The following is a 1,153,433-nucleotide window of genomic DNA, read 5'->3' as shown; positions in this document are numbered from 1 at the left end:
TTTTAAAGCGGTTAATCAGTTAAGGGAGTGCAGTGGTCTGTAACAATTCTTGATTATGTGCAGACTCATGGTACCAGCTAGAGATGTTATTGTGGTGCTCAGAGGTTGTGCAAGGGAGTCTGGTTCCTTGTTGCCCAGGAGTGGTACAACAGGGTCTGGTGATGTGTACAAGGTCTCTGTTCTTTTTTTTAGGAAAGAATGCATTATCTATAGATATAGAAAGAAAGGTTTAATTAGTCAATCATACAGGCTAAGGATGCTTACAAAAGCTAGTAAACTACTAGGTTGGCTGGAGGGCTCCAAGTGGCTTCATACCCTATGGTATGAATGGGGATGGACTGATGGGGAGGTACCTACCAAACTAGAACTGCTGCCTGCAGTACAGACTGGCACAGTGACCCAATCTAACTTTCAGAAGGTGGAAAAGTTTGGGTATAAATGGAGAGAAGGAGGAACAGTAGCTGAGGATAAATGAGTAAATGAGTTGTGTAAGTGAGGGAAATCCAATATTACATTAATACCTGGAAAGTAGATCAGAATAAAAGATAACCTTGTCTCTTAGCTCCATTACACGTACTAGTTGCCTGAAAGGATGAAGCCATTTCTGGTTTTACAACAGTTAAGATCTAGAATGTGTGCCTATAAACCTGAGAAGCCTCGCCCTGGGAGACATTTTCACATGAAAGGATAATGGACTGGACTAATTATTAATTATTGAATGGACTCTAGTAATATGTTAGTATCTTTTAATTCTTATAATCTTTTTTGTTACAGATCCATGGCCTGTGGTATAAGAAAAACATACAGGGGTGCCTGGGTGGCTCAGTCGGTTGAGCGTCCGACTTCGGCTCAGGTCATGATCTCACAGTCCATGGGTTCGAGCCCCGCGTCAGGCTCTGTGCTGACAGCTCAGAGCCTGGAGCCTGTTTCAGATTCTGTGTCTCCCTCTCTCTCTGACCCTCCCCTGTGCATGCTCTGTCTCTCTCTGTCTCAAAAATAAATAAAACATTAAAAAAAAAAAGTACTTAAAGAAAAACATACATGTTGTCTTTGTCTCTGGTTTCTGGCACAGAGCTCCTAAACACTCTAGTTATTTCCTTAGCAAAGAGTGTTTTTGTTATTCATAACAAGCCCCTTTGAACCACACAAAAAGTGTATGCTAATGAAGTGGCTCAGGATAGAGCCTCTAGATGGTACAGATGAAGGCTAGTCACTAGAAGAACAAATTGGTATTTAGAAAGTTGGAACTTTCAGTCCTACCGCACAGCCTCCAGGGAGGGGAGAAAAAGTAAGGCTGCAGATTGAGTTCAATAAAACTATTCAACCTGGCACTATTACGTACCCAATGAATGTTAATTCTTGATGCTATGTCCTTTTCATGGTTTTTCGAAAGCAACATTCAAGAAAAAAAAAAACAAAAAACCCAAATGCCCCTCAGTGTGTAACGGGTATATGGTGAAACTGGTATATCCATATCATGGAATACAAATCAGCAAAAAAAAAAAAAAAAAGAAGCACTGATACACAGAAATTAGATGAAGCCTAAATAAGGACGTTACACTGAATATATCAGTGGTTTCCAGGGGTTGGTTTTGGGTGAGAATGTGACTATAAAGTGGTCATATAAGGGAACTTCTTTGGGATGATGATGGATCCTGGTTCTGGATCCTATCACCTGACAAAATTTCTTAGAACTGTATAACAACAACAAAAGAAAGTGCACGTGAAAACTGATGAGATCCAAGTAAGATGTGTAGAGTTTCTGTGTTATATCAATGTCAACTTACTTTAATTGGGCTATAAGATATAGTTGTAAGATGGTATCACTGGGGAAAGCCTGTGTGAAAGGCACAAGGGAATTCTATGTACTATGTCTGCAACTTCTATGGGAGTCTAAAATTATTTCAAAATGAAAATTAAAAGAAAAAAACTGTAAAAAATGAAAGAAAAAAGGAAGTTTTTACTTCCAAGATACTTCCAACCAATGTCTTCTCTTTATGCTAAGAAGTAGAACTGAAGAAAAAATACATAGCAGATAAATAAATGTGAAATGAATATGAACATATGGAAGAGTTTCTGAAAAACATTTGCATTGTTTATTATTGCTAATTGTGTTATATAACCATGCAGATCAGGAGATGATTAAACTTTCAGATCTGGCAGTGAGTCTTAAACAAATGCAATAAATCCTTAAAATACACCTTTATTGGGGCACCTGGGTGGCTCAGTCGGTCAAGTGTCCCACTTTTGATTTTGGCTGAGGTCATGATCTCACAGTTTGTGGGATCGAGCCCCGCATAGGGCTCTGAGCTGACAGTGGATGAGCCTGCTTGGGATTCTCTCTCTCCCTCTCTCTCTCTCAAAATAAATAAACTTAAAAAAAAAACTTAAAAAATACACCTTTACTGATCTTTTTAAGATCAACTACTTGAAAGAGAAGTACCAGTATTTAATGTCCCCATATTCTCATTTGTGTACTCCAGATGCATACGAACATTGTAATATGTGCTATTATTGGACCACCAAATATACATCATTCCCTTGCCACCCAGACCAGAATGTCCCCCAACTTTCCAGCCTGAAATATCTCCTAGCTTACTCTGAGTCCTCTGATAACCCAGAATCAATGTTGATATTCTCATATTTTCCCTGGACCCACTTCAAATCACTTGGGCTCTTTTAGTGTAATTTAAAACTGAGATAGAATTACCAAACCCATTCCAACCAATGTTCAAGAATCTTGCAGCAACCAAACTCCCAGTTCAAATGTATTCCATGACATTAGCCAGGGTAGATATAAAGAGTCATAAATAATGAAGCCATTAGAAAAAAGTAAGACAAGGCTGGGGCACCTGGGTGGCTCAGTGAGTTGGGCGTCTGACTTCGGCTCAGGTCATGATCTCACGGTCCGTGAGTTCAAGCCCCGCATCGGGCTTTGTGCTGATGGCTCGGAGCCTGGAGCCTGTTTCGGAGTCTGTGTCTCCCTCTCTCTCTGACCCTCCCCTGTTCATGCTCTGTCTCTCTCTGTCTCAAAAATAAATAAACATTAAAAAAAAAAAAAAAGAAAAGAAAAAAGTAAGACAAGGCAGAAATTAGTGGAACTTAAAGTTGGCAAGGGAGATGAAATTTTAAGTCAACCTTCCTATTTACCCTATTTATATCATTATCTATGTTCCATCAGGCTACCAAATTACTTTTTTGGTGTACAGTTAAGTTACTTTTGGTTTCATTCAGAAGCTAATTAACCCAATCAAAGACTACAATGGTAATTATAGAAATAACAAAATCTCATTTGTTAAAAGATCTCATACCATTAATTTCCTTTTTAAAGAAATTGGTAGATTTAGGGGCACCTGCATGGCTCAGTCAGTTGGGCATCCAACTTCAGCTCAGGTCATGATCTCAGGGCTCATGGGTTTGAGCCTGAATCAGGCTCTGGGCTGACAGCTCAGAGCCTGGAACCTGCTTCAGATTCTCCGTCTCCCTCTCTCTCTCTCTGCCCCTACCCAGCTCACTCACTCTCTGTTTCTCAAAAATAAATAAACGTTATAAATAAATAAGTAAATAAGTAAATAAATAAATAAATAAATAAAACTACACTTAAAAGAAACTGGTAGATTTAAAAATCACAACATAGGGTGTCTGGCTGGCTCAGACAGAGGAGCATGTGACTCTTGATCTTGGGGGCGTGAGTTCAAGCCCCATGTTGGTTGTAGAGCTTACCTAATTAAAAATAATAATTTAAAAATCACAACATAGATTTCCCTTTTGGCTTCAAGATGGAACTGATAGTATATCTGAAAGACCTTACTGAAGGTTTCTGAATATCCTTGTCTTTAACAGGATTAATAAAGATCATTTGGTTCAAACAAAGCAAACACAAAACATTTTCCCTTTGTACACAAAAGGAAATTTTGTGTACAAATTTTGTGTGATTAAGAAATTAGTAATTCATTTTCTGAATCTTGGTCTTAAAATCAGCTAAATCAATCTAAACTGCAGTGACCCACAAGGTAGAGGGAAGTAGATGCAATAATCCTATTGCAAGAAGGAATCATGAAGTATTAATGTATGAATCCAACTTCATAGGCTGAAATTTGCTTTACCATTTGCTGGGGACTTGTTGAGTGTAGGTCACAGGGAAGGATGCTCAAGCAGCACATAACATTCCTCAATGGAATACTTTAAAATTTGTGGGGCGCCTGGGTGGCTCAGTTGGTTGAGCGTCCGACTTCAGCCCGGGTCACGATCTCGCTGTCTGTGAGTTCGAGCCCCGCGTCAGGCTCTGGGCTGATGGCTCAGAGCCTGGAGCCTGTTTCCGATTCTTTGTCTCCCTCTCTCTCTGCCCCTCCCCCGTTCATGCTCTGTCTCTCTCTGTCTCAAGAATAAATAAACGTTAAAACAAAATTAAAAAAAATTTTTTTTAATTTGTGTCATCTTTTTCTCAGATATAGTTACAGGGTCTCACATATATTGTGCTTATATTAAAATGAACAAAAAGGCTAACATCCTTCCTAAGAAACTGATCATCCTATATCCCTCAAATCATTTTATGGCATCAGGGAATTAATCTTGCCCACAAAACAAGACACAGAAAGCACACTCGTGTACCTGATATTTAATTCCAGACTTGCTTTCTTACCAGATGCCTGATCAGGTAGGCCCTCCTTTACATTTCTAAGAATGCTCTTCCCACAAATTGACCTTTAAGAACACCTGCCGGGGTCCCAGATCAGGAATGGAGGGCACAGAGAAAAGCAACCTGTAGCTTCACTGCTCCCTCTTGTTTATTCCTCTGTTCCAATTTGTTCCACGTCCCAGGCAAAAAAAAAAAAAAAAAAAGAGCTTCACCAGGCAGCACCACCAGCTCCAAAGAACCTCTCTGGATCCCTTCTGTGTCACCCATAGAGATCAGTAGAGGAAACTGCATCAATCCCTTGCAAGAGACCAGGCAGGTGAGAATAAGTCCTGATGCTTACAAAGAGGAGGAAATGATTGAAGAGGCAGTGAGTGGAATGTAGCAGAAAAGGACAGCAGAGGCGGACACTGCCTAACTTCAAACCATCTTTACCCTGTTGTCATTGCACATTTTTAAAAATTGTGCTATGAAACACATAAAATTTACCGATTTATCCATATTAGAATATACAGTAGTGTTAACTATTTTTGTTTGTCTAAGGTCTCTAGAACCTTTTTCACCTTGCAAAACTGAAACTCAGTACTCAGTTGAACAACTACCTGTCTTCTGCTTTCCCCAACCCCAGAACCACCATTCTACTTTCTAACCGTTTGACTATCTCATATAAGTAGAATAATGAAGTATTTGTCTTTTTGTGACTGGTTTATTTCACTTAGCATATGTGCCCAAGGTTCATCAGTATTGTTGAATACTGTAGCATATGTGCCCAAGGTTCATCAGTATTGTTGAATACTGCAGAATGTCCTCCTTTTTAAAGGCTGAATAGCAAAGCATTCAATATATATGCCATATTTTCTTTATTCATTCATCTGTTGATGGACATTTCAGTTGTTTCCACATTTTGGCTATTCTGAACAGTGCTGCAATGAACATGGGAGTGCTGATATTTGAGTACCTGCTTTCAATTCTTTTGGATATATATCCGCATTGCTGGATCATATGGTAATTCTATTCTTTTTTCCTAGTTTAAAATTTTGAGGAATGTCTATGGTTTTCCATAGTAGCTGCACCAATTTACATTTCCAACAACAGTGTACAAGAGTTCCTATTCCTTCACATCCTCACCAACACTTGTAATTGTCTTTTGAAAAAAATAATGGTTACCCTAATGTGTGTGAAGTGGTATCTAATTGTAGTTTTGATTTGCATTTGCCTGGTGGTTAGTGATGTTGAGCATCTTTTCAGTCTTTTGTCCCATTTTTAAAATTGAGTTTGTTGTTGAGAGAGGGAGTGCAGGGAGGGGAGGAAGGGCAGAGGGAGAGAGAGAATCTTAAGCAGGCTCCAGGCTCAGCTCTGAGCCTGAAGCAGGACTCCATCCCACAACCCTGGGATTATAATTTGGGCCAAAATCAAGAGTCGGATGCTCAAATGACTGAGCCACCCAGGCGCCCCTATAGGTGGCCTTTTTACTGTTTCTTTTGCTGTTCAGCAGTTTGTCATAGCACATACCACTGCTGAGGCCTTCTGGGGGCTGTAGTCCTAAGCAGCTGAGGAGGGCGGAAGGCAGAAGACTTTTTCTGCGTGGGTAGTGGTTAGAATCAGATTTCTACCGGACGGGCCTGGAGTGAATCAAGACTTGCTGGTCCTCGTTAGCAGAGATATAATTAGTACCATTCCTTTTTCTCAAGGATACTTCCTCAAACGGAGGCTCTGAGGAAAACCGACCCGGCGCCTCGGCTGGGGAAGCAGGCCACACCCCTCCCAGCCTACCCGTCCCTGTGTCCGCTCACAGGGGCGGGGCTTTCCGCGGGGCGGAGCTCAGGCAGGAGGGGGCGGGGGCGGGGCTCCAGCAGAGAGGCGGGGCGGGGCGGGGCGTCCGGGCTTCTCTGCGGACCGCAGCCGCTCCTCGACCTCTTCTTTTCCGGCCCGGATAAGCAGGACACCCCCATTCATGGACCGGGCGGCCGTGGCGAGGATGGGCGCGGTGGCGAGCGCCAGTGTGTGCGCCCTGGTGGCGGGGGTGGTACTGGCCCAGTACATATTCACCTTGAAGAGGAAGACAGGGCGGAAGACCAAGATCATCGAGATGGTGAGTACGGGGCTCGGTGCGCCCAAGCGCTTGATGGGCCGCAGGGTATTGCGTCCGGCCTTACCTTCCCGCGCGGGCGCTTCTGGAATGCACAGGGCACGCTGGGGACCCATTCACCCCACGAGCGGCCACCCGGGGGCCAGTGACCCGGTCTGGACCCTCCGTGCTGTCACTCCTCTGGCCTTGGCTATGTCTCCATTTGAAACAGAAAGGCAGCGAATAGGTGATTCGGAAATAAGCCACCTCCTGCAGCCAAACCCGTTTCTCAGGAAATAAACTGAACGTTCTAGACTGGTTGTTCCCTAATTCCTGCAGCCAAACCGTTGTGACTGATCCAATTCGGACAGAGTTGTTTCTGCACCCTGGCTAGAATGACTTAGATTATGAAAAGGTGTAACTTCTCAGTGGTTGGAACAATGCCAGTTAACCCAGTTGGAATTCAGAATAGTTTATTTTGTATTTGAGTGTTATTTCTTCTTGTCTCAAACTGCCAGGAAGTATCTTTGTGTTCGTTTTTTCCCCCAAACCTCTTGCATAACATTTTTTTAGAAATTTATTTCCAATTTTATTGTAAAGTGTTTCAAGAATGTACCTATTTAAGGTACATTATAAACAATATTTGCTTCAAAATTGGGGATGTTTTTAGTTGTTGTTTTTATTTAAAACCCATTTGCCAAGACAAGTTACACACCGAGTTGCGTTTTAACGTGCTTACTGGAGTGCATAATCCCATGTTTACTCACAATAATGTGCTATGCATATGAACATCTGGGGTCAAATATTCATGAAAAGTAAGTTGACAGTCTACCACCATATTAAGTAAGATCATTCTAGGTTCATATACTTGGAATACTTCAGCCTCAGTTACATGTTCTAATTGATTAAAGAAACTGTCCTACTGGCCCCAGATTGAATTCAGAAATATTTTTCCATAACTAACATTATAAGATATGTCAATTCCCATGTCTCATATGCCACTAATATTGATAAGTTTTGTTTATTGCTACAATTAAATTATTTTTAATGTTTATTTATTTTTGAGAGAGAGAGACACACACATAGAATGTGAGCTGGAGAGGAGCAGAGAGAGGTAGACACAGAATCTGAAGCGGGCTCCAGGCTCTGAGCTGTCAGCACAGAGCCCAATGCAGGGCTCGAACTCACCAACCATAAGATCATGACCTGAGCTGAAATCGGATGCTTAACTGACTGAGCCACCCAGGAACCCCTATTTTTTTTCTTCACCTCTGTACCCAGCAAATATTTTTATTTCAGAAATTTCATTTTATTGTTGCTGTCCTGCTTATAGAACTGTGGGAGTTTCCTTTTGTTCCAAACCAAAAATTTATAACCCATGTGGTAGGGGAGGGGAACTAACTGCCATACCTTACTGTGTGTACTTAAACTATGGATTGGTCTGTTATATCACTTCTCTAAACCAAGTAGAGTTAAAAATCAATGCTTTCATAAAATCCCACAGTGATACCATCCTAAGAACAGTTTGCTGTCTTTGTGAAAAATAATAAAAGCCCATCAGGCAGACCAACTTTACTTATGATTTGTAGTATAGAAATTAGTCTTTACATATACGTATGTATACATAATATGTTATATCAATTCAGAGTGTGATATATGTGCAGCCTGCTAGTAGCTTTTAAAAGGAAAACGTTGAAAGAGCTCTTTTTTTAATTTGTAATTTTAATAGGTTACTTTTTCAAAGGGAATAAACATTTGACTGGGATTCTGAAAATTTGGGTTCAAATCTTAGTTTTATCTCTTTGTAACAGCTGTGTTTTAGGGGTCATGTTCTGCCTATCCCCTACCCCATCTTTCAAACCCCCACCCTAGAGAATCTGTACAAACCTGTGAATGTCTAGTGGACATAGCTTAAACTGGTCACAAATAATGGAACCAGCAGTAACTACCTAAGCAGGGTGGGCCTGTTAGCTGGTAGGTAAGCAAATGACTTCTGGCACTGGGCTTAGATTATGCATTGCCTTAAGAATTTTTAACTAAAAGACACAAAGGTGTGGCTAGTGGGCTGAAACTGCTACAGCTGAAAGGTCCTTTAGGGCAGCAAGATAAATATACAGAGGAAGCCTGTCAGAAGACATGCTCAGGATGTTCAGAGTTCAGAGAGAAGAGAAACCATTTCTCATAGTCAATATACTTCATTATTAAATACTTATTTTAGAACAATTTTACATTAACAAAATAATTGAGCAAATAAGTAGAGTCCCAACCAGTTTCCCCTATTACTAACATTTTACATTAGTATGGTACGTTTGTTGAAATTGATGAACAAATATTCATACATCTTTAAATATCCATACTTTGTTCAGATTTCCTTTGTTTTTACCTAATGTCCTTCTCTGTCCTAGAATTCCATCCAGGGCACCACATACATTTTGTCATCATGTGTCCTTATCTTGACTGTAACAGTTTCTCGGATTTTTCTTGTTTTATCTGTGATACAATAAGAAATATATATTTGGTGTTTGTCCCAGGTTCCTGCCACACAGCTCCTAAAACACTTGGACTCTGGGAAGCTTTAACAGTGTCTTTTCTATGCTAATGAGGTGGACTGGTAGCTGGGGGCCCCCAAGATGGCTTCAAGATGTGGGTTGCTTGATTGAAAGATCAAGACATGATTAGAGCAGTAGAACTTTTAACCCCCTCTCCCTTCTGTGAGGAGAAGGGGTTGGAGTTCCTGGCCAATAATTTATTTAATCAAACCTACCTACATACCAGATGTCTATAACTTTAAGTTACCAGTCTACATACCAGACCTCTAACTTTAAGTGTTTCATATTTTGCCCTATGCTTCTCTTTCATTTGGCTGTTCTGAGTTATATTCTTTATATTAAACCTGTAATAGTAATTAAGCACTCTCCTGAGTTCTGTGAGTTATTCTTGCAAATTATGGAACCTGAGGAGGTGGTTTTAAAAATCCTCAAATTTAGGGTGGGAGGGAGGGGAGGGTGGGTGATGGGTATTGAGGAGGGCACCTTTTGGGATGAACACTGTCAAATTTATTTGACAATAAATTTCATATATTGAAAAAATAAAAAATAAATTAAAAAAAACAAAAATCCTCAAATTTACACCCAGTCCATCGGAAGTATGTTTGGCAACCTGGAACTCGTGACTGGCATCTGAAGTGGGGACAGACTTGTGGACTAAGTCCTTATCTCATGGGATCAGACGCTAACTCTAGATAGTGTCAGAATTGTATTGAATTGTTGGAAGAGTTGGAAGATTGTTGGTGTGAGGAAGAAAACCCACACATTTGGGGTCAGAAGTGTTTATAAAAACAGATAAATGTAATTTAATAATATCCAACTCATGGTAACTGCTTAATAAGTAGTAGATGTAATTATTATACCAAAACACAGACTATCAGCCACTCTTATAGCCTACATTTTTTCCTTATGAACTCGATTAGGGCATAATTTCTAACCACTGGTATTATTTTCTATCTTTATCTCTCCTAAGCCTTCATTGTAAAAACTACTCTAATTATCCTCAGTAAGGATGGCTTGCAATTTTTATAAACTGGACTGAAAAGATTAAAGTTGCCAAGCATGTGTATAGAAGTTGATACATATGCAGTAGAATTTTGCACAAATGAAACTAGTATTGGTGATGAATTGTTTTAAGGAATGAATTCCCCACCTCTCTTAAATTCTTGCAGGTTTCAAGTCCTTCCTCATTGCTATTGACCATCACTTACCACTTGCTACTGAGTTTTAACTCACTATTCTAATCAAACATGCCTGCTCAGATAGGACCTGTTCTTTTTGCGGCCCTTTTGGTTACTCCAAATAAAAAAAAGATTCTGGAATAAATCTTAAGTATTTATTGCTAGTTTCCTACCAGGCAGAGAAACCCATTCCAACGCAATGTTTAGGCTTTGATAGATATACTCTGAAGGAGGGAAATGTAAACATATATATCTTTCATACAGGTTTTTTTTATATACAACTTAAAAAAATTTTTTTTTAATGTTTATTTTTTTTGAGAGAGAGACACACACAGAGCATGAGTGGGTGAGGGGTAGAGAGAGGGAGACACAGAATCCACAGCAGGCTCCAGGCACCGAGCTGTCAACACAGAGCCTGATGTGGGGCTCAAACCCACTAATCATGAGATCATGACCTGAGCAGAAGTTGGGTGCTTAACTTGACTGAGCCACCCAGGTGCCCCACAACTTTTTTTTTTTTTTTTTTTTTAATTTTTTTTTTCAACGTTTATTTATTTTTGGGACAGAGAGAGACAGAGCATGAACGGCGGAGGGGCAGAGAGAGAGGGAGACACAGAATCAGAAACAGGCTCCAGGCTCTGAGCCATCAGCCCAGAGCCCGATGCGGGGCTCGAACTCACAGACCGCGAGATTGTGACCTGGCTGAAGTCGGACGCTTAACCGACTGCGCCACCCAGGCGCCCCACAACTTTTTTTTTTTAATATTTATTTATTCTTGAGAGAGAGAGAGAGAGAGAGAGAGAGAGAGAGAAAGAGAGCTCGAGCGGGGGAGGGGGAGAAAGAGGGAGACCCAGCACCCGAAGCAGGCTCCATGCCCTGAGCTGTCAGCACAGAGCCTGACGCAGGGCCCAAACTCACAAACCATGAGATCATGACCTGAGCTTAAGTCAGTGAAGTGGGATGCTTACCGACTGAGCCACCCAGGCACCTCCATACAACTTTTTTAAATTGAATGATACATGATGGCTTTATTGTTTTTTACTTGGTTGATTTTTATTCGTCATTGCTTCCATATTTTATTCTTTTCAGACAGCACTTACCTACTTTCATATTAATTTAGCGTAAATATAAAAGCATTAACAATACATGTCTTCTTTGATTTACAGTGGAGTTATGTTCCTATAAACCCATTGTTAAGTTGAAACTACAATAAGTCTGTAATGCATTTAATATAGCTACCAAACGTCATAGCTTAGCCTAACTTACCTTAAACATGCTCAGAACACTTACATCGGCTTACAGCTGGGCAAAATCATCTAACACAAAGCCTTTTTTATAGTGAAGTGTTGAATATATAATATAATTTACTGAAAGTGAAAAACAAAATACTTGTATGAAACAGAATGGTTGTCCGTGTAACAGTTGTTTATCCTTGTGACTACATGGCTGATGGAGCTGTGGCCACCGCCATTGCCCAACATCAGGAGAGAGTATTGTACCACACATTAGTAGCCCAGGAAAAGATGAAAATTCAAGGTATAATTTCTACTAAATGCAGATCAGTCTCTCACCATAGTAAAGTCAGAGAATTACAAGTCAAAGCATTATAAGTTAAGGAATCTAATCAAATTTTAGGGAAATGGTAGGAACTGTAATTTTTGCTTTATAAAAGTAAAACCCATGGGGTGCCTGGGTGGCTCAGTTGGTTAAGCATCCAACTTTGGCTGAGGTCATGATCTTGCAGTTAATTAGTTTAAGCCCCACATCAGGCTCTGTGCTGGCAGCTCAGAGACTGGGCCTGCTTCAGATTCTGTGTCTGCCCCTCCCCCACTCACCATCTCTCTCTCTCTCTCTCTCTCTCTCTCTCTCTCTCTCTCTTTCTCTCTGTCTCTGTCTCTCTGTCTCTCTCTGTGTCTCTCTCTCTCTGTCTCTCAAAAATAAGTAAACATTTAAAAATAAATAAAAGTAAAACCCAGTGCTTGAAACTAAATAAAGCTAAGTGTTAGTGATTAAAAAAACAGCAGTGTGCAAATTTAAGTGCTAAATGTGGCTTTTAAAAAAAGAGAATTTAAAAATGTATGTGGTTAGCCATCAGGGCATTAGGACAGTACCGATGAAACTCCTTACAAGATGCAGCCACTTTCAAATGACAATTATTTTAAGGTAAAAACATTTTAATCAGATGTATATATGTTTATATACACATATGCTGTTTTATAAGAATTCGTCTTCTTCTTTCTGGATTATATTAGGAGAAATCTTGCAAGTGTTTTTACTAGTTATTTCTGAGTGAATGCTAGCTTTCCTGTCCTACAGTGATCCACCACAGAACTTCCCTACAGTTTTAAGAATCTCAGAATCTCTGTTTTCCCCACTGTTCCTCTTTAGTCATCGTTCTTGTTAGATAGGTTAGCCAACAGTGTGGGTTTTATTTGCTTTTATGAAATTTTGCATTTAGCTGTCCAATACATTGATCTCTCAGTACAATAACTTAGGATTTGGTGTTCTGTTGTATTACTTGCAGAAACTAGTCCAGAAAATTTATTTAGTGTCATTGAGGACAGAAAATGTAATGCCCTTAATATATTGATAACAAATCGACCAACTTTTCAAATTATCAAAATCCCATATGTGTAATTTGTGGTTTTAAAGTTGTTTCAGAAAGCTGACTATATATATATATATATATATATATATATATATATATATACACATGTGTGTATGTGTATGTATATATATATATATATACACACACACATATATATATTATTTTATATATATATATTATTTTTCAGAAATAGAATTTAGTGATTCATCACTTACATATAACACCCAGTGCTCCTCCCAGCAAGTATCCTTCTTAATGCCCCTCCACCCATTTAGCCCATCCCCCCACCCAACATCCCTCCAGCAACCCTCAGTATGTTCTCTGTATTTAATAGTCTCTCTAGGAGTGCCTGGGTGGCTCAGTTGGTTAAGCATCGGACTTCAGCTCAGATCATGATCTCACAGCTCTTGAGTTTGAGCCCCACATCGGACTCTGTGCTGACAGCTCAGAGCCTGGAGCCTACTTCAGATTCTGTGTCTCCCTCTCTCTCTACCCTTCCCCCGCTCACTCTCTGTCTGTCTCTCTGTGTCTCTCAAAAATAAACATTAAAAAAGGAAAAAGAGACTCTTATGGTTTGTCTCCCTCTCTCTTTCTATATTATTTTTGCTTCCCTTCCCATATGTTCATCTGTTTTGTTTCTTAAATTCCACATGAGTGAAATCATATGATATTTGTCTTCCTCTGACTGACTTATTTTGCTTAGCATAATACACTCTAGTTCCATCCACCTTATTGCAAATGGCAAGATTTCATTCTTTTTCATAGCCGAGTAGTATTCCATTGTATATATATCTACCACATCTGTTTTATCCATTCATCATTCAGTGGCTGTTTGGGCTCTTTCCATACTTTGGCTATTGTCAGTAGTGTTGCTATAAACGTTGGGGTACATGTGCCCCTTCGAATCATCACTCCTATATCCTTTGGATAAATACCTAGTAGTGCAATTGCTGGTTTGTAGGGTAGTTCTATTTTTAATTTTTTGAGGAACCTCCTTACTGTTTTCCAGAGTGGCTGCACCAGTTTGCATTCCCAACAGTGCAGAAGGGTTCCTCTTTTTCTGTGTCCTCGCCAACATCTGTTGTTGCCTGAGTTGTTAATTTTAGCCATTCTGACAGGTGTGAGGTGGTATCTCATTATGGTTTGGATTTGTATTTCTCTGATGATGAGTGATGTTGAGTATTTTTTCATGTGTTACATATATTTTTTTAATGTTTTTTTATTTTAAGAGAGGGAGAGAGAGAGAGGTGAGCAGGGGAGGAGCAGAGAGAGAGGGAGATGCAGAATCTGAAGCAGGCTCCAGGCTCTGAGCTGTCAGCACAGAGCCTGATGCAGGGCTTGAACTCATGGACCATGAGATCATGACTGAACTGATGTCAGATGCCTAACCAACTGAGCCACCCAGGTGCCCCTGTGTATCTTTTAATCCAAAGTATTCAAAGACTGAAAACTGACTTTTTAATGATTATTATTCTCAAGTTAGCTACATGCTGTGTGTTCTTGGCTTCAAGAGTAGATTCCCGTGATTCATCACTAACATATAACACCCAGTGCCCATCCCAACAAGTGTTCTCCTCAGTGTCCATCATCCATATTCCCCAGCCCCCCAAACCCCCACCCCTAACAACCCTCAGTTTTTTCTCATATTGGAAAGTCTCTTATGGTTTGCTTCCCTCTCTGTTTTTATCTTATTTTTCCTTCCCTTCCCCTATGGTCTTCTGTTAAGTTTCTCAAATTCCACATATGAGTGAAATCATATGATATCTGTCTTTCTCTGACTAACATATTTCACTTAGCATAATACCCTCCAGTTCCATCCAAACAGCAAGATTTCATTCTTTTTCATAGCCGAGTAATATTCCATTGTATATATCTACCACATCTTCTTTATCCATTCATCAGTTGATGGACATTTGGGCTCTTTCCATAATTTGGCTATTGTTGAAAGCACTGCTATAAACATTGTGGTACGTGTGCCCCTATGCATCAGCACTCCTGTATCCCTTGGATAAATTCCTAGTAGTGCTGTTGCTGGGTTGTAGGGTAATTCTATCATTAGTTTTTTGAGGAACCTCCACACTGTTGAAAACTTACTTTAAAATTTAAGGCCTATCTTTTTGTGTTATTCTTCTATTTGCTATTAAAGTAAGTTGAAAACAGACCTTTCCTTGTAGAGTTTAAAAACTAAAATAAATTATGTTCTTGGAAGAGAACGGCTTCATTTGATTAGACTATTTAGTAAACAGAAAGAGCTGGCTAAGGAGACCAAACATTTCTAGCCTCACATATTTACTGAGGGAAATAGAATTATAATCTTTAAATTAGACAAAGATTAAAGGTTTTATTATGAAAAATGGAGTTAAATTTGATTTCTGTGATCTCTTCTAAAGATGTGATTGGCATGTGGACTATACATGATGCAAGGGATGTAAATAGAACATGCCTTTATTTTTCTTTCTTGTGGCCTCTTTCAATAGTAATCTTTCTTGCCAGTGGTGAAAATGCTGATGAACCTATGATTTTTTGCTTACTCTCAGGTAAAAGACAGTCTTTTATTTAAAAAAAAAAAAACAACCTTTTTTTTAATGTTTATTTTTGAGAGAAAGAGAGGCAGAGAAAGACAGAGACACAGAATCCAAAGCAGGCTCCAGGCTCTGAGCTGTCAGCACAGAGCCTGATGCGGGGCTCGAACTGGTGAACTGTGAGATGATGACCTGAACCGAAGTCAGAGTCAGTTCCATTTCTGTAAATACAAGTGTCTAGTCGTATAGTAGTCATGATTTCAATATTAATTCTGTGGTGAGACTTCTAAATGGACATTACTAGTATCACCAATATTTTTAGTCTTCTCCCCTTTTTGCCTTTGGGCAAGCTTTGCTATTCTGGCCAATAGACTGTGTCTGGAGATGATATGGCTACTTCCAGGCCAGTATAGTATGAACAGTTACACAGTTGTCCCTAGTCTTTCCTACTACTAGAGTAAACCCTGAAGCATCATGTTGACGTGGAGACAACACAATATCAAAGCAGCCTGGAATACTGAGCCAATATGTGGAGGACAGCTGCCCTGGAGAGCCCTCTGAACCCACATTGGACTTTGTGTGAATGAAAAATCAACTTTTTTGTGTGGTAAGGAACTGAGATTTTTGTGTTGTTATAGCCCCATAACCTATCCTGACTAACACAGACTTCTTCACTACCCCAAAGCCATGGCTCACTGCAGGTGGCTCCTCCCCTCCCTAGTTAATGGTGGCGAGTGATCTGAGATTGGATGGGAGGATGAAGTCACCCTCTCTGTTTCCCTGATGCTCCTCCTTCCCCCGCTAGCCATTGCTTCAGACTTTTGGGTTAATAGGGTAGGAGGAAGGCTGTCTTTTACTAGAAAGTAAAGAAATGTGAGTTCTTATTTGACTCGATAGGTTTGTGCTTTCTGGGCCTGCAAGATATTTAAAGTTGACTTTCTCAGGGCACCCGGCTGTCTCAGTTGGAAGAGTGTGTGACTCTTGATCTTGGGGGTCATGTTCCAGCCCCACATTAGGTGTAGAGATTACATAAATAAACTTTAAATAAAGTTGGCTTTTTCTTCTTCCACTGTAGCCCCATAATATGGGCAATTAATTTTTTTGGTACCCCACTCTACCTCAACCTGATTTTTTTTTAAGTGATCCATTCCATACAGGCTCATGCCTTTGAAGTCTCTCCCTCTCAGGTGGCTCTTGTGGGCTGGACATAAATAGGTTTCTGGCTGGTTCCCTCCTGCATGGTCTCTCTTCTAGTCTGTGGGAAACATTCACTTATCCCTGGCTCTGACAAACTCTAGGAGTACAGGCTATTACAACAAAGCCACTTTTTAACAATGTCAGCTTTACGGAGTTATGACTGATAAAATTATGAAATATTTGAAGTGTGCGTTGTGATTGGATATAATATACACTGTGGAAAGGATTCCCCCATCTAGTTAATTAATACACCCATCACCTTACCTATTTATGTGTGTGTGTGTGTGTGTGTGTGTGTGTGTGTGTGTGTGAGAACATCTACGAACATTTGAGTTCTACTCTCAGCAAACTTCAATTATATAGTACAGTGTTATCAACTATAAAGAAGATAGAATACTTGATGAATTTGCCATCATCCTTGTAACGGGCCATGCTAATTTCCTTAGTTTTCCAAGTTTAGTATATGTGCTGCCAGTGGAGCATAGCAGAGCCCCTTCTGTCCCACTGAGTATCTTTTGTAGCTTGGGTCAGGTGGAAAACACATTTCAGGTTCTCCCGGAGACCCCACGAGAGTCCCCTGTTGCTTGTTGAGAAGGTAGCACTCCACCATCCCCATTCCCTTAGAAGCAGAGGGCATAGCAACAACTCTTCACTCTTTTCACTCTTTTGTATTCCTTAAGTGAGTGAGGGCCCAAGAGTCATCAAGCCAATTCTCCCCATTTTCCTCCCCTCACCTTGGTATGATACCTGTCCCTGAATTGAACCGAAACAGGAAGATTCCTAAGTTAATATCCTATTACATAAGTTTAACATTCTGTGAATTTTTTTAGATGTTACTCATTGTTATGGGCTGAATTGTGACCCCTCAAAGGTTCTAACTGGACTAAGAATCAACAAGAAATCAATTGACAGATTAACAAGAGAAAATCAAATTTAATAGCGTACGTATGGGGAATCCACCCAGACATGAAAATTCCAAAGACAGGCAAAATGAAGTGTACATGTCATTCTGAACTCAGGAGAAGGGAATAGGGGTCTGAGACTTGAGAGGAATGCATTTCACGGGACAGAAGGAAGAGCAGCTGTATGGTAATTAGATATTTGCCTTGCCACATAGATGAGTCACTCACGTAAAATTTGTCTCCTTATTCTGGGAAAGATCCCCCAATTTAGAGTTCTTCTATGTAGTTAAAGGATGGACAAAAGTTTCTCTTGAGCCCACAGGGTCTCGCTTGCCTTCAGTTCAAAATAATCTTCTTGCCAGAGTGGCCTATCTCGGGGCAGCCTGCCCTGGACTCCTACATGCTTTTGAATGATAAGCAAGCATTCCCATTTCTTGAGTCTAGGCCTATGTGTTCTGTGTCCTCCTTGGCTTGTTCAGCCTCCTTGGGTGATACAACCTCTCTCTAGTGTTCATTCTTTCATCTGGACTGACAAGATGGACACTGGCTTCCCCCTCACTAGAAGCTCCACAGCCAGTTAAAACTGTGATTTCTAATTTAAACACATCTCAACTATTTATGGCTTCCTTCTTGAAGTTTGTTTGCTGGTTGAGAGAGAGAGCATGCGGAAAAGGAGCAGAGAGAGAGAGAGTCTCTAGAGGTCTCCACACTGTCAGCTCAGATCCTAACTTGGGGCTCGAATCCACCAAACACGAGATCATGACTTGAGCTGAAATCAAGAATCCGATGCTTAACCGACAGAGCCACCCAGGCACCCCATTTATTCACGGCTTCTTTCTACACACCAACAATTACTTCTTAAATAGCTGGTGGTGTTTTTGAAACTTGACTGAGTTTCCTTCCTGGATATAAACTTCTAACAAAAACTTCTTCCTTTCTTCTATTTTAAGGTAACATCAGATGTTCTCTGGGTACTATACTGAGTAAGTGTAAAGCCCACTATTGAATGTATATTTAGAAAAGGGAGAGGGCGGGGAATGAAGATTTAAACACAACTGCTTTAGTGGCTCAGCTGTTGCATAGGCTTTTGAAAATATGTTTATATCTCAAATTTTGTCTAATTTACATCAGTACGCAGATTTATGACCTTTTAGGACCTGTTTTGAATTAGTGACTTGTTTTGTAAAGCACATTCCCTGAACTCCTGTGGCATTTCCTGGTGATTTCTCATAAAGGAGCAATTTATACACTGTCTTATATTGTTTAGTGTTATGTGTGGTTTTTAAGGGTCTAGATTGGTACATATTTGCCTTTTTTATTTGTTGCACCCAACTAAGAGAAACAGAGACCCCAAATCAGTGGCTTTAATAAACAATAAACATTTTATTTTTCTAATGTAAGAAGTCCAAAAAATAGGCAGTTGCTGGTGTTAATTAGGGGGCACATGGGTATCAAGACAGAGGTCCTTGAAATTCTCTTGACTCTTCTCATGGTGACAAGATGGCTTCTGTAGTCCTGCCCAACATGTCCATCTTCCAGGGAGGAGAATGCTCATTTCAGTAAAGCAGAACTTTCTCCTCACTTGTCATTAGAGAGGACAGTGTCATATAGCCACCCTAATTGTGAAGCTGAGGAATTTTTTTGACTGAGAAATCACCCCCCCCCCCAATAAAATTAAGATTCTATTAGTAAGAAAGAAAGGGAGGAATTAGGTAATAAGCAGTCTACCGTACTATACTATAGTCCCTATTCTTTTTCTGTATTACTTGCCATTCAGTAAATTGATTTAAAATTTGATCAAATATAAATGCATGTATATAATCTAGGATTACTGGTGGTCAGTTGGCTGGTGGAAAAACAGAGCATTCCAACTGCTACAAGTCCTTGGCCATTCTGGACGGCAGTCCAGAATACAGACTCAGAACAGCTTTGCTCTTCTGTCCACCACAAGCATAAAGATTTATTCATTCATACCTGAAATACCTAGGTCTTCAGTAGTTCTGGAGACATCACACTGGGTTTATGCATGCTAAGATTTAGAAGCTAGTCTCCCAATTATGTGCCACAACTAGCTTAAAAGCTAGAGTCCTAACAGTACTTCTAGAATGAATAAATATAAATTTGTGAAGGAGATAGCAAGGAAAGGCTGTGTGGAATTCAAAGGAATAGGAGATTACATTGGGTAATGTTTGATGGTTGTGGTGTTATTTGAAGAGTGACAATCATGATTGATCCAGTCTGAATAAAATATATATTGTAAAATAAGGGGAATATATTAAACTCTTGACATTGGCAAAGAATATGTCCAAGATCATTTTGAATCCCAAATTTGCAAGTGTGGAGATATTTGTACCAGGCATATGACTTTGTCTTTTCAAATCACATTTGCCATGTTACCTATGTGTTATCCTCATGTAGCAAGTTTCACCACATCAGCTTCAGCAAGTGTGAGCTCTAATCTAGTGAGCTGTTTTTATGTTAGCCAGAATACTTCCTGATACTATTGGAGTTTTTAATTCTTTTTGTTGTGAATTCATTTACACAACAGATGGAGCCACCCTTGAACCAGATACTATAATACCTTTCGGGTGTTTTTTTTGTTTTTATATTTAAGTAAGGGCTAGGCCCATTGTGGGGCTTGAACTCACGACCCTGAGATCGGGAGTTACATGTTCTACCAAGTGAGGCAGCCAGGAGCCCTGATACTTTAATATCCAAGAACTTTAATTATCCAAGAACCATCATATCCGTAGATCTTTTTACTTTCTTTCTTTATTTTTAATTTTTTTTAACGTTTATTTATTTTTGAGACAGAGACAGAGCATGATTGGGGGCGGGGGGGCGGTCAGAGAGAGAGAGACACAGAATCTGAAACAGGCTCCAGGCTCTGAGCTGTCAGCACAGAGCCCGACACGGGGCTCGAACTCACGGACCGCGAGATCATGACCTGAGCTGAAGTCAGCCGCTTAACCGACTGAGCCACCCAGGCGCCCCTTACTTTCTTTAACAAGCCCTCCAGGTGATTCCAATGTAAGCTAAAGTTTGAGAATCATAGAAGTTAAAGAATTCAAATTTTTGTCCCCAGCAAAATTTCAAAGTTTACAAAATTTGTTAAAAAAAAAAATCCAGTTTAATTGTTCACAAATAGTCACAATTAAGGGCTACCAAACAATTACCGTGTGGAAAGAGAAATCAGTGAGGAGCATTTAGAAAAATGGGCACTTTCATTTACTCTGTTGGAAATGATATATACACTGGTTAAGTAAATTATAGTGCATTGGTTACTTGTGGGAAAGAAAGGCAAATGAAAAATTAAGTTTCCTTACTGCCTACAATGCATTGACAAGTCTTGAAACAGGCAGTGACATTCCTTTAAGAATTCAGCTGCCTCAATGATGACACTTTGCTCAGGGCAAAAGGCAATCTTAGCTTAATATTATCCCAACTGCAGCTCCCCCACCCCCCACCCCAGGATCCTGTAAGTCTACTTTACATATAAAAATTCCTTTGGAACCCTCCTTTATAACCCATCCCCCCAAGATATATGATAGCAATCATGTGGCCCACTGATAATAAACATCTAAAGGGTCTCAAGACTGAATTTTTACTAAACAGTAATAAATGACCTTTTCCTAATAGCAGCTAGCCCCTTGAAGTCCTGGAAGCCTTGTTTTCAAAATACCTTAGAGATTTATGCTATGCCTAACACTCTCCAAACCTGAAGGTGTATAATCAGTCACTCTTCACAACCCCAGTGCAGCTCTTTCTGCCCACGGGTCCTGTCCCTGTACTCTAGTAAAATCACCTTTTTTGGGGGCACCTGGGTGGCTCAGTCAGTTAAGCGTCTGACTTCAGCTCACGTTATGATCTCACAGCTCGTGGGTTCGAGCCCTGCATCAAGCTCTTTGCTGACAGCTTAGAGTCTGGAGCCTGCTTCGGATTCTGTGTCTCCCTTTCTCTCTGCCCCTCCCCTGCTTGCACTCTGTCTCTCTCAAAGATAAATAAGCATTAAAAAAATTTTTTTTTAATAAATAAAATCACCTTTTTGTGCCAAAGACGTCACAAGAATTCTTTCTTGGCCATCAGCTCTGGACTCCCACCACTCCAAAATCAGTTACATTATGGTGCATTTGTATAATAAAATATTATTGCAGCTTAAAAAATAAGAAAGTAAATCTGTATGAGTTAACATTTAAAAAAACTCAAAAGATAGTAACTAGGGAGAAAAGCATATTCTAGAACAGTTGTGGTTCTGACAGAGATACACATGTATATGCTTGTATGTCACTTGAAATTCTTGAAAAACTGTATTAGAAGCTGTTTGTAGTTGTTACTAGTTATGGTGGAACTTGGGAGGATGAGACTGGGGAAGGAGATTTCTACTTTTTCATCCTTTAATGTTCTGTAGTGTTTGAAGTAACATGACCATGTTTATTTTTTTAAAAACTGGTTAATTGAAAGAAACATTTTAAAACCTGTGTTGGGACCACAGTATAGAAGCATCTTCATTATCAGTAGTAAGGTATTTTAATTAATTTGCTGAAGAGCCTTTGAATGTGTTATATTCATTTTAAATAATCAGTGGTAAGATCTGGAATGCATTTTAGTGTGCTTAATCTGGTAACTAAAGTATATGAAATTAGCATAACCAGAATCAAGAGATGAGCAGTGTGAGGAAAAGATAATTTTCCCTCTGCCTTTCTAAGTTCTGTGCTGGGACTCTATATCAAAAGTTAGAATTAACAAGAGAAAAACAAACAAGTTTTATTAGCACATGTACATGAGAGATACCTTGGGAAAAATGAGTAACTCTCCTGGGTGCTTTAAAATTATACCATCTACAGCTAAAGACAAAAAGAGAAAAGGTCATGAAAGAGGCCTGTTGTGGGATGGGAGGAAGAAAAGTATGGTAAACTTGAGTAAGGGTTGATGTGCAGATGTAAGTGCATTCTCTCCATTGATTTGAGTTTGAGGTGCTTTCATCATCTTTCTCTTCCTTCTCTTTTGGTACCGAGATGGAGACACACACAGAAATGGAGATTTCCTTTATAAATGTACATTTCCCTTGCAAAACAGAACTTCTGCTCTTTTCAGAGCTTCTCCGGTGTCTACAGTTTCTCTGAAATTATCAGCTCAAAATAATCCTTGTGCCAAAGAGGCATATGTTGGGGCGATATTCTGTCACACTCAAGGAGCAGGAATTAAAATAAGCCTGGATTAAAGAGAATGAAGCCCTAGGCTGCTATGGGCGTAAGTAGTAAAAAGGGGACAGAAAATTGGTGGATTGCAGAGGTGAAATCTGTAGGATTTAAAAGGGAACAGGATTGGTACCCTCAAAATCTGCCATCTTCTTTTTTCTTTAACTCGAGATGGTATTGAAGATGGTGGTTTGGGCCATTTCAGGGAGTTACTTAGTTTTCCTGGGTATCTCCCATGTATACAGGAAGTATGCATGTTATTAAACTTGTGTTTGTTTTTCTCCTATTAATCTGTCTTTTATTATAGGAGAGTTTTGGCCAAGAACCCAGAAGGGTATAGGCAAAATTATTTTTCCTCCCCCACAGATTTTATAATTTTTACAAAGTATCTTGGATTATCCTTAATTCATCATAGCAGTTTGAATGTTTCCTACAATTTGTTAAACCATTTCCATATATTTCTTTTTTGTTTGCATTTAAAACAATTCAGACATCACCTTATTTAGAGGTACTGAATTAAGCCTATAAAGAACCTGAAATCCAATTTTAATCCTTATTCTCTTTTAAATTAGGGATTGTAATTTGTCTCCTCAGTACAGTAAGTTATTTGAAATCCAGTGCCATGAACCTTATCTGAGGTTCCCCCCACCTTTAAAAATGTCAATCAAGGGGCGCCTGGGTGGCGCAGTCGGTTAAGCGTCCGACTTCAGCCAGGTCACGATCTCGCGGTCCGTGAGTTCGAGCCCCGCGTCAGGCTCTGGGCTGATGGCTCAGAGCCTGGAGCCTGTTTCCGATTCTGTGTCTCCCTCTCTCTCTGCCCCTCCCCCGTTCATGCTCTGTCTCTCTGTCCCAAAAATAAATAAACGCTGAAAAAAAAATAAATAAAATAAAATAAAATAAAAATGTCAATCAAGGAAATCTACACAATTCCATTTTTGTGTCAGCAGGTGGCAGACTTCTCTCTGCTATGGCTTAGTGCTGGCTTTCAAAATTACCTTTCTTGTTTATACATTTTTATGTTTACTTTCTCATTGCTGCTTAAACCTAAAGGTTTGCCACCCCAAAATGTGCCACTTTGTCATGTGAATTATTGTGAACTGAAGCCAGTCAAGACCCAGAGGGGTCAGGAAAAGCTTTTTACTGCCCTTCTACCTGCCTAAAAGAATTTAGAAAGGGGCGTGTACCAGGAAGAGAGCTATTACCAGAGATTGCTCTTTTATCTGAGAGATTTACCTGCGTGGAGGCAAATGTTGCTCTTCTCATTTTCCTGGAATTGCCTTCCTCCCCTTTGAAGCCCCAGACCTCTACCCCTTTCTCCTTAGCTCAGGATGGTTTATAAGCCTCAATTGCCTGACTGCTTTTAGGTCTCTTATCTTTATGGGTTCCCCCGTAGGTGTGAAATTAAGGATTTCTTTTCTGTTAATCTTTTTAGTGTGGGTGGTCTCAGCAAAGAACATAAAAGGGTAGAGGGCAAGTTATTGTTCTGCCCTTACAAACCATGAATCTATAAAATTTAAACCAACTGACACTCTTCTGCCATTATAGATGTAAATTCCATTGTCTATTTTTTTTCCATATATGTTGTTTATTTTCCTCATTTGCAAGGTGCTAGTAGATTACAGCGTTTTGTTTAGTGGTTGATTGGAAGGTTGCTTAATTAGTTTGGCAAGTTCCTGCTTGTAAGTGGGTGGAAATAGATAGTCAAATGGTTAACTTGATGTGGGTTCCCACAAGATCCTTCCTGTCCCCATTTTATCTCTGAAGCCTTGTCATGGCACAGCCCTCTCGTTTATTTTACATCAAATGCCCCACTCAAAGCCTGGGTTCAAAACACCATCATCAAAAAAACCCAAAATTTATCTAGATTTCTCTGTCACACCATTAGTGTTCTAAGGTAATGAGACCCTCAGTCGATTTTGATGGAGGGAGATAGGAAAAGTGTGAGAACCTAAGGATAACAGCATAGTGAAAAGTGACAAAATAGAAACCCACTGAAGTTACTTCAAGAAAACAGGGGGCTACCCTGGGGCTAGCACTAGAAAACACTTAGAAACTGATTCCTATTTGGGTTAGCTGGGCACCGCCCTATCATCCTGTGACCAGGAGAAAGGAACTAAAATTTGGGGGTGTCTACTTATGGCTAAATTCACTGTGCATGTTTACTTTATTTAATCCTTAAAAACACAGTCCAGCTAGTAATATTGTCATAATATGTATTAATTTGCTTAGGAACTAGCTTAGTAAGTAGCAGACCAGCCCTCAGTATGCTTTTAAAGAAAGCCTGCTTCCCACTTGGGAATAAGAATTGCTTTAATGAAGTGTTATTGTGTTGCTGATCTTTAAAAATTTTATCTCGGGGGTGCCTGGGTGGCTCAGTCGGTTAAGCGTCTGACTTCAGCTCAGGTCATGATCTCGCGGTCCGTGAGTTCAGAGCCTGGAGACTGCTTCGGATTCTGTGTCTCCCTCTCTCTCTGCCCCTCCCCTGTTCATGCTCTGTCTCTCTCTGTCTGAAAAATAAATAAACGTTAAAAAAAAAAATTAAAAAAAATTTATCTCTTTCCGGGCACCTGGGTGGCCCAGTTGGTTAAGCGTCTCACTTCTGCTCAGGTCATGATCTTGCGCTGGGATCTGTGCTAACAACTCAGAGCCTGGAGCCTGCTTCAAAGATTCTGTGTCTCCCTCTCTTCTCTGCCCCTTCCCTGCTCATGCTGTCTCTCTCTCTGTCTCTCACAAATAAATGTTTAAAATTTTTTTAAAATTTTTTCTCTTTCCAAGTTAAATACTTTATTCTATTTCATCTTTTTGATGGTTTTGTCACATGGCTTAGTTTTGGTAGGATGGGGAAATCTAGTGTTCCATAATTAATACAGTTATTCTGTAATTTATAAGTATTGTATCTTATATAGTAAAGATAAAATAATTTATTTAACAAGTTTCATAATTGCTGACTTGAACTCTAGAGTATCTGGTAAGGGAATGAAGTCATAACATATAATGTTTGCGAGTTTAGTAGTTGGTGAATCCTTGGTTCAGACTCAGCACTGCCACATTCTGATGGTTTAGCCTTGGAAGATTTTGTGGTTTTAAAAAAATGTTTATGTACTTTGAGAGAGACAGAAAGAGCATGAGCAGGGGAGGGGCAGAGAGAAGAAGAGAGAATCCCAAGCACACTCCACATTCAGCTCAGAGCCCAATGTGGGGCTCAGTCTCACAACTGTGAGATCATGACCTGAGCCAAGACCAAGAGTCGGCTGCTTAATCGACTGAGCCACCCAGGCACCCCTAGCCTTGGACAATTTCTAAGTCTCAATTTCCAGTTCTCCAGAATGGAGAAGATTCATCTAAAAACTCTTCTGCCCCCTTGTTTCTTTCAGGGTATTAAATTAAGAATATGTTCTGTCTTTGTGTTTGTATTGTTTATTTTACTTGGTATTTTAAATAATGCCTTTAGGAGAATTCCAACAGTGCATTCTAAATATCTACCCTGGGTTGTTAAGATTAAAAAAGAGATGATATGCATATAGTGCCAAACTTTGTTTACCACATAGTAGTTATTCAATAAATGCTAATCCTCTTTTCTTCCTTCTTGAGGTAAAGCAATTCTTTTCACAGCTGTCTTGTAGACATGATGTTCTCTTATAGGAGGTTCATATTAAGTAATGATTTAACAATTGTCTCTAAACAGTATTCTGTTTGAGCTCTCAGGCCTGGAGATAAAAGCAGAATGTCTAATTATACCATCATACATCTTTCTTAAAGTTAAAAAGTTTGGGAATGGAGGGGCGCCTGGGTGGCTCAGTTGGTTAAGATCATGGCTCATGGGGCGCCTGGGTGGCGCAGTCGGTTGAGCGTCCGACTTCAGCCAGGTCACGATCTCGCGGTCCGTGAGTTCGAGCCCCGCGTCAGGCTCTGGGCTGATGGCTCAGAGCCTGGAGCCTGTTTCCGATTCTGTGTCTCCCTCTCTCTCTGCCCCTCCCCCGTTCATGGTCTGTCTCTCTCTGTCCCAAAAATAAATAAACGTTGAAAAAAAAAAATTAAAAAAAAAAAAAAAAAAAGATCACGGCTCAGGTCACAATCTCATGGTTAGTGAGTTCGAGCCCCTTATCAGGCTCTGCACTGACAGTGCCACTGCAGAGCCTGCTTGGGATTCTCTCTCTCTCCTTCTCTCTCTGCCCCTCCCCATCTCTCAAAATAAATAAATAAAACTCAAAAGAAGAAAAAGAAAAAGATTCGGAATGGAGAGAGAATGTTGAGCAACAGTTTTTCACCTGAGTACCTAGCCCTCTAGGGCCTAATCCTTGCTGGCCTGCAATCATAATTTGTACATGGTTAAATTGACCTGAGTAGCATACTTACAGGCTTGGCATAATATAATTATATCATTTTCAGTTACTGAAATTTAATTTCACTAAAGTTGTATGAGAAACATGGGTTTTTGTAAAGAATAAAGCTTCTACATGTATTTCACTAATTTTGAATCCCCTCTAATACACTAAAAACAAGCATATCATATGATAGAGTATAGATGTTTAAAAATTTATTCATGAACTTCACATGTGTGGATTTCCAGTCATGGTTCTGTTTTAGGGAAGTTTTAATAGTTAAGGACTCATGAGTACCTGAATTAGATCCAGTTTTTTATAAAGAATTTCTCCCTTTTAATTTACCTGTTTTAAGCTTAATTTTACCCTGATTATCTTTTTATTTTATATGATATAATGCATGCTGAAAAAAAAATTACTACATCTAGATAAACAAAAAGAAATAATCAGCAATTTTCACCAGCTTAAAAAAAACCAACAGATTTTAGTGTACTCCTTTGTTTCTCTATGCATGTAACTATTGTCCTTTGTCCCAGCATGAGATTATATTGTAGCATTGTTTTTATTTTTATATTTTTAAGTTTACTTATTTATTTTGAGAGAGCTATAGCACTAGCAGGGAAGGGACAGAGAGAGAGGGAGAGAGAGAATCCCAAGCAGGCTCAGCACTATCAGTGCAGAGCCCAATGTAGCACTTGAATTCACCAACTATGACATCATGACTTGAGCTAAAATCAAGAGCCTGGCACTTAATGGACTGAGCCACCCAGGTGCCCCTGTAACATTGTTTTTAATAAGATTATTCATTTATTAATTTATTCCTTACCAGTTCTATACTTATTTTAGATTATTATATTCCTTTATGTTATTATATCATAATTTATTTTAGCAAATTCTTCATTGTTGAGCATTTAGATTGTTTTCCATTTTTCATTATGGTAAATAATGGATCAGTAAATATTCATGTAGCATCTTTGCAAATCAGTGACTGTTTAAGTAGAATGCTAGGTCAAAGGGCATGCACAAATCTAAGGCTTTTGAATGTACTCTCGGGTTACCCCCTGAAAAGTTTGTACCAATTTACATTTCCACCAGCAGTATATACAAGTACCTAGCTTCCTGTTTTCCTGGGAAGAGGTGTCATTTTTTTTTCTTATTTTTACCAAATAATATGTTTTTAAATATTCAGCTGAACCTTTAAAAATAATAGTGGCCATTTATTTTCTTCTTTTCTGAATTGTCTAAGTTATTTTTCTTGATTTGCAAGGGGTTTTATAATGATTTTAACCATGAGAGTATGTTAGGAATGTATTTTTCCAAGTCTTTGTTTCACTTCCATTTTTGAGTAGTCTAAGAGTGACCCTCCTTTCAAATCTTTAAATGTGTGCTATTGACTGCTGCTGCTTCTTTTTATTGAAGTGTAGTTGACATACAGTATTCTGTTAGTTTCAGGTGTATAACATAGTGATTCAACAGTTCATGCTCACCATGAAAAGTGTAGTCGTCATCTTCACCATACAAGATTATACAGTGTTATTGACTATATTTCCTATGCCCTACTTTTCATCTCCTTGACTTTATTTCATAACTTCCAGTTGGTGTTTCTTTTTTTTTTTTTTAATGTTTATTTATTTTTGAGAGAGAGAAACAGAGCGTGAATGGGGAGGGGCAGAGATAGAGGGAGACACAGAATCCAATGCAGGCTTCAGGCTCCGAGCTGTCAGCACAGAGCCCCGACATGGGCTGGAACCCACAAACCGTGAGATCATGACCTGAGCTGAAGTTGGACGCTTAACCGACTGAGCCACCCAGGCACTTTGTACTTCTTAATCCCCTTTATCTTTTTATCCCAATTCCCCACCCACCTAAATGCCTTCTTTAAACCAATGTACTAATTCTTTATAATGCTTTACGGAGCTTGATTTGTATATGACTCCTCATTTACACATTATGACTTCATTCGATATACAGAGTGGGAGGAGAATCTAACATATTGTTTAAATAGTTTGTGTAGCTTACTCATTAGTCTATCCTCCCAGCCAAAGAATGAGGAAGGCTACTCCAGAAAAAGTAGTAAGGTAGGATTTTACCTCAATAGATAATTTTCATTTTACCTTCATAAATATGGCTTAACATATGGCATGTCCATTTTGTCCAAAGATGTAGTAGCATTATATGTATTTCTTCATTCTTACATTTTGGGACATGTAACTTTTTTTTTATTAAAAAAAAAAAAAGTTTTTTAGTGTTTATTCTTGAGAGAGAGAGAGAGAGAGAATGAGTTGGGGAGGGGCAGAGAGAGAGGGAGACACAGAATCTGAAGCAGGCTCCAGGCTCTGAGCTATCAGCACAGAGCCCGACGTGGGGCTCAAACTCACGAACTGTGAGATCATGACCTGAGCTAAAGTCAGACACTTAACCAACTGAGCCACCCAGGCACCCCTAAAAATTTTTTTTAATGTTTAATTTTATTTTTGGGACAGAGAGAGAGACAGTGTAGGTGAGGAGTGGCAGAGGAAGAGGGAGACACAGAATCCAAAGCAGGCTTCAGGCTCTGAGCCTCAGCACAGAGCCCAACTTGGGGCTTGAACTCATGAACCATGAGATCATGATCTGAGCTGAAGTCAGATGCTTAACCAACTGAGCCACCCAGGCGCCCCAGGCCATGTAACTTTTTAAAAATAATATTTGTTTTCTTCTGGGCATAAGATAGGTTCATTACAGAAAATTTAGAAAATACCAAAGAATATGAAGAAGAAAATACAGTCAGCTGTGATCCTTTATTCCTCTGTAATGACTGTTAATTGAGTTTTATGATATATTTGATTCAGCCACGTTGAGTGATTATCTATACTATTGAATTTAGCTTGTTACTACATTATTATTTAGGACTGTTTTTTACTTTTTTTAATTTTTTTTTATTTTTGAGAAAGAGAGATAGTGTACAAGTAGGGGAGGAATAGAAAGAGAGGGAGACACAGAGTCTGAAGCAGGTTCCAGGCTCTGAGCTGTCAGCACAGAGCCAGCCCTATGCGGGGCTCAAACCCACGAACTGCAAGTTCATGACCTGAGCTGAAGTCCGACGTTTAACGGACTGAGCCACCCAGGCACCCCTAGGACTTTTGTATCTATATTCATACGTGAACTTAGGTTATGTATCCCCTTTTTGTACTACTTAAAAAAAAATTTTTTTTTAACGTTTTTTTATTTTTGAGACAGAGAGAAACAGAGCATGAAGGGGAGGGTCAGAGAGAGAGGGAGACACAGAATCTGAAACAGGCTCCAGGCTCTGAGCTGTCAGAACCCAACGCGGGGCTCGAACTCACGGACCGCGAGATCATGACCTGAGCTGAAGTGGAACGCTTAACCAACTGAACCACCCAGGCGCCCCCCCCCCAAAATTTTTTTTAATGTTTATTTATTTTTGAGGGAGAAAGAGACAGAGCATGAGCGGGGGAGGGACAGAGAGAGAGAGAGGGGGGCATGGAATCCGAAGCAGGCTCCAGGCTCTGAGCTGTCAGCACAGAACCTGACACAGGACTTGAACCCACAGAGGTAAGATCATGACCTGAGCCGAAGTTGCAAGTTTAACTGACTGAGACACCCAGGTACCCCCCTCTCCCCCCCCCCCCCCGCTTTTTGTACTATTTTTGATAGGCTTTTGTTTCAGGGTTTTTATACTAGTTTCATAAATGGAATTGGATAGCTTAACCTCTTTTTTATGTGTTGTTAAGCAGTTTATATCTAGCATGGAGCCCTTTAAAAGTTTGAAAGAGATCACCAGTATGATGCCTGACTATAAAGTATAAAGCACTTTGAAGGCCATTCTCTGATAAACCTACTTTTATAAGTTCCATTCTGATGAACACACGTTCCATTGTTGAACATATGTTACCAAAACTTTTCATAGGTTAAATTAAGTATTTTGGTCTAACATACTGAGTTTACTAATATTTAAGGAAGTTTTTTTAGTCCTTTTAGGACTATATTTTGTGGGTTTTTTCTATTTACATACTTTTAAAACTCAAGTTCTCACTCATCTTCCATATAATTTCAAGTAATCCTTTGCTATAAGTTATTTATAAACTTGAATCTCTTTCAAAATAAATTTCTTCATCATTTTCTTACCTTTCTATTTTTTAAATGAGTTTATCCTGCAGAGCAAAAAGAAGATAGTAAGTTTTTGTACTCTCCATTTAGAGGTATTGGATATAATAATATGAACTATAAAAGCATAAATAACATAACCATTTTTGCTATTTTTTTAGTATAACCCATACCAAAAGAACAATACTGTTTCTTTTCAACAGACAGAATACCAACTGTGTGATTGTGGAAGGAGTCCAAAATTAAAACAAAGTTTTTCTTCTTGTTCCATTTCAGGTACCGAAATCAGATATAATAAAATGGAAACAACAATTTCAGTGCTAAGCAAGCATCTTGGAATATTAGAACATAGTGCCTTTCAGAGGAGAGCCAGTGAAGACTCCCTTCATTAATGATACAGTATTACATCCAGTTTTCTTGAACTTTTTTTTTTAATGTTTTTATTTATTTTTGAGAGAGAGAGATAGCAGGAACTGGGGAGGGGCAGAGAGGGAGACTCAGAATCCGAAACAGGCTCCAGGCTCGGAGGTGTCAGCACAGAGCCCAACAGGGGACCAAAGTCGGTGCTCAACCAACTGAGCCACCCAGGTGCCCCCAATTTTCTTGAACTTGACCTACCTGTTGCAACATACATGTCATTTCCTCTAAAGGAGTTTAAACTACAGAATTTACTACTTTTTAAGTTAAAAAAGTTATAAACCATGTTCGAGAACTGCATTTGAGTTTCTGAAAATTAAGTTACTCAATCCTAGATTTTTGCATAGTTTTTAAGAAATGCATTGAGATTAGAACCATAGGTTTTCCTCAGTTTGCATATATGCCTGTAAATTCATAAATGTAACAGTCAACTTCACTAACAGTCACCTATTAGGATAAGTTTTTGGAGTGATTTTAAATGAGAAGAAACTTACAGAAGATCTTTACTTCCTGTTCATCCCAAAATGGAAGCATTCATTGTTCCATCTCTGATTTGGCTCCTTAAACATTTAAAATCGTATTCATATAAACATTAACAACACCTGTTTCAATTCTGTGTTGATCAGTCACAGTGTTGAAGTTAGTTGACTCTTGCCTTCTTTTTTTTTATTTTTATTTTTTAACGTTTATTTATTTTTGAGACAGAGAGAGACAGAGCATGAACAGGGGAGGGGCAGAGAGAGAGGGAGACACAGAATCGGAAACAGGCTCCAGGCTCTGAGCGGTCAGCACAGAGCCCAACGCGGGGCTTGAACTCACGGACCGCGAGATCATGACCTGAGCCAAAGTCGGACACTCAACCGACTGAGCTACCCAGGCGCCCCGACTCTTGCCTTCTTTAGAGGAGTTATAAGAGAAGTCAAATGCTTAGACGGATGTTTTACATGTTTAAAAAATCATCTTTCTATATATATCATACAGCAATTACAGGAATTAGCAGGAACAAGTTTTGCAAGAATCCTTACAGAGAGTATTGCATCTCACCTCCTACTGAATGGTCTTTCTTATATGATTTTATTGTTTTGTTTGGAATACTTTCCTAGGGTGTCAGTCACATTCAGATTGGAGTTTAAAAATACATTCCAGGGGCGCCTGGGTGGCGCAGTCGGTTGAGCGTCCGACTTCAGCCAGGTCACGATCTCGCGGTCCATGGGTTCGAGCCCCGCGTCAGGCTCTGGGCTGATGGCTCAGAGCCTGGAGCCTGTTTCCGATTCTGTGTCTCCCTCTCTCTCTGCCCCTCCCCCGTTCATGCTCTGTCTCTCTCTGTCCCAAAAATAAACGTTGGAAAAAAAAAATACATTCCATAGCCAAATTATAGGATTATGGTAAACTGAGTTAGTAGTTATGCCTTAGAGTAAATAGTTGAGAAATAAAGTACACTTATTACAGGTTTTATGTAGAATTGTGAAGGGATTTCTTTCACATACAACTATGAAGTAATGGAGTACTTTTATTCCCTTTACTTCTCAGCCCCAAGATTACAGGGAAAATGAATCAATCAATAAATAAGTTATTAAGGTTTAAACAGATAGATTTGATTTTCTGTGGACTTGTTGTTTTTTCATTATTTCAAAATCTTGAGAAACTTTTTGATGGCAAATATGAAGTGATCATTTTTAGCTTTTCAAGTTGATTGAATAATTGACAGTATCTAAAAAGTTGTAACTAGTTACTCAGAAGTACAAATGGGTATCTTTTTTTCTCATTGATAAAGACAGCCAGTTTCAGTGTTATAAGAGGAGACAAATCTTCCACAGATTTGAGTCCTGTACGAGAAGTTCTGTGCTCTTTGGCATATCAGTTACAAGTGTAGAGTTTCCTTTAGGAGCTTCAGGAGTGATTTCTGTTTCTATGACCAGGAGTAAAGAAACTCCCAAGGCAACAGGGACCAGTCATCGAGTCCACTACTGAATGGTCTTCATTGTGCTGCTAAAAAGCCTCCAACTTCTTACTTCTAAAACCTTTATATTCCCTTTCAAAAACAAAACATCGTATCTGAGAGCGATTTCAAACAAAATTCATTTTCTTTTTCTCTGTACTTTGTGTTCTTTTTCTTTCTTTTTTTTTTTTTTTTTTTTTGTGGCACAGTTTCAAAACATTATTCTTATTCACAGACATCTTTAGCCCTCTCGTGTGTTATGTGTATATTATTGCCTAGAAACAGCATGATGTAATAAGAGAAAAGTCACATAAGTAGTAAGTAACCCCTTCAGACCTTAGATTTCTTATCAACAATAAAGGGGGAATATTATCTTTTTTGTAAGGCTTTACTGAATAAATTAAAATGGAACATGTTACCAGGGAGCAAGAATATCCTGTCCCCTCAAGGTCCTTTTTGCTAGGCTAAGAATCAAATTGACATGAGACAGATTAACAGGAGGAAAAATCAAACTTAATAGCATACATCTGGAGAACCCACAAAGACATGGAAATTCCAAAGACAGGCAGAATGAAGTATGTATGTCATTGTGAACAAGGAGAAGGGGTCTGGGTCTTCAAAGGGAAGGAATGCAAGCCTGAGGAAAAATAAACAAATATTTGCTGGGCCGCTTAGAAATGGTGGGACAAAGAGAGAACTTGGATCAAAGAGGCCTTGCTAGGTTCCTCTCTGTCCACTCTACCTAATTTATAGTAGTGTAGTTATCTGTGATGATAGCTGTCTTTCTGGAGAAGGTCTTTTATCTAAATTATTATAAGCAGTTGTAAGGGGTAGGAGGGTGGAGGTAAAGAGCTTTTCCTAAATCTTCTGGGTCTTGATTATTTTTAACTCAAAATAATCTTTATTCTAAAGTGGGCCATCTTAGGGTAGCCCCTGCCCTTGGTCCCACAATATATAAAAGGCCATTGCATGCTTCTGGGACTCTGACACACAAGGTAAGAAAGTGCTTGAAAAGTGTTAGTCCCATTTGGAGGGATAGCCCACCAGACATCCCATCCAACCCCCAGTTCATATACCCACTGGGTGGAATTAAACTGTGGGAGAAGTTCCCTGTAGTCAGGAAGCCGTACTCCTATTTCCTCTCTTCTCTCCTTAGACTAGCAGGACAGAACACCAGGGCACCAAAGCTATCTTCTATCTCTTTGATAATATACTAGTCATCTTTCTTTTCATACTGTATTTTGTTTAATTTTTTTTTTTAATTTTTTTTTAATGTTTATTTATTTTTGACAGAGACAGAGACAGAGTGCGAGTGGGTTAGGGGCAGAGAGAGAGGGAGACACAGAAGCAGAAGCAGACTCCAGGCTCTGAGCTGTCAGCACAGAGCCCAACGCGGGGCTCGAACTCACGAGCTGTGAGATCATGACCTGAGCCGAAGTCGGACACTCAACCGACTGAGCCACCCAGGCGCCCCTGTATTTTGTTTTATTTTAGAGCAAACTGGGTGAATTCCTTGCTTTTGTCTCCCCATTAGAAATACTGTTTCACTAACTGACTTGTTTCGTTTAGCATAACACATTCTAGTTCCTCTACGTTGCAAATGGCAAGATTTCATTCTTTTTTTAACTTTATTTATTTATTTTGAGAGAGAAAGAGGAAGCATGCATGGGGGAGGGGCAGAGAGAGAGAGAGAGAGAGAGAGAGAGAGAGAGAATCCTAAGCAGGCTTTGGTCTATGAGCGCAGAGCCCGACGCAGGGCTCGAACTCAACAAACCCTGAGATCATGACCTGAGCTGCAATTAAGAGTCGGACACTCAACCAACTAAGCCACCCAAGCACCCCATGATTTCATTATTTCTGATCACTGAGTAATATTGCATTGCATATATATACCACATCTTCTTTATCCATTCATTATTTGATGGATATTTGGGCTCTTTCCATAATTTGACTATTGTTGATAGTGCTGCTATAAACATTGGGGTGCATGTGTCCTTTCGAATCAGCATTTTTGTATCCTTTGGATAAATACCTAGTAGCGCAATTGCTAGGTCATAGGGTAGCTGAATTTTTAATTTTTTGAGGAACTTCCATACTGTTCTCCAGAGTGGCTGCACCAGTTTGCATTCCCACCAACAGCAGAAGTGTTCCCCTTTCGCCTTATCCTTGCCAACATCTGTTTTTTCCTGAGTTGTTAATTTTAACCATTCTGACAGGTGTGAAGTGGTATCTCACTGTGGTTTTGATTTGCATTTCCCTGATGATGAGTAATATTGGACATCTTTTCATGTGTGTGTTAGCCATCTGGATGTCTTCTTTGGAAAAGTGTCTATTCATGTCTTTTGCCCATTTCTTCACTGGATTATTTGTTTTTTGGGTGTTGAGTTTGATAAGTTCTTTATAGATTTTGGATACTAACCCTTTGTCTGAAATGTCATTTGCAAATATCTTCTCCCATTCCATCGGGTACCTTTTAGTTTTGCTGATCGTTTCCTTTGTTGTGCAGAAGCTGTTTATCTTGATGAGGTCCCAATAGTTCATTTTTGCTTTTGTTTCCCTTGCCCCCAGAGACAAGTCAAGTCTGAACTTGTTGTGGCCGAGGTCCAAAGAGGTTGTTGACTGTTTTCTCCTCTAAGATTTTGATGGTTTCCTGTCTTATATTTAGGTCTTTCATCCATTTTGAATTTATTTTTATGTATGGTGTAAGAAAATGGTCTAGTTTCATTTATCTGCTTGGCTGTCCAGTTTTCCCAATACTATTTACTGAAGAGACTGTCTTTTTTCCATTGGATATTCTTTCCTGGTTTGTTGAAGATTAGTTGATTGTGATTTCACTCATATGTGGAATTTAAGAAACAAAACAGATGAATATAGGGGAAGGGAAAGAAAAATAAGATAAAAATAGGGAGGCAAACCATAAGAGACTCTTAAGTACAAAGAACAAATTGAGGATTGCTGGAGAGGTGTTGGATGGGGGGAATGGGCTAAATGGGTGATGGGCATTAAGGAAGGCACTTGTTAAGATGGGCACTGGGTTATGTAAGTGATGGATCACTAAATTCAATTCCTGAAACCCTTATTACACTATATGTTAACTAACTTGGATTTAAGTTAAAAAAAAGAAAGAAAGAAAATACTGTTTCAAATCATCTGTCCATGATATTGACTAGCTCCAGGTGTTTTTTTAATTTATTTTTTAACGTTCTTTTCTGATTATACACATTTGTGCTACTACTGTAACATTTTAAATCATTTTTTGTTCCCCATGAAATTCATTGTATAAAGCTCAGGAAAAAAATGGTCCCATAATCCCATCACAGATACTGTCTTATGTGTTCTATTTTAGACTTTACTATGCTTGTGTAAAGAATTCCCCCCAAATTGGACTCTTGCTGTAGATATTCTCATAACTTTTTTCACTCAATAGTAGATCATGTACATCTCCAGTACATGAGTAAATGTTGATCTCATAGAGCAGTACTGTCCAGTGATTTACAGGCATAAATTCTGAAGTCAGAGACCTGAGTTTGAATCCATTTCTGTCACTTGCCAGCTATAGCCTTAATTAATTCACCTATCAAATGAAGATAATGATAACACATACATTATAGGGTTATGAGTATTATATGAGATGAAGTATGTCAAGGACTTAGAAGTATCTGACACATGGTAAACGTACAATAAATTTTAACAATTAATAATAATAATGTTGGGAACTATGATCTTATATTTTATGTGTATACCACAGTGTATTCACCTCTTTTATATTAATGATAATTTAGATATTGGGCATTTAGATTGTTTACAATTTCTCAGTATTATAAAACAAGTCTGTAGTATGTATCTTTGTGTACTAGATGGCAGCTATATATCTTTGGCGACTAGATCTTTGTGTACTGCCTTATTTCCTTAGGATAAAAGCCTTAGGGCATAAAATTGTTGTGTCAAAAGGAATGTATATTTCTAAAGTTTTTAATAGTATTTCTAAATAGCCCTCCAAAAAAGAACTCTGACTCCAGCATCCTGTATTGTTGTTGAGAATGACTTGAGTCATCTTTCTAAGTGGTATCTTTAAAATTCTTATTATGGCTACCTACATTGATATATTACAGGACAATTAAGTCATAATATTCATATATAATACAGAGTATTTTTAAAAAGGATCACCTGGTTGCCCTTGAGCCTCCATTAGTAGACTATAAAAGATTTTCCTTGTAGAAGAATGTTTTGTTGTAAGTCTTCTCATCTTATTAAAATAAGATAGCTGTGCCAAATTTTTAACCTTTGGTAGATACCAAGTTTGGATAATTTGTTAGTGGCCTTTTTAAAATTCGTTAACAAAAATTGGGAGTTTGTTTTTAATAGAGCATGCTACTTCACAAAATTTGATTACTGAAATGTTATGTGAGTTCGATTTCTCTTGAACATAGAAAAGAGAGGGCAGATATAAAAATTTATTTACGAAAGTGTAGCTTCCTCATGTTCCTAATGATAAAGCTTCCCCAGGGGTAAGCATAACTTATCTATGAGGCCCTGACATATGGCATTAGCATATTGCAGTCCTGCTAGTCAAGTTAAAAACAAGACTTGTTCTCTTTAAAAGTTAAAAATATTTTTCTTCACAAAAGATTGACCACTTATTTCCAACAGGAAAGGCATGTTTTTCCATTTTTTAACAAAATTTTCAATGAAACTTAGTTTTCATTGTGTTCAATTTTTTTTTTTTTTTTTTTTTTAGCAAATCCATGCATGGTCTTAATAAAATTTGCAGTGTAGGCAATATGAAGAAAAACATAAAAATAAAAATCACTTAAATCCCAGTGCCCTGTAATAAAGGCTCATAACATTCTAGTGACCACTTAGCATGCATCATGTATTTTTTCATGTATCTTAAATGCATCATGTATTTTTTCATGTGTCTTAAATGAGGTAATCTTTTAAAAATTGTGTTGGGGCGCCTGGGTGGCGCAGTCGGTTAGGCGTCCGACTTCAGCCAGGTCACGATCTCGCGGTCCGTGAGTTCGAGCCCCGCGTCGGGCTCTGGGCTGATGGCTCAGAGCCTGGAGCCTGTTTCCGATTCTGTGTCTCCCTCTCTCTCTGCCCCTCCCCCATTCATGCTCTGTCTCTCTCTGTCCCAGAAATGAATAAACGTTGAAAAAAAAAAATTTTTTTTTAAATAATAAAAAAATAAAAATTGTGATAAAATACAACATCAAATTTACTATTTTAACTATTTTAACTATTTTTAACGTTTACTTATTTTTGAGAGAGAGAGAGACACACAAAGACTGAGCAGGAGAGGGGCAGAGGGGGAGACAGAACCTGAAGCAGGCTCCAGGCTCTGAGCTGTCAGCACAGAGAGCCCGGACACAGGGCTCGAACTCACAGACCACGAGATCACGACCTGCGCTGAAGTTGGATGCTTAACTGACTGAGCCACTGAGGTGCCCCTGTCTGTTTTAACTATTTTTTAAAAGTTTGTTTTTTTTTTCAGCGTTTATTTATTTTTGGGACAGAGAGAGACAGAGCATGAACGGGGGAGGGGCAGAGAGAGAGGGAGACACAGAATCGGAAGCAGGCTCCAGGCTCTGAGCCATCAGCCCAGAGCCCGACGCGGGGCTCGAACTCACAGACCGCGAGATCGTGACCTGGCTGAAGTCGGACGCTTAACCGACTGCGCCACCCAGGCGCCCCTGTTTTAACTATTTTTAAGTGTACAGTTCAGTGACATTAAATACACTGAGGTTGTGCAACCATCACCACCATCCATCTCTAGAACTCTTCATTTTCCAAATTGAAACTTTGTACTCATTGAGCCCTGGCTACCCATTCTCCTCTCCCCCAGTCCTTGGCAACCACAACCTAATTTGGTTTTACCTTCTGTTGCACTGTAATTTCATACATAAAAATGCATACACCACAAGTACACTGGCAACCAAAAAACAGGATGAGGAAGGGAGTATTTGTAAGTGTTAATATGGAGGCTCTGTTTTTCTTTGCAGAGCAAGTTGCCAGCTCTAATAGTACAGATTTACCTTCTCTTAACTGTCACATTATTTCAGTTGATAATTTTCTGTTGACTGGCTGGGGACTAGCTCAGAGCTAGCAAGTGTCACCCAGAGCATAATAAAGCACTGTGTAGTAATGCGTCACAAGACTGTTTTTGCATAGAGCTTAGCCAAGGCTTTTGGAACCGCCCTCAGTTGCACCTTGTGCTATATTAGTACTTCTCAGACAGGAAGAATTTTCTTTCGCTGGTGTAGCTGGTCCGGTTACTTTCAGGGTAAGTGTGTACAGTTCATGGAAACAAATGAGTTTCTTTTGTTTAACTTTATCTTTTATTTGGTTCAGTATCTTGGTGAAATTTTAGGCATTTAAAAATACAAATTAAGGAAATAAAAATAGAATAAAGCAGTATAATGCAAAACTTTAACATTTGCAAAGATATGAATATGTATAACCTTGCAGTGCTTTGGGTCTCAGAAATTACAATTTATAGGATCTAATTTTAAGAGCTTCTTGTTTCACATATAAATGTTAACTAAAAGCAAAGTACCCTCAGAAATCTCTTCTCAAAGGGGAAAAAAAAAACATTGTAAGATCCAATTTTGTTGTTCATTTAGTTGCTCTGTGACTTAATTTTGCTGATTGCTATGCTTTGTGTCCCTAGGATTAGGAAGCATTTATTATGGCTAGTAATAAAGATAATTTTTATTACGTGCCTGTGAGTTTTAGCCAAGATATCATGGAGTGTAATTATATTGGTGTGTTTTAGGAATTGATAAAAGCTGGATCACAATATCTAAGGTTTATAACAAATTGTATATTGAAAATTAAGATTCAAACATATATTACTGTAAAAGCCTAGAATGTTATGGTTAACTTAGATTTAAATAATTGAATTTACCTTATTTTTTATAGTTTTTTTTTTTCTTTTTTTAATCAGGAAAATTAAGTAATACAGGACACCATTTCTTAAAGCAATTTACTTGGTTTTTATTGGCAGTGTATATCCAAACCCTGCATCCCTGGATATTGCTTACCACCTATGCTGTTGTTCTAGGACAAATTCAAGGACAGAAGAACTCAGAGTACCCTTAGGGTAATCAGTATAAATTACTTAATTTCCATGTGCCTTGGTTTATTCCTCTTGAAAAATGCTATTAGATATTAAGGCAGTGGAGGTGGGAGGATATATGAATAAATTCTAAGCTCTGAAATTGTGCATTTTCTTAAGTGTCCATAAAAGTCTGACCGAGAAGCCAAGTTTTACTATTTAAGGAAATTGGTATAAATTCCCAATTTTTAAATAACTAGCCTTTGAAATCTATTTTTCTTCTATCTCCTTCTCTTCCCACCTTTTCCTATTCCGTTTCTTTTTTCTTTCTCCCAACAGCCTAGGAAAGACCTGAGAATGTTCAGTTTCATTTTTGGTTTATGTCTGTATCGAGAAAGTTTCACTTTCCAGTTTGTATATCTTTTTTTCACCGCTGCCTTGAAAATCTAATTAGGGAGAATTATTTAAATGCTTCATGAAACTGATTTACAATGCTACTGAAATAATAAACTTACAGTTTTATTCCGTGTCCTAAGAAAGTGTCATTATTAAAAACGTAAGCTATATCATAAGTAATACAGGTTGCTGGAAAAGTGTAGCAAAAATGGATTCATTTGGAAATTTAGTACTGTTGCTGACTGATACCCTGTCCATATTATAGTAATACGCATCTTATGTAAGTAGTGTGCAGTTTACCATTCAAACTTTCTTTACCTTATTCTTGTATAGTGTAAATGTTTCTGCAAGTATCACAATTAAAGCAGCCTCACAACTTTTTAAACCAATGTTAATGAATTTAATCTTTTTCACTTTTCCCGTAAGACAGAGTCAAGTAGGCCTTTAAAAAGTATTCAGTTTGCCTTCAGATACTTTAAAACTTGTATAAAGGCAAGTAAATTTTTTCATATAGATGTAGAAATTTTCAGTCATTGATTTGTAAATATCTTTTCAAGGTAAAGTTAATGATCTCAGAAGGAAATAACCATGATAGCTAATTCAGTTACCCAGTTTGTGCTATTCAAGCGAAGTTCTTACCTCTTGCTTCAGATTCTTTGTAATAAACACTGTTAGCGCAGAGACCTTAACCTCATAGTGAAGGCACACAAAGTAATTATTCCAATTTCCACATTTTCCAGTCCACATTTAAAATTCCAAAGACTTTGAAACTTCAAAACTTCCCGTGAAGAGAGTTCATAGTTGCAGGGTAGTATTTTCTATTTTTGAACATGTCTTCTACACTTGATGTGTTTTTTCCAACAGCTCTTCTCTTGAAGCATCTGCAACAGATGACTGTTGGCAAAGTAAGCCAGAACATTATATACCAAGTATAGGCTTACAAGCCTATTGGTTTAAAAATACCCTGCCCTAATTTTCAATGTCTTCCTTAGAATAGTGCCAGAATGCTGGCATTTATGCCTTAGTCTTTACAGTTTTGTAATGATAGAAACAATGGGGTGATTTTTGTATTAGGACAACAGTATCACTTTATGTGATATTATCTCTCAACAAGGATACATTCTGGTCAGATTGCCAGTGAGAATTGGGGAGAGCAAGGATGTTCAGTTGAAATTTACATGGTATCCATAAACTATTAGGTTTACTTATCAAAAATATGTCCTAAAATTGGCCATTGTCAAATTTCTGTTTGTGTTTTTTTTAATAAAATACGAAGAGACCATGAGAAAGACAGTTACTTTTTCAAATAACACTGGTTTTTTTTTTTCCTTTTCTTTTATTACTAAACATAAATGCTCCAAAAAGAGCAAAATTGGGGGGTGGGGTGGTGAAGAGGAATGGGCTGCCTGGCTCTGTGTAACAAAAACATCTGAGATTCCCAGATATTAAAATGTATTCTGCACTGCTTGAATTCTCTTTTCCTTTGGGTTTTTCAGATGTTTCAGGGTACATGGTGTTTTTGTAAACTCTACGGTACTTTATTTTTTTTTTTAATGTTTGTTTATTTTGAGAGAGAGAGCATGTGTGCAAGCAGGGGAGGGGCAGAGAGAGAGAGGATCTCAAGCAGGCTCCACACTGTTAGTGTGGAGCCCGATGTGGCGCTTGAACTAATGAACCGTGAGATCATGACCTTAGCTGAAATCAAGAGTTGGATGCTTAACTGACTGAGCCACCCAGGCACCCCAACTCTACTGTACTTTAAATAGTGCTTTCAGACAAATGTAGACTCCTTTTCAATATTAAACAACAAAGGAAAACCATAAGCATATTGTATGCTTTAGTTTCTGTAAATGAAGAAACAAATTTGCAGGCAACTTCCATGACATCTTTGTTTATGAGGATTGACAGAAAGGAAGGGTTACTTCAATTTGACTATGATCATCTAAAGACTACTAACCCCCAAACTACCATTACAATTACATTTTCAGGGTAGCGATCAAAGCTTTTATGAGTTACAGATACTTCTGCAGATAGTACATTATTTTTCAGATGTGAAAAATTGGAAGTATCTTACTATTTGGAAATACTGTTTACTAGCTCTAAGATGCCACCAATCATAAAACCATTAGTTTACAAACAGCCTTTCGGGAGGGGGGGGGGACAGGAAATACCTTTTTATAAGACATTTCCTAATTTAATGCATTTAAAATGAAAGGGGGAGGAATGAATTTTAGAATTTGAGAAAATGCTACAATAAATTTTAATTATAAAGAACACATATATAATGTCCAACTTTTAAGAAAAAAGTTTTTTCCCCTTTTGATAAAGTTGCCCTTTTTATTTACTTTTTAATTTTTTTTAAGTTTTATTCATTTTGAGAGAGCGTGAGTGGGGGAGGGGCAAAGAGAGAGAATCCCAAGCAGGCTCTGCACAGTCAGAGCACAGAGCTGAACGTGGGGCTCAAACTCATGAACCATGAGATCATGACCTACGCAAAAACCAAGAGCTGGACACTCAACTGACTAGCCACCCAGGCACCCTTAACATTGGCCTTTTTAAGTACTGCTTTTGTTAAAAATTTTTACTTACCTAAAGTAAAAGTAAAGTCATTGAGGAACAAAAGTATGTAAATTTCCCTAAGAGTGATACTGCAAAAATGAAAAAAAAAAAAAAAAAAAGAATAATGATAAGTATTTTATTTTATTAAGAGATATTATAAAAACTACTTTTTTTGGTTTAACAAACTGATATGTATAAATTCCACCCAAACCTGTAAAATGATCATTCAGTTAACAAACACTATCACATACTTATTCTGGGCCAGACACTGTGCTAGATTCAGACACACCTCAGATATTAGTCACATCATTTCACAAAATTAAAGAGTTTAATATGGGACAATTAAAAAATAAACTTGACTTTTGTGTATTATGTTTCTCCTTAAGTTCTATTCATATATTCCTTCATTGATTCAGTAATAGTAATGCATAATTTTCCCACAAACTTCATCTTTCTATGTAGAGACAATGTTGGTAAAATATTCTTGTAATAAAGCATTTTCTTGCAAATGTAGACTTTCACTTGAACTCTTTATTCAAATCTCATTAACACTATATAAGTCCTTAGGGGAGAGCTACAAATTTTTCATACAGATTTTTAACTCCAGCCTTTGTGAGATAGAGAAAATCTTTGCTGAGCTTCTTAGGAAAGGAAAAAAGTTGCCTTCAGTAACTTGGTATTTAAATCAAACCAAAAGTACCACCTTACTATGTCATTAACATGCAGGAACAGCCTGAAATATATGTATGTCACGTGTACTTTTTTTCTCTCTCCTTTACTGTGACATCACCTGGGGAAATCCAGAAGATTGGATAACCAAGAAATGCCTAATCAAGACTCTGCTGTGCATGTGAAAATGGTGGGTATTTGAGTATTCCCAGTTCCATTTATTAATGGTGAATCTTCACCACTTTTACCTCTGTCTCTAACTAGATCATTAATTATGGGACTGTAACTTTATCCAGATCTCCCTTCACAATGTTTCACACACAATAGAACCTCAAGTATTTGTTGAATTGAATTTCACCTTACCTTTGAAAAAATTTTTGCTTGAAATATAATGTGTATTGTAGTGTTTCTCAGCATATGAAATGGTTACCCCATTCCTTTTTGTTGTAAATTTTCCTTGCTCAGCAAAAACACACTTAAATCACACAGCATGAGTTGTTTTATATTCAGCATCTGAATTAAAACAACAAATGTTTAAATTAAAAAAAAAAAAACTTCTTGTGTCACAGTAGAGTTCATTTCATTGTAGACATTAGGAAAAGGAAGGAAAAATAAAGGTTTTGGAGTCAGAGCTGGCTTCAGATCTTAATGTAGTCCATAAGAGCTGTGATACCCTTGAATGAGGGCAACAGTCTCACCTTTAAGAAATGGTATGAAACCACCAAACTCTTGTTGTTTTATTCATATTCTTTCCCAGCTTTATTGAGATACAATAGACATTATATATAATTGTGAGATTTTTAAAGTATACAATGTGATGATTTGAGATTTGATATACATTGTGAACCCATCTCGTTAATACATCTATCACCTCACATATTTACCTTTTTGGGGGGTGGGGAGGAGAACATTGAAGTTCTACTCTCAGCAAATTTTAGTTATACAATAGAGTGTTATAAACTATAGTCACTGTAGCATACATTGGATTTTTAGACCTTATTCATCTTATAAATGAAATGTTCTTATTTATATTTAATGGAAAAGTATGTAAAATGCCTAATAGCACAAAGTAAGCACTCAGTAAATGTTAATTAACTATGTAAGTAGCATTTATTTGCATGTGTGGAAAAAATTAGATCTTTTGCATATTCACCATGGTAAAATCCTAAAAATAAAAATTTCCCCCTCTCTTTTAAAGAGGACAACTGTCCCACGATCACCTTATATTTTCTTTTCTGTTTTGTTGTCCTTCTTCCTCTTCTCTATTTTTTTCTTCCTCTTTCTTTTTTTTTTTTTTCATTTGAGTCTGTAAACCAGAACATGACTTAGCATGCAAACAGCTTTGTGTCACAATTAATAAATCTCTATGTTCAGCTTAGCTGTCCTCATCCAGCGTGCAACACGAAGGGAAGGCTGCCTCAAAGTACTGATTAAGCTGCCATCGGTGTAGTTATTGCTATTAGGATAGACCATAAGAAATTGCTGTGCTTTTGTATGTTGAATAGTCCAACATGGGCAGTTTTGATTGGTTCAGCCAGATACATCATTCAGCATGGTCTTTGCTTCCATTGCCTGGTTAGCATTTGATTCTTTGCTATTGAATGTTTATGATATGTAGAATTAAGTCAGTCCAAACTTTTTTTTTTTTTTTTTTTTGCTTGAGTCGATGTTTTTTTTTTCTTTTTTTCTTTTTTTTTTTTTCAACGTTTATTTATTTTTGGGACAGAGAGAGACAGAGCATGAACGGGGGAGGGGCAGAGAGAGAGGGAGACACAGAATCAGAAACAGGCTCCAGGCTCTGAGCCATCAGCCCAGAGCCTGATGCGGGGCTCAAACTCACGGACCGCGAGATCGTGACCTGGCTGAAGTCGGACGCTTAACCGACTGCGCCACCCAGGCGCCCCGAGTCGATGTTTTTTTAACCAAAATGAATACTAGTAGATGTAGGGATGTCCTACCATATAATGTGTTGTTACCTGGGTCCAAAACCCTCTAGCGTGTCTGTCTTCTTTGGAAGTAGCACTGTAGTCAACCCATAAAGAGACTGTTGAAGGAAAACAAGCCCCCAAAACAGGTACATATTTATTTACTTTTTACTTTTCATTGCATTAATTTGCACAGTTTTTACCTTTGGTTTTGCTTTTCTAAAAATGTTGGTAACATCTTTTAGGTTGACAGCTCCTTTGGATGTTATTCTTAACTTCTTATGATCTGGCTCCAAATCTCTTTCCATACTTCACACACACACACACACACACACACACACACACACACCCCTCCATGTACACTAAACTTCTAAACAAAGAGAGCTATTTATCTTTTTCTCACATTAGACCCTCCACTTTGACTCTTGATCTCAGCATATACAAGTCCTGCTTCTGTTTGAAAGCCTAGCTCAGTTGGTTCTTCTTTTGGCCCCAGCGGAAATAATCTCAGTGACTTCTGTTCCTCTTGCATTTTATCTGGACATCTGGGCAGTGGATTTCTTATTTGGGCTCCTGTATTACAGACCATGTTAGAGAACATGCACTTGGAGCATAAAATGTTTATCTTACTAAAATTTTTGTATTTCTTACAGAGCTGCCTTGTACTTAATGATTAAATGGTGAATGAATCAAAGAATTTGGCCTACCCTCCCTTAATATAGAGACAGGCCAAATATATGGTAGGCAGGGGGAGATGGCTATCACTATAATTTAGTAATGCATAATCTTCCAAATAAATCATAGAGTCATCTATGTATGAGGGTGAATGTACCAGTCTGAACAGGTGACTTTGGATCTAAACTTTCTATGTAGCTACATGAAAATTGTAGTGCCCCCTCCTTTGTATCAGTGTAGTAATGAAATCTTTTGCTTGTACCCAATATGAACACTGGAAAACAAAAAATATTTCCCCTGAGAACTTTGGACAGAGATCTTTAAGTCATTTAAACTAATTTTTATTGGGCCATTTTCAGAAAATACAGGTAAAATTAGGACACTTTTGTAACTATACCATGTAGATCTCTGTTATCTTGTCTCAGTGTATCTGCAAGATAAAGATAATATCAAATAATCAAATATTTCTGTAGAGTTGTGAATAAAACTGTATAGCTTTGAAATCAACTTCTTTAGAAATCACTGCTTTTTTGAGTAAGGAAGTAGACTAATGATTAGGAGATCATTTCATCTGTACAAATACATTTTATTAAAGATCAGCCAGAATACATGTATTTTAGGTTTTTGTGAGGTCATCTTTAGCATTGATTCAGATTTGGCTCCAGTCAACCAAAATGCCCTGATTCTTGTCAGGAAAACTTTACTCTTTCAGCATTTTACATTATGGCCTTATGAAATGAATTTATTTTCTTTTGTTTGTAAGTAATGGACATTTTTAGCCACTTATTTATTTTCCATAAAATTAAGTTGAAAAGTTTTCAGACAATTCAAAATAACTCGCCTTTCAAATTTGAAGTATCATTATTTTAAGTGCTACCAAATAGGTGTGTTTTTGTCCAAGAGGAATATGGAAGAAGGGATTTGAGGAGGTACCAAAAGTGTGTGATGTATGATGAATGTATATTCCTGCAGTATACTTCTTAATGTTCTGGTATTCTGATATTCTTTGACACATTTCATATAGTATTTTAAAATTATATTTCTTAGGTTGAATTCTAAAATATTTGAGTAAAATGCCCAGTATCTCAAGTTCCTGAGAGATATTTATGATATACTTCGATGACATTATATGTGTATTGTGGAAGCAGGAGGGAGGGATGTAGGTATTATTGCCATATAACCCAAAGCAGAGATGTAATTATCATTTTAAGATTTCTTACACTTATACCCTCATTGTGTTCTTTGGAGAAAGTTGCTGCTCTTTCGTCTGTTTTCATCACTGTGATTTCACCTTGGTGCTATTTGGGTATTTCCTACTTATTTAGCTGAAAATGAATGGCTTTGTGTTGCACAGAAGCAGGAGTATCAATGCCTCCATCCTCTGGTTGTCTTTCTAATAGTTTTTAACCTGGCAGAAACGGGCTTACTTTGAAGTAGCCTTGGTACTTTTTTCCTATCCGTTATCTGAAACAGGTTATACTATCCTATTGGAAAAAAATTTGTTTTTTTAATTAATGTATTGTAGAATGTGATTTGCATGAGACAGGACATCTTTGTCAGTATGGACACACCGAAATGTTTAATTCTCTTGGTGAAAATATAGTTAGTGGCATATATCTGCTGTTGCTTTCATATCTTCTGTTGTTTTCAGTAATGGGTTAGTTATTAAGTCAAACATGGGCTGACTACTACACATCTGCCAGTTAAGGCAGAATTTAGTTGTTGGTAACAACTAAAGCAGAATTTAGTTGTTAGGAAATGAACATACTAGTTGAGGTATTTGTAAGGGAGCTACAGAAGTGATGTTCCAAAACAGCAACAGTTTCTAAAACTCAGCGGGAAAGTAATAGCGTTGTAAGTACTGTTGATCATCATATCTCTGACATCTAGTGTCTGACACAAAGTAGATACAGGTAAATATTTGTTAAGCAAATTAAATGATTAACAAATGAAGAAAAGGAATGTAGGAATAAATGCCTATTTGCTTTTCTCATCTATTGAAAAATCACTGTAAAATGAATATTTAGGTAACCTTTATTCTGTTGACACCTTTAACGTCCAATTAAGTTGAAGAATCTCTGTATGCAGGTTAGTTGCATTGCAGGTTATCCTATTCTATTTAAATATGGCTTTTAAAACAATTTTTTTAACATTTATTTATTATTGAAAGACACAGAGAGACATAGCATGCGCATGGGAGGGGCAGAGAGAGGGGGGAGACACAGAATCTGAAGCAAGCTCCAGGCTCTGAGCTGTCAGCACAGAGCCTGACGCGGGGCTCAAACTCACAAACCACAAGATCATGACCTAAGCGGAAATCGGACGCCTTACCAACTGAGCCACCCAGGCGCCCCCTAAATATGGATTTTTAAAATTAAGTGTATTGTAGGATCTTTCATTAGTGGAAAAAAGTGTTAATGTTAGTATTTCTCTTTCCTGTGCACTTCTGCATTTATCTTTCAGTCTTAGGAAAACATTTTAGCCTTTTCTGATTTTCTAATTTTGGTCATTATGTAGAGAGAGCAGAGGACCTGAGAAACTTAACTGGTCACATGCTCTTGGAGCAGAGATGTAAGGTCTAGGGAATTTTTTATGACCATATCTGTGATACACATGACATACGCTACTATTGATGGTAACGTACCCAGAATAGTAGCATATGAAGTAAATAAAGGTTACTGGATACAACCCAGTATGGAACCTTGATTTGAGGTTCTCTTACTATTTTTTCATACTGTGGAGCTATTAACTGCCCCATAACCACAACCCCCCTCCCCCCCCCCCCCCCCCACACACACACACACCCTGCATCTTCTTATACATGTGCTGTAAGAGCACTGTGCTTGTGCGTTTTACTCTGGTCAGTTTCATTCTCCCTGTGATAGGGTAGAAAAAAGAAATAATAATTAATGTTACATTGTTGAGCAACACTAAATCCTTAATAAACCGGCTTAGTAGCAACCTAAGCCCAGGTGGTCTAATATTTTTTTTTTTTTTAAGTAGGCTCCACACCCAACATAGGTCTTGAACTCTCGACACCAAGATCAAGAGTCTCCTGCTGGTGGTCTCATACCTTTTAGTAGTTGTCTTAACTTGAAATAAATACTTTGTAAAATTTAGGCCAAGAACAATGAAATTATTTAGGATTTAGCACAATAAAGGCACAAAGATATTGAAGCACCTTTTCAAGTTAAATATATTTTAAAAATATTTTAGTTACCTATACAAAGGTACACTTGAGGACAATAATACTTTAACATTTGTTACCTTTCTGCTAAGTTTTTTTAATGTAAATATAAATAGAAGCTGAATCTTAAGCAGAAAGATCTTATAAGAAAACTATCACAAAGTTCAGATAGTCTCCATTCCATTCTGGAATTTTAGTTTGATTAATGAACTCTGTGAAAAACATTTTTATAGCTGTTTATGAAATAATATTAAGAAGCCAGATGCAAAAGTATATGAGAATGACATAAACTGTGCATATACACGCATGTTTGTAATCAAAGAAAATAATGAAAAATATATTTAAATGTTTACTAGCTTATCTTCAGGTCGTAGAATTCCAATGTTTATTTTCTTTTTTATATTTTTCTGTTATTTCTGTGGTAACCATGCACAACTTTTATAATTAGAAGGATTACACTTTCTGACAAACATAATTTTGTTTTAATCTTCCAGATGGAAACTGTTGATGTGCTTCAAAAAATTTTGTGTGTATAAATGGTAATTTGATATGATGGTTTGCTTTTTTTTTTTAATAGTGCCTCACCGTTTTTATATCTTAATATAAGCTTCTGCTTGGTATCAAAAGAACCTGGGAAAGGGGAATTAAAAGTAGTTAATTAACTTCTTTTACTTTTTTAGATGCCAGAATTCCAGAGAAGTTCAGTTCGAATCAAGAACCCGGCAAGAGTAGAAGAAATTATCTGCGGTCTTATTAAGGGAGGAGCTGCCAAACTTCAGGTGAATAATTATCAAGAAGTCTTTACTATTAAACCTTTATTTTTAATGTTCAGGCACACGCGTTCATCTCGTTTTGCTAAAATCTGGGTAATACTAAGTACTAAGCTAATTAATGCTGTGCAAAAGTATTAAGCCATTTTTTAAAAATATTTATTTATTTTGGGGGAGAGCCCAAGCAGGAGGGGGGCAGAGAGACAGAGACAGAGGATCTGAAGCAGGCTCTGTGCTGACAGCTCAGAGCCTAGAGCCCCCTTTGGATTCTGTGTCCCCCTCTCTCTCTGCCCCTTCCCTTCTCACACTCCATCTCACTCTCTCTCCCTCTCTCTCAAAACTAAATAAATATTAAAAAACATTTTTTTTTTAAATAATGTGTATTTGTTTTGAGAAGAGGGAGAGAGAGAGTGTCAAGCAGGCTCATCGCTATTAGTGCAGAGCCCCATGCACGGCTCTGTCTCACGAACTGTGAGATCATGACCTGAGCCGGTATCAAAAGTCAGATGTTTAACCGACTGAGCCACCCAGGCACTTCAGTTTCAAACCATTGTAAGAATAATACTCAAGGGGCGCCTGGGTGGCTCAAGTCGGTAAGCGTCTGACTTCGGCTCAGGGCATGATCTCCTGGTCTGTGAGTTCGAGCCCCGCATCGGGCTCTGTGCTGACAGCTCAGAGCCTGGAGTCTGTTTCAGATTCTATGTCTCCCTCTCTCTCTGACCCTCCCCCGTTCATGCTCTGTCTCTCCCTGTCTCAAAAATAAATAAACATTAAAAAAATTAAAAAAAAAAAAAGAATAATACTCAAATTTCAAATCAAGTTCAAATTAAGATGTAACTTTATTAGTGAATAACTGATTTTTTTAATTCTTTGAAAAAACTTATTAATGCTTATTTTTGAGAGAGAGAGAGAGAGAGAGAGAATGTGAGTGGGGAAGGGGCAGAGAAAGAGGGAGACACAGAATCAGAAGCAGGTTCCAGGCTCTGAGCTGTCAGCACAGAGCCCGACACAGGACTCGAACCCACGAACCGTGAGATCATGACCTGAGCCAAAGTCGGATGCTCCACTGACTGAGACACCCAGGGGCCCCTCATTCTCTCTCTCTTTTTTTGAAATGTTTGTTTATTTATTTATTTATTTATTTATTTATTTTGAGATGGAGGGAGAGAAGGGGTGTGCAGAGAAGGGGCAGAGAGAGAGGGAGAGAGAGAATCCCAAGCAGTCTCCATGCTGTCAGCACAGAGCCGGGGCTTGATCTCACAAACTGTGATATCATGACCTGAGCCAAAATCAAGAGTTGGATGCTCAGCCAACAGCCACCCAGGTGCTCCCCCCCAAAATTTTTCCCTTTTTAAAACACTTCTGAAAAAGTATTTAACCCAGTCACCTAAGTTTCAAGAGCTGGTAAACTATCTCCATGTATCAGTATCATTCATTCATTGGTATGCTTTAACTACGTAGCAAGTTAAATAAAAAATGTGATAGTATCAATAACTAAGAACTTCATATCATTCATTTATTTATTTATTTACTTATTTTGCACAAGTAGTATATGCTTTTTATTATGGTAAAACACATTATATGAAATCTGTTCTCTCAATAAACGTTTAAGTGTTCAGTACAGTATTGTTAACTCTATGTATATTGTTGTACAGCAGATTTCTCAAATCTCCTCATCCTTCATGACTAAAACTCAATCCCCACAGGACAACAATTCCTCATTTCTTTCCCTTCCCACACCCCTCCCCCGCCAGCCATTGACGGCCACCATTCTATGTTCCACTTCTATGAGTTTGACTAATTTAAATACCTCACATAAGTGGAATCATGCAGTATTTGTCCTTCTGTAAGTGACTTATTTCACTTAGCATAATGTCCCCTCAAGGTTCATCCATGTTGTATAATATGACAGGATGTCCTTCTTTTTAGTTGAGAGCCTCATATAATTCAATTGCTTCCACTGCATTTTTGTACATTGACTAAGTAGTTTGAAATTTTGCAACATTTTATCTCTATCAAGGACAGTAGCCCAATCACCTGTAACTGAAGATTTCCCTACCAATTAATCAGATTTTATTTGGTGACAATGCTAGAGCACTGAAGGTATCACTCTGTGGTTAAGATAGCTCCCAGGACTTAACTGCACGGCAATACCTTCAGTGCCCTGGCATTGCCACCACATAAAACCTGGTTAATCAGTACAGGGATCTGAGTTTGCAGGTGATGGGGCTGCTATTCTTGATCAAGAGCTGCAGTAGAAAGCAGAATGCAGCGAATAACCAATAGTGGATGTTAGGGACTGAGCACAGTCCCATGCCTCTAAGTGCAGTACATGTCTAGCCTTGGTGGCTGTATTTTCCATAATGCCTTCCCCCCTTTTTTTTACAGATAATAACAGACTTTGATATGACACTGAGTAGATTTTCCTACGAAGGGAAAAGATGCCCAACATGTCATTGTAAGTGTGGCGTTCATAAACAAATTTCATGAAAGTGATTCCGTTTTCAGATCCACTCTTATCTGTATTATCTATGAGATTGACTGTGGTTTGCTCTTCTTTTTGGACATTGAAAATAAGAGGACCTGCCTTTTTCTTCTTATATTTCGAGGGTTTGTTTTCCCCCATGTTATACAAATGGGTATTATCAGGTATGGTTTTGGTTACAAAAGGAATGAAGACTTCTGAAATTTTTCTCCAAATGTGGTCTGTTCATTATTTAATCAAGAAATATTTAAATGGACTTTAAACTTTGGATTAACCTAATATTTCTTAGAAATAGCATTTTTATCAACTACTGTTTTCTAAGAATGTCACTGAATTTTTGCAGTGTTGATTTATAAAGTAAAAGAGTGACTAAATAAATATCAAGTTATGTGTTTTCCAAACTTGGCAGTCAGTGTTAAAAATAATCCTCTTCAACCTGACAAGCAGTGATACAAGTCCTCTCATTTATTGGCGCTGCATGTGTAGTTTGAGAAATTGTTTTGATAATTTATATTAAAACCACTAGAAATCATACCCTTTGGCCCACCGATTCTTGGAAAATTTTTAATGAAGTCCTTCTAAATGTAGGAAAAAAGCTTTAGATCCAAGGTTTGGATTTTAAAGCCATTGGGTCCTCTAGCAATGTCACAGTTTGGATTTTAAAGCCATCAGATTCTCTAGCAATGTCACTTGTACCATAGCACTAAGACCAGAAGTTGTAATGACCATGCTAGTGGACTTGGCATTTAAACTTAAAAGTAGTGAGTTATTTAAAGTAGTGGTAGCATCAATCAGAATATTTCTTTTAATGCTAGTTTGCTTTCACTCTTCAGATGTCATTGACAACAGTAAGCTGGTTACAGATGAATGTCGGAAAAAGGTAAACACTAACAGTAATCCAGAGTTACTCAAAGACTTCATTAGCCTTTTTGCCTGAGAATTTCTTCAGGTTCATTCACACAAACAATGGATATAAAGTGCTTATCACCATACCTGGCACATAGTAAACACTGAATAAATATTAGTTTTATTGTGTGGATTATACATACTCAACATTATTTTAAAGAAAAAATTAACTTTTTAACAAAGACAATAAAATTAACATGAGAAACTTTTAGTTGATTATCAAAATATTCTGATGTCCTTACATTAAGTGTACATTAAAACAAAAGTACTTTGATTTTGTGTAGATATTGCTACTTTATTTATTTTAAGTTTATTTATTTATTTTGAGAGAGAGAAAGAGAGAGAAGGGGAAAGACAGAGAGAGAGAGAGAATCCCAAGCAGACTCCTCACTGTTAGCACAGAGCCCGATGTGGGGCTTGATCCCACAAAATGTGAAATCATGTCCTGAACCAAAATAAAGAGTCAGATGCTTAACCAACTGAGCCACCCAGGCACCCCAGTTTTGCTCCTTTAAATTAATCAGGAAATTGCCTCAGTCCTCTGCTTTCCTTGAGTATGTGCCTATCGGTGTCTGTGTTAACAAAATAGGACTGCAGGTGTGAATCAAATTTAATACTTTGATATGAGAACAGAAGCTTTTTGTAGTAATAATTTGATTATTAGTCGGTTTCACTGAATTGCTGACCTGAAAGTACTTAAAAAAAGAAAGGTAGTTTTTTGCAGGTACATTTTGTTACATGTATACCAAGGTCAACAAAGATCTCCTCAGTTGATATATATATTACCTAAGTACTCGTGATCTAATCTTTAACAGCCATTTATGGCAAACATTTGTTGACATTGTTTTGCTTTCTATAAAACTATGCAATTTAATGACAACTCTGTCATCTTCATAATTAAGTTATTCATTTATTTCTAGTTAATGCAACTAAAGGAAAAATATTATGCTATTGAAATTGATCCTGTTCTTACCATGGAAGAGAAGTACCCCTATATGGTAGAATGGTAAGTATGTATCGGGTAAGGGGAGGGTTAAAAATATAATAACATAACACTGCAGTTACAACTAATGGCTTATTTTTTCCCCTATGCTGTATATAAATAGATTCATAAATTATCTAAGGAGTTATAGCAGTGAATAAATACAACAAAATGAACCTAATTTTCTAATCACTCAGTGTAGAATTTGCTTTGTTCTGTTTGTTTGTTTGTTTGTTTGTTTGTTTGTTTGTTTTTTAATGGACAGAATGTGGGCTGCATGTGTAAAGAAAAAGAATTGGGATTTAAATTGACTCTGAACTCATTTGGAGCCAGCAGGTGACATAGTTGGTAAGAAATGGGCCTCTTGATGTTGGCTGCGTTCATGGAAATGGAGCCTTCCAAGCTGACCACACAGAAAGCATTGTGTTGAGTCCTGAGAGAATGCTGTTAAGAGAAATGTTGACAAACTTCGAGTGTGTCAGATGGGTCCACTAAGAAAATCACAGGAACTGGAGCCATCCCATTTGGGAAAGATTTCACTGAAGAGAGAAAGCTGTGATTTGAGAAGCAACAACTGTGGTTTTTGAATCTTAAGAGGACAGGAGTGATGTTCTTTATCTTCATTATCCTATGACCTAAACTGAATGCCTTGTACACTTAATCAATGTTTATGGTACAAAATGTTGAAAAGTTGGACCTCTGTGGAAGCAGAACTGGAAGCAGACTTAGAAGGTTTAAGAAGACCAATTTCAACCTGATGAAAGAAAGGACTACCTAGTAATTAGAATTTTCTAGCAATGATATAAGCTTCCCTGGAAGAATGAGCTCACCAACGTGATGGGAGCTGATCCAGAGTGGGGGGTCCCTTAGGAATATTGCACGATGATACTGGGTATCAGGTGGAGAGGTTCTAAAGGCCTGTTATGGAGATGCTTTGATTATAGGTACTTTGATATAATTTTAAATCATGTGTTTATCAAACTTATCAAAACAAGGGTTTTCTCTCTTGCGTGCTAGAGAGCATCTTTAGTACTGAGGTATTTCACAACAATTTAGACTACAAACAGGTGAAACAAATGGCTTTGCACTAATTCTCATAATCGGAGAATGCCTCTCTCAGTTGGATTTAGTTCTTTGAAGACTAAGGAAAGGTGTACATGTAGTAGCCTTTCATTGTCTCATTAACACATTTAAACTAAAACTCTGGGGTGAACTGGGAAATACAATAAGAAGATGGTATATTGATTTGAGAACCGTAAGGTATATGCTTATTAGTGATGAATTTAAATTTCTAAAATTTAAGTCCAAAATATGATGAATGAAATACTGCATTATCTGTCACTGAAAAATGCCTTTTAATAAAGATGATGGTTTTGATTTGCTTTAATCAATATTCTTTTTCTTTGGTCATGAACTCCAGGTATACTAAAGCACATGGCTTGCTTATTGAACAGGCTTTACCAAAAGCTAAACTTAAAGAAATCGTGGCAGAATCTGATGTTATGCTCAAGTAAGTTTCTAGAGTGTTTTTTGCTGTTAACTGTCTACAGACTTACATATGTACTCAAGTATATATTTATATTAAAATAATCTATAACTATATTACTTATAAAAGTGTAGCCAAAATATGCCACCTATCACAAAATAGTGATAAGATGAGGAATTTAGAATGATATATTAGATCTTGGTGTAGGAAGTAAGAGCCTTATGAGATTTAAGTTCTAATCGACATTTCCTTTCTCTACATTAAAAATTTCAAGACTTGGGGTGCCTGGCTGGCTCAGTGGGAAGAATGTGCGACTCCTGATCTTGGGGTTGTGAGTTCAAGCCCCCTGTTGGGTGTAGAGATTACTTAAATAAAAAATACTTCAAAAATATTTTTTTAAGACTAACTTAGAAATTTATGAAACCAGGACCATTGTAGAGTTTTTTAGCAAAATTCTTTTAAAAGACATAAAATATAAAAGGAACATTTATAAATCAAGTTGAAAAGAAATTTTTTGCTCATACCCTGTTTATAAAGTTACATGAATCTACTTTCTGAATTCTCAAATTTCCTTGAAAACTATCTCTAGGAAAGGTGAATATGATTTAGCAAATGATAAAGATATTTGTATTACATGAATGATAAGATAGAAACATTTTTAAGCTTCTTTTCAATACTGTTTACCACCTCTAAAAATTTTTGACTTATTAGGTAAATATGATGATGTCGTGGCGGTTTTTTTGTTTCGTTTTTTAATAACCTACATTATAAGGTGACCTACTCTTTTTGTCAGTTATTTATTTTGAGAGAGAGGGTGCGCACACAGTCAAGTGGGGAGGGGGCAGAGAGAGAGAGAGACAGAGAGACAGACAGACAGAATCCCAAGCAGGTTCTGCGCTATCAGCATGACAGCTCCATCCCTTAAACTGTGAGATCATGACCTGAGCCGAAAATAAGAGGTGCTCAGGATGTTCAACCGGCTGACTGAGCCACCCAGGCATGCCTCTAAGGTGATCTACCTCTAAGGAGGAAGGTATTAAATGTCGGAAAGAGTGTGAAGACAGCTAGTAAGCATTTCATTCCTTTGTAGGCAGCTTAACATATAGCCCAGGAAGAGTAAGGGAAGAAACTTAGATTAATAAGTTAAAAACATTACCTACAGCCATGCCTTAAGCAGGAGAGATGCCAGTTGTAAAGAGAATACATTCAGTTCCTGCCCCTCCACTTTCCTGAGAGGAAATAGTTGAGCAGGATGGCAAGTGGGAAGTGTTTCAGCCCATTTCTTAATGGGTTTTCCAGGGTGTGCTTTTTTCCAGTTGTGGTCAATTATTTGCTGTTAAATGGTATACATTGTGAACTGTAGGCTTATGTCCATATTTAATGAGAGTCTAAAATCATCTAATTTGTATCATTAGAATTTATTAAAAGCAAGGCAAAGAGTGAACTATTTGGAAAAACTTGTACTAAAATCGTCATATACATCAGTAACCCTGCTCTGAGGCAGGATTCTGGAAAGGGAATATAAATGGGCCATGGAATTAGGTACAAAAGTTTTGCTTTTTTCATTTCTAGGTGAAAGGATATATATCTATGTCTTGCTTTTTAACAATCAATTCCTACCTCCATCTTGCAGGGAAGGATATGAGAATTTCTTTGATAAGCTCCAACAATACGGTATCCCTGTGTTCATATTTTCGGCTGGTATCGGTGATATACTAGAGGAGGTGATCCATCAAGCTGGCGTTTATCACCCAAACATCACAGTAGTGTCCAACTTCATGGATTTTGATGACAATGTAAGAACATTTTTCATAATTACTTTTTAAATCTGAATATATGATTCTAAATAATTCTTCATAATTATTTTCTTCATAAGTAATTTTTCTTCATGATTACTTTTAAAATCTGAATATATTTTAATCCTGTAAATGCAGTTGGTTTTTATTATTTAAGGTATATTACTTTATATATATATATATATATATATATATATATATATAACATATATAATATATAATGTATATTAAATTAGGTCAGGTCAGTAGGCCTACTCTGGGGCTCATCTCCCAGTGTTCTATCTGTATCCATGTTTTAAAAATAATATGCCTTTCTTAAACTTTTGTTTCCCAACCTATAGACTAATATTAAAATTAGGAAAAGTTCTTTTAATGTAACTCAGTGCAGCAACTCTGAAGACTTAATACCCATAGGTAGAAAAAAAGAAGTAAATTAGAACTGACTTTATTTGAATAAATTTTTCAATTCAAGACAATATATTGTGAAGTACATAAAATGGGACCTCTGGTTAGGAAACAAATGAAAAGTTAGAATTGGATGTTCAGCTCACTGTGTTTAACATTTAAAGTACTCTCTAGAAAGTCATTAACTTCTCAGAGCCCTTCTTACCTATCATGAATGTGAAAATAGAACAAACAGAATTTGCAGTTTGGAACCTACTGTTTCAAAGGATTTATGTTTTTATAGGGGGTGCTCAAAGGATTTAAAGGCGAACTAATTCATGTATTTAACAAACATGATGGTGCCTTGAAGAACACAGAATATTTCAATCGGCTAAAAGATAATAGCAATATAATTCTGCTGGGAGATTCCCAAGGAGATATAAGAATGGCAGATGGAGTAGCCAATGTTGAACACATCCTGAAAATTGGATATCTAAATGATAGAGTAAGTACACAGGTCTGTCATTTACTTTTCTTATAAGAAAAAATAAGGATGGAACTTAATAGGCAGTTGTTACTAAAGGTACATGCAAAAGGAGTTAGACACAATTTGATTGCTCTTTATCCTTTTACTTTGGTGTGATTAAGGGAATTGGGATGTACATCTGTATGCCATCGGTATTAGGGTGGCTTCTCTGGCCTCTCCCTACCAGAAACCTTAGCACCCCCAAGTCATGAAAGTCAAAAATGTCCCCAGCATTGCCAGAGAGTTGCTTGGGCAGTCTCCCCAGTTGAGAGCCACTGGACTAGGGAGAAGTGACTTTGGGAGTAAAGCCACCCTGTGGCTATTTTCATAAGTCTTCATTTCAAAAGTCTTATGAAAGTAAATTTGATTTACTTCATTTTAGCCCAAAAGATCGAATGTAATAATGAGATCCACACTGAAACAATTTACTTCTCCTCCCTGTATATCCTTTTAATTTTTCTGTTGTTGTTGATTAGGTGGATGAGCTTTTAGAAAAGTACATGGACTCTTACGATATTGTTCTAGTAAAAGACGAATCACTGGACGTAGCCAACTCTATCTTACAGAAGATTCTATAAACAAGCATTCTTCAAGAAGACCTCTGTGCTGTGGGTGCAATTGATGCAGGAACTGCTCACCTGTTCATCTTGCTGAAAGACTTCTATTTATAATACATTCTTGCTCTTGAAGTTTTTTCTCTACGTTACTGAGGTATTTTCAGACATATTGAATCCATCAACTGGAAACTCCTTTTTTCCTCACCTCTCTCAACACACTCCTCAACTATATTTTTTAACAGTTAAAAAAAAAAAAAAAAAAAAAACCTTACAGGTAAAATTTGAAAAATAACTCCATGAATTAATTTCCAGAGTGAATTTTGTAGTTTAATGTTATCATGAGGTTTTTGAGGAAACTTTTTACTCTGGGAAAAAAGTCTGTATAAGTTTAAAAAGAAGTTTTATGAAATGGTGAAATAATGTGCATGATTTTAAGTGTTGCTGTTTTTGTCATGTGAGTGAATTATGCTGATGATATCACCATCTCCTGAAATTGTATTATGTTTGATTATTTTGTTCTTGAAAGTGAGTATTTATCAGAAAATAATGGCACTTGGTGTTTGAAAAACCATTGGTATCCACATATCACTAATCATTACAAAATGTTCTATATTGATGCACTGATAATACACATGAAGTGAAAAGCCTTTTAAATTGTACTGTCAAGACCATTGTTGTTCATTTATTCAACAAATATTTATTAAGCTCTTGAAGTGTTTTTCTTGTGTGTGTGTGTGTGTGTGTGTGTGTGTGTGTGTGTGTGTGAGAGAGAGAGAGAGAGAGAGACAGAGAGAGAGAGACAGAGAGAGAGATGAATCCTATGTCATTGTCATAGTGGCTATTTAGATTGAATATTTTTAAATTTACGTATTATAAGTTTAAGGATGAAAAGATAGTTGCAGAGAAAATTTAATCAGCCCTTCAGAAAATACCGGGGACTGGGAAAATTGTTTTCCCTCATTGAAAATATCAATAAAAGAGGGTACTTTGTTGGAGGTCTAATAGTTTCAGAAATAGCCACAGGCAGGGAACAAAGTGGAGCTGGGTTTCATGGTAACTGAAACCGAGTACTGCTGAGTTAAACCGACATTTGTCTTTGAACTCTGACTTCCTGTTCCAAATTTCTGCTGCCCCATAAATGGTTCATACAGGGTTTAGACTTGCCATTGTGATAAATCTGACCCTGGCTCTAACCATTTCACTCCAGAGTCTCTGAGCCACTAATTCCATAAAGCATCTGAGCTCTGATACACACAGAGCATGTTCCAGCTGGTTCCGGACACCCAGTGTGGTCGGCAATCTCTAGTCCCATTTGATGTGGCAGGTAGGTGAGGTCTTACAATGAAAACCTTTTCCCTGGGGCTGCCCATCCTTACCCTCCACCACTACTCCTTTTTATAATAAACAATGAAACAAAGTTTATAATGGCCAGAAGTAGACTATTCTCTGTTGAAGTATTTCCAAAATCAAACTCGAAACCAAGCTTCCTTTTTTTTTTTTTAATGTTCATTTATTTTTGAGAGAGAGGGAGGGAGAGTGCAAGTGGGGGAGGGGCAGAGAGCAAGGAAGACAGAGGATCCGAAGTGAGTTCCACACTGACGGCAGTGAGCCTGATGCAGGGCTCAAACTCGTGAACCATGAGATCATGACCTGAGCGGAAACCAAGAGTCGGACACTTAACTGACTGAGCCACCCAGGTGCCCCTCGAAACCGAGATTCTAAAAGAAAGAGAGAGAGAGAGAAAGAAAGAGAGAGAGAGAGAAAGGGAGGGAGGGAGGCACCCCTTGAAACCAAGATTCAGAAAGAGGAAGGAAGGAAGAAGAGAGGGAGGGAGGAAGAAGAAACCAAGCTTCTTACTTTAAAGCAGATTAGCGTCACATGAGAGAATCAGAAATACCTGGAGGAGTTTTTCACACAGAAAAAAAGTTGGGCATTTCTGATCTAATGAGAACTTTTTATCCCATATTGCAGTTAGAGCTTGCCATATAGACTGTTTTCCAAGGAGTTTATAATATGCTTCTACAAATAAGCATAGTTCATGGTATAAACGTAAAGAATACTGAAGGTATGACCTCCATTCTAGTCTTGGCTCAGCCCTTTACTAAGACTGTAGAAGTCAGGCACCTCCCCATCTAACAAAGGCCTTGAGGGCATGCAGTCTTTGTAGCCCCTTATAGCCACTATCAGGATAACTTGAGTATCAAGCCAAGGCCCCTACCTTTTTTCCACTGCATCCCTGGGACCCTATCACCTCTCACTGCCCCCTGTTCTACTGGTATTTGAAATAATTTGTTTTCAAGTTCCGTTTTCAGAGAGTCAGACTGTTGTGATTTGGATCTTCCTTCTACCACTTAGTAGCTGTGTGACCAGAACAGATTATTTAATCTGTGCCCCAGTTTGCTCATCTGTAAAGTGAAGGTAATGATGCGTCCTCCAGATACATCCCTGTGAGAATGAGATGTACTCATCTACATCTACGTATGCATTTAAATTTTGTATTTCCATTTAGAATGGCTTAGCGCAAGTATTCAGTATTGCTGGCTATTTGTCCGCAAAAGTCTGAGCACAGTCTGGGCGAACTGAAGAAACAAAGTTATTTTGTAGCCCTAGTGAACACCGGCAGTGTGGTAACTACCACATTTTCTTAAGAGTCTAGCATTAGCTGTTAAGAGTTTTGTTTTTTGTTTTTTATTTTGAATTTTACTTTAGGAGGTAAAGCAGTTTTGAGTGCCGAGATGAACAATTTTGATGAAACCGAAAAACAAAAACTGTCAGAGATACTACTTTGTTCCAGAGTGATTTCACAGGAACTCTGCTTTCCATGATATGTTTGATAAGACCAGAGTTAATTAGGTAGATTATTGAACTTTTTTTTTTAACCAGACTTCAGGTTCAAGGCATACACCATGGAGAATCAGGAAATAAAAGAGGGGTGCCTGGGTGGCTCAGTCAGTTGGTTAAGCATCTGACTTCGGCTCAGGTTATGATCTCATGGTTCATGAGTTCAAGCCCCATGTCGGGCTCTGTACTAACAGCTCACAGCCTAAAGCCTGCTTTGATTCTCTGTCTCCCTCTCTCTCTGCCCCTGCCCCACTTGCACTCTCTCGCGTTCTCTCAAAAATAAATAAATAAATATTTTTTAAAAAGGAAGAAAAAATTTCATGGGATCTTGAATAATTTGGAGACTTATCCAAGGTTACCTCAAGATTCACCAGTCCTGCTGTGTTTTATACTTATTCTTGTATTTCAGTACAAGTTTAATAGGTAAGATAAAGTGTGGCTGAGGTGTAAAGGGTACAGGGCTTCAAATCAGTCAAACCTGGATTTGAGTCTTAGATTCTAACTACAACATTTGGTAAGTTTCTAACGTTTCAAGGCTTTGGTTTCCTCATCTCTAAAGTGGGGTATTAATTTGAGGTGAAGATTGATTCAATGAAGAGTCACTCATCCCACCAAAGATTGAAGTCCTTACTGTGGGCTAGGTTCTAGAGAAACAATTAACACACCAGACATGCTTCCTGCCCTCGTGTAGCCGAAGTCAGACGCTTAACCGACTGAGACACCCAGGTGCCCCTCAAACACTATTTTATTTTATTTTATTTTTTTTTTAATTTTTTTTTCAACGTTTATTTGTTTTTTGGGACAGAGAGAGACAGAGCATGAACGGGGGAAGGGCAGAGAGAGAGGGAGACACAGAATCCGAAACAGGCTCCAGGCTCTGAGCCATCAGCCCAGAGCCCGACGCGGGGCTCGAACTCATGGACCGCGAGATCGTGACCTGGCTGAAGTCGGACGCTTAACTGACTGCGCCACCCAGGCGCCCCCCTCAAACACTATTTTAATAAGCATGAAAGTGTGATATCTGCAACTAGCAATAAGTAACTGGGAGCAGTATTCTTAGTTTATAAACAGACACCAGATCCCCAAGAAAGCCAAGGGAAAAAGACTTCAAAGAAAGCAACCTTGTTCCTAGAAACCTAAGACATTGAAGTGCTATATATAAGCACTTACGTGTAATTGCACTCAGGCCCACTCTGTTGCCAAAATGAAATGTTTTTTTCTGTCTTTTAAGTAATAATTTTGAAAGGTATTATAAATTCCTAAGTAATGAGAGATCAAAACTCACCAGGTTTCAACAAAATAATGCAGATTGCTTACTCTCGCAAGATAGCTTAAGTGGTGTTTCAAGCACACAGGTCACATGCATACTCAGATGTCATGTTCTCTGAAATACTCTAATCTCCCACTGGGCATCAATGACCTACTTCATCTTTAGGGCCCAAAGTCCAAAATCTGCATGAGTCATAAATTAGGTGATCCCAATCTACAGCCGATCCAAACTGCCTCAAGCAGCAACACAGAAAATGAGTATAAGATGTGATTGAGAAAAATGCTTTGTGGCATCCCTACCCTGTATTTGGCTCCCTAATGAGTACTCACAGTCTTGCCAACAGAGCTATAACCCTTAATCATAACGCAGATAGAAACAGGGTTGCAGCAGCATCATGAGGTGAGGCCATCTGAGCAGCTGGTTGAGCCAGAGATTAAAGCCTCTGTCATGGTCACAGATAATTGAATGCCTTCCTTAGCAGCAGGAAGAATCAAAGTGCCCCAGTAGCGCTCAACAACAAGCCAAAGGTTTAGAAAGATAAGTACTACACAGTATCATTTATATGTGGTATTAAAAAAAATAAGTTGAAGTTATAGAAATAGAGTAAAAAAAATGGTTACCAGGGGCAGGGGGATGGGAGAAACAGAGTTTGGTTAAACAGTACAAACTTCCAGCTATAAGATAATTAAGATCTAAGGATTTAATGTATAACATGGCAACCATAGTTGGTAACCCTGTATTGTATAGTTTTAAAATGGCTAAGAGTAGAACTTAAATGTTTTCTCTCTCTCTCTCTCTCTCTCTCTCACACACACACACACACACACACACGTGAAGTGATAGATGGAGAAATCCTTTCACAATGTAAACATGTACATATATCAAATCATCACATATGCATTAGGTATCTTAAAATTTTATTTGTTCATTACACCTCAGGAAAGAAAAAAAACACAACAGGTGGCAGGCTGGAGAACCAAGAAGAGCCAATATTTCCGTCGGAGTCTGAAGGCCAAAAAAGACCAAGGTTCCAGTTCAGCAGTCAGGCAGGCAGTTTAAAAACAAAAACAAGCTACCCGGCTCCCGGGTGGCTCAGTCAGTGGAGCACAAGACTCTTGATCTCGAGGTCGTGAGTTCAAGCCCCATGTTGGGTGTAGAGATTACTTTTAAAAAAATTGGTTGAGCGGTGTCTGGGTGGCTCAGTTGATTAAGGGTCTTGATTTTGGCTATGGTCATGATTTTCGGTTCGTGAGATCAAGCCCCAAGTCAGGCTCTGTGCTGACAGCATAGAGCCTGGTTGGGATTCTCTCCCTCTCTCTCTGCCCTCCCACACTAGTGCTATCTCTCTTCTCTCTCTCTCTCTCAAAATAAATTTTAAAAAGTTAAAAAAAAAATTAAATGTTCCCTCTATTCTTGAAGCTCTAAGGCCCACAGTGCTTAATTTCCCCAGAGAAGCGTATCTTTTATTCAGTAAAGATACCACCACCAAAGAAAACAACCAGTGAAGAAATTCAGACAGGACCAACTAAAAACCTGGGACAGAATAAGCACAAGGTTTTTATCTTCATGAAGATGTGTAAGGATAATGAGGTGTTACAGATCAAGTGCATTCCAAAGGGCAATTCCATTTAGCAAAATTATTAACCTATCTCATGCACTTAAGGAATTCTGTTAAACAAAAAATCTTGAGTGACTATGTGCCAGGTAGGAGACGGTTAAGGAATGTTAGTTACCATGACAGCAACAGCCAGGAAGGCCATGGGCAGGCATCTCCTTTGCCTTCCAAAAGCATACAGAGTCCCTGAAATTGCTCCTGCAAAGAGTAAACTGTAACATTTGCTTTTTTAAAAAAACGTATTTTTCTCTATACATGTGCCAGTTATCCTCTATTTGCTCCCACTCCAATGCCTACAGCCCTTCACCTTACTCTGCACCCCAAAAAGCTGACTCTGAGAATACCAGCCACTAAGCTCCTCTTCCTTTAGCTTCAGATTGGGTTCAGCGAATGGGAACGAGTTACAGGACAGAGAATGGGGTGTCTCTGCCCTCCTCTGCTGCAGCGCCAGCCACATTTCTTGGCGTGGCTGTGTCTCCCCTTTAACCTTTCAGCCCCAGGGGGGTAGAATAGCCCCCTACTGCTGCTGGCCAACATCTATCATGGTACCTTGACATCCTAACTAGGTCTCTAGGCCCTGTCCACACATCTGTAAAGTCCTTTACATAGCTTCTCTTTGGAAGGCCCGTATGTGGGTGTGTTTCCTGCCAGGACCTGACACACCCCCATACACTATCCGTCACACTCCTCCACCTTCAATAAGATGCAGCCCTCGTTGAGGCGATTCTCAATGGATAATCAAGACGTATTCTCATGGGATCCTCTCAGCCTTCAAATAACACTCCACAACACTTGATATTATCATTCAATTTTTTTATATATGAAAAGTTCAGTTTTCCAACATTTATTCCATTGAAGGAGTGCACAGCATTTTCATGAACTATCTCAGGGCTACATCAGTACAAAACAGTTTAAATTAGTAAAAATAAAGCAGTTTCAAAAGGAAAATTACTGATTACTTCAGGGTGGACGCCACCACCACTTGGGAACAGAGGACATAAGGCAGCAAGGTTGTTGGTTACTGCATAACATGGGGGCAGGTAACAGTGTCCTTGTTTTTCTATACAGAGAGAGGCCCATGGGCTTTAGGGCATCTCCCTCTCCAGGACACAAATGAGCAGAAATATGTCACCTTGTGTATGCTCATCTGTTGAGATGATACTTCCTATCTTGGTCACATACTCTGGAGCATGGATTAGCCATAAGCCCTATACAAATCTATCTGATCAAAAGATTCAGGGAGGATAGAGCAATGGGAATAAGAAAGGGTGAAGCAGATAATCTTATGTGGCAAACATAGAATCAAATTCTCTACTCATAGTCCAAGATGCCTCTTGTTTGGTCCACTGATTTTCTTCTTAACTTCCAAGTCACCCAGCCAATTGGAAGACCACAACAGGTAGAGCATGATTAACTATCAAAGCACACATGTGCAAGTATGTGTGTGTGCATGTGCATGTGTGTGTGTGTGTGTGTGTGTGTAGCAGGAAAGTGGAAGCTGGGTATTACCAGAGCCTGTATGGGCCACTGACAAAGGTTTCCTGGGGCTTTTGGGGAAATACTGCTGGGGCATGCCGTTTGTCTTTTCTGCTCATCTGGAGAACACTTTTAAAACACCAGCAAGTTAAAAAAAATTTTTTTAATGCTCTATGTAGATCTCCTGGACGCTTTTTCTTCTGTTCCCTCCAAAATGGTTATGACTTCTGTATGACACTATTTTCCTTTAATAACAAAACTACACAGAAGGCTCACAAAACAATGGTTGACAGTGCAGCCTCTTCAATATTCTACACAGCCCCTGCTAAGGCACCTGACACTGATTTTCATATCACTGGCATTTGGCCTAAAATTCTCACCATGTGTATCGACCCATCCCTGACATATGCCCCACATACTATGTGACCATCTACTACTTGTGGATGATTCACCTTCTGAGAGACCCGCGGGCCTTTGCTTCACTTTCAGCCATGACCGGGGGCTTGGTATCACGCAGGTGGCCCAAGGCAGGTTTAGAGTTCATCATGTTTAGCCTCCTGGTCTTTGAGTTTGAATTCCTCTGCCGTGACCTTCCCATCTCCATTCCGGTCCTGGTTGGTGAACATATTCTTCACAATCATCTCAGCATCAAAACCAGGAGCGAGTCTCCCTTTGCCAGATGCCACCTGGGCATGAATGTATTCTGAGAACTGGAAAGAGAGGGGACAGGACAGACCATGAGATACAGCAGCCGAGCCAGGGTCTGAACAGAGCATCCCGAGGGCAATGGGGCTGGAATTTGAGTCTAAGCTTGCAAAACAGACACAATTTTGTGAGCTACACAACCTGCCTGGTGTTTCTCCCTCCAGATGCAGGTGTATAAGCGTAATGACTAATGACTCCAGAAGTTCCTAGGCTCCACGCAGCAGTGACTGGAGCTATCCCTTCTCCCTAAATCAACACTTAGCTCTCCACCACAGGCTGATGCCCTAACCATCTTTGCCTCTGAGAACACTGCTGCCTCCCTCCCTCCCTTCTTTCCTTCATACAATGAAAACATAACCCTGCCCTTGTAATTCTAGCATATATCCTAGTGGGAAAGACACACAATTAGAAATGAACATAAAAAATTAAGTAAGTCACATATTAAGTTCAAAAGTGCAATGCTCCAGAAAACAAAGGAGTAGAGTCAAGTAAGGAGGATCAAGAGTACAGGTCGGGGAGTGGGTTGAGGTCTCAATCCAGTGGTCAGGGTAAAACCCCAATGAAAAAGGGAGACCCGTGCAAAGGCTTGAAGGAAGGGAGGGAATGAGCCAAACAGTTATCCAGGGAAGTGTCTTCTGGGTAGAGGGACAGCTGGTGCAAAGGCCCAGCGTGTGCAATGCCTGGTAGAGAGGAGCAGCTGAAGAGGAAGTTACAGCGAGCAGGTCGTGGAGAACCTTCTTGGGGTCTTTGCAGGCCACTGTAAGGACTCTGGAAACAGAGGGGCTTCTGCAGGGTTCTGAGACAAAGCAAGCCATAATCCAGTTGAAGTTTCAGAAGGATCACTCCGGCTGCCATGAGGGGCAAAGGCTGAAAAGCACAAAGACCTTCGTAGAGGTCCAAGGAAGACCAAGCAGACAGTGGCCCAAGATGCTACCAACTGGAGGTGGTGAGATGTAGATAAATTTTCAGGATAGAGCTAGGATGATTTCCTGGTGGGTTTACTATAGCCTATGTGAGAAAGAGAGGAGTCAAAGATTGCTGAGTGCTCTCACCTGGCAACTGGAAGGACGGAGTTGCCATCAGAAGAGATGAGGAAGGCTTTGGGTGAGGCAAGTTCAGGAGAGGGAGGTAGCAGCAGCATTCAAAAAATGAAGATGTCAGGTGGGCAATTAGATGTCTGAGTATGAGGTAGAGAGAGAAGACCAGACCAGAGCTACAAGTTTGGAAGTCATGGCATGCGGATGACAAAGCCACTGGACTGGTTGAGATCACCAAGGGAGTGACATGAGATGGAGGAGAGAACAAGCTCAGGACTCAGGCTGGGGACACTCCAACATGAAGAGAGGGAGAAGATTCCTGAGAAGGAGCCACTAGTGAGGTAGAAGGAACACCAAGAAAGTGTGGTCTGGAAGCGAGGGAAAGAAGGTGTCCTGCAAAGCAGTCAGCTGTGTCCAAGAGTGAGGACAGTGAGCAGTGACCACTGGCTGCAGCCACATAAAAGGCACTGGTCACCTTAGCAAGACCAGGCTCAGTGACACAGAAGGACAAATGTCTGACAGGAGTGGATTTAAAAGTTTTGACATTTTCGCTATAAAGGGAGCAAAGAAACAAAATAAATGAGAAGATGCACCAAGAAAAGGGAAAATAATAGCATGTTTTTATGCTAATGTGAGCAATCCAGTAGCCAGGGAAATGTGGCTGATGTAAGAGAGAAAGGGGAGAAGGCTGGAGCCGTGTCCTTGAATAAGCAGAAGTGGAACAGGCAGATACTGGAACTGAGGAGGGTGTGACAGGACAGCCGACTCTTCTCCAGCTCCATGAAGGGATGTCTGCTACAGAAGAATCCACCCAGGACCTAGATGATCAAGATGGAGATATGTACCATGGCTCAAACCACTAGGTAGCTCTGTGACCTCGGGCAAATCATTTATCTCGTCTGCGTACAGCTGCTGCTTCTGAAAAACGGGGATGATGATTACATGGCTGCCACAAGGGCCAAGCAAGAGAATGTATATGAAAAACATTCAACATAATGCAGGCATACAGTGAGCACCCAGGAACTGAGAACCAAATCTAGATCTGTCAGCCCTGGGATCAAGCCCTGTACCTCTCAGGGCCTCAGTTTCTCCAGAGAGGAACTGTGAGCTTCAATTTAGAGAGTGTGTACAAAAGTGCGTCCTCCTCACTCTGAGAAGGCTTCACATCTGGAATGGATCCCCTGCCTCAATAAGGCTCCCCCCAGCTCATTTAGTCCCACTCTCTTTTGAAGGTCAGTTACCTCTTCGAGGAGGACTTCTCCATCACCATCCTTGTCGATTTCTTCGAACAGGTTGGGTGACACCTCGCCATTCCATATGAACATGTACCCTTCAGGCAGACCCGCCACGAGCTCCAGCAGCTCAATGTCAAACACCAAGACGGCACTGCCGGGTACTTCCCCATCTGCCTCACCAATAAGGGAGGAAACAGGGTTAGCACCACCAGGCAGCAGGCATGCCCATCTCAACCTCCCTCCCCCACCCAAGGTTCCAGCTGCCTCACAGATGGCAAGCATTTCCTGCTCAACACCAGGGGCACCTGAGTGTCTCAGTCAGTTAAGCATCCAACTCTTGATTTCAGCTCAGGTCATGATTTCAGGGTAGTAGGATCGAGCTGCTTGGGATTCTCTGTCTCCTTCTCTCTCTGCCCCTCCCCTGCTCATGCTCTAAATAAATAAACAAACAAACAAACTAAAAAAAAACAAAAAATTCAAATAATCCAATGAAGAAATGGGCAAAAGACATGCATAGACACTCTCCAAAGAAGACATCCTGATGGCTAACAGACTATAATATAAACAAATGTTCAACATCATTTATCATCAGGGAAATACAAATTAAATCACAATGAGATACCACCTCACACCTGTCGGAATGGCTAACATGAACAACTCAGGCAACAACAGGTGTTGGTAAGGATGCAGAGAAAGAGGATCTCTTTTGCATTGTTAGTGGGAATGCAAGCTGGTGCGGCCACTCTGGAAAACAGTATGGATATTCCTCAAAAAACTAAAAATAGAACTACCCCACGACCCAGCAATTGCACTACTAGGTATTTATCCAAGGGATACAGGTGTGTGGTTTCGAAGGGGCACATGCAACCCCATGTTTATAGCAGCGCTATTGACAATGGCCAAAGTATGGAAAGAGCCCAAGTGTCCATCGATGGATGAATGGATAAAGAAAATGTGGTATATATATGCAATGGAGTATTACTCGACAATCAAAAAGAATGAAATCTTGCCATTTGCAACTACGTTGATGGAACTAGAGGGTATTCTGGTAAGTGAAATTAGTCAGAGAAAGACGAGTATCGTATGACTTCACTCATATGAGGAACTTAAGATACAAAACAAATGAACATAAGGGAAGGGAAGCAAAAATAATATAAGAACAGGGCAAGGGACAAAACATAAGAGACTCTTAAATATAGAGAACAAACAGAGGGTTGCTGGAGGGTTTGTGGGGGGGGGGGAATGGGCTAAACGGGTAAGTGGCATTACAGAAGACACTTGTTGAGATGAGCACTGGGTGTTATACATAGAGGACGAATCACTGGAATCTACTCCTGAAATCATTACTGCACTACGTGCTAACTAACTTAGATGTAAATTAAAAAATAAATTAAAAACAAAAAAGTTCAAAACCAGCAAGTGGTTTTTTCCAAACTGTAGGTACTTACCATTAGTAAGTCATGAAATCTATTTACAGCATGGTGACCACCAATTTTTTAAATTAAGGAATAAAATAGATCAGAGTACACTGTCCATAGAAAGGATAGGTATGGTTTCATAAAACTTGAGTTTAAATTTTATATATAGAACTAATTGTGTATGAGTATATGTATAAATTGCATGTTTATGTGTAACACAGATGGGGAGATAAAAAGTATTTCTTAACTGTATGCCTCGGTGAAAAAAGTTTGAAAAGCACTAGAAGAGACCACAATGGTAGAATTTTTGAATAAATCCTACAGCAGAACCTTAAGAATAAAACAGTATGCCTTAAAATCCTGACCTAAGATATGACTGTAAACACAAATTTGAGAACAGTATATATAGTATGGGCTCAAGTGTTAAGTATGCAAATATATATATGCATGTATATATAATATCTTTTTTAAAATTATTATATTATAATTATTTATAATATATATCACAAGGTCTTATAGGGTACCCATTTTTTGAAGTGTTTCTTCTTGGACTGGAGGAAGTAGCAGCACTTTATTGTTTTTTTGGTTCTTTTTTAGTAAGTTCTATGCCCAACATGGGGCCTGAACTCATGACCCCAAGATCTAGAGTTGCATGCTCCACCAACTGAGCCAGCCAGGTGCCAGATTTTTTTTTTAATGTTTATTTACTTTTGAGACAGAGAGCCTGCACAACCAGAGGAGGGGCAGAAAGAGGGGACAGAGGATCTGAAGTGGGTTCTGCTGATAGCAGTGAGCCCAATCCAGGGTTTGAACTGACAAACCGTGAGATCACAACCTGAGCCAAAGTCGGACACTCAACCAACTAAGCCACCCAGGCGCCCCTGATTCTTTGGGTTTTAAATGGAAGAAGCATATTGGGGCTCTAAATATGGTACCCCAAAAGCACAACACTCAGATTGTGAACGTGCCCCAAAACCCTTTAATGCTGGTGCTTACTCACCCACGCCAGCCTCCCCATAGCCCAGGTGGGGTGGGATGATCACTGTCCGTTTCTCTCCAACACACATCTCTCGGAGACCCATATCCATTCCCAACACAACTTGTCCAGATCCCAAAACAATATTATACGTTTTGCCTAAATTCCACCTGAAAATGAAACAGAAGAGTCCCTCGTTAGGTCATCAACCCATTAATATTTGAAAGCGTTTTCATGAAAAGGACCATCTCTTCTGCCACAGACAGAGAACCCCTATCTAATCAGGAAGAAACATCAGACAAGAGCAAACTGAGAACAATTCTGCAAAAAACGAACCTGTAATCTTCAAAAGTGTCAAGGTGAAAATCAAGGAAAGGCTGAGGAACCAGTCCAGAGTATTGGAGAATATGGAGTGGGATCATTTTGCTATAAAAGACCTTCTGGGAACAAGTGGCAAAACTTAGGTGGGGTCTGGGGATTAAAACGTGATAACGTATCAGTGTTAACTTTCTGGTTATAAAGTATGCGTTGAATTATGTAGGACAATGTCGACGTTTGTAGGAAATGGGTGATGGGACATCATGGTGGCAACCTATCCCTAGTGATTCGGGGAAAAAAGAAGTCCTTCCTTCGTACTGCTCTTACAACTTTTCTCTATATTTTAATAAACATCCTAGTAAGGAGTTTTCATGAGAATTTGAAAAATACATAACCCTGTGTTTTGGATTTATGTGTTTTGGATTTATCAAGACCTGACTCTGAATCTTGCTTCTGCCACTTGATTGGATGCTGAAAAATAAAACCTCTCAATTTCCTCATCTATAAACTGGTGATAATAATAGCTATCTCCCAGGGATATTCTCAACAGTAAATAACTCATGATGCTGGCACGGAGGAGAACAAGTAGAAAGAGCTCAAAAAATGGATGGCCTTGAGTATGCGAAGTGCTTGTGTCTGCAATAGTTTTTGACTCTAAAAAAATGACCGAAAGTTTAACTTGAGCCACAGTTAAAGCATCCTTGATGTCCACGGTCCCTGAGACATCCAAGTACAAGAGAGTTGCCTCTATCACCTCACTCACTACCGAAAATAAATCTAGTTCCAGAACGTATGGCACTACCGCTTTCTTCTTCAATGTCAAGGAAGAAAAACCTCCCCAGTATCTTAGGGCTCCCTTAATGCCCATTTCCGGATGGTGACAACATGGAGGGGACAGCCCCCTCGGGTCACATCCCCTTCTCAGGCTTCCCAGCTTCCCCTGGGTGCAGGGCTACTTTCTCTTCTCAAGCTGGTTCCCAGGGCCAGGCTGGCTCTCTGGCACTGACAAACCAAAACAGGGTTTGCCTTTGTCCTACCTGGGACGAAACCAAAACAAAGCCAGCTCTGGCACCAGATGCCTTGGCCCAAGGCCTGTGGGAGGGAGCAGGACATCCTCTGTCCTGCCCCACACACAATTCCTCCTTTGTCAGCAGCACAGAGGCACCTTCACCCTGCCTTTCTCTGGGACCGCTGGGACCTCCCATGGGAATACTCTGTTTCAAAGTCTTCCCGAATATTCAAAAACCTCATTTAGCTATCAAATAACAAATGTTTATTCTTCCTCTCTGAGGCCAGTTTAACCACACATGAAGAAAATCCTCCAAGCAAACATTTTGCTTTCACGTGTCATCTCTGAAAGCCCCACTAATTGTTTTTCCTCAGATCAACCACTTGTTTAGTCATTTGTTTGTTTCCTGCCAGTTTTCCTCTGACGTTCTTCTCATTCTTTCTGTGCATTCCTGGCTTCCCATCCACTGCAAGCTTCCTGCTTCCCACTTGTAGGCTGCCCTCTCTGGCTCTCCGCCCACGTTTCCCTCCATCCTCTCCACAGCCAGTTTCTCTCCGTGCTGATGAAAAAGCGCCCGCAGCAGCACCTGCCTCCTTGCCCGTGGAAGGCTGGGGGTGGGACCAGGTCTTCCCTTCCTCTCCCACACACATCCCACCCTACATCCCATTTTCCCATTACTCTGAAGCTTACGCCCAGAACAGACCATCGGGGATGCCGGATGTTGCTCTTCATTGTAGATTTACACGTACCACAAACGACTCTCATGGTATAGAATGGAGTCTGATAAAAGGAAGGAGCCTCGCATGGCTACCGGATGCTCTGTAGGAATGTTGTGAATCCACCAAACACATTAGAAGGCAGGAAGGCTGATTCTCCCCACCCTACATGAGAAGCATATCCTGAACCCACTGAGAAGGAAGTCCTTTGTTCGTTTTCCACCCCCACTTCCCCTTCCCACCTACCCCCACCCGGCAGTCAGAGAACCAGACAAGAATATGAACATTAGCAAGACAATGACAGCAAGCCATTGACCTTCTAGACTACTCTAACTTTGTGGGCCATTTTCAAGTGCATAAGCGTGCATAAACGTGCATAAGCGTGGGCTTAATCCCCCCAAACAACAAGGCATGCTTCTTTCCCACTGCCCTCCAAATTCTTTTCATATTAATGCAATGAGGTTTGTTGTAAAGCAGGTCCTCGTAAATCTGCTCTCTGGAAGCTAGTATATACGCTTCACTGATTCTATAATGCACACATTTTCACATTTTAACATCTCTGTAATTGGGATACACTTCATAATTAACAGCATGTTAATTTGGGGGCATTTTTACTTTCTTAGAGATACATAACATGATGCTTCTAATAACCAATACGTTTTAGATTGCATGAAATACACGAAGTGCATTCGTATACGGGATCTCATAGCACCCAGAGAGAATGCTCTGAAGAGCACGTGTCCCTAGGGCTCTGTCTCCATGCCTGGCTCGCTCTCTCCAGCCACACACAATGTTGCCTGAAGCTAGAAGGCAGAGGGGCAGGTGTGAGGCAGAGAAGGCCTTCCTCATGCAGCATAAATGCAGCAACCCATACTTATTTATGAAGCCCTTCTTTCTCCCCAAGCCCCAACTCAGGAGTCTAAGTCAGACTCGGTACAAAAATGGATAGATTTCTATGGAGATATAAAGAAAGGCTGAAAATGTTTCTTTCCCAGAGAATATTTTATTAACTTACAGCTATACCTAAAGATTCAGAAACATAAGAAGCAAACCTCCTTTTACTAAAATTGGCAATGATATTAGATTATACTGTTGATTCCTATTAATAAAATTTCAGATTCATCTCAATCAGTTAACATTTATAAAATGCTCCCTTCGTGTTAAGACTCTGGGCTAGGTGTAAAGAATAAAAATGTGAATAAACATTCTGGGCGTCTCTAAGGTATTCAGACCAGCAGCAGAGACAGAAACTAAAATAAATAATGAAAAATAAATAATTTTTGCTAATAAAAATAGTATCTTAAAACATTATGAGACACAGAAGTGCGAGCAGTTGATTCTTCCTAGGAATTAAGGAAAGATTTTGTGAAAAGGGAGGACATTTTTGCCAGGGCAGAAGTTGGTCAGAAGGAAGGGTTTAAGCAGTACACATCTTGCACCACTGCACATGGCAGCCCTAGAGGCAAAAGATGGGCCCTAACACAAGATAAGACCATTTAAGCAGAACAGAGCTGACAAAGAGGCTGATGTGCCAGACTGAGGAGTTTATAATGTAGCTGCGGGTTAATTTTCAAAGAAAGCAGTTATAAGATGATACCCATTTTTCAGAAAGACAATTTCACAGGAGCAAGGTGAGACCATTCATAGGGAACTTTTAGAATAATGCACCTGAGCAGTGATGTAGGCTAGCTCTCTGCAGTGGGGAAGCATGGAGAGAAAATCTCTCAACCAGTATCTGATGAAAGAAAAGGAGAATCATGGGGACCTATGGCTGTTATCCTCCAAGCTCCCTCCTCTACTGTCCCCAGTGGTCCTTACGTGGAATCCAGCAGAGTCCCATCCAGAAGGGAGGCATTGTAGTGATACTTGAGGTAATCCCCCTTCTTACTCAGCACTGAGCAGTCCGGGGGCTTGTAGTGGGAGGTGATGCTGATGGAGTCTGAAGGGTTGTGGAAGTCAATCACATGGATGTCAAACACCAGCACAGCCGAGCCAGGGATATTCCCTAAAGGACAGACAGAGGAAATTAACGAGCAAGTCCTCCAAGTGGCAGCACATGTGCCTCCCCAGTGTCACCAGGCACGTCCTCACAGACCCCCAGTGAGAAACGCAGGGACCTAAATATGAAAATCTAGGGAATACTGGGAGAATGAATTGGAAGGGCAGTCAGAAGTAACCTAACCCTCATTCTATACATGGGGAATGAGGCAAAGATTTGCCCAGGGTCATGCAACCAGTTAAGAACACAGTTTGGAGGGGCGCCTGGGTGGCTCAGTCGGTTAAGCGTCCAACTCTTGATTTCGGCTCAGGACATGATCTCACGGTTCCTGGGATGGAGCCCTGTGTCAGGCTCTGTGCTGACAGCTTGGAGCCTGCTTGGGATTTCTCTCTAACTAACTAACTAACTAAATAAATAAATAAATAAATAAACTTTAAGAACACAGTTTGGACTATAATTCAAGATGATGAGCTACTGCCCCATGGAATCACTAAGCCTGAAAGATGTATGGCTAAGTTCATCACAAATGAGGAAACTCAGGCTTGCCTGGCTCCTACCAGAAGTAAGAGGTGAAGTGAGAACACCAGCTGTAGAGTGAAAAATCACTCCAGTCCTCTATCACTGGGCAGGAGGAACTAAACTAACAGAAACTTCAGAGGGAAAAAAACACCCAGCCAAATTTGGCCCATACACACCCCTTGTGATAGGGCCTAACAGTTCACAAAGTACTTTTACAACACATCCTATCTGTTCTACACAAAATTATTAGTAAACTTTTCTTTTCCATTATCTCCACTTTTGAAAACATTACCTCACATCTGAATAATGTTTTACAGTCTACGATGTATTCTTCACATACACTATCTCATTAAATCCCTGCAACCACTTTGTGGGGTATTACTATAAACCCAGCATTAGCAGATGCTCCATGAATTTAATGGCAGCTTCTCAGGAGGCTCGAGGGGGCCAGAGGGACACCTTAAACATATGCATTGTGGTTAAACACACCCCCAGATCATTTCAGAGAAGTTTATTTATTTATTTATTTATTTATTTATTTATTTATATTTTTTAGAGAGAGAGAGAGAAAGAAAGGAGGGGGAGATGGAGGGAAGAGAAAGAATTTTAAGCTCAGCTCGGAGCCTGAAGCAGGGCTTGATCTCATGATGCTGGGATGGAATCGTGACCTGAGCCGAAATCAAGAGTCCACTGCTCAACCAACTGAGCCACCCAGGCACCCCTCATTTCAAAGAAGATTAAATGTAAAACTTTTGTAAATAGTATTACTTAGAATCAAGGATGTATAATGCTTTCATTAGTGTTTTACAGATAAGAAAACCAACTCAGGTATAACTTGTTGAAGAAAATAACACAGCTATAGAAAGAATTCAAACAGAGATAATGTGAACACCAATAGCCCCTCCCCCCATCCCTGCAATGGACTTTTCTGTGTCCATTTTTGGTTGCTGTCTGTAACACACACACAGACACATGCACACACACAGACACACACGCTTATTAAGTACCAAGCACTCTTCTAAGTGCTTTATATGTAATTATTTAATTCTCATTATAATCCTATATTCCCAATCTAAGAGTACTTGGAAAGTAACTTGAAAGTTGGGGAACAGGGGCGCCTGGGTGGCGCAGTCGGTTAAGCGTCCGACTTCAGCCAGGTCACGATCTCGCGGTCTGTGAGTTCGAGCCCCGCGTCAGGCTCTGGGCTGATGGCTCAGAGCCTGGAGCCTGTTTCGGATTCTGTGTCTCCCTCTCTCTCTGCCCCTCCCCCGTTCATGCTCTGTCTCTCTCTGACCCCCAAAATAAATAAACGTTGAAAAAAAAAATTAAAAAAAAAAAGAAAAAAAAGAAAGTTGGGGAACAGAAAATGAGGAAGTGATGGGGTGCCTGGGTGGCTCAGTCGGTTGAGAGTCCAACATCCACTCAGGCCATGATCTCGCGGTTTGTGAGTTTGAGCCCTGCGTCGGGCTCTGTGCTGACAGCTCAGAGCCTAGAGCCTGCTTCGGATTCTGTGTCTCCCTCTTTCTCTGCTCCTCCCCTGCTTGTGTTCTGTGTCTCTCAAAAATAAACATGAAAGAAAGAAAGAAAGAAAGAAAGAAAGAAAGAAAGAAAGATCATGAAGCGATGCTTCCACAAGCCCTCAGGCAGAATCCATTCTCCCCTCCAGGGCTGCAAACATAGTCAAGCATCAAAAGTTCAGGGCTGACCCTGTGGAACAGAGCAGATAAGCAGAGAGGACCAGAGCCTTTCCAGAAGGCCTACTCCCTCCCCTCCACCAATCCTGCAGGGCAAAATGGCCTCAACAAAATGAAATGCCAAGAATGGAGCTGGAGAACCCCACAGAGGGCCCAGTATTTCATTCCTTCCACAAATATTTATTGAATGTTTACTATGTGCTTGGCCCCGTGGTATGTGATGAGGAAACCCCAAATTTCCTCTATGTCCTGACATCTTTCTTGGGTCAGTCCCTGAGGAATTAGCATTAGGCCCTAGGCAAACATCACCAAGAGGCCAGGGAGATGCTACTCAAAAGAAGACAGAGGTGCTGCCCCCCTACCCCCTGCCCTTCTCCCCTGCCCCCATGCAAGAGCATCTAGACAGTACATATCTGAGTGCCCCTGCCCCACAGCAACATAGGGTTTGGAATGAAGCAGCCTCATAACCACAGAATTTATGAGCCTTCCGATGATTCCCAGAGCCTTATATAATTCTTTGCAGAGCTCTGTCTCATACTTGATAGAAAGCCAAAAGGAAAAAAATAATTTAAGCAAATGTTTTCCATCAATACATTATTTTTAGAGAAACGAAGGATTAATCCTGAGGGCATAACAAAACATGAATACTCGGGAAGTATTTGTCTATTTCTGTATGTATCTGAACAGAATTCTACATGATACAAAACAACAGAGCATCAAGACACTTGACAAACCGGACACGAAGCAAGATCTGTTGAACGTGTCTTAAGCTGTGACCTAGTATGACTTTATAAGTCAGAAATTTAGGGGCACCTGGGTGGCTCAGTCAGTTAAGTGTCCGACTCTTGATTTTGGTTCAGGTCATGACCTCACGGTTGGTGGGATCGAGTCCTACACTGGCCTCCATGCTGACAGCCCGGAGCCCGGAGCCTGGTTTGGTCCTGGGTCTCTTTTTCCCTCTGCTCCTCCTCCACTCATGCTCTCTCTCTCGCTCTCTCTCTCTCTCTCTCTCTCTCTCTCTCTCTCTCCAAAATAAATAAACGTTAAAAAAAATAAAAAATAAACTTAAAAAAAGAAGAAAAGAAATTTAATGGGTGCCTGGATGGCTCAGTCGGTAGAGCATGTGACTTTTGATCTTGGGGTGGTGAGTCTGAGCCCCACATTGGGGGTAGAGTTTACTTTGAAAACAGCAACTTAAGTCCGGGAGAAAAAAAAAGAAAGTTTCTCCATGGTACACTCTAGCTTCCAGCCAACCTGATACTTCATAGATCCTCTGAATAAACCCTACTAAGAAAATTCTGAAGATACATATTATCAGCAGTGGTTGGAAGAACAAAATTAATGTATACAGCCAGCCAAACCAGGCAGAATCCCATCAGCAAAAATAATCCAAAAGCAAAATTAATACTGCATCCACTAGTCCTAAGCAGGTTAGCAAACAATGGTACAGGCATACCTCTAAGATACTGTGGGTCTGGTTCCAGACCACAGCAATAAAGCAAATACCGCAATAACACGAGTCAAATGAATGTTTTTGTTTCCCAGTGTGTATAAAAGCTTTGTCTGCACTATACTGCAGCCTATCAAGTGTGCAATTGCATTATGTCTATAAAAAACAATGTGCATAACTTAGTTAAAAGTATTTTATTGCTAAAAAATGTAAGCCATCATCTGAGCTTTCAGAGTCTTAATCACCAATCACAGATCACCATGACAAATATAGTAACAATTGAAAAGTTTGAAATATTGCCAGGAATTACCAAAATGCGACACAGAGACTCATTGAAGTGAACAAATGGTGCTGGGAATATGGCACTGATAGACTTGTTGATGCAGGGTCGCCACAAACTTCAATTTGTTTAAAAAAAAAAAAACATAATACTATCTGTGGAATTCTACAAAGCAAAGAGAAATAAAATGAAGTATGCCTATATATATGAGAAAAAACTTAAGAAGGAAAATATGGCTTGAAATACTATGCAATCATAAAAAATACCTGTTGGCATAGATAGTTGTTTACAACAAATTAGTTGAAGAAGAGAAATTACAAATATGTATAGATAATCCCATTTAAAAAAACTTTTTTTATGTTTATTTTTGAGACAGACAGAGCGTGAGTGGGGGAGGGGCAAAGAGAGAGGGAGACAGAATCTGAAGCAGGCTCCAGGCTCTGACTTGTCAGCACAGAGCCAGAGGCAGGGCTTGAACTCTCAAACCATGAGATCATGAACTGAGTTGAAGTCAGACACTTAACTGACTGAGAAACCCACCCTAAGCCGCCCAGGTGCTCTGATAATCCCATTTTTTAAGTTAATTTATTTTTTTTATTAATCTCTACACCCAACGTGGGGCTTGAACTCATAACATGGAGATTAAGAGTTGCACACCCCTCCGACAGAGCCAGCCAGGTGCCCCTAGGTAATCCCATTTTTGTTAGTATTTATTAGTTAGGGGGATATATATTTTCACTTCATGGTTGTTTCCTATTAGTTTCATTTGTTTCCTATTGTTACTATAACAAATTTCCACAAATTTGGTGGCTTAAAGCAACGCAGGTTTATTCTTATAACTCTGGAGGGTCAAAGGTCTAAATTCGAGGTATTGGCAGGGACTCATTCCTTTTGGAGGCTTTGGGGAAGAATCTGTTTCCTCGCCTTTTCCAGCTTTCTGTGGCTGCCCTTATCCCTTGACCTGTGACCCCTTCATCCAACTTCTAAGTCTGCAGCTGAGTATTTTCCCCTCTCTCTGACCTCCTGCTTCCCTCTTACAAAGGCTCTTTTAAGTACATCAAGGCCACCTGTATGATCCAGGATAACCTCCCATCTCAAGATCTTAATCACATCCCCATCTTAATCACATCCGCAAAATCCCTTTTATCATGAAAGGTAACATATTCACAGGTTCTGGGGATAGCACAGGGACATCTTTGGGGCTGCTGTTCTGCCTACCACATTCCAGTGTTTATTCCTGCATGGTGAGATTGTGGGAGATTTTTGTTTTCTTTCTTTATCTGTATTTTCTTTTTTCTAAACTCAACACGTATCATTTGTATAATGTTTGAAAGGGGGTTTGCTATTAGAGTGACAAAAATGTTCTAAAATTATATTAAATGGATGATGGTTACGCAACTCACTACATTTACTAAAAGTCACTGAATTGTACACTTAAAATGGGTAAATTTTCGGGGCACCTGGGTGGCTCAGTTGGTTAAGGGTCCAACTTCGGCTCAGGTCATGATCTTGCGGTCTGTGGGTTCCAGCCCTCCATCAGGCTCTATGCTGACAGCTCAGAGCCTGGAGTCTGCTTTGGTTTCTGTGTCTCCCTCTCTCTCTAACCTTCCCCTGCTCATGCTCTCTCTCTCAAACATAAATAAACATTAAAAAAATTTTCTTTAGGGGCGCCTGGGTGGCGCAGTCGGTTAAGCGTCCGACTTCAGCCAGGTCACGATCTCGCGGTCCGTGAGTTCGAGCCCCGCGTCAGGCTCTGGGCTGATGGCTCAGAGCCTGGAGCCTGTTTCCGATTCTGTGTCTCCCTCTCTCTCTGCCCCTCCCCCGTTCATGCTCTGTCTCTCTCTGTCCCAAAAATAAATAAACGTTGAAAAAAAAAAAAAATTTTCTTTAATTAAAAAATGGGTAAATTTTAAGGCATATAAATTATACATCAATAAAATCGTTAAAAAACAAAAATCAATAAGGGGAGGTTTGCAATATATTTTCAAATGGCTCAACAACAACAACAACCAAACAAATGTAAGGAGAGAGAGAAAATAAACATAGCACGATGTTGGGGTACCTGGTGTTTCAATCGGTTAAGTGCCCAACTCTTGATTTCGGCTTAGGTCAGGATCTCAGGATTATGAGATCAAGCCCCAAGTCGTGCTCCATGCAGAGCACGGAGCCTGCTTGGAATTCTCCTTCCTCTCTCTCTCTCTCTCTGTCCCTCCCCCCATCATGCACACTCTCACCCTCTCTCTCTTTCTCTCTCTCAAAATAAATAAATACACTTAAAAAAAAAACATAGCAAGATGTTAACAATTGATGAATCAGAGTTCATCGCAAAGTTCTTCCAACTTTGGCATAACTAAGAATTTTCAGAGGGAAACTGGTAGTGGGGACAAGAGGAAAGAATAGAGCATGTCTAGAAACCAAAGCTATTTGGACATTTAAGTCTTTTTTTTTTTAAGTTTATTTATTTGGTTTGAGAGAGAGAGAGAGAATGCAAGTGGGGTAGAGGCAGAGAGAGAAACAGAGAGAGAGGGAATCCAAAGCAGGCTCTGCACTAACACTGCGGAGCCTAATGCAAGGCTCAAACTCATGAACTGTGAGATCGTGACCTGAGCCAGAGTCAGAGGCTTAATTGACTAAGCCACCCAGGTGCCCCGACATTTAAGTCTTAAATGGGACTTCAGCTTCCATATTCTGGCTCTCAAGAAGCTCTGATTACTTGAAACCAGCCTAGAAGCAGCCAGCACTCACCTCTTCCTTCCTCTCCATAGCCGAGGTGAGGGGGAACCACAATCCTCCGCTTCTCTCCGATGCAAACACCAAGTAAACCTTCATCCATGCCAGCAATCACGTAGCCCTGCCCAATGTATGTGTCAAAAGTGCGGTTCCGCGAGTAGCTGGAAAAGATGGAAGGGAAGAAAGAGGTTCCTCACGAGCGATACCACAGCAGCTGTGTGCATTAGTCAGTACCATGAGGCATCAGGAACGCAGAGGCCTCCAGACCCTGGAAAAGACCAAACCTTAGAATGTGAGGACATGGCCTGGAAACATGCTCCCCCCGAGAACCCACACACAGCGTGGGAGCAGCCACGTACAGACACACTCCCAGAAACAAGCCCTCCAGCCCTCTGGGTTGGCCAGATTATGGATGAGATGCAAACACACAGAAATGCAGCTAACATAAATTGGACTGTTCTTGGTAACCATGTGAAGTTAATGAAGAAAGCATCTTTTTTTTTTTTTTTTTAATTTTTTTTTTTTTCAACGTTTATTTTTGGGACAGAGAGAGACAGAGCATGAACGGGGGAGGGGCAGAGAGAGAGGGAGACACAGAATCGGAAACAGGCTCCAGGCTCTGAGCCATCAGCCCAGAGCCCGACGCGGGGCTCGAACTCACGGACCACGAGATCGTGACCTGGCTGAAGTCGGACGCTTAACCGACTGCGCCACCCAGGCGCCCCGAGAAAGCATCTTATTAGAAGCTAAGAATATGTCACAAGGGCAACGTCTCCAGTTTCTAAAGAAGAGAATATCTGTATATGTCAGACATGAATACTTGGATTGCCTGAAAAGTAACATATAGACAGTAATTTAACTCTGCAGTGTCTACCAGAGCCTGGATGAACCCTTCCTCCTGTAATTTCTGCTCACCAAGCTACCTTCTGATGAGTGCTTGCGTTTCCCAAGTGTCACTGGCAGGAGGCCCAAGCATTCTGCTCAGTGGAGAGATCCAGCCTTTGTATAAACTGCCAATTGAAGCCGATTACTGTGAGTTTGGTGAGGACAGGAATCAAGTCCTCACAGCCAAATGTTTCTAGGATAAAAATAATAAAACTTCATCTGCCACGTCTACTACCAAAGTCTGAACCACGGTAATCTGCACTCATTACTCACCCCCACCCAGTGCAGATGTGGCAAAAAGTCTGTCCTGAAAGAGCCAGTCAGTTCCACCATTACCTCAAACATGATGACTCGGATAAGATGGCCAGCCGAATGGTGCCAGGGGGATGAAAAGGCCCTCTGTCAGGGGCTCTCCCTTCTCAATACCCCCCAGAGACCAACCACAAAGTCAAGGGACATGAAAAAGGATAACAGACGATTCTCCTCACTCAGAAAGTAGATTATCTACATAACCCCTCAGAAGAGGCTATGGAGAAATACCCTTTTCCCTCCACACTGAGGAACTCCAGACTGCAGCCATTCACATGAGCCAGGAGGGCCAGGATGGGAACACAGCCATCAAGGAAGCCAGGCTTGGCTCCCTAGCATCCTCTAGCCATGAGCCAACCTCTCACCTTCCCCAGGTTACTACTCCCTGGCCAGTACTTGAGAGATCATCAACAGAGAACAGCCACCACCAGGGATTCAGGGAAGAGGACAACTGCCAGACAGGGTCCCTTATAAAGGGACACTAAGCTTTGGGAGAGATGGCAGGTGCTTCAGAGCAGGAAGAGCCACTGGGTGGGACAGTCAGCAAAGGTTCCATGGGGTGGGGGAGACAGCGGACACTGAGGAGGCGGGATCTGCACAGGGGAAAGGACTGGGGAAACAAAGAGGCCAACAATGAGAGGCAGAAAAGAGCCTCAGAAGAAGAGAATGGATGAGCAGGTGGCCATGACATGTAGAGAAATTCGAATATCTTTAAAAGAAGACTTAAATAAAAGCAGGGGGCGGGGGAGGGGCGCCTGGGTGGCTCAGTCAGGTAAACATCCGACTTCGGCTCAGGTCATGATCTGATTCAGGTCATGATCTTGCAGTGCGTGAGTTCGAGCCCGCGTTGGGTTCTGTGCTGACAGCTCAGAGCCTGAAGCCTGCTTCGGATTCTGTGTCTTCCTTTCTCTCTGCCCTCCCCCTGCTCACACTCTGTCTGTCTGTCTGCCTGCCTGTCTGTCTGTCTGTCTCTCTCTCTCAAGAATAAATAAACATTTCAAAAATTTTTGTTTTATAAAAGGGAAAGTACGTTTCCCCAATGGGAAAGTTGAGGACTAGAAAGTTGTCAATGCTCCCCCAAACTAATTTATGAATTTTGAAACGATTTCAACCAAAATCTGAGTGGTGTGGGGGGAGGGGAAGGGAGACTCCAAAATTCATTTGTAAAAACAAACTATTTAAAATGTTCTGAAGGTACAGGATATAGCAAGTTCTCATTCCTGTAAAAAAATAAAATGGGAGAATGTGTATAAGTATTTCACTGTGTACATGTGGAGACCTATGAAGCTAAAAACATCGGCTCCCTGTGGAGAGGGGACCTGGGTGATTGAGGGACAGGATAGTAGGGAAATTTTTCATTGTACACCCTTTTGTACTTTCAGGATTTCGATCCACGTCAATGTATCACTTAATTTTAAAAACCTGATATTTAAAAAGGAAAGAAGAGGGGCACTTAGGTGGCTCATTCGGTGGAGCGTCTGACTCTTGATACCAGCTCAGGTCATGATCCCAGGGCTGTGGGATTGATCCCCACATCAGGCTCAGCACTGAGTGTGGAGCCCGCTTAAGATTCTCTCTCTCCCTCTGCCCCTCTCCCCTGCCTGTGCTCTCTCTCTCTCTCAAATAAAATAATAAAAATAAATATAAAAAGGAAAAAAGAATACTCTCTACCATACAAACTAACAAGCAACTATAGTTAAAAGTGTGGTATTGGCCTATACATAGCTAGGTCAATAAAAAAGGGTAAAAATTTTAGACAAAGACCCAAAAGTATGTGTAAGAATTTAGTACATAATCAGGGTGCCTGGGTGGCTCAGTCGGTTGAGCATCTAACTCTTGATTTTGACTCAGGTCGTGATCCCAGGGTTGTGGGATTGAGCCCCACATTGGGCTCTGGGTGGAGCCTACTTAGGATTCTCTCTCCCCTCCCTCAGTCCCTCTCCCCTGCTTGTCCTCTCTCTCTCTCTCTCTCTCTCTCTCTCTCTCTCTCTCTCTCAAAACAAAAAGAAAGAAAGAAAGAAAAGGAAAATAATTTAGTACACAATAAAAGTCACATTTTAGATGAGTGAGGGAAAGATAGCGTTTCTGGAAGAAATAAAGTTAGATTCTGACTGTCACACTGAATACCACAAAAAATTCTGGATGGATTTAAGATTTAAACATGAAAGCATTTATGAGCATGGAGAGACACTGTGGAAAGCTATTAATATTTACCTCAGGGTGGTAAAGGGGTTAATGGGAAATTACTACATTTTATTACACATCATTGTATTGTTTCACTTATACAATAAGAACATAATACTTTTTTTTAAGTAAGCTCTACATCCAACATGGGGCTTGAACTCACGACCCCAAGATCAAGAGTCATATACTTTACCAACTGAGCCAGCCAGATGCCCCAATAAGGAATATTTTAAAGGGTAAAACCTTAAAACCATTAAAAAAGGCTTAAGGAAAATATAGACAAATGTTTATGTACTCCAGGGGAGGGGACAGATTTTTTATTTTCACCAAGCTCCCAAAGACAGAATATATAAGAATTTATGTAAGAGTAAAGGAAACCATAAAGAAGTTAAATGTATTTAACAACATAAAAAGTTTACATTTAAATAGGTCCAAAATCACAGTAACAAAAATTAAAATGCAAAAAAATAAGGAATATTCCTTCAACAATATACAACCATAAAAAGGTTACTATCTTTAATGTGTAGAGGTCTTCATATATTCAAACTGATAAGAAAAAGACAAATACCAGTATCTTTAACATAAAAACAGACAAAGACACAAACAGGTAAATCATAAAAGAAGGTATCCAAATGGTCTAGTAATAAACATTTAAAACAATTTCAACCTCAGTAGCAATGAAGAAATACAGATGAAAACTATAAGGTTCCATTTTTTTTCCTATAAATTGGCAAAGATTATTTAAAAATGATTCTCGGAAAAAAAAAAAAAAAGAAAGAAAGAAAAAGGGGCGCCTGGGTGGCGCAGTCAGTTAAGCGTCTGACTTCAGCCAGGTCACGATCTCGCGGTCCGTGAGTTCGAGCCCCGCGTCGGGCTCTGGGCTGATGGCTCAGAGCCTGGAGCCTGTTTCTGATTCTGTGTCTCCCTCTCTCTCTGCCCCTCCCCCGTTCATGCTCTGTCTCTCTCTGTCCCAAAAATAAATAAAAGTTGAAAAAAAAAAAAAAATTACTGCAACCCTACATAGAATGTCAAAAGGTGGGCACCTGGGTGGCTCAATCTGTTAAGCATCCAACCTGATTTTGGCTCAGGTCATGATCTCATGGTTCATGAGTTCGAGCCCCATGGCTCTGGGCTGACAGTGTGGAGCTTGCTTGGGATTCTCTCTCTCACTCTCTCTCTCAAAATAAATAAATCTTAAATTTAAAAAGAATATCAAAAGGTAGAAAGCTACAGATGGGACTATGATTATCGTGATGAGCACTGAGTAATATATAGAATTGTTGAATCATTATGTTGCACACCTGAAACTACACTGTACATTAATTTTACTTCAGTAAAAGGTAGAAAACAATTGGGATTGATTACCTAAATTAAGGCAAATCCATATAAAGAATATTATGTAGGGGCGCCTGGGTGGCGCAGTCGGTTAAGCGTCCGACTTCAGCCAGGTCACGATCTCGCGGTCTGTGAGTTCGAGCCCCGCATCAGGCTCTGGGCTGATGGCTCAGAGCCTGGAGCCTGTTTCCGATTCTGTGTCTCCCTCTCTCTCTGCCCCTCCCCCGTTCATGCTCTGTCTCTCTCTGTCCCAAAAATAAATAAACGTTGAAAAAAAAAAATTAAAAAAAAAAAAGAATATTATGTAGCTATTAGGACAGACTAGATCCCAATGCATTGAAATGGAAAGGCTTTTTTTTTTTTTTTTTTATGTTTCTTTATCTATTTTGAGAGAGAGAGAGATAAAGCATGAGCAGGGGAGGGGCAGAGAGAGAGGGAGACAGAAAATGCCAAGCAGACTCCTTATTCACAAAACGCGAGATCATGACCTGAGCCAAAATCAAGAGCGAGATGCTTAAGTAATTGAGCCACCCAGTCACTCCAATGGAAAGCTTTTTTTAAATCTAATAAAATTATAGTTCTAATATGGAAAGAAATATGGTGTACAATAGAAAAAACGGTCTTAATTAGAAATATAATTCCAGAGGGGCGCCTGGGTGGCTCAGTCGGTTAAGTGTCTGACTCTTGATCTCAGCTCAGGTCTTGAGCCCCAGGGTTATGAATTCAAGCCCCATGTTGGGCTCCACACTGGGTGTGAAGACTACTTAGAAAAAAGTGTGTGTGTGTGTGTGTGTGTGTGTGTGTGTGTGTGTGTGTATGTGTGTGTGTGTGTAGGACAGAACCAAGCTCATATAACAATAATACATACACACTGAATGTTTTCTGTAACAGAAAAAGACTGAAGACAACTCAAATGTTCATCAATAGGGGAATGTAACGTTAAGTAAGTTTGGAATATTCACTCAATGAAACCTAGGCAGACATAAAAAATAAATAATTTCTCTCTATGTATTAAATATGGAAAAAAACCAAGGTGAAAAAAAAAAAGCAAGAGGCAGAGTAGTTGTATTTCTTTATATTTGCATTAGGAAAAAATCCACACACTGGAAGAATCAAATAGAAACTCATTAATAAAAGTGGGTGTCTTAGCCAGTTGAGCCTCCGACTCTTGATTTCAGCTCAGGTTGTGATCTCAGTTTGTGGGATCAAACCCCATGTTGGGCTCCACCCTGTCAGCGAAGAGCTCCTTGGGATTCTCCCTCTCTCTCTTTCTCTCTCTCTCACTCTGAAAGTAAATAAATATACTTAAAAAAAAAAAAGTGGTTAATTCTAGGGGTGGCTGGCTGGCTCAGTCAGTAGAGTGGTAGAGTGTGCAACTCTTGATCTCAGGGTCATGAGTTCAAGCCCCACATAGGGCATAGAGCTTACTTTAAAAAAAAAATCAATAAGTAAAAGTAGTTAATTCTAAGTGGCTGGAGGGGGGAGGGATATGTGAGGTAGGCAGGAGTAGGTAATAGGATATACCTTAATACATACTTTGTTTTAATTTTGAACCATGTAGCTATTACTTTTTCCAAAGAAATCAAATGAAAATTGTAAAAGAATAGGAAAGATAAATTATTCAAACAAGATAATACCATAAAAGGAATACCATATAAAAATTCTTCTGTACTGTTTTTGGATGACTCAAGAAATTAGAAGCTTATTACCTCAGAGAGACAGGTAGATTGCTGTCACTACCTGTTTGCTCTACAGGAAGCTAGAGAGGTGGTTTCCAAAGAGCACATACCTACCACTTGAAAGCGCAAGACACAGCAACTGCCTGCTCCAGCCACTGGCACAACTGCAAGCTAAGCCCAATAAACAAAACAGGACTCTGAATAACAACAGAGGCATGGTAATTAGCCTCTGAAGCAACCAGAAGGAAGCTGAATGCACCCAACTGGCCTCCTGCAGTAGCCTTTGAAGTTCACAGAGCACTCTCACATCCCTTATCTCTTTAACCATCTCTGAGAAAGGTGCTAATAACAGGGGAAAAAACTGAAGTTCAGAGAAGCCAGACCATACACTGGGGCTAGAACCCAGATCTTCTGGCACCAAGTCTGTTCTCTCCTCCTCCTACCACCCAGACCTCAGTTCTGGTCACTTCCCATCCTGGATCCCATAGCTGGGTTCATACTGGATAGTCAAGGACACTATAAGGGGATGGTGGGAGTGTAAGCTGAGCCTCTCCTGTTTTCCTGTAGACTTCTATGCCCCAGGCCCCAAGAAGGAGACTGTTCCAACAGCCTCTGAAGGAATTCAGTGTCAGAAAACAGAAGTCTACCCTGGAGATGAAAATACTAACTACAAATCAGCACTGACAGAGTATTCAGATGATGGTCCAGCCAGAGGTAGACTGTATTTAATAAGTCATTCTGATGAGTAAAGGCTCCAGTTATTTCCTTACCTGGAATCAAAGAAGGTGCCATCCAGAAGCGTGCCATTGTAATGATACCTGAGAAAGTCCCCACTTTGACTTCGCCGCTCACAGTTTTCAGGCACTACCTTGTTTTCAATGGAAATGCCATCCTTGGGGTTATGGAGGTCCAACAACGCAACGTCAAACACCAGAGATGCCTGTCCAGGAATGTCTTTCCCTAGAGGGGAATGGAGGAAGCTGATGAAATCAGGACACAAGATTTAGAAAGTATTTTTATTTTATTTTATTAAAAAACTTTTTTTTAATGTTTATTTATTCTTGAGAGAGAGACAGACAGAGACAGAGTGTGAGTGGGGAAGGGTCAGAGAAAGAGGGAGAAACAGAATCTGAAGCAGGCTCCAGGCTCTGAGCTGTCAGCACAGAGCCTGACACGGGGCTCAAACTCACAAACTGTGAGATCATGACCTGAGCCGAAGTCGGACGCCTAACCGACTGAGCCACCCAGATGCCCCTAGAAAGTACTTTTAACTACAACTCAATTCCCACTGTGTTGGTGTTACTCATTCCTTAAAGTTGTCAAGCCAAAGGAATAAATGTTCTTCTGCATGTTGGGTGGTCCTCCTGGTGTCCAACTATGTTCTGTCACCATTGTGTCCATGGTGCCCAACCATGGGCTGGCAGGTATATTTGAAGCCTGACTTCTTCAGAAAAAGGAGCAAACCAATATTAATGACAGGCGAGACTACTACAACCATATTTTCTATGCTTGTGCTGACAAATCAAGGTGCTATGTGGGTGGTTATGCACCCACATGCAAGCCCAAATGCTTCTGTGGGTCTCTGTTTGCATACAATTGCAAATCACAGACATTTAAAGGTATAAATTCCAAACCCTGGACCTGGTTCTGCAGAATATGACACAGACTTGTTCTTTGGAACCAACAGCCAATTTTTTGAAGAGGCAACATGCACAATTCAATGTATTAACTACATCTAAAACAAGATATAAATAAAACTAAAGCTAGCTAAGAGGGAAAAAAATGGCACCCACATTGCAAAATACAAATCCTCAAATCGCTTCCACCTCACTTCTGGATCATACTGCTTCTTTTGGATGTTCCCAGCAGTGGGGACTTACTGAGTACCTGCAAAATGATAATCTACACGAAGAGATTATTGGGCACTAACTCTTCCTGCAAAGATCAACATCAAGCAATAAATAACTCAATCCAGTACTTTGAGATAAAGGAAGTTAACTGACAAAAACCACCTACCTCCACACTCTTACTTGCCATTTGTTATACCTTGCAAAGGAGTAGGCGTGGGCAAGTGAGTAAGACAGAACACTAAGCCTGAGCTCCTTCAATGGCTCTGGTAGAGCCCACCCCTATTCCTTCCCCTCAGGGAAATCATGAAATCTTCTGAAAGCAGCTGCTGAGTCAGACTCTGGAATGCAAGGTGTGGTCAATCCCTGAAGTGTGTGTATGGGTGTGACAGAATATTAATCTTTTGTACTTTCCTGTATTTTTTAATTTAGTAGAAAAAAGAAAGCCTTAAATGTAAGGCTTAAGTTTTTCTAGCATTATCATGTACTAATTGCATCTATGTTTTTTTTAACAATAACTTTATCAAGATCTAATTTCCATACCATAGAATTCACCTATTTAAAGTCATACCCAGGTAGTTGAGCACAGTATTAAAATACCAAATAATAACTATTTCCATTTTTTTAAATGTTTTCTTTATTTTTGAGAGAGAGAGAGAGAGTGAGTAGAGGGGGGCAGAGAGAGGGGGAGACACAGAATCCAAAGCAGGCTCCAGGCTCCGAGCTGTCAGCACAGAGCTCAATGCGGGACTCGAACTCATGAACTGTGAGATCATTCATGACCAGAGGTGAAGTCAGACGCTTAACTGACTGAACCACACAGGTACCCCTTCAGTATTTATTTAAAATAAATAAATAATACTCCTCAAATTAGGCCAGGCATCTAGTTTTACTATGTATGACATATGCACCTGGATGACGTCAAAAGGATTTGAGAGCCCTGGGAAATAAACTCCCCCTGGCTAAGGATGAGACCATTTGAGTAATAAGAATAACAACATGTCTTGGAGACTGGAGAATTTGTATTTACAGATTACAATTATAGTTGTTTTCAAATTTTATTTTTCTTTTAGCATGGAATCCCTACCCCTGCTTTTTGAAGAGACAGCAATAAAAGTAGAAGTGGACAGGAGAGAAGGCTGAGCCCCATTTCCTTCTCTCTCCTCCTGCTCTGTAGATATACAGAGCCAGGAAACATAGCTTAGAAAACATTATTTTAGGGTTATTATAAGTCAGGTACCACAGTCAGTAAACTCTTAGATGTATCATTTTATCATTTCAATTCTTCGCTACGTATATCTACTTGATTAAAGAGAAGTTTTAATGTTCATTATTTTTTTGAGAGAGAGAGAGAGAGTACACAAGTAGAAGAATAGGCAGAGAGAGAGGGAAATGGAGAAGTGGGCTCCGTGCTGTCAGCACAGAGCCTGATGCAGGGCCCAATCTCACAAACCGTGAGATCATGACCTGAGCCAATATCAGGAGTTGGACACTTAATGGACTGAGCCACCCAGGTGCCCCTATATCTACTTGTTTAAATGCCGGGAGGTTGTCTTTGTTGTGTTAGCCTGCCAGGGTGATTAAATATGCCTGAAATTAAAATATGAGTCACTGTGAAATTCCATTTGCCAAACAATAGTCTGTTTTCTCTCTACAAAAAGGACACTAATTCAAATTAATGTTTTTTTTTCTAACATGCTTTGCATCTGTCCACCTGGAACTAATGTCACAGGTAAAGCCCACCGTGAAGGAACAAATCAGGGGGGAAAATGGCAATTCTGGCATCATATACTAAATTTATACCTTGATATCTACAGTCTTTAGACTTTCTAGTTCATTTGTCATTTCACAGATGGGAAAATGTAGGCTGGAGAGGCTGGTGCCCAAGGTTACAGTTTATGGGGCAGTGGCAGATGCTTATGAAAAGCCAATGACCATGAATAAGTGGAAGATTCTACAATTCAGTGATGAGACACTAGATGATTTAGACTAGCACTGCCCAACGGAACATTCCACAGTGATGGGAATGCTCTGTACCTGCACTGTCCAGGATAGTAGCCCTCAGCAACATGCAGCTCTTAAGTACATGAAATGTGGCAGTGTAGCTAAAGAGCAGAATCTTAGATTTTATTTAGTTTTAATTTATTTTAAATGTAAATATAAATAGCCATATGGAGCTAGTGGCTACTATATTGGACAGTGCAAGTCTAGGCCAAAAGGTCTGGCGGGTTTCATGTGGTAAATTGAATTAATCACGGCAATAAAAATAAGGAGAGATGAGAGTAGCTTGAAGAATGAGAAAGACTTACCATCTCCATCTTCTCCATAGGCCAGGAAAGGAGGTATGGTGATGATGCGCTTTTCCCCCACACACATCCCCAACAGCCCTTTATCCATTCCAGGAATCAACCAGCCGATGCCCACATATGTGTCATATGTTTTCATGCGATTATGACTGAAAACCAATGAGAAAGGGGAAAAGTTCCATGCTATGAGGGTGTTTCCAACTCATCCCTCAATAATGTTTTAGATACCCAATTATCAGCTAAATAGTGAACCTATACCCATCTCTGAAGACAGACATTTTTGGATCTTCGCTCCCAAAGACAGCAGCAGTCTTCAAATTGAGAAATCATGTAATTAAACCACAGTGGTCTAATTGGCCTGCTATTCTATCTAACCAAATACACTATAATGACAGGAAAGCCCAAAAGGTTCACTGTTTCTGGCTTAGCACCCTACTCTTGGCAGTTCTCCATAGCTTCACATACATTCAGCCTTCCCCTCTTCCTTCCACGGGAAAACTATAAAAATGGACCAAAAAATGCATCAACCTATTTGGAAATAGGGCTCTTCACTTATTGATGAGCTCTCAAGATACTGTTAATTTAGAGAAACATTGTTCTTACATTTCTGTAAAATATATTAAAGTTTTGATCTGGCTTTATGGAGCATGAAACATTTACCAAAAGCATTAAGGAAAGGGGTTGGTGCTGATGGAAGTTGGGAAGAGTGTCTTCTGGTTTCTTGATGGGCATAAAAAGCAGGTGAGACAGAAGGAAGTAAGGGGCATTTCACTAATGTTACCTTGAATGGCAGGACTTACCTTGAATCAAACAGTGTCCCATCCAAGAACGTTCCATTGTAGTGGTACCTTACAAAATCAGACACCTGGATGGTCCGAGGGCAACTGGGGGGTGTGAAGTAAGTGTGAATCTGAACTTGATCTTCAGAATTCCAAATATCCATTAGAAGTACATCAAAATGAAGAACTGAATCTGGGGGGATCACACCAGCTAAAAATTAAAGAGAATTCACACTGAGAAGTTGCTGCCTTTTGGGCCAGATGAATAAACACCTAGGATTCAAGGGGGTCGCTGAACAATTCTAAAATGGGCCATGCTCCCTCCCTCTTTCCTCCAAATGAAATAGAAAAGAGAAAAAAATGTTTTCCTCTCAACAAGGGTGACATTCAATATACCAGTGTTAATAACAACTTCTTTTATATTTAGAAGAAATTAACTGAAGATGAAATTTTAGTGCTGTGTGTGTATGTGTTCATTGCTTCTCATTTCCCCCCAATTTAAAGTCTCTGTAGATCCTCTGGTCTGCTTGACTGAACGCCCTTCAAATGTTCTGGTTGTATCTGCAGATACGTTTACAAATATGGAACAAAACTTACAAACTCCTTCACTTCCATAGGCAAGCTTTGGGGGGATCTTCACAAAGCGCCTCTCATTTACACACATCCCAACCAGAGCTTGGTCCATCCCTGCAATCAGTTGTCCTTTTCCCACAAACACGTTGAAAGTAGAGTCTCTGTCATAGCTGAAGACCCAAGAGGTAGAACAAGAAAAAGAAAAGTACAAATTAATCCTTCCCTTAGTGAAGTCATCCAGTGAAAATGCACCCCTGGATAGAGTGAGGTCAATGCAACCCAAAATCAGCCTGTAGAGGAGTTACTGATACAGGAAATGTCTTCACCAATAGTACTTTCAGGGTTGGAGTTTTTTTAATTATTGTGAATACTGCCAGTAAATCCAGTTAGATAAGCAGTGACGTAACTCTCCCTAGAAAAAAAATATATTATTTTTAATATATTATATTATTAAGTCTATTTTGCAAAAGAGCTATCAAGTCTTCCACTAAAAATAGTTTATTCAATTTCTATGTGATTGTTTAAATCTTTTTTTAATGTTTATTTATTTTGAGAGAGACAGAGACAGAGAGACAGCATAAGTGGAGGAGGGACAGAGAGAGAGAGACACAGAATCTGAAGCAGGTTCCAGGCTCTGAGCTGTCAGCACAGAGTCCGATGAGGGGCTCAAACCCACAAACCATAAGATCATGACCTGACCCGAAGTCAGATACTTAACCGACTGGGCCACCCAGTCGCCCCTATGTGATTGTTTAAAAGCAACAACGTAAGATACTAATGCTCCATTACCATATTTATCTGATTTTTCTTTTCTTTTTTTTTTTTTTTAATGTTTATTTATTTTTGAGACAGAGAGAGAGAGACAGAGCATGAATGGGGGAGGGGAAGAGAGAGAGGGAGACACAGAATCGGAAGCAGGCTCCAGGCTCTGAGCCATCAGCCCAGAGCCCGACACAGGGCTCAAACTCACAGACCGCAAGATTGTGACCTGAGCTGAAGTCAGACGCTTAACCGACTGAGCCACCTAGGCACCCCTGATTTTTCTTTTTTATCTTTAGGTCTGTAAGTTGGAGAAGTAGCATGATAGCATAAAGGATACTTAAACTCTCTTAACCTATTTCCTCCACCACAAAAATGGGAGTAACAATAATAGTCATCCCAAGATATATATGATATTACAATAGGTAACGTGCTCTGAAAACCTAAGAGTTAGGCCAATATTACTATAATTGTTACAGGTCATAGAAAGTCTGATACAGTCTTAGAATCACTAATACATGTGTTTTAAAGGCTGATTGGTGATGGCCTTAGGTTGGAAGATAAATAATGGAACCGTGACCAACATCTATGATCTCATCCTCTTTATGTCAAATTCTACAACCATCAAGGGTTTGCCTATTAGGAGACTGTGCTAGGTGCTTTGGGAGATATAAAAACGTCCAAGGCATGGATTTTGCCTATTACAAAAAAACCAGCAGAGATACCCAGAGAGTTTCAAATACTATGTTGAAGAAAACAACTACAGGGCTTGGTTTATGACAATGAAACACTGGAAATATGAAGTTTCAAGGGTATGGCACTGAATGCATTTAAGGCAAGGTCGTGCAATAAAACGCTCTGTAGTCATTTAAAAAGATCAGATTTATGTCCATTGGCACAGGAGGACATATACAGTAACAGAAAAGTACAGGCTATAGAGCCACAGCGTAAAAGGATTCCATTTTGAATTGACATACATAGATGCATACGAAATCCACAGGGTGACACATAAAAACATTACCAATGGTACTCTATGAGTAGGCGATTTCAGGTGGCTTAACTTGTTTTCTCTTTAATTCTCTCTTAATTTTCAAAATGATGATGAAAGACACATGTAATAAAATATTAAGAGCTGTTAGAATTTACCTCATTGGGGTGTGCTCTCTTCATTTGGTAAATTACTGCCACCTTTTCCTCATTTTCCTTAATGAACAACCTGGAGGAGCAGCACAGTCCACTTTCCCACCCATCATGGCAGCTTCCTCAGACCCGCCCTTCTTATGCTTCCTCCTCCTAGTTTTACAACCCATTTTAATAACTTTCCTTTTGCAAGGTCGGTGAACAGAAAGCAAAATTCCAAGTTCAGGTCAGCAAGCCAAAGGACAAAAACACATGGTCAACTGTGTGCCCAAGACAGCTTTACACCTCCACCCTCTACCTCCAGGGACCAACACCCGCCCCCTGGAATGCCAGCTCTTTAATTTCACTTGGCTGGGGCCTTGCCATGCCCTGAACCATCATCCAACTGGTGGGTTTATATTAATAATGGACCAAAACTCGAAGCTTCAAAGACATCCCAGGTACAGAACATGTGCAAACAGCTACAATGCACAGGCTGGAAACTACCTTAGAAATAAGTTTTTCATCCATAGAACCTGAATATGGTTCCCAAATTTAATAAGAGTTTTTAATAATAATTACTATTTAGAGTGTTTATTATGTGTCAGGTACAGTGGCAAACTAAGCTTTTCCACATACTACCCCATTTAATCATCAGACAACACTTCAAGGTGGGTGCTGATACTCTGGCTCTCTGGAGGGAAAAGAATCTTCCAAGCTCACAAAGTTACCCAACTGGGGAAAAAAAGCGAGAACACAGGTTTATCCGACCCTTAACCTCCTAGCATGGGGCCAGGCCCTAGATGATATATAAAAACAGTTGTTTCGGTGCTTGGGTGGCTCAGTCGGTTAAGCATCTGACTTTTGGCTTCAGCTCAGGTCATGATCCCAAGGTCATGAGATTGAGCCCCATGTCGGACTCCACACTGAGCATGGAGTCTGCTTAAGATTACCTCTCTCTGTCTCTGTCTCTCTCCCTCTGCCTCTCTTCTTCACTTGTGCTCTCTCTCTCTCTCTCAAATTAAAAAAAATTTTTTTTAACTGTTGTTGCCTTGCAGTATTAATTTCTTCATTTGATGACTACCTAAGCAAAGTGCTAAAAAAAAAAAAAAACAAAAAAATTTACATATGTGAGAAATTAACAATGCAAGACTAGTCTTATCTCCTGCTTAAAACTCTGACCATCTGGAAAAATAAAATCGTTGAGTAAATCTGTGCTGATCAGCACAACTGGCACAAATTCACTTGCAGAGTCAAGCCCAGAAGTGGTTATGAAAATTACTTCTGCAAGCTCTGGAATAAGCACTTATATGGCCTGTCCCAGTATCTGACTGATTTACACCTTTTGCAGAAGTCCCAGTTGAGGTCCTGTGGGAAACAAATGATACATCCAAACTAGGCAGTTCCAGGAAAGTTTAATAAAGGGGCTGTGTGCAAAGGAGTGTGCAGAGTGCAGACAACACAAGGGACAATGTAGTACGTCGGGGACAAGTATGGGGGTGCTGTTGTCAGACCTGGGCTTGAAGGATCCAGGTACAGAGAAGGTGATGGTTCAGGGCCACATGACAAGCTTAGCTAGGACCTCTGGTCCAGGGACACAAATGGTGGAGACCTACAGGCAGGGAGCCCAAGGAATAAATATCTCCACCTCACTCTCCTCCCTCTGATCTCCTGCTGATGCCCCACCGACTGAACCCAACCAGAAGCCAGGTGACGAGGGAGTCATTTATATAACCCATAGTATGCACACAGCAAAAAGCCAAGTGGAACAGAAGGACCTAGAAAGGCAAATGGAAATCATCTAGCACGTCCAAAATCCCCCTTTCCTCTCCATCAGCTTATTTTTCTCCTCTGCTCATTCACTGCTATAGACCCTTTGATTGCTATCCCTGACACTTCTTTCTACTTTCCCCGCCCTGAAGGGGGGGGTGGGGCTACAGCATCCTCCAGTGATGGTCTTCAAGTTTACCAGCCCAAGGATCACTAAAACAGGAGACATCACATAAAACCCATCATAACCAATTTATGAAACTGTCTACACATGCACACACATGACTTGCAGGATATTCCTCAGGATAAGTAACTAACTCTGTGGCTGCATTCCTAAAGCATAAATACTGTGACTCTATTTCTTTTTTTTTTTTTTTTTTTTGATGTTTATTTATTTTTGAGAGATAGAGCATGAGCAGGGAAGGGGCAGAGAGAGAGGGAGACACAGAATCCGAGGCAGGCCCCAGGCTTTGAGCCGTCAGCACAGAGCCCGACACGGGGCTCGAACCCACAAACCGCAAGATCATGACCTGAGCCGAAGTTGGACGCTTAACCAACTGAGCCATCCAGGCGCCCCACTGTGGCTCTATTTCTAAATGTAGGTTTCAATCTTCAATGAGGATGGACTTTCTTTTTAATGTTTATTTATTTATTTTGAGAGAAAGAGAAAGTGCAAACAAAGCAGGGGCAGAAAGAGAGGGAGAGAGAATCCCAAGCAGGCCATGCTGTCAGCACAGAGCCCGAGTCGGGGCTTGATCTCACGAACCGTGAGATCATGACCTGAGCTGAAATCAAGACTTGGATGCTTAATTGACTGAGCCACCCATGCGCCCCGAGGATGAACTGTTAAAAGAACATATGTTATGGAATGCCTGGCTGGTTCAGTCAGAAGAGCATTTGACTCTTGATCTTGTGGTTGTGAGTTTGAGCCCTATGTTGGGTGTAGAAATTACTTAAATAAATATTTTTTTAATAAATATTAAAAATAAATAAATAAAAGAACATATATCAAACTGAATGCACTCCCTCCCTAGAGTCCCCAAAGCCCATTTCCTCCCCAAGTTCCTACATTCTTCTTTGTGAAAAAACAAACAAACAAACAAAAACAACTTGGGAAAAGGAGAGGAGACCATTGCTCTCAAGAGCTGGCAACAAAATTTTGGAAGACAGAAAGGGAGCAGGTGTAGGATCTGACCTAGTAGGGAAGAAACAGAATCTAGGTGAAACAAAGGGGGATCTGGCCAAGCCCTGTGCATCCCAGAGTCTGCAGAGGTGAAGAGTGGCAGGTGGCAGGGCAGAAGGAAGCCTAGAGCTAAGTCTGCATCCAAAACTGCTACACCCCACCCTGAGCCCCTTCCCCACTCCTAGCTGCTTTGCAACTACAATTTTAAGCTTTATGGAATTATTTAACTGGTTTTAAAGACTCTGTGCATATGCAAAAATAATACATGATACTACTTTTTTTTAAGTTTAATTATTTATTTTGAGAGAGACCGAGACAGCACAAGTTGGGGAGGGGCAGAGAGACAAGGAGACAGAGAATCCCAAGCAGGCTCTACACTGTCAGCTTGGAGCCTGATGTGGGGCTCAAACTCACGAAACCATGAGATCACGACCTGAGCCGAAACCAAGAGTCAGACGCTTAACCAATTGAGCCACCCAGGCGCCCCTATATGATACTACTTTTAAAAATTTGGGGAGCCTGGGGGTGTCTGGGTGCCTCAGTTGGTTAAGCATCCACTTCGGCTCAGCTCATGATGTCACAGTTCGTGGTTCGAGCCCCATATTGGGCTCTACACTGACACTATTGAGCCTGCTTGGGATTCTCTCCCTCTCTCTCTGCCCCTCCCCCCACCCCACCCTCACCCGCTGGCACGCTCTTTCAAAATAAATAAACTTTTAAATAAATAAATACAAATTAGGGGCACCTGGGTGGCTTGGTCGGTTGAATGTCCGACTTCGGCTCAGGTGATGATCTCATGGTTTGTGGGTTCGAGCCCCACATCAGGCTCTGTGTTGACAGCTCGGGGCCTGGAGCCTGCTTCAGATTCTGTGTCTTCCTCTCTCTCTGCCCCTCCCCTGCTTACACGCTGTCTCTCTCTCAAAAATAAGCAATAAAAAATTTTTTTTACTAAATAAAAAAAATACAAATTAAATTAATTTTAAAACTATTGACAAAAATTTATATACACTTACACTACTTGTTGCTGAGATTATTTTTATCTCAGATGCAGAAAAAAAGGAAAAATGGCCATTACAAAAGGGAGAGAAAACCGCCCTCAGGTTAGAACTGAGGTCCTGATCAGCTATGACAGGACCAGTCAGCTGGCTCTGTATGCCAATTTTAGATTCAGTGTAGACAAATAAAAGCTGAATAAGTTACTTCCCCTCCCATCTTTACTGATGTACAATTGCCAAATAAAAATTGCATACATTTAAAATGTATGATCGGATGTTTTGATGTATGTATACAATGTGAAATAATAGCCACAATCAAGCTAATTGATATATCCATCACCTCACACAGTTAACATTTTCTTTCTTTCTTTTTTGTGGTGAGAACACTTAAGGTTTACCCTGTCGGTAAATTTCAACTGTAAATAAAGTATACTTTTAAATTTTAGTATACAATACAGTATTCTTAACTATATTCTCAATACTATATATTAGACTGAATTCATTTCTTTGAACATTAAAGACACTACCATATTTTAAGAACTTGTAACTGGAGGGAAGCAAGATAATAAAGAGCCAGCCCACGGGGCATGGGAACCATGTTTTGGGTGCCTCAAAGTTGGTCCAGTCTCAGGCCAACTCAAGACGACTGGCTCATACAGGACCCGCCTGAAGAAGGGCTGTGGTCCTGCCAGAGCCATATGTGAATGGGATTGAAAAATGCATGAAATCCACAAAAGCAGACACCTCCCAGCTGTTAGTCTAGCTCTGGGATGAGCCAGGTAAGACCTTTCCCTGGCTGAGTTCCACCAAGGAGCCTGGGCCCCAGTGTAGACTTGAAAATGCAGGAAGCCATGGGGCACCTCGGTGGCTCAGTCAGTTAAGCGTTCGACTTCAGCTCAGGTCATGATCTTGCAGTTTGTGAGTCTGAGCCCCACATAGGGCTCGGTGCTGACAGCTCAGAGCCTAGAGGCTGATTCAGATTCTGTGTCTCCCCCTCTCTCTGTCCCTCCCATGCTCACGCTCTGTCTCTCTCTGAATCTCAATAATAAACATTAAAAAAAAAAATTAAAAAAAAAAAGTGGGAAGCCAAGTCTGACTTTTCTGTCTCCCGTCTCTCTCCACACACCATGTGCTTCCCAGACTCTTTGTCCAAGATTATTTCCCCCAAACAACTACCTCTACCAGCTGCTAATGAGCCGTGGCAGTGGGAAAAGGCAAGCCCTTAATGACCTGGCAAACCAGTTCCACTACCAGATGGAAAAATGAAGAACACTGCAATGGAGGAAGAGAGAGATGGTGAGGGACAAGAGAGGAAGGAGTAAGAACGGAGAAGAGGGAAATGAGAAAGAACACATTCATTCTTACCTTCACAGAGGATCAGACCCTGAAATGTGAGCCGTTGGCCTGGATGATTTTTGGCACGTTAAAATATGATTGAGAAAACCTCTGCAAAGTGAAATCATTGCACTGCTCTTGCGGAGTTTTGTCTTTCAGCAACTGCTGAAGTTAAAATATTAGATCTCTATAAATCTTCTTCTACACAAGTTCTTAGTGAGTAAAATATAGCCAAATTAAATGATCAATATGCATGCACAGTCACTCACAATGACTCACAAATGAAAGTTAAAAGCAATGTATCAAGTCTTTGCAGCTAAGTAAGCCTGCCAATGACCTCAGGAGATCCTAAGAAGAATTGCCTGGAGGGTAGGCTCTTTTCCTAAAGTCAGGAGAGCCACACTGGGCTAAGACTCCAGCAGCAGCTTCCCTTTCATCACATGGCTTTTCCAGAGGAAGAGCTGCCATACAAATTCACACTTTAGGGGCACCTGGATGGCTCTATCTGTTAAGCTTCCCACTCTTGGTTTTGGCTCAGGTCATGATCTCACACCGACAGCAGGGAGTCTTCTTAGGATTCTCTCTCCTTCTCTCTCTCTCAAAATAAATAAATAAACTTTTTTTTTATTAATTCAAACTTTTAAAATTTCCCTGCTTGGGGCGCCTGGGTGACTCAGTCAGTTAAGCATATGACTCTTTTTTAAAATTTGTTTATTTATTTATTTTAGAGAGAGAGAAAGTGCCCGGAGTGGAGTGGGGGCAAGGGGCAGAGGGAAAGAGAGAATTGCAAGCAGGATCCACGCTCAGTACAGAGCCTGATGTAGGGCTCGATCCCACGACCCTGGGATCACAACCTGAGCCTAAATCAAGAGTTGGATGCTCAGCTGACTGAGCCACCTAGGTCCCCTGAGCAACCGACTCTTGATTTCGGCTCAGATCACCACCCAGGGTCATGGGATCCAGCTCCATATCGGGCTCCACGCTGAGAGTGGAGCCTGCTTGGGATTCTCTCTCTCTCCCCTCCCCCCTCCCTCTACCCTTCTCCCCAACTCAGGCATGAGAGCGCAGTTCCTCTCTCTCTCTCTGTCTCTCTCTCTCTCTGGGAAAATAAAAAACTCCCTGCCTAAGTGAGCCTTGTCATGACCTGACTAGTCTCCCTGTCACTACTTAACTCCTCCAGTACACCTTGACACCATCTGGCGTGCTGCCCAGCTCCCTGGCTCTTCTCAGAACCAATCCTGCAGAGAAGGTGAGCCTTAACATCCCTTCACTCAATACCCACCAGGTGTTAACAGCAGGTACTCAATAAATATTTGTTGAGTGAATGGAATGAATAAATGAATGAATGAATATATAAAATTAATCTGATGTCTGTTAATAAGTCTTTGATTTTTTTAGAGCAATAGTTCTCTTTTATTTTTTTTTAATGTTTATTTATTTTTGAGAGACAGAGCATGAGTGGGGGAGGGGCAGAGAGAGAGAGAGAGAGAGAGAGAGAGAGAGAGACAGAATCTGAAGCAGGCTCCAGGCTGCTAGCTGTCAGCACAGAGCCCAATGCGGGGCTTGAACTCACGAACCGCGAGATCATGACCTGAGCCAAAGTCGGCGCTTAACCGACTCAGCCACCCAGGCGCCCCTAGAGCAATAGTTCTCAAAGTGTGGTCCTCAGACCAGCAGCAAAAGCATCACCTGTGCACTTAGAAAGGCAAATACATTCTCGGGCCCCACCCAGACCTAGTGATTCAGGAACTGTGTACAATAATCTCTTCAGATGATTGCGATGCATGTACAGTTTGAACACCACTGCGTTAAAGCAGCCCACCCGACAGGACATGTGGTAGACTAGACACACGATAGTATTTACTGAATGTTGGGACCTTGAGTGTCTGCAGACAAGCCTGGAGGCTGTGAATGAACTGACGAGAGGCTAGCTTTGCCTGCTAACGATAACCGCAACATGGTAAATTTCAGTCTCCAGAAGGAAATCAGAGCAAAGAGACCATCCCCCTCACCTTTATTGCTAGGAATGCTATAGAACTTCTAAAAATGCTGAATCAGGAGTGGCTAACAAGGAGCTCCCAAGAGCTGGAAAGTGAGAGCAGGAGCCCCCTAAAAAGTGTAGCTGGGAAGCCGCTGTCAACTTCGATCTGGAGCTGCAGCCACAGGAACATATTAACAGGCCCACGGAGGCTCCAAAATAAAATGAAACCATGCCCGAGCCAGTGGCCCAGAGGAAGAAAGCTCTGTGGAAACAGAGGCCCTTTGTGACTTACGACTCTGGTCAGGGTGACAGCCATTTTCTTCTGAGCAAAACCTCCAAATCAGTAGCCAGAACCCAAAACACCTTAGATTTCTCCTTCCCTAAGCTCGTTGGGCAGGAATAGCAAAGTTGTGCCTTAATACTTCATAAATTCCCAAAGGAATGGACACCCTGGAGAAAAACTCACACTAATGAAACACCTACTATGCATCCTGCCCTTTCCACTCCACTGTCCACACAGCAGCCACAGAAAAGTCTGACCCCTCACCCCCATGACTAAAACTCTTAAGTGGCTTTCCATTGTCCTAGACAAAGTCCAAATTCAATAGCCAAGCAAAAAAGATCTCTCAAAGCTGAGCCCAGCCTTCCTCCCCAGACTCCTCTGGCCTTTTCTTTTCCCTCTCGGTCATTCCCCCACTGCCACTCCAAGCTGAGGCCACTGTGAACAGCTTTCACGTCCCCCTACACAACACTCCCACCGCCAAACCTCTGCATAGGCTCTTCCCTCCATCAGCCACACCCTCTCTTCTCTCCACAGCCCTCACCCCTCAGCTCAGCCCCGGTCAATTTTAATCATCCTCAGGTCTTATCTTTGCAATCCTGGAACTCCATCCCAACCACTCTCTCTGTCTCCATCCCCACACAACATACAGTTAAGCTTTCTGTGTGTTTTCCACAGCTCCTTGTCTTCTTTTCATTATATATATGCATAGACTACGGGCCATAGACTATATATACTGCCATAGACATTACACTGCCTAGGTTCAAAACCTCACTCTACCACTTACTAGCCAGATCCCTTGAGCAAATTACTAGAGCTTTCTGAGCCTCAGTTTCTTCGTTTGTTGTTGAGTTACCTCACTGTTTGTGAGGTTAAATGAATTCATTTGACATTAAATGAATTCATATATCAAAAGGTATGTGGTAAGAACTGTGTGAACTCTACACGAGAAACAAAAGCGTATGCTATTATCCCTTCTGTACATATCACACTGTGTAATGGCCTGGACCATAAGCTGTAGGGACAGGGAAGGACACCTTCTTCAGGGGCAGACACTGCATATTGGCTGAAGGGATGGTAGTGCCTCTTTCCAATGTCTTCCATTGTCCCACACTGCCTCACAGTGGCTGCCAAGCTAGAGGGTAGAAAGTATCAGCTTGTTCTAGTAGGAATTATTAATTACCATCAGCACAAGCAGGAAATTCTTCCTTCTTTTCTTTTTTTAAGTTTTATTTATTTATTTTGAGAGAGAGCAGAGGAGGAGCAGAGAGAAGGAGAGAGAGAGAATCCCAAGCAGGCTCTGCACTGTCAGCGCAGAGCCCAATGCAGGGCTCAATCTCAGGAACCATGAGCTCATGACCTGAGCTGAAATCAAGAGTCGCTTAACTGACTAAGCCACCCAGGCGCCCCTTCTTTATTTTCTAACTAAAAACGCAAATGAAAGAAGACATACAAATGACCAATAAACACATGAAAAGATGCTCAGCATCATTAGCCACTAGGGAAATGTGAACCAAAACCACGATGAGATACCACTTCACACCCCCTAGGAGAGCTAGAATAAAAAAGATAGACAATTACAGTTGTTGAGGAGAATGTGGACAACTAGGACTACTCATCCATTGCCAGGAGTGTAAAATAATGAAACCACATTGGAAAACAGTATGGCAGTTCATCAAAAAGTTAAACTACAGTACCCAGCAATTCCACTCCTAGGTATATATCCAAAAGAAAGAAAACCATATAGGCACACCAAACCCTGTTCACAAATGTTCATTAGCCAAAAAGTGTAAGCAATACAAATGACCCTTAACTAATGAATGGATAGGGGTGCCTAGATGGCTCAGTCCATTAACTGTCTGACTTCAGCTCAGGTCATGATCTCGTGGTTGGTGAGTTTGAGCCCCGCATCGGGCTGTCTGCTATCAGCACAGAGCCTGCTTTGGATCCTCTGTCTACCTCTGTCTCTGCACTTCCCCTGCTAATTCTACCTCTCCCACTCTCTCTCGAAATAAATAAATAAACTTAAAAAAAAACCCTAATGGATGGATAAACAAAACGTGGAACCTCCGTAGAGTGGAATATTATACAACCATAAAAAAGAAATGGAGTACTGGTACATGCCACAACATGATGAACCCTGAAGATATTACACTAAGTGAAAAAGCCAGATATAAATCACCACAAATTATATGATTCCACGTAGATACAGAAAGTACATTAGTGGTTACCTAGGGCTGGAGGGGAGGGGAGTGACTGCTAATGAGTCCAGTATTTCTTTTCTAGAGTGATGAAAACGTTCTAGCTATCTAATGATAGCTGTGATGGTTGCACAACCCTGTGAATACACTAAAAACCACCAAATTGTATGCTTTCAATGGGTGGATTGTATGGTATGTGAATTATAGCTCAGTAAAGCTGTTAAAAATAAAAAGAAGCAACTGAAACAATAGTAAACATGACTATTTCTAAGCATTTGCTATGTGCCATTTGCATACTAAACAGCTTTTGTAAATGCACTCATTGTCTGGACTCATTGTCTTGACTCAAAGTCAAGAAAGGTAAGAGTATTTTTTTAGATAACTTCTGGAATGAGCCTAGCACGGCCAAGGGCACACAGCAAATGCTCAACAAACAGTTCTCTTTGTCTTGTCTGGTGATTCACTGAGAGAAGTGCAGGCACAGACCTGGGTTTGGAACAATGTCTTGGGGAGGAGAGCTGACTGTAGCTGGAGGAAGAGACCTCTTAACCCTAAAGCTCAACTGGAGAGAAGCTGGGGGCAGGTATTGTGATCCCGGGGCAGAGTTTGAGGGAAGGAATCGTGGGCATGGTCCAGGGCCCCAGAGCAAAGCTGAGCGACCTGCTCTGGACTACCCCACGCCCAGTGGTGGAGAAAGAAGGACAGTGGTAGCTTTATGCACAGACCCTGGCCTTGGACTGTCACTTGGTTTTCAGTTGGACTCCACTTAAGTTTCTTAGCCTCAGTGGCCTCAAGTAACCTCACTGGCAAAATAGTGGTAGCTACCTAAGAGAACTGTTGTTAAGAATTAAATGGGTTCATGATACGCAAAGCACTTAGAACTACCCTGGCACACAGTGTAATAGCTCCATATATGTAACGACTGCTATCGTCAGCTCATCATCATCATCATCAACTGCGAGAGACGTCGTCTGACTCAAGGGGCCTGCGGAAAGGCCAGTAAAGGGAGGTGGCAAGCAGACATCAACATTTACTCCTGGGGGGAGGGGGGGTCTACTTGCAGGGTGGCCATTTTACATAGATTTCGCGTTGTGTGAATGCGCTGGGAGGACGGGAACTGTTCCAACCCCTCTGTGCCAGGACCTATCCAAGGCTCCGGTCCCGGGCGGGCGAGGCGAGCTTTAGGGCGGGTAGACTTACCCCGCGGAGGACAGATTTAGGGTCGCGGAGCATTTGGGTAGGAGGAGGGAGAGGGAGGAGCGCGGGGCTCGCTGGGCGGAGCTGGGGGAGGTCCGTCGGGAGGGAAAGGCCTGTCCGGAGAGAAGGAAACGGGAGAGTGGGCGCTGCAGCCTCGGAGGCCCGGCCGGGCGTCCAGGGCGCGGTACCTGGAGTCGAACTTCTGGCCGTCGGGGAATGTCCCCACGTAGTGGTAGCGCACGAAGTCGCCACTGCGCACGGTGCGCGGGCACTCGTCCGGCACGAAGCGCCGCTCGATCTGCAGCTCCGTGTCGAGGCCCAGGCCCGCCACGGGCGCCGCCTGCCCGGTCACCCAGAGCAGGAGCAGCAGGAGCGGCGGCGGCGGAGGCCTCCAGCCCCGGGCTCTGAATGCCATCAGGGGTGGCGAGGGGCGGGCGCGGGGCGCAGCGTGGAGCCGGCGAGGGAGTGCGGAGCTCCGGCAGCGCGGGTCCGGGCTGGGCGCGCCGCGGCGTTTGCAAACGTGGAAAAGACTCCCGGCCCTCCCCGGGCGGCAGCCGCCACCCCCCTCTACCACCCCCCGCCCCCCGGCCACATCCGAGCGAGGGGAGGAGCCGCAGCCGCGCGCCTTAGCTGGTGTGCTGCGCGCCTCGCTGCCCGGGTCTGGTCTGGCCCTGCCCTGCCCTGCCCCGCCCCACCTTGCCCTGCCCTGCGAACTGGCCCGCCTTGGGAAGAGCCTGGCAACTTCAGAGGGAACCTGTCCCCGAGGGAGAAACCGTGAACTTCTCGGGACGGGGCTCTGGCCCAAAGTTGGAAGAGAAAAGCGTTTACTGCCCCGGCAGACTGGCCCGTATCCGCCTGTCCCTGGAGACTCCCCAGATTTAGCGCCACCAGAGGCTCCTACGTGGCCGCGGATCCAATTACTTCTGGCTGCTTTGAGAAGGGAGGGAATCTTAGATAATTATGTTTTGTTTTTTACTTAGTTAAAAGAATGGATTCTACATGAAAAAGACTGAAACCATTCTTCAGGATTTTTTTTCAGGATTGTCTTTTATACTTAAAGAGAAAGGGAGAGGCATGTATTGTGATACTCCCCTGACAGCTGTCACGAGAAAGTTTCAAGTTACTGTGAGTGTTCCCGCAAGCCATTAGTGGATGCACTGTGAGCTGGTACTCAGTAGCAAACATCTCACGTGGCCCCCCACACGTGACTAAGTTAGATTGGCCTTCACAATAGAGACCGAGAAGCCCCAAGAAATTCATTAGAGTACTTAAATGAATTCTTAGGATCGGTTGTTCTTATTTATTAAAATTTTGGACTAATGAGAGCAAATCACCAAGGGGTTCTCAGCTTCTTTTGGAAGTAAACAGTCTTGATACCAAGATCTGGCCAACACAGGGGGAGACAGAGAGAGAAACTGGGCACCAATCTAATTTATAAATACAAGTACAATATAATAAAATGGGAGCAAATTGAATTCATCAGTTTATTAAGGGAATAATACACCGTTATATGCACTACCGAGGTGACCTTCTGCAAATTAATAAACGGTCTCTGTGTGCTCTGTAAGATGAAGATAAAACATGGTAATTAGAAGATAATTATGGATTTCATTAGATCCCAGAATCTAATGAGAAACTACATGTAGCGCTGAGGAAATGTTCATTGTTCCCAACAGAGCTAACGCTATGGAAATAGAAAACCTATGAATATAATTCATCCTATTAACACTGGTTATCTGTAAGTGGTTGAATTTGGGGTGATGATTTGCTTTCTTCTTTGTACTTTTCAGTGTTCCTTGTTGGTTTTTAATGACTGCATTACACGTTTATCAAAATAACCCAGTTTACACAGAAACAAACAGGAATCTTCCACCCCCTTCCTGTGACTGTGGGTGACACATGTCACCTGTCTGGGCCTCAGTTTCTTCTTCTGTAAAATGAAGTGGTTGATTTCTAAGACTTCCACCAATTCTAAAATCCTACGATAGTGTGAGAGAGCAAACACTCCAGGACAGAATAGAAGACAGATGTAGGAAGAGGTAGGCTAAGTGGTGACTGCCCCTTCCATTATGCCTTTTAGGGCTTCCTGGCGGTTTGATTTATTGTCATTCCTTTAAAATTGTTAATTATCTAGGGGTGCCTGGGTGGCTTAGTTGGTTGAGCTTCCAACTCTCGGTTTCGGCTTAGGTCGTGATCTCACCAGTAGTGAGTTTGAGCCCCACATCGGGTTCTGTCTGCACTAACAGTGCCAGGCCTGCTTGGGATTCTCTGTCTCTCCTCTCTGTCCCTTACTTGCTCATGCTGTCTCTGACTCTCTCAAATAAAATTTAAGAAAAAAACTTTATAAAAAGTTAATTATCTAATCAAACAGTATGTGCGCTTTTTAACATTGCTAAATCCCAACATATATTCTTTGCATTGGATTTCTATAGCAATCTACCAAAGAGAAAATTTACCTCTTGGCTTTAGTGATAGCATTATCCTAAGAACTAATTAAAATCAAGCCAAAACTTTGTTTTAAACTGCTTATTTAAGTAATCTCTACCACCAACTTGGGGCTTGAAATCACAACCCCAAGATCAAGAGTAGCATGCTTACCTGACTGAGCCAGCCAGGTGCCTCCAAGCTGAAACTTAAAAAATATATATTTCCATTGAGTTTCTGAGGGTGACTTTGTGAGGACTTCCCATGTCTCAAAGCTGAATATATACTCAAGAAGAGTCAACAATGGGGTGCCTGTTGTGGCTTAGTTAAGCATCGGGCTCTTGGTTTCAGCTCAGGTCATGGTCTCACGGTTGGTGGGTTCAAGCCCTGTTCTGGGTTCCGAGCTGACAGTGTGGAGCCTATTTGGAATTCTCTCTCTCCTTCTCTCTCTGCCCCTCTCCTGCTCTCTAAATAAATAAATAAATAAATATTTAAATAAAGAAAAGGACAAAATAAGAGAAACATCCAAAAGGTCTGAGGTCAATGGAGGCGTGGAACAGCAAAGAGAAGGAAGAAAAGGGACATCTGGCAAAGGGTTGGTCTGGATGAAAGTCAGAAAACTAGGTTCTGTTCTATCTCCTCTATACAGGAAGTTGATCGGGAAAATCAAGCTAGGCAATAAAGAGAGAATTCCACTTTTCATTGAGCCTGAATTAAAGAAGTCTCATGAATCAGATCTTCCAAGAGTAGTAAACCCTGGAGACTAAGCTAAGTAAGCTGTTAACTTTAGCTTGGCACACACTAAGCAGGGATAAAGAAAAGGCCAGCATTAAGAAAAACATCACTGGAAAGTCCATCTGAGCTGGCCTGAGGCAAATGTGAAGCAGGAGAAACTCGCTTGCAGCAGCGCCCTCTCTCTTCCCTCCCCAAGAGCTTACAGCAAATTATCCCACCCGCTGTAATGACAACACTCCTGGAATTACCATATGCTCTGATGAAAAGCCCTAGACTAGAAATCAGATGCCCTTGATTGTAGGGCCACCCATTCCCCTACTCTCTGAGCAATCAATTTTCTTATCTGTAAAATGTCTTGCCTACTTCCACAGAGTTTCTGTAAAGATCAACTGAAGCAGTATATGAGGGGCAGAAGTCTGCAAAATACGATGTAAATGTGAGGAATCATATTTATCTATGAGTAATAGAAGACCCAACACAAAATCACTTAACCCAAAAAGAAACATACTGTCTCTCAGAATAGGAAAGCAGCTCCAGGACTGGTTAATCAAATGTCTCTAAAACATCCTCAAGAGCTGAATGATCTCCTCTCCTCAGGCAGCCTGGGGTTTCACTGCTGCGCCCTCATGGCTGCCCCAGATCCAGCTACCACATGCAGGGAGAACCATCCTGAGGGAGGAAGGATCATTTAGTATCATTCCAAGTATCATTTATTAAGATCAAGAAACTTTCTATAAAGCTTTCCTCGGACAAGACCGCCCCTCACGTCTCATTGGCTAAAATTGAATCTTGTGTCCATTGCTAAACCAATCAATGGAAGAGGAATAGGGTTACTACGTTTGCTTTAAGACTAATCAAGATTCACCTCCAAAAAGGATGGAAGGGGTCTCTACTCTCTAACCAGCCTCCCCTGAAGTAGACAGCTACCTTAGACTCCTGAACAAAATCAGAGTGCTTCCAGCAAGGAAGAAAAGGGGAAATGACAATTGGATTGGCAACGAACAAGGTTTGGCACAGATTAGCAATTACATTTGGTATCTCCCCTTCTTCCCTCAGTCTTCTCTACTTGCAAGCCTCAAATAAAGCATATTGTCTGACATTCTTCCTGCAATCCGACTAGTTACTAAACTGTTACTGGAATACCAGTTAAAATTGTTAGAAATAATGCAGGGTCTCTCACATGTTTCCACTGTGCTGCAGAGAACTGTGAACATGTATTCCTGGGAACTTACTGCCTACTTCACCAAGAGAATTCTTTGAAATCTGGTGTTTTTAATTTTTAAAAAGACGGATTTGCATCCTACCCTCTAAGCTAGCAGTGTTTCTTTAATATATAACAGAATGTGGTCTTTCTCTTTTACTCACCTTTTACCTTCCTCCATCTTCCCAGTGGAGAAAGGTCACTAGTAAGATAAAAACTAGACAAATACACCTTGTGGACCACCACACCTCCAGCCAGCCCAAGTGCCTCCCTTCACCACTTTGCATTGGACCCCCAAATAGACCCAAACTCCTCCTGCCCCACCGGGGGCTCACACACCTGCACCAGCTCCTGCAAATGCACATCCTGCAGGAAGAGCTCCTGCTCCCACTGCCCCACGGGCTGTGCCAAGTGTGCCCAGGGCTGCATCTGCAAAGGGGCATCCGACAAGGCAGCAGCTGTGCCTAATGTCAGGGAGACCCTCCTCTCTGATGTAAATAGAGCAACATCTCCAAACCTGCAGGTTCTTTTCATACTACCCTGAACCTATCGCTACATTCCTTTTGCTATGAATTATTTGAATGACAATACACTCATCTAGATTCTTGTGGCAAAAAATAGGTAGGTAAAATAATACACCTTGTGAGCAAAATAATGGCATCAAAGCTATGCTGCGAAAGGTGATCGATATAAGCAGGAGAAAGTCCAGTCTTTTTAACATCGTTCTAGTCTGGAAGGCTTAACACATAACCAGTAAAACAGAGTCAGCAGCCACCCCTCCACAATTGGGCCCACAGTGAGGCTCTTTGGCTGGCCTTGAGAATGAATATGGTATCTTAGGATGGAGTAGTGGTTACAAAAAACTGAGGCAGGGGGTACAGCAGGGAGGGAATGCAAATAAAGCATCTCTCACCTGGGTTAAGTGCTTTGGTACAAAGTGAAGGCTGACTCCCTACATATTCATGGTTGGGTAATAATCGCTTTACTCTCTGGAAAGAAACTGTACCTGCACACCTCTCCAGATTCTACAGGCGCAAATAATGGGGGAAAGGTGAGAATAATGTTTTAGAATTATAAGCAATAGGGAAAGAATTCCTGTTTGTTTCCCTGGTTAATGAATGAGATGCTACTACGTTGAATCTATCATCACAACGAAGAAACGGGACTGAGTCTGAGAGATGGTGCTGTGTAATAAAGCATCTGAGTCCAGTTTTGATGCTGACCACTGACAATTTTCAAGCCTCATCTCCACTTTCCCCTTCTGGCCCACATGTGGGTGAGCTGATAGGAAAGTCCAAGTGGCACTGGGGTGGGGGTGGGTGTTGCGACCGGCGCAACAAACACCGAGATCAGGGTCCTGAGGGTAGGGGAATGTACGAAAAAAAAAGAGAAGAGAAGCCAGTTTGGGAACAGGAGGGTCCCCTGGGCTGATGGCCCAAGTGACGGCTTTATTGTTGCTGTACACAATCTTTTATATCAAGACTCTTATGGATCAGGCCATTCTAAGAATAAACAGGTTTCACATGATCGCTGCCAACCAAAACATTTAGTTCTGTGTACCTTGTGAACTTTCTAAACGGGTCACCACAAGACCTTGTTGATAGATTGCTAGCAAAACACAGTTCCCATGTTTGTTTCTCTTTGACCTGGGGTAGAAAAAGGGGGGTAACATTACTGCCAACACCCACAGACCACGGGCTTCAGGAATTAGATTTCTCAGCCTTGACAAGGCTTTCGTATGCCTTTGCAAGTGGGGGAATGAGAGGGAGAACCACCAGGTTGGCTGAGTCAACAGGGAGCCGTTGCTCGACCCGATCTCAGCCGTGCACCGGGGTCGGCCTCCCACAGGTGGGGAGTTCAAATTATACAAATTCTTGGGCTGTGTGTGGGGTTGAACACTCACCCAGTTTCACCCCCTAAACACAATAAAACCCAGGGCCAGTCACCTTACTTTTGCTGAAGTCATTTTTGGACTAGCTTAGGTGTCTGAACTGCTCTTCCAGAAAGTATCAATATGTGAATAACAAATTTCTTCCTACTTTCCTGATGCATTTGTGGCATCATCAGTCTTGACAGTGAACCAGTTTTGGGTGGATGGGGGTCCATCAGGCCTTTGTGAAGTGATTGCAACACCCTGCATATCACACTGGGTTAATGACCAGGAAAATTCTGTCTGGTGTCAAAATACACAAAGAACCCAGACTCACATAGAGGGAAGGATCAAAAGATTTTCACTGCTTTATAAGTTCTAACATGTTAATCATCAAACAGAGATGCCTAGAATGCAGACTAGGAGGTGGTATTGGGAGAGGCTGTCAGATTACCGAACTGTACATCTGCTATTTTTCCCTGTCCAGAATCCCTTTCCACTCCGTCTCTCTCTCTCTCTGTCTCTCTCTCCCTTGTTAACAGAACCTTGATTTCACTTTGAGGAGCTCTCCTTCCCAGTCTGTTAATCCTGCGCCTGTGAATTAAGGTGGGTGTATGATACTGGTTTGGCCAGAGTACTACATCTCCTTGATCACAGTGACTGTTTCCATAACAGCTACATAATCCTTACCAAGCCAATGAGTATGATACACGGACGTCTTATTGGAACTGAGAAAGTTTCTTTCATCTGGGGCTGCTAAGTTAGTGGCCATCTTTGCCCCCACAGTGAGAGAAACAACATGAAATTGAAGCAATACAAAAGAAAAGTGAAGAGAGAGAAGCTGTTAATGATAATATTTCAGCCCTTACATGCAGCCATTCCTGAAGTTCAACCCCATGACATTTGACATATATGACTCAATAAATTCCTTCATTTTTTTCCCCTAAAACAGTTTGATTTGGATTTTGATCTGTTGGTATTTTCCAAAGAGTCTTGATTGATACTTGCTAAAGTGGCACTATCAATCCCTGGATCTTCTTGTATCCATCTCCCCTAGTACCACCTTACAGGGAGAGATCAAATCATTGTGTTAAGCAAATATTTGAATCGGTCGTGATTCCTTCGATCGCAAGTGACAGAAACCCAACCCAATTGGTTTCTGCCTACAAGTATATACCAAGGTATTCAGATTATTTGCTGGATTGCTATTAAATCACCGGTTATGGGGGTGCCTGGGTGGCGCAGTCGGTTAAGCGTCCGACTTCAGCCAGGTCACGATCTCGCGGTCCGGGAGTTCGAGCCCCGCGTCAGGCTCTGGGCTGATGGCTCAGAGCCTGGAGCCTGTTTCTGATTCTGTGTCTCCCTCTCTCTCTGCCCCTCCCCCGTTCATGCTCTGTCTCTCTCTGTCCCAAAAATAAATAAACGTTAAAAAATAAATAAATAAAATAAATCACCGGTTATGGTTGGAGAACATTTTATGTCTTTTATTTTTATCTTTTCCTTCTTCCTTCTTCTTCCTTTTTTTTTTTTTTTTTTTTTTTTAAATTTAGGAGCATAGCTTGGCCATCAACAAGGCTTCTTGAGGAGGGGAGGAACAATTCTGCTTCAGCTTTGTTGGTGTGAGACGCTTGGATTTACTCTGCTATGTACCATGGACTCATCTGACTAGGGGTGTGGCCTAGCATTCCTCTGTTTATTGAGTCTCAAGATCGCTTCATGTGATCTCTCCTCATGAGTTAACTTGGGCTTCAGTACAGTATGGTGGCTTCAGGGCAGTTGAACAGCTTACATTTCTTAAGGCTTTGGGAGCACATATTCAACGAGAACCAAGTGGAAACAATCGGATCTTTTCTGACCTAATCTTTACAATGATGAGGCATCACTTCCACTACTTTCGACTGGTTACAATCAAATCACTAAGGTTGGTCTAGATTCAAGGGAAGGAGCATAGACCCCACCTCTCCATGGGAAGAGTATCAAGGTCATTTGTAGAAAACAAGTGACATGGGAGAGATTATTGTAGGTGACTTGAATAATACCATTTGCCACAATAGCTATAGTCATAAGATATTAAATTACAAATTGCAATGTCAAGTTATTGATCTACAATAGGAGAACTACCTTTCTACTCACCCCAGTACTTAAATCTGACAAAAACACCTTTCTCCTCATATTAGGATCTGGTATAATACACTGTCAGGATGTTGTTGGGTGGGAATGGAATCAGAGCAGAGGAGCTTAGCTAGTCTTGAAAGGTATTTCCCTAAGATAGGGCCAACTTTTGCAGCATTATTTACGACAACCAAGATATGGAAACAACCTGTCTCTATCCATAGATGAATGGATAAAGATGTGTCACATACATACAGTGAAATCACTCAGCCATAAAAAGGAATGAAATCTTGCCATTTTCGACAACATGGATGGACTTAGAGGTATTATGCTAAGTGAAATAAGTGAGAGAGAAAAAGACAATACCATGATTTCTCGAACCTGTGGAATCTAGAACACAAAAACCTAACAAACAGAAACAGTGTAATAGGGAACAGATTGGCGGTTGCTCGAGGGGAGTGATGGGGGGATGGGTGAGATAGGTGAAGGGGATTAAAAGGCACAAACTTCCAGCTATAAGATAAGTCACAGGGATGAAAAGTGCAGCACACGGAATATTGTCAATAATATTGCCATAACTTTGCATGGTGACAGATGGTAACAACAAGTATCAAGATACACATTTTTTTTTTAATTTTTTAGTGTTTATTTTTGACAGAGAGAGAGAGAGAGAGCATGAGCGGGGGAGGGAGAGAGAGAGACACAGAATCTGAAGCAGGCTCCAGGCTCCCAGCTGTCAGCCCAGAGCCGGATGAGGGGCTTGAACTCACCGACTGCGAGATCATGACCTGAGCCGAGGTCAGACACTCAACCGACTGAGCCACCCAGGTGCCCCTAAACATTTCTTAATGTACATAAATGTTGAGTCAATATGTTGTACTCCTGAAACTAATATAATATTGTATGTCGACTACACTTCAACTAAAAAAAGAGATAAGGCCACGTTTGGTCAATTTCATGCCTTATTCCAAATGGTGGGTATTTCTCCAGTGATCAGAACATTCATGTGTGTTCGTATAATTTGTGTCTTTAGTGGACAATACAGGATAAACACTACCTGATTATTTTACCTTGGTTCTCTTTTTCTAGGTTCTAGAGACCATCTTCCTTCTATAACATGATTAAGTTACACTTTCTTTGTTTCTCAGTCACATCTCTTCCTTAGACAATATTCTTGACTAGATGAAGATGTCTTGCAAGGTATTTACAGGGTACTTATTGGGCCAGGTAGCTTACATCAACAGCTGGACTGGTATATGTACCAGTTTTTCCCTCTCAAGGGAAACCTGATTTCCAAGTTATGGGACAAATGGACAAATCAGTGTAACATGTGTTTGTGTTCATAGCCTTTGTTTATTTGGATTTTCTCTAATAAATATGAAGGCACTCTTCATATATTTTCAGTATTAACTATATTGAACACCACATTTGAGGGATATATCCCCTATGCTGTTACTTTTACTTCCGTTGTGGTTTCTTCCATTATGTTAAAGCTAAAACAATTATCATAACTTCACGTATCAGACACATTTTCAAAATGCAACCTAGTTAAGCACTTAACACTTTGCATCCTGGCTCCACGACTTATTGCCTGTGCATGTTATTTAACTCCCTGGGCTCCTTCCTATCTACAAGGGTAATAACAGCAATTGCTTTTTAAAGATTAAATCACCCGTTTTTAAGGGCTTAGCTCAATGACCAACACATAAAAAGCGCTCAGTATATACAGCTTTTCGCCCAGCACCCAAACGTCTAAATACACTGTACGCTATGTTTTAACCATGCTCCGGAAAATTAGAGAATTTCTATGGAGAGTCTTGCTTTCTTCAAAGCTGTTTAAATCCCAGCACCACGTAGCAGCAGCGCTCATAGTCTAATCCCACCCTGGACTACAAAGTCACTTCGCACGCGCTCCCAGGGTCCCGGGGGCGGGGCTTGCCGGCTGCCCCGCAGGCCTCCTCCGCCCGCCTGGCCGCCACCGCCAGGGGTCGCTCGCCGAACTCCGACACCGGTCGGCCAGGCAGCGGGCTCTCGGAGCTCCGAGCGCCGACTTGGGGCCGCGGCCCGGGGAGGTGGCCGGCGGGCCTGGCGGGAGGCGGGGACCGGGAGGCCTCGGCGGAGACGGAGGGCGCTGCCCGGGCGGACGGCGGGAGGGGGCGCTGCGGGGCCGGCCTGGGCGCGGCGCGGAGGAAGTGCCGTCTTCGCTGCCTCGGCCGCCTCAGGCGCCTCAGGCGCGCCGCGGGTCGCCTCAGCCGCGCGGGCCGCGATGTCTTCCCGGCCCGGGCGTGACGACGCGCGAGCCGGAGGCGCGCGGCGGCCGCGGGAGTCGGCCGAGCAGGAGCTGCAGCGGCGCCGAGAGCAGAAGCGGCGGCGGCACGACGCGCAGCAGCTGCAGCAGCTCAAGCACCTGGAGTCCTTGTGAGTCCGCGCCGCCCGCGCTCCTCCGCGAGGCGTGCGGTCGGGGTGGCTCGGCGCCGCGGGGGCGCGTGAGGCTGGGTCCCCGGGGGACCCGGGCGCGGGCAGCGGGACCCCGGCCAAGCCGGCCGCCAGTTCTGGCCCCGCGCGGCGCGGCCACCCGACTTCCAGTGGCGCCTCCGCGGGGAGGGAAGGGCCGTTCCCCCCGCGCGCCGAACGGCCGGGACCGGCAGGGGAAGCGCGGGCTCTAGTCCCCCGCGCGAGGTCGGCGTGCTGCCGCCGCTCGGCGGGGCGGGTGCGGTGGATCCGGCGGCACTTAGTAAGCGCTTGGGCGCGATTTGGTGACTGAACGTGCGGCCAAGTGCAGTGAGCGCTGCGGTCGTGCCCTTTCACGGTGTCGGTTCCGAGGGCCCCCGGTGGACCGGGTCAAATCCGTATTCTCTTCATCTGCTGCGAAGGCGGGACGAGAACCAGCCGTCCTGTACCGTTCGTGCGGCCCGGAGGGGAGGGCCGGAGAATGGGGTGACGGACTGTCCCTGAAAATTCCGAAGGTGGCTGTCAGGTGGAAGAGCGTGGAGACTTGTTCTCTTTAGTCCTGAGGATTTTGAGCAGCATGAAGGGTGGGGGCTACGAAGAGGCCGGTTCCAGCTGAGCAGAAAGAATGAGGACCGGGGTCTCCCGTTCCTACTGGTCAGCGTGGCCTGACTTCAACAGGCCCCGTGCAAGGCCAGCTCCAGCGGGTTCGAGGAGAGTGCCCATGGCTGTGGGAGAAGGGCAGGTTGTAGAGGAGATGGAAACATCAGGCGGGACGTGCATTTATGGCCTTTCGGTGCTTTTCTGTGATTGTCACTCTAACGAGCTCCAGAAGGCAAACGTAAGTTTGCTGTTCCCTGAGTTATTCAATAAATGACACGTTTTTCTTTCAGGCACTTCTGTTACCTGTACTAAGATGATCATGTAAAGAAAAGTCTTCAAAGGAGTCAAATCCTTTGTGATTAATCCTTTGACGCAAAATGCATTGCGTTGTTGGAGGCTGGCCTGCTCTTTTCAATGGGACCCTTCAGCCATCAACTACCTTCCTTTAAATTTGTGAAAACAGTTGTAAATTGACTTTTTTTAGGGAATGTCATTGCTAATAATAGATTTCACAATGTGTAGTTCCATCATACTCCTTTTCATCTTGGCAATAACAATTACATATTTTTCAGGAATTTGGATTTGCGTTTGGCCATCTGTTGTTTTTGTACAACTCTTGTGGCTCAAAGGAGGTGTTACTGGATTATTGGGTTCATAGACTGTACCACCAAACTCCCTTTGGTCTCTCTTTTTTTTTTTTTTTTACGTTTATTTATTTTTGAGACAGAGAGAGAGACAGAGCATGAATGGGGAAGGGTCAGAGAGAGAGGGAGACACAGAATCTGAAACAGGCTCCAGGCTCTGAGCGGCCAGCACAGAGCCCGACGCGGCGCTCAAACTCAGGGACCGCGAGATCATGACCTGAGCCAAAGTTGGACGCTCAACCACTGAGCCACCCAGGCGCCCCTGGTCTCTTTGCATCAATATTTCTAATGAATGACTGCAGATGAACTGTATCATTTCCCCAGTTTGTGCCGATTTCCATTGTTCTTGCTAGGTTATGCCACCACTTTGTGTTTGAAAATATTTTAAGCATTTGCTTTGGAAAATAACTGTAGCACACCTAAAAAGCTAAGTCTATTCATGCTTGGTTGTTTACTATGTAATCTTCATGGGGCAGATCCTCCTCTGTCTGCTCAGAAAAGCTCTAGAATAGTCTTCTGGCATTTGTCATTTACCACCTGGCACGTTGTTTTCTTCTACCTCTGCTGGTCCAGATCTCGGCCTCTGTGATGCTAATGCTCCCTCCAGTCTTGAGGTGCCTCATGAAGCTCTTGAGAGCATGGACTTGTCTTCAACAGAAGGGACAAAAGCCAGCATTGTGAAGTGTATGGTGTGATATGTTCACCCATGTGGAAGTTGAGGCTCTGGGGGTTAAGTAACGTGCCCCAAGTACACAGAATGAATCATAATTCAAAGGTTTTTTCAATGTTTATTTATTTTTGGGACAGAGAGAGACAGAGCATGAACGGGGGAGGGGCAGAGAGAGAGGGAGACACAGAATCGGAAACAGGCTCCAGGCTCTGAGCCATCAGCCCAGAGCCCGACGCGGGGCTCGAACTCACGGACCGCGAGATCGTGACCTGGCTGAAGTCGGACGCTTAACCGACTGCGCCACCCAGGCGCCCCCATAATTCAAAGGTTTTTACCTCCAAAGCCCGTGAAGTTTCTGCTCTGCCTTGCTTCACTTCTACAGGATTCTCATTCAACTGATTTGGAACTGAAAAATACTCCTACTAGAATTTGGGGTCTTATACTCCAAAAAGATAGACCATCTCCTTTTATCAGGGAAGTTATAAAGAGCTATTGATACTTATGAGAGTACTTTTCATTTTATGTGTTTTTTTGGATGTAACTAGTTATATCGTTATGCTCTTAGTTCTCCCTTCTAGTACCTAGCAACATGCCTGGGACAATAATTGATTGGTTACTTCGACAGGGAGCAAGTTTTTATGTTGAACACTTAATATTACCTGAATATCAAATTTAGTTTTGCCTATTGTACCTGCTCCCTTTTTGTGGGAGGAAACTATCAAGTTGGTTAGGGCTAGGGTGGGGATTATGTTCCTGAAACAATTACAGAAACAGCATTGTTAAAAGAGAAATGCAGCCTATATAATAGCTGATATCAACTCCTAATAGCATATTTTTGGCGCCATTTTTCTTTCTTAGTCCCAACTTATCTTTGGTTTTTCTCTCAGAGATACGTTAACCTGGGCTAATACCAACATTGCTGTAGATACCACTGATACCACTTTTCTTTTGCAGTTAAAAAGCATTTTGTAGGTTGGTACATGCAGGTGTGAATACAGTGAAACACAGGTCTCTGCCATTAATGAACCTTAGTTCCTTTCCCTGGTTACAGGCAGGCATGTAACCAATTTCTTAGATATCCTTGTAGAGGTAACTTGGTGTGCGTGCGTGTGTGTGCAGGCACATCGCATGCACGTGGCCACATATAGTCTCCTTTTTCCCATACACACAAATAGAAGCTTACCAAATACACTGTTTTGTTCCCTCTGCCCTCCCCCTACCTTTTTTTATTTACTTAAAACTATAATGGAAATTGTTCCATATCAGTATCTAATTCACTCTTCTAAGATTTATCAGTGTTTATCGGTTGATAAAAGTAATACATATTCATTATAGAAAATAATTAGTCACCCTTGCTTCACCATCTGGGTGCAGCAATGTTAAAGCATTCACATTTACAACTTTCTGGAGTCTTCACGGTTTTAAACTAGCTAGCTGCTATGGCCAGATATCTTCAGTAAAATGTGCTTTGCAGGCGTTGAATAGACCCAGGATATTTGGTTATAATGTTTCTTTTTTTCATTCTTATTTTTGCTTTTGGTCCTATCAACATTCACAGTTAAAAGCCAAATAAATACCCACGCAGTGTGTGTTATAGCTAGTAGTGTGTCAGTACTTAAAAATGAACATGAGCATTTGGTGTTGATTTTCCAGATTTGGAATCCAGAACCCTTTTGAGGCACTTCGGCAGAGTGATAGGAAGTGAAAATGAATTGGGAGCATAGACATGATGTGTATGTACCCTTAGGACCCTTGGGAGTCTGTGAGCTCCAAGGGAACATACATTCCCACACATCATACATCTGCTTGCTCTAGCAGCATTCAGTAAAGAATGTCGTCCAGGCACCATGCAGGGGTCCTACACCCCGAGTCCAGTGAGGTCAGTACAGGCACAGAGGGCTGTCAGAACTGAGGAATGGATGGCTCACTCTGCGGGCAGGGTGAGTGGGCAGGATTTGAACTGAGAGCTGCAGGGAAATGGGAAAGGAAGCCTCTAGGACAGATCACCATCGCCTCCATCCCCTGCAACAGGCCCTTCCCTCCAGTTTTGTTCCTGCCCCCCTGCACTGCCTCCATCCAGGTTAGAACAGATTCCTCAGCCTTCCCCACATGAGCCTCCATGCTGAGTAAGTGGAAGTTATGGTAGGTAAATAACCTGACAACCGTGACAGTCTGGAAGCATGATTAGCTCTTGGGTCTTCCCACACATTTCGCCTGCAATCTCTTGCTTTCTCTTCGAAGATAAATTCATTGTGCTCAGACACCAAGTTAGTTACCATTTCAGTGAATTTTAGTTCTAGATCTCTGCAGGATGTGGCGTAGCATCAGTTTACTTATATAAGATCTCTGACTGCTGGGTGTATTTTACTAACTGCTTTAGATCTAATGCAGTTTTAAGGTTTTACTAAAGATATTCTTTTCGGGGCGCCTGGGTGGCGCAGTCGGTTAAGCGTCCGACTTCAGCCAGGTCACGATCTCGCGGTCTGTGAGTTCGAGCCCCGCGTCGGGCTCTGGGCTGGTGGCTCAGAGCCTGGAGCCTGTTTCCGATTCTGTGTCTCCCTCTCTCTCTGCCCCTCCCCCGTTCATGCTGTGTCTCTCTCTGTCCCAAAAATAAATAAACGTTGAAAAAAAAATTTTTTTTAAGATATTCTTTTCATTTTGACCTCTAGTTGCTTTTTGCTCATCAAAACGTATTGTGTTCCTGTTAACATGATTGACGGCAGTTTTTCTTTTCCTTTCTAGTTATGAAAAACCTCCTCCGGGGCTTATCAAGGTCAGTGTGAAGTTTGTACCTTTGGTTATTCTCTCAGACATATTTGACTCAGTGCTCAGACTCAGTAACTTGTATGAAAAACTGTTATATAAGGTTTGGAACATCTTTTTTCATAACCCTGCTTCTCCCTGCAGATGCCAGTCAGTCCATACACTTTGGGCTTTGTGTCTCCAGCCTGTGTCTTTGTAGAAATGTAATCAACCGTGTGACTGTTCCTAAGAAACGGTGGCAGGCCCACGTGTTCCTCAGCGATCGGTCCCCTTCTCTGTCTCCTGCTGTGGCTGCATCTTCTCACCGCTCTGCTCCATCTCTGACTCACTCACTGCTGGTTTCCTGAGTGTCAGCTCAGAGAACAGTAGTCTGTGTGGAGACTGGAAGCTCCTCTAGTCCAGCCCCTGGTGCAGGACACCCCCTACCACCTCCTGCCAACCTGGCCATGTTGTCCAGTGTCTGTGAGAGTGAGACTTACAGGGCTCTTTAGAGGCCAGAGCAACCTTATGCATGCTCACTTTCAAATAAAAGAAATGATTTTTAGGGGCACCTGGCTGGCTCAGTCAGTAGAGCATGAGACTCTTGATCTCAGGGTCATGAGTTGAAGCCCCACGTTAGGGGTGGGGCCTACCTAAAATAAAAAATATATATTAAAAAATCTTAAATTAAAAGAGTTTTAGAAAATGTTCTTCTGTTATAGATTAAATATTCATGAAAACTGAAAAAAAAAACCCTCTTTAATTGTAAATGCATATATTCAGTGGTGAATATGCAACTCACAGATATAGATAGCATGTGTGTGACTAGAAAACATGACAATGGTCTTCAAGTTATAATAAGCTATTTTAACATAACATTTTTATTCTAGATAATCCTGTTTTAATTCTTGAAATGTATATGTATATACATATATACATATATATATGTATATGTGTATATACATATGTTAAGTTTATTTATTTTCAGAGAGAGTGAGAGAGAGCACGCACACAAGAACAGGGGAGGGACAAGGAGAGGGAGGATCCGAAGCAGGCTCCACGCTGTCAGCCCAGATCCCGATGCAGGGCTTGAACCCACAAACCATTAGATCATGACCTGAGCCAAAACAAAGAGTCACATGCTTAAGCAAGTGAAACAGCCAGGCACATTTATATTTTTTTAATTTAATTTTTTTCTTTTTAACATTTATTTATTTTTGAGAGGTGGCAGGGGGCAGAGAGAGGGGAGACGGAGGATCCGAGGCAGGCTCTGTGCTGACAGCAGAGAGCTGAAACAGGGCTCGAACTCACAAACTGTGAGATCGTGACCTGAACTGAAGTCGGATGCTTAAGTGACTGAGCCACCTAGATGCCCCTTAAATTTTGTTTTTAAGTAATCTCTACACTCCACGTGGGGCTCAAACCTCAACCCTGAGATCAAGAGTTGTATGTTCCATCTCCTGAGCCAGCCAGGTGCCCCTACTTTAATTGTTACACCTTGCCTCATTCCACTAAGATTTTGTGGTCATGGAACCTTTTTTTGATCTTTAAATCTGATTTACGTTAGAATTTGGAGCTCACAGATCCTTCCTATATGAAGGGCAGATTTCTGCTTTACTAGTAACTTTTCTCTAAGAACAACTACTTTGTTTTCATGATATAGTCCTTCTGGTATATTTATTTCTGGTTTTTGTGTCAGGTATAATTTGTCTTTCTAGTACTGGAGAGGGTAACAGGATGACGTGGGCATTTCCAGCCCATGTGAAAGCCAGGCAGTGCTGTGTTCTGAAGCAGGTAGGAGAGAATTCCAGTGCTCTTTTGCCATGTCGTGTACATGTCGTTTCCTTTTTTAGGAAGATGAGACTAAGCCGGAAGACTGTATACCAGATGTACCAGGCAACGAACATGCCAGGGAATTTCTGGCTCACGCACCAACTAAAGGACTTTGGATGCCACTTGGGAAAGAGGTCAAAGTTATGCAGTGTGAGTATGGGAGAGTTTCAGGTAACACTCCTCAGTACACACAAGTTATATATATGACTCACAGAGAGTGTTTACCTCTTTTTTTTTCCCCTCACCGAGACCTGTTAAGCCATGATGTCTGTTTCATAGTTAAGGAAGCCGAGCTGCGTATGTTAGTGAGTGTCTAAGAGGCAGAGCAGAGCTTTGACTCCAGGGCTTCTGACTCCCAAGGGCAGTGGTTGCCCACAGGACCATAGCTGCCTTTGGAGTACACTCCTTGGTAATATTCAAGTAACAGAAAGGATACTCTATTGTAGAAATGCCAGGAGGGACAAGGAGGTACATTGGGATACATTGGAGGGGGCAGATCCCTTTGTGTCTTGCCTCAGTCCTTTGCACCTCCCCCCCCCATCAGTGATCAGTGGTGTTAAGGTTTCATCCATGTGACCTGAGGGGGGGGTGTCCAGAGCAGGAGTGCTGTGTGTGCACTCCTGAGCCCACACAGAGCCGCAACACCTTCATCCAGCTTAAGTGGTATTTGGTATTTGAAGAAAGGGTACTGCTGCCGTTTAAAGACGTTTGTTTGTACAAAGATTCTTCATGCACATAATTAAAATAGTTCCCAGTCTCTTTTTCTCCATTCCCACTTTTAGCTCTTTTAGTTGGTTATTTTGATATTTATCTTCATATGCCTAAGATCACATTTACATTGCATTGATTTTTCAGGTTTAGGTGGTATCTGTTAACGTCATACAATGGAAGATGAGAATTTAGCTCTTACTACACATATGTACCCTTACTATATCACATCTTCCCCAAAATAGTTTTTTCATCATTTTGGTTAGATAATCCTGGGTACTTACTTTATTATAATTATGTTCAGAGCTGAGTCATGTAGTAAAGTGATTACTTTTCCTTTATGCATCCTGAATAATTCCCTCTCCCTCCCGCCCCAGATTAACAGTTATCTTGTTTTTGGTGTGTGTTATGTGCATGTGTTTTATTATTATTGTTTTTGGTTTCCATGTACTGATTTCTTTTTACTCAGTCTCAAATTGTTCTAAAGATTGAATCTTAAGACCTCTAAATGCCTGAGACATTGTATTAATTACATTCTTCTGAAAATGGTTGCTCCCATGCTTATCATCCAGGAATCTCCCTTCACTTTGTGTTGTTTGTTTGGGAGAGAGAGAATCTTAAGCAGGGTCCACGCCCAGTATGGAAGCTGACAAGGGCTCAATCTTAGGACCATGAGATCATGACCTGAGCCGAAGTCAAGAGTCGTACGCTTAACCAACTGAGGCACTTAGGCACGCCTCACTTTGTGTTATGAATTGAATGTTTGTGTCCCTCCATAAATTCTTTTTTTTTTTTTAATTTTTTTTTTTTAACGTTTATTTATTTTTGAGACAGAGAGAGACAGAGCATGAAGGGGGGAGGGGCAGAGAGAGAAGGAGACACAGAATCGGAAGCAGGCTCCAGGCTCTGAGCCATCAGCCCAGAGCCTGACGCGGGGCTCAAACTCACGGACCACAAGATCGTGACCTGAGCTGAAGTCAGATGCTTAACCGACTGCGCCACCCAGGCGCCCCCTCTCCATAAATTCTTATGTTGAAGCCCTAATCCCCAATAGGATGGTATTTGGAGATAGGACCTTTGGGTGGTAATTAGGATTGGATAAAGTATTGAGGGTGCCTCTGATGATATGATTAGTTCCTTTTTTTTTTTTTTTTTTGATGTTTATTTATCTTTGAAGGAGAGAGGGACACAGCGTGAGGGGGGAGGGGCAGAGAGAGAGGGAGACACAGAATCCAATGCAGGCTCCAGGCTCTGAGCTGTCAGCACAGAGCCCGATGCGGGGCTCAAACCCACAAACCACAAGATCACGACCTGAGTTGAAGTCGGAGGCTTAAATGATTGAGCCACCCAGGCACCCCTGATGAGTTCCTTTTAAGAAGAGACCAGAGAGCTTGCTCTCTTTCTACTGTGTAAGGACACACCATGAGAGGATACAGCTGTCTGCAAGCCAGGAGGACAGTAATCATCAGAAACCAACTCTTTTGGCACCCAGATTTTAGATCTCCAGTCCCTAGCCTATGAGAAAACAAATTCCTATCGTGTAAGTGACCCACTCTATATTATGGGAGCCAGAACTAAGACACTCATTCTGCAGTTTCCCTTAGCTTCTTTCTTGTCTTGAATTTCCTGTTTTCCTATATGTTGACTCATCTTTGTTGTTTTAATTTCTTGTTTTGGTGGAGCCAAGGCCATTAAATGGGGAAAGAGCAGTCTTTTAAAAAAAACTGGACATCCTCTTGCAAAAGAATGAAGTTGGGTCCTTATCTAGTATCATACATAAAATTTAACTCTAAGTGGATCAAAGACAAATATAATACCTAAACTATACTTAAAAATCTCTTAGAAGAAAACAGGGCAAAGCTGCACAAAATTGGATTTGGTAATGATTTTTTGGATGAAACACCAAAGGCACAGCCAACAAAAGAAAAAACAGACAAATTTGACTTCATGAAAACCACAAAATTTTGTGAATAAAAGACATTAACAAAAGAGTAAAAAGCCAACTAACAGAATGGGAGAAAATATTTGTAAATCATATATCTAATAAGGGATTATATCTATAATATATAGAGAACTCCTAAAAACAACAAAGAAACAACCTGATTAAAATTTGGCAAAGGACTTGAATAGACATTTCTCCAAAGAAGATATACAGGTATCCAGTAAGCCCATGAAAAGATTCTCAGCATCAGTAATTAGTGAAATACAACCTCATACCTGTTAGGATGGCTACTATCAAAAAAACGGGCACCTGGGTGGTTCAGTCAGCTAAGCATCCAAGTTTGGCTCAGGTCATGATCTCCCGGTTTGTGCATTCAAGCCCTGCATCAGGCTCTGTGCTGACAGCTCAAAGCGTGGAGCCTGCTTACGATTCTGTGTCTCTTTCGCTCTCTGCCCCTCCCCCATTCATGCACTGTCTCTCTCTTTCTCTCTCTCAAGAATAAATAAAACATTTAAAAAACTTAAAAAGAAAAAAAACCAAAATAAATGTTGGCACATGTGCACAGCCTTCTAGCTTCCCAGGATTGTGTCAGAATTTTTAAAAGCCCTCTGTGGACATCTCATTACCTGGATCATTAAAATTTTTAGCTCGGCTCTTATTTATCCATATCACAGCTGTTGGGAGCTGTGATATTAAACAATTGCAGGTAATTGTTTTCAACAAATATCCTGAGGGATTGGGCTTTTACTGTAGAGTAAACTACATGACTGGTTAAATAGCAACAACACCCTGCCAGTGTGGCTCTGTGCTTTGGGGTTAGGGATTTTTGAGAGACTCAAAACCTGGCCTTACCCCACTGAGAGTGCAGGATTGCTGCTTTTCATAGTTGTCATGGTTGCAAGGCTGCTAGTTTTCAAGATTATTCTGGCAATCAGGAGAGAGGGTTGGGAGTAGGCCTGGTTAAAATGCCAGAAACCCTTCTGTTCTTACCAGACTTCACTAGCTTTTCTTGAATTAATGGTCCTCAGATTGTGGCAAACCTTTGATTAATTTACAGGGTTTCAAGTAAATTGATGTGGGCAAATTTGCAACTATTTTCAGTGCTTTTATGGAGGCTGTCACTTGGCCATTCTTGAAGTGCTTCTTGGCTTATTCCCCTTGGAAAGAATTCTCTTCATTTTCATTTTTATGACTTGTCAGGAAGGGAGTGAAAACAGGTAAATGTATTTAGTCTGTCATCTTTACCCAGAAGTCTACAGCTTTTTTTTTTTTTTTTTTTTTTTTTTTTTTAAGTTTGAAAACCACTGCTCTCTTTTATGAGGTAGTTACTTACATTTCAATTACCATTTTATGGCTATGTACATTGACTTGGAAAATAAGTGTCAGAGTTGGGACCAGAGCCAGTTTTACTCACTTGTGATTTTCAAGGACCTGCAGAAGTTCCAGTGATGTGTTGATACGGTCATATGATTTTGCAAAATTTGCCAAGGCAAGGTATTTTTCTTTCTAAGGAGCCCCCTTCCACAAACCCATAATTTAAGCTCAGGCCCCACAAAATTTGGACTCCTCCCAGACAGGATGAAAGACACATGTACATGTACATATTTTCATTGATTTTGTTGATTGTAGTGTTATCTAGAACAGTGGTTTTCAAACTTTAACATGTCTATAAATCACCAGTTAATCCTTTATTTTTTTTTTATTTTTTTTTTTCAACGTTTATTTATTTTTGAGACAGAGAGAGACAGAGCATGAACGGGGGAGGGGCAGAGAGAGAGGGAGACACACAGAATTGGAAACAGGCTCCAGGCTCTGAGCCCTCAGCCCAGAGCCTGACGCGGGGCTCGAACTCACGGACCGCGAGATCGTGACCTGGCTGAAGTCGGACGCTTAACCGACTGCGCCACCCAGGCGCCCCACCAGTTAATCCTTTAAAATTCTAATATGTGTCAGTATTTCTGGGGTGGACCTAACAGTATACATTTCTAACAATCTCCCATGTGTTGCTGATTTTGCTTGTCCATGACCACATTTTGAATAGCAAGAATCACCTTTCCTTTAATGATACGACAATTTTGAACACAAAAAAAGACTTTGGTTTGAAGGAGTATAGTCCTTCTTTCCTGAATTTTAAATTAATTAGGAGAGTTAATGAAAGACAGGGACAGCTCAGAGGCAATCAATAAAGAATCTCCAAACTTCACTTTTTTTCAATGGTTTCCTGCCTCCAGCCCTCAAAATTAAAAAGGAAAAACTTCCCTTCTCATTCACTTCACGCTTTTAGTAGCTGTCAGCATGAAGCAAACCTGGCTGATCTTAGCTGTAATCCCTTTACCTGCTTCCTGACTTCCTTGGTTGGAGTTGCTTAATGTCCAAACATTTAACTCACTGTTCTCATATGACTTCCTGATTTACCTCAAATCTAGATGGTTCTAAGAGGACCAGGTGAGAGAAATAATAAGCATCTCACCCATTCCTGCTTTGTTTACCACTTCATTTTCCCTATATCTCAATGCCTGATGCCATGTCCATAGTCACTAAAATTCCACGAAGTTGTGTGCTTCCCTCTGTTGTCCTGGAACATGTGTATGTATTTTCTTACTGTGTTTCTTCCCCATTCCTCATCACAGCTGTCTGCTTCTAAATAATATACTTTTTACAAAGGACAATTTCCCTGTTCAGCAGGTGAAGCCATATTAGAGTGCTAAGGAAATTAACATTTTAAGATAATTTGTGATTTGGTTTAATTAAAGGGGAGGGATTGTGCAGTTTTTGATTCAATCAGAGAAAGAAGCTATTTGCTCTAGTGTCTGAAATTGTAAATGAGGATCAGAGTCACTTGATGAATAGAAAAGACCTTCTCTTTGAAAAATACAGTAAGCTACAGACAAAAAAAAAAAAATTCACTCTTCACAATACTTTTACACTGGATTGCTTAATACTTATCTGGTGAGGTAATATTTACTCCCAAAGCTACACGATTTAAGGATGCTTGGGAAGTAGTTTCCCTTTATTTTCTAGGATTGTACATGGTTCATCCAGTCATTTCATTTGCTTTTAGAATTGGAGTTTAATGAAGAAAAACTTTAATATGATGTACTGATTCTTCATCTTCATTAAATGAAACTGTTACTTACAGAAATATTTCCTTTTTTCTTTGTTTTTAGGTTGGCGTTGTAAGCGGTATGGTCACCGAACAGGCGACAAAGAATGCCCTTTTTTTATCAAAGGCAACCAAAAATTAGAACAGTTCAGAGTAGTAAGTAGAACCCCACCTTGTCAATTTACATTTTTCAGAAGTAGTGAATATTAACGAACCAGGGAGTAATCGGCGAACTGGAAATTCACATAGAACACATTCTCAGAGATTTTTGGCCGGTATTGACTACATCTCTTGTTAAATTACATTTGTGTGACAGATTAGTTAACAAAAAACTAACTTTTTATTAAAGTGTTATTTGTTTGTACCTTGGGAATAGTGATTCTTTTTCTAAAGCAGACATTTTTATTTATTCAATCACTTGTTTTCAGTTATATAAAACATCATAACTATAATTAGGGTTTTAGTTTCCCATTTTTTTTTAATGTTTATTTATTTTTGAGACAGATAGACAGAGTGCGAGCAGGGGAGGGGCAGAGAGAGAGGGAGACACAGAATCCAAAGCAGGTTCCAGGCTCTGAGCTGTCAGCACAGAGCCCAATGCAGGGCTCAAACTTGTGAACCTTGAGATCATGACCTGAGCTGAAGTCAGATGCTTAACCAACTGAGCCACCCAGGCACCTTTCCCAGTTTTTAAAGAGTAGATGTCTTTATAAGCTATAAGTGTGTATATAAATTATATATGCTCTTTAGACAGTAAAACAGACTTATCATTTCCTCACTTTATTTTAATAGAGTCATCTCCTAAAGGTGTTAATTTACCATTCAGTAACTGCTTCTGCCAAGTGAAATATGCTACTGTCTGGATGTACTGAGGTTATCAGTATATGTCAAACTGGGGTCAACATTATTTAAGGTTTTAAGGAGTTTAAGATGTTGTGTTTTAATTTTAATAATCTGAAATAATTTCCTTTTGATCAATCATTCCACTTAAGTGGAATGTCGGCTTTTACAGATAGTATAGAACATAGTTTGATGATAAATCTCAAAAACTTTGAACATATTCTTTCTCCTTTTTTTTGACCAGAAACCCCATTTCCAAGAATTTATTTTAAGGATATAAGAGAACATCAACATATACACACTGTTTATGACTAAGGATATGTATGCATAATGATAACTCTCATAATTATATCATTGAAACGATGGAAACTGAAGAAAAATTGGAAACTTAATAGTCTAATATATCAACATAAATATCTGTAACATACGAATTATTCAGTCATTAGGAATTATTATTTTAAGACTTTATTTTTAGAAAAAAAAAAAGGTTTTATTTTTAGGGGCACCTGGGTGGCTCAGTTGGTTAAGCATCTGACTCTTGATTTTGGCTCAGGTCATGATCTCACAGTCCATGGGTTTGAGCCTTGTGATGGGCTCTGTTCCGACAGCAGGAGCCTGCTTGGGATTCTCCATCTCCTTCTCTCTCTGCCCCTCCCCACTCACATGTACATGCTTGCTCACTTGCTCTCTCTCTCTGTCTCTCAAAAATGAATAAAACATTAAAAAAAAAGATTTCATTTTTAAGTCATTTCTGCACCCAGTGTGGGCTTGAACTCACAATCCCCCCAGATCGTGAGTCACATGTTCTACCCACTGAGCTAGCCAGGTACCCCAGAAATTATGTTTTAGAATACATCATGAAAAATGTTCATGAATACACAAGTAAAAAACAATAGAGTTGTACATGTAATAGGATTAATAATTTTTCATAAATTTAATGATATTGATTGAAAGAAAGAGACCAAATGTTAATAGTAATTATCCCCAGGTAAGGAGGTAATAGGTTTTTTTAACATAATTTTTTTTAAATATGAAATTTACTGTCAAATTGCTTTCCATACAACACCCAGTGCTCATCCCAACAGGTGCCCTCCTCAGTGCCCATCACCCACCCTCCCCTCCCTCCCACCCCCCCATCAACCCTCAGTTTATTCTCAGTTTTTAAGAGTCTTTTATGGTTTGGCTCTCTCCCTCTTTTTTTTTTTTTCCTTCCCCTCCCCCAACATCTTCTGTTAAGTTTCTCAGGATCCACATAAGAGTGAAAACATATGGTATCTGTCTTTCTCTTTATGACTTATTTCACTTAGCGTAACACTCTCTAGTTCCATTCATGTTGCTACAAAAGGTCAGATTTCATTCTTTCTCACTGCCAAGTAGTCTTCCATTGTGTATATAAACCACAATTTCTTTATCCATTCATTAGTTGAAGGGCATTTAAGTGCTGCTATAAACATTGGGGTACAAGTGCCCCTATGCATCAGCACTCCTGTATCCTTTGGGTAAATTCCTAGCAGTGCTATTGCTGGGTCATAGGGTAGATCTATTTTTAATTTTTTGAGGAACCTCCACACTGTTTTCCAGAGGGGCTGCACCAGTTTGCATTCCCACGGACAGTGCAAGAGGGTTCCTGTTTCTCCACATCCTCTCCAGCATCTATAGTCTCCTAATTTGTTCATTTTAGCCACTCTGACTGGCGTGAGGTGGTATCTCAGTGTGGTTTTGATTTGTATTTCCCTGACGAGGAGTGATGTTGAGCATCTTTTCATGTGCCTGTTGGCCATCTGGATGTCTTCTTTAGAGAAGTATCTATTCGTGTTTTCTGCCCATTTCTTCACTGGATTATTTGTTTTTCAGGTGTGGAGTTTGGTGAGTTCTTTACAGATTTTGGATACTAGCCTTTTGTCTGATATGTCATTTGCAAGTATCTTCTCCCATTCCGTCGGTTGCCTTTTGGTTTTGTTGATTGTTTCCTTTGCGGTGCAGAAGCTTTTTATCTTCATGAGGGCCCAATAGTTCATTTTTGCTTTTAATTCCCTTGCCTTTGGAGATGTGTCAAGTCGGAAATTGCTGCGGCTGAGGTCAGAGAGGTTTTTTCCTGCTTTCTCCTCTAGGGTTTTGATGGTTTCTTTTCTCACATTCAGGTCCTTTATCCATTTTGAGTTTATTTTTGTGAATGGTGTAAGAAAGTGGTCTAGCTTCATTCTTCTGCATGTTGCTGTCCAGTTCTCCCAGCACCATTTGTTAAAGAGACGGTCTTTTTTCCATTGGATGTTCTTTCCTGCTTTGTCAAAGATTAGTTGGCCATACTTTTGTGGGTCCAGTTCTGGAGTTTCTATTCTATTCCATTGGTCTGTGTGTCTGTTTTTGTGCCAATACCATGCTGTCTTGATGATTACAGCTTTGTAGTAGAGGCTAAAGTCTGGGATTGTGATGCCTCCTGCTTTGGTCTTCTTCTTCAATATTACTTTGGCTATTCGGGGTCTTTTGTGGTGCCATACAAATTTTAGGATTGCTTGTTCTTGCTTCAAGAAGAATGTTGGTGCAATTTTGATTGAGATTGCATTGAATGTGTAGATAGCTTTGGATAGTATTGACATTTTAACAATATTTATTCTTCCAATCCATGAGCATGGAATGTTTTTCCATTTCTTTATATCTTCTTCAATTTCCTTCATAAGTTTTCTATAGTTTTCAGTATATAGATCTTTTACATTTTTGGTTAGGTTTATTCCTAGGTATTTTATGACTCTTGGTGCAATTGTGAATAGGATCAGTTTATTTTGTCTTTCTATTGCTTCATTATTAGTTTATAAGAATGTAACTGATTTCTGTACATTAATTTTATATCCTGCGACTTTGCTGAATTCATGTATCAGTTCTAGCAGACTTTTGGTGGAGTCTGTCGGGTTTTCCTTGTATAATATGTTATCTGCAAAAAGTGATAGCTTGACTTCATCTTTGCCAATTTTGATGCCTTTGATTTCCTTTTGTTGTCTGATTGCTGATGCTAGCACTTCTAACACTATGTTAAATAACAGCGGTGAGAGTGAACATGGCTGTCGTGTTCCTGATCTCAGGGGGAAAGCTCTCAGTTTTTCCCCATTGAGGATGATATTAGCTGTGGGCTTTTCATAAATGGCTTTTATGATGTTTAAGTATGTTCCTTCTATCCTGACTTTCTCAAGGGTTTTTATTAAGAAAGGATGTTGAATTTTGTCAAATGCTTTTTCTGCATCGATTGGCAGGATCATATGATTCTTTTCTTTTTTTTTCTTAATGTGATGTATCACATTGATTGATTTGCAAATGTTGAACCAGCCCTGCAGCCCAGGAATGAATCCCACTTGATCATGGTGAATAATTCTTTTTATATGCTGTTGAATTCGATTTGCTAGTATCTTATTGAGAATTTTTGCATCCATATTCATCAGGGATATGGGCCTGCAGTTTTCTTTTTTTGCTGGGTCTCTGTCTGGTTTAGGAATCAAAGTAATGCTGGCTTCATAGAATGAGTCTGGAAGTTTTCCTTCCCTTTCTGTTTTTTGGAACAGCTTGAGAAGGATAGGTATTATCTCTGCTTTAAATGTCTGGTAGAATTCCCCAGGGAAGCCATCTGGTCCTGGACTCTTATTTGTTGGGAGATTTTTGATAACTGATTCAATTTGTTCACTGGTTATGGGTCTATTCAAGTTTTCTATTTCTTCCTGTTTGAGTTTTGGAAGTGTGTGGGTGCTTAGGAATTTGTCCATTTCTTCCAGGTTGTCCACTTGGTTGGCATATAATTTTTCATAGTATTCCCTGATAATTGCTTGTATTTCTGAGGGATTGGTTGTAATAATTCCATTTTCATTCATGATTTTATCTATTTGGGTCATCTCCCTTTTCTTTTTGAGAAGCCTGGCTAGAGGTTTATCAATTTTGTTTATGTTTTCAAAAAACCAACTCTTGGTTTCATTGATCTGCTCTACACTTTTTTTAGATTCTATATTGTTTATTTCTGCTCTGATCTTTATTAATTCTCCTCTTCTGGGTTTGGGGTGTCTTTGCTGTTCTTCTATTTCCTTTAGGTGTGCCGTTAGATTTTGTATTTGGGATTTTTCTTGTTTATTGAGATAGGCCTGGATTGCAATGTGTTTTCCTCTCAGGACTGCCTTCGTTGCATCCCAAAGCGTTTGAATTGTTGTATTTTCATTTTCATTTATTTCCATATATTTTTAAATTTCTTCTCTAATTGCCTGGTTGACCCATTCATTCTTTAGTAGGGTGTTCTTTAACCTTCATGCTTTTGGAGGTTTTCCAGACTAACCCAGAAAACTGCCAGAAGACTAGCAGAATGGACTCTCCAGAGCCAAGCTTAACATAATTTTTTGGTAACATTTAAAATTTCTACAAATTAGATTTATTCTTTTTTAAAATTGAGATAGTTTACATACTGTAACATTCCTCCTACATGTATTCTTATTTTTAAGTAATTCAAGTCACTTTAAATTATCTGGACTTCTGGGGCACCTGGGTGGCTCAGTCGGTTAAGTGTCTAAGTCAGGTCATGATTTCATGGTTCGTGGGTTTGAGTCCTACGCCGGGTTCTGTGCTGACAGCTCAGAGCCTGCTTCAGATTCTGTCTCCGGCTCTCTCTGCCCTTCCCCCACTTGTGCTCTGTCTCTCTGTCTCTAAAATAAATAAACATTAAAAAAAATTATCTGTACTTCTGGTATACTTGCAGACTTTGTTTGAGGTACTTAACATATATTTTTGTGTACCTATAAATGTTCCATTCTTATGTATCATTTTGTAATTCACTTGCTTTTCTTAATACCATTTCTTAATCACCTTTCCAAACAGAACAAAGCAAATTACCTCAATATTTCTACCTTGAGTAGTATTACATGATTCTGCCATGGTTTATATTCTTGTAAAGGGTATTTAAATTACAATCTGTATTTTCTAATTAGAAAATTCTTTGTTAAAGCCTCAATAGGGGGGCGCCTGGGTGGCTCAGTCAATTAAGCATCAGACTTTGGCTCAGGTCATGATCTCGCGATTTGTGAGTTCGAGCCCTGCGTCAGACTGTGTGCTGACAGCCCAGAGCCTGGAACCTGCTTCAGATTCTGTGTCTCCCTCTCCCTCTGCCCTTCCCCTGTTTGCTCTGTCTCTCTCTGTTTGTCAATAATAAATAAACATTTAAAAAAAAATTTTTTTTTAAAAGCCTCAATAGGTTTGCAGTGACAATAACCCTTAAGAAGGATTAGAACTTTTTTTTTCATTTTTATTTTAGAGAGAGAGAATGTGCAAGCAGGAAGAGGGGCAAAGGGTGAGAGAGAGAACCCCAAGTAGCCTCCATGCTCAGTGCTCAGCACAGAGCCCAGCTTGAGGCTCGATCCCATGATCTCTGGACCATGACCTGAGCCGAAATCGAGTTGGATGCTCAACTGACTGAGCCACCCAGGTGCCCCTAGAACATATTAAATGTTACACCAAACAGGAAAAAAACCTGGTTTCAGTGAAATAGAGATTTAATTTTAATTTAACTAAACAGTCCATGAAGCCCTAATCCAACCTTACCCTTCTCTAACCCTCAAGGCACATGAAGATCCCATGTATGACATCATACGAGAGAATAAAAGACATGAAAAGGATGTAAGGTGAGGTGGTCCTGGTGATAACAATATCCTCTTATATAAAGTTGGAAACATCCATTCCAGTATTAGATGAGTGGTTTGGTAAATATGGTACTTTAATTTAGTTGTGAAATGTATGGAAGGCAGGAGTAATCACTGGAAAGGCCAGTATGTGGGGAATGAGCAGGCCAGCCTTGTTCTATCTGGGTTGGCTTAAAGCAGTGTGTTTGGCCCAGCCTGCTCATACCACCGATAGTTGATGTTGGCAGCCAACCGTAGCTTAGTTTATCTTCTCCAGTGTCTTTAAGGGTCTGAGCTATTGTGAAAAATGATCCTTAGACATGAACAAAGATAGGGTGAAGAAACGGGAGAGTTTGTTTTTCCTAAAACTGGTGACGCTGAGTAATAATTGTTTTGAGGAGGCAGATTACTTGAGCAGTTGGGGGCGGTGAGTAAGGAAAGTAGGCATCTGTTAGAAGTTCTGTGGTAAGGACTGGAGAAACATGCAGAAATATTTAGGACAATGAAAAGAACACAGAATGGCTCATATACTGGTTACAGTCCTGTCAAACAGGCACGGACGTGGACAAGAACGGGGAAGACATGCACAAATAAAAATAAGTACCATCTTTCTCAAGGTGGTTATTCATGACATTTTTTACCCTCACTGTTGCTCTCACATCATCTTTATCTACAATTTTTTTAAAATATGGTTCTTTGGTCAAACTTCTGTTTAGGATACAGCAGTTAAAACAGTTACTGGAGGATTCCACCTCTGATGAAGATGGGAGCAGCTCCAGCTCCTCAGAATGTAAAGAGAAACACAAGAAAAAGAAGAAGAAAGAAAAGCATAAGAAAAGGAAAAAAGAAAAGAAGAAGAAGAAAAAACGAAAGCATAAGTCTTCCAAGTCGAATGAGAGTTCAGACTCGGACTAAGACTTGACCTATTCCATGTTCTCCTCTCAAAAATCAGACACTGTGGCCCCAGACCGGAGGGTGTGGAATCGGGGAGGACTTGGAGACCCCAAGAGAGCAGGGCATTCGGTGTCACGCGTGTGAATTCTCCCCTGGCTTCCAGCAAAGACGTGACCCCCGGAGGGTGAGTTGTGTCTTCCCTGGTGCTGGCTCTGGACAGCGGCTGATTTCAGGCAGGAAAGCGTTGTTCATTGTCTTCCTCCCACTGATCCTTGCAGTTTGTGATTCCTTCCAGCTGCCTCTGCCAGTAGGGTGAGACTGAGGGAATGAGTCTCTGAGGAAGCTCCAGGTGCTACTTGCAGGCTTCCCCTCCCCCCGGGAGCGTTCCCAGAATTCCCAGAGACTCCAGGCATGGCTTTTCTCTGTTGTCGAGGATAATAAAAGCTCATTATTTATTTATTTTATTTATTTATTTTTTTTTTAATTTTTTTTTTCAACGTTTTTTTTATTTATTTTTGGGACAGAGAGAGACAGAGCATGAACGGGGGAGGGGCAGAGAGAGAGGGAGACACAGAATCGGAAACAGGCTCCAGGCTCCGAGCCATCAGCCCAGAGCCCGACGCGGGGCTCGAACTCCAGGACCGCGAGATCGTGACCTGGCTGAAGTCGGACGCTTAACCGACTGCGCCACCCAGGCGCCCCTCATTATTTATTTTTTAAGTGTAGTAATTTTTTATTTCTTAATAATGCATGCATGTGCTCCAAATTTAAAAGGTACATAAGGTTTTTAATCATGATAATTCTTCCTTTTCTCCCCCAGCCACTCAGTTCCCTTCCCCAGTGTCTGATGTTACCAATTTATTGTGAAGTCATCAGGAAATATTTATGTATCATAGAAAAAGTTTTTTCTCTTTTTAAGCATGGTATGAACATTTGTCGGCACAAATTTTTCATTTTTGAAAAAATGTTTGAGAGAGAGAGAACAGGAGCAGGGGAGGGGCACAGAGAGGAGGAGACAGAGAATCCCAAGCAGCCTCTGCACTGTCAGTGAAGAGCCCCACTTGGGCCTCTAACTCACGAATCATGAGATCATGACCAGAGCCAAAAACCAAGAGTCAGATTTTTAACCGACTGAGCCCACCAGGTGCTCCCATTTTTTCATTTTTTAACTCAACAGTATAAAGCATGTTGGGCTTTGCTGCCTCAAAAGACCTATGCTCATAAACCCTGGCATGATTGCTTGAGGGTTTTTTGGAGGGGTGGGATACCCTGTAATAACATTGAAAAATTATGTATTTAACTTGCTTAGTTCTTATTGCTGTTTTCCCACAACTATTATTATTTCTAGAGGAGTAGATTCGGAAAAATTATAAGGTGATCCAGATTACTGTCCTGGGTCAGCTACCCACATCCTCAAATACATCCTCATCCTGTTGGCTAAGCACAGCCCACCTATGAACAGCTGCAGCTGAGGCAGCTCAGCTGGTTGGGGTGGTGCCTGCAGCTAGGGGAGAGTGTCTGTTCTTTGCTGAGCCAAAGTGGAGCCAGATCTTGGTCATAAGCAGGTGTCCCTCCCTCTCCACTAGCATCTGTTGCTGCTCTCATCATTTAGGGTCCCTGGAACACATTATTCCTACTTTTTGCCACTTTCCCTTAGGTTTCCCCTCTCTAAAGAGTGGCTGATGCAGTCCAGTCTGGCTCCTTCTCTAGCTCCTTTCAGTAACTGTTCCTAGCCTTGGTCTTAGAAAGTTTAACTCAGTAACACAATTGGCCCAGATTAGAATGACCAGGATTTGTTATTTCTGAAAACTGTAAGGCCAGTTCATTCAGCTGTGTCTTATATTTACCCTAGGCATCCTAGCTGAGCATGCAATGGGAAAATTCTCCTTCCAGGAATTTTCTTTCTCCTGCTGGAAACCCATTCCTGATAAACATATTCTGTTACAATATGGGAGAATAATATCGATGATTCTTAAACTACGGAGCAGCAAAATCACCTGGAGTGGCTGTTGAAATAGATTCCTCTGTCCTGTTCCGAGAGTTTTAGAATTTCTGATTTACTAGGTCTGGAGTGGACTGGAGAGTTTGCAATTCTGACAAATGCCCAAAGGATGCTGACGCTATTGGTTTGGGGGCCAGACTTGGAGAACCACTGCTCCAAATGTTAAACCTCTTCTTGAAGCCTTCTTCCACTTCCTGCTTTAACTGGAATCTTGCCATCCACTGCAGCCTTTGCAAGTTAATTCCTCCTCTCTCACTCCAGGTTTCTCTGTCTTCTGTTTCTGGTCTAGATTCTGTGGTCCTTTCCTTCAGTCTGTCATATCCCTTGACCTGTCTTTTTGCCCGGTTTACCCAGAAGAACCTCAAACTAACCTCTTCCTCCTCTGTTCCAATTCCCAGACCACTGAGCCCATAAAGCTCATCAATCAAAAGTTCTTCATCCTGAAATCTCTCCCTTCAGACTCAGTACTCTCCAGTCCTATTTAGAAAATTAAGAGAAGTCACCAGAACTCCTTCTACCAAGGTATATATCAACCTGTCATCATGGTTGTGGTAGGCAGAATTATAAAGTAACCTCCAAGATTTTTTGCCCAAATCTGTAGAACTTGTTACTATATTGGATTTTATTCCCATGATTAGATTATAATACACAATTGATCTTTTCGTAACTATGTGGATGGTCAGAACCAAATCACAGGGTGTTTTTAAAACCAGAAGTTTTAAAATTTTCTGACAGGTAGCAAAGAGGAAGTCACATTCCGAGCTTGAGAAAGACATGATGTGCTGTTGGTGGATTTATTTTAAAATGAAGGGGTCCAGGCATCTGGCTGGCTCAGTCAGTAAAGCATGCAACTCTTGATCTTGGGGTTGTAAACTGAAACCCCACATAGGGTATAGAGATTATTTAAAATCTTAAAAAAAAAAAAGTTAAAAAAAAGGAAGGGGCCAGGGGCGCCTGGGTGGCGCAGTCGGTTAAGCGCCCGACTTCAGCCAGGTCACGATCTCGCGGTCCGTGAGTTCGAGCCCCGCGTCGGGCTCTGGGCTGATGGCTCGGAGCCTGGAGCCTGTTTCCGATTCTGTGTCTCCCTCTCTCTCTGCCCCTCCCCCGTTCATGCTCTGTCTCTCTCTGTCCCAAAAATAAATAAACGTTAAAAAAAAAAAATTTTTTTTAAAAAAGGAAGGGGCCATATAGCAAGGAAATGGGGCAGCTTCCAAGAGGTAAAAGCAATCGTAGTCAACAGCCAGCAAGGAAATGGTCACCTCAGTCCTACAGTACTTGCAGGGAACTCACTTCTGCTAATAGTCAAAATGACCTTGGGCACTATTCTTCTCCACAGCCTTCAGGTAATAGCCTAGCCCTGCCCACACCTCATTTTGGTATTACAAAGTGCTAAGCTGAGAATCTATTCTACCCAGATTTCTGACCTACAGACCTATGAGATGATAAATGGGTGATGCTTTTATTTTTCATTTTTTAAAAAATTCAGACTTATTTTTTTCAGAGCCATTTTAGGTTCACAATGGAAGTGAGCAGAAACTACAGAGATTACCCATATATTCTGTGTCCTCACATACCCACAACCCCACCTCTCACATCAACACCAGAATGGTCCACTTGGTACATTCGATATCCTACCCTAGTGCACCTATCTCCCACAGAGGCTTCTGCCATGGGAAGTTGTGATTTTCCGTGTCTGCCTCTCTCTCCAATTTTTGGATCAGTGCTTTTGTCATGACCTCCATTCTTTGATGAATTTAGGGAGATTTGGTAATTTTTTAGTTCTTTTTACTTCTCAGGACAGAGTGAAGATTCCCTTCTACTCCTGAAACCAATACTATCCTATATATTAACTAATTTGAATCTAAATAAAAAGACTTCTTATCTCCTCATATGCTAGTCCAGAAACCGGAAGTCAACGGTTATTGTTTTAAGCCACTACATTTGTTGAAATTAGTGACATGTCTGGAAGCTTCTTTTGGGCAGAGACCATCTTGTTTCATGTTCTAGTCTCAATTTTGTTTATTTTGAGAGAGAGTTGCATGTGCACGTTCGTGTGCAAGCAGGGCAGGGGCAGAGAGGGAGAGAGGGAGGGAGAGAGAGAGAGAAGGAGAGAGAATTTCAAGAAGGCTACATGCTGAGCATAGAACCCAACATGGGGCTCAATCTCATGACCATGGGATCATAACCTACGCCAAAATCAAGAGTCAGACACTAAACTGACTGAGCCACCCAGGTGCACCTCTAGATTCAACTTCTTTTAAGTTTATTTCTTTTTTTTTTTTTTTTTTTTTTTAATTTTTTTTTTTTTTCAACCTTTATTTATTTTTGGGACAGAGAGAGACAGAGCATGAACGGGGGAGGGGCAGAGAGAGAGGGAGACACAGAATCGGAAACAGGCTCCAGGCTCTGAGCCATCAGCCCAGAGCCTGACGCGGGGCTCGAACTCACAGACCGCGAGATCATGACCTGGCTGAAGTCGGACGCTTAACCGACTGCGCCACCCAGGCGCCCCTAAGTTTATTTCTTTTGAGAGAGAGCACAAGTTGGGGAGGGTCAGAGAGAGAGGAGAGAGAGAGAATTCCAGCAGTCTCCACACTGCCAGTACACAGAGCCCAATGTTCAAACTTCTGAGCCATGAGATCATGACCCGAGCTGGTCAGATGCTCATCCGACTGAGCCACCCAGGTGCCCCTAGACTTCTAACAGAATGTGAATTTATTAGAAGTACGGTTACATGCTCCAGTTGGAACCTGATTTGGAAGTTGTAGTGGATGCTTTGTTGTGCTACTGGTATCTGCCTAGTTCCCACTGCTGACTTTCGGACTAAAATATTTACCCTCCCACCTGCTGGGATGCCTAACAACTGACAACTTACAACTGACTTCCCCTATCCAGGGATTTGATCTTTCTTTTTTAAAAAAATTTTTTTTTTCAACGTTTACTTATTTTTGGGACAGAGAGAGACGGAGCATGAACGGGGGAGGGGCAGAGAGAGAGGGAGACACAGAATCAGAAACAGGCTCCAGGCTCTGAGCCATCAGCCCAGAGCCCGACGCGGGGCTCGAACTCCAGGACCGCGAGATCGTGACCTGGCTGAAGTCGGACGCTTAACCGACTGCGCCACCCAGGCACCCCAAGGGATTTGATCTTTCTTGAAGAAAGCCACAGTACCCAAGGTCATGCTTCCTTTCTAAGGGTCATCCTGTATCAGTGACTGGTCAGTGCACGGGTAGAGGGGTGTCCTCTTACCCCAGTTGAGAAAATTCTGCAGGATCATTGCAGCTTAGGAGCTCCCAATTGGATTGGCTGAGGTCTTTGTTGTTGCTGCATCATATCCAAACTTCTTCCCTATGCTTAATCATCCTTTCTTTGCCCCTTCAGAGATTTTACTCCCCAAAGCACTCTCCATTAAAGCACTCCCTGCACACAAATCTTCATGTCAGAGTCTGACCCTAAGGAACTCAATGTGCCATGGGGTATAATAACTGCTTGGGAAAATGAAACGGAAGGTGGTATCAGGTTGTACCCTTCATTTTGGACTCCAGTTTCCAAACCTATGCTTGACTTCTCATCTGGCCTCTAGAATAAAGACTTTGGGAAGGATTACAAAGCAGGGAAGTGTTCATTGGAGTTGTCCTCTTTTTCTGTTTCCTCTTCCATATACCGGCATTACCATCTTTCCTAACTTCTAGGGTCCAATATCTTCCTACTAGCCAGAGAGCCCCAGTTATGGTCCATTTAAATGCCTTGAATTAGTTTACCCACACTTCAAACTCCTATTTCACAGGTGTCAAAAAAGCAATCAGATTCAACTCCTATTAACACATTAATGAAAACCCCACTCTTTAATCTTCTCATGGGGATTTATAGGTAAATGAATCAGACTGTTGGAATTTGAATGAATCAGAACTGTTGGTAGGGAGTTAGAGTAGTGGAATGCCTTCCTGTAGTTCCCAAATAAGCTCAGAAGTTGGATTATCTGGACTCAAGTGTTCCTTATTGTTCAGTTATTCCAGCCTTCCCATTTCAGTTATGTTCTGGGCTTGGAATGTTGGTGGGAACAGTGCCAAGGACAAAACTGTTCATTTAAATTGACACTAAGCCATTCATTCACAAATACTAGAGTGCATATGATGTTCCAGGGTCTATACTAACTATTCCATGGAGATAATCTACTGGAGACAATAATCTATAGCCCTAAGGAATACATGGTCTCAAGGTTGAAAACGTTGTAACTCTCCTGTGATATGTCACATAATGGGCTATGAAAGTGAAAATGCAGGTGTTACTAGAAGACACATAGGAGAGTCACATAATCCAGCTATGGGTGGGGATAGGGGTCACAGATATTCTCCTAGAATATCTACTCCATCTTTTAAATAGGAGTTAGGCAGGAAATAAGTCAGATCTTCTCATAAGACCAGCTTTAGAAACCGTATCATCTTTTGCTTGCCTTTTTGCATCTCGTCTGAAAACATGCAGTGCCATCACTTTTTACCATCTCCTTAATCCATCTTGAGAAATACTTTGTTACCATATGGAGTTAAAAATATAAACATATAGTCATATATATATATATATATATATATATATATATATATATATAGTATATAGTTAAAATCACTGGACAACTTAGAGGCAATATTGAGTGGATCCATCCATATGTATCAAAATATTGTTGATACAATCACTCAGAGAGCCCTTCCAAGAGGTTACCCTAGCCTCTCCATATCTGCCAAATACCTATATCTTATAATTACTCTTAGGACAGCCTTCATCCACATATAAACATTTTGGCACCTAGCCACAGACTTAACCTGTATCTTTTATTGGGAGAAGACTGGTTCCACAAATTTACCATCTAGGTCATAGGTTCTGAGTATAAGGAACTCTTGTTTGCCTAAAGTTTCCCTTGTTTCTACAAGTATACACTGGAAGTAAGTAACATACTACAAACCACCATGGGACATAGCCATCAGTGGACCTACTATATGCCTGGTTTCCATTTATAAAAAATGAAAAAGGTACCGTCTCTCTCTTCAGGGTAGTTCCTGTTCATGGGGAATCCGTCTATTTAGTCTGTCCTCAACTCTGCCATCCTTTTCCCCATATTTAAAGGTCCCTGAGATTATAAGACAGTAATAGACATGGCAGAAGTATTCAGGAATGACCCAACTCTGTTGGTGTTACCAGTGATGTGGCCATTTTGAGACGGGAACAAAATGCTTGAGAAGCACACACATACACAATTCAATTTATTTGCTGTTTTATATCTTTTAATTGCAAAGGCTTTACAATGTCATATTTTCTTGTTTGTTGGTGTAACAGCTTTATTAGATTAAATCAATGGATAATCACATGTTCTAAACCACCATAATGATGCAATATTTAGTTCTTTTATGGAGCTGGAACTCAGTATTTGTTTCCTGTAAAATAATAGAATAATACAGTTCCTTAAATCAGCTGTAAAACTCAAGATCTCTTATACAAAGAATCATTACTAAATCTTTAATTTTCATCTTTAGGATAAAGTTAAAGGTCTTAACATTTTGCTGGAGCATGATTATCAATCTTTACTTTATGACCGCTGCAAGGCAGGAATGGCCCATTTATTTTATTATTTTTTTTTTTTTTTTTTTTAATTTTTTTTTTCAACATTTATTTATTTTTGGGACAGAGAGAGACAGAGCATGAACGGGGGAGGGGCAGAGAGAGAGGGAGACACAGAATCGGAAACAGGCTCCAGGCTCCGAGCCATCAGCCCAGAGCCCGACGCGGGGCTCGAACTCACGGACCGCGAGATCGTGACCTGGCTGAAGTCGGACGCTTAACCGACTGCGCCACCCAGGCGCCCCAGGAATGGCCCATTTAAAAAGCCAATAAGCACTTTCTCCCTGACACCCCAGGCCTAGGGGTTGAAGGTGTGGCAGGGATACTCAATGCCAAGACCCAGTGTGAAGAGAAGCCTGTCAAACTACTAGACCTTTAAGGGAGATCCTGAACTTTTAAGGGAGATCCTGAACTTCCAGTGCCCAGCTCTACTAGCTCTAACCTGGGACACTTTGAACCAGCAGGATAACTTACAAAATCCCATATAACATACAACACACTACCATAACAGCACTGGTGAATTAAATGTGGAAAACTGACATAAAAATGACAATCCACAGAATGAAAAGGCTTAGGCTCCAATCTGCTTGTGAGCAAGGATCTATATAGATACAGGTCTACTACCCAGTTAGAATGCTGCCATTTTTCACTGCCCACAAGCAGTGTTAGTTTTAGAGGACAGAACATGCACTGAGTAGGAAACCCCAAACAAAGCCCTAAAAGCTAATCATGACATTGAAAACTGGACACAGGATAGATACCAACTCTATACCTGCTGGCTGTTTCCTAAACTTTATAGCATCTGCCTCGAATCTGTTTGAAACTTTGTAAGGTACCTTGCTTTTCCATCTCTCACAGTTACCTGAGGGAAGAAGTGATTCATACAGCAAATAACCCAAATTGCTTAAAAAAACAATGGCAATAAATAAATAAATAAATAAATAAATAAATAAATAATACATCTTTCAAGAAAACCTATTTTTCAAGATCCTATTCTATATCATTCTACAGTCCTTAGCAATAAAAAAAATGTAACAGACATAATCTAGAGGTTCACCCTGAAAATTACCATCTTCACTGCATAACCAAGAGTAAATTGAGGTTATCTTCTTCACAGGGCTGTGATAGGATGGAAAAAATGGATTCCTACACACTGATGAGAAATGACAGCAGAGGCAAATGAGACTTTAAGAAGACTAAAGGTAAGATGGCCAGTGTTCTGGTTTAGGAGCTAAGACTGAGCTTAATTAAATTTCCTGCGGGTCCTTATGCATCCCATTCATCCCTTACCTGCTTCATTTCACTTTTGCACCCCAGATATAATCATCCCCCAGGCTCTACTTTGGACCCTTCCCACTCGTTTGAGCCCCCTCCCTAAAAATACGGTGATCCAAACTCCAGCTTCAACCAGGTGTGCATGACCTGCTGGTCCAGTCCTCCCACTGACAGCCACACATAAAGCAAAACAAATTCCCTTCACAAGTTTACTTTACCACAGATGTTACCATTTTTCTAGGTACTCAAGTTCAAAACCCAGCCTTCTATTCTTAAGGAGTCAATTTCGTTAATGAATTCTCTGAGATGCAAAACTTTTACTCCCATGAGAGTTAAGACCCTCATCATTTTATATCCAAAGTTCACTTAAACTGACTTTATACAGGGGTTTCAGCCATATAGGCAGAGTTCAAATTCCTCCTACACTGTACTGCCAGCTGACGATTCCTAGAGCATACTTCTTCCTGTCCTTTATTCAATTTGCTTTGGCACCTCCTTATTGCCTAGAGGAAAAACATCTAGAAAGGAAAATATCTACTACTTTAGCCCATTCTGCTTAGACCTACCTTCTCAACTCAACATAGGTTTCCCCTCTGGCCGGCTGGTCTCAAGCTCAATCCCTGAAACACACTTGACCTGCCCTGGCTGCCCATTTGATAAGCTCATGCTGCTGTCTCCATTCCCACTTCAAACCACAGTCCCCAAATTTGTATCACAATTCACTGCCTCCACATGGCCTGCCCATTCTCAGCAACCACCTACCTCAAAGTCCATCTCTCCTTTGCTCTCTCAACCCCACTGTCCTTTAAGACCAACCAGCTCTCCATCATCTGCTACAGCTCTTTATTTCAAATTACATTACAATTTCCTGGAAGGCAGGACCTCAGACTTGGGATCTCTGCCAATCCTGCACACATGGGCATCTATAATTGTTTAAGAACATACTTTCAAAATGGAGAAATACTATTGATGTACGGCTGCCTTTGCCTCCAGGATGCGGTATGGAACCACCACAGACAACCAAATCGATCAGCCCATTAGTCACTTACATTCCCATGACTTGTGAGAGGCTGTCTTAGACTCCAGTCCCTTCTGCATGGCCATCATACATTCCCTTTGGATCCTGCCATCCTGTCCTGTCACTTCATACACCATAGGGATGCTCTCATATTCAACATGCTTTAACCTGTCCTTATTTCTGGTGGGCCAAACGATAAGTTGAGGAGGGAGAGACCACTCAGGTGGCATCCTGATTACCCTGCTGGCATTGCAATAAATCCTTCTTTTTGAGGAATTCACAGGGTCTGGTGGACTAACTTCTTCAAAGAGGCATTCTACCTCATACATTTCATCTTCAACTTCCTCTTCCAACTCACAGTCTTCTGAATCCTCGGGAAGAACAGTGTTCAAGGCAGCATTTTCTTCAACAAGTACACTATGTTACCACTTGAGAAGTTGCTCAGGGTTTTCTGCTTTCTGCCTTTCACAGTCTTTTTAATTTTGGCACACTTTTTGAAGTTCTCATGATACTCCTCCTCAATCTCATCATTTATGGTCATTTTTTCTTCATTTGTGTTCAATTTCCTATTCCTGATTGACTTTCTCTGTGATCCCTTAGTTTTGTAGTCTAGTCATGACTCATCTTTGGGAAGCATTTGCTCAGGGGATTGCTCCATCTCTGCATCCTGCCACTGGCTCATATCACACTGAATGCCTCCATCAGCCTGGTTGAACTTGGCCAGCGAGGTAGGAGGAGGGACATAATTCTCAGGGTAGCTGTTGCTCTGTATCACTTCAACTTCATTCATGTTCACAGGGAAGCCATGGCCCCCACTACCATTGTCTAGCATGCTTTCCTCAATGCGAAGGGGACTCTGGGATTGGACTGTAGGCTCAGGTCCTCAATGGCTTTATTGCTGGGGCAGACTGGCCTTTCCTGCTGGAGCTTATTGCCATCTCCAGAAGACAGGCACAGATTTGAGTTCAGGGTATCCTGGATTCTATCTCTGTCTTTTGCTTCATCTGGAGAAGATAGGAATTGGGAAGCAGCTGCATAGCTTTTTTCTTTACCCAAGTTCATATTCATGATGGAGCCCAACTTTACCACATCATCATGTCTTACATCATGACACTGCTCCAACCAGACAGTGCTTTCTTCATCTTTACATGTAATGCCCTCTGTATCCTCATGAGGGAAAGTTCTATTTTCCCAAGAACTCTGTGAAATCCTATTGTCCTGCACCATCTTCTCTGGCATGGCTTTACCATAAGCTAGGTCATACAAACGCATAGTTTCCTTCAAAGTCTTCCAGAACTGCGTTACAAGGGATCCTTTGCTCTGTTCTAGCCTCATTTTCTCTTTCTCAGATGCATAGCTTCCTTGAGGTGATGTCCTATACAGGCTGTTATTAGAAGGGCTCTTACTGTGTAGCTCCCTCTTTTGGGCAACAGAAGACAAAACGCCATCTGTTTCTTCAGGAATGTCGTCCGTTTCTATGTCAATATTAGAAGTAGGGATACTGGTCACCATATCACCTTCTGAGTGGGTGCCTTGTTTCTGAGTCATGTTCTCAGCCTGCTGAGGTTCAGTCTGAGTCTCTCTCGTTTTCATTTTCTTTCCATAGCCACTAGAGTGCTGGAACTGTGCCGTGTTATAAAACATAGGTCGTCGGTTAAGTGTAGTGGGCAATGGTGACTGAGGAACAAGGAAGCCAGGATACTCACTGAGTACCACTGAATATGGAAAATACAGACTTCCATTTCTGAAACCTGGAAAGAGAATACAGTAGTCACTCTGTCTCCTGCAGCTGGTCCCAACATTCAGCCAGTACACAGCCAAGTGGCCACACCAAGTGTTAAAATATGGCATTTCTTCCATGCTAGTTGGTAGCTAATGGCCCCCCACTTTCTCCCCTCGGGATTCAACAAGTGAAAGGGCAATGACCAGAACAGTGGGGCCTCCAGCACCCTCCTTCACTACAAGAGCAGGCATCTGTTCTGACTGGTTGCCAGACCATCAGATAACATATCATGAATCACCCCTACTTAGTAGTGGCAGTTTTTCAAAGAGACCAAGCACCCACTAAGCATAATTCCGGATTGTTGTGGCTGAAGAAAGAATAATTATGTCAGCTCTTATAGAGCAAAGGAGAACAAAAGTCCTTTGTATGTACAAGCCTTTCTAAACCTGTTCATTCAGCACTATTCATTCACACATACACACATCTTCCCCCATTTTCCACTCTTTAGGGGTAAACAGTGCAGTGGTGCCAGGAATGACAGACACATTTCTCTCATACAAATTCATTTAAGGAAAGGCATTTGCTTTTGCAAAACAGATGTATACGATTAACAAAGTTAAGATAAAACCTCTACTTAGTATATAAAAGCAGTAATTATACTCAGATCAGTGTTTATGAGGCAGTTTACTCAATATAGTGAGGTTGATCTTATGAACTCAATTTCACTGTTTAAGACTGCATCAAAATGCCTGTCGGACCTGGCCTGATGTATTTATACATACAAGCTCATGGGTTTCTTCCTGTATTGAAAGTAAACAGATAAGTCTCATGTTGGGAGTTCAACACTGTCTATAGAGGTTAGAAGCCAACAGAATGAAGTTCATGACTCAGATAACTTCCTACCATATGTTGTACCATATCATACAGTGGAACAAAATACCATAATAGCAGATCTCTGCCAGTAGAATCTACCACAGGACCCTATTCAGCCACTTACAGCAAAAACATAGGTGTTAAAGTTTTGTCACTCACTAATCAAAATCCATGGCTACTCTTTGTAATACCTTCCCTCTTCTACCATGTGAAGGACTTTGAAGTCCTCTCCTATGTTTTTACCTCAGTAACTACTAGTAACTTCCTTTACCCATCCCCCTGACATTCACAGGTCTGTAGTCCATACTACCTCCAGAATTATCTTTTTCTTTTCTTAAGTAATCTCTACATCCAACTGTAGAGATTACCCAACTGTGGGGCATGGGGCTCAAACTCATGACCCTGAGCATCAAGAGTCAGATGCTCCACCAACTGAGCCAGCCAGGTGCCCCCAGAATTTTATTTCTGACTCAACTGTGACCCCTCCTCACTCCAGACACAGTATTTGAAGGGCTTATCACTGCCATTCAGGAAATGAGGAACAATGATCCCATTCTTTAGGGTACCATAAAGCCCTTATTATCTGATTTATATCTGTATCATCTCACTGTCCCACTAAGCCTGTAGGCTCTAGCCATATGTGGATTCCCCACAGGCCAACTTCTCTTCACTTTTCTGGAAATCCCTCCTTCCCTACTTCTTCCAACTGCTACCAAAATCTTTTGTGTGTGTGTGTGTGTGTGTGTGTACAGATACATCTGTATCTGTATACAGCTGTATGTGTGTATAATATATATATACATACATATATATATACATATACATACATACATACATATATACATATATATACATACACATATATATATTATACACACATATGTATCTGTATACATATATACACACACACACATTTTAAGTAGGCTTCACACCGAGTACAAAGCCCAGTACAGGACCTGAACTCACATCCTTGAGATTAAGACCTGAACTGAAATCAAGAGTCGTTGTTTAACTGACTGAGCCACCCAGGTGCCCTAAAACATTTCTTTTTTTTTTTTAAACTTTTTAAATGTTTATTTATTTTTGAGAGAGAGAGATGAGTGGGAGAGGGGGCAGAGAGAGAGAGAGAGAGAGAGAGAGAGAGGGAGACACAGAATCCTTAGCAGGCTCCAGGCTCTGAGATGTCAGCACAGAGCCCGATGCAGGGCTCGAACCCACAAACTGTGAGATCATGACCTGAGCCAAAGTAAGGCACTTAACCGACTGAGCCACCCATGCCCACTTGCTTTTTTTTTCTTAAAACATTTTAATGTTTATTTATTTTTGAGAGAGAGAGACAGAGAGAGAGGGCGCACGCGTGAGCTGGGGAGGGGCAGAGAGAGATACACACACACACAGAATCCAAAGCAGGCTCCAGGCTCTGAGCTGTCAGCACAGAGCCTGACGTGGGACTTGAACTCATGAACCATGAGATCATGAGCTTAACCCGCTGAGCCACCCAGGTGCCCCAACCTTTTGTTTTTTAAATGGAAATCTCACCACTTGTGATAACAGATGGACCTTGAGGGCTTTTCCTAAGAGAAGTCAGTTCAATAAAGGAAGTCAAATGCCATATCATCTCACCTATATGTAAAATCTAGAAAAGATGAACTCAGAAACAGTAGAATGGTGGTTGCCAGGGGCTGGGTGGTGGGAGAAATGGGGAGATGTTGGCCAATGTCAAAAGAAAACTAATTCATCTTGTTATACAAAGGAGGGAATGGATGCAAAGAGAACTTAATATTGAATCAAAATCAGCCTATTTATAAAAGCATGAATTTGTCCCTCTATTTCAATTGTACACCTATGAGTACTGCATGTCTAATTAATATTAAAAGCTGGTAGAATTTGATTCTGGATATGTAAGAGGTTTGGAAGTCATTTACTCCAAACAAAGTAAAAAGATGAACTGAAAAAATCAAGAATTCTTCCCAGACCCTTCATAGCAGTAGGTTACAGGCAAAGTGCTACCCCAGTGTTGGAGAGATTTGTAAATGCAGATAAGTGCAACTTAGAGGGGTATAAACCCAAGAGATAAAAATTCCATGGGAATTAGTAGTGGGACAGGGAAGCCTGAACTATTGTTACTGACAAATTGCAGGCTCAAGGAGAACAAATCTGATTGTTAAAAACTTCAAGGGGATCCATTCATAGGGAATCCTCCCCCATCCCCTGCTGCCCTTTGCTTTTTTTGAATTTTATCTACAGTAGCTCAACCAGTTTCTTACATTAAATCTAGGAGAAAGATCCCATAGGAAGAGGAGAGAAGAGGAACCACTGTGACATACACAAGGAGAACTCCAGCCAACACTAACACCAGACCTCAGGACAAGCTAGTTGACCAGAGCCTAACTGATCAGGGTGTAAGCAAATACTTATCTCAAACCACCCTAACCACCCTTCCCTGCCCAATGGGAGAAGGCATAGTTCATAGTCCAAAGGCACAATCTCACTAAAAGACTGAGACCTAAAATCACAGTCCTTCTATAACCATAGCACTATGGTCCCTGTCCTACCTCCACAACTTGCCATGTCACTAAAAGCCTGTTTAGAGCACTTCCTTTTATGCAGTACAGAATGCCTGGCAATTAATAAAACATTACAAGACATCCTAAAAGGCAAAAACTGTATTGTCTACAAAAAAAAAATTCACTTTAAATATGAAGACAGGAATGGAAAAAGATGTACCATGTTAATACTAATCAAAAGAAAGGGGACAAGCTGTATTTCTTTCAGACAGAGCAGACTTCAGACCAAGGAAAGTGATCAGGGATAAAGAGTGGCATTACATGAAACATCAATTCTTCACTGAAACGTAACAATCCCTCCCTAAAATGCATGCCCTTAACAGAGGGTGAAACTATGTGAGGCCAAAAGTGATAGAAATACATGGAGAAAAGAATGACCCACTATTACCACTAGGAGATTTTAATACTCCTGTATCAGAATAGGACAGATGTGGCAGGTGTACAAAATCAGTAAGGACAGCTGAACTCAACAGTGCCCTTAACCAACTGGAAATGATGGACATCCAGAGACTTCTTTATTCAACAGAATACACATCTCACACCCACATGGAGTACTCACCAAGACAGTACATACTGTGGGCCATAAAAAAACACTTTTATAGATTAAAAAGTATATTAATCATACAGTGTCTGCTCTTAGCCTACAACTGAATATAGAAAACAAGGATAGCTGTAAAATCACCTAATACTTTGAGATTAAATACTAAGTAACACTGAGTCAATGAAGAAATCTCAGGAGAAATTTAAAGATTTTGAGCTAGGGGTGCCGGGTGAGTCAGTCAGTTAAGCGTCCAACTCTTGGTCTCACCTCAGGTCTTGATCTCAGGGTCATGAGTGGCACTGGCACTGGGCTCTGTGATAAGCACAAAGCCTACTCAAAAAAAAAAAAAAAGAAAGAAAGAAAAAGAAAAAGATTTTTGAACTAAATGAAATAGAACTTGTCAAAATTTGTTGGATGACATGGAAGTAATGATTAGAGGGAAATTTACAAAATTGAAAAGATTTGAAAATCAATTATATAGTCTCTATCTTGGAAACTAGAAAATAAAGAGCAAATTAAATTCAAAGAATAAGAAAATAAAAGTTAAAGCAGAATTAATGAAATTGACAACAGAATCAATAAAAAAATAAAATAAAAAAGCTGGTTCATTGAAAAGATCAATAAAGTTGATAAACCACCAGCCAGCTTACTGAGTGAAAAAGGGGAAGACACAAATGACTAGTATCAGAAATGAAAGAGGGTGCCACTTCAGATCCCATGGACATTAAAAAGATGGAAGGAATACTATGAACTCTATTACCACAGCTTTCATAACCTACACAAAATGGACCAATTCCTTGAAAGAGTTTGCTAGACTCATACAAGTAGAAATGGACATCTGCATAGACCTATATCTATTAAAGAAAAAATCAACTGATAACCTTCTAGAACAAAAAGTACAGTCCCAGAAGGGCCCATTGAAGACTACCAAACACTTAAGAAGTTACCAACACATCAATAGGATAGACTGGAGAGCCCACACCCAGACCTGTGTAATTAACCAATGTTTGACAAAGGAGCAAAGACAAAACAATGGAGCAAAGATGGTCTTTTCTTTTTTTTTTTTTTTTCAACGTTTATTTATTTTTGGGACAGAGAGAGACAGAGCATGAACGGGGGAGGGGCAGAGAGAGAGGGAGACACAGAATCGGAAACAGGCTCCAGGCTCTGAGCCATCAGCCCAGAGCCTGACGCGGGGCTCGAACTCACGGACCGCGAGATCGTGACCTGGCTGAAGTCGGACGCTTAACCGACTGCGCCACCCAGGCGCCCCTAAAGATGGTCTTTTCAACGAACCATCCTGGAACAACTGAACATACACGTGCAAAAAGTGATTCTAGAAAAAGACCTTAAACACCCTTCACAAAAATTAACTCAAAATGGACCACAAACCTCAATGTAAAATGCAGAAACTATAAGACCTAGAAGATAACAGAAAACCTGTATGTCCTTAAGTATAGTGATGACTTCTTATACAAAATACTAGTGGCATATATGATGCATGCAAGAAAGAACTGAAAGCTGACTTCATTAAAATTTAAAACTCTGCAAAAGATACTGATACTGTCAACTGAGTGAAAAGTCACAAACTGGGAGAAAATACTGATAAAGGACAGTTACCCAAAATATACAAAGAACCCTTAAAACATTAAGAAAATAACCCAATTAGGGGGTGCCTGGGTGGCTCAGCCAGTTAAACATCCATCTGACTCTTGATTTTGGCTCAGCTCATGATCTTGTGGTTCATGAATTCAAGCCCCACATCAGACTCTGTGCTGACAGTGTGGAGCCTGCTTGGGATTCTCTCTCCCACCCTGCCTGCCCCTCCCCTGCTCATGCTGCCTCTGTCTCTCTCAAAATAAATAAACTTAAAAAAAAAAAAAAGAAAGAAAAAAGAAAAGAACCTGATTAAAAAAGAGGCTTCAGACCTTAACAGACACCTCACCAAAGAAAATACACAGACAAAACTTGCTAAATATACATATGAAAACATGCTTCACATCATCTGTCATCAAGGAAATGCAAATGTGTTTAATACACAATTTTATCCAGCTATTTGACAAGTTCTAATACATTCCTCTCATTTCCTACTTAACTAACTTTATCCAAAAATGATGTAAATTATCTTCAGTGAATCTATAGTCAACATTTATCTTTCCATACTGGCATCCATTCGTCTCTTGGCAATAGGCCCTTCAAGCTCCTTTGAAAATGGAGAGACCTTCTATGTCCAAATGGAATATGACTGGCTTATACACCTTCAACATGGGGCATATAACCTAGACTGATTAAGGAGACTGGTCCATATTCCTGGCTTGGTAAGTAGAACAAGGAGGGCATGTGACAAAGCCAGACCACTGACAGTGAGCTTTGGAACTCATTGGATCTACTGGATTCTATGAATTCTACTGGAAGAGCGGGCTCTTCTCTGAGACCCCTAGCCATAAAATCATTACAGGCCTAGGAATGCTGTAACCATCTTTGCCACTTTGAAATGGCTAAGTATGAGATTAATACAGAGAAAGTCAAAACCTAGAAATAAAGGGAAATAAGTACTAATATGGATTATGTCTTTTGATTCCCTATTTAGCCAACCTGAAGTGGCTTCTTTCTTGCAGTTCTAGGTTACACAAGACAGTAATTCCTAAAATCTCTGAGTTTGATTGCAATTAAAACTAACAAGCAAATAAGCAATACAAATCTGAGTCCTACTTCCAGTACTCACCACTTTAATTCTAAATCACAACTCTTAGGACAAATATTTTAAACCTGAAGGTGCAGGGCGCCTGGGTGACTCAGTTGGTTAGGTGTCTGACTCTTGATTTTGGCTCAGGTCATGATGTCACAGTTTGCCAGATCAAGCCTGCCTCCGGCTCTGCACTGACAGCATGGAGTCTGCTTGGGATTTCTCTCTCTGCTGCTCTCCTGCTTGTATGGGCACTCTCTCTCAAACTTTAAATAAATAAACAAACCTGAAAGTGAATCACATGAACAAACTGCACAAGTATGGAATCTCAGCCTTTTAATTCAAAGAAAGTTTAAGGTACAATATGCATTTCTTTTAGGAATTTCCCACGCTCTGACCTCAAGAGTTTTCCTCATATAATTCCTTCATCTACCATTCCAAAATCACATTTCAACATCTGTATTAATTAGGGGATCACCAGAGAAATAGAGCTAATGGAATGTTTATATATAAAAATTTCTTTAAGCTTATGTGGAGGTACAAGTCCAAACTATGTCAAGTAAGCTGTCTTGCTGGAGACAGTGAGGAGCTGAAGTCCGTAGACCATATGCTGGCAGAATTCCTTATTGCTCAGACTACAGCTATAAAACGGCTGCCACCAGGAGCTCCTTGGACTAAAAATTCTACTACTTATGTGGGATCAGTGACTGATGAACTCAAAAGCAATCCTTATCACACCTAGTTTTCTCCTTGGAAAACAGTTGCATAAGACACACAACATGCTTTATCTACAACAGGGTACACAGAAGAGTAGGTTTAACAATATCTTTGCTACTGGAGGTGTGAGAAGGGAGAATCACCCCATGGATTCTCCTGCACTGCCTACCCGTAATGCATGAAATCCTAGATGTCCACCTCCCAAACATTTAAGTTTTGCCATACTTCTCCCAGCGTACTTTTTTTTTGACCTTACCATAATAGCTTTTAGAATCTTTAGGCCTTGTTAAAAAAAAATTATAAGGACTAGGAGCTCTAGGTCCCTCTACTAGACTAGTTTAATAAAATTTTGGTTTGACTCCTGTGCAACTCTGGGCAAGTCCCAGACTCCGAGCCTCAGTTCCCCCATTTGTGAAACAAAGACAGCAATAATACCTAGTCCATCAGGTTGTTGAGGTCAAATGAGAGAACCTACGTCCAGTATTTAGCAGAATAACCTGCATATAGCTAGAAGTCAAATGTTACCTATTAAAATGGTGAACTTCAAACACTGCCCCTATGTGCTGCCATAATCTCTTCTGTGTCAGGACAGAGTGAGGAAAGGGAGATCATGGATTCAAGTATTAGAAAACCTCAGGCGTTGCTTTAGGGGGTAGGGTCTCTAACCGCACTGAACTTCTTGGACTTCTTACCTGCCCCAGGAACAGAGAATGGATTATAGGTGGGACTCTGGCACCACGGACTCAGGTAAGGCTGCTGGCCCATGGCGTGCACATAAAAAAAGGGTCTGGCGTTACTGCCCTCGAAATGTGCGTTTTCTGAAGAGGCGTTCATTTCCTAGGCTGAAAGACAGGTGTTCATATTTAGGAAGGGGCAGTCGCACTCAAGTGCCATACACTACAGTTAACGGAGAAGTTCTCCTGTTTCCCTTTCAGAATTCCAAGTCTGGGTGGAAGGGTCCTCACCTCTTCTGGCTGGCCTGGGATCGCGGACACAGGGCTGCGCGGCGTTGGGGGCCCGGGCCGCATCTCGCACCAACAAGTCTCGGCTCCCCCAAGCAGCAGCAGCAGCACGGAGTGAAGACTGAGGCCAGGAGAGAACTTGCCGCAGCCCCTCGAACGTGACGGGCTGTGCCCAAGAGCTCCACTCCAGGGCCATCACTTAGGCCTGGCCTGCAGCGCCCTCGTCCTCAGCCTCTCGGGCGTGCCCACCGCGCCCCTTCCCCGGTCCAGAGGAGCCCATCCCGGGGACCCAGCCTCTCTTTACCCACGACTCACACCCCACTCCCTGTCCTGCAAGTCAGTCGCCTCCACTCCCTCGGCACCCAACCCCACCACTCACCGTGTTCGGTACGCCCACCTGCTCTAAGCCAACCTCCACAACCCGGAACGTCTCTGACACCTGGGCCTTGGCTCCCACTTTTATGGGCTCCGCGCGCTGCGCGGGCCTCCCACAGATGGCTCACGCATGCGCCCTGGGCGAGGATCGGAGCCTGACTGCTCCTCCCAAGGACACCTGGAGAAGGCTTGGAGCAGTTTTCGGCACCATGCTCGCTCCGGCGCCTGGACGCCCTGGTGTTGGCGCTTCCAGAGGACGGGTCGGTTCCCTGTCCCACTTGCTCTCCCGGACTGTCCCTTCCATTTGAGTGTGTTCGCTGAAGACCGCTTGTCTCCCCTGCTCTGAGCCCCTGGTCTCCTTCCTTCTTGGGCCTAACACCGCTGACACGAAGGAAGAGGAGCTGACGGAGAAGAAGGAGAGAGAAAGGAGGAGGCTAGCTTGGACCGTGTGGACCTGAAAGTAGGCGATTCATAAGGGAGGGGCGCTCCAGCCCCTACCACTGCGGAGAGTAAAAGCAGGGGTGCAGAGGCTCTGGCAGTTAGGGCGCCCTGGGTTGGGAGAGTGAGGAACAGAGGGCCTGGGAAGTCGTCTGTGGGCTGGTACATGGGCAGTTGGAGAGAGAAGCTGGCACACACGGACTCCGCTTTTTTTGCATGGGAAAGAAAGGAAAGGCCTAGGATCGTAGTTAATGAGAGTCGTGGGGTTGTAAGGATTATTGTGAGTTTTTTGTTTTGTTTTTTAAAGTGAGAGATTTAGGTATCTGTAAGGCCAGAATGGAGAGACAAGGAGATGTTACCTATAGTGGAGAGAGATAAGATGTTAGGAGGATGTTCTGAGGAAGCACAAGGTGAGGTTAGCTAAGCCTGATTACAATGCTTTGCCTTGGACAGAAGAAAGTTACTGAGATAGGTGGGAAATGAAGTCTTTGAAGACAGGAGTTTCAGTGCTTTAGCATGTGATGACCTTGATATTTTTCTTTTTCTAAAGTTTTTTATTTTGAGAGAGAGAGAGAGTGTGTGTGTGTATGAGGGAGCAAGAGAGGAGAGAGGGAAAGAGAGAATCCCAAGCAGGCTCCTTGCTGTCAGCACAGAGCCTCACCTGGGGCTCAGTCTCACAAAACTGTGAGATCATTACCTGAGCTGAAACCAAGAGTCTGGCATTTAACTGACTGAGCTACCCATGTGCCCTACTCTTGATATTTTTCAATGGAGGGCAGAATAAAGACTTTAAGGGAACATTGAAAATTTGGGATGACTGTCTGCATTACCAGGTAAAGTTGTGTTTGAGCAGAAATACTGGTGCCTGAAACTGGATAAAGTTTTTCTTTCACATAGAGATGGAGGTATGCCATCCTTCCAGGGCAGGTCTGGAAGCTCCTTGCTGTCACAAAGAACCCAGTCTCCTTTTGTTTTGCTCTGCCATCCTTACAATGGCTCCCATCTTCAAAATGCCACATGTTCCAAGATGCTTGTTCCAGGCAGAAAGCAGGGGGTTGAGAAGGGAAAGGGTAAAAAAGAGCACAACAGGTACACAGCAGCTTCTCTTCTGTCATCAGTATTGCTTTTAAGGAGCTTTACTAGAAGACCTACCCAACTTCAGCTTATACCACAATGGCTTCCCATGGCTGAAATGAAGTTGTCTTTTAGCTAGGCGTATTGCCACTTGCAATAAATTGAGATGCTATGACTAAGGAAGAGAATGGGTATTAATTGAGCTGACAACTAACAATGTCTGCCATACTGCTGCAGGGAAGGGAAAAAAACAGTCTTCTACAAACATGCAAAAGGATTGCTGGTAGAGTTGAGGGCTGACCTGGAATGAGGATCAGTACTTTGTATTTTCCCTCATCTGTAGTGGTGTATCACTTGCTCAGTCATATTCAGCTGCTTGGGAGAGACCTTGAATGATTGCATGAATCCAAACCAAGGACTGTGGTTTTACGGAGCTTGTGGGCAGAAGAGCAAGGGTTCAAGAAAGTTCAGTGTAATGGTGAGAAATTAATACATCATGACACATAATGTATACCCTGTACTTACATGACCGTGAACATGGGTGCCTCCTTAAAGTTTTACCCTAGGTGCCTCACCCCACCCTACTTAGTGGCCTAGTATATAGTCAGGAAGAGAAAGGAAGTAATGTCAGAGGGGAGCTGATCAAATGGAAAAAAAATTAATGGAAATCTTTTACATGACAGGGAGTTGTAGTCAGAGAATGGACAGTTTAAATTTAGGATTTCAGAGTTGGAACTGTTGCTAATTATAACAAGGTCCATCGGGTGATCAAGTAGTGCTTTGCTCAGATGCTGTGTGGTGAGAGTCATTGGCACTGAGGAAGGAAAAGATCTTGGAAGCTGGAGTTTTGGATGACTCACCCCCTCCTTCATATCGTGGTCATGTAGATAGAGGTTTCCTATGTCCTCAATGAATATGGCACAGTGACCCACAAGGTGAAAGACAGAAGTATCAGAAGATGTTTGTATTTATAATTTTATAATATTTTTCTTGAAGATAACCCCCCAAAATTTATAATAGTCAGTCCCCAGAAAACTGGGATTTTCCACAAGCTAGTGGCCATATCTCAGTGCTGGGGTGCATGAACAGTGAAAGAAAGAAGAACCTCCTTATGAGGGCAGCTCAGAACAGGAGTGTCCTTGGGAGGAAACAAAGTTCAGCAACTATTCAGAAATAGGTTGAGGGATATAGTGGGTTGTGTTCAGCCAAACAGGGCTTCCAAGTTACATAATCGAGAGGGTTCGTAGGTAGATCAGCAGGGAGCAGGATTGGAATGAGAGTGTTCCAGAAATGCCAGCTAATTGGAAGCTTTGGATTTGAGGCTGTGCTGAAAGATGTCACAGATGAAACTACCCAGTTTTGTACTACTTGGTCTGTAGTGGTACTATCTGGCTCATAGATTCCACTAGACCTCTAATATAAAAATGTTTTTGTGCCAACTGAGGCATTTTGTGTGGGGTGGGGTGTCTGAGGTTAGGTGGTGGTTGCTATTTTTATGTTAAGGTCCAGTTAGTGAACTCTGTGTTCTCTGCTCAGGATTCCAAATGGGTATTATTATCATTGTCTCTATTTTAAGATGACGACACCTGAGATTCAGGGAGGTTAAGTAATCTAACCATATATATGAAGTTTCAATCCTAAATTGGAAATGAGATTGGGCTAAGGTCTTTGGATTCCCAGGCCCAGTGCCTTTTCTATTCCTTGGGTGGTCCCTGTTACTCTCCTTTTGACAGTCTGACAGTCTCTGTCTCATTAAAGCAGCCTGATTTATACTTTCCCCTCAGTTGACACACTGGATTTTATATTGAAAATTTAAACAGCAAGTGTAATAATAATAATAGTCTTGTTTTCCATACCTTGAGCTTCCTCTTTAACATATTGGTGAGCTATAAACACATCATGGATGCTCAGCCTTACTAGTGAACCTTCATTCACTCATTTCCTCCACAAATATTTGAGTACGTACAAAGGGACCAGCACAACTGTAACCCTAAGGAAACAGCAGGGAAGAAAAAATTATAATTCCTAGGGAGTCTACATTCTTTGGGATTTGCAGTGAGATGCCATTTATAACTATCAGATGGCGGGGGGGGGGGGGGGGATGTAACCAGTTTGACAACACGAGAGTTAAGGAGGAAGAAGTGAAGTGGTAGGAACATGTATAGACTGCTGCTGGTGATACTTCAAATCACTTTGGAGAGCAAGTTGACGATATCAAAAAGTTGAAAAAGGGTTGGGGCGTCTGGGTGGCTCAGTTGGTTAAGCGTCCACCTTCAGCTTGGGTCATGATCTCATGGTTTGTGGGTTCAAGCCCTGCATCGGGCTCTGTGCTGACAGCTTGGAGCTTGGAGCCTGGAGTCTGCTTCGGATTCTGTGTCTCCCACTCTCTCTCTGCCCCTCCCCCACTTGTGCTCTGTCTGTCTCTCTCTCAAAAATAAATAAAATGTAAAAAAAAAAAAAAAGCAACTTTTTTTTAAGTTGAAAAAGGGTCATACTCCATAAACTAGCAATTGTACATCTAGAAATATTCTAGAAAAAATTTTTGCATATGATCCCAAGGAGCCATCTATTAAAACTGTTTGTTGCAGGGGTGCCTGGGTGCTCAGTCAGTTAAGTGTTGGACTGAGGTCATGATCTCACAGTTTATGAGTTCAAGCCCTGCAGTTGGGCTCTGTGCTGACAGTTCAGAGCCTGGACCTACTTCAGATTCTGGGTCTCCCTGTCTCTCTGCCCCTCCTCCCACTCACGCTCTCTCTCTCTCTCTCTCTCTCTCAAAATAAATAAATATTAAAAAAAAATCTTGTTGCAGTAGCATTGCTTGTAACATAAAAGAATTGAAAACCACCCAAATGTCCATGAAGCAAGAGAATACATAAATTATGGTGTAGTACACAGGAGTTAAATAAATGAACTAGGATCACATCTGTCTCCATGGATAAATCTTTTTTTTTTTTTTTAAGTTTATTTATTTTGAGAGAGACAGAGATAGCATGAGCAGGGAAGGGGGAGAGAGAGAGGGAGAGGGAGAGAGAGAGGGAGAGGGAGAGAGAGAGAGAGAGAGAGAGAGAGAGAGAGAGAGAGAGAATCCCAAGCAGGCTCCGCACTGTCAGCACAAAGCCTGACTCTGGGCTTGAACTCATGAGATCAGACCAAGAGTCAGACACTTAACTGACTGAACCACCCAGGCACTCATCCATGGATAAACCTTAAGTACAAGTTTCTAATTTATAATTTCCTTTATAAATATCTTTTAGAGTTATAAATTTCCTTGCTATTGAAAGTTAGTTCTTTCATTTAAATTACATTCTAACTGTATTGGTGGTATGTAGGAATACTATTGACTTTTTTTTTTTTTTTAATTGAGTATAGTTGACACACAGTGTTAGTTTCAGGTGTAAAACCTAGTGATTCGACAAATTTTTTTTTTTTAATGTTTATTTTTGAGAGAGAAAGTGTGGGAGGGGCAGAGAGAGAGAGAGTGAGAGAAAGAATCCCAAGTAGGCTCTGCACTGACAGCAACAAGCCCGACATGGGGCTCAATCCGAGCTGAAATCAAGAGTCAGATGCTTAACTGACTGATCCACCCAGGCGTCCCTTGACAAGCTTATACATTCACCACAAGTTCACCACAGGTGTAACTACCATCTGTCCCATTATATTGCTGTACAATACCATTGTATTCCTTACACTCTGTTTTTATTCCCGTGATTTACTCATTCCATAATTGAAGGGCTGTATTTCCCTCTCCCCTTCACCCATTTTGCCCAACCTCCTGCCCCTTCCTCTCTGGCAACCATCAGTTTGTGTTTATAGTTCTGATTCTGCTCTTTGTTTATTCTTTTTTTTCCTTAACATTCCATTTATTAGTGGAATCACATGGTATTTCTTTCTCAGTCTGACTTAATCACTTAACATAATACCCGCTAAGCCCATCTACTGATATTTTTATTCCAGCAACTTTGCTGAACTCTCATTAGTTTCAATTTTTGGTAGATTTGGCCAGATTTTTTATGTGGACACTTGAATCATCTACAAATAATGGCAGTTTTACTTCTTCCTTTTCAATGAATGTATTCTCACATTTGTCTTAATCTTCTAAGACCTTCAGCACAATATTCAATTTTAAAAACTGATAACAGGGGCACTTAGGTAGCTCAGTAAGTTAAGCGTCTGACTCTTGATCTTGGCTCAAGCCATGATCTTACAGTTCATGAGTTCAATCCCCCAGTCAGGCTCTATGCTGACAGTGAGGAGCCTACTTGGGATACTCTATCTCTGTCTCTGTCTCTCTCTGTCTGTCTCTCTGCCCTTCTCTCTCTCTCTCTTTCTCTCTCTATCTCAAAGAAAAAATAAATAATTAAATTTAAAAATATTCAAAGGCAAAAAGAAAAAAAAAAGACTGATAGCAGACACTTCTTCATTTCTAATTTTTTTTATGTTTATTTATTTCTGAGATAGAGACAGAGCATGAGAGGGGGAGGGGCAGAGAGAGAGGGAGACCCAGAATCGGAAGCAGGCTCCAGGTTCCGAGCTGTCAGCACAGAGCCTGACGCGGGGCTCGAACCCACAAACTGTGAGATCATGACCTGAGCCGAAGTCGGTCACTCAACCGACTGAGCCACCCAGGTGCCCCAACACTTCTTCATTTCTAATGATTTGCCATAAAGAATTATTGTAGGTTATTTTCTAGATACCCTTTATCAAGTTAGGAGAGGCTCTTTTATTCCAAATTGGCTGAAAATTTTTAAGTTTTAAAATTTTGAATGAATGTTGAGTTTTAGCAAATGGGTTTTCCTGAATCTATTGAAATAATCATATTTTTTCTCCTTCCCCTTTCTAACAAAGTAGATTCCTTAATAGGTTTTTCTTTCATTAAACAATCTTTGTATTGCTGGGATACACCCAACTTAGGCTTGATATTTAAATATACATTGTAGGATTCCATTTGCTGGTATTTTACTTAGAATTTTTAATCTAAGATTGTAAATGGAATTGTTTTACAATTTTCAATTCTTATATTGTCTTTTATTGGTTTCAAGATATCCCAGCCTCACAAAATAAGTTAGATAACTTATCTTTTTTGTTGTTGTTGTTGTTTTCTAGAACAGTTCGTGTAAGAGAAGTATTATTTACCTATTCCTTGAAAGTTAGGTAGAACTTCTCTGAAAGAGTGTGTTATGTATTTTGTTTTGTAGGTACACTTGACTACTGATGCAGTTTATCCAGTGTTCATAAGTTTGTTTGGTTTTTTTCCATTTCTTGATTTAGTTTTGATAGCTTGATTTTTTCAAGGAAATTGTCCTTTTTGTTCATGTTACCCAATTCTTAGGTATAAAATTTTTCATAATTTTTGATTTTTAAAAATGCTTGTGATATCTGTAAATATGTCCTCATTTTGATCTTTTTTTTTTTTTTTTTTTTTAAGTATCTTCTACTCACAATGTGGAACTCAAACTCACAACCCCAAGACTGAGAGTGGCATGTTCTACCAAATGAGCCAGCCAGGTGGCTCATCATTTTGATTCTTTTTTTTTTTTAAGTTTTTATCTATCTATCTATCTATCTATCTATCTATCTATCTATCTATCTAAGTAATCTTTATACCCAACATGGGGCTTAAACCCACAACCCTAGATCAAGAGCCATATGCTCCATCAACTGAGCCAGCCAGGCACCCCTCATTTTGATACTTAATATTTCTCCTCTTCTGTATTTTTTCTTGATCATTGTGCTCAAAAATATATCTGTTTAATTAGTCTTTCAAAGAATCAGTCTTTTGTTGTTCCTCTCATATTTTCTGTGTAATAAATTACTATTCTTTTATTCCTGTCCTTAAATATTTTTGTACTTCTCTGTTGTTTGCTTTTCTAACTTCTTGAGTTGTACATTTAACTAATTAATTTTCCATATCCATATCCACATATATGTTTATTCTTGTTTTATTTTTTATTTTTTTTTTGTAGGTACATAGACGTTTATTATTATTCTTTGAACTGTAGGTATATTTTATTTATTTATTTATTTTTTTTAATATATGAAATTTATTGTCAAATTGGTTTCCATACAACACCCAGTGCTCATCCCAAAAGGTGCCCTCCTCAATACCCATCACCCACCCTCCCCTCCCTCCCACCCCCCATCAACCCTCAGTTTGTTCTCAGTTTTTAACAGTCTCTTATGCTTTGGCTCTCTCCCACTCTAACCTCTTTTTTTTTTTTTTCCTTCCCCTCCCCCATGGGTTTCTGTTAAGTTTCTCAGGATCCACATAAGAGTGAAACCATATGGTATCTGTCTTTCTCTGTATGGCTTATTTCACTTAGCGTCACACTCTCCAGTTCCATCCCCGTTGCTTGTTTTATTTTTATTTGAGAGAGAGAACACACACATGAGTGGGGAGGGGCAGAGAGAAAGGGAGGCAGAGAGAAAGAGAGAGAATCTCAAGCACATCTCGCCTGTCATTGCGGAGCCTGATGGGGGGTTCGAATCCACAAATGGCAAGATCATGACCTGAGCCAAAATCAAGAGTTGGATGTTTAGGGGCGCCTGGGTGGCTCAGTCGGTTGAGCCTCCGACTTCGGCTCAGGTCATGATCTCATGGTTCGTGAGTTTGAGCCCCGCATCAGGCTCTGTGCTGACAGCTCAGAGCCTGGGGCCTGCTTCCGATTCTGTGTCTCCCTCTCTCTCTGACCCTCCCCCGTTCATGGTCTGAGATATAGTTGTATTTCACAAGTTTTTCCTTTTTTTTTTTTTAAAGACAGAGAGCATGAACTGTAGAGAGAGAAAGAATCTTAAGCAGGCTACATGCTCAGCCCAAAGCCAGATGGTGGCCTTGATCTCACGACCCTGAGATCATTACCTGAGCCAAAATCAAGGGTTGGACACTTAACTGACTGAGCCACCCAGGTGCTCCACATTTGACAAATTTATTTGCTAATTACTTTAGATGTTCTTTATTTATAAATACCCTTTAGATCAAATTTTGTTCTGTTCAAATTCTCTATACCCTTATTAATTTTTGGTCTACTTAATTAACTGAGTGACATGTGTTTGAAATCTCCCATTATGAGACAGACTTCTCACTAGCAGGGGAGCGAGTTACAAATATGGAAAGGGGGATTGAACCCAGTGGTGCTAGATTTGAGTTAGAGAGTCTACAGCCATACCACCGTGAACGCACCTGATCTTGTCTGATCTTGGAAGCTAAGCAGGGTCGGGCCTTGTTAGTACTTGGATGGGAGATTTGAGTTAGAGATATTAGTGTGAACTCATGTTTTTCACATATATGTACATGGACAGCTATAGATATAATGTATGTTCATGTATACATGTGTGTGTGTGTGTGGATATAATTACATATGTTTTCTGAGAGAGACTAAAGCAACAATACCTCAGGACCAAGGAGCACAGCCCTCAGATCTTCTTTCCAAATATCATTCTCCACTAAAAGGAATCAGAACTTGGAGAAATGGTTGATTCTAGGACAGGCTAATCCAGAGAATTATAATTTACAGGAGTAGAAACTAAAGATTAGCAACCTTTGTGGAAACCAGGACCAAGTAAGGAAATCTGAATTGTAACTGACAAATTGCTGGAGGCTCAGGGTTGACACATCTGAGAACCAAGAACTCCAGGGAGACCCAGTCATTGGCAGGGCCCCCAACCTTTAGGCAGTTTTGCCTTCTGCAGGTCTACCAGCTTCCAATAAGTATACATTAGAGAATAATTCCTAGGTGCTTTCTGCAAGGGAAAAGGAACGATTTTTATTTTATTTTTTTATTTTTTTTATTTTTAAAAATGTTATTTAAATTCTAGTTAGTTAACATATAGTGTAATATTGGTTTCAGGAGTAGAATTTAGTGATTCATCACTTACATATGATACTGAGTCCTCAACACAACAAGTGTGCGCCTTAATACCCAGCACCCATTTAGCCCGTCTCCCTCCCACTTCCCCTCCATCAACCCTCAGTTTGTTCTCTACAGTTAAGAGTCTCTTATAGTTTGTTTCCCTCTCTTTTATTTTCCCTTCCCCTATGTTCATCTGTTTTGTTTCTTAAATTCCACGTATGAGTGAAACCATATGGTATTTGTCTTTCTCTGACTTATTTTGCTTAGCATAATAAACTTTAGCTTCATCCATGTCATTGCAAATAACAAGCTTTTATTCTTTTTGATGGTTGAGTAATATTTCATCACACACACTCACCACATCTTTATTCATTCATCAGTTGATGGGCATTTGATTTCTTTCCATAATTTGGCTATTGTTGATAATTTTTCTGTAAACACTGGGATGCATGTGCCCCTTTGAATTTGTATTTTTGTATCAAAAAGGAACCATTTTTAAGTATACCTGCTCATTTTGGAGTTTTTGTTTGTTTGTTTGTTTGTTTAGACAATGTCTTCCTTCAGGAGAAACTATCTAACCAGTGCCTAATCTGCTGGAGTTTTATCAGAGCTTATAGTATCCTTGGGAAGGAAAATTCCCAACTCCAGCATGTGCTAGCTGTCCTATACCACCTAAAGGTTGGGGGTGGGGGAGGTATGTGTAAGACAAAGAAGCATGTGTGAAGTTCACCAGTGTTACAGCCTCACTAAAAGACTTAGACCTAATCATAGGACAATAGAATTCTTACCCTACCCTCACATTTTACTACCGCATCGCTAGTGGCCTATTTATAGCAGTTCTTCACCCAGTACCCATGATGTACTTTACCCAGTACATTTTGTCCAACTATCAAGAAAAAATTATAAGACACACTAAAAGACATAAAACAGTTTGAAGAGACAGAACAAGAATCAAAATCTGAATCCTATATAGCAGAGATCTTGGAATTGCCAAACTGGGAGTTTAAAACAACTATGATTAATATTCTAAGGACTCTAATAGATAAAGTAGACAGCATGCAAGAACAGATGGGTAACATAAGTAGAGAGATGGAAATTCTTAAGACAGAAATGCTAGAGATAAAAAAAAACATTAAAAAATGAAGAATGCCTTTGATGAACTCATTGGTAGACTGGACGCAGCTGAGGAAAGAATCTCTGAGCTTGAGGATGTAACAATAGAGATTTCAAAAAGTGAGAAGCAAAGAGAAGAAAGAATGAAGGGGCGCCTGGGTGGCTCAGTTGGTTAAGCATCCAACTTCGTCTCAGGTCATGATTTCATGGTCCATGAGTTCGAGCCCCATATTGGGCTCTGTACTGACAGCTCAGAGCCTGGAGCTGCTTCAGATTCTGTGTCTTCCTCTCTCTCTGCCCCTCTCCTGCTTGTGTTCTGTCTTTCTCTCTCTAAAATAGATAAACATTAAAAAAATTAAAAAAAAAAAAGTAAATGGATGGAGAAAGATGTACTGTGCTAACACGAATCAAAAGAAAGCAGGAGTAGCCATATTTATTTCAGATAGAGCAGACTTCAGAGCAAGAAAAAATGATCAGGGATAAAGAGGGGCATTACATAATGATAGAAAACAAACAATCCTTAACATATATGTGTGTAACAGCAAAGTGTCAAACTGTGTAAGGCAAAAACTAATAGAACTGTGAGGAGAAATAGATGAATCCGCTATTATAATTGAAGACTTCAATACCCTTCTAAATATAGCAGGCAGAAAATCATAAGGACATAGATAAACTCAACAACATTCTCAATCCCTGAGTAAAATGTTTAACTATATACTACTTTATTCAACAACAGCAGAATACACAGCCTTTCCAACCTCACATGGAACATTATATAGATAGTGGTGAGAAACATGAAGCTTTCCCACTAATATCTGCTACAAAGCAAGGATATCCCCTCTCACCACCACTTTTCAATGTCATATTGGAAGTCCTCGCTAAGCAATAAAATGAATAAAGGAAATTAAAAGTATACTAAATTAGAAAGAAGAAACACAACTGTCTTTGTTTGCAGATGACGTGATCTGCCATGTAGAAAATATGAAAGAATGGACAAGAAAACTGGAACTAGTAAGTGATTATAGCAAGGTTGCCGGATACAAGGTTATTCTGTAAGAGTCAATCACTTTCACATTTACCGGCAATTTAAAAGTTCACTTTGGGGCACCTGGGTGGCTCAGTCAGTTGGATGTCTGACTTTGGTTCAGGTCATGATCTTGCAGTCTATGAATTCGAGCCCCGTGTCGGGCTCTGTGATGACAGCTCGGAGCCTGGAGCCTGCTTCAGATTCTGTGTGTGTGTCTCTCTCTGCCCCTCCCCTGCTCTCTCTCTCTGTCTCAAAAACAAATAAAACATTTAAAATAAAATAAAAGTTCACTTTGAAATTAAACACACATTACTATTTATATGAACATCTTCCCAAAATGAAATACTTAGGTATAAATCTGACAAATTATGTACAAAACTATAAAACTCTAATGAAAAGCATCAAAGAACTAAATTAATGGAGAGATGTTCTATGTTTATGGATAAGAAGACTCAATACTGTCAAGATGTCAATTTTTTCTCTCAAACTTTATGTATAGAACCAGTGCAAGGCCAGTCAAAATCCCAGCAAATTATTGTATCTACAAACTGGTTCTTAAGTTTATATGGAGAGGCAAAGACCCAGAATAGTCAGCCAATGTTGAAGGAGAACAACAAATTTAGAGAAGTGACATTGACTTACTCCAAGATTTACTATAAAGCTACAGCAACCAAGACACTGTGGTATTGACAAATGAATAAACAAAAAGAACAATGGAACAGAGATTCCACAAATATACCTACACGAATATAGTTAACTGATGTTTGACAAAGGAGCAAAGACAATAAAGTGAAGCAAAGATATGGTCCTGGAACAACTGGACATCTACATGCAAAAAAAAAAAAAAAAAAAATGAATCTAGACACAGACTTCAGACCCTTCACAAACATTAAGTTAAAATCAATCTCAGACCTGAATGTAAAATGCAAACACTACAAAACTCCTAGAAGATCAGGGCTCCTGGGAAGCTCAGTTGGTTTAAGTGTCTGACTCTTGATTTGTGGCTCAGGTCATGATCTCACAGTTCTTGGTTTCGAGCCCTGAGTCAGCCTCTGTGCTGACGTGGAAGAGCCTGCTTGGGATTCTCTTTCCCTCTCTCTGCCCCTCCCACACAGGCTTACTCTCTCTCTCTCAAAATAAATAAACAAGAAAAAAAAACCTCCTAGAAGATAACACAAGACGGTATGGTGATGACTTTTTAGATGCCACACCAATGACACAATCCATGTAAGAAAGAATTGATAAGCTTGACTTCATTAAAATTAAAAACTCTGTGAAAGACACAATCAAATGAATGAAAAGACAACCACAGACTGGGGGAAACATTTGCAAAAGATATATCTGGTAACAGACTGTTACCAAAAGATACAAAGAACTCTTAACACTAAGAAAACAAACACCCCAATTAAAAAATAGTTTACAGGGGTGCCTGGGTGGCTCAGTTGGTTAAGTGTCTGACTCTTGGTTTCGACTCAGGTCATGATCTCAAAGTTTGCCGGCTCAAGCCCTGCATCAGGCTCCTCGCTGACAGTGCAGATCCTGCTTGGGATTCTCTCTCTTCTCTCTGTCTACTTCTCCCCTGCTTGTGCTGTCTCTCTCTCTCTCTCAATAAATAAACTAAAAAAAATAGTCTATAGACCTTAACAAATACCCCACCAAAGAAGATATTCAGAAGGCAAATAAATGTAAAAATATGCTATACATCATTATGTCATTAGGGAATTGCAAATTAAAAGAACGAGATACCACTATATACTTACTAGAATGGCTAAAAGCCTGAACACTGACAACACCAAAGCTTAGAGAGGATGTGGAGTAACAGAAACTCTCACTCATTCCTGCTGGGAATGCAAAATGGTATGCCTGCTTTGGAAGAAACTGTGGCAATTTCTTATAAAACTAAACATACTCCTAGCATACGATCCAGTCAAACTAAAAATGCACATTTTTGGGGCGCCTGGGTGGCTCAGTTGATTAAGCAACCGACTTCAGCTCAGGTCATGATCTCACAGTCCGTGAGTTCAAGCCCCACGTTGGGCTCTGCTGACAGCTTAGAGCCTGGAGCCTGCTTCGGATTCTGTGTCTACTTCTCTCTCTGCCCCTCATCTGCGCATTCTCTCTCTCTCACAAAATAAATAAATATTAAAAAAAATTTTTTTTAAATGCACATGTTCTCTCTGCCATAGTTAGTAACAATTTTGCTAAGTAAAGTACTAAGGACTTCCACAAGTTTTAGAATTAGAATATTCTAGAATTAGAATTAGAATAGAATATTAGAATATTCCTTTGAAGCTAGGAAGAATTAAACTTAAGACAAAGTAGTACTTTACCAAGTCATCTCATTTTAATTGCGTGATAAACCTAGGAAGTAGGTACTATTATTTTCCCCATTCTATAGATGAGGAAACTGAGGCTTGAGTAGGTTATATAATTTGCCTCAGGTCACAGATCTAGTAAGTGACAAAGGCCTTTTTTCAATGTTTTCTTTTTGTTTTGTTTTTAACTTTTTTGGGGTAAAAATACATAACATGAAATTTGTCATTTGAACCACGTGAAGCATAAAATCCAGTAGCATGAGGTACATTCACAATGTGGCACATCCACTGCCACTCTCCATATCCAGAACTTTTATTAATCAGATCAGAATCTCTGTGTCCATTAAATAAGAACCTCACTCTTTCCTCCCCCCGGCGCTTGACAACCACCATTCTGCTTTTGTGTCTCTAAGAATTTGACTGCTCCATGTAGCTCATGTAAGTGGGGTTATATAATGTTTGCCCTTTTGTGTCTATTATTTCACTGAGCATGATGTCTTCAAGCTTCTCCCATATTGTAGCATGTGTCAGAGTTTCTTTTTCCAGGCTGAATAATATTCTATTCTATTGCAATAATATTCCAGTGGTATATGTATGAATAATATTCTAATGTACACGTGACATTTCATTCATCCATCGATGGACATTTGTTTCTACCTCTCGGCTCTTGTGAATAATTCTGTTATGTATGTACATGAGTGTACAAATATCTGCTTGAGTCCCTGCTTTCAGTTCTTTTGGGTATATACCTGGGAATGGAATTGATGTAATCATATGGTAATTTTATATTTAACATGTGGAAAGTAACATAACTTTAGCAACTGTAACTTATTAAATGACAGTGTGCTAGGCACTTTGTATTGTCTTAAATTCTTACACAATCTTAAGGTATAGTATGCACAAGTTTTATATGAAGAAATAGGTTCAGAGAGACTAAATAAGTTGCCGAGATCATGTAGCTACTGAACGGCAGATTGAGAATAGAATCCAGTCCAGTGCTCTTCCTGAAGTACACACTCATTGACTGCATTGGTCTCATGGTTTGATTATGTTTGTGGCAGACATTGTTGGTGGTCTTACCAATGGGCTCATCCACTTATTCCTTGCTAAGAGAACCATCATTTGGTCCAGATAAAGAAAAGCAATGTACTCAGAGAAGGTGGAATTTTGCCCCTTCTGCTTCAACCCATGACTGGAAACCAATTATGGCAATCTGATTTTCCTGCCAAGAAGATGTAAGAGGAACTTTGCTGAACATTTTGGGAAATATTTTTATTGATAACCCAAGAGAAGGGAAAAGAAATATCACCTTCTTTTATTTCCTGTTCATACTACTTAAACCATGTTGCTGACATACTGGTAGTTCCTAATATTTGAAGTGATCAAGGAAGCGATTGGCTAGGAGGAAAGAAAACAGAGTGGTTAATAGCATAGACTCTGGAGCCAGACAGCCTAGATTTTAATCCTAACTCTGTCAATTTATTACTAGTATAATCTAGAGTGAGTTAATTAATCTCTTTGCACCTCAGTCACTTCAACTGTAGAGACAATAACAGCAAATTCATATAGTTGTTGTGAGGACTAAATGAGTTAATATATATACAGTGTCTGGAACAAAGTAAGTACTCACCCACCAAGTGTTAGCTATTGTTTTGTCGTTGTTGTTGTTGTTGCTGCTGTTGTTGTTGTTGTTATTGGGGCAAAGCAAAATCCTTGGACACTCAGAGGCTGGTAGACATATAATCCCTAGAGTGGGATCTGCAATTATTAACAGCCTATCTTGTTTTCCTCTGGTAACATACAAACTACTCACATTGCATTTTGCCTCTTTGGAACATTGCTACATTTTGTATTGTTTATACTATCCTTTGTATTATCTTTCTATAACCCAAAAGAAATCATCTTCTGCTGATAGTTTTCTATTACCTTTAGGATAGAGTCCAAACGTAATACATAAGACCCTTCATGATCTGTATCTATCTCTTGATTTCCTCTCTAGATATCCTGTCATTCCCCCACATTTACTCCCATGGCCAATGATCTCATTCATTCAACAAATAGTTATGAGTGCCTAGACAGGAACTATGTAAAGCACTGAAGAGTCAACAAAATATAAAAGTAGGGACGCCTGAGTGGCTCAGTTGGTTACGCATCCGACTTTTGATTTCGGCTCAGGTCATGATCTCATGGTTTGTGGGTTTGAGCCCTGCGTCAGTCTTTGTGCTGACAGTGCGATGCCTGCTTAGGATTCTCTTCCCCGGGCCCCCCACTCCCCACCCCCGCTCACACTAGCACTTCTCTCTCTCTCTCTCTCAAAATAAATACATAAAATTTAAAAAAAGATATAGAAGTAGTTTCTGCCTTCACAGAACTTTCATTACAAAACATTTAATTATAATCATTATAAGGGCTATGAGATTAAAAGTGCTCCGTGAAATGAAAACATATAATAGTGAAACCTACCAGAGCTCATTTAAACCTCTATACCTTGACCCATGCTGTGTTCCTTTGCTGGATCCCTTCTTTTTCCACCTACCCTGCTCTACTTATTTCTGAGAAGCCTTTCTTGACCTGCTTGTTCTTCTGATAGACTTTCCTAATACATATTGCTCTCAGATACTGAAAGCATATTGCTTTCACAGAATTTATTCCACTCTTGGTTTGCTTGGGTCTTTTCATACAACATTCCTCTTCCTCTATGAATGTTTTATCTCTGTACCCCAGGATACTAAAATAAATCTTTGTTGAACAAATGGTATCCACTTTTTAAAACTTTTTATCTTGAAATAATTATAGACTCAGAAGAAGTTGTAGAAATAATAGAATTCCTTGTGTACTAATCACCCAGCTTCCCCCAGTGGTAACATCTTAGATAACTATAGGACATTATAAAAAATAGGAGATTGACATTGGCACAATGAAATTAACTAGACTACAGACTTTACTCAGATTTTATCACCTTAATAGCTGTTTTATATATAATTCTAATAAATGTTATCATATAGATAGATTCGTGATTATACCACAATCAAGATACAGAACTGTTCTGTTACCACAAAGAACTCCTTTGTACTCCCCTGTAATAATGATGTCCATTTTAACTAGATTTTCTCTCTATTATTACAGAGAAGCAAGATGGAGAGGATATATTGTATATTAGCTCTGGAATGCACTGTCCCCTTCAGAGATGGCCCTGGTAACTTCCTCTCCAAATCCAAGATTTTTAAATAGGTTAAAATGTTAAAATTAACATTAATAATATTTTAGATTACCTTACCATCTTAACTTATTATGATTTATAACATCCAGAAATGGTTGTTATAATAATGGTTTTCCATTATTTGTTTTCTAGAATCATAATGTTTCACATGCAGTCTTAAAAGAAGACTGTTTCATGGTTTTTGGCATTTAGTTAGAAAAAAATGCCTTCTTAACTAAAATGGAGAGCTTAAAACAATGTCATGTGCCTACTTTTGGATATAGATCACATGGGACCTACTATACATTCCAAAAAAGTTAGTGTAATTGCTAGAAATGCTGATTTATTATCTCCTTAAACTAGACACTGTAACTAGCTGTGATTGTTCAGTTTCCAAGCTGAGGGGCAGGATGTGTAAAAAATGAAGGTGGTGTTGATACTAATAATGTCAAGTATCCTACAGTTGTATAATAGCAGCTGTAGACGGAAAGCTAAACAAGAAGTCAGCCTTCTCTGACTGCAGCAAGTCTCTTCTTGTTCTAATCCCCTCTGAGACTTAAAGGGATGGCAGCCTTGAGGGAAAAAAATGGCAAACAAGTAGAAATAATTTGAGGGTAAATGTTCAACCTGTTCTTTTCCTAGCTAAAACACCAAAAAGATTGGACTTTTTTGAAACTCTAGAAACATCAGTCCAGCCTGCTATCTCTGGTTAAATGTTAAAACTGATGCTTTAAGTAGTAGCAAACTAGCAGACTGCTATTTGACCCAACATCCATTCCCAATGCTTGTCTGCCTTGTAGCCTCGTATTAGAGCTTGGAAAAACTAAGTCTTCACAGCTGCCGTTGGCCAAATTACAGTTCTGGAAAATGCGATGCATGTGAAGTCTGCTGAGTTGGGGGTATGAGGTATTCATCTTGAGAAGGCTTCTACTTAGAAAAGAAAAGAAAAGAAACATAGATGGTTGAGGCCACTCCTTTCCCCATCTTCCTGCCTTCAACAAAGGTGTGAAGCTTACAACTGCTACAGCCAATCCTGCAACCAGAAATGTCAAGAGAATCACAGAAATTATGGCTCTGCTGTTTCTGAGCTGTTGAAATCAGGGTAACTGACGACCTACAGACTTAGGTGACCAAATAGACCCTTACTTAAACCATTGCAATGGAATACTTTTTTTACTTGCAGCCAAATGTATTCCTAACTGTACAGTTATTAAAACAAATTTTTAGTCCTCTTTTTCATCCTCACAATTAGCTACTCTTCCTATAGTTACTGATATTGCTCTCTAATCATCCAGACTAGAAAACTCAGCCCTCCCTCACTTCTTATTTTCCCTCATCCTCTTAGTAAACAAGTGTTATTGACTCTATCTAGCTGGTTTCAAATCTATCTCTGCTCCACTATTCTCACTGCCACTAAATTAGTTTGGACACTCTCTCCATCTCCTACCTGGATTATTTTAACAGCCTTCTAACCAGTTTCCCCACTTTCCAGTCTGATTATCCACCATCCTTCAGAATTATTTTTCTAAAATCTTATCAAGATATTCTTCTTAAATATCTTAAATGACTCTGTTGTCTGCAGGATGAAACACGAACTCTAACCATAAGTATTGTTTGTGCTTTCTTGTCTGGCACTGAGTAGGTGCTCAAGCCTGCAAAGTGACTGAATCTTTGTTATAGCTTTTTTTTTGTTAATATCAAAACAGCATACGTGACACTCAATAAAGATTTGTTGAATGAATCTATTTTCTAAATTCTACTGTAAAATCCTTTACCAGTATTCCCAAATACACACATCTTGGCGTGCATTCAGTTGATCTAACCTAGCCTACAGGAAGAAGCTCTTTGGTAACTTACATGCTTTTAGTTTATAATTAGTCATGTACATTTTCCAGATTGGGCTTGTGCCGAGAGTGTAAATTACGAAGGTAGGTGAAGTCTGTGTGGGCATTCCTGACAATTTTGCATCCATGAATAACTTCTATCAAATGAGAGAGCAAATCTACAACTTTCTGCTTGCTAGCAAGCTGTATGTACCAAGTTAACCAAACCAGCGTGGGCCACAGCCATCTGCTGCTACAAAAGCTTCGCTTGTGAGGCTAGAAGGCGCTCCTTTGGAACTTGCGGGGGGCGGGGTAGCAGGTAGCCGCCGCATTGCAGCACAAACCTATCTGAAGTCTTCGTATGCGGCTGCCTCCCCAACCCCGCACCCTGTAAACCGCTTCCTCCCCAGAACTGTGGGCCCTTTCAGGTGTTGCTTTTAGGTTTTCCTTGGCCTTGAAAGACGGACACGAAGCCTCTCTTGATGAGATAGGGAAAACCGAACAAGCTCTGAAAGTGGAAGGCGCGTTTGGAGAGCACGGTCTGAGACAAAGCCCACTCAGCCAGTCACCCAACGTCTCCCCTTCTTCCTATGGTCTGATGTCTAGCCCTCCTCATTCCCAATTCCCGATCCAGCCTACAAATTTCTGTGTTTCAAGGGGGGAAAAACAGCCTCCGGCATAAAACTTGGTGCTTTGGGGTCTGGATTTCCTAGCATTGAATTTCTCGGGCCTCTCCTTTCGAGAGGCTAAGCCTGAGCCCCAAGCCCGCGCTTCTAGTAAGCGACCACCGCCTGGTCGCGCACGCGCCCTCCGCGGGCTATCCGCTGACCTTCTCCGGGAAACCCCTCCAAAAGCACCTCCCCGTCACCTCGCACCGCCCCCTCCCTTCCTCCTCTTTCCGCTTCCTTTTTTGCGCCTGCGCGGACCCAATTGTTTTGGCTTTCCGGTGGGATCCAGCAAAGGAAAAGGGCGGGGAAGCTAGGGGAAGGGCGCGGGAAAGGGGTGGGGGTCTCAAGAACCCGGGAAACTGCAAAACTGCCGCTCGTGCCGCTAGGCGGGCGCAACCGGCGGGAGTTAAAACCTGGCGAAGGCTGGCCCGCCGTCCGCTGCCCGCGCGTTCCCGGGCCGCGGAAGGGGCCCGCGAAGGGGGCGAGCGCGCGCAGCAGGGGCGGGGCGGGAACGGCGAGCCGGGCGTCTCGCGGCCCGGCGGCGCGGCTCCCGGGGGAGGAGTCTGGCGGTGGTCGGGCCCTAAGGAGCGTGCGGCGGCGCCCGCAGAGGACGCTGCTTTCCGCGCAGGACGGACCGACCGAGGGAGGGCGCGAGGGAAAGCCGGAAGGAAGACGAGGCGACGGCGCCAGCCTTCCTCGGGGGAGGCGGAGGCGAGACCCCGGCCCTGGCCGCGGCGGGAGGGCCACGCCCCCGCCGCCGCGCCCGAGGGGCCCAGTGTTTTCGGGGCCGCCGGCCGCACCGGATCCCGATCCCTGGGACCTGGGGACACGGGTGAGCAGGCGTCTTCAACGCCGGGCGGGAGATAGGGGCGGGCGGGTGGAGCCCGCCAAGACCTGTGGAGGAATTGGGGAAGGAGGGCAGCAGTGGGAGGGGGCTCGGCCCTTTGTGGCTCTGCCGGCGGGGGCGGGGGCGGCGGCGGCGGCATCTTTCAAACCCGAGACGCTTCCGCCGCGGTAGGGGGAGGGGCGCGGGCAGCCGGCGCCGCCCTCCGCACCCCGCGGCGGCCCCTCCGCAGCCGGGCCGGTGTGTGGGGCTGAGGTGTCCGGGTGCGCCGCTCGCGGGGCCGTTTCCGGTCCCGGCTTCGGGGCGCCTCGGGGCCGCGGGGCTCCCAGGCGGCTCCCTGGCCCCGGCTGGCGCCCGCCTTTGCCAAAATAAAACCGTTTCCCTTAATGCCTCGCGACGTGTTCGCGAGGTGGTGGGCCGGAGAAGGGCAAGCCCTTCCTTGCATTTTTTTTCTTCCCAGTATATCTGAAGTAAGCAGGAGATGTGTAAATTAGCAGAGGTCCCATTATGATCTAACGATTTTAAAAAGAAAGCAGAAGCTGCCCTTTGAAACAAAATTGTGTACGTGTTTACTTTAGACTGTGAAATCGTTAACTTATTTGAACTCGACCACCTCCCTCTCCCTTTGAATTGACAAACCGTGAAGTAGAAGAATATCCTTTGATTTGATTTGGAGCAGTTATTCCGGAGTTAACGTCTTTTGTATTCTAGTTTAGCAATCCAAGATCTCCTTTTACAGCGACCTTAAAGGGAGAGGAGTACATACTCCATGGGCTACAGATCCCTAGAATTGTCCGCTACCACTATGGTCCTTTCAAGTGAAAATAGAAAAAGAACCCAAATGTAAAATTAACTTTAAAAGGGCACGTTTGTATGCAGTATTTATCTTCTAGATCACTTAGCCTTATAAAAATGTAGGGTACAGGACTGGTCACGTGTTGTTTATACATGAATCTGTACGTCTGGCTCACTGAACATTCAGGCATTCAGAAACAAAACCCTATCAGTAATGTGGTCTGACCAAAATTATATTTTCTTTTATTGAAGCAACTAATTACCGGGGTGGTTTGTTTCTTCTCTTTTTGTTTTTTCTTTCCCTCTGAATTGTGAATTTTTGCCTGAATTTGAGTATTCAAATCTCTTGCGGTTGTGAGTGACTTAGTTAACCTTTGGTAACGTTTTTTCAGGAGGACTTTTTTTTTCTGACCTGAAATAAATTGAAGACTCAAACTAGGCCGTTATTTTCTAGTTTTGGCCGTGTGATATTTGGTATTCTTCTCATCTGGTTGGTAACTAACGTTAAGCGTATTCTTCACACTTTGATCTTTTGTTGTTCTGCTGCTTGTTGAAAACCCTTTACATTGGGCCCTGAAATTCTCAAGAAGTTGTCTGTTGATCAGCTATACAGGACTGTAGCATTTCTGTTGTGCATGCTTTATCTTCACACTCTGACACCTAGTGCTAATTTCTCTACACGGAGTTTTGTAGGAAGGAGTTTTAAGTACAGTAACTTCTCCCCTTTTTGTTTGCTCTCATAGGAAGCGTTACCATAAATAAGATCTGTTAGCTTTAGTTATTCATGGGGCCTCTAAGGAGGTGGGTTGGAATAGCGGGTCATAGTGCTTAAGTCCACACAATTCTATAGATTCTCTTTCTCCTGGTTAATGGAAATGATGAACTATTTCATAAATTTTAAACATTGAACATTGAATTCCTAGAAATTTGAATGCAGTCTGAAAAGCCAAGAGATTTTACACATTTATTTAGACAAGAGTTGTTTTTCTCATTGCCCACTTTCCTAAGGCCAGGAAAAAGGATTTGTCTTACTGTCATAAAATATATGAATGAAAATATCAGAGTTCTTCATTATATATCAGCTTTATCGTTTTCACTTTTGTACAGTTTGAATACAGCAAGTAACATTTAACTCAGTATAAAAAAAGACAGGTTGATTGCAAATAATTTTTTAAATATTTGAAGATTACTCCTGGTTCCTTTGCCCGGAATTTGCAGTACCTAGATTTTCTCAGTGTGGGAGGAGAAGGGATTGTTGTAGAAGATTTGGAGAAAATATAATTTAATGAGAGAAGCTTTTAAAATTCTTCACTTTCTTTGCTCTACTTCCACACCTCTGACAAGTGGTGACATGGCGGTGGCTTCCATGGTAGGCAGAGGATTCTAAGTATTCCTCAGTTTATTTTTTGGGATATAAACTGAGAAACTTCAGTAGTCATAATCATAAACTGGCTGTGCCCTTAATGACCTTATGAGTATGTTTGAATGTCTGGGAAATATTTTCTTCTGTTGTGATTGAAAAGATTTTTGACCTGATGGAAAGTGAAATCCTAGTGAAAAAGTTAAGGTCAGTTTTTCTTTAGCCTGTATTTCTCCAGCTTTCTTAAGTCACTATGTAGAGCTGAGAGGAAAAATCGAAAAATGATATCCAAAATACAAGGACATACTATACTCATATGATTATTCTATCACAGGTAGCATCTCCTTTATGTTCTCATTTAATATTTTGTTGTTCTTGTTTAATTTTTAAAAAGTGAAGTAACTTACTAATCGTAATGTAGTATATAGGAGCTTATACTTGTGATCTGAATTTACTTAGGGTGCTGAGCATAATTGACTTGGTGGAGTCCTGTAGTTTTTTCATTGTGGTTGGAAAGGAATAGACCTGAGCTCTTACTTTGGTTAGAATAGGGGAAGCTATACTGAAATTTATCAAACTTTATAAAGTCTTTAAAAGGCAAGGTATTTTTTTTTAATTGATGTTTGTCACGCCTCCAAAAAATACTGTTTGTGTAGTGGTTGACAATCAGTCTAAAGACCAAGCGGTCTTCCAAATATTCTCAACTGTCAGGATGGTTTTGTTAACTTGAAAGCAAGCCTCTTGGCACCAATCTTTTTTGTCCTCCCTGAGGAGAAATCTATTGCCTCATTGATACGAACAAAGTTTTGTTTTGTGACTGGTGCTTCCTGGTTCTCCTTTAGTTTTTTTGCACTGGCATCGGCCCTTTCAAGATTAGTCTTTGTTGAGCCAGTTTGTTCTGTGATTTGTACCATCAAAACACTCCCCAAATCTTTGAATGAATGTTTTTTAAGATCCCTTTCACCCCTGGTAAAAAGAGAACCGTGTTTGAGTACTGAGACTTTGTAATTGGGACGCCTGGACCTGTATAGGTGTGGAGATTCAGGAGTTGGGAAAGTGCCACAAAAAGCCTGGCCAGTGACTGCATTAATAATATAACTGCAGGTTTATGTGGTAGGGTTCTGTGTCAAGCATAATCCGAAGATCTTTATGAAATTAATTTATTCAGCTCACTGAGAGGAGATTTGTTTTTATCTTCCATTTTACCAATTAGCATATTGTGGCACAGAAAGTAAATAACTTACAAAAGGTCACACAACTAGTTGAAGAATTGGGCTTTCACAGCTCCACAGTTCATGCTCTTAATTTTTTGGCAATACTTGACGTTCAGAATGCCTTGGATCCTTTCCAAGAAGTCTTCAATCTTTTGTATTGGCATTTGTGGCATTGGAAGATGCAGCACCATCTAAGTTAAAAATATAAAACTGGAAAGTGCTTCATACATGATCTATAGTTCACTGCCCTTCCTCTTTCATCCTTTATGTATTTTCTGTGTAGTCCTTGTTGGCAACCTCCTTCCATCTTTTAATTTCATTTAACATACACAACTCACTTAATTGCTAATCAATCTCATTTTCACCTGCAGCAGGTATTTAATCCTTTATTCTTTCCTTTATCTTCTCGGTTTTGCCTGGTTAGCGTTGGAAAATGCTCTATTTGTGTTTCTTAGCTACTCAGTGGAAGGGTACTGCAAATGACACACCTGTGGGGTTGAAAACTAGGTTTCAGAGTGAAATTTGAAAGCTCCTCTCCCCCTAATAGAACCCTTTGCCATCAGCCTCTGAAATCTTTTGAGTGTTTGGAGTTAACTTTTAAAATTTCAATATTCCAGCCTTTCTCCAATTAATCTTGGTTTCTGTTCCTTTAACGTCAATGTTCAGAATCTATACAATATAAATTGCTACTATTTCTTTCCAGTTTATTTATTTTGAGAGCGTAAGCAGGGGAGGAGCAGACAAGCAGGGGAGGGGCAGACGGCAGGGTGGGGGGGCACAGAGGATCCAAAGTGGGCTCTGTGCTGACAGCACATATTGGAGGATGTGTGGCTCAAACTGTGAGATCATGACTTGAGCAGCAGTACTGAGCCACCCAGGCACCCCTATTGTTACTGTTATCTCTTTAATTGTCATTATTACAGCGTGTACTTTGTGTAGATTTTCTTTATAGATACATTTTGGGGCATATGTTGGCTTTTGGAGCCTCATGACTTAACCACCTTTTTTGTAGTACTGTTATTTTTTTAGGAAAATGAAGTGAGGATTTCAGACAACTAGATTAAACTTCTGGAGTACGAGTAATTTTAAAGTTGGATTTTCTATATTTCTGATTTAATGATGAAAGTATAAAACAGGTTGGCTCTGTGAAGGTTTATTTTATAGTCATGTTGATTATTTGAGGAAAATCTGTTGAAATAATTTCTCATGAGGTGTTTCACATTTTTAAATAGAATTGTGCATATTAATATGGATTGCTGACTGATTTAATCCTGATGATCATGTAATAGCAGTGCTTGTTCCTTTTGAAACTATTTTGTGTGGTGGAATCCACTCAAAGTACCTTGGAAGCTTGGGTAGCCTAGAGAAAAAATGTATTAGAACCAAAACTTTTGCTTTCCTTTTTCTCTCTCAGTCATAATATAAATTTCCTACTTTTATAGGAAGTCCTTAGATTTAAGAATAAGTTGGACTTTGTCCCCTGATTTTTTGCAGAAAGTCCATGGGTAGAGAGTAGAAGAAAAGATCTCCTGTACGTGGCATTCTAACATTATTCATTGTTGTTGTTCTCTGCTGTCAGGTAGATCACTGAAAAACGTTGAAATGAACCCATAAGTTAGGAAAAGAATTTAGAGGGGTGCCTGGGTGGTTCATTCGGTTAAGCGTCTGACTTTGGCTCAGGTCATGATCTTGCAGTTCGTGAGTTCGAGCCCTGCATCGGGTTCTGTGCTGACAGCTTGGAGCCTGGAGCCTCTTCAGATTCTGTGTGTGTGTGTGTGTGTGTGTGTGTGTGTGTGTGTGTGTGTGTGTGTGTGTGTGTGTATGCCTCTTCAGATTCTGTGTGTGTGTGTGCGCGCGCGCGCCTGGAGCCTCTTCAGATTCTGTGTGTGTGTGTGTGTGTGTGTGTGTGTGTGTGTGTGTGTGTGTGTATGCCTCTTCAGATTCTGTGTGTGTGTGTGTGCGCGCGCGCCCTTCCCCTGATTGCACTCTGTGTCTGTCTCTCTCAAAAATAGACATTTAGGGGCACCTGGGTGGCTCAGTCAGTTAAGCATCCGACTTCAGCTCAGGTCACGATCTCGCAGTCCGTGAGTTCCAGCCCCGCGTCGGGCTCTGGGCTGATGGCTCAGAGCCTGGAGCCTGCTTCCGGTTCTGTGTCTCCCTCTCTCTCTGCCCCTCCCCCGTTCATGCTCTGTCTCTCTCTGTCTCAAAAATAAATAAACGTTAAAAAAAAAAATTAAAAAAAATAGACATTTAAAGAAAATGTTAGAATATCCATAGTTTTTATGTCAAACTACAGTGCACTTTAGTACATTCTGAATTTTTTTATATCGTGTTTGTACAACTCCCATTTCTTACTCTCGTCATTTTTCGCTGTGGAATATTTCTTATGACCAGCTTTCAAATATAGGACTTTAATTTTTTTTTTTTTTTTTACATTTATTTATTTTTGAGAGACAGAGGGAGACAGAGCACAAGTGGGGGAGGGGCAGAGAGAAGGAGACACAGAATCCGAAGCAGGCTCCAGGCTCTGAGCTGTCAGCACTTAGCCTGATGCGGGGCACGAACTCACAGACCACGAGATCATGACCTGAGCCAAAGTCAGACGCTCAACCGACTGAGCCACCCAGGCACCCCTCAAATATAAGACTTTAAAATATATCTCTTTACACAAAAATTATCTTGTATACATATTCTGTTTCTCAACTGCGTGTCGTTATTGTAGTTGATAAAATAGAAAATAAGTGATTTTGACTATATAGTTCTCACTGTGTTTTTTTCCTAGCAGATTATCTTGTAGACGAATGTACTTTATTTTTATTTTTTTTATTTTTTTAAGTATTTATTTTTGAGAGAGAGAGAGAGCAAGGGAATGAGCAGGGGAGAGAGGGGTACAGAGTATCCAAAGAGGGCTCTATGCTGACAGGAGCACGCCTTATGCAGGGCTGGAACTCTGGAACCATGAGATCGTGACCTGAGCTGAAGTCTCTTGCTTAACCAACTGAGCCACTCAGGTGCCCCTTGTTTGTTTTTAACCTTAATAAAGAGTACTCACACTGCATAAAAGAGAAAGTGTTTCAGAAATCCACTGAACCTGGGGAAAAGCAGGCGGGGAAAGCAGGTGTGTGTTAGGGAACAGATGTTAAAATATTTTTATTGAAGAGAAAGTGGAACATATACAGGTTAGATTAAGAATTACATTTAATTCAACTTTTAAGCATTTAAGGTGTTTGTTTTTTCCCCTGTTACTGTGATCTAAAGGGAAGACCTTCTAGGAGATAACAACCTGAGTTATGTATTTTAATCAATGATTCTTAATATTTGCTCAAGAAGCAGTCTGAAGCAGAGATTGGTACATGTGGTCTGCAGCCTGTTTTTGGAAATGAGTTTTATTGGAATAAAGTATGCCCATTTGTTTACATGCTGCCTTTTGCCACTTTGACACTACAAAAACAGAGTTAAGCATTTGGGACAGAGGCTTTATAACTTGCAAAGCCTCTGAAATATTTTGTCTTTGTGATAAGAGAAAGTAGTATACCCTTTAAAAAAATTTTTTTTTCAAATTAGATAATCATTGCATATGTTAATAAACAGAAGGATTGAAAAAAAGTCTTCACTAAGTTTTTTCCTCTTTCTGCAACACGAACCACTGTTAGTAGTGGAATCAAATGCCAACTACCTCCTTTGCTTATTTTACTTGTATTACAGTTTTTCTTATGGTAAAGAATAAAATTTCTTGTATTATCAGAAGTTTTGAAATGAAAGATCAAGACAGGTGGATTTTAAGAAACGCGTTTCTTATACGTGGCTCGCTTTACCCATTTTCACCTTTTTAGCTTTTGTCTACAATAACTGATCTTTAAAACACCATTTTTTTAAATGATAATCATGGTTTTGGCTGTAATCTATAGTAAGAATAAACGCATATGGTATTTTGGAGCTCTAGTGGTTGGCAACCCTCAGTCTGAGTACTTCTAGTACAATGACCAGCACTTAATAAATACTCAGTAAATATTTGTTGAGTTAAATTTAAGTAGCCATTGATTTGTGATAGAAAAATAATTCCCTGATACCTGGGAATTACTCAGTCTGTGGGTAACTAACTGCTAACTTCTGCAGATAACAAGATGTGTGACTTACTTTGAAGCTAATTTTAGGTATGACATAGAATGATACATGACACAATATATTTATTAAAAAGAAAATTCATAAAATATGTTAAATCACTGGTGAAGTTAAGTAGTACAATACAGGCTTTGTGAAATATTTTTAGGATATTGATTTCAAGTATTGTTTCTAGGAGAAAAGGATTCTGTAAATATTCATGTTATGGGCGTTTGAAGGTTGTTGGTTGGTCATCTTAAACTTTGCAACTTTTCACGTTTTTACATATTTAAAGTCTCTGGTCTCAGAAGTTTTATTTTGAATTGTACTAGATACAGGTGTTCAAATTATTACACTTATTTAATATGATATCTAAATAACTTTTTCTGCCTACTTTATTTTTTAAAACATTTATTTATTTATTTATTTATTTTGAGAGAGCACAAGCGAGCAGGTGAGGGGCAGAGAGTGGGAGGGAGAAAATCCCAAGCAGGCTCCATGCTGCCAGTGCAGAGCCCAGCTTAGGACCCAAACTCACAAAACCGTGAGATCATGATCTGCGCTACATCAAGAGTTGGGTACTTAACTGATTGAGTCACCTAGGTACCTCTTTTTTCTGCCTATTTTAATATTAAGATATCCTAAATAAAAAATGCCCTATCAGGAAGAAAATGTACTCCAGATTACAAAGTAAGGTGTGGGGACTAGGGGTGTATAATGCAGCCATACTGAGGATTACATAAAGCTGGCTCATGGTGTAATTTTCTAAAAGCATCTTCAGTTGTTTTACTGTGGCATCATGTGTATGATTAAAAAAAAAAATTAAATCTAGTAAGAGACTTAACAAATCAGGCCTAAAAAAGTCCTTTCAAAAAATCAAGTCACTACAAAAAAATCAAGTCATAATATGAAGTTAAAGAAATGACCAGGGGCGCCTGGGTGGCGCAGTCGGTTAAGCGTCCGACTTCAGCCAGGTCACGATCTCGCGGTCCGTGAGTTCGAGCCCCGCGTCAGGCTCTGGGCTGAGGGCTCAGAGCCTGGAGCCTGTTTCCGATTCTGTGTCTCCCTCTCTCTCTGCCCCTCCCCCGTTCATGCTCTGTCTCTCTCTGTCCCAAAAATAAATAAACGTTGAAAAAAAAAAAAAAGAAATGACCAGAGTGAGTCTAGTCTGTACAGCTAGCCTGCAAGGAATTCTGGGGTCTAGCAGTGGGATCCAAATCCATCCTGGCCCAGACTGCCAGTTCTTGTCACCTGATTTAAATATGGATGAGGATGATTTTGGATCTTGCAGCTATGGTTAGGGCTTTCAGTTTATCAATGCATGCATTTCTGTAAGATAAATTTCTAGAGGTAGAATTAATAGATTGGGATAGTCAGCATTTACAATGCCAAATACTATGCTTTCTGTAATAGTTCACTTGCAGTTCTGAAATTCAGAAAGCTCTTAAAATCAAGTTTTAAGAAAAACTAGCAGAACTCAACCTGAAGTAACACGAGGCTATTTATAGTATTATTTTCACACTGTTCATATTTCCCACAGTAAAGATAGTAGTGTGTTCAATTATGGAGTGTTGTGCCAGACTCCTTGAGAGAGTCTTGTAATACATGATACATGTACCACGTTATCTCTATAAAACCTGAAAAATTCTAAATTCCAGAACATATCTAGCCCTAAGAGTTTTTGTTTTTGTTTTTGTTTTTAATTTTTTTTTAATGTTTATTTATTTTTGAGAGCAAGAGAATGCGTGCAGGAGAGGGGCAAAGAGGGAGACACAGAATCCACAGCAGGCTCCAGGCTCTGAGTTGTCAGCGTAGAGCCCAGTGCAGGGCTTGAACCCAAGAACCACGAGATCATGACCTGAGCTGAAGACAGATGCTTAACCAACTGAGCCACCCAGGTGCCTCTCTAGCCCTAAGAGTTTTGAATAAGAGCTTGTAGGTATGACTTGACCTACACTTCTGTGTAAGAATGCTCATTTTCTCCATACCCTCACTGGGCCTTGCATTATTGATATGTGAAAATAGCCAGTGATTTTAGGTATTACTAGCTTTAGAGGTTATAGTAGTAGAACTTAGATTTATAGTGTAACTTTCAAATCTGGAAGAGCAAAGTCGTTACCTTAAATGACCCAAAGTCTCTCTCTGCCTTTGCACCTGTTTTAGTTACGTTCAGAGTTAAGTTGGCTGGAAATTTGACAGTGTATATCAAGTTAGCAGTTCGTGTAATAGTATAGTTTGGCAGGAAGTACAATGTGATCTTCTCTTTGACATATGGGAGATACTCTGTGAGAAAAAGTGTTAGTGGTTCCAATCACGGTATTATTTATAGGTTTCATGTCAATAGTACTTGATTTTTCTCATTATGGGAACTAAGAGTCATCTAATTAGAAAAGAAGTGATAGTTTTAGCTATTTAGTAATTCTGTGTGGGTTTTATCTCTTTTTTTCCTGATTTGTAATTCCTTTGCCAAAGTTAAATTTTAATTCAGTTGGAATTTCTTTTGATGAATGGTATGCAATAGGACCAAAATGTAGAGGTTTTTTTCCCCCTCTTTCAAGTGGTTAGCCAGTTGTTCCAACATTATTTGTTGAAATAAGCCAGTTTTCCTATTTTAAAATGCCAGTGTTTAGCATATCTAATTTCTTATATTTACTTGGGTTTATTGTAGATTTTTAATACATTTTACTATTGACAAGAGTCACAAGGAAAAACTTGCCTTCCGTTCCCCTCAAATATCTTGGCAACTGCTGTGCATTCTTCCAGATGAATTTTCTGCAAATAGGATTTAGGTTGGATTTGTATTAAATTTATACATTTTGGAGAACATTCATATTCGTATAATATAGAGTCTTCCATGTAGGAACACATGTCTCTTTATCATGTTTGGTTTCAAAAAGAGTTTTTTGTACCCCCCCCCCCCCCCTGGAAAATGCTATACTCTTAAAAAGATTTCTAGGAAGGAACCACCACTGGACAAAGAGATATACTCCCTATGTTACCCTTACTGAACTGAACTACAGATTTAAAAAGTATATAGTTTTGGGGTGCCTGGGTGGCTCAGTCAAGTGTCAGACTCTTGGTTTTGGCTCAGATTATGATCTCACACTTTTGTGAGTTTGAGTCCCATAACGGGCAGCTTGGAGCCTGCTTGGGATTCTCTCTCTCTCTCTCTCTCTCTCTCTCTCTCTCTCTCTCTCCCCCTCTCCCCCTCCCTCCCTCCCCCTCCCTCTCCCCTGCTCATGCTGTCTCTCTCAAAATAAATAAATAAACTTAAAATACACACACACACGTATATATGTATATATATATATATATATAGTTTGGAAATTAACAAATGGAATGTTTACTGTATAGTTAATTTATATTAAATATAAAGCATTTGTAAGTATATTTAGAATATATTTCCCAAAATGAGATTCTCCACGCAAGAGAAAGGGTTTTGTTTTGTTTTGTTTTGTTTTTCTCTTAAATTATGGTCATGTATTGCCACTAAACAAATAACTAGTGTATTTGGCTTTGTTGGTAATTCTTTATTTTTAAGTAACTTTAAAATATATGCTTATTGATATGCTGCTTACTTTCTAGGATGTTTGTATTTTGTAGAGAAGACAAAAAGTTAATTTAAGACTATAAATATTATTTTTTTCCAGTCTTTTTAATTTTAAATGTAATAGACTTTAAATATCCCTTTTCTCAAGGGGGCCCTGGGTGGCTCAGTTGGTTGAGCATCCAACTCTTGATTTTAGCTCAGGTCATAATCCCAGGGTCATGGGATCAAGCCCTGTGTTGGGTGTCGCACTGAGGATGGAACCTGCTTGAAATTCATTCTCTCCCTCTCTCCCTCCCCCTCCCTCTTTCTCCCTCTTTCTCCCTCTTTCTCTCTCTTTCGCTCTCCCTCTTTCTCTTTTTTGCTTTCTCTCTGCCCCCTCCCTGCTTGTGCTCCTGTGTGCAGTCTCTCTCTCGGAAAAAAAAAAAAAAAATCAACAAGAAAGGTACCTTTTGTCATGTTTCGTTTTTATGGTAATGTTTGAAGTTGAACTTTGAATAAATATAATTTATATTTAAATCTGCTATTTTAAGCATTGTATTCTAAAAATGTACTGGCCTACATACTCTAACTGAACTTTTTTTTTTTTTTTTTTTTTTTTAGTTTCTCCAGAGGATCCACAAAACATAGGATGTCACCACAAAATCTACCTCGTGTGTTACTCTCTTTAACTCATGAGCTGCACAACAATTGTAAATTTGAGCAAGACGTCTGCAGACTGTTGGAAAACTGAAGAACCTAATTAACACAGGATGACCTAGGAGTGATTCTAAGCCTATAACAAGAAACTATTCATTAGTGAATGTGTCAGTCTTGATTCTGAATGCTACAGATAACAGCAAGCAGAGTTTCTCCTTTCTTTATTTCTGAAGCATTCACTTGACCTTCCATCAGTAAGACTGACTTTTCCAATCTGTTCCGGGAGATATTAATGGAATACAGTCATGTCCACTCAAGACGAGAGGCAGATCAATACTGAATATGCTGTGTCCTTGTTGGAACAGTTAAAACTGTTTTATGAACAGCAGTTGTTTACTGACATAGTGTTAATTGTTGAGGGCACTGAATTCCCTTGTCATAAGATGGTTCTTGCAACATGTAGCTCTTATTTTAGGTAAGTACTTAAATCTTGCTTGGCTTGTAATTTCAAATGTAGAATGTTAGCTTATTTTAATGTTTTAATGGGAATTCTTTTAAACGTTTCAGTTAAAAAAAAAAACGACATCTTGATGTTTTGCTTAAACTTTCTATTCCAATGGCATGGTGCTTGCCAAATCACTTCCTTGCATGTTTAAGTAAAGGACAGGAAAAAGAAGTTTTTGCAAAGGTTTAAATACAAGAAATTTGTTGAAATTAACTCCGGTAAAGTTTTCATTGTGGGGAGGCAAAAAGATTCAGAATGCTGTTTTGCCATTAAAAGATAAAGAAAAATGAGGGGCGCCTGGGTGGCTCAGTCAGTTAAGCGTCCTACTTTAGCTCAGGTCATGATCTCAACAGTCCATGAGTTCGAGCCCCGGATCGGGCTCTGTGCTGTCAGTTCGGGGCCTGGAGCTTGCTTCAGATTCTGTGTCTCTCTCTGGCCCTCCCCAACTCACGCTCTGTCTCTATCAAAAAATGAATAAATGTTAAAAAAAATTTTTTTAAAGAAATGAATAATTTTTATTTGCTGTTGAGATTTTAAAATATTACATTCAGAAAAGAGTAGTCAGGGGCTCCTGGGTGGCTCAGTCAGTTAAGGGTCTGACTTCAGCTCAGGTCACGATCACACACTGAGTTCAAGCCCCACGTCGGGCTCTGTGCTACAGCTCAGAGCCTGGAGCCTGCTTCGGATTCTGTGTCTCCCTCTCTCTCTGCCCTCTGCTCATGCTCTGTCTCTCTCACTCTTAAAAATGAATAAATGTTAAAAAAAAATAAAAAAAAAAAAAGAAAAGAGTAGTCAGTCATTGATGTAAGAGTTGTAGTAGGCTGAACGATAACTTTTCGAGGGTAATTGTTGATGTTTAGGTGTGTTAAGGACTTTATTTCCTTTGCAAAAATGTGTTTCTTTTTCTCACTCTTAGTTTACTATTATCATTTATGATATCCTTTTAGCCTTACCAGACTCCTTGCCAGATTTAAATATTTAGTAATTAATACTATTGTTCTCTATGCATCAAAATTTAGAAGCTGATTTATTTGTAATAGCAAGTAAATAAAGCTTAACTTTTCATTTTTATGATCTTCTGCAACTTTTAACCTTTTTAGTAGGTTTCTCTTTATTGTGTGTTTTGTGAGAAGAATGGAAGTAAAGTCATAGAAATTCTTTTATTTGTGTTTTGCCCTTAGGTTGAATTTTTACTTAATATTTGAAAGGGACAGGGTCAATAAAGATGAGTTAAATGTGGACCAGTATAATACTACCACAAATATTAGTAGTCATAAGTGGGGATCAGCTGTGAAAGTTAATTTCTGCTGTTCTTTAGTGTCAGCTATAGACAGGGCAGGTTTAATGTTGACTTTATAAGGTTAACATACTTCACATTTTTTTAATGTTTATTTATTTTGAGAGAGAGGGAAAATACCAAGCAGGCTCCACACTGCCAGTGCAAAGCCCAATGCAAGGTTTGATCTCACGAATTGTGAGATCATGACCTGAGCTGAAATCAAGAGTTGGACTTCACCGATAGCCACCCAGGCGCCTCAGAACTTTACATTTCTTAATGTGGCACATCTCCTGATGATTCCCGAAGTTAAGGCCCAATGCTATTTATCTTTCCTGTGCCTGTGATTGTTTTAGGTTAAGCTGTGGATTTTTCATGCAATTTCAGACATTGATTTTCTTAGAAAGGTTAGCATATTTGCAAACAGTGATTCTAAAACTTGGTTGATCATCAGAATCCTCAAGTGCTTCTACAAATAGAGGTTCTTGGATTTCAAACCTAGAAATTCTGATTCAGTGAGTCAGGGTTAGAGTTCAGGAATTTTTATATATTTAAAAACTTACCAAATGATTGTGATGGTCAGTGTTTTTTTTTCAGATCTGTTGGCTTAGTAGATGGTGTTAGAAATTTGAAGTTACAGATTCAGTCAATACCGAGAGTTATTAGCTGTCCCTTTTTAATGGCCATTAATTATAAATTGATTACCCATTATTAGAAACAGTTTTATGCCTTAGTTGTGGATTTTCAGATTGATATTTTTAATCATAGAACAGAATCTTTTGTAAAGGTAATGACCTTAGCAGTCATCTAGTCTGATATTTAAATCTGTGCAGAAATTCCATCTATAATATTCTCTGTATGGTCATCATCTTGGTCAGGAAGTAAACTTGCGTTTTTGTAGATGTCTTCCCTTTTTTTTTCCCCCTTTCTCATTAAGTTTATTTGTGATTGTATTGGTAACACACTGTTCTTTAAATTCTCTAGTCATGAGGCTGTTTATTTTAAGTGGGTTAGAATTGATTTTCCTGAAGACCAGGAGACTTAAATCTTTCAATAATGTTAGTCTTTAATTTTTTTTTATATGTTTTTATTTATTTTTGAGACGGGGGTGTGGAGAGGGGCAGAGAGAGAGGGAGACCCAGAATCCGAAGCAGGCTCCAGGTTCTGAGCTGTCAGCACAGAGCCCGACGAGGGGCTCGAATTCACAGACCATGAGATAATGACCTGAGCTGAGGTCGGACACTCAACCGACTGAGCCACCCAGGCGCCCCTCAATAACGTTACAGTCTTAAAGACAACACAGTCTTCTTAAGGCTACTGTTACTTCCTTTTCACTGGCTAGTTCCCTTTTTTAGCATCCTTAGTCTTGTGAGAAAATATATTCTCTCTAAAGCAAATCAGATAATAAGTAGAATTAAGTAGAAGTAATTATAAGTAGGAGGAATAGTCTGATACATATTTGTGATTAAAGCCACACATCTTTAAAATCCTGTGTCTGGGCTGCTTTTATAATCCCCAAGATGAAAACAGTCCTTTATATTTCTTCCTCCCATATATACCTTTCCTCTGGAGTGGGTAGATTATCCTGTATTTCCACAATAATAATTTGATCTTTTCCCTAGTGTTCTTCAGTTGGATTCTTTCAGGTTCGTTGATTTTAGTATATCTTTATGTATAATACTAGTCAGTAGAAATTTACTATTGGAAATTCTTCCTTTTGGGTTACATACATCTTTCCTTGTAGTTTAAGTTACCAGTTACATCCCACCAAGAATCAGTAGAACCTCTGAAACAGTACATCTTAGTAACATTTACAGTTCATTTTAGACCCCAAATGAGAGATTAACTTGAGAATTACTCAGCACCTCTTCCACTATGGTACTTCTCCATATTTCATATATAATATGTAATTCAGTATTTACTCTTTCTTAAAAACGTTTAAAATTTTCATGTGGCGCCTGGGTAACTCAGTCGGTTAAGCTTACTCTTGGTTTCAGTTCTGGTCATGATCTCACTGTTTGTGAGATTGAGCCCCATGTCCGGCTCTGCAGTGATATCCTGAGACTGCTTGAGATTCTCTCTCCCTGCTTCACCCCTGCTTGAGTGCTGTCTCTCAATCAATCAATCAATCAATCAATAAACTTTAAAAAAGAAAATTTTTATAATCAGTTGGCTAGGCTTCTATCTTTGGTCTTCAGCAAGCTCAGCTCCTTCACAGATGTCCATATTTCTGGTGTTATAAAACCATGATGTAGAAATAGCCAGTCTCAATGTTGTCTGTATAGTCAGCTGTTCTCTTGCCCTCTCTCTTTTCCAAAATTACTGCCTTCTGCTGGAATAGACATATAAACCACCTGATCCCTAGTCTTCCATTTTTACTCAGAGCTCTTACAGTTCTTTTTCAGGTTTCTTTTGGTTATCTCCCATTCTCATGTCAAACAGGTGAAGCCAGTTAGTTATAGGTGTTTTTAGGGGCGCCTGGGTGGCTGAGTCAATTGAACATCCCACTCTTGACTGTGGCTCAGGCTGTGATCTCATGGATCATGGGATTGAGCCACATGTTGGGCTCTGCACCAGCAGTGTAGAGCCTGCTTGTAATTCTCTCCCTCTCTCTGCCTTTCTCTCTCTCTCTCTCAAAATAAGTAAACATTAAATATGTGTGTGTGTGTGTGTGTGTGTGTGTGTGTGTGTGTGTGTGTTTAAAGAGTTTGTTGTCATGTCTTGGATATTTTCTAAGAACACTTCCTCTTCTCCAGTACTCAGGTTTATTTATGGTCATCCTGTATTTTTGAGGAGGATGTCATTAGCTACCATGATTGATTTTGTTTGTGCCACTCTTCCTCTCCTTCACTGCCTGAAGTTTAGCTGCTGTCCTTCCTCCTCATTCTGAGCTATACCATGAAAGCAATTAGGTAGTCACCAGTGACTTTGTGGTCCTTGATTCTAGTTTTTGACACCCCACCTCTCTTGTCCTAAGTAGCATGGTACCGGACTGCTTATTTCTCTGATGAATCTTTTCTTGACCTTCTGTCATTCTTTTTTCTTTTTTTATCCTAATTGAACTTTACCTCAGGTTGGTCATTGGGATTCTGGATGCATTTTTCTTTTGAGTTTTTTAGTCACCCTCAGATACCTTATTCATCTTTAACACATGTCACTTTGTAGAGAATTCACAGCCCACCAATTTTTTTGTGTGCATTTTTAGAGAGAGAGCTTGAACAAGCAGGGGAGAGGGGCAGAGAGAGAGAGAGAGAGAGTCTTAAGCAGGCTCCATGCTCCATGTAGAGCCCAACGTGGGGCTCAGTCTCACGACTTTGAGATCATGACCTGAGCTGAAATCAAGAGTTGGACGCTTAACCGACTGAACCACCATGCACCCCCACTGCTTACTGTATTAATTCCTGATCTTCCCCAGAGTTTCATTAATATTAAATACTTAACCGATTATTGTATTATTTCCATTTGACTCAATTGCCCTTACCTTAAATCCAAAATTTAACTCCCCCTTTTCCCAGGATTAACTTGACTTACAGTTCTGTGATCTTAAAATTTTTCTCTCAGTGGCTAGCAGTTATTTTTTTAGGCAATTATTTGAAAATAAGTAGCTTTATTTCCCTATCTACTTCCTGCTCTATTCCTTTCCCTATGTTCAGAAAATCACCAGATCTTGATTCATTGTGATAGCTTTTGTATCCTTTTCTGCCACCCTGGGTCAGGTTCTTCTTACTCCTCATCTAGATTATTGCAGTAGACTCATAGCCCATTTGCCTGTCTCTACCCTTTGGCCACTTGAGGTCTGTCACTAGAGTATTCATTCTACAATACATTTTATTATGCTGATAAATTCATGCACAAAACCCTTCAGTGTTCTCACTATAAGAAAAATCTCAGACTCCTATGTCTCCATTTTTTATTTTGGAGAAAGAGTGTGAGCCAGGGAGAGGGGTAGGAGAGAGAGAATCTTAAGCAGGTTTCACGCTCAGCACCGAGTCTGATGCAGTCCTAGATCCCACGACCCTAGGATCATGTCTGAGCTGAAATCAAGAGTCAGGAATCTCAACCTACTGAGCCATCCAGGCACGCCCCTCCTAGGCCTCTAAAAGCCCTCTGTGATCTGACTGCCACTCATTTTTCCAGTTTGCTTTCCAGTCTCCTGCATGAACCCTTATGTTCAGCCATGCCCCTGGAAAAAACAGTTATGTTCTGCCCTCACTGTTTTATCCATTGGTGAAGGCCTTCCTCATCTTGTCCTTCAGGGGCCCAAGCTAGTGCTGTTGTCATACCCACTTTTGATCACCACAGACTTTTCTCTTTTATGCATACGGTAATACTCTTTGCATTGTTTTTTCATCTCTCACCTACGTTTGCGTGTGTTTTGTATTCTCTACAACACTAATTGCCTTTTGGCATTGTTTCCTGTATATAATAGATTTTTTTTCTTTTTCTTTTTTTTTCTATAATTTATTTATTGTTTATAATTTACATCCAAGTTAGTTAGCATATGGTGCAACAATGATTTCAGGAGTAGATTCCTTAAGCCCCTTACCCATTTAGCCCATCCCCCCTCCCACAACCCCTCTAGCAACCCTCTGTTTGCTCTCTTAAATATAAAGGGTCTCTTATGTTTTGTCTCCCTCCCTGTTTTTATATTATTTTTGCTTTCTTTCCCTTATCTTCATCTGTTTTGTATCTTAAAGTCCTCATATGAGTGGAGTCATATGATACTTGTCTTTCCCTGATTTCACTTAGCATAATACTCTCTAGTTCTATCCATGTAGTTGCAAATGGCAAGATTTCATTCTTTTTGATTGCCGAGTTATACTTCATTGTATATATTGTATATAATAGGTTTTTAGGAAATTGTCCCATATAGTTTTAGGAAATCAATTTGAGTAAATCACATTTTTAACAGCTTTATTGAGATATAATTTACATACCATAAAATCCACCTATTTTAAGGGTATAATTAAATGCATTTTAGTGTATTTATAGAGATGCACAACCATTTCTACAATCTAACTTGAAACATTGCACTCACCTTGTGCCCATTTACAATGACTCACCATTCTTACCCATAGCCCTAGGTAACTACTAATTCCCTTTTGTCTCTGCATTTATTTGGGGGAGGGATATTTCATATAAATGGAATCATACAATATATGGTCTTTTGTATCTGGCTTCTTTCATTGAGCACGTATTTGAGGTTCATCTGTGTTATAATACATATCAATACTCCCTTTTTATTGCTGAGTAGTATTCCATTGTATGAATATAAAGAATGAGTTTGATGTTTCCACTCAGATGGTGGAATAGTTATATCTTTGGCACTGAATTATTATGCTTTTCTCTTGTGTCCCTCAAAAGCTTTCCTTATAATGTGTCCACAGGCAAATACCCTAAATAAACATCCCATGTTATCTAGTTGTCCTTCTTAGGTCTACGCTGGTTTTACACTAAACCCATCTGCTTTGTTTCTCATTCTGATTGTAGGGCCATGTTCATGAGTGGACTCAGTGAAAGCAAACAGACACACGTGCACCTGAGGAATGTGGATGCAGCCACCTTACAGATAATAATAGCATACGCATACACGGGTAACTTGGCAATAAATGACAGCACTGTCGAACAGCTTTATGAAACCGCTTGCTTCCTGCAGGTAAGCGGTTTTTCCTCTGTTATGTACATAAACTGGTTTATTTTGTCAAGAAACATTGTTTCATCAGTGATGTCTTCCATTGATGTAATTTTCTTATTGCAGATTTTAGAAGGTAAGTTTTCTCTTTTTATTTTTTTTATTTATTTAAAAATAAATTTTTTTTTTAATGTTTATTTTTGAGACAGAGAGAGTCAGAGCATGAATGGGGGAGGGTCAGAGAGAGAGGGAGACACAGAATCGGAAGCAGGCTCCAGGCTCTGAGCCGTCAGCACAGAGCCCGACGCAGGGCTCGAACTCACGGACCGTGAGATCATGACCCGAGCCGAAGTCAGATGCTCAACCCACCGAGCCACCCAGGCGCCCCAAATTTTCTCTTTTTAAAGCATATAAGGGAGCTCCGCCTGGCTGGCTCAGTAGGAAGTGCAGATGGCTCTTGATCCTGGGATTCTGGGTTTGGGCCCCATGTTGGGTGTAGAGATTACTTAAATAAAACTTTTAAAAAATGTGTAAGGGGAAAAAATGCATATGGGAAAAATAATAGGATTTGATTAGCCAATAAACTTCTTTAGTTTTATGATGGGAACTTAATTAAAAAGATGGGTGAAAATTTCATACTGGTTTCATATTTTGCCTGGTTTACCTGAGAATTTAGATTTTAAGTAGAAGTAATTTTTAAAAGTGTTTATTAAATTTAAGTGCCCTTTTTTTATTTTTGTAAAGCCTTAGAAAAGTAGGTACTTCATACGTATGTGCTGAATGAGTATGAGTGACACTGAACATCAACATGGGTGAAATTCTGGGAACCAGAGTATAGTCCATGTCTTATGTAGCTTTCTTCCTTTTTTATTCTGTACTCTTTTTTTCCTTAGAAAATTGTGCATTGTCCCACTGTACCTACATCTCTGGGGAAACTGAAGCCATAGTAGCTTCGTGGTGCCTTTTTTTTTTTTTTTTTTTTTTTTTTTTAAGTTTATTTCTTTTGAAAGAGGGAGAAAGTGTGAGCAAGGGAGGGTCAGAGAGAGAGAGAGAGAGAGAGAGGAAAGAGCAAGAATCCCAAGTGGGCTCTGCACCAACAGTGTGGAGCCTGATGTGGGGCTTGAGCCCATGAACCGTGAGATCATGACCTGAGCCAAAGTCGGACACTCAACTGACTAAGCCACCCAGGGCGCCCGCTGGTGCTTTAGAATCAAGGGCATTCATAACCTAGATCCAAACATGAAAGGGGGAAATGCTACAATATGTGCACTGTCTTTCTGTAGTTTGTAAGTTTTCAATACCTTTTTTAAAGCCAGGAATTTAAAAACGAATTTCAGAATACTTTATTACTGGAGGTAGGAACACTGTTCCTAACTTTTTCCCTAACATGTTAGTGAACTCATACGCATACGCTCACGAAATGAAAAACAGGACTCTTGTCTCTTTTACTGGGTTGCCCTGACAGGCCTGGGATGGGGCATTTTGTGACACCAACATGATCTTCATTATTAGACACAGGGAGTGGTAGTGTTTTTATATGCCACATACTGTTTTATCTAGGTTATGTATAATGTTTTAGATATATATCCTGCTTTATCTATATAGATGACATACAGATATCATCTAATCCTTACTGTGATCGTTGGTAAGGATCTCCCCATTGTATACAAGAGAAAGCTGAAGCTTGGAGAAGTAAAGCTCCCTAATACTATACAAGTACTGACCATCCAATCTTAGCAACCTGACTTCTCAGTCTAAGCTACTTCTAGTTAGTGTGCTGTGTGAATAAGTACAGTAGGTAGCAGTTCTGATTCAGCCAAGATCTACTTCTCCTCCTTAAGAAAAAACAAATCTGGGAAACAGAATGGCTATGGTGGGTCATTTAAATGTAGGTAATTTACAACGGCACATGAATGTGTTTATTGTACCTTTGGTTATGTTACCTTTCTAGATAAGAAAGGCAAATAGGTACGTAGTCATTGTGCATGATTTTCTTGTTTTATAAGTGACTATCTTGTCCATGTTGAGAAAACCAGATTCTGGTTCCTCAATAATAACCATTTATGATGATAAATGATAATAATCATTTATGTACTATGATATATTTACATTGTTTTCCCTTTGGTTTTCTCAGTCGTATATTTTTTAAAGCCTAAAAAATTATACAGAAATTTTCTTTTCCTGTAAGGCTATTTTTAAGAGCCTTTTTAATGTTACATTATTAGCTCTTAAATAGGGCACTTAAGTAGGCCACTGGACAAGAAGAAATACAAAACTATGCATAATCTTATAATTTTATTATTACTGGAAGGCATTATCTCTTAGCCCAAACATACATATCTAAAAACAAACCATAGTATAGGGATCTGATTAATATACTTGTGTTTTACAGTAAAAGTAAAATTTGTCCTGTCTTTATCAACCTTTTGTTTCCTCCCATTTTAGGTAGAAGATGTATTACAGCGTTGTCGAGAATACTTAATTAAGAAAATCAATGCAGAGAATTGTGTACGATTGTTGAGTTTTGCTGATCTGTTCAGTTGTGAAGAATTAAAGCAAAGTGCTAAAAGAATGGTAGAGCACAAGTTCACTGCTGTGTATCACCAGGAAGCATTCATGCAGCTGTCACATGACCTACTGATAGACATCCTCAGTAGTGACAATTTAAATGTTGAAAAGGAGGAGACAGTTCGCGAAGCTGCTATGCTGTGGCTAGAGTACAACACAGAATCACGATCCCAGTATTTGTCTTCAGTTCTTAGCCAAATCAGAATTGATGCACTTTCAGAAGTAACGCAGAGAGCTTGGTTCCAAGGCCTCCCACCCAATGACAAGTCTGTAGTGGTTCAAGGTCTGTATAAGTCTATGCCCAAGTTTTTCAAACCAAGACTTGGAATGACTAAAGAGGAGATGATGATTTTCATTGAGGCATCTTCAGAAAATCCTTGTAGTCTTTACTCTTCTGTCTGTTACAGCCCCCAAGCAGAAAAAGTTTACAAGCTGTGCAGCCCACCAGCTGATTTGCAGAAGGTTGGGACTGTTGTAACTCCTGATAATGACATCTATATAGCAGGTGGTCAAGTTCCTCTGAAAAACACAAAAACAAATCACAGTAAAACAAGCAAACTTCAGACTGCCTTCAGAACTGTGAATTGCTTTTATTGGTTTGATGCACAGCAAAATACCTGGTTTCCAAAGACCCCAATGCTTTTTGTCCGCATAAAGCCATCTTTGGTTTGCTGTGAAGGCTATATCTATGCAATTGGAGGAGACAGTGTAGGTGGAGAACTTAATCGGAGGACCGTGGAACGATATGATACTGAGAAGGATGAGTGGACAATGGTAAGCCCTTTGCCTTGTGCTTGGCAGTGGAGCGCAGCAGTTGTGGTTCATGACTGCATTTATGTGATGACACTGAACCTCATGTACTGTTATTTTCCAAGGTCTGATTCATGGGTGGAAATGGCCATGAGACAGACTACCAGGTCTTTTGCTTCAGCTGCAGCTTTTGGTGATAAAATTTTCTATATTGGAGGGTTGCACATTGCTACCAATTCTGGCATAAGACTCCCCTCTGGCACTGTCGATGGGTCTTCAGTAACTGTGGAAATTTACGATGTGAATAAAAACGAGTGGAAAATGGCAGCCAACATCCCTGCTAAGAGGTACTCAGACCCCTGCGTTAGAGCTGTTGTGATCTCAAATTCTCTTTGTGTGTTCATGCGAGAAACCCACTTAAATGAGAGAGCTAAATACGTCACCTACCAGTATGATCTGGAACTTGACCGGTGGTCTCTGCGGCAGCATATATCTGAACGTGTACTGTGGGACTTAGGGAGAGATTTCCGGTGCACTGTGGGGAAACTTTATCCATCCTGCCTTGAAGAATCTCCATGGAAACCACCAACTTACCTTTTTTCACCGGATGGGACAGAGGAGTTTGAACTGGATGGAGAAATGGTTGCACTACCACCTGTATAGTTGGGGAGTTTAGGGAGTGCACGCCTGATTTATGTGCTTTGTCATTTTCTTTGCTAAGCAAGAGAGGCTATGAAAGGACTAAATATGAGTACATAAAAATCTATCTTTGATAAATTTTATTTTTATGCCCTACTTAATATTTGCATCAGTATAATATATATCAGTGAGTCTTACAGAAAGATATGCTTCCATAATATGAAATAGATTATCCAATAATTGAGAAACTTTTACATGTATCATGAGAGCATAAGAATCTGGATTATCTAACATCGTTAGCCCTGTGTTATGTACAGTTCAAAAAGTTCACTTATTAAAGTAGTTTCCTGTTCCTAGTGTGGTATATCACAGATTGTGCTGAGGTTATTTTTAGTATATGTATTTCATTCCCGTGCTTCTGTTCTGAAGTCCTGAAATACAGCTGTTTTTTCAGTGTAATTAATTCAGCTGCACTTAACACTAGTGTCCATGTTGGTATAGAAGTGTTGTCTAAATCCTATACTATAGTTGAGGAAGATCTTCCATTTCATGGTATTGCACAGGGAGAGCTATGACTGCAGGATCAGTCTAACTATACTATTAGGTGCATGTACTCTCTTTTCACTAACTTATACTTGTCTATCTAGAATACAGGTCTTCCAATCAGCTGGTCATTTACCAGGTGTGGACTTAAGTTGCTGGGCTTGCAATAAGAATTGCTAGTCCCTTGTTGTGCGGGTCTGTGTGGAGCTTTAATCAATAAATGCCTCCACTCTCTGTATTACATTAACATTGGCTCATGCGTATAACTACCTGCTGCTGTTGTATTTCTCCATCTTAAAGATTTAGAGTGGGTTAACCAGGTCATTACATCTTAATTTAATAACAAGCATTACTGTAGAGTGATTGTGTATAGATATCCATTAGCTGTCAGGGTGTGTTTTTTTTTAACCTGTCATGTGTGTGGGGGGGGTGGGGTAGGATTAGAAAGGTGAACTGTTCAGGAATTCTCTGCACTAGCTGTGCAGAAGAGCAGATAACTAGTGCTGCTCTGGCATTAATCCCAGGAACCACTAGCAGTAGCGGGGGCGCCGCCAACCTAACATGAGCACAGGTGCTTCATGACGACATCACTAGCATGTTCAACTGCATCATGTTCTGGCACTGTATTTTGAATGACATTAATTTATTAAATAAATTGTATATATACGATATCTCTTGTGATGGCAACGGTGTGCTTTTAATTTTACTGGGGCAGTTTAACTTGTTACAAGTGGTTTTTTTTTTCCAGCATTCTGACGTAAACACACACACACACACACACACACACACACACATTTGGCTTTCCTTTATTGTCTGATTTGAACCTTACTGTATCAACATCAACTTTAGAGACACAGAGACAAGACTTTAACCCTGGTCCTAGATTAGGATCATCTGGAGTACGTTTAAATTGCTGAGCCTCATCCCAAACAAAACAAACCACAATTTCTGGCGGGTGGACTCAAGGACCCAAGCAACAGTGTCTTTCAAAGCACTACAGGTGATTCTTTTGGGCAGTCACATTGAGAAAGAACCCTTGGTTTAGGCCTTAAATAAGGATCTCATTCTGGATTGCCAGTCTTCCTACAGCACATTGCCAATCATGTTTACGAACTTTAACTGCCTCTCACTGCCTACTGAATAAAGTCCCAAATTCTTTAGCACTTTTAAGGCTCTCTGTAATTTGACTTTAAATTACTTTTACAGCCTTATCTTAACATTGTTTTCCCCTATACTTTAACTCCTAATCGGGCTTTTGCTATTCTTTCCTGCCTTTGCTTATGCTACTTGCTCTACTCACAGTGGTTTTTTTGTCTCTATTCTGCCTGTAGCTGTCTTTCTGTATTTAAGATCTACTTGGGGCAGGGTATTGTTTTGTGTGTGTGTTTTGTTTTTTTTTTTAATTCAAGTTAGTTAACATGTAGTGTAGTATTGATTTCGGGAGAATTCAGTGATTCATCATTTATGACACCCAATGCTCATCTCAAGTGTCCTCCTTAATGCCCATCACTCATTTTAGCCCATCCCCCCACCCAACACCCCTCCAGCAACCCTGTTTGTTCTCTGTATTCAAGAGTCTCTTATGGTTTGCCCCCTCTCCGTTTTTATCTTATTTGGCTTGGGGGCAGTTTTTAAATGAATGCTTCCCTGCTAACCACTTCTTCCCCTGTGCTGGAAAGAGTCCCTTCTCACACGTCCTCAGTACCTTGTACCTTGACCTGTTAATTGTACCATTCTGTTGAGTGCTCTTACTGGCACTCTTCTACAAAACGATGTTTTTGAGGGGAGGGGTTTTCTTATGTACAGCTGCGTCCCCTTGCAGTGTAGCATAGTTGGTGATAAAAATGTTGAACAAAAGCTGATACATGTAAAGGGCCTTGAGTTTGAAATAGTCAAACCCAAATTATTCTCATTAGGAGTTCCACTAGTCATCTCTTTTCTTCACTTAGCTCTCCATCCAGTTTAGGTCTGTCATCTTAATGCTCCGGCCACTCTCTTGGCAATATCCCAAACTCCTTTGTTTTCCTGTCATTATTTTGTCACTGTGGGGCAAAACCTGAATCTTCGATGAGTTCAGCTCTCTGCCTCTGATTACTGTTGGGCTGCTGAGCACTGCCACAGGAAACCACATGATGGCACAGATCGGTGCCACTGTATCATCTGCGGTCACCATCCACAACCACTAGATCCTCAATAGTAGCAAGCTACCCTTCATTATTCGAAGCAATTTGAAACCTCCAGTCTTAGGAAATCTTCACCTTCCCCAACACTATGAGCAGATTACTATTGCACAGGAAAATGATAGAGCGCAAACTCTGAACTGCATCACTAAATCTGTACCTTCCTCCACTACAAGTTCTTCCTCTTCTATTCAGAGAGAAAATAAAAGAGTCAAGGATCTGTATTAAAGATACCATCTTTTCCAAGCTTCTTGCAAAGTCTGCTCTATGATTACTCTGGCTTCCAAACTTGCTTGTGCACCAGAATCTTGTCAGGATTAAATACAGATTCCCAGACTCTACCCAAACCTTAAGCTTGAAGCAATCCTCCCTGATTCTGAAGCTGCCTTCTCATCCCTTCACTGTCTTCAACTTCCCTAGGTGGCTCTTTTCCTTTCTCTTTAAACATGACCAAACCTTTTTGTAAAACAGTCTTTTCCTCCTCACCCCCTTCCTTCTTTCCCCCTTCAAAACCTAATTCCTTCCTGGAATTGCCTTTGACAAAGCGTATCTCACCATTTACCACTGAACCATGTGAGCCTGGTTTCTGCCACTATCACTCTACTGAAACTTGAACTTTGTTTTGTTTGTTTTAAGTTTATTTTCAGAGAGCACGAGCATGCAAGTGAGCGGGAGAGAGGCAGAAGGAAAGGGAGAGCATCCCAAGCAGGCTCCATGCTGTCAGAACCCAACACGGGGCTTGAACTCAGGAACTGTGAGATCATGACCTGAGCTGAAATCGAGGGTTGGATACTTAACTGCCTGAGCCACCCAGGCGCCCCTTTTTCTTTCTTTTCTTTTCCTTTTTTTTTTTTTTTTTAAGTCCAGACTGGACTCTGCTGGTTTGCTTTGACACATAATAGTACTTTACACTGTTGAACACCTTATTTGAAAGACTCTAAACTGGACTTGTGACGTTACACTCGCCTGGTTTTCTTCCTACCTCTGGGGCCTTTCCTCAGAAGCTGACTTCACCTCTTTTACATCTTGATTTTGTATATTCACACATGCCTTAACCAGTACTGTTTACTTCAGTGACTTCTGTTGATTTCCTTCGGCCTAGACCTTCATCTGAGGGCCTGACTTGGATATTGTCTTAGCTTGGGCTGCTATAACCAAGTGCCATAGACTAGGTGGCTTAGGAATTTGTTTCTCGCAGTTCTGGAGTCTGGAAGTCTGAGGTCAGAGTCAGATCATGGTCAGATTCTGATGAGGCCCCTTTTCTGGGCTAATATAGACTGCTGACTTCTTGTATCCTCACGTGGCAAAAAAAAAGATGGAGCAAGCCCTCTGGCCTCTTATAAGGGTACTAATGAGAGTCACGAAGGCTCCACACTCGTAACCTAATTACTTCCCAATGCCATCACACTGAGATTAGAGTTTCAGCAAATGAATTTTGGAGGGACACAAACAGTCCAAAACAAATCTCTAGCTTATCTCAGTTATCTCACACCCAACATGTCTTAAGATCTACCCCCCACTCACGCCTCACACATGCATCTGGTTCAGGTTCTTTCACTAAACAGCACCATCATCCATCCTGCTGTTTAGGCCAGAATCTTGGGAGTTAATTTGACTTTCCTCTCTCCCTCATCTCCATATCCTGTGAGTCACAGGGCCTTCTAGTTTCTCTTAAATATCTCTTGAACTCATCTTCATTTCTAACACATCAATCTAAAGCCCCTATCATTTCACCTTGAGAACTTAATTTCCTAAATCTTTTAAAAAACAAAACCGCTTTATTGAGCTGTAATTCAAATAGCAAACAACACAATTATAAAACATTTCATGACTCCAAAAACCCATACATACTCTCCATTTCTCCCCAAATGATTGCTGCTGATCCCCTTCTTTGTTCACACTTTTTCCACACCACAATCAACTTATCTTTTTCCAACAATTATGTCATGCCTTTGAACTTTCACTGTCTTTGGAATACAGTGCTGCAGGTTCCTTTCTGATTTACAAAGACTTTAGAATCTGATCTCTCCTTGCTTTTCTAGCCTAATTTTCTTCCTTACAGTTTATAAACTCACTAAATTGAGATTTTTTAGTTATTTTAATAGGCCTTGTCCTCTTTCACATAAAATTTTTTCTCCCTTAAACACTCTTCCCCTTTGGTTAGATCTAAGATAACCATACATCCTAGTTTATACTTGTTCTCCCTTTGACTTTTAAAAATTCCTGTTTGGATGGTAAATGCTATGGTGATCCTGGTTAAATTCAATTCACATGTCAAGTAATTTCCTTTAGGTGGCTTAAGAAAATTCTACCTTGGGTTCCTTTTATGTAAATCTCAATTGTACCCAGTATTGTACAGCACTCATCAAACTATCTTATAACTTGTTTTGACTGTCTTCACCACTGCTGTGAGGGCAAGGGCTTGCATCTATCTACCCTCTATTTCTGTATCCTCAACATCTAAATGCCTAGCACGTAGTAGACACAAAATAAAAATCTATACAAAGGAGTGCAGAGGTCACAAAGGGAATTTGAATTCAGACCACTAGTTTGGAATTGTAGTAATTAGTCGTGGAGTATCTGACACTATGGAGAAAGGATTTATCAAATAAATTAACATCAAATGAACTGGCATTTAAAAAAGAAAAAAAATAACTCACCAACATATAAAAAGAATTTGGCCAAGGAGATTTTATCCCAGGAATGAAAGGTTGGTATAACATCTGAAAATCACATAATACACCATATTAGCAGAATAATGGAGAAAAATCATATGATCTCAGTAGGCATAGAAAAAATATTTGACAAATCTGATATCCTTTTATGATAAAAACAGCAAATTAGGGAAGGAAATTTGCTCAATCTGATACTGAACATCTATGAAAAACATACAGCTAATGTCATGCTTAATAGTGAAAGACTGAAAACTTTCCCCCTAAGATCAGGAACTAGACAAGGATGTCTGCTTTCATCACTTCTATGTGGAATTGTACTAGCCACGGCAATAAGGCAAGAAAAGGAAAAGTCATACAGCTTAGAATTAAAGGGGGAAAAAACAAGCAACTAGAATGAATAAACTTAGCAAGTATCCTTGGCAAGGATACAAGAACAATACATATAAACAAAAATCAGTTGTATTTTATATACTATCAATCATAAAAAATCATTAACAATGACATAACAAAATTAGGAATAAATTTAGCAAAAGATGTATAAGGCCTGTACACTGATTAACTATACAACATTGCTGAGACAGATTAAAGACCTAAAGAAGTACAGATAGAGCATGTTCATGGATTGAAAGAATATTGTTATGATAGCAATTCTGAGTTGTTCTACACATTTCATGTACACTTTTTTTCTCAGAATTGAGCTGACTTTAACATTTTTACAGAAAAGCAAAGGATCTGCAATAGCCAAAACCATTTTTACAAAAAGAACAAATTTAGAGCCCTTACACAAAAAATTTCAAGGGTGCCTGGCTGGCTTCAGTCGGTAGGGCACGTGACTCTTTGTCTTAGGGTTGTAGGTTTGAGCCCCATGTTGGGTGTAGAGATTAGTTAAAATCTTTTGGGGCACCTGTGTGGCTCAGTTGGCTAAGCGTCCGATTTGGGATCAGGTCATGATCTCCCAGCCTTTGAGTTTGAGCCCCATGTGGGGCTCTATTCTGACAGCTCAGAGCCTAGATCCTACTTTGGATTCTGTGTCTCCCTCACTCTACCCCTCCCCCACTCACGATCTTTCTCTCTCTCAAAAATAAACATTAGGGGCGCCTGGGTGGCGCAGTCGGTTAAGCGTCCGACTTCAGCCAGGTCACGATCTCGCGGTCCGTGAGTTCGAACCCCGCGTCAGGCTCTGGGCTGATGGCTCAGAGCCTGGAGCCTGTTTCCGATTCTGTGTCTCCCTCTCTCTCTGCCCCTCCCCCGTTCATGCTCTGTCTCTCTCTGTCCCAAAAATAAATAAACGTTGAAAAAAATAAATAAATAAATAAACATTAAAAATTTTTTTTAATCTCAAAATTATACTATAATGAAGAGTGTGGTACTACATGATGATGTAGATAGGCACAATACAGTAGAATCCAGAGACATATTTTCATGTGTTTATGATCAATTTTTTGACCAAAGTGCCAAGGTAATTCAATAGGGAAAGACAGTTTTTTCAACAAATGCTGCTTGAAAAATGTGTTCATGTTTTTATACATATGAATATTCATAGAATTACTAAAAGAAACATGGATGAGTTCCTCTATGTGATATTGTGACACCTGCTGGTATCTGAGAATATTTAAAATTGCTACTATCTCTGATATCTTTAAAGAGCTTTTAAAAATAAAAAGACCAGGGACTCTACAGGAAATCGATTCTGTGAGATAAACAATGAACAGGAAAAGAAATGGCTAACCGAAACATGCTCACCTCATTCATATTAAGTGAAACACACACACACAAATAAAACCAACACTGAGATACTATTTCTTATATATTAAATTGGCAAAAATCTAAAAGATTGACATACTGTTAGTGGAGAAACAGGCACATTCGTACATTGTTAATGGTCCTGCAAATTATTATCATAGTTGTTGGGGATTTGGCCATACCGATAAAATTACCAATCCTTTCAACCAGCAATCTCATATCTAGTGATCTCTCCCCAAAACAAAATGACAAAATGTATTTTTCCATCTGGCAAAAAAAATATTTTTAACTGTAAATATGCACAAGGCTGTTACCCTTAGAACATTAATTGCAATAGCAAAAAAAAAAAAAAAAAAAAAAAAAAAAAAAAAAAAAAGGAAGAAAGAGAAAAAAGAAAAAAAAAAAACAACAACAAAAAACCCAACCCAGAAACAACCCAAATGTCCATCAGGAGAGGATTGGTTAAATAATGTCAAATCCACAGAGATCTCCAAATTAATGAGCAACATAGAAAGTGTGTGTGTGTGTGTGTGTGTGTGTGTGTGTGTGTGTGGTAAAATATATATTATTTTATCTATAATATTTGCTTATGTGTTTAAAGTAGAAAAAGAAATGACAAACATTTTTAAATGGTTAATTAGAGGGAGAGGGAAGTAACAGAATGAGGGCCAAAAATAAAAGTCTTCTTCGACTTTGACTATATCTTGTTTGGTAAATCTGACTAGAACTAGGTAAACTTTTACATAATTATAAGGCAAAATTAAATTTTAAAAATTTAGGATGAAGCTAATGAATCTAAATTAGTATCCAGTGGGTGGCATAACCACACAAAAAATTACACACAGTAATTTGTGCATCCCTAATGGAACAAACCGTAAGGAAAAAAAATCTTTCAGTGTTGTCAGTCACATTGTTAGTGGTAGTGTTGGTATCCGCATCCCGAGACATACTGTGTGTTCAAGCAAATGAATAATAATCTAATCTGTTATTACGAGAATCTCTTTAGAACTGGGATTCTCTGCGTGGGGGGAAGGAGAACCAGACGTAAAACAGAGGAGGGCAAGTAAAATCCCTGTGGTCCTGAGTTTGCAGTGCAAATATCTGTAGATACTCACCATACATCTTGAACAAAACATATCTTCCTCCTTTCTACTGAAAAGGCCTGGAAACAATTACCAATCATGGCAGGGAGCATCCTAGCCCCTGGACTGTAGTTTTGGAGATAATATTTCCTAATAAAAGGAACCAAAGATTCTTGAAGAAAAGGCTGATTCTAGATATGAGGCAAGAAATGTACAAAGGAGGCTAGAAACACCTTACACTAGCTACCAAGGAAACTATCGAAGGCTGTTACAGTCACGTCAAAAGACTTAGGAACCAACTAGCCAACATGAACCATTGGCCAGGCCTGACCAGGGCTCCGTCGGATGGGAAACATCTAAGATTCAAGATTGCTGGAAAGGCCCGAGGGCCCATAAGGGAAGCAGAGGCATATGGGGTGTGTCAGTAATCACCATGCAAACCTTTTCCTCAATGGCTTAGTGCTATAGAACTGCTGGCCACAGGAATATGGCCTGGTGGGTGAGGGTAGGCCCCATCCAACAGGCCAGGATGGCCCAATGCTTGAAGGAAGGTGCAGGGAGCAAATTGCACTTGTGAGAGACGGCATGACTCAGCATCCAGGCTCCCTGGGATCAGTCCCCAGTCTGGCTTTGTGGGGACTGACAGCATGCACAGAATTCTTTTAAAAAGAGAAAAAGGGCACCTGGGTGGTTCAGTCAGTTGAGCTTCTGACTCTTGCTTCTGGCTCAGGTCATGATCCCAGGATTGTGGGATTGAGCTCTGCTCAGTGCAGAGCCTGCTTGGAATTCTCTCTAAAAAAATAAATAAATAGAATAAAATAAAAAAGAAAACCATTGCAAAGAGAGGACAATGTGAGCAACAGTAAGAATAACTCCAAGAAGAAGATACACACGTTAATAATTTTTTGCGAATTAAAGCTTCTGAATCATAACACATCTCCCCTTCACTTGTTGTGGTTAATTTTCGCTGCCTTTCATCACTGTGCCAGAAGCAGTATTTTGGGCGGGGGACGGGGGTGGGGCAGTAAAATGCAAATATTAATATATGTATTTGAAAGTAGATCTTTTTCCAATACCAACCACATGTTGTGTCACATATATTCTATGCTGAAAATATTCCTCTCTAGGAGGGTGCCAGCTGTTTAATGGTACATAAAGGGACCTTAATTTTACCCTTAATCTACTGAACCTCCTAGTGGATACCACATAAAATAGGTCAATGCTTTTTTTTTTTTTCCCTGGAAATGGTCTATTAAATATTTAACCTTTTTATCTTCTTCAAAAATAAAAACATTAGCATGAAAATTTTCAAAAACTCTCTTTTATGTGGAAAAAGTGTACCCATTAGAATATTTGATTTATTAAACCCTAAATAAGAGGACTTTATGTCAAAAGAAATGTCACTAATCATCTAACATAATGAATGTCAAAAAATCTACTCATGTGTTCCTGCCAAAATATGGAAACTTATTATTTTTTTTTAATTTTTTAAATGTTTGTTTATTTTTAAGAGAGAAAGTGAGACAGAGCATGAGCGGGGGGAGGGCCAGAGAGAGGCAGACACAGAATCGGAAGCAGGCTCCAGGCTCTGAGCTGTCAGCACAGAGCCCAATGCGGGGCTCAAACCAGGAACCTTGAGAACATGACCTGAGCCGAAGTCGGATGCCCAACCGACTAAGCCACCCAGGTGCCCCTGGAAACTTATTTTGAGGGAAAAAAAAGAACTATTACAGAAAAACAAAATAACTCCAGTGGATTAGAATGTATTAAATACATTTAATCCACAAGTTCATTTTTTTTTAAATTTTTTTTAATGTTTGTTTATTTTTGAGACAGAGACAGAGCATGAACAGGGGAGGGGCAGAGAGAGAGGGAGACACAGAATCCGAAGAAGGCTCCAGGCTCTGAGCTGTCAGCACAGAGCCCAATGCGGGGCTCAAACCCACGAACCCCGTGAGATCATGACCTAAGCCGAAGTCGGATGCTTAACCGACTGAGCCACCCAGGCGCCCCCACAAGTTCATTTTTAAAACCTACAAATGGTTGATCATTATTAGAGGATAAAATAAAGGGAAAGAATCAAGCATTTTATCCTTCCTTTTATATGCAAACTGAATCATGTGATAATAAAAGAGTTAGGGGCAAATTTTTTCTTTATACATATTCTAGCTAACAGATAAAGAAGGAATGACAGAATGAGATATCACTACTTTTTTTTTTTTAATTTTTTTTTTAACATTTATTTCTTTTTGAGAGACAGAGAGGCAGAGTATGAGCAGGGGAGGGGCAGAGAGAGAGGGAGACACAGAATCCGAAGCAGGCTCCAGGCTCCGAGCTGTCAGCACGAGCCCGACGCGGGGCCCAAACTCACAAATCGCGAGATCATGACCTGAGCCGAAGTCAGACACTCAACCGACTGAGCCACCCAGGCACCCCGAGATACCACTACTTCTTATTCCAAAATGGACCTAGGCAATAATCATTAATATCAAAATATCAGGAAAACAACAACAAAAAGAGAGAGAGAATTAGGTTGGTAGGATGACAGCCTACCTATAATCATCTTGCCTCTTCTCTCCATCAAGGAAACCTGATCAAGTCTCTATACCCAAGTACCAATTTATGAAACTATAGAAGTTAGAAGAACACGTTAAATATGCAATCAACAAAATCCAGATTTTGGAAAACCGCACAGGACAAATGACTCCATTTCTTTAACAAATTGAAAAAAATAAAGTTGTAGAAGGAGGAACCTATAATAGAGACTTAAAAGATTTATCCACTCATAGCATTATGTAGACTTTACTTTGGTCCTGATTCAACCAAAAATTAACATGGCTTCACACAGAAACTTGTACACAAATGTTCATAGCAACATTATTTATAATAGCCAAAAAGTGGATAAATAAAAATGTGGTATACCCGTACAATGGAATTCAGCAGTAAAAAAAGATCCATGCTGCACTATAGATCAATCTTGAAAACTTTATGCTACGTGAAAGAAGCCAGACAGAAAACACCACATATGGTATTATTCCATTTATATGAAATGTACAAAATAGGCAAATCCATAGCATGTATACTAGTGCTTGCCAAGGGATGAGTGGGAAATGGTAAGTGACTGCTATTGGATACAGGGTTTTCTATTTGGGATGATGGAATTAAGATAGTGATCATGACTGTACATCTTTGTGAAAACGCTATAAACCACTGAATTATAAACTTTAAATGGATAAATTTTATGCGATGTGAATTGTATGTCAGAAAATATGGCATTCATGAGACAAATGGAAATTCAAATACTGATTTGTTACTTGATAGTATTAAGTTATCAGCTTATAACATTACAACATCTTTGTTTTAGAGATACATCTTAAATATTTACAGATGAAATATACTGCTGGGGTTTGCTTCAAAAACAGTATAGGATATAGTTGGAAAACCGTTATTTTCCAGGTATCAGAGAAAAAACTGTATCAGGCAAGAATTATCAGTGGATGCTGTGATGATCCTAAAATATGTCCACAAATTCTTTGATAGTCTCCCTTCAAGAATTGGAGCTTGGGGAAAAAAAAAGTTTAGAGTTTATTGTTTCTTGTAATGTGGGTTGGACTTAGTCACTTAAAAAAAAAAAAAAATGTTTGTTTATTTATTTAGAGAAAGGGGGGGGGGGGGGAGAGGGAGACAGAGAATCCCAAGCAGGCTCCATGCTGTCAACACAGAGTGTGATGTAGGGCTCGAACCCACAAACTGCGAGATTATGATGTGAGCTGAAACCAAGAGTCTGACGCTTAACCGACTGAGCCACCCAGGCGCCCCTGGACTTGGTAACTCCTAATGAGTCCACTGTAGTGGAAGTGACAGTGTATGAGTCCCAAGAGTAGGTCACAAAAGGCATTGCTCTCTCAGGGATCACTTGGTCTACAGGAAACCAGTCCATGCCACGAGGACACAGAAGCAACTCTAGAGAGAAATTTGTGAAGCAAGGAACTGACAGTTTCAGCACAACTTGCCAGGTATGTGAATGAACTGTCTTGGCAATGGATTCTCCAGCCCCAGGCAAGCCTTCAGATGATGGCAACTTCTGGCCAACACTGAAATGTAATCTCACCAGAGATCCTGAAGCAGAAACATCAAGTTAACCACTACCAATTTCCTGACCCACAGAAACTGAGATCATAAATACTGTTTTAAACAACTAAGTTTTGACATATGTATTATGCAGCAACAGGTAAATACAGATGCTGAATCTAAGGGAAATGTTGCTGATAAGCAGATTATTTGCATGATCTTAAAGCATCTCCGCACAGACTGTTTCTTATTTGCAAGGGGGGAGGCAGTAACTGTAGAGTGATGCAATTGGGCAACAACCTTGACCAGTGATCAAGATCAACATCACCAATAAGGGGCAGATAGACATACGCCTCCACATGTGATATCCTGAGAGGAACACAACATAAACTAGGCAGTATTCTGGGCAAGAATGTGTATTTGGAATCTAATCATAAGAAAATGGTAGACAAATCCCCAGTGAGGACCATCTTATTAAAAAAAAAAAAAGGAAGAGGTATTTATTTTGCCAAAATGTCAATGCTATAAAAGAGAAAGTCTCTGGAAATGGAGGCTGGCAACTGAATACAACACCTAGCCCTGAACTGGAAGGGAAAAAATGCTATAAAGAACATAATCAACAAAATTGGAATACGAAAGGTGGAACAGAGATATAATTGAGTCAGTGTTAAATTTAATGAAGTTGGTGACTGTACTATATGTAAGAGAATATCCTCATTTTAAAGAAATACATAATGAAGTATTTAAGGGTAAAGGGCTATGATATATGTAACTTGCCCTCAATAGGTAGAAAAAAAGTGTTTGGGGGAGGGTTGTGTGTGTGCGTGAGAGCAAGAGAGATGAAGGGATGAATCTGGGTAAAGGGTGATAGGTATTTGATTTTGTCTTACTATTTTCATTTTTTGTTCCTTACATGTATGCTTGAAATTATTTCCAAATAAAAATTTAAAAGATAAAAATTCTGTGGGATTGAGGGGAAAAAGTAATGGTAAAAATGAAATAAAATTGGCTGTAAGCTGACAATTACTGAAGCTGAATGGTATATTGTAAAAGGAGGTTTACTAAACTCTCTACTTTCGTATATATTTGAAATATTCCATAATAAATGGTGGTGAAGTGTAAGAGAACTGAAGTTAAAGATCCCAAGTGTCTCTTCCAGTGCCTAGTTCTATGGTCTTTTTAAATGCATTAAAAAAATTATTTTTAAGGGGGCTCCTGGGTGGCCCAGTTGGTTAAGTGGCCAACTCTTGATTTTGGCTCAGGTCACGATCTCATGGTTCATGAGTATGAGCCCCACGTGAGGCTCTGTGCTGACAGCGTGGAGCCTGCTTCGGATCCTTGGTCTCCCTCTCTCTGCCCCTCCCCTACTTATGCTCTCTCTCTTAAAAATAAGTGTTAAAAAATTTAAAAAAAAAATTTTTTTTAGTGCATTCCCAATGTTACATAACCATCACCACCATCCATCTCCAGAACTTTTTATCTTGCAAAACTGAAACTCTGTGCCCAGTAAACACTATCTCCCCTCCCCACTCGCCCTCCTTCCAGCCTCTGGCAACCACCCCTCTACTTTCTGTCTCTATGACTAGGACTACTCCAGGTCCCTTATACAAGTGGAGTCACACAGTATTTGTCCTTTTGGGCCTGGCTCATTTCACTTAACAGTGACTTCACGGTTCATCCGTGCTGTAGCAGGTGCCAGAATTTCCTTCCTTTTAAAGGCTGAATGATACTCCATTGTCTGTACACGGCACATTCTGTTTGTGGACACTTGGGTTGTTTCCACCCCCTGACTACTGTGAAAAATGCTGCTGTGACCATGGTGTACATGAGCTTGTTGAATCCCTGCTTTTAATTTCAAGCCTGGATTTTTACAGTTTGTTAGGGAAAGAGAGTTATATTTTAAATTCCTCTTACCATCTGGGATCTAGTTTGTTTGATGTTTTTAAGTGATCTTCAAAGGGGCGATGATCATGCTTTTCCAGAGAAAGCACAGACGTGACTGGTCTTGACCGTTGCAGCTGAGCTCGTGTCTCATTTCAAACGAGTTCCTTCACATGCAGTGCTATTCACGTGCCTATTTGACAGTTATTTCTGTTGGACGGATTGGATAATAGGAACCTTGTTTTAGGTTTTGGACACTGGGTAGGCACAGGGAAAAATGACCAAAGTTGGTCAAGTTCATGAGAAAGGGCTTATGGGCCTGGTTTCTCTAATAACACAATCCCCTTCTTTGAGGCCTGAGTACTATTATTTTCTCACGGTTGCTTTTCCCCATGTACCCCAGGATGGTGGCACTTCCTTCCCCTTTCCTAAAGGGTTACATAATTATGCAGACCAGCATCGTGGGCCTTTTTCCACTTGGACAGTACTTTCTGGAACTGCTAGATTTCCAGATGAGAACTGTTTATTCTGGATCAGACTTAATTTGGTCAGCTGAATCCTCTTGGGTATGGAGAGTTTTTCTTACCCTTGGCCTACTTTTTGTGGTACTAAATATCCTTTTACAGTTTCACCAAGCACTTTGTAAAATAGAAATAGTTGAAAGTGCTGCTTTATTTTGCTTCCTTAGCTCCTTTTGCTGTTTCAGTACGTACATCAGTTACCCTGGGGTTGGTAAACTGTAACCAGAGAGCCTTGCACTGGAAGGGATGTCACAATATTCATCAAGTGCCTACTATGCGCCAGCCCCTCCCCCGCACCATCTATTATAATACTAGATAGTTATTACCCCCAGAACATTAAGAGTGGTGACGGAGATGTGTTCAGGGCCTAATGGGAAAAAAAGAAAGACACAGGCAAAGCGAGAGGCTTTTACTTATGTGTAATGTCTTCTCTACCCTGATCACTGCTTGGATTGTCCTCTCCAACACATTACCATTCATTAGCAGAAGAAAATCACCAAAGTGTCATTGATCTCCAAAATCAACTCATTTTTCCATGTTCTCAAACCAGCATGGGAAAAACTGGGAAAAGACAAAGGAAGAAGTGCAGAGGGAAACAAGTTGGGATTCCTGCCCTCCCGTGAACCGCCTGTATTCGTATAATCTTTTTTCTGTATTTTCCTCTTCTCTACATTACCTCACTTTTCAGTGATTAATAGCTAACATTACAAGTGAGCATCATACTTATTAGTATTAGTTTTTCTAAATGTTTATTTTATGTATTTTGAGGGGGAGAGGAGCAGAGAGAGGGAGAGAGAGAATCCCAAACAATTTCCACGGTTTCACAAACCGTGAGAATGTGACCTGAGCTGAAACCAAGAGTCGGACACTTTACTAAGCCACCCAGGTGAGCATTGTTAGTATTACTCTTAAGTGTCATAGCAATCCTTCTGTTGTACCCAATTTTTCATTATCTTTTACAGTGACATAAAACTCTATACACATACCTTTTTCCCCCTTTTGGATGACTTCCTTGATGTAAACCCTTAGGAATGGAATGTTGGCCAGGCTTAGGATGAGATTAAGTCCATTTAAAATGACTTCGATGCTCTCCCCTAATTAAGGTACAGGGCCATAAAAATGTTCATTCCTGTGTTAGTGACTGGGATCCTGCTTTTTAAAAGGGCACCTTTTAAAGCAATGAAACAAGTATTAGCTTAACGTTCAAACGCACTCGAAAAAACTGGTGGAATGCGTGAGCTTGCTAGACTACGGGAAGCATGGATACCCAACAAAGGAAGGAATAAATGGTCAAGTGCTGGAGGAGGGTGTCCACTTCTGTCAGAGTGGCCTTACTCATCATTCATCTGAGACTTTGAGCAGTTTCCCACCTCAGAGAGGAAGTTGGCCCCTGTCAGGTCCACTTATATGTGGGGTTTTTTGATATAGAACTGTAATATATATTTTCTCTTCCTTATGATTTTCTTAATAACATCATCTTCTTCCTAGCTTACTTTATTGTAAGAATATCGTATTGAATCCATATAACACACAAAATAGACATCAATCGACTGTTTATGTTATCAGTAAGGCCAGTGGTCAACAGTAGGCTATTAAAGTTCTGGGGGAGTCCAAAGTTACACACAAATTTTTGACTGCAAGGGTGCCCTTAATCCCGTTGTTCAAGGGTCAACTGCACTTCTTTTCCTTCCTGTATCTGCCGCTTGGGGTTTTCCCTCTCTTCACTCTCTTTTCCTTAAGCCTTGTATTCTCACCAAGAGTAACTAGGGGTGGTTGCTATGCATCTCAGGCTCCTGCTGGCTTTAGCATCTCCAGAGGTTCTTAGTTCTCTTCCATCATCACTCATCCCTTCCTAGAGCTTTACTCACTCTGAGCTTCTCCTTTTCTGTATCACAGGTGATGGGACCCCTTGAGGGTGGGCTAAAAATCTGCTCTCACCTTTACTGTCTCTATTCAGAATCTTACCTTCTTCACTCAAGAAACAGAGCAAATGCCACTTCCTCTGTTGGAGAAGTCAAGTACGCCAAAGATGGCCGACGGGGCTAAAACAAACTCTGGTCTCCAGCTTAGAGACCCCTCCTCTGGGTTCTTCTTCCTTTGTTTGCTGTGTGGGCAAAACCCCCCACAGATATGGACGTTGTCGGCTATAAATTACCCTCCCGACTTGCATTCCGGGCTCAGACCTTTGGAGAAACAGTCTCCTCTGAGCCCGCCGGTGTAAAATAAATCTCCAATCCACCAAGATCTCCGAGTGCCGCTTGCTTCTTCCGCCATCGTTCCAGCCTGGTTCCATAACACCTCCAGGAAGCCTTCTCTGATTGTCCCAGCAGAAAGGACTGCCATGGCACTTTAGTGGACCTCTCAAGACACTCATCACTTTATATCAAATTTTAGAGGTCTCCTCTTGTCTTCTGGACTCCAGACAGGACCCTAGTAAGTCGGTTTGTGACTGAGTGCATCCTTACTTGCTGCTGCTGGGGCTGCAGCCGAGGGGAGCTGTTTTTAGCCGTCAGGTTTGGGGGGCTGCTACCGAGAGCATTTCGGTTCTCTAGCACCTTTATACTATGTTTTCATATATACGCTGTCTCTCTGACATGCAGGTTTCTATGAATGGAGACAGAGACCCTATAAACAACACTGTCCACAAGGAAACCCATTCCACATTCCCGAGGAATTATGTTAGAAATTTTGGAAACACTGCCTGCTTTTCAAGGGAGAAAGGTCACAGGATTTAGCCTGATAACTTAGAAGGGAATAAAACACATATCTTCCAACCAGAGAAGTAGTGGAGAGTATCCTTCATTTCCAACAAAGCCCCCAAAGAAAAATGCTAAGGATTCATTAAGCCCAGATGCTCAAAGGAGTGGAATTCATGGCACACAGAATAAAAATTTTTTAAACCTGGAGTCTCAAAACGAGGGAGCTATCACTAATACTTCAAAGGTGGGAAAATATGTAAGATGAAAAAATTCCAGTCCTGCTGGCCCTGTGATTTTGAACAACCATACCATGGGTGACACACACAAAATATTCACCTTTACCTGTGAAACTTAACCTGGGAATTTCCACTGTAAAAGCATTTAGTGGGAGTGAATGACCTATTGAGGGCACGGAGGCATTGGTGTCTCATGGATGACCTTGCACAAAGGGCCAGTTCCGGGTCACTGCAGCTGAGGATGGTGTAGTTTAACTTCAGTCTCAGTGGTTTCTAGGAAGTGCTGCTGAGGGACCATCATCTAGGGCACAGCCAGGAGGGGCACGTGGAGAGGCTACTTTTCAAATCCTCTGCTATCCGACTTTGACCTAACCATTCCCCAGAGCAAAGCACTGCCTTCTGGGAAAGTTGATCGGGGGGTAAAAAAAAAAAAAAAAAAAAAAAAAAATCCATGGACTGGAACAAATAGAAACGAAAATCCAGATGATGACTGCAGATGGACTTTCTGAGCATACAAAGTACTCCCTGCTTGTCAAGTGTGTGAAGAAAAAGTGAGTTTTCTACACCGCGCTGGTGGGGCAGGTCTCCTGGGTCTTCACTCGGCCAGAAGAGTAACTGAGACGCTGGAGTGGCCCCCATGGTCTCCCCAATCTCTCAGACTTGCTTTTCACTGACAAGCGCCGCTAAACTCTGGCAAAATCCACGGAAAACACGTTCTCACAGTGACCGCTTTTTGACGGAGAGCGGCAGTCACAGGAGTTTTGTTCTTGGGCCTATTGTTTGGAGCGAATGTGATTTAAAGTCGGCGGAAAGCTGGGAGATTGGACTGCTGAGGAAAGGGCAGGGTGGCTGCTGGGTTCCGATAAACATCACTGAATGTGTGGCCAAGGGCAGGGCGAAAGAGGGTGTGAGTCCTTCTCAACCAACTTTCTAATCCGCAGCACCCGACCTGCCTCGTGCCCGCAGCCAAGCCCTTCCAGGTTTTCCCCTGCCTTCTCCGAGTCTATCCCCCTTCTGCCGGCTGACAGGGCTCTCCCCATCCCGACCTAGCCGTGGAGGGCCCAGCCACACCGAAGAACATTCACCGCTTCCAAGTCTGCCTGTGCTGATCTCCCAGCCCCGGAGTCCTCTACAGCCTCTCCCATCACTGCACCTGACTCCCACCTTACCCCCAACGACTCTCACTTAGCCTTCAGGTCTCAACTTAGGCTCCCAGGGGAAGAGACTTTGACTCGTCCCTGTTCAGAAAGCAGCTGGCCACCTTAATGGGCTTAAACACATCCTGGCCTTTGCCCTGGCCCTTTTTGCCCTCTGTGATAACTGCTCACCTGTCCCTGCTGAACAGCGGGCTCCAAAGGGCCAGGCACCACGTGTGTACATAGTAGGCCCTTAAATATTTGATGGGGAGCAGCTGGAGTTTAAAATGCAGTATGAGGGACTTGGGTTAATCTTAAGAGGGGCTTCCCAGTGCGAGTAGCTAAAGAGGCACAAATCTTGGGTCTCTGGAGGCCAGTGTGTCTCTGATGTGTTAAAAGTCCTGAGAGTTTGTGGCTGCCTGGGAGAGTTCTGGAAAACACTGGACACTTATGTGATTTTTAGACTTGGGGAATGTCAGCCCTTCAGATTAAAAAAAAATAAGGTTCCTTCATCCATCTCCATAAACCAGTGCACAGAACCTGTAACAAAATGAGAAAAATATAGACAAATTAATCAGTACAACTCAATTATTTGGTTTAAAGGATTCTCCTTTACTCTGACCCTACGCTCTTCTCATGTTTGCATATTAAGATGTCTTTGTATGAAGTGAGAGTGAGAAGATGAAGTAGTTTATAGTAGTCCTTACATGGCAAAAGAAGAAATGTTAGAACTTTCTAGCCATGTCCGGGGGCTGGGGTAGTGGGAGGAATTTGACCTCTCTAGATCACCCTAAAAAGAAGGTCCAGGTGTCCAGGTGAATAAATATGAAAGGCAAAGCTTTAGAAACTCCTAGAAGATCATAGAGAATCTCATGACCTTGAGATAGAGTAGTCTTATTTACAAATAAGACACAGAAAGATAGGATTTCCTCTAAGCCTAAGAGGAAAGACATATTTAACTACATTAAGAATTCTAATCATTAAAACAGATCATAAAGAAGTCACAGAATGAGGTATTTGCAACACACATAAATGACAAATAGTATCTAGAATACAAACATATACATGCATATAAAAACTCATAGAACGCCCAAGCAAATAAGAAACAGACAACCTAATAGACAAATGAGTGAAAGACTTGGAACAGGCATTTAACAAAAGTAGAAATCTAGGGGCGCCTGGGTGGCTCAGTCAGTTAAGCGTCTGACTTCAGCTCAGGTCATGATCTCGCGGTTCACAGGGGTTCGAGCCCAGCCATCGGGCTCTGTGCTGACAGCTCACAGCCTGGAGCCTGATTCAGATTCTGTGTCTCTGCCTCTCCTTCCTGTACTCTCCCTCAATGGCTAATAAATAAATGAAAAGGCACTCAACCTTATTAGTATTCAGGGAAATGCAAATCAAAAGCCACAATCGGATACCATTTCACACCCACCAGATTGGCAAAAATTAAGTTCCTTGTGATACCAAAGCATTGGAGACAATGCGGAAAAACATCCACAGTTTCACTCTGGCATCTACACCCTGGAGAAACAAATGCAGGTGCACTAGAATGGTAAGAGCAGCACCGCCATTCATGTCAGCCCTGAATGGGAACCGGCTAAGTCCACCTTTGGCAGACTGGATAAACTGTGGGATAGCTGTAGAACGGCATTGTATTAATAAAACAATGAAGGAGAATAATCTCCTAAAAACAAGAATTAAGCAGAAAAATACAAATGGTGGTTCCACTTATTCAAGTTCAAAAATAGACACAAAATAAACTATGCAATTTGGGATACAAATGTAGGAACAAGGAGGCAAAATTATAAAGAAATAATTATCTCAAAAATGAGTATAAAATACTTCTGGAGGACGAAGAATTATGACCATGGAGAGATATACGGAGTAAGGTTTTTAGGTGCTGGCTAATATGCTACTTCTTACCTGGGTCGTGGTTTCATGAATGGTTGCTTTAGATTTATTTTAATGTATATTCCTTGCTCTTTTCTGTAGGTATATTTCACTTAAGTTGCCCATCTTTTTTTATTTTAGAGAGCAAGAGAAAGCATAAGCAAGGGAGGGGCAGAGAGAGAGAGAGAGAGAGAGAGAGAGAGAGAGAGAGAGAGAGAGAGAGAGAGAAAATGAATCTCAAGCAGGTTCCAAGCTCAGGGTGGAGCCTGACTCAGGGCTGGATCCCAAGAACTGTGAGATCATGACCTGAGCCAAAACCACTGACTGAGACACCCAAGCGCTGCCCCACACATCTTCTTAAAAAAATGTTTTACCGGGGCGCTTGGGTGGCGCAGTCGGTTAAGCGTCCGACTTCAGCCGGGTCACGATCTCGCGGTCCGTGAGTTCGAGCCCCGCGTCGGGCTCTGGGCGATGGCTCAGAGCCTGGAGCCTGTTTCCAATTCTGTGTCTCCCTCTCTCTCTGCCCCTCCCCCTTTCATGCTCTCTCTCTGTCCCAAAAATAAATAAACGTTGAAAAAAAAAATTAAAAAAAAAAAAAAAAGTTTTACCAACTGCAAATCTCCAAGCCTAGGAAGCCCCTATTTACGTGGTTCTCACGTAAAGTCCAATTGTTTTAGAAAGGACTCAAAGTAGCTCCAAGGCGGGGGGCACTTCAAGAAAGGAGAGGCTGGCGCTGGGTCTTCGATTGTGGGTTCTCTCAGGAATGCTTCTCTGAACAACCAGGGGGTAGGAAAGTGAGGCACAGCAAAGGCTGCAGTCGGCCCCGGGGCTTGTGGAGGCTAGGGCAGCAGTGGAGAAGCTAATGGGGCATGAGTTCCCGTGTGGTGGACCTTGGGTGCCTGACTTAGGAAACTGGACTTAATTCTGTAGACAGTAAGTAGATATGGAGGGTTACCACGTAACGAAAATGCCATAATGTTTTGGGAAGATGTATCTGGGTGTGGGGGGTAGGGCTAGAAACGCAAACCAGTTAAGGGTCAGACGCACTGGGAACGTGGAAGCAGAGCTAGAAAGAGATGGAATGGAGACACATTACTGAGGAACAACAGTGAGAACTTCGTGACAGAGGAACACATTTTCCAAAAACTGATGAGCTGTCTTTTCCAGCCCTTCCACTGTAAAGCTAGCTCTAGGGGCATAAAGAGGAACGAAGAGAAATTCTGTTTTACAAGGACAAGTGGCTGGAACCACACATGGTCAGAACAGGACTGGCAGACACATTGACTTGATGCTGAGGGCCTGACCTGAATCTTTAAAATTCCCTACAACTTTTGAGGAGAAATTGCCTGGGCGGGAATAAGCAGGAAAAGTAAAGGATGGTGGTCATAGCCCAAACCAGCACGAGGAGTCTAATGAACCCCAACATCCTCATCACCTGGCTTCAACAATGATCCATATTTCATCATGTGGCTTTCGTCATTTTCCCACAGCTCTCGTCCACATTCATTGTTACCAGATTCAATAATTGCAACTCCCATCTTATCGGAGTAAAAAACAGGCAGTTCTGACCTTGGAGAGGAGGGGGAACCATCACCCCACCACAGCAGAGCCTGACGCCCAGTTGGCAGAGGTCCTTGGAAAAGGGGAGAGGCCGGTGGCGCCGAGCTCTACTGTGGCCAAGTACCTCATCAGCTCCGGGGTGTTAACGGTGCACGTCAGAGAACACTGGTACCTTAAATTAACCCTGCACTCAAGTCAGCGCACGTTCCCATGGGGCAAAGAAATCTGCTTCTATGAAGCACATCACAAAGCTCATCTTTTGTAGAACAGCTGTAAGAAAATCACCGTACATGGAAATATATATGAAAATACGCCAGGAGCCCTCAGTGGAAATGCCAAGGGCTAGTCCGAAGCTTACCGGTCCAGATGGGAAAATGGGCTGCTTGCGACAATGTTCTATTCCCCTGGGGGTTTCTGTCAGTGAGCGTGTGATATGACCAATCTCTGCTTGGTTATACTTTGTGCACTTAGCCTTCCACAGAAGCTAAGAGGCTCTTCCTGCAGAGGCCACCACCTTAAAAATAGAGGCACCACCATAAACAACATCAACATGAGAGTTTAAAGGAGTAACGAGTCCTTTAGTTGGGTCTGTGTGCTGGTTTCTTACACGAAGTTGGCACTGCTGTCCAACTGTGGAGCGGGCCAGAGACCACACCGACAACATGAAGGGTATTTCTAGAAAGACAGGCCAAGTACAACTGTGTGCAGGACAAACAGGATAATTTTATTCTTATGTTTCCTTAAAATAAAAATACAGAACTTTTACAATTCACTATGATTAGACGTGATTTATAATTTTAACTTTTTTTTTTTTTAACAAATGACAACGGAAAGAAAGAACTAGTACAAATTATAAACCTACTGGAGCAAAGAGAAACTATCTTTCTGATCAAAACATGTGCCACAGCCAAACCTCCTCAGAAAACTTTCTAAGATTTCTTAGCTAAACTTTCTCAGAGGGTTTGTGGGAAGCCTTTAATCTCAAATATTTAAGCTATTTTTGTGACCACTAAATGCCTTCAACTTGTTAATCAAACGCTTCCTACATTTAGGAAGCAATGACCAAGTGGTCTGAAACACGTTAAGTCTTGATCCTATTTTTCCAGCTATAAATTATTAATATTTCAAGAAAACAAAGTATTTTCTAAGCACAGAAGCTTTCTAAAAAACTTCAATTACCATTTCTAGCTCAGTACCTGACTGAAATGTTCAAATGTTTATATTGCACACAAAAAAATCTGAGCAGCATACTGTGTGTGTGTGAGAAGCTGATGAAAAAGACAACTGGGGAAAAAACCCTAAATTGTGTCCCATTTACATGATTTAAATATATAGTTTCTATATCTTTAATTAATAGAAGTAAAAAGGTAAACTTTAGAACAGCACAGAAATACAAATCATTAGAGTTTTACAAAATATACTCAACCCCTATACGTGCACAATCTTTTTAATTCTGGAGTTACCATACAAGGGAGGAGCTAATTTCTTCCCCTTCATACGAAAGCAGGAAGTCACACGTACAAAGTTATTTATATGAAAACAATAAAGATCCACATTCCTCTTCGTCCTTGACAAATATTTATGGAATGTTGGAAATTATGAAAAAACAATTCCAATGTCACGAAGTCCAAAGACCTGGAATGAAATACTCCCAGTGGCACACTGCGTTGCACAGAATGACAATCCTCTTCTAGAAACCAGGGCTGCACTCCCTGTCAGCTTTAATGGCTGCCCACCGACCTGGGTGGAAAGGCCACGAATGCTGGGCCACCTCTGGTGGCATGCAAATGTTGATGCCATCTCGAGTCCCAACCAGCTCCCTGATAAAATAATGGACAACATGTAGCAGCTACCGTCCTAACAGGCTACTCGCCCCAACCGCTGACAAGGATAAAAGTTCATGCGGTTCAAGATCAGTCCACTGCCCCTCCCAGAGCTGAACGCTCCCCAACTCGTCACCAGGCCCAGAGGGAAACACGGGCTGTAACTTCCACAAAACAAAGTAAGAACAAAACCTGCCTGCCGGGGAGATAATATTATAGCTTCATTTTCAAACTTGTAACCAGTAGATTAAAATCCTAACTTCTCTGTAAAAGAATTCTTATAACTTTCAGCACATTAAATACTGTGTCCTCAGAATACCTTCATTCAGATTGTAAGTACCTTGTTCCTCAATTTTGTGACTTCTAACTTCTCTCCCTTCCAAATTTGCTTTCTTCTTACGTTTCTAAAGTAAATTATCATAAAAAAAAAAATCCAATGCTTAATATAGAACTGAGAAAGCAAGATAAGATTGAGGAAATCACGTCATATGCTCTGGTTTGCTGCCTGAGGATATTTCTGCTGTTTCTTAAAGCAAAAAGTAGATAAGGATTGTTTTAGAGCTTGGGCACTAACTAGTAAATCACTAGGGGATCTGGAGATAGACTATTCATCCTGGTTATGTGAGTCAAATGCATACGCGAGATAACTCTGAGCCTCACTCTTGACATGCAACTTTTTCTCTTAATGCAGGTCGGGTGGTTGGTAGCCTTAACTCTTTTCCTTCCCTATGTCAATTGTCATTACAATGCCTTAGTAGGAACTAAATGCCAGGGACTTTTCCCCAGCACTACTTTTAAGTTACCTAGATAGCAGTGAGGCCACCGCCAAGCTACAGATGCAGTCTGTGTGGCTGGCACACCCTGGAAAGGCCTGGCTGACCCTAGCTCCCTCAGGCCTACTTACCAATACTCAGTTCTTAGACACAAAGGGACTGGAGCAAGTGTGGCCAAAGCAGAACACCCACCTTTACCAGTGCTATGTCTAAAGATGGCCCCATGTTGGCTCCCGTGGCTCACAGAACCAGGAAGGCTACAGCTTCTGGGGCTGGCCACTCAGCTGAAGCCTGGAATCCAAGTCACAAGCACACGGGCTCCCAGGACAAGGGGCCAAGCTTCCTGCCTTCGACTGTGCTGGCCGCCCTGGGGCCCCTGCCAACAACATATTAGCTTACGCTCCCTGAAAACTCCAATGCCTCCCAGAACCTGAAGGAAATACAGTTACAGTCTTTTGACTACTTCTCTGACAAAAGTTCTATCTTTTGAGATACTCACTTTATGCTGAAAGTCAGTTAAATGACCAGCTTAAGAGCTGAACTCTGAACTAGAAAAATTAATAGCAAGTTCATGTAAAGGTATATGTTAAAATGGGGAAAAAGTGATCTTAAAGCAAAGTTAAATTTCACGTAACCATTTTTATTTCAGTGGGATAGCAACGTGTAGATTGGCCTGCTTCTGAACAGTGAGAGATGAGAGTTTACCCCAAGCCCGCAACCCAAACAAACTGGAGGATGGACCAGCGGCGTGCCGGCCGGCCTCGCAGCTGCTCTTGGCGCTGTGAAGCTTGGGCAGTAGAGAGCTAACAACTGCACGCTAACACCAGACACCCCGACTAATGATGCGGCCTCATGAAACAGGATGTTAGAATGAATTCTTTATAGTCTCAGTGCGACACTAATTAAAGTTACCTTTTAAGGTGTTGTTTGGTTATTACTTTCTTCTCTTCAAATAGTATTTCCTGAGAAGGCTAACTTCCCCAGCAGAAGTGGAGTTAATAGAGTTCTCACAATAAGCCCTTTCATTGATCACTGAATTCTTGAGTTATTGTGCTCAAAAGGAAGTACGCTTTTACGTTTGTCAGACTTGTGTTAAAACACAAATAGGAGATTTTAGAGACATTTAGATTATATCCCTATGTCCATTTCACATGCCCTAGAAGAATTTACTTCTTACATCAACATTTTGTAAGGGATAAATCAAATATAATCACGTGTTCTCCTTAATTAGATCCCTTATTTTCCCAACACCCTATCATATGTAGATCATATTCACAACATATTTGCCAAGTGTCCTTTGTTACTGAAAAAAGTCTGTCCCCTGTAAGTACTCCCTGAGAACACCCATCCAGAGTCCCCTTGAAAAGCAAATGAGAGCTGTGCATGGCAGATACGTGAGGTCCAGTTGTATAAAAATCTTCAGTACGTAGCACACATGTGCACGCGTCTAAGGTGAAACCAGAGGTCCTTTGTGAAACAAGACTGATGTCACAGCTGTAGTTTTCTCCTCTTGCCTCTTGCTTTTCTAAACGTGAGTGAAGATGAGATTTCTATTTAATATTTATGGATCATCTCGTTTTTCTTTTATAAATACTTTTATAATGGGGTAGGGATTGACTACCGAAGGATTTTCCATCAGGGAAGTAGAAAGGCCAAGTGCCTTGAAAAGCTGTATGAAGAATAAGACTAAGAAAAAAACCTGTTATGTCTGTAAACAGCCAATGGGAAACGGTTTAAAAGAAGAAATAGAAGGCACAAACCGCGGGTTAAAAAATGCTTGTAGAAGACTGCAAGATAACTAGAGTTGACAGAACTCACACCTAGGGCTTCTAAAGCCTTGCCCTAAATACACATTCTGGTTACACCACTCCAACACCACTGTGACATTCTCGATGCCTCAGAGCAAGTGCTTAGGACTGGGAAAGAATAAACTATAAACATAAAACAAAACACTTCATCCTCAGAACTACTGCCTCTGGCTTTCACGTTTCTGGGAGTCAGTGAATTGATAAGTGTGTTTTGTGGGTAGAGAACCAACAAACAAAAAACCATCACATAATCAGCAAAATAACAACAAAGGGCTGGACTGTATGGCCCCTTAACTTTATAAGCACATTTTAGGGCCAACTTGAAATTAAAATAGTAAGATAACTTAATTTTACCACATATAAATTACAATGGCCACCTGGATATTCAAACAGCAAAAGAGAACAAAATTTACATAAGTAAAAACTTTTCTAAAGTAAACAAATGTAGAATATCAGGACTGAAAATTCATTAGAAGGTTCACTGTGTGTTTTAATCAGGCTCAGACTGAAATAAAAGTAGTCAATTTAAACCCCAACCTGGAAAGCCATCCCCTCTATGGCTGCGATTTCATCTCTCCAGCATCCTGTGAATTCGTTTAGACAGAGGGCAACCATCCATGTAAACAGTTCGACGTACTGGTCCCCTGCCGTGGACCTGTGGCCGATGAAGAGGAACAGTCTGGGAGCAGCAGACAGACAGGGAACACTTAAACTTAAGGAAGCGACCACGGCCTCTGGACACCTTGTCAGGGCTTCCCGTCGGGCGGCTCAGTGAGACTCTGGGGGGCGGGACTGGCGAAAGTGGAAAGCCAGGAAGACATAGCTGTCTTTGCACTGGAAAAAGCTCCTCCAACTGATTGGCCTGGAAGAAGAGGAGAGGAGAAACAAAAGGAAACACGTCTTCACTTTTGTTAGGAGATACCGAAAGACCAATGCTAATAAATGTTTATTTACTGTTACACATCAGTATGTTAACAGTTACTAAAACAGCATTAAAACATTTTTTTTAACGCTTATTTTTGAAAGAGACAGAGAGAGACACAGAGTGTGAGCAGGGGAGGGGCAGAGAGAGGGAGACACAGAATCCGAAGTAGGGTCCAGGCTCTGAGTGGTCAGCAAAGAGCCTGATGCAGGGCTCTAACTCACGAACTGCGAGACCATGACCTGAGCTGAAGTCGGACGCTTAACTGACTGAGCCACCCAGGCGCCCCACTAAAATACCGTTTAAGTTTCTAGGTTCAAAACAATCCCTTTCCATGGGCATACTTAGTAGGAAACTGGGTAACTTCTGGGTTAAGAGCCTACTCTCCTAAGCGTTCGTTCTGAAGGTGGTCAGCCAGTTCTTTCCTTTATACCCAGCATGCTAGGCCAGTGGTTCTCAGCACTGGCTGTGCATCAGAATCACCTAGGAGAGCTGAAAAAAAAAAACAAAACAAAAAATAGACTATGTGTTCTCTCGGTGGCTCACATCCAAGTTGATAACTGATAACCACCTCCCCAGGCAAGAGTGGTTAGGCTGCTCTCAGGAAATGTGCCTTTGTCATCTGAGACACTGCTGCCAGGGGCGCCTGGGTGGCTCAGTTGGTTGGGTGTCCAACTTCGGCTCAGGTCATGATCTCACAGTTTGCGAGTTCGAGCCCTGTGTCGGGCTCTGTGCTGACAGCTCAGAGCCTGGAGCCTGCTTTGGATTCTGTGTCTCCATCTCTCTCTGTCCCTAACCCACTCACATTCTGTCTCTGTCTCTCTCAAAAATAAACAAACACTTAAAAAAAAAAAAAAATTGAAACGCTGCTGCCATAAATGAAGATGCCGACTGCTCCATCTGCCTCAGGTCTGTCTGTTTTGTTTTAAAGAAACTTATCTCCAAAGCTGATGTACAAGTGAAATTACTGCAGTTAAATCATATACTCCCACTATTGTTAGACAGGGGAGTGGGGAAGAGAGCTGGCCTTGGCAGCAGCATCACTAATAATGAAGTAACAATCGACATCATATACCTATATGAAGTAGAATTTTTCTGTTAAAAATAATTCAAAATAAGTTAAATGCGTAATATTGTATGGAAATAAATGCTCACATCTTAAATTCCATTCCCTGCCATGAGACAGACCCACTGATGGGCTTTGTGCTCTATGTCTGTCTTTTAAAGGGTCCACACAGTACATATGTATTTCACTCACCCTGACTCTAGGTACACAGAATGTTAGAGCTCAGGCCTGCACAGAAATCACCTAATTCCAAGGCTTTTGAACTGTGTACAGGAAGGGTTAGTCAACCTTCCAAGGAAGCTAAGGAAGGAGATGGCACCTATTTTTACATATTGATGTGACAAAGCAAATATGGCAAAATGTAAATAACTGGTGAACCTGAGATAATTGGGAGCATGTACACTGTTGCACCATTCAAGTCTGGAATTATATAAAAAAAGGTTAAAAAATATAAAAAAGGAACGAGACTTTTTTTTAGAATGGATATGGAACAAACTGCAAAGTATTTTAAGTGAAGAACACTCTGCACAAGAATGTATACGACACCATGCTACCATTTGACAGGCTTCAGTTCTCAGGGTAACGCTGGCCTCATTAGATGAACTGGGGAGGATCATATCCCATCCACTACATTCTGAAAGAGTTTGTATAAAATTAGTATTATTCCTGGGGTGTCTGGCTGGCTCAGTCAGTAGAGCGTCCAACTCTTGGTTTTGACTCAGGTCATGATCTCATGGTTTCATGAGTTTGAGTCCCGCATAGGGCTCTGTGCTTGGAATTCTCTCTCTCAAGCTCTCTCCCTCTGCCCCTCCCCTACTCACACTGTCTGTCAAAAATAGATAAAACTTAAAAAAAAAATTCAGTATTATTTCTTAAACATTTGATAAAATTCATAAGTGAAGCCATCTTTACCTGGATTAAATAAAAAAACCTTATGGCATGGTTTTTATTTTTAATTCAATTTATTTACTAGATACAGGGCTATTCAAATTCCCGACTACTTACTGCATCAATTTTGGCAATTTGAGGGGTTTTTTTTTTACTGTTTATTTTTGAGGTGGAGGGGCAGAGAGAGGGGAATAGAAGATCTGAAGCAGGCTCTGAGCTGACAGCAGAGAGTCTGATGCGGGGCCTGAACTCATGAACCATGAGATCATGACTTGAGCTGAAGTCAGACATTTAAGTGACTGAGCCACCCAGGCACTGTGGCAATTTGAGTCTTTCAAATAATCTGCATATTTCATCTAAATTGTCAAAAAACTGGCATAAAGTTATTCACAATATTCCCTTATAATCTTTTTCATTTCTGTAAGATCTATAGTGATGTCCCCTCTTTCATTCCCAATACTGGTAACTTGTATTTTTTCTCTTATTAGCCTATGAAGGTTTTATTGATATTGTTGATCTTTTAAAAATCGCCTGTTCATTTCAGTGATTTTTTTTACTGTATGTTAATACCTTAGAAGACAGCACTCTTAATGTCTGCTTTATTATGGTGTTCTACTACTTATAAAAAAATGCAGGCAGCACAGGAAATGGGGACAAAACTCCAGTGAAATTTGAATCCTTGTAAGAGAACAGTGAATTCATCAGAAAATTGGTTTCTTTCCATCAGGTGTGGCAAAATTTGCTGAACTTTGGCATTACCTGATGTCACAAGAATTTTAACATTTTGTGAATATTTTCACAAAAACAACTTTTGTATTCAACAATCTTGTATTATAGGATACACAGATTTCTACAACTTTATGATTTTATCAATGACACACTGAGTACAGAGAAGAGATGTGTTATGATTCTAATCTGTTTCTGGCTAAGGGCATGTCTTACCAACAGCTTTTCCTGTTTGTACAACATTTCGGCTGGTTGTGACCATGACGTTTCCAATTTTTTTGCCACGTTCACTGTTTTGAACAGAACTGAGTAAAGCAAAGAAGTTTTAAGTACATTACAAAAATTCACACACAGCACCTTCTATAACCATCCCCCAAATTAGAATTGAGAAAAGAAGCTAAATTATTTGTTGTGCATCAATTAATTTAGTAAACTTTTAAGCATGTACATTTTCAGAAAATACTAAAATAACATGCAGATGAACCAAAAAAAAAGGACATAAGGATGCATGGTTAATTCTCCCTACAGTTATGATTGGCTAAAGTTACTCCACCAGAATAAAAATGGCAACTCTGTTATTAGTTCACACCATTCACTATGAGACAGCAGTGTTTTCACTCTGAAACATACACACTGCTGAGCTGAAGAATGTTATGCACATATTTGGTTACTATTTGAAGCACAAGTCTATCAAGTGGAGAAAAACAATTCCTAATTAGCAATGAAACACATGGCATAAACTCAGACATAAAAATTTTCCTAGTTTTTTTTTCTCTAAATACTCACTGTGAGAATCTTAACTTCATGTCTGACACTGAGTACTGGCCTTGAAAAGGATGACTGTAAAACAAAGTTTGAGTCTATTAGATTCTAAGTATTTGACCAATAAAGCTGCAAAACAAAGCTGTCACAAGAAAGTACCAGTAAACCTTGCAGGGATGACTCAGCTGGGTGGTGGTGCTCTGCATGTGACAACAGGTCTTTGATCACAGCTCTCTACTTACAGTCTCAGGAGTTTCTCTGAGCTTAATTCGTCACTTGTAAAAAGGTGTTTTGTTTTGTTTTTTCCTTGGAGTGCAGTGGGTGGTTTGTGCTAATGCTACACTAATGTTCTGATTTATTTGGTCTGGGGTTGGGCTAAGCATCAATGTTTATTTTATTTTTTTAAGTTTAGTTTTGAGAGAGACAGAGACAGCATGTTTGGGGGAGAGGCAGAGAGAGGGAAAGACAATCCCAAGCAGGCTCCACGCAGTCAGCGCAGAGCGTGATGTGGGACTCGAACTCAAACTGTGAGATCACGCCCTGAGCTGAAACCAAGAGTCAGACACTTAACCAACTGAGCCACCCAGGCGCCCGCCCCTATTTGCACATTTTTAAAACCACTGTCTTAGAATCTTTTAAAGCCATTCCAGCTAAGCCTCTTATAAACCTACATTAAAATTTGTAGAGTTGGTTCAGGGCACCTGGGTGGCTCAGTGGTTAAGCATCTGACTTCGGCTCAGGTCATGATCTCACAGTATGTGAGCTCGAGCCCCATGTGGGGCTCTGTGCTGACAGCTCGGAGCCTGGAGCCTGCTTCAGAATCTGTGTCTCCTTCTCTCTTTGCCCCTCCCCAACTTGTGCCCTGTCTATGTCTCTGAAAAAATAAATAAACGTTAAAAAAAAAAAAAAAATCTGTAGAGTTGGTTCAAATTTGAGGCACCACAGCAAATGCAGAGACTGGATAAAGATCTGACCAGCAGGGGAGGAGACCAGATGGCCCTGCATGACACACTGCGGATGGTCGCAGTGGACCCCCAAACCCCCCACCCCAGCACCACCACAGTGAGGGCCACCAGGCAAACAAACTCACATCTGTTTTCCTTCATCACTCTTTAAAATACAGGCCTTGTGGTTAGTGAGGGAGAATACTTTGAACTCTCAGCTCTTTCATTTAATACTATTAAGCTGTTTTTGCCTTTTAATTCTGTTTTTACCACATTCAAATGGCAACACAGGTTTCTGCTACAGCCCAGCGTGATGATTAAATCCACCAAAATCGTTGCTGAACCTAGTCATTTTTCTTGATAGATGATATAAAGGCTAACAGACATGTTCTTTACAACCCTGCTATACTTCATCCTTGCGGATGCTTCCCCAAGTTACTACAACATAAATATCTGGATTTTGGGGGGAGGGAGAGGGAATATTCTTCATAGCACCACTTATATCACATTCCCAGTCTAGTTAACTCTGGCTCCCAAATAATACAGTAGTCAGTACAAAGTTGATTTTTGTCCGACTCTTACTGGGAAGTTTAAAATACAAATAAAAACAAATGTTCAGTGTACACCTGATAAACATTCTGTTCATCATTACAAAAACATTTTAATAGTTTAATTTAGAAAAGAAGTTCTCAGGATGTACAGTAGTTCCCCCTTATCTGCGGAGGATACACTCCGAGATCCCCAGTGGATGCCTGAAACCACAGACAGTACTGAATCCTATTTACATTATGTTTTTTCCTGTACATACATACCTGCGATAAAGTTTAATTTATAAATTAGGCACAGCGAGATTAACAAAAATTAATGATAAAACAATTATAACACTACACTGCAATCAAAGTTATGTGAATGTGGTCTTTCTCTTTTCCTCTGAAAATCTCTTCTGGCACTACACTCACCCTTCCTCCTCTGGTAATGGGAGAGGATAAAATGCCTACGCGATGAGAAGAAGTGAGGTGAAGGATGTTAAGTACTGTGATGTAGCGTTAGACTGCTACTGACCTGACGATACATCACAAAAAAGATCATTTGCTTCCAGACTGCGGGTGACCCGGAGTAACTGAAACTGGAAAGTGAAGCCACGGATAAGGGGGTACTACCGCACATGTTCTATCAATGGGTCTCCTCACACTCCTCTGTTCCATTCAAAGATAACTTCATGTCATAATGGCCCCACGCCACAGCATATTTAAATGTCTTTTATGCCTACGTGGATAAAGTCCGTCAACATTCAATACCGCGACAGGTATTAAATCTTGTAGGATTTTAGAACCTGCGGTGGAAGCCAGGCTTGACCACACACTTAGGAGTTCAAATATCAACTTTAGCTTTTTCACACTTCATGTTTTAAAATAACCTCTCAGTGGTATTTCCTTCGAGGTTTCTACCTGGTTTGACCATTCAGCTAAAGTACAGATCCAGGGAAAGGGAGAGAAGAACTATCATGTATCGAGTACCACCATGTGCCAAGATTTCCTCTTCTGAATTATGCCAAGATCTGGGAGAAATGCAAATCCTTCCAAAAATGTCTGGAGCATTTTGTGTAAGAAGAATAGGGAAGCAGTTTTCAGCTGCTTCTCTGTATCTGGGATTTTATAGTTTACTTCAGGAGATTTTTGGAGATATTCACAATGTCATCAAAGTTAAAATACAATCCTTCTTTACATTAGGGCATACTTAGTAAATCCACCATGTTACATACTATCAACCTTCAGAGGACGTGCTTACTTTGGATTTATTTCTGCAAGTGCCGGATGCTTGTTGCTGTTCCACACCCTGTAGTTGTGAGTATTCTTCCATGCTGTAACAAAGGTTGTCCCATAGTCCGATAGTATCTTTTCATTATCTGTCAAGCAAATATTTGAAAGTTGAGCTGGACTGTAGCCAGTCAGGGATGTGAAAATTAACAACCAAAAAGGGTGAAGGAATGGCTTTGTCCCCTCCACCCCCCTGCTTTATAGGGGAGATAGCCTACCAGATATCAGGAAACTTGGGTCTAGTTCCAGAAATCCTGTTAAGAAGCTATGTGGCCTTTGGCAAGTCACTTAATCACTCAGAACTTCATTCTCCTAACCGGAAAATAAGAGGGTTGAGCCAGATATATTCTAAGGTTCCTTGTAATTCCAAAATATTTCCACGTTCTCCTTACCAAGGTTAGGAGGCATAGTATTATTTAACAAAAACTGTAGGCTGGACAGTAACTGTATTGATGTATACATATGGAGTAGGCAATCAGAGCATCTTTCTGTCTTTTCACAAATTGTTATTTTTCTATTAAAAAATTAGAATGAATACATGAATTGGTTTTTTAGTCACTTTTTTCTTCTTTGGACTTTATCACACTATTTGGTGAAACTCATTCCTTAATTTCCAAGCATTTCACTGTTATTTTACTTAAAATAACAAAGGAATTTTCATATTTAATGTTGAAAACTTTTCAGTTCAAAAAAAATTTTTTTAATGTTTATTTTTGAGAGAGAGAGAGAGAGAGAGAGAGAGAGAGAGAGACAGACAGACAGACCCCGACCCAGAATCTGAAGCAGGCTCCAGGCTCTAAACTGTCAGCACAGAGCCCAACGCGGGGCTCGAACTCAGTCTGCGAAACCATGACCTGAGCCAAAGTTGGACACTTAATCTTAACTGATGGAGCCACCCCAGGAGCCCCACAGCTTTTTCATTATCAGAGGAAGCTTTAAGAGAGCATTTGTTCTGCTTGGAAGAACAGAAAACGTTTGGAGAATGGATTCGAATGGCTTTTTCTTCACATACTAATTATAAGTTGCTTGCTTTGAAGGTGAAACATGACTTTTGTGGCTGGGAAAAAGGAAGAGGATACACATGGCTCTAAATGCAAAACATACAGAACTTTTTTTAAGAACGTATTCCTCAAACAGTTCACTAGGCTGAATCTCCTTTAACAGCAGCATGGGCCTGAGTCAGATTATTTGAGTTTAAATCACAGCTCAGTCTCTACCAGATGGATGAGCAACCTATTTAACCTTTCTGTGTCTCACTGCCTCCCTGTAAAAAGATGACAGGGTATGTACCTCCAGGACTGTTGTGAGGTTGAAATTAGTTAGTAGACACAAGGTGCTCAAAATAAAACAGGTCCCTGCACGTATGAAATGTTCCAAAAGAAAAAGAAAAAGAAAAAAAAGGCCAGTTACTACTATTATTCAGCACTTACAGCTATCGGGGCAAATATGTTTAAAAAGTAAATTACTCATGAAGCTAACATGACTGGTGGAGACTGGGGTTCTTACTAGATTATTGAATGATTCTGAACTTGAGCATTTAGTCTTGGGTGTCTCAGCCACTAAATCTGTAGAAGAGGCAGATATCTAAAAATATCTCAAATAAGGACAGAGTGTTCCTTTATAAATGAAGCACACACCTGGAGCCTGGGTTCCAAATGTCACACACACTTCATGAACAACTAACCTGAGAGGTGACAGTGGTGGGTTGATTACAACATCTACTGACAGGACAATGTGAATGTACTTAATGTTACCATGGAACTACGTACTTATACATGGCAAAGATGGTAAATTTTAGGTTATGTGTGTTGCACCACATTTTTAAAAACTTCCCCCAAACAGAGGTAGAGGTAATTGGAAAAAAAAGGAAAAACAAAAGCTCAACACTGTTTTAACACAACAAAAATCTACCAAATCTTTGCTACATATCCATGGTGGTAGGTGACCATGTTGCAAAAGCTCGTTGCGGAGCTTCATTTGCTTTTTATAGATTTTCTTCTCTATGGGGAATGAGATGGTTTTAACACAGGAGTGAGTCTTTTACCTGCTCCACCCTAACCATTTAGTAGGAATAGTTCTTAGAATGTGAAATTGGAAGGCTTAATCATTGGGAATGTGATTTCCAGTGATTTCTACCTTTTATATTTCTCTTTTGTCCCTTCACAGATCTTAAAAACATGTAAGCAGTGTTTATAAATAGCCCCCAGATCCTGACATGTCCTTCCTTCCATATGGCAGAGCACAAAGCAGCCACGTAAAAGTGATGAAGACCTGGATTTACCGTCTTGGAAAGTTTTGTTTTTTTTTTTTAAATAAAGAAAAGCTAAGTTTCAAAAACTATTTGAAACGTGATCCACTTTTGTAAAAGGATCACCACAAATACCACAAAGCTAAAACCCAAAACATATAAACAGAAAAAGGTCTGGGAGGATATAAAGTACTCAAAATGCTAAGAGAAGTTATCTCTGTATGAGGGAGTAACACATAAGGTTTCAAAATGAAAATGTATTTCTTATGCAATTCAAAACCTCACAAAGATTACAAAAGGAAAAACTGGCTATGTGCTCCTTACCTAACTGCAGTGTGGCAGCCAGCAGCGCGTGGATGTAGACTGCAAACTGGGCTCGGATCCATTCATCACCTCCCTCCCAGCCTGTGCCATCCAGGAAGACGTCATCTCGGTTCTCCGTCACGTGCCTCACTAGGTAATCTGCGAACCTGAGGTCTGCGGTGGTTGGGTTAAGCAGCTTCCTGAGTTCCGGATCGTGGATCTGGATCAGAGCTTCTTCCACCTAGAGGGTACCCGGGTACAAGTCAGAGTCTGGCCATTCACACAGATATCCATGTAACACTTTAAAGAGTCACTACTGGGAAGCTGAAGCTGGAAATAAGAAAATATGAATAACAGCATTCTCAAAAAGTGAGGCTAAGAGGTTTTTACACTGAAGTTTTTTCTTTACTTCGAAAATCCTCATTTTATGGTTTTAGAAAACAGATACATTAATATTTGATTCTGAGTTACAAAAGTAACACATGTTGATTCTAAATATATTAGAAAATGGAAGTATGTAGTAAAAATCACCTTTGTCACACAACCAGAAATAATTACAATTTGTGAGTACAGTTGCTAAAAATCCTTCGTTGAGTACACAGATACTTTGGAATATTCTTATAATGTAATATTTGAGATACAAAGAGATATATATAACTTACAGGCTACTTTTGAAATATAACAATAAATCACATAACTATGAACCCACCAACCAACTTCAGAACCAGAATGTAACCAGTAATATTGAAGCAACTCTGTCCTTCCATCTTTACCCTCTGCCTGGGGAGGTATGGACCTATTTTTTTTTCCCCTCAAAACTGGGACCCCAAATTTTCATTTATCATACTATAAACATTTTCCCATGAAGCACGTTTTGGTACTTTGTATTAGATATTATATGGGGCACCTGGGTGGCTCAGTCAGTTAAGTGTCTGACTTGATTTCAGCTCAAGTCATAATCTCATAGTCGTGAGATCCAGCCCTGGGTCGGGCTCTGTACTGGGCATAAAGCCTGCTCTCCCACTCTCTGCCCCACCCCACTCCTACTTTCTCTCAGACACAAAATAAACAAATATTTAAAAAAAGTTTTATTTTTGGGATGCCTAGGTGGCTCAGTCGGTTGAGCATCTGGCTTTGGCTCACGTCATGATATTGCGGTTCGGTTCGTAAGTTCGAGCCCCATGTCGGGCTCTGTGCTGACAGCTCAGAGCCTGGAGCCTGCTCTGAGTCTGTGTTTCCCTCGCTCATGCTCTGTCTCTCCCTCTCTCAAAAATAAACATTAAAAAACATTTTTTAAAGTTTTATTTTTAAAACAATTTTTTAAGATTTTATGTTTATTTTTGAGAGAGAGAAAGGGAGGGAGGGAGGGTGGGGGAGGGGCAGAGGAAGAGAATCCCAAGCAGGCTCTGTACTGCCAGCATAGAGCCCAATGTGGGGGCGCAAACTCACGAACCATGAGATCACGACCTGAGATGAGATAAGGAGTTGGACATCCAACCAACCGAGTCACCCAGGCGCCCCCCCCCCAAAAAAAGTTTTATTAAAAAACAAAACAAAGTATAAAAATCCAGGCTGGGTGAAATTTTAAAAAATTACTTCAATTTAAAAAGTGAACACGTGATTTAAATTTCTCATATGTTGATGTCAAATATTTATCTGTAGCTACTTCCTCTTCATATCAGGAGCAAATTAAACAGGTTAGAAGTATTTAAATTATTTAAATAAACACATTTTAATTTTGATATTGTAGTGGGACCAGACTGCCTGGCTTGCAATCCTGGGTCACTCCCACTTACCAGCCATTTAATTTCCCTGCTTCTTATTTCCCAAACGTGTTAAGATCTGGACAGCATCTTATATATCTCATAGATTGTTACGAGACTTAGATCACTTAATACACCCTAAGGTGTGTAGAATGCATGGGACAGCAATTTTTACCTTTATTAGTGTTATTCCCATGCTGTTAGAATTCCAGTTAACAAAGAAACAGGACCAGCAGCATCAGGGACATGTACTCATATGCAAACCCACCTCCACAATGGCATCACTGAGGTGCTTCTGTTGTCGGAAGAGGATGTTAGTAGCCCCGGCAACAAATCCGCGAACGGTGACGTCAGAGAGAAGGTGGTGCTGCTGCAATGCCATATATGGCAGACACAGATATCCCTACGAGTTACAAGAATAATAGACCACATTAGAAAATAATGGGGCAGCCACCTGTTTTCAAGCTGAGACAGCCAACAGCAGGAAAGGAAACTCCCAAACTTGTCCTACTGCCATACCATCCCTAGCACAGGTGATCTCCTACTCACTACAGTACTTATTCCAGGGAACCCTTGGGTCTTGACTGCACGGAGTCCAGTTAGTCACTAACCTCTTCCATGTGTGCTGGTCTAACATGAAAATTGTCTTACTTGATCACTTTGTTCTCGGTTCAACTTAAAAGATTTCACGGTAACTAACGAACTAGACTTTTTCAGTTAGGAAATGAAATATTAAACCCATTAAAAAAGTATGTTGTTTAGTAGAAAGCTGTTAGTTCTTCCAGGAAAATTTGAAAACACACAACCAGTGACATACTGTTATGAGAACAGCAAAGCACTGCATATGGCATTTGTTTACTTGCCCTATTGTTAAAAATCATGCAAAAATATTTCAAGATATTTGCTACATGTTTAAAGCAAAGAAAAAAAAAAGGCACTCGCAGTAGTTATATATTTAACTTCTGTTTGAACTGGTATTTGAAAATACTGCCCCGAAAATTATAGTCGAATTGCAAACCACAGCAGGCAGTTAAGTGTACAAAAGGCAGCATATTTCCTGAGAAATAAAGCTGTTAACACTGCAATGATGCAATGAAGGAGGATATGGCATTTCTGTTGGAAGACTATCAATCAAAATAGATATCCAACAAGTGGCACAATTTGTGTAATGAAGCCAGGAGGGCAGAATTGTTGAACCCCTGAACTTGTTTTGAATCTCAAGTCCTGTGACAGGTTTACTTTTTTTTTTTTTTTTTTACTTCTCATCACTTTTTTTTTAATGCTTTTTTTTTTTTCAACGTTTATTTATTTTTGGGACAGAGAGAGACAGAGCATGAACGGGGGAGGGGCAGAGAGAGAGGGAGATACAGAATCCGAAACAGGCTCCAGGCTCTGAGCCATCAGCCCAGAGCCCGATGCAGGGCTCGAACTCACGGACCGCGAGATCGTGACCTTGCTGAAGTAGGACGCTTAACCGACTGCGCCACCCATGCGCCCCTCATCGCTTTTTTTTTAAACAAACACGGAACTAGAGAGCATTCTCTGGATGATGTCTTATTTTTGAGGGCAGGAGACATCTCTTTTGCTACTTCATGTTCTTCACTGTGTCCTGCGATGTGCTTTGTACCTAACAGGTTGTTGTTAAATATCTTAATGTGGGAGAGAAGACTTCCAAAAGTTGGAATATAGGTCCAGTAACCTACTTTTATCCTTTTTCTTCACAGTATCTTCCTCCATTTAATAAAATGCTGACCAATAGAAACAGCAGAAATAACCCATTTATGCATTAGAGATACTCAGTACAGCACTTCTCAACCCATGCCCCTCTTCGGACTAAAGGCCGGAAAGACCCCTGTTCCTCATTAAGAATCACTCAGCTGGTAAGGCTCAGGGTTCATGCTTTACTTTGTGAGCTCTGTATTTAAAAACAGACTCCCCCTGATCCCAAATACCTGTTTCTAAACATAAACATTACAATACTGAACGCTCCCTATGTATTACACCAGCATGAAAACAAAGAAGTAGGTTTTAAAAAATCAATAGTTCAGGGGCGCCTGGGTGGCTCAGTTGGTTGAGTATCCAACTTCGGCTCAGGTCACGATCTTGCAGTTGACGAGTTCGAGCCCCGCATCGGACTCTGTGCTGACAGCTCAGAGCCTGGAGCCTGCTTCGATTCTGTGTTTCCCTCTCTCTGCCCTCCCCCACTCATGCTGTGTCCCTGTCTCAAAAATAAAATAAACATTAAAAAAATATTTTTAAAAATCAAGAGTTCAAAGCTTTTAGAAATATTAAAAAATTACATTCCTTAAAAAACTACATGTATGCTTCTTTGACCAGCATTCTACTTCTTATATTATCCCTACAGATACACCTGTTCATATGTGAGATTTGTAAAGAGTTATTTATTGCAGCCTTGTTTTTTATAGCAGCAAAAGATTCGAATCCTAACCATTCATGGACAGGGAACTGAATAAACCATTTGTCTATACAATGGAACATCCTGCATTGATAAAGGATGCAAGTCACTTCTAAGGAATAGTTGGTGAAAAATATAAAAATGGGGTATAGGGGCGCGTGGGTGGCTCAGGTGGTTGAGCATCCGACTCAGGTAATGATCCCAGGGTTGTGAGATTAAGCCCTGTGTCAGGGCTCTGAGCTGAATGTGTGGCCTGAGATTCTCTCTCTAAAATTAAAAAAAAAAGGGGGGGTATCGTCTGGTACCATTTGTGTAAAAAAGGAGGGGAAAATATCTACACACTTATGTATATATAATATACCCCCAGAGAAAACAGAAGACTAATAATGCTGGTTACCACTGTAACCATGCTTTGGAATCTTCTGAATACTGAACCATGTGAAAGTATTACATATTTATAAAATTAATTAAAATAGTTCAAAATACTCTTAAAATTGTGTCACAGATACTTTTAATAAATGATCTATTTTTCCCTAAATCTTAAAAAAATTTTTTTTTTTCAACGTTTATTTATTTTTGGGACAGAGAGAGACAGAGCATGAACGGGGGAGGGGCAGAGAGAGAGAGGGAGACACAGAATCGGAAACAGGCTCCAGGCTCTGAGCCATCAGCCCAGAGCCCGACGCGGGGCTCGAACTCACGGACCGCGAGATGGTGATCTGGCTGAAGTCAGACGCTTAACCGACTGCGCCACCCAGGCGCCCCTTTCCCTAAATCTTTTAGAGCTCCTTATTGTATGGTGATAACAAGAGCGCAAATCCTTTCACATAAAGCAGCCTCCATACCCAAGCCCCCTCCTGGCTTTTCACTTTTCTAGGGTACTTTAATTTCCGTATTTGGAGCTACAGAATAGTAAAAACAAAAATCCAGGGGCACCTGGGTGGCTCAGCCGGTTAAGCGCCGGACTTCAGCTCAGGTCATGATCCCAACAGCTCAGAGCCTGAAGCCTGCTTCAGATTCTGTCTCCCTCTCTCTCTCTGCCCCTCCCCCACTCACGCTCTCTCAAAAATAAACATTAAAAAAAAAATTCAAACAGTATTTGCACACCCATGTTCATAGCAGCATTATTCACAACAGCCAAAGCATGGGAGCAACTCAAATGTCCATTGACAGATGAACAGATAAAGTATGATATGTGCATACAATGGAGTATTATTCAGCCTGAAAGGACAGAAATTGTGATGTATGTTACAGCATGGATGAACCTTGAGAATATTAAGTCAAACAGGCCAGTCACAAAAAGATAAATAATGTATGATTCATTTAGAGTAGTTAAAATCAGGGGCGCCTGGGTGGTTCAGTCGGTTGAGCCGCCGACTTCGGCTCAGGTCATGATCTCGCAGTCCATGAGTTTGAGCCCCGCGTCGGGCTCTGTGCTGACAGCTCAGAGCCTGGAGCCTGTTTCAGATTCTGTGTCTCCCTCTCTCAGACCCTCTCCCGTTCATGTTCTGTCTCTGTCTCAAAAATAAATAAACGTTAAAAAAAAAAAAAAATTTAGAGTAGTTAAAATCATAGGAACAGAAAGGGTGGTTGCCCAGGGCCAGGGGTAGGGGTAGGGGTAATGGGAGGTTATGGTTTAATGGGTATAGAGTTTCAGTTCAAGATGAGAAAGTTCTGGAGATCAATAGCACAAGGATGTGAATGTAACTTAACATTACTAAACTGTATGCTTAAAAATGCTTAAAAAAACAAATACATATACGTATATACATATACACACATATATATGTATATGTATGTATTATATATTTTAACACAATTAAGAACCAGACAAAACCCCTACATCTCTGCTTGGTAAATCTAGCAGAACTGTCATGAGCTAATAATCCATGAGCTAATAATCTGAGCTGAAAAAGCAGTGTGTCTTCTCTCTTGTGACTTAGAAAGTGCTACAGTATGATCAAGACTGTATGCCATCTTCTCACCTCTCCTTTGGTCAGGGATGATAAACATGTTCATGAATTGGAAGCCTCCCTGGTATAGGGATGTCCATTCTCTCCACAACTTATATAGAGTTTGAAGATAATCCTAAAACTGATGTGGAAATACAAAGGACTAAGAAACGCTTGAAGAACAATAATAAGAGGGGGAGAGCCTTTGCTCTGCCTGATAGGATATACGTACAGTGTAGGACCACCCCGGGGATAAATATACCAATGGAAGAATAAGACTCCTTCCTCAAACATACACAAACTAATTCCAGTTAGTAATAACCAAATTGTGCAAGGCAAAACTATACAGCCTAAAATTTTTTTTATTACGTTTATTTATTTTGAGAGAGAGAGAGAGAGAGAGAGAGATAGAGCGCGCGAGGTGGGGAGGGACAGAGAGAGAGAGGGAGACACAGAATCTGAAGTAGGCTCCAGGCTCTGACCTATCAGTGCTGAACCCGACACCGGGCTCGAACTCACGAGTGTGAGATAATGACCTGAGCCGAAGTCAGACGCGCAATTGACTGAGCCACCCAGGTGCCCCAAAACTACAGAGCTTTGAAAGATAACCCAGGAAACTGTCTTCATGACCTCGAGGTAGGGGTGGGCGGGGGGGGGATGCTTAAATAAGATTCCCAAGGCACTAACCACAAAGTAAAAAAAATGATGAACAGAAAAGGTATTTAGAATATATTAAGTCCCACAAATCAGTGACAAGGAAAAGTTTTTAGGTTTTTAAAAATGTTTTTATTTATTTTTGAGAGAGAGCGTGAGCATGAAGGTGGGAGGAGCAAAGAGAAAGGGGGACACAGATCTGAAGCAGGCTGCAGGCTCTGAGCTGTCAGCACAGAGCCCGATGCGGGGCTTGAACCCATGAACCTCGAGATCACCACCTAAGCCAAAGTTGGACGCTTAACTGAGCCACTCAGGTGCCCCAAGGACAAGTTTTGAACACACACCACAAAGGATATGGAAAGATATTCAGCCTCAAAAGTAATTACTGAAAAAAATGCAAACCAAGAGACATAAGATACTATCAGGTTGGCTAAGTGTTAGACTAAATATTAAAAAGGCTGGCAATACCAAGTGTTGGTGAGAATGCAGAGCAATGGGAACTCACACCCTGCCTTGGGAATGGTGGACATTGCCACAACCACTTTAGCAAACAATTTGGAATTCTTCTAGTAAAGCTGAGGGCACCCATTCCACATAATCCAATATTCTTGCTTTTAAGTACTGAATGCTACAGAAACTCTGGCATGTGTCTAGCAAGACTCCTGAGTAAGATTTTCATAGCAGCATTACTTATAGTAACCAGAAACTGGCAACAATGCAGATGTCCATCCACACATCTGATTAGTTGCAGAACAGCTGAAAATGGAAAACTACATAGAAATAACAACATGCAATGTCAGGCAAAAACACGGATGAAACTAAAAACAAGGTCAAGAGGAAAAAAAAGTATGGTTCCACTTACTTAAATAAAAATTCATAAACATGCATCCAGGACTTTTTGGCCAGCCAATCAAGGTATTTGTAGATTCCCTAAATTTGAAAATGACAAGCAGGGTGCCTGGGTGGCTCAGTCGGTTGAGTGTCCGACTCTGAACTTCAGCTCAGGTCAAGATCCCAGAGTCGTGGGACTGAGCCCCATGTCGGGCTCTGCAGCAAGCATGGAGCCTGCTTAAGAGTCTTTCTCTTTCTCTCTCTCCTTCCCTCTGCCCCTCTGCTCGGCTCACACATGCTCTCTAAAATGAATGAATGAATGTATGGATGAATAATGAAAGAAGAAAAGAAAGAAAGAGAAAGAAAAGAAAATGACAAGCTGCAAGCAAGCAAACCAAATATAAGCTCAGAAGCAATAATTAAAGGAGGTTAATACATGTAGAAAAAAAAAATCTAGTTTCCAACTACGTATGTTTTTAACTTTTTCATAAGTTTATCGTTTTACTAAAAAAGTTAAAATAAATTAGGAATTCAAAATCAAGTGATCTTCTGATGGAGGCAATATTTTAAAAACCAAGGGTACCAAATAGATATAATTTAAAAACCTAAGTAACTGATCTCTTAAAAAAGGCACAAAAGTCTCAAAAAGATTTAGTGGCTGCCTAAAATTATCTTCCCTATCTCTTAGATGCTAAAAATAAAAATCCCTTTTATTCAATTAGAGGTGCCTCAATTGAGGGGACTTTTCATCAGAGTTCCATTTATGGAAAGACCTAATTTTTACCAAATAATAAATATTATCTCATACCTGGAAAAGAGGAGGCAGAAGTGGACTCATGACACTAAAACAAGTGGGAACCCTAACTCCCAGGGCCCCAGGCCTTCGGGCTGCCCCTAACCCTAACTGCTTTGTTCCAGTATGTAGACAATTCTAGTACTCTTTGAATAGTAAGGTAGGAAGATTTAAAATCAGGGAAAGACATAAGAAAAACCCTCAGGATGGTCTTCCACATCTGAAAATACTACCCCAACTTCTTTAGCTTTTTTCCATTTCTCTCATTCTCCTTCAACTTTTCTCTGGTTCTAAAGTGGTCTAGTCCAGCAGAGTGTATATATGATATAGGAGAATTCTCTAATTTTCCCCCTCCTTCTTTGGTTCCCCTCATTCTTTCCCTTCACCTTATGGGTACTGTACCCAAACACTGCCTCTAATCCCATCTTCTCTCCCTCAGCACCCAGGTTTCTTCTCTACACTTCAGAAATCAACTCTCCGGACAGGTTCAAGCATATTTTAGCATCTGGGATAGATGGCAGTGATTCAGTAAGCGTCATTTCTGAGAGTGACATGAAAGGCATCATTCTCCAGCAATTTCAAGTACCAGAGAGAAGACTAGAAAGCTGGAGAGCTGAGGAATCTCTTCCAGACATAAATGTTTTGTTATGTAGAAATTTGTTTCTATTTATTCATATGCTGAGTCAGGGGACTAGTCAGCTTATTATTCTCTTCAAAGCTCAATATCCTGGGGTGCCTAGGTGGCTCAGTCGGTTAAACTGCCGACTTCGGCTCAGGTCATGATCTCGCGGTCTGTGAGTTCGAGCCCCACGTCGGGCTCTGTGCTGACAGCTCAGAGCCTGGAGCCTGTTTCAGATTCTGTGTCTCCCTCTCTCTAAACCTCCCCCGTTCATGCTCTGTCTCTCTCTGTCTCAAAAATAAATAAACGTTAAAAAAAAAAAAAAACAAAACTCAATATCCTACCTTCAGGAATATTCTGCAAGCTTCTCTCTGGCTATTTTTAAAATCACTTTTAAGAACTTTGGCTAACCTAATTCCTTCTGTATAATAAATCTTTCATAATCTTCAAGAGAAAAAAAAGCCTAAACACAATTCACTTTTAAGAATATTTCGTGTCAACTATACTTCAACTAAAAAAAAGAATATTTCACACTCCAAAGTTACTGACATGAAAGAAATCAGCATTTGCATTTACAATTGTGATTAAATGACAAATTAGTCAGTGCATAATAAAACATAAAACCAAAAAGAAAAATGATTTACCAGCATGATAGCAGTAAGCCCATCATACATTCAGTATTGGTATAATGCACACCAACAGAATATTCGGCCAAACATGGTTTATTGACAGCCCACAAAATATATGTTTATTTTGCTTTAATTCAGCAACCTCATGGACAAAAACAAAATCCCTCCCCAGTTAATCACCCTCTTGACATCTCCACAATGATAAAAATTGGAGGGTCAGTGGGTAACGCAGCCACGTGAAGGCTTCAAAAATATAGGCAGGTGTTTTTTTTTTTTTAATTTTTTTTTTTTAAACGTTTATTTATTTTTGAGACAGAGAGAGACAGAGCATGAAGAGGGGAGGGGCAGAGAGAGAGGGAGACACAGAATCCGAAACGGGCTCCAGGCTCTGAGCTGTCAGCACAGAGCCCGATGCGGGGCTCGAACTCACGGATCGCGAGATCATGACCTGAGCTGAAGTCGGACGCCCAACCCACTGAGCCACCCAGGCGCCCCAAATATAGGCAGTTCTTACACCCACATGTGAGTTCAGAAAACCCACAACTGGTGGCTACTGACCATACCTAGTAGAGTGAGAACCCTGAGTTTTCTCCCCAGGTTCCTAAATCCCAGCTTTAAGAAACTGTGCATTAGTTTGATCATAAAATCAATTAAGGTAATTTCAGAATCCCCTAGCAGGCCACAAAATGAACAAAGCATTTCCCATTATCTATGCAGCATTACTGACGCAGGGCAAATACTTATTTGTAAAGTTGGAGAAACCCAGGAAGAATTCATCCTAGAGGAAGAAATACATGTTCAAATCAATGCTACCCATCTTCCTTTTCCACATAAAGTTTTACTTCACACATAAAGGATGCTATTTGGAGAAAATCATAAAATTTGCTGTAGTTACTAGAAAGGTGTATCTTGCAAGACACATGGATAGAAGAACTTAGAACCCAGTATGGTACCTGGCATATGTGACACTATGGTCAGAGACAACCACAGCACTATACATATGTATCTTAAAGTTTTCAGACCTGAAAATATGTTCAATACTGTAAGTTAAATTCCAAAAGGTTGTCAGTTTCTTTAAGGGCCTCAATAAGGAACACAAGCTTTACCTTTGTGAAGATGGCCAGGGGCATGCCATACTGGTCCTCTTCCAAACCAGAAATTAGCCCTGGTATCAGGACCACCTGGCCTGTATTAGCTTGAGGTTGTACAGTAATTGGAGGACTGTCTGAGGGCACAGACTCCTTTGGAAATGAGTTTGTCTGTTCTGACCCCACCTGTTCCTTTTCTTTCAAGGTGGGGTCCTCCAAGACACTAGGATCCAAGGTCTCCCAGTCACTTTCTGAAGATTCTGGAGATGGGCGAGAAGGAGGTTTCAAATATTGACTGGTATCATTGGGTTCCTGTCCTTTGCTGCTGTCCTCTTCTGCTTGGAGCAAAGGTTCTTCAGTCTTGATGCCAGCATCTCCTCCACGGTTCCCTGTCATGATTTTCTTAACAGTTCCTGAGTTGGTATTTAAAATTTCAGGAGCGGACATAGAAACCAAATCATCTGCAGGTGGATTACTTTCATGAAGCCCAGCATCTTCAGACATACTCTTTCGGGGTCTGTACTGAGAACAGTCACTGAGACCATGTTCAATCATGCCTACAACACACAATATCGGAGAACATCTAGGCTTACAATAAGGTGGGAGAAAACAAGAGTTGCATGTTACATTTTAATTAGAACTAGAACTCTCCTATAAAAATTTTAATAAGTTATGCTTGCACATATTTTAATTAAAGGAAAAAAAAAAGACAAGAAAAATCTCGTACAAAAGAGAGAAACTCAGGGGTGCCCGGGTGGCTCAGTTGGTTTGATGGCCGACTTTTTATTTTAGCTCTTGTAATGATCTCGTAGTTCGTGAGTCTGAGCCCCACACTGGGTTCTATGCTGACAGGACTGTAGGTCCTGCATGGGATGTGTCTCCTCTCTCTGCCCCTCCCCTGCTTGTGCTCCCTCTCTCTTTCAAAAATAAACTTAAATAAAAAAACAAAAGAGAGAAACCCACTGCCAAAAGAAAATGTTAAAATAGAAATATTTTCCCTAACAAGTTTATCCTTGAAAAATTTTTATCATTGAAAGTTCCAGTACAAGTTAAATAAAGAGTAGATACTGTTATCCTCTTACCTGGAAAAAGGGATAACACAGTCATCAGGGCACCCACCAATTTATTCACTGGAGAAATATAAAAGAGAACCTGAAATGGATTCAATCAAAATTAAATTAGAAAATCCTGGGTCTACAATATCAAAACAAAAAAGATAGAGGAGAGTACAGAAGGGAAGATTCTTTACAGAAGAGTAACACCTAATAAATAAAACATTAATGAAAGAATCAAAAAAATCACCAAGCATCCATCATGATTCAGTTAAAAATTACCAGTGGGAGCTAAAACTATTGTGAAAGGTTGTTGGGCAAGGGGCTCTTCACATAGCTTCAAATTTATCATCCCACAGATTAGCTATTAGTTGCAAATAGAAACACAAGTACCTCACTATGAAGAAATCTGGCAACTACCACCTTAATCAAATGATTAAATTTCACATCACCAGCGATAGTACCAACAATTATGAGCTTCCTTGTGTGATAACTCTGTGGAGGACACACCACCACTTGTATAGTATTCTCGCCCAAAAAAGTTTAAGCTGCAACTAGCCACAAGAAAATAATCAGGCAAATATAATCTTAAACTTTAGCCTGGATTTAAGTGTTTGTTTATTTTTGAGAGAGAGAGTGCAAGCAGGGGAGGGGCAAACAGAGAGGGAGAGAATCCCAAGCAGACTCTGTGCTGTCAGTGCAGAGCCTGACGCAGGGTTTGACCTCATGAACCGTGAGATCAATGACCTGAGCCTAAATCAAGAGTCTGATACTTAACCAACTGAGCCACCCAGGTGCCCCTAGTCTGGATTCTTTGGAGAAAAAAAAAAAAAAAAAGCCAATGACACGAAAAACAAAAAGAAACAACAGCAAGGTGGTACAGCTGTTTGAGATTAAAAAGGACTACCATGCAGTACATGATTCTTAGTCCCCAAAGTGGAAACAGCAACTAGTTTATAGGACATTATTATGACAACTCAAGAATTTGAAAATGGACTGATTAGATGTCATTTATTGCCTCAATGTTACAATTTCTTGAATGTGAAAATGGTATCTTATATGGGAATACACTTAGTCTTAAGAAAGAAATATATCCTAACGTATTTAGGGGTAAAGTACCATGATCTTAAAATTAGGATTCAGGGGGGGCGCCTGGGTGGCGCAGTCGGTTGAGCGTCCGACTTCAGCCAGGTCACGATCTCGCGGTCCGTGAGTTCGAGCCCCGCGTCGGGCTCTGGGCTGATGGCTCAGAGCCTGGAGCCTGTTTCCGATTCTGTGTCTCCCTCTCTCTCTCTGACCCTCCCCCGTTCATGCTCTGTTTCTCTCTCTGTCCCAAAAATAAATAAACGTTGAAAAAAAAAAAAATTAGGATTCAGGGGGAAAAAATGAACATATATAAAGCAATATAATGCAAAAGTGGCAAAATGTTAACAAATAGTAAATGCAGATCAAGGGTATAAAAGTTCATTATAGGATTCTATCAACTTTTCTGCAGGTTTGACATTTTTCAGAAAACTGAGGAAAAAAATCACAAACAGGATTAGATATTACATGAAATGTAACAATGGTCATCATTAAATTGGTTGGAAAAAGAACAAGCAAAGATTTGCTTAGGTGAGTTTTTTTTCCCATTATAAACAAATTATTTAGTGACACTCAAGTGCTATCTGACAGAGCACAGTACCCACAATTGTCTGTTTTCCTTGCAGAGTAATCTTGAGTGCTTTGCAAGTATGGAGAAACCAAATGTTGCATTAAAGGGCAGCCTTATCCGCCTGGGTGGCGCAGTCGGTTAAGCGTCCGACTTCAGCCAGGTCACGATCTCGCGGTCCGTGAGTTCGAGCCCCGCGTCAGGCTCTGGGCTGATGGCTCAGAGCCTGGAGCCTGTTTCCGATTCTGTGTCTCCCTCTCTCTCTGCCCCTCCCCTGTTCATGCTCTCTCTCTGTCTCAAAAATAAATAAACGTTAAAAAAAAATTAAAAAAAAAAAAAAAAGGGCAGCCTTATTTCATCAAATCAATATGAAAAGAGTGTACGTGTGATTTGCCACATTACATAAAGATACATGATCATAAATGCCACTGCATGTAACTAGTTTAAGTTCTATTTTGCAAGACTGTTGTTTCAGATACGTATATCTATATGTGCTCTGGGTTGCAACGTAAAGCATTTTTTATTATGAATACCAAAGTTTGAAACCTACAACTCAACAAAAAACCCACAACCTGATCAAAAAATGGGCAAAGGACTTAAACAGGCTTCAAGGAAGTCATACAAATGACCGATAAGCACATGAAAAGGTGCTCAACATTACTAACCATTAGGGAATGCAAATTAAACCCAGGAGATACTACCTCATACCTATTAGAATGGCTACTATCAAAAAACTAAAAAATAGCAAATGTTGGTAAAGATGTAGAGACAATGGAACCCCTGTGCATTATTGGCAGGAATGTAAAATGGTGCAGCCACTATGGAAAACAGTATGGTGGTTCATCAAAAGAATTAAAAGTAGAATACCGTCTGGTCCAGCAATACCACTTCTGGGTATATACACAAAACAACTGGAAGCAAGGTGTTGAAGAGATGTACACATACCATTCATGAGAGTCAGAAGGTGGAAGCAACCCAAATGTCCATCAAAGGACGAAGGGTGAAACAAAATGTGGTATGTACAACAGATATTATTCAGCCTTAAAAAGGAAGGAAATTCTGACACATGGATCAGCCTTGAGGACATTATGCTTAGTAAAATAAGCCAGTCGCAAAAAGACATACTGAATGATTTCACTTATATAAGAACTTAGTGTAGCCAAATTCATAGAAACCATAAGTAGAAGGGTCAGGGTCAGTGGGAATAAGAAAATGGGAAGTTACTTAAGGGATACAATTTTAGTTTTGCACAATAAAGAGTTTGTGAGTGGATGATGATGATAGCACAACAATGTGAAGGTATGTAATGCCACTCAACTATACACTTAAAAATGGTTAAGATGGTAAATTATATGTTACGTGTATTTTACAACAATTAAAAATTTGGTTAAGAAGTTAAAAACATTGTTGGGGTACCAAATGAGCCACCCAGGCTCTCCAGGAATAAATACTTTTAAGGTAACAAACCATACTAGACTAAACCATACCAGCCATAAATGGCTGACTTTCAACAACTGTTCCACCCCTACTCCGCTTAGCACAGTAATATGGTGTATAAAACTGGCCCCAGAGGTCCCTGAGTGGCTTAGCTGGTTAAGCATCCAACTATTGATTTCGGCTCAGGTAATGATCTCCCCGTTTGTGAGATCTAGCCCCAGGTCGGGCTCTGCACTGACAGCGAGGAGTCTGCTTGGGATTCTCTCTCCCTCTCTCTCTGCCCCGCCCCCACTCAGGCTTGTGTGTGCTTGCCTCTCTCAAAATAAGTAAGTAAACTTAACACAATAACAAAAAACTGGCCCCAGAGCCCAGGGTGGCTCCTGATTAGTCTCAACCAGAGGTGAAGCCAATGTTTTCTATAAAGAGTTATAAATAGTAAGAATTCTTCCTTTGTAGGCAATATATATAGTCTCTGTCACAACAATTCAACTCTGCCACTGTAGCGCAAAAATACCCTTAGTGATAAGTAGATGAATGAGTATAACTGTGTTCCAATAAAACTTTATTTACAAAAACAGGGGTGGGCCAGATTTGGTAGAACCTTGGTTTGTAGAACCTTGGTCTAAAATCATAGCAATCCGGGGCGCCTGGGTGGCGCAGTCGGTTAAGCGTCCGACTTCAGCCAGGTCATGATCTCGCGGTCCGTGAGTTCGAGCCCCGCGTCAGGCTCTGGGCTGACGGCTCAGAGCCTGGAGCCTGTTTCCGATTCTGTGTCTCCCTCTCTCTCTGCCCCTTCCCCGTTCATGCTCTGTCTCTCGCAAAAATAAATAAACGTTGAAAAAAAAATTAAAAAAAAAAAAAAGTAAATAAAATCATAGCAATCCCATCTCTTTGTACCAGAGAGTGGTGTGGACCCCAAGTTAAAACCAATCAGTATATGTACTTCTTTGGCAACAATTTTTTTAAAAATTCATTCTAGGGGCGCCTGGGTGGCGCAGTCGGTTAAGCATCCGACTTCAGCCAGGTCACGATCTCGCGGTCCGTGAGTTCGAGCCCCGCGTCGGGCTCTGGGCTGATGGCTCAGAGCCTGGAGCCTGTTTCCGATTCTGTGTCTCCCTCTCTCTCTGCCCCTCCCCCATTCATGCTCTGTCTCTCTCTGTCCCAAAAATAAATAAAGGTTGAAAAAAAAAAAAAAAATCATTCTAGGCACATGGCCTCATGGGTCTAAACAAACTGAAAGGAAGACGGTTTGGGAATAGGTATAGACCAGTTAGCTGGCAATTAATGGTTTGGGAATAGGTATAGACCAGTTATCTGGCAATTAACTGGCAGTTAACCTACACTACAAGGGAAACCAGGCTCAGGATAAAGCTAGCACTGCAGACTGTAAAGCAAAGAGATGGAAAAAAATCTAGGTACTTAATTATACCGTAGAACCATTTAATCAACCAGTCCTGAAGTCTGCCGTAAGCCAATACATATCCGTATTATTTAAGTCAGTTTAAAAAAAATTTTTAATGTTTATTTTTGACAGAGAAACATAGCATTAGTGGGGGAGGGGCAGAGAGAGAGGGAGACACAGAATCCAAAGCAGGCTCCAGGCTCTGAGCTGTCCGCAGAGCCCGACGCAGGGCTCAATCTCACAAACCTCAAGATCATGACCTGAGCCGAAGTCAAGATGCTTAACCGATTGAGCCACCCAGGCGCCCCTAAGTCAGTTTAAATTGTTAGTTACTTAGTTATTTACATTTATTTATTTTTGAGAGACAGAGTGAGACAAAGTTGAGAGTTGGGGAGAGGCAGAGAGGGAGGGAGACACAGGATTGGAAGCAGGCTCCAGGCTCCAAGCTGTCAGCACAGAGCCTGACGTAGGGCTCAAACTCACAAACTGTGAGATCATAACCTGAGCCAAAGTTGGACGCTCAACCGACTGAGCCACCCAGGCACCCACCCCTAAATCGGACTTTTATGTTCCCTGTAGTCAAAACTATTCTGATAACTGGATACTGTCAAATTGTCCCCAGAAAAGACTACACAAATTTATACTTCTATGGTAGTGAACAACAATAGATGCTTCAGTATACCACAATTTGATAGACCAAAAAAGTCTTAATTTATAATTTACAATTAGGTTTTAAGTTTATATAGTATTTAAGAAATGTCAATAACTGTTAAATATTTCATTCCTTCAAATCTCACCTTTTTTTCAAGAAGAATTAGTTTAAACAGGATTAAGACCTAAAGAAAAAAAATACTATATTAAAATAAACTCATGCTTTTTATTTATTTCCCTTTTCCCTTCCTCAAACATAACCATAGATCATTTAATCAATAATATTAACTATAATGCTTAAAAATACACTGGAAATTATTAACTTATGCTGAAAAATAAAAAATTATGTGTCTTCTAAAAAATGTGAGAACCCCTTAAATCTCTAACAAATTGTGCTTTTTGGAAAGTTATGCATTTCTGCTTGAAATATTTGCAAGCTCCTTAAAGGGCAGGGACTATTCATTTATTTCTGGATGTCCAGGGCATTCACATAGCAGATACTCAATAAGTGTTTGTTAAATGAATAATCAATGTGTATATGTCCCAGTCAGCATATACTTCAATAGTATAAGTATAGATATTTTAAGGGAAAATGTTTCACTATGAGCAACATATAAAGTGTTCCGCAAGATTAAAACAGGTTTCTTTCTGCTCTAACTTCATGATATCTGAAATTACAAAGGCAACAGAAAAAAGTATCCTCTCCTGCACAGAAATAGACAGTATTCCTATACAGTACTTTAAAAACTTTCTATCAGATAAGCACTAACACTACCAACACTTTCAACTTTTATCCTTATGAGTACTGTCTTAGAAGAACTAAAACCTGGTATGCCACAATCTCCATTTGACCTTGTAGCACATGGAATTTACTAAGTTAAATGAATACAACTTGAATACATCGTAAGTTAAATAAGGTATCATACCTTATGTCGAAAATGAAGCACAAGATCTCGAGGAGACAGACCTACAATGTTAACAAGAAAGCTAATCTGTGATGACAACATACGGGTTTTGTTAAAGAAAGATTTTTCCCCATCAAAAGAAAGGCGGGTAAAAAACAGGAATGGTAAGAATATGCAAGTATTAAAATACTTATGTAATATTCCATTATGTACACATATACTCAGGATTTAATCAAACAACTGGGGCACCTGGGTGGCTCAGTTAAATGTTGGACTCTTGATTTCAGCTCAGGTTATGACCTCATGGTTCATGAGGCTGAGCCCCGTGTCAGGTTCCGCACTGGAATTCTCACTCTCCCTCTCTGTCCTTCCCCAACACACATGCTCATGTGTGTGCGCTCTCCCCCACCCCAAAATAAAAAACCCAAAACCAAAAAACAAAGAATTTCTCAAATAACTATTAACAGTCAAACACAGCATGGTCGAATGGAACTTTTTACAATGATGGAAACGTTCTACATCTGTGCTGTCCAATACAGTAGCCACATGTGGCCAATGAACATTTGAAACGTAGCCAAGTTGGGGTGTCTGGGTGGCTCCATCAGTTAAGTGTCCAACTTTTGGTTTCGGCTCAGGTCATGATCTTCAGGTTCATGAGTGCGAGCCTGGCACTGTCACTGCAGAGCTTGCCTGGGATTCTCTCTCCCTCTCTCTGCCCCTCCCCCTACTTGCACACAGGTGCTCTCTCTAAAAATAAATTAAAAAAAAAAAAAAGAAATGTATCAAGTGTACTGACAGACTGACTTTTTAACTTTATTTAACTTTTACTAATTCTAATCTAAACGTAAATAGTCACATGAGGCTAATGGCTACTGCTCTGGGCAATGCAGCTCTACCGTTTTCTCCCCATTCTACAAGTATCTTACAAATCATACAAGTTTAGATATTACAAAGCTTATACTATAGTGGCAATCATTTAAATATGGTTTTTGTTCGCCACACTCCATGGCTATTATTTCTGCATCATAGTCTTCTCTGAACATCTGTCATAGGACTAGAGAAAATAATTCAGAGAAACATATATTCTTAGGAGTTTTGTGACCAGCTTACATTATACACAGGATTATAAAAGGGAACTACTACAGTTTAGCTACTTCATGCTAAAATAGGAACCGAGTCAGTGAGCATAAATCAGTGATGCGAATTTTTTTTCTAATTATAAAAAGGATATTTATTGAGTGCCTATTGAGCAACGTGGACACCAATGAATATCCTGGACTGTCAGAACAGTATAAATTAAACAAAACCCCCTACTTGAAAAATCTTAGGATAAAAAAGAACTGAGCAGATCTCTCTCTCTCTCTTGCTCTCCCTGTCATGAAAGGGAATTGACTTGGCCAGCGTTACCATAAGGAAAAGAAAACACTTCCACTACTATTCTGAAAAGCAGAAATGTGATTTATACAGTAATAGTTCCAAATATCGCTACAATTACATTGTAACTCTTTTCAATACAAATACTAGTGAAGAAGATATTTAAGGAAACAACATCAAACACTGAAGAATTTAAGTTTAGATCACTTATAGAAAATTAATTTTGATTATGCAGTTTTACATGCAACTTGGTTTACCAAACAAAAAGAAATGAGGGCATTTCTTCTGATCTGTAGAAAAGCTACTTACCAAGATATACTTGGGATCCTTCTAATGAAGTTCCTCCCAAGGAACTATTCATATGTTCATAAAGCTCCTATAAAATATAGGCTCAATTTAGAACATTTTACAATCATTTCAGACACTAAATTAGAGGTATGATGACCAGGAAAAAATTGGTTCTTTAACCTAGACAGTTTGTTTTGTCATACCCTAAATTTAGAAATAATCAAGGTCTCTCTGAAACCTTACCAGTTTCCAGCACTCCCTCCTTCTCTTCCTCTTCATTTAAGAGCTTAGTTCATTCACATGGTGGTATGGATTGTAGGCTAAGTTCCCTCTACTTCTTTGGTAAACACCTAATTGTCCTACACTCACTAGGATCCAGGAGAGATCCATGTTCTACACATTCATGGCAGCCCTGAGAAAAACATGTTATCCATCTTTAGTAAAATAATCATGTAGTCTTTATTTATTTATTTATTTATTTATTTATTTATTTATTTATTGCTTTGGGAGATAGAAACCAGAAGACTAATATATAAACACACTGTGCAGTAAATAAATAAAATAAGCAAATTTAGAAAAGCAATGCCATAGCAACGAGCTACTATCCATTAACAGAGGCACTTAATTGCACTTCTTTGTAGTCATTATTCAATAAAAGGCAGTATGATTAAATTTAATAAATATGATCTGTACATTTTGGGCAAATCCCTTGCCATTCTTAAGAAGAATGTCTTTCTTAAGCTAACAAAAGATTATCTTTACAATATTGTTGACAAGATTTACTTGATTCATGAAACAGTCTTCAGCCAAATACAGCTATAGAGGAATATAGTTACCTTTAGAATGGAAATTTGGGAAAAATCCTTCTCTTCAAAATATGCATGTGTAATGAGCTGAAGTTTTGCTTGAAGCAAGCCATAGAGAGGCTTAAAGAAGAAAAAATTACTATTAGTTTGGTAATAGGAAAAAATCAAACACCTTACAAACTTGTAATTGAAAGAGAACAGGGAGAAAAAGTAACTTCAACTTTAGTATCTTACTATTCACAGCTGAAAGCTGTTAAATAATCTGTTCTAGCTCTATGGCTGCTGTTGAAAAGCACCTGACCCTTGGAGTACAGTGGTTGAGTGTGTGTGGGCAGACGTCTTGGGTCTATTGCATCACTCAGCTACATGACCCTGGGCACCAAATTTCCCCACACCTGCTTGCTGATATGAACACCAGCATATGAAAAGACAGTACATCTTATGAGGTTGTTTCCAGAATTAATATAACACAGGGTAAAAGCATTTAAATGGGGGCACCTGGGGGGCTCAGTTAAGCATCTGACTCGGGCCCAGGTCATGATCTTGTGGTTCGTGGATTCAAGCCCAGCATCAGGCTCTGTGTTGACAGCTCAGAGACTGGAGCCTGCTTCGGATTCTGTGTCTCCCTCTCTCTCTCTGCCCCTCCCCCGCTCATGTGCGCGCTTTCTCTCTCAAACATAAACATTGGAAAGATCCAACATGGTGGAGAAGTAGGGGAACCCAAAGTTCCCTTGTCCCTCAAACACAGCAGTGTTGAGGCCAAAGGACTTTGAATTCCAAGAGTCCAGGCTGCAGAGTGACAGAGCCTTCTCCAAGGGCCCACAGGGATAACCTGGAGGGCCATAGGTGCGTGACTGTGAACTGGGAGAGATAAAATGAGCAGTGTAGGCAGGGATGGGTGGGATCCCCCTTCTGCGGAGAGACAAAGGGAAGAGAAAGGCTGGGAAAGCATATCTGGACAAGAGAAAAACCACGAACTGAGATGGACATAGATACAACCTCTAACTGCTGAGCTTTCCCCGGACTGGGGCCGGCTGCCCTGTTGGAGCACCTGGGGATGAGGGGAGCCAGCCCCAGACTCAGTAAGTACTTAGAGGTGCAGTCCGCGGTGGGAGAAAGCAATCCCTCCCTGGAGTGCAGTGGTTAGAAGGTACATAACCGTTCAAAGGACAAAGACTGCCTGTGCCCGCTAGTCAGAGGCCATATATCGGTGGTGTGGAGAGGCACTTCCCCATATTTAAGACATCAGGGTTTAAATCCAAGTCCAGCCTCAGGGAGGCGCGGGAGTTGGCAGAGCGGGACAAACTGCCGTATTCATGCCTGCCACTGTGAGGATGGCCTGAATAGACTGGTCTGGGACACCCAGTGCAGGGAAGAGAGACTGGGTTGTCACCATTTTTCTCCCCATCACCAACAAGGTAGGGCCTCAGAGAACAGACAGTGGGCCCACAGTGGAGGTGGGACCCACCTACACCAAACCACGCCCCTCCACACCTGGTAACTGTATCTACGGGAGCGGGATTGATGCTGATGAACTAGACAGCCCCTCCTCCAGACCAATGCTGCCATGGGTTCCAAGGCACCCAGTGGTTTTGCATTTTCTGATTTAATTCTTGGACAATTCTTAGTATATATGTGTGTGTGTGTATGTATGTGTGTGTGTGTATATATATATATATATATATATATATGTTTTTTCTTCCTTTTCTGCTTTTTATTTCTTCCCTCCTCTAGTCTGATTATTTTGGTTGTTGGTTTGTTCAAGCAGACATATTTAATCTATTCTCTTTATACCTGTTCTGTATCTCCTTCTTTATTTTCCTCTTTCTCTCTCTGGATTAAGCTGTATAGTTTCTCTGGCTGGTCTATTTTATTTTATTTTATTTTTCCCCCGCCCCTGTCATTTCTTTCTTTCTTTGTATGGGATAAGGCCTCTCACATTAACACTGCCCCCACCCCAATGTTTTGCTGTTGCTGGTGTTTATTTTGTTTTTTTGGTCTTTGTTTTTTGTTTGTTTTCTCTTCCAGGGCTACTTCAATGAACAAATCAAAGCACACCTGGTGGAGGGTCCAAAACATCATTATGAACAGGGAGATGAAGCAACCAGTCACAACAGAGAGCAAGTAATACACTCCAAAAAACGCCTCCTGAAGGGCCAGGCCCTGGGCAGTGTATGACCCCTCTTTAATACAGTAGTGCTCGCAGGTACAGGACACACAACAAGCTTTTTAAAACACATAAGGGACAGAAAACTAGCCAAAATGATGAAACAGAAGAATGCTCAAAAGAAATTCCAGGAAGAAATGATAGCTAAAGAATTGATCAAAACATATATAAATAATATAACTGAACAAGAATTAAATTTTTTAAAGTGTTTATTTTTGAGAGAGAGAGAGAGAGAGAGAATGCAAGTGGGTTAGGGGCAGAGAGAGAGAGAGAGAGAGGGAGACACAGAATCTGAAGCAGGCTTCAGGCTCCGAGCAGAATCCGACGCAGGGCTCAAACTCACGAGCTGTGAGATCATGACCTGAGCCTAAGTCGGACGCTTAACCAACTGAGCCACCCAGGCGCCCGCCCCCGAACAAGAATTTAGAATAATAGTCATAGTATTAATCGCGAGGCTTGAAAAAAGCATAGAAGACAGCAGAGAATCTATTGCTGCAGAGATCAAGGAACTAAAAAATAGTCATGATGAATTAAAAAATACTGTAAATGAGGTGCAAAATAAACGAGGGGCTGTGATAGCGAGGACTGAAGAGGCAGAGGGGAGAATAAGTGAAATAGAAGATAAAATTATGGAAAAAGATGAAGCTGAGAAAAAGAGAGATAAAAAAAATTCTAGACCATGAGGGGAGAATTAGAGAACTAAGTGATTCAATGAAACGTATTAATATCTGTATCACAGGAGTTGATAGAAAAGAGAAAGAAGAGAGAGAAAGGGGTGAAAAGTGTACTTGAACAAATCATAGCTGAGAACTTCCCCAATCTGGAGAAGGAAACAGACACTGAAATCCAGAGAATTCCCTTCAGACGTAATAGGAATTGATCTTCTGCACTGACATAACATAGTGAAACTGGCAAAATACAAAGATGGAGAGAGAATTCTGAAAGCAGCTAGGGACAGATGAGCCTCTACAAGGGCAGACACATAAGGGTAATAGCAGACCTATCTACTGAAGCTTGGCAGGCCAGAAGGGAGTGGCAGGAAAAACTCCAATGTACTGAATAGGAAAAATATGCAGCCAAGAATCCTTTATCCAGCAAGCCTGTCATTCAGAATAGGAGGGATAAAGGTTTTCCAAGACAAACAAAAATTGAAGGAGTTCATTGCCACTAAACCAGCCCTACAAGAGCTCCTAAGGGGGACTCTGAATGGAATGTTGCAAAGACCACAAAGGACCAGAGACATCGCTACAAGCATGAAACCTACAGATAACACAATGACTCTAAATCCATATCTTTCAATAACACTGAACGTAAATGGACTAAATGCTCCAATCAAAAGACATAGGGTATCAGAATGGATTAAAAAAAAAAAACACACACACACACACACAAAAAAACCAAACCCAAGACCCATCTATTTGCTGTCTACAAGAGACCCATTTTAGACCTGAGGACACCTTCAAACTGAAAGTGAGAGGATAGAGAACCACTTATCATGCTATCAGACAAACTGGAGTTTAAAGGCTGTAACAAGAGATGAAAAAGGGCATTATACCATAATTATGGAGTCTATCCATCAAGAAGTGCTAACAATTATAAATGTTTATGCACCCAATTCAGTAGCATCCAAATATATAAAACAATCACAAATATAAACAATCTTATTGGGAAGAATGTGGTAATTGCAGGGGACTTTAATATACCACTTACAACAATGGACACATCATCTATGCAGAACATCAATACAGAAACAATGGCCCTGAATCATACACTGGACCAGATGGACTTGACAGATATATTCAGAACTTTTCATCCTAAAGCAGAATACACCTTATATTGAGTGCACATGGAACATTCTCCAAGACAGATCACACAGTGGATCACGAAACAGCCCTCAATAAATATAAAAGAACTGAGATTATATCATGCACATTTTCAGATCACCATGCTATGAAACTTGAAATCAACCACAGGAAAAAGGTAGGAAAATCTCCAAAGCATGGAGGTTAAAGAACATCCTACTAAAGAAAGAATGGGTCAACCAGGCAATTAAAGAAGAAATTTAAAAAAAATATGCAAAGGGGCGCCTGGGTGGCGCAGTCGGTTAAGCGTCCGACTTCAGCCAGGTCACGATCTCGCGGTCCGTGAGTTCGAGCCCCGCGTCGGGCTCTGGGCTGATAGCTCAGAGCCTGGAGCCTGTTTCCGATTCTGTGTCTCCCTCCCTCTCTGCCCCTCCCCCGTTCATGCTCTGTCTCTCTCTGTCCCCAAAATAAATAAACGTTGAAAAAAAAAATTAAAAAAAAAAAAATATGCAAAGAAATGAAAATGAAAACACAACAGTCCAAACCCTTTTGGGATGCAGCAAAGGCAGTCCTAAGAGGAGAGGACATTGCAATCCAGGCCTATCTCAAGAAACAAATCCCAAATGCAAAATCTAAGAGCACTCCTAAAGGAACTAGAAGCAGAACAGCAAAGAAACCCCAAGGCCAGCAGAAGAAGAGAAATAATAAAGATCAGAGCAGAAATCAACAATACAGAATAAAAACAAAACAAAACAAAACCCAGAACAGATCAATGAAACTAAGCTGGTTTTTTGAAAAAATAAATAAAATTAATAAACCCCTAGCCAGACTTCTCAAAAAAAGAGAGGACCCAAACTGATAAGATCACGAATGAAAATGGACTTATCACAACCAATCCCTCAGAAACACAAGTATCAGAGAATATTATGAAAAATCACATGCCAACAAATCGGACAACCTGGAAGAAATGGACAAATTCCTAGGTACCCACACAATACCAAAACTCAAACGGGAAGAAATAAAAAATTTAAACAGATCCTTAACTAGTGAAGAAACTGAATCAGTTATCAAAAATCTCCCAAGAAGAGTCCTGCGCCAGATGGCTTCCCAGGGGAATTCTACCAGACATTTAAAGAAGAGTTAATACCTATCCTTCTCAAGCTGTTCCAAAAAACAGAAATGGAAGGAAAGTTTCTGGACTCATTCCATGAAGCCAGCGTTACCTTGATTCTCAAACCAGAGACCCCACAAAGAAGGAGAATTACAGGCCAATATCCCTGATGAACATGGATGCAAAAATTCTCAACAAGATACTAGCAAATCGAATTCAACAGCATATAAAAAGAATTATTCACCATGATCAAGTGGGATTCATTCCTGGGCTGCAGGGCTGGTTCAATATTCTCAAATCAATCAATGTATTCGCAAATACATCACATTAATAGAAGAAAGGATAAGAACCATATGATCCTGTCAATAGATGCAGAAAAAGCACTTGACAAAATACAGCATCCTCTGTTAATAAAAACCCTCAAGAAAGTCAGAACAGAAGGAACATACCTAAACATCATAAAAACCATATAAGAAAAGCCCAAAGCTAATATCCTCAGTGGGGAAAAAACTGAGAGCCTTCCCCACGAGATAAGGAACACGACAGGGATGTCCACTTTCACCACTATTGTTTAACATAGTGTTGGAAGTCCTAGTATGAGCAGACAACAAAATGAAATAAAAGGTATCAAAATTGGCAAAGAAGAAGTCAAACTTTCACTTTTTGCAGATGACATGATACTCTACATGGAAAACCCAAAAGACGCCACCAAAAGGCTGCTAGAACTGATACATAAATTCAGCGAAGTCGCAGGGTATAAAATCAATGTACAGAAATCAGTTGCATTTCTATACACCAATAATGAAGCAACAGAAAGAGAATTCAAGAAATTGATCCCATTCACAATTGCACCAAGACCCATAAAATACCTAGGAATAAACCTAACCAAAGATGTAAAACATCTATATGCTGAAAACTACAGAAAACTTATGAAGAAAATTGAAGAAGACACAAACAAATGGAAAAACATTCCATGCTCATGGACTGGAAGAATAAATATTGTTAAAATGTCAATACTACCCAAAGCAATCTCAATCAAAACTGCACCAGCATTCTTCTCAAAGCTAGAACAAACAATCCTAAAATTTGTATGGAACCACAGAAGACCCCAAATAGCCAAAGGAATATTGAAAAAGAAAACCAAAAAGGGAAGCATCACAATCCCAGACTTATAGCTTCTGCTACAAAGGTGTAATCATCAAGACAGTATGGTATTGGCACAAAAACAGACACACAGACCAATGGAATAGAGAACCCAGAATTGGACCCACAAAAGTATGGCCAACTAATGTTTAACAAAGCAGGAAAGACTATCAATTGAAAAAAGACAGTCTAGTTAGCAAATGGTGCTGGGACAACTAGATAGCAACATGCAGAAGAATGAAACTAGACCACTTTCTTATACCATTCACAAAAATAAACTCAAAACGGATGAAAGACCTAAATGTGAGACAGCCATCGAAACCCTAGAGGAGAAAGCAGGAAAAAACCTCTCTGACCTCAGCCACAGCAATTTCTTGCTTGACACATCTCTAAAGGCAAGGGAATTAAAAGCAAAAATGAACCATTGGGACCTCATCAAGATAAAAAGCTTCTGGACTGCAAAGGAAACAATCAACAAAACTAAAAGGCAACCGACGGAATGGGAAAAGATATTTGCAAATGACATATTGGATAAAGGATTAGTATCCAAAATCTATAAAGAACTTACCAAACTCAACACACAAAAAACAAATAATCCAGTGAAGAAATGGGCAAAAGACATGAATGGACACTTTTCCAAAGAAGACATCCAGATGGCTAACAGACACATGAAACAATGCTCAACATCGCTCATCATCAGGAAAATACAAATCAAAACTACAGTGAGATACCACCTCACATGGGTCACAGTGGCTAAAATTAACAACTTAGGAAACAACAGATGCTGGTGAGGATGTGGAGAAATGGGAACCCTCTTGCACTGTTGGTGGGAATACAAACTGGTACAGCTGCTCTGGAAAACAGAGTGGAGGTTCCTCTAAAATTAAAAATAGAACTACCCCATGACCCAGAAATAGCAATACTAGGAATTTACCCAAAGGATACTGGAGTGCTGATTCATAGGGGCACACATACTCCAATGTTTATATCAGCACTTTTGACAAAAGCCAAGTTATGGAAAGAGCCTAAATGTGCATCAACTGACGAATGGATAAAGATGTGGTTTATATATACAATGAAATACTACTTGGCAATGATGAAGAATGAAATCATGCCATTTGCAGCAATATGGATGGACTGGAAGGTATTATGCTAAATGAAATAAGTCAGAGAAAGACAGCATGTTTTCACTCATATGTGGATCTTGGAAAAACTTAACAGAAGACCATGAGGGAAGGGAAGGGGAAAAAAATAGTTACAGAGAGGGAGGGAGGCAAACCATAAGAGACTCTTAAACACAGAGAACAAACTGAGGGCTGATGGGGGGAGTGGGGGAGAGGAGAAAATGGGTGATGGGCATTGAGGAGGGCACTTGTTGGGATGAGCACTGGGTGTTGTATGTAAGCGATGAACCACAGGAACCTACCCTCAAAACTAAGAGCACACTTTACACACTGTATGTTAACCAATTTGACAATAAATTATATTAAAAAAATCAATAAACATTAAAAATAATCTTAAAAAGAAAGGCACTTAAACATTAGTCATTATAAAAATTTCCCTTTTATTTTTATTTATTTTTTTAATTTTATATCCAAGTTAGCATATAGTGCAATAATAATTTCAAGGGCAATGACTCTCCCCCACATATAACCAGTCTTCATCCCAACAAGTGTCTTCCTTAATGCCCCTTGCCCATTTAGCCTATCCCCCAACACTCTACCAGCAACCCTCAGTTTGTTCTCTGTATTTAAGTCTCTTATGGTTTGTCTCCCTCTCTCTTTTTATGTTATTTTTGCTTCCCTTCCCTTATGTTCATCTGTTTTGCATCTTAAATTCTGCATGAGTGAAGTCATGTATTTGTCTTTCTCTAATTTAGCTTAGCATAATATACTCTATAGAGTTCCATCCATGTTGTTGCAAATAGTCATTATAAAATTTATGACATTTTAATTCTACAGTTACACTGGTTTGTGGTGACATTTAATCATCCTTATAATAGCCGGTTCTTATATCTAATTGAACACTCATGATTAAATTTAAGTTCATTTCCCTTTTTTGTCTTCTTTGGAGGCTTAGAACAACTGGTCTGTGTCCTTTATCAAAATATTCCTTTGTATGCTTCAACAAAATTATTCCTTAATTCTTACTTCTATTTAAGACCCTCTTATACCATTTCCATCCTTTTTATTTTCAATGTTATTTTCTAGATGTTTTCTGATTTCTATGTCCTTCTTAGAATGCAGAGACCAATGCTGTATATAATTATTATACAATTAGTTAATACAAGTAACACTGGAAGAGTACCCTCCCACCACCAATATCCCTGTTACTATATCATTATTACCATCCAGAATATCTAAGTATAGAGTCATTATATTTTTATATAGAGATTACAATGCACTATGAACCATCAAACCTTCCTGCATAAGCGAGCTCTCCCTATTCCCTATGCTTATTTAAAGACAGATAAAACCCGGATCTTCACCCCAATTTTATCACTTAGTAGTTACATGGTCTATGAGAGTTAGACATTTTTTTCCCTATTCTACATGTTTCTTTGTAAAATGAAAGCAACAAATACTTAGATCTGTTTTTACATGAGGATTCAAATCACAATTATATCTAAAAAGTGTCTGGTATTGAATTAATACCTGACATATAGTCATCTGATAAATGACATTTATTGTTATTATAATTGTTCTTTGAAGAAAGATTACTCAGGAAGCCTTTCAACATGTGTTTGCTTTAACATCTGGTACTCCTATGCTTTGGTTATCTGGCCCAGTATAAGAGTAATTCATCGATTAAAAAAAAAAAAATCATTGAATTCTATTTTTCAGGCTACCATTTTAGAAACTGTGTACAATCTATTAATTTTCTGATATCAGGGTCTTTTACAACCATTCCTTTTTTTTTTTTTTTTTTTTTTTAAGGAGTCTATTCTTGCCCTCTATTTAAAACTAAGATCTTGGAAGAAATATCTGATCCTCAAAATCTTATTATTAAGGCTCACAGTATATTATTATTATTATCCAGGATTTTTTTTAAAGCTTAGTACTAAAAAGTCAAAATAAATCCTATTTTACAAATCTCAACTTATATTAAGCAAACTACATTCAAATTGTCGGTGGATGTAAGAAACTGGACAATGTAGAAGACATAATGAAACAAAACCTACATACATTTGGTGACTAGGCAAATGAAATATTCTCCATTTTGATTGAGGTTAAATGCAGAAATGATTGTATTCAATAATCATATAGCTGTAAGATAATTAACATGATAGAGATCTGGATTTCTCCCCACAAAAGGGACTTGGGGGATAATATTTTATATGTAGAATTAGTCGTTTGATGTTACCAGTAAAGGTGTTAATATCTTATTAGTAATAAAAATGGAATATTACAAACGATTTAATAGGGAACTATGGAAAATAAGAAGTGTTACACATTTCCTACTAAAAATAAAAAGTTAAAATAATTATACACCTGCATCTGATCAACTTGTACATGGATGAAACAACTGTAAAGCATTGCTATTGTACAATTATGTCATTTCCATTCCTCAAAAATCTTAAGTTTTAAAGAGCAAGTTAAGGAGCGCCTGGGTGGCTCAGTCGGTTGAGCCTCCGACTTTGGCTCAGGTCATGATCTCACAGTCCGTGAGTTCGAGCCCCGCGTCGGGCTCTGTGCTGACAGCTCAGAGCCTGGAGCCTGTTTCAGATTCTATGTCTCCCCCTATCTCTGCCCCTCCCCTGTTCATGCTCTGTCTCTCAAAAATAAATAAACGTTAAAAAAAAAAAATTTTTAAAAAGCAAGTTAAGGCTACAATTTTTCATAGCAAGAGTCATATACTTTTATATCAATACAATCTGAATGATTATGATATTCTGAGTTTTAGTAAAATATTATCCAAAGTCTTAAAAACAAAATAAAAAAGGATAAATGAAATATATCAGCTACTTCATTTTGGGCAAGTGTCAACCTCTTTCCCAAAAACCTATCTAGAAGATTTCCTTCCACTTATCTAGTTGTGGGTAATGGTGCAAATGAGAGTAAAACTGCTGAAAGGCAAAGAGAAAAAGCTGATGCACAAGAATAAAAAATGGGCCCCTGATGAATTTTAATCTATTACTGTCCATAAATCTCTCCTTATTCTAATAATGCCTTATTCTCAACTAAAAATCTGCCATGGTTAACGAACACATTAACGAGTTATTTGGTCTCTTACCAACTTGCTTAGAACACAGACACTTTTCTGAACCGTCTCCCTGGTGATATCTGCTTGCCGCACTTTCAATGCCTATTATAAACAAAGAGTCATTATTAATAATATTTCATAGAAATATTTAAAAATCATTCTCTTTCAATGTAAAAATAGCAGTGAGATAGAAAAAAATTCTAACATTTAGTTAAATTCCAAATGTATTGAGAATCTCTGAAAATATCTATTGAATGAGTCAGCCAGGAAACTATGTGCCAGAATCTGGTAGGCACTGAGAATGTAACAGTGAGAGACAATCCCTACCCTCAAGGAACTTACCGTCTGAGAATACTTTTTGTGTAAGTTGCCACACCCATAATTCAAATCAAATGTCCTTGGTTCTGGTTTGAAAATGGGCACTCTGAGACTACTGTTTCTGGTGAGAAGGGCCTAGATTATACTGGAAAACTGGTATTATAGCCCAGCCCTGAGCCATAACTCATGCCTTGATGACTGTGAGAACAACCACGTTAAGAGGTCTACATTCTCTGCTAGTAAAGAACAAGCCTTGATTTAATCATCAGGTAACTCTAGGTAACTCTGTGAGCGAACTAAGAACTACTCTTCCCCTTTGTGGTATACAGCCTAATATCTCCTGGCACCTGTCCTGAGGACCAATGGGCCTCAGTGTCTTCAAGTGACTTATGACTGACGACTAGTCATTAAGTCAAGAATACAGCCTTCCCTCAATCTGTTTTCTACCTCTCTGCCTTGACTGGATTCATCTGTCAGGTCTCACCCTCAAAGGGAATCAGTTTTTCTCCTAGGCTCTAGGTCCTTCTGATATCTGTTATCAGGTGAGGATAGAAATATTAAGAGAAATGGGCAATGCTAGGTCCTTCTGATATCTGTTATCAGGTGAGGATAGAAATATTAAGAGAAATGGGCAATGCCAATATACTGTGGAGTGGATCAGACCCAATGGGTAAGGGAGACAGATGGTATGAAATGCCATTTAAAGGCTATGTGAAGCATGAGAACTATTGTTAATGTCGACAGTGTGAGGAAATAATCTTACTTGTGTCTGCGCAATCTATAGGGGACTAGAGTAAAAGGAACAGTCTCCAAGAAAGGGGAGCAATTCAGTTCATCTCATGTAAACATAGATTAAGGGTAATAGTGTATGAGGCAATCAAATGCACAAAACTACCAAGCTAACTCTTACCCTCAGGTTTACCTTTAAATTCAGTTATTCATTCCATAGGTATTTACTAGGTGTGTCCTGTATTTCAGGCCCTGTACATGAAGGACTATTTCATAGTAGTTAACAACTTTGGGTATGGTGGAATTTACACCTGCAAATTTATTTCTAAATGGTTCAGGGAAAAAAGCAGACACACACTAAGCAAATGTGGTAGAATGCTGACTACTGTTGACTCTAGATGGTGGGTATACAGGTGTTCATCGTACAATTCTTTTCATTTATCTGCATGTTTGAAATGGTCATTATAAAAAGCTAAAGAAAATTTTAGAAGATTTACTAACTTAATTATTCCCTGAGGAAGCCTTTTAAAACTTAGAGTTACCTAGGCTTACTCTCAGAGATTCTAATTTAGTAGAAGGAAAGGCCAGCTGTGTATTTAAAAAAAAAAAAGGGTCTCCAGATAACTCCAGTTAAAAAACACTGCGGTGGTTTGCAATCACCTGATAACCAGAACATTAAACCAGAATCTCTGGGGTTGGGACCCAGTCATCTCTAGTATTTAGAGGTCCCCAGGTGACTCCAATGTGCAGCCAAAGTTGAGAAACACTAGAGTATTAATGATCTAATGAAAGGCAAGAGATTTTTACTCACAGAGTGTCCTCACCACAAAAAACTGGTGAGACACAAAAAAGTGCTGCTCAGAATCAAACCATGAAAGGGGAAGCTACCCATCTTGGCTTATTTGTATTAATTAGAGCTATTATAGTAATTCAGACATTAAGCTGGCAGGTAATTTAACAATTAACAAAATCTGAGTTGTACATAATTAAGATAACATGCAAGTATTTCAAAGCTACTACAAGTACTTTCCACTGATTCTAAACAGCTGCTTAAAATACAACACACATTATCACTTAATTTTTCTAAATTACATACCAAACATTAGAAAAAGAAAATTCAAGGACACTGTAAAACTTAAACAGCATTCTGAAGACATGGATAATTTAGGTACAACTATCTAGAGACAATGGATGCCTGGGTGGCTCAGTCGGTTAAGCACCTGACTTGGGCTCAGATCATGATCTCATGGTTTGTGAGTTCCAGCCCTGCATTGGCCTCTCCACTGTGAGCACAGAGCCCACTATGGATCCTCTGTCCCTCTCTCTCTCTCTGCCCCTCCTCCGCTCATGCGCTCTCTCTCAAAAATAAACATTAAAAAAAAAATGGACAAACTATTTTATGGCAAGTATACTTACTATGTCAACTTACAAAAAACATTCATGTGAATAAACTGGTACTACTGGGAAAACAACTTCAAATTGTTTACAAAAATTTTAAAAACACTCTCAGTGTTTTTGTTGTTGTTCACTGTACTACCATACCTTGGCTTCAATTTGCCGATAGCAGGAGATACCATATACTGTAGCTCCATTTCCATTTCTGGGTGGCAAGTGAAAAAATACAGTATCTAAGAGACACACAGAAAAATGTAAATACCAAAGTGAATTACCCTTATTAATAAATAATGTAAATTGAAGTTATTATATGCAGTTAATTAAAACAAAAATGATGATGTAACAAGGAACCCATGTCATACTTAACACCTAGCATTGCAACCACTGGTTTCTTACCATCCCTCTCACTGCCTTATTGTGTACATTCATTCAGGCATTCTCAAAAGACCAGGAGGCTGAATAATAGATTAAGTTGAAACTACAGTCACTTATCCCAGAAAATACTTTATTCCAGATTAAAAGAAAGTAGAGAATCATAAAAATGAAAGGCCACTCATGAATCTTGGACGGATCCAAGAAATTCTTGGAATAACTGGGGAAATTTGAACATGGATTAGATCTTAGATGATATTCTCGAATTACTGTTAAATCTCTTAGCTGTGATAATGGTACTGGAAGTTATCCTGAGGAATGATCTTATTCTTAGGAGTGCATACTGAAGTATTTAGAAGTAAAGTGTCGTGATGTCTGCAACATGGTGTTAGACTTTCAGATAGTAGGGCAAAACTGTACACACACATAAAGAAAACTTGTGGAATATTTGCTATACTATTTTTTCAAACTTTTTTCTATTTAAAAACTTTCATGATAAAAAAGTACACCAAAATATTTGTAAGATTAAAAATAACGTATTTAGATTTTATGTTAAACTGCATAGTAACATTTTGTTTCATTTCATATGAAAATTATTAAATATTAGCAAAATAAGTAATTAAACCAAGTTTAATCTGGTGTTTTGGTAGAGCCCCTAATGCCATGATAAAACTTAGTCCTTTGTTAAGCCAGTCAAAACATGCATTTATAGGTAGGAGACTCAGTACTAACCTCACAGTGTTGCTTTCTCTGAGGATGTTAACATGCTTCTCTGACACATAAACTTTTATATTTTATTTTTTTAAGATTTTACTTTTAGGTAATCTCTACACCCGACATGGGGCTCAGATTTACAACCCCAAGATTGAGTCGCAAGCTCTACCAAATGAGCCAGCCAGGCGCCCCTTACACGCAACTTTAAGCAGAGCACTGCAATAGCAGTGGCTCTAGGGGTGGAGAAGCAATCCCAGGTGGGCACAGGTGTACTAAGCTAGTTAAGTTTGCAGCTAGAGCCCCAAACAGTAGCTTCCCTCTAAGAGGAGTCTCAAGAATAAATGCAGAAAAGTGCTACCAGTAACAGATGTCCTAATCTGGCCAAATACTTAATTTAGCCAGTGCTCCTGGCAAAAGAGTGGCCAATGTTCAACAACATTACCAACATAAAGCCCAGCACTCCTCTGGAAATCTTCCAGTGCCTGACTAGTCATCTCCAAACAAACACTTACGTGTTTTATAAATAGTTACAAGAAGCCAAAGGCCTTTCATTTACCAAAATATTTAGAATCTAAGATGTCTTGGTAAATTAAAAAGAAAAAAAGGGGGGGCACCTAGTAATTGCTCCATTGTTTACATACCTTCCTGGTAGTTATGTGCGCCATCTGGTAAGGCAAGGAAGGGCAAATACTTCCATTCTTCAGGTAAAGTGTGGCTGTCATGTCCATCTCCTGGAATCAGGGGTGGGTAAGAGAATTCAACCTAAAATAGTAAGCAATGGTAGCCAAAAGGTTGTTAATCAAAGGGAGCATTTTATCCTGATAGCCAAAAATAGTTTTAAACTCTACATACTTGTTGATGCCATTTGGCATTATCAGGAAACTTATGGTACACAAGAGGAAAAAGAAAAAAGGAGTAAAAGGAGGAAAGATTTTTAAGACCTTTCTCCTTTCTGACTTAAAGGTTTTTGGATTTTAATGTGCATAGGAGGATAGGAGATAGTAGTGGTGGTAACTGGATTTACATTTGGAAACTGTCATCAAGAGATGGTAACTAAAGCCATGAAGCCCTGAGAAAAATCAACATCCTACTGAATTGAGCAGAAGAGGTCCAACAAAGAAGCCGAGAAGTGTAAGCCAAGATCTAGGCTTGCTTCCATTCAACTGACTCCCTTGCTCACAATATGTGTAGCTTTGAGCTTTGTTTTCGCTGCGGGGTTGGTAGGAGGAGGAGTGGGCATTAATCAACATTTCAGGTTATTTTCTTTTAAGACTGAGAATTGGTCAGTGAAAAGTTCAATGAAATCTCTCCAACACCATGTCTTGTAAAGTAACAAAGTTTCTAGTAAACACCCTCGGTTTCTGGTATTCTCCAAGTTTATCAGCATTTTCTCTGTTTCTATTTCTTTTTGTTATTTCAACGAGACTTGTGGAGAAGAAGGAAGAATTAAATGCATGAGACCTGGGGGGCACTTGGGTGGCTTAGTTGGTTAAATATTGGACTTTGGTTCAGGTCATGATCTCACAGTTTGTGAGTTCAAGTCCCACATCAGGTGAGCTGGAGCCCCACTTCAGGTAAAACACAAGCCGTGCTATGGGTGAGTCCCGCTTCTCTCTCTCTCTCTCTCTCTCTCACTCTGTCCCTCCCCTCATTCATTTGCACCCTCTCTCTCCCTAAAAAAAAAAAAAAAAAAAGAAAGAAAGAAAAGAAAAGAAAAGAAAAGAAAAGAAAAGAGAGAGTCAAAGATATCTGAAGATGCTAAGGTTCAACACGCTTTGAAGGTTGAGGAACAGGCCAAGAGGCAAGGACTGCAGGTGACCTCTAAAAGCTGCAGAATGCCAGAAAATCGATTTTCCCTAAGTGTCCTGAAGAAACACAGCACTCCTTGATTTTAGCCCAGTGAAACCCATTTCTTTCTTTTTTTTTTTTTAATTTTTTTTTTCAACGTTTTTATTTATTTTTGGGACAGAGAGAGACAGAGCATGAACGGGGGAGGGGCAGAGAGAGAGGGAGACACAGAATCGGAAACAGGCTCCAGGCTCTGAGCCATCAGCCCAGAGCCCGACGCGGGGCTCGAACTCACGGACTGCGAGATCGTGACCTGGCTGAAGTCGGACGCCTAACCGACTGCGCCACCCAGGCGCCCCAGTGAAACCCATTTCTGACCTCCGGGACTTTCTATGTATTAAGTCATTAAGTTTGTGGTAATTTATGATGCAGTAGGAAAGTAATACATCCTGTTAAATAGAAGAAACAAGCAGAATATCAGTAAACGTAGTATAATTCTACTTATACTATGATTACATTTATGCAAAAAATTGTACTTCTGTATCTTTGTAAATTAATTTTTTAATTCATCGCTTCAAAAGATACAAGCTAACAGTTTACCTCTGTAGAGGTGAACAGGGTTGGGGACTGGAGATAAAGGAATATTCCTGTTAAGTTTTTTTTATCCCCATCTTCTTTTGGAAAAAAATTAAACTTACAGAAAAGTTGAAAGAACATAACCTTATAACATCTATATTCACAAACTACTAATATTTTGGTCCCATGTGCTTTATCTGTGTTGCATGTATATTAGCACACACTTTTTCTGCATTACTTGACAATAAACTGAGATTATCGTTGACTTTTAAGTAAATGGGTATTTATTTCTAAACGGATATGCATTACTTTTAGAGTAAAAAAAGGAGGGGGGCAAAAGATAACCACGAATAGTGACTGGCTTTCGAAGGAAATCTTATTTCCATTCTATCCTCTTGGACACAAAGGGAGATGTAGAAATCTATCTCCTTCTCTGAAGATTTAGTTAACAAATTACCAATAGTCAGACTTTAATATCTGATGCTTTGCTATGTTCAGTCTATTCTCCCAACTCCTCATTCTACTGAATGAAGATCTGTTTTGGACTCTAGTTGGAACTTAAAATGAAGTCAATTCATAAAATTGTTTTAAGTGCAGATGCTGCATATAATCCAAGAATTCCAAGGATAACATTAAGTTGGCTTTAGGCTGAGCAGGGCCCAGAGTACTTACAATATTGTTTCTTTGAGGTGTTATAAGGAAACCCACAGGCCCAAAATGGAGCCACTTAAGCTAAGTCACCAAACAGGGCTTAATACCTAACCTAACCAGAGTTCCAACCCCCTAGGAAATAACTCTTAACTGGTCAGTCAGGAACTTTCTGATTGGCACCAGATGAGGTAATCTGTCATATGGCCCTCTCCATTCTGCAAAGGAAGATGAGGTAACCCATGAACCCCCTTGCCCTTCTCATCACGGAAGAAAGAGGAGAAAAGGGGACAGTGCCTGGAACAATCCTTCCTTTTCTTTTGCTAATAACTTCCTCGCCCCACCCTCTTCCTATAAAACCCTTCCAAATTTTTGTACAACTCCTCGGAGCTCCCCACTACTTGCTAGATGGGATGCCACCTGATTCAACAAATCACTTAATAAAGCCAATTAGACCTTCACATTTATTCAGTTGAATTTTTGTTCCTTAACAGGGAGAATATATTCAAAATTTCAAGCAGCTAACTTTGGGAACACAACTTTTTCATAAATTATACACTGTCTGTGCTGTGTTGGCAGCTCTCTAGAATTCTTATGTTGGTGTTATTTGCTACCAACAAATTCTTGCATTTGGAAACTGAAGATGTTAACCAAGTTCAAAACAGTTTACACAAATTCCTTTCTGTGCCTACATACACACAACAGTTTTAACAGTGATTTGGTATTGTTTCATTATTTAATCAATCTTCTATTGTTGAGCGCTTTTTTTTTTTCTAACATCTTTACAAACTATTCAGTACTATTCAAGTATGGTATAATAAAAAATATATTTGGTCTTTGTTCTTGGTCCTGGCCTAGAGCTCCTAAAGCCCTGTTAATTCCTGAGTGAAGGGAGTACCTTTTGTTATTTATAAGACAATTTCAACTGTACCTGAGTTTATTTAACAAGGGGACTTGGTAGTGGTGGGGCTACTAAATAGCATTTGGATGGGGCCTGGTCACCAGAAAGGTGGACCTCCCAGGAAGGGAGAGGGGCTGGAGATTGAGTGCAATCACCAATAACTAATGACTTAGTCCATCATGCCCATGTAATGAAAGTTCCATGAAATCTCCTAAATGATAGGGTTCAGGGTAATTCTAGGTTACTGAAGACAATGAGATGCCAGGAGGGCAGCATGTCCACTGAGGACATGGAAGCTCTGTGCCCCTTCACCACATCTGGTCCTACGCATCTCTTTCATTTTCCAGAGTTCTAGTTGTTCTAGCAAATTACAGAACCTGAGACAGGGGTGTGAGAACCCCCAAATTTGTGGCTAAATTGGACAGAAGTGCAGGTAGCCTGGGGACCCAGTACTGGCATCTACAGTGAAGGTGTCTTGTGGGACTGAGCCCTTAAACGTGTGGAGTTTGACACTAACTTTGGGTAGTTAGTGCAGAATAGGATTGACATACAGGATACCCAGGTTGGTGTCTGGGGACAAAAAAAAAAAAAAAAAAACAACGAACAAGACTGTGTTATTTCCCAATCAATGGGATTTTAAAACCTTAAGTCGTATATTCTTCAAATTTTGAATACTGACTACTCTATATACTCCCCTTAGGATAAGTCCAAAACAATCCAGACAGACACAATTCCATGGTACAGAGGCTTAAAAGGAATTCTCATGGAAGTTACCAGAGTTTCTCAAATACTACTCAATTGAATCAAAAGGCAATTTGGACAAGAATGCCAATTAAACTAAGCAGTACCGCAGAAAGTAAAGGTAGGGACAGCTGGCTGCCCCACTGCACAACTCCAGCAGAACCACCATCACTGCAGTTTACATGAAGGGCTCTTCCCGCAGCTACGCTGTGCAAAGTCTGTAGAGCTGTACATGGCAACCCTAAGTATATGTAAAAAATCATAGGCAAAAACCAAAGTCAATCTCCAAAGACTAAAAAGAAAAGAAACACTTAGAATGATTATCATCCAGTAGGGTTACTACTAAATAATGAAAGTCCCTACGGGCGCCTGGGTGGCTCAGTCGGTTAAGTAACCGACTTCAGCTCAGGTCATGATCTCACAGTTTGTGAGTTCGAGCCCTGCGTTAGGTTCTGTGCTGACAGCTCAGCCTGCTTTGGATTCTGGGTCTCCCTCTCTCTCTGTCCCTCCCCAGCTCGTACTCTGTCTCTCTCTCAAAAATAAATAAACGTTAAAAAAATAAATAAATAAAAACAAAAAAAGAAAAAAAAAAGAAATAAAATAATGGAAGTTCACAGCCCAAACTCTAACTTAAATTTGGGGATCAAATAAAGTGTCTGGTAGGACATCAGTACATACAATGTACAACAGATATACCAAATGTCTCCCCAAAGGGTAATATTATTAAATCCTGCAGATTTCAAATTTTTTTGTCAACTCATATTCATGCGACTGAATCTATCTTAATCCCAATTAGTAGTAATTTACATACTTATTTTTTAATTTTTATTTGAGAGAGAGAACATGCAAGCAGGGGAAAGGGGCAGAGGGAGGGAGAGAGAGCGCATCCGAAGCAGGCTCCACACTCAGCGCAGAGTCTAATGTGGGGGCTCGATTCACGACCTTGGGATTGAGACCTGAGCCTAAATCAAGTGTCAAGTGCTCAACCAAATGAGCCACCCAGGCGCCCCATACATACTTACATGATTACAACAGACTCAGAGGGAAAAACAATGGCTGATTTCTAAAATGTGAAAGCAGAATAAAGATGGTCTAATTATAAGGAAATAAAAGGCAACCTTTCTAAAGGCTAAGTGAACTACGTATGAAATGGTGACATATGTTTGTTCACCATGAATGGTAAAAATTACCACTCATTTTCAGAGTTTATAAATCAAATTGCAAAGATGTGCTCTATAGGCGCCCTCTAGAGGTGCCTGACTGGTTCAGTCCCCAGAGCATGTGATTCTTAATTTCTATGTCATTAGTTCGAGCCCCACATTGGGCCTGGAGCCTACTTTCTAAAACAAAACAAAAACAAAAGTGTCCCCCCAGTCAGACTGCATTTACTTGGTCCTCAGAAACAAAAAGTTGAAAAAACACAAAATAATAACACAGTACCCTGGTGTAAACTCTGAGTGCTGTTCAAAAGTAGCCTTTGTTCATTTTCTAACAATGAAACATCCATTCCACTGTCAGAGAACAATAAAAGCCACCATGCCAAACAGCACATAAATTAAACACTAACACAGTGCTCACAGACACTGATGGCATAAGAGGTATGCCTCCTAGAGAAGCTGAGTCAGCTACTCTCTCTGCTCCCTTTCTAGGCCCCTCAGGGATTCCCCTGACCCTTCACTCAGAAGCATGGGTGTTTGTTTTCTTAATAGTCAAAGCATTTTAGGGACCAAAGTCAAGGCTCTGTCATGATGTTTTTCTCTTTGAAGAAAACCCTGGATATAGAAGACAGGTCTTCTCAAAGTTATGTTTACTTGGCCAAATCTGTAGTCAACACTACAAGAGTACTGACACTCTATCTCTTTAGTCTCTTAAAAAGTTGGCAACAAATGACTATATTCATCAGCTGTTTATTTCTGTAATAGATTGTGCTTAATTCTCCTCTATGTCAGCACCATACATTATTTTATAGTTTCACGAGTGCACTGGAGGCCCAGAAAAATAAAGTGTGTACTGTAAAGGTGCAATGGTACTATTGAGACTTACCAGTTAAAACCAAGTTTTACTGTTTTTTGGTTTTTTTTTTTTCAACGTTTATTTATTTTTGGGACAGAGAGAGACAGAGCATGAACGGGAGAGGGGCAGAGAGAGAGGGAGACGCAGAATCGGAAACAGGCTCCAGGCTCTGAGCCATCAGCCCAGAGCCTGACGTGGGGCTCGAACTCACGGACCGCGAGATCGTGACCTGGCTGAAGTCGGACACTTAACTGACTGCGCCACCCAGGCGCCCCAAGTTTTACTGTTTTTAATAAATGCAAACAAAGAAAACAAAAATTAAACAAAAGAAGTATCTTAGTTTAAAACATGTGCTTTTATATATTTAATTGAATAAAGACCGCCAGTTCTTTTTTTTCTAGAATTAAATAACCGTTTTACTATTCCACATTCCTTTTATTTAAGATGAGGTAGTTGGGCCTTTTGGCTGGAACCACCATCTTCCAGTAATTCATCAAAATGATCAACACAAAGGAAAAGAGAAGAGGCACCCCCTATATTCTCTAGACCTCTTAGAAAACATGGAGTTTGTCCTTTGGCCACATACATGCAAATCTACAAGAAAGGTGATATTGCAGCCATCAAAGGAATGGGCATTGTTGAGAACAGAATGCCCAAATGTGGTCCCATGGTAAAACTGAAGAGTCTACAGTGTTACCCAGGATGCTGTTGGCATTGTTGTAAACAAATAAGTTAAGGGCAAGATTCTTGCAAGACAGTTCATTTAAGTATTGAGCATATTAAGCACTCCAAGAGTCAAAATAGCTTGCTAAAGCGTGTGAAGGAAAATGATCAGAAAAAGAAGAAAGCCAATGAGAAAGGTACTTTCTGAAGTGTCAGCCTGTTCCACTCGGGCACATTTTGTGAGAACCAATGGAAAGAAACCTGAAACTGCTGGAACCCATTCTCTATGAATTCATAGCACGGTAAGTGTTAAAAAAAAAAAAAAAAAAAAAAAAAAGACCTCAAGACTGTAAACAAAACAAAAAACAAATGAGGTACTCACATTATGAACAACAAAACAGATGACGTATATTTTAATTTAAATACAGAATTTGTAGGGATTCCTGGCTGGCTCAGTCAGAAAAATATGCAACTCTTGATCTCAGGGTGGTGAGTTTGAAACCCATGCTGGGTTGAATTTTAAAAAATTAAATCAGCTCAGGTCATGCATCATCTCATGGTTTGTGAGTTTGAGTCTCTTGGTCAGGCTTGCGCTGACAGCACAGAGCCTGCTTGGCATTCTCTCTTTCCCCCCTCTCTGCCCTTCCTCCATGCTAGCTCTCTCTCTCAAAATAAATAAACTTTAAAAAATTAAAAAAAAAAACTTCATTATCCTGTTTTTCTACTTTAATTTTTTTTTTTAATTTTTTTTTTCAACGTTTATTTATTTTTGGGACAGAGAGAGACAGAGCATGAACGGGGGAGGGGCAGAGAGAGAGGGAGACACAGAATTGGAAACAGGCTCCAGGCTCTGAGCCATCAGCCCAGAGCCTGACGCGGGGCTCGAACTCACAGACCGCGAGATCGTGACCTGGCTGAAGTCAGACGCTTAACCGACTGCGCCACCCAGGCGCCCCTAATTTTTTTTGTTTTTAATCTTATTTTTGAGAGAGAGGGAGAGAGAGACAGAGTTTGCAAGCAAGGGAGAGACAGAGAGAGGAAGACAGAGAATCCAAAGCAGGCTCCAGGGTCTGAGCTGTCAGCACAGAGCCCAACACGGGGCTCAAACTCACAAGCTGTAAGATCATGACCTGAGCCGAAGTCGGACACCTAACTGACTTAGCCATCCAGGTGCCCCATGTTTTTCTACTTTAAAACCACTGAAATTCTGCATAAACATACATGTTCATTAACACGCAACTGTATACACACAGCTAATTAAAAGTCTATGAGAGATTTTATAGAGCCATGCTCTTTTTAAAATTGTTTCTTCCAGGAAGGATAAATCTTTATTACTACATACGAATAGTGAAATTGAGAAACTCTACAAGTATTCATCTCTATACATCTCAAAGATATCTGAGAATAAATAGTCCTATAAGGATTTGGCATTCATTAAGACAGTATTTGCAGATCTACAGCTCACAAATCAGAAATGCCATCAGCTATGGAGTCAATGCAGTTTGATTTGTTTCATATAAATAAGAAAATGCCATTTATTTCCAGTAATATCAGATTTGTTTTGTAGCACTACTTTATGTAAAGCTGGGTAAAGATAATTTCAAATGCATTTATTAATTACGAGCGCTTACTTAAAAGCAAAAAATAGTTTTGAAGGATCTTAAATGTATTGGACTTTCTAGGATCTTTAATATTAAAAAAACTAAAACTCCTATATTATTTTAGGTCCCAAGTAAAATGAACACTTTGGTCACATAGCGCAAATATGTATAAGTACATGGGGGAAAAATCCAACTTTCATACACTTAATTTTAAAAAACCACTTAAATTTCAAAGTAAAATGCTTTTTGTTATATTTGTAATAACCCAAAACTAGGAACTACTCATATGTCTCTTACCAGAAGAATGGGTCAATGATGGCATACAATTATAATACAGAAACTATAATATAATCAACAACATGGATCAATTTCAGACATAACACTGAGTGAAACAAGTCAGACACAAGAGACACAAATATATGGTGTCGTAGGTCAGAACAGTGGTAACCTTCAGGCAAGTAATGACCAGGAGGGGGCGCCTGCATGGATCTTCTGAAGTGCTGGAATTAATTCTGTATCAGGATGGTGGTTACAGGGATGCATGTGTACGTAAAAATTAAGTCTCTCCCTTAAGTTGTGTGTACTTTATTGGTGATAAATTATACCTTAACTTAATAAAATACTTCTACACCTCAATTTCCTTATCTATAAAAGAGGGCTAATAAAACCTCAGTATGTTCATAGGAATGAGATAAACACACATCTAACAGTGCTCAGTATATAGAAAACATTTAATAAAGGGCAACTACTATTAATGCTAATAATATCTTCATAGAATAGCAATGATAAATTGCATGGTAACTAAACCTTATATTAGTACCACATAAATATAAATTATATAAATACAAATATTTAGGGCATACTTCATGGAGTTTAGAATATTTGCTGTAACTTGTTTACAAAGTGTAGAGACAAATCACTGTACTTAATGGAAATTTATGCTTTCAGCACATAAGTTATATTAGCATCCAAGAGATGCCTGGGTTCTTGTATTAAACTATAGCTTCTATGTCTCCAAAGATACCATGCTTATTTAATACAACACATAAAGACAAAACATTAAAAATGAGCCATTGTTTCTTTGAGTTATTTTTGTCAATTAAATCCTTCTAAGGCTCAAAATTTAAAGAATACAGATGGAGAACTGTTGCTAAGCCCTAGCTATGCACAAGCAGGAGTTTAAACAAAGAAAATCGTATGAATAATAGTTTTTGAAACAGCCCTTTCAAAAGTATTGAAGGATAAAGAATTTTGTGATTTGTTACAAGGAGAAAGGTTTAAAAAAAACCCTAGGATTTTATTTATTTATTTAGTTAGTTTGAAAATGAGAGAGAGGGAGAGAGAGAATCCCAAGCAGGCTCCATACCATCAGCAGGAAGCCTGATGTGGGCTTGAAGTCGCAAACCATGAGATCATGACCTGAGCTGAAACTGGGCACTTAACCAACTAAGCCACCCAGGTGCCCTGAGATTTTTTTATTTTTGAGTAATCTCTATACCCAACATGGGATTCCAACGCAAAACCTCGAGATCAAGAGTTGCATGCTCTACAGACTGGAGCCAGCCAGGTGCCCCTAAAAAAGCACTTTTAAATTATTTAGACTTGGGGTGTTATTACAAGGTATGAAATGCAAAGATCTTAAATGTACAGAGTTCATAGGTTTTAATGATTTATATACAGCTGTGGGCAACCATTCTATTAAGACAGAATTATCATCATCCTAGAAAGTTTCTCTGTTCAGACTACTACAACAAACACTATGTTCTGCCTGTTGAATTGAAGGGTATGTATCTGAATGTTGGCTCTGAGGATGGGTATTTAGCAAATGTGTGTTGATTTCATCTTATAATCATGCAAGTGAAAGGTGATCTTAGTAATCACCTATTTTAAAACCCTCATTTTACAGATGAAGAAACCAAAGTTCATAAACATTAGGCAATTTGCCCCAGGTTACACATCTAATAACCATTAGGGTCAAGCTAAAACTCAGATATCTTGATTACCAGATATCCTTTGCTATTATTCAAGCAGACAGTGGTAAAAGAGAATCTATCAGAGCTCCAAGTACAAAGGAATATTAGGAATACTGTATACAAAGTTCCTCTACAATGGAAGAGATAGGACAAGAATTTGTATAAAACATGGTAGAATGACGGAGACTGGTCTTTTGGATGAAATGGTACAATTAGAACACTGTTTATCTCTAGGTTATTGAAAATATATACAAAGATGATATCAAAATTTCAAAAACTATTTTCTTGCAGGAAAAAAATTAATTATTTCCTAACAAAAGATTGAAATCTATTTTAATGAACTCTACCTTAGCAATCTTTTATATTTAAATTTGTTTTTAACATTTTTATTTTTTGATTTTTAACATTTTAAAAAAGATTCCAATTTCTGGTAATGCACTATCTCCATCAGAGTCTAACAAGTTGCTAACATCACCAGCGAAAGCCATGGGGGCAGGAACAGATTTCATTAACAGCCCTGTTTGTCATTTCTTCATATACTCAATACACACTGTGACAATGAGCAACAGTTGGGTGAAGAAAATTAAGTGCAGAGGCCATATATGAAATCAAACCCAAACATAGTTTATTCAGAGATCAGACTTCTGACAATTACCTAGACCACTGCCAAAAACCAGAAATAAGCAAGAAAAGCATCTTTCAGCCTAGCCACCTGTCATAAAGCCCCTGATAATATTCCAAGGAGAAGGCTTTAGGTTTTCTTTTAAAACCTCTAAGTCATTTTATTTCAAACACAGTTCTAATATATTTACAAGATGTGGTCTCCCAGTCTATGGAAGAAAAAGAAAGTAAGAAAGCAGGGAGGAGAAGCCAAAAACTACAACGCTGTGTTTGGGTCAACACCAAGAAGTACCTGCTAATTGCTCTGTCATCTCTCTTTCCGACTGGCTATCAAAAGCCCAACAACTGTCAGAAAGGTATGTAAGAAATAATCTATGTTAAAATAAATTGAGAATGCCACTGTACAAGTGACAATTCCTATGAAGGCAGAATCATCCAGGCTAACTTAAATTGTGTTCAGCACGTTCTGCTTCAAAATCCATTTTAACAAGACCTCTGTGAAGAAAAAAGATGGCTTAAATGAAGTCTCCATACATAGGCAAAGAGGTGCAAAGATTTCACTGCAAGGATGTTATCTGTATCACTATTCAAAATAGCAAAAAATTGGGAGTACCAAAATTTTTAAAAAGCAGAGTTAAATATTTCCACAAACTACTGTTCAGCCATTTTAAAATGTTATAATTCAATATTTATTAATGTGGAAAGATATTAATGGCATAGACAAAAAGGTAGGCCATAAAACTTGATTACAGTATAATATGTTTTTGGGAAAAGGTATCCATATTTGTAAAAAAAAAAAAAAAAAAAAAAAAAAAAGTAACTGGAGAACTGGAGATATTCATCAAGGTCTTAAGAACAGATTTCTTTAGGATACAGGATTTTAAGTGATAGTTTTTTTTCTGTATTTTCTGCTTTTTACTAGTGAATACATATCCTGATCATTAAGAAATGTTATTTTTTAAAACAACTAGGGAGTGTCTGGGTGGCTCAGTCCATTGAGCATCTGGCTCTTGATTTTGGCTCAGGTCATGATCTCACGGTTTGTGAGATCCAGCCCTGTGTCAGGCTCTGGGAAAGAGCCTGCTTCGGATTCTCTCTCTCTCTCTGCTCCTCTCCCACTCACACTTTCCTTCTTTCTCAAAAAATAAACTTAATAAAAATAAAAAAACAACTGGAATGATTTAAAAATTGCCCTAAGTACCAATTTAAACAACATCCTCTAAAAATATCCTAGACACAAACTAAGGTTTTAATCTGATGGCATCTCAACCAAAGAATATAGCAGGGCCAGGGGTGCTGGGCTCAGACACTTAAACATCCGACTCTTGATTTTGGCTCAGGTCATGATCTCACAGTTCTGACAGCACAGAGCCTCCTTGGGATATTCATTCTCTCTCTCTCTCTCTCTCTCTCTCTCTCTCTCTCTCTCTCTCTCTCTCAAAAAAAAAAAAAAAGAATATAATAGGGTCAGTCTTTCTCAAAATTATTAAGTAGGTAAAAACTCCTCTCCCTCTATGTGTTTATCTTCTTCTTGTAGTGCCCATCCTCAGTAGACCAGAGTTCTTCTGCAGTTTTCCCTTATCTAGAAAAATCCATGATCTGCAAAGGATCTGAATTATATTATATCATGAAGGAGAAGGTTACGAAAGCATTTTACTAGGGAATCAAAGACTTAAGCCAAAGAAATAGGCACAATTAGGTACCTGGGGGGAATTATAGGAGGACAAAAGAATCTTCTAGTTATTTCTAAACTTCCCTTATACAGGTTGACACCCATCTTGCTTGGCTGTGATGCCAAGGCCTAAAAGAAAACTATCCCACTGCTCTGTTAAGGTTCCAGCCTTACAAAGCCAGAGATTTTCATCATTTCAGTATATAAAAAGCATGGCTAACATTAGGAAAAAACCTCCACCAAATGAAAGTGCCAGTAGAGGGCTAGAAAATATAATCTTGTTTCAGGACAGTTTCTCTGAGTAGCTAAAAAGAATCTTTAGACATTATTCTTCCCTAACCTCTAACTCCCCAAAACATTGTTCTTTCTGTTCCAAAAGACTTCTATTCCGACAAGAATCACAAACAATACTCCATAGTCACCACATGATCGCATCAACAGCAGGTGCCAAAACTACATGCTTGTCAGGCAGCCATGTGTCACCAAAACCTGAATGGGTCAGGGCTTAACACTACCACCCTAACATAAACCAACCTCACCTATTTCCTCAGCCCAGCCCTGATTTTGCAATGCAACATTCTGCTACTACTGGAGATTTCCCCATGATCAGCCCACATGGATCAAGAGGAAAATATCCTTTTTCTCTTCAGTGCTTCATTTACTTTATTTACCTCGGAACTAGTGTAATCATGAGTTCTAGTTCTTTCATAATTCTACTTTTTAAAGTAGTATAGCCTGGTAAAACCAGTTTATTCAAGAACTTAAAACTGTTAGCTATGTATACAAAACTATAAATTCTATTAAAGCAGTAGTAAATCAAGTAATAATTGCAGCTTTTTATGAGGTCACCTTGGAAAATAATGATTCTTTATTACTTTCAGTGTTAAAAAAAAAAAAGTCCAGTCTATTTATGAAAGAACCAAAAAGTTTGATATTCACTTGTTTCACTAAAAACCATGCTTGTCTGACAGTTTATGTATTTACAGCCACAAATAAGGACAAAAGTCTAGAGAACACATAATCTATAATAAGTAAACCAGGTGTCCATAAATTACATCACAAAGAGTTTTTGTCCTCTTATAATTTCCCCCAGGTATTTCATGTGAGGTTTTAAGGAAGAAGAGTCTTTTGCTAAATGCGAAATTTAAAAAAATTTCAGGGTGCACCTGGATGGCTCAGTCAGTTAGGTGTCCAACTCTTGATTTCGGCTCAGGTCATGATCTCATGGTTGGTGAATTCAGGCCTCAAGCTGACAGTGATGCAGAGCCTGCTTGGGATTTTCTCTCTTTCTCTCCCTCTCTCTGCCCCTCTGGCAGGGTGCTCACACTCTCACTCTCTGCCTCAAAATAAATGAATAAACTTTAAAAAATTTTTCAGGAAAAGAGTTGACATGGATAAATATTTCAAAACTACTTTAAATGTCATGGTAGTACTTTCACTTAAAGTGACCTAAATGTTAACTATATCAATAAACTAGAATAATCCATCACTAGAAACTAACCTGTTAACCTACAGAATTCATTACACAAATCAAAGTGAAAAAAATGATCAAGTGATAAAATTAAAGTTTCATTTTAATTTAAATGAAGGAGTTTTTCATTTAAGATACATCTGAAGGCTTCAAAGGTGCAAAAATGTAGGAAACAAGATGAATGACCATCTTCTATGTCTAGTTTGGGGATCCTCAACACAGCTGTGTTAGAAGATGGCTTTATGGCACAAAAACAGACACTCAGATCAATGGAACAGAATAGAGAACCCAGAAATGGACCCACAAACATATGGCCAACTCATCTTTGACAAAGCAGGAAAGAATATTCAATGGAATAAAAACAGTCTCTTCAGCAAGTGGTGCTGGGAAAACTGGGCAGCGACATGCAGAAGAATGAATCTGGACTACTTTCTTACACCATATGCAAAAATAAACTCAAAATGGATGAAAGACATAAATGTAAGACAGGAAGCCATCAAAACCCTCGAGAAGAAAGTAGGCAAAAACCTCTTTGATCTTGGCCGCAGTAACTTCTTACTCAACACGTCTCCAGAGGCAAGGGAAACAAAAGCAAAAATGAACTATTGAGACCTCATCAAAATAAAAAGCTTCTGCACAGCGAAGGAAACAATCAGCAAAACTAAAAGGCAACCGACAGGATGGAAGATGTTTGCAAATGACGTATCAGATAAAGTGTTAGTATCCAAAATCTATAAAGAACTTATAAAACTCAATACCCCAAAAACAAATAATCCAGTGAAGAAATGCGCAAGAGACATGAATAGGTACTTCTCCAAAGATGACATCCAGAGGGCCAACCGACACATGAAAAAATGCTCCACGTCACCAGGGAAATACAAATCAAAACCACAATGAGATACCACCTCACCCCTGTCAGAATGACTAACATTAACAACTCAGGCAACAACAGATGTTGGAGAGTTTGCAGAGAAAGAGGATCTCTTTTGCACTGCTGGCGGGCATGCAAGCTGGTGCAGCCACTCTGGAGAACCGTATGGAGGTTCCTCAAAAAATTAAAAATAGAACTACCCTATGATCCAGCAACTGCACTACTAGGTATTTATCCAAGGGATACAGGTATGCTGTTTCGAAGGGACACATGCACCCCAATGTTTATAGTAGCCCTATCAACAATAGCCAAAGTATGGAAAAAGCCCAAATGTGCATCGATGGATGAATAAAGAAGATGTGGTATGCATACACACATACACACACACACACGGGTATTACTCGGCAATCATAAAGAATGAAACCTTGCCATTTGCAACTACATGGATGGAACTAGAGGGTATTATGCTAAGCGGAGTTAGTCAGAGAAAGACTAAATATCATATGACTGCATTCATATGAGGACTTTAAGACAGAACAGATGAACACAAGGAAGGGAAGCAAAAATGATATAAAAACAGGGAGGGAGGCAAAACCTAAGAGACTCTTAAATATGGAGAACAAACAGAGGGCTACTGGAGGGGTTGTGGGAGGGGGGGATGGACTAAATGGGTAAGGGGCATTAAGGAATCTACTCCTGAAATCATTGTGGCACTATATGCTAACTAACTTGGATGTAAATTAAAAAAAATAAAAGAAATTAAAAAAATAAAAGAGGGCTTTAACCTGGTGGTTCATGTGAAACTACCTGATTCCTCTATCACAGCACTACAGAACACCTTTGTAACAGAAGAGTTTACAAAGATTTAGTATATCCTCCCACGTAAAGTCATCATGCTAATTAACCCAGATGACTGCTGAAAGGCGTTACTTTTACACAGTTACTTTAACTCACTGCAATCTAAAAATTACAAACTACATGGGGTGCCTGGGTGGATCAGTTGATTAAGTCCTCAGGTTATAACCTCGAGGTTCCTGAGTTCAAGCCCGGAGTTGGACTCCGTGCTGGAGGTGCAGAGCCTGCTCTCTCTCGCGCTCTCTCTCTCTCTTCAAAATAAACTTAAAAAATAAATAAGTAAAATACAAATTACAAAGGACAACCAAACATGGGAATTTTCACTATGCATAACAGAAAGAAGTAATCATCAAGACCAGCAGAATTTTGAATACTTGGAAGAGCAGTTTAACAAAATACCCTCACACAGCCTAAAATAATCTGAAGTCAGAATCACAATTCAATGAGCCATGCACTTTTAATCCTTTACACCTGGAATACAGTGGCTGATTAATCCATCCTGGGGGAAATCTTACATAATTACAGTCTCTGAAACACTCAATATGCTGATTAAAGAAACAGCAGTCTCTAAAACATTCTTAAGAATTAATGCATGTAACAAACTCACTTTCCAAAACAATTGGACTTTTAAACTCTGCTTAAGAAAGCAGAGTTGTAAGACATCTAAAAAGACACTGAGAAGCACCTGGCTGACTTAGTCAGAAGAGCATGCGACTCTTGATCCCAGGTTTGTGAGTTTGAGCCCCACATTGGGTGTAGAGATTACCAAAAAAATAAACTTAAAAAACAAAATAAAAAAAGAATTGGACATGTAAAAAAGATAAAAAAATAAATAAAAAGACACTGATTTGTGGAAGTGAGAAACACCCTTAAGAACTAATATAACATATTGGAAATTTTAGTACACTTTTTTATAATATTCCTCTCAAGAATTTGGCAAAACCAACATTCTTCTTGAAATTTTATAAAAACTAAGACAAAAAAATAGGGCAGCCAAAAATGAAAAAAATATATAGTTGAACTATTTTCCTATCTTTTCCAATACTGTTACACATCCATTAGGCAAATTACATCTCTGACAAGTTTCATTGTTTTTGACAGAATTAACCTGTCAATTTTATCAACCAACTTAGTGGGAGAAAATTTTTCATTCATTTGTGCTGTTATGTGAGTGCACTGGCTGTGTTAGCATGCCCTACATCCAACCTAACACCACAGAGGGTTTCCAATGAAGGTTTTTGGGATTATCCACTTATCCAACCATAACTCTCTCGAGTCCAGAAATCATAGTGTCATCTATCCAACCAGCCTTCATCAGAAAAATAACAGAAAATTAACAAAAGATTAACAGTAAGCCAAAATTTTTCTGAGAAATAGTAAAAGTTCTACTAAAATTAAATGTTTGACTCTTGCAAGAGTTAGAAAATACTCTACATAAATCTAAAAATCATTTTGCTCACTGTGCATTTTGATTTTGACTAAATATAGCACTTTTTTTTTTTTTAAAAAGTTTGTTTATTTTGAGAGAGAGAAAGCATCCCTCTGCACTCACAGTGGAGAGCCCAATGTAGGGCTCAAACTCACCAACAGTGAGATCATGACCTGAACTGAAATCAAGAGTCAACACTTAAGCGACGGAGGCACCTTTAAAAATAGCAAATTCTTGTTTGATTTGCAAAACCAAACAAGGTCTTCATTTTCTGCTATGAGAGGTAAGTGTAATTTTTAAAAGCTGCTTTTAGTCAGCAGTAAGAAAATAATCCATTGGGAATGCAAACTGGTTCAGCCACTGTGGAAAACACTATGGGGAAAACAGTATGGAACTTCCTCAAAAAATTAAAAATAGAACTACCACACAATCCAGTAATCACACTACTGGGTATTTACTCCAAAAATACAAAAACACTAATTTGAAAGGATATATGCACACCTATGTTTACTGCAACATTATTTACAATAGTCGAATTATGTAAGTAGCATGGATAGATGAATGAATAAAGAATATGTGGTATGTATATAGTTGATATCATTCAGCCATAAAAACAAACGAAATCTTGCCATTTGCAAACATAGATGGAGCTAGAGAGTATAATGCTAGGAGAAATAAGTCAGATTGAGAAAGACAAATACCATATGATTTCACTCATACGGAATTTAAGAATCAAAACAAAGGGGAAAAAAGAGACAAACCAAGAAACAGACTCTTAACTATAGGGAACTGATGCTTACTAGAGCAGAGGTGGATGGGGGGGTGAAATAGGTGATGGGATTTCACTATATCGTGCTATATTTGTATTGAATATTGTATGTTAATTACATTGGAATTAAAATAAAAAACTTAAGAAAAAATAGAAAAGAACCTATACTAGTTTTCTCATCTTTGAATGAACTGTGGCAGAATCCCTTGCATTTTCTTCCATTCTATCAGCAACCCAGACAACCGACACTACTAAACAAGTACATTTATTTGAAAATAATTGCCCTAGTCTGGGGCACCTGGGTGGCTCAGTTGGTTAAGCGTGGGACTTCAGCTCAGGTCATGATCTAGTAATTTGTGGGTTGAGCCCCAAATTGGGCTCTGCGCTGACAGTGCGGAGCTTGCCTGCTTGGGATTCTCGCTCTCCCCTCTGTTCCCCTCCCCAGCTCGCACTTTTTCTCTCAAAAAAAAAAAAAAAAAAAAAAAAAAGGGGCGCCTGGGTGGCTCAGTCGGTTAGGTGGCCGACTTCGGCTCAGGTCATGATCTTGTGGTCCATGAGTTCTAGCCCCGCGTCGGGCTCTGTGCTGACAGCTCAGAGCCTGGAGCCTGCTTCTGATTCTGTGTCTCCCTCTCTGACCCTCCCCTGTTCATGCTCTGTCTCTATCTGTCTCAAAAATAAATAAACGTTAAAAAAAAAAAAAAAATTAAAAAAAAAAAAAAGAAAAGAAAAGAAAAGAAAAGAAAAGAAAAAAAATTGCCCTGGTCTCTGTGAAACATCATGTAGATTAAAAAATAAATAAAAAACAAGGTGTGTAGTTTCCCTTGCTACTAAGAGCCGACAACCTAAAAGTGCTCTTAAAAAAGAGAGATGACTGGGGCTCCTGGGTGGCTGAATTGGTTAAGCTTGGGTCATGATTTTACCATTCTTTGGTTGGGGCCCCAAGTTGGGCTCCACGCCAACAGTTCAGAGCCTGCTCTGGACTCTCTCTCCCTCTCTCTCTGCCCCTCCCCAGCTTGCACACACTCTCTCTCAAAAATAAACATTAAAATGGGGCGCCTGGGTGGCTCAGTCAGTTAAGCGTCCGACTTCGGCTCAGGTCATGATCTCATGGTTCGTGGGTTCGAGCCCCACATCGGGTTCTCTGCTCACAGCTCAGAGCCTGGAGCCTGCTTCAAATTCTGTGTCCCCCCCCCCTCTCTCTGCTCCTCCCCTGATCATGCTCGGTCTCTCTCTCCTTCAAAAATAAATAAAAAGATTAAAAAAAATTAAAAAATAAAATAAACATTAAAAAAATATATGGTTGATAACAAAGACTAGGGACATCTGGGTTTCAATGTTAGTGCTAACAGTCTCTCAATCAAAATTTCGTTAGTCTCCTCAGAACTCTCTTTTCAACTAGGGCCTGACTTTTGGGCTTCCTTGTTCTTCTCTGCATTGTCTAATTTTAGCAAGAATCCTGTCAGCTGGGTTAAGCCAGAAACCCCCTTTACTCTTGATGTAGTAATTTTCCATCCATTGACTCCCCCGCCCCCACTCTGCTCCCTGGCTATAAAGGTCTGCTTTTCCTTGATGTATTCAGAGTTGAGTCCAGTTCTATACCGAGGTCTGTTTTCCTCTATTGCAATAGTTTTTCTGAATGTTTTTATTGCATTAACTATTGTCCAGCTCTGGGTTTTCTGATATCATACTAAATCTTTTTTAAATATTTTTGAGAGAGAGAGAAAGAGCGCATGCCAGCACATGAGTGGGGAGGGGCAGAGAGAGAGGGGGACAGAGGATCCCAAGCAGGCTCTGTGCTAACGAGAGAGAGCCAGACTAACTCGGGGCTCAAACTCATAAACCGTGAAATCATGACCCGAGCTGAAGCCCGATGCTTAACAAACTGAACCACCCAGGTGCCCTGCTAAGTATTCTTAAGTTGCTTAACCTTTCCGGGTTTCAGTAAACTTAAGGGAGACGGGAGTAGAATGATCTCCAGGGACCCTTGCCAGGTCTAAAATTCTCATGAAGAAATCTGGTAGAGGAAAAAATGTTACAGAAAAATTAAGTGATTTGGAATTGCTGGAGGTCATGAAGCTGTGAGGCCAGGATGTCATCCAGGTCTCCTGATTTCCAGCACAGTGTTCATTTAACAAAACCAGCTGCCACTACCTTAATGCTACAACCAAAAGCCTAACGAATCCAGTGAAATGCCAAGGCACCTAGTGTGCCACTTCAGCCCAAAGTGCCTCCTTCATGTCATAATCTGTTGTCCTTCAATTTCTAAACAGCATTACATTTGTTTCCTAAAATAAATCATTTTTCCTTTCTGGGAGTACAACTGATATTACTTTTGACAATAAAACTGGTATAAAACATAATTAATCTTGAATTTATAGGACAGCAAAAAATTAAAAGATTCTATTCTTTCTCCTACCAATATTTCCTTTTTATTTTTAAAAGTCCCATTCAGTCTGGCTTGGGATGCCTGGGTGCCTCAGTCGGTTAAGCATCCTACTTGAGCTCCGGTCATGATTTCACAGTTTGTGAGTTTGAGCCCCGCATCGGGCTCTGTGCTGACAGCTCAGAGCCTGGAACCTGCTTTGGATTCTGTGTCTCCACCTCTCTCTGCCCCTCCCATGCTCATGCCCTGTCTCTCAATAATAAACGTTAAAAAAAATTTTTTTAAATAAATAAAAATTAAAAAATCTTTAAGAAACAAATGAGCAAGGTATAAAAGACACAAACCTTTTTAAAAAACACTCTCTTAACTATAGGGAACTGGTGGTTACCAGAGGTAGGTGGGAGGGGACGGGTGAAACAGGTGAAGGGGATTAAGATTATACCTATAGTGATGAGCACTGAGTAGAGAAATGTTGAATCATTGTATTGTACATCTGAAACTAATATAACACTATGTCAAACTGGAATTAAAATTTGAAAAAGCGTTAAAAGTCCAATGAACAGTTTGCATGCCATGGTACAATCTCAAAATATCCATCCTTTTACTTGTAAATACACAGCCACGTTAAAAAAAAACAAAAAAAAAAAACAACTTCTGCTGCTGCCTGGAATTTTTTTTAACACCACACTAAATAAGGCCACATCCTCGTTGGTATCTTTCTATGCTTTTCCCTGAGAGATAAAGAATACCTTAAAGTCAAGCAGTCGTTAGAACACATACAAACACAACCATCTTTTCACTCCACTTTCATCATCCTCTAACAAATTTAAATTTTGCCAGTAAGTCTTTCAAAATGTTACATTTTCTGTGAAACCCAAGAAACGAAATGCTACATTACCTAGGCGTAGCAGTCAGTAGTTTTAATACTTCAAGCATTTCAATTTCCTGTTCACTAGCACATTATGACATCATTGCCTTCCAGTATTTGGGCTCATTAAATAATTCTGCTTCTATTTTGTTCCCTTGACTCCAAAACATATACTGCAAACGTTCCATTGTTCCTATTCACTATTTCAGTGAAGAAGCTTAAAAATAATTTTATATTTGCACATTTCTTTGCTAGATAAATACACTTTCTCTTACTGCAACTGAACTAGAAAGGTCAATCTCTCACCAAAAGGTAAGATTTGGACAAGATCAAATAGCAAAAGCAAGGCCCAATGGGAAGCGGGGGAGGAGTCAATACACCACCCAAACACGACGGATTCTAGGGCTTCCACAGATAAACAAAGAAGTGGATTTTCCCACGCCGCCGCCTGCTTCAAACAACCCGAGGCATTTGCGTGGAAGCCCACCGAGTTCATTACCTTGAAGACGCAGTCCAAGTGCTGAATTTTTCTAAAGCCTCCCATAATGGGTGTACATCCAGAAAGTCAATGGAGGCATAAATGAATGAGGAACTGAGTGGGGTTGACCTTCGATTCCTTCCTCCTACTCCACCAAAGAACCTAAACACCTACCACCCCAACATACCAACACGTAGCTCCTCGACTGCTCAAAACACAATTTTCAGGGCAGGAGAAATAGGGAGTGTGGGGGATGGGCTTCACGTGGGACAAGTGCTAGAGCAGGAATGGTATCAAGATCAGATGGGCCGAGGGCGCTTAAGGCAGCACGAAGGCGGGCTGAGGGAAGTGGGCGCCGGCTGAGCGCGACCGCACGAACCGCTGGGGGGGCCGATTCAGGCCCCTTCCTCACCTGGCAGCCCTTCTTGTGATGAAAGCCAACCACCACGATGTGCAGTACAGGCCCCCGGGGAGCGCCATCGCCTCCCCGCCCGGACTTCTCCATGGGCGGCCGCCGCGGGCCCGCAAGACGACAACTTCAACCGCCAAGGGCGGCGGGCCAGACGACCCCGCGGTCCCGAGGAGGACGGCGAGCAGCGGACTTCAGGTGTCAGCAGGGGCGCCGCATGAGGGCCGCGCAGTGGCCCGGAGGAGGCCGAAGCTCCTGCAGCTGCGCGCCGCCCCCAGGGCCGGGGCCGCGCTTCCCTCATCCGCTTCCGCTGCTTCCGGGCTGTCACCTGACGCGGCCGCCGCCGCCCGCGAGGCAGGGCGGGGCAGGACCCTGAGGGAACCTGACGGGGCGGGGCCTGGTGCGGGGTGGGGGTGGGGGGGGGGCACGAGGTTGGGGGCGGGGCTTGCGGGGTTATCCGGCTCTTCTATCCCCTACTGCTTGCGTTTGATCTTAACCCACTTTCTCCTCCTTTGCCCTCTCTTCTTCTCCTTAAAGTCTCCGCCCTTTCCCTCTTTCCTTGGTTTTCCTCCTTTTTTACTATCTTTTTTTGTTTTCTCTCCATTATCCAGTACCTTCGTTCATTTCCTTCCCTTCTCTGGGATAACAGGGAGGCATATTAGTGGGACTCTATACCTGTGCATTTTACCTTTAAATTACTTGCTCACCCAGGGTTTTTCTTTTGTTTCGTTATATATTTTTTTCCTCTTTATTATGTATGGGAGTTTGGAAGCCTTTTAAAGCCTGAAGTAAGAGATCCTCGACAATAAAGGAAATTTATAGGGAGACCTGTAAATGATTATTCCAGTACCGATATTTTAAAAAATACATATTATTTTCATTCTTTTTCTGGGTTTAGTACTCTGGTCAGTACAAAATATATATCCTCTATTGTCACCAGGATTCTTAATTTTCTTACTGACTGTATTGTACTACTTCAATTTTATTTTTAAAAACTAAAGGATAGGTAGGGGCCTACTTCAAATAGAATTTGAGATTACTGCAATAATTGGCTGTGAAGTTTATCATTATTCGTGCATATCCCTTAGTTTAGACAACGTTGGCAGTTGATATTTTACACTCCTGACCTTGTAATTTAAGAACTTGCATTCTAATTGAAGTAAAGCTGAGAAAAACAGTAGGCTTCCTGTAATTAAGTTATTTTTCTATGATTCAGTACAAGTGTTTTTTTTTTTTTTTTTTTAATTTTTTTTTTTTCAACGTTTATTTATTTTTGGGACAGAGAGAGACAGAGCATGAACGGGGGAGGTGCAGAGAGAGAGGGAGACACAGAATCGGAAACAGGCTCCAGGCTCCGAGCCATCAGCCCAGAGCCCGACGCGGGGCTCGAACTCACGGACCGCGAGATCGTGACCTGGCTGAAGTCGGACGCTTAACCGACTGCGCCACCCAGGCGCCCCTCAGTACAAGTGTTTTAATGCTAGTAAAAATACTTTAGAGGGGCGCCTGGGTGGCTCAGTCGGTTGAGCATCCGGCTTCAGCTCAGGTCATGATCTCACGGTCTGTGGGTTCGGGCCCGCATCCGGCTCTGTGCTGACAGCTCGGAGCCTGGAGCCTGTTTCGGATTCTGTGTCTCCCTCTCTCTCTGCTCCTCCCCTGTTGGTGCTCAGTCTCTGTCTCTCAGAAATAAATAAACATTAAAAAAAAATACTATAGAAAGTTTTCATTTCTTTATTATATTGCAATATTCTTGGTGTTGGTTCAGAACTATGTGTAAAACTATATTATTCCTTGTATGCAGAATATATTACTGTTTTCTTTCATCTGTCTCAATATTTTCCACAATTGGCATAGCCAAAATTAAACTCGAACAATCTTTTTTATTTTTTTAAAACATTTATTTATTTTTGAGAGACAGAGCATGAGTGGGGGAGGGGCAGGGTGAGAGAGAGAGAGAGAGAGAGAGAGAGAGAGAGAAAGAGAGAGAAACAATCTAAAGCAGGCCCCAGGCTCTGAGCTGTAGCCAACTTTGAGATCATGACCTTAGCCCAAGTCAGACACTTAACTGACTGAACCACCCAGGTGTCCCCAATTGAACAAACTTTTTAAAAAGATTTAAGGGAAGGGCATCTTAAAACTTTACACCTGGGGCGCGTTGGTGGCTCAGTTAAGCATCTGACTTCAGCTCAGTCATGATCTCACTGTCTGTGAGTTTGAGCCCTGCGTTGGGCTCTGTGCTGACAGCTCAGAGCCTGGAGCCTGCTTCAGATTCTGTGTGTCTCTCTCTCTGCCCCTCCCCTGTTCATGCTCTGTCTCTCTCTGTCTCAAAAATAAATAAAAAATAATTAAAAAAAAAAAAAAAAACAAAAAAAAACAAAAAACTTTACACCTGCAGTGAACACCAATTGTTTAATTCATTGTGCAGGAGACCCAGTAACAGCTTTATAAATATCACTTTGCATCCTAGACAATCCAACTAAGACTACATCATTTATTCATAACTATTTTGTTGCTTAAATGTTTAAAAAGAATGTTACTGGGAAATTCGGGAGGGAAAATGAGCAAGGGAATTTGCAGAATTTTTTTCCAACTCAATATACAGACTGGTCCGTCTAGAATAATAATTTTTAGGGGTGCCTAGGTGCTCAGTTTTGAGTGTCCACTTCGGATCAGGTCATGATTTCACAGTTCCAGAGTTTGAGCCCCACATCAGGTTCTGTGTTGATAGCTCCGAGCCTGGAGCCTGCTTCGGATTCTGTATCTCCATCTCTCTTTGCCCCTCCCCTGCTTGCACTCTGTCTCTCTCCCCAACAAAACAAAACAAAAACATTAAAAAATTTTAGAATAACTTTTACATTGTGTGTGGGTTTTTTTTTTTTTTTTTTTTTTAAGAATGAGAGAGCAGTCGCTCACACAAACAGGGGAGGGGCAGAAGGAGAGGGAGTGAGAGAATCTTAAGCAGGTTCCACTTCCATCACAGAGCCAGATGTGGGGCTTGGTCTCACAACCATGAGATCATGACCTTAAGCTCATGTCCTGAGCTGAAATCAAGAGTCGAATGCTTAACCAACTGAGCCACCCAGGGGCCCCATATATTGGTTTTTGAGTAAGTTGTATTAATATAGAAAGAATTCATTAACAAGATACTGTTTTTAAGGACAAATATCTGTTGAGAAAAAAAAAAAAACAGAAATTTCTCTTATTTTAAAATTTTGGAAGAATAGTGTCAAGATTGTGAGTAATTTGAGATAACAATACTTTCTGAACATTATTCTGAAAGGAAACTTTTGTTTGTATTTTTATGATAACATTTATCTAGAGGAGAAAAATTAGAAAAGTTTTTCTGAACACATAGTAAGTTGAAGAGCCTCTTTTGGTTATAAATATTTTATGATGAATTATAGATTCTATTTTATGTTAGCTCTGTAAGTAAGGGCTAAGGGGGAAAAACCCTGGAGACACAGAGCTATGACATGTTTTTAAGTTCATTAAAAATGAACTCTCCATCTGGAATTGGACTGTTGTTTCTTTTTGCCTCTTGCCTCAAGAGAGAACATGATAAAATAAAACTACTCTAAAGCAATCCCCATTAACTCTACTGTGTAAATGAACCATATTTCCTTTTTCAGAGTATAAAGAGACTTTCTTTAGTCTTTATCAATAGTATTGAAAATTGCTAATGGAAAACTTAAAGTATTGACTTTCTCAAAGCAAATTTTTCCTGAATTGTAAACTTTATCACATAGGGACAATGTCTTGAATTTGGTCCCTATTCTCATTATGGTATCGTGAAAACAAAACAAGGATAGAAATAGAAAAGAAAACCAGGGAAGGAAAAGGGTGTCACAAACAAATTTGGCATTACTTTGTCTTTAGAATCCTATGAAGGTTAAGGAGGATATTGATGGGGATGAATAAATGGAATCAATTTAAAGAACATTCATTAGACCCTACAGTGTACCTGGAACTGTGGTAGGCACAGTGCATCAAAAGAAATTTAAAAAGAAATTTAAGGGGCACCTGGGTGGTTTGTCCATTAAGTGTTGAACTCTAGATTTCAGCTCAGGTCATGATCTCATGGTTTGTGGGATCGAGCCCCAAGTGCGGCTGTGCTGACAGCATAGAGCCCTGCTTGAGATTCTCTATCCCTCTTCCTCTGCCCCCCCCCATTGTCTATGTCTGGTTATAAAAACAAGATATATGTGAAGCCAGCCAGCAATGCTAGCGTTTGTAGCACTCACTCGAAGCCACCCATCATGTTAATAAGTATTAGGAAATAAAGATAAGCAATAATAGCTCACATTTAATGAATAAGCACTGTGTCCTCAGCTGGTCACTTTTCATGGATCATTTCATTTAATCTTCACAACAATCCTAAAGTAGATACTATCATCCTCATTTTTTTCCAGTGGGTAAATTGACATTTATGTTAAATAACTTGCTGAAGGTCAAATTAACTAGAAGGAATTGTGGTAGGGAAAGGATTTGAACCAAAGTAATGTAATTTCAGAACCAATGAATTAAAAATATATATACATTTTTTGCATTTTATTTATTTGAGAGACAGAGAGAGAGAGCAGGGGAGTGAGGCAGAGGGAAAGAGAGAAAGAGAGAGAGAGAATCCCAGGTAGGCTCCACAAGGAGCCCGACTTGGGTCTACATCCCATGACTCTGAAATTATGACCTGAGCCAAAATCAAGAGTCAGACACTCAATGAACCTTGCCACTCAGGCACCCCTCAGAACCAATGAATTTAATTACTGTACTCTATAGCTTCCCAAAATTCTTGACATAGAGGAACTCCAGAGTCTTTGGGGAGGGAGGTAACCCTCTGCAAAGATAATTATAGGAGAATACGTTGAGAGCCTTCTGAGAACTATTGAAGTTGTCATGGGACAATGAAAGAGCCTATCAAGTCTGCAAGTCAGAAAAGCTTCACAGAGGCGGTCACATTTGAGCAGGGTCTTTTTTTTTTTTTTTTTTTTTAATGTTTATCTATTTTTTTTTTTAATTTTTTTTTTTTCAACGTTTATTTCTTTTTAGGACAGAGAGAGACAGAGCATGAACGGGGGAGGGGCAGAGAGAGAGGGAGACACAGAATCGGAAACAGGCTCCAGGCTCTGAGCCGTCAGCCCAGAGCCTGACGCGGGGCTCGAACTCACGGACCGCGAGATCGTGACCTGGCTGAAGTCGGACGCCTAACCGACTGCGCCACCCAGGCGCCCCATGTTTATCTATTTTGAGAGAGAGAGAGAGCAGGAGCTGGGGAAGGGCAGAGAAGGGGGGGGGTGGTGGTGGAGAGAATCCCAAGCAAGCTCCATGCTGTCAGCACAGAGCCCAACACGGGGCTCAAAATCATGAACCATGAGATCATGACCTGAACTGAAATGAAGAGTCAGATGCTTAACCGACTGAACCACCCAGGTACCTTTGAGCAGGGTTTTGAAGGATGAGCAGCATTTTACCATAATTTGGTAGCAGAACATTGTTAAGTCCAATAAAATAAAATGAAGTAATAGGGAAAACATTTGGGAAGGTAAGAGTTTTACGCCAAACTTAGAGGAAGTATGTTAAGATTTACATAAAAGTGAAGTGAGAGTTTTGGTGGTGGACATATGCCAATTGCACACAGTGTTCCCTCTGTTTGGAATGCTGCTTCTACCCCTTTTCTGCCTACCCAATTCTTACTTATCTCCTAAGACTAGCCTTCTGTCAATTCCTTTGTGAAACTTCCCGAACTATGTGACCAGTGGGCAAGTTATTTAACCTTTCTGAGTATGAGGAACTCCATTCGAACACTTGTCTCACAGGATAGTCATAAAAATTAGGATTAAGTGTATTTGAAAGCTTTCTGGCACATAGTAAGTGCTCAGTATTTATGAAATGCAAAAAAGCCAGAATTGGCTTGGTATTTAGAAGGCTGAATCCTAGGAAGCTTTGAACTGAAGGACCCATCTGCTTCTGAACCTTCTTGTTGATATTTGCCTTAAACCATACCAAGGATCTCTAGTTCTCTAGGATTTGCTTTATATATTTTTTATATTATATTGCTATAATTTAATTTGTATTAAATTTCTTGTTTCTTGTACATAATGTTTGTTAGTAGTCTTCCTCCCCCATTCATCCTTAAGCTCCTACAAGGGAAGACCTTGTAATTCTGTTTTGTAAATTTTATACTCCGCGAAATGCCAACTAGTGTGTAACTAATGCACACTATTAATGATGGGTGCATCACAACTATCTGTTGTATGAATGAGTGATGTTCTTTCTGCTCTCTCCTGTTTAGACTCCTCAGCTTTACGTTCCTGGGACACAAACAAAACAGACTTAAGGCAGAGAATTTGTCTGCTTTCTATTCTTTTCAAAACAAGTGCAGGGGTGCCTGGGTGACTTAGGGGGTTAAGTGTCTGACTTAGGTTCAGGTCATGATCTCACCATTAGTGGGTTCGAGCCCCGCATCCCGCTGTGCTGAATGCTTGCTCAGAGCCTGGAGCCTGCTTTAGACTCTTTGTCTCCTTCTCTCTCTGCCCCTCCTCCGCTTGCGCTCTCTCAAAAATAAATAAATGTAAAAAAAATTTTTTTTCAAAACAAGTTAAAAAGCATTAAGGTTTTCTAGGTGTGATGGCCTTAACAAAGAGTGACATCTGGTGGTTGCTTGTTAGACAAAACAGTAAGTATCGGTTGAAAGTGAATACAAAGTCTAAAGTAAATTAGACTCCTATAAATTAAATAAAGTAGCAGAAAGAAAAAGAAAACGTATTTTAAATTTCCACCCTAGAAAAGTTAAAAATAAATGCTGGTTGTGGGTTTTCAATTCACTGGACTTTTAAAAGCGGTTGATTCTTTAGAAAACAGTTTTTACGAAAATTGTAACACAGTGAATTGGTGGCGGGAAAAACGAATTGATTTGGTCCGACAAAAGATCCTGACTTGAGATGAGACGCAACTTTATAGGATAAAATAAGAGGACTCAAAGGTTTTCCTAATTTGCAAAACCTTTCAGGTTCAGGAAGAATTTATTCACAAGGCAGTACCTTTAAAGTCTGTCGGAAACTGCCTGGGGAATGCAGATATCTGCTGAGGCCGCACCACGTTCCTTGGACAGAAATACTTCCCGAGATCTCAGGACCGCGGAAAGAACTGACTAGGCTCGACTCGCGTGGACTGGCTGGATCGCATGTTCGGCCTCAGATTGGTAGAGCCTGCCCGGACTGCGCGGGTTGGGGGTGAGAGCGGAAGCGCGCTCTTTCAAACTCGCCGTCCTAACGTCGATGCACGCAGGCCACTTCCGGCGTAGCCATGGCGGCGAACGCTACTACTAACCCCTCGCAGCTGCTTCCTCTAGGTAATCGTTGTCCTATATGGAGGGGGACCCGGAGAGCTCAAGCTAAGCATTGGGGGCCGAGGGTCTGTAGCCGAAGTAGCCCTTAGCCGAGTGTTAGGGAATTGTGTCGGAACAACTGCTTTACTTTTCCGGGGCTGGTTTCTAAGCTCCCAAGTCTCTGCTTTCCCCAACCGCTCATGCCTTTTAAGCGTGGTAGGAGTTCTTGAGGCGGGAACTTGTGACTCCCCAACCAAACCGTCACCCAAAAAGGTCCACAGTTAGTGAATGTGTCCTCGGCCTTCTTTGTTGTGGGCTCGCCTCTACAGTCATGGGTATCCTACCCACTCCTCAACTTGGTATTTAGGCTCCGGATTAGACCCTGCAGTTAGTCTGGCTAGTTCTTGAGAGAAGCACTGGCGTCTGGAATGAGCCTAAAAGGGAGATCTGGAAACTAGTTTTGTCACTGAGCCTGTGTGCACTAGACGCAATGGCTGGGCACTATTCGGCAAATTTAAATCACATCCATTGGTTTCAGATAGCACATAGCATTGGAAGAGATAGAACACTGGATAAGTAAATAAACATCATGCCAAGTAATGCTAAGTCAGCTAAACTAAACTGCGTTCAGAGCACAGAAATAATGACAGGAAGAAATCTCTGGTAAAGACGGTTGTGCTTCTCTCTTCCAGTATTTTGTAGCTAAAGGGTTCATTTGAGTTATCAGAGGTGGCCATGATTTAAAAGTTTTCATTTCTTCATTCGACAGACTCTTTTTGAATACTTAGTATATGTCCGGCATTGCCCATTGGGGAAATAGACATGCGAAAACGGGGTTTAGACTCTGAAGGGGAGGAGGTTCATAGGTTAATCAAACAACCTACAATAACATAAAACCACGACTGTGATAAATTTCAACAAAGGAGAGGTAAGTAGTGAATACAGAAAATTTTTCTGTTGATTACGCAACAGAGCTATGTAGTATAAAATGTACAATTTTGAATGAATACTTTTCCCGGTTTATCTTTCACCGCATGCAAGGAACAAGTGCCAGTAGGCAGTTAAATATTTGTTGAAGTAATGGTAAAATAATCTTTTTTTTCTCTACCCCTCTTTTTTTCTTTCTTCTTTCTTTCTTTCTTTTTTTTTTTTTTTTAAATAAAGAACTTGTGGACAAATGTATAGGATCAAGAATTCACATTGTGATGAAGAGTGATAAAGAGATTGTTGGCACACTTTTGGGATTTGATGACTTTGTCAGTATCCTTTTAAAAGGTGGTGGTGGTGTGGGTTTTTCTTCAGTATTTAAGAACAGAAGTAAGAATATCAACAGTCCATCCTTACTGATTATTATAATAAAAATTTATTTTCAGGGAACTTGTGATAGTGTTTGAAGAGGTGCATATACTGAAAGAAGATAAAGTTCCTACCACTGACATGTATTTTGCATTTGAGCTATTGTGTTAAACATTGTAACTAAAACTGAATAAAGGCAGAAGCCAGAGTAAATTCAACCTGGTATATTTATTTTCTTAACACCAAATTTCAGATATGGTACTGGAGGATGTCACTGAGTTGTGAGTAGTGTTAAAAATTAAAGAATTGGGGGAAATCTTTCTTTAAAGTAATTTTAGTATTAATGAGTTGAAAATGATTTGTGGGAAAACATTGACTGTTAGAAATACCTTGAAGGTAGAAATTTTATCTACTGATAAAATTGGATGCTAGTAAAATTGGAACACAGTTATAACCATGATGTAATTATTAATGAATTGTTAGGAAGTTAATGGAGACAGAGCTTTAAAGTAAAAAATATTCAAAACTGCCAGGAATCTTTGGGCTCAAGCAAATCAAGGTACTGATAATAGCATTTAACTATGTATAGCATAAAATGTAAATGCTTGTTCCATTATATTAGTTACAAAGATCATGACTAGTAGCTGCTTTCAAAATTGAATTGATTAAAGATTTGTTTAACAGATAGGGATTAGTGGTAAGTAATAGTAAAAAACTGAGGCTAGTAAATATTTCATTTCATATTTGATCTCTTTGGCAAGTTTCAGCTTTTATGAAGGTCAGTCCCAGTGAGTGTGGATCTTAAGCCAGTCAGTTCACTGTGTTGCCTTTGGGGAAGAATGTACATCATTCAGTCAATAACCATTGCCTCTTAAAACTACTGATGTAATTGCTTGACCTCACATTCATTTATATACAGGAAAAACCTTTTTAGGGGTCAAAATGTTGGCTTTGATTATCATTGTTTATCCTGACTCTATTTTATCTCTTCATTTAGTGAAATCACACCAGAAGGAAGAAGGATCACTAAATTAGATCAGATTTTGTTAAATGGAAATAATATAACAATGGTAAGACACAGTAAAGCTGTTTTATTTAGATGTTAGCACATTTTTGTGGGGCAAGGATTACAGATTACCTTGCTTGATGAGATGTTCATGTCTCACTGACGCTTAAGTTGGGAAGGAGATGCTCCGTGATCAAGGCTCTAAAGCTGAGCTGCTGGAGATGACTTTAGGCTTAAAAGTTAGTTTGCTTGGGCTATTTAATCTTTTAGTTTGTCAAGAATCATTGTTTAGACTCTGAGTATTAATTGATGATGTTGGGAACTGTAAACAGAAGTGATGACCCGGAGAAAATGGGAATGTGAGGGAGGTGCAGAGAGGCGCAAGTGGCTTGGATTGATGAGGAAGGGTTTTTAGATGATGCGGGTGGTGGTGTTATTAATAAACTCTTTTTCCTTCTATGCAGCTGGTTCCTGGAGGAGAAGGACCTGAAGTATGAATGGATTTCCTTGACTTAACTCTGTTTAGTTTTATAATGACAACAAAATAGAATTTTTTTTTTTAACCTTTTAATGTTTGGAAGCTTCCCGTTGACGGGAAATGTTTTGAAGCTGCATTGTAAATGCCCATTTTTGTAAGTTAATCATTATTATCTTGGAAAAAGAATAACAGTTTGTTCTTTGAAGACGAAAATAAAAATGTTTTTGGTTAATTGTCATTTTATTTTTTGTGCTGCAATAGCCAGTGTAACAAGTATTGTAGTTATTTTGTCACTTGCTTTCCTGTCATTTTATGTCCATTTTCTTACTCAGGTACATGACCATTTGATTCTCAAAAATTGTTCCGAACAAAATGACACACTTTGACTTTGAACAGTTGTGTTTGAAAAACCTGAAATGATTACTTACAGAATTCCATTTAAACTCTTGATGCTTTGAAATGATTTTTTCTATCGAACTTAAGTTCCATTAACTCCTATTAAAAACAAGCAAACTGGGGCAGGCACCTGGGTGGCTCAGTCGGTTAAGGGTCTGACTCTTGATTTCAGCTCAAGTCATGATCTCATAGTTCCTGAGTTTGAGCCCTGCATCGGGCTCTGCTCTGATAGGGTGGAGCCTGTTTGGGATTCTCTCTCTTGCTCCCTCTCTCTGCCCCTCATGCATGCACTCACTCTCAAAGAAACAAAAAACAACCCCCCACACCTCCCAAAAACAAGCAAACTTCTAGTTATAAAATAAATAAGTTACGGAGGTGGAAAGTAACAGCATAGGGAATATTGTCAATAATATTATAATAACATGATGACAGATGGTGTAGTCACTTATAGTGGTGAGCATAGTGTAATGTTTAGAATTGTTGAACCATTATGTTGTACACCTGAAACTAGTATAACTATTGTATATCAACTATACTTCAATAATAAAAAACAAAATATACAGGTAACATGCACATTGTAGAAATGGAGATAAGTAAAAAGGAAAATATTCATTACACTTTGCTGTATACCTTCTTAGACTTTCTCAGTACACTCTCATACACATTATTTTTACAAAAACGTGCTCATCCTGAATACACCATTCTGTAGCCCCATTTAAGACTTTTAAAAATTTAAGTGGTGCACATCTTTCCATGTCATTTCAGTAACAATGTTTGCATTGTATTTCATTAAATGATTTACCATAATTTAGCTAATTTTTATTATTGGCCATAGTAGTCTATATATATTTTTCTTTTCTATTTTTTTAAAAAAAATTTAAGTGTTTGTTTTTGAGAGAGAGACAGAGTGAGTGGGGGAGGGGCAGAGAGAGAGGGAGACACAGCAGGCTCCAGGCTCCAAGCCGTCAGCACAGAGCCCAAAGCAGGACTCAAAATCATGAGCTGTGAGATCATGACCCAAGCCGAAGTCGGAGGCTCAACTGACTGAGCCACCCAGGTGCCCCTACATTTTTATTTTTCTTAGAAGAAATTCATAATGTGAGGTCAAAGGTTATAGTGTTGCCAACAAAAAGTTTGTACCATCCTACACTTTGCCAGCAGTTTTTCATGGTCTTTTTTTCCATAGTACTCTACATACTTACCAATGTTGGCTATGCTCTACCATCTCGCTTTGCCACTGTGATAGGCAAAACCTAGTATGTTTAAAGTTTTCATTATTAATTTTGAACTCCTTTGTATTTTGTGAATTACTTCTGAGGCTTTTGCCATTGAGATGCTTGTCTTTTTCTTACTAATTTGTAAGAATTGTTAAAAGAGTTTACTCTTAGTCATGTATTTTGCAGGTAATTTCCCCGGTTTATAATTTGTCTATTTTTGGTACTTTTTTTTTTTTTTTGGCGTAAATGTGTTTTTATGTAGTCATGTGTTGATCTCATCCTTTATGATTTTTATCATCGGTACACATGGATTAGAAAGACCCTCTTTGCTATGATTAGATATAGTTTTGTTGTTTTTGTTTCATTTAAATCTTGCATCCATCTTCAATTTTAGTGTTTCCACAACAAAAAAGGATCCACCTTTCTTTTTTTTTCTTAAATTTCTTTTTAACATTTTATTTTTAAGTAATCCTTACACCCAAAGTGGGGCTCGAACTCACAACCCCGAGATCAAGAGTTGCATGCTCCACTGACTGAACCAGGCAGGAGCCCCTCTTTATTTTTCAATCCAAATTTATTTTCCAAAACAAAACACTGCTTTGTGCTTCCCCCTCCCTCACCCGGTATAAGTACTCCTACTGTGGCTGATTTCAAGTTGCCAAGGGTTTAACCACAAGCTTGCAAACTTGATTTAGCAGTTGGTTCTCAGGAGCTACTAGGAGTCTGTTGCCCCACCTCGCCACTTCTGACCCTTGTTGGGGAATGCTTTTCTCCTGTTATTTTTTCTCTTTGGAGGGGGGTCAAATGTAATAGTGCCCCCTTTCACCCTTTTATTCACTATCCTATGGGAAACGGGTGGTCATACTCCACTCTTCATTTTTTTTCCCCCTAAGAATTAGCCTTCAAGGAGCACATGTTCTTAGTTCCAACATGCTAGGAGTTTTAGAGAAGCCTGACCTCACTTAGAGAGGCATACAATTGCTTAGTCAGCAAGGTAGATGAGTCTATTTCTGGGGTTCAGTAACAGGAAGTTCACTAGCCTACGGGTAAATGATACCTCTTAATCTAGTCTTAACAGTAATAAAGATGATGGTAGGCCTCCCATCTGCTGCTGTTTTTGTCTTAATGCTGCAATTCGTTTAGAATGGGCACTACCCTAAATAAGGGTCTCGACATTTTTGGGTAACTCTTAGTTGTAGGGGCTGTCCTGTGTATTGTAGGATCTTTAGCAGCATCCCTGGCTCTATTCACTAGATCCCAGTAGCATCCTTCCTCTTCTTCCCTTTCCCCAGTTGTGACAAAAATGGCTCCAGATGGTGCCAATTGTCATCTGAGAGCAAAATAATCACCCATAGTTAAGAACCACTGTTCTACAATAGAGATACTATTTATTGGGCCCTTTAAAATTCCCTCATGTTTGATGCATGGGTGAGGAGCACTGTGTCTAGACAATAAAATTGGGGAAGAAAATACTGTGAGTATTCCAGCAGAGTAGAATGGTTGGTTTGAAGCTGAAATGTTCTCGTGTTAGGTGTTGGCCATATAGGATTTTCACTTTGGCAGGTTGCTGGTGAGTGGCTGTTTTTACACAGGTGTTGTTTCCTCTCTGGAGGTAGGGCTTCATGTGCTGGGCCCTAAAGTGATGGTGAGGCCTCAGCAAAAATGAGGGCAGCAAAGGCAGAAGCTATGCTGGCATTGGTGACTTGGTTACGTTTTTCTCAAATTTTGGTTTGAAAACTGCCATCAGAATCACTTGGAGAGCCAGTAAAGAACACAGAGGTCCAGGCTTTTTGAAGTGGGATAGGGCCTTGGGCCTGTGTATGTTTATGGAGTTCCCCAATTCCCCAGCTAATTCTAATCCTCATCAAAGCTTGAGACCCACAGCCTTAGTGTCGTAGACTCTAAAGTTCTCTCTTGTCTAGCAAGAGAGCGAAATGCAAGATGAAAAGCGAGAGATGGCTAATGTCTGGGAACAGACAAGAGCCCCGAATAAGGGTCCTTCCCCCATTTTTATTAGGATCAGAAGGCTTACAAACATGGCGATGGATGTGCACAAAGAGACAATGAATCTGCGAACATTAACTTGTGAACGTGAGGGAAAGGGGGTCTTGAAGATATTTGGGGTTAGGGGTTTGGGTTAATACAAAACAAAATCCAGGCACCGGGCAGTTGGGTTGAAGGTTGTTTACAGCAGATATGAGGCAGCACCTCTGTTTATCTTAGCTAGCCTAGGGGGATGAGACAGATAGGGGAAATAACCTCAGGGTGAATAAGGCACCTTTTCTTTGGTTAACCATCTCTGCTCTGGGCTGCTTTGCCTGCAGCACAGCGGTACATGGTCCAATTCACCAATTTACCTAACCTGGCGCTATCCTGTGAAAACAGCTTTTCTGCTACAGTACTAAATTGGGGGTGCTCCCACCCTGAACATCTAATCTTGTTTATTTCATACACCTATGTATTGGGCACCTTTGCACCTGTTCCTATTTTAGGTCTTTGCCTCTCTCTATTCTGGGGGCTCTGCACCCCCTCACTATCTTGGGGTGCCTTTGCACCGCCTATCCTTGGGGTGCCAATCTGGTTTACCCAAACTCAGGTGTGAGCGTTTCATGAATTTGTATTTCTTTATGCCTTGTCAACCCATTGGTGTAAACCTGGGGGGTTCCTAAGCTTATCCCCACACCTTAGAGTGTAGATTGGTGCAGATACAGCTTTTTTTTTTTTTTTAATTTTTTTTTTCAACGTTTATTTATTTTTGGGACAGAGACAGAGCATGAACGGGGGAGGGGCAGAGAGAGAGGGAGACACAGAATCGGAAACAGGCTCCAGGCTCTGAGCCATCAGCCCAGAGCCTGACGCGGGGCTCGAACTCACAGACCGCGAGATCGTGACCTGGCTGAAGTCGGACGCTTAACCGACTGCGCCACCTAGGCGCCCCTAAAGCAGGTGTGACTAAAGCAAGGATCTGATGATAGAGAATCTGTATATGTTAGTGGTTGTGTTAGTGGAGAGAACAGTTTTTGCTGCATTTAAACTGCAAGGCAGCTAAGTTCCCTGTGTGCTATGGAGTACTGGTGGAGTTCTAGTTTACATTGTTAGTGCCAAGCCTTGGTAGGCAATGATTCATCTGCTGCCTCAAATGTTGGACTTTGGACCAAGAAGGAATTTGTCCATAGGTTTGGGGGTCACTTCCCATCCAGGTGGTCTCAATTTCATTCTTGAGCGTTGATGTGTTGATTACACAAGTTCTAATCATATCTTTAGATTTCAGGGTACAAAACTGCAGCTTCACCCACAGAGGTGTGGTAGATTTCTATCAGTTAAAAAAAAGGGGGGCTCTTATTGTAAAGGAAATATGAGATCTTCTAGGATTGAACGTGAGAAGAATGTTACTGAAATTATTATAAGTCAAAAGAGAGATGACTATGCAGGGGGCTTTTTATTTTTCAAATTGTATTTTGTAAAATATACATTATAAATATACACTTTACAAAACTGTATTTTGTAAAATAAAATCGTGTTTTATAAAATATATATATTCAGACTCACTGAAGAAAAGTTGCAGGAATCTGAAACACTCAGACCCGACTCAACTTTCATCAGTTGCCGTAACAGTGTTCATGGCAAAAGGATCTAGGCCTGGATCATGTGCTGTATTCAGTTGCCAGGTTTCTCCAATCTCCTTCAATTTAACAGTTCTTCAGTCTTTCCTTAACTTTTATGACTCCAACATTTCTGAAGGTTGCAGACTAGCCATTGTAAAAGATTCCTCAAATTGGATTTGTTTGTTGTCTCCTCATGAGTAAGCTCAGTGTGTGCATTTCTGACTTGTGTCACAGGAGGAATGCTATCCTTCCGAGTGCATCTCATTGCACATTACGTCGACTAGTTCCATTTCTTATGTTGTTAATCTTGAGCTTTGATATTTGCCAGCTTTTTCCGTTGTAAAGTTACATTTTCCTCCGTTTTTACTAAATATTTTATGTGGTGACTATCCAAGACCTGTTGCAAATATCCTGTTCATCCTTCCACTTTAACCCACAAGTTTTTGTATTCCTCAATGTTTCTTACTGAAATTAATTAACTAGTAATTGATTACTACTTAATAAGTAAGTCCTGTGTTAGACTAGCAGTCAGACTAATGGGAATAAGACAGAGGAAACTATTTGAAGGTGGTTGTTTCCAAGTATCAAAAACAGAATAAGGGCTAAATATTGAAACATTTTGACAGATTTAATCTACTTTTTTTTTTTAATCTTTATTTATTTTTGAGAGAGAGAGAGACAGAGTGCGAGTGGAGGAGGAACAGAGAGAGGGAGACACAGAATCTGAAGCAGGCTCCAGGCTCTGAGCTGTCAGCACAGAGCCCGACGCGGGGCTCAAACTCACAGACCATGAGATCATGACTTGAGCCAAAGTCAGATGCTTAACCTACTGAGACACCCAGGTGCCCCAGATTTAATCTACTTTATCCAAGGTTGACCCTGACTGAATCTTTGGTTGTTGACAATCTCATTCTTAAATTTAAAAATAACCATGAATGACACCAACTGGCCACCAGAGTGCATTGTGGAACAGGCAGTTTGTTGCTCAAGTCCAGGCTTTTGTGTTTTTCCCAAATCCAGCTTCAAAGTGAGGTTTCTGGGCTTCCACACCACAAGGGTAGGTAAAGGGTTCAATTGTTATTATTTTACACTGATTTTTGACAAAGAGGAATCTGTTTTCATTCACATTTTCTACTTGAGGTGCCCTTTTTTTACTGTAAAAAACTTAAGTATAATGTAGATAAAAAACAAGGGCTCCAGAATCAGATTTACCTGGACTCTAATCCCAATCAATCCTTTATTAGTTGTGTGAATTTAGGTGGCTACTTACTGTCTTTGGCCTCAATTCGCTCATTTGTAATTTGGGAAGAATAACCACCTCTTAGAATTGTAAAAATTAACGAAGATAATATATGTAAAGCATCCAGTATAGTTTCGATCATATAGTAAGTGCTCAATAAATGGCAGTAGTTATCACTACTATTTAAAGACATTCTGGATCAACTTATTTTTTTTATCATTTTTCCATCACAGCAATTCCATTTCAACAATTTAAGCTACCTGCCACTTAGTCCATAACATTTCCTCTGAGAATTGAGCTCTTATTATCTTTGAATTTTCTATCACAAAGCACAGTGCTTGGGCAAAGGGACTCGAAAGATATTTGTTGAATTAAGTGGTGACAACAGAGTAGGAAGCTTTTTTATTTTTAGGATGAGACTGAGAAAGTGGCCTTTATTAATCAGAAAATGGCTGAACTTACAAAGCAATTCGTTTTAAGTTTGGAATGAAAGAAGCAGGGAGATTTCAAATTTTGTTCATAGTTATCATTAATTCATTAATAAAGCTAACATTTGTCAAGCACTTACTTTGTGTCTGCCTTTCAGAAGCTCCCTGCTTGGCCAGAAAGATAGGAGGGATCTCCTAAGTGTGATACAGTGTGATGAATACATTAGCTTTTGGAACATGTGGACGGGGGAGGGAGTGGGAGTGGGAAGCAAGGAAGGCATTTTGTCTCCTAATTGCTGCTCCTTGAGCCATGGGCCACATTAATACTTCCTCATGGCAACCCTATTATTTGTCATTAGTTATAGTCAGCCTCACCATCAACATCTCAAGAGGGTAGTAAGAAATGGGAAGGACCTTATTTTTGCCTCTACTGAATTGCCTGGAGAGCATCTCTTGGTGATTGCTGCTGGAAGTGTGACATTTAATTAGTGGAGAAAATTAAGTCAGGCAAGAGGCAACCTGTGCCAGCAAAGGGGTGAGAAAAGGACGGGGAAGAAGTGATATGCTCAGTGGGACGGTTTGGCCCAGGTTTTCTTCTAGATCCAGATTGGGTGTTCACATTACTACAGGTGGAGATTGCAGAATCTTAAGGGATTTTCCATAGCGATGGGGACCACAAATGAGCCCCTATGGACAGCTAGAGGTGGAATGGAAAGAGGGGACTGTAGGTGCACAAAGGGAAGGGGAGAGTGATCACCTCCATTAGGAGGGGGTCAAGAAAGGCTTTCCAGAAAAGGTAATCATTGAGCTGAGTTTCAGTGGTTGTTTGCCCAGGAAGGGGAAAAGCATTCCAAGTAGTGGGGACAGACTATGCCAAGGCACTGAAGTTTTCTAAAATGCCACCAAGGTGTTGGGCATAGTGTTTTAAAAGTTGCATGATGGACCCGTGAAAATACTGCCACACACACGTCACCCAGATTCTTTCCACTTAATAGGTGCTGAATTTCTGGGAAATGTCCCCCTAGAGGAAGGTCATGTAGCTTTCTGTCCTGTGGCCTGTTCCACAGCAGTTCCTCCTCATATAAACTCAAAGCAGCAAAAATAGCCTGATATGTAAAGGGCTTTGTGTATTAAGGAGTGGTTTATGTAGTTCAGGGGTCAGGTACAATTTCAGTATTAGTAAAAGATGTTTTGCTGGGCAATCAGGTTTATTTCACGCTAAGCTCTGGGAGAACTGGAACTTTCTGAAGTTTTCAGGAATTATTTAAGCGGGGTCTCTTGATCTAGGGGAAATGTTTTTCCTGAGAGGTGAAGAGACTCTGGTTTCTCTTTATGTGTTAGGAGGAAAAGGCAGGAGGTTTTGGAGTTAAGCACACTTGGTTTGCTTGTTGGCATTGTCACTTTCTAGCCATTCGAGATGGAGTAAGTTACTTGTCTCTCCAGGTCTCAGTTTTCATATGTATATGTGTATGTGTATGGATATGTATACATATATAGAATTGGGAGGATATTATGTATGTCATAGGGCTGTTTTGAGCATCACCCTGAGTCTTTGTATGTATAGAATCTGGCCTATAGTGGGTATTTAACACATGTTAGGTCTTGTCCTTTCCTGAACTACTGCTGGGGGCTAGCCCAATGCACACTACGGGGAAACCACTCCCCACCCCATCACTGTTTCAATCCAGATAAAATCTAGTTAAAATAGACACCAAGAACATCTGAGAGAGGAGATTGTGGTTGAGTTGTGGAAGTTGAGGGGTCGGCCTGTAGAGTGGGTTCTGGGAACTGTAAAAGATGCTGTCAGTGCCCCCTGCAATAGCTCCTTGGACCACCATGGAGGTCACTTTTAACTTGGGTGGTCAGCTTCTGCGTCAAATCAATTACCTACTCAAGCACATGATTCTGTTTGAAGGTTTTCTCTGGCCTCATGCACATGCTATGCCTGGAAGTTACTGCCCCCAAGAGTGACTCTTGACTAACGGGGACAGGAGTTGATGGATAAAAATTCCAGCTCTCTTGCTTCTAGGTAGGGGTAATTCTCAGGTGTGTTCTACTCAGTCTCCTGGAGGGATCTCAATGGGGGGGGGGGGAGCCCTAGCTGTCATAACAGCATTAACACATCCCGTCACATACTTCTCTGCTCCCCCACTTGCTTCCTGGGATGACCTCCAGAAGTACTATGTTCCCAAATAATTCTGTGCTTCCAGTAGCTGGGGCAGATCACATCACTACCGTGGGCCTACATGCTGCTCATCCAGGACTTCTTTGCCATCCCTGTGAGTGACTCACAGGGAGAAACAAGAGAATATTGCTGACCAGAGGATGTGTGTTGTCATTTCTCCCAAAGCAGGAGGCTGCATCATTCATGGACAGACTGAATGTGGTGTTGGCCTTGGCACACAGAGAAAGAAGGAGAGCCATGGAGGTGGGTAGCATGATTCGGATTGGTGCTTAATTAAAGATCAGGTAGCCATCCTTGTGGACAACATATGCTATATACTGCAGTCAAGCCACTCTACCAAAGCCACTAAAGTTTATGCCATCTTTACTCATGGGATCTTCTCTGGGCCAGCTATTTCCAGAATTAATAATGCTGTCTCTGTAGCTATCAACATCACAGAGACCATTCTACAAGAGGACAAAACAAAACATTGCTCTAAGATTCAAGTTACGGGTGTTTCAATGATTTTGACTGAGGCAATCAGAAGGGCAGACAATGGTGCGTGTCTCCTACTTGTTTAGCCATGGCCCTTCATATCTCCACGATATTATGATTTCATACGTGATATCTTGAATTAAATTTTTTTTCACTTCAGAACTCAGTAAAATATAGAATGATGACTATTAAAGCATCAGATCTCTGTTTTAAGCCTTGGAACGTATCTTTGTGGTTTTAGGAAACAGTGGCTAGGGATACAGGAATGCTCGTTTGGTGTTTAACTGAACTTGAATGAGAAATGTCAGTGTCAGAGCGCCTGAGTGGCTCAGTTGGTTAAACATCCAACTCTTGATTTCAGCTCAGGTCATGATCTCACAGTCGTGAGATTGAGCCCCACATTGGGCTAAGCACTGATAGAGTGGAGCCTGCTTGGGACTCTTTCTCTCTCTCTCTCGGCCCGTCCCTTGCGTGCATGCTCTCTCTCACAAAACAAAAAAATAAACATTAAAACAACAAAAAAAGAAGTGTTGGTGCCATTTTGTCTTGTTGTGATGGGGAACTTTTACCTTTGTTCTTATGATAGTCTTAGGCCACAATCATATAATTGCACAATTTTCTTATACAATATAATCCCCTTGAGGAAATTCATATTTTACATACTTCTGAGGTTGTCAAAGATAGCTTCCTATGAAAGCACTTTGTGTGCTAGTTTACATGTAATAATAATATTATGAACATTTAAATAAAGCCCAAATTAGCTCTCTCCTTTCAAGTGTACATTAGAAAATCATGAAATACCCCGAATGTTAACTTTCAGGGTTCAAATAAGCCAGTTAGCTATTTTGCTTAATTTAAACCGAATTTCATTTAGCTAAAAATGCCAGTGAATCATTTATTTTCGCATAGGAGTTAAACAGATCAGGCAATGTAATCATAAATAAATGCAGTTTTATGAATTACCTCTAATCCAACCGGGACATCACCGCAATTTTTAAAACTACCACTTCTAAAAACACGTGGTAAGTACCCACACTTACTTCAACTTCTAAGTCTTAAAATCCCAAAGTTCTGTCCAGCAATAGAGCTACTCTCTTCAAACTTATCATCAAATTGATGAGCAATTTCTGACTGTCTTAGTGGGTTGCAAATTGAAGCTGGAAGCTGTCCAGTATTTCTTAGTTTTTTGAGGTGTGCTCTAATATGCATCATTTTTTCCTCAATCGTTTTATGTTGTGGATTTTCCTCAAAATAAAGACTACCTTAAATCCATTAACACTTATTCAGTCTAATCTTTTATTTTGGTTTTTGATATAAGAAGTAGATAAATTTGTTATGAGTGCTTCTAAAGGCATATTTAAACACTACCCCCCTTTCTGTATTTATTTCATTCATAGTAAATACCTATTTGCTTTTTGTATTCTGAAGCAGCAAGTCTGTTAAGCAAATGATTATTTTAAGTGCAGATTTTGTCTGAAAGATATAGGTAAGAGAAAGTGAAGAAAAAGTATTAATAAGTAAACCTTAATTGTTCCATTGGGATAATGTTCAAAAATTGCCAAAAGAGAGGATGGAGAAAATCTCACTGAGGATTATGTGACCCACAGGCTGATAATGTACAACAGTTCCCGGGGCGCCTGGGTGGCTCAGTCGGTTAAGCGTCCGACTTCGGCTCAGGTCATGATCTCGCGGTCTGTGAGTTCGAGCCCCGCATCGGGCTCTGTGCTGACAGCTCAGAGCCCGGAGCCTGTTTCAGATTCTGGGTCTCCCTCTCTCTCTGACCCTCCCCTGTTCATGCTGTGTCTCTCCCTGTCTCAAAAATAAATAAACGTTAAAAATAAAAAAAAATTAATAAAAAAAAATATATACAACAGTTCCCTAAGTGAGATGCTCTACTGCCACAGAGAAAAGTTGAACTTTAGATAAATATTGGCTGGAATATGTAACCTGAATAATTCAGATCAAAAAGAAAGGTGGGGATTTGCCTGGCTAGACAAAGCCTGGGAACCTCCCTTCTGCTCTAATTTCATAAGGGAGACAGTATATCCTCTGATCTAAGTTCTGAATTGAAAATCCAAGCTAGTTAGCAAGGAGATTTGAATACCACTTGCAGTTTTATTTATTTATTTATTTATTTATTTATTTATTTATTTTCAATGTTTATTTATTTTTGAGAGACAGAGAAACAGAGTGCAAGTGGAGGGAGGGGCGGAGAGAGAAGGAGACACAGAATCCGAAGCAGGCTCCAGGCTCTGAGCTTTCATCACAGAGCCCGACACGGGGCTCGAAGTCATGAACCATGAGATCATGACCCAAGCTGAAGTTGAATGCTCAACCAACTGAGCCACCCAGGCACCCCACCATTTGCAGTTTTAAACTCTGATATAGTAAGAGGTCAAAATTAAAGCTAGCAAGTAGCGTTTAGTTGTTACTGAAGACAAGGTGTGGAGCTTTCAACTGAGAACTTTATTTAAATCTGACAAGCATTACAATGTAACAATGTATATCTGGAAAGAATTGGTTTAGCATGATGAAAGGGCCATGTTTTGAAGCCGTGTAGTATTTATTATTTTTGAGAAATACATGAATTCTGCATTTGAATATCTTTCCTTGGAGAAATGGAAATGTAGTTTTTGACCTGTTTATGAAGACATCTGACATGCCAATACAGACATGTTTTTTTTTTTTTAAATATAATTTATTGTCAAGGAGGAGTCAAGATGGCAGAACAGCATGGAAGTTTTTTGTGTGTCTCGTGTCCATGAAATACAGCCAGACCAACACTAAACCATCCTGCACACCGAGAAAACTGATCTGAGGATTCACACAACAATCTATACAACCTGAACCACAGAATTCAGCACGTACAAGGCGCAGAGAGGTTAACTGAGGGAGAGAGAAGCCGCGGAGGGCAGGGAGCCGATTTTGTGTGCAGAGGGAGGACGGAGATGGGGGTGGGGGGGATACAGGAAAAGCACGCCGCCAAAAAGCAGCTGGAGAGAAAGTGGAAAAGTGGAAACAGCCACAGGGACTGAACTAAAAAGGGAGAAAGGAGAAAGGAGAGGGTTTAAATTCCATTAAGACTGTAAACAGGAGAGGGCAGAGTCTGAAATGCTGCAGCTCCATACCTGGCGGTGCTCTGGTGGGAAGGGCGAATCCCCAGGAGCAGAGTGGGGTCCGGGTTCTTCAGGCCACACGGGGAGAGGCAGTTCCCCTGCTGGGAGGACACCTGGTAGCGGCTGTGTGGGTCCCCCAAAGGCAAGGCCCCAGTGGACCCGGGAGAACAGCCACATTCGCTGGTGCTGGAACAAGGTCATTGTGGGTGAAGCCTGATGCCAGATGTGTGTTGTGATTTTCCATAATCCCCGAAACGCTGCTGCTACACTGTCTCGCGAACTTTTTCTGGGGCGGGCTGGCACCTGGCCATAGTCTTTGGACATCGGTAACAGCACGGACCTGCAAACATTCCTGGGTGCGCCCGGCACCTGGCCATTGCTTGGTGAGACCTTCTGTAGAGGGGCATAACGGGTCAAAGCCATAGTCCCTCAGAAGTAAGGGGTCGGGAAAAACAGTCACATCGGAGACAAAACTCAGGAGGGAGGTGCTGCCTGGGGCTTTGTCACAGACTGTGTAAAAGCGGGGAGCGGATGAAGCCAGAGACAAAGGATGGGTGCGTGATTGCGGATTGGTGAGAACAGAGTTCCAATACTAGAGACTGGGTTGCATTTTCACTGCTCACGCGCATGCGTATACGCACCTACAAGCATCACAACAAGCCGCCCCAGTAAGCTAAGCAGCGCCATCTAGTGGAGAACAGAGCTGTTACACTAAGCCCCACCCAAGTGGGCCAACTTCACTTTTCAGGACCCCAAGTCTCTTCTGCCTCCTTTGTTTATAGACTATATAATGCTTCATAGTCTGACTTCTAGGGGAAAATGAAGTAATTTCAGTCATATTTCAGTCTGTTCGCTGGTCCATCTTTTCAATTTTATTTCTTTTTTCTTTTTTCCTTTTCATTTACTTTCTTTTTTCTTGAATATGGAAAGAGAAAAAATTCATTTTTATTTTCAATTTTTATTAAAAATATTTTTCTTTAATTTTTTTCTACTATATTTTTTACTTTTGTGTAAATTTTTTCAAATTCTATTTTACTTCCATCATTTCATTTTAGTCTACTTCAGTGTATTCATTTTTCAAATTTTCAAATGATTTATTTCTCATTATTTCTTTTTTCTTTCCTCTTTTTTTTTCTAGTCTATCAAGCCCCTTTCAACACCCAGACCAAAACACACCTAAGATCTAGCATCATTTATTCGATTTTGTGTGTATGTGTTTGTTTTTAATTTTTTAATTTTAATATTTTTTACATTTTAATATTTTTAAATTTTAATTTAATTTTTTTAATTTTAATTTTTTACCTCATTAATTCCGTTTCTCCCTTCAAAATGGTGAAATGAAGGAATTCACCCCAAAAGAAAGAGCAGGAAGAAACAACAGCCAGGGACTTAACCAACACAGATACAAGCAAGATGTCTGAACCAGAATTTAGAATCATGATGATAAGAATACTAGATGGAGTTGGAAATAGATTAGAATCCCTTTCTGTAGGGATAAAAGAAGTAAAAGCTAGTCAGGATGAAATAAAAAATGCTATAACTGAGCTGCAATCTCAAATGGAGGCCACGGCGGCAAGGATGGATGAGGCAGAACAGAGAATCAGTGATATAGAGGACAAACTTATGGAGAATAATGAAGCAGAAAAAAAGAGGGAGATTAAGGCAAAAGAGCACGATTTAAGAATTAGAGAAATCAGTGACTCATTAGAAAGGAACATCAGAATCATAGAGGTCCCAGAAGAGGAAGAGAGAGAAATAGAGGTAGAAGGTTTATGTGAGCAAATCATAGCAGAAAACTTTCCTAACCTGGGGAAAGACACAGATATCAAAATCCAGGAAGCAGAGAGGACTCCCATTAGAGTCAACAAAAACCGACCATCAACAAGGCATATCATAGTCAAATTCACAAAATACTCAGGCAAGGAGAGAATCATGAAAGCAGCAAAGGAAAAAAAGTCCTTAACCTACAAGGGAAGACAGATCAGGGTTGCAGCAGACCTATCCACAGAAACCTGGCAGGCCAGAAAGGAGTGGCAGGATATATTCAATGTGCTGAATCAGAAAAATATGCAGCCAAGAGTTCTTTACACAGCAAGGCTGTCATTCAAAATAGAAGGAGAGATAAAAAGTTTTCCAGACAAACAAAAATTAAAGGAGTTTGTGACCACTAAACCAGCCCTGCAAGAAATTTTAAGGGGAACTATCTGAGGGGAGAAAAGATGAAAACAACAACAACAACAACAACAACAACAACAAATAAAAAGACCCAAAGCAACAACAAAGACTAGAAATGACCAGAGAACACCAGCAGAAACTCCAACTCTACAAGCAACATAATGGCAATAAATTTATATCTTTCAGTACTCACTCTATACATCAATAGACTAAATGCTCCAATCAAAAGACATAGGGTAACTGAATGGATAAGAAAACAAGATCCATCTATATGCTGTTTACAAGAGACCCACTTTAGACCTAAAGACACCTTCAGATTGAAAGTAAGAGGATGGAGAACCATCTATCATGCTAATGGTCAACAAAAGAAAGCTGGAGTAACCATACTTATATCAGACGATCTAGACTCTAAAATAAAGACTGTATCAAGAAATGAAGAAGGACATTATATCATAATTAAGGTGTCTATCCACCAAGAAGACCTAACAATTGTAAACATTTATGCACTAAATGTGAAAGCACCCAAATATATAAATCAATCACAAACATAAAGAAACTCATTGATAGTAATACCATAATAGTAGGGGATTTCAACACCCCAGTCACAGCAATGGACAGATCATCTAATTAAAAAATCAACAAGGAAACAATGGCTTCGAATGACACACTGGACCAGATGGACTTAACAGATATATTCAGAACATTTCATCCTAAAGCAGCAGAATATACATTCTTCTTCAGTGCACATGGAATGTTCTCAAGAATAGACCACATGCTAGAACACAAATCAGCTCTCAACAAGTACAAAAAGATCGAGATCATATTGTGCATATTTTCAGACCACAACACTATGAAACTCGAAATCAACCACAAGAAAAAATTTGGAAAGGTAACAAATACTTGGAGACTAAAGAACATCCTACTAAAGAATGAATGGGCTAACCAACAAGTTAAAGAGGAAATTAAAAAGTTCATGGAAGCCAATGAAAATGATAACACCACAACCTAAAACCTCTGGGATGCAGGAAAGGTGGTCATAAGAGGAAAGTATATAGCAATCCAGGCCTTCCTAAAGAAGGAAGAAAGATCTCAGATGCACAACCTAAACTTACACCTTAAAGAGCTGGAAAAAGAACAGCAAATTAAACCCAAAACCAGCAGAAGACAGGAAATAATAAAGATTAGAGCAGAAATTGATGCTATCGAAACCAAAAAACAGTAGAACAGATCAATGAAACCAGAAGCTGGTTCTTTGAAAGAATTAACAAAATTGATAAACCACTAGCCAGTTTGATCAAAAAGAAAAAGGAAAGGACCCAAATAAATAAAATCAAGAATGAAAGAGGAGAGATCACAACCAACACAGCAGAAATAAAAACAATAAGAAGAGAATATTATGAGCAATTATATGCCAATAAAATGGGCAATCTGGAAGAAATGGACAAATTCCTAGACACATATACATGACCAAAACTGAAACAGGAATAGAAAATTTGAACAGACCCATAACTAGTAAAGAAATCAAATTAGCAATCAAAAATCTCCCCCCAAACAAGAGTCCAGGGCCAGATGGTTTTCCAGGGGAATTCTACCAAACATTTAAGGAAGTGGTAACACCTATTCTCTTGAAGCTGTTCCAAAAAATAGAAATGGAAGGAAAACTTCCAAACTCTTTCTATGAAGCCAGCATTACCTTGATTCCAAAACCAGACAGAGACCCCACTAAAAAGGAGAACTACAGACCAATTTCCCTGATGAACATGGATGCAAAAATCCTCCACAAGATATTAGTCAACAGGATCCAACAATATATTAAAAAAATTATTCATCACGACCAAGTGGGATTTATACCTGGGACTCAGGGCTGGTTCAATATCCATAAAACAATCAATGTGATTCATCACATCAATAAAAGAAAGGACAAGAACCATATGATCCTCTCAGTAGATGCAGAGAAAGCATTTGACAAAACACAACATCCTTTCTTGGTCAAAACCCTCAAGAAAGTAGGAGTAGAAGGATCATACCTCAAGATCATAAAAGCCATATATGAAAGACCCAATGCTAATATCATCCTCAATGGGGAAAAACTGAGAGCTTTCCCCCTGAGGTCAGGAACAAGACAGGGATGTCCACTCTCACCACTGTTATTCAACACATTATTGGAAGTCTTTGCCTCTGCAATCAGACAACACAAAGAAATAAAAGGCATCCAAATCAGCCAGGAGGAGGTCAAACTTTCACTCTTCGCAGCTGACATGATACTCTATTTGGAAAACCCAAAAGATTCCACCAAAAAAACTGCTAGAACTGATTCATGAATTCAGCAAAGTTGCAGGATATAAAATCAATGCACGGAAATCGGCTGCATTCCTATGCACCAACAATGAAGCAACAGAAAGAGAAATCAAGGAATCGATCCCATTTACAATTGCACCAAAACCCATAAAATACCTAGGAATAAATCTAACCAAAGAGGTGAAAAATCTATACACTGAAAACTGTAGAAAGCTGATGAAAGAAATTAAAGAAGACACAAAGAAATGGAAAAAGATTCCATGCTCCTGAATAGGAAGAACAAATATTGTTAAAATGTCGATACTAACCAAAGCAATCTACGTATTCAACGCGATCCCTATCAAAGGAACACCAGCATTCTTTACAGAACTAGAACAAATAATCCTACAATTTGTATGGAACCAGAAAAGACCCCGAATAGCCAAAGCAATCTTGAAAAAGAAAACCAAAGCAGGAGGCATCACAATCCCAGACTTCAAGCTATACTACAAAGCTGTAATCATGAAGACAGTATGGTACTGGCACAAGAACAGACACTCAGATCAGTGGAATAGAATAGAGAACCCAGAATTGGACCCACAAACATATGGCCAACTCATCTTTGACAAAGAAGGAAAGAATATCCAATGGAATAAAGACAGTCTCGTCAGCAAGTGGTGCTGGGAAAACTGTACAGAGACATGCAGAAGAATGAACCTGGACCACTTTCTTACACCATACACAAAAGTAAACTCAAAATGGGTGAAAGACCTCAATGTAAGGCAGGAAGCCATCAAATCCTCGAGAAGAAAGCAGGAAAAAACCTCTTTGATCTTGGCCGCAGTAACTTCTTACTCAACACGTCTCTAGAGGCAAGGGAAACAAAAGCAAAAATGAACTATTGGGTCCTCATCAAAATAAAAACTTCTGTACAGCGAAGGAAACAATCAGCAAAATAAAAGGCAACTGGCAGAATGGGAGAAGATGTTTGCAAATGACATATCAGATAAAGTGTTAGTATCCAAAATCTATAAAGAACTTATCCAACTCAACACCCAAAAAACAAATAATCCAGTGAAGAAATGGGCAAAAGACATGAATAGACACTTCTCCAAAGAAGACATCTAGATGGCCAAGCGACATCACTTGAGCAAGTGATGCTCAACATCACTCATCATCAGGGAAATACAAATCAAAACCACAATGAGATACCACCTCACCCCTGTCAGAATGGCTAACATTAACAACTCAGGAAACAACAGATGTTGGCGAGGATGTGGAGAAAGAGGATCTCTTTTGCACTGCTGGTGGGAATGCAAGCTGGTGCAGCCACGCTGGAAAACAGTATGGAGGTTCCTCAAAAAACTAAAAATAGAACTACCCTACGACCCAGAAATTGCACTACTAGGTATTTATCCAAGGGATACAGGCGTGCTGTTTTGAAGGGACACATACACCCCAATGTTTATAGCAGCACTATCAACAATAGCCAAAGTATGGAAAGAGCCCAAATGTCCATCGATGGATGAATGGGTAAAGAAGTGGTATATATATACAATGAAGTATTACTCAGCAATCAAAAAGAATGAAATCTTGTCATTTGCAACTACTTGGATAGAACTGGAGGGCATTATGCTAAGCGAAATTAGTCAGAGAAAGACAAATATCATATGACTTCACTCATATGAGGACTTTAAGACACAGAAAAGATGAACATAAGGGAAGGGAAGCAAAAATAATACAAAAGCAGGGAGGGGGACAAAACATAAGAGACTCTTAAATATGGAGATCAAACAGAGGGCTACTGGAGGGGTTGTGGGAGGGGGGATGGGCTAAATGGGTGAGGGGAATTAAGGAATCTGCTCCTGAAATCATTGTTGCACTATATGCTAACTAACTTGGATGTAAATTTAAAAAAAAAAAATTAAAAAAAATTATTGTCAAATTGACTTACATACAACACCCAGTGCTCATCCCAACAAGTGCCCTCTCAATGCCCATCACTCATTTTCCCCTCCCCCCACGCCCCTATCCATCCTCAGTTTGTTCTCAATACAGACATGTTGACATGGCTAAAACCAGTTGATTTCGAGATAAACATTTGACTTTGAGATATTTGGAGTCTAAGAATATATTGAACTAGTTTTACAATAATGATCCTCAGAAAGAAAACATGAGTTAGAAGTTTGCACTGTCTATCCCTGGCTTGAGAATGTATTGTTCTACCATTACTTAACATCACTTCCGTATTTTAAAGTATTTTATATACATTTGTGACTTAATTGGTATGAATTTGGCCATATTCAGGGGCCAAATTTTAAGATTTTCAGATTGCTACCCAACCAAGTTGATAAAGATCCTCTGTAATCAGTTGATCCCAGGCCTTCCCCAGCTCTTGCTCCTCATTGGTCCTAAAGACCAACCACATTTTCTGATCATGTCTAACTCTGTTGAATCAGGAGAGGCTCAGCCTCTATGTCGTCAAATAAAGGAGTCAGGGAAATAAGAACATGCAAAAGTCATTGAATCCCAAACTTAAATTATATAAAAACATTTACAGACATTCATATTAGACCATACTGTATGATGGCAATATCCAGGAATAGTGACACTCTGGCGTCTGTATGGAACACGATGTTTCTCAATACTATGCTAAAAATTTTCAATAAAATCATGCAGTGAACTAAAAATGACAAAAAAGAACATCCCTTTGTCCTCAAGAATATCTTGTTCCTTCTTGCTGAAGGTTTCATGGAAGTTGTTCCAGTCAAGCGTTCTTCATGAGCTGAAGGAGTGAAGAGGCATATCAAACACATTCTGGGATCCACATAGAAATCTGTACAAGAATGTTCATAGCAGCATTACTCATCATAATCCAAAGGTGAAAACAACCCAGGTGTCCACCAACAGATGAGTGGATAGACAAATTGTGGTATATACACACAACGGAATACTATTCAGCCATAAAAAGGAATGAAGTGCTGATACATGCTACAACATGGATAAACCTTGAAAACATCACACTAGGTGAAAGAAGCCAGGCACAAAAGGTCATGTATGATTCCTTTCATATGATGTATCCAGAATGTGCAAATCCACTGAGACAGAAAGCAGATTAGTGGTACCAGGGGATGTGGGTAAGGGCGAGTGAAGAATGCTTCTTAAATGGGTGCAAGGCGTTTTAATGGGGTGATGAGAGAGTTTTGAAACCATAGAGAGCTCATGGTTGCACAAAACTGTGTGGAAATACTGAATACAACTGATTGTCCACTTTAAAATAGCTAAATCTGGGTGTCTCCGTCAGTAAGCGTCTAGCTGCTGAAAGCGCAGAGCCTCCTTGGGATTCTCTCTCTCTCCCTCTCTCTCTCTGCTCCTCCCCTGATCTCTTCTCTCTCTCAAAATAAATAAAATTTAAAAAATAGATAAAAAAATAAAATAGCTAATTGTATGTTATGTGATTTACCTCAATAAAAAAAAAAAAAAAAAAAAAACTAAAAAAAACCAAACAAACACGGCTGGGAAGGTTTTCGAAAAACCTGAGCCTTGACCTTTCCCAGCCCACATTTGCCTCCTAGGGAGCATATTGACATGAGAGCTCACATTGTAAGGGATGTGAGGTGACTACCTAGCTAAGGGTGACTCATCATCATTTATTAAGCAACCTGGAGGCTTGAGAGCAGTGCATTTTGGGCAATTTGATGATTTCTTTAGGCAGTCTTAATGTTGGGCTCCGTGGGTAGCAAGAAATAGCATGTGATTAGAGCAGAAGCAGTTGCTCTTAGAAAAGCATCATTAATTTTAAAAGCTCTTGTCCTGAGCTATGTGGCTAAGTGGAAACAAATTAGGATGCTGTCTAGAGAAAAGAAAGTGAAGTTTTCCCCTCTTGAAGACAGAAGGGAAACCTAAAGTCATCTGTTCAAGTAGTTAATTCTTCCTCGGGGGTGGGAGTGGAAGGTTTGGGGGCTTGAGGGTGATTCGTGGTAGATTAGTCGTAGGAGGCCTAGGGTTTGCATCAGTTCTACTTTGAGCTGCTTCAGTCTCCTCAGCGATAAAAAGGAGCTGTTCACATTTCCCACTTGTTCCATCTTAGAGTCTTTCTGGGGTCTAATTAGTAAGGAGGAAAAGGCAGGGTACCATTCTCAAGAGACCTGGTTTCTCGGGTCTGTTCTGCGATCACCTTTGGGGGCCTTGCCCTTCAGTAAAGCAAAGCAAAGCAAGATCATCTCCCAGGTTCTTACTTAGGAACGGATCCTGAAATGCAAATTCTTACTACCAAGAATTCAAAGCCCTTGGACAGTGGGTACTTTTACTCTTCACTTCTGGACCCCCAGCCAGATGGGATGTAAAAAACAAACCAAACCTCAGTGAATGTCTCTCTGAGGCTTAAAATAATACATATTGAACAAATGATGTGTCCTAGACTTTATATTATGTTCTTTCATAAAGATTATGTCATTGAATGATATTTTGAGGCATTACCATACCCACCGTATAGATAAGAAAACTAAAGTCCAAAGAGATTGCCTAGCAAACCCCAAATCTCGTAAGGAGGATCTGAATGCAAGGTTTGTGTGTTTTTTGTTTGTTTTGTTTTGCTTGTAGTCCAAATCCAGTGCTCTTTCTGCATGATAATGTAGCTGGCTTTGCTTTGGGAAATGACTTAGCAGATATACTTACACTTTCTCTTTCCATCCTTCTCCCCTTTCTAGTTCTAAATTGAATTTCTACTCTTTGAAAAGAAATAACCACATCCAGTCTCTACAATTCTCTACCCCTTATGTCATTTTATAGCCCAGAGTAAAATGACTTCTGCCTCTGTCTTTCCATGGAAACACTGCAAAATGTGGTTTCCAAAACATACGGGCGTATTTAATTCATATTCTTGCTGGAGCTCTCCATGGTGGTTGCATTGTTGGCCAGTCCTTCCTCCTGCTCTGATTGTCTTGTCTTGGTCTCTTCTGGTCCTTTTGCCTCTGCTGAATGTTCCTTCTCAGTCTCCTTTGAGGGCTCCTCTTTCATTCAGAATGATCACCAGTGGAAATGTCCTGGCACTCCAAGGGAAGTCCCACTGACACTCATAGTTACACAATGGTTGGACATCTGTGCATTTTCTAAAGTCTCGATGATTCAAGGTAGATAGCACACGTATAGTATAATTCCCAGGCTAGGCTGAGACCTTGTCTTTCTTCTTCACCTCTGAATCATTACTTCTTGGCCTATTATTGATGTAGAAGGAAGTATAGCTGAATAAATAGAAAGATGGGTATATTTCCAAATAGAGAGTGGGTCCATTCCATGCAGAGGGTACAGAAAGTGCACCAGAATTGTGAACAGAAGCACATGGGGCTTTCCTAGGCAGCTATGAGGAGCATAGTGTGGCAATAACATAGGGTGAAGGGCTTAGGAAACAGTTGATGATGAGGCTGGAAGGTATAAAAAAATGATCAGACTTTGAAATGGAAAAAAAGGAAAAAGAAAAGATTACTGGGTATCTTACAGAATGCTGGGCATTGTCCAGTGCACTCTTCCATATGATGTGGTTCTATAGTGATCTGGGCCTCTCACTGTCTGAGTTATTTACAACCCTGTAAGTTATACAACTCTAAGAGTAAGGCAAGGGATTCTTATCTAGAGAAATGAAAATCAATTTTGTCAGGTGGAGGTATAGTTGATTCCCCACCTCCACCAACCCCAAGCCATACAGGTGGAAGGAAGCATTCTGTTTTGCTTCTGTTAAGAAATTAATTTCAGGGGCACATGGGTGGCTCAGTTGGTTAAGCATCCGACTGTTAGTCTCAGCTCAGGACATGATCCAGCAGTTTGTGAGATCGAGCCCTGAGTCAGGCTTCATGCTGACAGCACAGAGCCTGCTTGGGATCCTTTCTCCCTCTCTTTCTCTGCCCCCCTCTCAAAATAAATAAATAAACATTAAAAAAATAAATTCATTTCAGTATTCCTGAGTGTCTGTATACGTGTCTGCTCTGCAGATACTCCTTTGAACTTGATCTTAGTAACACCTTACCAGGTCCTTACTAATCAGTGGGCTAAATAAAATGTTCACTTCATATCTGTATGAGAGTCATGATTTTACTCTTCATAAAAAAGTACTTTTTAGCAGAAAGTAGATGGGAGTTAGGTTCTGAGGGGTCTTGAAAGCCACTCTGGAAGGTTTAGATTTTATACACTGCCAGAAGCTTTTGAAGCTGAAACAAAATGGGTTTAGTTTTGTGTTTTTGGACTTGGGAGCACATGGAGTTGGGATGGAGAGACCAGGTATTGGGCCATTGCTAGAATCCAGGAAGAGACAGTGAGAGATGGATTAGGGCTGAGCACAAATTCCTAGCATGTAGAGTCATGCCTGATACTTCATGAACACTTACTGAAGGAATAAAGAAATGGATGAATTAAGTACTAACTTTAGAAAAGAGGCAGATCAGGGAAGCATATCTGAAGACAAATTTCAATTAGGCACACTCATTACCTTCCAGACTCAATAATTTAAACCATCTGATTAAATGTGGGGGGTTTATGTTTTCACTGACCCTTTCTAATATGATTTTTTTTTTAATTTTTTTTTCAACGTTTATTCATTTTTGGGACAGAGAGAGACAGAGCATGAACGGGGGAGGGGCAGAGAGAGAGGGAGACACAGAATCGGAAACAGGCTCCAGGCTCTGAGCCATCAGCCCAGAGCCCGACGCGGGGCTCGAACTCACGGACCGCGAGATCGTGACCTGGTTGAAGTCGGACGCTCAACCGACTGCGCCACCCAGGCGCCCCTCTAATATGATTTTTTTAAGGTAACACCAAATAACAAATCTTCCTAAGACATATTCTGAAATCCTCTTTAACTCAATTCTATATTCACTGTTATTGAATTGTTTCTGGTGACTTAGAGTCTTCAGCCCATAGGGTCTCACAGTTGTCCTCCCTAAAGAGTATTATGTTCCCCAGAGGGGTAAATAGAGAAACTGGCACTTTGCGGTTGTGGTAGACAGTGAACCCAGTGAGCCACTTGTGGAGTCTCTTCCCACATTGGCCCTGTGGGTTTTTTTTTTTTTTTTTTTTTTTTTTTTTTTTTTTTTTGCCAATGTGACATTAGTGAGCTTAAGATAGGCAGAGGCTAGATACACAGTTGCACACTGGGGCTTGTCCTCTGGACCACCCTTGCAACCCAAATACCATGCTCCGATAAAGTCAGGACTACCCTGTTAGAGGCAAGCCACAAGGGGAGATGCTAGAGTTGGAGATGTCACATAGAAAGAAAGACCATACGAAGGAGAAACAGGATCCCTAACTGAGCTTCCCGCTAAAAGCTGCATGAGTGACCCCAACTAGTCTCCCACAGACTTAGGAGAAATGATACATTGTTATAGTTTTAACCCACTGTGTTTTGGGGTGTGTGTGTGTGTGTGTGTGTGTGTGTGTGTGTTTCATCCAGCAATAGAAAACTGAAACAGGGTGAGAGAAGTTTGCCTGGAGTGCAACCAGAAAGAGTACTTCTGAGTGAAGTTTACTGTTTGAAAAAGTCTCAATCAGTGGTCTCAGTGATTCTGTTTAACCACTGTTCCTATCTCCAGTAAGGTAACAAGTGTACCCCCTTTGTGAGCTATTTCAGCTTCAGTTCTCAGCTGGTTAAGGTCAGTGGGTCTTTGAACACCTCACTTACTTGATCCCCAGTCTGTTTGGCCTACATCTCACTGGAGGGAAAGGTAACATGGCAAGCCCTTAGGTCCAGCGGATTCTAGAGGGATCCCAATAATTGGCTGTCTATGTCAGACAGACGCCTGTAAAATTGGTTTCACCACAGCAAGCTCTCAAGGGGTTTGGAGAATTGAGTCCATTTGGCTAATTATTCTTGATCTTTCTCTCTCTCTCTCTCTCTCTCACATGCACACACAGTTTGAACATAAAATTAGAACTAATGAGAATGAGGTATGGCAGCTTAAAGTCATTTGTCTTGTTCTTGCTTTGGGTATGTATTTCATCTCACAGAGACAGGAATTTGAATTGTAAGCTAGCTACTCTTGGGTGACCTAAAATGTGAATACCTGTCCCAAGATAAAACAATCAACACCCTGCTTCCAACATTCCCTATTAGAAATTACTCACTTTAATTCCTATGCTTTATTCCTTGCTCTCCTACTCACTCTACTTATCAACATCTATAATAGTGATTGATAATTTTAGTTGCTTTGCTTGAAGAATAATATTTGGTTGCAGATCCATGAACGGCCGTTGAGCCTTTGGCCGAGTGGAAAAAGCAGGCTCAGACTACTTCGGGCAGTTTTTGTAGAGGATGTGTGAAGTAAGGGCAAAGAGGGAAAGTGAGGAGCTTCCAAAGTAGGTCTGAAAGTGTTATTCAAGGGAGACTTGTTGGGGTGATGACTCTGTGCTGAGCCTCTCCACTCCTCTGTTTCCATTTCCATGGAATCTTCACTAAAATACCCATGACTAGCAAATTTGTCATGAAATCAGCCTGTTTTGGAGTGTTCCAAAGTGCTGAGGCCCTGAGTGTAGGGTATAGCAGAAACTGCCCTGGGAGATCCACATTATCTGGGTGCCACGGGTAATGTTTGTGGTAAGAACTCCAGCGGTATAATTCGTAGAAATTGGTGCTCACACAATGTGCCTCCACACTCTTTGAGAAGAGCTCTCCTCTTTTCTTCTGTGAGCAGGCCAAAGGGATTGGATTCATCAAGGACCAGGTTCTTGGAGAGTGGAGAATAATGGGAGAGGGAGAGGGATAATGGGTAGGTTGGGAATAGGAGATGGAGCCACTGTTGCTTGTGTAATCTTTATTTAAAAAATTTTTTTTAACATTTATTTTTGAGAGACAGAGCACGAGCAGGGGAGGGGCAGAGAGAGGGAGACACAGAACCCGAAGCAGGCTCCAGGCTCTGAGCTGTCAGCACAGAGCCTGATGCAGGGTTCGAACCCATGAACTGGGGAGATCATGACCTGAGCCAAAGTCAGGCACCCAACTGACTGAGCCACCCAGGCACCCCATGTTGCTTGTGTAATCTTTAAAAGAAAGCTGATTTTTTTGGAGGCAACCAGAAGCCCCAAGTTTGGCTTAAGCTAATCATGGAATCTCTCTCTCTCTCTCTCTCTCTCTCTCTCTCTTTCTTGCTAGTGATGCAGTTTAGGGAACTGGGCATAGGACCTGATTCTGGCCAGTGAGATGTAAAGGGGGCTGAGTTCTAGGGTACAGTTTTCCTCCCTAATAAAAGAGAGATCTGTGCAGAGAGGGCCCTTTCCCACTGGTCCTCTTCCTTTCTGCTTGGATTGCTATCGTGTGAGGTTGCAATAGTTGGAGTTTTGGCAGCCATCTTGTGACCCCAAGAAGAAGGTCAATACAATGGCAGAGAGGCTGAGAAACCTTGGAACCACCAATCTCCAGACATTTTGTTAGGTGAGATGCATAAATATGCTTGTGGTTAAGCTACTGTTGATCAAGTTTTCCATTATGTGCATTGGATACAGAACCCAAGTATTCCCCCTGACTTTTGTCATGGGCTAGATGAAATTGGATGCTTTGGTGTCCTCATCTTGAATGCAGAGTTTGAGCTTCCAAGTTGCAACCAGAGGCAGCTGCGGAATTGAGGTAGTGCCCTGGGGTTGGGAAGGGTTTGCTCTCCTTGCTAGGCAGCATACTGGGGTCTGGTCTCTACAGAGCTGGTGCCAATGTTCACTTTGGCACTTGCTTGCTGCTTCTCTCTCTCTCTCTCTCTCTCTCTCTCTCTGGGCTTCCTTTACCTTCATCTACACCCTTCCTTTCTTTCTGTAAGAACTGCATCTGCCTGTGGGGGCAGCAGCTCCTAGCCTAGAGAGAGAACTCTGAAGCAGCTCATGCTCCGGTGAGACTTGGGTGTGTCCCACTTTGTGTCTGGGATCCTTTCAACCTAGACATGGCCCCACAATGTCCCCGTAGCCCATGGGCATAGATGCGGTGCACCACAGGCAACTGCCGTAGGTCACTTCAGAGGAATGTTCCATTGTTGTGTCATCTGGCCCCTTCTTCCACTCCATGACGGTACTTAAGCCCCAGTACAAGTTCTAGCTACAGCCTTACTTAAAGGGGAAGTCATTTAACCTATTTATGTCACAGTCTCCACATTGCCAGATAATTATACCTATATTTAATTGTTATCGTGGAGACCAGGGGAGGTGGAAATGTCCTGATCTCAGCCGGGCATTGCTGCTTCTCCTATTTTGACCCCCTGTACAGGTTAGGTTGCCACTGGACTCCCTGCTGGGACCCAGCCCCCTCCTCATACCCTTGACCTGTGACTCATCCCCTGTTTTTCAGGCCATGGCTGGATAGTTTGTTGTGATCCTAGTTCTATTCTGAATGAATGGCTCTTTAGATAAACTGGCAAAAAAGTTCTCTAAAAGTTAAAAAATAGAATAAATGCACACAGATCCAAAACAATTCTGTCATTTTCAAAATGCTGCAGATTTGATAAATGGTGGGAGTTTGGCATAGCACAGTGGTTAAGAACATGCGTGGGTCTGAGTCAGAAAGACCTAGATTTGAACTTGCATAAACTTGGACAGGTAGCTGAACCTCTCTGAACTTGTTCCTTGACCATAAAATGGGATTAATACTATGCTGACCTTGCTGTGTCGTAGTGATGACGTGAGATGACGTGTGCTAATGTGTTAATATTTGCTGTGGGCACGCACTTTATGCACAGCCAGCATTGTACAAACGAAGAACTTAAAGCATAGTATAGGTGGGGCGCCTGGGTGGCGCAGTCGGTTAAGCGTCCGACTTCAGCCAGGTCACGATCTCGCGGTCCGTGAGTTCGAGCCCCGCGTCGGGCTCTGGGTTGATGGCTCAGAGCCTGGAGCCTGTTTCCGATTCTGTGTCTCCCTCTCTCTGCCCCTCCCCCGTTCATGCTCTGTCTCTTTCTGTCCCAAAAATAAATAAACGTTGAAAAAAAAAATATTAAAAAAAAAAAAAAAAAGCATAGTATAGGTGAGATAATCCCCCAGCATCGTGCAGCCGGTGAATCACGGCACTGGGCTTTGAACCTAGGATCTCTGTCACCAGAGGTTCTGCTGTAAACCGTAAGTGAAGTGCCTCATCAACATCACCCAGCACATAGGAAGAGCTGAAGAAAGAATATCTTTGATTATTATTGTTTATAAATGCAATATTAAGTCTGAAGTATCATTAGATGAATTTGTTTAAAATTCCTTAAAATGCTCCAAAGTTGGTAAAAGTAAGAATAATGCAAGCAGCAAGAACACTGAAAAGTGTTAAACATTAGTTTTAGTTTAAAATGTAATTTGTGGGGCGCCTGGGTGGCTCAGACGGTTAAGCATCCGGATGACTTCAGCTCAGGTCATGATCTCACGGTGGCTGTGAGTTCAAGCCGCGTGTCGGGCTCTGTGTTGACAGCTCAGAGACTGGAGCCTCCCTTGGGTTCTGCGTCCCCTTCTCTCTCTGCCCCTTCCCTGCTTGTGCTCTCTCTCTCTCTTTCTCTCAAAAATAAATAAACATAAAAAAATTAAAAAATGTAATTTGTAATCATCTGTAAATTATTTTAGACATATTGGGGAGAGTCCCACCTCCTATGGTCAGATGTGGCCTGCCTGCTTGTTGTTGTGTATACCACTTTTTCATAGTCTCCCTATTACCGTGTCACCGTGTCACTGTTTTTGCCTTCCTGCTGGGCCCCACTCATGCCCATGATGGAGGCTTCTAGACAGGCCCTGGGTGATGGGCTCCTCTCCCTGGCTGCTCTCTCCCAGGGCTGGTCACAGGGCCCGGCTCCTACGGGCTGCATGTAACACCCCACCTGGTTTCGTTTGTCCCACTTTTGAGTTTCTGTTCTAATGCACATGTGCATGAATCTTAGTTTGCAGTTTTGAGAGCCAGTCTCTAATAAGCGAGTTTATTACGTGTAATTGTTAACTACTTCCCAGGCAGTAGCCCATTTAATTTGCACAATGAGATAGATACTATTATTAATTCTAATCTTAATATAGACCTTCAAACTCTTTGTTTAAAATAAAAAAAATCTAGCTAGAGTCATAGGTTTTAAATAGCTTGTGCATGTGGAAGAAAATGAAAGTGCCATTAACTTTTTCTCCTGGCTTGAAGAAAATTTACAAATATTTATACTTCCCAGAAAACAAAGCTATCAATTTAGGTATCATCACCAAGGCAATACATTATTAGGAAAGACCAAGTAAAATGACAGACTTCAAGAAGTGAAAGCTTACTTTCACAGTCTAGCTGTCTTAGAAGACTCCTTTGTTAGAAAAGCCATTTGCAAGGGCAGTTTTGTGACATAGGCTCTTCGTTGCTTTTCTGAAGCTGGAGGGGTGGCCTATCTCGTGGAGATTTCTTTCATCAGCTGCTGGGAGGGCATTTGGTTTTCACAGCCGTGCCTGGTATTTTTCATTAGTTGGTACTGAGAGACATAAGGGCTGGCCTGAGAAGCCCAGAACCTACATTGAGGACAGGAAAAGGGTACAATAGGATTATTGACACCTTTATAGATGAGACCTTTTATTTAACTCTTGTTACGTTGTCCAGTTTGAGAGTGCCATCTGCTTCCTGCTTTACCCCAACTGACGAAAGACATGTAATGTTATTATCTCCATTTTGCCGATGAAAATAATGAACGTCAGAGAAAGGTTATGTAACTTGCCCAGGGTTTCATCGGTGTACACGATGAGAACTAGGGAACAAACCAACATCTGTCTATTCCAAAGCTCAGCTTACTACTATGCTGTGTTTTATTAATGAGCTTGAGGAGACTCAAAAGCTGGAGCTGTGGGACAAGTTACATGAACTTTATTGTTTATGCTTTTACACGAGTATGCAGAGGCAGAGACAGGTGCTGTGAGGTACACTATATCATTGGCCCTGATTCTTTCTCCCCCCTGTGCTGGGGGCCTACTTCCCTGCCTTCTTGACTTGGATTTGGCCATCTGACTTGCTCTGGCCAATAGAATGAGTCAGAAGTGATGGATACCATTGATAAAACTTTGTGAGCACAGCAGGACTTGTAAGATCCAAGAAAGACAGATGAGTGGAGGAACCTGAAGTACAACAGGGAGGGAGAACCAGGCTACAGGTGGAAAATTGGGAGTTCTGCCTAATCGGATTGGGAAAGAGGGATATAATAATTGGGGTATAATAATTGCTACTCGACTGGTGCCATTCAATATTCAAGAATATGTTTCTAAAAAAATCAACAAATTGGTTGTGGGAAGATGTTGCATCTTAATCTATTTTTTATAGAGTTTTCACTCTTCTGGTTTGTAAGAGTATAAGTAACAGTGAATCAAAGAAATCCTATTGTGAGGATTTAAATTTAAAAACACATTAACAGGGGGGCCTGGGTGGCTCAGTTGGTTAGGCGTCCGACTTTGGCTCAGGTCATGATCTTATGGTTTGTGAGTTTGAGCCCCACATCGGGCTCTGTGCTGACAGCTCCGAGCCTGGAGCCTGCTTTGGATTCTGTATCTCCTTCTTGCTCTGCCCCTCCTCCACCTGTACTCTGTCTGTCTCTGTCTCTCGAAAATAAATAAATGTAAAAAAAAAAATTTAAAACACATTAAGAAATTCCATGAATTTATCTTTTTGCTGGGTAGGCTTTGAGAACATTGTCTTAAATGTCAGCAGGACATATCTAAAAACAATTTCCTAAATCTAAGAGCCTGGCACTGCCTTTGAAGGTGGTGGAGTCTCTTTGGGAAGGTTATGTGTCAACAGCTCTTTGTAGACAAGTTTTAATTTCATCTCTACAAGAGATAAGGGATAGACTGCCTTCCATATAGATTTTGTATGTGCCTCCTTTCCCACAATGTAGGGCAGTGACGATGTCATCTTTATCTTTTATTCCTGGCATCTGATGTGGTTCCTGGCATATAGCTAGCGGTTGTGCAACGTTTGTGGCATTGAAGAGAACTTTAGCCTTTTGCATTTGAGAGACTAATATACAAACAACGATGAGACCATATATAAAAGTACAACTTGGACCAGTTGTCTACAGCAACCAGTCCAGGAAGCCAAACGATAACTCTTGTAGCAATTGGCCCCAAATTACCAAGACTTGATTAATAACTGACAGCTTCCTTACTTTTTGTCTCCACTTCTAACTTGGGACCAACTGGAGAAAGCCAAATATGCTGCGCTAGCCAATCACGTGGGATACCCCGTTTCTTGTTAGTCTGCTTACAGCTTGTGCATGCCAACAGCCTCCAGTCAAGGCATGGCCACAACCTTCCCCTTTTTCTACTATAAAGCTTTACCATTCCTCTGACTGCCTTTCGTCTCTCCAAGTGGAAGTCATGGTAGAGATGCCTTTGCTATAGCAAGCCCTGAATTAATTGCCTTTTTTTTTTCTCATTTGGGTGCTCTTCGTTTATTTTCACACATTTGGAGCAACTGCTTCATTTAATGAATTGAAATAGGAAGAGTTAAACTATTTTAGCTAAATGCAACAAAAATTTATTGCATGCCTAGTATATGCCAGGTGCTAGGTGTTTCCTATGTAAAAAGAAAATGGTTATTATAATAATTTTTATTTAATAATTTTTAAAATTTAGAAAATTAAAAATCATAATTAAAAGTTAAGAAATAGTTAACAATTTTAGTATAATAATCAATGTTTTTTTGTGACTTTGTGAAAAATTTAGACTGATTTATCATTTATTAAGTTATTTTATTAAGATCTACTATAATAGAACTACATGGGTAGGAACAAACCCCAAATCACTTGAAATCTTACTTGCTTTTGGGTCCAAAATACAAGTTGCAATGCTAAATCTGTGAAAGAAACTATATCCTGGACATGATGACCACTACCCTTTAGCAAACTTTTTCCACAAATGGCTAGATAGTGAATATTTTTGGTTTTGTGGGCCATATAGTCTCTGTCAAAAGACTCAACTCTGCTGTTGAATGCAAAAGCAAATATAGATAATATGTAAATAAGTATTGTTCTATTCTGATAAAACTTTATTTGTGGACCCTGAAATTTGAATTTCATGTACTTTTTATATTTTTTAATTTTATTTTTTTCAATATTTATTTATTTTTGAGGAAGAGAGAGAGAGAGAGAGAGAGAGTGAGGGGAAGAGGGGCAGAGAGAGAGAGGGAGACACAGAATCTGAAGCAGGCTCCAGGCTCTGAGCTGTGAGCACAGGGCCCAATACGGGGCTCGAACTCAACGAACCGCGAGATTGTGATCTGAGCCGAAGTTGGATATCTAATGGACTGAGCCACTCAGGTGCCCCTCCTATTTTTACTTTTAAAATTCATTTATTTATTTTGAGAGACAGAGTGAGCAGGGGAGGGGCAGAGAGAGAAGGAGAGAGAGAATCCCTAGCAGGCTCTGAGTTGTCAGCACAGAGCCCAACGTGGGGCTTGATCTCACAAACTGAGATCATGACCTTAGCTGAAGTTGGACACTTAACTGACTGAAATATCCTTCTTCTTTTAATTTTTTCCCAACCATTTAAAAAATATAAAAAACATTCTTAGCTCACAGCCCACATAAAAACAGATGACAGGCCAGATTTGGGTCTGGGCCATCATTTGCCTTATATCATAAAGATACACTGAATTTCTTTTAACTTAATAGGATACAGAAGATATTGAGATTAATCATTCCTTTCCCCATGTATTCCTACTATGATTTTATATGTCTTTATATATGGTATATGTTATAAGGTATCTGTCTCTCTTAGTACGGACTGATTTATATACATACACACATTTCATATAAAATTAAAAAATATTTTCACATACATATGTTTCATGTAATATTAAGTATAATTAAAAATATCATCATAATGTTTTCCTCTATCCTTTGGTTTCCTTTAGAATTGTGTTTCCTGTTTCTGATTTAGACTCTGGCTCAAAGTTGGGTGGGTGGGGATAAAACAGAATTATCAGCCCAGCACATGCAGATATCCTTTGAAGTCTGAGGGAATTACAGACATTAGGTTTCCTTTTCTAGCTTTATTTCCTACTATAGGGTAGTGACAAATAAGAGCAATTGAAACACTCTTGCTAATGGCCTTTAGATTTTTGTTATATGGTCTTTGGCAAAAATGCAACCACAGAAAAACCCATGGGTTTTTTTTTTTTTTTTTTTTTTTTTTTTGCAAATTGGTGGCATACTTGCCCCTCTCTCTCTCTCTTTTTTAATGTTTTTTAAGAGCTCACTTTCTTAATATTTAAAATTTTTTTCTTCTTTTTTTAAATTTACATCCAAATTAGCATATAGTGCCACAATGATTTCAGGAGTAGATTCCTTAGTGCCCCTTACCCATTTAGCCCATCCCCCCTCCCACAACCCCTCCAGTAACCCTCAGTTTGTTCTCCATATTTGTGAGTCTCTTCTATTTTGTCCCCCTCCTTGTTTTTATATTATTTTTGTTTCCCTTCTCTTATGTTCGTCTGCCTTGTCTCTTAAAGTCCTCATATGAGTGAAGTCATATGATTTTTGTCTTCTCTGACTGACTAATTTCACTTAGCATAATACCCTCCAGTTCCATCCACATCGTTGCAAATGACAAGATTTCATTCTTTTTGATTGCCGAGTAATACTCCATTGTGTGTGTGTGTGTGTGTGTGTGTGTGTGCGCGTGTGTGTATACCACATCTTTTTTATCCATTCATCCATGGATGGACATTTGGGCTTTTTCCATACTTTGGCTATTGTTGTTAGTGTTGCTATAAACATTGGGGTGCACGTGCCCCTTCGAAACAGCATCCCTGTATCCCTTGGATAAATACCTAGGAGTGCAATTGCTGGGTCATAGGGTAGTTCCATTTTTAGTTTTTTGAAGAACCTCCATACTGTTTTCCAGAGTGGCTGCACCAGCTTGCATTCCTAGCCTCTCTCTCTTTACCTCTGTCTTTGACAGACACCTTTAATCTTTTACTGCACTCTTTCTTGCTCCGCATGGATATGGCTCCATATTCCAGCTAAACACAGTGCTGCAGGCAGCCACCATCAGTCAAATGCAGGCATACTAAATGAAGCTGTTTTGCCGTGTCTGCTTTATTTTTGTCTCAATCTTAAATTTTTTTTTTAATGATTACTTATTTTTGAGAGAGAGAGAAAGATAGAGCTTGAGCAGGGGAGGGGCAAAGAGAGAGACACACACAGAATCTGAAGCAGGCTCCAGGCTCTGAGCTGTCAGCACAGAGCCCCACACAGGGCTAGGACCCGTGAACCACAAGAGCATGACCTGAGCTGAAGTTGGACACTTAGCGGACTGAGCCGCCCAGGCGCCCCTATTTTTGTCTCAATCTTGATCTAACAAAAGCTCAGTTGTTACAGTTTATCCTGTGAAGAATAGGGGAAGACGCTGGGAAGGAAGAAGCTGGGAAGGAAGACTCTTGTCACTTTACAGATTTGGTCTTTTATATTCAGATCATGAAATCTAGCGTGCTCTTTTGTTTGTGTTTTGTAGGGTTTTTTTTTTTTTTTTAATGTTTTATTATTTACTTTTGAGAGAGGGAGACACACACACACAGCACAAGCAGGGAAGGGGCAGAGAGAGAGGGAGACACAGAGTCAGAAGCAAGCTCTAGGCTCTGAGCTGTGAGCACAGAGACTGATGTGGGGCTCAAACTCACAAACCATGAGATCATGACCTGAGCCCAAGTTGGACACTTAATTGACTAAACCACCCAGGTGCCCCTGTAGGTTTTTTTTTTTTTTTTTTTTTTTTAATTTTTGGAAGTAGTTCCTTTCAATTTAATTTAACACAACTGGGGCAAAACATGAAATTAAATAGGAGTAGATTAAAAATTCTGCATTTAGGTTCAAAGGCCCATGTACCAAATGGGGGAAGCAGATTCCACAAAACAGGCCTGAGGTACGAGATATAACATTCTCAGAGCATGTTGTGGAAGGTCCAGGGTCTGCCACATCATAGGAAGGGACAATTCCAAAGTGTTCTATCCCGAGTAGACCACATCTGGATCATGGTCTTCAGCCTGGGAATTCAATTTTAAGAAAAACATTAAACAAAATAAACCCCACAACAACTAGAAGGTATTAGAAGGAGCACAATGGAGGAAAGCAAAGGGCCTGAACAGCCTGTCATATGGGGAAGAGCTGGTGAAGTGGAAAACAGTTGGCTTGAGTAAGAGAAGTCTGATGGAGCACAATGGCTGTCTTCTATATTTACAATTTTATCACCTAGAAGAAGGCACAGATTTGGTATTGCTCTGAAAATCTTTGTTTCTTTCTTCTCAATAACTGAATTTAATAAAAACTGTGGTAAAATATGCATCAAATTTACCATCTTAGTCCATTAGAAGTATACAATTCAATGGTATTAAATACATTCACGTGGTTGTGCACCCAATCTCCAGAACCTTTTTATCTGGCCAAACTGAAACAACTCCCCATGTCTCCTTCCTCCCGGGCCTTGGCAACTACCATTCTACTTTCTGTTCTATGAGTCTGACTATTCTAGATTCCTCATACAAGTGAAATTATACAGTATTTGTCTTTTTGTAACTGACTTGTTTCCTTTAGCATAGTGTCCTCAAGGTTCACCCATGTTATAGCAAATGTAAGAATTCCCTTCTTTTTCAAGGCTAAGTAATATTCCATTGCCTGCACATACCACATATGTTTTAATCTATTCATCTGTTGATGGACAGTTAGGTTGCTTCCACCTTTTGGCTCTTGTGATTAATGCTATGAACACGGGTGCACAAATATCTCTTTGAGTCCCTGCTTTCAATTTGTTTTGCACATATACTCAGAAGTGGGATTGCTGGATCAAATGTAATCCTATGTTTAACTGTCTGAGGAGCTGCCATACTGTTTTTTAGAGCAGCTATACCATTTTACTTCCTACCAACAGTGTACAGGGTTCCAATTTTTTCACATCTTTATCAGTACTTGTTATTTTCTGTTAGTTTTATTTGTTTTTGTTTTTAATGTTTATTTATTGAGAGAGAGAGAGAGAGAGAGAGAGAACGGGGGGAGAGGCAGAGAAAGAGGGAGAGAGAGAATCCCAAGCAGACTCAATGCTCAGCCCAGAGCCCAACAAGGGGCTCAGTCTCACTACTGGCTATGGGATCACGACCTGAACTGAAATGCTATTCAAAATAAATTGAATATCTAGTCCCCAAACAAATCTAAGCAATGGTAAATTTTAATATGTTTTTATCGACCACACAGACTCCTAAAACCTCAGCAGGGTGACCTTCCTCCTTCCCACAATAAACCTTTCCATTAGAAACTCTAGAGCAAAGGACAGGCCAAATCTAGCCTGCCCCCTGCTTTTGTATAGTCCTAGAGCTAAGAATGATTTTTACATTTTTCAATGGTTAGGGGAAAAAATCAGAAGAAGAATATTTTGTGACAAGTGAAAATTGTATGAAACTCAAATTCTAGTATCCATAAACAAGGTTTTGTTGGGACATAGTTGTGCATATACACTTCTGTCTTGTGTATGGTTGCTTTTATGATCCAACTGCAGAGCTGAATACTGTGACAGCAACTCTATGGCTTACAAAGCCAAAAATATTTCCTATTTGGCTCCTTATAGAAAGGTTTGCAGACCTCTGCTCTAGAGAAATGTTTTCTAAAAAATTTGCACTATAATCTGGAGTATGAAATATAACTTATGTCATGATCTGGGAAATGGACAAATACCACTCATACACACAGAATGAATGAAAAGATTCATGAAACAGTTCTTGACTTTACTTATTGTGATGCCCTCTAGTTCTATTCTATTCTATTCTATTCTATTCTATTCCATTCCATATGAAACAAAGGTCAGTGGAGACCCACTGAATTCATTTCATGACCCAGTGGAGGATTACAACCACAGCTTGAACAGTTCTGCTCTAGACAACAGAACTAAAGCACAAAATGAAGTGAGACTGATTTCAGCAAAGTATTAAGACCAGCTTAAAAAAAAAAACCTTTTTGTTATAGAAAATTTAAAACATAAAAAATAGAGAGAATGGGATAAATAACTCCCATGGACCTATTACCATGCTTCAATAATTACCCACTAATGGCCAGTTTTGATTCATCTCTATTCCCTCCATGCCTTCACCTGGGTTGTTCTGAAGCAAATCCCAGACCTATCGTTTCATCTGTGAATATTTCAGAAGGTGTCCTTAAAAGATAAGGACTGCTACTAAAAACTTAAGCATAAAATTTATTTAATCTAAAAAACTAATAGGGGCATCTGGGTGGCTCAGTTGGTTAAGCGTCCAACTTTGGCTCAGGTCATGATCTCACGGTTTGTGAATTTGAGCCCCACATCAGGATCTGTGCTGACAGCTCAGAGCCTGGAGCCTGCTTGGGATTCTGTCTCATTCACTCTCTGCCCTTCCCCTACTTGTGCTCTGTCTGTCTCTCAAAAATAAATAAACATAAAACAAAAAATTTTTTAAACTAATAGTAGTTCCTAAACACCATTAAATATCCAGATAGTTTTCATATTTTCCTGGTTGTCACATGAAGTTTTTTGGTAACTGTTTGCTTCAATCAAGATCCAAATAAAGTTCATACATTACAATTGTTTGATATGCTTTTTAAATAGCTTTTATGTATAAGATTCTCCTCCACCTCTACTTCCAATATACTTGTTGAAGAAATTAGTTGTTGGTCCTGTAAAATTTCAGAGTCTGGACTTTGCTGATTGTAACTCTATGTTGTCATTTACCATGATCCTCTATCCCTTGTATTTCCAATAAATTGGTAGTAGATCTAGAGATCTGGTCAGATTCAGGTTTGATTTTTTGGCAAGACAACTTCTAGGTGGTGCTGTCAACTTACACCAGGAGGCATTGACTATTTGTTGGTCTTGTCTTTCTTGTGATATTAGGGGCCATTAAAGATTATTGCCTAGAAATATTGATAAGAAAAACTTTTTTTTTTAAGGTTTATTTATTTATTTTGAGAGAGACAGAGACAGTGTGAGTGGAGGAGGGGCAGAGAGAGGGAGACGGAGAATCCCAAGCAAGCTCTATACTTTCAGTGAGGAGCCCAGTGCGGGGCTTGAACCCATGAAACCGTGAGATCAGGACCTGAGCCGAAACCGAGAGTCGGAGGCTTAACTGACTGAGCCACCCAGACACCCCAGGAAGAACAGCTTTTTAAAACATTTGTGCTGCTTAATTGGTAAGTAGACTGTCTCAGAAAGCAGTAATAAGAGCAAATTTATCAATTCTCCTTTGGCTAATCTGTAACATTGACTGTATTTCAAACAACATCTCATCTTTATAGGAGATGCTGAAAAGGTAAATCTAGAAAAAAATTTGTATAAGAAAATCCAAGGAGATTTTAGAAAGTGTTATTAAAACTTACTACAAAGTTGCAGTGAATAAACTATTTACATGAGCAGGCTAGTAGATTAATACTTATTCCATGTTATTTTTATGAAAGTGAAAAATGGAAACAATGTAAATGACCAACATTAGAGTAGAGGCTAAAAAACTTATAGTGATGTCAAGGAATGAACAAATATATCGCAGACATTTCAAGTCACATTTTATGACAAATGTAAATTAAATAAGACGATGATGTATTAAGGGAGAAAATCTGGTCCCAGGGTAGTATATAATATATGATCCTAATTTTGTAAAACATGGATATAATGGACTGGGTATTTATGATTAGATGGGTTTTTATGATTGGGAGACACTATTCCAAAAATAATATAGATTATGTCTTAGGTATCATCCCATGTAATACCACTAAAATAATCAACATAAACTTCACTTGTGTTTTAATAGCAAAAGGAAGATAAAGTGTGGTGGGGTTATGAGTGGTTTAAATTTTATTCTTTATGCTTTTTTTGTAGTTTCCAAATTTTATCCCATGAAAATGTATCATTTTAATAATCACTGAAAGAATATATTATAAAAAGAAATGAACTCTCTATTACTGAGATATTAATTAGGTGCCATAAGTTTTAATTTTACTTTATTTATTTATTTTTTTTTTGGCAGAGCCCTATAGAAGGAACTCCTACACTGGATGGTAAGTTGGAAAAGATAGATGGCTCAAAGATCCAACTTAAATTTTCTTTTTGATTTTTACAGTAGACAGGACATTTGTTGGAGTCAGAAGACATGAAAGCCAGAACTAGACTTGTATCTATTCTTACCCCCACTTAGGTGTGGGCCATCCATTTCAGCTTTTAAATTTTTATTTTGTTTGGATATAGAATAGGGTGGATAATATATTTAACCTTTCTAATTTCCCAGGATACGACAAAGGCAAATGAAACAGTGGAATTAGTGGGAAAACATCCTGTGTGTCATTGTTTTTAAGAACAATACTTGCCATGTTTATTCCTGTATTGTACCCAGAGGCTTAGCAATGCCGTCACAGCGCCAGGGCTCCACATCCCAACCGTTCTCTGGCTCTCAGATTTCCCTGGAGCAGGTCATCCTCTGTGTTTTCAAGGTTGAGTTATAGGAGTTTTTCCTTTTACTTGCCAATGCCTGTGGTACAGCTCAGGTTTCCAGCATTGTATTATATTCCCATAGTCCCCAGCCCTGGGCAGAAGCCATGTTTAATCCTGTGTTTGGCTGACCATAACAAGCTGTTGGTACCCAATCGATGTTAAAGGAGCCTGACTGAATCGCTTCTTTGCTCCTGTGTGTTCTGACTTGACCTGAAATCATTCAGTCTCATGAGTTTGGGGTCTTTTCTGGAGCCCTCTGAAGTTCCTTGGGAATTGTTTAGACCTCCTCAGCAGAGAGCAGTTAAAATAAGGTAGACGACAAGACTTCTGTGAAGCTGGTGAAAATGTTAACTGCATTGTGTTGGGATGAGACAGTGGTTGGGGTGGAAGATTTGGGCTCTGCTGCCACTAACAAGCCGCCAGCTCTCGTTTCCCCAACATGACCAAGAAGGAGGCTAGACTCGGGGATCTTTAAGGTTCCTTGGGGGCTGTTGTCTGTGTAGAGCTGCTAATTCCAATTTAATGATCTAGGTTCCAGTCTGGCCTCTGCAGGGTATTCAGGAAATCATTTTACATTTCTGAGCCTCAGTGTTCTCATCTGTAAGATGAGGATAATAATACTTGTAAGATTGTGGTAAAGATTAAATGAGACAGGCGCCTGGGCAGCTCAGTCGGTTAAGCGTCTGACTTCAGCTCAGGTCATGATCTCACAGTTCGTGAGTTCAAGCCCCACGTCAGGCTCTGTGCTGACAGCTTGGAGCCTGGAGCCTGCTTCGGATTCTGTGTCTCCCTCTCTCTGACCCTCCCCTGCTCGTGCTCTGTCTCTCTCTGTCTCAAAAATAAATAAAACATTAAAAAAAAAAAAAAAGGATTAAATGAGACAAACCATATATATTATCTAGGACTGTGTCTAGTGTCCTGTGGGTCCTCAAAATATTCTTGCCTGTCCTCTTCCTTTACTCAAACAGGGGTAAATGAATCTCAAAAAAACCCTTTAGCTAACTAAGGCTTGGAGTATTCTCTAATAGGGATACTTCTATTCTACAAGGGATTCTTAAAGATGGTGTCAACGAAAACAAATCTGAACTTAGTAAGGAGAGGCTTTATTTGAAGGATTGTTGCAAGGGGGGAGAGACTATTTTAATTGGGAGAATGCCCTGACCATGAGATCTGCAAGTGTCTAAAGAGTTAGGCAAAAAGGGGTCTCCTTTTATAGAAAGCAGTAAACAAAGCCAAAAAGAACTGCATGTGATGAAGTGGGATGAAGGGGTTATAGGATCAGATAGCAGATCAGGGAATATTTTACCCTGAGGCCATCCTGTTCTCAGGGGTGCTTTGTGCTGGCTTAGGCTGAGGTTGGCCAAAGTTCAGGGGCCTGGAGGAAGGAGATAAGCTTAACTAAAGTTTGGTTAACAATCATTATATCCAGTTGATCAATGGGGATGAAATAGTTCAGCTAATCATTTATGAGGCAAAGAATGGAAGTTTGGAGGGAGGGTCAGTGTCCTAGCTTTGTCATAGATAAACAAAGGAGCATCCTTGAGTCTTACCTAAGTCATTTGATGAAGGGTGGTTTTTGTAGTAAGCTGTTTTCCAGAACATCATAGGACATCATAGGGACTTCTCAACCTTTATGACTTTCCAGGAGTACAGGGCTTAGGTAAAATTCAACGTTGTCAGTGGTAAAACCTTCAGGATCCAAAGGCACCCAGTTGGTGACATCTTTGCAGGATGTTGATGGGTAAGTCAGAGGGTCTTTCCAATGCCCCTCAGTGAACACTTTGCTGAGCACCCACTGGTGGAAATCTGGAGGGAGCTCTCCTGTCCTTGATGGATGAGGTCAGAGGCCTGGAAGAAGAAAGGCAAGGGCCATGAGAATGTCACCAATAGCTAGCACATTCTCTAACATTTTCCTCTAAACTCTAGCTGACTGTACACAGCCGCATTTTTTGAAATGCAAGTGGAAAAGTGAGGATTATTTCAGTTTTCCAAGCTCATTTCTTCCCACTGACAAGAGAACTGGGAGATTCTGGCTATCAGCAGAAATGTCAACAACCAAGCCCAGTTGATCTCAACACGCTCCAAGAAAAGAGTGTGCATGTGCATGTGTGTGTGCGTGTCCTGGGGCAAGGCCTGGATTGGCTAGTATGGAACAAGGGACTCTGGGGGCTTAGGGTAGCAGCTCTTTATCATCCCATTCAGAAATATTATGTTTATGTACTTTCACAATAGGTAGAGCCAAGTGGAATATGTCACACAGTCTAAGTCCAGAACATCTTACCTCTTTCTGTGCCCATCTTTATATTATTCCTAATGATGACTATGTCAGGTTTGCAAAGAAATCAAGTCAAGGTGCAAGGATAGGAAATGTCTACCCAGGGAGCTCCCTTTCTAAAAAGTCCTTTGCCCAGAGTGAGCATTTATACCAGGCTCTATTAATTCATCAGGTGAGCAAGGAAATAATGAAAAGTGATTAAAATTATTTATTTATTAAAACAATTTTTTTAAAATGTGTATTTATTTTTGAGAGAGACAGAGACAGAATGAGAGTGGGTTAGGGGCAGAGAGAGAGGGAGACACAGAATCCGAAGCAGGCTCCAGGCTCTGAGCTGTCAGCACAGAGCCCGATGCGGGGCTCGAACTCATGAGCTGTGAGATCATGACCTGAGCTGAAGTTGGACGCTCAACCCACTGAGCCACCCAGGCGCCCCAAAGTGATTAAAATTATTAAGAAATTAATATAGCCATACAGATACCTGGATAGGTGGACCCTGTTGCATTCCTTTTGCCTGCTCTGAGAGGATGGGCTCATGATGTTGGCTGAGGTGAGAGGACACGGCATCATCCTTATATGGTAAGTGGATCATAAGTGTGTGTGGTGTGTGTTCCCTTCAATGGTAGAGGGCGGTGTAATGTTAGCTCAGGACCTATGAGTTCTGCTTCTTCACGCCTCATGGGAAACAATGCCAAGGACAGAGGGATGTGTTGGACCTGCAGCTGTCCCACCCAAGTTAATTCTGACTTGTCTTCTCTAAATACCCTTTGAGGATTTTAAGAACTTTTTTTTTTTTCTCTTTTTATCTTGGGGCTTGTTGATCTGGAAGCCACTTCCATGATAATACTACTTTACATATACTTATTTGTATGCCCCTTTACAGATGACAATGTCCAGTGTCATGCTGTCATAGAAAGGGCACTGAATGAGGAGGAAGGTAGTTTGGGTCCCAGGACAGCTGAGGAATCACTGATAAAGTCACTCTTTCTTCACAAACTCCAACCTTAGATATGCTGTGTATCACACAGTTGTTTCGCTTCACAATTCAATGCCTGAAAACCTTTGCAATGGGGAGCAGTGTGGTAGGAGGCTGCATCTAGAAAAAAGAGCCCCCCACACAAGACCCAAACCGGGCACTTAACTGGCTGTGTAACCTTGGGCAAGGCCTAAAACCTATCTGGGCAACAGGATTTTAGCTGAAACATAATACCAGGCTGCCCTTCCTGCTTCTAGCGACGTATTAGGCCTCACCACCCTCGCTTTGCAGTCAGAGAAAGGATGGGGCCGGCAGGGTAGGCCTATTAATAGGGCCCCTGGCTGCTCTGGCTTCCCGTCAGGAGAGCCTCCAGAGCCCGCTGGCGCCTGCCTCCGCGCATCCCTGCAGGGAATTAGCAGAGTGGTCTCCCCTTGCACCTCCACCGCCACCTAAGGCCTAACCCTCCCCCCCACCCCCACAGGAAGGGTGGGCGGTAATGGCTCCCATAGGGGGAGGCGCCCTGGGTGCGGGGCAAGGGCGGAGGCACGCTGAGGAGGGGGATTTACAAGTCTTCTTCAGGGACAGCTTCGAGCCCTACTCCTAGGGAAAACACAACCTAAAAGGGTAGTGATATTGGCTCTAAGAAGAGTAATTGAGAAGGAAACAAATGTAGGCTTCTCTTCCGCCCTCGCTAAATCCTCCATTCACTCGCGGGACAAAGGAGAACTAGGAGTGTGGAGAGGAGGAGGAAGTACGTGCCAGACTCTTGGCCCCAGGCGAACCAAGGGCAGAAAGTAGAGAAAAAAAGTATCCCTAACTTAATGCCACACGTCTTCCTTCCCCCAACTCTCCAGTAGTCGCCAAACAACCTCTGTACGTCCCCCTCCCTCCAAGGGTCTCCATCCACCCAGGACTGTCGGACAGGCGCGGAGACGGCCCGGGTTGTCGTTGGTCCACTTGAGGTGGGCGCGCAGCCCTTTCTTCAGCTTCCTCCTCTTCCTCCACCAGGAGGGGCTGCAACCCGCGGGGTCAGAGGCGGAGCAGAGGCTGGGGGCGCTCCGGCGAGAAGAGGGAGTAAGTGTTTGGCAGGCAAGGAGTGTGGGTCTCCCGGGGAGACGTGGCCGCTCACCTGAGCCCAGCTCGGCCCGCTGAGATGGGCTCCTTCTCCTCCGCGCTGGCGCGGTCCCGCAGCGCTGTGGTGCAGTTGGGCTCGTCTTCACCGCAGCTCGAGGAGACACCGGCTGCTCCCGCTGCTCGAAGAGACCTGTTCGCCTTCCCCAAGACCCGGAGGCTAGGACCCGAGCGTGCGGAGACGCCAGACCCGCCGGCAGCCTGGGAGGCTCAGTCCGCCGCGGCGAGCCCGGAAGAGCGCGGGAAGTTAGAGAGTCTGGAGCTGTCCGCGGTGCTGAAACGTGCAGAGCGTGCGTCCCAGCCCTACTTGCCCCGGAGCGGTAGCGCCACGGGTGAGTCTTATCTTGCACAGGGATGTAGGAATCGCAGGGAGCTGCTGCCTGTGGGGGGCTTCTTACCAGCAGGGGAAGAAATGAAGGCTGTGTTTCTCAACAGGATTTCAATTTCCTTGTTTTCTTGCCCATAACTTTTACAAGTTAAGATTCATTTCTGTCAATAGAGAGTTATTTCAGAAGGACCGTCTTTCACAGGGGTTTAAACAGTAGCAAGCAACGCAGTTTCCGCCATACGGATCCTTTCCCCCAGCTTTGTACTGGCGCTGGCACCAGGCAGCGAGGTCTCCCTTGTTGTCTTGGAAGGATAAGGATAAATGAGGTGCATCTTCCTATCTCCTCCCAGGGGAAATGGGAAAAGGGCAGGAGATTCCTGCTTGTCTAAGACCTTAGTTCCATGTGTGAAGAAGGAAACCAGTATTTGAACTAGTCTCTTCTGAAGGGGCTTGGGGTGTGTGTTTGGGAGAAGACATTGTTAAGGGAGGCAGCAAGGGAGAAGTGAAAAGAGCACACAGGATTCAGGACTTAGGTGGACCTAAGTCTCCACCTGCTGTTTTCATTGTGATTTTGGGCAGGATGCTGTCTTTGTGCCTCAATTTTATCATCTGTGACATAGGGATGATAATAACTTGAATCTCACTAGGTAGCTGGAAAAATCTAACCAGACACAGTGCATATGGAGCTTTGAGCATATGGAGCATGGAGCTTTGAAACTCTAAAGTGCTGTGCAGATATTCAGTATTATGCCTGAACGTGATCTCTGAACCTCTTCAGCTAAAACTGAAGGGAATAGTGAAACTTTTCAATTTTTAGTTTGAAATATTCAAAGGCTCCATCTCATAGGGCAGGTCCTACTTTGTGTAAATGGGAAGAAAAGTCCTTCAGTTGGTACATGTAATTAAAAGAAAAATCTCTCACACTAGAAGTTACTAAATACATCAGCTGGCCTTTTGGTTTCACATGAATCCCCACTTTATCCCAGGCAAGGTTGTGATGGTCACTGCTATTGTCTGTTGAGTTTTCAAAAAGGACTCACTGGATCCAGTGCACAATGTTGGTTCCCCTAAACAGAAAAAGACGAGGTTAGTGGAGAGGGAGATTGGCTTACACTTTGACTCATGAGAGGTAATTATACATGTATTCCTATTCCCTGGAGAATTTTTTTCTAAAAAATACTGTGAGTTTATCCATTAGCTTTTATTTGTTCTTGTGTTATTCAAACAACCTTCCTAAACAAAAATTAAAAGAAGATACATATACATTGCTCTTGCAAGAGGGGATTTATCACTGTAAAATATATTAGTTTTTTTCCATTCATAGGATCTGTCTTTGTGGTATTGATGGAAAGAGAATGAGATTTGGAGTCAGGGAACCTGGGTTCTGCTAAGCTCTACATCCTAGGGCAGAAGACCTATATTTTCTAAGCCTGTACTATTTGCTCTTTAAAAATGAGTCCAAATAGAGTTGTAACATCTCCTATTCCATGAAACCCAAAGGAAGTTATGGTGATAAAAGTGATTTGTAAACTGTAAGTACTCTACAAGGGTAAGGTATTATCAAAGTGTCTGGAAGCTTAATGTATAGGATACAAATTTAGTTTTTATATAATCTTATTATGATCTATCATAGTTACAGTGGGTGGAATGTGGACTTACTTTGTGAAACTCTTTAATATTAATTTGTGTGTGTGTATGTATGTGTGTGATATTGGTTGAATTACAAATCTATATATCTACCTATGTATGTATGTATCTATCTATCTCCATGAAAGAATATTACCATATTTTTTTTCTCACACTTTTGATGATGTGGGCAGAAGATTTGGATGTTGTGATTAATTCACACATTTACAATGCCTGGAGACCAATTCCTAGGAATTTGCATTCAGTTAATTTCTGTTCTGGATTTTATGGACACACTTTTAAATACTATTAACTTTAACTTTTTAAATGTATAAGAATTCATTTTTTCCATTCCTTCCATTTTATTTCATAAAGAAAATCACCAATTGAAAACGACATTCTGAGTTTTATATCACCTAGGATACATATGCAAAGTTATTTGATTTCTATGTTTTGCTCTTAAAAAAAGTGGTATTTGAGCTTAAAACTTTGAAGTCTGATGAGTTTAGATACGTGGAATTGCAGATCAGTCTCAGTTTTATCATCTTTAAAAATGAGGTTAGTTTCCTTTATCTGTGAAGCTGGGTGGCTCTTTGTTGGATTCGATTGGGTTTCTCCAAATATTGGGTAGAACAGAACAGAACTGGTGAATCTGTGAGCAAAGTAACAGTGATGCACACTAAAACTTGAACTTTACAAGCCAAACTGATTGTGTGTGTGTGTGTGTGTGTGTGTGTGTGTGTGTGTGTGTATAAATAAGTGCTATGTGCCAGATGCTATTTTATAAGATGGTAGATGGATACTTTTATTATTGTTTTACAGATGAAGATATTAAGACACAGAGGGATTAAGAAACTAGTCACACAGCTAGTAAATGACAGCCAGAATTTAAAGCCAGGTAGTTTAGCTCTAGAACTATGTTCTTATCTACTTCTCTATGCTACTTGTTCTAAGTGCTGTATGTTTATTTCCGATTTGTTAGTCCTTAGTTTATTATTTAGTAATGTCCTTTGAAAGTTTTATTTTGTCCCAACTATGGTCAGTGGAACCAAGAGAAATTGCACTAGTCCTGGGTGAAATGTGTCAGAGTATTAAGGAAGAAATAGTCGTCTTGGATATTGTAGTTAAAGTCAGAGAACTTTATGGGGAAAATGAGATTCAGGGTGTAGAGTTAGAGCAGTAAGGCCAGCTGTTTCTCGTCATCCAATATTAAATGCTTTAGGCCTCTGAGATTTGTTTTATTATAGATGTTGATGGTTCCCTACTACTCTCATCATACCGTTGTGAAGATTAAATGAGATATGGTGTCAAAACCCAAGTGGAGACCTGGCATATGTTATGCATGGATATTTTTAAAAATTTTTTAAAAATGTTTATTTATTGTTGAGAGAGAGAGAGAGAGAGTGCAAGCAGGGGAGGGGCAGAGAGATAGGGAGACACAGGATCCAAAGCAGGCTCCAGGCTCTGGGCTGTCAGCACGGAGCCCAACGTGGGGCTCAAACTCACAAACCATGAGATCAAGACCTGAACCAAAGTCAGACGCTTAACCCACTGAGCCACCCAGATGCCCCTATGAATGGGTATTTTGTATGTTTGTTTCTTTTCAAAGTTTTGGGAACCCATTCATTGCTAGAAAGGAAGGAACAGCTTGGTCCATTTTCAGTGAAAGGGTACCTCAGAATAAACGAATAATCAAATAAACAAAAAACCTTCCACAGCAATCTGTCTATTGTGTAGTAATCTGCAGTAGATTATCTGAGGCTTCTAGCTTTTGTTAGAAATTCCTCTTGGGTGCCTGAGTGGCTCCGTCGGTTAAGCATGTGACTCTTGGTTTCAGTTCAGGTCATGATCTCCTGTTCGTAAGATGGAAGATCGAGCCATGCATCAGCCTCTGACCTGCCTAGGATTCTTTCTCTCCCTTTCTCTCTGCCCCTCCCCACTCACACACACACACACACACACACACACACACACACACACACACTCTCTAAATAAATAAATAAATAAATAAATAAATAAATAAACAAATAGAAATTCCTCTGGATGGGGAGAAACTTTGATACCATTGAGTAAAGTGATTTTTTGGTTAATGATCTGTGTATTAAAATTATTGGGGCTCTTTCAATTTTCAGATACTGTCCTTTTTTTCTTTTGTCTTGCTGTTTTAACATTTGGAAAATGTGTGTCCTGCAAGAGCTAGTTTCAAAGTGCAACCAATATTTGCCAGATGGTGGTCCTGGAACATTGTCTTCCTGAATTTTATTGTTCTTGGTTTCCATCTAAGTCCTCTGTGATTCTTGATAAGTATATCACTTTTGGGAGGAAAATTTTTCCTCTACCCACTTAGATTCAAGATAAGGGTCCTGCAAATTAACTGACAATAGATTAAGGAGAAAAGAAAAGGTTTATTTACATTTGCATAAGGGAATATTTAGTAATGAGTAACTTGTTGAATAGCCAGAGGTAAAGGTTTATACACCAACTTAATAACAACAACAACAACAACAACAACAAAGAGGGGTAGTTCAGGGCTGCAGTAGGCAAGTATAGAAGGTTCTATTGTGCTTTCTGGGTGCTAATAGGCAGCTGAATTTTCACAATTCCCAGTGCTAGGATCAGTCTTTTCTCACTCTGGAAACTCCCTCAAAGGAGCAGGGTCATCTGCAGCTGAACTTTTGGGAGGCTTTGCTTAAGTTTAGGTAATGTTTCTTTCTATTGCTGCCAATCAGATATTTTTAGTTTAAAGCAAATTTTGTATAACTTTGGTGGGCTAATAATCTCTTCAGTATTATTTGCCTATGACTCAGTCCTCTTATATGTTAGCACCAGTGATTTTCAAATTTTGGTGTTTATCATAATCACGTGGAGAGCAAATTCCAGAAGCCCAGGTTCATGGGTATGGGATAAGGCCAGGGGTCTTAGTACTTTCTTTAACCAAATTTCCCAGGTGATTCTGTTACCACCAAAACGTGTATCACACTCACCTGGAGGCTCGTAAAACACAGAATCCTGGGCCGGAGGTGCCTGAGTGGATCAGGTTAAGCGTCTGACTTTGACTCAGGTCATGATCTCATGGTTCGTGAGTTTGAGCCCCGTGTCAGCAGCACAGAGCCTGCTTCAGATCCTCCTTTTCCTTCTCTCTGCCCTTCCCCCACTTGCACATACACTCTCTCTCTTTCTCTCTCAAAAATAAGTTAAAAATATTAAAAAAAAAAAAAAAAAAAGAATCCTGGGTTCCATCTCCAGAGTTTCTGATTAGCGAATCAGTCTGGCAAACAGTATGAGAATTTCCGTTTCTAGCAAGTTCCCAGATGCTGCTAATGCTGCTGGTCAAGGGATCACACTTTGAAAACCACTGGTCAATGCATAGAAGCCACCTAGAAAGGACACTATTCTTAGGTGTATTTTATTAGCCATTATTGAGTTCTTGATTTTAGATCTTGGCAGATGCTATAGAGGAGAGAGACTCTGGATGCAAGGTAGCTTTTATTTACCTAATCTTTCTGCTTCATCTGCTTAACTCCGTAGGGCCACTTTCTTACAGTCAATTTCTAAAGTATCAAGATAATTATAATTCTTTAACAGTGATGCTTTTTTTTCCCCCAAATTTTTAATGTTTATTTATTTTTGAGAGAGAAAGACAGAGTGCAAGTTGGGGAGGGACAAAAAAGAGAGGGAGACACAGAATCCAAAGCAGGCTCCAGTCTCTGAGCTGTCAGCATAGAGCTGGATGAGGGGCTTGAACCCACAAACCATGAGATCATGACCTGAGCCGAAGTTGGACACTTAACCGACTGAGCCACCCAGGCACCCCAACAGTGATGCTTCTAATTTGGGATTTTTTTTTTGAAAATTTTAGCTGAATTAAAAGGACTGAATTAAATTTTTTCCTTTACCTTCAAGATTCTTCTGGCTAGTCTGAAAATTAGATTGACATGAGACAGATTAACAGGAGAAAATCAAATTTAATTATGTATGTACAGGGAAGCCACATCAACATGAAAGTTTCCAAAGACAGTGGGGCAAAATGTGGTATATATATATATATATATGTGTGTGTGTGTGTGTGTGTATATATATATATATATTTATGTATATGTATATGTTTATGTATATGTATGTGTGTGTATATATATATATATATTTATGTATATGTATATGTTTATGTATATGTATGTGTGTGTGTATATATATATATATATATATATATATATATATATATATATGACTAAGGAGAGAAAGGGGTAAGGATTTGGGGCTACAAAGGAAAGGAAGGCAATTCACAGGAAAAATGAAAAGAGTAAATGTTTGGTATAAACAAATGTTTACTGGGCCATCTAGAAATAATGGGACATAGAGAGGAATGGTGATGGCTCCATTCCTGGAGCAGGTCCTCTGTCTAAATTCTTTTAGAAAGTAGCAGGGAGGCAAAAAAGAAAAACGTCTTGAGTCCTCTGTTTCTAAAAACTAATAGGCCTAAATTAATCCTTATGCCAAAAACACACATTTTGGGGGTGTCAAATTTTGCTCCCCTACAGACTGATTAATGCAAAAACAAAACAAAACTCTCATCATCTTAAAGATCAGAGGGTGAATGGATGAAGTGGTGATGCCATTAGTGTCTTAATCTTCAACACTCACAGCATCTCTTAGGATATATCCCTGTTCCAAATTAATTTAAACAGACACAAGCAGCCTTTTAAAAGCTTAGGTTAAAGACAGGGAATGGCGGTGCACTGGGCAAGTACTGGGCCACTGTGGATTTGGGATTACCTCCAGGAAGTGTCCTTTTCTGCCAAACTGTCTTTCTCTTAGAGAGGCAAACTGGAGTCCCAGTATTGTATCAAGGCTGAGAAGTCTCCAAACCACTTTCCTTTCATTTTCTTTACTGATAGTTACAAGAGGCATTGCTTCCAAAGACGGTCTCATCTTAGGGCAGAATTGAGACCTCTTTATCCCTGAGCCACCAGTATTTGCTCTTGCTGGGTAGAAGATTTGGGGAGGGATGCCTTATGTCTGTACAGCACTTTACAACTTAGAAAACCCTGAAGAGAGTGTCTTTATCATTTGGTCTTCAGGACAGTTTTTTGAGATAGATGGAACAGATGGCCTTATTGTTCCCCTTTAATAAAGAAAGGGAATTGAAATGAATCAACTTTTTAATTTATTATTGATGACATGCTTTATCCTAGATCACTTGCAGTTAGTTAGATTTTTATGTAGTCCATTATTTTGTCCAGGAAGCATGGTGCCAGGGAAAGAGCCTCTGGAATCTTAATCCTTGACTGTCATACTTTCTGGCTACCTGAACTGAACATTCTCAGAGCCCACTTCCTTATGTAGAAATGGAAATAGAAATGGTATTAACCACATCTCTGTAAAGTAATTTATGTAAGGCACTTAGCACATGCCTTGGGACATGATAATCATTTAGTAAATATTGGTTATCTTTATAAACAGATCAGAGATGTAGGTATCTTTCCTGGAGTCCCAAAGTCAATGGACTGGCAGAGCTAGTGTAGAGACCTTTTAATTTCGAGTCCAGTTCTCTTTCCACAGTGCCATGTTGATTCTTCTGTGGAAATAAAACAATTAAGTGTAGGGAGGAAGGCAGGGAAGAGAAGGGTGTAGAACCAGAGAAGGATTGAAGGCAGAGGGGAAGCAAGCAAGAAAACACAAAGCAATTCATTCGATGTTAGAGGATTGGAGCCCTAGCTCACTCATTTCTGGGATAAGGACATAGATCACATATATTTATGTTATCCTTCGTGTTATATTGTCTATAATTTACTCACTGTTCAACCTAGATAGTGGGGTGTGTGTGTGTGTGTGTGTGTGTGAGAGAGAGAGAGAGAGAGAGAGAGAGAGTTTTAATCTGCCTTCTAGGGGTGAGCAGTTAACATTAGCACCCTGATCAGAAATACTCAATAAGAAGTATATCCCTACATTCTTCAATGATTCCTCTAACTGCTCCAACTATGTTGTATCTAGTTGCATTAAGGATTTTAAACAACATAAAGGTAATTAGAAATAATTTTTCACTGGTCAAAAAATATTCATTGGTAAGAAATATTATCAGGCACTTCTGCCCTCTCATGAAGGAGGCATATGAACCTGGAGAGTCCAGAGATGTATACCAGCTCAAGTAGCACCCTACTCCTAGATTTCTGATTTGGTTCTGTACTTCACCTCTTAGCGGAAGATTTGGGGTTTGTTCCTGCTTGGATTGCTATCTGGTCCTCCAGATAGATAGCTCCATCTATGTGCAAGGGGCTGGATATGTAGTTTTCTGCAGGTCTAGGAAGAGGAGCAGAACTGGAAATATTGTGAGCACTAGCAACATTAGCACATTTAGAGTTGATTTTCTTTGTTTTACAGCTGAGGAAACAGGCTCATGAAGGTCAAATGACTTGCCGAAGATCTCAGAGCTAGTCAATAGCAAAGTTAGGATTTAAACTTGAAATTGAGTTGGAGAGATGATAAATCTAGTTTAAACAAAGGTGAACAGGGGCGCCTGGGTGGCTCAGTCGGTTGAGCATCTGACTTCAGCTCAGGTCATGGTCTCACAGTTCGTGAGTTTGAGCCCCGCGTCCGGCTCTAACAAACAGCTCAGAGCCTGGAGCCTGCTTCAGATTCTCTGATGTCACGTCCACTTCAAAATCCCTGAACCTGAATAAAAGAAATAAAATCATCCTTAACCAGTTAGTGGTTTTAGTTTATAAAGGTTTTTTTTTTTTTTTTTTTTTTAAGTTTATTTGTTTCTTTTGAGAGAGAGAGAGAAAGCACAAGTTAAGGAGGGGCAGAGAGAGAGGGAGAGAGCGAATCCCAAGCAGGCTCCACACTGTCAGTGCCTGGCCAGATGCAGGGCTCAAACCTCAAACCCACGAACGATGAGATCATGACCTGAGCCAAAGTCAGATGCTCAGCTAACTGAACCATCCAAACACCCCTGTTTTGTTTTGTTTTTAATCAAGATTGTACCTCTGAAGGAACGGAAGCTAACCTCCATAAGATCGTTCCTGAGTAGGAAGGGAACCCTTAAAGGGGCTGGTCTTTTGCTCACTTGCTCTCTGTCATGTTTTCTCTCCATATCTACTATTTTTTGAGTATCCTTTTAACAAGATATATCTTACTAAACATTTGGAGGATACTAGAAAATTGTTAATTTGAACTATATATGAATTAAATTAGAAATCCAAATTCAGTGACAGACTCTTTCCTCCAAGTTCTGCTCCCCAGCACTCTCCACTCCCTAGCTTACAGATTTCAGAAGGATTCCATCATGTTGCCATTTTTCCCTGCCAGTTAGAGTGCTGGGCTCGTTACTGATATCACATCTTCCTAACAGACCTCAATAAAACTAAGACACGATGGGAAGAAAGGAACCATTAAATCAGTATGTGCCCAACGTATTCACTTAACCTTCTTTGTATAACGGTGAGGTTTGCCAGTAGCTCAAATGCTCCAAGAGTTGGGTGGACCTCATTTCCATGCTGTTTGAAGATTACGTGGCAGGGCTGTTTGGAAAAGGGTTTTTTTTTTTGTTGTTGTTGTTTTGTTTTTTTTTTTTACTTCTCAAGCCCTGTCTGGCTATTTATGTTTAATTAGTTTCTGGACTTTGACACCGTAACAATGAGCATTTTCTTTCAGTCCCGGAGGGAAGAAATGTTACTAATCTGAGAGCGCCCCTTCCAGAATAAAGCCTCTATTCTGAAGGAAAAACTGAAGCATAGTCTTTAATTAAAATTTTTTTAAATGTTTACTTACTTTTGAGAGAAAGAGAGTGACACAGTGTGAGCAGGGGAGGGGCAGAGAGAGGGAGACACAGAATCCCAAGCAGGCTCCAGGCTCTGAGCTGTCAGCACAGAGCCCAATTTGTGGCTTGAGCCCAGTAACCACGAGATCATGACCTGAGGCTCAAAGTCAGACGCTCAATCGACTGAGCCACCCAGAAACTCCCTGAAGCACAGTCTTGAAATGTATATGTTGCTGTATCTTCCCATGTCTGAATCTTGTTATGTAATGGTGCTGCTCGGAAAGTAGGCAGTGAGCTGGTTGTTGTTGTTGTTGTTGCTGTTGTTAGTGATCATAAAAGTGTGGAGAAAAAATTAAATCATTATATTATGTAGGAACAATAGAATTAACATTTATTGATCATTTACTGTGTGCTAAATAACTATTCCATGCATTTTTTGTGTACCAGCATTACACCACGAGGTAAGTACTGTGTTATCTCATTTTTTACAGATGAGGCACTGAGGCTAGGAGAATTATCCAAGGTCACGTATTTAATGAGTTTGTACATCTGGTGAGTTCATACATGTAGTCAGTGCTGGGGATGGGATTTAAATTTTTTTTTTTTCAACGTTTATTTATTTTTGGGACAGAGAGAGACAGAGCATGAACAGGGGAGGGGCAGAGAGAGAGAGGGAGACACAGAATCAGAAACAGGCTCCAGGCTCTGAGCCATCAGCCCAGAGCCTGACGCGGGGCTCGAACTCACGGACCGCGAGATCGTGACCTGGCTGAAGTCAGACGCTTAACCGACTGCGCCACCCAGGCGCCCCTGGGGATGGGATTTGAACCAAGGTCTTAAGCACTGTGCTAAACTGCCCATGGCACCAGCAGTTTGACGCTGATGAAAAAATTTGGGCAATTTGTTGCTGCCCAACAACAGCAACTATTTGTGGAGACAAATAGTATGTGAGGAAGGCAATAATGCCGTAAAAGTTTTCAGAAGAACATTTATCATTATCTTTCATTATTGTCAAGTTGTGGTCGAAATATAATGGTAAATATATTGAGAAGTTGACTATAGAATTATTATTTCTGAATCAGATTATCTCTGGTTAAAGTTGAAATAGGAATATATATCTATTACCTTATAGATATATATTTTTGGTTGCAGTATAATAAAATTACAATATCTAGAAAAAGTTGAGATAAAAGAACAAGACTCCTAAAATATCATCTCCTTAATGAAACAGCTGTTTTGGCATCTGTGTATACCTTCCCATTTTTTTTTTTTTGTTTATGTGCATAATATAACTTTTACCCAGTTGGGATTATAGTATTTTAAAAATTTTTCTCTGAGAGTCAATGTTATTTAGTAGCTAAAAGCCCAGGCCCTGGGGCGAGACAGATGGAGTTAAAATCCTGGTCCCGCCCATTATTAACTGTGTAGTCTTGGGCAAGTTACTTAAACTCTTTGAAATTCAGACTCCTCATCTGTAAAATGGGGTTGCAAACAACTGGCTTTACTGGGTTGTTTTGTGGGTGTAAGGACTGAAAGCAAAGCTCCTAGCACGGTGTCAGGCAGAGAGTCTGTGCTCAGTGGGCATTAGCTATTATTTTTATTATTACATGTTGTTAAAAAATTATTCTGATACTTACCAAAATAGTAAGGGAGACTTTACTCAGGACTACTGCAATAGGAATATTACAATCGGGGGTGGGTGCCTGGGTGGCTCAGTTGGTTAAAGAGTCCGACTTCGGCTTGGTTCATGATCTCACAGGTAGTGGGTTTGAGCCCTGCATTGAGCTCTGTGCTGACAGCTCGGAGCCTGCTTCAGATTCTGTGTCTCCCCCTCTCTCTGCCCCTCCCCAGCTTGTGCTATGTCTTTCCAAAAATAAACAAACATAAAAAAAAAAAAAAAAAAAGGAATATCATAATAGGGGAGAGAGTTCAGGCTCAGTTCTGAATACAGCAAAGATAAATGGGGATTTATAACTAACTAGCAGATCAATGACTAGAAATGAGTAAATTTTACTAAATTACTAAAAGGGTAAGAGGAGTTTTGTTAAAGTGACCTAACAGGATTCTTGCTGAAGGCAGGAGAAGGACCTAAACATCAAGAAGAACTTGATCAGATATCAGGACAGATCAGATATTCAGGGTGGGAGGATTCTTGCTAGAACTGGGCTGTGTCTGGCAAGGACAAGGGGAACGGGCCAGGCCAAAGTTGAGGCCTAGTTGAGAGACTGAGAGGAGCCTAACCAAAGTTTGGTGAAGGAGAGGGTCTTCATCAGGGTGTGATTTTATTGGACTACTAATAAAATTACTACTAAGTAATGCATTTTTAGTATAACTTCCTTTTTTTTAAGCCTTCTTTTTTTTTTAGTGTTTATTTATTAAAATTTTTTTTTAAACGTTTATTTTTGAGAGACACAGACAGACAGAGCATGGGCAGGGGAGGGGCAGAGAGAGAGGGAGACACAGAATCCGAAGCAGTTCCAGGCTCTGAGCTGTCAGCACAGAGCCCAACGCGGGACTTGAACCCACGGAATGTGAGATCTTAACCTGAGCTGAAGTCGATCGACTGAGCCACCCAGGCACCCCTAGTATAACTTCCTTACAACCAGTACTAAGCAGTTGTCAGTGCTTAAAAAAGTATCATTTCTAAAGGAAACCAGTCAGAAGTAGGATTAACTCCTGCTCTGTACCAGCTTTGCTGGGTGCCTCCGAGCTTCTCTTCTTGCTGTTGGTGCCTGTGCCACAGAAGTGGTTATTCCGGTTGGGAGCCACTCAGCTCACCCAGAAAGCTTTGAGACTGAGTGGAGCAATAAAAGGCCCTGATGGGCGGGTGTCAGGCTTTACTCCTAATGTGCTTGCTGCTCTTTAGAGGCTGGGTCTTTTGCAGCTTTCAGGCCAGGTCAGTCTGCCCTGAGGCGGGGGCAGCAACATTTTCAAACGTTCTTGTCCTCCTGACCTGGGGCAAAGTCTGTCAGCTGGGAGTGGGAGCGGAAGGCACGGATGGGGTGGGTGTTTCAGGCTAGCTCCCCTCTGTGGTTCTTCTCTGGGTCTCTGTAGACTCACACAAAGCCAGTGGTTTCCCCTCCCCCTCCCCAGGTCACTCTCCGCACAGCTCCTCATTGTTGGCAGCTCTTTCTCACTTACCCCCCACTAAACCTGTTATGATTTAGAGGAGTTCTGAGCCTGTCACCCAAAACCAGTTTTACCAAAGAATGCGCGCAGACCCCCACCCCAAGCCTGAGCCTCACTCCATCTCTCACCTTGATCCTGATGCTTGCTCATCCCTGGCAGCCTCCCTGAGCTTCAGCCTGTCATCCCATGCCCACTTTCCCTTACACTTAGAAGAAAATACAGGCTGAGTGAGGGTCAGGAATGGGGTGGGGCGTGGGCAAGGGATGAGGCTAGCTGATTAAATTGTTCATATTTCTTAGTAACCCCAAGTTTCCAAAAACACCGGGCCACATCAATATAGCCGCATCAAAATGTCCAGCAAAGTGTCAGCTGGTTTCTTAGCAGGCAGTAACCACTTGGCCATATCCCTTTCTGGTTACATTTTGAGTTTCCTGGAGGAGCAGGGCAGGGATGTCTCCATATCTCTCTCCCTTCCAGACCATCTCTCTCCACTTCCAGGGAGTGCTCAGAGGCTCTTCTCACCGCTACCCCTGAATATAAATGTCCAAGTCACTCCCAAGCACACCCTGAGCCTCTCTGCATTGGAGAAGGAGGGAGAAAGGACAGGAGGAAGGGAGGAGGGTTCTGGGAGGATCTTCTTATCTCAGAACAAAGATGCTCAGTGTGTCTTGCCATCACTGCCCAGGGCTCCTTGTACATATCATCGTCCGTCAGTGTGAGTATCTGTACGCGCCCTGAAGGACTCCAGGCCTCAATCACTGGCAAGGCAGGTCGCCTCACAAGGCTCCTGGAGTGGAGTGGGCGGGCAGACGCCGCATCCGGGCCCTGGGCGCTGCTGTGGGTGGGGCGGGGATGGGTGGGGCCCAGCTCCGCTCTCTGCCCCCCTGCCCCCTTCTCCCCACCACCATCTAAGTCTCGGGTCACTTCCTTAAGGGCGGCCCCTGCCCAACTCAGGGGAAAGCTGCTCTGCGGTGGGTTTTCACCCACCACGTGGCCTTGGAGCTGACTAGCCTGTAAATCAGCCACCAAGACTTTTTGCTTTTCCGCTCTGTCACTTTTTCCACAGCCACACTAATTGTGGGTTCCCCCGGGAAAAGGAAAGGAGGCGCGTCCTCGGTTCCCCTGCCCTGCCCCGGCCTCCAGCCTTTCGCTTTGTTATCATCAGTCCTTGGATTCGGGCTTCACTGGGCCCGGAAAAAGAAGGTAGGAGTACCAGTTAAGTAGGGGCTCTAGACCTCTGCCTGCAGACCCCATACTGCTTCTCAAGCTGTCCTGTAATGAAATGACAAGACGAGTACTCTTTTTCCTCTTGGAGAAAATGTGAAAAAAAATCTTTTTTTAAGTGGCCTCCTTTGAACACACACACTTTAAAGGGAGTAGAAAAAAAAGCCACATGTCTACTTTTAATACATATTTTTTGTTACTTTTGTTACACCTATTAAGAAATATCAAGTTGGGGAACCTGGGTAGCTCAGTCCCTTAAGCATCTGACTCAGGTCATGATCTCATGGTTCGTGAGTTCCAGCTGTGTGGGGCTCTGCTCTGATAGTGCAGAGCCTGCTTGGGATTCTCTCTTTCTCTGCTCCTCCCCTGCTTGTGTGTTCTCTCTCTCTCTCTCTCTCTCAAAACAAACAAACCAAACCAAAACAAAAAACCAAACCCACAACCAAAAAAAAAAAGCCTTAAAAAATCTCAAGTAGCAGAAAATCATTAATTTAGAATATTACATTTTACACTCTTACATTTCCTAAAGCAAATTTTTAATGTTCATTTATTTATTTTGAGAGGGGAGGAGGGGCAGAGAAAGAGGGAGAGGCAGAGGGAGAGAGAATCCCAGGCAGGCTCCCTGCTGTCAGCACAGAGCCCAACCAGGGGTTTGATCTCACCAACCCTGAACTCATGACCTGAGCGGAAATCAAGAGTTGGAGGCTTAACTACTGAGCTATCCAGGCACCCCTCATAAAACAATTTTATTTAATCTTTTTACATGCATTTTTATCACTAGTATCATTGTCTTCACTAAAGCCATTTTGGGGTCATCTGACATTTTCCACAGCACATTATCTTCCCCATGTCTAAGTTTGTACAACAGAACTCTTTGAAACTGAATAGTGTGGTCACTGGAAATTTTACAAGGAAGGCATTGACTGAGGTTTAGGTTTTAGCCATTCAGATTTGTCTCTCCTCCTCTTCTTGTGAAGTCTGAGTTCTAATCCACTGGAAAGGAGAGATTGGAGAATTCAAGTGTAAGTAAGTCTGTCTTTTTTGAGGGCTAATTTTGTACATACACAAACACCCAAACAAAACCCTTGTGTGATATAAGGGCATACACAGCATTAATGAATCTCTATAGCTGCAAGGGACCAAAAACATCGTCTGATAGTGGCTATTAATTTCTTCTAACGTCTCAGTATGATTTGAAAATGGCTTTATTATTTTTATAAAAATAATGCAATCTTTTGGCAAAAATGTCAAATAATGTAGAACAATACAAAGAATAAATCATCAACAAACTACTAGCCAAAGATAACTACTGTTTACATTTTGGTACACACCCTTCCAAATATCTCTTTAGGCATACACACACACAAAAACACACACATGCAAACATATATACATATTATATAAATGGGACTATATTACACATACTATTTTATAATGTAATGTTTTCCACTCAATACTATTTTGTGAGCATTTTTTATATCAATATAGTTATGCATCATTATTTTTAATGGGTGTTCTTCTGTGTACATAGTATAATTTACCTCTCACTCTCCAACTGATGGATTTTGGGGCTCCTTCCAGTTTTCTTTATCATCAATCCTGTGTCTTACTGAATTTTCCTGTTGATCATAGCAGTTTTTTTTTGTCGATTCTCTTGTGGTTTCCAGATATATCACGTCACAGTAATAGTTTTATGTTGCTATTTCCAGTTTTTATACTTCTCATTTCTTTCTCTTGTGTAGTTAGGTTTATAATTATATTCATATTACTCCTGGGACCAGGTTAAGTTGTAATAGAGTGAGCCTCTTGTTTCTGACTTTATTAGATTGCTGTCTTCAGAATAAGTGTATGTGTGTGTACATATCATGTATATGTATATGTACATATTAAGGAATGTATATCAAGGATATATGTATATGTGTATATGTATGTATATATGCTACCTATATACATATATGTACACATACCCACAGAATTATTCAAAGCTACTTATGTTATTTGGCTGTCATCTATTTATGTTTTTTTCTCCAAATTTTAATTTAAATCCAACCTAGTTAACATGCAATGTAATATTGGTTTCTGGTGTAGAATTCAGTGATTCATCACTTACATACAATACCCAGTGTTCATCACAAGTGCCCTCCTTAATACCCATCACCCATTTAAGCCATCCCTCTGCCCACCTCCCCTCTAGTAACCATCAGTTTGTTCACTCTCGTTAAGAATCTCTTTTGCTTCTTTTTTCTCCCTATGTTCATTTGTTTTGTTTCTTAAATCCCACATATGAGTGAAATCATATGGTATTTTTCTTTCTCTAACTTATTTCACTTGGCATAGTACTCTATAACTTCATCCGTGTCATTGCAAATGGCAAGATTTCATTCATTTTGATGGTTGAGTAATATTCCATTGTATGTGTGTTTGTATATATTTATATATAACCACATCTTCTTTATCCATTTATCAGTCAGTGGACATTTGGGCTCTTTCCATAATTTGGCTATTGTTGATGCTGCTGCTGTAAACATTAGGGTGTGTGTGTCTCTTTGAATCAGTATTTTTGTTTTCTTTGAGTAAATACCTAGTAATGCAACTGCTGGCTCGTAGGGTATTTGGCCTTTTTTTTTTTTTTTTTTTTTTTTTTTTTTTTTTTAATCAAGACTAGGGGTAGAAGCTTATCAGATGTCATTTCATCCCCTAAGGAGTCATTATGACTTTTCTCCTTAGATCAATAAATATGAATAATCAATAGATTTCCTAATATGAAACCATCTCTGCCTTCCTAGAATCAACTTTACTTAGATAAGACATATTATTGTTTTGATGTGCTGTTGCTTTCTGTTGGTTAATATTTTATTTAGGATTTTTGCATAGATAGGAAGTGAGATTTGTCTTTAGTTTTTACCATGTGTGAAACATTTACCAGGTTTTGATACCAATGTAATACTCTCTTTACAAAAAGAAGATTTTCTTTCTATACTCTAGACCAGTTTACATACCATTGAAATAACCTGCCCTTTGAAACCTTGGGCCTGTTGTTTTTGAGGTGTGTAGGGGGACAAATTTTTGACAACTTGTTCTCTTTCTTCTCTAGAAACTGGATACCGCTCAAGATTTTTGGTTTCTTCTGAGGAATCTTTAGGCAAATTATATCTTCCTAGAAAATTCTCTCTTTCATTCAGATTTTATAATGTATTTATTTAGGCTTGAGTGTTCTCTTATGTCTCTCTGAATTTTACTGAACGCTTAAGCAGGATGGGCTCGAGTCCCCCTACCAGGTTAACTAGTGGGCCATGCACAGTCCTCCCCACCACCCCAAGTTTCCAGTGTCCAGATTCTGTGGTGCTGTCTCTCCGTTTCTTCCCTCTGCCTGCTGTTGCCTGCACGTCACCCCACGGCATCCCCACTGAACACAGCTCTGATTCCATGGTTGCCCAGAGTACCACTGACCCAAGATTGTGGGTGAAGCAGTTTATGGGCAGAGGAGGTGGGCAACATTGAGCTCAGCACAGCAAACAACTGAAAATCGTACATTAAACTCCTCGGTTGTTTTCTTCACATTGTCTCTTGGCCTACCTCTTGTTGCTTTGCTCTTTTCTCTTTCTGACCTAGTATCACCTTCCCTACCCCTCAAAAGTTTTCTTACCTTTTATGGAAAGTTTCTAGTTCCCTCAGTCACACTTCCCCTCCAGCTGACGTGCTGCAGCTTACCTTTTCACAGTTAAATACAATAGAACCTGGTGATAATGGTGCCCTGGGATGATGAAATTCAGATGCAGCACAAAGTGACCATTTTTCCCTCCCTCTGCCCAGCTGGATTTTATTTAAAAAAAAAAATTTTTTTTTTAAATGTTTATTTATCTTTGAGAGAGAGAGAGCGAGCAGGAGAGGAGCAGAGAGAGGGAGACACAGAATCTAAAGCAGGTTCCAGGCTCTGAGCTGTCAGCACAGAGCCCAACATGACTCTTGAACTCACAAAGCATGAGATTGTGATCTGAGCCAAGCTGGGACACTTAACTGACTAAGCCACCCTGGCACCTGGTTTTTAAATCCCATCACTTGTGGGGGTGGGGGGAATGTGGTGGAGGAATGTGATGGAGTGAGGGAGTGACTCCTTTGTGATCAGTTTAAAGCATTCCTGACTCCCATCAGGACACTGCCTGTCTTCCAGAGGAAGGAGGCCACGCCACGACCCTGGCTACACTAGTTGGTCAGTTAGAGTCTGGCCCTTCCGTCTCTTCCCAATCAGCTCACAGGCGTCCTACACAGAGCTTTGACTTGAGAGTGTGTTTCCAGGCCTCTCTGTCTCAGTCAAGAAAACCAAACAGCTCTGAAGAGTGCTTCCACAGTCCCGCATGCATGCGCCTTGTACAGTAGCTGGAAATTCTTCTGAAAAGTATTGCTTTTCATTAACCTTGCAATAATGCAACTTCAGCATTCCATCCAATTGGATTTTCTGGATTTCATTTTTGGCATTATGGAGGGGTTTTACTGCAAACATCAATATGTTCTGCTGAACAAGAGGAAGACTGCACCAGCTTCGAATAGCATTTTTTTTTTTTTTTCGCCTTCGTATACTAGAAATAGAAGTCATCGATGGCATCTGGGCAAATTTGTGCTCTCCTCATTATTGTTCTGTCTACAGTTTGTACCTGAGTGTGTTGTACTTGAGGGTTTTACTTTATTTTCCCCTGCCAACCTAGGAGCCCCTAGGAAGGGCTTTCTTTTCTTCAGTTTTTCAATCCCAGTGCCTGACTCTGGGTCTGGCTCACAGTAGGAGCTCAAGAAGTGGGGTGGAAGAATTCATGAGAGGCCAGGGGATCAATCTGTGGCTGTGATAGCAGGCTGGTGGTGCAGGCGAAAAGCAGTGGGTGAAGCCAGGATGCTACTCCCAGTTTGCCTCCACTTTGCTTTTTGGCCCCTGTGAGGTAAGACACTTAGCTTCTCTCAGCATCTATTCCTTTTCTATAAACTGAAAATAATGATATTGTAGTATCTACCTTATGGACTTGTTGAGTTTACCGAAGAATATAATGGACCTGAAAGGCACTTTGGAAAGTATCCCGAGCTGCATAAGCGTGATGACTTAATCATCCAATGCATGGAAGATGGATGTGCATCTAATGGACACAACTATGCTAATAGGCTTCTGACTTCCGTCTGATCTCCAGGGGTGGAGTAGGTATCCTGAAAAACTCACCTTATAAATTCCTAGAATAATTGATAAAGCACAGGAAACAGCTCTTTAAATGCAGAGCTGTTATTGCAGGAAATTAAGAGAACCTCTTAGGGGGCCGAAGAAATGCGGTGGGGCTGCTGATCTCAGTAACCAGGTTTTACTTATTTATTTATTTTTATATATTTTTTTAATGTTTCATTTATTTTTGAGAGAGAGAGAGAGACAGAGGCAGAGACAGAGTATGAGTCGGGGAGGGGCAGAGAGAGAGGGAGACACAGAATCCAAAGCAGGCTCCAGGCTCGGAGCTGTCAGCACAGAGCCCGACATGGGGCTTGAACTCGTGAACGGAGAGATCATGAACTGAGCCGAAGTAGGATGCTCAACCAACTGAGCCACCCAGGCGCCCCTCAATAACTGGGTTTTAAACACTGTGGCGGGGGGAGGTGGCAGGAGACCAGGCCTCAGACTTGGGTTAACTAGGGAATTGGAACTGAAACCCCTGCACAAAGCCAGGACCTTTGTGAATGAATGTGCCAAAGGAAATTTTGTCTACCAGCAAGGAGAAAAAACAAAACAAAATGTTACTGGTTTATCCTGGGTTCGGGCAGAGAAAAACAGAAATGTGTTTTAAGCCTTCATTTCTGAAGATCTGCTATTGCTTGTGTTTGAGTTCCCAGTTCACATTACCGTCTGCTCTGGGACACTATAAAGTGAGCTTATAATAGTCAACATAATATATAAATAGGTACATTTTTCTAATATACAATAGTGTACAAAATAAAGTTGACTTAGGTTGGTAGTTGCCCTGGGTTCCAGGCAAAGGAAATGTAAACGCTTGCTGGAGAGAGCTATCCTCAACCCAGGCCCCACAGGGCTCCCATAGATAAAGTCTTGCTGAAGTAAATGCTCCATTTAGAATTGTGAGTCCATGCTTATGAAGAAACCCACCTTCAGCTGAGATACTTCAAGTAAGAAAAGCAAGATGGATAGAAATATATTATCATATGATCCCATTTTTAAGAAAGCAAACACTCTTTTGTCACATGTACACTCACATACACCCACCCCCTGCAAGTTTACATATGGTTAGATGGACATTAACAGAGTAAAGGATACATATCAGTTGTCAGCAAGGGTGATCTGGAGGGGGTATATAACGGGAAGAGGGGCAAGCGGCAAGCAAAGATGGAAAAGAGGTCTGCCCAATCCCGGCTCTTTGCTTCTTTCTTTCGCTCAAGTCATACCGCACTACGCAGGGTTTTGACTGGAGGGTCTCCCTACTTCCTTGTCACAGCCAAGAAAAATGAGACAACTCCAAGGAGCACCCCTGGCCCCTCGCATATGGAGCAAATGGGCACGATGAATATGTAGAGTCATCAATGCCAGCGAACAAATAAATAACAGCTATTGGAAATGAAGTTAAACACTAGTGTGGATGCCGTAATTAACAGCACCCGTTTATTGGCCGCTTGCTATGTGGTAGGCACTTTCTAAATCCTTTACATGTATAATTCCTTCAGCCCTCATAACATAAGGACCACCCTTGTTCCCATTTGATCCACAAGAAAAGAGAAGTGCACAGAGTCCAGAGAACTTGTCCGAGGTCTCTGGCCCACCTCCCTGACTGGCGGGTGGGGGGTGGGGTGGGGTCGGGATTCAGCCCCCCCACAGTTCACTCCTCAGTGCAGGTGCTTGGTCACTGGGCTAATAATTATGGATGCACACGGAGGGATGGATGCAATAGTGACAATTTTTGTGTTGAGGGTGGTAATGGTAATGTGGGTAGGTTTTGAATTATCGTTGTAATTTAATTTTTCTTAACCTTGCTACCCTTAAAAAAAAAAAAAAAAAAAAAGAAATGGAAAAAGGGCATCTGTCATATTTTACAGCCCTCTCCCCATCCCCAGTCCCCAACACTGTGACTGGTACTGAGTAAGAGTACTGCGAGCATTGTTGAACCTGTCGATGTAAAATATGATTTAGGGAGCTCCCTGCCAAAGTGGAGGAGTAGAAGTGTTTATTGAATGGAATCAAACTGAATCATGGAGTGGTTTCCTGTTGACTGCAAATCAAATCAACAGCAAACAGTGAAGGGCAAACCAACCCAATAATCCTACAAATTTAGAGAGGACAGGGGTTTGGGGGCGCCTGGGTGGCTCAGTTGGTTAAGCACCAGCCTCTTGATTTCGGCTCAGCTCATGATCTCATGGTCCTTGAGATTAAGCCCCAAGTGGGGCTCTGTGCTGACAGTGTGGAGCCTGCCTGGGATTCTCTCTCCCTCCCTCTCTTTCTGCCCCTCCTCCCCACTCTCTCTAAATAAACTTAAAAATAAAGAGTGTGATTGTTGCAACCTTTATGTTTCCATATCTCAGGCTGCTTTTAATGATTAAAGTAATGAGTGATTTTAGTGCTAGTTTATATTTATGATATGGCTTCTTCCTCCTGAGTATCTTCAAGCCTTAAAACAAACCCTGCTGGCTCTCACTGCTGGGGAGCAACGTTGATTGTTTCATAAGAGGGAAAGCTGTGGAACAGGGGATTTAAGTGCCTCAGCTTTAGAACTTAGAAGAGGAAAAAGGGACCTTAGCAATTTGGGAAAGTGGAAGTCTATGGTAGAGAAATAGGGAAATAGATGATGCCTTGAAATCACACAGCTGTCCAGGCAGCGTGGGAGCCAGGTCCTTAGGCTTGTGATCTTTCTTCCACGTCTTGGAGTTTCAAAAGTGTCAATTTATTAATTTAGTTGCCCTGTTATAGAACATTAATGGTCAGTGAATTCTCTCCTCCATGGAGAGCTGAAATGCTTTCAGAAATTTGCGTATGACCATGGAGTCAGAGAAGAAGTAGCTGATGATGTTAATCTGGAATCAGGTAGCTGGGAAGGTCCTAGGCTCCCACCTGCACTTCAGGTGGGTCTGGCAGGCAGCTCTGAAACCCCTGCCTTCAAGGCCACAGGAATAGGCAGGGCAGGGCACATACCCACACATTCTGGCCCTCTACTGGGCTACCTGTGGCTCCCTTCTAGCACCTTCTTTTGTCAGGGCCCGACGACGTGATTAACTTTCTACGTATTCTTATTCTGATGACTTACCTTTGGCACCTTTTTGGGCACTTACCTGGGGGGGGGGTCTAACAATGACTGCTAACATTTGTTGAGCCTAGGTGCTGTGTTCACATTATATAAATACTATTTATCTCCTCTTCGTAGATAAAACACCAGAGGTTCAGAGAGGGTGAGCATGGGAGGCAGTAGGGTGTGGTGCTCAGGAGTCAGGAATTTGGAGTGAGACAGATAGAGGTTTCATTTTAGGCAAATTCCATAGTGTTTTAGGGTCTTATTTTCCAAGTTATTAAATGGGGATAATAATATCTTCATTGCATGACAGATATAAGGATAAATAGGTTCTGTGTATCAAAATACTTAGCAGACTGCCTGACACCTAGTAAGTCCCTAAAAAAAAGAGAGATACTATTAGTACTAAATAGTATGTGCTCAAAGTCACATACCAGCAAGCTGATAAAACCAGAATTTGAAACGAGGTCCACTTCAAGTTAAAGTCCACTCTGCTGAAATGCTTACCTGCTACAGATTCTCCAACGAAGGCTAGTCACCCCTCTTGGAAGCAGGAATGGTCACGTTAGTAGAGCTCGTCCGCTCAGCTTGGGAGCCTGATGTTACCTCTACTTTCCCTTGTAACCTAAGGGCTGGTCTCCAAAGCAAGGGACATGCACACCGGGGGAGCCCAAGTTAACCTGCTGGGGGTTTTACGAAAACGTTAGAATTTCTACTTCTGTTTATTTTGTTTCCTCACTTGATTTATGTTTATATTCTTCTGAGTTTAATAAAAGTCATATTAGAGGGGCGCCTGGGTGGCTCAGTCGGTTAAGCATCCGGCTTTGGCTCAGGTCATGATCTCACAGTTCGTGGGTTTGAGCCCCACGTCGGGCTCTGTGCTGACAGCTCAGGGCCTGAAGCCTGCTTCAGATTCTGTGTCTCCCTCTCTCTCTCTGCACTTCCCCCACTCATGCTCTGCCTCTCTCTTCTTCAAAAATAAATAAACATAAAAAAGTTAATAAAAGCCATATTATATCAGGACAACAGAGCATGCCCATAATTTACAAATAAATGAATACGATAAATTGGGAGTGCACACCAAAATATTTTCCCAGGTTGATATGTACAATCAAAACACTTTAGAAGCTACTAGTTTAGATAATGGTGCAAGCAAGGTTATGACCATCAATTAGGTCAAGTCTATGGCAATTTACAAAAGGTGAGAAAATGGGAAGTCTGTGTATACTGGGACCTCAGATGGAAAAAGTGATACATTTTACCCAGGAACCACTCAGGCAAAGCGAAGGTGGGTTCTGAATCACAGTGAAGAGCACAGGACATCTAGGTGACTCTGGCTTGCAAGGTACATGTAAGGGTGGGAACTTGCTCAGGAGTGACCCTATCAGGGATGTGTAAGGGGGAAGGGGACCTTCTGTATTATGACACTACAAATACAAATGCCAACTAATTGCACATTCATGACCTCACTCTCTTAACATTTGTGATTTAATTTTCTTTCTTTTATTTTTTTTTAAAGAATTTTTTTTAACGTTTATTTATTTTTGAGACAGAGAGAGACAGAGCATGAACGGGGGAGGGTCAGAGAGAGAGGGAGACACAGAATCTGAAACAGGCTCCCGGCTCTGAGCTGTCAGCACAGAGCCTGTCGCGGGGCTCGGACTCACAGACCACGAGATCGTGACCTGAGCCGAAGTCGGACACTTAACCGACTGAGCCACCCAGGCGCCCCTGTGATTTAATTTTCAACGTCTAGCTTGAGTTTCAAATTCAGTTGGAGCTATTCTGTGACAAAATCATAAAACATCAGAGCACGAAAGAGCCTTGAACACCTTTCTAGTTCAATATCGAATACTGAGAGCAGGAAGGTTTCCATGGACAAATGCATGTGGTAAGACAAAGTTAAACTGCTTTACTCTCTGCTGGGCTTCTCAGATGCTTTGTTATAGAAATGTGCTCTGTGACTCTAAGAGCAGAGTCCAACCTGATTTTTTTAATATTTTCCAACTGTCTTAATCACGCCCCCCCCACCCCCCAGCCTTTTCTGTATAGAGCATGTCTGTGGGACATATTGGGGAAAAATGAAGGAGGACATTCAGATTTAGAGAAGGAGACTGCTTTGGCAAAGGTCAAGCCTTGAGTGAGAGGCAGATTTGGGGTTAGAACTCAGGTTTCTTCATTTGTTCATTCACGCAATCCAAAAACCATTCTCTGTGATAGATACTTCTGTGTCAGTTACCGTGGTATGAATGCGAGTAAGGCAGAGTCCTTTTCTCTTGAGGGCTCATACTCTTGTTGGAAAGACAATTATAAAACGGTGTCAATTTAGAGACATACACAGCATGCTGTGTTCCTCAGAGAAGGGAACAGCGAACTCTCCAGGTTTAGAGCTCTATGTATGATGTCAGACTTTTCCAGGACTTTAAAAAAGAGTATCTTGTTCAGTATGTATAAGGATTCCACCAAAGTACTTGTGTTTAGTATTCCAATCATTCCACACCAATGAATTTAAGAATATAATGCAGTATGGAGACAAGGCTTTAAGGAGAAGCAGCGGTGCGTTGGGGACGGCTTGTTGGCTTGTGAAAACTAAAATCCCAATCCCCCATTCAGTGGCTTTATGAAAGTAGCTTGAAAGCACCCATGCCAGAGTATTTATACCAGGGAAAACACTAGAAATCAAGGCCTCCTCCCCCAGTTGTTAAACATTTGCCAGCATGCCACTGAACAAAGGTGTTCACTGTTTATAATAGTCAAGAATTGGATACAAACTAAATGTCTGGGGAGAGGGCACCGTTAAATGATGTTGTGTTGTTTTATCCGAGGACAAAGGGTGCTTTTCCAGTTGTTCAAGTTAGGAGTGTTTTAAAGTTTTCCTCATATAGATTTTTCTGGGAATCCTTTTTATTATCTCTCTAACAAATTTTATTGTCTCTGTAACACATATCTCTGGCTGCTACTGGTGTTGATCAGTATTCTGCAAAACAACTTCCTGGTTTTGCAGTTCTAGCTAATTAAAATGTTTTTTCTTATATTGACCCAATATTATTTCCCTATAATTTGTAACTTCACCCCAGGTTTTACTTTAGCTCCACTGAAATAGCATATAAGAACTATAATTTCCCTTCTCTGCTTGCCAGTAAGAGTTTAAGCCCATCCTAATTGGCCTCTGTGCACCTGTTCACCTGCTGTTTGACTGCCTCCTACCCTTACTCTGTACCCTCAATATGGAATCACTTATTTCCTCATACATCCCATCCCTTTTCATGCCTTTGTACCTCTTGCTCATGCCTCTTTCTGTAGTCTTTTTCCTCTTCATCTTTCTGGTAAACTTTGATTTCTTTCTCAGCTGAACAGCCGCCTCCTCTAAGAAGGCTACCCTGATTTCCCATAGTGTATTTACTCTTACAGCACACTCTTCCCTGTACCTGTTTTGATTGCTGCACTTATTACATTGTGAGGTGATATGCTGTACATGTCTTTTCCTCCTTGATGCTGGTTTCTCCCCGTTCTTGTATTACTACCATCTAATGCAATTCCTGGCACAAATTATATACTCAAATGTTTGTTGAATAACTGAGTAGTTATAGGCCAGGTTTATCACCTTTTCCATATAGCTGCCCTTCATATAGTTGGAAACCTCTATCCTGCCTCTCCTTCAGCCTCTTTTTCGTAGCTTTTTTTTTTTTTTTTTTCCTAACAGTTTCTCCTCTGATGTACTTTCTGGATAATCTCTTACTGTTTGAAAAAAGCATTAACCAGAGAGACATTTCATAGTTTTCCACAACCTTTGCATCACTAGCAGACAATACACCTTAATTACCAAAACCCAGGGGTTCCAACGAAGCTTTTTGTGTACTTATTTCTCAACAATTAAAATTTCCACAAATAGCCTTGTATAACGACAGCTCTACACCGCGTCATTTCTGAGTCATTAGTAACCTGCATTTTTCCTTTTATTATTATTAAGCAAATCATAAGTTATACATTTCCCATAAATATTGAATTGTTTGTGGCATTGAGAAAATATCTCATAAAACATTGGTTAAGGGAAGACATAAAATGGGGTGAGTGTTCATGATCTCCTGGCAACAGTAAGACAAAATAAATGATTCAAGTGTTGGCACAGATTCAGGCAAAATTGGCAGGGAATCTGAAGAGGTCTTCAAATAATTCAAGTAGCATAAGGTTATGTTTTTAGATTTTATGTCTAGATGTTCTAACCATTATTGAGAGTGGTATTGAATTCTCCTTCTACTATTGTTGAATTGTTGGTTTCCTCCTTCAGTTCTGTCAATTTTTGCTTCATGTGTTTTAGGGCTTTGTTCTTAGGTGTGTATGGTGTGTATATGTTTATAATGAAGATATCTTCTTGATGAATTGATCTTTTTATCATTATAAAATATTCTTCTTTGGCTATGGTAATATATATAGATTTAAATGTTTATTTTATATTATTTATTTATTTATATTATTTATATACTATATATTTATATATAAATAATATATAAATATATATTTATATATATGTATTGTATATTTATTTTATATTATTTATATATTTATATTATTTATAAATTACTTATATATTATATATTTATATTTATATATTTATATTTTATATTTATATATAAAAATATATATTTTTATATTTATATATTATATTATATATTTATTTTATATTTATATATTTATATTATATATATATATAATATATATATATATATATATATATGTTTATTTTTGAGAGAGAGGGAGACAGAGAGCATGAGCATGGAAGGGCAGAGAGAGAGGGAGAGAGAATCCTAAGCAGGCCGCATGTTGTCCGGGCAGAGCCTGATGTGGAGCTCAGTCCCACAAACTGTGAGATCAAGACTGAGCTGAAATCAAGAGTTGGAGGCTTAGCCAACTGAGCCACCCAGGAGCCCTCAGCTTTTTTTATGACTACTGTTTGCAAGGTAATTCCTTTTCCTTTTTTATTTTTTTTTCTTATCTTCAACTTATTTGTGTTGAAGGGGAGGAAGAAATTTTATTCCATCCGAGGTTCTTCTAGCTATACTAAGAATTAAATTTACTTTTCAAGATTTTTTTTCTCTTTTAGTGTTTTACAGTTTGAATACAATGCATTTGGTATGATTTTCCTTTTGTTCACTCTGCATAGGATTTACTGGTCAACCTGGAACCACTTTAAACTAGATTTTTGACGTTGGGTTTTTCTGTCCCTACATGTAGTATAGATTCCAGTTCTGAATCCACGTGAGTGAAGCCTTGTGATTAAGAATTCTCTGGGGGGCTCAGTCAGTAAAGCATCTGACTTCCACTCAGGTCATGATCTCATGGTTTGTGAGTTCGAACCCTGCATCGGGTTCTGTGCTGACAGCTCAGAGCCTGGAGCGTGCTTTGGATTCTGTGTCTCCCCCTCTCTCTGCCCATCCCATGCTCATGCTCTATCTGTCTCTGCCTCTCAATAATAAATAAATGTTAAAAAAAAAAAAAAAAGAATTCTCTAGGGAATTCCCTCCCCCCCCCCCCCCCCATTTTTTTCATACTCTACTGAGTCAAGGTCAAAACATTTAATATCTCTGCTGTTTGCCCATACCATGGGGAAAGTTTTTTTAAATTTTTTATTAAAAAATTTTTTTTTTAATGTTTATTTACTTTTGAGAGACAGAGAGACAGAGTGTGAACTAGGGAGGGGCAGAGAGAGAGGGAGATACAGAATCCAAAGCAGGCTCCAGACTTTGAGCTGTCAGCACAGAGCCTGATGTGGGGCTTGAACTCACAAACTGTGAGATCATGACCTGAGCCAAAGGGAGATGCTTAACCGACTGAGCCACCCAGGTGCCCCATAGGGAAGGTTTTTTTTTAAAGATCTAGTTCATATAGTTGAGGATGTCGCTTTTTTTTTGGAGATCCTAGTTTTTGGTGAGATCTCTATTTCAGCCTTCTACCTCATTCTGATTCCATGCTTTATTTCCTGTCCTCTTATGCTCATGAGGCCCATTAAAATCAGTCCCTAACCACTGGGGATGGGCAGATGCCTCCAGAGAGAATGTCAGTTTTAGTACTTGCTTATCTCTCTGGATTTATGGTTTCTCATTGTTTCTAACTTCTGAGAATGTCTTTTACTTTTCTGCCAGTTCAGCCATGTAGGTGGATTTAAAAACGTTTTACCAGCATTTAGGTGTCCTGTGCCAGGAGTGTTTTTCCCTTGAGAACCAAGTCAGTCATAGTGATGAAAATGAAAGTCAGTCTATTCATTCAGCAGACTCCGGCCATTACATTTAGATGTTACCTTGCTATCATTCCAGTGCAGTAGCCATCTGGAGCTCACAATCTATTGAAGGAGGCACAGCATATATACACAATAAATTGATGTCGAGGATATGATGGTCTTCTATATCGAGTAAATGGGGACACCAAGGCAGGAGTGGAGGGTCCAGGGGCGCCTTCTGGCAAAAGCTGACCTGAGCTAGATTTTGTAAGGAAAGAGTAGAGAGACAAAGGAAAGAATGGAGGGAGCTGTGTCAGTAAAGGTATGGATGTGTGAAATAGCATCTTTACAATTCCAGAACCAGAGCTACTTGGCCATTCTAGTCTCTGGAACAGGTCTCAGGCCTGATTTTGGGGTGTTAAGGGGCTCCAGGCCAGTAGCTTGGTGTGTCAGCAAGCAGCAACCTCACGCCTGGTTCCACTACTTTGTGCTATGATTTCCATAATTAGTCTGATGCACAAGGCCAGTTATCTCCTGGGAACTGGGAATATTTTTTATATTATTTTATTTAAAAAAATTAGCTATAATTGACATATAACGTTGTGTAAGTTTAAGGTATGTAAGGTATTGATTTGATTATATTGCAAATGATTACCATTGTAGCATTAGCTAACGCCTCCAGTATGCCATATAATTTTGTGTATGTGTGTGTGATGAGAACAGTTAAGATCTAGCCTCCTAACTACTTTGAAGTTCATTATACAGTATTGTTTACTATAATCACTAGATATTCTTGACTTGTTTATCTGCTAGTTCTCTGTCTGCACCCTTAAGCAACCTCTCCCCAATTTCCTTATTACCCAGCCCCTGGTAACCACTCTTCTACTCCCTGTTTTTACAAGTTTAGTTCTATAAGATTCCACATGTAGGTGATATCATGCAGTACTTGTCTTTATCTGTCTGACTTACCTTTCTTAGCGTAATACCCTCAAAGTCCATCCATGTTGTGCAAATGGCAGGATTTCCTTCTTTGTCGCGGCTGAATGATATTACATTGTATAACCACATCTTCTTTATCCATTCATCCTTTGATGGACACTTGGCTATTGTGAATAATGCTGTAATAAACATGGGAGTGTTGATATCTTTTTGATACCCTGTTTTCATTTCCTTTGGCTATATAGCCAGAAGTGGGATTGCTGAATCATATGGTAGTTCTATTTTTAAGTTTTTCAGAAAACTCCATACTGTTTTCCATAGTGGTTGAACCAATTTATATTTCTACCAGTAGTGCACAAGGGTTCCCTTTTCTCCACATCCTTGCCAACACTTGTTATCTCTTGTCTGCTTGATGATAGCACTCTAACTGGCGTAAGGCGATGTATCGTTGTGCCTTTGATTTGTATTTTGCTAGTGATTAGTAATGTTGAGCATCTTTTCATGTACCTGTTGGCCATTGGGATGTCTTCTTTGGAAAAATGTCTATTTAATTCCCCTACCCATTTTTTTTTATTTTATTTATTTATTTTTATTTATTTATTTTTTTTCAACGTTTATTTATTTTTGGGACAGAGAGAGACAGAGCATGAACGGGGGATCCCCTACCCATTTTTTAAACAGATTGGGTTTTTCTGCTCACTGTTGTTTTGAGTTGTAGAAGTTCTTTATATATATTGATATTAACTCCTTATCTGATATATGGTTTACAAGAATTTTCCCCCATTCGGTAGGCTGCCTTTTCATTTTGTTGATCGTTTCTTTTGCTGTGCAGAAGCTTTTTAGTTTGATATAGTCCTATTTGTTGATTTTCGCTTTTGTTGCTGTGCTTAGGTGTTTTATTAAAAAAATCATTGCCAAGACCAATGTCAAGGAGCTTCTTCCCCATGTTTTCTTTTAGGAATTTTATGATCAGATCTCATGTTTAAGTCTTTAATCCATTTCACATTAATTTTTGTGAGTCATGTAAGATAAGGGTCCAACTTCATTTTTCTGCATGTGGTTATCCAGTATTTGAAACACCGTTTGTTGAAGAGACTATTCTTTCCTTATTGAATGTTTTTGGCTCTTTTGCCAAATGTTATTTGACCATAGATGCAGGAGTTCCTCCTGTATTTCTTGTTTCCCATGCTTGCTCCTCTCTGGAGCTTATCAGACCTCCTGGGATTTAAGTCCTGCCAAGTTCGTGCTGGCCCCTGGGCATGATACTGCATGTGACTATAACCCAGTTCCCTCTTTCCACTCTCTGCCAGGCATTGTGCCAGATATCCTTTGTAATCTTTCATTTCATTTTCTCAAATACTCTGTGAGGGAGATTGAGTTTGGATTTCAGTGGGGAGAAGCAGAGTCCCAAGATGAGCTTCCCACCAGGACTCTGTGAGGGAGCACTCTTCTTCCTGCACACCCCATTCATGTTTGCTTGTGGGGGATTGTGGGAGAGCAATGGATAGGCTCAAGAAGGGGAGTGCCATGGAGCTGCCTACTTCCTGCTCCCTGCCCCTTGCATTGGAAGTACTTCAAAGGCTGTCAGAAGAAAGGAAATTGTATGGGGCGCCTGGGTGGCTCAGTCAGTTGAGTGTCTGACTTCAGCTCAGGTCATGATCTCATGGTGCGTGAATTCAAGCCCTGCATTGGGTACTGTGCTGACAGCTCGGAGCCTGGAGCCTGCTTCAGATTCTGGGTCTCCCTCTCTCTCTGCCCCTCCCCTGCTTGTGCTCTGTCTCTCTCTGTCTCTCAACAATAAATAAATGTTAAAAAATATTAAAAAAGAAAAAGAAGAAAGGAAATTGTAGCCCTAGCTTCTTTGGCATTATAGAGAAGCAAAACTAAAAATCTACCTACTGATGGCTCCCAGATATATGTCTTCAGTCTAGAATTGTCTTCTGAACTACAGGTCTGTATAGAACTACTCACTTGGTCTTTGTATTTTGCTGACAACTCAAAGCCTGCTTGGGATTCTCTCTCTCCCTCTCTCTCTGCCCCTTCCCTGCTTATGTGCTCTCTCTCTCTCTCTCTCTCTCTCATAAACAAACAAACAAACAAACTTAAAAAAAAAAGATGAATTCATCTTCTCACCCAAATTTGGTTTCTCCTTCTGGGTTCCAGTGTTGGTGAATGCCACCTTGATTCACTCAGATGCCTAAGCCATGGACCAGAGCACCAACCTTGCCTTCTCCCCCAACAAATCCTGTAATATTCCATCTCTGCTCACCTATTTCTGTTCCCTTTGCCACTTCCTCAGCCCACTTCCTCACTATCGCCCATTCAGTTGGTGTATCTGCCTCCTTGGTCCTGCTATCTCCTCATTTGTTTTCCAAAACTGGTTAGAGTGACCACTCTAACATCTTGGTGCTCAAATCGTGGTCCATGGACATCATGTCCAATGACATCATCTGGGAGTTCATTAGAAATGCATGATTCTAGACTCCTAAAATCCTAGGTCCCACCCCAGATCTACTGAATCAGAATCTGCATTTAACAAAACCCTGAGGTAATACCTAAGTACATTAAGATTTAAGAACCATAGCTCTAAAATAAATATCTAATGATGTGTCTGCCTTTTAAAAGCCCTTAAAGGCTCCTTACTGCTCTCTGGAAAATCATGCCTCCTTACATGATCTTACAATGCCCTTTAAGAGTTACTCCACGTGTACCTGTGAAGATTTGTCTCTCACTGCTTATGACCTCTGAGCAATAGTCACTGAACTGCTTTCAGTTCTCTGATAGACTGAAATCTGTGCTTTCCCTCTAGATTTGCATGTGATTTTTCCTTTGGAATATTCCTTCTCTGAAATATTTCTTCCTCAAGGAAGCTCTTGCAACCTTCCATGTCTAATTTGGTTTCCCTATTATGTGGTCCCGTGGTACTCTGGATTTCCCTTATCTTGCTATTAATTTTTTTTTCTTTTCAAATAATATTTATACAGCGCCTGTCTGCATTGTGCTGGGATGCAAACTGCTGAGAATACCTTGAATTGTAGATGCTGTTTGTATGTACTTCTTCCCCTCTAGACTTTAGGTTTGGTACGGATGGAAACCATGTTTATTCACTTGTGAATACTTAGACCTAACACAACAGGATGCTCCAAAGAAGCTTGTTAAATGAATGGGGAGCTCCAACTATACTGATGATGAGTATGGGATATAAAAGACCTATTTTGTGCGTTAAGAAGCTAATTTTGACTTTCTAGCAGTCCTGTGGGTGTACAAGCTTCTCAGATGTGTACAAGCTTCCTTTGATCTGAGTGTGGTCAAGTGGGTATGTTCTTAGTCTTTGGCAAATGGGGGAAATAGAGGTAGTAAGAACTATTATCTCATTTTAAAGATGCAGTAACTGAGGTTCGGGAGGTTAAACAACCTGCCAATGGTTGTAAGAGTTGGAGCTGGGACTCCAACCCAAGAGTGGCTGACTCCAAAGCTTGTGACTCTTTACAGAGTCAGGACTTGAGTAAAGGTTGGGTTGGCCATTTCTGTCCTGAATGAATGAATGAATGAATAAATGCATGCACGCAGGCATTCATCATTCTGATAATTATTTTCACTAAATCAGGTATTTTACATTCAAAGGCCAACCATTTCTAACATAGAAGAGTCCTTCCTGGTCTTTCCCATGGACAGCCGACTCCCCAAAGAGACTTTCTTTTGGCCCCTACCATGTGGGATCTGAAGCCTCTTTGTCTCTCCGTAGAATGCCAAATCTAGAGGAGACCTCTAGAAAGTCCAGTTGGTTCCATTCTCTCTTTTCACCAAGGCTCAGAGACACAGAGTAACTTACCCAAGATCACACAGCAGATAGGTAGCAGAACTGGGGTTCAAACCCGGACCTTTGAGTAGTCAATTCAGAGCTCTAGCCACTGGACTTTGCTACTTGGTGTGCAGTAGGGATCGAAAAAATGTTTGTGTCACAATGTTTGATAGTCTTGTGATTGTTGCTCACTGCTGGCAGTTCTTGCAGTGTATGTAATGACTCAGGCCTCAGTCATAGGCAAGTCCCCTATGATTTTTAGTAAGCAAAAGAGAAGTTCATGTCTTGAGCTGTAATTATCTGTTCAAATTCCTGCCATTAATGTCAAAGATAATAACTTGATAGTTATTATTAAATATAAATGTGGTTAGTCCTGAGATGCCCCAATGCAGCTGTCTATTAATTTTGAGTGGAGACATCAGCTGGCTGAGGCCTTGCCTCATGACTCCGTGTGTGTGTGTGTGTGTGTGTGTGTGTGTTTGAATGTAACAATTAGACAGCCAGGGGAATGTGTTTCAGAATTTTCTACCCCCTGTTGTCTTTGAGATGTATGAGGAACGAGCAGACATGTCTGCAGACTGGGAAAGGTCCGCCTGGTAATAATGAGGAAGAGTAGGGAGAACACAGGTGCTGGTGTCAGATGGGCTGGATCATGATCCTACCCTGACCTTGGGCAAATCTCTAAACTTTTAAAATTTGTAAAGTGGGTCTTAGAATACCTATCTCACAGGATTATATAAGGTAATGTGTGGGAAGTGCTATACACAGGGTCTGGCAAATTCTAAGTGACTTAGGAATGGTTAATGAATGGTGTACTAGTAACTAGTAAGGTTACCTGGTAGGGGCTTGCAGACAGGCTTCTTCCCAAAGCAGTTTTAGAGGCAGTTATTGGACTGCTAGTCATGTTCCTGACACGCCTGGGCTGGGCTCTGTCCAGATAGTCTAGAGAGCTCCTGAAGGCTTCTCCATCTGTGACACACCTATAAGCCTACTTGTCTCTGGGGAGGGGTCTGGCAGGACCCATTTCTGGGGACAAGGATTGTAGACAGGCAGGCCAAGTCAGAGACTTAGGACCCTTACCAAAGAGTAGAACAGAGATGAAGCAGAGATGAACCAGGATTAAGGCCCAGCTCTCAGCAGAGCAGAGCTCTGTAAGCAGAACTGGGGCCAAGGTCAGAGGTAAGGTGCTGAATGGTAAGTCCAGGCAGGATGAAGCCTTAAAAATTCCTCCAGATTAGGGGTGTCTGGATAGCTCAGTCAATTAAGCATCCAACTTCAGCTCAGGTCATGATCCCATGGTTCTTGGGTTCGAGCCCCACATTGGGCTCTGTGCTGACAGCTCAGAGCCTAGAGGCTGCTTCAGATTCTGTGTCTCCCTCTCTCTGCCCCTCCCCTATTCGTGCTCTGTCTCTCTCTCTCAAAAATAAATAAATGTTAAAAAAAAAAAAGTTCCTCCAGATTGGACTCTGAGCTCTTTAAGGGAGGTGTATTGTGGTGTTAGAAAGCAGGTGCTGGGGCCAGACTGCCTTCATTCAAATCCTGGTTCTGCCTTCTACTAGCTGTGTGATTTTGGGCAAGATATGCCACTTCTCTGTACTTCACTTTCTTCTGTGAAATGGGAGTGATAGTCATATTACTTATCTTGTAGTCTCTTTGGAGGATTAAATGAGTTCATTTATGTAAAGCACTCAAATCAGTGCTTGGCATATGGCAGTGCTCAGTAAAGATTTAGAGGGTCTCCTGTGTGCCAGGCACTGTTCCAGCCTCCAGGAACCAAACCAAGTCTCTTCTTCCAGTGGTGGTGGTGGTGGTAGGAGGGGTCAGACAGATAATAAATACACAAGTAAATTTATGCTGTTAAGGGATAATCTGCAGGGTGGGTAGGCAAGGCAAAAGGGTTGAAGAGGGGAGATATTTTGGATAAAGTGGTCAGGAAAAGCCTCTCTGGCTAGAAGACTTGAAAAGAGGCATTGATGATGGAGAGAATCACATGAGTATTAGTGTTATAACACTAATATTCTGAAGAAAGAGTAACCAGGCTGAGGAAAGAGTAACCAGGGCAGCCCTGAGTTGGGAGCATGCTTAGGCATCCAGATAACTGTAAGAAGGCTAGTGTAGCAGGAGTGGAAGGAGCCAGCAAGATGGCGGGGAGGGAGGTTGGAGAAGTAGTTGGGGCGAGTGTGCATAGACTCAGGGTGAGCCCCATTGAGGATATTGGACTTTTATAAGGGAGATGGAATGCCATGGGAGGGCAGGCAGTTGAGCAGAGCAGTGCAATTTCATGCGGGGTGCATTGATAAGCCATCTCTCTGGTGCTGAGTGGACAGGAGACTGGTGCGGTGGGGAAGTGGGGCAACCTTTGATGCTATTGCAACAAAACAGGCAGAAAGAGTGGTGGCTTGGATGAGAAAAGAGTGGTTGGTGGTGAGCAGTAATCATATTCTACGTGTATTTTGAAGGTAGAGTGGATGTGGAGAAAGAGAACGGAGTCAAGGATGGCTCCAACACCTATGGTCTGAGCGAAAAGAAAAATGGAGTTGCCATATCCCCTTGGATTTGAAGAAGATGGAGCAGGGGCAACAGAAGGTGTTGAGGGGAAAGCAGTCCTTCTGCTTCGAATGTGCTATGTTTGAGATGCCTATGAGACATCTAATTGAGTTTTTCCAGGAAGCTCATTTAGGAAAGAGTCTGGAACTGGAGATGTAAAACAGGGCATGAAAACATGTATGTGGGCAGGGTCACCTGGGCAGAGAGAATAGAGAGAGAAGAGATTTCCAGGGACTCAGCCCAGGGGCACCCAAAAGTGGGAGGTCAGAAAGATGAGGACAATCCTCAAAGGAGGCTGGGAAGGAATGGACAGAGAGGAAAAGCAGGGGCATGGTGTCTGGAAGGCAGTGGAGTGCATGTTTCCAGAAGGGGGTAGTGATCGAATGTGTCACAGGCTGCCGGAGGCTCAGTGAAATGAGGACTGAGGTTGGCCATTGATTTGGGAACAGAGTCATTGTTGAACTTGATAAGGGCAGTGTCAGTGGAGCAGGGGGGATGAGAGCCCAATCGGGGCAGGTTCAAAGGAGGATGGGAGGAGAGGAGAGGAGGCAATAATTATAGATTCATCTTTCAAGGAGTTTTATTATGAAAAGGAGCAGATAATTGGAGTAATACCGGGAAGAGTATGTAATCAATCAAGAGAATGTTTTCTTTTATGATGGAACAAATAACAAATTTGTGTGCTGATGAGAATGATCCAGGAAAGGGGATGCCGATAATGCAGGAGAGAGAGGGCAACTAGCGGGGCCAAGTCCTTGAGTAGGCAACGGGGGTGGGCCTGCATGCCCTGGGGAGGCGCTGGGGGTGGACACCAGCTCATGCCCCCAGCGGAGTCCCTGGCGCTGGCTGGGTGTTTCCTGGGCCAGGAGAGACAGCCGTGGCGCAGTGAGTCCTGCAGAGAACGTTGAAAGTCTCATTCCAACGCTAAATTCTTTTTATAGCTTCAGATTTCTGGTTTTAGACATACAGTGAATTTGACGAACTTATTACCAGAAACCAGACAAGGCAGCCACTAATAGCAGCTGCAGAAAATTCTTGGCTCTCAAATTATGCAGTTGTCCATCAACAGCTCAATTAATGCTCACAGGAAGCAGTGGTTTGTCAACCGTGTTAGCATTAAAAAGAGGGAGAAACCCTCAGGAAAATGAATGAGATGAAAGTCCACCATGGGGCTGAGTTTTAGTTATTCTAGGCAACTCTTGTAGGGGTGGAATCTCAGGTTGCTTTATTTCATCGTTCCTGGGAACTGACAGTCTGAGAGGGTGGCCCTTCAAATAACAGACAACTTCCTGAAGCTCATGGACAAAGATCCTACTTTTTATTTGAAGGCAGTTTATTTATTTATTTTTTTTCAGGAATCTTGAGTTGTAGGAAGTCTCTGTTTGCCAGCCCTAATTATGGTTTGTAACCTCTCGGTCCAGCTGAGATTGCTTGTGGTATTGCCTTCAAACAGGATGTTTGGAGATTTTGCTGTGGGTGAGAGAGTTTCTCTATGTTTCTGACATTGTTTTTTCTTTCTCATTGAAAGCCCAATCTTCCCTCTTTGTCCTTTTGGCTCGCAGCCCAAGGGATTGCCTTGGTTGGTGCCTCTGATCCTTGGGTCCTTGACTCAAGGGATCTCTACCTGTCATGTTCTCAGCTGGATCCTATCCTCTGGACTTGGGCCTCTGTCTGCCCTACGCTCACTGTTGCTCAGTATGGCTGCTGAGTTTCTGGCTGCAAGTCCTATGATCTGATTGGCAATGGGATGGTGCTCCAAGCCCTGCCTGCACCCTGAGGAGATCCACCTGACTGTCTGGACCAGCCTCACACCTGTCTTGAGACTCTACACTGCTTGACAGAGGGACCCAAAGATGACTGGGACATTCCCTCAGGGGGCTCACAGGACAGCGGGGAGACCAGCCACAGGGAGGAGTCAGAGCGCAAGATCCTTTTCAGGAATCTGCAAGTCCTGTGGTGGGGCTGGGGCTGAAGAGTGGTGGAGCTGAAGCTGGGGAGGTAGTCAGGCCAAAGTCTGGACCTCTCGCTGAGGGCAGTAGAGAGCCCTCAGTTTTAAGTTTTAAGTTTTAAGAAGGCGAGTGACATGTCAGATTTGTATTTGAGATTTGCATGCAAGAATCTCTCTGGCTTTTGCTGCCTCCAGGGCTATGGACTGGATGGAGCAGGAAGACTGGTGAGCAGCCTTTGTTCATCCTTGCCTCTGCCTGAGCCAGGGAGGTAGCAGAGGGGATGTGGGGGCTGACATCAAAGAATGTAATTACACTCAACTGGCAGGATCCCCACCTCGGCTTTAGAACACGATGCCCCTGAGGTAACTTGCACAAATCTGATTCATTTCAGTCCCCATACAAACCCCTTACTCTCCCAAACATATGGGCTGAGTAGCGGTATGACTTTAAATACTGCTTCTTCCTCCCAGAAATATTCTCTTCGTAGAGATTGGGGGAAGGGATTATCTGGTGGACTCTTGTGCACCGGAAATCACAGCCCCTTTTGTGGGCCGTTGAGACGGATCGGAAGATGAAATCCACATGCTGTTCTCCTTGGTAAGTGGCAGTAGATTATAGCGTTGGAGAGCATAAATTTTGTACCTAGACTACCTGGGTAGTGATTAGTGATTCTGGGTCAGTTACTTAACCTCCCTATGCCTCAGTTTCCCCATCTCTAAAAAAAAGATAATAATAGCAACCTATTTTATGATGCTACTGTGAAGAGTAAATGAAATAGTACCTGTAAAATAGAATAGAGCTTGGCAAGGTAGGATTTAATATCTCTTAGCTATTGTTAGTGGTGACTTGGAACATTTGAGGATGGGAGGGCAAGCATGAAATGCTCCTCAATGTCAAAACTACTATAAAGAGACCCTCTAAAATTGTCCTTCCCAACTGGGGTACCAAAGAGGTAATGGCAGGGCCCAAAGACTATTTTATTATTTATTTTTTATTTTTTTAATATTTATTTTTGAGAGAGAGAGAGAGAGAGAGAGAGAGAGACAGACAGAGTGCAAGCAGGGGAGGGACAGAGAGAGAGAGGGAGGGACAGAGAGAGAGAGAGAGAGAGAGAGAGAGATACAGAATCCGTAGCAGGCTCCAGGTTCTGAGCTGTCAGCACGAACTATGAGATCATGACCTTAGCTGAAGTCCGACACTTAGCCGACTGAGCCACCCAGGCAAACCGCCCCCTGCCCACCCACAGACTATTTAAAAATAGCTAACAGAAAGTGCACATTAGTCTAAGGCAAGTATCACCAGCTAACCATGATATTGCAGTGCACTTTGCCTATAATGGAACAATGTGCTTTGGTGGGAGGGATGGGAGCAGGGAAGGAGGTTAATCAGGCTCCCACACTCCTTTCTGGTGATCTGCCTTGCACACTTGTGACTAGATGGGCCACCTCTGGGCAGCTCCTATTTTACTCAGCTATTGAATGTCCTGGGGTCATTCTCTAATCCTTTCCATTTCACTCTCTAGATTGACTGGGAAGTGGAAAGGTAGGGGGAGAGATGGCTGCATCAAAGAGCCCAGTAATTTGTATCTGGGCCCATGAAGGGGTGCCCAAACTAGACAAATGCTTATAGGATCTTTGGAAAGGGGAAGTCATCATATTTTTATGTTCATACAAAGAGGCATGGGCTCAGGAAGCTCAAGCAAATGCTGATTTAGTTCATTAGATTAACTGCCATGGGGGAAGCCCCATGGAAAGAGATGGCTTGAAAATTAGGGAGAGAGAAAGGGCAGAGAAGTCCCTGGCATGGTGGTTCTACCGAGAGCAGCAACCCTTCTAGGGGTACGGGGCTCGCCTGACCCTCCCAACAGCCCCAGCGGGCAGAGGAGAGTAGATGCAGAGGCATTGCATTTGATGAGAATGTGAAAAGCATGATATAAAATATTAACAAAATCTTACTTTATTCATGAAATTAATGTGATTCTCTCAAGTGTAAAAATCTATCAGGAGTCACGTAATTTCGAAGCTGGCTGGCAGATGAAATTACCAGTGGTGTTTATGCTAATGCCCCATGGCTGCATGGGTTCAGCTGGTAAACAGAACTGTCTGCCACTATTTGTAAGGATTGGTTTTGAATTATTCAAGGTTTAAATTATATCAAGTCTTCAAGAACACGTCCTTTGCACAAAGAAGCACGGTCCTATGTTATCAAGATCCTAATCTGACAGATGTGAAAGAGGCTCAGGGAGGTTGTGTCACTGGTCCAAGACACAAAACTTCTGGCAGCACAGCAGGGGCTGGAAGTCAGGTTGCATGATCCCAATGCCAGGGCTTTTCTGAGGACACCCTATAGCAAGGGTCCTCAGCCTGGGCACTCTTGATGTTTTGGGCTGGATTCTTTGATGTGGGATCTGTCCTGGGCATTACAGGATGTTTAGCAGCATTTCTGGCTTGTATCCACTAGATGCTTGTAGAATACAGACTCTCTCCCCACCTTCCACCGCCCCCTCCATTCCCTTTGAGCCCTCCTCAAATTATCCTTTTTATTATCTATTTCCTGACGAGACTCAGGAGACACAAGGAATCTGGTAACCTAGTTCCTGGGAACTCAGTGATGCTTGTCTAGTATCAAGGATGATGTATGACTCACAGTTTTGCCTTGGCCTGAGTGGCACCATGGATGTGAAATCAGCTGAGAGCTAGGGTAAAACTGAGTTGATGTGAAGATGTGTGTGTGTGTGTGTGTGTGTATACATACATACATATATATACACACACACATACACACACACACACACACACTGTGATATTAGCCATAAAAAAGAATAAAATCAGGCTATTTGCAACAACATGGATGGATCTAGGAGGGCATAATGCTGAGGTAAATCAGTCAGAGAAAGAGAAATACCATATGATTTCAGTCATCTGTGAAATTTAAGAAGCAAAACAAATGAACAAAGAAAAAAGACAAACCAAAAAACAGACTCTAAACTGTACAGAACAAACTGATGGTTACCAGAGAGGAAGTGGGTGGGGAGATGCGTGAAATGGGTGAAGGGGATTAAGAGTATAGTTATCATGATGAGCACTGAATAATGTATAGAATTGTTGAATCACTATATTGTATACCTGAAACTAATATAACACTGTACATTAACTATACTGGAATTAAAATGAAAATAAGATAAAAAACAAAGACTTGGTTTACAAAAAAAAAAAAATTGAATTCATGGGATGTCAGGGATTCAAAATGTTTTCTATTTTGCTCAAAACCTTAGATCAATAAAGTTTACCTTTTGGCATCTGTTCTGGGGACTAATTGCTGCATAACAAAGCACTCCCAAACTTAGTAGTTTAAAATGACAGCCATTTTATGATTCAGTGGATCAGGAATTAGGGCAGACACAGTGGACATAGTCTGTCTCTGTCCCATGGTGTCCAAGGGCTGCCTCAGCAGGGAACACATGAAGGCAGGGTGACTCTTGGCCGGGGCTGGAGTCTTCTTGAGGCTCATTCACTCACACGTCCGATGCCTGGAATGACTGGAAGACAGACGGCCTCTCCACATGGTTTGGGCTCCAGCATGGTAGCCTCAATGCGGCTGAGCTCTTACACAGTGACTCAGGACACCAAGTGTGCTCCCACAAACTATCTTGCGCTGGAAGTCACGTAATGTCACTCCTGTCACACCCTATTAGCCAAAGGAATCACAAGTCCACCCAAATTCAAAAGGAGAGAACATTCTTCTTTTCCACACAAGGAGTGTCAAAGAGTTTTGTGGCCATTATCTGAGATACAGTTCACACACTGAATAATTCACTCGCTTAAAATGTTCAATTCAGGGGTTTTTAGTGTATTCAGGAGTTGTGCAGTCACCCCCACAGTCAACGTTAGACTGTTTTCATTACCTCAAAAAGAAATCCCTTATCCATTAGCAGTCACTCCCCATTTCATCCCAGTCCTCTCTCTCCTTGCCCTAAAGAGCCACCAATTTACTTTCTGTCTTTATAGAGTTGTCTGGTTTGGGCATCTCATATAAATGGAATCATATATGTGGCCCTTTGTGACTGACTTCTTTCATAGCACAATGTTTTCAGGGCTCTTCTATGCTGTAGCACGTATCAGTACTTCATTCCTTTTTATGGCTGAATAACATTCCGTTGTATGGGTAGACTTCATTTTATTTATCCATTTGGTGCCGGTGAGGGTCTGCTTTCTGGTTCATAGACGGCCAGTTTCTTGCTGTGTTCTCATAGGACAAAAGCAACAAGGGAACGCTCTGGGGTCTCTTTTATAAAAGCATTAATCCCATTCATGGGGGTTCTGCCTTCATGACTTGATCGCTTCCCAAAGGCCCTATCTCCTGCTACTATCACATGGAGAGTTAGGCTTTCAACATACAAATTTTGGGGGGACACAGACCTTCATCCATAGCAGCATCCATCCGTGCCATTCGTTCAGTGAGTGTTGGCTGTGTGTGTACCCATAGTCAGATACTCCACCAAGTACTGGGAATACAGAGGGCAGCAGAAACAGGCACAGTACCTGACTTCCTGGATATACAAACCAGGGGGGAGAACAGGCATTAGTCAAATAGTGACTTAAATCGTGGTTATTCACCAACTGAGAAGTGCTATGAAGGAAACTCTTGGTTTCTTTCAGGATGTATAAGAGGGAGGTTCAAGCTGGCTTGGGGGTATCTGGGAAGACTTCCCAGAGGAAGTGATATTTGAGTGGAGTTTGGAGGGAGGCACAGGATTTGGGTAGACAAAAGCAAGGGATATTTTTGGGAGGAGGGAGATAGGGTAGAGGTTAGCGTTCAAGATAGAGGAAGCAGTGTAAATAAAGAATGAGAGACTTCAAGGAGCAGAGTGAGTGTGATGTGATGTAAAGTCCACGTGGGTGGAATGTAGAAATTGGGGGCAGTGTGTGTGACGTGAGACGAGTGGCGGGCAGTGCCTCACGATGCCTCGGGAGCCAAGTTAAAGCGAGCATAGGTTTAAGAGTTCGGACGCCAAGTCCCAGATGTCACTTATAAGCTGTACAACCTTGAGCAAGTTGCTAACCTTGTCCATGCCTCAGTTTCCTTATTTATAAAAATGGGAATGATACTAGCATGGAGCCAGTAGGGTTGTTATGAGGAATAACTGGGTTAGTACATGTAAAACACATAGAACAAATCCTGGGACACAGTAAGGACTCAGTACGTGGTGTCTGTTATTTTAGGGACTGTTAATTTTAAGAGAAATAGGTTTTTAGTAGGGAAATGCTGATCTTGTTATTAGCAACTTTTAGGCAGCAGCTAGGTGTGAACAGCATTAGCCAACAGTGAACATACAAGTGTGTGTTTGCATGATGTTTTAGTTCCTTAATGAAACATTTTTAAGCACTTTATTTTTTATTTTTATTTTTTGCCCTGCCCCAACATTTTAAGTACTGTAGAAGTGTTCACTTAAATAAAATTGATAGGCCACTTATGCATCATGTTGATCCATTTGTTGGAAGAAAAGCCTCAAATACACTTATTTGAGTTAATACTCATAAAGCTCTGATAGTGTTTGTTGCTGCTGCTGTTATTATAGATCACTCTGTGGGTTTCGTATTGCCTTCTGTCTTCACATTTTCCACTCCTGAGCTCTGAGTTCAGAAACAGGATTAAAAAATTTTTAAGTGTTATCTATTTTTGAACGAGAGATAGAACACAAGCAGGGGAGGGGCAGAGAGAGAAGGAGACACTGAATCTGAAGCAGGCTCCAGGCTCTGAGCTGTCAGCACAGAGCCCGACATGGGGCTTGAACCCATGAACTGTGAGATCATGATCTGAGCTGAAGTCAGTTGCTTAGCTGATTGAACCACCCAGACGCCCCTCAGAAATGGGATTTTATACCTTCAGAGAACAGAAGCCAATGTGCCTTTCTCTCTATGTCCCCAGGGGTTTCCTCAGGACGGGCTTCATAAGCTACAGAACCCAATGCAAAATGAAAATGCAGGGTCCTTTGTTTGAAAATTAGTAAGCATATCAAGAGGAGGACAGTACAGCATTAATTGAAGTGCGGCCCCTTCTGAGGGCAGAGCCCTGTGTGATTGCACATGCTGCACACCCAGGAAGCTGGCCCTGGGTTTCTTCTACAAAGCTCTTAACTTCATCGCATTTGAATGCACAAGAGTCAGAATAGTGCTGAATTTTCTCCCGCTGCTTCCTGTTGAAGTCAAGTCAGATTACGCTGGTTTTCAAAATGAGAACTGCATGTTTGAGGAAGAGGGGGGGAACTGCTATTGAGTTCAGTGTTGTGTTTCGTCCTCTCAGAATCCATTGGATATGTGTTGTTACTGCCTTTGGTAACACCATAGCAACAAATAGGGGTGGGCAGTTTGTTTTGGGCCTCTCATCTTACTGATCATATTCTGTGCCCAGACACCTTATAGATCACAAATAAAATTCACATTTAGTGGAAAACATAGAGGGCCCATTAATTGCTTCTCTTCCTTCCAGATAGGTCAGTCCCCACGTTCTAGCACTGCCAGGCCAGGAAGGTGAGCTGAGCAGTTGGTCTTTTCCCTGTAAGTGATGGTCACTGAACACCTAGCATGTGCCTGGTCCTTGCTACGTTCTGTGTGGGGGTTCAGAGTCAGGAAAGACATCGTCCTTGTCCCCACCAAGAATCTGCCATCAAGTAAGAAGACTCTACTTGATTAAAGAAATTAAATACCTACTTAGGGGCACCTGGGTGGCTCAGTTGGTTGAGTGTTCAATTTTGGCTCAGGTCATGATCTCGCAGTTTGTGAATTCGAGCCCCACATAGGGCTTGCTGCTGTCAGCGCGGAACCCTCTTTGGATCCTCTGTCCCTCTCTGTCTCTGCCCCTGCTCATGCTCTCTCCTTCTCAAAAAAAAAAAAAAAAAAAAAAAAAAAATATATATATATATATATATATATATATAATGCCAAATTAAGTTCATCTGTAATTATAGGACAATTCAGAGGAGAGATGGACATGTGTGGGCTGGAGGATTGGAGAAGACTTACTGGTGCACATGGGGTTTGAGTTGACTTTGAAGTCCGGGTGGGTAGGATTTGGCTGGGTGCCAGGGAGGAAAGAAGGCATTTCAAGAAGGCATTGGCCATGAGCAAAGGCTCTGCAATGGGAAAGACACGGTTTTACTGGGGACAGTGAGGAAATGGAGCCGAGTGGAGCAGAATGGAACACAATGGTTTGGGTCAAAAAACATTTAATAACAATCCCTTACATTCGCAGAGTTTACATTTAAATAGCATAGAAAGAACAGCTATTCATAGAGAGGTAGTATAACAGTGGTTAAGAGTGTAAGCTTCGGGCTAGATTCTTTCATTAATTCATTAACTATTACCTGAGCACTTATTTATTACATGCTTCCTGTTATAGGCATTGGAAATAAAAATGCAACAAAACAGGCGAAAGTTCCTGTCTTTATGGAGTTTAAATCCTAGTGAGAGAGATAGATGGTAAATAAATAGGTATGTAATATATATAATATACATACGTGTATGCATACACTTGTGCACAAACCTACCTGTAATATTGGATGATGACATATGCTATGGAGAAAAGTAAAGCAAGAGAGAGGGATCCATTGTGCTGAATCTAAATCCCTCCTTTGCTACTTACCAACTGCATGATCTTGAGCAAATTACTTAACTTTGCAATACTCAGTTTCATCACCTGTAAAATGGGAGTAGTAATAGTTCTTGCTCATACTGTGGTGAAGATTACATGAGTTAATGTGTTAGCACAGAGCCCTGCACCTGCTAATGCTCTATGAATGTTGGCTGTGCTATGTGTCTAGCTCTCTTCTTAGGCTCTGAGGGTGCAGAGGTCGTCTACAAGGACCCAAGCCAGTCTCTGTCCCCATGGAATCCTCAAGTCTAGTCTTTTTACAGAGCCTAGCACTTCCTGATTTGATCCTCCCCACCCCGCTGTGAAGGAAGAGTCGTCTGTACTATTAGCTCCCCTAGCTGATGAAGGCACTGCAACCTGAAGAGTAAGCACGCGCTAGAGCACTAGCTGGTCCGCGACAGGGGCTACGATTTGCAGCCAGTTCTATCATGTGATGACATTGGGCTGCTACTCAGCATGCCAGAATTGTTCTTTTCCAATGTCCACTTTCTCTGGCCTTGGAAGTCAACATTAAATTTCAAAAGACAGAAATGCCTGCTGGGAACGTAGAAGAAAAGATGCTGCTGTATTTGGTTAGCTTGTTCTGGAGGGTGTTGGCGGTCCCTTGATTTGGTTTGGGGACGTCTGAAAGACACGTACTTTGGTGGTGGACAGACACTGAGTGGGATGTGAAGGAGGAAGAAAGAAAACAGAACAGAATATGACATAAAATAAGATGGGAGTTGTGTCAGGCAGCTTCTCCTAGGGATGCAGGAGGGCTCTGGTCAAGGGCATAAGGCCAGCTGACTCCTCCTGGGGCCACCGCCTGTTCCATATAAGTGCTTTGGCACAAATTTGAAAACTTTAGAATTGCTAATTAGAGGTAGAGAACAAACCCATAATCACTGGAGGTCCCAGAGGGAGCTGGACACCTCTGACAGCTTGGGCTCTAGATGCGTATCTTCTCCCACGAGCAGGATGAAGAGCCTCTGCAGACAAATGCCAACATCACATCAATCGCACATTGCATGGAGAGGAGCAGTGGAAGTCCAGACTCCGGTGATCTATATTATGACAGCGAAGGCATGTAATCCCCAGATGGCTCTATAGATAAAGAAATGCTGGTGTTAGAGCCTTGAAGTTCCATCCGGGCAAGAAAAGGGAAGTAGGAGCTGGTTAAAGTGAATTTGAAGCAAGTATCTGCTGATCTTAGAACTTCCCCCCACTAAGCTGGGCACCCAGGATGGTCCACCTAATTCTGTTAGAACACGCCCTTTCTGTTCAAGCGTTTCCCCACATCTTTAATTCCCCAGAGTCCACTATGTTGTTTCCTCTTGAAATGTTTCTGTACTGAAGCCAGTCTCCAGAGTCAACAACAGAAAGATGATAATGCATATTTTAAAAGATGGCTCAAATTTAAATTCAAGCATATGTTTTATTTTACATTTTCTCTGGATTATATATTGTTAAACTACATCACAGTCTCCTAAGGTTTTTCTACACAAATGATATGCTCAAAAGTGGAGACAGGCCTTTTTCAGATTAAGGTGTGTGTGTAGATTTTGAGAAAGGAGAGCATGTCCCCTCTAGGACTCTCCATTCTGTGAGTCCTGTACTCTCCCTTGTCTAATCCAGGGAGGATGAGGTATGAAAAGGAGCCTAGATATTTGGTCAAACAAGTGTTCAGAGCTTTTGCCAGTATTCTCCCCATAGAACAGGAGACAGCTGATTGGCACAGCTATACTGAGACTATAGAAATGCAGGGCTTACAGCACATCTAGTGTCTTGGCTAATACTCATCAAAGGTCAGACAGGTAGAAGGCGAAGCTGTGTTAATGATTCTGATCCCAACCTATCTGATGGTTTATCAAGCAGTTTATTAAAGTCTCTCAAAATTCTCTTTCTCTGCCTCAGTCTCCTCATCTATAAAATAGGGATAATAACTGTACCTACCTTGTATGCTTGTTGAGACTATTAAATAAGGTAACCTATATAAACACACAATAAGTGCTCCTCAAGATTTGCTCTTACTATTTTCATTGTCAAAATCAATAAAGCACCATTTTAATCTGCACATGTGAGTTAAAAAAATTAAGGAAAAATCCTCATCATAAAAAAAATGAGCCTAGAATACACTTATTCATCATTTGTTTGTAAAGTCAATAAGTTTTATATGTGAAGTAGCAGGTGTAATGAATTCAATATAAATCTGAAAAAGCAAGGCTAGAATAGCAGAAGTAGATGATTAGGGAACCATGGCACATTAAATAAAGTAATTAACAAGCCATCAGCTAATTCACAGGATGAGGATTCTCAACAAAGTGTACATGGTACTTCCGTTGTGGATTTCTTTTACATTTTTACAATTTCCATGATGCTTTGTGAGTATACTCCTAGATTGTGCTCATCCAAACAAGATTCTGGATAATTTAAAACACTTAAGCACAAATGACTTCATTTCCCCCAGGGCCCATGTCCTCTGGCTTGTGTCCACTTTTAACAGCTCCCTAGTTAACAAGGTTTTATTTCATTAAGCACCACTTATCTCTTAATGTCATCAAGGCAAGATCGTTGTAATTAACAAGGGACAGAACATTTTTATTCTTTGCTCTCCCAGTGCATGGGAAACACAAAGTTTCCCAGGGAGACATTCTGGGGTCTTTGGCAGCTCACCAGTGTCTTGGATGAGAATACCCCTGATTTCCTGGAGTTCTAAAGTCTGAGGGTTGGGTGAAGCCTTGGTGATCATCTGCTCCAGTGCCCTATCCCTGTCCTCCACAATGTCCCTGACAGACCATCCATCCACTCTGTGATGGAACACATCATTTTTTTCCCCATCTGATCTTGGTTTCCCCCTTTGTCCATTCTGTGCATTGGTTACAGATCTTGTCATACAATCATCTTTCAAGATATTATTGATGAAATTCCTCTCAATGAGGAACACATCCCTGTGAAATAAAAAAACGGCCATATAAAGTAGATTATACTTTACACTCAAGAGTATCATGGGGGGACTTCGGAAATAAATTTGCATCTTAGCTTAGATTGGACCTTTGAGAAAAACCAGCTCTACTCTTTGTAAAACCTTGAAGCTCCTTTAGGAAGTATTTATTTCATAAATTTGCAGTGATGAGAATGGGTGTAATTAAGTTTCATTTTCATTCAGGTGATGTTTGTTTTTGCCAGACCCTGGGATCAACCAGGAGGCTGCTAAGATAGATAAATCACGGTCCCTCCCCTTGCATCTGCTTGGAACGTAGATGAATAAACAAATAACTGTAATACAGCACATTAGGAGATGTCTTAGAGGAACAAAGAGGGAAGGAAATTCTGATGAGGGAGCATTCATTCATCCAGGTGTGGAGAGTCCGGGAAGGCTAAGAGAAGTAGTGCTATTTATGCTGGAACTTGCTGGATCTTGACATGCGGGGAGGCGCTGACCAGATCTGGTGAAGAAGCAGGAACAGAGGAAGAGAATTGGGACAGGGATTGGGAAGGCAGAGTAGGAAAGAGAACAGTATTGTGATACTGAATGCTGAGATGCCTTCTCTTTGTTTTCAGCAGAAATCTTTTCACCTTTTGAGGTGCTGCAGTTACTGTGAATCTGTGGTGAGGAGTAAGAGAGGCTTAGCTTGCTGCAAGACTGAGAAGACCCCAGCCATCTTGCCTTCCCTAGACTCTATTTAGTCAAAAGTTTGGAGCTTGCCTTATTAACTGCAAGTGCAGTTTTTTTGGTTCAGTCCCTGAACTTTCTGCCGTATCTAGAGATTCCCCCAGGAGGCCACAGGTCACCTTAAGGGCTACCTTTGTTGAGGGTCTTGGGAAAGGTCCTTGACACTTGAAAATAAATTTCAAGTAATCCCCTCTGAGGAGAGGGTTTACTGGTTGTTTCTTTGATCTCATGACGCCCCCTGGTGGTTCTGTTAGAATAGCTTCTACAAGGAGATGTCTTACAAGCTTTGGTTGTGTGGGAGAAAAGGATTTAGAATTCTTTGTCATAAGTTTGAGCTGCAACTTGTAGCTCTTGGTCACTTATTGCTGTTTAATGTAGGAGTGGACAGTACAAATGAGCCCACCTGCATATGACAGGGCCCATTTGGTGGTGTAATAAGAGCTTCAGGGAGTCACCGGCTTATGGTACCTGGCCTCCTAGGGAGCCCTCCTACCCCAGATATGAAAATGAAAATGGATCTATTGTCTGTGGAATGCCAGTGCTAAAATGCATACTCACATTTTGGATTAGGCAGAGGAGGAGTCTTCATATGGGTAAAGAATAAAGTAACATTTATTGAGCACCTATTGTGTGCCAGATACTGTTCAAGGCCCTTTCACAGATCTCATCTTTAGCCACCACCATCTCCCCCTCCCCTCCTCCTCCTCCTTTTTCTTTGCTGTATTTGTGTCCCTTTATTAATGCCTATCCTTTTTTTAAAAAATATAATTTATTGTCAAGTTGGCTAACATATAGTGTATACAGTATGCTCTTGGTTTTGGGGGTAGATTCCCATGATTCATCACTACATATAACACTCAGTGCTCATGCCAACAAGTGCCCTCCTCAATGCCCATCACCCATTTCCCCCTCTCCCTGCCACTCCAACCCTCAGTTTGTTCTCTGTATTTAAGAGTCTCTTATGGTTTGCCTCCCTCTCTGTTTGCAACTATTTTTCCCCCTTCCCCTCCCCCATGGTCTTCTGTTAAATTTCTCAAGGTCCACCTTTGAGTGAAAACATATGATATCTGTCTTTCTCTGACTGACTTATTTCGCTTAGCATAATACCCTCCAGTTCCATCCGTGTTGTTGCAAAGGCAGGATTTCATTCTTTCTCATTGCCAAGTAATATTCCATTGTATATATAAACCACATCTTCCTTATCTGCTCATCAGTTGATAGACCTTTGGGCTTTTCCATAATTTGGCTATTCTTCAAAGTGCTACTATAAACATTGGAGTACATGTGCCCCTATGAATCAGCACTCCTGTATCCTTTGGATAAATTCCTAGTATTGCTATTCCTGGGTTGTAGGTTAGTTCTATTTTTAACGTTTTGAGGAACCTCCATACTGTTTTCCAGAGAGGTTGCACCAGTTTGCATCCCCACCAACAGTGCAAGAGGGTTCCCCATTCTCCACATCCTCGCCAGCATGTTGTTTCCTGAGTTGTTAATCTTAGCCACTCTGTTTAACCACCGATTCTGTTCTTCATGTGATAAAACTGAGCTCAGACCCAGTCCCATTTTCCTGTAAAGTCATGTGCAGTCATCAGACTATGGATGCTGATTTTTAGCTCAGTAAACACAGTTGCCACACTTACAGTCTACACCAGGAGCACAGCAGCTCAGGTGGTTTTATTAGATGTAATAATCTATCTTCGCTCTGGACAAAGTTAGGGATGCCTCTGTTGTGTGGCATCACACAAAGTGTATAGTGTTCAAGTGTATAGTCCAGAGTATAGTTTTCTCTTGTGTAATGAATCACCATAAACAGCACACATTTAGTATTTCCCAGTTTCAGTGAGTCGGGAGGTTGGCACAGCTTAGCTGCATCCTCTGCTGAGGATCTCATGAGGCTGCGGTCAAGATGTTGGCTGGACTGCATTCTCACCTGAAGTGTCTGCTTCTAAGCTCATCTATGTTACTGGCAAAATTAATTTCCTTCCAGCTTTCTGAGGACTCTAGCATTTTGCTGCCTTTCAGCCAAAGGCTGCCCTCAGATCTTAGAGGCCACTCACAGTTCTTTGATACGTAGATTTCCTCAACATGGCAGCTTACTTAATCAAGCCAGCGAGGAGGATCCTTGACCTCAGGGAGGGGTATCACCTGATTAAGTCAGACCCACCCCTAATAACCTCCCTTTTGATTAATTAGCTCAAAACAAATTGATATGGAATGCTAATTACATCTGTAAAATATCTTCATCCTTGTCATATTCTGTTGGCTAGAAGAAAGTCACGGATCCTACTTACACTCAAGGGTAGGAGATTATATAGGGCATGACCATGAAGGAGCAGGGATTCCTGAGGGCTATCTTAGAATTCTGCCTACCACAATGAAATTGTTCTTGATTCTTTCTTATTCCAATATCACGAAAACTGCCAGATCCATTAAGACAGAGACTGGCCTATAGAGTTCCACTCTTCTTCAATTGCTCAAAAAAATTTAATACCATGTGCTACCCGGGTATTAGCTTGGCAGGAGGCCACATTCTCATGAAGCTGGCCCTGATTCCACTCTGTGATGTATCCTTTTGCTTATCCATTTGCCAGCTGATGGACATTTAAGTTTCTAGTTTTTGGTTTTATCAACATTTTGCTTATGAGAGTCTTTGTGTGGACATATGTTTTCCTTTCTTTTGGGTGGATACCTGGGAGTGTAATTGCTGGGTCATTTGCTAAGTACGTGTGTAACTTTTTGAGAAACTGTCAAATTGTTTTCCAAAGTGGCTGTACCGTTTTACATTTCCATGTCTTCACATCCTCACCAACATATACTATCTACCTTTTTTAAATTATAGCCTTTATGCTAGGGGGTGTGGTGGTATCTCGTTATGGTTTTGATTTGCATTTTCTTAATGACCAGTGACACTGAATATCTTTTCATGTGTTTATTTGCTATCCATATATTTTCTTTGGTGAAATATCTATTTACATCTTTGCCCATTTGTTTTAATTTTATTATTTTTTAAAATGTTTATTTTTGAGAGAGAGAGAGAAAGTGAGAGCATGACCGGGGGAGGTGCAGAGAGAGGGGGACAGAGGATCAGAAGTGGGCTCCCTGCTGACAGCAGTGAGCCTGATGTGAGGCTTGAACTCACCAACTGTGAGATCATACAACCTGAGCTGTATGCTCAGCCATGAGCCACCCAGGTGCCCTGCCCATTTGTTTTTAAATGGGGTTGTTTGTCATCTCACTGAGTTGTAAGACTTTTAAAAAATATATACTCTGGATACAAATCATTTCAGTTTTATGATTTGCAAATATTTTCTCCTGGTCTGTGACTTGTCTTTATTTACTTAATGGTATCTTTTGAAGAGCAAAAGTTTTTAATTTTAGTGAAGTCTAAGTTGTCAGCTTTTTCATTTATGGTTGGTATTTTCGATGTCATCTGGTTATTTTTTATTACTCTCCTCAGGGAAGAAATTGGGGGCCATGGTGACAGACAGTCACAACTCTTTTACTTCATTTGGGGCATTGAGAGACAGATTTCTCTTGATTGTATTATAGAAACACATAGAGAAAAATGAAAGTGGTTTCTAGATTCATAGGGGCTTTGTGGCCTCTCCACTCCTCCTTTTCATTGTGGACATGCATGTTATCTTGGGAGAGGCTCAGTGGCAGGCTTAGGGACGTTGGAGAAGAGTCACAGATCCACTGTATACATGAGAAGGGAAAACATTATGTGGGAATTTCAGGGATCGGGGGGATCCTCAGGCTCTGGGTGAGGGATTTTTTCCAGAAGATATGGCTGTATGATCATGTTAGAAGGGGAATGATATGAGGCTGAAGCTCTAGTTATTTCTGTTTCAAAATCTAAGCACCATTTGGGAAACCTGGGTGGCTCAGTGGATTCGACTCTTGGTTTTCTGCTCCAGGTCATGATTTCATGGCGTTCGTCAGATTGAGGCCCATGGACAGTGCAGATCCTGCTTGGGATTCTCTCTCTGCCCCTCCCCAGCTTGTGTGTGTTCTCTCTCCCTCTCAAAATGAATAAATAAACAAAACTAAGCACCATTTAAGGCTTATGACTAAGTGCAACCTCTGTTGTAGCTAAAAATGCAAATGGGCAATAGATGCAATCCTCACAATTTTATTTATTTTTAAAATTTTCTTTTTAATGTTTATTTATTTTTGAGAGAGAGACAGTGAGAGCCAGGGAGAGGCAGAGAGGGGGGGCGGGCAGAGACACAGAATCCAAAACAGGCTCCTGGCTCTGAGCTGTCAGCACACAGCCTGATGCAGGGCTCGAACTCATGAACCGTGAGATGATGACCTGAGCTAAGTTGGACGCTTAACCGACTGAGCCACCCAGGCACCTGCAATCCTCACAATTTTAAATGATGGAGAGATGTCACTCAGGACATTTTAATATTTTGAATACCTTTTTGTTAGTTTAAAAAACACTTATTGAACATCATACAGACCAGGCACTGTTCTAGGTCCCATGGATGCCTAATAGGACAAAGCAGACAAAAGTCTTTGCTCTTGTGGAGCTTATATTCCAGGAGGGGGAGACAGACAATACATAAAAAGTAAAGAAAGTGACACAATGTGGTCGAGGTGATAAATGTTGTGGGAAAAGATAGCAGGGGATGGAGAATCAAGGATGCTGGAGGTATTTAATTTCATACAGGGTGGTCGGGGAAGAACACACTGAAGGGGTAGTATTTGAGGTAGGAAGTGATGTCTGGGGGAAAGAGCAAAAAAGGAAGAGACCAGGCACTGTAGAAGCCTCAAGACGGTGGTGTGCCTGGCATGTTCAAGGGCTGGTGCGGAGGTCAGAATAGAATGAGCCAAGAAGACAGGGGACAGTGAAGCAGGAGACAAGCCAGAGAGGAAACAGAGCCAGATATGTAGGTCTCATACACTGTTAAGACTTGAGCTCTGACAGAGAGTGAACTAGAACAAATTTTGTGCAACTACAGTATCTAAATTTCTATTCCATCCAGGTGTATAATAGTTACATTTTCTTCAAATGATTTCCCGAACAATACAAAAAAATTCAATATCATTGAGGATTAGTTGACTTTTTAAAAGGCCAAATGATACAGTGTGGATAATGACATACAATGTGGATCTAAAATGTTATTACAGGGGCGCCTGGGTGGCTCAGTCGGCTAAGCGTCTGACTTCGGCTCGGGTCATGATCTCGTGGTTCGTGAGTTCGAGCCCCGCATCGGGCTCTGTGCTGACAGCTCGGAGCCTGGAGCCTGTTTCAGATTCTGTGTCTCCCTCTCTCTCTCTGACCCTCCCCCGTTCATGTTCTGTCTCTCTCTGTCTCAAAAGTAAATAAACGTTAAAAAAAATTAAAAAAAAATGTTATTACAGAGTTGCCAAAAAGGTGAAACTACTGGCCTATGTACAAATGAATAAAATTTAAAGACAAAAATGCATCGATTTTCTTTGAAATGGGTTTTAAATGGATTAATTAAAACCAGAGACTTTGGGGGCACCTGGGTGGCTCAGTCCCTTGTGTCCCATCTTCAGCTCAGGTCATGATCTCACGGTTCGTGAGTTGAAGCCCCACATCAGGCTCAGTGTCGTCAGCTCAGAGCCCACTTAGGATCCCCTGTCCCTCTCTATCTCTGCCCCTCCCCTGCTCACTCTCTCCCCCCAAAATAAATAAAACATTAAAAAAAAACCCCAGAGACTTTGGGAAATTACAAAAGATAATTTATTGCAAAGCAGGCTGTAAATGGGGAACCGCAGTGTTACAGTGGAGACAGATTTAAAGAGCAACTCAGCAGAGTATGCAATTATTAGGTACAAGTAAAATGTACACTTGAAGATATTTTTACATATACCTGAGTAATATGGAGTGATGTGGATGGTAATTCAAACACAATCTCCTCTCGTGCACTGGGGGAAAAGAGGTACAGCATGAACGCACTAACTTTCCTTACAGAGTTGGTAGGGCCCACTCTTGGTGGCTTGTGAACCCAGCTCACCGTCTATGAGGAAGGAAAAGAGACTTGGAACAAGCTTGGTGTGGGGTATGTGGCTTAAAACTCAAATATTACCAATCATTTAAATCAGAAAGTTCTTTAAACCAGGGGTTCCTAAATTGCCAAAATTGGATCTTTAAATGTAAAGAAAAAAAAAAACATGGGGCACCTGAGTGGCTCAATTGGTTAAGGATCCCACTTCTGCTCAGGTCATGATCTCATGGTTCATGGGTTCGAGCCCCGCCCCCTGCGTGGGGCTTTGTGCTGATAGCTCAGAACCTGCCGCCTGCTTCAGATTCTGTCTCCCTCTCTGCCCCTTCCCTGCTTGCACTCTGTCTGTCTGTCTCTCTCTCTCAAAAATGAATGAATGAATGAATGAATGAATGATTAAATGTAAAGAAAATCTTGTTTTAGCCCGGCTGGAGTAGACCCAGAAGTAATTCTGGTGGATATTGATCTGTTTCTGTATTGCCTGAGGGTCACTTTTGCACAGCTTTGTCAGAAACGCATTGTTGGCGCCCTCTGGTGGCAGGTTCAAGCTTCAGACTAGTGACCTAATTAACAATTCCTAACAGCCCTTATTTAATGAGAAAGGCCTGTACCAACTTATCTCATGTAAATTCTAGCATTGTCCTTTGCTGAGGGTGCATATTACAGAGTTTGTAAAATCACTTGAATGCTAAATTGTGCTTAAAAATAAATAAGCGCAAGATAAGTAAGTACAAAAATTTTGGTGGAACATTTCTCTATGATAATAATAGCTAACACTACAGGTTCTAACTATTCCAAGTGCTTCATGTTTATTAACTCATTTAAGCCACACAACTCTACAAGGTGCTATTATATTCCCATTTTACAAAAGAGAAGCTGAGGCACAAAGAGGCCTCATTTGCATAAGGTCCCACAACTAGTGAATAGGAGAGCTGGGATTTATACTCAGGAAGTCTGTTCCAGACTCTGTGCTCCGAACCACCACACCTCCCCACACCGTTGCTTTTGTGGCCAAGCATACAACTGGTTTTATGTGATGCCTGGTTCTCTAGAATTGACTATTGTTCTTCAAATACTTTTGCTTTTTATTTTAATTTAAAAAAATATTTATTACTTATTTTTGAGAGACAGAGAGAGAGAGTGGGGAGGGGCAGAGAGTGAGGAAGACAGAGGATCTGAAGCGGGCTCTGTGCTGACAGCAGAGAGCCCGATGCGGGGCTTGAACTCATGAACCATGAGATCATGACCTGAGCTAAAATCAAGAGTCAGGTGCTTAACTGACTGAGCCACTCAGGCACCTGGGTGTTTTGCTTTTTAAAAGCAAAACAAGATGATGTATTTGTGTATATACATATATATGTATGTACACTCGTATATAAAACGTTGAAATAAAATATATCACCTAAAGATAGACATATAAAAGGAAGAATTATATATATGAAGCAAGATAAACACATGACTTTGACTTTAGAAGAAAAGTATTTGAATGTTTTTTTTCTGGTGATGCATATATTCCAGTAATATTTGTTATCAGTTAATTGAAGTTGCTCTTCAGATTGGGGTTGAAAATGTAAAATTCTGCACGTCTTAATCTGTGTTAGTTTAAGCTTCTTGAGAGCAGAATTAGGGTATGATTTATCTCTGACTGCTAGTACTGGAGAATCTCAACATTTATTGAATGAATGAACAATGGAGTGGATGAATAAATATATCTGCTAAATTTTCTTCAAGGTCGTGAGTTATTCATAATATTGATAGCAAGTGGTCCTATAGTGTTTATGATTTATTACTTTCCTAACTACCTTATATATAGTGACTTGCCTTATCTATAGCAACCTGTGAGGTAGGTACTATTGTACTCATCATTTTACAGATAAAGAAAGTGAGGCAGAAAGGTTAAATAACTTGTTCCAGCTGATAAGTAGCAGAGCTAAGACTCAAACTAGAAAGTTTGGCTCTGGAGTCCGTGAACTCAACCATCGTGCTACATGGCTCATGCAAACAGGCTTGTGCTGGCCTTGGCCATGATGAGTGTGTTTACAGAGCTATAGGGGTTCACACTGAGGGGGCTTTTTCTGTGCTTAGTCCTTTATGGAAAAAGTATTGGGCATGGACTCCCTTCAGCTCGGGAAACTCAGACTTCGCATCCTCCCCCCCCCCCCCGACCTCCCACCCCCAAACTGAACTCGCTGTGCACTTCCCCAAATCCCCAAATTCCCTCCTGTTCTGTGCTCTGTGTCTCAGCAAGTGGCAACAGCAGGCTCTTGACTGGACTTTCTTTCTCCAGGGTTGCCCCTGTCCCATTCATGCTCCACACAGCATTTCAGAGTGATTAAAAAAAAAAAAAAAAAAAAAGACTTTCGTTTTTCAAGTAGTTTTATGTTCTAGCAAAATTGCCTAGAAAAACCCCACAACCTGGTTAAAGCTAGGTTAAAGTCACTAACTCTGCACCTGCCTCCCAAGCGGCTGTATTGCTGCTGGAGTAAGGGCCACCACCATGCCAGTGGGGCTCATTTCACCTAAAAGACGGCAGATCCCAAATGGCTACCCTACACCCCTAGACAGTCCCATGATTCCCTGCGAACATTCTTTAACATTGCTCATCTTAACCCTGCCAACCTTGACCCCACATCCTCCCCCACCTGTGGCCTCATCTCTATGCTCTTGTTCAAAGCTAAAAAGTTTGAAAACGTTATGTATCTTCACTGGTGCTATTTCCTCACCCCCAGTCTCTCTCCTGCCTTCATTTCCATCAGGCTTGTATAGCTCATTCTACTGAAATGGCTTTAACAAGTCTCCAGTGCCATATCTTATTACACACAGTTATTTAACCTGTCAGCAAAATGTACTACTTAAAAAAAAATTAAAGGGGCGCCTGGGTGGCTCAGTCGGTTGGGCGGCCGACTTCGGCTCAGGTCATGATCTCGTGGTCCATGAGTTCGAGCCCCGTGTCGGGCTCTGTGCTGACAGCTCAGAGCCTGGAGCCTGTTTCAGATTCTGTGTCTCCCTCTCTCTGACCCTCCCCCGTTAATGCTCTGTCTCTCTCTGTCTCAAAAATAAATGTTTAAAAAAAAATTAAAATTAAAAAAATATTTTTAACTTTTTTATTTCTCAAAAATGTTTAAGATCTTGTTGAAATACACATAATACACAATTTATCATCTTTTTTTAATTTTAGAGAGAGAGTCCACATGCGGGGGGAGGGGGGATGGGGGGGAGAGAGAGAGAGAGAGAGAGAGAGAGAGAGAGAATGAATCTCAAGCAGGTTCTATGCTCAACGCCGAGCCCGACATGGGGCCCAGTCCCCAAAATCAAGAGTTGGGCACTTAATCGAATGAGCCACCCAGGCATCCCTTAACCATTTAAAAATGCACAGCTCAGTAGTGTTAAGTACATTCACATTGTGCAACCCATCTCCAGAAACCTTTTCATTTTGCAAAACTGAAACTCTGTACCCATTGTTGTTGAGTTGTATGACTTCTTTATATATTCTGGATTTATTTTGCCCCTTCTGTATATTATGGACATTAACTTCTTATCAGATGTATGATTTGCAAATATTTTTTTACATTCTTTAGGTTGCCTTTTCACTCAATTCATTGTGTCCTTTGATGCACAGAAGTTTAACATGTTGATATAGTGCAGGGGCTCCTGGTGGCTCAGTCGGTTAAGCACCTGACTCTTGGTTTCAGCTCAGGTCATGATCTCACAGTTCATGGGTTCAAGCCTGGTTCAGGCTCTGCGCTGACAGCATAGAGCCTGCTTGGGATTCTTTCTCCTCCTCTCTCTCTCTCTCTCTCTCTCTCCAAAAATAAATAAACATAAAATAATGAAAAAATAAATAAAACTAGAGGAAATCTGGCAACAAAAAAGAAAACATTAAAAAATGTTGATATAGTCCAATTTTTCTATTTTTGCTTTTGTTGCCTGTGCTTTTGGTGTTGTATCCAAGACATCATTGCCAAGTCCAATGTCATGAAGATTTTCCCCTATGTTTTCTTCTGAGAGTTTTTGTAGTTTTAGCTGTTATGTCTTTGATGCACTTTGACTTAATTGTTTTTTGTGTGTGGATATTGAGTTCATGTTTTTTTGTGCATGGATATTCAGTTTTCCCAGCACCATTTGTTGGAAAGACTTCATTCACTCCCTCATTTTTGAAGTCTCCTCTTTTCCACTGCTCTGTGATTTCTCCTAAGCTTGCTCTGCTTCTTAACTCATTGACTGTTTCTTCTTCATCCATTTTGCTGTTCCTCTTCTTTGTGACCTCTAAAAAATTGATATACATAGGCTTAGTACTTGTCTTTTCCCTCTGCTCACCTCTCCCCTCCTTAGGTGATCTCATCTATTACCATGACTTTAAATAGTGAACCCCTCCCCCCCCCCACCATATTCTTTATCTCCATCCTAGATCCTGGACTCTGGACTAACACATCCACATGCTTTTTTGATATCTTTATTCAGATGTCTAATAGACATCTTAGCCTCACATCTATTCATTACCTCATAGAATCTGCTCATTCCTATGTTTTACCCCCTTCTTCTTCACTGGTCCTCCCCCAAGAAAGAATATGTATGCAGTAAATTTTTTTTGAATACCATTTTTTCCCCATTTTCCTAGTTTGGGTCACCCAGCTGCCTGCTCTTAGAGCACATGTTCTTTACTATCAAGCACTCATAGTGCTAGTTTATTGTAGTTATTTGTTTCTAGCAATTGGCTATCTGTACAACTAAACTATTACCTCTGGGGTGTGTGCCTGCTTTGTTTGAGGTTGAATCTCGAGTGCAATAGGGACTCAAAAAATACATATTAATTGAACAAATGAATTATTTGATGGTGGAGAATGGGGGTATAAAGGTTAGAAGACTAGAGTCAGGGAGCCCATTCAGGAGCTCTCTAAGGAAGAGCTAGGAAAGTAGGGGTGGAAAGGAAGAAATATATTTAAGAAACATGAAAACTGAATCTATGGAATATGAATGTCTGGGATGGGGTTGGGAGGGACTATGACTCAGGACTTGTACAGGAAGGAGGCTTCCAGGGTGTGGCTAGGGACTTTTATTTATGTATGTATGTATCTATCTATCTATCTATTTATTTATTTAATGAAGTTTATTGTCAAATTGGTTTCCATGCAACACCCAGTGCTCATCCCAAAAGGTGCCCTCCTCAATACCCATCACCCACCCTCCCCTCCCTCCCACCCCCCATCAACCCTCAGTTTGTTCTCAGTTTTTAAGAGTCTCTTATGCTTTGGCTCTCTTAGGGACTTTTAAATCATGTTCACTGAATTGTTTGTTCCTGAGTTCCACTACAGAATTGTCTTCGTTTCTGTGGAAAGTTTCGTATAGGAAGTTCCTGGAAAAGGGTACAAATGTCAAATGTATGAAGGTTGCACAAGATATTTAGATGTCGCAAGGGCAACTCCATTCTCTGAGAGCTAAAATGCACTTTCCAATCCCAAGTTACATCTCATCTTTTAGGTCCAGTCTTTGATCATTTGGTTTTGGAACTTAGTCTATGTTCTTTAGCTTTTCTTCTTTTTCCTTCACAGATGTATATGTAGCAGCTTAAGCTCAGTGAACTCCCAGTTGAGAGAGTCCCTGATTCAAGCCCACACTATAATTCCCATTTTTGCGTCAACTGTAGTAAGTGATGAGACTTCTGTTTCTAATCACTAGTTCCAACCTGTCATTTTCCCACTTTCTACACATTTATTTGACATAATAAGGGCAAAATGCAGTAAAATATTCAAATAAGTGCATAAACAATCTCTCTTTAATGGATACAAGTGGGGGTGCTGCTAAAATTGAACTATGAGCTGGCAGCTGGCATGACAGCTTGAACGGGTTGCTTGTTGGATAATATACAAAAGATTCCCCACTTGGAGGGCAACTTTGCTAAGCAGTGCCCTGCTGCAAAAGGGTGTGAAGAAAATAGAACTCTACCTATCTTTTGGGAAATCTGTAGGTAGTTCCATACCGTATCTTTAATTGGACTCTTGCCTCTACCAGACCCATTCCTTGTTGGGAACTGAACTGTGTCCCCACCCCCCGCAAATTCATGTGTTGAAATCCTAACCCCTACTGCCTCAGAATGTGACTGTATTTGGAGATATGGCCTTTAAAGAAGTAATTAAGGGAAAATATGGTCATATGGATGGACCCCAATCCAATATGACTTATAAGAACAGGAGATGAGAACACAGACTTGCACAAAGGGAAGTCTGCATGGAGACACAGAGAGGAGACCGCCGTCTACAAGCCAAGGAGAGGGACCCCAGAAGAAACCATCCCTGCCAACACCTTGACCTAGGACTTCTAGCCTCCGGAATGGTTTGAAAATAAATTTCTGTTGTTTAAGCCACCCAGTCTGTGGGACGTTGTTATGGTGGCCCTCACAAATGAACACAGAACTCTTTGACCAAATGCCACCAGCCTTGCTGGGGCTTCTTGGCCACTCTCTGAGTGTTATAGGGTTTCCTGCAAGGAGAACAGGGGAAGTGGAAAGGCAGTCCCTGGAGGGCTCAAGTGAGGGACAGAGGTTGTGAGCAGCTGGATGACTTGTCCAGGGTCACACACCCAAGTACAGGCCAGACTGTAGACTTGAGTTCACTGTTCAACACATAGTCTCCATAAGAGATTTGGACATATCAATTTTTTGGTATATTTGAAGATAGACTATTCAAGGCTTAAAATCTTGAATATGTCTGTGCAACCACTTATGAACATGTGCTTATTATTATTTTTTTAGATTACATGATAATGTTCATAAATGTTTCCCAAAATGGTCAAAATGAAAGAAAGTATAAGGGAGAAGCAGTGATAGGGGAAGGAAGCATTTATAAATCTACCCTTGGATTTCTGTCAAGATGTAAAAAACATCAAAAAAGTAAGTCAGTTACAGATCATTTTTAAAGAGAAGATTATTTTCTTGTCTCATTATAAAAGTAATAGATATTTATGGTGTAAAATTTGAAAGGCAAAGTTTAAAGAAATAAACCTGTATCACCTGCAATCCTGCCATTCAAAGATACCTCTTCTGAACATCTGAGTAGCTGTCTTTTCAAAATCAAGTTCTAAAGCTGTGTAAACATATGTATATATCAAAAAAATGATGTTATACACTGTACTTAATACTATTTCATAGCCCCTCTTTTTGCCATTTGGAAATATTTCATGAACATTTTCCCAAATCATCAAATATTCTTTGAAAATACTGCTTTTATGCTTACATTTTAATATCCATTATATAAAAGTGCCATGCTTTATTTAATCTATGAATAATCAGATAAAATGAGTTCATTTTCTTTTCTTTTTTTAAATGTTTATTTATTTATTTATTTATGTATTTTTTTCAATGTTTATTTTTATTTTTGGGACAGAGAGAGACAGAGCATGAGCGGGGGAGGGGCAGAGAGAGAGGGAGACACAGAATCGGAAACAGGCTCCAGGCTCTGAGCCATCAGCTCAGAGCCCGACGCGGGGCTCGAACTCACGGACCGCGAGATCGTGACCTGGCTGAAGTCGGACACTTAACCGACTGCGCCACCCAGGCGCCCCAAATGTTTATTTATTTTTGAGAGACAGAGAGAGCACAAGTGGGGAAGGGATAGAGAAAGAGGGAGACCCAGCATTCGAAGCAGGCTGCAGAACCTGAGCTGTCAGCTCAGAGCCTGACATGGGGCTCGAACCCACAAGCCATGAGATCATGACCTGAGCCAAAGTTGGATGCTTAGCCGACTGAACCATCTAGGCATCCCTAGGTTCATTTTCTAATATGAACCGTGGACAAAATGTTAGTGGGATTATGTTGAAAAAACATTTTTTAAAAGACATATTACATGTTCAGTTACCCAGAAATTAAGGATCTTTATTTAGACGATTGCAACTGAAGTTATTCTTTCTCAGTAATTATGTGTTGTCACTGGAGGTCTTTAGTTTTACTGAAAGAAATTTGATTAAAATATGAAGTGAAGGGGCGCCTGGGTGGCGCAGTCGGTTAAGCGTCCGACTTCAGCCAGGTCACGATCTCGCGGTCCGTGAGTTCGAGCCCCGCGTCAGGCTCTGGGCTGATGGCTCAGAGCCTGGAGCCTGTTTCCGAGTCTGTGTCTCCCTCTCTCTCTGCCCCTCCCCCGTTCATGCTCTGTCTCTCTCTGTCCCAAAAACAAATAAACGTTGGGAAAAAAAAAAATTAAAAAAAAAATATGAGGTGAAATGAAATGCATTTTATGACTTTTAATGTTTTTACGTTTTTTTTCATTGATTCATTTATTGGTGGTTCATTTTATTTTTACTTTTAATGTGTGTACCTGAAAAGGTGTCTGTTCCATGAATTCAAATGTAAAGTTCCAATGCCCTCCCTTCCTTATCTTTGCTTTTCTTTCTGAAATGACAGTGCCTGTCATATTTTTAAACATTTTTTTTTTTTGAAAATGTCCAGTCTATGAAGCAAGTTCAAAAGGCCTGACCTTTTGTTCTCATTAAATTATGGAGGAAATAGAGAAAGTTAATGTGTTTACTTTAAAATGAATAGAATCGCAAGATAAAAAAGTCTGCTGCATTGCTACAACTGTCTAGTATCTGTTAAGCGCTGACTTCGTACATGACAGGCATTTTCCTGTCAATGATTTTGTTCAGTGCTCCCCGTGGTCCGACAATTTAGGCCGTATATCCTCCATTTTCTCTGGGCAGAAAACTGAGTCAAAGAGGTTGAATCACTCATCCGGGGACACATAGATGCTAAGTGGGGGGCTCCAAAGCATGTATTTTTTTCCATTATACAGCACAAATTGTTTTGGTGACCAGAACAGCTCCTCAAATAGTTTTTGGACTTCTTTAATGAGCATTCGGTGGCAAGAAGCATGCACACCCAGACCAGTTGTGATGATAATATACTCAGGCTCATTTTGTGGGTGGTTATGGGAATCGTTCTCATTGTTTTGTAGTCACGCATGTCTATTGTGTGCATACATATCCTTGTGAGTAGATGGGTATGTGCATGTATAGCATTTATGCACGTACAAAAGACTACCCTGAAAGGGATACAGTAATGCCTTTGCAAACCTTTAAAACACAGCCAAATCCTATAGCCAGAACAAAAGTTGGCAGCCAAATGCTATAATAATAATATATCAAGGCCTTAAAAATGCTCAGAAAATTAATATTTGAAGCTACAGTGATTTTGCTATTTATTATTTTTTTATCCATTCTCTTTGGACCTGATGCATGGCACTGACTGGCTGTGACCTTGGTTTACCTTGACTATGCGTTTGGTTATTTGTAGTAGCCGTATCACCTTTGACTGCCAGATGTTTTTAAAGTACATTTTTGTTGACGTATAAAACAAATATATTTAAATGTAGACAAATCACAAGGTATAGGCTGAGGGATTTTCATGAAATGGGGACCTGCCTGTGTAGCTGGCACCCAGATTAAGAAACAGGAGGGGCACCTGGGTGGCTCTGTTGGTTAAGTGTCTGACTTTGCCTCGGGTCATGATCTCACAGTTTGTGGGTTGGAGTCCCACATTGGGCTCTGTGCTGACAGCTCAGAGCCTGGACACTGCTTAGGATTCTGTGTGTGTGTCTCTCTCTGCCCTTCCCCTGCTCTCTCTCTCTCTCTCTCTCTCTCTCTCTTTCAACAATAAATAAACATTAAAAAAACAAAACAGGGGCGCCTGGGTGGCGCAGTCGGTTAAGCGTCCGACTTCAGCCAGGTCACGATCTCGCGGTCCCTGAGTTTGAGCCCCGCGTCAGGCTCTGGGCTGATGGCTCAGAGCCTGGAGCCTGTTTCCGATTCTGTGTCTCCCTCTCTCTGCCCCTCCCCCGTTCATACTCTGTCTCTCTCTGTCCCAAAAATAAAAATAAACGTTGAAAAAAAAATTAAAAAAAAAAAAAACAAAACAAAACAGGATGTCACTAACATCAGAGAAACCTTACACCCGGTTTTAGTCTCGATTGCCCTGCCCCCAATGGTTTCCACTGTTCTGACTTTTTATCACCAGAGATTAGTTTTGCTTGTTTTTGAAAGTCACATAAACTGAGTCATAGAGAATACTATTTTGCATTTGGTTTCATTTTTCAACATGATGTTCATGAAATCCAGTTTCCTCACTTTCATTTCTAGATAGCATTCATTCATATGAATATGTCACAATTTATTTTATCCATTCTCTTATGGATAGACATTTGAGTTTTCCCCGTTGTTTGATTGTGATGAATAGTGCCCCTGAAAATATTCTCATACATATTTTCTGGCACAAATATGTCCATATTTCTGCTGGATTAGTGCCTAGGGGTGGTTTGCCCCAAAGCTGTACCAATTTAAATTCCTACAAATAATATGTGAGTAATTTAGTTGCTCTGAATCTGCCTCCACTTGGTATTGTTACTGTTTTTCATTTTAGCCATTGGGTGGGCATGCCGTGGCGTCTCAATATGGCTTTCTTTTGTGTTTCTCTAATGACTAATGAGGTCGCGCACCTTTTCATGTGTTTATTGGCAATTTGGATATCCTTTTTTGTGAAATGTCTTTTCAGATCTTTTGCTCATTTTCTTTTTTTTTATTTTTATTTAAAAAAAAATTTTTTTTTTCAACGTTTATTTATTTTTGGGACAGAGAGAGACAGAACATGAACGGGGGAGGGGCAGAGAGAGAGGGAGACACAGAATCGGAAACAGGCTCCAGGCTCCGAGCCATCAGCCCAGAGCCCGATGCGGGGCTCGAACTCACGGACCGCGAGATCGTGACCTGGCTGAAGTCGGACGCTTAACCGACTGCGCCACCCAGGCGCCCCTCTTTTGCTCATTTTCTATTGGGTTATTTATGTTTTGTTATTTATCTATTTATTGAATCATAATTGACATACAATATTGTGTGTTAACCAACTGAACCACCCAGGTGCCCCTCCTGTTTCTTAATCTGGGTGCCAGCTACACAGGCAGGTCCCCATTTCATGAAAATCCAAACTAATATTATATTAGTTTCAGGTGTACAACATAGTGATTTGATATTTCTATAACATTACAAAATCAGCACCATGATAGGTCTAGTTACCATCTGTCACCATACAAAATTATTACAATATTATCTATTATATCACCTATGTGTATCGTACTGTCAATGCTTTTCTTATGATTATAGGAATTCTTTATTAATACATGCCCCAGATAATGTAGTGGCTGGACGCAGCATGGGAGTCCTGGGTTTCCAAAAGGTGTGGTATGGGGGCCGGAGGGGAAGAACAGAGAGGGAGGTTGTGGCACCAGAATAAAACCTCACTTTCTTCTCCTTTCAGCCCTGACAGGAGAAAAATATTTTAGGTAGCAATTCCTTTAGTGCCTCTGGTGGCCCTGTGCTTAACTGAGAGGTAGGCTGGTTTACCTCTTGGCCTATGAATCTGGGTTTTGAAGTCTCATATTCTGGAATATATTTGGTATTATAAACTCACAATTTCAGATGATCTTGTCCAGTCCCAAACTTGGGAGTCATCTCCTTTTCCTCACCTCTCCTCCAAGCCCTCATCTCTCCAGTCCCACCACGTCCTGTTGATTGTATGTCCAAAATACGCATCCGATGGATCAGTTCGCCCTACTTCTACCACTGGCACCTGGCTCAAGGCACATCATTTCTCTCCTAGGCCAATGGGATGGCTTCCAAATGGACTTCCAACTGCTACAGCGAGTTGTTTGAAAACATAGTTTGTCCCTCTACTTACTAGTTCTTATTCTCCCTGTTATTATTCCTCATAATGCCTCTCTTTCCTTCATATACTTACCATGATTGGCAATTACATGTTTCCTTCTGCCTTTGTTTTCGTGTCTTTTCCACTGACCTGCCAATTCCATTAAGGGATGAGGCCTACTTTGTATATCAGTAAATAGTTGTTGAATTTGAACATGAGTGATTGAATTAATGTCTCATGTCAAATTTGAATCAGGCCCCCCGTGTTCCCTTCAAGTGGTCATCTAGCCTCTTCTGGCTCCTTCAAGGGATGGAGCTCTCACTACTCCTGAGGCCACCTATCCTATACTTGAAAGGAAAGCAATACACCTAACTTCAGCATTCAGAGAGGAGGCAACGTGTGTAAGTTGAGGGAAGGCCCAGGTCTCAGCAAGATTGAAAACAGGATAAATCTTCCCAAGGCACCAATGTCCATGCTTAATTGTTTTAGTTGGAAAATTCCCCTCTGTTAGCAGATGCAATTCCTGGCTCTTTGGCCCTAACTTCCCTCCCACCCATAGCGTTTCTAGGGAACTTGGTGCACTTCTGCTCTGGGGACAAAATAAGCTTGGGGGTCGATCCTGTTCCCATGCCCTGCCTCTGACCTCTTGCTGTGGGACTGAGGTCTAGAGTGGAATACATCGTGGTCTGGGGCTCTGGAATGGGCTTCACCCATCTCCCAGTGGCTCAGCTCCTTACCCAAGTATGTATTTAACACACTCTCATCAAAGGTGCTGGCAGGGAGCTAGATATCCAAATGCATCACTGGAAACAGACAAGACTGCAGTTAGAAATTCTGGCTGTATTGAGGCCGCGTCCCTAGTGTTTAGCTAGTCTATTAAGTAGTAATCTAACTCTGTGATGATCTCAATTAATTTGATGTTTTCCCCAGTCCCCTTTAGATAGTCTGCACTCAGCACTCTGGGTTCACGAGCAATTTGAAATCCAGCACAGGAAAAGTCCTCTTCTGTTCTTCCTCCTTGTATTCCCACAGTTTAAGTCCAAGGTGCAAGCTCTCAGTGTCATTGAATAAGGTCTTGGAGCCAGAGAGATTTGGGTTCAAGCTAAATCCAGCCACTTATTGAGTGGGGCCCTGGACAAGTCACTTATTTCATGGTGCCTCAACATCCTCATCCAAAATAGAGTAATGCTTATCTCTAGGGCCATTGTGAAGATTAAGTAAGTTACAGAAGGTGTCCAACATTGTAGAGAGCAGAGAATAGGTGTCCTGTAACAGGGTGGTTCTTTTCCCAGTCTTCCATCTTCTAGGAATGATGGCCAAATATGGCTTCTGAATCTATTTGGTTCATATATCTATATAGGAGATACTATATTTACTCTTGACTCCAGAAAAGTGTTTGCTGAATTGCTGTTGGGACTGCCAGGCTCTCCAGCATCCCTGATGGGGAGACAAAGGCAAGGTTTGGAAGGTGATTTCAGCAAGTGAGCTGGAAACAGGTCCACACTGGCTTTTAATAATCTATCTCCAGTTTATTCCCAATTCATTTCTGCCAGTGTGGGCATAGAGGGCTTTAATTCCCTCCTACCCATAGTGCAAGCCTGAATAATTAGAATCCCCCAAATGCCCTACTTTATACAGTAGTTCCAGACATATTCTTACCTGAGCCTTTTGAACAACACTGACAGTAAAGGAAAAAAGAAAGAGCAAAGACTTGGAGGAGATTTGCTAATTTTTTTCCTGGGTAGTAGGAGGATAGATGATTATTATTTTTCTCTTATCAATTGCCCACATTTTGTAGGTGATAATTTATTAGCATTACTATTTGAACCCCTCCCTCCTTACACATAAATTTTCTGAATTAAAACACTGGGTAAAGTAATTTAAATTTAAATTTAAATGTTACTGCACCTCTGAAGTATGGGTGAATCTACATAAAGTGGTCAGAAGTAGGAAGCAGGTGCTCAGGGCACCTTAGGGTCATCCACACTGGATTAAAAGTTTGTTGACAATTGAGAGGGAGTGCTGATGTGGTTTTTGTTGCAAAGTACATGGGGCTTATCATATTCATAGTAGGTGCTCAGTAAATAAGGGCTAGGCTGATGAATGATGCTTCTCTTCTGAACATCTCAGAACATTTTGCTTCATCTATTTTCCTCAGCAAGGAAGGGCTTAGATCCTCCCAAGCAGGATACATTTATTAAATCCATCAGCTGATAAAAATTTATTGAGCTCCTATTATGTGCCAGGTGGTGGGTGTGCCGTAGTGACCAAAAGAGTCATGTTTTTGCCCTCGTGGACCTCATACACTAGTGGAGAAAATAGGATGTGAACAGGTAAATAAATAAGATGTGGAGGTGTGCAGGTGCTGCAGAGGAAATGAACTGTTGATAGGGAAGTCTGACAAGAGTTCTCATCTAAGGAGGTGATTTGTAAGCTGAGACCTGAAGAATTAATCTCAGTTGGGCATGTAGGCAGTTGGGGTGGAGGATAGGGACGAGGGCTGCGTTCCAGCAGAGAGAACGACATAGAGATCCTCAAGTGGGAGAGGGCTCGGCTGGTTCACGGGAGAGAAAGGAGGCAGGAGTGCTGGGAGCCCCATGGAAGACAGGGAGTGTGGTTGGCATGAGATGAAGCTGGACAGGTGGACAGAAGCCAGATCACGCAGGGACTTGCAGGCAGTGCTTACGAGTTTGGGTTCATTCTGAGTGCAGAGGGAGCCACTGGGATGTTTTAGGAAGGGGAATGGTGCATTCCGATTTGTGTTTGGAAAGGATTTCTCCGGGTTTTATTTGGAGAGTGGATCAGAGGGAGGCAAAAGAGGAAGCAGGGAGATTAAAAGGCTATTTAACAGGAACCTCAATGAGGTGGCACCACTAGAATGGCTAAAATGGCAAAAAGAGCACAATATCAAGAGTCAGCAAGGATGTGAGCAAGGGAACTCTTCTTTACTGTGATGAGAGCGTAGAGTGATAGAACCATTTTGGAAAGCTCTTTGGCAGTGTCTACCGAAGCTGAACGTGTACATCACTTATGACCCCACAATTCCACTTCCTGAGGATGTGCTGAATGTAAATGCCTGCATATATGCACCAAGAGATGTGAAAGAAATGTTCATGGCACACTATTTCTAATAGCCTCAAGTTGGAAACAATCCAAATATTCATTAGCAGTAGAATGGGTAAATAATTTGTGGCGTATTCTTCCAAAGGTATACAATTCAGCAAAGAGAAAGAATGAACTATCTCTACATGCAAACAACATGAATGAGTCTCACGAATAGAATTTTGAGTGGAAGAAACCGGATGCCAAAGAAGCTACACTGTACGATTCCATTTACATACATTTTAAAATAGATAAAATGAATCTGTAATTGCTGAAAGAAGTCCAGATTTTGGGATACGGTTCCTGACAAACTCCTACTAGCCTCTCCTAGTCTGTTGGTCACCCTCCCTCAGTGTGCTCAGTCATATCACACTTTTGTGTCCTCTTCTGATTCCATATCTGTCTTTTATTCATTTGTTTTATTTTATGAGCTTCTGGAATGTGGGCTTGGAGAAGCAGCTATAGTGTAGTGACTAATTGCCAGGGTCCTAGAGCCAGGCAGCCTGGGTCCAAATTCTGGTTCCATCATTGATGATCCGAGTAATGTTAAGCAAGTTACTAAGTAACTCAGTTGACTTTATCTGTAGAATTGGGGTAACAGTAGGACATTCTTCATAGACAGCAAGGACTCAATAATTTAATATACACGAAAGCACCTAGAATAACATCTGCTCTTAGTAAGGATTCAGTGAAATCAGCTTTGTTAGTAATCATGTTGTCTTCAAATCCCATCAGATGTCTGGCACGTCATATACGGTACATCGTTGATACATTTAATATGTATGTGAAGTGCTAATTATATGAGCAAAAGTGCAAATGGAGGTAGAGAAGAGAATAATCCCTGTGAGCTGGGGTAAAGGGATTTGAACAACCGATGGAGTTTGAAATGGGGCCTGAAGTGTCGGTAATGTGCATAGATAGGGAAGGTTAATTAATTCAGCAGGCATTCATAGAAAGAACCCTGTTCTCCCACAGTTAGGCCATTTGGTAAATATAGAAACTGAATGTGAAAAATAATTAGCATTAAGTTGATTTCATCTCAAGTTAGCAGACCTGCTATCAAAATTCCATTTCTCTCCTCCCCAGTGTCTGCTGAGGTGTTACTAAGTGTTTTGCTCTAGGAATATAATAGATTTTAATTATTGAATGATGCACTTGAGAAAGCAGAAAGAAGTCAGGAACATTCTGTAACTCTGGGGCATTTACTTTACGCATGCTGGAGAAATTAACATAATATGGTAAAGTTTCCACAGCCACCCAAAAGTAATTTTACGGTGATTTAGAGATTGCTTTCCTTCTCCCACATCCATTGTCACTTTGCCTTTTGTGAATTGTTTTTCCTTCTGGAACTCACCTATGCTGTCTCCTGGCGAATCAAAGCCAAGCTAACAATGCGTGGTTCTGCTCTGTGATTGTGTTGAAAGAAAGGCTGCTACACAAAAGAAGAGATATTAACTTGTCTTTTTTAGGATGTGGGTACCGATTGTGGTTGACATAATTCCCTTTGAGGTTCTTATCCTTTTGTCATTGAGCAATTGTTTCTTCAGCTAAGAGTAGATGAGGACCGCCTATAAGAGGGATCAGGACTGTTGTAAAATTTACCCTTCGTGCTCCCCACTCTGGGGCAAGACGGAATTGAGTTTGAATCAGGAGTCTGTCACTTGGTAGTGGTGCACCTTTGACTTTGAGCCTCACTTTCCTCTTATGTAGACCGGGATTATGACACCTACCTAGTAGCGGGTGTGGGTTTCAGTGAGACTGGGCACTGTGGTGACAGTATGAGGCAGAGCCCAGGAGGCACGGTAGGTGCTTAAGAAATGTTTCCTTCCTTGCTCTCACTTTTCTTTCTTTCTTCTTCTTTTTTTTTAAATTTTATTTGTTATTTTTTTTTTTTTAATTTTTTTTTTTCAACGTTTATTTATTTTTGGGACAGAGAGAGACAGAGCATGAACGGGGGAGGGTCAGAGAGAGAGAGAGACACAGAATCGGAAACAGGCTCCAGGCTCTGAGCCATCATGAGCCATCAGCCCAGAGCCTGACGCGGGGCTCGAACTCACGGACCGTGAGATCGTGACCTGGCTGAAATAGGACGCTTAACCGACTGCGCCACCCAGGCGCCCCTTATTTGTTATTTTTTAAAAATTTACTTCTAAATTAGTTAGCATATAGTGGAACAATGATTTCAGGAGTAGATTCCCATTTAGCCCATCCCCCCTCCCACATCCCCTCCAGTAACCCTCAGTTTGTTCTCCATATTTATGAGTCTCTTCTGTTTTGTCCCCCTCCCTTTTTTTATATTATTTTTGTTTCCCTTCCCTTATGTTCATCTCTTCTGTCTCTTAAAGTCCTCATGTGTGTGAAGTCATATGATATTTGTCTTTCTCTGACTGACTAATTTCACTTAGCATAATACCCCCCAGTTCCATCCACGTAGTTGCAAATGCAAGATTTCATTCTTTTTGATTGCCAAGTAATACTTTATTGTATATATAGACCATATCTTTTTTTTTTTTTAATTTTTTAACATTTATTTATTTTTGAGACAGAGAGAGATCATGAACAGGGGAGGGTCAGAGAAAGAGGGAGACACAGGCTCCAGGCTCTGAGCTGTCAGCACAGAGCCCGACGCGGGGCTCGAACCCACGGACCGCGAGATCATGACCTGAGCTGAAGTCGGACGCTTAACCGACTGAGCCACCCAGGCGCCCCCACATCTTCTTTATCCATTCATCCATCGATGGACATTTGGGCTCTTTCCATACTTTGGCTACTGTCGATAGTGCTGCTATAAACATGGGAGTGCATGTGTCCCTTCGAAACAGCACCCCTGTATCCCATGGGTAAATGTCTAGTAGTGCAATTGCTGTGTCGTAGGGTAGTTCTATTTTTACTTTTTTGAGGAACCTCCATACTGTTTTCCAGAGTGGAGCTTGCATTCCCATCTTTCTTATTTTTTTTTTTAAAGTTATTTTACTACTTTATTTATTTTTTTAATAATCTCTTTCTCCCAGAAAGTGTGTTATGTGAACATATTTAAATTGACACAGAGGGGCGGTGCCTCAGTTGGTTAAGCATCCAACTCTTGATTTCGGCCCAGGTTATGATCTCATGATTCAAGTGATGGAGCCCCGCGTGTCAGGCTCTGCCCTGGCAACGTGGAGCCTGCTTGAGATTCTCTCGCACTCCCTCTGTCTCTGCCCTTTGCCAGTCACATGGGATTGCTCTCTCTCTCGCTCTCTCTCAGAATAAATAAACATAAAAAAAGTGTTACTACAAACAAGGTGTAGTGAGTCAATAATCCATCAATTAGTAGGTTGAAGATTCTGTTTGGCAAATTGGCATTCACTGAGTTGACCTTAAATCACCTTGCTTGCTCCCCTCCACCCCGACTTGGCTGGGTTGTATGCAGAGAAGCTTTGCTCTGTGTCTCAGGCTATGGCATTCTGGGGGGTCTTTTATGTACCGTGCTCATTTTGGATTTGGGGCTAATAAGATGTATAATTGTGTTTTATTTATCTATGCTCAGGAGGTATAAAAACTATACAAAACTGAGAGAAAACACTTTTAGTCATTGCAAAATACGTGCGATTATGAGACTGATGCCCTACCTGCTGCACTAACGAGGCACCTTAAAATCTGTGCAATTAAACACCACCTCAGGAAACATTTCTGTAGGAATATTTTCACTTTAGAATTGACTTCTTGCCTTTTCAGACTTTGAACCCACAGGAATGGCTGTGGGGGAGGAAGAAAGTACACCAGACCTGTTGAAGACTTGTGTTCAAATCCTGACCTTGTCACTTATGAGCTCTGCGACCTTGGGCCTTTTATTTAACCACTCTGGGTTTGTTTTTCCATTTGAAAAATGGGAGTCATTAGAACTACTCACAAGGTTGTGGCAAATGACATTCTACGGCAGAGTTTGGCCTACTTTTCTGTTTCTGCCTCCTCTGGCCCAGTGCTCTCAGGATGCAGGAATATTTCCACTCCAGGGGTCTGGAGGAAGCTCCCATCTCTTTCCCAGCTGGTCTCTTTTTCAGTGATGGCTTGCCCACTGTCCAGATGGCTCAGTCCCTTCATGTGCTGGCTGAAGAGATAGAAGTCAACAGCACCCAAGGGGACGGAGAGTGAGAATAAAAAGGAAGCCTGTAAGAGAACCCTTGGGAGCACCAATGTTTAAGGGGCAGAGAGAGGTTAGAGGGCCAGCTAGGAGGGAACAGGGGTGGCAGTGCAGGAAAAACCAAAGTCAAAGGCCGGGCAGAGAAAATAGTCAACAGCATCAGGCACCCCAGACAGAGCACCCAGGATGTGGTCCTCTGGTTCAGGTGCCTGACAGGGCCTGTTTCTTTTCTGTGCTGACAGAAGCCAGGAGGGCAGCGGCTGCAGGGGAGTGCCATGGCCCGAAGGAAACCGTGGACAAACTCAAGGACTCAGGAGAGCAAGGTAAGCCCCACTGTGCACAGCTTCATCCCAAATCCTCCAGACCCTCTTCTTCTGCTCTAGAAACAGCTTGAGGGAGCACGAAAAGTACTATCAGTTCCATTGAAATGATGGGTAAACCGAGACTCAGATGCGAATGCCTTTTTTAGCCATGGTGGAGCTGGGATTTGAATCTAGGTGTTCTGTACCTTAGTCCTGAGCATTTTGACCGCACAGGCATGTCCTTCTGGAGCCTCCTAAGCGTTCCCAAGGAGCAAGGCAGCACTTCTGGCAGGTATCTCGGCCACACTGAAGGCCTGCCTGCAGGACCCTGTGCTCTTTTTGTGGGAAAATATCCAGGCAAGTGTGGTCCATTTTAACGTTCTCATAGTCAGTCGTTTATTGGTTTCTCACCTTTACTTCTGCCCTTCAACCTGGTCATCTCTGCCAGGTAAGTGGGGGAGGGGGGGTCCTTCTGTCCAGGTGAGAAGAGACCCCTGGGCAGCCTAAGAAGGTACGTTCACCTTGGAGAAAAGGGAAGACCAATGCTTTCACATCGTTTCACTTGTTCTGGGTCCTTGGCTTTCCCCCACTTTCTTTTTTTTTTTTTTTTTTTTTTTTTTTTTCAACGTTTATTTATTTTTGGGACAGAGAGAGACACAGCATGAACGGGGGAGGGGCAGAGAGAGAGGGAGACACAGAATCGGAAACAGGCTCCAGGCTCTGAGCCATCAGCCCAGAGCCCGACGCGGGGCTCGAACTCACGGACCGCGAGATCGTGACCTGGCTGAAGTCGGACGCCTAACCGACTGCGCCACCCAGGCGCCCCATTTCCCCCACTTTCTGTTCCTGCTGCCTTTCTGTTAAGTGAGGAGGGTCCTGAGTCGTGCGGGGTGGAGTCTTGCCAACACTCAGACGCCCCCCAGCGGTGCTAGCGGCAAACAAGCCTGTGTGGCTAGTGCCCCGGGGGTGGGGGGCTGCGGGGGGTGGGTGGACATGGGAAGGAAGAACCTGTGTTTTCTTTTTTTTTTTTTTTTTTTTTCCGTTAAGTCCATCTGGTCCAGTGTGTCATTCAAAGCCATTGTTCACTTGTTGATTTTCTGTTCAGATAATCTGTCCACTCCTATAAGTGGGGTGTTGAAGACCCCTACTATTATGGTATTATTATCCATGAGTTTCTTTATATTTGTGATTGATTTATATATTTGGGTGCTCTCATGTTTGGAGCATAAATGTTTACAATTGTGAGATCTTCTTGGTGGATAGCCCCTTAATTATGATATAATACTGTTCTTTATCTCTTGTTACAGTCTTTATTTTAAAATGTATATTGTCTGATATAAGTATGGCTACCCCAGCTTTCTTTTGGTGACCATTAGCATGATAGATGGATCTCCATCCCCTTATTTTCAATCTGAACGTGTCTTTAGGTCTAAAATGGGTCTCTTGTAAAGAGCATATCGATGGATTTTGTTTTCTTATCCATCACCCTAAGTCTTTTGATGGGAGCATCTAGTCCTTTGAAATTTAGAGTGAGTACTGAAAGATATGAATTTATTGCCATTATGCTGCTTGTAGAGTTGGAGTTTCTTTTTTTTTTTTTAATTTTATTTTTAATTTTTTAAAATTTATATCCAAATTAGTTAGCATATAGTGCAACAATGATTTCAGTAGTAGATTCCTTAGTGCCCCTTACCCATTTAGCACATCCCCCCTCCCACAACCCCTCCAGTAACCCTCAGTTTGTCCTCCATATTTATGAGTCTCTTCTGTTTTGTTCCCCTCCCTTTTTTATATTATTTTTGTTTCCCTTACCTTATGTTCGTCTGTCTTGTCTTTTAAAGTCCTCATATGAGTGAAGTCATATGATATTTGTCTTTCTCTGACTGACTAATTTCACTTAGCATAATACCCTCCAGTTCCACCCACGTAGTTGCAAATGCAAGATTTCATTCTTTTTGATTGCCGAGTAATACTCCATTGTATATATATGCCACATCTTCTTCATCCATTCATCGGTCGAGGGACATTTGGGCTCTTTCCATACTTTCGCTATTGTTGATAGTGCTGCTATAAACATTGGGGTGCATGTGTCCCTTCGAAACAGCACCCCTGTATCCTGTGGGTAAATGCCTGGTAGTGCAATTGCTGGGTCGTAGGGTAGTTCTATTTTTAGTTTTATGAGGAACCTCCATACTGTTTTCCAGAGTGGCTGCACCAGCTTGCATTCCCAAGAACCTGTGTTTTCTAAAGCGACGAACCTGTGTTTCCCGATGCTGCGGGTGGTGGTGGTTTGGGGAGTGTTGGACACAGGGACCCTGTGAAACCTTGGAGTGTGGAGGGATCTCATCAGAATTAGGAGACTCAGCTCAGATTCCAAAAATCCCCAAGTAAACCGCAGGTGCGAGGTCCTCCGAGGTGTTAATGTTGCCAGTCACGTGGTCTCCTAGTGCCATTTCCCTCTTTGTTTATGTGAAAGAGGCGCTGGAGTCGTTGAAGCTTTTAAAGGAAATTTCTTCAAGAGTTCAGGGTTTGTGAACAACTTATGAAGCGTGAAGTGTTGGAAATAACGTGGACAATCGCAAGTCCTGGTGCGAGAACCACACTAATTAGTTGTTTGGGCAGTCTATGCCCCTCTCTGACCCTGTCCCTTTACCTGTGACTTCCCACTCTTCACAGCTTCCTGTGTCAAAGAGACGTTGGGCAAAAGTGCAGTGAAATGCATAAGGCTTGAAAACAAAGACACAATGACAGCAGTAGCAGCAGCTCCTATTTATTGAGTGTTACTACATGCCAGACACTGCTCTGAGCCCTGCTCGTGTATTAAGTCATGTAACTCTCACCACAGCCACAGGAGGTGCTGTGATCAGCCATGAGGAAACTGAGACAGAACCCAGGGTCATATAGCCAATGAGAGCAGCTCCAGGGTTTCACTCTGGCTGTAAAGCTTGTGCTGTTCTCTGTGATGGTTTACTGAATTGCTGTGTGTGCGGGTAGGACGCATGTGAAAATGGTTAGGGTGAAAGTGACACTAATAATCTAAAAAAACCCTATCACTTTTGCTCCTGCCTTTTAATCACTCTTATTTCAAAAAAAGAGACTGGTGTTAATGTTATCTCCTTCAGGAATTCCTGGGCTGGGCTAATAGTCTGTATGCTGCACCCCCTCCCCCATATTCCCTGTCTTAGCATCTTCAATTCACTCAAGGGTCAGCCCAACTAAACTGTGAGCTGCCTGAAGGCAGGGACCAAGGCAGGTGGACACTGGGCCTCTGGGCACTCTTGTAAATTTTCTCCACTTTCCCTCTTCCTTCCCACTCCTTGAGATAGCTGGATGTCCTTCCCATCTCCCCAGAAGAGTCTCTGTTGAGAGGTTTCAAGGGTCCATCTGGGTATCAGGAAAGCAGGTCTGTAGTCCTTTGAGGGGGGTTTCTGGTTTCAAGGCAAGTCATCTTCACTGCATCTGGAGTTTTCTCCTTTCTTTTGGTGTAGCAGGAAGCTGCAGGTACTCAGTGCTGGGTGTCCGTGCCAGTGTTGTGGATGGGAACCAAGCCCACCTAAGATACTTGGAATTGGGGGTGGGGTGGGGAGAGGCTTGAGAGGTGGCTAAAGTCTCCCTCCCCCAGGAACAGAAACCTCAAGGGCAGTTTAAGGGCAGTGAATCTTGGGGGCACTGTTCTATATGCCAGGCATGGGGATGGGAAAGGAATAAGGCTCTAACTGGCACCAGTCTCTTTCCTGCTTAGTTATTTCTTTAGACTTTCTTTAAAAAGGAGGAGGTTGAAAAAGTAACAGTGAGTACAGGGGCCATCAGATGGGAGTGTCTAGCACCTTACACTTCTCAGAACATGAAGAGAGGTGACCCAGCATGATGGATGGAGGCTTGGAGAGGAGTCACATTGGTCCCGATTTAGATCTCTCATCCACCTTGCTGTCACTGGCCTCAGTTTCTTCATGTATGAAATAGGAAATATTGTAAGGGCTAAATGCAATTCTGTCTGTGAAAGGGTCTAGTGCAGTGGCTTCCATAAACATGAGTTGAAATGAAGACAAGTTCTAGAAGGACCCATTGACTTTTCTCTTACTCCTTTCAGTTTAATCACTGAATTTTAACATGTTATTTTTACCCTTTCCCACTGCTTAGTGTTTCCAACATGTGGTCTTGAATTTCTAGCAGTCTCTGTTTTTCCTTGTGATGTTCTTCAGTCGCCACCCATTTTTAGTGGACCCCACAGCCATGTGCTGAGTGTAGGTTACATGTCAATGGCGATGCTTTGTGGTTTGCAGGATATCTTCAAAATCAGAGAGAGAATTAATGAAGCCAAGAGGCAAGTCATGTGAAAAGAGGAAACCAAATCACTTCCATTCTTTCAAATGCCCTTGGCTGTCTAGAGAGGCATTTTGTTAAAAATCTGATTGCCAAATATATGTGCAAGAATTTATCACAATGAAAAAAATACCTTTTGGTAACTTAAATAGCTGACAAAAGCATCTCAGCATTAAATCATTAATACTCCCACCTGCTGCCAACTATAACTGTTCTCTTTTATCATGATAATATAGACTGACTCTCTGGTAGAGTTTTGGGGGCAGCAATGTAATCAACAGCTGGAAAAATTTGCTTGTGATTCTGAGATTTCAGTCATCTTGTCAATGTTGAGACTTTGTGCTTTCCCTACCCATGAAGATTTATTTTAAATTCATGATCATGATTTAGAATTTCATCCACCCAAGTGTGTAATCTATTTCTTTTGGCATCAGCTTGCCTTCTGTAGTGAACATGCCTAATATTTTATAAAGTACCACTATATAAGGTGTTGTATTCCTGATGACATGGTAGCAGGATTTTTCCATTAGGTCCTGCAATGATGGAAGAATGAAATCCCTTCTAAGAAGAGGAGCCAGGAATTTTTGGGCAGTGAGCAGGAATTCTTGTTTATTCAATCTGTGGTAAATGTGGGCCATCTTATCCTGATTCATGGAGGATGGGGAGAGCACATCTCTGACTTAAAAGGCTGACATGTCAATTTCCATATTTCTTCTTGAAGCTATTGTCAGAACCTGAATATGCATGTGTTCATTCAGCAAGTCTTAACTGCTTGCTAGGCGCTAAGTGTTGTTCTGGGTGTTTAGAATATATTAGTGAACAAAACAGACATTGCCCACGTGAAGCTTACAGTCTAGGGATGGGTCATTGATCTGGCCCAGGATAATTTAGTTTAATAGACATTTTAAATTATAAAATGTTTGAAACATGAAAATATAGGAATTAACATAGGTATCCATGTCTGTATTGACATGTCTTCTAAAATGTTTATTTTTCTTTCTTTTGTAATTATGGGCATAGTAAAAAATTTGGAAGGCACACAAAATAAGAAACTAAATTTCACTCACATTCCTGGGTAGGAGGCCACCAGAGATGCAGCTAGCCTATGTCCATATGAACCAGGACAAGCCTGAACTCGCTGGCTGTGGGAAACCAAGTTACTTATAACCCTAGCACCGGAATATAATCACCATTACCATTTTGGTGTGTTTCCTTGCTGTCTGTCTGTCTGCCTTTCTTTCTTAATGTTTTATTTAGTTTTTGAGAGAGAGAGAGCGAGTGAGCATGAGTGGGGGAGGGGCAGAGAAAGAGGAGGACACAGGCTTGGAAGTGGGCTCCATCCTGATGCAGGACTCGAACTCATGAACTGTCAGATCACAACCTGAGCTGAAGTCAGCTGCTCAACCAGCTGAGCCACCCAGGTGCCCCTCCTTCCTGTCTAAGGTGTGTTTTCACATGATTGCCATTGTACCGAATCCTACTTTGTAGTTTGCTCTTTTTTCTTAAATGTAGTTTATCTTTACCCTCACTGTGTTATTTTGTCATATTTTCTCCAAAACCTCAGCATTGTTACCATTATCATCACCAGCAGAGGTCACATCCAGGACACAAAAGTGGAGTGTGTGTGTATGCATTGTGTGTGTGTGTGTGTGTGTGTGTGTGTGTAGCTAGCTGTGTGTATCTGTGTGGGTGTGTGTTTGCTGGTGACAAGGAACATGTTTGCTATCTGATTTGAGGTGAATCACTAAACTGGAAGAAAGTATGAGATGAATTTAGCTGCCAGTGAACAACAGATGGAGGAGAATGCATTACAAGTCATTTTGGATTCGAATAGGTGGATCCACTTTGGTGTCAGAAATCCTTTTTTGGGCTGCCTATTTTCTTTGGTTCCAGCATTCTTGATACTCTTGATAATTCTGTTGTCAAGGTTGCCCCTGAGAGGAGTTACCTTCTCCAGGGACTTTAGAACCGCAGTGAGAAAATGCGGTTCTAGCTCCATAATGTATTCTTGTTATTGGAAGGCTTGAAATGAAATGTATGTGTGATATACTTAGAACAGAACCTGCCATACGGTGGCCTGACCCATGTTAGACCCCTAAGAAACAATGCTCCCTTACCTACATCCACGTGCAGGTGTGAGCTAATTCTCCCTCTAAAGGGTTGTCCATTTGGGACCTATTGCTATGCAAGTTGTTACCTTGGATGCCTTGTATTTATTCTAATCCCCTATTCCCCAGAGCCTCATCAAGCATCTTTGATGTGGCAAATTTTCTGGCCTACTAAAGATCATTCACCAAACTTCTCTCTGCTATTCCTTTTGCCTCTTAACATACTGGCATTTTTGTATTTCTATATATTTATGTTTTTTAGTTACAGAAAGAAAAAAAAGTCATCTGTCAGAAGAATGATGCAATTTTCAACTCCTAAATGAATTATACTTTTGGCTTACTTTCTAAAGTCAGAGCTATAATGTAATATTAAAATTATTTATACTCTTAAATCTTCTGTAAGAGATAACACCAACAACAGACCACATGAAAAAGAGGTGTTATTTGTGGGGCAAAGCTTTAATTTATACCATGGTGGTGGGCTTGGTGCTTTGATCAAGTGAGCCTGGATTTAAGACCGAAAGGTTATAAGTCTGATTTGAGGGCAGATTTTTTCCTCAGCCCTAGCACACAGGTGTAAGCTATGTCTACACCTGGTGAATTAGATGTCAGATTTGGTCAAAACAGTGGTAAGGATAGGGTTTCAAAGGATTTATGTTTACCAAACCTCTTTCTTTCTTAATTTCATTTCCCAGGCCCCCTCTTACAGTTTGGTGGGGCCATATTACTAATTTCTGGCTAATGGAATGTGGGAAGAAGGGGTATGTGTTTCTTCCAGGCCTAGTCCCTAAAATTTTTCTTCATGGTTCTTTAACCTTTTTTTTTTCTTCCTTCATCTTCCAGCTAGATGTAGAGTATCCAGTGGAGGACTCTAGGCAACTAGGGGTCAGTGGAGTGACCAGGTGCAAGGGTCTGGGTCCCTGAATAACTCCCCAGTCACTCATTTCCCCACCCCCTACTGGGCTTTGTAATGAGCAAGAAATTAATCTTTATTGTGATGTCAGGGCACCAAGACTTTAGATATTTGTTATAGATGTTACCTGTGCAAACTAATTCAGGATTTAGCACATCATAGCTACACACACACACACACACACACACACACACACACACACACACACACACAGACTTTCTGTTGGCTCCAAGGAAGCACAGAATGTCAGAATCCTCTCAAGGAAGTCTGAAATGAGAAGAGATGATAGGGTGTATCTAAGTGAAGCCTTTGAGAGAAAGTCAGGAATCAAGAGGGAAGTCAAATACATTGCCATTGGCACATGGTGGGGTTTGCGACAGAAGACATGGCTTCAATCAGGAGCCAGATGGAAACATCATGATGGAAACAGGTTGGAAATAGCCCAGGAGTGTTTGGAATGAATACTGCAAACCATTAGTGGTTCTCATTCCTGGTGTCTCACTAGAATCATTTGGTGACCTTTAAAAAAAAATAGCAGTGCTTAGACCCCCCATTCCCAGTCAAGCCCAGTGAATCTGAACAGAATCAGAATCTGTTTTGGTGAGCCCTAGTGTCCATATGATTTACTAGTTCTGTAGGTGATTTCAGTGTGCTGTTGGTGTTGAGAACCACTGTGGTTAAGTGGTGAAGCATCTGTGCCTTGCCTTTACTGCATAGTGGGTACCCAAGCATACTTGGGTGGCCCACAGGTACTGAGTAGTCTTGTGGCACACTAAATGAAGGTCACAAATCGTTGCAGCCAGAAGAAACTATGGCTCAAACACACCGTTGCCCAAGACACCTGTGACTGTTTTTCCTGCAGAGATATAGAAGGTCAGCCCATGGGATTACCATGGTGCCTTTGAGTCCTGTTGGATCTGGGTGCTGTGGTCAGGGGACCTGACTTTTATTGCCCTTCCGTAACTGTCATGAGCCATGTTCATGCTCTCTTGGGAAAGGATGGAGCTTCATGTCTGTGAGGCTGGCTTTGTGTAGAGACAAAACAGCAGGGAGTTAGTAGCCACTGTGGACAATGGGGCATAATTATAGTGACTGCTAATAAATATTATGCTTTTAAGGGTGTGGGCAAGTTGGATGGAAGTCAGATTTAAACTGAACTTAGATACCTGCTATAATTTTGGGAAACCTTATTGAATTTAGTGCCACCTTATTAAAATTGTCAAGAGTATTAGTCTAGTGAGGAAGGTTGAAAGGCTGTGCTATAGGCAGAGGAATCGCCAACTCTCATTTGACTTTTCTTCTTTGGAAAACACTTTGTACTGTTGGAAGTCTACTTGGTACTGTGAACGTTGTATACTAGTCATTCATTTCATTCATTCAACAACTCCTAATGGGGATTTACATGCCAGGCATCATGTAAGTTGCCAAACAAGTGCGTAAGACATGGTCTCTACCTTCAAAGATCTTTTTGAATGCATTTTTGCTTGTAACACCGCAAGGCAACTCTGGGGGCAAAACAGGAAGATGAGGAGTTCAGACTTGGACGAGTTGAGGTTGTAGGGTATCTCCTTTTTCTTCTTTTTCTTCAGAAGTTTGGCCTGTCAGAGAGATACCCTATTGCTCAGGAAAGTGATCTGAACTGGAAATAGATACTGGAGAGTCATTAATGGAGTTATCAAGAATGAAGAGGATTGGTCTTTGGAGAGGGGATGGAGTGAGAAGATAAGAACTTCCAGGATGAGAGATTCCCTGGTTACATGACAGTAAAGGAATTAGCAAGAAAGCTAGGAGGCAAACCAGGAGCAAGCTGTGTCCTGGATGCCCAGGAGCAAAAAGGCATCCCAAGTGATGCAGCCATAGTCCTCAGAGTTAAATCTAGAAGATGGGAGCCAAGACATGTCTGCCTAATGTGGTGATGCCCAGATGACAGAAATATCATGGAATGGGGAGGGCACTGGATGCTGGTGGAGGGAGGAGAGTAACTGAGCATTTCCTGAGGGTGCTCTCTGAGCCACAGCCTGTCCAAAGTCTGGACTCTAGCTCTATGGAAGCCTGTGAGTGTCCACAGCTCACCTGAGTGATGGAGGCCTAGAATCTCTGGCTCCATTGCTCATGGGGTGATTGATACTCTGGGGTTTGGACCCATGGGTGAGTGAGCCCTAAGCCTTGCTCCTCTTACCTCTGAGTATGGATTATCTCAAGCACTCTATGTAGAAAACAAGCACAAAAGGGACCTAGTGTTCTAGTGATTATGGTGTTAAAAAAGTTTTATTGAAAGTTTACCATGGGTCAGGTTCAGGGTAAGTCTTTAACATGAATTATCGCATTGTAACTCACCTAGTCCCTAGGAGATAGATATTACATCTCCATTTTACAGAAGAAAACAGACTCAGAGACGCCACGCAGCTTGCTCAAGGTCACACAGCTAGCAAGTAGAGGGGCTTTTTGTTTTATTTTATTACTTTTAAATGCGGTTAACCTGTTTACTATGGAGCTGTGCTTTGAACTGGGTACACAGCTCATCATAGGGGAAGATGGAGGATGAACGGAGGGAGGGATGCCTGAGAATGACTGTCTTGCTCCCATCACGTCACCTCTTGGCACGCAGCATTGCATGTTACATCTGTGTTCACTCTTCAATTCATTAGATGTTGCAGTGAGGGCCTGCTCTGTGCCAGGCACCGTGCTGGGGCTGGGATGGAAGACCCATCCCTGCGGCCAGCTGCTCATATCGTCATGGGGTGACCAGTGTGCAAACAAGCAGAATGAGTGCACATGATGGTGCTAGGATGGAGATGCAGAAGGGGCTTAGTGGAGTGGCTTCCTCCCTCTAGGAAGGTCAGGCAGGAAATGCTTTCTGGAAGACCTGGGACATCAGTGGAGACTTGAAGGTTGAGGAGGAGGTCTCTAGGCAAACCAGGTGGTCTAAGGGGGAAGAATATGCCAGGCTTGTATTCTGGATTATGTAAATAAATTCAAGATAGTCATCTTGTTTCTACTGCAGAGTGTGTCCAGTTCTCAAATCTTCTCACTCCAAAGGCTATTGGGAAAGTTTCCCCAAATTCTCAGTGCAACAAACCAGAAATTTAATTTACTCTAATTTGCTACTTCATGTTATGGGGAAAGCATTGGTCTGGGAATCACTCAGGTAATATTTTTTGAGACCCTGAAGAATTATTTCTTAATGATTTATTATCAAGTTAGCTAACATACACTGTATGCAGTGTAGAGTCTTGGCTTCAGGAGTAGATTCCTGTGATTCATCACTTATATACAACACCCAGTGCTCATCCCAACAAGTGCCCTCCTCAATGCCTATCACCCATTTTCCCTGCCCCCTGACCCCCCACCCCCATCAACCCTCAGTTTGTTCTTTGTATTTAAGAGGCTCTTATGGTTTGCCTCCCTCTGTTTGTAACTTATTTTTCCTTGCCTTCCCCTGTGGCCTTCTGTTAAGTTTCTCAAATTCGACATACGAGTGAAAACATATATGATACTGTCTTTATCTGACTGACTTATTTCACTTAGCATAATACCCTCCAGTTCTATCCACGTTGTTGCAAATGGCAAGATTTCATTCTTTTTCATCGTTGGGTAGTATTCCATTGTGTGCCTGTCTATCTATCTATCTATCTATCTATCTATCTATCTATCTATCTATCATGTATCACATCTTCTTTATCCTTTCATCAGTTGATGGACATTTGGGCTCTTTCCATAATTTGGCTATTGTTGAAAGCGCTGCTATAAACATTGGGGTGCATGTGCCCTTTTTTTTTAATTAAAAAAAAATTTTTTTTTAACGTTTATTTATTTATTTATTTATTTATTTATTTTTCAACGTTTATTTATTTTTGGGACAGAGAGAGACAGAGCATGAATGGGGGAGGGGCAGAGAGAGAGGGAGACACAGAATCGGAAACAGGCTCCAGGCTCTGAGCCATCAGCCCAGAGCCTGACGCGGGGGTCAAACTCATGGACAGCGAGATCGTGACCTGGCTGAAGTCGGATGCTTAACCGACTGCGCCACCCAGGCGCCCCAACGTTTATTTATTTTTGAGACAGAGAGAGACAGAGCATGAACAGGGGAGGGGCAGAGACAGAGAGGGAGAAACAGAATCTGAAACAGGCTCCAGGCTCCAAGCGGTCAGCACAGAGCCCGACGCGGGGCTCGAACTCACAGACTGTGAGATCATGACCTGAGCCGAAGTCGGATGCTTAACTGACCAAGCCACCCAGGCGCCCCTGCATGTGCCCTTTTGAATCAGCACTCCTATATCCTGTGGATAAATTCCTAGTAATGCTATTATTGCTGGGTCATAGGGTAGTTCTATTTTTAATTTTTTGAGGAACCTTCACACTGTTTTCCAGAGTGGCTGCACCAGATTGCATTCCCACCAACAGTGCAAGAGGGTTGTCCCTTTTCCACATCCTCACCAACATCTGTTGTTTCCTGAGCTGTTAATTTTAGCCACTCTGAGTGGTGTGAGGTAGTCTCTCAATGTGGTTTAGATTTGTGTTTCCCTGATGATGAGTGATGTTGAGCATCTTTTCATGTGTCTGTTAGCCATCTGGATGTCTTCTTTGGAAAAGGAGACACTGAAGAAGAATTTTTTGAGATATTGAAGGTAGGTACTGAAAAATAGTCACTTTCACAAATGCACTATTAACATGTCAACTTAGAAAAAAGTTGAGTAGATGGGAGGCCATCCCTATCACAAAGAAAAATTGCCTCACTGTGCAAATAGAATTCTGTAATCTCCATCAGGGCCTTGCAGGCATCTTTCTGGTATCTCTCTTGGACCCTCAAGGGTGTAGGCACTTTGGTTTTATTCTCCCTGTTTATTTACATGGTCTGTATCATCCCTGGGCCTAATTAATATGAGAAGTAAAGAATGGGCTCTAGGGAAGCAATAACATAGAAGCAAAATGAAACAGAGAGGGGTGTTAGTGACAGCTGAAGAGGAGTTGCCTCCTGAAGTACAGACTCTCTAAGACTGCTCTCTCATCTGAATGCTCTATTCCAGAGATTGTCTGGGACTTACTCTTCATGTAAAGTCTTCAAAAGCAGGGACTGTTTCATGGTTAACACAATGCCTAACACTTAGTTGGCATTCAGTAACGTTAGTTTGATTCCTCTCTTTCTCTGTTCATTTTTTCTTCCTGTGTCCCCCCTTGAAGGGAGTATCTTTGTTGGACTAGTTAGGACTCCTGGTTGTGAAGCAAGAGAAGCTCCCTTATGCTGGGTCATTCACAAAGAGTGAATATTGTATAAGGCACAAGGGCATCTTATGGAATTTAGGAGGAGCCGATTTTCAGATACTGGCTGGAACGGGTCTGGAACATACTGGAATTTTCTTTTCACCTCTCATAATACCTGTTCTCAGCAAAGATACTCATTGGCCCCATCTAGACCTTACCAATTGTAGCCAGAGGAGCAGGGTTGCAGTTCAGAAACTTCATTGCCTGCAGTCATTTCTCTGATCATGTGACTGTGAGGGGGCCCTTCCCAGAATTTGAAGTGGTCGTCAGAGCCCAGAGGGTGTCCATGAGGGGTATGAACAATGCTCTCATTGGGGCAACTTGGGTTTACAATTCTTAGATCGTTGGCTATTGGGGGGATTCCAAAATGGTAGACAGCTTCCTACCTGAGAATGGTTGAAATGCATTAATGAAATGCTGAAGAGCTATTTTTCTTTGGTATGTCAAATAAAAAGTTATTTTCTTAGAAAGCTGACTTTTTGATAACATATACTACATATAGTGTCTCATCTTTTTCTAGAAGTTTAAAAACCAGTGAGAAATAGATACATGCCATTGACACTCTTTCTCTTATATAGAAATGGGTATCACCCCCTTCACAGGGAATATCAAAGGATATGGCAGTAGCATCTGAGTCAGGGGAGTATCTTGCCAGATTTTTACTTTTTCATATGTAGTTGTTATATATTTTTTTTTCAACGTTTATTTATTTTTGGGACAGAGAGAGACAGAGCATGAACGGGGGAGGGGCAGAGAGAGAGGGAGACACAGAATCGGAAACAGGCTCCAGGCTCTGAGCCATCAGCCCAGAGCCCGACGCGGGGCTCGAACTCACGGACCGCGAGATCGTGACCTGGCTGAAGTCGGACGCTTAACCGACTGTGCCACCCAGGCGCCCCAATAGTTGTTATATTTTGAAGGGCATTATTTCATCCATGAGCTATGAACTGATTTAGGTACTGAGTTCAGTTCCTACTCTACTTTCTTAGAATGAAGTAGGGTCATGTATTAACTCTTGGAAGAAATTAATCTTTTTTTAAAAAAAAATTTACGTGTTTATTTTTGAGACAGAGAGAGAGAGAGAGAGAGAGCGCGTGAGAGCATGAGTAAGGGAGGGGCAGAGAGAGAGGGAGACACAGAATCTGAAGCAGGCTCCAGGCTCCTAGCTGTCAGCACAGAGCCTGATGCGGGGCTCGAACTCACAGACTGTGAGATCATGACCTGAGCCAAAGTTGGACACTTAGCCAACTGAGCCACCCAGGCGCCCCTGATCCTTAATTAATATTGGTTAATGACTGGATCAAACTATTAATATGTATATTGTTTCTTCCTTCCTTTATCAAACATTTGTTGCTGTATATTCCTTGTTAGAAACTACTCTAACAGTGAAAAGAAGAATGATTCCTTTCCAAACTTATTTTAAAATATAATAAAACTAAAAGCTATCCAAGTCCAGACAGGTGTAAGGTATTTACTATAATCGAGGAGCAAATATTTTCTGTAAAGATCAGATAGTAAATATTTTTGGTTTTGCAGGTCATACGGTCTTGGGCATAAGCGCTCAACTCTGTCTTCTGATTTAAAAGTAGCCATAGACGATACGTACATAAATGAGTGTGTCTATGTTCCAATATTTGTAGATACTGAAATTTGAATTCCGTATATTTTTAACATGTCATAAGACATGGTCTTCTTTTGAATTTTTTTCAATCACTTAAAAAGTGAAAGCCATTCTAGGTGCGAAAACTACAAAAACAGGTGACAGGCTGGATTTGGCCTGCAGGCATTGGTTTGTTGACCCTTGCTCTGACACCAAGATCTGCTTAGCCGTTTTGCTTTAGTTTTCTTACTTCACAGGCATTCTTGACCGGGCATTTCCGAAAGAGCAAGCAAAAGCAATGCTTCTTTTGATCTTAGTCTCCAGCTCATTCCTTCTTGGCTTATGTAATGTTAGCATTCAGCCTCACTTGGTTTGGTGTGAGAGCTCCAAACTGAGAAGGCTGCTTTAAGACTCTGCACTTGAAGCAATGCAGTTAGTGGTTCTGTAGGTGTGCAAACTCTAAAACCAGGGAGAGAGGTAATGATTCTGGGGAGAGGCAGTTTAAAAACAGTTCTAATTGTTCAGCCAAGTTATTTTTACCAGTCTTTAGGGGACAGATAAATGATCACATTGTTATTATTTTTATAGATTGTATTTCAGAAAGCTTTTCTGCTAAGAGTGATTAAGTACTAAGTTTTAATTTCACTCGCTCAAGGAAAAATTTCCATTGCATCAGGATATTTGTTTCTTGATAATTTACTATAGGAGACTATCACTCAGGGCTTTCAGGCTCCTCATTCCAGGATTTACTGTGACACAAAAGAAGGTATGTGTGTCTGCTAAAGGTTTAGGAAAGTGGGAGACATACAGGGGAATGGGAATTATTGGAAACTTTTGTTTGTTACTATAGTTAAAAATATATACATAAAAATTTTACATATAACATTTTCTTTTTAAAAAATGTTTATTTATTTTGAGAGGGAGAGAGAGCATATACGAGTAGGGGAGGGGCAGAGAGACAGAGGGAGAGAGAGAATCCCAAGCAGGCTCTGCGCTAGAGCCTGACGTGGGTCTCGATCTCACAAACTGTGAGATCATGACCTGAGCTGAAATCAAGAGTCAGACGCTTAGCTGACTGAGCCACCAGGTGCCCCTAAAATTTTCATTATTTATAGAATTAGTGGCGATAACAATAACTAAAATATATTGTTGTCATGGAGAAGAATTTTCCAGTGTCTACATAATGAAAATTGGGAACCACCTGGTGATTGCAATCAGTGAATGCCCACTGTATGCCTAGGTTTCCTCCATTTTGTCTCACTTGACCCTCATTGTAAGATGAGGAAAGCAAGACTCAGGGAATTCTAGCATCTTGCTCACGGTCACATAGCTGGTAAGTTGTGGAACCAGATTTCAGACCCACGTCTGTCGACAGAGCCCTTTTTACGCTTTCCCATTGTAACCATTTTCAGTCTCAAGGAGTACCTCAGGGTCTGAAGCATCCCCAGGCTTCCAAGCTGAGACATACCATTCTGTGTGACGTGAGGCCCTTGTCACCTATTGCCTTGTGGATCAATTAATCTTGCTATTGACCTAAGCATGCTATCAACGTGAGTGTGATTCTAGGTCTTTCCTGAGGGAATTTATAACTGAAGTTCCAACTACGTCTGACATAAAAAAAAGAAATACCATGTCTCTAAAAATATATGGTGATTTGAAAGAGACTCAATCCTGAGACATCCATTAACCTGCATCCCAGGGAGCTTGAGGGTGTTACGGGTCCTCTGAGTTGTATGTAGAATACTGTACATGTGTGTACGTGCCTTTTTTTGGAGAGGTCTCTAATTTTAATTAGGTTCTGAAGACCTGTCACTCTCCTTAAGCCCCCTAAACTCAACTGGAACCAATTAGGAATATACCTGATTAACTCTCTAAATAAACTTGATTGACTCTCTGACAAGTGTATATTAATTGTTTCAAATGAGGTTAAGTTAACGGCAGCCCACTAATAGCCTGAGCATAGCACTGTCATTCCACATGTGGCACCGGGTAGACTCCACCAAGGGACTCAGCTTTGGTCTATTCACATTCTCCGGAGTTCCTGACACAGAACAATGCAACTGTAAATCCTCAGCAACTGCTAGCTGGTCGGAGGGAATGATTTCTCCCCGTGTAAATTTTGCCCACCAGTCATCTTAGGTAATGGAAGAACCAATGATTGAGTTGGTGTCATGAAGTGAAATTACTATGTCTAAACGCTGCTGCTTTCCATCTATCTCTTATTTAAGCCTCTGTCGGCCTAGTTTCCTCATCTATAACAAGAGGGTTGGCTGTCGGATTGGTAAGATCTCTCTTACCTCCCCAAACTCCAGGAGTCTAATGTTTGGCAAGCCATGTTGGAGAGAGCTGAGACCAGCTGTTAGGAATGGGCTAGAACGTGGTTGGGAGTTGCACACCTTCCAACCTCTGTGTGAAATCACACGTGTGGGTTGCTTTGATAATTATCTCTGGCGAGGGACTGTCGAGAAGTAACCTTCTCAGGGATCCAGGCTAGTCGAGGGGACAGCTGCTGGGAGGAAGTGGGCGTGGCGATTTCCCCCGACTTCCTTGTTTGGAGTAAACTTTGGCAGCATCTGACCGACTTACATGTTTGCTTCCATCTGTTGATGTGCTTTTTGGGAGCTCTCCTGCCTGCCAGAGAAAACATCTAGAAGAAGCGCGACGCCAGATCTTAGCCATTCCCTTGAGTCCCCAAACCCCACCAGCCCCCAGAGGGGGGGAAGGCGAAGTTGAGATAGAAACCAGGCGTGCGCGCTGGCTTCAGCGCTCAAGGAGAGTAGGGTGGAAGGGATAGGGATTTCGGCATCCCCCTGAGCCCCGGTATCCACGGGTATACACGCCCGGGCGGGCGCGCGTCGCCTGCCTGTCGCAGCACTCCTCGCGTCCTACCTGGAACTTGGCACCGGGGATGGGGCAGTGGCGCCGCGCACTGACCGCCCCGCGCGCCTAGCGCCTAGCGCCTCGGCTGCCTGGCGGCCCCCCGAACCCGCAGCCGGCGCACGGGGCGCACCGGGCTCGCGGCCGGCGGGCGGCGGGGCTGCGGGAGAGCGCGCCGCGCGGCTGGGGGAGGGGACGGGACCGAGCGCGGGGCTGCGCGCTCCGCCGCGGGGAACCCCGGGACGCCGCCGGCCGAGCCATGACGGACGCCAGCAACAGGAAAGAGGGCTTCAAAAAATGCCGGAGCGCCACTTTCAGCATCGATGGCTACAGCTTCACCATCGGTGAGAACTTTCTGTCCTCCGTCCGACCCCTGGCTCGGGCAGACACCCTGGCCGGTGGCGGGGAGGGTCCTTTCTAACCGGGGGTGGGAGGCGGTCAGGGGCTGGGGCTGGGCCGCGGGGCACTCTCGAGGGGAGCCCGGGGGAGGGGGGAGCGGTGACAGTGGCCCGACGCGGGGCTGTCCCCGTGGCGCCCCTCCCGCCGCTCTGACCGGGCAGCCCGCTGAAAGCGGCTTTCAGGGTTACACCTTTCTGAACTGCTGTTTCCTCGCTGAGATTTTAGTAACGCAAACTGGAGAGGGATAGAGACGGGGATGGAGGCAAAGAGATGGAGAGGTGGAGCTGGAAATGCTGAGAGAGGGAAGTCAGAAAGAGACATGGGAGAACTGAGAGAGATACACAGAGACATTGATGGAAACACCTAGACATCAGGTCAGAAACAGACAGAGATGCCAAGACAGAGACTAACAGAGAGAATGACAGAGTGGTGGAGATAGTGACAGAAACGAGATGCCGAAGTTGAGAGAGACAGACACAGAGATAGAGTCAGAGACAGATTGAACGATAGTTTTTACAAAAGTCGAAACAAGGAGAAAGGGACACAGAGAGAAAGGCAAGTGAGGGAAGTACGGGAGAGAGAGAGAGAGAGAGAGAGAGAGAGAGAGAGAGAGAGAGAGAATCAATCCAAGAAACCTAGAGACCGACAGGCACGGAATGCAGACAGGGAGAAATGTATCATGTTACTGAAATGTTTGAAAAAAAGCTGTCCCCCGTCCTCCGGACCTCCTGTTTCCTTTCCTCCTCAAACCTTTTACCAAGTGGGGTACCAGAGGGATTATTAGAGGTAGCAGGACCACAGGGCTAAACCCTTTGGAAGCTGAATTTGAAGAGATCAGTTCTTTATGCTCTCACTACTGGTTCCGTGCTGTGCACTGTTTTGAAACAATTGGTCAGAGATTGCCTCTTAATCTTCCCAGGAGGTGGGCAAAGCGAGGGAGGCTTCCTTTCTGGAACGTCAGAGTTTGGAAAACAACAGGGCAAAGCCAGGTGCCAAGGTGCTCTATTTCTGTGTATGCTCAGGTCACTGTGGCTTTAAATCTGAACTTAACCCCCAAACCTTTGAATATGAGGGATGTGTTAATTTGCTTTTTGTTGGGCTGCACCGGCTTGCCCCAGGAGCAGGAAGTTGCCTGGGGCAAGAAACCAGTGGAGAGGAATTCATCTTTAGACCACTTTTGTTCCTTCTAATGAAGTAGCCCAAGATTTCTGGGGCATGGACTGAACACGTTGCTTCCAGAATTAAGTCTCAACTCCTTAGCCTGCTTCCCAAGGCTCTCCTTTACTGTCCAACTGTCACTTCAAATCTGTATCTCCTACATGCTTATTGTTTGCCCTTGCCCATGCCCCAGCCCTCTGAGCCTTTGCTCTGGCTATTTCCTCAGGCAGGAATGCTGTTTCCCTAACTCTGCATTGAGAAATCTTGTCTCTCCTGCCTCTCACTTGCCACCTCCTGTGCTCTCCTTCCCCATCAGAACGAAGTTCTCCCTCTGCACTCCCTTAGCCTCCTAGTCCTTTGTGAGAGCTCACACCCTGCCCTGAATCACTTATTTTGGACCTATGAAACTATGTCTAATTGATGTATCTTTCACCCTCTGATGGTGATGGTGGCTGTTTGGGAGTTTTTGTAGAAATGAATTAAATGTTGCCGAGGTCAAAAGTGATTCATTAAAAGGCCATTGTCATGTTAATATTAGTTTTCTGGAATCTGGTAAGAATACGTCTAAAAGTGATTTTTAAAGTTTTACCTGGTAGTTCTCTGTGAGATCTTCTAAAAAGTGTGGCTTCTAAAACCCAGGTTTATAGTGTCGTCCTGCCCCACCTAACTCCTTCTGTCCTTTTGCTCCTGTCCTCACAGGAAGAAATGATTTGGCACTATGGTCTGCTAGTTAGGAGGGACCTCAAAAGCGAGCTGGTGAGAGAGCTGCTAGCTTATTTCAGATCTCTGGACATTTATTCAGTCATTCCTTTCCATCTGTCCTTCTTCTTCCCTCCTTCCTTCAACAACTGCTTATTGAATTTTACTACATTAAAAGAGACAATTTAACACAATGCCTGCCATATGGTGCACATTCAATAAATGACAATTGTTGTAATTATTCAAGGCCCTAAGCTAATATCACAGGGTAGTGTATGAAGATAAATCAGAGTTAGAATCTGGTATTCAAGGAATTTGTATTCTTGAGGTGATGTCATATGTCCATATATGTGACATATATGTACTAAGTGGAAACTAGTTAGTACCTTAAGAGACATTTTAGGCATTTTAGGCCAATATAGACATTTTAGAAAATACAGATAATCAAAAAGGAAGAGAATCACTTGTAATTGTTGGCTATTTAGTGTCTTTTAATTTTTGCCACAATAATGAAGAAAGACAGTCTTTGAGAATATCCATAAAGACTTAAAATTTTTTAAATATAATTTTTAAAGCTTATTTATTTTGAGAGAGACAGAGACAGCATGAGTGAGGGAGGGGCAGGGATGGGGAGAGAGAGAGAATCCCAAGCAGTCTCTGCACTGTCAGTGCAGAGCCCATGTGAGGCTCAGGCTACAAAGTCATGAGATCATGATCTGAGCTGAAACCAAGAGTTGGATGCTTAACCGACTGAGCCACCCAGGAGCCCCTGAGGACATCCATAAATACTTGTGAAGATACATTTCTAGAAGTATAGCTGCTTGGTCCAATTCTATGTATATTTCTAAAGATTTTAAAACACACTGATTGTTCAACTCACCTCTGGAAATACCAGCTTATGTTCCCACCAGCAGTTGGTCAAGCTGCTCGTATTCTCCCATGAATCCAGACACTGTAATTTTAAAAAAAGTTGTTGATTTGAGAAGTGGACAGAAGTATCTCAATTCCACATGTTATTTTACTTCTTTTGTAAAATTGTCTTTTTATGTCCTTGGCCTATATGTTTTTTCTCTGGGTGATTTTATTATTTATTTTAATTTGCAGTTACTCTTAAGGTACAGTATATAATACATGTTAATTATACATATAACTAATATATTAATTATATTATTATTAATCACATAATATTATTATACATAATAATATTATTAATATACATAAATTAATATATTAATTATAAATAATATATAATTGTAACACAGTATGTTAATTATGTAACTTACAATTACTTGATATTAATCACATAATTATATAATTAATATATATCGGTAATATATATTATATATGCACATGAACATATATGTCCTGTGTGTGTTTATATATACAGCTATATACATATCCAGGTGACCTTGAACAATACAGGTTTGAACTGCATTGGTCCACTTATATGCAGATTTTTTCCAGTAAATACAGTACAATACTGTTAAATGCATTTTTCCTTTTTTTATGATTTTCCTAATAACATTTCTTTTCTCTAGCTTACTTTATTGTAAGAATATAGTATATTGCACATATAACATACAAAATATGTGTTAATCAACGTTTATATTATCAATATAGCTTCCAGTCAACAGCAGGCTATTAGTAGTTAAGTTTTTAGGGAATCTAAGTTATATGTGGATTTTCAGTTGTGTGAGGCATTGGTGCCCCTAACCCCCATATATTCAAGGGCACCTCTCTCTTGCTGTCTTTCTGTCTCTCTCCCTCTGTCCCTCTGTCTCTCTGTCTCTCTCTCTCTCTGTATATATATGTAGTTTGCAAGTGCTGACTGTCATGTATATTAACAATATTTCTTCCAAGTAGGAGGACTCATATTCCTACAACATCAGTATGTGGCGGTTAAGACTTACTTTGAAACATAGAGACATCTTGCAGTCCTCACCCATTGTTACCAATGTTAGGGAGAAAAAATTTTCTCTATCTTTGAAGGCTCTTCTAATTGAACTAAGAATCAAACTGACATAAGACAGATGAGGAGAAGAAAATTAAACTTGGGGCGCCTGGGTGGCGCAGTCGGTTAAGTGTCCGACTTCAGCCAGGTCACGATCTCGCGGTCCGTGAGTTCGAGCCCCGCGTCGGGCTCTGGGCTGATGGCTCAGAGCCTGGAGCCTGTTTCCGATTCTGTGTCTCCCTCTCTCTCTGCCCCTCCCCCGTTCATGCTCTGTCTCTCTCTGTCCCAAAAATAAATAAACGTTGAAAAAAAAAAAAAAAAGGAAAAAAAAAAAAAGAAAATTAAACTTAAGTATGTACATACTGGGAATCCACACAGACATGAGATTCCAAAGACAGACAGACAAAATGAGGTATATATGCCATCCTGAACTAAGGAGAAGGACATAGGGGTCCTTTCCTTCAAAGGGAAGGAAAGCAATTGACAGGAAGATGAAAAAGAGTAAATGTTTAGTAAACAAATGTTTGTTGGGCCATTCAGAATCAATGAAGCATAGAGAGCAATTTTAACAAACAGACTTCGTTAGGCTCCTCTCTCTACCACCCCTAGTTCATATCATACTGTAGTTATTTCTGTTGATGGCTCTCTTCCTGGAGCAGGTCCTCTAACTTTTAGGCAGTTAGGGGGAAGGTCAAAGTTTCTAAGTCTTTGGGCCTTGATTGTTTTCAGCTCAAAATAATCTGCATGCCAAAGTAACACATTTTGGGGCAACGCGCCCTTAGCCCCTACACCAGCTACTTACATGGTTTCTGCAGGGCAGAGTAGGTAGACAGTCCCTCTCTTACCATGTGAGACAAGAATCCTGAGATCCTGGTCCCTCCCAGATTGCTCCTTTTCTCAAGTGACTGACATTGTCAATAGGAAATACCTCCTGTTGTAGTCTAGATTAACAAATGCAAAATTTCTAGGTCAAAGGACTTTACTAAAGGAATTCATGCTATGGTACTGGTGATTCAAGAGATTTTTTTTTTTAATATTTATTTTTGAGAGAGAGAGAGAGAGAAAGAGAAAGAGAACGCATGTGTGAGCAGGGGTGGGGCAGAGAGAGAGGGAGATTGAGAGAATCCCAAGCAGGCTCCATGCTCAGTATGGAGCCCGATGCTCATACTCATGGCCTTGAGATCATGACCTGAGCCGAAATCAAGAGTCAGATGCTTAACTGACTGACCCACCCAGGCACCCGAAGACATTCTTTTTTTTTTTTTTTTAACGTTTATTTATTTTTGAGACAGAGAGAGACAGAGCATGAATGGGGGAGGGTCAGAGAGAGGGAGACACAGAATCTGAAACAGGCTCCAGGCTCTGAGCTGTCAGCACAGAGCCCGACGCGGGGCTCGAACTCACAGAGTGTGAGATCATGACCTGAGCCGAAGTCGGCTGCTCAACCGACTGAGCCACCCAGGCACCCCCCGAAGACATTCTTAATAGGGGAAGCGGATGAGGTCATGGAGGTCTTGGGAGTTCTGCAGGAGGGGATATGTGACCCATCCTGTGTCAAGGTCAAGAATAAAGTTTGTTTGGAGGGCTCCTGAAAAAACTCTCTGTTGAATGGACATTTCTGAACTAAGGAGAGACATCCACTTCTGGTTCAGATCGGCAGGGAGAAGGCTTCAGCTATGCTTTTCCACAGGGGTAATACACCCCAGAGGCTGTTTGGACATACATGGTGCACTTTTGGTAGTTGCATGGTAGGGGGCTGTGGACAGGCTCTAACACAGTGAGCAAAGCCCAGAGGAATTAAATTTTCTGCAGAGTAAGTAAGGTACAGTCCTGCACAATGAGGAATTTTCCTAAACACCAGTAACATCCCTATGGAGAAAAACTGTGAGGGTTCCCTCTTCCATTGAAGCCTGAGGCTCCTAAAGGAGCCTATGCCCTGGCTTCAGGGACTTTGGGATATTGATGGTCAAGGCTGGCTGAGAACCAGTGCCGCCACATGTCACGTGTAGCTGTGCGGTTTGGACCGGCCTCTGAACTAGGTGCTTTACTCAGCTCATTTATCACCTTTCCAATTCTGAAAGTTATCTGTTATGACCCCGACTTTAGGAGAAGAAACTCCTAAGACTCTGAAAGGGAATGATTTGCTGGAAGTCACAAGCCAGGAAATAGTAGAGTGGGGTTCAAACCACATCTGCTCTGACCTGTCAGCCCAGGGTTTGCCTCACACCATGCTGCCTCCCACTGTGTACTTTATTTCTGCCTGAGCCTGAGAACCCATCGTCATCCCGATGAAGAGAGGCCAGGGAGTTTGCCAGGTCTGTTGGGCCAGCACAGGCTGGGGCAGAACCACAAAGCGTTGGAGCATTGTCACAGGTGAGACTGGACTGCTCCTGGGAGGAGTATCACGTTTGAAGAAACAAGGTCCGTTAGTCTGCTTCCCACCAGGGCTGCCTCATCAGTCTGATCATTCTCCATATCCCAAGGCAAATGATTTTATGTCCTCTTTACATAATTTTCTCAGGTCATGAAGTCAGGTATGTGGTCAAGAGGTCTCGGAAATAAGACGATGAAGGTGAACATGTGCCGTATCAGAAAGCACTGACTGTCATCCAGCATTTGTGATTTGAGTGTTCCATCCCTAGGAAACCATTGAATTTTCAGTTGTAGCAGGTCATTATAATGATTAGTATTAACTGAAGGCCATATGTTGAAGTTCAAGTGTAATTGGACTCTGGTCAGGTACTTTGTGAACTAGCATTTGAATATGGAACAAATGGATTTGGAGGGAGTTGCAGTATTCTTGTTTTCCAAAACTTTCCTTGTCTTCTGGGGCTTGGATACCTATTTGGGTTTGTATTAAGTGCATTCACAGATTTTTACTTTCTCCACAAGGCTGCCTGAAATATAAATACACAACCTTACCCCCAAAATGAAATATGTTTGCAAAAAAGAAAAACACCTTTTTTTTTTCAAACCACCTGAGCGGGCCTCACTAGATCTCTTTTGGTACTCCTCACTACTCATTCTACAGATGAGAAAATGGGGCTCCAGGAGGGCTCTCACTTCCCTTCTCCCTTCAGTGATGACCTCTAGGGTGTCAGAAGGAAATGGGTGAAGCCATGGACTGGGAGGATGTGAAATGGTGGGGTGCATGGCAAAGAAGCTGCTTCCTTCAAAAATGAAAGTGGTAGTGTGGAAAATTCTAGGCCTGTACAGAAGCGGTGTTGCTAACAGAGGGATGCGTTTCCTGTAGCAACTGCCACTATCTCCTTCACCCTGTGTTTCTCTCTGCGGGGTTGTCCCAGAGGAGGAAACACAAGGGGCCCCTAGACAGTAGAGGCCCAGGGGGCTGGGAGTGAGGGTTCCCTGCCACACCCTTGGATTGCAGGAGCTGGGAACCCAAGCTAAGTAGAGGAGGTCTGCTGGTGGATGCTCCAGTCACAGGGCAGGGCTCAGTGGTAAACTAGGTCAGGATGACTTGGCTGCAGGCACCGGGGGTGGGGTCCACTCTCCAGCCCAGGTATAGAAGCCCCTGGTCTCCCTTGGTGCATATGGCTCAGAACTTTCTCAGTCCAGTCTGGTCTCAGTGCTCTCTTGGCTAAGCGTCCTGTCTGCCTTCTGTCAGCCTGCTTGTCTGTCTGGGTGGAGGCAAGACCTTCGGACATTGCCTACTTGGTTGGGAGTGATGTTAGGGAGCAAAGAACTGAATAAGGACCCAAGGCAAAATGTTCTGCAGCCACCTCCCAGTACCCACGGACCTAATTCCCTCCTCCTCCTATCTCTGAGAAGACTGGACAGAGTGAGGTGAAGCAGTGTGTGGAACGAGGGGGTCACGCCACCCAGGGCTTGCTATCTCTGCTCCGGTACCCATCTCCCCGACCCCATTCTGCATTTTGGGAAAAATCACTTTCTGAGCCTCAGTTTCCTCATATGTGAAATGGGGAGTATGAGTCTTATTTATGCAGCTGTGGTGAGGATCAGGTGAAGTTATGCATGAAAAGATTGCTTTAACTCTAAAATGCCATTAAAATGCTTCTTATTATTAGGGAAGACTTCATACTGGTTAAAACTTGTGCCCCCTCTTCACAGCACTCGCACTTCAACAAAGGGAAGCTGTATCTTTAGCTTGAGGAATGAGGCTCTCCCAGTGGGGTTCTGATTGTCAGCCAGCTACCGGAGCACAGTTTTAGGGATATGTGTCAGCAGAGAGATTGCATTTGTGGTAAGAAACCCTGGGCTTTGGAGTCACGCAAGGGCTTATTGTGCTGGCCAGGCAAGTCAGCTAGCCTCTCTGAGCTTCGATTTCCTTCTCAGGACAAAGGGGGTAATACCACCTTCCTTGTGGGTAAGCCACAGCCTGAGGAGTGAAGTGCCACGCATAGCACCTGGCTGTCACACTGTGCCTCTTTTGCTCGGAGTGCCTTCCCTTCACCTGAAATCATGCCGTGACTAGAGCTGGCTCTGGCTGGGAGTGGGTGAGGGTTGGTGGCGTGATCCTGAGGGTTTGCGGGTATGCTCTGGAGCAGGCTCAGAGGTGGATCACTGTTGGCCTGTGCCAGTGTGGGGTGGTGGCCCCCAGGAAGCCCTGTACAACTGTGCTGGCCCCTGACACCAGATAGGAACAAGAGCAAAGTGTTCACTGGGCACTCTTCTGCCATCCATGGACTGATGTCCCTCCCTGGGCCACACAGTGTGCCTGGAATGTCTACCCAACCTCCACAGACCTGGCAGAATCCACGTGGGGCTATGGAGAAGTTGGGGTAGTTCCAGAATTACAGGAATGACCTTCTGAGCCAGGCTTACGAGTCCGTCCTGGGACATAGGGAGAAAAAGGGGATCAGGATGGTTAAATTGGACTCAGTAGAGTTTAGAATATAACAAGCTCTGGAGTGAGACACTTGGGGTTCATTTTCCGAACCCCATCTTCCTTTTGTTGTAATTTTGGAGAGGTGACATCACATGGCTAAGCTATAAGTGGACATAATAAGTAGTATCTACCTTGCTGAGTTGGGAAGTTAAATGAGATAAAATGCAAGTGGAGCTCCTAGGCATTGCCTCAGTCCATTCGGGGTGTTGTAACAGAATACCACAGACCAGGTGGCTTAAACAAGAGGAACTTATTTTTCACGGTTCTGAAGGCTGGGAAGGCACTAGCAGATTTGGTGTCTGGTGAGGGCCTGCTTCCTGCTTCATAGATGGCCATTTTCTCACTGTTTCCTCGTGTGACAGAAATATTGAGGGACCTCTCTAGGGTCTCTTTTAAAATGGTGCTAATCCTATTTATGAGGGTTCCATCCTCATGGCCTAGTTACCTCCCAAAGGCCCCACCTCCTAATATCATCACATTGGGGATTAGGGCTCGACGTATGAATTTTGGGGAGACAAACATTTAGTCTATAGCACCACAATCATTGGAAGTTAATAAACATTTGCTGACTATAGCACTGAACTAGGCACTGTGGAAAGGCAGGGGAACCATGGTGGGCAGGGGGAGAAATGCACAGTATGTTGGAAAACACATAGTGGACTCAGAATTGAGGGTTGGGGTTCATTTCTTACTAACTTGCTCTTTAATGCTCATCAAGTCACTTAACATAGACATCACAGTTTCTCCATTTGCAAATGAACTGGTTGGTTAAGGATATCTCTGTAGTTCCTGCCTCTTGGGAAGGAGGTGAGCTTTGAGTTCTAAAGGCCACCATAGCTTTCGCAGAGTGGGAAGGCACAGGGGAATGGCTAAATGAGATGCGCTGGGATTTCTGGTGAAAGATGCCTTGCAGAGTTCAGAGCAAAGCAGAGGTAAATTGGATGTAGGGCTAGTGAAGAGTTGAAACTATTCTTGGAGTAAGTAGCCTAGATTGTGTGTATATAATTGTATATGATAATAGTTTGATAATCACTGAGCTAGACTCAAGGAAGGAACCAAAGGCAAGTGGCTGTGTAGCTGACTGGACCTTCCAGCCATTTCTCCTTTATGAGATCAAATCCTAGTGGGACATAGGTGGAGATTTCCAGGTGTTTGTCAGCAGGGTTGAGTCCATTCTGGTGGTATAGGAAGTCTTTATGGTTTCAATTCATGTTCCTAGATTTGCTTGTTATGAACAATAAATGTGTAATAGATAATATTTATGGGGGCACCTCGCATGGGTTCTGCCTAATAAATGCTTGCTGAATTTGAGAGGCAGTCTATATAGAGGTTAAGAACATAGATTCTGGAACTTGACTACCTTGGTTTGAATTTTGACTTCACAGTTTATTGGCTGTGTGATCTTGGACAAGTTACTTATCCTTTCTGTATCTCAATGGGCTCATCTGTTAAATGGAGATAATCATATTACCTGTCTCTTGGGTTGTTGGAGGATTAAAAGAGTTAATGTATATCAAGCACTCTGAACAGCATGTGGTACATAGTAAGTTCTGTGTGAATGTTTGTTATAATAGTATTTTTGTGTTATTATTATATATATCCATATATATATATCCATAATATATCCATAATGGTGACATATTTCTAAAATAACATTGTTATCATGAAGATAATAGTAATAAGCAACTCTGAGTCCTGCTTGATCAAATACTTGTATATACTGTTCTTTGAAAAGCTGTAATTATGACCTTAGTCTTCCACTTTCTGTTGTTCAAAATTGGCATTTCCTGCAAAAGACATTCACGTTTGTGTCCTTGGGCATTGGTGTCCTGATGCTGTACAGTTATTTGCGATGAATCCATGGAGGACCTACAAATGTTCCCATCTTTTCAACTAGTTTATCATCTTTAGGATTTAATGTGTCACTTATGATGGCTTTGCAAAGTGAGTCCCTAATGTCCAGGCCCTTTTTAGGTGGTTAGCTCTCCCAGGCCAGGATGGTAGGTGGAAAGGAAAGCAATGCAGGAGATGTGGGCACTAGGCCCAGTGCCAGCCTGTCCTGTCCCTGTGACTGTGGAAAAGAATCTGTTTGAACCTCATGTTCCTTATTTGTACATGGGATAACAATTTCTTCTTTGTTGTGTTGGGAGAGTTCAATAGGATGAGGAATGTAAGAAACTAGCTCACTCTAGGTGCCCAATAATTGGTAGTTGTTGGTTGTGATGATGGAGAGGCCCTGCAATCAGGGAGTGGGCAAGTCTCCCAGGCCCACAGCTGCTTCCCTGGATGGGGCTCACCAGCCTGCCCCCTGGCTGCCTCCCACAGACCCCTACCAGCCACTTATGTTGAGTGCTGGCAGGGCTGCAAGGCTGTCTTTGTTTTAGTATAGGATTTCCAACCAGGCCGGTATCTGGAGTGCCTGCCTTACCCCAGCCGAGTTCTTCCAGCAGGGTCTGGGTAATTGGTGCCAGCTGCTCTGGGGAGAGCTGGTTGGCACTTCCTGTGCTGTTTGGCAGGCAGGCTCTGGAGTGTGGTGGGAGCTTGGCCTGAGAACCAGGCCTTCCCCAAGGAGCCCTGGGAAAGGGGGGCTTGGAAGCAGAGTTACTGGAAGTTGGTTTATATTTATGGGAGCGCAGTATCTGCTGGACAAAGGTCCAAACCACTCAAAATTCCATCTAGGAGTATCAATCCTTACTGGCTCCTGCGGAGGTTTGTTTCTCTGGGAGGAAGTCATATTAATTGATTTGCTTTATCTTTCTGCTTCTTCAGACAGCGTGCTTTCTCTCTTCTTGGTGATGGCATAGAGTATCTCAGGTGTGATTCCATGAGCTTCGAGAAGAAAACAAGAGAAAGATCAGCTATCCTAGACTTGTGTCACTAGTAACTACCAGCATTGGTCTAGCATTTAATAAAGGACCTTTAAGGTGGTCTCATCTGGCTTTTATAAGTGGGGTTGCAAATGGAGCAGTTCCTGATGAGTGAGGGTTTCAGCGCAGGTCTTCAGAGTCCAGGTCCAGCGCTTTTTTCCTGTTTTGTTATTTTTTGGGTTGGAATGCTATGTTGGACCTGCTGAATTATATATTTTATTCATCAGACATTTTGACTATTGGAGATGATCATCTCAAAGACTCATTGTAGTGTATAAGGTAGGAAGAATATCCCTTCTTTTGGACAAATCAGAAGTTGAATTGATGAGCTCTGATGTTCATTCACTATTTATGAGGTGTCTGATTACTCTCTTTACCTTTCTGAACCTTGTAAAGTAAGAATAATAATATCTGTGTATAAATATGACATTTATAAAATGTTGGCCCAGTAATGATACCATCCCAAGTGTTTATAAATCTTAGTTACTTTGCCTTCCCTTTTCTTCTTCCTTGTTCATGCCAAACCTGAAGGTATTTTGGCTGACTTAAATGCTGACCCTGTAGTCATAAAGTATGGCTCATTGTGTCTAGGGACTCATCTTTCTTAAACAGTTGGAAGTTACTTTACATTTTCAAATTTTGATAAGTTAGTAAGCATTGAAGGGGAATCCAACATCTCTTAAAGAGGGAGCCAGCAGGACTTTGTGCTGAAGCAGGTCCCCAACATTTGCTGGGCCCCAGGGAAACCCAACCTTCCAAGATGCCTTTTCTTCCTTTCTCATCTGGGTCATTCATGAGGCCAACTATTTAAGACAGTGAAGAAAAGTTTAAAAGATGTAGAATTTAGGCCACTTTTGTAAGACTCTCAGCCTAGTCTTAGTGATGATTTCAAGGAGGCTGTTTTTTGGCGGGTGATTATACAGTTATTGTGCAAGTTATTGCCCCTGTGTTGATGATGATAAAAACAAGGTTTTACTGGGGCGCCTGGGTGGCGCAGTCGGTTAAGCGTCCGACTTCAGCCAGGTCACGATCTCGCGGTCCGTGAGTTCGAGCCCCGCGTCGGGCTCTGGGCTGATGGCTCAGGGCCTGGAGCCTGTTTCCGATTCTGTGTCTCCCTCTCTCTCTGCCCCTCCCCCGTTCATGCTCTGTCTCTCTCTGTCCCAAAAATAAATAAACGTTGAAAAAAAAAAAATTAAAAAAAAAACAAAAAAAACACAAGGTTTTACTATTTGTGAAATACTTTCCCAAGTATCAACTCATTTGATTTACCAGTAACCTTGCAGGAAAACTATGAGCAGCTCCATTTTGCAGGTGGAGAAACTGGGGCTTCAAGAAGTCAGAATGACTTGTTTCAGAACAAGTGATTCAAATCCAGTTTCTTCATTTCAGAAAGCTCAGGCACCTGAAGCAGTAATTTGAGAACCACTTTTCCTGTGTCTCCATTCTCCATCTCATCTAAGTAGCCATCAACTCCTGTTGATTTTCTTCTCTAAACTTTTTCCTATTCATTTTCCCCACCCCCACCTCCCCTGCAGTAGTTCATACCCTCTTCTTTTCTCACTGAGTCATTGCAATATTTCCAAGTGGTCTCCCTACCTCCCAACTGGCCTCCCTCCACACTCTTCTCAATACAGCAAATAGAATATTCTTTTGGAACATACAACTGATCTCTCTGCCCTCTAGTTTAAAACTGTCCACTAGCAGACTTCTGGGGAAGATGGCAGGACTTCTGGGGAGGATGACAGAGTAGGAAGATCCTAACCTCACTTGTCCCATGGATACAATTAGAAAACACCCACATCAATGTAAATAACCCAGAAAATGACCCAAAGACTGACAGAGAAGACTCTCCACAGCTAAATGTAGAGAAAAGCCACATCAAAGCGTACCCAGTTAGGAGGTGAATGGACCCATGGAGAGCGTCCATAGGAGGGAGAGGTGCTGTAGATGCAAAGAGAGGAGGGAAACAGACCCTCACATCAGGCACCCCAGACATGGGGAACTAGCATGGGGAAGATGAATCTCTTCATCACATTTAACTTTGAAAACCAGAAGGGCCAAATTTTGTGAATTCCTATAATCAGCTGGGCTTAAAACCTAGAACTTTAAAAATCAGTGGGCTTGGCTCTTGGAGAGCTGGGAGGGGGATGGACAACTGAGTCCCTGCCCTTAAAGAGACAGCACAACAGTCCTGTAGAGATACATCATAGAAGCCCCGGGTTGAAAAGCACCTGGGGTTTATGGGAGGGCGATTTGTTTCCTAATCTCAGAGCATGTGTTGGAGGGACAGGGATCATTTGGAGACTCCTCCAGGAACAAAGCAACTGGTGGGCACCGTTTTGCTTTTTTGCCCTCCAGCATAGACACATAGACACCTAGACACCTGTGGGAACCAGCATGATGCCAAAACTCACTACCTAACTTGCTAATACTGCTTGCTGTGCCCCTGTGTGCTTCTGTGGATCTACCTCCTCCAACTCCCTACCTTCTGGGCCTTTCTGGCACGTGCACCTTGCCTCCATGGTCTCCTGAGGACTGATTCCCTTCAGCCCTGTGGCAGGAGTTTTCTGAAACAGCTCCAGGTCTCCTCCAACAATAGACCTGTGCAGACCTAACTAACACTGTGTGCCCTGCCCCTGTGTTCTCCTGCTGTCCTTCCCCCTCCAATATGCTCTTGACTGGAGCCCATCCAAAGTGGTGCCACAAGCCTAGCAGTGTGTAAGCAGTTCTGACAGGGCCTGGTACCACTCCAAAGTGACTCCTGCCCTGAGGAGGTAACCACACACACCAGCTCAATTTCAGCCTTATCAGTGGGCTGGAGGAAGACATCTGATCTGATTGCAGGCACCACCCCAAAATGAAGACTTCTCAAGAGATAACATGGAAAGCCTACATGGAAAACTACATGTCTTGTAGTTCAGTGCTACTGACAAATGCCTGGTCTGCCTCAAGTCAAGCCCAAGGCAGCCCCAGACTGGCCCATTAGCAATACAGGGACCAAACCCTGTCCACAATAGGCAGAAGGCCATTGCAATCAACTGGACTAAAAGCAAATGCAACTCAGCCACAACAGTAGGGAGCACACAATACACATAAGAGACATCCCTGAAGCACCAGGTTCTGGTGAACAGGGGATGTTACACTGCAAGGCACTACAAAACCTCTTTTTCATAAGGCCACTACTTTAAGAGCAGGAGAGGTAGCTAACTTTCCTAACAGAAACAGACACAGAGAGTTAACCAAAATGAAGAGACAGAGGAATGTGTCCCAAAGGAAAGAACAGGACACAATCACAGCAAGAGAGCTAAACGGAATGGAAGATAAGTAACATGCCTGATAGTGAATTTAAAGTAATGGTCATAAAGATACTCATTGGACTTGAGAAGAGTAGGGAGCTTCAGTGAGACCCTTGACAAAGAGATAGAAAACATAAAAAAGAACCTGAGATGAAGAACTCAATAACTGAAATTAAAAATACACCACATGGAATAAGCAGTAGAGTAGAGGAAGCAGAAGAATGGAACAGGGACCTGGAGGACAGAGTAATGGAAAAAAAATCAAGCTGAACAGGAGAGAGAAAAAATAATAATAAAAACTTAAAATAGACTTAAGGAACTTAGTGACACCATCAAGTGTAATAAGATTCACATTATGGGTATCCTAGAAGGAGAAGAAAGAGAAAAGGGGGCAGAAAATATATTTGAGTAAATAATAGCTGAAAACTTCCTGAGTCTGGGGAAAAAAACCAGAAATCCAGATCCAGGAGGCACAGAGAGCCCCCAGCAAAATCAACCCAAGGAGGTTCACACCAAGACAAAAAGTAGTGATAGAAAATTTTAAAAGCAGAAAGAGAAAAGACAACAGTTACTTACAAGGGAAACCTCATAAGGCTATCAGGGGATTTTTCAGTAGAAACACTGCACACCAGAAGGGAGCAGCATGATATATTTAAAATGCTGAAAGAAAAAACCTGCAGCCAAGAATACTCTATCCGGGGTGCCTGGGTGGCGCAGTTGGTTAAGCGTCCGACTTCAGCCAGGTCACGATCTCGCGGTCCGTGAGTTCGAGCCCCGCGTCGGGCTCTGGGCTGATGGCTCAGAGCCTGGAGCCTGTTTCCGATTCTGTGTCTCCCTCTCTCTCTGCCCCTCCCCCATTCATGCTCTGTCTCTCTCTGTCCCAAAAATAAATAAACGTTGAAAAAAAAAAATTAAAAAAAAAAAAAAAAGAATACTCTATCCAGCAAGGCTATCATTCAGAATAGAATGAGAGATAAAGACTTTCCTAGACAAACAAAAGTTAAAGGGACTCATGACCACTAAACCAACCCTATAAGAAATGTTAAAAAGGACTTTTTGAGTGTAAAGACCATAAATAGGAGTAAGAAAAGTAGGAAGCTCAAAAACAGTAAAATCAAGTATATCTATAAATATCAGTCCAGGGATTCACAAAATACAAGGATATAAAGTATGACACCATATATCTAAAACTGGGCAGGGGGAGAAGAAGAGAAAGAATGGGTTCAGAGGGATGCCTGGGTGGCTCAGTTGGTTAAGGATCCAGCTCTTGGTTTCAGCTCAGGTCATGATCTCACGGCTTTGTGGGTTTGAATCCTGCTTTGGTCTCTGAGCTGGCAGTGTGGAGCCTGCTTGGGATTCTCTGTCTCTCCCTCTCTCTCTGCCTGTCCCCTACTCATGTTGTCTCTGTCTCTCTCAAAATAAGTAAATCAACTTTTTAAAAAAAATTTTTTTTTTCAACGTTTATTTATTTTTGGGATAGAGAGAGACAGAGCATGAACGGGGGAGGGGCAGAGAGAGAGGGAGACACAGAATCGGAAACAGGCTCCAGGCTCTGAGCCATCAGCCCAGAGCCCGACGCGGGGCTCGAACTCACGGACCGCGAGATCGTGACCTGGCTGAAGTCGGACGCTTAACCGACTGCGCCACCCAGGCGCCCCAACTTTTTTTTTAAAATAAAAGAATGGGTTCAGGGGTGCTTGGGTAGGTCAGTTGGTTAAGTGTCTGACTCTTGATTTTGGCTCAGGCTATGATCTCACAGTTTGTGAGTTCAAGCCCCATATCAGGCTCTTTGCTGTCAGAACCTGCTTGGGATTCTCTTTCTCCCTCTCTCTGTGCCCCTCCTCTGCTCTCTCTCTCTCAAAAATTGATAAATAAATATTAAAACGAAGAATGTGTTCAAATTTAAGCAGGCCATCAACTTAATATAGACTGCTAAAATCATAAGATGTTATAAATAAACTGAATGGTAGTTACAAATCAAAAACCAGTAATAGGCAAAAATAAAAAAAGAAAGGAAGCTAAGTGTATCACTGAAGAAAGCCAACAAACCATGAGAGAAAGAGCAAGAGAAGGAAGTAACAGAGAACTACAAAATCCACCATAAAACAAGTAACAAAATGGCAATAAAAACATACCTATCAATAATTACTCTGAGGGGCGCCTGGGTGGCGCAGTCGGTTAAGCGTCCGACTTCAGCCAGGTCACGATCTCGCGGTCCGTGAGTTCGAGCCCCGCGTCAGGCTCTGGGCTGATGGCTCAGAGCCTGGAGCCTGTTTCCGATTCTGTGCCTCCCTCTCTCTCTTCCCCTCCCCGTTCATGCTCTGTCTCTCTCTGTCCCAAAAATAAATAAACGTTGAAAAAAAAAATTAAAAAAAAAATAATTGCTTTGAATGTAAATGGACTAAATGGTCCAATCAAAAGACATCAATTTGTGGACTGTTTCCTTTGCTGTACAGAAGCTTTTTATCTTGATGAAGTCCCAGTAGTTCATGTTTGCTTTTGTTTCCCTTGTCTTTGGCAATGTGTCTAGTAAGAAGTTGCTCCAGCTGAGATCAACTAACTAAAATTTAAATTAAAAAAAGTTCATTAAAAAAAAGAAATGGACATAGAGTGAGGGGATGGAGGAAAAAAACGAAAAAAACAAGACCCAATTATATGCTGCCTACTAGAGAGTCATTTCAGACCTAAAGGCACATGCAGATTGAAAGTGAAGGAGCAGTAAAGCATTTATTCATGCAAATGGAAGTGAAAAAAAAGCCAGGGTAGCAATATTTATATCAGGCAAAATAGAATTCAAGATAAAAACTGAAACAAGAGATTAAGAAGGGCCCTATATATTCATAAAAGGAACAATCTGACAAGGAGATGTAACAATTGTAGATATTTATGCACTGAACTATGGGAGCACCCAAATACATAATGAAGCTATTAACAAACATCAAGGAAGTAACAGATAGCAATACAATGATAATAGGAGACTTTACCGCTCCATCTATCAATGGATAGGTGATCCAAACAGAAAACCAACAAGAAAACAGTGGCTTTGAATGACACATTGGACCAAATGGATCTAACAGATATATTCAGAACATTTGATCCTGAAACTGCAGAATACACAGTCTTTTCAAGTGCACATGGAACATTCTCCAGATTAGATTACATGTTAGGCCACAAAACAAGTCTCAACAAATTTAAAAAGATTGAATTCATACCATGCATCTTTTCTGATGACACTATGAAACTAGAAATCAATCACAAGAAAAAATATGGAAAGAACACAAATATGTGGACGTTAAATAACACGCTACTAAACAATGAATGTGTCAATCAAGAAATCAAAGAGGAAATAAAAAAAAATACATGGAGACAAATGAAAATGAAAATACAACAGTAAAAAAATCTTTGGGATGCAGGAAAAGCTGTTCTAAGAGGGAAATTTATAGTGATACAGGTCTACCTCAAGAAGCAAAAAACAAAACAAAACAAACAAAAAACCCCTCAAATAAGCAATCTAACCTTACACTTAAAGGAGCTAGAAAAAGAAGAACCAGCAAAACTCCAAACCAGCAGAAGGAAGGAAATAATAAAGTTAGAGCAGAAATAAATGAACTAGAAACTAAGACAAAACTAATAGAATAGATCAATGAAACCAGGAACTGGTTCTTTGAAAAGATAAGCAAAATTGATAAACCTTTAGCTTGACTCATACAGAGAGACACAGAGAGAGAGAGAGAACTCAAACAAAATCAGAAATGAATGACACCACAGAAATACAAAAGATTATAAGAGAATGTTATGAAAAATTATATGCCAACAAATTGGACAACCTAGAAGAAATAGATAAACTCCTAGAAACATAACCCTCCAAAGCTGAATCAGAAAGAAATAAAAAAAAATTAAACAGACTGATATCATCAATGAAATGGATCAGTAATCAAAAATTCCCAACAAACAAAAGCCCAGGACCAGATAGCTTCACAGGTGAATTCTACCAAACATTTAAAGAAGAGTTAGTACCTATTCTTTTCAAACTATTTCAAAAAATAGAGGGGCGCCTGGGTGGCGCAGTCGGTTAAGCGTCCGACTTCAGCCAGGTCACGATCTCGCTGTCCGTGAGTTCGAGCCCCGCGTCAGGCTCTGGGCTGATGGCTCAGAGCCTGGAGCCTGTTTCCGATTCTGTGTCTCCCTCTCTCTCTGCCCCTCCCCCGTTCAGGCTCTGTCTCTCTCTGTCCCAAAAAAAAATAAATAAACGTTGAAAAAAAAAATAGAAGAGGAAGGAGAGCTTCCAAATTTATTCTATGAAGCCATAATTGCCCTCATACCAAAATGAGGTAAAGACACTACCAAAAAAAAAAAAAAAAAAAAAAAAAAAGAGAGAGAGAGAGAGAGAGAGGCCCACAGGCCAATATGTCTGATGTACATAGATGCAAAAAAAATTCCCAACAAAATATTTGTAAACTGAATCCAAGAATACATTAAAAAAATCATTCACCATGATCACTTGAGATTTATTTCTGACATGCAAGGGTGGTTCAATATTTGCAAATCCATCAAGGTGCTACATCACAGCAATAAGAGAAAGGTTAAAAACAGGATCATTTCAATAGGTGTGGAAAAAGCATTTGGCTAAGTACAACATCCATTCATGATGAAAGCCCTCAACAAAGTAAGTTTAGAGGGGTCGGTCATACCTCAACATTATAAAGGCCATATGTGAAAAACCCATAGTTAGCATCATACTGAATGGTGAAAAACTGAGAGCTTTTCCTATAAGATCAGGAACAAGATAAGGATGTCCACTCTCATGACCATTAGTTAACATAGTACTGGAGGTCCTAGCCACAGCAATCAGATAAGAAAAAATATATAAAAGGCATCCACATTGGTAAGGAAGAAGTAAAACTTTCACTATTTGCGGGTGACATGACATTATATGTAAAAGACCCTAAAGATTCCACCAAAACCTCCTAGAACTGATAAATGAATTCAGTAAGGTCACAGGATACACAGTCCATATGCAGGAATCCATTGCATTTCTATACACTAATAGTGAAGAAGCAGAACAAGAAATTAAGAAAACAATCCCATTTACAATTGTACCTAAATTAATAAAATACCTAGGAATAAATTTAACCAAAGAGGTGAAAGACCCATACTCTGAAAACTATAAAACACTGATGAAAGAAATTGAAGGTGACACAAACAAATGGAAAGATATTCCATGCTTATGGATGGAAAGAACAAATATTATTAAAATGTTCATACTACCCAAAGCAATCTGCAGATTTAATGTAATCCTATCAAAATACCAATAACATTTTTCACAAAAGTAGAACAAACAATCCTAAAATTTATATGGAACTACAAAAGACCCTGAATATCCAAAACACTCCTGAAAAAGAAGAACAAAACTGGAGACATCACAATCACAGATTTCAAGATATGCTACAAAGCTGTGATAATCAAAACAGTATGGTACTGGCACAAAAATAGACACATAGATCAATAGAACAGAATAGAGAACCCAGAAATAAACCCATGGTTATATGATCAATTAATCTTCCACAAAGGAGACAAGAATATGCAATGGGAAAAAGATAGTCTCTTCAACAAAAAACTGAACAGCTACATGCAAAAGAATGATATTGGACCCCTTTCTTACACCATACACAAAAATAGACTAAGAATGGATTAAGGACCTAAATGTGCAATTTGAAATCGTAAAAATCCTAGAAGAGAGCACAGGAAATAATTTCTCTGAGATAAGCTGTAGCAAATTTTTCTAGATATGTCTCTTGAGGCTAGGGAAACAAAAGCAAAAATAAACTGTAGGGACTACATCAAAATAAAAAGCTTCTGCACAGCAAAGGAAATATCAAGAAAACTAAAAGACAACCTATTGAAAGGGAGAAGATATTTGCAAATGACATATACAACAAAGGGTTAATATTCATGCTATATAAAGAACCTATACAAGTCAACACCATCCCCCACCCCCCAAATAATCCAATTAAAAACAGGTAGAAGACATGAACAGATATTTCTCCACAGAAGACAAATAGCTGGCCAACAAATACATGAAAAGATGCTCAACATCACTAATCATCAGGGAAATACAAATCAAAACCACAATGAGATATTACCTCACATCTGTCAGAATGGCTAAAATCAAACACATAGGAAACAACAAATGTTGGCGAGGATGTGGAGAGAAAGAAATCCTTGTGCACTGTTGGTGGGAATGCAAACTTGTGCAGTGTAGAGGTTCTTCAAAAAATTAAAAAAAGAGTTACCATATGATTCAGTAATTCTTCCACTACTGGGTGCTTACCCAAAGAATACAAAAACACTAATTCAAAAAGATATATACACCTCTATGTTTATTTCAGCATTAATTATAATGGTCAAATTATGGAAGCAGGCCAAGTGTCCATTGATTGATGAATGGATAAAGAGGATGTGGGATGGATATATATATATATATATATATATATATATATATATATATATGTATGTATATATGTATATATATATGTATACATATCTCACATATATAATGTAATATTACTTAGTCATAAAAAAGAATGGACTCTTGCCATTTTAACAACATGGATGGATCTAGAGAGCATAATGCTAAGTGAAATAAGTCAGTCAGAGAAAGACAAATACCATGTGATTTCACTCATATGTGAAATTTAAGAAACAAAACAAATGAACAAGGAAAAAAAGAAACAAACAAAAACAGACCCTTAACTATAGAGAACAAACTGATGGTTACCAGAGGGGAGGTGGGTGGGGGGGATGGGTGAAACAGGTAAAGGCGATTAAGAGTACATGTGATTAAGGATTATTCATCCATAATCCTTATGGATTATGGATCATTCATCCATAATCACATGTGATTATCGTGATGTGATGAGCACTGAGTAATGTATAGAATTGTTGAATCACTGTATTGTACACATGAAACTAATATGACACTGTGTGTTAACTATACTGGAATTTAAATAAAAACAAACAAATAAATAAAATGAGTATAGGAGTTAAAAAAAAAACCAAACTGTCCAGTAGCTTCTCATTGCTTGCAGGATCAAGCCCACATTCCCAAGAGGACTCATAGACCTTCCACGATCTAATCTTTGCTTTTGTTTAGGCTCATATTTTGCAGTGTCCCAACCTGGCCATGGATTGTAATCATTCACTTAGGCTTTCTTTATGGAGTGCCCACCACACAACAGCTATTGTGTTAGGCACTAGGGGTATAATGTGAGTAAAACCAACAGCTGGTAGGGCCCATAGATGTTGGTGGTATAACTGGGCTCCATCTTCTGACGAAATGGCCAGGGTGCTGTGACTGCCCATCAGTGGGATAGAACCTAGTCTGGGATATTGGTGTGGGCTTCCCTGATGAAAGTCAGGCGGCGGTGGGAGAGCATCCAAGTGGAGCGGATGGCCAGTGCAGAGGCCCTGTGGCTGGGGGGTGGGTAGAGGAGGAACATGGCTGAGAAGAGGCTGGAGAGGTGGGCAGAGGTTCTTGGATTTTGGTTTTTTTCCTCAAGAGCAGTAGGGGGCAACTGGTGGCTTTAAGCAGAAATGACATGATCAGATTTGTGTTCTCAAAAGCACACTGCCTCTACTGTGGTGAATCTGTTTGTTGAGTGGTGACGGGTCCTGCTATTTTGTTGTACGTAGTTAATACTGTGTGTGGGCATTCTTCCTCCTCTGTATCTGGACCTTCCTGTCTCCTTCTGAGTATTCATTCTCTCTTCAGAACAAAGCAGGTAAACTTTTAGGCTGCCAGAGAGGCAGGTGGTCCATGGGGGCTGGAGGCTGTCTTTATTTTCCTAATTACTTAATTTAGCTTTTAACAAAATGAAGATAGGATTATTAATTTTATTTCCCTGTAAAAATAGTTAAGATTCATTTTAGGAACTCAGGAAAGAAAACCTTATTTTTTTTTAAAGTTTATTTTTGAGAGAGAGAGAGAGAGAGCGAGCGAGCAAGAGAGCGCAGGAGAGGAGCAGAGAGAGAGAGGGAGACAGAATCCGAAGCAGGCTCAGCCCAGAGCCCGACTGGGGCTTAAACTGTGAGATCATGACCTGAGCCAAAATCAGATGCTTAACTGATTTAGCCACCCAGGCACCCCAGAAAGAAAATCTTATTATCCAGAGATGACCTTTGATAATATTTAGGTGAATCTGCTTCCATATTTCTCTCTTTTTTTAAAAAGTTTATTTATTTATTTTGAGAGAGAAAGAGTGCAAGTGGGGGAGGGTAGAGAGAGATAGAGATAGAGAGAGAGAATCCCAAACAGGCTCCACACTGTCAGCATGGACTTTGATGAGGGGTTCAAATCTGTGAACCGCAAGAGATCATGACCTGAGCTGAAGTCAGACACTTAACCCATAGAGCCACCCAGGTGCCTCTCCATATTTTTCTTTACCCTATGTTCACTTAATACTCTATTGTAGTTCTATATTTAAATGGGATCATACATGTTGTTCTATTACTTGTTTTTTAAGACCTAATTGTATGTAAGGACATTTAAAATTACTCAACTTACTCTCTCTTAGTACCTATGCCCTGTTTTGTGCTTAGCTCAGTTTCCCTAATCCCCCACTTTGTGGTACCCCACAAGCCAGGTGAGACTTACCTGAGCATTTCACAGCATGACCTATTTGGGTAATAATGTTTCACTGTTTACACACACACACACACACACACACACACACACACTCCATGTATATTTATTCTCTCTGTATATAATTGAGCATTTGCTATTTGCTAGGCATGATTCTAAGGGCTTTGAAAGTATCAGCTCATTTCATTCCCCATATTCTGATGAGGAAAGGAAGCCAAGGCATTTGCCTGGGGAAGTGGAGAGACCAGGACTTGAGTCCAGGGTATTTGAAGCTACAGTGGTTGTGTGTGAGCCTGACTATGTGTGGGGGATGTGAGAGGAAGGGGCTCTTCCTACTCTTGTGGGACATACCTTTGGTAAAAATTCAAAGCAATTTTGGGACATCCAACATTTCCTCTTATCCCAATGAGAGGGTTTATGACCTTGTATGAGGAAGGTAAACTGGGTATTAAGCTTAGGACCAGAATGTTTCTTAATACTTTATTTCAACAGAAAGCTCATTGGGTCACTCATTCCTTCATTGATTCTTTTACAAACATTTGCTAGGTGTCCATTGACTGCAACACATAAGGAGACATTAGACAGTTTTCTCATTCTTGAAAAGTATGTGGGCTTATAGACTGATATTAAAAAATAACATTTCTGGACCAAGTATTATTTGAGGGATTTAGAAAGAATGGAGGTAACACAGGGGTAGGAAGGTCTCGTTGCTTGCAGGAGTCAGCAAAGGCTTCGACTCAGTTTTTCCTTATCTTGTCTTATCTTTTTTTTAATGTTTATTTTTGAGAGAGAGAGAGAGAGAGAAAGAGCATGTGTGCATGCACATGAGCTGGGGAGGGGCAGAGAGAGAGAGTGAGAGAGAGAATCCCAACCAGGCCCCATAATGTGGGGCTTGAACCCACAAACTGAGATCAGGACCTGAGCCAAAATCAAGAGTTAGATGTTAAACTGACTGAGCCACCCAGTCACCCATCTTGTCTTATCTTTTCTTCCCAGCCTTCATTCAGTTTTATTGAGGTGTAATTTACATACCATAAAATTTACCCAATTTAAAAGCACAATTCACGAGTTTTAGTAAATTTACAGAGTTGTGCAGTCATTCCCATGTATAACTACTCCATTGTTTTATTTTGAATAGTGCTCATTATATTGATATATACATTTGTGTATCTATTCTTCAGCTGATGGACACAGGTTATTTCTGTTTTTTGGCCATTATGAATAATGTTGCTATAAACATTCATATACAGATCTTTGTGTGGACATATGTTTTCATTCTCTTGGGTAGATTCCTAGAAGTGGAATTGCTGGGTTGTATGGTAAATTAATGTTTAACTTTTAAAGACTGTTTTCCAAAGTGGCTGTACCATTTTACAATCCTACCAGCAATGTTCGAGTCCTTAAACTGAGTTTTAAAGGAGTAGGAATTAGCCAGATCAGTGTTTTTCAAATACTGCAGGGGAGGGGCTGGCTGCATAAGAACCAAATGGGGAGCTTGTTAAAGATTTCTGGTACCCAGGATTTGGAGATTCTGATTCTATAGTTATGTAGAGGGGCCCAGGCATTTGCATTTTAGAAAGCTTTCTAAGTAACTCTGATGTGTAATTTTGTTTGGGAATCACTGAATTGGATGGAGTTGAGGATGGGATGGACAAGGGAGAGATTTAGGGAACTTTCTAGGCAGAAAAAATGGCATGCAAAAAACCATCATAATAAGTCATTTAATGGTTAGCAGTAGGAGTGGCCAGAGAGAGAGAGGTCAGTTAGGAGACTGTTGCATTGGTCCAGTCAAGACCTAAGGGGAGGGACCAATTAATTCATTGACCTATCCATCTAGTTTGATGTGAAAAAAAAAATTTAGGGGAGGTCCGTCCATCCTTCCTTGCTTCTTTCTTCCTTCCTTCCTTCCTTCCTTTCTTTCTTTCTTTCTTTCTTTCTTTCTTTCTTTCTTTCTTTCTTCTTTCTTCTTCCCTTCCTCCCACCCTCCCTCTCTCTCCCTCCCTCCCTCCCTTCCTTCCTCTTTCGTTTTCTTTCTTTCTTTCTTTCTTTCTTTCTTTCTTTCTTTCTTTCTTTCTTTCTTTCGCAGGTATAGGTACTAGGCTCAGAGCTTTATGTTTAATTTTCAACAACCCTTTTTTACTCATTGTCATTCTCGGTTTACAGGTGAAGAAACTCAAGCCCAGGAGATTAAGTAGGGAATAGAGCTGGGACTTGAAACCAGGTTGGTCTGGCTCTTTCCATGATAGCACTTTGCCCCTACCTTTTGCAGAGCACTGTGCGAACAGGGTCTTGGGATTTCATACTCATTGTAGGAGAATTCATTTTGCATTCTGATATTTCAATTGATTCTCTGGCTTGCTGTGCAACCACAGCTATTTGCTCTTCTTTTCTGTAGGTTGGAGGTGTATTAGGTTTTCTCTGAGGGAAATGGTGATAAACATTTTAGGGAGATGCAATTGATCTCTTAGTAAAATGCCTTGAAGCTTCAGTTTATATCTGCTTTGCTGCAAGTCCTCTGGCTGCTTCTTCCCTCCTGGTCCCTGTTGATGGAAGTTACATTTACTGACAGGGCCGACACTTGACCCTGGGTCTCTGGTGGCTGTCGGTCTGAGCTCTGCAGAAGTGGGAGATTAGGGCCCTCTGTGAATCAGGAGTTGGAGTTCTGTGGTAGGGCTGTTTGCAGAGTTGGAGGCATGACGAGGGGAAACTTGTAGTAATTACTGAACAGATGCCCTTAATGAGGTCTCTGCTGGATTTCCAGCTGGCAGTGAGAGCGCCGCATTGGGACAGGAACATCACAGTCACTGGATCATTATGTGACATCACATCCTCTCCTTGTTGTCATAGCAGCTGTAATCATCCCACTGAAAGTGTCCCTCAGGGTGAGGGCAAACCACATCTTTTCCCATTAATGGGAATTCATGGTGCTTTCTTCCATGCTCAGGAGAAAAAGAACTAGTATGTTCATGCTTTTCGAAAGGAGAAAAAGCTTAACAATTTTCAGCATGATTTACCTGCTATTGTTGTTATTATTTTAACAATTATTATACAAGTTGTACATGTTGATTGTAGAGAGATTTATAAAATAAAGATTGGCCAAGAGAACACAAAATCCTACTTATAATAGCAATGTTTGCAGACAATCACTGTTTACATTTTGGTAAATATTTTTTTTTTCCCGTTTGAGCTTTTTAAAAATTTTTTTAAAGTTTATTTATTTGAGAGAGAGAGAGAGCACAAGCGGGGGAGGGTCAGAGAGAAGTAGAGACAGAATCCCAAGCAGGCTCTCCAACGTCAGTGCAGAGCCCAATGCGGGGCTTGAACTCACAAACTGTGAGTTCATGACCTGAGCTGAGATCAAGACGCTTTACCGACTATGCCACCCAGGTGCCCTGTTTGAGTTTTTTAGAAAAAATATTTATTTATTTTGAGGGAGGGAGGGAAGGAGGGAGGGAGAGAGAGAGAGAGAGAGAGAGAGAGAGAGAGAGAGAGAAAGAATGAGCGGGAGAGAGCCAGAGAGAGAGGGAGTGAGAGAATCCCAAGCACAGCACAGAGCCTGATGGAGGCTCCTATCCCATAAACTGTAAGATCATGACCTGAGCCAACATCAAGAGTCATATACTTAACCAACTGAGCCGCCCAGGTGCCCCTCTGCTTGAGTTTTAACACAGATGGACATTCATTGTTATTTTTTTTTTTTAATATATTTTTTTCAACGTTTATTTATTTTTGGGACAGAGAGAGACAGAGCATGAACGGGGGAGGGGCAGAGAGAGAGGGAGACACAGAATCGGAAACAGGCTCCAGGCTCTGAGCCATCAGCCCAGAGCCTGACGCGGGGCTCGAACTCACGGACCGCGAGATCGTGACCTGGCTGAAGGCGGACGCTTAACCGACTGCGCCACCCAGGCGCCCCTCATTGTTATTTTTTAAATACGAGACCATTACTGTATTGTTGTTTACTTCCCCCCCACCTGACAGTGTATAATTAGTATCATTTCATATCAAAGTTTTCTTCAACAGAATTTCTAAGGTACCATGGTTTATTTAGCTGGTCTCTGCTGTTGGATATTATGTGCTTTCTGCTTTCTTGCTGCCACAAATACCATTCAGCGACTATCATCATTTTTGCATCTTTGTAAATCTATTCTGCCTTAGGATACATTCTTCAAAGTAAAGCTGTTGAGTAGAACTATGTTTGAAGCTTTTGAAATATATAGTCTAACTCCCTCCCCCAATGTTGAACCAGTTTACAAATCCACACATAAAGTACGAGTTTGCCTGTTGACCTTTACTTATATTGGATCTCAACCTTTAAAAAAAGGTATACTCTGATACGTCAAAGAATGGCATATAACTCTTCTGTTAATTTATTTGATTATTTGTGGGTCTGAGCCTTTCTTTCTCATGTTATTTCTTTTATAAATAGCATCTATATTTCATTTATAAATAGCATATTCATTTTTCTTTTGGCATGTGTTCTAAAATAAAGTTTTTTTTATATTAAGGCTATTAAACTTTGGTGATATTTGCTACAAGTAATTTTCACCACTTGTACATATGCCTTTAACTTTGATGTGCAGACACTACATTTTAAAATGAAACAATTTCTTCATTTATAGTTTATGTTTAGAAAAACCTTCTACAATAAAGAGATTATGAAAATTTGCATTTCTTATTTCTTCTAAGACTATATAGTTTTATTTTTATAAAATCTTTAATTGAAATCTCTGAATTCATCTAAAACTTATTTTGTAATTAGGCAGACATTTAATTTTGTTTCCCCTCCATAAAAAATTATCAATTTTTTCCGCACTGATTTAAAACATTAAATTCATAATATAATTATGTAACACATACATAGTTACACACATTTGAGTCTCCTTTTGGAATTTCTGTTCCATTCTTCTTTTAGTCTTTTCCTGTACTAGTGTGATGTTTTTTAATTATTGTAGTTCTGTGATGTATCTTAATATCCAATATGACAAAGCTACACTCATTCATCTTTTCCAAAATGTTCTTTGCTATTCTTGCTCATTTTTCTTCTTGATGAACTTTAAATGTTTAGTTTATAAGTCCATTTAAAAGTCCTTAAGATTTTTAACAGGTAGGTAAGAGCATGACTTAACTTTCTAGGTGGTCTAATTCTTTTTAATTTTTTTTTGGTAATGTTTATTTTTGAGAGAGAGACAGAGAGACAGAGAGAGCTCGAGAGGGGAAGGGCCAGAGAGAGGGGGAAACACAGAATCTGAAGTAGGCTCCAGATTCTGAGCTGTCAGCACAGAGCCCGATGAGGGGCTTGAACCCACGGATTGCGAGATCATGACCTGAGCCGAAGTCAGACGCTTAACCAACTGAGCCACCCAGGCGCCCCCCTAAGTGGTCTAATTCTAAATAAACTTTAAAAAATGTTCCATGGGCACTGAGAAACAGAAGATATTTTCTGTTTTCATGTATATCACTAAATATATTTAATAAATTAATTTAATTATAATTGTATAATCCCGACTAATTATCCAGGTTAGTAATTATATTAGGACCATTATTCAGATCTTTGTCTATTTTTTTGGCAGCTTGTCCTGATGAAGACTACTTGTTTAGTAAAGCCTTCTCGTTATTATATCTTGTTCTTAGAAATTTCTCTTTGTTTTTAGCTTTGTATATATTTAGGTACACTGTAATTTGTTTTGTAGATTAATAAGAATTACATATTCACTGTCAGTTTTTCTCTTTTTCAGTATAATGATTCTCTGGATATATACCACTAAGTGGTTTTACCATTTTCTTTCTTCAAATTTACAATATCTTTTGTATGTATGTGTGTATGTGTGTATGTGACTATTATATTCTCACCATTAAAAACTCAAGTTAATCAGGCCTCTCCCATTTGCTTTCCAAAAGCATTAAATTCTCCCTAAACCTACGTCTAACATCTTGGTGAACACCCTTTACTCTATTGGTGCACATGAACACACATATTCATAATGTGCCATGTGATCATTCTGTACTTGCTGGTTGTAAACTACATTTTTTTCCCACTAAAAAATACGTTTTCCTTGGTTGCAATAAACATAAAAAATAACCATTAAACATTTTTAAAAAATGTTTATTTCATTTTTGAGAGAGAGAGAGAGAGAGAGAGAGAGAGAGACAGAGTGTGAGTGGGGGAGGGGCAGAGAGTGGAAGCAGGCTCCAGGCTCTGAGCTGTCAGCACAGAGCCCAGCGTGGGGCTTGAACTCATGAACCTGAGCTGAAGTCAGCGTTTAACCAACTGAGCCACCCAGGAACCCCAAAATAACCATTTTTAAGTGAAGTTCTTCTTGGTTTGAGATGTCTGTATTTTTCATCAATCAAGAAATTAGGCTTCTCATTTTTTTGTCCTTATCCTGTCTTACTGTGCACAATATTTTGGGTTTTTTTCCAATTAGTTTTAACTTTTTAGATTGGGGAGATTAATATAATTATCATTATACTTGTTATATTTGCTCTTTCTGACATATTAACAGTGTTTTCTACTGAAAAATATGCCATGTTTCTTTTTTGGCACATGGACTGTATTTTCTTTACCTTTTGTTATTTCTGGTGTTTGGAAGACATATGTTGTGTTAGTCTTCTTTTCAGAAGACTTCTTTAATAATTTTTCAGAAGCTTTTTTAATCAACTCAGATTGTTGGAGTTTTCATTTTTCAGAAGCTTCTTTAATCAATTTTTTCAGGTTGTTGGAGTTAGGTGTGGCATGGCACCTTTGGTGATAAGGTATTTATCACACTTTTACTCATTTTGCCCACTTCTTAGGCTATGTTGATATAACCTTGGGCTTAAAAATCCAGATAGTTTTTACATGATTAAAAAAAAATTTTTTTTTTACATTTATTTATTTTTGAGAGACAGAGAGAGAGAGAGAGAGAGAGAGAGAGAGAGAGACGGAGCACAAGTGGGGGAGGGGCAGAGAGAGAAGGAGACAGAGAATCCAAAACAGGATCCAGGCTATGAGCTGTTAGCACAAAGCCCGACGCGGGGCTTGAACTCACAAACCGTGAGATCATGACCTGAGCCGAAGTCGGACGCCTAACCAACTGAGCCACCCAGGCGCCCCCTACGTGATTTTTTTTAGCATTATAGATTTTTCTCTTTGGGTAAGTTTTATATTTGATTTTATTTTTTTAAAGAATGTGATGGTTAATTTTATATGTCAACTTGACTAGGCTAAAGATGCTCAGATAGCTGGTAGACATTATTTCTGGGTGTGTCTGTGAGGGTGTTTATAAGAGATTAGCATTTGAATTCAGGCGGAGCATAGATCACCCTCCCTAGGGCTGGTGGGCATCATCTAATTTGTTCAGATAAGAGAACTTCTCACCTCCTTTGTTGTGCTGGCCTATTCCTATAAGAAATCTCCTCTTACATGTGTCTCTCTATATATCTGGTTGGTTCTGAATCTCTGGAGAACTCTAACTAATACAAACGGTTTTATTGAGATGTGATATACCATACAATAACCTGCTTAAGTAAACAATAAAATTATTTTTACAGAATTGTGCCACTGTCATCACCATGCAATTTTTGAACATTTCCATTACCCCAGAAAGAACCCTTATATCCTTTGACAGTCCCTGAATCCAGTTTATAGCCAGTTTTCAGCCACTTGTTTTTCTCTTTTTTTTTTTTTTTAAATTTTTTTTTTCAACGTTTATTTATTTTTGGGACAGAGAGAGACAGAGCATGAACGGGGGAGGGGCAGAGAGAGAGGGAGACACAGAATCGGAAACAGGCTCCAGGCTCTGAGCCATCAGCCCAGAGCCTGACGCGGGGCTCGAACTCACGGACCGCGAGATCGTGACCTGGCTGAAGTCGGACGCTTAACCGACTGCGCCACCCAGGCGCCCCTGTTTTTCTCTTTTAACTTTTTCTTTTTTTTTTTTATAACATTTATTTATTTTTGAGACAGAGAGAGACAGAGCATGAACGGGGGAGGGTCAGAGAGAGGGAGACACAGAATCTGAAACAGGCTCCAGGCTCTGAGCTGTCACTACAGAGCCCGACACGGGGCTCGAACTCACGGACCGTGAGATCGTGACCTGAGCCGAAGTCGGATGCTCAACCGACTGAGCCACCCAGGCACCCCAAACTTTGTCTTTTTTTAAAAAAAAATGTTTATTTATTTCTGAGAGAGAGAGAGGAGAGAGAGAGAAAGCAGAGGAGGGGCAGAGAGAGAGGGAGACAAAATCCCAAGCAGGCTCTGCGCTGTCATCACAGAGCCGATGTGGGGGCTTGGACTCCCAAACCTTGAGATCATGGCCTGAGCCAAGTGTGAGTCAGATGCTTAACCAACTGAGCCACTCAGGCAGGCACCCCAACTAACTTTATTTCTCCCTGCAAGCCACTTGTGTGCTTTTCTTAAAGTCTTGTCTTAATCTTCAGATTATTACTGCAAATTCAGGAAACTTTCTAGAAGCTCCTGTGTACCTTAAGAGCTCATGTATCTCAAAATACCTTTCTAACATGGCAGATAAATTGGTGGCATAAAATTGCTGGTGGTAACTATTTTCTTCTTCAAAATTCTGTAGGCATTGATTCAGTATCTCTTTGGATTTAGCCTAGCATTGGAGAAATCTGAAGCCTGACTGAGTTTTCATATTTTATAGGCAACCTGGTTAATCTTCCTGGGTGCTTGTAGTTCTGTTTGTTTGTTTGTTTGTTTGTTTTTAAATTTATCCTTGTAGTTAAATAGTTTTGTAAGCAGAGGGGTAGATGTGTGTCTCTCTTAATTGACTTTAGAGTCAAAGGGCCATTTGATATGCTTGTGCAGTTTTTCTTCAGGTTAGGAATGATTTATTCTGTCTTTGATTATTCTTTTCCATTTGTTCTGAAGTTTCTTTCAGGAACACCCATTATCCCTGTACTGACTTCCATTCTCTGTTTTCCACAACAAGAATCACATTTTTATTTTCTCAGAATCCTTCTTTCTCTTCTGCATTTGTTTTCTTTGCAACTTTAATCGCATTTTAATTTCCATCTGCCCATGTTTATACTTTTTTTTTTTTTTTTGCGACGTAGTCCAAACTCCTTATCATGTTAGTGTCATCACTCCCAGCCCAGTTTATTTCCGTTAGACTTGATGAGTCCTGCTCCAGTGAAGTGGCATTTTTCCATCTCCTCCCATTGCCTGATTCTCTGGCACTCTGAATGCGAACAGCCACAGCTGTCGGTGTGCATCGTCATCAGGGCTCATCCTGATGGTGTATTGCCTTTATCTAAGAGGAAAGTACTGTGCCGCTACCAGGTTGCTTCCCACCTGCATCAATGTTGTATTTTCTAGAATTTGTGGTTTCTGGTTAGATTTAAGAGGTAAGGAACGGGTGGAGGTGGGGATGATGATGAGGGAACAGAACCTAAGGCTGAGAGATGAAAGGGGAAGTTTGAAGCATCTGTATTTCTGTCAATCTCTCTCTCTCTTTGGTCTGTGGTCTGTTTCATTCATCAAAGCCAGGCTGCGTCAAGAGCCTCGGCAGCTGTTGTTTTAATCCAGTGCTATCTATTTTATAATCCTCTTCCGTTGCTCCCAGGTTCTGGTATTGGGCTGTGGTCAGTTTTAGTTTTGTTATGACTTTTTAAATCTTTTTCTGTGTCTTCTTTGCTATTAAATTTTTTTTTAATTTTTAAAAATTTTTATTTATTTTTGTGGGGCGCCTGGGTGGCGCAGTCGGTTAAGCGTCCGACTTCAGCCAGGTCACGATCTCGCGGTCCGTGAGTTCGAGCCCCGCGTCGGGCTCTGGGCTGATGGCTCGGAGCCTGGAGCCTGTTTCCGATTCTGTGTCTTCCTCTCTCTCTGCCCCTCCCCCGTTCATGCTCTGTCTCTCTCTGTCCCAAAAATAAATTAAAAAAAAAAAAAAAGTTGAAAAAAAAATTAAAAAAAATTTTTTATTTATTTTTGAAAGAGAGAGAGAGAGACAGAGTGCAAGTTGGGGAGAGGGCAGAGAGAGAGGGAGACACAGAATCTGAAGCAGGCTCCAGGCTCCAGCCTGTCAGCCCAGAGCCTGATGCTGGGCTCGAACCCATGAACCAGGAGTTCTTGACCTGAACTGCAGTTGGACGCTTAACTGACTGAGTCACCCAGGTGCCCCTAAAATTTTTTTTTCTAAATTTATTTATTTTTTGAGAGAGAGAGAGAGAGAAAGAAAGAGAGCTGGGGAGGGGCAGAGAGAGAATTCCAAGCAGGCTCCACACTGTGAGCACGGTGCCCGATTGGGGGCTCAATCTCAGGAACCTGAGATCATGACCTGAGCTGAAACCAAGACGCTTAACTGACTGAGCCACCCAGGTGCCCCTCTTCTTTGCTATTAACGAGAACTCAGGAGTATTTGCATTGTGACTTTCTACCATTTGGGGCCAGAAGCATTAGCATTAGCATAGCTAATTTTCTAAGACTCTGCAAAACATTTTAAATGCCTATTGGCAATTTGTGAAGATTTTATAAAAGTGAGGTTTACAGAGGATTAAAAAGATAACTATTCATTTTTTTTTGAAATATTGAGGGCAACTATTTATTTTTGAGTAGTCTCATATGTTGCTATTTGTGGGAAAACTGGGCATGTATGCAGTTTGTAAACAATGTGGGGTCTAGGGACTTTTTATTTCCTTTAAGAATGAGTTCCAGGAGCAGAATAGTGAACAAACTGTTTTATAAAAGCCAGGATTTTGTTCTTTCTATGCTAATCAAAGTTTCACTTCCCAGTTTTTACTGTCTCCAGTGGTGGTAGCAGTGGTTACAATAACAGTAACTGATGTTTGTTAAGTGGTTCTTGTGGACCAGGTTCTATCTTAAGGCTTCATGTGTAGTAGCTCATTTAATCTTCACAATAACACTGTGAGATATTATTATTTCCGCAGAAAGGTTAAATAATTTGCTTAAGATCCTAGAACTAACAAGGGGCGGAGCTAGAGTTGGAATGTAGCCTGTCTTGCTGTGGAGCCCTAATTCGTAACTGTCACATCAAAATACTATCTCTCAAAATACTGTCTCTCAAAATAGCTGTGTTTCATGTAGTTACCCACCTCCTCCTAGATCCCAAGGTTCCATTTAACCCGTAACTCTGGGATTTAATGTCTGCTTGCTCGTGTTAAAATGCCTCTCATCTGTGTTAACAGAAGACCTGAAGATGATGTTTGGGATGTCTAAGCTTTTTCTTTTACTTGTTTTATGAGTCATGTTTAGATACCAATTAATATCTAGATAGGAAGAGACAAATGCTTATTTAAGTCCTGTTTGTTCTTGTTCTGTCCATTCTGATAACTTCTTTCTTGTCTCTGCCTCAGTTTACTTTCTATAAAGCGGGGCTGATAATAGTACCTATTTCTTAGGGTTACAGTGAAAATGAAAGAGTTCATGAATGTAGAGTACTTATACAAGTGCTTGGTACATGATACGTGACAAACAAATTTAGCTATTGTTGACATTATTAGTCTTACTGCAATAAAATTTTCTGTTTTCATCATGGCCATTTATATCCCAAGTCAATGAAAATATGTTTGCATTTTCACAAATTGGCCATCTTGCCATTTATGAATAAGGTTTTGCTAACTCAGTGAGCAGTCATCGATGGTTATAGGGACTTATTAAATGACCATGGTTAGGAATCATGTCATTCTGTCAGTGAATTTGCTGGATGCTTTCACTCATGGCAAATGACTTCTTGTCTTAGACTTTCAGCAACATTCAGGAACAAATGATTTACCAGCTTTCTGTGGTCGTGAGGTTTGAGAATGGGTGTGTAAGTGAACCACAAGGGGAGCTCTGCGCTTAATTGCATTGCCCATTCCAGGAGCTGTTTTCAGGGGCAATCCAGGAAGGCTTGTGGCTTTTGTTTTATTTTCCCTGAAATTCCTGCCAACTTGCAGTGGGGATGTCTTAGGCTAGAGGCCAGGATACAGAGAGGGGGTTTGGAGAATTCTCATATGAGAGATGGCTATTGTCAAATTCAGCTGTTTGCCTGCTGCTGGTATTTGTTTGATGCTAAACTCTTACCCTGAAACATATTTTCAAGTTTACTGGCTTTCTCACCTTTGGTTCAGCGAGATTCATGGAGGAAGCACAAAGTCTGAGCCATGGAGAAAGAGGCTTAGTATGAGCGTGCAGATTATGTGCCTATAAGAGGAACTTGCGTGAACCCCACTGACGTCACTGGAAGCTGGGCGTGGGCATCCTGCAGAGAAGTTTTTATTTACAAGTGTTTTTTTTTTTCCTTCTCATTTTAAACTCTGAAATACATGTCAAGGTGTTCAAGGTCCTATCTGATGAAATATGCGAGCTTGCTTTCTTTGCTAGAAGTAAAAAGTGTATCTAATGTGGAAGAGGAACAACTTTTCTTAGAACTATAGCATGCTTAGTGGAAGCGTGTTGGAACTTGGGGTAGAACATTCTGGATTTTAGTCCTAGAGATGCTCTTCTAACTGTATGACTTTGAGCAACAATCTTCCCAACCTGGCCTTAAATTCTTCATCTATGAAATCAAGGAATTTAATTTGATCAGTAGTTTTCAAGCAGTTTGGTAGAATCCTGGGGCCTAGGAAAGGTGCTGTAGGAATCAAGCAAATGTTTGATTTAAGTATCAGTTGTAAAATACATTTTTAACTTAAAAAAATTTACATATGTTCACTTTACATACGTTCTATCAAATATACCAATTTTCTTGAACACATCAGCAATTGTAAACATGTTCATTTATGTTGTAAGATTAGCTACTTTTCTAGTGGAACGTGGAATAAAGCTTCTTCTGTTATTTCAATTTATTTGAAAATTATCCTGAGATTACAGGGTGAGGAGAAAAGAAGTTTGTCCCTGCTTATAAGTACCAGTCTGATTTTTTTTGATCTTGTGTAACTAAAACAGTATATGACAGAGAAATATACTAGATGCTGAAGGTGATAATAATCTGCAATCATTCTTAATCCCCAATTTGAAATTTTCACATCCAGCAAAACAGTGTCTAATTGATCTTGACCCACTTTATAATAAATACAAGAGTTTTCCCTTTTAAATTTTTTTTTTCTTTTTTCAACGTTTATTTTATTTTTGGGACAGAGAGAGACAGAGCATGAACGGGGGAGGGGCAGAGAGAGAGGGAGACACAGAATCGGAAACAGGCTCCAGGCTCTGAGCCATCAGCCCAGAGCCCGACGCGGGGCTCGAACTCACGGACCGCGAGATCGTGACCTGGCTGAAGCCGGACGTCTAACTGACTGCGCCACCCAGGCGCCCCAAGAGTTTTCCCTTTTAAATAAAATTATGATAATTAAATACCTTTATATCCATATTGGGGTTCTGTGTGAAATTCCATTCGAATAAAAGGTTTACTGCTAAAAATGTTTGAGACATTGTACTAGATGTTTCTAAGTGTCCTATTCCAAAACCCTCTTAAGATTTAACTTTACTATAAGCCTTGCTGTTGTCCTTTAGTGTGTGTTCCTTAAGTACACAATCCTCCATAACCCTCTTCTGTAATGAGAATAGTACTCAGACCATGTTTTGAGATATCTAGAAAAGAAAACAGTAGCATGAGTTGATATTCTAAGTATATTATTCTCCTCAAGAACTCAACAAAGCAGTGATACTAGGAATCAGTGTCTTTAGATTTGGGACACTTTCACATATGACTTCTGTGATCTAGGCTGCCACCACAATTACAGTGTTGAAGCAGCTGATTTTGTTAATGAGTTTATTGGCTTCATGCTGACTAGAGACATGGCTATAGCTTCAGTGCCCCCACAAAATGGTTGTACTTGTCTTTGAAGGCAACATTTGAATCCCCTGGCTCTCAAGGATATCCTTCTCTATCAATCACCATGCCCATCTGTTCTGCTGACTGAGCCTTGAGGTGAATTCCATCTTAGTAATAAACAAACACAATGGCCTGCAAAAGAGCTCTACTGGGTTCTGAAATCAAGTTCCAGTTCTCACTCTGATAACTCTGTGTCCACTGTGGCTAAGGAAATTGTTGTAGGATGACCTCTGGTATCACCCCAACATACTTTCAGAAGTACTGTAATTACAGGAAGTTCTTGGTTTATGTTTATACATTGGCTAAAAGCACAGGACCAAGACTTTATCAATTAATTTTTATGGACAGTTTTACTTGCCTTTAATATGTTTTGCAAAATGCTGATTGCTGACTTCCCTGGTTTATGGGACTCTCTGTGACAGGCTGTGCACCATCAACCTCGGAGTGGGCACCCTTTGCCCCATGTCTATTATTGCTGCTACTGCAGCTATTGTTCTTTTTTGCAACTAATGTTATTTGAGTGCTGTGCTGGAAGAGTCACTTCCCGGGTATGCTCCAAGCTAAGGTAGATTTCGTCATTGCCAGGTGTTAGGGCACTTCCTGTTTAATAACCTAAAATACCCCAACCAAACCTCCATCTTGAAGCAGATGCTACAGAGGTTACTGATGAAGTATTCCATACCTAATAATATAGGGTTAGCTAAGCATATGGTAGATGCTTAATAAATACTTGTTGAAATTATATCATGGAGCTGCCCACTTTTGCCCAGTGTATTCTTTTATGCTGTCACATTTGACATGTATGCCCAATGAAAATAGCTTTGCATTTCTGTTTTTGTTCTCCAGCTCATTACTTAATGTGGCCATATGGGTGCATCAGCAGTTAGTTACTTCCTAAAATATCATTGGCTAGAACTGGGTCACATGCATACTCATAGACCAATCATTGGCTTCTTAGAAGGGCATTGTCATTATTGACTTAGACCAGTCATGAGTCAGTCCTTGGACTGAGTCCAAAGCACCCAAACATAATCAGGATTCTCTTTGCTAGGCTTTGAAGGGAGAATGGCTATTGGTTAGAGAGTCAAAAGTGTCCCACACAGGCAACCTAACTGAATATTTTGCTAATTGAAAGTTAAGATTTTTTCCTGTGTAATAAATCTTACTGAAGGCCATGAACTTTGGGTTTAGAGACTCTTAATTTGTGCAAATAAGTGTTTAGAATTTTCAGAATTTACTTAAATGGGAGAATTTCATCTTCATTAGTTAAATGTGAAGTAACTTATGAACTTTCCTTGTGAAACAGGTAGCTGTCTATGTATATGATCTGGTCTGGTGGAATGTTTGGAATGTTTGTCCTGAATGTGTGAGAATGTAATCATTTCCTGATCCAGCCGCATCCCCAGCGCAGGTCAGTTAAGCTGGGTTATGAGGTCTCCCAAAGATTCTGGGGCTTAGATGTGCCTCTTATTCACGGCTGGTCCTGCTGTTCTTTCTAACCTGTCTGGCTCGCCTCCATTCTCCTGGCTAATCACAAGGGGCAAAGAGAGCTATCCAAGTGTCAGTGTGCATTGCTCCATTCCCCAATCTGCTTACCCAAGCCGGTGAGCGTCTTCATTTCTCAGGCAAGGTCCCTCCCAGGCTGAGATGCAGCCAGGGTGAATAGGTAAGGCAGTTTATTGGCACTTGGTGCAGCTAAACCAGTGGAAGAAACGACAGGTCCTCAGCATCCAGACATTCTCCAGCAAGAAGGCCTGGTTTACCTTGTCAAATTCTTCCCTTCATTGCGCTGTCCTTTATTTGCAACAGAAAGTCACCCTAGGTGCTTTCCCCGTTGTTCTTCAAGGTGGAGCTAGAAAGACTACAAGAGGCTGTACCTCTGGTGTTCATTTCATTTGTAAGCATTATTCCATTTACTGTTATCCTACAGGTGGAGGCCTGTTGCCAAGTCAGGGAAGGATGGTGTAAAACCTACGACAGGTGTGCCAACTTCTTTCTGTTTTGCCTGTTTGTCAACAAGGTTCTGTGGGATTGTTAATTTTTAAAAATTATCACAAGTAATTTATTTAAGTTCAACTAATCTGATACTATAACTTCCTCCACTATAATGGGTTTCTTTCTGATGGGAATTACCTATTTTGCAGCATCATTCCTATTTGAGAAATGATTCTGTTCCTAGATAAAATATTTTTCAACTTTTTCTTTCACAAATGTTTCTTCAAAAACTGGTACCTCTTATTATTGATCTCTTCTGGAATATCATAGCATTCTATCCTCATACAAACTCACTCAGAGGAAGGAATGTGTACCCAGTTTAGCACCACAATATGTACTGAGGTTAAAAACAAAAAAATTCCTTCCCTAGGCACTAGCCCTGACAAGTTTATTAGATTGTCCATCGGGCTTACCACTTGGTAGACCGGCACTGTGGAAGGGACTTCTCAAAGTTCATCTCCTTTACCAATTCATCCAAGTCCTGTTTGCACCTCTATGTTGCATGGGAGGAAACTGATACAGAGAAGTTAAGGGCCTCCTGCTAAATGGAAAAGCTGGAATTTAAATCTCGATTTCATCCACTCCAAAGCCTGTGCCCTCTGCACTGTGTATCCATCCCCAAGTACCATAAGATTGTTGAACAGGGTTTCTAGGATCGTGGCATCCAGCCTGGGGGCACCTCAGGTATTAAAGCCAGATGGCATCTTGGTCACTGTTCCTAACCAGCTCCTTATTTGTGGAATTTCAGCTTGTCATTTCATAACATTTTTTCCTTAGGTCAAGCCATCGGAAACCAATCTCCTTTTCTAAAGGTCTTTGGGGCACCTTGATGGGTAGCATTGTCACATTTGAAATTAGCATGACTTTATATATATTCTTGCTTATTATTCTTCTGAGAAAGCATTTTCCTGGGCCTCGTAACCTCTTGCAGATTTTTCCTTTCTTTTTTTTTTATTGCTCAAATGCTACTTGATTATTGTAAAAAGAAAAAAAATTAGAAAATACAGTTGCACAAAAAGAAAGATTAATTAAAATCACTCTAAATTTCACCACCTGGAGATAAGTACTTTTAGATTTTGTAGTGTATTATTTTAGACTTTTTTACATGCAAAATTTGCATCTAAAATAGAATTGTTATATATATAGTTTTGTGCTCTGATTTTTAATCTTTTTAATTGGATAGCCTGCTTTTATTGCTTAGCAGTATATCCTAAACTCCCTTCCGTATGAGTGTGTATAGATCCACATTATTTTTAACAAGTGCACATTATTCTAATATGCATTTATTATAGCTTAACCAAGGCCTAGCTACTCAAAGTGTGGTTTGTGGGCCACATCAGGAGGCTTGTTAGTAATGCAGAATTTTGCCCCTAGCCAAACCTACTGGCTCAGAATCTGCAGTTTAACCCCCCCCCCCCCCCCCCCCGGGATTTGAGTCACATTAAAGCTCACATTAAACCATGTGAAGTGCTGGTTTAACAAAGTCATCACTGTTAAGCATTTAGGTTGCTTTCAACATTTTAACTATAAACAACAACACGATGAACATTTAACAGGCACTTTTAAGGAGGTCTTTATATATTGCTACTGTCACAGCTGTGGTGACAACCTGAGTCCAGCCAGGTTGGGTTATTAGTGTTTTACAGTTCATTGCCTCTTTCAGAGTTCATGGGGAAGAATTCACAAGACATGAGAGGTTCTCTTCAAGTCAGAATTACTAATAGTTTGTTATCAGGGGTGCTAGCTGGTACTGCTGCCTCTCTTGCTCCTTCCCTGACCATCACTCAGGGATCCCTTCATATGCATATGTTGAGGATACGGAGGGGGAGGGGGAGGGGAAGGAGGAGAAGGAGGGGGGAGAGGTCTAGTTCAATGCTATTAATTAGTGAAAGGCTGCGTTATTTGAAATATTACCTATTATCCTAAGTGCATTTAAATAGTAGATTCATTTTTCTCCCTTGCAGTGAAAGGCTGGAATTCAAATCGTGAATATTAAAAACAACCTAATAAATTACACTGTAGGCAAGTTTTCCTCAGTTTTTTTCTCCAGCCTCTCTGTGGGAGATCAAGCTCATTAGTATCTATTTTACATGTACCCAGTCAACAAATATTTATTGTGTACCAGCTGCCTTAACTGTCTTTTGGAACAAGGCAAGGTAGAAAGAAAGAAAGAAATGTAAAGCCCCTACCTTTAAAAAAAAAAATTTCACAGTAGTATATTTTTGTACCTTTTATATGCTGTGCTTTATATATGTTATTCAATCCTTTTATCACTCCAGAAAGAGAGGTATCATTAGTCTCATTTTCCAGTAAAGGAACTGAGATGGAGAGGTAGGTGATTTGCCCATAGCCATGGGGTCAGCATGTGGTGGGGCCAGGGCTTAAACCCAGGTCTATCCAAATTCCACTTCTTACTCCATCACCAGGCCATACTGAGCAAGGTACCCTCCTAAGCCTTTGGGAAAAACGTAGGGATGAACCATTTGGAGACATCAAGACTGGGCTGAACTTAAAATTCTCTGCATCAGGTCTTACCTTAAGTACCTCAGTGCTGGGTCTAGGAGTGGGTCTGCACAGTTGGCTCCTGACCTGGGGAGGCCTGCACACCCAGGCTGGCAGCCCTGGGAGAGTGTGCTTCTTTTCCAATCTCCCTGGGCCACCACGTCTGGTGTGCTTGTCCTGAGAGCGTGCTAGCTTGACTTTTACTGACAGGCACACTGGCTTGCCTTTAGGGCAGTTGTCCTCACTAAGCCTTTCTGAGCCTCTGCTTCCATTCTGTAAAATGGGGAGAATAATCTTTAATTCCTAGGGATGAATGTAAAGTGCCTGAGAGTTCCATAAATTGGAGGCATCATAATTGCTGTTTGTGGACAGCCCCTGTAGGGTAGAGAAATGAAGCTGTGATCAGGAGAAAAAGAAGCAATTTTGGAAGGAATTTCCTCCCACTGTGACATTATATCCCTCTTTAGGGGTGTGAGATGAGACCCTGCTTCAGGTGGTTGGGGGTCATTGGCAGGAATGTTAGAGAGTGAGAGAGAAATAGAGAGGGAGAGCAGGGGTATTTTTCTGCAGTTTGAGGGGAAGAGGCCCTTTGGTTTCCTCCCCTTCTCCCCGAAGCCATCCCTGCCTCCAGTGCTTGATGGATCCTTCCCACCCCCCTTCTACCTGACTCTTTTCTCCACCTATTCTTATGTGGAAATGCCCCCAGGTTTGGATGTCAACCAGCCCTCTCTTTTCACTGTACTTGCTCTGAGTGTTCTGTCCACTCCAAAGTGTTTGCTGCTACCTGCGTGCCAGACATTCCCAGAGTTTTCTCCTGAGCCCTGAGATCACTCTTGAGAGCCCTCCAAAGCAGTGCTCTCCACTGCCCACTTGACATCTCCATCCTAGTATCCCCTAGACGTTTCCAGCTGAGTTTGCCCCAAACTGAACGGACCCTCAATTCCCCGCTTTGCCCTTAGATGAAAGAACTGCAGCCCGTGATCTGGCCTCTGCATCCCTTTCTGACCTCATCTCCGCCCTGGGCCTTGCTCACAGGATTTTGGTGGGAAAGCCCTTGGATCTGTAACTACAGAGTGTAATTGACCAGGACTGCTCAGCTGCGCCTCCCAGGGCAAGGCTGGAGACCTGGGGCTCCTCTGACTGCTGTCTTAGGCTCAGTACTGCCCTGCCACATCTCCTTTAGATTCCTTGGTGCTCCAGGGTGCTTTCACCCCGCCTTCTCTTCCTCCCTCCTCCACTAGGGCTGTGGTCAGATGGCTCTTTCAGTTTTTCCAGCACTCTACCCCATTTACTCACAAGCATCCCAACTTGTGACATTCTTGTCCATTTAATTTCTTGCACTGAGGACCCAGGCTAACACACTATTTTTCGAGCTCGTTCTCTCATCAGGGTCTTTGCCCTTGTAGTACCCTCTGCCTTGAATGTTCATCCTCAAGGCCAGCCCCATGTCGTCATTCAGGACTCTGCTCAAATGCCGTATCCCCAGAGGAGCCTGCCCTGACCATTCTGTCCAAAGAAGTCTGCTGATCATCCATGGCCCCGGACCTTATCTGTCACTTCACAGATTTTAATTCCTCCATAGCCGTCAGAATTCCTTGTATTTGTTATACTTGTATTTTGTTGCTTACCGCTTTCTCTCAGCCATCAATTAGAATGTAAGCTGTAAAAAGGACAGGGGTTTTGTCTCTCTTGTTCCAGTGCAGGGAACAGTGCCTCGGCATATGGCAGGTTCTCAAAAATGATTTCTTGATTTGTTCTCCATGTCTTTTCTGCTTCTGCTGATGGTGTCACTTGCTCATCCTACTCTTCACCTTATCAGAAACTTGATTCCTCTTCTGGAGATTTTCTGTCTTTCATATTTTCCAATCCATCCATCTCCATTTCTACAGCCCTTTTCAGTCTGTGTTTCTCACCAGGATCATGGCTGTAGCCTCCTTTACTTGTCTGCATTGACAGATCTGTCTCTTGCACACTGATCTGTCTCTTGCACACTTTTGAGAGTGATCCTTTAAAAATGTAAATACCGCCTTCAAACCCTCTGGTGGCTGGATTGGATATTGATTTGAACAAAAACAAACGTAAAAAGACACGTTGGGGTTGTTTCTAAGTTTTGTTGAAAAATATAGTACATTCTCCTTAATAAATTATCTCTCTTAATGCCTTATTTTATGTCAAGTTCATAAAACACAGTTATCAGCTATAACAATGTTTTGATTGCCACAGTGTGCATGGTATTGTCTTAGACATTTGGGGCCACGTATATAAAAGTACATAAAATTTGTGGGGCGCCTGGGTGGCGCAGTCGGTTAAGCGTCCGACTTCAGCCAGGTCACGATCTCGCGGTCCGTGAGTTCGAGCCCCGCGTCAGGCTCTGGGCTGATGGCTCAGAGCCTGGAGCCTGTTTCCGATTCTGTGTCTCCCTCTCTCTCTGCCCCTCCCCCGTTCATGCTCTGTCTCTCTCTGTCCCAAAAATAAATAAACGCTGAAAAAAAAAATTAAAAAAAAAAAAAATAAAAGTATATAAAATTTTTACCTACACGCAACATTTGAATATCGAAAAAATGATAGTGCACTCAATGGTTGAGCTGTTTTCATTTACAACCCTTCATTTTGTATTTATTTAGGTTTTTTTATTTGGGTGTAGTTGACATACAGTGTTGTATTGGTGTCAGGTGTGCAACATAGTGATTTGAGAGTTTTGCATGTTGTGCAATGCTTGCTGTAACAGGTGTGCTTGCCGTCTGTCATCATGCAAACTTATTGCAGCGTTATCAACTGTATTCCCGATGCTGTACTTTTCGTACCGGTGACTTATTTTACAACTGGAACTTTGTACTTCTTAATATATTTATTTAGTTTTTATACAATAAATGCTGATTCTTTCCAGGTAAAAAAAAAAAGACACTTTGGATGTAACTGAGAAATTGAGCACACAGACCGGGTGTTAGATATTATTAAGGAATTGTAAATTTTGTTGTATGTAACAATGCTGTGGTAGTCATGTTTAAAAAAAGTTCTTTTCTATTACAGATATGTTTTGAAGATTTTATTGGTGAAAGGATGTCTGCAATTTTCTTTAAAATAATGCATGCCTTTGTTTCTCTTTCTTCTTCTGGCTGAGTAGTGTTTCCCCTCTCTCTTGCCATTTCCTTCCTCCCTTTGGAGGGGAGGTTCTCCAGGTGTTCCTACGTATCCATTAGGAGCTTGCTCAAATACCACCTCTTTCATGCAGCCTCTCCTGATTGTTCCACGAGAAGCGATGTCTTTTTTCTGTGAACACATATAATACCGTTCTTAATTTCTGTCCTTTATTTCTGACAGTACCATTCTGACCTATTTTTCAGTTATTTGGATATATCTCTCTCTATTAGTCAGGATTTCTTGGGTTGTGAAGTGTCAACATTAAACTGACTTGAGTGAAACACTTTACATATTGACTCACAAAACAGAAAATACCAAAGAGTAACCTAGATTTAGGCATAGTTGGATTCAGTGGCTCAAATTATGTCCTCAGGCTTGGTCTCTGTCTCTGTCTCTGTCTCTTTTTATGTCTTGACTTTACTTTTCTGTGTGTTGGCTTTACCCTCAGACTAACTCTGCCCTGATGGTGGCTTTCAGGTATGTTACCCTTAAAACAAGAGAGAAAGAACATTCTTCTCTTTCCCTCTTATTCCAGCATAAGTCCTATGATAGAGTCTTCTTGGCCTGGATTGGGTCATGTTCCCATCTCTGAATGAATCACTATGTCTGGAGACATTTGGATGCCCTGGTTGGCCAGCCTTAAATCATGTCTCCGCAGCTCAAGCTGAAGTATGAGGCCAACTTCATTCAAACCTCCGCAACAGAGAGGAGTTTGGTGACTTGTTCATTAACCATTAGCAGCAATGTAATTATCTGGGCTAACGGACAGTGAGACAGAACAAAGGTGCTCATGAAATGAATTCCCTTCTCACTTGTTTCTTCCTTGCTAATCTTGCCTTCTCTGGAATGTTCATCTATTCTGTTTTGTTAACTGCTTAAATCCATTATTACTCTTAAAATTAAAAAAAAAATTTTTTTTTCGACTTTTATTTATTTTTGGGACAGAGAGAGACAGAGCATGAACGGGGGAGGGGCAGAGAGAGAGGGAGACACAGAATCGGAAACAGGCTCCAGGCTCTGAGCCATCAGCCCAGAGCCCGACGCGGGGCTCGAACTCACGGACCGCGAGATCGTGACCTGGCTGAAGTCGGACGCTTAACCGACTGCGCCACCCAGGCGCCCTTAAAATTTTTTTAAATTAATTTTTTTATTGAGATATAATTGACATAACATTATATTAGTTTTGGGTGTACAACATCCATACTACTCTTAATTTTGTATATCTGAATGAATTCATCACGGACTGGACTATTGCCCTTGCTTCTTGGCAAAATCAACCCAGATTCCAAAGGAAAATGTAATGTGGATTAAAAAACAATAGGGGATATTGTAGTGTGAACTGGCAGAACAAGAAAGCATCTGTTTGGGCATTTTGGAAAAGCCTACTTGAAAAGGAAGGGAGAAGTGCAAAAGGCCTTTAGGCAGAACTTTTGTTAGTGCTGTATGGTGGTGGGTTTTTTTTTTTTTTTTTTTTTTCTAGTTCCATGATAGGCCCAGAGAATGGGAGCTTGGGCAACTCTGCTTTATCAACCTCAGGACAGCTGGAAGAAGTATAGGATCATTATAGGCACTGAATCCAGTGGATGTATTTGAATAATTACTGGTGGCCTTCATCAGCCATTCCTTGAACACTACAGTGGACTACACCCAACCAAAGTCCTGGATGGCGTGGGGTATTTTCTGAATGAGATCTCCCTCCCCAGTGGGTCAGTGTGATGAGAGACCTAAAGGCTTGGATCCATTTTGGAGGGAATCAGAAACTAGCTATGAAAGTGGCAGGGTATAAAAGGCATGGGCTTTTGAGTCAGATGGACCTACATTCAACTCAGTGTAGTCATTTAGTAACTGTTTGACTCTGGGTGTGTTAACTAAATCCTTGGAGGCTTAGTGTATTAATCTGTGAAAGAATAAAAATACCTAATTCAAAGGGTGGTCATGAAGGCTCATTGAGATCATGTATATAAAGTGCTTGAAGATAGAGCTTGATAAATGTTGGCTTCTTTTCCTTCCTTGATAAACGTGAACAACATCTTTTATGACCCTTGTTCTTTGCACATTAGATCTTCAACACCTGCCAGTGTTTTGGGGGTTCTCTATCTAGTGGTTCTCAACTGTTTGGAGTACAGAGGTACGCTAACAATCTGTGGAACATTTGCAATCATCACTTTGCAAACATAGTAAAGTTTGGATCAGGCAAGAATTATCGGTGGATACTAAATCAAGAGAGTGGGCCAAATTTTGAGGAAGAGCAAGGTATTTGCATGGTCCTAAAGCATCTTGCAAGGGAAGAAATCGAACAGTAGGGATATTGAGAAAAATATGACATAACCTTTGATCAGGTGACCAAAAAGAAAATGACTTGTGAGAGGCAGACGGACATTGTGTGCCTGCACATGTGAGACTGTGAGAAAGAAACATCATGTTGGGATGAGCACTAGGTGTTGTGTGGAAACCAATTTGACAATAAATTTCATATATTAAAAAAAAAAAGAAACATCATCTATGCAGTGGTCTGGCTGAGAATACAAACCCTCAGTCTAATCACAGGGAACATCAGACATACACAAAAAATGAGAAACATTCCCTCATACATTAAGAAAAAGTGTGGGAAGCACAGGGCTGTATTCTTCAAAAATGCCAACATCATAAACAATAAGGAAAGGCTATTGGGAATGTACCAGATTAAAGAAGGTTAACAAGGTATTACAATTAAATGCAATGCCTGACCCCCAAATGGATCCTGTTCTGTCCTGTTCTGGAAGGGCAAAATGACATAAAGGGTGTTATGAGATCAACTGACAAAATTGGAATATGGACGGTGGAATACATAAAAGTGCTGTCAGTGTAAATTTATGAAGTTGATAACTATATTATGATTATCCATATTAGGAAATACACCCTTAAGTATTTAGGGTAAGATGCCATAATGTATGTAACTTACTCCAAATCGTTCAGGAAAACAAGTTTATACATACATTCACAGCTATACCCCCACCAAACTGATAGGATGTGTATGTGAACACACACACATGGAGTGGGGAGGGAGGAGGAGGAGGAGAGAGAGGAGAGAATAAAGCCAATGGGGTAAAGTGTTAATAGTAGATGAATCTGGGTAAAGTATTTATGGGTGTTTTTGTACCATTTTTGCAACTTTTTATAAACTTGAAATTGTTCATAAAGTGTTAAAAACAGTACATCATACCCTTCTCACCTTCCCTGCCCCCGAAGATCTGGGTTACTAGGGATGTTGTAGTGGTAGTAATGAATAGATGTGTAGTGAAAAAATTTTCAAGGTGATTCTGATACTTTCCCAACCATGCCTTATTGAAAGGAGGTAGCTGGATTCTGTGGTAGGAATCATATTTGACATCTTAATTCTTTAATTACAACTCAAAGTGGGTAAAACCAAGAATCATCATTTTGCAGAGTCTTGAATGAAATGATATTTGTGACTAAGGACTAAAGGATCCAGGAGGGCAAGAGAGACCTAAGACCTAATGGGTCAAGGAAAACCTTTACGTGGAAATTTTCTCTCTCTCTCTCTCTCTCTCTCTCTCTCTCTCTCTCTCTCTGTCTCTCTCTCTCTCTCACACACACACACACACACACACACACACACCTAGTTGTGCAAGACATATTATCTTTCTTAAAATCTATTTAAACTTTATTTCAAGCTTCCGTTCCAACTGATAGGCAGGAAGTTCAGAGTCATTACTGGGGCTCTCCCTCTCCTCTCCAGATTTTAGGAGTAAGAGCATCACCAGTCACCACTGGGGACCACAGAGCTGCCTAGTCCCAGCCTGGTTCGCTGCAGGTCTGGTTGGTGGCTTTGCTGATTCTCCACCCTGTTCAGTACACAGGAGGTCTTTGGTCAGTTTGGAAACCTGTGTGCCAGGGGAGCTGCCATGCTGGGGGCCTCTTATAATCACCACCACCCTGGTGCAGTGCCACATAGTGGGGTGTGAACCACTGCCACTCGTGGGATCCCATCTGCAGTCTGATCTCCTATCTGGGGGACTGTCTCTCCTTTGCCTTCTTTAGAACCTTCAAAGTCACTTAGCCTATGTGCCATCCTCCCAGACCATCTGCCTCCCCCCGCTGCCCCGCCCTACCAGCATAACTTTTTTCCAGTGAATTTAGGATTTTGCAAAGATAAGAGGGGGCCACAGACTTAGTTTCCTGGTTGCTTATTTGGAATTGGATGTGAGGTGGAGGTGGGGACCATAGAAAATACAAATTAACATACAAATTTATAAATGAATGTCAAAAATTATCCTGACATAACTTTTTATCTCCTAGGTGTAGTCCAATTTAGAACTTAAAAAATTAAAAAATATCCTCATCAATATAGGCAAACCAGGGGAAGTTCTAGCTGGTCTTTGGCAGCTGTTTTCTCACACCCCAAATCATTAGATGTCACATCTAAAACTCCCAGAGTGGCCTCAGGTGTGAGCCACCTATCTCAGGCTCAGCACACAATCAAAAAAATATAGTTTGGTGTTCAGAATGGAAGGCTCAGGATAATTTTGTCCACCTGTGTTTTTTTCTGCTTGTGAACATTACTTTAAAACTGGTGGCATGCTAAAAGAGAAGTCTGCAAGGTGGAGATGTTGATCTGATGCTGAGGGAATACATGATTTCAAAATAGTGAATGACTTACACCCACTAAAATGTCTGTTGAGCTTTTCTGATTCTGATGGTTTAGCTGTCACATTAGTAGACACTTATGGGCAGGTTCACTGTGAAAATCAATCAATTAATTGATGAATTCTTGGCTGTTGAGTCAGGAAGCCAACAGTGAATTCATACAGCAGGGAGGGAACTCTCTCTGCCTTCTCTCAGTCTCTCAGGGGTGAAGAAGATGAGATCTCTTGACAGAGAAGACCCACAGTAGGCTGCCCTCTGTGGACTGACCACTCTGTTCACAAAACAAAGAACTGAGGAAAAAGTGACTTGTTTCATTGGGACCTTTTCCGCACCAGTTGTTTTGTCCGTATATCATCCCATAATGCTTGCGGTGGTCTTGAAAAGCATAGTTAGGGGCGCCTGGGTGGCTCAGTCGGTTGAGCGTCCGACTTCGGCTCAGGTCATGATCTTGCGGTCTGTGGGTTCAAGCCCCACGTCGGGCTCTGGGCTGACAGCTCAGAGCCTGGAGCCTGTTTCGGATTCTGTGTCTCCCTCTCTCTCTGACCCTCCCCTGCTCATGCTCTGTCTCTCTCTGTCTCAAAAATAAATAAATGTTAAAAAAAAAAAAAAAGAAAAGCATAGTTAATCATCCATCTTCATTTTGCAAATGGGAAAACTGAGGTCCAGAAAAACTACATAACTTTCCCAAGATTATGTAGCCAGTGAGGGGTGGAGCCAGGCCTTCTGTCCTTCCTACTGCTGATTGCTTTGTTCGGTCACTCTTCTCTTCATTGCCTCCCTCCCTGACCTTGACTCTGATTTTCACAGGCTTCCGGCTTTGAGTCAGACTTGAAACCAAAGTCCTAACCACTGAAGTCTTTTCTGGTGAGACAACCCTCCTCAGTGGGCCTGGAAACAGAAAGAGCCACATAGTAGCTCTCTGAAGACTGGTTAGGCCCAGTCCTCAGGGTCTGATGACACTTTTTTGGGGAATAGCCCAGTGTTTAGGTGGAACAAAGAATTTCTGGCTGGGTGAAAGATAGGCTGTGCTGTGGGTCTGTGTTGTGTGTTTATGCAGTGACACTGACAGATGTGTGTAATGAAAGTTGTTGAAAAGTGAGCATGCAGAATAAACCGACTCATCCTCTTCATGGAGGCTGGAGGAGCCTGTTGGGGTGACAAGTGCCCTCTGTTAACAGTGTTCTCTTTCTCTAGATTAATTTGGTCCACTTCGGCTACTGTAGCAAGATCATAGGGTGGAAATGTGGTGATGTTTGCTTAAGGAATTTCCCTTGGGGTGGATGAGAGAACAAATAAAATTCTTCCTTAAGAGCAGTGTTTTGCTTGTTTGTTTGTTTTGCTTTTTAGAATTTCATCCCAGTGTAGTAGAAAACCATGAGACTTTAAGTCAGATCCAGATTTGAGTCCAGGAATGCCTCCTCATCCCTATGAGGACACATAGAGGTTTGGGAGCTTGCCCAAGGTTCCCCAGCTGTTGAGAGGCAGAGTTCAAGTTGAATCCACTTGTCCTGACTCCAAGGCAGTGTCCTGTCTAGAGCAGAGACTTGTCCTAGGCCCCAAGCACATGAGACATTGGTCCTGTGCCTTCTGGACAGTTGTCCAGCCATGCCCACGTATGCTAGCACTCAGGTAGAATTTGATGAAACACTGATGAAAGAAGTGAGTCAGGGTCTCAGTGCTGCTCCTTGCCAGCCTTGGCCCTCCCTTTCTCCCCACTTAGAGTACGGGAAAGCAGTTTATCAAAACTTCTGTTTGGTAGAAAAATGCTGATAGCGTCTCTGGGTCTGGGGAGTTGGGAAACACACACCATATGAAATATTAGAAAATCAGACTTTAGAAGTATTTTCCTTTCGATAAACTCTTACCGACTGCCTACCGTGGGCAGTGATCCACTGAGGTCCAAACTGTGGAGTGAGATGCGGAACCTGCAGAGAACCTGCCCTGTGCTGGCGGTGTGGCAGGTGTTACCTCTAGTCCTCAGAGTGGTGCCAAGAGGTAGATCCTGTGGTTTCCAATTCACAGATGAGTAGACTGGGGCTCAGAGCAGGGAACTGACTTGAACCTAGTAGGCTTTTCAAAAAGCAAGAGCAAGAGCTGCTTTTTGGAAGGAGCTGAACCTTTTGAAGGATTCTTGAGAGTATGAGGACAGCTGTTCTTTGGCTTGAGTAAAAAAAAAAAAAAAACAAAACGCGGAGGGTTGTGAACTTGTCCAAAAGAAAGTTTCAGGAAGTTGACTGCCTTGCCCACTGGGTTTCCTGGAGCTTTATGAGCCAGTCCCAAGATTGAGGCACTTACACTTGTTGGCCTGGCTACTTTTTTTTTTCTTTTTTTTCTTTTTTTAACATGATGGTTCCTCAGGGACCCCAGAGTCTTGGATTACCTTGACTGGGCATGCGTACAGCTTGTTAATTGAGAATGCACCAGGGACGTGCCCTTGCCCTTGTCTGTCTGCACACCAGCCATCTCCAGGTCAGGCCATATGCAGGGGCCAAGCTCTCATGGGTGAGAAGGGAAGCACATGGAAAATGTATTGCTAAGAGAGACATTGTCAGGCTTTGTGTTTGGAAGGGGCAGGTTACCAGACAAGGGCTGATATTGATACCAGATTCAATAGAGGCTCCATTTCCCTTCACAGTTTGGAACACCTATGGTGGGCTGGCCTTTGTGCTGGCATATGAGTTAATTCTGAGAAGTAGGTTTTATTATTCTCTTTATAGATGAGGACACATAGATTTAAGTGGTTCAGGAACTTTCCTGAGGTCCCCCAGCTGGTGGGTGGCAGAGAGCAAATTTGAATTGAAAGGCATTTGTCCTGTACCTTTGGTGCACTTGTCAGTTCATCTGCTCTGTCTGGAAACTCTGCTCAGGGGCCTGAAGTCTTTGAATTTGCCCATATGGCTCCTTGGAGATTGTCCACCTGCCCGAGCAGGTAGATGGAATGGGCAGCCTGTAACCTTCTGTATCCATCCTCACGGCTGCGGAACAGCTCCCTGTGAGAACTGGCGTCTGCCTGCCTCTCACAGAGGCATTGCCAGGATGCAGTGAGGATATTTTGTTCTGCTCCCAGACACAGAATGTGGCCATGCCAAGCTTTGCTGGTGTCTGGTTGCTTGAGAGCAGCCGCTGCGCTGGGGCTCCAGCCTCATCAGGAGCCTATCCTGGGCTTGGGCAGTTTGAGTGGCATGTGAACTTGTGTAGTGTTGTCTGTCCTGGTGCCCAGGAGAGAGCCACCACCTCATCTGTTTCATGAGTATTTACGAATTGATAATAACAGTAGTAATAATATTAATCACCAATGATAGTAATAATAATAGCACTCATAGAATGATTACAGGGTGCCAGCACTGTTCTAAGCATTTTACAAATATTAACTCATTTTAATCTTTACAACAACACTCTAAAGTAGGTGCAATCAGGATTTTTTTTTTTTTTTTTTTTTTATAGATGAGCGTACCAAGGCACAGAGAAGTTGCATAATTTGCCTGTGATCACACAGTAAATGAGAGAGCTGGGATTTGAGTTTAGGGAGTTGGTTTCTGGCACCTGACTCAGGTGTGCATAAGTCTTCATTGAGCCCCTACTCTCTCTCAGGCACCTGTCCAGGCCTGGAATAGAGGTGAAGCCAAAACAGGTGGTGATAGTGCTGACGCCCAAAAAAGTTGCCGTTCCTCTTCCTCATTTGTTTTCCTCCTTGGCCTGTCTTTTCTCTAACTTCTCTAAATTCTTACATGTACTTTTTCTTCATCCTCACTCTTTCCTCACTTCTGAAGTGGCACACGGTAGCTGGCTGTCAAACTTTGGTTGGGTAGCTTATCTGTGAGCTCCTGGAAGTCAGGAACCGTGTGCCCGATAATCCCAGCAGCTGCACAAAGCCTGATGCATAAAAAATGGTCGACTTGTGGGGCACCTGGGTGGCTCCATCGGTTGAGTGTCTGACTTCAGCTCAGGTCATGATCTCACAGTTTGTGAGTTGGAGCCCCACATCGGGTTCGCTCCTGTCAGCACAGAGCCTACTTCGGATCCTCTATCCCCTTCTCTCTGCCCCTCCCTCGCTTGCGCTCTCTCAAAAATAAATAAATATGTATAAAAAATATGCTCAATATGTGTTTGTAGAATGGAAAGATGGATGGATGGACAGGTGGACTGTTAAATTTCAGCCCTGCTACCCAGTGATAAACTTCAAAATGACCTTCCCTGGGTGAGCAAGGGGATGGGGACTGCCTAAAAGAATGTAGAGAAAAGCAAGAAACTGAAGCTAGAGACTGGGTCGGAAGTAGAAAGAATGGCAGCACTTACTGACTTGCAGTTCATAAATCATTTTTATACACATTTATATATTTAATCCTCCCAATACACATATTAGAGGTAGAGCAGATGCTATTACTTACATTTTACAGATGAGGAAACTGAGGCCGGGAGGAGAAGTGACTTGCCCATGGTAACATCACTGTGTGTTCAGTGGTCCTTCCAATACTCCATGGGACTGACCCAGAGGAGGGCAGGGGAGTCCGGTGAGTGGCTAAGCAGCCCCTGGGGCCAGCTGAGCCTGAGTGGGTTACAGGAATTCCTTGGTTAGGCTGGAAGAGATATTAGCAGAGGGAACTGGCTGCTTGTGGGAGAAATACAGCCCCTGATGACTTGGATGCCATTAGGCCCTGGTGCTCATGCACTGGGGAAAGGGAAGCTAGGAGGTGGACGCCCAGAGTTTTGCCTCCAGAAAACTGGCTCTGCAGTCCCTCCTGGGATCTTCCACTCCAGTCACCTGGCATGACAGTCATTCAACCAAGCCTACAGTGGGAGCCCCTTCTCTGTAACTCCAAACAGGATGTCTACACCAAGCTTTTGGAAAACTCTGTTAAATAAGCTGCTTATACCTTATAACCACTTGACTGAAAACTGAGACATGTCTGATTGTTCAAGTTCAGATACTCAGGTCTCTGAGCTGGATTCTTGATGTGAACCCTACCTTACATGCAGTGGCAAAACACATTGGAACTCACTTGGGCAATTCTTGTGAAAAGTCTTTTGATTTCTTTCCCTCATCTTCTTCCCTGTGAATCATTCTGGATGAGACTTTTGCCACTTTTTGCTTCCTGAATGGCTTTTCTCCTTCTCCTTCTCCTCCTTCTCCTTCCTTCTGCCTCCTCCTCCTCCTTCTTCCTGCTCCTTCTTTTTTCTTTTCTTTTTTTTTTTTTTTTGAGAGAGAGAGATTGAGTAGTGGAGAGGCAGAGAGAGAGGGAGAGAGAGAATCCTAAGTAGGCTCCATGCTCAGCACGGAGCTCCTGGGATCCTGACCTGAGCCAAAATAAAGAATCGGAAGCTCAACTGACCGAGCCACCCAGGCGCCCCTGGTTTCCCTTCTTCTAAGCTTGATCCTCCAGTCCTCCTCCACAACTGCCACAGTGCTCTATCCAAAGCACAGGGATGGTTGTGTCGTGTCTCTGCCTCAACATTTTATGTGTCCTTATTTCCCTCAAGGGGGACTGCTCAGCATAGTCTGCTGGGCCCCTCGTGCATGTGATCTAGCCGCTGCCTCTCCTGTCCACGCATACTTAACTCCAAGCCCACAGCAGTGCAGGCTGCTTCACTCCCCAGCTTGCCGTCCATTGTCCTGTGTCCGTGCTCTTGTTTCTGCTGGGGTGTTCTTTGCCCTCTTCTGCTGTATCCTTCAGGGCTCACTGCAAATGCACCATTGTTGAAACTTTTCAAACCCTTCCTTACAGGCAGGGCAAATATCCTTTCCTCTTACGTTCCCATAGCATTCACAGTATCTCCAACGTTATATGTAAAACAATGCATTTTAGCCATTTGTTTGTGTCTGGCTCCCCCGATTTTTTCAGGGGCAGGAGAGGGGGCCCGTTCAGCTCAGTCTCCAGCCAGCACAAACTGTGGCTCCATCTGCTGAACGTTCATGACTGATGGTAGTGAAGCCAGCTGTGACAGGGCATTCCCCTTAGCCACATTCTCTTTCCTTCTTCTCAAGAGCAACTGAACCTCCAGGAACCCAGAGAACTGATAATATTTTGAGTAGGAAATGGTGTGGGTATGTGTGTGTGCACGTGCAAATGTTTCTGAAATTTGGGTTTTGGGCCCCCAAGATTCTACTTGTATTGCTGTCTTGGGAGCTTGTGGCTCTTTTAGTGCAAAACTCCAGATGCCATTTATCAAATGCTTCTTATGCCAGGCTGTAAAACAGGTTCTCTCAAGCACACTGCCCAGGGTGACTCTAGGTGATTCTAGGAGACAGGTTTTGCTATGCTCATTGAAAAGATGAGGCAACTGAGGCCCAGGGAAGTTAGGTAACTTGGCAAAGGTCACGGAGGTAGTATGGGGTAGCTCCGGGTTGCCCAAAATATAGTTATAGGCTGGCTTCATTGGCCTCCCCTGGTAGCTTAGGCAAAATGCAGATTATCAGGTCTGCATCAGCCTCACTGAATCAGAAACTCTGGACGTGTTTTAATAAGCTCTCCAGGTGGTTATGATGCACGCTCAAGTTTAAGAACTTTGAGTATGGTGTTCTCAAACTGAGCTCCATGCATCTCCAAGGCTCACGCTCATTCTCCTCCTTCCTTAGTGAGAAGAGGGAAGGATGTGGGGCAAGATACCTGGGCACAGAAATAAATCTTGGCAGTTATTTTGGTGTCTTCCATCTGAGTGGCCTTGAGTCCCATGAACTCATTAATGCTCTTAACAGCTTTGCAAGGTGATGTCAGCCACCTTGGGGTCATGCTCTGGGCTCTTGCCAACCTTTGGGACCTCTTGTTATCAATGTGGATGATTTCCAAAGCAGAGAGTCTTGGGATTCATAGCTCTTCTGGGAATCAGTTGGCAATGGGGAAGATTCAGTGTATCAGCCACTTTAGACTGGCTGCTTTCAATAGACTCCTGAAAAGAAATGGAAGTTGTTTTTTTTTTTTTTTTTTGGTATTTCTTCCTACTCAGATTTCGGGCTGTGTCTTTGACTTTCTAGGGAAGCCATTATCTCCTGAGAGAATTTCCTTAGCAGGAAAGGCCTTGTTGGAAGCATAGAGTTGATTGTAGGGTCCTAAGGCCCTCTCTAGGGCAGCCCTTCTTAGAAGTAGACAGCTCCTTCTAGCAGAGATCTCTGAGGTCTCTTCTGCCTTCTTTTCGCCTACCTGTGCATATGCATACACACATGTGCATGTACATGCATGTTCACATGTGCACACACACAGACATGCACGCAACATACTCACACACCACATTCACCCGTTCTGGATGGATTGCCCTAAGTTGGTGCTGTCTCTGATGAATAGTAGAGCAAAAGTCAGGATTTTTCTCTCTTTGTCATCTGCCTAGAAAATAGCATTTATTTATTGCTTTTAGAATATGGCGACACTAGTGAAGGAAGTCATTGGCTTTCTGGTTTTATTTTAAAGTTGGCAGGAAGGGAGTGGAGTTTTTCCCTGGTCTCTCAAGAGGTCTGGTAGAGAACAGTTGTTATTTTGCATCTTGGACCAACACCCAAAGGTTTGTGTCTTCTTGTGAACATGCAGAGGACTCGTTTCCTGAACCTGTCAGTACAAGTGAGGTCACAGTAGCAAATGTGACTGACTTTTGTCCCCACCTGCATAGCATAGGACTTCTAGCCTCCTCAGTGTCTTACTGTTGTTTCTGGAGGTATCCTCGAAAAGAAGGTCAGATGCACACAACCACTTTTTTGTTTTCTTTCCACAGTGGTAATGACAATAGTGACCCACACTAAAGTGCATCCTTGGAGTCTAGTCCAGCCCAGAACCTCAGATATGCTCTCTATGATCTCATTTCCTTGTTTCACTGGTGCACAAGGCCCTCTGTGGTTCCCTGTCCTGCCTTATACCCTTTCCCTTATTCCCATGTATTTTCTAAGCAGTGAGCTACCTGTGGTTTCCAAATGCATCGTGCTGATCCCTCTCCCTTGGATGGTGTTCTTAGGCTTATATGCTTGGGGAAATTTTTTTGTCTGCTTTAAAAGATCAGCCACCACCTCGTCCAGGAGTCCTTCCCTGACCCGCTGACCCCCTTCCCTGAGAGTGGACACTGCCTCTTCTGGGTGCTCCTGTGTATGTGTCTGTGCAGCATTGTGTTTACCGTGCAGCATTGCCTTTAATTCCTTACACTTCATCTCCCAGGTCTGTGACCTCAGTGTCCAGTTCAATGCCTGGCACATTGCTTATGCCAGAAATGTTTGAATGACACTGAAACCACCTTTACCTCAGTCCTGCAAGTGAGCCAGAGCAGAAATTATTGGCTCCATTTTGTAGATGTGGAAACTAAGGTTTAGAGAGACTGCACAATAAACACTGGGTCTTAGAGCCCAATGCGTGTGTGATAGAGGGGTGTCACAGGCACTTTCTGCCTGCCGGCAAAGGGCTCTGCTCTTGCTGTTGAGCTGAGCTGCCTCCTGGCCTTCCCTGAACCCTTTCCTCCCCCAGCTGCATAAACTCAGTTGTCTTTTAAAAGTCATCAGGACTCATCGGAAATCCATCAGTTTAAGAGAGATGAGAAAATAGTAAAAAGAACATCCATGGGAAAATAGTAAAAAGAACAGCCCATTATGAGCAGATTCTCATTCTACGTCTGGGGTTTCATTCTTTGCAGGGCATTTGCATGAAGAATGGCGGCTGTGTTCTCCGGAGGGCTGGGTAATGCTGATGGGTCATCATGGGGTTTCAGTAAAGCCCACTTTGGCTGTGGATGGCATAGAAAGGCTATTTACAGAAAGAGTAAAAGGTTAAAAGGTCACCAGTAAGATGGCCCTAAGGATTGTATTTAAATAAGATTTTATAGAGTCTGGATTTACTAGGTTTTTGGAAATGTGAGTTCTACTTCCTGAGATGACCTTAAATCTCACTTAACAACCTGTTCATAGGTTGTTGCAAATGTTAAATATCATTCCCTTTAAGGTATATCGTTTCTCACAAAGATGCCTGCAGTGGCCCCAGTTGCCCTTCCCACCCCAAACCTGTTCCCTATACAATAGCCAGGGTGATCTTTGAAAAACTCTATTTTGAATTTACCTTACCCATTCTTTTTTTTTTTTAAGTTAATTTTTTTTAAAATTGAGAGAGAGAGAGAGAGAGAGAGAGAGAGAGGCAGACACACACACACACACACACACACACACACACACACACACACGCATAATCTGAAGCAGGCTCCAGGCTCTGAGCTGTCAGCATAGCCCGACAAACTGTGAGATCATGACCTGAGCCAAAGTCGGATGCTTAACTGACTGAGCCCCACAGGCGCCCCTGCTTTACCCATTCTTAAAGTCCTTTGATGGCTTCATCACTAGAAATGTAGTCTGTGGATAGGTGCCCGTTTGTTACCAATAAGCCATGACAAAGGGCACAAATTGAGAGCAAGCATTTAAAAATTTTATACTAACTGGCAGAATAATTTTATGTTTGTGTAGTAGTGAAAAAAAATGGGGCTCGTATTTTGTATGTCCTTTAATTTTAATTTTCTGGCAATACATTTTTATTGTATTTTGCAAAAGTATCCGTCCATGACACGTTGGAAATAAATAGTTCGAGCAGCACTGGCCTCTAAGACCTGAAGCCTCTGGCCCTGCCTGTCTCTCTAGATTTGGTTTTTGGTCATCTCACATCCTGCTTTGGCCTTCCCACATTCATTTTCCTTCCAGTGCAGCTTTGCGAATGCTGTTCCTGCTGCCTGAAATGCCTCTTCCCTGCCTGTCCTCACTATGGATTTAATTTCTGCTTGTCCTTCAGATCTCAGTTCACACATCCATTTCCCAAAGAAGTCTTTTTTCTTTTTCCCTCCAGACTAACTGGGTATATGCGTTCTTTTTCCTGGTTCTTCTTAGTACTTTATAAGACCATCATCAAATAATTGATGGTGTAATTTGTTGTCTAAAGTCTATTTTTCCACTTGAATATGCTCTATGAGGGAAGGGGCTGTGCCTGCTTTGTGATTTGTGCCCTTTAAGTGTGAGACATTGCACGGTGCTAGGCATAGAGTAGACACGCAGTAAACAGTTACTGAATGAATGAACAATCAATTGGAAAATGTGCTTGGTACATTGTTTATGTGTTTGTATTAGCTATAATTTTAAAACAAGAGAGCGGTTGCCTAAGAGTAGGCAAGTCAGAGAGGAGGGGACCTCCTGTATAACACATTATTAGATGCCCTGTATAATTGGCATTTGCCTAAAAGATTCATGATCCCTAAGTATTCACTTTATAGGGAAATACAAAATGGAATCCTCCCTGTAGATATTAGCCATCAGTTGGGTTATCTCTTCAACCCTGGGGCTGAGATCCGATTGATACAGTCAGTCAGATGAGTTCGCAACTAAAAGAACTTCATCTTGACCTGAGTGCAGAGAAGGATGAGGGAAGTAGCAGATGACATACCTGGAGAGATGACTATGGCCAACCTTTGTAAACAGTCACAAGGAGTTTGGACTTTATTTTAATAGCAAGGGGGAGCTGCAAAATTTTAAGGGGTGTGTGGTAGAGAATGGAGCATGGAGAAAGGGCAAGAGGTTATAAATATTTTAATTATGACTTCATTATTCATGGGTTGATGGTTTAGTGTGTATACTACCCTCCTCTGAGCCAGGCAACTCCTCTGTGCAGGTGCTGAGAAGAGAGTAATCCATTGACTGTAAGAGTCTTGAGGCTAGAGAGCAGTTAGGAACCTGCTACAGTGATCCCAAGAGGAAGCATGGTGCTCGAACAGGAAACCAGGAGAATCCTGGCAGTGGTGGGCTGGAAAGAGGCAGGCAGATGAGAGGTAGAACTGACAGCAGTTGGCGATGGATTTGATGTGGAAGGCGAGGGAAAAGGAAGGAAGGATGATGAATGCCCAGGTGCCCTGTCTGGAAAACTGGCTAGATGAGTCCACCTTTCCCTGAGCTGAAGCTTCAGGCTGCTTTTGTTATGTTTAGATGGGGCCAACCCAGATTCAAATGTGAAGGCAGAGGTGGGCTGGAAGAGGGCCTAAGGAGCTTAGTCCTGTGCTGCCTGACTTAGCCCTAGGTCTGCCTGGACTGTGACATGCCAGCTGTAGGTGGGTGAATGCCAAGTGTATCTAGCTGTTTGAGGCTAGGAACTGCAGAGGCCAGGGAACAGAAGCGGGCTGGTGGGGAATCTGCTACCACAATTTAAAGAATTTAGCATTAGCCGTGTGTGTTTGTGTGCGTGTGTGTGTGCTGATAATCCGTCATTTTCTTTATCTGCATCATGCTTCACTAAAGCACTTGACTTAATCCAGCTTGACTTGTACAAATGTCACCATCTGGCACTAGATCATGTGCCTTTTCAATCAAAAGGAGCGGAATGATTCTATTCAGAAGTGCAAGTCCATGACTGGATGCCTCCATGGTGCATTATAGCCAAGAACTTGTAATCAGCCTTTGAGGTATTTTTTAAGTAAAAAGCTTATTTGGATTAACCACGAAAGAGATTTCATCAGGAAAAGGTCCCACAGTTTCAGGGGCTTTAGTCTGCGCGAATCATTAAAACAAACCCCAGGCAGCCAGGTGTGCTTATGGAGGGACTTGGGGCATGTTGCTTCAGAGATGAATGGTAAGTGGATGTGGCTATAGCATTATCAGTCATATTCATCCTCGTCGAGCATTTTGTTAATAGCCCTCACGGCACTGGGCAGGGAGCACTCACATGGTTTAGTGGAAAGTGCATGAAGCAGGGGAGTTAGAGCCTATAGCAGGGTTTCTCCAACTGTGGTCTGTGGACCATTTGCATCAGGATCCACTGGGAAGGGAGCTGGGACTGTGAGTCAGTTGGTCGGAGATGGACCTAGGAAACTCTACTTAAGAAAATTTTTTTTTTAATGTTTATCTATTTTTGAGAGAGAGAGAGACAGTAGAGGAGGGGCAGAGAGAGACAGAGAGTAGAGGAGGGGCAGAGAGAGAGCGAGACACAGAATCTGAAGCAGGCTCCAGGCTCTGAGCCATCAGCACAGAGCCCAATGCAGGGCTCAAGCTCGCGAGCTGTGAGATCATGACTTGAGCTGAAGTTGGACACTTAACCAACTGAGCCACCAAGGCATCCCAAGAAACTCTACTTTTAACAGGCTTTCTCCCCAGGTGATTGTGACACACGGATAATTGGAGAATCACTCCAAAAAGCCCATGTTTTTGAGTCAGAGAAACCCTGGCTTCTGCTCTGCTACATAGTGGCTGTGTATGTGACCCAGGGTTACCACTTTTATAGCCTTCCTCTATAAAATGGGGATAGTAGCAGTGTCTATCCCGTAGATAGGTAGTTGAAAGGATTCAAAGAAGTGCTGAACACAGAGCTTGGCAGGTAAGTGCCAGTAAATGGGAGCTCTTGTGTCATTATTCATTTTCTGCCAGGCTAGCAGTTCATCTGTCCTAATTCAGTGCTACAGAGTCGAATAAGCTGTGTGTATGGTAGAGTGGTAGCAAATGTTCATTTGACCCTCAAAAACTTACCTGTGCACCCTCACTTTTCTCTCTTTTATAGAATTTAAAACTCTCCAAGTTGATATTTTGCATATGTATTCTTTATTCAACACTCTGTCTTACTGCATGCACTTATCTCGTGCACTGTTTAGGATTGTATACAGGCGACCAAAGAGACTGACTATACTTTACAGCTGACATAAGGGATTTTCAAAGGTAATCCTTGAGCACATGTAAATTTTGCTTTCTGAGCTAACGTTAGAACCTCACTCCACTATACTTAAGACACAGTGATTGACTTATTTTTGTGCCTTTGAATCTTTTTATATGCAAAATGGAAATCATCTCATGGATTGTTGAGTGGATACATGAGAGAGCAGTTGTGAAAGGCACTTAGTTCTTAAAAAGAAAAAGCTTTAAATTAGTCCAAAGTAGAATTGATAAAAATAGTCACCAATGTGGTGGCATGGCCCTTTAAGAGCAACTCTAAGAAACTAGGATTTTCTATATCATATTTGATTCTGTTCCATAGCATCCCTGTGAAGAGTTTGTCTAGACCCCGCTTAGACAATTCCAGGGATGTAGGGGAACTTGTTATTCCCCATGGCAACCACTTCCTTCTGGATTTCTTTGAAATATTTTTTTTATAGTGTTTTACAAAATATTTGACTCCCAAGACCTTTCATCCATTAGCACCTTAGAACATATATACAATCCCTCTTCTGTGTGACAGCTGCATATATTTGAAGACTATGGATGCCCTTCTTCCTTACCAGAAACAACTTTGCTGATACTCTCACCTAACATGTCTCATGCCTGTTCTTCACATATGCAGTAGCATTTATGTACAATGCACAAAAAACAAAGGGAAGCTGTTCACAAAGACTTTTCTCTCCAAACATTCTGTTTTCCAAATGTTGGTGCCATTCTGCCCATCAGTGTCATCAGAAGTTAATTATGGTGCAACATCTGGGTCAGAGAGTGTTTCCTGCAGCAGAGGGTCCTGGTACATCTGTTTGATGAGAGGCTAGTACAGGCTGTTTGCAAGGGTTGTATTTTTCCTCTTGTAAATCTTACCTGTCCTTCTAGGTCTCGGTAGAGCTTACCTTCTCAGGAGGTCTTCTGTCAGTCTATAGTGTCCTTTGGCTTTTTATCTATGTAATTCACTGGATACACTTTCTTCCAGGTTCTGAAAAATCCCTTCTGGGGCTGAACCAAGGTGTTGTTTCAATTTTACATGTTTTCATTCTCCATATGTCTATTTCTCAACTCCTCTGCTACGTTTTATGCTCATTTAAGGTCAGGACTCTGGCTTGTGCATTTTAAGTTTTTTAGTCCAGTGATTTTTCACATCCTTGGTGTTCAATGACTATGATACTGATTTGAAGAGGATTTGGTCTTCCCTTCAATACCAAATTCTCTCCCTTGCAGACCTCAGCCATTAGTTTCCGAGTAGTAGTTTCTGTATGGAATCCTTCAGTGTCTCTATCAAACTCCAGTCTCATATGTCTCTTTGCCAAGTGGATCTCTCTCTGTATATACACCCCATAGGAGCCTCAAACACAACATGCACAGTATTAACTAACTACCTTTCACACCCTCACTTGGGCCAACCATGCCTGTTCTGAGTGGCAACGTATCTTACTTAAACTAACAGCCTGTGCCCACATAATATATTCAGTTATTGAATTGAATCAATACAACTTAGGAAATTCCTGTGAAATCCTTTCTTATTCTCCATTCCTGCTGTTACGCTTCCCCAGAAGTCTGCATTACTACCATTTAATGGACATGTTCCTTTTCCTGGGCTTTCTTTTTTGATAGTCACCGTGAGCTCAGTGCCATCAATTTCAATTCTTGGTTTCTTCAAGTAATATCTTTCCCAAAAGTCCTATGTGAACTCTTAATAACTTTGAAAATCTTGGATTCAGTGGTTTTTTAGGCATTAAGCATGGATCAGAATCATATTGGGGTGGGGCCACTTAAATTAAAAAAAATTTAAGTATTTATTAGAGAGAGAGAGAGAGAGAGAGAGAGAGAACATGAACAGAAAAGGGGCAGAAAGAGAAGGAGACACAGATCTGAAGCAGATTCCAGGCTGTTAGCTATCAGCACAGAGCCTGACATGGGGCTTGAACCCACGAACCATGAGATCATGGTATGAACCGAAGTTGGACACTTAACTGACTGAGCTACCCAGACACTCAGGGGGCGCCATTTAAAATGCAGATTCTTGGGATCCCACTCCCCCCAAATTCCATCAGAAGGTCTGGGTATATCTGTGAATGTGTAAGCTTCTTGGGTGATTCCATTGCAGGAGGTGGGATGACGACACACTGAGAAATATTTGCCCATTTCCATTTCCGTTTCAATCCACAGTCTTCTTATTGATGTGATGTTTCTTAATCCATGGATTTATGGAAATACATGTTAGCTTTGGGGGAACTAGGTATAAAATACTTATACTCACAGTGAGGTCTAAAATAGCCTCCAGAAGTTGGTTAATAGTTTTAGACGATTATGTGACAATCAGAGAGGAACCTTAAAATTGAGGTGATATTCATGGTATCTTCTAAAATTCTCAGTTTAGCAATATTGCCAAACTTCCTCTCTTCCGAAGTCCTACAGCATCTTGTTTGTACCTCTTTCATGATGCCAACATCTTTAAACAATTATTACATTCTCCATGTGTATTTGTGGAATGAAAGGATGCAACTCTTCACTTTTGAAGCATCCAGGTCTTTAACTTAGGTCTGTTTAGTGGGTGACTGGGCAATGAAACCATGTGAGCCCCATCTTTGAGGATCCCCAGGAGGACACAACTTCTGGGTGTGTGTTTCATGTATAGATGGGAAAAGAGTTTTCTATTCATATACATCTTAAAATTGGGTTTCTTTACAGCAGAATATCATGAGCCTTTAATATGCCAATGTGCCCTGCATGTCTGTAGGATGGGGAGGTTGTTTGGAGGCTTAGGCCAGCATTTTCTGACAAAGCACTTTCCTGTATGGGATATCTTGCCGGTATTTCATAGAACACTCTTTGGAAAACAATGCCTCAGCCTGAGGGAGCTGGTGATTAGGTGAAAATACCAAATACCCACAAAGGAAAAAGGAACTAAAGTGGATTCCATTTTCCACATTCAATATCAGGACTCACAAACATCTGTTCTCCAAATGCTGCTTCAGTGCAAGACCAGCCAGGTCAGGACAGTTGGTTCTGGAATACTGAGAGCGCTCTGGAGGCCAGTTTTCATGTGTGAGTTTGGCTGCATGGCCTTTGGGTTTAAGAACCAGCCTGGCCTCCTGCCTTGTTTCTTGTTATCTAGCTCTGCTACTTGTCCCAGGCCCAGTGGTTGGGTCCCCAACTGTCTCTGTGCTCCCTCCTGGGTCCCCACGTGGCCACTTTTTATGTCATTGTCCTTTCTCTTTCCTCATCTCTGCATGAAGGAAAAACACAACATTCATTCATTCCACAAATTGAGTGTGGGGGTTCTGCCTTCCTATCCTGCTTTTAGGCCCTTCCTCCTACCTTGCCATCATTGGTCAGAAGGCAGAAGGAACTCGCTGAGGGTAGGAGCGTGATGTTATCTTGTTTTTGTAAAGGGAGTGTGTATCATAGTAGCTTTTGTGAAATCAGTCTCCTTGGAAACACACTGACACATAAATCCTCATCTTGAAAGGCTTTTGAGACATGCTTCATTCTATAGCCACTTCAGAAAGAAACTCTTGTATCTTTAAGTATCTTCCTGACCAGGAATACCAGTACTTTCTTGTCTTCTTATTCAAATCTGTATATCCCAGAATTCATGGCTTCTTTCTGCGAAAGAGGTGAGAAAGAAAACTAGCACCGATTTAGTACTAAAAGCTCCATAGACTTTGTTCTTTACAACTGCTCTCAGATGCTGGCATCATTATCCCATACATTTACATGCAGAAGAACTAAAATTGGATAGATGACTACCCCCCAGGAAAGAGTAGGATTCAAACCTGCTGCCTCTCACCTCCAACTGTTTGATCCATTAGAAGGACTCTTCCAGGCCCCACTATCACCTACCCCAACCACGATGTTCTGAAAGACCTAACTTCCCTTCAGATCTGTGTGATGGGTGAAGGACTCTATTTTGGTATTTCTGGTGTGCAGTTTAAACCATTTTAAGTCCACCAGAGCCATTTCTCATGACATGTGGGACCGTGAAGGTGTAGATCATTAACAACCACAGATAATTTCCATATCCCATTTTAAACTAGTGTCACCAGCTGCCCCCTGCTCAAAAACATCACCCCAAACTGCTGAACTAGGAGGGCTCAAAAGACTAATCTGGGTATTCCCCATGCTTCCTGCTGTGTAAACAGTGTGTGCATATCAGCCTAGGAAGGCAGGTACTGCCAGTGTGTGGAGCCACCTCTTAACAGTGTTCGTTTGTAGAAATCTCTTTGTCTCAGAGCCATTTCCCTAAGAAATACATCACGAAGGGGTACTTGGGTGGCTCAGCCGGTTAAGTGTGTTCAACTCGCGGTTTCAGCTCAGGTCACGATCTCGTGGTTTGCGAGTTTGACCCTCACATCTGGCTCTGTGCTGCCAATGCGGAGCCTGCTTGGGGTTCTCTCTCTCCCACTCTCTCTGCCCCTCCCCTGCTTGTTCTCTGTCTCTCTCTCAAAAATAAATAAACTTAAATAAATAAAAAAAAGAAATACATCATGCATACGTTCATTGTGCAAGTGTGTAATGCTTGTGTGATCCAGGTAAACCTTGTTCTTCCTCCTCCTAACATTCCTCCTTCCTACCTCAATTGCCTAAAAGGTGGTCTCTCCACAGTGATCCACCAGGAGTAACTCATTTGTGTCAGGTATTCCGGGAAGCCAAGACCCTGAGTCATCCGTCACCGTCTTCTAGATACTCATCTCCATATAGCTCTTTTATCCTTAAATTGTACTCAGGGCCTCTCTTCTGCCCGGTTCCTTAAACCATCCACAGGGCCCAATGGAACCCTCATTCTCCTATTTGTAAAATCCCCTGTGTCCTCACTTTTTTCTCCTAGTGGCCACTTTTCCCTTTTGCTCCATCTAGAACTGGGCTATCTTTGGTGAACACTACTTCCACTGGATGTTTTCTTCTCCCTTGTCCCACCAGGCCCAGAGGTGCGTATATCAACTTTTTCTTTCTCATCGCTGCTTCAGGCCACTGTTCTTGCCTCCTTCTGAGAAGCCCCTTGGTCTTTGGAAGCTCTGGCCTCAATCTGTACTACCTGCGACTCCTTATTATAACCGTGTGGAAACCATCTCCAGTCTTTCTTTGAAGACTTCTTTTTTTAAGGGAATAGTTGAATATTCATTTATTTTGCATTTCATAGCTAATAAAACCTTCACAGCATGTCTCAATCTTCATCAGAGCCATGTAGGTGGGGACACCCCTACTTTACTGATTTAAAAACAAAGATACTGAGAGAAAATGTATCAGGTTACAGAAATGGTAAGTCAAATAATGGAACTTTGAATTCAAGTCTTCTATCTGAAGAGCCGGTAGGCCTTATGAGAACCAGGGGGATCTTCCTATGGGTTGAATGCCTGATCTTTCTATTTATCCATGTCCCCTCACTATTAAATGTAAGTGAAACCCAGAGCCCTTGAAATAAATACTTGCTTCTCTTCCTTCTGCACTTCTGTTGGGTTCATTGTGGATGAAAGCTGGGATAGAGGGGGAGTGGGGAAAGGTATATGAACTAATTTAGAAAATCTTATCAAGGAAGAGATTTTTAAACATCAAAGGTTATATCTGCCTTAATTGCCATGTCATTACTTCAGTTACTGTTTATTCACATGGCATCATGTTATTTCTGATAATCTGACAAGCTATTTGTTAACCCCAATTCCAAGACAATCCCAAAATGTCTTCATTTTGTTTTTGTTTTTGTTTTTGTTTTTTTTTACAAATATAACACAAGACTATTCTTCTGTGAGGGGCGCCTGGGTGGCTCAGTCAGTTGAGCATCTCACTTCAGCTCAGGTCATGATCTTGTTCGTGTTCATGGGTTCGAGCTCTGCATCAGGCTCTGTGCTGACAGCTCAGAGCCTGGAGCCTGCTTTGGATTCTGTATCCCCCTCTCTCTCTGCCTGCTCCTCTCCTGCTTGTGCTCTGTCTCTCTCTGTCTCTCAAAATATAAAATAAAATGTTAAAAAAATTAAAGAATAATCTTCTATGAGTGTTGGATCTACAAATTCTTTATTACTATTTTCTTTTTTTAAAATACTAATTTATTTTTTAAATTTTCTTGAAGACTTTTGTATCTGGTCTACTACTCTTGTCACAATTTTTGGTGGCTTTGATGTACAAGTGGATGATCCTCCTAATATCTTGCTCTTTTTATTACTTTATTTCCTTATCTTCAATGACTTGTCCTCTCTTGGCCACTCACACTCATGAGGATACCCTAGGCTTTGTCATTGCTAATCACTGTATATCACCCCTCTCACCAAATCCCTGTTAATAATATTCTACTTCCTGACTAATCCTTTCTTTCCTTCCAGACCACTCCTAGGAGCAAGCTTACCTTCAACAATTATTCAACCCCTTGGGAACTCCAACCTGTTGACCCTACCTTCTTTTCACTGGCAAGCACCCCCTCAGGTCCTCTGTTCCCTCCTTACTCATCTTGTTTCCATGGGCCACCGTTATAATCATTCCTTTGAATACTTTTTGTACTCACCCTCCATTGTACTTGTTTGGCAACAACACATAGCCTGGAAAACCACCAACTCTGTCTACTCCCTGGCAGCTGAATGTGGCTGAGAAAAACGTATAGGCATGCTGACTATCTTATTTAAAAATTCATGACCATGAATTTCATACTAGACCCTTGTACTACCTGGCAAATCTTAATCAGTACCTTCCTTCCCTTTGAGAGACAACTATTTTATATCCTCTCTTGTCTCTTCAGAATTTTCACAAATCTTACACCTCCTCATTCTCTGCGGATGACCTTGTTTCTTATTTCCCTGAGAAAATAGAGGCAATCAGAGGAGAACGTCCATGTGGTCCCATTGCCACATCTTCTACCTTTCCTGCATCTGTACTCACATACCCTGCATTCATACTTTACACTTGCTGTTTCTCCCTACATCTTCTGTCCTGGTACAGTAGATAGACTGTGTCTGAGGCCAACATCTCTACAGTGCAATGGACCCTATATTCTCTCACCTTCTTAAGAACTTTGCTTGCAATTATCCCTCCTCTACTACACCATCAATTTTTCTTTTTCTTTTGGATTATTTACACGAGCATGCAACCATGCTCTAATAGATTCTGTCTCTAAAAAAACAATTCTGTATGGACACAACATTCTCCTCCAGTGATTGCCCCATTTCTTGGATTTCCTTGGTAGGAAAATTTCTCAACATAATTTTTACACATGAGGGCTTAGTTTTTTCTCTTCAATCTGTGTCAAACCCACACGCTGCCACAACTACGGTGGCATTGCTTTTGTCAAGATCAACACTTCCACATTGACCTCCACATTGGCCAAATCCAGCAGCCATTATATTTAATCCTTAGCAGCATTTGACACAGTTGCCTACTCCCTCTTTCTTCAAACTTTCTTTCACTTGGCTTTGAGATACGAACCTCTGTTCTTCAGTGGAGCCTTCTTCTGTGTTTTCTGTGCTGCCTCAGGGTTTAGTCTTTAGGTCTCTTCTCTATCTACATTTACTTTGTGGATGAGCATATCAGTCCATGGCTTTAAATACCAGTGATGTATTGCTTACTGTAGTCTGAGCTTCTCTCCCTGAATTCCAGACTCATGTATCTCATTGCCTGTTTGATACAACCACTTGGATTTTTAACAGGCAGAACATGGCCCAAACCAAACTTCTGATCTGGTCTTCATCCTTTAGTCTGATCTTCCTCTAGTCTTTTCTACTCAGTTTATGGCATCTCCATTCTTGCAGTTGCTTGGGCCAAATGCTTTCTAGTCATCCTTTACCTGCCTCCCTTATATTACATATCCATCCCATCAGCAAATGCTGTCGTATCTACCTCTAATCCTGAATTTATTTCTCCCTACCTCCGTCTCTTCCCTTTCACCAAGTTACCATTTCTTCTTTTTAAAAAAAAAATTTTTTTTTTAATGTTTATTTACTTTTGAGACAGAGAGAGACACAGCATGAGCAGGGAAGGGGCAGAGAGAGAGGGAGACACAGAATGTGAAGCAGGCTCCAGGCTCTGAGCTGTCAGCACAGAGCCTGACGCGGGGCTTGAACTCACGAACTGTGAGATCATGACCTGAGCCAAAGTCAGATGCTTAACTGACTGAGCCACCCAGGCGCCCCATGTTACCATTTCTTCTTGACTGAACCATTGCAGTAGCTCCCTAACTGGTCTCCCTGCTTCCACCTAACAAACTCTTAAAGGTTCTTCACACAGCAGCCAGGTGATCCTTTTGAGGCATATCTCAGATCATAACCTTCTTTTACTCAAGGCTGTCTGATGGCCATCCATGGTCTAGAGGGCCCAATGTAGTCTTGTTCCCAGATCTCTCATTCGGCTCCAGACACAGGACTTTCTTGCTGTTTTCCCCCCTCTCCTTTCCCCTCTCTTCCATCCCTGTACCCACCTTCTGCAAGTCTCTGTATTCTGGTCTCTGCTGAGAGATCTCTTTATTAGAGACTTTCCTGATCATGCTATTTAAAATAGTACTGTATTACTCTCTATCTCTTTAACTCTGCTTTATTTTTCATTATAGTAAATAATGACATTTGATTTATTAAATATGTGTTAGTTTGTTTTCTGCTTCGCCTCTCTTAAGCTCCACAAAAACTTTGACTTTTTTTGTACACTATTGAATCCTGAGCACCTAGAATAGTATCTGGTATATAGTAAGCCCTCAATTAATATTTATAGAATGAATGCATACATATTTTATACTTAACCTAGATAATGATTCATTACCATAAAGTATGCTGTAAAAATTATGAAATATTTTAGGTCCATAAGATATAGTGTATAATATAATGAGCATCCACATACCTACCACCCAGTTAAAGGAATAAGATGCTACTGTCTCAGGATGGGCTAGTTTATGCTTCTGTAACAAACACATCTCAAATCTAAGTGGTGTAAAACAAAGAAACAAAGAAACAAACAAAGAAACAAACGGTTTTACCTCTCAATTCATGCTTTATGTCCATACATGGGTGGCAGAGGCCCACTCCAGGATCCAGGCTGCAGGCAAAGGGAAAGAAAGATGATGAATTGCATATTTATTCAAAGGTTTCCACCCAGAAGTGACACTTCTACATGCATTTGCTTGACAAAAGCAAATCACACATACTTGCCTAGCTTAAAGCGAGGAGGAGGCAAGGAGGCTGGAGGTGCAGGGAATGTATTAGGAGAGGGGAGCTGAAATATTTGTGAGTAGGTCTAGTGACCTTCACAGTTACATATTTGGTTAAAGCTCTTTGTGAACCACTTCCTGGTCCCATTTCTTTCCCTGTCTCTAGAAAACATCACTATACTTAATTTGGTGAGATTTCATTGTGGTGTTAATTTTGATTTCTCTGATTATTATGAGATTGAGCATCTTTTTGTGTTTATTAACCATTTTGGTTTCCCCTTTTGTGAGTTACCTGTTTACATGATTTTTTTAATTTGAAAAATTATTACATTACTTGTTGCTTTTGTATTGATTTATTGGAGTTCTTTGTCTAGGTTGGATACTAGCTCTTTGTTGGTTGTATGAATTATATTCTTTTGCTTGATGGTTTGTATTGCACTTTGTTTATAGAATCTTTAACATACAGAAGTTGAAAATTGTTTTTTAAAAATCTTTTTTTTTTTTTTATGGTTTGTACTTTTTGCTTTTTGGTTGAGAAATCCTTTCTTGCCCTGAGGAACAAACATTTTCTTTTGAAAGTTTTGCTTTTCATGTTCAGGGCCTTATTTTACTTGGAGTTGAGAGTTGTAGATGGTGTGAATTAAGACTTTATTTTTCTCCAGTGTGGATCATAAACAGTTCCAGCATCCACTGATTGATAATATCTTTTCTGTCATGTATCAAGTGTCCATACAGCGAATATTTCAGGACTGTTTTTTCTATTCTATCCTTTGTGTCTCATTCTGGGCCAATAAAACATTCTTAATGGTTTCATAATTAAGTGCTAATATCTGGTGGAATGAAAATTATCTTTCCTCCCACTTCTGTTCTTCAAGATTGCTTTGGCTATTTTTGGACCTTTGTTCTGTTTTAAAAATTTTAGAACAAGCTTGTCAAGTTTTATGAAAAACCTTTTTGGAATTTTGATTTATGTGTTCATCAACAATTATGTATCACCTATGTGCCAGGCACTGTTCTAAATGCTTTGCAAATACTCAGTTAAAATGTATGCTTTTATTTGGAGAGAGTTTATGCTGTTGAGTTTTCCCATTCATGAACATATCAAATCTGGCCTTCTTAAATATCTTTTAATACAGTTTTATAATTTTCTTTATAATGGTCTTGATGTTTCAGCTAGATTTAATCCTTGGCATCTTGCAAATTTTCAGTGCTGTTGTAGAAGAGATCATTTGAAAAACTACACTTCTTTTTTTTTTTTTTAATTTTTTTTAATGTTTATTTATTTTTGAGACAGAAAGAGACAGAGCATGAACGGGGGAGGGGCAGAGAGAGAGGGAGACACAGAATCGGAAGCAGGCTCCAGGCTCTGAGCCATCAGCCCAGAGCCTGATGCGGGGCTCGAACTCACGGACTGCGAGATCGTGACCTGAGCTGAAGTCGGACGCTTAACCGACTGAGCCACCCAGGCGCCCCTGAAAAATTACACTTCTTAATTGTACAATATTGGTGTAAAGGGATCCAGTATAGATTTTTTTGTTAACTTTAAATCCAGAAAGTTGCTTATCTCTCTTACTAGTTCTAATTACGTGTGTGTGAATTCTCTTGGACTTCCACTGGCACCACTGATCTCTTCTGTCACATAATTTAAGTCTTTCTGAGAATGCTACATGAATGGAATCATATAGTATATAGCCTCTTGAGCCTGGCTTTTTTCACTCCCCATAATGTCTGTGAGATGCATCCAAGTTGCATGTATCAGAAGCTTGCTGCTTTGGATGGCTGAGCAGTTCTGTGGTACAGTCATTACAGTCTGCTTATCCCTTTACTCACTGAGGGGCATTTGGGTGGTTTCTGGTTTTGGGTGATTATGAATAGAGTTGCCGTAAGCATTTGTGTACAGGTTTTTGTGTGATGTAAATTTTTATTCCTTTAGGATAAATTCCTGTAGTAAGCATATGCGTAACTTTGTAAGAAACTGCCAAAATGTTCTCCAGAGTAGCTGTCCCGTTTTGCATTCTCACCAGCAATGTTTGAGAGTTTCAGTGTTCCGCGTCCTCACTAGCATTTGGTATTGTCAAAATTTTTTATTTTAGTCATCCCACTCATCCTAAGAGGTGTGTGGTGGTATTTGATAGTTTTATTATTTTTTTTTTTAATTTTTTTTTTTTCAACGTTTATTTATTTTTGGGACAGAGAGAGACAGAGCATGAACGGGGGAGGGGCAGAGAGAGAGGGAGACACAGAATTGGAAACAGGCTCCAGGCTCTGAGCCATCAGCCCAGAGCCCGACGCGGGGCTCGAACTCACGGGCCGTGAGATCGTGACCTGGCCGAAGTCGGACGCTCAACCGACTGCGCCACCCAGGTGCCCCTGGTATTTGATAGTTTTAATTCGCATTTGCCTAATGCCTAATGATGTCGACCATCTTTTTTTGTGTGTGCTTTGTAAGCTTGCTATATATCTTTTTTTTTGTGAAATGTCTAAGTCTTTTGCCCAGTTTTTTATTGTGTTGTTCCTTTTCTTAATATCGAGTTGTTAAAATTGTAAAATTTATATGCCATAAGATTTATTGTTTTAATAATTTTATTCTTCAATTTTTTATTTAAATTCTGGTTATTTAACATATAGTGTAATATTGATTTCAAGAGTAGAATTTAGTGATTCATCACTTACATGTAACACCCGGTGCTCATCATAACACGTGCCCTCCTGAATGCCCATCTCCCATCTAGCCCATCCCCCCACCTCCACTCCAGCAATCCTTAGTTTGTTGTCTATAGTTAAGTGTCACTTACAGTTTGCCTTCCTCTCTCTCCCTTTTTTCCCCCTCCTCCTAGGTTCATCTGTTTTGTTTCTTAAATTCCACATGTGAGTGAAATGATACGGTATTTGTCTTTCTCTGACTGACTTATTTTGCTTAGCATAATATACTCTAGCTCTATCCATGTATGTTGTAAATGGCAATATGTCACTTTTTTTCATGGCTGAGTAACAATATCTGTTTGTCTATCTATCTATCTTTCTATCTATCATCTATCGGTCCTACATCATATGCATATATATGCCACATCTTCCTTATCTATTCATTAGTCGATGGACATTTGGGTTCTCTCCGTAGTTTGGCTATTGTTGATAATATTGCTATAAACATCAGGGTGCATGTACCCCTCTGAGTCTGTATTTTTATATCCTTTGGGTAAGGAGTAGTGCAATTGCTGGGTGGTAGGGTAGTCTGTTTTTTAGCTTTTTGAGGAACCCCCATACTAATTTACTTTTTAGTTCAGCTTTTAAGGTCTATGCTATTCTGTTTAGAGTCAAAGTCACACATGTCCTGCTCAGAAGTGAGCCTAGAAGATCATATACCTTTTAGAGGTTTGTTTTCCTGAACCTTTCTTCTCCACAATCCCCCTCATACTTTATGGTTCTCTAATGCTCCCCTCTTAGGTCTCTGGCTAGAAAGCTGGGACTTTATTTAAGTTTCTCTCGTATTTACTTCCCACGATTGTACCTGAATCCCAGGCCAAGGGGCCGGAAGATGGAGAGAGAAAAAGAATGCAGTGGAGGTTCACTCCACTCTCTTGGGACCATAGAGAAGAAGATACCCCTCCTTTAGTTGTAAGGGCTTGTGGGTGTCTAGGGGCTGACACACAAGAGAATACACAAAATGAGGAAAACATGGATATCCCCTACTCAAACTATTAGAAGGCTCCTTTCCCACTCTTGTTCCAGACCTGGAAGTATTCACCTGGAGCTCTCTTTTGTCATGGTGATGTCTACTCTTTATTCATGCTGCTAAGACAGAGGACAGTTGAAGAAAAACCAGAAAACTTACTACTGGTTTGGTGGTACTTTGAATTCCTGTCTTTTCTTTTAATCTACCTGCTACTGTTTACTTTCAGCAACCTCAAGTAGGTGTTCCACACATTCTATCCAGGTTTTGTAGCTGCGTTCAGTGGGAGACATAAGGTGGAGTGTGCTGATTCTATCTCATCTGGAAAGAGACCTCATCCTTTTGTTTTGTTTTCATTTGTTTTCTTTTAATCACAAATAAGCCTTGAGTTTTTTTCAAAGGCATTTCCTACCTCTATTGAAATGATATTTTTATTTTCTTATATAATCTCTTAGTATTCTAAATTATATTATGAGATTAATAGATTCTCTGATATTATTCTTACACTTCTGTTATAAGCATAATTTGTTTAAGCTTTATAATAAAAAATACCTTTTTACTTTCAGTTTGCTAACTGGTGTTGGGTCTGGTGTTTAATTTACTATTATTTCACCTGTGTTCATGTTCATGTTAGTGACATTATATAAGTATGTAATTTTCCCATACTCTCTTTCTCTTTTAAATAGTTATTCCCACATAATTATTCCCACTCCTACACATGGAGTAAGTAAGTAAGATTTACTTAGCTCCAGGGGCGCCTGGATGGCTCAGTCTGTTAAGGGTCCAACTTTGGCTCAGGTCATGATCTCATGGTTCGTGGGTTTGAGCCCTGCGTCGGGCTCTGTGCTGACAGCTTAGAGCCTGGAGCCTGCTTCGGATTCTGTGTGTCTCCCTCTCTCTCTGATCTTTCCCTGCTCTCTCTACTTCTCTCTCTCTCTCTCAAAAATAAATAAAAGATTAAAAAAAAAAAAAAGATTTGCTTAGCTCCTGTGAAGTGGTAAGTTAGTCTTTACTTTATAAAAATTGGGCTCTAAGTATGATGGAAGAGGCTAAACCAGAAGATAGCTGTGCACAGAGATCTGATAGTGGTCACCAGATCCCTTTTCCAGATGTTGTGTGACAGCTTCTTCCAGCATCGGTTTGCAGGTAATTCTGTGGTGTGTTTTTTCCTGGGCCATGCAGTGTTTGGAACCTGGGAGTCTGGAGTCCTGGATCTTCTTCCTGCATGGGTCCTAACCAGCTGTGTGCATTGGCAGTGGCAATGACTCATGCAGAAAAAAAGGGTGGACCAGGTGATATTTTCAGTGATTCTCAGTGATATTTAAAATGTCATCTCATGAATGCTTTTGGGCCAGGATGGACCAGCCGAGTGATTTTGGGCAGTCACCCTGTCTCCCTGCACTTCAGTGTCAAGGTGGGGGTCTCTGTGGCTCTAGAGGTCCTTAAAGGCCATCATAGCTTTGAGTCTGTTGTGCTCTATTGCCTGGAAAGGAAGCTGGGTGGGCCTTGGAGTGTGGGGCGGTCAGGAAGGGCTGTTGATGAGGCAGCCCAACAGGAACAAGGCTGAACAGCAGCCTCAGAAGGGTGAAACATTTTAATTGGCATCTTCCACAGAACAGTAAATTGAGTGCTCGGATTTCCTCCCTGTGTTCTTTCTCTCTGGGCTCTTGTCACCCTGGCTGGAGCCCAGGCAGAACTGAACGGCTGCCTGGGGGCCATCACCATGGTGTTGAGGGGCTCCCAGGGAGGCCTGTACAGAATCTGAGTTCTCCCTTCAAGGTGGATGCCAACTGCCAGGAAGGCCACCCGGGACGGCCTAGAAGCTTCACTTAGCAACAGTTTCCCTCCCAGGACCTGACAGGCCTGCAGAGGAATGCACTTCTTGCCTATTCTGGAGAAACTTCTGAGCTATGGCCCTTTTAGCTCCTCCTTCCTTTCAACCTTCTTTGAAGCTTAGACTTCAGAAAGTTGTCTGGTGAGGGACACTTCCTTGAGACCCTTCCCTCACTGCCTCCACTTATAACTGATTTTGATGCAAAAAAGAGTTGAGACTACTAGCTTAGATAATATAGCTCTGACCGTCTCAGAGCCAGACCTACCTTCATCTGAACAGGATGCAAGTCCTAGCTGTGCCCTACCCAGCTGTGTATCTTGGGCAGCTCGCTTCCCCTCTCTGGGCCTTGTATTCTTCTAATACAGAGGGAAGGTTTTGAGGTAGATTATTGATTGCCAACATCTTTTCCAGCTGGAATGTTCTAGAGGTCTGTGGCTCCATCTTTGCCATTTGAACTGTGAAGAACTTGATATGGAAATGCTTGAAGCTATCCCAGGGAAGGTGTAGAGGTCTGGTGGAAAGAGCAAGGGCTTGGGAGTCAGACCTCATCTTTTTTTGATCAAACTGCTACTGACCAACAGGTTGGTGGTTATCCAGTAGAACCATATGTGACTTTGTACAAATTAGAAAACTATACCCCTTCTGAAATCACTTTTTTCTGCTCCCTAGAATTGTGCAGTGCACAACCTGCCCAGCTATACACAACTGTTGTCTGTATCCTTGGGTAATTGATTCAACCTGTTTGGCCTCTGTTTACTTATCTAGAAAAAGAGGATAGTGATGCCTATCTCACAGGGTAACAGTGAGGACAGAGATGTGTGTAAAAAACCCAGAGCTTGTACAGAGTAGTTTCCCTGGAAATATAAATTTCCCTTTAATTTTCCAGTCTTCTTGAGATGTGGTCTTCAGGGCCTAAGGCACCTCCCCCTTCCAAAGAGCAGCATCGTGGTGACCTAGTGTTTCCAAGGTGGGTTTTGAGCTTGGAATCACATTCTGTCAGTTTGCCTCAGATTCTGCTGCTGTCTTGGGAAATCATTCCAAGATGCCTTGGGATGCTGCCTCTGTTTGCCCTGCAGGAGGGAAGGGGGAGCCCTCAGTGGCAGGGTGATCACCTGGGGCACAGAGTAGCGTCACCGTTGCAAGGCAGTGGGGAGGCTCAAGGGAGCCAAGGCCAGAAAGGAAGAGTGGCATAGAATGTGAGGAATTTTTCCTGGCAGAAGGTGGTCCTGGAGAGAGAGGGACACAGACTGTTTGTGCCTAGCCCTATTCTACCTGGCAGGCAGAGCAGAAGCGCTGGGTCACCCACTGAGTCAGGGGATCTGGGATGGAGGCTGCTGCGGTCCCTGGTTGAGGAGTCATGGAGCTCTTCTAACAGCTCTGGTGTTAATTCCTCCTGCACTTGAATTTTGGGACTGCCGCTTTTGTTCCCCCCAAATTCCTATGCACAGGCCCTAATGTGATGGTATTTGGAGATTGGAGGTAATCAGGTCATCGGGGTGTAGCCCTCATGATTGGATTAGTGTCCTTATAAGAAGAGGAAGAGAGCAGCTTAGCTAGGTGGGTTTTGGGCCACCGTCTCTTATGAGGTCACATTCAAGACGTCAGCCGGGCCTATAGTCATCTGAAGCCTTGACTGTGGCTGGGGGACCAGCTTCAGTGTGGCTTACATGACTGACTGGCCAGTTGATGTTCGCTTTTGGCAGAAGGCCTCAGTTCTTCACCATCTGAACCTCTCCATAGGGCCACTTGAGAATCTGCACAGCTTGACTTCCTGGTTCCCCCAGAGCAAGGGATCCACAAGAAAGCAAGGTGTGAGTAGCAATGCTTTATGAGCAGGACTTGAAAGTCGTACCACCCATTTACAGTGATCTGTTCATCGTGTAGTCAGTCCTGACTTATTGTGGGAAGGGAGCACACAAGGGTGTGAGCCCTAGGAGGCAAGGCTCATGGGAGCCGTCTTGGAGGCTGATATCACGTTTCCACAACAGAATTAAGTGTTCTGGTGTTAAGCAGCATTTATTTATTTACGACGTCTTTCTGTACCCCTGCCACATGCCAGCCGTGTGTTAGGTGCTGGGAATGTGGGTGTGAACAAGACAGACAGAGTCCCTGCCTCGTGAGGCCCACAGTCTAGCAGAAGAGATAGATATTAATCCCCAAATCATTATTCCATTACAGTTTTCATAAATGGAAAACTTCATGAAGGGAGGAGGTTCAATGTGAACTTACGATGAGGGACTTCATGTGGTCTGGGTTGGGGATGGAAGGTGGGTTTCCTGAGAATGTTCTCTCCGCTCTGCCTCCAGGGCACTTGTCACTGAGGTCCACCCTGCTCCTTCTTCGTCTGGGCTATCGTTATTTTGACCAGTTTTTTCTCCACTCCTAACTCCTCACCCAATAGTGAGCTCCTCAGGAGCAAAGATCTCACCTTGAGGCAGCTCTGTGTCCCCAGTGCCTGGCCCAGAGCTGAACGCACACGAGGGGCCCAGCACATGTGAGCTGAGTGACTGCATGATGTGCCTGCAGAGACCTCTTCCCCTCAGAGGCTGGGTTTGGGGGAGACGAGGCGGGCAAGTGTGGAAGACATAGGATCCCGCGGAGGATAAAACAGAGTGAATTTGCCACTCTCCTGTGTAAGTACTACTTCTTAACGGCCTCTGCCCCCATGTGGCTGTTTTCTGTAGCAGCATGAAAAGAGCCCCCAGAGCTGAATTCTGACAGGGCCCTAACTGTTGCAGTGCGTTGGGTTTCCTTGGCTTCGGCCCATCCACCAGTAGAAACTAGCTGTTTTGGCAGCAGTGAGAATGACAGTCATTATCACGTAGCTCCTGCTTATTGTGTGCTTATTATGTGCTGGGCACGGTAATGTGCATTCTCACCATCATGTTCCACCTCAGGGCCTTTGCATTTGCTGCCCCCCCCTCCCCCCCAGCCTGCCTCTCTGGACATCTCCACTTCCTGTGGGGGCCTGCTCAGATCTCATCAGAAGTCCTATCTGACCATCCTGTCTCAAGGTGCACCCCAGGCCCTTTTCGTCTTCTTTGCTTGGTTGCCCTTCTAATTCTAATCTTTATTGTACTGATCGTATCTACTCTTATGTTGTTTTAAATATGAGCTCTGGTATCTTACCTCCAGTTTCTATAACAAAAATACCATAGACCGGGGTGTTTAAACAACAAACACTTATTTCTCACAGTTCTGGAGGCTGGGAAGTCCAAGAGCAAGGCACCACCCTCTTGGTGAGGGCCCAGTTCCTGGCTAGTAGGCTGTTGCCTTCTTGTATCCTCACGTGGCCGAGAAAGAGAGGGGGCTATGTGTCTTCCTCTTCTTATAAGGGCTCTAATCCTATCATGGGGGCTCCACTCCCATGACCCAGTCACCTCCCGAAAGCCCCACCTCCAAGTACCACCACATTAGGGCTTCAATGTATGAATTTTGGGGAGACACAAACATTCAGTTCATGGCTCCAAGAGATGAATAAAGGGATCGCCGTGTTTGTCCAGAGGAGTAAAACATAAAAATTCTCTGTATTCGTTGAGATATAAAATTGTACCGTGTGAACAGAAGTGCTGTTGGTAGCCCTTATCTCCTTATAATTTACAGAGTGCTTATGAGGTAGCTCATTTAGCCCTTCCTTAGAACAACACTGTGAGGAAGACAGGACAGGTATCCTGCCTTTAATGCTGTTTTCTAGAAGCAGCTCAGGCCCGGAGAGGCTGAATGAGGGAGTCAGGGCCAGGCAGAGAGGCTGTCATTTACATCAAGCCCTGGAATCCTAAACCCTGTGTGTGTGTGTGCGTGTGTGTGTGTGTGTGTGTGTGTGTGTGTGTGTGTTTTAAGTTAATTTATTTATTTTTGAGAGAGAGAAACAGAGAGAGAGGGAGACATAGAATTCTAAGCAGGCTCCGTGCTATCAGTGCAGAGCCCGATATGGGGCTCGAACCCACAAACCGTGAGATCATGACCTGAGCTGAAATCGAGAGTCAGAGGCTTAACTGACTGAGCCACCCAGGTGCCCCTGTGTTGCATTATAAGTGACAGACTTCAGTGGACATCAAGGTCTGCAATCACGTGAAAATACCTTTCCTAACCCAGCTTTGTTAACACCCTGCCCAAAGTGAGTAGAAACAACTGTTCCCATCGGATGTTTGTCTTTTGCCTTTCTTTCAAGTTCCCTTTTGCAGGGCTGCGCAGAGGTGTCCTGAGGGAATGGTGGAGACGCAAAGGCAGTGTAGTTTTTCAAATCTCACCATGAGCCTAAGCTTAATTTCCTCAGGGACCTACTCTGCTCCCCGATCTAAAATATGCCCCCCTACCACCTTCCTCTTTCTGAGAGCACCCTGGACTTGTTCTGTTGTAGCACTCATTGCAATCCTTAGCTGTTAGACCCTAAGCTCATTAGCAGAAAAACCTTCAGAGAGAGAAAACGAAAACTGCCATCGTCCTGCAGGCAGTGAGGGGATGTGAGGTCATGTGTACGCTTGGGAGAAAGAGAAGGGCTTGTGTAGAAACTGCAAAGGGAAATACAGAGGAACACGTGGCAGGCGTGTCCCATGAAGGTTTAGGATGCGCATTCCAGAAGCATGGAGGCTGCCTTTCCTCCCCTTAACAAGACTGAGCTGCACGATGTCCTCTTTGTGGGGCTGCTGTGGGGGTGTAACTCATCCAGCCAGCTGGCTGGGACGTGATGAGCGATCACCCTCTCTGAGAATGGATAATGATCACTTTGTCCCTACTGCTTCCTTTCTTGCTGGTTCCCCAGTAGACTCTGGTATATTTTACTGGTTTTTAAAACAATTAAAAAAATTTTTTTTTAATGTTTTTATTTATTTTTGAGACACAGATAGACAGAGCATGAGCAGGGGAGGGGCAGAGAGAGGGGGAGACACAGAATCTGAAGCAGGCTCCAGGCTCCGGGCTGTCAGCACAGAGCCCGATGTGGGGCTCGAACTCACGGAGTGTGAGATCATGACCTGAGCTGAAATCGGATGCTTAACTGACTGGGCCACCCAGGTGCCCCTAAAACAATTTTTATATGTTTAGTTTTGAGAGAGAGAAAGAGAGTGCGAGCAGAGGAGGGCAGAGAGACAGGGAGACACAGAATTGGAAGCAGGCTCCAGGCTCTGAGCGATCAGCACAGAGCCTGACGTGGGGCTTGAACTCATGAACTGTGAGGTCATGACCTGAGCCACAGTCAGACGCTTAACCGACTGAGCCACCCAGGCGCCCCTAGTTTTTTTCCTAATTAACAAAGCTGGCCACCCATGGCCAGCCCTCTGGGAGTGTTCTTTTTCTCCAGCTTGTCCTCTTCCACCTCCTCCCCGAAACCACAGCTGGGTCTTCCTTGCCCCCTTTTCTAAGTCAGCTTTTCTAACTTAAGATCAAAAGTCCTGAATGCACAGTTTTTGTCTTTCTCTCAGTTTCCCCCTTATTAGTAGTAAGATGAAAAGGACCAGAGCAAGAGCAAGGCTTTGACCTCCTGTGATCCCAGGGTTTTCTGGAAGCAGAATCCAAAGATGCCATTCGTGCATTTCTGCAGTAGATCGTTACTGACATTCATGTGTCATGCATGCACGGAGCAGTTAAGACAAAAAGGGGATTAAGAGAGTCTCCCTACTCTCATGGAACACACATATTGATGGGAAAGTAGACCCTAAAGAAATAACACTAACACCATCATCTACCTTTTGTCGAGCATCTCATCATGGCTGTGTGCTAAGATGGTGCTGAGTATTTCCCACATTTCATCATCCGCCCTGACACCCTGGAGAGGTAAGTATTGTGACTTAAATGTGCACGTGAGGAAAATGACTTGGAAAGGTTTGGTAACACAGCAGAGGAGCCAGGACTCCAAATGAGGTCTGTCTGACTCGAAAGCCTGTGGTCTTTCCACCTGCCATGACAGAAAACTGGTGTCAAGAGGACAGGAGTAGGATCACAGAGGGACTTGTTCTTTGGGGGTAGGTACGTTTGGTCCCTGATGTGTGAATGAGCGTTCATTGGTTGGGAAAAGTGGAGAAGGCCATGAAGGTCAAAGGAGGGCATGAATAAAGGCTTGGGGTGGGAAAGTGTCCGAGTGGGACCCACAGGTAGAGAGTTCAGGATGCTTGGTAGGCAGGGCTGTGGGGGGATGGGTGGGAGTCCAAGGCCAGAAGGGTGGCTGGGGACACATTGTGCAGGGCCCTGGCATCTGGGCATAGACTCTGTGCTGTGGAGCAGGCCATGGGGAGACTACAGATAAGACTACAAGATAGGACAAGATGGAAGACTGAAAACTCAGACGCCTGCAGAGGCCAGGCAGTAACATAAACCAGGCCGTAGGCTGGTTCGTACTTGCTGAGGGTGCTTTGTGCCAGGCACTATTCTGAGTTCTCTAGCCTTCTGAGAATAAGGCTGCTGGAAGCTGCCTTCAGGGAGCTTATACCCTCTTGTGTCTGTGTTTGTGATGGAGAAGTGTGTCAACTCCAGATACTGACAGGTGCTTGAGAGAGGATGGTGGTCAGGGTAGACTCTGGGGCCGTGCCATTTAGGTTGAGACCTGACAGGTGAGGGGGCTGCTGTGCCAGGGATGAGATCTGTAAGAGGCAGGGTATGTGGTGGTTCAGGGCAAGACGCTGGAACTAGACTGCCCAGTGAGGACTCTGGCTCTGCCATTTGCCAGCTGTGTGGCCTTGGGAATGTCACCTGACCTCTCTGTGCCTCAGATACCTTATCTATGAAGTGGGGATAACAATAGCACTGCCCCTTAGGGTCATTAAGAGGACTGCATGAGTTATCACATGTAAAATGTTTAGACTGGTACCTGGACATGGAAGGGCCTGGAAGGGGAGCCACTGCTGTTGGAATCCTTGTTACCAGTTGTAGCACAGCATTCCAAGCAGGAGAAGCAAGTGACATGGGAATATCCTTTGGGAGGGAGAACGGAGGCTGGTGTAGCTAGATCTTAGTCAATTAGCAGATGTGAAGAGGAGGTGAGGTCAGACCAGGGAGGGACGTGTCGGCAGCGATTTGAACTTTGAACACAGCGAGAAGTGCTGGAGGGTTTTAAGTGGGGAAGTCATGCAGTCTGATGGGCTGGTGGTGCACGGAGAAGGGGCACGCACGAGTAGAGTGGGAGACTCTGGGATGATGTTGGGGTCATCTAAACAGAAGGCCCTGGATGCTTGGGCCGGAGTTTTAGGTGAGAGGAGCTAGAAGGAGTGGTGGGAGTTAGGGTATGTTTTAGAGGTAAGGCCTATAGGGTTTATACATTACTATTGTGTCCTGATCCACTGTGGTGTGGAAGGGAGGGTAGGGAAGGGTGGTAGCATTTGCTGAGATGGGCAAGCCTGGGGGAGAGCAGATTTCTGGCAGAAACACAATTCTGCTTGTATGGCTTGAGAGTCCTAATGCACGTGTCTCAGGTAGGCAGCTGGGACCAGGGCTGTCTGGTGTGAGCAGCAGGGATCTGTGCAACTGTGAACTGTTCCCAAGGGGATTCGGATCATTTAAACACTGTGCTTGCCAAGCTCAATACACCTGCCTCCAATTTGTGATCCCCAAATGGTTCCCAAACTTCCATCCAGCTGAGAAGATCAATTGCCAAGCTAAGAGCACGCCTTTAACTGGTTGGTAGCAGGGATCTTTGGCTCCTGCAGGGGACGGCTCCTAGCGGCAGGGGGGTCTCTGTCCCAGGCCCTCTGTGGCTTCACGACTGTACCTGGCTGCCTCCACTCCTTCTCCAGTCCTTCACTCAGCAGCTGCGTATGCAGGCCGGAGGGAAATCCCACGGGAAGATGTCGGCTCTGCTGTGGGGAGCTGAGTCCAGTGGGCATGTGAGTTCCTTGCCCAAGGGTACAGTTTTTTCTGTGTCTAGTTTTATTTGTTTGATGCATTTGATCTGCTCAGCCTGCAGCCGGTCAGTAAAGACGTGATGATCTACGTTGCTGGACAGCATAGTGCCTGCGGCTCACACCTGAGCCACGCTTGGGAGGAGCCAGGCATGCGCACTAGCAGTCTTGAGCTCAAGGTCCTGCAAGGAGCGTGCATGAAGACGGAGTGGCTCTAGTTCGTCCTGGCTGGGAGGTTCACTTCTTACCTCGGATCTGAGCAGCTCTTTGCTCATTTTGGTCTTTGCACCCTGCTAGTGGCACGCTCTGGGTGGGGAGTGATTTTCTAGTTCAGCTCTGTTCTTTTTCACGCCCACTGAGGCAGATGAGTTTCCCTCTCCCTCTCTGCTTGGACCCTCCTTCTCACATGCACACACTCTCAGAATCTGTCCTTAAGTACGTTTCAAGGCCCTGCTGTGAACAGTTCTTTCTCACAAAATTGCTGGGGGGAGAAAAAAACAACCAGGGAATTGGACGTTAAATTCCATCGTGTGCATTTTCAAAACCACACTGGGGCTTTTCAAGGGGCTCTCAGAAAGTGTGCTTGGCTATTTCTTTTCCAAGTGGGTTATGTCCTTTAACACTTCTTTATTCAGAGTGGGGTTTGTGGGCCAGCACCAACGACATCACCTGGGAGCTTGTCTGAAATGCAAAGTTTCAGGCCCCACTCCTGCACTGGAACAAGAGCCTCAAGTGATTTTTATGCACAGAAAAGTCTGAGGTGTGGTACTTCAGACAGCAGTCTTCTGGAAAACGCTCAGTCCGTTTGGATGATTCCTGATGATACAGTACAGAAAATGGTTCCCAGGTACCCTTTGTCTCCTGGGAAGGTGGGGATTTGGCTTAGCCTGGAGATCATCGTGGAGGTGAATGTTGTTAAGCAGTGGGTTGCTGAGGCTTATTTAAAATGACACATGTATTCTCTTCTTTTGGCAGTGATTTAAATGACTTGACTTTTGTGAGTGAAGACCTCTGGTTATTTTTGTCAAAGGAGGAGGGAACAGGGAGTGTCAGTCGGGGTCGAGGGGGCTCAAGGGTATGACAGTTGTCATCAAATGTTGAATGAACCCTCAGATTTCATCATCATGAAGAAGAACCTTCTAAGGTTGTAGAACAGGTTAAAGGTGAAGGGGCCCGTCTCCAGAGGGGCAGTTGGGGTGTTGCAGGGGATCCAAGCAGGGCATATGGGGTTGGATCAGACCTCTTTTTTAAAAAAACTATTATTTTTTTTTAAATTTTAAAAATTTTATTTTTGAGAGAGAAAGAGCACGAACAGGGGAGGGGCAGGAGAGAGACAGGGACAGAGGATCCGAAATGGGCTCTGCACTGACGGCAGAGAGCCCGACATGGGGCAAGAACTCATGAACCGTGAGATCATAACCTGAGCTCAATTCGAATGCTTAGCCAACGGAGCCACCCAGGCGCCCCAAGGATCAGACATCTTTTAATGCGTGTTCCAGCCGTGTGAACCGCAGAAGAGGGAAGGACTCATAGAACTGAGTTTCGAGCCTAGATTTCCCATTTACTGGCCCTGATTTGGGCAAGTTACTTCACTTTTCTAAAGCCTCAGTTCCCTCATCTGAAGATAGGGATGATAATACTTGCCTTGTGGGATGGTGTGAAAATTAAATGACAATTATGGATGTAAAGTTCCCAGCAGGGCCTAACATGACATACGGGTGTAATGCATTTTTGTGTCCCTCCTCTTCTTCTGTATACTTCTCTTTGCCCTGGCTGGGGTGGACTATAATTAGTTAGCAGTTTGAGCAGCCAGCTTGATATTGGATTTTAATCTCATAAAGTTCTGATTCTTGTTCTTCTGTGAACAAGGACTTTCATTTAGCATTCAACAGAGTTTGCATCATGTCACATATTAGCATTATGTTTCCCCAACTTGGCCTCAGGCTCTGTGAGGTCAGGGCCTGGTACCCTGGCCAAGTGGTTTCCGCAGAAATACCACGCACCATGATACATCCTTATTGCAACAACTCCAATAATCTTTGTCAGAAAGCTCAGTGCCTGACCACTGGGTCTCAGCTGGACTCCTAGCCACCCAAGGGCCAGTAATGTCCATCCCTGCATCCACAGCAATGGGGAAGAGGGCGCTCAAGGGGGACTCAATAGAGGTTAATAAATTGTTTGATCTATGTCACAGGAAGCTATGGAAAGTCAGTTTGAAACCTGACAACTTGGAAAGAGGGATCAGGGAAAGGAAGCAAGGAAGTGATTGAAATAAGTAAATTTCACTTTTTTATTAATATCCCACTTTTTTTCCATAAAGGATTGGTGCATAGCAAAATAGAAAGCAATATATAATTTGTGGAATGAGGGAGGATATAGATAAATAAACAAATGTATAAAATCAGGACCAGAGAAGAAAGAAATACATTTCATGAGTCTTCCCATATGACCCAAATTAAAAAAAAATAATAAATTCAAATTAAAAAAAAATAAAGACAATATGTTTTCCAGGCAATCTTCTCAGGTTGGCAAAGGTTTCTTTGATTTTTCTCTCTGTGTTTTTTTGTGCCCTGGTCTGAGTGAGCGGGTGAGCCATTCTGCCCTCTGGCAGGCAAGCCTTGCCCTCTGTAAGGGTTTGCCCATTACCCTAGGAAAAGGAGGGTCTGGAAGGTGTGCTGTCCCTGCCACTTTCAAGTTATCAGCCCTGATGAGTCATCACTACAAATTGGTTTTATTTTCTTTTGTGCAAGAGCTTGATTCAGAGTTGATTTGACAGCCAAATTGGCCTGGAAGGTATAATGAGGCAATGCTGAGCATCTCTGAATACAGAAGGGGAGAAAGGAACAGGCTGCGGTGTGGTGATATCTTTTATGTCATTGGGGCACAAATTCCACCTGGATTACAGAGCTCTGTTCCACCTAAGGAACAGGAGAGCAGGGCGCCTTCCTTTGTGAGCTTTTAACTTGAGGCTACATAGGGGGGAGACAAGGGGCTCTCCCGCTGGGTCTGGGTTTCTTGGTAGTAGGGCTCAGGAAATAGTATTAACATTTGGGGAAGTGTGATGGGTAGCACAGGGGTTAAAAGCGCTGGCTCTGGAGTAAGGCAGCACTGGATTCAATTTCCAGACCTGCCGCTCGCTAGTCGTTTCATCTCAGGCAATTTACTTAAGTTCTCAAACACTCAGTTTCCACATCTGGAAAATGGGAAAATGATAGCAGTATCCTAAGAGAGTTGCTGTGAAGATAAAATTAGGTATTTATGCGGATTTATATGGCATTATATAGCTAGCATTTCTCATTTAAAAAAAAATTTTTTTTAACGTTGATTTATTTTTGAGACAGAGAGAGACAGAGCATGAACAGGGGAGGGTCACAGAGAGAGGGAGACACAGAATCTGAAACAGGCTCCAGGCTCTGAGCTGTCGGCACAGAGCCCGACGCGGGGCTAGAACCCATGGACCCTGAGATCATGACCTGAGCCGAAGTCGGACGCTTAACTGACCAAGCCACCCAGGCGCCCCATCATTTTTAGCAACCCTAATTATGTATTTTACGTAAGTAATTAACTCTATTTGTGAATTATACATTTTGTGGCCCTATTCTTTTATGTGTCATCTAATCTGGTAGGGATTTTCCCATTTACCCATCTACCCATCCCCACCCCTCCTCCCCCAGCCTCCTCCGCCCCCACCCCCGTGACAGGCTTTGAGGATATGTCAGACACCAGAAGCCTTCTCAACACAGCACTTGAGTCAGCCATCCTCAATTAGGGTTAAACATTTTTATGCTTAAAATGGATCCTGGAGTTGTCAGGCATTGATATTTATCAAACCCAGTGGGGGAAAAAGAAGCCAGACCCTTTACTTCACTCAGGACCCATCACTGTGTGAGAGTTGAAGAGATTGACTTCATCCCTTTTTCTGAGAATGCTGGGCTTGGAGCTGGAGAAACAGATGATGTTTCTGACTCTGTCACTTGGCTTTGGACTGATCTTGGACAAGTTGCTTGATCTCTCGGAGTATCAGTTTCCTTACCTGTTGAAGAGAATAGGTCATGCCTCCTGAGGCTGTTTTTCTAAGTTGTACTGCTTCTCATGCTAACATGAATTCTATTGTTTCTATTCCCTTGTTACTACTTTCTACCTAGAGAGGGTTTTAGAGGGCTAGGGAGTGGGCTGGTAGCTGGGGCTCTGGCAGGAACATGGCATGAAGCTCCTTCCTTTATACCTAGTGTCTCCCCCTTATGGAGGCCATTGCTGTGAGTCCTCACTCCCGCACCCACCTCACAAAAGGATTCCTCTCTACTGAGAATCTCCTGGGCTTGTGTCAGGTATGAGGTCCCAGGCAGGTGACCTCTTCCACTCTCTGCAGGCCAGTGTGTGGCTCTCACCAGGGCTAGAGGCATGAGGGAGAGGGGCAGGCCTTAGTAAGACTTTTTTTCTAGGTGTAGCCTTCTCTGGAGCATGGCTTCTATCTTCCTACCCTTCTTGGAAGGCAAAGAGGAAATGGGAAAGATGGAATGAACATGGGCTTCGGAGCCAGGTACACCTGGATCTGGATGGGAGTTCTGCCACACAACGGTGTGGTCTTAGAAAAGTTACCTGACAGTTCTGAATTCCAGTGGCCTGAATATTTATCAAATGGGAATGTCAGTCTTACTCAGTATGAAGGGCAGGGGCCATGTCTGGTTGTTCGCAGCTTTACTACCTGATATCTACAGTTTAGTCAGTGCTTGATAAATATTTCTAAGTGCTGAATTGATACTTACAGGGCTTGCTGTGTGCTAATGTCCTGTGCCTTCCCCCTCCACTTCTCCTTCCAATTCTTGGCCCCATTGCACTCTGCGTGGTAGGTTGTTAGAAGGTTAGTCATTGATTCATACGATAAAAATTGTGTGCCAGGTGTTTAGGCGCTGGGGATGTAGTAGTTCTTTCACCGGCAGAGAATCATGCTCTGAGTTTGGGTCATGTCACCACGATCATGTGATCATGATCGTGACTTTCTTTCCTGGTGCTTGTTCAGAGATCCCTTGTAGTGGAAGGAGAAAGGCAATAAGCCCAGTGAGTAAAGTACAGAGCATATGAGAAGGTGACAGTGCTGTGGGGAGGACCAGAGCAGGGAAGGGGAATGGGGGCAGAGGAAGAGCAGGGAGTCAGGAGGTGTGGCCTTGGTAATGTAGTCATGGAGGGTCTTACTTAGAAGGTGATAATGGTGATCTTGGACCAAGTCTTTCTCCCCAGCATTCCATCCAGTTTCCTTTGCTGTTGCTTGAGTCTTTGCAAGTTGAAGGCAATGTGAGGTGAGCAAACATCTATGAGCAGTTCTGAGCTTCACCTTTTACAGTAACTTGGGAACCTCATTCCAAGCCTCTCTTTTCTGGGAGTTCCTTGTGCCTGGTTTTCTAGCCCCTAGGCTTCCCAAAGGAATTCACCTTGAGAGGGTCCGTGGGCTGGCCTCAGAGATTGTGGCAAAGCAGCAGATAGCCAATGTATCGGGCAGGTTTCCTTTCAGGAAGCCAGGCTCTGTTCCTGGCTTGCTTGCTCACTGTGTTTTCACCCAGGCACCCAGCACCCCAGCTGCGTTTATACACCTCCAGGTGCCAGAGCTTTCAAAACAAGGGTGGTAGTATTTTTGGTGCTAGTTTTGGTTACAAAGCAGTGTGCACCTGCCCAGGCCACCACCACAACTGCTTGGACCACCCTCCCTTCCTGTTCTTATGGGCTGGATTGTTTGTAGCTTAGCTGGGACATCAGTGCCACCTTCACTGCCTGGGGTTGGGGTACTCATTGTTCTGAGTTAACTTCCTGTCTCACTTGCCTCCCTCTCTCTGGTCTCCGTGGCAAACCTTTCCTTTAAGATTTGCTTCTGGCCATTTTTTTGCGGGGAGGCAGGGGGATATACAACAGACACACAACAGACATACCACAGACATAGCTTTTGAGGCAATTGATTAAAGTCCATACTCCTGTCCCCACTTGCAGGGGTTCTGATTCAGTGTTTCTGGGATGGGACTAAGGAATCTGGATCATCGTCATCATCATTATCATCATGATTTTAAAGTCCATTTCTTAGCTCATCAGGCTGGGATAAACCCAGATTGAAAGGCATAGTTTGCTTCCCTAATTTATTTGTATGTGAAGGCTGAGAGTGAAATCTCTTGTTGCAGTCCATTCAGACTCTAGCCCAGTGCCAAGCTCACGGTTGGTGCACAGTATGCATGTGTTGAAGGTTGGAGGCAATCCTTCTATAAGAAACCTTCGCAATGTGAAGAGTTGCTCACTAATTGATCCCCATAGTTATGTTTGCAATCTTAACAGTTGCTTTTTTTCTTAAAGCAGAGGTATGTCTCTGTTGAGGATTTTAATGACAAAACAAAAGCATCCTGAAAAGAAGAACTGAAAAGCAGTAATTACTTTTTGAAGGAATTTGAGCCACACCTTCCTCCCTAAAGGTTGCTTTGGTAAAGGTGTATGAAGTTACACCATTTATTAGTACTTCTCATTTGCTCAGTGGAATCATCTGGGAGCTTAACAGGTATCCATGCTTGGGTCCCATCCCCAAGGCTCTGTTTAATTGGTCTGGGGTATGGCCTAGACATCAGGATTTTTAAAAGTTCCCTAGGTAGTTCTTTTTTTTTAATTTTCATTTTTTAGCTTATTTATTTTGACAGAGACAGAGACAGCATGGCGGGGTGGTATGGAGAGAGAGAGAAGGAGAGAGAGAATCCCAAGCAGGCTCTGTGCTGCCAGTGTGGAGTTCAAAGCGGGACTCAAACCCTGAAACTGTGAAATCACTATCTGAGCCAAAACCAAGAGCCAGATGCCTAACTGACTGAGCCACTCAGGTGCCCCCTCCTCCCCCCCCAAATTCCCTGGGCAATTCTAATGTGCGACAAGGGTTGCAAATCCCTGATTTAGAAAGTGTGGAACTCCTTGGAGAGCAGATGGGAGATTCGTTTCTGGACTCTATAGGGAATCGTCTGGAACTAGAGATGGAAAGTCCCCTGGATTCTGTGATCCCAAACTCCTCTGGAATCTGAATCTAAAATGTAATTTATATAAATAGACAAATAGACATACACACACACAATATCTAAAATTTTAATGTGTATCAAATAATAGACACCTTTTTCCTATCCCTTTAATAAGAACAGTTTTCCTGATTATAAACATGGTCCATGATTATCATAAACTGTTAGGTTTATGCAGGAAAGTATAAAATAGGTTAAAAGTCATCCCAAATGCTAGGATGCAGAAGAAATAACTGTTAATATATCTAGCGCACATCTTTCCACTCCTTTCTCTGTACCCATATAGACACGTAGCCTAGATATACAAGTCAGCATCATATGTACTGGTCTGTATGTTTTGCCCAACAGTATGATATGGATAGGTTTCCTTAAATCTACATAATTATTTTTATGAGATTTTGCCAAATTCAAGCTCTAATTGCATCTGATAAATGGAACATCTACTCTGTTGTTAAAGCTTGCTGTATATTTTTAAAAAAATAAAAGGCAAACAGCAGAGGACTCTTCCACTGGCCAAGAAGCCCAGGTGTGTCCCAACAGTCTGTGGAGGCTGCCTGGGCAGTTTGTGGGCTGGGGACAAAGGGCTCAGTGAGCTTGGCCACAACCACTTTTTGTAGTGCTGGTCTCTGTTGAGTTTTAGTTTCATTCAAAACAACTTTTATTTTCATTTGCCTTGTGGACCATGCGGAGAATATAGAAAGCCCAATGCAGATCAGCAAAGAGCTGCCTCCTGAGCATGCAGGAGACAGAACCACCCATAGCGGGCGTCCCAGTGGTGAGCCATTACTGGACGGTGGACTGGACAGCCGCTCAGTTATTCAGAGAAGCCTACAATCTAAATTTTGTATTTGAAATCTCTTGATTTTGAAATGTAGATGATTGTTTAAAAATTTAAAACATTGTGGGGCCAAACAACACACCTGGGCCTTTTTATTATCCTCTGCAAGCCAGTCTTAGGTTTCTGGTCTACTAAGCCATCTGTGGCAGTGGTATGGATTCGGTCTACTTGATTTAGTTTTTTTTTAATGTTTATTTATTTTTGAGAGAGAGAGACAGAGAGAGAGAGAGAGAGAGAGAGAGCAGGGGAGGGGCAGAGAGAGAAGGACACAACAGAATCTGAAGCAGGCTCCAGGCTCTGAGCTGTCAGTGCAGAGCCTGGCGTGGGGCTCGAATTCACAAATGATGAGATCATGACCTGAGCCGAAGTCTGACACTTAACTGACTGAACCACCCAGGTGCCCCTACTTGATTTAGTTCTGAAAACACTGACCCTATGTGTTATTCTGTGTGGCGCTCACTCTGTGTTCAGAAGACTGAAAATACAAAGGTGCAAAGTTGTGATCCTTGTCTTGGGTAGGGTAGGTTGTAGTTGAGAGGAGCTTTTCTCAAAATATGGTGCCCAGGCCAGCTCCTCAGTATCACCTGGGAACTTGTTAGAAATGCAGATTCTCACTGAGTCAGAATTTTTACTTTAACAAACCCTGCAGTCTATTCTAACCAACCTTCCTACTTGTTCTGATGCCTGCTAAAGTTTGCTAACTACTGTCTGGGAAGGGAGTTGGGTGTATGCAGAGATCAATGGGATGGAGAAGCTGTGATGAGCGCCAGGGAAGCTTTTCAGAAATGAATGTCTCCACCTGAATCTTGCAGGATGAGTGTGACTTGGCAGGTGAGGCAGTGGGTAGGGGTGTCCTGGGGAGGGAGGGTGTGTGTAGGGCGTGTTTAGGAATTTTCAGAGTATGTGACTGAAGGATGCTCTGGCAAATAGAGTGAGCTGAGAAGAATAGGTGAGGCCCGGTGTTTGATGACCAGGTCAGGTTAGCTGGATTGTGTCTTGTAAGTGTTGGGACATCGCTGGAGACCTTTAAGTAAGGGAGTGTGGCACTGGGTCTATGTTTAGGAAAATAATCCTGCTGGCATGGTTCAGATTCCTTCTGGGTAGAAACAAGTCTCTTGGTACTCCACTGGCCTAGATCTCGATTCCTGCCTCTCCTGGTCTGACTTGGATCTGGGTCAGCAATTCCCATCCTTGGAAAGGGTGGTGGGGAGAGGAGGTAAAAGCCCTGGAGTGAGGAAACAGCCATCGCTGCAGTGTAAAATGGTGACAGTATTGTCACTGCTCCTCTTCCTTCCCACAGGGAAGATGCTCACTCTCCAAGCTGAACATTTTCGTGGCTGCTGGTGTTCACAGCAATGGAAGTGGTTTTTGTTTTTCTACTTTAAAAGTAGCCCATCAGTTTCTGCAGCAAATATTTTGGGGGAAGAAACCCTTGCTCTGTTTCTTTAAAGAAGGATCTCTGGAGAGGAAACAGTTTGAACTCAAGGCCAGGGAGACTCATGTCAGTACCTAAGGAGGGCTTGCTCCTCTCTGCCTCTCTTACCCTCTTCCTTTTTGAAATGCTGGGGTGTGGGAGGTCACGGAGGCCGGTAATGTCACACCCCCTTCCCCCCCGTTTTTTTTTTTTAATAACATCTTGTTTGTCATCCACAAAGAGAGTGAAGACAATGGGCCATGCAAATGACAGGAAAGTAGACTGAGTTTGGATCCATGAACTTTAAAAATCTGTCCACATGTAGTGACTTGTGAAATCTTTACCTTTGTGAGAGGGTGAAAAGAATTTTTTCACTCCTTCCATGCTTTGCAAAATTGATGTAATGTTTATGAAGTAGTTACTTCTTTTGTCCCACTGCTGCAACTTTGCATACATTAATGATTACTTTAGCACCCCTTTTATTCTGCCTGTCTAGTGAGTGTTTTTTTCTAAGCTGAAATGAACAGGTTTTTCCAGTTGATTGCTTTGGGTGTTCTGTTCAAGTTGACCACAACTATCGTGCCTGTTTACTATGAATATATAAAACAAGCAAGCTATAATCCTATGGGCATTAAAAGTGATATTTAAAGTGAATGAAACTTGTGTTTCCACTTAATGATTGATCTCATTTTTCTTCACAAAGGTGGTGTTCGTAAATATAGGGGATATTAATTATGACTCTGTCCACATGACAAATTATTTAGACGCTTATCAGAGGAGGGTAAAGTGCCTTGCTGAGAAGCTTTAAGGGTAAAGTTTTCTAGAGCAGTTCTCTGAAGAATTTTCTTGATCCCCTCTTTTGAACTCCCTTGTTTGTTAGTGTCTAAAGTTAAATATCTTTCTTAATAAAAACTAACCCTGTTGTTACCTTCTGAAATCCTGTCTTGGCTTTGGCCCTATCCATCTGAGCATAGTGGTTTTATGTTAAGTGGTTGGGGTGCATTTATGTGTTTTAAGACAGCCTGATAAGTGGAAGCTTGAACCAGAAGGACGTACACAGGTTTGGAAGTCAGACATTCATGCCTCTTAATGTGTGGGTGCAAGCCACTTTCCACCTTGAGGCATAGGAAATTACAAATTGCTTAGGTCCTCTCCAGCTTTATTCAAATGCACTTAATCAAAATGATGAAGACATCTGTCCTCATTTAGACATTGAGAGCAGCAATGGAAATATAGACAGAGAATATAGGCAGAGTGAATATAGACAGAGTGAAGTTGCTTTTATTTTCTTACAAAGATCCTCAAACATAGTTTAATGTGAAATCCCCCAGAGGATTAGCTGTAGGTTGGGCATATTCTGTGGACATATGTGCCTTGCTTTTATTGCATTGTCTGCTTTTCTTTTTCAGTCGCAAATGAAGCTGGAGACAAGCCTGCCAGACCACTTGCCCGCTTCTCTCGTGAGTAGATCTTGTTTCAGTCCTTTCCTGGGCTCCTTCAGAGGCTTTCTTGCCTGCTCAGTCCACACTTGTAATCCTGCCAGCTGTCAGTAAAACACTGTCGATAATAGAGTAATATAGGAAATGTCTTTAATGGGTTAATATTTCATTTGAGCCCCATCGTGGGTGAGCTATTCATTGCTATTGCCCTTTCAACCCTTAGAGCTGTAGTTTATCAAACTGTGCTTTAGGGTTTTGCTCTTCAAAGTGGGGTCCTGGGAGCAGGAGGATTGGCATTGCCTGGGGACTTTGAGAAATGCAGAGCCCCAGACCCACTGAATCAGTATCTGAATTTAACAAATCCCTAGGTGATTTCTGTGCACATTTGAATTTGAGAACTGTTGCCCTGGGAGTCCTCTCAGAGAGTTCTGCACTCAGGGGCGGGCTTTTTATGACGACAGCATGAGGAAGAGTATGTAAAATGCTTGTAGTTGCCAAGGTCCACACATGTGTGAAAGCATCGTCACCACCCACAGTGGATTTCTGGACTAGCTCCACTGGCTTTACCTTATTTAGGTGACATTTCGAAGCTTGTGTGAAATTTACCTCATTTAGGTGACATGTTGAAGCTTGTGTGAAATTTACCTCACTTAGGTGACGTTTTGAAGCTTGTGTGAACATTGTGAAGATAGGTTGAATGCTTTTCCTTGGACACAGGGATCCCTGTAAGGGCCTTGGAGCTCCCCATCAATTTCACTTGGCTCTTTTGTCTGTAGGTCTTGAACATTAGTGGGAGAACGGGAGTCAAAAGCCTCTCAGTGTTTTCTGTGCCAGGGTGATCAGCAAACTATGCGGCAAGTGAATGCTGTCTCTGGAATGAAAACCCAGATTGCAACAAGGGAGCAGAAATACCAGAGGTTGAGCGGGGCTGGGTGGAGATGCTCCCTGAACCAGACAGGCATGGAGTGGAGAAATGGTGGAGCAGGAAATCAAAACAGGAGGATTTTTCTTTCCAGCACCAGCACGACTTGCTCGCTTTCACTTAGAGTAATTTCACTGAAACTTTCTGGGCCTCAGTTTTCTCCCTCTGAAAAATAGGGAATCTGCACCCATCTTCTCTCCTTTATAAAAAAGTTACCTTCTTTGGAAGTCATGGCACACAAATTCCCTGTCACGGCCTTATTTCCTAAGGTGGATCGAGTTTTGGGTGTGGATACCGCCATAGTAAGCCTTAATGTGTAGAATCAAAAGTATAATTTTTCTATTTAGAGGGCCTTCTTCTAAATTCTGCCTTCCAGTTCTTTTGGGAAGGCTTCAAAACTTTGGGATTGGTTCCTAGAAATGGCTTTTCTAGAACTGTAATAATAGATGATAATGCGAGAGCATTAAGTGCTCACATTTTAGAAGGTGTGTAATAAAACACTCCTTTCTCACTTCCCTCCTACCTGGAACCATTACTTCCCAAAATAAGCATTTCATCCCACGGCTCAATGAGGATGATGAATATGCTTTTAGTCCCTTTGTTTCTTGATCTCCCAAGGAGTAGTCAGGCAAGTTAATAAGCTGAAATGGTAACCCAGCCACGCTGGGCACACTGTGCTGCGTGCATCTCCTCGGGAGTGCCCGAAGTTTTGATGCTCATCAGGAGATGTAGGAGGGGGACGGGATGGGGGCCTTTCACCGTGAAGCCAGAATGAAACCTGGAGCAGCCGGTCCCTTCCCAGATAGAAGAGGGTGACTTCACTTGTAAATGGCTTCCACAACTTCTGAGTTGTGTGTCTGGGTTGAAAAGAGCATATGTCACTTGAAAGCTTATTTGTAGGAGGTAAGTGAAGAGATGAAAGAAAAAATATCCTTTTAGGAAAAAAAGTAATTAGTGACAAACCAATTAAGTTGGGCTGATTCTGTGATTCTGGACCAAAAAAAAAAAGGAAAAAAATTTCCTGCCAGTGCATTGTCCTGGAAAAAAAAAAAATTAGATGGCACATTAGCTACTAAATTTTTTTGTAGCAAATACTAGATGGAAAATATGAGGTGGATTTTAGGAAGAAAAAAATATTTTTAAAGTTTATTTCTTTATTTTTGAGAGAGAGAGAGAGAAAGAGAGACAGCATGAGTGGGGGAAGGGCAGAGAGAGAGAGAGAGAGAGAGAGAGGGAGAGAGAGAATCCCAAGCAGGCTCCAAGTTGTCAGCACAGAGTGTGACATGGGGCTTGATCCCAAAACCTGCAAAATCATGAGCTGAAATCAAGGGTTGGGTGCTTAACTGCCTGAGCCACCCAGGCACCCCATATATATAGTTTTTGGCGGAGGCTCTGGGGATTGAACAGGCCATAATGAAGAAAAAAATTCTTAAAAAAAATTTTTTTTAGACGTTTATTTATTATTGAGAGACAGAGAGACACAGAGCATGAGCAGGGGAGGGGCACAGAGAGGGAGACACAGAATCCGAAGCAGGCTCCAGGCTCTGAGCTTTCAGCACAGAGCCTGACATGGGGCTTGAACTCACAAGCCGCAAGATCATGACCTGAGCCGAAGTTGGACACTTAACCGACTGAGCCACCCAGGTGCCCCAAGAAAAAGATAATTCTTAATGTAGCATTGTCTAATTGAGACTTTACTTACCAAATTGAAAATGATCTTGTGCTCGCTTCGGCAGCACATATGCAAATTGAAAATGATCTTGAAGGTGTGATATGGTGTGAATGGAATGTTCACTTTGAGAAGAGTGGAAGGATTTGGTTGAGAGACTTTTCTTTGGAGGCCAGAAGATGAAATACTGCGACACTCTAATTTTTGCCCCCACTGAGACACACAGAAAGCCCTGACAGTGTGCACCACCCAGCATGGATTTAGGCTGGATGGGAGTGGGCAATGAGAACATAGGTTGGAGATGCTCTGAAAGCTGGCCTCAAGAGGTGGGGTGGTCAGCAGAAAGAGCCCAGGGTGGGAAGGAGGGGAGCTGGTCCACTGGCCTCCCAAGTCATCCCAGGGGTTTCGTTCCCTTTGTGGGGTCTCACATTCGGATTCCTTATTCTTCTGGAATATGCTGCTCATTTCTCCAGAGATTTTGCCCATGCTTGAATCAATATACTTTTCTTGGCTTCCCCATATTGCAACAGAGATGAACTGTGTTGATTATATTAAGAGATCCCAAAAGAGAAGCAGAGGGAAGTAGAGTGTAGAACTCATGAAAACATCTAGCTTTTCCAAGGCCTGGTTTCTGATCATGCTTGACCAGTTGGTTTGCCAGCCTTGCAGGCCTTATTCTGGTAACTTCTGCAATACAACCCATCCCTGGCTTTCTTCTTGGAACCTCTGTCTCTCAGAGGCTGACACCACCACCCAGAACCACTGAACCTTCCTCAAAGAAGTTGATGCCAAAGCCCATGGGTCAAGCTCAGTTCCTGTCACCTTTAGACTGGAGACACTTAATATGCCATGAAATAGCAGTGCTGTGGTTGTGGACTCTGTGGAGTGACTTCTGTGAGTCTCTGGATCCTATCATGGCCCCTTCATCACCCCGTCCCCATCATTTTATGCTTAACAGTGGCTTTTGACCTTAATCAGAGCATTTGACTAACAGCCACAGGCATGGAGAGTAACCAGAAAGTCATTCTTCTAGGAATGGAGGTGAGGAAGGAGAAGGAAGGAGACAGGGAGGGGGATGAGATTCCAAACAGTGGAGGATATTATCTTTCCCTCCAAAACCTACAGAAAAATGACAGTGTCCAAGAGAATGAGGAACTGAGAGTGACCCTGACTGTAAGGTACTGTATGAGTCCAAAGCATGTTGGCTTTGGACCAACAGATGGTTTAGAATGGCACCCATTATGAGGCTAGCTGTCCTGGGGCTGGAGGTCCTGTGTGTGGGGACTTCCTTCCCATGCATCAGAGCCAGGGTGGGGGTGGGGGCATGAGCCTGTAGAGCACCTCACCTTGGTCCTGCATGCAAAACTCTCTGACAACCAGTGTCTCCATTTTACAAATGAGGACGACAAAGTTGGGAGAAAACACTGAGAATTTCTCACTGATGGAATTCTAGGTCTCCTAACTCCAAATCCTGGCTGTTCCCAGTGCACATTACTTCTTGGTCTAAGGGCTGGGTTTGCCAGCTCTGTAGCTCAGAGACTAGGGGGTCTGCCATCTTGGTAGTGGAGATGCTCAAACTTTAGCTCAGGGCAGGCATCCTAGACCCACACTATAGTGGCCGTCACTACAGTTGGTTCCATCTGGGTTGGGAAGACCTTTTCCTCAAACATCCCTTCCACCAGCTCACTGATATCAGGAATTCCCTCAAATAAGGGAATCACTTGAAGACTTGAAATGCAAATTCTCTCCAGAGTGAGGACACAGGGTTCATTCTTATTATGGTGAAAATGATTGATATCAGACCTTTTAACTTTTTCCCCCAGACACCTGAAAAAATATTTTCAGTGTGTAAACGGAACAAAAGAGAGGCAACCTGGGGTCAAGCCAAGAGGGGTCTTTGTACTAGCCTAAAGAGTGGACCCTGATTATGGGGAAGCCTTTGAAAGGTTTTCACACTTGGCTGGCAACTCAGCCTTCTGTTGGAGATGGAGGTGACCTCTGGGGACCATGGCTGTGCTGTGAAGAGCTGGACCTTCAGGTGAGGAGCTCCTGGGCCTCCCCTTAGGCTGGGGCTCCTGGACTTCTGGGATGAAGTCAGCTGGTTGTGGGGCTGGGTCCCCTGCTGGCCCAGACATCTGAGATGCTGGCATGGCTACCCTCCAGTGCCATCCTGGAGAGCTTTTCCCTGGAGATGTCTGTCTTATGTGTATGTCAGTCTTTCCAGTAGACAGTAGGCTCCTGGAGGCCAAGGGCCCCACCTGGTTGAGCTGTGTACTAACCTTGCCTGGTGTAGGAATAACTGCTTGTTGAGTGAAGACAAAGTAAACTAGGATCCTCCAGCTCTGTTCCCCACTTCTCTTCCTCATCCTCACCTCATAAGCAGGGGAATGTTATCCCACTGCCAGTACACACACTCCTGAAACCACTCCAGAGTGTGTCCTCAAGGGTCTCCCACACACGAATGTCAAGGTGTTCAGAAGCTATTAAGGGCTCAGGCTCTGGTGTTAGGCCTGGACTTGGGTTCTCTGTCCTGGAATTCTGAATTGTGTGAATTTGGGCAGGAAACTTACCCCTCTAAGTCACACTTTATGCATTTGGATTCCAGGACGATATTATAACTTACTTCCAGAGTGGTTGTGGTTGATCACATGCCAGGGTGAGTGATAAAATACTTAAAAACATGTGACATGGTCCCCGATCTGTTAGAACAAATATTGGTCATTTGCTCTCTCTCCTCACCCCCCTTCATTCTTCCTTCCTTCCTTCCTTCCTTCCTTCCTTCCTTCCTTCCTTCCTTCCTTCCTTCCTTCTTTTCACATATGTTTATTGAAGACTTCTGTGCCGGGCCCTAGAGGCACACATGAGAGTAAGGTTGTTTTCAGAGAGCTCACAATCTGATCAGACAATGCAGAAGTCAGTGGCTCCAGTGTAGTGTGTAGAAGGAAATGCTAGAGATTGTACAAGGAACTTCATGAACCAGATGGAGAGAACTCATCTGACCTGGGATGGGAGTAGATTCAAGGGAGTCCTCCTGGAGGAGATAAGCATTAGCTGAGGTTTGGGGAGTGAGTGGAGGTTAACAGGTAGACAAGGTAACTTCTAATCTTAAAAAAAAAAAAAGGCTTCAAGGTCCATCCATGGTCATTATACTAAGTGAAACAAGTCATACAGAGAAAGACAAATATGTATGGTCTCACTTACATGTAAAATAATACCCACTCCTACCCCACCACCAAAAAAACTGAACTTGGAGACAGAGAACAGATTGGTGGTTGCCAGAGGTAGATAGGGGAGGGGATGTGGGGATGGGTGAAATGGGAGAAGGTGGTCAAAAGGTACAAATTTCCAGTTATAAATAAGTCCTGGGGATGTAATGTATAGTGTGGTGATGATAGTTAATAGTACTGTATAGTGTATTTGAAAGTTGTTAAGAGAATAGATCTTAAAAGTTCTTATCACAAGAAAAAAAATTTGTAACTATGGTGACAGATGTTAATTAGACTTTTTGTGGTGGTAAGTTCACAATGTATACAAATAAATCATGTTGTTCACCTGAAACTAAGATGTTATATGTCAATTATATCTTAAAAAAAAAAAAAAAAAAAAAAAGCAGTACTTTTCAGGGCTGCATGCAGTGTTCAGATATGGCCACAATGTGGCAGCAGAAGCCCAGAATTTGGTGTGCATCTCTACTCTAGGAGACTTCAAAAGAGGCAGGCATTCAGTGCAGTGGACTTTTGTGGACTATCCAGGACATTGGAAGAGTCTGTGCAGAGGGAGGTGTTGGCCCCAAAACTTGTGTAGCCGGGAAACTCCATTCTAGAGTTTTTATTACTTCTCTAATTGAGGAGAGAATAATTTCTCCCCTGAGATGAGCAATGGTTGGAAAGAAAATAGTGGGATAAAAGCAGTAAGGAAATGGACTCTTATTTGACCTCTTTTGCTTTTGGAAGTAAAAATCCAGATAGTGTTGAAAACAGATTATCCTATTGAAGAGCTGGAGTAATTTGGGTGGATGGATGTTAAAGCAAAGGGAGGGTCACTTGCTATATTTGTATTGGGTATATAATGTGGGTGGGTGAATGATCCCCTTCCTTGGGCAGAGAATGGGCAGGGGCAGATAGGGGTGTACAGTGAGGGTGAGTTCTGTCTGGGGTTGGGATAGAGGGTGAGCCTGCACCTATTACATGGTGGTGCCCATTGTGGAACCCCAGGGCACACTGAAAATCCTGTCTAACAGAGTGCTAGAGTCCAGCCAGAGGACTTTTTGAAATTGCTGGCCACAGCCAGGGAGGTCTGTTGCAAGCATTAGAAGCTTGAGTTGGAGTTGGATGGGTTATGGAACTATAATGATGAGAAGAAGGAGGAGATAAAATGGGTGGGAAGAAGGGCCGACAGATGCCGTGAGCAGTGGGCTGTGGCTGGTGGCTGGGTGTTCAGTGTTTTCAGGAGCATGTACTGTGGATGAGCTAGAGCTGTATAAAGGGCCCAGGACAGGGCAGGGCCTGGATCTGGAGATTTTCTGATTTGTCTTAAACAAGTCTATTTCTAAAAAGTTCAGATCGTCTATAGAGCTCCAGGTCTCACCTTAACAGTATTTAAGGACTGAATATCTTCATTTCCCACTTGTTTCAGCAGAAACTGGAATTTTAGCTTCAACAATGCCAGTTCTAAAATTTCTATACATGAAGGGTAGTGATCTAGCTCAGTGGTCCTCAAAGCGGGGTCCCTGAAACTTGTTAGAAGTACAAATACTTGGACCCCTTACCAGATTTGCTGAATTGGAAACTCTTGGGGTGGGTCCCAGCAGATGCTAGTGGTGATTCTGATGTATGCCACTTTCAGAAGCACTGCTTTAGTTGTGATGGTGGTGGTGAAGGTAGAGGTGGAATCATACAATTAGTATTATTAGTATTATTATTAGTATTTCTCTATAGCCACTTGTAATTAGATATACATACGACAGAGCAAATGTTAACTGCCCTTCTCAAAGAATAGTCTTTTGTTATTTTAAAATAAAAATAATTTTATTTTTATGAAAATAAAATTTTCATAAAAATTTATTAAATTTTAATAAATTAAAATTTAATGGCTGAAGGTGAGTACCGGGAAGAGAGTCTAAATGTACCCCTACTCAACCCTTGGAACTGGCACTGCTCTGCATCATCTCTTGAATCAAATTCTCTTTCTCTTTCTAAAGCCATCTCCTGCCAACTCCTGGCCTTTCCCCCTTCACAACAAGGTCATTATAAGCCCTTTCTTTGCTGGTCCACTGGCCTCTTGCTTGCACCTCCCAGTCACGTGTACTGTCATCCTGAAACTGCAGTTTTTGTCATGACATATTTGTGTTTCAGAACCATAGACAGTTACTCCCCAACGTTTGTTCACCCAAGATCCGTCTGCCTGACCACAAGGGGTTCCAGATTGTATCTTACTCCTTTTCTCCATCTCTTTCATCAGATATAGTTATTATCAGCCAAGCAAACCTGTTTGGTTCAGTAAACAGATATATCAACCCATTATCTTACATTTGAACAATTTCAAGTTAGACTAGAACTTAAAAATGATCTAGTCCACCTCAGCACCTCATGTAAAATCCAAATCCTCTTTATGGCATCCCCGTCAGGGTGTCATGAGCTCTCTGCAAGAACTGGTCTAATGGGGAAAACTCAGCTTGTTCTGGAAAGGGTTGATGGTTATGGTCATAGTGAAGGCTTGGAGTATAATTGTGTTTGGGGAACTGAGACTCACTTTGATTTTCTCTTTTTGAATGTGTATGATTAGGTCTTTGAATATATCCACTGTATCACTTGGTCCCCAATATGTTGGCCATTGGTTCACCAGTGGACTCTCTGATGATGCTATAAGTAGCTTCCAGGAGCTTGTGGATGGTATGTAGCCCACATGTCAGCTGGAGGCTCCTGGCCCATTGAGATCTAGGTAAATAGGCCCAAATTGCTATTGTGTGCCCTTTGGAAGTTCAGAGTGCTCCTTCATGTTTCTGTGAATACCTGGGATGACCTACTATTCTCCTTGACCTGATTTCCTACCTCTGTTGATTGTTTCCTTCTATATGCTCTGGCTGTCTTTTTTTTTTTTTTCAACGTTTATTTATTTTTGGGACAGAGAGAGACAGAGCATGAACGGGGGAGGGGCAGAGAGAGAGGGAGACACAGAATCGGAAACAGGCTCCAGGCTCTGAGCCATCAGCCCAGAGCCCGACGCGGGGCTCGAACTCACGGACCGCGAGATCGTGACCTGGCTGAAGTCGGACGCTTAACCGACTGCGCCACCCAGGCGCCCCTCTCTGGCTGTCTTATCTGCTCTGACGTAGACTCAGATGTGGAACAAAGCCCCTTCTCTTCTTTTGGAGTAACCAAAGGCTGTTGGTCAAAGCAGAACTTGACTGAAGACGAGAGATCCACGAGAGAGATTACAATATGCCGTTGCATGCAGACAATTATAATTCACAGTCCTGTTCTCAACAGCCCTTTCATCCATCCTACCACTGATGATTTTTTTAAAGACCACTTTGCCCATGTAGCTCCTGGCCTTCCACCCCTTAGTCCTTCTCCCTACCCTCCTCCTTTCTTTGCCCGTATTTCCATTTCTCTCTTAGGAATTGAAAGGCCCTCCTCCCAGTTTCTCACACAGAGTAGCTTGATCATCACATTAATTGCATTGGTATTTGCTGACACTTTTGCCTTCAGCATTTCATCTCTACTCCTTTTGACTTTTTTTTTTTTCCCTTCATGCAGACTAATTTCTTTTTCCCTAGGGAGAATTGTAATCCAGCTTGTTGAAATAATAGCAAATATTTACTTCTTACTACATGTGTACAGGTTTACACAATTTAAAAATCTTATTAGAAATTTTTTGTGTGCAATGCAACCTCAGGGAGGGCAAGGAAGACATGGGTTGGCTATTGCATGCCAAGCACCTCCTCCTTTCCGCTCTCAATGTATGCTCCTTTGAATGAAGTTAGGGTGAAGTTTCTGGTTTCAGCAAAAGGTGGACTAGGGTAGCCTGAAACCCCTCCATTTTTATAAGCATGTAGAGATGCTGAGTAAAATATTTTTAAAAATACTTTAAAGTGCATAGTTAAACTTGTAATAAAGAAAGGGAACTCTGCAGGTGTAAATGAAGGAGGAATTTAATATTAGTACAGCAAGCTGTACACATGCCTGCTGATTCTGCAGCTATGCTGTGTGGCGGTGATGTTGCCAAGCCCATGGGATCTAGTAGTGTATATGTTGACATCCACATGGGGTAAGGATTTCAGGCCTTGGGCAGAGTGGGGAGTTGGATCTGAGACTTTTGCCTGACCTTGGGCTCTTAAAACTTAGATGAAATGGATCATTTCCTTGAGAAACACAAGCCACTACAATTCGCCAGTTGTGAAATAGCCAACAGCTTTATAACTATTAAGAAAATTGAATTAGTAATTAAAAATTACCCCAAAGAAATCTCCACACCCAGCTAGTTTAACTGGAAAGTTCTACCAAATTTTTAAAGAAAAATTAACACCAATTCTACATATTCCCTTCCAGAAAATAGGGAGGAGGAAATATTTCCCAATTCACTTTATGAAGTTAGTATTACTCTGATACCAAAACCAGAGAAAGACTATAGACCAATATCCTTATGAATGTAGATATAAAAGTTTAAACAAGATATTAACAAAATGATTCAACAATATAAAAAGAATTGTACATCATGCCTAGTGGGGTTGATTCTCTTTCATCATTGAAAATTAATGTAATTCACCATACTAACAGGCTAAAGAGGAAAAAAATCACATGATCATATCAATTGATGTCAAAAAAGCATTTGATGACGTTAAACAGTCATGATAAAAGCTCTTAGGGATAGAGGAATATACGGGAACGTCCTCAATTTGATAAAGAGCATCTACTACAAACCTACAGCTAACATTATTCTAAGACTGATACTTTCCCCCTAAAATTGGGAACAAGATGAGGATATCTACTCACATCCTTTTATCAACATTGTGTTGAAAGTTGTAGCCAGTGCAATAAGGGAAGAAAATGAAATAAAATGCATACAGTTCAGAAAAGAAGAAATCAAATTGTCTCTGTTTGCAGAAGACATAATTGTTTATCCAGAAAATTGTCAAGAATCTATTAAAAGCCTTCTAGAACTAATAAGTGAATTCAGCAAGCTTATAAGATATGAGATAAACTTAAAATAATCAAAATTAAAAATAAAGTAGTATTTTCAATTGCTCAAAAAAAGTGAAATGTATAGGTATAAATCTAACAAAACATGTATATGAGACTTACACGTGGAAAACTACAATGGTGATGGAGTGTCAAAGAAAATCTAAATAAATGGAAAGATAGACTGTATTCATGGATTGGAAGAGTCAACATAGTGAAGATGTCAATCCTCCCTAAATTGATATACAAATTTAACACGATTCCTATGAAAATCCCAAGGAGAGTTTCTGTAGATATAGACAAGATCGTTTTACAATTTATATGGAAATCTCAAAGGAACTAGAGCAGCTAAAACAATTTTGGAAAAGAAGAATGAGGTGCAAGGAATCAGTCTATTCAATTTCAAGCTTAAAGTATACCTACAGTAATAAAGACTAGGTGGTACTGGTAAAAGGATAGATTCATAGGTCAATGGAACAGAATAGAGAAGCCAGAAATAGATTCACACAAATATGCCCAACTGATTTTTGACAAAGGCATAAAAGCAATTTAATAGAGCTAAGATAGCCTTTTCAACAAATGGTGCCAGTGTATTTGGACATTCATAGGCAAAAATACAAACCTCAACCTAAGTCTCAAACTTTATACAAAAATTCACTCAAAGTGGGTTATGGACTTAAAGATAAAACCTTATGCTATGAAACTTTTAGAAAAAAAAAAAGAAACAGAAAAAAGTCACAGGATTATAAGGGTTGGCACAAAAGACTTGGAACTAAGAGTATGATCCATAAAAGGAAAACATTGATAAATTGGACTTCACTAACACTAGAAACCTTTGTTCTGCAAAAGACCCTGTTAAGATGTTGAAAAGACAGGCTAGAAAGTGGGAGAAAATATTTGCAAATAATTATGCTATCTAACAGAGTTCTAGTATTATATAAAGAATTCTCAAAACTCAAAAATAAAAAAGAAAACCAGCCATTCAGAGTATGGCCAAAAGACAGAAAGAGACATTTTACCAAAGCAGATACATAGATGATAAGTAAGTACTTGAAAAGATGTGCAACTTGATTGGCCATTAGGGAAATGCAAATTAAAACCACAGTGAGACACAACTACCAGAATAAAGAAATAGTGACCACATCAAATCCTGCAAGGATGCAGAGAACCAGCATCATTCATACATTGCTGGTGGCAAGCCACTTTTAAAAAGTTTGGCTGTTTTTTCTTAAAAAGTAAACAATGCAACTACCACATGACCCAGGAATTGCACTTCTGGGCATTTATTCCAGAGACACAAAGACACAAAAACCTGTACATGTGACACCTCACACCTGTTAGGATGGCTAGTGTAAAAGAAAAAAAATAAAAGAAAACCCAAAAATATTGGCAAGGATATGGAGAGATTGGAACCCGGTGGGAATGTGAAGTCGTGTAGCCGCTACGGAAAACAGTTTGGTAGTTCCTCAAAAACTCAAAAATAGAATTACCGTTTGATCCAGCAATTCTGCTTCTGGGTGTGTACCCCAAAGAACTGGGTAAATAACTGGGGTGTTATTCACAGTACCGCAGAGGTGGAATCAGCCCAGGTGGATGAATGGATGAACCAAATATCTACAGAAGAAAATGTACATACAGTAGAATGTTATTCAGCCTTAAAAAGGAGGGAAATTCTGGCACAAGCTACAACATGGATGCATCTTGAGCCATTATGCTAAGTGCAATAAGCCAGTCACAGAAAGATAAGTCCTGTATGATTCTACTTACTTGAGGTACTTAAGAGTAGCCAAATTTACAGAGACAGAAAGTAGCATCATGCTTACCAGGGGCTGAGAGGAGGGGACAGTTAGTTTCATGGGGACACAGCTCAGTTATGCAAGATGAGAAGAGTTTTGGGGGTGAAGGGGGATGGCGGTTGCACAACAACTTGAATGTATTTAATGCCACTGAACTTAGTTACACATAAAAATGGTTAAGATGGTAAATTTCATATTATGTATATTTTACTACAATTAAAAAAAAAAACACCTGATGCGAATAGTTATAGAAGTTTAATTCATAATAGCCACAGATTGGAAACAACCTAGATTTATTTATCCAGTGTGTGGTTAAACAAACTATAGGGTGTTCGTACCATGGACTACTGCTCAGCAATAAAAAGAACAAGCTACTGATGCAACAACACACATGAATCTCCAGAGAATTATGCTGCATGAAAAAGCCAATCCCAAAAGGTTATACATATACTGTATGATTCCATGTACACAACATTATCGAAATGAAAAAATTCTAGAAATGGAGAACAGATCAGTGGTTGTCAGGAGTTAGGAGGGAGTGGGCCGGGAGGAAAGTGGTGTGGCTATAGATGGATAACCTGAAGGACCTTTGCCATGGCAATGTTCTGCCCCAGTGTCCACATCCTGGTTATGATGTTGTACTATAGTGTTACAAAATGTTACTATTGGGGGAAACTGGGTACATGGGATCTTTGTATTATCTGTTACAGGTGCATGTGAATTTATAATTTTCTCAGAGTAAAATGTTAAAAAAAACCCACACACCAGAAGATGATTTTCCATAGCCTATAAGTCAGAATCCTTGGCATATGACATAAGGCCCTTCAAATTCTGGCCCAAGATGACCTCTCCTCTAATGACCCAATTCATTATTTCAGCCTCAGAAAAATGAAATTAGTTGCCCTCCCATGCTGTTTTACTCTTCCATGCCTTTGTACATGTGGTTCTGCCTGAAATGTTCTATCCCTCTTATCACCAAGCCAACCCATTCATCTCTCAAAACTCTGGTCATAGGCCACCTTTTCTGTAAAGCCTAGCCTGACCCCTGGGACAAAATTATCACTCCCTTCGTTTGGTATCAGTATATTTCTACATAGTTGTATTATTACTTGCATCATACTGTATTATAAATATCTCTTTCACGACTATCTCCCTACTAGATTTTTGAGTTCCTTGAAAACAGAAACTGTGCCTTGCTCGTCAGTACATAGTAAATGTTCAGTAAATGTTTGTTCAATTGGGCTGAAAGCAGAGTGAATAGAAATGTTCCAGATCTGTAACAATTCCAAACAAGGTGATAAAGTCACTTACCACTTGGACAATTCTTAGAGAGTCATACTCAATTAACTTGCTTGAAAGAATTCAGATGTATTTTATCTTAGGAGACTCCCCTGACTTACCAGTCACAACTTCCCATGATACCTTCTTTTCAACAAATATTTATGGAGTGCCTATTGTGTGCCACACACTACGTTCCATCCCTCTGCCTTCCCCCCACTGACAGGCAGGTAGACTAAGGAGGTGTAGTGGTTCCTGCCATGGTGTGCATTAGGTCTTGGCTAAGCCTTGGGTTGAAACCCAGGCTGGACACATCCGGTTTTGTAGGCTGTAATATGTGCACCTTCAGTGTTCATCAACCTGCAGATTAAACTATGAACAACTCCCCTGTAGTTATGAAATCATGGGAGAAATTATCATGTTCAGAGCTGCACTTCTGGGAACCTATGAAAGAATTGCCTAGTTTCCAGGTCAGTAAACTTTATGAAGCCAGGTTCCCTAGTCCAATAGGGCAAGATAGGAAGAGAGGTCAAGGTGTGAAGCCATTTGCTAAGAAACTGAAGAAAACCCATGCATGATACAATTGAAGCACATGGAAGGAAGAAAAGACTGAGAAGTTTATTGAAGTTCCTTAGTGTGATTTCTACAGCCTCAGAAGCAGGTATCTTCGACACATGTGAATAACTTTGAAAGGACATTTTGGGTGCAGGAATATAAAAATGAGTAAGCCACAGTTCTTTTCCTAAAGGAGCTTACTACCAACAAACAGTCCATCGTTTTTATTCTATTACCAGCAACGGCTAGTGTGGGCCAGAATTTGAAAGAGCTCTTCTCTGTGACTAATACGTTACCTCAAAGTCTCTGTTTTTCTGGAACTCTTGATTAAAACACCAAATCTCCGAGCAATTCATTTCAAACACTTTTATTTTTGATCACAGTACACATACCATTTCAACATGTCTAGGATGAATGTGGCACATTCTTCCAAGTGCTCAGAGCACTTTCATACATACTGAATTCATTCCTACCAAGTTTTTATAATGAGGTTAAAAATCCGTGCTGGAACTTCCCAAAGGAATACTAGGCAGATTTACAAATGAATCATCCAGCAGATGGTAAAACTTGGATTTTTGCATGCTTTGCAGACATTAGCATATTTCAAGGTAGTTATGCATTGAAAAATTTTCACTTAATTATGGGGGTGGTGGTGTCTGAATTAGTGAAAAGTCTAAATTATGGGAAACTTAAAAGAATGCTATCTTTTTACTCTCAAGTTCCCAACTTACACTGACCATTAACAAAGTGTTTGTCAAGTAGATTTCATTCTCAACAGATAAACTTCTCTTTTAATTAGTATACTAAATGAATGCTGTCAAAGTTCTTGAAAACAGCCTCCCTTTAATCTTGTCTACATCATTACTCTGCTGAACAGACTCATTCTTCTGATGTATGACAAAGAGTAATCGAGACCTTTCCTCTTGGGATTGATGGTCTCACTATATAGGGATCTACTGTACCATATGAATTTCTAAATAGACTTTGAAAATTATGTGGGAGCTGTGCCCATCAATCGGGTAAAGACAGATGCAAGGCTTTATCTGAAGCAGGTTGGGCACCATGTTTTTGTGCTTACTCTTTAGGCTTGGGTTATGCATTGCTTATTATGGTAACTGTTTGGATATAAATGTCAATCTTACTCTTGGTTCTTTCTGCTGAATTTATCTGGCAGCCCAAGTAGACAATGAGTGAAACCTACAGTGACCTACATACCTTGCCTTTTGGAAAACAATAATCTCTGTATGAATCTTTTTGCATTCCAGAATGACTTACCTATGGTTACGTCCAAAATAAAATTCTAAACAACATAGGAAAAACTGAGGAAGTGAAATGCCATAATAAAAACATAGGGAAGTGGTAGCCTTCTGAAAACTGATTTAATGTAGAAGCCAAAAGAACACATGTAAATACTCTTTTGCATTCTGTATAAGAAGGAGGAAGATATAGCGCTTCTAAGATAGGACCAGGAAGCCATAAGAAAAGAAGCAGGTTGATTTTGATCTAAGATGCATAGAGAAACAATGAAATATGGGACATAGGAATGAAAATTCATGTTGAAATATAGAATTGACCCTGAAAAATATAATCAATGATTGGAAGACAAACTGAAAATGATGAGAAAAGATAATAGGAGGTCAGAGAAAGAACCAACACATGCAAATGAATCATAGCTGTTCTGAGACTAAAGCCAAACAAAATAATTGGCACAGAAGCAATAATAGAAGATAAAGTTGAAGGCAGTTTGCCTGAATGGAAGAAAGTAGGGCTCGAGTTTCCTTCCACATTGAAAGGGCTCATGGTGTTCCAGAAAAATAAATTTAAGAATCGGTAAAAATAACTCACAATTACATATATGCTAGCAAAATGTTTGAAATACAAAGATAAAGAAAAATGTTTGCCTACAAAAGAAAGAAAACCTATCAGACTTGGCTCCTAATTCTCTTCTATAGCATGTAAATAACAGAAGAGAATTAAGAAATATGTTGAGTTTAATGTAAATGTAAAAAATCTCTACTGAAGTTGTTGTTCATGTGTAACTCATTAACCTTGTCATTCCTGGGAAGAATTATTCAAGGGTATATATACTTCAGCCAATTGAAACATGAATCAAAATAAATTTTGTAGAACTGTACTGTCCCATAAAACATGACTCCTGAGCACTTGACATGTGACCAGTGCTGAGATGTGTTGTAAGTGTAAATTATTTGCTGGATTTTCAAAAACAAGAATACAAAATCTCATTAACGTTTTTATATTGATTACATGTTAAAATGATATTAAAAAACATGGGATGCATGTATCTTTTCAAATTATTGTTTTCATTTTCTTTTTTCTTATTTACTTATTTTGAGAGAGAGAGAACACGCATGCAAGAGGGACAGAGAGAGAGGATCGAATTTTGGTAATTCAAAGTAATTTTAGTAATTTGGAGGTGGGGAATGCCTCGGTGGCTCAGTCAGTTAAGCATCTGACTTGGTTTCGGCTCAGGTCATGCTCTTGCGGTTTGTGGGATTGAGCCTTGTGTTGGGCTTTGTGCTGACACTGAGGAGCCTGCTTGGGATTCTCTCTCTCCCTCTTTCTCTCTCAGCCCCTACCCTGCTTCTCTCTCTCTCTCTCTCAAAATAAATAAATAAATAACCTTAAAAAAATAGTGTGGGATGGAGCTTTGAGACAGTCTCATGCAGGCCTTAAAAGGCATGTGCATATGACATCTGGAGTATACATTAAAACACTTCATAATAGTGAAGTCACCTTGAATTACTGAAATAAATTCTACCTGGTCATGTTGTATTGTTATTGTTGTATATTTATACATTTGCTTTGCTAGAATTCTATTTAAAGCTTTTGCAATTATATTCATAAAGATTAGCCTTTACTTTCTTCTTCTATATAGTTGTCATCATAAGAATAACCTATTCCCTGATATTTTAATATAATTGCCTATAAAACTCTTGAGATCCAAAGTATTTTTAGCAAAGTAATTATTTCACAATTGTTTCAATGTCATCATATGCTATTGCTGAATTACAGGTATCTCTTTCTTTTGTTGTATTTTCCTTTAAAAATTGCCATTTTATTATTATTATTTTTTAATTTTATTTATTTATTTTTGGGAGAGAGAGAGAGCATGAGGAAGGCAGGGGCAGAGAGGGAGACACAGGATCTGAAGCAGGCTCCAGGCTCTGAGCTGTCAGCACAGAACCCGACGTGGGGCTCAAACCCATGAACTGTGAGATCATGACCTGAGCTGAAGTCAGTGGCTTAACTGACTGAGCCACCCAGACTCCCCTAAAAATTGCCTTTTTATAGAGATATTCAAATTCATTACCATTCTATGCATTGTCTATTCTAATCTTCATCTATATATTAATAGTTTTGAATGTTTATTTTCTTTTCTGATTACTTCCTAGAGCTAGGCTATCCAATATAGTAGCCATTCGTCTATTTAACAATTTAAAATTAATCAAAAAGAAGACATGTAAGGGGTGCCTAGGTGGCTCAGTTGGTTGAGTATCCAACTTTTGATCTTAGCTCAGGTCTTGATCTCAGGGTTGTGAGTTCAAGCCCCAAGTTGGGCTCTGCACTCGGTGTGGAGCCTACTTAAAAAAAAAAAAAAAAGACATGCAAATGGTCAGCAGGTACATGTAAAGATGGTCAACATCACTAATTATCTGAGAAATGCAAATGAAAACCACAATGATATACCACATCACACCTGTCACTATCAAAAAGACAAGAAATAACAAGTGTTGGCAAAGATATGGAGAAAAGAGAACCCTTGTACACTGTGGAAATGTAAATTGGTGCAGCCTCTTTGAAAACATCATGGAAATTCCTCCAAAAATTAAAAATAGAACTACCACAGGGGCGCCTGGATGGTTTTTCAGTTAAGCCTCTGACTTTGGCTCGGGTCATGATTTCATAGTTCGTGAGTTCAAGCCCCACATCAGGCTCTCTGCTGCCAGCACAGAGCCTGCTTTGGATCCTCTGTCCCCCGCTCTCTGCCCCTCCTCTGCTCTCTCTCTCTCTCTCTCCCTCTCAAAAATAAACATAAAAAAAAATAGAACTACCATACTGTTCTGGAGAGGTGATTACATTGCAGTTCTACCTGGCATGTGACAAACATGGATATCAGGTTTATATGTTTTTGGAAAGTTCTTCAGTTACTGCTGTCAATTATGGTTGCATCTTGCAGCTGTCCTGAAGACTCTCTCTCCCCCACTTCTTTCCCCTCTTTTCTGTTCTTGCCCACCTCTAAATTATTTTCATTTTATGTGCAGAATAGCATAACTTTTTCTTTTTTTTTTAACAATTTAAAAAAAAATTTTTTTTTCAACGTTTATTTATTCTTTTTGGGACAGAGAGAGACAGAGCACGAACGGGGGAGGGGCAGAGAGAGAGGGAGACACAGAATCGGAAACAGGCTCCAGGCTCTGAGCCATCAGCCCAGAGCCCGACGCGGGGCTCGAACTCACGGACCGCGAGATCGTGACCTGGCTGAAGTCGGACGCTTAACCGACTGCGCCACCCAGGCGCCCCCCCACATCCTTTATTTTATGAAAGTATTTTTCCAACAAAGTTCCTCTGAGGAAATTTGATTCTATCTGGAAAGTAAGTTTTTTTTCTTTTCCATTTTGCTATTAATATAACATGTCAATAGGTCAAAAGGAGAGGGAGAGAGAGAGAAAGAGAGAGGGTGGGGGGAACAATACATGATCATCTCAATAAAGCCATTATTACTGAATTGTGTGTTTTTTGGGATAATCACAAACTCAGTTACAAGAGGGAAATTTATATTAAGGCTACAACAGAAAATTTTATAGACATTTCAAAAATAGAAAATTAAATGAAGCTAGCAAAATGATAAAATTGCTTGCTATTGCCAGCATGGTTTAAAATTCTTCTGAAAGTTTTAGCTGATGCAGTAAGACCAAACAGAAATAGGAGGCATAACAATTAGAAATGAGAAGGGAAAATTATTGTAGATGGCCTATGTGCTTAGAAAGACTAAAACAAAGAAACAAGGAAATCCTTTAAAAGAGTTAAGAGTTTAGTAAGGAGACAGACCGTTAAGCAAATACACTAAATATCTATTTTATATCCCAGTAAAAATGATTTAGAAAATACAATCTAAAAATGTACTCTGTGAACAAGAGTGGACCAACATACACACTGCCCAGAAAAAAACCTACTAAGAATTGCCAGGACCAAAGAAAACTAAACTTTACTAAAGGAAATAAAAGTCTTGAATACATGGGAGGATGTTTTTGTTGGCAGGTGACAGAAACTCAGTACAAGCTATTTTAAGCTCAGAATGGGATTTGCTGCAAGGATACCGTAGTAGTTCACAGACCTATGGAAGAGCTGTAGGTCTGGGGATACGAGGGATTACGACCAGGGACATGCCACTCTCAGGATTCGTTTTGTGTGATTTCCTTAGGGTACTAGCTTCATTTTCTTAGGCTTATTCAGGTATTGGGATGTGGCAGCTTGCACTAGCAACCTACTAAGAGAGAAAAGGCTCTTCCTTTTAGTTTTGGTATGGAAAATACCAGGGAAGATCTGTGATTATCCAAGTTTGGGTCGTATACCCACTACCTTGACTTATCGCTGAAGCCAGAGCAGTAGAGAACATAGCTGAGAGCCTGTAAGATTCACATGGAATGGGTAACATGAGAGGAGATGTTCTCAAAATCAAGTGAGAGGTGCTGTTATAACTAGGGAGGAAAAGGTGCTTGAGAAAGTCAATACAACAAGTGTTCCATACAGAAAGGACCAGTCATCTACCTGGATGAGAGCATGATATACTGTTAAGATGATAATTCTTAAGTAATTAGTTATAGTTTTCTCAAGTACCATCTCAATATACATTCAAAAAGAAGAGTTCTCTTTAGAAATTGACAGTGATTTAAAAACATTTTTTTTTTTTTTTTATTTGAGAGAGACAGAGAGCAGGGGAGAGGGACAGAGAATCCTAAGCAGGCTCCGTGATCAGCATGGAGCCTGATGTAGCGCTTGATCCCACGACCCTGGGATCACAGCCTGAGCCAAAATCAAGAGTCGGCTGCTGAACCACCCAGGTGCCCTGACAAACAGATTTAACTGAAGTTTTCCTAGAGACTGAAGCAAGTAAGAATAGCCGAAAAGAGAAAAGAGGCGGTCTTGCCCTGTCAGATAATTAATAGATACTATGAAGTTATACTAAGTAAAATAATGTGATACAATCATTAAAAAAGTCAAGTTAAACTAAAGGGATAACTCAGAAATAAGCCCTAACATTTTTGAGAATTTAGAATATGTTATTACAAATCAAGTTGTATTCTTACATTTTGATAGAGGAGACCCTTTTACCTTCATGTGTATGATATTAGAAATAGAGCTCAATTTTAAAATCTTAAAAAAAATTTTTTTTAATGTTTATTCATTTTTGAGAGAGACAGAGACAGGATGCGAGTGGGTTAGGGGCAGAGAGAGAGGGAGACACAGAATCCGAAGCAGGCTCCAGGCTCTGAGCTGTCAGCATAGAGCCCGATGCGGGGCTCAAACTCACGAGCTGTGAGATCATGACCTGAGCTGAAGTCGGATGCCCAACTGACTGAGCCACCCAGGCGCCTCAATTTTAAAATCTTTTTGAAATTGCCAGGAGACAAAATTTCTGAAAAGTTTCCAAAATCAAGGGTTAGTATATTCAAAGTAAAAGAATAGTGCCTATGTGACTGATTTAAAGATATTCAAAGCATTATTGATACTTATTTTTCCATTATTATTGTTACCATTATTGTTTTTAGTGAGCACAAAACTTTTCATCTGGGTTTTATTAGGTTCATTCCTGACCTCTGTGCTGCAGCCGCATTTTTCCTACCCTATAGGAACTTCAGGACCCTTATCTTCCCCAGAAGGGGGAGATACCTACAAACCCATGTCACAGATATTTTGAGAATCATTGATGTTTTCTAAGAATTTTTTTTTTTTTTACCTTTTTGGAGATTTAAATTTCCTCTTTCCTCTGTGCTTTTGCAAGACTCTAATTTCTCAGCCTTTTGCCAGTGTAATCTTTGTGCAATTTTTTTTTTTTATCAGAAACCAGTTGATAAGTCACTTGTCAGATTTAAATAGGATCACCACATCACCTTGGATTCCTCCTGCTAGCAGTTTATCAGACTGGCACCATTAGACACACTTCAGAATGAATCTGTAGCTATTTCTGATTTAGAACCTTCTCATCTCATTTTCTTTCTTAGGAAGTCTTTTCTCAACCCATTACACTTACCTTGCATTATTCATCTCCCCATGCAGCCCGAACTTTCTTCTTCTTTTTTTTAATTAAAAAAATTTTTTTACATTTATTTATTTTTGAGAGACAGAGAGAGACAGAGCATGAGCAGGGGAGGGGCAGAGAGAGAGGGAGACACAGAATCCGAAGCAGGCTCCAGGCTCCGAGCTGTCAGCACAGAGCCCAACCCATGAACCGCGAGATCATGACCTGTGCCGAAGTCGGACGCTGAACTGACTGAGCCACCCAGGCACCCCCTGAACTTCCTTCTTTAAAGGAAGCTGCAAACTGCTTCCTGCAAGAGACTTAACAAGATCAAGGCTCTCCCCAGTTGCAGATAGGGTGTATCTGATTTCTTACGTAAAAGAATGTTTGTTTCATAATAACAAGTGTGGAGCATTCTGCTTGAGCTACATTATGTGTATGTTTATTTACTCATAAATAAAATATAAACAGTGTGATATATCACTTGGAGGCCTGGATTAGGGGAATGAGAATTTTGGGTCAAAGCAGTCTGTTGTTTTCTAACTCTGTGATCTAGGTTATTTGATCTCTTGGAGTCTTAATGCCCTAACATTCGATAGTATTTTAATAGTATTTAGTTTGAAGGGTTGATTTGAAGGTTAAATAAGCTGACGGAGGTGAAACCATCTTAATAACATCCAGCACATAGCAACCACCGAACAAATGTTTGTTACATCTGAATCTGAGGACTTGTTGTCTTGATAAACTCAGTGGTACAGATGCTGCTACCAGAGTTTATGAGTCTGGAAGATTTATAATCAATCTGGAGGGTTCATGGGGTATGTGAAAAGTTGTCTTTGTGAGGAGAAGGGAGAGGATTTATCACAGGGACAGAGGGGAAATAACAGAAAAGGAGAATGTAATAAGCTTCAAATGAGAGTCAGAAACAAGTCAAAGGAGACAGGAAAGCAGGGGTGGGAAGGGGAGGGGAGTGGGCAGAAGCAGATGACACTGAGTGGGCTGAGTGGAGTTGCTCATCTCCTGCACCTGAGCCACGTTATTTTTGGTATCCTGAAGGCTTAGTTTATCTCTGATTTCCCTCATGGGGTTTTTGATATTATTGAGAGAGACCTGTGTGACTCTGTCTGTTTCCATATTTTTGCCTGTATTTAGTCAGAAACATTTCATGCTTTCAAAATCAGCTTAAAATAAATCAGAGCAGGGGAATTTCTTTTTTTCATTTTGTCAGAGCAGACCCTTCCAGTATCCCTGGAGAGTGCTCTGCCCACATTTGTGGAGAATCAGAGGAAGTGTTCTTTCCTGCTCTCAGAGTTCAACTCCAAAAGGCCCATATCACATTGCCTTGGGAAGAGCCATGGTTAAGGGCCGTTGTGATCCTTCTAAGGCAGGAATGAGTAGCAGATGGGGATTCAGGCTGTATTTTCTAGGATACTAAAACTGTGTGGGAACTCTGTGTATTAAGTACCTCTTGAGCCCAGCTTCACATCCTCTTGGCCCACTTTCTAAGCTCTAGCCTAATTGATTCTCTGGATTTATGTCGGGATTCTCTGATGATGTCCCACAGTCATGCATAGTGGACCCAGAAAGCCTAGAGAATTAATACCCTATGGGGTTATAATTATAATACCCTGTGGGGTTCTCGTCCCCGGGATGAGAACTTGCATATAAATATTCCCTTCTTCCATTCCTCAGGAGGATAATTCTGAGTATCACGCACAGCTCCTCTGAAGATCTCTGACAGCAATTATACAAGGGACAGGAGGGAGGAATTAGGATTATTTTGTTATTATAAGGTACTCACCCTGGACTTGAAGTGGTATGGTAGTATGAAAGTGGACTTGAATTAGCTGTAAATGTATGTTGTGAACTCTAGGGTGACTTTATTAAAAAATTAAAAAAAAAAAACTAAAACCAATATGCTAAGAAAGAGAGAAAATAGAATTCTGTAAGATACCCAGTTCAAATGACACAAGGCAGAAAAACAAGGGAAGACAGATATAGTAACAAAAAACAAAAGCAAAAATAGAAAACAGTGATGAATGTGGTAGATATTAATCCAGTTGTGTCAATAATCATTTGAATATCAAGGGTCTAAACGCACCAATTAAAGGAGAGATTGTCAGAGTGGATCAGAAAACAAGACCCAACTATAATTGCCTACAATAAACCCATTTTAAATATAAAAACTCATATAGATTAAAAGTAAATTGATGGAGAAGAATATACCATACTAATACTAATCCATAGAAAGTAGGAATAGTTACACTAACATCAAACAGAGCAGACTTCTAACAAGGAAAATTATCAGGGATAAGAGGGAATTGCATAATGAAACAGGGGTCAATTCTCCAAGAAGACCTAACAATCCTTAATGTGTATGTGCCTAACACGACAGAGTGTCAAACTATGTGAGGCAAAAACTAATAGAACTGCAAAAAGAAATAGAATGAATTCACTGTCACAGGTGGAGACTCTAACACCCTTCTCATAAATGGATGGATTTAGCAGGCAGAAAATCAGCAAGAACATAGTTGAATTCACTACAGCATCAATCCAGCAGAATGGAAAATCTGTCTCTAAATCAGAGGTATATATCTTTTTGTTTTTAAAAAAATTTTTTTTAAACATTTATTTATTTTTGAGACAGAGAGAGACAGAGCATGAACAGGGGAAGGGTCAGAGAGAGAGGGAGACACAGAATCTGAAACAGGCTCCAGGCTCTGAGCTGTCAGCACAGAGCCCGACATGGGGCTCGAACTCACAGACCGCGAGATCATGACCTGAGCTGAAGTTGGCCGCTTAACCGACTGAGCCACCCAGGTGCCCTGGTATATATCTTTTTGTATTGCATTATGGACCCGGTGAAGATCTAATAAAAATCTGAAACCTCCCCTCAGAAATAAACACAGTTTTTTTAATCAAAAATTTGCTATAAGTTTTTTTTTTACTCTTTAAAGTTTTTATCACAAATCAATTTTAATAGTAATGATCCTTATGAATGGATAGTTGTTTAGGTGCTAATGTGGAAAAATAGCTGGAAATATTTTTTCCAAAGTATCATCATAAATCTTTAGAAGGATTTCCTCATCTCTGGGAGTGGGTAGTGAGAGGGAATGTACCATAAAGTTATTGCAAGGGGCCTGGGAATGATCTGTATCCTGAACATATACTAACTCTTGTATGCATATAATACTCTTTATGTATATAGATGTTGTTTTAATGAATGAAATAAAATTTATTTGAAAAGGAAAAAAAGACTTTACCATCAATCAACTGGATGTAATCAACATCTGTAGATTGCTTCATCCAACAATATCAGAATACACATTTTTCTCAAACTCACACGGAGCATTCACCAAATTAGACTACATTCTGGACCATAAAACATATCTTAACAAAAATTAAAAAGACTAGAAATCATGCAATGTCTGTTCTCAGACCACAGTGGAATTAAAGCGGAGATCAATAACAGTCTCCCCTAATGGAGAGAGAGCTTAGGTCACCTGACCCTTCTGATTCACTCACTGAGAAAATGGCGAAAACCCTATTATGAATTCATAGTGCTTTACATGAGTTTGTAATTTATTAATCTCATCTCTATATACTTAAGAATTAGTCATAAGTCCATGTAAGACTTTATTTCATCTACAGATGATATGGATTCACCGACCTTTTCACGTGACCATGCTATTCTTCACAAGTTCACCACTCCATAGTGTGCCGGTCTCCTTTCTCAAACATAGATATGGCCTTAGTTTTTTTGTTTGTTTGTTTTTGTTTTTGTTTTTTTGTTTGTGTTTTGGTCTAAAGAAGACATTCTATTAAATGTCATCTGTGATTTTCTTTGGCTAATAAAATTATGGGCAATTTAAAAAAAAAAAGGCATTCTAGATGACTAGCATTTTATTCAAGGCACTTTACAATTTGTCCAACCAGCCTTTGATCTTATCCCCTCTCACTTTGCTCCAGCGTTCACAAGCTACCTTGTTATCTTCTGAACCTCTGCACATACTGTTTGCCCTGAATGTTCTTTTCTCTGTTTTTCATCTGCTGAAGGTCTGTTCCTGCTTTACAACCATATCAGATGTGATGTTCTCTGTGTAGATTTCCCCAGGGCCCTGAAGCAGAGTGGGTGAGCCCTTCTCTGCCTCCTAGAGTACTCATCTGCCCTTAGTTATGGTGCATTGCCCATTTATTGTGATTGCTTCTGGGTTCGTCTTTCTATTTCTAGGGCCCAGAATGGAACCTGACATAGTGAGGGAATTAAACATGTGTATATTGAGTGAATAAATAAAAGATTGAAGGGAAATGGGCTAGGAGTTTATTGTAAAGCCTTCATTTAGATCAAATTTAAGAAAACAGGCTGTTGCTGTTGTTCTTCCTCTTAGAACCAGACCTTAGTTAACATAGAACAGACCTTTATTAACATAGAACCAGACCTTCATTAATAGGACTGGATCTTGTTAAGATATTTGGTTAGGACTTCAGAAAAGCTGTCCTGCATTTCAAGAGTTGGAGGCATATGTTTCTTGGCACTAGTGTGCTTTAGTTTTCTCTTGATTCATACAAAAGTAATTTGGATGTGGGACATCCTAAGGGGGTCAGTCATAGCTGTGGTTGTTGGAAGAGTTCTGTGCTGACCCATTTGTGTCCTTGGTAAAGGTTCAGGGATCTTTGTTGAGATGCTCTCCTTTGTGTGAAGTTCTTTTGGTCTTAGTGGCAAAGCTGTCCTTCAGGTGATTTCTTCTGTTGTGGGCTTCAGGTAGCTGGTTAGAGTCTTGGGGAGACATCCCCATGTGCATACAGACTTACTCTCTGCCCACCTATCACATGAACGTGCATTAGCTGGCAGTGCTTTTTACCTCTCCACGCACACCCCCTTAGGCCTCATAAAGAGTCTTTGTGTGAATTAGATAAAGATACTCCATCTGCATGGATTGGATAGAAAAAGCCAACCCCTTCTGGATGGACACAGCTCTATGGGTGCATGGCTTGGAAACCCAGTAGTATCTTTGTGCAAAGATAAAAACTTTCTTTCCTTTGGGAAGAGCATAACTGGCATAAGCCAGTGGTAATTGGGTAATAGTAATGGTAATACCATCGGGCTCCGCTTAAAAAGTTATTTTTGCTCATAGACTTCTTTTATAATAGCTATTTATTTATAGTATTTTATTTATTTGTATTTTTATAATAACTTTATTTTAAAACAGCTTTAGATTTATAGAAAATTTGCAAAGATAGTACTAGGAGTTCCTATATACCCCATGCCAGTTTTCCCCTATTATTAATCTCACATTAATATTGTACATTTGTCACAATTAATGAAATAATAGTGATGAATTATTATTGACTAAAGTACATACTTCATTCAGATTTCCTTAGTTTTTACCTAATGTCCTTTTTAAGTTTCATGATCCCATCAGGACACCACATTGTGTTTAGTCATCATGTCTTCTTAGTCTCCTCCTGACCGTGATGGTTTCTCAGACTTTCATTGTTCTTTGATAACCTCGATAGTTTAGAGGAGTATTGGTCAGGTGTTTGCAGAATGTCCTTCAGTTGGGATTTGTCCGATGTTTCCCCCATGACTAGATTGGGTACTTGGATAGGTTTTTATTGTTATTTAGGCATAGTAGGGCCAACAAATCTGATGATGACTGCCATTGAAAAGATAGTTTTTTAATACCTGGAGGTCTCCGAAGAGGGGGTCCATGTCGCACCATGGAGGCCATGCTGAGAAGCATTGAGGCCAGTTATAAGGCAGAGCTAGGGTGGAGGAAACTGTGAGCAAGAGTCTTTATTGTGGTTTCTGTAGGGAGTCATGGGCAAGGCAGGGTAAGCAGGCCTAGGATTGGCTAGTTTGAATAGTTTCAGTGGGCTCTGGGGCATAGGGGCTGTCCCTAGTTTTCTGGTACCTGGGCTGGGGTGAGTTGGGCAAGTGAATAGTGGTCTAGAGTGCAAAAGCTCAGTGAGGGAGGTGTTGGGGGTATGGGCTCTGATATGTTTGGTTTGTATTTGAAAAGCATGCCCCTGGAAGAAGGACTCCTCCTGAAGAGTTGAGGGGAGGGAGGAGGTGGGAGCTGAGGAGGCAGGAAGCTAAGACAAGGTGACTCAGATACATTACTGAGTTGTCCTGAACAAAGAATGTATGGATGTAGGGCAGATGTTAAAGCATCAAGTTTATAGAAGCTAGAAACATGCTTAATACACTGGGGCTATGTGTTTTGGGAAGGAAGACCACAGAGTTAAAGTGCCATTTTCATCACATCATATCAATTGTACGTAATATCAATGTAATTTATCCCTGTTGATACTGACCTTGGTTGCCCTATTTTGTGACACTTCTTTCCACTTCATGTTTGCCTTTAACATTCATCTCATATGACTGAAGTGTTTGTCGGGTAAAGTATCAGTAAATATGCGATATAGTTTTTCTTGGGTCTTGATCTTCTAGAAGATCAACCTGCCTAGAGTTCTGGTTTCTAAAGGTGGGGTCCTATGTGGGGTGGATGTCTCCACAGAATGGAGTCTTGAAACTTGGGCTTTAGGCAAGCTGAGTTCATAAGGGAGACTTGTGTCTTAACATCCTACTCTTCTCTAGAATGGTAGTCCTTTGTATACTTCCAATTGCTGAATAAATACATAAGTAAATACCTACAGCTCTATTAGGAGTTGGAGTTGATCACCACTGAAATGAGACAAGATATATATCCTTAATATTTAGCTGTGGGTCAAAATATTCAGGGTATTAGCCTATTTTCTGCATATAAATTTAAAAAGTCCTGGTTACTCCCTAAGTTGCCTGACCAATATCTCTTGGAAACCTCTGAATGTAGGAGATCATGAGAAATAGGGAAGTTTCCCTGCTTTGCTTCTGAAAATCCTGAGTTGGGTAAGGCAGGGCACGCTGTTGGTTTGTAATTGACTGCACACTTTTTCCCCCTCACACCTCAGGGTCTAAGTCGCAGAACTGCCTGTGGAACTCCCTCATTGACGGGCTCACGGGGAATGCCAAGGAAAAGCCACGGCCAACTATCGTCCATGACCCCCGACCACCAGAAGAAATCTTAGCTGATGAATTGCCTCAGCTCGACAGCCCAGAAGCCTTGGTGAAGACATCCTTCAGGTTTGGTGGATTGCAATCAATCTGTTCCTTCTTATTTGCTGCCGAGTTATTTCAATCCAGTTGGATGCATCGTCGGCGTGGCCAGAAAATTACCTCATTTTTTTGCACTGAGTAAATTAGAATTGATGAAGGAGTGTTGGAATTAATGCTAGCTGGACTTCTGGCTGGATTTCCTGAATGTAGTGCAGATCCCATCAGTAGTTAAGTTGCTGTTGGTATTTAATTGGTATTGGCATTTAAATGCTGAGGCAAAGGATTTACTGATGTTGGCAATTTGAATTGGATTAATGAGTCTTTTGCTTCAAAAGAGGATGACGCATGGAGATAAGTGCACAGAGAAAAAGCATGTGGTGGGAATGAATTCAGCCCCGTGTCTTTAGAGTCTCTGGCTGGGGGAGGGTTTCTAAGTGATAAGAGATGTGAGAGCTGCTGCCTCCTGAAAGGAAGCAAAGATCTTCCTTGTGTGTTTTCCCAGGTGGCTGCTGACTCTGTTCTTGTTCATCATTTGGTCTCGAGTCTTCTGCAGAGGCCTCTCGTGTTTTCTTCTTGTCTTGGGCTCCACTTCGTCACGACTCTAGCCCTTACCTTTCCTCCGTATCACATAAAAATCAATCTGAGTACGGGACATGGTGTATAAAAGTGATTTCCTCCCCCCGAATGGGTCTTTCAAACTCACTTTTGAAATATACAGCAGTGCTGTTTTCAGAAATTAAGGTTTAATTTTTTTTTTTTGCCATCCTGCCTTCCTCCCCTCCTTTCTCCCTGTTACCCTAATTTTACTTCTTTCACTTTTCTTTCCGTTATATAAGGCTTTCCTGCTCTCCACATGGCCAGTAGGACATACAAACCTTGCTTTTCTTCTCCCATAAACCACTTAGACAACTCTTGGCATCCGTGAAAAACGTACTCTTTTTTGCATCCAGGTGATGTGTGTAATCGCTCAGTAAAAGCCGTTTCATTGTGTGAAGGTTCTTAGTGTCGACTGAATTATAGATGAGCTCTGAAAAGCAGTGATGAATAGGGGTTTGGATTTCTTTATGTAGTGTGACTGATGCAGTGGCGGGACAAGAATTGCAAAGCAAATGCTTTTCTTATTCCTACTAAGGGTTTGGTGACTGCATTGTGAGGTTTTACATAAAATAAAACCCACTCAGGTAGAGAGAAATAACTTCCATGAACCTGCAATTCTCTGCACATGACTGGTGGGGGAGGGGAGGGCGAATGGCTTTCTTGGGCTGTGTGTTCTCATTTTGGAGCGTCTCTGGTGGAATCACTCCTCACATGCAGTCTTCTTGTAGCTACTCCTTCTAGCCCAGATCAGGTTCATTGTCCTCTTCAGGGAACAGCTAAAGAGGCACTCTCACGAAAAGAACATCTCATTTGCTTGCCAACTCTATTACCATCATCTCTTCTCTTTGCATTCAATGCTCCTCAATAGAGAAAATGTATTGATGACCATGAACTTCATTTGATCTGCTGGTTGTATTATGCATCAATGTCTGGGTTTCAGAAAAAAAATTCAATTATGTTTGTTAAGGTCGGGCTTTATTTTTAGTTCCTTGTAACACTTGGTGCAGTAAGAAAAACACAGCAGGTGTAAATATGCCAACCCTTCAGCCATTGAAGCTAGAAATCCATTGGCATTGGTTATTCATTTATTTGTCTCCTTAATACAACCGTGTGTTATTCTGGCACCATCCTTTCTTCTGAAGAAGATAAGTGATTTCAATGGGAATGTTAGAGGGTAAATATTCTCTAATGCAATTGTTCTTAACTGTGGTAGTCACATCATTGTGAGATTCTTTGTACACAAGTGATCACAAGCCAAGTATTAACATGTGGAAACAGTTTATTTATCAAGATATAAATTAGAGCAGAATCAAGGTTACCCTTGTAATAATGCCACTTGTTTTCTATATGCTTTTTGGATTGCAAAGAAAGAGATGAGTTGTAGCTGGATTTTAAATAATGCCAATAGGAATATATCACTTATGTGTTCTCCCCCTCACTGGCCATTTCACTAGAGTGAAAAACCCTGAGAATTGCTGACTTCCCAGTATTAGTAACTCTGGGAAATCTGGGAAGATTTGGCAATTTTGGTTACTCCCTTCTCTTTCTCCTTGTTCACAGTTGGAGGGCATTAGGAATCCTGGGCCATGAAATATGGTCATCAGCTTTTATTATCAAATAAGATCCAAACTGCAATGACAGTAAACCCAATGTGCCTAATTATTAGGAAGTCTAGTCTTGGGGCTCAGTTCCCTCTCTGTCCCCAGGGACTCCAGGCTTAGTGACAGGCTTAAAGACTTAGCCCTTTGCCTGCTCTACCTCCTGCCATCTGCCAGGGCAATGGGGTCTCACACTAAGTGTGGACTCTCTGATCTCAGTGAAGTTCTAAGTTGGTGTCCAGTCCAGATCTCCTCTTTCTTGTGATACCTCCTCTGGCTGGCTTCTTTTGTTCTTTCCTGACACCCGGCTTCAGCACTACCACAATGTCTCAGACATATTCTAATGATGTGGATCCTCAAAAGGGAGGGATCAGATAGATGCTTCATATCACTTTCCCTAGAAATCGTCTCTAGTTCTTTGCAAGTATGTGGAGATGATTGCATACAAGCCACTCCCAGGACAAAGAGTGTATGCTTGTTTTGTATTTGCATAATATTTCCATTCACGTAATTCCTTTTAGATTAAAGGGACAGTCTGCCCTAAAGGTAAATTCCAGTCTCTATTTCCAAAGAAATAAGGTAGGAAGTGTTCATACGTTTATGAATGGTAGGTGTTTTTCAAAAAAGTTGCAGAAATTTGTATGCTTAAAACTCCTCCTAGGCTCCCTGTTACTACAACAATAACAATAGGATTCTTATGTTGCCAGGCATGGGCCTAACCACCCAAAGATGATGCCCATTTTAGAAATAGAGAAACTGGCCCAGAGAGGTAGCGCCCATAGTTCTGATTAAATTCAAACGCAAACTCATAAGGACAATTGCTTGTCAATTGGTGGTCACCAATGGCAGAAACAAGGGGTAGCTTGGGTAGACTTTAGGTCCTACCTAGTCTTTATCAGCCCCTGGAATCCCACCCCAAGTAAATATATCACGTATAAACGCACATAAAAAAGCATGCCTGTGATGCAAATGGGGCTTCAGGATAGCTCCCCTTCCAAATGACTTCCACTGGTGGTCAACACTCTCTCTTTATGTCAGTTAGCAATAATGTGAGAGGGTGTAGCAGAAAGTGAGAATTTGCACACAGATTTAGAAATAAGGATTCTAGAAAATGAGAGGCATGGCCTCTTTCCTCCAAGGCTTATAAGTTGATGGCTGAGGTGTGTGTAAATGCCGTCTCCATCCTGAATACGTTCCATGACACTCTCCCCTCTAGTCCTCCTCTTGGCTGGGCAGCGGTGATGACGTGGATGTTCCATGTCTCAGAGCATGTGGTTCAGCAGAGTCTCGAGGGAAAGATAGCAGTGCATGGAGGGAAGGGTCTCCTCATTTTTGTGCACTTTCAAATTCCAGCCAATATCGCTGGAAGATAGCATAGTTTTGTGGTGTTTTACTATGGACTGTAGTCTTTACTCCTCATGAAAGGGACATTCTAAGGTACCCAGTTAGGAAAATTCAACTTCTGAAAGTGACTGTCCTGGGCTCTAGTCTGGATTCTGTTACCAAGGCAAATTGCATCATCTCTTTGAGTGTCTGTTCTCTTAACTGTCACATCTGAGGGTAGACAAGAACAGTGGATCTCAAACATGGGTATGCATTACAGTTACTTAGAGGGTTATGGAAACAGATTGTTGGGCTCATCCCCAGGTCTGGGTGGGGTCCTAGGATATACCTTTCTAACAAGGTGGTGCCAATGCTGCTGGTCCAGGGACCACAGTTAGAGAATCACTGGACCATATGATACTGAATAATCCCTGGAGCTCAGAAATATTTTGCTGTGTTAATTTGAGCAGGTCATTTATCTAATCCGGTCTCAGTTTCTTCATCTTTGAAATAAGGATAAAGATGCCTACTTCCTGGGGTTGGAGGGAGGGTTTAAAGGAGCTAATATAAATGAGAGAGACAAGCCCAGTATCTGGCACCCAGAATGTGCTCTGGAAGTGCTAATCTCCTATTCCTACTCAGCTCTCACTGGAAACCTTACATGCATTTGAGCATAAACACACAGAGCAAATAGGATCAGGTTGGGTGTTGTGGCTCCAGGTGCAGACCCCGTGGGGTCTGAAAATTTGCTAAGCCTCTGGCATGAAAATTCTGCTTTCAAGACCAGAGACTTTTGAAAAGAAAAATGTGGGAACATAACTAAGGAAAAAAGCTTCAGTGTCTGGAAAATAGATACTCCTGGGAATTATACAGAGATGCCTGATTTCCTTCTTCTTCATGACCTGTCTCTTTGAGCCTGTTCTGCTCAGGTTTTTCTTAAAAGACGTGAGAGAGAAAGCTGAATCTGGAGCTTGAGGAAGACGGACAAGCCCAGCTAGTCTGATTAGTGATAGGACTCAGTACCTGCCACCTGAGGACCCAGAGAACAGGAAAGAACTGGCTGCTGGGAGCGTTTTCTGTCCCCAGCCTCTAGTGTGCACGTTTGCAAAGGTGAGACCCAGTCCAGATTGCACTGGGAGGCAAAGAAACTGATGTTTATTGAGCATCTGCTATGGCCAGGAACTGTACATTCATTTGCTCATTTAATCTCCCAAGGTTACAAGTGAGTATTGTAATCCCAGTGGTACAGGTCAGGAAACAGGTTCAGAGAGATCAAACAGCTTACCCAAAGTCACTCAGCAGGTGGCAGAGCTAGAAATTTCAGCTCAGTCCACCTGACTCCAAAGCTATGACCTCTCCACCATGTTCTACTACTGCCACATCACCTTGGCTTCTGGGTTTGTTGTTGGTGAATAAGATAGCATCATTGGCTCTGCTAATTTGGACGTGGCAATTTGGATATATAGTTTGATGCTTCTCCTGTGAGACCTACCCTGTTCTTTTGTACTAAATCCTTTTTCTAGTTCAAATTTATGTTTTTAGTCCACCCATGCTTTTGGATAGGACCGCTTTAAAGGCAGTGTTTCTCATACTTTATGAATGAATTCCTTTGGGGATCCTATTAAATTCAGATCCAGATTCAGTAAGTCTGTGTTACAACCTGGTAATCTGCATTTCAAACAAACTCTCAAGAGATGTCATGGTCTGAAGACCACCCTCTGAGTAGAAAGCCATAGGCTTTGGAATACTACAGGTATGAGTTTGCAAGTGCTCTTCTAACCTATGTGGTTTGAGTCATGGTTTTGAATCTCAATTTCCTCATTTTACAAATGGAAACCAAAATAACAACATAGGACTGTTGCTAGGATTAAGAGAGCTAATGAATGTGACAGCCCTTAATTCCTTCTCTTCCAGTTTCCAAAAACCTGTTTAGGAGTGGATTGATCCTCCATACCTTGACCCCTTCTTATGTGACTGGGTTGTGCAATGAACCCCAGGGTGGGAATAGGAGCCCCATGGGTGCCTTATGAGTAAGGCTGTCCTGACCTGACCTCCTTAGACACTAGCAGAGATTCTGAAGCCACCCAGTGCATTGGCCATTTTTGTTACTTACCTTGAACTGTGTGACTTTCAACATGGGTTGAGTTACCAAGCTTTGATAATTTTGCATTTGGAAGAATAGCATGCTAAAACCCCAGAGAATCATTGGGGGCTTGATACGCCTCTCTTCCCACTTAGAATGGACTTATTTGGGCTTTGGCAAAAGTGTTCCTGATTCTATACATAGCTTACTAAGAATATGTTGCAGAGAGCAGAACCGCATTGAGCCAACGCCCTCAGCTATGGATGAGATTAAGGCCTTGTCAGATCCCATTTAACGGATTGTGTTTTCCATGCAGAATTAAATCGTTGAACTCATCCTCATTTTTGTTTTTGGCAGTCATTTTCCCACCAGGGGCTACTGCCAAGAAGCCAGTTTCTGACTTGATTACTTTCAGGAAATGTGCAATCTGGCTGATGATAGGGCATGGTGTGGGGTGGCGGCCCCTGCCGCTTCGGACCCCACCCCGGGATGAGTCATGGGTTAAAATTCCCAATTAGCTTGTGAGAAGTCTGGTCACACATCTTTCTCTATCACCGTATGTTGGTCACCCACTGGGACTTTTGGGGACACCTACTTCCCTGACTTAGTGCTGCCTCCTTGGAGTTGACATTTTCCCCTTCTGGTCTTTGCTAATCCAAATTGTAGAGTCTTCCTCAAGTTTGCTAAGGGGAAAATGAAAGAATTAATTCTGAGTTTTTTTTTTTTTTTTTTTTTTTTTTTTTGTAACTCAGAGGAGTTTGTATTGCAAAGTTGGCTTCCCATAAGGGAAATATTTAGGCTTCTTTTTGTAAGTAAGTTTTTATGGACAGAGTTTTTAGTGTTAGAAATTGACAAAGCATGTATCATACAGACACTATTTTTCTTGCGTTATTCTTGGTCCTTCTCTGGTATTTTGGAGAAGAGGAGATTTATCCTTATGGCAGCCATGCACCTTTCACATCTCCAACCACAGGAAGTGTACTTGACCCAAGGCTCCATGTTCTGTGTGAGAAATTTGTTTTGGTGATGGCTGAGGCTGTGTTTACCAAGTGTTCTCTCAGCCAGTGACTGAGAGCATCAGAGATGCTAAGACTGGCCATTCCTGGAAGACATGGGACTTCTCTAATGCTGACATTGGCTTGAAGACTCCATGATGGCCTTACTGAACTTTCTTTGGAACTGCACTGTGGTCTAAGATACTTCCACTCAATATTCCTTCCTTCTCTCCTTCACTGGGTGTCAGACCTGTATCCCTACTCTCCCAGCCTCTCTGGTTTCTTCCCCATTTTCTCTTACAGATGTTCCCGCTGATAGATTTCTTGCATGTCTCGGTAACTGCCTCTCAGAGAAGACCTGGGCTAACACAGTCTCCCATCTCACTGTGATCCTCTGCGGGCTGATCACTGCTGGCTCTGTGCTGTGGGCACAGCTCCAAGGCTACTGGCCTAGAAAGCCTGGGCCAGTCTCTCTCTATTTGATTTTACATTTTGTAGTTGATGTTGTACCTTCCCCGTGGGCGCTAGCGCTGGGGTAAATATGGGACAGGCCACAATTTCCTTTAGTATCTTGTACTTTCATTGCCTATAAGAGACTTTGCTGAAACATTTGGATCCACTACAGAAACTACAATGTAAGAGGGGAGAATTTTAAATCATATCCAAAATACAGCTGTTCAAAAATGTTGAACATTGTACAGATGATTTGCTTATGGACACACTCCAGTTTCCAGCCAGTGGACTTGTCCCTAGGGCTGAGTTTCCCTAGAGAGTGCATCCTCCTTCAGACCTGACATGTTCTTACTGGGCTTTTGGAGAATCCATCTTTCCAGCCACAGGAATGGACCTTATCTGAGGTATCCTCAGCACCTCAGTGTACATCCCTCAGAATAACTCCCAGAAGAACATTGTATGCAAAGTGTAAGTGATTCATCCTAGAATAACCCTACAGGGAGGGTCAAGTAGCTTCAGTACTGTCATGTGGGGGAGGAGGGCTGAGACACTCTTGGAACCTCTATCTAAATTTCCCTGCCAGTGTGATGTGTGGATCAACCTTTTGTGCCTCCTGACTAGCAACAGGAACTTCTGCCCTAGGCCACACAGAGACCTCAAGTATGCAGGGAATCCCTGATGTTTTGTCTTAAGTGAAGGAAGGCCTCCCTACCCGCCCCCCCCCCCCCCCCCCCCCGGCAGAGCTTTGGATCTATTGAGGTCTGGTTGTGATTCTGTTATGGTTCTGGGGGCGCTTGGGTGCCTCAACTGGTTAAGTGTCTGACTTTGGCTCAGGTCATGATCTCATGGTTTGTGAGTTTGAGTCCCGTGTTGGGCTCTGTGCTAACAGCTCAGAGCCTGGAGCCTGCTTCGGATTCTGTGTCTCCCTCTTTCTCTGCCCCTCCCCTGCTTGTGGTCTGTCTGTCTGTCTGTCTGTCTCTCTCTCTTAAAATTAAATAAACATTAAAAAATATTTAAAAAATTTAATATGGTTCTGAATCAGTTGGTCCAGCCTTCCGCCCTTGGCTACTTGTCCCCATGTCGGCCTCACTGGCCAACTCTTCATCACAGTCTCAGGTCATTTCTGAGGTCTGGCCTCAGGAGCTCGTGGGAGCATCTGGGGCCTGGTCAAACCTCTCAGAACCTGAGAGACAACTTGGGAAAGATAAAACCTAGCCTCCCACTACCTAGCATTACTGGCCACTGTGTGTACTTGGATGTGGACCCTCTGGTTTGTGGGTAGATGTCCTTCTAGAGAGAGAAAAAGACATACAGATCTCACGCCTGTGCCTCTTCTGCCCCAGTTTCCCTTTTCCCTATAATTCTCTGAGCCAGAAAAGCTGGACCCTGGCTTTCCACTTCTCCTGCATTATATCCTTCATCTCCCCAGTTCCAGGCTTTGGGCTAAGTCTTAATAGTAGGTGAGGTAAAGAGATAGATTGGCTAACTGATATGGGACCCTGCACTGGGAAATTTCTCAAAAGCACCATATGTTATTCCTTATAAAGTTTCGGTGATGAATGACTACTGCATTTGTTTTTTTACAGTCAAATTAAAGTACCTGAAGAAAAATAAAGAAAAGCCCTTTAAAACTCTGTCCAGTGATGATGCAAACTGTGATATCCTTTGATTGGTTATTGGTCCCTGCCCTTTGCAGTGCGGGGTTCCTGGTTACGTTATCAACCTCACGATAATTGTGACCCTGTGTTTTACTCTATAGAAAATTTTGTTCCCATTTTGTTCCCAGCATTAGGGCAGGGTTTTTGACTTTGCTAATTAGGGCAGTTTCTTTCTTATTAGAATCTCTCTAATGCTGGATGCTGTCTTTTCCCATTCAAGTGCCCACCCTTCAGTCACATCCTGGGCCATGCACTGGAGTCACATGGAGTGAACTAGACCAGTGCATGCGCTGCCCTCCTGGACTCCACATGGATTGATGAATATGATGAATAGTGCTTGGTGTAACCATGATATGGGCCACCCTGGACCACCCATTTATGGTGGACATAAAAGGGAAGCAAAAAGAACAGTGCGAGCCAAGGTCGGGAGGCAGGAAGACATGGCTATTGTTGGAGGAGCTGCTGGATTTATGTCTGAGGCTTGTGAAAGGGAGGCAGTGTTGGAAAGGTAAAGCTGGGACCAAATATGGTAGGGCCTTGTTACTGAGGGAGTAAGGTTCAGTTTTATTCCATAGGTAAAGATCTTTGGAGCTCTTGTAAAATCTCTGGAGACGCAGAAAGAGACTACATTTTTCATTAAGTTACAAAACTAGGAATTATATTTCCATGCCTCAGTCCCCTATACACAGAGCATCAAAACGAAGGTTTCTGGCCTTCAGCAGAGGTGCAATAATGGAGATAGAGAGTAGCATGGGGTCTGAGCACCTATGGTGCCTGGAGGAGGTACATGGGCAATTTGGGGAAGAAACCTGTGAAAATATGTTTTTCCACATGCTTTGGAACAGAGACCTTTTTTTTTTTTTTAATTTATTACTTCTAAATGCAGTAGTAGCTAATGGTTATTGAATAGACAGCCCCATATCTATAACCTAGCTGCTCCCCATTTATTGATTAGTGTTAAGTGCAGCCAGAAGTGAATTTGCTACAATAAATTACCTCCAGACCCTGGGGGTTAGCTTAGCTGGGGAAGGATTGTTATTTGAACATGAGCTGCAGACACGCTTGACCTCATTTGGAAGAGGTGATAATTCTGGCTATGGTGATGGGGCTCAAGTACTTGGAGGCAGGCACATTGCAAACTGCCCAAGAGCATGACTTGAACCCTGTCTGCAAAGTCAAAAGCAGGGAGATGTGAATCAAATAACAGTCTTGGATTATGGACCCCAAACTTTGATCTGTTCATCATTTTCATTCTTGGAAAATGGTCCAGATTTAGAATTAGAGAAAGATGTATGAAGGGGGGTTGGATTATACTTGTTAAATTATGTGTTTCTTCAATGTTGGGCCACTTATTCTATCCTTGACTGACTGGCTATGTCAGGGTTGAGTTTCCATGGTTAAGTTTCCAAGGGTAGCACTGACCAAGTTTATCTTGTCTAACTCTAAGTCAACTTACAGGTCCCTGTATTTAAAAAATGTCTTTGCATTTGTTTTAAAAAAGGTGATTTTGACAAATTTTATACCTCTAAGAAATTTGCAAGACTAGTAAAATGAACAACTGTCAAACCTCTACCTGGAGTCACATTTGCTTACTTGCTATCAAATGTTTATCTCATCTCATCTCATCTCATCTCATCTCATCTCATCTCATCTCATCCCATCCCATGCCATGCCATGCCATGCCATGCCATGCCATCCCATCCCATCCCATCCCATCCCATCCCATCCCATCCCATCCCATTTCATATCAGAATCTATCTTTTTTTCTGAATTTCTTGACCCTAAGTTGTGGACATCATGACCTTTCAGTTTCAGTTTGAGTTTCTTTGGGAGAAACCTTTTTCTTACATGGCCACAGTAGAATTCTCAAACTCAGGAAGCTTAATATTAATATAATATGATTACTATATACTACTATATACAGCCGATATTCTAATTTTGCCAAATGTTCCCATAATGTCTTTTATGGCAATCTTTCCTTCTGGCCCAGGACCCATTCCTGAAGCACACGTTACATTGAATTGTCATGTCTTATTTATCTCCTTTAATTTGAAGCAGTTTCTCAGCCTTTCTTTGTCTTTCATGACATTAACATTTTGAAGCAAACAGGTCATGTGTTTTGTTTTGCAGAATGTTCGTCAGTTAGGGATTGCCTGATCATTGCCTTGCGGTTTGCTTCAGGTTATTCGCGTTGACAAGAATACTACATAAGTGATACTGTGTCCTTCTCAGGGCAGCAGTAGGGGAAAAGATTGCCTATTGCTTCCGTTACTGGTGATGTTAATCTTGAGCATTTGGTTGAGGTTGTTCCCCCATTTCTCCACTGTAAAGTTACCTTTCCCTTTGTGTAAGTAATAGGTTATCTGTGGGAAGATACTTTGAGACTATGTAGTGTAGCCTTTTCGCTAACAAACATTTATGCAGTGGTTTTAGCTCCACTTTGTGATTCTTGCCTGAATTAATGGTGATTTCCAACTCTGTCATCCCTGCTCCACCGATGGAATGACCTTTGACTATGGACAAGAGCTTTCCCTTCCCTTCCCTTCCCTTTCTCCATCTCTGTCTAGATTTTAGTATCAATACAGACTCTGGATTCTTCTTTCACTCAATGTTTTATAAGCCATTGTGTCTTCATCACACCTGGAGCCCCGGGATTTAACTGTGAGAGGAAAACCACAAAGGCCAAGCAGAGAGGTGGTATGAGTGGTCTTGCAGTCTCAAATGCGTTGACTCTAATGGGCAGAAATTAGCTTCACCTGGAATATGAAGATGTGTATCAGAAAATCCAGAGTCTAAACCCCTACCCCGTTAGTAGAGCCTCTTTGGGGTCCTATGATATGGTGGCAGGCAATGTCTTTCTTTACCTGAACCTGTTGGTGCCACAAGAATTATGGGGAATTGCAGAGTGGAGAGAGTCATGTGGAGTAGGTTGGAAAGGTATTACTTAGCCAGAGAAAGGAGTTCCATATTATCTGGACTTTAAGCAGGGTCTCCAATTCTTTTCTCCTTATCTCTTCCTGCCATAACACACTACTCTCTGCTTCCTGCTCCTGCTGGCCGGTGTCTGATGACCATGACAACCACCGGTCCACAGAGTTGCCTGTATCTTATCAGTGAGGTATAGTGAGAATGTTTGAGCTCTGGTTTTAACTCAGCTTCACTCCTTGCCTGCTGTGTGACCTTGAACATGCAGTCTAAATTGAGGCTCAGTTTTTTCATCTCTTTAATGGGATTATATATTCTTTTCCTCATGGGATACCCATGGGGAGTCAAGGAAGGTTATACATGTTGAGCAATGAGCACAATGTCTGGCATCAGCAGGTGCTTGATAATTAGTGGGTAATATGATTCAGCATTAACATCCTGTTTAATGCTCTTGGAATATGTATACTTTGCTCTAGGCCCTGTGTTGTATAAAGGAACTAACTTTATCTGACTTTAGTGGCCATGTTCACATGTCCTTTAGCAGTGAGTTGCTGTTCTGACATCTAGGATCTTTGAGGTACCCCCTGCCTCTCTTTTGTTTCTAACATTTTCATTTTAATCCCTGCGTAGTCAAATTGTGCATAATAATAATAATAGCTACAGATGGAGAAATGGAGGCATAAAGCAGTTAACTGATCCCAGCTCATACCACTAGTCAGTAGGTCTGGGGTTTAAAGCCAAACACTCTGGCCTTAGAACCCACATTTTAGTCACTAGGCCACATTACTTTCTTAGTCTAGCACTGAGGAATGGGTCTGTGTCTTCCGGTTTTGTTGCTAGTGTGGACCTATTTTCTAGTTAGGCTCCTGCTGCCTGCCTCCCTGTCACCCTGATCCAATGCTAGGTGCCAGCATCAGTCTGCTTACTTCATTTCCTGCCATTTCTTGGTGCTGAGTGTGGACTCTCACATCACCAACTGGCCTGCTGCCGTGGGTGCCTGCCTGCCCCTTCCTCCTGCCTTACTTTATTCAAAAGCTGCCTGTGAATGCAGCTTTAGTTGCTCATCTGGAGACCTAGAAAGCTCTTCTTAAGACTTTCTGCTCTCCTGGCCCGAGCCTACATACTTGCGAGGCCCGTGGGCTATCACCAGCGTCTCCCTGGGGTCTTGCTAGAGCCCTTTCTCTCTAGGGGCTGTGAACCACGGTGGTGTGCTCTGTGTAGTTCACAGACCTGGTAGAGGAAGGTAACGTAGAACTGGGGCTTGGAATCAGACAAAGCCTTATTTCTGTCCCAACGATGTCACTCACCACCTCGGGAAAGTTACTCTTGGCCTCAGTTTTCTTTTCTGCAAAATGGAAGTAGTAATGATGGAAGGGTGGAATGAGAAAGTATATGTAAAAACAGCTAGCACAAAAACACACTTCTGGAGTCTGAGTGTGTTGGAGTCCAGGGAATTGTACTGTGTCAATGTCAACCTCCTGGTTTTGATCATGTGTTGTTGTTGTGTGTGATGTCATTTGTGGAAACTAGATGATTGGTACGTAGGAATTCTCTGTACCATTTTTGCAACTTGTTTTGTATCTGCAATCATTTTTTAAACAAGTTAAATAGACTTAGTGTAGTCCCTAATATCTATTAATTGTAGTTAAAAAAATTTTTTTTAATGTTTTTTTATTTTTGAGAGAGAGCGAAGAGTGAGTGCACATGGGGAAGGGGCAGAGAGAGAGCGGGAGATACAGAATCCGAAGCAGGCTCTAGGCTCTGAGCTGTTAGCACAGAGCCCAAGATGGGGCTCGAACTCACGGACTGTGAGATCATGACCTGAGCCAAAGTCAGATGCTTAACCAACTAAGCCACCCAGGCGCCCTATTAATTGTAGTTTTAAAGCTTACAAAATGTCACCAGGAATTCTGATATTTGGCACTAACTCAACTTATTGAGGTGTGTGTGTGTGTGTGTGTGTGTGTGTGTGTGTGTGTGTGTGTGAGAGAGAGAGAGAGAGAGAGAGAGTCTACCTAAGAGGAAGTAGAGCAAATGAATTATAAAATTCTATCTCTTTTCTAACTTAATGAACAAAATCAATGGCGTCACCAGTAACCACAAGCGAATTCCCTCTGTGATGTAATTTCATCTTCTCCCAGTTGAAAACCTTGCCTTTTACCACACTCAGTGGTCTCTATTCTCTTCAGATTTATTATGTACCTTCTATTTCAGTGGGTCTTAATCCAGGCTGCACAGTATACTCACAAGTGATTAAACTGGCATCCCTGGCGTGGGGCCCTGGCAGCTGTAGGTTTTAAAAGCCTCTCTGGTTAAGCTGAGTTCAGCAGGCCTGAGAACCACTGCTCTGCCTACACCACAGGCTCCCTGGTCTTCCCGTCCTCCTCTATGTCCTCCCACAGCCACAGTACCTTGGTATTTTAAAATATTCCACAGGGCACCATTTTTCCAATGACCATGAAGGCCTTTCCTGACCACAGCTACCAGATAGACTTTGCTCCTTTCTTACAGTATGTATCTGGAACGGGCGTCTTGAGTTTTGGAATGATCACAGAATGAGCTCTCCCACCCTTCGAGATGCCATATGTCCGTGCCATTTTCGATAACTGAAGTGTCACCAAATGTTCCTTGTGTTGTCTTTCTCCAAAAGCCAATTCAACAGAATGCAGGCGAAGTGCATGTTTTCTTTTGGGAATGTGATACGTGGAAGTTTTCAGAAGCCTGCTAGGCACTGACTATTTTTACTTACTATTTCAGTGGCTGACATGTTTTCACCACCTTCGGGATAAACTGACTTTGAGACATTGCCTCAGTTTCTTAGTCACCAGCCCTCCTTTCTTCATCTTTCCAAAAGGAAATTTTGTCATAAAAATAATGTACTTACCTTGTAGAACATTTGATAAATGGTAAAAGAAGAAAAAAAAACCCTCCTGAATATAATTTGTGCTATCATTTTGGCATCCTTCCTGAAGTCTATCTATGCCTTATTCTTATAGTTGCAGTTATGGTGTGGATACAATTTTGTATCCTGATTTTTTTTTTTCCACTGAACATTTTATCTTAAGCATTTTTCTGTGTTGCCACATAATGTGTGTATGTGAATGTGTGTTGGACATTTAGGTTGTTCCCAGTTTTTCACTTTTTTTTTTAAATGTTTATTTTTGAGAGAGGGAGGGAGGGAGGGAGGGAGGGAGAGAGAGGGAGAAAGAAAGAGACAGAGAATGAGCAGAGGAGGGGCAGAGAGAGAGGGGGACAGAGGATCCGAAGTGGGCTCCATGCTGACAGCAGAGAGATTGATGCAGTGCTTGAACCCTCGAACCTTGAGGTCATGACCTGCGCTGAAGTTGGACGCTTAACCAACTGAGCGGTCCAGGTTCCACCCTCCCTCCCTCCCCCCCGCAATTTTTCACTCATGAAAGGAATGTTATGATAAAAATCTTAGTGCATCTAGATATTGCTGTATATTAAGCTGTATCCTAAGGGTAGATAACTAGCAGTGGAGACACTGATTCAAAGGGCATCTTGATTCAAAAAACCACATCACAGAAGAGCCCTAAGTAATCTCTTCCGCTGGGGCTTCTTCCAGCAATTCCAATCAGCACTGAACCCCTTAAATTGAGTGTGACAGTGCTCGTTTCTCCCAACTTGGAATTGACTATTATTATTATTTTCAAGGTAGCCTGCCCTTTCATTAAAGCCATATGGTGCCTATGCTGACGGTTTCTGTGTCTTTTGCTAGCATACTGCTCAGGGGAGTAATATAGTCATTTTTTGTTTTGCTCCTAGTAGGTATCATCCCTCTTTTACATATTAGCAAAGTAATGTTCAGAAAAAGTGAATGATTTGCCTATGGGCACACAGCTGAGAAAGAGGATAGCCAAGAGTTAAACCTGTAATGTTTTGGCCCCAGAGCCTTTGTGCCTTCCAGTCACTTGACTCCCAAGCTAGAAGCAGGAGCACAGAGAACGGAGTCATAAATTGTTCTTGGGCAAGGAGTTGGGGGCAAAGGAGAAGAGGTAACATATGCCCAGGAAAGACCTCATGAAGGTTCCTGTCTTCAAGGACCTTAGAGTTTAGTGGAAGAAATATAAAGGTAAATCAATGGTTACTGTATTTTTACCAACAGCTTTATTAAGATATAATTGGTATAGAAAAAAACTGCACATGTTTAAATATTCAAATGGATGAGTTTGACATTTGTATACATCTGTGAAGCCAGTTTTTTTTTTAATTTATTGTCAAATTGGCTTACATACAACACCCAGTGCTCATCCCAACAAGTGCCCTCCTCAGTGCCCATCACTCATTTTTCCCTCTCCCACAACTCCCCATCAACCCTCAGTTTGTTCTCTGTATTTAAGAGTCTCTTATGGTTTGCCTCCTTCACTCTCTCTAACTCTTTTTTTCCCCTTCCCTTCCCCCATGGTCTTCTGTTATGTTTTTCAAGATCCACATATGAGTGAAAACATAGGATATCTGTCTTCCTCTGACTGACTTATTTCACTTAGCATAATACCTTTCAGTTCCAACCATGTTGCCGCAAATGGCATGATTTCATTCTTTCTCATTGCCCAGTAGTATTCCATTATATATATAGACCACATCTTCTTTATCCATTCATCAGTTGATGGACATTTAGGCTCTTTCCATAATTTGGCTATTGTTGAAAGCACTGCTATAAACATTGTGGTACATGTGCCCCTATGCATCAGCACTCCTGTATCCCTTGGGTGAATTCCTAGCAGTGCTATTGCTGGGTTGTAGGGTAGATCTATTTTTAATTTTGTGAGGAACCTCCACACTGTTTTCCAGAGTGGTTGCACCAATTTGCATTCCCACCTACAGTGCAAGACAGTTCCCATTTCTCCACATCCTCTCCAGCATCTCTAGTTTCTTGATTTGTTCATTTTAGCCACTCTGACTGCTGTGAGATGGCATCTCAGTGTGGAAGCCAGTTGAGTTTGAATGGTTCCACCTGCCCCTCTGGATGCCCATCAGTAAGGTGTGAGATTTTGTTAGGAAAGGATTTTTGAAGGTAAGCATCCTTCTGTATTTTAGCCTTTGCTTATCCTTGGGAAATCCTACTGACTTTAGAACAAAGGTGGTCGATTTCATGGGCAAGGCAGGAGGGGAGCCTGGGAGAGTTCGGGAGCTATATTTGCCAGGCCCTGGCTTGCTGCAAGGACATTTCCTATTCCAGGCTCTTTATCACTGAGGACTTAATGTGGCTGACTCTTAGAATAGTGTGAACAACATCTCCCAGAACTGGGTGGCAATTATCCAAGTGTGTAAGGTGACCCCATGCTGATGGGGCCCAGTGTGAAGTGGGTCTACTGGAAGGCAGCCAGGGCACTTTAGAGAATATGAGCAGCTTTACTATGACAGTTGAGTTGACTATGTTGCCCGGACTCAGTTCTACAAAGCTGTGTGACCTTGGGCATTGAGCTAGACTGTCGCTGAGCAGTTGCTATATCCTTCCAAAGGGTGATGATAGTTCTTGACCCACCCAGTAGCTTAGATCAACAACTCAGAGAGAAGGATTATCTCCTTGATTCTGAGTGGAAGCTCATTTTCTAGACAGGAAGTAAGAGAAGCTTTTCCCTTACTTGGGCTTCATTACTCATGGTGGGGGGTGGGTAGGGGAGACATGAGCTGTGTTTGCCTGTTACTTGTTTCAAGGAAGTTTTAATTGCATATATTTCTATTTAAAAGTGATGCATGCTCATAGAAAAGGGAAGAGGAAAAATATCACCCATTGTTCTTTCTTTTCCTATCGTTAAAACTTGATCGATTTCCTCTATGGATATGCTTGGCTTCTCTTTAATCACACAGTATCACATTCTAAAATTTAATATTATAAACCCACCCAACATTTCCTCACATTTAAACTTTCATGAGCATCAAAAAACTTTAAATGTTGCTTAGTGGATACACCATAATTCACTCAACCTTTGTTCATATTTGGATGCTGAAGTTTTCCCAGTGTTTTTGCAAATGTAATATAAGCAACTCTGTGGCAGACATCTTTGTGTAAGTAGATTTTTATAAATCTAGGATAATTTACTTGGGTTAGATTCTTGTATCCCAGGCAGAATTTGTGGAACTCCCCAGATAAGCAGTGTGTCTATGATCAGAGATGCTCTGGCTAATAGTGACTTTGTTGTCCTTCTTTGGACCCTGTTCCAACCCTCCCTCAGTTGGTATTTTCTTATCAAACAGGTATTAATTGTAATCTCTTTAGTCTTAGAATGTTTTGCCTGGACTCTTCCTTTGATGCATAGGGTCTATGTAATTTTGATATTCATGTTGTATATTGATATAGGACATTTCAGAGAATCCTTTCTCAGTTGTGCTCAGCATATTTTGTGTTGTACTCTGCAGTGTTTAATTCAATTCCACATACATTTGTTGATCACTGAAGAGCAGCTGTGAGTCAGTTGAAGGAACTTTAACTGGGATTCAGAAAATCTAGCTTCAAAGTCTGGCTCTGTCCTTTACTAATGACCTTCCACACAGCTTTCTGAATCTTGTCATTTTGTTTTCCACCTGAAAAGTGGAAATAATATCTTTCTCAGTGGGTATTTGTGAAGATGAATAGATGATGAGCTTAGTAAACTATTTAGTGTTATGTAAATGAGAGGCACAATTATTGCCATATATACAAACTGTTCTGTTGGATACTTATGGTAACACTAAGATGAGCCACTTATTTATTTGTTCAACAAACATTTATTGAGTAGCTACTGTGCACAAGGTAATGACCTGGGTGCTGGGCGTACAGTGGCTGAATAAGGCCCTGTAAGCCCTTGAAGAGTTTTAAATCTAGTAGTGTAGACTGTTGGGCTGTCCAATATGGTAGCTGTTTGCTACATGTGACTAGTGCCACCAAGCAACAGATTTTCAAATTTTATTTACTTTTAATGAATTTAAATATAAGATTTAACACTGAGACCAATTCAGTTATTGGAAAACACCTACTGTTAAGAGTTATGTCTGGGGGCGCCTGAGTGGCTCAGTCAGTTAAGCATCCAACTTTGGCTCAGGTCATGATCTCACGGTTCGTGGGTTTGAGCCCTGTGTTGGGCTCTGTGCTGATGGCTCAGAGCCTGGAGCCTGCTTTGGATTCTGTGTCTCCCTCTCTGTCTCTGCCCTCCCCTGCTCGTGCTCTGTCTCTCTCTCTCAAAAATAAACATGAAAAAAAAAGAAGAGTTATGTCTTAAGAGTTTCCATTGAGAGTTATGTCTGGAACAACTTGAGTGTGTGAATCTATACTCTCAACTGTACACTTAATGAAATATAAACACTAGCAAATATTTCCAATGAAAATTTAGCTTCCATATTAAGATGTGCTATAAGAGTAAATTACACCTGGTTTCTAGATACAAAAAATAAAATATTAACAATTTTAATATTGGTTACATGTTAAAATAATATTTTGGATATTTTAGGTTAAGATGTATTATTAATTTGCTGTATTTACCTTCTTAAATGTGGCGACTAGAAAAATTAGATCTGTAGCTTGCACCATATTTCTACTGACAGTGCTGAAGTCAGTATAGAGATACATGATCACAACGTGAAATTTAGTGCAGACTGAACTGAGGGACAAATGCTCTGGGAATTCTGTGTTGGGAGAGAATGAATCATTCCACCAGTGTGGGGTTCAGCAGCGCTTCTTGGAACCATCTCGTTTGACTGAGCATTGAATACATTGAAAATGATGGATAAGTTTTTAAAATTAATTAATTAGTTAATTAATTAAGAGAAAGAGAGCCCAAGCAGGGGAGGGGCAGAGAAGAGGGAGAGAGAGAATCTCAAGTAGGTTCTGTACTGTCAGTGCAGAGCCCGACGTGGGGCTCGAACTCTCGAACCGTGAGATCATGACCTGAGCTGAAACCAAGAGTCAGACACTTAGCTCACTGAGCCACCCAGGTGCCTGGAGAGATAAGGTTTCTGGTTAGTTTCTGTGAGGGGATAGTAAGTGCCAGTGAGAGGAAGTAGCTTTCACAAAAGCATTGTGGTCAGAGAGTTTAGGGACGGTATTAGGAAATAAATGGTTTAATTTTTTTTTACTTTTTATTATTATTTTTTTAACGACCATTAGTTTTAGCTCTGCCTTACCTGAAGCCTCAGAGGAGGTTCAAAGTCTTTTTGTGCCCAGGCTAGGCCCAGGTATCCTGCAGTATCATCCTGATCCCCCAGAGGGCAATAGAAAACACATGTGGGAATTTTGGTTGTCATAATGCCTGGAGGTGGGGGTAAGGGAAGATTTTAAGATCCTAAAATACAAAAGGCAGTCCAACACAAAGAGGAATTGTTTCACCCCAAATGCCCGTAACAACGCCATTGAGAACCTCCTGAGATAACCGATGGAATTGTTTTTGGGAATTGCTTTGTTTCTACTACCTCCAAACTACTTACACCCTTTCATTTCTCTCTGCTTAAATTTTCTCCTTAAGAACAGCTGAGTAACTAAAAATCTAAAAGCTAGATGATAATCCAGTCTCAGATTGGGAATACAGTTTTTATTCATTCATTTTTACTGAAAATAATGAGTACCAAAATGAAGTGGAAAAATCATGGTCCTAGATCAGAAACCTGGAGTTTTAACCTTTCCTCTGCCATTTATTTTTTGTATGATTTGGGGTATGTCACTCAGTCTGATAGCATTGTGAAAGGGGATCAACACCTGTTTCAGAACTATTGTGAAAATAAAATAAATAAAATGAATCTGTAAAGTGGTATAGCACTATAAAATGTTCACTATTTTGAACAGTTATTAGTAACAATATTTTTATGGTAATTAACAATTGCGGGGCGCCTGGGTGGCTCAGTCAGTTGAGTGCCTGACTTGGTTTTGGCTCAGGTTATGATCCCAGGGTTGTGGGATCAAGCCCCACGTCAGGCTCCATGCTGAACAAAGAGCCTGCATGAGATTCTCTCCCTGCTGCTCTCCTGCTCGTACAAGCTCTCTTTCTAAAAACAAACAAACAAACAAAAAACCAATTGCAGTTATGGGTATAATTAATGCCCACACAATCATTCATAACCACCTAAAAATCACCAACCATTTTTATTATGAATTATTTTATTATATTTTAAATTACAATCAATAAGAAGTTATGAAAAAAACACTCTTTATTGAAAATGTTTTTTATGGGGCGCCTGGGTGGCTCAGTCGGTTAAGTGTCCAACTTCGGCTCAGGTCATAATCTCACGGTCCGTGAGTTCGAGCCCCGCATCACGCTCTGTGCTGACGGCTCGGAGCCTGGAGCCTGCTTCAGATTCTGTGTCTCCCTCTCTCTCTCTGACCTCCCCCCACTCATGTTCTGTCTCTCTCTGTCTCAAAAATAAATAAATATTAAAAAAAATTTAAAAGAAATGTTTTTTATTTATTTCTTGAGAGAGATAGAGATAGGGAGCATGAGCGGGGGGGGGGCAGAGAGAGAGGGGGACAGAGGATCCAAAGCGGGCTCTGTGCTGACAGCAGGAGCCAGTATGGGGCTTGACTCATAAACCGCGAGATCATGACCTGAGCTGAAGTTGGATGCTCAACTGACTGAGCCACCAAGGTGCCTGAAAAAAACGCTCCTTTAAACCCGAGAGTAAGAACTTTGCTTAGACGGGAGTTCTGACATCTGCGACCCCCACCAGTCATGTACTTTCTTCAGTGTGTAAATGTTAGCAGGCCCAGGAATAAAAGAGTTAATGGGAGGAGGGGGTGAAAATGCATGATTTGGGAGCTGTCAGTCAAACATGAAGCATCATGCTGTTCTCTGTTCAGTAAGCAGTGACATCCTGTGCAATACCTCTGCAATTAGTTTCTCCTTTTTCATTCTCTTCAGCTATCAGTTTGGCTCAAGTCCTTGGCACCTCTCACCTTTCTATCATATAATAGCCTCCCAACTGGCCTCTCTGCCTTTAGAATCTCCTCATCTAATCCATCCTATACTTAAAAACCTTCAGTGGCTCCTCATTGCCTACAACATCTGTGCTCAACTGAGGCACTGGGAGTCATTGTTGAATCAAAGTAATTTGTTACTACTAATAATTAGAGAGCAGAAGTCTGTGAATAATTTATTCTCTTTTTGTTTTACTCTTTAAAAACCAATTAGAGCAAGGTTCACTGTATCATTGCTGTCTAGTGTGAGAGAATGAGGGTAGAATTAGAGCTAATGCATGGAAAAAATCACAAATAACCCCCGGATATGCCTGCAGATGGTGTCATTCATCATTTATGTTGTGGGAGAAAATAGTTGAGAACCAGTAGTCTGAAGAATAAAATCCACATTCCTTTGCATATCATAAAAGGAATCCATGATGTGGTCCTTATTTTGTTTTGATTCTCCCCTCCCATCACCTAACCCACTTCTGCCTTCCCTACCCTCTGTGCTGTTCCCCAGCCACTTCAGTTGTAGTGACATTTGTTTCCTACCCAGCATGTATTCTTTCCTCTTGCAGGGTGGGGAAACTGTTTTTCTGCTTAGAGCCCACATGGCTGGGGTGGGGCTGACCTCACCTTCAACGTCCCAGGTTGGGTCTTGTATCCCAGGTCTGGTTGGTGGAGGTACAGGGTTGGAGATGGGGAGGTGCCTCTAGCCGTGTCAGTCAGAACGAACCTTTGGTTTTGCAGGGATTATTGGGAAGCTGGTGCCAGGCTGGTCGGATGTGTGCTGGTCTTCCCAGGGGCCATGTAGTCTCTATGGGAAAAGCCTACCAGGGTATGAAGCTGATACAGAAGAGAGGAGCACTGAGAGATAGGTAGATACAAAGTCTTAGTAGTATCATTTGAGCCCCTGGATTCACTTGAAGCTAGATAAAGCTTGCTTTTATGAGCCACTACAGTGTCTGTCGGTCTGTCTTGATTAAATCAGTTTGAGTTCAGTTTCTGTCACCTTAAACCACGAGTCCTGACCAATATACTGGACTCCTTAACGATTCCAAACTTGGCAAGCCCTTTACCATGGTGTGTTTTTGCTCATGGTCTGAAGTGCCCCCCCCCGCCCCCCCACCCCATCTCTCAACCCAGCAGTATTCTTTGTATATGTCTAGTCCCCAGTCAGATATCCTCACTGCCTTTCCATCCTACCTGGGCAGGATGAGTCTCCTCCTTGCGTTCCTGTAGTTCAAGGTCACACATGTCATTGCACTTTGTCTTACACTTAGCCACATGTGCTTTGGAATTTCTGACCCCTTACTGTAAGATACTTATTTTCAGACATTTTCTTATCTAAATTTATATTCCTGACACTTTGTTCAGCTTTTTTTCAGTAGACTACAAATATTTGTTGACTTGAATTTAGCATTAAAAGAGAAATACTGAAAGGAAGAAATAAAGAAAGAGAGAGAGAGGAAAAAAAAAAAAGCACATTTTCCCCTTTACAATGTAAGTCTTGGACTTGGACTGTGGGTAAAGGAAGATGGGAACGAGTTGTTGAATAACAAGTTAAAGCTATTTAATCTCTCTTTCTGGGAACTGTTTATAGTTGACAGCTGCAAAATATATGGTAGCCCTCGATGGGAGGGATTTAGCATAGCACAAGAGGATGGCAAGGAGAGATGAAGTGATGATTCTTTCTAAGTTACATAAAATCATGGTCAGTGATACTGTGTCCTGCACAGCTGCAAAGTCCTACCAGCTGATGGGATGCTAGCTCCTGGAAGGTCTCTAAGGACTCTTCCCTTCTCACTGTTCCCTAGTTCAGGCTGTCCTCACCAGCTACTCCAGTAGCATTCTCCAAGGGCTCCCTGTTTTCACACATAGTTCATTCTGTATTTTAGGTCAGAGTGACCCTGTAGATCTGCTCCTGTCACACCCTCACTTAAAAACCTTAAGTACCTAAGACAGCTCTTTAAAACATCACTTAGAGGGGGCGCCTGGGTGGCTCAGTCAGTTAGGCGTCCGACTCTGGCTCAGGTCATGATCTCGCGGTTTGTGAGTTCGAGCCCCGTGCTGGGCTCTGTGCTGACAGCTGGAGCCTGGAGCCTGCTCTGGATTCTGTGTCTCCCTCTCTCACTGCCTCTCCCTTACTTGTATTCTGTCTCTCTCTGTCTCTCAAAAAAAAAAGTAAAAAATAATAAAAAAAATTTAAAACATCACTTAGAGCCTTGCTATGGAATGGCCTGAACTTTGTTTCACAGACTCATTTCCTAGCTCTTCCATCCTTCCCTGTAGTGTTTCAGCTAAAGTGAAGTGTATGCCAGTCTGCTGTTGACTATACCCTGTTGTTTTGGGGTTTTTTTAGTTAAAAAAATTTTTTTTTAAATGTTGATTTATTTTTGACAGAGAGAGAGACAGAGCATGAGCAGGGGAGGGGCAGAGAGAGAGGGAGACACAGAATCCCAAGCAGGCTCCAGGCTGTCAGCACAGAGCCCGACGCAGGGCTCGAACTCACAGACTGCGCGATCATGACCCGAGCTGAAGTCGGACACTCAACCAACTGAGCCACCCAGGTGCCCCATGTCATTTTCTGATTTGATAGTTCTCTTAGGGAGATCTCTCCACCTGGAATATTCAGTTCCCAACTCTGCAGCCCCAAAAGCTCCCATCCTTTGAGGCCACAGACTAATGCCAGCTCTTCCCCTTTCTACATTCTGAACTGCTCTATAATGTTTTGGTCTGTGTGTGTGTGTGTGTGTGTGTGTGTGTGTGTGTGTATTTTTTTCCTGTATTAGGATAGTCTAGCTGCTATATAACAAACAGACCTCAAATTTCAGCAACTTAACACAATAAAACTCTGTTTCTCACTTGCCACCTCCTATGAGTTTAAGCATCTTTTGTCTGGCCACCTCCGGTCAGAGACTCAGGAATCTGGGCATCTTCCATTATGTAGCTTTACCACCTCAGAGGCTTTAGTTTCCACCTGTCTTTCTAGAGAGCAAGAGAGAAAGAGAGAGTATGGTGACTAGTGTGAATTGTTCTAGAGGCTAGACTGGGAAGTGGTGCATGTTGTTCTACGTATGAATCACTGACCAGATCTGAGTCATATGGCACCTGTCTAAAAGCAGGGATGGCTGGGAAATGTAGTTTTTCTCTGTGGGCCCTGGAAGAAGAAATGAGATTGGTGAGCCTCTGGCCGGTCACTGCCACCTCCCTACTGGAGAAGTTTGTTTCATCATATTAACACTCTGGCATTTCCGAACAAAGTATCCTAAACACATCAGGCATCGGTGAAATTGACATCCTGAGGACCTGTGTGTTTGGCACTATCTTTTGCTGTTGTAATTTACTTCCTTGTTCCTGAGCAGGGACAAAACCTTGAGTGCCTTCCCCTTTTCCACCTTCTCTTCTACTTATCTTCCTTATTAAAGAAAAAAAAAGAAAGTATAGTTGATACATTTTTCTTCTCTCTAATTTTTCCCTGCTTATCTAAATCTTTCCTGTTTTCTTTGCCTTCTCTTAACTTTTCATTCTCATTCAAAAGCCATGTGCAGAAGGCTGATGTGCACACAGAGCCAGGGATGGATCATGTATTTTCTGGGACAGTGGACAAAGAAGGAGCCCATTCCAGCTCCTTTTACTCTTTTTGGGGGGTGGGTGGGAGAGGTGTTAAATAAACTTTTTATGTGGGAATAATTTTGAATTTACAGAAAAGTTACAGATATGATACGGAGTATCTCCATATACCACTCACTTGGTTTCCCCTAATCTTACATTTCTGTGGTACTCTTGTCAAAACTAAGAAACTAACATAAGTATATTTCTTTTAACTGAACTCCAAACTTTATTTGTATTTTGCCAATTTTTCTACCAATGTCCTTTTTCTGTTCCAGAATCTCATCCGGGGCACCACATTGCATTGTTTTTCATGGTTCCTTAAGTTTTTTTCTGGTCTGTAGCAATTTTTGTCTTTCTTTGTTTTGGATGATTTGACAGTTTTGAAGAATATTGGTCAGATATTATGTAGAATGTCTCTCAGTTTGGGTTTGTTTGATGCTTTTCTTATGATTACTCTGGATTGTGGGTTTTTTGAGGAAAACCACAGAGGTGAACTTCTCTCTTCACATCATATCGGGGGATACGTGGTATCACTTATTATGATAAATCCGATACTCGTTTAAGGTAGTATTTGCCAGATTTCCTCACTGTCAAGATACTATTTTCTCCTTTCCATACTGTTATTCATTGGATAGCAGTCACTAAGTCCATCCCATACTCAAGGGGGACGGGATTAAGCTCCACTTCCTGAAAGGGAGAGTATCTACTTAATATTATTTGGAGCATCCTATTCTTATGCTTCCTCACTTAAATGCTTTCAAAGTCCCTAAATAGATTTGAGTCTCAATGGCAAACATAAATCATGGCCCCAAAAGCTGTCTCCTTGAAAACTAAATGAAGAGCCTTGCAAATTTTTATTCCACAGGTAAGAGTGAGGTCCGTCCTGAGGAATCAAAACAAAGCAAGCAAATGAACCTATTAGCATATAATCATTCTGTGAAGTAGCACACCTTACAGTTGGCTAATAACTGAATAATGCTGCTTGACTCACTCACTGCCTTCATTATTCATGAATGCACATCCTTACTCTTGGGTAAAATGGTGAGGCACCTTGGCAGTGTTTCAGAATTAATCCCAACCTTTGTGACAGGCCACGGTGTTGAGGTACTCTGTTAGTTGGTCAGGGAAGAGGTCAAGAGGGTGCATTTTGCTGTTGTAACAGCCACAGTCATGCCCCACCTAAGCAGCTAACAGCATCAAGAACGTTAGAGAGGAACCTGCAGAATGTCTGATGGGAGGTTGAGTTTCTCACTTCAAAGCCTGCTTTCTCAGCTGTCAGGAAAAGTACGAAGGGAATGCTTTTGAAATTAAAATTGAAATGAATCATTGCTCTAATTGTTTTCCATTTATAAGCATAGTTGGGTGAGATCATTTAGGTGGATCACTTTATTCTACATGTGAGAATCTACAGATGATGTGAAAAGTAATACATCTCAGTTGCAAGAGCAAGGCCTCGTTAAGACTTACCTGCTAACTCACATCCTCACTGAGACATACAGTTTTGAGAGATAGGAGGTGGTAGGGAAGAATGTGGGTTTTGGCCTCAGGCACCCCTGAGCTTTGATCTGGACACTGCCATTTATTAGTCAAGTGACCTTTACAATGTCATCTCGTTTGAATCTCACATTTCTCAGCTGCAAAATGGACTTAGTGAAATTTTCTTTGGATGGTTGTTGCAGGGATTAAATGAGATAATTAATGGCTGTTAAATACCTACCTGGTACTTAACAGATGGAGGTTGCTTCAGAATGGTGCAAGTAACAGAAAATCCAACCCAAAGTGGTCAAAGAATCAAAAAATATTTCACATAAATAGAAGAGTAGTAGTAGGATTACTCAGGATTTGTTGGTTCAGATGCTCAGGATTGCCATTAAAAGCCCAGGTTCTTTCCATCTTTCTGCACTGTCATGCTCAGCAGGATGTGTTAGTAGTCAGAGTAGCTCCCCTCACAGTCATGATATTGCTGCTGAAGTTCCAGGCATCACATTAATAGATGACAAGCTTCAGGGGAACATGAGGTACCTCTTCCAGTATCTTTCTTAAGAGTGAGGAAAACATTTTTTCTTTTCTTTTCTTTTCTTTTCTTTTCTTTTCTTTTCTTTTCTTTTCTTTTCTTTCTTTTCTTTTCTTTTTTTCTTTTCTTTTCTTTCTTTTCTCTTTCTTTCTTTCTTTCTTTCTTTCTTTCTTCAAATCTACACCTTTATTTATTTATTTTTCAGTTAGTTTAAATCCTTGAGGGGTACAGCATCACACGGATCCTGTGGCCAGTGGCTTTAGCAGGAAGGTGGCTTCGGAATTTGGCATGAACCATGCCGCTGTTTCCATGAGCATGAGTTACTTTTCCCCAGTTACTCTGATTTTATTTGGTTTGCCATCAGGAATCACTGTGTTGTTCTTTGCTTTGTACACATAAGCACATCTCTTGCCTAAATAGAATTCAGTTTCATCTCGAGTATAAACACCTTCAATTTTAAGAAGAACTGTGTGTTCCTTCTGCTTCTGGAGACCCCTGCTTATAGCCAGCAGAAATGACTTTGGACCACAACCTTTCAGACATATTTGTTGTTTCATGAGTCCTGTTCCCAGCAGGCCTCCACAGGTTCCAAGATGGTGGAAAGAGAAAGGCAAGGCCAAGGAAACCATTTCCTTTCCTTTCCTTTCCTTTCCTTTCCTTTCCTTTCCTTTCCTTTCCTTTCCTTTCCTTTCCTTTCCTTTCCTTTCCTCTTCTCTTCTCTTCTCTTCTCTTCTCTTCTCTTCTCTCTTTCTTTTTTAAAGTTTATTTATTTTGAGAGAGAAAGAGAAAGTGCAAGTAGGGGAGGGCCACAAAGAGAGGGAGAGAGAGAATCCCAAGCAGGTTCTGCACTGTTAGTGCCGAGCCTAACACGGGACTCGGACTCACAAACTGCGAGGTCATGACCTGAGCCAAAATCAAGAGTCAACTGCTTAAGTAACTAAGCCACCCAGATGCCCCAAGGAAACCATTTTCAAAAGCCACCCCATCCCTTTCCACCCTTCTTTTCCCAGTTGACTATTCTTCCTGTCAACTGGGTTAATTAGAATTATATCACAGATTTGTGTCTAAGTTGTGGGTTGCCATAATTCACTTTGGGGCCAGTGTAATTGGTTTAGGCCAGTTAGGATCCACTCTTGAGGCAAAGGCTGGGTCAGCCTGCCTAAATCAATAGCCACACTTTTATTACCTGAAAAAAAAAAAAAAAAAAAAAAAGGTCTGGATTCTGTTGAGAAGGAGGAACATGAATCTGTCAAAACTTTTGCAGTTTCAGTAAACAAGGTTACTGAGATAATTCATGAGGCTGGTCAGTGGCCTGATTAAAATGTAGATATCTCTTCCTTCTCTTTAAATTGGTCATTTTGTTCATTTTTTTATGAACAAATGAAATATAACTCAGCCATCAAAAAGGATGAAATCTTGCCATTTGCAATGATGTGGATACAGCTAGAGTGTATTCTGCTAAGTGAAGTAAGTCAGTCAGAGAAAGACAAATACCATATGATTTCACTCGTGTGTAATTTAAGAAACAAAACAGATGAACATATGGGAAGGGGGAAAGAAAAAAAGAGAGAGAGAAATAAACTATGAGAGAGTCTTAATGATAGAGAACAAACTGAGGGTTGATGGAGGGAGGTGGGTGGGGGATGGGCTAGATGGGTGATGGGTACTAAGGAGGGCACTTGTGATGAGCAATGAGTGTTGTATGTAAGTGATGAATTGCTGAATTCTACTCCTGAAACCAATATTGCATTGTATGTTAAATAACCAGAATTTAAATAAAAATAAAAATAAAGAAAAAATAAAGAAATCTCTCTAAAATATACCTAAAGAATCGTTATTCCCTCTTCTTGAAGTCTTGAGTCTCTCCCTGAAGCATGGCTGAGTGGCTTCTGGAGGACCAATCCTGAGGTTATATATTAAAGCGGTTATTTATACCAAAATTAATTGAAATTAAGTAAAATTACAAATTTAGCTCCTTAGTTGCACTAGGCACGTTATAAATGTTTAATAGCCACATGTGGCTACTAGGTATTATATTGGACAGGACAAATTATATAACATTGCCATCACTGTAGAAAGTCCTAGTGGATACCAGTGCCTTTGATTATTCTCCACATTTTTCCATTTTTTTTAATGGTTCTGTAAAGATTTTCATTTTCTTTTTTTTTTTTCAATATATGAAATTTATTGTCAAAATGGTTCCATACAACACCCAGTGCTCATCCCAAAAGGTGCCCTCCTCAATACCCATCTCCCCACATTTTTCCGGTTTTAAATTCTGAGTTAGAGACTCAGGACTACTAATGTCTATGTATAGATTTCATAATTTGATGGGTAAATTGATTGGTTGAAGAATAGAACACATCAAAATGATTTATGGGTCAACATTTAGAAATTCTTACCATAAGTTGTCAGTTGATCTATATAAACTGGAATTAATGATTCTCAATGTGCCTACATTTTCAATATGAGTTTTAATTAAGTATTAGTTAACATATCTTTTATCTATTCATTTATGCTCACAAACCTCAACTCTTGGATATTCTGGAATGATAATCTCCGACCTTAGTATTTTTTTCTTGGCTTGGTCTGCCCAGGACTCTGCATTTCCTAGCAATTAACACCTTCATCAGTCAGAAGTTTGGAAAAGGAGAGTGCATTAAATTCAAATATTGGAAGATTATAGCTTGTGTCTCGGGTAAAGGTTTGGTGGGAGAACATTGGTCCAAATGAGTTTGGACCATCTGTTGATTTAATTATATACTGGTATTGGGGTGCCTGGGTGGCTCAGTTGGTTAAGCATCTGACTTCGGCTCAGGTCATGATCTCATGGTTTGTGGGTTCGAGCCCCACGTCAGGCTCTATGTGGACAGCTCAGAGCCTGGAGCCTGCTTCGGATTCTGTATCTCCCTGTTTTGCTGCCCCCCTCCACTCATGCTTTGTCTCTCTTTCTCTCTCTCTCAAAACTAAATAAACATTAGAAAATTTTTCTAAAAATACTGATATTAATAATAATACCTTATATTGGAATATCCCTTTCATATTTGTTATTCCATTTAATTTTCATGACAAATCTAGAAGTTACTGTAATATCCTCATATTTAGACAATAGGTTACTACTGTGTAGTGTGGTACATTAGTTGAAGGTTAACACTTTTTAATAAAATAAGTATTTGGCTCAATAAAACTCTCACTTGAACATCCACAATGTGTGTTTCAAAAGATTTTAAAACTAGGGTTTGAACCCAGAACTCCTGATTCAAAATTCATTGCTATTTGTATTATCCTCAGTTACCTTTTTGTTGTTGTTCTCTATTATATCTTAGTATCTTTTCCCTTTGTCAGAGATATTTAACAAATGACCATGCTAAACTCTCATAGGAAGTTGTGATATACAAAATAAATGTACTCAATTCTTCAGTAATCACTGAAGAGCTTGGGGATCTCAACATGAAAGATGTGCTAAATTATAATTATATAGAGTTATATAAATTATAATGGAATTTCCTTGATCAATCAGAGATATAAACACTTATGGATTGATATATGCCTCTTATTTACTGTAAGTAACCATTGCCATGTAAGTGTTGGGATGATGTCAAAGAGAGTGGAGAGTCGGAGTAGGAGATTGTGAGTTGAATGGACAGACACTTTGCCCTAATGTATTCCCTATTAATGTTGTTTCCAGAGAGGAAACACTCTTTCAACTGATGTAGACAAAACTTGAATAATAGGTTGAGTGAATTGAGTAACAAATATTGAAGTAGAAATGATTATTGGCTCTTTTCATCATTTAATCTGATGATGAACAGCCTTGGTTGCCTCTTCATCTGCTTCTTCTCCAGGGGACAGAGGAGATACAACAGCTGGCAATGAATCCATCCTTCACCTAGTTGATTATTCAATTTTAGAGCCTTTATTTAACTGTGGCTGCTAATCAGCTTTTTTCCAGGCAGTCTTCACATTGCTTTTTAATAATGGTGACACCCAAGCAAAGCATATGACAGGAATTAATTTGATTGTGTTGTCCAGAAAGTGGAGCATGGGCTCAAAGGGTGCTGCAATTGCACAGCCCTTAAAGAACCAGGTGATGCTGACTTTTTTTTTGATGGAGAGTGAAGATGGAAAGTGCTGGGGCTGGAGGTGGACCCTGGTCTATTTTTAGATTGCTTTGGATTGCTTGCTATGCATCTTTGCTTGCAGCATGAAAGCTGGTTTCTGGAAGCACACTTCCCTTCACAATACATACTATGTTTAGTGTTTTGTAGGGTCTTTATTGAACCAGACCCCTTAATTTATAAAAACAGTATGATATTCTTATGCCCCATCCTGGATTACTATATACAGGAATAAAATAAATGAATGAATCAATCAATTAATGAATGAATACATGACACTGTAAAGGTGAACTACATTAAGAAAATACAGTGCTTTATAAATATGGGGTTTAAAAGGAAAGTGTTCTTGGTGTAATTGCTTCCTTCTTTTCTATTAAGGACTGCTAAATAAACAAACTACTTTCAATTAAACAAGTGAAATCTTCATGTCTTTTTCATATAAAGGCAACTTTTTGGAAAAAGAGGCACAGACTAGATTCTGTTAGGCCCAGACACTTCTGTTTAAATATGATTCAGTAGAGACTTTTTTAATTGAGGTATAATTGGCATATAACATTACATTAGTTTCAGGTGTACAAAATAATGACTAAATATTTGTATATGCATATTGTGAGTGACACAGTATAGATTTATCCTGGGTGCAAGGAACTGAGAACTAAGGCTATCTCAACTTGGGTCGACATTTCAGCAACTTTGACCTTGCTGTTATTGCTATGTGCTTGTTTTGGCCCCTCTCTCTTTGTAACCAAATATGCATTTTTATCAGAAAGAGCCTTCTGATGAGATATAAAATCCAAGGGAGAAGTAAAATTGAGTTATTTTGAACCAATTCACTCTTTCAACAAATATTTTTGGGCATTTACTATATGCTGGACACTTCTGGGAACAGAGGAAGCAAAAATGGATGCATGAATTAAAGTTATTGGTGTTGACCATAGAGGGTTGTGCTTTCTTCAAAACTTCCCATGAGATATCTCACTTCTCACCACCACGACTCCAAAAAGTTTTTCAAAGTTTTCTTTCCAACAACCTACAGGACTGGCTATGAGAGGAGTTTGGAGAACACATTTTTCTGCATTGCATTACATTTTCCTTGATGTTTTCGTGTTCCTTCTAGACTGGCAGGTTGGGAAGCAACACTCAATCTCCTTAATCTGCTGTGAACTCCTTCTCCTTCTCTTCCTCCTTCTCCCCTTTCTCCTTCTCCAACCCACCCCCCTTCCTCCTCTTCCTTCTTCTCCTTTTTCTTCTTCTTCTTTTCAGGACTTTAGGTTTCTCCATTAGAATGGTTTTTCTTAGGAGTAAGGCATAATGAATTTGGCAATTTAGAAGTTCTCTCTCATCAGAGTGAAGAATGAAGTCCTTGCCTTTCTTCTTTGCCTTCCTTTCTTTCCTTAACCTCTTTAGGCTCCTGAACTTTTTTCTCTAACCTCTTCATTGCTCTTGTCTAGGTTTTCACTGATTCTTGTGTTGCCAAATGTAATTGCTAGTTCTTTGCCTCCATCTCACTCAGTCCATGCTACTGCATGCTGCACAGTTAACCATTTCCTTCTCAAAACACCTTTTCTCCTGGGTCATGTCATCACCACATTCCCGTGTGTGTGTGTGTGTGTGTGTGTGTGTGTGTGTGTGTGTATACACACACACACACACACACACATCTCATTGGCTATTTTTTTCTCAGTCTCATCTACTGGCTCTTCACCCTCTACTTGACATCTCCGTTTTAGAGAATCCTGTGGCTTAGTCTTCATCTTCTTCTTTGTTCTTACCTTAAGTGTTTTTATCTGTCCCAGGTCTTTATCTTTTGTTTTAACACTTAGACTATGATGTACCTAGATCTAGTTTTCTTGAATGTGTTCTTTCCGAATCTATAAATTTTTCTGCTTGCGCTATTGTGTAAGTACTGCGTGCTAACTGATTATGCCATGGCAGCTCCTTAATCTGTAATTTTTTGTCTTTTACTAAATTTGGGGAATTTTGGCCACTTTTTCTATTATTTTCTTCTGGCCAAATTTCTTTCTCTTTTCTTTCTGGGACCCAACTACCTTTATGGGAGACCTTTTGAAATTTCCTACAAGTCTTAAGGCTCTTTTAGTTTTTTTCAATATTTTTTTTTCTCTGTTCTTTACATTACATTGATTTCTATGATATCTATCTTCAGATTCCCTGAATTTTCTTTGTCTAACCCTACTCTAAACTCTATGAAGTTAGGGTCCATGTCTGTCTTGTTCACTGCTGTCTCCACTGTCTACAATAGTACCTGAAAGTGCTAAATAAAGAATTATTGAATGAATAAAAGAAAGAGTGTGCAGTCATTTGGAAAGTAATGTCTGTGGTTTAGAGACTAGGAGAAGCTAAACTTGGGCAATGGCAATTAGGAGGAAGAGAAGACATACCCAGGAAGGTACGTTATCATGAATCATATTATCAGATCATTTTGAAATTAAATATAAGTAAATTATCTTGAGGCAGAGAGTGAATGAGTTAGAACTAATAGGACTCATTGACTCTAGTAGATAGCTTTACCAGGGCTACCTAAATTTAGGTCACTAATACATTAATGGGAGCTCAAGGGTCATCTCTGATGTACAAGTGACCAAGCATTTACTTCCTTCTAAACATTAAGGATTTAAAATTTTCATTTCATCCATCCAATGAATCAATCAATCAAGGAACAAATTATTATCCTTACTGATAATTGGGTTGGGGGCCAGACCCTAGAGATACAGAGGTGATTACATATATACCTTATGTTGTGAGACTAGCGGAGTCAGACATTCGAACAGTCAGTGGCATTCAGCACAATAAAACTCTAATAAGGGATGTGCCAGGGCTCTCACTTTGAGAATGAGTGTAAAAGATTCAGGGAACATTTTGAAAAGAGATGCTTGAGTTGTGATGGTTGAAGGACTGGTGAAAGCCTTTCAGACACCAAGGGGAAGGCTTATGTGCAGATCCATGTGGGGAAATTAGTAAGAGGTTCATAAACTGTGGGAAAGTTCCAGCACCTTATGATGTAATGTAGCAACCTTGATCCACATAGATTCATCTTGACCTCCTCAACTTCAAGAGACTAAACCTGAAACAGGGCTTAGAACACAAAATGCCCAATAAAAGTTAGCAATAGTAATGTACTTAATCATCATTGCCCATTGCTGGCGACTGGGCAGAGCATGAACTCAGGAGAAGCTTTTGTACTTCTTGTTATCACTCGCTCATTTGGAAGGTAGTAAGGCGAGAGAGGCTATAATTTTTCAAGGTCTTTGCTCCTCTCATTTTCCTTGATATAATGAACATGGTGATGCTCCTTAAGTACTTCATAATTTCCTGTACCGGCATGGTATTCGTATCTTGACCAAATTTGTAATGAATTTTTGTAATGTCTTCTTTACTTATTTTCTATATTTTGTAATGGAGAAATATTAGTTCCCATTTCTTCCAGGAAAAAATCTATAATGTTTTTCCCTATAAAGGTGGATAGATAGCTTCTGCAGTGAAAGAAAGACAGTTGTTTCAAATGTGAAAGAGACATCATTCTTGTTGGCTTTGCCTTTCCTATTTGCACATTTGGCACTATTTTCTGTAACAACAAAAACCAGAAAATCTATACTATTAAAAAAATTAGTATAAGCAGTTAGATTGATTTTTGGGCTTTTGTATTGGAACCATGCTTCCATTATTATTGCGTGAGGTATGTTGTTTCTAGGTAACAGAGGAGGAAAATCTTGGAAGTTCGGAATCACAATTTTATAATTCTCTAACTTTGTAAGGTACCATATAAAAGAACTTCAGGCCTAATTATACCGGAACAACGTGTGCTCTATTTTAATCCTGAACTGAGATAACAGTCATTGGGAGGATTATTTCTGTCTTAACTCAGAAGAAGAAGAAATCTATAAGCCCATTAAAACAATTCATAGTCTTTGAATGAAAGCAGTAAAGAAGTTATACTATTACAAGATTATTTTTGTGTTATTTCACATTAATGTGGAGTGGCTTGAAGAGAGTAAATGCAAAAAGTTTTGAATCTGAGGAAAATTAATTAACTGCAAGGCAATTGAAAAAGCAAGAGTGATTCATTAGTGTCATTTTTTTTTCCTTTTGATCAATCACTACCAATGTAACATCTTGATAAAGAGAAATTTGAGAGCAATTTTCAATTGTATTTCAACAAAGTAAAAATAATTTTTTTCCTGTTATAAAAGTGTTATTAATGTTTGTTTATTAATATACTGAATATATATATTTAATATAATATACTGTTTTATTAACGTTTATTAATATACTGAATTTGGGGGCTCCTGGCTGGCTCAGTTGAAAGAGCATATGACTCGATCTTGGGGTCATGAGTTCAAGCCCCATGTTGGATGTAGAGATTATTAAAAAAAAAGAAATAAACTTAAAAATAATATACTGAATTTGGTAAGCAGATAAGTATATATTAATATATTGAAATTAATGTAAAAATAATCAAAAAGAAAAATTTAAAAATGTAATTCCAATACCCAGATATAACCATTGCAATATCTTTTATATCTTTTTACTGTTGGTGTATGTGTTTCTCAAAAACAATTTTATAATTTTAAATTATAATTTAAACTATAATTAAATTAATTATAATTATAAATTTATTTAATTGAAGTGATAATTATAAAACAAATTATAATTTGCTTCCTGCATGAACACTGTTATCAGGAACATCTTTCCATGTCAGTAAATGTGTATCTTCAGTACATTGGTCTCAACCATTTTTTTTTTTAACTCCAGCACAATTGAGTGATTAAGCCCAGTCTTGACAGTGATATTCAGTGTTGACCTTTTTTTTTTTTTAAGGAGTGAGAAAATAGGATGCACAGGAGGGAGCAAAGATGGTCAGTTATAGATAAAAAAAATTCATGTGCCAAATACTAATCTACAACATCACTTTTAATGATTTTGTAAATTCTAATGTTTTAAAAACAAATCCCCAGTTGTTGGACATTTAGCGTGTTGCTCATTTTTTTTTTTTTTTTTAATTTTTTTTCACCGTTTATTTATTTTTGGGACAGAGAGAGACAGAGCATGAACGGGGGAGGGGCAGAGAGAGAGGGAGACACAGAATCGGAAACAGGCTCCAGGCTCTGAGCCATCAGCCCAGAGCCTGACGCGGGGCTCGAACTCACGGACCGTGAGATCGTGACCTGGCTGAAGTCGGACGCTTAACCGACTGCGCCACCCAGGCGCCCCGCGTGTTGCTCATTTTTAACCACAATGTTTAATATTGTGAAAAGCAGTTTTTAAATGGTTATCTGATTATTTCCTAACAATAAATTTCTAAATGTAGAGTTGCTTTACTAAAGAGCTTTTCCTGCACTAGTTATACATTGACTTTAAGCCATTGCCATATTTTCCCCTGAAGTGTCATACACGTTGGTATTACTGTTATAACAGTTGAAGAGATTGTCCATGTTCTACAGTTTAGGCCAAGATCATTTAAAGAAATCAATGTCAGTTTGATGGTAGAGAAACATTATCATTGTTTCATTTACATTTTAAAACAATAACGAAGTTGAACATTTTTGTAATCTTCTACAGACCATTTGAATTCCTTCTCTTTGTGTCTGTCTCTTGATATCTATATCTATATCTATATATCTATATCTATATATCTTATTGAATTAATAAGAATTATGACTTTATTCTATTTTTATCTCATGCATGTTATAGTTTCTCCCTCATATGTTGTGTAGGTTTAATTTAATGTCATGTGTTGACACATAGGGATTCTTATAAAGTCAGATTTCTCCAATCTTTTCTTTATTTTTCATGCTTATAAAAATAAATTTTCTAAATAAAATTTCCATTTTCATATTTTATAAGTAGTTCTTTAGGCTGTAATTTAGCATTCATGTGGCTCCATTTTTAAAATTTGTATCTTTAATACACTCATGTTTATTTTGGTGTCTTGCATAAGATAGGCACTAAATTAATTTTTTTTTTTTTTTACCTAAATTGCTATATAGCTAACAGAATACAAACTCTCAAAATTCTATCTTCTCAAAAAGAAAGAAAGAGCCCTGCTCACGCTCTCACATGCTATGGGATGGACGATTGATGCAGGATGCTACAGCCTCTGGCCAGGGTGAACCTAGCCGTCCACTCAGTGCAGGGGGGCATGGCCTTGTCACCTTCCCTAACATGGCCATAAAGGGGCGGATGGCAATGGCAGGAAGCAGGACATGGGTGACATCCTCTATCACATGATGACCATCACCAACCAGAGCTTGGATGTGGCACAAGCAAAGAAACATGCCCTGATAAGTCACAGAATGGAACCTGCACTCTTCAGCGTCCTGTGTGAGATCAAGGAGAAAACAGGTCTTAGTGTCAGAGGGGCGCAGAAGGAGGATCCTCCCGATGCCCAGCTAATGAGACTGGACAATATGCTTTTGGCAGAAGGGGTTTCAGGTCCTGAGAAAGGTTGGGGATCTGCGGCAGCAGCAGGGCGGCCTCTGGAGGTATTGAACACTCAGGTTATGGAGCCCGATTGACCCAGATCAGACAAATCTATCACACAGAACTGCAGAAATAGGAACAGATCAGCAGCCACTACTCTCATAGTCCTGCACAAACCCTCTATTGCTCTTGTGTTACACTGAACTAACCAATTCTGAGGGCTGTGAGGGGTAGGTGTCAACAAAAAGAGCAAAATGAATAAGGTCAATGCAAAACTCCCCCCGACCCGCCAATAAAATTTTATTTCTACCAGTGTTAAATGCCATCTGAAGTCTACTTGAGTTTTTTTTTTTTTTTAACTTTCCAATTCGAATCCAATAATCTGCCTCTTTTTTTTTTTTCTTTTTGCTTTAGCATTAACATTGTTCTATTTACTGTAGCTTTTTTTTTTTTTTTTTAATTTTTTTTTTCAACGTTTATTTATTTTTGGGACAGAGAGAGACAGAGCATGAACGGGGGAGGGTCAGAGAGAGGGAAGCACAGAATCGGAAACAGGCTCCAGGCTCTGAGCCATCAGCCCAGAGCCTGACGCGGGGCTCGAACTCACAGACCGCGAGATCGTGACCTGGCTGAAGTCGGACGCTTAACCAACTGCGCCACCCAGGCGCCCCCTACTGTAGCTTTATAAAATATCTGTTAGGATCTGGTTGGGTAAGTTTCCTTTTAGTACCAGTTCTTTTTCCCAGAAACATCTTAATCAATGTGTACATTTAATATTTCAGGAAAAATTTAGAGTCTCTGACATGCATCCCCCAATCTTATTGAAATGGCATTAAATGTATAGATTACTTTAGGGATCATTTACATCTTTACAATATTGAGTCTTTTAGTTCAGGAAGTACTCTCTACTTATTCTAGTCCTCTTTTGTATTCTTCAAGAACATTTTATCAAAAATTTTTAAAATGTTTATTTGTTTTTGAGAGAGAGAACGTGAGTAGGGGAGGGGCAGAGAGAGAGAAGGAGAGAATCTGAAGCAGGCTCCAAGCTCTGAGCTGTCAGCACAGAGACCGACGTGGGGCTCAAACCCACAAACCGGAGATCATGACCTGAGATGAAGACAGGCACTTAACTGACTGAGCCACCCAGACACCCTATCAATTTTTATATGGTTCTTTGTTATGCTTATTTCTAGGTATTTTATATTTATTGTTGTTGTTAGAAACCCCCTACCTTCCTTCCGCATTGTATTATCTTAACTGTTCTTGATGTATAGGAAAATTACTAGTTTTTGTAATGTATTTTGTGACTTTTCTTTCTGAGTTATTTGTTCTCTTTTGAACTTTTCTGGTAGACAGTCATAGCATTTGCAGATCAAGCCAGAAAAGTTTTCTTCTATTATGCCTTTGATTATTACTCTTGTTTCATTGGTTCTGCTCTTTCTTTAGGAGCTCCTGTTATATTAAAGCACTTTCCTCAGTGTTTTTCCTTGCATGCTGAGGAGCTCTTAAGTTGATTTTCCACATTAATGCCTGAATCAGGGTTATCCAGACATACAGAACAAATAGAATGTATGTATAGATAGAGATTTTTTTTAAGGTAGAAGGTCTTCTTTTATTATATATATATTATATATATAATAAATATATAGTTTGATAGTTTGTGATCAGAATGTTTTTTTTAATTTAAAAAAAATGCACATCCAAGTTAGTTAGCATATAGTGCAATAATGATTTCAGGAGTAGAATCCAGTGATTCATCCCCTACATATAATACCTAGTGCTCATCCCAACAGCAAGTGTCTTCCTTAATGCAACCCTTTGCCCATTTAGCCTATCCCCCCTGCCCCCCACAACCCCTCCAGCCACCCTCAGTTTGTTCTTTGTATTTAAGAGTTAGAGATTTTTTATGAGGAATTGGCTCAAGTGATTATGGAGGCTGATAAGTCCTAAGATCCGTAGTTGGCAAGTTGGTGACCCCAGAGAGTTGATGGTGTAGTTCCAGTTGAAATCCCAGCAGGCTTGAGACCCAGAAAGAACAGTTTGAGTATGAAGGCAGAGAAGAACTGATGTCCCAGCTGAAGCCAGTCAGGCAGAAGGAATTCCCTCTTACTCATGGGACAGTCAATTTTAGGCTGTTATGGAAACTGGAGCATTTCCCATTAACACTGTTGCTTTTCTGAGACCCCCTCTAGCAGCTCCCAGTAGGAACCTTAATCTGGAGGTATGTTTAAGACTTTGGCTTAACCTGGGGTTTTTCACTGTCATTCTGTATGTTTCTAGATGACAGTTTTGGCTTAGTAGCTTGAGTGTTTGCAGTCTCCCTTTATTTCTTCCAGTTCCCTGAGAACCTCTTGAGCTTTTCATAGACTTGGAATTTTGGTATAAACAGAGTATGTCCAAGTATATCCATGAATCAGTGTGGAAAGCAGGGATTCAGTGAGAGAGGGACAGAGGAGAAAATAAAAACTCGTTTTCAGCTTGCCATTAAATCTGGCACCTTTTAGCTCCCTGGTCTCCATGCCCTGGATACCCTCTCATATATTATCTGACTTGGCATTTGGTACTACTCTCCATCGTGGAGGAGTCCTTCTAGAAGCAGTTCTGGGTAGGATCCAAAGTCAGTCGTATCATGCTAGTATCACAAATAGCATACAGCAACCACAAAATGATACAAGATATGTCATGTTTTTTTTTTTTTAATTTTTCTAAATGAAATCAAACCTGGCTTTAAACTATACTAGCTATAGTTGGTAAAGAATTCTAATGTTCATTTTTATGGGGGTTCTCTTCTCTATGGAATCTTGCAAAGATATCAGTAATTGTGTGTGTCTTGGGAAATGAAGAAAGGACCTGACCTTAATTCTGTTGTGGTACCATCATTGGTATCTTTCCTTTTGTTCCTAGATGCTCCAGTTCAGACCTGGTTCTTTTTGTCTGTCAGACTTTGCTTTTATGCTTGTCTGTGATGATGCCACTAAGGTCCCTCCTTGCAGGCTTGACCATGGTGATGACCCAAACATACTCACATGACTTCCCAGGTTCTAGAACACTAACCCTTAGGGAAAGGGCAGGTCTCTCTTCCTGTTGTTGCATCTGTCCTCTCCTTGGAAATTTATCCTAAAGTATTGTCCTTTTCACTCTTCCCTGAGAGTAACAGAAACCAGCCTTCAAAGACATAGAGACCAGCTCCCTCTTGGGAGGGGAAGGGGATTCTCCCCTTAAGACTTAATTCTTTTGGCTATTGAGTTCCCAACGTCCTACCCCCAAATTAAAAGCATGGTACCAATTTAATTTCTCAATAATTTATTCTATTCCAGAATTTCTATAGTCATTTAGGAGAAAAAGGTAACCAGCAGATTTTGAACACTTGACTACAACCTACCATAAGAAATATACCTCTTGCCACACTGATCAAGAAAATAAGAGAGAAGACAAATGAGCAATATAAAGGAATGGAGGAGGGGACATCACTAAGGATCTGGGAACATACATATGTATATGTGCCCATGTATGTACCCACATATGCGGTAAACTGACCAGTTGTTATAAGTTTGAAACACTTGAAGACACTAAGAGGTGAAGGAGTATTATACTGGAGTCGAAGGCTTAGGTTCTACTTACAGCTCTGGTAATAATTTTGAGCACATCTCTCAACTGCAGTGGGTCTCAGCTTTATTGTTTATAAAAGAGGAAATCAACCTGTACCTTAGACCCTGAGGCCCAAAGGGATCATGTACACAGAATCCCATACAAGTTATAAAGTCCCATTTACACATGAGATAGTTTCCCTATAATTATTATTATTAGCGAAGTTGGGTCAAATAGCTCTTGGTCAAATAGTTTGGAAAGCCTAGCCAGCCAAACTGCTTGAGATTAATATTTTTTTCTTGACCTTTAGAACAAAATCTGTCTGAAGGGTTGGACAGGAAGAAGAATGATCATGTCAAGAGAGGTAGAAATTTCAAGGATGATTTCCCTCTGAGGGGCTTCCAGATGCATACCGAGCAAGGGTTTTGATTTCTATATCCTGCATCTGCGTGATCCCAGGAGCAGAGAAGCAGAGCTTTTCACTTGCATAGTTGAGTAATAACTTGCAAATAAAAGTGCTTTTTGCCATATGGTTGAAGAAGTCACAGTGAGATGAGGAGTGTTAAGCACTCCCTTCAAATGCTTATCTTATTGCCATGGAATGGGTGATAGGGTGCTGTTGATGAACTTGTCCAGAGATGTGACTGAAGCTCTGGGAAGAAGTAACTATAGGGTTGTAAGGAGCATGAGTTTTGTAATTCTATAGTTTTGTAGTCCAAAGCAATAGCAAAAGAGGACACAAATCACCTCATGGGGACTGTGGACTGAAAGGGCTTTCAGACCAACCTCTCTTGTTCTGGTTTCCTCTCATTCTCTAGCTCACTGCTCCCTCAGCTCCCAGCTTTCCAAGGTTACTGCACCTTCTGTGTTTCCCACAGCTCATCATCACTCTCACCCCAGGTGGTGGAATCTGGAGAGGAAAGTACAGGTGGCAGAAAAACTCTGGCACCTTCTCTTTTGCTGTTTTACATATGTATGTGTCTATTATGAGCAGCCCCCCTGCCATTTGGGGAGGTCATTAAGGTGTTTACTTGGAATAAATCTGACAAACTCTGCCTGTGTCTTGGTTATTATGATGCATCAGCTTTAATCAGAAGCAGCAAGGACACTCTACTCCCATCCCTTGAGAATAGCAGGTGCATTATCTTACGGTGTTTGCCGAGCACATTAGGAGTGTCCTTTGGCAATGTGGTAGGTGTAGCTGTGTACTAGGAGAAAGAGAAGTACATCAGATCATCTACAAACTGAGTAGTGTATGAGCACCCCATAGTAAACCTAGGTACAGCAATAAAAGGGGGAATGGATTGACTACAGTAATGCTATCAAAACATCGCCTCAAGTTTCAAAACACCCTTCAGTTACTCCCCAGAGAAATGTCACATTTAAGGACAAAACTTTAACTCACACCTCTGATATTTTAGGAACTTTAAGGGCTTGGGCTAAGAATCTTTTAAAAAATCCCTCCTTCTTTCATTTTAATGCTCCAAAGCTCTTGGGATTTTCTTGCACTTTTACTTGAGCAGACCTATCTCATCCATGCCATTTTGTCCCTCCAATTTGGTTCCATAGTTACGTGCAGCTTTGCAAGATGAGCTTCTCACAAGTCACATCTTTCCACTGTGCAAAGCCTTCTGGGAGGTTTAGTTCTTTCCTCTGATGGCTATTCTCTTCAGAAGTTGCCAATGCAACTTTCATCTTTTCACCTCAGATTGCTGGGGACAAGGAAGAATCTGAGGGGGCAAAGGAATTGGAGAAATTCCATTTTATTCTTCATTCATTCATTCATTCATTCATTCATTCTACATTTATAAGTGTATCCTGTAATGATTAAATTATCACACTGTTGTTGACTGACCATTTGGCACATTGCCTAGACTAGTTTTTTTTTTTTTTTTTGGATTATCTTTCCTTATTAGGAATATTTAGCTCCACAGAGTTTAGAATTAGAAGATATAGTGAGCTCAACCTTGCAAATTTTGGTTATGATTTTTGGTAGAAATTACACTTCAAAGACAACTAGTGGCCAGTCTGTTTTCTGAATATAAACATAAAAGTCTACAAACGTTATCAAATTGCATCTTACAATATCATGATCAAGTAAAGTCTAAGCCAGATAAACTGATTTCAAAAGGCAACATCTATTTCTTTTTCTCCTCCTAAGTTATTTTATTTTATTGTGTAAGAACACTTAACAGGAGAGCTACCTTCTTAGCGGATTTTTAAGTGTAATGTTAGCCATGTCCGTTTCTGAGTAAATCTCTTACAAAAGTAGAAATAGAAGAACAAATTATTTTTAGAAGGGAGGGTGTTCACTATTGGAACAATGGATTTATGAAGCTATAATGATTAAAACACTGTGTACAGATTCAACCATAGGTAAACATAAATGAAGAAAATAGAGTAAAAAGTCCATAAATGGACCCAAGTATATAAAAAAGTTTTATATGTAATAAAGAAGGCTTTTTAATTGGTGGGTAAAGGATGGCTGATTCAACAAAATGAGTTGGGACCCCTGGTGAAACATTTGTTAAGAATGAAGCTGGATCACTTCTGTCATTCATTCAATAAGCTTTAGAAGGAAGAGAATATGTGAAAAGAAGAGGAAGAGGAAAGAAGTTGAAGAAGCATGAGAAGGAGGAAGAGGAGGAAAATAATATAAGAAAGTAGGAGAAAACATCATTTTGGAGGTGGAACGCTGAGTGGGGGGCTCTAGTATCTAGAATTGGGGGAAAACCTATGAGAGGACACATAACTACCTTGAGGGAGACACAATATTCAATACAGAGATTCCTTTATGATTCCCAAGGTGTTTAGAAAGTTTAGGTTCTGATGAGTCATCTTTTGACAACAGAGAATTATGGGGTTTTTTTGGTTGAAAGATAATATTGTAACCATGAATGAGTGCAAGCAGTATTGGGTGAAGATACCAAAATGAGGTTGGGAGAACATCAAGGGAAACCAATTTTATTCATTTTCTTGTGGAGTTTTCCTGTTAAATGGGCGGGCAAGTAACTTATAGGGGTCTATTGCTGAATCTTGTTTTGTCTACCTTTCTTCTGCATTGTGCCATTCTATGCTGACCAGCCCCCACAGAGTGGGGGTGCACCTCCCCCATTCCCAAGCTGTTCTTATTCTTATCTTGTCTTCTTAGCTCTGCACTCCTTTTCTTGCAGTTCTGGCTACTGCCTGAATATAGTCCAGAGGTCTCGTGGTCTGAACATAAGTTTCCCCAACAGACTTTGACTTCATGAGCTCATGGCTCCCAGCACTTCTATGGTTCCAGAAATACCCAATCGCCAACCATGGTTCCATAATCTCAGGCTAATTGGTTGTGACCAAGCCATCCTTTCTTGCCACCTCACTCCATCTCTGCTCCCTGTACTGTTTTGTACAATGGGGGTGAGGTTCTGACAAATTTGATATAATCAGTACCTTACACTCACAACTTTGTGTCTTTAAAATGCTATGAAGGTGCTGATAGTTTTTAGAAGATTTCAAGATCTATAATCAAACCTATTATCTTTGGTGTCTCTGAAACATCCTTATTGTCACTTCACACCTGCCCCTCTGCTCCAAGCTTAAAAATCTAAGGACTTTGATATGATATGTAATTTTAGTACTTTCTGGTTTCATTTGCTTACATTTTTGAGACTTTTAAAATATTTCATCCTTTTGAGTGTGATTCAGAGTGCTCTTGAGTTTGCTGTGGGACAGAGAAGGGATGAGAAGAACCCCTTACTCTCAAAAGTCTTGTTCTACCATCTGGTTACAAACCCTGTTTCCCGCTGTGGTGCGTGTGCAAGGCCTCACTACGAGTGTAATTTGTGTCAGTCCACTGCCTCCCAACAGCACCCTCCAGCTTTGTTTGCTTAATGAGAGTACGTTCGACGTGAGATGTTTTATTTCTAGCAAATGTGTAGTTGTGCTTCAAGCCGCTCTGGAGTTTTTGAAATTTCTCTGGGGAGTTTGAAGAGATTTTTAGTTTCCTCTCAGGCAGTTAAAGTCATCTTCTAATAAGCTCAGTTGTTGTTTTCCACACCTGTTTCTGAGATCTTAAATGCAGTAGTTTGGAAAATACCACCCATCTATGGGGTTTAATCAGATGGCAGTCTCTGAAAGGCTGCTGGGTTGGTGGAAGCAGCACCATCTTGAGGGACGATGATTCATCAGCATCGTCGTTCCAGTGGTGTAGAGACTGAGGTTCATCTCTCACTTTAAATTGGGCAGAGAGAGAGGGAAACGGTCGGAAGGGTAAGAGGTGATGACCAAAAGGGCCAGCAGAGTGGGGCTAGTGGGCCAAATGCGTAGCTGTAGTCTTCTTTTGGTTAGTCAAGGGAAAGACCCACTCTTGCTCAGGTGTCATGGTTTCTTCATGCAAGGCAGTAGGATTTGGTAATGAAAACAGTGCTGATATGAATATCTTTCTGTGTGCTAGGCATTGTCCTAAGCTCTTGATAATAGATATCATTTAGTAGAAAGTTCATGGGCTTTGAAGACACGCACCTGTATTTATACTTGTGTGTTGTGGTCCTGGGTGAGTGACTTCTCTAAACCTCAGTTTCTTCACATATAATCTGACCCTGAAGGGCAGTAAAAGAACCTGCTATAATAATGGCCCATGACATGCCCCTCATGACAATTTTCTTTCATGATCCTTCATTGATTTCTCTTGACATGGGTTTGGTATACCTCATCTCAGCCCCGGACATGGCCTTTTCATGCCCCTGTAAATTATACTTTCCCTTCTTTACACATGTTCTAAACATATTACTCTCCTTGGTTTAATGGCTCTGTTTGGCTGCCCCTAATCCTGTGCACATCTACATGTCTGTCTTGAAATGCAAACCCTTGTAGAGGGCAATGCCACTTCTTCTCTGCAGGGTCAGCCTATGGCTAGGGAGAGTTAAGACAGCTTTGACAACTCTCTCAATTTCCTAATGGAGATAGTGAGAATGCATGCATACTTTCCCAGTCAGAACTGGCTCTCTGTCAGTTGCCTCAAGAATTGTGGTGAGCATTGCATAACTTACAGAATTGTCGAATCACTGTGTTGTACACCAGAAACTACTATAACATTGCATGTCAACTATACTTCAAAAAATTTTCAGTACAATAAAAAAAAATCAATTCATATATATGCATATATTGGGAGGAACATGTGTACCCATGGTGGTGAATTTGCATGCTGGATATTCAGGTATTTATTTAGAATGTTACATGTGCCAGGCATTGTTTTAGGTAGGCAAACAGCAGCGAACAAAACAGACAAAAGTCCCTTGCTCATATTTAGCTCATGTACTATATATAGCAAGGAGTAAATAAGTTACACATAGAGCGTGTCACTAGGAGATGAGCTATAGAAGAGACACATAGGGAAAAGGAATGCGTAGAGTGCTGGAGTGAGTTGAGCGGTTATAATTTCAATTAAGGCCTCCCTCAGAGGGCGACTCTGGGCAGAGTACCGAAAAGGTGAGGAAGTGAGACCTGCAGACATGTGAGAGGGAATTTCAGGCCAAGGGAAGGTCAAGTGCAAAGGCCTGGACGAGTAACTTGGTTAAGAAATGTCAAAAAGGATGGTGGGCTGGAGCAGAGTGGGAAAGGCGGGATGGGGGAGGGGCGGGGGGATAGACTATGGAGTCAGGTCATGTGGGGTCTTTGTACGCCCTTGTAAGATTTCGCCTTTTACTCAGTGAGAGATGGGGGCCACTTGATGATTTTGAGCAGGGGAGGGACATAATTCAACTTGTATTTTGAAAGGATCACTTTGACACCCGAGAAGAGATTGAGGAGGGGTGAAAGCAGAAGCAGGGAGACTAGTTAGGAACTATAGCTAGAGTCAGGGTAAGAGATGGTGTAATAGAAGCAGTGCACGTGGGAGATGTGGTCAAGTTCTGGATATATTTTCAAGGTAGAGATCTGTGGATGTGCAGTGAGAGAAAGCGAGGATGTCAAAGTGGGGAAGGGTGGGTAGAAATGTTGCCTGTTGCTCTAGAAGGCAGAAGTAGGGACAAAGAATGTCATAGAGGAGCTGGTTTCGGTCAAGAGTTAAAGAAACAACAACTCAAAACTGTCATTCAAAGCTGTCCAGTGAAGAAATGGGTTGCCCTTGCATTAGTGAAGCCTTGGTGCCTAGGTGAGTCCCAGCTGGGGCCGGTTGTCCTAGAGGAGATGCCCATGCATGGGAGGAGGGGTTAGTAAACTCCTTCTGTAAAGGGTCAGATGTTTTAGGCTTTGTGGGCCATATGGTCTCCGTGGCAACTACTCAGTTCTGCCAATGTAGCGTGAAAGCCGTCATAAATAGTACCGGTGGTTGGGTTCCCCAAAAACTTTAATTCTAAAAACAGGTAATGGGCTGGTTTTAGCCAATGGCTGTAGTTTGCTTATCCCTGGACTAAAGGGTCACCAGAGGTCCCTTTCATCTCTAGAATTGTTAATGCCTAAATTTAAAAAATCATCTGTATTATGTGTGTATCTAAGTATAGCCATTCAAGATCCGAGCACAGAAATTATACATTTCATTTTGGGGTTATTAACAAACTCCATTGACCCGGGAGAGCTCTTTGTTTAAACTTGACTATGCAGTATTTTTAAAATATTAATAATTTCTTATGAAATACATGTTAATGTTATGAAAATTGGAAGATACCTCAGAAGTCTCCTTCCTTCTAAGAAGAAAAAAGAAATCACTTGTTATGTCACCAAGCGGAGACAGCCATGGTTAAGATTTATTGAATAGTAAATACCAAAATCTATACTGTGTACCCTTCCAGACTTCTTCATAAGGGCAGTGGTTCTTAACTGGGAACAGTTTTGATCACCCCCACCCTCTAGAACATTGGCAATGTCTGGAGACATTTTGAGTAGTTACAAGTGGGGGGGGGGTAGCTATTGGCACCTAGTGGGTAGAAGCCAGAGATGCTGCTGAACATTCTACAATGCACAGACCAGCCCCACAACGGTGATCTGGTCCAAATTGTCAATAGTACTGAGGTTGAGAAAGCCTTATTTAGATCCATTAGGCATGCTGTTTTTAAAAAAGTTTCCATGTAGTTGACATATAACATTAGTTTTAGCTGTACAACACAGTGATTCAACATCTCTGTACATTATGCTATGCTCACAAGTATAGCTACCATCTGTTAGCATACAACACTATTACAATACCATTGACTATATTCCCTATGCTGTGCCTTTTATTCCCATGACTATGCATTCCATAACTGGAAGCCTGTATCTCCCACTCCCCTTCACTGATTTGGCCCATCCCCCACCCCCCGTCCCTCTGGCAACCATCCATTTGTTCTCTGTATTTATAGGTACAATTTTGCTTTCTGTTTGTTTATTCATTTGTTTTATAACTTACTTTTATTAAAAAACAAAAATGGAGGGGCGCCTGGGTGGCGCAGTCGGCTAAGCGTCCGACTTCAGCCAGGTCACGATCTCGCGGTCCGTGAGTTCGAGCCCCGCGTCGGGCTCTGGGCTGATGGCTCAGAGCCTGGAGCCTGTTTCCGATTCTGTGTCTCCCTCTCTCTCTGCCCCTCCCCCGTTCATGCTCTGTCTCTCTCTGTCCCAAAAATAAATAAACGTTGAAAAAAAAAATTTAAATAAAAAAAAAAAAACAAAAAAAACCAAAAATGGAACCACAGGTATATACTATTTTGTAATATTTTCCCTGGCAGAGCAACAAACATCTATCCATCTATCCATGTATTTAAACTTCTGTTGTTATTGAAGCCTGTGTGATCCCTTCCTTCATATGGATATATTAGGATTTTTAAAACCTCTTCCTTATTTTCAGATATTCATGTTATTTGCTATTTTTTTGTTTTTGCTTTTGTGATTGTAAACAATGGTATGAAGAGAATTCTTGTACATCAGTATTTATGCATTTGGTAATTTTTATACCCCAGTGACACATTGTGCCCAGGATAGGGAGGGTACTTGATAAATGTACCCCAAGCCTGAACTTCCGTGTCTCTCTCACTCCTGTGCTCCTACAGTATTTGTGGCCAGTTCCCTGCATGCTCCCTTGGCCAAGGAGCCTTATTTTTACCTCAAGTCCTAGAATGTGGACCAGATAGAATATATGTGTGCCAGGGGTAAGGCTGAACTGAAGAGAAGGCACAAACATTGGAACAGAAGCATATGGTAGCCAGTGTACTGAATGAGTGACTCATTCCATTTAAAAATCTCCATGCTCTGGCCCAACCCACCAGCCTGGTTCTGTGGGCATGGACCAGGCCAGAAGAGACCTGGGTTGATATCTGACATTGTGGGATACAGGAAGAAACCATGGCCAGATTTTCTAACTTATGAACATTTATGCTATGCATCCTATATGCTTATTAGAACAAGGAGGGAGCAATTTGATACAGTTGTAGAGCCAAATGTTGATGTTTGTCATGGTACTAGAACATCGTCAGTGCACAATAAATGCTTAGGGAAGGATTGAGTCTGAGGATCTTGCCTCTCTATAATTTTATTCTGAAATCATGACCTGAGCAAACCCTTTGAGCCTTCACTATCTCCTGGATTGATCCTCTAATTTTCTTATCTTTTCTATTTTTATGTGTTCTTATTTTCCTTTTTACTCTGTGGAAGAGTCCTTTAGAACCTATATTATGACACATTGAGTTTTTAATTGCTTTTTATCATATCTTTAATTTCCAAGAGTTATTTCTTATTTCCTATCTCACTGAAGGTAAATATAAGAGTTTAGTTTTGTGTAGACAATGTATAGCTGGGTGTTTTGTTTTGTTTTGTTTTGTTTTGTCATTATGATAGTCTTTGTCTTTGAATTGGTATACTTACCCATTCACATTTAAAGTAATTACTGCTATAGTTGGATTAATATCTACTATACTTACTGTTTTCTCTTCATTGTCCTTATTTTTAGTTTCTTTTTATTGTCTCCTAATTTTTCTACCTTCTCCAGTTTCAACTGGGCATTTTATATGATTGCATTTTCTCTTGTCTTTGTATATCAACTATATTTCTTTCAAAAATTTTCTTAGTGGCTGCTCTAGAGTTTGCAATATACGTTTACAATTAATTCAAGTCCACTTTTAAGTAACTGTATACTAGATCACAGGTAGTGCAGGCACCTTGTAACAAAGAATTCCCGATTCTTTATGACATCACTGTCATTTATTTTACTTACCTGTAAGCTATAATTATCAAGTACATGATTACTATTATTATTTTGTACAAATTGTTAGATCAATTAAAAACAAGAAAAAAGACTTTAGGGGCACCTGAGTGGCTCAGTCAGTTGAGCATCTGACTCTTGATTCTGGCTCAGGTCATGGTCCTGGGGTCACGGGATTAGACCCCACATTGGGCTCCACATGGAGCTTGCTTGGAATTCTCTCTCCATCTGCCCCTCTCCCCCCACCACCCCTCTAAAATAAAGTTAAAAAGAAAAGAAAAAAAGGAAAAATGATTTTATTTTATTTCTATTTATTTCTCCTCGTGTGTGTGTGTGTGTGTGTGTGTGTGTGTGTGTTTGATTTTATGTATATCCAGGTTTCTGACCTGTGTCATTTTTCTTCTCTCTAAAGAATGTCTTTTAACATTTCTTGCAAGGCAGGTCTAGGTGACAAATTCTTTCAGTTATTGTTTGTCTCACAAAGTCTGTTTCTCCTTCACTTTTGAAGGATAATGTTGTTGGACCCAGAATTCTAGGCTGGTATTTTAGTTTTTGTTTGTCCATATGGCCCCTTAGGTATTTCACTCTACTTTCTACTTGTTGCATGGTTTCTGAAGAGAAGTCCAGTGTAATTCTTATAGTTGTTTCTGTGTAGGTAGGTGGGATACCCCCTGCTTTGTTTCTTTCAAAATTTCCCCTTTGTGTTTGATTTTATGCAGTTTGAATATGATAAGTGTAAATGTGGATTTGGGGTATTTAGACTACTTGGTGTTCTTTGAGCATCCTGGATCTGTGGTTTGCTGTTTGTCATTATTTCTGGAAAATTCTCAGGCATTATTACTTAAAACATTTTTGCCCTTCTCTTCTTCTTTCTGATATTTCTATTATGTATATATTAGACTTTCTGTACTTGTCCCACAGCTCTTGGATATTCTATTGTCTTTCTTTCTTTTTTCTGTGTGCATTTAAGTTTTGGAAGTATCTCTTGACAGACATATATTCAAGATCATTGATTTTCCTCCTAGCCATGTCCAATTTACTGATAAGCTCATTAAAGGCATTCTTTATTCATGTTACAGTGATTTTAGTTTGGGGCATTTTCTTTTCATCTTTGCTAGAGTTTCTGTCTCTAAGGTTACATTATCCATCTGTTCTTGCATGTTGTCTACTTTTTCCATTAGAGCCCTTAGTATATTTATTACAGTTATTTTAACTTTTGTCATTTTAAGTAAACACTATACCACACATGGGGCTTGAACTCACCATCCCAAGAGCAAGAGTCACAGGCCCTACTGATTGAGCCAACCGGCACCTTATTATAGTTTCTTTAAATTCCCTGAGAATTCCAAAATGTGAATTGGGTTCTAATGCTTATTTTGTCTCTTCAGACTATGTTTTTTGCTTTTAGCATGACTTACAAGTTTTGTTAAAAGCCACATATTATGTATCAGGTAAAGGGCATGAAGGTAGATAAGTCTAATTCCTTTTTTCAAAAAAATATCTATTTATTTATTTTGAGAGAGAGAGAGAGAGAGCAAGTGCGTGCATGGGGGAGGGGGAGGGGAAGAGAGACAGGGAGAGAGAGTTCCCAGCAGGCTCCCCAATGTCAGCGCAGAGCCCAGTAGAGCGGTGGGGGGTTCCATCTCATGAACCCCTAAGAATTGTAAGATCACAACCTGAGCCAAGGATGCTCAACTGACTGAGCCACCCACGCACCCCAAGGCTAATGCTTTAGGAATTAGATCATGTTTACCATAGCTGTCATGTCAGAGGTGAACATTTCTTCTAGTGTCTTTGTTTTTGTCTCTTGTCTTTGGGTTCTTCTGATGGTTCCTTAAATGGAATCTGAGGCTTGCAGTTCTTTTAGCTGTAATCCCCTTTCATTATATAGGAACCCTATTGATGTGGTGGCAAGGTATGTGTGGAGGGTGATAGTTTTTTTTTTTTTTTATTTTAAATTTTAATCTCCTTACAAATTCTTTTTCCTCTCAGTCTCTCTGCTGTTATTCCCAATCTTTTATGTTAGAGATGTCCTTCAGATGTCTGATATCCCTGTATTGGTTGTTCATATTTAAGAAAAGGGCACTAAATTCCACGTTGATATTTGGGTGGGGACTGAGTGGTGAGGTGGTGCTTCTAGATTGTAGACTTTACCATGATTGGTTGAATTGTTTGGGGGGCGGGATCTCTGATATCAATATCTTGTTCTTTTCCTCTTTTCTTTTCTTTTCTTTTCTTTTCTTTTCCTTTCTTTTCTTTTCTTTTTTCTTCTCTTCTCTTCTCTTCTCTTCTCTTCTCTTCTCTTCTCTTCTCTTCTCTTCTCTTTTCTTTTCTTTTCTTTTCTTTTCTTTTCTTTTCTTCTTTGGCTGGTTCAGATTGCTCAGAAGAGAATCTTCCAATGTCTTGTCTAGAAGTTAAATGCTCATCTGCCAAAATGCCGTGAGCTAAAGAGGAAGAGGGCTGGGTATCCTCTCTCTCTCCAGAAATGTTCTGACTTACCCTTCCCAAAGACTAAATCTTTCAGACTTTTGGGGATGAAGGAATTGTATTATATATGGAGCATAGCAGGAAATCTTGAGATGTGATTCTTAGCCAGCTTTTCAACCAATTAGCTTATTTTATTCCTTTTTTGTACCAGAGGAATACTGCCAATTACTAAGCCTTTCTTGGGTCTCCTGAGGTGGTTACTAACTCATCTTATTGCTCTCCAGTTTTCAAAATATTTTTGCTCTTCTATTTTCTCTCATTTGCTTTGTCTTTGTATCCTCGTACCTTAAAAAACCCTCATGTCTCTTTTAGTAGAAATTTGGGAGAGAGAGGGAATAAGTGTGTATGTTTTGTCTATCACCTTAAGCTAGAAGCATACCTTCCTTCTCTATTTCCTATCATCTCATTGGTCATGGCAATCATGGGGACTTTTGAACAGTCATGCTTAGATCTTCCTTTGAAGTGTGACTCTTATTTGCACCAGCTTGGGAACAGTGGGGCTTTCAATAGCAATCTGAATGGGAGGACTTTGGCAGGTTCTTAGAGTATAAATTGGTACAGCCACTATAGAAAACAGTATGGAGGATCTGAAGAAAATTAAAAGATAAATGCACCGCTCCCACCCCCATATTCATTGTAGCATTATTTACAACGTTCAAGATATGGAAACAACCAAAGTGTCCATTGGTGGATGAATGAATAAAGAAATTGTGATAGATACATACAATTGAGTATTATTCAGCCACAAAAAAGGAATGAAATCTTATCATTTGTGACAACACAGATGGACCTCAATGGCATTATGTTAAGTGAAATAAGTAAGGCAGATAAAGACAAATACTATATGTTCTCTCTTATATCCTAAAAAAAAGCAAAAAAAAAAAAACAACCCCAAAAAAACAAACAAGCTCATAGATACAGAAAACACGTTGGTGGTTGCCAGAGGCAGGAGATGGGGGTGGGAGAAATGGGTGAAGAGGCTTAAAAGGTAAAAAGAAAAAAAAGATAATTGTGTGTTACTGAGCAGCAATAATAAATATTGGAAATAATTCAACTCCTAATGTTTAAAAATGGTTATGTAAATTCTGTCATATTCACTGAATATAATGTGCAATAAATAAAATTATTGTTAAAATTTCTCAGTTTTCTTAGACCACATTCCCATTTTTCCTTCCTCCCTCCTGTCAGTGTACTGTTTCTTTTGGCTCCATCACTAGTATTAAGCGTCTTTATTTTATCTTGATATGGGACCCAAGAAAAGGAAATCCAACTTAGGAAAGAAGTCAAGTTGAGCCGTGGGGGTATCATATCCTGTATAGCTGCCTGAGAAAAAGAATACATTTTTTTAAACCTTGCATGTCTGAAAATGTCTTTATTCTATTCTTATACTTGTTTGAAATTTTAGCTATGCTTAGTTTTAGGTTGAGGAAGATATTTTTTTCCAAAACGGTTGTCATTGTTTTATTGCCTTTAGGTTCTTGGGTTATAATTGAAAACTATGATGCTCCTTGATTCCAGTTCTTTTTATGTGAACTGTGAGCTTATCCTCCTCCCTGAAGTTTTTAATATATGTTCTTTAGCCCTGCTGTTCTGAAATTTTATGATGATATACCTTGATATATGTCCTATTTCTCATTATGCTGGGCACTTTGAGCACCCTTTGAAATTTTTTTTTTTTCAACGTTTATTTATTTTTTTTGGGACAGAGAGAGACAGAGCATGAACAGGGGAGGGGCAGAGAGAGAGGGAGACCCAGAATCGGAAACAGGCTCCAGGCTCTGAGCCATCAGCCCAGAGCCTGACGCGGGGCTCGAACTCACGGACCGCGAGATCGTGACCTGGCTGAAGTCGGACGCTTAACCGACTGCGCCACCCAGGCGCCCCTAGCACCCTTTGAATCTATCTGGGAACTTGTGTCCAGTTCTGGGAAATGTTACTCTGTTATTCCTCTGGTAATGTCGTCTTTCCATTTTCCTCTTTCCTCTATCTGGAAGTCTGCTCAGTCAGATGTTGGATATTCTAGATTGTGCTCTTATTTTTAAGGATCTTGTCTATGCTTTTCCATTTCTTTCTCTTTTTTACTTTATATTAGATTTTTCCAATCTTCTAATCCTTTGGGTTGATTCTTTTTATTTTTTCAAATATATATATATATATATATATATGTATATATTATATTTAATATTTATTTTTTGACTCTTACCATGTTAAAAGATTTTCTTAAATACATGGCAACCATTGTCCATTCATATTTAAGACCACTGAAAGCTAATAGCAAGCCCTTTCTTTCTTTCTTTCTTTCTTTCTTTCTTTCTTTCTTTCTTTCTTTTTAATGTTTTCAATTACTTTTAAGACAGAGAGAGACAGAGCATGAGTGGGGATGGGGCAGAGAAAGAGGGAGACACAGAATCCGAAGCAGGCTCCAGGCTCCAAGCTGTGAGCACAGAGCCCAAAGCAGGGCTCAAACCCAGGAACTGTGAGATCATGACCTGAGCCAAAGTTGGACGCTCAGCCAATTGAGCCACCCAGGCGCCCCTAATCGCAAGCCCTTTCTATGTGATCGGGCTTTTTAACCTATTGGGCTTTACTGCAGGGTAATTGGGCAGCTTTTTGGCTGGTTTCTTTGGGGAATCCCATGTTGGTATCTAGTGATATTTTCTCTGGAGCTCTTCATTTTCTCAAGAATCTTCTAACCTCCTGCTGGGCAGGAGTGGGTGGGAGATATCTGTCTGATGGCCAGCACTATGGGGATAAGAGGTAGGCTAAGACCCCTGTCCTCAGCTCCATATTCATCTGTACCTTCCATTGACCTTGACTCCTCAGGTTTTGGGTTTTGGGATTCTGCAGGATGAATCGACTCATTCCTCTTGTAGAGGAGTGATTGTAGTATTCTCTCCTTTGGTAGCACAGTCAGACTGTACTCTTTGCTCTTTCTTGCTTTTAGATATCTGTTGGAATCTTTTACCATGTCTCCCCCACATTCTTTTTGTCCATTTTTACGCTTATGGGTGGAGTACTACATGGGAGAGGTAGGATGATACAACCCTGAACATAATTGACTATATTTAACCAGCATCCCCTGGACCTGTACTTTTAGCCTAAGTAATTCTCTATACTTGTAAGTGGCAACTGAGTTTCAACAGGCCTAGGCAGGAACTTCTCTCCTTATTGAATAGGATACGGTTTTATGTGGGTTGTCACATGCTCCTCAGTCACCTGAGGAAACCCTTCAATTCTGATTTCTCTATGTGAAACAATCCCACCATACCCAAGGGAGGGCTGAAAGGTCTCCATGGATGCATGTGCAAAGTGAAAAGTGTCCATAATGAACCAGCTTTTCCATGGCCTGCCTTTGGCAGCAGTCTCCAGGAGACCACACCAGAAACATAATGGCTAAATAGCAGTCACCTCAAAAGTCACTCTTTGCCACTCTGTCTCCCTTTTGGTAGCATGCCATGCTGTGGGAGCAGTTGTCACTATAGACCTCTCAGGCCTGAGTACAGTTTTTCCTGAATTGTTGCCTCCTGCCAGATAGAAAAGGAAGGAGGGAAAGGAGTTGACATTGAGGTAGGCAACATGCCAGGTGCTTTATATAGGCTTGCTAACCTCATTCTTGTAACAACCCTTTGAGAATAGTATTATTACTCTCATTTTGTAGAGGAGGAAGCTGAGATTCAGGGAGGTTAAATAGCTTGCCCAAGGCCATGGTGGCTAAGTGGCAGAATGGGTATCCAAACCCAAGTTTGTCAGGCTCAAAAACTAGTAGAGCATCAGTAGACTACTGTGGAAAAGGATGACAAAGGGGGCCTCTGTTTCCAGGAAACCCCAAAGGAATCATGCTCTGTGTTAGGTACACACCCAGGATGTGCTCAATAAATGTAGTCTGAGTGAACAAATGCAGTGGAAGAGTTCTCCTTTTCTAATTATTTAATAACTTTAAGAATATCTGGTATTGGGGCGCCTGGGTGGCGCAGTCGGTTAAGTGTCCGACTTCAGCCAGGTCACAATCTCGCGGTCCGTGAGTTCGAGCCCCGCGTCGGGCTCTGGGCTGATGGCTCAGAGCCTGGAGCCTGTTTCCGATTCTGTGTCTCCCTCTCTCTCTGCCCCTCCCCCGTTCATGCTCTGTCTCTCTCTGTCCCAAAAATAAATAAACGTTGAAAAAAAAATTAAAAAAAAAAAAAAGAATATCTGGTATTATAGATCATCATTTAGAAGAATCCAGAAATTTAGATATCCAACCAACTTTCAGTTGTCTTTGACCAGGAAATATATCTTGGGTATCTGAGAATACCCAAACCAAAGTTTTATCATTACTTTCCAGTAATTCCCTCTGTGGGGAATCCATTGTAAGAATAACTTTGTTGGTTGATATCACATCCATATGCTTAAGAAGCTGGTTGATCTCCTTTTGTGACAGTTTTTGAAAAGACATTTTAAAAAGTAACAAGGAACAAACAACTTATGTTCAGGGGCAAGAGAATTTGGATCTGGATCTTCTTAGTTTCTAGCACTATGGTTTTATGTTTAGCCAGGGATCCCAGTGTGAGGAGTAACATCAAGTGTGACATCAAGATATTCAGTTGATCCTATATATTGTGCCATGTGGGCGTTATATTACTTAGAGCAAGGTGATGTTGAATCATATCAACCGGTTCTGAAGGGTTTGAATCAGTTTGTCTTATTTTTTCCTTTTCTCCAGAACATTTATTCAAGTATTGGAGAGAACATAGGAACACCTGAGGTCTGTCCTCAGGAAGGGTTGTGGGTTGGGACTAAGTTGTTCGGCAAAGAGGTCAGGATCAGGATAACGTATGTGTGTGTGTGTGTGTGTGTGTGTGTGTGTGTGTGTGTGTGTGTATGTGTGTGCACGTGTGCATGCACATATTTGTGCATGCATGTGTGATCATGTTGGGCATTACCTTAGATACTCTGGTGTTTTGGGCTCACCTTATTCTGGCAAGTAGGTGGGTCATGGATGGATGCATCTAGATTAAAAGGGAAGGTCAATGTCTGACTCTGTAAGGCATTATGTACTGCCTTAGCCAGGACTGAAGTATTTACATGGCTTTCTGAAAAATTAAAATAAAACATCATCTTTACTTCTTCCTTAATTTAGTAGATATTGGCATTTGTGCATGAGTGTGTAATTTAGGGCATAGTAGATTAATATGCCACCAGGCAGGAATTTAATTTATGGCATTGGATGACTAATGGGAGCAGCCAGAACTATGTATTTATTTTCCTACCAAAGCACAACAGAATTTATACCACCTATTTCCTCAAACAAGAATTTCTTCTTTAAGAATGCCATATTAAACCAGCCTAAAGTTTGATGGGACATACAGAAATGTTGCTTTCCTCCCTTCCTCCCTCCTTCCCCTTCTTCCTTCCTTTTGTTCTGTCCACATTAGCTGAGAAATGGCCATGTACCACCTGCTGTGCTAGGTGCCTGGGAGTGGAATGGAGTCTGAGGGGCTGCTGGCACAGACTCATTCACCAAGGAGACAGGCATATTCAAAAAGGTGCATTGTGAGTACAACTGGTAGTAGGAGGTGGAGAGTGGGGATGCATGCCGTTAACCAAACTTACAGTGGTCCTCTCTCATACTACCTACAAATGTCAAATCACTGTGTTGTACACCTAAAATAAATATAATGTTATATGTCAATTCTATCTCAATTATAAAACAAAGCAAAATGAAGAAAGAAAGGAACAACAACAACAAAAAACCCCAGACAAACAAACAAAATGAAAGATGCAGGAAGTAGCATAACTGCTTTGATGTTGGCGGTGATGATGATGAAGGGTGTGGGCATGAGAAGGTGAAGTGCCAAGAGGGGCTCACTGGGGGGGTTCTAGTGAGCTGGATCAAAGGAAGGCTCAGAGTGAACCAGGGGAGAGTGTCCCCAGGTCGAAGATAGGTGCGAGGGGAGGGGAGGCAGAGCAGGGACCTCTGGCCAGGGGAGAGAACGTACTCAGGGGCACGGTGGATGCTACAGTTGAGAAAGGTGGATGCTACAGTTGAGAAAGGTGGATGCTACAGTTGAGAAAGGGGGAATGACTGTAGCCCATCAAAGGTGGGAGAAACGGAAGAGGTGATGGCTGGAGCAGCAGGCTCGCGGGGCCTTGTATGCGTGTTCAGGACTTAGACGGGATTTTGCCGACAAGAGGGATCCAGAAGAGGTTTTGTGGTTTTTGTCTTTTTAATTAGTCAATGTAGTATCTATCTATCTAATAATAATGTACAAGGACTCCTATACAACATGCAGAAGAATCCACAATTTATAAAATGTTAGAGTTGGAAAGGACCCAAGGTATCACTTTTCCACATTTTTCTTCCAGATGACAACATTAACACAGTGGAGGTGAAACACGTATGAACTGCACACAGTGATTTAGGGGAAATTTTTAGAAGCAAAGTCAGATGTAGTCCAGGGTTCTTTATAAGGCCACAGATGACATTTCCTCCCTTCAGGTACTTTTCTTCTACTGAAACCAAGGAATCTGTGTATAACTTTTTTTTTTTTAAGACTTAAATCTTTTTTTTTTTTTTTTTTTTTTGGTCTGGTGCATATAATATATTTTACTTCACTTTTTTTTGTATATATGTAAAAATATTTGAGAATCTATTTTTTTGTTCTGTTCCTTCTGTGTATTTTCAAGAGCAATTATTGCTGCTATAGCAATATATAGCAGAATAATTCAATCTTCCTCCCTTCCTTCTCCCCTTCCTTCCTTCCTTCCTTCCTTCCTTCCTTCCTTCCTTCCTTCCTTCTTTCCTTCCTTCCTCTCTGTCTCTCTCCTCTCTCTCTCTAATTCTATGTATAAAACATACATAAGTTTTATCATTTTAACTCTTTCAGAGTGTCAAATTTGGTGGTATTAACTACATTCACATCGTTGTTGAACTGTCACTACTACCCTCTCCATATAGATTTTAATTTGGATCTGATTTTTTATCATCTTTTTTAAAGGGCATTTTATTTTATTTTATTTTTTAGAGAGAGAGTGTGTGAGCTGGGGAGAGGGCCAGAGGGAGAGAGAGAGAGAATCCTAAGCAGGCTTCATGTTTAGCGTGACATGGGGGGCTTGATCCCATGACCCTCGGATCATGACCTGAGCTGAAATCAAGAGTTGGTGCTCAACCATCTGAGCCACCCAGGCACCCCTGAAACTGTCCCCCTCTCCCAGCCCCTGGCATTACACTGTCTCTATGAATCCCCAATATTTTTTAATGAAAAATTTTGAATAGATAGTTAAGGTGATAGAATTGTACAGAGAACATCATATATGCACCATTTTGACGCTGTAACTAACAATTGCTATATTTGCATTTCCACAGATCTGTCCATCTATTTTTCTATCATCCATCAATCCATATTATTCTTCCCCTATGTTTTTTTGATGCATTTCAAAGTATGTTGCAGACATTCGTATATTTCCCCCTAAATACTGCGGCATGCATCTCTTACAGAGAGTTCAATATTCATTTATGGCCATAAGTAGATGTTTTAAATTTCAGTACCAGGAACCAACTTCTTCAGATAGTTTAGTGATTTAGAAAAAGAATTGTGGGCCCATGCAATAGGGGAGATAAAATGGGAATGATCCTATAGGAAATTACTCAAAGGTTTATAACAGGCCCAAGGTATGTAGATCTAGACTCATCCTAGAAAATCCTGAAGGATGCTTAAACAGAGCAAAACAGCAGAACAAAAACCTAATTCAACCAAATATTCCCAACTTAATGAAGTAAAAGGAGTAAAAGCTTTGGAATCAGAGAAATCTGGATCATCCTTCCAGATGTCCTGTGTGTCCATCTTTCTACCCATCCTTCTTCTTCTTTGATTCATAAAGGATTTGGTGTGGCTTACAAGGGTGCAAGAAAAAAACCAGACATTATAAAATCTGTAAGCAAGGATTATGTTAAGATCATTTGAACTTGAGTTTCCTGGCATCTTTAACAAAGGGGCAAATACAATCATCTATATAATTCTCATTGTCCATGAGAAGAAAGACTCTCCAAGGTCAAGTCAGTTGGCTTGTGTGAACTCCAGTTCTCTCATCTATGAAATGGGAAAGTAAATGCATATCTGTATCAGGATTGTGGGTCATTGTCTTTAAAGGGCTTGGCACACTGCCTGGCACAACAATGCTCAGCAGTTGTTAGTCTCTCTCCCCTTTCATGCCTTGTTACTTTGCGACTTATGTTCCTGTTAAACATGGAGTGTGAAGAGTCCAGCAGAATGGAGGTTTTAGTTGCATTTAGTGCCTGTGGCAACTGTTTTTCTATTTATCCACATATTTCCCAGTGTAAGTCTCAGTGTATTCTTTAATTGTTCATTTTTTCAGTGTGGGCAGAAGTTTGCTGGGGTGCTTCATTGTTTTTTCTTTTTTTTTTTTTTTTTTTTAATATACACCAACAGGGTAGAGTTGTATGATTAAAAAACAAACCAACCAAACATTGCTGTTGGCATGGGATGCTTTGTTTGATGGCTAAGAGCATTTTCTCTTTCATTTACATGACCCCAAATGTTGGTATTGAAGTTGGAGGCACGATCAGCTAATTTTTGGGAGTCAGTCAGTGGACAGCAGACAAGATTGTTGAATAGTTCATTGTAGCTAGATTATTAAATAATTCCTTCAGTTATTTAGGTATCTTGGCACTAGAGTTTGATTGTCATTTGGCATTTCAGTTTGCTTCTTGGCATATTGGTCTCTGATAGCCCCAAATCCCAGATTTACTCAGTTAATTCAGTAGCTGTATTTAGATGTTGTGATAGTTAATTTTATGTTTCAACTTGATTGGACTGTGAGGTGGCCAGACATTTGGCCCAATATTATTCAGAGTTTGCCTGTGAAGATGTTTCTGGATGAGATTAGTATTTGAATCAGTAGACTGAGTAAAGTTGATTGCCCTCCATAATGTGGTGGTCTTCCATCCAATCAGTTCAAGACCTGAATAGAGCAAGAAGGCTGAGTAAGAGGGAACTTCTCATGCCTCCTGTGCCTGGGAGCTGGGACATGGTCTTTTCTGGCCTTTGGACTTGGGTTGAAATATCTGTTTTTGGTTCTCAAGCCTGCTGGCTTTCAGACTTATTCACCTGGGTCTCCAACTTAACAACTACATATCTAGGGATTTCTCAGTCTCCATAATCTTGTGAGCTAATGCCTTATAATACACACAGGGGTGCCTGGGTGGCTCAGTTGGTTAAGTGTCCAACTCTTGATTTCAGCTGAAGTCATGATCTCATGGTTCATGAGATCAAGCCCTGTGTTGGCTCTGTGCTGACAGAGTGGAGCCTGATTAGGATTTTCTCTCTCTCTCTCTCTCTCTCCCCCATTCCCCAGCATTCTCTCTCTGTCTCTCTCTCAAAAGAAATAAGTAAACATTAAAAAAATAAGTACACACATACATAGTGTATGTGTGTGTATATATATATATATATATATATATATATATATACACACACATACACAATCATATCTGTACATATATACATATACAGTTGATCCTTGAACAGTGAATGTGAGGTTTGGGGCACTGACCCCTTGCATCATAGAAAATCTACATATAACTTTAGACTCCCCAAATTTAGCTACTAATAGCTAATTGACTGGAAGACTTATTAATAACATAATCAATTAACACACATTTTATATGTTGTATGTATTGTATGCTGTATTGTTACAATAAAGCAAACTAGATAAAATGTTAAGAAAATCATAAGGAAGAGAAAAATACATTTACAGTACCGTACTGTATTGAAAAGATCATGCATAAGTGGACCCATGCAGTTCAAACCTGTGTTGTTCAGGGCCAACTCTATATGCATAGATATATGATCCTTTATATATCCTATTGGTTCTGTTTCTCTGGAGAGTCTTTATTAATACAGATTCATCCTGTGCCAGGCCATAAAGCAGAGCTTGGAATAGAACCATCGCTTCTATAAAGAAAGAGCATAGGCTATTTGCACAGGACATATTGGGATCTTTTCCATATGATAGAAAAATAATAATGTTAAGGTGTGAATTAATTGCTTTTTGTTATGTGTGGGTATTCATTGTCTTCTGCAATTCTCACCACAGCTCTACAAGGCAGTCTAGAGCCAGTGAATAGGAGCAGAGCCAAGATTTGCATGCAGGTGGATCTAATTCCCAAGTCTGTGCTCTTTCTACCATGAAGAGAATCCTAAGATGTCAAGGGGAATAAATAGTTTATTCTCTTGGCAGGATTTGATGCTGTGTATGGCATTATGGCTTGGGATTAAAAATTTTTGTTTTGGAGATATTTTAACATTTTCTGTTTAACATTCTGTTGTCTGACTTCACCCTGTATTTCCCTCTGATGAGGGCTTGAAAAAAAATCTTCCAAAACCATTAATGCTTCTTTCCTTGGCTTTGATTGAAATGCCTCACCTGCTCAGTGATTGAATGAGTTCATGAGGCTAGAACTGGATTCTCAAAGTTACATTGGGAGAGTATCAGTGACTAAAGGTGATCCACCAAAGAAGGGAGTGAGAGTTTCCATGGTCCATTAAGTCTGGGGATCTCTACATACTATACCTCAGTTTCGAGGCTCATGATACACCTTAGCATAGTAAAGTTCTCAGATGCCCTTCAGTAAAGATACCCTCTTCATACTTGGTAACCTAGCATTTCTATAACTTATTTAACCAAAGGCTGGTTTTATGATGTCAGTTTAGAATTCCGTGCAACATAATATTATGGGAAATATTGGCCTAAGCATGGGATAGATGTTTGCATTTGGTACCTGTTGAGGCTGGAGAGGGGCCAGGTGTGAAGGACCTTGTGTTGTGCTATTCTGTAGGCACTTTACTTATAGCCTCGTTTGTAGCTGTAGAACTATGATAATAAATGCTTGTGTCTTGTTTGGTATTCCCCCATCCAGTGTGATTCTGGCCAAGCCACATAACCTCTGCAGGTGCACATGGTGACACAGCAGCAAAGGGCACACCTGTCCTGCTGGGAGTGACACAGTTCTGATGCCACTGGCTAGAAGGAAGAAACTGTCAGTGAAGGTGGGACTTGATGTACGCCCACACAGGATGCCAGATCTGTGTGTCCTGGGAACACAGTTTTTGATTGTTGTCTGACTTCAGCCTCATCAGAAATGCCACCACTGTCGGCTTTCTTTCCCAAGGAGATTGTCAGTCTTCAGGCAATCTGAGCATGCAGAAGTCTTTTTGAGCAGCAGGACTAGTTTTCTTAATGAAAGAACAAGATGATTTCAGCAGGCATTTATTAAAAATTGCCTATATGTTCTGGAGGATGAACTAGCCCAGTCCTTGCTCTCAAAGAGTTTATTTAGTTTAGAGGGAGCAGAGTGTCTTTCAAAGAAATAAGGACAATAAGTTAGTAGAAAGATATGCAGATGTTAGCTGGAGATGGTGGATGGCCGGAAAGGAGGTGTGTCCCCAATAGTGGACAGGTGGAAGGTACGACTTGAGGCCAGAGTTGGGAAAGAGCCGGTCATTTTACGGAAATCTCGAGTATTATGGCTGGAGTTTAGACAAGGTTGCAGGGCTAGTGAGGAGAGGTGGAATCAGAGCCAGATGGCCTCTATGCCATGCTACACACATATCTGGGACTTCATCCTGTGATTGATAGGGAGCCACTGAAAGAATTAAAACGGGGCCCCCCATCATCATACTACACTGTAGACAGAACCCTTGGACTCCTCTATGGGGAGATACAAACAGAAGAATAAATAATAAATAGGGCTTGGGACTCAGATGTAGTTGTTTGGCTGACAGTCTTACCCACTTGGAGGTGGTCTCCTTATCTGTTTAATGAGAACTACTTTCTCTCTTTGATGGCAGCTTTTTAAGTTGCACTGAAATAAAGCATGTGAAGTTGTTTAGCACTCGGGAAAGAAATTACTTGAAGCCGTAAAAATCCACACACCCTCGACTGTAGTCAAGCAAAGTGTCATGCACTTCCCCTGTCCGCCTCTGTTTTTGGCCCTTCTTACAACAGTACAGTTGCTTTCACCCATCATTCAAGAATTGGAAGAGTGGAACCGAAGGAAGATAAGGCATTGAGTTCTTGGTGTGAGGATTTGAGTGGTGGTGTGCTGGAGGCGGCTGTGAGCATTCTTCCCAGCTCTGTGTTCAGTGACATCATGTTGGTAGCTTCAAATTGGCATGGTGGGAGTATTTACACCACAGACATCAGCCATGGTGGGAGTATTTACGCTGCAGAAATCAGCAAATGCTACAAAGAAGGGCTCCCCCTGTACCAGGTTAAACATATATGGGCACACCATTGCAATGGGGGAGACCTGCATAAGCAAGAGCAGAGATAAGCAGGGAGAAGAGACCCCTGCTACAGAAGGAGGAGTCCCTCTCCATCTATTTCTGGGTCAGAGTGACACATTCAGCCTTCTTTGCCTTTTGGGCATTAGCCCTGAGAGTCAGAGGTGAGCCAGAGATTGTGCCTTGCTGTGGTCCCAGCCTGTGGAGAAAGGTGTAAGGAAGGGCTCTTCTGCCCCTTGGGTCCCCCCTGCTAGTGGTGTCCAAAACACACAAGCTCATGTCGAGGGCTTCTGGCACCTCTGGGCTGGCTGCTCAAAGCTCACAGGGCCAAGTGTGACAGTTCAACTATTCTGGCTTATTTTGATGCCTCAGTTTCTTTGATCAAGTCACTGGATGATAAAAAAGAGGATAGTGTCTTCTGTGTCATCTGTCCAGGACACCATGCCAATGAGACTCCTTGAAAAGGGAATCCTTTGCCAATTGATGAGTTGCTGGAAGATGACAGCACTAAGCCTGGCACAAAATTAGCATAAATGTCTGTGAAATGAGTGAGGGAGCAGTACTAGCAAATGCGGTAACCTGGGCTCTGGAGAAATAACACCACCTTTCTAAGCAGCTGAATCTTATCTCAGGTAGCTGAGTTCACTGATGTCCCCTTAGCAAGACATCGGGCCAGAGTCCTTGGGTAAATTGGTCAGGGGTATACATCATAAGGACCCGAGCCAGAGATGTGGTTGACATTTTGCAGCAAGCAGATGCAAAAGGCAACTGGATTTGGGAACACTCACAACTGGCAAGTGTGCTTTGGGAGTCAGCTGGAGGACCGATTCTAGTGTGGAGTTGAATGTGTGGGAAATTGGAGATTAATGTTCTGCAGCAAATTCTCACCAAGGACTCACTCTTGTGATCGCAGAAGATTGGCTGAAAAGAAAAGAAAAGAAAAGAAAAGAAAAGAAAAGAAAAGAAAAGAAAAGAAAAGAAAAGAAAAGAAAAGAAAAAAGAAAAGAAAAGAAAAGAAAAGAAACCTGCCTTTCTTAAAGGTGAGCCCCTTTGGAGCCCATATTTACCTTAAATAAGAGTGTGCACTTTTAATTTTCTCAATGACGTTTTTTAAAGACTTATTCTACTGAATTTTCTAGATATTCATGAAGTGGTTGCATTTTTTATGGGCATATTTTCATTTCAAGAGGCAGCTAGAGTGACCCTCTCGTCCTGGTTTGCCTGAGAGCTTTCCTGCTTTTCAAACTGAAAATCCTGCATCCTGAGAGCCCTCTCGGTCCCAGGCACATGGAAGACAGTCAGTCAGCCTACAGGCAGCTATGGTGGAAGCTGTTATTTGTAGTCAGACATCTGTACTGACTCGCTGGATCCCTTTGGGCCAGTTGCTTAACCTCTTTAACCTTTCCTTCTCTGAACAATGGAGAAAATAATGCTGGCTTCCCAGGATGTTGTGTGGAATTCAGCAAGACGGTAGTGCCATGCACGTAGTAGATGTGTAATACATGTTTTCCTTACAAAAATGTAGTTTTCTTATCATCCTGGCTTTTCCACCGTAGCATTTTTTCAAAAGCAAACCCTCGATGGAAGTAAGTGGGAGACTTACCCTCTGCAAATCCTTCAGCACTTTTGCTTTAACCTCCCGTGGACTGTCTTCTTGGCTGTGCAGTGGGATCCGGAAGCGAGCTCCACATTCACTTTTGATTGTGTCCAGAGCTGATGGCTCAACATTTGCCTGGCAGCCTAGGCTAGCCAGGAATGTCTGTGTTTTTCATGGGAGCAGAGGGGACAGCCCTGGCTTCTCACTCCTGGTGTCAGATTCGGGTCACCTGGAAGTCAGCATCTGCCTAGAGCTCCCCATTTCAGAAAGCTCTTTGGAAGCACTGGTGTTTAGTGGACAGCGGGAGCACATTCCAGTACCGACCTGGTGTGCAGCAGAGCAGGAGGGAAGGCCATGCAGCCTTAGATATGAAGGTAGGGAGTAAGACAAAGGAAACACTTTTCCAAAGCTTGCTTTTGAAAACTCGGAAGTGAAAAACATGCACTTTTTTTTAAAATTTTTTTTTTTAATGTTTGTTTATTTTTGAGACAGAGACAGACAGAGTATGAACAGGGGAGGGTCAGAGAGAGAAGGAGGCACAGAATCTGAAACAGGCTCCAGGCTCTGAGCTGTCAGCACAGAGCCCGATGCGGGGCTCGAACTCACGGACTGTGAGATCATGACCTGAGTCGAAGTCGGCCACTTAACCGACTGAGCCACCCAGGTGCCCCGAAAAACATGCACTTTTTAAGGAAGTCCTTCCTTCCTCTTTTCTCACAAGGCTATAACGCAAGAATATCTCTTTCATGGAAAAAAAAAGAAACGTATTTGAAGACTGTAAACATATTATTTCTCTCAGGTTGGTTTTGAGACCTTGAAAATAAGAGCAGGCTTTCAAGGCTTGCCTACCTAGAAGGCAGGGATGATCCTGAAAAGATGTCAGTTTTGTTTCTTGGGTCATCTTAACTCCTCCTCTCTTCTCTCACATGTCCAGAATATACTTCTCTCTATTTCACTGCTGCCATCCTGGGCAAGCCACCATCTTCTTTTGCCTGAAAACTGGATGTGGCCTCATACCTGGTCTCCCCACCCCTACCTTTTCCCCACAACCCTCCGTCTTCACGTCAACAGCCAAAGTGGTCTTTGTAAGATGGGGTCAGATCATGCCTCTGCCCCACTCCAGATCTTGCAGTGAGTTCCCATTCACCTTGAGTAAAAGCCAGAGTCCTTGCAATGACTGACACATGGTCTTTCCACAGCACCCCCATCTCCTCTCCAACCCCACCTTCTATGAGTCTCCCCCTGGTCTCCTGACTTGTTCCTTGAGTTACCAGGCATACTACCGACCCAGGCCGTTCCCCTCCCTGGCATACTCCTCCACTTGGCGCATCCTTTCATTTCCTCCCAGGCTCTGCTCAAATGTCATCTTTCACAGAGGCCACCACTGAGCACCCTGATCCACATTTGCGACCTGCCCCAGCCCCTCCACATACTCCCAGCCCACCTACTCTGCTCTTCGTCTTTCCCACAACTCTTGCCACCAACAGAGCATATCATTTGTATACTATGTCTGGGTCTTTGCTTTAGTCCCTTATACCTAATGCTCATCAAGGCACAAGAGAAAGGGGACAGGCAGATCTGAGTTCAGCCCCGCCTCTATTAGCATTTATTCCCTGTCTGATTTAAGTTACTTAACCTCTCAGGGGCTCAGTTTCCTCATCTGCAAAAGAGTAATAATTAATTCATCCATCAAGTAATTAAGGAGGACCAGAAGTGGGAAAGGCATTAGGGATGGAGAGGTGAATATGAAAGACACAGCCCTTGTTGCATGATTGTAAAGAGGATTAAATGCACATACGCGTATCATATACCTCGTAGAGAATTTGGCATGTATTTCGTGCTCATTAAACACAGTTCCCTTTTTGAAGAACTTGAATTATATTTTTTATTAGTTATCTTCTCCTTTTAGTTCATAGCATTTTCTTTTAGTGCTAAGAAGAACAAACTAGATTCACACACACACACACACACACACACGCACATACATCTTTGAACCACAGTAGGATTTTTGGGAAAGGAGGCTGGATGAGCTCCAGGAGAGTCCAAGAGTCTCCTTGTATATGCAAATCGTAGTGTACACATTTTATTTAAATAGAGTGAAAATCTGTAGCTTTTATCAGATTCTCAAAGAGTGTCCTTGATCCATAAAAGTTTAAAACCACTCTAAAACCCCATGATTGGTCTGCTATTCTGGGCTCTCTAAACAGAGATTTGTAATGGAAACTCTGAAATGATGATTAATTCCAGGGTGGAAGGTGGCTTTTGTCTGGTATTGGTGCTGAGCCCCCAGCTTCCTGGGTGGTGAGAGGAAAGCCTGTGTGTGTGTGTGTGTGTGTGTGTGTGTGTGTGTGTGCGTGTGTCAAGGTCATTGCCTTTTGAATCCCTGGTGCTGCTGGAATTTAAAGGCTTGCTCAGACGCAGATGAAACCAGCCCCGAGATGGCTGAGATGACAGTGTGAGAAGTGTAAGCACAGGTGTTATGAATGCTTCATTAATCTGAGTACAGATCACAGAGGGCAGAGTCCCTCCCTTCAGGCCCTCCGCCTAATTCCGTGTTCGGATTTGGGAAACCTGAGAAAAGGCAAGAAAAGGACTGTCCCAAAGGGAGATAAATGCAGAAGTGTTGCTGCTGTTATTATTAATACATTGCTGTTATTATTATGATTACCACCATTATTATTTGTGTTATCAACGAGGAGCCCGCTGGCTTGCTTAGCTCGGTGCATTATTTTCAGCTCTGTAGCATTTCATCTCAGCTCCCACCAGTGCCTCTTCATTTGCATGTATCATTCCAGGAACACGTTTTCTTTTCATTTTTGCAACAGAAAAATTAGATGAAAGGAATGAGAGAGGCTTAAAAGGCAAGAAAATAGTACCAAGGAAGTATTTTGTCCTGCCTTAATGAAGCAAGCAAGCAAAATTTTTACTGGGGTCTCTCCTCTGGAGAGAAGGAAAAATGCTCCCGAGGCAAAAACGAGACAATGGAGTGGGTGATAGAGGGTTTCCTGGGTATGTGATATGTGGGGTTTCTTTCTGGAGTCCCAAACTGTGTTTTCCCTTTTGGTCATTGGAAACCTTTGGGAAGAGAGCATGCTTTCCCAGAAACCTGTGTGGCACATGGCACGGCTGTGCTGTGGCTTTCTAAAGGTAAGGGTCTATTTGTAGATCCTCAAATGAATGAGTGAAACAGTTCCCATGATGACAATTGTAGACTCCCCCCCCCCCCCCGCTTTACTGCGGTATAATTGACAAATAAAAATTGTATATATTTAAAGTGCACAATGTGATGGTTTTACATACACACACACATATGTACATATTGTGAGATTATTACTACAATAAAGCTAATTCACATACCTGTCACTTCACATAGTTACCTTTTTTTTTTTGGTGGTGGTGGTGAGAACGCTTAAGATTTACCCCCTTAGCAGTTGAACTCATAAAAGTGGAGAGTAGAATTGTGACTGCCAGGGATGGTGTGGGGGGCAGGGAAATGGGGAGATGTTGGTCAAAGGGTACACAGTTTTGGGTACACAGGATGAATGCTTTCTGGGGATCTAATGTGCAGCACGGTGGCTCTAGTTAATAATACTGTCTTGGGGCGCCTGGGTGGCGCAGTCGGTTAAGCGTCCGACTTCAGCCAGGTCACGATCTCGCGGTCCGTGAGTTCGAGCCCTGCGTCGGGCTCTGGGCTGATGGCTCAGAGCCTGGAGCCTGTTTCCGATTCTGTGTCTCCCTCTCTCTCTGCCCCTCCCCCGTTCATGCTCTGTCTCTCTCTGTCCCAAAATAAATAAACGTTGAAAAAAAAAATTAAAAAAAAATACTGTCTTGTATACTTGACATTTGCTAAGAGACTAGCTGCTAAGTTTCTCACTGCAGGGTCCTTTTCATTTCAGCATATTGCCACTGTTTGCAAGTGTGGTCTTGGGTTAGTGGTCACTTCCCCACTCTCCTCATTCTTGACTATAAAGCTGCTTAAAGTTGGCTTGCAGTGTTCTGCAATTGCAAAGTCATAGTACCATCATCAGAGGGTTCTGGGTCAGAGAACTATTTGTTGATCAGACACATGGAATCAGCCTTCCACTTTATGCAAAAATACCTACTTCTGAGAGACACCATAATGGTGGGGTAGGCCAGTGACAGGCTTCAGCTCAAATCCACTTACGATATGATGTCGGGCAAGTTAAGTTTCCCTGTGGGGGTTTCAGGGGTTATCATGCTTGCAAAGAGGGTGGTACATACTACATACAATAAACAGTAGCTGTTGTTACTACTATACTGCTACTAGTACTGTTACTAACTCACATTGGCAGCAAATATTTATTTTGGGGAGGAGAGATTGGATATGTCCTCTGGACACTATGCAGGGTTAAGTCTGCCCTTTCAGTAACCATGCTGGCTCTGTACACACATGGCCTTTTAGAGCTATATTTTGACAACTGCTCAATTACCCAGATAGCCGAAAACTATGTCAGCCATGGTCCCGATGCATTATTGATGTTGGCCCTTTTCTTCCAGCTGCATTGCACGGTCCTTGTCAGCGGAGAACAGGAAGGGTATTCTCTCTCTTGTGTCCCTTGGAAGCAGGCCAGAGTGGAATCCTGTTCCAAAATGTGACTTCCCTTCAAAGGTGAAAAGCATGAGTCACATCTGGTCGTCCCCTGGGTTATTTCCGCGCCGCCCCTCCTCCGCACCGTTTTCCCCCCTGCACCATTTCACGGGTGATTAAGGACAGGCAGGCGCGCTCCTCTGGGAGTGAGGTCAGAGCCTGGGGTGCAAAGAGGGATTTTCCTTCGCTTAGCAAACACCGGGCGACGTCACGGAGCCTCGGGGGCGCTATCAATTGCTGCGGTGAAAGCGCCTTCTGACGGGATATTGATTTGGCGCGATGGTTAGCAGCAGCTGGGACAAATGGAGCCTCCTCGCCGCTGCGGGGTTCTGGCCGCCTTCGCGGACCTGGCCGACGAGAAAAGCGTGTCCCCAATGTTTGCAAATGCCAGGGAGATGGGCTCAGCCATAGCACGAAATGACACGGCGCCAGGCTGCTGCCAAAATGCCCAGAATAATGCGTTCACATGTACTTTTGGAGAGCAAACTCTGATAAGCTCTCAAATGCAAGCCCCTGCTTAATTGGGTTTAAAAAAGAGAGAGAAACAGAAAGAAAAGCCCCATCACTACACTTTCAGATTTTTTTTTTTTTTTTTACAGTTGAATCCCGTAGCTTTTTTAAGGAGTGGTTTTCTTTCCTTCCTCCCTCCCCCCACCTCCTTTCCTTTATGTTTTAAGTGGTTTATGATGATGCATTTATTAGTCGTGGTTTCCGGGGCTGGATAGTAACCGTGGGAGGTAGGCTATCATTGCAATTTTAATCAAATTTATAATCAGATTGAATGATGTAAGTCTCCCTGCCAATATTCTGACACAAGCACATTTTCATTTGATAAGAATGTTGTTTCTAAGAGCCATAGTTATCAAATAAAGCTAACGAGGTGACCAGTAGTAAATGACCAGCCCTCTGTCAATAAACCCTTAACCAAGTTTGACTTTGCTATGAGAGATGGAGGGGTTTTGAAAAGGTCATGCATTAAAATTTCCTCTCTGACCGGCTGGTTCTAGCACATAGTTAGAGACAGATCAATCCTGCAATAAATGAATATGAAATGTGGTCCCAAGTCCCAGGCTATAGTAGCATGTTTAGGCATTGCTTGGAATTCGATCTGGCAGAATGGTTTCTGATAGATTGAGTCATATATAGAATAGGAGTATATGGGAAATTATTACTCTGATCATTAAAATTGGAACCTTCACGGCAAATGAGACTGATTTCTGCACAGGATGCAGAGGGTACTTCTGCTATGTTGTATGGACAGGTGAGGTGGGGACTGATTTTCACAAATGCTCTTTGTGCTCGAGATGGAGACAGGAAGTATGAAATGAAATCTTTGTTACCTAGAGACTGATGTGGAAGGCTGTGTTTGGTTTGCCCACAGTGAAAGCAGAATGGCTGCTAACAGCATCTTCACTGACTACATTGGAGCTATTTTCAAGGACTCAGCACCCTTTCTTTTCAATGCTTTGGTTTTAAATTCTCAAGTGCTTCTGAAATCCCACTGAGGAGAATAATTGCCATTTCTTCATTGACATTTAGCCCAAGCAGTGGAGAATCCATAGAACTATCTATACCTGTGGGAGTCCACCCAGTTCCGCGGGGGTACTGGTGGCACACAGCTTTTAGAGTCTCTGGCTAAGATTTGCCTTGCATGCTAATTAATTTTAATTTGTGCCCGTAAGTTTCCATTCCTCTCCATAAATCAGGTCCTACTCCCTGCGTATAGGAGTCTGTAACTCTCTCAGAAGTAGCAAGGTAAGTGTATGCCAACTTCTGATGAGTCTGTCATTTTGTACATATGAAGGACTATGGGCCAAATCGAGGTGCCTTCGGGGTCTTTTTTATTAGCACAAATCTGTCAAAAGCATATGGGTAGAAGGCATTCATGGAGACATTATTCTTTTATTCTCCTGGGTCTTAAAAATCCTTTTACTTCTGGGAATCAGAAGTACTAGAATGGGCCATTTAGATACCCCAGAGAACAATTTTGAAGATACTGTCAGGAGTATTTCCCCTCATTCCGCTTGTATCCTTAATCACACAAAAGATAACATTTCATTTATTTGGAAGTACAGCTGCTGGATAACTGAAAGTTAACCCTTTATGAACCAAAATGCAAGCTGGGCAGTGCCTTATTGGCCTTTCCCCACACAACCCCAAATTAGCTTCTGGTCTAGTTGTTTGCATGTCTCAGATGTGCTCATTGACTATAGTTCATATGGCAGTAATCATCTTGGACCATAAATGAAATACATTTCACAGTCCTTCTCTGAGAAGCTCAAGTTGGTCATGGGCCAGTTGGCCTGTTATGCCCTTGGGGACAGTGATGGACAGGATACTTGTGATCTCTGTCTTCTGGGATGCTAGTCTAGTAAACCCTGTAGTAATGCTACCAACAGGGAAGTTAGTTCATCATCACTGATTGAATTAGTTCAGTGTTGTCACTGTGGGTTTTGGATGTCGGAGCTCATTACAGTCTCTCCTCAGTTCAGGTCACTTTTTCAAAAAAATTTTTTTTTAACGTTTATTTATTTTTGAGGGACAGAGAGAGACAGAGCATGAACAGGGGAGGGGCAGAGAGAGGGAGACACAGAATCCGAAGCAGGCTCCAGGCTCTGAGCCGTCAGCACAGAGCCCGATGCAGGGCTTGAACCCACGAACAGCGAGATCATGACCTGAGCCGAAGTCGGACACCCAACCAACTGAGCCACCCAGTTCAGGTCACTTTTTGAGATTAGTTAGCATCTCTGATTAAGCCAGGGGACATTCTTACTCCTTTCCAGCCATTCTTCACGTAGCAACCAGAGTGACCCTTGACAAACATGTATCTCTTGGTATCCCTGAGTGATTTCTCCTTGTACTTCAAGTGAAAGCCAGCCTTTAAATCTGCCCTCAAGGCTCTGCTGTGGCCCCTCCTGGCTGCCTCCGCCTCTCACCCCAGGCCACTCTGCCCTTTGTCACATCGCTTCAGCCACAACTTAACTGCCTTCAGTTCCTTAACCACATCAAGCTTCTTCCTGCCTCAGAATCCTTGCATATGTTGTTCTCTCTTGTCAGAAATGTTTTCCTCCTTTCTGTTAGCTGGATGATTTCTTTTCTTCCTTCAGGTCTTGGCTCAGATGTTACCTGCTTACAGAGGCCATCCTTGACCACCTAGGTGGATTAAAGATGGCTCTAAAATCTGTGTCACTTTCTTCCCTCTCCCTCCACCTTGGAAGGTAGAGTTTATTTCTCCTCCTGCCCTTGAATCAGAGCTAGCACTATGATTGCTTTAGGCAACCAAATGCAGCGGAAGTGATGCTGTGCCGGTTCTGGGCCCAGCCTTTGCGAGGGCTGGCAGCTTCACCTCCTCCCTCTCAGAATGCTTGCTCTTACAAGCAAGTGAGTGAAACCATATTGGATATTATAGCTCCAATTGCATGAGAGACCCCAAACAAGACCCGTGGAAGAACTGCCTGGTCAACCCCCAAAATAACGAGGGGGCAAAAAATGGTTGCTGTTGTTCTAAACCACTAAATCCTAGAGGGTGGTATATTATATAGCAGTAGTTGGCTGATACCAACCTATTTATAAATAGGCCCCACCCCTATTGTTTTCTGTACTGGACTCTGTTTATTTTCTTTTTAGCACTTTTCACAACTTATGATGATGTTGTGTTATCTGTTTCCCTATTTGCAGGGACTGGATTTTTATTTTTATTTTTATTTTTATTTTTTATTTTTTCAATATATGAAATTTATTGTCAAATTGGTTTCCATACAACACCCAGTGCTCATCCCAAAATGTGCCCTCCTGAATACCCATCACCTACCCTCCCCTCCCTCCCACCCCCCATCAACCCTCAGTTTGTTCTCAGTTTTTAACAGTCTCCTATGCTTTGGCTCTCTCCCACTCTAACCTCTTTTTTTTTTTTTCCCTTCCCCTCCCCCATGGGTTTCTGTTAAGTTTCTCAGGATCCACATAAGAGTGAAACCATATGGTATCTGTCTTTCTCTGTATGGCTTATTTCACTTAGCATCACACTCTCCAGTTCCATCCATGTTGCTACAAAAGGCCATATTTCATTCTTTCTCATTGCCACGTAGTATTCCATTGTGTATATAAACCACAATTTCTTTATCCATCAGTTGATGGACATTTAGGCTCTTTCCATAATTTGGCTATTGTTGAGAATGCTGCTATAAACACTGGGGTACAAGTGCCCCTATGCATCAGTACTCTTGTATCCCTTGGGTAAATTCCTAGCAGTGCTACTGCTGGGTCATAGGGTAGGTCTATTTTTAATTTTCTGAGGAACCTCCACACTGCTTTCCAGAGCGGCTGCACCAATTTGCATTCCCACCAACAGTGCAAGAGGGTAGGGACTGGATTTTTTATTGACCACTGCATACTTACTATCACATAGTGCCTACCACATAGTAAGCACTCAGTCAGTGAATGAACTTTAAAAGTCCTAGCATTTGTTTGTGAAATTGTGTCTGTGTTATCACCCCTCCCCTGCCCTGCTACAGAGACGAGAATCTGCAAATCTTTTTCTCTGGTGACAGTTCAAGAACAATTTTTGAGAAAAAGTTTTTTTTTTTTTAAGTTTATTTATTTGTTTTTGAAAGAGAGAGAAAGAGAGAGGTATGGGCAGAGAGAGAGAGGGAGAGAGAGAGAAGCCCAAGCAGGCTCTGTGCTGACAGTGCAGAGCCCCGTGCAGGGTTTGATCTCACAAATCATGACACTATGACCTGAGCCAAAATCAAGAGTCTGACACTCAGTGACTGAGCCAACACAACGCCCCAGGAAAAAAATTTATCATTCTTTATAAATTGTCCTTGTTAAATCACAATTCTGCTTTGCATCTACCATACACCTTCTCAACAGATTTTAATGATTCCCTACTGGCAAGAGCATACAAGGACTAAGCTTTCATATGGGAGCCCTGGCCCACCTCAATCTGCATATCCAGCCTTTGCCTGTTGTCCCTTTCTTGCCCCCCCCCCCCCTACTGGTCACACCAGATTCCTTGTGCTATCAGGGCCACCGCATGCAATTTCATGTTCTCGGAGTCTCTCTTCTCTAGCTTTTTCCTTCAGGAAGCCTTTGCCAATGGCTTATGCATTTAGTGGTCATTCCTTCTCCTTATCTGTGAACAAACTGTTGAACCAAGTCCTCGGATAGGAGCAGGAGCCATTCTTGGGATTCAAGAAGGAAGCTCAGGGCTAGTAGAGCACCGGGACATGGCTTCTGGTCTCAGCTGTGCCACTGCCAAGCACCGAGTCTGGTGGACAGTTATCTAACCTGCTTGGGCTGCCTGTTCCTGTCAATGTAATTAGCAACTTGGCTAAGAGGATTGCTAAGGTCCTTTTCAGTGCTGAGGTTTTCCACATTCAAATTTGCTTTACAGTGATAGGAAGAACAACCCACTGATTTATGTGCATTTGGGTCGGAATTTGGCTGACTGTAGCATCAGCAGTTTTACATGAGCAAAATTTTCAATTTCATTAGAACAGCCAAGTTAATTCTGCTGGGTTGGCAGTGTGTTCTGAGAGGCAGAGTGGCCACCAGGGCCAGGAGTCAGGAAGCCGTGTATTGTCATGCTACCTGGCCACTAGCTGGACACTAGACCAGGGGAGGGAAGCCAACAGATCTTTTGGACCTCATCCGCCTCATGTCAAAACTTGAGATAAAAATAATGTGTTTCACTAACTTCAGGATTGTTTTGAAGAACTAATGTACATAATAATGGCAGTGCTTTGATAGGTTGTTACTAAACTGTTATTGAAATGAAATTATTGAGGTATCTATTTGTCAAGATGGTAAGTCTCCTTGTATTTACCTTGGGTGCCCTGCCCACTCCAAGGTACTGTACCATTTCCAGTTTCCTTCCCTTCATGTCCCGTTGGATGGATGAGATGGTGGAGGAGCTATACTATGTTATGAGAGCTTTCAGTGTTTAAGGTACTGGCCATGCTTTTTTTTTTTTTCTTTTTTTTTTTTTTAAGCTCCTTACAAAAATCCTCTATGGGAGTTCTATTAGTTAGGATTTTTATGGTTGCCAGTGACAGAACTCTGATTCAAGTTAGCTCAAGTGAGAAAGTATGGGGGGAGGGGACATTTGTTTGGTTCATATAACTTAAAAGTCCATGGGTAGCTCTGGCTTCAGCCATAGCAGGATCAAGGGGCTCAAAAAGATCCTGTAACATTTGTTTCTTGTCGTTAGCTTTTCTCTCTGTTTTCCTCTGTATTGGTGTCATTTTTCTGGTATATTTTCTCTACATGGTAACGATGTACCCAGGCCAAGATAACCTCAAGCTTTATAATGCTATCTCAAAGAAAAGACAGACCCTCTCTCTCTCTCTTTCCCAGTGGCCACATCAAATCTATCATAAGGAACCAATATTAGATCTGCTTTAGTTATGTGGCTCCCTTAGACTGGCCACTTTGTTCAGAGATACAGGGTGGATGGCCTTGATTGGCCAACCTAAGTGATGTTTATTATAGTCAAATCTAGCCAGTGGTAGCACTCCAGTTTTCCTGTAGCTTTTTTTGGAGGGCCAAAAAAGCATGGTTGTCCCAGGCCAGGCTTGGGTTTCAGACTGGGGTATGTGAGAGCTAAGAAGGGATCCAGAGGTCACTGAGTCCAACCCAGCCATGGCCAGAGAAGAGAAGTTTCGTGTCCTAGGTCACATGTGATTCAGTGCTACACTTAGCCCTTCAGTTTGCCTGTACCACCTCCTGTGGAAGCATCACATGAGCTTGTCCTGTCAGAGCAACTGAAGGATCCTGCCACAGAAAGGGGCAGACACTGGGCCACACGCAGTTTACATGAGACCACTCCTGGCCTGGGACTCCATCCTCTTTCTTCTCCTGTCTCCTCTCCCCCCCGTCTCTGGGCCAAACTCTGGATGGTTGAGATTTGGCTACTCAGAGCCCCATTTCAGATGGGCCTGAGAACGGGGGTCCTCTGCGCTTAGCAGTTCACTGCCTCTTCTTGCACTTTCTTTTTTCAGGTGGAGGTGGTTCCTGGGACAGAGTCTGACCCAAATTATAAAACCACAATGAGAGGACTTCAAAGGGAAAAGACAGTGTAACTGTCACCAAAGAGGCCCCTTGCCAGAAAGGGAAGCCAGTGGGAGAGAAGACAATGTGTCTTCTCTATCATCTCCATTGACGATAGGTCAATGTCTCTGTTGACATTGTGTTATGTTCTGGCTTGAGTGGGAAGGAGGGGCTGATGTGCCTGGTGGTGCTACTTCCTATATCCTTAATGCTTCTCTAGAATTCTCCCCCATCTCCCTACTGAGAGACTCTCTGGATGATGCCACTCCTGAGTCATGAAAACTGTAACAAGGGCTCTGGTTTGCTTCATGAAGGTCAAAGCAAGCGGTCCTAATCTTGTAGCTGGAAGACGGGTGTTCATGGGAGACAGTGTTGTGCTTTTTCTGATTTTATCTTTTTTCTTTGTGCAACTCTTCGTTCTCCGTAGGCTGAGGAGCTTGTTTGTATTTGATAGCCAGATTCTTCTTACGGAGCCCTGGTGATCATTTGCCCCATGGTTGTTGCACACGCCCATGGTAGGTTCCTGGAGAGCTGACCTCCGTGTGTGCTGCATATTCAGGGCAGCGAGTACCCTTGATATGTGACCATGCCTTCCTCTGCCTTGAGCCACCCCCAGCTCTCCATCATCTGGAGAGAGACTGAGTTACTTCTGTGACCACAGAGTCTGGCAGACCCTTTCAGCATTTTCTCCTGCCTGTCTTAGTCATGCCCTTATAGTCAAGCCACATAAAAGTGTTTGTGAAGAACTGTACACTCTACACCTTCTCATGCTTCTGTGTTTCTTTTCAAGCAGTGTGCTCTTTCCAGAGTCATCTGCCTCCACCCATCTTCCACGTAAACAGCTTCTTCAGATCCATTTTCCTGATCCAGTTTGAATGTCACCTCTGCTATGTAGCCTTCCTAATTCCCCCACAGTATCAGTGACCCTTCACCTGTGATCTTGAAGCCCTACCCTTTTTACTATATACCCTTTTACTTGTCTTTTTATGTGTCTGCAAGGAGGTGGTATAACAAAGGGAAAAGAACAGGAGCTTTGCACTTGGTCTGGGGTTAAAGCCTGGCTCTGACACTTATTGACTGCATGTCTTTGCAAAAGTGAGCTGACCTTTGGGAGCCTTTTCTGTCTTTGCTTGTAAATGGGCATGATGAACTCTTTTGAAGTGTTTTCTTGAGGAGGAAACAACCTGTGATGTGCTTAGCATGGCACTTGGCATTTAGTAGTGCTCAATAACTGGTAAGGGTAGTGGTTGTGGTTATTGTGATTATCGTTGGGTTATGAAATCTTAGAGATGAAAGGGACCTGAGGGGTAATTCTTATGCCTACAAAGCTTGATGCCTCCTCCCTTGTCTGATAGTCATCAGGCTTCTCCTTGAACTCTGCCACAGACAGGGAGCTCACTTTCTCTCTGATCTTATGATGCAGAGGGGCTTGCTAGTACTTAGGCTAAGTTACTCTATGTCTATTTGGGGAAATATTTTATTTTATTATTTTTTTAAATAATTTTTTAAGTTTTTTTATTTTGAGAGAGAGAGAGAGTGCAAATGAGGTAGGGGCAGAGAGAGAGGGGAGAGAGAGAATCTCAAGCAGACTCTGCACCATCAGCACAGACCCTGATGCGGGGCTGGAACTCATGAACCATGAGATTATGACCTGAGCTGAAACCAAGAGCCGGACACTTTACCGACTGAGCCACCCAGGTGCCCCTATTTGGGGAAATACTCTAATTTGGCAGTTATATTTATGTATATAAGTATGTATGTTTATGTACATTACATATTTACACATGTATGCATGTCTGTGTGTGTGTGTGTGTGTGTGTGTGTGTGTGTGTGTATTTAGTGATGTTTCACCATATAAGATTTCCTAAAACATCTTACTGAAAAAGTCAGGTTAGGAAGTTACAACGGAAATTAACCTCCAAAGCAAAGTTTTGAGTGGCTTTGCATTTTCTTAGATTTTTTGTTTTTGGGTGGGTTTGCGTCTACTTATTGCTTGTCTCTGGGTGGAATGCCAATGGAAATTGTGGCTTGTAATGCTGTTGCAACTAGCAAGCATATCCTGCCTGTGATACATAAAGAGAATAAAGTCTGAGTGACATAATAACATGGTGCATCTAAAAGTAGTAATACTTTGTTGGCAGAGAGAAGACAACCTTTCATAATGTGCTTTAGAAACAACCCTGGGTTAGGAGCAAGAAATCCTAAGATAGTCTATGGTACTTTAGCCTCAGTTTTCTCATCTGTGAAGTGGGAGTATTTGCCACACAGGGATGGGATATAGAGAAGGAAGAGGTGGACTCTGTCTCTGAGAACTAAGCACTCCCCACTCCCCTTCCCCATTCAACCAGAGCACCACTTTCTATAATCTTTAAATATGAGGTGTGCACTGGAGTCCCTTATAAAATGTTATTCTACATAAAATGTTCTGTTGCTTAAAAAATCTGTAAACTTCTACTAAACCAGATTATCTTTAAGGTCCCTCCCACTCCAAAAACTATATGGCTCTAAAATTAAAAAAAAAAAAAAGTGATAGATCTTTACTAATTTTCTAATGTACAGTTTTAAAAAGTTTTTAAAAATGAAACAAAATTACTTTTTAGAAACTTTTTAAAGGATATTTTTTTTTTGTCTTCCCTTTCTGATGGGCTTAATTGTAGTGAACAATTATTCCTTTCCTTTTTCTTCCAAAATTCACTTTTCTCTGACTTAACCCAAATCCTACGCAGACAAGGAAAAGGTCATACATATGGTGGAGGGCAGGATGATGAATATGCTTTATTATTCTCTTGTATCCTTTCATCCCAGGCCAGTCCTTGGAGAAACCATACCATAATTAAAATATGTTTTCAGCCATATGCATGTCCCTTTTCAGCAATTCCTTTCCCCAGTTCTCTCCAGATGACCTCATAGAATCATAAAGGTGGAACAGATGTAAAAAATCTTTATGCCTAAATTCTTTACATTAGCCAGGTAGAAAATGGGACCCTGTGAGGGGAACAGATTTGTACTGGATAGGGTAATGAGCCATAACTCAAACGCTTTTCCAGGTCAGTTCATTTTCCAGTGGGTCTGGATAACCTCTTTGTGCTTTAGCTCTCTTGTTGTAAAATGGGCATGATCATAATAGTATTTGCGTCCTAGAGTTGTTGCCAGTGTTATGTGAGCATAGAACCTTAGAGCAGTGCTCAGACTAGAGACAGTTTGAGAGACCTGTTTGCTGCTGTTATCATTGCTACACTTCCATATTCTGACAGCAGGCTGCCCAGAGTTCACAGAGATGGAAACCTCTCTGGGGACCATGCTGCCTCCCATCTTGCATCCCCAAAACAAGTGGTTAAAACAATGTCTTTTTTTTTTTTTTTTTTTTTTTAAGCATCCAGTTCTAGCAGGTCACTGCTCCCTGCTGGGTGACATTGGGTAGGTAATTGGTTCTTTTCAGATATATCAATTTCATGTTAACATGGTAGCTGCTTAATACTACCGTTGCCTGGTAGTAATGTGTTAACTCAGTGATAATGTATGTGGTTCCAGAAAATCCGTAAGGACTGACTTTAATGAGGTGACTTCAGATTGTGTGGCAGGTGAGTGTGTAAGTCCTTTTGAATCAAATAGGTCCGTCATCTCACCTTGTGGAAGATACCTTCTTCCACTGGAATGACTGGGGCTAGCCATGCCATCCCCACCACTGGATGGATGGAAACCTCTAATTTCTGGAAAGTAAATGCTAACCATCGAATGGGTGAACGTTTAGGATTTTGACATTATCATTTTATTTCTTTGTCAAGGTCACAATGAATGTAACTTTACTTGAGCAATGAAGAAACATGAGTTCTTTAAGTCTCTCATTTTTGAGAAGCAGGTATGTAACTGATGGGTAGCCAAAGGACGCTGGGAATGTGACTGAAAGAATCTAACTGCTTGTGAGGCAACTATGGTTACAGGGCAGGCTGCACCCAGAATCTCAGGAGCCCTGAGTGCCAGCTTTGAAATGGCACAGGGAAGTGTTGGTGGCTTCTTCTAGATGGGAGTTTGACCACCAGTTCTGTGAGGTCAGTCAGGGCTGCAATCATCCGGAGCCAGGATCTTCTAGTGTTCTGTCTGTGGTCTCTCTCTTAATCCCACCGCGCTTCCCAACTCCATAGCTGGTCCCGTTCTTCCAGAGCACACAGGGTGTTATTGACACTGTGAATGACCTAGGGGGAAACAGACGGTGCGTTGCCACTCTGTGGAGCTGAAACTCTTTGCCAGTCCCAACGTCTGCTCAGCCGTCGCCCCGCGGGGACCTCTTGAGTATGTGGAATCGGTGGAAACTCCTACCTCCTCACTGTTGGTTTCTATTTTCCTTTTCTCCGCACCATGGGTGGGGGGCGGGGGAGAAACGAAGACTCTCAAGAGCAGGAACGTAGCAGGACCTTCTAAGTGTGATGTGTGGTTACTTTAGTCCTTACCAATTGCTTTAATATTTCAAAATGGAAGCGGCTCAAGGGAGGACGAGTAGGTGAGCCATACCTGAGGGCTCCCCCCATAAACTCCGCGGAAGCTCGCCGCGCTGTTTGCTCCGCAGCCCCCCGGGGGGCCCGCAAGCCCGGGGTCCCTGGGCTCGCGCGTGGCGCCGCGGGCCTGGTCTTGTGTGCGCCGGGGCGGTGCGTGGCGCGCGGGGCCCCGGGTCCGAGGCCAGAGCCTGGCGAGCCTGTGCCCCGCGGACCGCGCTGCCCGGCGCGCCCCTCCCTGCGCGCCCGCGGGTGTCACACCAGACGCCAGCCCCGGCGCGCTGACAGACGACTTTTCTCAGTTGTCACTTTTCTCGCTTGTCAGCGGAGCTGCTGGTAAGTGAAAGAAAACAGAGACGGGGCGCAAAGGCTGCGAGGCGGTGGGGGGAGGGGGGGAGAGGGGGCGGGACGGGAGGGGGGAGGCCGCGGGGCGCCCCGGGCTGGGGGCGCGGGCGGAGCCCCGTGCGCAGCCTCGGGGTCGGAGCACCCCGCCCGCCCCAGCTCCCTCTCGGCGCATCCCCTCCCCTCTCTCCCCTTCTGTCTCCCCTCCACACTCGGTCCTCCCTCGCTCCCCCAAGTCCTTCAGCTGCCTCACGGTTCGCTTCTGTGGCTTTGTTAAAAAAAAAAAAAAAAAAAAATCCCACTAGGTCCAGGTGCTTTCTCCTTGAGCAGCTCGGGACCATGGCTGGTCCCCGCAGCCGCCTCCAGGAGGCACCTGGGCCGGGGGTCGCCGGCGCTGCGAGCCCCCTGTAAGTCCGGGTTTGGGGGGCCCAGAAGGAGGAGCGCGCACAGAAAGTGACAGGCAAAGGCGCGCGGCGCACGGCTGGGGCTCGAGGGCCGGGCCGGCGAGGAGGCGGGGAGGGCCAGCCCAAACTCTCCCAGCCTCACTCCCACTGATAACCTGCAGCTATGGAGTCGCCGACCAAGGAGATTGAAGAATTTGAGAGCAACTCTCTGAAATACCTGCAACCCGAACAGATCGAGAAAATCTGGCTTCGGCTCCGAGGGCTGTAAGTAAATCCATTTACTTCTCTTGCCCCGTTTCTCTCTGCAGTCAGTATTTTACTACACAGCTACAGCCATGACTGCTCACCCTGTTCCCGCATGGCTCTTTAAGTACAGCCCTAGAAGTTCCACAACTGCTTCTCTGTTAATTACAGTCACTGCTACCTTCCCCCCCTCCCCCTTTTTTTTTTCAAAAGAGACTTTTCTGAGTGTTTTAGAATGCCTTGCTATTTCCAAAGCATACTTTCTTTGGGGGAAAGAGGAAATGTCCTTAGATTTCAGTTGTAGTAGCTCAGTACCCATGGAAAGGTTTCTGGTCCTTTTGCCCAGGGAGAAAAGTCTGGGGACTGTTAATCGAAGGAAGACTTATTCCCTGCAAAGTGCTTGCAAACATCTTGGCAGGTGGTCCAAGAACTTACCTTCCGTTCAAATTCTACATGCATTCTGGCTGCTAAATTTTCCTCTCGTTCTCCCCAGCCTAGTTCAACTTCTGATATTTTCTTAGGGTTCTTTCTATCTTAAAATAGTCACCAGAAGGAAGGGGCTATTTTTGGAGAAAGTGGGGGTCAGAACCAACAGTGGAGTTTCCTAGCAGTATTTGAATAGTGAAATAGTGCATTTGCTTTCAATATAGTGGCCAGAATTCTAGTTGGACTGATGGACAGAGATCTCTGAATTTCATTCACTTCATTGGGTTCTGTCTGGTTGTGGGTACTGAGGAGAGGTGACCTGAAAATACATGGTATTTTCTGTGAAAAGATTTTATAGATAATGAAGAGCTGGTTACCCCATTCAGGAAGCTCTAATGATACTTGTATATTTACATCTTGCTCCTCAGTTGACCAGGCAGATCCCAAAGACATCTTTCATAACTACCCGATACTCATTTCATTAGACATTTGGCATCAAATATCTAGTGCAGTTAAAAAAACAATTTTTTCTCCAAATATATTATCCAGACATTCTGTTCCTTATGAAGGACAAAGATGGGAATACCAGCTCCTTCCTTGGCAGTTTGTTTTGCTGTAGTTATTGTTTTTGAAAGCATGTGTGTGCGTGCGTGAGTGTACACACACACACACACACACACACACACACACATCACATCCCAAAACAAAATAAAAAAGGCACTGATCTAAGTTCGCTTCACCTTAGAGGAGACCACATCCTGACCAGGGTATTCAAAGTTTCTAAAGGGAAGCAATAACGAAAGTGTATGTTTCTTTAAGGGGTCCCCTAAAATGTAATTTATAAAAGCCCTTCCGTTAATAATCTAAGTGAGTTTCATTGCCATTGATCTAAAGGGGAAACCATGCCAAATACTATGATTTTTGAGTCGTCTGGCTGCTGTAAGCAAGCAGAGGTGGTAAACTTGTGTGGAAATTTTGTCGTTTTGGTTGGCAGACTGTCCTGACAGTTGAGATGCGTGCAAGGCAGCGCCTCTTTCAGAGCTGTGTTTACAATAAACTCATGTCATAGGTAATGAGCATTCAATCTGATCATATTGTGGTGCACACAGAGAGTTGTTGGCCTCTACAGTCTGGGTCCAAGGTATGCAATGTAAAAGTGCAGTCAGGCTGGTCTCCTTGCCATCTCAGCTGGAGGGACTCATCTGCACACACTCAGGACTGCTCTCTGGCTGCTTTACAATTACAGCCCACTCCATGGAGCTACTCAGGCTAGAGAGGAGTGTTTGGGCAAATCAGCCAGGCTGAGAATGTGTGTAAAAAAGCGTTTAGTGCTTACAACACGCTGTCTTGTAGCTTTCTGCTTCATATCTTGTAGGCTTCTCTCCCCAAGGTGTTGGGGTGTGATAGAACCACATTTTCGTTCTCTAGTCTCTCATATCTACTCAGCATCCGGTGCCTTTGAACATGAAAGGTGTGGGTTGATTCTTTTCCAAGTGTGTGTTTTTGAATTCCTCTCTTTACCCTTCTACTGAAACGCTCTGCCTAACAGCAATCCTAGGAGATCTGTTGCTTCATTTTCTGTTTCGAAAAGGACATGTTCCTACCGTAATTATGGCATAGTTTTTTACTACTGTTAATGGTTCTTACTGCCACTTAAAAAACCAAAACAGTAGTGCTGTGATAAGTTGCTAAAGACTCTGGAAACCAAAGGCATGCTTATTTATACCACTTGGAATAACACTTTCGCAGTTCACAAACTAGAAACCGTTAGGAGGTGGAAGGGTATGTTTCTATTTGTCCACACAACAGACTGTCAGTAAGAGAAAGGAAGCAGCCCTTTCATCATTTTATAAATACCCAATAGTCCTATTGGATTTTCAAGTAAATTTATTACCATGACTCCCTTATAGAAAGGGCTTTATAGGTGATCACAGATAGTCAGGAATTTAGTTCAGCTTGTTTGGGAACCATCTAAGTTCAGGACTTGATCATCTCATGCCTGGACTGTTCAGTGGCGTCTTCTTCTTGTCAGTATCTTTTCTATTCAATTTACTATTGAATTTTTCATCTCCTGTATTAGAGCATAATAAGTTCCTTGAGGACGGACACTTTGTGTGTCTTGCTTACTGCTGTACCTCCAGTGTACAGAGCAGGGTCTGGCATGTAGTAGGTGTTCAGTAAATAGGTGATTAAGGAAACATAAAGAGCCAAATAGGAACTTTATAATATTCAACATGAATGTATATATCCAAATATATTTGGATCAGCTTATAGGCCATATGACGTATCAACACAGTATTCCATGAACTAGGTGGGAGGCAGGTTTTGTTAATGTCATTACCCAGATCAGGCACAGAGATCTAAACTGAGGTAGGGACAGATGTGGCAAAGCCACAACCCAGGGCTGAATCCCACTCTTGTTTATCTAAGTTCTCTTTTTCCCTCCCCATATCCTCTTCCCTTCTGTGCACTGGCCTGGAGTGGTCTTTACCAGCAGTAAGAGGATTGTTGCTCCTGCTATCATTATCTGCCAAGAATCTACAGCATAGGAGAATATAGGGAATGATCCTGTATACATTACAACCTCTACCCATCCCCCTTCCATGCTTTATTTTTTTCTCTTACACATCTCACCACCTGAATGCTAGGTATTTTTTTTTATTACGTTTATTGTCTGTCTTCTCTAACTAAAATATAAACTTCATGAGGACATAGTTTTTCCAGTCTGTTTTGATCACCGGTATGTCCCCAGCACCTACAGTACCACCTGGTGTATAGTAAATTATCAATACATATTTGAAACCTAGAGCTCATTCACATATTTGTCTGGGGAAAAAAATTGGGAAAAACTCTTAATCTAGCCTTGTAGCATCATCGCCATGCTCATAGCACATCGAATACTGGAAATGTGAATTTTAAACACTATGTACCCCAGCTGAGATGGCAAAACCCTGCAAGTGTTGATATTTACCATAATGACGACTCTTTTTCCTTGCGTGAGGTGCTGAATACCAATGTATAGAGACCAACTGTGATTTGAAGGTTGTGGTGTTCCTCATCCTCCCTCTGCAGCTCTCAGACCCATGTTCATGTTCCTCTGTGCTGGGAGGGAACAGTACTGCACACCTGAGCTTTTTAATTATGTCTGTCAAAGGGATGCTATCTGCTTACATTTCTGGGATGAGCCTCTTTTTTTTTTTTTAACTCATTTTCGTTTCTGTAAACCTCGGTTTCCCCTCAGTGCTGTTGTCATACTTCTTTCCTCTGCAAAGAGGGTGGAATTTTTAAGAACCCCTCCCGATGGCTGTTTTGTTAGGGAATCTTCCAATCAGGGAAAATACGACAACGGCTGTACTTTATTCCTCTGGTGATGTGGGGGAGCCTCACGGCTGCATAGGTTTGAGTCATGACTTGTACCTTGGGTCCTGACCAAGGGTTTTTCTATTGCCAGACTGTTCTATGATGACAAAAAAGTGTTTCTATCCCCCCCCCTTTTTTTTAGTTGAGAGCAAGTGAACAGGTTTCACTTATTCTGTTGTCAAAATTGTAATTAAGCTATAATGTGTTTATTTTTCCTTACTATGAGGTAGTCAGTATAATAAATTTTATGCTTATATAACACTTTCTATGAAGATGATGTGTTCTTTTGCATTATCTAAAATGATATCATGATATAAAGGGAGGTAAATAGCCATTAAGGTAACAGACTGGGACTATTGTCTATTCAGTGGGCTTTCCCATTCCCCAGTGTGGTAATAGACCCTGCCTCCCTCCTGATTAGGGATGAGCTCAAGACCCAGGACTGGCCAATCTTAGAATTTGACCTTCGTGGCAAGAGTGGTAGGTAGGTCTCAGGTGTGGCACGGAACCGAGTGGTAAAGTCCTTTGTTGGCATTGCTCTCTTGGCCGCTGGAAAGTGCCACTTTCCTTTCTTCTGGGTTTTCCTGGTGGCTGCCACTGGCTCAACTTCCCACTTCATGGGGAAGACCTTTCTGTGATAGGAGACAGTGAAGCCACCACTTAGGGAAAAGCAGAGGGGAGAATATGGAGTGGAAATCCCCGATCTGCTCCCAGAAGCCCCAGTTTCTGTACTCTGCCAGCTCTACCACCAGCCAGGCTGTTTCTGCTAAGGTTGCTTTGAGTTTGACTTCTCTCAAAGGGTCTTCACTAATATCCCACCGAAGTACCGAGACCTTAAGTGACTCTTCCAAACTACACAGCAAAGATGTGAGGGAAAGCCATAGACAGAGAAGCTTGGATATCTGGTTTCATATTTCTTATTTAATGAAGCTCTCTGCTGCTGTATTTTCTCTGTACTCATCTGAAAGTTTTAATAGCGCCATCAATGTTCAGGCAACATTAGTTTACTCAGTTAACATTTACTGAGTGTCTATTATATGCCAGGCACTTTCATAAGCTCTGGGTGTGCGAGAGTAGATAAAATACCTGCCCTTCAGCACTTCCAAAGCTGGCAGGAGAGACTGAAAGGAAAAGCCGGAAGTGTTGACTATAATTACAGAGGGATACACAGAGAGCCACCTCTATCTGGGTTGGCCAGAGAAGGTGTTGCGGACTGGCAGTCAGCTGCAGATTTATTCTAGCGGAGTCCTTAGAGTTACAAGGAAGAGACTCGCGCAGATCCTTTTCATTCATGTCAGCCTTGTGCAAAGATGCAAAGAAATGTTTTGCAAAGATTTGAGGAAGCAAAGAGTCCTCTAGTCAGCCCAGAATAAATCAGCCCAGAATTATGAGCTGGTTTTATGGGCAACTGGGAAAGCTCTTCTACTTACTAGGGATAAAGCCTGAATCCTAGTGCCCTTCTCTATGCTCACTTCTCATTGATAATCTCCAAAAGGAGAGGGTGTGGTTGGGTCAATTTGCTATCATCCAATGTTGAACTACTGGACAGAAATCTCCCAGGTCACCTCAAAAGCACTTGGCCCCTGGGCGCCTGGGTAACCCAGTTGGTTAAGTGTCCGACTTCGGCTCAGGTCATGATCTCGCAGTTCATGAGTTTGAGCCTCCTGTGGGGCTCTGTGCTGACAGCTTGGAGCCTGGAGCCTGCTTCAGATTCTGTGTCTCCTGTCTCTCTGCCCCTCTCCTGCTCGCACTCTGTCTCTCTCTCCCTCTGTCAAAAATAAATTAACATTAAAAACAAAAGCACTTGGCCCCTAAATTGGTCCCTGGTCCCTTAGGGACCTCACAGGGTTACCTTTCCCTATAAATCAATTAATTCCCAAGAGCCTTAGTTACTTTCCTTGAAAGGTAGCTGTGTGATATCCTCTTGCAGCTTATCAAGTGCAATATTGAGGGATAGATGAAAGCTGATGAATGGAGGTAACAGAGTGTGCAGAGGTACAGAGGCATGGGAGATATTGGCCCGTTGAGGAGGAGTGAGAGAGAATGTTGGAAAGGAAGGCATGCGCCAGGTAGTAATACATGGAATTTTAGGAGATTTGCTTTTTGTTTTATTCAAAACTGTACATGCTCATAGTTTAAGGAGGCAAATATTTGAACACATTTTGCTGTATTACACACACACACACACACACACACACACACACACACACACAAATGTGTTCCACTCTCCATTCATCCTACAGAGAATATTTTTTATTTTGTACAGGTAATTTTAAGGAGTTTTCATCTTATCTCTTACTTATAAGGAAGTGTTAAAAGGCTTTAAGCTGGAGAGTAACAAATTGAGATTTGAATTTTAGGATGGCTACTCTGGAAGAAGTGTAGAGGACAGACTGGTGATGGAATTTGAGGCCTGGCGACTGTTTGGAGAAGATTCTTGAATTTAGTGTAGTGCCAGTTAGTTTTGGAGCAGAGAGAGAAAGGGAAGTTGTCTTCCAAGTTTGTTTTGGCTTGGGTGTCTTAGTTTGGTGCCATTTGCCTTATTAGGGGCCATGGAGAGGAGAGCAGGCTAGGGTAAAGCAGAGTGATAAACTTGGGTTTAGATATGTTGAAATGGAATAGCCTCTGGAAGATCCATGTAGGTGTTGGTGATAGTCTGGAACTATGGAGAGACCTTTGGCTTGGAGCAGTGGGTCTGAGAGTCATGGTTCTGAGGAAAAGCCTCGCAAACAGATGACCTAAGAAAGAGGAGCTTCACGTGAATCTCACTAATAAAGCAATGCCAAAAGAATAATCTAAAATATTACTTATTTCCTCCAGATTACGTATTTTAGGGTATTAATTGGCCCTTCCAATCTGTCATGTAATTGGAATGGCTTGGCATATTTTTGTTGGTCTCCTATTCTATACCAGATACCAGGAGCTTCAGAGGAGATATAGAAAAACTCTGTTCTCAGGAAATTTAGAGTCTAGTTAGGAAGACAGTATAAATCTTTATACATGTGAAAAGTTAAAAAACAACAATAAAAGTATGTGCAATAATTAATTGCTAAATAAGTGATGTTGACACAATGTCCTAGGATTCAGAGAAGGAAGACATTTGTATATGAGGGATTATTTTTGAGTCTTTCTTTTCCTAATAAAGATCAATAAAGTCTCACCTGAATAGGTTCTTAATGTATATTAAGAGGGAGAAAGAGGTAAATATATAAAGGGTAAATGGGTTTTTACATTTAGAATGAAATTTTCTTTACTTGAATACTAATGCAGTATATTAGTACATCATCACTTGCTTAACATAATTTGGTTGTGCTGACTTATTAGCTAATTACAACTCACTATTTATCAAGCTAAGTATTTATTATTTTGACCAAGCTTTACAGCCTCTATTGGTTGGGATGCAGCCCTGAGTAGAGGGTATTTCTACATTTCTAGCTCGATTTTCTGTCTTTAGTTTTCTTTGGCTCGTAGAAACTGCTTGGTTCCAGTTTTTCCATATGGAGGGAAAGCACTTACATGACCTGAGTCATGGCTTTTTGATTAGAGACTAAGAAAAATAATTGTTGAGTCTGAGGCCCATAAAGTAGTCTTTAACAGCTTGGAGAATGAGCATCACAACTTCTCATCAGCAATAAAAAGTGGATTCCCCAACAAATGGAACACTGTTTCTGGAGAAAGTATACTGAATCCATGTCAACTTTGGTATTCTTCAGACTTATTGAACTGTACTCTTTATTAAAGACCTTTTGGCAGCTCTTATTAAATAAAATAAATGAGTCTTCATGAGTGTAAGAAAAGCCTAGATGTTTCTAGGTTGTGAAATAATGAAAAGCTTTAGAGAATAATTCAATTGAGAAGACATAATTTATGATTATAGGTAATGAATTTTATTGATATATCTGAACGACTACACGTACAACTATATGTAGGAAAGTAATCCATCACTCATTCACTAGGCAAACATTTCTCCGGCACTTACCATGCACCAGGCACCAGGCACCAGGCACCAGGCACCAGGCAGTGAGAAGCAAGATAAAGGCTCCCTCCTTTAGGGAACATTCAGTCTACTGGTAGAAGCAAATATTAAATATGTAATTCCACAAGTAATTATTTATATTGACGAGTGCTGCAGAAAAATATAATAGAGGGCCCAAACCTGGTGCAAAAATCAGGGAAGGCTTCTTCGAGGAAGTGAGATTTAAAATGAGCTATGAAGAACAAGTAGGTACTCGTTAAGTAAAGAGTTGAGGAAGAGTGTTCTAAGGTATTCAGGGGCTGGGAAAACAGCATGTGCAAAAAAGCCAAAGGATTATGGCACCTCTGAAAAAACAGGAAGGCCACGTGGCTAGAGTCAAGATTGTATAGAGACAGGAGTCTCAAGACGTGGCTAGAGAGGGTTTGGATCTTGCTTCTTATTTATTTTATTTTATTTTATTTTATTTTATTTTATTTTATTTTATTTTATTTATTTCTTCAGCTAAGACAGCAGAAGAGATGATTTATTGTACATGTGCCACATTCAGCTACAAATGAAAACAGAATTAGTCCTGAAAGTCACAGGTCCAGGGCAAAGGACCAAAAGGGACTGTTTTGATATGAGCAAGGTGGGCCTCAAAGGTGGTCATTGTGATGAGATGGTGACGGATTTCTAGATCCATTGAATCAAGCTTTAGAAAGTAGACATGTACCAACAAATTGGTACTAGCATCCCTGACCTCTGGCTTTCCTGTTTCTGCTCCTGTGGTTTCCATGGGTGCAGAAGTTAGCAGTTTACTTGGACCTCTGCCTCAGCTTTCTTGTTTTACACTTTAGCCTGCACATTCACTGCTTCCCTTGCTTGGCTCTCATGGCACGGAGGTCTCCCAGATGATGGCACTAAGGCTGAGAGGCTTCTTCTTTAGACCAGGGGTTTTACCAATGGGAAGCCATTGTAGGTCTATAGGGATGGATTTGAGAGATTTTCAGGAGACAGACTCAACAGGATTTGGATGTGGGAAATGGGGAAGAGTGTGTAATCTAGGAAAACTCCTAGGTTTTTAGCTTCATTCCTAGATGCTATTTACTTAGATCAGGCCCACTGAGGTGGGGTGGGGGTTAATGTTGTAGGTTTGGTTGTGCATGGGAGCACAATGAATGGGGAGTAGAGATAATGAGTTCAGTTTTGGACATATTGAATATGAGGGGCCTATAAGATGTCCTTGCATAGATCTGGTGAAGCCATGAGCAGTTGGATAAATGAGTCTGGAGATAAATGGAAAAGCCTGGTTTGGAGGTATAATGTATAGTCCAACAAAGTAAGAAGAAAAATAAATTATATGTATGTATACACACAGACACACACAGAGAATGCAGTTTAGTGTGACACCCTAAATAGTCTGACAGAAGGTGCCAGAAGACTGAGTTTATATATATTTTCTCATTGACATTTTCTTGTCCAACATATGGGAAAGGCCAGCTCATAATGTGTACATAGCTTTGCTTGGAACCTTTATATTGACTACTTGCCATGCTCACCATAACATGGATTTGGAACAGAGACAAAAACCTGAGGGGTTGGGGAAGGCAGGATCATTCCCAGTGTTCCAAGGGAAGAAAGAGACTATGACCCAAGAAGCCAAATGGAGTTGGGCCCCCACCATGGACCTTCTGGGACCTACAGAGCAAGCATGAGCCAGGCAGTGAGACCCAAAGTGTGGAGCCCAAGCACCACAGCAGGGCCTCTTGAAGGTTGGCTGGGTAGACTCTCTAGATTCTGCAGGAGGTTGTCCTTTGTCTAGGCTTGCCCAGTGGTGCTCCGTGGGGTCACTGTTGCTCCTGAGGTGCCCTGTGATGGACACACCCAGCCTCTGTCTCTTGGGGCACTGCACAGGTCCTGGTGTAGCTCTCACCTTCCACACCATGTCTCCTCATTCATGGCCCTTTTCCTACTCTTAAGGCCTTCCCCAAAGTGCTCTCCCTCCCTCCACTTTCATTCTCTTCCAGAGGTCTATTGCAGCGACGCACTATTCAGTATTCTGCTGAAACAGCTTTCCTTTCCCTTAAGGCCACCGGAAGAGTGAAACCTTAAATAATCAACATAAGAATGCGTTGAATATTTTGGCTGAAAGTCACTATTGGACATCCAAAGAACATTAAGTTTTGTTTATCCAGATTCCAAACAACCAAAATGCTAAAATAACCAAGACTTTTCCTGCACTCTAGAGACGCTCTGAGTAAATCTAGTAGTGAAAGATTAGTTTTATTTTAAGTTAATTTATCATTTATTTTGAGAGAGAGCGAGAACATGAGCTGGGGAGAGGCAGAGAGAGAGAAAGAGAGAATCTAAAGCAGGCACTGCCAGTGCTTAACTGACTGAGCCACCCAGGTGCCCCCTGAATGATTAGTTTTTGAAATCTACTTCCATGTGTGTTTTAGGAATAGTTCAAATTCAGACTAATATCTGACCCATTTTTTTTCTCTATCTCTCTGACTCTTGTCTAAGGATGACTGTGATGGGTCTTATAATGCCTTTAAATTACCTATTTTATATCTAGTATACTATTCCAGGAGGTTGTATTTGGAAATCGAGTCTGCTAACTATGAGGGACCACAAATACTTTCATGAATAGAGTCCTGTGTTGCTCATTTGTGACACAAAAGGATTAATTACCATAAATCGAAGCTCCATAAATATTGTTTAGAATTGTCATTCTTTCTACAAAACTATGGACTGATATTAGTCATTGTTAGAAAAAATAAAGGAATTGTTCAAAGCACCCATTTCTGGGAGTCTTTGGATAGTTTCAGTGAAGGTAACTATAGGTAAACAGAATTTGGTTCAAATGTTCAACTGATTTCCATTGATAGTAGAGCTCAGAATGGTCCCTATGAGTGTATCTGCTAGTTAATTTTTTCCCTCTTTTTTTCTGTTTTTTGGATATTCCCATTATTTTTGCCATATTTAAATTGTTAAAATTTACAGAGCCTGTGTCCAGAGAAGAGTCTTCTGTGGATGATGTTACTGTTAGGGAAGGTTTTGGAGGAAATAGGAAGGATCTCTGCTCCCCAGGAACTGTGTGTTGACTTAAAGTCACCTGGAGTTGTAAATGGCCAGTAGCTGCTTTCTGCCATGAGTAGGTTTGGATAAGAGTTGGGAGGAGGGTGGAAGAGAGGAGCGAGGGAAGGAATATTCCTAGAGTAGATAGGAAAGGCTTAGAAAGATTAGACTGGTCGCTGAAGTTAAACTTGGCAGAAGATACAGTTTTTGTTCCGGCTAAATACACATGGGGAAGAGCAAAGTAGAGACCTGGAGCAACTCTTTGGATAATTCAATTTAAAAAATTCTACTCCTCCCCTAATTACAGGGATACATCTGTGGAGAGTAAGATTTTGTCTTAATCCTTTGGATTTATCTCCACTTTGGCAGTGTTGCACGGATATTAAGAAATATTTTTATTTTCAGCCTTTCTCATTGATGTTTATCTAAACAGGAGCCAGGCTCCTAAGAAGGAGGTCACAGAAATCTCTTCCATTCCCACCCACACAGTTTTGCTGTGCTTATAACACAGCAAGTGGTTGTAAATATGTGAATAGAGGGATAAATAATTTATGCAAAAAAGTACTACCTGAACTTCTACAAGCATGACATTTACTTTCTATTTTCTTTCTCTAAAAACCTTTCCATATTTTGTTGTTGGTGCCAGTGATTAGCTCACTGCCTAGCTTTAAGCAGGAGGGAAATAGTGCTTGGTCTGTTCAAAAAGCCTTGCTTTCGAGAAGAAGATTTCAGCTTTCTTTGGGGGGAGTCCCATTTGGGGGCCTGTTGGACAGTAATTCGAGTGCTGGAATTTTTAACTCAGGCCCAGGAGAGAAGCAGGCATGAACAAGAGATTTGGATTTCTATGTCTGGCCAGCTGTCTGCAGGCAGACAGGGGGGCTGGGGAGGGAGAACAATGAAGAATATGGGAGCGTGGGGCACCGTGGGGATTGGCTGAGTGAATTGGTGCTGTTCCAGGTGGGGCTTCCCGTGGGGTTGTTTAGTTTGGATTAATTCTTAAAGATTTCTCCTCTTTGCAGTGCCCAGCCAGCACTAGATACAAACATATTTGCTTCTAGGAGTGAGTTAAAAATCGATGGTCTTATTTACAGCTCTGCTTCAGATTAGCGTTCTCTTATTCTTCGGGTTCACCATCCTCGTCCCCAAACCTCACTTCTTCATTTGAATTTGATCTCATCACTTTGGGTGATGAGTACATATTGCAGGTTTGTGCCTTGGGAGTCGCTGACTCTGAATATGATCTTCCTTTTCTAACAAGGCTAAATGGAAGAGTGTGAGTCTGTGGGACAATCCCTCCCCCCCCAAAAGAAAGAACTAGCAGAAAAATTCTCTAGAAAAGTTAAAGAAAAACAACCCTTTAGTAATTATTGGGTTATTCCAGGTGAAAGTGAGCTTATATCATTTTACTATTTTTCATTTTTTATATTGCTTTGGATCTTTGGCCATGAAAGAAAATAGAATCATTGCCCATATGGATTTTCATTCTGTAGCTCATCAGTTAAGAAATATTTGAGCTGGTAACAGAAGAGAATCTCTCACATTCTCTAATATCTTCTCCCGCTCCCCAATACTCTGCCAGAAGGTGCCAGGAGACTGCAATTTATATACATTTTCTTAATGGCATTTACTTGTTCCAAATATGAGAAGTGCCATCAAGCAGTCAATATACACAAAACTTTGCAAATCTAGGTTTTAATGTATGCATCATGGAAATGAAATCACTGGTAGATTAAGAAGAAATGTACAAGGACCTTCCATTCTCAGCAACATGTAGAGTAGTTCATACAAATGATTTAAGACGTATTCAGAAGTTTCCAGAGATATCCAGTTCTCTTCAGCCTGTAACCCATATGCCAATGAAAAACAAAACTGGAGGATCAGATGATCATTCAGGTCCTTGCTCATTTCATGGGTATTTGGGACATTTTATTGTAGTCCACTTTCCCACAAGGGAGCTGAACTCCTGAGAACATGTAGTTAACTCCACTCAGTTAACTCTGTGCACTTTTTCTGAGTTTGCCCCCCAATCTCCTCTCCCCTTAGGAAACTGAGGGCCGAGAACCAAGATTTCCAAAGCTGTCTGTGCATCGGCAGCAGTAGTGACCTTGGTAGGGAAGGATGGAGACGGGATTTGGAGCAGAATGAGTCACCATTGCCTGGAAGTGCCGGCAAACACTGAAGGCCGAGAGCTAGAGTTCTCACTGTGCATGCGTAGTTGTTGCACATTCAACTTCCCACACCGGAAAACCCTCTTGTGCCCCACTGGGAGGTATCTTACTGTCAACTTTGAAACTGAACACAAGTTTTTTTTTTTTTTTTTTAAAGCCAGCTTGTTTGAATATTAAGCCTATTTATAAACCTCATTATTGTAGCACCCATATGGCTCTTACTAAAAGATACTCACTTAAAAAAAAACGAAAGACTGCCAGCCGCTTCGTAATTTAACATCAGTGCTTATTCAGAGCTTATCCGGGCTATCAGGAATGATTCCCAAGTCATCTGTTTGACTTTGGAGTATGTGAAACTTACATTTATTTGATTGTGGGCATGCCTGGTACTTTGGGAACTCCAAGCCACCCAAAAAGCAAATAAAGCCCCTCAGAAGCATCCTTGCTCCTGCCTTGTTGTTTCTTGCTGTTCCCTTGCTGTTTGGGCTCTGTCCCCAAGTAGGTCCAGGTTTACTATGGACAGAATCACCCCTTTTATGCTTGCTTAATTTCATCCTTTTTCTCCCTGGCTGGGGCCAGGAGAGGTAAAATGAAGTTCAGTGTCTAGAAGCCTCTGCTAGATGACACAGCTATGGAGAGCTTTCGGTAACTTTTTAAAATATTGGGGGTCAGTGCCCTTTGCTCTTTGGTGATGTTCTCATCTCAGTATTCACTTTTCAGAATGTGATCAGCTGGATATAAATGGATGGAAGCCTTTGAGGGGAAATTTTCCAGCTCCTCACTTCCTGTTCTATACACGTGCATGTACACATACACATACACATACATACACCGATGATAGTTCTTGGTCAATCCACAATTCCATAGAAACATTCCAGATGAAACAGACATTGGTTTTCAGTGAAGACCAGGAGGCTTTTAATTTGCCTAAGAGGTAAGTGGATACAGGTCAGTCAATGCTGGTTATAGTACATCATGTCTCTGCATTGAGTTACAACTTCTGGTGGGTGCTTAGGGATTCTGTGTTAGCAACTCAATGGGCTTCAGTTTTTAGGGAGTGCTTGATAAAAAGAATCTTTATCAAAAGACAACTTTAAAGGGGCGCCTGGTGGCTCAGTCAGTTAAGCAGCTGACTCTTGATTTTGGCTCAGGTCATGATCTCAGGGTCATAAAGATCGGGCCCTGTGTTAGGCTCCATGCTGGGTGTAGAGCCTGCTTAAGATTCTGTCTCCTTCTCTCTCTGCCCATCCCCTACACTCTCTCTTTTTCTCTCTGCCTCTCAAAACAAAGTAACTTGAGATATTTCTAAGGATTATTATGGCGTCTAGTTCATAAATACTCACTTTTACTTTTTTTCTCCTGCCTTCTCAACAATGGTCCTACTTCAACATTAGAAGGACGTGTGCACTTCTGCTAGGTTTACTGGGACCACAGCCAGAGTGTGTGGCACAGTATATAGCCTGCAGGGTCCTTCAGGCTTGGGGGTAAACTGGACACGGTTTCGGCTCCTTCTCCTCTTAGCAACACTGAGGTTAGCACCTGCTTTCTTCGTGGTTCAAGTGTTCTAAGATAAGGAGAATTGCAAGTCTTCAATTTTTTTTTTAACTTTTAGAAAACAATCTGCAGACTTTTTTCTTTGCTTCTTTAATCAATGAAAAGCTTTTTTTTTTTTTCAAACAAAATTTGGAAACCTATTGAATTAAAATACCATTATTTATTCAGTACTGTTATTAATATAGTAGCTGACTCTCAAACCCTTACTGAATACCCAGCACTGTGCGAAAGGCTTTACATTATTCTTACACTTGACTCTCACATCATCTTGTGCAGTGGGTGTTATTGTTAACCGGCTTTTACAGATGAGGAGACTGGTGGTTGGGAACGTGATAGAAGTTGCTTAAGGTCACGTAGCTTATTGGACACTCCAAGCTGGAGGAAGCTTTGAGTCCAGGCAAGCGATCAGCATAATGCTGTATTGCCTGTCCACAGAGTGAGGAGGGCAGAGCCCATTCTGGGGCACAGTTTGCAAAGCGCTGTTCTAGACCTTCGTGGATACAGTTCCCTTGGCCTGGCCTTGTGGAGATGACCGGCCTTCTGTCTGAGCATGAAGCCACACCATCTCCATCTCCCATGCTGCCAGGGTTGCCAGATTTCAGAGCACAGCAGCTCCTGGTCATTCTCTACTTTTTGTATCGACTCAGTCTAGCTATGTGAATTTTGAGATTTGCAACGTATTGTTTCAGGTTTCAAAAAATTGTAAATTGGAAGTAAGTTTGAAAAAACAAAACAGAACATTTAAAAATATTCCTTTTGTCTTTCAGGTTATGAATCAGGGATAAATTCTGATGAAGTTCTTAAAAACAAAAGGCCAAAAATAAACTGGGTTCTTTTCCAGTTCATTTCCTGCGTTTGGAAGGAAAGGACCCAGTTTGTTTTATCGTTGTTGGTTTTGTTTATTTTTGTCTAGTGTCTAAGTTCCCTCTTGGCACCCTTTGATTTATTTGCATAATTTTCTTTGAAGCCTTCAGTGTTTGCTTTCTTTCTCAACCAGTTGAAGGTTTTGTATCCTTAGCTAAGTTACTTAACCTCTCTGAACCTCCCTTCCATCAAGTGAAAAGTGAGGTAGCCCTCCCAGGGTCTGTAGATGTCAAAGTGAGTTACTTTGTGTAATGGACATGGGGCAGAGGAGATGCTCCACAACTGTGAGGCCCCCAGCCTTCTCTTACTACATTCCTCGTGTGTGTAGAAAACGATGGCTATTGTAGGTGTCCTCACTGCTCATAGTAAGTCATTGCTGAACAGAAGGAAATGAGTAGAAAGAAAGAAGTTTTTGATCAGTTTCTTGATAAATTCACTTCTTCATTCCCCAGCAATATATTGAGTAGCTGCCATTTGACAGTCACTGTGTTAAGAAAGAGAGAAACACCAGCAGGTAGCAGACAAGCTATCATTGCCATCAGCATAACAGATCCTAACTATCTGGAGTGACAAGTGCAATGATGTGGGTGAACTCTGGACACCGTGGGACATACAAAAGGAGCACTGTCCAGTTTGGGAGACCCTAGAAGGTTTTCAGGAGGAAGTGATGTCTCAGCTGAGAGCTGAAGGATAAGTAGGGCTCATTCAGGCCTCACTGATCTTGCCCAGTCCAAATGATCTGTGAGTGGATCTTGAGTGGGGTAATTTCCATGGAAGTACATTTTCTCCAGTGTTTTAAGTGCCGACCTTTCAACTCCAGTATAAGATGACACTATTTGGATTGGATCTGTCTTGGTTCTGAAACTATCTGGGACAAGATGGGAAGAGAGAACTTCAGGTCTATGAAACCAAGGATGCATCTATGAGGGTGAGGAGTGAGTGTCAGGAGTGGATTATACTGAAAATCAGATTTTTGGTCTCTGTTTCTTTGGGTCTACCAAAAGCACAACCAGTATTTTGGTAAGTGTGAGTGGCAGCTGCAAATGATTCGTTTATTTTGCCAACAAGCATGTTGTGTGCCACCCATGTGCTAGTTGATGTGCAAGCCCTTGTAGTAGATACACAGATCTACATAACAGGATCCTTGACCTCAAGAAGCTCAAAATAGGGGCAAGGAGATGCAAAATTTTTAGAATGTCTATATGGCATACATGTACCTGGCTATGCCCTCTGAGATCATTCCTTCTATTTTACAGATGTGGACACTAAAGCTTGATTTAGCATAGAGCATACCTGAGGTCTCACGGCTGGGAGTGGGGGTAGTGGTTGGGTTTTGAGTCTGTCACATTCCAGAGCCCTATTGTCTTTCCACATACTTGGAGATGAGACAAGGCAATGCAAAAGGTGACCCCTTCTCCCAGATATCATCTTTTAAAACAGGGTATAAATTATAATACTTTTCTTAACTTTGTCCTCAGCACTTTTTTAGCCTATCTCCTCCCATATCTGGCTAGGCTGGGCTGGGCTGGTTTGAGGTCTCTAGACATGCTCTCCTTACCTGTTTGTCTCATACTTTCGTATTTGTCCTTGCTGAAATCCCAGCCATCAGTCAAAACTACCTCCTTCACGAAGCTTTCTGAGCCACCCCCCTTGTGTTGGTTGTTATCATAAAATAACACTTAAGGTACATGTCTTCATTTCTGTTTTTAGAATCCAGATTTCTTTCAGAGAGTGGATTTTAACAGTGGTATTGTGAGGATTAGCCATGTGTTTTTTTTTTTTTTTTTTTTTTTTAATTTTTTTTTTCAACGTTTATTTATTTTTGGGACAGAGAGAGACAGAGCATGAACGGGGGAGGGGCAGAGAGAGAGGGAGACACAGAATCGGAAACAGGCTCCAGGCTCTGAGCCATCAGCCCAGAGCCCGACGCGGGGCTCAAACTCACGGACCGCGAGATCGTGACCTGGCTGAAGTCGGACGCTTAACCGACTGCGCCACCCAGGCGCCCCTAGCCATGTGTTTTGAGTGCTTGTTACTAGTGGGTGCTGGAAATGGAAGCTCTTCTAATTTTTGTTCATCTTTGTTTGTCTCAGCGCTCCCAGCATTTGCTTTGCATGTTTCTTGGCAAATGCTAGGAGAATTCTGTGGAAGCCAATAACAAAGGTTGTCTTCTTCTGACCTTTGAAGATACCCTCTGCTGATAGAATTACTTGGGCTTCTGGGTAGAAGCCAGGAGCATCCATCTGGCCTGCCTGCCCAATTGTCTTTGGTTCTTGCACACTCTCAATGGATTATTATTATTATTATTATTATTATTATCTTGCCAGAGATTTCTTAACACAGTTTAGTAGACAACAGTCCTAACAAGGGCCAAGGGCATGGGCCACATCACAACTCATTGTGCTCTGTGCCTGTAGATGGAACCTCTGCCCTTGGCTACTGCCTGAAGAGTGATCTGTCACTGCTGATGGGGTCCAGGAACAGCTTTTAGAGGGGGTGCAAGGCGCTGTTTTAGGCACTAGGTTACTGTGGGGAACCACACAAAGAATCTGCGTTTGTGAAACTGACATTCATGTGGGCAATCTCATTTATTTCTTATCACAAGGTCTTGGGAGAGGTTCTCTGATTATTCCCACATTATAAATGAAGAAACTGAGGCTCAGAGGAGTTGAAGAACTGGTCACATATTGTAGAGCTAAGTGCCAGAGCCAAGATCAGAACAGTTTGTTCTAAAGTTCAAGCCTTAACCCACTCTGTTAGTTGACCTCCTCTCTTTATATATGATAAAATTCAAACATGTAAATATTTTTATATATTCATATAGTCCTATATATCTGTATATGTGACTATATACAGGTATAGAATAATCGTAAAAATAGTAAATATAAAGGCAGTGATTGATTAATCCACTACCCTGTGGTCATGGTTTTCATTCTGGTGTTTCCTTTCAGATAGATATTTGGTACATTAGGCAAGATCATCCTGTAGGTTCTGCGTTGCATGCTGCTTTCTTCACTTAACACCTAACACCGTCATTCATTTTTTCATTTGAACAGAGATGTAACAGATCGTAGTGATTCTGAATTTGAAACATCTGTGCCCTTTTTAAAAAATGTGTGACATACAGCTCTATGAGCAAATCAGTGGCTTGGTTTCCTGGATGCAGTGACTGTAATGGGAGCGTAGGTGTGGAACTCCTTAGTTCTTTACAACTGGGAAGCATTGCACTTCCTGGAGATGCAGCAAGGAAGACACATTTTCCTCTCCCACCACTTTCTTTCCTTGAATCCCCTCCAGTTAAGATCCTATTCAGACTCTTTTGAGAGACTTTAGAATCTGCAAAAACTGACATGAACATAAAAACCGTTGAGATATTGGGATAGTAAACTTGGTGGCCACTTTCCCCTTGGATGCCACCATGACCTGGGTGAGATAGCCAGGGCAGATATTATCTCCATTTGATAGATTAAGAAGCTCTATGCCCAGTAGATTTGCCCAAGGCTAAATAGCAGAGGTGCACTAGAACTCCAGCCATTTCTGCTCCTGCGGAAGTGTTCTTCTATAAGACTAGCCCACAGCTGAGCCATTAGCAAGTTCCTACTGCTGCTCCTACCCCTTTGCTTCTAGACTTTCTCATTGTCCCTTTCCTCCCTTCTTCCTTCTGGGAAGAACTTATGTCTGATCTTATGGTTTAGCGGAAGGACTCATTTTCATTGTAAAAGGCACATTCTTAAAGGGACTCCAGTGCTATGTGGTGTAGGCAATAGTAATAATAGTTACAATACAAATAGCTAATAGTTATTGGGTGTTTAAAATGTGCCAGACAAAAGAAATGCTTTACAAGACCCTGCCCATTTACTCCTCACCAACCCCATGATCCTAACAAATAGAAAGGCTGATATTTGAATCTGGGTCTTGTGGTCTTTAAAGCCTGACCTCACCCCAGATACTACACTGCCTTCAAAGGGGAAGGGGAAGAACATAGGAGGGCAGAGCCACTGAGCTCCTGGGAGGCTATTTGTAACTGTTAAGACTGCTTGTATGCATCTGACCACAATATGACACAATAATCTGAAACTTTTAGCTGGTATTGGAAACTCACAAGCCTCACAGAAAGAACCTTCCATGCCCATCCCTGCTGAAGTTCCCCTTCATACCCATCCCTGCTGAAGTTACCTTTTCTAATTCACTGCCTGCCACAAACCCTTTTCTGATGTGTGTTTATGCTTCTTTTCCTACAGGAGGAAATATAAGAAAACATCCCAGAGGTAAGAGTGTCTTTCTGAGAAAGGGGAGCTGGTTGGTTGAGTCATTAATGGTGCAACTCATCGCAAGTCTGGCTCATGGTGGACGTTCAGTGTAATGAACAGTCTCTTGGTTCCTTCTCAGTGAGGTCCCCACTTAATCTTTGGATCACTACTGCTGCTGGAATTAAAAATTGATTGCAGACATTTAGGGTGGCACTGTGAGTATATACCTTCCTGTGAGAATGGATCTGATGGATGAAAAGGCCTGTTAACTGCTGATCCACCTAGTGACTTTACTAAAACTTTGACCGGAGAGGGGCTGGCCTGGGAGGTGCTGAAGGTTTGTGGATGGGAGTATAAAAGCATCTTTAAGTATACTTTTAGCGTTTGAATTTTCCTTTGCCTGCAATTCCTATTTGCCTGATTCTCTGACAAAATGCTGTTGAGCTCATAATAGGTACAAATTCCTTCAAGGGCATTATTGGTCTTTTTTGGTTTAACCATGGAAAAGATAATTTAAAGTAGAATATCATCTTTTATCATCCTCCCTTACTTTGTTTTATTGAGAAGAGTTTGGAAAGCACATTCCAAAGAAATAGCGTTGCTCAGACCTTTTGTTTGCCAAGCGTTAGAAGCCCGCAGTTCAGTTGAAAAGGCTAGTGTCTACTTTTCATCGATTAGATTTGATTTTGGTGTTATAACATTAAACAGATTACATTCAGATAAAAAAAAATCACCAATGCAGTAGGTTTTAACAATGGTACTTTCGGATGACTACTTTACTCTTACCTTTTCTAATGAGCATCATCTCATGGTAGAGAGTCCTGTCCTATGGTTTCCAAATAAAGTCGATAATCTAAAGTAGTGGTGTTACAATTTGATATGTGATTTAGAGGTGCACACATCGTTGAGAGAAGATGAACAAAACCTTAGGGCTTCTTGGAGGTTGCTATACTTTTCTAAATATAGTGAGCTTATACAGATGGCAAAATAATTCTGTCTTGTTCAAGTTCATCGGGTTCATGGTAGTAATTGCATGTGAACCACTGAGCAGGATATAAATTAATCACTCAGATTAGAGGGCATAATAGTCTTCAGTAGTAAAAGGTAATTTATCATTTTTACTTGTGGCTAACCTGGGGCATGAGATATTTCAAAGTTGCTTCGATTTTATTTTAAGAAGGGATAAATAGGTTGGAGGGAGTTTTACAAGAGAGTGGCTCAAACCTGTCAAGTTTCAAATTACTATGTAGATTATTTTTGAAAGCATATTTTTGCATATCTTACATGAATGCTGTTGCATTTCTTATTATGTCGATGTAATAAAAAAAATAGACTGTCTTGTGCCAGCTTCATTGAAGTCATGTAAAGTGCAAATTAATAGAGGGTTGGTTTGAGCTCTTCTATTTTTAATCATATACATATTTTCATGTGAAATAGATCCATGTCTACTAATCTGTCATTGATAACAAACCATCCCTAAATTTACGGCTTAAAACAACCATTTTATTCTGCTCACAGTGTTATGAATCAGGAATTCAGGAAGGACTTGGCTGAGTGGTTTGCACCTGACCCAGCTGGAGTGAGCTGGGGCTACTGGAGATGGAGGGTTCACTTTCAAGATTGTTTCTTTACTAACATGTGGGAAGACTTGGTGCTCCTTGTTTCTTTCTCTCTTTGCACATGGCTTTCACCTTCCAGCATAGAACTTGGGCTTCTCACTGCATGGTGGTCTCATGGTAGTTGCACTCTTTGCTGGCTTCCTAGGTCATGTGTTTCAACAGATAAGAAGCAGAGGATGCTGGTCTTAATTATACAGCCTGGGTCCAGAAACTGGTACAGTGTCACTTCTGTATTTTATTGGTCAAGATATCACAGAACCCACCCAGATTCAAGAGAAGGGCACATAGATTACATCTCTTGATGGAAAGCTGTTAAAGAATTTGAGACCTTCTTCATACACCAAACCTATAACTTTTTTCAGAATGATCTTATTTGAGGACTTTTCCAGGGATCTGTAAATTTGGATTAAGTGAATACCTCATTTGATAAATGAGAGACACTTTTAAATATGTCTTGATACCCCTTTCAGATGCTGGTCTGTTTGAATGTATGCTTGTCTATTTGATGATTCATTTGTAGCTGTGATTCCTTTTTCATGTTAGCGACAAGCATCCTAGTGCGGACTCAGCTGGTTAGTTGCATGCTAAGCGTAGTTGTTGGGTCTCAACTAATAATTAGTCAGATAAAGCTGATGGCTTCACGTAGGAAAACTAAATGACATAAATGTTATATTAAAAAGCTTTAGATCTCATAGGTTTGTTTTGGACATTAGGAGCCCAGGATACAAAAATAATCTACCTGTGTTTAAACTAGGACGAGAGTCCTAGGCTTCATTTCATTTCACTTATGTATTTATTTATCTTTCAAAGCCATGCTAAAGAAAAAGAAATCATGGGGCACCTGGGTGGCTCAGTCCTTTAAGCATCGACTTTGGCTTAGGTCATGATCTCATGGTTGGTGGGTTGGAGCCCCGTGTCGGGCTCTGGGCTGACAGCTCAGAGCCTGGAGCCTGCTTCCGATTCTGTGTCTCCCTCTCTCCCTGCCCCTCCCCCGCTCATGCCCTGTCTCTTTGTCTCTCATAAATAAATAAACATTAAAAAGAATTAAAAAAAAATCCTCTGGCTTTCAAAGTCATCATCATCCTACTACAACTTAACTGAAGTAGGTATCTTTTTAAAAATATTTTATCAAGGACCAGGCAGATCTTAGTAGCCCCAAAGAATGTTATGGTAGTGGTTTTACTGAATTTCACTTTTAATATTAAGGAAAATATACTCGTCTCTTCCAAGACCAGAATTTCAACCGAAGGAATGATGTTATAGGAACTCTTTACTGGGTTAACAAGTACACCAGTAACTAGTAGGTAAGCTTCTCCCTGCACAGAAACCCTTATTGGATTAGGCCTTAAATCAACACAATTAAGGGGAACCATCCTTTCGCCTTGTGAATGAATGAGTCTTGTCCACGAGGGCCAATTGTTCCAAGGGATTCGTTGAAGTTGTGACATGGTAATTTGACAGCTAGAGGGATTACTCAAGAGACCTGCTTACCCCGAAAATTCTCATCAGGTTGTTTTTAATACAGCTGCAGATTCAAGTTATCAGGTCTGGCTCTGAGAAGTTTATATCTTTGAGAAAGTATGCCAGATCATGTATATAATCATCACAAATACCTAGAAATAATCTAATATTTCTCGGTTGCTACTAAAGAAAGGAATTGCTACCAGAGATGGTGTTATAAGCCGAATTCATGTTAGAAGTCCTTCTAACGCACACATGCACCCACATGTGTGCACGTACTCACACCCCTATTTTAGTGTGCCTGGAAATGCTGTGATTGGTCCGCAGAATCAGAGGCAAAGGTACAAATGAGGACTTATCCACAGACTCAGGGACCTCTGCAGACACATGTCCAGTTTTCATGTCTGGACTGTGGAAATAATTTGGTCAGACTGGTGAGGAGTTAGAATTTCAAGCCACATCAGATAGGGAAAACTTCATTAGCAAAAAGGTTTTTGTTGATTTGTTATTAATTGTAGCTTGGTTGCCTGGTTGGTTGGTTGCTTGATTATCAAATCTTAGCTCTGTTTAGATAATGTAGGAAGTTCTGGTTCTGACTATATCTGATTTACTCACTTTATAAATCTAGACATTTCTGTGACCAAATAACTTTAGCCAAAGGTGGTCGCTCTCATCTTTTTGGTCATCAAATTAGATTGATAGTCACATGCAAAGTACTTTACAAAAATCTTTCAATTTAACACATTTACTTAATTAATACGATTGCCATACACTTAAATAAGTACTGGAAATAAAAACATATACAGTTGACCCTTGAACAGCATGGGGGGTAGGGACACCAATCTCTGTGCAGTTGAAAATCTGTGTATAAGTTTTGACTCCCCCCAAATTTAATCAATAATATGGTTTACTGTTGACTGTAAGCCTTACCAATAACATAAACAGTTATGTGTATGTATAATATACTGTATTCTTACAACAAACTTAGAGAGAAGAAAAATCGTAAGGAAGGGAAAATACATTTAAAGTGCTGTACTGTATATGTGTGTGTATATATATAAAATCTTGTGTGTATGGACATGCACAGTTCAAACCTGTGTTTTTCTAGGTCAACAGTGTAAGAAATCGCCTCTATTAAGAGGTACGCAGACTTGTAGTTAAGGCACATGTGAACAAAATAATTAGAATATGGTAAGTGCTATTAGTATTGAAGGTCATTGGGAATAAGTTGGTCATTTGGGAAGATATTTCCATTATACATTACACTCGTCTCTCACTAGATCACAAATAATATTGCTTCTTATTCACCGTGCTTGGAAGTATGGGCATATTAAAGTCCAACAGGATAATTGAGAATTTTTTCTCTGTTTTCTTCATGTGTTCAGTTATCTTAAAAGTGGATGTTTTACTGATCCTTTAGGCTTTCTCTCAAAAAAGCAATTGTCTCAAAAATATTCTGGACATTAGAAGGAAGAGAGCCCAGGATAAAAACGTGTGGAGATAATCAGTAGAGTGGATATCTCACATGTAGATAATAGAGCCTATCTGTTGCAAGGCAAAACAAGGAACTATTTTTTTTCCTCCAACTGTCTTATGCCTTCTTTCACTTGGAGTTTTATGTGGCTTAGTAATCACATTTGATGAGCCCAATAATTGATTAAATCCAGCAAATGATTCCCGTAGTCAGGTCTGCCTATGCTGTCACGAATCAGCATGCTTAATGAGTCATCAGCAGAACTGCCACCTTTGCTCTTAATAACAGATTGTCATGTGTGGGGGGTGGGAAGATGAGTGGATATCACCCTTTGGGAAGGCTACTTTCTAAGCACTTGTATCCTTGTGTGAGCAAGTGCATCTTCTGCTGAGCTGTGCCCCCTTTCTCATTCTGGGACATATAAAGGTTCATTGGTGAATTCTGAAGCTCTTTTAGTATCACAGACAGAGAATTAGTGAACTGTTGTTCTTACTTTTGCTGTGAAAAATGACAATCAAGTAACTTTTGGAGAAAGTTGAAGGGGATATTGGATAAATCAATGCGCATAGTTTCACATACTTATGGATAATTTTGGATACCACTACTTAGTAGTATTGGTATTTAGAGTCTAAATATTGGTGACATCAGGGACATGAGGATCTTCTAAGAGATAAAGTCCTTTGAAAAATATTTTCCAATATTTGTGATGACTAATACATTCTCAGAGTAGTAAGGACATGTGTATCAGCTGTGAGAATATGTCTAATTTACATTCCAAGATTGCCAGCTGAATCAAGTGACTTTACAGTGAATGGTAGCGGGTTAAGGTACACCAGAAAGAACAGCAAAATGGTTTGGTTAGAGCACAGATCACAGATGGACACGGAGATGCACAAAGGATAATGCCCAATGCAGTTAATTTCAGGTGAAGAAAGGAAGGTGATGGAGGGTCTACATAGATAGTTCGGTCAGAGGTAAGAGTATAAGGCAACTACCACTCATTCATTCCTTTCTCATTCAGTTGCCCTCCTAATATAGCAGCAGGAGTCTGAGGAGCACAGGTGCAGGGATTTAGAGCCAGCGAGGTGGTGTAGCAGGAGTTAGGAACTGAGTGTGGTAAGAGAGGGTGCTGAGATACTGTAAGTAGCTCAGGCACTGAATGTGAGAAGTATACGTAGATACTAGTAGCAGTAATGACCTTGTCAGTGGGTTGCCATTTTCTGAGTCAAGAAGATCATCTAGGCACAATTCAGTCTTCATTTCTCTTCCATCTTTGTATATGATAATTATAATTATTACCATTTTCCTATTCACCCAGGATCAACAACACTTTTGAGTCACTTCATATGATTGTCTGTTGTGTGTGTTTCTTCAACTTTAACTTTTTGTTCTCCCCCTTTGCCCATGGTAGACAGGTTTCTAATAGGTTGTGGGCTTTTACTTCTCACTATTTTCATTCTCATGATCTTGGTCCAGTCTCATTACCCATTTCTTAGAGTATCCAATGAGTTTTCTTAACCCCTCTCTTTAGTCTGGTTTCTTCATCTCATTCTGCATACCTATGTCTGATTACTTTTCCCACAGTGTCTCTGATTGTGCCATGTCAACAACAACAATAAACCTCCTTTGGCTTCCTTTTGGCTAATAAAGGCTGTCTTCTTGTGTAGGATTTTAAGGGTTTCTCATCTGCATCCATCTCACTTTCCTGCTTTGTCTCTGTTACCCCCTTCCATTCATCCTAAGTTCCAGTCAAGCTCTCCTCCTCACTGATTGCCATATTTACCTTGTGTTTTCTGTTATCCATTCCTCATTCATAATCTTTCTAGTATTTTGAATGTTTTCATTTTTACCTGTGGAAAGCCCATGTTTTCTTGAAGATCCAATTCAAATATTGCTTCTTTCCGTGAAGCCTTCTTAGATCTTTCCACATAAAAGAGATCTTGCTTATCCAGTTATGCTGCTCTAATTCCATGTGCAAGAAATAATTGGGTGCATGTCATTCTTCTATGCATCAATGTGATTTTGTTGAGTAGGAAATATGCTCCTCAAAAGCATGGTGCATTGGATGTGATTGGTATTTGTTAAATGTGGGTTGAATGTATGAGTGAATCAGATTGGGATCCTCCATATATTTTTTTACCCTGGGTCAGAACCAAAGTCAGAATTACCAAGTGGAACTGTGGGTAAACAAGCTCAGATTGATAAATGACTCATACTTACAAATGGCTTTGCAGATCACCACATACTCCCACATCTCGTTTGGTCCTCCCACTGGTCAGGGTAGAGTCCTACGAGGTCAGCAAGCCAGATGGTCAAGAACCAGAAAGTGTGTAATTGTTTGGATCATTGACTCTGCTTTTCTCTTCTATTTAAGTTCTTTCAATGTGGAACTTTAGCTTTGGGTAGAAACTCTGAGAGTATTTTTGCTCTACTACCAGGGCTTCAATCTTTTATCTTTTCTTGATTCAAACCATTAATTCTAGAGATGTTTAGGGCAATGTCAAATGTATTTGTTTGCAGTTCATTATTCTAAATATTTGATAACTGTATGGTGTACATCATTTGGCTGTTCTGTGGTGTTTGCCAAAGTGGTTTTGAGCATTATTTTCTTAGATTGCCCAATAAGACTTAAGTGTGTCTTTAAGACTTCAGTAGCACTCATGCTGGACGTATCACTATGCTTCACAAGTTAAGCCCAGACTTTAAATTGCCTAGGTAGACAAGTCTCTACTCCCTCCTAATCCTACTGGCCCTCAATACTAAAGAGTCAGAATTGACTTGATTGATTCCAAATTGAGGCCAAGTCCAATGCCCAACAACAGCAGCTTAAGAGGCAGCTCTTGGAGTCTCTGGAGACACTGGATCCAACAGTGTAGATCAGAGTTTCTTAGCTTTGGCACTATTGCTGTTTCCATTGTGAGGATATCCTGTGCATCGTAGGATGTTTAGTAATATCTCTGGGCTCTACTCACTAAATGCCAGTAGCAATCCCCATCCCTTGGTCGTGATGACTAAAAATGTCTCCTGGGTGGGGGGTGAGGTGGCCAAAATCACCTCTAGTTGAGAACCACTGGTGTAGATGAAAAATTAAGAATCAGATTTGGATCCTGTCGCTAGCTTAGCTTTGCCAAATTGCTCCTCTGTGGTCCTAGTGTCCTCATCTGTAAAGAGATTGAGGTTGAATATACGGCTTTCTCTGGTTCCATTTGGCTCAAAAATGACTATTCTCATATTCTATTTACTGAGGTCCTTCCACTAGAAAGCCCAGGCCACCACAGTCTTTGCAGTGATGGCAAGCACTTGAGGACTTATAACTGCATCATGGGAGAGGAGCAGCATTGAGGCTGAGAATGGAGGTCACTAAGCTGGTAGCATAGACTGGCCCCATACCGATGGCTCTTTGGCCACCAGCCAGATCACCCTAGGTTTAGATATTTCTGATTTCACCTAAATAATGTGAACTGACCATGATAAAGGCATGGAAAGACAATTGCCAAAGCAGAATTTGGCAAAAATACAGGTATGTCTAAAAGGCACCCTGTTGGTTAAATTTATTGTGTATCTACTCTGTACTAGGTGTTTCACACTCATTATCTAGTTTAATCTTCATGGCGATCCTGTTTAACAGATGAGTAACTCAGAGAAAATGAGTAACTTGACTGAGGTCACAAAGCAGAAAAGTGGTTGGGCTAGGGTTTAAAGGCAAGACTTTGAGATGCCAAAACCTTGTTGGGTTCTTTCTATTCAAGTGGTTTCATAATTTTTTACAGCTCAGGAACTCCCACACCCCGACCTCCAACCTCCCAAGGGAAGCAGCTTAAAGCTGAATATAATCAGAGTCAGAAAGAAATGTCTTTTGGAGTTCATTTCCCCTCTCCACCAATTGTTCTTTTTTTCATTGGGACATTTTACATTTGAAAAATTTCATATTTGGCTTCAACCCACAGTTGAAGCTCTCAAGAAAGTTTAATGAAGCCTTAAAAAAAGAAACCTAACAAGCTATATTTAAATAATGTGATTGAAGGGCGAAAAATTCACCTCTACCACCAGGTTCTTTTTTTCAAAATCATTTATTTTAGTACAACAGCTTAAAGTACTTTGAAGTGATATAATCAGTCATACATGAATACGTAACTTTTTATGCATAAAAAGTAAATAACAAAAAGAGAATCAGATAAAAGAAAACTTGTTCTGTATTTTTCTATCCTCTGATTTAGTAAGATAATTCCTTTTCAGAGTTCATGAGGTCACTGCCTGAATTTTTCCCTTTGTCTCTGCATGAGTGGACTCACCCTCCGCTCTGTTTTGTTTATTCCCATGACTTTGGGATATCGGGAGACGGGACCTGAAGGAACATTTTAAGCAAGTTGGAGGCAATAGACTAAGCAGAGAACATTCTTTGGAAGACATGTGTCTGTAGTCTTCGGTTATCCATGAAATCTGAGTCCTGGCAGGAATCCTGTGTAATGTTTGGGTAGGTTCCCCTACTTACCCAAACCTCAGTTTCCTCTTGGCCAATAACACATGGAAATAATAATACTTGCTTCCTAGGATTCTTGTGAGCTGAGAATGAAATAGTATATATGAAACACATAGGAAGTCTTTGGCACATGATGTGCTCAGTCACTGAGTGCTTGGGAGATCTCTCAGAGAGAAATCAGAATTCTGCGGCCACTTTGCCAAGGGCTTGCACTTTGAGTGCAGGCTCACCTGAGGAAGCGGGATGTAGGAAGAAGATAGGCCCTGCTTTTTAGGGGCTCTGCGAAGGGTAGAGACTGTGTCTTATTTACTGAAGGATGGAATCAGCATTAACAAGTGATGGGGCACATGTAACAGAACAGAAAGAAGGTTGGGGTAGATGGGGCAGGTGTGCAAGCTATGCCAAGTCAATAGCCATTGGAATATGGTCCTTAATTAGGAAATATAAGTGTGAAGTGGCTCAGTCTGGTGTGGTCAGGGAAGATCTTTCCATAGGAAGGCACCCATAGTTCATCCTCATATTTAGTTTTCAATTTTGAGGGGAAAGTTATGTTCTTTAAACTATGACAGAGTAAATAGCACTGTATTTTATTGGTTGGTAGCATGCTTTCTAGAATCAGCCTCCCTGGCTTCCCTGCTTTACCATTTCCTATGTATGACAGTTAGTAAATTGCTTAATTTCTCTAAGCTAGTGATTCTCAAGTGGTAGTGACTCCACACCCCCCTCCCCACCACCGAGGACATTTGGCAATGTCTGGAGATATTTTTGGCTGTCACATCTGAGAGGGGGGTATACTACTGGCATCTAGTAGATAGAGGCCAAGGATGCTGTTAAACTTCCTATAGTGCCCAGAACATCTCCACCTTAACAAAGAATTATCTGATTCATTACGTGAGTAGTGTTGATGTTGAGAAACCTTGCTCTGAGTCTCACTTTCTTTGTCTGTACAAAGGGAATAATAATAGTTCTTACCTATAGGGTTGTTGTAAGGATTAAATAAGATAAAGATTGAAAACATTAAGTGTACTTTCTAGCTTTTTGTAAGTGTAAAGAGTATTTTAGCTATTATTATTAATGTTACTATTTTGACCTATGAGTCACTCTTTATGTAGCAGATTTATGAATTCTGTTTCATAGTTTATTTAGTTGACATGGAAAATTTTATAGTGTATTAGATGCATTTAAATTTTATAAGAAAAAAATTTTAAAGTACTTTAAATCAGGCATTGAAAGAGATTTTGAAATTGTTTTGAAAAGATAATATTGTTTGGTTTATGTAAATATAGTATAGGCTGAAACAAATCAGAAATCATAAGTTCTACGTGCTATTATATTCTATTAACCCTGAGAAACATAAAATCACAGATTTTAAAAGAAACACTCTGATACTGTTGCGTATTGTTACACAGGAGGCAATAAAGCAAAACAAATTTACTGAGAAATGAAGTCCCATCTGTTTCATGAATTATCAGTAATTTCAGTGAAAACTAGTAGCTACAAAGTAAGCCCCAGTATAAATTGGAATGGATTCCTACTTATCCGCCAGACAACAAAAATGTCCCTTGAGGCTGATACAAGTCTTCCGCCAGTCGCGCAGGTCTGGAAACATGGCTCTGTGTAGAGTCACAGGGCTAGCCCCTCTCAGCAGCTGCGTTTGTGCGTCACAGGGCTTTGCCAGCAGAGCTGGGGTGTCCCGGTGGTCCTGATGCCTCCTGGGGTAAATACAAATGGAGGATTTATGGGATGACTTTCCTACAATCAGTTCCTTAATCTTTAAGTTGCGTTTTATCATTTAGATCATAATCAGGAGTCTCTTAGAGCTGGTGCAACAATTAAATAGCTTAAGAAATGAGCCTGATGTGTGCAATATGGACTGTGAGTTACACGATCATTCTCTACTGGTATGCCAAATTGATAAGTCCAAGCAATTTTGCCATGATTTTGCAGGAATTTTTACTAATTTGAATGTACTGTGTTGTAATAGTAACAATTGTAATATATTTACTAGTTGCCAGTGTTCACTCATGACCCATTATCAAGAGAAAAAGGTTAGAAAATTAACCCTTTTGGTAATGCAAACAGTGCCTGTTTGATAGGTAAACAGAAGCCTCATTTCTTCAGGGATCATATTGCTGGGCGGGGAGGGGGGGGGAGTGGGTGGATGAAGGTACTGAATGATAACAATACTGATGATGGTGATGGTGGTGACTGTGATGGTGACAGTGATGGTGTTCCTGGTGGCCCATGCAGATAGCTATTGATTAAGACTGTGGTCTATGCTCATTAGATCACACTGACTTCATACTTCCACCTGTTTGCTTTACATCTGTTTTTTTTCCCCTGCTGACTTCTCTGTATTCAGAAATGTGTTCCGGTAGCATGATTTAATAGATGAGGTTCTAATGAAGCCATCACATGGCTTAAATATTAGTTTCCCATTTAATATCATTATTTTGAATAGAAAGAAAAAAATTTTAATTAGTTGCTTATTTTTTTTTTTTTAATTTTTTTTTCAACGTTTATTTATTTTTGGGACAGAGAGAGACAGAGCATGAACGGGGGAGGGGCAGAGAGAGAGGGAGACACAGAATCTGAAACAGGCTCCAGGCTCTGAGCCATCAGCCCAGAGCCTGACACGGGGCTCGAACTCACGGACCGCGAGATCGTGACCTGGCTGAAGTTGGACGCTTAACCGACTGCGCCACCCAGACGCCCCAATTAGTTGCTTATTAATGAATCATGTTTAAAGGGTACTTTAGATTTTTAGATTGGTGGGGTGGATGATTCCCCTTCCTTGATTATCAGTGACTTCTGCCTTTGGTTTGTGCGGGATATTGTAGGCACATAATTATACCAGAAGTCTATTAACAAGACATTGTAATATTGAGACTCAGGGCATAGATTTTGGGGTCTGAGGGGCCTAAATGTAAATCTCATCTCCACCCCTTCTTAATTTTGTGATATTTTAGCCTGTTAAGCGTGCATATTTTCAGGGTATGGGCTACTAAAAGTTCCTAATTCTTAAGGTTGTTGATAAGGTTTAAATGAGATAATGTATGTATGTATATGTATATGTTTATGTATATGTATATGTATATATGACGATATGACATATGTGTATGTATATATGACAATATATTTATGAGACAATGTATGTATGTATATGTATATGAATGTATATGACTCTGTTCTAGGTATGTGGTAAGTGATTAATAAATATTAGCTGTTAATATAATGCTCTCCTTCCCAGTAAAAATTAATGGCTATAGAGTGCCATTTTCATCATAATAAAGAATGAGACCTTGCAAACTCTCTGCGATACTTGGCCTCCCACAAGGACTTACTCTGCTTGTGTAGGAGATTAATTCTTCAGGATCTCATTTGTCAGAGGAGTAGTTGGACCAGTGCCAACAAATTATGGGCAAAGGTGGGAGAATCTGCCTTGTGCTTCAGGCTGATTCATAAAGTTGTGGAGATAAAGTACAGGTCTCTAGAAAGAACCTAAAAGAAGGAATCTGACTGTTTTAGCCAAAGATTTTAGGTATTATCTGTTCACTGCTATTCTCTTGGTCCCTATATTTATCTTTCAAGATGTCCTGCAATGCACAGGTCAGTGGCAGGGACCTACTGTACCCACCCAGGATTTAAAAGGGGAGATCAGGCTGCAAAGTGAAAGCCAGTCCACATAGTTTGCACTAACAATAACACTACTGAGAGATTGAACAAAGAGCAAATTAAAAGTATTTAGTTTTAAAAATGAGTTCTGCCAAAAGTATTGAGTAAAATGAAGTTAGCATGTTTTATTTATAGGTGTAGATTTCAGCTTGTCTGACTTCATTCCCAGACTCTTCACTTCACTGCATATTTACTGGGAATCAGATATGTGATGGTCATGCACTGTGAGATATTAAAAAATGAAAAGAAAGAGTAAGGTGTGGTTTCTCAAAGAGCTAATGACACAATGGGAGACAGATAGGGACCCAGACAGCTTATTTGAATATAAGATTTTTGATAGAGGTGCAGAGGCATAGCAGAGGGAGTGCTCTGCTTAGTCTAGGGGCTCTGCAAATCTTGCTGGAGGTGACTCTTGAGCTGAGACTTAAATAAGAGAAAATAGCCAGATGTGGAAAGTTTTTATGGGTATTTATTTAGAAGGAGCAACATGAGTGGATACTTGATTTTAATCACTTTTGTTATCTGAGTCCCAGTCTCTCTGGCTTGAGTGGGTTTTGGTGTGTAAGGGGAGGGCAGGATCACTGTGCTGTGGGTCTCCTAGCGGGTGCGCCATGAGCAGAGAGCTGCTGCGTAGAGAAGTAGGTAATCACTTCTCTAAGGGCTGCAAGCAAAGGAAAGGAGACAATTAATAAAGACTTTTCTTAATTTGAAGGCGTGTACTGTGGCTACCCAGACCCTGTGGACCACTTGTCTATCAGAGTGGCTCATCCCAAAGAAACCAAAAACCACTTCAAAATAAAAAATAAAAGGGCAGGTAAAAAGAATCTGCTACATTTTCCATAAGACAATAGAGATGAAAAGTAATGATGAGTTAGTGTTCTGTCCTCTATTTTCTCAGTTTTTATAAGGCTGGTCTTTTTTTTTTCCTGTTTTGAATATTTTTATTTGTTTTGATTATACAAATAATTGTGAATACATTCTCATTGTAAAAAAAAAAAAAAAAAGATTGTGTATAAAGCCAAAGTCTCTTTTAATCATTGGTTAATCCCATTCAGTACCCAAAAGGTAACCACAGTTATCAATGTTCTTATATTTCTTTCTTATATGTTTGATAGAATTCATCAGTGAAACCGTCTGGGTCTGGGTTTCTTGTGGGAAGATCGTATTAAAACAGTTCTCCAATGATATCAGAAACACTAGGAAGGTCTGTTAAAACACAGCTTGCTGAGACTCATCCCCAGAATTCAGATTCCATAAATCTGGAGTGGAGCCTGAGGATTTACATTTCAGAAAGTTCCCAGGTGTTGCTGATGCTATTAGACTGGGGAACCACAGTTGGATAACCATTGCCTTGCTAGGTATAGGACTATTCTGATTTTCTGTTTCTTCTTGTGTCATTCTTGGTAATTTGTGTTTGTCACAAAATTTGTTCATTTCATCTGTTATATTCACTGACATGATGTTGCTTACCATCTTTCAAATGTCTGTGAAATCTGCAGTGATATCCCTTCTTTCATTCCTGATATTGATAATTTGTGCTTTCTCTCATCATTTTTGATCAGTCTTGCTACTTGCTTATTACTTTTATTAATGTTTTTTAAAACCTATCTTTTTTTCTGTAACTTTTTCTGTTGATTAACACTTCATTGCTTTCTGCTCTTATTTTTATCATTTCCTTTTTTCTACTTAATTTGGGTTTAATTTTCTAACTTCTTAAGATGAAACTTAAGAGTATTGATTTTAAACCTCTTGTCTTTTTAATATAAACATTTAACCTATACAGTTCCCTGTAAGCTATACAATCCCTCCTCTGTATCTCTGTGGTGTCTCGTTGGTACCTACAGTGTTTTAGTTGTTACACTGGATTCTTGTTTGTTTGTCTCCCTAACCATCCCATAAGCTCCTTCTTAGGGAAGACCCCCTTACTCATTTTTGTTTCCCTAATAAACCCAGGATGACTGTGTCGGAGCAGGTGGATGAGTGAATATGGTTGACCTGGTGGCTTAGATGCCTTCTCCTTTGTCCTTGTTTCTTACATATGTGGTTCTCAGACAGAGGAACATCATTTATGGAAGGAGAAGTCATTTTTGAAGCAAACTATGTGGGAATGGAGAAGTCCTTGATTTGAAAAACTGTTGTAATAGGTGGCAGTAAGGCCAGCTTGGCACTCACAGAACATTATTCCACTGCCTAAGTTGGTTGAATTTTCTCTGAGTTGCCCCTTCTCTGGCATTTTCTTTGGTGGCCAGGCTGCCTTTTGTGCTCGTTACCAAATGGGGTCAAGATGAGATTTCTCTCCCTTCAAGTCGATTTCACAATTGACCAGGTACATTATAGCTGAAACGTGGGGTGGCTTTTCCCATTTCCACAGCAGCAGCTGATGTATGTGGCTGTCAGAGGCGAGAACTGCCCTCTGCTAACATACTCATATAGTAGAACATGTAGGGACTGATCCTGTTGGAGTTTTGAGCTGCTGGGTCTTCAGAAATATAAACTCTCACATGCATAGATTTTCTGGCTTTTGATAACTTGTTTAAAGGGGGAAGCATTATGGTGTTTGTTTCCCCAGGGCAAATGGGAAAGTCCCTGGAGGATTGAGTTTGGAGGCCCATCATTATGCAAGCCATTTACAATAACAATTATAACAAAATATCATTACTTTATGCTCATACTTTTAAGTCCATACCAGAGGTATAGATCTCAAAACAAATAAATAAGCTAGTAATAATGTGATGGTAAAAATGTGATGGTAATAATAATAATAGCTATGATAATAGATGATAATACATGATAGTCATTGTGTTCCTGGTGCCAGGCTAAGTGCTTTCCACATTTATCTTATTTAATTTTTACCACAACCTCTGATGTAGGTACTTTTGTTGTTCCTATTTTATGGGTGAGGAAAACAGTATTAGAGAACATGAACAACTTTCCCAGGTCAGAAAATAGTAGGGCTTTGTTTCACTTGAGCCGGTTTGGCTCTTAAGTCCTCTGCTATCCTGCCTCTATCTTTGACTCTGGGGATATTGGGCTATGGTGACAAAGTGGGGTAATAACTGTGTTTGCATTAAAATTCATCATCAGTGTTGATTACAGTCATTCTGATGCAGGTGATTTGGGCATTTGCGTAATCCCTCTATTTTGTTTTCCTGTGTGTTAGAGACTGAGCGTGACTGGGGGCTACTGTGAACATACCTAAGGGAGAAAAGGAAGATAATCTTTGTAGAGAATGAAGACCTTAAGGAAAACTGCCAAAGGAAAGGATCTCCAGATTGCTCAGCCTTTTCTTGTGCTGCTAAGGGGAGTCCACATGCCAGACTGGCATCTCTGTCCCAGGCACAAATCTGTGTTGGCACAAATCAGTTCTTCCTTTTTGTGAGATCCCTGATGAGATGTGGCTTGCGATGGAGCCATAATTGGGGTGTGGGGGGAGTGAGCAAGGAAAGGGAGTGTCTAGAAGTTCCAGTCTCATTGGTGGGTCCACAAGAAGACTTGATTTTTCCCTCTGTCTGCTTTAGAAGCTCATTTAGAAACTGGTTTTTCCAGTTCTCTTTCCATGATTCCTCCCTTCTCTTTGTAGCAAAAGGCTGATTTCCAGGTGCTCTAAATCAGCAAGTGGTTTCCCGCTTACTGTGACCCACAATAAGAAACGATTGTACATGGTGACTCTGTGTGTGTGTGAACACACACACACACACACACACACGCACAACTGAAATAAGAGTTTATCTTACTACGAGTAATTAAATCTGATATTTCATAGTCTATGCTATTTTATTAACATAGTAAACTGATTTTATTATCCACTGATGGATAGCAGACCATAATTTGAAAATTACTGGTGGTGATCAATGGGTGCTGAAAATAAGGGCATAAACTATATCCTCTTGTGGATATATTTGAGTGTCCAGGTCCAGCCTAAATGCATTAATAAATCCAGGTGCTGTATTTTTTCTCCCCTAGGGATAATTTAACACCCCTCCAGGAGTCTTTGGGTTTTCCTCTAACCTAAATTAGAAGCAAGTTGTTTGAACCTCTCTCAAGTCTGTGGATCCAATCAAAGGAAGTGACCCACAGAGAAAGAATGTGGTAGAGTTTCACCGTGAAGGCCCAGGGCCCTTGGCCTTTGCCTGCCTACGTGGTGCGGGGTAAAAGCACAAAGTAGTGGGAGCTGACTGGGTCTTGGGAATCACTTCTTGCTCTAATAAGCCCTTGAGAATCTGCATTCTTTGGGAATTGATAGTAGATACAGGAATAATGGAAAGCAGGTTTTTGGTTTTTTCCCTTCCAAAGTACTGACTGGAGGAAGGATATTTATCCCTTTAATAACAAAGGGAATTGCGCTTCTCTGATGCACAGGGCAGCATGAAATCCTTTCTGCTAATGTATTCCGTATTCTGTATGCGTTCTTCACCCTGCCTTCCAGACTGTAAGTTCATTAAAACTATTGAATGAATTCCAGGGTGAGGAAGATTAAGCTGTAATTTACTATATTTCATGGTTTGCTTCTCCCTTTTCTTTAAGCTCATTCATCTGTGGTTGAGTCACAGAGAGACAGCAAATTCACCACAGAGCATCCTGCATCCGAGGACAGCTTTGGGAACTGACATTCGATTCTGTAGGAATGCAGTCAAGTGACCGTTCACCCCTCCTCTCGTGCTTCTCCCTGCCTGTGGATTCACTCCTCATTTCGCCATGGGAAGATGTTAGCGTTGTCAGTTGATCTCAGTTGAAGATGAGTTTTGAGAAGTCACCTTCTGAATTAATTGTGTTGGTGATAGAGCTTGTATTTTCCAGTTCAGGGACTGGTCTCTTCCCGTCTGCATCTCTCTGCTGACTTGTTAGTTCTTTGTATACACATGCATTGCTGCTGCGTTACTCCTGGGAAATCTGCGAACAGCATTTGGGAACTTTACTGTGATCACCTTAAACATGTTGCTGTTAAAATGCAAATTCTGATCCAGTAGGTCTGGAGTGGGGCCCGAGACTCTGTGTTTCTATTGGGTGATTCTGATGCCTTTAGTCCCTGGCCCTTTGAATAGTGGGGCTCCATAGAGTGATGTGTATGTAGGTGGCTGAGAGGACACTGTGTGTGTGGATGTTTATTGTGTTCTTAATACCCAGTGTGTGACTATGGGGTGGTGGACGTTACCCTATAATAAGAGAATCAGGAATCATTCATTCCTTCTAGGTAGAGTTGGTCTGTACCATCCAGTCTGACCTCTCTTCTCTGTGCATTCATCTTCTATTTTACATGTGCCTTTTGGGAATAAAGGTCCTGTTTCCTGTAAGGGGCTGTCTCCACACACCCTCAGCAGTGAATGGAGAATGGAGACCTTGATTGTTGCTTTGGAGTTGTGAGGACCAGGGTATGCCCAGGTGGCAAAGAAATGGGAAAACTTTAGAGTGTGAGAGATTCTTGATAGTGACACATTTAACTAGAAAAAAAGCAGCTGGGGCTTGTTGTGAAGTTCCCGCTGATCTGGGACACAGCCTGACAGTGGACTGACAATAAATGTAGCTTTGTTTTCCTCTTTGGGAAAACTCCTAACTAGTTGTGGCATTGTGGATTTCTGTTACACATGTGATTAGAACTCAGTATACTACCACGACCAGTTTAAGAGGGAGAATATCTGCTCTTTTGACATTGCTGTAGCTTTGGCCCTAGAAGGAATCTTAGATATCACCTTGTTCAGCCTCAGGTGAAGCTGCAAGCTCATATAGTAAAGGGTTGTGCCCAAGGTCGGACAGCCTCCATCTAATCTTGACTTCTAGCAAAGTAGAAAACTTATTTCAAAACCTCTTGATATTTTTCTACCAACCAGTGATGCTCCTGGATTACAAACCTATGATTTCTCCTCTCCAGTGCCCCGTGGCAATGTCTGGATATAGAGTCTCCTTGCCCTGTTTCCTCCTGCTCCCACCCCTACCTCCTATGGGCATGCCCATGGACCCTTGTGGTCAGAATACAACCCTTCTCCTGTTCTTCACGCCAAATATCCACACTGTGTCCTTGCCTCTGTTCCCTGTGTCCTGCCAACTCTGTTGATTCTACTTATCCATCAAGGCTTTGGTCATATTCAACTTCTTTCTTGAACCCAAGATCACTACCCTGGATGTCAGGAGCCCTGGGTTCTAGTCCTTGCCCAAAATAAGCTATGCAACATGGGGAAAATCTTTATGCCTGTGTGCCTCAGTTCCCTCATATGACAAAGGAACTGGACCTTAATATTCTGTCATTTTTTGACATTCCAATTCCACACCAATTACTCCTTTCTCAGAATGTTGCACTTAAGACACTGTAGAGGGGGTATTAGCTAGACCTGAGTTAGATTTTCAGCTCTGTTATTAATCAATGTGTGGCTTTAAGTACATTATTTAATCTCTCTCGGGCTCCATTTTCTCATTAGTAAAGGTGGGGTTGTTGGGAGGATTAAATGTATAGTAAAATTATCTAGCACATATTAAGCACTGTCAGGATACTTTTTTTTTTTTTTTAAAAAGGTAAAATTATAATTCATTCACATGTAAAATTAATATGTGTTAAGGATTTTATTTAATTCATTATTAATGAGGGAACTGGTAAGATGTTACAAATAGTTCAAATGGCCATCCAAAGAACAGGCACATGTATAGATTAGAAATGTGCCAATGGGGAGGGCAGAACTTTTTCCACAGTGGAGGAGGGAAGTTGACTACCTCACACCAGGCAGAATGTATTTGCATGTCTATAGACAAGAATTATTTTGTATGATTATCCGTTAGTTACAATTTACAGAGTTGTGAAATGGCTCAAAGGAAGGGTTGTGGGTTTCATGGTGAGGACAGAAGCAAGAGAGAGAAACCACTTGGTCACCTTTAAAGCTTTTACTTCATTGTAGTGTAAATCATGACTTTGGGCAGAACAGTCTCATGGCCAAGTCTAACATCAGTGGGATGGAGAAGTTTAGTCCTCCCATAGGGGAAGAAGAGGTCCATATTAGCAAGTGACAGTAGTATCCACTGCAGTTTGTTTGTTTTATAAATTCTTAATCAGGTTTATGATAAAGTCAGTCAAACAAAGAAGAACTGTGAATCACAGCTATAGTTTTGCATCAAGCTCAGCATTCAGTTTATTTCTCCATTTTATTTTATTTCATTATTTTTTAAAATGTTTATTTTATTTATTTTGAGAGAGAGAGAGAGAGAGAGAGAGAGCGAGCGAGCAAACACTAGCAGGGGAGGGGTAGAGAGGGAGAGAGAGAATCCCAAGCAGTTTCTACACTGTCAGCACAGCCCTGACTTGGGGCTCAATCTCATGAACCGTGAGATCATGATCTGAGCTAAAATTAACTGTTGGATGCTTAAAATGACTGAGCCACCCAGACGCCCCATTCATTTTATTTTTATTTCACAGCATCTCCAAGACCTCAGTTCATACACAAGTAAGTAGTAACATACTGAAGTATTCAGTTTTACATGACAAGATTTGCAGAGATGTGAATTTTTAAAAATAAGCAATTCCAAGGAACTACTTTTTTGTATTCAGGGATATTCAAATATCTACATAAATATGATGGGGGAAGCTTTATTTTTAGGTGAGCACAAACACCTAAGTGTGAGTGTGATGGCTTCCAATACGTTAAGATTGGATTTGGGATAAACACATTTGGGGGTATGTCTTGTTTTAAAATTCTTTTTTTTTAATATAAGTAAAATATGAATATATTTGCCCTATAAAAATTGAAATATTACTGAGAAGACTGAAGGGTCCAGTCTTCTTTGGCTCCCCCTCTGTCCCTTCAACCATCCTGATCCCAGGTTCCTCTTGAGATATTGTAACTATTATCAGTGTGGGGTATGTGTATTTTGCATAATATGTGTTTTTCTGCAACTTAACTTTTTCATGGGAGCATAAACTGGCAATTTTTACGTGTCAGCTCCTAAAAATGTATCTGTTTAAGAAATTAATAATATGACTTAAGTCATAATTAATTGAACTGCTTGCCTAATGATGGGCACTTGGTTGTTTCCAGTTCTTTGCTGTGATGAGTTTGCTGCAATGAAATAAGAAGGCCCATTATAGTGTTTATTAAGCGACAGTCTTTAAAATGCACAGTTGCAGTGGCTAAATTCTATGTTTCTTGGTCTTTCAGAGGTATTGGTGCATGTAATTAACGTTCATAGCTTTGAAAATCCCTATTAAAAACATTTACACAATTTTTTAAACCTAGGTCCCATTACCTGTTTGGGTGAAAGTCATTAAATGTGAAAATCTTGCTCTTAAACTCTTGATTCCTTGAGTTTATTTTTATGAAATGCTGTGATATCCCCCTCACCACCTTCTCTTCTCCATTCCTTCTTTCCTCTCCTCCCACTCCTCACCACACCTTCCTCTGCTTTTTTTTTTTCAGGCCCCAAATAGCATTGCACACATTATTTCTTGATATATTCTACTTCTATAAAATCTGTAGATTATTGTTAAAACAGAACTATGTGCAACATTACTTTGAATCATGAAGATAACCTTGGGATGAGAAATTCTTTGCTTTTCCAAACAGGAAGGGAAGGATATGAACTGGAAATAAAATTAGCAGCAAGAACAACAAAACAGAGATTGGTTGGTTTTCAGGTTATCATAGATCTTAACCTTTTATCGATTTGCATGGATTGAAGGGGTGACCTGAGTGCTCTTCCTGCTTATTCAGCTGAACTTCTAATGGCAAGAATAATAAAATATTTTATTAGAGATAATAAATATTTAATAATAATTATTAATAATTTTATTAGAGATTTAATAAGTGCATTTGAATGAATAAATAAATATTTGAAAAGAGGGGAGGATGGGACCTTTTAATTTACACAAAGTCAAAAATCTATGCTGTTTGGTACGGTAACCACTAGTCACAAGCCTCAGGCGGCTGTTGAACCCTTGAAATGTGGCTACTACTGCCTCATGTTGAAATGGTAAACATTTAGATACCTTAAATAAATAGGTAAATAAAATATACTGTTAATATTAATTTGACATGTTTATTTTTTAAACATGTAGCTACTAGGAAGTTTTATTTTTTTTTTTATTTTTATTTTTTTTCAACGTTTACTTATTTTTGGGACAGAGAGAGACAGAGCATGAACGGGGAAGGGGCAGAGAGAGAGGGAGACACAGAATCGGAAACAGGCTCCAGGCTCTGAGCCATCAGCCCAGAGCGCGACGCGGGGCTTGAACTCATGGACCGCGAGATCGTGACCTGGCTGAAGTCGGACGCTTAACCAACTGCGCCACCCAGGCGCCCCAGCTACTAGGAAGTTTTAAATGCCCATGTGATTTGCAGTACATTTCTGTTGGACAGCACTGCTCTAGCTAGGAACCAGAGGAAGGCTCTCCCTAGCCAGCTTTGCTTTTGCATTCCCCTCTTTGGTAAGAACATACTTAAGTTCTGATCCTACTTTTAGTTTCTAACGGTGATTAAATCGAAATCCCAAGAGGACTTGCTTGTGCTTTTTTTTCTGATTGGTTTTTGAAGATTGAATACAGTTTCAGTGTAAGACTTATTATATCAGAATTTTGCTGCCCTGAAAACATGAAGTGAAGAATTTGAGGAAATGGTAATCACCACATTAGCCTAACAGATAAAAATAATTTCTTTTTGAAGTTCTTATGCAGTAGATTGTAATGAAGTTCATAGCAGTGAGACTCATGTTGATAGCGATTCGCGTTGTGATTTTTGATTGATAAAAATTCCTTACTTTAGCCTCTTTACCATTTTTGATAGGCTTCTTTGTCTTGCAAAGAAAATTGAGGCAGTTACCATCATTTGTGGCATCTTTGGAGTCTTATCTTTTCCCATATTGGTAAAGACAGCATTTTTTGGGAATGTTCTGAGTTGGTATCTATTCAATACACACACACACACATACACACACGCGCACACACACACACACACACACACAGGCACACTACCACTCATTTTGCATGTCAGTATAGTTGGTTTGGCTTTTGTCATGTTCTGAAGATTTTTTTTTCTAATCAGTAACTCATTTTTTTGCTTTACCTTCACTGGAAAACTGAATGGAAAATGCAGAGAATTCCCATGTACTCCTGCCCCTATATACCTACAGCCTTCCCCACTGTCAACTTGATGAACCTACACTGACATATAAGTAGGTGATATTTATATTCGGGTGCAGAGTTCATAGCTTACGGTAGGTTTCACATTTGGCATTGTACTTTCTATGGGTTGGACAAATGCAATGATGACAGGTATCCGTCATTATGGTATTATATGGAGTGGTTTCCTTTCCTTAAAAATCCTCTGTGCTCCATCTTTTCATCCCACTCTCCCCCCAACCTCTGGCAGCCACTGATCTTTTTACTGTTTCCATAGTATTGTCTTTGCCATAGTGTCATATGGTTGGAATCATAAAGTATGTAGCCTTCTCAAATTGACTTCTTCCACTTAGTAAGATGCGCTTAAGATCCCTGCATGTCTTTTCATGGCTTGACAGCTCACTTCTTTTAACACTGAGTAATATTCCATCCTCTGGATGTACCACAGTTTATCCATTTACCTACTGAAAGACCTCTTGTTGCTTCCAAATTTTGGTCATTATGCATAAAGCTTCTATAAACATCTGTGTGCAGGTTTTTCTGTGGACAGAAGTTTCAGTTCATTTGGATAAATACCCAGGAGCATGGTTGTTGAATTATAAGGTAAGGAGTATGTTTAGTTTTGTAAGAAATTTCTAAACTGTCTTCCAAAGTGGCTGCACCATCTTGCATTATCATTAGCAATGCATGAGAGTTCCTGTTGCTCCTCATCCTTGCCAGCATTTGGTATTGTCAGTATTCTGGATTTTGCCTGTTCCGATAGATGTGTCATGATGGTGATTGCTTTAACATGCCCAGATCAGTGAGTAGTTCAGTTGGAATTCTCTTATCCCAGCAGAATGCTGTTCTTAGAGGACTGAGGTAGGTTCTTGATGTTCTGAGATGGTCAGCGAGTCTCTTCTGTGGTGGCTATTGAAGGATAAGAGGAGATGGCAGACCAGATGGGGCACCAACAATTCATCTAACACTGCAAGCTGTGGTCAGCTCTGCTCTGTGGGTGAACAGAAGTATAGCACAGGCTATGCACTTGGCAAGGAAAAAAGTGGGAACGCTCAATCTGAGCTGGAGGCAGCCTTTGTTCCATTTGGTGCCGGATTCATTCTAACCATAGTTTCTGAATTATATTGGGGGGAGCGTGTGTGTGTGTGTGTGTGTGTGTGTGTGTGTGTGTGTGTATGTGTACGCGCGCGCGCATGCATGTGCACTTGCGTGCATGTGGGGGAATATTGGTTACCTCAACATGTAGCTTTTGTTTTCTGAGAGCAGCTTGTGTAACCAGCTGTCAGATGGAGGGGCCTCATTAGCAGAGCAAATTCCTGGGAAGGTATTACAAGGAAACAGAAGCTGCCAGATCTTGGTTGGCCTGAAAAGCCACAGCTAGGTAGGTGTTCTGATCTTCTCCCTTAAGATCAAAAAGAGAATGTGCTCCCTCACAAACAGGGCAGTGGAGTGGGGGCCTGTATCCTGACTATGTGACCTTTAGCTGTAAGTACAGATTGGGAACTGCACCTACAACATGGATGCCGAATACGTAATTGTGGACAAGCCAATCTGCGTCAGCCCGTAATTGACCTTAACTGTCCTCTGCCTGTTGGAGTGAAATCCCACCCATGGCAGATCTGTCTCATGGCTCTGCCTTATTTCTGACGCTGTTAGAATTGGCTCACCTAGAGCTGCTATTCCCACTCTTCCTGGCACTGCCCTTCTGCCTTCTGGTTGTCTGTCCTGTCTTGGAAGCCTCAGCCAGCCCTGCTGGGATCAGCTCCTCATGTTCTGAGTGGTAGCAGGCAGCTGTTTCAGTGATGTCTTCAAGCCGTGAATACATACATGCTTCTAATTACCACCTTCATGCCCCATTGCCCATTGGTTTCTGCTGACTCTCATTCCCCCACCCCATTGTTTCCTACCTCCACCTCCTATCCACCCCCACCTGGACCCTGGCCTTGGCTTTCAGGCTGTCCTTGTGCCTGACCTCTCTGATATACTATCTTTTTGGCATCTGGCATACAAATGAATGGAAATATAGGTACATTTAGAGATGAGAAAAAGCTTTCTGAAAAAATGGTAACTTTATATGAAGATGACTTTTAGCATGCTGTCCATTTTTTGCCTTGTCTGCTTTGACCCTTGGGGTCAGTGAAGACTCATTGCATTCTGGGATACTTGCCTCTTCTAATAGTTGATTTTGGGACAGTTTCCTGCTTTATTGGTTTTTGGCCCGCTCATCTGTTCCATTTAAACCTCCTGGATGAATTCCCTCATTGGGCTGGTACTTGAAGACATCACTTTTCTAGTGGCCTGTTTGCCATCTGTCCAGGTCATTACATTTCACTAACAGGAACGAAAGGGGGGGATTATATTCACTGAGAGAAGTAGACTTGCAATTACCTTGGGATGGAGACCACAGTAGAAGGGTTGAGTGTTAAGTGTTCAGAGCAGGGATCTTGTTGAAGTGCTACATTTCAGCCCTGTGGCTGAACTGCGTATGGGATTCTGTGCTTCTGAGAGCTTACAGAGCTGTGCCTCAGTGCTGAAGCGATTAAACTTAGGCCTACTTAAAACAGACGCGCCTAGATGAAATAAGCTCTGATTTTATGCTTAATCTTTGCTGTATCTGATGGTTGTTGTTGGAGGAGGAAAAAATAATTTTTTCAAGAAGTAAGGTCATGCAATAAGTAAGGTCTCCAATAAGGAGAGAAGAATAAAATGATAGACATTTTTTTTTTCTTTTTTTGCTCCTTGAAAAAAAATATAGTTGACCCTTGAGCAATATGGACGTTAGGGACACTGACCCATCCCGTGCAGATGAAAATCTGCATATAACTTTTGACTCCCCCCAAAACTTAACTACTAATAGCCTACTGTTGACCAGAAGCTTTGCTGATAACATAAACAGTCAATTAATACATATTTTATATATTATATGTATTATATACTGTATTCTTACAATAAAGTAAGCTAGAGAAAGGAAAATGCTATTAAGAAAATCATAAAGGAGAGGAAATGCATTTACAGAATTGTACTGCATCTGTAAAAAGAAATCTGTGTATAAGTGAACCTGAGCAATTCAAACCCGTGTTGTTCAAGGGTTGAGTGTACTTCTTGAGTCCCGGGCTTTTACTAAATACCATATATGTTTCTTTATTTTGTACAACTACTTTATTAAGTTGGTATAAATGTCCCCATTGTATGAAAGTGTATTGAAAGCTTAAGACAACTTTGTGACTTGTTCCCAGCATCAAGTTTTTATCAATTTTAGATTTAACTAGAGATGGTTGCACATCTTCCTCCCTTTTCTTTCTCACCAGTATTTTCTTCAAAAAAGCATGTATTTTATAGCTTATTCTGCACTCAGTATTGATATCTCAGTAGAGATAAATCTCATGACACATCCTGAGATGCATTGAGCATATATTTTAAGAACTTTTAATGTTTAAGTAATGGCAGATTCATAGGAGGTTATGGAGAAATGTACAAGGAAGTCCTGTGTATCCATCATCCAGTCTCTCCTAGTGGTAACATCTTACATGAGTTCAGTATGATCTCAAGACCAAGAAGTTAACATTAGTACAATCCATAGAATTTATTCAGATTTCATCAGTTATGCATATACTCACTTACATGTGGGTGACGCTCTGTGCAATTTTCACATGTGTAGCTTTGTCTAATGAGCCCCACAATCAAAAGACTCTGCCATCACCATGGGACACTTTCAAGTTTTTCTTTTATAGTCATACCCATCCCCTCTGCTCCATCCCTAATCCCTAGCAAACTCCTGATCTGTTCTTCATCTTTGTAATTTTGTTATTTCGTGGGTGTTATGTAGGGGGAATCATACAGTTTATATCCTTTTAAGACTGGCTGTTTCTTCACTCAGCATAATTTCCTCAAGGTTCATCAAAGTTGTGCTTATCAATACTTCATTCGTTTTTATTGCTGAGTAGTAATCCATGGTATGGATATACCACAGTTTGACCATTAACTTATTGAAAGATATTTGGGTAGTTTCTAATTTGGGGCTCTTATACATCAAGCTGCTTTGAACATGTATTTACAAGTTCCTCCATGAAAAAGAGGTTAAGTTCTTCTGATGTATATTTAAAAATTCATTGGAGCTTAAGCATGAAAAAAACTCATCATATTGTATAGGAAGTTTGACAGCTATAGAGAGAAAACTCAATTAGAACTTACTAATAGGGCTTGAGGTTGTTTTTCAGCAAATCTAATCTTTAACAAACATCATGGGTCAGAAGAGATTTCAGCCATTGCAAGCCGTATGTTGAAGCTTTCACTAATCCCACTGGCTTTTATACTGATTTTGCTTTATCCATCTTATTCTAGAGTTAACATTTCTGCTAGGACTAGTTGTGTGGCAGTATGTCCAATTTTTTTTTTTAAGTTTTTTTTTTTAATAGAAATAATTCAGCCATAAAAGCCAGCAGGAGAGTACTTTATTGACAAATTGGTTGGCCCGTCTTTAAGGTGTATCTGTATTAAATGATGAGGAATAAATAGGCAAGAGGAAGAGTAGGAACACTTTTTGGTTCACTTTTAAATGTTAAAAAAAATATCAGAAGTAAAAAGAAAGGCAAGAAATGCAAACTCACACTAGATTATAGTATTGGTAATAGGAAAATTAGAATCTATTTCATATTGATTTCCCATATCCTTGGGATTAAAATAAAATTATATGCAAGCGCTATGAAACACTTAAAATTCTGTCCTTCGTTTTTTTTGTTCAAGTAGAATCAATTTAATGGAAGAAGACTTTCCCACAGATCCTTTATAAAGAGATAAAGGTGTAACTTGCAATTGACATCAGCAGATTGATAGTAGAAGCCGTATTCATGTTCTTTTATCTTTAAAGTGCCAGGCGTAAGCTAATTCATTTGTTCATGTATTCATTTATGTATTTACTTAAATGATCTCCTAAGTCATTACTAATACTTCTGCTGTATAATGATATGCCTGGCTACTGAAGGGGCCCCATCCCATTTGCATGCCCCCTTAAACCACTTCATTTGCCATCACCCCGTGATTTCTCACCTTCATGATTTCTTGGAATTACATTTGCCCCTTATGATCACTTGACTAAATTCTACCAGTTCTTCAAGGCCCACTTCAAATATCTCCTCTGTGACTTGCTCCTGGCTTTTCCTAGCTAGAAATTATATAACTCTCTTCTGACTTTCCTCAACATTTTATCTGTGGCCCTTTAATATTTTCTACTTTGTATTATGGTTGTTATGTACATGTTTCATCTTTGTTACTCTGTTGTTAATTTCTTGAGTGCTAAGTTAATATTTGATCCTTCTTGGTATTTATTTGGTTTCTCCTCCTCCCGTTTTCCTTCCTTCCTTCCTTCCTTCCTTCCTTCCTTCCTTCCTTCCTCCCTCCCTCCCTCCCTCCCTCCCTCCCTCTGGCTCTTTCTTTTACCTTCTTTTCCCTCTCTCCTGCTGTTCTTATTTTTTTTTTCTTTCTTTCTCTCCTGTAGGTATTTATTAAATATTTGCTGACCACCTGCTATGTGTCAGACACTGTATTAGGGGCTTTGGATAGAGAGTATAAAAACACAGGTCCCTGGGGTAGCTTGATTATATATTTAAGTTAAACATTAGGAATTAAAAAAATATATCTGATTATTAGATTGAGATACCAGAGACATCCTAAGAGAGAACGTATTTAATATTCCTCTTCAGAAATTTTAAAAGAAGGTGAGCTATTTTTTTCCTAAGAGTTGTGTAAATACAATCTTCCTTAATGGCAGTAGATTGAATAGGACCCATTTCACTCCTAAATCCGGGATTCTGTGAATTCAAGAAAAATTATTATGTTCCTGAGTTTTGTTGATAGGCATCAAGTGAATGTCAGCTGATGATACAAACCGAAAATGTCAAATAAGGCATGACTAGAATTCAAATTAGGTGTTAAAATAACTTTTATTGGTGCACAAAATACTTCAGCCAAGCCTCTGGAAGCTCTGAAAATATAAAAAAGACATGCGGAAGTGGAGAAAAAGTATTTGGTTTGCTTATCACTTACCTATGCAGGATCTCATTTTGTATCTTGTCCCATGGCTGAGGTGCTTAATGAATAAATTGTGTCTATACAAGGTAGGATGTGTCTTCCTTATGCCATCCTCTAAGTCTTGTCTACCTTTCTGCCTTCTCAAAAATAATTATTGTGGAAAGAACACACTAAAAGCTGTGAACTTCTACTGAGCCTAATTTGTTTAGAGAGTAGTCAGCGCAGTAGGGATTTGTAGGGCAAAGTCTATGAAGCTGTCAGAAGGTCAGCACCTTGGATTTTAAGTGAAAAATGTAAGGAGCTTGAAAAAAAAGGTCCATTTCCAAGCAACAGAATCTCTGAGAAGCATTCCTTTCAATGCAGTGCGAGGAAGGCCCACAGAAGTATGAATGTGGGAACATCAAGGACACGGGCTGAGAAAGTACAGAGTCAGGACAACCTTTAATAATGGGCTTCATTTGGGATAAAATCAATAGTGATGGCACCCAGTAAATTGATCCAAGTGCAAATTTGGAAAGAATATGGGAGGATGTATTGAGGACTCATTTCTAAGATTCACCTATATATCTTCCTCAGATGTTAGTTTTGCATTTTTCTCCTGTGCATAGTTCATTTCTATCCAGAGCAAGCATTTGGCAGCAGAGAAATATGGCTGCCCCACCTGCGTCATGGCCGTAACGGTTTAACCAGACTGAGGGTATAGAAATTACTGCAATACAAAACATGGCTTTGAAGTTTATGTTACTGGAGTTCTTGATGAAAACAAACACTATATGATCTGTACTTTGTCAGGAAGATTTTGATCTGCTCCCCAGAGCAAAATTTTAGGTTTGTGTGAAATTCGTCTGATACAGACTGAACTCTTTTGGGCCGTGTTTGAATACAGTTTATCCTTGTACAAATTGCCAGGATTTGAGGCTCTAGTGTGCTTTTCAGAAAATATAACTGCAATTTCACACTAAATGTCTTTACTCTGTAAAACCAAGAATCTGTGGGTTTTTTTTTTTCTGTCTTGATTTTAAAGTATCTCTAAATTTCTCTGCTTCAGATCTATGGGATTTGACTTAAGTGCCCAATTTTGGGCAAGGGACCTATTAAAATTTTGGTATTTTGGAAGCCCTTGTATCACTTTATGTGTTTGCTGTTTCAGAAAAACAAATTTAGAATTTATAAAATTAAACTACCCTCTGTCAACAAAATTTGGGAACAGGGTTTTTCTTACATTCATAGAATCAGGGATCTGGGAGTGAAGTGGGTCCAAATCAATCTGCTGCCATTAAGGAAGTCTCCATCTACATACCCTTTTCTCAGGGGGAAAAAAATTACCTTCCTTTAAAATTTCAGATGTAATGAAGAAATTTCAAGATTGTAAGTGTGTTGATAGGCAAACTACCTGGGAGCTTGGTCCCATTGGCGGGCAGAACTGCTCTTCCCATTGCCAGTATTTGCTATGAGTATATAAGCAGGTAGCAAAGTGATTACAAACTAACACTTGTATTGCACTTGTGAAAAGCACCCTGGTAAGTGGGACCTGGGATCTGACTCATGGATTAGAATTTTCTTTTTATTGCCTGCTTTTAAAAAACACAGACCTCATCAAACCACCTGCAACTGCATATACTTCAGGGATGTCCCCTGTCTTGGGGTAAAAGGATTTCTTCATCTGCACATTGAGCCACAGCCATTCTGAAGTACTTGCATCCCCAGATGTCCCTGGGCCTGTTTCACTTCCGTGTTTTTGATTTCTCCTCTTTTTTTTTTTAACACTCCCATCCTGGAAGCGCTCTCTGCTGGGGCCTGCCAATACTTCCTGAGTAGAATTGTGCTCTTCCCCGTGGGCGTGGCCGTACTAGAGCCATTTGCCACCGGGTCCTGATGTCACCTGCATTCTTTTTGAACCCCGCCCAACTAGCCTTTGTTAGGGCAGGGGATTTGTTGGCATTCTTATACCTCAGCACCCAGGACAGTGCTTGGCACATAGACTTCCCTTAACATTTTTGGGATAAAAGCTCATTGAAGGTGCACAAAGGGCCTAGAATGCCCAGGGGCTAAGGAAAGAAGACCAAGTTCTTCAGTGATCAGACCCTAAGTACCTGTGCTGACTGGGCTAACCATTGAGGGCAGAAGAGAGGCCCTTGGAGGCTGAAGGAGCATGGACTGGAGCTCCCATGGCCCTGGAATCAGTGTTCTCTGGGGTCTGCCCCAGGCCTTCTTCATGCTCTTCCCTGACAACTCAGCTTCTTCCAGAACTTCATCTAGTCTCTTCACACTTATGATTTCCTAATCCAACTCCCCCAGCCAGCTCTCTTTCCTGACCTTCAGACCTATATATCTAACCTTTGTCTTCACTAAGAAGTCTTATAGGCACCTTAATTTAGGAAGTCCAAATGAAATATGTTTAATATCTTCCATTCCAAATTTGCTGCTCTTGAATGTTCCTTATTTTGGCAAATGGCATCATTCATCCAGTTGCCAAAGCCACAGCTGGGGGTTGTCCTTCCTCTTTTCTGTCCCACATACAAAGTTGTGTCCCATCAATTTGTGAAATACCTCTTGGATCCAGCTGTCTTTCTTCTCCCACACCATCAATAGCACAGTGTGGGCTGCCATTTCTTACCTGGTAGTTTCCAAATTCAGGTGTTTGCTTCTTGTCATATTCCCTTTGGATCATGTAAAGCCAGAGTAATCTTTCTAAACCTCCAACCACTAGTGTTCTTGTGTACGTTTCCTATTTAATGGTTTTGCATTGTTTTCAAATTAATATCTGAACTCCTTAACATGGTACACCTGGCCTTTCATGAAGAACCCTATTTGCTTTTTACCACCATGGTTCACACTGTCTTCTCTGACCATATTGTATGTATTTCACTTTCCCCAGACAACGCGGGAGCCTCCAGTCCCTTGCACAAGTTCCTTCTGCCCTGATTGATTCCTTCTTTCTCCAGCACTTTTGCTTGCCAACTCTAATTCATCCGCCAGTTTTCAATGTTGACATCACTGCTTCCATGATGCTTCCTTTTGCCAGCCTGCCACATGCTGCCAAGTACCCTATACTTTGACCATCTTGCGTTAATGTCACTTGTGGTGCCCCTCCACTCAATTGTAAACTTGATTAGGGTTTGATCACCTTTGTTTCCCATTACCTAGTGCTATGCCTGGCTTAGCACAGGTGCTCAAAAAGGAGTTAAGGAGTGAGTCACGGGGGAGGAGTTGGTCATGGGTGAATATGAAAAGGAAGTGCCTGAAGCCCTAACAGTTCAGTAGGAGATCTGTTTTTTTTTTAAGGTTTATTTTTATTTATTTTTGAGAGAGAGATGGAAGCAAGCCAGGGAGGGGCAGAGAGAGAGGGAGAAAGAATCCCAAGCAGGCTCTGCAGTGTCAGAGCAGAGCCCGATGCGGGGCTCAAACTCATGATCTGTGAGAACATGACCTGAGCCGAAATCAAAAGTTGGATGCTCAACTGACTGAGCCACTCAGGTGCCCCGGTAGGAGATCTTTTTGAACTGTGTTCTTTTCCTTCCCTTACAGGCTGCCAGAGGAGCACCTGGGTTGCTCATTTGGTTAAGCATCCAACTTTGGCTTAGGTTATGATCTCATGGTTTGTGAGTTCAAGCCCCGTGTCAGGCTCTGTGTTGACAGCTCAGAGACTGGAGACTGCTTTGGATTCTGTGTCTCCCTCTCTCTCTGCCCATTCCCTGCTTGCACTCTGTCTCTCTCTCTTAAAACAAAACAAAAAAAACCCCAAAACAAAAAACATTAGGAAGTATATATATGTAAACTTTTGGTTCTTCCAAGGACATTCTTAGGAAGTCAAGCTCAGAGTTGTCAGAGAATTAGAAAAAGAAAAAAAAAACTGATATTGAGATGTAATTCAATACCAAAATATTCACCCATTTAAAGTGTACAATCAAGGACGCTTGGGTGGCTCAATCTGACTCTTGATTTTGGCTCAGATCATGATCTCACAGTTCATGGGATCGAGCCCTGTGTTGGGCTCTGCACTATCAGTGCTTGGGATTCTCTCCTCTCTTTTGGCGTCTCCCCTGCTTGCTCTCTGTCTCTCTCAAAATAAAGAAACATTAAAAAATAAAGCGTACAATCAGTGTATTTCATGTATTCAGAATTGTGTGACCATTACCAAAATTTGTTTACAGCATTTTTATCAGTTGAAAGGGAAACATATCCATTTGTATTTATCCCTCATTCTTACCTGCCATTCTCCCTCAGCTCTAGGCAATCACTAATCTACTTTCTGCCACTATATGTTTGCCTGTTCCATACATTTTATATAAATGGAATCAATAATATGTGGTCTTTTGTGTTTGACTTCTTTCACTTAGCATGATTTTTTTGAGATTCATCCATGTTGTACCATGTATCAGTATTTATACCTTTTAATAGTGAAATAGTATTTCATTGTATGAATATACTAGACTCTATCCATTCCTCAGTTTATTGACCTTTGGGGTTATTTCCACATTTTTGCTATTATGAATTATGCTGCTAATGAACATTCTTATGTAAGTTTTTGTATGGACATATGTTTAATGTTTTCATTTCTGTTGAGTATATACCTAAGTGTGGAATTGCTGAGCCATGTGGTAACTGTTTAACATTTTGAGGATTGCCAATAATTTTCCAAAGCAGCTGTACCGTATTAAATTTTCACCAGGACTGAATGAAGGTTTCCATTTCTCAACATTGTCAGCAACACTTGTTATTATCTGTCTTTTGGATTATTGCCATCTTAGTGGATTTGAAATAATATCTCACTTGTGGTTTTGATTTCCTTAATGGATAATAATACTGAGCATCTTTTCATGTGCTTATGGCCATTATATATTTGGAGAAATGTCTATTCAGATCTTTTGGTCATTTTTAATTGGGTTATTTGTCTTTTTGATTATTAAGTTTTAGGAGTTCTTGATATGTTTTAGATACTAGTCTGTTATCAAATATATGATTTGGAAATATTTTCTCCCATCTGTATGTTTGCTTTTTTTTTTTTTTTTGCTTCTTTGATGGTATTCTCTGAAGCAGAAAGGCTTTTCATTTTCATGTAGTCGTGTTTATCATTGTTTTCTTTTGTCATTTATATTTTTGGTGTCATATTTAAGAAAATATTGTCCAATACAACTTTACAAGATTTACCTTTATATTTTTTTCTAAGAGTTTTATAGTTTTAGCTCGTACAATTAGGTCTATGATTCCTTTTGAGTTAATTTTTGTGTATGATGTAAGGAAGTATTCCTACTTCATTCTTTTGTGTACAGATATCTAGTTGCCTCAGAACCATTTGTTGAAAAAACTGTTACTTTTTCATTGAATTTTCTTGGCACCTTTCTCAGTGTCAAGGTGTTTTTGTCCTAATTGTTTTCAGTATTATTATTATTATTATTATTATTATTATTATTATTTTAGAGAGAGAGAGAGAAAGCATGTGAGTGGGCAGAGGGAGAGAGAGCATCTTAAGCACACTGTGGAACCTGATGCAGGGCTTGACCCCACAACCCTGAGATCATGACCTGAGCCAAAATCAAGAGTTGGATGCTCAGCCAACTGAGCCACCTGGGTGCCCAGTTTTCAATATTATTATTTTTATTTATCATATAAGTAGCACAAGTAGAAAATGATAATAATAATAATAATAATAATAATAATAATAATAATTAGCATTATTGGGTCTTTACTAGGAGTTGTGCACTGTTTTAGGAGATCTACCTTTTAGTACTCACAGTAACTCTGTAAGATAGACACTGTTATCATCCTCATTTTATAGAAGGGAAGCAGAAGCCTGGAAAGGCTAAATAATTTGAAAAAGGACACACAGCTGATAAGTGTTGGAGCTGGGCTTCGAATTCAGACTGACTCTACAGCCTATTCTTAACAATTATTTATGTCTGACTGTGTCTTGTTCACAGGAAACACAAAAATTTAAAAACACCCAAAATTCTACTTTCCAGAGAACTGTCAACATTTTCATATACACAGTCTTCCAAGCTTTGTTCAGTGCAAAAGAATGTTATAACAATGGGATTAGACTATACATTCTTGAAATGGCTTTATCCACTTTATTGATATATAAATGACTTTTCTTGTCCATAAATCTGCATCTAAAGAATTATTCTTAATGCCTGCATAATATTCTACCATTTGTCTGCACCGCTATTGATTTAACCAACCCATTATTGTTGGACATTTAAGTTGTTTTGATTTTTCATTTTATAAACATTGTTCTTTTTTTGTTTTTTTTTTGTTTTTTTGTTTTTTGTTTTTTTTAGTGTTTATTCGTCATTGAGAGAGAGAGAGAGAGCGTAAGTTGGGGAAGGACACAGAGAGCGAGGGAGACACAAACTGCGAGATCATGACCTGAGCCGAAGTCAGACACTTAACTGACTAAGCAATCCAGGCGCCCCTATAAACACTGTTCTGATGCATGTATTCTTTTATGTACTTCTCCACTTTTTTCCCTAGGTAAGGAAAAATCTATAAAGCTTTTAATACATATTGAAAAATTATTCTCTAAGAAATTCCTATATGCTCACCATTGATATTTTATATTTTATATCTGATAGATGACTCTGTGCATCTTGATTATCAGATTGAACATGTATCAACAATGATTATAATTTTTCTTTTGTGAATTACCTATTCACATTTTGTCTATATTTCCATCTAAGAACTGTTTATAAACTAAAAAGTATAAATCCTGTGTCTTTTTTTGCTTTCCCTCTAGTTTATCATTGCTTTTACATTTTTTTCTCATGACTTCTTTTGATGCATAGAAAACTACATTTTTCAGTAGCAAAATATATTAGCAAAACATATATCAGCCTTTTCCTTTATGGCATCTTTGTATTTAAAAATAAAAGGTCAAAATATTGTTGCCAGTACCTGGCTTCCATAGCTGAGGGAGGATATAAAAAATAACAGTAATTTTCCTGTATGTTTCCCTGGCTTGTTTTATCTTAAACATCAGTTATCTGTATTTCTTTAGCTTACAGAGAAATAAAGCATCAATTTAACCATTTGGCATTAAAAATGTTAGTGGTGAGACAGGCTGGGTTGGAGAACTGGGTTGTCCTGTGAATGGTATGGTTTTTAGCAATACTTTCCTCTCCATGGTTTGTTCTGATTTAAAATTTTTTATATGAAATTTATTGTCAAATTGGTTTCCATACAACACCCAGTGCTCATCCCAACAGGTGCCCTCCTCAATGCCCATCACCCACTTTCCCCTCCCTCCCACTCCCCATCAGCCCTCAGTGTTCTTATTTAAATTTGCTCCTCGCATTTAGACACAATATCTTAAATCTCAAACAACTAATTTATATGAAATAGTATGGACTTTTATAGAAACATTGGTTAGAAAAATAACATACTATCCAATCATGAACTTCATTCAAGTGCCTCTCAATACAACATGGAGATTTGGGATTTTCTTCCTGAGCAAAGTGGTTATTCCTGAAGCCGTGGAACAATTTCTGGCCTTCTAGTCTGATTTGTTGAGATGACGATGGCAACAGACTGATTTCACACAATTGATTTAGAAAATGGATTTTTTTCCACATTTTTAATGTGGTTTTTCCATATGTATGAAATACATTTCTAATTTTGACTCCAGCTCCATTTCAGATTTATTCTGTTTCAAAGGGTTTAGACAGAGGACTAGAAATGTGTTTGCCTTAATTAGAAGCTAATACTAAGTACTTTCCTTTGCAAAACACTGTGCTGAACACTTTATAAGCTTTATCTCATTTAATCCTCACAATAAAATATGCTATTTTTGTGCATATTTTACATAAGAGGAAACTGAGACTGAGTGAGATTAAGTAAGCTATCCAAGATCAAAGAAAGAGTTAGGAAATAGTTCTGCAGATTCAAACCCAGGTCTCAGACTATAGGGTTGTGCTAGAACACATTGCTCAGGAGAGAAAAGGAGTTAGAGAACTTTATTGACTTTTAGTTGAAAACTTACATATATAGGGATAAACCACAGCACCTGTACATATTGGAAACCATATTATTTATAAGTTTTACTACATTTGTAAACATCTACAAACTAGAGGGTCACCATTTATACTGTCAGTTAAGAATTTGATTCCTCATTTTTGGTCATTTGTTCAGTGATGTCTGTTTTGTCTTTTGCACATTCTAAATATACACACCTTGAAAGCCGGGGCTTCAGTAGCATACATGGAATTGAGATTTCTATGCCTGACTGTAGACCCTGTCTCTTTCTGTGAACTTGGAAAATATGTGCTAGGAAATAAATGAGTACTTTCTAATTGTTTTAAAAAACTTTAATATATTTCTTAAAGATACAGTAAAGTAAAAGCTCTTGAAGGTGTTTGCTCCTAAATAAACCAGATCTGTAGGCATTAAAACAATGTCACTTTTTCACAAACCATTGCTGTGAGGGTGTGATCTTTTTTGAGTCAGATTATACCAGAAGTTTTTTGTGTCATTGACTGTATAGGTTTTAAATGTTTTCAAACTATCTTCTTACTGACTTGACGTTTAATGCCTTTTGCATGTGAATTTTCCTTATTTCGTTTTCCAAAGTCTCAGCAAAGTACTTGTGTATCTTGCCTTTTACTAATTTTTGCAGTGCTTAAGGATATCTTTCCAGGCTTGGTCTTCCACTCACACATTATAAGGATGCTACCCAGACCTGTCTCCTCTCTTTGCATAATCCTATAGGCCACCCATGTGGTCTCTGCAAAGAGACAAGAATTATTCATGCTTTCTTTCTTGAGGGTCTAAACTGCACACATATAAAAAGACTTTTAAGTTGAAAATTTTGAGGTGGGTGTGTGTGTGTGTGTGTGTGTGTGTGTGTGTGTGTGTAAAACTTGAAATGTAGTTTTGACAACACCGCAGTTAAGGAAGGATTATATATGTATAAAAAAGCATTATTTTGCTCAGGCTGTATAACTAAACCCATTGTGTTAATTGCAGGCTAGGTCACAACTCATATTTGAAAATTATTTTAAAGGATCAGAAAAACACATTTTGACTTTCTGCCAATTCCCTTTTTGATTTAGCAAAATTCATTTATGTTAGCACTGTCTGAAACACTAAATAAGAAAATGGAGAACACTCGGCTTTCTAGGTTCTGAAAATATGGATTGTATGTCTTTTTTAAAAAGTAGAAATGAGTAACTTCATTATTGTTATTAATAATAGCTACAATATTGAGTATTTCTTATTTTCAGACACTGAGTTATCAGTTGGTATTTACAATATAATCCTGGGAAATAAGTGTTAGGAATTACCATTTTGCACTCAGAGAATGTGAGCCTCAGAGATAACGTGCCTAAGATAACAAAGCTAAAAAGAGATAGAGCCAGAACTTGAAATAGAGGCCATCTGTATATGAAATGAGTATTTTAACATCAGCTTTATTCAGTATAATTCACATACAATAAATTGCCCTTATTTAAAGTGTATAAGTTTTAACATATGCATATAACCCGTGAACCCATTACCACATTCAAGATAAAGAGCATATCCATCACGTCCAAAACTCTGCTTATCACCCTTTTTAATGCCTCCCCCCAGCTCTCCCTTAGCCTTCTCTATCCAAATTTCCAGTTATCTGCTTTCTAGCACTGTAGATTATTTTGGATTTTCTAGATTTTACATGTGGATCCATACAGTGTGTACTGTTTTTGAACTTGGCTTCTTTCATTTAGTGTAGCTGATTTTGGAGTCATCCATGTTGCTGCATGTGTCAGGGGTTCATTCCCTATACTGTGGAATATTATTCTACTCTACGGATTAAGTGCCATAATATTTTTCTTCATTCACTGTTGATGGGCACTTGAGTTGTTTTCAGCTGGGGCTATTACAAATAAAGTTTCTAAGAATATTCATAGGCAAGTTTTTGTGTGAACATCGACTTTCACTTTTGTAGACTAAGTACCTAAAAGTGGAATGGCTAGATCACATAGTTACATGTTTAAAGTTTTAAGAAACTACCTGTTTTTCAAATGTGTGCCATTTTATGTTCCCACCAGAAGAATATGGGAATTCCAGTTGCTCCATATCCTTGAAGCACTTGGTGTAGTCAGTCTTTTTAATTTAGCTGTTCTAATAGATGAGCATTGCGGTTTTGTCTCATTGGATTTCAGTTTGTATTTCTGTATCATCTAATGATGTTGAACATTTTTTTAATATGCTTAATTTGCCACCTGTGTATCTTCTTTGGTAAAATATCTGTTTGAATCTGTTTCTCATTTTAAACTGTTAATTTGAGGCATCTGGATGGCTCAGTTGGTTAAGTGTCTGGCTGTTGATTTTGGCTCAGGTCATGATCTCATGGTTTGTGAGATACAGCCCCACGTTGGGCTCTGTGCTGAGCGTGGGGCTTGGCTGGGGTTCTCTCTATCCCTCTCTCTCTGCTCCCCTTGCCCCCTCAAAATAAATAAACATTAAAAAAATAAAGTAAAATTGTTAATTTATTATTGTATTTTGAAGATCTTTGTATATTTTAGACACAAATTCTTTATCAGACATGTGATTTGAAAATATTTTCTTGCAGTCTGTGGCTTGCTCTTGATTTTCTTAACATTGTCTTTTGAAGAGTAGATGGTCTTAATTTTGATGGAGTTCAATTTATCATTTGTTGTTTTTATGGATTGTGATTTTGGTGTCTGTTATAGGTTGAATTATATTCTCCCCCAAAAGATATGTCAGAGTACTAACTCTTTGTACCTCAGAATTTCACCTTATTTATTCCTGTAGGTTCTTAACAGAGGTAATCAAATTAAGATGAAGTCATTAGGGTGGACCGTAATCCAATATGACTGGCAGTATCCTTATAAAATGGGGACATTTGGATACAGAGATGGGTATACATATAGGGAAGATGATATATAGAGATACAGGGTAAACATGGCCATCTACCAGCCAGAGAGAGAGGACTTGGACAGATCTCAGCCCTCAGAAGAAACCAACTTGCTAACACCTTGATTTTGGACTTCTAGTTTCCAAAACTGTGATACAGTAAATTTCTATTAAGCTACCCAATTCATGGCATTTGATTTTGCCATAGCAAACTAATACAGTGTCATGAGGATTTTCTTTTAGAAGTTTTAGGATTTGTATTTAGGCCTATGGTCCATTTTGAGTTGACTTTTATATGTGGTGATAAGGATGGGCTGAAGCTTAGATTTTTGTGTATGAACGTCCAGTAGTTGCAGCCCCATTTGTTGAAAAGACCAGCCTTTCTCTAGTGAATTGCTATTACATCTTTGTTGAGAATCAGTTTTCTATATATTTGTATGTCTATTTGAAGACTCTTATTCTTTTCTATTGCTCTATCTTGATACTAATGCCAAACTGTCTTTATAATAAGATGAGAAATCAGGTTGCACTTTCAAAGTTTTGAAAATCTTTTTCAAAGATTTGCTTTGCTACTTTAGGACTTTCACATTTCCATTTGAATTTTAGGATCAGTTTGTCAGTTTCTACAAAAAAATGCCTCTGTAACTTTGATTTGGATTGTGTTGAATCTATAGATAAATTTGGGGGAGATTTGACATCTTAACAATATCGAGTTTTCTGACCCATAAACACAGTATATCTCACTATTATTTTAGGTTTCCTTTAATTTCTTTCCACAACATTTTGTAGTTTTTAGTATTCAGGATCTTAACAATCTCTTATCATATTTATTATTATTTCATATTTTGTATTATAATTGATATTCTTTTTATTAAAATTTTTTTCCTAAGTGTGCAAACACTCATGTATTGATGTAAGAAATTATTTTGATGATGGTTTATACACAGTGTAGTTTCAATGAGTGAAGCACAAGGCTAAACACTTCTATCTTAATGAAAGAAGGTGGTACTTGAAGTTTTCTTTTTTTAAATTTTTTTTGTTTTTTATTAAAAAAATTTTTTTTAACATTTATTTATTTTTGAGACAGAGAGAGAGCATGAACGGGGGAGGGGCAGAGAGAGAGGGAGACATAGAATCGGAAGCAGGCTCCAGGCTCTGAGCCATCAGCCCAGAGCCCGACGCGGGGCTTGAACTCACGGACCGTGAGATCGTGACCTGAGCTGAAGTCGGACGCTTAACCGACTGAGCCACCCAGGCGCCCCGAAGTTCTTTCATATTAAATGGCATTATTTTTAAATTTCAACTCTCATTGTTCATTTATAGTATATAGAGGTACAATTGGTTGTTGTATGATGATCTTGTATCCTGCAAGTTTGCTAGACTGATTTTTTTCTAGTAGCTTTTAGGTAGATTCCATCTGGTTTTCAACATAAAAGATCATGGTGCCTATAAATAAGGGCAGTTTTACTTCTCCCCTTCCTATGTGTATATCTTTTTCTTCTCTTGCTTTAATATATTGGATACAATCTCCAGAATAGTGTGGAATAGAAGTAGTGTCTTTTTCTTGATCTTAGAAGGAAAGCATTCTGTCTTTTACCACTGAGTATGATGTTAGTAAGGAGTTGGCAGTTATTTTCTGTAAAGAGCCAAATAGTAAATTTTTGGCTTTGAGGGCCATATGGATGCTGTTGTAACTGCTCGACTATGCTGTTGCAGTACAAAAGCAGCCATATCTTCCCCACACATATGCATTAACATTACTTACGTGTATACTCAGGTAGGATTCTCTGCAGATCTCTGATGTTTTCTCTTTGTGCAGTTCTTCTTTCTCAGGTAGTCTGTCCTGCAAATTCTAGCTGCCTTTGTCTCTTTGGAATTTCAGCTTTCTCTTCTACCTCAGGGAGTCTGCCAGACTCCACCTGGGTTCCCATTCCCTGCACTGAATCCCGGAAACTTTCTTAAGACTGTAAGCTGTGATCCTAGAGCTCCCCTTGTTTGTTTTCCATGTCTCAGATACCACTCTTCATTGTCTAGTCTTTGTTGATGTCCAATGTCTTGAAAACCACTAAATTATATATTTTGCCCAATTTTAGGTTGTTTTTCGCAGGAGGGTAAATCTGATCACTGACACTCCAGCTTGGTTGGAAGCATATATTCCTCATATATTTTTCTCATAGCCTTACCTTGTACTGCATCTTTGTGAAGAGTCTGTTTATCATTATCCAACTTGTAGGAATCTACAGCCATGGAGTAAAAGAGCAGCTGGTTGGGAGCTAAGCCAGTAGAGCAGGGGCCTGGGCTATTGATCCAAATGGCACTAGACTATTCATAGTTGCCATTTTTTGTGTCTGACAGGTTGTACATGGATAGGTCAGGCCTAAATAGCCCGAGAGTTTTGACAGACATCTGGAAAGGAGCTGTTTTTACTAAGTATTTATTGAAAGGATTCTGAGAAGCAATATTAAGCCATACTGGAATTGCTATCAGAAGATTTAGTTTGTAAAGAACATGTTTCTACCATTTACCTTGGAAGCTTCTCTGAAACCCATTATTTAGTATTGTCATATTATATTAGCTTTTACTTCTCATGAACTTCTCTATAGGGAGAGAGAGTCTTAAAGAAATATTAGATCCACAATAGCCAAATTGTGGAAAGAGCCTAAATGTCCATCAACTGATGAATGGATAAAGAAACTGTGGTTTATATACACAATGGAGTACTATGTGGCAATGAGAAAGAATGAAATCTGGCCTTTTGTAACAACGTGGATGGAACTGGAGAGTGTGATGCTAAGTGAAATAAGCCATACAGAGAAAGACAGATACCATATGTTTTCACTCTTATGTGGATCCTGAGAAACTTAACAGAAACCCATGGGGGAGGGGAAGGAAAAAAAAAAAAAAGAGGTTAGAGTGGGAGAGAGCCAAAGCATAAGAGACTCTTAAAAACTCAGAACAAACTGAGGGTTGTTGGGGGGTAGGAGGGAGGGGAGGGTAGGTGATGTACGTATTGAAGAGGGCATCTTTTGGGATGAGCACTGGGTGTTGTATGAAAACCAATTTCACATATTAAAAAATTTCACATATTAAAAATTTCACATATTTAAAAAAAAGAAATTAAAAAAAATATTAGATCCAAACTGAATGTTAGATATTCAAATATTTTTGACTTTCTGCCCTGTGCCAGGTAGTGTTTTAGATATTGAGGGTATAGAAATGAAAACAAAGTGATGATTTCTTTGAGCCTCCATTCCAGTGAAGCATAAAATAAAGTACATAAGTAACGTACTATGGAACCAGCAGTGCTATGGAGAAAAATAAGACTAGTCGAGACTGGTAATGGTGGTGTTGGTGTGCAAGTAAAAATAGTGAGGACAGGAGAGGCAAAAACCTGAAGAAGGTGATCATTATTTATAATACTAGCTATTTTTATTATTTATCTTAGGATATATCTTCATGATACATGAAAAATAATAATTACAGACATTTTACAGTGGCCTCTTTTCCCCATATTCCTGGTGCCGGCCAAGAGAATTAGTAATACGGCCGATCTGATTTACAATATTGTAAAACCCAGTGGACTGAAGCTTATGTTAGAAACAAGGTACATTTAGGAAGCCAATATGGTAGGTGTGCTGAGGTGGCTCTTTGGGGGAAAAGAGTTAATTGGGGCATATGTGAGGGTAAAGTTGTTTCTTAGGACACAAGTCCTATGTACAGACGGAAGTATTGAACAGACAACAGCATGCAATTAACTCTGAGATAGGTAAGTTCTATTTTTAAAACCTCTCTGGATCCTAATAGAGTTAATTAGGCAAATTTAATGGAAAATAGGGTTGCTTAAGGGATTCCAAATTCTATACTCACTATTTTAGTCATGATGCATGTAAAAATAAGGTAAACTTTGGAAGCTATAAGGCTTTGATTGCCCCAAGGATTATCATAGATAGTGAGTGGGGACGAGAGAAAGGAAGACCACTACCACTGAAATGTTGATGTGCCAAACACTGGACTCCTCCTATTCTTGTCCTGCCATATGGCAGTAAAGCAGGAGAGTAGCAGAGCTGGGATTTAGGCCTATCCAGGCTGACGCCATGGATAGAACACTTTGTATCATGATGGCCCTTCCCCCCAACCCCCCACCCCAGACTGCATATGGTCGCCCCAAGGGCTACAGTGTCTTTCTTTTTCTCATGTGTGTTGGCCATATGTGCACTTTACTGCCAGCATCAACCATATTTCTCTTTCCTACCCAACTTACCCATTTATGGAATTTCATCATATTTTTGTTTCCTGCTATGTACGTGAAAGAAAGAGAACATTCCAATATTGAGCTCTTATCCTTCTATGGAAAATGGCATCAATCTATCTTGTACTGCCAGCCCCGGCTGTAGGTGACAGGACTAGCCATGAAGCCCTCCTTGAACACCAGGCTTCTGATCCAGGACACCCATCTACTGGTCATGTCTGAAAGATCTGGGACCCAAGCCATGGTTTATTTCCCCTATAAATATCCACTACTATGGAAACATTTCTTTTACTCTTACATCCTTTACCCCCTTGAATTGTGTAGCATGGGAGAGGATTTTTTTTTTTTTTTTTTTTTTTTTTTGAGAGAGAGGGAGAGAAAGGGAGAGAGAGGGAGAGCACAAGCGGGGGAGTGGCAGAGAGGAGAGACAGAATCCCACGCGGGCTGCATACACCATCAGTGCAGAAACCAATGCGGGGCTTGAACTCACAAACTGTGGGATCATGACTTGAGCTGAGATCAAGAGTCAGATGCTTAATCGACTGTGCCACCTAAGCACCGCATGGGAGATGATTTTTTCTAAGTTAATTAATGTAGAGAATGTTAATTCTTCTGAGATCATTGTACCCCAAAAGTGAAACTGCTTCATCAATTTAATGTGCCAGAAGAATAGAGGTGAGTCACTTCAGGCACAGAGTAGAAATCAATTGTCTGTAAAAATTTTTTAATTCTTTTTTTAGGTGATTTAATTTCTAGATTAAATAAATGAAACCGCTGTGCCTTTTTTTTTTTTTTTTTCACCTGATTGGCTTCAGTCAGAACCAGTGGAACCAAAAAAGGGACAATAGACCTATCATTGATCTGCCGAAAGAAAATGCCACGAAAGAAAGCCAGTAACAACATTTTAAAGAAGTGACTTTTGAAGAAAAGTTCTCACAAATACTTTAAGCTACCGCTTATTGTTATCCTGAAAAATTCTGATTTGAGTCTGGCTTGACTATTTCAGTGTGTCTGTGGGTACCGACTGAATTGGTGCAAAATTTCTTTAAAATGACTGCACTCAGAGATGCCAAATCAGCAGTTGACTGAAAGCAATCCCAGAAATTCTGACTCTGTGCTTAGTGGCAAATGTAAAGCGCTGTTCTGAACTACACCTTTCAAATACACCAGCCAGTATGGTGCAGCTTCTTGCTAGTGTGATTGGAGGACCTCCTTCTTTTATACTTTTATGAACAGACCAGTGAGGGGGAGAGACAGTCACTAATTAGGAGGTTTGGATGATTTCTCAGAATCTCAGCCTCCTTGTTCCGTTGTGAAGATGCAGTGAAATGACGTAAGGTTGGTTGGGCACTCAATAAAAAAAGACCACGTATGGAGCAGTGATGAGAGTTCATAAACTAAGGATTTGGATGAATCTAGTCTTTCTCTTTGCACCTGAAGTTCAGTGTTTTAAAAATGGTCTATATCCTAGAAAGCTCTATGGATTAGTAAAGCATTAATAACAGTGATAGATTATAGGATACATACTTTGAGGCCAGGGAAGCAACGTTTTATACATTTTCATCCTCTATGGAAGCTGGCACCAATGTGAAAACATAATATGTGCCAAATGAAGAATTATTGATTAATGGAAATCATAAGAGACCTCATTTTTCTCTTTTAGCAATCTAGAATTCCTTACAAATGGCTCTTTGGTTATATTGGGAAGTGTGTTAAGTTCTCAATAATTTAGTATTAAGGAAAACTTACCTGTGGTATGTATTTGTACTTTTTCTGTAGGATGTGATAGAAAACCTATCTTAAACTAATACAAGAAAAAAAGAAATAATTTATGAACCAATGAATTTAAGAACCTGAGAGTATGTTGGCTCTAGGTGTGGCTTGATCCAGGTGTTCAAATGAATGCATCTAGGCACAGTGTCTTACTTCACCTTCCCACATTCCTGCTCCACAGAGGCTCTGTTCTCTACCAGGCTTAGCTGTTGCAGCTGTGCCTCACATACCTCTGGGTTCATTCCGGCAGAAAATAACCATTATATTTGCTAATTTTTGCACAGATCTCAGGGCTTACTTGGACTAGAGAAGCTAGGGCCACATGCCCATTCTATAGCAAGTCCTACGGAGAACGAGTGGATCAGTGTGCACGCTGGCCAGGTCTGGGTAAGGCATTCCTTCCTGGAGCTGGCAGTGGGGTCCTCTCAACGCAGGAGAACTGAACGTAGGGATGAGAAAGAAAGGGGGCATGGACATCAGGTGATCAATTTATAGTAAGTATTCATTCCATCTGTAGACCTCTTGGTTGCCCTCTCCAGGTCTTTGTAACTCACTCCTCCTCAATTAAGTTTAGAGAAGGGATATTACCCTTAATGACCTAATGACAATTCAAAATAAACTATTTTGTTATTTGAGTCCTATTTGTTTGAAGGTGTGTTGGGGGCCATTTGAACAACAGAGGCTTGCCCCAAGTGTCTAGATTATACTCAGAGGTCTGACAATATCTCTCTAGGGATCTAGGGAATCTAGAGATTTTGGTGCATGGAGATGAGTTCAAGTTTTCACGATCCATCTTAGCTGTGACTTTCTGGAAAACTGCACGTGTGGTCCTTCTACAGAGCTCCACAGAAGTATGAACAGAATGGCCAGATTAAGTTCTGTGCAAAGGGAAATGTTTGCATGGATGTCCCTTCCCATCATCCATATTTTACCTCATCGAAAAGGCCTTCCTGATTCTTCTTAACAATACATCATTACCTGAAATGAGCTTTTGTTTAATTTTTTTGTCTGTCTCTTCTCACTAACTTTTTAAAAAATATTTATTTATTTGTTTTGAGAGAAAGAGAGAGCCTGTGCGAGTGGGAGGGGCAGAGAGTGAGGGAGGGCAGAGAGAATCCCAAGCAAGCTCTGTGCTGTCAGCTCAGAGCCTGACATGGCAATCAATCCCATGAACCATAAGATCATGACCTGAGCTGAAATTAAGAGTCAGATGCTTACCAACTGAGCCACGCAGGCACCCCTTTTCTCACTAACATTTAACTCACTAACATTACTCCATAAGAGCAAAAAATTGTGTCTGTTTTATTTTTTTTCGGTAGCCATAGTACCTGGAACAGTGTGTGGCCCAAAGTAGGCACTCAACAAACAAGTTACTAGGGAATAAATGAACGGCTCCAAGAACCAGTCTTCTGCCTCTCTAGAAACAAACTGTCCTTTGTAAACATAAGGTTGGCTTGAGTAACTATAGTAGCTGAGTCCAGCCATAGCTATGTTGTTATAATGCATGGGTCATGTAATGCAATGAAGTTATTAAACTCCTCAAATTTTTGCTTTATCCCAAAGACATATTACTGGCTTTAGTCAGGGGATGAATCTGGCCTCCATGATAGATGGGACTTAGCAGTTAATGACAGTAAACATTGTAGCATGGAGTGTTTTATCTTGAACCGCACAATTGCATCGGAGGACAAATGTGATTTCACTATATAGGAATGGAATAAGGTTTTTTTTTATTGGGGCATTCTTGGAGCTCACAGTCCTACAATCTGCTTGGCAGAGATATCTAAGTAGTTACCCAACTTACAGAAATCTGCCATAGTGCCTGGAAAAGAGTTAGAGTTTCCTTTGCCAGTACCTCCACACATGCCTCCCCTCTCCATCAAGCTGTGAGAAAGAGAACTGATTCAAGAGATGGCACATGTTAAAGGGGATCTGCCTGTCCCCATTGCATAGACAACCTGTTGTTTGGATCTCTGTGTAGGTCTGTGGCAGCCTGAACTCTTTGATGAATTGTGTTCATTTGGTCAAATGTGTTGGCTTAAACTTCGCAGAATGAAGTTGAATGAACATGAAGAGAAGCTGGAGGGCTGATGGTTTAGCACATTAATGGACCTCAGAATGCAAGTTAGCTTTATTTATAGATACTGCTTTTATGGTGAACTATCTGAAAAGACATCCACAAAATGAAAAGAAACTGAGTTTCAATTTTCAGAATATTGCTTGCAGTTATCACTCTGTGAATCTAAATGATTCAAAATTTTTCATTCCACTTTGACATTTTTAACAAACACGTGTGAGCACTTTCCAAGTATTAAGCATTGAGGGTATAAAATTGAGTAAGATACAAACTGTTTTGATTTCAGAAAACACTCAGTCTAGAAGGAGACAGATCTGCACACAACTAATTTTAGTATCTGTGATAAGTAGTGTGATAGAAGTCTGTGCAAAATACCATAGTGTGCAGTAAGTAATTATTGGGGTGGAGAAGAGTGTGTGTGGGGGGTGGTGTTTATGCTCTGGCTATTCTAATAATAGTAGAAACACAACCAATGTTCATTGAGTACTTTTTAAGTCAGAAACTGTTCTAATTACTTAATACCTTTTATGTCATTTAATCTCTATGTGATAGGTCCCCAGATCATTCTCATTTTGCAGATGGGGAAACTGAGGCTCACAGTAACTTGTCCAAGGTCATGTGGCAGAACGTATATTTACCTAGGTGACTATCGTCAGCTGCAGCTGCCCAGGACCACTGGGCTCCTGCTTCCATGCTGGTTGGCAGGACTCTCCTGAAAGTGCTCTCTGTGGATCATACCGGGGTATTTTCTTCCCCTACAGGTTACTCTCTTCCTGTTTGGAATCCATGCACATGTGCCTCTCAGACAACTTTACTAGCGTGATGATTAATTTAATATGATAACTTCACCTGCCATGGGGTGCGAGATTAAACATTGTTTCTGGGTTTGTCTGTGAGGATGTTTCTAGGTGAGGTGAGTGTTTGAATTGGTAGACTCAGTAGATTGCCCTCCCCCAGTAATTTATCAGTGTCACATGGGAAGTGGCTGCAGGGTCCCAGAGCTTTGGAACTGCACAGATTCCTGGTGCTTCTTCCAGGCTCTGCTGTGCTCAGCTGAGTATGGTTTATGCAGATCCCCTGGCCAGACCTGTGAGGGGCTGTGTGGTCCCTGAATGGGCATTTGGATGGAGTTGTGGCAGAGTGTGTCTGTTACTCCGGTTCATTACCCAAGTGCATGTTGAATAGATGATACACCCTTATTGAAGAGCATATTTGCATATTAATATTCCTGCATTTTGATTCTGAGCCTTTTATTTCCTTAAGAGTAGCCTCTGAAGTTTGTGCTTAGGTCTGAGAATGTAAGTTCTTGCCATGCCTGTGTCTGATGTAACTGTCCCCTGGCACAGTACCAGGCACACAGTGAACAACCATAAATATTGAGTGAATGAATGGCTTTGCCTTTAGGGAGTAAGAAGGTTCTGGGTAGGAAAGAGTTTCTGAAAACCCTCCAAGTGTATTGGTTCCTCTGTTACTGGACTGCAACATTTCCTTCATGTTTCAGTACTTGGAAATGATTCGTGGTGTTTCTGACAGCACAGCCGTTAGGAAGTGGCATAGTAACCTTGGCTGTGACCTTCTTGGTTGCAGTAGCTTTTGCACAGAGAGTTGCTAAAATTAAACTGTTGCTTTGGCTTAGTGCTGTTGACCTGCTTTCATCATTTGAGAAAATGTGCAGATATTAGAGAACTTGCCAGGGGCTGGAATTTGGCTGTGGAAATGAATTTCGGATAATCCTTCCTTTAGCTAAAGGAACTTCTAGTATTACAATTTGCATATGTTGGCCAAATTGTTAATTATGCACAAAGCAATGTATATGGCGACTAAATTACCATAATTTTGCTACTAATGGTCATTTTCTGCTTTAGTCCCTTTAATTGTATTGTGGGCCACATACATGATCCTTTAGCATTCTTCAGTTTAACAGTTCTTTTATGGATCATTAATACAAACTTATACTTGTACCTAGATGTGTATAAGCATAATTGATGATAATAATCCGATGTATTACCTTTGTTCTCCTGCTGCTGGAATTAATTGAAATAATATACATGCAAAGGACTAGCACAGAGTCAGACATATGGTAAAGTATTGCTAAGTATTTAGTCATCCATCTAATACGTGTACATCCACATTCCATCTGGTGATAATTCTATTAAAAATATTTTTTAGCAGCCATATAAAAGTATTTTATCTTTTGTTTTTTTTTTTTAAAGTAGGTGACATTTATTCTTATATATGTCAAGTTTAAATTATTGTGCCAGAGCTCTATGATACAGAGTTCTGGAATCCTAATTCATTTTGTCCAAGTATTTGACAGGTTCACAATGTGTGTTTTCTTTGAGACAAAGAATTGGCTTTGTCTATAATCATGCCTATAGCCAGTCCTCAATATGGAGGTGGGATGGCCCACTATCTGGGTGAGATGGTCAAAAAGTTGTTAATCCCACTGTTTGGCAATGAGTCCTACAGCAACTCCCTAATTGTGGTTGAGACCACTGTCATTCTAAGAGGCCAGCCACCATTCCTTCAGTTTCTTCAAGTTTTATTGTTGCATGTGGCTAGCGGTTTGACCATCATAGTATCCACACTCAGTAGAATGCCTTCAAGAGCATTAGGTCTCTGACTTTTGTTCCACCCACATGAAGACCTGAATCCAAGTACTGTGAGTGGGGATGAGAAATGGTAAATGGAACCAACATTTCTTGTGCACCTACTGGTCAGGTACTGTGCAAGATCCTTTACCTGTGTTATCTCATTTAACCCTCGTGATGACCGTACAAGGTAGGTACCCTCACCTCCATTATAGAGATGAGGAATCAGAAGCTTTGTGTGCTTAAGTAACTTGACCAATGTCCTCATTATTAATTTGAACTCAGATTTGTCTGTTGAAAAATCTACACTCCAAACTTCTATGCTGATTTGCTTCATGAAGCACTATTTGTTATTTTATGTTTTATTAATATTTGTCAGTCCATCCATCTTTACATTTTCATGCAGTGAATTACTCCTAAATTCAGTACCAGGAAGACCTATCTTTCTAAAAGCTCCCTTTTATTACATCATGTGCCTTATTTTACTTCTCATGATTTTCTTTTTGCTTAACTAGAGAGCCAGAGTGGGTGCTCAATTGCAATAATCCTCCTCTCTGATTTCTGGTACTATTATCTCCCCCTTTCTATCTAGAATTTTACTGCTTTCTGTTCTCTTATTTTAACTGCCTTGTAAGCTTCCAAAATATTTCTTAAAGTCACGTGTAGTTTATAAAATCATCAAAACATTTAAACCGTTTACTCGTCTTGGACGTTCGCTTGATAATGTTCAGCAGTTGGGAGATACTAGGTCCATTTAAGCAGTACAGTTTGTGTCTTGTCCTTCCACACACATGTGTATAGAAGTGTATGCAAGCACAGGCACACACAAATATCAGGAGGGCATGGCCTGCGAGTCTCCTGCCCATGACCTGCATGTGTCTGTCTTGTGTGACATTAGGCTCACTGACTCTATTCTTTAATCACCTGATCTGACCAACCACGCAGTGTAATGAAAGATCAACCATCCAAGCGACATTTCCCCTCTTACTCCCTCCAACTCCCCCATGTGAAAGTTGTTGTTAAAAAGGCATTCTCTGAGTGTTTGAAGACCTTACAGTGGATCTGTGACCTTGAAATTTAGTTTCGGACATCGTTGTAGATGATCTTTATTAAGTCTTTCAGTCTGTAAATGACTATTCTAGCATGAGGGCTGGGGCTGGTGGGGGCATGGACAGGGCGGGGAACTCTTTTTCTCTCATGCAGAGGCACGTCCAGATAGTGATCATGACGGTTCTTCACTATATGCTCCTTTAGCCTCTGCTGTGAGGTAGACATTTTATGTTGCCAGCTTCACTCTCCAACTAGGGTTTCATACCCAGTCAGTGCATGGACGAGTGTGTGTGTGTGTCCTGAGGCATAAGGAGGCAGATGGTTCTGAAGGCTGGCACAGAGTGGGAGCTTCCTGCTGAACAGATGTCCCTCTTGGGGTAATGCTGGCTGTCCAATAAACCTATGATTTTTGGCACCTACACCCATTGCCAAGGGTTCTTTCACCCTTTGAATAGGCAACCTGTACCTCAAGTAGATGGGTGGGGAGGAGGGGCGGGGCATGGGCCAACCAGAAACTATGAACAGATACAAAAGTATTTGCTTCGTCTAGACGCTGGTGACAATTAAGTATTGATGCTTTTTGTTTGTTTTGGTCCTAAGATTTGGTGCTTTTTGTTAGGAAACCAGTTGGCCTATCGGTTGTAAGCAGCACCCTGTATAGATATAAAACTCCAGGAAGTTCTTTGGGGAATTACAAAGTTGGGTAAAAAACAAATCTATTCTTGTTTGTAAAAAACTGGTGATCCAGTCAGTTTTTTTCAATGCCAAAACCCAGATGATATGAAAAACAAACAAAAACCCCAAAACAGATCTTTGGTGCATAATTAGGAACGTAACATAATTTTGTTACAATTTTCAACATAATTTTATTTTAGTATTTATTTATTTTAAACGTTTATTTATTTTTGAGAGAGAGAGCACATGGGGCAGAGAGGGGGAGTCAGGGGATCTGAAGCAGAACACGGGGCTTGAACTCATGAACCACGAGATCATGACCTGAACCAAAGTCAGGTGCTTAACCGACTGAGCCACCCAGGCTCCAGTAGACAGAATTTTAAAACGGCTTATTCTTAAATGGATTTAAATGCAGAGTTGGAAAAATGTAAAACTGTTGGGGAAATATTCTCTACTGTAGAACAAGGCTTCTGGGCATTGAAGTTGTGGTAGAGAATGAGTCACTAGAAGGTAGATATGTAAGTTTGTATTTTGGCTCCTTAAAAATTGCAAAATGGATTTACTTGTCTGTTAAGCATTCTACAAAATAGACTTCCAACCCAAAGGGGCCTCACTGGCTCTCTTTCTTCTCCTTACCTTCCTGCTATAATTTTAGGAAACCCTTGGGCAGTAGTTATACCTGTAACTTAAAGGGGATACTCAGGGGAGTTTTTTTAGGATACAGGATGGAAAAACATTTCTAGATGCTTTATCATGGTCCAGGGAGTCCTGCCAATGCGGGTTTTTGTTTCAGGGTTGAAAACCCAAATCATTACATACTGGCTTTTGCTACGTTTTGATGGGACCAAGGATTTTGCTGTAATATGGAGCCCTTTGTAAACAAGTACTTGCTAAAGCTGTTGCTTTTAAATGTTTTTTTTTTTTTTAATGTTCACTTTTGAGAGACAGAGAAACAGAGTGTGAGTGGGGGAGGGGCAGAGAGATGGAGACACAGAATCTGAAGCAGAATCTGAGCTATCAGCACAGAGCCAATGCGGGGCTCCAACCCATGAGCCAGGAGATTGCAACGTAAGCCAAAGTTGACCGCCTTACAGACTGAGTCAGTCAGGCGCCCCCAACACATGGCTTTTACACGGTTGTTTTCCTGTTGTTTTACAAACCAGTTAAGAATGGTATTTAAGCAAGCTCTCACAACTGTCAGTTACTATTCCCAGATTTGCATAAAGCTTAGGTTGAACTCATTTCTTTTGTAGATGTTCTTTTACCTTCCCGGATCCTGAAGTTTCTTGATCCCTAATTGTTGGACCTGTAAAACTTAATGGCTGAAAGAGAGTGGAAAAATGGTTGGTTATTAGGTTCCTTCTGATTGTAATGAGGCTATCAAGATCAGTTTTTTAATTTCCAAGTTCAGTGCACATTAAGCACCTTAGCTCTCAGAGCTAGTATGTTCTGTTCAGAAATGCTTTGATTATGAATAGGTCTCAAGTATTCCTTTTTTTAAAAAAATAATAAGGCAGTTTAGGTAATATTAACACATAACTAGGTGAGAAAACTAAGGCATAAAGAAATTTGAGGGCTTGCTCTAGGCCATAAAGTGAAATCAGAGGTAGAACATCAAGAGATGGGGCACCTGAGTAGCTTAGTCTGTTAAGTGGGTGACATCTGTCTCTGTGTTGACAGCCTAGAGCCTGCTTGGGATTCTCTCTCTGCCACTCTCCTGCTCTCTGTCTCTCTCAAAGTAAATAAATAAACTTAAAAAAAAAAGAGAATTGTAGCCCTTCTACCACACAAAGTAATTATTGTTTGCCTTGTATGCTGCTTCCTCTGAATTGGAGCTCTTGCTACTGCTTGTGATATTGAAGATATGCAGTAAAGGGGACTTGGGTATCAGACACCAACAGTGATTCAGCAACATCAAGGACTTTCCACTTTCTGGTTTCTCTTCCTTGGGGGGGGTTAGTGATTTATTCTGTCTTCTACCCAGGGCCGTTGGGAAAACATACTGATAAATTGGTTGTATGCTTTTCAGCATAAACACTGTCCAAAAAGGGAAAACTCAGGACTATTATGTTTGGCCGGTTGTAAGAGGGTTTTTGTTTGTTTTTAAGAGATCAGGTTTGTCTATGATTTTCTTTTTACTGATGAGGAAAGAGATGGAGATGAAAAGACTTGTCATGGTCACATATAAGTAAGTGTAAACTTTAGGGTCAAAACTTAGGCCTTCTAATTCTCTGTTCTATTCACTTTTTACTCTCTTACATCTTTTGCATATATTGGCATTCCAATTATTTATTATTTTAATGTTTCCTACTGTTTTGTAAGATTTTATAAGACTCCTCATTTCAAAATTTCTTCCTTTAATTTCCCATACCCAAAGCTTTTATATCTATAAACTATTATGTTGTATAATAGAGAAAAAAAATTAGACTTACAGAGGGTAACCACCCATTGATCACTTAGGACATGTGAACGTCTATGCCTGAGGCCTTATGTCTCCCTTTCTTGGTTTTCCTAAATCACTGTTACCAATACCTGCCAACTCGGCCCTCCGGACACTGTGTGCTCTCTTCCCCCAAGGCTAGCTCAGACTATGATCCTTTGCATATCCCGGAATGACTTTATATCAGCCAACTTGAGTGTTAGCCTGGAAAGCAGCGATTATCTGTTGGGTTAAACATTCATACTGGATGATCAGTAATGATTATGTTAGAGTTCCAACAGATAGTAAGGCCACAGCCATTCTCTATCTCAGACATAGCTGAGACATAGTCACAACATTGTTTTTAGCATCTCAGTGTGAGGCCACTTAAATATTAACAAGTATATATTGACTTGTATTGAAAGACAACCAAAGCATAATTATTGGATAAGAAAAGCTCCTCTCAGAGATGCTCCCAGAGCAACTGGCATAAACTAATTACAGTTTAACTATTGTAGGCAGTACACTAAGTAGGCACTGATTTTATGGTGTGAAGATTAGCGATCAGAACTTGCATGAGTTGTAGAATGGAACACAATAAAACCTCCACCGATCATAATTGATATTTATACAGCGTCTTCCTCCCAAGATCCTGACAAGTGCTAGCAAGACATCTTTATCTGTTATCTCTGTGTGGCAACAAGCCATAACGGTTTAGCACATTTGCTTAAAAGAGGCACAGTTATTAATATTGGTGCCATATTATCTATTTATTTATTAAGTTTATTTTCGAGAGAGAGAGTGCACATGAGCACCCACATGTGGGGGAGGGTCAGAGAGAGAGGGAGAGAGAATACCAAGCAAGTTCCCTGTTGTGAACATAGAGCCCACTGTGCGGCTCGATCTCATGAACTGTGAGATCGTGACCTGAGCCACAATCAAGAGTTGGATGCTTAAATGACTGAGCAACCCAGTCACCCCAGTGTGCCATAATATTTAGAAACGGTATTATTTACACAGGTAATAATGTAACCATTTATTCTGTTCTGCTGTTAAGCCCTCCAGTCCCCCCAATGACTGTGAGGACTGCTGCAGACAGGCCTCACTTCAGGGTGCTGGACGTCCTCCTCAGATGCACCCTTCTCTCTGTGCCCTCTTCAGACCTTCCCAGCCTGTGGATGCAGAATGAATTCCATTAAGGGAATTCACATGTTTCTGGCTTACATTGCCACTGAAGTCTCAGGACTACCTCCCTGCCCCCCAGCAAAGTCTTTCCTCTGTTGACTGGGAGCTCCTAGGGGTTTCTCATATGTGACGAAGCAGTTCTCTCATGGTTTGTCTCTCTGAAGACCTTCCTTCCCTGATGTCTTCAGTGCTTGAAGACACTGGGTACTAGTCCTTCATTCGTCTTTGCCCTGTGACTGGGATCCTTTTTAGAAAAATGGCTTCCCTGAACTGGTGTAGATTCCCGATTCTCCTAAAAGTGCAAACCCTCTGATAGTCCCAGTGGGTGTTGTGGTTCCTTGCACGTCACTGAGCTGAAGCCACATGTGTTCTGTGCATACATGAGAAGGGTTTCTCTTCTCCACTTGCTCACAAGTGAGAGAAGTATCCCTGTGAAAATACTCTTGCAGCCTGTGAACACAGCCCTCTGGGACCCCTCGGGGGTGGGGGGAAAGGTATTCTTTCTGTCTTTGTACTCACCCCTGACCTCAGGGACTTTCTCAGCCCATGCAGATCAATTCATGGAAATAGATGTGTCTAGTCTTCACCCCTATGGCTTTTCCAGATAAACCCAGAGGTCTGGAACCAACTGGAAACCCTATAATATGTTACCAGTCACAAAGACGATGACTTTGTGACTGGTAGAAGAAACACTGTGATTCACACGGCAGTGGCCCAGGGACAGAATGGTGAGCAAGAATTTATAGGCTGTGTCAGTGGGAAAGGAAGCAGGCTGTTCAGTATATTGCCTAGAGCTGGTGGAAAAATGAACCGTTATTTACAGAGTTTTTACTATTCACTGGGCCATGTACTTAGTATTTACTGATTTTATGCACACATATATGTATACACATAACACACACACACACACACACACATTCATGCATTTCATTTAGTTCTTTTTTTTTTCAACCCTACAGTGGAAGTCAATTTCTTCATAGTTCAGTACAGGTAACAGGTTCAGAAAGCAGAGGGAAGAATGGAAAGGAACCGGTATTCACCGAGTGCCTGCTTTGTGCCAGGCATTGGGAGGTACACTGCATGTGCTACCTTAGTTAATTCTCACAACCATTCCCATTTCGTAGATAAGGACATGAAGACACAGAGAATGTAATTTGTTGATGGCCACAAAGTTAGTAACTGATACACCTGAGATTTTGACTTTGGTCTGTTTGAGTTCAAAGCCTTAGCTCTCTCCTTTGTACAGCACAAGGGCCTCAGAGACCCCACTTAACTCTGTACCCACCATACCTGTTTCTAATCTTTGCCTCAGAGGTCCTAACCTTATTTACTTAATCAGAATCAGAACTATAGGCCTCTGAATTTTACTGTTATCATACTTTCTCCATGGAGACGTTGTTTGATGTAGTGACCAGATGCTGTAGTGTAATAGACTTTTGAGGGCTAGCCTGGGAAGCTAGGCACTATTCGATAGCATTTCTATAGGGAAATGCATGTCACATTCCAATTAAATAGCTCACAAATAAACTTTGACTATGTAATACATATTTAAATACATATATGTAGATGTAATAAAAACTTTGGAAATGTATAAGTTGGGTATTCATAGCATAAACAGAGTTAAATCTATTAAAATATAAAAATGTTTTCATCAGTGTCCACAATCATCTTTCTTGGTCAAGTGCGAGGCCTACGGGACCTGGGAGCCTCATTTACTATCTGGAGGCAGCTCAGAGTTGCTGGTAAAAAACATGTAGGAGGCTCCTTGGTTGAAGGAGAAAACCATAGTGGTTTCAACATGAAATAAATATCCTAGTGAGATCACGATAATGCACTGAATTTTTAAGTATGATTTTAATTTAAATTACTTCTCCCCCTGCATCTTGCTGCTGTAAGTGACTCTCCAGCAGAACGGTAATGTAATTTTGAAGCTGAATTAAGTTCAGTAGTCAGACTCACAAAGGAGATAGTTTCTCTTTAAACCCAGTAAAATTCAAGTAAATCTATATTAATTTCAGTTGTGAAAAGGATCTCTCTGCTGTTGCAACTGTGACTGTTACTATTTCCATAATTCTAAAATCACCCAAATTATCGAGGGTGTTTCTTTATCCAACTCCAGCTTAGAGTTAGGGGATTGGTTTAGTGATCCTTCTTCTGGGAAGTCTTCCTTCATGCACCATATTTCCCTTGCTGTTCCTCTGTACCCCCACACCCGACCGCAAACTCCTTGTGGGAGGGGCTGCCTCAGATTCACCTGCCTCCCTGTGCCAGTCCTCAGTAAGTTGTTACTGAAGGATCCAATCAGTGAATCACCAAATTTTTCCCATTTTTTTCTAGTTGAGGAAACAGGAATTGAATATGATTATGTAAGTAATAAGTGATGGAGAAAGCACGAGAAGTGCTGAAGACAAAGACAGAGCTGGTCTCTGGTTACCATAGTTGGAGAGAGCAAAGGACAGTTCACCAGTCAGGGGCCAACAACGGCTGCAATGGGCAGCATCATTAAAGGGAAAAGGAACAAGGGAGAAAGTAAATTTTCTCTGGGTTAGCAGAGACACTGAAGTATAAGAATGTGTAAAGTGTTTCAAAAACTACTTGACAAAGGTGAAGACTTGTTTTATATCTATACCTATGGCTATGGCTATGCCTGTGCCTGTGCCTATACCTATACCCTATACTCCCGTACCCTATGCGCTATACCTATACCTACGCTCTATACCTGTACCTGTGCCTATACATATGTCTGTCTGTGTCTGTGTCTATATATCTATCAAAATAAAAGAGGAAGAGTTGGCTTATCAGGAAAATTTCATTGTAGCGTATGCATGTAGATATATTTAAAATTTTTTTTAAGTTTATTTATTTTGAGAGAGAGAGAGAGAGAAAGCATGTACATGAGTGGAGGAGAGGCAGAGAGAGAGAGAGAGAGAGAGAGAGAGAGAGAATCTCAAGCAGGCTCCTGGAGCCCGACACAGGGCTTGACCCCACAAACTGTGAGATCATGACCTGAGCTGAAAATCAGATATACACACATATATCTGGTATGCATATTTATGAAAATTTTCTTGGTTTTATGGTAGGGAAATAATTGTAAATACCTGCCTGGCTAGAGTTTACAGGAGCAGCACACAGTGAATGTGTGTACTGGCAGTGAACTAGTTACTGGGTTGGGAGGAGACATAAGAATTGGTACCATTCTGTCATTGATCTTAAGGAGTTATTAGCCAGAGAAGGAGGATATGACCTGAACACAAATGAAAATGAAGAAGAATGAGAAAAATCCCGTACGTGAAGTCCAAAATAGTAAAACTAAAAAAAAAAAAAAGAAAAAAAGAAAAAAAGAAAAAAGGCCTAAATGTGGAATAAACTGGATGAAGTTAGAAATATGTTCAAGATAATTCTTGAAGGGTGGGAAGAATTTCAACAGGTAAAGGTGGAATGGAGAAAAGGCAGGTAAGGCAAAGTCATCTTTTTGAGTTGCTGTCATTACTTATATGGATTACATGGCCATATTTTAAATTGACTTACAGATGTTGGCGTTATTATCAGTCATGGCTCTGGTTGGAACCAAGAGTTCAACTCAGGGCCACTTAATGAAGGTTCTTTTTATAGACAAATGGGCACAGTTAACAGAACCAGAAGGAATGATGAGACAGTCAGGGACTGGCAATGGCAGGAAGCTGTCACTAACTGGGGCTGATAGGGCAGGGGAGGGGTGAAATGACTGGGGGCTGGAGATAGCTCAGAAGAGTCTGAAAGGAATTGCCTTACCTGTCAATGTCAAAACAATAGTGATCTCAGGGTGGGTCATGTCCTAAGTACCCCATCCACCCCAACTTCCTTCTCTTTCTACTCTCTGATCTTCTGCTGGTGCCTCCAACAGAAACCCAGTGGGGAGCAGAAGGCCACAGTGACTCTCCCAGGGGAGGCACACAGAGAAGGGTGGAGAATGGATCTAAGCTGGCAGATAACCAATATATCTGCTCATTCCAGTTTTGTACTGAAAGTTCATTATAGAACCGTTCACATGAGAGGAAAATTCAGCAAAAGATAGCTCCATATTCAATGTCATTCAAAGGGATTTTATTACTGAAGTTACCAGAAATAAACTCTTTTCAGTCCAGTTTGTATGCTAATGAAGCTATAACCAGGTTCTCTAGAAAAAAAATATAATGATGCTTCAATAAGTTTTTATTAAAGAGGGGATATTTTGTTATTGAGGACCCTGTCCCTTCATCTGAGTATTTGCAGAGAGAGAACAAAGACCTTCTAGGAGATCCTAGCCGGAGATATTTTCTTAGTTTCAAAGCTGATTCTTTTCCCTTTAGGCCTGGGTGTGGTTTTCTCTTTAGGCAATTTAAAAAGTTTCAGAGCTCTGTAGTATCTTCCTTCCACTGCTCCCAAAAAGGGACTGAGGGGGAGGTAAGATAAGCTCAGCTGGATGGGCCCACCCTATTCTGGTTCCTAAATGCCACTGGGAATAAATGCTTTGAATCGCACACTCTATTTGCATCGCCCTGTATACTTTTTATTATCCCCTCAAGAAATATCAAGGACAGGCTGTTTTTTTAGCAGGGATTTCCAGAAAAATAATTTAAACGTCTCTCTTTTTTAAAAAACTGTACCAAATAAACAAGAATGAATGAATGGGTGGATGAATAAACAAACAAACAAACAAACAAACATCTAGTAGCGTCACCTCAGTCCATCTGAGAATGTTTTCTTCCACATACCTGTTTAAGTCACAGATTCAATGAAATTTAAACTGTTGTGACTCATATTCCTTTGATTTAATCAGCATTAACATTAAATTACATAGGTTTGAAGTTTGTCTTGAAACACATGCATTTCTCCTTAGTTTCTTTTTAACATTTTTTTGGGGGGGGGCGGGGAATAGAAGCTCATAGAAGTGTCGCAATCATTCATCTTCATCAATGCTTCACCATCCCTCTCCCCCATTAGTTCCTGTGCTTCTCCAGCAAATTACCACAAGCTGCTGGTTTAAAACAATAGGAATGTTTTCTCTCAAAGTTATGTTGCCCAGAAATCCGGAATCAAGATGTTGGTGGGCCATGCTCCCTCGGGTGGCTTTAGGGAAGAATCTTTCCTGGACTCTTCCAGCTTCTAGTGGCTCCACATGTTCCTTGGTTTGGGACTGCAGGGCACCAATTCAGTATCAGCCTTCACTCTGTGTCTTCCCCACTTGTTATAAGGATACTAGTCATTGGATTAAGGGCACACCCAAATCTGGTATGATCTCACCTAGATCCCTAGCTAATTATGTCTGCAAAGGCCGTATTTCCAAGTAGGTCACTGTAGTGGGTTAAATCAGTCTGCGGCCCCCCCCCCCCCACAAATTCATGTCTACCTAGAAACTCAGGATTTGACCTTATTGGAAATAAGAGTCTTTGCAGATGTGATTAGTTAAATTAACATGGGGTCATACTAGATTAATGTGGGCCCTAAATCCATTGACTGGTGTCTTTATAAGAAGGGGATGGTACCCTGAGAGAAGAAGTCGTGTGAAGTAGGAGAGAGAGTGGAGTAGTGCAGCCCCAAACCAAGGAACATGAGGATTGTTGGGAGCCACTAGAATCTAGGAGAAGACAAGGAAGGATTCTTCTCAAGAATCTGCAGAGAGAGGATGGTCCTGCCAACATCTTGATTTAGGATTTCTGGGCTACAGAACTGTGATAGAATAAATGTCTGGTCTTTAAAACCACTGAGTTTGTGGTAATTTGTTATGATGGTCTTAGAAAACGAATAGTCTCATTCTGGGTTTCCAGTTAGACATGAATTTTGAGGAGCATTGTTCAGTCCACTATCTCCCACCCTTCCCCCTACCCCTCTTCTTTGCCATTTTTAAAACATTTTTTAAACATTTACTGAATGCTTACTCTTGCCAGGCACTGTGCCAAGTGAAGTGCCTGAAAAAGTAAAATAAACACAGTCCCTGCCTTCGAGGGGATCGCAATCTAGTGAGGAGAAGAAAGTCATCTGAAGGAAAGGAAACTATTACAGTGTCCTGGACCAAGTGCTATAATAGGGTAGAATGCAAGGAGGCATGGAAGAATGCAGGAATGCTATCACAAAAGGAGTGTTGGTGTGTATGTGTGTGCATGTACACACACACATTAGGGAAGACTCTTGGAAGAAGTTGCACTGTAATCAATATCTAAACAGATCTGAAGAATGAATCCTGCTCAAAGAAACCAGGAAGCCAGAGCAGTGTATGAAGTGTAGGGATTCAGAGAGAGCCACTGGTAGAGGACAGGTGGGGACTTGGCTGGGGTCACACCCTCTGGGCTTTAGTGCAGGTACCCTAATTCAAAAGCCATCTTGCTGGTGAAGAGGGAGATCCTGGGGAGCATCTATAGCTGGACAAGGCAAGAACGGACAGGGACTGACAGACTTAGTCTGAGTGAGAAAAAGGAGGTCTTAGAACGTCTTGAATTAAAGTGAAGAATGTCCAATGTAATAATAGCAACATTTATTAGTGATTAGTTCACCTAGCTTAGAAAGAATTTCTATATAAAAGAGCTTCTTGTTTGGCCCTTAAGACAACCTCATGGTGAGGGGTGTTGGCCAGTGTCATTCTACCTGTTATATAAATGGGGAGCAACGTACTAAGGGAGGGTGGAGAGTAGGGACTAGATTTGACTTTATGTTGTAAATTGAAGTTCAAAATTCTTTTCTCTTGAGGATAAGAATTATCAAGGTTTCTGAGAAACCATTCCTTTGGGGTCAATCCTAAATTTAATTTACCCAGTTGTATAAACAGCCCTACTATTTAAAAAATGTGACCTAGGACCCTTTGTGTTTCAGTGGAGCAAAAGAGAATCATGAGAAAACTCATCCCTTCCTTGTGAAGATGTGGCATTTTATGATCGCTGTAGTACTGATTGACCAGTCTGCTTCCTCTTGGCACTTGTCCCCGGCTGATAAATCTTTCCTCAGAAGAGAAATTATGCACTCATGGCTTGTGGGTATCTCAACAGCAGTCTCCCAGGATTTTTTCTTTAAGCATTGATTTTTGGTCATTTCCTTACATTTCTGCTCTATTATTTTGTACTGAAGGCCATATTTCTTTCAGAGGAACCAAGGAATGGACTGGAGGGAGAGTGTTGAATGAACAACTGCTCTGAAGGACTATGTCTTGTTAACTTTCTGGATTTCTTGTCTGAGGCTTCCATATTGTAATTTGTTGATTTACTGGAATTTCTCAGAGAGAAAGTTTGTATTCCTCCATGACAAGATCCACTTATGTCAACATTTGATTTAGCACTCAGTGTTTTTATAAACAAAGGTTGTAGACAATCCACAAACTGAACCAATTTTTAAAAGATCATTGCACCAGAGGTGACCCTCTTTAGAAATTATTTTCCAGAACTCTCTGTCTAGACTGGTGAATCCCTAAACCTTGTAGGCAGGACCAGCTACATTAATAGGCAGGATCCGGTGCAAAATAAAAACACAGGGGCCCAATGTTCAAAAATTATTAAGAATTTCAAGACAGTGACATCAGAGCAGTAAATCAAGTGCAGGGGCCCTTCTGAGTACAGGCTAATGAATCTTGCCCTGCTTCCTGGTCGATCACCCGGGATAAAGTGGACAAGGTAGAGTGGAAGGTACAGTTGAGATAGGGGAGGTCAAAGATGCTGAAAGCTGCCTAGAAGGAACAAGCAAAGTATAAGGCCAAAAAAAGAGGGGGTAATTAAGGGGTGGGGTAAGACAGTCAAAAGACAAGAAGGAAGAGTAACTGTCAGATGGTATGGGAGAGAAGGAGAGGGAATAGGCTAGATTGTCTGGGTGCAGTTTGCCCCCGACGTTGCCTCAAAGTTGTTGCCCTTGCTTTCTCTTTCTTGAGGATCCTCACACCATCTCCCAACCTGAGTATCTCTTTCTCTTCTTTGAAGAGTAGGTGCAGAGTTCCTCAACTCATGGAGACCTTTCCTGAGTTCCTGGGTTGAGTGTGAGAGAGCAAGCTGCTTTCAAGGCATTGCATGCAGATCATTCAGTGTTTGCACTTTGACTTTCAATTATGCCTCTGCTTAGCTAGACTTCCCTTCGCCACCCTCTCACCCTCATACTGTATTGCATTCTAACTGCTTGTCTATTATAAGGCTTACTGCCTCGGGGCGCCTGGGTGGTGCAGTCGGTTAAGCGTCCGACTTCAGCCAGGTCACGATCTCGCGGTCCGTGAGTTCGAGCCCCGCGTCGGGCTCTGGGCTGATGGCTCAGAGCCTGGAGCCTGTTTCCGATTCTGTGTCTCCCTCTCTCTCTGCCCCTCCCCCGTTCATGCTCTGTCTCTCTCTGTCCCAAAAATAAATAAACGTTGAAAAAAAAAAAATAAGGCTTACTGCCTCTCCAGGCTGGAAGGATGATTCTGGAAAACAGAATCTTTCTTCCATAGCAACCAGAACTTACCTTGGTTATAGTCCTTATCGATTGATGGGAAACTTCATCAGATAAGGCTATGTGTCCATGTGTTTTTTTGCTCTATTTCCAGTGCCTAGCAACATTGTGCTGGGTACATAGTAGGCACTCAATTAAATATCTGAGTGTGCATGATAGAACACTTCAGATTATTATTGTTGGCTTACTCATATATTTACACTCTAGACTTGGAGTTTTTTCCTATAATGGTGACTATATCTTGTTTCTCCCCAAATTTATAGTGCATGCATGTATGAATGAGTGATTGATGAATTCATTGATAAGGGACCCCAGAATGTGAAAAAGAAAAGCAAGGCAGAAGATGTGGAGGGGAAAGGTGTTTCTAGAACAGTGATTCTCAACCTTGGCTGCACACTGGGAAAACTTAGGGAGCTTTTAGGAATCCCAGTGCTCAGGTTATACCCCAAAACTCTTAGATAGGAATCTCATGTATCACAATTTTTAGGGGTGCCTGGGTGGCTCAGTAGGTGAAACGTCTGACTTTGGGTCAGGTCATAATCTCATGATCTGTTAGTTCAAGCCTCACATCAGGCTCTGCCCTGACAGTGGGGAGCCTGCTTGGGATTTTCTCTCTCTCCCTCTCATTCTCTGCCCCTCCCCCACTCGTGTGTGCATGAGCTCTCTCTCGCTCTCATAAAAATGAATGAATGAATGAATGAATGAATGAATGAATGAATGAACTTGAAAAAAAATCTCATGCATCACAATTTTTAAAAACCTTCCAGGTAATTCAGGGGTGCCTGGATGACTCAGTTGGTTAGGCATCTGACTTCGGCTCAGGTCATGATCTTGCGGTTTGTGGGTTTGAGCCCCACCTCAGGCTCTGTACTGACAGTTGAGAGACTGGAACCTTCTTTAGATTCTGTGTCTCTTTCTCTCTCTCTGCCCTTCCCCACTCATTCTCTGTCTGTTTCTCTCTCTCTCAAAAATAAATAAACATTAAAAAAAATTAAAACAAACAAAAAACCTTCCAGGTGATTCAAATATGAAGTCAAATTTGGGAACTGATGGTATTGACAATGACTCTGATCTCTTCAGGGAGGAAGGGGCTAAAACTTCATCTGATCACATTATTGTAAAGGTTTAATGAGTCAACATGTACAAATCACTTCACAATGTCTGCTATTCAATAACTCACTTGCATGTTATTCTTTTACTGAATGTACACTTTCTTATGTATACTCGCACATTTCTTCTTGCCCTGGTAGATAGGTGTTATCTCACTATAGGTAAAACAACAAAGCTCAGAAAGGTTTAATAACTTGCCCAAGGTTTCCTGGCTGGATGGTGGCCCAGATCAGTCTATTCCCAAGTTGCTGGTCTTTCTGTGACAGATACGGTTATTAACAAGTTGATAATCTCCAATTAATGTTCTTTAAAATGTTTACTTTTGAGAGAGCGAGCAAGTGGGGCAGGGACAGAGAGAGGGGGAGAGACAGAATCTGAAGCAGGCTCCAGGCTCTGAGCTGTCAGCATAGAGCCTGACGCAGGGCTCGAACCCACAAACCGTGAGATCATGACCTGAGCCGAAGTCGGACGCTCCACCGACTGAGCCACACAGGCGCCTCCCCCAGCCAATTAATGTTTTTATAGAGGGTTTCAGGTAATTTAGTTTTTAAAGCCTTGTATATGCACTGAATGCCTTCTTCAACTAAGCTTTGTTGGGTTAACTACTCACTGAAGATTCATCTGCTTGTTGAAGATTTGTTTGCCAAGGGTAAGCAAGCCTCTTATTCTTTCTTTACAACTCTCTGTATAGTTTCGTTACTAATTCTATGTAGTTTGGTCACTAATTTCTAAAACAACTTTCTGTATGATATGGTCATGAATTCCTGCCAGTATTATTTCTTTAGAACCAACTATATAGCTAGCTGTGATGGCCATGTACTGGGGTCTGAAGGTTGCCAGAAAGGAGCAGGCAAAATAGAAAGATGAAAATGGAAAAAAATATCCCGGAATAGGGGATTGTTGAAGCAGCCACAAGAGAAGGCCGTATTTCTGAGAGGTGGGATGAGAGAGAAGGAAAAGGAAGAGGGAGATGTGTGGAGAAGGAAGTTTGGCATGCATAGTAATTCAGAGAAGTTCTTTGCACCTCTGCCCAGAGTTGCTTTTTTTTTTCTTAGTTGGTTTTACAAACAAAATAAATAAGGTGTTGGAATTATAGATCAGAGGGCTTTCTAATGTTTAAATTAACTCTCATGTGTAGTGGAAAAACTAGGAGGCATTTGTACTATGTTGTGGGACATTAGTTCTGTGATCATGACCACTTTTGATTCTCATTTCATTTTTTTTTCAGGAGCATTAGTTTCACTTTCTAATAACAACAAAATATTTGGGTTGTCAAATGTGATGGTAAATGGAATTCATGTTTCAGTGTATTTGCTTTTGTACTATCTTCTATGGTGTGTTAGGGAGTCAGCCATAAATTGGTTTCTATCTCCCTCCTCTTGGACACTTTCCACCCCGGATCTCATTTCCTTTTTCTTGTGTAGAAGCTTCCATAAGACTCTTTTTGACTATTCATAATTTTGGGAAATTTAAATTCACCAAAGAGTGTGTAGGCATTAGAATGTTCATTGTACCCCAGTCTTTGAGTCTGTGTAACTAGGAGCACTTGGGAGATTTTTCTGTCATTGCTTAGCTCTGGGGCAGTTTGTACTTTGACTTAAAGACAGTGTGACAAGGACAGTTAAACCAAGAGGGGGATGGGTTTAGAATATTTAGTTGCTATTTTAGTATGGGTCAATATGACATGATCTGCAAAAGGAAATTTCTCCAAAGAATTGAACTCTACACCAGCCACATTTTGTTCATTCTGAAGAGGTATGAAACAATGTGGATTTCCATTTTCTCAGGTGGTAGATTTTATATAAATGTTTTTTGGGTAGGGCTGTGTATATATGAAACTGATTTGTGTGAATATGCCCCAAATTTATACACATTTGTCAAATTCTAAATATTTTAAAAGTATCTTATGAATTACTTTTTTATTTCACTTTTTTGTTTCCAACTATTGATTTTGAAATTTTCTTTAAACATAAAGTTAAACGAGCAGTGTCATGAACACCCTTATACCTACCACCTAGATTCAACAATTGTCCAGAGCCTGGAGTTGGTTCTTGAGTTCAATTAGACAATTTTTGTGTCTGTGTTATTGTCAGGCCCATTTCAAAGTCTGTTGGTTCTGGCTTGTGTTCAGAATTATCCAAACTAAGAAGGACCCATTGATTTCTGCCTGTATGTATGGGAGGGAAAAATAAAGAAACATGGAGCCATCTATATGTAGTATCTTCAAAGTCAGGAATTTGTTACAGCTCTTGGTTCCACTGAAGTATTACTATTTTCTGTGAATTTTATTTATCATTGTCCTTTCATCTTCCTTTGTATAGGCTACTGGGAGTTGACTGTTATGCCTCACTGAACACAGGGTTTTGACATTAAAATCCTGGTTTGTAACTTACCCTAACCTCTCCCAGGACAAAACAGTTAGATGAATGTTGTACTGAACTGTTTTTCATTCTTTTGAATTCATACTGATGCACCCATTGGCAAAGAGAGAGACCTCTGAAAAGCAGGAACCTCGGCGTGACCTCTGTTGGAAGTGCCCCTTTTCCAGGGCACCGTGCCTGAATGGCTGCCATGTCAGGGGTCAAGTTGAGAGCCATTTCCAGGGCTGCTTTAGTTCCTTGGAGGAGACACTTGACTTCCACATAACTCTGCTTGGATATTTTCAAATAGAAAGAATAATATTCTGCTCTGTTCTTCAGGTGGAAAATTAGGCAAAACAGTGAATGAATTGTGTTGTACAGCTTAGAAGGGGGTTACGTAAGGCAATATAATAGGCTGTTTTTAAGACACTGACAAAAAATATGATGTATTTGAGAATGGTTGTTTGAGTAGAGCACCTAGAACAAGTCTCCAGTGTGAAATGTGCTCAGAAAATGTTCTATTCTCATCTTCCAAGACATGAATTTCATCTGTAAGATTTGAAACTTTCTTTTTTTTCTGTTTCATTTTTAATTCTCAGATATAAAACTTTCTAAATTGCTTTGACATCACCAAAAGATAAAATATATGCAGCTAACACTTTCTCTGTTATCTCTTTTTTTTATATATGTGTATTGACACATACAACTATATATAGTAATGTGTGTGTGTCATCTACTCAAGCTAAGAAAGTAGGCATGACTATCTAGAAAAAGTGCTTGTAGGCAGATATAGTTTTAAAACTGAAGCAGCAATAAAATGTCATCACTTGAGGTAGTGGGGTAAACTGTAGATCATAGTTTGTAAAAATCTTTATTCTTGAGTAAAAGTATTACTGATCAAAATCCAGAGAGAAGACTTGCTTTATACTCATCATTATTGAAACATTTGAATATGAAGCAAATTAATTTGAATTTTTGTCAGCAAAGAGTTTTATAGTTAAAGGATATGAAATGGACCAATTAAAGACAAGTGACATTATATTGTTAAAATTTACTTATAACGTTATCTATCAAATCTCAATTATCCATAAATCCATAGGCATATAAATGCAGAAAAGCAGAACTTAAGATTTAACATTTTTTGCTATAATTTTTGTCCCCCTGTTTATATAGATGATATTATAATGGCATCATTCTTGGCTATAGTTTGACATAACTTATTATAACATTGAATTATTAGATATGTACAAGGTGGTGCATAGCTGCAAAAATGACTTAAAACTCGGTTACTTTTGACATTTAATGGCCTCATAGAGTAGAAGAAAAGACTTTATGACAGTATTAAGGATCAGTATGGTAGGTAGAATAATGCCCTTCTCCCAATTGTCCACATCCTAATCCTGAGATCTGTGAATGTATTACCCAACATGGTTAAGTTAAGGATCTAGGGATGGGATGATTATCTTGGATTATCTGGTGGGCTAAATGTAGTCACAAGTGTACTCATAAGAGGGAGACAGTGTCAGAGAGCAAGAGAGATTGGAAGATGCCACATGGCTGGCTGGCTTTAGAATGGAGGAAGGGGCCATAGGTCATGGAATGCAGGCAGTCTCTGGAAGATGGAAGAGATGAGGAAATGGATTCTCCACTAGAGCCACCAGAAGGAGTATAACCCTGCTGATGTCTTGAGTTTAGGTCAGTGAAACCTGTGTTAGACTTCTGAACTCCAGAATTGCAAGATAAGCAATTTGTGTTATTTCAGGCCACTAAGTTTGTGGTAATTTGTTATAGCAGCAATAAGAAACTCATATAGTCAGGAAACAAGCTGGTCATAGGTATAAATATTTTTTGGCCAGTAAGGTGAAAACCTGCTCATGGCTCATTTCATAGAGTATCAATCCAAAGGTCTTATGAAATACAGAAAAAACTAATAATCTTGTTACCCAGGACTTGCCGAAGGCTTGGAATTCATCACCTAGGAGGTGTTAGGCAAATTCAAAGTACTTTTATCAAGACTAATCATCATAATTATATTAGTAGGTGGAAATTAAGCCAGAATTTAAATCATTCTGCACAGGATAAAGCTTTAATTTCCATACTTTTAAAAATCAAATATTATTTCTAAAAAATAATTACTTCCTGAAATCTTAATCCCTGATAATTAAGGACTCACTTTTTATCTGTGACTCACCTGAAACTTTGTGAAGAAGTAGATCTGCCTAGCTTTGTGCTGGGGTACCAGGAGGATGCTAGATTGCATTTCTAGAAGCCAGCATCTGGCTGGCTGGAAAGCTCATCATCTGCAGAGGAGAGGAGAGCTGACAACTATGGGCTACTTCCTTCGTGAAATCTGAGCACGTGTGAAAACGGCTACTTTTTGTTAAAGAAGCTCTTTTTTTTTTTTTTAATTTTTTTTTCAACGTTTATTTATTTTTGGGACAGAGAGAGACAGAGCATGAATGGGGGAGGGGCAGAGAGAGAGGGAAACACAGAATCGGAAACAGGCTCCAGGCTCTGAGCCATCAGCCCAGAGCCCGACGCGGGGCTCGAACTCACGGACCGCGAGATCGTGACCTGGCTGAAGTCAGACGCTTAACCGACTGCGCCACCCAGGCGCCCCAAAGAAGCTCTTTCCTGGAACATTTACTTAGGTCTCCATATCCCCATGGTGATTTATATGCTATTTCTCCACTACCATCTGGATGAGTACTTTGAGGTCTTATTATTTAAAGAGGGTTGGTACTACCTGTCCCCTGTCAGGAAGATGGAGACCAACATCTGCTGTAGTTGCTGACCTGTGGCAAAATAATTATATGGTACTTGGGTGTAGTCAGTTCTGTTGCTCGTATTTCTTCTTAGCTGATGTTTGGAGTGGTAAAATAATTCTTTGTATTTTTCTAGTAGCTTTCATATGGAGATTTCAAAGCAAAGCAGCACATATTTTGTACTCACTTTCACAAAACCTTAGCAGGAAGCTAATAAGCATGGAATTATCTTCTTAGTACATGTGGCGTATACGTGTATACTCTGGAGCCGGACTGCCTAGGTTTGAATTATGGCTCTGCCACTTACTGGCTGTGTGACCTTGAGCAAGTTACTTTACTTCTCTGTGTGCCTATTTGCCAAGAGGGGGATAAGGATAGTTTCTTTCTCAGATGATTATTTGAGGATTACATAAATTAATATGTGAAAAGCACTTAGAGTAGTATCTAGCACTTCAAAAAAATAAAAAAATAATGACTATCTGCTTACTTGAATTGTTTAATCCCTACAACCTTCATATAATGAGTTAGGGACTATTTTTATTCCATTTTAGTGGTGGAAACCTGCGCACAGTAAGTGAAAGAAGCCAAGATATGAAACTTTGTTGAACTTCAGAGTGGTGCTCTTAACTGCCCATCTATGCTGCCTCTTCTACTTTATTTCCATAAATTACTCATGATAGGGAAGGCCCATCATTTCTTGAGTACTATTGTGATTGATGGATTAAGGATTCTAAGGCTGTGATTTATTAACGATATCCGCCATGACTCCTCAAGTCACGAAGGCGAATGATCAGCATATTCTCCTCTACAATATTAAATATCTTTAGCTGAAGATTTATTATTCCCACCCAATCATATAAGCACATATGACTGGGTATGTAGCATCATTTAGAGACCAGCACATATACTCCAAAAGCAATTTGGGGAATGAGATTTCACAATATGGAAATATGCCTAATCTTTCTGAATACAGTGGAACCACTAAATGAAAATAAAGGAACAGTTTTGTTTAAGAAACCTCAGAGACATTGCCTCCTCTAGAAACCCATAGATGGATGATATTAGCGTGTCCCTTCAGGAGTAGGATCTCATTCATTTCTCCCAGTGCTTTCTGTTGAAAAAATGGAGTTTTAAGACTCAGTCTCAGTATCCCCAGCATCAGATTGTTGGTTAAGAAAACATTCCAGATTTTCTTCCTTTTTTAAGGCAGAACAATATTCCATTTTATGTACATACTGCATTTTTTTAAATTGAAGTATAATTAACATGTGGTGTTATATTAGTTTCAGGTGTACAATATAATGACTTAACAGTTCTATAAATGGAACTCAGTGTTCCTCAAGATAAGTGTACTCTTAATCCCCTTTATTCTGTCCCTCTTTTACTCACCTTCCCTCTGGCAACCACCAGTTTGTTCTCTGTATTTGAGTGGTCTTTTGCTTATTTATTTGTCTCTTTTTCTTCCTTGTTCATTTGTTTTGCTTCTTAAATTCCACATATGAGTGAAAAAGTGGTATTTATCTTTCTCTGACTTACTTATTTCACTTATCATTATACCCTGTAGATCCATCCATGTTATTACAAATGGCAAGATCTCATTCTTTATTATGGCTGAGTATTATTCCATTATACGCACGCGCGCACACACACACACACACACACACACACACACACACTTTATCCATTTTTCTTTATCCACATCTTCTTTATACATTCCTTTATGGATGGATACTTGAGTCACCTCCATATCATGGCTGTTGTAAATAATGCTGTAATAAACAGAAGCATACATATCTTTTTAATTAGTGTTTTCATTTTCTTTGGGTAAATTCTCAGTAATGGAGCTACAGGATCATAAAATTTTATTTTCAATTTTTTGAGGAATCTCCATACTCTCTTTTACTGTGGCTGCACCAATTTGCATTCCCACCAACCATACACAAGGATCCTTTTTTCCTCCACATCCTTGCTAACACTTGTTGTTTCTTATGTTTTTTAATTTAGGTATTCTGATAGGTATGAAGTGATATCTGATTGTGGGTTTGATTTACATTTCTCTGATGATGCATGATGTTGAGCATCTTTTCATGTATCTGTGGGCCATCTGTATGTCTTCTTTTGTTTTTTTAAACAATAGTTTTAATGTTTTTTGTTTGTTTTGTTTTTGATTTCTTTTTTTTTTTTTTTTTTTTGAGAAAGAGAGAGACAGAACACAAGTGGGGGAGGGGCAGAGAGAGAGAGGGACACAGAATCCAAAGCAGGCTCCAGGCTCTGAGCTGTCAGCACAGAGCCTGATGTGGGGCTCAAACCCACAAATGGTGAGATCATGACCTGAGCCGAAGTCGGACACTTAACCTGCTGAGTCACCCAGGCGCCCTGTATGTCTTCTTTAGAAAAATGTCTATTCAGGTATTCTGTCCATTTTTAAATTGGATTATTTGTGTTTTTTTGGTTTTGAGTTGTATAAGTTCTTTGTATATTTTAGATATTAACCCCTTATTGGATATGCCATTTGCAAATATCTTCTCTCAGTCAGTAGATTGCCTTTTTGTTTTGTTGATGTTGTCCTTCACCGTGCAAAAACTTTTTCATTTGGTGTCTTCCCAGTAGCTTAGTTTTGCTTTTGTTTTTCTTGCTTAAGGAGACATGTCTAGAAGAATGTTGCTATGGCCAGTGTCAACGAAATTACTGTCTATGTTTTTGTCTAGGAGTTTTATGGTTTCAGGTCTCACATTTAAGTCTTTAGACTATTTTGAGTTTATTTTTATGTGTGGTGTAAGAAAGTGGTCTAGTTTCATTCTGTTGTATGTAGCTGTGCAGTTTTCCCAACACCTTTTGTTGAAGAGACTGTCTTTTCTACATTGTATATTTTTGCCTCCTTTGTGGTAGATTAATTGACCATATATGCATGGGTTTATTTTTGGGCTCTGTATTCTGTTCCATTTATCTATGTCTGTTTGTGTGCCAATACTGTACTATTTGGATTACTACAGCTTTGTAGTATATCTTGAAATCTGGGATTGTGATATGTCCAGCTTTATTCATCTTTCTCAAGATCACTATGGCTATTTGCATACCATATTTTCTTTATCTATTGATGGACACTTGGGTTGCTTCTACATCTTGGGTATTGTGAGTAGTGATGCCTTCAACATGGGAGTGCTTGTATCTCTTCAAGATCTAGATTTCAGTTCTTTTTGATATATACCTATAAGTGGGATTGCTAGAATACATGGTAGTCTAATTTTAAGTTTTTGAGGAACTGGCATCCTGTTTTCCCAAGTGGCTACACCTTTCTACATTTCCACCAACAATGTACAAGGTTTCCAATTTCAGCCATGCAAGATAAAAAATTCTAGAGACGGAAAAAAAAAAATTCTAGAGACGGGCCATGCAACATTGTGGTTATGGTTAATGATAATATATTGCACACTTGAAAGTTTGTTAAAAGCATAAATCTCATGTTTACATATAATAACGTAATGTAATACATAATTTAACCACAATAAAAACAAAGGAAAGAAAACACTCTGTTGTCCTGCATTCCAGTGCTGCATCTATAAGCTACTGAAAAGTCTTGGCAGGAGAATCCATTCTCTTTCTACCTCATCTGAAAGCTTTTAGTTCAGTCCTTCAGCCCCAGAGTCCAGGCCTCCTACTTTGTCTTGCTCTCTGGCAAAGCTGGGCTTCTTGCATTGATTTCAGAGTTAGAGGACCACCTCTGAGTAACCTGGCCTACTTAGTAAACACACATTTCTTCCATCCTGACCCACCTTCTGAAAAAGACCAGTTTGGTCTGCCTTAATGTCTGCTTAATGCTTTCTAATTTGACACTAATCTTCTAAACATCTGTACTCAATTTGAGTCTTCTGAAATGTACATTCTCTAAGTATCCATCACTTAACATTATAAATTCTTCAGGCTCAGATGACAGAATTGACTACCTCTCTGCCCAGCTTCCATATGTAGGAGATTTGACTTAGGAAGACTATTTTTTCACTGAGGTGTCCCTGCAGGGACACTGCTGACATCCATGTTGAAAATCTGTCCAGATACCTTTTTCAGCAGAGGCAGGATAGAGCCCTCACACACCTGAGCCTTGCGGCAGTGAGGAAGCCAGCCAGGAAGAGAGGTGGAGTCGCGCATCCCTGAGGCAGGTTCTGCAAAGGTAGAGTGTTAACTTTAGGGTTAGCCTGGGTTTGAGCCCTGGTTCAGCAAATACTGGCTCTATAGTCTCAGGCAGTTTATGTAAGTTCTCTACATCTCAGTGTCTTTATCTCTAAAGTGGGGATAATGATATTTGTACCTCATTGAGCTCTAGGGAGAATTAAGGAAGAAGATGCCAGAAAAGATTTAACGGGGGGACTGGCTCATAATAAGCAGGCAATTTGGATACTTGTTATTAATCAGTGTTGAGTCTTTATCACTATTATTATTCTAAGCTTATGTTAAATGCAGGGTTTATTCATTAATTTATTTTGTGGCTAGTGAGTAACTATTGTCTGCAACGCATTGGGCCCCAGTGGTTAATAAGACAGACAAGATCCTTTCTCTTAAGCATCTCTTAGGGAGCTCATATTTTAGTGTACAGACACAAAATCAACACACACATCAAATAAACAAAGTAAAATCAGTTCGGGCTAAGTGTTAAAATGGGAACAGTGACATGATAAGAGAGGAGCTGGGGTCAGATGTGGTTTTTACATAGTTGATGGAGAAAGAAAGAATAGGAAACAGAGACCCAGTTTATATTTTCAAACAGGAAGCATCATATTCTTTATCTTTTCCTTTTAACAAAGCCACAAGTTGCTATCTCTTCAGAGGATGTTTTAATTCGGATTAATTTTAAATGCCTTTAAAATTTGCTAAGGAAATGACGTTCCCTGCTACCTTTTATCCTTTTCTTTTTTCTTTTCTTTTCTTTTTTTTTCTTTTCTTTTTTCTTCTCTTCTCTTCTCTTCTTTTCTTTTCTTTCTTTTCTTTTCTCTTCTTTCTTTCTTTTTTTTTTATAGGTAATTTCACTTTTGAGCAGTCTGATTTGGCTCCCCTAGCAGTGCCTATGAGGGTGATATGTGCTGCTTCAAAATACATAGCTTTAAATAGTACACTCTGTAGATTACCCCTGTATAGGCTGTATTGAAACAAAACCCCATCAGTAAATTGCAATAGAAGCTGATTGTTACACGGAGATGACTACTGCACTTGGGGTCCATTTGCACCAGATTATTCTTTTTATTGTTATTATTACTTCCTATCTTCTCTGCTGTCTTGCTGCTGGACTTGCTGTTGGCCACTGGTGCAACACAGCGGGGATCTTTTGTTTTTTTTTTTTAAATTTTTAATGTTTATTTATTTTTTATTTTTGAGAGAGAGACAGAGCACAAGCAGGGGAGGGGCAGAGAGAGGGGGAGACACAGAATCCGAAGCAGGCTCCAAGCTCTGAGCTGTCAGCACAGAGCCTGATGCAGGGCTTGAACTCACAAACCATGAGGTCATGACCTGAGGTGAAGTCGGCTGCTTAACCAACTGAGCCACCCAGGAACACAGCGGGGATCTTAAGGAACATTGCAGCCTTCACTTTTTTTCTAGGGTAGGTGCCAATCACCATTCAGTTCCATACTCAGATATCCTGGGTGGCGTTCTGGGTCTTTTGGGCCCATTCTGGACCCATTTCTTTTCAAACATTTGACGTAGATGTTATAAATTTATAGTTAGGATAATCAGCTAATTGGTCCCTTCCCCCAAAGAGGTTTAATAATTTAATTTGATAGATGTTTTCAAAGATTTACTCTGACTGCTGAAGTGAGGCCAGTTAGGAGGCTACCAGAATTGTCCATATTTAGGACTGCAGTGGCATGGGCCAGATTGGTGGCAGTGAAGCACACAGATTTAACATGCATTTCGCAGATGTATTTCCATGCTTGCTGATAGTCTGGTTAAGGCTACAGGGAAAAAGTACTGGTTAAGATGACTTAACTAATATTGAATACTTAATGGATATTCTGTATCTGCTAAGAGATGTTTACTTAGAACATTTCCTATACTTATGAACTTAACTATCACTGACCTTGAATCTTTTGTTAACTTTCTGAAATTGAAGGCCCAATAGCATTTCACATGTGCTCCTTTGCAGCATATATTCCATCCACAGAGCACAGGTTACCATCTTCTAGACTGCTTCTTTCATTATTTCATACATCATTTGTTCAGCAAATGCTTGAATGGTTGTTGAGTGGTTAAGTTTCTCTTCCTACACTGGATTGCAAACGCAGATCCCCATAATAATTCCTCCACTGAGGGAGGATGCAGTTATGTATTACTTAATTTCCCAGGTTTTATGCTAATCCTTTGTGTGCTAAAATGTTAATACTCCTTTGTAGGAAACTTGACTGTAGTCCGTAGATACTTCCCTGCCTTCTTATGCAATGTTCTAAGCAGAAGTTAGCATTTTCTTGATATCTCATGGCCTGAAACAAACATCATTTATTGGAATAATCTCTACAGACATGTTTTAAAAGCAGATGGAGATGCTATGGGACATGAGACTGAATGTTCATCAGTCTCAGTTGTGATGCTTTTTTGGTTGAACTTAGGTCTTTGGCTCCAAAGCTTATGTTCTTTCTTTTTATATATGGCTGTTTTATATGTGTGTGTGTGTGTGTGTGTGTGTGTGTGTGTGTGTGTGTGTGTTAATTCATTGCTGCTAACATAGTTCTTTGGCTTGTGTACAGCAATCTTTATTCTTTTGGCTCCTTTTCACAGTGGATCACTGTCTTGTTAGCCTCAATGTATCTGCCCATTATCTTTATCAGTCTGAGAAGGAAAGGATTGGTGCTAACCAACATTTTGATAGAATTGCAGATGTCTTTGTCACCTGAAAGGAAAAAAAAATATTTATAGACATTGAACTACCGGGTGTCTTGGGGTTACACAAGAAGAAATGGCCAATTCTACCAAAAGGGTCAAGAAAGCTTCCTAGAATAGGAATTTGGTTGAGTTGTGTCTTTGACACCATTTGGTGTTTTTCAGGCAGCTGCAGTGAAGAAGACTGGAAGGCAGAAGGCAGAAGGCAAATGAGCAAAGTGAGCAGATACATGGGGGTGTAAAACCACCTCGGATTTGCTGGAAACTGCAGGTTGTGCAGTAGACAGAAGTGAGGTTGTGGGTCACAGGGCTAGGGAACTTGGGGTGAAAAAGATAAGAGGTGAGATAAGCAGGAGCCTTATCAAGGAATGCTTTCAGGAAATTGGGCTTTATTCCAAGGGCAGTGAGAAGATTTTTTGCAAAACAGATTTATTGAGGTGTAATTTACATATCATAAAATTCATCTAAGTGTACAATTTGGTCATTTTTAGTTAATTTATAGAGCTGTGCTTACCATCACCACAACAGTTTTAGAAATCACCCCCTTTCATACCCATATTCAGTCAGTTCTCACACTGCAGATTTATGAAGGCATTAGTTTGGCATTTAATTCAAGAATTCCAGGAGCAAGGTGGGAATTTGAGGGGAATAAGCCCAGAGTCTGGATCTCTCTCCTTCCCTTTCTTTCTCCCTTTTATCCATCAAGCTTGCATTTATTGAACACTTAGTATGTTCCAGTATATCCTAATGGCCCCCTCCAGTTCCAAGGTAAATGTCACTTATAAACAGTGCTGTTGCCTACAGAGAGCATTAGTGTAGTTAAGTGTAACAAAAAACACTTTAGTTTCCTTTTGGTTTACAGGAAACCACATTTCTGAAAATGGTTACATATTAGAACAAAAAGATAATGTTAGCCTGGAACTCCTATAAAGGACAGTTTTATCCTGAGACCTATACTATTTTCAAATTTGCAAAAGATTTTCATTGCTTGGTGTGCCTGTATTTGTTTAGCTGTCTAATTTCTTTGTGTATGTGTTTTCTGTTTTAATTAATAGAATTGTGAAGAGATCTGCTCTCCATATTTTAGAGTGTATATGTCTTAGTAAAAATCATTGAGCACACTGGTATGGTTTAAAAGATAACAGGCCTTTTACTGTATGATTCTGGCTGAAAAAATACTGTTTTCACCAACTACAGCTTCAGGTTAGACTCAGTTCTGAACAATGAAAGTTATTAATATTTGGGCCTATGTAAGCCATGATGTCCAGCCCTAATATGTAATTATTATCATATTTATATATATTTTAAACATTTAAAGAAAATGTTTAAAGCAAATACCTGGAATAAAGTTCTGCATTATTTCTTGTCTCATTGTCTAGTTTTTAAAGACCTTGTACTTTTTGGTTATTGATTATACTACTAATTCTGTGCACATTGATAAAGAATACAAACTCTCAAACTGCCTGACTTTGAATCCTCAGCTCTGCCATTCTCTAGCTTTGTGACCCTGGGCAAGTTGATGAGGATAATAATACTTACCTAATAGGATTGTTCTGATAATTGAATGAGTTAGTATTTGTCAAAGGGCTCATGAGTACATGATACATTGTAAATGCTACGTTGTGTTACATTTATATCAATATCTGTCTATATCTATATACCCCTTTGGCAGAAACTTATTTGCATTTTCAGTATGCAAAGACTTCTTGGTGTATACTGTCAACAAACTTTGACTTTTTAGATATTAATCCTATTATGTCTTTTTGTCATTAGTTTTCAGAAGTTTAATTATGCTGTGTCTTAGTGTGGACTTCTTTGAATTTTTCCTGTTTGGTATTCTCTTGGTTTCTTGAATCTGTAGGTTCATCTTTCATCAGATTTGGGGAGTGTTCAGTAATTATTTGTTTGAATATGCTTTCAGGCCCTATCTCTTCTTCTTCTGGAACTCTAATGATATGACTATTAGATGTTTTGCTGTTGTCTCACCAATGTCTCTTTCTATTGTTCTGTCTTCAAGGTCACCTATTTTTTCTCTGTCTTATTAATTATGCTATTGAGCACATCCAGTGAGTTTTTAAACTTTAGTTATTTCAGGGGCGCCTGCGTGGCTCGGTCGGTTAAACGTCCGACTTCGGCTCAGGTCATGATCTCGCGGTCCATGAGTTTGAGCCTCGCATTGGGCTCTGTGCTGACAGCTCAGAGCCTGGAGCCTGTTTCAGATTCTGTGTCTCCCTCTCTCTCTGCCCCTCCCTGTTCATGCTCTGTCTCTCTCTGTCTCAAAAATAAATAAACGTTAAAAAAAATTAAAAAAAAAACTTCAGTTATTTCATTTTAAGTTCTGTAATTTCCACTGGGTTCTTTAATATCTTTTATTTTTGTGTGTGTCAGATTTTCTATTTTTTTTACTTGTTTCAAAAGCATTTGTAATCTCTTTATTAAATTAAAAACTGAAGCATTTCTATGATGACTGCTTTAAAATCCTTATCAGAATTCAAACATCAGATTTATCTCACTGTTGTCCTGGATTGATTGTCTTTTCTCATTCAAGTTGTGATTTTCCTGATTCTTGGTATGGTCTGTGGTTTTTAAAATTGTATCCTGGACATGTGGTTATTATGTTAGGAGATTCTGGATTCTATTGTAGCAGGCAGTTGCTTTGTATAGACTTAGGATTGAATTGGTCTTCTTTTGCACATGACACTAAGAATAAGAATTATTCAAATACCTTACATGTTTGTAGCACTTTCCTGATACTGTCATTTCATTTGGTCCCCAAAACAGGTTTGTGAAGTAGCAAAACCTGGAACTGTGTACCGTGTCTCTCCTCCACCCCATCATAGAGGATGACTCAAGACCCAGAAAGGGGAAGGGACTTTTGTTTAATCACACAGCCTGCACAAGCAGGTAGCAGGTCTGGGGACTGAACTAGGATTTTGACTGTAATCTGGTTCTGGCCCAGTGGGTTCATTTGGAGTGCCCCCTTCTTCATTTCCATAGTTCTGTAGTATAGGAGCTTTTTGAATTGGAAGATCTGAGGGTGTGTTAGTCTGCTCAGGCTGCCATAAAAAAATACCACACAGACTGGGTGGATCATATACAGAAAGTTATTTTCTCACAGATATGGAGTCTAGAAGTTCAAGATCAAGGTGCCAGCAGTGCTGGTTTCCTGAGGCCTCTCTCTTTGGCTTGTGGATGGCTACCCTCTTGTTGTTTCTTTTCCTTGTCTTCCCTCTGTGCTCATGGCCCTGGTGTTTCTCTGTATGTTCTAATCTCCTTATAAGGACACAAGTAAGTTTGGATTAGGGCCCATGTTAACGGCCTTGTTTTAACTTAGTCACCTCTTTAAAGAGCTTATCTCCCCCAAACAGTCACATTCTGAGGTACTGGAGGTTTAGATTTCAACATATGAATTTTGAAGGGACACAATCCAGCCCATGATGGGGGCAGGGGGCAAGGAGCACATCTTGACAAATTTGAATCTACTGGACACCATTGTGTGTGGAACAATGAGGGAGGGTTACTAATTAGATGGCAAAATGAACTATTTTGGGGCATCCAGGTGGACTAATTCATTCATTCATCCATTCATTTACTCACTTACCCATTTATCAAGTATTTATTTTTTGCCCATGTTCTAGGCAATAACCTAAGAGCTAAGTAGGGTTTGGCAACAGGGAAGCTAAGTATAAATATAGAGCCTTGTGACAAGAGGGATAACTAGGCTTGGATGTATACGGTGTCATGCAAAGTGGAACAGATGCCAAGGAAGCATACCTGAGGCTGCCTCTTTTTTCCTGGATTCACTGGACTCCAAAATATTCTTATGGCAGTTCTCTCTAATAGGAAGAACTTTCATAAGCTGTCACTTAATCCTCAGTGAAATGGCCTAGCATCTGGGGCAAGACCCAGCAGTAGTGTGGCGGTGTGGTGCAGTGTACAGGACAGGAAATGGGTAAAAATTCTGTATCCAGCTGACATTGCAGCTGGGAGTTGAGATTGGCAGAATATAATTATTGAAAGTGGCGAGTCGCCAGGTTCTCAGAGCTTATACTCTGTGCTTGCCTTGCCAGTTTGGAGCTTGTTGATAACCAGCAATTGTCAAGACTACTGTTTTATTGCTCCATTCCAAAATGGGAAATTCGCAATGATTCGCTAATAATGTGGGGTCACTTATAAAATTGCTTCAAATCATCAAAACTGATTACAGTCGTGTGAAACACTGTGGCGCATTACTTTAAACATTTCATCTAAAGCGCCGGAGCTTCACACAGCAAATTGTGCACCAAAACAAAAGCTATAAAAAGATCCGCAGAAACAGCAAAAAGGAAACACTGAAGCAAACACAAATTTGAATCTTTGAAAACATACAGTACGCCTCTTTTGGGTATTGCATCCAATATCCCTTGAGCTTGGAGGGTACAAATAAATGCCCATATAATTACTCTTTAACTGAGTAATTACATGCTTATTCATGCCCCGTGGATTGATTAGCAATTACACTTGGAATTGCTAGGGAAAAAATGAGACCTGCTAAAGTGGCTTCTGTCAAGTCCTAAATGAACATGGGTGAAATGATGGTTTGTAAAATGGCTCTGGTGGTATTTTGATAATGGTGGTTTCCAGAGTTTGAGGTTTGTAATAAACATTTTCAGAAGGACTGAGAAAAACTGTGCTGGCAGCAGTTTGGGCATATTTCTCTAAGTTTCTGTGAAGAGTGTTGGTCTTCTTTTTCTCAAAATAAAGCTAGACTGACATTTCTCAGAAGCAAGTTGAATTGTAGTTGGTATTATGTTCAGGATTGGGTTTGGACCAACCTGTGTAATTAGGGTGGAGCTTTTGATGAGATAGAGAACATTTTTAATTACTGTCAAAATAAGCACCAAATGTATTTTTTGGTAATTGCCAGATATACATTAACAATGCTCCTCTTCCTTCTAAGAATGGCTACTTAATAATATTTGGTGGTAAACTTCTGCTTTAGTTTTAATTACCATTGGCAAGTGAGTGCTGTGTAAATCACAGGCAATGGATCATAGTGGTGGCTGCTCCCTCATTTACTAATATATGATTTCTGAGTTTGGATATCGGTTAGGGTTTGGCAGGGAGCAGACTCCAACTCAGATGGTTCAAAAGATTTTAATGGAGGAACTACTTACCAATATGGGCCCAGGAGTAAGGGGATCACCTATGGGTGTTTGGGTACCCAGAGACTAGTAACAGTGGGAAGTTATTATTCCCTTTAGTTCTGAAGGCACAAGGGGAGGAATCAGCATTGCAGGAAGCCAGTAAGAACAGGAACTATGGAAGAAGGGTCTCCTAACAGGAGCTGGAGTCGTGGAGGGACACCATCATTACCAGAAAATGTAACTCAGAGGAAGAAGAGAGTGGAAATACCTGAACTTCTCTCCTTCTGACCTCTGACCTCTTGTTAGTGCTCTCATTGGTCTTATCCAACCAGAAGCCTACCAGTGAGGGAACTCTGGTAATGCATCTTTGGGAGGCAGTCTTGGGTCATAAAGCAGGGCAGAGAAGGCAGGAGCATAGTCCAGAATTAATGGGGAAATAAACAGAAGAATTAGTCTTCAGAACCAATCTTAATAATCATGGCTGCTATTTATTACTAATAATAGCTTCCACCTATTGGGTTCTTGCTATATGACAAGCACTGTGTTAAGTGCTCTAAAAACCTAATCCTCATAGTGCTCTATATACATAATTCTCACAGGAACTTTGGGGTTTAGAATAGTTATAACTGAGGCACATATACACAGGCTTGGGAATGCAAAGTGGGGTTCAAACACCAGCTCTGTGCTTGCAAAAAAAGAGTTTTCTCCCCATTTATTGATGAGGAAACTGAGTCTCAGAGTGATCAAATAGCTCACTCAAGATCATACAGCTGGTTGCTGGTGGGAATGCAAACTAGTGCAGCTGCTCTGGAAAACAGTATGGAGGTTCCTCAAAAAATTAAAAATAGAACTACCCTGCGGCCCAGCAATTGCACTACTAGGTATTTATCCAAGGGACACAGGTGTGCTGTTTCGAAGGGACACATACACCCCAATGTTTATAGCAGCACTATCGACAATAGGCGAAGTATGGAAAGAGCCCAAATGTCCATCGATGGATGAATGGATAAAGAAGATGTGGTATATATATACAATGGAGTATTAGTTGGCAGTCAAAAAGAATGAAATCTTGCCAGTCGCATCTACATGGAGGGAACTGGAGGGTATTATATTAAGTGAAATTAGTCAGAGACAAATATATGACTTCACCCATATGAGGACTTTAGGATACAAAACAGATGAACATAAGGGAAGGGAAGCAAAAATAATAAAAAACAGGGAGGAGGACAAAAACATCAGAGACTTCTAAATATGGAGAACAAACAGAGGGTTACTGGAGGGGGTGGGGCGGGGGATGGGCTAAATGAGTAAGGGGCATTAAGGAATCTACTCCTGAAATCATTGTTGCACTAAATGCTAACTAACTTGGATGTAAATTAAAAAATAAATTAAATAAGAATTAAAAAAAAAAAGATCATACAGCTGGTAAGCAGTGGAGCTGGTATTTGAACCCTTCCCTTAAGTATCCAAGCCTGTGTGTATAAACCCCAGTTATGCTGTAACTACACTAAGCCTCAGTTTTCAAGTTGTAAAATAGAGGTGATATACCTACCTGCAAAGGTCATTTTGAGGAGGGGCACCCTGTAACGTTGTGAGCACAGTCCCAGGCATATAGGAAATGCTGAATACTGACTCATTCCCTTCTCATCCCACCCCCCCCACACACATCTTCTTTCCAGATAAAAATGGGCAAAAAGAAAGTGTGCTCTGCAGCACCATGTGTCTAGGATGCCTATTTTCCCAGTGGAGGTAGAGTGCTTTAAACAGTCTTTCCCCCTTCTTCCTTCAAGGATTCTAATCAAGACATCGGTTGAGATCTAGTGATGTGACTAAATAGAAGTGACTAAATAGAAATCCAATGCAGGGAGCAAAGTACTTAATAAATGTCAGTGAAAATAAATAGCTTTACAAGTTGTTTATTCAACAATGCAATTTTCATTTCTTGGGAAGGGTGAAACTACAATAAATTCTTAGCCAAAGAAAAGAGATTTGTGTCTAAAACAATTGAATAAATTAAGACTCAAGGAAGAAGGCAGCCCTATGCTTTTTGACTAACCCACATTTTAGCAACATGATTCAGCAATGAGAAGCAATTTCATGGATTTGTTGTCCCCTTCTTCCTTATCCCCAAGATTTTTCAGCAGGATTATTATTGATTTCACTGTTTGAGGAGCTACAGTGAAAGAATTTAGTGGCTATTTGGAGCTCACCATAAAGATGTTATTCTCTATATTTATACTGACTTTTTATTTGCCAACTGCCCACTGACTCAATGATAATATAAGCTTTTTTATTTTGGTGGGATTTCTTTTACCATCTCAGCTTTCTAGACACTTTCTTAACACCTAGCACAGGTGAAGTCATGATACACAATTGAGTATTTACTATCTGTATAGGTGCTAACAGATTTTCATACATGAACTTTCAATCTTCCACCCATTTTGTTAACTCTTATGTCAAGGTCAGTGGTTATAGAATTATTTTATAACCCCCTACTGTGTAATTCACCACCAGAACAAGTCAATAAATAGGTGCTCATTGATTACCCTATCAGCACTTAAGTTCTGTCTTTTGCAAGGTAAACAATTCAAATTAACTTCTAGTTACCACCCCCTTCCATTTCCCTATGTTAAAAAAATTTTTTTTTTAATGTTTGTTTGTTTTTGAGAGGGAGACACAGAATCTGAAGCAGACTCCAGGCTCTGAGCTGTCAGTACAGAGCCTGGTGCAGGGCTTGAATCCACTAGCGGTGAGATCATGACCTGAGCTGAAGTCAGACCCTTAACTGACTGAGCCACCCGGGCATCCCTATTTCCCCATGGTTTTTAATCCTTATTAGAAAATATATTTTGGTTTTTTTCTCAAATATGACAGATTACTCTCAAAATTACAGGGAATCCTGAATAAATATGCAAACAATAATATAATTGGGAGAAAAGAATCCCAGTTATAACTGCATCAAAACTAAACAATAAACTCAACAGGGTATGGGAAGAGCCTATATGAAGAACACTTTAGTTCTTTACTGTCTGAAACTCTTAATAATTTGGGAAATATTCATGTTTCTGAATGGGAAGACTGCAGATTTTAATATGGAAATTATTTCATTGCTAAATAAATGCATCTATGCACAACAAATAAACACATATATGCCGAACAATATAACCTAGTGATTCAGCATGGCATTTGGTCTTAAATATCGATAAAATTTGTTTAACACTTTTTTCTTACCTTTTTTTAAAAACAAGTTTTAATGGTGAGATTAAATAATATGTATAAAGTGCTTATTTGGGTGTCTAGCATGTAGTAATTGATCAATAAATATAGGCAGTTATTCTTATTACTCAGTTTTCATTCTTACTTATATACCTAAATGGTTAATAATGTTTATCTCTATGGTGAGCATCTGGCTTGTTTTTTCTTATTCGTATTTTCTAATTTTTCTAATGCAGTGCTTTTGTAGTAAGAAGGTAACAGAAGTTGCTTTTAATAAGAAGGAAAAAGAAGAACCCAAAGACACCAAAAGCAATATATTCTTTAAAGGGGGCAAACTTAATGGTGGAATTGACCTGGCTAAGGGCGCTGGTCACAGGGCAAGTGGACCTGTCTTTTCAGAAGACCTTGGATGAGCTCATGCTCAACTTGTGGCCTGTCTTCATTCTCATGTTATTCCTGCTGACCTTGTATGTACCCAGCTCCTGACTTTATGTGTGGGTCTTAACTGGAGTGAAGATGGAGAGGTGTTAGATGGTACACTGATGTGTCAGTGCTGAATCATTTAGCTAAGACCAATCCTAGGGCGACACTTTGTAGTTCTGGAACCCTCATGTTGGTTTGCTAGCCTCCCATTTGTAGCCACCTTCTCCTATAGGGCCCATCAAAATTAACCGTGTTATCTCTTCTTTCTTTTGTCTCCTGCTGAAGCCTTTTCTCTATTCTCTGACCAGAGGATTTTAAGGCCCCATTATTTTAGTTCTAATTTTGTGCCTCCTCCATCCTTCTCTGACCGCTTCCAGCCTAGCCCCACTCCCTCTGTAGCCCGTATGGAATACAGTTGAAGCAGAAGTGAGTCATTTCTCTCTGAGTGGAAAATGTGGCCCATAAGCCTATCCATCGCAGGATTTATTTTCTGTCTCCACAAAACTGCCACAAACTGGAAATCTTGGGTTTTCAACTATTACAAATAGCACCAAAGGACTCAGTTTTTTTGTGCAGCCTCTTGGGGGTTGTTGGCACTTACCAGCTAAGGTGCACTGGCTTTGAAAGATGGTTGCACTTAGGTGTTTACAAGGTAAGGAGATTGTAGGAGTATGACACTTTTGAAATATTATTTAGGCTCCTCTAGTTAGAATTGGTTTGCTTTCAGTAAAAGGCCCAAGAGGTCGGTAGGAACAAAGTGCCTCTTTATTTTGTGCTGCTTTGTTCAAAAGGTGTTGGAAAGCTTTTGAACATTTAGAAGGCAGCATTTGATTTCTAATTATGAAACTCCAGGCATGATAGAAAGATAGTATATCAAGAATTTTCTTTTCACATTTATGTTAGATTTTTACAGGGATTGCTGGCTATAAATTTTGTCTCTGAGTCTTGAAACTTGAACTGTCTCTGGATTAAGGATCATCTCAGCAACCTGAGGCAGGATTTGTTTTTGCAAATATCCACTTTCTTTTATGCCCATATTCATTAACTCCTTTTGTTGAGAAGAGCAAGAGGAAATACACTGATTTCTGGAGGTATTTTTATTGGTGTTGGTTTATGCTTGAGTTTGGGTGAAATGATATATGTATGTTAAGGTTATATATTGAGAGATCCTATTGAGAGAAAGAAAGAAGCAATCCAGAATTTGCAGCATTTGCAATATTTTGATCAATAGTACCTGGTAAGATTCTGGAAAATGATGTAGGCACTCCCATATTAAAAAAATTTTTTTGATGTTTATTTATTTTTGAGAAAGAGAGACAGAGTGTGAGCTGGGGAGGGGCAGAGAGAGAGGGAGACACAGAATCTGAAGTGGGCTCCAGGCTCTGAGCTGTCAGCACAGAGCCCGATGTGGGGCTTGAACTCACAAACCACGAGATCATTACCTGGCCGAAGTTGGATACTTAAGTGACTGAGCCATCCAGGCACCCCAGGCACTCCCATATTTTAATTTGACATGTAGATTTTATTTCATTTACTTTTTATTTTTAAAAAATTACAGACTCATGGAGAATTTAAAGAGTAGTACAAAGAACACTTAGATACCTTTCACCAAATTCATTGTTAATATTGTTGACATTATGCCAGTTTTGCTTCTTTATTCATTATCTATCTATTGCCTATCTATCTATCTATCTATCTATCTATCTATCTAGTTTTTCCTTTGATCCATTTGAGGTTAAGTACTCTCTTATTCTTACATACTTCAGTGGATATTTCCAAAGAACAATGACATTTCCAACATAATCATGGTACAGTTACCCAAGTCAAGAAGTTTAATTGATAAAATACTATGATCTCACTTACAGTTTTGTATTCAAATTTTACTGCTTGTCTTTATGCATAGCATTTACACCGAGTCCAGGATCACCTATTGTGGGAATCTAAAACAGTTCCTCCATCTTTCTTTGCTTTCATGACCTTGACATTTTGAAGAGTCAAGACTAGTTATTTCGTAGAATATCCCTTAGTTTGGGTTTGTCAGGAATTTCCCCATGATTAGATTCAGGTAATCTATCTATTGCAGGAATTTGCCAGAAGTGGTATTGTGTCCTTATCACTGTGACACATTAGGAGTCAGAGGACACCTGTTGTCCCATTGTTGGTCTGTTAACTTTGGTCACTTGGTTAAGATACTGTCCTTCAGATTCCTCCATTGTAGTTATCTTTAATTTAGTAAGTTGAAAACTATGTTATTTCTTGTGTATTGTAAATATTGATAGTTTAAAATGAAACTCGAGGTACCTGGGTGGCTCAGTTGGTTAAGTGTCTGACTCTCAGGTTATGATTAAGCCCTGCATTGGGCTCTGTGCTGACATTGCAGAGCCTGCTTGGGATTCTCTCTCTCTCTCTCTCTCTCTCTCTCTGCCCCCCCAAATAAATAGACATTTAAAAAAATAAAATGAAACTCTAACATCACTTCTTAAAGTATATAGAACAGAATGATTTAATTTGATACCTAATATCATCTTTAAAAAAAATGGGAAAAAGGTTTTTACCTCTTAAAAACTTTATTTTCATTCCCCATCTCCTAGAGAATATTATCCTGTGTTAGAACATTTCTTATTGATCACCCTATCATGGTGCCTTGAAAAAACATGAATATTAATAAAACTGCATTTATTTTTAATGTCTTGTGACCATAAGTCTTTAAGTGTTAATTTTTCCCCCTCTGGATTGGGTTATGTTTTTTTTTTTTTTTAAGTTTATTTATTTCTTTTGAGAGAGAGAAAGAATGAACACAAGTGGTGGGGGAGGAACAGAGAGAGAGGAAGAGAGAGAATTCCAAGCAGGCTCTGTGCTGTCAGTGCAGAGCCTGACCCCTGGTTCAATTCCATGAACTGTGAGATCATGACCTGAACCGAAATCAAGAGTCGGTTGCTTATCTGACTGAGCCACTCAGGTACTCCTGGATTGGCTTATCTTTAGAATTATTCTTGGTATAAAATGGTGAAAACTATGTGACAGAATTATAATTTTTAAAATAAATAATTGCTACATGTAAATAGCAAAGCTAGCAATATATCTCAATAATTTAGACGAAGGTGGTCATGGTGACTTGATTAAACAAGGCGTTGAGGACTCCTATTTTGTCTTGTCTTTTTGTTTGTTGCTCCTTGGGTTTTTACAAGCGGAAAGGAGTGGTATGAAAGAGAACTGGCAGGAAGCCTCAGCTGCAGGAAGATTAGTTCTGGGAAAAACTACACGTAGAAGATCTGGAAATTGATTTCCCAAGTGACTAGTTCTCTGCTAGTTGATCCAATCCAAAGATTTCTCTAAAACTCAAAAATTCCATGGAGTCATTTAATATCTAGAAGGGAATGACTCTGTCCAAATTATTCCAAGGTCAGAAACTTGTACATAGTTTTAGAAAATGTGTCTGGGTGCACTATGATTTATAGTAGATCATTTTGTGGATTTTCTGAAGCTGCGTTAAGCCAGAACATTTATTGAATGACCACTGTTTGCCATGCACTGTCCTAGGCACTTTTTGGATATGCTTGATATATGAAGATTGGGAGTTACAAAACAGATAAATCAGGGCTGGATGTTAACATTGCAAAAGGGAACTCTGAAAAAGAATTAGTCATAGACTTTCTGTAAATAATGAGTATCCTCTATTGCGTGAATTAAATTTCTGAATTAGGGGTGCATGGGTGGCTCAGCTGGTTAAGCTTCCGACTTTGGCTAAGGTCATGATCTCATGGTTTGTGAGTTTGAGCCCTGTGTTGGGCTCTGTGCTGACAGCTCAGAGCTTGGAGCCTGGAGCCTGCCTCGAATTCTGTGTCTCTCTCTCTCTCTGCTCCTCTTCCACTTGCACTCTCTCTCTCTCTCTCAAAAATAAAACGTTCAAAAAAAAGTTTATTTAAAATAAATAAATAAATAAATTTCTCAGTAAAAAAAATCAGTTTATAGATAGTTCTTTCAGAATATTTAAAAAAAATTTTTTGAATGTTTATTTACTTTTGCGAGAGCGAGAGCGAGAGAGAGAGAGAGAGAGAGAGAGAGAATGAGTGGGGGAGGGGCAGAGACAGAGGGAGACAGAATCTGAAGCAGGCTCCAGGCTCTGAGCTGTATGTCAGATTCACCTGAAGCAGCAAGTGTTTACAAAAGATAAAACATGTCTAAATATCACTGTAATTTTTAAGAGAAGCAATTACTAATGTTGATTGGAGGCTTATTACGATAAGTTGATGAGATGCAGAAAAATGCATGAGCCTGAATGGGGAAACTGAGATCAAGCCCTCTTGTCTGTGTAACATAGCTTGGCTCTAGCATGAATGCAAGGTAATTTGCCCTGCAGATACTTGGATAAGCAAAGCATTGTTTGTATAACATGAGCTTTAAAACAATTTGTAAACCAAAAAAGACATTTAGTTTAACCACCGCAGTATATTCAAGGTTTAGAACACCTCAGTGAATGAAAAGGCAACTCACTGGCATATCCAGCATTGCAAATGGGCCAAACTGTGGCGCCATGGCGGGAAACAGTGCTTTTCATAACACCTAGTTGGCTTTCAGAGTTATCTATCATTTGGATGGCAACTCTTTAAAAAAAATACAAAGCACATCAGGTCCTGGTGGCTGTTCAGTGACTTGATGGGGATGATGTTTTTACCTGTTCTGCCATCACCCCCACCACTGCCAGCAGTAACCAAAGCCACAGCTGGGAGGTGAACTGCTGAGAAAATGCATCTTGGCTGAGCTACTCAGGAAGGGAACACCAGTATGTAATACTGCGTGAAAACTGTGCTTATGTGGCCAGTGTTCCCCATATTTTCAAAATGACAGTGCTAATGAAGAATTGTCTTGTTAGCTCTTACAGAAAACCAAACTAAATTAGCCAGTGATGTCGCAGTTCCCAAATGCTGAGTCACTTTCCTTTTATCCTCTTGTCCTGCATCTTGACTGTGTGAACCCAGTGCATCAGTTCAGTGGGGGTTAGGTGGTTTGTTCTGTCCATACAGGGGAGCTGTGTTTCTACAGCTGTTTTCAAGGATCACATAGAAAGACATTTTTGAATGACAGAATCGGGTGATGCCAGGTTTATAGGAAAAGGTTGATATTTGTGCCTGATCGCCACAAGTTAGCTAATGTCTCCAGTAGAAGAACAAATGGAAAACTGACATGTTACCCTTTTGCTTGAAATGCCAGACATTGAGTTGCATATTTACATAGACATATCTTTGTGTCTACATCAGGGCAGTTAACCGTATTGCCTGTCTAGTGTGAAATGTATGACTGGCAAAAATCATATGTGTTTAAAACTTCTGTTAACACTATGTTAATAGCACTATGGTTTTGGTATGTGGCAATTTTTTTTGTCTCTGTAAAAAGATCATTAATGAATTTTCCCATTTTTATTCCTTAGTGTGCATATTGGCCAATTTTACCTTGGGTGCTGGCATATGTTTAGATTATGATCTCTCTGCAGAGAAATAAGGTAGGCTTATTAGGAAGGATATTTTACTCCAGGAGAAAAATATCTTCTAATAGTTGGACATGCCAGTTTATAGAGGGGAAGCAGAGACCTGTGCAAACATAAATTGGTTTCATTGTTAATCTTCCCATGATTTTGACTTATTGCTGTTCGTTTGTGTGTGTGTGTGTGTATTTTTGAAAGACTCTTATAGTTGTGATAAAAGTTAGAAATTTTGGTTTGGTTGTTGAGTCTTTGTTACAAAACAAAGTGCGTTAGATTTTAGTTTGAATTTTTGCTTGACTAACGCATTCTGAATTCTGTTGTTCCTTGGTGGTTGTAGGTGATTGGTAGGTTACACAGAAACAAATTTCAGAACAGGGATCCCCAAAGGGTAAGCTGAGATGATTTCTCAGGTGACTCTGTGTTAAGAGCGAGAAAAACTTATTAATTACAAATCACTTCAATTCAAACCCCAGTCAACAAATTTCCACTTCACTTGTTTCAACCTACTGAGAGATTTAGATAGCCCATTCTCCTGGAAAAGAGAGTTCCTGTACACCTGTGGAAGTTTATTTTATTTGTAAATCCGTTAATGGGTACATTCTGAGCATACATTAAATTCTCTGTTTTACGTATGAAAACATTAAAAGTATAAATATTAGAAAGTGTAAAAATCTTTCATCTTTTATGACTTGCCCTTGAAGTCAAATTGATCATCTTCACTGTTGATGTGGCAAAACAAGCAAAGACAGGCAATATCAAACTCATTCACTTGGGAACGGTTCCTTAAGCAATCAAATTCATATCTAAAAGCAGGAAGAAGAGTTTTCTCCTTTCTTTCTCTCTTCTGCTTATTTGCACATGGGCACTTATATTTATCTGAGCTGCAGCATGTTTTTTGTGTTTGTTTGTTTGTTTTTACACCGGAATCCTCTTAATAGTGATCATATCCAGTCAAAAAAAAAAAAAAAAAAAGTTGAGGCCACATTCAGTGTCAGGACTGAAGGCTCTGTGGGTCTCCATCACCACCCTTGATGTGGGCGCTGTTATTAATTCTATGTTACTAGAGAGGAAATTGAACTTCAGAGAGGTTAAGTGACTGGGTCCAGGTTACTTAGTTCATATCAGGCTGTGTGTGTGTGTGTGTCCCTAAAGCTCTTGGCTTAGACTGTATTGTCTCCAGAGGAAGGCAGTGCACACAGAAGGGGATTCTGCAGTGAGCCTCTGACATCAGTGTGACATGGAGGCAGGCAAGCAGACATCTCCTGGGCGTCCCATGGTAAATTAACATATTCCTTCACTGACCGTGGACAATTCACTGAATCTCCTGGGGCCTGAGTTTCCTTACTTTTGAAATAAGACAGTTGGACAGGGTGCTATCTGGACCTGATAACATGCTTAGAGTACCCCAGTATGTACTTCCATAGGTTAAAAGTCCAATCTAGACTACTGCAGTTACATATCGGGGGTGGGGAGTTTTTCAATTTTAAGGCAATTACCTAGTATACTTCATACTGTCCTGCCTGATTTGGGGCACAAGAAAATTAATCATTGAATGTACTCTATGGAAATTGCCTCCTGAAGGCCAAACTTCTTGACTTTGTTGTTAAACTAGCTAATATTTAACTGATGTTTTAGCATTTGTTTTGATTTGAGGGTGAATAGCTTTACCAGTGAGAGTAAAACTTTAGTCCTATTTCCTTAATGCCAGAATAAGGAGGAGGAAAACACAGTGGTATCCATGGGTGTTCTGTTGCAGTGAGAAGGATTTAATGAAATGGACAGAGTGGATTCAGTTTGATAAATCATATGTGACAAATGAACAGCCACATAAAATTATATGTAACATAATTCAAATTGGGGGCAGGGAGGATTGTCCAGATAGACTGTCCTGTATCATTTCACATTGTGGCTGCTTCCAGATGTGCTTCTTATCTGTTACATAAAATAAGATTCCTTAGTACCAGAACTATTGCCAAGCCTATTGGGGCAGTGATTTAAAATGTGCAGAAAGAGATGTATGAAGCTGTTTGAGACTGAATGAAAATTTATCTCTTTACATTTTGAGATGAGAGAATGAAATGTCAAATCAGAGGTAAAATGTTACCTCTTTTATTGTCCTTTTATAAAGGAAGAAACTGAGGCTTGGTGAAAATAAATAATGTGTCCAGGGTTACCCATAATCAACATTCAAACTTACATCTGTGCCCCACACTACAACTCTGTTCTGTTATAATCACTTCCATCAAATAGTATTATTTCAATATGATAAGCCAAGCGGCTACACATAAATGGAGAAAAGTCTAGGTAACTATTTCAGTAAATCAGAGAGACAGATTCTTTATAGTACCCAAAAGCCAGGAATAGTTCAGAGAGTCAAATTTTTAGTTAGAAAGGAATAGACCTATTAAGAGAAAAACTGTATAATAGAAAGAAAACTGAAGCAGCAAATTGGACTAGTTAGGGTAATGCTAGCTGCTGTAACAAGCACCAAACTCTCAGTGACTTAGCATTACTGAAATTTACTTCTTTACATGTTCCTAGTCACGTGGGTAGCCAACCTGCCAAGTGGTGACTTGGGCACCCATACTCTTTCTGTTTTGTGGCACAGCCTCTGAAACCTTTCCATTCAGTCAGAGAATGGAGAAAAGGAGTGAAGAAGGGATAATTGCTCCTTAAGATTCTTGGTCCTCAAGTGACACACATGCCTCCCACTCAAGAACTAGTCCCATGGCCTTACCTCAGTGAGGGGTGAGGAGATTGGGACAGGTAGCCCCTGATGGTGCAACTCTTCCCAGAAACAACCCTATACCATGGATGAGGGAGCATGAGTCTTTGGGAGATCTTCAGCCACTGGCTACACAAATAGGACCTTCTTTAGTCCTCTAGGCCTCACATTAATGAGTTTTGCTTATGTATCACAGAGGATTGAAGTGGAGAATATATTTGGGAAAAGAACAAGGAAAGGTGCTTAACTTCAAATGGTAAAGTTTCAAATCATCACAGTTTAAAATGTTACCATAAAAATATTGTGCACCAAGGTACTAAGATACCCTATTTCTGTAGTTTTACTTCTCCTATTTTGTTGTTGCTGTGTGTGTGTGTGTGTTTTTTTTTTTTTTTTGGCTTAATATTTTACAAACTCATAAGAACAGTATTTATTGAGTTATTTTTTCCTTTCTTTTTCATGCGAGATACCATGAAATGGTTTCTGAGTTGTAGCCCTCAAAAAGTGCGAAGAGTCTTTTCAGTGGTGTCATCTGAAATAGTTTCTACTGCTATTCTGATGTGTCAAATACATTGTCTTAGCATGGAACTCCGATGCGAAAGTACCTGATAGGATGAATCAATATTTTCTCTGGAGACACTGGTTTGAAACAAAAACAAAATCTGAGCTTAGAAAAGAAATCCAGAGGCACCTGGGTGGCTTAGTCCATTAAATGTCTGACTCTTGGGGGCGCCTGGGTGGCTCAGTCGGTTGGGCATCCGACTTCGGCTCAGGTCATGATCTCACGGTCCGTGAGTTCGAGCCCCACGTCGGGCTCTGTGCTGACAGCTCAGAACCTGGAGCCTGTTTCAGATTCTGTGTCTCCCTCTCTCTCTGACCCTCCCCCATTCATGCTCTGTCTCAAAAATAAATAAACATTAAAAAAAAAAAACTTAAAAGAATTAAAAAAAAAAAAAAAGAAAATGTCTGACTCTTGATTTCAGCTCAGGTCATTATGTCATGATTTGTGGGATTGAGCCCTGTGTTGGGCTCTGAACTACAGTGAAGAGCCTACTTGGGATTCTCTCTCTCTCCCTCTCTCTCTCTCTTTCTCTCTCTCTATCCCCCCTCCCTCTCTCCCTCTCTCTCTCTCTCAAAATAAATAAATAAGCTAAAAAAAAAAAAAGAAGAAACAAAAGAAATCCAGCCAGTTAAGTCTCCCTAGTGAAGGTGTTCTTGTATGGAGCCTATGTTTTGGGTTTCTAGTTTTGACTCCTAAACTTTCGGTAATTTTGCTGAGGATCTGTCCATATCAAACATACACAGTGGGACAAATTGTTTTGCATTTACTTGAGGACTAAAGCATCAAAACCTCTCTCTTCTCTCTCAAGGTTTCCCCTCTGCCTTTAGAATGGAGTATGGAAATAAGATGTTAAATGGTGGAGTCCATTATGCTGAGTTATGGATGGAACCTGCCATGGCTACTAATTAAATCAGCATACCTGCAAACTTGTGTTCTTGTTGGCCCAAACAGATTCAGGCAGTTTGGTCAAAGATAGAATTAGCAAACATTTAGTTAATTTTGAAATAAATTTAATTTCTTGTTTTAAATGGCTGCCAGTTAATACCAGCTTTCTGGCTGTGATGGTTGATAAACATATTTATTATCATTCCAACAACATGATAGTTTTTGAATATCTACCATATAGAAAAGCATGTAGGGCACACTATTGGAAATATTAACAATAATGAACGTAATCTCCAAAACTGAGTACTTGTGACTCATCCACATTTCTAGGTAGATGCATGTAAATATTTTAATAATACCAGTTGTAGTGCCTGTTTAGTTTTTGTCAAAACTCATTCACATACAGCCTCTCATGTTTAATTGTTCAGCTCCGCAGTCTGAGGAGCAGGCATTACCAGGTCCATTTTCCTGGTGTGGAACTGGAAGCCCAGAGAGGCATCGCCCTGCCAGAGATTCACCGTGTGTGAGATCCAGGACTAAAAGTAGTGCTTTTTCCATGACACCTCTCTACCTCCCTGTATGATAACCTTCTGTGAAAAAGAAATAGCTCCCTCATAGAGGTGCTTTCTTATACCTAAGTTGGGTAGGGAATTTACGCTTGAGTAAGGAGGAAAAGATAGTAGATAAAACCTGAGTGTTGGAGATAGATTAGAATATTAACCCTGCCATTTACTAATTGTATGATCCCATGGGAGTTACTTAACTTCTCTGAGTCTCAGTTCTCCCTTTTGTAAATACATGGATTTGTTGAGATTTATAAAACAATATAAGGGAAACAATTAGCACAGTGCCTAGTACACAGTAAGCACTCACTGACTAGTTCTTATTATTTTATTGAGATATAACTGATACGCATCACTGTATAAGTTTAAGGTGTACAACATAATGGTTTGACTTACATAGTTTGTGAAATTATTACCTCAATAAGTTTAGTTAGCATCCATCGTCTCATATAGATACAATGAAAGCAAAAGAAAAAAACCTCTTTTTTACTTGTGATGAGAACTCTTCTGATTTATTCTCTTAACGACTTTCTTATATATCACACAGCAGTTTTACTGTAGTTTTCATGGTGTACATTATATGTATAGTACTTATTTATCTTATATCTGAAGTTTGTGCGTTTTGACCACCTTCCTCCAATTCCTTTCCCTCCTACACCCTGATTTGGATAACCATAAATCCTTTCCCCAGGAGTTGGGTTGTATTGTTTTGTTTTGTTTTGTTCTGTTTGGTTTTGTTGAGTTCCATGCATAAGTGAGATCATACAGTATTTGTCTTCCTCTGACTTATTTCACTTAGCATAATTCCCTCAAGTTCCATCCGTGTGGTTGCAAATGGCAGGTTTCCTTTTTTCATGGATGAATAATATTGCATTCTATATGTATACCACAACTTCTTTATCCATTTATCCATTGATGGACACTTAGATCACTGCTATGTCATTGCTATTGTAAATAATGCTGCTATGAATATGGGGGTACAAGTACCTTTTTGAGTTAGTGTTTTTGTTTCCTTTGGCTGTATTCCTAGAAGTGGAATTGCTGGATCTCATGGTCGTTCTATATTTAATTGTTGGAGGACCCTCCATACTGTATTCCATATTGGCTACACCAGTTTAAGTTCCCATCAACAATGCAGAAAACAATGTTTTCTTTTCTCCATAACTCCGCCAGCATTTGTTATATGACTTGTCTTTTTGATGACAGTCATTTTAACAGGTGTGAGGTGATATCTTTTTGTGGTTTTGATATGCATTTCCCTAATTACTAGTGATGTTAACATCTTTTCAGGTACCTGTTGGCCGTTCATAAATCATTTTTGAAAAAATGTTCTTTTGCCTATTTTATCTTTTTTATTAAAAATTTTTTAATGTTTACTTATATTTGAGAGAGAGAGAGACAGAGCGTGAGTGGGGCAGTGGCAGAGAGAGAGGAAGACACAGAATCCACAGCAGGCTCCAGGCTCTGAGCTGTCAGTGTAAAGCCCAACGCAGGGCCCGAACCCACGAACTGTGAGATCATGACATGAGCTGAAGTCAGATGCCCCACTGACTGAGCCACCCAGGCATCCCTCTTTTGCCTATTTTCTAATTGGATTTTTTTTGTTATTGAGCTGCTGTATGAGTTCTTTATATATTTTGGATATTAGCCCCTTATCAGATATATGGTTTGCAAGAGTTTTTTTTTCATTCCATAGGTTGTTTTTTCACTTTGTGGATTTTTTTTTCTGTGTAGAAGCTTTTTGGTTTGATGCTTTTACACTTGTTTATTTTCAATGCTGTTGCTTGTGCTTTGGGTGGCCTATCCAAAAATCATTGCCAAGACCTGTGTCAAGGAGCTTTCTTCCTGTTTTCTTCTAGGAGTTTTTTATTTCAGATCTTTAATGCATTTTGAGTTCACATTAGTGAGTGGTGTAAGATAGGGATCTAGTTTCATTCTTTTGCATATGAATGTCCAGTTCTCTCATCACTGTTTATTGAAGAGACTATCTTTTCTCCATTGAGTATTCTTGGCTCCCTTGTTAAATATTAATTTACTGTATATACTTAGGTTTATTTCTGGGGTCTCCATTCTGTTCCATTGATCAATTTATCTGTTTTTATGACAGTACCAAACTGTTTTGATTTCTATAGCTTTATAGTGGAGCTTGAAATTAGGAAAGTGTGTTATTTTAATATACGAAATTGTTTATGTATTTCATAGCAGTGGTGAGGCAAGGAGCATTGTAAATTGGTATCTCTTGTGGGAGAATAAAGGGAGGGTAAGAGGTGAAACCTGTATCAGCCTTTCCATGGAAGGCACAGAGACAGAGAGGCCAAGATTCTGTGTCCAGTGGGTGGGGACAGTCCAGCTCTCCCACCCACAGGGTTTAGGCTTAGCTGCCTTGGGATCAGGTGTTGGTTCAAGTAAAACAAAAACTATTCACCACAGAGAAGACCCATGAGGGAGTGCTGGATAAAGGAAGGCCCTGCCAAATTGTGGTTAGTTATGAGGGGCCAATCTCAGCCTGCTGAGTGATGCCTACAGTTGGGAAGAAAACCTGAGAATTGTACGGTAGCGACTGAAGTAACTGTTGGTTTCACCATTTCTTCTTTGCTCAGACCTATTGACTACCAGTACCTGCATGGCAAATAGTAGTGAGAAATACAGGAAGCTTGGGGAAGGGAAGACAGCTTCCCTGAAAGGCTGAAAGAAGGGCCAGTGGCTGAACTGGCACACATGGTTTGATAGGTTTGGGATCTACTCTTCTTTTCATGTATTCATGGATAATTTCTGGGTCAGATGCATCTAATTTTTGTAGGAACAATAGCTACACTCATGGAGATTACCATGCAGTCAGGGTACCCTGTACCTTGGTGAAAATTTTAACTTCTCTAACTCTTTTTCAAGTTTAAATCTTATCATTCTGATTTCATATGTAGAATTATACTAGGTTGGATTCTCTGGCAGTGCCTACTGTGGATGGATCTTGTGAGGTGTCACAAGTAATTTGTTATTAATAATAAAACCATAAATTTTTTTGAATGATTCACTTAATGAGCGGACTCAAGGCTATTCCTATAACTCTTACTTTCCTTCAAATATACTTTTCAGGAGTAAGAGAGAAAGAGAGTGGAATGATAGCAAGAACACACACATATGGGTGTGATTGCTTAAATTACACTTAGGCGCACTGAAAATCTCTGCCAAAGTGAGTCCTTTTCTGATATGCAGTTAGCAGTTATGACAATAGCTATTTATTAGTTCTCTGCTACTCGGCATGTTTTTAAGCTGTGGAAATTGGAGTGAGCTTTGAGAGTGTACTTGAGTTTATTGAAATTGGGGTGACCTATAGAAGTGTCTTTTGGTTTGTCAAAATTGGGATGGGCTATGGGAGTATATTGCACATGTAATTTATTGATTAATGGTCAGCTCTTAATAAGACCTCAGTTTTTATGTCAACACCGTCTTGAGCCCCTTGGGAGCAGAATTTGCATTTCCTTTACCTTTGTGTGCAACATTGATTGATCACAGTGCCAGTCAGATAGAAAGATTTATAAATATTCAAAGGGCAGTTTAGTTTTTTAGTGTGTTGAGGGATAGCTTGAGGACTAGGTTAGTTAACTGTTACCCAAATAAAGCAAGACAAATAGCCAAGAAACACTGTCTGCTCAAGCATATAGCTTTTCTTTATTGAGTGAGAATGAAAAGATATGTACATTTTTTTAATGTGGAAGCTGACAAATTATACTTTGAATCATATGAAGCCTCTAAACTTCACTCAAGTGGGTCTTTATTTACTTTTTAAAAGTTTTATTTATTTAGGTAATCTCTGCACCCAACATGGGGCTCAAACTCACAACCCTGAGATTGAGAGTTGCATGCTCTTCTGACTTACTGAGCCAGTTACCCCTGGGGTAGGTCTTTAAAAAGGCAGGAAAGTCAAACAGCATTAATCAGGAAAAAACAAAACTTACTAAGAAAGTAAACTAGCAATGGTTTGTGATAGCCCTTGGCTGCATTTTTGGGGAGCTCCATATGCTTAGGTTATATCATTTATTTATCAGGCATCTATGGGGAATGTAGTGTTCTACGTAATGTAATTTTCTAGATTACCCCTTTAAGTCAAATTAAGAGATAAAAATGCCAGATTTGGGATGAAAATCCCTATAAAATGTTGAAAGCTCTCAATCCAGAGGACAGTGAACCCAATTCAACTTTTTAATGCATATTCATCACCTCGTTTTTTAAATTCTACATTGTAGGATTACTGAGTTTCACTAAAGGAAAGAAACACTACTATGTTAAAGGAACACATCACTTCTAATATTGATTTCAATTTCTGAAACATTAAAAAGTGAAAACGTATATCTAAAAATTGAGGGCAAATGGTAATAATGTGCTTTTTTAGACCAAATTGTGTACGGTTATTGAATATATATAGTTCATCAGTTTAAAAGATCCCAGACTTTACTGTTTGAGCAATGTGTTTGCTCATTGTAGGTTTTCTTGTTTCCAGTACAACCTCCGCTGTAAACAGCATGTCAGCCTGTTGCCCTTGCCCACCCCTTAATATTTGCAATTTCTAATATAATCCTGAGTGGTAAGCCAGTTTGTTACATAAAGTTAGGGCTATTTGTAAAATTAGGGGCTTTCCAGCAAACTGTACAAATTTGAATGTATTGACTGTGTGGGGCTCCTTCTTTGCTGCGCCCCAGTTTGGAGCTTGTCTTGGATCTTGGTAGCCAGATTTGCTATCAAATTGCAGTGTATAGGTTTTAAAAAACACCTTCCTCATCCAGGTGACCAAGAAAGAGTACTAGGTGTTAGGATGATAATTAAAACAAACAAACACACACGCACACACGCAACAGAAACAAAACCCCTCAAAACGCAAAAACAAAAACTACCCCTCCCATCCCCACCAGACAACTATCCTCCTTCTCCAAAAAAGGATAAGTAATACTGAAACATCAAGGACAGGGACAAGTAAGGAAGGAAAGTTGGGAGCAAGAAAAGGTCTAGAGAAGATGTCAAGAACTGGTAATTTTGAATACCACTTTATTTTGTTTTGTGCTTAAAATGACAAGAGTGGTGATTGATTCACAACTTTTATGGAGCTAAGTGAATGTAAAGGGATGAATCATTTCCAAATGATATTAATAAAATAGAATTTAACCATCACTTTAAATAATTAACTGTTTTTAAACTTTAGATATTTTCTTCAGCCAATACCTAAACTACTGTATTAAAAGGAAACTGAACTACACCTGTGTATAGTTTATCATTTACAACACCTTTTCCTGGTTGCCAATCAGCTAAGATATCTATGTTTACTGAATAAGAGTGTTCCTATTAGTCAGGTCCAAAGTACACATAACTGTATTGATAAGGGAGGACCTCTCAAATGAGTTACTGACACTGATATCTCTAGAGAAATTGGAATGTATCCTTATGTGGGTGTTTGAAAAGATGACAGATTGTTTTCTGGTGAGCTGGGTTGTTAAAAAGTCCCAGAGAGAAGTTGTGGATGAGGACTGGTAATGTTTTAGGTGCTGTACAAGTGGACAGGCAGGACCTCATGGCTGAGCTAGTTAGTGTTGGGTTTAGCCTCTCAATCTTTAACCTGGTCGTGAAAATAGAGATAACATTGTCCGTCACATTTTAACAGCATCATCTGTGCATCTTGTTGCATTTTCTTTAGAATAGTAGCATAGCTAGAGTGGACCTTCTCAGGTGAACATACCTAGTGTCTGAACTTGACCTCTTCCTAAGAATGTATGTTGAACAGATGTGTTGTATATTGTCTCAACTGTATTTTAAGCTCCTTGAGGTATTTGCTTCTTTATATCTTCTACAATGACATGATTGCAGTAAATGTTCAATCAGTATTTTGAGTGAATGCTGACTTAATTTTTAAAAGCTATTTCAGCACAGGTACTATGAGAATATTTATCATAGGTGACCCTACATATATGAAGATCACTGACACGACTCACTAAAATGATACTTGGAGTTCTTTGCTTTGCAGCGGTGAATGATTGGGGGCTTCCCCATGGTAATGGGTACTATGAAGACCTGGCTGACTTTGGAGGGGTGCAGTGATGCTTTTGGAAGTGAAAGAGACCCAGCATAACTTGGCCTCAAAGGCCTGCCAGTTGTTAAAGGTTATTATTATTTTTTTTATAGAGGTAAATCTTGGCTTTCATTCAAATATAATGTTGACCCATGTTGTGATGGTTGAATTTATGTGTCAACTTGGTTAAATCACAGGACCCAGATATTCGATCAAACATTATTCTAGATGTTTCCTTTAAAGTATTTTTTTAGATGAGATTAACATTTAAATCAGTAGACTTTGAGGGCAGCATATTACTCTTCATACAATGGGTAGGTTTCATCCATTGGGTTGATTGATCAGTTGAAGACCTTAATAGAAAAAAGACTGACTTCTTTGGAGGAAGAGGGAGTTCTGCCAGCAGATTGCCTTTGACCTTTAGCTACAGCATTAACTCTTCCCTGGGTCTTCCACCTTCTGGCCCACCCTGCAGATTTTGGACTTGTTAGAGTCCACAGTCACATGAGCCAGTGCCTCTCTATGTCCATCTTTATCTACTATCTCTATCTCAATCTCTCTTCTTTTCTCTATCCCCACCTCTATCTCTATGTCCACCTCTCTCTATTTCTATCTCTATATAGACATAGATTTATTATATGTGTATATAAAATATTTACAAGTGTTCTTCATATATATATGATATCCTATCATACATATAGTATATATAGAGATATATATCTAATCAAAATTTAAAAAAACAAATATATTCTATCATCTGTCTGTCCATCTATCTATCTACCTATCCATCCACTATTGGTTCTGTTTCTCTGGAGCCCTAATTAATACACATGTCAAATATATTGTTTAACTCATTTGTTAATGAGAGAACTAGTAAGATATTACACCTGGTTCAAAAGAGAAATCAAAGTAGCAAAACTTTGATAAACAAAGAATGTTTCAAGAAAAATTACATTATTATTTATGGATAATCTGGGCCTTGGAAAATGGTAAGATTAGTCATCCAATTTGAGAGATTTTATTTTGAAGCAAATTCCATTTGTGAGAGTGAGTGTGAATGTATGTTGTTGACACAGATTTAGCGACTGAATGAAACTCTTTATCATATTTCCTTAGCACCAAGTCTCTCTAGACATTGCTGATATGGCCCCTAGGGCTATCCTACTTGAAAGAATTTAAAACTTCCATATCCTGAAATTTGATTCTTCCTTATTTAAGCAACCAAATCTTTTTGGCCTTCCTAGAACTTAGCATTATATTTATACAGATGAAGAATGTACCTATTTAAATAATTTGGGGCTGTAGGACTATAATTTTAGAACTTCTTCTCCTGATCGGTTGACAAGATAGATTTCTAAACCCAGTTATAGAAGACATTATAAATCTTAATTTAAAAATATCAAATAATAGTGAAACATGAAAAGCAATAAAATGGTAAAATAATAAGCTAGTCATATTCTAGTGTTTATGAAAACAATTCACAAAGAGCCAGGCAAAAGCCTGTAGTAAATATTAAAGAAAAGCAATTTATTACAGCTGTTATAAACAAATGCCACTGTATTAATTTTGTATTGTTAAATTACCACAAATTTAACAGCTTAAAACAACACAGTCATTTTCTTGCTGGCTGCTGGCCAGGGGTGGTGATTCTCAGCTTCTAGAAGCTGCCCATGTTCCTTAGTTTGCCATCCCCTTCCTCTGTCCTCAGAGCCAGCAGTGGTGGGCTGAATCCCTCTCATGCTTCAGATTTCTCCTGCCTTGTCTGCCACCTCATCTTCTGAGTGCAACAGGGAAGCGTTCTCAGCTTCCAAAGACTCCTTTGAATAGATTTCATCCACCTGGAAAATCCAGGCTACTCCATTCTAAAGTTCCTAATCTTAATGTCTTTGCAAATTCTCTTTGTTATAGTTAAGGATTTTGGGGATTAGCAAGTGGACATCTTTGGGAGGGAGAGTTACTCTGCCAACTCCTAGCCATGTTGTTAATCATGTGCCACATACTTGTTGACCTTAACGTAGGTGAATGCTTGAGCCTAACAGTGATGGCAAGAGAAAACTGGCAAGGGCAGAGTAAGATGAGGAAGTTTTAAAAAACCTTGAAAGTGGAAAAGGATGCCTTTTAATGGGTCTTGTTCTGGTGATTTGAAAAGCATGGTTTCACCTAAGTGACACTTAAATACAAACAAAGCAAGGAGTTTGTTTAAATACAAAGTAAGGAATTGAGTGGAAGCCATTGGGACAGGAAACAGTGAGCTGTGGGGGGAGGGGGGGTGGCAGGCAATGTGGGCAGCGTCTGCCAGAGACTTCTGCTTGACCACAGGATATTGTGGTTGGGGTCACTGGTGAAGACTAGAAGAGACTTAACAGATATGAGTTTTGTCCTACTTGATGTTTCTTGGTGAGATTCTTTGTTTTTTATCTAGCTATCCGTATCTTTAAGAAATAGTATTTTAGGGATTCCACTATAGTTTTTCTGAACGTACTGTTTTTCACTGGTAGGGAGTCAACAAAGTCTTCTAATCAGTTTTGATCCCAATATTTGAAAGTGTGATCCTATTCTTTTCTTTTCTTTTTTAAAAATGTTTATTTATTTGCTTTTGAGACAGAGAGAAATAGAGCACGAGCAGGGGAGGGCAGAGAGACAGAGACGGAGAATCCTAAGCAGGCTCCGCACTGTCAGTACAGAGGCCAACGTGGGGCTCAGAGTTGTGAACCGTGAGATCATGACCTGAGCCGAAATCAAGAGTCGGACACTTTACCCACTGAGCCATCCTCATGCCCCAAGTGTGATCCTATTCTAAAGAAATGTACAGTTTATCTTTCCTTGAGAGAAAGCCCTCATGCACATGCCTTTGGAAAGAAGATCACCTGTGTATACAGAAATTCTGGAGAGAATGAATGAAGTATGTTAGAAGAATTAGTTATTTATTTAGGGGCTTATATTCCTGGTCCTTGATGTTTATGTACTATTATTGGTGGACTTGCTTTCACCTTAAGATGTGAATACCAATTTTAGGTTGGCAGAAAATGAGGAGCCTCATATCCCCATGTGTATTACTCTGGGTAACACAAATCAGTACTTATCTGTTACTTAAAACAATACAATATGGTTGAAAAATCAATATAGCTTTTTGTTGAACAAGACTTCCTTTGGAACCAATTCCCTGAAGTGGCTCCCATAGCCTTTCTGACCTCTAGATGTTTAGTGAGCAAATTCTGCAGGGCAGAGGTCAAATATGTGTTCTGAGCCGCTCCAGGCTAGACTTTAGATTTCCTTTTGACGTCGGGAGCTACATCATAGACATATGGCTCTTAACTGTTACCTTACATGGAACTAATCGGCAACATTTGTTCTGCATTTAGAGCTCTTCCACATGGATCCTGTACCCCAAAGCTCAAACCTTTCCAAACTGCTGAAGGACAGGGTCTTTTTTAAAATAGCCTAACCAGGGGCGCCTGGGTGGCGCAGTCGGTTGGGCGTCCAACTTCAGCCAGGTCACGATCTCGCGGTCCGTGAGTTCGAGCCCCGCGTCAGGCTCTGGGCTGATGGCTCAGAGCCTGGAGCCTGTTTCCGATTCTGTGTCTCCCTCTCTCTCTGCCCCTCCCCCGTTCATGCTCTGTCTCTCTCTGTCCCAAAAATAAATAAACGTTGAAAAAAAAAATTTTTTTAAAATAGCCTAACCAAGGGGCACACATAACATAGGGAGTTTTCATGCTTTCGGGCATGAGAAATTTCCTTTATACGGGGGGCCTGGTCTTGGCCCGTCTCAGTGGCTACAGCTATATATTCTCCACCAGTCATGGCCAATTTTTTTTTTTTTTTTTTAGCATTATTAACATCTTGCTCCTGTAATAGCCCACATGGTACTTAAAAAAATACATGTGCTTTTATTTTATTTTTTATTTTTTGTAACAGCTTTATTGAGATAATGGTTTCATGGGTTGATGCACATGTCCTAACTCACCAAATTATATACATTAAAAATGTGCAGTTTTTGTATATCAATAAGAACAGTAACAATAACTGTGAATGGTTGTTTTAAAACACCATCTTAGCGACAAGAACAAGATTGTGAGACTTATCAGCAGAAAAAAATTTCCTAGGCAATTGAAGAAATCTTTTGTTATCACATGCGAGATCAGCTCTACTGGCTGAAATTTAAATGAGGACAATACAGATTGTGTTTACTCTTCACATTTGTGCATGTCCTGAGGATGGCAATCGACCATACGATAGATGTAATCCAGGCAATACCATGCTTTCTTATTACTGCCTCTAGACAATAACTATCACTTGCCTCTCAAAATGAGTGCCTTCCAAGAAGAATGATCTCAAGTTACTATCTCAGATCCTTCTGATATTTTGCATTACCGCTTGCTTGAACAGCATCGTTTATTACCTATGAGACAAGCGGCAGCACACATCCATTTTAATAGCCCCTTGGATCAATTTCAATTCACGTCATTTGTAGTGTGTATTTCTTCTGGGAATTCAAATGGCTTTGACGTCATTCTGCCAGGTTCATAAATTACTGAGGGACATAACTTTAAAAATGCACCCTTTTCTTGGGCAACTATGGGTGGCATGAGGGAATTGGGTTATGATAAATAGCTATTCGAAGGGCATAAATTGGGAGCTAGCAACCCTGAAACTAATACTGTTCCTGGAGAAGTTTGGAGAGGTTCATGATGCAGGTTGACACAAAACACGATGCTTGATACAGCTTATGATTTCCCTTCTGAACTTTGAAATGAGGTATTCACACTCTTTAGCTGGAGTCAATGTGAGGCATCCAGCTCTTATTACTGTGGTTTCCTCAGACTGCTCGGGAAGGGAAAAATGGGCTGTTCTTTTCTCCATTTTTAGAAAGATGTTTAGCTATTTTTTTACATTTACCTCTAAAATGTAAAAGGAAAACCCAAAAAGTTTAACTACCTGCCCATGTATTAGCATGAGTAGAGATATCTGTTTCACAGATAGATAGATATCTGACTCTCAGTGTTACTGGAAATATTATTTCTTGTTTTGTGCATCTTTCCTTTTTTATTTCAAGTATCAACAGTATTTACTGCATGGTTTTATCAAACAAAATCATTCAAAATACCACTATATTGTGATTAATAGTTTTTAAAGCACTTTCATATAATAGTCTTATTTGAGCTACTTAGGAACCCTGAGAGGCTCACATTATCATCATAAAATCACAGATGACAAACTCTTGATGTAAAAAGGTAAGGGATGTGCCCAGGTTACTGGTTAAAAGAGTGGTAGAGACAAAATTGGAAGCCAGATCCCCTGACTACTTTAGTCCAGTGTTCTTTTCCCAAAATGTCGAAAAGTCTTCCATTAGGAGTGACTAAGAGGAGGGGGATGTTGGAAAGGTAACAGAATCCTTGTTATTTACATATTAATTTAGAGGACAGACATTGTCTTATACCTCCTCCCTGGATATGTCAAGATCTGGTTCAATTCTAGGAGCAAGGAGTGTGGCATGACTGATAACGGGAAATGCAGAAGGTTCCAAGGGAAAGAGAGGTTCCCTTTCTGGGCTCTCCATAGAAACTTCTATGCCTTTGGCAAAAGATTTTCTGTCATCATCTAGCACAGCACAATGGGTTTTGGATCATTGGAATTTGTACTAATATCTTCTGCAGAATGATTAGCTTATTCTAGAGGTAATGAACTTGACTCTAGAGTGGAGATAAGGTGGTAAGCAGGTCTTCTCTGTCCTTCAGCTCAGAGTCAGTGGGTTTCTTGTCCCCCACTAGAAGAGGCTCCCTCTTTGCTTGCCCATTACCTCTACTTTTTAGGGTTCTACTAAGTGAATTTAGAGTACCATCTTAGGACTCAGTTTCTTTCCAAAGGCTCAGGATAGCCAGAGTTCAGATCACCTTTGCTCTGCTATGGAATGTCCTGATAACCTTGTGTCTTGGGAGGCTACTCTGTGCTTGGGTGGACAGTTTAGGTAAATGGCTGCTTAGTGTTTTTGAAATATCCATGTTTCCATTCAGAAGATTGGGTATTTTGCTTATTCTTTGTCATATTGTAGAAATGGGGCTTTAGCTGGAATTATTATTTTTTTTGCAATTGACCCAGAATTTGTGTGTGGATGTGTAATATGGAAGGTGTATGCATGCTCTGTTCTTGTAAGGGGTGATAATAGTCAGGGCAATTTTACCTGGAAAGGAGGGAAGGATGGAAATGACCTGGTGGTCCACAGACAGTGACTGGTTTTCATTCACCTTGCATCCCCAATTCCATACCAGAATTAGTGCTTAGTAAATGAGGACCAGCAAGGGACCAAATAAGCGTTATGGAGCAGGTTCCTGCTCAGGTTACTGGACACAGTCCTTGTCGTCCTCCAGAGAAGTTCTGACTCATAATTCCTATTCAGTGCCTCAAGTCATCTGTCTCCAATGGGTTCTGTGAGGTCCCTAGACTTCTCTGACCCTGCTATTTCTCCTAGCCCCTCATCTCCTTCCCTCTCCTCAGGCTTTCCAGGCCAGCAGTGCTGTACTATTTGAATGTTCTCTAGGGTTCCATTCTTTGTCTCAAGCAGAAGCCTTTGCAAACGTTTTTTCCTAGTCTGGAAGAGGATGAGTCAACAACTCTGTGCACAGAAGAACTAGAAAGTCATCAGTGGGAAAGCCTGATGCAGGCCTCTTCCATCTCTTCTCCCAATTACTGCTTTCATCTTAGACAAGTCTGCATCTGCCTGAGAGTATGTCAGAGGAGAAAATATAGCGTAGACAACTCCATCTCCAACCCACAGCATGGTTGGTCAGGGATAGAAGGAGGCAGCTTGGCACAATAGAAAGGTCATGGTATTTGAAGTAAGATAGATGTGGCTTCAAATCCTGTCTGTTATTTACTAGCAGGAGCCTTGGGCAAATAACCCCACCTCCTTGATTCCCATCCTGCTCCTTGTGAAGTGCATGTGGTAATTCTTCCCTGGAAGGTGGTTGTGACAGTGTGTAAAATCCCTGACACGGTATTTGATAAGTATCTAGGATGATCATGATTAGTAGTAACCTCTCACCCTCCTGTAAGCCTGAGTTCTTTCAAACCCTTGGATCTATTTGATCCCATTTATGCTTTGAAACTGAGAATCAGAACCACATCCCAGTCTCTGATCAGATATAGAGGGGTTATGAGACCACAGGCCAAGTCACCCAGAATGCTCAGTGCCCTGAGTGATCCACCAAAGAGCATGGGATGTGGGCCTTACAGAAACAGTGCATAACGCAACTACTTGCTTCTGGGGCTTAAAAATGCAGACTAGGGATTTCCCCAGCCAACAGCTGGAGATATCCCAGACAGTATTGGAGACCTAGACTGAGACTGTAGTGAAATTGGAGGAATAGGAAATGGTTGCTAGCCACCATTGTAGGAGCCCTTCATGGACTGGATCTTGTTTCAGTCCTCTGTACTTCTCTAGGTCTGAGCAAAGAAGTTGGAGAGATCAGGAACTCAATAAATGTTTGTTGACATTGGAGCTACCAGTGAATAGCCAAGAGATGAAATGTAATACTCATCTTTAAAGGCCTGTCATTAGAGAGAGAGAGTGTTGGTTTACAAAACATATGCTTGAAGTGGCGAGGGATCAGTGTTTTAAGAAAGGGTAAGCACACTTTTCACCACTTGACAAATAAGGAACTCAAGACCCAGAAAGAACAAATACAGACCTGGGAGAGGGACAGTGGTTTGCTGACTCTTACTTCTAAGCTCTCTTCCTAGAACCCAGTATCCAGTTTCCCAGGCAGAGGTGCCCCTCAGAGCAGCTATATCTTGCCCTTTCACAGTGGGTCTTCCTGTTGCATATTGGGATGAGCGTTTCCCAAGAGAAAAGACATTGGTTTGAAAAATTGGGCTTCCCACCCACAGGGCCACCATTATGTGTCAGGGGTCTGACCTTCTTTCTTACTTGAAAGAGGTGGTATCCCTTGTCCAAGGTTTTACCTTCCTCTGCTCTGCTTGTTGTAATTTCCTCTTTCTCAGACTAATTTCTTTTACTAACCTGGGAATTATTTCATTGATGGTCTGTGGAGGTAAGTTCTCTAAAAGCTAGAAGGATTGAAAAATGTGTATATATTTTTGCTAGTCTGATGGGAACCAATTCAAAATAATATCCTGTCCATACTCAAAGAGTGTGGTCCTTTCTCTCCTAGCACTCCAGTGTTGCCAATGAGAAATCTGGTATCAATATGTACCGTTGTAGGTAATCTGTTATTTCTCTTTTCAAGCTTGTACTATTTTACTCCTCACTAACTTTGATGTTCTAAAATTTCACCACAGTATAGCAAATATAATTTAATTCATCTTGCTTGGCACTTGGGCCCTTTTCAATTTGAGACTTGTGTTTTTAGCTCTGGGATTTTTTTCCCCTAAGATTTTTTTACTTACTTTTGTCTCTCTGTGCTTTTTTTTTTTTTTTTTTTCTCCTTCCAAACACCTGTTAGACATACATTGAAATATCTTGATCCATCCTCCTTGTCTCTTAACTTTTTTTTCATATTTTGGAAGTCTGTTTTTTTTATATTTAACATTGAAGTACATTTGACATACAGTGCTGTATTAGGTTCAGCTGTACAACATAGTGATTCAACAATTCTATACAATACTCAGTGCTCACCACAAGTGTAGCCACCATTTGTCATTATACAATGTTATGATATTATTGACTATATTTCCTATGCTGTACTTTTTGTCTCTGAACTTATTTATTTTATAACTAGAAGACTGTACCTTTTAATCCCCTTCACCTATTTGCCCCTTCTCTCACCCTTCTTCTGTTTGGCAGCCCTCAGTTTGTTCTTTGTATTTATGAGTCTGTTTCTGGTTTTTGTTGTTGTTGTTGTTGTTTGCTTTGTTTTTTTAGATTATACATATAAGTGAAATCATCTAATATTTGTCTTTCTCTGTCTGACATATTTCACTTAGCATAATGGCTCCTAGGTCCATCCATGTCGTTGCAAATGACAAGATCTCACTCTTTTTTTGTGGCTGAGTAATAGTGCGCACACGTGCGCATGCACCCTCCCCCCCCACCCAGTATATTTTTGTTATGCGTTCTGTGAGAGTTCCTTGACTTGTTATTTCAGTTTCCCAAGTTCATATTCAGTTGAATACAATTTACTATTTAGCCCGTCTATTCCGTTTTTTTGTCCAATGATCAAAATTAATTTAAAAGATCTCTAATATATTTGTGGATCCCATAAATATCAAATCCCATGTCTTGAAAATATCAATGTATTTATTCTAAATTTATCTTCTCTTTGCTTCATTTCCTTGGGTGTTATTTCCATTGAGTTTGGTGTTGGGTTTTCTAAATCATTTGGTGATTCTTGTTTATCTTTTTATCTTTGTATTTGAAAATCCCTGTTTTCCTCCCTGTTTTGCCTACCATACTATATTTCCAGTTAATATGGAGAGGACCAGGACATTCTCCCGAAAATGCTAGTAACTTGTCTTCTGGGTGTCAGGGAGCCCCTCTGTCTCTCCTACTCTAGCCCCACACTCACTGTTTTAGCCAGTGGACACTGTCCCTGATGCCTGTTTCTTAGCACAAGGTTAACAGTGGTGAAGGCTTAAATGGCTAGGAATGCCAAACCTAGTCTCTGATGAATGCTTCAGGGGCTTCTCCTGGTATCCTGCCTCAGTTTCCCTTGAGTTGACTTTCCCCAAATGTTTCTACTTTGTAAGCAATTCTTGTCTCTGTGAGTTTTGGGATGTGGTTTTGTTCTGGTTTTGCTTCTGAATTGAATTGATCTTGTCTGTGGTATTTCCTTAAACTTTCTGTTTCACCATGGAACCTTTTCTTAGTTTACAAGGATGTTTTACACATTTCAAAATACATTTTTAGTTATTTCATGGGATTTTAGGTGGGAGATAGGGAATATTTATGTGGTCAGTCAGTCATCACTTTCCTTTCCTCCCCACCCGTGCCATTTTTCTGTTTTAATGCATGGAAGAAATAGACTTCAAAAAATTTTTTTTTTGATTGGTTACATCATCTAGTGTAACATCTGTGAGAAATCTCCTTGGAGCCAGAGGCTTATCAGAGTATAACAGTACAAACTTTTTTGTGGTAGGCTGTGGTAGGGGCTGGGTCCTCTGAGGTAGCAGGATAAGTGTCTGAGGACAACCTTCCCCAGTCTCACCCTCTAGTGCAGGGGTCAGCAAACTTTTCTGTAAAGGGCCAAATAGTAAATATCTTAGGATTTAAGAGCCATATAATCTCTGTCACAGCTACTCATCTCTGCTGTTGTAGTGTGAAAGGAGCCATAGACAGTATACAAATAAGTCAGTTTTACTGTGTTCAAATAAAACTTCATTTACAAAAATAATCCAGTGGACAGATCTGACTGATCCATAATTTGCTGACCCCCTGCTCTAGTTCAACCTTGCTGGTTCAATTTGGGGTCTAGAGTATTATTTAGAATATAAAATATTTCTACAGATCAGAATTTTATGAGAAAGTTGATATATCAGGTAGACTCCATGTATAGAATTTCAATATCAACATCATATTAAAAATGTGACTTATCTTTTTGTTTGTCTTGAATTGTTTTCTAAGTCAAACATTACTGGAGAGCTTAAACAAGATAGGGCCCTGTGTCATATCTGAAAATACTATCTTCTGATGGAGAATTGATAGATGTTAGAGGAAGCCCTCTCATAAATACTTGGTTATAAGTTTCTGAAATGGAGGACAGGCGTCCTTCATATCCCGTAAATAAACTCTTTTCAGGGAGAAGTGTGGGTAGGAGTTGATGATGGGGCAGAAGTGACAGTAGTGTGAATCTGCTGGTAAATAAAAAGACTTTGATAGCAACAGTGAAGAAGACAAGAAGCCACTTTGGAGGAAGCTCCTTTGGCAAGAAAATGGCCTCTCTTCACTCAGAGGAGTTTGTGTGACTGTCTGGTCCTTCGCTTTACATTTATGGAATGAAAAGCCTTGCTTGAGGTGATGCAGATGAATCAAGACTCAGACTGAGGGCTCTGGTTTTCCAGTTTGTTGCCTGTTCCATGACAGACAATGTCAACAGATGCCAAGGATATCATTAAGAGAAAAAAGTCAAAAAATCATTGGAGAAGATGAATTACAATTCCCCTTTGGCTATAGTTTCTTCTCTGTTAAATGGTTAATGGAAATCATGGTTCTCAGCTCTGACTATGGATTAGAATCACCTGGACAGCTTTTGAATACTTTCTACACACAGATTCAATATGAATCAAATGAATCAGTCTTTCTAAGAGGGGCCTGGGCATCAGGATTTTTTTAAAACTTTTTTTTAATGTTTATTTTTTATTTTTGAGAGAGAGAGAGAGACAGAATATGAGTGGAGGAGGGTCAGAGAGAGGGAGACACAGAATCTGAAGCAGGCTCCAGGCTCTGAGCCGTCAGCACAGAGCCTGACGCAGGGCTCGAACTCACGAACCGTGAGATCATGATTTGAGCTGAAGTCGGACGCTCAGCTGACTGAGCCACCCAGGCGCCCCTGGGCATCAGGAATTTTAAAGTTCCCCATGTGATGCTAATATGCACTCAGAGCTGGACACTGTTGGTCTGACATTCATAGCCTTTAGTTTGGGGGGAATCTCCCAGACTCAGTTTCTATATCGCACATCTTTGTGATGATGGTTGTGGACAGTTGAGCATGTTTCTTCTCTACGATTTCCACCTGGTCCTGAGTGGACTGGTTGGGAGTTGCCAATACCTTTTTTCCCTCTGTGTCATTTCATTCTGCCTTGACCTTTGTCACATAGTGTCTTGTGTCTTCCCTCTTCCTTCTTTTCTATGAGTTTGATCAGTTCCTGTCATAGTTCACTAGTCCATTTGGTAAAGAAGAGGTAATTACTATTTTCTGTCCTAAACATGGCCTAATGAGTCAAGCTTAGTGAGAACTGTTACTGCATGTTCTGAGGCTGCTCTCTGAAATCTTTATTCACATTCCTTATCACCTCCCTCCAATCAGTTCTTTCCCATTAAAAATCCTTTGTTTTTCTCAACTGTCAAATTTATTTCTTATTTGTCTCAAAGCAAACGCTTGTCAGTGTCTCTTCTATTCTCTGGCATTATGGTAATATCGCTAAGTATTAAAGATCATACCACTAAATATTAAAAACAGAGCAAGGGTTCACTGTTAACAGTTGTTTTCCTTTTAACTCTTGTTAAACATTGTCAGCTTTATGGATATTGACCTCGAAACTTCAGTGAAATTGTCTATTCATTGTCCACCCAAGTCAGTTACAGAAAACTTAATAACCATGTACATGAGTTGGCTACTTTCTTTACAAAGAAAGTGACTGTGTGTGTGACTTGAAAAAATAAAAAGTAGTCTAGCTACCTCAGTAGTTTAGTCACCACATTGTTAGAGTAATGATTTTAACATTTATTTATTTATTTATTTATTTATTTATTTATTTATTTTTATTATTATTTTTTTTTCAACGTTTATTTTTATTTTTGGGACAGAGAGAGACAGAGCATGAACGGGGGAGGGGCAGAGAGAGAGGGAGACACAGAATCGGAAACAGGCTCCAGGCTCTGAGCCATCAGCCCAGAGCCCGACGCGGGGCTCGAACTCACGGACCGCGAGATCGTGACCTGGCTGAAGTCGGACGCTCAACCGACTGCGCCACCCAGGTGCCCCAACATTTATTTATTTTTGAGACAGAGAGAGACAGAGCATGAACAGGGGAGGGTAAGAGAGAGAGGGAGACACAGAATCTGAAACAGGCTCCAGGCTCTGAGCTGTCAGCACAGAGCCCGACATGGGACTCGAACTCACAGACCCCAAGATCATGACCTGAGCCGAAATCAGACGCTCAACCGACTGAGCCACTCAGGCATCCCAGGAGTAATAATTTTAAATTAAAAGTTTTGCTGGTGTTTGGGCTTGTTTAATTTGGACTGTCTTAAAGGATTTGGATTATGTGCCCAAATTTTTCGTTGCAACACCTGAACATGCTCTAGGAGCTATAAGTGCTTTCATGCTGGTGGTAGTGGTGTTACTGGGGCCTTGATGATGCTGTAACCATAATTAAGGTTAGAAATATGACATAAATCACTTATTCAGTTACTCATTCAGCAAAAAAAATGAAATTATTGAGTACTTGTATGCACTAGGAGTTAATTATGATGTATGAAGATAATTCAAAGTAGATCTTTATAAGGTTTTACATTAAACTTTTGTCAATGTTTTTCACATTCGTGAGGTAGAGATAGATAATTATAGCACTGAACACATGATTAAAATGAAAGTATTCTAAAAGTAACTATTGCATTGAATATAAAAGGATTTCCACCACTAAAATTAATTCTGGCTTTAAGCTGTTTGGTTGTTGACCCTCAATTTATCCAGCTGGCTTGCTCCTTTTTGAGATATCTTACAAGATAAAAGTTACACAGAAATTATTTAGGATTACCAAAATTTGTGAGTAGTTTGGAAACTGCAAATTCTAGACCTCCATGAACCACTTTTATTTTGTTTTATTTTATTTTATTATTTTGTTGTTTATTTATTTTGAGAGAGAGAGAGACACAAAGAGAGAGAAAAAGAGAGAGAGAGAGAGAGAGAGCGCAGTTGCATGCATGTGTAGTGGGGAGGGGCAGAGGGAGAGGGAGAGAAAGAATCCCAAGCTGGCTCCATGCCCAGTGCGGAGCCCTTCACAGGGCTCGATCCCACGACCATGAGATCAGGATCTGAGTCGAAATAAAGAGTTGAATGCTTAATCTACTCAGCTACCCAAGGCACCCCTACAAACCACTTTTAAATGTGTTGGATGCCTACTGATTTTTTTCAGGATACTAGATTAATAACCATTGTTGAATCAAAAATAGATCCATCTTCCAAAATGACATTCCTGCAAGAATTCCAAAATTGCTTGTAAGTCATGTAATAGGTGTTAGACTGTATCTACACAGTAAGAAATGTGTGGTGACTAATTAGCCAGAGACCTCAATCAATATAGATCTCTAGTCTGCATGATTCAGGATGATAAAAAAGGGCTTTTTCTTCATCACAAAGGAGTTTATTTTAAATGAATACAAAATACCTTTATTAATTAGGGTGGGGTTTTTTTGAGGCAAAATAGAGAAATTCTTAATCTTACGCTGTCTGGGAATGGAGTGCCACATATTAATGAATTTTATAACAGCTGCAATTTGCTACTGCAAATGCCACTTTTAAAAACTATTTTGTATTGGACAATCTTGAAAGTATGTAATTGTGTCTATTGTTGTGTCCAATGGTGTCCATTCTTTTTTAATGGTCAATATCAATAGCATTGATAATTGGTAGTGAGCGTAACTGATGTGTATAAATATTTATTAATGCAATAAATGGTTCTGGATGTCTTATTAAAGAGTTTTAATTATAAAAACATAACAAATTTTACCATCTTAACCATTATTATGTGTATAGTTTAGTCATGTTAAGTATATTGACATTTGTTGTGCACCCAGTCTCTGGGCCTTTAAATCTTGCAAAACTGAAACTATACCCATTAAACAACAACTTCTCATTTTTCCTTCTCCCTAGCCCCTGGCAACCACCATTCTACTTTCTGTTTCTATGAAATTTGACTACGTTAGTCAGATACCTCATATGAGTGGAATCAGAGAGTATGTGTATTTTTGTGACTGGCTTATTTCACTTAGCATGATGTCCTCAGTGTTCATCTATGTCATAACCTGGGACAGAATTTCCCTCTTTTTTTCCAGTTTCTTTGAGAAATACTTGACATACATCACTGTACGAGTTTAAGTCATACAGCATGATGGTTTGATTTATATATATTGTGAAATGATTACTACAATAGGCTTAACTAACATCCATCATCTCGCATAGATACAACTTTTTCTTTTTTCTTTTTGTTAAAAGAAAGAAGAAAAAAAATTGTCCTTTTGATGAGACTTTTAGGATTTATTCACTTAACCACTTTCCCATATACCACATAGCAGTGTTAGCTATAGTCATCTCATTATGTCCCTATTACTTATTTGTCTTGTAACTGGAAGTTTGTGCCTTTTGACCACCTTCCTCCTCCCCCAAACCTCTACCTCTGGTGAGTACAGGGCTGATTTCTCTTTCTAGGAGTTTGGTGGTTTTTTTCTTAGCCCACCCCCCCTCCCACAACCCCTCCAGTAACTCTCTGTTTGTTCTCCATATTTAAGAGTTTCTTATGTTTTGTCCCCCTCCCTGTTTTTATATTCTTTCTGCTTCCCTTCCCTTGTGTTCATCTGTTCTGTGTCTTAACGTCCTCACACGAGTGAAGTCATAGATATTTGTCTTTCTCTGACTAATTTTACTTAGCATAATACCCTCTAGTTCCATCCACGTAGTTGCAAATGGCAAGATTTCATTCTTTTTGATTGCCGAGTAATACTCCAGTGTGTGTGTGTGTGTGTGTGTGTGTGTGTGTGTGTGTGCGCACATACCACATCTTCTTTATCCATTCATCCATTGATGGACATTTGGGCTCTTTCCATACTTTGGCTATTGTTGATAGTGCTGCTGTAAACATTGGGGTGCATGTGTCCCTTCGAAACAGCATACCTATATCCCTTGGATAAATACCTAGTAGTGCAATTGCTGGGTCATAGGGTAGTTCTATTTTTAATTTTTTGGGGAAGCTCCATACTGTTTTCCAGAGTGGCTGCACTAGTTTGCATTCCCACCAGTAGTGCAAAAGAGATCCTCTTTCTCCGCATCCTCACCAACATCTGTTGTTGCCTGAGTTGTTCATGTTAGCCATTCTGACAGGTGGGAGGTGGTATCTCATTGTGGTTTTGATTTGTATTTCCCTGATGATGAGTGATGTGGAGCACTTTTTCATGTGCCGGTTGGCCATCTGGATGTCTTCTTTGGAGAAGTGTCTATTCATGTCTTTTGCTCATTTCTTCACTGGGTTATTTGTTTCTTGGGTGTTGACTTTGATAAGTTCTTTAGAGATTTTGGATACTAACCCTTTATCTGACATGTCGTTTGCAAATATCTTCTCCCATTCTGTCAGTTGCCTTTTAGTTTTGCTGATTCCTTCACTGTGCAGAAGCTTTTGATTTTGATGAGGTCCCAATCGTTCGTTTTTGCTTTTGTTTCCCTTGCCTCCAGAGACGTGTTGAGTAAGAAGTTGCTGTGGCCAAGGTTAGAAAGATTTTTGCCTCCTTTCTCCTTGAGGATTTTGATGGCTTCCTGTCTTTCCATTTTCAGTTTATTTTTGTGTATGGTGTAAGAAAGTGGTCCAGGTTCATTCTTCTGCATGTCACTGTCCAGTTTTCCCAGCACCACTTGCTGAAGAGACTGTCTTTATTCCATTGGATATTCTTTCCTGCTTTGTCAAAGATTAGTTGGCCATACGTTTGTGGGTCCATTTCTAGGTTCTCTATGCTGTTCCATTGATCTGAGTGTCTGTTCTTGTGCCAGTACCATACTGTCTTGATGACTATAGCTTTGTAGTATAGCTTGAAGTCTGGGATTGTGATGCCTCCAGCTTTGGTTTTCTTTTTCAAGATTGCTTTGGCTATTTGGGGTCTTTTCTGGTTCCATACAAATTATAGGATTATTTGTTCTAGCTCTGTGAAGAATGCTGGTGTTATTTTGATAGGGATTGTATTGAATATGTAGATTGCTTTGGTAATGGCAATTCTAATGAGCATGAGATGATATCTTACTGTGGTGTTAATTTTTATTTCCATAATGATTAGTGATGTTGAGCATCTTTTCATGTTGGTCTTTTAGAGGCTGAGTAATAATTCTACGGTATATAAATTCCATGCCTTGTTCATCATTTTCAATCATCCTCTGGGTTGCTTCTACCTCTTGGCTATTGTAAATAATGCTGCTATGAACATAGGTGTGCAAATTCCCAACAACAGTGCACAAAGGTAGAGTTTCACCATATCCTTACCAGCACTTATTTTTAGTTTCTGTTTTTGTTTTAGATAGCCATCCTAATAGATGGGATATCTCATTGTGGTTTTGGTTTGCATTTCTTTAATAATTAGTGATGTTGAACATCTTTTAATATGCTTGTTGACCATTTCTATATTTTCTTTAGAGAAATGCAAAGTCCATATATATATATGTATATATATATGTATATATATATATATACATATACATATATATATATACATATATATATGTATGTTATTAATCCCTTATCAGATATATGATTTATAAATAGTTTCTCTTATTATGGGTCTTGGATGTTTTTTGATTAGCTTTTAATACATTGCCTATTGCAAAGCTACTAGATGTGACTTGTTTAGTCATTCATTTATTCATTCATTCACAGAACAAATATTTATAGTACCGGCACTGTTAATATGCCTAACTTAAGTAGTTTTTCTACCATCTTTCTATATTCTTTTCTCTAACCTGCTATGAGCTGTTAAACCAGAGAAGCAAAGTTTTTATACTTGTATGCAAAATATGAGTTCATGGGGCCTGTGAAGCTCTAAATGTCTTGCTTGTTATCGTCACCTTCATGAAGTTTAGTACCCGAACCTACTGGGGAATTTTCTTGGCCTTTCCTATTTGTGTACTTGCTCATGTATGTGTTTCTGATGCCTGTTAAGTTTGGGATGAATGAGGTGTAACTTTTCTCTCTTGGAAGGAATGGAACTAGAGTGCCATTGGTATAGTTTTTTTAGAGCATATTGTTGAGTTCCCTTCCTGTAGACTTTTATTTAAAATCTTCAGGAAAGAGAATTTAAATTTTTGTCAGCAACTGGCAAAACAAAAGAACAAAAAAACAAAAAACAACCTTCTACTTGTTTTTTGTTTGTTTGTTTGTTTGTTTGTTTGCAGCATCAGCATCCATGTAACTTGGGTATGCTGAAACTTGGTGAAACTTGTAACTCTCTATACCAGCACATGCAATGAGCTTTACGGACCATTCCCTACTTCATCAAGGCTGTTTGTCAAGCATATGTGGTTCAGTCTTTGGCCTTTAAAAGTGTTTATATAAATATATCTAGTTTGAATTTGAAAAAAAAAAACTTATGCTTTGACAGACCACATGTCTCATATTTTTGGTTTGCAGAATATGATCACTGTAGAAGTATATAATGAGAAGTGATTGAAACCTGGACAGAGGTTGCTGCCTATATCCCATGGAAGCTACTCTCTTCCTCAGTTCCCCTCTGCCAAGTGGAGTGAAGTCCCCTCCCCTCTAATCAAGTGTGAGAAGTGGGGTTAATGGACCTTGTTGTCTTCACCTCTCCACAACCCATGCTCAGTGTACTGGGCATTGCAGAAGCTGCTATCACTGTTAGAATTGTCTTTCTTCCCTACCAATTGCCCCTTGGTGGTGCTTTGACTTGGTAAATAAGAGGCCCTAGAGCCAGTGAAACTTTGGTGCAAAAGAGCCCAGAACACTGTTCTTGGGACTACCATCTCATTTTATTTATACTGCTCTTATTAGCACATGTGCTTGAACTTTAATTCATTTTATTCACCCTGACCAGATATTAAGCACCTTGAGTCAAGAAACTGAATAATATTTGTCATTACATCTGTCTCCAAGGCCTAGAACTAGGCCTGACACAGAGTGGTTGCTTGTGAATAAAAAAAGAATGAATTTGCCCTCATATCATTGGTACCTTTCTCTCATCCTTGGCATTGCTGACTTTTCATTTGTACTGAGAACTGATTTATAGGTTTTCCTTTCAGAGATAGAAACTTCAGTGTGAAAAGCAAAAGCCAGAGGAGAATGAACTTGTGCCCTTAAATCAGTAAGAGGGAACTTCTGTAAGAGAGAGAAGTATGGGCCTGGGGCGAGGGGCAGAGCTGAAATACCTAACTGGATTTGTTAAGGAAATAGAGAATGCCCAGGGCCCAGGGCTGACAGCCATTTTTTTTTAAAGTATTGATTTCAATTAAACAAAGGAGTTTCGTGTCAGTATATGGACTTTTTATTCCTTTCCATCTACCCAGGATGCCTTTTCTTCACTATTTCAACAACTTGACATTTTAAAATTTATAGACCCACATAAAAATGATATCTTTATCCATTGGCTCTTATTAAAGAAGGCATTTGAGCTTTTGTTGCCTTTGTCATAAAGGAAGGTTATATGGTAAAATGAACCCATTCATGTGACATTTTTATCTTCACATGTGTGCTCCAGAAATGAGATTTTTAGTTTAAAAATGCAGTATTATCTTTGCATTTTGAATATGAAATTGCACACAACCACTTACTTTCTTCCTTTTTTGTCCCCCACCCCTGAAATCAAGTATTTGTGTTATCGAAAAGGGAATTTAGTGTTTGAGGACTTTATTTCTTTTTTTTTTTAATTTTTTTTAATGTTTATTTATTTTTGAGAGAGAGACAGAGCACGAGCAGGTGGGGGGAGCAGAGAGAGAGGGAGACACAATCCAAAACAGGCTCTGAGCTTTCAGCACAGAGCCCAACACGGGGCTCGAACTCACAAACCGTGAGATCATGACCTGAGCTGAAGCCAGACGCTCAACTGACTGAGCCACCCAGGTACCCCAGGACTTTATTTCTTAAAGAGCTAGACCTTCCTAGTTTTCTGGCCCATGGTAATCCTGTTGAAGGAGCGTAAGGCAAGCTGACAGGCCACAACCTGCCCCCACACCTGCCCAGGTAGGGTGTGTGTGATATTCCTCTGGCACTCCTGGCTGCCCAGGAACAAAGGAAAGGGGAAAAACAAATGGTTAACTGATAGAGACCATTGTCCTGCAGGACCCAAGTCTCCATCACCCTCCACAGTGTTGTGGGGAAACAAAGGCAGAAGGAAATGGCAGATAGAACTAAATTTCCTCATACCCTGCAGCCCATTGACAAATACTTGAGGCTGGCAGAGTAGAATGTTTCTCTAGGAGCTCCCTACTGTCTTAATGCTAATGCTTTGTAGAGGGAAAACAACCTTAGCTTGACAATAGCGAGGCTTCCACTATCCTGGAATGAAAATCTCACTAGAAATTTCCCCTGGACTTTACCTCCCCCAACTCTAGTATATAACCTCATGGTCCCGGGGCAGCGCTTTGTGCCCACGGGTCCTGTCCCTGTGCTTCAATAAAATCACCTTTTTGCACCAAAGACGTCTTCAAGAATTCTTTCTTGGGTGTCGACTCTGGACCCCACTAACCCTACTATCACCCCAAAACCTCATCAATCCTACAAACAATGAAAGACGACCCTGACCACCAGTCACCATGAGAGTGACAAGTGCCACAGTGACTTTTGGTAAAAGTTCTCGTCACAAACAGGCTTTAAAGAGAATGGTGGCATAAGAAAAAAATTACTCTTCCTTGTCAGTACTACAAATGAGATAAATTTTCAGTACTTTTACTGTTAACTTTTAGATTGTGAGGCAAAAGAGTTTTACCATATAAACCTGACATCAACTCACATAAACTAGCATAATTTTTTTTTTTTTTTACTGGCTGTGCTGAGTTTGCCGGAGATTTTTACATCATAAATTTTCTACCACAAAGAAGTTAATGCTGTGAACATAAACTAGTGTCGGTGTGAAACATGTTACACACAGAAGGGCACCAGTGGAATAAATGACAGGAATTATGTTAATTATTATGTTATTTTCTGATTTATACTTACCAATAAAAATGTTATTAATGAGCTAAGACTAATAGTCTCAGAGATGTATACCATAACTATTTGATTCTAGCAGATGCATTTAAAAACTGGAATCATTTTTGAAATTGGTGTAATTCTCACAGCAGAGATGTACATCAAATATAGCATCCTTTTTCATGCTGTGGAAAGCTCTTCTTATGTCAGGGGTGTCCTGCGATTTCATGGTGTGGTAGCATTGTGGTAACCAGGAGATATGGAGTCTCCTGGTGGTAGAGACCTGGGAGGTAGCACTTAGGGCCCCCCCCCTTTTTTTCGGGGGGAGAGAGAGAGAGAGAGGGAGGGAGGGAGGGGGAGCACACAGGTAAACAGGGGAGAAGCAGAGAGAGAGGAAGACAGAGGATCCTAAGCAGACTCTTCTCAGCAGACAGCTGAGAACCTGATGCAGGGCTTGAACTCACTAATGGAGAGATCAGATGCCTAACCCACTGAGCCACCCAGGAGTCCCAGCACTTAAACTTTTTGAGACAACTCCGTATTTCTTTCTATACCATACTGTGGAAAAGCATAAATGGAACAGTGCATGTTCAAGTGCCTTGAGAAAGTAAAATTCATTCTTTGGGTATGGTTTTTTAAAGTGCCATCCTAAAATTGTTATACTCTTATTTAATGTAATGAGCCTACTGGCTGTGCTTGGCATAAAAACCTGTTATTTAAGCAGAAAGTTTCTTTTAAAATGCTAACTGGTGTGGAAAAGGAAAAGGCTCTTCAATGCTGGAAAATGAAGTAGAAACTATCTTTAGGGGCGCCTGGGTGGCTCAGTTGGTTAAGTGCCCAGCACTTGATTTTAGCTTGGGTCATGGTCTCCTAGTTCCAGAGTTCAAGCCCTGCGAGGGGCTCTGCACTGACAGCACAGAGCCTGCTTGGGATTCTGTCTCTCTCCCCCTCTCCCCCACGCACACGCACACACGTGCCATGTGCACGCGCTCACTCTCTCTCAAAAATAAATAAATTAACACTAAAAAAAAAAAGAAGCTGTTCTTTAATGTCAACATTTACTATAGCATCACTTCCAGAAATAAGTACTGGGATGTTTACCCTTGTTCATGTTTTGTTTTAATACATTGGAAATACCGTCTTGATATATTGATTTGTTTACTGTTTTATCTGATGAAAGAGCAAAGCATCTAGTAACCTATCATATTTTTAGTTTTCTGTCATAGCTCTTTTAGAGGCTATGTTCTAAAACGCCCATAGGTTTGCATTCACTTTCAACATAGGTATTCAACATATAGTCCACGAACATTTGCTGAGTTGCTGATTTGTTCTAAGATTCTGAGTTAGGGACTCTCCTATGTTTCATTTAGCTAATTCTCATGACAATACCATATGTAGGCTTGAACATGAGCATTATAAGTCTCTGAGTTGGAAAACATTTTATATCCTAAGCCATTGAATGATGCACTGCAAAAGAAGAAGCATGTGAGGAGCTCCACTTGCCAAATACACAAATGTCAGGCTGTGTATGTGTGTATGATGCCCCCCCCCCACAGGCCTGTGTGTAGGGAAAATATGATGTATTCTATTCACCCATCGTGAGTATACAACATAGAATTCTGTTTATAAACTGCCATGTGTGGTAACAGGTATCCTGTGTCTTACATTATAGCTATTTGAGACAAATGGCGGCCTTACACCAGGGTGGGCAGGAAGAGACAGATTTAAGACGTAAGGCACAGTATGTACGTATATGCACGCATGGAAATTAGGGTTGGGGTGCAGGTGTATGGTTATGTATGATTTTCCATGTTTCCCAAATCTCTAAGCATTTATTGAATACTAATTTTACTTGAAAATTGAGTCCTAGGGTTTCAAATACATTTGAACACTAGGTAAAATTATGAAAATTTGTGTTTCTTTGAAATCACTTTTTTCATCTTTCATTTCAAATCATTTCTCACTTAGTGACAGTGAGGTCTACTCTAGAAAATAGTTCTTGTAACTTAAACATTTTTATATTATGAAATGTGAAATATAGATGTACATGGTGAAAAACACGCAAACGCTGTGATGAAAACTGAATTTCCCTTCTACTTCAAAGGCACCCCAGTCCCCAGAGATTGTCAGTAGTTCCTGGTGCATTGTATCAAAAGTTTTCCATGTAATTATGTGCATATAAAAATACAAATATAAATCATTTTTAAAAGTGCAAATGAAGAATATTTTAAAATACTTTCGTATTTCTTTTTTTTTTTTTCACTTGGGTTTTCCCCTAGCATCCTGTATAGATTTTCCTCATTCTTTTTGGACTGTGTGGAATTTTATTGTATGGATGACCTTATGTCTTAACTAGTACCTCACACATGACAGACACTTGATAAACATTTATTGACTTAATAACTTAAATAATTTATTTAATTGTTCCTCCCACTGATGAAGAGGGGCAGCTGAATGATAACAGACATATTCAAGGGGGGAAAAAACTAATAATGGGGGCGCCTGGGTGGCTCAGTCAGTTAAGCGTTCCACTTCGGCTCAGGTCATGATCTCACGGTTTGTGGGTTTTAACCCCGCGTCGGGCTCTGTGCTGACAGCTCAGAGCCTGGAGCCTGTTTCAGACTCTGTGTCTCCCTCTCTCTCTGCTCCTACCCCGCTCGTGCTCTGTCTCTCTCTCTCTCTCTCTCAAAAATAAATAAACATTAAAAAAAAAACCTAATAATGAAGTTCATCTCAGCATTACAGACCCTTATCCCTTGGAGTCCACTTAGTGGTGGGACTCTGTCTAAAGAAATTCTTCAGCTCTGAAATCTCTCTCTCTCTCTCTCTCTTTTCTTATAGTAGCAATAGTTTCTTTTTTTATCTTAATATACTTTAGAAAACAATATAGAAAGCTGAGTTTTCCTACCATTTCCAGATAACAAAAGGAAGCTCCAATTACACAAATTTAGGGTTTTGTGATGGTTAAGAAATGCAGTCAGCATTCGACTTGAACAGTTAGCTACAACACAAACATCTTTCAAAATGATGTTCACACACACCGGGGGGGGGGGGGGAGGGGGGGAGAGAGAGAGAGAGAGAGAGAGAGAGAGGGAGAGAGGGAGAGAAATGTCTATTCTTATAGAGTGGCTTCAGGCATATGGAACACATTTTCGACCAGATATTTTCTATAAATCTGACTGAGCCATATATTTGGAAATTTTACGTTGTTGTCTGAATTAAGGACTGTTTTTTCTGCTCGGAAGTAAAAGCTCTTTGATTACTATAGTTTGGCTGGGGTTAATTGGACACTGAGGTCCCATCTTCTTTTTGCATCTCATGAGGTGTGGTTTATACTTAGATCTGTGATTGATCACCTTCACTCATTCGTCTCCCATCTTTAATATGTTTGGCACTTGGGGTAGTGTGTATCAACTGACTTGGCAAATGTAATTGAATAAATTATACTTCAAAATGAGTACTACTGACAAAGAAAATAGTTATAGGAATGTAAGACTCTTCTCATTCTTTGCGGATGGCCCTGTGCTTGAACTTCACTCTTTTGGATCCTAAAATTATTTTGATAACAATACTACCTGGTCTCCAAGGCACCAGCATTTCCCCCTGGGGAAAGCACAGTGCTTTGGACTTTCCAGTTGCTTCCAGTAACAGAACCGCTGCCCATCTCCTTGAATAAGGAAGGCATTAGAGCAACCAATGTCACAGTGTCCTCCTTCTGAACCCTGCCTATATATAAACGTGGGGGTCCCCAAAAGGAAGGAGCAGCTGCTGGATCAGTGGAGGAAATGAAGAGGCTCTTTACAGAGACCAGGTGTCTGTGGCTCCCGTTGAATCGTTGATCAAAGCTGTCTGAAATGCTGCAAGGCAGGGATTTATCAGTGCCAGTCATGTGCCTGCAGGCAACAAGCCAGTCCCTTCTGTTTCCTAGGTTGGAATCCAAAGGTGATCACATGGGAAGAATGAGAAATGCTTGTCAGCTCAGAGCATATCTTCTTTTGAGCTTTGCTGCACATTGAAGGGGGTCTCTTTACTTGTTTTGGAGAGACCCTATATTACCCTCCTACTGAAAGTACCTAAAACAAATAGTGCTACCCAAGATGAAAGGAACCTTCACATTTGGGTTTTAAAACTCAGGTTTCTGTTGTGGACTTACTGTGGACTTACAGTAAGAGCTACATAGCAATGGGATTCTACATAATAGAAAAAGTTCACTTTGGGAATTTGGGACCATCGCATTACACTGGCTACTGAGAGAATACTTTGAAAGCACTGGACTTGGGTGACCTCGCCTTGGCTTTCTTGAGACCAAGTCCACTTCTGATCTGCAAGGCACTAACTTTTCTGTGTCGAAGCTTCTTGCTAGTATACTGTGCAGCACAAACATATATAGTTGACATAAAATATTTTCAGTTATTTATAAGCAAAATATTTTAATTTAACATACTACTAGCTGGTCTCTTCCATGTTACTTAGGAGAGAGAAAATTATCAACCATCATTTAATAAATTCTCACAGCTACTCACCCTGAACTAGGGGTTCTCAACTCTGGCTGCTCCTTAGAATTACTGGAGGAGCTTTTGAAAATGCTGGTGCCTTGGGGCTACGCATCTACCCCCTACTCCCACCCCTTCCATAGATTCCAAATTAACTGGTCTGGCTGGGAACTGGGTACCCATAGTCTTTAAAAGTCCTCCAAATGATAATGTGCAGCCACTGTGCATGAATCAAACTGTGTGGCTCAAGTGAGAAGCAGCTCAAGCCAAAACCAGAAGGGCAATTCAGAGCACTTGCCACTGTAATTATTGATTTGGGGACTTACGTTTAAAATCTCTGTAGGCTTTCTCTGTTTAGAGAACCACAGTGCGTATTGCAGGGGACCTCCCTGCTGTGTCTTCAGCGTCAGCTGCTCTGAGTACCCCTCCCACATCTCTCTGCCCAAGTCGATTCAGCATATGTCATTGGTCTATGTTTAGTCATGGCTTCCCAAATGTACACTCCAAATCTGATGAAAATGCACCCGAGCTGACAGAAACGTCCTTAGAGAGAGACACACACACAGAAAGAAAGAAGGACAGAAGCTTCCAATTCTGGATCGGTGGACCCACTTTCGAATGGTCATTATAAATTGTATTGTCTTTTACATTCTTTCAAGGACCTTTGTAATGATTTTTTTTTACATAAAACTCATTCTTGACTCCACACTTTTATCTTGAAGATTAACATCCTTTTTTTCTCTTTTGCTTATAAACCATTGAGTGAATGATTTTATTTTCTTCAACTGTTTCTCTAAGCATAGCTGTCAGCCTATACAATTGTAAAAATGTCCCATAAACAGAATGCAGTTCATACATTTTGTCCACCCACATCGCTTTGTTATATCCTCATTTGCTTCAAATACCCAATGTAATTTGGTTAACTGTAAGAGAAAGATATTCCAGGGAAGTTTTATGACAGCCTCTGCTTAGATTAAAGCCTTTGGAATACATTTTACCTCCAAAATATGCTGCTTAAAGAAAATAAACATTTATACGTATTCAGTAAAATAGGCATACAGCAAAGTTATTAGGATTCCAGCCTCCAGACTGACATTTTTGGAATGTAAATTCAGAATTAAAACTCTATAAAAGCTGTATCGCTATGCAAATGATGGAGAAAAAAAGACTATTAAATTATAAGCAAAATCTGTCTCTAATTTCATAGAGCATTCTTGCCTAGGGCAGTGAGATTTTATATTTTAAAAAGCTCAATGTTTTTGGTGTTTCCAGAGCACCAGAACTAGTTTGCCTAAGATTGTTATATAGTGTATACCCAAAATAATCTGCAGTATTTGTAAGACGGGTCATGGACATCACACAAAGTATTTAAAGAAAAGTTAAATAGAGGTGCCGGGGTGGCTCAGTCGGGTAAGCATCCACCTTTGGCTCAGGTCATGATCTCCTGGTCCGTGAGTTCCAGCCCCATGTAGGGCTCTGTGGTGACAGCTCAGAGCCTGGAGCCTGCTTTGGATTCCGTGTCTCCCTCTCTCTGCCCCTCCCCTGCTCGCCCTCTAGCTCTCTCAAAAGTGAATAAGCATTTTAAAAAAAATTAAAAGATTGCAGTTTAAAAAAAAGAAAAGTTAAGTGTTATTAGTGTAGACTGTCTTTTCATTCTTCATGCCATGGAATTTCGTAGGCATATTAAGGTAATATAATAAAGAAGTAAATAGGTGAACTTTGGAGGCTGACCAGATTCAGACTGTAGCTCTGTCACTTGTCAGCTGTGTGACTTTGGCAAATTATTTTAACCTCTCTTCCTGCCAATTTTTTCACTTCCTCATTGGGTATTGATAATACTTATCTCATATAGTTGTGAAGATTAAATGAGTTAATGTGTGTCATACATTTGGCATACTGCCTGATAGAAACTAAATGCTCAATAAATAGTATTATTTAAATAGCTAAATAATAAAATTATTCATAATAGAAGCAGGTTGGTTCTCCTGATTCCACTGAGGAATGAAGAATAACCTTTCATCAAGAACAAATAAAACTCAGACTCTGGACCAAGGTGGAGACAGAAGAGGCTTCTGAAGTTCCCTCCTCCCACACGTGCACCAAATATGTAGCTAAACATGGAGCAGTTGCCTCTGAAAGAATTCTAGAAACTGGTTGAGTGACTCCTATACATCAGGCACCTGAAAAAATACTTCCATCAAATTGGGTATTAAAAGCTGAAACACACTCTTGTCATAAATCCTACTACTGACACAGAATATACAGTAACAGAGAGGAAACATCCAGCCCCCAGCCCCTCCCTGAGGCACGAAGGGTTGGGACCACACATCTAGCACTTCAACTTTTAAGGTCACTACTGGAAAGGGACAGGCTCCCAAATCAGAAAGCTTTGAAAGCTAACAGGACTTGCATTGATGAATCCCATAGGACCTTTGGCAAACAAAGAAGCTGCAGTTAACAGGGAGCAAGCAGTCACAGTGGGCTGTCCCCCCAGGGCTTAGCACAGAGGGAACAGATAAAAATGCCCGTGTCCTAGTCTTTCTCTGGAAGGGGTTTGATTGCACACTTTACAAGCTGCTGCCTGAGTGTCTGGCTTATAATTAGCATGGTACTGACTGAGATCCTTCCTCAAGCCCAAAAGAGCTGGTGGGCACTTCCCTTCACACTTGGTCCAACAATAAAACAAAGTTGCCAGCATCTTTCTGGAAGGAGCTTGTCCACACATCTGGATTCCCCCAACTTTTATGGCTGCCACTCAAGGAATGGGCCCCCACTCACCCACCTCTGATAACCAATGGCACTTGCATTTATAAATCCCACAGGACCATAGCAAACAAAGAAGCAGCTTTTAATTGGGTGCAGGAGCACCCGCTGTGGCTATGCACCTAGGCTCAGTGCAGAGGGAGAACGCAAAAATGTTCTTCTCCCAGTTTCTTCCTGGAAGAGGTTTCACTGTATAGTTTCAGCTGCTGCCTGAGGGTCTGGCTTCTGGTCAGTCAGTATCTAGGTGCTCACTTTGATTCTTCCCTTTGGGACACTGACAAATCTTGGCATATACTCAAGTACTGGGAGCCACTGGGAAAAAAGATGGTGGCTTGAGCAATCACAAAAGTTTGAGAGCCAAATAGGAACTCAGGCTGGGCTGAGTGACAAGATTCATTTCCTACAGGAGATCACAATCTGTCAAGACTGCGAGAGATGACTGTTTTATCTAATTTACAACACAGAGAGTCAAGGAAAAGGAAGAAACGGGAATATGTTCCAAACAAAAGAGCAAGATAAATCTCCAGAAACCCTAATGAAGCAGACCTAAGTGATTTACAGAATAGAGAATTCAAAATAATGGTAACAAACGTGCTTACCAAAGTCAGGAACACAATGCATGAACAAAGATAAGAATGTGACAGAGATAGAAAATATAAAAGAGTGCTAAAAAAAAACCAAAAGCACCGGAAATAAAAACGATGAAGAATACAATAATTGAACTGAAAATCTGAGTAAAGAGGTTCAATAGCAGGCTAGAGCAAGTGGTGGGAAGGACGTGATATTCTTTTCTCCGTGTAATCTTTACTCCATCAACTGTACTCTTTTTACTCCACATATGACTGTCCTGTCTATTCAGGATTGTATGGGTTGTGCCCTGACACTATGACTCAATTATTTCTGTTTTCCTAAATGTTACTCCCTATTTTTAATATGTTAACAAGAGTAAATCATTGGCTAGGTATTCAGGGTTGAACTTTGAGATTTATCTGTAAACCCCACCATAATATGTGCCTTACTTGCAGTAGTGCTGCCGATGATTATTAATTGTGTATAACTATTCCTTGGAGCCAGAGGAGCAAGAAATAAGAGAAGGAATAAGAGAAGGAATGCCATTTACTGTTTTTAATGTTAGTCCCACCTTAGAAATCAGCCATTTTGGGTCAAAAAGATTTAGATTATAGTGGTATGCCAGGGTATAGAGGAGACTTCTGGCCAAATAGGGCAGACTAAACACACGTGTTTACCTCTGCTCCTTCATAAAACTCTTCCTTATGACAGCGAAGCAATAGAGAAGGCATAAATGTACAAGAACAGAAGGGGAGAGGAAATGACCAAAGAAAAGAGATGTCAACAGAAAAGCTGGAAATTGCATTAACTGCCATTTCTGAAAACTGAAAAGCTTTCAGAGAGGGAAGGCACAGAGAGGCAAGTTCGTATTAGCTGCAGAACAACAAAAAGACTATATGCAGGAACTGGGGGCCAGAAGAAGCTCTGAACGACTAGTTCACATTCTTCACAGGAACAGTCAGACCCCCAGGTCCCCTCTGCAACATTCACAACTAAGCATCTCCCTCTCCCTTTCTCCCTCTCCCTCTTCTTCTCCTCCCCCTCCCCTCTTCCTGTCCCTTTCCCTCCCTCTCCCCCCTTTCCCTTCCCCCTCCTTCCCCTTCTCTCCCCCTCTCCCTCTTTCCCTCTGTCCCCCTTTTCCTCTCTCCCTTCCCCTCCCTTTCCTTCTCTCCCTCTTTACTCTGGGATGAAGAAGTCATTTTGGTTTTCATGGGTCTGCAGAGCTGGCCTGGGCATACATACATGATATATACACATACACAAATGAATAATATGTTGCCTCAGAGTTGGCAGTTTCACACAAGTTTTGTTTAGTGTCGGGTATTCTATTTCCAAAACTCTGAAGCTAGAATGGCATGGAATTATGACACAAAATGCCCCATTTTGCTTGAGTCCAGGACACTAAAACTACAGGTGAAGTGGGGGATTCTGATTAATACTTAATTGATGGCTGTCATTGAAATAGAAAATGACCATGTAAAAAAATCAGTAGCCACTTATGGATCTGTTTGATATAATAAATCAATAAATGTATTTATATTCTAATTAAGGAGGTCCAATCATCTTGACCTCTTATAAATCTCCTGGGGCTTAGTATTGGGAAGGCCTTCAACATTAAATATCTTTGATGGTCTTTGATATATGGTGTTATGGGTAGCACTCAATTATTTATGTTACTTATAGTGTTATTTCCACCTGGTTTAAATCAGGGCAGTGATTTGAATCTAAACTATTCGATATATCATTTCTACCAGAGGCTTTCCCAGAGCAGAGGTATAGATATTTTTAACAGGCCCTTTGGCAAGGCTTCGATGTTTAATTATCAAACATGATTGAAGAGCATAGCTATTTGGGAGAAACAGAGAATTATGAAGAGTAGATCAATAGCTTGACAGGTCCTGAATGCAGGGTTTAATGTAGTAATTTGGGAAAAAAGAACTTTATTGATTGATTTCTATGTTTTTTTATGTGTTTGTTACGTTTTTTCCCCCATTCAGTTGCTATATGAAAAAGCAACTTATCCAAACCCAGTATCAAGACAATTAATGTCATTAAGTAAAATATTTCTTCAGCAGGCTTATTCAGAAAGCCAGTGAATTAAAACTACTCTACAAAGGCTTGGTTTTGGCAGTATAATTAACCATAATGCTTAGAAACTCATAGGTCTGACTCACTTATACTTAGGTTGACATTAATTTGCTTCAAAGAGCAATACCCATCTGTGGATTGTTGCATCGGTAAAAGGTCATAAAATCTTGAAGGTGCCTCAAAACTCTTAAAATGAAATTGATGACTATAAAACTTTTCTTTTCTTTTTTTTTTTAAATAATCCCTGGGGTTTTAGAGCACATAGTGTGATATAGCATATCTTCTATTTGTAAAAAGAGAATTGTTCCTACCAAACGAATTCTCTGTTTATCTTGTGGTTGTGTTTGAGGTGGAAACCAGATCAGGATTGCGGCCATTTGCTTCTTTTCATGTGGCTGAATAGAAGTGATGCCTTTCCCATCCCAGAGAGCTTCCTCACTGTGAGCTGCTGGACTTCCCTAGGGCTGCTTAAGTTTCTGCCGGTAACTGGTAATGGGGTTCTTCCTCAGGTCGGCTGTGAAGTATAGACTTTTGGCATGAGGATTGGCAGCAAAATAACAATGTTACACCCCTCTCAGCATCAAATCAATACATTTCCCTTCACTGACCAGGTGTTGGAGAAAGCTGGTCCAGTGGCTTTGGAAAGGGATAAGAATAAATGGAACAGGAGCTGATCGTGTCACTGTAGGTGATTTAAGGGAACAGTCCCTCAATATTATGCTTCATACTTATCACAATTTAATATAAAATAATGTTTTTATTTTCTAAACCCTCTTCACTTTCCCCCTGCCAAATGTAAGCTCCATGAGGCAATGCTTTATGTCCAATGTACAGTAGTCTCCTTACACCCGAAACAGTCTGGCATGAGGTAGCTTAATAAATATATGAATGAATGAATGAATGAGCATGCCCAAGGTACTCTATGCCATGCCCTTTCCCAAGGAGAAGTAAATCTAAATCATAAGGTCTGAGTAAATACATTGGTTCTTATATCAGGAAAACAGTATGGTATGAAGACCGTGCATGGAACCAGCAGTATGGGCTTTTGACTGTCTTGCATTTCTGGCTCTTTTAGTGACTTTATGTCTTTAAGTTGGCAGTTTGATTTCTATGGTCTTACTTTCTACAGCTATATGATTGACATAATATTTCTAGATATCTTTGGTAAGTACTTGGTAATTCAATTTTATTGGGCAACCACTTATTGCCTAAGATATGCAAATCACCCTTTAGGTCTGAGGGGTTTTAAGAATAGAATAGACACAGTCTCCATCTTCAGGGATCCTGCAGCTTACTGGAAGAAGTCAACAATAATAGTAATAGCAATAATAATAATAATTTACAGAGTATGTTTTATCTGCCAGACACTTGTAAATTTCTGAGTTTTATATACTTATAAAATATAAATGTTTCATATACTTATAAGATATATATATAATTTAATCTTTATAGTATCCTTTGTGGTAGATGCTAACATTATCCCCCTTTTACCGAGAAGGAAATCAGAACACAGAGAAGTTAGTGTAGACATTTAAAGCTAAGCATGCCCAGGCAAAAATCCTATAGATTCAATGAGATGTGAAGGATACGTGGTTATCATTAATCCCCAAATCCATAAGTAGCATCAGTCTAGGCCAATTTTGTCAATATCAAAACTGGAGGCAGATTTTCATGATGAAGTAACTTGGCAGCAGACAACAGGCCTAGTGAGCAAGCAGGAGGTTTTAGGAAGATGTAACAATATCCAGCCAAGACCTAGGTGGAAGGGCTGTAACGTGGCAGCTGAACCTTGAATACTGATAATGCTGGAGTGCAAGGCCAAGCCTGGGTCACGGGCTCCTGGGGAGCATCTAGGTTGGGCTGTTATGACAGAGATTGGCACCTGAAAGGACAATTCTCTTTGGGAAAGGCAGGGTCTTAATAAAGGACACAGGTTCCAAACCCACAGATCAGTCTACACAGCAAGAGGACTGACTTTGGATTAGATTCTTGGGGGACCTTAAATCTCACCTTGGGTTGCAAATGGATTGGATTTTTCAAAAAGTGAGTATTTGAATGAATGAATGAATGAATGGATGAACAAACATCATATTGGTGAGACTAAGCAAATAGAGCTAAATGAATTGGAGATACTTAGTGGCAGACAGACATATCATTGTTACATAAGTGGTTTTTTTCTGCCATAATAGATTTATTCTTGAGCAAATCCTCTCATAGCTTCAGAGGAATAGTGACTATCTTTAATGATTAAAATGGGGTGTTGTCTTCTGAACTCTTTTCAACTGGACCACAGTTTTTGTTATTACAGATGCTAAAAGGCAACATTTAAAATAGAAGAAAAACCTTGACATAACCATGTTTATGTGGCATGAGCATCTTTTACCAAAGTTGTTCTTGAGGCAATTCTTTTTATGTATTTGGTAGCTTGGTATTCAACCTTGGTAATGATTGAAGAAGACAGCTTGATAATGGGGAGAAAGGAATTAATTTGTTTAATCCACATGTCCTTGCCTTGAAAACATGTATTTAGAGTTAGTTGACTGTAGTTTAAGAGGTATTATGTTAGGTCTACTCTTTGCCTTCCCTAGATTCCTCTTATCATCAGGGCCAGTGTAAGCACCCCTATTTAACATAACAATAGAAAAAGCAAGTTATATGTTGACATTTGGGTGTAGATGGATCAGGTTGGATGTAGAATTGCTAAATTCTTCCCTGAACTCCTTGTCATCAAGCTTTTCTTTCCCACCTATGCTTATTTTTACACATATAATCCAAACTATTATATTTATCTTGATGTGGTAAGGTTTTCCAGTGATATCTCTATATTCTCTAAACGATATTTTAACTAAGGTCTTAGCCTTTTAGCCTTCTTAGCCAAAGCCTTGGACTTTTTTTTATATAGTTGTTTTGGTAATATTTGTGTAATTAATTCATACTTGGTATAGAACCAACTTTGAATCTGACTTGTAAATCAGATTGGAGCTGCTTAAAAATTATGTGAGTGATTTTGAGCCAGTTTGAGGTATGTTTATATGAATTTATTTTAGCCAGTATATAATTTTCTTTTTGTTTTTTCCTTGGACCTAAACCAGACTAACTGTATGGGGTGTCAGTGAGAGGAATGAGGATAATTGCTGGTTTAAAAATACAACTGCTGTGGATTTAACTGACATACAACCCTGAGATGTAGGCAAAAGGTAGCAAGCCGAAGGGTGATTAATGAAGTGGACTGTGCAGGTTCTTTTTGAAAAACTTTGCTCTTTGTGCTCATGAACAGAAATGGCAAACCAGCCCACAAACGCTGCTCAGTAGCTGCAGCCAACTGGATTTATGAGGCGAGGATTGGAGAACTGTGTGTAAGGGCGACTACTAGTTTGTGCTTGGTTCTTCAAAAGAGGTACCAGTGCCATCTCCTAAAATTATTTTAGACTGTTCTTGTCTTGGTCCCAGGTCACAAACCCCAGACTTGGTTTGATCACTTGGATTACCGTTTTCCTCAAATCAGCTCATTCGTTGCCCTGTTCAGATTCTGGAATCATGTCTGCTATTCCCATGTTCATCCATAGTCACATCTCTGAGTTGACACCTGCTGGGTAACTTCTGCTCTTCTGATTCCAGGTTTTGGCTTTGTCATTCTGGCCCAGGGTTGATTGTTTCCATTAGCCTCCCTCCTCCTACGTGACCCAAATTGACCACAACTTATTATTTATGGTGTTTTATTTGCCCAGTTCACTCCCTAATAAAATGGAGCTGGACACAACTGTTGTATAGCATTGGCTTGTACCCTGGGGATTCCTTTTCTTTTAAGCAGTTTCAAAATTTCATTGAAAATTTTTATTGAAAATTCATGTGAATGGCTGTGTACCACGTAGAAAGCTAATGTGAAAGTTGAAAATAGGACTTATGAATTGTAGATAGTGTCAGACATTGGGTAGCCTCAAAGGTGTGCATGCCCTGTGATGACAATGAACCCTTACCACCTCCCCTCTTCAGGGGAGGAAGCTGAGGTCCATATGTTTGCATCCTTATTGTTATATGGTAAATCAACAGGGCCGGGAAGACATCTCAGTTGCTCACTGCTAATGTCTCTTGATCACCAAAACTACAGGTTGAAATATGAAACGCTTGGTCTAGCCAACCATTTGGGGTCAAGAAGATAGAAATCAAGTCCAACTATGAAGGCAAACATTTGAGTACTAATCTGTGAAGCACAAGCATCCTCAGTGATTACCTGTTAAACATGTTTGTGTGAAATGAATTTTTTCCATGTAATTTCTAGCCAGCTATCTCTGTTGTCTTTTTAAAAAACAACTTTATTGAACATATCCTGCTGTTTTGCAGGGAACACCCTGTCTCAAAGGCCAAAATAATTTTATTATCTATGTTTTAATACACCATGATATAAAAATAGTGGTTCCTCCCCCAAAGTAAATTTCATTTAGAAATACATGTTTACCCAAATGGAAAGACATCTGTATGTGAAGTCAAAATATTCTGAATATTTATGGTAGTAACTGTCTGGCTATAGGACTATAAGATTAACTAGATTTGAGATAGTTTCCTTTCTTCTCATTTGCTGTTTCAGAATAAATAGGTTTTATTGATTTTTCTCCTTCTGATCATAGTGAAAAATATATAAGCAAATTGCTTACTTATATTCAGAGCAGGAAGATGGACTTAGACTATCATTTTAGATTTGATGTATGTATATATATATATATATATATATATATATATATACACACACACATATACATGTGTATATGTGTGTGCGTGTATGTGTATACACATGTATGTGTATGTATATATGTGTGTATATGTGTGTGTGTGTATGTGTATACACATGTATGTGTGTGTGTATATATATATGTATATATATATATATATACACACACATATATATATATATATATATATATATCAAATCTAAAATGATAGTCTAAGTCCATCATCCTGCTCTGAATATAAGTAAGCAATTTGCTTATATATTTTTTCTGGTTTTACATTTAGTATTTGGATGTGAGTATTCTGTTTAAAAACTAGGCTGGAAACCAACCTATCAAGCTAAGCTGAAAACATACTTCAGCTGTTTTTAGTATTGGGTTACTAATGATCGCAAACACTTATCTGTTGTTTGCATAGACCAGGTGTTGTACTCTTCCAAGTACAAGTGTTTTACAACAATTGTATGAGGTAGGGGCTCTATTTTCCCTCTGAACAGAGGAAGACACTGAAGTAGGGGAAGATGGAGTAGCCCAAACTCACACAGTTTTTGAGCAGCAGAGCTGGGATTGAAACCTAGGCCATTAAGCTATATAGAAGCCATGCACTCACCCACCACATATATGGTCCCTCAACTTACAGGATTTTGAGAATAGAATGGTCTTCTCATCAGAACGTATTATAATCAAATTGTGTTCTTTAATTGCCTGGATTGCACGATGCTACCAGCCTTTGGAAAGCCTCTGCTAGATTTCCTCATTTGGCCAAGGCTGGAGCAAGCAAGTGGTTCCCATTACCTATCCCTAGGGTATGAGGTGGAGCCAGTAAAAGGCAGCAGGGAACTCTCCACCTGCAAAAGGCTGGTGAAGGGATGGGGGCGGGGAGCAAGTGCCTTCAGCACCTCTAGGGGTGCTTCCAAACTGCAGTTCACCATCTAAACTGAAAGTCAGAACTTAAGCAAACAGAAAATAAGACGTGGCAAGAGGATGGAAAGAATACTGCTTGAAGGATTGTGCAGAATTAAAATGGGGGAGGGCAGTAAGAGCAGAGCAAAAATAAAAGAAATCAGGAGAAAGGACCATTGTATGGGAGAGAAGTTAAGCTAAGTAGTGTTTTTGATTTTTGGAGAGGACTCAACCTTTTTCTGGTTGTAGTGGAAGTCACCCTAGATATGTCTTCATTTTTAGGAAAGAATATATATTGCACAGTGATTAAACGTACTCTAGAGCAATGATTTTCAGTCAGGAGTGATTTTGCCCACCGGGCAACATTGACAATGTCAGGAGACATTTTTGGTTGTCACAACTTGGCGCTGGGTGCTACTGTCATCGAGTGGGTAGAGGCCAGGGATACTATTAAGTATCCTACAGTGCGCAAGGCAGCCCTTAACAACAAAGAACTAGCCCAAAATGTTAATAGTGCCGATTTTGAGAAACTCGATTCTAGAGCCAGACTGCCAGGGTTCAAGTCCTGGCTCCGCCCCTTCCTATTTCTGTGACCTTGGGAAAGGTACTTAGCCTCTGTGCATCAGTTTCTTCATCAGCAAAATTAACTGAAGACCCTATTTCATTTAAAATAAGATGCTGTCAGAGGTGCCTGGGTGGTTCAGTCAGTTAAGCATCTGGCTCTTGGTTTTGGCTCAGGTCATGATCTCATAGCTCGTGAGTTCAAGCCCTGCGTGACAGTGTGGAGCCTGCTTGGAATTCTCTCTCTCTCCTTCTCTCTCTGCCCCTCCCCAACTCACGCTCGCTCTTGCTCTCTCTCTAAAATAAATAAACTTAAAAAAAAATTAGATGCTGTCAATGTAAGGTACACCTTCATTTTATGGAAGATAAATCAATGCCAAATAAGTCATTCTATAGATTATACAATGTATGTCTGTTTAAGATATATTAAAATGTGGAAATAAATGTGTCTTAGAATTGATAATATATGGTATGTTCTGTTTAATAGGGTTTTAGGACTGCCCTTCCCCCCATTGCCTCCCAGAACCGTTTTGTTTCCCCGGGTCTCTTGCATGGGCACATGTTATTAAACTTCTGTTTGATTTTCTTCTGCTAAAAATAAAAATATAGAGTTTTAGAAAGATTAAATGGATGGTGTTATTTCTTAGCTCATAGACGGTAGATACTCTATGAGCTTTAGGAACAATGGAGAACGAATAAGGGAGGTTTCCTTTTCCTCCCCTCTCTTTCCCTCATTGGTGTTAATGAACCTGAAAGAGCCAGTACCACTGAGGCCTTATCTGTAACAGAACACATTCTGGATTTTGGTTATCAGCTCCAAGTGGAGCAAAATGAGGGAGCCAAATGCGAAGCCCAAAGAGTCCAGGCAGTTTATGGTCAGGGGAGTGATAGGAAAGGTGGCCAGACTCATTCCTCACATGATAGAGCATGTGAGGCCTTATTTAGAGAGTCTTATTCAGAGAGTTCCAGTGGCATGTTTTGATACTAGATATTCAAAGATCTGTGTATTCTCTGATGATGATTTAATTAAATCGCTGATCACCAGTGCGTAGAAATAGCTATAATGGCCAAAACCATATACTTACTTAGTTATGATTAGAAACTGACATCTGGGTAACCAACTAAGAGGACTCATCTTTGGCTCATTTTCCTATTTCTCGGTGATGATAAGCATGTTTCCATATTTCAGTGGTTAAGTCAGCGGAATTATTGGTGAGAGACTTTACAGTTTGTGGGTGCAAAGTACTGTCTTAAAAATGGGAAATTCATGTGAGACTTCTGAACAATGAAAGCAATTATTTATCTGGATCTATAGTTTTTGTGCTAGGGTCTTACGTCCTTTATAGCCCACCCATTGCAAGTACAGACTCTGAGAGAGCACAGGAAAACTGTCAGCTAAATCAATTCATTCATTCACTCACTCACTCATTTATTCACTTACAAGACGTGTGGAGCACCCACTATGTAATAGCCACTGGAGTTATGAATAAGAATTCAGGGTGTTTATTAAAAATTCATAGGGGCGCCTGGGTGGCACAGTCGGTTAAGCGTCCGACTTCAGCCAGGTCACGATCTCGCGGTCCGTGAGTTCGAGCCCCGCGTCAGGCTCTGGGCTAATGGCTCAGAGCCTGGAGCCTGTTTCCGATTCTGTGTCTCCCTCTCTCTCTGCCCTTCTCCCGTTCATGCTCTGTCTCTCTCTGTCCCAAAAATAAATAAACGTTGAAAAAAAAATTAAAAAAAAAATAAAAATTCATATGCCTCTGTTTTGCTCTTCTTTAAAATTTATTTTTTATTAAAATGGTGATAAGAACTTCCAGCTATTGCTGAGTTTTATGTTGCTTCCAAACCCTGTGTGTTTTTTGAGTAGAGGCTGATAAACTGACTAGAATCACTACAACTATTTGCCATGTAAGAATGCAAGAGTAATTCTGTCAGTCAGGCTCCAACTGGAGAAGTGGACCCCATGGAAGAGATACATGAAGAGAGTGATTGCTAGGAATGGGCTTACTTAGTTCTCAGCACTGCCAGGTAGAGCCCACACCTGCAGGGATGGCCATCAGGCAGGGCAGCTTGGAACTCTTAGGCATGAGTACAGCTGCTGTCCATAGGCAGGATTTCTTCTTCTGAGAAGCCTCAGTTCTGCTTCTAAGGGCTTTTGACGGGTCACTCAAATTGTCTAGTATAATCCCCTTGATTTGAAGTCTACTAATTATGAACTTGAATCACATCTACCTTCATAGTAACACCTAGATCAGTGTTCATTGAATAACTGGGGACTAGCTTAGCTAAATTGACACATCAAAAAGACCATCCCAGGAATGTTTGAAAGAAATTTGTTTTAAACTGCATATTTTATTTTATTTATTTTTTTTTTAATTTTTTTTTCAACGTTTATTTATTTTTGGGACAGAGAGAGACAGAGCATGAACGGGGGAGGGGCAGAGAGAGAGGGAGACACAGAATCGGAAACAGGCTCCAGGCTCTGAGCCATCAGCCCAGAGCCTGACGCGGGGCTCGAACTCACGGACCGCGAGATCGTGACCTGGCTGAAGTCGGACGCTTAACCGACTGCGCCACCCAGGTGCCCCATACTGCATATTTTATTTTTTATTAAAAATTTTTGAAATGCTTATCTATTTTTGACAGAGAGAGAGAGAGAGAAAGAGAGAGAGAGAGAGAACTCTAGTGGGGTAGGGGTAGAGAGAGAGGGAGACACAGAATCCTAAGCAGGCTCCAGGCTCTGAGCTGTCAGCACAGAGCCAGACTCAAGGCTCGAACTCATGAACTGTGAGATCATGATTTGATCCGAAGTCAGATGCTTAACTGACTGAGCCACCCAGGTACTAAACTGTATATTTTAATGGATAAGTAACGGCCAGATTAATTCAGTCCACTATTAATTTTCTAATAGTACTTTGACATTATTACAGTATGTGGGCTGTATTTATAAAACATCACAATTAGTTGATAGAATCAATGAAATGAAAAAAAAATGAGGCATTTTGCATCAATTTGGTTAATTTATAAACTAAGATTTAGAATGTGTAATTAGTTGTGTTAGTCCTTTGAGGACACAATGTCTGACTACTAATATTTCTTTTCATTGCTTTAGCTTATTCATCAAATGCCAGTGTCCATAGTACTGGGCATGGTCTTTGTGATCTAATTTTAACTTGGGAAATACACAATCCCAAATTTAAGAATATTCTATCTCAGGGTGCCTGGGTGCCTCAGTTAGTTGAGTGTTGGACTCTTGATTTCAGCTCAGGTCATGATCCCAGAGTCCTGGGATTAAGCCCCATGTTGGACTCCACACTGGGCCATGGAACCTGCTTAGGATTCCCTTTCTGTCTGTCTGTCTGTCTGTCTCTTCTTCTACCCCTCCCTTGATTGTACATGTGTTCTCTATCTCAAAAAATTAATTAATTAATTAAAAAAAGAATGTTCTAAGAAAGTTGACAGACTGAATAGGAATATGATCACATATTTAAATTGTTTTAATATGTCTTTTTTAAAAAATGCTTATTTATTTATTTTGAAAGAGAGAAAGAGAAGGAGGAGGGACAGAGTGAGAGTGGAGAGAGAATCCAAAACAGGCTCAGCACTGTCAGCGTGGAGCCTGATGTGGGGCTTCAACTTATGGGTATCATGACCTGAGCCAAAATCAAGAGTCGGATGCTTAACTGACTGAGCCACCCAGGTGCCACTGTTTTAATATGTCTTATTCATTTGTTTAGTCATCCAATAAACATCCAATCGATGTTACTTGTTGAATTACATAGTAGTTAAAAAGAGAGGCTCTGGGGGCGCCTGGGTGGCTCAGTCAGTGGAGCATCCAACTTCGGCTTAGGTCATGATATCGCGATACATGAGTTCGAGCCCTGCATCAGGCTCTGTGCTGACAGCTCGGAGCCTGGAGTCTGCCTCAGATTCTGTGTCTCCCTCTCTCTCTGCCCCTCCCCTGCTCATGCTCTGTCTCTCTCTGTCTCTCAAAAATAAATAATGTTTAAAAAAAGAGAGAGAGAGGCTCTGGGGTCAAATGCCATCACTTTCTAGGTGTGTGACCCTAGAAAAGTTATATACACTCAGCCATTTTTTTTTTCATTGTGAAATAGGAATAATAATATTGACTACCTCATAGATTTGTTTTGAGGACTAAATGAGATTGTCCTGCAAAGTCAGAGTGTTTACTTCTTGAAGTTGTAGACCTGATTTTGAGTCTCTGTGTGTCTGGGCACAGCACAGGGACTGACTGACAGAGGCCTACGCACTGACCATTAACAACACACAGTGTTGTAATGATGTGCCCATTAATGGTAGATGTCCAGAGCATGACGGAAGCACACTGGAGTGAGAATACCTGCATATTCTCACTGTAGAGGGGTGTTTTGGCCATCCACTCCTCACACAGTGAACCTAAGCACCACCATCAAAACTGGGCATTGAGATTAATGACACCATAAAAGAGGAACTGTTCCATCAAGAAGCAGAAATTAAAGAGAGAAAATTATATTGAAATTTTTCATGGAAAGTCAGGTCCATGACCCCAAGAAGTAAATTTAAAGATCCTAAAGATAATTTCTAGGTTCTAGAGCAATACTACAAATGAATATGAATTTCTTAGAGATTTACTTACTGAGAGTTGTCAAATGAAATCAAGATTACCAGCATCCAATAATTAAATCATTGTGTGGTTAGTGGGCCCATTTTAACTTTGTCTTTAAATTAGATGTAAATTAAATTTTAGGTCTTTCTCTTTTACCCGCCCTCCTTTTTTTCAGTACACTCATCTATTTCTCCCATAAGGTTTTATTTTGCTCTAGTTATTTGGCTGTGTATAACTACTTCCTGACTTGTAGGAGTAATTTTTACCTGTTCCCAGGTGATTGCTGACATTGAAAGTAAATGACTCTGCCAAATATATTTCCGAAGAACTTCTGCACAGAGAACTTAACTCACTTTGTGAATGCCTTCATATAAGAGATATATTTTCCATCTTTGTATAATAAATCTGCTTATATCTTTGGGATATCTTTTCATATTCACAGATTTTATTGTTCTTTATTAGATTACTTTTCACCCTAAAATAAATTGCCTGCCAATGAGTTGCAATACATTAACTTTCAATGAAGAATGAAATGAAAGGGAGGAATATAAAGTTATAAATAGATGTATAAATGGCATTATCCTAACAACGGGAGACTTATCATAGTCTAGTTTGTGGGGCATGTGATTACATTTCCCATCATTGTTCACAGGCAGAACAACCTCACAATACTTCATATAATCCTTTTGTTAGGCTCCTGTTCCAGAAAATGAGACTCAAACACCTGCTTCCCATAAAGTTTTACAGGTTCTAATTTATTAAATACCTTTCATGCTTGCTGATTTTTCTTGGTGATAGTCTCTGTATAGAATGAGTTACGAGTCACAGTTGATCTCATCTATGGAGGTCTGTATGCTTTGGGAGGGAAGGAATGGTGCACAGGAATGCAGGTGAGGCTGAATACACATCTAATAGGACTTGGATGCCATTCTTCTTACTCTTTGCTTCCCTTGGACAAGGATATTTATCTTGCTGCTACCTGTAGGCTCAGAACTTCCTACCCTGAGGTTAGTTCTGACTCTTGATGTACACACACAAGCACACACAGGCATGCACATTCTCAAGACATATTAGGAGGTTGCTGGCTCATTCTCAAGATCTATTCTTGCTCGTCAGTTTAACTCTTTTTTATTTTTATTTTTTATTGTTTAAGTTTATTTATTTATTTTTGAGAGAGAGAGAGCAGGGGAGGGGCAGAGAGAGAAGAGGGAGAATCCCAAGCAGGCTCCACACTGTCAGTGCAGAGCCCCACATGGGGCTCAAACTCAGGAACTGTGAGATTGTGACCTGAGCCAAAATCAAGAGTCAGACACTTAATCAACTGAGCTACCCCAGTGCCCCTAACTCTCTTTTAAATATTGTTTTGCATCATTGTTATTTATATACCTAGCCGAATACCTGGCACAAAGTACACATGTATGTGCATACATACACATGGCAGCTGCTGAGGGTTTAAAAGCACTGTGTTAATTTCTCTACATCCATTATTGTATTTAATTTTTTATTTTTAAAACTTTTTTGGTTAATTTCTGGCATTTTTAAAATCATTCTACATATATTATTTTATATAATTGTCACCAAACCTGTGAAGTAAATACTCTTATCATCCCCATCTTACCAAAGTAGAAATGGAAAAACTTGTACAAGGTCATACAACTAGTAAATGAAAAAGCTAGGCTTTGGAACAGAAGGCTTTATACTCCAATGGCCACATGCTAGACTGCTGGGAGATCCCTTGTCTGTTCACTTATTTTTGCACAAATGAATGCCTGTGCCCCACCTGAACTGGAAGTTTCTTGCAACTTTTCTCTCAATAGCCCAAACAGCATCTGTACTCCACAACAACAAATGCTATTGACTCCACAGTGGATTTGGCCAAAGGCGTGGGGATTTCTGATCTACACCTCTTCCTATATCAAGACCAAACCAAGGAAAGTGTATTTCACTGTACAGCTAATTTATTTAAAACAAAGCAAAGATGGATTCAAAGAATGATCTATCATCCTTGTATTAGCTTACGCTGTACTATAAAAAGTTAACACATGCTTGGGAATTATTAAGAAAAGTTGACATTTAAGAGATAATAACTAATTAGAATCTCATGATACTGACACTTTAAAGAGAACCTGAAAAACTGAGAAAGAGTTGTGTAAGGATGAGTGAGATGATTAAAGGCGTTAAATGGGGTGTTTGTGAGGCAATGACTTGGGAATATTTAACATAAAGAGGAGAAGTTATGATAAGATAATGACTTCAAACATATGAAGATTTGGGGAGACACATAATCATGATCCATTCAATTTACACATAAGAGAAAATATACTTAAGTAAAAATATTTGGCTTGCCATTCATTTTCCATCCAACACCTTTACTTAATGTCCATTATGATCCTAGCACTACGAATGAAGCTTCAACCATAAGGACTTTAAAAGAAGACCAAAGTTTGCACACATTGAATTATATATAGTCCCCACAGTCCAAGTGAAGTGACAGATTATTTCCTGGTTCTAAAATGTAGAAGGAATTTATTTCAAGATGATTTTGCAATAAAAGACATATTTTTTTTTTTCAAATAGACATTTTCATCTCTAAAAATTTTCTAAAACCAGATGGCATAACATTTTATCTTAATTCAGTTGTTTTTTTCAGGAAGTGAAGATAACAAAAGTCCAGGTCTACTGATATCTGATTATATAATATAGTGATAACATTTAGTTAATCTATTAGTGATGTTCTTTATTTGTATGTCTGAAACCAAATAAAATACTGTCAATTTGTGACCTATTTGCTTTCATTTCCTTGGGTCCAGAATAACGTGTAGCACATTGGCAGTCTTCAGATGTTTACTAAATTAAGTGCAAGCAATCGTTTGGTATCTTGTAGTGAACTTGCACTGTTAGGCTATGAGCAATATGGGACCAAGGTCCATGTCAGATTCCTCTGTTGTTCTCCACAGCGTCTAACATAGTATCTAGTCTAGAGGAAGTATGTTCATCCAGTATATAAGAGAAGGAGGGGCGCCTGAGTGGCTCAGTTGGTTAAGCGTCCAACTCTTGGTTTCAGCTCAGGTTATGATCTCACGGTTTGTGACACTGAGCCCCGAGTCAGGCTCTGCGCTGACAGCATGGAGCCTGCTTTGGATTCTCCCTCTCCCTCTCTCTCTGCCCCTCCTCTGCTCACTCTCTCTCAAAATAAGTTAAACTTAAAAAAAAAAAAAAGAATGAAATTAAAAAAAAAGTCTTAGCATAGTTTTTACCAGGTTTTTCTTTTTTTCTTTTTCTTTAAAATGTTATTTTTGAGAGGGAGAGACAGAGCATGAACGGGGCAGAGGCAGAGAGAGAGGGAGACACAGAATCCGAAGCAGGCTCCAGGCTCTGAGCTGCCAGCACAGAGTCTGACACGGGGCTCGAACTCACGAACCGTGAGATCATGACCTGAGCTGAAGTTGGACGCTTAACCCACTGAGCCACCCAGACACCCCAGCAGGTTTTTCAGCTGAATAATAATTGAGGTAACACATTCTAATTCTGGTTAAGATGCCCCTAGTTTATGATGGCAAAAATCATCTCATCAACAAATATGTTCAGTTAACAGAGCATCCAAACCATTTCCATAAGTTCTTTAAAGTGAATTATAGACATGAACCATATAGGATGGGATGCATAATTCACTGTAAAAAGATTAATTTTACTCACTCCAGTTGAGATGAGAGGTCTTTATTGAGTTGGTTCTTTCTCAAAAGAATGATGGAAATTCAGTGAATGTTGGAAAAAATTTTCATTCTTATCCATTCCTATAATAAGTTGAAGCAGTACTTAGCAGTTTTCAGTAGGAGAATAATTATACATAAAACCTGCTTTTTTCATATTTATGTGTTTGGACAAACTGAATTTAGATATTTTTAAAAAGTGACTGGAGATGCATTTAGGAGAATCTGAAGAATCTGAAAAATTAACAACTGTGGTAGGAGCCTAAATTTAAGACCCTTAAATTCAAGAGAAATTTCTTTAATTGTATACAGATGTTTTTACTTTCAGTGATTTGCTTGCAAATTTCATATTGTAAAAACAATGTCTCTGAATCCAGATTCATTGTTACCCCTGATGAGAAAAATGCTAAATAATCTCCCATCGAGATCTATTTGAATCCATTTTTGCTCTTAAATGTCTTTTAAATAATTTGAACTAGAAACCATCTATGCATGATTTCATCAAGGTTTCCTTGGAGTTATAAGTTCATTAAAATTTAAAGTTGTTTCTCTTTGCTTTTTCATTTTGTCCTGTGCTTCTCTTTGGTGCTTATAAAACCAAGAAATGAGATGGTTTATTTACTTTGCCCAGTCCTGCATCACTAAAGGCTGAATTCTGCTTCCCTCCTGGGTTGTTGTGGAGCTGAAAGGACAAGTTTTCCTCAAAAGACTACACATAGAGCCCTCTGTGTTCCTGTACACTGAGAAGGTTGCCATGAAATTCAGAACCTTCTCACTGTCTGAATTTTCTTTTGAGTGTAAGTTCACTGCTCTACTTACGTGTGTAAGTATTAATAGGGAAACCAAGGCTGAGGGTCAGAATAAGTTTAAGAGGGAAATGACCACTTACTATCTTGTCTTAATCTTGTTTTTCTAAATTATAGAGATAAGCAAAGAAGAACTGATTATTACATAAGCATTAATGCTGGCCCTTTGATTAAAGTTGTAATTTCCTAGATGTCCCATGGGCAGCTGTAAAACATGATTAGATTGTAATAATAAATGAGTTTGACCAATTGTTTTCCTGTTTGACTCACACTGCTATTTTTGGAGAAATCTCCCCTAAGGAAACAGTCTTCCCATTCCATGCTCTCATTTTGAAAACTTTGGCAAAAGAATGGACTCTCTTGATATTTGAATTCTTACTATTATTACATAATGTATAGACTCACTAGAGTATTTAGAGCTCAAAGATTGACAGGTTTTACAATGAATATTAATGCAGGAATTGATAAGAATCTGGCCTTTTGGTATTTGAGTGCCATTTGCAATTCACTGGAGTACCGATGTATGAAAAATTGGTTTGCTCAAATTCCTTACCAACTAAATTAATTTATCAGTGTTGTACATAAGATTTAAATTTTTTCTTTGTATTTTATGGCATATTTATAAAAAGAGGACACCTCTGATGCCTATAGAAAATAAAATACAATTTATTAAGTTTCAGTTCATCACATATATCTTCAGATATTTTTCTGTGCTCTATGGAAAGATTTATTTTAGTATTTTAAAACAATTTCTTTGTGGCATCCCATGATGCCAGTATTTGCACAAATTTTATTTTCCTGTCAAAAAGTTATTTTTTTCTTGAAAAAATTTAAACGTTTTTGTTAGATATGGAATGGTTTCATAAAAAGCACTGTTCCTTATTAGTCCTTTAATTCCTTGCTAATGGTTACTTCCTTAAGGTTAGTTGTATAGCTTTGGCCTTATTACACTTTAGTTCATGAAGTTTATGTGTTCAAATGAAATATGGAATATTCCGGTATGTAACAGAAATCAAAATGTAGCGCTTTGATTTTACAATTAAGACATACTTGTTTGGTATTTTTTGGTATTTAGTCTGGGAAGACTAAGAAAGGTCTCTTCTTATATGGATTCTATAAGGAAACTGATAACTATGTATACTTACCCATTTCACTTAATATATGATGAACATTATAAATATATGAATAAATTTATTAAAAATTTATAAATAATTATAAACATTATAAGTAATTATAAATAGTATAAGTAATTATGCTGTATATGATATAATTTAAAATTTTGTTTTATAACTATAATACATAATAATAAAAATTGAAGATACCCCAATTAATGGCACTATATTAATGTAATTAATCAATTCCCTATTAGTCAAAACTTTGTATTTCTTTGCCGTTATAAAGGAGCACACTGATGAGCATCTTTGTAAATGAATATTTCAGAATATCCTTATTTATTTTACTATGATGAATAAATGGAAGATAAATTGTTAAATCAAAGGATACCCACATTTTTCAAATTTCTGACAAACATTGCCCAATTGCCCACTGAGAAGATCATATAATATATAGACCTATCAGTGACCTATGAGAGCAACCATTTCCCCTATGCTTCTCTGCACTTTTATTATTGTTTATGATTCTGCCCAATTTAATAAATAAATGGAATCTCAGTAAAATTTTAATTGCCTTTCTGAGGCTCATCAATTTTTCTAAGCTTATTGGACATGTATATTTCATCTTTTGTAAATTATTTTTGATCATTTCCTTTGCATATTCTCCCTAAAATGCTTGTTTGTGTTTTTTATTGATTTCAAAAAATCTTTTAGAAACAATTCTTTGTTATAATATGTTATAAACAGACTTTTCTCATTTCATAATACTTTAACGTTTTTGTAGTTGTTTGGTCTATTGGTTTGTTACTTTTATGCTTCCAAACATTGATATGTTTAGAAAAGCCTATTCCCACTCCCAAATTATACTAATATATAGCTTACATAGTTTTTGAGTGTACACATGGGTTCATTTTCTACATTTAAATCTTCAGTCAATTTAGGAAACATTTTGGTATAAGGTACCATCTATCTTAATTTTTACAGTCGCTTAACAAATTTGTTATATACTATTTGTTCAATAATCCTAACTTTTACTGTTATAAAATAAATTTGTTATATATTGTTATTATAGGACTTATTATTTTTTCCTGGAAATTTTATTCTAAACTAAGATAAAAATCAAATTGTTTTTTCTACATTAACAAGAGTGCCATATTGTTTTCATTTTCAAACTTTACATTTTGATATCTGGTAGGGCAAAATATAAAATTGGTTTTCTTTTGAATTCCATTTTGTTTGAAGATTTCTGGCTATTTAAAAAAAATTAATCCTCTAGATTAATTGTGGAATAAACTCTGAAACCATATAACAAATTAATAGTTTATATTGTAATTTGAGAAGAAATTTATATCTTTAAAATATATGCTTTCCCATCAACATGGGATTAACATGATACAGATTTCAATTTAATATTTATTTGATATGCCTCAGTTGAATTTTTGTAGTTTTCTTCACGTGGAGCCAGGATATTTCTTCTTATATTTATTTCTAGATATTACAGATTTTTAATTGCTGTATTGAATTTCCTTTTAGCATTTATCAAAAGATCATATAGATTTTCTCTCCTGACTTATTAATTTGGTACATTATATTAACAGGTTTTAAAATATTGAGCCATCTTTGGTAATGGAAATTTTAAGAACTTACTAAACAATGGAGTCCGTGAAAAAGTTTCACTCTTAGATTTTTAAAACTGCAAGTCAGACTCTGAAATAGGAAATTCTAAAACACTCAGGGTGTCAATAGAGTGCTATAGACAACACTTGTATTTTGTTGTGATATATCTGCAGTATATTAATACATATATGATATATATATGATATATATATGATACTATATATATTGACATACATTTAGGTATATAGTATGTTACTGTGCTTTTGTCTTTTTCACATAAAACATAGAATGTTGGACAGACAATAGTACTTTCCTTACAGATGTTTTATTTGCATATTTATTAATTTATAGTTGTCATGTTTATATAGTAAATTTTACCCTAGTATGAATAAAAAAAAGATGAACTATCTCTATAACTTAAACTTTGTTGGCACTTTCACAACTTCCATTAAAATATTGTATATTATAGTAAAAAAGAAAACAGGAAGAGAAAGCTAATGAATACTACCTAATCCTTTTTCTTGATTTCCAGAAGGTGTAACTTTAAGAACCGTATACTTCAGATAAGAAAGAAAAAACATTTGATTAGAGAATTTGCTGAATATATGTGATTAATTCAACAGATGTTTAATAAAATAGTGTTATGAGAAAGAAAATGAAATTAAATTAGAAGTATATGTATTTTTATTGTTATATATAGTTTATGTAATAAAACAATTATTCAGTGGGTGGAAATTTTCAGCTATGCTAAAAGAATAAATTCTAGAGATCTGCTCTACAATACAGTGCCTATTGTTAATATGGTATTGTGTATTTTAGAATCTGTTAAGAGGATAGATTTCATGTTAAATTCTCTACCACTTACAACAAATCAAAAAGAAACAAAGCAAAGGGACACAATGAAACTGCGAGATATTGGATCTATCTGTTACCTTGGTGTGGTGAGAGTATCATGGGTGTTTGCATTTGTCCGAACTCATCAGATTATACACATTAAATATGTGTAGTTCTTTGCAAATCAGTTATACATTAATAAAGCTGTTACAAATAAAATAAACAAGAAAACCAATTAATTAAGTAGACATTTTCTAGGATCTGCTAGAGATTTTTTGTTATTTTTTGTAGCATTTTTTTTTAACTGAAGAAACAGACAATGGAATTCCTTTTCTCCATAAGAACAGATAACTAAACTTTTGTTTTCTTTGGAGCAAGGTTTCTCAACATTATTGACATTTCCAGTCAGATTACCATTTGTTGCGGGGCTGTCCTGTGCATTATATGGTTAGCAGCATCCCTGACCTCTAATACATGAGATGCCAGTAACACTCTCTTGTTATAAGCAACACGTCGCCAGACATTGCTAAATTTCCTGTGGGGGACAAAATCGCCCCTGCTTGCGAATCACTGCCTGAGGATGAGACAGTTATGATGAACACATTCAAGACTCAGTTTAATCTAATGGAAGCCTTCAGGCAAAATGAAATATATTAACCTGCTTCCTTTCACTTGTTGAGGGAAATACAAGAATGCTCATTTCTAAGGGTTGACACATTTTTGTCATCACTCCTTCCTCCCCTGCATCCGTCTTTCTTTGCCCACCCACCTCCCTCTTTCTTTCCTCACTTTCCCCTTTCAGCCTCTTTTTCTTCTCTTTGTCCCAACACCTTTCTCACATAAGACATAACATCTGTAATGCTTTTTTTTTTTTAATACTTCTGGTAATAACTGGGCATTTAGAGATCTTCTGGGACTTGCAATGTTGGTTGCCACTTCTTGATGCTTTATTATCTACAGTCAGGACTGATTGATATAAATGGGACACCTGTGCTCTTGGTAAAGACAAGAGCCACAAACAATGCTATGCTAAGGGCACTCTAGCAGGAGGCTAGACTGCATGAATGATGGAAAGCTTCAGAGTTGCTAGGCAGAGAAGCCGGCCTTCTTTACTGTTTTATATTGGAAACATAAATAACTTCCTTCAGTTAAAATCTGGTTGGGATGGAGGGGAGCCATTCCAGTTAAAGGTGATCATCTTATATCAAGCCCTTTATTTTCCCCTTTTCTAAAATTTCCATTGAAATCCAAGGAATAAAAAAAAAAAGAGACAAAACATGTAGCTATGCAAATGTATTTCCATTGCCTTTCAAACAGTCTTACCAGTATTTATGAAGATCTGGAGAAGTGGGCATTCTCGTGTTCTGCGGGTGAAAAAGCAAAACAGTTTTAAGTAGGGAATTTAGCAACAGGCATCAAAAAGTTTAGAAATTCTCATTTCCTTTAATCCTGATATTGGACTTCTAAATTTTATCCTAATAAAAATAAGTGCACAAAAATATAGCTATAAAAATTTTGTTTAAATATATATCATAATAGCAAAAACTAGAAACAACCTGAATATCCAACATTAATGGACTGATTGTATAAGATATGGTGTATATTTAGTGGCAAACTATGTTGTTAAAGTTAGGTTGGAGAAAAACATTTTATAACATGGGAAGAAATTTATAGTGTATTAGGCTATAAAAAGCATTCTACCAAATAATTTGTGTAGGGAAGGCCAATAAATCATCACTTGAAAAATCTATTTATGGATACATGATGAAATATTGTTCTCTAAAACAATTTGGTGTGATCTTTATTTTCTCTTGTTTTCTAATAGATATTTTATAAATTTTCTGCAATGACCGTGTATTCTTTCTGAAATACAAATAAACAAAGATTTGTAAAATTTAAGAAAATCTAGTGGGGTACTCTACACAGAAATGCCAATGACAAGTGTGTTTATCATTTGTGAAATACTTCATTTGGAATCTCCTATGATACCTTTTAAAGAATACAAACTAAAGAAAATTTTATTTTTATCCCATATGTGTATGTGTGTTATAGTATGTCCAAAACAAAACAAAACAAACCCTGAGTTAGTTAGAAGAATGTTAAGAAAAATTTAAATACGACCTGAAAAAAAATTACTCACAAAAAAATTTCATTGTGTTGAAAATAGTCTGTGGTGGGTAGGCAACTAATTATTGGTTTTCTGACTACTGGAAAAGAAAGAAGCAAAAAATTAATACATATCAGATTATTTGTAGTTTTGATCAGAAGTTCTTCTAACCAGAAGCTTCTGAATATGGGAGAATAGATAGGTTGTGGTGGTTCTGTTTATTTAGGGACAGTATTCCAAATGTGGAACAGTACAGTCCACTTGAGAATTGGTAATCATAACGATATGTCCATTTGTCCTTGTAAATTATGTTCACCGATTGTGAGAGAGTGTCCAGAGAGAGAAAGAAAAATACTAGAGAAAAGTCGTAAGAGACAAAGGGAAAGAATTTTTAAAAATATTCTTCCATCGCAGAGGTAAACACGAACTTCATCAAAATATCTGAGACCACCCCTCGTTTAACTTAAGAAATCATTGATGAATCATGTAAAAATATCATAATACTGAAAAACAATGGAAGAAATATCCTTAAAATAGAAAATTGGTTGCAGGGACAGTCACATGTTGTGGTTTACTACTTTGCTTCCGTGAATGTATAGTCTTGCATGTGTTTTGTTCCGTATCTTTTTAGCTCAATATATAATCGAAAATTGTTAAGTGCATGAAAAGGAGGGAAACTGTCTTGTTTTATAATTATTTCATCTCAAGTGTGCCAGATCCCTTGCCTGGAATGACTGTACCTGCCCATCTCAGGAGGCAGAGCTGGGGGGCTGCAGAGAAGTGTTCCCCAAATCCCATACACTATCACCTTTGAACGTTGAGGGATTTAAAAGAAACACACTAATCTTTTTTGTCAAGTCTAGTGGGGAAATGCTGTATACAACAACCTTACCTCAGAGAGTCTGAGTGAGTGTCACATCAACAGGAAGAGATCTGAGAAGACAAATATCTAAGTTTGCTTAACTTTGTTTAACCTGGATTTCCACAACATTTCCGTCCAGAAAGGCTTTTCATTGGTAATGCCTCTTAACATCCTGTGGGCCAAGTGTTCTGTGGAATACAGTTCAGAAAGCACTGGTCAAGATTATTCAGACTTCACAAGATTTAATTATTCAGATTATTTGTCTGAAAGTGTTACCACCACTCTGCAAGGTCAGAATCATCAGCATGATTTTGTCATTTCATACTTTGGCCTAAAATCTGGGCTGGATTCCTATATTTTTAAAAGCCCACAGGAAATCAGAATTCAGTGTTGGCTTTGAGAATCATTGCACTAGAATCAATTTAGAATAATGCCAATACAATTACCAATATTACTATTACTGTGATAATGCTATTGCTATTACCTCTTCAAAACTCTTTTGCCCCTGCTTATCTCTTTGTCACTGCCTGTTGACTAGCTGCCATGGAAGCAAATATACCACAAAAACATGAAGGAAAGCATTCTGGACAGTATGTTCAACTGTCCAGTTCAAGGTCCAGTTAGCTGCTTTCATTTCTAGACAACAGTGATAGCAACAAATTCTTACCAAGTGGATCACAAGAGCTAGTAAGAAGCTTCTAAGAATAAGGAAACTTTCTGGTAGTCAATTAAATTGAGTAGGTGGCCGATCAATCCGTCTTATCCTGCCTTCCCCATTTGTGTCCGTTCTCTGCTCTTGGCAGGTCCTACTTGCACCCCACCCACCATCCTCCCTGTGGTCCAGGAACAGACATCTCCTGCCTCCCTGCAGAAACCTCAGTATAGCAGTGATGCCCAGACGCCTGCTCATCTAGCGTCTGGACATCTCGGCTGGACCCAAACAGCCCTTTGGAAGGAATCCCTAAGAGACATTTAATGTCTTTCTGCCTTTGCACTCATCCCTGTGAAATGACCCCCAGCTTTGCCCCAGGGATATGTAGATTCATACCCTGTTTGAAATGACCAACAGAGAGTCGCTTTCCAAAGCAGGGATAGTCCTTCTGTCCCACCTCTGCCTCTACTCTTGAGATTCAGGTGGGACAGAAAAATGAAAATCACAAGAGCTGGCATATTTACTTGTGTTCTGTCCTTTTGGAATCCCTTCCCCTCTTACAGTCCACATTTTGGAGAAGAAACTTAAGGGAAAAAAAAACTTCCTAACTTTTTCTTCCCCTGTGTTTTTATCTGTTTGAGACAGCGTCCACTGCCGCCCATAGGACGTCATCCTAAGTGGGCAGCACACTCCTTGCAGGCCTCCTCCCTTCCTCTCAGTCTATGTGTATTGTTCTTCAGCCTTCTCTGGAAGGGGAACAAGGCTATTGGCTGGCAGATACACTGTTTACGCCCTAGGGAGACACAAGCAGTATACTGGACTCATAGTTCCTGCCTTTTCTTTTTTTTTTTTTTTTAAATTTTATTTTTGAGACAGAGAGAGACAGAGCATGAATGGGATTGGGGCAAAGAGAGAGGGAGACACAGAATCGGAAGCAGGCTCCAGGCTCTGGGCCATCAGCCCAGAGCCCGACGAGGGGCTCGAACTCACGGACCGCGAGATCGTGACCTGGCTGAAGTCGGACGCTTAACCGACTGCGCCACCCAGGCGCCCCAGTTCCTGCCTTTTCAAGTGGGACCAAAGGTATTATATTCCCAAATATGAAGGGAAGAAATTCAGGAAATGACTTGAAAATCATCTCATATGTCTCCACTCCCCTTTTCCTCCCCCACCTCTTCTCATAATGCCTTATTTTATTTTATTTTATTTTATTTATTTTTAGAGAGAGAGCACAAGCCAGGAAGAGGGGCAGAGGGAGAGAGAGAGAGTCAGTCCCAAGGAGACTCCATGCAGATCACGGAGCCCGAAGTGGAGCTCTATTCCATGACCCTGGGATCATGACCTGGGTCAAAATCAAGAGTCGGACTCAACCAACTGAGCCACCCAGGCACCCCAATATCTATTTTAAAGTACTATTTTGGGGCATCTGGGTGGCTCAGCCAATTGAGCGGACAACTTTGGCTCAAGTCACAATCTCACAGTCTGTGAGTTCGGGTCCCGCATCAGGCTCTGTGCTGGCGACTCAGAGCCAGGAGCCTGCTTCTGATTCTGTGTCTCCCTCTTACTCTGTTCCTCCCCACTCACTCTCTGTCTCTCTCTCTCAAAAAAAAAAAAAAAAAAAAAAAAGTGAAACATTAAAAAAATTAAAAATAAATAAATAAAGTACTATTTTATCCTAAACGGGAGATAGAGGGTTCAGTGAACTTTGCCACTGATTGCTTTCAACTTTGGGTTTCTTGGTGTTCTTTGGAAATTGAAGTTGACACATTGAAACTTTATCCTTTTTTCATAATGCCCAAGGCAGTCTATTTTAAGACTTAATGTCTTTTGTGGAATTTATCTCTTTGCGTCTGCCTCCCCTACCAGACTGTACCCTCAAGATGCATGGGCCCAGCACAGTAGCAAGCATATTATAAGGATGCATGAAATATTTGTTAAATGGAACTGTTGAACCTCACTTGCATATCTACACCTGTGAGCCTTGTCCTACCTCTATCAGGAGTAATTTCCCTTTTCTGTGTACTCGAACAATATTTGGTTATAGCTGTCACAGGATTTGCCATAGAAAATAATGGTTGTTTTGCATTTACCTCCTCTGCCAGGTGTGAGTGCCATGGGAACAGGCTTGGCACCAAATCCATCTATTTCTCTTGTGTGCTGCCTGCCTCTGAGGAGTTGCTCAGTGCTTTGAATGTAGAAAGGCAGTCGTTTCTTCACAGCATACTGAAGATGTGCAAAGGAACTGTGGCTTCTTTACTTCCTGTGCATGATTTGATCTTCTTAAGCCTTACTCTGCTGGGTCTGTGTCTGTAATGGGGTGTTTTGTGTGTGTGTGTGTGTGTGTGTGTGTGTGTGAGAGAGAGAGAGAGAGAGAGAGAGAGAGAGATTGGTGAAAGTGGAAAGAAACTAATTATAATCCAATTTTTGAAACTCTGCCTAATCTAATAATTTAAATATTTCTTTTTTAATGTTTATTTATTTTTGAGAGAGAAAGAGAGTGAGAGCATGCACGAGTGGAGGAGGGGCAGAGAGAGAGAGAGGGAGATGGAGAATCCAAAGCAGGCTCCACACTGTCAGTGCAAAGCCCGACACAGGCTTGAACCCACAAATTGTGAGATCATGACCTGGGCCGAAGTCAGATACTCAACCGAATGAGCCACCCAGGCACCCCCACCCGATCTAATAATTTAAATGGTCTTCTTAGGTAATTCATGTTTAAATATATTTAAGTGGGGCACCTGGGTGGCTCAGTCAGTTAAGCATCCAACTCTTGATTTCAGCTCAGGTCATGATCTCACAGTTCGTGAATTGGAGTGCTGACAGTGCAGAACCTGCTTCTCTCTCTCTCTCTCTCTCTCTCTCTCTCTCTCTTTTCTTCTGTTCCTCCCCGACTTGTTCTCTAAGTGAATAAATAAATTAAAAATAATTAAAAATAAATAAACAAAAATATTTAAGTACGTAGACTTTCAGATTTCTGTATTTCTCTCCCTGTTACTCTCCAAGACAGCATGGGGCCTTGCATTATTGTTCTCTGACACCTCTTATCCCTCTTCTCCCCTTGGTCACTGAAAGTCTTAGTGACAGCTTTAGCTAAGGTCTGTATTTCTCCCCACTGTTTTGGCCCTGCTCAGCTCCCATGGCACTGTCCTCTCATTGAGGTCTGTCTGTAACTCCTACTTGGCTCCTGGGTTGGAAATATGTCCCTGTAGCCCTCAGTCATGGCAGCATTCATGGTAATCCTGCCAGTCAGCTCTATCAGCTATCCCATGTCCTTCTGCAGGGCACAGGGCACCTGTGACACCTTCCTCCTTCCCACCCGGGAGCCAAGGGAGACTTGAGTGATGGGAACTGTCCCTCCCTCTGTCTAACTATCATACAGTAGCAGCTTGTATTGTGATGTCGCTGTGCTGGGTTGGTGTGAAAATGGCCTGGGAGTCCTCCTTGCTGAGTTCACGAAAGGCTAAGTTACTCAATTCTCTGTGTTCCCCTGACCCATTCAACAACCTCCCACCTCAGGACTTTGGACTAGGACACTACCCATGTCCAGACTCTTCTTTCTGCCACTTCCTGGAGATTTGTCATGGTCAGAAAGGCTGTTGGCAGCAGTGGAGTTTATTGGCCGGGGGGGCGGGGAGGGGGGAGATGAAAACACAGCATAGTCTCTTTTGTTCCATACCAGCAAATTCGGGTAGTGGAATTCGCTGCATGAGGACAAACTAAGGTTTTAGGTGAGGGAAGTCTAAAGCAGTAGGTAACCTGGGCCACAGGTTTTTAGCTTTTCACTTTTGATTTGATGGCATCTTTGTGGAAACAAATGTGAGAGTGCAAGGGCTGTGAGAAAAAGTGAAGCAGGAATCCACACCTGGTCCTCAGCAAGCGATAGTAAATAGCCCAGAGCCAAAGCACACTCAGAAGTGGCTGTTCACTGAGCCATATGTGTGATTATCAATTTTAAAGACCAGTCGGTCTCCAACTCTAGTAGAGATGCTCATGATGCTCTTAGTTCACGCTGGCACTGGACCGAGCTCAGCCACTTCTCAGGTTCTGCAGGGAGACCTATAATCAGGTCTGGTTGGCCTTTGGTCCTGTGGACAGAGCAGGTGTCCCCTCTCCTGCTTGACCAGGTCATGGCATCAATCACTGAGCCCCAGTTTTGCGGGTTTGCAGTCCCTTTGGGAGAAAGGAAAATTCCTCTCCAGAAACCCTCAATAGCGTAGGTGTGAAGGCACCACTGTTTCTCAAGATTTGACAGATCTCATGTACTCTTCCGAAGTCAGTATCCAAGTGTGGGACGTTTTGTGATTCCGTTGGGGTCTCTGTTTTCTTTGACAGAGAATCATTGAATGGAATTGTTCCCTCCTCTTTCTACTCCTGAGCCAGAGTCTGAAGCTCAATAAGGCTCTTCAGAAAAAAATTCTTCTTTTCACATTCAATAACAGAACATATTACAACACCACAGAGGTTCAAATGTCGTTAAAAAAAACCTTACAGATTGTGTGCTGAGTTTTAGGAGGTTTTGAAAATGCTAAATGAGGAAGTCCTGGTGCCACGGAGGCTCACGCTGCTCGTGAGGGGAGAACTCCAAAGCACCAGACAGTATTTTTTAAATCGTAAAAATTACCATCCTGAACACTGAGGAATAATTTACTTGGCATAAGCAGAGGGCTTTATCCATATTGATTCATCAATATGTGCTACGATTACTGCTAATTCCTTTGTAAATCAACTCTCCTTATAAATTCTGGTAGAAAATAGCTAACAGGGGATGGGTTGTGTTCCTAAATAGTTATGAGAGTTGGGTCCTGTATTAGCATTTACCTTGTTTAGTGACCTGAGCTACAGCAAGCTTGTGTTTCTAACCGTAGAGAGGGTGGGGCACTATTTTATTAGAAGAGAAAGTGGAATAAATCCCAACCCTCAAGTACAAAGAGAAGTGGTGAGTGAGGTGATAATGCCTGAATAAAAAGTCCCCTTGACTCTTTTTTTTTCCTATTAATATAGCAGAAGAATGGAGGATCTTTTGGCTTTTGACACATTCTGCTATTAGATTGTGCTAGAGCAGTCAGACAATGAATGGTAATGCACCATGGGTCCAGATCTCTACCTGCCCCCCCCCACCCCAAAGCTCTAACAGAATGATTTACAGTTGGCAGGAAATTGAAAGGTAATTAGGTTGAAAACAAACTTCAAATGTTAATAATATGCAAATTGGTTTCCTGTTTCATTGGTAAGGACTGTACAATACAACACAATCACCATGACAGGTTCTTTCACACCCTTGCCTCCCTGTCGTCACCCCATCAGCCTCATGCCTAGCTCTGGATTTCCTTCTTCACAGACCCTTCGTGGCCAGCCTGCCTCAGGGAAATTACCCGTGAAATGAAACGGACTTCTGAGGATGAACTGGAAAGGGAGAGCACAAATGCAAGGAGGGAAGGTGCCTCATACCTTAGAGCTCCGCAGGTGTCGTGGCCAGGAAAGGTGGGATCAGGGACCCCCTTAGGAAAGTCACCCGGCAAGCCAAAGGAAAGTCACTTAGCAAGTCCACCATTTGCTAGCATCTCAGTTTCTTCAGCTGATCTTGAGACTCTCCGGCCTGAAATAGCCTTGAGTCTTTGGTTCTTACCATGCTCCAAACATCACTGATTGTAAGCCCTTGTTGGATCCTCTCCAAGGCCATCGTACAGTTAACAGCTCACCCATAAACATTTCTCCCTTCCCCTGCTGAAACCAAGCAGAAGGATCTGGGAGGTAGATACTAAACAGGCCACATGAACAGAGAGGCCCCTGTAAAACCAGTCAGGGTGAGGACAACGTAAGTCCAACCTGTTATCAATATTCCATTGAGCTGTAGGGCTATGTCCTTTTTTCTAAATTAAAATTTTTCTTTCGAGATGGATTCAGATTATTGTTAGAAGTAATATGGAGAGAGTCCCACGTACTCTTTACCCAGTTCCCACAATGGAAGCATCTTGTAAAACTATAGTGCAACCAGGATATTGACATGAGCACAATCCATTTATCTTTCTCAGATTCCCCCAGTTTTATTGTACTCATGTGTGCATGTGTGTGCACATATGTTTAGTCCTGTGCAACTTTATTAGGCATGTTGGTTTGTGCATTGTTCCCACGGTCAGGATCCAGGATAGTGCCACCATCCCAAGCTCCCTTTTGTGCTCCCATCTTTGTCCCACTCTCCTCCCCCTTCCTCTCCTGGCAGCCAATAATCTGTCCTTTGTATCACAATCCTGTCGTTGTAAAAATGTGATATAAATGGAATCATATAATACGTAACTTTGGGATTGCCTTTTTTCACTCAGGATAGTCTCCTCGAGAACGATGTCATATTTGTCAGAAAGTTTGGGAAGTTATCCCGTAATCAGCATGATTATGATTCTCAGTTTAAAAAGATTATCAAGTTAACAAGCCCCCTTAATATACAGTTAGTATCCCATTTGATCTTCTCAACAGGGTAGAAATAAAAGGGTTAAAAGGAAAACCAAGTATAGATGACAGGATTCCATTTCCTAGCTGTGGCAGAGGTTGGCTGGCTCTCCAGCAAACCAGCTCCCTCGTCCTCCAGGGCATACAGCCAGACTACATCCTCCAGCTTCTCTCTTGGAAAGGTGTGGCCATGAACTGGGTTCTGAACAATGGGGAGTGACCAGAAGTGATGAGTTCCAATTGCAGCCTGGTTCATAAAACCCTCCCACATGTGTCCTTCCACATTCTCTTTCCTTCTGTGGCTGTCTTGGAACCTATGTCAAACTTAGTGGAGCCACAAGGTGAGACAAATAACCCTGATCGAACTTTCCCGAATCTCTTGACCTTTAGAGTTCTGAGTCACCAGAGGTGTGAGGGCGGCCACTGTGGATTTGGAGGCAGTGGAAGAAGGGAGAGAACAGTTACTGACTGTAACACTTCCTCTCCTATCATTTCCTCCCGGGACCTGGTGGGTCTGCTGCCTGTTCTGGTCCACGCACTGCTCTGTCCTCACACATGCAAAGCACCCTTGAGTCATGTTGGGAGTCTCTTACAGTTTTCTTTGAGTTTTTTTTTTGATTTTTATTTCTACAATTCTTCTGGAATTAATCTTAAGGAAGGGAACGATGCTAATTCAGCATCTTGTTAGCCATTCTTTGCAGGTTTTTATCCACGAATTAATTTTATTTGTATCTGTTATAAAAGAAAAAAAAACCCCAAAGTGGATTTATCTTATTAAAATATACTATGTTTCGGGGCGCCTGGGTGGCTCAGTCGGTTAAGCGTCCGACTTCGGCTCAGGTCACGATCTCGCCGTCAGGGAGTTTGAGCCCCGCGTCGGGCTCTGGGCTGATGGCTCAGAGCCTGGAGCCTGCTTCCGATTCTGTGTCTCCCTCTCTCTCTGCCCCTGCCCCGTTCATGCTCTGTCTCTTTCTGTCTCAAAAATAAATAAACGTTAAAAAAAAAATTAAAAATAAATAAATAAATAAAATATACTATGTTTCTAGTATGGTAGAATTTCTGTGATTTTGCTGGGCGAGTGAACTTTACTTAGCTTCTCTGGATAATCATTCCAACACAGTGCAATTCAGGTTGAATAAGGAACTGAATTCAGGAAGGAAAGTGAAGGAGCCATGGGGCTGGGCTGATTCTTAAGATGTAGAGAAATTTGTCCATGTGTGGTTTCAACCTGCCTAAATCTTCCTGCAGATTTCCCTCCTATTTCCGCTCATCTTCCTTTTCTCATTACCACCATTCAAAGACATTTTTAGTCCTTCTCATTTCTTTGGTCTGTCCCAACAGATGTTTTTGAAGTGGCATGTTTATTAGCAGAGAAAAGTGATGGTGATTCTTTGCACATGAATAGCTGCAAATGAAAAATGGCTTCTGGAACTTACCTCTTGGTAGGCTGGCAGGATTTCGTCTCCATCTCCCTCCACAGCCCCCAGCATGGCCTGTGGTAGATTCTGAATGATGCTCTGAGTTTTCCTTTTCATTCTTTTTATTTCTTTTTCCTGAAGAAAGCTGGCCAATAAAGTGGATTCTCACATTAACACTCTATTCTAATAAGCTCTGCCCACCTAGAGTCATACTTTAGAGAGACAATGTCTTCCTTCAGGAGTAAAGATTTTCCTAGCATAATTGTGTGTCTTGCACTTATTTTTAAAATTTTTTTTTGCATTATCTCTTTTTAACAGAATATGTGAGGGGTGTCTGGGTAGCTCAGTGAGCTAGGCATCCGACTCTTGGGTCTTGGCTCATGTTCTCATGGTTCGTGACACTGAGCCCCAGGTCAGGCTCCGTCCTGGGATTCTCTCTCTCTCCCTTTCTCTCTGCCCCTTCCCCCACTCAAAGTAAATGAATAAACTTAAAAAACAAAACAAAACCTAGAATGTGTGAGTTGAGTGACAGTGAAAACAAGTAAGGGATAAGCTAGTATTAAAGAATTATTTCTCTAGAAGACCAAGAATGACTAGAGGGAACCCCCTTTCTAAATCAATACATTATATGATCATAAGAACTCCATAGGAGCAAAGTCAATATTATCAACTCAAAATGAATTGATACTTTAACTCTAGGTCATAATACCTCCTGGAATACCATAAAAATACAAGGCTTCTCCTGGTCTAAACAGTGCTTTCTGCCTGGTGTTGATAGTGAGTTTGCATGCACGTGCACTCACATCCTCTCACTCTCTCACCCACAAACATGCATCCTGAAAGGAGATTTGCTCTGTAGAACAGAAAGTAAGAGAAGACTGAATATTCAGGTATGTTCATGGTGTAGCTTCATGAAAACAAGAGGCATCAGAGAATCCACAGCAACCTAGAGAGTATGTAGTGATACCCTCAAGTGGGCATCCAAAGAATGGGCCCATGCTGATGGAATAGAACAATCGCACGTAGACCAGGATCATTTAAAAGCAATTTATATTTAGCTGTTTTAGTTATGCTTGTAGCAGATTCCCTTGCCTACTTATGTTGTGTTTAAATTAATATAAAAGTACAGGTGCACATCCTTACACATGCCAGCTGGATATTGAGAGAAGGCTAAAATAGCGATGTGGTTAAGGGACACAGGGCCAGAATTAAATGCTTTGTAATAAGTCTTGGTATTTAGGAGTATAATTTCTTCAGCTTTGTTCTTTTTTGTTCAAAACCATATTTGGTATATTTGGTCGCATTTCCAAATAAATTTTAGCACCAGCCTGTCAATTTCCACCAAATGACCTGTGGACAGTTTGTTTGGGATTACGTGGAATCTATAGATGAATTTAGGCAGAATTCATATTTCTTAAATACTGAGTTTTAAATTTATGTACATGGATTATTCTTTAGGCCATTTAGACTTCTCTTAATAATATCTTACAGTTTTTTATAGAGTTCTTTTTTGTCTTTTATAAAGTTTATTTCTGGGGGCACCTGGGTGGCGCAGTCGGTTAAGCGTCCGACTTCAGCCAGGTCACGATCTCGCGGTCCGTGAGTTCGAGCCCCGCGTCAGGCTCTGGGCTGATGGCTCAGAGCCTGGAGCCTGTTTCTGATTCTGTGTCTCCCTCTCTCTCTGCCCCTCCCCCGTTCGTGCTCTGTCTCTCTCTGTCCCAAAAATAAATAAACGTTGAAAAAAAAATTTTTTTTTAAAAAAAAATAAAGTTTATTTCTGGATACTTTCCTTTTTGATGCTTTTGTAATTATTTATTGCTGTTTATCCAGTGACCTTGCTAAATTCACCTTTTAATTATAATACTTGCAAATTCTTTTAGATATCCTGTCTATGTAGGGTTTCATCTGTATTACAGTTTTATTTTTCCTTTCCAGTATTTATGCCTTTTATTTCTTCTCCTTTCTTTCTTGAGCTGGTGAGAACTTCCCATATAGGCTTGAAGGGAATTAGTGGTAATACATGTCCCCATATTAGCTAGTTCAACAGGAAAACTCACCATATTTCAGTATTATGTATGATGATGTTTGCTGTAGTATTTTGTTTTAAAGACCCAGTGTCAGATTTAGGAAATTCACTTTGACTCCTTCTTTGTGAAGATATTTATCATGAATAGATGTTTTCTCAAATGCTTTTTCTAAACCTATTATGAAGAGTGTATGATTTTTTCTTTCATTTCTGTTAAAATAATACCATTTCTTCATTGCTTTAAAATATTAAAGCAACCTTGCATTTTGCAAGTTTGCTTGGTGTTTGCTTTCCATTTTATTTATCTCTGGATTTAGTTTGCTAAAATTCTGTTTAGGATTTTTTCATCTATGTTTATGAGAGGCTGATCTGTAATTCTGTTATTATAATTGTCTTGTTTAGTTTTGGATGCAAGAGTATGCTGGCTTCACAAAATGAATTGGAAAATGTTTCTTCTTTTGCTTTTCTCTGGAAGATTGTGTTATGTCCTCTTTGGATGAATTCATTGATAAAATGATTTAGCACTGTCATTTTCTTTGTGGTAAAATATTAAACTGTGGATTCAGTTTCTTCAGTGGATACAGAAGTATTTATATTTTATCTTTTTTCTTATAAAATTTTTTGATGAATTAAGTTGTCTGAAATTTAAAAATTTTATCTCAATTTTTAAATGTATCTGCAGAAAAGTATTTATGTTATTTTTTAGTATTGTTTAAAATGTCTCTGGGATCTGTAGTAATATTCACTCTTATATTCTTGATATTTGGTTACTTGTGCCTTTTTTTTGGTCTTGATCAGTCATGTTTGGCCTAAGCATTTCATTAACCTTTTCAATTATTTGAATTATTAAATTCAATTATTAAGCTTTATTGATTTACTTAGCTTTTGGTTTTGGTGATTATTTTTTGTTATTATTTTGGCTTTATTTTTCCTAAGTAAACGTTTGTTTTCTACTTAATTAAGTTTTGTTTATTGTGTTTATTTATTTTTTTGCTATCTTTAACTTCTTCTGGATTAACTTGTTCTTTTTCTGTTTTCTTGAGATGGGTTAACTTACTTTTTCTAATTTCTTGAGATAGATAATGAGATCACTTATTTTCAGATGTTCTCCCTTTCTGATCTAGTTAGTTAAGACTATATATTTCCAGGGGCACCTGGGTGACCCAGTGGGTTAGGCATCTGACTTCAGCTTAGGTCATGGTCTCTCGGTCCATTAGTTCAAGCCCCACATCAGGCTCTGTGCTGACAGCTCAGAGCCTGGAGCCTGCCTCAAATTCTATGTGTCCCTCTCTCTCTGCCCTTCCCCCACTCATGTTCTCTGTCTGTCTCTCAAAAATGAATAAATGTTAAAAAATTAAAAAATAAAATACTGTATATTTCCCTCTCAGCACTGCTTTACCTGAATGCCACACGTTTGATGTATCATATTTTTATTGACATTAGAATGATTTTCTCATTTAATCTTTGACCCATGGTTATTTAGAAGTATATTCCTAAATTTTCAAACGTTTAGAATATTTCTATTCATTTTTTTTGTTCTTGACTTCAACCTGAGTTCCACTGTTATTAGAGAACATTATCTGATTTCAATTATTTGAAATTTGTTGTTATTTTTGCTATGACCCAGCATATAGTCAATTTTGATAACTGTTACATGTGCATTTGAAGAGAACATACTCTGCAACTGACTGTAGTGTTCATTCAGTACATGTTCAATTAGGTCAGTTTTGTTAATAATGATATTTAAAGTCTTGTATAACATTATGTTTTTACTAGTCAATAGCGTATGTAAAAATACAGAAATGCACCTAGGCACCCAGTTGTTTTTTTTTTTTTAAGTGAAAGAATAATTCGAGCCCAATAATCCATTTAAATTTATTTGAACCTCTGCCTAAGCATGTTGGGAGCCATAGAAGCAAAATTCTCTTTTATTTAGAGCATTAACAAAAGGTAAAAGTTACATAACTAGGCTATTCTTGCCAGTCATCATTTTTGTTGGTATTCGTGCTTTTGGGGGTCACTATATCAGGATATCACATGCTCCAAACAAGTCCTTTCCCAGAAATTATTAAAAACAACCCTCCATGCTACCACCAAACTCATGCAACACCTTATTTATCACTGTGCTCTCACATGAGAGATTATATTCCTACTGCACTGTTCAGGCTATTAGACAAGCCTAATTACAACAAAAATGTATAGAATTTTCCCACTTACTAAGTAACTACACTCCTTTGCTCTGCTGCTAGATCTTTTAAAACGCTACTCTTTAGGACGCCTGGGTATCTCAGTCGGTTAAGTGTCTGATTCTTGGTTTAGGCTAGGGTCATGGTCTCACGGGTTCATGAGTTTGAGCCCTGCATCCGGCTTCACACTGACAGTGTGGAGCCTGCTTGGGATCTCTCTCTCCCTCTCTTTCCGCACCTCCCCTGCTCACGCTCTCTCTCTCTCTCTCTCTCAATAATAAATAAACAAAAAAAAATGAAAATCTTATCATGCCGCTCCCTACCCCGTTTAAAAATTGTCCAGGGGAATCCACATTATCTCCAGGAGAAAATTAAATTTCTTTAGCTTGGCATAATAGTCCCGCCAGGGTCTGGCTTCTTTCTGCCTTCTTCTAAAGTTTTATCTCTTCATATACCCCTAAGTTCCAGCTACCTATGGGAATTTCCTGAATGGATCACAGTCTTCTGGCTGCTCCCTTAGTCTAAAGTTTGCCAGTTTTTTGTTTTGTTTTGTTTTGTTTTATCTCGCTTGCCTGGCTGAGGCCTATCTGGCCTCCAGTGGCTCTGATGTCATCTCCTCAAGTGAGTGCCTTGTTATTTGTACATTCCCCTCCTTTTTGCTTTCTTAGCACCTTTGTCACCTCAGGGATCATGCTTGCCATGCTTCATGGCAGGTGCCTATTAGCTATCCATTTTCCCTAATTAAGGAAAAGTTCTGCATTTTCTCCTTTGGATTGTTAGAGCCTGTCACAGTGCCTGCATACAGAAAGCACCCAGCAAATGCTGAATGAGTGTTACAAGTGCACGCACCCTAATTAATTATAAAAACAAACCAGAAAAATACTCAGATGGCATTGGCGGCAGATGACATTAAAACATAAATCTGAGGGTCACTTAGAGTATCCCACTCTAGGGCTGTTTTAGGAGGAATTGTTCTAATTTACTTTCTGTGGCATTTAGGTAAGTGGCAGGGGATGGGAGTGACATGGAGGAAACAGGTGTGTGAAAAGTACACAGAGATGTTTTTGCCTTACAAATACACGGATGTGATGAACTGAAACACTGAGTGTTTTATTCAAAAGAGTTTTTAGGACTCATGATTCCCTGGAACCTGCACAGGAAGTGTTTTAAAAGATCCAGTTCCCTTTTACATTCTTTCAAATTAAACAAAGCCTGTCTGAGATAACAGCCATCCTTGGCCCCAGTGGCATTTTTGTTGCTGCTTATCCATTCTCAAAGGGAATAACCTGGGGCAGAAAGGACCGATAATAAGAAACCGTATTTCCTGGCTTTTTATTCCAGTTTATTTTTGCTGGGTAGGCTTTTCTGATGATTTCATTGTAGTAGTGTCTAAAGCTCAACGAATATATGTGCTTTCAAAGCATAGTATAGGAGGGTTTTTAGGACGTCACCTGGGTGGGGAGTAGTGCTTAGTCCATTGTAGGGCAATTTTCTGGGTTATGAAGTTGAGTCAAAAAGTTGTTTCCTAATAAAATCAACCCCATTGGTTCTAGAAAATTATCCATTCCAACAGCCTTTCAAATTCAAAAATATGGTGTTCGGCCTTTCCTCACTTAGTTCCTCTCTTCTGGTGCTTATATGCGTTTCAAATAATGGCATGGTCTCAAGGTAACTCAGCATCCAGGACTTGCTCTGGGCTTGAGGGCACGGGAAGCTAAGTAACACAGCATTTCATCATATGCCTTGTAGCTAGGAAGCCTGTGGAAAGCAGCTTCTGTAGAGAAGTGGAGGACTCGGGTAAAGATGCCGTGGTTCATCCACAATAAAATTATACCCTTCATAACAGAAAGGCATATTGCCAAAGTTTGAAAGCATAAGCCAGTCCTAAAATGGTGTTGCACTTCTATATTGGAACCATTATCTGGCAGCCATGGTGACAGAAATAAATGTAGTGCTGGAAACTATGAACATTCACGCAGAAGAGAAACTTTATTATTGGTATTGTTGTATATTTCCCTCTTCCCTCCCTCAGCTTTCTCCCTCTCTCCCTTCCTTTAGGTGCCTGGACCAAAATTTCTTATGAATAGTATTAAATAGCTAGTTATATAGAGTAGAGCTTACCTGGGATTGGTCCTTTGGGACCTTGGCTTTTAGGTGAAATGAATCCACATGGAAAAATACCCAGACAAATTTCACTAGGAAAACAAAGGAGGGCATCTGAGCCTTCCTCCTTTAGCTAGTCTTCTCCAAAGTTAACAAAAATACTTTATAAGTGGGTATGAGAGATCTTGGCTATTTTTAGACAACTCTTCTTAAGATGGATTCAAATCTAGGGATTTGGTGGCAGTGGTGAAAGAGCTAATTTGAAACTCTTCCATTCATGAAGCTACAGTTTCATGTGGTAGGTAGGGAAGGACAGGGCATCATATTCCAAGAAGGATAAGGAGGAGAGGGTGTAGAGGGGGCCAGTGGAGAAACACCCACCTGAATGCTGTCTTAGAGCTCAACAATATTTGAAAATAAGGACATTTGGAATTTTCTAGGGTTTGTGTGGTGGCTACATAAAGCATAAAGCTGGCAGCTATGTGGACAGGGACAGCTATGGCTTGTGTTTGATGGGTGCCAGTCCAAATAGGAGCTGGGCGTCTAAAAAGCTGGTCACCATTTACTTCTTTTTTTCTAAAAAAGAAGTTTATATAGTCTATTGTCGTGTTTTGTTTCCTTTAAATTTCTTTTCCTGTCTCAGTATGTTTGCTTTTTATTACATTATGATTTCCGCTCTCACCTTTGTTTCACAGATCCATGTTTTCTTGAATTTTGTTGAACACAAAGCAGATGTTCCCTGAAACTTACTTCTGTTGCCATTAGTGAATTTTATTTTTGAAAGTGAGTCCTTGCTCTTCATTTTGAGTGCTGTATTCTCTTTCTTTAATGCTGAATCTTTTCATTGATATGTTTTGTATATATTATATATATAATATTATATAAGTATATACATAAGTATATATATGATATATAATATATAATATATAATAATGTGTATATATATATATTTCTGTTTAGTTGTTCTTGAACAAAGAGAGGTGACTGTCAACTAGGTGCTCTCCATAAACACACTGAGTGTGTCCTAGGTTTCCTTTGTGTCCACCAGGGTGTAGGTAGAATCTTTTGCTCATCTCGTAAGCCAGGGAAATGGGAACAGATAAGAATTTTTAGTACTTCTTACGCATCCTAAAGGTACTTTATTCTGTATTATTTCTTCTCTGGGTTTGTTGAAGTCACTCAGTTATGGGTTTGCTTCTGTTGACAACTTTCTGTCGTGTCAGACCTTCACAGCAGATACATAAATGTGTTTGTGCCCAATGTCTGACTGGCACGACTGGTGACTACATCAGGAGGGAGCCCCACGCTGTTGATTTTCTGCTGCTTGTGGTACCAAGCCTGGGACTTTCCAGGGGAGATGATTTTCAGCACTCTAATCTGAACTGTGGAGTGGGATTCCAGGTGATGCTTTCCCTGGGAGCCCCACTCCTGTTCTGGCCTGTGGTCCTGGTGCGAGATCACAAGATGATACCCAACTCTTCTAGACTTGTATTGCCCCGATACTGTGCTTTCCTGGGAGTAGGGATCTTTAAGAATAGTGGATTCAAAGCAGTATTCCATATAATGTTCTTAATAATTTCAGTTGTTTTTGACGATTATAATTGCTTTTTGGTTCATAAAAGTGACATAGGAAGCCCTTCTACTAGGAACAGGAGCTTGTCTTGGGAGAAGACCTATCAGTCATTTTTATATTTCCTTGGCCTTATATAATTAGGATTGTGTTTCATCTGCCATTTGTTAAAATCTTTGAAACTACTTGTCTATTTTGTAAAGACTGGCTTAGTTAAATCTAGGTCATGAATTCACAATCCATTTAATGGGAGAACCATGAATGTACTCCCACCCTTGAAAGGTCACTGTCCTAGAGTATGCCTTCAAGTTTATTGTTTTTTTGTTTTGTTTTGTTTTGTTTTGGAAAATCATATTAATGATGGATTTTTGAACTTATCCACACCTGAGAATATATTTGTAGGCAATTCTACTGTATAGATATAGACATAGATCTCTTGAATTATACCACATTATTCTTTAAAAAATGGTATTACTTTTACATTGCTCTCTGGTATTTGGCATGGTAGAATTCTATGGCCAGCTACATTTCTAGTTACTTTGTAAGTCATATATTTTATTTTCTCAAACGCTTTCAAGTTCTTTTCTCTATTCCTTGAAATGAAAAATTACAACAGCAAATGTTGGATGTTTTTATTTATTTTTTCCCGGTTTTATCTGATCCCTTTTCATCCTCTTACAAAAGGCTTTCTTCAGTCTAGGAAAACTTATTTGACTAAAGCTGCTTCTGTTTGTTTATTTCTTATGGAAGCCCTATTGCAGGTAGACAGAATCATCTGGTCCTTACTTCTATTAGTCTTACGTTTTGCCTAGCCATTTTTTTTTTTTTTTTTACTTTTGGTTCATTCCCCTTAGGTTTTGAGATTTGACATGGGTCCTATTAGAGATTCATGTCAATTCCTGGTGGAATCTTTAAACCCCAAATGAAGGGAGAAAATTAAAAAAAAATTTTTTTAATTTACCCTCATTTGACTTTGCTGGTTGAGATTCCAGACATCTTGGGGGTAGTTGGGCCCCTGGAGGTGAGAGTCAAAATTAGAGGCAGACTTAGCCAGGAATGTGTTTTGCTAAAGAACTTCCATTCCTTATTTGGAATAGCTCTCAGGGCTCACAGCTACAACAATCTCCCCATTCTTTGGCAGGCTGGCTGTCCACTGTGTGTGAGTGACTGGTAAGCCCTTCCATGCCAACTCCCTGTCCTGCTGCCCCTGAAATCCAGAACACTTCCTAGTGCTGCTAATGGGAGCCACAGGGCTGATCCTTACCTCTAAGCCCACAGAGGCCTCTGCTGGTTTCCTTTGCCTATTTTCCCATTACGTGCTGGAGATTCACAAGTCCAGTAGTGACCATCCTCAATCTAATTTCTTCTGTATTTTATATCACTGGAATTCCTGGGAATTTCTTTTGTGTGGCTGACCTACTGTTTAAGGTTAATCCAGAACTTTTCCTCAGTATTTACAGATGATCATTTTCATGTAGATCTGGAGGGGAGTAGTCTACACCTGGCCAAGAAGTGACCTATTATCTCTTATGATGGCAAATCTGAGGATATTTTGAAGTCAGGAACGTGGGCATAGCCTTGGGAAATGGAGACTTCATAATACTCTTAGGTATATTGCTAGAATGTTTCCTGTCTGGCTGCCTCTGATGATCAAGGTCACTGAATAACAGCAACAATAATAGTAACAATTGCCTTCAGAAAAACAAAGAGGAAATGAGGAGATGTTGGTCAAAGAATAGAGACTTTTAGTTATAAGATGAATAAGTTTTGGGGATCTAATGTGTTTTGGTGATTATAGCACCGTGATTATAGTTAGCAAGTATTAGTTTCAAGTATTGTATACTTGAAAGTTGCCAACAGAGTAAATCTTAAATGTCTTTGCCGCGCACACACACACACACACACACACACACACAAACGGGTTGTAAATATTTGAGATGATGAATGTGTTAACTAATCCTATTTTGGTAATCATTTTTGCAGTATTTACATGTGTCAAATCACTGTATTGCACACCTTAAATTTATACAATGTGATGTGTTAATTATATTAAAGCTAGAAAAAATCCACATGATTGATGTGAACATATTAATATCAATTTGATTTAATCTTTATATCAACTTAGAACATTTGGTGGTTGAATCTCCTATTTTTTTTTTTTTTTTTTAGCTGACACTCAGAGAAGTTAGATAACTGGCCTGGTATAGCATAGCTAATATGTTGGGATATGGGGCTCAGACCCAAGGTTGTCCTCAAAGTTTCTGCTCTTTTCTTTACCTAGTGTCAAACAGCCCAAGGAGTTTGTTCAACCTCCATATCTCTGGTATTTATAATGTTCTCAGTTACTGGACTTTGATCCTCTGCTGTCATTTTATTGCTCTCACATATGCTAACTCCTTCTCTGTGGGGATAATGTTGATATAAATAAGAGAGCATATTTTATCATTTCTTTTACATTGTCTGGAATACTTGACCAGCAGTGGGGAAGGTCTTGTCTTCATTACCTTGGTTTATCATCCAGCCTCTTCCCCCCCCCCCCCCCCCCTGCTTAGAGCTGGGGTATTAATCTGCAAGGAATTCCTCCTGTCCAGGAAAATAGTTTCTCTTCATGTATTCCTTATGTAGCCCTCTATGGGTATTTTGGTGGTCTGACTCTCCTTACCTATCCTGGAACACCCGTTGGCCATGAGGTTACCCATGCAGGCTCATGAAGCTGGTCACTGCTGAACAAACATCACACAGTCTTCAACACAGTGGAATCTCCAGTGGCATTTGGTGAATATTGGTGCTGCTCATGCTTTAATACGTCCAATTAGAACCAAAAAAATTGAAATCAGAGAAGCAGCAAAATCATTGGTAATTTAGGGAACTCTTAGATAAAAGATAGCTAGAAGTCTCGGGGGTGGTCAGTGCCTGGTGGATGAGAACATTTTTTGTTTTTGCTTCACATTGGCAAAAACGTATGTGTTTGTTTTATAACTTGCTCTTTTGAGAAATACTGGTCTACTCCATCACTAGATTTGTGTTTTCCTTTCAGGTATTATTGAGATAAATAAAAATATCCAATGGCTGTAAAATGTGTCGCTATAATTGTAAGATTGTTCTTTGTTTCCTCTATTCTAGTTTAGTCATGTCTTTTTTTTCCCCCTAGGCTACGGTCTTTGGTCAAACAATTAGAGAGAGGAGAGGCTTCAGTGGTAGATCTTAAGAAGAATTTGGAATATGCGGCCACAGTACTTGAATCCGTGTACATTGATGAAACCAGGTAAGCTAGAAATGACAGAAGTTAGTGCCCTGATGGGAAGTTTTCTGTCATGTGGTTTTCTGAAATGTCTCCCGTGGCCTGTATGGGGTAGCAGTCAAATGACTGGTCATGGCACTTTAGTTTCCACAAAGGAATCAGGTAGATTTTCACCCTCACACATCCTCTGTACCTCCTCATCTAGAAAAGAAGCTACTTGAACTTCTCTCACATGGCCTTTATGACAATGAAGTGAGATAATGTAAGAGGAGAAGAAATGATTTTTAAAAATATGGTAAGATTTCTTATCAAGTGTAGAGTTCCACTGTAATTATTGCACATTGTCAGCCTCGGCCTAAAAATTATGTTCGTGTTTTAATTCACATCTGTCTCTAAGCGGAAACTCCTGAAGTGGTAGTGAAGCATTTATCCCCTTAAGCACCGAGAATTCCTCCTTCAATCTTACATGTTACTGATTTTCTTAATAGACTCATCCCACTTGAATTACCCAAAAGTATGAAAGCACTTCCAGTCACCAAATGCATTTGAAAATAGCAAAACAGCTTTTCTTTTGAAAAATGTTGACATGGTAAATATGAAAATCTTATCTTCTTTTTCCTAATTCAGACAGGCTCCTCTGTCAGTCTTACTTTCCTGTGCCAGATTCCAATCTGAAAGGATTTCCCCCTGATCTAAGAATTATGTATGTGGCTTAGTGTTTGGTGACATGCTTGGTTCCTAATTTAAGGAAATTTGATATCTTAGTTTTTTCCCAAATGTTTCATTTTCTCCCCTGCCCCCAGTTGATGTGTCTAAAGGGGGGAGGGGGGAAAGAACCTTTTTTAAAAAACCCTTTTTATGAACACCTGTTTATACTGCTTATTTTTAGCAGGGCTTAATATAAATATAAAATATAGTTTTATTATAACTCATTACTATTTATGTTCTCTTCTGGTGGTCTGACATATGAACAAGTTTGAAAAGTCAGGTAAGCACATCTGACTTACATAACTGAGCTCAAATAAAGAACTGAATTATTTTGGAAATTTTTCTTGAATTTAGAATTTAAATTTCTATAATGTGCTATCAAACTAGAAAGAATATCAGTTGACATCATTTCATATGTTTATTATTTCAGAGGACTGGGTTGATGTGATTTGGATAATATTTTACAAAGTAGTTCTTTTTCTCTTTTACATTAAATTTTTAAAAAAATATTTATTTTATTTTATTTTAAACTTATTTTTATTAAAAATTTATTTATAATTGATGTATAACATTGGGTAACTTTCAGTTGTACAGTGGGTTGATTTATTATATGTTATATATTATAATATTACCACCATAGCGTTAGCTAACACCTCTATCAGGTCACATAATCATCATTATTTTTTTTGTGGTGGGAACAATTAAGATCTAGTCTCTTAGCAACTTCGGAGTTTGTGATACAGTATTATTGTCTATAGCAAAGTCTTTAAATATTCTTTTTTTAAACCCAAAATAATGCCACATGATCCATCTCTAAAATAAACCTCCCTGTGAATGCATGTTTAAGTGGAGGATTTCTATCCCATTCAAATTCCACAAACCTAGGAATACAGATACTGGGTGCTCCTTAGTGCAGTGGGTCTGAGACCTACAGCCAGAGATGGAGTATATTTGACTTCCTCTGAGTTCTGTGTTTCTTTGTCCAGTCTGGTAGACAGAACCATCCTGAAACATAAATGGTGAGGTTTTACAAGCCTTACTAAAAACATGCTGTATTTTTTGTGGCCATTTTTGTCTGGTTTCGTTGTACCTATGTATGCAGGTGGGGTAGAAAGAAGGAGCAGCTGTTTTGAACAGAGAGCTCTAACTTCAGATTTAATCTCAGTGTCCTGGTTGTATTTCCTCCGTTCAGGCGACTCCTGGATACAGAGGATGAACTCAGTGACATTCAGTCAGATGCAGTGCCTTCTGAGGTCCGAGACTGGCTGGCCTCCACCTTCACGAGGCAGATGGGGATGATGCTCAGAAGGAGCGAGGAGAAGCCACGGTTCAAGAGCATCGTCCATGCAGTGCAGGCCGGGATATTTGTGGAGAGGTAAAGATAGCTGTCATTCAACGACCAAAGCAGCAAAAGGAACACCAGTTTCCAACAACTGAAAGCTTTTCTTTGATTGAATTTTGGTGTCTTTATAAACCAGAAAATTCTGGTGGAAACAGAGAGTCTCGAATGAGAGATTGCCAAAACATATCTATTTAATCTCCGTAGCATCATTAGGACAAGCGTTTTCCTTTGCTCAGAATGCTTCCTGTTAACTAGAAAAGATCTGGTTTGAGTTTTAAAAAAGGCCATCATCTAAGCCATCATCCTTTGACATATGTGGATAGTGCCTGCATTTGGAACAGGGCAAAGATGCCTTGAGGTTGTTGACCCAGAGGGACCAGTTTGTTGAAAGGCTTTGAGTTCCCCATGACACTTTCCAATTTTGTTGGCCATTTTGCTCTTTAAGTTAAATTGCCCCCTCCCCCAGAAATAGATTGCAGTAATTGATTTCTTCTTCCTATAATCCTTACTGCACAAATCAATTTATTCTTCCTATGACCCTCATTACACAGTTACAGGTTTTAGAAATGCCACAGTCAGTTCAGAGTTCACTTGGGACATTTTTCTTTTTGTTTCTGACAGTTCTAAAGAACAAGCTCTTCCAAATGGGTTGCCCATAGGAGTTCCTCATTCAGGTTAAAGTGCTACTTTGCATACTGTCTATGCTGTACTATAATTCACTTCTGGCAGAAGAAGTGACCCATTTTAATAATTGACTTTCCAATTTGGGGCACAGAGATTAATTTTTTTTTTGTTTCTTTCCAATGGTTCACGTATTTGGGATTGCTTTAATATCCCTTGAATTTAACTCTTTCTTAGGCGACTTGAATGCCTATGAAAAAGGTTGTAAAACACCATTACGTTTCTTGGTTCACCCAACGACATGACTTCTCATTATTTGTCAGCACTTAGTATAAGTGTGTGTCCTGCTAATTCCTGTTTGTAAGATATGACATTGCATTTTTCCCCTCTGACTTTGCCAGAATGTATAGACGGACATCAAACATGGTTGGACTGAGCTACCCACCAGCTGTTATTGAAGCATTAAAGGTAATACCAATGAAAAGATCTTACAGTGTACACGGTATCCTATAAAAAGTATAGTTACATTTGTTGTTAGAAAATGAGAGGCTTTCATGTACAGGTTTCCCAGTCATTCTTGACTTCTTATTTTTCACTTATCTGTTCTTACAGTATCACAATCTTTTTGCCTTTGTCTTGCTAATTTTTTTCTTTCTTTCTGTTGTTTGTTTATTTATAAATGCTTATTTATTTATTTTGAGAGAGAGAGAGAGAGACAGGGGGAGAGAGAGAATGAGTAGGGAAGGGCCAGAGAGAGAAGGGGAGAGAAGAGAGAGAGAATCCCAAGTAGGCTCCATGCTCAACAAGAGCCTGACATGGGGCTCAATCTCATGGTGGCGAGATCATGACCATGAAATCATGACCTGAACTGAAATCAAGAGTCAGACATTTAACCAACTGAGCCACCCAGGCACCCTGATAATTTTTTAAATCACACAGTGTGGGTTTCATATTTTTCTACATCACCATCAGAAGGATCTTTGCTGATCAAAGTGGTATCATTATCTGATTATCTACTCTAAGCCCATTTTGTAGATGAAGAAACTGAGACTTAGTGAGATTTTTAAAAAGATACGGTTAATTAGAGCCAGAGCTAAAGTTTGATACCAGAGTTCCAATCACATTGTAAGCTCTCAGTAACGTTTTACTGCATGAATGTGTGTCCCCAGAACCCATGTATCCTACTGTTTACCCAAGACTCCCACTGAGCCCAAAAGTTCCATGAGAAGTTACATAGACATTTGAGTCTAAGTGTGCTAAGTCCTGGAGAGTTATTTTGTCAGGCAAGCTCTTGGAATTGTATAGAATATCTCTAAAAGCCTCAAAGTGGATGTATTCCTCTAGATATGCATCCATTCAGGTCCACTGGTTTGAGGTTATCCTGGCTGTACTAAAGCGGATCTGGCTTCTGGATTTGAGGGTGGGGCTGTGCTGAGGGCCAGATCACTTGGCTCCTTGACATTGCATGATGTCTGTACATGGAATCATCCATTTGCTCAGGGACATCCTAGCACCATTACTATTGTTGAATGTATTGTTGTCTTTCTCTGAAACCTGAAACATGTATTACCTGATGATATTTTTGGAAGATAACTTAAATTACCTATTTATGGAATCAGGGATGGGAGTGCTTAATTCAATGTCAAGAGTGAGCCTTTTGGGGCCATTTTGATTATATATTTCATAGTCTCTTTCTCTTGCTGCAAGAACATTCACTAATTGAATTTGTGAGACCCTATATTCAGTTTCTCAGTTCTCCATTTTCTGTCTCTTAGCTCATCCTAAGAACAGGAAAGATACTCAAGAAGGTTACAGCAAGAAGACACGTTTCCTGTCACTCCTTTTCAATCCCCCCACCAGTGCCCAATACATTGGTGAAATTCGTAGCGACATTTCTCATTTAATCAGTGAAATTGCTTCACGAGATCTGATGTTTCATAACACCCATTATGAAGCTGCATTGATTTTCTTAACTGAACCTGAAACATTCAATGAAAGCTTAGGGACATTAAAAGAAGCCTTTATCTTATAATTTCTTCTTTTATTGTAAACATCAATACAGGTGGTTATACCTGTGCTAAGAAATTTATGAAAATATTTCTTCTAAATTGGAGCATCTTTTCTATGCAAAATAACTGAAGAAAATGTGGAGCAACCTGGGATATCCATGAATTGTTATTTTTTAGCTTAGGGAAAAGTAATTCTCAGATGAACACATGTTGTCTTTCTGAGGGGAAAGGAACCTAGATGATACAGCCCAAGAATAAGTACTAACTCTCCAAATTACTACCCTTCTCCACAAGTATTGCTGATAATGTGCATAAGGCTAAAGCTTCCCTTTGTCTTGATCCTGTCCACTGTTTACTGGGGAAGTTCAAGATCTTTTTACAATGTAATATTTCTACCCCACCCCCACCCCCACAAGACTTTGGTTTTATCTGCAGTGGATTGAAGGGGAGTTGGCAAGATCACACAGATATTCTTTTTTTTTTTTTCTTTCCTTTTTTTTTTTTTTTTGTTTTAGGTGGTGCTTGTTAGGAAAGGTTATTTCTACTTCATTGCCAGCAGTTTATATGGAACCACTATTGTTTCCTTCTATTATAGAAAATTTCCTGAAAGACTTAGAAAATACAATTCAGTAAAATAACCATCATGCCACTGACGTGTTAACCTTTGTGATTAATGTAAGAACATGGCATAAAATCACACTTAAATAAGAGAATAATTAACCACCACCAATCTCTAAATTTGAAATTTTTGTTCTTTTCATTTTTTCCATCCAATATATGCTAGCTTCTCATTTGGGGAGTTTTCTCTCTAATCTTTTGAGGTGGGGTTATTGAAATTATAGAAGTGTTGTTATTGTTTAGAAGGCAGCTGTTGTGTAACTTAGAAAGAGACACCCTGGGCAGACTCCAGGTTTAAAGTGGGAGGAAATGAGGAGTTTCAGGCTATGTTAGACTGATAGGAAGTTCATGAAATTTTTCTTCGGGAATGGGCCTTGGGCCAAGTTTGGTAAGACAGGAAGAATGGCTTAAGACAGTTAAAGTAGGTGCTTGTTAAAAATGGAGACTCCACGTCCTGCAGCAGGATTCTGCAAGTCCCTCACCCAAGAATCAGCATTTTTTCCTGAGCACCTTGGGTGGTTCTGAAGAACATTACAATTGGAGAATCACAACTACGGCCCTTTTAAAAATGAGTGGCAGACTCTGGAAAACAGTGTGGAAGTTCCTCAAAAAATTAAAAATAGATCTACCCTATGACCCAGCAGTAGCACTGCTAGGAATTTACCCAAGGGATACAGGAGTGCTGATGCATAGGGGCACTTGTACCCCAATGTTTATAGCAGTACTTTCAACAATAGCCAAATTATGGAAAGAGCCTAAATCTCCATCAACTGACAAATGGATAAAGAAGTTGTGGTTTATATATACAATGGAATACTACTTGGCAATGAGAAAGAATGAAATATGGCCTTTTGTAGCAATGTGGATGGAACTGGAGAGTGTTATGCTAAGCGAAATAAGTCATACAGAGAAAGACAAATACCGTATGTTTTCACTCTTATGTGGATCCTGAGAAACTTAACAGAAGACCATGGGGGAGGGGAAGGGGGAAAAAAAGGAGAGGGAGGGAGGCAAACCATAAGAGACTCTTAAAAACTGAGAATAAACTGAGGGTTGATGAGGAGTGTGAGGGAGGGGAAAGTGGGTGATGGGCATTGAGGAGGTCACCTGTTGGGAGGCACACTGGGTGTTGTATGGAAACCAATTTGACAATAAATTTCATATTAAAACAATAATAAACATATTCTTTATTTAAAAAAATAAAAATGAGTGGCAGGAGAGAACATCCATCTCACTATTCACACTCTTCCTCCTGTTTCCCTAACTCCTAATATTCAGAATAAATAATGACTTCTTACTGTGATGATTTCTCAATTTTCAGTGACAGCCTTTCTCTTTTCTATTCATTTGAGAGAATAGGATTAAAAAATCACAAAATGTTTTCCCACCTACTGAGTTGTCTGTGGACTTTTCCTTAGGACTAATGGTCAGACAATGGATGGCATGACAATGGCAATTATGGTAGCTAAGGTGAAGCTTTAGGTCTTGGGTTATCTTAAATGGTCCCGCTGTCTAGGGCCTGGGCCCTGTTGGGCATTTAGGGCATGAGACCTCAGTCACAGCATATATTCACTGAGTTTACAATGCCATCTGTTGGCAGTGATATCAGTGGGACTGTTACCTGGATCTGCTACCAAATGGCATTAGCCAATTCCTCTCGTCTTTCAGAGGTTGCCATCTGTAAAAGTGGGGAAAGTAACACCTATTTCTAGAGTTGTGAAGGCTAGCAAATGTACATTAACACTTCTCTCACTGAGCCTGGCACAGAAAATATGCTCAGTACTTAGAGCTATTTCTTTAGTTGTTATAATGGAGGAGAAATTATAGAAGGCTGAGGTGAGGTTACCAGTAAGTGTCAGTTGAAACAATCCACTGAAACCCTTTTGGAAAAGTTTTGTTTTCCCTATATATGATTCAGTTTTCCTGTGCCCTGGCATCCGAGAGAGACTCTAATGGCCTTAGGATGATCTTTGGTGGTTGGGATGTTTGAGATGGGACAGGATTGGAATAGCTGGCTGATGTTGGAATGCACTGAGGGCTGAGGTGAGAGCCCCTTAGGTTAACAGTTCCAGACCACCAGAGTCTCTCCCAGGGAAGCATCTGACACTTTACCTTGACTCAACATGGTCTCACATGGGTCCTTATTGTCATGCTTATGGCAGGACACTGTCTTTACTGAAAGTTAACCACCCCCCCTTTTTAAGTTTATTTATTTATTTACGAGAGAGAGAGAGAGAGAGAGAGAGAGAGAGAGAGAGAGAGAGAATGCACAAGTGGGGAAGGGGCAGAGAGAAAAAGGGAAGGAGAGAGAATCCCAAGTAGGCTCTGTACCACCAGTGCCGAGCCTGATGTGGAGCTCAAACTCACAAACCACGAGATCATGACCTGAGCCAAGGTTGGAAGCTTTAACTAACTGAGCCACCCAGGCACCCCTGAAAGTGAAACTCTTGACACAAGAAACCAAATAACTGTTGCTTTAACTATTGCTTAAACACACTTTTGTTTACTACATCCACAAGTGGCTGACTATAAGTCAAAGACGCATCAGACAAGTTTACATATATCTTGGAGTCTGTATCTTTATAGACATATAAGCCTTTGAACTTCAAGAATGGTGTGTGAGGAGCGCCTTCAGCTTAGGTCTTAGTTTTACTTTTTTTAGTAAAGTGACTTACAGATTTGAGGGCTAGGTTCTCAGATCAGTGACTCCAAAAGCGGTAGCATTTTTCTGTTTTGTGAAATGAAATCTTTCTCCATGGTTTTAGCTCAGCGGTTTGAACTGAAGTGACATATTACTTGTTCTGTATCAGGCATTTTTCTAAAGATTTTAAGTGGGTTAATGTTTTCAACTGTGGACTAAGAGGAAGTCCATAGGTAATAGTAAGGGACTGGGGAGAAGTTTGGAGGAGGGAAGCACCCTAGGTTGTTGTGAAGTGAATAAAGATGGGAAGTTCAGCGGTGTAGTGGACAGGCTTAATGGAAAGAGCCTGAGCTGAGGCATCTGTTGACTGTGTTTGTGTCCTCGCCCCCACTTGTGTCTATAACACTTCATTTGTGGTGCGTCTGAGGGAAGTGCACTTCTCAGTTTTCTCATCTGTAAGATGTAACCAATACTGCCTACTACTTAGGGTTGTTTTCAGGACAAATCATGTATTTATCACACATCATAATGCCTAGCATGTGGTAGGCACTCCATAAATTAGAGCTGTTGTTACAAATAGTAAGACTACTTAAAATTATTTTATCAGTGCATGCTACTTATGTGTGCCAAATTGGAAAAAGTTAAGGGCGAAAAGGTGTTAGAGTTTTGGGCTGTGAAAATCCTGGGTGAGGGTTATGGGGTAACTCCCAAGTGGGGAGACTCGTAGCTGTGCAAGTGGCTATGAACTAAGGCATTCTTTCTCCCTGCCCTGCCATACAGGATGTGGACAAGTGGTCCTTTGATGTCTTTTCCCTCAATGAGGCCAGCGGGGATCATGCACTGAAATTCATTTTCTATGAATTACTCACACGCTATGATCTGATCAGCCGTTTCAAGGTCAGTGCCTACATTTATTTATTTATTTAATTTATTTTAAATTTTTTTAATGTTTATTTATTCTTGAGAGAGAGAGAGAGAGAGAGACAGAGCTTGAGCAGGGGAAGGGCAGAGAGAGAGAGGGAGACACAGACTCTGAAGCAGGCTCCAGGCTCTGAGGTGTAAGCACAGAGCCCAGCGTGGGGCTCGAACTCACAGGCTGTGAGATCATGACCTGAGCTGAAGTCGGATGCCCAACCAACTGAGGGGCCACTCAGGAGCCCCACTGCCTACTTTTAAAATATGCATGCTTTGTCCACCCTTGCATGACTTTTGGGCTAAGACCAAGAGAATCCTTTTAATATGGACTGAAAACTGCTGTGGGTGACTTGGGAAGCATCATCCAGACAGCCGCTTCCCTGAATTCTGCAGTGGGAACTTTTCCTTAAGCCCTTGTCCAGTGGGGCTCACGGCAGGCAAGAGGCTGGAGCCACACAGTTTGATCCGAGTCTTCCTAGAAGTACAACCGGAAGTGTGGACTAGCAGAACTCCCCTACAACTCGGCCCGCGGATCTCATTTCAGCCTGATTTCATGTATTGTCAAGCACTCCTGGCATGGAGACAGTAATGGAGACAGAGTGTGCATCTGCTGTCTCTGCAAACTTCTTTCCCCACCACTTGGCTCAGATTCAGACAAATGCTCTCACTTATCATCTGTGACAGATCATCGGTATTTCCCAGCCATTCATGCTTCAAATTAATTCTTCAACTTTAAGTAAAGAGCATGAATTGTTTTCAGTGTTCAAACCCCTCTGCTTTCTTTTTTTTTTTTTTTTTTTCAACGTTTATTTATTTTTGGGACAGAGAGAGACAGAGCATGAACGGGGGAGGGGCAGAGAGAGAGGGAGACACAGAATCGGAAACAGGCTCCAGGCTCTGAGCCATCAGCCCAGAGCCCGACGCGGGGCTCGAACTCATGGACCGCGAGATCGTGACCTGGCTGAAGTCGGGACGCTTAACCGACTGCGCCACCCAGGCGCCCCATCCCCTCTGCTTTCTAATACCACGGACTCTAGAGGTGGGGCCAGGTTCCTCAGGGAATCTGTGCATTTGTCCAGTGACCTTTATCGTACCATGTTCCTTGCACTTCTCTCATCGTATGGATGAACCTCTGGAAATCGCAGGGTTTTTGTTTTTTGTTTTTTTAATATAATGCCTTGATTTCTCTAGACAGCACAGTTCTTTATCACTTTCCTAACACAGGTGGAGGTGGATTTCTTACATAGCCATAAATGCAGTGGTCCTCAATTACTTTTGTATCAAAAATCTGCTTGAAAACCTGGTGGATACTCAGTTCTTGTGCACATATGCACATCTTGTAACCTAACACTTCAGTGACTCATGGATCTCTCATGAACAGTCCAAAGAACCTAGGTTTATTGACTCTTCATCTTAAAAATGATAATGACTTAGTCTCTGACATATGAGAGGCAACATTTACATTTTTAAAAACCCACAAATGGTAAATATTGAAGGATGTGCCCAAGGAAGAACATGTAATGGATGCTCACAAAGCGTAATAGTAAAACATTTTCCTTTTTTTTTTTTTTTCCTTTCTAACATGATGGTTAGTCTCCTGGAATACTGGAATACACACTCTCTCTTTTTTCCCCAGTGTTATATTTGATAATTTACTCTAAACCAAGGAATTTATCCAGAACAGAAATACAGTGAATGTTTTCAGGAGCCCCTTTTTTTGTAGAAGTATTTTGCACTAGTCTTTATTTTCTGCCACACACAAAAAAAGCACGTATGTATATTATACATATTTGAGACAGAAAAAGAATTAGGCTAATTGGAAATATTAATCCAAATTGCAATGCAACAATAATAAATTGCCAAGTAATAGAACATATTTTGTTGTGTTTTTTCCATGTGTCCAGGGCATACAATCACTCCTTCTAAAGGGCACAGTTTTCAGGAAGTGGCAGCCTAATTTTATTTTGCAATGATTTTACAACTTGAGATCTCTATGTTTCCCCCCCAATACTTTATGTTTCCCCCCCCAAATAAATGATATATGCTACACAGCTTGTATTCATTTATTTCTCAAGAAATAAAAGACTTGACCCTTTGCTTGAGATATAAATGAACACCTACCTTTCTGCCCTAAATGTCTTTGAGATGATCCTGTTTCGTTCCCCCTGGAGCTCGAAACTGAGCACAAAAAGCAATTTGCAGGGCAGACTGTTCTTAAACCAGGGACTTCCTGGGAGATTTTTCAAATCAGCTGATAATTTGTTCAGCGATTTTTACTAATTTTGAAAAGTTCACATTTCTTCACGTGGTATGTTATGCCTCCAGAAAGAGGCAGCTAGAGTGCCTTAGATTTCTGCTGCCTCACTTCAGGCTACCAAATCACTAGCTAATCCACCTTCCTGCTCTCTTTCAGATCCCCATTTCTGCTCTTGTCTCATTTGTGGAGGCCCTGGAAGTAGGATACAGCAAGCATAAAAATCCTTACCACAATTTAATGCATGCTGCTGACGTTACACAGACTGTGCATTACCTCCTTTATAAGACAGGAGTAGCGGTAAGTACGGACAGGAATTCTTAGATGACACGAAAAAATGTGATGATGATTTTTTTTTATTGGAGGCACAAGAAGTGCACTGGTGCGTGGACTTCCTGCTCCCCCAAAATGGCCTAACCAGTCACTGAAGGTCTTGGGGTTCTTCATTTCCTCTGATATTTTCTCCATCCTGGACTTGATGAAATGAATATGAGATAGTGACTTGCATCTTTATTAGGCTATGGCCAAATTAAATATAATTTCTAGAACGAAATCTGTATTTCCAGATATGAAGAGTAGTACTATTAACCTCTTGCTATGGCCAATGACAGTGCTATCCATGTATACTGGAATTGTACCAATGTGCCTGGCACCCACATAACACACGGTTAGCTTTTGGTTTAAACCACTAGACCTTTTTCACAAGGACTATGGTTATTCTCATCCTATTTATGTGTGTTTGATTTGTTTGACCTAAGGGTCAATGTTACTTCTAACCATGTGAAACTTTTCTTGCTCATTTTGGCCCAACATTTCAACTCTTTAGATGTTTTTGAATCTCTGTTCTATAATCCATTGTATGAACTGACCTGTTTAACTTGCTTATCTATGCCTTTTCCCATTTTGCTTTGATGGGAGCCATTAATTTGACAAGATATAGCTATTAGTAACAAACAGCTAGTTCTCTATGTTGTTCTCTTGTGACTTTTTCCTTTGAAATCTTCTTCAGAGTTGACATCAAGGTAGACATTCTTCAGCTATGGTTATTAATTAGCCCATAAACTCAACACATTTGTTATTTTTTCCTCTAGGGCATGTTGAAAGACTTGGTCTAATGTCTCACTGAATTAAAAATGGAACACAGTGGGAAGAGTGTGGGCTTTGAAGCAAGATATAGTGGGACATAAATCCTTGAGTAATTACTTATTAGATTTTTGTGACCTATGATAAATTGCATAAATCTCTGAGTCAAGATTTCCTCATTCTTAAAATGGTGAAAAAATATTCCATCTTGTAGAAATACTGTGATGGTTAGGAATAAACTATGAAAAAGATGAAGTGCTCTATCTGCGTCATAAAGGAAGCTCAACAGTTAGGAATTGTTGTTAGTAAAACTTTGCTGGACTGCCCCCAAAAACCTCGTATCAATGTTCAGTTCTTTTTTGTTGTAAAACTGATTTTTAAAAAAACTTTAATATTTATTTATTTATTTAAATTAAAAAAAAAATGTTTATTTATTTTTGAGAGACAGAGCATGAATGGGAGAGGGGCAGAGAGAGAGTGAGACATAGAATCCGAAGCAGGTTCCAGGCTCTGAGCCATCAGTACAGAGCCTGATGCAAGGCTCAAACCCACAAACCATGAGATCATGACCTGAGCCATAGTCAGATGCTCAACCAACTGAGCCACCCAGTTGCCCCACGTTTATTTATTTTTTGAGAGAGACAGAGCATGAGTTGGGGAGGAGCAGAGAAAGAGGGAGACACAGAGTCCGAAGCAGGCTCTGAGCTGTCAGCACAGAGCCCAATGTGGGGCTCAAACCCACGGACCTGACTGCAAGATCATGACCTGAGCTGAAGTTGGATACTTAACTGACTGAGCCACCCATGCATAAAGGGGACCTGTTTAATGTGATAAAAGATTTTTGCCAGAAACATAGATCAGGCTTAGTTAATGGTGGTTCCATGAAGGCATGGAAGAAAACAGGGATGCCTGCATTAATGTTGCTATTGAGCATTTTTCTGGAGGTCTCAGCCAATGCAGTATCGTATCTAAAAAAGTTGAAGAAGTATCGTGTGAAAATAATTTTACCATCTCATTTAAAAATCAAGAAAATCAACCAAAAATTATTACATCAAATAAAAGTCCTCAATAAGATCTAGATAAAGTAGCTATCCTCTTGCTGGAAATTAACAAGTGTAATAGAAAAACACACATTCCTGAGAATTTTTTTAAAAAAATCAATAAATTGCTAATGAATAACTTTAAAAGTGATAAAAAGGAAACTGTAAAACTAAAGGGCAGAGAAACAACGTTTAAATAAAAAAAGAAATACATTATATTTTTTAATGTAAATCTTCAGTGTTATATAGATGTCAGTTTTCCTCAAACTAATCTATAAATTCAAAGCAATACCAATGAAAAGTAATGAAACATGATAAACTGAGTCTGAAATATATATAAAATAAATATTTCACAACTGTGGAAAAAACAGTTTTGAAAAAAAGTATGTGATGCGGTAGTTCTGATTCTACTAGGTATTAAAATAGATGCTGAAACTATAGTAATAAAGACAGGGTGGTCAGGGCACCTGGGTGACTGAGTTAAGTGTCCAGCTCTTGATTTTGGCTCAGGTCATGATCTGACTGTTTGTGAGATGGAACTCCATGCTGACAGCATGGAGCCTGTTTGAGATTCTCTCTCTCTCTCTCTCTCTCTCTCTCTCTCTCTCGGCCCCTCTCCTCCTCTCTCTCTCTCAAAAATAAAATAAATAAAATAAAGACAGGATGGTATTTGTGCAAAAATAGACAAATAGATGAATGAAATTGAGTAAAGTTTCAAAAACAAAACCCAAATTTATTTATTGAGCACTTATTATGTACTAGGTACATTTTTACAGGATGAGGATACATTGCTGCTCTTACAGAACTTATGTTCTAGTGGGAGGTTATAAATAGAAGACCGATGAAAAAATAAACAAAGAATATATCGTAGTGTTCTGTAAAGAATTAAAATAGGGCACCCACGCAGACAAAACTGGGAATTTCATTAGACAGTTAGGAAAGGCCTCTCTCTGGAGGTAATATTTAATCTGAGATGGTCATGAGTTTTAGCTTGAGCCATGCCAAGGACTGAAGAAGAGTATGCCGGTAGAGTTAAGGTGGAACTAGCACATATCCCGTCATGAGAGAAGAGCTTTGCAGCATTCAAGGAGCAGAATATAAAAGTACATGAGGGGAACAGTGGTACAAGACAAGTTTGGAGAAGGTAGGAATCAAACCAAGTTTGGCTTTATAGGCCTGAGTAACGAGTTTAAGTATAGTTTCTAGGTGCAGAGTGAGGCCTCTAAAGGATTTCAGACAGGGGAGTGATGTGCTCTGATAAAGATTAGAAAAATGTTACTGTGGAGGATAGATTTTGAGGCAGCCTGGTGGAAGAGGTGCTGTAGAAGTCTACCAGAGAGATAAGGGTAGTTTGAACACGGAAGGACAATCCTGGGATACAGAGACAAAAACATCTGTCTTTGAGGTAGAGTTAAAAGGACTGGGTGGTAAGTAGAATTTATGAATTTAAAAGAGTACATCTTACATCTTTGATTTGATAAATGGGGTTGATGAGAGAGCCTGGTGGCAAAACAGGCTTTGGGAGAGGGGGAGTCAACAGTTTTGATTTAGATATGTTGAGTTTCAGATCCTTATTAGACATCAGTGTGGAAATGTCCAGCGGGAAGAGAATGAATGGAGTCTAGACCTCTGGAAAGAGGTCAGGGATTCTCATGTAGGTTAGGAAATCTATAGCATATCAATGTTATGCAAAAGACATGGAATTAGATGAGATTATCTAAGGAGGGGGTGTGAATAGAGAAGTAGAAGGGGCTCTACAGTGAGTCCTGGAGGAGTCTAGAGTTTAAAATGAAGGTAAAGAATTAGAGCCACTAATGGTAACTAAAAAGGAGTGGTCAGTGACATGGAGTAAAAACCAAGAGAGTGCAGTGTCATGGAAGCCAAGGAAGGAAAGTGCTTCAAAAGAGAATAGTGAACTGTGTGACACATACCAAAATGTCCAGTAGGATGAGGATAGGCAAGTAACCACTGCCTTTGGCACATGGAAATCATTTGTGTCCTTGGCTTGAGTGGTCTCAGTGCTTTGGTGAGGATGGAACACTGAGTAGAGGATAATGAAGAAAGATTGCAGGTGAGAAGGTAAGGATGTGTGCATAGATGGCAACATTACAGGGAAAATGATTCAGTTCAACAAGTGTTTTGAGGACTGTTGTTCATTTGGGGGGCAAAAGAATGTTATTGTTCTACTTTAAATCATTTGCCAAATATCGGACAAATGAATTAAAGATGTGAATACAAAAATAAAAATCCGATCATATTAGAAGAAACTATGAGAATATGTTTATGTACTTGAAAAAGGAAATTCTTTCTTAAACACAAAAGTTATATAAAAATATTGATTAAGCTGAGTATATTAAAATTAAAACCTGTAGGGTAAAAAGAATCATCATAATGATGTAAGGAAAATATAGAGAGAGCAAGGATTAAGATCCAGGTTATAGAAAGGAATCAACAAGAAAAGACACAAATTCAGTAGAAAGTAGGAGGAAACCTATTCACAGAGTAACGATTGCCCTGTTATAAAGTCTCTGTCATAGGTAGACTTTGGTCTCCCCCCACTCTCCACTCCCCAGTTTATATTGTTGAAAGTCCTAATCTCCAGTGTTTCAGAATGTGACTATATTTGGAGATAAGATCTTTAAAGACATAATTTAGGTCACATAGGTGGGCCAATATGACTGTTGTCCTTATACAAAGAGGAGATTAAGATTGTAGACATGCATGTGCGCATAGGAAAGGCCATGTGAGGACACAACACAAAAGTGGCCATCTGCAACCTGAGAAGAAGGCTCTCACCACAAACCAACCCTGCCAATGCCTTGATCTTGGACTTCTAGCCTCTAGAACTGAAAAAATACATTTCTCTTGTTTAAGCTGCCTAGTCGGTGGCCATTTTGTTATGGCAGCCCAAGCAAACAAATAGAGTAGCAGAGCCACGATTTGGTCCCAGGATTGACTTCTGACACCATGCATTTATGTATTTAGCTATACTTCTATAATACCTGTGGCCAAAATAGAAACATAAAAAAATAAGCCCCTGATATTCTTACACCTCAGTGTCCTCATGTGATCCCTGAAAGTATTGTGGTGAGGATCAAAATGGATGTAAAAACGTACTTTGGACGCATCTATTCAACATATATATAGTCGGTACTTTCTGTGTACGGTGTACAATGGAGATATAAAGGTGAATCATATGTAGGTTTTTTAGCCCTCGAGAAAAACTCCAAGTATTTATGCTAATGCAAGTTATCATTAACATCAATGTTATATCCTAGCAGCCAATGATCATGATGTGCTGCATACTGTTCTTAAATGAGCTCGTTTGCCATTGAATTTTCATTATCAATTCAGGCCATATTCAGAATCATTCTTAAATATAGAAACTACTTCCCGCCCACACTCTCTTGGAAATGCAGCTCAAAACAAATTTCTTTCATTGCAAGCTTACAAAAACAGTGGGGAGCATTCTGATGAATGGAGAGCATATTGTTACTCTAACCTTTCATTACAAACCAAGAGGGGGAAAACGCTTTAAATCATTTCAGTTTTATAAACTGTAAGACACGTAGGGAATCAAAACATCCTATTGATAAAGTGATGTCTGGGCTTCAACATCAACAGTATTACTCACTGTAATCTGTTTATATTACTCATTATTGCTTAACTTAGATTCTGAGGAGATGCTTGAATCCTTTCAGAATTATTTTGCCTACTTTTAAGAGAAAAATCCTTGAACAGAAGTAGACTGAAGAGTTGTTGATTGAATAAATATGAATTAGACTCCGAGCTCCAAAGTTTGATTTAGGTTTGATTTAAGAAAAGATTCCAAACTGCAAAGCCATCCCTTGGCCCCTTTCATTGCTTTTGTCAGACAAGTGCCATTAATTTTCCTTTTGCTTATTTTTTTTTTTAGAAGGGAGAAGCTGTATATCTTGTACTTTTGATCATATATTTTGTCATCATATAAAGGAAACACTAAGCACATATAAATGGTTAAAGAGTGCTAAATAATTTTATTAGTCTTTGTGGTCAACAGAATTTTTGCCCCCATGATTTGCCCTCTGCTGCAACGCTAATGGTACCTTGGATGCCAAAACACGAATACAGTGAAGGTTCCATCAGGGTTCCATGAAGTAGGGAGATGAGCCCGGATTCTCCAGGAGGGCCCAAGGTACATGTGGGTCCTTGAAAGTCAAGAGGTGGCAGAGGAAGTGTGAGGACTCCACAAGCCGTTGCTAGCTTAAAGATGGAGGGGGCCAAGTGGAAAGCACAAGAAGGAAACAAATTCTGCCAATGTCCTGAATGTACCTGGAAACAGAGTTTTCCACAGAGCTTCCAGAAAAGTACACAGCCCTGCCAACACCTTGATTTCAGCCATTTGAGACTCTCACTGGAAAATCCAGCCACACTATGCTGCTTCTGACCTACAGAAGAACTGTTGACCAATAACTGGGAGGTGTTCTTTGAGCCTTAAGTTTGTGGTAATTTAAGGTAGCAATAGAAAACTAATATAGGGGTGGAAACATTACAGAGAAACTGTCATTCCCATATTAAAGCCATAACTTGCTAATAATGTCCCCTCTAGCAGTTTTGCCCATGTCGTTTTCCTTGAGGTGTCCACTGCCCTCCACCTGCCCGCATGCCCACACATACCGGGCTTGCTTCCTGAGTCACGCACTACAGATTTCGAAGTCCACTGCTACCAGTTGTCACGGCATCCCTGTTATTGAATTAGTTGTGACACTCATATTTTATAGATAGGGAGATACTGATAGGATCTGTGGCTTGTCCCTTGTCACAGTTTGATAACTCTGGAATACAATTCATGTGGGACTTAAATTTCTTACTTTTGGGTTGTCATAAAAACTTCTGGGTTCACACTAATTAACTTGGAAAAGGCAAGAAGATCTGGACCATATTAAAATACAGAGGCCAGGGGCTCCTGGGTGGCTCAGTCAGCCAAGCATCTGACTCTTGATTTTGGCTCAGGTTATGATCTCACGGTTCGCTGGATCGAGCCCTGCATTGGGCTCTGCACTGATACCATGGAGCCTGCTTGGAATTCTCTCTCCCTGTCTCTCTACCCCTTCCCCACTTGTGTGCTCATACTCTCTTTCTGTCTCTCAAAATAAATAAGTGAACTTAAAAAAATATGAAGCCTAATTTCCCTTAAAATAACTTCTCCCACCTTCTTTGCCTCTATTAATGATGCTATCTAATACCACCCATTATTTTGTTTTGTTTTGTTTTGTATTTTTGTCACTTAGGCTAGTAATATTAGGACCATCTTTAATTCACTCTTATCCTTGACTACAACCTCGTCTGCCCACTTGCAGTCAGTTGACTGCTATGAGTTAGCAATGAATTCTACCTTCATACTATCTCTGCATCCTGTAAGGACTTTGCCATGCAGAAGTACTGTTCTTATTTCTCCCCCTCACTGGCGTGCTGACCGCGTTACCCTCTTGCATGTAAACTTCATTGCCTGTTGAATCTGGTTTGTGTTCCTCACTCTGGCTTCTAGTGCCAGGACTCTAAGTAGCCTGAACTCCCACTCCTCTAAAGGGAATCATTTCCTTACTCATGATGAATCAGCTTTTGATGCTGGGACAGGCTCATTTCTTCATTCTTCTGAAAATGCCCTCTTCCATTTCTTGTTCTGTCCAATCCTCAAGGTCCATCTGTGAAGCTGTTTCTCACTCTTTTTTCTTTTCTTTTCTTTTTTCTTTTCTTTTCCCTTCTTTTCTTTTTTTTCTCTTCTCTTCTCTCTTCTCTCTTTCCTTCCCTCCCCTTCCCTTTCTCTTTTCCTTTTTTTCTCTTTTCCCTCCCTTCCTCTGTTCCTTCCTGTATCCTTCCTTCCTTCCTTTTGTGCCAGATACCACCTGTCCTTCTTAGCCTCAAGAAACAGAACTGATTTCTAAGCATCCACAGGGTGTTTTGAAAAGCAAGGGTGTTAAAATGACTTTTAAAGGGTATGGTCTTATTTTTGTTGTTGTTGTTTGCTTATTTAAATCATTTGCTTGTTTTGGTTTATTAGAAGTAAGATAGGATCTTGTTAGTGTATTTGGGCAAAGGGGAGAAGTTACACTGATATTTGTAATAGAACCATAATTATGTAGTTATTTAGATGCCTACTGTCTGGGCTGATGCTCTGTGATTCAGATTTGTTTAGATGGTATACTGTCTCCCAGTCATAATCTTTTTATTGATTGACTTATTGATTTATTTATTTAACAATAGGAAAAAAACCCTACACTTATATTTGTTTTCCCATGAGTTTAAATCCTTGAGGGGTAAAACATCACATGGGTTTGTGTCCAATGGCCCTACCAGGAAGGTTGCTTTGGAATTTGGCATGAATCATGCCACTGTTTCCATGAGCATGAATTACCTTTCCTCAGATACTCTGGTTTTGTTGGGTGTGCCACCAGGGGTCACCTTTTCTTTGTACACACGAACACTCTCCTGCCTAGAGAGAATTCAGTTTCACCTCTAGTGTAAATATTTTCTGTTTTAAGAAGAGCTGTGTGCTTCCAGGGACCCTGCTTATAGCCAATAGGAATAGCCTTGGACTACAGTGTTCCAGATATACTTGTCATTTTAGAAGCTCTGTTCCAAGCAGGGCTTGACAGGCTCCAAGATAGCCTCATAATCTTATTTTAAAATGTTAACTTTTGGGGGGCACCTGGCTGGCTCAGTTGGTTACTCTTGGTAACCAATACTCTTGGTATTGGCTCAGGTCATGATTAGGATCAAACCCCATGTTGGGCTTTGCACCGACAGCATGGAGCCTGCTTGGAATTCTCTCTCTCCCTCTCTCTCTGCTCCTATGCTGCTCACATGCTCTCTTTCTCTCTCAAAATAAATAAACAAACTTAATTAAAATAAAATGTTAACTTTGCATGAGTTTGGAGAAAGAGATACACTGGGGAATGAGATGGGTAGAGACAGTGAAGGCCATCGAGTGGGGACAGGGTGTTGGTGAAGAAAAGAAAGACATTGCCAAAATAAAAAAAATATATATGTATGGAAAGTAGCAAGAGCATGTGTAATATAAAATTATACCTATATAATTTTATGTAAAACTGAGTAAACACAGGAACAATGACCCAAAGGAAATGTGACAGAGATTCAGTGGGAATTCTGGAGACCTAGTATGTGGGTCTTCACATGGCTAGCTGTGTGACCTTGGGTAAGTCATCGAACCTCTCCCAGCTTCAGTTTTCTCATCTAGAAAATGGAGGCAACAACAGTACCTACCTTACGGAGTTGTGTGTATGGCATGAGTTTCTGTATGTGAAGCACCTAGAATGCTGCCTGATATAAAGTGAGCCCCTGTAGGCACTAGGCCCGATGAAAACGCCCCTCACTGCTTTCAAGGAGGGCACTGCAACTTCAGTTCACTTGAAGTTCTTACTTATCTTAAATGTTAATTTCATTTTCTTGGTTTTTCATCTTAGTCTGTGTTTATGTCTTTCTGTTCCCTGTAGATCAGTTTGTATTTTTTTTTGAACTTTGTTTATTTTGAGAGAGAAAGTACAAGAGCATAAATGGGGGAGGGTCAGGGCAGAGAGACAGGGAGGGAGAGAGAACCCCAAGAAGGCTCAACTCTGGTAGTGTGGGGCTCAAACTCATGAACCATGAGATCATGACCTGAGCCTACATCAAGAGTCAGATGGACTCAATGGACTGAGCCACCCAGGCACTCTAGCTTGTATTTTTGAAGTGTAATCTATCAAAGATGCCAGAAAGTTTCCTGACATTTCATGCTGAATTCTGCTAGAAATCATTTGCAAAAGTGTAGCGTTTTTTTTCCCCCTGAGTATCTCTATGCTTATTCTTTTACAAACTGTAGGGTCTTTTTTCCCCATAGGTTGTCTGTAGTTTATTTATTTTACCCTCAGTTATCCACAAAGAAGGTAATAATTCTCCAGAAGTTTTCAAGATGAATATCAAAATTAGTAGTTAATTAGGAAGAAAAACCAGTTGAGGTGGGAATTATGAAAACGTATGTGATAATTTTTAATCATTTTGTACTAACTTAAATCAGGTAAATATATTGTGTTCACTAATCTTTAATTCTGACTCCTGGCTCCTTTCTGAATTCTGCTGATGTGGGTACTCATATTTGTCTTGCTTTAACCCTGCTCCTATCTAAAATTTCTAGTTCCATTTCTTCAAAGGGAAATGGGAACTTAAAGATACTCATGAAACAAACTCAGGGCAGAATCCCTCTAAATTTTTATAGTTGTTTCCTTCTGTCTCACACTTGCCACACTGTCTAAATCATTGAATTTAGGTACGATAGGTAAACAGTTACATTTTTGTGTTCCTATTTTATTGGTTTTATATCATATTTAATTGTGTAATCATAATAACAAGTGCAACTTGTCAAAACAGGGTTTGGGGTAAACCACACCGAAACTTGTGACTATTGATTCAACTAGTAACAAAAGTGAGCTGAGGCTCCCAAAGGTTGGGCTAGCAGTCATGGATGTTCTGTCATGTGGGCATTGGGCAGTATGGTTTACAGAAGGGATGGGAAGCATCGGTGAATCTCAAGTTACTGAAATGGAAGTCAGTTAAGAGAGCTTCAAATATGCAGTGGCTATCAAATTCTAGTATACATCAGAATTGTCCGGATTGCATGGTAAAACACAGATTGGTGGTAAAATCCAGAGTTTCTGGTTTGGGGTGATGGGGGTAGGATTTGTATTTGTAACAAGCTGACAGGTGATGCTACCTCCGATGGTCCAGGGAACACGCTCTGAGAACCTTGGATTACAGCCAGTTTTGGTGGCGTGGATGGGGAGAGGTCTTCTCAAAGATCAGCACGCATAAGGTAGAAGGCCAGGTGTTATCTTTCCATCTGTCTACCTACCCACTTTCTAGTGGAGAGACATCAGGTTTTCTGTGTGCTCTCTGTGTGTTCTTGGTATTGCACTGAAATTTTTAATACATTTTTTTTCTGTGTCTACTTATGTGGAAACTTTATGTGGAATTTGGGGAAGAATACAATGAGGGCTTTTAAAGTCTTCATGTTTGTTGTTTTTTGCTTCCTGGAAAAAAAATAATAAAACTACTCGTTGGCTTTTTTTTAACCTTGCTGGGCATGCTGCTCTCAAATCACATGTCCCCCAGTCTCCTCGAAGGAAAAAAAAATTCTGTCTGTCAGAAAACGTGTTTTTGGCAACAGCTTGCCAGCTGCAGGGTGGAAAGACAGCGATGTGGGTGTGTTGTCAGCAAGCTGAAGACTCTGTCTGAGAAAGAGACAGATTATCTGATTGCCCTGTAATCTCCCTTTCAGAACTGGCTGACGGAGCTGGAGATCTTTGCTATAATCTTCTCAGCTGCCATCCATGACTATGAGCACACCGGAACCACCAACAATTTCCACATTCAGACCCGGTGAGGATGTTGAATATTTGGAGAAGAGGCAGGAGGGGGCAGGGACCGAGATTGAGAAGTCAGAAAGGTGTTAGTCACCTTTCTTTTGCATGGTTGCTCTACCTTGCGTTTCTGAAAAAAATCAACTTTTCAACAAGATATCAGCCTGGTCAACTTTGACCAAGATTTAGAATTTGAGAAGCCATCTGCTCCCAATTCTCATATTTTATTCACATCAAATATGGATATCCTTTTCTTCTCTATTCTGATGCTAGCTATTTGTTTACTTATACAGGGACTATGCATACTATTTCTACTAGGCGGTAGAACAGTTCACATAAAGGTGAAGATGCCAAGTAGACTAAATCATCGAGCATGGGCCAGGCTTGGGGTGTTTCTGTTGACATGAACAATACCTGAGCCTTCTTGCCCTATGATCTCCGGGATTCTGGGGAAGCTCTTCTTATCCTTCTTGATTTTATCCCTGCTCTGTTGAGTGCTTGCGTTGCTCCCTCACATAAGGCCTGGGGAGCTAGGTTGTCTCATGTAGACCTCCTTACTACAGACAACCTATGTACCCACTGTAATGAACTTCTGTGGGGAGTATTAAATATGGGTCCAAGTGCTCCACTCTGAACCTCTTTACTATAACAGATATTGCTAACTTTTTTTTTTTAAACGAAGCTTCACATTTTTCCTTAATATTGCTCTCAGCACAGAATTCTAGGCAAGCAGTCCCAGTCAATTGTCTTTTCCATTTAGGATGAAACCTTATCTGTCCTGTCCTGGCCCAAGAGCTTACCTTCTCTTAAGACAATTATATGGAACTCTGACAGTAGGGTTAATAGGGCCTTGGCATAGTAATCAAAAGAAGCTAGAATTTGGGGAAAGATGGCATGGCTAAGAGGAAGAACGTAGCAGGGAGAGATGAGAATTTAAACCAACTAAATACTTGCTGTTTCACTTGAAAAAGCAGGTGCACACTCCAGATAGGATTGTGTTCATTAAATCAATTGACATGTATTTAATGAACCCAACACTTAATTATGGGGTACACAACAGAAGACAGTACTGTCTGATCTCTGTTCAGAAGGGGAATTACAATAGATAGCAGCAGACAAAGGGACTTAAGCCATTAGCTTCATTGTCTACCTCCTGCTTCTTCACATAGAGGAGCCTCAGCTACTGGGAAGCAGCCTTTTGTGGTTCACTTGCAAGGTCTTTAAATATAGGGAATTCCTCAGAGCAGCTCTGCTTAGTGGATGTCTATGAGGGGAGCCTTTGCTCTGAGGACAGAGGCTGTGGTGAATAGCACTTGCTGAAGGAAGAGAGGTGGGTGGACTGTACATGGGTCTTTGCTGGAGACCAATGTCAAAACCAATCCCAACTCAGAGGAAATGGCTTAATTATAGCAGCTGGACATGTGCTTAATGTCACAAAATATACATCAGTTAGAGCCTGACTTAAAAGATATAAGACCAGACCTTTCACCACGACATTTGTATGTTTTGTGTTATCTCCATAGGAGTGGGGATATTCCAGTGGGTTCAGGTATGCTTCGTTTAGAATAGAATTTAAACATTGGCTTCTTTAATAGAACTTTGTTCAAAGCATCTCAGCCCGTGTGATCCCTGCACAGAAAACTAAATCTGTGACCTGGTTCTTTGTCCTTTGATGGTATGTTAAGCCTAACACTTTAAAGGTATGCTAGATATATCCCAAAGTGTGGCCAACGACAGTCAGCAGTTATTGTGGGGAGCAGTGGCTGAATTTTCAGAAGACCTTGCCTTTATCCCAACCCTGACACTTAGGTACTATGGGGTTCTGTGAAGTCACTTTAGATCACTGAGACTTGGCTTCCTTGATGAGCAACAAATAACCTGTAATAATCTAAGATTTCATTAAACTGAAGATACTGAAATAGTAAACACACAGCTCTGTGTTTGGTGCAATGGTCTGTAAGAAAGTGACTAAAAACTGTCATATAATTCTTATCATCTTTACTCTCAATTTTACACATATGACTTTAACACGGCAAATTTTAAGATCAAGGCACTACCAGAGGAACTTGGCACACTGTACCTATCAAGTGGTATGTGTTAAGAGAATTATAATGATAATAAACAAATTCTTTCATTGATTAAAATTTTTAAAAATTAACGTTATTCCAGAAGATACAAGGAAGTTTGAGTTGACCCATGTTTTATGAAATCATCTTTGCTACTAGTAGAGATAATTGAGATCTGGTTACAGAATAGTTTTCAGAGAATTCTCAGGTTGGATATCACATATTTCACATTCACATATTGACATTAAAATACCCTACATATATCTATTGATAATTTGTAGTATTTGGTTTTAGCTTTTTGGTTGATATAAATGGCATGGGGCAAAGATAATTATTACATTTGGAAAAAAGACAATGCATTCTAGCTTGAGAGAGTTACCTGAAAAATCTCAACCGTTTAACATCCTAAATTATTTTCTTGGCTTTCTGTTCAGGTCTGACCCTGCTATTCTGTACAACGATAGGTCCGTATTAGAAAATCACCATTTAAGTGCAGCTTACCGCCTTCTGCAAGAGGATGAGGAAATGAATATTTTGATCAATCTCTCAAAGGACGACTGGAGGTAAGGATGAGGCAGGAGAGAGATTTGGAGGCCAAGAAAGGAACCGTGAGGAGAGATGAAATATGCTGCTTTTGGAGAAATAATACCACTTGAAATGTTTATGGCACCCTTTCTTCTGCTTCCCCCCACCACTCACCTCCCTCCCTTTGCTCTCTCTCTTCTCTTTCTCTCTCTTCCCCACCGCCCCCCCCCCCCCCCCCCGTCTGTCTTTTGCTTAACACAAATATTCAAATGTATTATAGGCACTTTGGGAATACTTGCTGTTTGTTACCTTAGGAAACTTGTGTTGCCTTTATCTTCTGCCCCTGCCCCCTCTCCCCACCCCGGGAGTAGAATTCAGTGATTCATTACTTGCATATAACACCCAGTGCTCAACACAAGTTCCCTCCTTAATACCCATCACCCATTTAGCCCATCCCCCACCCACCTCCCTCCATCAACCCTCAGTTTGTTCTCTGTTGTAAAGAGTCTCTTATGGTTTGTTTCTCTCTCTTTTTCCCCCTTCCTATATGTTTCTTAAATTCCACATATGAGTGAAATCATGTGGTATTTGTCTTCTTCTGACTTATTTCACTTAGCATAATACACTCTAGCTCTATCCACGTCACTGCAAATAGTAAGACTTCATTCCTTTTGATGGCTGAGTAATATCTATATCTATCTATCTACATTGATATCAGTACACACACACACACCCACACGCACACACACATACACCCACACACACACACACACCACATCTTTATCCATTCATCAATCAGTGGACATTTGGACTCTTTCCATAGTTTGGCTATTATTGATAATGAGGCTATAAACATTGGGGTACCTGTACCCCTACAAATCTATATTTTTGTACCCTTTGGGTAAATACCTAGCAGTGCAATTCAGCAAATTCAGTAAAGTCACAGGATATAAAATCAATATATAGAAATCAGTTGCATTTCTGTATATCAATAATGAAGCAGCAGAACAAAAAATCAAGGAATTGATCCCATTTACAATTGCACCAAAACTAATTAAGATATCTAGGAATAAATCTTAGCTTCTTAAAATCTGAGTTTTTTATTTAAAATATGTTTTTCACCTTCTATTTGATTTGAACTTTTCTTTAAAACTTTCAAAACTTCCTAAGAAAATTATTTTGACGCTCAAAAAAAAATTGTGGATAACTAATTCTAGTGCCTAAATGACATTACGTGTCTTTGAATGAATTTAGGCACACCTGAGTTTGAATATGGACATGGCTACTAGCTATATGACATTTAGGAAGTTACTTAACCCCTTCACCCTGTTGTAAAATTTATTTTCTAGAAAATAGATAATAAAATTTATCTCTTGCTTTGGTTAATGTTATGACAAAGGATATAACCCATTTAAAATGCTTAGCACACTTTGTGATGTATATGGCAACCCTGCAAGTCATGTAAATGTAGGTCAGGTGTTTCAAAGATTAGAGGCAAAACCATTTATTTTATTTAAAGTTTATTTATTTTGAGAGAGAGAGCAAATGGGGAGGAGCACAGAGAGAGAGAGAGAGAGAGAGAGAGAGAGAGAGAATCCCAAGCAGGCTCTGCACTGTCAGCACAGAGTTGGACACAGAGCTCAAACCCACGAACTGTGAGATCACGACCTGAGCCGAAATCAAAAGTCCTATGTTTAACCAACTGAGCCACCCAGGTGCCACCAGAGGCAAAACTATTTGAATCCTTACAGAGTTCTGAATCTACGGTGATGCAAATAGTACTTATATTTTAATTAAACAGTCAGCTGTTTATCGAATATTTTTGTGCTAGCCATTATGCAAAGGTTCAGTGAAATAAGCCATGCTGAATGATATGTATATTCCATGTGTCATATCCCTAATAAGTGATTTCCTTAATCCTTACCCTTCACTTATTCCCCATTAAAAAAAGAAAAAAAGCCCACCTAAAAGGCTCAAGTGGATTAGAAATGTCACAACTAATTAACTGGTTTTGCCTAGAAGTGGCAGAAAGTATAAACAAATTTTTGCTTTCCATTTTTTTACTTCTATGCTTCTCTCTCCACGGGATGTCCCCGAAAGGGAGTTTCGGACCTTGGTAATTGAGATGGTGATGGCCACGGATATGTCCTGTCACTTCCAACAAATCAAAGCAATGAAGACTGCTCTGCAGCAGCCAGAAGCGTGAGTGCCCCTGTGACCGCATGTGTTTTTATGGGTGTCCGAAGAGGTGCTTGTCCACGTTGTAGCATCTTTGAAGAGCACCTTCTTCAGAGAACGTTACTGGATAGTCTCATAAAGTGGGGATGTTTGGAGGAAAGAGCATGAGAATTGTACATATCACAGATAGATTTTCATCAGGTTTGAAATAAATAATAGGACCAGTAACAATCTGCTCCAGTTAGAATTTAAAATAATTTTTCGTGGGAAACTAAATCATCAAAGATTCACTCAGCGGAGAGGCCACAAAAGGCAGTGAGTGACTCTTGGGTTCTTGTCTTTTTGAACGATGCGGTCATTCCAGAGATACTTTTGAGTCTATATGTGAGGTGTGCAGCTCAATAAACATGGAGACTCAGCTGATGACCAGCTCAGTTGTAGGATGAAATGATGCTTTCCCCCAGTTCAGCTGAAGTGGGATTTGAGATGGGAGAATAGAAGAGATAAAACAAAGCAATGATTTTTAAAAACTCTGAAAGTTTGATCCTCACGTGTTTGGGTCCTTTGGGTTGACAGAATTGAAAAGCCGAAAGCATTATCCCTGATGTTGCACACAGCAGACATTAGCCATCCAGCAAAAGCATGGGAGCTCCATCATCGCTGGACAATGTCACTCCTGGAGGAGTTCTTCAGACAGGTACCTTGTTGTGCTACTCCTCAGGGCTGTGATCAGTAGATATTTCTGAATTTTCTATTTCAGCAATGCTATAATAAGACTATAGGAACTGCAGTAATTTTCTTTGGGGAGTAAAGTTTCATAGCTTTTTGTTTGTTTTTTTGTTTTGTTTTGTTTTGTTTTGTTTTGTTTCTTGGTCATGTGATGTCTGACTCTTACCTAAATTTTGATTCTCAGAACATTATGGTGTTTCTGTCCTATACATTTGTTTGGAAAAAAAAAACAAGCACTTGTTTTTGGCAGTCTTTTGTCAAATGTCAACTGGTTACTTTCCTTTTTACTCTTTATTTCAATGGGTTGACCAAATGGTAGTTACTTTTGCATTGTCCTGTAGGATTAACATGTTAATCTTTAACTCATAATAATTTAGCTGTTATAATTGGTTGGGTTGTTTCTTTTGAGCAGATAAGCCATGTTGTCAAATTCCAAAGTGAGGTGTGGCAGTTTGTGGTCAGGAAATCACTAGATGCTGCTGCTTCAATTATATTTAAACTTACTACATCCTAAGACACAGGGTTGTGTTTTCTACAAGGGTAGCCAGAGTCTTTAGTGAGTAGGCAGTACTTTAAAATTAAATTTAAAAAGGGGCGCCTGGGTGGCTCAGTCAGTTAAGCGTCCGACTTCAGCTCAGGTCATGATCTCACAGCTTGTGAGTTCAAGCCCTGCATCGGGCTCTGTGCTGACAGCTCAGAGCCTGGAGCCTGCTTCAATTCTGTGTATCCTTCTTTCTCTGCCCCTACCCTGCTTGTGCTCATTCTCTCTCTCTCTCATAAATGAATAAATGTTAAAAAAAATTTTTTTAATAAAATTAAATTTAAAAAAAGGTACACAGAAATAGAGAAATAGGGGAATAAGTGCATAGTACCAAAAACTGATGTCTTCTCTAGAAGAGCTGCCATTAAAACATCTGGTTTGAGATACGAGGTCCTGAGGTTGAAGGCAAGATGACATATGCAGACTGTGGAGCCTGAATTACAGCCAATTCACATCAGTACAGTTAATTCAGTTCTTGTTACTTCATGAAGGGTGGTTCATGTCATGGACTCAGAGACTTCTGACACTGCACAGAACATTTATGAAGGCCAGTCTCAACTTTGTCCCATGAACCGACAAGAGATAGGGTCTTTCACTGGTTACTTAATTTTTGGAAGCAAATTACTCCTATGATTACTCTTCTTCTGGGATTCTGGTTTGAATGGGAGAATTGTAGAAGGCATCTATGTGTGTGTGTATTTTCTTCTGAAACTGTACACAGTATCCAGTGATGAGGTGGGACTAGAGTTAACAGCATATTCAACGAAGTCCAGATGACTCTTCGTTGTTTTTTTCTATTCCACCTGGTTCGTGGGACTAATCAAATCACTCTTCTAGTTCCTAATGGACTTATCTGAGATTTGTGTTTTAGGATGTGGTAGTGGGGAGTGGATTTAGGGGAAGGTTGTACCAGATGTTTTCTTAGGGTCCTTCTGGCATTACATGTTCTACGCTTCCTTCATACTGTCTAGGAGTTCACATCAGGATATGCATATACACATGCACCCCTCAGCTGTTATGTGAATACACCAGCAGGTACCCTGTTCTGCATTTGGCTGTTTCCCTTTGCAAAGGCGTTGGTTGGTCTCTCAGACTAGTTCTCACGGAGAACCTAGTAGTATGTGAGGAACTAGAGCTGTATAGGTGTGGCCTTATGTATATAAGAATGACTCTGCAAATTCATCCTTAATCAAGGGCTAATTTTGAACCATTTTTCCAGAAGCTCTTTTCCTAATATTAGTGAGAGGATTTTCTGTAAATACCCCCTCTCCATTATCATATGCTTTCTTTAATATTGCTTGTGTAATAACACCCCTAATGGCTAGGAGTATTTAATTTGTAGCCAAAGGTCGGTGATAGTAACTCATGTAAGTTTGAGGTAATGAAATGATTCCTTCTTTTAATTGTGAGTAGATATGAGAAATTACTTAAACATGTGCACATTTTCCCCATAAAAGAAACCTTGTTTGCATACACATATGTTTGAATTGAATGAAAACGTGCTAGAGGCAATGTGAAAATAACCTTATTGAATTTCTTGCCCATTGGGAATGGAATGTTAGCTCACTGGACTGGAACTACTTTTTAGTAATTATGATTCAGTAAATTATTTTTATTGACTTAATATTTTAACCCAGATGCCATAAGCCATTGTAAGTAACCCATGTAGGAGAAATGTTGCCTCAGTTCTTAACTATAGATTTTAAATCAGACAGTTCAAATGGGAAATCTCAATGGGACTGTAGAGTCTTTGAAAGTATTACATTTGGAAGTTGGGTTATAATTCAAAATAAGGGCATAGCCTCAGTACTGAAAGACCAGACCTTCCATGCTTTGCTAAAAGAGTAAGTTATATCTTAAGTATTATAACCATATTTTACAAAATCTAAGCTACTGCTTCAGGGTGCTTCTCGATGAAATATTGACTTTAAAGAAGTATAAGTTTGCCTTTTTGGTAAATACATGCTATAAAAGTCTTGAGGTTCATTTCATTTATATTGTTGTTTATTTTTATATTTTGCAAATGTTCTCTACAATTCTTTTAATATCTTCTGTGTCTGTGGTTATTTCCCTGTTACTATTATTATTATTTTAAATGCTTATTTATTTATTTTTTGAGAGAGAGAGGGAAAAAGTGTGTGAGTGGGAGAGGGGCAGAGATGGAGAGAGAGAATCTCAAGCAGGCTCTGCACTGATAGCGAGGCTCCATCAATGTGGGGCTCAATCCTATGAAGTATGAGATCATGACCTGAGCCAAAGTCAAGAGTTGGATGCTTAGCTGACTGAGCCACCATATTTCCCCATTTTAATTTTTAATTTTTAAAGTTTATTTTACTGAGAGAGAGAGAGGGAGAGAGAGGGGGAGAGAGAGAGAGAGAGAGTGCACATGTGTGAGTGGGGGAGGAGCAGAGAGAGAGGGAGACAGAGAATCCCAAGCATCCTCTGCATTGTCAGTGCAGAGCCCTATGTAGGGCTCGAACTCGAACTTGCAAACTGTGAGATAGTGACCTGAGCCAAAATCAAGAATGGGATCCATAACTGACTGAGCCACCTAAGTGCCCCTATTTCCTCATTTTTAATTTTCATTTCATGTATTAGTGTTTGTGCCCTTCTCTATGAAATTAGCTAATCATTTGATTATTTTATTGTTTCTTTTTTATTTTATAATACCTTAATTGAGGTTTTCATTTGTACTAATTCATTTCTTCTGCTTGAGTTTACTTTGTTCTTTTGTTAACTTCCTGAGATGGATGCTTAATTCACTTATTTACATTCTGCCTGTTTAACATTACTAAGACTAGGAGTTTGTCTTTTTCTTATGAATCTTACGGATTCATATATGCAGTATGTTTACAATCACTCCTTTCTAAATATTCTGGAATTTTGGTGTAGATTTTTCTTTTACCCAAGAGTTGCTTCTGATAGAAGTGTTTGTTTATATAATTTCCAGTGGTAGGGTCTTTTGCTTTCTAGTTTTGTAATTATTTGTGGGTTATTGAAATTAAATCACAGAAATTTTTCATTGTTTGGATTTTATTGTGAATCATTTGTCACCTACTGTATAATCAGTGTTGTGAGTATTCACTGCTCTTGAAAAATATATTTATTTTCTTCTTGTAGGATATAAAATTCAAAGAATACTGTACCCACCTACCTTATCAATTATGTCATTTAGGTATTTTATATATCATTAAAATTTTTTTGATCTTTTGTAGGATGACAAGTGTTTCTATTTTTTTTTCTATGTAGTATGAAGGTTGATTCTATGTTACTTGGTTCTTGGATATTAATAACTATTAGACCATCATAATTTACTGTACCCCTTGTCATTATAAAGCCTGCCTCTGTATCTCATCTAATGCTTTTACCTAGAATTCAAATTTGACTCATTTTAAGAATATGACCCCTGTCTTTGCATAGATTTTTATGTTCCACCTTTCAGAAACACTTTGGTTTGGGTGTGCCTTTTAAACACTGTATATAGGGGCTTCTGGGTTGGCTCAGTTGGTTAAGTGTCCAACTTCGGCTCAGGTCATGATCTCGCAGTTTGTGGGTTTGACAGCTTAGAGCCTGGAGCCTGCTTCGAATTTTGTGTCTCTCTCCCTCTGCTTCTCTCCTGCTCACACTCCATCTCTCTCTCTGTCTCTCTGAAAAATAAACATTAAAAATAAATAAACACTGTACATAGTTGAGGTTTTTTTATGAGGCAATCTAAGATTCTTTTCTTTTATTATTTGAAATCAGCTATATTAACATCCATTGAAATGACAGAAATACTTGATCTTAGGTGCCATGACATTTTACATTATGCTTTCTGTTTTTATGGTTTCTTCTTAAATAGTTCACTGTATTGGCTATGCTGTCTGCTTTGTTATGTATTTACTTCTTCTGATGACTTGGAAGTTTTATATTTTCAGTTTTTCCAGTGGCTAACTTGATAATAAAAAATTTTACATTCTCTATTTATTTCGATAGTATCTATTGCTTCCTTGTTATAAAAATTAGTAAACTTCTGGGGCGCCTGGGTGGCGCAGTCGGTTAAGCATCCGACTTCAGCCAGGTCACGATCTCGCGGTCCGTGAGTTTGAGCCCCGCATCAGGCTCTGGGCTGATGGCTTGGAGCCTGGAGCCTGTTTCCGATTCTGTGTCTCCCTCTCTCTCTGCCCCTCCCCCATTCATGCTCTGTCTCTCTCTGTCCCAAAAATAAATAAACGTTGAAAAAAAAAGTTTAAAAAATTAGTAAACTTCTTTTCCTCTCACCTCTTCCCCAGCACCTGTTTTTAGCTGGCTTTATTAACTGGTTTAATTATTGTAGTCTGTCTTTTATTATTTAAATTTAGTTATGTTTTTTATGTATCAAGTTTAAATGATATATTCTTACCCCCATCTACAACAGATAAGAAAGCCAGTGTTTATTCATTACCTTCCAATACCATTCCCCATTTTTTTTCATAACATAATTAACTCCTTATTGCTATTTGTTGGCTATCATATTTCTAAATTGTCCTGAGTTTTTAAATGAGCATTCTCTGGCATGTACGACATGCTGTTTGCAAAAGATAAACCTTAAACAATACAACTTGGAAAGGTGGAAAACATATCTGGCAAAAGCATAATTTTCTAGTTTGTTTTTGTCTTGGTTCTACTCACTGCTGGTACTTTAGCTCTGGTTGATGTTCCATCGGTTGGCCAAAGTTGTTCTTCAAGTGGTTTCTTTTAGAAGAACGAATGCAACACACTTTTGTGTACTTGCCAGTTTTTCTACTGCTATTATATTTGGGCCATAGTTTGCTTGCTTTTTTTTTTTTTTTTTTTTTTTTTTTTTGGTGGGTGGTGGGCCAGGGGTGGAATCAAGCTTTCTTTCCCTGAAGACTTTTTTAGATTTCACTCAAATATGTTCTACCTGTGCATATTGCTATGGAGGGGTTGGAGGCCCTGCTGTAATTATTTTCATGTCTAGGTGATGTATCTTTTTGCTTGTGTGCCCTAAAGGATCATTTCTTTACCTTTGAAGCCCACTGACAGAACTGGGATATATTTCAATAATGATTGTTCTGTAATAGCTTTTCTCGGGACCTGGTCTGTTCTTTTCCTCTATAGATTCAGGTTACATTGATTAAATCTTTGAATGCTTTCCTTTTCCATTTATTTATTTCTCTTTTTTAGGGAAAGCAGTTATTCATATGTTGTCTCTCTTTTGTTTCTCTTCCATGTCTATCACTTTTCTTTTAAACCTTCATTAACTCTTTGATCAGGGGTATTTGTGTGGCCTGCTTTTTACACTCCCGACCTCTATGCCCCTTACTGTGTTTCCATCGAGAAAAACTCTTGTTTGTGCTGCTTCGTATGCATTCTTCCTTTATGCAATGGTCTGTTTTTCTTTTCCATTAGTTACAAAACTATCCTTTGTACTGAGGCTTTTGCCCTTCTTAAAAAATATTGATGTCTTCAGTAAAAAGGAAAGTGTTGAATAATTCCACATGGGCCAGTAGTTATAGAACCATATAATATTGTTTCAATCAAGTTGAATTCACCAGAAGTACACCTTTCCACGTTACTTTCTGGAAATTACTTTTTTTTCAATTCATAAATGTACCTGTCATCCAAAGGGAATTCAATGACCACTATTTTAAAATAGGGTTTTAATAGTTGAGCCTGCTCAGCTCAATTAAATCCAAAAGATGTATGTGATGTATAGATGTGGGTACAGACAAGTCCATGGGATAAGAAGTTGTTTTATAACTTGTACTTTTTCAGTAATAAAATCCAAACTAATGCTTACATCTTAATAGTCAAGTGGTTAGTGTTTCCCACCTCTTCTTCTAAACCACCCCCATTAAAATGTACCAAAAAACCAACTTGTATCCCTGCTTCATAGGGAATAAGAGTGGGTTTTACTTGTTTAAGCTGAGATATCCCACAGAACCATCTACACCACAACAGTTTATGTCATAAATCCTCTTCCTTCTTTTTATACTGCCCAAGAAGAAATAGCTCAGGGGTAAATTATTTTTATCATGCCAAGGAATACTCAGAAACAGAGGAGCCATTGTGTCCCATGGGGTGTCTATCCAGGAAAGGGTGCAGAAGGAACTGAGCCACTTCAGGACTGTTCCTGAGACCCTTGGATGTCCCCAGCACCTATTGTGACCCCACCATTCAGCTTCCTCAGACACCCATTCCTTTTCCTTCCTTTCCTTTTGTGTGTGTGAACCAGCATCCTTTCTCTTCGATGGCATGCCTTAGAAAGAAAACGTATTTAGTTTTTGAACTTGGCCTAGTTTTTGAATGACGTTGTTACTTTTCACTTACTATTAATTTATTGGTAGTATTTATTATAATCAGAGTGTATTTGAGATAATAAATTCACTAAATGTTCCTCAAATCTTGACTTAAATATTAGAGATATCTATTAGAAAACGATAATAGTTTTTTATTTATTTACATGTATTTTCTCATTATTTAATCCTCATCATAACCTGATGAGATAAGTATTATTATCCATACTTTATAGAACATAAGACTGAAATGTAGAGAAGGAAAGTCAACTTCCTGTGACCACACAGCTAGAGGGAGAAAGGCCAGATTCAAGCCCAAATCAGTAGCCATTAACCTGAGCAAATTCTAGCCTTGTAAAATGAATCAGCACACCTTCACTACTATAAGAAAGCTGTCATATTTTTCCTTTCCTCTAGGTGTGTGACTAAAGTCACACGGGTTTTAATTTTTTTTATTATTGTTTATTTTCTTTTGAGAGAGAGAGAGAGAGAGAGAGTGAGCAGGGGAGGGGCAGAGAGAGATAGAGACAGGGAATTCGAAGCAGGCTCCAGACTCTGAACTATCAGCACAGAGCCTGATGCAGGGCCAGAACCCACGAGCTGTGAGATCATGACCTGAGCCAAAATTGGACGCTTAACCGACTGAGCCACCCAGGCGCCCCTGGTTCAGGTTTTAAAAAATCATCTCCCTCATAATTTAGACTTTCCATAGTACTCGCTTATCATAGTGGTGGTTTTTCAGTGAGATTGAGAATATATTGGTCAGAAAATTATTATTGTCTAACTTGGTAAACACAAGCAAGTATTTACTCTGTTTCATTTTTTGGTCCACTGTTCATTATGGACTGAGCCCTGTGCTTAAGACCCCAGAGCACTTACCTCAGGTGTGTGGTTTTAGGTAGCAACACTAGCAGAATAAATCTGATCAGTCTGGTTTGAATTTGTGTCTTGGCAGGGGTGGGAGGAAGAGGTTCACTGGCTCAAGAAAGGCCACACAGATCGACGAAAACTTGAGAACACACAGGAATTCTGGCTGCAGTTTTAGCTCTAGGCCACAGAACTCGTTGGCTTTTCTTTCTTCGGGCACCAATTGCTGCCCGATGAGGCTTTCTGTACAACAGCATGTGCCTTTGCAGTTGGATGGAATGATTGGACCCCAGAGGGTTTCAGCCTCTTGGTGTCTTTTATGCACAGGATCAGGCCCCAGAAGGACTTATTACATAATGTAATTGTAATAATTATAATAAAGACCAGTGGCCTTTGTGGCAGTTGAAGTTGCTAAATAAAATCTGGGCAACTCCACCTACTGATCTTAATTTACTGTGACCTCCTATTTTTCCAGGGTGACAGAGAAGCAGAGCTGGGGCTGCCTTTTTCTCCTCTGTGCGACAGAAAGTCAACGATGGTTGCTCAGTCGCAAGTGGGTACGTGTTGACAGCCCTTTGGATGGAAAGAAAAAACGGACTGGGGTTGCCTAGAAGTAAGCGCAGATGCTCCCAGTGATACTTTGACTGGGAACCTGGCTCCATTCTGCTGTGCCATGCTTATGGCTTTGGCTGATTGGGTTGTTAGAGCCCCTCTCCCCATCCTTGTCCCTGGAATGTGGCTGGTTCATAGGAAGATTAGACAGTGGTGCTCTGCTGTGTCTATCATTCCCCACTAAGAGCAGAAAGGGCCTCAACTTTCCAACATGGTAAGAATCAGTGACAGGAAGCCCATTGTATTTCACCCTCTCCATTCTGCATGCAACACTGGAAGTCTCCCTGTCATTTCTCCCCAGTGATGCTTCCTCCTTTGGCCCTGTTTCCAGGACAGTCCTATTTCCTGGATGACCTTAATTCCAGGAATAGCTCATTTTAAATGTTTCCTTCTTTTTAAAAACTTCTTAGCACCTTTTTTTAAAATAAAGATAATTTTGTACTGCTAATAACCATAATATATGTGAATTACAAAAATCCTTAGATATGAGGGTACCAGTATCACACATTAATCAAATATCATCAGTGATCCCCACCTTGGAAGAGTCAGAAATTATTCAAAAAATAAATTCAACAAGGATTTACTGATTTTTTTCTACTTGTGTTTTGAATACTATTTTTCATAATTGTTTTCATACTATTGTATTGAGTTTTTATTAGGCATGGGGCACTTCTGGGCACTGTACTAGATGGTATAAAAAACAAATACAAATTATAAATGCTATCTGCTCCCAAAGACATTGAGCCAGTATTGGGTGGTAGGCAAGACTTTAGGAAAACAGTGTCTGTTTGAGTGTTACAGTGCTCAGATTGAGTTTTCTATGTGGTACATTCAAGCACAGAATAGTGTCTGTGGACCGTTAAACCCAGGAAGATTTGTTGAAGGGTAATGTTTGAGTTGGGGATTAAGAAAGAAGTAGGCAGTGTAGGCAAATGGTGCTGTAGGTGAGAGGCGTGTAACAGGCACATGGAAGGGCATTCCAAACAAGGGATTAGCATATACAAAGCAGGGAAATTTAAAACAGCCTAGTACGGTCAGGGAATTACAAATAATTCCATATGGTTGGAGTACTCAGAGTGTATGATGAAGTGAGGGCCATGTATGGAGAGAAAATCAGGGCATATCCAAAGAGTTTTAAGTAAGATTTAAAAACATATAAATGGATGCTTTAGAATGAGAATCAGCAAACTGTTGCCTGTGGGCCATATATGGCCTACCACTTGGTCCTGTAAATAATTCCATTATAAGACAGCTAAGTGCGATATTTGAGTGTTGTCTATGGCTACCTTTGCACTACAGTGTGAGAGTTACGTAGCTGTCCTAGATTTGGCCCGTGGAACCTAAAATATTTACTATTTGGCCCTTTACAGAAAAAGCTTGTCAACCACTGTTATAGCAAGGTTTCTCTATCGGTAGCTTGGAGGGTTTTGAGTAAGACTAGAGGCGAGGAAATCAGCTGGGTGCCTTCTGCAGGCTTACAGGGAGGAGATGATGAGTGTGAGAACTGAGGAAGCACATAGACTCTCCAGGAGAAAGGTGGCATATAACATATTAAGGATTCAGCTGGATGCAAACCTAAAGTAAAGGCAGCGATCCAGATTAAGTGGTTGGACCATGGTCCCATTTATGAGGGTTGGAGGGAAAGCTGATGAGTTAGTTCTGGTTTGGACATACTGAGTTTAACTTGCAAGAAAGCCAAAAGGTGAAATAGTATCATGAAACACTTAAGTTTCAGCTTAAGCTAAAATTGTAAAAGTATACCTCAATTAACTATAACACAGATTTGGCCATCAGTGTTTCCTTATCAGGATACTCTGGGCATTTGGGGCAATCCTTGTTTGGTCAATTACATTATACAGTTTTCAGCATCCTTCATTGCTGGACATTAAATGCCAAGATCACCTGCACTTCAGTCATTAGGAAAACCAAATAAGCATTTGTACCAAACACTGTATTTCCTTGGATTGGTATTTCATTTCCTTCTAACTTTCACATGGCTGCGTTAAGGAATGACGACCAATAGTTTCAGGTCATATAGTTTCTCCTAACGTGTCACAGAACACTCGGGTATATTTGAGCCATTGACACAGTGACTCCAGCCTAACATCAACTGTCTCTCCAACATGGCCGTATCTCTAAGGTACAGTTCCAGATCTGACCCCTCTCCCAGTTTCCAGCCCTGTTTCTCCCAATTCTGTTTGCCCTCTGCCATCTGGATGTGTCCCCTACACCTAATAGTCAGCACATCTAAGTCTGAGCCCATCATTTTTTTCCCCAGCCACGTTTTGTCCCCCCGCCATCATCCCTGTGTTCTCTGCTCTGCTGTGGGAGATCTCCTTGGAGACAGCACCACTACTGCAGCACGTGGACCTGTGCCTCCATCACACATCTGCCTTACGATGAATGACACTGGGTCTCCCCTCCCTCACCTTCCTTTGGGCTATCTCGACAGCTTCTAAAATGATTTTCTCAGCCTCAGCCCCTCCTGCTCTCTCCCTTCCCATCCCTCTTGCCAAATTAACTTTCCCAAAGAACATTTAAAAAAGTCTTAACTGTGATGGTGCCCAAACACGTCAAGGAGCGTAGAGTACCCATCTCAGTCTCAGCTCCTTAGCTCCACCCTCAGGAGCCTCCTGCCCTAAACAGGTGACTACCTGCCTTCCCAAGATTCCCCTTTCCAACTCCAAAAGAGTCTTTAAGCTTCAGTCATTCCTCAGACACATCCTACCTTTTTCCTATCCTTGTCACTTTGCTTATTCCACTCCTTCCACCTAAAGTGAAGAGCCTTAGGTCTCAGCTCAAACACACAACTCCCCTAAAGCTATTCACAGACCTCTTGTGAGAGGGAAAATATCCTTCCTTCCTTACCTTCCCAGAGGCCTTATTTGGGCTTCCCCTTGGGCCCTTTCCATATCCCCTCAGGGTCATTTTTGTGCTCAGGTCATCTCTCCTGTAAACTCCTTGAGGGTAGGCAGGTTGTGTTCTACATCTTTATCTTTTATGCAGCACCAACCACAGATCTATGACACAGTGGAGGTTGGATATGAGTTTCTTAAGCACTTTATTGCAGCATCTACTAAAAAGTCATGGGAAGTTACATAGGAGAGATGGAACTCACTCGTGATATTCAACTCCAGGAGTATGTTAAATGAATAAGACCAACCTTCTCTCTCCTGATCTGATCTGGAGCTCCTCTGCAGATGAAGTTTAAAAAAAAGAGAAGGTTCATCAGTTTCCGTAGGGAAATATGGAAGGGACCAGTTTATGTGTAGTTCCTCTGAAGCGTTGCTGTCTCTCTTCAGGTTTTATTGATTTCATCGTGGAACCCACCTTTACTGTGCTCACGGACATGACCGAAAAGATCGTGAGTCCTTTAATTGATGAAACCTCCCAAACTGGCGGGACAGGACAGAGGCGTTCAAGGTCAGTGCAGAAGCTTGAAGGGTGAGGGTCAGGTCGGCCTCTCCACAAGGACAGAGTCACTCCTTTGGGAGAGATGGGGGTTTTTCATAATGATGTTTGCCCTCCCTCTCTTGTAAGAGAGATGTCTGCCTCTTTCTTTTTCTCAGAGGAGTTGAAGCTATACTGTCTGTACTCTCCAGGCTGGCCGGGAAGGGAATGACCAAGGTCCACACCGTGACCGGAGCATTCCCAGTACAGGTTTCCTACCACATTCTCCCTTTCGGTGCTTTTGCTCGTGGCAACATCCACCCTGGCACTCTGATTGCCTAAGCCCAGACAGTCCTTGCTTCCCATACTCCAAAAAGACAGTCCCGCTGATCAGACTCATCCCAAGAAATGAAACTCACTTTCATTTCTAGGTTCAGGAAGGGAATGAAGCGGAGGAAGGAAAAAAAACCTGCAAGTTTTAAGTCACCCTCTGACACGGTTTCATTATATTGAGCATAGATTAGTGGCAGGTTCTGGAGTCAGATTCCAGGTTAAACATTGCAATCCCATTACGTTGTAGCTGTGTCATCTCAGGCGAGTTTTCTTGATTTCCCATGTAGGTTGTAATACTCCTAGGTTGGAGGAAAGACGAAGTGACTTATTCAGTCTACATAAAGCCCTTATAACAGGATCAAGCACAGAGGAAATGCTTGCACCATGGCTAGTATTCCTGCCCCTCCCCCGCCTGTCCATGTAAAACCTGGGGCTTTGTCATAAATGAGAAAGGGGGGAAATGGAATTAATGGGGAAAATAAGAAAAGAGCAAGAAGGAGAGAAGGTAAGAGGAATATTAGGACAGTGGGATCCCGAACACTCAAGGTGAATGAACCCAGTGACGGCTGCTAACAAGGAGGACGGAAGCCTTCTCCCTGGTCCCCTGCCCCACGGGACTGGGCTGAAACGTATCTTGCTGGTCTAGTCAGCCAAGGTTGTCAGCGGGTGCGCATTTGTGTCAGTCACTGCGCAAGCCACCTGGAAGTGTATAATACCTTAAAGTTTCCCAGGAGGCTACACTTTATATGTTTGCAAAAATGCCCATGTTTCAAGCTTGAAGTAATATTCATTTAAAAAAATGTCTTTTGCATGTCTCATTTCCCACAATCTCTAAGGTGTCTGTGCCTTTTCAGCTTCCCCCGAGAATACAAGGAAATCATCTTACTCTGGCCTTGGGGGTCCTGGGGTCAGAGGCACTCAAGTACAGGGGGATGTGGACCTAGAGAGAAAGAGGAACAAGTGACTGGGTAACTTGGAAAAGTGGTCAGTGTAGAAGCAGGTGGGTGCACTGTGGAACTAAGTAGGAGCCTGATTTCAAATTAGTTAACTTCAGAGAGTTGAAGCCAGAAGATTCATATGAGGGAATTCTAGTCATATTGAATAAGAAGATACCAATCAACAGAGAAGAAATACAGGGGATATGGATACTCATGAGGCTGAAATCTTGATCTTTTTCTCCTGCTGAGAATACAGAATTTCCCATCTCTCACATATGGAAAGAGGAATTGCACCCCAATAACTTGAGGAGCGTTGCTCACTCCTTTCTTGGGCTTGCTCACTGGGATATGTTTTTCAAACACTAACCGTCCTCTTGGGTATGACTTTTTGATCTCCAGTTTGAACAGCATCAGTTCGGCAGATGCGAAGCGATCGGGTGTCAAGAGCACTGGCTCAGAAGGAAGTGCGCCCGTCAACAGTTCTGTCATCCCTGTTGACTATAAGAGTTTTAAAGCCACGTGGACTGAGGTGGTGCACATCAATCGGGAGAGATGGAGGGCCAAGGTGCCCAAAGGTAACATGCTACTGGGGAACCTTCCTGGAGATCTGTCCAAATCCACTTAAAAAAACAAGGCATTGCCAACCCTGATTTCTAGGTATTGCAAATGAAGCACAATCTCAGGCTGTTTATCCAAATGGCGGAATGTTAGGCTCTTCCATCTTTTGCTGTTCATTGTACGTAATGCTCAGTACATGACAGAATGAGGCAGCCCACCGAGTCCCCATTTCAGCATGACCTTTGTGCTGTATGACTAAATTCCTCTTTTTGGTATAAAGATTCTACAGAGGATGGGTGTTGTTATTTCTTGGTTTTTGCTAGACTACTTTCATTCTCATTTCGTGTCATGTGACACACTTGTGAGGCCTTAATTTCTTCCTTCCTCTAAGTAAAGCCTGGCCTATAGCCACCCCTGCCATTACGTTAGGACAGAGAGAGCTTTAATATCTTTGCATACATATTTATCTTCCTTTCATGTTCTCAACTTCCTTTCAGTCATAACTCAGACTGATCTTCTGAGATGAAGGTAACTTGTAGGTAAAATTCATTGAGGCCAATGTCAAAATTCATATCAGAAACATCATGACTCTTGGTACTATAAATAAAAAAGACTGAAATCTGTGCGCTTCTTGAAAGCTGAAACCCATTTGCTCATACATGTATTTGTGTTTATTGAACACATACTACATGGTCCACACATACTACATGCCATCTTGTAGTCTAGGGAGGAACACATACCTGAGATAAGGGCGTGATGCTGTGGTGCCTGATTCCAGGGAGGCACGAAAACATAGTTGGCTCTTGGGAGCTCAGCGAGGAGCTCGGTGAGGGGGCTGATCCCAGTAGGATTTGTGGAGGTGAGCCTTCAATAATAGTCAGTGCTTGTTAACATCTACTGAATGAATCCCTACTATGTGCCAGGTTCTGTGTTCTGTGCCAACAGTGCAGAGGTGAATAACAGACATCCTCATCCTCAAAGCTCACAGTCTCTTGAGGGCAGGAGGCATTACCACAGAGTTTCTTTCAAAGAAAGAATGGAAGTTCACTCAAGGATTTGCACTTGTCACCAGCACTCACTGGCCCCTGTCCCCAGATCCTCATAACAAGGAAAGAGAGTTCTATCCTCAAACACAGCACTGACACTTTCATCCACCAGTGCCCGCACAACACGTTGGAAGAAGTGCGGGAGTGTCTGGGCGCAACATGTTCCGGCCCTGTTGGCCCCTCATACTTCAGGGGGTGCTTCCGGTGTGGGAGAGAAGAGACCTCACTGCTGGAGTTAATCAGATGCCAGCCACTGTGGCTTCTCCACAGAATCCTGGCCAAGTGGCTGCTCATTTCATGTGGGGCAGAGGGCTTATATTTATATTTATGTTTATGGTGCTGTTAAGGCATAATTGGGCCCTTATCATTTCAGGACAGATGTTGCACCCTGAGCTACGGAGCCAACTCCTCTTCCGTACTTTAAGTGTAGCCTCTCACAGTGTATTCAGATGCTTTAAACATTTAAATTCTCCCTGTTGGCAGGCATTGCAAACAGCAGTGGCAGCTACTACCCCATCTCAAAAGAAGCACTCTCTTGTAATCAATTACACTCATTACGTTTGAAAATCCAATTCATGACAACACACAGTCTAAAGAGGTACTTCAGAATAATTTGTTTGCAGTTATCTGGCTTCCTTAAGTTACCTTCTGAAACTAATGACCTGGGGGAGCGTTAGTTTCTTTTCCAGGAGAAAACTGGCCCTTTAAGAATGACAGATAAATAAAAGCGGATAATTACAAAATATTAGGTACGCTGATGGAGATATGGTTAAGCTATTTTGGAAGCATAAAGGGACGTTTCCCTAAACCTGCTTATTTGGGTATTTGGGAAGGCATCCTGTAGCCAGGACTTCAAGGATGCTTGAGGTTGAGTCCTGAAGGAGGTGCTATATTTAAAAATATAACAAGGAGGGAGTGGACACAGGCACAAAGCCTGGATTATGTATGTTTTGTGGGAGAATAGTTTGAATATCAAAGCAAATTTCAGTTAGTGGGGAAATGGAGAATTGAATCCCTATTTGCACTGTGCTCTTTGACAGATTCATGTAGATTTCTTGAGAAAATTACCTTCTGGGGATGATAATACACATCACAGAGCTGATGCAAAGAACAGAAATAATATATGAAAAGCACTGAGAACAGAGCCTGTGTGTGGTTAGTGCCTGATAACTCATAGCTGTTACTTTAAAAAATTGGAAAAGAAAGTTAGAGGTTTGAGTGCAGAGTTATGAAGACGGTGGTAAAAATACTAACCTATATCTAATACTTTATTACATTTTCAGCCTCCCGGTAATGCTGTTGACTAGTTCACTGGTGTTAAGAAATTCACTTTGCATCTCTTTTCCCTCTGGTGATCAGTTTGTACCAGATTATCCCAGGCTGTTTTGCCTATTCTTTTCTATCAGAAAACCGTGATTTCAAGAAAGCCTGACCTGTATGGAGCACTTGAACCTATGTTGTTATTAAATGGATTAGAATGGGATCTAAAGTCTTGGTTTTACTGACCAACCTGATTTACAAAGCGAGCTAGACCAGAACCCATAGTTGTTAGAAAAGATTAAACCAATATTTCTTAACAGCTCTCAGGGCTGAAAATTATTGTTCCCAAACAAAGATGTGTAGCTATAACAATTTGCAAGTCTGATCGATATTGATCAATTAAAAAAATTTTTTAATGTTTGTTTTTGAGAGAGAGAGAGAGACAGACAGACAGACAGACAGAGAAGGACAGAGGGCAAGTCGGGGAGGGCAGAGAGAGAGGGAGACACAGAATCTGAAGTAGACTCCAGGCTCTGAGCTGTCAGCACAGAACCTGATGCAGGGCTTGAACTCACAAACCATGAGATCCTGACCTCAGCCGAAGTCGATGCTTAACCGACTGAGCCACCCAGGCTCAATATTGATCAATTTTTGTTTAGTATTTAATACTTTTTAAACATTTTTTTCTGGTGTAAGAATAATTTGTGTTTAGGTTACAGTGCTGACATATAAGTAAGATATATAAAGAAGAAAATAAAAATCACTCCAAACCTCTCCAACCAGACATAGCTATTAGTGAAATTCTGATGTATTCTTTTTTTCTTTTCTTTTTCTTCTCTTTTCTTTTTTTTTAATATGAAATTTATTGTCAAATTGGTTTCCATACAACACCCAGTGTTCATCCCAACAGGTGCTCTCCTCAATGCCCATCACCTAACCCCCCCCCCCCATCAACCCTCAGTTTATTCTCAGTTTTCAGAGTCTCTTATTGTTTGGCTCTCTCCCTCTCTAACTTTTTTTTCCTTCCCCTCCCCTGTGGTCTTCTTTTAAGTTTCTCAGGATCTGCATAAGAGTGAAAACATATGGTATCTGTCTTTCTCTGTAGGACTTATTTCACTTAGCTAACACTCTCCAGTTCCATCCACGTTGCTACAAAAGGCCAGATTTCATTCTTTCTCATTGCCAAGTAGTATTCCATTGTATGTATAAACCACAACTTCTTTATCCATTCATCAGTTGATGGACATTTAGGTTCTTTCCATAGTTTGGCTATTGTTGAAAGTGCTACTATAAACATTGGGGTACAAGTGCCCCTATGCATCAGCACTCCTGTATCCCTTGGGTAAATTCCTAGCCGTGCTATTGCTGGTTTATTTTTATTTTTTAATGCTTATTCTTATTTTTGAGAGAGAGAGAGAGAGAGAGAGAGAGAGAGCGAGTGAGTGCAAGCAGGGCAGGGGCAGAGAGAGCAAGACACAGAATCAGAAGCAGGCTCCAGGTTCTGAGCTGTCAGCACAGAGCCCTCTACGTGGGGCTTGATCTCATGAACCATGAGATCATGACCTGGGCTGAAGTCGGACCCTCAACCAACTGAACCATCCAGGTGCCCCCGATGTAATTCTTTTTAATTTTATTTATCATGCATATATATAAGTAAAAATTTTCCCCATACATTGTGATCATAGTATAATATTGTCCTGTATTTCATTTAACTATTTCATTTTTAAACATTTTTTTAAGTTTATTTATTTATTTTGGGAGAGACAGAGATAGTGTGAGTGGGGGAGGGGGAGAAAGAGAGGGAGAGAGAAAATCCCAGGCAGGCTCCGTGCTACCAGTGCAGAGCCTGACGTGGGGCTCAAATTCATGGAACTGCGAGATCATGACTTAAGCCAAAACCAAGAGCCGGATGCTTACCTCACTGAGCTACCCAGGTGCCCCTCATTTTACTATTTCTATTTTGAGCACTTTATCTTCATACTAGTATTCTTGGAAAGTATGATTTAAATGTCTGCATTGTATGTGATACCATAGTTTAATCATTCCTCCATTTCTGCACATTTTGGTTTCCAATTCTTCATTATTGCATATCACAGTGTTAAAAACATGCAAGTTTAAAAGTCTTTGAGCCTACGTATGATTATTTATCTAGGATAAATTTCTAGGTGTGAAATTTCCTCTGTCAAAGTAGATGAAAAACTGTAAGGCTCTTGATATATATTATCAAATTTCTCTCTGGCAATTTTTTTCAACTAATATTATCTCCCAATAGAAATGGGAAATATTTCTCTATATCCCCCCTTCATTTTTCCATTAAAATGTTTATATTTTTACTGTTGATTCATATTAACTCTTTATATGTTAAGGATGGTAATTCATCACTTGACAAAATATCTTGCAACTTCTGCCCTGCACTGGTTTGTCCTATGCCTTTTAATTTTATGTTCTTTTTTTCCCTGATAAGTATAGTCACGATCTCTCAACATATAATATTTCTACAATATTTTCAGTAGGACTATATTTCCTGTGCTCTAGCTTTTATCTCCATGACTTATTTATTTGTAACTGGAAGTTTGTATCTTTTAATCCCCTTTATCTATTTAATCCATCTCCCTACCCCACAGCTAACTTTATAAATGGTCTTTTAAAATATATCCTGTTTTTATTTTATCAGAGATTTCCTTTACATTTTTATTGACCTATGTGTATCAATGTAAATATGAAATGGTATGGCTGAGCTTGGGTGGCTCACTCTGTTAAAGCGTCCAACTTTGGCTCAGGTCACGATCTCACGGTTCGTGGGTTCGAGCTCCTCATCGGAATCTGTGCTGACAGCTCAGAGCCTGGAGCCTGCTTCAGATTCTGGGTCTCCCTCTTTCTCTGCCCCTCCTCTGTTTGCACTCTGTCTCTCTCTCTCTCTCTCTCAGAAATTAATAAAACATTTTAAAAAATTAAATTAAGAAATTGTATATAATGACACTCCTTTGCAAATGCTGATTTATGGAATTTTTATTTATTTCCTACATAATCACTGTTTTTGTTGAAATACTATGAGATTTTTAATCTAGGTGATTATAAGTAGATTATTATTTTATAATTAACTTAACCTTTAATATTATTTGTAATATTTGCATCAAGTTTTATATGTATTAAACAATTATTTCCATTGAACACTAAGATTTACTAGTTTTATTGTACATCATTAATATATTTCCTTATTCTTAAGTTTCTAATATTAGTTGAATTTTTCTATCAGTTGGAGCACTTTTTGGCTTCAGTTTTTAAAAGGTGAAAGATTTATGTGATCTGAAGAGAAACCAGAGCATTTGGCTTCAGTTTTTAGAAAGATCCTGTGTGAACACCTTCTGGGTCCTTAGATAGCTGGAGATATTTTTCTGTTGTTTTTGTGTACAACTAAGAGTTAACTATTCAAAATTCATATAGTATTTTGGTTGTTTTTCAGTTTCCTTTTCTCTCTTTCTCTCTGTAGGTAGTTTAAGAAGGCAATTCAGAAAATTTTACCAAGGGATAACTAGTGCAATACCATTTTTAACCAAGAGACTACAAACCATTATTCAGAAAGGGAGATGAAATGAAATCAATGTAGTTCTCCCAGAATGCATAACATGCAGCGTGGGATAGGACCAGCTCTAAGGAGAAGCAAGATTTGTGGATCATGAGGGCCCTGCTCTGCTTTGCTCTACCTTTACTCATTAGCTGCTGGTTGGGGCCATTTTCATAATGAGTCAAATCACCACAGATATCCTGAAATGGGAAGCAAAAGGAAATGCAATTGAACTATGGCATTTGTTTCCTACTAGTCTAGAAGCCTACGAGTGCCATGGATGCTAAATCTAAGACCTGACAAGTTAAATCTATATATATTATCGTTGGAACCTTATAGCACAAATTAATTGTGCGCTAGTCTACTTTTTCTCTTTGTAGGAAAGGTTTATGTATCTTGCATGTCTGAAAATATATGATAATCTGTTTACAGTGGCACAAACACACCTTCTGCTGATTTTTTTCTTAGTTATATGTTTGCTTGTTTTTGTCTACTTATTTTGAGTAGTATCACTGGGTGCTGATAGCTGTTCATACTAATTTCAGTTATTTCGCAGAATCATGGAGAGATGGGAGTAGAGTAGTGAAGTGGAAGAACATGGCAAAGCCACGTGCTGGAACACAGTTGCCACAGGGACAGGAGTCATATAGTAGGGCAGGCTGCCTGGGATCTGATTGTAATGTCCTAAGAGCTGCCATTCATTAATTCAAACATTAATTGACCGCTGTCAGCTGTAGTTGAGCAAAAATGGATTTGTTTCTGAAATGTACCTTCTCCCAGTTTTTATTTTTCCTTGCTAGATTTCCATAGAAAATTGTTCTGACTCAGTTGTCAAATAAATTTTTCTTGCTCACATATTTTATGCTCTTCTGTAGCAAACCAGAATTTAACACCTTCAGTTTTTATCAGTTGCTTTTGACTTGTGGATATTTTGAATGTTGAAAGTTTGCCACAGATTCAGTGGGGGTTCTGTGAGGGGACCATAAATTATTTAACCTGCTACCTGAATGTGAGTGAATTCCCCTCCCCCTCACTTTTCCTCTCTATATAGTAAGTACAGTCATCTTTTTTACTCACCTGTATTTAGTGGTTAAGGAAACCAACATTTGTCAAAAGGCTAACTCTTTCAAGATAGGACTTTAGAGTTTGTATGCTTTCTGTATTTTACACAGGTCTAGATTACAGATGGAATATGTACAAGTCAGGTTCATTGGCAGATTGGGCAAATCATACCAATTGTGTGCATTTTCACTTAGTTAACGAATACTCCATGAGCGTCTTCTATGTGCCAGGCGCTGGGAATTCAGTGATGGAGATGACATTTGACTTCTGTCTCTCGGGCACTATGCGAGGGTGAGAGGAAGTCTGGGCGAACATTCCAGGGGGCCTCCTGTGACCCTGTAGTCCACTGAGAATGCCATTTCACTATTTTCTGCAGGGGCATCTTCTTACTCTTTAGTTGTACTTTTCTGTAGAAGTCAGAAGAGATATCATACTCTATATGTGCATAATTAAGTTATTTTGTAAAGAAATCTTTCCTCGCCTTTTCATTGTAAAGTATAAATGCATCCTCTTGGGAAGTAGAATGTCAGGAAATAGTGAATGGCAAACATTTAAAATTTAAATGAGTGCTCATCAATCCTGATTGCATGTTAGAATCATCTGGAGAGCATTTAAAATATCCTATTCTTGCCCCTCTCCCTCCAGAATACGATTTAATTTGTCGGGGGTGACACCAAGGCATTGAGTTGGATAGGTGGATAGATGAATCAATGAAAAGAGTAATAAAAACTTCATAATATATTAAGGAGGACACTGAAGCCAGGCAAATCTAGGGGCGGGAGAAGCCAAATGAAGCCAGAGATCATCGACATCCACAAAATACAATACAGTTCAATGACATGTGAACCTGGATCAGATTTGGGCTTTGTGCTCTTAACCAGGTGAAACAGGGGAAACAACCACTCTGGTGACCATTAGATTAAAAACAAACTTGTCGTCTGTGAAAGCTAGCTTTTTCAGGACCAACACTAACCAAGGGAAATCAAGAGGACCCCTGATAATAATGAGGTGTAGGATATTTTTAACACATCTAGATTTAAAAAATGAAATAATGTTTTCTATAATGGATGGCACAATCTGGAAAGCCTTTTGAGTCAGTTGAATGCTAAACGGGGTGAGCCTCTACCCTAAGGGATGATTGGTCTCTGTTAGGTGTGTGTCACTTTCTGCAACCAAGTGCCACTTTATTGCCTCCAAGGCCTCCGCATGATCTCAATTCTGCATGTCCTTGGCCATTTGACCACATCATCTGTCACTAACCTCTTCTAAACTTGTGTTAGGCATACTGACTAACTCAATATCCCTTGAACATTCTACACTCATTCCTACCTCATGGCCTTGACATTTTTAAATTCCTCTGTCTTATATGCCATTTCCCCTAATTATTGCACAGCCAGCAATTCATGACAAAGAATCTGGTCAAATAGCACGTTCTTTACCTTCTGATGCAATGCCACCTCCCTCCTTTATGTTTATTGTGTTCCATCATATTATTTTGCTTAACCATTTTTGTAAAACCCTTTCACCACCTGAAATTATCTTAGTGACTTGTTTACTTAATTATGATCTTTTCTATTTCATAATTCTTACGTGCTGCTACATTCCCAGCACCTAAAATGGTGCTTGACACTGTAGCTATTCAATAAACTATCAGTTGAATGAGCCAATCTATCTTTTCATGAATACTTGACCATATGTAATTATGCCATGTTTTTGATGAAACACAGAGCCAGATCCTTTCATAGTAAGCAGAATTGGAAATACAGCTGACATTCTGTCACTAAAGGGGAAGATACAGACCAGGATACCTGGCCAAACTAAAGGCCACCTCTAATCTTGTGGACAGTTTGAAGACCTGTGTTTTGTAAGGCCTAATTATCCTCTTCCTACTTTAAAAAAAATTTAAAAAAAAAAATTTTTTTTTTCAACGTTTATTTATTTTCGGGACAGAGAGAGACAGAGCATGAACGGGGGAGGGGCAGAGAGAGAGGGAGACACAGAATCGGAAACAGGCTCCAGGCTCTGAGCCATCAGCCCAGAGCCCGACGCGGGGCTCGAACTCACGGACCGCGAGATCGTGACCTGGCTGAAGTCGGACGCTTAACCGACTGCGCCACCCAGGCGCCCCTTTAAAAAATTTTTTAAATGTTTATTTATTTTTGAGAGAGACAGAGACAGAATGTGAGTAGGTTAGGGGCAGAGAGAGAGGGAGACACAGAATCCGAAGCAGGCTCCAGGCTCTGAGCTGTCAGCACAGAGCCTGGTGTGGGGCTTGAACTCACGAGCTGTGAGATCATAACCTGAGCCTAAGTCGGACGCTGAACCGACTGAGCCACCGAGGCGCCCCATCCTCATCCTACTTTTAAATTCACAGTGACCTGAAACTGTACTGTTCTAGTGGCAATTATTTTTCCTGTCTTTCTGTTTTGTAATCAGTTGTTTATGTTTAAACTCCAGATCCTAAACAGATCTACATGAAACTCCAATTTTTACAGTGGCACAGGAGAGTTTTGTAATGTACCTGAGCCTTGACTTCACTTCCATAAAATATGGTTTTAGTAATAATAGCTACTGCTTAAAGTTATTTTGAGAATGTAAGGAAGTATTCCTTGAAAAGCACTTAGCATAATACCTGGCATAGAGGACACACTCAAGAGAAGTCACTGATGATAATATTGAAAATACCAATTATAATCTTGATTTATTAATTATCGTTATCCTTATTATTATTATTATTTTCTCCCTGCCCTCCCTTATAATCCACTGATTTCACAAATGACATCACCATGAACCAATTTTATTGGTTTCCTGAATATATACACTAATCTGATGTGAATTAACCAAAAATATACCCCAAACACTCAGTGCAAAGGCTTGGCTTTGTTCAAAGAGGCAATTTCCCTAATAGTGTGACCTCTTTTTATCTTTTCTGTGCCTTTCCTAACTTGCCCTGGGTACAGAGGAGAAGGCCAAGAAGGAAGCAGAGGAAAAAGCTCGCCTGGCCGCGGAGGAGAAGCAAAAGGAAATGGAAGCCAAAAGCCAGGCTGAAGAAGGCGCGGCTGGCAAAGCTGAGAAAAAGACATCTGGGGAAGCTAAGAATCAAGTCAACGGAACTCGCACAAACAAAAGCGACAACCCTCGTGGGAAAAATTCCAAAGCTGAGAAGTCCTCAGGAGAAAAACAACAGAATGGTGAGTACAGTTTCACCGGTGAAAGGCTCTTTTCGGGGTGCTGATGACGTGATGAATGGAAACTGGCCAACAACCACACCCGTGAGGACGGCTCTCAGGACAGGGCTTCTGTGGTCTTCCAGCTGCTGCTGATCACACCTCACTGGGCTGTGGACCCCATTAGGATCCCATCAAAAGCAACCAGAGCCTTGCTTGAGCCATTCTCTCTGGGGAGATTTATACCTTCCAGGCCTTTCCCAGCTGTTCTGGAGACTCTGGCCAGTGCCTGCCTATCCACTGGGGAAATACCTGTTAACAATCCCAGCACATTCCCGAGGGCTTATGCCCAGATGGGTGGACTGGAAAATCAGTCTTCCATATGTACTATCCCTTTAGTAGGCAGGGCTGGGGCCCTGGTCTATCTAGGGTCTGTTCCTATAGTATGTGTCTGGCCATCTGTAGGTGAGTAAGTATATACATTAGGGTGACCACCTTGCCTGGGACTGAGGGGTTTCCTGCATGCAGAGCTTTAGGTTTAATTTTTTTTTAATGTTTATTTTTGAGAGAGAGAGAGAGAGCGAGCATGAATCAGGGAGGGGCAGAGAGAGGGAGACACAGAATCCAAAGCAGGCTCCAGGCTCTGAGCTGTCAGCACAGAGCCTGACGTGGGGCTCGAACTCGTGAACCACAAGATCATGACCTGAGCCAAAGTCAGATGCTCAACAGACTGGGCCACCCAGGTGCCCCAGAACTTTAGGTTTTAAGACCAGAAAAGTACCAGGATGATCTGGATGATTGTACTTACTGTCGATGATTTCTTAATATTTAAGGCAACAGATATTTATTGGTTAATAACTATGTGCAAAGCACTGTGCTTGGCACTGAGAATTTAGAAATGGAAAAGCCATAGGAAGTCCCCAATCTCATAGGGGTACGAACATCCTCAGAAGTGATTCCGAGCTAGTAACAGTAGTAGTATGGCTGATAAAATGCCCAAGGATCATGTCAAAAAAGAGACGTTAGCTTTGTTGCATCTGGGGATTGTGGAATGGAGAAATGTCACAGAAAACTTCAGGAGGTGGTGATGCCTGAGCTTTGCTTTAAATGCTGAAGTTTGCTGGTCAGATGGGAGACTGGGACTTCTTAGACAGAGGGAGCAAGGTGAGCTAAGGCACAAGGGCATGGAGTTGGTTATCTTCTTCAGGGAAGAGCAGGAAGTTCAGAGTCTCTGGAGCTGTCAAATGCCAGGTTGTGGCAAGGTAGTTTTGCAGTCAGACAGACCTGGATTCAAGTTACAGCTGTGCCTCTCACTTCTAAGTGGCCATGGCCAGGTTACTTAACCTTCTCCTGTCTCTGTAAAATGTGTGTAATAATATCTGCTCACAGCAAGGACCACTTGTGAGCTTCCAGTAATGATAATGATAGCAAAAAACAATTACAGCAATAGAACAAACTAGGATTTATTGACTATACACCAGATGCTGGCTTTTTTTTTTTAATGTTTATTTATTTTTGAGAGAGAGAAAGAGAGAGACAGAGAGTATGCATGTGCACGAGCAGGGGAGGTGCAGAGAAAGAGAGACATAGAATCTGAAGCAGGCTCCAGGCTCTGAGCTGTCAGCACAGAACCCAACACGGGGCTCGAACCCACAAACCATGGAATTATGACCTGAGCCAAAGTCAGACACTTAACCGACTAAGCCACCCAGGTGCGCCTACATCAGATGCTGTGTTAAGTCCTCTCTTTATGTATGTATTCTCTTACCTGCTTCGTAGGGCCATACTATAGCTATTATGTATGCTACATAGCCTGAGTAAATGAGAAATATATAGAAGGTGCTTAGCACGACACTCTCCAGTTATTTTTATAATGAACATATATAACATGTAGAATCAGAAAACAGTATTTTAATACATATGATAATGATGATAGCTCATATCATATTTCAAGAATTTTACATAAATTCCCTCAGGTAACCTCATGACCACCATAGGAGGTAGAGAAGGCCTTTATCCACTTGTCCAGACCCTCAGCAGCCTGGTTCTAGAGACTGCTCATAGCTCGTTTGTTTTGTATTCAGGTGCATCATGGTCCAGAAAATATGTTCAGCTTTATAAGAATTTATGATATACCTGTTGGAGTTTTAGAGGGCAGTGCAAAAGACCCCATCTCATCCACTCCTGAGGTCAGAACCAACTAAGAGAGAGATACCAGAATCAAAAAGTCCATGATCAAAATATTAGCTCTACTGCAACTAGAATTGAATTGGAAAATGTGACCTTGGTCTGCTGAGCACATGGGCTATGTCACACATCTGCCCTGAGCTGAGCTTAGCCAACCAGACACTGGCAGAGCAGGCGGGACTAGGACCACCACCCCTGCCTCCCGCCACCACCCCAGCATCCTAGCACCCCAGCAGGCTGCTTCTGGAGTGGCTGAAAAGGTGTATGTTTTGTGGAAAACACATCTCAAAGGGAGTTGGGAACCAGAGAAATGGGTGGCTGGGCTGAGCTTTGCATTCTCAAACTCCTCCTTCTAGAGGAGTCTCTCCTTCCCAAAGGAGGAATATGTAAGGGCTCCTGAGAGAGGCAAGATGTATTTCTTCCCTATTTGTTTGTCTTTTAGGAAAGTGGGTAAAAAAATGGCTTTCCCTTAATAAACATAGTCATTGTAATATCTCTAACATTTAATGAATGCTTAACATCTGCCAGACGTTGTACATGAGATTTTATCTACATTTAAAAATGCTAACAACTCTGGAGGTACATACCTTGTTCCCATTTTACAGATGAGGAAACTGAAACTCAGAGAGGTTAAATTACTTTCTTAAGGTCAAGAAACCCCTAAGTAGAAATTTCAAGTCAAATTCAGGTCTGAGTCCAAATTTTATATTTCACAATCAGCTACAGATGAGGAAACTGAAACTCAGAGAGGTTAAATCACTTTCTTAAGGTCAAGAAACCACTAAGTAGAGATTTCAAGTCAAATTCAGGTCCGAGTCCAAATTTTATATTTCATAATCAGCATGTCCCTACTATTTGCAAGTTTTGGCACTACTGGGGAGAACAGGAAATCAGAAAAATATTGAGGCTCAGTGGAGGTCCACAAGAAGCTTATGATCTGTTTATTCCTGGGATTGGCACACTTTTTCTGTAAAAGACCAGATAGTGAATAGTGTAGGCTTTGGGAGCTATGCGGTCCCTGTTACAACTGCTTAACACTCCTGTTTTAGTGCAAGCAGCTACAGCTAACATATAAACAAATTGGCATGGCCATATTCCAATAAAATTTATTTATGAAAATTCAAGTTTCAATCCCATACAATTTTTAAACATCATTAAATATTCTTCCCTTTTTTCAACCATTTAATAATGTAAAAACTATTCTTAGTTTGTGAGCCATGTAAGACCAGGTACTGGGGCCATGTTTGGTCCATGGGCCATGGTTTGCCAATCCCGGGTCTGGTCAGGGAGAGAAACCAATGAACATAAACATGCCAGCCATAGAAATGGTTATGAATTTTATGAAATGGGTACAAACAAATACCCAGAGAGGGCAAAGGTGGCAGTAATTTATTTTGAAGACTGTAAGAGGGAAAGCCTGAAAGGAACAAATAGGAGCCCAAGTTTTCAGCTAGGCTGGGTTGGCTTCACAACTGTGTTTATTTCCCAAAGTAATCAACAGTCTACCATTTCCCTTAAAAATTAAGTATTAAATAAGAGATGGGAAAATAAGTCAATTTTGAGCAATAATAAGAAAGGCTAATGGTGGTTCGAGACTGTGTTACAGGAGCCTAATTAAAATGATTTATAACTGCGCAGAAAGGCTCTTTTGTTTCCCCTGTTTATTGAATAACAGCTCACATCAGCCATTACTCCATATACAACCCATGGGAAATTACCTAATGGGTTATGTTCAAGGAACATCATCAAACAAACATGTGTCACTTTCCCAGCACCCTTCTTTGTGGTCGCCCAAGATACTTCCAGGATAGAACCGAAGGATTTTGGTTAAGTGGGGTTCTGGAGGTGTGGTCCTCTTCAGCAACTATGAGATCCCCTAAGCTCTGGTCTCCATCAAGGTACTTTCTCTATCAGCCTCCCCAACCCTGACTGAGGAGAAGGCAGGCTGCCACAAGCTGCTGGCTAGAATCCAGCAAATTGAACCCCTGCTGCTGACTTCTGGAAGACATCCTGGTCTTTTGCTGCAGCTGTACCTAAATCTCCAGTCCAGGGAAACCCTGAAGGCATAAAGCATTGTGCATTAGGGGTGTGAAGGCTCATTTGGGAAAGGAAGATCATTTTTCTGCAGGGAATTCATTTGACCACAGGGCTTAAGATCCTTGAATCTATCTCTGGCATCCTTAAAACAGGAAGAAGCCAGTATTTGAACTGTTTCATGGGACCTCCAAAGGAATCCTCTCTTTGGCCATTAATGGTGGTAAAGGGTGGTGACCATTTCCTTCACTTGAACTCCTCCTGCTTACACTGTGGCTAGAGTTGACCTTTTTTCCTCAATCCCTTCAGCCAATTCATCCCATTCAGAATTAAGAGGAAACTTGGAGAATTTACTGACTCCCAACTTAACTTAGGATTTGTCGAATTTCATTGAAAATACTTACATTGTTAATGTACCACAACACAAAATGGTCTTGAGTTTTCCTTATATAATCATTTCTTTATAAATCTGTAGACCAAAGGCATTTAGAAATGGCAACAGTGAACAGAAGCCCGAAATCAGAAAGTTAAGCTTCATAGGGAAGTTGCAAGATACAGTAGTTGAGAGCTTAGCCTCTAGAATCAAACCCATCTATGTATACTGTAGTAAATTACTTTATCCGTGCCTTAGGTTCCAGAGCCATAAAATGGAGATGACAATATGAGTTTCATGTCAATTCTTCACAAGTCGGTTTAAACAAAATCACTTTGTAGAAAGATCAATTGGCCATTTATGCAAAAACTATTAGTCGAATGGCTTAAACCAGATCCACGGTAGCCAACAGGAGCAGTCGTGCTGCCAGAAGGAGACACATATGCAAGGTTATGGGCATACACAGTGCACTGTGTTCAACAAAGCTGGACCAACCAGTATATGACAGAGTGGCTGCAGGGAAGTTAGAAGAAAACTCAGACTTGGAAAACCTCTTCAATCATTTGATGAGTTTGTTATTCTGCAGATTGATCCTTTAGTGAATTAATCTTTGATGAATTTATCTACTTTCAATAGTAGTACCTTCATAATGGGGTTGTTACAAGAATTTAATGAAATGATGCATGCAAAGCATTTAGCACACTGCCTGGCACAAAGAAAGCAAAAAGAGATAGGACCCTGCTCACTTCTTCCTGGTTGTAATTATTCTTAGGGTCTTTTCCCTTCAATAGGTACCAGTATTTTAGTTGTAATCTATTCTGGGTTTTATGCAGGCTACAACAGAAAGATGTCATCAGTAAGACTGTAAGAAAAAATTCCAAAACTTGAGAATAAGGCTGGGGGAAAGGGTGCCATGTCCTTTCAATGTCACACTGGCATACTGTTGAACACACATGCCCAGGGATTAATTATCTTAGACAGGGGTCAGCAGACTTTTTTTTTGCATAGACCCAGCCAGTAACTATTCCTGGTTTTGCGTGTCTCTCTTGCAACCATACAGCTCCTACCACTATAGCATGAAAGCAGCCACAGACAATATATAAATGACTGTTTCCAAAAAAACCTTTCTTTCCAGATTGGCCCATGAGCTATAGTTTGATGACCCTGGCTGTGGGAGAACATGACTATGTCTAACTTTGGCATTTACTATTTGACTCAAGCCTAGGTGCTATGAAGTTATATGCTAACTTACAGATTTTTGACTGTTAGAGGAGATAACCCCCCGAAGGTTTTGATTTTATTGTACGACATAACCAGTTTTATTTCCAACACAACCGTCTTATTTTAACAGTTTTATAAAATGCCTATAAATACCCATTTCCTTAAATGCCCTTGAATACCATCCTCGCTATCTGTCTGGTTCCTTCATAAATGAATTAAGTAAGTTTTTGACACGTGTTTATTGTATATTTGTTTGCATAGTGTTTTTTAACATTTACGAATCATGTTTCAACAAGCTCATTACTTAGAATACTATTTATAGCTCTGTTTTACAGTAACAATTGTCATTGAGTGATGGGCTAGATGATTTATTCAATACCTTAAATACATTTGTCCTTATATTATGTCTATAAAGTAGTTATTATTATCCCCATTTTGCAGATGAGGAAACTAAAGCATATAGAAGTTAAATAGCTATTACCTGGTATAACTTACATTTGACTTAAGTTTTTCTTCACTCCACAGCCTAATAATAAAGCTGAACTGCCTTTCTTGGAAAATAAACATTCTTGGATTAAGCAAACATTGTTTAACAGGAGCTTTGTCTTAGTTTCTGTATTGTAATCTAATTTTTGAGGCCTAATATGTGGCTATAAAAGATATTTGCATTCAGACATGTACCCCCTCGTGACTAAACTTATGCACTTCTTTTTCCTCTACTTACTTTGACAAGTTTAAGGATATTTATAACTTCCCTTTTAGCTATATACTGTTTGTCATGTTTATTACTTTCAGGTGACTTGAAAGATGGTAAAAATAAGACAGACAGGAAGGATCAATCCAATGTCGGAAATGATTCAAAGAAAACAGATGGTAAGAACATAATTTCCATTATACTTTTCCATAAAATGTGCAATTTAATGCAATTTGTTAGAATTACACCTAAAATTGAAATCATGGTTGTTAATATATTCTTATATTATACCCTAAAAAAACCACTTCACTACATTTAAAGAGTAGTCTGTCCCTTTTTCGATAATTTACAGATGATTGTTTTATCTCTTCCTCCCCACCATTCTTTCTTCATCATAAATACATTCTCTACTCTCGCTTTATCACTTGCCATTTTTTTCATTTTAACTTTAAAGTTGACTGTGGACTTGATTCGAATGGAATACAAGTCTTTGCGAATTGTGCAGCATAAATGGGAAATGTTCCATGTTTTCAGTTTTTATATTTTTTCTTTTAATGAGGAATTACTAGTTTCAGTAAAAACAGATACCTGTTCAGTGTTATCACTATGTTGGGAAACCCACCTATTGGAGAACATACAGAGTGTAGAAAGCAGTTTGGTCAGCAAGAATAAGTCTTAAAGGCAAGCTTTGGATGGCAATCTCAACCAAACAGATTAGAATGAAGCTACCTTGTGATATGCTCCATGGATGCTGCTCTTACTTTTCACAAAGAGCATTCTACTCTTTCCCAAACCTGAAAGTTCAGATTATATTATCCTTCAGACTTTATATTGTCCTACTGAGAAAACTGTTCTTGCCTTATATAGAAATCTACTATTTCAGTTGTGACATGGGCTTATTCCTCGTGGCTCCTTCATACATGTACATGGTTTTGTTAGAGTCCCAGACTCTCTTTGATTCACACTTGCCTGCACCGAATGCTAACCTTGGTTCTAATGTCATTGAAGAACAAATACGGGTATTCAGACTGAGAAATAAGAAGAAATTTGAACACAACTCCTCACATATCTGTTAAAAAGGAAGCAACCTCTAGCTTTTGTCTCTAAATCGCTGTGACAGGCTTTCTTTACTCGTATATGTGAAATCAGTTCTCAAGTCTTTTCTTTTAAGTTCATTCAAATAATTCACTCAAGGTGTCTTATCACATAATACCTAGGGAGCACCCTTGTGCAGTTTTTCACCAGATTGTTTATGCAAATGGAAACCATGTACCTAATAAAAATACCCTCCTTGAAGATTGTGACTAAGACATGAATTACACGGAGATAAAACAGAATTCAAAATGACTGTCTCTTAGTCAGACTCTGTTATGGGTAAAGTTTGTTGCCACATATCATTAAACCCAAGTCAAGGTAACACAAGCCAGAAAGTGTGCAGTGGAGAATGGTGTTAGATATTAACCCAGCACCTGGACACCAGGCCCATCCTGCATCCAGTGACTAGCCCATATGAACTCCTATAGCGTAAAACTGAAGAACAAACTAAGTCCCAAATCTTTCACATCAGGTCTTGTTGCATTTTTATATTGTGCTAAAATATCTGCTATGACGTTGTCATGCGGGCATTGTGAATTAAATTTTATTACCTGCAATAAGCCCTTCTATTTTACCTGTGTCCTTTATAACTGAATTGTCCCCAAATATTTAAAATAATTAAACAGCTTTTTTAAAAGGAGGGTATGGGGGGAGGCACCTGGGTGGCTCAGTCAGTTGAGCATCCAACCTCAGCTCAGGTCATGATCTCGTGGTCTGTGAGTTTGAGCCCTGCGTCGGGCTCTGTGCTGACAGCTCAGAGCCTGGAGCCTGCTTCAGATTCTGGGTCTCCCTCTCTGTCTCTCCCCTACTCATGCTCTGTCTCTCCCTCTGTCAAAAATAAATAAACATTAAAAAATTTTTTTGAAAAAGGAGGGTATGGGAAGGAGTGAATAGACACTATGTTCTATTGAACAAATAAATGTAAAACTTGATTTTTTAATGGATGGAATTCTTGAGCCCATAGCCCTAATTCAGTGAATAGGGTGAAGTAAGTAAAGAAGAGACATTTTCTGATATCTACCCCTTTTTCCCTCTATAACTCTTAACTTTCCACTGCTTCACATGGAGTCAGGTGTGTCCCTACACTAGCAAGTTTGTATACAAACTTGGACGTGAACAACTTTGTATTTTAATTTCATTGATGTGCTAGCATGACATCAGTCATTATCACTGCTTTGGTATCATAAGAACATAGATCATTGGGTTTCAGTTACTTGTGCTATCTTAGCCAAAAATCTTTACCAGGACTAAAGCTCTTCTTGGTGGCATGAGTGGAAAAGAAATTGATTGGTCTCATTTATCTCTTCCTCTTTGCTCATCAAAACTCTCTACTTTAGATTTTTTTTAAATGATAGGTAGATCAGTGGGTACATTGACTTTTAAAAACTAGCATACATTTTGAACATTTCTTTTTAATAGATCCTATTACATTTGATGACCAGAGGGAGTCAATTTAACTATTTTTAATGCCCCTACCCCTCATCTAACCCCTGGGAACCAGTGGTGACAGCTCTAATCGTTGAGAAGAAGTATCCAAGCACAATTCAGTGCCCAGTATGATCAAACCCACTGTGGTTTGAAGTTTCAACATTGTACGCATTCAGAAAGAAACCTGATGAAAACTGGACCACAGTTGGTTAATCCCAAACGCTTTGAGCTGAGGCACACACAGAAGGAAGGGGTGTATGCTGAAAGAGTAAATTACATCCTGGCATAGTGAACACATTGCAGTTGTACATTATCTCTGTCAGGCTGCTGAGGTACTATTTAGAATCCTGCAGCACTAATTTTCAAACTGACTTCAAAGAATGAATGTTCTTTGAAAATACCTTGTTTACCCTAAGGGAGAAATGTGCTAACATAAAAAGATCTGGGCCTCTGAGCCAAGATTCTCTGAGGGCCTAAACTTTACAGGGTCACTAGGAGAGTAGGATGCAAATGAATGAATGATTTTCAGTGTGTTTTTAGTCATGTTTGAAACAGCATAGCCTCTTGGGCCTGCCATAATTTTTTATAGTTGCCCAGAAATATGAACTTGCCCTTAACTTTGTCTGATTACATTAACAGAGATATAAGAGATAGCCACCATTTGTGTCTCTCAAAAGATTTATTATAATTGGGCCCTACAGGGGTTTTTTTGCCAAATTCCAGAAAAGGAGTTCAGCAGGAATTTCTCCTTCACTGAATGTTCTAGAAATTGGAATGTTTAAAGGTGTTCATGAAATTTAAAAATCAATTGTGTAAAGTGAGAAGTGTGGACAAAGACTGTCTATGGACCTCTGCTTCTGCCAAAGAGGACTAATAAGAATTAGACTTACCCTTTCACCTGAAATAATAATAATAATAATAATAATAATAATAATAATAAAAGACAACTTCTATGGAAGAATATGTTTTCAAGACACTGGACATCAAGAAATGAAGAACAGTGATCTCCAAGAAATAGGAAACAAATGAAATAAACCCTATGATTGTTCCAACTTACTCCTGAGAGAGTTTCCAGGCAGAATAAGGAGGGGGAACTCTGGCAGATGTGATGGATTCCTTGAGTTGAAGAGTTGAATAAAGGATCCAGGGAGAGCCATGGTGGCTAAAGTTAACAAGATAAAGTACCAGAGAGGAGAGAGCTGTAGAGATATAGAGCTCCAGAGATCTAAACAGTATACATCAAGGCACTGATTGACCAATAAAGATAGGAAGGTACCTGAGATCAGGAAAGAACCATTCAACTTAAGGATTAGAGGGAATGGTCCTGATGTTCATACTTCATATAATGCAGGAAAAGTGCCCATTCCCACTAGCCAGCCTTGAATATCTCATAATTTAAAGGGATTTGAGTAGAATACTCCTAATTGTCTTGTTTTATTAGTAGGGGAGTAATTAGCTGTAAGCTAAATGATGATTTGGTCTCACCTAACAAGCCTTGAAAATAAGACATAAAAGAATCAAAGTGTTTTCAAATTACTGCATCCCAGAGTAAAGTTTATGGATATATATAGGAATATAAAAATATACAGTACCCAAAAGGTAAAATCCACAATGTCCAATATCCAATAAAAAATTATTAGACATGCAAAGAAGCAAGAAAATATGAGAGAGACAGAAACAATTGGAACCAACCCAGAACTGAAACAAGTTACAATAGCAGACAAGACCATTAAAGCTGTTCTTATAACTAAAGCCCATATGTATGGAAGTTGACTAGAGACATGGGAGATATAAAGAAGGCAAAATCAAACTTCTAGAGATGAACACTACAATGTATGATGTGGAAAACACACTGGATGGTATTGGCCAAATAATATTGGATGAGATTAGTAATAAATACAATGCATGAGATTAGACATTGCAGAAGAAAAGACTAGTGAAAAACTATCCAAAATGAGACAATAAAAAAATTGTAAAGAGCATCAGTGAATTGTAGGACATCTTCAACAGCCTAATATATGTGTAACTGGAGTCCCTAACATAAAGAATAGAGAAAGGAGGGAAGAAAAATATTTGGTGAAGTAACGGCCAAAATTTTGCCAAATGACGAAAACTATAAATCCACAGACTCAAGAAGCTTGGTAAAGCCCAAGCACAAAAAAATATGAAGAAAATTACACCAAAACATGTCATAATCAAATTATTCAAAAGCAGTAATGAAGAGAAAATTAAAAAAAAAAAACAGGTAGCGGAATAAAAAACTCATGTACAATTGAACAACGGTAAGAATAACTATAGATTTCTTATCAGAAACAATGCAAGTGAGAAGACAGTGGAGCAATGTCTTTAATATGCTGACAGAAAAAAAGAATTCAACTAAGAATTCTAAAACCAGCAAAAATACCTTCCATGTATAAAAGCTGAAAGAATTCACCAGTAGACCCACACTATAAGAAATGTTAATGAGAGGCAGTAGGATAACTAGGTCAGTTACAAATATGAGCCTGAACAAAAGAATGAGGTACACAAAAAAATGGTAACTAGATGGATAAATATACAAGATTTTTTCATATCATTTCAAGCTCTTAAAGATCGTTGACTATTTGAACAAAATAATCAAAATAATAATAACACTTTGATATATAACATATACAAATGAAATGTATGACAACAATAGCATAAAAAGCTGGGAAGGGAGAAATGGAAGTATACTATTGTGAAGTTCTAATATACATGAAGTGATGTAATATCATTTGAAGGTAGATTGAGATAAATTAAAAGATATACTATAAACTGTAAAGCAATTAAAATAAAACAAAGACATATAGATAGTAAGCCAACAAAAGAGATAAAATGGAATCATAAAAATATTTAATCCAGGAGAAGGTAAAAAAAAAAAACTGTAAGAAGGGAACAAAGAACATATGAAATGAATAGAAAACAAATAGCAAGATCATAGACTTAAAACTAAGCTGATATCAGGTATGACATTAAATGTGAATGGCCTATGCACCCCAATAAAAAGGCAGAGATTTTCAGATGCTAAGACCCAATTATATTCTGTCTTTATATAAAAAAGACAAAATATCCCAAAGGTAAAAGGATGGAAATTGGTATACCAAGCTAACACTAAAAAAAAAAAAAAAAAAAAAAATTGAATGGCTGCATTAATATCTTACAAAACAGATTTTTTTAAAAAACTTATTTAAAAAAATTTTCATGTTTATTTATTTTTGAGAGACAGAGAAGGGCATGAGTGGGGAAGGAGCAGAGAGACAGGGAGGCACAGAATCTGAAGCAGGCTCCGGGCTCTGAGCTGTCAGCGCAGAGGCCGATGCGGGGCTTGAACTCCTGAACTGTAAGATCATGACCTGAGCTGAAGTCGGATGCTTAACTGACTGAGCCACCCAGGCACCCCCTAAAAAATTTATTTTTAAGAGAGTGCAAGCAGGAGAGGGGCAGAGAGAGGGGAGCAGAAGATCTGAAGCAGGCTCTGCACTGATATGTTGACAGAAGCAAGCCCGATGTGGGGCTTGAACTCACAAACTGCAAGATCATGACCTGGGCCGAAGTCGGACACTCAACCCACTGAGCCACCTGGGTGCCCCTGACAAAGTAGATTTCTTGCAAACATTATCATCAGAGATCAAGAAGTTCATTGCATGATAAAGTTATCCATTTATCAAGAGGATATTATAATCCTTTATACTTATGCACTAAAATACATAAAATGAACTGCAAAAAAATTTTAATCTATAATTTTATTTAGAGACATTACTATTCCTCTCTCAATTATTGATAGAATAAATAGATATAGAATCAGCAAGGAAAGGGAGATTTGAGCAACACTACCAACAAACTTTACCTAATTGGCATCCATAGAACACCCAACAATAGAGAATACACATTCTTTTCAAGTGAACACAGAACATTTATCAATATAGACCAGATTGTGAGTTATAAAACAAGTCCGAATAAATTGAAAAGGATCCAAGTCATGCAAAGTATGTTTACAGGTCATAGTGAAATTAAATAGGTGTATTTATGTTATTTTATTATCTTTTTTAATATTTGTGGAATATATAATGACATAATCTTTTTTTTTTATATTGGTAATTTGTTTATTTTTCTCTTTTTTCCCAGACCAGTCTGGCTAGAGGATAAGTTTTACTAATTATTGTCATTAATATTCCCCATTGTTATTCTGTTTTTATTTCATTGATTTCTTATCTTTATTATTTTTTTCTTCTGCTTACTTTTGGGTTGAGTTTGCCTTATTTTCTAGTTTCTTAAGGTGGAAATTAATGTCACTGATTTGAGATTTTTTTTTTCTGTAACGTAGGCATTAAGTGCTATAAATTTCTCTTCAAGTACCACTTTAGTAGTATGCCAAAAAGTTTTACATGTTGCATTTGTATTCACATTTAGTTCTAAATACTTTATAATTTCCATTCTGATTTCTACATTTATTTAAGAGCTATTTAGATGTGTACTCTTTAGTTCCAAATACTGGGGGAGTTTCTAGAGATAGTGGAAATGTAAGTCCTCTCCAAATTGTTTACAGATTAATGCAATCCCAATTAAAGTCCTAGCAGGTTTTTGTTTGTTTGTTTGTTTGGTAGAAATTGACAAGCCAATTCTAAAATTTACATGGAAAATGCAAAGCAGCCAAAGTAGACAAAGCAACTTGGAAAAAGAAGGGAAACGTTGAAGGACTAAAAAGGTAGACCTTGTTTCAAGACTTACAATAAAGCTATAGTAATTAAGGTAGCATAGTATTAGCATCAAGACAGACAAATGGGTGAATAGAATAGACTAGAGAGTCCAGAAATAGATCCACATGTTTATGGACAACTTATTATTTCTCCATGGAGAAAGGTAGTCATTAACAAATGGTGATGGAACAATTATATATTCATATGCAAAGTAATTATCTCCTATATTTCACATCATATGCAAACATTAATTTAAAATAGATCATAAACCCAAATTTAAAATATAAAACTGTAAAACTTATGGTTAAAAAAACAGGAGAAACTTTGTGATCTCAGGTTAGGCAAAGATTTCCTGGTTTGACAACAAAAGTACAAACCATAAAAGAACAAATTGATAAATTATACTTTATCAAAATTAAAAACTTCTGCTCTTCAGAAGCCTCTATTAAGAGAATGAAAAGATGGCCCACAGACCGAGGAAGAATATTTGCAAAGCCTATATGTGTTAAAGGGAGTTGTACCAAAATATATAAAGAAACTTCAAAGTTCAATAATAAGAAAATAAATAACTTAATGAAAAACATGCAAAAGATCTAAACATTTCACAAGAAGAGATGTACATCTAGCAAATAAGTACATTAGGAGATCATAGACACCAGTAGGAAATGTAAATTAAAAACCAAATTAAAAACCATATTGATAGGAAACAAAACAAAACTTATATGTCGGGAGAAGGTTTTATACTTGTATATTATACTCACCTAATAATTTCTTAGCTCTCTACTTCACTTTGCCGGTCAGGACACAACTTTGTCAGCTCATTGCCTTATAGCCATGTTCTTTGCATATTTCTTAGGTTGTTCATATTCTCTTTATGATCTCAGTGCAGAAAATATAAAAGGCAATAGAGCCAATATTCCTGTTTGTTTTTGTAGAACTACTACTTGTGATTAAAAAGTTTGTTGTGTACATTAAAGCAATTTGCCTGTGATTTGATTCTTCACAAGTCTGGTGTCTCATGACCTTGACTTGCTGCTCGGCTCACAAGAGTCAACTGAAGAAATGCATGTGTTTTTCCTGTTTTCTATCTAGCTGATCCTATCAAAGTAGTTTGGAAGTGGGTAAATAAATGGAACGGATGACTTTGACTTTGTTAGTTGTGTTTTGTTCTATTATAATAGATGCACCAAATTATTAATAAATCAGAGGAAGGCTAGAGTCTGAACCTATACACTTGAGTTGTACTTGATGTTCTTATCTTTTAGCTAAAATTGGAATTTTTTTGTTAGTTGCCTTAAGGATGGGATGTGCTTTGCAGTGGAGTTGGTAGTGAGAGATAGATGGGGCCTGTACAGACCTGGAGGTGTGCCCTTCTCTGTAAATCTAGGGAGGAAACAGACAAACAGCAGGGTGCATGGAGAACTGAGACACATGTCTGTCTTTACAACGGGGATAGTTTTTGACTTAAGTTCATATTAAGAAATTTGAGAAGCAAAAACACACTGGCACATATATCATTATTCAGGAGGCATGCATTTGTTGAGGCCAGTTTTAGAATCTGCATAGATAACTGGACCTCAGTATTCTCATCTCAGGGAATCATGCTCACTTCATTCTTTGTTCAAATATTTTTTCCCACACTACTCAGGACAGTGGTTGTTAGGTTGTCTTTATAACCCAGAATAAAGAAACTGGAGCTTGTGGTCAGTGCCTCATTTTATTGCCTCATTGTTCCCATCTATGCTTTTCTTTTCATAGGGCATCTTATTATCACTTGTAGCTGATGCTGGCTGTGCCTTGGCCCATGCAGAGCTTTAGAAACAATTGAACACATTTACTTATCTTCAGTACACTCATATTTGAATCAATCCCATATATGCTAGCCATGGGGGACTTTACAGGCATTTGTATTCATTTAATATTTCCCTCAATTTTTGACAGATTGATTTGTTTCTAAGCAGCTTGTTAATATAATTTTATTCAGAATTCTAATGGGTTCACAACTCTTGGAGGGCAGTGGTCTTAATGGCCATCTTAATTCAACTTCTATCCCAATTTGTATTGCAGAAGCTACAAATAAGACAATTGAGTAATAGAAGAGACTATGGAATCTTGAAAATTCTTGATATAGAATTCTTGAAGTGAAATCTGCTTCCTGGATTTTCATTAATTTTGTTCTCTATGTAAGAGCTATCTTTTTTTTTTTTTAAGTTCTTATTTAACTCTGACAGAGAAAGAGAAGAGTCAGCTGCAGTGGGGTAGAGAGAGAGTAAGAGAGAATCCCTAGCAGGCTCCACACTAGCAGTGTGGGGCTTGAACTTACGAACTGCAAGATCATGACCTGAGTTGAAATTTAGAGTCAGATGCTTAACACAAGGAGCATAGGAGTACTTCATGATCTGAGCATACCTCTTGATATGTGTAAAAAAAAAAAAAAAAAAAAAAAAAAAAAAAAAAAAATATATATATATATATATATATATATATATGCCACATTTTCTTTCTCCATTCGTCTAATATTGAGGAAACTTCTTTGTTTTTAAGGCAGATGTCTCTTTTTCTTTCTCATGGTTTTTTGTTCCCCACAATAGCCTACCACATTTTCATAAACTTTACACATATCCAGAGTTATGCTCAGACCATGAACTGTGGTGGATAAAAAAAGGCCAAGATGGTGAACAGTTCCGGTAACATTAGCTATTACCTTACCCTGTCCTTTTCTCTCACGTTCAAGATAGTGCTACCAAAACCATAAACATGAATCCTTTCTAATTTGCTTTAAAAACAAAACCTGTAGAACTGCAGTATTTAACTGCTTTTAGGAATGAATGATTTGCAGTACACCTTGCTGTTGATCATGCCACTGAGGTCAACCGCTGCTGCCTTAAGGTAGTTTCTACAAATAGTTAATCCCATCCTTTGGGTTTTTTTTTTTTTTTTTTTTTTTTTTTTTTACTTTTTTCCTTCTCAGAGGATAACATTTTTTTTTCTTAGTTCTGGGAAGAGACTGCACTGTAGCCTTTTATGTATTGACAAAAAGTAGGCCTGTTTCTTTAATAAAGAAATTTCCTTCAATGTGAAAATACAGCATCCTTGTGAGTTATTTTCCATAAGTGTACAGGGACCAAACATCTGGAGTGCCCTGGGTCCCAGTCAAGATAAGTCATCATAACAACACATGTTCTGATTAATATCCCATTTCCCTAAGCCATTTGTCCATGAAAACTCCTGTGACCCATTTACGTAACAAATTTACGTGTATGTATTAACATGTGGAGCATGAATAATAAGTAAATGGTATGGTTTAGCAAGAAGGGCCGTGAAATATTTGTTTTTCAAAACATTTTACATTCTTATTTTCTCAAGTAGTGTGATAACCCAAGGGTCTAGATGCTGCACTCCAATGACCCTGTCAAAGGAAAACTACAGAAAGTTGGTAAATGGAGGAGAGAATTGCAATATTATTTTTTAGATGCCTGTTACTCTCACACATCTGGATAAAATCTCACTAGTTAGATTTAAAGGGTTTTGTTGATTAAACATTTTTTTTTGAGAGAGAGAGGGCACAAGTGAGTGATGGGCAAAGAGGAAGAGTGAGAGAATCACATGAGGGGCAGAGAAGAAAAGAGAGAGGAGAGAGAGAGGTGGGGCTCACTCGATATAGGGCTTGAACTCACGAACCGTGAGATGATGACCCGAGCTGAAGTCCAGTGCTTAACCCACTGAGCCACCCAGGCACCCCTTGTTGTTTAAACATTTTGGTTGATATGCTTAAGTGTTATTTTCATGTTAATTTTAGAAGCTGTGCTTCTAAATAATTGTTTTTTGGATGGATTTTGGTGAAAATTATTAACCAATCCAGGATATGTGGGTAGGAAGTGGCCAAATGGGGTGGGCTTCAAAAATGTACCTGTTCCTTTTCACTATAGACTTACACTCTTGAGAACACGGAAATACAAAGCCTTTTACTTACACATGGTCCTAGGATCAATGAATCACAGTGAATCAGAGCAGTTATCTCTTTTGGTTACACACATCTATTTCAAACCAATGTATTTTTATATACTTTTGGGTTTAGTGAATATCTTTATGCTTTTTAAGGAGCAGTGTATAATAGATATCCTCATGGTAGATTATAAAAGAACAGGTGACATTCTACTACTCCTATACATTTTTGTGCTTTTAAAATTCACATTTGTAGTATCAAAACAGCAAGTAAAATATATATATGTATATACATATAAGATACATAACCTTTTGTAAATATATGTATATACAATATATGTATGTTGTGTATATATGCGATATTATCTAAATATTGTGATGTAAAATTGGTGGGTTTAAAATAATTAAGTTGTGTTATACTAAAGAAAACTTCTGAAGTCAATTCATGCTTTTTTTTTTTTTACATAGCCATTTAGATTCCAGTTTCTTACCAAATAGCCACATACTAGAAATGTCAAATGAAAGTATATTATGTACTCTTTGGTAATGACAAAATTAATCTTTTTAAACAACTTTCCCCTTGGAACTACTGGTATATAAGCTTTCATCGTTTCACTCTATCTTCTAGACATTTCGTTACACTCTTAATGTACCATTGTATTTTTAAAGGAATCCATTTTGACAGAAAGGATTATAATTTTGGAACTGTGGAAAATGTAATCTTTTCCCTTAATACTGATGTTTAGGATTTAAAAATAACTTCATAGTACTCATGAAATAAATATTTATCTGTTTTCCCCCTAGAAAAATTAGATTCTGTCAGATTCTACACAGATTAGACAAACACAAGTAACAATGCATTTGTCTAAAGAAACTCTATTAACATTATAAAAATTCTTTAAAATAACAGCTTCCTTTGAAATAATGCCAGGAGCTAGCAAGTGTCTACATTGTTAATGCCACTTCTTTTCTAGACACACACATTCTAGGAGAACCATTAAAAAAGCAATATCAACCAAGTATTGAAGCTTCCTCTTTGTATTTATTCTTAACATTCTCCACAGAAGGGCACCAATCTTCAAGTGATGACATCTGTATCTTCGTAAGAATTAGCCCTCTATAATACATGCTATTTTTATCTTATATTCTGGAACCATAGTGAAAGCTTGAGAAAAAATACTTTTCTTTCACTTATTTTGAAACTTATATTCCTTTTCCTAAACTAATAAAATTGAGAAAAACATAAAACAGTCATAATGTTTCAGGTATAAAATTCCAGCCTCATTTAACTTTCTGTGAAGGACTTTCTTGGTCTCTGTGGTCAGTCTCTGGTCTCTTTTGGCTTCAAAAATAGCAGATTCAAAGACTGATCAGAAACAAAACTCTTGTGTACAGGCAACTCTACCCTCACCTGCACCAAAGAGTGGTCGGGGCTGCTGGTGCCTGACGTTTACTTACCTCTTCAGAGTGGGCCAGGCTCTGTAGCAGTTGGAGAATTGAATGTTTTCATTGTTTCCTTAGATGTTAAACTACTAAGTTCTTAATACAGAGAGTAACTGCAGTAAAATACCTTGGGCAGTGTGGTACAGAAGAGAGCGAGTTATTCACAAATTTTAAGTTTGGAAAGGAAGACCATGCTGTATGAAGTGGGAAAGAAGGCAGAAAAGTTACAGAATAAAAGTTTAATACCATCATTGTTCTCAGTTTATAACACAGATGCCATGGATCAAAAAGAAAGAAAAAAAATTGGGCAAGTGTTAGAGCTAAGAACCACCATCTTTTGTACGTATTCTGTGTATTTAGATCAAATGAGTAAATTTTGACAGATCATCATGTAGGTATAGGCAGGGTTTCAGGAAGTTATAGTCCTATAAATTTACTTACACACTGACTCTTGTCCGTTTATCTCTCCATCCATCCATCCATCTGTCGTCCATCCATCTACCCATCTGTCTTAGCAGGGCTATAGCATTAGTATTATATGCAGTGAAAGTAACTTAGAACAATCATACTATAATCCTATCACTTATCATTTGGGGCAAGGAGAAAGCAGGTAATATATACTTTTGGATATTTGGTGATAACCATTTAAAATAACACTTATGACCTAAAACAGTGAAATGTGTGCCTGGATAAATTCTCAGCTGTATTTAAAATAATGTTTGTTTGTTTGTTTGGTTGGTTGGTTGGTTGGTTTTTAGCATTTCTTCATTATTAAAAAACAAAACAAAACCAGGACCCACTTATAAGCCCCACAGAAATTCTACTAGACATTTAAAATTGGGTTACGTTTTACCACACTTGTTCTTTCCGTTGCTTACTGTATCATTTTGTCATTTTTGTAGAAAGGCGACTCCATAGGGAGGCAGCTATGGTAGAGTTTCTGGAACCTGAAAATGTGGTTTGAATCCCAACTCTCTTCTCAGCCAACTCAGCTTATTTCATTAAGCTTGGATGATAGTTGAATCAGGCTGTAAAAAATCAAACCCAAGAAAAATGAAAAAGAAAAGTGTTTACAGTTGTTTTTCAAGCCTGGTGCCAGATTCCTGTGAGGGCTGCCTCATAGATGATCTAGGAATAAACATTATGACAGATAAACATATTTTTAGAGTTGAACCATGTTACATCGAAATTTAAGCCTCTTCTTAAAACAATTATCTTTAAAGCAAGTGGCTTCATACAGCATCTCCACTTACCTGTAGGAGGAGTAGTGTGGGAAGGGTGGAATAAACAGAACCACACTGTTTTACATTTCCAGCTCCTTTTTCTCCAAATGAAGTTGCTGAAACATTCTTTGTTATTAATTTCTGTAGAGTATGTTTCTATGAGTTCATACAGCATGTCTTCAGGATTCAGAGCCTTCATGGCTACTCTTTTGTGAGACATAAGAAAAGTCTTTGGTTAAGGGGTGGGTGGACGGATGGCACTTACTTAGATATTTTCTTGAATCATCCCAAGTTAGGTGAAGATATTTTCCATTTCAGTTTATCAATCATTAAAAGGTGGGTGGGTTTAACTGTTCTCCATGGCCTCCAAAAAGCCAACATAGATTTGTAATCAATGGAATTCAAAGACCCTGTAACAAAAAATAATCCTTTATCTCAGTTAAATACAGAGTGGTCACTTACATCTTGTCTCCAGGACCTTATTTTCATAATACTCTGTAGTCTTACCCAATTTTAGCTTAAAATGCTTATCCAATTTTAGTTTAAATTGAAAACAAAGACACAAAACCAAACCACAACAAAGCAAATATAAGGCACTCAGATTTCAGGGGAGGAAGTGTGGAGTGAGTGAGGAGCAAGCCTGATTTCCAGACCATGTCAAAGCTGCCCACACAGCAGGTGTCCCTTCTCTGGGAGATGAGTCTACATAATGGGGCAATTTCTTCAAAGGAAATATTTTTTAAAATATTTTTTAAAATACTTAAAAAATGTTTATTATTTTGAGAGAGAGAAAGAGCAGGGAAGTAGAGAGAAAGGGAAACAGAGAATCCCAAGCAGGCCGCACACTGTCAGTGCAGAGCCCAAAGTGGAGCTCAATCTCATGAACCGTGAGATCGTGACTTGAGCCAAAATCAAAAGTCAGATGCTTAACTGACAGAGCCACTCAGGCACCCCAGGAAATATACATTTTTGACATATCACACCTTGCTATTGAATAAAATGTAAAATAAATGGATTTATGATTTTCTTTTTAGTTTTTACTTCATGCTATGAAAGTCCAGATTTCCAAAAAGGTGGAGAATCTTACTCATCACTATGCTTCTGCATCTATTCCATCCACCTGATGCTTATTTAATTCACTTTCAATTAAAAAATGATAATTTGTTGGGGTGCCTGGGTGGCTCAGTCGGTTAAGTGTCCAACTCTTGATTTCCTCTCAGGTCGTGATCTCACAGTTCGTGAGTTCGAGCTTCACATTGGGCTCTGCACTGATAGTGCAGGCCTGCTTGGGATTCTTTTTCTCTCTCTCCTTCCCCCTCCCCTGATCATGCTCTCTCTCAAAATAAATAAGCTTAAAAAAATAAAAAAAACCCACAATAATTGGTTGAGCATGTGCTATATGTCAGGCATTGTACTATATGCAAAAAGAGTTACAAAGATAAATGATGTATTCTCTGCCATCAAGGAGTCTATCGTCTGGGTAGAACATCTTCTTGCAGATAGCTATGATATGAAGCACCTTACAGTAAGTGCCCTAAAAGATTCATAAACAGAAACTGCTTTAGAGAGAGCATGTGTTCAGGAAGGCTATGACAGTCATTCAGGTCACAGACCCAGCTACAGAGCATATGTCTCTTTTTCTTTTACTGTTGGCTGTACTTAATGAACACAGGTGCAGCTTAAACCCACATTTCCTTTATTTACCCCTCCCCTCCATCCCTGTGGAGGGGAGGGGTAAATAAAGACTGTGGAGGGGAGGACGGAGATTTACAGCCAGCCGCTTCTCATCTCATTCATAAGCAATGAATAGAAAAGGAGAAAGGTCTTCTGTCAAAGGCCTGTGGGTTCCACTTAGACCCTAAATGGACTTCTTTCCATCTCTGGAACCCAGCAGACTGGACATCTGGCCACTGCTAACCCAGGCTGCATGAAATAAGATGTGCATCACTTCCCTGTTGGTTAATTGAGGCTCACTGGGTATAACAGGTGTCCTAGTCCCCAGCTGTCTGTCCCTAGCATTCTTCCAACCAATTGATCATTCATTAAAAACTCAAACTCAAACTTATATCATCATTATAAAATTTGGTTTTGTATTTAAGGACCTGGGGACATCTCCTAAGATGGTTAGTGCTATGATGACTGTCTAAAAGGAGTCTCATTACATATGACCCCCAAACTGATAATGGCAGGGCCAGAGCCCTAAGGAGGGGTCCTGTCTTGCAACTTCCACACAGAACAAATTGTGCATAGATAATTAGAATCAAGGGGGAAATTTTCGGTCCTTATTTCAGCTTTTTTTTTCACCCCTTTCCTCTGGCAGGTTGCAGGGGGGCAACTGGCAACTTCCCTCACTGACAGTGCTAGCTAGTATCAGAGTAAATTGATTGGCCAGAAGTATTTCTCCCAAGTAAGTGAAGGTGCTAATGGAAGGTAAACATACAATGGACCAGAATGAAGAAAGAGGAATAACAGCAGTGCTAGATCAACGGTCCCTGGAAAATGGAGAGTTGATAGTAATTACAATAGATCAAATAGGGCTCTCCTATTTCTCGACTAGTTTGCTGTCTAATTTCAACTAAGTCTTATTTAGGAGAGTATCTCAGTCTTTAAAGTTGAATAGGAAATGGTCCTTACCCACTGTTGACTCCTGACATTTCTGTAGGCGATGGTGTTATCCATAAAGCCTAAGCCACTGTACTCCTCTCCCACCTGGAGTCCTGCACAGGAGAGAACCCTGTCTAACTACAAGGCATGGTGGCTGGCAGACCATGCACCACTTAGGGGAAGCAATAACATAATGGTTTTGGTTTGTCTGCTTGCTTTTTAGAGTTTCCTTTCAAGCCCAGTGAGGTTGCATAGGGGTAGGGTATGCCAAATGAAAAAAAAAAAAAAGTCCAGCATTGTCTGTTTCCATTAATTTAGTCCTGTTTCCATCTTTGTCTTCTTCCTCCACCACCTCACTCTGGGCCCAGTAGAGAAGTCAGTTGATTTGCCCATCTGCACAATGATTTCCGCTGGGACACGTCTTGTTTTGAATCTTTTCTGGGAAGGTTCTAAGGGTAGGGCAAAAATTCTGAGAGGGGAACATTGCTTTTGGTATGGAAATGGCTGGCATTCAGTGAATCTGATTCCTTTCAGTCCCACTGACCCCTGAAGCATATTGGCCAAACAAGGCAGTCCCTGTCATCTTGGTCAAAAATGAAGTATCTTAGATCCATATTGAGGGAACCAAATGTTTGATAGTCAAGTTTAAAGTAACTGGTAAGATTTTGAATGTAACCAGTGTTTAAAATTCTCCACTGAGAGTTTCCCTTTATGAACAGAACAAACTGTACTACAAAGGAGACAGCAATGACTAGTATGGAAATGTTTAATTGATACTTCTCTCTCTCTCTCTCTCTCTCTCTCTTTTTTTTTTTTTTTTTTTTTTTGTTGTTGTTGTTGTTGTTGTTCCTTAGATTTTTCTTCTCCTCAGACCTGGAGGGTGGAGAAGGTGGGGGAGGGGGGCAAGGCAGCATTGACACTTTTCTTTTTCTTTTTCTTTTTTTCAGATTCAGAAGAGTAAAACACACCTCACATACAATTAAAGAGGCTGCCATGTCTTGCATCATTTTAGCTGAGCTTCTTCATTCTCCTTCTCCTTCACAAAGACCCATATCTGGGGAAGGTGTACAACTTTCAGAAACAAGTCCCCCACACTTGGCCTTGCCTCATGCCATCTTCCAAGAGATGGCTCTCTGGGAGCTGGTTTGAGGTCTAAGAACTCTGGGGAAATCCTCCCCCAGGCAAATAAAACAACTCGAGATTTTTGCACAAACAGAAACAAAACATGAAGGGACTTCCTCAGAATTCTTTGCCAATGCCCTGGCTTTCAAGGCACCTGTCTGGCCTGGATGGACATCCTGGATATGCTGAGGGAGGTCTGAAAAAGTCACATGCACAGTAATCGCCATTTTATTACTGTCGATGCTGTTACTTTAAATTGTTATTTTTGTACTGGCTGCTGATGGTGGAGACAGCCGTGCTGGCCCTCCATCACAGCTAAGATGATGATTCCAGTCTCTGGTTGTTCCTTTCCTGAGTCAGGAACATTCTTTTTCTCCAACTTTCTTTCATACTTAAAAATTGTTCTTATGCTCGTCTTTCCATTTATATATGAGATTCTTTTTTTAAAAGAGATTATACTGTAGGACTCTTTATTTGTAAGTACTTTATTTATCTTTGCATTCATTAATATAAACCTGAATGTTTCAGCTAATGACCCTACTGTTTAGGTTGGAAACACATTGCTTTCATTGGTTACCATCCATAACTAAGTGCTTACTGAAATTTTTATCACTGGCTGGCCCTCTTCTTTTGCATATTTATGGTTTCACTTGATCACTCTTCTTTCTATTCAGGGAAGTGCTAAGGGAATTAGTATCAGGGAAATATGTCAGATAATTCTTCTCATTTTAGTGAGTCTTTAAAAATATTACACAAGAGACAATTTAGCACAAATCGAAAGTAAGAATCATGGACATAGCATGGAAAAAGGATAAAGATACACTTCCTGAATCCAGGTTGAAATGGAATCCAGTGGAGTATAAGTGAAGTGTAATGTTGTGGGTCTAAATGCTTTGATTTGGATAAAACTGATGCTTAAAAATGGTTATGGTTCACAAAGGAATCTTTGAGTCCTTCCCAAGGGGAAACTCCATGAACATACTGGTGATAGAGTGGGATTAGTAATAGGAAGAGAAAGAGCTAGATGGTAGGCTTAGGCGTATTCCCCATTGCAGATTTAATTTCTACATTAAAAACACCAAAACATTTTAAAAATCTATTCCTAACGCAAAATGTTGCTATTTCTTCAGACAGAAAGGAGACCCTGTATGTAGTCTACAGGGCCTCTTGCCTCTCTGAAATATTACCCAACAGAACAATCTGAATAGAATGACAGTTGTGTACTGACATTTAAACAGAGTTCTTTGGTCAGCTTTACATTTTGCATTGTAATAACACATATTTTTCTGTAGTTCCCTCTGCTTTCCTAACAGTGACCACAGTAAATAATGTGGTCACAAATCCAAAGCAGAGGCCTGATAGGTCAAGTAATTGAGTAAATCAAGCCATATAATACGTTCTTGCGATCAACGGCAGTTGGCAGTAGCGAGGCAGAAAGGACAGGAGGGACCGTGCGGAATTGGAGTCATTTGTATGTTGAGGTGTGTGCTGTCGAAAGGGGGCAATTATTAGTCAGCTACAGGATTAGTGTTGCGTAGGAATGGGGATCCTAGATACTTTGGATTTTATGTAAACTTTCTCCAAATTTTCAAATATTGGCAATGAGTTCAGAAATTTCCAAAGACTATGCGGGTCCAAAAAAGCATGCCTGTGACCTGCATTCAATCCATGGGACATCAGTTTGCAAACTATGCTCTTTGAGGTGATATGGTTTTGTATAGGACTGAAATACAACCAACCAGTGCATGTCCAGTCTTTCATCTTGGAGCCTTTTACCTCATTTCTATTCTGTATTTTTGTATGTAGAGCTTTGCAGCCAGTCAAAATAGAAAGCTTACAATTTCCTTTTTATACTCTTAACAAGTAAGAATAAACAATATCTGAGAAAGAAACAGGAATATAGCCATTTTTTCTAGCACCTATAAAGATGGAAATGTTTTTCATTTGCCTTGAGTCATTAATTAGCTAAAAAAAGAATGGGAAGAGAATTGCTTTCAGTAGAGAACTCTGCTTGGAATTTGCTGTGTGGAAAAACAAAGCTCCATGTAACTCATTTTTAAATCCAGAAAAAGTATTTTGAAGGGACATTGAGTAAAAATGCAAAATTATTCTACTTTTTAAAAATAAAAATATATGTATTATTGTGGTATAAATTGATACTGGAGTAGATAAAACATTGATAAAACAAGTCAGTATTTCCAAAGCTCTAGCTCATTCTCTGTGGTGTTTTTGTTCTCTTGAAACAACTTCCAAAAGAACAGTGATAAGGGACACACATTCTTCCATTGCATGGAGTACGGCATCTTAGTGTTAGGCTGTCACATAGAAAGCAAGGGCTTACACACCTGAATTGACCAGTGTGTGGAGAAAGCAGTAGGGACATTTCCACCATGGACAAAACACAATTTCTCCATATCCCTGGGCGGAACACTTTCCAGTGCAGGTGGCCCTAACGTTTGGGTCCCTGTGTCACCAAATTGTCTACATCCAGGTTTTGATGATGTGGTATGTTTTGATGGCATAATGATCCATCCATAGGGAGATCTTGTTCCATCTTTTATTCACTCCAACCTTTCTTAGGTTATGAGCCCTAATAACTTATGGCAGCAGGCAAGAGACTCATTTCTAACCCATTAAATTCAAATGGATATTCTTCCATTATCCATTTCATTCTTGGAGCTTTTAAAAACTATTGAAAACATCTGACAGGATCCCATTAAGGACCTGATATACATAAACAGTAAAATAGTATCTAAACACCTAAGAGCCAAAGAACAATGGAGTGCACCTGTTTATTTCATTTGCTGAATTAAAGCCATTGTATTATATTTTCCACTTGGAACCACGCCTTTAGTAAATTTGAAAAGCGAAAAGTAAAGAGCAACATTATTACAGGACATGAGACAGAATGTAGACAAAAAGATGGAGACCAATTTTATAATCCATAGTTTGGGAGTAAGAATACTGGTCTTTTAGTATCACTTCTGTTATGGATCACTTTTGTTTAGATGATAGATAGATAGATAGATAGATAGATAGATAGATAGAATATATATTTTCTTCTATTCTTAACCATTGGGCAGAGATTTATATGTTAGAAATGATTTCATAATGTCCCCCATGGAGTATGGGGGAAAACAAGAAAAAAAAAAAGCACTAAATCTTTTTCTCATAATGAGATAGAGAAGATTCTGAGATTAAAGCCTATGTGTGCAGTATTATGTCCCAAATAAAGGGGATTTAAAGAATCCAGGCAACGTTTTTTTTTTTTTTTTTTTTTTTCCAGTTGGAAACTTTGTTCTGATTCTGAGATTCCCACATATCCCATCAGGAGTTGCAGCAGCAGGGGGGTCCCCACAGGGCCCGGCACACAGTCAGCTTTCAAGAAGTGCATACACAACTGTCCCGCTGCATTCCACCCTCCACCTGTGAGTGCAAACAAAGCTCAGATTTACCTGAACATTTATTCAGCAGCTCCTATATACCAAGCATATCACTAAAGGCTTAATTTCTAAGTATATGCAAACATAACCTAGAGACACAAATAGCTTATCATAAGGGATAGGAAATTGCAAGTAGTTTGGGGGAAATTGTCAGAGCCAAATTTGTGAAAAAATAAAAAATAAAAACTTCTCTATGGCTCTAGGATTTAAGAAAAAACAAAACAGGATTTCTCTGAAATTGTTCTTTTAAAAGGGATGATGACACCAATCTATATGAAATACCAGTGGATTTATATTTATAATCCAAGTTGAAATATTTAAAATCCAAAATAGACTCTCTGGGAGCAAACAGGAGATTCTATATGTGCAGGGTGGGGAATCTTTGCCCAGTTTTGCTCTGCCGATATTACGGTTGGTACGGCATTGAACCACATAAAGTTGGACATTAAGGAACATAATGGTGAGATAACGATGTTATATTGGATCTTATGTATGAATAAATGGAAAGTAATACTTGTGATTCATCAGCAGTGCTCCATCGTTAAAGGCCTCATTATCACTTAGAAAATGAACTTAATGGAAAAAATGTAATGAACAACACAATATTTCTACGAAACATCCCTCTGAGAACCAGGGACACATTACCTGCCAAGACCAGATTTCAGTTGTTTAAGATTTCCTCTTGTCAAGACACTGAGCATTGAGGTGACACTAGAATTAGAATGCTAACAGAGCCACCTAGGACATTTGACAGAGTTAAGTTAATTTGGCTTCAGAGAGGTTAGAAAAATGGGAAGTAGTCCTCTGGGTATTCTCCTTAGACATTTGTAAAAGACTAGGTCCTTTCCCAGGAAAGTCTGCATGATCAAGAATTGTTTCATTGAAAGAACACCTTGTTTTTACACTAAACAAGAGTGGGTACACGGTGGAAGGTCTGGACTGGAAAATTCATGAACGTCAGTTTAAACATTCTTAGTTCCTGGTTATTTTAACTAATCCCCACCACCATCTCACCCATTTTCCATTGAAATATTTCAGATGTATTTGAGATGAATTTACCTTTTTTCTGGTTTCTGTTCCCAAGTGGAAGTGACTCAACGCTGGCAAAGGCTGGCTTCATTAAATGAACTTGGTGCCAGCCCACATTGCTTTCCACTGAGCCAGAAGAAGCAGGGGGTGGTGTGTGGGCCCTTTCAGCTCACTCAAAGCACACTTACTCACCCTCCCTTGGGAGGTAAATGCTGTCTGGAGCAGGCCATTCAGTACCATCATGGAGGCTCTCAGCGTTGGTCAGCTTCAGCCATGATCCCTGAACTTCACCCATGTATCTTCATAGGAGCTGGCTTCTGAACCTGCAGAAACATTTCTCTGTCAGGTTATGGTGCAGGATAATTCATTTAAAATAAAACCCATTAAAACCCAGGAGCTATGGATTGGCTTTTAAAAAGATTGCCCTGGAGGCACATTGTTGTATAGTCTTCGCTTCTCTGTCATGATCTATCTTGGGGTAGGTATCTGTATACTAATGTCCTTGTCTTTGAATGGCTGTATGTGTGATAGTACAGAGATATAGTCACACACTGATATACTTAGATATATAGTAAAAATATACAGCCATAAGTATTGTCTAGTAACTGATTCTAGAGATAGAACTGTAGAATATACATTTTTCTTTTTTCTTGCTTTGATGATATTTTTATACAATTTTATATGCTGTACAAAATTTTTAAAAATATTTGCTATTTTCATTTGTAGAGCTCAGTTAGGTTTTTATCAGCTCCGGTGCCCACTGTACAGCCAGATTCCTCCCCCTACCTAATTTAAGTGTCTTCTCCCTTTTTCATACCTTTCTGTTACCTTTCCCTTCTTTTCTTCCCTCATTTTTCTACCTTTCATAAATTCCTTATTTTGCCTCTGTCCAGGCAAGCCATTCTGCTTGTAGTATCTTTAAGCACAAGGAAACACAAAATAATGGTGTGTGTGTTGGGGGGGGGGGAATAAACCCATCTTGTTCCAATGTAATTAACATGAGGAAATGTTGGGAGCCAAGGGTGGGGTAGGTAGGTGGGGAGTAGGGAATAGACTGGGGAAAGGAAGCAGGAAAAAGGAAATTCTCATGGGAAACCAGTTACCCAAAGCAAGGTGAACCACTTTGAGACTGATGTAATGCTGTTATCTTCCCTCAGTGTAGAGCACACTTTGCTCTCACAGGGTTTTTCTCCTTAGGATGCCATTCCCTCACTGTGGGTCTGTAGATCCTCTCCTGATATGGGCACTGGCCATATGTGAATGCATAACTCAGCTCATCTCCTTAGCCTTAGATTTTGCTGCTGTTCAGCTGGATTTGTGGGAGATGTCTAGATTAATACCAAGAATGTCTAAAAAGACTCAAAAGAGGGAGGCACACAGAACCAAAACCCCAAACCTCCATCCAAATCATGCCAAATAAGTTGTTCTTTGGAGGGTTGAGGAAGAGATTTCTGGATATGTCCTGAGAATGCTCTTTCAAAAGGGAAGATGGTAACATGGACTTGTCTTTATTTTATGGCAGTGATAGAACGTACTTCCATAATGTAAAATATGTTTCTGGCAGATAAAATGCTGGTTGTGATTTGCATTTGTATATCGTAGGGCAAGAGAATGGTCATCCATTCTAAAGAAGAGTGTTTTGTTCCCTATGATGCTGGTTTGTACTAAAACAAACTATTCAAATGCCATAGTATCACATCTCCAAATGCAAAAATAATTCGTAAAGATTCATGTAAAACAGAAATGCTAAACTGCTCTCAATAAATTAAAGATGTGTTTATTGTAAATCTTTATTTCATGGATGAGGCCAACAGTCTGTCAATGTATAATTTCCCCCATCATCTAGTAATGAATAAGTACTTGTATGTTCTTCCGATTACCAAATAAAAACAATGAGTTCATCTCTCAGTTGGAATTTGAAAACTGAAATGCTGTTTTTTCTTTCTTTTAATATTTTCTTGCTGTTGTCTGTGTTCTGTCCCAGATATGGGGTTGTCCAAACTCACTCAACCATCTGTCTCTTTTGTATCCTTCTGAACACCACATAACACCTAGGTACCAAGTGCCTTTGCCTGCCCATTGGAAGATATACACAGTGCATCACATCTCATAATCTTTTTTGAGAGGTGAGGTGGATGGTTATCAGAAGCTCCTCAGGGCATAAGAAATGTCAGCATTCATGGAATTAAGCTGGCTTCCATATGTTCAGTTTTCTTCTGGATATGATGGCATGGTTTTCCAATCCTGTGATGCCAGTTTTCAAATTCCAGACTTTTTTTTTCCTTTTCTTTTCTCTTGAAAGGACTACCTGGCAATATTTTCTTTTTCTGCAGCAGTGAACATCAGGAGCCTGACTAGGGAATAGTCATTACCCCTGTTTGTGGGCATACTAGTGGTTTACATACAGGATGGCACTGAGCCTACCTCCTTCAAACCAGCCACTAAGAGGGACTTTCCTGGCGGCAAGGATATTACACAGACACCACCCTCTTATCTGGGCCACCTCTGTGTGTTGTTCCTGAATAGTAACTCCACTGGACTATTACTTTAACAAAGGAGGCTGTGATGTTCATCCAAAGTGGCTGTGTTTGCTGTGCATTGAAACGTATTTTTAAATTTTTTTTTCTGAAAGCAAACGCAGACTTTACTCATTTTAAAAAATATAGAAAAGTATAATGAAATGAAATTCACTTGTAATGCCCTATCCAAAAATTATTCACTGTCACTTCCTTCCTCAATTCCTTCTGGTTTTTGCTATTGTGTTTTACCCAATTGAGGCCATGGAGTGCAGTATGTTTACTTTTGTATTATGGCTTGTTCACATAACATTGGATTATCAGCATTGTCCCATTTAAAAACGCTCTTTGTTAATGTGATTTCAATGGCAACAGAATATTTCATTTCATGGCTTAGTCCAGTTTACTTAACCAACTCTCTGCTGTGGGACAATTAAGTTACCTGTTTTTATTTTATTTTATTTTATTTTTTTGGCAATTGTAAACAACGTGGCAATGGAGTTCTTTGTTCCTAGGCTTTATAGCATTTTTGAATATCTCCATTGGATGAATTCCTAGATGTATAGTTACTGGGTCAAGGGTTATGAACGTTTGTTTGACTCGTTATTTGCAGGCCCAATTCCAAGGCACATTCAAATATTAAAACAGCCGTATTTAAATAGCATACAGTGTTGCGTATCTGAGTAGCTCTTGTGTTTTGGGGCATTTTTCTTTGTGATAAACAGAGATCAAGTTACAAAGAAGGCATTGTACTGATGGTGGTTGTAGGGGGGAGGAAAAGGGTTATTTAACTGTGACTGTGCAGCCCTAATTTATACGCTGTTGGAAGACAACTCTTTGGGAGGTATGGGTGGGTTGGAAGCAATGCAGCCTCCTTCAGTGATGCCACAGCCCTGAGCAGAACGTGGGCTTCTCTTGATGCTTTTGTCAAGGATGGGAAGAGGCAAAAATGGTGATCTATTCTGAGGCATCAGGCAACGGCTTGCTGCCCTCTGCCACACCCTGGGTGAAACACAGAGAAGGTGTTGGTGGATGTGCTTAGCAATAGAGATCAGACGTTGTGCGTATCACAAAGGCAGATATTGTAAAATGCTAAAAGAAAGGGATTGAAAAAGCCCTGTAGGTTGATAGACACTTTTCCTACTTCCATTTTCAGCACCCACCTCTGCCTGTGGGATCCATCTGCTTGTGTTGTAACAACATTGCTGTTGTGGTACCATTACTAATGATGACACTTGATCTCAAGGGCTCTTAAAACACCCCTTCCCAGCGGGCTTGGCGGTGCTCACCCTATTTTGCAGAAGGGGAATTGTTTGTTCAACATCAAGCTGCCTATCACTGGGGTTTACTGCTAACCTCTTGTCCTGAGTCTTAGGTGTGTGTATCTGCCCCAAGGTTGGGTGTCACTTCCATCAGTGTCTTCTTCTCCAGACTCTTGATGAATTGGATTCGTTGCCTGTTAGCTGAACCAACGAAGGACATTAATTTGAAATATCTGAAAGCTATTCGTTTGTCAAAAGATCCTTCCAGTCACACAAGCTGCAGTGATGACATTTCTGCCCCGAGCTGACTGATTGGGTTGTTTACTCTTTGAACATTCACATGCCGTGGGTCAAGGACAGTGTAATCTGTGACCTTAAAATGCTTATCTTCCAAAGATGACATATTAGCTACTTTACACACACTCAAGCACACACCCCTTTCTTTCGAGCATAAACTAATAATAAACACTATATCACACGGCACAGTTTGCTAAGTACTTCCACATGTGCACCGTTACTCGATCCCCACAATTATATCTTGAAATCGATGGTTTTAAGTTTTTAGAGATGAGGAACATAAAGCTTGGCGATGTCAGCCCTGATGTGGTTGATTATTCATGTTTTCATTTTACCTACTTCATTTATAAAATATTTTGGAATTCTAAAATCATTAATCAATTTGTTTTTAAGACATTAAGAAAGCAAACTAAAACCAGAGGCAAAAAGTAGCTAGTGTAGTTGGAGCAAACCAGGACAAATGTTAGTAAGCAGTCATGCAGGCTGAAGAGGCCTCCCCAGTTCCCAGCGTTATTTCATAAATTGGATCTGAGTTTCCTGGAAACCTAAATAAAAAATGAAAAGAAGCCATTTACAAGATTCCCATCATCCTTGAGGAGAAAGCACACCAGTTGTTCAGAAGAAAGAACGCTTCGCCTGATGGCTGAAAGAAATATCTTCTATAGGTATTCACCGAGTGTGTGCTTCTCATTCCTGGCTGTAGAGCGGGCTCAGCTGGGAACTTGAAAATTGCCCAGGCCTGGGCTCCACCCCAGGCCGATTGAACACTATTTCTGGGGGAAGTGCCTGGGTTTTAGCATATTTTCTTTACAACTCCCCAGGTGATCCTAATGTGTAGCCAGGATGGAAAAGCTCTGACAGAGTGAATTCACACTCACAGAGTGAATTCACACTCACAGAGCGTCATTCCCAAGTAGATTTCTACGATAAATCCTAGAGTTATATGTGTCCCAAGGTGTTCTGCTGGCATGGAACAGTAGGGCACAATTTGGAAGCTGATCCGGACCTAGATCTTCCAGCTCAGTTTCTGGTGTTTTCTCTGGCAACTGGAGCAAAGGAGGGGTGGGGTTTTAGAAAATGAAACTTACATGAGTTGAGTATTATTCCCACAAATGGCACTGTGAGTAAAGTGATAGGTAAGTTTGGTGGCTGTGGGATGGAAAATGATTTCAGGAATACAACCCCGGTTTACAGGGAGCCAGTAGGAGGTTGACTCAGAACTTAACCACCCACAATAGTCCATGATGCCATCTAAAGGGTGGGAGAAATCACAAACAGGTTTATTTTATGTGTCTCCACATGCTACCTGTTTGTGACTTATGATTAGGAGAGATGTGGATGATTGCTCCCTTTTCCTGGTACATTGGGCATTTCATCCAGCAAACAGAAAAAATAACTCCATGTCTAGAGGGCTTGTGGTTCCGCTTTTCCACTGACCCAAGGCTCCCAGAGGTCCCCATGTCACTCAGTGTCTGCAAAGACCATACCAAGGGGATGAAAACCTGTCCCAAGGAAAAGCCACCAAACTGCAGGGTTTCAAAAACATCACAGTGAGTCATTTTTCTTTTAATTGCACCAAGCATTTGTATGAAATCACCTAGTACTAGCGAATGTTTCTACAGGTAATAACACTGAAGGCTTGTCATTCAGTGCCTTGCAGGTTTTCAAGGGCTCGCATAGGCAACGTTATGTTTGATCTCTCAAGTTCACAAGAGTAGCCATGGAAAGCAGAGTGCCGTATTTTCCAGTAGTGAGACAACAACAAGGAAATTTCTATTGCAGAAAGTTTTCCAAGCCTGCGTGATGATCAGAATCACCTGGGGCAGTTGTGAAACTTCCAAGCCCTTCTGGAAATGCTGGCTCACCAGTGCTTGGTTGGCCTGAAAATCTGGTTTTGTTTTTCCTTTTTGTTAAAATAATTGTTTAGGTTTTTCTTATCCTGAGGCAAATTTAGTATGACTGCACTTGAAGGGAGCCTGGGTATTGAGTTAGTCAAAAAACAGCAAGAGTTACAGGGAAAAGTGTCTCTAGGTTTGAACTCTGAAGGATCTTGGCTTAAGTATTGCCCCACTCAGTAGCTTTGTGCAAAAGCTTTTGTCTCCAAATTCCATAATTCCATAAAACGGGAATTATTTTATCATCAGAGAGTTACTATCAGGAAAGATAACTAATGTACATTTAATTATTTATAGCTAATATGGTACCTAGAACATAGTAACCACTTGATGTGCAACAGTGACTATTATTAATGACCAAGCGGTCAAATTGTGAATTGCCACTCTGAATAAAAAACCTGAACCCAGTCTCCATCCTAAAGCAATGGTTCTCACCTGAGGGCAATTTTGCTCCTAGGGAACGTTTGTCATTGTCAGGAGGCCATTTTTGAAGATCTCGATAGGGAGGTGCTACTGACACCTAGTGGTAGAGGCCAGGGATGCTGCTAAACCTCCTACTAGGCACAGGACAGCCCGCTCCTACAGCCTGGGTGTTGTGCCGCTGTTGTAAGCCCTACGGTAGAGGGGACAGTGAGACAAGTAAGGTGTTTTGTGAGTGGAGGGATAAATGCTTTGAGTCATTGGCGCCCCGGTGTAGATGCAGATCAGTGGGACACAGAGGCATTTCTGGTGGACCAGAAGTGGCTCTGGACAAGAAGGTTAGAGGCATGGATTTGCATCCTGGTAGTACCCCTGATCAGAGCTGACTTGCTACACACAGGCCCACCATTCTTTGCGTAGGATGCATTGTGAAGGGCACCCCCTGGAGTTGTGCAATGAGGCAGCCCTGGTCCTGACCCAGAGTTTCACTCTGGGCTTTTCACCTCGGGGTGTCTGCGACACCTCATGCTACCAGTGGTCATTAGACCCACCTGGGCAACTTGTTGACTTGCAGACATCTAGCTCCATTCCTTGGGTATTTCACTTTAGTAGGCTCAGGAAAGGGCCCTGGATGCCACATTTATAGAAATCACCTCAGGGAATTCTGAATCACCCTCAGAGCCAGGATTGGGCCCTCTGCATTCCCTGCCAACTCTGATATTCAGGGCACATATGAGACCTGAACCACAGGGACGTAAAGTTCTGCCAGATGTAGCTTCTCTCACCTCCTGCAAATTAACCGTTTCTGTGGCCCTGAGGTATTTGGATTCGTTTGTGTTTTCTATTTTTCCTGTTGCTTCTTCTCCTCCTGTTAACACTACTGCCCCGACCACTGCCAGTAATAATAACAATAACACAGAATATCAGGGTGGTACCCTAGCCTGTAAGACTAAAATGAAACTTCTCAGACACCATCCCAAGTGTCTTTCTCCACATCTTACCTGCGATTCGGGGGTGGGGGGGGGTTTCCCCGCTCACTTCCGGCCCCAAGTTCCCACTTCCTCTGATGAGAAGTCAACTGTGTTGACTCAGACAGCGATTTCTCAGTGAACACAACCTCCATACACATCAGGCCTCTGCGTGTAACGTAGATGTTACAGAAAGTTGGAGTAGGTTCAGGGGACTTGTAACATGTGGATCATGTATATCTTCTGTTTAAGAATTCTCTCTGCACATCTGCCAGCTCAGACTCCAGGCGTCTGCCGTGTTGCTGGATTCTGATGTCCAGGCCTCTTTTGCCCCACTCTGGATGACAAAATAAAGAGATGAATGAGTGGATAAATAACATTTGTATACACAATATATGTGAATGTGTATACCTGTGCATGTCTGTGTGCATATGCATATATATAATAAATATATATACTTGTGTGTGTATACACTCACACACACACATACTTATTTATATGTTTATGTGAATGTTCTTTTGCACAACTCAGCCCTCCTTTTGTTTTCTCTCTCCTCCCTGATCCTCATTCTGGGGTCTGCCTTGTCATTCCCTCGTGGCCCACGAAACTGTTCATATGAACGAAGATAGATAATCCCTTTCCCAGTGGGATGTTTTTGTTGTTGTTGTTGTTATTTATTTATTTTGAGAGAGAGAGCATAAGAGCAGGGGAGGGACAGAGAGAGAGGGAGAGAGATTCCCAAGCAAGCTCTGCACTATCAACCCGGGGCCGATGCAGGGCCCAAACCCACAATCCATGAGATCATGACCTGAGTTGAAATCAAGAGTCTCATGCTTAACTGAGCCACCCAGGTGCCCCATCCTGGTGGGAGTTTTGATGCCAGCTGCAGGGAGCCCATGAACCTCACTAACTGAGCATTAGTATGGTCTCCTGCATATGCACACACACCGTGGTCCCTTTCATACTCGCCAGAACACTTTGATGTCATTGTTATTTCCCTTATTTTTCAGAAGACCTGAGCTTCAGAAAAATCAAGTTAATTGTTTGAGGTTCAATAGCCTGTCAAGTCTCTGGGGACAAACCCCTGATTCCTTGGTTCTAAATCTAGAACTTTCCCTTCCACAGCAGCAGTCTTCCACCCTGGATGCACATAAAATCATCTGGGGGACTTAAACATACTGATGCCAGAGTTCCACCCTAGTACAGTGAGAACAGAATCTCCGGGGGGTGGCGCTCAGGCAACTGTGTATTTAGAAAACTTCCTTGGTGGTTCTAAAGTGTGGTCCTGCTCTGTGATGTGTTGGGGACAGGAAACTGAGAACCATCACACGCACAGAGGTAAAGGCTATGCTCCTGGTTCTTTTGGACCATGGAATACGTGCTGCTCCCACAACCTCACCCAACCTTCTCCCAAACGTTGTTTTAAGACCCAAATGTCTGGATTATTTGATAATATTTCAGATGAGCATTTACCTGTCCTACAAGTCTGTCCACAATCCTGCTTTTCCTTACCCCTTTTTTCCTCTTCCTAGGCACCAAGAAGCGCTCCCACGGCTCGCCAGCCCCAAGCACTAGCTCTGTGAGTCGCCTTACCTTGCCAGGTGGGTAGATGGCACAACACCATGACCTTAGCAATCACAGGGGACAGAAAGGACTGGTTTCTCAGGAGTTGATTTTGACAGTTGATAAAATGGGAATCTGGTCCCTTATCTATCTAGTCCACCCCACATTATCAGAGAGCTTTGCCTGTGTCGTCAACATTTGTAACGTTTGGAATGCACATTATGTACACATATTTGGTTCACAATCCTTCCTGCTCACTGATGGAAAGAGTAGAATCGTGTTCTTCCTTGATGTCCATTGGGGCAGGCTATGGAAGAACTTCTTTGAGAGCCAAATGGTACAGGGAAGGGAGTGTGAGTCTTTGTGAGAGGCTTGGGTTCAAATCCCAGACTTGCCTTGTTCAAATTGTGCAAGCTCACTACACTTATTCAGCTTCTTGGAACTCTGTTTCTCATCTGTCTGCATGATGGTAAGGATTAGAAATAATGCTTGAGAATTTAGCATAGAACTGACTCATAGCTAATCTCCACTATTGAGAGAGATGAAAGTCCTGTACGGTCTGTATTGGATACCATCTAACGTTTGCCAGAAAATTTTAAGCATTCACGATGATCCTGTATAATTGCTATGTAATATGAGGAGCACCTATTGGTCATTCTGTCTCCATGCATAGGCTTACATTCTCTACCACAATTTAAGTTTTATGAGTAAAATCTGGCAAAGCTTGTTTGGGAGGAAGGAGAGGTCATAAAAGGTAAATATGGACATTGGAAAATTTGGAAAATAATAAAATGTTTAAGAAGGAAAAATGTTAATAATGCTAGCACTTAGAGTTGACCAAGATTGCCGCTCCTTCCAGTCTATATTAGACGCTTTTTTTCCCCCTAGATTTGAATTATATTCTACAGAGAATTTTGTTTCTTCCCTTTTAAAATTTACTGTTATATTATATTTCCCCCATTATTAAATATTAAATAATATTTCAGTGACTGACTTACATTTCATATTATGCCACAATTTATGTATCTACTCATGGATAACTTTCGCTTTTATGTTATTTTTGTTATAAATAATCTCACAGTCTTGTATCCAAATCTTCTGAGTCTGTAAGTGTGGATTTAGAATAGATTCTTTAGTAGGATTACTAGCTCAAAGAATATGTACATATTTAGGTTCTTGATATATTATTGTCAAAATTATTTAAAGGTAATATTATTTTATACTTTCAGTGGTGAGTTTGCCTTTTACCATGCCCTTGCTAATGCTAACATTAATGCTTTACCAATTTGATTAGACAAAATTATTTTCACATTTACTTTGTATTTGTTTTATTTATTTTTTTTAATCTGTTTTCCAATGTTAATTTATCTTTTATATTTCTTCTTTTGGGAATTGCCAAATTTCATCCACTCTGAGCAGGACATTGCCTTCCATTTTAGCCCCTCTACAATAGAAATGTTTTGCAATCAATGCTGTGTTATAATTTAGTGAGCAGCATTTTTTCTTGATTGTACATGAAACAATAGTTCACTTTACAACCAGTGGCACCTTAGAGTAGATGAAATATAATCCATACATATGTGCTTTTTCAACCTCAACTTCTGTAGCTTCCCTACCCCAGTCCAAAAACGGGACTCAGCATCCACTGAATAGCCCTGAAACCTTCCTGCCACCATCAGTCTGCCTAGAACACTCTTTACCCTTTTCTCCTCCTGGATGATTTCTCTTGGTGGTCCTTCCAAATCATCTAGGTAGAATTAATGCTGACTTACAATGATTTGCTTGTAAACGCCTTCACTCATTGATAGCGGCCTTTCCAAGAGTGGGGACTCTCTTTTTTTCTATCCCGGTGCCTTTCAAGGTGACAAGCACACACTGGGTGCTCATTAATGTCTGTAAGACTGGGTGTGTGAGTGAGAACTGTCCAGTGTCATTTGTGACTACAGAGAAAGAAACTGCCTTCAGAAAAAGACTCATTTTCAAATTTGGATTTGCACTAACTCTAACTTTCTTTCTCTGTTGTCTCTGGAAGCTTCTTTCATCTCGTTCCTGCTTGTAGTTTTGGTGGTGTTAGGACTATAGGCATTAGGGGGGAAACGACTCCAAATCAAGCAACTCCAGTGTGCTGTGATAGTGTTTGCTTTTCTCTGTGAGGTTATATCATTCCTGGGTCACATGGCACCTCTGACCTCATCCTGGACATCCACAATAATATGCAGACCTGACCTGGTTCCCCCCTGCTGTGCTGGGGGCCTATTGCTGGCCTGCTAGTTTTCCAAGGCTTATGAGTCACCTTGTCTTTGCAGACACCTTGTCTTTGGCCTCAGTTTGGCAGTTTGAACTGTCCTAAGTTGTGCGTTGGGGGCTCTGAGTTCTGGCAATTCCAAGTGGTCGGAACTGGAGTTCTCAAAACATGTGACATAATTAACCATGCAACGTCCAGCAGGCACCCTTCACCTCACTCATCACGATGGCCAACCCACAACTGTCCTACCTCAGGAACACCACGTTGCCTCCCTTGACTCAGATGCCTCTACCATAAACTCTTGGTGTCAAGCAATTTAAGATATCATGTGTAAGGGTGCTTGGGTGGCTGAGTTGGTTGAGCATCTGACTCTTGATTTTGGCTCAGGTCATGATCCCAGGGTCCTGGGATTGAGCCCCGTGTGTTAGGCTGTGCACTGAGCTTGGAGCCTGCTTAAGATTCTCTCTCTCTCTCTCTCTCTCTCTCTCTCTCTCTCACACCCTCTGCCCCTCCCCCATTTTTCTCTAATAAAGTAAAGTAAAATAAAATACCATGTTTAAGGATACTCAAAAAGCCAAACAGAGGGATAATAATCCTTGAAAACAATAAAATAAAATTGTGCAGAAAAAAAAATAAGAACAGAGATATGCAAAAGAAGCAATTCAGAATCTGAAATTTTAAAAAGCCAACAAATTTATAGCCACTGGAATTTAAAAAGAGAAAGAAAAACTCAATGTGCAACACAGATGAAAAGAGAATTAGTGTTGGAAGTCATTCCTTAGGACCGGATACCAAACACAGTTTAGAGAGGGAACCATATCAAAAGTGAAAGAACATGAACTGTAAAACTTTTAGAAGGAGATATAGGGATAAACCCTTATGACCTTGGATTAGGCAGTGGTTTCTTACATATGACACCTAAAACCCAAAGAAAAAAATAGATAATATAGCTTCATTCCAACCAAAGACTTTTGTGCTTCAAGGGACACTATTAAGAAAGTGGGAAGGAAATCCATAGAATGGAAGAACATATTTGAAAATCATATATCTGATAAGGGTCCAGTATCCAGAATATATGAAGAATTTTTACAACTCAACAATAAGAAGATAAATAACCCAATTAATCAGAGGACAGAGGATTTAAAGAAGCATTTTTTCAAAAAAGATATACAGATGAACATGAAAAGACGCTCACCAGCATGAGTCATTAGAGAAATGCAGATCAAAACCACAGTGAGATCCGACTCTACATGGACAAAAATTGCGACAATAATACCAAGCATTGATGACGATGTGGAGAAATTACCAGCCTTCTACATCGCTGGTGGGAATGTAAAATGGTGCAGCCACTTTGGAAAACGGCTTGGTAGTTTCTCAAAAAGTTCAATATACAGTGACCATATGACACAGCAATTTCCACACCTAGGTGTATTCCCAAGAGAACTGAAAAGCTATGTGTACACAAAAACTTGTTCACAAATATTCATAGCATTATTATTTATAATAGCTAAAAGTGTAGAGAAACTGTTCATGAAGTGATGAGTACATGAAACAAATGTTGGGCTGCCTGGGTGGCTCAGTTGATTAAGTGTCCAACTTTGGCTCAGGTCATGATCTCACAGTTTGTGGGTTTGAGCCCCGTGTCAGGCTCTGTGCTGACATCTCAGAGCCTGGAGCCTGCTTCGGATCCTGTGTCTCCCTCTCTCTCTGCCCCTCCCCTGCTTGCCCTCAAAAATAAATAAACATTAAAAAAATAAAAAAAAACAAATGTGCTATATCCATATAATAGATTATTATTGGGCCATACTAAAATATTGAAGTATTGATACATTCTACAACATGGATGAACCTTAGAAACATTTTGCTAAGTGAAAGAAAGAAGTGAAATTGCTAGTAGATGCCAGAAGACAAAAGGCTACACATTATATGATTCTGTTTGTGTGAAATATCCAGAATAGGCTTATCTGTAGAAAGAGAAAGGAGATTAGGGATTGCTAGAAACTTGGGGAGAGAGAAAAATGGGGAGTGAATTCTCATGAATATGGGATTTCTTTTAGTAGTGATGGAAATGTTTTGGAATTAGATGCTGATGATGACTGCACAGCCTTGTGAATATGCTAACTGAACTATATACTTTGAATGATGAATTTTATGGTATATGAATTATATCTCAATAAAAAATGAAAGAGCATGGAAGATAGTTAAATGGTTTGAGAGATTCAACGTAGGTGGAAAATGCACCTCAGTTGCCATACCTAAATAAAACCAAATGCATATCTAAAAATATTGTGTGAGATTGCCCAAAATTGCCTCAAGAATAGAAAATCTTAAATGCCATGAAAAGCTGGTTATATTCAAGGAGGCTGCAAGCATTTTGCCTATAATAAAATGACAACCAACTAGCAGCAAAATTTGCATTCATAATAGTAGATGCCAGAGGACAATGAAAATGTATCTACCATGTGTTGTGGGAAAATAAACCAATATACTATAGCTAAAATAGCTCAATTATTAGTTATGAGTGAAGGCAAAATAAAAACATTTTCAGATATAGAGTGACATGATTTATCAGTCACAGTCTTTATTAAAAGAATGATTAAGGGGTATACTTCAATAAGAAGAAAAACAAACCCAAAGCAGGTGTGAGATACAAGAATAAATGGTGTATGCACAGGTAAATAAAACATATTGGTAAATTTGAGTAACTAGTGACCCTAAAAATAATGTCCAATTTTTGTATTAAAATGAGAAACAGAATCTATGGATGAAAGGAGGTTTGTTCAGTAGAAAGCTAAGGACTGCTAATACCTATTTTGTCTTTGGGCAGAACTTTGTAATTTTGTAACTTTTCAACACAAAGTATCATTAGTAAAATAGTGGAGATATAGCCTATAACATCTAAATTGGGAACTGAACAATAACAAAAAAGGGGAATATAAAAATGTATCAACTTAATAGAAGGCAGAAGAAAAGGAAGCAAGGAATAAAAAATGATTACAAAATTAGATAGTAGAATCAAATTCAAAACAAAACCAAAATTAGGTAGTAGAATCAAGTCCAAAAATATCAGTAATAACAATAATTGCAAATGGTTTAAGAGATTATCTGATTAGATAAGGAAAACAAAATCCAGCTCTATCCTGCTTTTAAGCGCACACCTTTAAAAAGACCCACAGAAAGTTTGATAACGTATGACAAAAGAAAGTTATCCATTTTAATATTCATATAGTAGTCCATTATATAAATGAGCCACAAGATATTTAATTATTCTCCTATTGATGGTTTTTTTTTCCATTTTTTGCTGTTACAAACAATGCTTAACATAATATTGAACAAGAAAAGCAAGTTGCAACAAGATATATACCATCTGATACAATTTATATTATCTTTTAAAACAAGCTAAAATATTAGATATTTAATAAATGCACACAAATTCAATAATTGAGTGAACATATGCAGAGGGCTAATGAATACCCAATTCTATATGATGCTTTTTGCATGTGGCGGGGGGTTGGGGGAGAGAAGTATCATGGAACAGTGTGCTAGGTACTTCAACCCTATTTGTGATATTTAATCTCTTTAAATAAATTTTTGAACCGAGGCGCCTGGGTGGCTCAGTCTGTTAAGTGTCTGACTCTTGATTTCGGCCCAGGTCATGATCTCATCGTTCGGTAGATCAAGCCCCACATTGGGCTCTGTGTTGGCAGAACAGAGCCTGCTTGGGATTCTATCTCTCCCCCTCTTTCTGCCCATTGCCCTCACTCTCTCTCTCTCTCTCTCTCTCTCTCTCAAAATAAATAAATAAACTTTAAAAAGTAAATACATTTTTGAACTGATATGCAAAATGTTAACATTTGATTAAATTGTATTGAGACTACATGGAAATTTGATACCTTTATCTATACTTTTCTGTCTGCTCAAAGTATTACATATTAAAGAATTTAAATGAAAATCTATGGTTGTCTTCCAAGACTGTTTTGTTTGGTTTCATCCATGTAAAACTTGATTTTAGATATATTGCAGAGAAATTTGATGTTTTCTCTTTCTAACATACTGGGGGAGATACGAGGATTCAGATATGAAGAAAGTTCTGCTGGTACCATGCTTCAATCCAGAAGCCACCAGAGAACAACTCATTAAGGAACTGCTTGTGTGGTTTCCAAAGTTATCAAAGGAGTCCTCCTAAAACTCCAGCACCGGGAAACTCTTCTGGGGACATCGCCTTGATTCTTGGCACATCTATCGCAAAGTGACTCCTATGTCATAAAGTAATAGCACCTGCAGCCGATTTTTTTCTAGAGCCAACTTCCACTGTGCCCCATGGGGTTTGTGAACCCAGTCAAGCTCCACGGTGGGCTGTAAATGATGGAGAGCTGAGGAGATGTTGGCTCTCACTGGAGGAGTGGCCCGGAGCTTCACCACTACTTACAGTCATGACTGCTGATGATGGAGATTAGTCAGTGACTTACTTCTGAGCAGATTCCCCAGGGCGCCTCAGTCCCATCACTTTCCTGAAGTGGTCCCTAGATGGAAAGGTACAGTCCTGTCACCGTTTGCTGATGCAGACAGCTGATTGCTTCTTTGTGCGTGCAGCTGCTGGCATGCACAGTAGTGTTGGCAATAGACGCAGCTCAGCTTCTAATCTCTGTGTCTGACGTAGAAAGAGCGTGTGTGTTGAGATGCCAGCTGGCTTGCAGTGACATTGTCTGTGTCCTATTCTAGGGGACTACGGATAAAACGTCCATCCGGAGGATTCCTCAGAAGAGACCTGACCAGCTCTGAGGTCTGAAGACATTTTAGGAAGTTTATGCTTTTTTTTTTTTTTTTTTTTTTTTTTTAACCAGGATGAAACATTATGTGTATTATAAGTTATCGAGTGATGAACTTCAAAAAATAACTTCTGATCTCCCTAACACAGGTTTTTAACAATAAATACTTTGGTATGTATTGCACATCTATTAAATATCAGGGACAATGTTAGATTCTTAACATGTATTACCTCACTTGATCCTGGTAATGTTATCTCCATTTCACAAATCAGGAAACTGAGGCATAATTGGATAAGTAGCTTGCTCAAAGTTAGCAGGCAGCGAGGCAAGACAAGCCTATGCTTTTTGCTTGAGTTTCATTGCTAGTGGGTAAAGACAGACGTCAAATAGTCCACACTGTAACCGCCGTTTTTGCACACTTGTGCTCTGTCTGGGGATTAGGTCAATTACCCAGCTATGAGTGTGGAGGGACCCTGCCCTGTCTTTTGAGTGAAGATTCCAGTGAGTGCTCTTTTGTCATTCTTTTATGTTGAGTTCAGTTTGAGGGATGGAAGTTGTCATTCTTACAATGGTGTAGATCAAAGCTCACATGTTATATTTTGATTGAGTACTTGAGAGCTCCAGACCCCTGGTTAAATTTAGCTTTGTAGTCTTCTCCAGGCATAGGTCCTTGTTGGTATGAACAAAGGGCAGAGTTACTGACTGAGCCTTACACTTCCCATTTCATATGTGCATGTGGAAAACCATACACATTGATGGGGAAAAAAAAAAAAAAACTCAGAAAAAATACTTGGCTTTTCTCCAAAATATTTTTCTCCTTTAAAACAGCATGGCTCACATACATTGGGCCTGCTGGGGCCAACAAAATGAAAACAAATAACTAAATTGAAGGTGATCCCTCCTTGAGGGAGGACTTCCTTATTTTTTTTATTAATTGAAATAATACTTTTATTAAATGAAACCATTAATCATTAAATCCTCAGGTTGCAGTACATTTAATAACCGGCCATTGTTTGAATAAGAAGAGAGCTTGTCTTCAGGCCTTACTTAACTGCTCCTCCTCTTTTAGCTCTTTGTTAGAGGGAGAGGGGTTTGAAAACCATGCCTCAGTGCCTCTCCATACTCTAGTGTAGAAATGAGCTGAGGTTGTAGCATTTGTGTAAAGCAAACATGTTCGGGCTTCAGACTTGACACTTCAGGATGAAGGAACTTGCTGACACCCTTCTTGGAACAAATATGGGCAGCAAATCTAGACATCAAGACATTGCTGAAGCAAGCGGGACCTATCAGGGTCTGTAGATTCCCATCACCTTTGCCAGCTGATGTGTTTTCTAAATGATTCACTTATTCTTTAGTAAATGCGAGATTTATGAAAGTTACTGAGTGTGATGCAGAGTAGCTTACTCATTTGTTAAATATTTCTTAGCACCAACTGTTACCAGTTCTGTGATTAGGTTCTGGGGACGCAAGAGTGCATAACACCTTGTCCCTGTCCCCATGAGGTTTGTAGCCAGGATTAATGATCTGCAGGATAAAGCATAAAGAAGCATCTAAAAGACCAGGGCATCAGTGGTTTAAGAATGGCTTCCAATGAAGGTGACTTGAAGAATTATTATGCCTCAGCATAATAAATGCGGAGTCTTAAGAATCAAAAGTGCCCTTGTGATTTTCCTAATTACATCAAGATGAGAAATCAGTGACTGAAACTTCTTCCATCATGGTTGGTTGTCTAAACCACACTTCCCATCCCAGCCAGGATTTCCAGCACCCCTTCACACTCATGGTTAGGTGTTGCCCAAAGTGATTGCACAAACATCCATATCTGTACATTGTATAAGTAATTTAGAATGTGGGCTAGATGCTTTTGCTTTGGTTAGAATGGCACTTAGTTTCAGCAAAGTGGTTCCCTCAGGTAGCTGATATAGATTTCCATATATACGTATATATATATATATATATATATATATATATATATATATACACACACATGCACTTTTTAAATTTTTTTTTTCAACGTTTATTTATTTTTGGGACAGAGAGAGACAGAGCATGAACGGGGGAGGGGCAGAGAGAGAGGGAGACACAGAATCGGAAACAGGCTCCAGGCTCTGAGCCATCAGCCCAGAGCCTGACGCGGGGCTCAAACTCACGGACCGCGAGATCGTGACCTGGCTGAAGTCGGACGCTTAACCGACTGCGCCACCCAGGCGCCCCAACACATGCACTTTTTAGATAATTAGTCTTTTTTGAATCAGAATGGTGTGTTCTCTGCCAAATGTTCATAAATAAATTAAATTAATCTCTTCATTGTTTGATAAGGTCTTTGATGTAGTAGCATCTAGTTGTATGGGGAATTATATGACTTTTCTACACTATCATAAGAAATCCATCAGGGAGGGCACCGTGAAAAGGCCCTCAGTGATGACCATTCATCCCCTATGCTCTGTAATAATAATGGTAGCCACATATCAAATATATACAACATACTGGGAGTCTTCAAGCTTACAAAGTACTGTATATACGTTCTCATTTACATCCCCATTAAAATCCTTATGGCACCATGCAAGGTAGTTACTATTCTTCCCATTTTACAGAAAAGCAGAAAATAAAACAAAAAAATACCTGAGTCCCAGAATAGTTCATCTCCTTAGAATCTTACAGCTAGTAATAGCTTACCCCAGTTAGGTGCTGTCCCAAACCCATGCTTCTCTTGTAATACCACACCACCTCCCTCCGAAGTAGGTTTTCAAGGGTTCAATTCTTATCACAGATTTTAGCAGATGGCCAAGGGTTGGAAACTCCTGCATGCAATGACCAGATCCTGCCAGCTGCCCCAGATATTCCTTAATACCTAAGTATAAACTGACTTATTCTCAAAACGAACTTGGCACCTAAGCCAGTGTTTCTCAACCTGGCTACACGTTAGAATCACTGGACGTAACAAACATCCTGATGTTTGGGCTCCAACTTAAAATAATAGATCGTTTCAGAGACTTTTGAGAGTAGAGCTTGGGCATCAGTAAATTTTAAAGCTCTCCAGGCAATCTGATGTGCAGCCAGGGTGGAGAACCGCAGGTGGAAGCAAACAACTTCAAGTTGGATGCAGGGCAACAAAACCAGGCGAGTTATCTTTTCTCTATGGACATACATTCCTCTGGGGACCTGAAAATGCTGGTTGGGTCATCATTCGATGCTAGGTAGTGGTTTGGCTCATGCAGTGTCACCTCAGCTCCTTCTGGATAGCTTCTCAGAGGCAGGCTTCCTGTTTCTGTGATCTTTACTCTGTGAGGTGAAAACAGGGAACCAGTGGGTTTTAGCATTCTCAGTTTCTTGAGGTAAAGTCCTTGGAGAGCCAGAGTCTTAAAATGTAGGTAATGGGTTTCATTATCTTAGTTTTAGTATAAAACACACCTTGAGGAGTTTTAGAGTAGATCATCACCTTAGACAACACTACATCTAATGTGGGGCACTGAAGCCATGTGCCCGAGTCATACGGGGTGGAGACAGAACTGAATCTGGCCCCTTCCAAGGATGAGGGCAGCTGCGATAATGGGTGTGCAAACACTGAATAGTACAGAAGACGGAGACCATGCTACTGGGTCTCCTTAAGCAGCCAAGCCTTGAGTGTGTAAAAGGTTGTTTTATTTTGCTTTCATTTTTTAAAACATCTCATGGGAAGCCTAGATAATGAACAAAAACCAAGCCTGTTTTACTGCTGAAGCCAGTTAATATCTTCCACTTGCCCTTTAAGGAAAAGACCACCTTTGAAAGCCAGTCCAGCCGAACTGCTAGAGTTTTAAAGGGTGTGTTTCTGCCTTGGGAATAGGAAGAATCCTGCTTGATTCAGCCCTTCATGGAGCTGATGCTAACATAGAGAAGAGTCTTTTGGCTGATTTTATGTTTTCTCCTGAGCTCACCTTCAAAATGCAACCGAGTCATGCCAAATTAGTTGATATGGCTGACTTGATCAGAATCAGACATAAACCAGGTTTGGAATTCCAGATAATCTGAAAAGATGCCCCGAAAAGAAGATAGAAAGTGTCCAGAGAGAATACAAATCCAGAGGCATAAACTAACATCAGGCAGATTATCTCAAAAGGGCAGATTATCTCAAACTGAGCAACACTATAACTATCAGCCCAAGATCAGTCCTACAGGGAATGGCAGTGCCCACCCTGGAAGTCTTCTTGGCATTCTGTGTGTTCAGGGTTTTAGTCCCACTTTATCCACCAGGAGTTACCCTTGGACATGATCACTATCACTACAATGATAACAATAAAGAACTGAAGGCATTTTTTATTGCAGACGCCATAGTAAGTCCTTTATATGCCCAGTCTGGCTGAGTCCTCCCAGAAGCCCTGTGAAGTAGGCAACTGTTACACTTGGGCTGGAGAGGAGAAATGTGGAACTTACTTGGAGTTTACAGGAAAAGTGACTTGCCCAAGAAAAAAAACAGGAGTGGTAGAGGCAGGCTTTAAAATTAATCTCTGCCTGGCAAGCTCTCACTCTTATCTTATTCTTCAGTCAGACATCAGGAATGTCCTCTTTGCTCTTATTCTTTGGTTTTCCAAGTGTTAGATTTATTTAGAAAATAATGGCTAATCTCAGGGTTGGTTCTTCTTGGTGTGGGTCTTCTTAGAGTTCTCAAATGATAGCATCACAAAGTTGCTTTCTCCGACAACAACAAAAATACCTTTTCATTTCTCAGAGCTTTTGTCTTCATGGTAGACCCAACAGAAGAACAAAATGTAGTGGACAGGAGAGAGAGAGAGAGAGAGAGAGAGAGAGAGAGAGAGAGACAAAGCATAATTCTGAAGGCCACAAGCAACCTTAATAGGTGCATAAAAGACTTCTCCCTAGCAAGGCAGGATGTTATGATCAAAATATAGCAGCAACATTGACTAGCTCTCTACAGTTTACAGAACACTTCCAGTGTGCAAAATATTATTACTATTGTTTCTTTTGTGAAGATAAGGAAGGAGACATTTGGAGAGACCAAAACAGTAGTTCTCAAACTCTGGCACAGTGGAATTATCTGAAGAGCTTTAAAAACTCCTGAAGTCTCAGACTAACCCCCCATAGATTCTACTTTAATTGATCTGGGGTATGAGCTGAGCATTTGGATGTTTTAAATCTCCCACGGTGGTTCTCATATGCAGCCAGGGTGAGAACCACCTGGAGCTCAACCTAGCTTGATTGCTCATCGATAGGGGCTGAGACTTTTGGAATTCCTGTTAACGTTCCAACCTGGCATAAGTGAAGGAAGAGACAAAAGCAGTTATTTAAGAGATCTGTTAGCTAAGACCTTTATATAATTCCTTCCCAAGTTATCACCACAAATTATATTAAGTGGGGGATGATTGGCTTTTGCTTTTGGGGAAGTGTAACTATAGCTGCTAACAAGGTATTCAAGAATCCCATATATTATACAGATGATATACTCAAATATTGATAGTGTAAATGAGATACAATTTTGACTCTTTCAACTTATTATGGTAGTTACTAAAACTAACTCTGAACTTTGGCCCAAGGTTATCTTAAATATTGGACTAAGGCTCTGAAGCTGAGCTGCTTGAAGGTGAATCCAGAATCCAGGCTCCCTGCATGCCATGTTGTGTAGGCTTTGGCAAGTTGCTTAAGTTCTCTAAGCTCCAGTTTTCTCACCCAAAAAGAGGGTGGTAACAGTGCTTGCTTCATAGGGTTGTAGAGTAGATTAAAGGCTAATTCTCGTTAAATTCTTAGCATCGTGCCTAGTACACAATATATGTCAGATATTATAACTATTTTACTGTGGTGAAGCCTGAAATGAAAATCACAAGCTCACGTTCTTTTATCATTCCGTCTTCAGTGGAGCTGATGTTAGCATTCTAATCCCTTGCAATTCAAAACTTGTGAAGGATTTTTGTAATTTTCATAAGGACTTTCCATCAGCTTTCAGGCAGATACCACAAGTAGACACTGATTTTAGAAATGGAATGTATGGAAGTGGGATTTTTATTCTTCACGTAAACCAATATTCCAGAGGCAGCAAGTGATTTTTTTATCTTGTTAGTTTAGTGTATGTGGGATGTGTGTGTGTGCGTGTGTGTGTGTGTGTGTGTGTGTGTGTGAATGCAGATAGAAAAGGTGTATAATGGAAATATTTTTTTCCAAAGGTCTTATCGTGGCATTCTCTTTGAAAGAGCAGAAAATACATGTATAACACTTCTTATTTTTAAAAGGTGCTAATATTAGGGTGCCTGGGTGGCTCAGTTGGTTGGGCGTCCAACTCTTGGTCTTGGCTCAGATCATGATCTCGTGGTTCCTGGGATTGAGCTCCAAGTCAGGCTCTGTGCTGGCGGCATGGAGCCTGCTTGGGATTCTCTCTCTCTCCCTCTCTCTCTGCTGCTCCCTGACTCATGCTCTCTCTCTCTCTCTCTTTCAAATAAACATCAAAAAAATAAAAAGGTGCTAATAATTAGAATTCATTCAGAAGCTAAGAATAGACCAAGTTGCTGCCATCACAGGTAGTGCTCTGCAACAGAGATTCAATGTTAGTGGTTCCAGAAGATCACAGTCAAGTCATAGTGGATCAGAAGAACAGAGACGGATTCTCACACAAATTGTTATTTAGCTTGAGATTAGGCAGGACCAACATCAGGTGAGGACTAGTGACAGTTCTCTCTGACCTGCTCTCAGTGCAGAACAACAAGGTGTCCTGAGGTAGGGATTCATCATAGCATATGATATGATGCCCTAAGGTAATGGATTAGCCCAGTTTTTCTGAAAGTGTTTTCTGCTGAACACTCTGTGAGAGGACCCTATAAAGGGAGTTCCTTAGGCTAAAAAGAAACAGAGGAAAGCTACATGCTATTGGCTGCTTTTAAGGATTCATTAATGCATAGCCCTATTATTTAGGTGTCTGAGAAGATGGGGTACCATGAAGATGGTAATTTACCTTTAACCCAGTTAAATTTGACAAGGATCCTCCCCATCCCCTAACAGTACCTATTACATTCGCAACTTTCTTGAAGGATACTTTGAGAAACCATAGTCTAATATGACCTTAAAGAGCTTTAAAAAAATTTTTTTAACATTTATTTATTTTTGAGAGACAGAGAGAGACAGACCATGAGCAGGGGAGGGGTGGAGAGAGAGGGAGACAGACTCTGAAGCAGGCTCCAGGCTCTGTGATCTTAAAGAGCTTTAAAAGCCCTCTTTCACATTGCAATGCCTGAATCTAACTAACAACCGCATGATTTTGACGTAGGACTAAGTCTGAATCTCTTTTCTGAAAACTAGTTCTATAGACTCTTCTCCCACACCACAAGAAAAGTAGCCACCAAGCAAAATGGTCTTGATAGAGACAGAGACAGAGACAGAGAGGGTGTAACGGAGAGGTTGGTGGTGGCTGAGGAAGGGGAGAAGATCATAGACAACGGGAGAACCCTGGTGTTGATGAGAAAGATAAGATGTAAACAGATGAGGATTAAAACCCCTCAAAGAGCATTGCTTTCATGAAAAACAAATATTGTGCATAACTGTGAAATAAAGGAGGTGATGGATCAACTTTTGTCATGCACTTTTCTTTTCCTAAGCACCTTTGAAAGTAATATAGATAATGACTTTCCCAAGTTCAGGCTCAGTGCAGAAATGTGACTTTGTCAAATCTTCATTAGCTAATTAGATCATTTCCTCCAAGTAAATTGCTCTAAGAGATGAGAGCCGACTTTGTAAATATGTCCCCAAGAGAAAATAGGTCCAACTTGCTGATAATCAAGCATATGGAGGGGAGGGGATTCTGTTCCCAGTTTGGTTCTTCTCTACCCTGGTGGAAGGAGAGGTGGATTTTAACACTATGGATTGGGTTCAGCTGTGGGATGTGTGCAGTCATTGAAAGTGGAAGGATCAGATCCTCTTCCAGTATCTCCAGAATAGCCAGGAGACGAATGAAAGAGCCCTGGAGACCAGGCGAGCATCCCAGAACAAAAGTCTCCATTAAATTCAAGATGGTGCCCTTATCCCTAGCTCTGCTGTTTTGCTCTGTCATCAAATCATGTTTCCCTGCAGAGTGGAGAGGCAATCAATGCATACAAAACAGCACTATATGAATTTTTCTTTTTTCCAACATTTTGAGTAAAGGTGACAGCAGGCATATAAGTATTTCCACAGTCTTGGTGGGGAGCCGATCTCTATCAGCGGGTTCAACTCTATTTGCAGCGACTCCAGTGGCAAGGGGAGTTTTTGTTCAGACAAAAAGAATTCCAGCAAACGGTAAATGTTTCTTCCTGCTGAGAAGTGGGAAATTCAATAATACTTTGGCTGGGCTCATGCTGAGTAGCGAAAATAGAATGAATATGGAGAGGGATTGTGACTTGAAGAGCAGTAAATCAGCTAGCCCAGACGCTTGCAACAATCAGCTTTTAATCTGAAACCCTCTCTTGTTTCTACACCATTCTCCAGGGTAACAGGGTCGTTTTTACACTTGTTCCTAGAGTGTTTTGTGCTGCAATCCCTTGTTTGCCCTAAGAAACAGAATTAAGCACTGTGAAGTCTGAAAAAATTCTCGATTCTTCTGCACATGTATTATTCTGTCACTACAGGACCATTTGCTAAACATCTTAGGAAAAGTTGGTGTGGGTATTATGGTAGTAATAGCATCCCTTATTATGCCTGAATATATTTTTCTTCTGTAAGTGAAGTCACAAATTTCAGCAGGAATCACTAGAATGGAAGTCCCATGAGGGCAGGGATTTCTATCTGTTTTGTTCACCGTTCTATCAGCAACACATAAGTGCTCTAAGACATCAGTGAATGAATATTAGTCTATAGACTGTGAAAAGTATACTCAGCTATGAGCTCTCTGAGATGTCTATAATATTAAAGCCCAGAGTCACCCCCGTTTTTCTGGCTTTTTATTACATATGATTTTGTAGAATAACTCTGATGTATGATTCTATGGAAGGAATTTTTAATAGCATGTTTATTTTTCAAAAGTTACGTCACTAAAACCTGGTCATCATAGAAAAATTAGAAAATGTACACATCCAAAAAACAACAGCCATGTTTAGACTACTCGGAGGTAATCACTGCTATGATTTAATTGTATGTTCTTTGGGATTTTCCTATGCGCATATTGATATGTTTTTATAGTGATGAGATTAGATTCTGTTTACTGCTTTTTTGATTTAACAGTATTACATGAACCTCTATTTTTATTAATAGACATCTATATCCCTTTTCCGTAGTATCACAGTAGTATATTTTAAGAATGTACCGGAACTTCACTAACCCCTATGATTGTATATTTAAGTTGTATGTTTAAGTTCTGATCTTTTGCTTGATCATATTGGAAGAGATACGTGAAACTGGTTTTCACAAAGGTAACCTCTTGTTTGATAGATCTGTCTCCTAATCTTAGCCCTCCACGCTGACATAACTGTGTATTACCTTTCTTTGCTGGACTTTGACATGTTAGTACAATCGCCTCACTGAGAACTAGTGTTTGAGGAAATGGCTCAGCACCTGCTCTGTCCTTCATACCTTTTACCTGATTGTTGTATCTCATCTGTTTGTGATTATCATTTAACCTGGTTTTACCTTTATTCACTTTTACATGGTATCACAGAGTGCTCTCCAGTGGGACCAAGACAGGGAAGAGGTGGGGTGGGTGGTGGGGGGCAGAGCACAGGGAGCAGAGGAGGAGGAATCACTTTAGTACTTTATGTCTTTATGTGTCTTGACTGCTCATTTCTTTTCATCACTGAATAATATCCCGTCGTGTAGATGGTCTACAACATGGACAGCCAGTTGAAGGAGTTCTTGGCTTACAGTCTGTGGCAATGATGAATAAACTTCTATAAAATTCATATGCAGGTTTTTATGTGGACACCGGTTTTCAAATCAGTGGGGTAAATACCCAGGAGCAGAATGTCGGGATCGTGAAGTAAAACTATGTCTAGCTTCGTAAGAAGCTGTCAAACTGTCTTCCGAAGTGGCTCTGACACTTTGCATCCTCGCCAGTAGTGTCATCAGTTTTGTTTTGGATTTTGCCCATCCTAATAGGTGTGTGGTGTATATCATTGCTCTTGTAATGTGCAATTCCCTAATGGCATAAATTGTCAAGCCTCTTTTCCTGTGCCTTCTTTGCTATATGCATATTTTCCTCGGTGAGGAGTCAGTTCAGATCTTTTGCTCCGAGGTAAAGTGGGTTGGTTATTTCCTTTTGCTGGATTTTAAGAGTTTTCAAAAAATATTTTGGACACTAGACCTTTCTCTGTGTGTTTGGCAAATATTTTCCCCGTGATGTACTTTTTATTAGCGCTTCGAGATTGTTTGCCACTTTGCAAGCCTGGAAGCTTACACACAGTGCTAAATGCTGAATCATGGTATGACTCTGCTCACCTGTGTTTACTTTGCTGTTCCCCAAAGTGATACCACTGCTCCCACTCACTTCCTGAACTCCATTCGTTCGTTGTCAGAGAAGCTTTGTATTCTGGGATCCTCATTGTCTATCTCTAGGTTGTGTACATTGTCTATCTCTGGCCTCCTTGCTCCCATTGTCTATCTCTTTATTTATTTTAAGTAAATGACGAGGGTGATAATGTTATTTATTCATCTACCTGCAGTAAGATTCCCAGTGAGGATCCAACTTGTTTGTTTCCTGGTTTTAAAGAGAACAGACAGGTCTAGGGGAGAGCAAGTTGCCCACGGTAGTTAGGTTGTGCCGTGTCATTGGCGAGGCTAATGGTTGTCTATCTTCCTTTGCATGGCCTCCAGTCATCAAGCCTCCTCTACGTCATTTTAAACGCCCTGCTTATGCGTCTAGCTCCTACGCACCTTCGGTCCCAAAGAAAACTGAGGAGCATCCTGCGAGGTACAAGATGCTGGATCAGAGGATCAAAATGAAAAAGATTCAGAATATCTCACATAACTGGAACAGGAAATAGGTCAAGGGGAAGAGAGGGAGTGAAGGAGAGACCCACTCCCCTGCCTCTCAGCACTCACCGGCCACAATGGGATGTGCTTCCAAGACCGTTGGAAGCCTTGGGGGCTGGTGCTTTCGTGGTTGACTCCACCAAGGCAAAGTGAAGGCTGTATGTGATTTTCCCCTTTGTTCTGTTTTGGACCCAACCATTACTGGATTTGGGAGTCAGTGGAGACTCCAGGAGTAAGAGGTTAGTCTCATGTGGCTTATATTTGTATAGATCTTTCAAAGTCTAAATAGAACCCAAATTAAAACAATGCCACCTCTTTAGAAAACATGGAGTCCTTCCCACTGACACTTCTTTCATCCCTAGAAGTTGACTTGCCCCAATAAGAATATTGGTTTAATAATCATTGTATTTAAGAAATGTAAGTCTTAAAACATCTTTTCCAATTTTAAATACATTAGAAAAAGGTGTTTTTGCATATGCATTTCTTAAATATGGTGATTATTATAATACTTAAAATGTACATGAATATGTAACTTCCAAAGGAAATGCATTAAAGATAAAAGTTGTGTTTCTAAACGTAACAATCACAGGCGGAAAAGAAGACCGATGAATAGAGTTCATAGGTAATTCTGAACAGAGGCTTCACAGAGAAGATACAAGTTAAAAATAAAGACGCATGCTTTGGTTTTCGTTGCATGCTCACACAATCGCCTCATTTCGTACCTTTTGAAATTTGAGAGTTTGCAGGAGATACATTTTGGCTGTACTTCTAATTTGTTACTTTCACTTACAGTTGACAGTTCTAGAAATCAATGAGATGCCCATGCCTCAGAGACTCCAGGTTTGAGATCTACTCCAGGAGAAGTCTTGTGGTCCTGGGGCAGGAGGATGTAAATTGCTGAACCTAATTTAAATCCCTAATTTGCAGATTTTTCTCCATAAAGTTGGAGATACCTTTAAGTTCAATTTCGGATAATCTTCCCGGCAGACCATATAGCTGAGCCCTTTGGGATCTCAGTTGCTCTTACAGCTCTTGGAGGAATGGAAGTCAATAACTCACCTCTCTCCATTGCGGCATTTTTAGCTCTTCTGAATCTCTCCTAGAGTTTTTACTTTGGGACTAAAATCACACAAAGTGGGAAGGAATCTTTCAAGGCCAGAAATAGCTTTTGATCCCTTTAGAAATGGTCTGGTGCAGTGGAAAACTTTAGGTTTGTTGTCAGGCAGTTCTGATCTCCAGTCCTGTCCCGTCTATAACTAGTTGCATGCCCTTGGTCTAACGGCATAATCTTTAAAAGCCTCAGTTTACTTAACTAGAAAGTGGGACTCATAATACCCACTTTGCCTTTTGTGGTGAACATTGAGAGTAATGTAGGTGTGGATTGTTATTGCTGAACTCAGTGAGTAATAGGAACAGAACAGATGTAATTACGAGCATTCCACATCCAAAAAAAAAAAAGAAAGAAAGAAAAGAAAAAGAAAAAGAAAAAGAAAAAAAAAACAAAAACAAACTCCCAGGCACCCCTGCAAAGAAGAAGCTGTGTACTGATGGCCATAGCCTCTGGAGTCTGACTGCAAATGGTTTAGTGTTCTCTTCTCTCTTTCACCACAGTTCACTTCTAGTAAACCACAGTTATGCAAGTTGAGCCAGCTCCAGAGTTTAGTGCCCATCACGCTAGTGAGTAATTTATTTATAACATGGTTTACGATGGTGTTTCAGGGAAATTTAATTACTATACAAAAAGAAAAATCACTGTGACTTTTTGTTAGGAAAGCAATTGTAATTCTGAACTCCCTGCTTGGTCCCTGAGCGACGGGATCCTTCTGCAGGCTCACAGCGTCTATTCTGCCTGAAGAAGGTTAGCTCAACAGGTACTTCCTCCCTGTTTGTATACAGGTGCCTTAGTGCCTGCTTCACAGAGCCATTAAGCAAACAGTGAAACTGCCCATGGGGTACTGGCCTCCTTGCTCCCAGTGGATCATCAGTGATGTTTCTCATCTGTCCTTCAATACTTTCAGGCTTAGGCATTGAGATAGCAACGTGGCTGTGCTTTCTTGACGTTAGAAGCCATGATCCTAGGGCAGAATTTTCTGTATTGTTTTATCCCAAGATGCTATTTTTCAGCTTTGGCTAATATTTTGATTGAATTCAGATACTGACATTCCTCATTGCTTGTAAGATACCTACCGTGTGTTTTGTTTTTGTTTTTGTTTTTGCGTGATGGATTGTATACAAATGCCAGATTATATTCTTACAGCAAATAAAAAGATGCTTTTCAAGGACTTTCTTGTACGAGTCACCTTTTTCATCTTCAGAATTCTGGGATTCATTTGAAAAGCATTAGATTTTCCCTATCCTTGACACTATTTAGTCCTGAATATCTTGTCAAGATGAATAGCATAATTTAAACTTTTCAGTTGGCTTCCTGATTGTATAGGTGGTAGGGTTGTTTTTTTTTAAAACCCCTTCTTCCTATACCACAAACCCAATCGATTAATTTGTTAATATGAGTAACCCTTAATACCAGCTAGTCTGTAGGTAAACACCTGTGTTATCAACTTGGTTTATATTATTCCAGGTAGCAGTTCAGAACAGGCACTTTGGGGGTAGAAACACCTATCACAGTACCAGGGCTAAGCATATGGTAACGATATCAATAAATATTCTCTATTATTTCTTGGAGAAAGAGTGGAGTATAGTAAAAAGAAGTTAGGCTTTTGAGTTTGAGAGCAATGTCCCTTACTAGTTTTATGACATCAGATATGTTGTTCATATTCTCCACCTTCAGTAAAAAGATGTTAATGATTTAATTAATGATGTTTACCCACCTGGCTGTTCTCCCAGGTACCAGTTTCTGCCTCCCCCCGCATCTCAATCTTTAATATGCATTTCAACATTCAGTTGGAAACCCGACAGCCCACCCTCATCCCATGCTCCCTTCACCTGTGTCTCCTGCACCCTTGGAGTTCTCGGGCTTCCGTCTTTTATCTGTCGTGGCTGCCTCTTGCTCTCATCTTGCACTTCGCTGAACCCTTGTTCACCCCTGGCCTCTTACTCCTACAGTTCTGTCTTTCATCTCTTCCTGTTCACCCCATCTCTTTTCCCACACCCCATCCCTTTGTTTTTTCCAAGTTCCACCGATACAAGCCTACTGTGTAGAACGGACTTTACCAGGAAGTTTAGGATGATGGCACAGCAGAAGGAAATATGTAAATTAAAAATCCAATAGCAGTATCAGCTAGTCTCCCTTTGTGGATGATTCTTCATGGCTGTTTCTTCCTTAGACACAGATTTGCCTGCATCTTCTTGGATTTCTCCTTCTACCAAGACCTCCCCCCCCCCACTCTTGAACTTTAAATTCCTATGAAGGTACAGAGCAATCCATCTCTCACTCCCTACACCACACAAGTTCAAGGCACTTTTAAAGCTTATGAACTCACTCTGCCAAACAAAGCACATTTATTCTGGGTCCTGCTTCTATAAGCACAAAGAACTGACAGAAGCTTCAGAATGGTATTTTTTCTCTTTGTAATATAATCTAATTCTTAGGCAGGACCAGTCCCTGTAAGAAAAGAGCAGTATAAATCTGCCTGTCCCTCTTCCCACCCCACTTCTGGCCAGAATAAGTCCCTAGGTATTGTTTCGTTTTTGTTTTTCCATCTAGTTGTAATACTAACCTCACATGGGTAGGGGGCAGTGACTGTCACTAATAGGGGTTGAGAGAATGCTAATTTCCTTCTCTTCCTACCTCTTTTTACCACAAGCCACTTAAGCCTTACCACGATCTTATCCATTGAGCTTTTGAAATAGGGAAGGCACTCCAGCACTCTTACTGTTATGATTTCTAATCCCTGTGAGGTAGAGAGGAAAAGTGGAGATGGTTGATAACGACTATTTTTTAAGTATGGGATTTCCATAAAGATCCATGTCCTAAGACAGATGGAAGGCCACCTATTTATCTGCAAAGTTTAAATTCATTTTCCCATTGACTGCCAACTTCACTTCATCAATTACACCCTCTGTGATCCATTTTTAATTAAAAAAAAAAAAACTGTTGGGTCGACATCTTGATTCATTGGGAGTCTGTCAAATTCAGTTAAATGTGAGGATGTGTTAGGACTGGGAGTTGGGGGTGGGTGAAAGATTAGTTACTTGGCCCCAGGCTTGACCCTGGCATAGCCTCGGGTGCCACAGCGAGGCCAGTTGGGGCCAGGGAAGATTCTGCTGTATCATAGATGTAGACAGTCGGCCTTTCCTGGTGGAATTGTTTAAAGACTAATTTAGGAGATTTATGAGCATTCATACTTTTGTTATATTTAAAGAAAATGAAAAACTGCTTTTGGGGAATGACAAGTGATAATAGCTACAGAATACTGTATTCAAGTGTGTATTTTAATGTTCTCTGGATTCTCTGCGAACGTTCTACGGCACACTTTGTTTTGTGCACCTGAGTAAGAGGTTCAGCTGACCAGTGCTTATAGAAGCACCTTGCCTAGAAACCAGCCATTATAGAAACAATTCATCTTTTATGACTCACTGGGTATAAGAAGATTCCAGACTTTAAGACCCAATGGTAAAAGGATATTAAGTAAATGTAACAACAGAGACAAATATGTCCAATTATGGCTGCTAAAACCCGAAATTACATTATACTGCTCTAGTACAGTAGATTGTAAAATTTGGTTAGTATTTTTTAAGTACCCACTAGGTCTAAAGCACTTTAACACGTACTAATAATATATTTAACTCTTAATAAACCTGTGTGGAAAGACTTACTGTCCTTATTGCTAATCAATAAATTGAGATTCAAAGGGTTAAATTGTTACAGAACGTTTGCAGAGCTAGTGGAAAAGTGTAGAGAGGAGATTTAGTTGTGGTCCTTTGATTACAGGACTATATATTGTTTCCACATGCCATGTTGCTTGCAGACTTCCTGTACCTCTTTGTTGAGCCTGCTCGCCCGCATTATGCATCCTCTGTCCTTCAACGATGCTCTTGTGTGGTTCCAATACAGAATCCAGGACCAACAACGATAGCATGATTGTTCCCAACACCGACTGGTTGTGTCCCTCTCCATCTTGGGCCAGTGTTGCGTCCTTTATTGAAACTATGTCATGAAGCGTTGGTAAGAGAAGCCCTACAACTGAGCTAACGTGACCACTCACACACCTGCAGATCAGCCTCTCAAGGACCGTTGCTCATTGAATGCATCTTCCTGACCTCTCATCAGTTAATCCAAATGGATGGCTCTTTCCTCAACTTCCTGCTTCCTTTTCCCCGTCCTCTCTACTGCAGCATTAAGAAGATACAGTCCATGGAGGAAAAGCATTCCTTAATTATTTTGCTTCTGATCTTTGTGGGTATCTGACTCTATGCCATCCTCTTATCCGTCCCTGATATCTCAAAGGAAGATATAATTTCTCTTCCTTTTTAAAACCAACGGAACTGTATCCTTTTTCTATTGCCAAAACGTGCTTACATTTGATTTTCATAGAAAATCAGCGATGAATTCAACAATCAAATAAATAGATAGATATCCAAACGGCCTAAGCACAACATTTCCACAGGCTTGTTCCCTTTGGATTTTTTGAAGGCTTTCACATTGTTGCCCACACCATTTCATCTAGAAACTCTCCTCCATTTGCCTATGAGCCCTGCATTCTCCTGATTTGTCTTTTATCTCTTTACTTAACTGCCTGACTAGTTGGCTACTCCTCCTCCTCACGGGACTTTTCCCCAAATCAAGCCATCAGCCTTCTTCTCCTCAGATTTCTTCCAATAAACTGTATCTTTTCTTAGGATTTTAAGCACCAACTCCATCAGCTTGATTCCTAACTCCACAAATCTGTCCCTATCACTTTCTCAAGCCTACACAAGCATTCCCAACTCTGAGATGGACTTCTCCATCCGAATGTCTTGAAGGTACCCTAAGCCTCACTCCCGGATTCTTTTGCAACTGTGATCTTCCTGATGTCTATATTTCTGTTATTGCTACTGTCTCCATTTTTTTTAGTCACCCATTCTCAAAGTCATTTATCTTTTTTATTTCTCCAAATCAGTTTTCACACTCTTCTCACTGACACTTCTCTGGAATTCTGCTAACCAGTTCCAGATTTCTTCCTTAATAATTATGGCTTTTAGTAGCAGGAAATGATATTCCCTCGCATGTCAGACACCTCCTAGCTCCAGAAAAACTGCCTTCTAATGGCCAGTGGTAGAGGCTTTATCAAGACCAACATGAAGAGCAAGTCTGCCATGAGCATACTCCCCTGTTGGAGTTTGACTGTTGTCTCATCCAGTGGGCTCCTTACAGGCTGAGATTCAGCGCCTGTCCGTGACGGCTGACAAGTTTACAGAGACGTTTGGGTGTTCTAGTATCCCGTACAAGCTCTCCCTTTCCCTCCTTCTCCCCGGCCATAATCAGAGGTCAGATGAATGCCAAAGCATTTGAATTCAAGCATTCTAAGCCATAAAGGCATAAAGATATCACTGGGTGGTGATTCTGTTCAATGAATGAGTATGTGGAGAATATATTAATTGTGCCTTTTCCAGAAGACAAGCTCCTCATGAAGTGACATCTGTCACCTACACTCACCTTCACATGGAACTGTTTCCTGACTGAATGAGGCCTATTCTGTATGTTCACAGCATTCTTTTTATGTAACTCCTTCTACACCTATTGTCCTTATGAAAATCTTCGTTATTCAAGATCCAACAGAAAATGTCATCTTCTCTGGGTCATGTGCTGTGATCTCTTTGACTAGAATTGGTCTTTTGCCCTGGTTAACCCTCAGAATGATCTATTTTTGCTTCCTCGTGACACTTCAGTGATTCTGCCTCAAATTACATAGCTCTTAATTATTTCTTACCATACGATCATTTTGGGGAGAGTAAAGACCACCCCCCCAACACACACTTTTTCATATTTGTGTTTGCTATGGCAACCAACACAGTGGTTCATATAAAATAGATCCTCTGGGCGCCTGGGTGGCGCAGTGGGTTAAGCGTCCGACTTCAGCCAGGTCACGATCTCGCGGCCCGTGAGTTCGAGCCCCGCGTCAGGCTCTGGCCTGATGGCTCAGAGCCTGGAGCCTGTTTCCGATTCTGTGTCTCCCTCTCTCTCTGCCCCTCCCCCGTTCATGCTCTGTCTCTCTCTGTCCCAAAAATAAATAAACGTTGAAAAAAAAAATTTAAAATAGATCCTCAAAAATGTAATGGCTAAAGATGGCACCGAACCAGAGTAATCTAGAGATAGAAAACGTGTCAGTATGGGACAAATATGTTACCACATCTCCTCTTTTCACTTACGACAGACATTGCTAGTCAGTCAGTGCACCTCTTCCCACCAAGTCCAGACCCAGCCTGAAAAGCCTTCCCAACACAGAGCTCCACGCAATTGGTTGAAATCCGCTGGCATTTCTATTCTTTTAAAATCAGTGGATCATCCCTGGATGAAGAAATAACCTAGTTTTGCCTTTACTCTAATTCTCTGCTGATTCAATATCTTCTCAGATGTCAAAATCTCAGTTGATGCAGAAAAAGAAATGTATGTTTAAAGATTGAAGTATCATTGTACTTTTCTAAAAAAGAAAAAAACCCTACTTGGCTGTTCATATGTGTCTCTGTTTCATCTGCAGACTCAAAATTCCTAGAGAATAATGGAATATAGCTCTAGGCCTTAGAGTCTCACCCTCAAAAGTAGGTAGTTCACGTAGGCCATCTGTTCCACAAACATCTCTGCCCGTGGAGGTCCCACGTGATCCAGAATTTTGGAAACAAATATCAGAGTGTGATCTCATCATTTCCTAAAATAGGCTAAGAATGCCAGGGGTGATGTGGTATCAGACAACACAGTTGTATTTTCAGTCAACAGTCTTCCAGCTGAAAAAGAATTTGCATGTTAATAACCAGATGAAACCCGTATCACTAAAAGCGCATCCTGCCTCGCTCATTTCTGGAAAGGAAGTTGAAGCCATGACGAACTGGTAGTCCAAGCAGCCAGGTAAGGCACACATTCAACAATGATACCGATTAATTTTGTGGAATCAGGTTACCAGACTAGATTCTACTCACTTCTTATGCTGCACTGCCACCCGGTGTCTTTTAGAGGCATGAGCTGATTGCTGAGTCCCAGGGCATCTTTAATGGGGATAGTTTTTAGCTGGATGAATTCTTAGATTCAAAAGGTCAAACTGCAGCAAATACCATTCTTGTTCTGATCGTGCTGCTACATTTCTGTATATGTTTATACTATTATCAAACACAAGGCTTAGGTTCTTGAATAGCTTTACTGTTCGAACTATATATATTATATGTAATTTATATATATAAAGCCTTAAATATGAAGAAAATGTAGTTGGAGGAAATATTGGGAGACAAACTGTAGAAATCCTGATAAATATAATAGAGACAGAGCTTGGGGAACGTGGGTGGCTTGGTCGGTTGAGCGTCTGACTTGAGCTCACGTCATGAGCTCACGGTTTGTGAGTTCGAGCCCTGCGTTGGGCTCACTGCGGTCAGCCTGTCAGCACAGAGCCTGTTATGGATCCTCTGCCCCTCCCCTGCTTGCTGTCTTCCCAAAATAAATAAATATTAAAATAATAAAGATAGAACTCTAAGTTGACAATATCCATGACATTTATATATGAAAATAAATAACAATTTAGTATTATTTTTTTTAATTTTTTTTAACGTTTTATTTATTTTTGAGACAGAGACAGAGCATGAACAGGGGAGGGTCAGCGAGAGGGAGACACAGAATCTGAAACAGGCTCCAGGCTCTGAGCTGTCAGCACAGAGCCCGACGCAGGGCTCGAACTCACGGACCGCGAGATCATGACCTGAGCGGAAGTCGGCCGCCCAACCGACTGAGCCACCCAGGCGCCCCAACAATTTATTATTTATAGCGCCATTTCATTGCATTGTCATTTAATGACAGCACTATTAATTTCTGTTTATTATCCCTAGTATGCTAGCATGCTGGCACAACCTTCGTTTCCAAGCCCTTTCCCCTCTATCTTTGCTACAGAAGCTGTGAAAGTTAACATTCAGTTGCCCAGTTTTCTTTAATTTAAGGGCAGTCAGGTGACACGGTTTTTGCTGAGGAAATATAAAGCTGCTTCTTCCAGTTCTTCTTTCCTGGAATACTGACTTTGGCTGGGAGGTACAGCAGCCATTTTGGGTCCGCGAGGCAATGGTGAGCATGGAAATAAAATCCGACATGCTGACCCTAAGGAATCAGAAAGATAGAAAGGGTCCGTGTTCCTGATGATATCATTGAACCACTACACCATCCTTGGCCTGATTTCTTGAAACTTAACTGTTTTGTGAGAAAAATAAACTATTTCTCTGAATTACTGTGAAGTTACTATTTCTCTTGCTATTTCTGAAGCCTATTCCTAGCTAAATTAAAGACCCTGCTTCCCCGAAAGTTTCACCAAGGTGCTTAAATATTCGTTTTACTTTTTTGCAGGACAGAATGGTGTGTGTGTGTGTGTGTGCGCACTGCATTCTCTAGGCAGTTGTCCAGGGCCAATATGATCTTTTCACTTCAGTTGTTGTCGCCATTAAAAACACAAGAAAACATTTCTGCTCACACTCTTGTTGCCCCCTTCGTCTTACTTGCTGTAGGAGGGCAGTTGCAGGCACCTGACAGATAGATAGGAATTAAGAAACTGAAGCAGGGTTGGGGGGCACCTGGGTGGCTCAGTCAGCTGAGCGCCTGACTTTGGCTCAGGTCATGATCTCACAGCTCCGTGAGTTCGAGTCCCACATCTGGCTCTCCGCTGCCAGCATGGAGCCTGCTTCAGCTCCTGTCTCCTTCTCTCTCATTCCCTCTCCCCTGCTCATGCTTTCTCTGTGTCTCAAAAATAAATAAGAACATCAAAAATTTTGAAGAAAACAAGAGACTTGAGAGTGGGTAGAATGGAAAGTGCATAAACAGAAAGCATACACTTGGTGAAATGCAAAAAGGCCCATATTATAGGAGTACTGTGACCAGTCGAGAGGCTGGCATGAGATGAACCTCTCTGAATAGGAAAGGGTTGACTCATGTAGTGGTCACAGAGGCAGATTGAGGATGTGGAGGAAGGAGGGAAGGTTTCAAATTTTTTTACCAAGTTTCCAGCAGGATAAAGTTCCCATCTGATAAAGATTGCTGTGGCTGGAGGATGGAGAATGAGTTGGGGTAAAGAGAAAAAACCAGAAAGCTAATAAGGAGACCGTAGAGATGGGAACTGAGGCCAGACTAGGAGTGACTTTGGAAACAGCAAGATAGGTAGGGTTAATTCTGACTTGAAAAGTAGAATCAACAGAACAGGGATGGGGTGTTGAGGGAGGGCTATCTGCATGAGTGAGGGCAATGAAGGCGATGGTTGCTGAGGTGGAGAGTTCAAGGGCAGGATGGACGGGAGAGGTGAAGAGGAAGCATCTGGGGACAGAATGGAAACTGGTTGTTCCATTTTGCACATGTGGTTTATAAGACACTCAATTAACAGTTTGATTTGCTGGTCAGGAGCTCAGAAGAAAGTTTGCCTTAGAGCTAGACATTCCCGGAGGATCACATTTACATAATTTTGAAATGTTCATGATCTACTTGCCCTTACCCCCAATGGTGCTTAGCATTACTTTTGGTGGTATAGGTGAGTTCTGTGAAATTAAGCTTCGAGAATGTGGAAAGCAAAGAATGTGGGAAAAAATGCAGTGTTTCAGTGAAGGAAGACTGGGAAGCATGTCTTGAATTCAGTTGAAATATAATCTCTAAAGTCCCGATTCATAAGACATTTGTAGTTATTAAAAGAACAGAAACTGTAGAGTCTAGAGAGCCATCATCAAGTAAGACCTTAGGAAGATGTTGGCTTCTTAGTTGATGTTAACAACCAATTGATAGCCGCAGTGCAGAGGGACTTAGGGTTTTCCTGTATAAACAGAAGTCCTGTGCCATGTTTGTTCTTTATTGATTTCTTAGTGGAATGTATGGGGGACATGCTCTCATTGTCCTGGAATGTACATACTCACGCCATGCCACTTCCATTTTCTTTATTCATGCCTCTTGTTCCTGGCTTTGAGTACCATTCTTTCATTGTTTTATTGGACAATATTGATTGAATACCTTCACTGTGCTGTGTTCTGGGAATTTGCAACTCTGGCGGAGTCATAGTCCTTGGTCCCCAAGGAGCTCTCATCGGGTGGGGAACGTAGCTTTATGACCAAATAACTACCAAACAATGTGATAAGTGAGGGCTGTGCTCCAGCTGTGAATAAAGTGTTTCCAGAATAGAAAGAGTTGTTAGCTCTGGGGAATGCTTTAGGCACAGAATTGGGATATATATATATATATATATATATATATATATATATATATATAACCTGCCCCCGCCCCCCGCCTTCCTTTCCAGTATCCCTTGCAGCCATTTCCCACCCCAGATCCCTTTCTCTAGTCCTACCAAATTCTTAACAAATCCCTCATCATCCCTGTCTCAGTTCATTTCTTCTTGGTCCCTCTGACGAGCCACATCTGGGGGGATATAGGCACGACTGCCAAGAAGGAAGAGAAACTATTGCTGGTTGTGGGCTCCTGTAAAGCCAGTCACCGGCTAGAAGAATCTTAAAGATGAAAACGAATAACTGATGAAAATAACTGAAGATAAACCTGAAGCTGAAGATTAAAAATAAGATACGAAGTAGTTAAAAATAGAGTAGAATAAAATTGAAGGGAAAACAAAACAAGAGCTTAACAGACCTTATTAATTTAAAAAATGAGAAAAATGATAATAGTGAGAAAATTGGATGAATTTAGGTTTAGAGCAGGAAAGGCTAAAACTTAAAAAAAAATAGAGGGTGAAAATATGGTAAGGAACTGAAAAATGATCAGGTAAGAGATAGTATGGAACTCATAAGAAATGTAAAATTAAGACAAAACCATTTAATATAGTCACCACCACTTCATGTAAACTCTCCAAATTTCTCATAAATGATATCTAGGAAAGACAGAATACAAAGAAAGAAAAACCCAAAAGGCAAAAAGTCACAGCACCACAAAATCTGAGATTAAAAGGTATTTAATCACAAATTCTCATAGGGACTATGCTTAATGATGAGGATTATGTGAATTTATGATTACAACAAAATAGATCAAAACAACATAATTATATTATAAATTTTGGTAAAACATTATTAGCCATCAAATGTATAATTTTGATGGAAATGTGTTTCCTAATGAGACAGTGAGGTCTTTTTCCTCATTAGATTATGGATCCATTGATGGATGTTATTTATTGTTGGAATGATATACTCTCATTTTGGGCATTGAAACGAGTGTTTGAGGAAAACTGGTTCACAGAGATAAATATATGGAAATAGATGAAGTTTTATTATAGTTATGTTCCTTAAATCTTTGAACCTCGTGTGGGTAATGTGCCAAAAATATACACTGGTAATCTAGCCCCAAAATAGTTATTCTGACAGTTTAAATAGGACCTATTTCAACTTTGTTGTCAGTGAAAAAGTGGAAATGATGTGGGTTGAAAAGGCATTAGAGTCACTCACTGGCTCAATTTTTTTCAGGTACACCAAGAAGTTTCACCTAGACTCATCAATGATGAGTCTACATGTTGGCCATTCACCACTTGGAAAAATAGAAACAATTACAGCATGCCTTTGTCGATATCATCCTTTCCTTGGGGCACATTTGAGAGAGGGGTGGTGGGTGACTTCGTTGCCTGCATCCCCTAAAGAAAGGGAGTTCCAAGAAAGCAACACAAAGGGAGTTCACATGCCTCGTTCTGACCTGTCACAGCAAAATGTTCAAGACAGAAGGCCTTGATTCACACTTAAATGAGGCTTCCACGGTTGACTCATGTTTTATGGCGGGCCTTCCCTTTGCAGAGTAAGATGGAAAATGGAAATTCATGTAAACACGCAGACCAGTTCTCAGGCAGCTCAGTTTTAGGGGACAGAGTACAGTTAAGCTGGGAAGATGAGTCATTTAAAGTGTCCTGCCTCCATGTGCCTCTTGGGAAGTCTTGTGATACACGTGGTTGGCATGTCTCATCTTGAGGACTGCTATTTGAAATTCTTGGCTGGAGCCTGCTTGGTCCCGTTTGGATGAGAATATCAATTCTAGGATTTTACATATTTAGTGGGGGGGAGCTGAGGAGGGCCAGAGCAGACAGTTTACCAAACCAGTTTCCTTTTCTGCTGGCCAGATGCTTAGACTTCCTTTCTCAGAATCCTTTGCAATCAAGTAGGTCACATGACCAATGTGTGGCCAATAGAATGCAGGGAAAGTGATGTATGTTTCTCCAACTCTTTCCCCAAACCTGTACAATTCTCAACAATTTCTCTGTGGCCTCACCAGCTGCTGCATGCGGTGGGTGCAGTGGAGGGGCCTGAAGCCCTAGGGATTGGTGGAACCATGAGATGGAAGGGGCCTGAATGACTGAGTAGAGGTAGGAGTCTCCTCCCCCAGCAACCCACACAGCACTGTGGCTTCACAGGAAACAATCCTTTCCTGTAATAACCCACCAAGACTTGGGGCTGTCTATTTCAGAAGCTAGCACCCCCCCTCAACAAACAATGTTTACTTTCAAATTTCTGCCAACGGTGGGATAAAAAATGTGCAAAGTTTTACTTCCTTTTATATCTTGTGGATTCTGGTTGGTGATAAATTGACCCAAATGTATTATCAGAGTCTTTGCGCCTTAGGGTTTGTATTTTGGGGTGAAGGGAAGGGGCAAGTCTGCTGGTCTTTAGATGACTGACTCTGCTTCTTTCTAAAATACCTCTAGAGTTGGGGCGCCTGGGTGGTGCAGTCAGTTGAGCGTCCGACTTCAGCCAGGTCACGATCTCGTGGTCCGTGAGTTCGAGCCCCGCGTCAGGCTCTGGGCTGATGGCTCAGAGCCTGGAGCCTGTTACCGATTCTGTGTCTCCCTCTCTCTCTGCCCCTCCCCCATTCATGCTCTGTCTTTCTCTGTCCCAAAAATAAATAAATGTTGAAAAAAAAAATAAAATACCTCTAGAGTTATTTTATGGTTTTTAATATTTTATTTTACTCCCTATCATTAACTGGATAAAACTTGATTTATATACAAAGACTTTACAAGAGGAAGGCATATCACTCACATATACACACATATCTATACTCACACGAAGATACACATTTCTTCTTAATCTTTGTGGGTAGTATTGCAAATAGTAAAATATGCCTTTAATATCGTAGAATTCATGGTGACTTTTTGTTATGCACTTTTTTCAAACAATGCTTTCCAAAAGTCTAAGTTTTCTTATATGAAAGTGGAACTTTTTAAATAATAATGCAGAGAACTATTGACTTAAAATATCTCTACTGTTTGTTCCCATTTATAAAATTCCCTAATTTCAGATAACTTTGTTCTTTTATTTATAGGTAAACTTATTACTTTCCATTCTATGACAACCCAGATGGAGAACCCACAACTCTTAACAAAGAGGAGAATGTTTTATTTTTAAATCAACTCACAAATTGAGTTCCAGTTCCCAAGATGAATGTTATTTGTATTTTATTACAGATTGTGTTAGACACCTAGAAACAGTCTACCAGGTTAAGGAATAAATATATGGATTGATGGATAAAATTCAAAGTCATAGCCACTAAAACTACCAGAGAGATACTTTTCGTTACCAAGATGATCAAGTCACTTCTCCTGCCTAAGAACTCCAGCTTCTCATTGCTTTCAGAACACTGTCTGAGTGCCTAAGAAGACCTTAGGTGCCTTCTGAGATCTGTGCCTGCCTGCCTTTTGCCTTGCCTTCATTCTTTGCCCCTCCCACACACGCTCCATGAGCAGCTGGAAATAACAACACTCCTGGGGTTCACGGCATTTGCATGCCTTGTTCCCTCTGCTTGGTTTGGGTCAGCTAGTAGCCAAGACCGGGGATAAGGTGGGGCAGGAACCCAGCAGGTAAGGGCAGCTTCTGGGTCATGGTCCTGGGTGGGCGGAGCTAGTTGGGATCTCACAACTTCAGCAGAGGCTTGTGGTCACTGTAAGTCAAGATCACAACCCAAGAGCAACGCCGCACACTGAGACGAGGGAGATGAGGCAGGGTGGTCAGAGGGCTCAGAAGCCGCGCTGCACCGTGAGTGGGCTTTTAGGTTTACTTCTGGAGGACTCCTGTGAATGCCTGGGCACCCTAGCACACCCCCATCATCAGACTTACTTCACAGCCCCATGGTTTATTAGCTATATGACCTTTCAAACAACCCTTTCCTTATTGATTAAGTGAACATAACAGTGGCAGGAATGACATTATAAAATGCATGTAAAGCTCATGGCATAGTGCCTGGAACATGGTCAGTACTCAATAAATAGTTATTTATATTCCCATCAAGACTATGAGTGCTTCCAGGAGCCTTCTTAAAATAAGACCATTACCTCTCACCCATTACATAGATTTCTAGGGGCTCTGGGAAGGCCTTTTTGCTCCCTATCCTTTTCATAATTTTCCCCTGAGCTAGCTGATGCCTGAGTGAGGCTTTATGCTATTCATTTAAAGGTGCTATCATTATTAAAATTCCTTCTAGAAAGCCTGGTTTGTGTATGTGTGTGGTGTGTGTCTAAATTATTGCTCACATCAGTCAGTAGTGTCTTAGTGAAGAGATCTCAGTAGATGATTGTACATCATGCACACAAGGTTGTCACTGAGTTTGGAGGCCAAAGGTTTGAGGATGGGGGCTGGCAGGGGGGCATGTATAGGGGTGTGGATGAGGAGTAGGGGGTTGAGATGAGGAAGGGAAGCTAGTATTTTCCAAAGGGGGCAAGCACATTTTGAGCATGTCCTATGAGAAGGTCTCTCTGGGACAGGCTTTCATATGTTAGTTCTTTATATCCTTACCACATCACAAGAATTATCGTTCCCGTTCTAACAAGAGAAAATGGAGGCTAAGAGCATTCAGTGTCCTGCATGGGGCCACACAGCAGGTGACTGGGGAAGCTTGGGTTTGAACCCCAGTCTGCCTGAGTCCAAAGCCCTGCCTTCTTTAGCAGCTAACTACCTCCCCAAGGGACCGATGGGTCCGCTGCCCTCCTGACACCTCCGAAGGCCCCTTTTAAAGTGCTCGGTACTATAGAAACTAGGCCCCTTAGGGTGGCCTCTCCGAAACCCCTCCTCCCCTAGCTGTTTCTTTTTAGGCAACACCTGTTTTGAAATGAGATTGCGTTCATCCCTGCTTCTCCTTACCTCTTCTCAACTCACATAATCCCTCTTCCTGGCTCACCTGGCTGAACGCTAGGAGGTGTGAACTGATAACCCCCTAGGACCCATCCCATCACTCAGGGCATCTGTAGGACCTCAGTGATACGGTGGTGGGGTGGGGGGAGGTGGGGCACAGATGGGAACTTGGGAGGGAAACTTGAGCCCAATGAGAAAACAAACAAATGTTAGTTGAGCACCTACTATGTTTTCAGGCTTTATATTCTCTTACTCAACCTATGTAATAGTCCACTCAGGCAAGCAAGGCTTAAAAGCTCCTGTTCATTTCTCTTCTTATTAATGATGACCAAAGTCACAGTGTTTGGGGATGGTTATTGTGGAAGAAACAGATACAAATTCAGGCTTTAGCTTCTCTGTACTATGACATCTTTGGAGTGGTGATATTTCATATGTGAGAGAATGAATTCTGAATATTATTTGGGGAAGGTCAGTTTGAACTATTGAAAAGCTGTAATTCTTGATTCTAGGTTTCAAAAGTTGTAGTTTTATTGTATATGAATACAAAGAGACCAAACTTGGTTAATGGCGGGTGTGTTCATTAATTGTTTTTCCTGCAGCTAAGGACAGGATCAGAGGAGTTGTTACAGTGAGCTGTTACAATGAGTTGTAATTGGAACATCAACCTCATTAAGTGGCCACTTCTTTTTTTTCTTAAGTAAACTCTACACCCAACATGGGGCTTGAACTCACAACCCTGTAATCAAGCATCTCATACTCTACCGACTGAGCCAGCCAGCTAGGTGCCCCTAAATGGCCACTTTTAAAGTGCCTCAAGGCTGGCCCTCTCCTGTTGCTCTTGTGTCTTTTCATACCATTAACACACTTTGCCATGTTCCATTTCTTTACAGAGCTTCTCTCCATAAAAGTTATTCTCATTAGTCATCCTGGTTCTCTCTCTCTCTCTCTCACACACACACACACACACACACTCATTTTTTGTGCACCCATTATTTTAACTCTGTGACATTTTTATTTCTGATAAAAGAAATTACAAAGCAAAACTAAGCCTCAACCTGTCTAAAGGATCACAAAAACCTGAATACGCAGGTTCTAAATGAATGTTTGCAGGGTATTAAAGGCACTACCTTAGCGCTGCAATGTGAATTTTCTCCAGCAGGTGGCGGTGGTGTGTAGGAAGAAAAGCTGCACTCTGAGACCAGGGTCTCCAGGATAGACCGGAATAGACGCTGACTGGGAACATTGCGTTTGAGTCCGCAATCCTGTATTGAGCCGCTCTAGTCTCCGGGCACCGCCCTAAATGTGCAGCGGATCCAGTAGGAGTGAGGCAGTGTCACCCAGCTTGGGGACCTCACAGTCATAGGGGACAATGTGTCCTTGTCTATCAGGCAGGGTCATTCCTTCTGCTTTTAGAGAAAAACCTTAAAAACAAATCCCACACCTTGTGGACTGCTGGTAGGAATGTAAAATGGTACAGCGGATGTGGAACACAGTACAGCAACTCTTCAAACAATTAAAGATAACTATCTGATCCAGTTCCACTTCTGGGTATATCCTTAGAACAACCAAAAGCAGGAAGCAACCAAGCGTCCATAGACAGATGAGCAAATAAGCAAAATGTCGTGTATCCGCAAAAAGGATGATTATTCAGCCTTGAAAAGAAAGGAAGTTCTGCCACGTGCTACAATGAATAAACCTTGAAGACATTATGCTGAGTGACATAAGCCAGTCATAAACAGGCGAATACTGTAAGATTGCATTTATATGAAGTACTTCAGAGTGGTCAAATTCAGAGAGACAGAAAGTAGAAGGGTTGTTGCCAGAGGCTGGGGGAAGGGGGAGTGGGGAGTTCTCGCTTCATGGGTACAGAGTTCTAGTTTTAGAAGACGAAAAGAGTTCTGGACCCCAGCGATGATTGCACAACGTAATGCCACTGAACTGCACGTTTAAAAATGGTTAAGATGGTACTTATGTGTATTTTACCACACACACACAAACACACACACACACACACACCCCTCCATAACAAGTCCTCTGCCCCTGGGCCCCCTTGTACTGTTTGCCCTCATTATAGAGACACAATAAAATTCCTAAGCAAACCTACACACATGTCCAGGCAGGGAGCCTGCAAACAAGACCTGGGAAGAGAGTGTGTGTTTAATTGCTTGCCAATTGTAGCAGTTGTGACCTTTCAAAGATACAAAAAAAAAAAAAAAAAAAAAAAGATAAATCCCCTGCCTGTGGCTCTAGCCACAGACCCACAAGCAAAAAGAAACAATTGTTTATTGACCATCTACTCTGGGCCAGGCGGTCTACTTTATATTCTCTCATTTAACTTTTATTACCACCTCAAAGAGCCAGGATAGGCCATTATTCTCACTTGACAGGTAAAGAAACAGAGGCTCCAAGTTCACAATATTCCCCAAGATCCAGAGCTAGTAAGCGTCAGGGGTGGGGTCTGAATTCTGACTCCAGGGGATACTCTGACAAGGAGCCCACAGGCCTAGGCTTTGCTTCTATTGAGGCAGAGCTTAAGGGTGAGGGGAGGGTATGAGGATCACCCGAGGCCCTTTCACCTGGTGAGAAATCAACTTCCCATCTGGATTGGGTAGAGGATTCTGCAATTCTAATGAGCTCCCAGGTGTCAGGGAAGGTGCTGGGCCACACTTGGAGTAGCAAGGCTTTAATCTGCAGACATTCCAGAACTTTCTGCATCTCAGCAGCTTTGTCTCAGGACTCTAAGCCAAAAGAACTTCCTTTTCCAATTTTTACGTTGTTAGCTTCACACAACTTATTAGGCATTCTAACAACTTAGCAGCCATTTAAAAAGAATTATATGCATAAATTGAAAGAAAACTATGATACTTTAATTTTATTCTTAAACAACCACAATTACTTACCAATGAGATATATGCACACCCGAGGTCTGCACAGTTTCTCAAACCTTGGAATCACTGTGGACAGCAACACCCTCATTCACTTTTTTTTTTTTTAATGTTTTATTTATTCTTGAGGGAGAGACAGAGCATGAGCGGGGACGGGGCACAGAGAGAGGGAGACACAGAATCTGAAGCAGGCTCCAGGCTCTGAGCCGTCAGCCCAGAGCTTGACGCGGGACTCGAACTCACGAACCATGAGATCATGACCTGAGCCGAAGTCGGATGCTCAACCGACTGAGCCACCCAGGCGCCCCCCTCATTCACTGTTCTTTATTGGTGTGTGTGTGTGTGTGTGTGTGTGTGTGTGGGTGTGTGACACACTTGCTCTTTAGCACAGCAGCAGTCAAAAACTCAGCTTTGAAAAGATAGGACATGTTGAAATATGAACTACCTGGAATCAGTAGTGAACACAGAATCCAACAGATATCAAGTATTGATGTATTTCCCTCGAAATTTAAAGGATCCATAATGCTCCAGGGTTCCTCGGTGCACGGTTTGGGAAGCACGGCTTTAAGACACCGATTTGTGTTAGAGAACAGCAGTAAGGAGCCTGGCCAGGGCTTTGGACCAGGAGCCAAGGGACACTTTAAGTTACTTTGTGACCTCAGCGGGTTGCCAGGGTCTTGGGGTCATTTTCTGACCAGAGCGGGGACCACATGAACTAACTGTTAAGATCCTTCAGATAAAGTATCTATGATTTTCATGGTCGGTGCACACGTCTCTGGGGCCGTGGCTCATCATCAAATCTCACAGTACCGTCTTCATAGGAGTTGCTCAGTAAAGAGCTGTGCAATGAGCACTTTCTAAAAACATCTTAATTTCTGGTGGAATGGGGTGGGTGGAGATTTTATTACTTTTGAAATATCCAGAGCATTTTTAGGTGTGAAAGAAACTTTTCAGGGGCCAGCGTTTTACAAGTAATTTTGAAAGGATGCACACGTAGTGAAGCCATTTGTGTCATGGAATCCCGGAAGGGCAGGGATATTAATAAACAATGAACAAGGACTCAAAACTAAAGTCTGGGAGTGGCTGGGTGGCTCAGTCGGTTAAGCATCCGACTTCAGCTCAGGTGATGATCTCGCGGCTCGGGAATTCTAGCCCCGTGTCCAGCTCTGTGCGGACCACTTTGTGGGTTGAGAATCTTAGGCATCCATGGTCCCCTCACCAACCCCTGTGCAGAGGGGTGACCTGACTGTGTGCTACATTCAGCAAACGACATAGCTCCCAAAAGCCATAACTGGGAGGGAGCTCCCTGCCCTATTTTAATGCTGGGGCTCAGGTATAATCCAGGTAATTGAAAGAAACCATTGGGAGTGGATAAGGAGACAATCTCTATGTGTTTGAGAGGTAAAAAATTAGGCATTGTAAGCCAATTTATTTAATGAATAACAAACACAGATCAGCAGAATGCCAGCCATTCTTATTCTTTTTCTGTGTGGAAACCCTATAAAATGACTTTCCATTTCAAATGGAAGTTCCAAGCTCAGAGCCTGACACACATCCCTAAAACGACCTCACGTCAATATCAGGATGAATCACTGTTACCCCCCACCTAACTCAGCAATCCTCTCCCCTAATCATAAGGAGGCATCAGGGCTCTACCAAACCTACCTTTTGAGGATCAGATTAAAGAACATCCACCAATGAATTCTCCAGGTCTTCCTTGGTTTGCAGTTTACCGTTACCAATTTTAGTCATATTGTTAACACAAATTGCGGGAATGAAGAGCTCTAAGTACGTGGGTGTGTAAGTCGGAGTTCTTTAGAGAAACAGAACCAATAACACAGAGAGAGAAAAATCTGAGGCATTGGCTCATGTGATTGGGGGTTTGCAAGTTTGAAATATGCAGGGCAGTCCAGCAAGCTGGAAACACAGGCAGGGTTTCTACGTTGCAGTCTTTTTTTTTTAAATGCTTATTTATTTTTTTGAGACAGACTGGGAAAGAGAGGGAATGAGTCGGGGAAGGGCAGAGAGGAGAGAGAGAGGGAGACACAGAATCTGAAGTAGGTTCCAGGCTCTGAGCTAGCAGCACAGAGCCTGATGCGGGGCTCGAACCCACGAACTGCGAGATCAGCCAAAGTCAGTCGCTTAACGGACTGAGCCACCCAGGTGCCCCACTCTGCAGGCTTGAGGTCAAATTTCTTCTTTGGGAAACTTCAGTTTTTGTTCTTAAGGCCTTCAAATGATTGCATGAGGCCCGCCTACATTGTGCTCTACCGACTTAAATAGGAATCACATCGTAATCATACTTCCTCAGCAACATCTATCCTGGTATTTGACCACACAGTTGGCCACCAGAGGCTACCCAGGTGGACAAAATTCAGCATCACTGTTGGTGTCCAAAAATGACTGAGTCCCTCAAAAACGGCCTAAAATTAGCTATTTATCATAATTCAGTTGCTACCACTTTGAGATGAACAAAACCTAGAGGGAGAAAACATTCAGGGTGGAGGAACTTTTCCAGGTAAATGTCTTAAGAAAATGAAATACTGAAGTTCCTCCTCCAACGCCCCATGTCTGGGCTTCCTGGCCCCACACAGTGAATGGGAACATCTGAGGGGGTGTGGGAACATCTGCATGTGCGTGATCATCACAAGGCAATCAATCTCTGGGTTGATGTACCCTTTACATCGACATTTCCTCCTCCGCCAGGGCAAGTCCCCTCGGAATAACACCCTGCTTTTTCAGATTCAGAATTGAATGGAGCTCTGGGAAAATAAACAAAGCAAAGGAACGCCCTCCATGCCCACCTCTCTCCTCTCTGGGCCGGAATAGGGGCCAGATCAACCCTGGTAAGAGGTAAACTTTGTGGAAGTTCGGCATCGTGCCTGGAGCATTGCGAAAAAAGGTGTGCCCGGAACTATTTTGCCTTAGCGTTTACTGGGAAGATGCCATTTCCCCCCAAACATGTGGTCCTTAGTTGTATGAAGAGGTGATTTGTAGCCACTGATTGGTGGGAGCTTCTGGGAAGAGCTAACCTAGTCCCAACCCATTGATCTTCAGGCTCCCTTTTCATCCTTAGGGTCTTGTAGGTTCCTGTGAGCTTGCGGGAGCTGTGGTGCCTGATGCTCCTGCCGCCTCCCTCAGGCACTCCCCACCATGCAGCGACACAGACGGTCCAGTGTCATTCCTCCCTGTAAGGTCACCTAGAGGCTTCCCAGCAACGGGATGGGACGATGAAGGTCTGATTTCCTCTGCTGCCCTGCAAGGCCCTCCCTGATCTGCCTACCTGTACCTTTCCAGTTCATTTCCCCGAAACTCCTTGCATTTTCTGATCTAGTCGTTAGGTGTTCAGACCCACCAGGCTAGTTTAGGTCTGTCTTATTTGTCGCTTCCTGCCCCCCCGCTGTGTCATTTCCTCTTTTGTCCACCCTTCCTATCCGCTTTCATCGGTCCTCTAACCCTTAAGCTTTTTCTGGGTCACTCATTTCCTTCCAAGCAAAGTAAACCCACTATTAGGTGTGACCTCTGCCCCGCGAATGGGTATCTGCATGTATTGCAGTGAATTGTATCTATTTATTCATATGTGTGTTTTCCCTTCCTCACTGAGGACAGAAATGATTCAACCTCTCTGCCTGCGGCAACTAATAAAGTGCTTGCCACAGAGGATGCACACACGCTTCAGTCGAAAAATTGAAAATGAGGTCCTTAGCAAATGCTTATTTAACTGGGCTGACCTGGAAGCCGAGGTTTTCTTTCCCACACTGCAGGGGGGCGATTCCAGTTTGGAAGGGCTCACAGACTGAGATGAACCGTGTGTAGACAGTTGACAGCTCAGAGGTCAGAGAGGCGGAGGGGTGGTTGGGCTGACATGGCCCTGGGGAGGACTGGGGGATGCTGGGGTGGGGGGAGCTGGAAGCCTGGTAAAGGGGGTGAGGAGGAAGTCTAGTGGAGGGAGCAGAAATTGAATGCAAGAAGTGAGACTGGAGGTCAGTGATCCTGAAATATTTTCTGCAGAGATGAAAGCATCTGTGTGTGTGTGTGTGTGTGTGTGTGTGTGTGTGTGTTTTGAGTATGTACTCTTGTGCATGCACAGACACGTGTGAGTTTGTGCAGCACAGTATCTGTCGGTGAGGTCACAAACAGGAGAAATCGGGGGAGAGAGCTGAACTAAGATTGAGTTAACCAGAGGAACCAGAGGCTTTAAGTGCAGGATCTCAATTACTTGTCCCATCAACATGGTAAGGAAGGTATAATAAGCAAACTGTTTTTACACATGAGGACACTGAAGCGAAGGGAGGCCAAGGAACTCGCCACCGAAGGCATAGCTGGTAAATGACCGAGCCGCCAGTCATACTGGCGTAGTAGTTCCAAAGCTCCCCATGTGGTACATGTCCTCCCTGGATGAATATTTGTGCTCTTAAATTAGGTTTGCATGTTTTGTATACAGCATGGTCCTGACAGAAGTTTAAATTGTTTCATTTCCTCTCCTGGAAACAATCAGAAAAACTTGTTTTGTAGCAATTATGATCCTGGATTAAAGGGAGAAATCTCCTGGTATTTTTTCCCCATGCCCAAGCATCTCTCACTTACCTGATACTGTTCTTTTTATTGGACTGAGCTTGCGATCTAGAGCTGGCCTTCAGTCAATCTCCTTGACAGGAATCCTTCGGGGTATAGCCCTGCCCTTCTCCAAGATCCCTTGTGTGAGAAGCTTTTCCTTGATGTAAAATGGAGAGTCAACTACAGGGTACAATGGATTCAGAGTCGGAGGGTTTTACTGAGGTTAAATTTACTGCTACTATTAAACTTTAAAAGGGCCATGCAAGGGGCGCCTGGGTGGCTCAGTTGGTTAAGCGTCTGCCTTCGCTCAGGTCACGCTCAGGATCATGCTCAGGATCATGATCCCGCGGTTTGTGGGTTCGAGCCCCATGTTGGGCTTGTACTGACAGCTCAGAGCCTGGAGCCTGCTTCGGATTCTGTGTCTCCTTTTCTGCCCCTCCCCTGCTCAGGCTCTGTCTCTCTCTCAAAAATAAATAGACATAAAAAAAAAATTTAAAGGGTCATGCAAGAGGTAAAAATGTTAAAAAATGCAAAACCTCTTTTACTCTTTTGTCTTACTGCCTCCTCACCAAATGGCTGCTCTGTGGTGTATTAGGAGTTGAGGTTTTATGAAATTTGTCATTCATGCCAGAGCAAAGCCTCTGGTAAAGAGCAAATGAAATTCATTCATCCCGGGTTACTCCCAGACCAAGCCCATCAACCACGGTCTCTGGGCAGGGGCAGCCATATCTGAGGAAGGCCCAAGTGGAAGATTACCCTTATTCAGTGGAATGAACAAAGAAAATCGACGTTTACCAAAAAACTTCTATCGTTTGTTTTATGCCTCCTTTATGATACACCAGGTGCTAGAAATTTTCACATTTTTTTCATTTAATCTTTACAAAAGCATAGCAAAGTCCGATTTATTTATTTGTTTGTTTGTTTATTTATTTATGATGAGGAAGCATGACTCCAAAGAGGTCAAGACATAGGCCTAGAGTCAAATCCCAGGCCAGTGGTTTGGAGTCTGAAACTGAGCCAGGTCTACCTGATTACAACGTACAAAACCCAGGCTCCAGACAGGAAAGATATATCACCAAAGAATGTGGACTATGTTCTTCGGCTTCCACCCCTCTTTGCTTTCACTTCAGTCCTTAGAACTGAAATTCTCACGTTTCCTTCTCTCTTTCTCTAAGCAAGCTCAGATTTCACCCCCTCTGTTAATTCTTCTACGACCTCCCTGGCAGTACTTAGCCTCTCCTCTGACCCCAACTCTTCCAGGTTCCAGAACTGACATTTGTCTAGCACTGCACGTAGTAAGTCATCAGCATTTGCTGATGGCTTCCTCTACGGTGGTGTGAACTCAGAAAAGGCTGGGATGATGTCTTATTTTTTTTTTAAGTTTATTTATTTATATTTTGAGAGAGAGAGAGAGAAAGAGAGAGAGCAGGGGAAAAGCAGAGAGAGAGTGAGAGACACAGAGACAGAGAATCCCAAGCAGGCTCCACATTGTCAGCATGGAGCCTGATGCGGGGCTTGAACTCACAAACCGTGAGATCATGACCTGCATTGAAACCAAAAGTTGGATGCTTAACCGACTCAGCCACCCAGGTGCCCCACTATCTCTGAACTATCAATACTCAGAAAACAGTGGATGACCCATAAATACCCAAGGAATGGGGGGATAAATTAATATAACTTCCAGAACTTCCAAATAGAAAACTGACCACAAGAACCCTAACATAACTTCCAAAATGACACCATCAGACCCAGAGCCAGGTTCTCCCAGATTTCTGGGGAGACCTGCACCTGATTAACACACATATATCCTCCAGATCTCAGTGCAAACAAATGCTGTTCCTCCAGGGGAGACTTTTCTGACTGCCCCTCTGCCTCCAAGACGAGGCCAGGCTCCTTTGTTATAAGTTCCCATAACCCTGATTTAGTCAATATAAATACTTAATTGAATTATTTCCGTTTGAAACTATCCTACTGGTCGACTGTAGGCTTCCAGTGAGCAAGGTCCTTGTTTACCTTCCCATCACCGTGTCTGGTGTATGTCCAGTCCTGTGTTCAATAAGCGTTTATTGAGTGAATGTGGCTACTAAATTTCACACCAAAAGAAGAACACAGAACGTTGAGTCAAAGCCCAGAAGAGCAGTCAGGTTGACAGACCTCGGGCTCAGGACAGACAGGTTGGAGTGAAGCAAGAGCGGCGTGCCTGCAGAGCAGTTGAGGGTGTGGGATCTGGCGTTTGCAGGAGGGCTGGTGGGGAACCGAGGGTAGCTCGTGCTTCTGGAGGGCGAGGCCAAAGCATGCTGGGAGGGGATGGGAAATCCAACGGTGGGGGGCAGGTGCAAAAGGAGTCCGCTAGAGGAAGTTTTTATCAGCAAAGAGACACAGCACCTGCTGAGGGGTTCCGGTGCAAATATGACAGGGTTCCAATCCCAGGGGTTATACTTATCATGTGAGCCTTGGGCTCTTACTTTTCTGGGACTCTTTCCCCTTCCTAGTGCCCGTGAATGGGATTGTTGTGAGGTTGAAATGAGAATCCACTGGGGATAGCATCCTGCTCAGGGCAGTTATTCTGACCGTCTCATCTCTCTCCACGCTCTCCCCTTTCAACCGAGCCTTCTTTGTGCAACCATGGCTGTGGTTGGACATCTAGCCTGGCTCTCTCAAGAGCAAAAGCATCTGAGTGTGTGTCTGTGGATTGGATCTTCCTGTCTAGAGTTTTCCCAAGCATTCCTGGAAATCTAACAAATTCCATTATTGGGGTTATTTAACATCGAACATTTAACTTGGAGTTTCCAAACCCTACTGGCTCTGCCACACGAGGATGTTAACATCTCTTTCAACTTAAAGTCACTTGCTTCTCTACACCCAACCCAACTGCTTGGATGGTTGATTCTATTTCCAACCACAGCATCCCAAATCAGATACGTTTACATTCCAAATGTTTGCTGCCCAATACAATAGGCACTACCCACATGTGACTATTAATATTTAAAGGAATGAAAATTAGATAAAATTAAATATTGAGGTCCCAAGTCTCCCCGGTCACATTTCAAGTGCTCAGGAGGCATAAGGTGGCAAGTGCCCACCATATTGGACATCACACACCTACAGCATTTCCATCATTGCAGGGAGTTCTGCCGGTCAGCATTGTTCCGAATAAATGGATGTTCATCTCCTCATTTAAGCTCCGTGATAAAGGAGCCCTGTTGTTGAGAGCCAATCATCTCTGAATGGCAAACATAAACTCTGCTCTAGAATTCTCCTTCTGTTGACCTCTTGTCTTACTACTGCAGATTAACGTTGAGCTTGCAATGAAATGGGCCACAGGATGTTCTGTCTTTTGCCAAGCATTGTGTGCTTGACATTGGTTTGACAGAAGATTTGGGGTGAGATTTATATGCGTATGTTCACACACACACACACACACACACACACACACATATACAAGCATGCAGTTGAGGGTTTTGTCGTGGAGCCTGTCTTTAAACCTCTCGTGACAAATCCAGAATACTCTCTTCTTCTCTAAAATTAATATCTGCGGCTGATAAGAATTTTGTTGCAGAGGCAGGGCTTGGTAAAACCAGGCCTTGATTTTCTGTAACTCCACTGCATCGGAAGTAATGCTTTAAAGTACTAAAAAGTATAAATATTTGTACTGTTGGCAAATGTACATCGCTCCTTCACCAAATACCCAAATGGAGAAAAAAAATAAAAGCTTCCTCTCTGTTTTGGGTCGTTAGAGCAAAGCTCTAGGAGGGGATTTATAACTACACAGTTACAAATTATGAATGTGCATTTGTTCAAGAACTACACCCTGTTGATTTGCTATTTAGTTTTTTTATTGCTGGCTTTTGCTTTGCTCTATAGGAGACCGGCTGCAGATTTGGCGGCTGCTCAGACTGAGGAATCACCAGGGACATTGTTCCTATTCAGAAATGCGCGGGGTATATCAAAGACGGAGCTTGCAAACATGTATATTAAAACCCATACATTACCCACACGATGAAAACCTGCATCCCACTCAACACGGGAGGCTTGGGGCTGAGTGTGAATCGAGGACTCTCACATTGGAAGCGGCTGAAGGAATGCTTGGCCTCCCTAATTACCTAGTTACTGCGCTTCCTAACTCTGCTCAGCAAAGTCCTCAGGGTTTCCATAAAGGCCAGAGGAGGATGAGGGGAGGAGGGACGGCAGGGGAAACAGGGCGCTTCCCAGCACGCTCTCACTTAACACCTCTGCTTCTATGTGTTCTACATATCAGCCTTCCCAGTATCATCTCCTTTCAAAAGGATCCTTCAAACACTTGACAATGGAAGCAAGAAGATTTCCTGTGGGATTAAGGGGTTTAAGGAAGAGCAGCATTGGCCATAGTGCTTGTTTTCTTTCTGAACAGAAGCCTTAGAGCAATGGGTGTGGACCAGGATGCCTCAAGCCCTTCACATAGATGTTGGCTCATTTCAGCAAATGTGTGGAATTTATTTTTGTCGCAACTACTGTCAGAAGGAACATAGAGCCACGTGGTTATGCAATGGGATGGTGGGGGGCAACGTGTGACTGCGAAAGAATGAAGGGATCACGTCAAGGAAAGAGCTGTTTCCAAGAACACGTGAGAACTTGACATCAGGAAATTGTGCTAGCATTGACCAGAGCAGTAAAGAGTTGAATCAGTCATGGGGCACCTGGGTGGCTCAGTTAATTGAGCATCCAGCTCTTGAACTCGGCTCAGGTCGTGATTTCACGGTCCGTGACTCAGAGCCCTGCATCGTGCTCTGTGCTGACAGCGTGGAGTCTACTTGGGATTCTCTGTGTCCCCCTCTCTCTGCTCTTCCCTGGCTTGTGCGTGCCTGCTCTCTTTCTCTCTATATCAAAAATAAATACATAAACATTTAGAAAAGGAGCTGTATCAGTCACTTAGCATTCAAGGACAACCTGGTTGGCACTGCAAGAACTGGGGAAGATGCCTTATCAAAATTTCCTGAAGCAGGTAGTCTTGTCTTAATGATGTTCACCTTTTAATTTCATCAGTCGTGCTGCTACAAGATCTGGTCAGCGAAAGTGTGGAGAACATATGATATTTGAGTACCACTGCAAAAAAGGGTGAAAGAAACAGGTGCCCGCACTTGCCTAGGCTCATAGCAGCTCCCCTGTCCTTAGCACAGCCAGCGTCTGTCTCTTGGGTCCACTGAGGGCAGACTGATTAAGTAGCGAATGAAGTTTAAGCTTTGTGGCCCTTTACTTGCAGGACCTTCTTGAATGCTGGGGGGTAGCTGGAAGCCATAGAGTGTTCAGGGAGGAGGGAAAGCCAGGCTGCCATCTGGAAGCATTTCTGGTAAATTGCGAAAGAAGCCACAGAAGACCCTGATATTCAAGTTTCCAGAACTTGGATTTACCCCAGGGATCCACTCTCCCCACATCGACACCCTCCTAGTTTCACACATTTCTTTCAAACTCCTGTCTCTCAACCTGCCTTTGCCTTCATCACTGCTGCTATTTGTGGCCCCCTGCTGGTAACCAAGGGTCAGTTTGGTATTCAGGCTGGTTCTAGAACTACAGGAGGGCCCTGAACTTGACTATACCACCCTTAGAGGGTGTTTCACACATTTTCCCCTAGGGTGATCCCAGGACCCATGACAAGCCCGTAGGAGCTACCCTGGGTGCCTGGCAGCAGCTTTTAGCTGCAGAAGGTTGTATGCAGCAGTCATTCCTCTACACCCAGCTGCCAGGATCATAGCACAAGGTGGCAGTTGGTCCTTAGCTGTACAAAACTGTCAAAAGAGGGGTGCCTGGGTGGCTCAGTCGACTACGCATCCAACTTCAGCTCAGGTCATGATCTCACGGTTTGTGGGTTTGGGCCCCGCGTTGGGCTCTGTGCTGGCAGCTTGAGGCTGGAGGCAGCTTTGGATTCTGTGTCTCCCTCTCCCCTCCCCCCCACCCCCCCGCTCATGCTCAGTCTCTCTCTCTCTCTCTCTCTGTCTGTCTCAAAAATAAATAAACATTAAAAAAATAAACAAAATAAACAAACATTAAAAAAAATCAAAAGATTAGGACTTTTTTTGTAACAGTAGGTCCTGGAAAAGTTCATGGCAAATGTGATTTCTTCCAAGACTCAGGCACAGGTGGGCATGGGGTCTCAGGGTCTTTGAATCCATACGACAAGCTGACTCACCTAGAAGTCACCTGGAACAGCAGGGATGATTTGGGCCTCAATGGGTCTCAGAACTCCTCCTGTTTACCTCAGCCTGTGGAGGCATTGGGCGCACTAGAATTCTCACGTTCTCAGGAGTATGACGCACAGGACCTTGGGCTATAGACAATGGGATGGACCAAAACTCTGCAGGCCGGAGGTCAAGGCTGATGGAAGGTATGTCTAACACTTCAGAGCTCCTAGCCTAAACTGTGCTGGGAAGCCAACAGACTGGAAAATGGACTGGAGGTACAGAGAATTCCTTCTGTGATTAGAAAAAAGAACAAAGATGCCTTCCACACGCAATTAATGAGAAGCTCAATTGCTCTTGCAATAATAATAATACATCTGAAAAAAAAACTGTTTCTGCAAATTATATGGTCAAACCAACATCTTAGATTTTCCCTTGTCATTTGTCTCAAATGTCAATAGATTGGTATTTTCTCCACGTCCTACGTAATCACTAGGGTGAACACATATGGTGATAATACAGCAGCTTAAAAAGCAGAAGCGTTAGGTGCCAGAGCACAGCGACTCTGCTGTGCTGGAAACCCCCCAACTCCAGCGTCTGTGAGGTCTTCACCTTGGCCGGCCATGGCACCCTTAAGCCATGACACTCACACCCTCAGGTTACTGGGCAACTGCCCCTCCCTCTGACTCCACCATTGATTCTGAGGGGAGAGGACTTGCTAACAGAAAACCCTGCTCACCGGAAGGTGGGCTGCTAATTGAGAGAACTCTCTGGTACCAACGGGAGGACCTGGGGTCCAGAACACAGACCAGCTTGCTGTGGCTATAGTGACTCTCCGGTCTACTGTAAGAGTTAGTAACCTTGTGTTCCTCCAGTTTGGCAGATGGCATGGCAGCCTTGCACTATCAGGTTTGGTGTCTCACAAAGTTCATTCCTTCGCCCACTCACTCGCTGGCATTTCTAGACCGTTTATGTCATGCTAAATTCTATGCCAGGCATAGGGTGTTAGTGGTGCAGAACCAGATGCAACCTCTGTATTCATGGCGAGGAGACAAAGGTTAACCAGTTTTGCAAATGGATGATCATGAAAGACAAGGACCATGAAGGAAGAGAACTTGGTGGTTGGAGAACACGTGAGTAATGGAGAAGCCCGACCTGGTCAAAAAGGTGAGAAAGGGGCACCTGGGTGGCTCAGTTGTTTAAGTGTGTGACTCTTGATTTCGGCTCCGGTCGTGATCTCACAGTTCGTGAGTTCGAGCCCTTTACTGGGCTCCACACACTCTGCGGTGAGGAGTCTTCTTAGGATTCTTTCTCTCTCCCTCTCTCTCTGCCCCTCTTCTGCTCCCCACCCCCCAAAATAAATAAATAAGTTTAAAACAAAAAGTGGCTAGGAAGAGGTTCCTTGGGGAGGTGTCATTTTGCTGAGCTCTAAAGGCTGAGTGGACTTCGCCGAGTGTCCTGTGACCCCGGGTGGGGGAGTGGGTGGGAGGGAGGGGAGAGGATCATCCCTGGAAGCGGCAGGATGCTGTGGTAGAGGGAATGTTGCACACGTTAAGAGTTGTCAGGAGGCCAACACCCCTGGAGCACAGAGGAGGGTGAAGGGAGTAGTCCCAGGCTCTAGATGTTTGCCTTTATTCTAAGCCAGAAGAAGACACTAAGGCGAGGTCAGACATGGTCAGATTTGGGTTTTGGAAAAGATCAGTCTGGCCGTGAAGTACAACAGAATGGATAATATGTGGGCTGGGGTGGAATGAGAAGATGAAGATAATCCACTCACTTCCTTCAAGCATAGGATCTGCTACTCACCATCAGATTCTGGGTGTCAGAAAGGTGAAAATGTTTATGTACTTAGGCAAACATGAGTCTCCTTAGAGAGGGCAGGGAAAAGTCACGAAAGGGAACCGTTTACATATTGCACTCCTTTCTGGATCACTGAAAAACCTCCCTCTTTAAGCTTCTCTGTCCTCCAGAACTGGCTTTTAGGGGGATTTTCAGGACAGTTTTGTAAAATACAAAGAGTGCTGGGCTAGGAGTTCAGAGACCTGAATTCCAGTCTTGGCCACTCCTTCAAGTCAATATCCTTGGCTAGTACGCGTTCCTACAATGGCTTCTGAGGATCCAGTGAGATGATATAGGAAAAAGATTGAACAAACACAAGGGCTCAGAGCACGCTGTTCCTTTCGTGAAGGGCATTATTTAAGTAGCATTTAATAAATTTTAAATATAGTTTATAAATGATTTAGTTGATAAATATTGAAGTATATACTGCTTTTTGTAAAAAATTTTTTAATGTTTTTATTTATTTTTGAGAAGCAGAGAGAGACAGAGCATGAGTCAGGGAGGGGCAGAGAGAGAGAGGGAGACACAGAATCTGAAGCAGGCTCCAGGATTTGAGCTGTCAGCCCAGAGCCCGATGCGGGGCTTGAACCCACAGACCGTGAGATCATGACCTGAGCCAAAGTTGGATGCTTCACCAACTGAGCCACCCAGGCACCCCTATATATTGTTCTTCTGAAGCTCTCACATAATTATAAGGACAAGAGGATCTGTAGTTTGCTATCTTAGTCAACCTTGACGTTCACATTTGTCATCAGGAGGCAGAGTGACATTGGTTAGGATGAGCACAGTGGTATTCCATTTTCTATTTCTTCTCTGGGAGTCCCCTGAAAAACGAGGACTCTTATTTTGCTGGAAGGACCTGCTACCATAGGTTAGGAAATTCCTACCTTTTCTTCTTGCAAAAGGTAAGCTGATATCAGGGGCTCTTGAGGCAAGAGCTCTTTTCAAATAGTGCATTATTTTCCCTGCACATTTATCTATGAGCAGTCTCCTGCCCTGATTTTGTGGGTCAGGAATCATGGCCATCCTAGGGTTCTGAACCCTCTGTACAGATGATACTTCAAAGCCAGTTCAAAGCAATCTTGTGTCCAGGAGAACAGGAGGGGGATATTCTCAACTCATGGGTTTCCTGTACAGTCATTCCCTGCCTTGGGGAGTTTTTGAGTAACCTTTTCACACTTACAAATTACATCTTAGTTCCACAAGATGACAGAGGCTCTACAAAATCCATTATGGAACTAGCCTCTTATTCTCAGCTAGGAAAAATAATTGCCTGACTAGCTTGTTTTCACAACCGCATGCTATCTCAATCTATCCTTGTTTTAAGAAACAACCTGGACAACACAGGCTTGGGAAGGAAAGTTCACTTAATTGAATTGAAAAGGAAACACGGCTTGAGTCCTTTATGATTCTATCCCTATCCTTCAGCACCTGCTAAGTTCTGCCTCCCCAAGTGATAATTACACATGAGAAGTTGGCTGTGTGATCTCAGGCAACAGTTTTTAAAGAGGGTCTGGATCTAAAGAAAGGCAGCAGTCCTGTGTGGGGGTGTCTCACATCTGGTGCCTCCTCATCCAGGTAGCTTGGGGTTGGTAGATGCCTTCAGAAGGGACAAATGGCCAACTGGTTTGCCGGTTCTGTTGGGATGCCTTTACTTTGGGCCTTCTTTCTGAATAGGCTACCATATAATGCTTTTATTTTCTTAATTCTATTATGTGGCGGGAGGGAAGTTGTTCACAACGTACTAAGAACTGTCTATTTTAATCAGAATGTATCCTCATTATGAAGCCTCTACTTAAGCTGCCCAGAAAAGAGCCATGTGGGTCAAGGGAAGTAAGGGAGATTAGATTTCAGTCCAAATCACCCCAGCGGTGTCCAGCATTGGTTGGATGTTTGACTGGCTTTGCCCCTCTGCATTCTGTGAACCCTCCTTTTCAGTGGAGACGGTGACAAAGGCCATTCCCAGAAGGAGGAGGGCTACTCTTTCAGTTCTGGCTGTGCAAGTGATGGGATCTCCTTATTGGAAGTCCTTTGTCAGGTGCTGTCATTGAATTCCGTATGATCGCTACCCATTTAATATCCACGCAATGGAGATTTGGCAATAGAAGAGGTAGAGTCCTTGCTCCGAAAATGTCTTTAAAATGATCCTGTGTTACATATCGATGTGGTTTTTTTCATTCACAAAGCTCTTTGTCATACATGATCTCATTTCATTCTCAAACTATGAAGAAAGCCAAATAGGGATTCTTATTTTCATTTTTAAGAGAAAGAAACAGAGAGTTTCAGGGACTTGCTCAGTGTCGCACAGTTGGGATTGGAACCCAAGGCCTTTGTCTCTACAAGAGCCCGTCTATTCTCCACACCATCTAGAAGTCAGAAATGGGTTGGGCTTTCCCTGAGCAGCCTGTGAGTTTATTGAGTAGACCCTGAAAGCATGGCTGCAGGAACACACCATGCTTATCAGCAAATCTGATAGCAGAAGACGGCATCTGTGTTTTTGTAGGGAGAACCCCTTGGTAAAAATTGCTGCTGGAAGTGATATAATCCTATTATGTACAGTACTTGCCTTCAGTTTCTTAAAGAATTTATGGTGGCCCTGTTGCACCACTTATGCCTAAACCAGCAGCCTGGCCACATCTTATTCCCCTCCTCCCTGACCCCTGGGATTGAGGCCATCAGAAGTGAAAAGGGAGTCCTGGGATCAAGTTGGCAAGAGATCATTAGGAACACGAAGTGTGGGTCTTCACCAGCGACTCCAAACCCAAATGTGAAGGCTGGAGGGTAAAGTCAGCAGACGACATACTCCATGCGGGGCAGAGGGCGAGCTGGACAATGTGTGTTTGTAAAAGGGCATCCGGTGCCCAGCATCAGCTGACAGTTGCCATGCTTCTAATCAGGCCCGAGGTTGTCAGATCTTGAGGTGTTTTTCCAAGAGAATCTGCACATCTAGAATTTTAGGCTAATTCTCCTGATAGGATTGTGAAATATTAATGGCCAATTCAAATATTTTTAAACTTATGTGGGTCAAAAAACAAACAGAATCAGTCCTGTAATTCTCTCCTGCAACCTCTTCTCTTGGTATTTGTAAGTAAATAATTTTTAGAAGAAATGCACCGGGCCATAAACATGTGGTTAGAAGCGTTTTTATTACCAGCAGTGTCCTATATCTTGTCCACGTTTGTGAGAAAGACAGCCTTTTGGAGCCAGGGTGTATATAGAGCCTCCACATTAGCCCTTTCAGGCGGGATCTGTTTGAATATCCACCTTTCTACTTTTGCACAACAGTTTTTGCATCTCCTCACATCCATCACCTGGTGGATGAGGCCTTCACGCAAAGGTTTCCCACGGCACCCATAGCCAGCAGGCTGGGGCTGGGGTTATGTGTAGATCCCTGCTCAGTAGCTAACACCACATTTTTCCTTCCCATTCAAGAAAGCATATTGGGGTCTAAATAAGTCAGAATGCTAAAAATATACAAACGCCTTCCATCGACCTTAATTAATTTTTTAAAGAGAAAATTCATCACGGACAATATTCTACCTATCATGGTTCACTTGGGACACAGCTCACAAATTTCAGGATAACATGGTTAAGAGATGTTTTAAAAAATAAAAATAAATAAGAAATATTGCTAAGCTTCTCAGTAGACCAGCACGGTCAATTGGGTTGACTTCCCCAACTCATTTGCCTTTAGGGTATCAGTTACAAGGATCATAGAAAGGTCACCAGAGACACTTGGACTCTTGAGGAAAGATAAAGGACACAAAAGACCATGTTCTCCAAAGTAATCAGTGAGTCTGAACCAAGCCTTCCCGCCTCCTTAACTGGCAACTGGGAGTCAGTCCCCCCCTGAGCTGCTATTTGGATAATGTCAAGTCAAGTCCTGGTCACCAGTGTAGACCAAGAAATAAAGCACTTCCATGCTATTCGTATTCTTTGCTCCATGAATTGATCCAGAAGATGCAGAAGCTAACACTAGAGTTTTCCCTGTTACCTCCCACTTTGGAGTGATCTGTTTCCTTTCCGCTGCATTAGAAAACGAAAATGCAAGAGGCGGGAATAGAAACCAGATTCAAGAAAGAAGAGAGAGTCAAAGAGGTGACTGGCAATCTGATATAGTATGCCTCCTGGGGGAAAGGTGTCTGGATCTTAAAGGCAGATTATGACAAAATGAGAGCAGAAGCAAGTCTATTTTTTTTCTAGGTCGCCACAGGGAACCAATCTAACCTATTTACAAGGGTCTCAGGGGAACTCTGTTTAAATAGCTATTTTGTCACCATCCTTTTCGTCATCTTCCATGATCACTTTGGGTCTCTCGTCCCTGAGCAGTGTCATACCTGCAAAACAAAGCACCAATCTGCAATTAAGTGCCTCTAATTAAAATATTAGACAACCTTACAGCGTAGACACAGCACACAGGAGCATGACAACCCAAAAGCCCTTTAGCATCTGCAGAGCTAAGTGTTAAAGGTGCCAACAGAAAGAGGGAGCCGGGTGGCCTTATTTGGCCTTCCCAGAGGAGCTGTGACTCAGGCAGGACACCGCTCTGGTTACCAGGAGACACTAACCTGGGAGTCAGAGGCAACTTTTACCCCCGTGTCTGTGTTCTGCATTTAAGCTCACAGCACAGTTGGATGAAAGCAAACAGGTTTTGGAGTCCAACTGCTTCGGACCTCTCATTCTGTCACTCACTTGATCTGTGTTGGGCCCGTGAACACTTTCACACCTGAATTTTCTTGGGTGTAAAATGAGCACACTGATACTGATGTGAAGGGCTATTGTGCCCATTGAACAAGAAGCTCGTCCAGTGCTGAGCACAGCACCATGCCTGTGAGCAGCTGAGTCCGCTTCTCCCTTCCTTTTATTTTATACGTTTTTGTTTCATTTGTAAAGTTTATTTATTTTGAAAGGGAGAAAGAGCATGAGCAGGGGAGGGGCAGAGAGAATAGGAGAGAGAGAATCCCAAGCAGGCTCCGCACTGTCAGCACACAGCCCGATGCGGGGCTTGAACTCACAAACCGTGAGATCATGACTTGGGCCGGAACCAACAGTCAGACACGTAACCGGCTGAGCCACCCGGGCACCCCATCCCTTCCTTTTACACTTGCTAGTTCACTTCTTTGCAAAGAACTGGTCAGCAGCATAAAGTCAAAATCAACTACATTTTAACATCTAGGGGAAATATTGAGCAGAGGCTCTGAACATGCCATTTCTGTGTGTCAGTCCTGGTAGGCGCTGAACTTTATGTGGTTCAGAGCAAAATGAGAAACTCAAGAACGGGCAGTGAGTTTTTGTAAAGTTCTGTGACTACCATTTAAAAAAATTGTTCTTTATTTTGAGGTGACTCTTTTTCTCCTTTTGGGTATTAAAATATCCTTTCTTTTATGAAATTTTAGGCATGTCAGGTGGTTAGCTTTTTAGCCTCTTACTAGGCAGAATCCAAAGTTGGTACCCCTATGTTGGGCTCCAATATATTTTCTGTTTCAAGAGTTTACTGATCGTTGAAATTCAGAAGCCTAAGCACAATTTTCTGGACTGATCAGACCAGTTAAGGCCATCCAAGGAGATCTGGGTGGGTCTGCTCATCCTGTGAATTGTGAAGTAGGGTCATTTTAATAAAAACACAAAGGAGGGCATGATTCAAGGCCAGTCCTCCGTGATTTCTGTCATCTCAGCCCAGCCAACCACAGTGCCTTGCCCCGCTCCCACCTTCTCATAATTAGAATCCTTTCGGTTCATTAAGCATTTCATAAAGATCTAAACATGAGGGTAGAAAGCTGTGCACCACAAGAGGCCTTTCTACAACACTGGACTCCATTCAACAGCGGCAAATTAATGAAAACTATGTGTTGATCTTAATGACTATTCATTTGATTCAGTTCCTAGTTTGTTCATATGGGTTCTTTACCAATTAGCTGATATTTATTGGAGGAGAAAAACAATTTCAGAAGTCTGGTTGAAAATGAGGATTTTGCATAAATCACTTAGGAAACACAGTGGGAGATATTTTCTCTTATACCCGCTGCAAAGAGGTTTGGATTTTTACTTGGAATTAAGGCTATCATGGTAGGAGAACATACAGTTAACTATGCTAATCCCCCAAACTTTCCATCTTAATTTCCTTGATATCTTTTCACATCAAGCCAAATTTGAGTTGATTCAAAGTGGACAAGAGCGTTTAAATTCCCAGATCCCAGTCAACTTTCTGATTATTTGGGGTATCCTTGAAACCTAGTTGTACAAGCATCTGGGCAGGAAAAAAAAAGTCTTGGGATTCCAGGGAAAGGAGGAGCCTGTTTAACCATCAAGGTCAGCCCTTCCCAAACTAGGCTAGGCTTTCCACAGGGACACAGGAGATAATTTCAAGTGGAAAGTGAACTAGCATTTATATTAATATAGTTAAGCCTTAAAATAATGTCTTACAATGAAAAATACATATTGTGGCTCATCAAAATCTTGATTTCATGGCTATCATTGTTTAGGATGAGCCTTAAATCAGTAACATCTATGTCATCACTGCATTCTGCTTGATGTTTCATATTGTCAGCTTTGTTCATTTGATGATGAATGAGGTTTGATAAACACTGGTCTGTGATTTAACCCAGTCCTGAGCCTATGTTCTCCCGTGGGAAACAGAGGTATGTTTTTGAAGAAATGTACTCTAGAGCCAGAAAGCTTTGTCCTGGTGGTCATTGAACTTTGAGCAAGTCATTTAACCTGTCTGAGCCTCAGTTTATTCATTTGCAAAACTGGAGAAAAAAATAAATCATATCTCCCTCAGGGGGTGACACTGCCAGGTAGATTTAGACCAACATTCTTTTATGCTTCAAGCACACTTTTACGTGAACCTCCATTAAAGCACTTTTCACATTGTAGGAATCATTGGACAATACATCCATCACCCCTACCCCCTACTGAACTCTCGGGTTCTTTTTTTTTTTTTTTTCTTTAAGTTTAATTTATTTATTTTGAGAGGGTGGAGAGGGGTGGAGATAGAGGGAAAGAGAGAGAATCCTGAGCAGGCTCTGCACTGTCACCACAGAGCCTGATGAAGGGCTCAGAGTCACGAACCATGAGATCATGACCTGAGCTGAAATCGAGTCAGACGCTTAACCAACTGAGCCTGCCTGGCCAAGAACTGTGAGGTTCTTAAAGGATATCCTAGCATCTATCAGGGGACTTGGGATACAGTAGGGACTTAGAAAATATCAGTTCCTACCTTTCCATTCTCTGTGTAGGAGAGTTTAAGGAACTTGCCTCTATGTTAGAAACTGGTATGTTTTTAAGGCCAAAGATGTCAGTCCAAGGTCTCTAAGGGCCAACCAATTAGCCTTGCAACAAGCTGTTTTAGGCCATGATTTCACTCAGAGCTGGTCACCTGCATTATAGATGTATGCCTCTAAGGAAGCCAGGTCTGAGATGCCACCTGTCCTGGCAAACCACACCAGAGAGAACACTATTACCAGAAAAACAGAAGAGGTGTCACTTTCAAAAGACATATCAGTCTCCTTTCTACAAGCACATTAGTGAGCTTTGATCTCCAAATATTTACAACTCGTGGGCCAATTTTCCAAGCAACTTCTCTTCAATGCTTCCAGCCTCGTTATTCTTTACTTTCCTGGTTCCTTTTGCCACAAACCTTAGCTAAAGACTTCTTTTTCTTTTAAGCAGCTCTCGGCTATTAAGATCTTACTAATCACAGTCCTACGCACCCTGCCATGCAGTCACCAAGATGGGGGGCTCGGGCAAATGTGGGCCAAGTTGGGAACAGACCTGGGTTGGCAAGGAAGTCAGAGATGACTCCTCACTAAGGAGTTGTCTGGCAGTTGGAACCCATCAAATAAGCTCATTAACCTAGGGGAATGAAGGCAGTTAGCAAGAGATTTAGAAGAGAGAGATAATCCTTGTCCGGTCTTCACTCGCCAAGGGCTAATGAGAGGAGATGTCTCCAGAGTGCATTTGTCTGTGAGTTCCTCTCAACACCCTTATTAGAACCAATATGAGTCTCTCTGAACATCTGCCGAAGGCTCTATCCTTATCAGCTTAACTAGCATTTCGATTACTGCCAAATCTTTAGATACTAAAAGGCTCTTCAAAAATAAAGTGCTTCAGCTAATATGCTAATAAAAGCTAGAATCAGAGAACACTATCTATAATTGCAAATACAACACAGAGATTTGCTGATCCTAGGAATTCCATAATGTGTGTAGAGTCCGTGGATATACAGCCTCTCTTTCCCGCTCTGTGTACTTTGCCCTGTTTGATAAACACTTTTTAAAAATTCAGCTCGGAAGCTGCTCTCCTAAGATGGAGATATTGGGATGTAGGCAGCATCCATTGCTTAAATAAACAGGGCTTAACATTTTAGGAAGTCCTTTGAATCAGTGGATTTATATGGAGAGGTAAAAACACTTGCAGCTAGGAAAATTCTCACTTTTAGAAATGGTTTGAATAATCTCAAGGAATATAAGATTGAAGAGAATGGAGGGGAACTCACATTTATTGAGGACTTTGAACAATCCAGGATCTGTGCTAAGTGCTTCATATACTTTATTTAATTTTGTTAACAATCCTGGGAAACAGATTTTTATGGTCCTCCATTCAGAAATGCATGAAATGAAGGAGGCTCTTTTGTTTGTGCTGGTTGCCCAGGCTCACAAAGCTAGGATGAGCAGAACCAGAGATCAAACTTAGTCCTTTCTGATCGCAAAGCCCATGTTCAATGCCTCTGCTAAGGTGACTCTATGCCCATAAATATTTTGTTCCTCAATCAAGTCTTCCCCTAGAAGAACTTCAATAAAAACAAATACAGGAATAGGTAAAGAAATAAAATCTCCTAATAGAGAACTTGGAACTGCCAAGAATTGTGATTGGCAAATAGAATATCAAATCAACAGATCCTTATTGAGCACTGCCGTATAGAAGGGACTTGGCTAGACAGCAAGGTCAATACCAGCAACATAGAGCAATCACAGGCCAGTTCTCATGAATTCATCAAATTTAAGTCAATTTAAAGAAGAGCTACAAAAATAGCAGCAAGAACGATGAAAACTATACTGAAAGATGACAGTCTCAGTTTGCATGCCCATCTACTACAGAGTTAGTTACGGACAGAAAAGATTCATTTTGGACTCGGAGGGGTCTGTTAGCAGAGACTTTGATCTGGTTGAGTCTTGAAAGGTGACTAGAACTGGGACAGAGGCAGAGCTTGGGGGAAATGTGTGATGGGTTGGAGGTTCATTGCAGGCATATGAGAACACGTTTGAGGCAGTTCAGAACCTGTCACTTGGTCCTTGGTCCATTTCTTCAGAGAAATGCCTCCTCAATGCTCCATGCGTCCTTGCCTGGCTCTGCTCCACAGAGATCAGTGGCCTTGTCTGTATCCCTGTCTGCCTATTTATGATGTCTTCTTCTGAGGTGTCTTTCAATTTTTTATTAAATAAAATAATGGGGAAACATAGTCCTATAGCAACAAAATCTCTTCTCCTCCCTAAGTGTCCCTTCTGGATTGCCATAGAACTGAAAGTCCCAACTATCCACCCCAGTACGACGTAAGGCAGACCTGGATTAGAGCCCCAGCTCTGCTGCGTCACTGCGTTTGATCTTGAGCATAATTTGATCCATTTATCTGTCCTCCTAATCATCCCATCTCAATCCAACCAATCAACCAAGCAGCTACCTCTCCATCAATGTCATCCACAGAAGACTTTAAGTTACATACATTCTCTTTCAGCTTTTTTATGTGAAGGGACCTAATAGCTCCTTTCTTGTGTTACTCAGCTGATTTAAACAAAATCCACAAACATACCGAACTCAGTACCTAACATTTAGTAGAGTCTCAATAAACACTAGTACATTTTCTTCTCTGCCACCCCCTCCAAATATCTATGTAAAACACACACTCACACATGTGACTCACTCAGTCACATGTATAAGACTCGCTCAGTCTTATAACCTAATCGTGAATGTATATGTCTTTTTCCCCAACCTGCACTTAACATTCTCAGGGACAAGACTACACTTCATACGTTAGCTGCCTTATATAGCCTGGGGTGGTGTACATAGTTCAGCAAGACTTTTTGGTTTGATTTGACACATATGAAGGTGGCTATCATAATTTCTGAATCTCCCTTTCTCTCCCTCTCCCTCTCTCTTTCTCTTGTTTTAAAGATTCGGTCAGTATATCCAGGCATCTTGGGAGAATCCGCTATCAGTCATAAGATGCATGATTCATGGAAGACTAGGGAGGGGGATATTTCAACTCTTTTCAAGGACGCACTGACATTTCTATTTCCTTGGCTCAGTGAACTTGACCAGTCCTGCTGAAGCACGAGTAATGCTCTGAACCTCCCCCCGCTCCAACTCAGCCCTGGGGGAGCTGCCGGGGAAGGTAAACGTGAAAGGCAGCAATACATGCTCCTCTTCCCCAGAGCACTTCTGTGTGACCCAGACTGCTGGGCCAGGACAAAGGCCATGCCCGTGGCAGTTCCAGATGGTAAGGCTCTTGACCTGTTCCCGTCTCCCCCTGCAAATGCCTTGCACCAGCTCTCTTACCTGCTGCAAAGGGGGACACGTGCAGGGCAGGTGTGTCTTTTCTCCTCGGTTTTTTCTGTTCCAGGTCAGTGTTATGAACAGCTGGACTCATTTTGCCCTTTGGATGTCTCTCTTGAACATCGTATCTTTGAATGAAATGTTCTGAAAGCACACCTGCATGGTTTGGGGAACAAATGGGGAAACAGGGTCAAACACATATATCCTACTACGTAAGGACGATGCCTTCATATTTGCACATATGCCTAGTGATGGTAGTCAATATATCTTTCCAAACTTATTTTAAACAATCGTTTCAATATTAAGAATTAGTCTCTATTGAGGCAACACTAGCGAACATCCTCTAAGTAAAGGGTTTTACGTGCCTGATTTTATGTTAGCCTCAGAAAACACTGAGGAATTTAATATTACCATCACCGTCACATGTCTGAGGAAAACGAGGCACCGAAATATACCCACAGCAGCCCAGCTCCCAGGGGTCAGGGCCAGGAATTGAGCCCAGGTTTGCCTGCCTCCCAGGGCCATCCTGGCTAGAGCAATGCATCATTTGTTGTTCTGCAGGCCACATGCTTCACTCTTCAGTGTCTTGCCTGCCTTCTCACCTCTCCCACATGTGAAATTTCTCTCCATCATTTAAAGACTCTCTGAAAGCGGCCTCTTCTAGGGAACTTTCCACAACCCCTTGCCCAGGCTGAGCTCCTGGAGTCTTTATGTAAGGACCTCATTACTTACATAAAGCAATTATTTTACTTTTACATAAGTAAACAACTTTTACATAAAGTTGTTATTTCTTCCTGCATATTTCAGCTACTTAGGTGCTTCTGTTTTGTCTTGTAAAACTGAAAGTTCCTTCCCAGGAAGCTCTGGCTTCTATTTGTTTTGTAGCCCTCCAAGTGGGTCATGAGTGGAAAGAACACTAAATACATGACCCAGAGGGAAGGAGAAAAGGAAAGAAGACCAAACAAAACTGTTGGGAAACAGTGTCACACCTCACACACAAGGTTGTTAGAGAGACACGTTAGACAACGTGTTTGTCAAACCATTTTGCTTTTTCCTAGGCACACAGAGAGTCTACACTTCTCAGCCTCCCTTGCATTCGGGTGAAGTTTGGGACTGAAGGACGCGAGGTGTGCCCCTTTTGGTCCTGCCAATCTCGCCCTCTGTTCTGTGCCCCTCCCCACTTCATCCCTGTGCCTGCTGGATGCTGAGGCTCACGGTGACTTTGAAAGCCATGTGCTGGTGACGTGCAAACTGCCACCGGCCAGAATCCTTGAATTACTGTTTGGAGCAGAACCTGCTTTTGCAACTTGCACTATTGATGAGTGGAAAAAAAAAAACCCAAAACTTGTGCCATTAACATTTTGTAATTCACTTGTTATAGCAGCTGGCCATATTGTCATGAAGACAGATGTAGGGATAGTACCAGTGATTTAAAAACACCCAAGTATTTAAGGAAACGTTGTAAGACCAATGTGATCTACGGCAGCGGTTCCCTTTTACAGATGTGCGAACTGAACTCATTGTCCGTTACCTGGTATGAAAGGTGGGATGTGCAATGCCGGTGTATCTTTTCTTCTTGGTTTCTTTTGGTCTGACTCAACATTCAGGGCAACCTGCACATTTTTTCCCTTTCTTGGCTTCTTTTTGAGGTCACAGTCCTTAATGAACTGGTCTGAAAGGTCATCTGATATTGAGGGGATGCAAAATAAAAAAGAATGTGATGTGAATACGGGTTGCTCACAAACTGGTTGGTTTCCAATCACTTGCAGGAGCCATTTGGTCTGAAAAAGAAAATTATTTATACATTTTGGCCTAGTCTACGTCAAACTTTAGGAGCCTTGCACAAATACACAGCAAAACAGAAAACTGGAATATTCTACAAAACGCCAAAGGGGATGGATAATCAAAGCAAAGGAGAACTTTAAAATATAATTAGGCAAGCCACAGAGTGGGTGTGAGTTAAATTTCTGATGGGAGGACAGGTTCTCTGCGCTAAATGCTCTTTCTTAACTTCTTTTCCTCAAGGCTTGCTCTCTTGAAGACTCCACGGGTCAGGATGGAGCCAGGCATGCTCTTCAGTCTTGTAGTAAAGTTCTCTGCAAATTCCTCACCCACCTCCATTTCTGTGGCCAGGTGGTCACCCGGATGCTTCACACTTGCCTTCAGCATTGGTGTCTTGGTTCACCGCACACTGGCATTGCAATTCTCCCAGTTGCCCATCTCAACCCCAGGTCCTCCTGCCCTCTTACTCAGCTTTTTACCTTTCTCAGTGCCCGGAGCTTGTGAGGCTCTGCATCACATCCATCAGATGCCAGGGTACACAATTAATCCAGTCTGATCACTCCTCGCCCATTATTTTCTTTGTTCCATCTGACTCCTCAATGTTTTTGTTGATGGTGCACTCCTCTGAGCTTCTCTGTCATTGTTCTAGCACCTGTTTATTCTATAATGGTTTCTCTCCTGCTCTAGAAAGAGGCTTCATGGAAATTAAGGATTATGTCCTTTTAATAATTTTATTCTTAGTTGCCTCTCCCTCCAATAAATGCATGTTGAATGGATAAGTGATGTTGGACTGATCCCAGTTCAATTGCTGACTCTGTCCCCTGTTAGCTCTGAGAATTTGGCCCTCACTTCCTAGGAACTTTGATATCGTCTCAAATTTTTAAATGGGGATAATATTAAATCAGTGTGTGTGTGTGTGTGTGTGTGTGACAAACAGAGAGAGAAGACTAAATTTGTTAATGTTGGTAAAGCAGTTGTTACATTTGATATATCTCAAATCCTCAAAAAAAATTGACTCTGGCCATTGCTCACCCCCTGACACCTTCTATAAGATCCAAAGAAAGCCCACCTCCCCACCCCATCTCTGTAAGTCTTTCCCGGTCTTGGCTATCCTTTCTCAGCTTCTGGGTAGCTGCAGGAGTTTTGCTCATGTAATACCTTTTCTGCATATATCTTCTCTGCTGTCTTTGATGACAGGTGTCTTGTGTTTTTATCTCCTTACAGCAATTAATAAATATTTGTCGGATGTATGCTTGAATGAATGAACTCAAACATGTTATATATAAGGAGATAGTCTGTTAGGGTTCAAAGAAGGCATAGACAGTGAAGAAATTCACTATGACCTGGATACAGTCCGGTTACCTCTACGGCTGTGAATGAATTTGGGGAAATTCAGGTATTAATTGGATATTTTCAGCTCCTTCCTCTTTTCCCTCTTCCTTTTATTCTCCTTCCTTCCTTCTTTCCTTCCTCCCTTCTTTTCCTCTCGGTTTCTCTTTTATGAAAATATTCAGGTCAATGTCTTCAAAACACTGGGGGTTAAATGTGTCAAACCTGTTCACTTCAGTTTTGTGGGTCTAGATATAACCTGTGTCATTCATTCATGCATTTATTCAACAAACGTTGATCAAGTTCCTACTCTATGTCAGGTCTTGAGCAAGATTCTAGGGCTAAAAAGACAAGTAAGAAATGGTCCTTGTTTTCAAGTTGCTGTGATCTATTGGGCTTTATGTCTGGATGGGGTCCTTTGTTTTAGAAAATTCAATATGCACGAGAAACCTACCAGGAGAAATACTTAGTAACCATACATTATTATGCCTGCATCATCCAAAGATCACAGTATATAACCAAAAAATCAAATAGCGTCATTCCCTTCAGCCATATTTAATAGTAATACATGTTTCCTTTCACCTAAAGGATTTGAATAATTCCATCCAATCATTTCAATTTAATAAATATTTATTGAGATCATATTATATGTAAGGCATTGCACTATTTGCTTTTAGGTTTACATATACAAAAAAAAAAGAGGTGAGTGGGGAACTTTCCTGAGTACTGCTTATGTACGAGATAATTCCACATCCTTCTAGTGTGTGGGAATGACCAACACCTTCTCTGACTAATCAATGCCTGTGTCTTACCGGTTGTTAAATATTCATATCGTATCCCAAACACATTCTTTCATGTAGTCCTTACACCAAGCCCACAAGGAAGGCGTGCTATTATCTCCAATTTGCAGACGAGGAAACTGAAGTTGGGAAGGCCAGACGAAAAACTAAAGGTTACATTCCTGGCATGTTATGGCACCGAGTAAGCCGAGGTTCTTGGGACTATGTTTCATAAGGACTGAAATTACCATTTTAAAAATTTGCTGCCACATAGCACAGTTAACTACCCCCCCCCCCATATCATACATACCACAGGCATTTGTTGAATGAATGAATGTTGGTCAGAATGGGTGCTGCCCAGTGGTAGGGCCTCTGGAAGTACAGGCTGGATGTCGACCAGTCATGGGTCACCATTCAACCCCAGGATACAACTCAGTGCACAGTACAGAGAGCAAGACATTTGCTTCAATTTGGACTTTTACTTCCATTGCACTTTTTCCTACTTTTGGAGAAATCCTGAACATAAACTATCTTGATGGCAAATGGGGAGAGGGGAGAGGAGGGGGGACTCATAACCAGGCGAGACATAAACAAAGGCTATGAATATGCAAAAGGCCCATCCATCAAAAGTCTGAGTGTCTCATTTTTAGAAATGGGTAGAGGCAGAAATGTTTCTGGTATTTTCATTACAAAGGTTATGCAAAAAGTCAGTTCTGGAAAGGAAACAGATTGACAATAAAGCCGAAAAAGGCTATTTAAAATTCTGTCTTGATAGGCAAAGAGAGATATTTGAAATATTTTATTGCACTGCACATGGGGTGTAAGTGTGCCGGCAAATACTGGAAAGCGGGTCTCCTGCCACATTCCATTTATTGCCTCAGAAATGCTCTGTCTGGGACTCTGTCAGACCCAGAAAAGAGGACAATGCCTTTTCTCTCTTTCTGTAACTCTAATGAACTTCTCTCCAGTGCTTCGGCTAATATTTACATGGCAGACCCCACAGAGCCATGGCTATTTGCCTTTCCAGCTGGTGTTGGCTGTCACCAGAAGGTACAAACGATCAGGTTTCAGGGGGCCTCCCTCTGACTTGCCTGCAAACCGAATGGCGAGAGGACGGCAGAGACACCTCCTTTCTGACTCTCACTACTGACACGCAACTGCAGCATTTACCTAAGTGCTCACGATGAGGGTCTAGCTTGTCCAGCCTGTCTTCTGAGAGCTCCAGTGGCTGCATTTGCTCAGTGGACATCATCGAAGGAGGTATATCTTCTCCAGCACTGCAGAAGTATAAGAAACAAGACCATAAGTGTGTCTTCTGTTCATTTGCTCACTTATTAAATAAGTGTATTTATTGAGCACTTACTACGTTCTCAATTCAATCCCATTTTTTCAAGTCTGTTTCTTATGCTTAACTACTAGAAGCTCTAACTTAAGATTTAAGGCAAATAGGGGCTCCTGGGTGCCTCAGTCAGTTATGCATCCGACTCTTGATTTTGGCTCAGGGCATGATCTCTCGATCGGATATCGAGCCCTGTATCAGGCTCCATGCTGACAGTGCAGAGACTGCTTGGGACTCTCTCTCTCTCTGCCCCTTTCCTGCTTGCATGCATGTGCGTGAATGTACGCTCTTTCTCTCTTTCTCTCAAAATAAATAAACATGAAAAAAGATTTAAGTCAAAATAAATGAAACACACACATACATGGATATAACTGCCATTCATCAAACGTTCAATATTTATTTCTCTTTCAGAAGCACTGTGGGAGTTTCTGAATGAATACTTGTCAATTCTGAATTAGAAATGAGTTAGCTGAGAGTTACAGAAATCTTGATTAAATCTTGTCTATATATTCTGTTGAGTTCTGCAAAGTCGGATTATGTCTACTTCATAGATGAAGAAAGCAAGAATCAGAAAACATAATTTCTTTAGTTATGCAATTCTTAAATAGCTAAGATCCAATTATTAAATAGCCTGGGTCCAAACCCAGTCCTGAAGATTTCCACTAGATACCCAAGACTCTTAAAACAGTGATTCCTTTGAACCCAAATTGAATCAGCCTTCTGGTTTTCTATCATGACATACTACAAAGTATAGCATGTAATGTATAAATGTATAGTATAAAGTAATTATAAGGTAATGAGATTTTTTCCCTGCCCGTATTATAAGGTGGTAAGAAAAAACTCTAGGTCTTGAAACGGATCTTTATTATTTTCTCCCTAGAGATTTCTGACATTAAAGCAAGTCTGTTTCCCCCTCCCCCTCCCCCATTTTCTTAGACCACAAATCCATTGAACTTTCAGAGCTATTAGTTGTAGTCATTCTCCAGGAGTGGAAATCCAGAATGGACATATGTCAAGTCTGAATGAGAAATGCATTACTTGAGATTTATAGAATCTGCCTTGATTCTATTTCTTTCTGAAAATTTATTTCTCACGTTCTATCATAACAAGAATACTTACAGACAAAAAAGATTAAAATGGCCCAAACTGATCCTCTGTTCTTGAGGTTCCTGGATCACTGGCATGCAGACGAACACAGAGACCAGTTGTGTTAACATTTCAAGCTCATAGAATTAGTTCAACTCAGTTGTCTTCTGAGGAATAAGCCAGTTTTCTCCAGGAAGGCTGGAGGGCCTCTCCCCCTACAAGCTGAGATCATTTCATAGCAGATGGAGCTATTAACGGATTACTTGAACCCGGCTTTTAGTGTCATTCTGAGCAGACTGACTGTACTGAGTGACTTTAGCAGAAATCAATTCAGACCATTGTTTTAATGTTTGTATAAAGACTGCCAACTCCCTGGGACCATAAGGAAGTATGCTGTTAACTTGGGTGGTTACCGCCCACCTGCTCAAGTGGAGAGGAAAGCTATTGGACCATCAGTCGGGATGAGTGGGCTCAGTGCTGAGGTCTCGAGGGAAAGTTACAGCCTCAAATACAGCCTGTGCGCCTTAACCAATCCAATCTTACTTCACTCTGGGCAGAAAGTCACAGGCCCCGTCATTGACTTGATGCTGAAAATCACCCCATTGAGGATCTAGTCCAGTGTTCATTTAGAAGGACAACTGAGGCTTGAAGAGGTTGAAGGGACCTATCATTAGTTACACACTTAGAGTCAGAGCCGTCATTTGACCATAGGCTCCTACTCTCTGTTCTAGGTCTTATCTGGCAATGGTCCCCCTCTCCTTCTCTCCAGCCAGAGTAAGCTTTCTTTTCTTTGTACTTGAATCATATGACTGCTCCTGTGTGCTCAATAGCTGGTTATTTAACTCGAATCTGAGCTTTCAAGTTCAAATGGATCTAGGTTGAATCTCAGCTCTTCAAAAAGAGGTATGACTTTGATTCAGTGGCTAAATCTTAATGAGGTAGTGGGGGTAAATGGAGCCCAAGTAACCATGTCATCATTTTTTCCCCTTTTTTCTACAAGCTACAACTGCTATGATAGAATTAGCAAAGGCTAGCCTCTTTGTGGTGCATTGAGGGATGGGCCCCCGGGGTCACAGGTCCCTCGCTGTCCCCCTATCCCATTCTTACCCTCACTTTTCTTACCTGTAAAATACAGGAAATAGTATCTACCTCATAGAGTTAAGTATCTAGTTAAGTACCTCTATTATCATAGAGGTAATAGTATCTACCTCATAAAGGTTAAATGGTGGGGCGCCTGGGTGGCGCAGTCGGTTAAGCGTCCGACTTCAGCCAGGTCACGATCTCGCGGTCCGTGAGTTCGAGCCCCGCGTCGGGCTCTGGGCTGATGGCTCAGAGCCTGGAGCCTGTTTCCGATTCTGTGTCTCCCTCTCTGTCTGCCCCTCCCCTGTTCATGCTCTGTCTCTCTCTGTCCCAAAAATAAATAAACGTTGAAAAAAAAAATAAAAAAAAAAAAAATAAAGGTTAAATGGAATAGCTCCCTGCTTTGCACATTGCAGGTACTGAGTGAATGGTAGTCATTATTATGTAACATCTCTACCATACCGGATGACTAGCTAATGAAGACCAGCTTGTTTAGCTAAAAAATTATCAAACCTTTCATTTTCATCTAGATGCTGAACCATGGGCGGGCTAGCCTTCATCTGAACAAAACGGCTTTCACGGTACTGGATGTGTGAGAGAGAAGCCTTCCCCTAGCAGGTGAATTGTCCAAGTGTTGGAAGTCCCTGGACAAGGTGAGGGCCCCTGCTTCTTCCCCAAGATAGTACCTCGTGTCTGTAGGGGAAGCAACACTATTTTATTCATTCATTTATTTATTTACTTACTTACTTTAAACTTTAAACTTTTTTTTTTTTTTTAGAGAGAGAGAGAGTGATAGCAGGGAGGGGCAGAAAGAGAAAGAGAGGGAGAGGGAAAGAGAGAGAGAGAATCCCAAGCAGGCTCCATGCCCAGCATGAGCGACTGAGTCACCCAGGCACCCCAGAAACACTGTTTTAAACCAGTGTGATTGCAAGCATGCAGTGCTGGGCCGGGCCGGCAAGCTTCTGTTTGCTATGGGGCTGAAAGATGGTTTTCAGATTTGGGGTTTTATGTCACAACAATAGCCTGTGCTGGGCAGGGTTTGCCCAGGGGATTAGAGGATACTGCTATCACGGATGATGTCATTAAGATCTTTTTGTAAGAAAACCTTCACACAAAGAAAGGAACAAGTACTCGAGGAGAGAAAAGTTTGGTTTAGCATCACCTTCTTGGTAACTGTCATTTTACCTGTCTGTTGAATGTTAGTATAAGATGACCCCCTCTCCCTACTCACTCGTCATTTCCCTCCCGGTGAATAAGGAGTGCTCTGTGTGATTGAGCCACTGTAAGACATGAGCCAGTCTAATGAATGAACTAAGAAATGATTTCTGCCCCTGCTCATGCTTTCTGTTCTTTAATTCAGCCTCCCCATCCCAAGCACCAGCGAAGGGACCCTGCGCTTGTCATGCTGCCCTGGAAGGCTGTATCATCTCCCTCAGCAGCTCACTGTAATTTGGGAATGTTCTTAGTGCTGGCTCTTTCTTTCATACCTAAATACCTGGCCCCTTGGGTGTTCAGATTCTAACCAAGGGACTAGGGCCTCATGAGATGCCTTGGGGGTATTACATAAACTGTTCTCTAGTACAAAGATTTGTCACCCTCTCACATTCTTCTTGCTGTTGATGGCACGTTCAGTGTCTCTGAATTTTAACACTCACACACAGTGTTGATTTGGATAATATCAAGCTGCCCACCCTCACCTGAAAAGCCTTTCTTTTTTCCCCCACAGAGAGACACTTGTAAATGCAAACACCACCTAGAGAAGAGATATATTAACTGACATCACATAATGCACAAGGGCACCAGAGCATTTAATGATAAAAGTCACCTTCTGTTTTGAGAACAGGAACCGGAAGATCAGGGACCTGGGAAGAAGGAAGCCCACCAAATTGCAGGAGGACAGCCAAGCCAGAGTGGGCTGCTGAAGCTAAGGACGCTGTGTGTGTGTGTGGGGGGGGGGGGGGGCTCCACCAGCCCAGAGCCGGTTCCTACTTTGGGGACAGTAGTGCTATTTCCTCATGTTAAAAAGATTGGTCAGTTCAGTTTGAGGTCAGAAGCAGGTCTGGGCATTTTGCCTTTTCTCTCAACACCGAGTAAGTAAGTTTCTTGGTTGGATGTTAGAATATGTAGTTTAACTCAAGGTCACTGACATCAAGCATTTGGCCCTGTGAGGCAATACGGGGTAGAAGCAAATGTTTGGTTACTTGTACTGGTCTCTAGCTGGGTCCACTTGGGGAAATTGTATGTCCTCCTGGAAACTTAGTTTCCGCATCTGTAAAATGGGTTGATGGTGGCTCTTTCTCCAGGGTTGAGGGTATTCACACAGCGTGTCTAAAGCTTCTAGCCCAGATCTCGGTGGATGCTGACACTTTAAAAAGTGTGCGTTGCCTTGTTTGTTCTTTTCATCCTTATTAAATTGAACCGTTGGAAACGTCTCCTTGTCCCATCTTTGGCCTTCTTTGAAGCTAATCATGAGATTAGAACAATCCAAGGTACAAACCAACACAGACACCCCTTTCCAAGTCTTGGGAATATGGTACTACTGATTCTCAGAAGCGAGCGGACGCAGCTTAACTGAGGAAATTCTAAAGAATTCTGAAGAATTTCCCCCAAAGTAATCATCCCTGGATTGATTTGATGGAATAAAAAGTTAGAAGGTTATGTCCACAGCCCAATGTGGTGTCTGATTATATAAAATCCGTATCCTTTGTCAAATCTCTTTTTAGCCTGAGGATTTAATTCAGGTCAAAAAGTACTACGTTTTAAAATCAGGTTTGTTCATTAAAAGACTAAATTTGCAGTATTCCTCAAGGAGTGAGTCTTACTTGAAGTAGGGCATGGAAAGGTGTTTTTGGCAAGCACAGCCTCCCCAGCCTTAGAAGATGAGCCTTCCCACAATGTGCAAATATGTGGACATATCAGTGTTCATCTCGAAACTTAGCAATTTAGTTTGCGAGAATTCCGACTCTACAGAATTCAGAACTCCACCTCCTTTAGAAAAAATGTCTTGAAAATGATGACTTTTCCAGCTTCCCATCTAGCCCCAGCTTAGTCTTGCTCCAGAGCACATACCCCCGCCCCCGCCCCCTTCCCTGCCCCTTCACCACCAGCTGCCGCCTCCTTTGTCCCAGCGACCATAAAGAAGCAGTAACTTATTGAAAATTTGCTTTCCTTGCTGCAAAAGTTCTTGGAGTAAAAATCTGAAGCACTTACCAATCAGTGCAGGCTCTGGGATGAGAAGGCGAGAGAAGGGGAGGGCAAGCCTCCTCCCCAAGCTGGGCCGGCTTCTCTGCAGCAGTGGCTGCTGCTGGGCTCCAGCTCCTCTTATCAAGGGACCAGCTGCCGCTGTTGCCATGGGGATGCTCCGTTTCACAGGCGCCAGGGCAAGGGGGATGGAGAGGGGAAGACGATAATCTCGCTGCCACTGCTCCGACTGCAATAATTGTCCATTACAAAACACAATACAGAGTGGTACTTTGAGTTCCCAGTGTGCAAGGCTGGAGAAATCCAGACAAGCCAGCTAGACCCTCTAATCCCTGAAACAACCCGATGCAGTAGGGTTTTTTGGCCTGACTTTGCAGATACGGTAGCTGAGGCACAGTCAGGTGAGGTGACTTGCCCGAAAGGTGCTACAGCTAATTTTAACCCTCAAATCTACTTGAGTTTAAATACCACGAGGCACTTTCACTCACCACCGGGGCCCCGGGTGAGAAGAATAGTAGCAATGGCTGACATTTCCATGAGGCTTCCCAGGTGACAGGCACTCTTCTTTACCCATATTGACTCATTTTATCTTCAGTACAGTCTTGCCAGATAAACTGCTGTCATCATCCCCCTCTCGCTGCTGGGGCACTGAGCTGATAAATCATCTGCCCAAGATCTCACTGCTCGTAAGTGGTAAGGCTAGAGCTTGAACTGGGCAATCAAATGTGGAATCCATGCTCTCAACCGTTTTGCAATACTGCTCACCATTCCGAGAGGACAGCACGTAGCGAAGAAAGCAGCCCTCCTTAGCTAGGTTGGGGTGTGGGGGGCCAGGAAAAATTTGCTCCTCCAAAAGAACTAAACCAAATGTTCTAATACTAGGAATTCACATGCACTACAGGGAAGGGCAGGGGGAGCAAATGGTGTTGAAGCGAGGCTGGGTGTGATGTGCTGTCATATGGAGAGGGAGGGTCTATGTTGGGGGTAAGCTCACTGGAGGAAGTCCTGTGTTGACCAGAGGAGCAGTATCTAGTCGCTGGTCTGGGCATGAAGAGCAGGGAGGTTAGTCTGGGGGTTCGGGCAGAGACCAGCTTGAGACCTCTGGAGGGCAGCCAAGAGGCCACCCACCAATGACACCCAAGAGGTATGAATACAATCCACGCATGTTGTTTCCTCTCCTTCCAGAGGCTGCAAGCAGTGTGCATCCCTCGAAGCCCCTCATTGGTCTCAACTACCTGTTAGTCTTCAGTATTGAGTTGACTGATTCCCCCTTTCCATTTGCCAGTATCCCAAATAATAGGGCTGGAACCATAATAATAAACTCATCCCGACTCCTAGGGTTAGTTTATTCAGAGGCCATGGTAACAAATCAGCAGGGAGCAGCCTTCCTTGTTAGATCCGGTTTGTCTTAGTCCTTATTGGAATCTACTGGAAAGAAATGGAGGCTGCCACAAGGTAATGCTCCTGGCTAGGAAGGGAGGCTCTGGATATTAAGAGAAAGTCCCTAGAAGCATCTCTCTGTTCCAAACTGCCTGCTTTATCTTCTTATCAACAGCCTTTTTGGCCAATGGGTTAGCAGTATCTTCATTTCCAAACTTGAGAGGAAAAAATATGCTTTCTTCCTAAATTCTTCAATTCTTTTAAAAAATTAAACATTTTCTGAGATAATTTGGATTCATATATAGTTACAAGAAATAATGTGGGGTGCCTGGGTGGCTCAGTCAGTTGAGCATCCGACTTCAGCTCAGGTCATGATCTCGCAGTCCGTGAGTTTGAGCCCTGCGTCGGGCTCTGTGCTGACAGCTCGGAGCCTGGAGCCTGTTTCAGATTCTGTGTCTGCCTCTCTCTCTGACCCTCCCCCATTCATGCTCTGTCTCTGTCTGTATCAAAAATAAATAAACGTTAAAAAAATTAAAAAAAAAAAAAGAAATAATGCAGACAAGTCTCCTGTACCATTTAAGCATTTCTTCCAGTGGTGCCATCTTACAAAACTACATAGGACAGTATCTCAGCTGGTATATTGGTGTTGATACAGTCAAGATACAAAACAGCTCCATCACAAGAATCTCTCATCTTGTCCTTAGTCACACCCATCCCCCTCCCTTTTCTTTCCTCATTCTCCCTGCTCCTACTCACTGTTTAGCAGTCCCTCCAACCACTAATCTGTTCTCCATTTCTATAATGTTGCTATTTTTAAAATGCTATATAGGGGAGCCAGGCTGGCTTAGTCAGTGGAGCATACGACTCTTGATCTTGGGGTTGTAAATTCAAGCTCCACAGTGGGTGTAGGGATTACTTAAAAAAATAATAAAATCTTTAAAAAAATGCTATATGGGGGGCCTGGGTGGCTCAGTCGGTTAAGCATCGGACTTTGACTCAGGTCATGATCTCGCTGTCCATGAGTTCAAGCCCCACATCAGGCTCTATGCTGACAGCTCAGAGCCTGGAGCCTGCTTCAAATTCTGTGTCTCCTTCTCTCTCTCTCTCACCTGTCCTCTCTCTCTCTCTCTCAAAAATAAACATTAAAAAAAATTTTTAAAATGCTATATAAATGGAATCATACAGTATGAAACTTTATGGATTTGGCTTTTTTCTTTTTTAACTCAGCATTATTCCCAATGATTCATCCAAGTTGTTCCATGCATCAATAATCTGTTCCTTTTTAATCACTGCCTAGTATTCCATGGTATATGCCAACATTTAACCTTACACGTGTTGTAGGGCATTTGAATTGTTCCTAGTGTTTGGCTATTACAAATAAAGCTGTTCTAAAAATTCATGTACAGGATTTTGTGTGAACGTAAGTATTCATTTCTCTGGGATAAATGCCCAGGAGTGCAATTGCTGGCTTGTATGGCAGTTGCATATTTAATTTTATAAGTAACGGCCAAACTGTTTTCCAAAATGGCTCTACCATTTTATATTTCCACCAGCCATTATGAGTGATTCAGTTTCTCTTCATAGTTGCCAGCATTCAGTGTTGTTGCAATCAAAAAAAATTTTTTTAATGTTTATTTATTTTTGAGAAAAAGAGAGAGCACGAGCAGGGGAATAGCAGAGAGAGAGGGAGACACAGAATCCGAAGCAGGCTCCAGGCTCTGAGCTGTCAGCACAGAGCCCAATGCGGGGCTCGAACTCACAAACTTCAAGATAATGACCTGAGCCAAAGTCAGATGCTTAACCGACTGAGACACCCAGGCACCCCTTTGTTGCAATTTTTTAAAAGTCATTCTTATAGGTGTGCAGCGGTATCTCATTGTGATTTTAATATGTTTCTCTGTGGACTAATGATGTTAAACATCTTTTCATGCACTTACTTGCCATTTGTATGTTTCTTCGGTGAAATGTCTCTTCATACCTTTTGCCCATTTCTTAATTGGATTTTTTTTTAACTGTTGAGTGTTGTTGAAAACTCCTTTTTATTTTAGATACTAGTCCTCTATAAGAAATACGGTTTTGCAAATGTTTTCTCCCAGTTTATGGCTTGTCTTTGTCTTTTCTAACTCCTACCAGAATCTTTCATGGAGCAAAAGTTTTAAATTTATATCAGGTCTCATTTATCAATGAATTAACTTTAAAACATATATAGTTGAAAATATTTCTGAAGCTCTTCAGGGAAGCTAAACGGTGTTAGGAATTTTAAAACACTCTTTTGTCACTGAATTTCCCCAATTCAAAGGGAATATTTCAAAGAAAGAAGAGAGTATGAATTCCTTATTTCCCCTTTGGATGGACATGTGTACTTATGCCAAGTTCAGGTTGTTGTGGTGGTGGTGGTTTTTTTTTTTTTTTTTTTCCAGGGCTTTCTATGCACACTTTAATTGATTATGCCCAACCCCCCTTTTAAGGCAGATGTAAACAGCAACTGAGATGGCAGATGGTAATGTAAATCTATACCTCAGAGAGCTCTAAATAACAGCCACATATGTGCAGTGTTGAAGTCATAGACCCTTGGCCTACAGCGCTCCCAGCGTAAGTGCAAGGAGCCATTGTGCCCATGACATGATTTGTTGGTCCAAGAGCCTTCTGACGTGTGGCTCAATTGGCTTCTGGCTTCATTCCTGATGGATGCCTAATGGTAACTAGTTTTAAATGAATATATTTTCATTTTAATCACAAATATTCAATCTTTATGAATGAGAATGATCACAGTGATGAGCATTTCTAGACAATTTATTTTAGTCAATAGCCTATCGAGTGTGTACTTGAAATATTTGCTTTCCAGAATCAATCTAAGGCAGTTTCTGTGTTGAGGGGTGATGGGGCTTTCACAATCAAGGGAGAGAGAAAGAGAGAGAAAGAGCATAAGCAAATGCACTGAATATCTGTAGGCTGCTTTTATCCCAGACATCTTGCTGGGTCTCTTTGGTTGTCTCTTTCAGCCCTTAAAGAGGAGAAATAACTGTTTCAGATCAATACTTTCTGGTAAATAAGTGTCTATGTTTTGCTTTGGGAAGCTCTGAACACCTTTTAGTTCTTCATAACAGAGGACTATTTGAATTAACCACTAATAAATTCTGATGTCATTTATTCTCATTTAATTAAAATTAAGATATAAAACAATTTAACATTTCAGAAATGAACTGTCAAATACTCAATAAGTGCTTATTGAAATAAAAGGTGGTGTCATTTGGGATAATTGTAGATACACACGAAATAATACAAAGAGGTAGATCCCTTCTATATTGTCTTTTGTGCTGTCATTTGTTGGTTTTACTATCTAATTAGTGCTGACCTTGTATAATTATTTGGGAATTATTCCTTTTTCTTTCATTTGCTGGAAGAAGCTATGATAAACTAGTGTTGTTCTATTCAGATGTTGAAACCATTGGGTCGAGACATTTCTTTTGGGAGCCCTCAAGCCTTCAAGCCTTTCAAGCCTTCAAAAATTCAACTTTCTTTACTGATTCTAGGGCTATCTCATCTTCGTTAAATTTTGGTAGTTAGTGGTTTTCTAGGACTGGTCCATTTTTTCTAAGTTTGTAATGTATGAGCATAAAGTTGTTTCCTTGTTATCTTTTCAATGGCTGCAGGATATGTAGACATACCCCCCCATTTCTTTCTTGATATTGGTGATTCATGTCTTCTGTATTTGTCAGTCTTGCTAAAGGCTTATCAATTTTATTGATTCATTGATTTTCTCTATTGTATTCCTTTTTTCAATTTCATTGATTTCTGCTCTTATGTGTATTACTTCCCCTTTTCTGCTTGCTTTGGATTTATCTTGTCCTTCTTTTACTAGTTTCATGAGGGAGGAACTTAGGTTGCTGATTTGAGACCTTTCTTCTATTTGAATGTAAGCACTAATGATATAAATTTCCCTTTAGTGCTGTTTTAACTGCATTCCACATATTTTGATGTGTTGTAGTTTTATTATACACACACACACACACACACATATGAGAAAGAGTGCACACAGAGATGCACACACACAAGTGTGAGCAGTGGAGGGGCAGAGGGAGAGAGAGAGAGAGGGAGAAACTCCGCGTGGAGCTGGATGTGGGGCTCCAATCTCATGACTGTAAGATCATCACCTGTGCTATAAAGTCAAGAGTCAGACACTTAACTGACTGAGGCAGCCAGGTTTTATTTTTATTTAATTGTAGGTACTTAAAATTTTTTGAAGCTTCCTTTTTGACTCATAGGTTGTTTAAAAGTGTGTTATCTAATTTCCACATGTTTACAGATTTTTCTATTGTCTTTCTTTTATTGATTTCTAGTTTGATCCTATTATGGTTTGACAGTATACTTTGCATAATTTCAATTCTTTTAAATTTGTTGAGGGTTGTTTTATGGCCCACAATATAGTTTATCTTGGTGTCTGTTCTATGATTTCTGGAAAAAAATGTGTATGGAGTGTTCTATATTTTTCAATTAGATATTGATCGAATTGTTCAGATCGTCAATTTCTTTGATAAGTTCTTGTCTATTTGCAGAGATTGGGGTGTTGAAGTCTCCAACTTTAATTATAGATTTGTCTATTTCTCCTTTCAATTCTATTAGTTTTTTTATTTTTTATTTATTTTTAATTTTTTTTTTATTTTTTAAAATTTACTTCCAAATTAGTTAGCATATAGTGCAACAATGATTTCAGGAGTAGATTCCTTAGTGCCCCTTACCCATTTAGCCCATCCCCCCTCCCACAGCCCCTCGAGTAACCCTCAGTTTGTTCTCCATATTTATGAGTCTCATGTTTTGTCCCCCTCCCTGTTTTTTTATTAGTTTTGTTTCCCTTGCCTTATGTTCATGTGTTTTGTCTCTTAAAGTCCTCATATGAGTGAAATCATATGATTTTTGTCTTTCTCTGACTAATTTCACTTAGCATTATACCTTCCAGTTCCATCGACATAGTTGTAAATGGCAAGATTTCATTCTTTTTGATTGTCGAGTAATACTCCATTGTGTGTATATATATATATATATATATATATATATACACATATTTTCTTTATTCATTCATCCATTGATGGACATTTGGGCTCTTTCCATACTTTGGCTATTGTTGATAGTGCTGCTATAAACATGGGGGTGCATGTGTCCCTTCGAAACAGCACACCTTTATCCCATGGATAAATGCCTAGTAGTGCAATTGCTGGGTCATAGGGTATTCTATTTTTAGTTTTTTGAGGAACCTCCATACTGTTTTCCAGAGTGGCTGCACCAGCTTACATTCCCACCAAAAAGAGGGATCCTCTTTCTCCTCGCCAACATCTGTTGTTGCCTGAGTTGTTCATGTTAGCCATTCTGACAGGTGTCAGGTGGTATCTCATTGTAGTTTTTATTTGTATTTCCCTGATGATGAGTGATGTGGAGCACTTTTTCATGTGTCGGTTGGCCATCTGGATGTCTTCTTTGGAGAAGTGTCTATGCATGTCTTTTGCCCATTTCTTCACTGGATTATTTGTTTTTTGGATGCTGACTTTGATAAGTTCTTTATAGATTTTGGATACTAACTCTTTATCTGATAGGTCATTTGCAAATATCTTCTCCCCTTCTGTTGGTTGCCTTTTAGTTTTGCTGATTGTTTCCTTCACTGTGCAGAAGCTTTTTATTTTGATGAGGTCCCGGTAGTTCATTTTTGTTTTTGTTTCCCTTCCCTCTGGAGACGTGTTGAGTAAGAAGTTGCTGTGGCCTAGATCAAAGAGGTTTTTTTTTTGCCTGCTTTCTCCTCGAGGATTTTGATGGCTTCCTGTCCTACATTGAGGTCTTTCATCCATTTTGAGTTGTTTTTTGTGTATGGTGTAAGAAAGTGGTCCAGGTTCATTCTTCTGCATGTCACTGTCCAGTTTTCCCAGCACCACTTGCTGAAGAGACTGTCTTTATTCCATTGGATATTCTTTCCTGCTTTGTCAAAGATTAGTTGGCCATACATTTGTGGGTCCATTTCTGGGTTCTCTATTCTGTTCCATTGATCTGAGTGTCTGTTCTTGTGCCAGTACCATACTGTCTTGATGATTACAGCTTTGTAATACAGCTTGAAGTCTGGGATTGTGATGCCTCCTGCTTTGGTTTTCTTTTTCAAGATTGCTTTGGCTATTTGGGGTCTTTTCTGATTCCATACAAATTTTAGGATTATTTGTTCTAGCTCTGTGAAGAATGCTGGTGTTATTTTGATAGGGATTGCATTGAATATGTAGTTTGCTTTCTGTAGTATCGACATTTTAGCAATATTTGTTCTTCCTATCCAGGAGTATGGAATCTTTTTTCCATTTTTTTGTGTCTTCTTCAATTTCTTTCATAAGCTTTCTATAGTTTTCAGTGTGTAGATTTTTCACCTCTTTGGTTAGATTTATTCCTAGGTATTTTATGGCTTTGTTGTGCAACTGTAAATGGATCGATTCCTTGATTTCTCTTTCTGTTGCTTCATTGTTGGTGTATAGGAATGCAACCGATTTCTGTGCATTGATTTTATATCCTGCAACTTTGTTGAATTCGTGAATCAATCCTAGCAGTTTTTTTTGTGGAATCTTTTGGGTTTTCCATATAGAGTATCATGTCATCTGCGAAGAGTGAAAGTTTGACCTCCTCCTGGCCGATTTGGATGCCTTTTATTTATTTGTGTTGTCTGATTGCTGAGGCTAAGACTTCCAATACTGTGTTAAATAACAGTGGCGAGAGTGGACATCCCTGTCTTGTTCCTGACCTTAGGGGGAGAGCTCTCAGCTTTCCCCCAATGAGGATGATATTAGTGTTTGGTCTTTCATATATGGCTTTTATGATCTTGAGGTATGTTTCTTCTATCCCTACTTTCTTGAGGGTTTTTATCAAGAAACGATGCTGTATTTTGTCAAATGCTTTCTCTGCATCTGTTGAGAGGATCATATGGTTCTTGTCCTTTCTTTTATTGATGTGATGAATCACGTTGTTTTGTAGATATTGAACCAACCTTGCATCCTCAATTCTATTAGTTTTTGCTTTTTGTGTCTGAGATTGTCACTTGGTGCTTAGGCAGTTTTGACCATTATGTCTTCCTGGTATATTAATCCTGTTATTATTTGTAATGTTCTTCTTTGTTACTAGTAAATTTGTTACTAGTAAGTTTGTTGTTGTGAATTCTATGTTGCCTTATATTAATATGGACACTCCTGCTTCTTAAAAATTGTTTGCAATGCATATCTTCTTTCATCCTTTTTCTTTCAACTTATCTGTATTGTTGAATTGGAAGTGAGTTTCTTGTAAGCAGCATATAGTTGAGTAGTGGTTTTTGTCCCTTCTTCAGATCTCTGTTATTTGATATATTTAGACCATTTACATTTAAAATTTTTTTTTCAACGTTTATTTATTTTTGGGACAGAGAGAGACAGAGCATGAACGGAGGAGGGGCAGAGAGAGAGGGAGACACAGAATCGGAAACAGGCTCCAGGCTCTGAGCCATCAGCCCAGAGCCCGACGCGGGGCTCGAACTCACGGACCGCGAGATCGTGACCTGGCTGAAGTCGGACGCTTAACCGACTGCGCCACCCAGGCGCCCCGACCATTTACATTTAAGACAATTATTGATATATTAGCATTTAAATCTGATATTTTATTATTTTTTTCCTTTTTGTTTCTTCTGATTCTTTTTTCTCTTTCTTTTTTCTTGCCTTCCTTCAAGTAAATTGAGCATTTTTTAGGATTCTACCTTCATTCATTTAGAGACTGTTTGAGTGTATCTCTGTAGTAGTCAGGGTTCTCCAGAGAAACAGAACCAATAGGAAGTGCATACATATAGAAAGAGGTTTATTTTAAGGAGTTGGCTCATGTGGTTATGAAGATTGGCATGTCCAAAATTTCCAGGTGGGCTGTCAGGCTAGAAACTCAGGCAGTTCAAGTCTGAAGGCGATCTGCTAGCATAATCTCCTTTCACTTGGGGAAGGTTAATTTTTGTTCTATTTGGGCCATTAACTGATTGGATATGGCCCATCCACATTACAGAAGGTAGTCTGGGTTAGTCAAAGTTCACCGCCTTAAATGTTAATCTCATCCATAAACACTCATAAAAACATCCAAAACATTCAGAATATAACAGTCTATTGGTATCAACACTTTAGTGTTTCACATGCAGTGTGGAAACCTGAATTCCATTTAGGTCCCTTACCCTTCCTACTTTTAAACATTGTCTTGAATATCAAGTGGTATTCTAATTTTTGTTTTCATCATGAAATATTATTTTAAAAACTCATAAGCAAAAAGCTAGGCTCTTATAAGTGCGCATATTTCTAGTCTTTCAACTGTTCTTTTTCTTTCCTGATGCTCTGAGATTCTTTCTTATATCATTTCTTTTCTGTTAGAAGAAATTCCTTTGGTTAAATTTTGAAGAGTATATTTTCTAGCAACATATTCTTTTAGTTTTCCATTGACTGAGAATGTGTTTATTTCCCTTTAATTCCTGAAAGATAATATCACTAGATATAGATTTTGATGTCGATAGTTTTTTGTTTTTTGTTTTCTGTTTTTACTTTCAGCACTTGAAGAATATTATGCTATTTCTTCTGGCATCTTTGGTTTCAGATGAGGAATTCACTGTCATTTAAATTGGTGTTCCCCCATGTGTGATTTGTCACTTGTCTCTGGCTGCTGTCAATATTTTTTCTATGCCTTTAGTTTTCAAATTATAACTTGGTGTCATGACTGGTATGAAGTTAACCCCTGGTGAGGGAATTCAACACGTATAAGATATGGACCCTCCCATTTAGGAGCTCATAATGTGGTAGAAATGAAAGGAGGTAGACACAGAAAGAATGATGGATACACTGTGTGATCTAGCAGATATGAGCCAAGAGCTGTGGGATCGTCAGAAAAGAAGCACGGATCTGTTTCTTGGAAGAGGATTTGAGGTCTTTGAAGAAATGGAGGATTGATTTTGAATGAAAGGCAGATAAAGTCAATCCAGACAGAGAAACAATCCATCCATCCATCCATGCATCCAACTACCCATGCATCCGACTACCCATCCATCCATCCACCCATCCAACTGAACTTTGAGGAATTATGTGCAGGTAGTGTGTTAGGTACTGCAGATACAGTGGTAAATAAAATACAGTCTCATCACAATCTCAAAGTTCTTTGCATGAAATATGGCAGAGGATGATGGTCAAGGATAGCCAAATTTTGAAAGTTGACGGAATATAGCAGTTATTTACCTATCCTTCTGAGAAAGAATAAAAAGTTCCAATCTTTCTGTAGGGACAGTGTTATATGGTTTTAAGAACCATCAAATTTTAACTAAAACTTTGAATTTTTCTGATATTTTGGCTATGATGATAATACCTTCCCACGAATATGGGTGAATTGTCTTTAAATGGGGTGGGTTGGTCGCTACTTTCTGATGTCATTTGGCTGCCTGAATGTCTCTGATGATGTGCCGCTCATCTATTAGGACATGACACTGAAGTCTTCTGATGCTTGACTGGGTATTTGATCTAAGCTGCATCCCCATTTTCCACACATACACCATCTTTGATCTCTTTTTTATCTTTGCTTTAATTTTCTCTCATTTCCTGAAGCTAATTCAGTTCCAAGACTTGCCCCACTTAGTTGCATTTCTATCTAGTCTCCATGTCCTGGCTTATATTGATTTGTCATATCCAATAGAGATTTAGAGTTATGAGGTCCTTGAGCCTTATTCTGACCCAAAGGGCCATAGTCTCATTGACCTTGAGCAGCATTTTGACCCAATGGGACATAATCACACTGACTCATCTTGAGCATTATTCTGATCTAAACAGCATAGTCACTCTGACCTAGCTAGCTTTTTATTAAGTTCTTACTTCAATCTCCTAACTATATTCTGGTTAATTGTCATCACATCTGTATCAGGTATATGTTATTTTATGTTACAGATTTAAAAGCTGATTTTCAGGACCTAGATCACTTGTCAATGCTGAATAGCTACTCAAGGGCAAAGCAATGATTTGAACCCAGTCTTTTCCTCTACAGGGTCAGTGTTCTTCCCTCTACCTTTAATGAGTGTGACACTCATTAAATGAGTGTGACACTTCCCCTAGCTGCATTGGTGGTCTTTCCATGTTTCCTACTCTTCTATTCTCCTGCATCAATGAAACAGACAAATCAGACCCATCATTTGTTCCCTCCTGAAAATCAAGCTGATTTTATTCCTTTTGAGTAACATGTTCTCAAAACTGGACATCTGGCTACTGTATAAAATGGTGATCACCACTCAGCAGAACAGCAAGGGAGCCATGTGGCTTTTATTCGGTGACTAATCCAAAGCTTTGCTTGAATATTAATTCTATCATGGCTTCTCTGATGCTCGATTAAATAAGTGTACTAAAGATGAAAAACATGCTGCAAATATGCTGACTAATGCAGCTCTAAGTCATTAAGGGAGCCCGAGTGCTCTCTGGTCACTGGTTACTTCTCATAGCATGTGAGAATGGATAGGCCTGCAGGGAATGAATTCATCGCCATTTCCATGCTCGCTTCTTTCAAGCTAAGCTGTTATGAGTTCCCCAAATCTGAGACTTGCCCAAATTCTGAGAAACCTCCACCAAGAGAGGCAGCACAATAAAGGAACTGAGCCTAATCCCCACTGCGTCACCAAAGCCTGTCAAATGTTACTGCAAGTGTTCATATAAGGCTGCCCTGTTGGAGGAAACCAGCGAGGGAATTGATGTCAGCTACCAGATGGTAATAGTGGCAGATACGACACACTGCTTATGGGGGCTTCTAAACACAGAGGGAGCAAGCACATGTATTTTCCCAAAGGGCACGTAGAGTTTTAAGGTATGTGCAATGTAGTTTAAAGCTTCTGTTGCTCAGGGAGAAGTAGTTAAATGAAGGGTTATCATGTTTGAATTGTGCTACAAAAATATTAATAAGTAAGTTCATTAACTCTGTGAGCATGAAGAAAAGTGTTGACTAAGGTTTTGACGATGTAGAATTTTTTTTTTAAGTTTCAGGACTTTGCTTCTTTAGTTTCAACTGCATGAAAAATGACAGACCATTTAGGAAAACGTGAAAGCAAATTTTAAGCCCAGCATGTATTTCAAATAACAGCTATAACTTCTGCACTTAATTTCAAGGAAATTATATGCCTCATATTACTATCCACATAAAGCCCAGTGGGAAACTCTCCAGCCTTTTGCCAGTGAGAAGGTCAGTGACCTGCTTTCTGGCAAGAACTCTGGCCCCTCCTCTTGTCTGTCCAGTCTGCCTGGCTCTGTAGTGGCAGCTCAAGAATGCTTGCAGAGCAGAGGCCCCAGGGTGCACCCTGGTGGGAGGGAAGGTTGGAGGCTTGGCTTCTAAGCCACTTTTGCAAACAAGCATGTGGTTATCACTAGACTGTGTGTTCATTTGGGTTTGGATTGGTACTGTACACAGTATGGAAACTAAGTCAACCAGCTCTTGTCTCTGCCAGTGTTTCCAGAAAACCTTTTCTTACCTTATCACCACGATCCAGGAAATTGAAATGATACCAATGGCCTTTGAGGTCAACTTCAAACATCTTCAACTAGAATCGAGGTTCATTGATCGATCTTACTTCTCCAACCTGGTCAGCCCCTACTGCCAACGTGATTTCCTCTTCATTCCCTGCCCCCTACATTCTTGTGTCGAGCATTTAATATACTGGGAAAGAAAGCACAGGATGTGAAATCTAGAAAACTGGGCTTAGATTCTATCCTGTCTAGTCACACTTGGGTGAACACGGGTAGTTTAGTTTCTGAGACCTCAGTCTCCCACCTGTAAAATGGAGGCAGTAATATCTGCCTTACAGGGTTGTGATCAGTAGTAAGAGAGAGAGTACCACAAACGTATCTGATACAGTGTGCGGCTTATAGCAGACACCTAATAAATACTCATCCTCTTCCCTTTGCTTCATTTTTTATTCTCACATTGCCATTAATAATAAAATCCAGTTTAATTTGTCAAATAGGAATCTCCTGGATCAACTTAGACAAAAGCTATATTTGGAGGCTCAGTAGAACTTTGAAAATCATATGTGAGAACATGTTATAAGAGGTTATATTTCCATGACTATTCAAAGTCCATTCATTAAAATCAAAGGTGGGGAGAGACTTTTGCTGTCAGTTAGCATATATGAAATTGCAAGGTCTTAACAATGACAGCAAACAAGATAAACCACAAATATTATAGTTTTTTTAAACCTATCAGATTGTCGAAGATGCAAAGAAAGCTTAATCTGCTAAAAATTAGAGAAAGTGGTGAATTTTTCCTAGGAGAAAATAGAGGAATGATTGCCTTTATCACTGGGGAAGGGAGAGGCAAAAGAAGAATTCATTGTAGATGAAGAGAAATCTTAATGGCTGGGTATGAGCTGCAGGGCTCATTAGAACCCTGAAAAGCCCTGGCCAAAGAGAACTATATTTACTTGCTCTCACTTTCCCAAGGGTTTGCCTTAAGTGCAAGGAAGTAGGTAGTGTGCTGAGGGCTGGGGCAAGGCAGGAGGGCTGGAGGAAAACAAAGATATTCTCCTTGAGACTCACAGCACCTCCTCCAAGTTAAATGTAGTGGTCCACTCCACTGAAAGCTGTGTGCAGGGCAAGAGAGCAAAGACATTTTCCTTGAGGCACCCAGGCCATCACTTAGTGCAAGGCAGGAACCCATAGAATGCAAGGAGCAGAGCAGGAAAATCAGGGGAAATCATGCCAGTGTACTTCAGGCCATTGCCAAGTACACTTTAGAGACTGTGAACCGGTAGAATCGGGGCAGCAGGATGGAGAGAAATCTTACAGAAATGCACAAAGCAAGAAGGACTGAAGGGCAAAGAGAAGCCCCCAATGACTCAAAAAGCTGAAAGCTGACTGATGAGTAGAGAGAGCTATCCTAGGGTGCTGAAGGGGAGCAGCTGGACAGTGAATCTTTTTTTTTAAATATATTTTTTAATATTTTTATTTATTTTTGAGACAGAGAGAGACAGAGCATGAGCAGGGGAGGGGCAGAGAGAGAAGGAGACACAGAATGCGAAGCAGGCTCCAGGCTCTAAGCTGTCAGCACAGAGCCTGTGCACGGGGCTCGAACTCATGGAGTGTGAGATCATGACCTGAGCTGAAGTCGGACGCTTAACCGACTGAGCCACCCAGGCGCCCCTGGACAGTGAATCTTAAAGAAATCTTGAAATCATTAATGCATTGAGCCCAAGTCCTAGTGAAGAGAAGGTCCTTATACCACCCTGAAAATACCTGGAGTCAGTGGTGAATTGAAGCTAATGAAAGCTGTAACAAAGCCCCAACCCAGCTTAATCTCAGATTCGATTTATTCAGGCCCCCATGCTAGTGTATGATAGAAGAATAAGTGTGCCTTTTGCTCAGGGCAAATATTATTTGCCTCAGTCTCTACTGGTTTTTTTTTTTGTTTTGTTTTGTTTTTTTGTTTTTTGCCCATGATGTCTGTCATACAATAAAAAATTTGAGACATGCAAAGAAGCAAGAAAATACAACCCGTGGAAATAGTAAACATGTGAATAAAGATAAAATACCTTTATTTTTTTCATCTCTTAATCTTTAAAGTGATAGTTGGATACTGAAAGCACAAAGAATAGCAATTTCTTATTGAGATTATATCACGTAGAAGTAAAATGTATGATTGTATGACAACAAAGGTTGGAAGGGAGGTAAAGGGAAGAATACTCTTGTAAGGTTTTTACATTATGTGTAAAATGACATAATATCACTTGAAGGTAGAGTGTAATACATTAAAGTTGTATATTATAAACCATGGAGCAACAGCTTTAAAAAAACCAAACTGGTGTGTCTGATAAATCAAGAGCACTGATAAAATGGAATCTCAAGAAATAATTAATTAAAAGAAAGCAGGAATTGAGGGAAAGTGAAACAAAGAACAGAGGGGCTACTTAGCAAATATACAGATTGTAGACTTAAAATGGACAATATCTGTGATTAGAATGAAATGAACACTCAATTTAAAAAGCAGGGATTGTCCAATTGTATAAAAAAGAAACGCGAAACTATTTATGGTTTATAAGACCCAGACTTTAAACATAAAGACACAAATATAATAAAAGCAAAAAAAATGGGGAAAATGTGCCAGAGAGCAAGCTTAAGAAAGCGCAAGTTAGAATATTAATATCAGACAAAGTGGACTTGAGGACAAGAAACATTACCAGAGATAAAGAGGGACATTTCATAAGGACAAAGGGTCAATTAATCAAGAATACATATAAATGATAAGTGTGTAGGTACCTAGTAGCAGGATTTAATGAAACAATAACTGTCAGAAGTAAAGGAAGAAATAGAGAAATCCACAATAATAGCGATTTTAACATAATTAGAGATTTAAATCTCTCTCAGTAATTGATAGTGCATGTGGAAAAACAATCAATAGCTATACAAAAGATTTAAAGAACAGTATCAACCAAATTAAGTTATTTGACATTTTAAAACATTCCACTCAACAACACATTCTTTTCGAGGGCATATAGAACATTACCAGTATAGAATATATGCTGGGCCATAAACACACACACACACACACACACCCTTGATTTCTAAGGATTGAAATAAAACAGTACATTTTCTGGCCACAGTGGAATGAAATTAGAAATAAAGAACCCAAAGTGTTTGGAAAATGCTCAAATATTTGATGATTAAGACACAAACTTCAAAATTATCCATTAGTCAAGAAATAAAAATCAAAGACAACTACTTTCAACTGACTGATAAAAATATAACATATCAAAAATTTGCAGAGTGTCATTTAAGCAATGTTTAGGGAACACAAATTACCAAAATGGATGCAAGAAATAAAAAAGAAAATCTGAATAGCCCTTCATTATAAGGAAATTTAATTCATAATTAAACTCTTGCACAAAGAAAACTTCCAGTCCAGATGGCTTCATTACTAAATTTACCAACGTTTAAGATGGAAATAATACTGAGTTTACATAAAATCTTTCAGAAAATAGAAAGAAGGGAACACTTCCCTAAACATTCTATAGGGCCAGCATAATTTTCATACAAAAACTGGGCAAGCACATGATAAGAAAAAAAAAAAAAAACCTATCAACCAATATTGCAGCCAAGAGCATGTTCATGGATTGGATGACTTAGTATCATTAAGAAGCTCGTTTTCTCTTGTTTATCTAAAGATTCAATGCAATTTTCATTCAAAATTCTAGAGTTTGAATAACCAAAACAATTTTGAAATAGAAGAACAAAGTTGGGAGACTTACACTACTAGATTTTAAGACTTACTATAAAGCTATCATGATCAAGACAGTGTTATATTCGTGTAGACTGGTGTTTGTCAACCTTGGCACTATTTTATGTTTTGGGCTAGATAATTCTTTGTTGTGGGTATTGTCCCATGTACTGTAGGATGCTAAACACCATCTCTGGACACTATTCACTAGATGCCAGTAGCAGCCCCCTCTCTGAATTGTTACAAATAAACTTACCCACACATTGTCAAATGACTCCCTCCCTCTGTCCTTCCAGGGGTGGGGCAAAATCACTCGGGTTGAGAACCACTGACATAGAGATAGTGGAAAGAGATAAATTGATCAACGAAACCGACCAGAAAGACCCACATTTATATCACCAGTTGATTTTTGACAAGGCTGCCAAAGTAGTTCAATAAGACAAGTATTTTCAACAAATTTTCAATGACATCATTCATAAAAAACCCAAAGTAGAAACAACCCAAACGAGGAGCACCTGGGTGGCTCCATTGGTTAAACATCCGGACTCTTGATATCAGCTCAGGTCTTGATCTCAAGGTCATGAGTTTAAGCCCCACAATGGGCTCTGCACTGGGCACGAAGCCTACTTAAACAAACAAACAAACAAAACCCAAATTCTATCAATAGGAAAATAGATAAATTATGGCATCCTTACACAGTGGAATGCTATGTTACAGTGAAAAGGAGTAAACAACTACACCCAAAATTATAAATTATCTCAAAACATTTTGTTAAGCAGAGAATTCAGATACATAGTGTATGATTATATTTTACATGAAATTCAAAAACAGGCAAACCTAATTTATGCTGAAAAAAAAATCAGGAAGTTCCTTATGGTAGGAAGGCTGGTAACTGAACATAGGACACATTCTGGGAGTGACGTAAATATTCTATATCTCATTTTGGAAAAGATTCATAGAAGTGACATGATTGGATCAAAGGGAAAATACATATGACATTGTGTTCTATATTACACTTTCTCCCCCATGTTTTAATTTAAACTCCAGTTAGTTAACATAAGTGTAATATTAATTCTAGGTGCAGAATTTAAGGATTCATCGCTTAGATACAACACCCAGTACCCATCACAAAATGTGCACTCCTTAATCCCCATCACCTAATTCACTCACCCCTCTGCCCACCTCTTCTCCAGTAACCATCAGTTTGTTCTCTATAGTTAACAGTCTGTTTCTTGGTTTGCCTCTTTTCCCCTATTATGTTCATTTGTTTTGTTTCTTAAATTCTACATTATAAGAGAAATCGTATGGTATTTGTCTTTCTCTGACTGACTTATTTCATAAAATATTTTTTCTGCACCTATGAATATAAAAATATAATTTTTCTCCTTAGCTTTATTGGTATGCTGAATTATTTTAAAAGGCATTCTAATATTTAACAAGCTTTCCATTTGTGGGAGGGGAGATCACTTAGGATATATATTTTTATTTTACTGGCTAATGTGGCTAATAGTTTAAGATGTTTTCATTGACATTCATAACTGAGAGTGATTTAGTTTTCGTTTTGGTATAATCATTTTCAACTTTTGGTGTCAATCTGCTTTCTTCACAACTGTGTTTGGAAGTTTTTCTTCTTTTACTGTGTTCTGGAATAGTTTAAGTCACATTACTATTATTTGACCTTTAAAAAATTTGGTAAAATTTCCTTGTAAAACTTTCTGGTCCTGGTGCTTATTTGGGGGGAATCCATATAATTATTTTCTCTTTGTCTTCCATGGTAATTATCATATTTATACTTTCTGTCTCTGCTGTTAGTTTTGCTGCTGCATCTTTTACAAAATTATTCATTTCAATTTGGGTTTCCAAATTTATAGCAAGAGTTGTGCAGAATTGAGGTGACCATAAAAATAATTTTCCAATTGAGATCTAAAGTGTGTGATCACTGGAAGCAATGCTAGGACCACAGACATAATCTGTCCTAGGGAAGGTGGGACCAATGGTCACCCTCTGCAGTCATTTCTTATGATTCGTTAAGAAAATTCCTGATTGACGTTACGTCTTCATCATTTCCCCATCTTGCCTTTTTTTCTTTAATTAGTTGGCTAGTGGTTTGTCTATTTCATTTATTTTATTCAAAGAAAAACTTTGTATTTACCTAATAATTCTAGTATTTTCCTGTTTTTTAACTCATGAAGTTTTGTTTTTGTCTTATTTGTTCCTTCCTGTGGCTTTATTTTGGTTTGCTATTTTTTTTCTTCTAGATTTTGGAATTGGTAGTTAACTCATATATATTGTACTTATATATGTATGTGCATTTGCATATATATACTTACTTATATACAATATATGTATGTAATTTTCTCTCTCATTAGTGCTTTGACTGTACGTCATAGCTTCTGATGTGTAATGTTTTCATTTTTGTTATTTTAAAGAACTTCTGCAATTTTGTTTTGTATCTCCCCCATGACTTAGAAGTTAATAGTGTGTATGTACATGTGTGTGTGTGTTTATATTTCTTAAAATTACTATCATTTGCAATTAATTTCTAGTTTTTTTTCATTGGAGTCAAAGAATGCTCTTTGTACCATATCCATACTTGGGAGTTTATTGAGGTTTTCTTTGTGACCTAAACTAAGACCAATTTTCCTGAATGTTATATATGCATTTGAAAAGCAAATATATTCTTTTATTGTCAGGTTTCAGAGTTTGCTTCGGATGTGGCTTTGCCTCCGGCTCGCCCACCATTTTGCTCTGACCGTTGTTAACAGCTCTTGGCTCAGCTGCACTGGCGTATCTCTTGCTTTTTGCCCTGGGCTTTTCTACCATCTGAGCATCTGCAGAAGCCTGCTCAGCCATTCTGGCACATGTGCAAACCTGAAAGCATTGTGGTATTAACAAGGCACTAATATTTCCTGGGGCAACTCTGGAAGATGGGAGACAGTGGTGAAATATTCTCTTCCATGTCTCAGGCAGTAGATTCTGAGATACATTCATTATATGTAGTTCCTCAGATGGGTACCTGGTCACTTGCTTTCTTGTAGATGTCAGTGGATTTTGGCTTTGCTATTCTGTTGCCTTGTCTTGTCTTTTTTTTTTTTTTTTAATATTTATTTATTTTTGAGAGAGAGAGACAGAGAACAAGCAGGCGAGGGCAGAGAGAGGGAGACACAGAATCTGAAGCAGGGTCCAGGCTCTGAGCTGTCAGTGCAGAGTCCAACGTGGGGCTCAAACTCACGAACCATGAAATCTTGACCTGATCCAAAGTCAGACGCTTAACCAACTGAGCCACCCAGGTGCCCCTGGTTTTATCTTTTTTTTTTTTTTAAACATTTATTTGTTTTTGAGACAGAGAGAGACAGAGCATGAACGGGGGAGGGTCAGAGAGAGAGGGAGACACAGAATCTGAAACAGGCTCCAGGCTCTGAGCTGTCAGCACAGAGCCCGACACGGGGCTCGAACTCACGGACTGTGAGATCATGACTTGAGCTGAGGTCGGCCGCTCAACCGACTGAGCCACCCAGGTGCCCCGGTTTTATCTTTTTTTAATGCGTAATTTACAAGATTCAGAAACTACACCTCCCCTGCTGAAATTTCCCCATAGTTTGTCTTTATAGATTTAGCATATGTTTATATCCGTAACCAATATATTACTTTTGCATACTTATGAAACCTATGTAATTATAATTATACTGTCGGTATTCTTCTGCAATTTGTTTTTTTTTTCTTTTTTTTAAAAACGATTTTTCAGATCCACTTGTGATATATGCAGTTGTGTGTATCAGTTAAGGATCAGAAAAAAAAAATACCACTCTAGGTATGAAACAAAAGAAATGCAATACAGGCATTGTTTCCATGGAGGTTCAAAGACCTGAGAAGCAGAGAATGGTGAGGGAAGCCAGCTATTAGCATCAGCACAAAGACCCTGCCACCACTGGGGCTGGAAGAACTTAAGAGGTCCTGACCTTAGAACCAGGCCATCTGGTGAGACCTAGAACCATAGCAAGAGCTGGATCCATAGAGAAAAGAGTTGTCTGGTGGGAAATGGCAGACATGTGGCCTCTGTAGTGGCCTCCATTGTAGTGGCCTCCACTACAACAGAGGAAAAAAGAGGGAGAAATATCCTAGATTTCTGCTCCCTCCAACTCCCCAGCCTCCATCTTGTACATCTGATTGGCCAGGATACCCACCTAACCAGAAGTCAGTTGGCAAAGGACCCCAGAAAGTGTAGTTTGCAGTAGGGCGAGGAATAGATCTGAGAGTAAACAGGCAACAAGGAGCTATAATTCATTGTTGCATAGTAACTGAATGAATATTGTATGGTTCATTCATCTATGCTACTACTGATGAACATTTGGATTATTTCAGATTTTTTTCCATAGAAGCAAAGCTCCCAGAATCATTCTTACTCGTACCTCCTGATTCATATGTATAAGAGTTTCTCAAACATATACTCCCGGCAATGAAATATCTGTGTGGTAGGACTCTTGTTGGACTCTTCCAAGTAATTATAGACTCTTTTTCAAAGTGGCTGTAGCAGAACACATTCTTATTAGTAGTGTTTTAGAATTATGGTTTTTCCATATCCAAGTATCACTGGATGATCCACTGTTTAAATGTTTACCAATCGGATGAGTTCGAATTTTGTATTGTGGATTTATTTTGCATTTTGTTGCTTCCCAGTGAAGCTAAGTATAATTTCACATGCTGATAGGATATTTGCACTTTGTCTTGTTCATGTATTTTGCCAAGTTTTAAACTTTCTCTCCCTTTTTTATTATTGATTCGTATTAGTTTTTTTTTTTTTTTAAAATCTAGTTAGGATTCTAATCTATACCAAGGATATATGTAGCAAGTATCGCCAACTATTTTGTGAGGTTTTATCTATTTATATTGTCTTTTTTTGAACAGAAGTCAAATGTGAATTACTTTGATTTATGACTTTTTTGATGTGTCCTGTTTAAGAAATACTTTCCTAAAGGCCATAAGGGTATTTTCTAATCTTGCATGCTCTGTCAGTCAGGATTGAATGCAGGAAATATAACCAAGGTATTTCAACCTGAGCGGTTTAAAAGAGGGAGTTAATGCTGATGAAATCTGGATCTCGCATCTAAATAAAATCTATGATCCGGAATAAAAAATCCATACTCACAAAGCTGTCACAGCCACCGTGTCAGCCATGTCTTGACAGCTCTGAAGCTGGTAACTGAAGCCTGGAACAGAATCCAGCCACTGCGGCCATCACAACTGTCCTTCCGCCAGTGAGGCTGCCTGCTGGATTCTCCTTGGACTTGCTTAAAGCCAAAAGCAACCTAAAGCAGCAGGTAGGTGGCCTTGGCCTCATTGCCACTTTCTAAATCTCATGTGAGTGTGCCTAATTGATTAGACCTAATTGTATCCTGTTCCTTAGTGGGAAGTGGAGAATTTTTTTTTTTTTTTTTTTTTTGGTAAGATTTCTGTAGTACAAAGATACACATCAGAGGAAAGTGGAAATAGATTCTGAACATCAGTAAACTACATTTTCAAAAACTTGCACAATCTTGCCTTCCCATTTAAGTCCATTTAATTCATCTGATATTACACTGTCAGAAAGGAATCTTATTTTATTTTTCCATGTGGATAAGCAATCGTCTAAGTACTGTTTCTTGAAAAAGTTATTCTTCGTCTATAGATCTGCAATGCTATTTCCATCGTAAATGAAGTTTCTGCATACATGTGGCTTATTTCTGGTTTCTCTATTCTATTCTATTGGTCAGTTTTTCTATCTCTGTACCAGCACCACACTATATTAATATATCTTTATATATTTTTTGATATGTAGCAATATTTCCCTAATCTTGGTCTTTTTCAGAACTGTTTTAGCTCTTCTTTGATTTTTTTTCTTTTCTTTTCTCTTTTTTAGCATTTTATTATGTGCATTTCCAAACAAAAACAAAGTTGAAAGCATTTTATAGGGAATATACATATACCTATTTTCCAGATTTTATCATTAACATTTTATTATACTTGCTTTATCATATAAATATCCATCTGTTTACTCCTCTCTCCTTCGATCAACACATAGTATTTTTTTTTAATGTTTTATTTATTTTTGAGAGACAGAGAGAGAGAGAGAGCAGGACAGAGGATCTGAAATGAGCTCCACACTGACAGGAGTGAGCCTGATTGTGGGGCTTGAACTCACGAACAATGAGATCATGACCTGAGCTGAAGTCATATGCTCAATTGACTGAGCCACCCAGCTGCCCCAATACATACTATTTTTGTTGCATTTCAAAGTATGTTATAGACAATAACAGGCAAAACTAATGTATGATGGGAAAAAAATTAAGAGTAATGATTGTCTCTGTAGGAGGGGGAAGGGCTCACTGGGAAAGAACAGGAGGAAACTTCTGAGATTATTATGGTGTTCATTTTCTTTCTTTTTTTTTAATTTTTTTTTTTAACGTTTATTTATTTTTGAGACAGAGAGAGACAAAGCATGAACAGGGGAGGGTCAGAGAGAGAGGGAGACACAGAATCCGAAACAGGCTCCAGGCTCTGAGCTGTCAGCACAGAGCCCGACGCGGGGCTCAAACTCACCGACCGACCGTGAGATCATGACCTGAGCCGAAGTCGGACGCTTAACTGACTGAGCCACCCAGGCGCCCCACATTTTCTTGATAATAGTTTGAGTTGCACTTTTTGTCAAAAGTCATTGAATGATGTATTTAAGATTTGTGCATTTCAGATACGTTTAAAGGACACAAACTGTAAACACATAGTAAACTCTTACCAATGGCATACATACTCCTACCTCAGCAATTAGTTCCGGGTTTTCTTTGAAGTTTAGGCCTTGCCCCACATTGGACTCAAAAGCTCTGTGAGATACTTCATAAGCTTAGACTTCAATTACAAATTCACGTGCAGATATTATAATCTCGCCAAACCAAAACTATTGTGGGAATCCATTGATGGGCAATGGACGGGTTTGTTAATAAATGTTGTTGAGGCAAACGCCTATCAGTCTGGATAAAAGGAAAACTAGTCTTTACCACCCATCTTATGCTAACATAAATTCTAAATATATTAAAACAAGAGTATAAGTATTAAAGAAAATACAGGTAAATACTTTATAATACTTGAATGTGAAAAATCTTTCCAAGCGAACTAAAGCAGAGGCTATGAAAATTAATAGTTTATATAATATTTAAAAACTGATATAACATAAACACTCTTCAACAAGTTCAGAATTCAAAATCAATTTGCAACACATGTGTCCAGGAATGAGTCTCCTTATCTATAAAGAGTTCTTACATATCAAAGAGAAAAAGACATCTTTCCCCTCTTGAAAATCTGGGTATACAAATGGACAATGGCTAGGTCACATATGAAAAAAGAACTCTGACCCGTAACCTTTGCAGTAATCAGCCCCAAATGGCTGTGACTTGGTAATTACTGTCACTTTCCCTAATTTTTGCCCAGCTCCAACTCAGGGTCAGATATGTTCCCCAAACCAATCATATGGATGGCTCACTTGCACTCAATTCATTTCCAGCTTCACCATGCCAACAACTCCCACCCAGAGCATAGTTGAAGACTTCCCTTTATTTCACAATAAAGCTTTCCCTCTTCCCCGTCTGCCCTTGAATCACTGCCAAACACAAGTGATGGTGGCCGACTGCCTTGTTATAGGAGGCTCTGAAATGAATAGTCTTTCTTGCTCTCATTTGAAAGCTCTTCATTTATTTCCACACTCCCAAACATGTATAAAGAATATGAATAGGCTATTAAAAACCAAAAATGAAAAGAACAGAGAAAAGAAGAAAAGGAAAAAAAGAGTCAAAAGTATATGCAAATCTGTTTGATTTCCGTAATATTCAGATAAATGCAAACCGAACTCACATACCCAGTTGAAAGAGTTGAATAAATGATAGTGACTTATTATGAAAAGAGTATGGAGGAAGAGTAATTGTTGGGGGGTCTATGTGGAGAAAGGGATACTTTGGCCACATGTATCTAAAGCTTTAAAAATGTTAATATTTTGGCCCTGAAATTCCACTCTTATTAATTTAACCTACCCAAACTGTCTGTTCTGTGTAAAAAGATATCTATTTCATTGTTAATAAGAAGGAAATATGAGAAGCTAGCTGCATATCAATGGAAGGCATTAGCAGTGTCATGAGCACACTACGAAGGCAAACACACGAGTTGTGTCTTTCTACAATGTCAGCTTTACTCAGCCATAAAGCAAGGTTAACATAATTATAAAGCAGGTTCAGGATCCCAAACTCAATGACATTTCACCATGTGATTAACTTGGCTTCTTACACAGCGCACAAAACAGAACACAAGACAATCACATAACAAACAAGATTAACACAGAAGGTAGGAAGCTAACGAACCAAACTCGAAGTCAGTGTGTGGGCACACAGTTGAGATAAAGCCTCAGTCTGGTCGGGGTCAGCTCTCAGCACTTGCTGTTTATTAAGTTCAAGCAGGCAAGGACCTCAGTTCTGTTCAGAGATCCATCAGGCAGAATCTTCGGTGGCAGCTGCCTTTTTGAAGTGGTCATAGAGGGGACTATGTCTGAAGAGTCTGACAGTTTGCTGCAAAAATCCTTCCTTTTTTAAAAAGGGATTTGGCCCTTTGGGCTCCTGCAGACCTCCTCTGCTTCTGCTTGTTATCAGTTCTGGGGTGTCGTCAACTAGTGCTAGGCTCAGTGATACCTGGTAGTCATAGTACCCTTAACTGCTCACATCATTGCTTGACACGGGCCCCTTCTTGACATGAGTGACTCCATCTTGTTCTCTATAAGCAGTATTGGAAAATAATTTGTAATTGCAATGTTCATGTTTGCAATTGTGTTTTGAAAGATCACACAATGTACTTTCTCATCTTGTTAAAATATATCTCCCTCCTCCTTTCCACCCAGCATTTTTTTACATTAATCTTTGGCCATGAATCAGAATTTTTGCCCCAGTAGAGGGAACTGATAATGCCTAGAACAAAAAGTAATAGCTCAGCTTTGAACATTTTAAAGTCCCCATCAAGATAAAAATTATAAAAACAGGGCTTTAGGAAAGAAGAGAAAATATTAATTTTCTAGAAAATTCCCAGACTAGATTTTCACAAATTGAATCAATCCTTGGAGCATGAAATAGTGGGAGTTATGATACAAAGAACACTCCTATCACACATGTACAAAATTCCTCGTGGGATTAGGGGTGGAAGAAGCTAGGAAAGAAATAAGAGGGGAAAAATAATTTAGTTTTAGTGTGGTTTTGTGCCCCGCTTCTGGTTAGATCCCTGTTAGATCTCTGGGATTCCCTGATAGAGGTTTTGGAATCTCAGAGCTCAGGGGACTTACAGCTTGCTTCCCATTTGAGCTTCTGGTTGACTCACGACCATAGTTTTATATATCCTATGACTATATTGAGTGGGCATCACAGAAATGTCAGCATGGTAGTCTGAGATGGACAGAGGGTCTAAGACAGGGTCCCATGATTTCCCTCCATCTAGGCATGATGCTGAAGACAGTCAGACATTGCTGTGTGCCCCAGTTTGGTGACGAGGTGGTGATGGTGTAGAGTAGGGAAGTGGTGTAGAGCAGGTTCAGAGCCAGTGGACCTGTGAGGCTATCATCATGGCACAAAGCATTGAGTGACCAGTGAAACACAACTGGGCTTGTGGCCGAGGTGCTAAGACAGTCTCACAGCAGTTGATACACAGGGCCTGAGCTCAAACTTCTAAAGTTTCTCACGAGTCTACTTTAAAACATTGCTTCATCTCTCTAGAATCCAAGTAATAATAAGACCAAAGTTATCAGAGAGATTAGGGCAAAACAAAGTTCACCGGGAGATGTGCAGGATCATAAAGGAGAGAAACTGGAGTAAAATTACACTGAAAGCAGGGGCAGGTTTAGAACTCATAAACAGGCTCTAAAATGGTTATGATCACCAGTGTATGGGTGTAGCTTAATTTTATGGAGAAGTGGGCATGTGGTGTATGGATGTTTGGAGCTGGCTGAAACACAAGGTGTCAAATCACTCATAATTTCAAGGTTGATTGGCTCTTGACATAGAAATATCTGGGTCAACTGGAGAGATGCCTTGGGACCTGTCACGGGATGGGAGGAGGGCTGGAGGAGTCCCAGGTGAGAGTCAGACATTCCAAGGTTGAACATAGTATCCTGCTAAGCAAACCTCCTTTAGGAGATAAATGGAAAAACTTGAAAGGTGGAGGTGGGGCTGGAGAAAAGAAGGGGTATTTTGTGTTCTTTCATTTTTAAATTACATTTGATAATCAAAATGTCTGTAGGCAGCAATTTAACCATGGGGAGAGTGCCCACTGAAAATTGTGTTCAATAGCGGACCTCAAATCTCATTACATGAGTAATGGTCTAACAAAGCCTGCCTAGTCTTTGCCACCCACTTGAGCTTGTACGCTGCAAATAACCCCTTAGGCAAGAAGAGGAATCTCATGCAAATGTTGTTTTCTACAGATGCCTTATTGTTCCTTTTCCAAACATAACCCCGAAGACTGTAGTTTGTTTGTGATGTAGGGAAACCATTTGGCTGCGGTGAGGTAGGAAATCGGTGTGGGAAGAGTTGTCATAGCCACATGAAGTGGCCTATGTTTTACCGTGACAGTGCTGTTTGGAGTGAAAAGCAGGTTTTGATACTAAATTGGAATGTTACCTTTTTTTTTTTTATAAGGACTAATTATATAAAAGGAGTCTAAAATTTTTCATTATTAATAGATTGTTCTCTTGTGACCGGTGACGTACAACCTGTTTGAGGTACTAAAGGTTAACAGAGGGTCAAATATTTTGGCTAGTGTCTTTTTCTGGGATCACTCATGAGAACTGTCCTGCTAAATATAAAGTGACCTTGTTTTTTTGTTTATGATGAAAAGAAGAGAAGCACAGGAAAGAAAAGATAAGGAAAAGAAAGGGAAAGGAAAGAAAAAAAGAAATCTATTACATTTCTGAGTGTTGCACAAACTGCCATAATAGGTCTTGGCTGGCCTCCCTGCTTTCTTTTATATTCCTTGAGTCACTTACCCACAAAGTAGCCCGACTAATCTTAATATGCATCCCCTCCTATCACTATCCTACTTCAAACCCTCTGATGGCTTCTTATCATACTCAGAATAAAATCTGAGCTTCCCATTATGGCTTAATAGACTCTATCTGACCTGGTCTCTATTTGCTTCTCGTTCCCCAACTAGCTCCAGCCTTACTTTCTCTCTGTTCCTTAAATAGACCAAATTTATTCCCAGCTCTCATGGCCATGCTCGCTGTTCCCTCCCTGGAAACACTCTGCCTCAGGTGTTTGCATAATTGCCTTATTATTTTTTAACACTTCATTGAGATATAGTTTACACTCAAGTGAACAATATAATGGCTCTTATTATATTTACAGAATTGTGCAACCATCACCCATGGTCTAATTTCAGAATACTTTCATGGCCTCCAAAAGAAACCTTGTACCCATTGACAGTCACTTCCATTACCTGCCTCATTCTCCAGCCCCAGAGAACTAATAATCTAAGTTCTGCCTCTGCAGATTTGATTATTCTGGACATTTTACATAAATGGATTCATAAAGTATATGGTCTCTTGTGGCTGGCTTCTCTCACTTAGTATGTTTTCGAGGTTTGCCTATGTTGCAGCATGCATTATTAGTACTTCATTCTTTTCTGTTGCTGAAGAGTTATCCCCTTGTATGGACGTACCACATTTTGTCTATCTGTTCATCAGTCGATAGAAGTTTGTGCTGTTTTTACTTTTTGGCTCTTATGAACAGTGCTTCTATGGACATTCATGCCCGAGCTTTTGTGTGGACATACAGTTTCATTTCCTTGGGTACACAGAACTAGAATTACTGGGTCAAGTGGTAATTCTTTGTTTAGCATTTTGAGCAATCGTTCTCCATTGTGGCTGTGCCATTTTACATTTCCACAAGCAATGTAAGAGAGCTCCAGTTTCTGTGCAACCTTGCCAACATTTGTTATCTGATTTGTTTTATTCCATTATTCTGGTCTGTACCCCAATGACAGAGCTGGTCCATCTTGGTGACCAGTACAATGTAACCTCTACAGTCACCATCATGTTGTTGTATTTATGGATTACATAAAAGCACTTACCATTATTGGAAATTTTATTGTTTTTGTTGACTTGACTCTTGTTTATTTATCTCTGCCTTTACCCATTAGAATGTAAGCCACAGAAAAGATCTTGTCTGTCTTGTTTTGTATGTTTGAGACTCTACTATGGTGCCTGGTATATAATATGCACCAAATAGCTATTTATTGAATAAACCAACTATCTAAATTAGTAAAGCAACATATAATTATCAAAGCAAGTTTGGAAGAATTTCCTTCTATATTCCTTCAATATACATTGAGACAGGACAGAGTCCGCCTTTGACATAATCTGTGGAATTTCACAAGGGTTGTTTCATAAATGTATGTTTAATGTTATAAAAAACTGCTACACTGTTTTCAAAGCAGCTGTAGCAGTTTGCATTCCCACCAGGAACGTAGGAGACTTCCAGTTGCTCCACGTCCTTGCTAGCATTGGGTCTTGGCAATTTATAATCAGTATCATTTTTATGGTTATTAGCATGATTCTTTTTTTTAAAAGCTTATTTATTTATTTTGAGAGAGAGACTGTGTGCATGCGAGCAGGGGAGGGGCAGAGAGAGAGAAGGAGAGAGAGACTCCCAAGCAGGCTCTGTGCTGTTCCCGCAGAGTCTGACATGGTGTTCGATCCCATGAACCATGAGATCGTGACCTGGGCCAGAATCAGGAGTTGGACACTAGGGAGCCTGGGTGGCTCAGTCGGGTTAAGCTTCTGACTCTTGATTTTGGCTCAGGTCATGATCTCACGATTCTTGGGATGAAGCCTTGCATTTCTTGGGATTCTCTCTCTGCCTCCCTCTCTGCCCCTCCCCTGCTTGCTTGCTTGCTCTCTCCCTCTCACAAAGTAAAATAAAATAAACTTAAAAAAAAAAAAAAAAAGAGTCAGATGCTTAACTAACTGAGCCACCCATGTGCCCCTAATATCATTCTAACAGATATGTTCTGGTATGTTGTTGTGTTTTTTGTTATTTTTTTAATCGTGGTTTTAATTTGGCTTTTTAAGTGGCTAATAATTTGTGTCTCTTGTCATGTGCTTATTTGCCATCTATATGTTATTTACTTGAAGCATTTGTCTGAATCTTATGTGGGTTTTTTTTTTTTTTCCCCTATTTGGGCTCTTTTCTTATTATTGAGTCATGGCAGTGCTTTATATATTCTGAATGCCAGTTCTTTATTTGATATGTATTTTCTAAGTATTTTCTCCCCATCTACAGCTTATCTTTTCATTTTCTTTCTTCTTTTTAAAATTTATTTATTTATATTTTTTCAATTTGGTTTAGTTGTACATTGGTATTATTCTCTCTCTCTTTTTAAAAATCAACTTTCAGGGGCGCCTGGGTGGCTCAGTCAGTTAAGCGTCCGACTTCGGCTCAGGTCACGATCTCGCGGTCAGGGAGTTCGAGCCCCGCGTCGGGCTCTGGGCTGATGGCTCAGAGCCTGGAGCCTGCTTCCGATTCTGTGTCTCCCTCTCTCTCTGCCCCTCCCCCGTTCATGCTCTGTCTCTGTCTCAAAAATAAATAAAAACGCTAAAAAAAAAATTAAAAAAAAAATTAAAATCAACTTTCATTTCTAGGAACATTTCGATTTACAGAAAAATTATGAAGGTGGTACAGAAGGTTCCTTCCTATGTGATTGAACCCAGTTTCCTCTATTATTAACAGCTTACATTATTAGCACAGTGCATTTCTTACAATGAAAAAACCAATGTTGATACATTATTACCAACTGAAATCTATACTTTATTCCAGACTTTATTCAGAAGTCTGTATTTTAGGGGCACCTGGGTGGCTCGGTCAGTTAAGCTTCTGACTTTGACTCAGGTCATGATCTTGTCGTCTGTGAGTTCGAGTCCCGCATCGGACTCTGTGCTGACTGCTCTCTCTCTCTCTCTCTCAGGATTAAATAAACATTAACAAAAAAAGAAGTCTATATATTTTTTTGCTTAGTGTTCACCTGTTGTTCCCTTGTCCTTTCCAGCATCCCATTCAGTATACCACATTATAGGTAGTCTCCATCTTTCCATAAGCTCCTCTTGGCTGTGACAGTTTCTCAGACTTTCTTTGTTTTGATGTCCTTGACAGTTTTGAGAAACACTGGTCAGATATTTTGTAGAATTTCTCTAAATGCATTTTTCTGATGTTTTCCTCATGACTGGGCTGGGGTTATGTGTTCTTGGAAGGAATTGCCTGGGTCCCGTACTAGATCTTTATTATATGAAAATTTCTGGGTGTTTTTTTCTAGGCAACAGTAGCTTTTGTAATGGGCAGTCATATTCAAGAATCACCAGCTAGATGTTTTACTATAATCTGAAAAACCGACATAGACATGAGGTCCTAAAGATAAAGGAAACCTGTCCCTACTATAGTGTGCTTCAAAGCAGGCCCTTGGAAGAAAGTGTTTTTACAGTAATGGAGATTCAAAAACATTTTTAAAAATGTTTACTCATTTTTGAGAGAGAGAGAGTGCACATGAGCAGGGGAGGGGCAGAGAGAGATAGGGAGACACAGAATCCAAAGCAGGCTCCAAGCTCTGAGCTGTCAGCACAGAGCTCCACGCAGGGAGGGCTTGAACCCACAGACCACGAGATCATGACCTGAGCTGAAGTCTGATGCTTAACTGACTTAGCCACCCAGGTGCCCCTACAATGATGGGAACTCAGATAGCAAGTTCCATGTGCTGGAGAAGTAAGGGAGCAGAGGAGACATCTCTGAGGTAGAGCCTATAATACGCAGTTAGGTTTGTTACATTGCAACCAAGAGGAAAGTCCTCCGACTTAAAAGAAGATGTAACCCTGAAGCAAAAGTTAGAACACTGTAATTTGGGTTGCATTCACTTTATTAAAGACTTAACGTGTGTCCTAATATTTTTTTCTAAACTTCTCCACTATCTGGTGAAAATGATGATCCCAGGCTCAGAAACCTCACTGTTGACGGGGAATTTTTGAAAGGTATAAACAAAGAAGCGACACGGACAGATTATTAGCTGTATGTGTTTTCTTCCCCAAACGAAAAATTCCTTGATGGATTAGACTGTGCCTTATTTGTGTATATCCAATATTTATTAGTTAATTAATCTTCTTGTCCATGTTCTCATCAAATTCTTTTACGAACGTTTTATGTGTCAGGCAGTGTTTTAGGCCTGCAGATAAAATACGGAAAGGCAACAGACAAGTCTCTTCCCCAGGAAGCTTATATTCTAGTAAGGGAGACAGCCACTGAGCAAATAAATGAAGCAATAAAAATCCAGATAATAAATGCATGAAGAAAACAAAGTAGGCTAAATGGATAGAGAATATATGGAGGTATGTGCAGGAATAAGCCCTATTTTGGGTAGGGCTGGGAAGGGAAGCCTTTGTGAAAAAGTGGTATTTGAACAGAGAACCGAATGAGAAAGTACCACCTGTGTGAACGTCTGGGGAAAGTGGAATAGCAAATACAAAAAAGAAACAGCAAAGGAAATCCCTCCGAAGTGAGAATGGCCTCAATTTGTTCAGCAATTGGCAAGAAGGTCCATGAAGTTGGATCACAGAGAGAAAGGGAGAGAGTGGCATGAAATGAAGGCATAGGAGTATGCAGGGCTGGGTCGTGCAGAGCCTTGTAGATCTGGGTGAGGAGTTGGGATTTAATTATACAGGCACTGAAAAGCCACTGGGGACTCCTGTGCAGAGGAGCAACGTACCCGATTTGTTTTTAAGAGACCACTCTGGCTGTTGGGTGGCAAGTGGATAGCTTCAAGAAAGAATCGAATATTATTATGACCCTCTGTTATGGGCATAAACGTCACGGTTACGTGAGGTAGATCGAGTGTTCCAAGAGCACAGAATGGAAAAACATTCCATTCAGCCATATCTCTGGGATACCATCATGATCCGAAAGGACTCAGTTAATCTCTGTGAAGGGAAAAGTTCCTTTGAGACGCAATTCCTGTTGGATGACGTCCCATGCTGTTGGCAAGAGTCTGTAAAACACCTTTCCTTCAAACCATCCCAGACATGGTAGTCCAGGAGGACTCAGCTACTGCATCTTAATTGCTGTCATCATAAACAGTTGCATCTGGTTGCTGGAGTGACAGACACTAGAGTCCGTGTTCCATACCTGTGGTAACTGGAACATCATTTTCTATTATGTTCTATTTTGTTCTGACAGACAAATGATTAATTAGCACAATCAGCATCTCTCCTTGAAAATGGCCATGGATCAGTGTGTTCCTCTCCATCATGTAATTGAATCAGAGCCCACACACCTGTTTCCACTTCTTTTAAACAAACACCTGCCCGGTAACCAACACAAAGCCATAGTAAATCTCACCCTGCCTTGTGCATAAGTACATCTTTCAGCTTGACCTAATCAATGCTGAAAGCTATGAAAACACGGGTCCCGGAGAAGACTGCTGCCTGATCCTCACAGGTAGTCAGAGTGTCGGCAGCTCTGGCCCCATTCAGGCTGCGTGACAGGGCTGGCCATGGCTATACTGCAGACTGACTCAGAGTTTGGCTCTGGGGTCAGACCGGCCAGGAATTGCACTTGGTTTTCCAGTTGTGTGACATTGAGCGATTCACCTAACCCCGTAAGTCTCCGTTTCCTCCTCTATAAACTTGGGATAATGATGCTTGCGACAAACGTTTGTTGTTTTCCTACATGTAAAAGGTTCAAGACAGTACTCACCACATAGTAAGCAAGTGTTAGCATTGTTTACCATGACAAAAGGATATTAGAAACAATTAGATTGGCAAATTTCGGTTCTGGTTAAGATGAAGGAACTGCATGCCACCCTGTCGTTTCCCCTGATTACAACCCAAAGTCCTGAACAGAATACATGAAACAACTATCTGAAGACTCTGAAAAATACAGAATAGCAAGCCAACAGGGGAGCAGAATAAAAAACTCAAAGGACACACCTTTTGAGAAGAGTCTCTGCTTCTTCTTTCCTCCCATATTTGCTGGCATAGATTCCACGGCAGCCTGAATCTTGAAGCTGTGCAGTCAGTGCTAGCAGAAGATGCTGCAAGAAAAATTCTCTCTTGGGCCAGAAGGCTGGGAAAGGAGTCCCTGAGAAAGAGAGAGGTTTACCTTCTCAATCCCTACTTCGGGTGTGCCTGAGTAATGTAGTGGCATATCTGTGGCAGTGGCAATAGCAGCAACAGTGGAGACGGCGTAGGGGTAGCAGCCACAGCAACAGGTGGTTCGAAGGCTCTTTCCTCTTGCTTCTTTGCTCTGAGGTAGACCTAGTTTCAGGAAGTTCATTGTAGTGCATGGATGCTAAAACCATGGCTCTCCATGAAAAAGGGCTCCTAGGAGTCAGAGAATGTGGGGGATTCACAGAAAAGAGGTAGCTGGAGAAAGGGATCCTTTAAGTCTGCAAAGTCTTGGGCTCATCACGAGCCATGCACGCATAGAATTTGACCATAAGCAACACAGCAAACACTCTGAGAACTGACCTACAGTGTAGACCGCCATCCAGGTTTCAGACTGAGCCTTGGATGGTGCATGCACAGGGGAGGCCAGATAATACAAAAAGTTTGTCAATACTAAATTGATATTGGAGCCACAGCATGCGGGTGGGTCAGGACTGTGGTCTGAACTTAACTAGGTTGCAAACAAACAAACAAACAAACAAACAAAAAACAACACTCCCCAGAAAAATTTTAACCCAGAGTTAAGCCCAGAACCCAGAGTTTCATAGACATAATATGAAAATGCCTGGGATACATTCTGGAATTACTTGACATACAAAGAATCAGGGAAATGTTAGCAACCTTCAAGAGAAAACATATTCAACAAACACAAAGTCCAAGATGACCCAGATGTAGTAATAATCGGACACAGACTTTAAGAACCTCTTACAATGATGTGCATGAAGTAAAGGTGAACGCTCCTGGAAAGACAGAAATTCTCAGCCAAAACATAGAAGGTGTATCAGGAACCAAATGGGAATTTTGAACTGAAAGATACTATAACAGAAGTAGAAAGTCCACTGTAGCACCACGAAAGCAGGATGGAGATGAGTAAGAAAAGAATCAATAATGGGACACCCGAGTGGCTCAGTTGGTTAACCATCTGACTCTTGATTTCGGCTCAGGTCATGATCTCATGGGTCATAAGTTTGAGCCCTGCATTGGGCTCTGCTCTGACAGTGCAGAGCCTGCTTGGCATTCTGTCTCTCTCTTTCTCTCTGTCCCTTTCCTGCTCTGTCTCTCTCTCAAAATAAATAAGCTTAAAAAAATACTTAAAAAAAAAAAAGAATCCATAAACTTTATGGTAGATCAATAAAAATGATCCAATCTGAAAAGCACAGAAGAAAAAAAAAGTTTGATAAAATATGCACAGAGCCTCAAAGAGCTGTGGGACAGTATCAAAGCTTCTTTTTTTTTTTTAATATGAAATTTATTGTCAAATTGGTTTCCATATAACACCCAGTGCTCATCCCAACAGGTGCCCTCCTCAATGCCCATCACCCACCCTCCCCCTCCCTCCCAATCCCCATCAAACCTCAGTTTATTCTCAGTTTGTAAGAGTCTCTTATGGTTTGGCTCCCTCCCTCTCTAACTTTTTTTTTTCCCCTTCCCCTCCCCCATGGTCTTCTGTTAAGTTTCTCAGCGTCTACATAAGAGTGGAAACATATGGTATCTGTCTTTCTCTGTATGGCTTATTTCACTTAGCATCACACTCTCCAGTTCTATCCATGTTGCTACAAAAGGCCAGATTTTCATTCTTTCTCATTGCCACGTAGTATTCTATTGTGCATATAAACCACAGTTTCAAAGCTTCTTATTTTGATGTTGTTGCAATCCTGGAAGGTGAGGAGAAAGAAATGGTGCAGAGATATATTTGATGACATAATGGCTGAAAAACTTCCAGATTTGAAAAAGGACATGTATTTGCAGATGAAAGCTCAGCAAACCTCACATAGGAAAAATTTGAAGAAAGCCGTCCTCTGACTCATCATAATCAAAGAACAGAGAAAACAAAGCCAAAAATCTTAAAAAGGCCAGATAAAAACAACACATTACACATAAGGAATCAGTGATTCAAGCGAGGGAAACTCTCTTATCAGAAACCATGGAGGCAAAGCAAAAACAAAAAAAGAAAACAGTGGAATAAGTTTAAAGTGTCATAAGAAAAATACCGTCAGTGCTGATTTCCAAGCCCTCTGAAAAGATCACTCAGGATTTTTTTCACCAAATGCCCCTATCATGTTCCAGGTATAGTGCTCTGTGCAAACAATTTCACAAAATACAGACTCAATCCCCCTCTTCAAGAAACTTACTCTGGGCAGGGGGGACGGTGGCGGCCTGGGTGGCTCAGTCAGTTAAGCGTCTGACTTCGGCTCAGGTCATGATCATTGTGGTTTGTGAGTCTGTCATTGGACTCTGTGATGACAGCTTGGAGCCTGGAGCCTACTTCAGATTCTGTGTTTCCCTCTCTCTCTGTCCCTCCCCTGCTTGCACTCTGTCTCTCTTAAAAATAAACATTAAAAAAAATTTTTTTTAAGAAACTTCCTCTGAAGTCCAGGGGAAGGTGGGAATGTAAACAATTAAGTGCCATGTAGACTTTGGATATGGATGGAGTCCATGTGGGGTACCTACTATGTGAATACCTATTATGTTTCTTAATTTTTCTAAACTACACACTTGTAAAATAGCCCCCAATACTTTACATTTTAAAAAAGACAAATGCAGATGTCCTGTGACTCATGTACATTGTCATCAACAAATAAGCAATTATTGAAGGATAATGGGAATAAAGAAAATGTAGGTGTAATTTAGGAATTGTTGTCTTTCCCTTCCATTTTCCTTTCCATTTTCCTGAGCTCTTAAAGTACCCCCACAGGGAAAAGTCCTCAATAGGTTTCAAATAGGAAACCACCTTCGATGCAGAGGGCTCTTCCTTTACTTAACTGAGGGCAGATTCAGAGAGGGCACATCCCATACTAAGCCTCTGGCCAACTAATGTTTTAAAATTAGACAATTAGAGACTGAGTTTGGTTAGAGAAAGATGCCATCTGTATTTTGGCTTCTGTTCATATTCTCTCAATTTTCAAAAAAGGTAATTTGACATCATTTTTAATAACCCACAATCCCTGCAAAGTATGGCTGTTGTTATTTTAATTATAATTTGAAATTAGATATGCAACCCACCAACCCACAATAAAACACTCTGAAGCTTTTCTTCTCAAAGGGAAGCTACTTTTAATCTTTAACCTCTGCACAAATGTCCCATTTTATTTGACTAGTGTTATGCCACAGAAACTGATTACTTTCTCAACAAAGAAAAAACCCAAAGAAAATAGACCAGGTTTTCACATAATGAGAAAGTCTTCTATCTTCTTTTTTTCTCAACAGAATTATTCCTTTTGAAGACAAAGTAACTCTGGTCCTGTGGACAAAAATCCACATATAAGGGAAAATCTGTTAAATGAAATCTAATGGGATACTTTTGTGGGAAATGTTTATCTGTGGACCAAAAAAAAAGTACTTTCCTAGACAAAACTACATAGCCTATGCATATGCTGTGATTTGAAGCAATCTTCAAGGTTTTATCTTTTTTGTCTCCACCTTGCAACCTGGGTCTTCACTCATGCATAACAAAACCAAGGAAAATATGTGACTTGAGTTACCAATATTGTTTCTCAAGCCAGTCTTCTCTATTCAAAGCTTTGGCCTTGAATACAGAAATAGAATCTGGATAGAATGAAGTTAATACAGGGAAGCAACTCCTGTCCTTTGATATAGAAGAGGTTAAATTGTTTTCTTACCAATTTCTAAATTTGAAAATAATCTGATAGTATGGTTTTACCTTTTCCTTTTTTGCCAATGAAATGAAATGAAATGACTCCAACCCTGACTTGGGTTTCAAAATTAAAAAGCGTGCTATGTTTCTTAAAATTTTTTTCTTAATGTTTATTTCTGAGAAAGAGAGAGCGAGCAGGGGAGGGGCAGAGAGAGAGGAAGACACAGAATCCGAAGCAGAGTCCAGGCTCTGAGCTGTCAGCACAGAGCCTGACGTGGGGCTTGAACCCACGAACCTTGAGATCATGACCTGAGCCTAAGTCAGACACTTAGCCAACTGGGTCACCCAGGTGCTGCAAGAGTTTGCTATGTTTTTAACTTCCTATAAATATTTTTGCAATGATCTCCTCTGTTTTTTAAATATGTGATCTGGGTTTTCCTGAATATAGTCAACTTGAATACAGTCAACATTCAAAGAAAGAGAATTCAGGATCTCGGGACTTGATGATAGAACAAAAAGACTCCCCAGAAAATCATTCAGAGACTGCAAAGGACCTCTTGCCCTTATTCCTGGCAGTGGGGCAAGTGGCAGTAAGCTAAGAGTTTTTGGATGGTAGGTTCTTGAGGGTTCCTGTGTGGTGGCAGTCATTTCCTTGTATGAAAGCAACTCAGAACCTGTATCTGACCGTATGAGTCATGTGTGATTAGCATAGTACAGTACTTTTCAAACTTTTCTGTAGTAACAAGATTTTTTTTTAAAGGAAAATCTCTATTAAAGCCCAATATGAAATGTAGTCAAAAGCAGGGCTACTCTGGCTGATTTGGATCCATCAGTGAGCTCCACATAAGCCCCAAGCCTTGGCAAAGCCACAAAGGGGAATCACTGGCAAAGCAGGGAATCAGAGAGTCAACTCAATCTCTTACCAGTTGCCGGAACTTAGACAATTTACAACCTTCTTGAGTGTGTGTGTGTGTGTGTGTGTGTGTGTGAGCTTGTGTTCATTCTCCTCTTTCAGGATTGTTGTAAAGATGAGTGAAAATACACACACAATATCTAGCCCAGTACCTTGCATGGAGTAGATATTAAAAAGTTGCTTCTATTCTCATTATTATCAACAGGATCCTAATCATACCGAGCCAGACTCAGTATGGAATCATACTGAACCATGTTCCAGGCTTGTTCTAAAGGGCATTAATGTATGCATTAATTCTGGTAATTTATAGATGGTGACACTGCGGCTTAGGGGGTTACAGTAGTTTACCCGACACAGAGATAAGTAGTTGAGTCGGATTTAAGCTTCAAACCCTGGATGTAACACCAGAGCTTGAGTCCCTAACTCCAGCATGCCATTGTCTATTAATGATAAAGCAGAAGACTCAGTGTGTAGGTCCATCTCTCCATATCTTCACTCCCTCACTGTTCAAATGGGGAATACTCCCCTCAGCACTGTGAGACTCAAACGAGATCAAGTTCGTCATACGCAAAAGACTCCTAGTTTTGTATAAACAAATGGCGTCCTGCATGGTCAGTCCATTTTATCCGCTTTGATCATATCAGCTAATAACCACCAAATCTTAATTTCCATCTGTTTTCTGTGGAATCAACTCAAGAAAAAAGCATGTCTGAAATTTGTCAAATACATCTGGACTCCAAAGTGGAATCTTATTTAGCTTTAAGCTAGGTTCTCAGGAAAAAAAAAATGTTTTCCAAGCCTAATGAGCAGTTTTGCTGTGAACCCACTTTTGAGAACAAGAGATTGTAATGTAAGTGCTTGGCATGGGACATTGTGTATCACACTGAAATAAAGACATAGGCCAGCAAGGTATGCCCGAAGATTCGAGGTGGAAGGCATTTTCTTTGCCGGGTAACTCCAGAAAACACTTTGACATCCTGTCCATACCCACAATGTTTTATGATATATTAAGTCGAGCAAATTGATACCAGAGTGAAGCACTGTAGCAGCTATAAATACCATGATATGCACATGAATTTGTTTGTTGTTTTTAACGTTTATTTATTTTTTTAAATATGAAATTTATTGTCAAATTGGTTTCCATACAACAACCAGTGCTCCAGTGGTGCATTCAGTTAGCGCACGGTACTTATACACATGAAATTTCGAAGTTTATTTATGGAGAAGGTGGAAGAACGAAAGACAGGTGACATCATAAGGTCAGAGTTTTTGAGTTACCTGAGCGCTTGTCGTGGATTCTATCCTTGAGAGACTTGCTTCGTATCTTCGGGTGCTATAAATAATATTCAAACACCCAGCCTTACATTTACTTTTAATGTTTACATTGTAAAGGAAAATTGCCTAATCGCTCACCTTCCTAGAATGTTTGTGTTGTATCCTCTGGGTGGAACAACTGTATACATTGAAAAGAAATTTCCATAATTTTTGTAATTGGCTACTTTATACAGACGTTTCCTGCAAGAGAATGAAGGTGTTCGATGGAGGAAACAAACAATCCTTACCCTGACCTACCTAACCAAATATGTATATTTAATGTTTCATCACATTTGGAATAGGACTTTTGGGAAAGGAAGGAAAACAGAACAAAGTCATCTGTTTACTGCTTCTCTATAAATAAAGATGAAACTGATGAGCAAGGTAGAAGTCAATGCTGTAAAAACAGAAATAAAGTCCACATGTCATTTTTTCTTTCTTTTCTCCCCCAATTTTGTTATTTAGTGGCTGTCGCAACCAAATGGATTGTGAAAGACTTCTTCAGCTGAGAGGGGTGGCATAGAAAGGAAAAGGGGAAATCAAAGAGTCCTTAGAAAAGAGCAGGAAAAGATTGAATTGTAAGGTAGCCTCTCTGTCTAGAACAACAATTCTCAGTTTTAACTGCAAATCAGAATCATCTGAAGAACCTTAAAGATTTGTAGATACCTGGATCCCATCCCTGGGAATTCTTATTTAATTGATCTGGGGTGGGGCTTCAATGTCAGTATTTTTTAAAGCTCCCCAGTGAGTTTAAAGGGTATTCAAGATGGAGAACCACTGTGGACACCAGCAGTAATCCACAGATCCCCAGGTGGCCTGGGTTTCCAGAGGTCTCATGTCGATGAGAGGAAGGGCATGAGCTATGGAAGATAGAGCATTGGCAATCAGGTCATCGGGGGCTGAAGACAGTCATGGTTCTGGAGAGATGGGCAGCCTCTCCACATCCTGGTTCCCTGTTTGTGCTCTTTGTTGGAAAGTTAGGAGACTAAGTAAGGAAATGCCATGAGATGTTTAGCGATCCTTGGGGTTTCCAGATGCTACCCTTCATCTGAAGGCAACAGGTCTCCTTTCCCTCCTCCATCATATCTGAAGTCATCTGGCTGATTATCCAGGCAGAAACCACAGCAAACTTTCCAAAGTCTACATTGGAGAAATAAAGATAAACCAGGGAGCCTGGAGTGTGACCCAGACAAAGAGGAAAAAGCTTAACAATTTTAGAACAAGACAATTTAGGGGGATATATATGCAATATAACAGGAGCCAAGTTGGGGCTGGAAGCTGAACCATCATGTAGGAGCCAAAACAGGGATGTACTAAAGGGAAATGAGGCAACGGGAGATACGGAGAGGGGCATAATAATGGCAAGACACAGAGTTTTTTTGGTGCAAGACTGCTCTGGGAAGTATGATCTTGTGACTTCTCTCTAAGTCTCTAGGATATCCTGAAAGTTCTTGCTGGGCCAGTGTAATTTGACCCAAGTGATGCATGAGGGAGACCAATTTGGCAGAGACCAGTATAGCTCAGAGGGAAGGAAGCTAGAGGCAGTTAGGAGGCCCCTCTGTTGGGTCTTCACTGGGTAACAGGTTCTGAAGGGGCTTGTGGGAATGGCATTATGGCAGTAAACTCAGCAGTGATGTGTTCATTGATTCTGGGGGAAGAGAGTGAAGGAGGATGAGGCGACAACGTGAATTTGTGGTTCTGAGTCTGCATGTCAAGGAGAACAGTGATGCCATCAACAGAGAGTATCAGGAAGATGAACTGATTCGGGAAATAACAGGATAAGTGTTAGATGCTGAGTGAGACATACAGGCAGGTCTTCCGGGTGAAACTATCTGACAGAGAGTAGAAAGTGCTGGATAGGAATTCCAGAGAGGGCAGGAACTGGAGCTAAAGATGCTTGCAGACTGAGTGTGTATATTGGGGAAGTGGGTGTGGAGAGAGAAAAAGAAGAGACTGTGGGATGGTCCAGAGGGTAGGAGGGGTCTACTGAAGCCAACGGTTTCTGAAAAGCAAGGAGGATGAAGCATGAGAAGGGCTAGGAGACCCATTGTGGGAGTGGGGGGTCTCAAAAGAATTAGCCTCCTAGTTTCTGTGCTAGGAAGTGACCTCCACTTGCCCGTCTTGTACAAATTATAACTTCTCTCAAGGGGTTACTTTTTCCATGAGGTTTTTCTGACGATTCCATTCCTCGATTATTCCCTGTTCCTTAGCATTCCTTCAGTACTTCAAGCCTGCCAATGCATCCTGCATTTCCCTGGGATGGCGGCCTCACACACCTCTCCAGCTGCACGGAAACAGCTTGACACTTTCTCACCTCAGGGATTATACCAATGGTGTCATGACCGGAAGTGCTGCCTAGCTGCAAGTCCCCGGCGGTGTGTTCTCCACAGGCAGTCCGCGTGATTTTTAGAGGTAACCCTGACTATATGACAATCCTGTTTAAAACCTGTAATGGCTTCCACATGGAAGAAGGATCTGCTCTCAGACTCTGGTGCACAATGGGTCCCGTGGACTTCGTCTCCCTCCGTGTTCCCATCACTCATGTGCTCAGCAGCTCCGGCTGTTTTTGTCTCAGGGCCGTTAAGGTTCCCATTCCTTCTGCTTTAAAGGTTCTTTCCCCAGAATTTCACATGGCTTCCTCTTCCTCACTCTTTGGGTCTTAGTCAAATAGCCTCCTGTCAGCAAGGTCTTCCTTGTCACCCTCAGGAATGCCATACGCTTTTCTTCCACACCACCCCCTACATCGTTCCCACACTATCCTCTCTGATGGCATTTGTCAATACTGAAATTATCTTACTTGTTTGTTGTTATTTTCTCTCTTTGTCTAACATCTGGGCTACCAAGATACATATATCTTGGCTACCATGTATTCCCTGTGCCAGGAACACAGTAGGTGCTCATTTATTCTGTATTGAATGAATATTGAAATATTGAGTTCCTCCTGGGTTCAACAACAGTAGAATATATGTATATTTAAGTAGGCTTCATGCCCCAATACGGGGCTTGAACTCATGACCCTGAGATCAAGACCTGAGCTGAGATCAAGAGTCAGAGGCCTAACTGACTGAGCTACCCAGTCATCCCCAGAGTAGAATATTTAAAAAAAAATTTTTTTTAATGTTCATTCATTTTTGAGAGAAAGACAGAGAATGAGCAGGGGAGGGGCAGAGAGAGAGAGAGAGAGACAGACAGACAGACAGAATCCGAAGGAGGCTCCAGGCTCTGAGCTGTCGGCACAGAGACCGACGCTGGGCTAAAACTCATGAACCCCAAGATCATGACCTGAGCCAAAGTCAGACACTTAACCGACTGAGCCCCCCAGCTGCCCCCCAGAGTAGAATGTTTTCAAAAATAGCTGAAGAAGAATTGATAGACACCTTTTGGGGGGAAATTTAGATTTCCTTGTCTGGTGAGAATGTGCTCTTATGTTTTGCAGGAAGGTCATCAAAACGGCTCTGATCTAGAGGAAGTCATTTGTATCCTTTTCTCCAATAGGACAATTTGACAAAGGGACTGGACCTGACTCAGCCTGAGCTGGAGGAGACATCCTGGTGTTGCTCTTCCAGGTGGGTGGAGAACAGGCAGCCGTATGGGTCACGCTTGAGCCGGGAACCTGCTGGTATTCGTCCAGAAGAAAGGCAACCCGGGAGGCCATGGCTGAGTGGATTTTAGCACACGAAGTCTGGCCATTCTTTTCTTCTGTCCAGTTACAGTGATGCAGATTTGTATAGTGTTTCCATTGTTCCTCTGTGAGAAGCTCAAACTGCTACAAGGAAAATAAGGAAAGAAAGAGAGGACAACTTACCATATTTGTGCCAAATAACTAAGCCAGACTTGTGGGAAAGGTACTCATGGGCAGGGAATTCTCTAGAGTGGGCTCTGTGAGCTAGCAGGAGCTTCTGGAAGTGACTAAGCCATACTAGCTCAAAAGTTGTGTTTCTTATTCTCTTTGGGGAAATGGATAATAATATTTATCTCGTATTTACAAGGCAGGAGGAAAGATTGGCATAGGAATTAGATGACCTGAGTTCTAACCCTGCACTGCCATCAGCTAGGCAGCCACGTGGCCTTGAGCCAAGTGATGCACTTTTCTGGGCTTCAGTTTCTTTATATTTAAAATAGAGGCATTGGCACATAACCCTAGCATCTGAAATGAATGTGCAATCAGGTTTTGATTTAATGCATCCCTCCTACGGTGGGCAGGAGGTGATCAATCTTCACACCCCACTGCCTCGTACCAATAGAATCTCGTCTTTGATTTGCCGAGCCCGGTCTCCTAACTGAAACTCCAGCTCCTCCACCTGCTGCCGCAGGGCCTGGCGTAGAGTCTGCAGTTGCTCTGCCTCTTCCCTGCACGGAAAGAATAGAAAATCACCAAATTTCACATCACCTCCAAGCACAGTCCTCCATCGTCCCTCTCAAGATGGAGGTCACTCCTCTGACATTTCTCTTCTCTTCTCTTCTCTTCTCTTCTCTTCTCTTCTCTTCTCTTCTTTTCAGTTTATTTATTTTGAGAGAGAGAGAGAGAGAGAGAGAGAGAGAGAGAGAGGAGAATCCCAAGCAGGCTCTGCAAGGTCAGCGTGGAGCCCAATGCAGGTCTCAAACCCACAAACCATGAGATCACGACCTGAGTTGAAACCGAGAGTCCGAAGCTTAACTGACTAGTCACCCAGGTGCCTCACTCCTCTGGCATTCCTTAAAAGGGAATGTCACCTTCTTTATTTCTATCAGTTGCAGACATAGGTATATTACCAGGGCAGGTTTTCTTTCTTTTAAAATGGTTTTTTTTTTTTTAACTTATTTATTTTTGAGAGACAGAGCTTGAGCAGGGGAGGGGCAGAGAAAGAGAGAGACACAGAATCAGAAGTAGGCTCCAGGCTCTGACCTGTCAGCGCAGAGCCCAACGCGGGGCTCGAACCCGCAAACCATGGGATCATGACCTGAGCTGAAGTCGGATGCTCAACCGACTGAGCCACCCAGGCGCCCCAGGTTTCCTTTCTTTTTTAAACAACTCTATTGCAGAATAATTTGCATCCCACAAAATTTACCTATTTTAACAGTATACTACAATGATTTTTAGTAAAGTTGCCAAGTGGTATCTCTCACCACCAGGCAGTTTAGGAATGCTTCCATCTGCCCCATAAAAGCTGTGCCCCTTAACAGTTGAACCCTATTCCCACCCTTCAGGACCAGGCAATGGCTAATCTACTTTTGGGATATATGCTTTTAATCTATGTGAAAATAATGCAGATTTTCAACATTTACATTTGCATAAGTCCCATTGACATCAATTGAAGATATCCTGCTGGCCACCCCCTCTTCCCAGCTGACTGCCCATCCTCTGACTTCAAATAGCCTTGGCCTTAAAGAGTAAGTGTTGCTATCTAGCAAATAGCTCTCACTGACTCCCACTGAGAAAGCAAGGACAAGAACAGGAAAGCAAAGGAAAAGGACTCATTTCTCATTAATCCTGCTCCCTGGTGCTCATCTGTCCTGCCCTGATTACCTTTCCTTGCTCCAGGTGTGTGGGCTGCTACTTACTTTTATGACTCTCTTCAATAATTACCTTTCCTCCTCTGACATGTCCCTGTAAAAGAGTGCCTGCTGTCCTGTAAGGTGCCGTTCAATTTCCTCTAAATGCTCCCGGAAACACTGGCACACCGTCTTCATGGCTTCCATCTCCTTGACTGTGCACTGAGAACAATTAGAAAAGAGCTGAGAAGGGAGTCCTTCCTGATTCACTGCAAGAGCTCACCATGGCGGAGCCTGCCTTCCCACTTGGGCTCCCTGGTCTGCAGTGGAGCCCTATTGCTAATGTGTGGGGGAGAAAAGAGGGAAAGGCCAGCCTTTGGCTTGTCCAGGCTAGTGGAGGCAATACTGGTCTGGGACAGAAGAGCAGCTGTTATAGGACGGCCCTTGGTGGCATCAAGTCCCAGAGACAGAAAGGCTGTCTGGAGGACTAGGTGATGTGGGGGTGCGAGGATGTAGATAAGGGAGAGCAGTAGACAAACGCCCAGAGCGAGGGCTTGTGCTTAGAAAAGTTGAGTCTTGTTAAATCTTGTTTAATTTGGGTGCTGAATACTGCCTCACTCTGAATCTCAATAACATTGAACACATCTGTCTGGATGGTATGTGTTTGATTAGAGAAAGTCTGCTTAGAATATTTTTTTATTAGTCTTAGCCCTGCTTAACCACAATCCCTGGTGGTGAAATCTGCAGGATCAGCTCCATGTAGCTAACAAGCTCATCTGGAGTAAGGCAGACGTAGAGGAGGCATCCTACTCTCTTCGTGAAGTGAATCTAGAATTGAACTCTGTCTATTCTCCCTATCCTGCTCCTTATTGCTTCTGATGTGAATCGTTCTTTAAATCGTACTTTCTCTGCATGACTGTGCTTCTGCCTTGGTTTCCTAATTTATGTATCTTCCTGCAGCCCCTAAACCCAGTCCATTTGTCAGGAACCTCACGATTTGCTGAATTTTTACTAGTTACCCGCCTAGTTTTCCAGCCCAGGTTGGATCATGAATAGATGAATAGATGCATGATCCAGAACCCCAGCATCTCCATCCATCTGACTTTAAGTGACATTAATGCTTTTTAGACTGTAATGCTCTCTCTCCCAGGCCTGGTAGAGCTTCTGGAAAGCTCTTTAATTTTTTTTTTAATGTTTATTTATTTTTGAGATACCAAGAGAGACAGAGCATGAGGATGGGGGGCAGGCAGAGAGAGGAGATACAGAATCTGAAGCAGGCTTCAGGCTCTGAGCTGTCAGTACAGAGCCCATATGGGGCTTGAACTCACGAATGGTGAGATCATGACCTGAGCCGAAGTCGGATGCTGAACTGACTCAGCCACCCAGGCACCCCTGGAAAGCTCTTTAAAAGAAACTGATTTTCATGGCAGCCCTCTTTCAACTTCCTCTTATTCCTTCCACAGAGACTGGTCTTACAACTGTGTTAATTCCTCTTAGCCCTGTTTTTAGGAAGTCCCAGATTTCTTACTCTTGTCCCCAAAACGCCATGGTCAAATCCTGGCAGCCTCATGGTTATTTTTACTGAAATTGTCGTAATGGATATACTTTCCTTCAAGTGATGTTTTTCTACTGAAAACTCCTCATCATTTTGCTTTGAGAGTTCAGTTTTGATTCCGTCCTCTAATATTTTTATATGAAAAACATACTTTACATGGCAAAACTCTCAAATTACTTTGGCTTCAGTGTGAGTATATTCGAACCAGGTAGAGGAGTGTTTGAACTGTTATTGATGTTGACAAGCATGCTTGAAAGGTGACCTCAGTAGGGCTCTTGAAACCAGAAAAATCTTAGAGGCCACGGAGGGCTCTTATTATGAGAAGTGTTCTGAAACGGAATGGCAAACTGACTTGTCCAAGGTCAAAAAAGGGCAGATTTCAAGCCCAGGTATCCTGATTCATTTATTCTCTTCTCAAGATCTAACTGAGTTATAGCAGGGATTATTAACTACAGTGTAGCTGGACATAGGGAGAAGTTACTCGTTTCTTAAGAGGGAGTTGTTTGAATGGTCCTAATTGACAAGTTCTAGGGATGGTGAGGCCAGGGGCATGGAAATATGGCGTTCAAGTAGGCTGAGCATTAGAGACATTAAATATTATGCTTCATCTAGTTATTTTAGGGTAACCCTTTGTGATTGGAAGGCATGCAGGGCTGGGATTTAGGAATAACTGATGGCCATTTGGTCCCTGAGAAGGGAGTGATGCGGAAGATTCTGAAACACTGCCATCTTCTGGTCATTTGGAAATACTAAAGCTACATTTCAGCTCTAGAACAGGTATAGAAGTAGTTTCAGAAAAAAGGAAAAATTTCGGCAAGGAAAACAAAAAAGAAGTTGTTTTGAACTCTTTTTTCCAATATAAGTGTTGGGTTGTAACCCAAGGTTAATTGAAGGTCTACTTTGCTGACCCAAGCCCATTAAAACAGACTTTAACTTCAATAGTAAGAGCAACAGCACCAGAAAACATTGAAACTTCACTTTCGAGTTGGCTCCGATTACTTTCTACGTTCTGTGTATGCTTCCTTTTTATTTGAATCTAAATAATAAACATTATAGAAACATTTTCTAATATCTAAAAATCTTTTTCAGATAATATCATTTTCTTTCCTGGAGAGTTTTTTTTAAATTAATAAATTATTATGAAGAATTCACACACATATATAAGAATTAATCATACCCACAAACCATTATTTTAGATGACCCACAGGACAACAAAAATGGAATCTGCCAATTAGTCAAATGAGTCTCTGCACAGTTACATATTTCTCTGTAAGGGGATGAGGTGGGGATTTTTTCTGAGTCTTTTATCTAAAATTGCACTTACTTTCAATGTGCAGTTGGAACTTCCATTCACAGGTAAGAGGTAGTACCTATCCCTGCCTATAATCTTCATGTGGTTCAAGATCCATTTTCCAGATAATTTTTTTTATAAATAATTTTTGCAGTCCTAGTTAGCACTTAGCATCTGATTTAGAGACATTTTTCTCCAGAATATTTTTCAGGCCTTACAAACCCAGACTCACTCACCATAGATGGCTTTTCTCTTCATTCTTGAGTTTGTTCTTCAGTTTAAGTAGCCTCCTCTCATGGGTGAATGCATTCCCCCATTTTTACTTGCTTTTCTGCAAGTGTGTGTGTGTGTGTGCATGTGTGTATACCCGCACGTAAGTATAATAATGCAAGTGTGTGTGTTGATTATTTTCTTTGAATGTATGTTTGTGGTTCCTTGAATCTAAATATGGAGAGATGCACTGTCATCTAATAAAACCTGACATGCTATGCATTTCAGGATGTATAATGTCAGATCAAGTTGTTGTAAAAATAGCATCAAAAAATTTTTTTTAATGTTTATTTTTGAAGGAGAAAGAGACAGAGTGTGAGCGGGAGAGGGACAGAGAGAGTGGGAGACACAGAATCTGAAGCAGGCTCCAGGCTCCCAGCTGTCAGCACAGAGCCCGACATGGGGCTTGAACCCGTGAGATCATCACTGAGCTGAAGTTGGACTCTTAACTGATTGAGGCAGCCAGGCGCCCCCTCATTTTTTTTTTTTTTTTTTTTTTTGGATAATTGTGAATTCTAGGAGGAGAGCAGGCTAAGGTAATGTGAGACAAGGTTTTAGAAGACATGAGCTGGTTGTATGGACACTCTCATTTAAACGCCTACTCATTTGAAAGCCACACACAAGTCTAAAGATGGTCATTGTGCATAATGAGATGCAAAACCCCTGTATTTTCTGCAGAAGTGCTGATGTCTCATAGTGTCAAGTGAAGAGAAAGGTCTATTTCCAGTTGCCAGATCTCTCTACACACCTGGGGCTACGTGAGCCCAAGGTCATCTGTTAACACCAGCTAGAGAAATGAGGAGGGCTCTGTCTGCATGGAGGGTCACTCACCCCTGGAGCTGGCCCAGGCTTAATCGGTGGTCCTCGTTCTAATCAGTGTCTTCCTGCCTGGCTTCCAGAGCCAGTCCTTATCCTGTACCTGGCTCTGAGCTTCCCCCCATGCTATGTCTCAGAAGCAGCCATACAATTAGCATTTTCTAGGGCTTTCTGTGTGCTGGGCACTGTTTTGAGTGCCTGAGTGTGCTGAGTGCTTCACAAGCAATCTCTCACTTAACCTAAAACAAGCCTGTGTTGGCGGCATGAATAGTCTCCCTATTTTACAAAACAGGCTCAGAGAGCGTTCATACCTTGTGCTAGATTATTCAGCTAAGTGAATTTAGGACAGAGAACTGTTCAGTCAGACTGAATTGGAGATGAGGTACAGATGCGTTACTGTTTATAACCTTACACATGACTTTATTGTTCTAGATCCCTCTGTAAATGGGGATTAATAATGAAATTTGCCTCCTTACTTCAGAAGGTGATTGATTGGACGCATCAGATAAGAAGAAATTTGAGGGCATATATGGTAAGCTATAAAACACTTTACAAATACTACTCATGATCTGAGATAGAAAGGCATGCCCTCAGTGCCCGCATTCAGGAGGCCTGAACATTATCCCCAACGTGGTATCGCTCCATCTGTCTTCCCGTCTTTGCAGAGATGAATACTTACAGAACACAACTCCCTCACTGTAGTGTCCTGAAGGATGTTCAAAGTCTTCATGAACTGGGCCTCCAGATGATTATGGAAGCATGGGCAGTGCCTACAGGCTGAGGGCGCAGGGTTGGGGCTCTGCCTCTCTGAGTGGCAGTGCAGACACTGATGACAGCAGACACAGCAGTGAGCGGGTACGGTATGGCTGATGCCCGCTGGGTAGATACGAGGGAAGCCTGTGTCTAGAGAGGCAGATTTGGTGAGACTTGGGGCCGAACAGCCATGCCAGGGCCTAGGCTCACGTATATAGGTCTGAATGGAAACATCACTGCACTGTCTTGATTCTGTCTCCAGTCCTGGTTCTGTTGTGGGGACAGGGTCACACAGAGTGCATTCTAAAGTTGTTCCTTTAGAATCAGTCCCCAGAGCCACAGCATTCTGAGCAGCCGATGCCAGATTGGAGGACATCTGGACCGTCACAGCCTTGGAGCTAACAGTGTTTGAGTCAGCATTTGGAGGAAGGTTTTCCATCTCAGATTCTGCCCTAGGTGGTATTTGACCCAAAGCACTAAATGTTGGCTTTGCTTGGGGAGTTTCTCCAGCCAGTTTGCCTAGGTGGGGAATGGACTTTTCGGATATTTGAATGAGGTCAATTGTATAGGGCATGATGTTACTGGGCTTGGGGACGTGCTGTGGTGGACTTTCTCCCATCGGTAAGATACTGTTGGTGTCAGAATAAGTTTTACTGCCTTCTTCTTCGGCTGGGGCCTCAGAGTCAACATGGAGGAACTTGTTGTGAGCAGGTTCAATTCCAGGCGATCTTTGGAACTCGCAGCAGTGGCTTTGCACATGTGTTTCCCCAGGCCCCTCAGGCTTCAGCAACCCGTCCTTCATTTTTGCGATATGGGTCGCCATAAACCCCAGAGGACAATCACGTGTGGAGGTGACTGTGCCCACCACAGTCTCACATGCAGTTGGGGGCATGGGTGGGGGCTGCCTCACGTGGCTCCCTTTCCCCGAGGGCTCTCCCCCTCTGGTGGTCCTGTGAAGGGCACTGTCCGGAGTCAGTGGCCGTGGTGGCTCCTCCATATCCTCAAACTGAGACTCTTTCTCCGCCATTTGTATCGAGGCCTTTTCTTCCAAGAGACTCCAGCCTTGATATGGAAAGGATGTGCTCACCATACCCTTGTAATCAGACTCATCTGGCTCTGGTTGGCAGCCCTGGGGTGAGACTGGATGTTGGCTCTGATCCCTCGGCTGTCTACATCCATCCTCAGCAGGACTCTGGCTGCTTGGCAAGGAAGGCATCTGTGTGAGAAACCAGGATAAAGGCAAATGGGTCGGGAGGGTGGTGGAGGCACTCGGTTTAAGAAGTGGGTGCGTCTGGGGCACCTGGGTGGCTCAGTCTATTAAGCGTCTGACTCTTCATCTTGGCTCAGGTCATGATCTCACGGTTCATGGGTTTGAGCCCCACCTCTGACTCCGCGCTGCAGACCCTGCTTTAGATTTTCTCTCTCTCTCTCTCTCTCTCTCTCTCTCTCTCTCTCTGCCCCTCCTCAGCTCACACATGCGCACTCTCTCTCTATCTCTTGGAAAAAAAAATGTGTGTGTCGTTTCTTTATCATTACCATTGACTTAGGAGTCAGGAGATCAGGGTTACAAATTCAGGTTTATGTTAGTTTACTACTTTAACTGGGACCTTCTCTCTAGGAGGCTCACCTTCCTTATTTAGCAAAGTCAAAAGAAAAAAAAAAGGAAAGGAATGCTAAGCTTTATGGCACCTTGCTTTTTTTTTATTTGTTTAATGTTTATTTATTTTTGAGAGAGACAGAGTGTTGACTGGGGGAGGGGTAGAGAGAGAGGGAGACACAGAATCTGAAGCAGGCTTGGAGCTGTCAGCAAGGAGCCCGAGGCAGGGCTCGAACTCAAGGACTGCTAGATCATGACCTGAGCTCAACTGGCTGAGCCCCCCAGGTGTCCCTATGGCACCTTGTTTATTGTGACTTCATCGTCCCCTGTCCCTTGGGTGCCTAGGGTGCATATCTTCTAAGGGCTGGTTGCTCTTTTCCAAATGTGGCAGTGTGTTATCTACTTATCTTTCTTTTTACTCCTATTCCAGCCCTCCAAGGACTTTCTACCTGCAGGGGCAGTGGTTCTGGTGGTTCATCCAGGAACCCGCTGCTGTCAGACTGGCAGCTGTTTTCTCTGTTCACTGTGGCACCTGTGGAAAGAAATAAAGAGGCCTGGAGTAAGTGAAGGGAAATAGGCTGTCAACAGGACTGAGATCAAACCCCCTCTGTGCCCGACATGCCGTAGATCTTCATAAATGCCCAATGCAGAAATGTAGATGAAGGAGGGAATTACAAGGATTTACTTTATCGATTGTCAGAGGGCCCATGGAAAATTGTGCCACTGGTTTCCTGATACAAGGAGTAAAAACATGAAATAAAGCAAAAAGAACTACCATCTCTTAAAACTAAATAACAAATGATTGTGATGCGTCTTGACTAAGGGGAAGAAAATCCAGCAGGAAATGCGTATATCTTAAATGCCACGCTGATAAAACAATAACAAACAAAATGTATATATCTGTGTGTATATATTTTGCAATGAACTGAATATTATGGCCCCCAAAAGTCATATGTTGAAATCCTAACCCCCACGGTGATGGTATTAAAAGGTGGGGCCTTCAGGAAGTGATCAGGAAATGAGAGCCGAGGTCTCATTAATAGAGTTAGTACCTTATAAAAAAGACCCCAGAGAGGAGAGCCCCCTTGTCCCTTCCACCATGCAGGAACACAGTGAGAAGGTGACCATCTGTGGACCAGGAAGTGGCTCTTCACCAGGCACTGAAATGGCCCAGCACCTTGATCTTGAACTTCTAGCCTCCAGAACTGGGAGAAATACATTTCTGTTGTTTATAAGCCACTCAATGTGTGGTATTCTGTTATAGCAGCCCTAACTGACTAAGACATGTATATCTTCTTTATTTTTTTTTTTTTTTAACGAAATGTTAGATAAGAACCTAGCTAGCTTCATCTGGACTCTATATGACTACAAGTCTGTGCTCATGTTTTAGACTGCTTCTCTTGTCATCGCAACAGGCTGGAAGGGGCAGAGAAAGAACAGTGTTAAGTGAGGGCAGATAACAACTTTGTAAACATAAGCGTCTGGAAATTCTAAATCTATTTGAACTTTTTGCATAGATATGTTACATTAGCGGGGGTGGGGGATATGGGTGGCTACTAGAGGATCAACTTGCTAAAGATTCAATTGTAGGATTTTTTTGCTGCTCTTTAGTAAGAAATGCTTTACGGGGTTAGAAGAGGAAGTCACCTGGGCAGAGGGCATTTGGAGAATAGCCCTTCTTCTACAAGAAGCAGAAAGAGGAGCCTCATTTGTCCTAGGAGAAAGGTTGGGTGTGGGTCTGGGGAGTGGGGTTGTTGATGGATGTCATGCTTGGCTATTTGGTATCTAAGTGAGAAACAGGGAATTTACCTTTGCTTGAAGCACTAGCTGCTGCAGAGGAGTGAAAAGCAAAGAGCACACAAACAAGCAGTCCAACCTCTGCTCAAGTGTTCTGGATCCAGCCCTCAAGGGAAGCCCCGCTAACAAGAGTAGCAGCACCTCATCTCCTTGTAGGACTCTCTCCCACCAGTCTTAACTGCCCATCTGTCTGAACAGAGATAATTGGTGGAGATGTGGTTCCAGAGGTGGTCGCCCCAACCCAAATTCCAACTATCCCATCCTGGGGTCAGAGTAAAGAGAAAGAAGCTTAGCTTTGTAGAATCTAAGTTTATAAACTCCATATTCTTTAATTCAGCCTCCATTAAAGTGAAAATCTAAAAATCAGAGACTGTAAGTTTTTTTTTTAATATGAAATTTATTGTCAAGTTGGTTTCCATACAACACCCAGTGCTCATCCTAACAGGTGCCCTCCTCAATGCCCATCACCCACCCTCCCCTCTCTCCCACCCCCCATCACCCTCAGTTTGTTCTCAGTTTTTAAGAGTCTCTTATGACTTGCCTCCCTCCCTCTCTTTTTTTTTCTTCCCCTCCCCCAAGGTCTTCTGTTAAGTTTCTCAGGATCCACATAAGAGTGAAAACATATGGTATCTTTCTTTCTCTGTATGACTTATTTCACTTAGCATAACACTCTCCAGTTCCATCCACATTGCTACAAAAGGCCAGATTTCATTCTTTCTCATTGCCAAGTAGTATTCCATTGTGCATATAAACCACAATTTCTTTATCCATTCATCAGCAGATGGACATTTAGGCTCTTTCCATAATTTGGCTATTGTTGAGAGTGCTGCTATAAACATTGGGGTACAGGTGCATCAGCACTCCTGTATCCCTTGGGTAAATTCCTAGCAGTGCTATTGCTGGGTCATAGGGTAGATCTATTTTTAATTTTTTGAGGAACCTCCACACTGTTTTCCAGAGGGGCTGCACCAGTTTGCATTCCCACCAACAGTGCAAGAGGGTTCCCATTTCTCCACATCCTCTCCAGCGTCTATAGTCTCCTGATTTGTTCATTTTAGCCACTCTGACCAGTGTGAGGTGGTATCTCAGTGTGGTTTTGATTTGTATTTCCCTGCTGAGGAGTGATGTTGAGCATCTTTTCATGTGCTCATTGGCCATCTGGATGTCTTCTTTAGAGAAGTGTCTATTCATGTTTTCTGCCCATTTCTTCACTGGATTATTTGTTTTTTGGGTGTGGAGTTTGGGGAGTTCTTTATAGATTTTGGATACTAGCCCTTTAATACGAGACTGTAAGTTTTTAATAGCTGAAACCTAGAGCGATGGGAGAAAATTTGAGAAAACAATGTCTTTGACCTTGCTGTTACCTCTTATTCTATAGTTAAGGGTAAAACATGGAAAATGGTTTCTGGTTATAGACTTAAAGAAGACTTCTGCTTCTGGCAAGCTGGAGTAATAAGAACTATATTTCCCTCCCCTGAAACAACTAAAAAACTGGACAAGGTATGTGAAAAAATGGTTTCAAGAGTACAGGCATCAGATAATTAAAAATGGCTGTAGCTGTCCCTGAAAGTCAGGAACAAATAATGTGGGCCCTATGATCACTCAGCTTCCTGCCTTGAGACGGTTTGCAGGCTGTGGTGTAGGGAGGGAAGGCAGACCCAGGCAGAACCTGGCAGACTCCCTAAGTTGAAAAGATAAAACTAAGAGTCTGGAATGACTGAGCCAGCTGGAGTTTGCAGGGAAGAGTGGAAGAGAGGAGAGATCTTCACAAAGAGATAACTCACAGAAACCCCCCTTAGTATTTACCGGAGGGCTGATCAGCTCCTGAGGAAACACCAAAGACTAGGGAAAGAATCACTGGAAAGGATTAGAAGACACAGTGCCTACCACTCATGCAGGCCTGGAATAGTGCAATGCTTCCATCAGCCAGATTCCCAAGCCTCACAATTCTCAGAGCACTGGTGAGGCAGAGTACTCAGAAGGTCTTACTTCAGGAGTGAGGACTAATTAAGCCTAGAATGAGCATTTTCCCCCACATCACAAATCCTCAAAGTGAGAGTTGAAAGGATCAAACTTTTCCCAGTAACTCAGCTGTGTCCCAGACCTAAGCTCAAGCATATTTATGGAAATAGAGTAATACCTAGCACCCACAAAGTAAAATCTACAACATCTGGCATCTAACAAAAAATATCAGGCATGCAAAGAAGCAGAAAAGTATGACCCATAGTGAGGAAAACAACCCAATAAACTGAAACTGACACAGATGTTAGAATTACCTACCAGGATAATGGTCTGACTATGGTCCATATGTTTAAGAAGCTAGAAGAAAGATTAAATATGATAAAGAGGAGACTGCTGGATATTAAAAAATACCCAAATAGAGGGGCGCCTGGGTGGCGCAGTCGGTTAAGCGTCCGACTTCAGCCAGGTCACGATCTCGCGGTCCGTGAGTTCGAGCCCCGCGTCAGGCTCTGGGCTGATGGCCCAGAGCCTGGAGCCTGTTTCCGATTCTGTGTCTCCCTCTCTCTCTGCCCCTCCCCCGTTCATGCTCTGTCTCTCTCTGTCCCCCCCAAAAAAAAACCTTAAAAAAAATACCCAAATAGAAATTCCAAAAATGAAAACTACAATGTCTCAGGTAAAATACATATTGGGTAGAATTAACAGCATTTTAGAAATTGCAGGAGAAAAAATTCATGAAATTGAAGACATAGCAGTAGAAAGTATCCCTAATACAAAACAGACATTATAGCTTTCAGCCTTTTGGCTAAGGTCAAGTGTAAAAAACAGAGATTAAAGAAAAATTTCTTTAAATCAAAAGAGCATCTGTGAGCCATGGGACAAGCCAAGTAATGGAACATGTAGGTCATTGGAATATCCCAAAGAGGAGGGGGTGCACTGGAAAAAATGTTTCAAAAAAAAGTTTCTTTCAAGATGTTCAACAAACCCCAAGCACAAGAAATATATACCAAGAAGAAAACTGTACCAAGGTACATCAAAGTGAAATTTTCCAACACAAATGATGAAGAGAAAAGTCTTAAAATCAGCCAGAAACAAAAAGACACATTATACACAAAGGAAACAAAGTTAAGGAAGGCAGAGAGTTTCTCCCTGGAAATGATCTAAGTGAGAAGACAGTGGAGTGACATATTACAGTGCTGCAAGAAAAAAAGGTGCAGGTAAGTTTTAAAGATTTTTTTTTTTAATTCTCTAAATCTTTTAAAATAACAACTAACTCTTTAAACAAAGGGCGCCTGGGTGGCTCAGTTGGTTGGGCCTCTGACTTCAGCTCAGGTCACGATCTCACGGTCCGTGAGTTCGAGCCCCGCGTCGGGCTCTGGGCTGATGGCTCAGAGCCTGGAGCCTGCTTCCGATTCTGTGTCTCCCTCTCTCTCTGCCCCTCCCCGTTCATGCTCTGTCTCTCTCTGTCTCAAAAATAAATAAACGTTAAAAAAAATTTAAACAAAAAACACTAACAGTGTAGTGTGAGGTTTATAACAAAGACCTAGGAGAGTAAAACAAAAGAACCAACAATCACCTGTTATAAAACTGAGTAGTTTATATGGAAGGAACTCCCTGTGAAGTTTCCCTTTAACTATGAGGTACAATCTTTACAGACACCTTAGCCTGGGTAACAGAATACTTGTTTACTTGTTGACAAAGGAAATAGTGTATACCTGTTGTATATTTATTATAGGAAATTTACTTGTGTAATATTTACAGAATATGGTATAATATTTAAGACTTCACTGCTTTTGTTATAATTAACTCAACCAATATTAAAACTCTTCTAGAGTTTTAGTTTTTTAGTCTTCTAGGCTCTTAGTTTTGTCTTTCAAATCACCTATTTTTCTCCTTATATCAACTATGAGTATGAAATAAATGATGATTAGGGTAGAAACCTTTCAAACTCTCAATGCAGAATGTCAAATACTTTTTTGGTACCACCCAAGGGCCCTGATCACTTTGGCTGGGGCCTCTCCACTGACTAGCCCTCCAGAGTGGATGGCTGATCGTCAAGAGTTTTCTACACAAGGCTCCTGTTCCAGTTTACGTGCTTTGGGACCCACATTCTACTTAGCCCCCAGAACCACTTTGCAGTAGACAGAGCATGGGACAGGAGAAAGCAAGAAGGGACTGATTTTTACCGCTCACTCTCCGTCCTCATACCATGTAAACGTTAAATGGCCCAGAGATATTCGATAGCTGGGTTGAACCTTGCTGAAGGACGGACGAAACAGCTTTGGAACCTCTTCCTCTTTCTATATGTTTTGGTGCAAGATTTGCACCGCAAGCTGTGAAGGACTCCAGGTACATCATTAGTCTTTGAACTTACTAGATAATCCCTACCCAATTACTATTATTGAGTATAAGCTTCATATAAAATGGTTGCTATTCCTCTTCTTACAAGTCTAAGATGAAACTGTGCATTCAAGTACTAGAACAAAATTCTATGTTGGAGTTCATTCCTCCATATGCTGGTTGGTCCATATCAATCTGGTCCAAATGGAAATAAACAACCACTAACATAAAGGGCCTCTAAAAGGTAAAAAGAGTAATTTCCTCTAAGATGGATGTTTAAAAATTATAACCGTTACCTTCAGTTAATTACACTAGTGTAAAGCACAACAAACAAAAACAACAAAAATAACCTCTGAAACTCATTTAAGTGTATTTGTGAAACAACCAGATTTTGAGAGTTTTTCTTTGATGGTGAGATCAAATGGTGGAGTTGGGCATAGTTCTCCCAGGAATAGAGGCTTGTTTATCTTGTATTTTAGGAGTCAAATACATGCATCTGAATCATTTAGAAAGAGTCACCAAGCAAAATGTGGGCCAGTTTACAGATGGTTTAGTTTCTTCAGAAAACTAAAAATCTTTCTTGCCTATAAACCACCTTTTCGGCAGCTAGACAATAAACATCTTGAAATTGGGTTTGCAAAATTCTAAGCATTCCCTTAAGGTTGTAGCAATTAAATGATACAAAGGGTGAGAAACTTCCCCACCCAGGGTGGCTACAATAGATCAATAGATGATGAAACAAACAGACAAATTCAAACGGGTTTGTTTGTTACTCCTATGTCCTCACACCTAATAAGTGATATGGAGAGCAAGACTTATGGGAAGACAGTATGGCCTCTGGTGGGAGTGATGGAAGTACTACCAGCACCCCCAGGCCAACCCAGCTCAGTTGCTGAAACCATCTAGGCCAGGTTTGGGAGAACTTTAGAAGCCTCGTCACCTACAATGGAATTTTCCACAGACTCTTAATATGCCCAAGAACTACAGCTCCTCCTTAATTCACTAGGTTGGGGCCTTGACTTCCCACCTTACCTCTACCTACCAGTCTTTTTCTCCTAGCGAGATCTTATTATTCAAACCCTCCACTACGGGAGGGATCCTGTTCCAAACCACCATCAGCCATCTAATGGGTTTGTCATGCCCCTTTTAGACTGCTGGGTCCCCCACTCTGCCAATCCCATAGCTCAAGGGGGCTAACTTCTCTACATCATATGTTACTGAGATCCATACAGGTCCCATAACTGAGTCATTTAGAAAATCTGGAACCAGATCTACTAGATTCAGATTCTGACTCTCTCATTTATTAGCTGTGTGATCTAGGGCACACCATTTATACTCTCTGAATGTTTCATCATGGGAAAAAGAATAAATGTGGTAATGATAGATTACTTGTGGGTTGTGATGAGGGTAATATTTAATAATACATGTTGGATACACGAATACTTGAAGACTTTCTGTACATGTAAAAGATTATATATATATATATATACATATATATATAAATTTTTGTGACAGAGTAACATTACCAATTAGAATTCTGTCACTATTAATATCATTAATAAATAAATTATATTAATAACTTAATAATATTAATAAATATCATTAATATGTACCATTATTAATATTAATATTTGTTAGAAATTACTTTTTTCAGCACAGGACTGTCTTCACAGAGTTAGATTTTACCGTCCCAGGTGGGTGGACCCTGCCTGGGTAAGACTGCTTCACTGCCTAGTAAGTTTGAAACATTTCTGCCCGCCAGGAGACAGATGCCTCAGGCACTTTGCCTGAATAATCAGCAGGTGGCAGCATTACACCAACCACAGAACAGAGGAGCCAGGGCCCCGCCCCGAGTCTCTGGAATGGCTAAAAGTAGTCAGAAAAGTCAACTCAAAGGGTTGCTTTTCTGAGCTGAGCTGATAATAACTTCTGAATCCTAAGTAGAGAGTTTTACTCTCAATGTAGTCTGAGTTCCTAGAGGCTCAGGAGAAAGGAAGTCTATGGAATTGAAACATAAATGAGGGAGGGAGGAAAAGAAAAGGAGTCTTTAGGGGGTGTACCATGTGCTGGAGTTGTATAGAGCAGAACAGTTCAGCCTTAAATTGGGGCTCACTGTCTACATGGATCTATTATACTTCACCGATTTCTTTGCCATGTTCCCCTCCCTTCTGCCTCCTAGTGGGAGAAAATTCTGTGACAGCTCTGTGGTGAGGTTGAGTCACAGAGGCCAATTATCTTGGAACTGGACTGGACATTACAGACTATGCAAACTTAAATGCCTCAGGAGCTGGGCATGGCATAAGCTTGTGAAGCAGCTAGAATGCAAGACAATAGGGACAGTGTGAAGTGTCTGGACTCCAGAGGCTGTGTTCCCCCAAAGGCATTTTAAAAATGAATTTTAAATGTTTTATAGAGCAAACAAAAGTCAGTTCTCCAGGTTGGAAGATAGAATGGTGTCACCTATCATCCAATGCAGGAGTCCCTTCCAGAACATTCCTTACAGATGGCCATCTAGCTAGTGCTTACACGTTTGTGGTGACAGGGACCTACTTCTATCGAGTCAGAGCATATCATACCTTTTATAAAATGCTTTTTATATTGAGCTGAATCTGCTTGAGCATTTTCCATTTCTTGGTCATAGTTTGCTCCAGGGAGTAATACCGAACATGTTTAACCCCTTTTCCTCAAGACAGCTCTCTTGTACTCTCCAGGCCTTTCCTCCTCAGCTTAAATATCCCCAGATCCTTTAAATCAGCCCTCACGGGGCAGAGTTTTCAAGCCATTGTCTTGTACTTTTGAATAAGCATTACCCAGTAATGTTTGCTATACGGTCCAGGACTCAGAACTAGATTCAGTAGGTGCGATGTGGTCTGACCAACATGGAGTACAGGAGGATTCCCCTTTGCCTACTTCTGAATATTTCACTCCTATCCACACAGCCCAAGGGTTAGTCTAGTCAGATGTTGGGTTCCCAGTTGAGTTATACTGAGATCAGTCTCTATTTTGTTTTCTTGTGAAATTTGGTCTGGCTAATCCTGTCAAGATGATTTTGATCTTCATTCTAAAATCTGTTGGTGTTACCTTTGGCTTTGAAACCCATTCTTGCTGTGGGCCAAGCCACTGAGAATACTCTGAAGAGAAGAGGCACGACACAGAGCCGGGGGGTGCTCTACTGCAAACCCTCGTTCTTTCATTTCACAAACGTTCACTGGGCCCCTGCGGGATCCTACACTGTTCTAGAAACTCCTGCACAACATCAACAAAGGTACCCGCCTTCACAGAGATTATATTTATCTTGACTGTGATCCTAGAACTGAAGAATGGCTGAGAACATTCGCGATTGTGGCAAATATTCCTGAAGCAATTTGATTCTTCCTTCTATGCCAGCAGGCTTGGACGGAGGAGTTTCTATCCTATCAAGATTTCTACATAAGGTTTTTATAACTTCCATGAGTGCCTTCTCGACATTTTTGTTTCAACCTCTTGTTACCTGGGAATTCTTCCTTCCTTTTTCTTTTTTTTTCCTTTTCTCTCTCTCTTACCCTTTCTTCCTTCTCTCTGTCTCTGTTCGTTTATTGCTCTAGGCTTGGCAGTCTTTCTTCTGTTCTTTAGTGAGAATGAACTTTCTTTATCATTACCAAAAAAAAAAAAAAAAGAGAGAGAGAGAGAGAGAGACAGAGACAGAGACACAGAGAGAGAAGCTGCTTCTCTAAGCTGCTTCTTTTGGCTTAATACCATTAGTTGTTTTTCAGCATTGCAGAAGTAGTACATGCTGGTGAAGAAAATTATGAAAATGAAAAAATGTCAATAAGAAAATAAAAATCACCTATACTCTAACCATGCAGGTTACTATAATATGTCTATAGGTCTTTAAATCCATCACAGCTTCTTTGTGCACCTGTCTTTGTGTGTATTTTGTGAAATTAAAATCATAACAGACACAATTTATAATCTGCTTCTTTTCACATAATATATGTGAGCTTTTTTCTTTCCAAAAATTCCTTATAATGTGTGTGTGCACATGCGTGTGGTTGTGAACACATGCATTTCTTTTTCAGACTTTGGTATAAGAATTGTGCCACTTGTGTGGAAAATAACTGGGTAGGTTTCTGTCTGTTTCTATGCCCTCAAGCAGCTTAGAGAGCTGATATTGTATTATTTCCTTAAACTTTTAAAAGAGCTCAGCCATAAAACCACTGACTATGGCACATTTTAAAAGATACAATTTTTTGATAATTTTTAATTTTGGCAATAGTTACTAATATTTCAGGATTTCTACCTCTTGGATTGATAGTAATTCTTACTTTTTTATTTTTATTTTTTATTAAATTTTTTTTAACATTTATTCACTTTTGAGAGACACAGAGAGACAGAGCACAAGTAGGGGTTGGGCAGAGAGAGAGAAAGAGGGAGACACAGAATCTGAAGCAGGCTCCAGGCTCTGAGCTGTCAGCACAGAGCCCAATGCGGGCCTTGAACTCATGAACCGTGAGATCATGACCTGAGCTGAAGTCAGACATCTAACCGACTGAGCCACTCAGGAGCCCCAATTCTTATTTTTTAAAATTTATTTTCTAATGTCATTAGTCAGATAATTTATTTTCATTCTAATGTCTCTAAAAAGAGAAAAGACTATGTCTATGCCTCTTAAGATAGCTTTGGACTTATTTCATAAGTTTTTATATGGTCCCTCTTTTTTTTTTTTAATTCCATAGTATCTAATAGTAATGCTGTCATTGCTGTTTTCTTTTTCTTTTTTGCATTGGCATACTTTGTAGTATATTTTTGCCCATTCATTTTTCTTTTAGGTTTTCTGTGATTCCTTATTTTCAATGTGGATAAATTTTTAAATGACTTTTGATTCTTTTCCTTTGTTAGATGCACTATTCCATCTATAACTACTTTCATAAGATATGCATTTGGTCTCAATGTTTGTAATTTTATGTTTTCCATTTTTATAACTGCAATTCATTCAGCAAATATGTGATATACTTGATGAAAATCTGAAAATAGGCATCACTTATAGTTCACGACAATCTCTTCTGCTGAGCTGGAATTCAGCCTTAGAATATTTAACAGTTCGACATTACCAATGGCTGATACAAATCAGTGAAAACTGGGATACAAGTTATAATGTGGATTTGCTATCCTACTGTTATATTAATAACCCCCAAACATCACATTTAAGTAGACCTGATTTTGAAATGCACCATAAATAGCTATCTCAGAGACTTCAGTGAGGATTAAAGGCAATAATATAAAACACTTATCCTGGTTCCTGGCCTTAATATTTGGTAGTATTATTAATATAATTAAATTTTAATGTTTATTCTTTTGCCAAGTATACTATATTTTCATGATTGCTGTTTCCCCTCTGGTAATTCACAAAGCATGTAGAGTGTTTTTAAATTAAATTGGTGATAACTTAAAATATGCAAACATTTCAAACTACAATTAGCAACATTAAGAATTAGCAGTATGTATTGACTCCCTAATTAATCTGTATTTGCTGAAAATTATATTTTCTTCTACATTCAGCTTTCTATGATATGATTTGGGTTTTAGATCCAGGATATTGTTGTTGAATTATTTTGTCATGTTTCTTCTAAGAATTTTCATGGCATTTGCATTATGCCTATGTAATTTATAATTCCTGAGACTTTGTTTATCTGAAATGATGCTTTACTAAATATACGACAATTTGAAAGGGTATAGAATTCTTCAGCAACAAATTCCAATTTAAAATGTGCCTCCACTATCTTCTGGCATCTATTAAGAGGATGTTTGTTGAAAGGTTAAGTGAGCATGAAAACCCCTCTCTATTGGTCCCATGGTCTGACCATTGTATTTAAAAAAATTTTTTTTAATGTTTATTTATTTTTGAGACAGAGAGAGACAGAGCATGAACGGGGGAGGGGCAGAGAGAGAGGGAGACACAGAATCGGAAGCAGGCTTCAGGCTCTGAGCCATCAGCCCAGAGCCCGACGCGGGGCTCGAACTCACGGACCGTGAGATCATGACCTGAGCTGAAGTCGGACACTTAACCGACTGCACCACCCAGGCGCCCCTTCCATTGTATTTTTAAATGCATTATTCGCACTGCTTCCTCTGGCATCTCTTCAATACCATTTTCTTTTTTTTTTTATTTTTTTTTTTAACATTTTTTATTTATTTTTGAGACAGAGAGAGACAGAGCATGAACGGGGGAGGGGCAGAGAGAGAGGGAGACACAGAATCGGAAGCAGGCTCCAGGCTCCGAGCCATCAGCCCAGAGCCTGACGCGGGGCTCGAACTCACGGATCGCGAGATCGTGACCTGGCTGAAGTCGGACGCTCAACCGACTGCGCCACCCAGGCGCCCCATCTTCAATACCATTTTCTTAAAAATCATCATATCAACAAATTACCTTGACAATTGCTGAAAAGGACACTACGGAGTAATATATTCACAGGGAGTGACTTGTGATGTTTCCCTCTGCTCCCTCCCCCCTCACAAGCTATGTTTCCACCCACAGGAGAAAAGAAGCCAGTGTGCCTGGAGCTAGGTGGAATAAAATAATTAGGGGTTTGGTCATGCAGAATTTTGGAATGAAACAGGTTAGAATTCTAATTCAATTACATATTCCTAAAACAGAACATTTTTAAGAATCTATAAAGATTGTATTGTTTCAATTACATATCCTCTTTGTCTACATAGATTCTTATTTATTAGATATTCCTGAGACAAAAAAGAAGGGGCACAGATCCAATTTTTAATAGCAAACCTGCATTCATTATCCTGGAAGAATGTAATGACACATTTAAATTTAGATCCAGTGCTTATCCTATATTTGAAAATAGAAAATTAGAAGTTCCCAGGGTAAAATGAACAATGTCCCCATCACCATCTTAGGCAATGGGTGGATTGCAGATTTTGTAATGCTGATTTTTTTGTAGCTTTTAATTTCTGTACTGATTCGACTGCCACAGTTGTAGAGACAACCAGTCCAAATGTTTTTCATTTTTTGTTTGCTCCAGTCTGGGAGCAAACGTTATTCCTGCTTGAGTTAACCAGTTGATTGGCAGATGATTATGTCAAATCCTCAGATAGGAGGAAGTATCCCTTTTATGTGGCAGTCTACTTCATCAAAAGTAATAATCCAGGGTTCAAAAAGGAAAAAAGAAAAAACCAAACATTTAGATTCACCAAGCTAGAGAACTAAGAGATTCTTCAAGAATCAGGCTTATGATTTTCATCTAGCTGCATTCTAGGGGACAGATGTGAGACTCATGGCTGCATCCGAGACAAAGGGGGCTCTCAGGGAAGCCAGCTGTGTGCTGGTGCTTTCCATTCACCCTTCCTTACCTTCACTGCCTCACTCAGGTCATTCTCTGCCCCGTCTGTGCTCCAAGCTTGCATTTGTGTTCCACTGATGGAAGGTGCTAAATAGAAGTAGGAGGTTGAAGGGCAGGGGAAATAATATGGAGTATTTATTCACCCACTTCCTTCAAGGTGCTTTTTGAAAATGGCTGCATTCCCTTTTTAGTAAGAGTCTTGGTGAGGTGTTCTCTTCTAACGCTTCCACTTTGATCTGGCTCCAGTTGCGTGATTCTGTCTGTCTTTTCAGACATGGCCTTGTACTCCTGCTAGTCTTGGGGGTACTTCCCAATTTCTTACTGGTTCCTTCAATCCAGCCCACCATAGTAAATAATTTCTTTTCAAACTCTTTTTAGTCAAACGCTTTGATATACTTTCTCTTTCCTGTTTGAGTGATATACCCTATACAATCAAACTGACAACTAAAAATGCCTTGCCATGATTAATTTTCTCATAGCATATTCTTTCATGTTAATTCTGATTAATCTGCTTTTTAATAAAAAAGAGGTTTGGGTTTTTAGCGACCTCAACTCACTCAAGCTTGGAGAAAAGATGAACAGAGGATTGGGCATTGTCCTCCATATCTGTAATATTTACTCACTTCTCTTTGTCCTGTTTATGCTGATGATTCTCTAGAGAATATCTTCCTTGTCAGCTTTTTCTTTTCTTTTCTTCTTTGCACTACTAATGTTCTGCTACCAAGCCTTTTTAAATTTTGGTAAAATTATTTTATATATATTCCCATTCATATAACAACAACCATTTACTGATTGGCTACTCTGTGCCAGGCACTGGATGGACAATGAGGAGAATTGAAAGATGCAGCCCAGGCTTTGAAGAGCTTGTCTACTGGACAAGCCACACATTAAGGATAGCATAGATGCTAAAGAAAAATACTAAGAATGCTTTTCTATTTATTTTGATAGCAATGAAAAATATCCGGGACATCTTTCCCAACATATGTTTTCTTTGAAACACACAATTCACAAGGTATGCCTCCTAAACAATAAAATAATCTTAAAATTGATGAGTAGCTACCTTCTAGAAGAAGTTTGCTATATTTATTCATTCATTCCACAAACATTTATCTATTGAGTGCTTACTGTGTGCTAGACAATGTGCTAGATTCAGGGGATACATGGTGAATAGGATCATCCCTCTCCTTTCTAGAAGTTCACAGTCTAATGTTCTGAGAATGAACTTTGAGGATGCCAGTGGCCCTTACAAAGAATAAATGGTCTTATAACAAGAGTTTGGGGGCACATTTAAAACTAAGTCCCTTTAACCTGAGGCCCCAACAGCACTGGCTTCTCTGATAGAGCATGGTTTCATGGACATGTGAAAACTGTTGGATTTAAATGCTAAAAGCTGTTCAGAACAGAAATTTTGAATAACTACTACAGGGGGGAACTCAAATTAAGCTGTTGTATCCACCTTTGGGATGTTCATGATAGCAAAGGGAAACATGATAACAAAGGAAAAGGACAACTGCAGATCTATAAATAGTGAAATACAAGCAAAAACATATTAGAAAAACTTATTTCTACCTAGTAGCATCAGATTAGGTGCTATTTAGGCAATTAGGCTAATTACGGTGATTTAAAATGTTATTCATGACAGGGGCATCTGGGTGGTTCAGTCGGTTAAGCATCCAACTCTTGGTTTTGGCTCAGGTCATGATCTCACAGTTGGTGGGTTTGAGCCGCACATTGGGCTCTGTGCTGACAGTGTGGAGCCTACTTGGGATTCTCTCTCTCCCCCTCTCTCAGCCCCTCCCTGGCTCATGCTGTCCTTCTCTCTCTCAAAATACATAAACTTACAATACAATACAATACAATACAATACAACACAACACAATACGATACAATGTTATTCATTGGCAGTTCTGGGAAGATAAGGTTATATACCCAAACTTGAAGTATAATTGCGGTGATAGGGTGGCCAACTACAAATGGACTTTTCAAAAGGAGTTATACAGTTGTCTAATTTCAAACGAGCAATTTTTATGTTTTTAGTCACACAAAATATACTCCATTGCTTTATGTGTTGCTATGATTCTCTTTCCTGGACTTTGCTCATACAAAAGGAAAACCAGAAGATGCATGCACAGTAACAGATTTGGAGGCTGAATTCTTTTTTTTTTTTTTTTTTCTTGGCAGAACATGTTTTTGCCAAGATTACAACCCACTTGAACTTCTGTCTGTTCTTTGATTTTAGAATCAACTTGGGTTCCTTTTAACACTGGAAAAATCACAGATTGAGCCATACGTAGATAAAGAAGTCTTAGCAAAGTTTGCTGAAGGTTTTTTTTTTAATCATCATTAAATACCTGTAAATAAAGAACCTTCTTATTAACATTTAACGTAGCTGAATCTGAAATATAGTGTTGCAATTTTGGGTGAGATCATTTTATTTTGATGAAGCATTTATAACATAACTTTATAAAGGAAATGATTTTTAAAAAGATATCATATGATTTCACTCTTATTTGGAATTTGAGAAACTCAACCCATGAACAGAGGGGAAGGGAAGGAAAAATAAGATTAAAACAGAGACGGAGGCAAACCATAAGAGACTCTTAAATACAAAGAACAAACTGAGGGTTGCTGGTGGTGGCGGGGGGTGGGAGATGAGTGGGCCGATGGGTTAAATGGGTGATGGGCATTAAGGAGGGCACTTTTGGGATGACACTGGGGGTCACATGTAACAGATGAATCACTGGGTTCTACTCCTGAAGCCCAGACAACACTGTATGTTAACTAGCTTGAATTTCAATTAAAAATAAATAAATAGATAAATTAAAAATCAATAAAATACCCTGGGTTTCATCAAGAAAAAAAGACATCACAAGAAAAGCTTACTCTAATTTTTTAGCTGTTTTTAAGAACATGCTTTATTTAAAAACCTATTTGGTCATCTGTTTCTTCAACATACATATTTTTGAGTGTTTCCCATGTGCCAGTCACTAAGGGAAATTCTAGGGATTGAAGAGAAATCAGACATTATTCCTGACATCAGAATGCTGTGGTATAGTGGATTTACCTGCTTGAACTCAGCTTTACACATATGGTGTAAACAAAGAGTAAATTAGGAACATGTTACACAGAGAATTGGTTAATCAAAAAATCATCAGAATTGAAGATTAAAAATGGAATCTTGGGTCTGGATTTGGCACTAATTATCACTGGCACTTGGAGCAAATTACCTCAGGGGACTTTCTTTCCTCATATGTAAAGTATGAGGGTTGGCCTAGAGATGTGGTCATAAGCCTTTATTTTATAATGACAAAAATGTGATTGCCTGAAAATAACCATAACCCCAATCCCACCCCTAAATATCTAACGTGAGTATACATATTGGCTCAACATGGTTCACTAACGCCTCTGCAGATGGAGAAAGAATACCTCACGTGTATTTACAGGTGAAGAAAAGGAGAGGGGGCTAAATCTATTTTTAACAACTAATAGAATATTATGGTTACTATATACAAATTAAAGACAGCATGAGTGTACTTTAGAAATTGGAAGAAGACAAAGGTAAAGACGGAGACAGGGAGTGGAGGGATTTCCTCTCTCAGACATGCTATATATAAGGCGATGGGCCGTCAGGTTGTACAGAGTGAATCCTGAAATGCTGTGTGTCGCCCACCCCCTGTGATATGTGGGACAAACCATCTTATCCATCTGGCTTCTGATAGAAAGCAGTCTGCATCAGCAAAGCGCATTTTATAATAAAGTTATTTAGAGCACGGGATCTGGGCAGAGTATGCCATTTGGAGTCAGAGAGTTCTGGGCTTTGTCCTGATGCCAACATTTGCCAGCTGGGTGAACTTGAGCAAATTACTTAACCTTTACGAGTATTGATTTCCTCATTCACAAAATAGGAATAATTGTAGGTGAGTCTTAATCCTCAACTATAATTATGATGTTCTACATTGTAACCCAATTAAGGAAGCAAGTTTCTGAAAGTCTGCTTCTGGCCTTCTTTGGCTCCCTTTGGCTCTCTCTCTCTTTCTCTTCTCTCGTTTTTAATGTTTATTTATTTTGAGAAAGAGAGAGACAGAGTGTAAGTTGGGGAGGGGCAAAGAGAGAAGGACACACAGAATCCAGAGCAGGCTCCAGGCTCTGAGCTGTCAGCACAGAGCCTGATGCGGGGCTCAAACTCATTAACCTAGAGATCACGACCTGAGCTGAAGTTGGATGCTCAGCCGACTGAGCCACCCAGGCACCCCTCCCTTTGGCTATCTTGACTCAAAGCCTTTTTATTTTCCTTTTAAAGTTTATTTATTTTTTGAGAGATAGATTGAGAGAGAGAGAAAGAGAGAACATATGTGGGGGGATGGGGGCAAAGAGAGAACCCTCGAACTCACCAACCATGAGATCATGACCTGAGCTGAAATCAAGAGGTGGTGGCTTAACCGGCTGAGTCACCCAGGTGCCCCTTGACTCAAAACCTTCTTTAATGTCTTCTCTACCTTCTCTAAGGAGAAGAGCCTACTGGAGGCATTTTGTCTTAGCAGTGAGCTATGGATCAGCAAAGAAACATTTTGTGCCTTCCCGTTCTTGACCAAAAGTTTTGTGAAGCTTGGGTACCTAGAGGTGGCAGTACCCAGATGCCTCCAGCAGTGTTGTATATCAGAAGAAAAGGACATGAGATGAACTCCCAAAGAATTTGTAAACTTGCCCTCTTTGCATTTTCCCATGAGCAGCCTTAATTATTGGTTATGGGCTATTGGTCATGTTGTGGGGAAGGAGGGACAAATTGGGTAGTGACTAGAAAGATATACATAAAGCATAAAAGTTCTGAAGTTTGGAGAAATATTTATACTCTTGATCTGGATATGGACATCATAGCCCTTGCTTCTGTAACACTAATAGAATCAAGAAGGAAGGCAATTCCTAAAAGTCTATCAGGAAGATGGGCTTCTGCCTTCTCCAAGCTTCCTTAGGATTGTGGGGAGGCCACAACTATCAGGAAATGTCTGAAGAGTGTGTAGAATTTCTTTAACAGCAATAGATATAAGTGTGCTTCTGAAATTCTTTTCCCACCATTTCCCTTGCTAAAATAGAAAAGGGACTATATTTTCTTTTCCTGAAGTGATTTGTAGGGTTAGAAGTAAATGTAAGCACATTTCTTCTGAAGAACTCAAATTTTTGTTTTCTGAAATTCAAATATTTTATCTCTGTTCCCTAAACCAAATTAACTGATTATTTTAGGTAAAGTAGTGTCCCTCTCCTAAGAGCTGGAGGGAGGGACACAACCATGAGCCAGAAAAATGACAAGAGAGTATGGTGACTTTTTTTTCTTTAGAAAATGAGACATTGGCTTATTTAGAAGATAAGGAACTTGTCTGGAGAATAACTGTTAATGGAGGTGACCAATTGGAATGTGTTTTCTCTGAAATAATGTTGTCTGAACTCTGTTATCTCTAGTCACAATAAAGTTTCCTTCACATAAAGCGTGATGGTTTTGATGTTATGCTGATAACACATCTTCTTTTAAGTAAATTGTTGGGTATATTTGGTTGCTATTTAAAAATTTTTTTAATGTTTCTTTTATTTTTGAGAGAGAGAGACAGATAGACAGAATGCAAGCGGGGGAAGGGCAGAGAGAGAGGGAGACACAGAATCAGAAGTAGGCTCCAGGCTCTGAGCTGTCAGCATGGAGCCCGATGTGGGGCTCGAATCCATGAACCATGAGATCACGACCTGAGCTGAAGTCAGACACTCACCCAACTGAGCCACCCAGGTACCCCTTGGGTGCTATTTTAATGCCCCTCTTGCTTAACTTAGAAATGCCTAATACTGCACGGAGGTATGATACCTGTGGGTAACCTGAACAGAAGGCTAATTTTATGATAGGTTATCAATGAATACTTCATATTGAGAAACCCCTTTACATTAATCACCCTCTCTGTAAAGGTCTATCACTTTTTAATTGTTGGTGTTATCTCCATCCTCAGGAGAGCAATGCTTCAAATCTGCTAAGGGTTTAGGAATGATTGTAAGATCTAGGCTTTTTCTCTAGGCTTTTCTTCCTGAAAGATGCCACAAGTTTTGAATATTGAACAAAGTTGATAGACAAATTGAACCAGGACAGCACACCTACCACCGATGTGCAACCATCTCTGGGGCAGCTCCCTCCAACTGTTTACCACCTCACAGTGATGCCCCGGAGCAGCTGGTTAAAAAGGAAAGAAGAATGCCACTCAGAATATCAGCAACAGGAGGCGTGAGGAAGAGGAGATATAATTATCTAGATTGGAATACGACCAGGGCAACCACACCATATATGCCAGCCATCAAGATTAAAATCACTCCATTGATCAATGGAGTGCTCAGGTTTGGAGAGGCAAAAGGAAGGCAGGAGAGGTTTGGGAGTCTGATGATTGTTTGAAAGACAAGCTAATGCTTTCATGCTGCCAGCATATGCATTTTAGAAACCTTTTTGGTCTTGTGTGTTTTGTCTCATTCACTTGTGCATAATCCTCATGCTGTTTCTTGCTTTGGGCACAGAGGAAATCAGAAAAAAGCCATTGAAAACTATTCTTCCAGTTACCTGGGGAATGTACTGTGTGATTTAAGTTACTAGCTCTTTTCAAGGCTAAAATAACAGATAGTGCCTGTGGAACCAATGAGATGATGAAAAAATTAGACCTTTGTTGCTCTGTGGAAGGGTGCATTAAAAAGTATATTACCTCCTTCTCTTCACGGTCCCACTCCTCAGTCCCCCTATGTTAGTTAGTTTGTTTGTTTTTCTAGGAATACTTCCTAATAAATCACTCTAACACAAACCTTTCCCCAAGGTCAGTGTCAAAGACAAATGGTAGCGATGATTCATAACTGAACTCTGGAACCTACATGTTAAAAAATCTAACTATTGAAAGCAAAAAGCCCAGATATGCAAACAGTCATCTCTAGGCCCTGAAGGGCTAACCATGAACTTGATAAATAAAGAAATATAAATGAACATTGATGCACCTTTTAAAAAATCAAGAAAAGCCACAATAGAAAGCCATGATCAATTAAAGATGATGTTACTAATATATTGATAACAAACCCCAATTCTTGAAAATGGCAAGAATTCCAATAAGTTACATGTTCGTGTGGATAGTAGGCATCTTGTCACGCTTTCAAAGCATTGTCTAGCAGCCAGGCCCCTTAACAGAAGACTGAATTAGAAATCCCAGTAACCTCTACCATACTACTTGCATTGGTCCTTACTTCGATTCCTAGTATGTTACTAGTAACAGTCTTGATCATACCTGAAAATTACAGTGTATGTAGTTACACATACTTTACTCCTAAGAATCAGAGAAAGGATTTCCATTTTTTAAAAGTTAATGTTTCATTTTCCTTAAAAGAGTACTAAGGACAATACACTGATAATCATTCATGTCTTTATATCTTTGTCCGTAGAAATAACAGAAGAGGATTTGCAAAGGATCTGTGAGATGAATCCTTCTTGGTAACAATAGGGCTAACAGCTACCACTTACTGCTTGCCATTATTGCTTGTGATGTTCCGTACATGTCCCTCATGCTTACAACTCCAAGTTGGGTGAATTTTTTTTATATTAAATATAATTTATTGTCAAATTGATTTCCATACAACACCCCGTGCTCATCCCAACAGGTGCCCTCCTCAATGCCCATCACCCAAGTTGGGTAAATGTTATCATGCCCATTGTGAAAATGGAAACATTGAGGTTTGTGGGCCTCAAATAACTTACTGCAGTTCACACGAATACTACATGTGATCGGACCTTTTTCCATTAACCTACATATATCAAATCTTTGGCGTTTCTCCAGTTAGTCCTGTATCCATGCCTGAAGAACAAATGAGAATATATTGGCAGTATGTGTTTAATGAACCTTTTGTCACTTTGTTTTCTAAGGGTGAATTCTGGATTATGGTAACTTCTACCATTTTGCTAATCAATATATATGTCCTGAAGCCATCTTATCCTCCTTTAAAAAATTAGTATAAAGTTAACCTGAACTAAGTTACACTCTCAAGCCTACAGCTTATAGCTAAAAGGAAATATCCATTGAGTCCCTTGGCGATGGAAAATATTAGCAAGGGACCCGAGTGTGGTCTGGCATCCACCCCTGCCATTCTACTCTAGGGAACAAGAAAGGACATTTCAGGAGTCCTTGTGATCTGAAAGCATAAACATAGCTGCTAAGTCAGGAGTTTTCTCTGTGGTTGCTTCTGAAGTAGGTTTCAAAATATAAGCCATAACTTACTCTCAAGTCAGATGACAAGAGTGTCTGATACTCTCTCCTCAGAAAACCTTCCTTAATTATGCGGTATAATATAGCTCCCTGTGCCCAGACACTGTATACTACATTACCCCATTTTCTCTTTTTATAACCTTTAAAAATATCTGAAATTTCTTGTGAGTTAATTCATGCCATAAATATTTATTGAACACCAATTATGTACCAGGATATGCATATGTCCTAAGGATATGGGCATACAGTATTGAATGAAACAGAAAATCACGATAGTCAAGAGGCATATATACCTTTTACTTTGTATGTCACCTCTTCTTTTTGTAGATGACTTGTCAGTATTATTTATAGCTCTGGACACATAATGGATGCTTAGTAAATATTTGTTAAGTTACTAGAAAAAGTACAAATCTGCAGACCTGCATGCAGAATTATTTTTCAGATAAGCTGATGAGCTCAAGTTAAGCCTCATAGTCCCGTCTACATCCTCCGCCCCTCCAAAAGCAAAGGTATTTAGCTCCAGCCTTCCCTCGTAAAGCATAATTTATTGGAAACATTCATGGACTCACCTCCCCAGCCCCCTTATTTTAGATGCTTGAGAAAATCCTGGATGTTGTATAGGTATTTTAAGCATCAGATGGTTTGTATTAAACAACAATCAAAAACCTGGGATCCAGGCCACTGGATGGTATAGTGAAGAGGTCTCTAACCTTTAATGTAGGTGACCTGGATTCAACTCCTAACCTTGGTGCATATTAACTGGTTGTTCTCTGGCAAGTTACTTAACTCCTCCGAGCCAACGTCCAGCATCTAAAAAAGGTAATAAGCTGACGGCTTGAGCTGTTGCACAGGTGACGGTGAGGAAAAAAACACATGAGCTAGAAAACATTGAAGCTCTTATTAATGACAAGAATGCCACAAATGTAACCTAATGTCCTTATGCTGTACAGAGAACAATAAAGAGTTCAAAATGATATCTGAATTTCTGAGGAGCCATTTCTCAAATTCAGGAATGTCCAGAGTGTTATTGGGTATACAACATAAATATAAACATAACCACTGGATCTGGCTTCAGACCGAAATAAAACAGACTGCTGATCATATGGGAATTTAAAAGAAAGGTGGCCTTAACCAAGAATATCTTTCCTTCTGGTGTGTCTTACTACCTGATATTCTGCTAGTGGAAAATTTAAAATCCATTGTTCCTGAATAATAACATAAATGTAGGGTCTGGACCAAAATGCTAGAAGGAACACACATTTTTTTTTCTTGCAAATATCCTACTACAGCTCCAGGAAAGAAATGTGTTTTATTACAAAGACATAAAGGGAGAGAGGTACTTCTAGAATAGTGGAAAAATAACCTCCAAACCCTCCTACTCCATAAAAACAACAACTGGGGCGCCTGGGTGGCGCAGTCGGTTAACTGTCCGACTTCAGCCAGGTCACGATCTCGCGGTCCGTGAGTTCGAGCCCCGCGTCAGGCGCTGGGCTGATGGCTCAGAGCCTGGAGCCTGTTTTTGATTCTGTGTCTCCCTCTCTCTCTGCCCCTCCCCCGTTCATGCTCTGTCTCTCTCTGTCCCAAAAATAAATAAACGTTGAAAAAAAAAATTTAAAAAACAACAGGAACACTGGCAAGAACTGTCAAAATTAACTCTTTCATAACTCTAGAACTAACCAAAGTCCTGTAACAATCTAAGGAACATATATTCAAGAAAAAAGTAGCTGGGGGCACCTGGGCGGCTCAGTCAGTTGAGCGTCCAAGTTCGGCTCAGGTCATGATCTCGTGGTTCTTGAGTTTAAGCCCTGCATTGGACTCTGTGGTGACAGCTCAGAGCCTGGAGCCTGCTTTGGATTCTGTGTCTCCCTCTCTCCCTGCCCCTCCCCCACTCATACTTTGTCTCTCAAAAATAAATAAATGTTAGAAAAAATAAAAGGAAAAAAGTAGCTGGGTATAAACAAGAACAGTGAACCTTTCTTCCTGAATCCCCTATCGTCGCCCAGCACCCTGGAATAATGGTAGCTGTGAAAGCCAACAGCTCTGGCAGTTATTGGAGGAAGCAGAAAGGATGTGGAAGTCCCAGAAAAGCCCCATTCCTGGAGAATTGTCACTCTGTGACCTGTGTGACAGCTCTCTGGTAGGAGTATAAAATGGCATAGCTGCTTTGGAAAACAATTCGACGATTGTTCAAAATGTTAAACACAGAGCTACCATATGACCCAGCAATCACACTCCTAAGTATATACCCAAATGGAATAAAAACGTATGTCTACACAAAAACTTACACATAAATGTTCAAAGAAGCATTATTCATAATAGCCAAAATGTGGAAACTACCCAAACGTCTATCAACTCATGAATGGATACATGAATTTATGTCATATCCATAAAATAGAATATTATTCATCAATAGAAAAAGGAATAAGGTATGGATACAGGCCACAATATAGATGAATCTCAAAAATGTCATGCTAAGTGAAGGAAGCAAGTCACAAGAGACCACAAATTGTACAATTCCATTGACATGAAATGGCCAGAATAGACATTGAAACAAAAAGTAGATTGTCAATTTTCATAGGGAGAGAGAGGGCATCAGACATGAAGAAGTGGGTGATAATGGCATGGGGCTTATTTTTAGGGTGATGGAAATCTTCTAAAATTAGCCATAATAGTTACACAACTGTGAATACACTAAAAATCCCTGAATTGGTACACATTATAAAAGTGAATTTTATGGCATATAAATTGTATCTCAATAAAGTTATTATAAAAAAGAAATGGAAGAAAAAATAAAAATGCACGAGGGCAGAACTAGAAGGAGATGAAATCACCTGGTTTAAAGAACAGCATACTTCTTGGGAAGCTACTAGAGATATTCCTCCATCAAAGTGAAGGCATCCATGAGACGGAGGAGAGAAGTACTCCAAAAATAGGGACTCCAACAAAGATTCAATCCAATTATAATCCAATTATTATATGTATATATATACTGAGAAGGTATTGGAAAGTGTAGAAAGAGTTGGCAGTATGCACAAAGGAAAATAAACAGAAAGAAAAAAATGCTTTTCCAAAATACCTTGGTCCATATCTTTTATTCAGCATTCCATATAAACCTTCGGTTTCTTCAATTTCCCTGACGAACACGTCAGTGAATACAGTATTTGATATAAATATTTGAAAATGATAGTCTGATGGACACAAAAAAATCTTTTTTTCCTCTTTAAATTCAAAGCTCTTTTTCCATATCAAGTCAGTTCAACAGAAATCTAGGATACTGGATTATATTATCTTTGCAAGGTTTTATCTATGTGACCTTAATTTCACTTAAGCCTCAGGGGATTGGCCATCTTGACTTTCTGTCTGTGTTGCAGACTTTTAGGGAGGAGCTTGATTGTCTGTGAATCATAGGCGGAACTACAGCTCCTGAGAAATCTTTGTTGATCTCATTCACCCATTGAACAGTTTTGAGCTTCTAATAGATGTCAGGTCCTACACTAGACACTGGGTAACCAGGCTGTGCGTGTCAGGGGCTTCGGACTGTGAGGACGTAATAATTTGTTTCACTTTCCAGTTTTAACAAAGAGCAAATACTGGTGTCTGAAATAGTCTTATTTCTTTTTTTTTTCAACGTTTATTTATTTTTGGGACAGAGAGAGACAGAGCATGAACGGGGGAGGGGCAGAGAGAGAGGGAGACACAGAATCGGAAACAGGCTCCAGGCTCTGAGCCATCAGCCCAGAGCCCGACGCGGGGCTCAAACTCACGGACCGCGAGATCGTGACCTGGCTGAAGTCGGACGCTTAACCGACTGCGCCACCCAGGTGCCCCTGAAATAGTCTTATTTCTAAGAATTTATACTATCAATATTATCTATCAATATAATAGGAACAATAACGATAAAAAACAAACTTTGAAAGTCTCCATAGACCAACTCGACCCATTTTTCAAAGAAAGTCACTTAATGAAAATAGAGTATCTGTAAGTTCGTACCAAGTTGTTATTTTATAAAATACATTTTAAAGCCTATTGGTTAATGCGTCAGACCCTGATCAAGGTTAAACCTGTGTGATTGCCATGCAGGTGGGCAAATTGCACATGCTGCAGGAAATAGACCATGTCAGATATGATCGTTGACGTCTGTGTGGGCACCAGAAGCCGACGAGAGCTGGCAGCGGGAGAAACCAATCAAAATCTCAGCTGCTCTGGCTCTGTGCCTCTCTCTAACCTCTCTTCCCAGGAAGAAGAATGAGCCTTACCTCTGGCTTCAACCTGCCCAGGGAAGGCTGAGGCTGGGAGGGGGAAATACCGACTCTCTTCCCAAGGTGAGGAGGGCAACCAGAATGAGATCCAGTTAGGAAAGGAAAAACCCTAATATTCAAAGCCTCTTACTAGCACCCGTTTTCCTCCCATTGGGATACCTTGTTTGCCCAACCTTTTCGAGAGCCTCGTGCTTCTCATAACAGGATGATGTTTGCTACACCAGATAAGAACCGGGAACTTCCTTCTGACAGATACTGAAAAAGGAGCTGGGAAGTGAAGATTTCCCCCTTGTGCTTTCTCAAGCCACTGATCTTCATACTACTTCACATTATGTGGGATTTTTGGCAAAAAAAACCCTTTTAAATTAATGGCCTAGTTTCTTGATTAATGGCCTTGTTAATTAATGGTCTTGTTTCACCTTGAAAGGTTTTATACTAGCATTTGGCTAGTTATTAAAGGGTCATAGAAACCAGTGGGGTGGGGGGAGTGGGAGGGCTGAGCTGGGGCAAGAATAGGGGATAAAACACAAGATAAAGAGCATCTGAAATGTGTTGACTTTACTGCCCTTCCTTCCTCTTTGGCGGCTTCCATCAACGACCTTGGCCACATCCTCCCTTCCTTTCATACTCTCCAATCCAGGATCAAAAAGATCAGTGAGAGATTGACTTTCTACTCCCTTACCCACAATCTCTCAGGCTAAAATGAAATAAAGGATTCTTGGTTTCATATCTGACATAAACTATCTTCTGAAAAAACTCTGAAACATATCTCTTTCTTATTAAACAAAAAGATTTTATAAGGACATGGCAGGGTAGGTCCTATTTATTTTCATGTCTAGCATAGTTCTGTGGGGATTTGAATAATAATATTATAATATTAATATCATAATGAAAATAATTATTATGTATCAAGTCTGAATTTAAATAAATTCAACTCCTGGTTAAGTCATAAACTTCAGTTTGGTCCCTGGTTTTTTTTGGTGTGGATGACTTCAGCTATGTTAATATACTTTGATTTAATTAATATACTTTGATTTCCTTAGAAATATAGCAGTGTTTTCTCTGTTGAACGATGACTGTAGTTTTACCTACATTTTTATATTATGGTAGTAACTTGGGTATTCTAACATAACAACATTCAAATTTTACTAGGAAAATAGGGGAGTGTTTCAGCAAGAATAAAGCTTGGGGTCAGAATTCTAGAATTCTAGTTCTAATTCTAGAATTCTAGAATTCTAATTCTCACTCAGCTAGTGAGTGGCTGAGCTAGAATTCTGTGAATTCTAGAATTCTAGAATTCTAGAATTCTAGAATTCTGTGAATTCTAGCTCAGCCACTCACTAGCTGAGTTAGTTTGATACAAATTACTATCCTCTCTGAGCCTCAGTTTTCTCATCTAGGAAATGGGAGTAAAATCCACTTTTGGATTGTTTGGATCATTGTTTTGAGGATAAATGAAGAATGTAAAATGCTTTGTATAGTCCCTGGCACACAGAATGCTCAATGAAGATTGATTCTGGTTCCTTAAACCCATTCCCCACGCTAACCCCTCTGTAGATGTGACGCCAACCTTTAGCTAAGAAGATGCATGGAACAAATCCTTAAAAGAAGTAACAATCTAGTTAGGGACATGTGTCTTACACCAGCTAATGATAATTCAAGGCAAACTGTGTTAAGGCCTATAGTAAAGGCACATGTCAAAATTTATGGGAGCACTGAAGGTGTATCCCCAGGGAACAGGGTTCTTGGAAAAAGTGATAGGAGAGTAGTAACTGAACTGAGACACTGAAGGATGGGTGAGATTTGGCATGTGGAAAAGGAGACCAGAAGTGGATTCCATGAAAAAGCAGCAAGGTACTACAGAGACGGAAAAGTGGGGAATGATGGAGGACACTGAGCACCCCAATATATGCAGGGTAGGCTATGGGAGATGGAGCGAGACTGCCAGGATGGACTGGGGCCATCATCAGACGGTCCTCGAGTTCAATCCTAGGGAGATTCACATTCACATGTATAGACAATGAAGAGAAATAATTTTTAAAAATTATGAATAAACACTACAGCATGCTTATGGAGGTAAAAGCTACCAAACACGTGCCGGGCGTTGTAACTACAGAACTCAGCATCAAGCAACTGCCCCTTTCCTTCCATAGTGGATAATACCAGGCTTCACGTTATTGGAACACACTCAGTCAATTAAGAAAAGTACTGATTGCCGGCTGCAAAATATCCCCATGGTGCCAAAATGTCTGTGGAGTGGGTGGGGAGGGGGAGGGAAGGTGTGATAATTAAAAGAATTGTTACTTGCGATGTCACGGGAGCCAATGTGTGAACTCTGCATGCTGGGAAGCTAGAGTGCTCCCAGCTGCCACGGGGAGGGAGGATGTGGTTTGATCCCTGGCACCGCTCCTTGGGACAAGATGAATCACAAATGTGTTAATAGTGAGGTTCCATGTCATAATGTGCCAGATGGAGGTGGTTACATCTCTGATTGATTGCCTCCTGGCCAAGACAGGGGTTTTCCAGAAGGCAAAATTTGGCATTGGAGCTCTAGGGATCAGCGGGTCTTTATTTTGGTCAACGTGGACCTGACATTCTCGACTTTATGAAGTATGGCTACCCCCAAGACACGGGCAGCCAGAACAGTATGTGGACGGGAAAGATGTGACGAGGGGGTGATATGTGGAAGAAACAGCTTTGCCCCGGACAGAGTTCCTCTGGCTAAATGTGGCTGTTAAGGAATCCACGGGTGCCCTGGGAAGAAGGGGCTGGGGCTGGGTGGGGAGGTGCAGTAGGCACCCTGCTTGTGAACGAATCAAATAACTAGAAAGAGAAAAAGAAAGTCAAGGAAGAGAATGAGCAAGAAGGAAAGGCTTCCCAGCTTTGGACACCAGAACCCCACAGCAGCAGAGTCCGGATGCCAGGCCGAGGCCACCGGGCAGAAACACAGAGCAGAGCACTGCAGGGTGACCTTCCTGCCTGTTCCCTCCCACTCCCCCCAACTGTAACCACCCAGCTCTTTGTTGTGGTGGTTTTCTCCCCCAGCGCAAGCTTCCAACTCTAAACAGCCAACTACAAGGGCAATAACCGTGGCGTCCTACTGGGAACTAACGCAGTCTCTCGTGCAGGCGCTGGGTCCTAATACAGGACAGCGAATAAAGCTTCATTACAGAACAATGGAGTTAGCTGCCAGAGCCTACAGATTTGAATAAACAACAAATAAGCAACATCTGCTCCAGCATATGTGTATGGTAAAAAAAAAAAGTCACAAAATAAAAGAATTTGTAAATGCCAAAAGCAACACTAAACTGCCAGAGCTACTGTAGAGTGAATTTTTAATTGCACATGCAAAGAGGCAGGCTGTGGGTATTAGTCTCACATATGTCTTCTCGCTGCCAACCTGGGAGTATAGATGAATTTAATTAAATAAGGATTATCCCTTCTCCCCAGTACAATTACTTATTTATAACAATGATAAAATTGCCTAATAAAAAAATTGCAATATTTCAAAAACAAGCCTAGAAAACACCCTGCTTTCTGTGTAAGTCGTTCAGGGCTGTTTGAGTCTGAGTGTGTCTTTTAAAATTAAGTCTTTGCCTACTGCCAAGGAAGAAAAAACAAACAACAACTCTTATCATAAAGCCTGCTGCAGTTAAACAGCCAGAGACGGCATTACGGGGAAATATAAAGAAGATACAGAGCAGCCTGGGAATTGCCTTTCGTGGGGTGTGTAGAAAATTAAACAATTGGACTCAAATTGAGGCCAGGGGACGGAGCCAAGGGACAGGGCCACTGAGGCTTGGGCTTCGCCAGTGTCCTGCTCCTAGTCTGTTTTGTGAACAGGCAGTCACCGGTGATCAGTTCCCTTTACTTCGCCTATCTCTCTTCCCTGTGTGCTAATTCCCTGAAAACAAGTAACACTACCCAAACCAAACCAACAACAAAAGAGATGGGCACTCCAGCCCCTCTGCTCAGTGCCAGTGGGGTTCATTTCTTACCTCCAAGTTAGCAATCCCCATCATCAGGGAGGCCAGCGGTGATAATTCAAGTATGAAACTGTAGATGGCAAAGTAGATTCATGTGTAAATAACCACAGAAATCACTATCTTCTGGCTCTTGTGATCTAAGTTTATCTTTGAGCAATTTTGTTGTTTTAATTAATAGCTGTTCTGCACTAGAAGTTAAGGCAAGTGCTAAGAGCTTGTGACCAGGTGCATTCTCTCAAAATCAGTTCAGAAGCCAACCAGAAACAAAAGGCAGTCAGGGGCTCTGAGGTGTGTGGCTGGGGGCAGTTGCACAATTTCTCTACCTCAGTTTCCTCATCTGTGCAATGGGAATAGTAATGGTAGAATCCACCCCCCCCCCCCCCCCCCCCCCCCAGGGAAGGATTCAATGAATTAATACATGTAAAGTGCCTGGAACGGCACCTGTCATGGAGTTAGCACTTAATAAATGTTACCAAGAATTTAAAGGGATGCTTTAGCAAGGCACTCAAGTGTGTACTTGGCTCTTTCCTGGATGTTAGTAGCTTTCCATTTATCTTTTGCTTTTCCTTCATAACATTTACACCACAGTAGTAATTCAGTAATTAGTTGGGTTCCCTGGTTATTCACCAGCTCTACGAGACTAAGTTCTGTTTTGCTTTCATTTGTGTCTCCAGCACCTAGACCAGGTTCTTATTTGTATAAGCACTCATTAAATATTCACTGAATGAATGAATTCAGTATGGGAGGAGGACTAGATTTAAATTCAAAAGATCCTGACTTGAACTTGGTCCTTCTTTTGCCAGCTATGTAAACTCAGGCAAGTTGCTTAATTTGTTGATGTCTTATCTCTAAAGAGGAAAGAATAGTATGGTGATTACATTAAATAATGTAATTGAAACTGCTCAGGACACTGCGAGTCTGGGTGTCAAATGTTAACTGTTAATTTAACAATGAATTGCTTCCTGGGGCACTTGGGTGGCTCAGGTGGTTAAGCATCTGATTCTTGATTTTGGCTCAGGTCATGATCTCACAGTTCCTAAGTTCAAGCCCCACATCAGGCTTTGCGCTGACCGTGCAGAGCCTGCTTGGGATTTTCTCTCTCTCTCTCTCTCTCTCTCTCTCTCTCTGCCCCTCCCCTGCTCTCTCTTTCTCTCTCTCTCTCTCTCTCAAAATAAATAAATAAACTTTAAAAGCAACCAATAACCCCCCCTCCCCCAAACCCAATGAATTGCTTCCTAATAATGATTATAATTGACTGGAATATAGAGTTAAGCAACAGATTTCCATGTATATTCAGGTAAAACAACTTTCTGAGAGATGTTGCTGGAATGTGTGCAAACCTAAAATAAAGTAAGTCTACATTACTTAGGACTAAATGCAACATGCAAAAAGAAAGCACCAATCCGCTGATCTGAAAGGAATACACCTATTGAATGCAGTCCTAATTTACAAATACCGAAGTCCATGCCAATAAAATCATTAAAAATACCATGCGTTATATTTTAAGACAGTCATTATACTCTGCCCACAGAACACTGTTGCAACATTAAATCACCACTGTTGAATGAGAATGTAAACTCTTCTGGCGAAGGTAAGAGAAGCTTAGATGTTGCCATATACGGGGTTCCCTAATGGGTCAGGCACTGTGCTAGGTCTGGGGATGGTGGGTAGATTAGACACGATTCCTAATCTCAAGCAGAACATAATTTAGCATAAGGGAGAGAGACATAAGCAAATGGTTAGTGTTTTTCCAGATGAGTCCTGTAGAGGTGTCATTGATCAAGGCTACTAATAGCATAAAGGGAGAGTTTACAGGTAGAGAAAAGAAAGGAGGAAGAATACATGGGCTGTGGAATTTGTCTGCCTAAGAAGAGAATGGGGTGGGGGGATGGGCTAAATGGGGGATGCGCACTTGTTGGGACGAGCACTGGGGGTTCTACGTAAGTGATGGATCCCTGGGTTCTACTCCGGAAACCAATACTATATTGTATGTTAACTAACTTGAATTTAAATAGGTAAGATTTTAAAAAGAGAGAGAATGGGCTGTCTTAATCAGTGTTCTTAATCAGTACACCAGCCCCTTTGAAATAACAGAGAGATGAGAAGAGAGAGACATTGTGAAATCGAAAGAGACTAAACAGAATCTAGTTTAGTTTAGTGGTAACTGATCAGGAAGAAGACCAAAAGACCAACCAGGAGACAGGATATAAAAGGTATCTCTTCAAAGTTACCTTTTCCAATCTGCTTTGGAGCAAAAATCCTATCAGTAAAACCTTAATAATTTAGCTCTCACTAAATCCCCAAATATACTCAATTTGTAAAAAGGTACATTTAGCATTATCTTGGATGAATGATTATTTATTCTGTTGTGGACAAATGAGCAAACACAGAGAAGCACAAGAAGGAAAAACCAGACGTCATTTATTATCTACCTTGCCGTTGTCTACACCATATACACTCACGCTTTCTCTATTTTGGTTTTTTGTGAGAGGGTTGAGGGTTAGAAACTTGTATTAAAATTTTTAACTTGAACTGTATAAAATACAAAGAAAGGAAAAATATTACCTGAAACCCATCACCCTGAGATGGTCACCAAACTATTAAGTGTAGCTTAACTTATTTTTTAAGTGTATTATATAGATTATACATGTAATTTTATATAAGTGAATTGAGAAACACATTTTATTTTATGACTTGCTTTTATCTTTTAATTGTAAGTCTTTAACCACTGTGGCAAGAAATACTAGTTGTCATTTTTGATGACCAAATGATATTCCATTTAATTTTATTCCATTCCAAATAATCCTCTATATTGGACATTTAAGCTAGTTTTTCACACCTCTTTTATAATTGCCTTAGGATAACTTCCTAGAGGGTATATCCAGGTAGGAAGATTAACACAGTTGCAAAGTTTCTGATACATATTGTTATATATTGCCTTCCAGAAAGCCATACGTATTCTGGCCAACATTAGATTCTATGATTTCTTAAACCTCCATTGATTTAATAACTCATTTGCCTGTTTTAGTGTAATTTAATTCATATTTCTCAGATCACTACTGAGGTTGAAAATCGCTTCGTTTGCATTAGCTTGGTTAATAAAATTCCTACTGACACCTTTATTTTTTGTTCAATTTTCTTGCATTGGGAAATTTCAACATGTACAAAGTATAGAAAGTAGCATAATGTATATCTATTCCTTGTAACCACCTACAGTGGTATTAAATTTAACATTTTTTCATAGTTACTTCAGATTTGTTTTAAAAAGGAACCATTACAGACACAGTAGTCTCATTTACCTGGGTTTATCCCTTCCTGAACTCATTGCCTCCCTCCTAACCTCCCAGAGTTAACCAGGATCCCGAATTTGGTGTTTATATTTCCCTTATATATTTTTGTGCTTTTACCTTGTATATGCATTATTAATACATACCAACTATTGCTAAAGTAAATTTATTTTATATATTGTATGCATCTAACTGATTTACTTACTTCCACCTTGTACTCATGGTATTTTTCCATGTGGATAAGTTAACTTGTTTATTATTGTTGTGGTATATTATTCTACTCTATGACTATGTTATGACAGCATTAACCTTATTCTTATTGATTTGATTGCCCTTAGGTTGTTTTAAGTTTTTCACTATTTCAGTGTTGCAAAAAATGTTTTTATACGTTCATTCACATCTGCATATATGTAATGATTTCTCTGGGCCATATCCTATGAATGGAATGGCTGAGTCAAAGGGTCTGTGCTTCTTAAACTTTACTGGATTTTGCCAAACTGCTTTGCAAAATGGTTGTACCAATTTATAATCTCATCAGCTGTGTAAGATTTCTTCTTTGTCACCCATACTTGGTAGAATTAAATTTAAACATTTTTGTCAGTCTAAAATGGTATCTAATAATTTAAATTTATCTGTTCCTGATTATAATAGGGTAAAGCATATTTTCTTCTTTTAAAAAAATTTAATGTTCATTTATTTTTGAGCGAGCGAGAGAGAGAGAGAGAGAGAGACAGCAGGGGAGGGGCAGAGAGAGAGGGAGACACAGATTTGGAAGCAGGCTCCAAGCTCTGTTAACTGACTGAGCCACCCAGAAGCCCTTCTTCTTCATTGGTTAATTTTTCTGTGAATTGTATACTTATTTACTGTGTATTTTTGGTTTAGTCATTTGCCTTTTTTTTTTTTTTTGCTCACTTTTAGAAATTATGTATTAATTCTGGAAACAAACATTTTGCTGTGCATAGGTTGTAGATATCTATTACTTTGTGACTTTGTTTATTTTTCAATTGTAATATAGTTGACCTGTGACTGGTCTTTGAACTTTGTTTATGCTGTCTTTGTTGAATCAATATTAACAATTATAATGAAGTCATATTATCCATATTTATTTTTATAGTGTGCTTTTGGGTGTCCTGTTTAAGAAATTGTGTCTTACTCTGAGGTCATAAGTATACCCTTCTTTATTTTCTTCTGTAAGTAGCAATGGTTTGCTTTTCACAGTTAGACCTTAGCTGTACTTGGATTTATCTTTGTTAATGGGACAAGCTAAGGGTGTAATTTTCTATCTTTTTCATATGGATAACCGATTCATTGTATCAATTGTGTTAATCCTTTCTCCACCGGTTTTGAAATGCTTTCTCTGACTTAGCATTTCTATACATGTAAGGGTCTGTTTCTGATCCCTATTTCAGTGATCCATCATCTTTTTAAAGAAAAAAAAATTTAACAGTGGTATAACACCTTAATTACAATTATGATATAAGTGTTGATTTCTAGGAACATAAACTTCTCCTCCATGATCTTCATTATTATCTTAGCTCTCCTTGGTCCTTTACGAGGACATAGGAATTTCAGGACCATCTTGTAGGTTCCACACAAAAACAAAACAAAACAAAGCAAATAACAGCCCTATCAGGATTTTATTGAAATTGTACTGTACATTTTATTATTGGTGGATATTTGGTTTCTTTATAATATTGAGCTTTCCCATTCTTGAGCATGACATAGTCTTGCTTTTATTTAGGTCTCATTAAGAGACATGGTAATATTTTATATTCCCAATAAATATCCTGAGTCTTCATTTAGGTATATTCAAAGGTACTCTTATAGGTTTATTGTTGTTGGAATTGTGAGAGAAATCTTTTTTTTTTTCTTTAATGTCTTCCTAATTGGTTATTGCTGATGCCTGGAGATAATACTGATTTTTGCATTTTGCTGTTACATTCAACAAAGTTGCTAAACCTTATTATTCTATTAATATGCCTATTAGTTCTCTTGGGATTTCTATGCAGACAGTTATTTTGCCTGCGAATGTGAATAGTTTTTAAGTTTATATACATCTTACTTCATCGTGTTGTCATTCTGCTTTGACCCTGAGTTCAATGCTGAATAAAAGGAGTGTAGCAAGTTCTGTTCCTTGTTGAATGGGATTTCCTTGAAGGTTTCGTTGTTAGGATTGATATTTGGCATGAAGATTTGATAGATGCCTCTCAGATTAAGAAAATTTCCTTCTGTTTCTACTTGCAAATAATTTTTCTCTGTTTTGATTTTTAATCATGAATCATGTGTACATTTTGCTGTCTTCTTTTTTCTGCATCTTTTGAGATTCCTAAATTTTTTGAACTGTTGATAGAATATGCTTGAAGTGACTCTACCAACGTTGATCCACCCTCAAATTTATGGAAAAGCACCACTGTTAAGTTGTTAAATGTTTGTAATGGAAGAAATCTTTGTATAGCAAAAATCATAATCATTTATTGTTTATGATGACAATATATACTCTCAAGCTTGTCATTTACATTTCAATTTTTTTATGATTGTTTTTCATACATACATAGGTATATTCAATGTTTAGTGAAAAACTGGGGGCACCTGCGTGGCTCAGTTAAGTGTCCATCTCTTGGTTTTGGCTCAGGTCATGATCTCACGGTTTTGTGAGTTCAAACTGTCCATTGGGCTCTGTGCTGACAGCACAGAGACTGCTTGGGATTCTCTCTCTCCCTCTCTCTCTGCCCCTCCCCCATTTGTGCTGTCTTTGTTTTTCTCAAAATAAATCAACTTGAAAAAAGTCATGAAAAATTAATTCAATTAGCTATTGCACTTTAATCAAGCTTTAAAAATAGGTTTCTGTTCCAAATTTATATAAAATTAATCTACATTTATACTATTAGCCCTTTTATAATTTAGGTGCCATTTTTTTATATTTAATTATCCATCTGAAATTTCATTCATCTGAAAGTTCTGTTGGTGAAGAGTGAAATATTTTATAAGCATACACATCTTTTTCATAATCCATCAAGTTGATCATATCATTTATTTCCTTTCATAATTTATCATAGTAGTTGATAAATTATTTTAGTTTTTCAATTGTTGAAACATTGAAATCTTGGAATAAAAGTTAGTTTTCAAGGATTAGAATATTTCTGGTGCTTTACTACATTTAAATCATCATTTCTTTATTGAAAATGTTTAGGAGTGCCTGGGGGGCTCAGTTGGTTAAGCATCTGACTTTGGCTCAGGTCATGATCTCACAGTTGGTGAGTTTAAGCCCTGTGTCAGGGTCTGTGCTGACAGCTCAGAGCCTGGAGCCTGCTTCAGATTCTTTGTCTCCCTCTTCCTCTGCCTCTCCCCCACTCTCACTCTGTCTCTCTCAAAAATAAATGAAACATTAAAAAAAAAAACTGTTACATCTGTATTCATAAGTAAAATTCATCAATTTTATGAGCCAATTTAGTCAATTTTGAAACCAAGTGTTGTATTTTTTTAATCTAAGAGGAATTGGAAAGATTTACAAATGTTTACATTACCTGGAAAATTTATACAGAAGAGCAATTATCTCTTGAAAAACTGGAAGGGTCTACTCATGTAACACTTTTGGTTTGGTTTTGCTGTCGTGCATTGCTGTTCTTACAGGTTGCTTTTGATAAACTTAATTTTTGTTTGTTTATCCCTCTCTGGTATTAGTTTACTTAGGAGTTCTGCTATGTTATTTTGTTAATATTTTAGGTTTACAATAGATATGTATATATAAATATGGCAACATAAATATAAAATTATATAAAATGTGGAAATATAAATACAGTAAAACCTTGGATTACAAGTAACTTGTTCTGCAAGTGTTCTGCAAGACAAGCAAACATTTCAAATAAATTTTACCTTGATAAATGAGCAACGTCTTGCAATAGGAGTAGTACACGACATCGAATGTCACGTGATCACAACTGAGCCAATGGTTCTCGAAGTTTGCTTTGATATACAAGTGTTTTGAATAGCAAGCATGTTTCTGGAATGAATTATGCTGGCAAACCAAGGTTTTACTATACATATATTTTCTGAAGTATCCATGTTAATTATCCCTGTTTTTAATTATACCACTTGTATTTGTGTTCCTTTGTAATTTTAGCATCAGTTTTTCAGATGGTATAACTTCTATATCAGTGGTTCTGTCTTTTCTCTAATTTTATTTTGATTATCTGGTTTTGTTTGTATGCACTTCTCTCTTTTTATTGCGTGACAGCTTTGCCCACAAAAAAGCTAATGCTTTGATTTTATTTATCAAATAACTTGTTTCTGCTTTCTCCACTATTAATTTCTAGTTCAATAATCTCTAACTTCCAAATATGTTTTTTTTATGATGGCTTCTTGAGGCAAATAATTCATTTTAGTTGTTACTTATTTGATAATGAAAGCAATTAAAGCTATGAATTTGCCTCAGATTACTGCTTCTGTTCCAATTCTTCAATTTTATATGAAATATTCATCATTATTACTTAAATGATCTGAACTTATAGTTTTACATGAGCATTTTCTGCACTTTTTTAAAGATGGAGAACTCAGTCCACAAGTCCTAGATTTAGTATTTTGTTTTGTTTGTTGGAAGGAGGAAGTATTGCTTATATTTTTATTATTGAATTCGCATACTACTGCATTTATCCATGGCAAGGTAGCTCTTACATAATGTGTGCACGTGTAGCAAATCAATGAAATAATCTTTGCATTTACAAATTATTAGCCCTTCTAACAAAGTATATCAAGAACACTGATAAAGAATACTTATTTCAATATTTTTCTATTATGCTATTATCAATTATAATATTAATGTATTTTCTACCATCTTCTATTATGTCATGCTTGATCAGTAAAAGACTGAGAGGAATATTAAAATGTTTCCCAATTTTGGAAGAGATGTTGTTCAAAGGGTACAAAGCTACAGTTAAGTAAGGATAAGTCTAGAGATCTAAGAACCATGGTGACTATAGTCAGTAATATTATATTGAATATTGGAAATTTGCTAAGAGAGTAGATTTCAGGTGCATTTATCACACTTATAAAATGGAAACTGTGAAGAGATGATATGCTAAGTCGTTTGACTACTGTAATCATTTCAGTATGTATGTGCATATACATCATGTTTCATACTTCAAACATATAATTTTGATTTAAAAATTAAAAGATACAAAATACAAAGTGTACAAAAGTTTTGGACTGGTTGTCATGGGGAGCAGAGAATTAACAACAAAATTCCCCATTTTATTGTGTCAGTTGCCTATAGTATTGCCAGAATTTTTTGCTAAGTAGTGTTATGAAAATAACATACGCACATGGTAACAAAAGAAAATTAAAAGATGCCAATTAATTTAAAACATGTTAGTTTCCCGTCTGTTAAGGTACTTCCATTAGCAGTTCCTGAGATATTCTTCCAGAAGCATTCTGTGCATACTTTCTCCCCTTCATAGAAATAGATAACTCTTTTAATAAAAAGAGGTGTCTATATAAAACCTTCGTACATATTTTTTCTCATTTAACAACTGTATATCTCAGAGACCTTTTCATATCGACACAAAAATATCTGCTTCATTTTCCAAAATACTGTCTGAATAGATTTTAATGTAAAAATGTACCATAATTATTTAAAGCTAATTTATACTTTGGGGCACTCAGGCTGCCTCTAGCTGTTTATTATTATAAATATATTTTTGCAATCAAAAACCTTGTGTGTACATTAGAGTCTACTGATGGGTCAAATCCCAGAACTGGAATATTTGCATACATTTAAAATTGTGTGACATTGACAGATTATACTTCAGGTAATTATTATGATTTTAACTTACAACCAACAGTGGGTAAGTGTTTGTTTCACATTTTTACTGTCACTTGGTATTACTAAACCTTTAAATATTTGTGACTTAGAACCACAGTTGATTATTATCCGTCACGGTTCTGGGGGGTGACTCAGCTCGGCTATGTGGTTGTCGCTTGGATTCTCTCATGTGGTGGCAGTCAGATGACATCTGAGCTGAAGTCATCTGAAAGTTTGACTGGATTAGACATCTTGGATGCCTTATTCACATGGAGGCTCATTCAAGTCTGTCCACCAGAGTGGACACTCCCATGTGGCTTGGGATTTTCACAACGTGAGGGCTGGGTTCTCATAGGGAATGTTCCAAGAACAAGTATCTCAAGAGCCAGGAAGCAGCCAGGTGGGTTAAAGGCAACACTCTACAAGTAGTAAAGCATCATTTCTGCCATATCCTATTGGTCAAAATAGTCCACACACCTTCATTTTTGAATGAAGTCATCTTTTTAACTTTGAGTCAAAATTCATTCATTTATATTCATATATATAGAAATATAAATTCATTCATATATATAATTCATACATAAATGAATTCATTCAGTCATTCATATATAAATAAAAGTAATAATTTTCCCTTTGCCTATTAATAGAAATAGAACTACTTTTACTTATTTTTTTCTCAGTTCTATTTTTTCCTGGGTTTACGACAATGTTTTTGAAAGTAATAAATTACATTTGCTTTACTTTAATTCAGATTTTCTTCATTAGGCTAACCTTCACCCATCTTACTTTGCTTTCTGAATTTGAAATGAAATGGAGATTGGTGCTTTTGCCTAACGTCCTAAATCATTTTTTGGAATGATTGGGGTGACTTACATGATATCAGTAGACCTCTTAATTGAATGTCAAGGAAGGCAGTTCCTATTGGCACGGGGACCTCCAGCTTCACTGAGAAGCATTCAATTAGATGAAAAACAGATGCTTATTTTTGTCTTATAAACCTCAATGCAGGTTATGTGGTAATTACTTCGAAGAGCAGGATAACAATTTATGTAATCAGCAGGACCCTATAATTACTAATGCATAATTTCTAAACAGCATTTAGCAAAATGAGGCCCATACATACACTTTGTAATGAAAAAGATGTGTTTGACACCACACTAAATTAAATAAAAAATTTGCATATTTTCTTCCAGGAAATGCACTAGCTTCATCTGCTTTATTTTGCTTCACTAATCCCTGTCTACTTTTAGCTCTGTTATAGGATCATGGAAATGCTGAATCACAATGATGGCTGAATGGGAGCAGAAGGATGAGGTGTAGAGAAAGCCCTCCTTCTCTGCTGTCTAGGATTATGTAACATGATTCTGAGAGATTATTTGGAATGTTACATCTAGGCAACTTGTTTCCATGGAGAGTTTAATATGAAGGTCCTACAATCACTTAATTTAGAATGTAAGTGCTCGCAGAGAACTTAAAAATTACCTCCACTTGTCCGAGGCCCAGTAAAATGATGTGACTTTTAACATCAAGCAGTTGTCAGTAGGAGTAAGAAATGACTCATTCAGTGAGTCCCAGTCCTTTGTGGAATCCATTCCACTCTCCTGATTATATCACACTGAGTTAATGTTGGACAAACCACATGTTGCATTAGCCCCAGGGACGTTGAACGTTTCTGCAGTAAGTCTTTTGAAATTTGCATGCACATTGGCATCGCTAGTATGCCTTTAATAGTAGTAGGTGGAAATAGTGGTGGGAGTAAATGGCAGTGCAGGTGGCTACATATTGAGAAAGTTGAGTGCTAGTTATTTACAGTTTCTCTCTGAAAGACCATCGATGAAATTGGACACCTGGAGAAATTCTTACCTGCAATTCCTGAAGTCATGTCAAGAGGATTACCCGTCTCTTCCTCAAAGCTCTGGACCTAAGACAGCAAAATGCATCAGTCTCATTAGAAATGTTTTCATAACAAATTCACTTTATTTATTTAATCAACATATAATGAGTGCCTACTGGCTACCGCTAAGAGGATTAACCATGATTTCTAAACTCAAAGAGCTTACACTGGGGGGCAGGCAGGTGGCATGGTACAAGCACTCGGGATAAAGACTCAAAGAACTAAAGATCAGGAGAGGGAAATGGGGGAATCACTTCTAGGTGGGAGGAATAGAGACCCTGTCTGGAAGATGCGGCATTTGAGCGAGACTGAAATAATAATAATATTATTCTAGATTTTTTTTTTTTGCTCCTAAAGAGCTTTAAATATACTTGGAGAATGAGAGTTATTTCCTACATTTAATTTTATTTCTCTGAGGGATTTATTTATGACTTGGTAAATTTATGGAAAGCAATTCAGAAAATTCACAACTCAGTTGCTATACAGAGCTTAGATAGCTCAAAGAAAATTTGTTTTCCAAATTGATAGAGCAGAATTTATCGTTAAAGTTATTTTCAGAAATTAATAAATACTACTCTACTGAGAATAAAATTATGGGTAAAACAAAATAATAAATATTTCTTTTAAGGGTGCCTGGGTGACTCAGTCCATTAAACATCTGGCTCTTGATTTCAGCTCAGGTCATGATCTCAGGGTTTTATGAGATGACACCTGAATTGGGCTCCATGCCTGGCATGGAGCCTGCTTGAAATTCTCTCTCTCCCTCTGCCTCTGCTCCTCCCTGCTCCTGTGCGCTTTCTCTCTCTCTCTCAAAAAAAAAAAAAAAAAAAAAAAAAAAAAATTCTTGAAAAGTAATAAGATAGAGTACTACAGAAACTTGATGAATAAAAAAAGTTAAAGAAGGTAAGAAAACAGTTCCTGTTGATATTTTAGAGTTCATTTTTGCAGGTTTCCCTTTTAATATGATGTTTTTGGACATCGTTATGTAATCAAAAATTTTCACTCAAAACTTAGAAGGAGAGCTTCTTTCCCCATGTTGTGAAATTCCTTTGAAAACACCATTTTTCATGACTATAATAGGCCATATTTTGAAGGTACATTAATTTACTTAATGGTTCTCCTAATGTTGGAATGTTTTCTAAATTTTGCAAATAAAAGTAGTGGTGAGATGAATATCCTTATATATAAATCTTCTTCTACATGTCATATTATCCATTTAGGTTCATATCTGAATAGTGAAAACTGAATCAAAGGACATTTAAACATTGCAGCACAAGTGGCCAGAAAGGGCCATAAACTCAGGAATAAAGAGAAGACCATGAGGTTACAGCTTAGCAATGTAAGAAGAACTATTTGTTCCCTCTTTTTAATCCTTCATCTGTTTTCTTTAAAGTTGTTTTATACTTATGGTTCATTAGACATATTTCTTAACATTACTTTTATTGGTTTTGTAACTCAAACCAGCGTGCACCTTGTCTGTATACTGTATACATGTACCGTGGACATTTTCAAGTATAATAAGAAAACTCTTCTGCTGAGATTATTATCATGGAGGAAAGTCCACTTTGTGTGATGTAAAGTACATGGTCATCTAGGGAAAAACAACCCCAGACAACAAAATCTCAACAATTTAGAACGGAAACCAGGTGTATTCCTGGGTTGTTTCCCCTGAACCAAACTTATTAATAATTTTTTTAATTAAAAATAAAGGAACAGTTATAAACTTTGGAAACATTTTCCACCTACTCAGGATGCCAATTGGCATTGTTTAATAATAGGGTCAATGTTTCTTACATTTAGTTCTAGGAGCAGGATCCCTGTATGGAAGCGAAAGGAAGATTAAACATGTCTTATAGTGGCTATAAAGAAGCATCCTACCTTGACTTTACAATTGCAGATGCTTCATTAGGATTAAATTCTCTTAATATGTTTGGGAATTTAAAAAGAAAGGAAACAGACTCAGTTTTACTAAGTAAAATTAAACAAAAAATATGTTGATTTCTGCACTAAAGAAGTCGATGCACAATTTTCTTGGAATCGTAGTTTTTTTTTTTTTTAATATTTTTTTTTCAACGTTTATTTATTTTTGGGACAGAGAGAGACAGAGCATGAACGGGGGAGGGGCAGAGAGAGAGGGAGACACAGAATCGGAAACAGGCTCCAGGGTCCGAGCCATCAGCCCAGAGCCCAACGCGGGGCTCGAACTCCCGGACCGCGAGATCGTGACCTGGCTGAAGTCGGACGCTTAACCCACTGCCAGGCACCCCTGGAATCGTAGTTTTGAAAAGTGAGCCAAATATTGTCAAATTCAGCCTGTAAGTAGGACTTTAGGGGAGCATCATAGATTGATCAGGAGGTAATTTTGGCCAATCACAGTTGACATTATGATAGCTAGATATTTAAGTATATTGGCTCATGTTTTAAATGCCATGAAAATCTGCCAATTTCACACATATTTTTCATTTCTTATAATTGGATTCTTAAATTTGCCATTAAAAAATGACTATTAAATCTGGCATTAGTTCCTGTTTAAGATGCAACATACCCAAGCTTCATTTACTCATCCATTGGTATTGAGTGAAACAAATATTTTTCTCCCAGACTGTGATGAGGACATAATATTTTAGGTATACGTTTTAGAAAAACAAAATTCAAGTAGTGAATTTCCTTTATATCATTTTGGGGGCTCTATGCCTTGGGTACACATATAGCCTGTCACACACACAAACCTGGGCAAATATTAAAGAAAGACCAGGGACAAAGTTGGTTATAAAGTTCAAGAGAGTATTCTGTTTTTCTATGGATGCCACCCAGACTAAATTAATATTATCAAATACTTTTGATGTTAATTTCATCATTCACAAATATTTACTGAGTCCCTAGTATGTGCCTACAAACATATGAGCTTGGGGCACTTGGGTGGCTCAGTTGGTTGAGTGTCTGACTCTTGCTTTCAGCTCAGATTACGATCTCATGGTTCACGGGATTGGCCTTTCACACTCACAGTGAGGAGCCTGATTGGGATTCTGTCTTACCTCTCTCTCTGCCCCTCTCCCACTTACACTTGTTCTCTGTCTCTCTCAAAATAAATAAACATCCTTAAAAAAATAAAACAAAAATAAATGTATTTAAAAAACAAAGAAACAAGGGCGCCTGGGTGGCCCAGTTGGTTAAGGGAACGACGTCAGCTCAAGTCATGATCTCGTGGTTCATGAGTTCAAGCCCCACCTCAGGCTCTTTGCTGACAGCTCAGAGCCTGGAGCCTGCTTCGGATCCTGTGTCTGTCTCTCTCTGCCCCTCCCCACTCATGCTCTGTCTCTTTCTCTCTCTCTCTCTCTCTCTCTCAAAGATAAATAAACATTAAAAAAATAAAAACAAACAAACACACAAAACATATGAACTTGTATTATTTTATTTTGGGGCCTGAGTGTCTTCCCACCTCCATACATACCATCAGAGAGCTCTGCCTTGAATAATTGCTATTTAAGAATATTTGAAAGTGTACCATGTAAGAACTGACACTCTGTTCTGAATCTTTTTTATCCTGAATGTAATATTATCTCTCCCTGTCCTCTCACATAGAGATGGTGTCCAATGGACCTTATTTTCCTCTAAGTCAATAGAGCTTGAAGCATAAAAAGCTTTGTAAAGGGACAGTAGAGTCTGTGAGGCATCCCAACAGGCTGGGGATGGTGAAATTTCTTGTTTGGATCCTAAGTAATATAGCAGACTGAAAAATGGACTGCAGATTTTCTTGATATTCTTTATATTACTGTAAGTAGTAGTCTGGTGATTAAGTAATCTTTGCAAGATTGAAATAAAAGAAAATTTTTCTTAGTGCTACCTCAGTTTATCTTCAAATCAGGGCACTAGATCAAAGGTCTTCTTTTTTCCTCCATTTATAATTAAAAAATTTTTTTTAACATTTATTTATTATTGAGAAACAGAGAGACAGAGCATGAGCAGGGGAGGGGCAGAGAGAGAGGGAGACACAGAATCAGAAGCAGGCTCCAGGCTCTGAGCTGTCAGCACAGAGCCTGATGCGGGGCTTGAACTCACAAACCGTGAGATCATGACCTGAGCCGAAGTTGGACGTTTAAGCGACTGCGCCACCCAGGCGCCCCTCTCCATTTATAATTTTTATTTAACTGCAGGCTATTGGTTTACATTCAGACTAATATTTTAAGGTTCTTATTTTTTAATATTTTAAGGTTCTTAAAATAATTTTTGACATAAGACATGTATACACATAAACATATATGCATAGATATTAGGATCATCAACAGCTACATATTTTGAGGCAATTTTCATATCTTTGTGGGATAGGGAAGGCTACCAATAGGCATATTCACCTAATTCCTCTTCTTATTTTAAGGTTATGGGTAAGTTTTACCTCCTGCAAGTTTCTTAATCCTCCCAGCCCCTTGGCTGTTTAAGAACCTATCTTCTTGGGGAGCCTAGATGGCTTAGTCAGTTAAGCATCCGACTTAGGCTCAGGTCATGATCTCAGTTTGTGAGTTTGAGCCCCGCGTCGGGCTCTGTGCTGAGAGCTCGGAGCCTGCAGCCTGCTTCGGATTCTGTGTCTCCCTCGCTCTCTGCCCCTCCCCCGCTCGCACTCTGTCTCTGTCTCTGTCTCTCTCTCAAAAATAAATGAACACTAAAAAAAAAAAAAAAAAAAAAAAGAACCTATATTTCTGCTCCCTAGATGTCCCAAACATGTCTAGAGTGATATGAAAGTTTACCGGTAGAGCTGTCACTCTCCCTGCGTGTTACTGTGCCCACACTTGCCATTGCACTGAGGTTCCCTTGCTGGCAGGTTCTGCACCCCAGAGACTATCAGAGCGCCTGGCTTGTAGAGGGCTTCTAAGAAAGGTGGTCCCACCTTGGGATTCGCATATAAATATTCTGCCCCACTTCTGGATGATTTACATGATGAAAGGGAAAAAAATTTGCTCTTCCTTTGTCATAATATTAAAGAATAGAGAAATGTGTGAAAACGTGTATATATTTTTTTAAAAGACTGAGAAGTGCAAGTAAGGGTGTCATCTAAATGAGGGTGAAAATTAGCATGAGTGAGTGAAGGGGAAGATGACGAAGCAGACTGTGAAATATGTGAAGATATACATACATGCACATATAGGACAAAAAATCTTTTGTTTACTGACATTCCTTAGCCCTTCTCCCAGTCAAGAAAGAGAAGTTTGAGGAGTTACCGGGCTCTGACCCTGGACAGATGGGAAATAAATGATGTGGGGAGGAAACCAAATAGGCAGTGTGAAGAAGCAACAAGTGAGGAAAGAGTCTGTAAAAGTATAATCTTTTCCCCATCACATGTTTCACTCCTGTGTTTTAGGAACAAAATATAGGGTGATCAGCCTGCGTAAGATGTGGTGAAAAGGATGAAAGCAAGCAGGCACTGATGTGTGAACTTCAGCCAAGCCACAGGACCCATGCCAAGAGGCTCTGTGCTGCGGTGCGGTCCAGGGAGAATCCAACAGTGAGATAACTATCAAATGCATTCATACTTTTCCTGAGTTGACTCATGGTGGCATAGACTGAGGCTGATGCTGACAGCTGCGTGGTCACCAGAAGAAGGGGGGCCAGCCCCAGAAAGGTGTAGTGGCATAGGAATGAGGTTGGTGCTAAAAGTTCTTGGTAGACAGAGTTGTGAATAAATATGTATGAAATGGAGGTCAAGTTATGTGAATATCGATAAACTCCAAAGCAAACAAACAAATAAAATACTAGTCCTGCAAAATCAAAACCAAACCCGGGTCCCTACTTCTTTGTCCAAGGCCTTGCATTAGGCGTCACGGGGGACATATTTCCAAGATACACCTCCTTGTGGACAAAACCTGGTGGTCAAGGAGCTGACAGACTAGCAGGGGAGATGTCATTGAAACACGTGTACAGTCTCTGCCATACAAGCTCTCCCTGCCAAGGCTGTGAGAATACAGAGTGGACGTGTGGGCAAGTTTCACTGAGTGGGAAGTAGCTGAACTGGCTCTCAAAGACCATTGGTGAAACAAGGAAAGTTAGAGTGGATGGAAGCATGCTAGAATGACCTTAAATGTTTTAGAATAAAAACAGGAATTTGGAACAATAAGATATAAAGCTGAGGGGTTGAAAGATGAAGGGGTTAACTGAGGGTAGAAAGCAGAAGATGCCTTGGGAATGGTTACTTCCCTTAGAAGTTGAGTGTGTAGGTACAACACTGACCTCTTCCATTTCAAAGGAGTCTGGTACTTTGCCTGCAAGACGAGAGAAGCTCTTGAGCTTGTTAGCTTGGATCGAGTTCACCTTCTGAGTTCTGTCCTTGATTGACCGCTCAGACATATAGGAAGGAGGAGCCCTCTTGGCCAGCATGGATGGGTGAGGCCATTGCTTGCCCAGAAGAGCTTGGGGAGAATGACAAGGTACCAAGTCATCACAGGCTTGGAGAGACGAGTGTTCTGCTGAAGGACACAAATGACTTTGGTCATGGTTGTTTGTCACAGCTGCTAATTCTGCTCCATATTCTCCTGATTTTGCAGAGGCAATGGAAAATTTGCCCCTTATCTTCAACGACTCTGACACTTCTGAGCTGCAGTCCTTCGCAATACTCTGCTTTGAAGCTCTCCTAAAGAGTACACCTGTTCTTCTTCGATGTTCTTGGGCCTCACTCACTGAGGTTCCTTGCACATTTCCCCCTCCATATTTCTCTTCAGCTTTATTCTGCAGGATGTTAACATCATTCAGCAAAGATGAGAAGGCATTGGCTACATGGTCCAGGATCTCTAGTTGTCGGAAACGACCTGAACGATACAAGAAACACACAATTTTTAGACTGGGTGTTTTCAGTGAAGCTGCATGAATATAGTAAAAACTGAACAGATTGGTAACACATGTGATTTTCAAGATGGGAAAGACTTAAACTCTTGAAACTTAAGTTTTTCTCACTATGTGCCACTGGTTATTATGGTGGTGATTCCTCAACATAAGAAGATGCCACTGTGTCTTGGGGAAAGCTAATAGCTTTTATATTTAGTTAAATATGCATAGCTATATACACTCATATATGCCTGTAGTTTTTATGTGTAAATCCATAAAAACTATAGGCAAGGATCAATCTTAATATTGTATATTAAACTAAAGGTTAAAGAGTGAAGCTAGCTCTTTCATGTGAGGTGAACTTGAGTATTCTTCCGTAGCTTTAGGTGGCAGATACCATAATCATCACCTCCATCATCTCCACCTGTCCTGTCACCTACAGTGTGCAAAGATCATGGAATATGGACTCAGAAGGCCTGGATCCAAATCCCAGTTCAACCAGTCATTGGGTGTGCGATGTCAGAGTAGACGAATTAATAGAAATATGGTGCTTAGTCCGTGCCAAGCACATAGTAAACAGTTTCTTCATCAGGAGAATGAGCGTAATAATACCCATCTTATGTATCTCCCACATCTGTTGTGAAAGCACAATGCTATACAGTAGAGTTATAAATATGTAAGACTCTGGAAGGCAATATATCGTCCTCAGTTGTCCGAGGGAAGATAGTCATTAATGTGAAAATCCATTTGTCTTTTCAAATGAAACAGCTCCTCAACTTGTAAGTCCTTCTGGGTGGTGCATGTAGGCAATGTGCAATTATTGACTTAATTAGCATGTGGAAGAGACCTAGTGCGGATAGGCCAATTTGGGGACACATTGTCACTTTGAAAGAAAATGGTAAAGAATAGTTTTGGTATCTCCAGATCATAAAACCAAAAAGATGGAAACAGAACATTTTGTTTTTATTACACAACCTTTTCTCAACCCCAGTGATAACATGCAGGGTTGCATAGCTCAGCAAAGGTCAAAGGCCATGTTGGTGAGTAAGGATACTCTCCTCTGTTCTGTTGCTTGCACCCTCAGGACTACCGACTCTTCCGTGAGCACATCCTTGCATCTACCTGCTCCCTCTACTTGAAAGGCAAAGACATTGACTACTGATCCTTCTACTTTAAAAAATGTGATGGGCTTTTCATAGAGGATTATGATATTCTTTCAAGATCTAAAGGAATCTTGGGTTCTGGATATTTTCAGAAGCATTCTGATTACATTTTTCCTCTAAATTCAGCTTTAACTGAAACAAAATCTTTCTTTGTGAGCCCAAGGGTATGACTGAATCATAATTCTATTTTTATGATTGTCATCCATCCATCCTACAGCAGATTTTTATACTTAGACTACGAATCTATCCATTTAACTGGGTAAGTCAATTCAGAGGACAGAGTCTTACGGTGTTGGATGAGTGGGTGTTTTGTGGTTTGTTTGTTTGTTTGTTTTGCCTTTGGTAGATTGAACAATGAACCAATTGATTCTCATCCCTTCACGTTTGAGCCTTTTTTTATTGATGTTGAATAAGACATACTTTTCCCTTCTGTTTTTGGACCAACCAACTAATTTTATTATTGCTTATTTTACATTCAACCTTCTCGGCTTTCTTGAATCAAAAGTGGTAAGTGTTGAGTGAGAATGGCTACAGTGTGTTATTAGCACAGTTTTGAGTGGTGGAAATAAGAGTGGGCACAGTCACAGGAGCAGGGGCCAGCTCCCGGGTCTTTTATAATCTGTGTGTCAATTTCATCTATAAAATGTTTACTTTACAGCTCAAGTCAAACACTCCTCAAATACCGATAAGAGTTATTGTCTCCAAATGAAGAATTGATCAAAGAACTTGCATCTCCCTGCGGCTTGGAGAAGGAAACAGCAAAGAATGATACTAATTTCTTCCAAAATGTAAAGAAACATCTCCTAACAACATCTTCGGGGATACATCCTCTTTTTAAAAAACTGCATTGCTGAAATTTTGACACCCATGTTACCCACATGAAAATGGGGGAAACAGAGACTAAAATGAAAAATCTAAGATATTTGTTTGAGAAAACCACTTTATCTCACTTGACTTTCATGAATTTATTTAAAGAACTTATTTCAGAAACAGCATTTTGGCATTTTCTCCGGTCTAGAATTCTGCAAACTCTATCCCATGGAGGAGATGTTCTTCAATGCTCCTCCAAGAGGGGTTTGATATTTAAATGATTTTGAAAAATCTGCACTGCATCCTCTCTGGGAGACTGAGAGTGCACTTCAACATACTAAACAAATCCTGAAGTAAATAAACCTGTTTAACTGCAAGGCATCTTTCCCCCAAATTATTTGAGCACACATTCCAAGAGCGTCCTAGTAACATCCTAGAGAAAATTCCATTGACCACCAGCTGGGGAAAAATAGCAGCATGTATGATAACTAAGAGGTTTAGGTATAGTTAATCCTCAAATGTGGAGATCTGACAGCTTAATACCTACCACTCACGGCTCATGGTAGAATAAGTAACATTCTAAGCCTTATAGATGAGGAAATTAAGGTTTCACCTTGCGACTTGTGATAAGCTTCATGGTTTCTCTGCCTCCCCGGTAAGTGGCTGTGGCATATATTAGTGCTTTCCACTGGTATTGCATTTTTTCTTCTGGACATATGGTAGGACTGCACATTCTCACCCCTTTGGAGTTAAGTGTGGCCATGTAACTGATTTTGGACGATGAAATCAATGAGTAAATTCCGAGCAGAAAGAGGTAAGAGTCAAGTATGATTCTCCATTTCCACCTTTTCTCTGTCATTGCAACCAGTGACTTCCAGGTGATGGGGCCAAGACTACCTATGAAGACACATGCAACAGATCTTCCCCCCAAACATGCACATGAAGCCACAGCAGACGCGTAGCGTAGAGTGATCAACATGTAAACGTTTCTGCTCTAAGCCACTGCAACACAGGGGTGACTGTCACTACACATATATCCCATATGGTCTCTCCTAATACTGTGGCTCACCTGGCCACGACCCCCATTGCTGAGATTCAGAAACCACGCAGTCCCCACTTACCATACAAGTCCGGGTTCTCAATGTCCATTCGCTGCTTCTGAGCTTCAAGAAAAACCTGGTTGTTGATTCCTCTGGCTGCTGAGCCACAATCCAGAAATCTGGCTGGGATTTGAGTGCAGATGTCTGGCTCATCTGCACCAAACCCCAGATCCAAGAGAATCTCCACTGGATCTTTTTCCCAAAATTCCAGCCATTCAGGAATGCTGTGGTAAAAATATGAATATCTTTATCCAGTAACAGTTCATTTAACAAGACCCATTTTTTTTTCTAGTCACCTCACACACCCAATCTTCTAGAAATTGAATGGAAGAGGAATCTAAAGAGGCAAATAGATGGTGCATTTACGAGAACTCACATATACTTACTTAAAGGATAGTCCATCAACCCCATTCAGGGACTGCTTGGCTGTACTTTCTATGCAAGATCAATGAGTTTATTTATCTGTCTACTTCATAGTAAGCAAATGTTAAGTTAGAGACAGCAGGAAGACTGTGGGACAGAAACCAGAAGCGATGCACTGATAACCACAAAGAAATGGTAGTTCATGGCGATGTGAAACAGAAAAAACAAAAACAAAACAAAACTGTGAACAGCAGAACTCAAAAAAGAATGTTTTTAATGAGAATCAGTCTGAGGGCATCCTCAGCCACACAAATCTGCTGAGGGTGTCATGAAATGCAGACTCCAAGGACTGATCTTTACAAATAATAATTTGTAGTCCCTAAGGCGGATTAAAATATATTCTGTATTTGTGTGTGTGTGTGTGTGTGTGTGTGTGTGTGTGTGTGTGTGTGACTTGGGTGAGAAATAAGAAGTTCTTTCTTCAAATCATGTTACTCAGCTTTGGCACTTAAAATAATAAACTTCAGTTCTCTGGAAATTATATTTATGTATACTAACCACTTCCCAATCACTGACCTTCTCCTTGGTAACTGTGCTATTGACCTTTTTTAAAAAACTCATGGATTACATGGGAAGCAGAACTTTTGAGGAGGTTTTCCTAGGTTTGCCTGGTTCTTTTGTTTCAGGTTTCTGTTTTCCTCTGCTTTACATGCAACACCAAGGAGCTTATTTGAGATAGTTTGGATGATTTACTTTCATGACTTCATCATTTAAATTGGGTTAATTACAATTCATGTATTTAGCCATTCACACATTTAACAACAGCCACCTGTAGTCTCGCTGGGCAGGCCCACTTACCACACATTACTCAACATCACGTTTACACTTTCTTATGTGACATAGAGATCTGGGGCTTTGCCTCCTGATTCGATCAAGGAAGAAAAGATAAGCCAAAAACTCTTACTGTGGGGCTTAAATGGTTCAGCTCAGATATCTTAATCATTGGAAAGAACTGAAGAACTGGGGATACCAATCCCTTGACACCCCCAAATAAAAATGTTTTGAGGGAGAAAAAAAATTCTTGGGAGAAATCTAACTCGTGTATGAAAGATTTAGTCTGTTATCATATTGTCCTCATAGTACAAATATTTATCCTGCCCATTTACACAAATATTTATTGGACATTTGTCATGTTCTAGGCCCTCTGCTAGGCACCCAAGGTGCAAAAAAGAAAAAAGACATAGTTCTGCCTTCTAAAGGCTCACAATCTCATGTCTCAGAATGTATTGATTGCTTGATTTGTCACTAAACATTTTTAATATCATTAATTCTTCTTGTTTACATTTAATTATGTAAGAAATACATAAAATATATTCACATTGTCAAAACATTATATTACACATAAAGGTTTCTTTCCCGTTGGCCACTATCCCCACAAATCCTGACTCCCCTCCTACTAAATTTATCTGTACACTTCCATATATTTTTCTAGATTACATATATGCTTTATAGTTTTCACTTGTTTGATCTATAAATAGTAGCATACCCTACTGCATATCTTTCTGCATCTTACTTTTTCCCCTCAAAAATATGACTTGAAGATCGTTCTAAGTTAGTATATATAGTTCTTTCTGCCTATTCCTTTTATCACTGTATAGAATTCTATAAAATGGGTGGGCCATTAGTTTGTTGGACCATTTCCCCATTGGCAGATACTTAGCTTGATCTCCCTGACTCTTTTACATCGTTCTTGTGAATCAGAGTTTTGAAATCCTTTATTCATTCTCTCATCCATTCATTCAACAAGTTATTTCTCAAATGCCTATTTATAATTTCATGAAATCCACAGTTGTACAGAATGATTTCTCTGGATGAAAAGTGCCTGGAAATCACATACCTTTGTGGTATACTTGCAGTAGAATGGCAAGAGTTGAAACTGGTCCCTCTAGAAAGGGTGGGAGTTTCTGAAAACGGATGCAGAGATCTACAGTGGGGGAAAATACCAATGATGAGATGTGTTGATTTAGATAGTCCCCTGGGAGATCATTGTGAATCTTTCCCTTCCAGAGCAAACATTTGCATTTCCTCCTCATTTCTAATAATCCCTAATGGCTGCACCTTTGGAGAAGAGAGAGCATGCAGTGGAGAAGGTGCTCCTGTTTCCAAGAGCGTTGTGTTACAGAAGGTGTGAGAATTTAAGTGTTAGGTGCCCGTTAGTGCTCATTATAAAGGTGACAGAATGTCTCACTTTTGACAGATGGCAAATCATTGGGGAACCTATCAGGAACACAGCTCGGCTAGGCACCAACTTTCCAAAGAAGTTAAAATTATGTGATGAAAGAGGTACGGCGAGCGGTTACTGAAGTGACTCCCTATTAATTCCCATAACGGTGATGGATTCCATAGTGCATGGTTAACAATCTCTAAATGCTGTCTCCTGTGGCCACCCATATGCAACAGTAACTGGCTCCTCCCCCACCACAAAAACCAATGACACTCTAGCTAAATGGGCCTGCGTTGCAAGTCATTTGAAAGCACTTCCAAACAGAATGAGCCCCTGTTATAATATAGTTCAGTTTTATATTGTTCTGATGTACCACTGATTCATTGAGCCTCAGTTGTAACAGCCAATTGGCACAGAATGGGAATTTATCAAAGAATACAATGTAGATCTCACTTTCCCTAGAAGACCAAGTTATCCTGAATTTTCCTTAGTCCTTGCCCAGATTTTGTCCTTTGCCTCTTTGTTCAATTGCTTCTCTGAGAAGAGAGCAAGAGAAGCAATTAAGGCTGAGAACGTGTATGTTTCTGAATAATAAAGACCCTGATTTTAACAGATGGTTGAACTTGCTGGGAGCCCTGGAGAGAGTCAAAAGATATCCTTTCATTTATTGCCTCACCTCAGTTTGTATTAAGCCTGCCATATTTCTGTTTCATTCGGGGTCTGTAAGCATTACTTTCCTTTATAATGCTCAGCAAAGCCACCCAGAAACTGCCCTGGCCTTGGATCCAGGAGAATCCATGTATAGTCACAGTTGTGATCAAGCCATGAGAGCAGGAGTGAGTCACTGACCTTGGCTTTCATTTTCCTCTTCAACAAAATGAGAAAGTTGTCTGAGAGATTTCTGGGGTCCTTTGTGGCTCTATGACTCTATAAGCAGCAAAAATAATCTACTAAGAAGGAAAAACTACGACCAAATAGAAAAATTGTGAATTGGTAGGAGTCAGAGGGATACAGTATTGAGTATTTGGTTTTCAACTAGTTGGAATTATCTTGAAACACACAAGGGTGGCTGAGGCATGGAAGCAGAGTTCTCAAAGTCAAAAAGCTCACCTTCTATACCACTGGCATAGGATACCTACACGAGGGTATTTCTCAGAATCCCCTGAAGGGCTTGCAAAAACACAGATTTCTGAACCCCACCTTGAGATTTTCTGATTCAGAGTGTCTGGGATTGGGCTTGAAAATTTGCAATTCTATTAAGTTCTGAGGTCATGCTGCTGCCACTGTTGAGCACTGCTTTGAGACCTAGTCTCTATTCTCATATTAAGAGAATCTTACTGCTTTCTACTTAACATTGGAAATTTTATGTACAGTTAACCCCTGAACAACATGAGGGTTAAGGGTGCTGACCCCCCACACAATCAAAAATCCACAAATAACTTTTGGTGTTTTTTTAACGTTTATTTCTCTGTTGTGTTTTTGTGTTTGTTTGGTTTTTGTTTGTTTTGCTTTGTTTTTTTTTTGAGAGAGAGAGAGAGAGAGAGAGAATAGGGGAGGGGCAGAGAGAGGGGGAGAAAAAGAATCCCGAACAGGCTGCATGCTCAGCACACTCAGGTTTGATCTCATGTCAGTAAGATCACGACCTGAGCTGATATCAAGAGTCGGACACTTAACTGACCCAGCCACCCAGGTGCCTCTCCACATATAACTTTTAACTCCCTTAAAACAGAATTACTTACAGCCTACTGTTCACCGAAAGCCTTACTGATAATAGTCAATTACATATTTTATATGTTATATATAATATATTGTGTTCTTACAAGAAAGTAGCCTACAGAAAAAAAAATGTTATTAAGAAAATCAAAAGCAAAACACATTTACAGTACTGTATTGTACTTTAAAAAAAATCTGCATGGTGAAATCAGCCAAAGAAAGACAAATACCACATGATTTCATTCATGTGTGTAATTTAAGAAACAAAACAAATAAACAAAGAAAAATTTTTAAAATTAAAAGAAATTTAATTTAATTTAATGAAGACAAATTAAAAAAAAACCAACACACTCTTTAATACAGGGAACAAACTGGTTGTTGCCAAAGTGAAGGTGGGAGCTGGGATGGGGGAAATAGAATTAACAGTACACTTATCATGACAAGCACTGAGAAATGTATGGAATTGTTGAATCCTTATGTTGTACACCTGAAACCAGCACTGTATGCTAATTATACTTGAATTAAAAAAAAAAGTCTGCATATAGGTGGACCCACACAGTTCAAAGCCACGTTGTTCAAAGGTCAACTGTATTATTGCCCAGCAAATAGCATGGTGATGACTAACATTGACAGTGTGAGAATACGGATGCAATTATTTCATGAACAGGTCCTTCTGAACACTCGTATTACAGTCAAATGTGTTTTATGCATATATTTTAATTAAATCCTCCCTCCAAGCCAGCATTTGTTCGTTTATTGTGCTCACTGCCTCATGACATTTAAAGAACCTCTATTTCTCTCAAGGCTAGTGAAAGTGTTCCAGGTGCTGTGGCTAAACCAGTGACAAAATCCCAAGATCCATGGCATTGTTAAGAAAGCTCCTCACTTCCCTTTCATTTATGAAAACTGTGGCTGTCAGATACTGGAGCAGAGTGACACTGACACCTACCTCATGTAGTCCGTCACGGTCATGCACACGATCCCTTTTTCACGCACAGAAACTGCAACAAACAAAAGGGGACATGAGCTTAATCTCCTTTTGTCCCATAGGAGATTTTCTAGTCCTCAGACGAATTAACATGGGATCGATTTCCATATCCGAGATTGTATGTGCATGAGGTACAAGGCATCTCTGTAGTGAACAAGACAGAATGTAATGAATGGCTAAATTGTGTGACGACCACTTGAAGACATGTACTTGCTTGGTCGAGAGGGAAGTCAGTGGCAAATGGAGTAGTTGGCCAAGGTTTCATGGAGATACTCTCTTGGATTTTTAAGAATGGGTAAAATTTGATGGATGGAAAGAGGTGTTGCCATGCACCAAGAGGGTCTGTAGCAAATGCAAAGCACAGCGATAGGGCTATTCAGAAGGAATCATAGCCCTATTCCTATCATAGCCCTATTCCTATCATAGCCCTATTCCTATCATAGCCCTATTCCTATCATAGCCCTATTCCTATCATAGCCCTATTCCTATCATAGCCCTATTCCGTTTTGGAATACTCTCTCATGGCCCACAAGGTGGAGGAGCAAGGGTGGGGACAGGCAAAAAAAATACATGAAGGACCCAGCATTTGTTGACCATCTTCCATGCATTTGTATCTCTTAATCCTCACAACACTCTTAAAATTTAAGACCTATTCTTATTTTTCAGATAAGGAAACAGACTCACAGAAGTCGAGTAATGAGCCCGTGATCACACGTTCAAAAGTAGCAGATCCAGGAATTTATCATTACCTTTATTATTGATTATAGCAGTAACAGTTACTATTTAACATTACATAATAAATTAAAGAGGCAGTGTGCTAAGCATGTTGCATGCAGCACCTCTCTTAATTCTTACAACATATCAAGGAAATAGGTATTATGAATCTCTCCTTAATAGAGAGCCAAATTGAGGCTCAGAGAGATTAAATAAATTTTCCGTGGCCAGCAGGATATCACAGCTTATTTTTATTTGTTGCTATTGTTGCTTTTCAAAACACCACACTGCCAGCAGAATGTCCTGTAACTTATCTGAAAAGCAGAAAGAGGAGTTTACCTGGAAAACCAGGGAAGATTTTTGAGCAAACAAATTAATGGGAGAGAGAGGATGCGGAAGGTCCATTTGCCTTGTTAGTGGTGCTGAGGGCAGAATAGGAGAGCTGATATTGGGAGGCGGAGGCCCGTTTAGGATGCGTTGTGGTTATGGTAAGCAGGAGTGATGATGTAATGCTGTTGCTGCTAGCTGCCCGGGCAACATTCAGAACTCGGGCTGGTGCTTCCAGAAGTTTACCAACCTTCTCATTTCCTCTCACGGTGGCTCTCCCGGGTGCTTTCCCAAGTACAAACGTGTGACACGTATCATACTGGAAATGTTGCCACTCAGCACTTCCATAAGAAAGTGAAGTTTTTCACCATAAGAAATATAGTGCATGTGGGAGAAATTAAAAAAAAAACAACAACAAACCTATATGATTGAAACACAAAAAAAGAGCCTGAAAATAATAAAGGGCTCTTCAGTGTGGAGCCAGAGTTCTTGTCTGGGGAGGAGACTAGAAACAGTTCTCAAGGTATCCACGAACTTGCCTCTGAATGCCAAATTTGATATATGGAAATAACACTTATAGTTTTCATCTGTTGTTACAAGGGCTCAGTGACCCTGCTGGATGGAAAAGGAACACATAGTCTTGGAAGGATAAGGACTCAAGGCATATCACTGAGGTGTGAGTAAACAGTGAGTTCTTAACTAAGCTCAGAATACACAACTACAATTTTGAAAGGTAGTGAGAGTATGGCTGCAATGAATGTCTGCCCTACAAAACAAATGTAACTCAGCCACACAAGTCATATGGGGTGAACAATATAAATCTACTCCATACCTCTCAAGCATTTGGAACCAGGCAGTTGAGAGACTAATGGGACAGTAAGAAACTATTATTCCTTGCCTATTGGAGGGTCTTTTTGGTTTTAGTTCAAGTATAGTTGTTGCTGTTGTTTTCCAGTTTGCTAATTTGCAAGATAAACTTCCTGGGCTTGTCAGGGTTCTTGTTCCCTTTGCCTATATTCAATAAGGAACCTGAACCGAGAGGCACAAGCTGGTAGCCCAGTTCTCCCCAGCACCGAGATTCCTAGAATTTCCTTAAAACTCGGAAGATACAGCAGTATCAATCCCAGATCTCTTCAGGGAGAGATCTGTTGGAGCCCACGTGTTCTGCGATTCTCCGCAGTCTCTCTCTGCCCTGCTTGCTTGGTTCATTAGCAGTTACCTGCCCAGCTCCTGGAAGCACTGGAGTCAGCTACCTCGGACCACATCAAGAATTTGACACCTAGGGAATGCCATAATGGGACAAATTCCTGTTACCCTGCATTTCCTCAAGCTTCTGTAGGCACCACGCTTGAGGCTGCCCCAGCAGAAAACAAAACACTTATAGATGTGTCTGTATCTACCACGTAAATCCCTAATGGCTACGATCTCCTTAAGTCCTTCTTTCTTCTCCAGTTGCTTGGTCTTGATATTTTCTCCAATTTATTTTTCCTTCTAGGATACCCTTATTAGGTTTTTTAAAAACCAGACTCTACTCTTTAAAAGCAACGGTGGATGAAGAAAGAAAGAAAAAGTAAGGTCCTACTCTCCCTAGGTTTTATAAGGGTTGATTTGGAAGAGAATCAAAGCAAGAAAAAGAGTTCTCTGCTCTACTCAATACATCCCATTGCATGGGTTAAACGCCGGTTCTGATTCCCTTTTAGATACTTGAGTCTCCAGCCACCCTCCCTACTGTTAGGTGGACTTCTGCCATCTGAAGCAGCAGACATGCACTTAACCCTGCAAAATGTATTACTGGAGAAGATGTAGTGAGATATGCAGAAGGCACTAATTAGCACCTTTATTGGCTTAGAAAGCATTTTTTATTTTGGTTTTCCTAAGCATTTCTGACTGATTCATGGAAGACATTTGGTTCTTTGGAATATCGTCCAATAGACTAATCAAATTACATTTTCACAGGGCTCTAAAATAATAGCATTCTGCAGCTTTCTGTGTATTTAACTCCTGCATGCCCAAGACACTTGGTAGAGGCAGTCAGCGGGGTTGAGTTGTCTCAGTTTGCAAATAATCGCAGTCTATATGCTTACAAAATAAAAGGTTCTTCTTTCTCCCTGACATTCATGCTCAAAAACCTTAAAACCAACTGTAATGCTTTGCTCTTCCTCACCCACGTATCTGCTTCTTCTCTGGATGCAGCTGACTCCCCCTCTCCATTCCACTGCTGACACACAGCCCACACCCTCATGACATCACCCCGAGTTCATGAGTTCACAACAGCATCTTCCCAAAGTGGGCAGGATAAACACTGGAATTTGTCATTTCTCTTCTCAGAAATCATGCATAACTCACTAGTGTAGAGATAGCACGTTTGTAACACGTGGACTTCAATTCCCCAGCACTGCACCTGTGGCAGCCATCACTAACTATTCATGACCAAAGATACGGTCCCCAAATCCTATTCAATACAGACCCCAGTTACAACTACCTCTCCTTTGGAACCTGAGATGATCTTAACACATCAAGTGTGATTCCTTCTTTCTGGATTTTAAGGCATTTATAACCTGACAACACCTTTTTTACCAGAAAAAATTTCCACCTTTGCTCCCCAGCATGAAACCATTTCTCTAATCTGACCACCTTTTCTATGTTTTCCTGCACACATTTGGTTTTCTTTTCATTCCGTGCCTTTGTTCAAGCTCCTTGAACCAAGTGGCATTGTCTTCCTTTGCCTCTTTGTTTTCTCCAAAAACGTATTGCTCTTTGACTAGCCCAAGTCTCTCTTCCTTGAAAATTTCCCAATATGACTCACATCAGCTTCATTATGGACCAGTTTTACTAAGATCTTTTGTTGACTGGCTTTGGGGAAATCAGATGTGGTAGAGAAAATTCCTACCTCAGTGGGATTTACAATTTTGTCAGTGAGTCCTCTCCCTAATAATTTGAGGCAGCACCAAGTGCCATATGGGCAGAACCCTTCGTGGATGTGACCGGTGTTCAGACAAAAATTTGAGTCTTTGAGTGCAGGTGTCAGGAAGGGCCTTATAGAGAATACGGGACCTGAATCAGGCCTCAAAAGAAGGGCAAGAGGAGAACAGAACAGGAAAGATTTTAGGACAGGAGGAATTAGATGACGAAAGATCAAGAATTAGGATGGCAATGAGAGGGGCTGAGACGAGAGGGTCTTGTGAAAAGCTGGCCCAGGTTGTATTCAGATTGCAATGGTCCTGGGAAGTCAGAGTGATATAAGTAAGAGCAGGAGCCATACATTCTACATCTTTGCATTCTCCCCTAGCTCAGTTCTTTGCTCTAAGTGCTTTTGTTTGATAAGCATTAGGGAGTATCTATTATGTTTAACTGGATTTACATTGACCTCATCTTATAGACCACAGGCTTTAGAATTTGATTCTGTAAGTTCTTATTTAATGAGTTCCTTCCGAAAAGGTGTAAGTTTATGCTTCAAAGATTTCTCTGGGGATTGGAGAAGTATCTAAATATTAAAAGGACAAATGAATTAACCACCCATCAAGTAATCGATGGTTCCAAGCAGATCTTTGACAAAAACTGTTTCTTTGCTGTAGGAGTTGGTTCTGGTTTTTTCCTTTTTTTTTTTTTTTCCCTCGCAGTTATTCTTGGCTGTGTTGGTAAACAAGTGTACATTATATAATGTGGCACACGCATCAGTGTAGGTGTCTGTCCCCACAGGATAACGCCAATGCACTCTAACAGGGCGACGGTGCTGATGTCTAATTTGTTCTTCAGTGGTGGGAATGGGTTTACCAGAAACTAGCTCCTCTCCCCAGGCTTTCTTATACACAGTTTTAATATGGAATCTGGGATTAAGAATGAGTCAGAAACCTGAGAAGAGAGACCTTAACACTCATAACCATGTTTCTTTAGCACCCCAACTGACCCCAAAGAGGTTCTGAATGTCCTATTGGGTTTGTGGCTATAAGAAGGCAGGCCCATGGATCCTCACTGAGGGCAAACTGAGAATCAGACTTGTGTTTGTGTGCGCAATTGGTGACCACGAAGAGGGGTTGATCTTCACCATCGGTGGAGGTTCTCAGACAGAAAAAAGACAAAAAAAAATTGAGGGATTTCCATAAGGGTGTTCCCTGTAAGTTATCCATATGCCTTGAGCAGACAATGCTCTGGAGATACTTAAAAAGAAGACTGCCAGACCCCTTAGCTAAAATGCCCAAATATTTGTCAGAAGACAGGACAGACAGTGAGAGAGTATTCTTCGTGAAGTACTTTAATGAGACTTGGGATGCAAGCAGCCAGCCTATCTTCATGTGGCTTTCCAGAGGAATTATTTGATGTGTCTTTTTTACTTTAGGATACACATATGGTTATTTTACATTTCCGTAGATACTTGCTTGACTTCAAAAATTAGTTTTACTCTAAGACTTTTAAATTCTGGAGGACTGTGTTGTGGCTCTGAAGGCTGATGCACAAGAGCCAGAAGACCTGGAGAGAGAAGTAAATGTCGGTGACATTAGCCATGATGCTCACACTTTGATTTTTCTGGCAAGGACATTGATGCAGGGCTTTCCTCCCAGGGGTTTCCATGCATAGCACATATAGTAACAGTAAATTGAACCAGTCCTCTGGAGAGGCAAAATGGCTACAGAGTTAGACAGATCCAGATTCAAATCTTGACTCTCCTGTCTACTGACTGGGCTACCTTGGGCAAGTTACTTAACCTTTCTGAGTCTCATTTTCTTCCATTGCAAAAGTTAGTAATGGTAATATTTACCTCGGAAGATGGTTGGGGAAAATGAGATAGCTTATGTAAAGTACCTAGCTGTGTGGCCTTCACATGTTATCATTTCTTTCCCCTCTCAGTTCTACTGATAAAGAGATGGAAGTGCCAAGGGCTCATGGCTTTACCTGGCGTAATGGTATTCAACACGATGTGAAATGGGCCAGTCAGATTCCAGTTTAATAAAAATGAGACTTTGGGTAGACACAGGGCAGCAGGAAAGCCCAAGAGTCACCATAAGAGGACAGCACCCCACCTTGGTCATCTCAAAATGCAGAAGGAATTCAGCAATAGGTCCACTGAAGCGTTATGCCATCCCCTGTCCCATTTTATTTGGGGCTCAGTTTGAGACCTAGAGGCCCACCTGACTTCTCTGGGAGTCACTGGGTCACCTATAAGATGAGCAGGCACTTGGGGCGCCTGGGTGGCGCAGTCGGTTAAGCGTCCGACTTCAGCCAGGTCACGATCTTGCGGTCCGTGAGTTCGAGCCCCGCGTCAGGCTCTGGGCTGATGGCTCAGAGCCTGGAGCCTGTTTCCGATTCTGTGTCTCCCTCTCTCTCTGCCCCTCCCCCGTTCATGCTCTGTCTCTCTCTGTCCCCCCAAAAAATAAATAAACGTTGAAAAAAAAATTAAAAAAAAAAAAAAGATGAGCAGGCACTTGAATCTTATTCCTACTTCAAAGTATAAAAGCCTCAGGGGTGACCAATGAAGGAAACAGCCTTAAAATAAACTCTACTTGTAGTGAGTTGAATTTAATTTCCGTATCTGATATCTCATTTTAGAATGTGTTCTTTATTTGGAAATAGGGTTTTTGTAGATACAATTAGTAAAGATGAGGTCATACTGGATTAGGGTGGGTCCTAAGTACAATGACTAATGTCCTCAAAAAAAGAGAAAAGAAGACCCACAGGGAAAAGTCGCCATGTGGATATGGAGGCAGAGAATGGAAAGGATGTCACCACAAGCCAAAAAATGTCAAGGATTTCTGGGAGTCACCTAAAGTTAGGAAGGGGCAAGGGAGGATTCCTCTCTTGAACCTTTAGAAAGAGAATGACCTTGGCTGACACGCCTTGATTTCAGACTTCAGCCTTTAGAACTTTGAGACAATAAATTTCTGTTTGAGGCTGCCAGGTGTGTGTAATTTGTTAGAGCTGCCCCAGGAACTAATGCACCACTCTGCATCATACTAGGATTGCATGAGGGCTTTTTATCTATCTATCTATCTATCTATCTATCTTATAATCTACCTATCTATCATCTATCTATTTACCTATTTATTATTTATTTATTTATTTTTAATGGTTTATCTATTTTTGAGAGAGAGAGAGGGAGCACAGGGGAGAGGCAGAGAGAGAGGGAGACAGAAGATCCAAAGCAGACTCTGCACTGACAGCAGAGAGTTCAATGTGAGACTTGTACTCACGAACCAGGAGACCATGACCTGAGCAGAAGTCAGACACTTAACCCACCGAGTCGCCCAGATGCCATAGGATTGCATGAGTTTTTATGGGATTTTGCCTCTAGTAGGGATTACTCTTCTCCCCTTTCAGTTTGTTTTCACCTTGCCACAGATTTTCTCCCTGCCACCCTCACCACGACCTTCACATGACCAGATTCTGATACCGTTCAAGTTTCCACATTTTTCAGTATGACTCTTGGCTTCCCTAAACTCCACGTTTATTGGTCTCATCATGGCTAAACCAGCCCACGGAGGGCTGATAGAATGCTGGACTTAATGCTCCTTTGCCCTCTTGTAACCAGCTGTGATCACCTTGTGGCCCAAATTCTTCACCTGCAAAGCTCAGATGAACACCAGCCTTGTTTCCACACAGGTCACTGAGTTTAAAATATGATAGATCATAAAGGGATTTGTAAAAATGAAGGCTCAATTAAACTTGTAATAAGCCTTTCCACTATTATTGAAAACTTCACTGAAGATAAAGGACTTGGCAAATGGGAACTGTGTGTTTCTGATCGCTATCCCTTCTTTCCTCCAGCTCTGCACCTCCTGTATGTGCCTTTATAGTTCATTGACTTGATTCAGAGGTGGAAGGGCCATGGTTGTCTTTAATTTCTAGGAAGTGCAGCTTTTTTTTTTTTAATTTTTTTTTCTTAATGTTTTTATTTATTTTTGAGACAGAGCATGAGCAGGGAAGGGGCAGAGAGAGAGGAAGACACAGAATCGGAAGCAGGCTCCAGGCTCTGAGCCATCAGCACAGAGCCCGATGCGGGGCTCAAACTCACAGACTGTGAGATCATGACCTGAGCCGAAGTCGGACGCTCAACCGACTGAGCCACCCAGGTGCCCCAGTGAAGCTTTTAATAAAACAGTTACTGGCAGCTCCAGAGTGGGTTCCAGGCCTCCCACCATGACCCGGGCAAGATGAAACATCAGTGATATCTGACATCTCATGCTGGCTATAGTTCTTAAGTTCTTGCCTTTTCTTGATTCTGCACTATTGTAAACAGATACTTAAATTCGGTTTATTGGCAAACATCTTCAGAGATTTTGGGATCATGGAACTTTTATATTAAAAAAAATAAAGCAGCTTGGAAAAGGAGGAAATTTCAATGATATACCTAGCTGTTGTTACTGTATTATTTTGTTTTTATTAAGTAAAAAAGTCCCAAATTTAAACTGGTTTGTAACCAGTGGTCAATCTTAATTGAAGATGTCAGTGGAGGAAGTGAAATAATGAAAACCAGTCAAATAAGTAACCATTAAACTAATAGTTTTCCCCTCTAATCATTAAACTCCTAATTTATGTCATTTTTTACATACATTATTTATGGCATTTTGCCAATTTTAAAACACACTTTTTTTTTTTTCACATTTTAACATCTATGAAATCAGAAAGTATCTTGTAGTCAGTGTTGCCTTTCATTTATAATTGCCAGGGCTTGTTTTATATTCCTATCTGAGCAGCACTTAAAATGTGAGTGCCTTTTATTTATTTTTTTTAAGATTTTATTTTTAAGTAATCTCCACACCCAACATGGAGTTCAAACTCCCAACCCTGAGATCAAGCATCGCATGCTCCACAGACTAACAGTCAGTCGGTGAGTGCATTTTATGATTGTATTTCTATGAAATACATGATTTCATTTAGAGAATACGGAAACTGTGAGATCTGCAATTAATTTTGTTTTCTTTTTATAATGTTCTTATCACATGTCAATGTAACAGGTGTGATATATGTTCTGCGTCAGAAATACATACTTGCACTGTTTGCTGTAGAATTCAATATTGTTCTTTTTGAGAACAAGTGCATCATTAGAAAGAGAGGATATAACTTTGAGACTGAAGAAGAGAAAGAAACTAGATTTAAACATAGAAGTATAGGGACTCCTGGGTGGCGCAGTCGGTTAAGCGTCCGACTTCAGCCAGGTCACGATCTCGCGGTCCGTGAGTTCGAGCCCCGCGTCAGGCTCTGGGCTGATGGCTCAGAGCCTGGAGCCTGTTTCCGATTCTGTGTCTCCCTCTCTCTCTGCCTCTCCCCCGTTCATGCTCTGTCTCTCTCTGTCCCAAAAATAAATAAACGTTGAAAAAAAAAATTAAAAAAAAAAAAAAGAAGTACAATACAGCATGAGGAAAAGTTAAAGCAATTGCATTTCCATAATGATATCCTTACAAAATGTCTTCATAGGACCCAGTGAGTATTCTGGTAGAGTCTGAGCTAATGATGTGGCAAGAGTCCTGGTTTGCAGCCCCCAACCTGCTGCTGCTGGGTAACCCCCTATCCTTTCTGAGCCTCAGATTTATATATCAAACAAAGCAATTGAGCTGGGTGGTTTTTGAGATCTGTTCCATTTCTAGTAAGCTCCAATAATCTCATTTTAAGAAGATTTATTCACACAGACATTTTAATAAATCTACTCAGGTCCACAAAGCTTAACTGCTTCTGGTTCTCTTGTCTTACCAGTGTGGTCGATGTCTTGCTGAAAGTTTTCATTTACAGAGACCCTATAAAGAAACAAAAATATTGCGAGTCAAACTATGTGCACAACTCAATTATACTAAATTGCAATTTAATTAAACAGATGAGAGTAAATGCAGAGCTAGGCTTTATTATGGGAGGGCTTTTTAAAACCAATCAACAGCCAGGAACTGGAACAGTATTCTATTGTGTACTTTAAAATTGATATATAACTTTTGTAATAATGGAGCCATCCTTCATGCACCCAGTTAAAATGAAAATCCCTACCTGTCACACCTTGCCCCAGCAGAGCTACCCACATCGTTTGCAAGGATCTTTGGAAGACAAATGTGTAAGGGCACGAAGAAACACTTACAAGAATCCAGAGTCCAGCCACTGCTGAATACTTGCTTGTTTGGTATCTTCTACAGAAGAGAAAGAAACAGAGCAATCAAAGCACACCAGGTAAAATAATGCTACCTGTTACCCAGCCACCACCCATAGCTCTATTTCCTACATATTCAATCACAAGTTTCTATAAGCATATTCATTCATTTTCCCAAGGCAAAACTTCCTGCTTTCCATAATCAGCCTTTCCTGAGAACAAAGTATATAAACTTGCCTAATGACTGATTTGAAGAAATAAGAAAGAAGGAAAGAAGGAAAGGAAAGGAAAGGAAAGGAAAGGAAAGGAAAGGAAGGAAGGAAGGAAGGAAGGAAGAAAGGAAGGAAGGCAAAGGCAAAGGAAAAGTGAAAAGGAAGAAAAATCACCAAAGTGCAAGAGACGTTAGAATAATTTTTAAATTACTTGGTGTGAACATGAAGGGTGATTAAGCATGCCAGACTTTTGTCTTTCTTCTGTCAGATATAGATCACCATGGACCCTCTCCTTATTGAATCACATTTACCTGAGGAGGCTAGCCAGTGATGTTGATTTGCAAGAAGTTCTCTGCCAGGTTCTAAACCAAATTTGCATTCATTCCAGGGATATAGTGCACTACAGTCTCAGGATTGCCAAAGGCACCCTGTGTTAAAAAGCCACGGGCCTTTTAAGGTGGATCTTTGTCACTGGCTTAACAAATAGTTAACAGGCAAAAAGGAGAGGGTAGAAAAGCAGCATTTCTCGGTAAATATTTCTTTCCTTTCTGGTCTGCTACAGGCTACTCTGGGCTGATTTTCTTTGACTTTGTCCCACCAAATTTGTGAAGTACCTGACTTACCCACTCACAAGGTGTCAGGTGGGCATGGAAGATGCTTATTTTTAAATTTAGGGATTCCAGAGAGGTAGAATGAATGAAGTGGTGGGCAAGGAAGAAAAGCCATCAAACAGCAACATCACTGTGGAGGGAGAAGTGTTTTCCTACTTATTACTCTTTAAACTATTAAAATTATTAGGGATGCTTCGTGCAAGACCCGGCATATAAGAGCCTTTCCATAAAATGTTTGGTGTTCTGAAGGAAGCCTCATGTCTCTGGCATGGACTCCAAGTCCATGGGGGACTTGGGATGAGAAGACCTCGGAGTAGAAAGGGAACAGTTGGTCTATTTCCATCAAGAAGGTGTGTGTTTTGGGGCGCCTGGGTGGCACAGTCGGTTGAGCGTCCGACTTCAGCCAGGTCACGATCTCTCGGTCCGTGAGTTCGAGCCCCGCGTCGGGCTCTGGGCTGATGGCTCAGAGCCTGGAGCCTGCTTCCGATTCTGTGTCTCCCTCTCTCTCTGACCCTCCCCCGTTCATGCTCTGTCTCTCTCTGTCTCAAAAATAAATAAAAACATTAAAAAAAAAAAAAAAAAGGTGTGTGTTTTTTTGTTGTTTTTTTTTTTTAATTTTTTTTTTTCAACGTTTATTTATTTTTGGGACAGAGAGAGACAGAGCATGAACGGGGGAGGGGAAGAGAGAGAGGGAGACACAGAATCGGAAACAGGCTCCAGGCTCTGAGCCATCAGCCCAGAGCCCGACGCGGGGCTCGAACTCACGGACCGCGAGATCGTGACCTGGCTGAAGTCGGACGCTTAACCGACTGCGCCACCCAGGCGCCCCAGAAGGTGTGTGTTTTGAATGTCTGTGGGGAAAGTCAGAAGTGCCCGTGTCATAGATGCTTCTGGCGTCCCACCAGGAACACTGGTATCTTCAAAGCCAAGCATTTGTTCCAAATCATTTGCCCCCAGCCAAGTCCCCACATCCCTTACCACCCACAGCAGGATGTTTTCATATAGCCCTGAGGGCCTGTTCTCACCCAGCAGGGGGATGGTGAGACCCTGGCTTTCCTCCTCAGAGCCAGGTGGCAGCTGCTGATCTAGGCGAGCCCATGCCCTCTTGGTGGACCTCAGGATCTCTCTCCTGCTCTTTTCTTGGCCTCCTGGGGAGTTGCTGGATCCATGTGACCTCTCTGCCATTGTAAGGGAGTAATTCGGCAAACTAAAACATGCAGACAAACAAATCAGATGCAATGAGTCAGGTCTCAGGCTTGGTTCAGTGAGAAGGAGAAGCCAGAGTGCTCATACCACCAACATTTACAATCTTCCAGAGCCTGGCTCACCCACCAGAGCTGAGTTCCCTGTCCCAATGCAGAGAAGTGGTTGCCTCTTAAGTGGAGAGGCCACAGGAGGCTGGGACTAATGTGACTTCACCTGTCACCAGGCCACATCCACCCTCTGGTGGATCCAATCAGATGGACTGCGATGTGGATGCAAAGAAACTGTGGACTGGAGGGCACATCAGCCAGGAAGGAAGTTTAAAAGTATTGGTTACATAATAAATACCCTTCCAAGTTATCCAACAGTTACATCTATAAAAATATTTTTAGAGACTCAAAATGTAAAAAATAAGGGCTTTGGCCACAGATCAACCTGGATGAGTCTCATGTCTGCAACTTATTGGGTGGACTTGGGTAAATTATGTAATCTTTCTACATTCTCTTATTTTTTAATTGGGTGTAAATTGTACTGAGTTATAATAACTGTTGACTTCAGTGGAGTGCTTATTATGTGCTAGATTCTATGCTGCATTCCATACATCCATTATTTAATTAAATTGCCAACCAAGGAGGCAATCTAATTGTCACAATTTTATAGCAGATTGAAGAGCAGAGAAAGGTGTTGTGTATCTAAAGTTGCACACCTAAAGCCACACAACAACCAACACTCAAACCCGGGCACCAGACTCCAAGCATATTCCCATAATTATTAAACCATACCATCTACCCTCTAGGATGATTGGGACAATTAGAATATTAGTAAGTATATTATGTATACGGCACAAGAAATACTGATCATCTTTGTTATCTCACTTAACCTTTATTAACATCATTATGAGAGTTGCAGAGTAAGAGGTGGACACAGAGGCTTATAGCAGCTGAGTGAGTTGTTGAAACCCCCAGATTATCAGCACATTAAGAACAAGGGCCTGCCTCTTACTTGTTGATATGTCTACAGTATTTGACTATATTCCCAGCACATAGTAGGTGCTAAATAAATACATATAAAACTAAAGTGGCAAAGCTAGAATTCCAAAGCACTTTCTGACTAACTTCTTTCCATGACATCTACTTGAATTTGCACAGTGTATTAGCCAAGTTTAGAGAAATGACCAAATAGTCAAATTTCTCTTTCAGCAGCACCCCTTGCATCCTTAAACTCATGCATAATCACCAACCATATGCTATAAACCATTGTTTCTAATCAGTGTTTTATCAAGGCAAAGTCATTCAAATTTCCTGAAAACATTTGAATATTTTCATTTAAGTACATAGGTGAACATTGTTGGTGCAACTGGCAGTAAGAGTTTCCTTGCATGCTTTGTACATTAAAATTCTAGAATCCAGTTGAAGTATAAATATACATTTATTGTTGCAATAGTAAATTACTGCAAAAATTAATGACAATTGTGACGACTATTAATTTTATGCATAAAAAACAATTACTAAGAAATTTCAATTATTTAAAAATTATAGCAAGGAGTGGACAGTTAAAATTTATATTTACGGGGAGCCTTTTAGTCAGCCAACCTCAGAAAGTTAACCTTTAGTATATCCTCTGGGAGCAAATAAATGTTAATAAAACTTTTGATGCTAACACAAGTCAAAAATAATACAGATAAGATTATATTTATTTTTAAAAATGTTTTTAAATGTTTTATTTTATTTTTTGAGAGACGGAGAGAGACAGAGCGTGAGCAGGGGAGGGGCAGAGAGAGAGAGGGAGACACAGAATCCAAAGCAGGCTCCAGGCTCTGAGCTGTCAGCACAGAGTATGATGTGGGCTCAAGCCCACGAACTGGGAGATCATGACCTGGGCTGAAGTTGGACACTCAACTGATTGAGCCACCCAGGCGCCCTGATATATATTTCTAAACTTTATAGGGTTATCTGGTATACTAGAATTTATAACACAAGACAAACTGTAGGAATTGAATTTAATTTCTAGTTATTAATTTTACACAAGCTTTGGTACTTTTGAATAAAAAAGTTCTCTTTGGCAATGCTGTGCATCTTGGGCATGGGAATTATTATCAGAGCATCAACTCTGACAATTCAGAATTTCACAAGGAGGGAAAATCTCCCAAATCACGCTCAACAAGATTCGTGAAATATCAGACTCAGTACGTGCTCAGGGTTTGAAGAAAAGAATAGTGTATTATGGGAAAATAAGATACCCCAAAATAGTCTTGCTCGTCCACCCACCTCAGCTGACAGTGAGGTCCTATTTAGCACAAAGGACTCTGGTCTGTAGTAGGAGCAGGGCCTGTCAAGCAGCTCACAGTCCTCAAATTGCGGCTCCTGTGCTCCAGTGTCAAATTTTAACCTAGCTACCACTTTCCCAAATACAACCCTGTAAAAATCATCAAAATTTTCAGTAGAAGTGCTGCTTTATTGGTATGTCTCAGACTTCCTCTGTAAAACGGCATGTTTGACCTCAGCCACCAGGCTTGCACAACCAGTGAGGGTATGCTGCCTTCCAGCTCAGCTGTCGTTGGCTTGAGAGCAGTAAAAAGCTTGCCAAGGAAAGTGGGAACCCTTGCTAAAGGCTGGGGTCAGGGACTGGTCTGTAAAGAACAACTCTTTTGTTCAGCCGTTTTTCGTGGATGCCTTTCTGATCAGTAAACAAATCTGCTTTGCATTCTCTGATGTTTGAATGACCTTCCTTTGGCATCCACAGACTTGACCCTGAGAGCAGTCCTTTGCAAAGGGACACAGATCGGGTGGTAGCCCTGAATTGCCCAGGGGACTGACAGAGCAGAAGTTGTAGGATGTGGTCTCTGCTGATTCCTCTGGTTAACTCTTTATCCCAAAGACCATTTGGATCCAAATTCTTGCTGATGCTGGCTTGGCCCAAAATGAATCTTCATCCTAGATTATGTTGTTTCCTGTGCCCGAGTGTCCCTTTCCTGTCTTCAGATCCTTTCTATCCCAATTACTATGCTATTAATCCTTATGTGTATAAAGAACTTCCATTAATGTGGGAAATTTCTCATATTATGTTTAATTTTAAAAAGATGATGCAAAATAATATATCCACCGGAAACTCAATTTTGTAAAAACAAAACAAAACAACAACAAAGTATATTGAAAAGACAAAGAGTGATGTACTAAAATATTATCAAGCTTTCAAAATTTTTAAAAAGGCCAAAATGAAAAAAAAAATGGTGTTGTTACATTAATTTTCCATGACATTTTCTTCCTTGAGCAAATGCAACCATACTGGCTCCTTTTCACTGTGAGGACTTCAGCCCACAGTGAAATCATAGAATTTGATACTCATACTTAAAGCAGGGACAATGGTTACATTCTTGCCCTCTGGGGTTATTTAACTTTTTGCACCTCTGTGCAAACAGGTTATCTTGCCAAACAGGTTATTCATACTGGAGAATAGGGACTGTGCTTTATTTATCTCTGTGTTCCCTACAGATCCCAGCACAGAACTCTGCCCAGGGTAAAGAATCTGTGACTGCAAGTTGATTGCTTGGTTATTTGGGAAAGGAACACCAGCTGGTTTAGCCAGTATATCTTGGTTCTTATGTGGTTAAAAGAATAAGTCCTTTCAGGTCAGATAACTCCAGATTTTAATCTCAGCTCTGTTGCTTTTCTGACATCTCCTTAGGGAAATTTTCAAACATCTCTGATAATCTATTTCTTCATCTCTGTAATGAGTATGAAATAACCACTTCATACGGCTGTTGGAAAAAATTAATGAAAAATGTGTATAAAACAATCAATACCCATATTGGTCAGGTTTTTTGTTTTGTTTTGTTTTGTTTTTGTTTTTTTGTTTTGTTTCATTTTCCTTCTCTATGTTGCCTCTCTAGGTCATTTTCATGTTGAGAACTGTCCAGTAAAGAAGAATCACCAATCAGTGTTTTTCCATAGGAGATAAATTTGACACTCATAGTTTGCCTATAACCTGTGTCATTTTGAGATTACTTAGTTTGAATAATTGAGAAGATACATTTGGAGAGTACGAGAATAAAATATTTCTGTGACCATGAGAATGCATGTTTATTTGAGAACAGAGACACATATCAGAGCTTGGAAATTCCTTCAACTATGATCTTAATTTCAAGGTTATAATTGCAGACTATAGTTCTAGCCTTGGCTCCACTTCTGAAGGAGCCCTGTGGTCAAGAAGAAAACGTCACACAGGAAAAAAATTCCACAGGAATTCGGAGTCTACAGGAATCTTACCATCTCTATGTCTCTACTATGGATCCTCATCACCACAGCCTCTGTTCCAGCCTTTCGTGAGATCTCAATGATATCCAGGCTTGCCTGGCTCCCCTCCACCTTCCATATACAATGACTTCCCCAGTAGAAAAATTTAGGAGAAGTCTACATAGAACCGTACGCTCCAGGAAGACCTGCCCCTTTCTCAACTATGACTTCATACACAGAAGTTTAAAAAAGAAGTCTTCACAGCCCCTCATGCTCTCAAAAAAATAATTATCATGAGCTTTGATACAACTCCCTTCCCTCTACAGACTAAGAAACCAGTCCTGGGAGGCTGCCACTTAAAGAGAACTGATTCAAACATCATACTCTAAGAGATCATAGGACTAATTTTATCATGCCTTAGAGCCTTGCTCATGTGACAGTGGACATTGCCTCATCTGGCCCAATCTCTCACCCTTCTCAGGTGCTCCCAACACCTGTGCCCTCTGGTATTCACAGACTGTCAACCACCAGATCCCCTTTATCCTAAGCTCTTCATCGAATGTCCCTTCATCTCCTTTTTCTAATTGAAACCTGAACACAGCTTACTTTGTCACTCTCTGAGCTGAGCTTTTTCTTTTTCACCCATTGAATCAGGACCCTAACCTTAGAGGTGATATCAATTTCCTCCATGTCCCTCATTGCTACTTTCAGATCTTATTTCCTCTGTCCTTTCAAGGCTACCAAACTAAGTTGTCATTAACACCCAGGACATATGGCCTCACTTACTGAAAATGGGATGGTATTTGTGTCATCCTCCTGAAAGATTTCATTGTCAATCTAGATGACCCATCAACATCTGACTATTCAGTTCAGTTTTCTGCTGACTTTCAACACTCCTTTCTCTATTCAATTCCCAGGGTCATACTTCATCACTGTAAGTGAATATCCTCTAAACTCCCAATTTCAAACATCCGTTGTCACCTCTATTCTACTCATAGACATTGCTTGGACACTGTTTTCCCTCCATACTGAATTGTTCCCTTTAGTTTACAACATGCTAAAATGTCTCTTATCTGAAAATGATCCTCCACTCATTGGTCATTGAATGACCCTTCAGTCTCTCTCCAACTCCTACTCTAGTTTTCTAGATGATGATTCCCAAATTCACATTTCCAAATCTAGTCCAGATCCTTAGAATAGGGCCCCTGAGTTTCCAAATGGGCTATTCCCAATTACTTGATATCTTCACTTGGATACTGACATTTCTAAGTTACTATGTGCCACACTGAATTCTTTATTCTTTCCTTGACTTCTACTTGACCCCCTATATCCCTGGCTTTATTCCAGTGTCCCCAATATTAATAAATGGTGCCACTATTTAGGCTGTTGCTCTGGCCAAGAACTTAATGAGTCTTCCTTAATTCCTTTATTCCTTTTACACCTCACAACAGGTTACTTAAAAGAGAGTGAGAGAGGGGCCCTTAAAAGATATCTCACACTGACCTCCTCTGCTTTTGTCAACCTTATTATGTGAATCAGAACTTGTAGTCTCATTTGGATCATAGCAAAAAGCTCCCATGTACAGCACCAACCACACCTCTCACTCTCTTTATAACCCACCCAAATCAGTATGCTAATGCTCAACTAACTGTCAGTTCTTATCATTTTAGAATTTTCAGTAGTTGGGCACTTCCTCTTAATGGAAATAATCTGTTGGAAACAATGCTTTTTAATAATATGCTCTCTCAGATTTCTTCCTATCTCACTCAAGGCTTTTTTCTCAAGATCTTTTGCTGGTTTTTCTAAGTTTTTAGTGTTCTATACCTCAGTTCTCAACTCCCTCTTATCTTTTTTTTTTTATCTACATGCTTTCCCTATGTGAGTGTGGCTTTCATTGTTCCCTGTAATCCAATAGTTTAATGTAAATCACTACTAAAGTATTTTCACATTTTATAAGTGTGTGTTGATTGAAAGTGGGACTTTTTTTTTGTCATCCTCCCCGAAGATTTCATTGTCAATCTAGATGACCCATCAACACCTGACCATTCAGTTCAATAATCTGCCAACTTTCAACACTCCTTCTGTTTATCCCACTGTGGGATTTTCTTCAGGACAGAGCTCTTAGTTCTCATATCATAATTGTATGAAAAAGGTACTTGATATATGTTTGCTGAATAAATTACTGTTTAAATGAATGCCAAAAAGGAATTGAGAAATATTGGTGCAAATTTGGTTATTAAACCATGAAGAAAAGTGTGGTATTCAACAATTAAACAATTTATGAGAAGGTGCAACTTGCCAGGAACAGGTATAAGATATCAAGGAACAATGCAATTTGAATTAGAAAAGTGATCAGGTTATATATGTTAATATATATTCAACTATATAAATATATATTCTACCTTCATTTTGAAGTGAAATTTTCTGGCTAGTCACTTGATGTCTGTCCACTTCCACTATTTCAACCAAAGCTATCCGAGTAAATGCCTTCTGTTACCTTCTGTTATGTGCCTTCCAACAGCGTTAGCAGAGGAAAGATCTTAACTCATCACCAGGGAAACAAAAAGTAATTTATTTTAATTAATCAACAAATAGTTCATTGGTTGTATGACATTGGGCATGTGGTTTCAAGTTGTCTTGGAATGTAATTTCCTCTTGCATAATATGAGAGAATTGGATGTGATGAGATGATTCCATAAGATGGTTATTCTGTTTCTGGCCTCCGCGTAGCCTATTGGTTGATGAGTGGAGCTCACATTTAAAACATATTTTAAAGTTATGTCCATCAAGACTATAAGAGGGCTGAGAATAAAACACCATTGCTATTACTTGGAAGACCACTCAAAAACTCAAACAACAAAGCCAAGCCAGGAATGCCCTTCTGCTCTTCCTCACTGTCCAAGTATCAAAGTCCCACAAATACATGTAAAGATTTCCAAGTGATTCAGTGAAGTAAAGGCAGATCTTAGAGAATAGAGTGTTCTGTCAATACTCTGCTAGGAGGAACAAGCAGTCTGTGATGACTTATTCTGTGGGTGGCTTCCTCCCACCATGAAATATGTGAAGGGTGCTCTCTCTTGATATTTAGGAGCAAGCTGGATTTAAAGACAAGGCAGTAGTGCCCAAGTTGGAACCCAAAGTCAGTTCTCTTAGACTTGGGGTTTTCATTTCACTTTGGGGTGAAATAAGCAAAAGAGTACTAACATTATGGTCAATAACCACATATACAGCTTCTTAGAAACTTGAAGTGCTGGTAAATTGAATCAACTGACTCATCTACTCCTAGCCCTGTTCCAATCCTTCTCCAACTTTAAAGAGATTTTTCTTTCTCAATGATTCTCTCTTTCCTCATTATTTCTACTCTTGTCTTCTCAACATTTGCCTTGCCTCGTCCTGGGAAGGGAGAATGAGAGGATGTGTGGGTGTCTCCCATTCCCACGCATCCCAATCCAGGTGCCTGCATGTACATTGTATTCTGGATACACAGAACTACTTGTGTTCAACATGCCCCCCTCTCTGATGCTACTGGCTACAGATCCCTCTGCTAGTGCTGCCTTTCTCTTTCCTGGATACCATTTTACTGAGCTCAAAGAGAACTCACTTTATAGCACTTTCTCCCCTTATCGCCCTCCACTCCCATCCTAGCCTGCTCCTGGCATTCACAGAAACCTTTGCAACTCCTTATAGTGGCACTTTTCATGCTCAAGTAGTTTATTTGCACTTCTGCCTTTCCCACTCAACTAAGTGGACTCCTTGGCAATCCCTTGGCAAGGACCATGACTTATTTATTTTTATATCCATGGCCATGGATGATAATAGGTGATCAGCCATGACTGTTAACTGAATGAATGATTACTCTCATGCTGGACTCTGTCTTTGCTCTCAGGAGGTGGGAAGTGTGACTTACTCATCTTTATAGTTTCTGTCACATCAGGGATAGTACTGTGCACCAGTCATTCCTCATAAAAGCATGTCGTACGCATGGACTATTAAGTAAATAAATGCAATAATATCATCTACTAATTCAATTCAATGAAATATTTTACTGTCTATTGTGTACAAAGAAACTTTGAGGAGCTTACAGTTGATTACAAAATATAGTACTTATTAACTATATACTGTGAAGTAGAACATAAAACACATTTTAAGAGAAGTATAAAACAACTGTTCTCAAATATTGAAGGAGGAAAATGATCATTTAGGGGCATAACAAAGGTTTCTTGGAAAGGGAGGTATTGGCTTTGGCTCTTGAAGAAGGTTAATGGATAGGCAAACATTCCAGACAGGGGGATTAAAATGCATGTGAGCAATAATGGCATAAATTTCACCAAAGGGCTATTCAGCAGTGGATTTGTGACAATTAAACACATGCTCTTCAATGTTAGCTTACTGAAATCACAAATCATCTTACCTGATGGTGTGATGATTAATTTTATGTGTCTACATGACTCAGCCATGGGGTGCCCAGATATCTGGCTAATCCTAATTTCTGGGGATGTCTATGAGGGTGTTTCCAGAATAGATTAACACTTGAATTGGTAGCCTGAAGTAAAGCAGACTGTTTTCCCCAGTGTGGACGGGAATTATTTAATCTGCTGAGGGCCTAAATAGAACAAAAGTGTGTAAATAAAATTCCCCTTTTCTCTGGCTGATGATTGAGCTGGAACATCAGTCTCCTCGTGCTCTAGAACTCGGATTTACACAAGTGAATGCTCCCAGCTCTCAAGCTTCAGACTCAGCCTGTATCTACACCATCAGCTTTCCTGGGTCTCCAGCTTGCAGACGGCAGATCATGGAACCTCTAAGATTCCATAATTGTGTGAGAGAGAGATAGGTAGATAGATATAGATTTCTCTATCTATAATTAAATGTATGTAATTATGTATTATATAATTATATATATACACATATGTATATATACACACACACATATACATATACACATATATGTATATATACACACACATATACATATACACATATATGTATACATACATACACACACATATGTATACATATACACATATATGTATACATACATATACACATATATGTATACATATACACATATGTATGTATGTATGTGTATGTATATATATGTACACACACACACACACACACACACACACATAATCTCATGTCTCTGGAGAACCTTGACCAATGCAGATGACTATTTTTCTTAACAATACTTTTCATTGGGCTCTATCACACCTTCCTTCTATATACCTTTCCTAATACCTTTAAAAAGTGACTGGGTCAAGCCATTTTCTTTAAGATTTTCAGATGCACACACCTCAAGTTTAAAAACATACTGTTATACAATACAAATTGCATCATATTTCAGTCCAATAGGAAACCATCATAATGGTTAAGTTCTTAACTACAACAAGAAAGTGTTGCATCTAAAAACACACAGAAATAGCTGGTAGTGAGGAGAAGAGATCAAATTTTAAGCCAGCTCCTGGGTCTAAATCTCCTTTCCTACCTGGATTATTCACAAAGGCAAATTCTAGCATGTACTTTACTCCTCTGACATCAAAGATATCATCAACCTTCCTTTCTCAGTATGATCATAACCATAAAATCGCAGGGAATGTGGAGAAAGAAACAGATAGTATTCCTTATAAGTGATTGTAAGAAACTATCCTGATGTCACAACTTTATACCTGTCGATGGCTGTCCCAGATAAAAATCTACATAGGCAGAAATAGGTTATCCATGTACTGTTGAAAAGATTTTTGCATTAAGGCAGGTAGACTTTGTATTATTTCTTAGAACTGTATGTGTGTTTCTAAATTTAAGTTTTCTAAATTTAAAATTTAATGAAAAAAACCACAAAGCAAAACAAAAAAGAGAGCCCTAAATAATTCATCAAAATAAATTTCAATAGTGTTAAGGATTTAATATGAGAAAAATGAAACAAAAATAGTCCTAGAGGTGCCTGGGTGGCTTAGTTGGTTAAGCATCAGATTCTTGATTTCAGCTCAGGTCATGATCTCATGGTTCATGAGATCAAGCTCTGCACTGGGCTCTGCGCTGATGGCACAGAGCCTTCTTGGGATTCTCTCTCCCTCTCTCCCTCTCTCTCTCTTTCTCTCTCTCAAAATAAATAAATAAACTTAAAAAAACAGTCCTAGAATAAAATATTGGTAAACATTTTTCTAATCTTGAGGTGGTAAACACCTGTGGAGAAATGACACCAAAGGCGAAGAAGGAAAATCATGATGGATTTAACCAGTTAAGAATTTAAAATTTCCTATTGCAAAGATAATAAAAATGTCAAAATGTTAAAAAAAAAAACTAAAAATTTTGGTGGAATATGTGAAATTAAAGGTTTTTATGTACTTACTATATGACATGCAATTATAAATCAATAAAAAAAAGATACATAGAAGTAGCAGCAATGTAATAGGGCAATTAAAAAATAGGAAATCTAGAAATGGCTAAAAAATGTAAATGTAACGTACAAGGAAGTGAAGGCTAAAAAGACAATAGGTTACCCATGTTAGATTCTCAGAAATTCATTAGTGTGAGAACATCTAGAAGGTGGGAAATTGACACTCATCACTGTGGAAATATTAAATAGTCAAACCTCCTGGAGAGAAGTCAGGTAATATGTACCAATGTCTAAAATCTGCAGACATGTGGGAGATGGAGAAGCTATTCTTTAGAGTAGAATGCCAACAAATAATGATAGAAGGAATGGCAGAGTTAGAAAATCATCTACTGAGCCACACTGCAGCAATAAACAATCAGTGAAAATGATACACAAGTCCCAATAGCTACAAAAGGAAGGAAAATATAATCTCTGCACCTCATCTCAGGAACATTACTTGAAATGGTATTCAAACTTAGGGGAAATAAACCAAGAATCTTGAGTCTAGAGCATTCCCATCCCTTGTGTTTTTGACCTTTCCATGTTAATGGAGGCCACCCAGGCAGTCATGGGAGTGCTGAAATCATCTAGGCCAGGATCCATGACAATTAGATTGCTTACCTTACTGCTAATAGTCTTTCTTCCTGGGAAGCACCCGGTCACATAGCTGCAGGTAAAGAAGATTCAGAACATGCCACAGCTGCCCTTCCATTCCAATGGAGAGAAAATGAGAACACAGGACTAATACCCTTCCCCCACAGGCGAGAAACAAACTAACAAATTATAAGAATTACTATACCAGAGGAAAGGAATTTCGGCAGAGAAGTGGCCCTTGTAGCTTGCTGTAGTTGTTCTCAGAAAGTGGTTTTATTTGGACACCTTCCTGTCTCCTTGAGCATCACAGCTGCTAACACTAAAAAAGTCCTTGTGACCACAGAACTGTGACCAGGTTTCTATCTGCTCCTATTTCGAAGTTAGACACAGAAAGCCAGGATAGTCTGCTTGCCAAAATCTATAGTCAAATTGGGGATAAAGATACGTGGTGATTCTCTCTACCCTTGCCTCCAAGAAAGCAGTTAGAAAGTAGTTAGAAATGGCAGAAGTTTTTAGTAACAAATTCTGGACTAAGGGGAGGAGTGTGGGAAATGAATACAATGGGTCCAGTTGTGTTTTTATTTCTGTGAACCCTCTGGCTGTTCCTTTAATGCCCTTGACTGTTGGCAGTAGCATCAGGTCTGAATGCAGGGCTGGAAAGTACTTTGCTGAGGAAGTAAAGCAAACTTGTCTTCATTTGGTTACCATGGTTATGGTGCTATGTGTTACCAACCCAACAATTTGCATTGCAAACCATCACTGGAAATGAGGACAGTAGAACTTGATATTCCAGGTGGAGAGATTCAATTCCCAGGAAGTTCTATTAGAAAGTTCAGAGGAAACAAAACATATACACACATATTCCCAAACCCATAAAGAAGGGGCCCAAATTGTCAGGGCTAATAGTTCTACTTTCCAAGGGATTTCAGTATCTATGAAGTATTTTCATTGAAAGATAAGACAGTTCCATTTCAGAAAGGTAAATAAGCACATTATCATCCTCATTTAAAAAAATTAAATTTCATGGTCACATTTACTACGGATCCTTACAAAGGATACAATGCTAAAACACAACCTAACAATTATTCTATTCTTGAGTCATGCATGCCAACAATTGTCTTCATTTTGATAAACAGCATTATCAGAGTTTAGAATTATAGAAAAGACCATGTGCATTTCAAATGATATTTAAGTTCAAAAAAACAGGAACTCCAGTATACAAAAGGGAAGGACTAAGGTTGTTTTAGCCTTAGTCTCTCTCTCTCTCTCTCTCTCTCTCTCTCTCTCACACACACACACACACACACACACACACACACACACACACACCTAGGGAGTTCCTCTGCAAACCTCCTAGTGTCTGTGAGCAAGATTTCGATAGCCCTATATAAACTGGCCCTGAACCTATCCCTGGAGATGGCTCTTGTTTCTTAGGATTTCTCTCACTTCTTCACCACCAATGTCTGAAATCTCTACTCTCAGGAGTCCAAGTGTGTCTCAAGGCTAGGGGTAACACCACATCCTTCTCCTCCTGTGGCATCCGTTGCCCACTTACCCTTGAGAAGACCAGGATCTCTGCACCACCCATTAGGATATGATGGTCTTGGACAAAGGTTAATTGATAAAATAAACTTTACTCAAAATACCATGTCCAGAACTAGACTTAGAAAATGAAGTCCTTTATTTTAACAGTTTTTATCTCAGATGATTTTTTAAAGTGATTTTTTTCAAATAAAAATGAGCATGCAATCACATCTACAAAGAAACACTCAAATACTCACATTTTGACTATTAATTACATATCTATTTAATAATGTAGCTCATTTAGTGAGAGATTGCAGTGCACATGCATTGAAATATGCATTAGGAATTGGGAGAACACGAACGTATCTAAACATAGCTCCTACTAGAATGGTCTTGGGAAAATCAATTCCTCTTCAGAGGCGTAGTTAATTCAGAAAAAGTAATGTGTACATCACTGAATACAAAAAAAAAAAAAAAAGCTTTCTGCATGAAAATTAAAGAAGATACAATATATATCAAAGCCTGGTAAACAAGGTGCGGTTGATAGCCAGTGCACTGATATTCCAAGAACAGTCTCCCAAATAGAACACTTCCTTGTAGGTCTGCCCCTCAGCCTACAGAAGAACACACCTTAGCCACAAATCGGTACTTAAAGTAAAGTGACTGGGGCGCCTGGGTGGCGCAGTCGGTTAAGTGTCCGACTTCAGCCAGGTCACGATCTTGCGGTCCGTGAGTTCGAGCCCCGCGTCGGGCTCTGGGCTGATGGCTCAGAGCCTGGAGCCTGTTTCCGATTCTGTGTCTCCCTCTCTCTCCTCCCCTCCCCCATTCATGCTCTGTCTCTCTCTGTCCCAAAAATAAATAAACGTTGAAAAAAAAAATTAAAATAAAAAAAAATAAATAAATAAAGTGACTTAGTTCACCGTCCAAGGGAGGAGGTAATAAAGTAGATCAAAATGACAAGTAGAGTTGCTAAGTTTTTTCTGGGGAAAAAGAAAGTTTTATGGGATCTCATAAGTCGAGTTCTCAGCCCAGCTTTGAGGGTTTGGAAAAAATATCCTGGAAAATATCAAATTTAAACTTGATGTTTTAGTTAGTTGAGGAGGTGAAGGAGAAGAGAAATAAACTAAAAGGTAGGGGTTGTCCAACTAGAAGGAAGGTGAGGGTAGAGCAAAAGTGAGACTAGAAAAGTGATGCCATGAATATTTTCAATAAGTATGCCATTCTCATAGTCTTGATCTCTTTGGGTTAACACAGAAATCTTGTAATAGAATGTTAAGGATAAGAAAAGTGAGACCCAGAAAAGCTAAGTGATTTCACAGTGTCACAAAATGAAATTTTGGTATATTCAGCACTAGAACTAAAGTCTCAGGAATCCCCTATGTAATGCTTCAACCATTAATGGGTTATCCTGGGAAACAGGCTAAAAGAAGCACAGTTTTAATGTCTTCCTGATCAAGTGATTTCACTTGTAATCTCCTTTGTCTGGGATAGCCTTCTTAAGGTGCCAGTAAGTAAAGGTAACCCCCCTATGCTCTACATGGGTGGGAGGAAGGAGGGTGATCTAGGCAGAGGGAACAGCATGTGTAAAGGTCTTCAGGCAAGAGAAAGAATGGTCCACTTGAAGAATTGCAAGAATCTAGGTACGGCTACTGCATGACTTATGAAGAGTCAGTGTCAAATGATATAGCCAGAGAGAGAAGGAGTAACCAGATCATGAAAGATGTCATATGCTATTAAGAGGTTTACATTTTATTCTGAGGGTAGCAGGAAGTGACATGATCAAATTTATATTCTAAAAAGTTCCTCTTGCTTCAATATGGAGAGTGGAATGAGTGGAAAGAACAAAAACTGAAGGCAGGATGCTGAAAACCAGTTGAGATATAATGGTGGCTACAACCAGGGCCCCAAGATTAGAGAGAAAAATGTGAGTAATTTAGGACTACGTGGGAGAAAAAAATCAGTAGGTTTTACTGACTGTCCTCAATGTGGAGGGAGACAGTGGTCAAAGATTTTTCTCAGGTTACCAACTTGGGCAAGTGGACAATACCATTTCCTTTATTGGGCAGGGGTTATAGAAGGAGGAGTAAGTTTATGGAGGGATCCAGTGTGTTTTGCTTTGCAAATGTAGTTTGAAGTTCCCCTGGAAACACTGAGGGGAAGTATCACAATGCAATTTGGATAGTGAGTCTAGAGTTCAGTAGTGAAGTCTGGACTAACATACATGTGCAGCCACAAAATAACTCCTAATTGAAGCCAGGGTGACAGATGAATTCACTCCAGGAGAGAGTCTGGAGTGAGAGGAGAATCTAAACCCAGAAAGAGGGCAAGATGAGGAAAAGGGTTAAGAATGCCAAAAGCTAAAGTACACTTGTGTGCTCTAAAGAACTGAAACCTTTGACCTGCATGACAAGCCAAATTTTAATCATCAGGTTGCTTGGATTCTGGAACAGAGTTCGATGCATTGTTGAAATATCTACTGGGAGTAAGTTATCATAGGGAGAGACAATAGACAGTTGAGACTTCTGGTTAAAGGGTTCTCAAACATGAATGAGCATGTTTTTAGTCAGTCAATAGGTCTGGGGTGGGATGAGAAAATCTACATTTTTTCCCTCAAGTTTTCCAAGACAACTCTGATGGAGTAAATCCCAACAAATCTCAGTATTTCAGAATCGTTGTTTCTGGTTAGTGCATCCTCTCTCCTGATTGAACTCTGGTCAATTTTGCTTCTTGTCATTGTTCTTCTATACACACGCTCACCTCCTATTATTAAATATTTAAAAAGACATATTGATTAGGATGGAAGAGTGCTACAATTCCCACTCAGACCCTCAGAAAACCTATCTTACAAAAAAGATGTGAATGATGATGGTAGTGATGGATTAATGATCAGAGACTGAGCCTGCAGTAGGGAGAGGAAGCTTCAGCCTCCCTAGAATCTTCTTCAGACCCTCATTGTTTACTAAGACCCAATGAAGTGTTTCCTATTTTAGGGAAAAGATTATGTCAACATACCTTTAAAGATAAACCCACTCTCATTTCAAGGGAGTCCTCCCATATAGGAATTCTGTATTTAGTAATTGTGACAAAAATTAGATGATAAGATGATGGTAATCATGGCCACCACTTATTATTGGCTTATGCCAAATCCCACATGAAAAGTGTGACAACACTTTATTAATTGATCCCCCCAAGAAACTTAGGTGGAAGTCATTCTTTAAAAAAAATTTTTTTAACATTTATTTATTTTTGAGAGACAGAGCATGACTGGGGGAGGGAGGGGCGGATAGAGAGAAGACACAGAATCCGAAGCAGGCTGCAGGCTCTGAGCTGTCAGCACAGAGCCTCATGCGGGGCTTGAACCCACAAACCATGAGATCATGACCTGAGCCAAAGTTGGATGCTCAACCGACTGAGCCACTCAGGTGCCCTAGGTGGAAATCATTCTTATCCTCATCTTGTGGATGAGGAAACGGAGATTCACAGATATTAAAACAACTTGTCCTCAGTCATATAGTTCATATGGATAGAGGTAGGAGGTAGGCAAGTCTAGGTCTATCTGTCCCCCAAACCCATAATCTTAATAATTATATATATTTCTAGAGATCAACACAAAGAGTATGCAAACAGCTCCTATACATATTCCAAATGATTAATTCAGGGAAAGAACGCATATATTTTCAGAGATGTCAGAGTCTTTTTCAGTTTTCCAGTGGTTCTGAATAGATGGGAAGTAGATTTAGGCCCGGGCTCATCAATCTGTCATGTTTGTTGAGAGAGTTTCTATGCAGTTCCAAGAACCCTGGCTTAACAGGGACAAGAGCTAAAGGTAGGCTTTCCTTCCTTCCGCATTTTGCAAAGACACTTTAATTCAATAGTTTTGAACATTCCCAATGAGCCAGAAACTTACTAGAAAATACAATCTCCATGTACAGTACAATTAAATGATGATTGGGACTGATTTATGTTAGTAAGCTACAAAAATAAATTGGAGGCAATTCTTTCCTAAGTAATCTTTAGCAGATAATATGATAAATCTAGATGTTAAATGCATATCATGAGATTAAGTGACCCCAAATAGCTCTATGTTCCACTAGATGGATGTTAAGATGGTGTTTCATTTTAAGAAGACATTTAACAATGCTTATTATATTTTAGCCCTTAGAGTTAAATTTGGCACATCATGAATGCTCAACAAATATTTGTTATTCATTCTCATCACCACAAATCCTGCTAGGTCAATCTTTCTACAGTAAAAATTCAAATTAAATGCTGTTTCCACTGTGAAGGAGACCCCCCCCCCCCCCGCCCGCAAATACCATTTTACCCTCATTTTATTTATGCTGGTCCCAGAGTACTTCGTGCCACATTGTGTCTACTGTTAGACCATTGGCTCTCAACTGGAACTGATTTTGCCAATGGGACCTTTGGCCATGCCTGGAGACATTTTTGTTGTCACAGTGGGGTGGGGGACGCTCCTAGAATCTAATGGACAGGGGCCAAGGATAATGTTAAACAAGCTATAATGCACAGAGCAGGCACTGTCTCCCAGCAGCAAAGAACTTTTCCATTCCAAATACCAAAAGAGTGTTGAGATAGAAAAACCCCATTTTACACAAAAGAAAGGCACACATTGCTTAGAACTTAGGACCCAGAGCTGGCTGCAGTGTGTACTACATGTGAGACATTGGGCAGGTCTCAATTCTTGAATCTCAGTATTCTCACCAGTAAAATGCAAACATTTATTTTACAGATGCTCCCTTCACAGAATTATTGTAGGGATCACTGCACTAATGTATGAAGAATGGTCTTTAAACTTACTACAGTCATCTTAGATGCATTGTGATTTGTATGTATGATGACAATAATAATAATTGTGCAGGCAGCTTGGATACATAGGTTAGGTTTAGAGCTCAGTAATGAAAGAGGCTAGGTTCAAATCTCAATAGAATCTTATTAATTTCATCTCCACAAGTATTTATTGAACAATAGCTCTGGGCTAACTCTCTGCTAGGTACTACAGATGTAAAAATAAGATAGTCTCGCTGAATTAAGGAGCCCTCTTTTTAGGATGGAAATAGAGTAATAAACAAAAAGTTGTAACACTATGTGAAATAATCTGAGATAACAGAGGATAGGTGAATGAAGTTTTTTTTTAGAAGCAGAGCAATTCAAGATATATTTTAAAAGTTTATGGGCTGCATTATTACTGGCAACAACAACAACAAAACCCTTTCTTTAATGTCTCACTTAACTGATCCCCATGGGGGAAAATGTACATTCTTATGACTTAGATTACCCACTCTGCAGAATAATGAAAGTCGGTAAGAAGACCGAAATTGCTTTTTAACAATGAATGTGTTAAATCTGACCATATAGAAAAGTAACACAATGGAGGCAGCTCTCTAATCTTTACTCCTGAAATGGGACCACTAGCCAGGACTCAAAACAGCTGCATATGCTGCAAATTGCTTATCACTGTAATTGAGGTATAAAATGCTTTCAGGATGCAAATGGATGGTATTTGGGGAAAGTTTTCTAGGACACTCCAGGCAGCTGGATCATATTCCCATTTACTGTGCTCAGAGGAAATAAATAACTGTTCGGTAAATGTGTGATAAACTGAACCAATGGCACTGATTTTGTTCCTTTCTCTATTAAAGCCACTGCATGTTTAGTCAGAAGGGAGTGTGTCAATTATTCAGAGACATTTCATAAAAAATGGTACATGGACTCATCTGCCCTACACATTGTCTTGAGTACGGAAAAGTATCAGGGTCATCGGAAAGTTGTTATATTAGTGATATATTATGCTTCCTACAATGTGCCTTGTCACATTCCTTTCCACAAGTGTTTTCAGTATTGTTCAATATAGTGGTTCTAAGCCATTTTAGTCTAGCTGGTTCTTCAGTGGTTCAAGAAGAACCATCACCCTTACAACTATCATTTTTGTCAACAAACTTCACATAGCAAAAAAAAAGCCCAGGTTTCTTTTCTTTTCTTTTTCTTAATGTTTTTTTAAATTTATGTTTGAGACAGAGAGAGAGACAGAGCATGAGCAAGGGAGGGGCAGAGAGAGAGGGAGACACAGAATCCGAAGCAGGCTCCAGGCTCCGAGCTGTCAGCACAGAGCCCAACACGGGGCTTGAACTCACCAACCGCGAGATCATGACCTGAGCTGAAGTCAGACACTCAACCGACTGAGCCACCCAGGCGCCCCTCGTTTTTTTTTTTTTAAGCATTTTATTTTATGACACAATGAAAACTCATTAAGTTTCAAAGGAAACAGATTAAAAATTTACATGTCATTTTCCTTGTGATATTGAAAATATGAATTCAAATACACATTCACAAGTAAGATGTACAAAAAATTTTTCATGGCACTGAGGGATTCACAGATTGGTTTTTGTTAGAAATAACATGGAAATCAGCTTCCTTAAAGTTTAGGTTCTTTTCCATATGAAAATTTGACTCATTGCTCTCCAATAATTTAGAAACTAGAAAAAATCCTTCAAGACTTAAAGGAGACAGGTAGGGCAATAACGTCAACTACAACTGAAAAATAAAGTGTCAGTTTGAGGGGTGCCTGGGTGGCTCAGTCAGTTAAGTGCCCGACCTTGGCTCAGGTCATGATCTCACGGTTTGTGGGTTTGAGCCCTGTGTCGGGCTCTGTGTTGACAGCTCAGAGCCTGGAGCCTGCTTCAAATTCTGTGTCTCCTCTCTCTGTCCCTTTCCTGCTCACACTCTGTCTCTTAAAAATAAATAACTGTCTCTCTGTCTCTTAAAAATAAGTAAATGTTAACAAAATTTAAAAGTGTCAGTTTGAGAACAGACTATAATAAAAAATGTAGTATTATTTGTAATGTAGAATAGCATTTTCTAAATCTAGATTGAAACCTGATACAATTCTAATGAGGGGTGGTATGTGAGTTACTATTTCACAACACAAACACATTGAATTTGACACAGTTTGAGAGCATCTACGACCCCTCATGGATACAATCCAGGACAATCTCTTACATTTTTGTGGGGTTTACCTCCAGGAAACCTACCAGGTCCTCACAGAGAAGATGAAGGAAAGATCCCTTCATGGCTCTGGGAAACGGAGAGGAAAAGCATTGAAAGTATTATGAAATATGCTCAGACCCTTCTCCATAGTCTTTGGAGTTTTCCAAAGGAAAAAGACTTTGACAGACCCTTACTCCAATTGTAGAAGAGCTTTTCTCCTATACTAGACCATTTTAGCCTATGTCACCTACAGAGAAAACAAAACAAAACATAGTCAACGGGGGTCGGGCTTTAAGGATATAGAGGGGAATGGTGCTACCAGGTGGGGCAATGTGGGCAGGAAGGAGAAGGCTATCCCACTAACCAAACAGTCTTTTCACAACAGAACTGTGAAAGTCACAACCCTAACATATAGGCCATTAAAGAGTGAGATCTAATCGGAAGATTGTAGAATGCTTCCTCTCCCCAACATTTAACTAACATGCCAATGGGGTTTCAATATAATAAAAGGGGATTATAGCTGAAAGAGCTATAAGTCTCTGTCTGTGTCACTTTTTCTCGGAGGAGTTACTTAAAGAAAACCAAAGTCAAGATAGGAGCTATAAACAGAGACACTAGAGGAATTTGAAACTCTGGTACCTAGAGCTATAGCAAACATTAAACATAGCCCCATACCTAGTCAGATTAACATAAATTCTCACACTAAAGGCTATTTACCTCAGTTCCTATTACCTGATACAACACGTATGACTTTCAACAAAAATTTACAATACATATCAAAGGCAAGAAAAACATAGTCTGAAGAGACAAAACAATTGTTAGAACCAAACTCAGATATGACACAGATGTTGGAATGATCAGATAAGGGATGTAAAATAACTGTGATTAATGTGTTAAGGGTATAATGGAAAAAGTAGACAGCATGTAAGAAAAAAAGAAGGGTAATGTAAGCAGAGAGAGGGAAACTTTAAGAAAAAATTGAAAGGAAAGTCTAGAAATGAAAAAATACTGCAACAAAACGAAGAACACTTTTGATGAAATCATTAGGAGACTCACACAGCCATGGGAAGAATCGATGAACTTAAAGATAGGCCAGTAGAAACTTCCCAAACTAAAAGTCAATGAGGAAAAAGAATGAAGTCTAAAATAGAACATCCAAGAACTGTGGGACAATTTTAAGATGCGGCATGTATAATTTTAATATCAGAAACACAAGAAAGAGAGCAGAGCAGAAAAACATATTTAAATAATAGCCAGAAACTTTCCAAAATTAACGACAGACTCCAAACCACAGATTTAGGAAATTTGAAAGCACCAGATAGTATACATATGAGAAAATCATACCTAGTTATGTTATTTTCAAACCATAGAAAACTAAAAACAAAGAGAAAATTTTGAAAGGAACCAGAGGAGGGGAAATGTACCTCCAAAGGAACAAATATAAGAATTACAGCAGACTTCTCACCAGAAGCCAAGCAAGCAAAATGAGAGTGAAGTGAAATATTTCGAGCATTGAATGAAAAAATTCCACCAAATTAGAATTTTTGATCCAGTGAAATTATTTTTCAAATGTGAAGGAAACTAAAGCCATTTCAGAAACACAAAAATTGAGAAAATTCATCATCAGTGGAATTGTCTGCCAACAAATGTTAAGAGAATTTCTTTATGCAGAAGGAAAATGATGCAGGTAAAAAATTTGGATCGATAAAAGAAAAGAGTATCATGGAAGAATAAATAAATACAGGTGAAGGAAAACATTTTGTTTTTCTTATTCCTAATTGATCTCAAATATAACTGTTTGAAGCAACAATAATAACAATGTATTGAGTGATTATAGCATATGGATCAGTGAAATGGGTAACAGTAATATCACAAGGGATGGGAAGGAGAAATTGGGTATCCATTTTAAGGTATCTGTACCACACCTGAAGTGGTATAGCGTTATTTAAAAGTGAATTTAGAATAGTTTAAAATGTGCATTGTAAACTCTAGGGAGATCGCTAAAAATGTTTTTAAATTAATATAATTGACAAACTAAGCCAGGAAGTACAGAATCATATAAAATGCTCATTAAAAGCAGAAAGGGAGGGGAAAAAGTCAACAAAGAACAAGTGCAACCAAGAGAAAACAGTTACGAACATAGTAGATACTAATCCAGTTACATCAATAATCACTTAAAATGTGAATGGTCAAAACACAGCAGTCAAAAACCAAATACTGTAGGAGGGTATAAAAAAAAAAAACCAGCCCTAATTTTATGCTGTCTATAAGAAATGCACTTAAATATAAGAACTCAGATAAATTAAAGATAAAAGGGATGGACAGAGATATACCACACCGATCAAAAGAAAGCTGAATTAGCTATATACACTTTAAACAAAGCTGACCTCAGAGCAAGGTAGATTATCACGGATAGAGATGGGCATAATATAATTACATAACATAATATAATTACATAACAGAAGACATAACAGTCTTGCATATGCACCCAACAAAAAAACACCCAAAAAATGACGTAAAAACGGTAGACCTTAAAAGAGAAATAGACAAATTTACTATTATAGTTGGATACTTCAACACCCCTCTTTTAGTAACTGATACACAAAGTAGGCAGAAAATCAGTAAGCCTGAACAACACTATTAACTGGCTTGATCCAAATTACATTTATAGAAAACTGCATCGACCTGCTGAAGAATGTGCATTCTTCTCAAGCTAACATGGGACATTCAACAAGACTGACCACCTTCTGGGCTAAAAAATACATTTACAAGACTGGACAAATGTGAAGATTTAATATGTTCTCATGCACAGTGGAATCAAAATAGAAATAAGTAATGGAAAAAAGCATGGGAAATTTCCAAATGGCATTAAACAACACAATTCTTTACAACACAATGTGAGCTAAGAAATCTCAAGATAATTTTTAAATATTTTGAACTCAATGAAAATGAAAACACAAAATTACAAAAGCAGTGCTCAGAAAAGGAATTTATAGCACATATTTTAGAAAGAAAAATAAAGTCTAAAATTGATCAACTAAGCTTCTACCTTAGGAAACTAGAGAAAGAAGAGCAACATAAGCCTAAAGCAAGTAGAAGAAAAGAAAAATAATAAAAATGAGAGCGAAAATCAATGACATTGAAACAGGAAAGCACTAGAGAAAAATGAATGCAACTAAAGCCAGTTTTTCTAAAAGATTAATAGAAGGGATAAATCTCTGGCCAGGCTAACTGGGCAGAGACACAAACGTAATGTGGGAGCCAGGTTTCTCACAGTTGGAGTGGAAATTTATAAATAAGCAAAGGGAAGAGGCTACAGCGATCCAGGTGGTAATGGATTAGACTTGGGGACATCAGTACTAACTCATGATTAACTTAGTGTAGGTACAGATGGTTATATATGGACATATTTATAGGTATGTCTGTATACATGGGTCAGCATTATATATATATATATATATATATACATATATATGTATATACATATATATACATATACATATATATATATGTATATGCTTCTAGGCTCTCTCAGCTGACAGAAGAAACACATATATATGTATATATGTACATATGCATGAATAAAATATGTGTATGTATATATATATGTGTGTGTGTGTGTGTGTATATATATATATATATATATATATATATATATATATATATTTCTTCTGTCAGCTGAGAGGGCCTAGAAGCAAAACACCCCACCATTAATAAGTGTGCCTTGGTTTCTAATACCCTTCTCCAATATAAGGAACCAATGCTCCTTGAGAGATGGCTGATTATAGGTCTAGGGCAGGAAATATAAAACAGGAACTCATAGGTCCTGACAGTACCAGAAAGTAAGGACACACACATACACGTACACACACACACACACACACACACACACACACACACATGTACACTGATGTGGTATGTCAAAGATACAAAATCCTGCTGAAAAGTTCCTAATGGCCAAAGCTGGTACAATATGAGCATATAATAAATAAAACAGTATGAGATCATAACTAAAAGTTTAAAATCAATATCCATGAGTCCTCAATGATCATGGGAAAACAGACAAATCTCCCATGCAGAAAAATTCCAAATAATGTAGGTAGATACACCACCTTCTAACTTCCCACCCCATGGATGTGGACTATGCGTACTTTCCTTCCAGAGAGTGCAGTATAAGGTGGGGGGTGGGGAGTAACGTTACAGTAGAGAAACCTGACAGTCCCTGAACCAAGTGATCAAGGTGAGCATCAATGGCGATGTCATGCTGATAGTCATGTACCCTTCATCCAGTAGGATGAGAATGGTGCTTTACTTCTGTGATCTTCCTCCTACACACTCAGAACATTGCTCTAATCATGAAGACAAACACCAGACAAATTCCGACTGAGGGGCAGTCTACAAAGTACCTGATCAGTGTTTTTTGTTTTTGTTTTTTTAAATGTCAAAGACATCAAAAACAAGGAAAATCTAAGAAACTGTGTCAGTCAAGAGGGGCTTAAGAAGAAGTGACAACAAAATGTAATGTGGTGTCCTGCATGGGATTGTAGAACAGAAAAAAAGAACATTTGGTAAAAACTAAGGAAATTTAAATCGAGTGTGGACTTTGGTTAATAATGATGTATCAGTATTGGTTCATTAATTATAATAAATGTACCACACTAATGTAAGATGTTAATAATAGGGACAAATGGACATGAGAAACTCTCTGTACTATCTTTGCAATTTTTCTATAAATCTAACACTATTAAAAAATAAAAAGTTTTATTCATGTAGAAATTGGCCTAGATAGCATTTAGTACATCCTCTCCAACTCTGAGATTCAGTGACTTTAAAATTAAGATTTTTTTGTGATAGTGTGCTAAGTGACATATAGGAATATATGTATTAAAATTATATATATATTCAGAGAGACAGTATTTTAAAAACAATTTACCAAGGGTATAATTATTTTTATAAACTAAAAAGAAGTGAAAAGAAGTTTTATTTTTAAAATCAATAGATATTCATGGTTGGTGCTTTTTTGGGCTGTGTGCCCCTCCTCTAAGCTCAACCAGCACCCTGTGCTTACCTCTGTCATTGTATTTACAAGAAATCATTTAAAAATTAATTTTAATGTTTATTTATGTGGAGAGAGGGAGAGATAGTGTGAGTGGGGGAGGGTAAAAGAGAGAGGAGAGAGAGAATCCCAGACAGGCTCCACACTGTTAGCATGGAGCCCAATGTGGGGCTTGAACTCACAAAAACATGAGGTCATGACCTGAGCCAACATCAAGAGTCAGATGTTTAATTGACTGAGCCATCCAGGCACCCCATACAAGAAACCATTTTATACATTTATGCTGTTTGTTTTGTCTGTCTTCTTCTCAAATTACAAAATTCTCAAGGAAAAAAAAATATTCTGCATTCCTACTACCTCGTACAGATCCTGGAATATTGTGCCTTTGGGGACACAGGCAGAGGGCAATGCAGTGTGAAATCTTGGACAAGTAACCGCTCTAGTTTCCTCACATGCAAAATGAAAAATTTGGGCTATTGCCACCTCTGGGGCTACTTCCAGATCTAAGATTCAAGATTCTTTTCCCATCTAAATGAATTGGGCATAATTTCACAAAATAAGAACTCTAGGGAGATTATATGGCTTGCCCAAATTCTTCTTTTGCATCTTCTGGAAGGTGATGGAAGGTTGAGATTCAGGAAATGTATGCTCTGTGGGAATTGGTTCAGAAAGTCTTTTTCTGTAAGGTTTAAATAATTTATTAATTATTTAACAAATGGTTAAAATATGAAAGGATTGAATACAAGGATAATTATTTTGTAAGATCTTAGTTAATTTTTTTTTATTTTCTACAATCTGCAGAAAATATCCTGTGTGATAAAGTGAACATATTGCTATATGTATGTCACTCTAATTATGCTGCTTTCTCCTTGGGCCTGAGATTAAGGAAGAATGATGGAGAAGCACCCTTCACTGTCTACACATCTACAAGTCACACTCTGAGGCTCTTCCAACATCAAAGATTCTACTCTGTCTTAATCAGCAATATTCTCCACAATCTCACTCCTGCCCCTCAGTGACACTGATTGCTTGAAACAACAAGTTCACCTAGAAAAACCTATCACAGTGGTATTAGTTTCCGAATGAGCTATAACCAATTACTACAAACTTAGCTTCAAGACAACACACGTTTATTATCCTATAGTTCTGGAGGTCAGAGGTCAAAAATGGGTGTCACCGGGCTCAGATCAAGGTGTTAGGAAGGCTGCATTCCATTCTGGGAACTCTGGGGGAGAATCCATTTCCTTGACTTTCCCAGTTTCTAGAGGCCACCCGCATTGCTTGGCTCATGGCTGCTTCCTCCAGCTTCAAAGCCAGCAGGGTGGCATCTTCAGATCTCTCTGCTGGACCCTCTACCTGTGTTAACACATCTCCTCTCTCAGTCACTCCCCTGCCTCTCTCCAACAAGGACCCCTGTGCTCACCCTGGGTGCACCCAGATAATTCAGGATAATCTTCCTATCACAAGACTCTTAACTTAATCATCTCTATGAAGTCCTTAAAAAATGTCTATTTATTTTTGAAAGACAGAGAGAGTGCGAGCAGGGGAGGGGCAGAGAGAGAAGGAGACAGAGGGTCCGAAGCAGGCTGTGTGCTCATAGCAGATAGGCCAATGCAAGACTCAAACTCAAGAACTGTGACATCATGACCTGAGCAGAAGTTGGAAGCTTAACCGACTGAGCCACCCAGGTGCCCTGAAGTCCTTTTTGATATGCAAGGAAATATATTGACATCTTTGCTATGGGAGCCATTATTCCATCTAGCATATATCCATTTTTCTTTTACTATCCAATGCAGTGGATACCTCTTGTGTGGAACACTATTTTCACAGCAACCTCTGAGTCAGGAACATTTGGTGCCAGTCACATCTTCTCCCAGAGAAGTCACTGCTTTAACAATTCTATAAAGATTGCCCTTTTAGAAAGTGTAAAAGGGTATGTGAGGCTCTAATTATAGCTATGTGAGCATATAACACTTTTGTATCAGGCAAAATTTATCTTTTTCTTAAGAGTATAGCTTTGGACTTAGATGTAAATCTGGGCTCCACCCTCCACTATCTCTGTCACTCAGAATGGGTGACTTACTTTTTCCTGAGCTTTGCTATCTCTGACTCAACCACAATTCCTGCCATCTTTATATACTATATCCCCACTATCCCCGAGTTTTCTCTATTGAGATTTGAAGGATAGCCAGGGTGTCTAAAATTATAGGGTAAAAGGCATAATTGGACTTCATAGACTTAATAGAAATAAATCAGAAAACAAACAAGATCGTATAATTTGGGTGGGCTTTTTACATGAAGTCTAAAGTTTGATTTATTGAATCTCTTCTTTGAAAATATTAAAAAAATTTTTTTTCTTTAACATTTATTTATTATTGAGAGACAGAGAGACATAGAGCATGAGCAGGGGAGGGGCAGAGAGAGAGGGAGACACAGAATCTCAAGTAGGCTCCAGGCTCTGAGCTGTCAGCACAGAGCCCAACATGGGCTCAGACTCACAAACTGCGAGATCATGACCTGAGCTGAAGTTGGTCGCTTAACCAACTGAGCCTCCCAGGTGCCCCTAAAATATTTTCAATACTTATTTTCCAGAACCTATAAATATGTACCAAAAAACCTTTGCAAAATGACCTAAAGTTCCAATAAGACACGAAGGTGATGAAATATTGTGCATATTATAAAATATGATGTTTATAAAATGGGGTTTACTATTAATTTCTGGCCCCTCTCTCTCCTTTGCCCAACCCTGTGTCTCTGGGATTCTCTACAACTTGTTCAAGTTGTTCTGTGCACCCCATGGTTTAAAAGACAAATTAAGCTTCCAAAGTACTCCCCTTCCTTCCTGAGTGCCCCCATTTATTAATATTATATTAAATTGGTTAAAAGTTCAATGTTTAACTAGGAGCCCAGTATATTATTAGCAACATAACTTATTAAGGATTATTTAATACATATTTAGACTATGTCTTTTCCTAACACAATGTCTTTGGCCCCTTATAACATGAAATAGAAAATCATTAGTCCCTTCTGCAAAAGAGTACACCTTAATCACATTCTTGGGATTTGTGCCCTGATTTCTTCATTGTCTTTTCTCATTCTCTCATTCACACTCCCCTCCTTCAATTACTTGTTCTTTACATAAGAAACGTATCACTTTGGCTCATCACAAACATTTTAAACAAGACAATGTATGCAAAATTAGCGGCCATATTGTTGTCCATTGTATGAACATGTCATGATTGGTTTCTCTCTAGACTTCCCTTTACTGTTGTTGCAGAAAGCAGATTGTTTGTCTCATTGCATTTATCCCTCTATGTATTTTTCAACAGAGAAGTACAAAAAGGAATTAAAAAGCAGCGCTACAGCTATTTTCTAAAAAAAAAAAAAAATCCTTTCCCCCAAACTCCCTCACTTCTTGATCTCCTGTTTTGGAGGAGTTGGGGAGTGGCCAAGGAAAGTTATTATTTAGCAACATATCATCAAATACGAATAAACAATTACTAGAGACCGTCCTGCTCTCCAGACGGTACCCCCCTGATGGTGATTTTGGAACCAGGAGAAGTGAGAGGGACCCCTGCAGTGACTTTAGAAAAGTATCTACTGATAGTACAGTTACTTTTATTATATAATGAGACAGACACACATATATCAAATAAAAGCAATTATATTTCTATATGTTGATATGGAAATATATATGTATAAATCTGCTCTATTATCCCATTGGAACAGTCAATTTCATCAGTTTTAGCATGTTTCATTAATCAGCAACTTATATCTGTTAAAGCCATACTTTGTATGGCTACAAAGTACCAAAATATCATTCTGATTAGGGCATTCTGAACATTGTTCTGAATGACATCCTCACACAAAAATATCACCATCTGGAAACCAGAAATGGAGCATCATGCTTATAAGTAGTTCTTACCTCCTGGACTCTCCTCTCCTCTCTCTTTCTCTCCCCCCCCCCCCCCCCCCCCGCCTTTCTCCCCTCCTCTGCATTCAGCTAGGTCTCATGACCACACCATGTATTTGTCCTTTCTTAGCTACAGCTCTAGATTATTATCATCTGTGATCTGCCCCCACCCACAGAGACTCAGACTTAATCCCCTTCCTCTGTCTCCTCCTCACTCCTCAGCCTCTGCATGATAGACAACATTTCACATTATTCTACTGGTTTCTAACAGCTGCAGTCTCATCAACATCCCCTGCATTCAACCCAAGCGTGTTAGCTTGGTCACAGTCAAAAGATACTTGGAAATACTTATAAATAAAAAGTACTTATAAGTAGGAAGAGGGAAAGAGGGTACAGACTTTCTATGCCCCTTCTTTTAGTGATCAAGAAGAACATTCAGGTTGCTAAGGCAAAACTGATGAACAGTCTTACCTCGGCCCGTTGGAGTAGAAGTCAGGGGACAAGCGAAGCCCACCCCCTCAAGAAGCTGGTCATCACAACAGCCTCCACCGGCCCTCATCCACCTGCAACACAAACTCCACTCCTGAACTCTCTGGCAGTTGTGTACCTGGACAGTTCCTGAAGGAAACAGTGTAGCATTTGACTAATCTTGCATAACATTTTCATAATCCACGCCCATTTGTCCCAGGGAAAAACCTGTTTTCCTGATCTTTTTGTATCAGGAAACATTCAAAACAGGGATCTGAGATAGTGGGGCTCCTTCAGACAAATGAGCCAAATTAGAGGAGACTTCCTGTATGCATGGGCACCACAAGATTTTTGGAGGTCTACCTTGTGCCAGACCCAGGGCTGGGGAAAGGAGATGTGAAGAACAAATCACTTTCCTCTCCCCAAGGATCTCACAGCCTTTTGGGGGCCACAACTAGTAACTTCCATGGAGAAATGTTGAGGACCCAGAGTGATAGAGGACATATTATGAACCAGGAATTTGGGAAGGCTTCACCAAGGAGTAGTGTCTGAAAGGAGTTTTGAAGCATGAATAGGAGTTTTCCTGATGGATGAGGTTTGAGCTAGACTTGGGGTAGTGGGAAAGATGTTGAAAGTAGAACATCAAACAAAGGTAGAAAATTATTGAACAGGAGGATACATTTGGGGAACTGCAAAGTCATATGTATGGCTATAAAGTCATCTGTATGTCTATGTGGAGCCTCACCTTGGGGTATGATTTATGACTTAGAAAATAACAATTGTGAATTTGGGTACTATAATGATCCTACAAGTTACTGTATGAATTTAGCATACCATTTGTAATTGTAAGAAAACATTGAAGGGAGGAGTTGATGTATATTTAGTTACTCTGAGTGCTCAGAAAGTGGGTGGTCTGGTTGGTCAAATGACCTACCTTGAATTAGGTCACTGAATACCAACTTCCAAATAATTAGAATAATTAAATTTTATTAAATATTAAAGCTGTCTTTAGTACATGTGAATATTCCTTTGGCACTTCAGAAGGATCTTCAAATCTTTAGAAAGGGTCGGGACTGTAATCAGCATGAGTACCACTCTCTGTGAGGTCCAAGGTGATTGCCAACAAGGTCTGCTAGGGAGGAGGTGAGCTTAGGGTTCTCCTATTTTAAAAATCACTTGCATTTTGAATATTTTTACACTTTATGTGCTGTGAAGCCTCCTGACAGATTGAATTTGGGCCAACATAATAAATGAAGCACTGCACTAATGTTAATGCAAACAAATAATCAGAACAAACCACATTTCCCCACGTGATCTAGTAAACATATGGTCTTGTGGTTGAAACTTGGCAAGTTAATTGTCATAAGAACCCTGAAAGGAAGGTGGAATGCATTGGTAATTCTATCCCTAGGTCAGATCTCTGTCCTTGATATTTCCTTGTTCCCACAGACTGGCAAACCCTTGAAACAGCAAGTACGTTCTGTTGTTAGCATTTCTTCCCCCGGTGAAATCACATTAGTGATTATAATTTGCTCCATTTAGTATTGGCTTTACAGCTTCATTAAATGC

The 1,153,433-nt window shown here is 40.5% G+C and overlaps 9 protein-coding genes, 2 long non-coding RNA genes and 1 pseudogene across 31 annotated transcripts; 6 read left to right on the top strand and 6 right to left on the bottom strand.

Annotated features, from left to right (window-relative positions):
• Nucleotides 1–6,496: 6,496 nt before the first annotated feature.
• NT5C3A (5'-nucleotidase, cytosolic IIIA) lies at nt 6,497–60,711 on the top strand. 5 transcript variants are annotated; one of them, XM_045495259.1, is made up of 11 exons: nt 6,654–6,728; nt 40,650–40,745; nt 44,460–44,514; nt 50,792–50,890; nt 53,270–53,339; nt 54,200–54,246; nt 55,193–55,278; nt 56,675–56,764; nt 58,374–58,536; nt 59,225–59,425; nt 59,923–60,711. In XM_045495259.1, the coding sequence occupies exons 3-11, from the start codon at nt 44,479–44,481 to the stop codon at nt 60,022–60,024; spliced, it is 894 nt and encodes a 297-aa protein (XP_045351215.1). In that variant the 5' UTR covers nt 6,654–6,728; nt 40,650–40,745; nt 44,460–44,478; the 3' UTR covers nt 60,025–60,711. The 5 variants fall into 5 exon arrangements, with proteins under 5 accessions (XP_045351213.1, XP_045351217.1, XP_045351215.1 ...); XM_045495258.1 differs by lacking the exon at nt 6,654–6,728 and adding an exon at nt 39,810–39,926; XM_045495261.1 differs by lacking the exon at nt 40,650–40,745 and having other exon boundaries at nt 6,622–6,728.
• A 5,816-nt stretch (nt 60,712–66,527) lies between these two features.
• On the bottom strand, nt 66,528–108,683 carry FKBP9 (FKBP prolyl isomerase 9). The gene is made up of 10 exons (XM_045495256.1): nt 108,197–108,683; nt 95,213–95,358; nt 94,637–94,826; nt 93,840–93,985; nt 90,454–90,643; nt 83,307–83,452; nt 76,438–76,624; nt 72,601–72,746; nt 70,189–70,352; nt 66,528–67,915 (listed from the first exon to the last, which is right to left on the bottom strand). The coding sequence occupies exons 1-10, from the start codon at nt 108,421–108,423 to the stop codon at nt 67,739–67,741; spliced, it is 1,719 nt and encodes a 572-aa protein (XP_045351212.1). The 5' UTR covers nt 108,424–108,683; the 3' UTR covers nt 66,528–67,738.
• A 9,836-nt stretch (nt 108,684–118,519) lies between these two features.
• On the top strand, nt 118,520–163,199 carry LOC123606673 (retinitis pigmentosa 9 protein). 4 transcript variants are annotated; one of them, XR_006716426.1, is made up of 9 exons: nt 118,520–118,768; nt 123,458–123,488; nt 125,311–125,440; nt 131,108–131,199; nt 137,464–137,525; nt 138,239–138,600; nt 147,146–147,230; nt 153,196–153,319; nt 158,364–163,199. XR_006716426.1 is itself a non-coding variant. In XM_045495265.1 (6 exons), exons 1-6 carry the CDS (start codon nt 118,617–118,619, stop codon nt 138,435–138,437), a joined length of 666 nt encoding a protein of 221 aa, XP_045351221.1. In that variant the 5' UTR covers nt 118,520–118,616; the 3' UTR covers nt 138,438–138,873. The 4 variants fall into 4 exon arrangements, 1 of the variants encoding a protein (XP_045351221.1); XR_006716427.1 differs by lacking the exon at nt 158,364–163,199 and adding an exon at nt 140,817–140,940 and having other exon boundaries at nt 153,196–153,573; XR_006716425.1 differs by lacking the exon at nt 158,364–163,199 and having other exon boundaries at nt 153,196–153,573.
• LOC123606675 lies at nt 145,320–158,451 on the bottom strand. The gene is made up of 3 exons (XR_006716428.1): nt 158,394–158,451; nt 158,121–158,270; nt 145,320–145,844 (listed from the first exon to the last, which is right to left on the bottom strand). It is a non-coding gene; the product is annotated as an uncharacterized LOC123606675 (long non-coding RNA).
• Nucleotides 163,200–178,587: 15,388 nt separating the features above from the next.
• Nucleotides 178,588–203,353, top strand: KBTBD2 (kelch repeat and BTB domain containing 2). Its single transcript, XM_045495255.1, has 4 exons — nt 178,588–179,101; nt 190,734–191,244; nt 198,041–198,206; nt 200,628–203,353. Exons 2-4 carry the CDS (start codon nt 191,075–191,077, stop codon nt 202,161–202,163), a joined length of 1,872 nt encoding a protein of 623 aa, XP_045351211.1. The 5' UTR covers nt 178,588–179,101; nt 190,734–191,074; the 3' UTR covers nt 202,164–203,353.
• A 4,169-nt stretch (nt 203,354–207,522) lies between these two features.
• Nucleotides 207,523–223,264, bottom strand: LOC123606668. Of its 3 annotated transcripts, XR_006716423.1 has the most exons (4): nt 218,801–223,264; nt 217,822–218,003; nt 216,348–217,396; nt 207,523–207,585 (listed from the first exon to the last, which is right to left on the bottom strand). It is a non-coding gene; the product is annotated as an uncharacterized LOC123606668 (long non-coding RNA). The 3 variants fall into 3 exon arrangements; XR_006716421.1 differs by lacking the exon at nt 218,801–223,264 and having other exon boundaries at nt 217,822–218,302; XR_006716422.1 differs by lacking the exons at nt 207,523–207,585; nt 218,801–223,264 and adding an exon at nt 211,109–211,154 and having other exon boundaries at nt 217,822–218,302.
• Nucleotides 223,265–225,059: 1,795 nt separating this feature from the next.
• AVL9 (AVL9 cell migration associated) lies at nt 225,060–295,761 on the bottom strand. Of its 2 annotated transcripts, XR_006716420.1 has the most exons (17): nt 295,435–295,725; nt 273,343–273,463; nt 271,763–271,848; nt 269,204–269,275; nt 258,778–258,867; nt 257,963–258,029; nt 256,301–256,341; nt 255,521–255,559; nt 250,264–250,333; nt 249,200–249,738; nt 240,468–240,602; nt 238,458–238,677; nt 235,857–235,974; nt 233,149–233,202; nt 232,579–232,667; nt 229,298–229,622; nt 225,060–228,477 (listed from the first exon to the last, which is right to left on the bottom strand). XR_006716420.1 is itself a non-coding variant. In XM_045495254.1 (16 exons), exons 1-16 carry the CDS (start codon nt 295,525–295,527, stop codon nt 229,507–229,509), a joined length of 1,950 nt encoding a protein of 649 aa, XP_045351210.1. In that variant the 5' UTR covers nt 295,528–295,761; the 3' UTR covers nt 225,060–229,506. The 2 variants fall into 2 exon arrangements, 1 of the variants encoding a protein (XP_045351210.1); XM_045495254.1 differs by having other exon boundaries at nt 225,060–229,622; nt 295,435–295,761.
• Nucleotides 295,762–302,650: 6,889 nt separating this feature from the next.
• Nucleotides 302,651–305,764, top strand: LSM5 (LSM5 homolog, U6 small nuclear RNA and mRNA degradation associated). Its single transcript, XM_045495253.1, has 5 exons — nt 302,651–302,776; nt 303,917–304,012; nt 304,302–304,329; nt 305,046–305,118; nt 305,519–305,764. Exons 1-5 carry the CDS (start codon nt 302,731–302,733, stop codon nt 305,549–305,551), a joined length of 276 nt encoding a protein of 91 aa, XP_045351209.1. The 5' UTR covers nt 302,651–302,730; the 3' UTR covers nt 305,552–305,764.
• A 7,024-nt stretch (nt 305,765–312,788) lies between these two features.
• LOC123606664 lies at nt 312,789–315,432 on the top strand (annotated as a pseudogene).
• Nucleotides 315,433–440,991: 125,559 nt separating this feature from the next.
• On the top strand, nt 440,992–965,809 carry PDE1C (phosphodiesterase 1C). 8 transcript variants are annotated; one of them, XM_045495247.1, is made up of 20 exons: nt 440,994–441,141; nt 536,507–536,557; nt 565,152–565,323; nt 843,012–843,125; nt 845,002–845,184; nt 846,174–846,240; nt 851,821–851,937; nt 854,369–854,509; nt 865,643–865,743; nt 868,225–868,353; nt 870,416–870,517; nt 871,070–871,190; nt 879,384–879,465; nt 882,823–882,943; nt 884,581–884,756; nt 894,633–894,863; nt 901,450–901,527; nt 932,286–932,354; nt 939,284–939,344; nt 950,089–950,200. In XM_045495247.1, exons 1-19 carry the CDS (start codon nt 441,057–441,059, stop codon nt 939,295–939,297), a joined length of 2,154 nt encoding a protein of 717 aa, XP_045351203.1. In that variant the 5' UTR covers nt 440,994–441,056; the 3' UTR covers nt 939,298–939,344; nt 950,089–950,200. The 8 variants fall into 8 exon arrangements, with proteins under 8 accessions (XP_045351200.1, XP_045351201.1, XP_045351202.1 ...); XM_045495244.1 differs by lacking the exon at nt 939,284–939,344 and having other exon boundaries at nt 440,992–441,141; nt 950,089–952,529; XM_045495246.1 differs by lacking the exons at nt 939,284–939,344; nt 950,089–950,200 and adding an exon at nt 964,794–965,809 and having other exon boundaries at nt 440,993–441,141.
• A 19,204-nt stretch (nt 965,810–985,013) lies between these two features.
• PPP1R17 (protein phosphatase 1 regulatory subunit 17) lies at nt 985,014–1,003,352 on the bottom strand. 2 transcript variants are annotated; one of them, XM_045495241.1, is made up of 6 exons: nt 1,003,043–1,003,352; nt 998,786–998,843; nt 997,498–997,604; nt 993,969–994,121; nt 992,441–992,593; nt 985,014–986,223 (listed from the first exon to the last, which is right to left on the bottom strand). In XM_045495241.1, exons 1-6 carry the CDS (start codon nt 1,003,182–1,003,184, stop codon nt 986,144–986,146), a joined length of 693 nt encoding a protein of 230 aa, XP_045351197.1. In that variant the 5' UTR covers nt 1,003,185–1,003,352; the 3' UTR covers nt 985,014–986,143. The 2 variants fall into 2 exon arrangements, with proteins under 2 accessions (XP_045351197.1, XP_045351198.1); XM_045495242.1 differs by lacking the exon at nt 998,786–998,843 and having other exon boundaries at nt 1,003,043–1,003,145.
• A 42,652-nt stretch (nt 1,003,353–1,046,004) lies between these two features.
• On the bottom strand, nt 1,046,005–1,152,002 carry ITPRID1 (ITPR interacting domain containing 1). Of its 3 annotated transcripts, none has more exons than XM_045495238.1 (15): nt 1,134,104–1,134,360; nt 1,133,926–1,133,971; nt 1,122,519–1,122,700; nt 1,120,662–1,120,710; nt 1,120,289–1,120,332; nt 1,110,527–1,110,578; nt 1,107,538–1,107,624; nt 1,105,299–1,105,501; nt 1,101,614–1,102,188; nt 1,095,364–1,095,421; nt 1,054,933–1,055,015; nt 1,052,813–1,054,102; nt 1,048,296–1,048,423; nt 1,046,968–1,047,079; nt 1,046,005–1,046,495 (listed from the first exon to the last, which is right to left on the bottom strand). In XM_045495238.1, the coding sequence occupies exons 3-15, from the start codon at nt 1,122,676–1,122,678 to the stop codon at nt 1,046,190–1,046,192; spliced, it is 3,147 nt and encodes a 1,048-aa protein (XP_045351194.1). In that variant the 5' UTR covers nt 1,122,679–1,122,700; nt 1,133,926–1,133,971; nt 1,134,104–1,134,360; the 3' UTR covers nt 1,046,005–1,046,189. The 3 variants fall into 3 exon arrangements, with proteins under 3 accessions (XP_045351194.1, XP_045351196.1, XP_045351195.1); XM_045495240.1 differs by having other exon boundaries at nt 1,046,005–1,046,492; XM_045495239.1 differs by lacking the exons at nt 1,133,926–1,133,971; nt 1,134,104–1,134,360 and adding an exon at nt 1,151,868–1,152,002.
• Between the last annotated feature and the right edge of the window lie 1,431 nt (nt 1,152,003–1,153,433).

Source organism: Leopardus geoffroyi, chromosome A2, assembly GCF_018350155.1.
Source record: "Leopardus geoffroyi isolate Oge1 chromosome A2, O.geoffroyi_Oge1_pat1.0, whole genome shotgun sequence".
Taxonomy (NCBI): domain Eukaryota; kingdom Metazoa; phylum Chordata; class Mammalia; order Carnivora; family Felidae; genus Leopardus; species Leopardus geoffroyi.
This window is presented reverse-complemented; position numbering and strand designations above follow the sequence as displayed.

What these genes read in the sequence shown, in the direction of transcription:
- LSM5 (XM_045495253.1), top strand. Translation starts at nt 302,731, where the DNA reads ATGGCGGCGAACGCTACTACTAACCCCTCGCAGCTGCTTCCTCTAG. An exon ending in CTGGAGGATGTCACTGAGTT is followed by an intron (nt 304,330 to 305,045) that starts GTGAGTAGTGTT and finishes CTCTTCATTTAG; the next exon opens with TGAAATCACACCAGAAGGAA. An exon ending in ATGGAAATAATATAACAATG is followed by an intron (nt 305,119 to 305,518) that starts GTAAGACACAGT and finishes CCTTCTATGCAG; the next exon opens with CTGGTTCCTGGAGGAGAAGG.
- ITPRID1 (XM_045495239.1), bottom strand. Translation starts at nt 1,122,678, where the DNA reads ATGGCAGAGAGGTCACATGGATCCAGCAACTCCCCAGGAGGCCAAGAA. An exon ending in TGGCTGGACTCTGGATTCTT is followed by an intron (nt 1,120,333 to 1,120,661) that starts GTAAGTGTTTCT and finishes GTTTCTTTATAG; the next exon opens with GGTCTCTGTAAATGAAAACT. An exon ending in CAGAACCACTGCCCCTGCAG is followed by an intron (nt 1,054,103 to 1,054,932) that starts GTAGAAAGTCCT and finishes TTTCTCACACAG; the next exon opens with ATGCCTTCCTTGCCAAGCAG.
- KBTBD2 (XM_045495255.1), top strand. Translation starts at nt 191,075, where the DNA reads ATGTCCACTCAAGACGAGAGGCAGATCAATACTGAATATGCTGTGTCC. An exon ending in ACATGTAGCTCTTATTTTAG is followed by an intron (nt 191,245 to 198,040) that starts GTAAGTACTTAA and finishes TTCTGATTGTAG; the next exon opens with GGCCATGTTCATGAGTGGAC. An exon ending in AAACCGCTTGCTTCCTGCAG is followed by an intron (nt 198,207 to 200,627) that starts GTAAGCGGTTTT and finishes CTCCCATTTTAG; the next exon opens with GTAGAAGATGTATTACAGCG.
- PDE1C (XM_045495244.1), top strand. Translation starts at nt 441,057, where the DNA reads ATGACGGACGCCAGCAACAGGAAAGAGGGCTTCAAAAAATGCCGGAGC. An exon ending in GCCGGGATATTTGTGGAGAG is followed by an intron (nt 845,185 to 846,173) that starts GTAAAGATAGCT and finishes TGACTTTGCCAG; the next exon opens with AATGTATAGACGGACATCAA. An exon ending in TGATTCAAAGAAAACAGATG is followed by an intron (nt 901,528 to 932,285) that starts GTAAGAACATAA and finishes TCCTCTTCCTAG; the next exon opens with GCACCAAGAAGCGCTCCCAC.
- FKBP9 (XM_045495256.1), bottom strand. Translation starts at nt 108,423, where the DNA reads ATGGCATTCAGAGCCCGGGGCTGGAGGCCTCCGCCGCCGCCGCTCCTG. An exon ending in GGCACCTTCTTTGATTCCAG is followed by an intron (nt 83,453 to 90,453) that starts GTAAGGAAATAA and finishes CATCTTTTCCAG; the next exon opens with CTACTCGCGGAACCGCACTT. An exon ending in CTATGGGGAGGCTGGCGTGG is followed by an intron (nt 70,353 to 72,600) that starts GTGAGTAAGCAC and finishes TTGGTGAGGCAG; the next exon opens with ATGGGGAAGTACCCGGCAGT.
- LOC123606673 (XM_045495265.1), top strand. Translation starts at nt 118,617, where the DNA reads ATGTCTTCCCGGCCCGGGCGTGACGACGCGCGAGCCGGAGGCGCGCGG. An exon ending in CTCAAGCACCTGGAGTCCTT is followed by an intron (nt 118,769 to 123,457) that starts GTGAGTCCGCGC and finishes TTTCCTTTCTAG; the next exon opens with TTATGAAAAACCTCCTCCGG. An exon ending in CTCCTCCGGGGCTTATCAAG is followed by an intron (nt 123,489 to 125,310) that starts GTCAGTGTGAAG and finishes TTCCTTTTTTAG; the next exon opens with GAAGATGAGACTAAGCCGGA.
- NT5C3A (XM_045495257.1), top strand. Translation starts at nt 6,591, where the DNA reads ATGGACCGGGCGGCCGTGGCGAGGATGGGCGCGGTGGCGAGCGCCAGT. An exon ending in AAGATGCCCAACATGTCATT is followed by an intron (nt 53,340 to 54,199) that starts GTAAGTGTGGCG and finishes TTCACTCTTCAG; the next exon opens with ATGTCATTGACAACAGTAAG. An exon ending in TACCCCTATATGGTAGAATG is followed by an intron (nt 55,279 to 56,674) that starts GTAAGTATGTAT and finishes CATGAACTCCAG; the next exon opens with GTATACTAAAGCACATGGCT.
- AVL9 (XM_045495254.1), bottom strand. Translation starts at nt 295,527, where the DNA reads ATGGAGAAGTCCGGGCGGGGAGGCGATGGCGCTCCCCGGGGGCCTGTA. An exon ending in TCTGTGTTCTAAGCAAGTTG is followed by an intron (nt 258,868 to 269,203) that starts GTAAGAGACCAA and finishes TTCTTCTTTAAG; the next exon opens with CCTCTCTATGGCTTGCTTCA. An exon ending in ACAAACAGGAAAAGCTGTTG is followed by an intron (nt 229,623 to 232,578) that starts GTAAGACATGCC and finishes CTCTTCTTCCAG; the next exon opens with GCCAATCAGTTGGAGGAGCT.
- PPP1R17 (XM_045495241.1), bottom strand. Translation starts at nt 1,003,184, where the DNA reads ATGGCAACAGCGGCAGCTGGTCCCTTGATAAGAGGAGCTGGAGCCCAG. An exon ending in CCCAGAGCCTGCACTGATTG is followed by an intron (nt 998,844 to 1,003,042) that starts GTAAGTGCTTCA and finishes TCTGCATGCCAG; the next exon opens with TGATCCAGGAACCTCAAGAA. An exon ending in CGTGTCCCCCTTTGCAGCAG is followed by an intron (nt 986,224 to 992,440) that starts GTAAGAGAGCTG and finishes TTTGTTTTGCAG; the next exon opens with GTATGACACTGCTCAGGGAC.